The sequence below is a fragment of the Pinus tabuliformis genome, chromosome 7, assembly GCF_031772625.1.
Source record: "Pinus tabuliformis cultivar Carrire ecotype Pingquan chromosome 7, CPIR1, whole genome shotgun sequence".
Lineage (NCBI taxonomy): Eukaryota > Viridiplantae > Streptophyta > Pinopsida > Pinales > Pinaceae > Pinus > Pinus tabuliformis.
Genome location: NC_142293.1, coordinates 90944377 through 92097809, shown reverse-complemented (window position 1 = coordinate 92097809; position 1153433 = coordinate 90944377). Strand labels below are relative to the sequence as shown.

At 38.1% G+C, this 1153433-nt stretch overlaps 5 protein-coding genes and 2 pseudogenes across 6 annotated transcripts; 4 read left to right on the top strand and 3 right to left on the bottom strand.

Moving 5' to 3' along the window:
- Positions 1-90743: 90743 nt before the first annotated feature.
- On the top strand, positions 90744-91772 carry LOC149245423 (uncharacterized). The gene has a single exon (XM_089438325.1). It carries the CDS (start codon positions 90744-90746, stop codon positions 91770-91772), a length of 1029 nt encoding a protein of 342 aa, XP_089294451.1.
- Positions 91773-466175: 374403 nt separating this feature from the next.
- Positions 466176-472920, bottom strand: LOC149245422 (putative disease resistance protein At5g47280; annotated as a pseudogene). Its single transcript, XR_016266506.1, has 5 exons — positions 471200-472920; positions 469448-469849; positions 468706-469061; positions 468352-468560; positions 466176-467645 (listed from the first exon to the last, which is right to left on the bottom strand). The product of XR_016266506.1 is annotated as a putative disease resistance protein At5g47280 (transcript).
- Positions 472921-766032: 293112 nt separating this feature from the next.
- Positions 766033-767727, bottom strand: LOC149245421 (peroxidase 5-like). Its single transcript, XM_089455590.1, has 4 exons — positions 767334-767727; positions 767056-767247; positions 766800-766965; positions 766033-766692 (listed from the first exon to the last, which is right to left on the bottom strand). The coding sequence occupies exons 1-4, from the start codon at positions 767577-767579 to the stop codon at positions 766274-766276; spliced, it is 1023 nt and encodes a 340-aa protein (XP_089311716.1). The 5' UTR covers positions 767580-767727; the 3' UTR covers positions 766033-766273.
- A 46974-nt stretch (positions 767728-814701) lies between these two features.
- LOC149245420 (peroxidase 5-like) lies at positions 814702-816378 on the top strand (annotated as a pseudogene).
- A 51096-nt stretch (positions 816379-867474) lies between these two features.
- On the top strand, positions 867475-869158 carry LOC149245419 (peroxidase 5-like). Its single transcript, XM_089455589.1, has 4 exons — positions 867475-867869; positions 867960-868151; positions 868241-868406; positions 868523-869158. The coding sequence occupies exons 1-4, from the start codon at positions 867624-867626 to the stop codon at positions 868939-868941; spliced, it is 1023 nt and encodes a 340-aa protein (XP_089311715.1). The 5' UTR covers positions 867475-867623; the 3' UTR covers positions 868942-869158.
- Positions 869159-902572: 33414 nt separating this feature from the next.
- On the bottom strand, positions 902573-902980 carry LOC149245418 (UBA domain-containing protein Mud1-like). The gene has a single exon (XM_089438287.1). The coding sequence runs from the start codon at positions 902978-902980 to the stop codon at positions 902573-902575; it is 408 nt and encodes a 135-aa protein (XP_089294413.1).
- Positions 902981-1109469: 206489 nt separating this feature from the next.
- On the top strand, positions 1109470-1117488 carry LOC149245417 (peroxidase 5-like). The gene is made up of 4 exons (XM_089455588.1): positions 1109470-1109843; positions 1116213-1116404; positions 1116495-1116660; positions 1116770-1117488. The coding sequence occupies exons 1-4, from the start codon at positions 1109661-1109663 to the stop codon at positions 1117186-1117188; spliced, it is 960 nt and encodes a 319-aa protein (XP_089311714.1). The 5' UTR covers positions 1109470-1109660; the 3' UTR covers positions 1117189-1117488.
- Positions 1117489-1153433: the final 35945 nt, after the last annotated feature.

Genomic DNA, 1153433 nt, shown 5'->3' with positions numbered 1-1153433 from the left:
AGAAATTGCTTATCAATTTGAAGAAATGTTCATTTCTAAAGACATAACTTGTACATTTGGGCTTTGTCATATCCAAGGATGGTTTGAAGATGGATCTGAAGAAGGTAAGAGCTATTGTTGATTGGCCCTCTCCTAAATGTATTTTTGAAAAGTAAGAAAAGTTTCAATAAAAATTTCATCATCAAAGTTTTTTTGACATGTTTCGAACCATCCAATGTGGTTCATCGTCAGGACAAGATGAAGAACAAGATCTCGGGATCAAGTTAAATAGGTGAAGAGAAATTTTATTTTTATTTGTTTAGTCGTTATAATAGAATGGTTAGATTTGACAAACTAAATAATATTATTAATAAATAATACTTGCATATAAAGAAAATGGTTAGATTTGACCAAATAAATAATATTATAATATAAAGAAATAATCGTTAGAATATAATTGTTAATATTGAATTAAGGAAAATAATTAATCCAAAAGAAAATTTTAATGAAGTTAATATCTAAAAATAAAAATAAAAATAATATTTAGGTCAAACCTAAATAATCAAAACAACAAAAAAAAATAAAAAATCAATATAATAATAAATAAATAAACTATTTGAGTCAAACTTAAATAATCAAAAAAATTAATTCTAAAAACTTAAAAATAAATAAAAATAATAAATGGTCAAACCTAAATAATCAACACACTAAAATAAAAATAATATTTAGGTGAGACTTAAACAAGCGAAACATTTAATTCTAAAAACTTACAAATAATAAATGGTCAAACTTAAAAAAAAAGTAACTAATAATAATAATAATAATTAATTAATTAAATAAATAAATCAATAATGAAAAAATAATTAATCTTTTTTAGTAGTCAAGATAAAACTACAAATAAATAATAAAAATTATGAAATTAGAAATATATATATATATATATCTATATATATATATATATATATATATATATATATATATATATATATATATATATATCTATATATATATATATATAAACTTAAGAAGAAATGGCAGGGATCCAACAACTGTTAATTTTCCAACCATCATCTCTATTCAGATTTTTTGGCCTCCTTTCAATTGAAAAAACTCTGATGATGTGATTTTTACTGAAAGTTTTCTTACTTTTCATAATATGGATCACAGAAGCCTAAATTCAAGTATTTTTGAAGTTAGAAGTTTTCATGGTTTGGCTATTTTTTCTAGGAAGTTCATCAATCATTTCAACACGATAAGTGCTCCAATTGTGGATACCATAAAGAAGGACAAATAGCCATTCCAATGGATCGTTGAAGCAGAGAAAGGCTTCCAGCTATTGAAGAAGAAGATTACAGAACAATCTAAGTTGATCTTACCAAATTTTAGTAAGGCTTTCCAAGTGAAGTGTGATGCTAGTGGAGAAGCAATTGGTGTTGTGTTGAATCAAGAAGACAAACCCATAGTATATTTTAGTGAGAAGTTGAATAAGTCAAGGAGAAAGTATACTTCTTATGAAAGGGAATTTTATGTTGTGGTACAAGATCTAAAGATTCATTGGAGGCATTATTTAATGCCTAAAGAGTTTTTTTTGTATACAGATAATCATGCTTTACAGTACACTATGCAGTAGCATAAATTGAGTCAAACGCATGTCAATTGGATTGAATATCTCCAAAATTTCACTCTTGTTTGGAGCATATTAGTGGCCAAGCTAATAAAATTGTTGATGAATTGAGAAGGAGGAATTTTCTTATGTAGGAAAGTCAAGTCCAAATCATGGGGTTTGACTTCATGAAGGAGTTTCATGAGGAAGACATAGATTTTAAGGAGACTTACAAATCTTGCAAGAACTCAACAATCCAAGATATGAGTCCGTGGCTCGATTACATGCTTCAAGAAGGACTATTATTTAATAAAAATACGATTTTTGTTCCAAAATGTTTAATGAGGGAGAATTTAATCAATGAGAATCATAGCGGAGGTCTTGTAGGTCACTTTGGACATGACAAGACTTATTAACAACTGAAGCATTTTTACTATTGGCCGAGGATGAGGACCAATGTGAAAAAGTTTATAAGTAACTGTAGAATCTGCCAGTATACAAAAGGATAGATCTAGAATATATGATTGTATACACCATTACCAATACCAAACTGACCATAGGATTCAATAAGCATGGACTATGTATTAGGTTTGCCAAGGAATCAAAAGGGTGACGATGCAATCTTTATTGTAGTGGAAAGATTTTCAAAAATGGCCCATTTTATTCCTTGTTTTAAAATCAGTGATGTTACCGATATTACTAACTTATTCTTCAAATAAGTGTTGATATTGCATGGAGTAACCAAGAGCATTGTTTCAGATAGAGATACTAGATTCTCGAGGCATTTTTGGAGGAATTTATTGAAGAGGCTAGGAATTCATTTGAACTTTAGCCTAGCTTATCACCCTCATACTAATGGGAAAACTGAAGTAGTTAATAGAAGTTTTAGGAATATCTTGAGAAACTTGGTTAGAGACCATCCAAAGCAACAGGATCAGAGGCTTTCCTAGGCTGAATTTGCATGTAATGATTCTCCAAATAGAAGCATTATTAAAATTCCTTTTTAGATTATGAATGGGATGCATCCAAGAGGAGTGCAGGAACTCATAAACTTAGGAAGAATAGAGAAAGGAGTGCAACAAGAGAATACTTTTTTACAGCAATGCAGGAGATCCATGAATAATGGAAATAGAGATATAAGAGAGAAATATCAAATATAAGACCAAAGCAGATGTTAAGAAGAGAGAAAAAAGTTTTGAAGTGGGAGATTTAGTATTGGCACATTTGAGGAAAGAAATATTTCCTAAAGGAGAATACAATAAATTAAAATTCAAGAAAATTGGTCCTTGTAAGATCATTAGGAAATTTCTAGCCAATGCTTATGAGATAGAGTTGCCACCAGGGATTGGAATTTCTCCCATCTTCAATGTTGTATACTTATACAAGTATCAACTAGGATAATAGTTACAGATAGAAGATAACGGAGGACAAAAACCAATTCAATGGCAGAAGAAGCTACTAGAAGTAGAGTGTTTGTAGCCAGAGAGGTTTTAGATAAGAGACTGATAAAGAAGGCCAGGGGAAAAGAATACTATGAGTATTTAGTGAAGTGGAAAGACCATCCAATAGTTGATGCAACTTGGATGAATGCCACATTACTACAAAAATTTTGCAGAACTGTTGAAGACCTCATGGGCAGGAGCCCATGAATTCTTTGTTCCTTGGGAGTATGATGTAGGGGCATCCATAAAAACCTGATTGACCGAGATGTCAAATTTATTTACCAAAGGATGTGGTTCCCTAATGAGTGGACTTGTTAGGATAGGATTTGTTTTGTTTTCCATGTAATTCATTGAACTTATCAAATTGTTGCAATTTTTTTTTATTTTCCCAAAATTGGTCCATTTGATCCTATCTTTGTGGATCTAGACCAAATGCATGTTGTATTATTTATCATTTGTTTAATTAATAAAAATAAGTGAGTATGGAGTGAGCGAGAGTGATTTCTTAATCAAAACCTGTAACCAGTCATTCTGCAACCATTATTTTAATTCTTAAACCACTCCTTTTGTATTCATTGTGTATTGTTAAGCATATATTCATATGTGCGTGTGTGTGTGCGTGTGTAGAGAATCTTATTAACAGAGGAATTAAGCATTTCTTTGTAATTGTGTGAGTGGGAGGTTGCAGGAGAAACAAAGGAGTGTTGGCACATTAACAGAGCCAAAGCATTAGGAGATAGAAGTCAAGTTTTGTCAGAGGAAAAGTTGACACTTAACAACATCAGGCTTACATGTCCTGAAAGGTTCATCTTAGTGGCATAGAAGATTTATCCCAGAAGGATAAGAGGAGTGCACTTACTTGAAAAGAAGGTTGACTTTAAACGGGCTGACATGGGAGCCCAACAAATTGAAAAGAAGTGAAATCGTGTTGCATGCAAGTGGGTATGCACTGACTCATCTCGGAGGGAAAGACGAGTGAGTTTTATAAAAGAAGAAATATCGTTAGTTGACAGAGTCGAGGCCAACAATTGTCGCAAGAATCTTGGAGTCTATCTCTCGGGGATTTCCATTTGCATGTTTTGTGAAAACGGCAAGGTGACATGAGTAGGATGACATATCCTCTTTGAATTACGTACCAATACAAATGAAAATTAGCCTTGTTTATGAGTGGTGATCGCGTTATAAGTGCCAAGAGCTAAAGTAATAAAGGCGAGGGAAGTAGAGCCACTATAAAAACTTAAGTTGTGATTTTAATAAAGGTAAGACTTATTCCTTTAGGAGTTTGTTAAAGCTCGGTTGCAGTGGTTATGTTCTAACACCTGGATATTATATCTAAGATTGGTTGTGGTGGTTCTTTGGGATTTTTCATTAGTGCCTTACCTTGGTTTATTTATATAATTTTTCTTGGTTTTGGTGGTTCTAGTTTTAAACGGGAATTTTTTGTTAATCATCATTTAAACACATAGGGATAGAGTAAGGCATGCATCAGTAAAAAAGCACAATTGTTTGGGTTCTTATCGTTCTTGATATATAGCCTTTATGCCTAGGAGAGAAGGAAAATTGTTGGTATAATTTTATTTATAGTAGTGTTGTAGTGGCTACAACCATCCTCCAAAATTTTTCCATAACTTCATTTTGGAGCCTCCCTACTAACCATCATTAGCAACATGTCTTGCAGTTCCCAGGTATTTATGCTTTCAGTTGAGTTTCTTTGGCTTATCATCTTGTGTTTGCTAACTTGTTTTCCTTTCACCCGTAAGTTGAAATCCCGTGACTTGGTCTTCAACTAGCTCTTGTGCTCACTTGCAGAATTGCGCAAAACTAGAGAGAAACTAGCCTTGCTCTCCAAAATTGCGCAAAGAATCAAGGCAACCAACTGCTCTCTAGAAATGTGTAGAGCATACAGGCTGTATTCCCCTTGAAAATTGTGCAGAGTGGCCCATCAATGGGCTTGCTCTCAGAATTTGTGCAATTCTGGCTGGCAGCCTTGGCTTCAGTCCAGAAATTGCGCAGAGCTTGAGGGGAAGCTAGAGCCACTCAGCGCAAAAATTACGCAGAAGTCATCCTGAGGCTTGTTTTCTGTTGCATGTGCTCACAAATTGATCAGTTCCCTCCAAGACTGAGCAATCTTGCTTTGCATGCATGGGAAGCTTTTTCCCGGAAAAGAAAAAAGCAAAAATCAAGAAGCATCCCTAGATTTTAGGGATCCCTTTTTAGCAGTTGGGGTTACATGCAAAATCAGTTTTAGAAACCTCCCGCCAAGTGTCATGTTTCTTAGATTTGTGGCATGCACGTCATAAGCCTCGATCTTGTCAAAAAAAATTATTCAGCACTTTAGAGACCATTCCTCACTTCAATCTTGGAGTTATGGCATCCCCAACGCATCTAGGAACATTCGACACACTTATTGTAGCTTTTTCTGGGTAAGTTCGATTTTCATGTCTTTTGTTGCTTTTTATCACTTTTTGTATTTCAGCTTGTGTGAGTGTTGTTTTCTTGGTTTCATTGAACACTTTCCATCATTTTAATGCATGTTAGCTTGTAGAAGCATTATTTCAAGTTTTCCATTGGATCTCCTTATTTTTGCATGCATGACATTTTTTATGCACTAACGGTTGTCGTTGCGGTGATTCACTTCACACACTTTGATGTTTTCCATTCTCACTTAATCCTGCACTCATTGTTTTCATGCATTTTCATTCACTCATGTCTGCACCCAACTTCAAACATGTATTCAGTCCTTACTGTTTTCAGTCGCCCGTCAGCGGGTCTGAGTTGTCTTGGCCTAGACCCTTCCTTGCCCAGCTTGCACTACCCATTTCTGGGATGGAAGGCCTTGACTTTGCTCCCAAAAACTATGTAGATATTTCCTCACAATTGCCTCCCAATGTTTTATCTGTGCAATTCCTATAGGTAGTGCCTTAGTTGGCCCCTGGAATTGCGTAATGTGATTTTCCCGGGTTGCAGTCATGCTAATTGAAACTACACATTGCACAGTTTCAGTACTCAGCAGACCAATATGGAAAATTATCTACATGGTTTCAACATTCCTTCAACTCACTGACAATCCAGAATGTGTTATGCACAGTTTTGATAGTCAGTATCCCAGCCTCCCAGTGAAAATTGCACAAATCTTCTAGCCAGTCACCTAGGTGTGTTTCATGTCAGTCCTCAAGTTGCTTTTGGTTTTCAACTGACAATTTTCTTTCCATGAGTGTTGCCCTGTCTCTAGGTATCATAGGTTTTCATTAGTCTCTCAGCATTACATCTACAATGGCTTCCAAGAGAGCAGGGTCAAAGGAAACCATTGAGATCACAACTAGAGATATGGTCAAGCAAGTGTCTATGAGCTTGCCCATCTATGAAGACACTAAGTTGTTCATAGACAAGGATATCAAGATCAAATGGAAGGACATCAATGATATCTTCTCAGGTACCTTTGAGGAGAATCTGGAGGATAGAAGGGTCTATGTCAACATACACAAGTTTGGCTTGTACTAGGTTGCATGCAGGTTTCTTGTGTTTCCATGCACGGACATGATCCACTAGATTGTCTCACATATTGATCCTGAGACAATGGTGTTGAGCAGTGCCAGTGGAACAAAACTTGCTACCTTCAGGGCATAGAACTTTCAAGAGATGTATCACTTACCGCAGTCAGTGATCATAATGGATGCACCCTTTACTAGGCCCAGCAATCATGAAAACTCAAGAGACATCTTGAAGAGTTGGGTGAAAGAGCCTTCCAAGTTCAGGACAACACCCAACCAAGTATACAAGACAAAGATAGTGTGGAAGGCTTATCATTTATTGGTCATCTTCGTATGTCGCTTATATGGCCAAGAGAGCGTAGACACCTTCTCGCAGAGTTGGGTGATTGTGTTGGATTAGTTGGCAAACGAAGGAAGGCATTTTAATTAATATGACATATTGGCTCTCCAGCTAAAGGGGAAAGTAGCAAATGCCCGAATCTGCCCAAGTGTTAGCAAGGAAATATTTTGATGTCCGCTTACATACTTGATGCAATTTGTGCCCATCAATAGTTCCCTAGATTGGGTTGGGCATGGACACCTTCAGAAACCTCTGTGCACACCTATTGTAGGTTTTTCTCTGAATGCAACTTTTGTGGAGTTATAATACAACTATCAGACCAATTCATCACCCTGGTGTACAATATGATCTTTGAGCAGGATCTACCTTGGATGTCACAGGCAACGACGAAAGCATTCATAAACATAGCAAATTTTTATGCCTCATCCCTTGGAACCTTGATCCGAATGTACAACACAAAGAAGGCTCTACATGTGTTAATGAAGTTTTCCATCGACAAGTTCGTCATGGAAGAGGTTGCATACCACATCTCAACAAGGTTGTCAACAAGGCTGCATAAGTGATCTATTTTTGTATGATTAGTTTTGTTGTGCTAATAACAATTACAGATTTATAAATATGTGCATGCTTATTTCTCCTTGTGTTGAGGTTTCAATAGTTGTTTGTACATACAATTAGGTAAATTTCCTTGAATTTACAAAGACATTCATGATAAAAATAGCTTTAGAAACAAATACTAAACAAAAAACATGTATAATGTAGCAAACCATTAAAGAGACACATTAACACAATGTTTTGATGAAGGAGTTTGCCCCTCCTCGGCTATTCTCCTTGGTCTAGTGTCCATGGCTTGGGCCTCTGTATTAGCTCTATGTGGAAAAAATGTTTTTTACAAAGCTCTATGGCTCCTAATACTTGCACCAATGTGTTTAGAATGTCTAAATTATCGAAAAATGACTATTAGATCTCTGAAAACTGACTCTGGCTGATCTAAGCATGACCTCCTTCCCTAGTGGCCCTAGGCTTCCCTCAACTTCCCTGTGGAAAAATCACCTGTATAAGTCTTCTATTTCCTCTGAAACTTGTGCCAATGAGTTTATAATGTCCAAATTAGCCAAGAACACCTCTTTCTAAGCTCCATTTAGTCGAAAATTGCTCAATATATGCTTCATTCAATTTTTCCCTAAGGAATACATAGGTGAAATAGGTAGATCTCTTAGAGAATCCTGACCATTTAAACGATGAACTCAACCATCTTCACAAAGTGTTTGAGCTAAATGGCTATAATAGAAATACCATCAAGAAATCCATGCACCTATCCCTAAAGAAAAATAACAATAATATTAATGATCAAAATTTATCAACTCCTAAGGTCTCCCTTCCATACATAAAAGGTACCACAGATAAAATTGCTAAAGTTCTCAATAAACATAACATTAGTGTAGCATTCACCCCTGCTAACACCATCAGACAATTATTCAACTCTGTTAAAGATCCCATAAACCCTAACCTTCAGAAAGGTGTTTATGTGATTCCTTGCTCATGCGGCAAGGAATACATAGGTGAAACAGGTAGATCTCTTAAGGTTAGAATCAAAGAACACACTGCTGACTTAAGAAGAGAAAGAATTTCTAAATCAGCCTTAGCAGAGCATGTTCACTCTTCCTCTCATTACATCTGCATGGAAGAAGCCAAACTTGTTAGAAAAGAAGAACACTATCTCAAAAGGAAAATTAAAGAAGCCATTGAAATAGAAAAAAGGAAAAACAACTTTAACCGTGATGATGGATTAAAACTGAGTAACACTTGGAAACCTTTATTAGAAATCTTAAAAAAACAATAATCTGCTCTTACCCCTTATATTAACCTATTCCTTCCTCTCTTAAAAATCGGTATAAATCTCCCCTTAACCATCCTCCTTAAACATTAAATCATTGGTCTAATCAATCATAAAACAATAATAGATTACTTCTCATATAACTTGATAACATTAAAACTCATCTAATTTAATACATATAGTTAAAAATTTAAACAATAAAAATCAACTCTAGGAATTATAGATAATACTATAATAATATCTCACCAATCCTATAAGATTAATTAATTAATTGAAATTAATTACTTGAATATACAAATTAAATAAAAACCAACTAACCCAATATAGATACTTTAATTGGTTAAAAAGAAAAAATGAATAAATATTATTACTCATCAATTAATTAGTTAATTAATCAAGTTAATATATATATATATATATATATATATATATATATATATATATATATCTATATATATATATATATATATATCAAACTCTTTTATATATATATATATATATCTATATATATATATATATATATATCAAACTCTTTTATATATATATATATATATATATAGATATATCTATATATATATATATATATATATATATATATATATATATATATATATATATATATATATATCTATATATATATCAAACTCTTTTAATAAAATATATAATTAAATTAAAAATTAAAAATTAAATAATTAAAATAGAATAAATAAAAAATTAATAATAATTTAATAATAATAATACATAAATAAATAAATTAATAAATTAAACAAATAAATAATGATGATGATGATGATTAACGTCCGTTGAGACGAAATAGTGGTCTATCGGACCTAAAGAAACAAATTATCTATTTTGATTTAAGATTTTATTCCTATGCTCACAAAGCTTGGAGAGAAGCCTCTCGAGCTCACTATAATTTTGACATTGTAAAAGGCTAGGAAGGTCAGTATTGTAACAAAGATTGTGAAACTGAGATCTAATGTGGTTATACGCGGGGCACTCTAAGAGGAAGTAGTTTTCATCCTCGATGTTCCTATTCTCACATATATGGCAGATCCTTTCCGTCCATGGCGTTTTAGGAACTGCCCAACGACCTGTTTCAATAATTCAATAATTAATTTAAACACATTAATAAAGTAAGTAAATCATTATTCAAAATAATTAATTTTATATATAAATAAATTAGTAAACATAATAATTAAACCTATAAAATATAAAATTAATTAATTAACCTATTTATCCTTTCAACCCTTTTATTAAATTAATTAATAAATCCTCCTATCTAACATAATAATTTAGCTAATTAAACACAATAATAAATAAATCAATTAATTAAATAACAAATTTAAAATAATATATTAATAATAATAATAATAATAATATATGATATTATAAAAATAAAAATAATAATAATAATAATAATAATAATAATTGTTAGATAATCTTCGGCAAAATCACATAACCAATCTTTTGTCGACGCATTTCGAACCAACCAGTGTGGTTCATCGTCAGGGCAAGTTGAAGACCAATCTGGCTTAGCTTGATTAAATAGAGTGTGCAGAGATTTATGGTCTTCCAAAAATCCATAAGGACGGGGTCCCCCTGAGACCCATTGTCAATACCATCGGTGGCCCGACTTACCTCCTGGCCAAGTTCCTTGCTGCAAAGTTGAGACCCTTGGTTGGGCAGACTGAGTCCTTTGTCAAAGACTCAGCTTCGTTTATTGAGGATCTAAAGAGAATTAAACTTGAGCCCAAGGACATTTTGGTAAGTTTCAACGTGGTCTCTCTTTATACTTGCATTCCTATCAATGAGGCCATGAAGGTAATTAATAAGCTAACTGACCCGGATACGGTGAAGTTAGTTGAGCTTTGCCTTACCTCTACCTTTTTCAGCTTCGAGGGAGAATTCTATGAGCAGACTTGCGGAGTTGCCATGGGCTCCCCCTTGTCCCCTGTCGTCGCTAATCTCTTCATGGAGGAGTTTGAGTCTAAGGCTTTGGCCTCCTCTCGTCTCTTACCAAAGCTTTGGAAAATATTCGTGGATGACACTGGTGTTGTCTGGTCTCATGGTCCTGACGAGCTGGACCGTTTCTTCAGTCACCTCAATAACCAATCCGCCGCCATTAAATTCACAATGGAAAAAGAAGTTAATGGTTGTCTTCCGTTCTTGGATGTTCTCATCTCTAAGAAGGTGGATGGTTCCTTTTCTCATCAGGTGTTTAGAAAGAAGACGCATACTGAGCAATACTTGCATGCTTCTTCGCATCATTTCCCCGCTCAGAAGTTAGGGGTTCTTAGCACGCTTGCCACCCGTGCTATTAGAATTTCGGATGAGGAGAGCCTGGAAGCGGAGAAGGCTCACCTCCTAGAAGTCTTTGAGAAGAATGGTTACAATAGGCACCTCGGTCAAAAAGCCTTCCTCAGGGCCAAGAAGGAGCCTTCAATCCGAAGGGTTCCCAAAGATCATATCATGGGTGTGAACCTCCCTTACATCCAGGGGACTACGGACAGGATTGCGAGGATTCTGAGGAAGTATGATGTGCCCACTTCTTTTAGACCTCTCAATACTATCCGTGGCTCCCTCAGGTCTGTGAAAGACCCGATTGACCCTAAGGACATGAAGGGCGTCTATGTCATTCCCTGTTCCTGTGGGACCCCTTATATTGGTGAGACTGGTCGCTCTATCAATCAGCGGATTAGCGAGCATTCGGCTGACTTAAGACATGGTAGGACCAAGTCCTCGGCCCTGGCTGAGCATGCGGGGAAGACTATGCATCATGTATGTATAGAGGAGGCTCAAGTCATTGCCAAAATTGCGCAATTTCACCATCGTAAATTTAGAGAGGCCCTGGAGATAGAGAAAAGACCGAACAATCTAAATAGGGATGATGGCTGGAAGATTAGCAGTTGCTGGGTCCCAGCCTTGTCTTCCTAGCCTCCTCATTCCCTTTTTGTGTTAGGTCTTGTGGTTTCCGTCTTCCCCTCCCTTATTTTTTCTTTTGGCAGATTTGTCCTATTATTATGGAGTGTTTGAGTCTTTATTAAGTTTTGAATTAGTTTTGGGCTGTTTATTGTATTAACCTAAACCTAATTATGATAAAAAAACCCCTTTTTAATCTTATAAATAATAATATATTTCCTAATGATATAGTTAACTTTAATATTTTTTGGAATAAATAAATATTGAATAAATATTATTAATGAATATAAATTATTTGGCCATTAGGTTTAAAGAAAAATTATGATTTACCTATTTATGATAAAAAAACCCTTTTTGAACTTATGAATAATAATATATTTCCTAATGATATAGTTAACTTTAATATTTTTTGGAATAAATAAATATTGAATAAATATTAGTAGGGAATATAGATTAATTGGCCATTAGGTTTAAAGAAATATTATGATATTAGTTACACTATTATTAATATACTTATCAACCCTAACTTTTGGTATTTACCGTATAAGTAATAGTATATTTACCCAATGACTTAGTTAACTTTAATATTTTTATTGGATTAAATAAATATTGAATTATATGGATTATTTGACCTTAGGTTAAAGGAGTAATTATGATATACCAATAATATTAGCTATACTATTATGGACTTTAACAACCCTAAAATATGGTATTTACCTAATGTAGCTAAATTCTAGGAATAATAATGATTTAACAATTTGTGTGGAATTATAAATTTAGATTAATTATTAAACATATATTATTTTATACAACTTATTATATTTAAATAATAAATAAAAATTATCTATCTTACCAAAAGACCTTAAATAATTATTACAAGATTACCTATTGTAACTAAATTCTAAGATTAATAGAGATTTATTACCTTTTAAAACAATATTGAAGTAATAATAAATATAGATTATTTTAATAAATATGAATGACCAGTATAATTCAAATATTAGATAGGGGTATGAATTTTCTTAAGATTTGAGATAATATATTTTTAAATTTACAGTTGGATTTCTTTTTTACCTATTTTTAAATTAACAATTGGATTCCTTTTTTACCTATTTCTAGTGGTTTGACCAGGTTCATTAGGTCAAAATTAGCCGTTGGTAGTATAGCCGTTGGAATCTCTGCACACTCTATTTAATCAAGCTAAGCCAGATTGGTCTTCAACTTGTCCTGACGATGAACCACACTGGTTGGTTCGAAACGCGTCGACAAAATATTGGTTATGTGATTTTGCCGAAGATTATCTAACAATGTTATGGATCACAGAAGTCTAAATTCCTTAATAATAATAATAATAATAATAATAAAATAAATAAATAAATAAATAAAATAAAATAAAATAAAATGGCCGTCCTAATTTCTCCATCATTCCTTAATAACCTATATATATATATATATATATATATTATATATATATATATATATATATATATATATATATATATATATATATATATATATATATATATATATACCCTAAACATAGCTCTTGGATACATCATTAATGTTGAAGATTATCTATTGTCGCATCCCCTGATGATGGACTCACTTTGTAGTCCGAAACGTTGGGTTCATAAAATTCTACAACAGGTCATCCCTCCTCTATCTAAAAGCATTTTCTCCTTCATCCGGACTTGGTTTTCAGTGAAACGAATTGCATTGCGATCATCTTAACGTGATGAACACAGTTGTATAGTTTTAGAGCCAATTTGAGAACTTTGATTTTGAGCTAAATATTGAGCACCTGGTCATTCCTCCTCACTAGAAGCCTTTTGGACCCCAAAAGATACTATCATCTGACAAGTAGATGAGGGTACACCCCCCTCACCTTTCCAAGCTCGATCCAATTGGCTTTTGACAAATTTGTTTCCTCGAGCGCCTCTCTAAGGAAATCAATATTCACTTGCCTTGAGGACCTTGTTCTTCTGTCATGGATGACGTCTTGTTGAAACTGATTCAGAAATTCTATAGGAATGCATTCAGAATGTGAAATCTGAACATTCTCTCTTTGTTCAACAACTTGAAGCCTCTTTTTGCAAAACTGACACTAGCTTGCACCATTGACTTGAACCATGTGATTGCCATAATACTTGTACTTGTCTTTTCCCTTTTCAAGCTGATTTTGTATTGTTTGTTGCACCATTTTTAGTTGTTCATAGAAACTCGTAGTTTTGTCCATGTCGCCATCAAAAGAAACACCCTTCTTACCAAGATGATATAACAAAATATAATGCAAATGGATGATAAATTTCACTACTTGGTTTACATGACTCAAGCTCGATTGTACGTCTTGAAAGTATGGAATTTTCTGAACATAACTTTCATGTAAAACATAATGATGCCTGAATACAACAGTGACATAACCAATAGGCCTAAAAGGCATAACAATAAACTTGATTGTTATACCTCTTTTGTACCTTTGAACCAAGTGAAATTTTTTACAAGTATTCATCCAATGAAAGTGCATGGATCGCTGCAACTTAATCTTTACACCATTGAAATCTTCTGAATTGAATAAGATGGTGAAGTTGCTTGCATAAACCTGAAACTCAAATGAATCTTTCAAGCTTGAAAGAGCATAAAAAAGAATTGAGCTGGTCTTTTGGTTTGAAGCAACACATGCCTCTTGTTTTTTGCCTCCCCAATGGAAGACTTTGCACACACATGAAAATGCATGCCAAGGAGCTTCGAAAGAAGAAATGTCAACAAAAACTCTCCTCCAACATTGGGCTACTCCCAACAAACCTCTTATCAAAATGACGATCTTTGGCATTGACCAGTCAAAAATGGCATCCAACTTGGAGAGGCTTGCCTTCAACTTACCTCCTCCAATATCATTGCCCAAATGCATCAAAGAAGTGAAACCCAACTTGTACTTTGATATCTTCAAAATATAAAACAATTTTCCTTCATAGATGACATGTGCATAAGAAAACTTTCTAAACATGTTTATGTCACCCAAGTGGACAATTTCTTCAAGAAAGGACTCTTTTTTTCCATAATTCAAATACATGTATGTAGTAGAAGTTCTACAAAGAACATACAACATTAAAATCCATACAAACCATTCTTGTTTGGTGTTATGTATATTCTTGCACTCACCTCTTTTTACAACTTTGCTTTGGCAAAACCTACTCCTTTTGTCCTCTTTCTTGAAATGTTTACCATTCCTATTTGGCACCACAACCATTGGTGCAGAACATGGAGTAAGAGATGATTGAATGATTCCATTGTTCAAAAAACTTTTGCATTGCATGGGTGTCTCTACATTTTTCAATTTTGTCAACCCTTGCATGCTAACATCACAAAGAGAAACCTCCTACTACAAAGATATTTCATGTGAAGTTTCTTTCTCCTTGAAGGACGATTCTTTCACAACTTGAAATACTTCATCACTCTGATGAACTGAACCAACCAAATCAGAATTGAAACTTGCATTACATGCAACAAAATTTTCATAAACAATATTATCATTTGGCTTGAGAATGATAAGTACTAAACTTTTATTTGAATTCACTAGTATTTTTCCTTGCCCTGCATTAACAACTAATAATGTTTAGCTTTTTTCAATGGCATCTCACTATATACTCTGCACCATCCTTGAACAAGTGATACTTGTTTTCATGGCAATAAAAGAATGCTTTCCGGTCATAACAATATGGACTACCCAACACCACACCTGAAATATCAATCGGTACCACATCTAAGTCTACTTCGTCAAAAAAATTTGCAGTGATTGCAAACTTAACAAACATTTTCTTATAACCTGTAAACTGGTGTCTCTTGTTATCCATCCCAAAGGGTATGGTTTATGGTGAGGTACAGTTTCAAGATTCAATCTGTTGACTAAGTCTTCAAAGATTAGATTCGCTTGTACCTCACTATCGAAGAGTGTGTCAATCTTGGTGTGTTTAGAGATGACCCTAACATGAAATAACTCAATTCATCTCTTTTCATCTAAAGTAGTAGTAGTGTTATAGTTTTGTGAACTAGTGCTTGAAATATCTTGTTTTACTTTGATTTCCATGACAGGGATTTTTCTTTTTCATCACCTGATTGAAAACCTAAATATTCTTGAGTGATAGTAGTGGTTTTTTGTTTCCCTTTATTGTTGAACTTATTTGGTTTCATTTCTAGATGCAATCTCCACCAGTGGGGTTCATCATGCCCCTCTTTGAAATAGTGTTTGCATGTGACTTTCTCCCCTTCTTTCTTCACACTTGCATTCTTCTTTCCTTTCCATTTTCCTCCTTTCTCTTTCTCCTTACCCTTAGGTGGCTTTTTATTACTACTCTCTTCATAAGTGTTCTTTCCTCTAGATTCAAGATGTGTGGCTTGCACACATACTTCATCCAAATTAGTTGGATTGAACATAAGAATAGTGTGTTTAAGATAGGAATGTAAACCCCCAATATATTTCAGCAGTGTATCTTGGGAATTCAAATTCACTCCTAATAACAAAGCCCTTTTCCTAAACTCCTGTGTATAGTCTTGGACTCTTTGGCCTTTAAGTTGCCTAAAATTTTGCAACTCACAATGGCATTTTGCATATAGGCTAAAGGATAAAACTGTCTTTTAATTGCAAAAACAAATTCAACCCAAGAAATGAATATCTTACCATGGATTCACATTTCCTCTTGTGTCTTTTCTTCCCACAAAACTAGTGTAGTTCCTTCTAGCCTCAATGAAGCCAATTGGATCATTATGTTGTCTTCTTGAAGGTTCTGAATTATGCATTATACCTCCAATTTTTGAATCCAATTGTCCAATGTTTATGCATTCAGCTCTCCATTGTACATGGGAAGTTCGAATTTTATGTCCAATTTGAATAATGGAGTCTTTCCTTTTGGGGTTTTGGAATGAGTATGGGTAGTTTCAGTGGTGGTAGTGGAAGATGATGTTGTGTAAGATGGTGAATATGATGAGGAGGATGATGAGGATGGTGGAGATGGAGGTGGATTTCCACCAGTCACTTTGGAATCCTTCTTCTCATCTTTTTTGTCGTCTGAGCTTCCTTCTCCATGTGGAGGTTTAGAACTCTCTCAAAACATTCTAGTGTTCCTCTCTTCATAGAGGAATTTAACCATCTTAGTCAAAGTATAGAAAGCTTTCTTGAATTCTTCCTCTTTTGAAGAGGGACCTTCAGGCTCTTTTTCCCCAGACATAATGGCTATGGATTCAAGCTCAGAAATTTGTACTAATTGTACCTCTTCAATCTCAATTGAAGGAAAAACTTTAGGAGTTTCAAGTGTAGCTAGAATTGGAACTTTGGGTGGTGCAGATTGTGGCCTTGTGGCTCTCCTTCTTCTAGGCATTACCTCAGGAGTTGCAACCAATAACTTCCCTTCTCCTTTTTGCAACTTTAACAATAAGCATCACAATTTTGCAACCATTAAGACCCTAATTGCAAAAACTCAAGCAATCAAGAAATTCAACCTTTGCTCTGATACCAACTTGATCTGTTTTTGTATGATTAGTTTTGCTATGCTAATAAAAATTACAAATTTATAAATATGTGCATGCTTACTACTCTCTGTGTTAAGGTTTCATTAGTTGTTTGTACATACAATCAGGTAAATTTCCTTAACTTTAAAAAGACATTCATGAGAAAAATAGCTTCAGAAACAAATACTAAACAAAAAACATGTACAGTCCAGCAAACCATCGAAGAGACACATTAACACAATGTTTTGATGAAGGATTTCACCCCTCCTAGGCTACATCTCCTTGTTCCAGCTTCCATGGCTTGGGCCTCTGTATTATCTCTATGTGGAAAAAATGATGTTTACAAACCTCTATGGCTCCTGAGGGGGTTGGCCCCACTGGGCTGGCTCCCTCTGCTCCGTCGTCGCATGCACTGTAGGATTTAAGTATGGTGTCTTGGTAATGTATTGGAGTTGGGAGCAAGAGATCACGGGTTCAACCCACCCTCCGCGCATCCCTTACACATTTTTCCACTATAATATATATTACGCCTTTGTATATAGTTTGGAACTATACCATAAAACATTTGAAATGCACAATTGTTTAATATGTATGCAGATTTATATAATGTTTGATATTATATATATATATCTATATATATATATCTATATATATATATATATATATATATATATATATATCCACATAATATTCACCATGAACCAATAATTCCACCTTGGAGGACATTGGGCAATTTCACCTTCACACAACCAAACTGGTGAATCCTGAAGTGACACTTTTCAAAACTTGATTGGGTAAAAACTAAAAAAGATTCTCATCATGCTGACTATACTCCCATGTCATCATTCTATCATGTTCTGCAATTTTTTTAGCTGTTTAGGAAAACGAATAGCAGGTCTTTTCTCCTTCATTTGGACTCGGTTTTCAGTGAAACGAATTGCATTGCAATCGTCTTGATGAGACAGCCGTAGTTGTATAGGTTTTGAGCCAATATGAAAAATTTGATTTTTGAGCTAAATACCGAGCACCTGATCAATAAGAATAAGAAGGCACCTTGGCCTGCTCTTCCTTTGTGGATCGGGTTGTATAAGATCCATAATATCAATCATGCTGAGGCTGAGACGGAGGAATTCAAGAGGTTCACCTTCGACACCACAAGTATCAATCCATATGACCTGCATCGCTTAGTGGAAGACCACTATACAAGAGTGTATCATCCTTGGATCTAGGGGGCGTGTCATTGGCCTAAGGAAGACCCATGGAGATATTTATATAAGCCCTAAAGGCTCAATGAGCCAGTGAGAATGGTTGTAGAGTGGTTAGCAACATAGAAGGCAACATCATCCTAGAGAACAACAACATCAACAACAGTAGAGGGTAGCAGACCTGCACTTGACAAAGGCAAGAGGATGGTTGTCGACACCGCAAAGGCAGACTGAAGCTGTAATCTCAAAGCAGATCCACTTGTATTAAGAGCAGCTTTGGAGATTGAGGCAAAGAGGTGACAACACGACAAAAGTATTGTGCAAAGACAAAAGGAGAAGCAGAAGCTGGAGGAGGCAAAAAAAGTGTTGCAGGAGTTGAAGCAACAACTAAGGGAAGAACGAGAGTTGCGCAGAAGAGAGAAGGAAGCACAATAGGAACATAAACAGTAGGAGGTGCAACATGCACACATTGATGAAACTATTCCAATACAGGTTATTGATTCATCATAACAGCTGGCAAATAGCAAATAGGGTGAGCAGTTGCAGGAACAGGACTTCACTCAAGAGATTAAACAAATGTTGGAACAGATGGACACATATGTTGTTTAGCTAGAGTAGCATCAGGATAAATATCTCATGCCCAAGGGCCTAGAGGTCACTCCATCGACTTCACCAAATCCGGAAACAGAGAAAGTCCCAAGTGATCAAGGAGACACTGAAATCCTTGAGGACAATTTGGAAGCAGATGTGCACAACATATCCTTTGACAAGTCACAACACATAGTTGTGTAGTCACGCAGAGTCCCCACTCCGGATGTCCATGTATCTCCTACGCATTTTCAAGAATGAGTGATCATGTCTGATGTGTGCAAACATCCAATTGCATTGGCCGATGCTATAGAGGCATTTGCCGAAGCTACCAGCTCAAGTGTTAGATTTGTAATAGCTGAGAACGAGAGCATGGCTAAGGGGCTACAAGCGGCCAAGAAAGGAGAAGAGAAAGCTACAACATCCACTAGAGAAAAGTTGAAGAAAGTGATACTCGATGAAGTATTGTCTCTCGAGACAATCATGTGGAGGTTGTACTTCAAATTCGCCACCGTGCATAAGTCATTTTTCCATCTTAACGGTTGGCAACAATGTTGTGCTAGGAGACCACTCATCTTAACAGACATAAACACTATTTTTGATTACATGCAGATATGGAGAATGAGGTATAAGGGAGCCCCATTGTACTTGCCGAAGATGATGAAGCTAAAGGCAATGGCATTGAAGGCACGCATCTGGAGTCAGATTCGGAACTATGAGTAACTCCCACAACTCATCAATAGCTTATAGGCTTCACATGCACGAGTTTTCAGGAGCATGGATGTCATTGTGCGCACGCATGCGATCCCATCCATTAGCACACTCACCGAGGTGAAAACAAAGAACCAAGTCTGACTGGAGCTAGACATTTACTTCGAGTAGTTGATGTGCATAACCACCAGCGTAGACTTGCAGATGAGTGTAGACACTATGCACTAGTATGTCGTTGGTCTGGCTGCACTCAAGACCGTGATGTGCATGCTATCTGATGAGTTTGATAGAGGTTCCAAATTAGTGTACCAGATGCAATGGAGGCAAGTGTTCTCCTTCAGAAGGATGTCACCATGGAGTACGCAGACACCATAATAGACTACCAAGCTTGACATCAGTTCACTACCATCGATCACCAAGAGGATGTCGACGAGTTATTCTTCCCACAACTATCCAAGTCTTGGTGATGTCTTACATGGCTTACTCAAGCCCATTTTTTTCTCACATGGGTATATGTGCAGATTGTATTATAAACATGTTGTAAAGTGAAAGACCAAGTGTCAATAGTAGAATGTAAACAATCATGTGTAAGTTGAAGAGTCATGAGGGTAGGTGAAGAGTCACAAAGGGGAATGTCAAGGGTCCACCCACCCTTTGCTATATATAGAACCTCATAACTCATTATACAGGATTTTGGGATCCAAGCTTCAGATATGTATAACTTTGAGAAAGCTTGGAGTGTATTATAACGAGCCTTGGCTTCTCCACAATGCAGAGAAAGTACATCTCTTTGGAAGAGCAGGTGGCAGTGACTGTAACGTTCCACTATTGGGGCTAGTGATTGTCATGGTTGTATGTATCAGTAGATCTTTCACTCTTTTAATATAACAGAGCCAACATGTTTCATGCATATATTGTGATTGTAGTTCGACTATCCTGGTTACTCTAATGATGTATGTAGTTGTAATTTATGCATGTATATATGGACTATTCCGTATGTGTTTATATGAATCTTATCAAAGTGTTTTGTTGGTATAAATCATCACTTTGGATCGCCGTCTATCCTTCTTTCCATCTTGTGATGTCTCTCAGCTCATGTGTTCCATTTCAAGTTGCGTGCTATCACAGGCTTCTAAGGGTCACACTCTTCTCCCGTTTTGTGTGTTATAGCCTTTCATGCACCTTCCCTAACTTGCTACAAGGTCACACCCTTACTTCAAACAAGGACATTTTACTTACCTCTGCGTGCAACCACAGTCAAAGAGACACCGTACTACCCACTTCTGGGACTCCTACTCCAAATGGTCTGAGGTCTAGTTGGGACTTCTTACCAGGGAGATCCCTTGACATGTTGGCGGGTCCAATATCATCAACATTTTTGGTACTAGAAAGAGGGCCAGATGACAGTATGAATCCTCATATCATGTTTAGAATATTCACACATCTATCATGGATATTTTTATAGTTAACCCTCTGTAATGTTTGTCCAACGGACATCCTTTTGAAGTCGAGAGGGGGTTCTTTGATGACTTGTTTAAACCCATGTATGATGGTGAAGGCGATGTGGCTTGGACTGAACACTTAAATTACTTCCATGAATTCATGGAGAATGTGGAAGGTTTTAATGAAGTAAAGGTCAGTATGTTGCTTGCACACACACTTCACAAATACCCATTGCTATGGTGTCACATGCTGCCCCCTAATTGCGTGCACTCATTCAAATAATTCAGTGATCTAATCGAATCTATTTTTCACCATTTTGATCCTTAAACACTTGACAAGAAAATGTTAAAACAATGGAAGGCCCCACATGAATCGCTAATGTAATTTTTGGAACACTCCCATGTTCTCTCTTTTCAAGCTTTGAAAAGTTAGATGAAATTCCAATATCTTATGGACATATATGAGTATTTCTGTATCAAATTGCTCTCTCCAAAAGTGAAGAAAAAGCTCAAACCCTACTCAACATACTTCGGTGATGGAGTTGCGCAATCTCAAGTGGACATAGTTGCTATCACCAATGACTTTCTGCCTTCCCCTCATCAAATAGCTCCACCTCCACAGAGTGATGTGGGAGAGAATGCACACAAGTCTATTCAATTGTTACATTCTTCCACCCTCACTACTCTTAATTTCTACGCAGATTTGGTTGGAAAGCCCATGGGTTGTCATATGCACTTGTTACCTCAACCTTCGTCTCCACGTTCTGTTGATCCTCCATATTGTATTGTATTGTGTTCTTCCGTTTTGAACTCTACACCTATTGTGAACAAGGATAAAGCTATTGAAGGAGTTGATGTTTCACAACCAACCTACAATGTCATTTACAATGACTATGACTAGGGATCTGAGAATGAATCCACAGTGAAGGATGATCTCCTTTTTCCGTGCCTCCTCCATTTTTTCCTGACATCTTTGGTGATTCTACTATCTCTTATTTTCCTTGTGTAAATCCATCCATAGATGCATCTACTTTTGATTAGTCACAAAACACACCCGATGTCAGTCCATCATTTGACAACAAAGAGGACAAATCTTTCATTGAAAATCCACTTGAATTTCCATCTACCTTTTCTAGAAACGCAGAGGGTGAACATTCTTGCTTCTCATCTACCACTTTGTATGATTTATTAGATCATGAGGATGCCAACAAACTCATTGATTTTTTTTTATCGTAGCTGTCATGATCCCTTTACTCCTATATTCGATCACGATGTTGATTCAATCGTTGTTGATCTTTCAAAGCCACATGTTTGTGATGATCTATATGTCGATGAAGTCGAAACCCCGCAGGCCGTTGAGGCACTTTAGCATGAGTTGATGGTTATGTTAGGCCCTTGTCATCCTGAGGTTTGTTTCACTTCCAATCAGGAAATTTTTGAACCACCCAAGGCTCCTCATCACTCATTTGTATGCATTGAAGATAAACCCAATACATAGATTTCACTTCCTCCACCTGAATCACATGATCATATCTCTCATGCATTGGAGGAATCATACATAGAAAGCACACTTGCAAGATGTAAGTTGTCTCTCTTTCTCGTGTTTGCTTGTTTTTCATAGTCAAGAGAGTGCATATACTTATCATATGCACGTAGTGTGTCACAACACCATGTCAAGTCCACAAAATGATTGTCTTCTACTTTCACTCTTTTATTTTATGTGGATGCATTTAAACTCAGAGTGTGTTGGTCTTCATTGTTATGTCTTTCATGTTTGTTGGTTCACTTGACTTTCCTTTTCGCAAACCATGCCTTCACCAACATGGGTCAACCAATGCGCCAGTGGCTACATTGGAAATATCACTTCACGTGAGAAAATTCATGCACCGTTAGCTTAAAAGTAGGAGTAGTGTTTGTGTTATGAAACCAGCTCAAGAAAAGATAGAAAAGAAAGATCAACGCCTTAGAATTCAGCCTCTTCGAGGGGGCAACCTCCTTTACATTACATAAATGAACAATTCTTGGATGATACAAATGAAAATACCTCCTTTCTATATATAGGAGTCTAAGTGGTCCCAATACAATCAAAGCCTACATAACAATAATATTGTAGGGCACAACAGTAACAATGGTGGGCTTCTATGTGGCATAATAGTAACAATATGGGAACTACATGGGTACATCAATATAATAAGTGGGTTATACTAATAACAATAAGGGGTTACACTAGTAGTATAGGGGCCTAACATGCCCCTCTCCTTCAAAAAGCGTTGTCCTCAACGCTTGAGTAGTTCATGATGCTTCTATATAAAATTCTTGTCCTCCCATGTGGAATATTCAGCTGGTAAGTTCTTCCACTTGATGAGATACTCTGACATTGATCGATTTCGTAGCTGTCGGGTTCTTGTTTCTGTGACTGCTCCAGGTTCCAATATGATTTTTCCTTCCTCTTCAATTTCTGGCAATATTGCTTGAATTGGGATCTTTTGCAACTTTTGAATAAGTGGCCATACTTCTTCGTTCTTCTTCCATTCATCCGTTGCTTCGTTTATCCAATTTGGCTGGATAATATAAATAGCACAAAACAATGCTTCCACATCCTCATCCTTGAAGCATCTTCCCATTCGGTAAGGTCGCCATTTTTTAAGTGCATGTAGTATTGCCAACATTTCCTTCTCATAAATAGCTTGCTTGAGATGTAGCAGTAAAAATACCCAATCACTCACATCAAAACATTTTTCACTACGATGTTGATCTACCTGTTGTTTCATTTGATTTTGCACCGAAGTGGCGTTATCCTTTAAAAGTTGGAGAACTTGCTGTTGATGCTCGATATGATCTTTCTCTACTTGAACCTTTTTCTTCTTGATATGTCCTTCTATCTTTTGAGGAGCGGTAATTTCTTCCAGTCCTTTACAAGATATGGTCGGATTCATTTCTTGATGCTCGATGTGATCTTTCACTTCTTGAACATTTTTCTTCTTGATGTGTCCTTCTATCTTGATAGTTTGAGGAGTGGTAATTTCATCCATTGAATTACAAGATATGGTTGGATTCATTTCTTCTTTCTCGATGTGATCTTTCACTTCTTGCACCTTTTTCTTCTTGATTTGTCCTTCTATCTTGAGAGTTTGAGGAGTGGTAATTCTTGCCAATGCTTTACAACATATGGTCTGATTCATTTCTTCTTTCTCTGGGGTGGTGTCCTGACGTATATCCTCTTCTTTTGATGTTTCTTGATCCTTTTCTTCCTCCTCTTCATATTCTATGTAAAATAATTTCTTCTCAGCACACCTATGACCTTTAGTGCATTTGCTATCACAATTGTAACAAAGCCCTTTTTCTCTTTTTTCTTCCAATTGTTGTGGTGTAACCCTTGTAGGTTGTGGAAGGCTGGGAGAAACAACACTTCCATATTTATAGTTGTGAGGGGTATGCTTCCTGGTTTCCATAATTTTGCTTTCCATTATGTCAAAAAGCCCTTTTACTCTTTCCAATTGTTGTGGTGTTGCTCTAAAGAAGGTGTTGCTCTTTATCTCTTCATAATGTGCTATCATTTCCTCCGTGAAAATTGACCACGTAACAAGTTTTTTACGAGAACAAAGCCCTTTGTACCATAAAAATTGATCTGGTTCTAAATATGAAGACGCAATACATACCTTTTGTAACAGTTGTACACCATGTATATCAAAATATTGCTCCATCTGAAGTATCCAATTTACCGGATCCTTGCCATCAAACTTCCTCATCTTTCTTTTTCTTGATTTTAGGAGCTCTACCTTGAAACGACTGTAACTCTGTACTTCCGGATCTTTAAGTTCTGAACTTGTGCCCTGTAGTAGCCCTATGTGTCCTCTTTCCAATTCCACAAGTATGATCCAAATTGGATTCTCCAAGAAAACGTTATGCACAATCTCCCGCAGTGACCTGATTATAGACTAGTTCAGTAGAGCGAAATTGTATGAAGTGCCACGTGTCACTGTTTCAACCTTTGACTCTGAAAAATATATAAAACGAAACTACAGTCCGTCCTCTTTCTGTAACTTCTTACGAAATTTCAATCCGATGCTCAGAAAGAACGTTATGACGATTTTCCCCAGGTCACCTGTTTTCAGTGTAATTCAGGAGTCTGCAAAAAGACCAACTTCCACAAATAATATCTCCGAAAATATCGCGCGAAAAGATCTGAAATTCGGACCCAAGGTTCAGCGCCAATTCTTCGCAAATGGGTTTTTTTTTCGACTTCTGAAACGTCACAGAAAAAGAGTTATAGCGAAAATTCCACGATGACCTGTTTGGAGCAGCAAAACCCTAGAATCCAAAGCTCTGATACCAAATGTTATGAAACCAGCTCAAGAAAAGATAGAAAAGAAAGATCAACACCTTAGAATTCAGCCTCTTCGAGGGGGAAACCTCCTTTACATTACATAAATGAACAATTCTTGGATGATACAAATGAAAATACCTCCTTTCTATATATAGGAGTCTAAGTGGTCCCAATACAATCAAAGCCTACATAACAATAATATTGTAGGGCACAACAGTAACAATGGTGGGCTTCTATGTGGCATAATAGTAACAATATGGGCACTACATGGGTACATCAATATAATAAGTGGGTTATACTAATAACAATAAGGGGTTACACTAGTAGTATAGGGGCCTAACAGTTTGATTTTTCTGGGTTTGCTTAAATGCATGTTTTCTTTGTTTGTTTGTTTGTTTGTTTATTTGCCTACTTTTCTTACTTTCTTTACTTTTACATTTACTTCTACTCTTTGCTTTGCTGTTTTGTTTTCTTGTTTATGTCCTTGGGATAGTTTCTCATGAAACCGTGTATGACTCTTGAAACAAGCAGGGTAAAGTACAAGAGGACTTGTACAAATATCAACACTTGGTTATCTATCATCCTCTCTCTTTATGCAGAACTTATTGTCTTCGGTCATTGATACACAAATGGAAGATATGTTCTGTTCGAAGTGAATCTTGGTGAAAACATAACACTTGCGCTCTAACTAGTACCACCTACTCTAGTCGGTTGTTTTTGGGTTAACCCTTGTCAGCTCAGTCAAGTAGATTAAGGTGAGGGGGGAAACCTTAACAAGTATGTCATAGGTATACATAACATACTTATTTGAAGTAAAAACCTATTCTTCTCTCAATAAGTTGAGATCCCTCTTCTGCCTCTGAAATAAATAAGTGCCTATGCACAATTCTTTGAAAAAATGAAGAAAAAACGAAAATATAAAAATTTTGAAAAAATGAATAAAGCAAAAGAAGAGAAAGGCTTCCTACATAGAGAGGTGATGCAATTAACTCCACCATGGTACTGACCAGGCTCGCTGTCAGCGGAACGATGCTTGTGTTCCAACGTGACTCCGTTGGGGTACTGTCTAGGTCTGCTGGTAGCAGAGCAACACCAGAGATGAAATTTAAACTCTAACAGTCATATTACTTGTGCACCAATATACCCCTCATCCCCAATAAAAACAACTAAGTTGACTTGGCTTGGAATGTGTGCTGACCAATCAAGAGCATGGCAGGTGCTACATCTTTCACTCAAGCTAGTGTGGAAACCACAATGATCAAAGAATCGAACAATACTTCCAGAGGAGTTAGACTTTATTTTCACGAAACAAGGTCCATTCAGAGAGCTGGAGTTCTACCAATGTGTCACCAATGTTGTAGCAGCTACAACCATCCTCCAAAATTTTGCCTTAGCTTCATTTTGGAGCCTCCCTACCAACCATCCTTAGCAGCATGTCTTGCATTGCCCAGGTACTTATGCTTTTAGTTTAGTTTCTTTGGCTTATCATCTTCAACTGGCTCTTGTGCTCACTTGGAGAATTGTGTAGAACTGGATGGAAACTAGCCTTGCTCTCCAAAATTGCATAGAGCATCAAGGCAACCAACTACTATCCAAAAATATGTAGAGCATGCAGGCTTCCTTCCCCTTGAAAATTGCGCAGAGCAGCCCATCATTGGGTTTTCTCTCAAAATTTGCACAGTTCTAGCTAGTAGCCTTGGCTTCAGTCCATAAATTATGTAGAGCTTGAGGGGCAGCCAGAGCCACTCATCCCAAAAACTACATAGAAGTCATCCTGAGGATTGTTGTCCTTAGATCTGCTCACATGTTGACCAGGTCCCTCCAGGACTGAGCAATCTTGCTTTGCATGCATGGGCATCTTTTTCCCAGAAAAGAAAAAAAGAAAAAAGCATCCCTAGATTTTAGGGATCTATTTTTAGCAGCTAGGGGTTACATGCAAAAGTCGTTTTAGAAACCTCTCGCCAAGTGTCGCTTTTTCCTATATTTCAGGCATGCACATCATAAGCCTCGATCTTTTCAAAAATATTTATTCTACATTTCAGAGCTCATTACTCACTTCACGCATCTAGGAACATTCGGCACACTCATTGCATCTTTTTCCGCGTAAGTCCGATTTTCATGTCTTTTGCTACTTTTCTGTCGCTTTTCGTATTTTGGCTTGTGTGAGTTTTGTTTGCTTGGTTTCATTGAACGCTTGTTGTCATTTTAATGCATGTTATCTTGTAGAAGCATCATTTCAAGCTTTCCATTGCATCTCCTTGTTGTTGCATGGATGACAATGTTTTTGCACTAACGTTCGTCGTTGTGGCAACTTGCTTCACACACTTTGTTTTTTTCCCTTCTCACTGAATCCTGCACTCAATGATTGCATGCATGTTCATTCACTCATGTCTGCACCTAGCTTCACACATGCATTCAGTCCTTACTGTTTCTAATCGCTCGTCGGTGGGTCTGAGCTATCTTGGCTCAGACCCTGCCTTGCCCGGCTTGCACTACACATTTCTGGGATGGAAGGCCTTTCCTTTCTCCTAGAAATTGCATAGAGATTTCCTCACATTTGCCTCCCTGGGTATTCTTTGTGAAATTATGAGAGGCAGTGCCTCAATTGGCCCCTGGAATATCATAATGCAATCTTCCCGAGTTGCAGTCATGCTGACTGAAACTGCGCATTGCGCAGTTTCAATCCTCAGCAGGCTAAGATGGATGGTGATCTACGTAGTTTTAGTAGTCAATCATCTCATTGACAATTTTTCCTATGTTCTGTGTAGTTCTGGCAGTCAGTCTCCTAGCCTCCCAGTGAAAATTACGCAAATCTTATAGTCAGTCACCCAAGTGTGTTGCATGTCAGTCCTCAAGTTGCTTTTGGTTTTCAAATAATAGTTTTCTTTCCATGAGTGTTTCTCTATCTCCAGGTATCACAGGTGTTCATCAGTCTCTCAGCAGTACAAGTACAATGGCTTCCAAGAGAGTAGGATCAAAGGAAACCTTTGAGAGTGCAACTGGAGATATGGTCGAGACAGTTTCTACGATCTTGCCCATCTATGAAGACATTGAGTTGTTCATAGACAATGATATCAAGATCAAATGGTAGGACATCAATGACATATTCTCAGGCACCTTTGAGGAGAATCTAGAGGATCGTAGAGTCTATGTGAACATACACAAGTCTAGCTTGTATGGGTTGCATGTAGGTATCCCACGTTTCCATGCGCAGACATGATCCACTGGATTGTCTCGCATACTGATCCTGAGACAATGGTGTTGAGCAGTGCCAGTGGAATAGAAATTTCTACCTTCAGGGCAGAGAAAGTTCAAGAGATGTATCACTTACCATATCCAATGATCACAATGGATGCACCCTTCATTAGGCTCGGTGGCCGTGCGAACTCAAGAGACATCTTGAAGAGCTGGGTGAAAGAACCATCTAAGTTCAGGACAACACCCAATCAAGTATACAAGAAAAAGGTATTGTGGAAGGCTTATCAGTTCTTGGTCATCTTCGCATGCCACTTATATGGCCAATAGAGCACAGAGACCTTCTTGCAGATTTGGGTGATTGTGTTGGATCAGATGGCGAATGAAGGGAGACATTTTAATTGGTCTGACATGCTGGCTCTCTAGCTGAAGGGGTAAGTAACAAATGCTCGGCATCCACCCAAGGGTCAGTAAGAAAATATTTTCATGTCCACTTACATACTTCATGCAATATGTTCCTATCAGTAGTTCCCTGGCTTGGGTTGGGCATGGACACCTTCAGAAACCTCTGTGCACACCTATTGCAAGTTGTTCTTTGAATGCAGCTTCCGTGGAGTTATAATACAACTATTAGACCACTTCCTCACCCTAGTGTACAAGATGATCTTTGAATAGGATTCACCTTGCATGTCACAAGAAGTGATTGAGGCATTGGTAAATGTAGAAGATTGGTATGTCTCACCCCTTGGCACCTTCATCCAAATGTACAATGTAGAGAAGGCTCCGCATGTGTTACCAAAGTTTGCCATGGACAACTGGTCATGCAAGAGGTTGCATACCACATCTCGATAAGGTTGTCAGCAATACTGCATAGGAAGGAGAAGGCATATTTTCTCACTCTTCCTTTATGGATCGGGTTGTATGAGATCCAGAATCTCAAGCATGTTGAGGCCAAGACGTAGGAATTCAAGAGTTTCACCTTCGACACCAGAAGTTTCAATCCATATGACCTGTATTTATTAGTGGAAGACCACTGTATGAGAGTGTATCATCCTTGGATCCATGGGGCGTGTGATTGGCCTGAGGAAGACCCATGAAGATATTGCAATAAATCCGCAAGGCTCAATGAACCAGTCAGAATGCCTGTAGAGTGGTTAGTAGTGCAAAAGGCAGCAACATCCTAGAGAGGAGAAACATTAGCAACAACAAAGGGCAGTAGACCTGTGCTTGACAAAGGAAAGAGGAAGGTTTTCAACAGTGCAAAGGCATATCAAAGATGCAAGTTCAAAGCAGATCCACTTGTATTAAGAGCAGCTTGAGGCAAAAAGGCGACAACGTGACATAAGGATTTCGTAAAGACAGAGGGAGAAGCAAAAGCTGGAGGAGGAAGAAAAGGAGTTGTAGGAGTTGAAGAAATAGTTAAGGGAAGAACAGGAGCTATGTGAAAGAGATAAGGAAGCATAGGAGGAACAGGAACAATAGGAGGCGCAACATGCACACATTGATGAAACTATGCCAATACAAGTTATTAATTCATCAGAACAACTGGCAGATATAAAACAGGGTGAGCAGTCATAGGAGCAGGACTTCGCTCAAGATATTGAACAAATGTTAGAACATATGGAAATGGATGTGGTTCAGCCAGAGTAGGGTCATGATACAGATCTCATGCCCAAGGGCCAGAGGTCACTCCACCGGTTTCACTAGGTCTAGGAATAAAGCAAGTCCCAAGTGATCAAGGAGACATTGAAATCCTTGAGAATAATCCAGAAGTAGATGTGCACAACATATCCTTTAACGAGTCACAACACAGAGTTACGGAGTCACGCAGAGTGCCCACTCCGGATGTCCATGTATCTCTCGTTCATTTTAAAGAATGAGTGATCGTGTCTTATGTGCAGAAACATCTAGCTGCATTGGGCGATGCTACAAAGGAATATGCCGAATACATGAGCTCAAGTGTTATATTCTTGATAGTTGAGAACGAGTGCATGGCTAAGGAGCTATAAAAGGCCAAGCAGGGAGAAGAGCAAGCTACAACATCTACCAGAGCAGAGTTGAATAAAGTGATACTTGATGGAGTATCGTCTATCGATACAATCATGTGGAGGTTGTACTTCAGATCTGTCACCATGCATAAGTCAGTTGTCCATCTTAGCAGTCGGCAGAAGCACTGTGCCAGGAGAGCACACATCTTGACAAAGATATCGTCGATTACATGCAGATATGGACAATGAGGTACAAGGGAGCCGTGTTCTACTTGCCAAAGACGATGAAGCCAAAGGCATTGGGGTTGAAGGCATGCATTCAGAGTCAGATCTAGAACTATGAGGAACTCCCACAACTGATCACCAACTTACATGATTCACATGCACGAGTGTTGAGGAGCATATATGTCATTGTGTGCATGCATGTGATCCCATCCATTAGCACACTCACTGAGATGAAAGAAAAGAACCAAGTCCAACTAGAGCTGAACAAGTACTTTGAGAAGTTGATGCACATAGCCACTAGCATAGACTTGCAGATGAGCGCATACACTATGCACCAATATGTCACTAGTTTGGATGCACTCAAAACCATGATGCACATGCTATCTGACGAGTTGGACAAAGGTGCCAAATTAGTGTACCTAGATGCAACGGAGGCAAAAGTTTGCTTTTAGAAGGATGTCACCACGGAGTACGCGGACACCATAACAGATTACCAAGCTTGGCATCAGTTCGCTACCATCGATCGCCAAGAGGATGTCAATGAGTTAGTCTTCCGACAGCTATCCAAGTCCTAGTGATGTCTTGCATGGTGTACTCAAGTGCATTTTGTCTCACATGGGCACATGTGTAGATTGGATTGTAAACATGTTGTAAAGTGAAAGACCAAGTGTCAATAGTAGAATGTAAACAATCATGTGTAAGTTGAAGAGTCATGAGGGTAGGTGAAGAGTCACAAAGGTGAATGTCAAGGGTCACCCCACCCTTTGCTACATATAGAACCTCATAACTCATTATACAGGCTTTTTGGAGCCAAGCTTCTGATAGGTATAATTTAGAGAAAGCTTGGAGTGTATTTTAACAAGCCTTGGCTTCTCCACAATGTAGAGCAAGTACATCTCTTTGGAGGAAAAAGTGGCAATGACTGTAACATTCCGTTATCGCGGCTAGTGGTTGTCATGGTTGTATGTATGATTGGATCTTTCACTTTTTTAATATAACAGATCCAACATGTTTCATGCATATGTTTTTATTGTAGTCCGACTATCCTGGTTACTCTAACGATGTATGTAGTTGTAATTTACGCATGTATGTATGGACTATTCTATATATGTTTGTGTGAATCTTATTGAAGCATGTTGTTGGTATAACTCATCACTTTGGATCATCGGCTATCCTATTTTCCATCTCATGATGTCTCTCAGCTCATGTGTTCCCTTTCAAGCTGCGTGCTATCACAGGCTTCTAAGGGGTGCACTCTTTTACCCTTTCGTGTGTTAAAGCCTTTCATGCACCTTCCCTGACGTGTTGTAAGGTCACACCCTTACTTCCAACAAGGACATCTTACTTACCTCTGTGCGCAACTGCAGTCAAGGCGATACCATACTACCCACTGCTGGGACTCCTACTCCAAACGGTTTGAGGTCTAGTTGGGACTTCTAATGCGGATATCCCCTAACATGTTGGCGGGTACAACACCGTCAACAAGTAGATTCCACAAATCTCCACTTAATCCAAAGAACACTCCTTCAATAGGTGTTTCCTTTTACAATTTGGGCAAAAGATAGCTAAGGCTAGCTCAACCTCTTCCTTATTTTTCTTCATCTACATAGTATCCAACTTGGAGCTTACAAAACTTAATATTTCTATTTTAAAGTCTTCTACAGATTTCCTATTTCAGCTCTTGTGATTTAGTTCCTAGCAGTCTTACTAATCCTTGCTAATACATCCCATGGGCCTTTTCATGTTTTCATTGTTCCATATGAATTTATTCAACAAACTTCCACAATGACAACATATGAAGTTGTTGGGATACATTTCCTCTAGTCATGAGGTTGAATAGTTCCATGCATTTATCTCGAATTCCTCTCAGCAATAGAAAATGCAATGTTTCAGGAGCCAAATTGTAACACCCTACTCTCACATCTACCTAAGCAACAGACCATCCAAGGTAAACATGCGACGAGAGGCCACTATGATATGATTCAAACTGCTAAGTAACATTAAGGAAGTGGAATTGACGGGAACACACTATACAAACATTCAGCATCATTAGCTGAACCCTTAGAAGACAAGTCCTCCACTCAGATAGCCTGTCCCTAGGTCCCACTGTTGTTTTAGGTCTCTTGGGCCATAGTCTCTCTCATGCTATGGGAAAGGGAGTGACCAGTAACCTAAATTCACTCTCACAGGCCTGCCTGCCATCGATATAACATCCTCTTTAACTTCCATAGGAGTAAATGACCAAGAATTTTAACAATGTTGTTGTTGCTCTAGAATTCACAATTTTCAAATATGCAGTATAAATGCACAATGAAACACAAGGATTTTTATGTTATGTTTGCACAAGAAAGAGATCTTGATGTTAACATCTAACCTAACAAAAATAATAATTAAATTAAAAATTATATAATGAAAATATTAAAGAAAAATAGTGTACATTGAATGGGATTATTCCTGCATAAGGCGCTGAAAAAAAATAACATTTAGCCAACAATGTTGGCCTAAAAGAAAATTATAATAGATATAAAACTATGTTGGAATTATTAATCAACCATGTACCTATAAACGAAACTATAAAATTAAAAAAATATTTGTTTTAATTATTAACCATAGGCATACCTATATATAATTTATAATAGTCCAAATTAATCATATAATTTAGAAGGAATATTTTATAATTTAAAAGGGATATTTTAAATTATTGAAATGATCACAAACGTCTACAATGGTTCATGTTCCCATTCTTTGATTATTTAATATCCAATGCAAGAATAATCATTCATCAATTAAACAATGTTGAATATTAAAGAGTGAGAGATCAATGGTTCATGTTACCATTCCTTGATTATTTAATATCCAATGCAAAAATAATCATTCATCAATTACACAAAGTTGAATATTAAAGAGTGACAGATTGCACAAGTGGTGTACTTCTTCCTTGGTATCATAGCCAGTAATGTCTGGTTCTTGAGGTTGGTACTCTAAAACTAAAAGTACTCTTATTCAGAATGGAATCGTTCAGAAAATCTATTTCTTTCAGAGAACTTGAAGAGAGAGATTCTCAAGCTGAGGAAAATCCCCTTAGGGAAATGTTTGCGAGTTGTTCAAATAGAACTCTTAACTCTGCTGAACTTACTTATGAAGAAACTCAGCCCTCTGCCAGATGGGAATTACCCGCAATAACCCCATTAGAAGTTTATAGTGATTTAGCTCCTTTTCATTTGATTGTTGCTTCTAGAATAAGTATTAAAGAATTTGTCAGTCAAGTTCAAGAAAACTCCGAGAGTATCTAGACTATATCCCTCCTTAATCCTAAAGCCTTACAAGCAGAAGCAAAGAAGTTAAAGACAAATTATTTGCATTTAGGGTGCATTCGGGTTGGAATCAATCCTTTAATTCATAAAGGATTACATACTTTTGTGCTTGCTACTGTAAGAGACATGACGCACAACAAGTATACAGATTCCATTATTGGTGGAATTGTGGCCCCGTTGTCTGATGGTCCAGTCTATTTCGACTGCTTCCCAAATTTCTCTGTGTATGTTTATGATGAAACTATTGAGGACATTCTGCAGTTGCAGATTCAAACTATGGGGTTTGACATGAAGAAAAAGAGAAATAATATACCCATACAGACTAAAGCTTGTTTTCGACACACAAATACTCTGTGGCCAGCCATCCGTCATACACCCAGTAGAGACTCCAAGTCCAGTGTTGTTGTCAAAACAGATCCCAAAAACCAGAAGGTTGAACATCTGTTAATCAAATGGGAAGACTTGTAGTTTCCAGAACATTGGGTTGTAAACCATTCTAGGCCTCATATACCTAGAAATATCACCTCTGCAAATATCACTGAAAATGCTTCCAGTGCAGTCATTTCTTTCCCGAGAAGATCAACCATTGACTGCCAAAAAATTGATGCTACTTGTAAATCTTCAAAGTACTACAGAGATCCTTCCACTGTGGATACCGCCTGTTCATCTTCATCCTCCTGTAGACATAACCAGTTATATGAATTAGCTCAGCTTGTAAATTACTCTTCCTTAGAAGTAAAATGTCCAGACTGTGAAGATACCATAAATCTGCTTACATTAGCCGAACAAAATGTTCATCTGCATCATAATCCAAGAACTGGTATTGCTCCACCTTCTACTTCTATTAATTCGTGTCCGAATCCCAAATGCTCTGACATTCCCTTCCCTCATGAGCCAAAGTCAGATTTAGACCATGTCCTCATGATAACAGTTGAAGAAGAAGATCCTAGACTTAGTGAGATGATTTGCTTGATGAGACCAGCAAAGCCAAGATATGGACTAGGAAAACTTGAGCAATCACAGTTAATTCCAGAATGCAGATTTAAACAAATCCCTTCTGAGTGTAAGAAGCCGGTAGTTATGGAGATGCATAAGTTCTTTGCACTCATGGATGGATGCTTGAAGTCAGAAATCAATGCCAAATGGATGAAGGATATGCTGAATTGGGATTTATATACAAATCCTCAGGCATAAGAGTTTGACCAAGCATACACTCCAGAACAAAAGAAACAATTTGCAACTGACTGGAAACATTATATGGAAGCAAACAATACTTGGATATCTTTCTATTCATGGAAAGATAAGGTTGCTCCTATAAATGTTTTCACTGGAACAACTTCTAGCTCCACTACTGATAAGCATGGATGGACTGCACTTGATGGGTCAAAAGTAGAAACTCCTACTACATTTCCTCCTTATAAAGGAATTATTTTAGGAGAAAATACAAATGCAGCCAAAGCCATTCCTTTGGTCCAAAAGGATGACAATGCCTTAGGCATTGATGGAAGAATCCAAAAGGCCAGTGAAAAATTAAATTGGACCAATACTGCTATCAAAGGTCTAGAGATGAATGTGGCAAAAACAGAAGATGTAAAGAAGCAGATAGATGTTGTACAATCTTCATTGAATAGTGTAAATAATTGTTTGAATAATTTGCAGTTTGATTCCAGCATGACTCGCTCTTATACCAGAGAAACAATAAGTAAGATAGAAGAAGTAGGAGAACACTTAGTTGGACACATAGGTGTAACTAAGACTCTCCTTACTGGCTTAACAACAAAGATAGAAAGGATACAATTATCAAAAATTGAAAAGCCAGTTCCAAATTCTTTTCTGGTAAAGAGAAATATAAAAATTGAAAATCCTGTGAGAAATGTCCAGAAATTTCCTCTATTGTTTCCTAAAGAATTTGCCTCATCCTCAGGAGCTGATGAATCAGAACATATTAGTATTGATTCCTTATTCAAGGAAACAAAGGCAGAAGTAGAAACAAAAATAATAGAGCAGAAACAACCAGAGACACAGATTCTTCCAATCTATGAACCTCTGGAACATAGATTTTCTAGATATTCTGCTCCTGACATTGAAGGGAAAGGGAAAATGTCTGAAGCTCACACTTTCTTCCCTGATTTTCACCAAGAATGGAACATTGACAACATGAGCATTGGCCAAATTCACTAAATGATAGATTTGATGTACACTGAATATAAGCTCATGTGTCTCAGAGGCAAATCAGAAATAGAAGCTTGTAGAACCATCATTCAGTGTTTTACAGGCACTCTCCTCAGATGGTGGGAGACTGAATCTTCTCCTAAGCTCATTGAAACCATGGAAGCAGAAGTTCTCAAAGATGAGAAAGGAGATGTTATTCACAATCCAGATGGCACTGTCATCAGCAACATGATTGGCGCATTGACATCAATGATTCTGGAACATTGGTGTGGCAGTGAGACAGAGATAGCCAATAAACATGAGGTTATTCTGATGAACCTCAAGTTCCATAAAATGTCGCAATTTGATGATTTCCATAGAGACTGGATGTAGCGGATCTATGAAGTAAAAGACTCCAAGAACTTATTGTGGAAACAAGTATACCTTGCTGCTCTACCTTCTAGATTTGTTGATTATATTAGAATGCAAGAGGATTTTCAGTTACCTTTTGAATCTTACACATGGGGTGAGATATATTCTCATATCACAAAGACATTGGTGAGTCTTTGTACTAGTTCAAAGGTTAACAAATCTCTGGAAAAATTATCAAGATTGCCAGATAAAAAGTCCATCTGCAGCAAGTATGGACTCACAATAGATGATCCTTTGGTTAAGAAAAGAAAGTCCAGAAAGAAAGCCAAAAGAGAATTTAAAGAGACTTTCTACAGAAATAAGAGAAATTATCCAAAGAATAAAAGAAGATATCCTGCAAAGGATAGAAATCAGAGATATAAGAAGAAAGGTCATTACAGATATGTTCCAAAGACTCAATATTATGAACCCTCTGATATTCATTTGCATTCCACAAAACAAGATAAGTGGAATAAAATCACTTGCTGGTTGTGCGGCCAGAATGGGCATATAACTTCCAGATGTCCCTAAGGAGAAGAATCAAAGTTTAATAAAGGAAAGAAAACAGCTGTTTATGCTCAGAAGTCCAAACAAGTCAAGCAAGAACATTCAGGACCTATATTTTGTCTTAGATGTAAACCCATGACACATGTTATAGAAAGATGTCCAAATCTTTCCATTAGAGATACAACCCCACAACACCAACTAAAAGAATCTTCTCTTGATTCTTTTAGTACTACATCAACAGAAGATTTGCAGGTCCATATGGGCCAATATTCTGAATCAGACTCATTAGAATGCCCATGCTCAGATTCAGATGAATGTTCCTGTCATGCTATGTATGAAGATGATTTTGAGTATTACACTAGCTCTAGTGAAGAAGAAGAAAAGTTTAAGATGCAAAAACAAAAAGTTCTTATGGCATCTACTGAAGAAGAAGCAGAACTGAAAATTTTATCCCAAATAAGGGCAATCGAATAAGGAGATATGAAGAATCACCTGATTGAAGCATTCACTGACTAGCTCAAGAAAAAAGCTTCGAAAGAATCAGGTAAGAAGCCTTTATTTATTGATGCATCTTATGAAAGAAATACTAAATCATTTCAAATGCATCATCAAAATCCAGGAAAATTGAGATCACTTACTCTTGGGGAAGTAAGTGGTGAAATCCACCATCTCAAAACAGAGATCTTTGCAATTAAAGCTCAAATTGCAGAAATACAGAAAGGAAAACAATCTGCAGAAGAAAAAGGAGATGATTCCTCGAATCCTACTACATATCACCAAGAAGTACAGATTGCTGAAGGAATGCAAGACCCACATTTCGGATTTAAAGATATGAGGTTGTTCACGATCACCTATCAGCAACATCATGTTAAGGTAAAAATTTTCATCCAAGGGAAAATTTTTCAAATGATCGCATTATTAGATTCTAGTGCAGATATTAACATCCTTAATATCAAAAATATTCCAGCCAAGTACTGGGTTTCAGCTGAAAGGGAGGTGGTAGGCCTTGGGAACAAGAAACTCCAATATGAAATTCCCAAAGCTTCATTGTGTTTTGATACTCATTGTGTGCACATGAAGTTTGCTATTGCAGACATTCCTGTTGACTGTATATTAGGAAATGTCTTTCTAGCTACAGTAGAGCCTCATGGCTCAGCCAGGCTAAAAGGAGGGAGAGCCAGTTATTTCATTTATGTTCCTACATCAAAAGGCAGGAGAAAGAAAATTGAACTCCCTTATGTTTCAAGTCCAAGGATTTCAACAATGGTCCAAGCCATGCAAAAACTGGAAAAAGCAGAATCTCAATTAGCAGATCTCAAAGATCTAAAAGGCACACTAAGGATTGAAGAACAACTAAAATTACCCCAATTCAAAAGAAAAATCCAAGAGCTGAAAGAAAAATTTGAGGAAACATGCTGCTTAGAAGAGCCAAATGCCTTCTGGCACAGGAAGCATCATACTATCAAGTTGCCATATAAAGAGGGATATGCTGGAAAACCCTGCAAAAGTAGATCTATCCCGATGAGCAAAGAATATAGGGATCTTTGCCAAAAAGAAATCTAGCAATTGCTTGATAGAAGACTAATCAGAGAATCCAATAGCCCCTGGAATTGCTATGGATTCTATGTGAATAAGAGAGTTGAACAGATTAGAGGAATTCCCAGGCTTGTTATAAATTATAATCCTCTAAATTCAATTCTAGCCGATGACACTTATCCGATTCCACACAAGGCAGACTTGATCAGAAGGATTGCAAGCGCTAAGGTATTTTCAAAATTTGATCTCAAAGCAGGATTCTGGCAGGTTGCCATTGATGAAGCTGATAAATTCAAGACTGCTTTTAGTATTCCAGCAGGGCATTACGAATGGAATGTCATGCCATTCGGCGTCAAAAATTCTCCCTCAAAATTCCAGAAAGTCATGGATGATATTTTCAAGCCATATTTTGATTGGCTAATTGTTTATATTGATGATGTTTTAATTTTTTCTAAGAATATTGATGAACATTTCAAACATGTCAATATTTTTATGAAACTGGTACAGAAAAATGGACTAGTGTTGAGCAAGAAAAAGATAGAAGTATTCCGGACTTCTATAAAATTCTTGGGACATACAATCTGCAACGGACAAATTTCTCTACAACAACATGCCATTGAATTTGCAAATATGTTCCCAGATGTGCTCAAAGATCATGTTATGATCATTGTCACTGAATGGGACAATAATCAGAGACAAGAAGTTTTGAGGATAGTACCAGATGAATTAGAATGGGAGACTTACAAAATAAACTGGAAACCAATATGGCAGCTCCATAATACAAAAGTGTTGGATGCTAATCTCCAGCCTCATACAGATCTACAGTATTATGTACCAGAGAGAAAAGTCTACCCAAAGGGAAGACAATGGATACATGACATGGTCTATGATAAGGCAAGAAGAGATGCTGAAGTAGCAAGAACAAAATTAGAACAGAATTTTCATGACATTGCCACCATCTGGTATCATGGAGGGAAAAACACAGGAATATATGAAAGACATGTCTGTATTTATAGAACCAGAGATTTATGGAGAGAACGGGACATGGCAAAGTTCACCCTACTGCTCGATGGCCTAGAAATGATCCACATATCATGTTTCCTGATACCCTTTATGATTTTACAGACTACAGAATACTCTGGCGGAAATTTTTAAACATTGATGATCAAACAGAGACTCATTATACCAGAGTCAAGTTTAGCACAGTTGGGCATTATCAAGGTTACCAACAATGTGAATGGTTCAGAGATTGGTGGAAAGACTACGAGATAAACATGACAGCCATGAATCCTATAGAGCATGAAAAATATTGTAAAAATATGGGTAAAACCTGTATTATGCAATGTAACAAAGAAATCAATCACCCAGTGTATCATACTGTAAAGGAAATGGCCAACACTGAACGGACAACTTATCAATCCTCTCCGTACAATAATTCGCTTGAAGAATATATGAGAGAGCACATGGAATGGCTCATCCTTACCAAAGTACAACATCAAATCGTGGTGGGGAAACCTATCATTGTCCGATGAATCTACACCAAAGCATGGGACATTATGCCATATAAGCTGGACCATTTTCCGAATCTCAAAATATTTTGATGAGAACCAGTCACAAGGGCTAAATTGTGACCAGTTTTCTCGTGGGCTTCACTGTTCAAAAGCCTCCACAGTGTAATATTCTCTATCAAATCTTTTCTCGCGGGCTTTAGTACAAAAGCATCCACTATGTATAGAGTCATGATATTTGTTAGATGTACTTTAAGTACAAAGAATCTACTTTACAGATAATATCTTAGCGTTACCCGAAAGCAATTATTGGGTCCATCTTTTTGACCCGAATATTTGTGCGTACGTCGCTTTGATAAAGGCTGGAAAACAATGATTCCTTTAGCTTTAAGTCTTTTCTTTGGTCCGACCAACGATAATGTTTGTCCCCCCTCTCTTCCTATATAAGGAGGGTAAGGCTCATTTGTTTGGCATCGGAGTTTTGAGAGTCTAATAGTCTTGAGTCTTGTGAGTTTTGAGTAGAGTGTATTTCTTGCTCTGCATCTGCGGACCCAAGGGTCTGATCTGCTTGAACCACGAAATATTCACTCAAGTCCTTAGGTGGTTTGGAAGCCTGCACATCAGTGTGCTCGGCACTGGTGAGAACCTAAAGTGGCTAAACCATTAGTAAGAGTCTTTCAGTCTGTAGATGTTTGCCATAAATTTCTGAGGCAGAGTCTGTCTATTGCCAGGAAGCCTCCGGTATTACTTGTTCTTTATGAACGGTATACAATCCAGTAAAAGCGACGAAAATCAATCTCTGTAAAGAAATTCTCTCTTTGTAAAATTTCTGAGTTTTTGAAATAAAATGAGTACACCATATTTCCACATTTGAGTATCTCTGTGATTTATAAAGCCTTCTGTGATAGTAGTTCTGTTGAGCCTTTGTTCAAAGTTCACAGGAAGTTCGCCAAAGGATCAAAGGGAGACCAAGGCTATTGTAAGGCATGGAAGCTATTGTGTAAGCCATAAGAGTGCGAAAGATCTGAGTAGGTTCACCACTGGTTCACCAGGAGTTAGCCATCAACACTAACGAAGAGGCGCAACAAGTTGCAAGCTCATGACAGGAGTCCCTTCAAAAAAATTGGTATCAGAGCCAGTAACGTCTGGTTCTTGAGGTTGGTACTCTAAAACTAAAAGTACTCTTATTCAGAATGGAATCATTCAGAAAATCTGTTTCTTTCAGGGAACTTGAAGAGAGAGATTCTCAAGCTGAGGAAAATCCCCTTAGGGAAATGTTTGCCAGTAGTTCAAGTAGAACTCTTAACTCTGCTGAACTTACTTATGAAGAAACTCAGCCCTCTGCTAGATGGGAATTGCCCACAATAACCCCATCAGAAGTTTATAGTGATTTAGCTGCTTTTCATTTGATTGATGCTTCTAGAATAAGTATTAAAGAATCTGTCAGTCAAGTTCAAGAAAACTCCGAGAGTATCCAGACTATATCCCTGCTTAATCCTAAAGCCTTACAAGAAGAAGCAAAGAAGTAAAGACAAATTATTTGCATTTAGGGTGCATTCAGGTTGGAATCAATCCTTTAATTCATAAAGGATTACATAATTTTGTGCTTGCTACTGTAAGAGACATAACACACAACAAGTATACAGATTCCATTATTGGTGGAATTGTGGCCCCGCTATCTGATGGTCCAGTCTATTTCGACTGCTTCCAAAATTTCTCTGTGTATGTTTATGATGAAACTATTGATGACATTCTGCAGTTGCAGATTCAAACTATGGGGTTTGACATGAAGAAAAAGAGAAATAATATAGCCATACAGACTAAAGCTTGTTTTCGACACACAAATACTCTGTGGCCAGCCATCCTTCATACACCCAGTAGAGACTCCAAGTCCAGTGTTGTAGTCAAAACAGATCCCAAAAACCAGAAGGTTGAACATCTGTTAATCAAATGGGAAGACTTGCAGTTTCCAGAACATTGGGTTGTAAACCATTCTAGGCCTCATATACCTAGAAATATCACCTCTGCAAATATCACTGAAAATGCTTCCAGTGCAGTCATTTCTTTCCCCCGAAGATCAACCATTGACCGCCGAAAAATTGATGCTGCTTGTAAATCTTCAAAGTACTACAGAGATCCTTCCACTGTGGATACCGCCTGTTCATCTTCATCCTCCTGTAGACATAACCAGTTATATGAATTAGCTCAGCTTGTAAATTACTCTTCCTTAGAAGTAAAATGTCCAGACTGTGAAGATATCATAAATCTGCTTACATTAGCCGAACAAAATGTTCATCTGCATCATAATCCAAGAACTGGTATTGCTCCACCTTCTACTTCTATTAATTCATGTCCGAATCCCAAATGCTCTGACATTCCCTTCCCTCATGAGCCAGAGTCAGATTCAGACCATGTCCTCATGATAATAGTTGAAGAAGAAGATCCTAGACTTACTGAGATGATTTGCTTGATGAGACCAACAAAGCCAAGATATGGACTAGGAAAACTTGAGCAATCACAGTTAATTCCAGAATGCAGATTTAAACAAATCCCTTCTAACTGTAAGAAGCCGGCAGTTGTGGTGATGCATAAGTTCTTTGCACTCATGGATGGATGCTTGAAGTCAGAAATCAGTGCCAAATGGATGAAGGATATGCTGAATTGGGATTTATATACAAATCCTCAGGCATAAGAGTTTGACCAAGCATACACTCCAGAACAAAAGAAACAATTTGCAACTGACTCTAAACATTATATGGAAGCAAACAATACTTGGATATCTTTCTATTCATGGAAAGATAAGGTTGCTCCTATAAATGTTTTCACTAGAACAACTTCTAGCTCCACTACTGATAAGCATGGATGGACTGCACTTGATGTGTCAAAAGTAGAAACTCCTACTACATTTTCTCCTTATAAAGGAATCATTTTAGGAGAAAATACTAATGCAGCCAAAGCCATTCCTCTGGTCCAAAAGGATGACAATGCTTTAGGCATTGATGGAAGAATCCAAAGAGCCAGTGAACAATTAAATTGAACCAATACTGCTATCAAAGGTCTAGAGATGAATGTGGCAAAAACAGAAGATGTAAAGAAGCATATAGATGTTGTACAATCTTCACTGAATAGTGTAAATAATTGTTTGAATAATCTGCAGTTTGATTCCAGCATGACTCGCTCTTATACCATAGAAACAATAAGTAAGATAGAAGAAGTAGGAGAACACTTAGTTGGACACATAGGTGTAACTAAGACTCTCCTTACTCGCTAAATAGCAAAGCTAGAAAGGATACAATTATCAAAAATTGAAAATCCAGTTCCAAATTCTTTTCTGGTAAAGAGAAATATAAAAATTGAAAATCCTGTGAGAAATGTCCAGAAATTTCCTCTATTGTTTCCTAAAGAATTTGCCTCATCCTCAGGAGCTGATGAATCAGAACATATTAGTATTGCTTCCTTATTCAAGGAAACAGAGGCAGAAGCAGAAACAAAAAGAATAGAGCGAAAACAACCAGAGACACAGATTCTTCCAATCTATGAACCTCTGGAACATAGATTTTCTAGATATTCTGCTCCTGACATTGAAGGGAAAGGGAAAATGCCTGAAGCTCACACTTTCTTCCCTGATTCTCACCAAGAATGGAACATTGACAACATGAGCATTGGCCAAATTCGACAAATGATAGATTTGATGTACACTGAATATAAGCTCATGTGTCTCAGAGGCAAATTAGAAATAGATGCTTGTAGAACCATCATTCAGTGTTTTATAGGCACTCTCCTCAGTGGTTGAAGGGAAAGTACCCCTAGGGTCCTTTGGGCTAAGACTCTACCAGACTGAAAATTGCTTATTCAAAGAAACACACACACAGCCATCATTTTTACTTTTAAGCAAATTCTAATGTTTAGGGTACGTACCTAAGGTCCTACGTTCGAGAAGGCCTTTAGGGTCCAAACCCTTCTTGGAGTTCCCTTCTTCTTCCTTCGATCTGAAAGACAAACAAATCAAAGAACACAACAGTACATGTACAGATATTTATGTATAAACCATCTTTATGCTATAAAGTTAGTTATAAAAATCTTTAAGTAACCACTTGCATAAGAATTCAAGACAAGAATCTCATAAGCATAAAGAAAGATTGTTTCGGGAACAAAGACGTGTTTCTTTATATATAAAGGCAAATAAAGTACATATATCAGAAAGATATCACCTGAACACCTTCAGCAGGCTCCAAGCAAAGCTTCCTCCCGGATTCGTTCCAGCCTCAAGCCTCCAACAAGAGCTCCTTCCAAGTCTTACTCAATGATGATATCAAGGATGGATGATCACCAATACACATGGAAACAAGGGTTTCCTATGCAAAATGGGGAAGTGCAGAAAGCACCAAGGACTTCAGACCTGGTCTAAGGGAAAAATCTCAGCATAATAACCTTGCTCTCCTTTCTCTCTCTCCTTGGCCTTCCCTTTGATGTCTTTTTATACCCTCTCCAAAGTAGTTTTTTAGTTAGGAGTTAGTTGGGAACAGTTGGGCCACGGGCAATAACAGGTGATCCAGCAGGTAAAACCCGCGATCTCCGCCCGAAAAAGAGGAATTTATTATTTTTTAAGTGTTTTAATAGATACACGCGGGTTGGGTATAACAGACCCGCGTGTACACGCGTTTAACTCAGGGCAATGTCGTGTATAGGGAATAAAACACTGTTTTTTAAATTTTTGGACCAGGTCTGGAAGGAGGGGTTGCCCTAGGCCATGAGTGCAGCATCACAAACCATAAGAGTGAGATTTGGAGCTATAACAGATGCCCCCTAATGTATGAGGTCAGAAGGGGAACATGATGGCCGAAATATATTAAGTAAGTACAAGGAAAGGAACTCTGCCGAAAAACCGAGGAGGACTTCACCAGAATTCAGCCTGCCAAGCCACCGAAAGGAGATCAGAAAGAAACACTGTCTGAGGCGGGCATACCCATGCTCAGGAAAAGTAAAGCATGTCCGCATATCAAGTACAAGCGGATCCACTAAGTATACAAGTATAAACGACTGGAAAATACATAATGGATCATCTGATCATAATGAGTAAGTACATGTCTGAATACCACATATAAGACTGTCAATGATGCTGAAAGATGCAACGGATCACTGAAATCAAAGACTGATCCCATAAGGTACCAACTGAACCTGATGGAATAGGATGGTACTACACTGCAAACTCAGGTGCCAGCATATAGAATGTCGCCATGACTGACTGCAACATATAAGGTGGAGTGGTATCAACTAGCAGTAACAGGAGCAACTGTCAAGTGAACCAATGAATGCTGATACAACCTGAGGTCTTCACCGACCGCCGTGGTACATTTCTACACCATGGGAATAAATGATCTGAAGTCAACCATGTGAGAAATCGTTTGATTACCGGTCATTGATGTATACCGTTAACAAACGCGAGACTACTCACCGATAATGATAATGAGCGTCAAGGTACCCAGTAAAATCTAACAAGTGTGAATAGATGAGCTGAAGTCGAACACCTGTAAGAATCTATCAATCAGGAGACAATGATGGTTTCCCACTGTCGATAACGAGGAATCTGCCACTAATGACTGCAAACCCCAAGGTACTGCCAAATGGACTCTAGATCTTTGCCCCAGAGCAATGAGTCGGAGTCGATAGGGAAAGATCCGCTAGAAGGAAGGCATTAAGGCATCCTTCATCAATCTAGCGCGAGTGTAACCCGTAGGCCAATAATGTGGAAGGAATCGGACGAAAAAGATGTAGTAACCCAACCGAAGTACGTTTCCGGCGTACACAAGATGTGGCTAGCGCACGGCAGAAACCCTCTGAACCAACCAATAATGAAAGCTGACACAGAGGCGAGGTATCCACCAATAGGGTCAAATGGAAACCAAGGTACTGTACGAATCCCAATGTGTGATAATGTATGCTGATGTCGAACACAAGGGAAACCACTCAGTCAAAGACCCATGATACTGATCGATGCTGAGCACAAGGTGACCTATCAATAGTGAAAATAGGGCCAGGGTGCGGCTCTAGGCCTGTCCTCAGAGCAAGGTGTCGTCGTCGATAAGGACAAGACCCGCCAGCAAGAAGTCAATGAGGACCTTCTCAAACCGGCACGAGTAAAGGACCAATATAACTGATGTGATGATAGACATGACACTGACAACCAGGGATGGCTGACTGAAAAATGAGTCAAGAGACACCGCAGAAAGGCCGACTCAGGCTAACTTCCCTTGAACAAAAGCACGACTCAATGTGACTATGTGGCAGCATATGATGAATTTGTATAAGTTCGTCATGCAGGAGGCACGAACAAACCCTCCATATGATTGGAAGAGATAACCAATCGGGGGAGAACTGACTCGATAACAAGATTATGGCATACCTAAGTCAAACTAAATCCCACCCATGCGGAGGAGACTTTGTTTTGAGTGCTTTGTTCAAGGGCGACACGACTGACTCTAGCTGCCAACAATAAATGGAAATAATGTCCCTGTTCCCGCTCTTTTTTGAAATATTTAATTTTTTCTGATAAGCCGGAAAAAGAATAAAAGAATGCTATGGTACAGTGGAAAGAACGAGTGTCGGTGAAACATATGATCTAGTTCCTGGGAAAGGAACGTTCCTATGCTCAATGCAGGGAGGTGAAAAACTGGTCGGTGACACTCAGAGGTAAGTTCCTTCCACGGATCTGGGTATGTCAAGCTGCAGAAGTCAAGGGTATGCAAGGTTGATTTTGCAGACGTCATGGTCAAAAGTTGGCTTAAACACGAGTCCAAGTGAAGCCGGCTATAGGCCAAAAGGTGCAAATGGTCAACATGCAATGCAGAAGTACAACTCAACACACATAGGAGCCTCTAGGGTATAAGGCCAGAACGAAACGAAGAAGCAAAGAGGAATGAGTCTTCAACGCATAAGTCATGGCGGGACTACAGAGGACTCCCGAACCTAAGGACAAAAATCTTCATGAGTGCCAAACGACAATAAGGTACTAACTAGGGCACCCATGATAAAGTAGGCTCTACCACACAAGTCATGATACTTCTAAGCAATGAGAAGGTTCCGCACCATAACTTGGTGGGGTCGATCCTAAGGCAAAATGGGAAAGGAAACTAATAAATGCACAATGCAGGCGGAAAAACCTAACCTATATGCCAGTTTCGAGAACTAATACCTGTCCGAACGGACCAACCATAAACTTCCAAAGGAGAAATCTTCCAAGTTCTGTAAACATAAATAGGAACACTAGACATGAAGTTAATACATCCCACATATAAACTCCATATAAAATCTTTGTGTTATAGGATACAAAACTTGAAAATGCGTACCTCATATATACAATATGGTACAGGGAACCACGCAGCCTTGCGGCTTACGCATAATAGTTCTGCTGAACAAACCCCTTGCAGGGCTCAGGCCAAGGGCTCCTTTGGTAGTCATAACTCATGGCTTCAAAGAGTTCCTCCTGTGAAGGCAAAACAAGATCTGAGAAATCATGAGAACTACAAGGATCAAAAGAGGGAATTAAAGGGTCCCATGTCCCTATAGGAAGAATCTCTCGGTCAACTGCCGGGACCAAGTCCCAAGAAGGAGAATAATAGGTCAAAGGATCCTTCTTAGAAGCAATTGAACATTGAGGATTAAATGCCACATAATTGACCCGTGGCGGGGTAGAGTCTACTTGAACACTTGGAACAAACCAAGGGGCATTCTGCAATAAAGTCGAATTAGGGTGGTGATTATCAGATGCAAGCTGATCAATAGTGACAATATTCCCGTTATGAGGAAAGCACATTACTCGAAAGAGTGAAGACACCACAGCATTCATAGCATAGACATAATCACGCCCAAGTAGCATATTAAAGTCTAAAGGGCTATCAACCACCATCATATCGATTAAGACAGTCTTCCCACCTAAAGTGATAGGCACTTGAGGAAGAACACCCATAGATTCACCAGGTCTTCTATCATAGGCTAACAACTGACTCTGAGCTGTCAACAACTTTGGGGAACCCAAAGCTTTCCAAGTCAAAGAGGATATAATACTTGTAGAGGATCCTTCATCCACCATACATCGATAGACATTTGTGGAATTAACTCTTACCTTTATTTGGAAAGGTGCAGCGGAAGGAAGACGAGGCTCAACAAGACTATCCCAATCAAAGGAAACACTCTTAGAACTTGGAGGGGGAACATTCGAAGTAACCGGAATGCCCCCTATACTATAAGACTCTGTACTAGAGATCAAACAAACTCTTTTGTTAGGCACTTCACCTCCCAAAAGAGGAGTGTAATCGGCCAACGATTGCACTGGATTTACCACATTATCAACCAATGGTTGATGGGATTGATGAGAAACCATATCAGATCTAGGAGTAGAAGTACTTTCAGACTCGAACCATATCTTTTGAACCTCTGGAATACCAGGGCATAAATGAGTGAGATGGTCTCCCTTGCATATCTTACAAGGGAACTTAGGTTTAAAACTTCTACGTCCAGGTTTCTTATCAACCTCCATTCCGCCAACATGACTAGCAGTGGTTTGCGGAGAGTCCTGAACATGACTTGCAGAGGTCGGTGACTCTTTGCTAGTATGACTTGCAGTGACTAGACTCATGCCCCCAGCATGACTTGCAGCGGCTGAAGACTCATCTTCAACATGACTCGCAGAGGTTGATGATGAAGTGCTAGTGTGACTCGCAGTGACTAGACTTGTGCCCCCAGCATGACTTGCAGCGGCTGAAGGCTCATCTCCAACATGACTCGCAGAGGTTGAAGATGAAGTGCTAGTGTGACTCGCAGTGACTAGACTTGTGCCCCCAGCATGACTTGCAGCGGCTGAAGGCTCATCTCCAACATGACTCGCAGAGGTTGAAGATGAAAGGATAGAATTATTCTTCTTCTTTGACTTCCTTTTTCTCCTCTTTTTAGATTTCTTGTTACAAGAAGGAGGAGAAGAAGGAATCCCAGATTTCTCTTTGAAAGAAGATGAACAATTAGCACCCATGTGATGCCCCTGAAATAAAGCATTCAACTGAGAAGCTTCAAGAGCATTTGGAATATTCGGAGTGGACCACAACCAAATGGGTAGTCCAACATCCAACCCAGGAATATTCAAAGTGGCCATCAAGGGAGTACCAACGTTTCCAAAGAAAGGAAAAACAAAAGGATCCCCTTTTGGGAGGGCACCTTGGTTGGTTTCCACAGGAATATTGGCCATATCTAATTGATCCAAAGACCCTTTCCTTTGCGGAAATATAGAAATCACTTTTCAAGGAATATGGATAAGCAATCAAAACCTTTGCCCTTGAGGAGGCAACTCTACAACTTCTGAAAGAACAACCAAAAGCCTTTCAAGATCGGTAGAGTGGTAAGCCAGTCACTCAGAACACAAAGTCCAAACGTGACTAGACAAAAATACCTAAAGCCAACTATATACAAGGAACAAAGAGCACACACTATAAAGTCCCTAAAGATACAGCCAGTCAAACAACTTCCGAGTATTTCTGCTCCGGGTGGTGAGGACCGGACACCAAAATACAAGAAAGTGGAGTCAGGGGCCTTCCGAAGATAGTCTGGGATAATGACGGCCCAGTCCTATCAGCGAAGGTAACAGAGGAAGTTACGCTGACCTCCTAACAACAGCCTGCACCGGTGCAAGCCCCCAAGCTTCGCAAGGGTGCCCTCCAGTAGTACTGTTGAGAGTGATACAACGTCAACCTCAGGTGCCACGGGATTCCCCTCCACAGCCACCTATGCAGATCCCTAGGAGAGGCAACTATGGGTACCAACTCGTCGCAAAAGCCAAGCGGAACAGTCGTGAGGTAAGTTCGGACAAGTAGGAGAGGGGGTATCTCTCTTCCTTGTCTTCACAGACCCTCGTGCTTAACTCCTAGATATGGAGCTTTCCTGGTCTTCCTAACGCTATTGGATTTACTCTCGTTAATCAGACTCTTATGTTTGACGTTTTATGTGGCCTTGGAGAGTTAACTCTCCACTTGCCTAATCCAAGGCCCTAAAATCCTAAGCTTGTTGGTGTAACTGACTAAAACAAAAAGTTCTAGTGGATTTTAATTTAGCGCTTGATTTTATTAGGTTGTTCTTTAAGTCACAAGGTAATGGAGATGAAACTAGTGGTGTTTTTTTTTTGACGCAAAAGAAGTTAATAAAAACTTAACTATATGCACATGCACTTTTTCGTTCGACGAAAAGTAATCTCTAGAGGGTTCAGAGGAACTTCAAATTAAACAAAGTTTTTTGCTTTCTTTTCAGACTCCACACTCACAAAAGCTAACAAATCTATGTATGCATAAAAAGGGATGCAAATCTATCCTAATGCAACAATTATGTGTGGATGCAAGATTTAAAGACTACTCTAAAAACAAAGAAGGAAAGTTGCTCACTTATCAAATTTGTCTTGCCACTAAAATGCTTAGATAGAAGATGATGTGCTACCAATCATTTCGTCCAAACAATAAAAACAAGTTCTAAGATAAATATAAAGAACTTTCACTTCGCAAAAAAGGAAATCAAATGAAAAGCAAGTTTAAGAAAGCGAAACTCAAAACTTTCAAAAGATTTCTTTCAAACAACCCAAAAAGTCTTTTTCAAAGGAAAGCTCTCAAAAATACTGACACCAATGATTGATAAATGGGCAACCAAACACTTTTGTGAATCGACACCTTTCAAATGATGAAAACTCAACAAAAATAAATGTGTTTGAAATCGCTTTTGACAATCAAAAGCAGCAATGAAAGTCCCAAAAGATCAAAAGACAAGTTTCAAGAAAATGGTAACAAACAACTTTCCTGAAACGAAGGAGCAAATGGTCCCAAAAATGATTTCGTTAAGCAAACAAAAGTGTCATCAAAGCAAAAATGGACACAAAGATTGAACCCAATCTTCCTACTCTACCGAAACAGAGCAATCAAGATTCTTAAACAGAAATCTTGTGTGTCAAAAATCAATGACGCTTGCAATCAACGAAAATAAGACTAATACTCCTTATGACTAGAGAGAGTTCAGAACAAGATGCCCCCCATCAAACAGAGAACTATTACTGGAGAAATAACTGCTTGACACTGACCCCAAACCACCAGACAAACATTCAACAAAAAGAAAATTTATAAATCTTGAAATTTATGTAATATACGCGCCTGCAATTAAGTGCAGAATGCGTGTATATGCGACTGAAACTAAGGAAACCTGCGTATACGCGGGTTTACTTAGTGAAACTTGCGTATATACGCTTCTGTAATCCAGGAAAAGAGCGTATCTGAAGTCTTTCAAGAAAAATAAAAAAAACACAGACTGAAACTGGAAAAGCTTGGAGTTCAAGAAAAGATCAGACAGTCAGAGCCAACAAACAGAGGGGCTGAGCCTTGATTGGCTTGAAGACTACCCAAACTAGGAACAACAAGAGTGTTGTCCCCAGTGGAGTCGCCAATTCTGGTTGAAGGGAAAGTACCCCTAGGGTCCTTTGGGCTAAGACTCTACCAGACTGAAAATTGCTTATTCAAAGAAACACACACACAGCCATCATTTTTACTTTTAAGCAAATTCTAATGTTTAGGGTACGTACCTAAGGTCCTACGTTCGAGAAGGCCTTTAGGGTCCAAACCCTTCTTGGAGTTCCCTTCTTCTTCCTTCGATCTGAAAGACAAACAAATCAAAGAACACAACAGTACATGTACAGATATTTATGTATAAACCATCTTTATGCTATAAAGTTAGTTATAAAAATCTTTAAGTAACCACTTGCATAAGAATTCAAGACAAGAATCTCATAAGCATAAAGAAAGATTGTTTCGGGAACAAAGACGTGTTTCTTTATATATAAAGGAAAATAAAGTACATATATCGGAAAGATATCACCTGAACACCTTCAGCAGGCTCCAAGCAAAGCTTCCTCCCGGATTCGTTCCAGCCTCAAGCCTCCAACAAGAGCTCCTTCCAAGTCTTACTCAATGATGATATCAAGGATGAATGATCACCAATACACATGGAAACAAGGGTTTCCTATGCAAAATGGGGAAGTGCAGAAAGCACCAAGGACTTCAGACCTGGTCTAAGGGAAAAATCTCAGCATAATAACCTTGCTCTCCTTTCTCTCTCCCCTTGGCCTTCCCTTTGATGTCTTTTTATACCCTCTCCAAAGTAGTTTTTTAGTTAGGAGTTAGTTGGGAACAGTTGGGCCACGGGCAATAACAGGTGATCCAGCAGGTAAAACCCGCGATCTCCGCCCGAAAAAGAGGAATTTATTATTTTTTAAGTGTTTTAATAGATACATGCGGGTTGGGTATAACAGACCCGCGTGTACACGCGTTTAACTCAGGGCAATGTCGCGTATAGGGAATAAAACACTGTTTTTTAAATTTTTGGACCAGGTCTGGAAGGAGGGGTTGCCCTAGGCCATGAGTGCAGCATCACAAACCATAAGAGTGAGATTTGGAGCTATAACACTCAGATCGTGGGAGACTGAATCTTCTCCTAAGCTCATTGAAACCATGGAAGCAGAAGTTCTCAAAGATGAGAAAGGAGATGTTATTCACAATCCAGATGGCACTGTCATCAGCAACATGATTGGCACATTGACATCAATGATTCTGGAACATTGGTGTGGCAGTGAGACAGAGATAGCCAATAAGGATGAAGTTATTCTGATGAACCTCAAGTTCCATAAAATGTCGCAATTTGATGATTTCCATAGAGACTGGATGCAGTAGATCTATGAAGTAAAAGACTCTAAGAACTTGTTGTGGAAACAAGTATACCTTGCTGCTCTACCTTCTAGATTGGTTGATTATATCAGAATGCAAGAGATTTTTCAGTTACCTTTTGAATCTTACACATGAGGTGAGATGTATTCTCATATAACAAAGACATTGGTGAGTCTTTGTACTAGTTCAAAGGTTAACAAATCTCTGGAAAAATTATCAAGTTGCCAGATAAAAAGTCCATCTGTAGCAAGTATGGACTCACAATAGATGATCCTTTGGTTAAGAAAAGAAAGTCCAGAAAGAAAGACAAAAGAGAATTTAAAGAGACTTTCTACAGAAATAAGAGAAATTATCCAAAGGATAAAAGAAGATATCCTACAAAGGATAGAAATCAGAGATATAAGAAGAAAGGTCATTACAGATATGTTCCAAAGACTCATTATTATGACCCCTCTGATATTCATTTGCATTCCACAAAACAAGAAAAGTGGAATAAAATCACTTGCTGGTTGTGCGGCCAGAATGGGCATACAGCTTCCAGATGTCCCCAAGGAGAAGAATCAAATTTTAATAAAGGAAAGAAAACAACTGTTTATTCTCATAAGTCCAAAAAAGTCAAGCAAGAACATTCAGGACCTATATTTTGTCTTAGATGTAAATCCAAGACACATGTTACAGAAAGACGTCCAAATCTTTCCATTAGAGATACAACCCTGCAACACCAACTAGAAGAATCTTCTCTTGATTCTTTTAGTACTTCAACAGAAGATTTGTAGGTCCATATGGGCCAATATTCTGAATCATACTCATCAGAATGCCCATGCTCAGATTCAGATGAATGTGCCTGTCATGCTATGTATGAAGATGATTTTGAGTATTACACCAGCTCCAGTGAAGAAGAGGAAAAGTTTAAGCCACAAAAAGAAAACGTTCTTATGGCATCTACTGAAGAAGAAGCATAACTGAAAATTTTATCCCAAATAAGGGCAATGGAAGAAGGAGATATGAAGAATCGCCTGATTGAAGCATTCACTGACCAGCTCAAGAACAAAGCTTCCAAAGAATCAGGTAAGAAGCCTTTATTTATTGATGCATCTTATGAAAGAAATACTAAATCATTTCAAATGCATCATCAAAAGCCAGGAAAAGTGAGATCACTTACTCTTGGGGAAGTAAGTGGTGAAATCCACCATCTCAAAACAGAGATCTCTGCAATTAAAGCTCAAATTGCAGAAATACAGAAAGGAAAACAATCTGTAGAAGAAAAAGGAGACGATTCCTGGATTCCTACTGCATATCACCAAGAAGTACAGATTGCTGAAGGAATGCAAGACCCACATTTCGGATTTAAAGATATGAGGTTGTTCACGATCACCTATCGGCAACATCATGTTAAGGTAAAAAATTTCATCCAAGGGAAATTTTTTCAAATGATCGCATTATTAGATTCCGGTGCAGATATTAACATCCTTAATATCAAAAATATTCTAGTCAAGTACTGGGTTTCAGCTGAGAGGGAGGTGGTAGGCCTTGGGAACAAGAAACTCCAGTATGAAATTCCTAAAGCTTCATTGTGTTTTGATACTCATTGTGTGCACATGAAGTTTGCTATTGCAGACATTCTTGTTGACTGTATATTAGGAAATGTCTTTCTAGCTACAGTAGAGCCTCATGGCTCAGCCAGGCTAAAAGGAGGGAGAGTCGGTTATTTCATTTATGTTCCTACATCAAAAGGCAGGAGAAATAAAATTGAACTCCTTTATGTTTCAAGTTCAAGGATTTCAACAATGGTCCAAGCCATGCAAAAACTGGAAAAAGCAGAATCTCAATTAGCAGATCTCAAAGATCTGAAAGGCACACTAAGGGTTGAAGAACAGCTAAAATTACCCCAAGTCAAAAGAAAAATACAAGAACTGAAAGAAAAATTGGAGGAAACATGCTGCTCAGAAGAGCCAAATGCCTTTTGGCATAGGAAGCAACATACTAACAAGCTACCATATAAAGAGGGATACACTAGAAAACCCTGCAAAAGTAGATCTATCTCGATGAGCAAAGAATATAGGGATATTTGCCAAAAAGAAATCCAACAATTGCTTGATAGAAGACTAATAAGAGAATCCAATAGCCCCTGGAATTGCTATGGATTCTATGTGAATAAGAGAGCTGAACAGGTTAGAGTCCCAAGCTTGTTATAAATTATAAACCTCTAAATTTAGTTCTATCCGATGACACTTATCCGATTCCACACAAGGGAGACTTGATTAGAAGGATTGCAAGCGCCAAGGCATTTTCAAAATTTGATCTCAAAGCAAGATTCTGGCAGGTTGCCATTGATGAAGCTGATAAATTCAAGACTGCTTTTAGTATTCCAGCAGGGCATTACGAATGGAATGTCATGCCATTCGGCCTAAAAAATGCTCCCTCAAAATTCCAGAAAGTCATGGATGATATTTTCAAGCCATATTTTGATTGGCTAATTGTTTATATTGATGATGTTTTAATTTTTTCTAAGAATATTGATGAACATTTCAAACATGTCAATATTTTTATGAAACTAGTATAGAAAAATGGACTAGTGTTGAGCAAGAAAAAGATAGAAGTATTCCAGACTTCTATAAAATTCTTGGGACATACAATCTGCAATGGACAAATTTCTCTACAACAGCATGCCATTGAATTTGCAGATAAGTTCCCAGATGTGCTCAAAGACAAAACACAACTGCAAAGGTTTCTGGGGTGCCTGAACTATATCAACAATTTCTACCAGGATTGTGCCAGCGACAGGAAGGTACTCAACAAACGACTTGGTAAGAACCCCCCTGAATGGTCAGATCTCCACACCAGAGCAGTCCAAGAAATCAAAGCCAAGGTAAAATATTTACCTATATTATATGTAGCTGATGACCAAGCCTTTAAAATAGTTGAATCTGATGCAAGCAATGTTGGATGGGGAGGAATCTTGAAACAAAGAATTGGAAAAGAAGAACAAGTTGTCCAATTTGCTTCAGGGATCTGGAATTCAACAGAACAAAACTACTCTGTCATCGAAAGGGAGGTAAAAGCAGCATGGAATTGTATTAGCAAATTTGAAGTTTATCTGATAAATAAGCCTTTTCTTCTCAGGACAGATGCATCAGCCATGCAAAAAGTTTTATCTAAAGATATCAAGAAAGCTGGAGAAGCAAAGTTTGCCAGATGGCAGGCGCTCTTTGCAAATTTTGAATTCACAGTAGAACATATCAAAGGAAAAGATAACAGCCTTCCTGATTTCCTCAGCCGGGAGTATATTGAAGAGAAAAAGGATCATGTTATGATCATTGTCACTGAATGGGACAATAATCAGAGACAAGAAGTTTTGAGGACAGTACCAGATGAATTAGAATGGGAGACTTACAAAAGAAACTGGAAACCAACATGGCAGCTCCGTAATACAAAAGTGTTGGATGCTAATCTCCAGCCTCATACAGATCTACAGTATTATGTACCAGAGAGAAAAGTCTACCCAAAGGGAAGACAATGGATACATGACATGGTCTATGATAAGGCAAGAAGAGATGCTGAAGTAGCAAGAACATCATTAGAACATAATCTTCATGACATTGCCACCATTTGGTATCATGGAGGGAAAAACACAGGAATATATGAAAGACATGTCGGTATTTATAGAACCAGAGATTTATGGAGAGAACCGGGACATGGCAAAGTTCACCCCGCTGCTCGATGGCCTAGAAATGATCGACATATCATGTTTCCTGATACTGTTTATGATTTTACAGACTACAGAAAACTCTGGTGGAAATTTTTATACATTGATGATCAAACCGAGACTCATTATACCAAAATCAAGTTCAGCACAGTTGCGCATTATCAAGGTTACCAGCAATGTGAATGGTTTAGGGATTGGTGGAAAGACTACACGATAAACAGGACAACCATGAATCCTGTAGAGCATGAAAAATATTGTAAAAATATGGGTAAAACCTGTATTATGCAATGTAACAAAGAATGCAATCACCCAGTGTATCATACTGTAAAGGAAATGGCCAGCACTGAATGGACAACTTATCAATCCTCTTCGTACAATAATTCGCTTGAAGAATATATGAGAGAGCACATGGAATGGCTCATCCTTACCAAAGTACAACATCAAATCATGGTGGGGAAACCTATCATTGTCTGACGAATCTACACCAAAGCATGGGACATTATGCCATATAAGCTGGACCATTTTCCGAATCTCAAAATATTTTGATGTGAACCAGTCACAAGGGCTAAATTGTGACCAGTTTTCCCGTGGGCTTCACTGTTCAAAAGCCTCCACAGTGTGATATTCTCTATCAAATCTTTTCTCGTGGGCTTTAGTACAAAAGCATCCACTGTGTATAGAGTCATGATATCTGTCAGATTTACTTTAAGTACAAAGAATCTACTTTACAGATAATATCTTAGCGTTACCCGAAAGCAATTATTCGGTCCATCTTTTTGACCCGAATATTTGTGTGGACGTCGCTCTGATAAAGGCTGGAAAGCAATGATTCCTTTAGCTTTAAGTCTTTTCTTTGGTCCGACCAACAATAATGTTTGTCCCCCCTCTCTTCCTATATAAGGAGGGTAAGGCTCATTTGTTTGGCATCGGAGTTTTGAGAGTCTAAGAGTCTTGAGTCTTGTGAGTTTTGAGTCGAGTGTATTTCCTGCTCTGCATCTGCGGACCCAAGGGTCTGATCTGCTTGCACCACGAAAGATTCACTCAAGTCCTTAGGTGGTTTGGAAGCCTGCGCATCAGTGTGCTCGGCACTGGTGAGAACCTAAAGTGGCTGAACCATTAGTAAGAGTCTTTCAGTCTGTAGATGTTTGCCATAAATTTCTGAGGCAGAGTCTATCTATCACCAGGAAGCCTCCGGATAAGTTATTATTAATAAACCTAGTTAGTTATGCATTGAATTCACTATTTTTTTTAAGTATTTTAATTATTTTATGTTTAGATATTTTCATTGTTTTTTAAAGGGAGTTTAATGTTTTTTAATATTTAAATTTTATTTTCCTTTATATATTAAAGGGCTAAAAAATTATAGATTTAATTTCAAGCTTATCACATATTATATTTCATTATTATAATATGAAAATGACGACACATTAATAAACAATTGAACCAGGGAATGAATAGATTTCAAAAGCATGACATCTGTGAAAAAGGTTATAATTTTCCTTTCTGTTAATGTTTAGGTTGCAAGTTCCATTAGGGTTGTATGTGATTAGCGTTGTGTTTAATTATGGCGTCGGAGGTCCAATCCATAGTCTCCACATCAATTTGATTCTCAAAAGGGTATTTGAACATATATTCCTGTAGCCATTCCTATAAACACTAAAATTATTGTTATACAAATTTACAAAACCTAAATATACAAAGAATATAAAAATTGGTTATATGTGTTGTATTTGTACTTTATGTATATGGAGAGAGATTATATCAAAATTTTCATTAGATTAATAATATGTCAATGACACTAGACACTTTGGACTAGAATCGAATTCAAAAGTAGCAAGGGACTTCAATGTAGTTGGAAAACTACCATAGTGGTTGTTCAATTATCCAAACAAATTACAATTTGTTAGTATTGAAAAATATTTGATTTCTTTGGAAATTTTGAAAAAAAATTAGGTGTCCAAATTTTCCAAGTTTTTCAAGTCTAAGTTTATGCTTTCCAAGTTTGGCCAGTGCTTTCCTGATTTTGCTAATTTCCTGAGTTGATGACCCCTCCAATTTTTTTCCAATGACAAGTTTTGCAACATTGATTTGTATAGCTAGCAGTGTTTTCTTATCTGTTATCTCCAAGCATTCAGCGATATTTTTCTATGCAATATATCTTACATTTTTTTTCTCTTTGACACTCTTTCCTCTTTCAAGAAGAAATTTACATCTCTATAGTTATAAATAATTATTCTACATCTTTTTCCTAAAAACATGGCATAAATAAAATTATCTTGTAGTTTTTTAATGCAAATTCCTTCTCTCCTTTTCTTATCCATGCTTCCTTTCTCCATGATTCCTTCTCTTCATTACTGAAGTCTGATATTTTAGATGGATTAATAATTAAATATCCATAAGCATGGGCCCTTGAATTTATTTTAACATTTTTTTCTTGGAATATTCATGAACAACTAGTATGGTTTTATATGCAAAATATTTTATGTTTCAAAAGAAGCAATTTTGAATGGCTCAAGATTTCAACCATAAGTCACTTGGGACTTTGATTGATTTCTTTCATGAAGCTCTTAACATGCAGTTATTGAGCTAATTTTTTTCTTAGGGGCTACTTGAATTGAAATGAAAATCATCGAGGATGTGATTTGAATGGCATCATGGTGGATTCTTTAACACATGAATTTTCTTTCCATTCTAATCTTACCTGGACCATTGCATTCACATTTTGTCACAATCTCTCATTTTGTGAGATTTCACTCCTAACTTGTGATGCTTAGAGCTCCCCTTGCCCAAAGGCTACTAGAAGAGCCTATTTTTGGGATCTAGAATAACGCTCGGGATTTGAACATAGCTTATAAACCCTTATTATTAATGCCTCTTCTTAATGCTTAAAATAAAGCCCTTCTATATATTATAATGTATTTCTTAATATGCTATGGGAGTCCTTTAATTCAAGACATGGACTTCAATACTGACGTGTCTTACTTTTCATAAGGGAGTTGTCGTATTTATGTGTCTATTGGTTTTCCCCCTAGATCAAGCTTGGAAATGAATCTTGTATTTTGAAATACAAGAATGTTGGTGTTAAATGACACCCTTAAGTATTAAATATCCTTTATGTTTTTTTAACTCTTTTGTCTAAAGCTATATTTTCTTGCTTTAATCCTTGACACCATTGCTTTAGGGTTATCCGTAGAGCAATCCATTTTTGGTTTGTTCCTTTTACAAGTGTTTGGGTTGTTAAGTGAGAAATGGAAAACAAAGTAAAAATATTAACGTTCCCATACAACTGAAAGTAGTTACCAGGAATCATGATTACAATATGTATATGGGCATCCTGTTTGTTTTTGCATTGCTAGAGGAAACATTTTTTTTTTTTGCATTACAGAATGAAAATTTATAATGAATTTTTTTCAAGTGAGACCTCCTTTTCAGATGATGAGTTGGAACATGGGATGGCATGGTTGGATAACTAAATTCAAAAACTACTTTAAATGGTCTCTTTGAGCAATAAGATAACAAGATCAATGTCCCTTGAGATTTTCTATTCTGAAAAACATCGTTTTAAGTGGTTTTCCTTGATTTGTTTTAGTTACATGTGCTTCTTTTGAATTGATTGTGTTACCATGCATGTATACGGTAAGTGAGAGATGAAATGCTATAACTGAATGAGAGAGGCATAATGCTAAACAATGCAATTAGTTTTTTAAAAAAACTCTACTTGTTTGTATCATGTTTCCCTAATATATTAAAGTTTAATGTGTTTTGATCTCATGTCAAACAAGGGTGTGTTATTTCCTTTATTCATACTTTGATACTCATATTTTTTACTAGGAGGATTTAACATGGTATATGTAGATCATGTCTATAGGAGTTGGAAAAAAATTGATTGTTGATTACCAATGCAGGAGAAATGCATACAAATAATGAAGAGAAGTTCAAATCATTTTGCAGAGTCTCGAGGAAGACGCTTGACTACATATGCTCCCTAGTAAAGCTAGATTCGTCATCAAAGCCATTATCTGTTATTGTAACAGTAGAAGGCAGGGTGCTAACAGTTGAAAATCATGTTGTTATTTATCTAAGAAGGTTGGCTTCAGGTGAATCTCAACATAATGTAGGAGAATCATTCAATGTAGGGAAATTACATAATTCATTTGTTGTAGCTTGCAAATTTCTCATGGCATATATTATTGAAGTTTTGTAGGTTGGTAGATGACCCCTGCTTCTCAAAACATAGAAAAAGGAAGAGCAAAAAGGGCTTATTGCACTAGGAAGCTTAAAATCTTACAGTGTAGGGAATTTGTATTGAGTATTTTGTGCAAATTGTATACAGAAATGGAGCAAGGGGTTGCTCAGGCCATTCTTAGGGGTCAGATAGATTTCAAAAGAGATCCATGGCCAAAATTTTATGACCATGCCAAAAGTCTTGTCTAGCAAGTGCTTGAACTTGATCCTAAGATTCGGTTAACTACTCAACAAGTGTTTGGTATGTTGATTTTTGTCATAAATAAATTATAGCTTGAGGCCTACAAGGTGAAGTTTTAGCTTGTAGGATTGATTTCAGTTTATAAAAGTAATTAAATGGGAGAGAAATTTTCAAATTATTTATATCATATGTGAATTAAATTTAACTGCCACATTTAAAGATCCCCGACAGAAAAGAAGCATACATAATAATGGAAGAAAAGCATGAAACTATATTTTTCTAGTTAAAGGAGTCCAATTCACTTGGTAAAGTTACATTTAGTGGTGAAGTGGGCCCTTCATCACCTATATATTTGAATGAAGATTCATGTTTGTTAAGGGAACTTTCGTCTGCAGTGTTTAGGGAAGTATGATTTTGTTAGAGCTTGTAATGTTGCACAATTACAAAGTTTTTTAACATCTTTATTTGAAAGCCCATAACCACTCCAACATCTACATAGTACAATCTAAAGGAAATAACTCCAAAGAGTGCTCTTAGCGAAAAGTTCAATAATAGGTTCTTCATTCAGCAGGCATGAACTCCTTATGTATCATCCCCTTTTATAATGTCTTCAAGCACCACCACTCCCTCCAATATGATTGAACTTTCTTGCTCATAAGAAAATAAAACCACAATTAGATACAGATGCTAGGGATGATTGAATTGGTTGCATACAACTAAAGTGGAAATAACAACCATCTATGGATGGTGCAATCCCCAGCTTGATTAACAGGCATCATAAAAAGTTCAAGCTTAAATATCTGCAACCTAAAGGAAACATTCCCAAATAGTGCTCTTCATAAAGCAATCAATCATAAACTATTCACTCTATAGGCACGAACTCCTCTTGTATCATGCACAACCACTCCCTCCATGCACTTGAACTTTCTCCCAGGTGACCAAATAAACACACTATTAGACACATGTCTGTGAATAACATATCCTACAATAATAGAAGTCCAAGAGACAACATCCCGTTTACACATTTTACTTAACATTTTATGTGCATCACCATCTACAAAAGAGCTCCATAGCCTTATCAAGATACCCCTTACATGCATATCCAACAAGTATTGCAATCCATGAAACCATGTCCCATTCAGGCATTTGAAGAAAAAGTTTCATGGCGTCATCTACGTTCCCATCCTTTACATGCCCTAATAGCATAACATTTCAAGATAATACATTTCGTTCAAGAATTATGTCAAACACTTGTTGTGGATTCTCTATGCAACAAAATTTAGCATACATATTTACAAGAGCACTCCCCACAATGACATTAAACTATAATTCACTAGTAATTATGTCATGGTGGACTCCTTTGTCACTTTCCATATCTACCAAATTAACACATGCTGAGAGAACACTAGTGAATGTGAAATGGTTACGTTGGGTACCTGTTTTTTGTATATCACAGTAAAAGGCAAGTGCCTCCTTGTAAAATCCCCACCTCGCATAATCAGATACCATATTTAGTTTAGACATTTTACTTATGTAGGTAGTGTGCCCCTATCTCCCATCTCCCTATAGAGTACTTTGGTCACATCTTCATTCTTCTATGATATTGGTTGCTATGCTACCACCTTACGATGTTTCCTTTGCAACTTCTGGTGCAATTGCTAGTGTATGCACTATACATAGAATGGTTCAAAGTAGTTGAATTAGATGGCTTGTTCAAAAACCAAATATTTAAAAGAACTAGGTTTTAAGGTGGAAGGTCCTCCATTGCTCATTGCTCCTCCATGGAAGTGGTGAACCAAAGTAAAATTTGAATTTTTGTTAGTTATATAGTCAAACAACAAATACTTATCAATAAATAGTCTATCCTCAAAAATAAGTGAATGCTCATCCACTAGGATCTCCTATCCACTAGGATCTCCTACACAAGCTCTAATTTGTGTTTTGTAACAATCATATAAGCAAAGAAGTGAACCCTCACAATTAAGATTTAAGACTTTACCTATAAGGAAGTTGATCATGATTTGAAAACCAATTATAAGATCACATCTCTTTCTATTTAAGTCCACACAATCAAGGGATTTGTAAAGTTATTACATTAAAGAAATTATTGAGAAATATTTCTTCAAACACTATATCTTCTTGTAAGATGGCCCCAACAAGTTTATAATGTGTAGCCATTTTGTCAAGCATATGTCCTATAAGCATTCAACAAACTCATCTTTTGACCGACTACTTTTGACTTCTCAATAATTGTGCACAAACTAATGTTTTATTATTGTAACGTCTGCAAACTCTCTACATCCTCCTGCCGAATGTTTTCTCAATATTTAACACACAATTCTCACGCCATCTTCGCACCTTTACTGAATCCTCGGAGTCCCAGACATAGAGATTGTGCGCGGGGTTGCAGGTTGCCAGAAGTCTGAAACCAGTTGCAGTTAACAGCACTAACTTAACATGAAGAAGGTAATTCAGCTTCCTAAATTCTCTCATTCATAACTTTCTTTTAGTCTCTGGAAAAACGCATTTGATAACGGAATTGGTGCACATCATATCATTGTTCATTAGCAATAAAAAAGAGCACTTTATTATCAGGAAATAAAATCACATTCAGAAACATGTCCAGCATGTATTGGTGTATGTAGATCATAGATCTGTCCAAAGATCAGCAAAATGCTATAGGTTACAAGAATAGGTATCCAGGTCTACTGTGTAATCCATTAAAAAAGTAAGATCACATATAATGTATTGATACCAAAAAAACATGTAAGTGTTATTTTAGTCTAACATATATACAACCATTTTAAAAATTTATACTAAAATGTCTAATACTTTGGTGTATTTGGACCTTGTCAATGAAAGGTTTATGACAATATTAATAGAATTTGTAATTTTGAGATACCAAAATCATCCAAATCCCATTACCCAGCATTAGACCCTCCTTATAGAGAGAGTCTGCAAGGGTGTTGGCAACCCCATACGAATATGTTAAATGAATCTTTTAAACTAAAAATCTCATTGACTAGAGGAAAAATCCCTAATCTGTTACATTTAATTACTCTAATAACCCAATTGATAACCAACAATGAGTCTTCAAAAAATTGCAAAGAGCGAACTTTTTTTAAAAGAAAAAAATTAATAAAAGCTTCAAAGCCATTAATTTTGAAAATTTGTTTGAACCTTCACCCCATCCTTCTGATATAAAAAAATTGTAACTCTATCAAAACCAAAATGGCACCTCCCTCACAAGGGCTGGGCCCACCTTGGGCTACCATCAAAATAAGCTCACTTCCTGGACTTATCAATCTAGGGTTGAGTAACAATCCTACTTCTGTGAATTGCTTGAGGCTAGGGAAAAAAGTCTAATATAGAAAGTGATTAGTCTAATATAACAAGTGATTAAGGTAAAGTGATCTCCAGAAATGTTAAGCCATCATTAAAAATAACTTTATTCCCAACCAACCATATACCAACAAATTAACAAAGGCACCACCTTTGAATCAATAGGCTTCTTATTGTTATTTACATTTTGCAGAATTACTATTCGGCATGATTGATAGATTTAATTAATTTTTTACTAATTATTATAGAATAATGGCTCAACTGAGAATCTAATAAATTTTAAAGTATTACAGTAAATAAAGATGAATGACTCAATCAGAGATTCGTATTCCATTTTGGTGGATTTAGTTTATTTTTTTATAAATTGTATTGTTAGCAGGAGATTTGGGATTGGTTGCACCCGAAGCTATGCCGAAATGCTGGTAATCACAGCATAAAAAATCCTTTGAAGGCGGGTAAGTTCAAAACATAAAATCTATGTGCAAACTAGAATCTACACAGAATCTTTTATTTAAACTATTTTTTTCAAAGTAGCATTTACCCGTTTTGAATGACTGGTTTGATGGGAATGAGTCGGAATGTGTGGATTGGGACACAGGGCGTCATGTGCGTTCCAGTGCGGCTGGGTTGGAGAAAAGGCGTATAAGTAGTATCACTTTCCATATGACCACGAAAAATGCCTCCAACTTTTCGCTAGTCAGGTGTTGGTCCGACTCAAGAACGATGTTGGGTGTCGGTGTCGATGTCGATGAAACGGAGGGCGTGTCGGGTGGAATGGAGAGCTTTGTTATCGAGGTGTTGGGGCAGAGGGGAGGATTCGACCACATTATTGGTGTGGAAGAAGCCTTAGGTGATACACCCAGCTTATGTTGGAAAGATAGAGGAGACAAAACTCAATTCACACATAAAATATGAGCTGCTGCTCTTTTATTGATCACACAAAACATGATGATTACAATGAACCCAGTGAAGGGTATTTAAACCTTTTTAACTAGCTAACTACCTAAAATATTTTGACATGCAACTACATGTAATCACACACTCAAAGTTGTTTATCACTTAACTCAACTTGACTCAACACTCAAACACTCAATCATGCAATCACTCAGTTAACTGACTCTCTATTTTTAGCTAACTCCTCATGCAGGAGTAATTATCTTATTTTAACACTCCCCCTTAATTACGACTACTAAACTAAAACATGACTCATGACAACTCAAACATGCCTGCTGGTCTATGTCTCAGCTAGGCTTACAACACCCAAGTTTCTTCTATGAAACTCAAACACATCTTGTGCTAATGACTTAGTAAATATATCAGCCAATTGATCACTAGATTTACAAGGCTTCAAGTGAACTTCTCCATTGCTCACAAGTTCTCTAATAAAGTGATATCTAGTATCAATATGCTTGCTCTTCTGATGAAACACACTATTCTTGGATAGTGCAATCGCTGAGGTGTTGTCATAATATATTTTTGTTGATCCTTGTTGTTTCTGCTTGAGTCCATCAAGTACTCTTCTTAACCACACTGCTTGACATGCTGCTGATGTTGTTGCTACATATTCTGCTTCTGCTGATGAAAGTGTCACAATGGGCTACTTCTTAGATGCCCATGAAATCACACCTGAACCAAGGTGGAACGCAAAACTAGAAGTGCTCTTCCTATCATCCAAACTGCCTGCAAAATCGTTGTCTGTGTATCCAATCAAATCCTTCTTTTATGTGCTTGCATACATTATGCCACAATCTCTAGTTCTTGCTATGTATCTCAGAATTCATTTTCCTGCACTCCAATGTGTGTCTTTTGGAGTCTCCATAAATCTCGAAATCAAACTCACTCCTTGCATGATATCCGGTCTTGTAGCTGTGAGATACATGAGCTACCAACCAATCTTTTGAATAAAGTTGGATTGACATTTGATCCTTCATCATCCTTGCTTAACTTTGTACCTATTGCAACTGGTGTAGGGACAAGTTTGCAATTTTCCATCCTGAATCTTTTCAACAAATCTTTGGAATATTTATTTTGACAAATAAAATTTCCTTCTTTCAAATTGTTCAACTTCTATGCCAAGAAAATATTTCATGAGACTAAGATCTGTCATCTCAAATTCTTTCATCATGGCTGCTTTAATTTCATCTATGTCAAAATCACTTGTAAAAATCATGTCATCAACATATAAGAAAACAACCAAAATTGTCCATGCTCATTTACCTTTGTGTACAAGGTAGGCTCAACGTTGCTTATGCAAAATCCATTCTTAATTATGTAGCTGTCAATTCTACTATACCAAGCTCTAGGCGCTTGCTTCAGTCCATAGAGCATTTTCTTCAACCTGTAAACTTTGTCTTCATTACTTTCAACTTCATATCCTGGAGGCTGCTGCACATAAATTTCTTCTTCTAAAATTCCATTCAAGAAGGCTGATTTCACATCCATCTGATATACTTTCCACTTGTTCTAAGCTGTTGTGGCTAGAACTGCTCTTACAGTATCCAATCTGGCTACCAGAGCAAACGTTTCTCCAAAGTCTATTCCTGGTTGTTGTGAGAATCCTTTTGCTACAAGTATTGCTTTAAATCTGTCAATTTCACCTTTCTCATTCAACTTTGTCTTGTACACCCACTTCACACCAATGAAATTTTTGTCCTTTGGTAAATCAACCAAATCCCATGTGTCATTCTTTTCAATAGCTTCAATTTCTTCATCCATGACTTGCACCCAATTTTCATCTTTGATTGCTTCTTCAAACAAAAAAGTTGGAATGACAACAATGAAAAATTTGAACTAACATCCAAATCATCATAAATATCTTTCAAATTTCTCATCTTTCTCTTACCATTTCTTCTTTCATCACCTGATTGATTGATGGGAGAATCTTGATCTGTTGATCTACTTGAGGATCCATACTGCTCTAAAAATCTTGGAGTCCTTGTTGGTGTGTCTCTGTTTGGTGTCTTCACCTGTGATTCTTGCTGCTCCTTTTCTGCTACATCATCTTCTTCCAACAGTGGCACTTGTGCATCAACTGTTTTGTCTACAGTTCGATTCCATGACTCTTGTTCCTTGAACACAACATCTCTGCTAATTATGGTCTTCTTTGTGACAGGGTTATACAATTTGTAATCTTTTGATTGCTCACAATAACAAATGAATATGCATTTTTCACTTTTATCATCCAATTTGCCTCTTCGCTCCTTAGGCACCTATGCATAAGCTGCACATCCAAATACTCTGAGATGAGATATGCTGCAATACATACCTGACCATGCTTAATCTGGTACTCTGTTCATCACACTCTTTGAAGGAGATCTGTTGATCACATAAATAGCACATGTAATTGCTTCTGCGCAATACTCATTAGACAAGTTTCTGCCTTTCAACATGCTTCTTACCATGTTCATAATTGTCCTGTTCTTTCTCTCTGCTACACCATTATGCTTCGGTGTGTCGCTGGTTGTAAATTGTCTTATGATCCCATGTTGTTTGCAGTAACCATGGAATGCCTTTGAGTCATATTCTCCACCACGATTTGACCTCAATACCTTGATATGTCGATCACTTTGATTCTTTGCTAAGGCTTTGAATTATTTGAACTTTGCAAAAGTTTCAGACTTCTGCTTCAAAAAGTAAACCCAAGTCTTTCTGCTGTAGTCATCAATGAAAGTAAGGAAGTAGCAACTTCCACCAATCAACTGTGTCCTCATAGGTCCACACAAGTCTATATGCACTAGCTCAAGAGGTTGCTTTGCTCTGTATGCAACTCCCTTTGGAAAACTTTCACGGTGTTGCTTTCCCAAGATGCAACACCCACAAGTACTAGCAGACTCTTTGATGGGAGGTAATCCTTTGACCATCTGTTTCTACTACAACAATCTTAAAACAGAAAAGTGCAAGTGTCCAAATTGCAAGTGCCATAACCAAAAATCATCAGAACATGCCACTATAAAAGAACTCACCTAACCACTGTAATTCAAAATTAGAGGAAAGAGTTTGTTCCTCATCATCTGCACCTTTGTTATCAATTGCTTGCTTGGGGGCTTGTCATATATAACAACTTCTTGACCTTAAAAGATAACTTTGTATCCTTTCTGTGTCAATTGACCAACACTTAACAAATTATGTTTGAGACTAGGAACATAATATACCTCTGAGATTGTCTTTGGCTCCCCCTGCTTGGTTAGAATGTTGACCACTCCTTTGCCATCTACTTTCACAGTCTTGTCAGTGCCCAACTTTACTTTTGTTTTCACAGATTGATCGAAATTTGCAACCAAATCCTTGTTTCCTATCATGTGGTTACTACAACCACTGTCTAACAGCCACACACTAGCAAAAGGTTCATGCATGGTATGGCAAGCTAGGAACATGGAGTTAGTACTCTCTGTAGTGACATTAGCTCTCTGGTTCCCTTGATCAACTATTTTCTTCCTGCAATCACAAGCATAATGACCAAATTTATTGTAGTAATAACATTTCACCTTTGATTTGTCAACTCTTTGATTATTGTTGAAGATTTTGTAGTTGCTTCCACTTGCATGTTCATGCTCTTCTCGGTCATCTCTCTGACCACCATATCTTCCGCTTCATCCTCTGCCTCTTGTTCTACTTCTGTCTCAACCTCTGTCTCTTGAAATAGAAACTTGACTTTTAAAAGCGGTCTCTAAAGTGGAATCCTTATTTCTTTTTATCCTTGCCTCATGCGATAGAAGTGATCCCATCAACTTATCAATTGCCAATGATGCCAAATCCTTGGCTTCTTCTATGGCTGCTACCACAACATCAAATTTGGTAGACAAGGATCTGTTGAGGGGCCCGAAGTCAGGTCAACAACAAGGGGGATACCCACCCGGTCCGGAACCTGGTTGGCGGCTCCTTGCCCGTTTGGAGTAGCGGGTCCGACTGGGGGTAATGGGACCAGTTTCCCAATGTGATGGGTGTGTGTGTGTGCGTAGAGTCTGATGATATTAATCTAGAGGTTTTTCTAAATTAGTCTCGATTCTAACTGCTAAACTGACTCTATGCTAATGTAATCTAATGAAGAGAAATACATCTGATCTATGCTAACCCGGGGTGTTTTTCTTTTGTTTATGTGATCTAGAAAGATTTCTAACAGCAGCTGGTAATAAAGATCATTCAACTGATATCAGAATATAAACCAATAAAGATAAACCATTCTGCATAAGAAGTTAGGCAGAATAGTTGTGAACAGCATATCGCATAATCAGTCTTCTATATGTTAAGCATGATTAAATGATCCCACTGTACAGAAGTGCCAAATGGTAATGCAGACATTCATACAATAACATATAAAGAACTCAGCTACATATCACTTTAGGAATACTAGCAGAATCTAGTCAAGAGATAAAAGTACCATTTATGACTAACTTCACCAATAAACTTCAAGTAATAATGATTTATTTCTACTTGTTCTAACATCTGCTAAGAGTACAGAAGTGCAACATCAGTAACAGATATTAAAATGCAAACATAAATAAATCTTGATCCATCTATTCATCAAAAACCTCCTCTGAGGGTGCAGAAGTGCATGTTCTGAGGATAAGTTTTTTGACAGATTTCCGGACCCTTCTCTAAAAACCATGAGAAGGGTTAAATACTACTAACTAATCAATCTTAATTACATGAAATTAGGGAATCGGCTTCAAATGACCGCCCTTTTACTAAAAGCAACTTTATTTCTAAATTTAAAATCTAATTTCTGACCGTTTCTGTATATTCTCTTTAGTGCTGTCAACAGTGCAACGTTTTCCTGGGAAGAGTCGGCTGGCCGCTTTCTTCTTTCGCTCTGGAGATAAAAGTGGAAATAACAGGAGCTGGCACTTCCTTCCGGCAGACCAGAAGATATTTTCGAAAACCTTTCTCTAGCTGGGTGTATTCGCCACGTGTATACTTAGCATAACCCAGGTTCTTCTCGAACTGATTTTGCTGTTGCTGTTTTCGGTTTCCGGTCGTGCGAATGACTGAGTGGGTTAGGAGTCGTGCTGTATGGACATCCCCATGTTTTAAGAATTGTTTCCGTTCTTTGTTCCAGGTTTTCCTGAAGCGTCTTCCTTCTCATGCGCTTCTTTCTCTGCTTTACCAAGTCTGAGCTTCAGGATCTTTTCTGAACACACTGCTTTTGTGCGCCTTTGACTCTGAGTCTTGAATAGTCTAATTTCATCAGTGCCGGTTGGCTGATAGTCTGGAATCCGCGGTTCTGCTGCATGCGGCATCCGTTTGCGGAGGCATTCTCTCTTTACTATCTGATTGGCGCTTTCCTCTTTCCCTCAAATGTTTCCTGCATATAAACTTATATTAGTTGCGTGTCTTGCAGTCTACGCAAAGAAGAAGGGAAATGAAAAGATTTGACGTGAAAGTATTAATCTCTAATGAATGCATAACCCTGACATTCATCATGACTTTACTCTTCGATAAATGTAATGCAATCATTCCTAGATACTCAAGCATGTGGTCATTAAATTTCTTCAAGGCGCGCACTTAATCCTGGGTTTATCGTGTGATAAGTCTTTTCAGATCGCAGATCGCAAATCGCTGCCATCGCAGATCGCAAATCGCTGCCATCGCAGATCGCAAATCGCAGATATCGCAAATTTTGTTTAATGGTTTTGCCGTATAGCGCGATGCTTGCGATTTGCGATATCGCATATCGGCGATCGGCATTTCTCGAAGGTCTTCTTTTAAAGGGGCGCGTGTGATGTATGCGACGCGATGAACTTCGCATCGCTCCTTCGCAGTCTTGCTTTTCGCGCTCGAGCAATGCTTCGGCCTTTCTTTGCGATGCGATTTAAGCCTTAGGGAGAAAAATACAAAAACTTTAGAAAAATATTTTTTGGGATTTTTGTTCAGGGTCCCCTCTTTGCTTGACGTTATTGCAAATGTCAAGTGAAGAAGGGGGGTTGTTGGTGACCACAACAATGGCGATTCACTGTGAAGAACCAGTTATCTCTGCTTGTTCTATTGCATTTTCACTTCCAAAACAGAAAAGTTTTCTTATGCCTAAATTTTGTTATGGACAGATAGAGTATTACCTTTTATCCTGTCAATGATGCTTCGTCACAACTTCTTATTTCATTCTGATTGTTTGTTTCCTCTGGGTTATTTCTTGTATTCATACCTAGTCATTACTCAGTCTTTTCAAAGACAAAATAAGGTCTTCTCTGCGTACTGGCTTTGTAAAGTATGCTCCTTTGTCGTAGGTAGAGCCTCTGCTGCCCGCAAGCGTCCATAGCCTCGACAGGGTTACCATGTTATCCAGCAATGATCCTTTTTCCTGCTTGAGGTTATTTACAACATTTCCAGAGAAAAACCCTTTTGACACTTTTTCTTTCTTTTTTAATTTTTTTTTTTTATTCTCTAAAGAACAATGTCTTGGTTTGGTGGCCAAATTATGACACAGTCATCCACTTGATTTACACTTTTGCTGAACAAGCTGGCTCGTGATGAGACCCCTTGTCTTTTGATTGCAACAATCTTGAGTCGTTGCCCTGTTTTGATAGACAGTAGTGGCAAAGTCAGCAAGTTATAATATCTGTGATCATGATAAGCCGGCTCGCGATGAGACCTCTTATTCTTTGAGATATAGTGTTTTCTTGGATTGTTTCTCTGGATGCTGCGATTCTCCTTAGCAGGGAGGAAGTCATTGTTTTTCCTTAAGAAAGCTCTGGACGACAATAATAGAGTTTAAGAACAGCAGTTTTGCAGAGAATACTTATTTTGCTATCGATGATACTTTTCATTGCATTGGCATAAAACAATTTTTGCCAAAAGTTACTTTCATCCCAGATTTCTTTGTAAAGTTGAAACTAACATCATATTCAGGCTAAAGTTAACTCTACCTGTCAATAATAAAAGTCAGATTTTTCGAAAAGTTTTGCTATTTATACAAGTGAAATCAAAATCTGATAGAGAAATGGTATGTTTCTTCATGAATACTATTTATGATCGTTCACAACCAACCCTATTTATGAAGAAAAAAAATGGAAAACTAACGTAAAAAAAAAATAAATTAAAATTATCCTACAAAAACAGAAGGATGACCTTCTATGGGAAATACATTTTGAGGATTTGTCCGTTTACAGGCAGAGAATCTCTCCTGCCTGTCAAGTCCTGCAACACAAAAGTCGATGGGCCTATGACTTCTACGATTTGAAAAGGACCAAGCCATAGCTTTTGGAATTTCGTATGTTTGCCCTTTTCTTCGTGAGCCTTATCCCACTTCAAAACTAAATCACCCATCTGAAAGTTTTTTCTGGTCATTATGTTCGAATCAAAAGAGGATTTTATCAGCGCTTGGTGGTGAGCATGGGTTTTCTTGGCCTGCTCTCGTCGTTCTTCTAACTTGATTATTTCCATTTGCCTTAGTTGTAAGGGAGAAGTAGGTACTTCATCAATGTATTGTACTAAGGACAAGGAGGGAATGAGTAAGTGAGTAGGAAGAACTGCTTCCCTCCTGTAAACCAAATTAAAGGGAGAAGTCCCGATAGAGGCTTTCTTGGTAATTCTGTCTGCCCATAAGGCGTTTACCAACGCTTTGTGCCAATTCTTTTGGTTTTGGTCGACTGTCTTTTTGATGATCCTGATTAGGTTCTTGTTCGTTGATTCAACCAACCTATTACCTTGCGGATAGTAGTTGGCGGAATACTTTAGTTTGAACCCTATTTTGAGTGCGAACTCAGTCATGGTATTTCCAGAAAAATATGAAGCGTTATCAAATATTAAGGCCGTTGGCAATCCAAACCTAGTAATGATGAACTGATCTATGAATTCAACAATGTTTTCAGAATTAGCTATCTTGAGAGGAACTGCCTCTACCCATTTAGTAAAATAGTTAGTTGCAGTGAGGATATACCTATGCTGTTTAGAGGAGTGAGGAACGATCTCACCTATTATGTCCAGGCCCCATTGGCTGAACGACTGTTCGATGTTAACCGGCTGCAGTGGCATGGATGACTTCTTTTGTTTCCCTGCAGCCATTTGGCAGACTTGGCATTTTCTTACGTGATTGTACGAGTCTTTGAACAGCGTGGGCCAGTAGTATCCTGCACGTAAGATTTTGTGTGCGGTGGCTTCTCCAGCATAGTGTCCACCTGCTGGTCCATCATGGAGTTCCTGCAAAACCTTTTCGGCTTCAGTTTTCTCAAGACATCTAAGAAGCACAGAATCATAGTTTCTTTTAAACAAGACATCATCTACGAGCTGATATTGTTTAGCTTTCAACCTCAGGGCTCTCTTTTTGATGTGATCCAGGTGAAATGGAGCATATCCGTTTTTCAGGAAATAAATGATGTCAGCATAAAATGATTCTGCGTCGTTTAGGCTTACCTCATACGTGTGTACCTCTTCAGGCGATTCTTCGGGGATTTGCGATGCTCCGGCTAACATCTTGCAGAAGCCTTGGCCTCTTACGATGTGTGCCGGCTTGATTTCCAGGTCGTATTCTTGCAAGGCGGTGATCCAATTCGCTCTCTTTTCACCCACGTCTTTCTGAATCAGGAGGTTTCTTACCGCTGGGAATGGTACTATGACCTTGGTATGGGCCTTTAGCAAGAAGGGTCTGAAATATTTGACCGCTTTGAAAACGGCATACGCCTGTTTCTCTACGTCCGAATATTTCAGCTCAGCACCTTGTAAGTTTGAGCTAAAGAATGCGATTGGGGCTTCTGCCTTTTCTTGGTTTGCCTGGGTCAAGATCACAGCGTAAGAATTTTCTGAGGCAAACGTGTATAAGATGAATGGTTCTGAAAAATTTGGGGTTGCTAGGGATGGAGTGTTGATGATGGCTTGTTTGATTAAGTTAAACGCTTCGTGCTCGTCTAGACCCCATCTAAAGTTTGAATTCTTTTTTATCATTTTTGTAAAGGAGAAATAATACGTGAAAAATATGGGACAAATCTTTTCACAAAATTGATTTGTCCTAGGAAAGATTGCATGGTCTTTTTGTTATGGGGCATGGATATCTCAGAAATTTCTTTGATTCTATCAGGTTCAATGTAAATGCATGATTTGGACACTATGAATCCTAGCAATTTTCCTTCACTCAACGCGAAAAAGATTTCTTTGGGTTAAGCGAGATTCCATACCTTAAACATCTTTGAAAGATTTGCTTCAAATCTTTGAGATGGTCGCTTCGGTTCTTGGAGTACACAGTTATATCATCCAGATAAATCACTACTGATTTATTGACTAACCCTTTGAACGCAATGTCCATAGCTCTTTGAAAAGTAGCGCCGACGTTGATCAGACCGAACGACATCTTCCGATATGCGTAGGTACCCCATTTAGTTCGGAAGGTGGTTTTTAGCTGATCGTCTGGGTGTACCAGCACTTGATTATATCCTGAAAATCCATCTAGGAAAGACATCAATTCTGAGCCTGCTACAGCCTGTAATATTTGCTCCATAGGTGGGAGGGGAAAATTGTCTTTCTGACAGGCTTTGTTGAGATTCCGGAAGTCGATGCAGATTCTAATATCTCCGTTTTTCTTCCTAACAGGTACCATATTGGATACCCATTTGGAATGTCTGACCGGGAAAATTATTCTGGCTCTCAACAACTTATTCAGCTCAGTTTTTATCTGATTTTCCAGGTTGGGGTGGATTTTCCTGAGCTTCTGTTGGACGGGTTTCTCGTTGTCAATCATAGGGATAGTGTGCTGAATGATAGAAGTGTTATAAGTTTTCAGCTCATCGTAGTTCTAGGCAAAGACATTTTTGTACTGTCGTAGAAGACGGATGTATGCTGACTTTTCTTCAGGAGCCAGGCCTTGGCCTAGATTGACGTTTTGGGGTTTCTCTTCGGTTCCTAAGTTCACTGATTCGTAGTTCAGAGTTGAACTGTAAAGTTTGGCGTTAGCTGACCTTTTGAACCGACTTTTTAAGTCATACAAATCTTCTAATTTGACCACTGATTTGGGTATAGCGTTATCAGTGCCATTTTGTTGTATTTGGTGGTCATGACAGTCCTCGTCGATTATCTGGTTTGAGTAGGATCCTTCAGAGGTAAGGAAACTTACAATGTCTGGGTCGTCGTTGAATACTCTCCAGTTGGTGATGTTGTCAGGGATAGATGGTTTAAAAATTAATTCTATGGAAACCCTATCTGGACTAAAGTCTTCGGAGGGGATGAGTCTGGAGGCTACGTTTGCTAGCAGGTCTGCGCTTGCATTGTGAAGTCTTGGGATTGATGAAATATTGAATGCTGTAAAATGCGCAGTGAGATCTTGCACTAAAGATTGATAGTGCTTTAAATGACTAGACAGGCAGTGTATGGTGTTACGTACCTGTTTGACGACGATCTCGGAATCTCCAAAGACTTGAAGATATTTGACGTTGCAGCCGATTGCTTTGTATAGGCCCTGCACCAAGGCTTCGTATTCCACTGTGTTGTTCGTGCAATCGAACTCCAGCCTGCATGTGAGCATGGTCTTATTTCCGTCCGGGCTAATCAAGACGCATCCTGCTCCCGCTCCCTCATTGGACTTAGAGCCATCAAAATATAATTTCCAAAATAAAGAAGTATTTACAGGGTTATCTAAGAAACTAACACATTTTGAATCATCAGTCTGGGAAAAGTTTTCTACTTGGGACACGACTGAATTTTCTAAATATGGTGATATGTGAGCATTGAAATTTCCAAGGAAAGAGTCTACCGAGTAGTTGCCTATGATGCTGCTGTTGTATGTTATGGCTTCGTTCTCTCCCTCCAAATCCGTCACTATGTACTTTTGGTGCAGTTCTCGTTCAACCTTTATTTGATTTGGCTTCCCTTTGAAGGGTAACCACATGTGTGACCAGTCAGTCGAAAAGTATCCGTGGAGCTTCTCGGACCAATCCCTGCTAAGAATTAGACCATAAAATTCAGGGATGTCAGCAACTAGAATATCGATGACCTGGCATACCTTGGGGTTGGACGACAGTCTTATGTTCACTTGATTAAGTTTGCCTATCACTTCGACTTGTGATCGATCAAGTTGAACTATGCGCACTGCAGATTTTTGCGGTTGAACATTAAGTTTGGCACATATTGACTTGGGTAGAATATTGGTTGAAGCACCAGAATCAACCAAGCAGTTATGCACGTTTCTGTTAAAGATCTCATAAGTAAGGAGGAAAGGAGGAGTGTGAGATCTAGACCTCCCTCCAATCAAAGCGATGTCATTTGGATCGATTTTATTGATCGCGTTGATTGGGGGTCTTCCTATATTATGGGAAGCTATAGCTGTAGGTAGAGGTGCAGTAGGTACGGCGTGTAACTCTTTCATCATGATCTTCTGTTGGTGTTTCAATTTGCTCAACTCGTACAGGGTGATATTAGCCCTAGTCTTCTTCATGTCGTCGATGATGTTATACTCCATTTCATCTGACACTATTAGTGTCTTTGATGGAGGCGATTGCTCTGATTGGACTGGACTAAATGAGGTCGCTTTAGGGGTTGTCTTCTTTGTTGCGACCTTTTCTTTCGCTGGAGGGCTTGCGCCCTTCTGTTTTGGGGTAGTCTGGGGAGGATCAAGCTGATTTCTGCTTCGTGTGCTAACCAGAAGTGCTTCTTGATCTTCCTCTTGTGGGAGGATGAAATCCCACATTCCTTGCAGTTCCACCACTTCTTCGTCGTCGGTCTGCGTTTCGATGGTGCTCTCTTCTTCTTCTTCTTCAGATTCCACATTTGAGACCACGTTGGGTGGCTTCGTCTCCATAGGGGGATTTCTTTTGAAATTCCTAAAAGGCTTTCTTGGGGACGATTCTGCTACTTGCTTTCTTATGTCAATCATCTCATTAGACATGGCTTTCAAGACTTTTTGTAATCCTTCCATGTCGAAAGGATCCTTCGTTTGCTTCTTCTTGGTTTCTTCTTTGAAAGAGATTTTCTTAGATTTACGCTCTTCGATTGTAGATCTTTTTTCTAGGGCTACTACGCGTCTTTCGACTGCCAATGCCTCAGCCAAGTTTTCGACTAAGGTTGTCTTGCTTGCCCTATCTACGAAGATGGCCAAGTTTGAAGGTAAGGCCGTAATGTACCATTCGCATCTTACTTCCTCGCTGGGCTGGGAAGCAGCGGGGATTTTATTGAGGATCTTATTGAACCGTAAGTTAAAATCTTTAATGGGTTCCCTAGCCTCAGCTTTAAGATTGGACAGATCGTTGATCAGTGTCGCTGTCGATTTATCATCGCCAAATTTGGTGAGAAATTGATTTTGAAAAATATCCCAGCTGGTGATAGATCCGGAGGGTAGCGAAAAGTACCATGACCCGGCTGTCCCTTGCATCGTATAGGGGAAGAGTCGGACCACGGCATCTTCGTTGGTGACCCCATTGAGATTAACAAAAAGCATGAAATTATTGATATGTTCTTCAGCTAGCATTCCAGTTTCTGGATTGAACTTTGGTAACCACTTCTCAGGATGGGCAGGTATTGGACTCAGGGGTGGAGGCATTAAAACCGCCCCAGGGTTGTTCCATGGAGATTGTGCCATCGCTGAGTTGCTGGTTAATAAAAGTGCAGAAGATGATCTTCGAGGTTGAGAAGATAGAGATGTTACGATTTTTGACGATTGTGGAGGAAGGGTTGCGGAAGATGGATGAGTGATTTGAGGTGGAGATGTGGGTGGTTGACTTCGCGGAGAGGGAGTTGAAATGGACGAGGTGGATGAAAGAGTCTCTCTGTCAGACTCTTGAAGTGCTTTCCTTGCTCTTTTCCTAGTGGGGAGAGGGATTTCAGTTGGCTGAATGCCGAACTTCTCACTCTTCAATCGGGTCAGGGGATGAGCAGGGTTGTATTGCGAAGTCAAGCTGCCTTTAGATTTATCAGATTTCTGGTTAAAAATAGAGAATCCCTGGAGTTTACGGATCAAGGTTTGAACTTCAGGGGGATCGACAATAAGTTGTTCTAATGTATCGGGATGTATAGCAGCGGTGGATGTCCGAGCGACTTCTAGTTCCGAGTTTAGTCGTACCGGGGAAGTCGGGGAAGTTGGTGAGGGTGATTTGCTCTTAGAATGGTATTTGAATTTTGAATTATGTGCCATTCATAGCTCAGGCCCTCCTTCTAGCGCCAGAAATGTTGAGGGGCCCAAAGTCGGGTCAACAACAAGGGGGATACCCACCCGGTCCGGAACCTGGTTGGCGGCTCCTTGCCCGTTTGGAGTAGCGGGTCCGACTGGGGGTAATGGGACCAGTTTCCCAATGTGATGGGTGTGTGTGTGTGCGTAGAGTCTGATGATATTAATTTAGAGGTTTTTCTAAACTAGTCTCAATTCTAACTGCTAAACTAACTCTATGCTAATGTAATCTAATGAAGAGAAATACTTCTGATCTATGCTAACCCGGGGTGTTTTTCTTTTGTTTATGCGATCTAGAAAGATTTCTAACAGCAGCTGGTAATAAAGATCATTCAACTGATATCAGAATATAAACCAATAAAGATAAACCATTCTGCATAAGAAGTTAGGCAGAATAGTTGTGAACAACATATCGCATAATCAGTCTTCTATATGTTAAGCATGATTAAATGATCCCACCGTACAGAAGTGCCAAATGGTAATGTAGACATTCATACAATAACATATAAAGAACTCAGCTACATATCACTTTAGGAATACTAGCAGAATCTAGTCAAGAGATAAAAGTACCATTTATGACTAACTTCACCAATAAACTTCAAGTAATAATGATTTATTTCTACTTGTTCTAACATCTGCTAAGAGTACAGAAGTGCAACATCAGTAACAGATATTAAAATGCAAACATAAATAAATCTTGATCCATCTATTCATCAAAAACCTCCTCTGAGGGTGCAGAAGTGCATGTTCTGAGGATAAGTTTTTTGACAGATTTCCGGACCCTTCTCTAAAAACCATGAGAAGGGTTAAATACTACTAACTAATCAATCTTAATTACATGAAATTAGGGAATCGGCTTCAAATGACCGCCCTTTTACTAAAAGCAACTTTATTTCTAAATTTAAAATCTAATTTCTAACCGTTTCTGTATATTCTCTTTAGTGCTGTCAACAGTGCAACGTTTTCCTGGGAAGAGTCGGCTGGCCGCTTTCTTCTTTCGCTCTAGAGATAAAAGTGGAAATAACAGGAGCTGGCACTTCCTTCCGGCAGACCAGAAGATATTTTCGAAAACCTTTCTCTAGCTGGGTGTATTCGCCACGTGTATACTTAGCATAACCCAGGTTCTTCTCGAACTGATTTTGCTGTTGCTGTTTTCGGTTTCCGGTCGTGCGAATGACTGAGTGGGTTAGGAGTCGTGCTGTATGGACATCCCCCTGTTTTAAGAATTGTTTCCGTTCTTTGTTCCAGGTTTTCCTGAAGCGTCTTCCTTCTCATGCGCTTCTTTCTCTGCTTTACCAAGTCTGAGCTTCAGGATCTTTTCTGAACACACTGCTTTTGTGCGCCTTTGACTCTGAGTCTTGAATAGTCTAATTTCATCAGTGCCGGTTGGCTGATAGTCTGGAATCCACGGTTCTGCTGCATGCGGCATCCGTTTGCGGAGGCATTCTCTCTTTACTATCTGATTGGCGCTTTCCTCTTTCCCTCAAATGTTTCCTGCATATAAACTTATATTAGTTGCGTGTCTTGCAGTCTACGCAAAGAAGAAGGGAAATGAAAAGATTTGACGTGAAAGTATTAATCTCTAATGAATGCATAACCCTGACATTCATCATGACTTGACTCTTCGATAAATGTAATGCAATCATTCCTAGATACTCAAGCATGTGGTCATTAAATTTCTTCAAGGCGCGCACTTAATCCTGGGTTTATCGTGTGATAAGTCTTTTCAGATCGCAGATCGCAAATCGCTGCCATCGCAGATCGCAAATCGCTGCCATCATAGATCGCAAATCGCAGATATCGCAAATTTTGTTTAATGGTTATGCCGTATAGCGCGATGCTTGCGATTTGTGATATCGCATATCGGCGATCGGCATTTCTCGAAGGTCTTCTTTTAAAGGGGCGCGTGTGATGTATGCGACGCGATGAACTTTGCATCGCTCCTTCGCAGTCTTGCTTTTCGCGCTCGAGCAATGCTTCGGCCTTTCTTTGCGATGCGATTTAAGCCTTAGGGAGAAAAATACAAAAACTTTAGAAAAATATTTTTTGGGATTTTTGTTCAGGGTCCCCTCTTTGCTTGACGTTATTGCAAATGTCAAGTGAAGAAGGGGGGGTTGTTGGTGACCACAACAGGATCAGAGGACCTTTTCAACCACTCTTTGATCATTTATATCTTCACCATAAATCTTTAACTGATTTACAGCAATTACGACCCGATTCATGAAAGAATCGATGTCCTTTGTCTCTTTCATCTGCAGACTTTCAAAATCTCTCCTAGTATTCTACAACTTAACAATATTGACTTTGGCCATACCTTTATAGTTTGTCGCCAAAGTATCCCATGCTACTTTTGCTGAAGACGTGGTCATAATCTTCTGGAACACTGCTAGGTCCACTCCCTGCTGAATAAGCTGCAACGCATGTGCATTCTTCTTCTTGTCTTTCTTCCATTGTTCCCTCTCTGTATTACTGAGAGCTTGTTCTTCTTCTTCGTTCTTAGGTTCTGAAAACCCAAACTTGACATAATCCCAAACATCATATCCTTGCAACGTGGGTGCCATCTTAATGGCCACACATCATAATATTTCCCTATAAACAGTAAGAACTGGGGCTAGAAATTTGAGAAAGCCATCTTTCTCTAATAATTCCTCTTTTTTAAAAAACCTTAAATTTCTCTTTTGTAAAACTATTTTTAAAAAAATACCCTTTCAATAAAATCCCTAAATTTTTTATTTAAAAAAACTTAAAAACATCTTTTTAAAAACCCTTTTGAAAAAACTCTTGATATTATTTTATATATATATAAAAGTGATTTAAAAACAAATATATATATATATATAACAAAAAAAAAACAAAATACAAACACAAACTTTAATTTTAACGAGGGCTCCTTCCCACTCAATGTATTAAAACAAAAGCTTTTCAATAAAAACCTTCAAAATAAAAAACCTGCGCGACTCTTTGGATTAAGCAAGCGGATACGACCCTCGCGACTTTCAAAAAATGTATGGCTTCGTACTTGCTGAGATTTGTCACACACTTCTTAGCGGCGCCGCGACAGTGACTATCATCATATGGGGCCTCAGATTTTTTTGTATTTTCGGCTTTTATTTGTCAATCACTGCAGCGCGACGGCTTTTATTTTTGAAAGCTACTCTCCTCTTCCGGTGGTAAAAAAAATCAAGAAGCTACGGCTTATCGATTTTTTACTTGAGAACTTTGCAAGTTGCGGTTGCACAATTTCTAATTCTTTTTTTCTGGCTCTGATACTAATTTGTTGGAAAAATAGAGGAGATAAAACTCAATTCACACATAAAATATGTGAGCTGCTGCTTTTTTATTCATCATACAAAATATGATGATTACAGTGAACCAGTGAAGAGTATTTAAACTTTTTCGACGAGCTATCTATCTAAAATATCTTGACATACAACTACATATAATCACACACACTAAAAATAGTTTATCACTTAACTCACCTAATTCAACACTCAATCATGCAATCACTCAGTTAACTGATTCTCTATTTTTCTCTAACTCCTCAGCCCGGAATAATTATCTTATTTTAACCGCGTAGACATTATTCAAGAAAAGCCACATGATCTGTAGACATTATTCAAGAAAAGCCACATGATCTGTCCAATCACATTATCCGATCCCTGCAACCATTTGATTATGACCACGCGAAAGAAATATACTGTGGATTCAGCGTTCTATTCTCGCGCAAAACATATCGTCGGGGTGTTTTCAATGCTTTCGAAGGCATAGAAAAGAATGGCAAACCAGAATTAAAATTACTGAGTGGCGACAAAGCATCAGTTGGAAGACTGGGAAAATATTTGGGTGGAAAATTGATGGATCGACATTTTTGCATTGTCAGCGAAGGTAGAGTGACTGACTATTATGTCGAGCCGTTTATGGATATGATTTCTTTGTATTAATCTTTGATGTGTAATACCCAACCACATGATTGTGCAGATAAAGCGAGTCTTCTTGAAAAAAACTGGTGGCATAGCTAAGAAATTGGGTGACTGCTTAATCCAAAACACTTCAAAAGTAGAGGACGCTTTAGAAGCTGTTAACAAGAAAGCATGTATGTATATTCTTCGCTAACGAAGGCGGGGGGACATTGGTTCTTAATTTGGAGCTGCAGATTATCGGACAATGGTCGATTCAGACTGTAAGCTGATTTTTCTCTCAAACAATATAGATAATATTATTTATTTGAAATTGCATACATATTTAACTTTTGTAACGGTGATGCTTACATTCTGTACTCTTAAAAATTTATTGCAGATGTCTTTCTGGAGTGGTAGAGACACAGGTTTTGAGGTTGTATTTTGTATGTTCACTTCAACACGGTGTGGTGTTTGTGTTGTTGTTTCTGGAGTTTCAAAAACAACTGCGTTCCCCGCAGCCCTAGCTGGAATTGGCTAAAGGCACTTCATGTTTATAGTCGATCCGCACAATCCAGTTTTTCTGGGTATGAGTCAACCAGCAGACGGAGAAAAGCCCGCGGAAGCATGGTGAAACAGGGGCCAAAACCACAACCTAGGTAGAACCATGAGTGGAACTATGACTTCCACCAAAAAGATGTCGAACTGTATTCTTGAATACGTAAATATTGTACGCTATTTAGCAAATCGACATCCTATAAATTAAAACCATGTGCAAATAGTTGAATATCAAATGGAAGGCTTTTTTGAACCTGAACATTCCCCATGAACAGGTAAAGGGGCTCTTTTTGTTTTGTTTTCGGGAGCAATTTGAACGCTGTTATAACCATAAGTCCATACCAGAAATAAAAATATTTCTTCCCGGCAGTTGCACGTAATTTTTATAGTTCATCCTTAACTATGTGTCTTAATGATGGATTTATCTCAAGTTAAGGTTGGTGGATGGGTCTTGATGCTTCCTTGATATATAAGATGTACATAATTTAAGGTGGATTCCCTTGTATCAAAGTAATCTCAAGCAAAGGTATCATTATGACTTTGCAACACAGCTCAACTAGTTTTTCTTTTTTGTTGTTATATCGATTCTTTGTTGATGTTCAAAGTTTTGCTCAGGATAATTTTGATGTTCGTTGTGGTATATCCTTGATTTTCTTCCACGGAAGACTTGTGTTTTAAAGATGAAGCATGTGTTGAGGCAAGGAAAGTCTGAACCAATGTGTGTTGGAGAGCAAAATAGGAAGCAATGAAATCACTAATTTTGTGTGATCCTTAGCTTTTTCCCTGATAAAAAGATATTGACTAGTAGAGAAACATTGTTGGACTATTTCTTCTTCATCACTTTCTTTTCTGTTACCACAAAAAGTTGTTTCCAGATCTTGTTCTCCGCCAACACCTCCCTTGTGTGTTTTATCAAAATGATTAGCCCTCACTTTAAATTTTGGCAAATTCTCCCTTTTATTCGCACCTGAGTGGTTGGAAATTCCTCCTATTGTTGCATAAAGTGTCTAGACGCCACGACAATGCTCAGAGTAAGAGTTATCACTCTAATCCTTACTAACTTCGTTTAGACTCTCTCCTAGACAAGTAAATGGGGGTATTTCCTAAGGTGAATGAATGAGAATAGATAGCAAAACATAGGCTCTAGGAGACTTAAAGATGGACAACTTGACGAAGGAGAACAAATCTTGATCAATTGAGATGGATAGACACACAACCACAAGAAAAAAATAATTATAGACTAGTGCCTTTATATTCAATTAACCATAGACTGAACAGAAATAAGTTATCGAGAGCAATTTATAAATTTGACAATTAGTAACAATCATGAACGATTAAATGTAAACGCCCAAAACTCTATCATGCAAGAGATTCCAGATTTAAAATGATTTTCATTAATGACTCATATCTAGAATTAATTAACTTTTTTCGACCACCAATATACTTTTTAAAAGATTAATCACACTTGACAATAGAGAAATACTACCACAAAGTTTAAAATCTTACACTTAACACAAAAGGCACCAAAGAATTTTAGATTAGAATTTTAATTATCTGTTAGGTAAATTTCTAATGTGGTAAGTTTTTAATATGACAAAAGTAAATTAAAAGGGTTATTAAATCGAAATTTTAATGGGCCATGGGCCACATTAAAATTTTTAATGTATTAGCGGAAGTCCTCTTTTAATTTAATTCCTTAGTAACCATAATTTTTTTTTTTTAGATTTTTTAAATGTTCTGAAAATTTTAGATTTTTATTTTTTTAGATTTTTAGATTTTTAAATTTTTTGAATGAAAATCAAAATCATAAGTAAACTAAAAATTGAAAAATGTAAAACAAAATCAAATAAAAAAAATAAACATAAAAAAATCAAAAAGCAACGAACCCAATCGAAATTTTAAAATGATTCTAACCTAAAGATGGATTTTATATGAAGCCTAACCCTAAGCTAACATAAACAATAAAAATTAATCTAACAAAAAAAAACTAACCTAACTCATGTGCATATAAGTGAAAATAAAAAAAAATTGAAGTGTTTTGTATGTGTTGTGCAGGTTGGAAACTCGACGGCGGATGAAGATGTTTGCAGGTCGAACAGCGAGGAGCAGGGTTGGAGCAGCGAGGGGAGGTGGAACGACTGCGGCTTTGAGGAGATAAAAAACTAGGTTTGCGTGGAAGGGAGAGGTGATGGGAAATTGCAGGGTTTGCAGGTAGAGCAGAGGAGAAAGGAACGTAGATGAGCAGCGACAGAATGCAGATCATAGGGAATGGTTGCGGACAGAAGAGATGGGGATGAAGGAGCATAAACGACACAGGGGCAATGGGAAAGGAGAAACCATGGAGAGGAGAGGTGATGGGATCTGTTGGTGGAGAGGGTTGATCGTGAGCTATTCGAAATGGATGTGGGTAGTAGGTAGAGTTTGAGGAACGGAGCAGCGGGAAATATGCAGATGTGAGCAAGGGCTACAGACAGGTTAGGGTGAGGAAATCACATAGAAAGAGAGTCGCAGAGGAGGAAGAGGGAGTGAGGGCCGAGGGTTTGTTTGTTGGACGCGTGGAGCTGTAATGAAGGATGCAAAGCAACAACGGAATAGACGTGGGTAGCAAAGGTAGGGACAACAGGTTCCAGACAGCAGCAAAAGGCTGTGGGCCTTGTAAAAAAAAATCAAAATTTTCTGCAGCAGAGAAATTGAAAACCCCAGGTAGAAGATAGGTAGCTAAAGAACCGAAGAAAAATTTCCAGATTAAGATGTTATACTTTTGCTTAAGATTTACCAGTGAAACCCTTAAAAAATTAAATTATTTCAAAATTAAAAAATTTAAAAACCCTTGGACTGCAAAAATCTTGATAATACCCTTGTAAAAATGATTTTGAGGCTAGATCTTACCCCCGAGGACTTAGATCTGGCTTCAAATTAAACTTCACCTTCAGATTTGCAACGTGTACCTGGAAACAAAAACATCCAGAACCCAAATATACGAAAAATAAATAAAACCCCAGAAACCCAAGTCAGGAGACTCAAAAAGTTTTACAGATCTATGCACAAGAATTGCAGATCTATCAGATTTGAGGAGTGCGAGTCCAACTCCACTCCCAAATTTGATATTCTAAGGCTCTCAAGAGCGAGATTCATCAATTTCACACATAAAAAAATAAATCTTTAAATTTTAAAGGAGGTGCTTAGCTCAAAACCCTTCATGCATCACCAATAAAAATCTTATGATAAGCTTGAGATTAAATTAAGCTGAGCTCCTCAGAAAACACGGATCGGGAATTGGCTAGTCCAAATGAAAACTTCCCTGAATGCCCGATTAACTAAAAATCAATATTTATGTGCAAAACTCGATCCAGCCATTAAAAATATAGCGAAAAAATGATAATAAAATTAAGATAAATAGAGATACCTGCTATTACATTCAAAATTTAAATTATCACTTAAACCCTAGCGATTGAGAAAGATACATGTACTCAAATCACTATTCAAAAGCTATCATCAATGGCTAAAAAAAAATTATGCATGAAATGACACATCTGACAGTGTTTCCATGAAGAGTAACATTGACGAAATTAACCCCAAAGTCTTTCTTTATTATCCAAAAAAAATACATAAGAGTTTTTTGCTTAGCGCACGACTCAAAGGTTGGATGAATTGACTGACGAATGACTTCCTATTTAAAGATAAATCTTCCAACTGCTAGTTCGAGTGATCCTCGTCAAAGCAATCTCGACCGTTGATGAGGATTAAAATTTATTTTAATCTCATCAGTCGAAATTTTCTAATTCTTGTGGAAATTTGAATTTTTCAATTAAATGTGTTTTAATTAACTCAAAAATAAAAATTTTGAGTTAATTTCCTTAAAAATTTGACTTTGATTTAACCCCCAGGGATCAAAGGTTTAAAATTTATCAAAATAATTAATTTACCTTAGACCTTGGGCCTCTTAAAATTTAATTTTTAAGGACCGACGGATTTTTCCTTTGGAGAATTTAAGTTTAACTAGGACCTAGAATTAATTAATTTTTTGGCTTAGGATTTTAATTAATTTTTGGCTAGAAAATTTAATTGATTAACCTATGAGGGGATAAATTATTTTTCCAACCCTCAAAACACTTTACATCACAATTTTCATGTTTTTTACATCTCAAAAGGGAAAATCCATTTGTAATAGACCCTCACAGACTACCCATTTCTGTGACACAAATATAATCCAACAGACCAAACAATTTGTAATAAAATAACCTAACCAAATAGTTAGGATTATTCCCAAATCACTTTTACATAGACTCGATCTAAAACACTATGACTCGCCTAAGATCCCAGTGACAAAATACATTCCGGTTTTGAGGTAAGACTGAAGAAAAACTCTATCGACCATCCAAGAATGGATCGGTGAGACAAAAAGCCTCCCATAATGTAGATCATCACTATAAAAGTAGGTTTACCTAGGTAATTACATAGATGACACAGATTTGTTGAGATTATTTACATCATATACATGCAGAATGAGTTTACATTATAACATGATGATCAGGCTGATGATGATAGCTAGACGACATGGACACATTTATCAATCACTATCCCTTTTGTGAAAAAGGGGGTGTATTGTTATGGGTCGTTGACACGTAGTGGTCAACGCCTCCTATTCTCATTGTGTGGTTTTTGAGATTCTTGATTCTTTAAGGTTCGATCATGTCTTGAGACAATTTATTCATCACAACTTTCTTTCATCATTTGTAGATCACTACATCCTTAATGGAATGTGTTCATTATATATTATTGCTATATAAATGTCATTATTTTGATTATTCAACAATCAAGGCATACAAATTTCATAACCAATGACCTATATGTAGAGGGAACTTATCATCCTGCTCCAAACCCATGACTTGACACATTTTTCTTCGACCATTATGAATTATCACCTTGATTGAGTATCGCCTATTTTTGGTAAATTGATTTTTGGCAAATTCAAAGATTTTGAAAATGCATGACAATCAAACCATTCTTCTCGCCACCAAAAACACATCCCTGCGTGTTCTCCATGTCACATTTCTCAACATCTATCAAATACGTTGACACAAATATTTCCAACCCCGAGATGTGGCATGTGTTGGCACAAATATGGCCCATGTGATGGTTATGATTGTTTCAAAACGATACATAATGTTTATGTTGCAATCATCACAATAATTAAGAATGGAAAGGCATAGGATGAATGAAGGAACTTGTTCTGTTAACCCAAAATTGGAGTGCTTCTAACAAATTTTTACTGGGAATCAAGGGATACATCTGCCATATTATTCATAAATTTGCACCCACATAAATAAATAAGATTGTGTTATTTTTACACCGAGATTTTTGGGGTCACATTGCATTCCATTTTAGTTCAATTTAAAAAGTCAGATTCGCATGACAAAAGTCTTTGGAGCTATCACCATGAGCCAGTCTATTCTTATTATGTTTATGTAGAAGCCCTCTCTTATCATCAATGTCTATTTTTAATTTCAGTTTTGTTCGTTGTAAGAGGACATCGTATTCACTGAGAGGTAGCCTTGGTTTCTACAATGAAAATTATGTTAGACAAGCATGACATGAACTCAGATTCGATTCAAGTTGTTGAAGGACTAATTTGGTCGAAATCAAAATCGAGACATTAATTTCAGGTTCAGCTTTTGGCCAAATGAGGAAGAATCTTAGAGATATTGAACATGAGTTTTCTTTAGAACTGGCCCAATTAGCAGATGTGGAGGATTTTCACAAATAAATGCACGACTTGGAAGATAATGATTTTCACACCTCTCCAATTCTTTTTATATCATTGGCTGAGATCTCGAGGGCTGTGAGATCTTGTTGTTAAGTTGCTTCTCTTCGAAAAAAAATTATCTTTGGTTGAGATTGTCAAATCTTTGACTGATGTTGTCCATTGCTCTTGTAAGAGCTCTAACTGTTGAAATTAATGGAGAATTTGTATTATTGGAGAGAGTATGTTTGTGCGTGTGTCCTAGTTTACGAATTAGTTCCTACTTTCTAGGTGTTAGTTCTAACTCTTTTATTCTCATGTAAACTTATATATTCTTGATGAATAATGATCAATGTAGAGAGTTCTATGTGAGGCAGTCTCCAGGTGTAGCTTGCTCACCTGAGAGCTGCTATGTTTCATAATATATTTGGTTTCTTCCATTATTTAACATGGTATCAGAGCTGGAGAGCTTTGGTGGCTCTATGAGTGCCTAAGTGGTAGAATTTTGGCCTTTGGTCCTGGTGGCTGGTACGAAGGAGGCCTGGCGAGGAGGCAGAGTGCTGAGGAAAAACTCAAGATTTTTTTTTGAGGTGAAACTGGAGCAACACAGATCCAGTTTATTTTTCATGCATTGTTCAACTATAATTAGATTGAGGTACAACATGGGTCTTAGATTAGATTACGTGTTGTTCGAACTTCACTCTAACGAATTACTTTTAGCATGCCTAAGAAGCGCAGATCCGACCTTTGGATTATGCGCTGCTGCTGTGGTGAGTTGATGTCCGATGGATTGGAAGATCTGGTTTGTGAAGCAGCGTGGCAGTCTAAGGCCCATTGATCGGAGGAGGGGCCGTGTCGATATCAGGAGGCAAGGTGTTCACACACGAGGTCGACCTATGGTGGATCGCTACGTCAAAGATCAATTGTAGGAGATACGAGCCCAGGTAGTTGGTGCATCTGTTGGGAGAAGATCATTGGTGTGGTTGCTGGAGAAGATCGTTAATGTGGTTGTAGGTTGCCTAACATGGAGAATTATATCTCTAGAGGCAGATTGAGGTGCAGTGAGCGGAAGTTGGGTAGAGGGAGTTTTGCACAGGTGTGGTGCCTTCACACAGGAGGTCCAGGTTGAGTTATCGTGTCTGCAAAGGCAGCTGCCGTGGCTGCAGGTTGAGGTGCCTATTGTAGCTCAATCACCGTGTGGATGTTGTGAAGTGCAGATCGGTAGATATATCCGTGGCTGTGGAGGCATGATGTTGATTGAAGGAAGCACGATGAGCAGTAGAACTTGTGATCTATATCGTAAAGAAAGTATAATGCAGGTGCGATAAAATGGAAGCCATGGATGTTGTAATAAGCTTGTTGTATGACTTTGCCAAAGATAGTGTGCCTCGTCAAAAGATGTCACAAGCCTAATCGCAAAGAATCAGAGGAGGCACCGTGGCTGAAGTTTTGGTGTTTTTTCGAAATCAACGGTATGGTTGCATTTTAAGATTATTTTATATTGCTCTAATTATTGTAAGATCGCTTTAATTGTGCGGAAGCTGAGGCTCGATTGTTGGAAATCACCAAGCACAACAAAATAAATCTTGTTAGATCACCAGTGTTTTTTTTCTTATCAATAAAATACTTGTTATTTAGTCCATGCTTGTTGGCAATGTCCATACAATTTTTTGTCTCTCGTGATTGGGACAAAAACTACACATAGTCGGTACTTAAAATGTTGGCTTAAGTTCTGTTGAATTTGGAGCAATTTCTTGGTGTATGAAACCTTGGGTATTCTCCGTTGTGAGGACTTAAGAGGTGGTCCTTTAATGGTTAAATCAATGTGAGAGTGCTTTTTGAAAGTAATGGACAGTTTCTTTTTCCTCTGTGCTATTTATTTTAGAGGTGCAGTGTTAATGCTCTAAGGCCAAGATTGCTTAGAGCCAAGATCGCTTGGTCATTTGAAGCCCGAAGCGAGTAGCATACTTTGGTGGTTAACTTTTCTGTCTCCCTTAGATCCATAATTCGACCTGTGTCATGATGAATAATCATATGGCAGAGGTGTACTTGAATGAGAGCAACAAGCTCGATGGGTCCAATTATTCAAACTGGAAATTCAAATTGCAGACTTTGATTGAGGGGCAAAGTTCATGGGTGATTGAAAATGGGGACAAATTGAAGCCGACCGTAGCAGGAGGTGAAATAGCTGTAGAAATTCAAGATTGGGAGAAGAGGGAGAACAAAGTGAAAGTGCTATTGAAATTTTCAGTGAAAGACTACATTATCCTTCATATCAGAGAGTGTAAATCAGCAAATGAGACTTGGACAACTCCTAAGGATTTGTATGAGATAAAGAATGAAAATCACTTATTTTTCCTAAAGAGAAAGATTCTCTCCATTAAAATGGAGGAGAATGAATCAGTTGTTGCAGTCATCTCTTGGATCAAGGAGCTGAGAAATAAGTTGGCCGATATAGGGGAGACAACGTCGAACACTGATATTGTCACGGTTACCATGAATGGTATGACTAATGACTATCAGATGTTTATTGCAGGCCTGAATGCAAGGGAGAAAGCCACCAATTTTGAAGAATTGACAGGGATCCTGATGCAAGAGGAAGAGAGGCAGATGACTCTGAAACCCCAGAATTCAGATCTTGCATTAATGGCAAAGAAAAAGCCTTTCATAGGAAAAGCAAGCGCAGGAGAGAAATGCGGAGGTACACCACAGAGAAAGCCACCTCAAGGTATGTCTTCAACCAGAAATGATTCAGGAACCAAGTGTTTTTATTGTGGTAAAGTTGGTCACATTGCTAGGAATTGCCATAAGAAGAATCTTGATGAAACTCGACATAGACATAAGAAGCATGCATGGCACTTTGCTGGTGAAGATCAAAATCAGAACCTCAGACTATTTGTATTTGATTCAGGTTTCTCTACTAAGAATGATGAAGTAGAAACTTGGTTTGTGGACTCAAGAGCTTCCACTCACATGACGGGTAACTTGCACTGTTTGAAAGTCTTAAAGAAACCAACGGTTGCGATAATATCTACCTTGGTGATGACAAAGCATACTAGATGAAAGGACATGGAGACAATCCTGTGGTTTTTCCTGATGGCAAGATCAGGAAAATCCAGAATGTGATGTATGTACGAGGAATTAAAAAGTTTTTTTTTTCAATTAAGTTCAACAATTTAATTTTTGTTTCAATGATTGCATATCATAACTTGAAGGTAGATTTTTTAAAAACCTATTGTGTCATTAAGGATTTGTTGGATAAAAATAAATCGGTTGCATGTGGAATTCGAGTTGGAGGCCTGTACAAGTTGAATGTCACAAGTGTACCACACCAGGCTTTGACTTCAACAACAATGACAACAAAGAATCTTTGGCACCAAAGATTCAGACACATCAATCTTCTTGATTTAGTGCTGCTACAAAAACAAGGTATGGTCAATGGTCTCCCTGTTTTAAAAAATGTTCATGTTGATTGTGAAGGATGTGCCCTTTGGAAGATGCATAGGGATGATTTTCCCTCAAGTTTAGATATAAAGAAGAGAGATATACTAGAGCTTGTGCACATTGATATATGTGGGCCGATGTAGACAAGGTCATTAGGAGGTGCATATTATTTTTATTATTCGTTGATGATTGCACAAGATTTACCTAGGTATATTTTATCAGAAATAAGAGTCATGCTTTTGAATATTTTAAAGACTTCAGAAGCATGGTTGAAAAACAAACAAGGAAGTTCATCAAAATTCTCCACTCAGATCAAGGGGGAGAATAGAAGCAGAGTGGCTTCATCAAATATTGTAAGGACCATGGGATAGTTTAGCAGTTCACAGTACCCCACACTCCTCAATAGAACGGGGTTGCATAGAGGAATAACAGAATCCTTGTGGAGTGTGCGCACAACATGTTAAAAATGTAAGAACCTGTCTAATGGTTTTTGGGAAGAAGCAATAAATACTGCAGTGTATTTAAAGAATTGGAGTCCAACAAAAATCCTTGATCTTAAAACTCCATTCAAAGCTTTATTACGTTTTAAGCTTGCAGTTAATCATCTAAGATTTTTTGGCTCAAAATATTTTTCTTGTGTCCAAAAGAGGATAGGAAGAAACTCGATTCAAAGGCCATTAAATGCATTTTCATAGGGTATTGTACAGAGTTTAAAGCATATAAATTGTTTAATCCCTCTACTCACAAAGTATTTGTGAGTAGAGATGTAGTATTCCATGAGACGGTTGATGATGAAAAATGTGATAATGGCAATAAAGAGTGGCACATGCCTTTGCTGGTGGAAGATGGAAGTGATGAGACAAGGGACAGCCATGAGCAACAGCAATAGCAGCAATAACAAAAGTAAGAATCAAGTGATGCAGGTATAGTTAGCAAGCAAGTCCACTAAGGAATGAGAAAGATAGATTTGAGGCAAGTCTACCACTAAGGAGATTAGGCAGACAAACTCAATTTCCAGTAAGATATAGAGACCATGCTCTTATAACTTGTTCTTTAAATGTTTTTGAGCCCTCAAATTATAAAGAAGCAAGTCAATATAATGAATGGAGGTCATCCATGGAAGATGAATATGAGTCAATAATTAAAAACGAAACCTTGGATTTAGTTGAATTGTCGGAAGGATAAGAACCTATAGGGTGCAATTGGTTATATAAAGCTAAATTTAAATCAGATGGTAGTGTATACAAATACAAAGCTAGGCTAGTAGCTAAAGGTTACTCACAAAGATATGGAATTGAGTATGAGAAAACCTTTGCTCTAGTAGCTAAGCTAAACACTATTAGAATGATGATAGCTTTAGCTACAAAACATCATTGGAGTCTACACCAACTAGATTTGAAGTCTGCATTTTTAAATGGAGAATTGAAAGAAGAGGTTTATTTAAAACAACTTGAAGGTTTTATCAACAGGGGCATGAGCATTTAGTCTGCAAAATAAAAAAGGCATTATATGGTTTGAAAATGGTACCTAGGTCGTGGTATGAAAAAATTGAATCACTTTTCTTGCAGCATAGTTATAAGAGTAAAAATGACCCAAATTTGTATACTGTGTTTGATGAAAAGGGGAAAATTGTTTTGATTTCTTTATATGTAGATGATTTAATTATCACTGGAAATGTTGATGATTTGATTAAGGAAATCAAAGTGAAGATGTTGCAATTGTTTGAAATGAAAGATGGCCAGACCCTTTTGTCCCAAGGAAAGTATGTCAGGGGTCTATTGAAAAAATTTAGAATAGATCAATGCAAAGTTGCCTCAGTTCCTTTACAACAGAATATCAAACTTCAGAATAATGATGGTTCTAAGAAGGTGGATGCAACAATGTATAGACAACTGGTTGGGAGTCTAATTTACTTGACTAAAACTAGACCTAGCTTAGATTTTGTAGTCAGTGTATTGAGCCAATTCATGTCAAAGCCTCTTGAGAATCATTAGGTGGCAGTGAAAGGCAACTTAAGGTATCTTCAAGGAACCTTAGACTTTGGTATTAAATATATTGGTTCTTGTGATGTTAGATTGACATGTTTTTCAGGTTCAGACTCGGTCAAAAATCTGAATGAGATAAGATCCATTACAGGTTACACTTTCAACATTGGGTCTGGGGTCATCGCATGGAACAGTAAGAAGCAGAATATTGTATCATTGTCTTCAGTAGAAACAGAGTATCAAGCAATGCGTGCAGCAACGTGTGAGGCAGTTTGGTTGAGCAGACTTCTCCATGATGCCAGAGAAGAAAAAAAATATGCTACAGTTATCAAATGTTCCAACCAAAGCTCAATCAAACTTGCAAATAATCCTGTGTTTCACAAAAACACAAAGCATATTGATACGCAGTTTCACTTTGTTAGAGAGAAGGTTCAGTCAAAAGAAATTTATATTGAATATTGTAATACTTGTGATAATGCAACAGACATTTTTACCAAGCCCCTTGGAAGAATTAAATTTGAACTTTAGGGAGATGTTAGGAGTACAAGTGAACCCTTTCTCCATTAAGGGGGAGTGTTGAAATTAATGGAGAATTTGTATTATTGGAGAGAGTTTGTTCATTAGTTGTGTGTGTGTCCTAGTTTAGGAATTAGTTCCTACTTTCTAGGTGTTAGTTCTAACTCTCCTATTCTCATGTAAACTTATATATTCTTGATGAATAATGATCAATGTAGAGCATTATGCGTGAGGAAGTCTCCAAGTGCATCTTTCTCATGTGAGAGTTTCTATGTTCCAGGATATATTTTGTTTCTTCCATTCTTTAACACTAACTGTGCAAACCTTCATCGCACAAGGTTGTGGTTCATCGCTTCTAGATACATTAAATGTTGCGGATAAGTGATTTGAAGAAATTTTACAAAATCAGGGTTGATCAGTCTGGTGATTATTTGCCCCATAAAGTTGTGGATAGTTTGATCCATTCACTGAACCAGGGGCTGCATGAATTTTGTCGAAGCTATTTGTAAACCTCCACCTACGTTGTAAAAGGTGTGAGAAGTAGTTGGATATTGTATTCAACTCTTATTTTCTCCATGATGTGTTTGAAAGAAAGGAGTTTCAATTTTGTTGAAAGTATTAAAATTGGAGGTTGTGGTAAAGGATTTGTCTGCGAGTTTCCTAGTCTTTTAGGAAAAGCTACAAGTCTCTCTCAAATAGTAGTTGTTCTGAGTGCATAAGCCTCTTTAAGAGGAATATGGATGTGATCACTATTATTTACAATTGCAGCTTGTGAAAAGCATTAGCCGGGGGAATCAAAAAGCTTGTGTGTGAGACTATAGTGATAACCAAATATAGATCTGGAGAGTGAGGATTGGCCTTGGCGAGAAAAATTGTCAAGTGGCTGTCAACAGTAAAGACCTTGTGAAGGGTTGGGAACCGAAGACAAGGAACAACTCATGAGTTGGGATTGCCAACCGTTGTTGAGGTGGTCATCATCCAGTTGAGTCACTGTTTGGTTATCTGTGAGTCGACTGGTGTGAGAATTTTTGGATTTGTTAGAGAGTCATCAGTCCATGAATGGTTTTTGATCTACATGTAGAGATGAAGAACTGATCTGAATGTGGCATTAATTTGGAGAGGTGGTATGTGTAGCATTGTTCAACATGGTGTTGTTGAGCTTGCAGTGTTTGCAGCAAGCCTTCCCTTATTGTAGTTTGCGCAACTGGTAATTGAATTGTTTATGAAGGGGCTAGAGGAGTATCACTATAGTGATACGTCCCTGTTCGTGGATAAAGTCAAACTCGGGGTGAAAATTTCTTGCACAAAGCAATGTGTTAAAGTCGAGCCACAAAATAAATCAGCCTTGTGACGCTGTTTGTGGAAACTTTTAGTGTTGTCGAAAGTATTGTTTTAGGCATCTATGAGCTGATTGGCATTTTTGTACATCAGAGAAGAAGAGAATAGGAGTGGTGTAGTGGAGTTGTAATCATCTGAATTTAGAGTTGTGAGGGCTCTATTATGTCATGCACGAGATTTTCACAAGAATCGAAGAGCCTATGGCCCAATATTGGTGAAGAATGTAGAAGATTAACATGTGAGTGATGTCAAGTTCAATTTGATGATTGTTACCTATTCATGCTATGCATTATTGCATTTCTAAAAGGAGAAATAAATTATGGGTAGGAAAAGTAAAATAAAACAATTATGAAGAGAATTTAAACAATTTTGGAAAACAGTATCATAGGGAATAGGCCACATATGAAATGCTAAACATGGATTTGAATCAGCCAAAAATGGAATGCACTGAGAAAACTAATGAAGATGAAGGTGAATCTTTAGTAGAAAATATGCAGCTTGGTCCAGAGATTGCAGAGGAAAAATTTATGGATGACTCAATAGCAAGTGATGAATTGAAGAAAGAGGAATTTGCAATTAAATTTGATAATGGATATTTGTGTTATGAAAATGAATTGCAGGTGATTTGTGAAAAGAAATTAGTTGATAAATTGTTGTTTTCTTTTGATGATCAAGTGGAAGAACCTAAAGTGGAAATTATAGTAGCAGGTAGAGGAACAAACAAGTTTGAAAATGTCAAGCTTGATTATGATGTTGAGATAAAACTTATTGAAGAATGGTTTGAGAAGCCTTTTGAACAAATTGATGTAGGTCTCAAAGCAGCTGTTGGAATGGTAAAGCCACTTGAAAATGAGAAAAATGGTGAATCAATAAATAATTTAGATGACATAGAAATGGAGTAGTGGTGGTTACATTTGAAGAAGTTCATGGTATTTTAATATATTGGATCCCAGAGGAAATAAGATATTACTATGCACTAATGAGGCAACAGTCAAGTAAACAGGTGACGATTGATGATGAAAATGAACTTGTTGAAAAAGGAGTTGTAACGGACTGGCATCATCCCAGTTACAATAAGAATCAATATCCAGACTTCATGATCTGGAGTAGGAAGAAGACTGATCTGAAAATCACTTATGAATGATTTCAGTTAATTAATGTAGGTATTACAGACTCATGTTGATCCGGATTTAAATAGGAACGCAATAAAATATAGAGATAACCATAAAGACAGATATGCAGCGGAAATAATACTTCATTTCATTAATGGAAAATACTGAAATATGCTTACAAATGGAAATAGAAATAACCCAACTAGGGCGATGGTAGTTTATCTCTGAGAAGAGATGTGTCGGCTACATGCCTCTGAACTGTTCCGAACTGTGTTTACAATGAGGCTCGAAGGCCTATTTATTATTGAGAAACAATGGAAAATCCTTCACATTCCAAAACCTAACCCTAGAAGATGAAACGCCAAATTGTGGGCCCCGTTTTGGGGTGAGTTGGACAACCAACTTCTCGGGGTCGCGAATTGGTCGTATTATCTCCGTTTGATGCGCATGATAGCCCGTTGGAAAGATCTCTCCGAGGACTATGACAGAACAGACGATTTTTATCAAAAAATTCGCTGGCGGTAGATTTCCCAAAAAATGTCGTTTAGGGTCTCAAAACGGCTCCGGAAGTTCAGGACCCGAAAAACTGCTAAAAATAGTAAGTTGTGCTACAATTAAGGAAACTGAAAATGCTGAGAGAAACAATGGTGGGGGTCTAGGTGGACTTGGCAGGTGGCCACCAAGATCCACCTGGATCATTCCTCCCCCCTTAGAAAGCAATGGTCCCCATTGCGTTGAGTTCCTCCATGAGATGAGGAAACTTTTGCTGAACTTGGTCCCTGGTGAACCACTTGCCCTGGTGAAGGAGTTGGCTTGCTTTGACAACTCGATACAGTTGGATATTCTGTTGGCGAGTGTTCTTGACCTGTGTGTCCATGATCCGATCAGTTGCAACTTGTTCCATGCAATCTGCATTTAATTATGTGGGTGTAAGCTGTTCTGCAATGTCGGATGTGTCTAGTAATGGTGGAAAGTATGGCCGAAGGCGGTCCACATTGAACAATGGGTGTAGGCCAAGGAATGGGGGAATGCTGAGCTCAAATGCATTGTCTCCCACGGCCTTAATAATGGTGTAAGGACCATATCGGAGTGGTCTCAGTTTCCGATAGGCTCCAGTAAGGCGTTCCTTTTGCAAATGCAACCAGACTTTGTCGCCCACTTGAAACTTGTGTGGCACCCGATGTTGATCATGTCACTGCTTGTACTTGGCATTTGATTTTTCCAGAATGTCATGGACCTGCTGGCAAATATGTTGGATGTGCTCAATGAAGCTGGTTGCCTTATCTGTTTCGGACTGGACATGAGCTGAATCTGTGTGAGTAGCTACAAGTGGCATGGCCACATCAATGGGGCATAGTGGCTGGAATCTCAGGCCCACCTGAAAAGGGCTGTGGCCTGTCGAGCTATGAAGAGCTCTGTTGTAGCTGTGCTGAACATAGGGGAGGCTCTCGTCCCATGTGCGTGGATGCTTTGAGTTGTACATGCGCAGAATGTGTACAATCATCCGATTGACAACCTCTGTCTGGCCATCAGTTTGAGGATGGAAGGCTGTGGACTTAGTGAGTTTGGTGTCTAGCATTTACCAGAGACTGGACCAAAATGTACTGAGGAACCGACTATCCCGATCTGAGATGATAGACTGTGGGATCCAAAAGTGCACCCAAACTCGTTCAAAGAAGAGTTTAGCAGTGGCTTCTGCTGTGATATTCTTCTTGCAAGCCGCCATAATGGCCATCTTCGAGAACCTGTCGACGACCACAAAAACACAATCATTTCCATGCTTAGTGGAAGGAAGGCCTGACATGTAATCCATGGAGATGGATTCCCAAGGTCGACTAGGGGTAGGCAACGGGGTATAGAGGCCTTGCTTCTTGATGGTTGGTTTGGCAATGGCACAGGCAGTACATGATCTGACGTATTTCCCGACATCTTGTCGAAGATTTGGACAATAGAAATACTTTTGCAATACTGCCATCGTTTTCTCGACCCCGAAATGCCCAGCAGCCCAACTGTAGTGTGCTTCCCAAATCATCTTGGCATGCTCGCTTGAAGGAACACAAAGGTGACCCAGGTGGCATAACAGGGCATCTTGGAGATGAAAATCTGGAACCTGCCGACCCCCCAAGAGTGTCTGGTATGTGTGGCCAAATTCTGGGTCACTTTTGTAGAGAAGTGGCCAATCAGAAGTCTCGTGCCCACAAGAGTTAAGCACGGTGGTTAACGCCATGATTGGTGGTCGACTGAGGCAATCTGCAACATTATTGGTGCTGCCCTTCTTATACTTGATATTCAAATGGAACTATTGCAGATATGTAGACCACTTCTGATGGCGATCATTCTGCAATTTCCCTTGGGTCTGTATGAACTGCAGGGGTCGGTGGTCTTTGTGGATGATCGTTTCCTTCCCCAAAATGTAATGCTTCCATTATCGGCAGGCCTGCACAATAGAATACATCTCTTTATCATAAGTGGGATACTTCCGGACTATGTTTGAAAGTGTTTCACTGTGATATGCCACTGGATGCCCGTGTTGAGTAAGGACTGCCCCAATAGCATAGTCAGAGGCATCTGTCTCGACCTCAAATGGTTGTTGTAAATCAAGTAACGCGAGCATCGGTGCCGTACAAAGGCGATCTTTCAACTCTCTGAATGCCTTCTGTTGAGATGCAGACCAGAAGAATTTCGCTTTCGCTCCTCCCTTGGTGACTTGACTCAAGGGCCAAGTGATATGAGAAAACCCCAACACGAACCTGCGGTAGAAGTTGGCAAGACCTAGAAAGCTGCGGAGCTCCATCAGAGTGGTTGGAGATGGCCAATCTCAAATGACTTGGATCTTGGCCGGATCTACATGCACCCCCTGTTCATCAATAATGTATCCTAGATACTGAACCTGGGTCATGCCAAAAGTGCATTTCTCCAAATTGGCACATAGCTTGTGTTGCCGCAGTATTTGAAGAACCTGTCGGATGTGGTGGAGGTGCTCTTCCCAACTCTGGCTGAAGATCAGAATGTCATCCAAGTATACCACTACAAATGAGTTGGTGAATGGCCACAAGATGTCATCCATTAGCCTCATGAAGGTTGCAGGAGCATTCGTCAATCCGCAAGGCATAACCAACCATTCGAAGAGGCCCTCCTTGGCTTTGAAGGCAATCTTCCACACATCAGAGGATTCGATTGGTACCTGGTGATATCTTGACTTTAGATCGATCTTGCTGAAATATTTTGCCCCCTTTAGTTGGTCCAAGAGGTCATCAATCCACGGGATTGGGTACTTATTACGGACAGTGATCTTGTTCAGCACCCGATAGTCAATACAGAGTCTCCAAGTCCCATCCTTCTTCTGTACCAACATGATCGGGCTCCCACAAGGTGATGAACTCGGACGGATGTGACCTTTCTGCAATAGCTCCTGAATCTTCCTCTTGATTTCATAGTTCTCCAGAATGGAGTGCCGATAAATTGGTCCATTGGGTAGCGGCGCACCTGGGGTCAGATCGATGGAGTGCTTGACTTGACAGTGCAGAGGAACCCCTGCGGGGGAGGTGAAGATGTCCTCGTACTCCTTCATGACCTTATCCATCTGTAGTTTTCGTGCGGAGGGGTCTTGTCTGGAAGCCATGGCTACTGTCTTATTCTTTCCTTGCGGGCGTATCATCAAGAAAACAAATTTCCCAGTCTTGGAAATGAGCTTACTGCATTGTTTTGCAGTAATCAAAGAGATAGCGGTAGGTGGTGCTACCTCTGGTATCCTGTACAACTTATTTCCCAATGTAACAATAATAGCACGGGGCCTTGATTCATACACAGCATGTCGCTTCCACAAGTATGGTTGTCCTAATAACAAATCACAAACTTCAAGGGGAGCAATGTCACACAATACCTCATCCGTGAAGGGCTTGATGTTGTACAGAAGGCGACACTGTTGGCTCACGCGAAGATCCCATCCTTGGTGAAGCCACCCGATGGTGTATGGTTGTGGATGTGTTGTGGTCAGCAAGGCCAACCGCTTCACGACCTCTGCCGAAATGAGGTTCTTTTGGCTCCCGCTATCGACAATGAACTATAGCGGGGAGCCCTTTACCCACACTTGGGAGTGGAAGAGATGCTCCTCCTCTTCTAGATCTTCGGGTTCATTTTTCTGGATCTTTGCGGTAGCAACAGTGGCGTTGGGATCCACGTCATGATATGCTTCCCTTTGTCATTCCCCTTGTCGGGTTCTGACTCAGAGTCGGAACATGCATCTAATTCTGGAACCTTTAGTTCAGCCACCAGTGACTGCATGGCTGGACACTCACTGGTGCTGTCAGTGGAGCTCTTATGGAACTCACACCATTTTCCCGTGTCCTTTTTCGTCTTCGCAGCGCTGTTCTTTGCCTGCAGCTTTGGCGGGTTGTCTTGGGCTACTCTGCCTTGGCTTTGTCCTTTGTTTTGTGTTTTAAGGGCACCTTTCCCTTGCTTCAGATTCGTAGATCCAAAGTCTCGCTTCTTTTGTTTAAACTTCTGCTCGACCTTGATGGCATATCGATACGTTGTGCCGAGCGAGGAGATGTTTAGGAATTGTATTTCTTCCTGGATGTACTTGTGCAGGCAGCCGTGGTATTTGAGTATCAAATGCTGCTCCGTATCCTTGATACCCAGCTTTGTGCGAAGGGTATGGAAAATATTGGTGAACTCTGGCACATCTTGGTCCCTTCCCTGCTGCAACGTGGTCCATTTTATGTATTCATCCTCATAGCTTCCGACAGGGTAGTACTGCTCCTTGATGGCATCCCGGAATGAATTCCAGGTGGGTGCAGCTGAAAATAGTGAGCCAGTATTTTCATCCTTCTTCTCGCAGTAGGTTTCCCACCAGTCCTTGACGTGGGGGGATGCTTTGAGAAGAGCGAAAACAATCTTTTCCCAACTTGAAAATTCATGAACAGAAAAATAACCCTCCAGCAGATTTAACCATTTATCTACAGCATCTGCGTCTATTTGACCCTCAAATATGGGGATTTCAAAATTAACTTGTACCTTAAAGGGCGTAGCATTTCCAGAGTAGCTGCTAGAAGCCGATGCGTCGCTTCTGGGTAGCCGCTGAAGGATTTGGGAAAAACTGTCCATCATCGCGTTCCATTGTCGCTCAAGGGCTTCTTCGAGCAATACTTTGATAGGATCTCCTGCCCCCTCATCTTTCTTCTCATCCGCCATAAGAGGCCGTCGGGATCTGCGAGGCTGGTCTTGCAAAGGTTCAACCAGTTCAAGCCCTAACTCCTTATATCCCGACCTCGTTGGGGACATGCAAAGAAAAACAGAGAAAAAGCAGACCGCTCCGATACCACTGATCCAGATTTAAATAGGAACGCAATAAAATATAGAGATAACCATAAAGACAGATATGCAGCGGAAATAATACTTCATTTCATTAATGGAAAATACTGAAATATGCTTACAAATGGAAATAGAAATAACCCAGCTAGGGCGATGGTAGTTTATCTCTGAGAAGAGATGTGTCAGCTACATGCCTCTGAACTATTCCGAACTGTGTTTACAATGAGGCTCGAAGGTCTATTTATTATTGAGAAACAATGGAAAATCCTTCACATTCCAAAACCTAACCCTAGAAGATGAAACACCAAATTGTGGGCCCCGTTTTGGGGTGAGTTGGACAGCCAACTTCCCGGGGTCGCGAATTGGTCGTATTATCTCCGTTTGACGTGCATGATAGCCCGTTGGAAAGATCTCTCCGAGGACTACGACGAAAAAGATGATTTTTATTAGAAAAATCGATGGCAGTAGATTTCCCAAAAAAACGTCATTTAGGGCCTCAAAACGGCTCCGGAAGTTCAGGACCCGAAAAACTGCTAAAAATAGTAAGTTGTGCTACAATTAAGGAAACTGAAAATGCTGAGAGAAACAATGGTGGGGGTCCAGGTGGACTTGGCAGGTGGCCACCAAGATCCACCTGGATCACATGTGTTGGGATATGCCTATGTTATTTTAAGCAACAGATCGATAAGATTGCGAAATACACATGCAATTAGAAAACAGTAAGAGAAACACAAAAGAAAATGCAAAACACAACAATTTAATAAGGAGTTCACCCAATCCTCTCCGGCTACATCTCTTGGTACAACTTTCAGTGGTGGCCTTTTTTTTATTATGTCTTTAAGCAGAATTTTTACAATGAGGAGCTCAATTTGAGTCTCCTGTAATAGTTGATGCTTAGTAGGGTGGTACTTGGATTCCCCAAGCCACTAGAGTACACAGACTCCCCCTTACCAAGTCTTGACCTCAACTAGTCTTAATGGGATGAGTCCAATTTGGTACTCAGTTCCCATCATATATCCTCATAGGGATTGCTTGAACCTCTCAAGCCTTCTCGATTCTGTCTGCTCGAGGCTGCCTTAGCTCTGTAGGTCAGCTCGACTTCTCTGTTCTTGGCTTCTTGCTTCATTTTTTATTCTGTCTCCCCTCTGCTCTTTGTCTATTCGTGGCTTAAAGCTAATCTATCCCATGACTGTTCACTTCCTCTTCTAGTTCTTCGGATCACCTACCTCTGACCACCGGAATTCCCTGCTTCTGTGTCATCGCCACTGTGTAATGTTTCACAAAGAGGTAGCCACTTGTCCCCTTACGAACTAAGTGCCAGCTCTTCCTTGAACGACCATTATTTCGGTTATTCTATGAAATGATTCATCTGCCAGCTCAACAGTCATGTCAGACCCCAAATTTCATATGCCTCAGCCTATTCTTCCGCCGAATTTGGTCCTCCATCGGGTGGATTCTTTGCCGTTGATCTAGGGCCTCCAGATCCTATGGTCATCACTTTTATCGCATGGGTGAGCTGCTCGACTGTTACCCTGTGATGAGAGTGGTTTTCTCTCTCATCCGCCGGACATGCATCATTCAGTGTATGGCATCGCACGGTCCCCTGCCAAACCTGCTTATTGCTTAAAGTTCTTGCAATATCCTGTCGGTTTTGGGCGCGAGACCTGCCTTCTGATAGTTTGGGTATTTCCGCATGGTTTTCCCTGCTTTTCACATGACCAAGTGCTAGGGATTTTCCTTCTCTGAGGTTTTTATCCTCGATATTCGAAATGGCTTCTGTTTTATGATTTGAACTCCCCAATTGCTAATTTGTGCCACTGCATGATCTCCATGGGCCAACGGTCAGCGCGCTTTGACCGAGGGTCCTCATTGTTCCATGTAGGCTACAACTGCCACTGTCTAGAGGTCCTTCCTGATAGCTCATTGTTCACAAGATTTTGGAGTCTGACATAATTTGAAACAGGCATAGAACTCTGATAATTTTCAAGGATCCAATTCGGATCATGGCCTTCCCATTGAAAAAATCTTTTGGACCACCAAAAGTTGGTTTTCAAGCATCGACTAAGTGAGGATACAAATTTCTCACCTGTCCAATCTCTATCCATTTTGCACTGCTTGGCTTTGAACCCCTGAGCTCAATTCTGAGGTACTCAACATCTCCCCCTGCACGTCATTCTCACCTTCCCGTCTAGAACTATGTCTTCCCGAAATTCATTAAGATATTCAGGTAGCAGGTCATCAATAGAAGGCAATTGAATCTCTTCTTCAGGATCTTCAATTAACAAAGGTTCAAATAGTCTCAAGCTATCTGCATTGATGACTGAGTAGATGTGCATATAAGTTGGCAAATCAAGGCGAAAAGCATTCTCACCAATTTTCTCAAGGATCTTGAAAGGTCCATATCTTATTGGTTTCAACTTTTTACCTTCACCTTGCATCCCATCCTTGCTGATATATAGCCAAACTTGATCACCAACTTGGAAACTATGCTCCATCCGATGCTTGTCATGCCTTGCCTTGTATTTGGCCTGGCTCTTTTCCAGCTGTTCCTGGACTGCCTGATGGATCTCTTGGATTTGTTCAATGAACCTAGTTGCCTGGTCCACATCGCCGTGTCCCTCAACTATCGTGTCTTTACCAAAGACAAAATCCAAGGGAGACCTTGGTGTGAAACCAAAACATGTCTCAAAAGGAGATCTTTGTGTGGAAGAATGTTTGGCTCAGTTGTAAGCATGCTGCACATAACACAAATGTTCATCCCAAAGCTTAGGATGCTTGTTGCAATATCCCTTGAGTAACTGGATCACTGTCTTGTTGACTACTTCTGTCTGGCCATCGGTTTGTGGATGGGAAGCTAAGCTTTTCTTCAGTTTGGTGTCCATTAGTTCCCACAGACTTGACCAAAATTTTCCCACAAATCGGGTGTCTCGATAAGATATAATGGAGGTGGGTAATCCAAAATTAACCCATACATGTTGAAAGAACAGTTTTGTAGTTTGTTCAGCTGTAATTTGTTTATTACAAGGTATCAAATACAAATTTTGTTGAACCTATCCACAACAACATACAGACAATCATGACCTTTCCTAGATTTAGGCAGTCCTCCAACAAAGTCCATGGAAACACTTTCCCAAGGATGAGAAGGAATTGGTAATGGAGTGTACAAGCCTAGTTTTCTATTGTTGGGCTTGCTTTTAGCACACATAGTACACCCTCTTACATATCTAGAAACTATCTCGTTCATTTTTAGCCAATAACAAAATATTTGTGGCTGTGCAACTGTTTTACTTACCCCAAAGTGACCTGATATTAGAGAAGTGTGTGCTTCTCGAATCATCTTTACTCTTTTAGTTTGTGGAATGCATCGCTTCCCACAGTGATATAGGAGTTGGTTCTTAATATGATAATCCAATTCTTCTACTTGTTTGCCTTGACTTAAAGTTGCATATACATCTTTAAAGTCTATATCTTGAGCATATTGTTCAATGTAGCTCTCATGTAACAAAAAATTATGCTTAGTATAGTCGATGCATTTATAATGGGTCTAGATAAAATATCTACAACTTTATTGTGTATTCACTTTTTATATCGGATAACTAAATGAAAATGTTGTAGAAAACCCATCCATCTATAATGTTTTGATTGCTGCAACTTAGTTTGGGAGTGTATATATTGAAGTGGTTGATGATCAGTATGTATAACTGTTTCTTTGCCAATTAAGTAATGTTTCCACTTTTTCACACTCTGTACTAATGCATACAACTCTTTATCATATGTGGGATAGTTAACTACTGCAAAATTAAATGTATCAGAATGATAACATATGGGTTTACCGTGCTGTATCAACACTGCTCCCATGACATAGTCATTGGCATCCATTTGGATCTCAAATGGTCTTTGAAGATCTAGCAGTGCTAGTACTGGTGCTGTACTAATCTTTTGTTTCAAGGTGTCGAAGGCTTTCTGCTGTTTTCCTCCCCACTAAAACACCTTGTTCAATCCTGTTAAAGTGTTAGAAAATTATATATTACGGAACAATGGAACACATAAAATATTGCAGAAATATAAACACAGAAAACGCACAAAACAAGAAAGACACAGATATACGTGGTTCACCCAGTTTGGGCTACGTCCACCCCGAACAGCCAGTCCTTCCTTTCTATTATCCAGCAAAATGAAGAGATACAACCTACAACAAAACCGCTGTAATATCCTCTGTTTTCTCTCACAGTCTCACCTCTATGTTTCTCGCTCACCGAATACACATCTATCTCACAGCCTCAAATACAATGCCCTCATATAAAGAGAGGGGTTTCCTTCTAGGGAAAAAAACCCTAAACTAAACATAAGTTCTACCGTCAGATCATCTGCCTAATGAATGGCCCAGATTGACTAGAAATTACTATACTTTTACAAGGCAATTTTACAGCTGTTTTTAGCTTCGGGGGCGCTGCCCTCGAAACCCCCCGCCAGGGGGGGGCTCCCAAAAGTCGCTGCCGCCCCCCCTGGACCCCCCACGGTAGCGATTATTTTACGGGCGGCATTGCCGCCCCATTTTGAACTGGGGTCCAATATGCCGGTACTATAGAAGATAATCAGGCTCCACACCCAACATAAAGCATGTAAGGGAGTTGCAATTAAGGAAAAGCTAGAAATGAACTTTCCCCAATATTGTGCTGCTCCTAAGAAGCTCCTAACTTTTGTAGCAGATTTGGGTTTAGGCCAGTTTATAATGACTTCTACCTTAGAGGGATCTATCTTCAATTCACCACCCCCTACTATATGTCGCAAATAATTCAGAGATGTTTTTCCAAATTCACATTTTGAGAGTTTAACATAAAGTTTTTCTCTTTTCAAAGCATCTAGTGCCTGCTTAACATGCTTTAAATGTTCTTCCCATGTTTTGCTAAACATCAGAATGTCATCCAGATATACAATAAAAAAATCATCACGAAAAGGTCTAAGTACATCATTCATTATTCTCATGAAAGTAGCAAGAGCATTAGTTAAGCCAAAAGGCATTACTAGCCACTCATACAATTCCTGCTTTGTTTTGAAAGCAGTCTTCCATGCATCTGATTCTGCAACTCTGACCTGATGATATCCACTATGCAAGTCTAACTTGGAAAAATACATAGCTTCTTTCAATTGATCTAATAGATTATTTATGTGAGGAAGGGGATAACGATTTTTGATTGTTATCTTATTTAGTGCTCGGTAATCAATGCAAATTCTCCACGAGCTATCTTTCTTTCTCAACAAAATGATTGGAGATCCACATGGTGATGTGCTAGGTCTGATGAACCCCTTCTCGAACAACTCCTGCACCCGCTTCTTCATTTCTGCATTCTCTAAAGCAGACAACCTGTACATTCTAATGTTAGGCAACAGAGCGTCTTGTTTCAAATTAATATCATGCACTATTTCCTTTTTGGGTGGCAGACCTTTAGGTTCTTGAAACAAGATATCGTAGTCTGAAACAACTTTTTCTAAATCAGCTTGCTGTTTAGCATCACAACCCTCAAATACATTGGTTTTATCAGGTTTCTTTTCCTTTACAACCATTAGTAAAATTGTTTGCATGAATTTATAATTCGTTTCATCTGCCCTGAGTTTATGAGAGTGTAATTATTCTTGAGCTTATGAGCTCTTACAAAGTATTCGATTCCATCTTTAACGAGTAGATACCTGTTCTTAGCTCTATAGAAGATAGCTTTTCTGTCATACAAGTAAGGACTTCCTAAAACAATTCCACATATATCCAAAGGAATTATGTCTAACTCAACCTCATCTACAAATGTTGACCCAAAAGAAAACTTAAGTTTGCATTGTCTAGTCACTTGTCAGTGTGCTTTATCACTTAAGCATCCTAATGGGTATGGTTTCTTGTGAGGTGTAGTAAGTAATCCCAACTTCTTTACAATTGCTTCAGAAATTAAAATTTACTTGTGAGCCACTATCAAACAAAGTATCAATCTTTTGATGTTTGGAAATAACTCGAACATGGAAAAGCTCATGTATTTTTCTCTCATTTTCTTCATCAATAGTAGATTGTGCAGAATGTTGGCATTATGATACAGGTGTTGTCCTTGATGGAAACTCACTCAGAGGTGTGATACAGGTGTTGTCCTTGATAGCAACTCACTCAGAGGTATGATACAGGTGTTGTCCTTGATGGCAACTCACTCATATGATAGACCATAGTGCAATAGGGCAAGAGCAAAGAATTAATGATCAGAGAGAGGTATACGCAGGCTAACCTTGATGACAATGCATATACATGCGAGTTAGTAGGACAAAAGGTGCGTATATGTACAAATGTAGTTTCACAGAAGGAAAGGCGCGTACATGTTGGGAATCTAAGTTTTTGGTTTGTGGTATTTGGTCCATGGTATTTGGTTTGAAGTGTTGACCCCAGGTATTGGTTCCAAGGTATTGGTTCTACGTGGTTTGGACCATGGTATTGAGAGAGGCCTAAACCTATATAAGGAGAAGATCATTAGTCCAAGAGGGGAAAGAGTGCAAGGATTGAATGCCTGATGAAGTGTGAAATCTAGTATGCAGGTAATGGGTTTGTGATGCTTTGCTTGATCTGAATCAAGGATGCACCTATGCAGTTGATGATGGATGATGGATCAAGATCATAAGGCTTGGAAAGTATTATCATTATGTGGTTTGATCATGGATAGACTAGATCTGAATTATTGACGCATGTTTTATTGTATGAATGTTATGATCTGATGTCTGGAACAACTGCAAAGTTATGAGTAAATATCTGCAAATATGTACGGGGGTTGGATTTGGTAAAAGCACGTATATACATCGGTTTGGTTCATCATAGTAGCCTATGCATTATGAGATACGATATTTGAAGTTGCAGTTGGATCTAGTTATTGTTGCAAAGTTTTGTGTCTCGCTCTATGTTCTTGGTGACTATGTTTTGTTGACAGGGTTTCAGTGTTGGGTGATTCAGAAATGAATGATGCAAGTGTAGTTGATGGTTGTATTGCAGTGGTGATTGATTTTGTGCTTCAATGTTGTTTATGGGACCAGTATGAAAATTGGATGAAATGTGGCCTTCAGATTATGGTGTTGTGCTTCAGGAGTATCCAGTATGAAAATTTATGAAACGTGGTGCCTAGAGGAAGAGAGAAGATCATAGCCTTCTGTAGGCCGTGCCTACATACTGGTAGACATATTAGCCAGTACAAGAGCCAAGGGGTTGGAGCTCCCTTCCAGTAGTAGCTAGAAAATGAGTGAAGGTTGGAGCCTTCAGTAGGCCAGGGCCTAAGTAATAGTAAACGGATCAGCTAGTACAAGAGCTAAGGGGGTTGTAGCTCCCTTCTAGTAGAAATTGGAGAATGAGAGAAGGTTGTAGCCTTCTATGGGTGGGTGCTTGCGTACTAGTATGAGTCTGTGCCAGAAAAGATTGTAAACAATTTTTTTTTTTTTTTTATATATATTAAAGGAAACAACAGTAGGTGGTTTTTGTCTCGCATTTGGTTTCCACCTTATATCATGGTGTTCATGTGTGTTTCTTATGTGTGATGATCTGTTCTATTTTACTACACCTGTTTACTGTTCATATGGTTAATGAAGTTCTGATGCATTGATTAAAGATCAACATATAATGGATTAACTGAATCATAAGTTTACTGGATATACGCTAGTTGCATTAAACATAGTTGCATGTACATGCGGTTCCCTTAATTGAAGTAGTGTATATGTATCTAAGTATAAAAATGAAAAAGTTAGTGATTTGCTAATACTGATTCACCCCCCCCTCTCAGTATTATTTCCAACAATTGGTATCAGAGCAGGTCCTTTGGTAGAAGCTTGATCGCTTGAAGGAGATCCGTAGAACAATGGGAAGAAAGCATGTCAAAAGAAGAAGATAGCTCAAGGGAACAATGACAGCCTGCCGTTGAGTGGAAGCAAGTATTCAGATTCTGAATCACCTCAGATTGAAGATGAACAAGCAAATGAAGTATCAGATAAAATCATAGATAAAAAATATCTACTTAGAAAAAGGGCGGGTGCCCTCAAAGAAGAAATTATCAGCTTAAAAGCTCAGCTAGAATGTGCCTTTAGAGTTCATCAAATGTTGCAGGAGCTGAATGAAGAACAAGAAAAATAGATTCTCAAACTAAGGCAACAAGTTGAAGAAGGAAGAAAGTCTGAAGAAATTTTGAAGAAGCAATTTCTGGAAAAGGAAGAACAACATCAAGTTGAGGTAAATATCTTGAAAGGTAAATTAGAAGAAAAGGGTAAACTATTACGATTTCAAGACAATACTAAGATTTTGGATGATATTCTTAGTAGTCAAAGGTCGTCTGCTATCAAAACTGGTCTTGGTTTTTATGAATATGTTGAAGGTGAATCTAGCTCACAATGTGAGGCAAGGAACTCTAATGAGAAATCTGAAATGCTCAATAAGGAGATGAGAGGACAACCCCATCAACAGCCAAGGAAAGAAATTCCTCAAAGAAAATATTTTGCTCCTAACTGTGGAGGTGATAGATGATTATTTCCTCCGATGAATAATGTTGAATGTTGTGTATGTCATAATCTTGGACATGTTGCAGTCAGATGCAGAAGTACAATGGTTCAAGAACGTCACACAGAAAGATCATCATGTTCCAGGTGCTTCAAGGGATATTGTTTTGCTTGCAATATGTTTGGTCACAAAGCCATTGACTACTATAGGAGGAATATGAAACATGTAAGATGTTATGCATGTAACAAGCTTGGACATACAGAAAAGGAATGCAGGAGAAGATTTTGGGCACCATATGAAAAGGAGAAAACATCATCATAGTTGAAGATATGGAAGAAAAAAGAAGTACAACCAGAAAGATGTGGCATAACAAAATATACAAGCATCACAAACTCAGAGGAAGCTGAAAGTGTGGAACATCAATGTTCTAAATGTCATACGTAGGTTTCATGAAGAAAATTCACGTATATACGCGAGTTAGACACTACACAATCGCGTATATGATGTTCTGAAGAAAAGCAGCAGTACAAATGTCTGATATGGTTCAGTCACTGGTTGATGATGGCATGACACAGGTTTAGGGGGAGCATATACTTCAAATAATGCATTGTTGGCATTACGGTTATAAGTCTTTGGTGATGATGCTTATGTGGCTAAATGATACATCTTGATGGTTGGTCAAAAGAATGGTATTGCAGGTTACAGGGTTGGATGTTGATGCTTATGGTGCAAATCATATATGGTGTATGATAGTTGCTAATGACTATCATGGTCTTCATTAGATTGTTGGTCTTTGATTTGTAGCCTCACTATGTATGGGATGGATGATGTAATGTTTCCTATTTTTGAGTCAAGTATAAACTTTTGGTATATCCCCACTTGGTTGGGTGGATGAGTAAAAAATGGTGTATCCCCACTTGGTTGGGAGATTGATGTATGTATGAGTCTTTAGGAAGGTCATTGGCAATATATGTATAGAGTCATGTTATGCTTTTACAGACCTTGCATGTGCTCAGGGGGAGCATGGACGGATTGGTACATCTTTGCATGTACAAAGGGGGAGCTCAATCAGAGATTTCAGCAAGTATTTAGGGGGAGTATGGACAATAGAATGTATATCAAGGAAGAGAATATCTTGGTATGCCCTTTGCCCTTGATATCAAAGGGGGAGAGTGATTTGGTGTGGTTGTTGCCATCAAGTCCAAAGGGGGAGATTGTTGGCATTATGATACAGGTGTTGTCCTTGATGGCAACTCACTCAGAGGTATGATACAGGTGTTGCCCTTGATGGAAACTCACTCTGATGACAGATCATAGTGCAACAGGGCAAGAGCAAAGAATTAATGATCAAATAGAGGTATACGCAGGTTAACCTTGATGAAAATGTGTATACACACGGGTTAGTGGAACAAAAGGTGTGTATACGTACACACATAGTTTCACAGAAGGAAAGGCACGTACATGTTGGGAATCTAAGTTTTGGTCTGTGGTATTTGGTCCATGGTATCTGGTCCAAAGTGTTGACCCCAGGTATTGGGTCCAAGGTATTGGTTCTATGTGGTTTGGACCATGGTGTTGAGAGAGGCCTAAACCTATATAAGGAGAAGATCATTAGGCCAAGAGGGGCAAGTGTGCAAGGATTGAATATCTGATGAAGTGTGAGATCTAGTATGCAGGTAATGGGTTTGTGATGCTTTGCTTGATCTGAATCAAGGATGCACCTATGCGGTTGATGATGGATGATGGATAGGATCATAAGGCTTGGAATGTATTATCATATGTGGTTTGATCATGGATAGACTAGATCTGAATTATTGACGCATGTTTTATTGTATGAATGTAATGATCTGATGTCTGGAACAACTGCAAAGTTATGACTAAATATTTGCAGATCTGTACGTGGGTTGGATTTCGTAAAAGCGCGTATATACGCCGGTTTGGTTCATCATAGTAGCATATACATTATGAGATATGATATTTTAAGTTGCAGTTGGATTTGGTTATTGTTGCAAAGTTCTGTGTTCTGCTCTGTGTTCTTGGTGACTATGTTTTGTTGACAGGGTTTCAGTGATTCAGTGTTGGGTGATTCAAAAATGAATGATGCAAGTGTAGTTGATGGTTGTATTGCAATGGTGATTGATTTTGTGCTTCAATGTTGTTTATGGGTCCAGTATGAAAATTGGATGAAACGTGGCCTTTAGATTATGGTGTTGTGCTTCAGGAGTATCCAGTATGAAAATTTATGAAACGTGGTCCCTAGAGGAAGAGAGAAGATCATAGCCTTCTGTAGGCTAGTGTCAACATACTGGTAAACATATCAGCCAGTACAAGAGCTAGGGGGTTGGAGCTCCCTTCCAGTAGTAGCTGGAAAACGATTGAAGGTTGGAGCCTTCAGTAGGCTGGCGCCTACATACTAGTAAATAGATCGGATAGTACAAGAGATAACGGGGTTGTAGCTCCCTTCCAATAGAAACTGGAGAATGAGAGAAGGTTGTAGCCTTTTGCGGGTGGGTGATTGCGTACTGGTATGAGTCTGTGCTAGTACAAGATTGTAAATAGGTTTTTCTTATATTAAAGGAAAAAACAACAAGTGGTTTTTGTCCCGCATTGGGTTTCCACCTTATATCATGGTGTTCATGTGTGTTTCTTATGTGTGATGATCTGTTCTGTTTTACTGCACTTGTTTACTATTCATATGGTTAATGAAGTTCTGATGCACTGATTAAAGATCAACATATAATGGATTAATTGAATCATAAGTTTACTGGATATACGCTAGTTGCATTAAACACAGTTGTGTGTACATGTGGGTTCCCTTAACTGAAGTAGCGTATATGTATCTGAGTATGAAAATGAAAAAGTTAGTGATTTCCTAATACTAATTCACCCCCCCCCTCTCAGTATTATTTCCAACTTACCAGTAGATGCTTCTAAATTCTTACTTTTTATACCTGTGACTGCAATGGTTGTTTCATCTCATGAGTTCGACCCCAAATCTTTCTGAATAGCTGCAGCAGTCTTCTTCTTATTTCCCTCAAACTTCTTAGGTCTCAGCTCTGGATGGAAAATCCAACAGTGCTCATCATCATGCCTATCCTTCATATAGTGAGTGCATGAAGACTTGCTTTTCTATGCAGTGTTGGCCTTCCTTGCTTTCCATTTCTGTTTTCTTTTTGCCTTATTCTTGCTTGCAGTGGGTTGGGATGATCCCCCAACTTCTGGGTTTCCATTCTTTGCTCTAGCTTCTAAATGCGTAGCTTGAACAGATACCTCATCTATACTAGTGGGATTAAACATGAGGATAGTGTGCCTCATGTAGCTGTGTAGACCACCGATGTACTTCAACAGAGTCTCATGTGAGTCTAATGAGATTCCTAGAATCAAACCTCTCTTCCTAAATTCTTGGGTGTAACCTTGTACACTTTTCCCTTTCAATTGTCGAAGAGTTTGCCATCTCATCATGGCTTGCTGCATGTAGGCCAGTGGATAGAACTGCTTTTTGATTGCAGAAACAAATTCACTCTAGACAGAAAGAGTCTTATCATGTCTCTTCATGTTAGCTTGGGTCCTGCCTTCCCACCAAACCAAGGCAGTGCCTCCAAGGCATAAGTTGGCCAGTTGAATCTTGCTCTTGTCTGAATCGATACTCTGCACTCTGCAATAAACATCAATTTGCCTAATCCATTTGTCTAGCTTTTCTGCATTCAACTCTCCATCATACATTGGTAAATCAAATTTAACATCTAGTTTAATCAAATATGTCTTCTTTTTATGTTCAGGGCTATTAGGAGCAGTGAGAAAGTTTTCTTCTTTCCCTTTGCCTTTTGAGTGGTCACAAAGGAGAGACTCTTCTTCTCATTTATCATGTTTGGAGCCTGATGAATCTTCATCCTTATGTTTTCTAAAGTCCTTATACATTTACTCTACCATGGACCTTGTGGCCAGGAAACTATCTATAAATTGAGGGTCTCGTCCCATAGAACCTTCCTCTGACATTGTCTTTTGAGGATTGACTCTTCCAATTTTAGGATTAGTTTCGACCAACTCTCCTTTTCCTAATTTTAGCTTTGATCTAGTTAGCATTCAACAGCTAAATCCAGCACAAGCTTGTCTAACCTTAACAACCTATAGCTCTGATACCACTTGATCTGAAAATCACTTATGAATGATCTCAGTTAATTAATGTACTTGGGATATGCCTATGTTATTTTAAGCAACAGATCGATAAGATTGTGAAATACATAGGCAATTGGAAAATAGTAAGAGAAACACAACAAGAAAATGAAAAACACAACAATTTAATAAGGAGTTCACCCTATCCTCTTGGGCTACATCTCCTGGTCCAGCTTTCAGTGGTGGCCTTTTTTTATTGTGTCTTTAACTTGAGTTTTTACAATGAGGATCTCAATTTGAGTCTCCTGTAATAGATTATGCTTAGTAGGGTGGTACCTGGATTGCCCAAGCCACTAGAGTACACAGACTCCCCCTTACCAAGTCTTGACCTCAACTGGTCTTAATGGGATGAGTCCAATTTGGTACTCATTTCCCGACAGATATCCTGACAGGGATTGCTTGAACCTCTCAAGCCTTCTCGGTTCTATCTGCTCGAGGTTGCCTTAGCTTTGTAGGTCATCTCGACTTCTCTGTTCTCTGCTTCTTACTTCACTCTCTATTCTGTCTTACCTCTGCTCTTTGTCTGTTCATGGCTTAAAGCCAATCTATCTCGTGACTGTTTGCTTCCTCTTCCGGCTCTTCGGATCACCTTCCTCTGTCCGCTGGAATTCCCTGCTTCTGTGTCATCGCCACTGCATAAAATTTCACAGATAGGTAGCCACTTGTCCCCTCATGAACTGAGCACCAGCTCTTCCTCGAACAATCATTTTTTCGGTTATTCTATGAAATGATTCATCTGCCAGCTCAGTGGTCATGTCGGACCCCAAATTTCATATGCCTCAGCCTATTCTTCTGCTAAATCCGGTCCTCCATCGGGTGGATTCTTTGCCATTGATCTGGGGCCTCCAGATCCTACGGTCATCACTTTTATCGAACGGGTGAGCTGCTTGACCGTTACCCTGCGATGAGAGCGGTTTTCTCTCTCATCCGTCGGACACGCGTCATTCAGTGTATGGCATCGCACGGTCCCCTGCCAAACCCGCTTACCGCTTAAAGTGCTTGCGATATCCCACCAGTTTTGGGCGCGGGACCCGCCTTCTGATGGTTTGGGTATTTTTGCACGGTTTTCCCTTTTTTTCACATGACCAGGTGCCGAGGCTTTTCCTTCTCTGAGGTTTTTATCTTGCGACTGTTTTCTGATATGGACTCCCCAATTGCTAACTCGTGACACTGCACGGTCTCCATGGGCCAACGGTCAGCGCGCTTTGACCAAGGGTCCTCATTGTTCAGTGCTAGCTACAACTGCCACTGTCGAGAGGTCCTTCCTGATAGCTCAATGTTCACAAGATTTTGGAGTCTGACATAATTTGAAACAGTCATAGAACTTTGATAATTTTCAAGGATCCAATTCGGATCAAAGACTAAACAAGTTGAAAGCGTCAGAGTTTAGAGAAGCAAGTCCAAGAAGAAATTTCATCAATATGTTGAAGCAAAGAAAGTCAAAGTGAAATGTTTGAGTGATATTTGTAAGCCTAGCTGAGACTTAGACTAGTAGGCATTGTTATTTATGACATAGCAAATCCATTTATCCATTAGGGGGGGTGTTAGAATAATGTAGGCATGGAAGGTTCTAGAAATGTGATAGGTTTGCTGAGTTGTCATCTTAGTTGTGAGGAAATGATCTCGATCTATGTGAGTTATGAGATGTTGTTCTGGAAGTTATTGTTTTCTAATGTAACTGAGCTGTAGCTGAGTTAGAGTTTGTATCTTCCATGTTGTTATGTCCATCGAGTCTAGTGATCCCATATTTATATAATGGGACACATTGTGACGTATTTCTAGTGAGCAGGAGTGTGTAGGCTTAGGTCTAAATTAATAAAGTATTCTATTTGTTAAACTCTATGATTTCTAATACTTCTAGAGACAAATTTTGGGTTGCGGGTGCTTACACTCAACCCGTAGAGTGATTGACCTAATTACTTTTGATGCCAATAATATGATTTTGGGATCAATATTTTGTACATTAGATCACAATGATATATTACTATCAATTCTTAACTTTTACATTTGATATTTGAAGGGGATTGGATGTAAAACACCCTGGTAATTTTGATTATATCAAATCTTTGTTCAATGGAGAAAGGGGATAAATATGTAGGATAGGATAATGCACACACGTAGGAAGGAAAATAAGGGAAGAAATATTGCACAGGTAGTGACTGTGGAGACTTTTATAAGTTTTTGTTCTGATTTGATTCGATTAATATAGACTTATAACTTTTGATTCCATGGTTGTTTCGTTATTGTCTTCTTTAATATTTTCGTAATTTTATTTCTAAAAGTTTCTTAAAGGTTGCTTACTCTTGTTCTATGATTTGATTCCATGGATATATAGTAGGCATTATTGCATTTCCTTTTGATATTGTTAATTCATTTTTAGTTGTTTATATAGATCATGTTATCCTTAAATGATTTGAATCATAAGGATTATACTGATTTGGGCATTATTTAAATTCAAGTCCTTGTGATTTGATTATGGTATTTTGATTGTAAAAGATGCCATTTTCTTTAAATTGAATTGACACTTATACTGTAATTTTTTTTTATATTTTATCCTATTTCATGGTTTATTTATTGATTTGATTCATAAATAGATTATCAAATATATTTTGAACTTCAGAAATCATTGTAGTTTTCCTTCTTTTGGTCGAGAATCACACAGTAGTTATTACTATTTTATTTATCTTTTATTTTTTTCATTTAATGATATTTTTTGGTCATTAATCAATTAAAACAAGTTTGGTTTGATTTTTCTTTGTTTGAAAGGGTTGACAAATTACAATTCAAGAAAGACTAGATGCTTCCACTAAAGTTGCTCATGGATATGTTGACTTGTCCAACATGCAAGAGGTGAATCCTAATTTAATGTTTTATTGCTCATTACCTAAACATAATGGAGATGATGTAGTAAGTTGAGAGGGATCTCTTGAAATTATCCTTAATCATAACTATGATAGTTCAAGAGAACCATTTCATTCTCTCGTTTCAAATTATTTCTACATCTTGGAGTCCGGATATATTCGCATATGTTGGTGCGCATTATTCTTTTTCTAATTCATCTTACATGCTACCACCACAATTTGATCCTTTAGATATGTAAAGTATAGGTGATACACTCATTGAACATGATATTTATAAAATAGAAGATGATCCACTTTCTTTTCGACCATTCACAAGGAAGGGATGTATGTTATATGAAAATTCTATTTCATTAATTCCTGACCATGTACCCTCCCTTGTTGAATGTTAAGGTCCCACACTCCCTAATCTTCCATTGATTCAATCTAATCTTCATGCTTCATCATATAATTTTGAATCAATTGATTTGATCAATAGGAAATCTCAAACTAGTGATTTCACCTCCTCAATGAATCCTCAAAAGATATAGTTTTCATTTGTAAATTTAACACATCCAAGTTATGATTTGCATGACAAGATTGTGGAATGGATCGAGGATTCATATTTTGAAAATTTTCATGAGAATGGTATGATTGTACTTGCCTTGTTTCTTAATGAATATGTTCCAGGTAAGCATGATTTGTTTATTTTTAATTTCAATATGTTCCAATTCATTTTACTAACTGGAGATTTTTGTGTCATTGCAAAATTGGAGTTGATTCGATGGTTAGATTAGAAATATGACTTCACTTTATGTTATGACCATTGAATAGTTTAGGGTAGGATAGTTAGGTTAGTTTTTTTATTGCTTGTCCTTTTGTTAATTTGAATAATGCAGTTGAGAAATCTTGCTAATGGTGAAGCTAAAGATGAGACACCATCATGACATCATTAGGGTAGTTCATTTAACTTTGATTCTTTTACTTTTATTCTTGCTTATTATGAGTTGCTTAAAAATAATTGAATAAGAATGTTATAAGTGAATTAATTGTTCACTAAATTTTTCTCATGAAAATTTAATTGTGAGGGTTCTCCTTGCTTTGAAATAAACATCATAATTGCACATTTACCTTTTTTTTGTATAGCACTTGATTTCTTTAGTGTGTAATAAGAGGTTAAATCATCAAACATATTTCAAAATGTTTAACTTCTAAAGCCAAGTATATAATTATAAAGGGAATAAAATATGCAAGTGTTCAAAAGTTCATATTAGCCCTACTCCTTGATCCTTTTTTATCATTCTTGGCTTGTGATTTGATTAATAAATTGGTCAATTTTCATTTGTTTTGGACCTATTTTCATGCTTTTGCTTTTCTTTTCTTTGACATTTCTAGACTTCCTCGGTCTTTCTCTCCTTGTTTTAAATGGGTATAGATTTTAACGTTTTCGAGTTCTCCTTGGCATGATCATCAAGAAAACAGTTTATCCTTTGTTATATATAAATGAAAGCTTATCTTTTAGGAAATATTTTTTGCGAATATGTTTCTTTTGTGTTGACACTCAACCCTCCTAATAAGTTAAGTTTCTGACTTTGTAAACTCATTATTGGACTATACTTAATGTTTGTCTTCATCCTTCCACCATTTTTCAAAAGCCTTGTCTTAAACCCAAGAGAAATATCTTGACATGATAATTTTATTTAATATGTTCATGAATCTTTGGGGTAGCAAGACTGGCGAGTAAATATTAGTCATTGAAAACTTTTCATGTCATCCCTTTCTCTTATGGAGAATATTTTCCTCCCCATCTATTAAGTAACCCATTAAAGGTTAATCATAATTAGAGTTTAATTTAATATAAATTATTAACTGAGGGATATGAGGTCTCATTATGAGCCTACCTACCATTATCATGGGTCCTAATAAAAGTGACATTACCACTAATAGTCACCAATATAGGGTAATGGATTTTAGTTGCAAAGCTGAAATACAAGGGGTCTCATCACGAGCCATCTTGTTCATTGTTGTTAGCTCTTGTGAATGGCATTATCATTAGCTTGTTACGAAGCCAGGACAATGACCTTCAGTTGATTTCTAAGAAAATTCATAAATTTCAAGGCTCCATTAGCCTTTTTCCTCTTCTTCTTTCGAAAGGAAATATTACAACCTATTCTATGATTAATTACAACATATTACAAATTAACATAACATGTTAAAATATATTATACAAAATATACATGAATATAATACAAGGAGAATAAAATTTAGAAAACAATGTAACTAGCAATGAATGAATGTACAAGGGGTAAAATCAATTGAACACAACTCTATTCATAAGCAAACTAGTCTCTCTTGTGAACAAGCTTCTACTTGGAATATAGTGGAATAAGGTTTAATTGTTGATCAAGATGAATTTAATTCTCACTCTAATTTGTTCCTAGATAAACCTCACTCTAATATGCAAGACCTCTCCACCCTTATTTGCAGAGTCATTGAGGATAAAGAGGGGCCTTCCAAGGCTAAGAGGTCAAACACCCTTATTGAGAGGAATATTGTAAAGAAAGATTAGTCTAGTAAGAATTGAAACATTGAGATGCGTCTTGGATCATAACTTGTTATTTCTATTACCATGGTCATTTTTTTGTAACAAATCATGGTTGTTTGTGTTCATATGCTTCTTGATATATAGCCTTTAGGCTTAGACGAGAAGGATAATTTTTGGTAGCTTGGTATTCACTGCAAGTTCCAAAAATCTACACTTGATCCAAGTGACACTCCTTTAATAGGTGTTTCCTTCTACAATTTGGGAAGATGATAGTTAAGGCTAGCTCTACCTCTTTCTTATTTTTCTTCATCTATAGTATCCTGCTATGAGCTCAGGGAAATTAATATTTCTATTTTAAATTCTTCTAGTAGATTTCCTATTTCATCTCTTGTGATTTGTTACTAGAAATATTACTCATCATTGTTAACATATCCTATAGGCCTTTTCCTATTTTCATTGTTCCACATGAATATATTCAACAAAGTTCCACAATGAAATCATATGAAGTTGTTCGGATACATCTCCTCTAGCCATGAGGTTGAAGATTTCCTTGCATTCATATTCAATTCCTCTCAGCAATAGAAAATGCAATGTTTAAGGAGCCAAATTTTCATGCTTGGAAATATGCAGGTTATTTGAACCTTTTCACATAGTCCTCTAAGATTTCATCCTCATTTTGCATCATCTTGAAGACTTATTCCCTTCTTTCCTTATCTTTGCAATAGTCTTGATACTTCTCCAAAAATTCCTTCTTCATTTGATGCCACTATTTGATGTTTCCCTTAACTAGGCTCATGAACCAATATAGGGCTGCATTCTTAAGTGTGGTGGGGAATAATTTCATCTTCTAAGAATTGGTAACATATCCATAACTATGGTCGAGTAAATAAAACTTGAACAAGATGTTAGGATCTTCTTATGAAGGACCATGGAAATTAGGGAGAATAGAGTGAGAGATATCCTTCATTTTAGTCTTTGTGTCTATCTCTAGTATAGTGAATCTAAAATTAAAAGCTTCCTCTTTGACTTCTTCATGTGCAATTTCCTTGTATGCTTGCTTTAGAGGTCCCTTCAGAGATTCAAGGAAGAGAATTACTCTAGAGTTGTTTTGTTCTTTGATTAGATCTTTAGCAAACAAAATTTATGGTTGCTCAAGACCTTGCATAGTCTTTGATTCTAGGGCAGAAGATTTAGCTTTATATTTAGCAAGGGAGTTGGCTATAGTTTTCAAATAGTTTGATTGATTGTTCTCCTTTCCCTCTTGATATGTGCCTGCAATGTTAGTTTCAAAGGGATGTTTTGAAGTGTTAAAAAATATATTTAATTGGTCCCTACTTCTTGAAATTTAACAAATATTCCTAAAAAAGTCTAAGAATAACTTTATAACTAATATTAAAGTAAACCTTTAAAAGACCCGCTTTAAGAGGATTATTCTCCCATCGCAAAATAATTGCAGTGGACTTCCCTTATAAAAGTTACCCATTGAAAATGCGATTTGCGAAAATGTAAGATCATAAAATCCTATAACCTTATCGCATCGCAATTTCAAACACGAAGTGCCACTTCACAAAGCATAAGCAAAAATTGCGAAATGCGATAGCATCTCGCAAATCGCATATCACAGCAACTCATGTAGCAGTGGGTTTTAACGAAAACAAGTTTTGTGATATAGCGATCTGCAATATTGTGAAGCAAATCGCAAAATTGATTTTATCACAATTTGAAGGGCTCAGGGTTCTAGGAGAGTACTTCCTGACTTTCAATGTGAAGTTATGAACATTAAAGTTAAGCATAATGGTTCATTAGTGATCATTTATTAAAAGAACGATTAGGATCAGTGTAAAGGACCATTTGACGCAAGTTGATATCTTTTGATATGATTTAGAATTAAAGACCCTCTGTCACCTTATTTTCATCCTTCTATTGATTATTTCTGCATTCATTATCATTTTTATCATATTTTTCTCTCTGCTTGCAACTTTCAGGAAGAACACATAGAGCAGAACATACGAAGAAATGGTGAAGAAAGGAAAGGCACCCGTTGCTGAAAAGTCAGAAATGACCCCATTGTTCACAGACACTACCTATAATCAGGATGCAGGGACATTTACTTGGGAAAATATGTATCAGTTACTGGAGGAGGAACAACTGAGAATTATGGAAGTGATAGTTATAGCGGATGGACGCAGCTCTTCTAATGCGTCCCTAACTGAACTTGCATGCTCATTTCTACACCGCATTGCTGCAAGACCAAAGATACTCCCTTACACTAACATGGTTAAGTGGATTATAGATGATGCGGACATATCTAACAGAGAATTCAAGACAACGAGCCAAGAAGTCATGGGATCGTTTACTCTAGACAACCTAAGGCTCATGTACCATTTACCAGAACCCCAGGCTATCTACAACAAGCACTTTGTCGAGAAATTCACCAAGGAGAATGAAGACTTGGCAGAATGCACGAAGCACTGGTCAAACAATGAGGAGAGACTCAAAAAAGATAAAAATGGTATGTACGCCACTGGTTCTCTTTGTTCCCCTTACTGTTTTGCTGCTGCTATGTTATGTAGACTGTTTGGCAAACTAGACAACAACAAATTTTCATCAGAATGGTTACCACTAGTGGATGTGGCTATCAATGCCACAATAATGAATTGGGCCCAAATCCTGTCAGATAATTTAGCCACTGAAATTTTAGAATACAGAAGAAAAAGAAGCATTGCTTCAAGGGTTTACCCTCCATTTTTTATGAGCGCCTATGTTATGGACACTGTTTGTTTTGTTTCCAAATTTCCTGTTATGGGATGGAAGTGGACGGTTCAAAATCCACTTCCCATTCAAATTTATCACAAAGTCATGTGGGAATCAAATTTCATGCCACATTTCTTCAAAATTTGTCACGAAGTTATACTCCCGATTCATAAAAAGATCTACAACAGAGATGCCCCAAGATTTTCACAAGAAGTTGAGGTAGTTATTCTCCCCGTAGCGAGATGGTTTGGGGAAAAATTATTCATGTACATATGAGTGTTTGGTAGCATTGCTTCACCCCATGTGCTACCTTTTTACGTCCCAAAAAAACTGATGGCTAGGGAGATAGCCTATCAGACATGCGGCGAGGAGGGGATGAGCAAAGTACTAAAAGATTCCAAGAAGGCCATTTGGCCTCAATTTCCTGTAACACATAGAGAATTTTCATTGCATGACTTAGGTCATCCTTTCAAAGAATTTAATAATGTATTATCTTTACAGCTACCCAACGTCCCGAGAAGGCAATATGATCCCTTTGGTATTGTAAGTGATTTTAACACAATGGTTAAAATAAGAGTTTTACGCATGAAAAAGATCCCTTTGATGATGTTTTTTGCAGAAGAACACCTTCAAAAAAGTTCAACATATGGCACAAATTCTTTTTGACCAAGAAGGTCTCCAAACTTTTGAGAATTACAGAAAATATAGGTTGTATGAGGTCCCATTGGACCAATTACTCATCTAACTAATAAGGAATCCTACCCCCAACATAAGCGTTAGTGAAGATTCAAAAGAGAAGTCCAAAAAAAGTTCTTAAAAAGAATCAACAGAAAGTCTAGCGATCAATCTAAGGATGATAACAGTAAGAGTGAGGAGTCAATAAAAGACACAGCCTAGTCCACAGTAAAGTCTGATCAGCAGACTTTGGTTGAAAAACAAGTTGAAGCCTCCACGCCCCTTACAAAGCAAGTAGAGCCACTCATAATTGATCTAGAAGGAGAATGGGAAAATTTTAATAAGATACTTAACACAGAAGAACAAAGCGCAGAGCCACCAACAAATCCAAAAGAGATGACCACGAAGATGATAATAGAAAGGGTTGTTAACACTCAGGAAACATAGCATATTCCCATTGCTCCCTCATCTGAGATTGTACTAAGAATAGAGGAAATTCCTCTAGATGTATTCTACAGCCCTCAACATAAATTTGTCATTAGAAGGCAAAGAAAGAAAAGAAAGTTGGATTCTGTGCTCGCTCCCAAGGATGAACCTCTGGATGTTCTTTGGAAAGACCCATCTATAGACCCCTCGGAAAATCTCACTAGGCTCTCACAGGTCACAGGCACATACGCTTCAGCAACTATTGACAAGGCAACAGAGGTACAATCACTGCTTAAAGAAAAAGAAGATAGGATTTTGTTTTTGGAACAACAGTTACAGCAGGTCAGCATCAACCAACAAGCTAAAACACAGTTGGCAAAACTTCAACAAGACTTTCAACAAATGCAGTTGGCACATCAAAGTAGTTTGGCTAGTAAAGAAAAATAGTTACAGAATATAATAGAACTGCATAAAGATGATCCCAAAATTGAAGAGTTTATCACAGAGAAACTTGGTCTTAATTACAAGCTCTTACAATAGAAAGAACTATTATGCCAGAAGATTTCACAGTGGAATTCCCACTGCGAAATGAGTGATAATATAACAAATCAAGTCATGGAATTAAGACTTGAATATGATTCAATTTTTAAGAAAGTCTCAGACTTCTTAAACTGACAGAAATCCGAAGAAGGAAAAAGAGCAGACATGCCCAAAATTGATGAATCGCACAAGGAGATTTTATTTGCGAAATGGGATTCTCAGCTAAAGGAGGGAGAACAAGCAATGGAGGATGCAGCGACAACAGTGAATAGTGTCATCGAATGCATAAATGAAAATCTACACAAGGTTAATTTGGTAGCAGAAAATACCCTTGGTTTTCTTCCAAAAGCACTACAGCTTCAAGCAGTATGGAAACAAGCATCAGAAGAAAGGGTAGAGGCAATTAAACAGGTAAACAAATTGAATTGGGAAGCATACTGCTAGTACCTAGTGAAACCACACAGCCAATGGATGACCTTGAAGTGCCTAATGACTTTCGCCGAGAAGATAGTGCTAGCTCTCACCAATGACTTATTCGCAGGACAGCTAAAAGCTGAAGTTGGCCAACTGACACTCTTAAAACCAATGCTGGATATTTTCAATCTAAAGAATCAGATGTAGGATTAGTCATAGACAAATTTTATTTTTGTTATTATTTTTTCTTAAAATGAGGTAGGTCGTTTAAAACTCCTCATCTATTCTTGTAATATTTATTTTTAGATTTCATAGATTAGTATTTAAACCCCTCTCATGCATTTAGAGAGGGGTCCAGAGTTTTATCAAAAAAATTCTTCAGAACGCACATCTTGCCCCCCCTTCCCCCCCCACTGATGAGGTTTTGATAAAATCAATGGAATGAGATTTATTTTCTATTTGAGTTTAACATCTTCTACTTAAATTGCATTTTTGTACTCTTAGTTGATGTTAAGTGATTTGAAGATAGATTGATATTGCTGCAGCTCATGAGTAGGACATATTAAAAATGGCACTTTTATCTCCTAATGCTTTTTACTAGTGCGTCAAGCAATAAATCATTTTCAATTATTTATGTATGAAAGTTTAAATGTTTAGTTAACATTATTGCACTTTAGTATGGTGATGACTTACTCTTTATGCTGAATATGTGAATGATTGTTTATGCAATATATTTCTCATATTGTTTCGGCTAACTTTCTATATGAAACAATCATTCTTAAATTGATTCTCTTCTTATTGTGATTGAATAATCTTCATTATCAGTCGCTTTTAGAAATCATTTTAGATCACATATGTAAACATTACTTCCGGGATAGTTTTAAACTTAGATGTTTTCTTTGATTATGATAGATTGCATATGATAGTTAAAAGATAGAGTAATATTAGAATAAGTATTCATCCTTTAAAACACAAAAAAGAAAAACATCATCCCGTTAGCACACACATCATCCCCCTTGTTGGAGTCTCGTTTTTTTGAGCCTTCAACATATTTGGCGCTAGAAGGAGGGCCTGACTATGAATGGCATGTAAATCTACATCTTCACACCATTCTAAGAGTAAAACTCCCTCACCATGACCCTCAACTTCTCGTGCACATTCCAAATCTTCCATCTTTGAACCAAAAGTTGAAAAAGAAAAATACAGAGCACATTATTGAAATCCCAAACAAGCTGGATCATTCTTCTTCAGATCCCCCTAAGTTACAAACTTTAATTCATAAGTTATAGGGGAATTCTATATCTCAAGAAGAATCTGAGTTATCCCAAGGTAGTGTCACTTCCCATCTGACCCCATCTCAACGACTGACTAGAGCACAAAGCGAAAATCTAGGATCTCACCAGTTGAGTTTCCTCTACCGAGTCATAAGAAAGCTAGGAAATCACTAGCAGAATCTTAGAGTGAGGTTCTATCATCATTTTCGTCTACCATCCCATCCATACCATCACAAGGTCATTCATCAACCCCTCAACTCCAGATCGTGATTCATATAGGTTCAGGAGCAACATCCTCTTCTACCTATTCACCTTCAATTACTGCCACACCTCCTCTTACTCATACTCTGACGATGGCAGGAAATCCACCACCAAGGCCATGGGCCAATCTAGGGGCTGTAAGAATGCCTACACCTTTATCTCAATTACCATCTCACCCTGGGAAATGGTTGTCGAAATTCAATCCTGACAATGGCCAACTAGCCGAGGAACACATAAATAATTTCATGCTATCTATTAATTTGAATGGAGTAACAGAAGAGGATGCAGTTGTAAGATTATTCCCATATACTTTACAAGGAGCAGCAGGATCCTGGTATTTTTCTTTACCAGCAGGCTCCATTAATAACTGGGATACATTTCAAGATCAATTTTTAACAAAATTTGGGGATGATAGGTCAACAACAACCTTAATAAATGACCTCTCCAATTTAAAAGCCGAACCAAAGGAACCAATTAAGGATTTCAACTCTCGCTTCAATAAATTATTGAACAAAATACCAATAGTGTCTAAGCCTAGTGATGAAGTCCAAAATGAATGGTATATTTCTGCTTTGCCTTCAAATTCAGCTATCTTTGTAGATAGATCTGCCAAGCCGACGCTAGCAGAAAACATGAAATATGCAATAGTTGTAGAGAAACGTATGTTGGGGGGAAAAGTATCTAATGCAGAATGCCTCTATCCCACTCTGAAGGTGATAGTACTCCAGCAACAACTGAATGCAAAGCTATTCAAAGTTTCTTCTTTATGATATGAGAGAGGGAAGAAAAGGATGATCTACTAACCGTTATCTTGCGCTAATAGTCGATCCAGTCTTCACTCCTTGCCGCTTGCTCCTAGCTCCTCGCCCTTTCACCGGCCCAGCTACACACAGATCCTGTAAAAGCACAAGAAAAGGAAACTACAAGAAGCATACATCCATAATCGATTATAGGATTAGCATAAATCAAATATACAAGCATCCATTCATCATAAAGACACATGCATATAGAAGAACCTCAAATACTTTATTGATAATAGAAGTAAAGTTCTGAGAGAGTTACAACCACAATGGGCCCAATCCAGCAACACCTCCCAGCTGAAAGAAATCTCCTCTTCACCTCCTTCAAGCAAAACACCCAATAGCTCTATACACAAACCAACAACACTTCCTTACTTGTACAAAATTCCAACCTCCCTAGACCTCATGAGAGAGCTCTATATATAGGAGATTTGGAGAAAGGATGAGTCATCTTGAGACTGGCCTGAAGCTGACTTGTGTCCTCTCCCACTTTAGTTAATCTTCAGTTCTTGAGTCCACTTGGAGAATCTTGCTTCCACTTGGAGATCAAGACCCTCTTACTCATCATAGGGCGAATTCCTTGAACCAAGTGTCAGTTTGGAAGCTTCCTGGGCAGTTGACACCTTGCAGAATGACTGTGCCACTTGGCCAATCTCGCCCAGCGCAGGCAGCCTTCATTAGTTTTGACCTTCAGCGTAGGTACAAGGAGGAGCAGTTGACATTCAGCGCAGATGCTCAGTGGAGCAGCTGACATGATCCAGAAATAGCCTGTTTTTGAGTGTTTTTGGGTGGAGAACTGATTCTCAGTGCTGTGGTTTGCAGACCTTGTTCGTCTAAGGGTAAGAACAACATGTTTAGGGACTTTGGATCCCTCAGATTATTGACATTTCATGCTCCATGCTGTTAGGCACAAAAATGTCTATAACAGTTGCCCCCTAAAGTATGAGGTCGTTTATCGGGTGAAATGCTTTATTAGGAGGATCCGAAGTTCATTCAATCGCTGAGAGGTGCCCTGTAATAAAATACAATACAATACATTATTTTTCATTCTGCTTTCATGATCTAGCTGAGGCGGGCATTCCCATGCTCAGCTTTATAAATTCATTTTGGTACACATAACAGACGATCGTCTGATTATAGACTGATAATTCTCTGCTGAAATTATCATCCTTTGAGTAGGATGATCATCTGCTGCAATAGTGTACATATCCAATGTCTTTATATTTCCTGAATATATATCGCAGCCCGGATGGATGAAACTAGATCCGGGGTCTTCAATCTCGTTCGATCTTCACTCTAAGTACAAGTCGATCCATGTGAGAATTGCGCTGAAGTCGAACATGGAAAGACATCGCTTGATTACCGGTCAATAATGTAAACCGTTAACAAGCGCGAGAGGAATCACCAATAATGACAATGACCCTCAAGGTACTACAGTACAATTCACGTGGTGTGAATAAAGGACTTGGCGTCGAACACCACGCAAAATCTTCTGGTCGAACGTCATTGATGTATACCTGTCGCCGGAAGTGAGAAACTTGCCATTGAGGCATGCAAGCTTCAAACTACTGGGGGGGTGTTCCTAGATCAACTTCTTGGATAATGAGCTGAAGTCGACAAGAAGTGATCCATCAAAGGAGGGCCTTAATGAATCCCACATCAGTGACACGGAACGGAGCTAATGACTTTAGTGGAGGTGAAAACAATCTGTGAAATATGATTCAGGGTGGCGATCATGGGTGGATGAAGGATAATGTATGGCAGTGGATGGGACACGGTTGACTCTTTCTGAACACATCTCTTGAACATATAACGACACTGCTGTGATGGATCGGTAGCATTACCCCAAATACGGATGGTTTGGCGAGGACCATGGTGATGAGACCGGTGAATGAAACAACCCAACCCGATGTGATACGGAGGACAAAGTGTCATGTTCAAGAGCGACTTGCTACCATCAAAGCTTTGAGGTTCTCCCAATTTTTCCCCAGTCATTTTTGACCAGTACCTCTTTATTTTTGTCAAGCTTGAGGAGGATAACATATGCTTGTTCTATAACCTACCCTTCGGGCAAGCCCATCGCTATGTTTTAACGAGTCTAGCGATAGGGAAACTCGTTCTCGTCTAAAGACAAGTTTGTCGCTATTTAATCATTTTAACGAGTCTAGCGACAAAGACAACTCGGTCCTTTTCATTTTTAGAGAGTCTGAAAAGGTACAGAAAGTTAACTCCAAAATTCCTTTTTCGTCATCTAATCCCTTAAGTCCGAAAAAGTATAAAACAATACAAAAGGGATGAATTTTCGATAACTTTAACGAGCCGAATAAAACAAGCGCTCGACCTTTTTGTGCAATAATCCCTCAGGTCCAAAAAGATTAAAATCTAGAGGAGGGATAGCTCTTCTGGTCTTTTTAACGAGCTGGAAGGCCAAAACTCGGCAAAGTTTTCATATTTTACGAGTCAATTGAAAAGAGCTCAAAGAAGACTCGTCTTTTGAGGAACGAGTGATAAACAGGGATAGCAGCAGATTCCAGGTGCAGGTTGGAATTTTCCAATCACGGCAGTGTCCCAAGGATGGCTAAGTGGAATCACTCTTCGCAGCTGTTCCTCAAAATGGGTAAACAATCATATGGAGGTGAACGATAGGCCAAATGGAATGGAGGTGGCGGGTGCAAACACGACCAAGGCTTTTATGGCTAATAAATTTACGATCATAATGGTTATTTACCGGAATAGGTTCTTTTTTTAGATAAAAATGAGCTTAAACTCTGGAGGAAACATTTCTCACTGCTTTTATTTATTTTTTAACGAGCATGAAGACTGCGTTAAAACTGCTCGGATCTTGCGTTTATTTTTTAACGAGCATGAACTTTATGCTAAAACTGCTCGATATACCAGTCATAAGATAAGAATGTCTCCTGAAAGATCCCATTTTTTATAGAGCTTGTGCCTTACCAAAGCTATGCTCCCTCTCATCCTTTCTTTATGTAAGTTAGGAAACGATCAATGACCACTCTTTGCTTACACTCCAAAAGGTTTGCATGCCCCCGGGTGTAAGGTACAATTTCAAGGCTGCCCCTACTTATCCTTCAAAACTTTCGTTTTGATGGGTGAGGCTTGCCTCTTTCAGGTTATCCAAAAAATGGTTTTATTTGCTGCCGCAAATGAAACTCTTTCTTCGGCGATGTCTATCATTAGGTTACTCAAAGATGGTTACTACTTGTTGCAGCAAAGGAATCCCTTTCTTTGGAGGCTGCCCCTACTTATCCTCTAAAACATTAGTTTTAATGGGTGAGGCTTGCCTTTTACCCAAGGATGGTTACCATTTGCTGCCGCAATAGAATCTCTTTCCTTGGTAGCCTACTTGTTTAGGCAAAGGTGAATGACTATAAATCATCAAACACATAACTTTGACAAAAGAATCTTGTTCTAGAACAACCCCTTTTCCTTCCATGGACGGGGTACGAACTAGTCATATTCTTTCGCGGAAATTCTACTTTATACCCAAGGTTTCCTCTGCCCGAAGCAGACCAGGATGCATGCCCCCTGGGTTCCAGTTCTATCTTTCCGAATCACTCGCATTCATCGGGAAGGAGGACTGGGGGTGGAGACATTTCTTGGGTGAATAGACCATTGAGGATTGGTATTTGACTATTTGCGATGCGTGATCCCGGAAATGAAAGTTGGTCTACGAGCTTGACCACCTTTCCTTCATGTGGAAAACACATTACTCTAAAGAGTGAGGAGACTATAGCTCCCATGCAATATATATAGTCACGTCCAAGGAGTAGGTTATAATCCAAGGGTCCTTGAACGACCATCACGTTCAAATTAACGGTCTTCCCTTTCAATGTAACAGGCACATTGGGGAGGATCCCTAATGGTTGACTGGTTCCTTTATCAAAGCCCGAGAGATTTCTTATCTCAGGCAAAAGCGCCGGGGAACCCAGTGCTTTCCAAGCAACAGAGGAAAGGATACTCACAGATGCCCCTTCATCAATGATAGTTCCAGCCATCACCATTCTATAAATTTGGACTATGATTCTGAATGGTATACTGGCTGGTAACCGGGGTCTGCCTAGTTGGTTCCAATCAAAGGACACAACCAGGTTGCTTGGTGGTGGGACCGAATACACGGCCGGATACGATCCTGACGATGTTCCTTCCTGCGATAAAGGAATGGGCGCATTGCCCTGATGCTCATCAGAATCTGTGTTGATGAAAAGAATCTGGATGGTGTCATCCTTATTCTCTTCAGTGAGGGTGTCATTTGAAGATGAATCTTCAGTGACGGTGTCATTTGAGGATGAAACCTCTGAAGGAAGAACCGGGTCAACTGCCGTATCGACCTTTAGACTTTCGTCTGGTCTGGATTCAGCAGGTTCATTTTCAATGACTGACGCTTCAGCTGACCACTTGAGCGGGCCAGCTGTATTTTCAACCAACGAAGGACTTGGCACGAGTTTTTTGTATCCAGGAGGAAGTACTACCGGAGAAACCGGACGATCTTCCAAAACTCTCTTCGCTTCGTCTAAGAAGGGACAACGGTGGATGGCGTGACCGCCTTCACACATTCTGCAGGGGGATTTTGCTCCCCCTCTTTGTCTTGAACCTTCACTTTCGCTGGTTGACGGTAAACAATCAACATGGTTATCAAAGGTTGATGCTCCCGAATTGTGCAGACGAGGGGACCAGTCCCTTAGTATCCGGGGAATACAGGGACAATCTCTATGGAAGTGGTCTCCTCTACATATGACACATGGCGATTTAGGCCCGGTCTGTGCTGTGTGTGGGTTTTTGTCAGATGTCTTTTACTTGCCCCCAGTCGCCTTAGGCTCCTTCTTCTTCTTTTCTTTCTTCTTCTTTTCCTTCTTCTCCATGGGAGCTTGGCTTTTGCCAGCCCCACCTTTTGAAGATGAAGGATTGGAGGAAGGGTTAGAGGAAGTAGAAGGTTGGTGGGATGCTCTAGATTCATCTAACTATTGACTTGACTGCTCAGGAACCATGGTGTTCTGAACTACACTAGTTGAGAATAGCCAAATAGGCAGGCCAATTGTCAGTCCTGGAAGCGACAATGTGGCCATGTGGGGCGCACCAACTTCTCCCCAAGAGGAGAAAGGACTAGGATTTCCATCATGTGGAGTTCCTTGGTTGGGGCGTTCCATGTTCTCAACTTAAAGACCAACTCGGGAATAGGAGGTGATTATGTTCCGTTTAAAATAAATTTTATAACGACGCTTAGACACAACTTGCTTTTTCACTTTTTAAGAGTCGAGAAAAAGCTAAAGATGACTCTAGTCTCCTTCGATGTTTTAACGAGCCCGAAGTGACAAATGCTCGGATGGACCTTTTCAGTTATAGAGTTTGAAAAAGGCCAAAAGAAACTGCTCTGGAGTTCTAGGTAGAGGGTGTGCCAAACTTTTCGCAAAACCACAGAATACGTTTTACGGTACGAGTGGTCGATCTTCGTGAATGCTGTGTTCACTGCATTGCGATCAGTAGGGCGGCCGACACGGTCTCCTATGGATAAAGGCTTTGATCCTATAGGGGTCTCCCAATATATACGCGATGGTACGTGGGAGCACAAGTTCGTATTGATACTTATCGCTTCACCGTGGAGGAATCACCCAACCACTCAACGCTAAGATATCACGTTTAACGACGCCGGAACACGTCTCTAGCTTAGACCTCTAGATGTTTGCGTTATGTTTCAATGCGTTGTTATGTAAATTCAATTTATTTTAAGGTTGATCTTGTTTAGCAGTTTGCCTTTATGGATCACCACGAGATGTATAGAAACACTCCTGAATGCAATCTAAGATGATAAGCAAGCTTTTCAATCTTTCAACTTTGAAAACCTTAACTACTGAGGGAGAAGGAAGATAACACCTTTTCACACAGATCATAGAGCACACACTAATGCACTTTCCTAAATCAACATGCAAACTGTCATAATGCACATGCACAATGCAAGTATTTCTTTTCTCTTTCTTAATGTTGATGAAATGCAAAAAGAAAGCTGTTGTATAACTTTGAATTCAATTTCAAGCGAAAGCAAACAAGTTTGTCCAACATCGAAAGACACCTTACGATTTACTTGTTTCGACACTTAGAAATATATCAATTCAAACCATATAACGAAAGCGACAAACTCAATAAGCTATGAACAACAAATAAACTAACTCTTAAGATCAGAACGACACCTAATCACAGGTCTAGATCTAAGAGGTCAATGCAAGACTGGTTCACTTTCGTTATGGGAAACTGTAAATGACACAAGAAATACAAAAGAACAAATACAGTTTCTTTATACAACTGAGGCGGAATAATGGCAAAGGAAGATGGTTTCAGATAGGCCCACTGACTGGCAACAAACAACAAAAACAATAGTGAAAACAAGGCAAGACACAGCAGGAAACCTCAGTAACTCAAGCCAAGACTGGTCCAGCGCAGGTGTAACACTGCCTGTTTGACCTTCAGCGCAGGTAGCCCCTTCGGGAACTGCGCTGAAATGCAAACTGCCTTTGTACAGCCTGCAATGAAGAACGAGACTTTCGTCCGTCTTGGTTTTCGGGTCACAGATTGCTCAAAAATTCATAGTTTTTGCTCAAATCAGAAGCTATCAGTCAAGGACACACTAAGGGATGTAAAGGAGGATGAAAAGCTATCACTAAGAGCTTATTAGAGTCCTTGTGGATCAGCTCTTCAAATCATAAACTTGCCCAGAAACCGAGCTAGAGGAGCTGCCCTCTACTTTGTGTTTGATGGATTCAAACACAGTTCGATTCGGTACTCCCTTTGTTTATGAAATGAATAGCAAGAAACACAACAAACCAACAAGATACGATCCCCAGCGGAGTCGCCAATTTGTTGGGGGAAAAGTATCTAATGCAGAATGCCTCTATCCCACTTTGAAGGTGATAGTACTCCAGCAACAACTGAATGCAAAGCTATTCAAAGTTTCTTCTTTATGAGATGAGAGAGGGAAGAAAAGGATGATCTACTAACCGTTATCTTGCGCTAATAGTCGATCCAGTCTTCACTCCTTGCCGCTTGCTCCTAGCTCCTCGCCCTTTCACCGGCCCAACTACACACAGATCCTGTAAAAGCACAAGAAAAGGAAACTACAAGAAGCATACATCCATAATCGATTATAGGATTAGCATAAATCAAATATACAAGCATCCATTCATCATAAAGACACATGCATATAGAAGAACATCAAATACTTTATTGATAATAGAAGTAAAGTTCTGAGAGAGTTACAACCACAATGGGCCCAATCCAGCAACACCTCCCAGCTGAAAGAAATCTCCTCTTCACCTCCTTCAAGCAAAACACCCAATAGCTCTATACACAAACCAACAGCACTTCCTTACTTGTACAAAATTCCAACCTCCCTAGACCTCATGAGAGAGCTCTATATATAGGAGATTTGGAGAAAGGATGAGTCATCTTGAGACTGGCCTGAAGCTGACTTGTGTCCTCTCCCACTTTAGTTAATCTTCAGTTCTTGAGTCCACTTGGAGAATCTTGCTTCCACTTGGAGATCAAGACCCTCTTACTCATCATAGGGCGAATTCCTTGAACCAAGTGTCAGTTTGGAAGCTTCCTGGGCAGTTGACACCTTGCAGAATGACTGTGCCACTTGGCCAATCTCGCCCAGCGCAGGCAGCCTTCATTAGTTTTGACCTTCAGCGTAGGTACAAGGAGGAGCAGTTGACATTCAGCGCAGATGCTCAGTGGAGTAGCTGACATGATCCAGAAATAGCCTATTTTTGAGTGTTTTTGGGTGGAGAACTGATTCTCAGTGCTGTGGTTTGCAGACCTTGTTCGTCTAAGGGTAAGAACAACATGTTTAGGGACTTTGGATCCCTCAGATTATTGACATTTCATGCTCCATGCTGTTAGGCACAAAAATGTCTATAACAACGTATCCTAGTCGTAGAAAAGAAAAATGTTGTAGATGAAATAAAGTCTAAAAAAGTGTCTTTTAGAGATGATCCTAAGAAAAAAAACTGAAGGATCCATTCGACATGGAAGGGTTACAAAAAGTCTTGAATACCATGTCCAACGAAATGGTTGATATAAAGAAATAAGTAGTAGAAACCTCTTCCAAGAAACCTTTTAAACCCTTTAAAAGAAATCATTCAATTGATCCTAAACCTCCAAATGCTATAACAAATGCAGAATCAGAAGGGGAAGAGGAAGAAGTTTCAAATGAGGAACAAACCGATGACGATGAAATCGTAGAACTACAAGGAATGTGGGACTTCATTCTTCCAGAAGAGGAAGATCAAGATGTATTACCTATTGCCACTAGAAGTAGAAATCAACTTGATCCTCCACAATCCAGTGCTAAATAGAAAAACCCAATTCTGACTCCCAAGGATAAAATCATAGGTAAGAAATCCTCACCAAAGTCTACTCAGACAAACCCAGTCCAATATGATTCAACAACTTCATCCAAAACGCTTATCATCTCAGATGAAATGGAATATAACATTGTTGAATATATGAAGAAAACCAAAGAAAACATTACTCTTCATGAGCTCAGCAAGTTAAAGTATCAATAAAAATTACTATTGAAAGAGCTAAATGCAGTACCTACTATGCCTCTCCCTGCTGCTGTAATTTCACAAGCTACTCATGAAATGGGAAGACCTCTGATTGGCATTTCAAATAAAGTCAATCCAGTTGACATTGCTGTGATTGGGGGGAGATCAAAATCCCATACTCTGCCATTTCTCCTTACTTTTGAAGTTTTCAATAAAAATTTGCATAACTGTCTAGTGGATTCCGGTGCATCATCTAACATTTTACCTAAGACAATTTGCGCAAAGTTAAATGTCCAACCTCAGAAATCTGCAATACGAATAGTACAGCTAGATTGGTCTCAAGTCGAGGTCATCAGTGAACTTAATCAAGTGACCATAAGACTTTCATCAAACCCAAAGGTATGTCAAGTTATTGATATACTTGTCGCAGACATCCCTAAATTTTATGGACTGATCCTCAGTAGGGATTGGTCAGAAAAGCTTCATGGTTACTTTGCAACTGACTGGTCTCATATGTGGCTCCCCTACAATGGCAAACCTAATCAGATCAAGGTTGAACGAGAAAGACATCAAAAGTATATAGTGACAGAGTTAGAAGGAGAAAACGAGCTTGTAGCGTATAGCAACAACATAATCAGAAACTATTCTATTGATTCATTCTTAGGGAATTTCAAGGCTCATACTTCACCTTTTTTGGAAAATTCCATTTTATCTCAGATAGAAAATTTCTCTCAAACTGACACTTCTAGATGCATCAATTTTGTAGATAAACCTGTAAATAAAACCTTGTTTTGGAAATTATTTTTTGATGGTTCTAAATCCAACGATGGAGCAGGAGCAGGTTGTATATTAGTTAGTCCACAAGGAGAAAAAACCATGTTAGCATGTAGAATTGAATTCGATTGCACAAACAACATTGTTGAATATGAAGCATTAGTTCAAGGGTTATATAAAGCAATCAGGCTTAATATCAAATACCTGCAAGTATTTGGAGACTCTGAGATTGTTATTAAACAGGTAAGAAATAATATACATTGTCTGTCAGGACACTTGAAACACTATCAATCTTTAGTACAAGACTTGACCTCACACTTTACAACATTTAATATTTCATCTATTCCAAGACTCCAAAACGCTAGTGTTGATCTCCTTGCTAACGTAGGTTCCAAGCTTATTCCATCAGAGGACTATATCCCAGATAGATTCTCGATTGAATTAATCTTTAGACCCTCTATTCCTGATAACATTACCAATTGGAGAGTTTTCAACAATGACCTTGATATTGTGAGTTTTCTAACTTTAGAAGGCTCTTATAATAATCAAATAATTGATGAAGACCAACATGAAAAGCAACTGGAACAAGAAAACAATAATAACGCTATACCAAAATCCGTAGTCAAGTTAGAGGACCTATATGACTTAAAGGACATATTTAAACGGTCCACCAATTCAAAACTTCAGAGTTCAACTCTGAGATATGAATTAGTGAATCTGGGGATAGACATGAAACCACAGAACATCAACTTAGGTCTTGGCCTAACATCTGAGGAAAAATCAGCTTTTTATCGATTTTTGAAACAATACAAGAGTGTCTTTGCTTGGAATTATGATGATCTTAAAACCTATGACACTTCTATTATCCAACATACAATTCCTATGATTTCTGATGAAAAACCTATTCAACAGAAATTGAGGAAAATACATCCTAATTTGGAAAGCCAAATTAAATCTGAGTTGAACAAATTATTAAGAGCCAAGATAATTTTTCCTGTTAGACATTCCAGATGGGTCTCCAATCTGGTCCCAGTCAGAAAGAAAAATGGTGATATTCGGATTTGTATTGACTTTTGAAATCTCAATAAATCTTGCCAAAAGGATAATTTTCCACTGCCCCCTATGGAACAGATATTAAAATCAGTCGTAGGGTCTGAATTAATGTCCTTTTTAGATGGCTTTTCAGGGTATAATCAAATCTTGGTCCATCCCGATGATCAATTGAAAACAACATTTAGAACCAAATGGGGCACTTACATGTATCTAAAGATGCCATTTGGGCTAATCAATGTGGTGCCACATTTCAAAGAGCCATCGACATTGCGTTTAAAGGGTTAGTAAACAAGTCAGTGGTGATCTACTTAGACGACATAACGGTATATTCTAAAAAATGAAGTAATCATCTCAAGGACTTAAAACAGATCTTCCAACGTTGTCAAAAATATGGAATCTCGCTTAATCCAATTTTTTATTTTTATTTTTTTATTTTTTTTTTTTTTTTTTTTTTTGCGTTGAGTGAAGGAAAACTTCTTGGATTCATAGTATCCAAATCAAGAATCCATATTGACCCAGATAGGATCAAGGAAATTTCTAAGATATCCTCACCCCATAATAAAAAATCAATGTATTCTTTCCTTGTTCAAATCAATTTTGTTAAAATATTTGTCCTTGACTTCTCAAGGATCGTGTCACCTCTCCAAGCCATGATAAAGAAAAACTCTCTCTTCAAATGGGGCCATGCGGAATATGAAGTGTTTAGCTTGATAAAACAAGCAATTATAAATGACCATCTCTAGTGACTCCAAACTTTTATGATCCTTTCACTCTATATACATTTTCCTCTGATAAATCATATGTTGCCATACTCACACAAGTGAATCGAGATAAAGTTGAAGCCCCAATTGCCTTCTTCAATTCAAACTTGCAAGGAACTGAATTAAATTACTCCGATGTTGAGAAACAGGCCTATGCTATTTTCAAAGAAGTTAAACACTTCAGACCCTTCCTTCTCAACACTCACACCAAAATAATAGTACCATTTCTAGTGGTAAGAAATCTTTGGTACAAAAATATGTGGGTGAAAAGAGGGAAAATTGGGTCACAACCCTACAAGAATATAATGCTGAAATTAAACTAGCAAATATTATAAAAGGTCAAGGTTTTTGCAGGATGTTGGTAGGAGCATCGCACATATCAGAAACACAGTCTCCAGATAGTGAAGTACAAGTGTATGAGGTAAGCCTAAATGAATCTGAATGAAGGTATGCTGATATCATGTTCTATTTAAAAAATGGATATGCTCCTTCACATTTGATTTACACAAAGAAAAGGTATCAAATTGTCAATGATATACTCTTTAGAATGAATTATGATTTTGTTCTCCTTAGATGCCTTGAGAAATTTGAAGCAGAAAAAGTATTGCAGGAACTTCATGACGGGCCAGCAGGCGAACACTATGCAGGAGATGCAATAACACATAAAATCTTGCATGCTGGCTACTATTGGCCAACTTTATTTAAAGATGCACATAGCTATGTAAGGAGATGTCAGATTTGCCAGACTGCTGCCAGAAGACAAAAGAAACCATCGTTGCCATTACAGCCGGTCAACATCGATCAACCATTTGAACAATGGGGATTGGATATAATAGGTGAGATCGTTCCTCATTCGTCTAAACAACATAGGTACATCCTTACAGCTACTGACTACTTTACAAAATGGGTAGAAGCAGTTCCACTCAAGATAGCCAACTCTGAGACTATCATCGAATTTATAGATCAATTCATAATCACCAGGTTTGGCTTACCTTCTGCTTTAATGTTTGATAATGCATCATATTTCTCAGGCAGTGCTATTACAGAATTTGTGCTCAAAAGAGGTTTTAAACTTAAATATTATGCTAATTATGTTAAGTTATGGTATGTTCTATGCTTATAACAGTTTACTTCTTTTCCTTATTATATTCCAAAGATTAGCAATCACACGTACATAAAGTAAAGTGCAGATAGAACATTAAACGATCGACAGAAAACAAGCCAAGACAAGAGACACAAGATGTGGCGGCTAGCCAGGGACAAACCCCACAATGTGTGGGGAAACCCTTTGATAAAATCTTCTTTTATATTCAATAATTAAGCAGAGAGAAATAGTACAATAAATCTGATTCATATCAGCAGTATCAAACCCTAGATCAATAGCATCATCATTAGCGGCTTCATTATCAAACTAGGGCAGACGATATCTTGCAAATCGTTCGTCGGATTGACTTCATTCCACCACCAAAAGTTGCGGCTTTCAGAGGAGGTTTAGATGAACCTACAGTGTAGTTCCAAAGAGGAGATCTTCTAGGCTACGTAGGTCAATCTTTACTTCTGCAGTTGCAGCTTCAGTTTTAGCAGTTTCCGGCTTCAAACTAGGGCAGTCGATATCTTGCAAACTGTTCATCGGATTGACTTCATTCCACCACCAAAAGTTGCGGATTTCAGAGGAGGTTCAGATGAACCTACAGTGTAGTTCCAAAGAGGAGATCTTCTAGGCCACGCAAGTCAATCTTTACTTCTACAGTTGCAACTTCAAATTCAACAGCTTCCGGCTTCACATGTGTGAGAGAGAGACCCATTTCAACGCAGTAGAGAAGAGACTCATTTCTGCGTAGTAGAGAGAGAGAGAGATGTGATGAGATGAGTGAGTGCAAATGAGGAAAGTTCCTCTTATATTTATACACAACGTTGGTGGGTGAATAGATGCGACTGTTGGGCTTCTGAGCCTACATGAGTTGTAGGTCGGCTTGATAATAATTCCATAATCAAAATAAATTCATATCTCCATGAATACTTATTGGAATCGGATGATCTTTATATCAATCCTACACCTCTCGATGAGAGGAATCTAATAAAAATATTATCAGCCATGAATAAGATGACCCACATGAAGTTTTTCCCTGGTTTCCAATTTTAACACTCCCTCTCAACCATGGAGAACTTCATCTGCAATCTGTCTATTGGTCATTACTATTCATCCATCAAATGCACTGCCCTGTACAGCCTGACCCTTGCCCTGCTCTGCTCTATTCTGCCTGTTCTACTTTGTCTTGTTCTGCCCTGCACTGATCTGTACTGTTTTGCTCTGTTCTGCTCTGCTCTTGCATTGTTCTGTTCTGCTCTGCTTTTGTCCAAATTATGAAGAAGAAGAAATGATCGAGGATGTATCATACTAACTCAAAGTCAGTCTCAGAGTATGTACCACTGGTCCCAGACCAGTCTCAACCAACCCGAAGTCAGCGTCATAGTGAGTACAACTCCACTGGTCCTAGACCAGTATCATCCTCCACTGACTCAAAGTCAGTCTCAGAGTGCGTACCACTGGTGCCAGACCAGTCTCAGCCGACTCGAAGTCAGCTTCATAGTAAGTACCTCTCCTACCACTGGTCCCAGACCAGTATCGCAGTCTCAGGGAGTGTACCACTGGTCCCAGACCAGTCTCAACCGACCCGAAGTCAGCGTCATAGTATGTACCACTCTCACTGGTCCCAGACCAGTACTGCACTGACACGAAGTCAGTCTCGGAGTATGTACCACTGGTCCCAGACCAGTCTCAACCGACCCGAAGTCAGCGTCATATTATGGTACAACTCCTACCACTAGTCCCAGACCAGTATCGCAGTCTCAGAGAGTGTACCACTGGTCCCAGACCAGTCTCAACCAACCCGAAGTCAGCGTCATAGTATGTACCACTCTCACTGGTCCCATACCAGTACTGCACTGACACGGAGTCAGTCTCGGAGTATGTACCACTAGTCCCAGACCAGTCTCAACCGACCCAAAGTCAGCATCATAGTATGGTACAACTCCTACCACTAGTCCCAGACCAGTATCATTGATCCCAGATCAATGGATGTCATCCTAGTGCAGGGAGTACGGTAGATACAACGATTCATCCATAGGTACTACTATGGTCCCTAACTTCATTTCCCTGCTCATTGATCAGATGAGAGGTACTTCCCATGAGCCCCAGACTGCATGGGTAGGATGCCTCGACAGGAGAACTAATCAATCTTGTGCTCACAGGAGAACAAATCAATCCTGCTACAATCGCCGTGGAGAACACATCAATCCAGGCTGCCATGGAGAACACATCAATCCAGGCCTCACAGGAGAACTAATCATCCTGCTACAGAAGAGAGCGAATCATCCTATTCCACAAGAGAGCGAATCATCTTGTCCAACAAGAGAGTGAATCATCTTGTTCTAGTGTGCACCACCAGGGGAGGGTGAGTCACCCTGTGGTCATATGTTGCTCCAGTAGGAACTGCATGCCCTCAGAGCTCCCAGAGCTCAATGTATGCAACATGCAGGACCCTTGTACAAGGGTTTCTTGCCAACTCCAAGTCGTTTGGGAAAATCACATATTAGATCTTTCCTCCGGGCTTTGACAAGGTGTATCAACCTGTACATCATCTTAATGTGATGGAGCTTCCTTGCTCATCGACTTACCATATCCCAGATGATGTCTATCTGCTAGAGCAATTGATGAATACGGGATTCCTCAATAATTGAATCCCACCTCTGGTTGTTACAGAGAATCACAGTGGTATCCAATGTAAATCCAAACAGCTCACTGAAGAGCTTTTGCAGCCAGACTGCCTCACACGAGGTTATGCTGGCAACAATATATCCTGCTTCGGCGGTGCTCAAAGCCACTTACTTCTGCTACCTTCTTATCCAGGATATCGAAGCAGATCCCAAGGTGAAATAGTACCTGGAAGTGCTCTTACGGTCCACCACACTGCCTGCCCAATCAAAATCAGTATATCCAAGTAGTCTCACATCTCCGGCAGTGTATCTTAATCCATGAGAGATTGTGTCCTGAAGACATCTCAGAAGATTCCTGGCATCAATCCAGTGAGGCTCAACCAAATATGAGCTCACAATGCTAACTGCAAAACATATGTTCGGACGAAGGTTCACTAAGAACATCAATGCGAATGAGTTTTTGAAACTCAGAGGCATTTCCCAAGTTTGGTCCAACATCACTACCATATAACTTCTAAAAGTTAAGATCCTTGAGGTAGTCACAGGCTTGTAGTCCATCATACCGAATCTTTCCAATATATTTACCACATATTTTCCTTGAGATAGGAAAATTTCCCTTGGCTTCTGCCACACTTCAAGTCCTTGGTCCTTCATTTCAAATTCAGAAGTTAGCTCCCTCTTACATTTGTGAATGAGAGGGTCTGCACCTGTTAGAAAGGGTCATCCACATACAACACCAGTATGAGAGGCTTGTCATCTTCAACCTTAAAGTAAAGGTTAGGACCGGCTTCACTCCTAGTGAATCCTAGCTTCATCAAGTAGCTATCGATCCTCTCATACCATGCTTGGGGTGCTTGCTTCAGCCCATAGAGAGCCTTCTTCAACCTGCATACATGAGATTTTCAATCATAAATCTCAAATCCTTCAGGTTGCTCCACATATACCTCTTCTTTGATAGAACCATGCAAGAACGCGGTCTTGACATCCATCTGATGTAGGTTCCATCCTTGTGAAGCCACAAGGGCTATGATCAAGTGGATGGTCGTATATCTGGAAATAGGTGCAAATATCATAGTCTATACCTTCCTTCTGGGATAAACCACGAGCAACAAAATGAACCTTATACTTTTCCATACTTCCATTTGCTGCATGCTTTATCTTGTAAAGCCATTTTCAAGTAACAATTGTCTTGTCCAGGGTCTGGGAACTACTTCCCAGACATCATTCTCCATTATAGATTCATATTCTATTGTCATAGAACCCTTCCATAGTTAATTCTTGATGACATCTGAGAATGATGAAGGCTCATTTTGTATGATCGTGCTCACGATGGTCAGGTATCACTGATACCTGTTAAGTTTCTTACTTTGATGGAAGGTTCCTCAGGGTGCAGCATGTCCTTCAGCATCATCAAGTATCCCCCTAAGCCATGAAGGCCTCTTCCTAGAAGAGGAAGGCTCATGTGGATGAGGATCAATCAGATCCATGGGTTCTTCTACATCAGGCATTGATTCATCATCCTTTTCTTTTGGTTCCCTGGTGTTGACTTCTTGAGAGCTCCTCAAAGTCGGAAGATTGTTCACCTTGCGGTGAACTTTTCTTTAGGAGACTTGGAACCCAATGCTTGATGAGGGGATCGATTTTGTACATATACGGCGGTGATTGTAGTTTCAGCCCATAGAAACTTTGGAAGTCTTTGATCATGTAGCATGGCCTGGACAACTTCCATTATCGTGTGGTTCTTCCTTCCCACCACACCATTCTGCTCAGGAGTATGTGGTGTAGTAGTCTCCCTCTTAATTCCAACCTCAGGTATGCCTAAGTAAACCAATTGTAATATATCAGAGGTCTTGCTTTGGCTTGAGGGGAATGGTCCCCTTTTGAGCTTTCCTTTGGCACATCCTAGACATACACCTTCTTTCTCTACTTGGAATTCGGGCATCCCTATTACCATCTGTCTTACATCAGGTATAGCTTTGTAATGAAGGTGGGCGAACCTCTGATGCCAAAGCTCGGACTAAAGAGTTGTGTCACAAGACATGACACCTAGCAGACTTCCATCGACCTGATATAATGAATCAACACTAAACCCAAGAGTAAAGGCATATTTAACATTATTTTTCCATATACATACCTTGCCATTGCTGAAGGTTACCTTGTAGCCTCTGTCTTCCATTGCCGAGATGGACGCTAGGTTCTTTTTGAGGTTAGGTGCATTTAATACATCCTGGACTTTCTAGCCTTCTTGAATGGTTGTCCTCTTCCTCGATCCCCAGCTCTCCTCTTACCTTTGCTATTGAATTTGTCATTCCTTTGATTGCCATCAGAGGGATTTCGAGTTGCACCACTGCATACTGTACCATGCTTCTCTAATCATGATTATCATCATGCTGCCCATGTCCATGATTTTATGCATCATAATGCTGCTCAAACTAGTGTGCATCATCATCATGCTATCCTATATGTCCATGATCTCATGTTGCCCTTTATGTCCATGATCTTATTCATCATGATGCTCATGATCTCATACATAGTGACTTGCTTTATCGCAAATGTAGCATCGTCATTTTCTTCTAGCCTTAGGTCCAACCTTTCCTTTTGATTTAGTCCCAGAATTATTTCTTTTCTTTGCATGAGAAGAAAAGGCAGCAGGAGGAACTTTAGGCATGGGCATTTATTGCACTTCTTCCCTTGTTTCTTCTTGAATGCATCTAGCCATTAATTCCTCGAAACCAGGAATTACATTATAGTTCAAAAGAGTAGTCCTGAACACATACCATTCAAATGGAAATTCTCCAAGAGTTGTGAGTGCCATTTCTCTGTCAGTAATAGTTTCCCCAATAGATAGGAGATCGTTCTTGATCTCGGTGATTCTTAAGAAGTATGCTTGCATACTTTCATCTTTACCCTTCTTGATTTCCCTCAACTTATTTCTAAGAAACAAAACTTGATTTACATCATTGACTTTAAATAAACTAACCAGTATATCGTAGATTTCCTTGGAGGTGTCCAGTTCAGAGATGTAGGCCACCAAGTGCTTGTCGATAGAGTCCCAGATGATCTTCTATTGTTTTGAATTCTCCATTTTTTCATTTGTTCCAGGCAGCAGCGGATGCATTTGATGGAGGCTCAACAATATTGCCTCTCACATGATCCAACACTCCTTGATTCTCAAGGGTTAGATCGATAGACATCTTCCATCCGTGATAGTCAGCTTTTTCACGGAGCTTGTCTTCAGTAGGAAAGAGTGTTGAGGACCCCATAGTTCTTTTAGGATAGCCTTGCCAATATTCTCTTCGATGATTGCTCTTGCTCTTGCTCGGGCTTTGTCTTCACCTCAGCTCTGATACCATGTTAAGTTATGGTATGTTCTATGCTTATAACAGTTTACTTTTTTTCCTTATTATATTCCAAAGATTAGAAATCACACGTACATAAAATAAAGTGCAGATAGAACATTAAACGATCGACAGAAAACAAGCCAAGACAAGAGACATAAGATGTGGCGGCTAGCCAGGGACAAACCCCACAATGTGTGGGGAAACCCTTTGATCAAATATTCTTTTATCTTCAATAATTCAGCAGAGAGAAATAGTACAATAAATCTGATTCATATCGGCAGTAGCAAACCCTAGATCAATAGCATCCGCATTAGCGACTTCATTATCAAACTAGGGTAGACGATATCTTGCAAACCGTTCGTCGGATTGACTTCATTCCACCACCAAAAGTTGCGGCTTTCAGAGGAGGTTTAGATGAACCTACAACACAGTTCCAAAGAGGATATCTTCTAGGCCACGCAGGTCAATCTTTACTTCTGCAGTTGCAGCTTCAGTTTCAGCAGTTTTCGGCTTCAAACTAGGGCAGTCGATATCTTGCAAACCGTTCATCGGATTGACTTCATTCCACCACCAAAAGTTATGGCTTTCAGAGGAGGTTCAGATGAACCTACAGCGTGGTTCCAAAGAGGAGATCTTCTAGGCCACGCAAATCAATCTTTACTTCTGCAGTTGCAGCTTCAAATTCAACAGCTTTTGGCTTCACATGTGTGAGAGAGAGACCCATTTCAGCGCAGTAGAGAAGAGACTCATTTCTGCATAGTAGAGAGAGAGAGAGATGTGATGAGATGAGTGAGTGAAAATGAGGAAAAGTCCTCTTATATTTATACACAACGTTGGTGGGTGAATAGATGCGACTGTTGGGCTTCTGAGCCTACATGAGTTGTAGGTCGGCTTGATAATAATTCCATAATCAAAATAAATTCATATCTCCATGAATACTTATCGGAATCAGATGATCTTTATATCAATCCTACACCTCTCGACGAGAGGAATCTAATAAAAATATTATCAGCCATGAATAAGATGGCCCACATGAAGTTTTTCCCTGGTTTCCAATTTTAACAAATTATCATCCACAAGGAAATGGGTTGGCCTAATCAACAAACAAAATCCTTATTAGAATCATTAAACGGACTATTGATCAAAATCATAGAAACTGGCATAAGTCTTTAATGTATGCTCTCTGGGCAGATCGAATAACTTAGAAAACCTCCATTGGCACTTCTCCTTTTAATTTAGTTTATGGGAAAGAAGTGGTCTTACCAACAAATATAGCTATTCCTTCTCTAGCCTTAGTTCAATTCATTGAAGAAACCCCTTCCTCATCCTTGCAATTAAGACAATTGTAGATTCTTAAACTTGAAGAGGAACGAGAAAAGGCCAAGATTACCCATGCGCATCATCAACAATTAGTAAAAGCTTCTTTTGATTCAAACTCAGTGTCTAGAAAAGATTTTCAACTTGGAGACTTAGTATTAAAATGGGATAAAGCCCATGAAGAGAAAGGCAAGCATACTAAATTCCAACAGATGTGGCTTGGACCATTCCAGATTGTTGAACTCATTGGTCCATCAACGTTCTTGTTACAAGATTTAGCAGGGAAAAGGGAATCTTTACCTATTAATGGATAGATCCTAAAGAAATATTTTCCATAGAAGATGATCTCTTCTATTTTTGCTGTAGATTATAGTTTTAGTTAATTTTTCTTTTGATAATAAAACAGGTTGAGAATGTTCACTTTTGGTTTCACGAAAAGATAGTGTCTCATTTCAATTGTGTTATTTTCGCTTGTATAAGTGGGAGTGGTTATGAAAATTAATCTCCATTTATGAAACATAGGGGTAAGTGCTATTATTTCAAATTTTTTTGCTTGTTCTTCTGTTTCAACTATCCAAGTTTTGGTTAGAATCAACCTTAGGAAGAAGTTTTCCTTACATCAGTCACAAAAGGTATCAATAAAAAAACAAAGACTCTTTGCGGAAAAGCTATTTTTAAACTCTACAATTGTCATCCAGGAGAATTTTTAAGGAACCGATGACTTCCCCCACACTCAAGGAATTTGCAAGATTTAAGGAGTAATCCAATTATACACCTTAAACTTAAAGAATAAGACGTCTCATCAAGAGCCAGCTTATTATGATCATAAAGATTATAACTAACTGGCATTACCATACTGAATATCAAAACAAGGGAATGGCTCGAGATTGTTTCAGTTAAAAGACAAGGGGTCTCATCACGAGCCAACTTGTTCAGTTCAGTTATAAATCAAGTGAATGGCACTGTCAATTTTGGCCACCAAACCAAGACATTGTTTTTTAAGAATTAAAAGAGAAATAAGAAAAGAAAAAGCAATAAGTGTATATGAGGATTTATCTTTGAAAATTGCATGCTTCTCAAGTGGGACACTGGATCATTGTTGGGTAACAGGTAACCCTGTCGAGGCTATGAATGCTTACTGGCAGTAGAGGCTCTACCGACGACAAATGAGTACACCAAAACTAATCTAAAGAGATGTTTTTGTTTTTATCTTTACAACCAAGTAATGACTGATGTGAGTAAAATGACTAACTCTAGGAAGAAGACAATGAGAATAAAGATAGTTAGAACAAGATGTTGTTATTAATAAATAACACTATTTGCCTTATATTTCGTACAACGAGGTTTCATTTTCAAAACCATCTCCATTTTGGAAGTTTTAGAAAAAATTCAAAAAAAAAAAAAACCCTCAGAGATAACTGGTTCCTCCAAGTGAATCGCCAATTGTTGTGCTTATCAACAACCCCCCATTTATTAGTGTTATTAATAACATTAACAAATGGGGACCCTTCCAATAAAATGAAATCGTAGCACTTAATCATGCCTTTCTTGTTTTTATAATATTATAAGATGTCAAAGTGGAACTTGCTAAAACATGGAAATTTACCTTTTCATACTTTAAGCGCATAGAACTTCACAAACTATAAGTTTCTTATAAAAAGAACCACATGATCAAAAAGTATAAGAATAACTTTATAACGAAAAGTAATGAATATTAAAGTAAACCTTTAAAAGACCCGCTTTCAGAGGATTATTCTTGCATAACAGTGGGGTCTAGACTTCATTGGTGAAATTCACCCCCCTTCTTCTGCTCAACATAGGTGGATCTTGACTGCCATAGATTACTTTACAAAGTGGATAGAAGCCATTCCCTCTAGACAAGCCACTGATACTGTCATAATAGGTTTTCTGGAGGCCAATATTCTGTCCAGATTTGGTTGTCCCAACAAAATTATCACAAACAATGCTGCAGCCTTTAAATCAAAGAGGATGATTGATTTCTGCCATAAATACCATATAACCCTTGGTCACTCTACAACCTACTATCCCCAAGGAAATGGACTTGCAGAATCCTCCAACAAAAGCCTGATGAACATTATTAAAAAATTGTTGGAAGATAATAAGAAAACATGGAACAAGAAATTAATAAATGCTTTGTGGGCAGACAGGCTGACCACTAAGAAATCTATTGGAACCAGTCCCTATCAGCTAGTCTATGGGATGGAAGCAGTTTTCCCTTCATCATTGGGAATTCCAGTAATGAAACTACTCCAGGAATCCCAAGTTGAGCCAAATGATATTCATAGGAGAATAAATTAGACCGTTCATTCGCAGCGAACTAGGGAGGAAGTACATCAGAGCCCAAGTACTGCAGGGAAAACTCAAGAAAGTCTTTGATAAAAGAACCAAGGCTGATCTGAATTTGAAACTACTTGAAATTTGTTTGCAAGGTATTCAATTCAGAATTAAACATGTTTAAAAGATTTCCATGTCTTGCAGAAAGAAAACACATGAAATTTTCAGTTGTTCATGACCCATTTAAGCATAGCAGAGTTATTTCCTTTTAATGTTTAACACATTAAAATGAGTTTGATCTGCAAAATAAATCAACCACAAATGCAAAAGAAGTTGATAAAGCAGTTCACCCCCTCCAGGGCTACGTCTGTTGGGTCCAAAGCTCCCAACCGGGCATGTCCTTGTTTTTATTAAATGCTCAAATTGAAAATACAGCTAAATAGAAGCATCTACAGGAGAAATAGATGGTAAAAATGGATTTAGAACACTTGAATCCTTCAGGATTGACTATTGGATCACCTCCAATGGATACCTGCAACCCTATACAGTCTTCACAAAATTGGGCCCTAGTGGCTCCTAGAACTTTCACGGCTCCAAAACCTCTACAAATGACCTCAGATGGCTGTAAGACCTGCACCAATGGCTTCAGAAGGTCTAAAATACCCAAAATCAAAAAACAATTCGTCCAAAACCAACTTTCCTAGCCAAAGTTATGGCCATTTAAAGTTTCTCCAGTTTTTCCCTAGAAAAACTCCAGCTAACTTTAGTTAACTCCAGATAGCTCCGCCAATTATGGCGGGTCCGCCAAATTTGGCGCTCCTGCCAAAATTACGCCAACTTAACTGCAGTTACATTTAATATTTGGTGGTTGCCTCGGATTTCGTGCCAGACGGAATATTCCTTTTTTAATTTTTTTTTGAAAAATTAAAATTTCTAATGTTATGGACAAATTCTTCTTTTTGCCATAACTTCCTCATACGGCAACCGTTTTTCGAACCGTTTGCGGCGCCAGAATCAGGAAGATGAGAACTTTCCAGTAATTCAACTTTGAACTAGTTCTAAGCACTTTAAATTTTGAGAATTTTACAACACTTAGGACATGAGCACCTGATCACGCCTCCCCATTGGGAAGCTTTTGGACCCCAAAAGCCTTCAACTACCTGTTAAAGAGGTGAGGGTACAACTCCCTCACTCTGTCCACCTCCATCCACTTTTCCTTGTTCGGTTTGCTGCCTTTGAAACCAACCCGAACATAATCTACATTGCCCCTCCTTGAAGTGCGTGTCCTTCTGTCAAGGATTGTATCTTCTTTCAGCTCATCTAAGAATTCTGGCAAGAAATCTTCTATAGATGGCAGCTGAACAACATTTTCATGATCAACAATCAAAGGAGGTTCATACAAACATAAGTTCTCCACATTGACAACAGAATACATTTGCATGTAGGAAGGAAAATCTAATTGAAAAACATTATTTCCAACCTTCTTGAGGTTTTTGAATGGACCATAACGAATAGGCTTCAGTTTTTTACCTTCTCCTTGCATCCTTTCCTTACTAATGTACAGCCATACCTCATTTCCTTCTTGAAACTTGTGATCGACTCTATGCTTGTCGTGTCTTTCCTTGTACTTGCCTTGACTCTTCTCAAGCTGTTCTTGAATTTGCTGATGTATTTGCTGAATCCTTTCAATGAATGAACGAGCTTTGTCAATGTCACTATGTCCCTCAATGGCAACATCTTTCTCAAGAATGAAATCAAGAGGTGATTTTGGCAAATAACCAAAACAAGCTTCAAACGGTGAGGTGTTTGTGGAAGAGTGCTTGGCACGATTGTAAGCATGTTGTATGTAGTGCAAATGTTCATCCCAAAGCTTGGGATGCTTGCTACAATAACCTCTCAAGAGGTGCACAATGGTTCTGTTCACAACTTCAGTTTGTCCATCTGTTTGCGGATGGAAAGCAGTACTTTTCTTCAACTTTGTGTCCATCATCTCCCATAGGTTGGACCAAAAATTCCCCACAAATCTGGAATCCCTGTCACTAATAATGGAAGTAGGCAAACCAAAGTGAATCCATACATGATAAAAAAAATAATTCAGCAGTTTGTTCAGCAATTATAGTTTTCTTACAAGGCATAAGTATACACATTTTGCTGAAACGATCAACTACTACATATAAATAATCATGCTGCTTTCAAGATTTTGGCAAATCTCCTACAAAATCCATAGAGATGCTCTCCCATGGTCTAGAAGGTACCGGCAAAGGAGTATACAAACCAAGATTCCTGTTGCTAGGCTTACTTGTAGCACATAATGAACAACCTCTTATGAACCTTGAAACAGAATCTACCATGCGAGGCCAATAGCAATACCTCTGTAGATGTGCAACTGTTTTGATCACACCAAAATGGCTAGCAATAAGAGAAGAATGAGCTTCTCTTATGACATTTATCCTCTTCCCCTGTGGTATACACAACTTGCCCAAATGAAACAACAAATTGTTATGCATGTGATAGTCATTTTCCTCTACATGATTCCCTTTACTCAAGTTAGCATACACATCTTTAAAGTCTTCATCAGATGCATATTGTTCTATGTAACTATCATGTACAATGGAATCATTCTTAAGTAAAGTAACAACACCAATAATAGGCCTTGAAAGCATATCAGCAACCTTATTCAAAGTACCTTTCTTATACCTTATTACCAAATGAAACTGTTGCAAGAAGCCCATCCATCTGAAGTGTTGTGACTGTTGTAACTTGCTTTGTGATTGCAAGTACTGTAAGGGCTGATGGTCGGTATGTATAACAGTTTCTTTGCCCATCAAGTAGTGTTTCCACTTTTTGACGCTTTGTACCAACGCATACAACTCCTTATCATATGTAGAATAATTTACAACAGCACCATTAAAAGTTTCAGAATGAAAAGCAATAGGCTTACCATGCTGTAGAAGAACTGCACCCATAGCATAATCACTAGCATCAGTTTGTATCTCAAATGGCTGTCTCAAATCCGGTAATGCAAGGAATGGAGCTGAACTAATCTTCTCTTTCAAAGATTCGAAAGCTTTTTGCTGCTTGCCTCCCCATTGGAAAGCATGCTTCACACTTGTCATTGCATGCATAGGAGCTGCTATAGAAGAGAAGTTAGAGATAAACTTCCTCCAATATTGAGATGCACCCAAAAAACTTCTTACCTCTGTTATGGATTTGGGAGTAGGCCACTTCACAATAGCCTCAATCTTAGCAGAATCAATTCTCAAAGCACCTCCTCCTACTATGTGTCCCAAATAAACCAAAGAAGTCTTTCCAAATTCACACTTTGACATTTTAAGAAATAACTGATTCTTCTTCAAAACATCAAGTACTTTTCTAACATGCATGACATGATCTTCTCTAGACTTGCTGAAAATTAAGATGTCATCTAAGTATACAATAACGAAATCATCAAGAAAAGGACGCAAGACATCATCCATTACCTGCATGAAAGTTGCAGGTGCATTGCACAAACCAAACGACATCACAAGCCACTCAAAGAGTCCTTGTTTGGTTTTAAAGGCTGTCTTCCAAATGTCACTTTCTTCAATTCTTACTTGATGATATCCACTGCGCAAGTCTAGCTTAGTGAAATATCGAGCATCTTTCAGCTGGTCTAGAAAATCATCTATCCTTGGGAGTGGGTAACGATTCTTTATCGTTATCTTGTTCAAGGCCCTGAAATCAACACACATACGCCAAGTGCTATCTTTCTTTGGAATCAATACAATCAGTGACCCACATGGCGAAGTACTTGGCCTTATGAAACCCTTGTCCAACAAGTCCTTGATTTGCTTCTTTATTTCAGCATTCTCCATAATGGACATGCGGTACATGCCTATGTTTGGAAGAGGACAATCTGGATGCAAATCGATTTCATGCTGAATCTCCCTCTTAGGAGGCAAACCTGTAGGCTCCTGAAACATCTCATGATATGCATCAACTACATCATACAGATCTGATTTAAGTTTTGGATCATAATTGTCAAATGACTCATGATTTACATCAACCTTGGGCTTAATCATAAGAAGAACAAAATTCTTACTTAAATTGACCAGCCTTTTTACCTGTCCTGCATTCACCATCGCTATATTTGTCTTCTTGCGATGAGCTCTAACAATGAACTCCTTGCCATCTTTGAACAGATGATATTTGTTTTCATGGCGATGAAATATAGCTTTCCTGTCAAACAAGTAAGGACTTCCCAAAACAATTTCTGCTATACCAAAAGGTACCACATCAAGTTCAACTGTGTCAATAAAATGTGCAGTAATTGCAAAGCGCAATGTGCACTTTCTTGAAACTTGTAAATTTTCATCCTTGCGAATCCATCCAAGTGGATATGGCTTCGGATGTGGAACGGTCTCAAGTTTAAGCTGCTTGACCAAGTCCTCTGATATAAGGTTTGCTTGTGACCCACTATCAAAAAGTGTGTCAATTTTAGTATGTTTTGAAATCGCCCTCACATGAAACAGTTCAATTCTTTCTTCCTCATTAGGAGCTTGTACATGGCAGTTTGAGGTACTAGTGCTGGCTTGAGTTTCAATTTCTTTTCCCTTCATGTTTTTCAAACCCATGGCTGCAATTTTGGTTTCATCACCTGAATCTTCCCCTAAATCTTGTGGTGTAGATGTAGTAGCAACAGTTTTCTGTTTCCCTTTGGATTTGTTAAATTGAAGTCTTTTTTCAGGATATAATTTCCAACAGTTTTTCTCCTCATGGCCTGGTTTAGAACAGTGTTTACAGATCACTTTCTCACTCTCTTGTTTGACATATGCATTCTTTTTTCTCTTTCCCTTGGAGGTTTTCTCTTTTTTTTTCCCCTTGGGGGGCTTGTTTCTACCCTCTTCAAATGTGTTTTTTCCCCTTGCCTCTAAATGGGTAGCTTGGACACAAACCTCGTCGAGGCTAGTAGGGTTAAACATCAAGATGGTGTGTCTAAGGTAGCTATGCAAGCCACCAATGTATTTCAGCAAGGTTTCTTGGGTCTGTAAATCTACCCCTAACAAGAGAGCTCTTCTCCTGAATTCTTGGGTGTGGTCTTGGACACTCTGACCCTTAGGTTGTCTGAAATTTTGCCAATTCATAATGGCCTTCTGCATGTGAGCAAGAGGATAAAACTATTTTTTAATCGGTAACAGAAATTTAGGCCATGTTAAGGTAACCTTACCAAATTTCTTGATCTCCTCTTTAGTCTTGGCCTCCCCCAGACTAGTGCTGCTCCATCCATTATCAAAGAAGCCAACTGAATCTTTGTGGCATCATCATGCATATTTTGGATCCTCAAGTAAACTTCCAACTGCCTAATCCAGTTGTCAAGCTTTTCTGCATTCACTTCACCATTAAACATAGGTAATTCAAATTTTACATCAAGGTTCAAAAAAGGACTTTTTCCAGAGGATCTATGCTTACGAATAGAAGAAGACGAAGATGAAGAGGAAGAAGGTGAAGATGGGGGTGGTGGATCACCATTTCCTCCATGTCCTTTCTTGGAATGATCATCATCATTCTTACCTCCTGAAGAGCCCTCTCCTTCATGTGGATGTTTGGACCCTTCTCCAGCCAATTTCTCATTTCTTTCTTGGTACAATATCCTCACCATTTCAGTGAGGTCCAAGAAAGCCTTTCTGAAGACTCTTTCTTCTTCTCTTGGATCTGTCTCTATAGGAATTTCTCCTTCATGTTCAGACATCCTTGAAGCTTCTGCTGAGACTCTTGAGGGTGAAATTGAAGGTGGAGGTGATGGCTCTTTGGCCTTCCTTGACTGAGGATTCTCTCGTTCTCTAGTCAACTGTCCTTCCCCTCTTTTAAGTTTCAACCTGGTAAGCATCAATACTTTGCAAGATAGTTAGAAGATCTTTGCACAAAAACCCTGAGCTCTGATACCAACTTGATTTGAATTTGAAACTACTTGAAATTTGTTTGCAAGGTATTCAATTCAGAATTAAACATGTTTAAAAGATTTCCATGTCTTGCAGAAAGAAAACACATGAAATTTTCAGCTGTTCATGACCCATTTAAGCATAATAGAGTTATTTCCTTTTACTGTTTAACACATTAAAATGAATTTGATCTGCAAAATAAATCAACCACAAATGCAAAAGAAGTTGATAAAGCAGTTCACCCCCTCCAGGGCTACGTCTGCTGGGTCCAAAGCTCCCAACCGAGCTTGTCCTTGTTTTTATTAAATGCTAAAATTGAAAATACAGATAAATAGAAGTATCTACAGGAGAAATAGATGGTAAAAATGGATTCAGAACACTTGAATCCTTTAGGATTGACTATTGGATCACCTCCAATGGATACCTGCAACCCTATACAGTCCTCACAAAACTGGGCCCTAGTGGCTCCTAGAACTTTCACGGCTCCAAAACCTCTGCAAATGACCTCAGATGGCTGTAATAACTGCACCAATGGCTTCATAAGGTCAAAAATACCCAAAATCAAAAAACAATTCGCCCAAAACCGACTGTCCTAGCCAAAGTTATGGCCATTTAAAGTTTCTCCAATTTTTCCCTAGAAAAACTCCAGCTAACTTTAGTTAACTCCAGATAGCTCCGCCAATTATGGCGGGTCCGCCAAATTTGGCGCTCCTGCCAAAATTCTGCCAACTTAACTGCAGTTACATTTAATGTTCGGTGGTTGCCTCGGATTTCGTGCCAGGCGGAATATTCTTTTTTTAATTTTTTTTTGAAAAATTAAAATTTCTAATGTTATGGACAAATTCTTCTTTTTGCCATAACTTCCTCATACGATGACCGTTTTTCGAACCGTTTGTGGCATCGGAATCGGGAAGAAGAGCACTTCCTAGTCATTCGACTTTGAACTAGTTCTAATAACTTTAAATTTTGAGCATTTTACAACACTTAGGACATGAGCACCTGATCAAAGGCAGAAGACTTCTATCTTGGTGATAAAGTTTTGAAGTGTGACTCCAGGAGGGAAGACAAAGGGAAACATGGGAAGTTTGTTGTCCTGTGGAAAGGTCCATACATTATATATGCCTTCAGAGGTAATAATGCTTACTTTCTCAAAGAATTTGATGGTGTAGAGGTAGAAGGAGGACTACTAAATGGTCGAATGTTGAAACACTACATTGATCCAAGTTACCAATTTTACCAGTTTTAGTTGTACATACTATATCCTTCTTAAAATTCAGTGTTTATTGGATGGTAATGTTTTGGAGTTGAAGCCCGAAGAGAAGGCCCTAAGCTTCAAAAGTGTCACTGTCATAAATATCAATAAAGCAACAGAATAAAGGGAAAATTGTAGGATAAAATCACAAGTCTTTCAAAAGGCCATTAATATACAGTTCTTGACTTTCCACTAGGGAAAGCCATCCCCAAGTGGAGCCACTATTATGTTCCTATACCAATAGGTGTCATAATTTATGATTGACTTGCTTTATCTCTGTAATATGTACATACCTTTGCTTTCTGCAAATGTTTTCCATATTCAAAAATTCAAAAAAATTAAGGAAATGTGTAAAGAGGGTATGTCCTAAAAGAAAAATCAAAGTTCAAAAAGAATAAAGAAAAGGTAAAAAAAAAAAAGAACGAAAATGAACCCCAAGGAAAAAGAAAAAGACAAGGAAAGTGTGCAAGTCTAAATGCCACTACCATTTACTTTGATGAAAAATAAAAGATTGTGTGCAGCTTGTCACTTCTGCCACAATCCATGAATGGTCAAATAGTGTAAACATAGCTATTTCATGTTTTCAATTTCTATGTTCATAGATATAGAATAAAATCTGACCAAATTGTTTAATCTTGGTAGATAAGTAGATAGGTAGAGTGAATAAAAGGAGCTCAACAGTTTAATTTGAGCCCTTGGATGTAATAAGGATAGACTTAGATAGATTTTTTATTGTAAAAGAAAAGAAAAGTTTGATAAGGGTTTGCCAGTTTAAGTGCACCCTAATAAAGAGTAGAAAAAATGGTAGGATGTGTAGATGGGTAAGTAGATGAATGGTTGAAGGATTATGTATGATGAATGATTAGTCAAAACTTATATCATTTACTTTCATCATCATATTGTTTTAAAAGTATGGATAACAAGGAAACATTTACAAAGTCAAGTGTTTAATTTCCTCATTCATTTTACCCCTTATTTCACTAATTTCCCACAAATAACAATCAAAGTACCTAAAGCCTTAAGTAAAAGGGTCTTAGAGAATTTCTCTGACTTCTAGAGGGACCAGGCCCTTGGCCCAATGACTTACAGGTCCTAAGTACTAAAAATCCCCTCATAAATAGTCACCCCCTCCATCATTCATTTATTTTCCCTAAAAACCCCCTTTTCCTAAGGTAAAATCACTATTTTCCTAGGAAAAGTAATTACCCCCATATAAAAACCCACAAGTGCACTTAAGCCTAAGTTATGATGTTCAAATGCGGAAATGTCAATATATTTCAAAAGAATTTTACTTATCGCATTTCCATTTCCATTTTCATATTAACATATAATTTTATTTATGTATTTAAATCCCAAAAATACACCCCTTTCCCATATATATTATTAAAATTCCATATATTAATACCCCGCCCTGATGGTTTGAAATATAAACCATAATAAAATAATTAGATGGATTAATTAATTGATCTGCAATTAATTAAGAACCATAACCCTTTGTCATGTTAAAAGGGATTAATTAATCAATTTGTGATTAATTAATAACCGTCCTCCAATTAAATCATCCCCGACATCATTAAATTCCATAATCCGCAATTATTATCCCATTGGGCCCCTCCACTTACTCCCGATCACCATACGATCTGACCCCTTTAGATCCAAGGGTTGACGCTCATATCGGGCGGCCTCCGATGCCGACATTTACCCACCCGATGTGAGCGGTTTCACTGTTCACCTCGCCGCTACGTGTCGCCTGGTGAATGGCATCGGGTGAACCTCTCCCAATACTTCCAAGCCCTCAAAAGTGGTGCGATAAATTCAAATTACTACCTCCGCTTACCACCCTTGCTAAACGACAAAACGTTGTTGAGAAGTGTGCAACAAGAAATGCTTGTTGAGAATGCAAAAAGATGATGGAGCTTAGTGAAAAGAGTCGCCTTCACTAAGTGGGCCTGCAGGCAAATTATGGCGCAAGTTCTATTTTTTCTACCAGCAGGGATGATCACAGTATGGGTGATCACAGTATGGGTGATCATAGTATGGGTGATCACAGTATGGGTGACCACAGTATGAGTGATCAAAGTCTATTTTTAGACTGGCTGTCAAAAATAGAAAAGTCAAATATTATTGTTGCATAATAATATTTAGACTATAGACTTTGTCTTATTCTCTTGGAGCACTTTAGGATGAGCTACGGATGTGGTACATGCAGATCCCAGAATGAAATACGTGGTTACCTATGGGATGACTAATATTTGCATGCAGGACTTCAGTTAGAACTCAAGTGAGTTGAGTTTAGTGGACTGGAGGTGCAATTTGATGGAGTTGTGTTCAGCTTAACTTTGTTAAACTAGTTGTATTTAGTCTAACTGATCAATAGACTAGAGATGAGTTGGGTGAATTAGTTATTAATTAATTCACAAGTTATTAACTCATAATGCAACTATAGAATACATCAGTTAACTCAGTTGCATGTCAGTGCATGTTCAGTTTAGCAGGGACAGGTGTTAGAGGATCAGATTGCTATCAATTGTGACTATAGCTGTGCATGATGATTTGCACAATTAGAGGGATTGAGTATGCCAATGAATTGGCCAATACCAAGAATTGTAGCCTGTTCTCACGTCCAACACAGTGTGAGTGATTCTTTGCAGGTCAAATACGAGTTTGGTAAACCATTCTCATCAGTTCTTGATCAGGTATTGAGCTATGGAGGCAGGCAAGCAGTGGAATAGATTTGGAGATCAGATTTGAGCTGTATTGTGTGTAACAAGTGGAGCTGGTACTAGATTGCTTGTGATAAGCATTGTACTTTTTATTGTTACATGATTCAATCACTATAATATACAGATAGTTGGGGTTTTTAGCAAGATGCTTTCCCCGTGAAAATATTGTGTTGATATGTGTGATTGATGCTTCTATGTACGCCTGTGAATATTTCTGCTTCTGTAAATTGATGATCAACATAGAGGAGGTTATGTATTATGCATGTTCCACTTATAAGTGTATAATCAGGATAATCTCTGTGAATATGTGTCATATTATTCAAAATTTCTAGATGGTATTAGAGCTGCTTGATTTGTAGAAGAGATTTTTACAGGATATCAAGCGAGGATTGATCATCAGATCTATTATTCAGAAAGTGTTTACATTTTATTTCTTCAGGTAGAGTCTATGATCGGTCCAAGTAGCCTCTGGATTCATCCTTCTTTTGGAAGGTGAGATATTCGGTGAATGCCCATACAGTCGATCTTTGTACAATAAATACTTTGTTCTCACGAATTCTAGATCAGAAGTGGTTGAGATTTTGAGCTGGTGGAATTCGAATTTAATTCCAAAGCAAGAGATAAAACTCAGAAAAATTAAGTGTGAGAATGGAGATAGTATGCCCCAGTATCTCACGAAGTTCACCCAATGTCGGGATGAGCTGGGAAGTGTGGGGGTGACTGTCGGATGAGGATGGTGAGTCTAGCACTCCTTGACCTTCCTAAGAGTTGGCATAGCTACCAGGACTCGGTGAATGGAAGGGAGAAACTGCCAGTATGGGAGAGACTTTGGTCGGATCTTGTGTAGGAGAAGATTAGATGGAGCACCAGAGACGATTCTTCATCCATGCAGGATGAGGAGAACTGTGCCTTAGCGAGTAAGGCGAAGAAGGGGAAGGGGAAGGTTTCTCTTTCCGAATCCAGTTCTTCCAATGATGGGAAGAATGTTGACAAGTCGAAGGTGAGATGCTTTCGTTGTCATGAGTTGGGTCATTATGCTACTAATTGCCCAAAGAAGAAGTCCAAGAAGGGATCCGGGGAAGGATCTGAAGGTGAGGCACTTGCTTCATAGTTTGAGTTGGATTTCACACTCTTCGCATGCATGGTTTCATCCATGGTGGGAAGTGGTTGGTTTCTTGACAGTGGAGCTTCTTTCCACATGACCGGTGACAAAAGTTTGTTCAGTACTTTGGAGGAGAAAGATCTCTAGATACTCATAGGGATGGGTAATGATGAGAAGTATAATGTCTCAGGTGTAGGCACAATTATTTTTTAGAGGGAGCATGGAGCTCGCCTTACCTTGACCGATGTCAAGTATGTACCAGGACTGAAGAGAAACTTGGTGTCGATCGCAATGCTGGAAGATAGAGGCTATGATGTGGTCTTCAGTAAGGGAAAGGTTTTCCTTAGACACATCATCACTAGAAAGGTGAAGCAGATTGGTTCACGGGTCAAGAACCTGTATGCTTTTGAGGTTCAAGATGCATGCAAAGCCTTGAGCAGCGAGGCAACTGATGGAGACTTGGTGGTTGAGAGGGAGCGTATATTACCTCTCAACATGCAGAGACAGAAGAAGCCTCAGACGATTGTGGAGGAGCCACGATTGGTGCAGCAGCTTCAGGAGGTTGTGGAGGAGCCACAACAAGGGAAGCTGAGAGGAGATCAAGTAGAGACATCTACTCATGCAGAGACCTCCAGTAGGGGGAAACTTCGAGCCAGGTGGGCTGAGGGATCACATGCAGCCATACCTCTAGGTAGGAGGTGGGGCGATATAGAGTGATCGTCCCAAGGAGGAGGGGTAGGATCCTTGAGGTACCCAACCTCTTAGATGAAACCTTGCTACTGGAGCCCTAATGTGGAGTAGCAGGAATTGACTGATTGGGTAGAGACAGATGCAGATGGAGTGGCAGAGAGAGTGATAGTGCAGGGAATCCTAGGACAACGCATAGCTAGCAGGCTGCAACAATGCGAGAGGCACAAGTGTTTTGCACAGTGCTAGGTGGCACAGAGAGGTGTGCAATGGTGCGAGATGCATGGAGATGTTGCAGTAGCGCAGATGTCAGAGAGGGAGCACTTGTCAATAGTAGGTAGAGCTTCAGCATCAAAGGGTGTTTCTAGCCCAACAGTGAGGTCAGTTGGGAGGTGCAGTGCGGATGCAATGCTGGGAGATAGAACCAGCAGCAGCACGGATGCATTCAGATATCAAAGTGATAGAGGCTAGAGCATTCATATACTGAAGAGCACAAAGATGTAGAGTCTTCAGTCGACAGAGGCAATAGCAGTCAAAGACTTTGATGATAGAGCAAGTGGACCGGCCAGATGTGTTGCATGGAGAACATTCCAGAGTTACAGGATCGGGTTTGAGAGGAAGCCTTTCTTGTTGAGAGGGAGTGTTGAAAAGTGTGCAACAAGAAATTCTTGTTGAGAATGAAACAAGATGATGGAGCTTAGTGAAAAGAGTCGCCTTCACTAAGTGGGCCCGCAGGTAAATTATGGCGCAAGTTCTATTTTTGATCCCAGTAGGGATGATCACCATATGGGTGATCACAGTATGGGTGATCACAGTATGATTGATCATAGTATGGGTGACCACAGTATGGGTGATCATAGTATGAGTGATCATAGTATGAATGATCAAAGTCTATTTTTAGACTGGCTGTCAAAAATAGAAAAGTCAAATATTATTGTCTCATAATAATATTTAGACTATAAACTTTGTCTTATTCTCTTGGAGCACTTCAGGATGAGCTACGGATGTGGTACATGCAGATCCCAGAAGGAAATACGTGGTTACCTATGGGATCACTAATATTTTCATGCAAGACTTCAGTTAGAACTCAAGTGAGTTGAGTTTAGTGGATTGGAGGTGCAGTTGATGGAGTTGTGTTAAGTTTAACTTTGTTAAACTAGTTGTATTTAGTCTAACTGATCAATAGACTATAGATGAGTTGGGTGAATTAGTTATTAATTAATTCACAATTTATTAACTCATAATGCAACTATAGAATACATCAGTTAACTCAGTTGCATGTCAGTGCATGTTCAGTTCAGCAGGGACAGGTGTTAGAGGATCAGATTGCTATCAGTTGTGACTATAGCTGTGCATGATGATTTGCACAATTAGAGGGATTGAGTATGCCAATGAATTGGCCAATACCAAGAATTGTAGCCTGTGCTCACGTCCAACACAGTGTGAGTGATTCTTTGCAGGTCAAATACGAGTTTGGTAAACCATTCTCATCAGTTCTTGATTAGGTATTGAGCTGTGGAGGCAGGCAAGCAGTGGAATAGATTTGGAGATCAGATCTGAGCTGTATTGTGTGTAACAGGTGGATATGGTACTGGATTGCTTGTGAAAAGCATTGTACTTTTTATTGTTACGTGATTCAATCACTATAATATACAGATAGTTGGATTTTTTAGCCAGATGCTTTCCCGGGAAAATACTGTGTTGATATGTGTGATTGATGCTTCTATGTATGCTTGTGAATGTTTCTGCTTCTGTAAATTGATGATCAACGTAGAGGAGGTTATGTATTATGCATGTTCCGCTTATAAGTGTATAATCAGGATAATCTCTGTGAATATGTGTCATATTATTCAAAATTTCTACAAACGTTACCTCCGTTAGTTGGCGCCAACTGTCGCTTTCCCATTGTACCACCAAAATCATTGACTTTGCAAATAAAATAAAAAATACTCATTATTTTTGTTTTATGAAGAAAAGAAAATTTTGTTCCCCATGCACACGCAGAGTACATTCGAACTGTCAACCTTCTTCCAACCATCAACCTTCAAAAGTTGTTGAACTCTAGATTACCAGTGCGAAACTGTGCTCTCCCTACGAGCATCGTACCTGTGCCATTAATCCATTTTTACAACTAGCACCAGGTATTTACCCCATTTTCAACCGAGAAACCCTATTTTCATACTGAACCTGAGCTGAATTACTTTATAAATTAAGTAATTTAGTGAAATTAAGCTGTTGATAGTCTTGAAACTCTTTGAGACGACCCAGTTTTCCATAATTCCCTAAAACCCCCTGCTATCATCCTTGAATCCACAAGAACCAAGGATGGACGCCCTAGTTTCCTTGAATTTCATGCCATTTACCACTCCCCACAGAGATTTAGACCATCTTCCCTTGGCTGACAAAGATTTTCAGATAAAAGACCTCACCTTTGAAGAATCCCCTTTGAAATTGCATTGCAGACACCGAGACAACTATTTAAACCATGCAGATAAGATAGGCCTCTGGGAATCAAACCTACCCAAATATCAATTCCCCAGTGTTCATGTTTTCCCAGAGATTATTCACTATTGTCATGCAAACTATGACCCTATCATGAGAGTTGTAATGTCCCCAAACCAGAAAGTCCTATTTACTATCACTACTGAATCCATAAATGAAATGTTATAGTTACAACCTGGTCAAGACCTCACCCCCCTTACCATTACTGATTTTCTTGAAAGATTCTCTAAGCTATCTAGTTCCAGAAGTACCCAAATCCTCTAGACTTTCATTGTTGAAGAAAAGTACATGCCAAAAGACCCCCCTCCTTATGTGTCAGTCATCTTTTCTAATCTGGGCAAAGATATCACAACAATGATATCATGCATTTTAGGTTTTACCACTAATGAATATGTAGATGAGATTATTTTTTCCTACATGTCTATTTTTACCCCTGGTCAACCTCCTGTAGTCAAGTTTGATTATGCAAAATTCATTGCAGATAAAATGCATGATCAGTTTATGAGATTAGAAAATGAGAGAGTGTTCAAGTATTCATTAGTCCTGTATCATTTGTTTCTCTACTACCAAACTGATAAGTTTCCCTTCTCTGTCCAAAAACTTGATAATCCTTGATATTTCATCTTTTGGACCTCTCTATTCCACAAGTATAGTTCTTATTACTATCCATACATAGATTTTATTGACCTATTTGTACATCCAGTGACTACAATGTTATTAGGAAGTCCCCCTCCTAGAATCAGTGTAGACATTAAGAGGGTTCTCCAGCTGTCCAAACAATACAAAGTAGGGGATTGGTACTTGTACCAAAACCATAATGAAATCAGGATTTATGGGTGTGAGTTGCCTCCTTACAAATTACCTAGATATCTCCCCATGCGATTATTTTCTCTAGAGTACTACAGGCAAATGATCAATTCTAATGAGATTCACTTTGTCAAAACCAAGAAGAAGGCCCAGCTAAGAATAAAATATCATCTAGGCTCATTTATTTGCAATAATATAGAAGCAAGAAAGGAGGCAGATGAAATCCTACAAAGATTGAAATTAACACAAAGTTTTATCTGGGCCTATGACCCCCACAGCTTCATTTGTAACAGAAGGCAGAAAAATAAGCTATATCCCTATATCCACCATAGGATTCCAGAAATTGAACAATATGCCAACCAATATGAATGGGTGGAAGGCACTCTGTTAGATCAAGATAGTACACAAGTTGCCATTGATAATGTATTGATGGATTTAGAAAGAAGGCTTGATGAAGATTTTTTTGTACAGGTTCCTGGAGAAACTTCATCACAACAACAGTCACAAGAACATAGCACATAGCCATTGGAGCAACAAAAGTCATCAGAATAGGCAGAAGATTTAGAGCAACCAGAAATTTCGGAGGAGCTAGATCAAATAGAACCAAACATGAGCAATCCTCCCATTTTGCAGACTCCTCTGAATGAGGAGAAGAATCCAAAGAGAAGATGAGAGGAGGCTACTCCTTCTACTATGCCCATTGACAAAACCTATGCAAAAAGGCAAAGGTTGAATCCCTTGTTGAACAAGAATTTTTTGAAGAAACTGAAAGTGACACAGTAGCCGAAATGAGTGATAGCAGGCCAACCATTCCAACAAGAGGGACACCATCTACTTCATAGATACAAGCATTGGAAAGACAACAGAGCATAGAGGTGTCTTCATTCAGAGCTCCTTCAGGACAAATCCAGGACATAAAAGAAAAATATAAAGAAATTAAAGCAAGGAATGAGAAACTGAAATCTCAAACCTATGCTCACTATCTTAGAATGGCTCCAACCAACCAGACAAGGCCGGTGTCAACCTTTGATATAAAGGAAGGAAAGATGCAGATGAGCTTCCTCAATCCAACTGTGTAACAGCCAAGATCCATGGCTGATTATTTAAAGACTGATTTTGAAGTTTTGGCAAATGATATTTATCTTATTGACCAAATATAACTGCACAAAAAAATTGGTGAGATGGTGTATTCCACATTGACTAATAAATCCATCACAACACATCAATTGCAGAACTCATTGATCAATACCTATGCATATATTCAATTGGAAAAGGCCTCCTCTCGGGCTAAAGACATCAGGATAAAAACTTTAGAATACTTGGTGATAGAGTTGGGACATGATCCCAAAGATGTCAAAGTAACAAAGCAGTTGATTAAAAAGAAAAATGATGATATAGCAGCTCAAAATCTCTCCTCTCCACCATCCTCAAATTGCAGAACTTGTAGAGAAACAAAAGGAGGAAGAACTTATGGACTTAGTCCTTAAGTTAAATGATCAGTTAAAAGAAACTGAGAAAGAATTGGAGAAAGCAATACAGTCTAAACAAAGTGAGCTGGCCACCGCTCCTCAGACTGTCATACCTACAGTTTCTACAGCAGTACCCTCCACTTTGGAAACTTCCTTGGCACCAACACTTCAACCAGTAACAGCATTGCCAGTAGAAGAGACTATTTCAACCACAGGTACATCAACCAGTGCAGGGACATCAACAGAAAAAATAGATGAATTGATTAAAGCCATGGAACAAATGAGTATCCAGGCCATAGAATTGAAAAAGCTCAGAGAACAAATGACAAGTTTGGAAACAAACTACGAGCTTGCACAAATTTAGAATAAAGAAGAAGAAAGAAAAATCGGAAGGATGGAGGAAAGAATCAAAGTCCCGGAGAAGGATTTGACATTAGAAAAACAATTGGGAGACATGAAAAATATATTGTGGCCCAATATCATTGATTCCATCAATGATATTTGGCCTTCTATCCAGGTAATTTTTGAATAGACATAATTAATTAAAGTAGCTATGGAAGCTATACATAAGACTAAATAAGAACTTGAGGCAAATCAATTGATTTATTTTTTGAATAGTAGGAATAGGTACCAGCTAGATGAGTTAGAGATTGAGGATAGAACAACTACTATTATTGAAATAAATAAATTTCTTACTAAAAGGAACTTAATGATTAATTTAGAGAAAAGGTGTCAGAATATTCAGGCAGACATAGATAGCTTCATGTTGAAATATGGCATTCTGAGAGAAAAAGGCCTTTCTAGCCCACTGGTTATGCATGACAAGTTAATGACATAGGAAGACTATATTGAGAGATTAAATAAATAGGCCAAAAGCCAATCAAGTTCCTTAAGAGTAAAAGCATTATCTACAGGAAAGGTACTTTATGATGGCTTGGAGAATCTATTTTACATAGAACATGAATTAAAACATCTATTCACCAACAAACCCAATTTTGCTAAGTACATAGAAGTTGATGAAGTTTATAGGAAGATGATCCGGATGAAATTACCGAATAACGAATGGTGGACCAGTTTGACTGATTTACTATAAGGTTACTATAGTAAATCTGTGGAGTAAAAGATGTTTACCATGGTAAATTCTGGTAATACAGGATGAAAGGATGGAACAACACAGGTAAAGAGTATCAGTAGGTGAAGATAAGAGTGAAGTCTAGCACATAAATACCAAGGCAACTGCAAGAGCCAAATCTGAGTTCCAATATCCAACACATTCACAAATAAAGGGACAACAAACAATTTGTTTTCCATCTGTCTCTATCTTCGTGTGGAAGATAACTTTTGTTTCCTAGAATAAATCTCATATAGTTATGAGATATTTTGTATTAATTTTTGTATAAATACTTCACAAAATTAAGTAATTATGGTGGATTAAAAAGAATTTATGTAGACCTTTTGTTTTGAGCTAAAGGAGCTACTGTAATCAAGATTGTACTGGTTTACTGGATTAAATAAAGCTGAGGACATTTCACTCGATTGATGTGCACTGTGGGAAACAAATAAGTATCACTTCTATGATTTTGATTATTGTTTTCCTTTATGTTATGAAATATCATATGTGTTTCTTATAATTCTTAAAAGAAAACAAGCAGTAATATCATCAGGAATAGCTTAAGTGCTCTCTGTTTTAACTGTTTTCTTATTTGTCCACATGGGGTAGCTCAAGCGGCAAGGGCCATGGAAATGAAGTCTCACCGAACCGGAAGTCTTGGGTTCAAATCTTGGGCTACCCTTCCCCCGTAGAGGGGTACATAATGGACATGTAAATCGGAGAGTCCCACCCCAGCTTACAAAAAAAAAAAAAAACTGTTTTCTTATTTAATGTTTTCTACTAAATTGCTTAAGTCTGGGAATTCTTAGTTTCTCTCTTACTTTTGTAATTCATTCCTTCTATTGGCCATTAATACATGATTCTTAATTGCCCTTGCTATTTTCCAAGCCTCCCTTCTTCATCTTAATCCCTTTTAAGGATTCTTCATTGCCCTTGGCCCTGGTTAAGATTTTCTTCCATTAAAACCTTCAGATTTGTCCTTGATATGCCAACTTGCCTTGTGAACTCTTACCTCGGTAATTAATCAAGTCTTGATAAAAATTTCCTACTTGACTCCATAGCCGAATGGCCTAAATACCTGCTCTGCCCATCTGTTTCCTTAATTCCACCAAAGAAATCAAAACAAATTCCTTAAGAATTAATAACTAGCCTAATATCATATCAAAACAACACTAAATTATAAAGAGAGAGCCCTTTCTGAGTGTAGATCGGCTAGGATCTGTACTTTAAAGATTGGTTTGTAGTTACCTTGCATACTTTCCTTCTTTTAAATAACTTCTAAGGAAAATCTAAGTGATAACATATCCGAGAAAGGTAATCTCTAGTATCAACAACCTTACATAGCTCAAATACCACTCCAACAGGCTTATGTCCCATATGGATCACAAGCTTTGCAAAATCCATCTTACATTCCAAAAGCATGACCCTATGTGTAACCTAGTTAATCCACTATTCCTAGTGGATATGTTCAAATCCAATTCAGAAATTACCAATACCCACAGGGTATACCTCAAGGAACTGTACAATAATCATTATAACAATAGGGGCAACCTTTGCAGTAGTATCAATAGCATTTGTAATAACAAACACAGATTTTCAAAAACCCACTCAACCCTTGTATTTGCAAGGCCAACCTTTGCAGCAACAAGGCCAACCTTTGTAGCAACAAGGTCAACCTCTGCAGCCACAAGCTCAACTTGTATATCAACAAGGCAAAACCTTGCAAACACAAGGTCAACCCCTGCAGCAGCAAGGACAATCTCTTCAATTCCAGGGTAAACAGGTGTAACAATTTTACAATCCATATGTCACATATAATTCTTATCAACAGCCTATGGTAGGCCAATATCAATCCTGCCCTAGATAGAATCCACCTTATGGTCAAGGTACCCCTTAGTGGGGGAAAAATAAAGTCCCCTATGGTTCAAATCCTTTGTTGTGTGGGCAGAATCCTTACCTGCAAGGTTGGAATCTATAAGTTGGGCCTCCTCAGAGGCCTTACATGCCCTTAAATCCACAATTGTAATTTTTAGCTACGTTGGAACTTCCTGATGTCTTGAGGCTTACCAATGATACCATTTTTCATTCACCTTACTAGCCTCCAATTCCTACTAAAATTTCGAGCGATTACCCTAAGTTTGAAGGAAAATCTAAAGAGGACCCTCAATCCCATGTGATGATATATCACTTATGGTTTTCTTATAATTCTTACGTTGACGATTCTATTCGTCTCCACCTCTTTCAGAGAACCTTAATAGGTGTTTCTGCAAATTAGTATATCGAGTTGCCTCGAGCTACCTATGCCGACTTTAACTCTTTGGCTATGGATTTCTTCACCTACTTCAAATTTTCAGTTCGATATGAAACTGGCACTCATTTGCTCACATATTTGAAACAAAATACTACGACCCATATTTCTGATCATATACATGAATGGAGACATCGACTTCGCCTCATCAAATTTGAAATTCTTGATGAGTTTTTAACTGAATGGTTCACTAAATCATTAGTAAGCAAAATTGTCATAGATATAGCAATGGGTGGATGTGTTACCAAGGACCAAGCTATTTCCCGTGCTTAGTATCTAGACTTAGTCTATTCCCAATCCGGCACGTTATATGAGATGTTTCTTGATGATCCAAGACCATCTTCGGATTTGGCATCTTCAAAGTCTCCCAATATAACACTTATTGATGGTGTAATTGGATCAATGTCTTAGACTTCCACTAATACTTCTTCGAAGCAAAAATCTATTTCAGATACTGGTTCCAACCATCCTTTAAAAAAATTGTCAAATCCTAGTAAAACCTCCGAGGTCCATGTCGTCTAGTCTACCGCGCTAGATAAGGCCTCAAAAGGTAAGAAAAAGGATAAAGGTAAAACCAAATCTGATACCCTAAGATGGGATCCTCGAAAATAATTTGTTGATGATGCTTCCAAATGAAAGCCAAAATATCCTGGCCTCATCTGTGAGGAAGACCATTATACCAAGGATTGTCCCCGATGAGTTGAAGTTAGTAGTTTATTGAAAGGGACTCTGGTTGTTTTAAAAGAATCATTTCCATCTTATCAGGATTAGTTGGTATAACAACCAAAATCCTCCACCTCTTTTGGTTCTCAATTTTTCATGATGCAAGGTTCATTGCCTATTTCTGTCGCTACTCGATCGAAAGACTATCAAACAGTTCAAAAGCAGAAGGTTGAGAAAGAAGTCACTGATATACCTTCTACTACCACTCCACCTAGTTCTAGTCTACTCCATATTGAGTGACCTAACAATGAATCCATGATATGACCACCTCCCAAATATGTACTTTAGAAATAATCATATAATCTGAATGTTAGACCTGCACAGTGTTATAATATAGTCGAAGATCTAGCTTAGGCACCTTCGGTGATGTCTTTTTTGGAAGTTCTCCAAACATGTCCAACACAGCGGAATCATTGTTGTCTGCTATAGGAGTCATTAATCCTGTTGATTCGAGTGTAATTACTTTCGATCTTGAAAACCATGTTCCTCATCTTCCTCATCAGATTGCTTTTTTGATCCAAGTTATTATTAAAGGAAAGACAATTCATTGGACTATTATTGATGAAGGTGCTTCCACCTACATTATGTTTTTTTCATGTTGGAATACCATTGCCTCTCCTCCCCTTAACCAATTCCCAAACACTTTGGAGGCCTTTTATGGCAGAGGCTCTCATTCGTATGGTATTCTCACAAATTTTCCTATCATGTTGGAAGGAAAGACTGTTGAGCTAGAAGTGGAAGTTGTAGATGCAAGTCTGAATTATAACCTTCTTCTTAGGTGAAGTTGGACCCATGCTATGTTTTGTGCAGTTTCTTCTTTGTATCAGGTGCTTCATTTTCCTCATGAAGCAAAAATTTTCACCTTCGATCAACTATCTTTTTTCTCTTCCATTACCTCGAACGAAAATGTCCCATATGTGGGAAATACCGAAGTTCCATATGAGAGTGTGGGGGCAGGTATTTTTAAAGATTATGCTTTAATGGGTACTTTTTCTCTCCCACCTCTGAATATCACTTCGATCAATATGATCTTTGTTTCTACAGATCCTTGGATTATTCCTACTCCGGATCAGATTGATTCGTTTGGTGATTCTATGTTGTTAAGTCCATTGGAACAAGCTTATCAAAAAATTGTCTTGGCTTCAACGACTGCTTCAGAAGATCATGTTATTTTCAGTATGAACCTAGATACTTATGTGCAATCTCCTTGGCTTGGTTCTTTGGATTCTCCGAATCCTTTGAACAAGACATTCCCCACTGATGAGAGTATTGTTGAGGCTATGTCTCTTGACTAAACTCCTTGGAGCGATATTTATCATCGTTCTTCATTTCTTCCCACCCTGAGTGAAATTCCTAAGTGTCTGAAGCTTTCATTTCTCATAACCCAACACATCCACTTCAAATGCCTATTTTGGTGCATGAAGTCATGTCTAAAGGTAATATGGGGAATATCACTACCACCATGCCTCTCAACATTTCTATTAAACTTGGAATTATTAAGAATGTTCATATTGGGGTTTCTTGTGCTCCTAATGAGATCATGGTACACCGAAATTTTCAAATAATTCCACGATGTCTTTGCATGGTCATATGAGGAAATGCCTAGTATTGATCCATCTATTGTAGTGCATGAAATACCCACGTATCTTGGTGTGAAACCTGTTCATCAATGGCTTCACCCCATGCATCCTAGGAAGGTTGCTGCTATTAAGGTAGAGGTTGAAAATATTTTAAAAGTTGGTTTTATCTATCTAATCCCATTGATAGATTGGGTGTCTAACATTGTTCCTGTTACTAAAAAGCAGGGTATGATCCAAGTTTTTGTTGATTATTGCGACATCAATCGCACATGTGTGAAAGATAACTATCACACTCTGTTTATCGATCAAATCATCGACGAGTGTGCTGGGAGTGAGATTTTCTATTTTATGGATGGATTTTCTAGTTACAACTAGATCAACATCTCACCTGTTGATCAAAACAATATGTTCTTTATCTGTCCATGGGGAACTTTCGCCTATAAGAAGCTTCCTTTCAGTTTAAAAAACGTCGGCGCTAACTTTCAGAGAGAAATTTCCTATGGGTTTCATGATATTCGACACATTGTTCAACCTTATCTCGATGACTTACCATCCCATTTTGCTAAGTGTCATGACCATCTGGACCACTTAAGATCCATCTTTTTGTGATGTTAACACTATAACATGCGTCTTAATCTGCATACATGCGTTTTTTGTGTAGAATCTAGTCGACTCTTGGGTTTCATTGTGTCCCACGAAGGTATTCGAATAGGTATTCTAAAAGTTGAGGCTATTGTAAACTTACCCCCTCCTACCTCATTGCTTCAATTGCAAAGTTTGCAAGGAAAGGCTAACTTTCTTCGTCGTTTTGTTCCTAACTACGCCAAACTCACCAAGGGTTTTACTCACTTGCTTAAAAGGGGGATCCCATTCATTTGGGATGAAATTACACAAAAATCCTTTGATGCCTTAAAGAACACGCTCATTAGTGCTCCTTTACTGCATCCCCCTAATTATCGACGTGATTAATTCCTCTACTTGGACGCGATTGACAGTATCATTTCTATGGTGTTGGTTAAGATGATGACAACGGTAATGAACATGTGGTTTATTATTTAAGCCAAAATCTCGTTGACACTGAAACTCGATATGTTCATGTTGAGAAACTTGCCTTGGTAGCAGTCCATGTTGTTCAAATATTTCATCATTATATTCTTCTACCGAAGACCACGGTGATTTCTGAATGCATCCCCATGACCTATATTTTGACTCATCAATTACTTGGGGGAAAGTAATCTAAATGGATTGTTATCCTATAGGAGTTTGATTTGGAATTTACTGCCGCCAAATGAAAGAAATTACTTGTTTTTGTACAATTGATTTGCGCCCTTCCTTCCGCAAGAACTTTCACCTATTTTACTAAGAATATTCTTGATGAACTTTGTTTCTCAGCATCACTCTTGACCCGTGGTATGGAGATATTATTGTTCATATTCAGAACCAAACCTTCTGATCTGATTTGTCTAAATCTGATCGACGTCGCATCTGGCATTCGTCCCAACCCTATCATATTCTTGGTGATACATTATACCACGTCGGTGTTGACTCTGTTCTTCACAGATGTCTAATGCTTGAAGAGGTTGAATGAGTTGAATGGATGTCACTCTAGGGCATGTGGTGGTCACATGTTAGGCTATGTGACTAATCAGAAAATCCTTCACGCTAGTTATTTCTGGCCTTCCATTTTTAAGGATTGTATTTTGGCTATTCAGAAGTGCCATGAATGCCATATTTTTAACCAAAATAAGCGCACCCTGTCAACGCCCTTACACCCAGTTGTTACAATGGGCCCATTTTCTAAATGGGGCATAGATTTCATGACATGTAACCCTAACTCGGTTGGGGGGCATGGTTCTATTATTGTCGTCGTCGACTACTTCACTAAATGGGTCGAGGTGATGCCCACATATAATATTGACAGTATCACTACTGCTCATTTCCTCTTCAACCATGTCATAGCCCATTTTGGCATCCCTTAAGCCATTGTAACTAACCATGGATCACATTTTCATCAGTGTATGATGGCAGAGCTGACTTCTCAGTTGGGTCTTCATCATGATAGCTCAACTCCTTACTATCCACAAGACAATGCCCAAGTAGAAGAAACTAATAAAGTTCTGATTACTATGCTTCAACGAACCATTGGGGAGCACAAAAAGGATTCGCATCTGATGTTATTCTCATCTCTCTAGGCTTACTAGACTTTGGCTAAGATAGCCATTGGATTTACTCCATTCTAGATGGTTTATGGTTTAGAGGCAACACTCCCGATTGAATGTGAAATCCCTTTGTTGAAATTAGCTATCGAACTTCTTCCTAATACCCTAAAGAGGAGAAGTTACTCTACCTTGAGAGGCTTGATGAGATCCATCGCATTGCTATGATGGTGATCGAAGCCCAAAAGAAATGTGTCAAAGCTCATTTTGATCAAACCGTTTCTCCTCACAATTTTTCTAAAGGTGATCTGGTCCTCCTTTATGATCAAGCTAACGATAAGTTGGGAGCTGGAAATTTTGAACCTATGTGGCATGGTCTATATATCATAAAACGTGTCTTGCAAACAGGAAACTATGAGCTAGTTGATTTAACAGGTTGTATTTGAAAAAAAATTATGCGTGAAATACGTGTAATTATTTTTTGAACATTAGTGTGTGAATTCATTGGTGTGCACTTTTTTATTTTTAGTGTGTTTGTTTGCTTTGCAGACATGTGTTTTTCTGCTTACCTTGTGTTCCACTCAGTTTGCAGATGTCATCAAATCATTATATCGGTTTTGTTGATGGTGCTTATCATAGCACATGGAATTTGTCTTCTGCAGCCTGGGAACTCTTTGCCCTGTTGGCTTGTTGGGGCCTGACCCAGGTACGAAGGTGATTTAGCCAAACAAATCCCGATACTATTGGCCCATTCGTCAATAGTTCGCAGAGCGCGGACTGAGGTGTCACCCAAAGTAGTATGGGAGGGTGCTAGAACCAGGTTTCCACACCCTGGAGATGTTTGATGAGTTCAAGTGGTCCGCGGTTCGACCCTACATGCACGTCACTATGCGTACTTACTCGAACCTCGCAACCTGAGATGCTACCTTCACGCAGCCCTACTTGGGGGCCGAACAGTGTTATTACCCAAGTCCTTACTAGTAATCTAATATTAGTTGATTAACTTAGCTTATTTGTATGCTTTTAGTTATACTTAACAATATTCGTTATTCATACAAGTGCGTGCAGTAAAGAAACAGTATATTCGAAAATGATATCAAACATGTAATATCTCAGAACAGATACATAGAAGTGGTGACAAAAAAATTCTTTATTAATCTCTTCTCCGATTACAGACTCAACTCTATCCTACGTACTCAGTTGCAGGGGTCTGTGCACATAGCTGCAGACTCTACTAGGCCTCTGTGCACTCAGCTACATAGCCTTTTCCTACTCTATGACCCAAGACACACTTCACACTTTGACTTAATCTCTAAGACCCTTCATGCCTGTTCTCTATTAGATGTCTTTACAACTTAGATCCTCGCTCTATTTATACAATCCCATGGTCCGCGAACCATGGGTAGGCTGACATTACATTCAAAACTTAGAGTGGACAGCCCTATGACTCTAACATACATTTCATGCCCACAAGTCACGCATCTTTACAACCATATCAAGTCAAAACATGGGATTTGAGCCCCAAAACATGCCGTGGTGGGATTCCATGCCCAACAAGCTCCCAACACAAACATCGTGACTCGCCCTCAAGTCACTATGTCAACACGGCAATCTTGGCACAGAGTCCCTCCAACTATTCTCGAATGGTACTGATGTCTGTAGCGCACTGAGCTTCTACTCGCTAAACCTGCTGCATCCATTCTTTTGAGACTTCTATGGCCAGCATGCCTCCCTGCATCTGTGTGTGCATCCCATGTATGTGTGCATGCTTTCCTTCGATATTCACTGTGATCATGGGGGCCTCATCAATCCATGGTTGAACGCGTGCTTTAACAACTGCTTCCTTATGGCGTGCTGCATCCACCTACTCTTTCAATGCCTTGTCTTGCTACATCCTTGCAAGCCGCTGAGTGAGGATTAATGTCTGTGCAGTTTCTCTGACACTGTCATACTAACGCTAGATTTTGCGTGCCTCTGTCTCTAGGTGCCGGATGTTGGGGTCCTCTTGCAAATTCATGAGGACCTTAAGTGCCTGTTCCAACATGCTGATACAATCACCCACTGCACCTCCAATTTCTTCCAACCCTACTGCGATAGCGCTAGAGCATTGTTCTCTGATTTCCAGGGGAGTGGCAGGTTGCACCTTCAACCGCAACTCAGCGACCAGGAGATTCAGCTCCAGCTACACCTTTGTCGTCTCTTCCTTGGCCTCACAAATTCTAGTTGCCAAGCTATGGATTCATACTTCTACCAGTAGATCTACTGCAATGGCTAGCTCCGAGACACATCAGCAAGCATCATCTATAGTCTGCACCAAATTTTGATTTTGCGACACCAATTTTTCGCACTGCAAGTTGAGTTGTTCTATGTTTATCTTCTGCTCGCTAAGAACTTGGATTGCGTAGCTCTCCCTAGCCCACAACTCTGTCGTTATCCCATCCTGTAGTAGATACAATGTTTCCCGGGAAAGGGCATTCAAATTAAGGCCAAGGCCTTTCATCATGCTAATCGATAATCGATCCATCGCATTCGATGGCACTAAAGCTCCCTCTAGCAACACTATTGTGTTTTCCATCCTTGCGCGCAACATCTACTCTGCTGTTTAATTTCCTGCTGCATGTGGGTTGACAGGGTACCTTCCTGAGGGGGGCACACCTGTAACTCCTGCAGCTGCGCTCTAAGGGCCCCCAACACAATCTGATGCTCCTGCATAAACTCCTGAAGTGCTTCATTGGTGACATCGCGGACCTTTTCACCAATGTCATGGAGATCACCTTCGGTTAAGGAGATTGGGTCAGTGGCCAACTTCGAGGCCTTGACCTTTTTCCTTGGTCCTGCTATTTTTGCGATGTGTGGGCACTTTAACTGTGTGGATGCGGCCCCTGGGTCCCTTGGGTCCATGCTCCCTTCTGTTGTTTATGTTTCCTCTACCTCCTGTGCTTGCGAGGATGTTGCTTGGCCCTCGTCTTCCTATGTTGTTGTTGCCTCTATTGCCTGTGTTGTTGTTGCTACTTCTGCGGCCTTCTTCTGCTCCATGGCATTCTATGTCACTTCCTATGTTTCCCTTTCCTTAGATGTTGTGGCTTCCTTCCACCTTTTCTCTGCCAATTGAGTGATGTGCAGCTGGGCATCATCCTTTTTCTTGTATGCTGCCACCTTCTCCAGTTCTGCCAAATCTGGGGTATGCCATTCGGTAGGCCATGTCTCCAAGATAGTAAAAATCGTGTCGTCAATGGCTACAAAAGGTAACTTGGTCCACTACTTCGCCGAATCCTTTCGTGCCTTGATATAAATGTTGTGCATATCAATTTTGAAGTCTGCAAAACTCTGCAGACTATTATACACCATGGGTGACAGGCACGAATTCTAGTTGATCCACATCCGAATGTTTATATCCATGAGTACTAAGAAGATTTTGGTGTCGCGGATCCGTTTCGCATCCTTTGTGGCCTAGAGCGAAGCGTACTTCGCGGCCTCTAGTAATTCTCTGTCAATGTTTTGGAATTGACTATCCTCCGGTTTTTCTCCGCTATGAGCAATATGGATAATAACAACCACAAATAGTGGAGGATTTTACCCTACTCATGGGCTTCACGACAGTTCGTAAAAAACTCTTCATAGAGGAATTCAGACCAGTTGAACTGGACTCCCTTCGTGCATTGTTCAACTAGTGTGATCACCAACACTGGTACCTCATCAGCGCAACACTTCCTCATAACTTTGTTGGCCAGGATTTGAGTGGCTAAGTGGACGCCTTTATCCTTGATGTTGGAGATAACATAGTCCATCTTCTTTTTCTCCAGCTTATATTTTGTCTTCATGGCTTCTACAAAGGCTAAATCACCACCTTTTCCCTTCGTTATGGCTGCGGGGTCCTTTCCTTTACAGGGGAGCCAAGAGATGCAGTGAATTAGGTTAGTCGTGATGGGGACAGGCTCATCCAGACACAAATACCCATCATGCACCAGGTAGAGCAACTGCCTGATGATGAAAATGGTGATTGTTGCGCGGTGGAAATGTGGTACCCAAAGTAAGTTCAACAATCCGACCTTTTCCACACCGCACAGCCACTTCCGCGGCTCGAGCATTGTCACCACCCCCACAGTGTTCTGCTTCATTAGATTCCCGGTCTCTAAATGAGGGAACTTCTCGCGGTCAGCGAGGTCCCAGTCTTCGAACTTCATGGTTGGCACGTGGCCCAGGTGCATGCCTTCAAACACGATGCCATTTGGGAGGAGCGAGGTCTGGAGCGGACTCTTGGTTTCATCTAGATCCTTCGACACTTTAGTCTTCCCTTTCCATGGAGGGACATATGCAGGCAGTTTTGTTGCAGAGCGTAATAGTTGGATATCCTCCTCCATGTCTTCTTCTTCTTCTTCTGTGGTGATCAGGGCCTGCAAGTCTTCTTCTTCCTCATCCATTTCTATTGTGACTACTTTCCCCTTCTTTGCCATGGATAGTTTGCTGCGCAACGTGTTCTTCGGGGACATGCGTACTGGACCCATTGCCTATTTATCCTTCTTGGGCCTTGGCGTTCGTGCTGATTTGGGGATTTCTGTCACAACCCTGGTGCCTTCTGGAACATCCTCCACCATTTGGGTATGCATAGCCTCGTCGGCAGTTACCTCTTCAATTCCCAAACCGTCCTTAGTGGTCGTCATCTTATCTAGGATGTATTCTGTCACTTGCAAACTTAGGGGCTCAATAATCTCTTGGCTCTCAATGCTCAATTCTCTGCTAAGATGCTCAACTCTCAAACAACCAAGTGTTGTTCACTAGCCAGCCCTTTATGTTCTATAGCGTCTTTTGAATTCGAATTCGACCGTTCCCCCCAATTTCGGTCCATTAATGCTTTCGTCGCGGCAAATTTTCCAAAATCTTGCCAATACATTGCATCTTAAATGCCTGTCGCCTGCTCCATTTGGCCTCAAATCACACATCCCATCATGAATAGTGACCTCAATAGTCACTTCCCAGCCAATCCGCGCAACAGTGCAACCCTCCATGCACGATCACAAACCTTGTGACATTTTGATTCTGCATGCATCTCCAATATCGCGTAGCTCCCAAGAAAAATATTTTTTAGTCCCGCAATCCCTTTCAACTTCCTGAAGCACTAAGACTATTCTTCCTACAACTAGTCAGGTGGTCACACCACCTATGCAAGGCTCCATCCCGTCCTACACCATGGTTTGCGGGGAATCCACATCTTCCATTGTGGTGATCGGCACTACGCACTTTACTACTTGCAATGTGCTATCCTGGTCACTTCGTTTGGCGATATGTGGTCCTAGCTATGACAACAGACTAACTAGTTCACGACGATAGTCCTCAAACTTGTTAGTATGATCGTATGCACCTTGCCTTACCATTCGTGGTTTTTTGATGAGAAATTCTTCCTTTATTTTGTCTTACAGCTTCTTGACCTCCGTGTCCATCAAAGCGCTTTTCTCCCATAGTCATACTTGATCTTTTCAAAGTTCACAAAGTCTAATTTTTCCCCATTGGATTTCTTCCTCAAGTCCTATATGTTCTGTTTCTTGCAGTTGTGTGATTTCTTTGTTCCAAGCTTTGCAGATCGTCATATCTATGGGTGTTATTATGTGTGGACTCAACTTCGCATGCTCCACAGGGATTACAGCTCTCGCTTCATACTTTTTCTTCAGAAGTACTTGTGTAGTCAGAATTTTGCACATGGTCCTATAAGCCCATACAACCACTGGCACACGCAGGTCCCAGTCGGTGCATCTCACAGGGTGGACCCTGTTCGGCACTTCACACACGTTTTCAGAGGCTTCCCTGTGTATGATTTTTGGCATGCTGGGTCTTATCATACTTCGTCATTCACGCACTTGTCTTGCATGCTTCTGCTTGTTGTTCCTGTTTCCTATTTTGAGAACGGTGTGCGTTCGTGCGAGTTGTGTACCATACGCCTATACCCATCTAGAAAGGTGGGCATGCATGTTGTTTCATCCATCGTGCCTGGCTTCCATCCACATCTGAGGCTTCCAAAATTTTTAGACACATCATCAGTCTGCATTCATGTGGCTCAGATCTCATCATTTGTAGGTTCTGAGTTGGGGGAGGATGGAGTATTCCTTTATCGTGAAACCTTTCTATCAGTGTAGGGCAGTCCTCCTTCTCATGATAAAATTGGGTACAATATAAACATGATGCTCTCATCAGATTTTTAAAATCGCAGGAATAATGCCCTAGCCCTCTGCAATTGTAACAAATAAACTGTCTACGACCTCTTCCTAGTCCCATTCCAGCTTGACCTCATCCGTGTCCCTGAAATCCAATGCACGTCATATCTGAATTTTGATCGAGGGCTCGTGTTTCGATCTGTACCCTGTAGGTAGGGGTTTGATCCATCATCAGTTCATAACTTTTGCAGGTGTGCTCATCATGGTCTACCAACCTGTATAAAATACAGAACAATTGTTGGGACGTCTGCATATACTTTTGTAATAGATGACAATTATCTGTAGCATGTTTTCCTCCTATCTGATAAATCTCACACCATAATGCAGGCATCACGCTCGGTCTTGCTTGTGCCTCTGGTCTCAATGGCATCGACCCTCCTCTTTCCAAGTAATTCATGAATATTGGACAATGGTCCTTGTCATGTCCCTGCCCCTTGCACTTTATGAACCATACCTCCTCGTGTGCCTCTAGTCGAGTTGTCCTGTCTTGTTTCAGACTCTGCACTTCCAGACAAAAATTCTTCAATTGCGCATGGATTTGTTGGACTCCCATGCCAGAATCTTGTATTAGGGTCTCATGTAGTCTCATTGCAATCTCCAAAGCTTCATCTTGAGTGGATAACTTTTGCTGGGACATCGTCGTTCTTAAATGCGGTGTTAGTGACGCTACAAACCATGCGCAGTGTTGTCCATCTGTCAAGGTCATGTTGGCTTCATGAATCATTTCCTTCAGTCTCTGATCCATCTGCCAAGGGGGACTCACCTAGAAGCATCGCGATTTCCTTAAACCCAATAATCGACTGTGTCTCTAATTTTTCCCTGCTAAATTCCCTGTTCAGCGCCACTTGGATATCTGTGATCCCTACATTTGGATTGTCATTAGAGTGCTTAATGTACCACATCAATGCGCGATCCTACAACACGCTTACCAGTGTTTCCTTCTTTATGCTGTCATCTGTGACTCTTTGTGCTTCACATACAACCTTTACCACGAACCAAAATTGGTCCAGATCTTCGTTCCCTACTCCTTTGAATCCTAGCAATTTTATTGCGCTTGCTATATGGAATTATGGTTGTGGTGGAGGTGGTATGGGAGGATTGGAGGTGACGATGGTGAAACCAGTGATGGTGTAGGTGGAGGTGGTATGCATGGAATTCGCTACCTTATCATACTGATCATGATTCTTGGAGAAACTTTCACGAGCTCTTCCTCGCTTTCTTGCCGAGGCGAAATCAAGGGGATATTTTCTATCTCTCGCTACCTTCATTTCTATAGATCCTCCCACTTCACGTAGCCCAAAACTTCAATTTATTCACATAACACGCTTTTCACACAGTAGAATTTTAATCCAAGTGTTCACAGATTTAATATACTTACCTCGCGACCCTTTGAGGAAGCATCACTCCACTTCATTGTAGCTGACTAATGTATCTACCATGAACTCAGTGATAAACCCTCCTATGATTCAATCAAGCCAATGGTCCACAATGTGTGTGATCTTATCTTCCAATTCTTCTAGTTTGCACACCAACTCTAGATTCCACATGATTGGTTTGTTGAGCCTACACCTTCCCTGACTGTCCGGTAGCTTCACGATCCACTCGTACAACTCAGAGGGGAAGGATGCAAAGAAAATTTCGTGGATTTTTTTATATACGTAGTGTTCTAACCACTGTTCCTTTGATACTCACGGATTCCTATTTTCCTGCACCGCAAACTCGTGAATCTTTCTATCCATCCACTTTTCAATTTCTTTCTTTGTCAGATTCCAGTGACATGACATCAGACATCCCTTATGCAGATCCCAGTCTTGGCAACGGAACCATTCGTTGGCTTTTTAGGGCCTGACCCAGGTTCAGAGGTGATTTAGCCAAACAAATCCTGGTACTACTCGCCCTTTCAGCAACAGTTCGTGGAGTGCAGACTGAGGTCTCACTTAAAGTAGTATGGGAGGGTGCTAGAACCAGGTTTCCGCACCCTGGAGATGTTTGATGAATTCAAGTGGTTCGTAGTTTGACCCTACGCACACGTCCCTACGCGCACCTACCCGAACCTCACAACCTAAGATGCTACCTTCGTGCATCCCTACTCGGGGGCCAAATAGTGTTATTACCCAAGTCCTTACTAGTAATCTAATATTATTTTATTAACTTAGCTTATCTATATGCTTTTAGTTATACTTAACAATATTCACTATTCATACAAGTGCGCGCAGTAAAGAAACAGTATATTCGCAAATGACATCAAACATGTAATAGCTCAGAATAGATACAAACAAGTGGTGACAAAACCTTTCTTTATTAATCTCTTCTCTAGTTACAGACTCAACTCTACCATGCGCACTCAGCTGCAGGGTTCTGCGCACTCAGCTGCGGACTCTACTATGCCTCTACGCACTCAGCTACAGAGCCTTTTCCTACTTTATGACCCAAGACACACTTCTCGCTTTGACTTAATCTCTAAGACCCTTCATGCCTATTCTCTCTTAGATGTATTTACAACTTAAAGCCTCGCTCTATTTATACAATCCCATGGTCTGCGGACCATGGTTAGGCCAACATTACATTCAAAACTTAGGGCGGATAGCCCTATGACTCTAACATACATTTCGCCCTTGCAATTGTGTAGATTTACAACCATATCAAGTCAAAACTTGGGCTTTGAGCCCCAAAACATGCTGTGGGGGGATTCCATGCCCAACATCCCCTGATGGCGAGTTAGTTGATTTGCAAGGTATTTTCCTAGGACGAAGAACTAACAATATTATTGAATACAGTGCAGTTATTGAACTATTGTCAGGAGTAGTTGCTCTTAGCATTAGAGATTTAATTGTCAAGTTAGATTCACAACTCTTTGTTTTACAATTAAATAGTCATTACTCAGTAAGAAATCCACAAATTTTGCATATGTATCCACGTGTTCGATTACTCGAAAGAAATTTTGATTTTATCACATATCAACATATTCCACGCAATTTGAATTCATTAATAGATACATTAGAAAATTAAGTTCTTTATAGACATTTGTGTAATTTATAAACCCAATCATACCATCATGATACACGAACACATAAGTAGAAAATAAAACATGCGTGTATATATATATATATATATATATATATATATATATATATCTATATATATATATATATATATATATATATATATATATATATATATATATATATATATATATATATATATATCAAATTTGTCAGTGTTTAAACATCAAAATCTCAAAAATAAAGTGTTCCGAGACACTTGGCTTTCAAAGCCTACAACATGTGCAAAAACAACTAGAAAATCTATGTTCCTGCATGATGCTTGTGATAACATGAGACTGCCCTAATCACTCGGCATAACAACCGATGAAGTCTCGTAGATACCCCTACTGTGTGCCTCTGGTATCATAATGGAAATTCATTTATAGTGGTATATTCTGGAATCCCTTGAGTGATCACATCCAGATTACATTCCATCTCTCTTATGGGGTCCACTCCTTCCTCATCGGGGTAATTTGTTACCTACTGTGCTACTCGCCATGCTATTGGCAACATGCCAAGCAACCTTTCTGGTCCAACATCTACACATTTATCACAAGTTAAATCTCATTTACACTTTCACAAAAAATTCATAAAAACTTGAAAAATCCAAAAACAAGTTTTACCTGCATCAGTCAACTATTCTCCCATCTGAAATTTGTGCCTGCATAGGCCTAGTCATCCACAAATATTAATTGGCAACACATACAAATAAAAAACTACAGCGGGAAATGCATCTATTGATCCCATCCTCCTAGAGGCATGATTTCACTCCATCTGACCAGTTTTGGATCTTGCACATTAGGATCTGGTACCTTTGTCCACTGATTCCAAAACAGGGACACACGCTCCAGAAATAAAGTAACCAAAATTGAACCAAAGCCAAACTGCTTCAGGTTTCCTCACTTACCCTTGGTCATATGTATCTTCATATTGGCCAGTAACCTCGAACACTAGTAGAATATTGCTGGAGTGAGGGATTCTACTGCATACTATAATCAGGATTTCAAAGTCTCGTGTAAAGCTTGCATCCCAACTATGCGAGCTATGGTGAATAAGATCGTCCTCAGGGGAAGATTTCTGATTGTCACTATCTTCACCTTCCCACCCATTGTCATCTTGGCACCTAGGAAATGTCTCGCGACTAGAGTACTGGTGCTCTCACCTCTAGGACAAGACCCGAAGAATTGAACCCTTTCTCCTCATCTCAACAATCCAGTGATGAAATAAATATCTGTTTCCTCCAAATCCAACTCTTGGTCTCCAATAAGGAAGATTTCCCGATCAATATCCCATAGACTAATCAAGTAGTGTAGTAGTTCATTTTGGGCTCTAAGTCTTGTAGTCCCAAAAAACTTTAGCAACCCACAGTTCCTCAAAGCATTGATACATTATGGATCTTGGGAAACCTGGTGATCTTCTATCTCATGGCCTCTTTCCTTCTATTCTAGAACCTTGTTGGAAAAAATATCCCACAAAACATAATTACACAAACAGTTAAATGCTTTTCAATGGAGTAAAATTTAGGAATTTTTCTTTAAGAGGGGGTTTTTCCTTAAACAATTCCACCCCATAACCATTGTGTATGCTTTTATTAAACTTTTGATGCCACCGTGAGGGCCTTTTAGCTCTGGGGCAACCATCACGAGTCCAATGAGAAAACCCACGATGACTGCCTGCATGGTTAAAAATTAAAATCCCTCCTTTTGGAAAGGAAAAATCCAAAGAAAATGCATAAAAATGTAATAAAATGCAAGAGAAAATATAGATCTCTTACCAGCTACTGAAAATTTGAGAAATGATGCCTTGTATCTCTCGCACTGTTCACCTGAAAATCAAAGAAAATGGGGTAAAGTATACTCTCGAACTTACTCCAGTGAAATGATAAAAATATTTTGACTTGTAGTCTATTTAAAAGTTTTAAATTCATTTTTTCCATTATTTTGTTAATATTTTATTATTTTTTTGGATATCAGTGATCGGTGGTTATCTTCATGCAATTTAAGGTACTTTCTAGTGGATTAAGTGATTATTATTGACTGATTCAATGGGTTTTTGTTTTAACTCCTTTTTAGACTCATTAAAAAAACAAAAAAGTAACCCCCATGGAGTCATCTTTAATCTCTTTTCTGACTCTTGAAACATGAAAATATCATCGAGTACTTGTCTTTTTGAACTCGTTAAATTAAATGAATTGACGTCGTCTTAGTATACATTTAGCCCTTTTTCAGGTTAATATTGACTATTTACGAAAAAGGTACACCTTGGTCGACATGGTCAAGAGGTTCTCTCAAATATGTTTTCTACCTATTCGGGTTCAAGGGACAAATTACGAAAAGGGACATGATGGAGTTTTCTTTTTGTCTCCTTTTCAGACTCTCTAAATACAAAAGAGACACCGAGTTATTCTTATGTCATACTCGTTAAAATTTTTACAACAAAAGACTCGTCACCATGATGAGACCGAGTTTCTCCTTCCTAGGAATCGTAAAACTTACTAGGATGGATTCATTCGAAGAATGAACTTATATGAAAAGAATATGTTATCCCCTTCAATCTTGTGATAAAAATAATTGGGGTACTCACTAGCAATAGCAGGGAAAATGAAAATAAAACATCCTTTGTATAGGCAGCATGTCGCTCTTGAACATGACACTCTTTTGCTTCTCTTGTCAGGTTTGGGATATCCTCACTCAGTCACTTGTCGTCTCGGGTTTGGGTGATCCATTTTTGCCTCTCATTTTACTATTTCACTTCATCATCATGACCCTTAGTCCTATGTTGAGTCAAAATGCTGCCACACTCTGGAGTCGTGTCACCGATGTTCAAGAGTAGTCCTATCTGCAGTCTATTACCTATATGTTTTCTGACCCATTGTAATAATCTTGGAAGTTCTTCACTTCATTCCACTTCATTCCTTATTTCGTGTCTATGATGGGGGACTCATCATGGCCCTCCTTTGATGGGTCACTTCTTGTCAACTTCAGCTCATTATCCGGGAAGATGACTTAGAAACTCCCTTTCAGTGCCTTAGAGCTTTCATGCCTTAATGGAAAGTTCTTCATATCCAACAACATGTTTTCATCAATGGCCTTCGATCAAGTGATTCCATGAGTGTTCGACTTCAGCTTCATTATAACATTTATGGATTGTACTTTCGTACCTTGAGAGCCATTTTCATTATTGGTGGTTTCTCTCGTGCATGTTAACGATCCACATCATTGGTCAGTAATCAGGTAGCTTTCTAGCATGTTCGACTTCAACACATTCATTTTCATGTTAGAATTCGTACTTTGATCCGGTTGGGATTGAGCGCAAGACCCTGAGTCTTGTCTGATATGACTCAGGCTACATAGGAGTTATGTATTATTTATGATTGTACACATGTTTCTGCTATACGGATGGTTGTGACCATACCGAGGGATGTTATACTTATGATGATCCTTCTATATCGATTTTTTGCGTCCATACCTTGGATCATAGATTTACAAATGATCCTTGTCATTTGGATGGTTGTGCCCATACCATGGATCCTTTTTTATAGTCCTTATTATCCGGACGACTGCGTCCATACCGTGGGTTCATGTTTGATATCGGATATGTATACATATATGCATCCTTGATTTGCATGTCTCCTAATAGTGTTTGTTCTCTTCCTTGTAAAAGCTCGTAAAGCATCTCAACCATCACTCCCTATTCTAACTTCATGCTTTAGGGGGAATCTATTACATAGTATTTTGTCACACCTCCCACACTTCCCTGTGACATACCTCGAAGTGCCCGAAACATGACCATCATGCAGTGTACTCATTCAAATATGTAGCTCAGATCCTCCCTAAACACGGATTAGAAAATGCCTTGATATTCCCCTAAAGGAAAGGGCTCTAAAACCTTAAATTTAGAATCATCGCTCTTATGATACTAAAAAAATAAATGGTAGCTTGTTTCACTATACTAGACCCGCGGTGCCATCACTCTATTTTCTTGTATACTCGTGATGATCCCTAAAAGGTAATTTTCTAAAAGAGGATGAGAAGCTTCATGATCTAGAAGATTCCATAGTGACTAGATGGAGGTTGTTCGGCATAGATGAGGTCAAGTTCTCCCAACTTGGCCTCTTGGTGTTATCCCTATGATATACCTCCTTGAGATGAGGGCCTACTCCTATCTTTGGAGAGATCCTAACTCCCTTTCCTTACCTATATATTCATCTTTTCCCATTCCAAAATGGTTGGTCTTTGTCTATTTCCACCCTTATGCTAATATTGTGCTTATGTGCTACTCATTTGGCTTGGAGAAGGAGTGCTTGGAGAGCATAACTTTGACTTGGACATTCATTCAAGGAGAGAATATTGACATCAATGCTTGGTTGTATGCTTCCTCCTTTATTCTATTAATATACAACTGTTGGCTCATTTTCCATAAATGTGTATGTTTATATATCATTTATCTTAATGCTCCTTGATATGTTAAGTAAGTTACTTTTGAATATGTTATTTGTATTTGCATGCCTTGTGGTGTCCTAATCTCTTGTGTAGGTGTTTAAATGTTGTGAGTAGCAGGACTGAGCCCGTGACACAAGTGATTCAAAGTCTTCTAAAAAGGACGACGTGATAGCATGAGAATGAGGTAGGTCCTCTGTCGACAGAGAGGATTCCCTAGACAACAAGGACCTTACATATGGTATCAGAACCAAGTTAAAACACTAGGGCCTAATGCACCAACATTCTTGGTTGTAGGTTGATGCATGAATGTTGATATTTCATGCATGTTGAATTATTGTGTATGTTGATTTGGAAGCATATTGGTTGCATAAAGGATATTATTATTATTATATCATTTAGAAACTCATGAAAGAAAAAGAATGTCTTCTTATATTCCTTTATATTTTTGTTAATACAAATGGTTAGAAATGTGATAAAGGACTTAAAGACATGTTGGAAAGGATGTTCTTGAGAAGATGGGGCTAAACCAAAGCATGTGAATGGCTAGATTTTCAATGGGTGAGTGAGATATGTGGAGTGGATTCATGGTTTCATATATGTTTAATGCATCATTATCAATGTGATATGGGCCTACTAGCCATCCTTAATGAAATTGTATCTACCAAGAAATATATTGGCCTAATCTAAACTATAACATGATTACCTTGGTGTGTATGCTTTGGGAATGTGTAACAAGTGTAAGGCCAATTTTCAATTAACATGATCATTGAGTTCATCATGTTAATTTTGAATCTTTTTTTACCTACACTAATGGAAACTTAACAGAAGCTACCTTGAAGGATGTCAGTTTTACTTGTGAATGTAGATTCAAGAGTAATGTATGTGCATTAATTTGATGTGTTAAAATATGATTTGAGAATACATTATTAATGAGTAATAATGGAATTCCTATTATTTCTTTGACATGATTTTGTGTAGTTTGGGTTGACATTATGCACCAAATAACTTGAAATTACTCAAATACTAGGTTGAGGTATGACCTTCCTAATAAACAAGAGGCTTGAATGACTGGTTCATGAAGGATCGTGGAAGCCATTTTAAGGAACACTTGATCGTTATGTTTTGGTTAAGTTATGTACTGGTGTGGAATCCATACTATCATATATCTATGAGCTAAGTAATGAGGTAAGGTGTGGGTGTCGAATCCATACTAACATATATCTGTGAGCTAAGTACTTCTTCTGGCTAGAATGAACAAAAATATTTTGATGAAATATCATAGAAATGATTGAGGATTGATTATGTGTAATTAAAGTTAAATGGATAGAGATTCATAGCATGAATTTGCTTGAGATTTAAATCCATTATTTACTTTCTATTACAAAAGAAGATATTAATATTGGTATACTCAACACCATTAGGTGGTTTAGAATGTTTGGAATAATTGATTTTGATATATGGAGTCAATTTTGAACTAGCTATCTATCCTCTAGCATTGTAATTATTTTATATATGTTGGATTTAGGTAGAATTAAAATAATTTCAAATGCTTGAAATGTAGAAAAGGATCATTGTGATAAGTTGATGAAATATATTTTCTATTGGCTTAAGAAAAATTAGGTCTATGAAAGCCATAATAGTCTCTTTAATGATTTTGTCAGTTCAATATTGGTTGAATTCTATTTAACCAAATTAATTAGAGAAACTATGAGGATTGAACTCATGAACTGTTTTAAACTATTGTTAGTTAGGCGATCAAGTCAAAATTAATATTTTTTAGGAACTTGATGAACTACTTTCTCGGAATTTTATTAACTTGTAAATTGTTAAGAGAATAACATGTTTAGAAGATAAACATGTTATGTGGTGAGAACTTTCTTTTATTTGAACTTAAATTAAAATATATGTGATTAATGAAAATCTTAGTTGAGTTCTTGTTTTACAAGAATATGTGCTTGTGATATTTTTTGAGGGAGAAATTGAAGGAGAGTGAGATCACATTTTGATGAATTGGAATTATTGCATGATTTAGAAGCCTAAGATGATTGTATTATATGTGGAATGGAAGAGATTGATGGATTTAGGAATTTTGTGCTTGGATGTATAGTTGTATGAGTAGTTAGTAATCCTGCAAAAGGTTATAATCTTTTGAGAGGTAGTTAAAAATTATAAAATAAATAAATAAATATGTATATGTATATATATATATATATATATATATATATATATATATATATATATATATATATATATATATATATATATATATATATCTATATATATATATATATATATAGATATATCTTTAGGCTAGAAATTCCCTTATGATAGTCTAAATATTATTGAAAGTCAAGAAGAGTCCTCATAGCTTGAGAAATGTATGGTTTTCATAGCTTGTTTGTTTTTTGTATGTATTAATAGTAAGGAATAAGACATGAAACCAAATGAATTGATTAATTATTGAATAGAAATCATGAGTGATTTTATAGTGGGAAAACAAGTTGACTTACAGTTATCAAGATAGATTCAATAATATAGATATTGTATTTGTATAATTACGAAACTTGTTCTTGATTACAAGCCACTTTTGAAAAGATATATTTAATTGTTTTTGGAATGAATATCTTCTAACTTAGTCGTTCATAATTGATTCTAAAGTAAGAGAAGTGAATAATAATAAAGATTATTGGAATTAAAGGAATGGTCTATAATATAAAATTGGGTCCGTGAGGACACTATAGAACCTTAGCTTGTTAATTTAAAAAAAATAAAAAATAAAAAAAATCTCTTGTATCTCAAATTGTGATTTTTCCTAAAGAGTAAACATTATTAAAAAAATTAGTTAGATATTAAATATTTTGATTGCAAGGGTGCCTTATGGAATGAAAAATGGAAAACTTGAATTGAGAAGACATAAATCAAGTGGTATCTAAGAGTGGGTTATATATATGACATGTTTTGCTGCATAGTTGCAATGGACATTGTATCTGGATGATTTGATGCTTCTTGTATGCAAATTTGATTGTGAGATGGGATGGACCATAATTGTTTTTTATACAGCTAATGTGGGAGTTGTTTGTGACTTGGAAATCTCAATTTTTCTATAAAAACCTAAGAGATGACAAAAGAAATATTATCAAATTCTTAATGCATTAGATAATGAAAACATAATCATTTGTAATGTGAGATCATTGTCAAATAATAGTATCTAGATATAATATTCTTGATTAGATGATTGTTTTGATATAGTATGTATTGTGGTGTACGTTAAAGTCTATTTATTATGGCATAACTAGACATGGTACTTGATTAATAATGGTATTTTTGGTCTTCATGGACAATCCAATTGTATTTTAAAACTATATATCTATATATATATATATATATATCTATATATATATAGATATATATATATATATATATATATATATATATATATATATATCTATATATATATATATATATATATATATATATATATATATATATATATATATATATATCTATAGATATATATATATATATATATATATATATATATATATATATATATATATATATATATATATATATATATATTGAATGAATATAATAAAACTTTGGGCCAAGTTTAATCCAAGAGATGGTGTATGTCATGTCCCACTTTGGTAAGGTTAGTTTTGTGGCACTTAGAGAGGGTGATTTTGATGTAATTTTATAAGATTATGCATGATAGGCTTATGTACATTCTTATATGCTATAGACCTATTTTGTGTCACCTGTTTGCTATGTGTTCATCATAATATCTATGATTGTGTGTATAAGAATTTATTTTGGTTAAGAGCACATTATCAATGTTTTCTCTTTTGGTATCCTAGTTTGGACAAAGGTGTATGACATAGATGGTGATCCACGACTGAGACACATAAATCCATGGATGATCATGGTTATGTGGAACATATGGTTAGTTATGATTGATGGATGATATATGATTTGTATGATTATATATGCATAATCTTGTACCAAGCAAGATGTGGTGGTTATTTGCAAACAAGGATGCTCAAATTATAAATGACTATGGAAATCATGATACATGATTTGTATGATTACATATGCTTAATCTTGTATTGATAAAGATGTGGCAGGGGACATGGTTATTTGCAAACAAGGATGCTCAAATTATAAATGACTGTGGAAGTCAAAATACATGTTTTTTATAATTATATATGCTTAATCTTGTATTAAACAGGATGTGAGAGGGGACGTGATTATTTTCAAAAAATGATGTTGAAATTATAAATGGTTGCAGAAGTCATTTCTCCATAACCAAAATGATTGTGGAAGTCATGCACAATATTTGGTAAAATGTGAATAAGTTAATTATGAAATTCATTTATTTCCTTTGATCTATGAGATTGTGATGTGTTCAGGTCTTGGAACAAGGCCTTACAAATGAAACATTAGATGGGTATGAACTCACAATCATTACATTAAGGTGAAGCACAGAGTTTCAAACTAGAGCAGATGATAAGCAATGGAAATTAGGGCGCAGAGTCCTAAATCCATAAAAGATAAGGATGTGGAGTCTTGGATCTATAATAAAAGGATTAGGGCACAGAGTCTTAAATCCATGAAAGATAAATGCATGAAGTCTTGGATCTATAATAAAAGGATTAGGACACGGACTCCTAAATATTTAAAAGATCAAGGTGTGGAATCTTGGATCCTTGGAGTAGATCAGGGTGCAAAGTCCTCAATCTACTAAGGCATAGAGATGTATGGAATAGGGATGTGGAATCCCTATTCTCCTAAATAAAAATACTACTCATGGGAAGCTTAGGGATGAATTTCCTTAATAAAATCTCATTTCTGACAATTATGGAGTGACTTTATAAAGATAGAAAGTAGTGTCTAACATCTCAAGTATGAATTTCCAAAAATATTAAATCATATTCAATCAATGGGTAGCCAAGTACAGTTTAAGGAAAATCAGTTAATTTATCATTAATCAATCATAATACTTGAGTCTCGACTTAATCCTGAATATTATCAATATTATTATTATCTTTTACGAGACTATGATATTATTATTATATTTTATGAGACTATGATATTATTATTAAAAGGGAATTACAAGTCACCTTCATCTCCTTAATCACTTCACACCTCTCTCCTTGATGACTCTCATGTCTCTATGTAAATACATCTCTCTTTTAATAATACATTACACTCTCTTTTATGCACTCATCAAAGAATGACATATTCCTCTTACACTCATTAAAGACATGTCATAAAATATTCCTCTTACGCTCTCTTTAATGCATAAGTTACACTTTTCTTAACTAAAGCATGCATACATCTCCTTAATGGCATGAGTTACACTCCTATAAATGGAATACAAGGCATCCATATTACTCCTCATTTATGACAAGAATTTTTTGCTCCTCCTATATATGTGTCTCATGTATTCTCACTTAAAGAGGGGGAGAGGTCCATTGTAATACCAAAAGTTGGATAGACTTCAAGAGGATTATGAGAGGGATAGTCTTGGAGAGTATCCAAATGTTATTGAAATGAATCTCAAAATTCCTAAACTAAATTACTAAGTATTTCTACCTGGTGGATTTTTCCATGAGTGGTATTGAGAGGAAGTGAAACTTGTCTTCCTCCATTTTCCTTGTATATCTATCTACTAGTATATTTTGGTACTGATTGGGAGCTCTTACAACTTGGGGGTTCCAAAGGTGAGAAGTTCTCCTTGGATATGGTTGGATGGAAAACCTGATGGTTCACAATGAGTTGGTAAGGATATGCATACTCTCATTGGAGTTGGAGCATATTCCCATCTTTTTGGAGTTATATAAATACACAACCAGGTATGTTCATAAGCATTGTTGAAATTTCAGTTATTATTAGTTTAAAGTTTTGTAAAACTTTCAATTTATTGGAACTTGCTACTTGTGAATGTTTATGAGATATTTACAAAGTTAATTCTAAGCTAACCAATAATGAATGGTAGTTGTAGTTGAGAATGTACATGTAGGGAGAATGTGTTATTGAAGTTTTTAAGTTCAACTTATAATGATTTTTTGTCCATAGCAGGTTGTCATGTATTGATCAAAATAACATATTAGCATAAATTTGGGTTTTCTTTCTCCATGTACAACTGTAGTTGAATTTTTCACACTAAGTGTTTGACAAAAGTGATAAATGAGGTAGTAGGAATTTTATTGTTGTTGTTTTAAGAAATTGCATCTGTGAGCATTTATGTTGCAATTCGACTTAACATCAAGGGTTATTCATACCATGTGGACCTGTAACCCCAGATTTGATTCCAAAAGAAAACACTTTTTAGAACCCAAATTGTAAATTTGGGCGATTTTACAGATTGTTGTTGCTAATTGTGTGCACTTGTTGTCAATTTTTGGGTGAAATAATAAGATGATTTAGTACCTGTTTTAATATTTTATCATTTGAATAATTAATTTATAAATTTTATGACCTAAATAGGTTGAGGAATAATCTTAGATTGATGTCAAATTTTCTTAAGAGATTGTGGCTTCCAAGTGTTTGACAAAATTTCTCAATGGTTGTATATTGCATGCATACAAAGTGTTTGTCTAAAGGCATCAATGGTTGTAGGATGCATGCTTGCAATTTATGTAAAAGGCCTCAATAGTTGTAGCTTGTAGATTTCATGTCTGTAATGTCTTTTCCAAAAGGCCTCAATGGATGTAGCTTGTCTGCATATAAATTGTTAGAGTAAATGTCCTACTTACTGTAACTTTTATGTACTAGAAAATTTATGAATAAATGATTTAATGGATGTAGCTTCCTATGCCTACACGTTTTTGTATGAATGTGAAAACGAATTTAATAAGTTGTTGAAGTGTGAATAGAGAATAGGATAGTTGTTACTTTTATTATCTATATCTTTAATTTAAAAAAGAGTTGTCGTTGGAAACAATTTTACAGTGACTAATTCTATAGGATTTTGTGCAAGTGAGCATAATAAGTTTCATCTAAGCTGCATGTATTCATGGGTGAAATCTTATGTTTTAATGGTTGTAGCAAACAACTAGTGTGCCCAATTTTGACAAGTCCATTGTTTTATTTGACACTTTTTGAAGAATAATATGCTTCTGAATTTGTAACAGTGATTGCTCTTGCTGCAACATTCATTATATGTGTCTCGTGATTGAAGAAATGTTAATGGGAATTTTAATTGATGAATCAATAAACATATCATATTTATTAGATTTATTGATGAAGAGAGGCATATTCATCCTTTAGTTATCTTGTTACAAGTAGGTTAATACTCATACCAGTATATGTGTTTTTTGTCATAGAAGCATAATATTTTAGGTTCCTGTGGCATACTTTCATGGTTATGATGTCAAGAGTCAATAAGTAGAAATTATTTAGCATATTCTAGGAGATCAAATATTTAATCTAGCCTAATGCTCACACATGGAATTATGGTGGAATTTATTTTTAGTCTTACTTAGAGCTCACATATAAGTATGAAAAGAGAACATGCTTATTTTAAAATTGAGGAGAAATGTGTTTTTGAATTGGTTTTAAGGGAAAGTTATCCCTGACTTATTAAGTGATATTCTTATATTGAAATAGATGAAGAAACATGATTACATGATAGCTAAGTATTTAATGTTACAAAAAAAAAATTGAGCATTAGTGATTAATTTGACCTCTACTTCTCTATAATATATATGGTTGGAGCCCACGGGGCTTTGGATTGATGGTGAATGGGTGCCTTGTTAAGGCCCTCCTTGTGATAGGTCACTGGTTCAAATCCCCCGTGGGTACTTACCTACCAAAAAAAAATATTGATGGTTGGTAAGGTGGGGCATTACACTTTCCAATATGATGAGTTGTGCTCTATATACCTCCAAAACAACTTCTCCCCTAATGTAATATTCATGAGGGTGGGGTTCTCAATACCAAGTTTCCTATGAGGCTTTAGAGATTTGATAGTTTCCCACTTAACCAAATGGAATTTTTTATGTGTTTTACCTCCCCCCTTCCAACATGAAATTCCTTATTATTTTTTATTATCTCACAAAGGATTTTTGTTCGAGAAAGAAGGGTAATGAATTGATATAAAGGGAAAGCTAAGAGAACCACCTTGATTTGAATCTTCCTCCCTACCATATTTAACAAAAATCCCCTGCATTGAGTTAGTCTTGATTTTAATTTGGAGATGATCCATGTCCAAGTTTGGGAAGAGTGGGATTTCAAACAAATTGGGATTCCCAAATACTTGAAATATTTCCAGAATTCATTTGAAGGAAATCCTAGTATTAATCCCAACTGTTTTTGTAGAAGTAAGTGATTATTCCATGAATAATTTTGTGATTTCCTCTAATTAATCCCCCATTGAAGTATCCAAAAATATATTGAATTATTTAGAAATAATAATCGAAACACCACCTAAAATAATAGCATCATCAAAAAACTAATAATTACTTGTGACATTGACACTTTGCATGTATCTTATCCCATGAAGGTTTCCTCTTGTTGGAGTAGTGTTTTGAGGAAAGGTTTTGGGACCTGTGTAGAGAATCACTTCATAGAAGGATATCATACAAGAAATTTCTCTAAGGGTAAACATGCAAAATACAAAAAATAGGGAAAGACATTAAGCTTAGGTTGTGGGTTTTTTCCCATGGTGATAGTTACCACCCATAGTAAAAATTGGTTGCTTTCCAACTTCGCACCCAAATGTAAATATATAAATAGATAAATTTGTGACGTAGAACATATACATAGATACATGTTTGTGTGTGTGTGTTTTGATGATGTAATTTTGATGCTTTGTAAGAGTTTCATGCTTCAAAGGTTGATTTATTAGGTTGGTGAGTTATGACAATTTGAATGTAATAAGGAATTCATAGTAATAATCAATGATGTATTTTGGAGTATGTTTTGTGTCCACACATAATGTGATTAACTATCTATTTTTTGTTTTATAATTCTCTTAAATATAATGGATTTGGTGTGATGAATAGGGGTTGTACCTAATTTTTATATTATGAATGACTAGGGTGCTAATGATAAGGGTAGAATACACATCTCCTTCATCACTACAAAGTTGTATAGGTTCTTGTACTTCCTCATAAGATGCCTCAGGTGAGACTTCACCTACTCACAGATGATGTCGAAAGGGCTGGTGTCTGAGGGGTTTTTTAGCCAATTCACTCATTAGAAAAATTTTGAGGTCTAAAATGGGCCTCCTAAGAAATATTGTAAAATAATGGTGTAAATAATAAAATGATATTAGATTACCTCGTCAAGTTTTGGAGGAAAAAAAAATCCTTTTTCAACTCGTATTTTCAACTTATCTTCCTATGATTTTACTGAAATTTCGAGTGGGAGAACCTTTTGGATGCAGAATTTAATTTTTCATCCAAGGAATACCCATGGTGCATACTTGTGATGAACCCTACTATACGAAAAATGTGAAATACCAAAAAAAAAAAGGTGTGATTGCAATCATGTTTCTTCATTTATTTCAAATTTTTCGTGTAGTAGGGTCCATTGAAAGTATGCAACATGGGTACTCCTTGGATGGAAAATTAATGTTAATATAGGTTCTCATTGATGTCAATATGGTAGTGGCTGGGATGGAAAATGTTATTGAGATGCTACAATGTCATTGATGAAGATGCCAAGTTACTAATGAAGAAGTGCTAAGTGTACTTTGATGATCTAGGAACTCTTGATGACCTATGTGATGAATGTCCTTACCTTTTATGGTCTTGATGATCTGATGAAGCTATAATCTTAGATGTCCTTACCTCTAATTATCTTGATAATGGAATACTATATCATGATTATGAAAGACTACATGCTGCATATAATTGATGACACGTCACTATCTTGGGGACTTGATGATATTTATGAGCCTAGGAGCCTTGATGAAGAAACCAAACAAAATTAAGCTCATCCATGAGAAGCCCATCCATGAAAAAATTTCGATGTCCTATATTTCTGCACTAAATAATTACCAGTCACATTAAAAATTATTTTTCACGCCCTTAGAGGCAGAATCTCACCATGCGACCTTCACCATCTTGCAAAGCATAGTTTTTCCTTTCCAATGACCTAGCCCGAAATTCCAAGCGGTTTAAAAGTTATTAATTTTTGAAGTTAATTTATTAAATCTCAACATGGAGCCAACCTGAGAAGCCTACACAAGTCGACCTCCAAATAGGGATGTGACTGTTCTTTTAGGGATGACAAAAGTGTATATATAAGAGGTTTTTTTACCTCTCTTTTGTCTCAAAATTCTGGTGGTGATCAACATAAGATCAACATAGGAAGCAAGGAGATCAAGGAGGATTTTTGGAATGGTTTCTTGGGTTAAAACTATGAATTAAACAACTTACATCTTAGACTTGTGGCTGTCTCGGACCTGTGAGAAGAAAGTTTGCTTGGTTCACTTAAGGACAGAATCTCGGACCAAGCTACAGGACTTCAGACCTTGACCTTGAAGCTCGGATCCTCCTGTAGCTCATATAGCAGATCTTAGACTTGGACTATGGTAGGCTGTACTATTGAACAGTGATAATCTTTCTATAGCTCGAATAGATCATGAAGCGCTTAGATGTGATATGAATTAGCTCGGATCCATGTGGCTCTGTAAACACCTTTTACAGTTTCTGGATCTTGTGCATGAAAAGCTTGGACCTATGGCAGAATTGTTGATATTATTCTTTGAGATCAAAACTGAAGGAAGATACTTTCCCCATCCTTGGAAGACTGACTTGACACAAGATTTGAAATAGTTTTTCTTTTGTTCCTATTCTAGAAAATCTTCAAGAAGATTTGTCGACAAATTTGTGAACAACCTTCGAGCTTGTGCAAGTTGACCTGGAGCACTTGTTTAAAAATACTTATAGATAACCATGGATATAATATTGAAGTTGATCATGTTGAATTTATGATGCAACATGTTTTTGATTATTCATTGAAAATATTTTAGACATTGGTGAGACCAACTTGTAGAAGAAATATTGTGCAAACTTAAGTTGATCTTGGACTATGTATTGGAGTATCCTTTTGAAGCATATTGAATCAAATCTTGGAGGGTACCATGGAGAATATATTAAAGAGATGATGGATATTATTGAAGATACTCTTTGAAAGGTTAGCTTGAAGACATTTTTGAGACTTTGATTGAAGTCATTGTGGAGAGATCTTGAAGAATATTCTAGATTGGAGACACCATTGAACACCATGATGAGGTGACCTTGGAGGATTTTCTTGGGTATGATGAAGTGTAGTGGTGATACCTTCATGTGAACAACAAGGTTCTTATTGATGATGTAACGTGGAGAGTAAGTGAAGGTGTAGCTGAAGATTGACTCGGCTCATTGAAGAAGACATTGGGAGTCGTGAAGTATAACCAAACATATCTTGACGAAGTAAAGCTAAGGGTTGGAGCCCAAGAGGTTGGAGCCTCAACAAGACAAGGTTGGTGCCTTGGAAGATAGGGTTGGAAGCCTAGAGGATAAGAGTCCTCAAGGGACCAGGTTGGAGCCTGTACCAGAGATAGGGTCGGAGCCCTAGAGGTTGGTGCCTTAAAGTGACAAGGTTGGTTCCTTGGAAGATAGGTTTGGAGTCCTAGAGGTCGAAGCCTTATGAATTCCAAGTCGGTGCTTGACATAGTATAGGTTGGTGCCTAGAAGGATTTAAGATTGGTGTCTTCATCTAGGGTTAGAGCCATACCTATAATTGTACTTGATTTACTGTAAATAAGAAATTAATTAAAGCATTCATTATTATTGTTCATTTTGTGTTATAAATATAAGTGATCTAACTGGTAAAAGTAACAATTGAAAAGAAATATTCATTCACCCCCCCTCAGTATTTCCAACAATTAAATTCTGCATCCAACAAGTGCTCCCACTCAAAATTTGAGTAAAATTGTAGGGGGATAAGTTGAAAATACGAGTTGAAAAAGTAGTTTTTTATTTTTATTTTTTCTCTTTTAACCTTTTGACTCCAAACTGGTGAATCATCCCCCATGTTTGACATCATCATGTTGAATCCTATTGGTTCCTATAAAGTTTATTTTTGTTAAACCCACTTCTTCCCTCTATGTGCCAACAAATTGTTTTGATATTGGGAACAAGATATGTGATTAAAGGGATGTGGAGGCCGACTAAGGAGAAGATATAACAATGTGTATAAAAAAAGGAATGTGAATTCGTAGTGGAATAGAAAAGAAGGCAGTGAACATATTCTGAGGAATAGTTAGAAAGATACATTTTTCGTATTTTCATGAAATTTTCTTTTTTGAGTTCCCAATTATTTTGGTCGAGTGGTTGCGAGGACTATCAAAGGAAGTTGGAAATTTTCACCCTATTGTACCGCACAATTAGAATCTTGAACTGATCAAAAGAGTGAATTCAATAAGTAATAGTTTTTTGGCTAAATAGTATATTTGAGGGTTACATCATTGAATTTGCAATAGAAGAGAGTCTGTCATAAATGTAGTTGAAAGGGAATTTTTCAAGGGACTGCAAAGAAAAATCTTGAGATCATTATTTACATATATCAAAATGCTATTGTGCGAAAATGGAGTGATGTTGTTAGAATACAATACCATGAGTAGCTGAACCTTTTTTCACATGATGGGAAGATGAGGGGTTGATTGGTGGATGACCTAAGGGAATAAAGGTGATGGATATAGTAAAATGGGTAAAGGAAGAGATTGATTGGGGATGTTGAGACATCCGAGAGATAGAAGCACAAAAGATATAAGAAGGCTTAGAACACATACATCGACGTAGGAGGAAAGTGTGACAGAAGAAGTTAGTGGAGTGTTTCCTAATGGAGTGAGATTTCAATGTAATAGTGAGGCAAGAGAGAGATCTATGTCAGAACCTACAGTAGACAAAAAGAAAACAAGCAAGATCAATAGGGAGTGATAATACAACACAATAGTGAAGACTGGGAAGTTAGTGATTGGGAAGAAGAGATTAGTTTTTAGTCACTTTCTCAATGGAGTTTCATCCCTAAAGGATAAAGGGAGATTTTATAATGAAAAAGGAGAAAACAAGGGAGGAAACTCTTAGCTCATCTTAGAACAAAAAGAACTAGTGTATCCCATTGACCATGCTCAAGCCACATTAGAGAACCTTTGAGGTCTAAAATGGGCCTCCCAAGAAAAATGTACAACCAAAAAAAACTTTATAAGAGCCAATAGGATTCAAGATGATGATGTCAACCATGGGGGATGATTCAACATTTTTGGGGTAAAAAGGTAAAATGATTAAAAAATAATAAAATAATAAAAATACTTTCTCAACTTGTATTTTCAACCTATCTCCCTACGGTTTTACTCAAATTTTAAGCAGGAATACACCTTGGATGCAAAATTTAGTTCCTCATCCAAGGAGTACCCATTTTTCATACTTCTAATGGACCCTACTATACGAAAAATGAGAAATACATGAAAAAACGTGATTAAAATAACGTTTTTCATGTATTTCTCATTTTTCATGTAGAAAGGTCCATTTAAAGTATGAAACATGGGTACTTCTTGGATGAGGAATCAAATTTTGCATCCAACGAGTGTTCATGCTGAAAATTTGAGTAAACCCATGGGGAGACAAATTGAAAATGAGTTGAAAAAGTAGTTTTTTTTTTTTTTCCCTCTAAAATTTGATGATGTAATCTAATCTTATTTTATTATCTCCACTATTTTTTTATAATTTCCTTAGAGTCCCATTTTATACCTCAAAATTCCCCTAATGTACCCTATGTCAAACCGATGACCCCGCACATGTCACCAAGCTGAGAAGTAAGATCACCAAATAATTTGTTGTAGTTAGTTTCAACTAGTGAAGAGAGTAAGGATAGTAGTAAAGGTAGTCAAGGTACTTGAGTTAGTCATATAGGATCCAAGGTACCACTAAATTAGTCAAGGGTATCAAAAAGTAGAACCATGAAAAGAATCATAATAGACGTTGGTTCTGCTATGTGAATGTCGGCCTTTCATGGTGCTAGGACAGAGGATTCCAAGCAACATATTTTTTTTGTGAATCATTATGGACTCTCAAGCAAGTGTAGGACAAACAATTGAAGGTGATGCAATTAGAGACCACCTTCAAGAATTGTGTGTCAATAGGGTATATGAAATATAAGAATACTACACTAGGAGGACAAGGTATATCAATGGGAGAAATTAAGCAGACATTGTTAAAGAAGTTCTAGAAACCAAAGTCAAAATTATAATGTATCACAAAAACTAAGGAAATTAAGAAGCATGTTAGTGAATCAGAATGGGAATTTTATCATAGGTTTAAATTTTTGTTGGATCGGCTATCATTTCCATTTCTATATGTGCAAGATAGGGAATGGTTTATTGCAGATTTGTTATTGTATGTATGTATCTTGTTCACTGAGTAGAGATTCACTTCATAGTATAAAGGCTTAGAAATTTCCATGAATTAAGAAGCATCCCTTGTAGGTAGTGAAAACAACATAGGTATGACATGAGTCCAGTCACAGATAGCATCCTTAATTTTGTAGTTGTAGGACCTAGAGAAAGCTAAGGAAATGCATGAAGAATTTTAGTGTAAGATAATGTGAAGGTAATCGTAGAAATGAATACCCAACTATGACAACATATATGGTATAGGAGCTACAAATCCATTGGGGCAAAGTAGATGATTATGGTGTGAGGTTTGTAGAGTTTGGGGTCATATACCAATAGTAATTTTGATGATGTATAAGTATCAAATCTTGGTTAAAACTCTATTCTATGACTTTTACAAGTGAGTAGGACACAACATTCATACTTGTCATATGTTGCAATTAATGAGAGAGTGCACTACTGATATGTACATGGTACAAGAGGAAGTAGGATCTTAACATGTAATGTTGGTCTATAACATATAATAAAGGAAGAGGAAAGTTATTTCAGGGTAGAGGCAAAGAAGGATTTGGAAAAGTCAAGAGCCTGATCATTAGTTATAATTGTGGAAAACCACGACACATTGCATGGGATTTCCCAAACCCATACATGACATGTACCTACTGTAAACAATTGGATCATGCTATTGAAGGCTATGCTCATACTATTGCAAAGCAGTAACAGAAAAGGGCGAAAGCCACACAAATGATACTTACTGAAGTGTGTGTAGATCATCCACAAGTAGGAGAAATTATGCACGGAGGAACAAGGATAGGAGCATATGCAAGTGGACAAGGGAATCATCCATACTAATGGGTGAGAAAAGCAGAAGAGCTACCTCCTAGGTTTAATCTAGTAAGGAAGGAGAAACATATAAGGAAGCTAGAAAAGATTTGGTTGTGATAGAATGGGGTCCGTCAAGTTTGACCACATAGCAAGAACTACCTATTTATGACATGCCTCTGACATACAACAAGTTTCTTGGCATTATGATGTATGTGTTGTACTTGATGGCAACCCACTTATAGTAGAGCAACTCACTTGTATATGGTAACTAGATGAATCTACAGAAGAGATATCAGATGTGACAAAATGCATGATAGTAGTATTTACAGATGTAATGAAATGTAGGCTAGTTTCAAGGAATCAATTCAGAAGGAAACTCACTCAGATGAAAGATCACAGTACAACATGACAACAACAAAGAATTTCATATCAGACTACACATATTGAAGAAAGAGAGGTATATGCAGGCTCACCTTAACCAAGCTACGTATACACGCGGGTTAATAGAACAAAAGGAGCGTATAACATACACACACACTTTCACGGAAAGAAAAGTGTGTATACCTTGGAAAACTAAGTTTTTGGTCCAAAGTATTTGGTACATGGTATTTTGATCCATGGTATTGGTCCATGGTATTTGGTCCGAGGTATTGACCCTAGGTATTTGATCCAAGGTATTGGTCCTAAGTGGTTTTTGTCCATGGTATTGAGAAAGGCCTAAACTATATAAGGAAGAGAAGATCATTAGGCCAAAGCAGACATGCATTGAATAACTGATAAAGTGTGAGATCGAGTATGCAGGTTATGAGTTTATGATGCTCTGCTTGATCTGAGCCAAGGAAGAACCTTAGTAGTTGATGGAGTACAAGATCTAATGATGGATCTGGATCTTAAGGCTTGGAATGAATTATCCTTATATGGTCTGATCATGTTTATTCTAGCTTTGTATACAGATGCATGTGTTGTTCTATAAATATTATGATCTGGATATAACTGAAGTCTGGAATAGCTGCAAAAATTATGAATGAATATTTACAGATGTATACGCTAGTTGACTTTGGTAAAAGTGCGTATACACGCAGGTTCGACACATCGAAGCAACGTATACCTTATGAACTATGATTTTTGAAGTTACAGTTTTTTCTGGTTGTTGATGTAAAGTTCTGGGTTTTGCTTTATGTTCTAGTGACTGCATTCTGGTAACAGTGTTCAGATTGATTGATTGTGATTTTCTTCAGTGATGATGAGATCTAATAATGGATCAAGATCAAAATGACTTATCATTATGAGATCTAATGGGATTAGATCTGGTTGCTAACCCATGTATTATCCTTAATATGTGATGATCTAGGTATGTCCGAAGTCGGGAAGTGCAGCGAAGTTATATGTAAGTATTTGCAGATCTATAAGCTGGTTCACTTTGATGAAGTTGCGTATACACACTTGCTCAGCTCTTCCAAGTGGTGTATACACTCTGATGCATGGTTTAAATGTTACAATTGGTTCTGAATGATGATGCAGTGTTCTGGGTACATATCCGTGCACTGGTTACAACAATCTCTCTGTTCCAGTTGATTTGTTGAAGTTGATTAAAATATGAATGAATGGTTTATTCAGTTGCGTTAGAGGTTAAGAGGTTGTCAGTAATTGATTGAGTTTGGTTGATTCAGAAATTAATGATTGAGTTTCAGTGATTGGTTGATGCAGATGTATTTGATAGTTGTATTACAGTGGTGATTAATTTTGAGCTTCAATGTTGTTGATGGGTCCAGTATGAAAATTGGATGAAACGTGGCATTCAGATTATGGTGTTGTGTTCCAGGAGTATCCAGTATGAAAATTTATGAAACGTGATCCCTGGAGGAAGAGAGAAGGTTGTAGCCTTCTGTAGGTTAGTGCATACGTATAGTAAAAATATCAGCTAGTACAAGAGCTAGGAGGTTGTAGCTCCCTTCCAGTAGAAGCTGGAGAATGAGAGAAGGTAGTAACCTTCTACAGGTAGAAGCCTGTGTACTAGTATGAGTCTACACCAGTACAATGTTGTAAATAGATTTTCTTATTATTAAAAGAAGACAGAGATGAAAAAAGGAGGTGGTTTTCACCCACATTGGGTTTCCACCTTAAATCTTGGTGTTCATGTATGTTTCTTATGTGTGATGGTTCATTCTATTATTAACTACACATGGTTACTGTTTAATGTTTAATAAAGTATTGATGCACAAAATAAAGATCAACATATGATGAATTAACTGAATAATTAGGTTGCTGGATATATGCTTGTTTCCTTAAACAAATTTTCAAGTACACGCGGGTCACCTTCACTGAAGTAGCGTATATGAATTTGAGTATGAAAAGAAAAATATTATTGATTTGACTAATACTGATTCACCCTTGCTCTCAGTATTATTTCCAAAAATTGGTATCAAAGTAGGTCCTTTGGTAGAAGCTTGATCACTTGAAGGAGATCCATAGAACAATGGGAAATAAGCTAAAGAAGAAATCACCTCAGAAGAAGAAGACATCTCAAAGGAACTATGACAGTGGGAGAATCGATTGTGGATTATGTGGAAGAAACTCTTCAGATTCATAATCACCTCAAAATGAAGAGGAAAAAACAAAAGAACTATCAGGTATGAATTTGCTATCCTCTGGTGATACATTTCTCCATCCATTTGAAGATGATGAAAGTGATAGAGAAACAACTGAATTTGCTCTTATGGGTGAGGAAATAAGATATCAAATAGAGGTAGAATTTAAAAGGCTTACGGACAAAATTAGAGATCAACAAGATCTATTGGACAAAAGGGAATGTGCCTTCAAAGAAGAAGCTACCAAACTAAAAGCTCAACTAGAGGAAGGAAACAAAGTAAGGAAGAAATTCAAGGAAAAGGAATATCAATGTCAAAAGCTGTAAGATGAAGTAACATCATTAAGAAATGAAGTAAATAAAAGGAGCACAACAATCAAGAAACTCAAAAATAGATCATGTTACTATGAAAGTCTTGAAGCTAATATCCTCTCGGTAAAATATCTTAAAAAATCAAATAAGCATAATGAATAACTACTCCAAGCTCTTGAAAAAAAAGAAAGCGAAGTTCATGAATTAAGGAAACAAATGGAAGAAGGAAGAAAAGCTGAAGAAATCATGAAGAAGTAGTATCTTGAAAAGGAAGACGAATATCAGGTTGAGGTAAATATACTAAAAGGTAAATTAGAAGAAAAGGATAATGTTATGAAACCAGCTCAAGAAAAGATAGAAAAGATAGATCAACGCCTTAGAATTCAGCCTCTTCGAGGGGGCAACCTCCTTTACATTACATAAATGAACAATTCTTGGATGATACAAATGAAAATACATCCTTTCTATATATAGGAGTCTAAGGGGTTATAACATAATCAGAGCCGACATAACAATAATAATGTAAGGGCACAATAATAACAATAGTGGGCTTCTATGGGGCACAATAGCAACAATATGGGCACTACATGGGTACATCAATAGAATAAGTGGGTTATACTAATAACAATAAGGGGTTACACTAGTAGTATAGGGGCCTAACATGCCCCTCTCCTTCAAAAAGCGTTGTCCTCAACGCTTGAGTAGTTCTTGATGCTTCTATATAAAATCCTTGTCCTCCCATGTGGAATATTCAGCGGGTAAGTTCTTCCACTTGATGAGATACTCTGAAATTGATTGATTTCGTAGCTGTCAGGTTCTTGTTTCTATGACTGCTCCAGGTTCCAATATGATTTTTCCTTCCTCTTCAATTTCTGGCAATATTGCTTGAATTAGGATCTTTTGCAACTTTTGAATAAGTGGCCATAATTCTTCATCCTTCTTCCATTCATCCCTTGCTTCGTTTATCCAATTTGGTTGGATAATATAAATAGCACAAAACAATGCTTCCACATCCTCATCCTTGAAGAGTATTCCCATTCGGTAAGGTCGCCATTTTTTAAGTGCATGTAGTATGGCCAACATTTCCTTCTCATAAATAGCTTGCTTGAGATGTAGCAGTAAAAATACCCAATCACCTACATCAAAACATTTTTCACTACAATGTTGATCTACCTGTTGTTTCGTTTGATTTTGCACCAAAGTGGCGTTATCCTTTAAAAGTTGGAGAACTTGTTGTTGATGCTAGATGTGATATTTCTCTGCTTGAACCTTTTTCTTCTTGATATCTCCTTCTATCTTTTGAGGAGTGGTAATTTCTTCCAGTCCTTTACAAGATATGGTTGGATTCATTTCTTGATGCTCGATGTGATCTTTCACTTCTTGAACATTTTTCTTCTTGATGTGTCCTTCTATCTTGATAGTTTGAGGAGTGGTAATTTCGTCCATTGAATTACAAGATATGGTTGGATTCATTTCTTCTTTCTCGATGTGATCTTTCACTTCTTGCACCCTTTTCTTCTTGATATGTCCTTCTATCTTGAGAGTTTGAGGAGTGGTAATTCTTGCTAATGCTTTACAAGATATGGTCTGATTCATTTCTTCTTTCTCTGGGGTGGTGTCCTGGCATATATCCTCTTCTTTTGATGTTTCTTGATCCTTTTCTTCCTCCTCTTCATATTTTATGTAAAATAATTTCTTCTCAGCGCACCTATGACCTTTAGTGCATTTGCTATCACAATTGTAACAAAGCCCTTTTTCTCTTTTTTCTTCCAATTGTTGTGGTGTAACCCTTGTAGGTTGTGGAAGGCTGGGAGAAACAACACTTCCATCTTTATAGTTGTGAGGGGTATGCTTCCTGGTTTCCATAATTTTACTTTCCATTATGTCACAAAGCCCTTTTACTCTTTCCAATTGTTGTGATGTTGCTCTAAAGAAGGTGTTGCTCTTTGTATCCTCATAATGTGCTATCATTTCCTCCGTGAAAATTGACCACGTAACAAGTTTTTTACGAGAACAAAGCCCTTCATACCATAAAAATTGATCTGGTTCTAAATATGAAGATGCAATACATACCTTTTGTAACAGTTGTACACCATGTAGATCAAAATATTTCTCCATCTGAAGTATCCAATTTACCGGATCCTTACCATCAAACTTCCTCATCTTGCTTTTTCTTGATTTTACGATCTCGACCTTGAAACGATTGTAACTCTGTACTTTCAGATCTTTAAGTTCTGAAATGCTGAGCTAGAGTAGCCCTCTGTGTCCTCTTTCCAATGCCACCATTCTGATCCAAATTGGATTCTCTAAGAAAGAGTTATGCACAATCTCCCAAGATGACCTGATTATAGACCTTTCTAGAAGAGTGAAATTGTATGAAGTGCCGCGTGTCACGGTTTCAATCTTTGGATTTGAAAAATGCATACAAGAAACTACAGTCCGTCCTCTTTCTACACCTTCTTACGAAATTTCAATCCGATCCCCAGAGAGAACGTTATGACGATTTTCCCCAGGTCACCTGTTTTGAATGTAATTCAGGAGTCTGAAAAAAGACCAACTTCCTCAGATCATATCTCCGTAAATATCACGTGAAAAGCTCTGAAATTCGAACCCAAGGTTCAGCGTGATTTCTTCTCAAATGGGTTTTTTTTGTGACTTCTGCAACATCACAGAAAAAACGTTATAGCGAACATGCCACGATGACCTGTTTGGAGCAGCGAAACCCTAGAATCCAAAGCTCTGATACCAAATGTTATGAAACCAGCTCAAGAAAAGATAGAAAAGATAGATCAACGCCTTAGAATTCAGCCTCTTCAAGGGGAAACCTCCTTTAAACTACATAAATGAACAATTCTTGGATGATACAAATGAAAATACCTACTTTTTATATATAGGAGTCTAAGGGGTTATAACATAATCAGAGCCGACATAACAATAATAATGTAAGGGCAAAATAATAACAATAGTGGGCTTCTATGTGGCACAATAGTAACAATATGGGCACTACATGGGTACATCAATATAATAAGTGGGTTATACTAATAGCAATAAGGGGTTACACTAGTAGTATAGGGGCCTAACAGATAAGCTCTTATGATTTCAAGATAATACTAAGATCTTAGATGATATTCTTAGTACTAAAAGGTCTGCAACCATCAAAACTAGTCTTGATTTTCATGAATTTGTTGAAGGTGAATCTAGCTCACAAAGTGAGTCAAGGAACTCTAATGCAAAATCTGAAATTCTCAACAAGGAGATGAGAGGTCAATCCCATCAAAAACCAAGGAAAGAAATTATTCAAAGAAAATCTTTTACTCCTAACCATGGAAATGATAATCGATTATTTCCTCAAATGAATAATGTTGAATGTTTTAGATGTCATAATCTTGGACATATTGCAACAAGATGCGGAAGTAGAATGGTTCAAGACCATCACATAGAAAGATCATCAACTTCCAAGTACTTTAAGGGATATTTTTTTTCTTGCAATATGTTTGGTCACAAAGCCATTGACTGCTATAGAAGAAATATGAAAAATGTAAGATGTTATGCATGTAACAAGCTTGGACATATAGCAAAGGAATGTAGGAGAAAATATCGGGCACCATACCAAAAGGAGAAAACATCATCACACTCGAAGATATGGAAGAAGAAGGAAGTACAGTCAGAAAAATGTGGCATGGCACAGTGTACAGACATGACAAACTCAGGAGAAGCCGAAAGTATGAAACTTCAATGTTCTAAATCTCATACGCAAGTTTCATGAAGACAAGTCGTGTATATACGCGAGTTCAAAGCTGCACAGTCACGTATATGTAGTTTGAGAAAAATGTTGTGGGACAGTCTCAGAAAACACTGATGTGATATGATTCAGACAATTATCAGTTATCTTTTCTGTCGTAGATGACTACAGTCTGTGGATATTATTTAGAAGTGTTTTGATCCTAACAAGTTGTTGATAACTTGATGTATATCTGATTGATGATGATGCCTTTATACTTCTTATTGATATATGCAATGATCAGATCTGACAGTGAATAGGTGGAACAGGTTCAGGGGGAGAACATGCTATGCTTCTAATAAAGAATTGTTGGCATTATGTTTAGAAGTCTTTTTAATGATGCTTATGTGGCTAAAGTGTTTAAATTGATACATCTTGCTATGTGACGGTTATAAGTTTCCCATGATGAAATCTCAGATGATACTTATATTGATTGGGGTTACATAGTTGTTATTCAAATCAGATTTATGGATGATTGTGGATGAATTTTTGATGATGTATATATATGTTGCTTACATGGTGATATTCATAAAGACAAGGAGAAGTACAAAGCATGAGTACACAACTTCATTAATTGATGATGAGCCACTCATTTCTTCTATGCTGCAGTCGTCATGCCTTTAAAGATGCATAAATTTCATATGGTGTAGTTATGATATAGGATACCTATAGATATTGGCTCTCACATAGTTGAGGATTGTTGCTATTGACGATATTAAGAAATCTTGACAAATGACCATGAGCTCATGGTTTGCTAGATAAATATTGATATCTCTTTGATGGATACATGGATGATTACTTAAGTTGCATATTGTTGGTTGGCCAAGAGAATGGTGTTATTGCAGGTTGCATGAAGACATAGCTATTTGAAGACATGGATTTTCGAAGACATGGCCTACTTAACCAAGTAATGATGATGAGTTCTTATCTTATGATGATAGGTTGATACCAACATTTGTTGATTATCATGGTTGATGCTTATTAGATATGGGATGTTCCCTAGTGATGATACATGGCTGATATATTGAAGGTCCTTGTGGAAAGAGAATGCAGTTCTTGATAATGATGTGATGACTATGGTGTTTTCACATATGATATGGTGTGAATGATTTTGTGTTACTGCTTGGAGATATGACATATACTGAGTTGATACATGGAAGGTTATGATAAGGCTCTTTCTACTAAGGAAATAAAACAAGTTGATCTTGATGAGATCAAGAGGATGAGTTGATATCTATATGCAGACATACTTTGTCATAGGATGATGATATTTACAATGTCATAGCTTGGGAACTAATGATGAACATTTACAGGTTGTTGTTTTGGATGCTGACAGATGCTTATGGTGCAGATCATACATGATGTATGATAGTTGTTAATGACTATCATGGTCTTGTTTAGACATTTGGTCTTTGTTATAAATGTCATGTATATCATTCAATGTAAAGGGCATATAAAGACCCATGATGTAATAATTTTTTTTTGTCTGTCGTAGTCTTTTGATGAGTCCTTATTGGTCATATGATGTAATTTCTATCATGTATAAACAACTGGAATATACCCACTTGGTTGGGAGATTGATGTATGTATGAGTCATTGGTGATAGGAAGGTCAAACTCACATAGTCGAGTGATAGAGTCATGTTATTCTTTTGGAAAATATTTGCAAACTTTGCATGTGCTCAGGGGGAGCATGGATGATATAGTGCATCTCAGCATGTACAAAGGGGGAGTTTAATCAGAAAATTCAGCATGTGCTTAGGGAAAGCATGATAATTGTTTATATTCAGTTGTTCAAATATGAAAGTCTTCCTTCTGGTCATCCCTTTGCCCTTGATATCAAAAGGGGAGAATATCCTGGTCCACCCCTTACCCTTGATGTCAAAGGGGGAGAGTATTTTGGTGTTGCTTGTTATCTCTAACAGTTTCTACAGCTTGCAGTAATCAACACCAACATGGTTGCCATCAAGTCCAAAGGGGGAGATTGTTGGCATTATGATGTATGTGTTGTACTTGATTGCAACCCACTTATAGCAGAACAACTCACTTGTATATGGTAACTAGATGAATCTACAGAAGAGATATTAGATGTGACAGAATGCATGACAGTAGTGTTTACAGATGTAATGAAATGTAGGGCAGTTTCAAGGAATCAGTTCAGAAGGAAACTCACTCAGATGAAAGATCACAATACAACATGACAATAGAAAAGAATTGCAGATCAGACTACACATAATGAAGAAAGAGAGGTATACGCAGGTTCAGCTTGACCAAGTTGCGTATACACGCGGGTTAACGGAAAAAAAGGAGCATATAACACACACACTTTCACAGAAAGAAAAGCACGTATACCTTGGAAAACTAAGTTTTTGGTCCATGGTATTTTGATCCATGGTATTGGTCCATGGTATTTGGTCCGAGGTATTGACGCTAGGTATTTGATCCAAGGTATTGGTCCTAAGTGGTTTTGGTCCATGGTATTGAGAAAGGCCTAAACTATATAAGGAGGAGAATATCATTAGGCCAAAGCAAACATGCATTGAATATTTGATAAAGTGTGAGATCCAGTATGCAGGTTATCGGTTTATGATGCTCTGCTTGATCTGAGCCAAGGAAGAACCTTAATAGTTGATGGAGTAAAAGATCTAATGATGGATCTGGATCTTAAGGCTTGGAATGAATTATCTTTATATGGTTTGATCATGTTTATTCTAGATCTGTATACTGATACATGTGTTGTTCTATAAATATTATGATCTAGGTATAACTGAAGTCTGGAATAGCTGCAAAAATTATGAATGAATATTTACAGATGTATACGCTGGTTGACTTTGGTAAAAGTTTGTATAGACGCAAGTTCGACACATCGAAGCAGCGTATACCTTATGAACTATGGTGTTTGAAGTTATAATTTGTTCTAGTTGTTGATGCAGAGTTCTGGGTTTTGCTTTATGTTCTGGTGACTACATTCTGGTAACAATGTTCAGATTGATTGATTGTGATTTTCTTCAGTGATGATGAGATCTAATAATGGATCAGGATCATAATGACTTATCATTATGAAATCCGATGGGATAGATCTGGTTGCTAACACATGTATTATCCTTAATATGTGATGATCTGGGTATGTCCGAAGTCAAGAAGTGCAAAGAAGTTATAAGTAACTATTTGCAGATCTATACGCTGGTTTGCTTTGATGAGGTTGCGTATACACGCTGGTTCGGCTCTTCCAAGTGGCGTATACACTCTAATTCATGGTTTAAAGGTTACATTTGGTTCTGAATGATGATGTAGTGTTCTAGGTACATATCTGTATACTGCTTACAATGATCTCTCTGTTCCAGTTGATTTGTTGAAGTTGATTAAAGTATGAATGAACGGTTTATTCAGTTGTGTCAGAGGTTCAAAGGTTGTCAGTAATTGATTGAGTTTGGTTGATTCAGAAAGTAATGATTGAGTTTCAGTGATTGGTTGATGCAGATGTATTTGATAGTTGTATTATAGTGGTGATTGATTTTGAGCTTCAATGTTGTTGATGGGTCCAGTATGAAAATTGGATGAAACATGGCCTTCAAATTATGGTGTTGTGTTCTAGGAGTATCTAGTATGAAAATTTATGAAACGTGGTCCCTGGAGGAAGAGAGAAGACTGCAACCTTCTGTAGGTCGGTGCCTACATACTAGTAAGCATATCGGCTAGCATAAGAGCTAGGGGATTGTAGCTCCCTTCCAGTAGAAGCTGGAGAATGAGAGAAGGTAGTAACCTTCTGCAGGTAGAAACCTGCGTACTAGTATGAGTCTACACCAATACAATGTTGTAATCAGATTTTCTTATTATTAAAAGTAGACAGAGACGATAACAGCAAGTGGTTTTCACCCACATTTGGTTTCCGCCTTAAATCTTGGTGTTCACGTGTGTTGCTTATGTGTGATGGTTCATTCTGTTATTAACTGCACATGGTTATTGTTTAATGTTTAATAAAGTACTAATGCATAGAATAAATATCAACATATGATGAATTAACTGAATCATTAGGTTGTTGGATATAAGCTTGTTTCCTTAAACATAGTTGCGCGTACATACGGGTTACCTTCACTGAAGTAGCGTATATGAATTTGAGTATGAAAATAAAAAGATTATTGATTTGACTAATACTAATTCACCCCCCCCCCCCCCTCTTAGTATTATTTCCAACAAAGTTTACACCAAAAGAACTAAATGAAGAGGTAAACCCCTTCAAGAATATCCTGAACAATTGTTTAGAATTAATAAAAGATAAATTGGCCCTAGAAAAGTTACACAAGATGATTTACCAATGTGCGCAAGGATAATAATTTCATATCGTGCAGACTTAATAGTGCGTAGTTAATTAGATGATACACAAGAAAAGACCTAGTAGGGAGTTTAGACTTAATGGATAGATCAAAGCATATGATATGGACCATATTCTCTTGGACCTAGGATCATATGGTAACATTCTTTTGAAGTATATATTGGAAGATGATGGGAAACCCAAATTTAATTTTTTCATCTATCCATATAATAATGGCCAATCAATCTAGAATATTTCATATTGCCAGATTGGTGGGAGTAGAGGTCAATATTGATGGACTCAAGAGCATTGTTGATTTTGAGATAACTGAGATTATGGAAGATATTAATCCTTATCTTATGTTACTTAGGATTGATTAGGATTTTGAAAATCAATTTATAGTCAACCTCAAGAGAAGAAAAATGACTTTCAAATTCAGAGATTTGAAGGTGACAATTCCATTAGATCTAATGGAGGGATATCGTTATGTGGAAATAGTGAGGGATGGATTCAATGCCGAAAATATTGATAACATCTACCATACATGACTGTGTGTAGGGAAAACTATGTCAATATAAATATTGATGGGTTATTAATATGGTGAAGTGTTAATTCCTACACATCATAGTCAGATGAAGCACTCGAAAATTGGAAGCATATGCTACATGAAGTATCCACTAGAAGATGGGCTCATATTACTTGCAGAGTACGTTGGATCAGTACATAGGTATGTGATCTCCAAAAGTATGATATAGTGATAGATGTACGGGCCTTCATGAAATAATTTGAGTCGTAGGTACCAGAGTAGCTCATATTTCTAGCCTTGGTTGTAGCACTAAAATCAACTCCTACACAATGGTGGGTTGCGCTAAAACAAGGGATAGAGAGCTGACATACATGTAAAGGTTTTCCATATATGAGACTCTAAATAAATGAAAAGAATGATGTTTCTAAATATACTAGATTGAGTTTTCTAACCACTCATCTCAAAGGTTGTGTCACCACGTGGATAGAGAAGGAGATACTAGAAGAAGAATAGGTACATAGGTTTGTACATACACTAGACATTATCCATAGAAAATGGTACATGGGATTAGAAGTGTGTAGAGTGACAACAAATTTGGGGGATATGTCTCAAAAATTCAAGGTAACTTTTAGATTTGGATCATATGACTCATCCATAGATACAAAATTGTAAATTGTTAAAAACAGGATCTTTATATCAAAAGGTCAAATTGCATAGAATTCAGTACCTTTGTGTTTTGTGCATCAACACTCTCAGTGATTTAGATCTTTGGGGGGGGATATCTAGGAGACTTGAACACCGAGAGAGGAAAAAAGTCAACAATATTTAAAATACAGACTAAATACATAGAGAAGATATCCATTCAAGAAAATTATCTATCAAATGAGAGAAACTTTTGACCACTACATTGTGGTTGAAGAATATTCCTTTTAAAAATTGATGCTTGTTATTTATAGCCTTTTTGGGTAATAATGTACCATGGGTTGATACAATGGGAAAATATCATGGGTGGATGCCACTTTCCATTCAGATCAATCCTCCCCCCTTAGGAAGAAATGGTCCTCATTGTGTGAAGTTCTCTCCTAAGAATCCTTTATTGAATATGATAATATTAAGAGAAGGGTTTTGTGTAGTTGACCCATAACCATGGGTTTTTGGATGACCCTGTTGTGGCCAGCAACACCCCCCCTAGTTCATTTAAGTGTCAACCAAGATACTTGAATGAATGGGGACCCTTAGTTAATTTTTAGGAAAAGCAAGAGTTTCTTTTTGAGGTTACAATCATATGCTTAGGAAAAGCCTCTTGGATATTTTAAGCCTAAGTTTATGATGAGAAGAAAATCTTTAAAGTCACGTTGCAAAAGGATAGGAAATATCTTCATTTCTCTTTAAAAATCGATGTGTGCATGACCCTCATGTTAACAATAAAATCGCATCGCAACAAAGTAGTGCCCATAAAGAAAAACTTAAAGATTCACCGATCTGCGATAACGCCGATCGCTAGATCGCATATCGCAGAAATGAGCCAACAGATTTGACAAACATCAAAATTCTGCGATTTGCGATGATGCGATTAGCGATCGCTGCGATGCTACATCCTTGCGATTTGCAATGATGCGATTAGCGATCGCGCGACATGCGAGGTTATGTCAGCAAATCATAAATCACTCCAGTACGAATCCTTCGGGCACGCCATTCAAAGAAAAGCCACTTACCATAATCTGACCCGAAATCATGCGCTTTTAATGATAGTAAATGAATTAGTTGTCAGTTATTAAATGGGTTAAAGACGCGTGCCTTGCTAGAGATTTACTTCACGTAAGGTGGCATGTTTGATTGATCTGTTGCATTTAAAACTCTCCCATCACCTTTCTGGATCAGTCATTTCCATTTCACTCGTAATCTGCAGGAACAAAGAGCTAAGACGACTCAGACAGAAATGCAAAGAGAAATGGGAAAGAAAAATAAAGCTCAAGGCTCCGAAGCGAGGGAGAAGACTAAAGAGATGGCACCTCTATACACAGACACAGCCTGTAACAGAGACGCAGGGATATCAACATGGGAAGGCATGTACAGGCTGCTAGAAGAGGAAAAACCTAGAATAATCAAGGTTGCTGCTGTCACGGGTGCACCACGCTCTTCTGAGGCATCCTTAGAGGACCTAGCATGTTCATTCCTTCACAGAATAGCGGCAAGACCCAAAATTCTACCATATACAAACATGATCAAGTGGATACTGGATGATGCAGACTTGAACAATAGACAATTCAAAGTTCATGGACATGGGCTCATCGGATCGTTTGCTGCGCAAGATTTGAAGCTTATGTATCATCTTCCAGAACCGCAAGCGACCTATAACGCACAATTTGTTAAGAAGTTTGCGGCGGAGAATCCAGATCTATCAGACACCACTAAAGAATGGTCTAGAAGAGACGAGCCGCTAAAAAAGGATAAAAACGGTATGTACAGCACTGGTTCCCTCACCTCTCCATATTGTTTTGCTGCGGCCATGCTCTGTAGGTTATTTGGGATGCCGGATATCAACAAGTTTTCATCTGAATGGCTACCATTAATTGATGCTGCCACTAACGCCGACATCATAGATTGGGCCAAAATCCTTTCTGATACTCTATACATGGTTGTTGTCAATTACCGGTCTAAAAGATCCTTGTCTCAAAGGGTCTACCCTCCTTTTTATCTGTCTGCATATATTATGGATTATGTTTGTCTTGTATCTGAATTCCCTACTATGGGTTGGAAATGGACTACCCAAGACCCATTGCCTATCCATGTTTATCATAAGGTATTATCGGATTCCCAGTTTGCCCCTCACTTTTACCAGATTTGCCATGGGCTTATTTTGCCCCTATATAGAATAATGTATGATAAAGACCCACCAAGGTGCTCTCCCGAGGCCCAAATTGACATCATCCCCATCGCGAGATGGTTCGGGGAGGAATGGTTTACTTACATTAGAGTTTTTGGAAGCACTATACCTCCACATGTCCTACCCTTATATGTCCCTGATAAACTTTTGGCTCGGGAAATCGCTTATCAAACCTGTTCCGAAGGCGGCCTGACCAAAGACCTAAAGGACAAGAAGAAGGCCATATGGCCTCAATTTCCCGTAACTTGTGGGGCCTTCTCTTTGTTCGATGTAGGACACGCTTTTGGCGAAGTGGAGAATGTGACGTGTCTTCAATTATTTAAATTCCCAGCGAGGCCATTCGACCCAAATGATGTGGCCCAAGAATTCACAACGAATGTCAAGATAAGAGTGTTCTCTGGAAAGAAAGATTTGTTTGATGATCTGTTTCAGAATAAGAGTTCGCTCCAAGAAATTTTGCGGGAAGCTCAGTCAAGGTTGTCTCCAGGTGACCTCCAAAAATTCACGTTATACAGAGAAAGAAGGCTGGCCAGTATTCCGCTAGAGAAGCTGCGACTGCCTGCTAGAGAACCAACTCCAAGCATCAGCCTTAGTGAAAACTCTAGCACTTCTAGATCTAAGTCTAACGCCGTGCAAGAAGTATCTGAGCATCCTGAAGAGTCTGTTTATGACCAAGAAAAAAATGAAGAAACAACCAAAGATACAGCTCAGTCAAGTGCAATGTCTCAACAGCAAGTTATCGCCTCCCCACCAAGAAATCTCCCCCCTCATGTCATCGAAGCACCACTTGTCACAACAGAGCTAGATAAAGAGTGGGAAACCTTCAATGAATTGATCAATCTTGAAGGGCAGGCCCCGAAAACACTTGTGAATAATACACAGGTGGTGCAAGAAGTGGTTTCGACCATAGTCAGTAGTGCCGCAGAAGCAGAACACCTTCCTATCGCTCCACATTCAGAGCTTCTACTTAATGTAGAAGAAATTCCCCCACTGGATGTATTCTATAGTCCCCAACACAAAGCAGTTGTAAGGAGACAGAGAAAGAAAAGAAAACTAGAGAATACACTGTCGCAAGATGCTGAACATTGGCACGTCTTATGGAAAGACCCCAATAATAATCTGACTGAAAATCTCACGAAGCAGGAGCATATGCTTCTGCAACTATTGACAAGGCCTCGGAACTTCAGCAACTATTGAAGGAACAAGAAAATCATATACAACTACTACAACAACAGTTGCAACAAGCCAACGCTAACACTGAAGCTTCTAGACAACTCGAGAAACTACAGGAAGACTTTCAACAAATGCAGATAGGCTATCAAAGGAGTCTCGAAGAGAAAGAAAAACAATTGCAGACTTTACAAGAAATTCATAAAGATGAGCCCAAGCTGGCAGAATTCATTTCAGAATCTATTGGCTTGAACGAGCAAACACTACAACAACAGGAAGAGTTGGGACGTAAAATATCACAGTGGAGTCACTATTGTGAGCTGAGCGACAAAATCACCAGTCAAGTGGTGGACTTGCGGAATGATTATGATCAGAATGACAAGAGGGTGACAGAATATTTGACTTGGCAGGATGATGATGAAGGAAAAAGAGCAGGTGCACCCAGGATAAATGAAAATCATAAGGAGTTGCTCTTTAATAAATGGGAAGATCAAATAAGGCAGGCGGAGCAAGAAGCAGAGACAGTGGCAACTCAGGCAAGTATTCTTATCGACTGTGTAAATGAAAATTTACACAGGGCCAATTTAATTGCAGAGACCACCCCGGGGTACCTACCAAACAAGTCGCAACTGGAAACCGAATGGAGGCAGAAAGCGCAGGCAAAAGGGAAAGCAATCCAAGCATTGGCCAGGTTGAATTGGGAATGTTACTGGACGTACTTGGTTAACACACACAGCCAATGGATGACGGTGAAATGCATTACAAACGCAGCCGAAAAGGTAGCGCCAGCTCTCGTAGATGCCGTTTTCGCAGCCCAGCTCAGCGCAGAAATCAGCCATCCGACTCTTCTCAAGCCTATGCTGAACACTTGCAACTTTAAGGACCAAGTTCATAAGTGACTTCATTTAGAGTGTTGTTTTTTTCCTTCAACTAGATTAGAAAAAAGGACGGTCGTTTGAAAACCGCATCCTAAATTTTGTAATAATACTATTATTAGAATTAGGAAGTAGTATTTTAACCCTTCTCATGCATTTAGAGAAGGGTCCAGAAATTTGTCAAAAACTTGTCCTCGGAACATGCACTTCTGCACCCTCAAAGGAGGTTTTGATAAATGGATGGATCGAGATTTATTAATGTTTGCATTTTAATGTCTGCTACTGATGTTGCACTTCTGTACTTTTAGTAGATGTTAGAACAAGTAGAGATAAATCATTATTGCTTGAAGTTTGTGAGTGAAATCAGTCATAAATGGTACTTTTATCTCTTGACTAGTTTCTTCTTATATTCTTAGAGTGATATGCAGTTTTAGTTGTTTATACGTTAATATATGAATGTGTGGGTTACCATTTGGCACTTCTGTATGGTGGAGTCATTTATTTGTGCTTGACATATGAATAACTTATTATGCGATATGCTGTTCACAACTGTTTTCCCTAACTTTTTATGCAGAATGGTTTATCTTAATTGATTTATATTCTTATGATAGCTGAATGATCTTTATTACCAGTTATCGTTCGAAATCTTTTCAGATCGCATAATAGAAGAAATATACCCCGGGTTAGTGTAGATTAGATGTGTTGTTTTCATTAGATTACAATAGCATAGAGTCAGTTTAGGAGTTAGAATTGAATTAGCTCTAAAATTACTTCTAGATCGGCATCATCAAACTCTACACACACACACCCCTAAGATTGGGAAACTGGTCCCATTATCCCCAGTCGGACCCACTATACCAAATGGACAAGGAGCTGCCAACCAAGTTCCGGATCGGGTGGGTATCCCCCTTGTTGTTGACCCGATTTCCGGGCCCTCAACAGACCCAAAACCAAGTGTTGTTGAAGACAAGGGTTTTGTGTGATTGACCCATAATTGTGGGTTTTTGGATGACCAATAACCATGATGAACGAAGATCCAAGGATATAGATACCCTATAATGTTGGGGGGAAAACTATGATACTAACATTGTGTGACCTAGCAGAGAGAATTTTATGGAAATTATTTTGTGTGGTTGACCAATAACCATGGGTTTGTGGGTGAGCCATAACCATGATGAGTGAATTTTTAAGAATATAGATACCCTATAATTCTTGTGGGAACACTACGGTATTGATAATGCATGGCCTAGAAAATTGACCTCCATATAGTTTACATGTCGGCTTTCCTAGTAGAAATTTGGTGACATATCTTTGTTGATTCTCACTATCTAATGAGATGTGGTAAATGCTTCCTCTGGGTACTCAAGTTTCACATTTTTGGTTTCCATTTCTATGATTTGATAATACCACCATGAAATTACTTTAGCATCAAGAGGGGTATTTTGTCACAACCAAAAATATGATTCAAGATAGTCAGTAAAGATAGCCATATCACAACAAGCACCCCTAGCGGCTATAAAGGAAAAACACAGTTCTCCAACATGCCTCATCCAACTTACAAACAGATAATGTGTCAGTAAGTATGATTCCTAAGGAATCATTACTATATTTCCCATTGCAATTTTTGAAGCAACATGTGTCACAAGCCTGGAATTTGTGGTTCTTGAGGGAGACTTTGGAGATGCATCAAACAGAAAGACTTAGGTACACATTCCTAATCTTACAATAGGTTACATAAGCCCTTCTTGGAACCATTTTTGGAGTGATGTTGATCCGAATTTAAACAGGAACGCAAAAAATTACAGATATAACCATAAACACAGATATGCAGCATAAATAAAAATTCATTTCATTAATATCAAAGAATTGAAATATGCTTACATCTAGAATGGAAATAAATTAGCTCGAGCGATGGTAGCATATCTCTAAGAAGAAATGTGGCAGCTACATGCCTCTGAACGTTTTTACAATGAGGCTTGAAGGCCTATCTATTATTGAGAAACAATGGAAAACCCCATACATCCAAAAACCTAACCCTAGGAGATGAAACGCCAAACTATGGGCCCTGTTGGGGTAAACTGGTACATCAACTTCCTGGGGTCGTAACTTTGGCATACGATCTCCGTTTAACACACAATACCTCATTAGAAAGATATATCCAAGGAATACAATTGCTAATAGGAAATATTGTGCTTATAACTTAAATTTTATGCCCTTGATTTAAAAAAAACGTCATTTAGGGCCTCAAAACGGCTCTAGAAGTTCAAGACCTGAAAAATTGCCATAAATAGTAAATTGTACTACAATTAAGGAAACTAAAAAACTAAAAGAAATAATGGTGGGGGTCGAAGTGGAATAGGTGGGTGGCCACCAATATCCCCTGGTGAAGGAATTTGCCTTCTTTGACAACTCTATATATTTGGATCCTTTTCTGTCAGGTGTTATTGATCTCTGTGACCATGATCTAATCAGTTGTGGTTTTTTCCATCCAATCTGGGTTTAACTCTGCTGGTGTAAGTTGTTCTGCAATGTCAGATGTTTCCAACAATGGTGGAAAGTAGGGCTGAAGGTGGTCCACATTGAACACTATATGAAAATCAAGGAATGGTGGAATAATGAGATTGAAGCCATTGTCCCCTACTACCTTGGTTATGGTGTATGGCCCATATCAGAGTGGGCGAAGCTTGCGGTGGGGCCCAGTGAGGCACTCCTTCTGCAAATGTAGCCAAACTTTGTCACCCAACTAAAACTTGTGTGGCACCCAATGCTGATCATGTCACTGCTTGTACTTAGCATTAGCTCTATCCAATATGTCATGGACTTATTTGTGGATGTGCTAAATGTGCTCAATGAATTTGTTTTCCTTGTTGGCTTTGGACTAGACATGAGCCAAATCTGCATGAGTACCTATAAATGGTATGGCCACATCAATGGGACATTGTGGCTGGAATCCCAAGCCCACCTTAAAATGGTTATGGCCAATCAAGCTATGGAGAGACTGATTATAGTAGTGTTGGACATAAAAGAGGCTCTCATCCCATGTGTGTATATTCTTTGAGTTGTACATGTGCAGAATGTGTACGATCATCTTGTTGATGAACTCTATCTAGCCATCTGTTTGGGGATGGAATGTTGTGGACTTAGTGAGCTTGGTGTCCATAATTGACCAGAGACTGGACAAAAATGTACTAAGGAACCCGTTGTCCCGATCTGAGATGATACACTATGGGATCCTAAAGTGTACCCACACTCGTTCAAAGAAGATTTTAGTAGTGGCTTCTGCTATGATATTCTTCTTGTAGGCTGCCATAATTGCCATCTTCAAGAATGTGTCGACAACCAAAAAAACACAGTCGTTGCCATGCTTAGTAGAAGGAAGGCTCGACATGTAATCCATGAAAATGGATTCCCAAGGTTGACTAGGGGTAGGAAGAGGATTATAGAGGCCTTGCTTCTTGATGGTCAGTTTTCCAGGTGTAGGCAGTGTAGGATCTAATGTATTTCTTGACATCCTATCGAAGATTTGGCTAATAGAAATACTTTTGCGGTACTGCCATTGTTTTCTAGACCTTGAAATTCCCAATGCCCGACTGTAGTGCACTTCCCAAATCATCTTGGCATGCTCGCTTGAAGGTATGCAAAGGTGTCCCAGGTGGAATAATAGTGCATCCTGGAGGTGAAAATCTAGAACTTGCTGACCCGCCAAGAGTGTTCGATAAGTGTGGCCAAATTCTGGTTCACTTTTGTAGAGAAATGGTCAATCAAAAGTCTCGTGCCCACAAGTGTTGAGCACAGTGGTTAATGCCATGATTTGTGGTCGGTTGAGTCAGTCTACAGCATTATTGGTGTTTCTCTTATTGTACTTGATATTCAAAGGGAATTGTTGTAGGTATGTGGACCACTTCTTATGGAAATTATTCTGCAGCTTCCCTTGCATCTGTATGAACTGCGGGGGTTGGCAATTTTTGTAGATGACCATTTCCATCTTCAAAATGTAATGCTTATATTGTTGGCAGACCTTCACAATGGAATACATATCTTTGTCATAAGTTGGATACTTTTGGAGTGTGTTTGAAAGTGTCTCACTATGATATGCCACTTGATGTCCCTATTGAGTAAGGACTGCCCCAATAACATAGTCAGAGGCATTTGTCTCGATCTCAAATGGTTGTTGTAAGTCTGGTAATGTGAGCACTGGTGCAGAGAAAAGGTGATGTTTCTACTCTGTGAATGCCTTTTGTTGAGATTCTAACCAATTTAATTTTTCTTTCACTCCTCCCTTGGAGACTTGACTCAAGGGCCAAGTGATATGAGAGAAACCCAACACAAACCTGCGGTAGAAATTGGCAAGACCCAAAAAGCTGTAGAGCTCTGTCAGAGTAATTAGGGCTGGCCAATCCCAAATGACTTGGATCTTGGCTAGATCCAAATTCACCCCTCATTCACCAATAATGTATCGCAAATATTGAACATGGGTCATGCCAAAAGTGCATTTATGCAAATTGGCACACAGCTTGTGTTGCTGCAGTGTTTGGAGAACCTGTCAGATGTGGTGAAGGTGCTCTTCCCAAGTCTGGTTGAAGATCAGGATTTCATCCATATATACCACTACAAATGAGTTGGTGAATGGCTACAAGATGCCATCCATCAGCGTCATGAAGGTTTTAGGAGCATTTTTCAACCCGAAAGGCATAACTAACCATTCGAACAGGCCCTCGTTCGCTTTGAAGGTAGTCTTCTACACATCAAAGGGTTCGATTGGTACCTGGTGATATCTAGACTTCAAGTCAATATTGCTAAAATATTTGGCCCCCTTGATTTGGTTCAGAAGGTCATCAATCCGTGGGATCGAGTACCTATTTCAGACAGTGATCTTTTTCGGTGCCCAACTGTCAATACAAAGTCTCCAAGTCCCATCCTTCTTTTTTACCAACATGATCAGGCTCCCACAGGGCGATGAACTCAGCCAGATGTGACCTTTCAGTAGCAGCTCCTGAATCTGCCTCTTCATTTCGTCATTCTCCATAACAAAACCATGGCAACTTTTAGGGGCTAATATTCGCAGGTGGGATAATTTTCCATGATTTTTCCAAAAAAAAGATTCGTCAACTTCCATTTTTTATAAAACTTATTCTCTCAAATTTTACAATATAAAACTATTTTACCTTAAAAATCGCCAAAATTATATAAATACTATATATAAAATCATTATAAATTTGAATAATTTTACCAATATATCAATAAAATTTTTATAGTTTGCATATTAAGCACTAGTGAGATTCGCCAATATTTTTAAACTTGAGATAATTTTCCTTCCTTAAAATTTTCCTTGAACAAAACATCGATAGATTGGTCCATTGGGAAATGATGCACCTAGGGTTAAATCAATGGAGTGCTTGACCTGACAGTGTAGAGGCACCCCTACGGGAGAGGTGAAGATGTCCTCCTACTCCTCCTTGACCTTGTCCATCTGTTTTTGTTTTGCAGAAGGGGCTTGTATAGAGGTCTTGGCCACTGTATTCTTCTTTCCCTAAGGGCGTATCATGAGGAAAACAAATTTCCTAGTTTTGGAAATGAGCTTACTGCATTGTTTGCAGTAACTAAAGAGATGGCGGTAGGTGGTGCTACCTCTGGTATCCTTCACAACTTATTTCCCAAGGTAACAATAAGAGCGCGAGGCCTTGACTCATACACAGCATGTCGCTTCCACAACTATGGTTCGCCTAATAATACATTACAAACATCAAGAGGATAAATGTCACATAATACCTCATCCGTGAAGGGCTTGATGGTGTATGGAAGGAGGCACTATTAACTAACACGAAAATCCCGTCCTTGGTGAAGCCACCCGATGGTGTACGGTTGTGGGTGTGTTGTGGCCGGTAAGCCCAGCTGCTTCAGAACCTCTACTGAAATGAGGTTATTTTGGAACCCTTTGTCGACAATGAACTGTAGTGGAGAACCCTTTGCCCACATATGGGAGTGTAAGAGGCGTTCCTCATCCTCTAGACCTTCGGGTTCCTCCTTCTAGATCTTCATGGTGGCAATGACGAAATTGGTCTCTGCATTGATAATCTACTTCCCTTTTTCATTCCCCTTGTTGGGTTCTAACTTAGAGTCAAAACACTCTTTTGATTCAGAAGCCTTTAGCTTGGCCACCAGTGACTGCTTGGCCCTTCACTCACTTTTTTTGTGAGTGGATCTCTTATGGAACTCACACCACTTTCCAATGTCCTTCTTCAACTTCGTGGTGTTGTTCTTTTCTTACATCTTTGATGGGTTGTCCTGGGTCACCACACCATGGATTTGTCCTTTGTTGCGCAGTTTGGGGACACCTTTCCCTTGCTTCAGATTAGTAGATCCGAAGTCTCGCTTTTTCTATTTAAGATTCTATTTGATCTTGACAGTGTATTGGTACGATGTGTTGAGCGAGGAGATGTCCAAGAACTCCATCTCATCCTATATGTACATGTGTAGGCATTCGTGGTACTTGAGTACCAAATTTTTCTCAGAATCCGTGATAGCTTACTTCGTGTGAAGGGTTTGAAAAACATCGGTAAACTCTAGCACGTCTTGGTCCCTTCCCTGCCGTAGCATGGTCCACTTTATGTATTTATCCTCATAGCTCCCAATAGTGTAGTACCCCTCCTTGATGACATCCTGGAATGAATTCCAAGTGGGTGTGGTTGAAAACAATGACAACGTACTTTCAACCTTCTCCTCATAGTAGGTTTCCTACCATTCCTTGACGTGGGAGGCGGATTTGAGAAGAGAAAAAGTAATATTTTCTCGATTGGAAAAGTCATGAATAGAAAAATATCCTTCTAGCATATTTAGCCCTTTATCTATGGTGTTTGCATCTATTTGGCCCTCAAATATGGGAATGTCAAAGGTTACTTGTACCTTAAAAGGAGTGGTGCCTCCAAAGTGGCTACTATATGTGGATGCTCCACCGATGGGCAACCGTTGAAGGATCTAGGAAAATTTATCCATCATCATGTTCCTTTGGTTCTCAAGGGCCTCCTCGAGCAATATTTTGATAAGATCCCCTGCTCCCTCATCTTTCTTTTCTTCTCGCATGGGTAGTCATCAGCATTTTTGAGGTTGATCTTGCAAAGGTTCAACTAGATCAAGCCCTAACTCCTTATACCCCCAACCTCGTTGGGGACATGAAAAGAAGGATCGAGAAAGAGCAGATGACTCTCATACCACTAATCTGAATTTAAAAAGGAATGAAAAAAATTACAGATATAACCATAAACACAAAAGTGTTGCAGAAATAAAATTTCATTTCGTTAATATCAAAGAACTAACATATGCTTACATACAGAATGGAAATAAACTAACTCGGGCGATGGAAGCTTATCTCTAAGAAGAGATGTGGTGGCTACATGCCTTTGAACCATGTTACAATGAGGCTTGAAGGCCTATTTATTATTGAGAAATAATGGAAAATCCCAAACATCTAAAAACCTAACCCTAGGAGATGAAACGCCAAACTATGGGCCCCGTTGGGGTAAATTCATACATCAACTTCTGAGGGTCGTAACCTTGGCATACAATCTTTGTTTAATGCACACGATACCTTGTTAGAAAGATCTATCCAAGGAATACAACAATAAAATTTAATATTGAGTTGAAAATACATATTTTTTGTTTATGATTTTCCAAAGAAAAACATTGTTTAGGGACACAAAACGGCTCCAAAAGTTTAGGACCTGAAAAAACTGCCAAAAATAGTAAATTATATTACAATTAAGGAAACTAAAAAACTGAAAGAAACAATGGGGGGGTCCAAGTGGAATATGAAAGTGGCCACCAATATCTACCTATATCATATCTATCCACTATCATCGATTTCATATTGTTTATGTAGCTAGTCTTGAAGTTATAGGCCAATGCAGGCTATAATTCATAATGGGAAGGGCCTAGCAAATATCCTTCATGTTAAATGTCTTAAGTGAGTTGGGTTGCAAAAAAGCTCTAGATAAGGTTTCCATTCCTAGGATTTCTTTCACGAATTCCCGTTTGACCACAAATGGATGGTCAATCAATGCAATAAGCCCCTTGTTGTAGTTGTCTAATTCTATATATGGTGTTTCTTTTGCCACCCAGACACTGACATATGATTCCTTGACTCTACTCACATCCAAGCCCAAGATTAGGTTTATCATAAATTTTTTGAAATAGAAGATATCATAGCTCAGTAGATTAGCCTGATTGTCATTAACCTTTTGGGCATGGCTCATGCTTCCAAGGAGAACCCTGTATTCATCTATGAGCAAAATGTTGTTGCTTTTTATGTCCTTGTGAAAAATGGTAGGCTAGCAATCAAAATGAAAATAGGATAGTGCCTAGGTTGTCCCAATAGTTATCTTAAGCCTTATGATCCATAGAAAGGACTCAATGATTGGATTCTTTGTGCATCTACCATTAACATAGAGGGATAAAACCAAACAACATCTAGTCAGGGTTGTTACGAGATCTCCCTTGGAAATAAACTTGTAAACTATTAGGGTCCAACCCTAACCCTCTTATTTATGTAATAAGGTTGAGTCATAGTTATAGTTAGTTAAAGAGCCAATAAAGCCCATATTAATAACTGTAACTGGTTGACCCGCATTTAAAGAAGGGACCACAGTTAGTTGCAAATGGGCCATGGTATTAGATAGATGGTATTAATAAGAACCATGGTACTGACCCATGGTACTGCATGTATGAATCCTATATAAATGATAGAGACTCCCCTTGAGGAGCGTCGTGTCTTATTTTGTAATTGAACCCAGCTCTATTGGAGGTTGCCCCCTGAAGAGGCAAGTGAACATTGCTTCCTTTCTGAATAATAAAATACATGCTGTTATTTCTTATTTTTCTGTGTCTTGGGTATATTTCTTCACATATTTGGTATTCTAGTATCTTCTTGCAGGTCTATAGCATAACAAGTGGTATCAAAGCACTTTCCAGGGTCGGTGGGATCTTCATTTTTAGCAGAATTTTTTTTGGCTAGAGACATGTTCTGGCATCTTTAAACCACGGGATCTGTCGTTGAGCGCATAAACCTACAAATTTGGGGAGGCATGTGTTATGATCCTATACCAATAGGTGTCATATTTGATGATTGACTGGTAAAATTCCCCAATATGTTCACGCTTTCCCTGGTGCAAAAGTTCCATATTCTAAGAAAATTAAAAATTTAAAAAATGAAAAGAGGGTATGCCCTAAAAGAAAGATCAAAGGGCAAAAAGAATGAAATGGTCAAAAAGAAAAGAAATGAACCCCAATAAAGGAGACCAGGAAAGCGTGCTAGTCCAAAATTCCACTACTATTCTATTTTTGCAAAGAATCTCATTATGTGAAGTTATTTTCACTCTTGCCACAGTTGATGGATGGCCAAACAGCTTAATCTTGGCCAGTTCCTGTTTGAATTTCTTGTTTTAGAGATAGAGAATAAAATTTGTCCAAACAGTTCAAGCTTGGCAGATAAATAGTTAGATAGAGAAGCAAAGGTGCTTAACAGCTAAATCTAAGCCCTTGGAAGAAATAAGGGTAGACTTAGATAGGATTCCTATGAAAAGAAAAGAAAATCTATAAGGGTTTGCTAGTTCAAGTGCACCCATGAAAGAAGAAGAAAAAATGTTAGGTACTGTAGGCTGGGTAGGTAGTTTTGGTGTTGTAGAAGCAGGCATATGAGTAATTTTTTCTTTCAAAGATGTTCACCTTATTGATATCATAATTACAATGGCAACTGTTTCGTTACAAATCAAGTGATGCATGTCTAACTTCCCTTCACACTTCTCCCAAAATCACTTACTAACCTCCCCCAAGGATATTGAGATCTACTCAATAACTCCTAAAATCACCTCATTTCATGAAAAGGCCTGAGTAAAACTCTATTTGACTAAGGAAAAGAAGCCACATTTCTTGTGTAAATCCTCTATTTTCTCCTAAAAAGCCTAAGTTGTTGAATATTATGCTTAGCGCGCATTTACTCTCGTAAAAGCTTCATATTAACAAATTAACCGTTATTTTATTAAAATCCCTTGTAAATTATTCCCATCCCCGTATTATGTATGTAGATAAAAACCCCAAAATTTTATTAATCCCTGCCCCTGCTAACTATAGCAATATGTCATTATTTCAATGGGATTATAGGTTCATCTAGAAACATATAACAACCCTCCCTACGCGCAACTATTCAAAGGTCAATTAACATCTAGTTAATTAACTGTTTAAACACCCTGATAGCCAATCAAAGTGTCCCCGATATATTTAAGTTAACGTATATTACGTGGGTCCCCGCACCGTATCCCTTAGCCACCTCAGATCTCTGCCAACCGTTGGATCTGCGCCTGTTGATCGGACGACCCACAATCATATTGCGAGGCCTTTCCCCGCTGACGTTTACCGCCAGGGGAGCCAGCGGTATTACTGTCATACCTGGGACACGTGGCACCCTCTTGGCATGCTCACGGCCCCTCCTCCTGATACCACCTTAGCACATAAGCGGTGCGGGCCGATACCACTTACCGCCATCTCGTGGACCCCACTTGATGACGTCATCGCCACATCACTGCCAGGTCAGCACTCCGTACCCCCACATCGCGACAAACTATCCTGTCATACTGACGTCATCCGACCAAAAGTGCCAAAATCCTGCCAAAGCCAAAATTTTGTTAAAAAACCCGTGAAAGTGTCATTTTCACTCATTTTCATCTGTTGTATCTGCAAGACTGTTGCATGCAAAATACCGTCCAACAGCTTCTGAAGCTCCAATTCGTCACTCCGACTAGCAAAGTCCAGCATTCTTCTCCTCAACCCATCAGTCAATTTGCAAATTACACTCGTGCGCCTCCAAAACACAGGTATTTACCCCGTCTCACCTCCCGAACCTGTGTTTTTGGTTTTCCTCTGCAAATTATACTTTTAAGAGCCAAATTCAAGCTAAACAATCCATAATTGCCATACCAGCCCATTTAGAACTGCTCTTTTGTCCTTTTTTCCACAGAAATTCAACCTCCGGTTTAAAAACATAGACAATTGAATAATGGAAGCCCCTGTGGCCCTCAATGTCGCTCCCCTCAATGCACCTCACAAAGACCAGGACTGGTTGCCCTTGGCTGACAGAGATTTTCAAATTAAAGAGTTAACTGGTGATATGAACCATCTCCAGGCATTTTGCAGCATTAGAAATAGTCATCTAAGTAACTTTGATATCCTTGGAATATGGGAGTCTAATCTCCCCAGGTACTACCTTCCCTCAGTCAATGTATTCCCAGATCTTATCCACGAATGTTGTGCCAATTATGACCCTATCAGTAAAGCAGGCATGACTCAATCACAAGCTGTTCTTTTCTATATAACTTCTGAGTCTATCAATGAAATGCTACACTTCCATCCAGCTCAGCCTCTTGCTCCTCTTTCCATGGGGTTTTTGCTTGAGAAAGGCTCTAAATTGCCCAGTGCAGAAATAACCCGGATTGCTAAGTTACTTATGAAGCTAGATTTCCAACCTCAAGGCCCACCTCCCTATGGACATGTCTGGTGTACTGAAACTGGCAAGCTCATTCTTGACATGATATCCTTTATATTGGGATTCAAAACCAGTGAATTTGTTGATGAGACCATCTTTGTTATGTTGTCAATGTTTACTCCACGACAGCCCCCCACTGTCAAGTATGATTATGCCTCTTTCATTTCGAATAAGATCAATGAGCAATTCATAAGCCTGGAAAGAGAAGGAGTCTTCAAGTACACTTCATTCATATATCACCTTCTGCTATATTATCAAACAGACAGCTTTTCATTTCCCATCAGGAAATTGGATTCCAAAGGAGAGAGGAGGTCTGTGATCTTTTGGACCTCAGTCTTCCACAATGTTTCTGAATCCCCTTATACCTATTGTGAATTCATTGACTGGTTTATACATCCTGCTTCCACTCTATTGATAGGAACTCCTCCTCCTAGGCTCTCTGGTGACATAAAAAAGATTTTACAGCTCTCCAAAAGCTACAGAATAGGTGACTGGTACTTCTACCAGAATCACACTGAAATCAGGATATATGGTTGTGAGTTGTGCCCTTATAAGCTGCCCATGAGACTATTTGCACTAGAGTATTTCAAGAAACTTACCAATTCAGATTTAACTCACTTTTGCAATGTAAAGAAAAAGGCTCAGCTGAAAATAAGAAATCAGTTAGGCCCTTTTATCATTAATAAAAGGGAGGCATGGGAAGATGTTGATAGGATATTGTGGGAATAACTTAAATTGAAGAAAAGCTTCTGGTGGGTGCCATATGACCCAAATAGCTTTATAAGTGACAGAAGAGTAAGAAACCGATTGTCAACTTACATACATCATAGGATCCCTGAAGTAGAGAAATTTTCTAATCAGGATGAGTGGGTTGAGGGTACACTAATAGAAGAACTCACTAAGCAAGAAAAGATGGAACAAGCTATAAAAAAACCTTGAAAAGACCCTAGACCTGGACTCTTTTGGACAGGTAACTTTCAAGCTGCCACAGCAGGCTGGAGTGGGTACATCTTCTGCTGGAACTTCACAGCAACCTGTACAAGAGGCCAACACACCAGTTTCAGGTTCTTCAAAGGGCAAGCAAGTGGCAGGCACAGAGCAGCAAGAAATGACTGATCAACAGGGGAAAATTCCTCCAGTACAGACCAAAGCAGCAGAGATTCCTACACTACAGACTCCTCTTAATGAGGAAAAAGGCAAGAAAAGGGACAGAGAAGAGGCCACACCCATCAGTGGACCTGCGGAACAACCAAGTGCAAAAAGGCAAAGATTGGATCTTATATCTGAAGAGGAAATCCTTAAGGAAACCATAGAAAGCCTAAGATATGAGAGGGCAACCAGCCCAAAGACTTCCCTAGTGATAGATAATCAACCAGCTCTCACTAGTAGGAGCTGGAAAGGCATCATAGTGTGGAAGTTTCATCCACAAGACCATCAAGCAAGCAGACCTCTGATGTCAAAAGAACATTCACAAAGATTAAGGCTAGAAATGATTCATTGAGGCTACAAATTTATGACCAATGTCTTAAAATGGCCCCCACAAAACAACAAAGATTAATGTCAGCATATGACATTAAAGAAGGGAAAATTATCATGAGCTATTTCAAGCCCAAGGTGCAGCAACCACAATCAGCAGCTGATTATATTAGGACAAATTTGGAGGTCTTGGGCAAAGACATTCATCCCATAGATCAGATTGAGCTACACAAACAGACAGAAGAGATGGTGTATTCTACACTAGCTGACAAAGCAATGTTGGCTCACAAATTGCAAAACTCATTGGAGAACACCTCTGCTCAGCTAGATTTAGAGAAAGCCTCTTCTCTAGCTAAGGAAAATAGGATAAAATCTTTGGAAGATATTATCATTGAACTGGGACATGATCCCAAAGATGCCAAAGGCATAAGAGAACTAATGAAGAAAAAGGAAGACGACATTGCCGCCCTCAGAAAATAGCTCAAAATGCCTCCTATGCATCCACAGACATCAGATGTTGTACAACTGAAGTCTGAAGGGGACATGATGGACCTCCTCATGAGGTTGGATGAAAGATTGAGTGAGACAGAGAAGGCATTGGAAAAGGCACTACAAGAAAAGTAGGGAGAGTCGACCTCCCAGTCATCTCAAGTAGCTCCAACAGTGACAATCTCCCCTCCCACACTTATAACAGTAGTTCCTCACACTGTCCCAACATCAATAGTAGGAACAACATCAACAGCAACAGCACCAGGCATCAGTACAGCTATGACTACAGAGCAATTAATAAAAGCCATGGAGGAGTTGAAACTCCAAGTATCTAAATTGAAACAAGTCAAAGAAAAGCTGGCAAAGATTGAGCAAAGCTATGATAAATCTAAAATGAATGTGGTAGAGAAAACAAGAGAAGTCAAAGCATTGGAGAATAAGGTAAGAGCCTTAGAAAAATATCTCTCTCTGCATAATCCCCTGGCAGAAATCAGAGGAATTTTGTGGACCAAAATCATTCAATCACAGAGTGGTATATGGAGGTCTATTCATACCATTTATGAACAGATTGATTTGATAAAAGTAGGCCAAGTGGAGATTCAGAAAACAAGGGCCATATTGGGACAAATGCATGAGCAAGCTAATAGGCTAATACATTTTTTGAATACCAAAACCAATGAAGAACTGGAAGAACTGGACATTAGAGACAAAACAGGTACCATTTTGGACATTAAGAGAGTTCTAACCATGAGAACTCTAATGCAAAACCTGGACAGAAGATGCCAGGACATGCAGGTAGAAATAGATTCTTTCACAGACAAATTTACAGTCCTAAATCAAAATGGTTTGCCAAGTCCCATGGGAGATAATGATCATTTGATGAAGCACAAGGACTATGTCACAAAGTTAAATACATTTTCTGTCAATCAAGCTAGTGCATCTTCAAGTACTTCAACAGAAAAAGCACTTCCATCTGGCCAGTCCCTGTATGACAGCCTGGAAAATATTTTTTACATAGAGCATGAGGTGAAGCATTTGTTCACCATCCCACCTAATTTCTTCAGGTACACAGATGCTGACGAGACTTTAAGGAAGCTGCAGAGACATAAAATACCAGGACCAGAGTGGTGGCAAAGCATGCTAGAGATCTTGTAGACTTATCATTGGTCAAATCAAAATTGTGCACCATCTGTTATAAATGCGCAGAATAGAAATGAACCACGGTCCTGCAAATCAAAGTATATCACATCAGCATTAAAGACAGTCCAGCCAAAGAAAAAAGTCATCACAGAAGATTAGTGGAAGATGGCTGGGAACCGACTTGCAGCACCTACCTACAGTACCTCTCATAATGGCGGATCAACCAACGCAGCACAAATTTATTGCATCTATTTATTGTCTCACTGTTTTCAAGACTGTTTGTCTCTATCTATGTAAAAAAAGCATTAATTATCAGTAAATATTATTTCTATCAGATATTTTTTATAATATCTTGACAGTTTTGTATAAATACCCCCCTAGAAGAAGTATTTGGGGTTGGTTGGTTGATGGTGGATGCTCATAATTTTGACTATAATACTGAAGAATTTTTGGAATAAAAGTTGTTGGAACCAATTTTTTCTGGTTTACTAGAAAAGGAATTGATGCTAAGGACCATGTTACAGAATTCTTGAATCATCTCATGGATCAATAAGTCTTTCTAACTTATGTTTTATAGTTTTTGTGTTTTATATATCATCTATGTTTCATCGTCTAAATAACAGGGAAAAAGAATAACTCAGAACTTGCTTGATTGCACTCTGTGTTCAATCTTTGTTATTATTAATGTTTTCTTCAGAATTAGCATAAAAAGTGAATTCTTGATTGCTCATGTTTCCCCTGATTCTTACATCTTGAATATTTGTTAAGGAATTCTTAATTTCTCCTTAGCAGTACTCAGCCATTTTCCCTCTGTCAACATGATGAAGGATTCTTGATTGCCCTTCATCCATTGACTCCATTCCACCCTATTTCAGCCTATGAATTGTTCCATGTTTGATTACCTTGCTCTGTGATACCTCCTCTATTAAGAAACCTAATCCAGGAAGCCATCCTTATTTGACTCCATCATGCCCAATGGACTGAAACTCTTCAATTTTACCTCACAGTTCTGTTGAATTTCCATCCCTCCAACCAAACACAAAACAAAACCCTTGCACTTCATAACTAGCCTAACATAATCCAAAACAAAGTTAAAATATAAAGATAGAGCCCTCTCTGGATGCAGATTGGCTAGAATCTGTGTCTAAAATATTGGTCTGTGGTTACCTTGGCCGTATTCCCTTTCTTACAACTTTAGGGAACAACCTGAGTGATAACATCATTGGCGACTCCACTGGGGAACTGAATAATTGTTTGTTACTGCTGTTTAAATTTCCTAGAGCTACATATGGAGCTTGAAGTTAGCCAGGTAGCCTTTGAAACTGCTTTTGTTTTGCAATTGCATGAGTAAATAAAAGCTACTTCAGTCTATCTCTAGTCTAGTTTTTGGCTTGGAACAATTGTCTCAAATACTTGATCAATCCCTTGTTTCAACAATCCTTAGGAAAATTCAAAAGTCCCATATTTAAAACTTCCTAGGAAGACACTGTCAAAAGTTGTATCCTTCAAATATTTCAAGAAAAACCAAAAAATATACTAAGAATCTGGCTCCAAAGAAAAGGATCCGTTACACTAGATCAAATCCAGATCCAAATCCTCCACCTATCTTTGAAAATCCTAATTTGATCCCTAAGAACCTTAGAAGCCAAGTAAATCAAGAAGATCCTGCTAGTTCACACTTTGACACACCTCAGGAGAACCCTATCCAAACTGAGCTTACTACTGGAAAATCATAAATCCATTTTGTCATTACTGTAGCATCATCAAGCTCACCATCAACAGTTCAAGCCATCTTTTCTACACCCCCATCAATAGAATATATTTCCGTTGTTGTCCCTGCTCTTACAACTGTTACATTTATCTCTGCAAGTATGGCAAACCGATATGCTCCCCTGCAATTACCTGCAAATCCAGGGGCTATGCCGCAAGATTATCATAGCAAAATTACTTATTTTGATAGTATTGGCACTTATACAACACAACAACATACCAAGAAGATGACAGATTATATTGAAAACTATGAGAATGATGTTGATGATGTGAGAATGAAGATTTGTGTTCAAAGTTTAACCTGTGATGTTAGGACCTAGTTTAGGGCACTCCCTGCAAACACCATTGTTGATCTAGAAGCCCTTTATCAGACTTTCTTGAACATATGGGAAAAGAAGAAGGACCCTTTACACATCCTATCAGAATATGAAAACTTGAAAAGTGGCCCACAAGAAACTATTCAAGATTACCGTACCAGATTTAATAATGTATACAATGCTATCCCTCAGAATCTCAGGCCTCCACTAGACTTGGTCTTGATCAAATTCCCTGATGGATTTGAATCTGACATGGCATACCAGCTTAGGGAAAGAGCTCCTCAAAGCCTAGAAGACATGCAAAGTATAGTTGTTAGTGTAGACGCTAATCTGATTTCTAAACGAGCTCGAGCTAGAGATGAAAGGAGGATGCCTTTCAAAGAAGAACCTTCTACATTCGAACAAAAATTAGATGTAATTATTAAAGGAATGGATAGACTTGGTGACAGAGTAGAAAAAATTGAGATGAAATCCTCTTGGGATGGTCAACCAAGCAACACTGGGAGAAATCCAAATTTCAGGAAAAATCAGAATCCCAATACTGGAAAGGTTGGCCCTGACCAAAACATCAGGCCTCCATTCCAGGAAAACTATGCTGAAGCTTCAACTTTTAGTGAGCCAACAGAAGATACTCAAATTAACTTAATGGGTCTCAATAGTGAACAACAAAATTTTTTGACCCAGGATGACCAAGAAGCTCACACTTTTAATCAAATCCAAACCTAATCAGGTGAATCATTCGGTTTTAGGGAGGGATATGATACAACTATCTATGAGGTTCACAATCAATACAATCTAAGAAGTAGAAGGATAGATGTCCCTGAAACCAGTAAGCAGAAAGAAACCAAACAACCTACCAAAGCCAAGGTTAAGAACCCTCTTGTACAAACTTTTCCTAAAACAATCTATAATCTGAATCATCCAATAGTTGAAGATATATCAGACAATCAAAAACCTAGCAAACAACCTTCAACTTCCATTCCTCTTAAAGGAACTGTGGAAGAGCCTCCAGAAATGGACTTGGAAACAGATTCAGCTCATAACAACACTCCTGAAAAAGAAAAAAACACAGAAAATACAGCAGGAAAAGAAAATCTTGCTGCCCGAAATGCAAAAATTCAAACAGAAAAACCTTTCAACCTTGAAATCGAAATAGGCAAATTAAAGATAGTCATTCCATTGTCCAAATTGGCTAAACATGACGTCTATATAGAACAAATCAGCAGATCACTTCAAATTTCAGAAAACAGAGATGTAGTAAATGTCCTTGATGACAAACCAGAATTAATTTTTGGCCCTGAAGTAAATGGCAAATTAGTAGATGGAGGGGTTCCTCCTTTCTATGTAAGTCCGAATATTCATGACAAAATACTTCACAATGCAATGTTTGACTCTGGAGCTTCACATAATCTAATGCCAAAATCTGTGATGGAAAAGTTGGAACTAGATATCACCAGGCCATACAAAGACTTGTTCTCTTTTGATTCTAGCTAGGTCGGATGTCTAGGACTAATCAAAGATTTGTGTGTATCATTAGTTCAATACCTGCCAAGACATTTTAATGGATGTAGTGGTAGTTGATATTCCACCAAAATATGGCATATTGTTGTCCAGATCTTGGGGTGCCAAGCTCCAGGGATCTTTACAGTTGGACATGTTCTATCCTACCATTTCAGTATTTGGTCAGCCAAAGAGATTGTACCGAGAAACTCTAATGAAGTATGTGGTCAGTAGCCAAGAGAAACCCCAAAATTTTCCCATCTATTCCATGCGTTCTGATATGGACTCCTTCATCCTATACAATGCTAAAATTTATCCCCCAACTAATGTCAAGGTTTTATCATTTGAACAAGAAAAAAGCATAAATGAAACCTAGTGCCCAAACCCAAGAAATATCTAAAAATAATGATATAACACACACACAAGGGAAACCACACGAAACTGAAAATCCAAATCTGCCTAATAACCAAATTACTAAGATTCCTGATGTTGCCTATGCTAATGAAATCCTATGGTATTTGGAATTTGATGGATCAGTTAATAAATTAGGGGCAGGGGCAGGGATTTGGATACATAATAATGAAAATGATCGTGCTGAAGGACATGCATACAGGTTGAATTTTAGATGCACAAATAACATGGCTGAATATGAAGCCCTCTTGCTAGGTCTTAAATTGATCAAAGGCTTAGGGGCAGTCAGAATATCAGTTTTGGGAGACTCTGATTTAGTTATTCATCAAATGAAAGGAAACTTTCTCACAAATGATCTCAGATTAAAGTCTTATAGAGGGGCAGCAATTGAATACTCAATACCTTTCTGGAAATGCAGCTTGCCAAAATTCCAAGGAAACACAATTTGCATGCTCACAATTTGGAAACATTTGCCAGTACTTGTAAACTGCCATTTGAGCCTAATCATCATTTTACAGCTGAGATTAAACACAGGCCAACTGTACCTGACAACGTAAAAAACTGGCAAGTGTTTGACAATTACACTCAAATCAATAAGTTCCTGACCTTAAAAGAAGAATTTTCTAGCACTAATATAGACATAGCCACTATTTGTGAAAATGATCAAATAGACAAAGTTGAAACACATATTTCAGCTGAAAAACAACTAAAATGTTACATCCAACGAAATTTACCAACAAAGAGTTGCAAGAGCTCAAGGAAATAGACTTGGATGAAACTATTGGAGGAGAATCTGAAGTTATTGATTTAAAAGACAACTTTTTATCCACAAGATTAACTCCTTTGGAAGACATTTTTGATTCTAATGATATCCCAAGGAAACCCAAAATGCAGCCTCTAAATTCTGAGATTGAGGACTATAACATAGGAACTTAACAAAATCCTAAAATGATAAAATTGTCCAAAACCTTGCCTCTTGACCAAAAGCTTAAATATGTTGAATTGTTCAAAGAATTCTAGGACATTTTTGCATGGAGCTATGAAGATCTCAAATCCTATGACACTTTTGTGATTCAACACATAATACCCCTCAAAGAAAATAAAAAACCTTTCAAGCAAAAACTCAGAAGGGTCAACCCTGTACTCCTCCCTCTAATTGAAAAAGAAGTCAAAAGAATGTATGAAGCTGGGATAATTGCACCCATTAGATTTTCAGAATGGGTCTCTAATTTAGTGCCCACTAGGAAGAAAACAGGAGAAATCAGACTGTGTGTTGATTTAAGAAATCTAAATAAAGTCTCTTTAAAAGACCACTACCCCTTACCTAAGATGGACCACATTTTACAAAGAGTAGTAGGTGCCTCTAGAATTTCATTGCTAGATGGGTTTTTAGGCTTCAACCAGATTTTAGTTCACCCTGATGATCAAGAAAAAACTGCTTTTACAACTCCATGGGGAACTTTCAAATATGTGAAAATGCCATTTGGACTCAAGAATGCAGGGGCAACCTTCCAACGTGCAATGGACATAGCTTTTGCTAAAGAAATTCATGATTTCCTGGTCATATACTTAGATGATCTCACTGTGTTTTCCAAATCAGATCAGCAGCACCTAGATCATCTCAGACAAGTGTTTTTAACCTGCAGAAAATATGGTATATCACTGAATCCAAAGAAGTCATTATTTGGCCTAGAAGAAGGCAAACTGTTAGGTCACATAATCTCAAGAGATGGCATTAAAATTGACCCTGACCAAATAGAAGCCATTTTACAAGTACCACATCCTAGAAATATCAAAGAACTTCAAGCCTTCCTGGGGAAAATTAACTTTTTAAGAAGATTCATACCGAATGTGGCTGAATTAATTAGACTGCTGAATAATATGTTGAAAAAGGATTCCAAGGTCAAATGGACAGTAGAAGCTAAGCAAGCATTTAAAGAAATCAAGATAGCTTTGACCAAGACACCAGTCCTTACAAGTCAAAAATTTGACAGAGACTTTATAATATTTTCATTTGCATCAGAAAACACTATTGCTGTTGTTTTGCTACAAAAAGATGAACAAGGATGTGAAAAAGCCATAGCCTTCTTTAGCAAAGCACTGAGGGATGCACCTTTGAAATACCCAATCATGGAAAAACAAGCTTATGCACTTGTGAAAGCCATCATAGATTTCAGAGTCTACATACTATACTCTCATATAATAGCATATGTGCCAAGCGCTGTTGTCAAAGATATCCTAACCCAAGAGGGGATTGAAGGCAAAAGAGGTAAATGGATTGCTACTATATTAGAATATGATATTGAAATAAAACCTACAAAACTTATAAAAGGACAGGGATTGGCTAAACTCATGGCTGAAACCAATTTCCAAGCCCTAGATATTAATGAACTGGATAATGAACAGGAGATGGTGACTCCACAAATCATCCAGACCTTCCTAGAATCACCTTGGTATGCTGATATATGTTATGTATTATTAAACCTGCAAGCTCCTCCAGGGTTATCCAGAACAAATAAAAGATTTATAAAGATGAAAGCTTTACAGTTTTGTATTTTAGATGGTGCTCTCTTTTGGAAAAATCATGAAGGTGTTCTATTAAATTGTCTAATAAAAGATGAAACTGACAAAGTGCTCAAAGAATTTCATGCAGGGGACTGTGGTGGACATTTGTATTGGAAATCAACTGCTGATAAAATCCTAAGGGCTGGATTTTACTGGCCCACCTTGTTTGCTGATGTCAAAAAGTTTGTTACTGCTTGCCATAAATGTCAAATCTTTGAAGGCAAGAGGAAACTTCTGCCTCTACCCCTTAGACCAATTTCCACTGAAAGACCATTTCAACAATGGGGTTTAGATTTCATTGGGGAAATTCACCCTCCTTCTTCTAGCCATCACAAATGGATTTTGACTGCCATAGACTACTTCACCAAGTGGATAGAAGCCATCACTTGTAGACAAGCTAATGATGCAGTGATCATGCAATTCTTAGAAACCAATATCATGTCTAGGTTTGGCTATCCTGAAAAGATTATAACTAACAATGCTGCTACTTTTAAATCCAAGAGAATGATCAATTTATGTCACAAATACCACATTACATTAGGCCACTCCACAGCCTATTACCCTTAAGGTAATGGTGTAGATGAGTCATCCAATAAAAGCCTGATTAATATCATCAAGAAATTGTTGGAAGAAAACAAGAAAAACTGGCATAAAAAGCTTATAAATGCATTATGAGAAGACATATTAACTACCAAGAGATCCATTGGAACTAGTCCCTATGAGCTTGTCTATGGAATGGAGGCTATATTTCCTCCATCCTTGGGAATACCTGTAATGAAATTGTTGCAAGAAGTCCAAGTACAGCCCAATGATATTCAGAGAAGGATAAATCAAACTATACATTTGTAGCAGACTAGAGAAGAGGTATATCAAAGATCTCAAGTGCTACAAGAAAAACTCAAGAAGATATTTTATAAGAGGACTAAAGCAGAGGATTTTTTCATAGGAGACAAAGTTCTGAAATGGGATTCCAGAAGGGAAGATAAATAAAAACATGTGAAGTTTGACTGCCTGTGGAAGGGACCTTTTCTTATTCAGGCCTCACAAGGAAACAATACCTACTTTTTGAAAATCCTAGATGGTACAAAAGCACAAGATGGACCAGTTAATGGTCGAATGCTGAAACATTATTTTGATCTAGTTTGTTGATATGTCAGGACTTTAAATTGTACATAAGGATGCTTAGTTTCTGCAGTTTATTCAACAATAAAAATGGGAAGGAATATGTAGGAAATTTTGAGGAACAGTCAAGGAACTTTACGACCTTCTGTGTTACCGTTTTTTTCTTTAAACAAAAGATGAAGAAGAATACTTGGGAGCTGTAAATATGAGAACAAAAATTCAGACAAACTATCCAAAACAGAGCTGCAATTGTTTGAATGAGCTCATAAGAAATGTATATATGTTGTAGATGTACAGTTTTGTTTACTTACAACAAAGGGAAAATTTCAGAATGCAGCAAGAATTGTACATAAGGTCATCTGACTTGTTTTTCTTGACTTTTCACCAGGAAAAGCCATCCCAAAGTGGAGCCAATGTTATGCTCCTATACCAAAGGTGTCATATTTCATGATTGACTGGTAAAAGTCCCCAATATTTTCACCCTTTCCCTGCTGCAAAGATTCCATATTCTAAGAAAATTAAAAATTTAAAAAATGAAAAGAGGCTATGCCCTAAAAGAGAGATCAAAGGAAAAAAAGAATGAAATGGTCAAAAAGAAAAGAAATGAACCCCAATAAAGGAGACCAGGAAAGTGTGCTAGTCCAAAATGCCACTACTATTCTATTTTTGCAAAGAATCTCAATGTGTGCAGTTAGTTTCACTCTTGCGACAATTGATGGATGGCCAAATAGCTTAATCTTGGCCAGTTCCTGTTTGAATTTCTTGTTTTAGAGACAGAGAATAAAATCTATCCAAACAGTTCAAGCTTGGCAGATAAATAGTTAGATAGAGAAGCAAAGGTGCTCAACAACTAAATCTGAGCCCTTGGAAGAAATAAGGGTAGACTTAGATAAGATTCCTATGAAAAGAAAATAAAATCTATAAGGGTTTGCTAGTTCAAGTGCACCCATGGAAGAAGAAGAAAAAACGTTAGGTATTGTAGGTTGGGTAGGTAGTTTTGGTGTTGTAGAAGCAGGCTTATGAGTAATTTTTTCTTTCAAAGATGTTCACCTTATTAATATCTTAACTACAATGGCAACTATTTGGTTACAAATCAAGTGATGCATGTCTAGCTTCCCTTCACACTTCTCCCAAAATCACTTACTAAGCTCCCCCAAGGATATTGAGATCTGCTCAATAACTCCTAAATTCACCTCACTTCGTGAAAAGGCGTGAGTAAAACTCTATTTGACTAAGGAAAAGAAGCCACATTTCTTGTGTAAATCCTCTATTTTCTCCTAAAAAGCCTAAGTTGTTGAACATTATGCTTAGCGTGCATTTACTCTCATAAAAGCTTCATATTAAAAGATTAACTGTTATTTTATTAAAATCCCTTGTAAATTATTCCCATCCCCGTATTATTTATATAGATAGAAACCCCAAACTTTTATTAATTCCCGCCCCTGCTAACTATAGCAATATGTCATTATTTCAACGGAATTATAGGTTCATCTAGAACCATATAACAACCCTCCCCACGCGCAAATATTCAAAGGTCAATTAACATCTAGTTAATTAACCATTTAAACACCCCGATAGCCAATCTAAGTGTCCCTGATATATTTAAGTTAACGTATATTACGTGGGTCCCCGTGCCGTATCCCTTAGCCACCTCAGATCTCCGCCAACCATTGGATCCGGGCCCGTTGATCGAATGGCCCACGATCATATCGCGAGGCCTTTCACCGCTGAACTTTACTGCCTGGGGATTCGGCGGTATTACTACCATACCTGGGACTCGCGGCACCCTCCTGGCATGCTCGCGGCCCCTCCTCCCGATACCACCTCAACACATCAGCGGTGTGGGTCGATACCGCTTATTGCCATCTCGTCGACCCTGCCCGCTGACATCATCGCCAAATCACCGCCAGGTCAGCACTCCATACCCCCGCGTCACGACAAACTATCCCATCATATTGACGTCATCCGACCAAAAGCGCCAAAAGCCCGCCAAAGCCAAAATTTTGTTAAAAAACCCGTGAAAGTGTCATTTTCACTCATTTCTGTCCGTTGTTTCTGCAAGACTGTTGTGGAGTACTAAAAAGGTATGTTTTTAATGATCATTTTAGTGGCTTTTCAGTAGGACTTATGAATATTTTACATCATGAATGAGAAAAACAATAGTGAATTGTGGTAGAATACGTGGAATTAGTATGCAAAGACTTATCTGTTGATAATTGTCATTTTCCTGTGCAGGAAAGGGTAGAAACGAGGAGCTGCTGTTCTAAAGAAGAAGATAAGAATAAGGTAACTGTTGTCCCTTTGACGAAGGACCGAGTGCAGACGAGGCAAAGCAAGCTGAAGCAAACCGGTCTGGAAAAGGAGGAAAAGGCACCAGCTCGGCGGAAGAGAAAGAAGTGATTAGGGATTAACAGTTTTGTGGATCCCTCGGGATCTTCGATCCTGAGGGATTGCTGCTTTATTTATCTTATCATTTAGCCATCTCCGCTGTTATCCTTATATAAAGGGACGGCACTGTTAGTCTAGAGAGAGACTTTTTATGTAACTTTTTGTTAAGACTTAACTTTGATCATCGAGTCTCGTTGAACTTGGCTCATTGTATTTTCTGTTTTATGCATTAATATAAACTTGGTGATTATCTCATCTTTGCGTCTGGATTAGCTTAAAGCGGTGTACCCTTGAGGCTAAGGGCTCGGCCCCGGAGGACACTTGCTTCTGTATCACTACGATTTGATTTTTGCGTGGTTTGCTTATCGTCACTAGTTGGTAATCTGATATGCTTTATAAGTTAAATTACATGCTCTGCTAAGATTCGTTCATTAATGTTCTTCCCATTAACTCTGCATTATATTATCAATAATTTCAGAGTGGATGAAATCTTATTAGATTCAACAGTGTTATCCTTGTGTTATGAAGCTTTTATGCTGAGTATGTGTGTTAAGGTAATTATCTGAAAGGTGTGTTCTTTATGATTCAAAATTCATGTTGTTCCATTTGGAAACACAGTTATAATTCCTGTTGATGATTGGGATTAAATTCAGATTACTTTCTTAGAATATTATGTGTGTACGACTTTCACATGCTGTTCCATAATTGAGAATTATTGTTGTTCCTTTAGTGGATTACGTGATTTGCTTGGAGAATGAAAGATTGGAGTTTTGATTACGATAAGAGCTTTTGAGTTGATAGTATAAAGTTTGATTGTTACTCGCGAGGTTTAGTTATAGTAATTGTTGTTCCATTTCAGAATTGTTGTTCCATGTTAAGCATTGTTGTTCCTTTCTAGATTTACTGTTTAATTTCCTATTTGCTGTTCCATTTCTATCTACTGTTTCATTTACTCGCATTTGGTGTGAGAGACGATCTGTGGCTGTAGTGAGCCTCTGCATTTACTGCCTTGCTCCCAGACCCGTGATCCATGCTCTAGCTTCCTTTTCCATCAGTTTCCAAAGGGATGGACTACTGCTATCAGACCCTTGACTGATACTTTGAGAGTGTGTGTTTTAGTCATTTGAAGGAACTCAGTTACAGACAAGCATCAGTTTACTCTTGTGTTTTGTAGGACACTGTACTACTTGCATTACTCTGACAAATAGCCTCGGATTGAGTCACTCTTTGAAATAACCAAATGTTCCTGGATTGACATATTAATGTGAGGTAATTAGAGGTGAAAGAGACCCTTTTTATAGCTCTACATTTTGGCGCCGTTGCCGGGGAAAGAGTGTAGCCATTTGTTTCTTCAGAGTGGTGTACGAACCTGCTGGGAAAGAGTTGGATTTTAAAAACGAAAGGTAAGAACCTGCGTATGGAGCACGTAAAAGCCCTTCTCCATTGTTTGCTTTCCTAATAGATTTGCTTTTGCTTTGATTGAATAGAACTTAGCAGTTTATTTGAGTGCATGACTAAGCAGAAAAAACCAGAAAAGAATATCAAGCTTCCATCCAAACCTGAAAAAGGCAAGGGGCCGGTGACCCTTGGCCGAAAAACTTTCATAGACGAAATCTATAAGAAAACAGAATCTCATCCATCAATATGTTTCAGGAAAACCATTTCTAAGCAGCCTACTAGCTCCCTTCAGGCCAAAGGATCACCATATGTAGCCTTTGCTGAGGTGCATAGTCAAACTGAAGAGTAGGACTTTCAGGAAATTGAAACTTCTACTCCAGAACTATTGCAGGAAGGGAATTTCAGTAACTTTTGCGAAGGAGAAGGAGAAACAGGGGAAACAAAAGAACCAAAATCTCTCATTGGAACAGATCAGCCATTAAACAGCCCAGATAAGGGGAGTGCTGTGAAAATCATTGTTGAAGGAATTCAATCTCCTCAAACATCAGGTATTCCTCTTATCCCAGATAAAGGAAGTGCTGTTAAAACTATCCCTGCTAAAATCGTTCCCTCTCAACCTAGGAATACCCTCCTAGATATCCCAGAAGGTTATTGGCACATATTTGATCCTATGGCTCAGAATCAGCCAAATACTCAAACCTCTACATTAAAATATCCTATAGTGGATTCTGCAGCAAATGCACCCATGAAAGCTATCCCTCTTCAACATATCCCAACCTTTCACGGTCTTACATCAGAAGATCCGGATGCATTTTTATTCGAATTCGATGTGTTGTGTAGGGGATATGGTTACACCACCGATCCCCAGAAATTGAAATTATTCCCCTCAACATTAAAAGGGGCTACTCTAAGATGGTTTATGGGACTAGGTGGTGGGGTCATCAACAATTGGTATCAGATGAAAGAATCTTTCTTAAAAAAATATCAAGATTATTGTAGGTCTAGAGAATTGAAAGATGAAATATTTCAAATGACAGCCAAACCAAACGAGACATTAGAAGAATATGTGGAACGTTTTCAATATAATTTACAAAGATCTCCTTATGCATCACTACCTTTACCTGATAATGTGTTAAAAACTGCATTGATAAGGGGCATGAAAGAATAGTGGATCGAAACATTAAACATTATGGGAAAAGGGGATATTTATCAAGAGAATTTTGCTGACATTATTGATCTATGTATCAGGAGTTCGAGAGGCAGCACAAGAATAAAATCGGCAGAATATGATCGGTTTGCAAGAGATAATAAGATAGCAACAGAAGGAGTAACGCATGTGGAGATTGGAAATTTATTAGAAAATTTTAAAACTGATATTCTAGGGACACTAACTACACAACTTGATATTTTGCAGGCCAAGCAGAAGCAGATGGAGGCAGAACAGAATTTGGTAATCTTCTGCCCCCAATGCAGAAAAAAACATAGCCACAAGGAGTGTCCACTGGATACAGTCCAAACATGTGCCATCTGTACAAACGATCATCTTACAGAAAGCTGCCCCTCACTTCCTGGATTAAAGGCAGTATATAAGGAAGCAGAGGAAGAACCAGAATCAGCGTACTTGATCAACCAGCGCCGCAAGTGGCAGCAAAGACAATCTGGTATGTTTTCAAACCCAACCTCTTCTTTTCAGCCTCCACAATATAGCACTCAACAATATAATATGTGGCAAAATCAGCCCCCACCCCCATTCCAAAATTGGTCACCACCACCGTTTCCTTCTTCAAACCCATGGCTGAATCATCCAAATCAATCTAGTTGGCCAAATTTCCCTTATAATTCACCATATTGGCAAAATAGCCCATATCCTCCGTAATGGACTCCCCCTACTTCACAAGGCTCATCCTGGTAGACAAACTCGCAAAGACCGATGCAATAGCCAGTAGGAACTATTCCACTCCCTCAACCTACTCTGCCAGCTCTACAAGAAAATCCCTAGTCTAATTTGAGACTGCAACTCCCAGCCCAACCCAACCCCAATCCAAATAACAGATCGGTCCAATCTCTTCAAATCATTGAATCACCAGAAATAGGACCTGATCTGCGGGAGTGTAATGATCTTCAATTACGATCTGGATGGATCATTCAAAATGAGGGAGATAAAACAATTCATAATGAAGATCAGTTAGTAAAAGAACATCAATTGCAATGAGAGGATGTAAATAATCAGCAGTCTCATAATCAAGCAACCACATCCTCTCCCCCATTCCCAGAACGATTAGTCATGTCTCGACCTTTACAGTACCCCGACTTTGACATTCTGGGGGAATTACAAAATTTGTACATAAAAATCCCATTCCTCCAAGCCATTCAAGAAATTCCTATATATGCAAAAACTATTAGAGAATTGTGCATAAAGAAACCAAGGAGGAATGTAACAACTAATCCAAGAGTCCAAGTAGTAGGTACTTTATCTGATCTCTTATCCGGGAAAGAAACACCCATCAAATATGAAGACCCAGGAAATCCAATTGTAACTGTTCAAATTTACGGTCAGACCTTGTCTAATGCCTTAGTTGATCTAGGAGCTGCAATCAATATTTTAACAACCACCACCTGTCAAAAGCTCAGCATTACATCCATAGAACCTACCTCTACTTTGTTAGAATTAGCTTACCGATCTGTGATTAGACCGAAAGGTACTCTACACGATGTCATGGTCTCTGTAGACTCCTGGGAATATCTGATTGATTTCCTGATAATTGATCCAAAAACCCGACTTGATGGACACCCGCTAATCCTAGGAAGGCCTTGGCTTGCCACCGCCGATGCTTACATTGGTTGCCGACAAGGAAATATGACCATAACTAAAGGACCCGATATTAAGAATTTGGTTCTATACCCTCCAGCGCAGCCAAGTCTCACAATAATTAAAACTAACAAGTATCGTGTATCATACCTTACTAACAACATTAGATCTCCATTGACGTTGCAAGAGGCACTTGATTTTAAAGATCAAATAGAAGATGACGCCATTAATAATTTCATCAGTCAAACTGAAGCTGAATCCTGCACAAAATGTCACATGATAGAAGCAGCATTTGATAATGAATTAGAGGAAGATCCTCTGAAAGACACACATGATCAAACAATACCTGTTACTTCTGTCGCAAATAGTAAAATTGTGGAAATTGAACCGGGAAAAGCTTTAAATATCAATGCCAACCTCACACCTGAACAAGAAACTAAGCTCATCCATGTATTAAGAAAATATCAACAGGCATTTGCATGGGATTACCCTGATATGAAAGGAATCGACCCACATTTGTGTACACACCACATTTATATAGAAAAAGATGCTAGACCTGTCTGTCAACCACAGAGAAGACTCAATCCTCATTTAAAAGATGTGGTTAAAGTGGAGCTTCAGAAACTGTTAGATGTTAATTTTATTTATCCTATTTTTGACAGAAAATGGGTCTCTCCACTTGTGGTTGTACCAAAAAAAAAATGTGAAATGGAGAATTTGTGTGGATTACAGGGAACTCAATAAAGAAACACAAAAAGACCATTTTCCACTTCCATTTATAGACCAAGTGCTAGATACTTTGGCAGGGAGAAAATTCTTTTCCTTCTTGGATGGCTTCAGTGGATACAATCAGATTCAGATTACCCCTGAAGACCAGGACAAAACAACTTTCACTTGTCCTTGGGGGGACATTTGCCTACCGAGTCCTACCATTTGGCCTATGTAATGCTCTCGCCACATTCCAAAGGGCTATCCTTAGCATTTTTGCAGATTTAATAAATGATGGACTTGAAGTGTATATGGATGACTTTACACCCTATGGAGATGATTTTGATCCAGCACCGAATACCCTAGAAAAAGTCCTACAATGCTGTATAGCTACCAGGCTCTGCTTAAGTCACGAAAAATGTTACATGATGATGACTGAAGGACTTATTCTAGGACATTATATTTCAGTAGCCGGCATTCAGGTAGACCCGGCAAAAATCCAAATACTTTTGCTTATTCCCACTCCTACTACTCAAACAGAGGTACGCAGTTTTCTTGGATTTTCTGGATATTATAGATGATTTATAGAACATTATTCACATATTGCTACACCTTTATATGCACTAACTGGTAACATTGATTTTCTTTGGACAAACAAATGTGAATGTTCTTTCAAGGAGTTAAAGAAGCTTGTATCTACAGCCCCAGTCCTGCGAGGACCAAACTGGGACCTGCCATTCCAAATATCAGCTGATGCCTCAGATACAGCCATTGGTGCAGTCCTTGGGCAGGAAGAAGATAAAAAACCATATGCTATCTATTATATCAGCAAAAATTTATCCCCTGCTGAATTAAATTACACTGTTACTGAAAAGGAATTCCTAGCTGTAATACATGTTGTCAATAAATTTAGACATTATATTACAGGCTATCTTGTTATTTTATATACGGATCATTTCGCCATAAAATACTTAGCAAATAAGCCTGTCACAAATGCCAGAATAACTAGATGGTTGATTTTATTGCAGGAATTCGATATCACAATCAAGGACCGGCCTGGCAAAGAGAACCCTGTAGATGATTTTCTCTCAAGAATGCCAAAGCCAGTTGATGCAGCAGCAGTTGAAGATCAATTTCCGGACGAACATCTGTTTGTTGTTGTTGTTCGAACACCCTGGTATGCTGATGTTGCCAATTACCTTGCAGTAGGTAAACTACCAAAACATTTAACCCCTAATGAGCGAAAACAAATTGTTCAAAAGAGTACTCGATTTTCCTAGATTGGGGGCTATTTGTTTCATACAGGGGCAGACATGCATATTAGGAGATGTGTTCGAGAAGATGAAATATTTGACATCCTAAAAGCCTGTCATGACGGACCATGTGGGGGACACTTCACTGACCGTAGAACGGGACACAAAGTATTATAGACAGGATATTACTGGCCCACGATTTTCAGAGATGCAAAGAAATTTGTCCAAGCCTGTGACAGCTGCCAGCGAGCAGGACATCCTGGTCAAGCTGATGAGATGCCCCTTAAACCTCAGTTAGTCATCGAACCATTTGAGCGATGGGCTCTTGATTTCATTGGACCCATCAACCCCTCATCAAATCATAGAACATATATCTTGGTGGCAACAGAATATGTCACCAAGTGGGTTGAAGCATAAGCATTGCCAAGGGCCACAGAGGACTCTGTTATACAGTTCCTCTTCCGTCTATTTGTACGTTATGGCCTTCCAAGGGAAATAATCACAGATGGAGGACCACGATTTGCTAGCCATAAATTAGCAGCAACATTTAATAATTATCATGTCCAGCACAAAATTACTACTCCATATCACCCGCAGGCGAACGGACAAGTAGAAAGCAGCAATAAGATAATAGAATCGATTCTAACAAAAACCATTGCCTCACATAGGCGTGACTGGGCTGCCCGACTACCTGAAGCACTTTGGGCCTATAGAACAACATGGAGAAGCACCACTGGTTACTCACCTTATCAATTAGTGTTTGGAAAAAAACCCATCTTCCCTATAGAATTTGAAATCCAAACATTACGAACAGCACAGGAAGTCGGCTTAGATTTAACTGAGGCACAGATTAATCGACTACAACAGATTAATGAATTGGACGAAATCAGGCTCTCTGCACTACAAAATACAACATTGATTCAACAGCAGCGAGCTAAATGGCATGACGCCCTTATCAAAAACAAAGTCTTTCATGAAGGAGATTGGGCCTTATTATATGACTCTCGGTTTCAGGATTTCCCTGGGAAACTCCAGACTCGTTGGTTAGGACCATACGAAATCCAGAAGGTACATGACAATGGGACCATCACTTTAACTACCATTGACGGATCTAGATATATCTTCAAAGTGAATGGCCACTGGGTTCGTCTCTGTCGTAAACCACTCACTCGGGAATCCTTCTGCCAACAGCTACGCACAGACGCTGATATGGAGATCTTAGGAGAGGAAGAGAAATCTTCCTCACCCGTAATTCATTAACCAATTCATTTCTTTTCACAATTTGTACATAATCTTTTTTTCAAACTTGCTGTGCATACATAGATTTCAATTTTTCTGTCGTTCTTGAAACGAATGGCATTTGCATGTTTCTGCTGTTCCTTTTCAAAAGGAATAAAACTTGTTGACTTTCTGCTATTCCTTTTCAAAAGGAACAACACTTGTTGATTTTCTATTGTTCCTTTTCAAAGGGAACAATAGTTGTTGATTTTCTGTTGTTCCTTTCCAAAAGGAACAGCACTTGGTGAATTTTTTGCTGTTCCTTTTCAAAAGGAACAACACATTTTGGTTTTTTGTTGTTCCTTTTCAAAAGGAACAACACATTTTGGTTTTCTACTGTTCCTTTTCAAAAGGAACAACACATTTTGGTTTTCTGCTGTTCCTTTTCAAAAGGAACAGCATGTTTTGGTTTTCTGCTGTTCCTTTTCAAAAGGAACAACACCTTTTGGTTTTCTACTGTTCCTTTTCAAAAGGAACAACACGTTTTGGTTTTCTGCTATTCCTTTTCAAAAGGAACAACATGTTTTGGTTTTCTGTTGTTCCTTTTCAAAAGGAACATCACGTTTTGGTTTTTTGCTGTTCCTTTTCAAAAGGAACAACACGTTTTGGTTTTCTGCTATTCCTTTTCAAAAGGAACAACACGTTTTGATTTTCTGTTGTTCCTTGTTGATTTTTTTGCTGTTCCTTTTCAAAAGGAACAACACATTTTGATTTTCTGTTGTTCCTTTTCAAAAGGAACAACACATTTTGATTTTCTACTGTTCCTTTTCAAAAGGAACAACACATTTTGATTTTTGCTGTTCCTTTTTCAAAAGGAACGACATTGCTGTGTTTTGTTGTTTCTTTTCCAAAAGGAACGCCATTTGCATTTTTTTGAACTCATGCTCCTTTATTCATCTAGTATACTTATTCTCTCTTTGTGACACAGCTAACCTCTTGCTGGTCCAAGTAAGGATGCTTCTTGCCCCTATTCTTTCAAAGTCTTTTAGAAACAAGCAATGCACTTATGCAATGAATCCAAATCACAACACACTGAAATCAGGCAATTATAAATCGCTATCTTTATAAGGCTATGTATTGGTAAGAGGATAGAAGGTAGGATGTGTTAACACCCAGGTTGTTCCCTATGACTCCCAAGGGAATACGGTCGGGGTAACCACTAACCAATCTTTTAATCACTGTTTCTAGCCAAACAGTGATCAGAGAGGGCTCTCTCTTTATGATTTATATCTACAGTGATGGTGTTTTAGGCTAGGTATTGAGTACAGGTTATGTTTGTGTTTCGGTTGATGAAATTCCCTTAGACTTCAGTGATGTAGTCTTTAGATATATTGAATATCATTGGGCAATGGAGTCTGTGGCTTAATGTGTTTGAATCTGTGAGATGAAAGATGGAACTTACAGGGCCATTTGGGTGTCTAATAGAACAGATTTTTTGATTTAAAGACTGGAAACAGGTAGCACGAACAGTGAAAGCATTTAAGAATTTTCACTATTTATCTATATGTTCCCAACAGATAGCTTTAAGAAGAGAAAACAGAGGTCTTAGGGGCAAAAGTTGAATCCCTGAGAATGACTGTTACAATAAAAACACAGTTTTGAATTGCAGCAATTAAGAATTACAATTCTGTTACTGTATATGAGGAAAACATATATAATAGCTCAGTTTGAGTCCAGGGTAAACATGGTTAAATCCTGGTACTATCCTTTCACCTTGCTATCAAGTGTAAAACATTAGAACGACAAAGAGAACAAAAGACTCAAAACAGACACGACAAAGAGATTTGAGAATACTTATAGTTTTATGCAACACCCATGGAATCCTGTAACATGCATCCTTCACCACAAGACATCAAATACACCAAACTTCTGGAAGTTCCATTCCTCCTTTGTATTAATTCTCTGAAAATATTACAGCAGATGGAAGTTATCCAAGAGAAAATTCCAGCAACCCCTTATGCGTTACTAAGGGGGGTATATATACAGATTTACATTTGGAAAAATATCTGAAAGAAGAGTAAATGCCTCATAAATAGGCTGCCAACTGCTAGTGAGCAGTAGCCAAAGAAGTAAATGAAGAAGTAAATGCAGTAATAGCTCTTAGTCCTTTAGCTGTCAAAATCTGTCAGATGCTGTTGAATTTGTAGCAGTTGTAGTCGGCTGAAGGCGTGTGTTTCAAAATGTGGCTAGCTGTCACTGTTAGTGATGAATCACTTTTTAGATATTTTCCAGTCACCGACCACTTTATACTTGTCTTGCGGTGAGCTGAGCTGGCTTTTGACCTGGAGTTTTGAAACTACCGTGGCAGAATCTGGAGCATGGCTTGCCACCAGTCCTCCTTGGGCATTTGATGCCTTCGCATTTTAATCAATGTCTCATCAAGCTCTGTGTATTTGAAAAAACTGGGAGGAGTTTCAAATAGATGATTAACTTCATTTTCAATAAAAAATGACCCTTCAAGCTGAGTGTACAAACTCTGTCCTGTAGGAGGAACAGTTTCTTCAGAAGCACTGCTGGATGCAGTGATTTGATTTTCTATGTACGCGGCCATCCTATTTGTAAATTGATCTCTGTTGATCAATTTCCCTGTACCGCTCAATAGGCTAGGCATTCCTCTTGCCTGTAGCATCCCCATTCTGAGCTTGAAGTCTTCAACTTCAGTCTGTATCTCATAGCTCCTCCTTTCTGCTGTCTGCACATATCCTCTGAGTGTTAGCACCTTTTTGGTCATAAGGATGGCCTCCGTTCTGTTGGTGATTCCAACTGCTGCCAGCTCATCTTTGTCTTGCCTGTTCAGAAAGTCTATCAGTTGGCTAGCTTGTTCAGGTCTATTTCCTAGTGCTGTCTTAGCCCTCTGGATATCTATCTGAGCTTGCACAATTAAATCCATATGTTCATGGATTGTTTTGAGTGATTTCCACTGTTTAATCATGCTTTGGGTGATTTTATTCCATAAGATCCTCTTGATCTCAGCCATGGTGTTTTTGAGATCAAGCTCTTTCTCCAGGGCTTTGATTCTGTCCTTTTGGGTCTTGATCTGTCTGCCCTGTTCTGCCACTGTCATTTTAGACTGGTCATACTTGGCATCTATCTCTGCCAGTTTTTCTTTTGCCTTCCTTATCTCATCTGCTTGTAGCTCCATTTGCTTAACAACCTTAGTTAGTTCTTCTATGCTGGGCTGGTCAACTGTATTTGCTGTTGTAGGGGCCACTGCTGCCCCAGAGCCTGTTGCTGCTGTAGAATCTGTTTGGGGAGTTGGTAGTGTGGATTCTCCCTGTTTGTCCTGTAATGACTTCTCCAGCTCCTTCTCTAGCTCTTGGATCCTTTGATCCTGCTGCAATAGTAGATCAAGTTGTTGATCAACTTGTTTTTCTTTTTGCAGTTCAGCTGTCTGAGGATGTTCTGTAGGTGACAGCTTCAATCTCCTCTTCATGGCATTGAGATCATCCTCTTTTTTCTTCAGGAGGGCTTTTACCCCGGTTGGGTCACTAGGGTTATGCCCTAGATCAACAATAATCTCTTCAAGAGATTTTATCCTGTTATCCTTGGCCCTGGAAGACAATCTCTCAAAATCCAGTTGAGTATTTGTGTGCTTCAAGGATTCTTTCAGCTCATGAGCTAGTGTGGCCTTATCTACCAAGGTGGCATAGACCATTTCTCCAGTCTGCTTATGGAGCTCAATTTGGTCCATAGGATGTATGTCTTTGGCCAAGACCTCCACCCTTGTTTTGATGAAATCAGCAGTGGACATTGGGTTGGGCCCCTTAGGTTTGAAATGGCTGAATATCATCTTCTCCTCTTTGAAGTCGTAGACCGACATCAATCTTTCTTGTTGGGCTGGAGTGGCATCTATAAATTGCTTGTAAACCTCAGCCCTCAATAGTTCATTTGCTGCCTTGATTTCTTTGAAGGTGGCCTTAGCACCTTTGAGCTTCTGGCTTTGTTGAGAAGAAGATGATACCTCCAAGCCAAGTTGTAAATTCTGCTCCTGGTGAAAGGAGCTAGTCCCTGTGTGTTGGCTGCCCTCCCTATCCTTGGCTGTATCATTGAAGACACCTTCAGTAATGTCTTCTACTTCTGGGGAGTCTGCCCTCTGCCTTTTAGCTTCTGGTTGTTGGGAGGATCCACTGAGGGGAGTGGACTCTTCTCTTTGTCTTTTGGTCCCCCTTTCTTCATGTGCCGGGGTCTGTAAAATTGAAGTGGTTAGGGGCTCCACTTGAGGGGGTGGTGTCTGCAATAAGGTGGTTTCTGGCAGCCCAGTTTGTGGCAGACCGGTTTGTTCTTCTTGCTGCCCTGTTTCTTGCTCTGGTTGTTGCTTTCCCTGCTCTGACTGCTGCTTTTTTGCTTCATCTTCGGCGTCCATTTTTCCCTTTCCCTTATCCAAGCCTGGTGCTGTTGTTGGCGGCGCTGTCCTGGTAACTGAGGTTCCTCCTCCTGATGTTTGAGGCAGCCTGAAAGGTACCTGGATCACATAGTCCAGGTCAATAGTTTTTTCAAGTTCTTTCATATTTTTAGCTATTTTTTCCTCTTCAGACAAGCTCTCAACAAGGGTATCCAACTGCCACTCTTGTAAGTTTGCATACTGTTCTAGATGTGGATAGTGGCAGTGTTTGATGGCTAGGAGTCTGTACTTTGTTCTCCTGGCAGTGATGAAACCTTGAGGGTCATATGGGACCCACCGGAAACTGTAAGACAACTTATATTTGTCTTTTAGGATCGAATCTGCAGCCTCCCATCCTTCCTTCTTATTCATGATAAAAGGGCCCAGCTCATTTTTGTAGTTAAGGTGTGCTTTTTTCTTTGAGCTGTGGAAGTGAGTGAGGTCTGACTGGATTAATTGCCTGTAATATTCCAAGGCAAATAATCTCATGGGAACATACTTGGGTAGTTTGTATGGACAGAGCTCACACCCATACACTCTGAACACAGTGTGGTGTTCATATAGGTACCAATCACCTATTTTGTACTTCTTAGAAAGCTGTAAAGCTTTCTTGATCTCATTTGATATTCTAGGTGGAGGGGATTTCATAAGTATGCTGGAGACTGGGTATACAAACTGATCTACAAATTCACAATAGCTGTAGGGTGAATTTGTGATTTCATGATAGACTGAGGTCCAGAATATGACTGATCTCTTCTCCCCTTTGTTGTCCAGCCTTCTGATGTAGCATGGGAAAGCTTCAGAGTGATGATACATGAACAGGTGGTAGATGTATGCTGAATATCTAAAGACTCCTTGTCTGTCCAATTTGCACAATTGATCATGGATCCTATTGGCTATGAACTTGGCAAAGTTGTACTTTCGGGCAGGGGGTTGTCGTGGGCTGTAGGCAGATAGCATTACGAGCATGGCTAGATCCACATGCTTGCTGTTCTGGTAGCCTAGCACATAGGCTATCATGTCCAGGAGCAGCCTGCCTGAGTCATTGAAGTGCTCATGTGGATAAGGAGGTGGCCCTGTAGGCTGGTTCTCAGGCCACATGTAGTTCCTGGTGACCTTTTGCAGCTCTTCACTGGTCATCTTCTCACCTGCTTCCATTAAAGATCTCATGGAGAAAGGGACTAATAACTCTGTCTGTTCAAAGTGCAGCATTTTGTTGATGGTGTCAGCGTTTATATAGAACAAAATCCTCCCTAGTTGAGTGTTGACAGCTCTGTGCTCCTGATCATAATTTTGAGCACATAAGTGAATGATTTCAGGGAAAACATTCACAGCTGGGAGGCAGTAATAGGGCAGGTTTGACTCCCATATCCCATCTGTACCAAGTCCTGCCTTATAGTCTTCCCTTAATGTGGTGAAGGTCTTCAAAAAGTTTCTGTTTCCCTCAAAATCATTTATGAGACAGTCTTTGTCAACTAATGGCATAGCTTCCAGTTCCTTATTGGTTTGACTCAGTGGAGTGACACTGAGGGAGGAGGATGCAGATGCTGCCATGATACAGTCTGAAAGTGTGCAGTAGGATGCAGAGCTTTGATGAATCTCTTGAAGACTTTGAGCAGCAGGTAGGTGCAATTGGTGTGATGTCTTCTTCTGGTGTGAAGTTGTTCTGAAGCTAGCAAAGTACTGATGATTTTCAGGAATGTGGATTGTCTAAGGGAATGCTTACTGAGGTATTAGTATTTGTACAGGAAGAGTGTAGGTAACCAGTACTTGGCAAAAAGGAACAATGCGGGTACTTCAGGGCGATTTCTGCAATTTTAACCCACGAGCTGGTTTGTACAGAGCTAAATTGGGACTAATGGATGGCACAGGTTGCTTATGTCTGATTTGGGTGCTTAGGTAGAGCTAAATTTAGAGTTTTTAGCAGACTTTAATGGTGATTTTGTAGAAAATTGGAATTCACGGGCAGAATGGGAGAAGACGGCAAAATACCTGGCAAATCGACCTGGAAGCTTGCGGGCTGGGTTGCAAAGGCTTAATGCAGTCAAGCCTCGAACTTTGAACGGTTTACTTGTCGAATTTGATGGCTGAATGCAAGATTTCGCGGCAGCAGGCTTGACAACGGCTAGTTCAGCTTCGCATGCAAAATGAGCGAAAAATATGCGTTTAGCCGTTTAAATCGGTAAATTTGGCAAAAGTATGAAATTGGCGCTTTTCCGCCGATGACGTCAGCATGACGTCATGGCGGGGCCCAGGTGAGGGGTGACGTGGATGCTGAGGTGTTAGCCAGGTCGGCAGGACACGGTGGCGGGCGGGCGCAAAGGCGGGCCCGCGTGGAGGACCAAGGGACGATGGGGCGGGCACCGGCGGGGTGACGTCAGAGCGGCGTGGACATGACGTGTAGGCATGACGTGTGGGGTAGCGGTATACGGGGTGGCGGTAAGTGGGTTCCCCGCACCACCTTTGGGCAAAGGCGGTAAGTGGGAGGAGGGCTCCGAACAACCTTACCGCCCGCCACGCGTCCATTGTACGGGATAGGCAAAACCGCTTTCCCCGGACGCTAAATGTCGGCACATCGAGATCTGAAATTGACCGCCCACCCTTAGATCTGGGCGCTGGAGATCTGACGGCTGGCGGGCCTTCCGACTGGTCGAGCATGTTGGGGAGGGGTCCCGCCAGCGCAATAAAATATTCAGTTTAATTTTTGGGCGGAGGACTATAGGCAAGTGGGTTTTTTCGCAGTTTTGGGTTTTTTGGGCCTTTTCAGGGGTTTTCATAGGAAAAGGGGGTTTTCTGTGCGCTTTCAGCAGAGAGACGGTAAGGGCTTGAGGGACAGGATTTCTGCTCATAACCAGGGGTCAGAGCACATCCAAGACAAGGTTGACCACAGTCCCAGGTGGACTGAAGTCTCCTTGGACCATTTACTTGGCTATAATGCCAAAAGGAGAATATGTAGATAATGCTGGGATTTATACACCTTGGTGTTAGTAATATTAGGGAGAAAGGCGATATAAGGGATTTGTACAATAGGGTTAGTGTTAGTTGTGGAGGAGGAGGTAAGTGGATGTGGAAATCATTGAGTTTATATGAAACAAGCTTGGTTTCAAGAGTAGATCAAAATGAAAAGAACTTTAGATAAGAAATGTGGCTTTTAAAGATCAAGAACCACCATGAAAACTTAGTCTTTTCCATGAATCTCAGGCTAGTGAGGGAATGTTAAAAATGAAATTGGAGGGGAGTGAGGGAAATTAGTCATGCTTCCAGCTGTAATCTTTTGCCTTGCTGCCCACCATCATCAACCTTGCAATGATAGGGATACCTTTCTGCAACCCCTGCTACCTACCCAGCTACTTGCCTAGCATTTTATTTCTTCTTGGAGGGTGCATTTGGACTTGCAGACCCTTACTTGCCTTTTCTTTTCCTTGGCTTTTTCTTTTGCTTTTTCTATCTACTTCTACCCTTATCTCTTTCAAGGTCCCAGATTAAGCTGTTGGGATCCTTTTCTTCTCTACCTAAACTAGTTGTCTGCCAAGATTAAACAGTTTGGACAGACTTTTTTCTCTAGTCTACAACACAAAATTGAACACACGGCATGATCCAGATTAGACTGTTGGATCATCCATCAAAATTTGAAATAAGGTCATCAATATTTGAAACACTTTACACACCTTCTTGTTTTTTAGGAAATATGGGATCTTTGTGAACTCAAAGCAGAGCATATTTGGATTTTCTCTTGCCAATCATGAAATATGAAACCTATTGGTATAGGTATCCAACAGTGGCTCCACGTGGGGATGGTTTTTCTTTTGAAAGACCAAGAACAGCAGGTCAGATTGCCTTGTTCCTTAGCTGCCCATACCAATCTTTGAACTTTACTGCATTGATGTGTCAAAATTGTGTGCTTCTTTCTTGGAAGACCTCTGATTCTATTTGCCTCTTGCTGCTAGGTGCAGCACTTGAAAACATCTTTTTACAAACAAAAAACATATGTAGGCCTGCATATATACAATGAACCTTTGGATCCCTATCATAGTAAACCATCATAATAGTGCTTCAACATCCTGCCATTGACAGGACCTTCATCCAGTTCAGTTACAGTCAAACTTTTAAGGAAATAAGTGTTATTACCTTGTACTGCTTGGACAGCAAATGGTCCTTTCCACAAAGAATCAAATTTCCCATGTTTCCCTTTCTCTTCTCTTCTTGCATCCCACTTTAGAACTTTGTCTCCCATATTGAAATCTTCTGCTTTGGTTCTTCTGTCAAAGGCCTTTTTCAGTTTTTCTTGTAATATTTGCACTCTGCTGAAAACTTGTTCTCTGGTCTGCTGTAAACAGATTATCTGGTTGATCCTTCTTTGCATATCATTTGGCTCTGCTTGACTTTCTTGTAGAAGTTTCATAACTGGCACCCCTAGTGATGAAGGAAATCTGGCCTCTAATCCATAGACCAACTCATATGGGCTGGTACCAATTGATCTTTTGGTGGTTAATCTGTCTGCCCATAAAGCATTTACTAGTTTCTTGTGCCAGTTCTTTTTGTTCTCTTCCAGCACTTTCTTTATGATGTTTATCAAGCTTTTGTTTGATGATTCAGCAAGACCATTTCCCTGAGGATAGTAAGCTGTAGAATGGCCCAAAGTAATGTGAAATTTATGGCAGAAGTTTATCATTCTCTTGGATTTGAAGGCAGCAGCATTGTCTGTTATTATCTTATCTGGGCAGCCAAATCTAGCCAGTATATTATTCTCCAAAAATTGAATGATCACTGAATCATTTGCTTGTCTGCATGGGGCAGCTTCAATCCACTTGGTGAAGTAGTCTGTTGCAGTCAAAATCCATCTGTGTTGTCTTGAAGATGAGGGATGAATCTCCCCAATGAAATCCAAACCCCATTGTTGAAAAGGTCTTTCTGTTGAAATGGGCCTCAAAGGAAGTGGCAGCAACTGTCTTCTGCCTTCAAACAGTTGGCACTTGTGGCATGATGTTGTGAATTTCTTCACATCAGAGAACATAGTGGGCCAGTAATAACCAGCCCTTAATATTTTGTCTACAGTGGACTTCCAGTATAGATGTCCACCACAGTCTCCAGCATGGAATTCTTGCATGATGTTGTCAGTTTCACTCTCAATAAGACAGTGCAGCAAAATGCCTTCATGGTTTTTCCAGAGTAGATTCTCATCCATCACACAAAACTTAGATGTTTTCATTTTCAGAAACCTAGACTTAGTTCTGGACAGTCCTGGGGGAGCACACAGGTTTTGTAACACATAACAGACATCAGAGTACCAAGGAGATTGTTCAAAGGCTACATTGATCTTTGGAGTCGCCAGCTCTGTTTCACTGTCCAGTTGGTTGATATCTAAGGCTTGGAAATTTGCTTCTGTCATTAACTTGGCCAAACCTTGCCCTTTAATCAGCTTTGTAGGTTTTATTTCAATGTCAAATTCAAGTATGTTTGCAATCCATTTTCCTCTTCTACCCTCTAAGTTTTCTTGGGTGAGAATGTCTTTGACAATAGGACTTGGTACATAAGCCACAACATGAGAGTAAAGGATATAGATCCTAAAATCTTTGATAGCTTTGATTAATGCATAGGCTTGTTTTTCCATTATTTGGTACTTCAAAGGAGCATCTCTAAGAGCTCTGCTGAAGAAGGCAATGGGCTTTTCATTCCCTTGATCATCTTTCTGCAATAAAACAGCAGCAATAGTATGCTGGGAGGCAAAAGAAAAAATAATAAAGTCTCTGTCAAACTGAGGATTAGTTAATACCGGGGTTTGGGTTAAAGCCAGTTTTATGCTTTCAAAGGCTTGCTTTGCTTCCACAGTCCACTTAACCTTTGAATCTTTCTTTAGCATATTGTTTAGTAGTCTGATCAATTCTGCTAAATTTGGGATGAACCTTCTTAAAAATTGAGTTTTCCTAAGAATCCTTGCAACTCTTTGACATTCCTAGGGTGAGGCATTTGCAGGATCGCTTGTATCCTATCTGGATCAATTCTTATGCCATCTTTTGAAATGATGTGTCCTAAAAGTTTCCCTTCTTCCAAACCAAATAAAGACTTCTTGGGGTTTAAGGAGATGCCATATTTTCTGCATGTTATGAAAATCTGTCTTAAATGTTTCAAATGTTCTTGGTCAGATTTTGAGAAGGGTGTAAGATCATCTAAGTAAATGACCAAGAAATCATGAATTTCTTTTGCAAAAGCAATGTCCATTGCTCTTTGAAATGTTGCCCCTGCATTCTTCAATCCAAAGGGCATTTTCACATACTTGAAAGTTCCCCATGGGGTAGTAAATGCAGTTTTGTCTTGATCATCAGGGTGCACTAAAATTTGATTGAAGCCTGAGAATCCATCAAGCAGTGATATCCTTGAGGCTCCTACTACTCTTTGGAGGATGTGATCCATTTTTGGTAAAGGGTAGTTATCTTTGAGTGAAACTTGATTCAGATTCCTTAAGTCTACGCAAAGTCTGATTTCACCAGTTTTCTTTCTGGTAGGGACTAAATTTGAGATCCATTCAGAGAATCTGATTGGTGCTATAATACCAGCCTTGAACATTTTATGCAACTCTTGTTCAATGGAAGGAAGGAGCACAGGATTGATCCTTCTCAATTTCTGTTTGAATGGTTTTTGATTAGGCTTGAGAGGGATGGTATGCTGGATGACAGATGTGTCATAGGACTTGAGATCTTCATATCCCCAGGCAAAGACATCTTGAAACTCTTTAAAGAGATCAATGTACTTGGGCTTTTGATCAGGGGGCAAAGAGGCAGATAGCTTTATTATCTTAGGCTTTTCCATAGTGCCAATATTGCATTCTTCAATTCTTGCATCTAATGGCTGCATCTTTGGCTTCCTAGGGATGTCATTTGAGTCGAAAATATCCTCTAATGGGGTAAGGCCCACTGGGAGGAAGTTGTCTTTGAGTTGTATGATTTCAGTTTCAATGTTACTCATCTCTTCACAGTCCATTTGTTTAATTTGTTGAATGTTTTCATTGTTGAAAATGGTTGGGCTGAGTAGTTGTTTTGCTGTCCTAGGTGACATTGGGTGAGCAGATTGTTGAAACTGTATTTGTGATTGACATGCTTCATTAAATATTTGTGATTGACTTGCTGTCTCAAGCATTTTTGATTGACTTGCTGTCTCAAGCATTTGTGATTGACTTGCTGTCTCAAGCATTTGTGATTGACTTGCTGTCTCAAGCATTTGTGATTGACTTGCTGTCTCAAGCATTTGTGATTGACTTGCTGTCTCAAGATCAATATTTAATCCTGTGAACTCCTGTTGCAGGGTTAAAAAATTGTTTATTTGCATGTCATCCTCAAATACTTGCCATTCTCTGACATTGTTTGGAATAGAGGGTCTGTACCTGACCTCAGCTGTGAAACAGTTATTAGGTTCCAGTGGGAATTTGAAAGTGCTGGCAAATGTTGCCAAGCTATGTGCATGGAGGTTATGGCCCCTTGGAATTTTTGTGATAGCAAACTCATGAAAGGTCTCTAATATTTCGATTACAGCAGCCCTGTAGGATCTCAGCCTCTTGTCATTAGTGACAAAATTGCCTTTTACTTGTTGAATGACCAGATCAGAGTCTCCCCTGATAGAGAGGCTAGGTGCTTGTAATGATTTTGCAATCTTGAGGCCTAGTAATAGAGCTTCATATTCTGCCATGTTGTTGGTGCATCTAAAATTCAATCTGTAGGCCTTGCCTGTTGCATAGCCTTTCTCTTTGTTATGTATCCATACTCCCGCTCCTGCTCCTAACTTGTTAACCGAGCCATCAAATTCTAAGACCCACAAGATGCCTTGCTGGTCAGGAGGTTTGAGGTTCTGTTCATGGGGTGGTAGTGTGAGCATGAGTTGGGGTTTCTTCTCCCATTTGTTTTCTAGGATAGCTTCATCATTTGCTTGACCATCTTTGACCCCTAGGGGAGAGCTAAAGTGTTTTGTTGTATAGATTGATGTTTGACAGGTGCTACTTGTTAGAATGATGTTTTGTTCTGGTTTAAATGTCTCTGTGCTAATGTGACTGTCGGAGAAGCCAATGCTGTCATTAAAGAGGATGTAAGAGTCTATGTCCGAATGAACAGCATATATTGGGAAATTTTGGGGTTTTTCTTCACTGCTAACCATATACTTCATGAGTGTTTCCCTATAAAGTCTTTTTGGTTGTCCAAAGACAGAGATGGTTGCATATGACATGTCTAACTGCAGGGAGCCTTGAAGCTTTGCTCCCCATGATCTTGATAATAGCATCCCATACTTGGGTGGGATATCAGCAACAACAACATCCATCAAAATGGTCTTGTTGGGGAATTGGACCAGGGACACACACAAATCCTTAATTAGACCCAGGCACTTGACTTGACTAGAATCAAAAGAAAACAAGTCTTTGTATGGTCTTGTGATATCTAAGTTTAATCTTTCCATGACTGCTTTTGGCATCAGATTATGAGAGGCTCCTGAGTCAAACATTGCATTGTGCAGAATTTTGTCATGTACATGTAAGCTGACATAAAACGGTAAAACCCCTGTGACTACTGTTTTTCCATCTACCTCTGGACCAAATAGTAACTCTGGAGTGTCATCTAACACATTTACATCATCTTTGCTATTGGTGAGCTGAAGGGATTTTTTAATCTGTTGTTTGTACATGTCATGCTTTGCTAGCTCTGAGAGGGGAATTGCTACCTTTAACTTGCCAATCTCTACTCCTAAGTCAAAGGGTTTGTCAATTTGCATTTTGGGGTCACGGGTTGCAGTTCTTTCTTTGTTTGTTACATCTTCTGGTGGGATTTCATCTTGATTTTGGAACCTGCCCCTAATATTGATATCTTGAGGGGCAATATTTGGGTTAGGCTCAGAGGATAAGGATGCCATGGGTTGTTTTGATGGTGACAGTGGTTCAGTAACCTCTTCAACCACTACTTCCTTTGTAGGCAAGTTTGGCACATGATCAGGTTCAGTGACTGAGCTTTCTTTGGTTTGCTGTTTTTCTTTTATCTTTTCGGGTTGATTTACATTTACAGTCCTACTCCTTAGTTTGTATTGTTTGTGGACTTCATAGACAACAGTGTCATATCCTTGTTTGAAATCAAAGGATTCCCCTGACTTAGTTTGGAATGTATTGCTTTCATCCTCCTCATGGTCTTCTTGGGTTAAGAATACATGACTTTTGCCATCCAGACCTATTAGATTGATTTCGGGGTCTTCATTTAGCTGATTTGCAGAAGAAGTTTCTGCATAGTTTTCTTGAAAAGGGGGTCTGATATCTTGGTCAGCATTAGTCTTTCCTATATTGGGGTTCTGGACTCTCCTGAAATTTGGGTTTCTAGGAGGATTGTTTTGTGGTGCCTCCCATGATGATTTTCTTTCTACTGATTCCACTCTCTCCCCCAACCTCTTCATGCTATTTAGAATTGCATCTAGCTTTTGGTCAAAACCCGAGGGTTCTTCTTTGAAGCCAGTTTTCTTTTCCAGCTTTGCCCTGTTTCTTTTGGCAATTAGGTTGGCCTCTACAGTGACTGCAACCCTTTGAGCTTCTGCAAGGGTTGGAGGGTCTCTTTCTCTCAACTGATAGGCCATATCAGAATCAAAACCATCAGGGAAATTATAAAGGGCCAAATCAGGAGGGGGTCTTAAGTTCTGAGGGATAGCATTGTATATGTTGTTAAACCTGGCACAATACTCTAACACTGTCTCTTGGGGACCTCTTTTAATAGTGTTATATTCACCAAGTATGTGGTGGGGATCTCTCTTTTTCTCCCATCTGTTAGTAAATTCCTGGTATAAAACTTCAGGGGTTGCAATTGAATTTGCATTTAAGGACCTAAACCAAGTCCTGACATCCCCAGTTAAGCTTTGAACAAAGATTCTCATCCTGACACTATCATCATCAATTTCATAGGTCTCAAAGTGGTCTTGCATCTTTTTAGCATGCTGGATGGCCGTCAAAGGGCCATGGGAATCAAAAAATGAGAGTCTGGTTTGATAATCTTGGGGTAGGGCTGGAGCATTGGCTGGAATCTGCAATGGTGCATATCTGTTAGCCATGTTTATAGGGTTAATAGGGTTGATAGGAACAAATGGGACAACTGGGATTACGGGTGTACTGGGGTTAATAGGATGGGTAACAAGTGGAGAACTGGTTGAGCGAGTATGTGCAGATGGTGAAGATGGAAAGGTAGGACTTTGAGGGGTTGAAGATGAACTAGGGGAATTGGGTGTGGAACGAAAAAGGACTTTGCAAGGAGTGGGAATGAGGATGGGTTGGTCTGACCTTATATCTGAATCAGCAGGTTTATCCTGCTTGTGCTGTTTCCTTATGTTCTTTGGGATGATATTTGGGTTATCAACAATGATGGGTTGATCAGGGTCAGGGTGTGCCCTAGTATGCCTTGGGTTTCTTTTAGGAGCCAGCTTCTAAGTGTTCTTTCAGAACTTTATACAGAAGTTTTGTATTTACAAGGGCAAAATAAGAACTCTGGAATGACTATATATGTTTCAAGGCTAGGATAAGTTTCCCTAGTTAGCTCTTCCCTAAGACTGCCCCTGTATTAGAGAAACAGTCCTAAGATGTCTTGGCTAGTTTCAGGCTTGATGAAAGCTTTGGAAGATAGATAGTGATTGAATAGTCTTAGTTCCCCAGCGGAGTCGCCAATTATGTTAACACCCAGGTTGTTCCCTATGACTCCCAAGGGAATACGGCCGGGGTAACCACTAACCAATCTTTTAATCACTGTTTCTAGCCAAACAGTGATCAGAGAGGGCTCTCTCTTTATGATTTATATCTACAGTGATGGTGTTTTAGGCTAGGTATTGAGTACAGGTTATGTTTGTGTTTCGGTTGATGAAATTCCCTTAGACTTCAGTGATGTAGTCTTTAGATATATTGAATATCATTGGGCAATGGAGTCTGTGGCTTAATGTGTTTGAATCTGTGAGATGAAAGATGGAACTTACAGGGCCATTTGGGTGTCTAATAGAACAGATTTTTTGATTTAAAGACTGGAAACAGGTAGCACGAACAGTGAAAGCATTTAAGAATTTTCACTATTTATCTATATGTTCCCAACAGATAGCTTTAAGAAGAGAAAACAGAGGTCTTAGGGGCAAAAGTTGAATCCCTGAGAATGACTGTTACAATAAAAACACAGTTTTGAATTGCAGCAATTAAGAATTACAATTCTGTTACTGTATATGAGGAAAACATATATAATAGCTCAGTTTGAGTCCAGGGTAAACATGGTTAAATCCTGGTACTATCCTTTCACCTTGCTATCAAGTGTAAAACATTAGAACGACAAAGAGAACAAAAGACTCAAAACAGACACGACAAAGAGATTTGAGAATACTTATAGTTTTATGCAACACCCATGGAATCCTGTAACATGCATCCTTCACCACAAGACATCAAATACACCAAACTTCTGGAAGTTCCATTCCTCCTTTGTATTAATTCTCTGAAAATATTACAGCAGATGGAAGTTATCCAAGAGAAAATTCCAGCAACCCCTTATGCGTTACTAAGGGGGGTATATATACAGATTTACATTTGGAAAAATATCTGAAAGAAGAGTAAATGCCTCATAAATAGGCTGGCAACTGCTAGTGAGCAGTAGCCAAAGAAGTAAATGAAGAAGTAAATGCAGTAATAGCTCTTAGTCCTTTAGCTGTCAAAATCTGTCAGATGCTGTTGAATTTGTAGCAGTTGTAGTCGGCTGAAGGCGTGTGTTTCAAAATGTGGCTAACTGTCACTGTTAGTGATGAATCACTTTTTAGATATTTTCCAGTCACCGACCACTTTATACTTGTCTTGCGGTGAGCTGAGCTGGCTTTTGACCTGGAGTTTTGAAACTACCGTGGCAGAATCTGGAGCATGGCTTGCCACCAGTCCTCCTTGGGCATTTGATGCCTTCGCATTTTAATCAATGTCTCATCAAGCTCTGTGTATTTGAAAAAACTGGGAGGAGTTTCAAATAGATGATTAACTTCATTTTCAATAAAAAATGACCCTTCAAGCTGAGTGTACAAACTCTGTCCTGTAGGAGGAACAGTTTCTTCAGAAGCACTGCTGGATGCAGTGATTTGATTTTCTATGTACGCGGCCATCCTATTTGTAAATTGATCTCTGTTGATCAATTTCCCTGTACCGCTCAATAGGCTAGGCATTCCTCTTGCCTGTAGCATCCCCATTCTGAGCTTGAAGTCTTCAACTTCAGTCTGTATCTCATAGCTCCTCCTTTCTGCTGTCTGCACATATCCTCTGAGTGTTAGCACCTTTTTGGTCATAAGGATGGCCTCCGTTCTGTTGGTGATTCCAACTGCTGCCAGCTCATCTTTGTCTTGCCTGTTCAGAAAGTCTATCAGTTGGCTAGCTTGTTCAGGTCTATTTCCTAGTGCTGTCTTAGCCCTCTGGATATCTATCTGAGCTTGCACAATTAAATCCATATGTTCATGGATTGTTTTGAGTGATTTCCACTGTTTAATCATGCTTTGGGTGATTTTATTCCATAAGATCCTCTTGATCTCAGCCATGGTGTTTTTGAGATCAAGCTCTTTCTCTAGGGCTTTGATTCTGTCCTTTTGGGTCTTGATCTGTCTGCCCTGTTCTGCCACTGTCATTTTAGACTGGTCATACTTGGCATCTATCTCTGCCAGTTTTTCTTTTGCCTTCCTTATCTCATCTCCTTGTAGCTCCATTTGCTTAACAGCCTTAGTTAGTTCTTCTATGCTGGGCTGGTCAACTGTATTTGCTGTTGTAGGGGCCACTGCTGCCCCAGAGCCTGTTGCTGCTGTAGAATCTGTTTGGGGAGTTGGTAGTGTGGATTCTCCCTGTTTGTCCTGTAATGACTTCTCCAGCTCCTTCTCTAGCTCTTGGATCCTTTGATCCTGCTGCAATAGTAGATCAAGTTGTTGATCAACTTGTTTTTCTTTTTGCAGTTCAGCTGTCTGAGGATGTTCTGTAGGTGACAGCTTCAATCTCCTCTTCATGGCATTGAGATCATCCTCTTTTTTCTTCAGGAGGGCTTTTACCCCGGTTGGGTCACTAGGGTTATGCCCTAGATCAACAATAATCTCTTCAAGAGATTTTATCCTGTTATCCTTGGCCCTGGAAGACAATCTCTCAAAATCCAGTTGAGTATTTGTGTGCTTCAAGGATTCTTTCAGCTCATGAGCTAGTGTGGCCTTATCTACCAAGGTGGCATAGACCATTTCTCCAGTCTGCTTATGGAGCTCAATTTGGTCCATAGGATGTATGTCTTTGGCCAAGACCTCCACCCTTGTTTTGATGAAATCAGCAGTGGACATTGGGTTGGGCCCCTTAGGTTTGAAATGGCTGAATATCATCTTCTCCTCTTTGAAGTCGTAGACCGACATCAATCTTTCTTGTTGGGCTGGAGTGGCATCTATAAATTGCTTGTAAACCTCAGCCCTCAATAGTTCATTTGCTGCCTTGATTTCTTTGAAGGTGGCCTTAGCACCTTTGAGCTTCTGGCTTTGTTGAGAAGAAGATGATACCTCCAAGCCAAGTTGTAAATTCTGCTCCTGGTGAAAGGAGCTAGTCCCTGTGTGTTGGCTGCCCTCCCTATCCTTGGCTGTATCATTGAAGACACCTTCAGTAATGTCTTCTACTTCTGGGGAGTCTGCCCTCTGCCTTTTAGCTTCTGGTTGTTGGGAGGATCCACTGAGGGGAGTGGACTCTTCTCTTTGTCTTTTGGTCCCCCTTTCTTCATGTGCCGGGGTCTGTAAAATTGAAGTGGTTAGGGGCTCCACTTGAGGGGGTGGTGTCTGCAATAAGGTGGTTTCTGGCAGCCCAGTTTGTGGCAGACCGGTTTGTTCTTCTTGCTGCCCTGTTTCTTGCTCTGGTTGTTGCTTTCCCTGCTCTGACTGCTGCTTTTTTGCTTCATCTTCGGCGTCCATTTTTCCCTTTCCCTTATCCAAGCCTGGTGCTGTTGTTGGCGGCGCTGTCCTGGTAACTGAGGTTCCTCCTCCTGATGTTTGAGGCAGCCTGAAAGGTACCTGGATCACATAGTCCAGGTCAATAGTTTTTTCAAGTTCTTTCATATTTTTAGCTATTTTTTCCTCTTCAGACAAGCTCTCAACAAGGGTATCCAACTGCCACTCTTGTAAGTTTGCATACTGTTCTAGATGTGGATAGTGGCAGTGTTTGATGGCTAGGAGTCTGTACTTTGTTCTCCTGGCAGTGATGAAACCTTGAGGGTCATATGGGACCCACCGGAAACTGTAAGACAACTTATATTTGTCTTTTAGGATCGAATCTGCAGCCTCCCATCCTTCCTTCTTATTCATGATAAAAGGGCCCAGCTCATTTTTGTAGTTAAGGTGTGCTTTTTTCTTTGAGCTGTGGAAGTGAGTGAGGTCTGACTGGATTAATTGCCTGTAATATTCCAAGGCAAATAATCTCATGGGAACATACTTGGGTAGTCTGTATGGACAGAGCTCACACCCATACACTCTGAACACAGTGTGGTGTTCATATAGGTACCAATCACCTATTTTGTACTTCTTAGAAAGCTGTAAAGCTTTCTTGATCTCATTTGATATTCTAGGTGGAGGGGATTTCATAAGTATGCTGGAGACTGGGTATACAAACTGATCTACAAATTCACAATAGCTGTAGGGTGAATTTGTGATTTCATGATAGACTGAGGTCCAGAATATGACTGATCTCTTCTCCCCTTTGTTGTCCAGCCTTCTGATGTAGCATGGGAAAGCTTCAGAGTGATGATACATGAACAGGTGGTAGATGTATGCTGAATATCTAAAGACTCCTTGTCTGTCCAATTTGCACAATTGATCATGGATCCTATTGGCTATGAACTTGGCAAAGTTGTACTTTCGGGCAGGGGGTTGTCGTGGGCTATAGGCAGATAGCATTACGAGCATGGCTAGATCCACATGCTTGCTGTTCTGGTAGCCTAGCACATAGGCTATCATGTCCAGGAGCAGCCTGCCTGAGTCATTGAAGTGCTCATGTGGATAAGGAGGTGGCCCTGTAGGCTGGTTCTCAGGCCACATGTAGTTCCTGGTGACCTTCTGCAGCTCTTCACTGGTCATCTTCTCACCTGCTTCCATTAAAGATCTCATGGAGAAAGGGACTAATAACTCTGTCTGTTCAAAGTGCAGCATTTTGTTGATGGTGTCAGCGTTTATATAGAACAAAATCCTCCCTAGTTGAGTGTTGACAGCTCTGTGCTCCTGATCATAATTTTGAGCACATAAGTGAATGATTTCAGGGAAAACATTCACAGCTGGGAGGCAGTAATAGGGCAGGTTTGACTCCCATATCCCATCTGTACCAAGTCCTGCCTTATAGTCTTCCCTTAATGTGGTGAAGGTCTTCAAAAAGTTTCTGTTTCCCTCAAAATCATTTATGAGACAGTCTTTGTCAACTAATGGCATAGCTTCCAGTTCCTTATTGGTTTGACTCAGTGGAGTGACACTGAGGGAGGAGGATGCAGATGCTGCCATGATACAGTCTGAAAGTGTGCAGTAGGATGCAGAGCTTTGATGAATCTCTTGAAGACTTTGAGCAGCAGGTAGGTGCAATTGGTGTGATGTCTTCTTCTGGTGTGAAGTTGTTCTGAAGCTAGCAAAGTACTGATGATTTTCAGGAATGTGGATTGTCTAAGGGAATGCTTACTGAGGTATTAGTATTTGTACAGGAAGAGTGTAGGTAACCAGTACTTGGCAAAAAGGAACAATGCCGGGTACTTCAGGGCGATTTCTGCAATTTTAACCCGCGAGCTGGTTTGTACAGAGCTAAATTGGGACTAATGGATGGCACAGGTTGCTTATGTCTGATTTGGGTGCTTAGGTAGAGCTAAATTTAGAGTTTTTAGCAGACTTTAATGGTGATTTTGCAGAAAATTGGAATTCACGGGCAGAATGGGAGAAGACGGCAAAATACCTGGCAAATCGACCTGGAAGCTTGCGGGCTGGGTTGCAAAGGCTTAATGCAGTCAAGCCTCGAACTTTGAACGGTTTACTTGTCGAATTTGATGGCTGAATGCAAGATTTCGCGGCAGCAGGCTTGACAACGGCTAGTTCAGCTTCGCATGCAAAATGAGCGAAAAATATGCGTTTAGCCGTTTAAATCGGTAAATTTGGCAAAAGTATGAAATTGGCGCTTTTCCGCCGATGATGTCAGCATGACGTCATGGCGGGGCCCAGGTGAGGGGTGACGTGGATGCTGAGGTGTTAGCCAGGTCGGCAGGACACGGTGGCGGGCGGGCGCAAAGGCGGGCCCGCGTGGAGGACCAAGGGACGATGGGGCGGGCACCGGCGGGGTGACGTCAGAGCGGCGTGGACATGACGTGTAGGCATGACGTGTGGGGTAGCGGTATACGGGGTGGCGGTAAGTGGGTTCCCCGCACCACCTTTGGGCAAAGGCGGTAAGTGGGAGGAGGGCTCCGAACAACCTTACCGCCCGCCACGCGTCCATTGTACGGGATAGGCAAAACCGCTTTCCCCGGACGCTAAATGTCGGCACATCGAGATCTGAAATTGACCGCCCACCCTTAGATCTGGGCGCTGGAGATCTGACGGCTGGCGGGCCTTCCGACTGGTCGAGCATGTTGGGGAGGGGTCCCGCCAGCGCAATAAAATATTCAGTTTAATTTTTGGGCGGAGGACTATAGGCAAGTGGGTTTTTTCGCAGTTTTGGGTTTTTTGGGCCTTTTCAGGGGTTTTCATAGGAAAAGGGGGTTTTCTGTGCGCTTTCAGCAGAGAGACGGTAAGGGCTTGAGGGACAGGATTTCTGCTCATAACCAGGGGTCAGAGCACATCCAAGACAAGGTTGACCACAGTCCCAGGTGGACTGAAGTCTCCTTGGACCATTTACTTGGCTATAATGCCAAAAGGAGAATATGTAGATAATGCTGGGATTTATACACCTTGGTGTTAGTAATATTAGGGAGAAAGGCGATATAAGGGATTTGTACAATAGGGTTAGTGTTAGTTGTGGAGGAGGAGGTAAGTGGATGTGGAAATCATTGAGTTTATATGAAACAAGCTTGGTTTCAAGAGTAGATCAAAATGAAAAGAACTTTAGATAAGAAATGTGGCTTTTAAAGATCAAGAACCACCATGAAAACTTAGTCTTTTCCATGAATCTCAGGCTAGTGAGGGAATGTTAAAAATGAAATTGGAGGGGAGTGAGGGAAATTAGTCATGCTTCCAGCTGTAATCTTTTGCCTTGCTGCCCACCATCATCAACCTTGCAATGATAGGGATACCTTTCTGCAACCCCTGCTACCTACCCAGCTACTTGCCTAGCATTTTATTTCTTCTTGGAGGGTGCATTTGGACTTGCAGACCCTTACTTGCCTTTTCTTTTCCTTGGCTTTTTCTTTTGCTTTTTCTATCTACTTCTACCCTTATCTCTTTCAAGGTCCCAGATTAAGCTGTTGGGATCCTTTTCTTCTCTACCTAAACTAGTTGTCTGCCAAGATTAAACAGTTTGGACAGACTTTTTTCTCTAGTCTACAACACAAAATTGAACACACGGCATGATCCAGATTAGACTGTTGGATCATCCATCAAAATTTGAAATAAGGTCATCAATATTTGAAACACTTTACACACCTTCTTGTTTTTTAGGAAATATGGGATCTTTGTGAACTCAAAGCAGAGCATATTTGGATTTTCTCTTGCCAATCATGAAATATGAAACCTATTGGTATAGGTATCGAACAGGATGTACTTATCTTTTTGCTATCATTGTCTTACTAATCTTGCCCTGATTGGTTATATTTATCATGCCATTCTTTTCTTTGATTTTGTTCAGGAATAAGAGCAAAGGGTTTATATCCTCCTATTGAGATGATAAGACTTCTTCCACCATTCCTACTCTTAAGGAGTGTTGAACCACCCTTTGTGGATATATAAGGAATAGTGCTTTATCAAAAAAAAAAAAAAGACAAAGAAAAAGAAAATGAATTATAAAATGTCAAATGCAGGATAGGGGGTCTCATCAAGAGCCAGCCTACCATGATAATGAGGATGGAAGGGAAGTGGCATTCCCACTATGGCCACCACACCAGGGATATGGTCCAAAAGGTATAGTAAAAGAAAAAAATCTTGGAACAGGAGGTCTCATCACGAGCCGACCTGCCCACTTTTCGCCCCCTCCTCGTGAATGGCATTATGGCTACCTAGTTACCAAGCCAGCATAATGACCTACATTTTGACATCGCATTCCTTAATATGCACACAAAGGATCATGGTTCCGCGGGTGAAATAAACAACTCTACCAAGGTTATGGACACCTGTCGGCAGTAGAGCACTATTAATGGTATTGAGGTCACATTAATTACACCAATAGGTAGGATACTAATACTCTTTTGTTTCTTATATCCTAAGCACTAATCATACATTATCTCCCGACTTATATACCGCATGGACATTTATTACACCAATCATGGCAAAGGAGGTGACAATGACCACTTGAGATTTGGCAAGTACGATAGACGTCCTATCCCTGGCCTCGCATCATATCACAGTAGCCTCTTACGTAATATGTGATCTAACTCTATGCCTCGATTTCAGCAAACCGTTGTTTTTCTAAACATGGCATATTTTCATACGCTGTTCCTTTATGACTTGGTTATAGATCGGGGTGCCGCTCCTTTCTTTGACGGTTGGGGCAGCCTATCGCATTTCGGGGGGGAGGTTCACCTCATGATTCCCTGGGTTATGTGTCAGCTCATTATTCGGGAAAGATAGCATACCAGGAAATGGCACGGTTTAATAGCATGACATTTCTATTTTTTTCTATATAAGTTGCTATTCATAACTCATTTCTGTTGCATACTCTGTGTTTTTTCCAAATCCAACGATCGCTACTCTCTCTGTGTTTCAAACAGCACAAGCAGTTGTTGTTCCATTGAATCCACAGTGAAACCATGGGAGGCAGGGCAGTTCGAAGTGAACCACAAAAGTTGACAGTCTCCACTGCTGCTTGGGAGATCCTGGAAAGAGCAGGGTGGCTGACTTATCTCAGTCACCTGAAGGAGTCCAATGAAACAGTAGCAATGGAATTTCTACAGAATCTGCAGGAGGATCACTCCACGGTGCGGGGGAAGCAAATAGCAGTCACCAACGACATAATTGCCAAATTCTCGGGACTACCAGCCACCGGACCCGTATGGACATTGAAGAAGGAAAGAATCTAGAAGATTATGGAAATTTTCCAGGACGAAAGCCAGAGCTTAACAGTTAAAGGGAAGGGAGTCCTGCCAGCCATGCTAGGAGAACCCTGGGCAGAACTAGCGAGAACAGTGCAAAGCTACATCACCTGCGAGGGGAGAAAAGACGTGGTAAGGCCACAACACCTTAAACTCTTAGCTGTTTTAAAACAAAAATGCTCTGTAAACCTTCCTGCACTTTTGAATTCTCTACTCCATGACACCGCACGGAGCCTGAAAAAGGCACAGCATGTAGAATCAGTTGTCAGCCACCATGGATTAATCTGATTAATAGTTACTCATAGTCTCACCCAGCAACAAAGCAGCTAGAAAGAATTAATTGCAATAATTGAGGGGAGAGCGACATCACCTTCCCCAAAACGTAAACATACTTTAAGCACACCAGAACGTCCGGAAAAACGCAGAGAATTAAGAAAACAAAAACTTGTTGCAAGCACATCCGAACGACCAGAAACCCGCCAGGAGTCAGCAAAACGAAAGCATGACACTGAGACACCGGAACAGCCAGAGAAACGCAGAAAATCAGTCTGGTTAGCCCAAATAAGGGGAAGGTTGGAAAAACTCCAGGAAAGCACTAGCCAGCCAGTGGTAATTGAGGATGAACAACCACACAACCAGAGATAGAAGAAGAGAAAGTTGAAGGAGAAAAGGAAGGGGAGGCCGAGAAGGCTAAACAATTCGAAGAAGAAAACGATGAAGTAGTCGAACCCTCTAAGGCAGAAGTTGAACACCCTGAGACAGAAGCCGAGCCCCCTGAGATAGAAGTTGAACATCCTGAGATGGAAGCCGAGAACCCTGAAATAGAAATTGAGCATCCTGAGGTAGAAGATGGACAATCCAGGCAGGAGGAGGAAATAGGACAGCAGGTAGGTAGCCCACCACAGGACCCAGTAGGAGAAGAGGAATTGGCCGCAATCTTGGCCAATATGGGTGAGTATAGCCAACCTTCCACTCCACCATACCTCCACGACAAACCCCAGGAAGAAGATGCACCTGAAAAACCACATGCAGAAGAGGCAGAGGAAGGAAATCTGCCCGTTCATGATGAAAAAGAGATAGGAGACACTGAAAGGGAACAATTTGTTCCCATGGCACCAGAAGAAATTCCAGAAGAAGTGAGAATAGAAAGCGAAGCCACGGAATCAGCTAGGGTTCTTACCCCGGAACAACCAGCACAACATAGTGAAGAAGTACCCCAGGAGAAAGATCGAGGGACTAGTCACGGCCCAGAATGCAGCAAAAAGCCTGCTGTTCCTTCTAAAAAAACATTGGAAATTAGAGAATTATGCAAGGAACAATGGAGGTTATTGAGCATAATAGCTCAGCTCCACCAGCAGATCAAGATTCTGAAAGCAAGGCAGAGGACAAGGAAGACCGCCAGTAAGAAAAAGATGACCACTGCAGTAAGAAACCGCAGGATAAAACGGCGGAGGACTAAAAATCGCTCTGTTGATCAAAACCCTGCCCAAAATCCAACTGTTGTTCCAATTGAAGCTGAAGGCCCAGCTGCTGTTCCAAATGAAGCTGAAGGCCCAGCTGACATTCCAAATCAAGCTGAAGGCCCAGCTGCTGTTCCAAATCAAGCTGAAAGTTCAGCTGCTGTTCCAAATGAAGTTGAGGGACAGACTGCTGTTCCATTCGAAAAGGAACAACTGCCAGCCGGTATTCGTGTTAAAAAAGAAAAAGACAACAAGGAGATTCAAACAGAGGCACCACCCTCAGGGGTGATAAGGGTTCTGAACTCAAAGCAACGAAATAAGAAAGTTCAGGTAAAACTCCCGGCCTCCACTGATGCATGGAAAAGAGATCCAAAGACAAGGACCCTGCACAAAGGATTGAAAGAGGCTCAGCGGGAGATGAAGAGGCTTAGAGAGCAGATAGTCCCTCGTGAGAAGTATGAAGAACTCCAACAACAACTACGGAATTTCAATCAATCTGAAAGCCAGGCCTTTGAAGGGTGGCAAAAGGAACAGGAGAAAGTTGCAAAGGTAACCCGTAGGTTAGATACTATTATCAAACAAATGGATACCTTGCGTTCTTTATACAATGACGTTTTAGCATGTAGGGCCCCTGCCAAAAACTATGCTTTGTTTTTATTGGAACGATACTTGCAATTAAAGATAAAGGCTATTAAAGAAGGTGCCCCGATACAAATTAATACTGTCAATGACTTGATAGATTGTTGTTAACATTATGGAGTGAAGGTCCAGAGATTGCTATGTGAATTCTATTTGCATAACCTCGTGCTAGATCAGGAAACTGAGTTGAACCCTGGCCCTTTTGTTGGGGACATTCAATTGCAAGAATTCATCTCATTCGAGGTCAATCAGATTAAATGGCTCAAAGCCTATAACACTTTTCAGAGACAGGAAAATGGCCTATACCTGTGGGTAAGGGCTGAGCCTAGCGACCCAACACAGCTATGGAGAGCACATAGAAACCTTATGAGAACTCCGGGTGTCATCGAAACATTAGGACCCATGCATGAGGCACTCATTCGACAAAGTTTAGAATATTTTCTTTCTATCAAAGACCTCGCCATTGATGCATCCAAATTTTGGTACCAAACCTCTAATCCAAACATCCAGCTCAGGGAGCCATTTAAGTATGAGAATTTTCAGTTAGCCGCCAAGCGTTTGAACCTCTATGGCGAAAGCATCTTGAGGGCAAGCCCATCCTGGTTAGGATATAGATTCCGCAGTCCAATTATCTGGCACCCTGCACCCGGATATCAAGCCCTATATGAGATGCCTGAGGGTCAAACAGGCCATTTCTTTGACTACCTAGTCACTCACCATGGTTGTAGGCCTCCACATGAGATTCCTTCTCTAGCCTACTCTCTCACGAATTTTCATGTCAACTACAACGTTTTCATGAGGGCATGAAATAGGGTAAGCAGGGGGGTGTGTGGAGTACTAAAAAGGTATGTTTTTAATGATCATTTTAGTGGCTTTTTAGTAGGACTTATGAATCTTTTACCTCATGAATGAGAAAAACAATAGTGAATTGTGGTAGAATACGTGGAATTAGTATGCAAAGACTTATCTGCTGATAATTGTCATTTTCCTGTGCAAGAAATGGTAGAAATGAGGAGCTGATGTTCCAAAGAAGAAGATAAGAACATGGTAATTGTTGTCCCTTTGACGAAGGACCGAGTGCAGACGAGGCAAAGCAAGTTGAAGCAAACTGGTCCGGAAAAGGAGGAAAAGGCACTAGCTCGGCGGAAGAGAAAGAAGTGATTAGGGATTAACAGTTTTGCAGATCCCTCTCTTTATTTATCTTATCATTTAGATATCTTCGCCGTTATCTTTATATAAAGGGATGGCACTATTAGTCTAGAGAGAGACTTTTTATGTAACTTTTTGTTAAGACTTAACTTTGATCATCGAGTCTCGTTGAACTTGGCTCATTGTATTTTCTGTTTTATGCATTAATATAAACTTGGTGATTATCTCATCTTCGCGTCTGGATTAGCTTAAAGCGGTGTACCCTTGAGGCTAAGGGCCCGGCCCCGAAGGACACTTGCTTCTGTATCACTACGATTTGATTTCTGCGTGGTTTGCTTATCGTCACTAGTTGGTAATCTGATATGCTTTATAAGCTACATTACATGCTCTGCTAAGATTCGTTCATTAATGTTCTTCCCATTAACTCTGCATTATATTATCAATACTTTTAGAGTGGATGAAATCTTATTAGATTCAACAGTGTTATCCTTGTGTTATGAAGCTTCTATGCTGAGTATGTGTGTTAAGGTAATTATCTGAAAGGTGTGTTCTTTATGATTCAAAATTCATGCTGTTCCATTTGGAAACACAGTTATAATTCTTGTTGATGATTGGGATTAAATTCAGATTACTTTCTTAGAATATTATGTGTGTATGACTTTCACATGTTGTTCCATAATTGAGAGTTATTGTTGTTCCTTTAGTGGATTGTGTGATTTTCTTGGAGAATGAAAGATTGGAGTTTTGATTACGATAAAAGCTTTTGAGTTGATAGTATAAAGTTTGATTGTTGCTCGCGAGGTTTAGTTATAGTAATTGTTGTTCCATTTTAGAATTGTTGTTCCATTTTAAGCATTGTTGTTCCTTTCTAGATTTACTGTTTAATTTCCTATTTGTCGTTCCATTTCTATCTGCTGTTTCATTTACTCGCATTTGGTGTGAGAGACGATATGTGGTTGTAGTGAGCCTCTGCATTTACTGCCTTGCTCCCAGAACCATGATCCGTGCTCTAGCTTCCTTTTCCATCAGTTTCCAAATGGATGGACTATTGCTGTCAGACCCTTGACTGATACTTTGAGAGTGTGTGTTTTAGTCATTTGAAGGAACTCAGTTATAGAAAAGCATCAGTTTACTCTTGTGTTTTGTAGGACACTGTACTACTTGCATTACTTTGACAAATAGCCTCGGATTGAGTCACTCTTTGAAATAACCAAACGTTCCGGATTGACATATTAATGTGAGGTAATTAGAGGTGAAAGAGACCCTTTTTATAGCTCTACAACTGTTTCATGCAAAATTACGTCCAGTAGCTGCCGAAGCTCCAGTCTGTCACCCCGACCAGCAAAGTCCAGCATTCTGCTCCTCATCCCGTCAGTCAATTTGCAAATTACATTGGTGCGCCTCCAAAACACAGGTATTTACCCCGTCTCACATCCTGAACCTGTGTTTTTAGTTTTCCTTTGCAAATTATACTTTTAAGAGCCAAATTCAAGCCAAACAGTCCATAATTGCCATACCAGCCCATCTAGAACTGCTCTTTTGTCCTTTTTTCCACAGAAATTCAACCTCTGGTTTAAAAAAACAGACAATTGAATAATGGAAGCCCCTTGTGGACCTCAATGTCGCTCCCCTTGATGCACCTCGCAAAGACCAGGACTGGTTGCCCTTGGCTATTACAGATTTTCAAATTAAAGAGTTAACTGGTGATATGAACCATCTCCAGGCATTTTGTAGCATTAGAAATAGTCATCTGAGTAACTCTGATATCCTTGGAATATGGGAGTCTAATCTCCCCAGGTATTACCTTCCCTCAGTCAATGTATTCCCAGATCTTATCCACCAATGTTGTGCCAATTATGACCCTATCAGTAAAGCAGTCATGACTCAATCACAAACTGTTCTTTTCTATATAACTGTTGAGTCTATCAATGAAATGTTACACTTCCATCCAGCTCAGCCCCTTGCTCCTCTTTCCATGGGATTTTTGCTTGAGCAAGGCTCTAAATTGCCCAGTGCAGAAATAACCCAGATTGCTAAGTTACTTATGAAGCCAGATTGCCAGCCTCAAGGCCCACCTCCCTATGTACATGTCTGGTTTACTGAAACTGGCAAGCTCATTCTTGACATGATATCCTTTATATGGGGATTCAAAATCAGGGAATTTGTTGATGAGACCATCTTTGTTATGTTGTCAATGTTTACTCCAGGACAGCCCCCTGCTGTCAAGTATGATTATGCCTCTTTCATTGCCAATAAGATCAATGAGCAATTCATAAGCCTGGAAAGAGAAGGAGTCTTCAAGTACACTTCATTCATATATCACCTTCTGCTATATTATCAAACAGATAGCTTTTCATTTCCCATCAGGAAATTAGATTCCAAAGGAGAGAGGGGGTCTGTGATCTTTTGGACCTCAGTCTTCCACAATGTTTCTGAATCCCCTTATACCTATTGTGAATTCATTTACTGGTTTATACATCTTGCTTCCACTCTATTGTTAGAAACTGCTCCTCCTAGGCTCTCTGGTGACATAAAAAAGATTTTACAACTCTGCAAAAGCTACAGAATAGGTTACTGGTACTTCTACCAAAATCACACTGAAATCAGGGTATATGGCTATGAGTTGTGCCCTTATAAGCTGCCCAAGTATGTGCCCATGAGACTATTTGCACTGGAGTATTTCAAGAAACTTACCAATTCAGATTTAACTCACTTTTGCAATGTAAAGAAAAAAGCTCAGCTGAAAATAAGAAATCAGTTAGGTCCTTTTATCATTAATAAAAGGGAGGCATGGGAAAATGCTGATAGGATATTGGGGGAAGAACTTAAATTGAAGAAAAGCTTCTGGTGGGTGCCATATGACCCAAATAGCTTTATAAGTGACAGAAGAGTAAGAAACTGACTGTCAACTTACATACATCATAGGATCCCTAAAGTAGAGCAATTTGCTAATCAGGATGAGTGGGTTGAGGGTACACTAATAGAAGAACTCACTGAGCAAGAAAAGATGGAACAAGCTATGAAAAATCTTGAAAATACCCTTGACCTGGACTCTTTTGGACAAGTATCTTTCAAGCTACCTCAGCAAGCCGGAGTGGGTACATCTTCTACTGGGACTTCACAGCAACCTATACAAGAGGCCATCACGCCAATTTCATGTTCTTCAAAGGGCAAGCAAGTGGCAGACACAGAGCAGCAAGAAATCATTGATTAGCAGGGGAAAATTCCTCCAGTACAGACCAAAGCAGCAGAGATTCCTGCACTACAGACTCCTCCTAATGAGGAAAAAGGCAAGAAAAGGGATAGAGAAGAGGCCACACCCATCAGTGGACCTGTGGAACAGCCAGGTGCAAAAAGGCAAAGATTGGATCCTCTATCTGAAGAGGAAATCCTTGAGGAAACCATAGAAAGCCTAAGAGGTGAGAGGGAAACCAGCCCAGAGATTTCCCTAGTGATAGATACATCAACCAGCTCTCACAGGTAGGAGCTGGAAAGGCAGCATAGTGTGGAAGTTTCATCCACAGGACCATCAAGGAAGCAGACCTTTGATGTCAAAATAACATTCACAGAGATTAAGGCTAGAAATGATCCATTGGGGCTGCAAATTTATGACCAATATCTTAAAATGGCCCCCACAAAATAGCAAAGATTAATGTCAGCATATGACATTAAAGAAGGGAAAATGATCATGAGCTATTTCAAGCCCAAGGTGCAGCAACCTGTTGAGGGCCCCGAAGTCGGGTCAACAACAAGGGGGATACCCACCCGGTCCGGAACCTGGTTGGCGGCTCCTTGCCCGTTTGGAGTAGCGGGTCCGACTGGGGATAACGGGACCAGCTTCCCGATGCGTGGGATGTGTGTGTGTGTGTAGAGTTTGTTTATATTAGTTCTAAAGACATTCTACAACTAATGTAAATCTGACTTGCAAACTTGAACCTAAGCTACTATAATTTAATGGAAATAACACACAAGATCTACACTAACCCGGGATATATATATATTTCTTCCATTATGCAATCTAAAAAGATTTCATACAATAACTGGTAATAAAGATTATTCAGCCATTATAAGAATATAAACCGTTCAAGATGAACTGTTCTGCCTAAGAAGTTAAACAGAACAGTTGTGAATAGTATATCGCATAATCAAATCATTCACATATCAAGCATAAATCGATAAGTCCACCGTACAGAAGTGCCAAATGATAACCCATGTGTTCATACATTAACATGCAAACAATATCAACTGTATATCGCTCTGGGAATACAAGCAGAAATTAATCAAGAGATAAAAGTACCATTTATGACTAATTCTTACTCACAGACTTCAAGCAATAACGATCTATCTCTACTTGCTTCTAACATCTACCAAGAGTACAGAAGTGCAACATCAGTAGCAGACATTAAAAATACAAACATAAATAAATCACGATCCTTCCATTCATCAAAACCTCCTCTGAGGGTACAGAAGTGCATGTTCTGAGGATAAGTTTTTGACAAATTTCTGGACCCTTCTCCAATGCAATGAGAAGGGTTGAAATACTACTATCTAATCCTAATAATAGTATTATTACAAAATTTAGGACACGGTTCTCAAATGACCGCCCTTTTTCTAATTCAGTAAAACAAAAAGCAAGAAAAAACAACTTTCTAAACGAAATTACTTCTTAATTTGGTCTCTGAAATTGCAGTTTTCAAGCATGGGCTTGAGAAGAGTCGGTTGGCCGACTTCTGTGCTTAACTGGGCTGCGAAAACGACATCCATAAGAGCTGGCGCTACTTTCTCGGCTGCGTTCATGATGCATCTTATGGTCATGCATTAGCTGTGGGGCTTAACTAAGTAAGTCCAATAACTTTCCCAGTTTAGTCTAGCCAATGCCTGAACTGCCTTCCCGTTTTCCTGTGCCTTCTGCTTCCATTCTGCCTCTAACTGTAACGCGCTCGGTAAGTACCCCGGGGTGGACTCTGAAATCAAATTGGCCCTGTGTAAATTTTCATTCACACAGTCGATAAGTATGCTCGCCTGTGTCGCCGCTGACTCCGCTGCCTGTTCCGCCTGTGTGATTTGTTCGTCCCACTTATTGAAGAGCAGTTCCTTATGATTCTCATTAATCTTGGGTGCCCCTGCTCTTTTCCCTTGTCTCTGAGCTCTGAGCTTTTTTCTTCTTCCCCATCTCGCTTAGCGTTTCTGTTCGGTTTTGCCTTCGCACTTTGCTCCTGCAGGTTACGAACGAAAATGGAAAGTTTGATCAGAAAGGTGATGGGAGAGTTTTAAATGCAAGAGATAGATTAGATATGCCACCTTATGTGAAACAAATCCGCATTAAGGCACGCGTCTTTATGCCACTTAATAACTGACAACTGATTCATTACTAACATTAAAAGCACATAATTTCCAAGTCAGTTTATAGTAAGTGGATTTTCTTTGGGAGGCGTGCGCGAAGGAGTCGTACTAAGGCGCTTTTATGACTTGCCAACGCATCTTCGCATGTCGCGCGATTGCAAAGGTTAGTGATCGCAACATCGCAGATCGCCATATCGCAGATCGCAATGATTCAAATATTTGCCAACGTGCCCAGCCTTATTTCTGCGATATGCGATCACGCGATAGCAACATCGCAGATCGGCGGACTTTGAAGCTTTTCTTTATGGATGCTAGTGTATTGCGATGCGATGTTGTTCATTAATACCGAGGCGATGTGCATATTGGTTTTTAGAGGTGAAACGAAGGCATCTCTTTGATTCTTTTTTGTGAATCAATCTTAGGATTTGCTTTTATGAACACAGGTCTAGGCTTAAGTTGCCTCAGAAACCTTTCCTACGCTTATGCTTGCGATTTCGAAAGAAACCAATGTTTTTTTTTTTAAACATTAACTAAGGGTCCCCATTCAATCTAGCATCGTAGCTGATACTAGATTGAACGAGGGGGGTTGTTGCTGGCCACAACACAACCACAATCAGCAGCTGATTATATCAGGACAAATTTGGAGGTCTTAGCCAAAGACATTCATCCCATAGATCAGATTGAGCTACACAAACAGACACGAGAGATGGAGTATTGTACACTAGCTGACAAAGCAATGTTGGCTCACAAATTGAAAAACTCATTGGAGAACACCTCTGCTCAACTAGATTTAGAGAAAGCCTCTTCTCTAGCTAAGGACAACAAGATAAAATCTTTGGAAGATATTATCATTGAACTGGGACATGATCCCAAAGATGCCAAAGGCATAAGAGCACTAATGAAGAAAAAGGAAGACGACATTGCTGCCCTCAGAAAATAGGTCAAAATGCCTCCTTCTATGCATCCACAGACAGCAGATGTTGTACAGTAGAAGTCCGAAGAGGACATGATGGACCTCCTCATGAGGTTGAATGAAATATTGAGTGAGACAGAGCAGGCATTGGAAAAGGCACTACAAGAAAATCAGGGAGAGTCGACCTCCCAGCCATCTCAAGTAGCTCCAACAGTGCCAACTGCCCCTCCCACAGTTATAACAGCAGTGCCTCACACTGTCCCAACATCAACAACAGGAACAACATCAACAGCAACAGCACCAGGTAGCAGTACAACTATGACTACAGAGAAATTAATAAAATCCATGGAGGATTTGAAACTCCAAGTATCTGAATTGAAACAAGTCAAAGAAAAACTGGCAAAGATTGAGCAAAGTTATGATAAATCTAAAATGAATGTGGCAGAGAAAACAAGAGAAGTCAAAGCATTGGAGAATAAGGTAAGAGCCTTAGAAAAAGATCTCTCTCTGCATAAGCCCCTAGCAGAAATTAGAGGAATTTTGTGGACCAACATCATTCAATCAGTTAGTGGTGTATGGAGGTCTATTCAGACAATTTATGAACATATTGATTTGATAAAAGTAGCCCAAGTGGGGATTCAGAAAAAAAGAGCCATATTGGGATAGATGCCTGAGCAAGCTAACAGGCTAATACATTTTTTGAATACCAAAACCAGTGAAGAACTGGAAGCATTGGAAATTAGAGATAGAACAGGTACCATTTTGGACATTAAGAGAGTTCTAACCATGAGAACTCTAATGCAAAACCTGGAAAGAAGATGCCAGGACATGCAGGTAGAAATAGATTCTTTCACAGACAAATTTACAATCCTAAATCAAAAGGGTTTGCCAAGTCCCGTGGGAGATAATGATCGTTTGATGAAGCACAAGGACTGTCACAAAGTTAAATACATTTTTTTTCAATCAAGCTAGTGCATATTCAAGTACTTCAACAGAGAAAGCACTTCCATCTGGCCAGTCCCTGTATGACAGCCTAGAAAATCTTTTTTACATAGAGCATGAGGTGAAGCATCTGTTCACCATCCCACCTAATTTATTCAGGTACACAGATGCTGATGAGACTTTAAGGAAGCTGCAGAGACATAAAATACTAGGACCAAAGTGGTGGCAAAGCATGCTAGAGATCCTGTAGACTTATCATTGGTCAAATCAAAATCGTGCACCATCTGTTATAAATGCGCAGAACAAAAATGAACCACAGTCCTGCAAATCAAAGCATATCACATCAACATTAAAGACAGTCCAGCCAAAGCAGAAAGTCATCACAGAAGATTAGTGGAAGACGGCTGGGAACCGACTTGCAGCACCTACCTCCAGTACCTCTCATAAAGGCAGATCAACCAACGCAACACAAATTTATTGCATCTATTTATTGTCTCACTGTTTTCGAGACTGTTTGTCTCTATCTATGTAAAAGAAGCATTAATTATCAGCAGATATTATTTCTATCAGATATTTTGTATAATATCTTGACAGTTTTGTATAAATACCCCCCCAGACAAAGTATTTGGGGTTGGTTGGTTGATGGTGGATGCTCATAATTTTGACTGTAATACTGAAGAATTTTTGGAATAAAAGCTGTTGGAACCAATTTTGTCTGGTTTACTGGAAAAGGAATTGATGTTGAGGACCATGTTACAGAATTCTTGAATCATCTCATGGATCAATAAGTCTTTCTAACTTATGTTTTATAGTTTCTGTGTTTTATATATCATCCATGTTTCATCGTCTAAATAACAGGGAAAAAGAATAACTCAGAACTTTCTTGAGTGTACTCTATGTTCAATCTTTGTTATTATTAATGTTTTCTTCAGAATTGGCATAAATAGTGAATTCTTGATTCCTCCTGTTTCCCCTAATTCTTACATCTTGAATATTCGTTAAGGAATTCTTAATTTCTCCTTAGTAGTACTCAGCCATTTTCCCTCTGTCAACATGATGAAGGATTCTTGATTGCCCTTCATCCATTGACTCTGTTCCACCCTATTTCAGCCTATGAATTGTTCCATTTTTTATTATCTTTCTTTGTGGTACCTCCTCTTTTAAGAAACATAATCTAGGAAGCCATCCTTATTTGACTCCATCATGTCCAATGGACTGAAACCCTTCAGTTTTACCTCACAGTTTTGTTGAATTTCCATCCCTCCAACCAAACACAAAAAAAACCCTTGCACTTCATAACTAGCCTAACATAATCCAAAACAAAGTTAAAATATAAAGAGAGAGCCATCTCTGGATGTAGATTGGCTAGAATCTGTGTCTAAAAGATTGGTCTGTGGTTACCTCGGTCGTATTCCCTTTCTTACAACTTTAGGGAACAACCTGAGTGATAACAACATGCACGCAGGAAATACAAGAGGTGGTCATGCTTGTTGGACTCCCTTGTAACCCTTGTGCGTACCCCTTTGAGTAGTAGTGCATTCGACAGAACCTCGCATGGAATATCTTCCAAGTACCCTCTGGGTATATCAGAAGCCCCCTAGACTCTCTTGAAACATCGCCATAGATAAATTGTCAGCCATCTTACTGCTACAGTACACCGAGAACAAAACTCAAGGAGATTACTCGTGCGTACGATAGGGTAGTCGAGTTGTACGGCTAAGGGTATGGTTGATCCTCCTTGGTTAGTGCACTGAAAGATTGGGTCGAGTACTATTGTCATACCGTCATGTATATTGTGATTTGTAGCACCTAACACTCCTTGAGACCATAGTTCCCTTAACTCTCTCTAGATCACGCATCATCTTTGCCAGATCAAATCTAGATGATTGGGTTCTATCATAGCCATAGCAATCAGTTCCACCATTCAGATCTATCAGATCTTCCATTCAGATCAATTATATCCGCCAATAAGATCTATCAAATCCGCCATTAAAATCCAACAGTTTGGGTTCTGTAGTAGTCGCAACAATCAGATTTTCCATTCAGATCTAGCAGCAGGGGTCCGATCACTGTCACATTCCTACTCATACTCTGCAGTTGAGGTTTTCGTCGATAGATTTGACTATTTGTGTGGCTCCTATACCTGGGCGAGATTCTTGTAGGACATTGGGCAGAATTAACTTTTCTGGGAATTAGCTACTACAGTATTCCTAAGCGAGGATTAAAACTCCTTTCAGAGTTAAAAGAAAAAAAAAAGTTTGAGACCCTCCCAGAACACTTATAGGAAACTTAGTCCATAAGAATCAGGTCGACGTGCTGAGCAAGGTGGTACCATTCACTTGTCAGTGTCAAAATTTTAGGTGGTCCCAATTTTTTTTATAGTAACGACAAGTGCATCGGATCTGTGCATGGTGCAAACCAAAGCTCAGGCTATGGCCAATGAGAAGATAAACACCCCTGAACAAAAGTTGGAGGCATTAACGAAGTAGATCCAGACCTTAAATGACACAATCACAAAGGGCAAGTCGGGGGAACAATCAGAGGCATATGATTTTAATGAAAACTTTGAGGGTGAGTCTAGTCATTCTCTTCACTTCTATGGAAACCACCAACAGTCCCAGCCTCGACCACCCAAGCTGGACATGTATAAATTTGATGGCCCTCATCTGGCCATATGGCTAGCACAAATGGAGCAATATTTCACATTGAATCACATCAGAGATGATGCGACTAAGCTAAGTGTGGGAAACCTGTAGTTGAACCAAGAAAGATGGCAATGGTGGTAGTGGCATAAATGTTGCTATGAAATGCCAATGACTTGGAAGATATTCTCAAAAGCCCTTTCTGATCGCTTTGACCATGAATCTAACTTTTTGGGTTGTCTTACTAAGCTCCAATAGATAGGCACAGTGCAATAATATATTAAATCCTTTGAAGCATTAGCCTTCCACACAGGAGGTCTAGCAGATGAATTCTACTTGGAGGTCTTAAAGACACCATACAATCCCACATCTGACTGCAACACCCAGTCTCATGGTTGGAAACTTGCAAGATAGCTCGTGAAGTAGAGCATGAGTTAGTGGCCCAGTCGACTCGTCCAGATTTCATAGCCAAGGGATGCCCCACCCAGGCTCCGAGCACTACCCAAACACTTAAGGTTCAAAAGGTGTCACCAACGGAAATGGCAGAAAGAAGAAATCAAGGATTGTGTTACTATTGTGATGAGAAATATCCCTAGGGCATAAATGCAAGGAACCCAAATTCTTTCAAATTTATGCTACTAATCATAGTTCATCTAAGGAAGCCCCACCATTTGAGGGACCAGAGGAGGAAGATGAGGACAACTAGCTAGACAATGAGCTCCCAGCTACACCTGAAGAACTAGTTATCTCGTTTCATGCTTTAGCAGGAATTTCATCTCCCCAAACTCTCAAAATAAGAGGTTTTATTAAGCATCGCCCTGTAGTAGTCTTGATTGATAGTGGCAGTACACATAACTTTATCCATCAAAGAGTTGCTGAAGCAGTGCATTGTTTTGTCAGAGCAGTCTCTAATTTCCAGATCCAAATTTCTAATGGGTGGACAATGAAATGTGAAGGCCACTGTGAAAATGTCAAACTTCAAATGGGGGATTATCACCTAAAGACCCATCATGTTTACCATCAACATGGGTGGGTGTGACATTGTCTTGGGTGTTGAATGGCTTTACACACTCGGCCCAATCACAATGGATGTCTAGGAGTTATATATGAGCTTTAAGCAAAATAACTACACACATACCCTCCGCGGACTCTGTTTGGTCAATTTAGTGTTGTCTAAATTGCAACTTTTAAATGTCAACCCGGGGCTCGTAAGCTGATGAAGCGATGTGTACTGTATGTACTTAGGCAACTGTTTCTTAAGTTTTTGTCGTTTTTAACTTTTTAAGTTTGTTTTCAAACCTATTTCTCCTACAGTGATGTGATGGAAATGAAATAAAGTGAGTGAGGTGTGTGTGATTGTGATGCGTTCTAGATGATTTCTTCAAACTTAAAAGTATTCTAAAGAAAGCTTTGAACAACAACTGAAATGAAATTAACTCTTAAAGGAAAAATGAAGGCATCAAATAAAAGACCAATGGCATTGGCCCAGTACCTCTACTGCTGATAAAAATGAGATTGAAAATGACATCTACATTAACTCAATTAAAACAAGAACAACTACTTTAACTCTTCAATTAAGTCTTAAGCAATGTACAGTCTAAGTGACAAATCACACTACTTAATTTTCCCTTAACCTTTCTGCCTTCAGCTGGATTGATCATATAAGAAAGAGTTATGAACAAGTTAGCAATGTGAGTCTTAAACAAAATAACCAAGCTGCACTTAAGTGATGTTTTGGCTCCACGAAAAGTTAGTTGATTATGATAAAAAGAGCCATTAAAAGATAAACAACTTGATCAGCTATGAGCAGAAAATAAAGTGCAAACTAAAGCAGTGATACTAATGGAAATCAAAAATAAAGATCAGCAGTCTAGACAATACGATCACAAATGCCACTAGCTGCAAAAAGAGTAGAAAGAAAACTGTCCTGGGCACCTAAGAAATCTGCAAAAACACACTGATCAGTCATGGAAAAGTGCAGAACTATAAATGAGCAGAATTCAAAGTTATATACACCTATTGTACATGATCAAAACATAGCAATCAAAAGCATTCTGTACAACTATTATACATAAACTGATAAGAAGAAATGCAAGAAATGAAAAGCACTGTACAGGCCTTAAGTAAACAGGGGCCCTCTGCCTACTCCAGCCAGCTTGAAGATCAATTACACGCTCAAATGGAGAACAGTCTTCTCATATATTACGTAGCAAAATGGAAAGTACAGTGGGGTTCAAAATTACATATCAGCAACTAACTAATCAGCGTTCAGATACGCTTTATTTATAGCAGAGAAAATGAAACTAACTTAACATAAACTACGCTATTCTATCAGCTGTGTGAAAAACATGTAATCTAGCACAGTCCACGGATTTAGGCAACGGTCATGGTGGGCATTAAATCTCCTATTGGATTCATATTCCCCATCATCTTCGTGGCTGAGGAAGAGGCCAGCTGTGCTTCACGTGCTTTAAAACCGAACACGCAGAGCCGTGCCACCGCCAATGACCTTTGTTGACCGTAGTTGCCCCCTCGTTGACCATGGGTGTTTATGACTGGTTTGGCTGAGCTGGAAGGACACACACCATGTCGTCGGTTCCACGCACTTGCCCATGTGGCTCTTCTGACCGGAGGACACCTGGATCATGCCGCTTAATAAAACAGCTGCGGAAACTGGGATCAGCTGCGGAAACCGGGATCAGCTGCGGAAAGTGCAGGTCTTGAACCAAAATTCTAATCCAACAACACAGTCATTAGCATAATTAATAAACCATGTAAAAGTCCTAAAATACAATGATTTAAGCAATTTGATGGAGGAAATGAGTGATAAAGGAAGGAAATGAATGGAAAAGGAGGTTGAGAGGATGTGAAAAGAAGTGCAGGTCTGAGGCTCAACATACCCCCACTGTGAGGATGTTGCATGTCCTCATGCAACCAAAACTTTGTCAGTGTTTTTCAGTCCATGTGCTCAGATGCTTCTGCCAAAACATCCAGCCTTCTTCTCTTTCTCCTTGTTGCCAAAATTGTCCTTGGTTTTCTGACTAAACACTTGAATTTCAAATTGATTAAGGCCCTGCTCAGTTTCTTACATTTTCTCTTCAATTTTCTGTTCTTCTTCTACCAGAGTCCTAGGTGAAGCATGGTGTTGTCATGGACAATCTTGTCCACCTTGTTTGTTCTTTCAATGCTTCGTTTTCCTGTTTAATATGCCGGTTCAGAACTTCTAGCTCAAACACCTCTTGTTTTAGAGATTGGACTTGTTCCTCAAGAGGAAATATAGTGCTTGGACCTGCAACTGATTGCTCCAAGGTCTCCAAATAATTGTATGCCTCCTGCTGGTCAGGGTCAATGTCAGGTGTTTTTCTCGACCTAAACTCGAATTCTTGAGGACTGTTTTCTCTTTCTTGCTGGAAGGGACTTTCCTCTCGTGGAGGACTTGGCTCAATATCGAGCTGGATTGGAGTCTTTTCAGGTGTGCCCAAATCAATGAAATGTGACTTTTTTTCTTTAGTCACACTCTTCTTTTCTATAAGTCTACTGCTTCTTCTCACTTGTACACTAGTACTCTTTTGCTGACTGCTTTGTTTTTCTTTTTGTTTCTTCTTTGAGAGGGCAGTAGCTTGGAGTTGTACTAGTCTATCAGCCAAGGTTTGATAGTCTTCTTCTATTGAAGGTTCAGGTGATGAATATGATTCTTGAACAACTGTTTTCCCTTTATCCTTTTTCTGTTTCTTGGTTTTATCTTTCTCCTCTTCTTTTTCTTGAGTAGTCTCCTGAGTTTCTATAATGGGAGGATCTTGGGCTGCAACATCCCTTTTCATTCTCCTACTTCTTTTTGGGACTCTAGGAGAGCTGCTAGCGGAAGCTTCAGTTACCTCTTGAAAATGATTCCTGACTAAAAACTTTCCCATGTATCATTGTTGTTTTTCAATTGGTCCTCTATAAGAATTCTAATGAACCCATGATGATACAAGTGAGGTTCAATATTGCCTATATTCTTTTGGACTGTGGAACTTATTTTTGTTAGGCTTCTTAACAGAAAATAGGGTAAATTGATGGCATGGACCTCCATGAAGTTCATCATAATTCTAGCATGGTACATATACATAGTGCCAAAGCGGCCCTCACATGTGACAAATTTTTGAACAAGTAATAATAATGCAGTCCATTCTTCCTTAATCACATGTACAGGAATCCCTTTGGTGAATATTGAAGTGTCCATACCTGGATTCTTAAGCATATCTTTCCATCCTTGATCTTCCACCCATCTGTTCTTGAACCATCGTTCTCCTAGCTGAGGTAAACCGGTTGTTGTGGCTATGGTATTCTCGGTTACTGTGAACTTCAGGTCTCCCACTTCCACAGTGTTTCCATTGAATGATCGAGCAAATGTCTTCGTTACCTCCTTATCATATCCTTTGAATTTTTGAATGAACTTCAACCATTTTGCCTTCTTTAATGCTTCCTTTGTCTGCGGGTATCCTTCTAGATACTTTGAACCTTCAGGTTCAGCTCTAAGCAGTTTCCCCATCTCAACTTCGGCTGAAGCTTTGACTGTGTATGGATGCTCAAGGAGGATGCTCACGGGAAAGATGGATGGACTACGGCTGTAAGTGGAATAGCCGCAGTGTTATGCAAGGTAATACGGGTTTGAAACAGAACTGTGGAGCTTGAAACAGAGCTGCGGGGTTTGAAACAAAGCCGTGGAGTTTAAAACAGAACCGTGGAGTTTGCAGCGAGAATAAGAGTGGAAATGGTGTGAGTGCGGGAGTGGAAGACAAGCACGAGAATGAGTTCAAATGCGTGCGGAAATGGAGTGATAAGGGAATGAAATAACGGCCAAATCCCTTGGAGTCGGACGGCTTACATACATGTTTCGGCTTTGGCTGCGGAGATCATGGTGGAGAAGGGACGTAGTACGATAGGTCTCTTCTTCCTCGTACGGCTAATTAATGAAAGCGCAGTCTCAATTTGAGTTTTTAAACTAAGAGTGATTATGAGACCGTTATGAGGGTATGAGGTGGATGAAGGATTATAATGGCAGAGAAATGGGATGAGCTTTGCTTAATCATTGCATTTAGTGGCTCTGTCCACGATTAATAATTATGCACAAAATGGCATTTAAATGGTTGTTTGGAGAAAAAATTTGATCATACCTTTATGGGTTTACCATTTTTTGATTAAAGTTGCTGATCCATGATTGCCTTTTTGATCCTGCAGGTGCCTCCCATCCTTGTTGCCCTCTGACTGTGCTTTTTGAAAACAGAGTACTGCTGCTGTAAAGGCAGAGTGTGCTGGCTGTGGAATCTGGTGCGAGCTGCGGAAACTGGTGCGAGCTGCGGAAACAGTTCTCAGCTGCAGAAACTGAAACAACACCCTTCTGTCTATACAAAAAGTAGTTAGAGAAGACTTAACTAAATGAAAGAGTCCTGAGAGGGACTTTTATTGATGAAATGAAGTGAGATGAATGAAATGGAATGAAAATGAAGTGGAATGGAAAATGAAATGGAATGGAGATGGAGTGGAATGAAAGATGAAATGGCGAATGAGATGGAAAGAGAGAGAGATTTTTTTTTATTTGGAAAATATAAAGTGTCAGGTGCCCCTGATTTTCACCTTATATTTTCTGCATAAGACTGCCAATTCAAGATTGGTTTTCAGGCTTATACAAGAGACTTTTTTTTTTCTTTTTTTTTTTAATTGAAAGAAACAAAGACTAGGCTGATGGAGGAGAAGAATTCTTCTCCACCAGCCTCATTGCAGAATCTTCTTGGAACATTTTAACAAATTCCTCCTTTGAGAGTGGCTTGTGGTAGACTTTCAATCGGTGGCCATTCACAATGAGAGGAGTCTGAAGCTCATCAATGGTCTTTACTCGAACTGCTCCATTGTAAAAGACTTCATCAATCTCATATGGTCCAAGCCAATGAGTTTGAAATTTTCCTTTGAAGTCCTTGAACTTGGAATCAAACAATAGTGCCCAATCTCCCTTCTGAAACTTTCTCTCTTTAATGTGTCGATCATGCCACTTAGTTCTTTGGTGCTGAACTAGATCAGTCCTTAAAATTGCATCTTGTCTTATCTCATCTAGCTCATTCAGCTGCTCCATTCTGTTCTTTTGGGCTTCTGATAGATTCATCCCCAATTGAACTGCCATCTTGAAGTTCTTGACTTGAAACTCAATGGGGAGCTGGACTTCTTTCCCATAAACAAGTTCATAGGGAGAATGTCCTGTTGTGTTCCTCCATGTAGTTCTATAGGCCCATAAGGCTTCAGGAAGCCTTTCTACCCAATCTCTTATATGAAGATGAACAGTTTTGGTGATGATGCTCTCAAGAACTTTATTTGTGGATTCCACTTGACCATTTGCTTGCGGATGGTATGGAGTAGATTTTCTATGCTTGATTTTGTATTCTTCCATCAGCTTCTCCATCAAGTTAGATGTAAATTGGCTTCCCTGATCTGTCACAATTTCTCTTGGGACACCAAAACGAGTAAAAATATCCTCAAAAAGAAATTGAACAACTGAATTTTCAGTGGCAGAAGGCAATGCCTTTGCTTCTACCCATTTAGTAACATAATCAGTACAAACCAATATATACTTCTTTTGCTTAGACAGTGGGTTAATGGGTCCAATGAAATCTAAAGCCCATTTTTCAAAGGGTTCAATGCATACCTGTGGCTGTAATGGCATTTCATTTGAAGGAGTTGGTCTCCCAACTCTTTGGCAGCTGTCACACCTTTTGACATATTGTTTTGCATCTTTGAAGAGAGAAGGCCAATAATATCCTAAAGAAAGGATTTTATAGGTCGTCCTCTTGTCAGCAAAGTGTCCTCCGCACGGTTCATCATGACATGCCTTAAGGATGTCAGGCATTTCATCTTCCCAAACACATCTTCTGATCACACAATCTAGCCCTGTTTTGAACAATTCATTAGAAATCCAAGAATACTTTGAGCTCTCCTGAATGATTTTCCTTTTCTCATTAGGAAATAAGTGTGGAGGTAGCTTCCCTATAACCAAATAATTAGCAATGTCTGCATACCAAGGGGTTTTAGTAGTTACTGCAAACAGATATTCATCTGGAAACTTATCCTCTACGGGAGAATCCTCGTTAGTATTTTGAATTCTAGACAAGAAATCAGCTACTGTATTTTGTTTCCCCGGTCTCTCTAACACAGTAATATTGAATTCTTGTAAAAGTAAAAGCCATATTGTAACTCTGCCATTAGTAACAGGTTTATTCATGAGATATCTAATTGCAGAATGATCAGTATGGACAAAAGTTTCATAGCCGGTTATATAATGTCTAAACTTGTTGATTTCATGAACAACGGCTAAGAACTCTTTTTCAATCACAGTATAATTTAACTCGGTGGGAGTCAAATTTTTACTGGTGTAATAAATGGCATAAGGAACTAAATCCTTTTGACCCAACACAGCTCCTAGAGCTGTATCTGAAGCATCTGTAGAAATATGGAAAGGAAGTTTCCAATTTGGCCCTCTCAGAATGGGTGCTTCAGATATCCTTGTTTTTAAAGCTTCAAATGTAGATTGACAGTCAGGATCCCAATTGAATTCACAATCTTTTGTAAGTAATTTGAAGAGCGGAGATGCTATCTTGGTGAAGTTTTCAATAAATCTTCTATAATATCCAGTAAATCCAAGAAAACTTCTAACATCTTTCTCACAATTTGGAATAGGTAATTTGGAGATGACTTCAACTTTTGATTTATCGACTTTAATTCCATCTCCTGAAATATGATGTCCTAAAACAATCCCTTCAGTAAACATCATGAAGCATTTTTCATGACTTAATGAAAGATTTGTTTCTTTACATCTTATAAGGACTTTCTCCAAATTTTCTAATGCTTCTTCAAATGAGTTACCATAAACTGTAAAATCATACATATAGACCTCTACACAATCATGAATTAGATCGGAAAAGATTCCTAATACTGCCCTTTGAAATGTTGCGGGTGCATTACATAATCCAAAAGGAAGTACTCGGTAAGCAAAAGTCCCCCATGGACAGGTAAATGTGGTTTTGTCCTGATCTTCAGGTGCTACCTGAATTTGATTGTAACCACTAAAACCATCCAAAAATGAGAAATACTTTTTGCCTGCTAAAGTATCTAATACTTGATCAATAAAAGGCAAAGGAAAGTGATCATTCAAGGTTGCTTTGTTCAATTCTCTGTAATCAATGCAAACCCTCCATTTACCATTCTTTTTAGGTACTATAACCAAAGGAGAAACCCACCGGCTATCTGAAATGGGGTAAATGAAGTTTACATTAAGTAACTTTTAGAGCTCTTCTTTCACTATCTCCCTAAGATTTGGATTCATCCTTCTTTGAGGTTGTCTGATTGGTCTACTATTTTCCTCAATATAGATGTGATGAATGCAAGTCTTCGGGTCAATACCTTTCATATCTATATATTCCCATGCAAATGCAGTGGAATGCTTTTGCAAGACTTTGGTTAGCTCTTCCTGTTGTGATTTTTCCAAGTTTTTGTTGATATTCAGTGTTTTTCCTGGAAAAATCTCAATAGCAGAACTACCAAACTCTTCCATAGAGAAAAGAGACATCTGTCTAGATGATAGACACTCAATGTCAGAATCCAACTGAAATTGTGTGGAGTCATATTCTAAAGATGGTTCAAAATTTTCTAATGTGTTCAGAATTTGACTATCTTCACTAATCTCAGAAATGGTAAAGACAGGTTGTATAGTATCTTCATCATCAACCCACTCATTATCTCCTATTTCTGTGATTGCTTTTGCTGGAGGATACAGATTGAACTTCTTTGTCGAATTACCATCAGAAATGTACATATCCCCATACCTACAACTTATGAAAGCATCAGCTGTGGCTAGCCAAGGTCTTCCTAAAATAAGAGGATGTCCTCCTAGATTACTCTTGGGAGTTAAAATCATGAAATCCACTGGATATTCCCAAGAATCTAAGGAGACTAGAATGTCTTCTAATACACCATCTGGTTTAATAATTTATCGATCTGCAAGTTGCAATAAAGTAGGTGTAAAAAGAAGATTAGGAAGTTTTAGTTGTTCCATAGTCTGTCTACTCATAATGTTGATAGCAGCCCCTAGATCAATCAAAGTATTTGGTATTTCTACCCCATTGATATGTGTTTTGACAATTGGACTACCGGGATCTACATATTTCTCCATAGTAATCTTTCCCATCATGATGTCTGCAATTTTTCCTACCAGGTGGATCCTTCTGGTATCTCTTGGTTTCCTTCTTGGTCTTTTAAGGCTCAACTCCTTTATTGTTTTTGCTAGAATAGGAATCTCTTTAATGGCTTGTAACAAGGGAATCTTGATACAGACATTCTTCAATTCATCTAGAAAATTATAGTCAGGCAACCAAATTTGTTTTTCCACTCCTTTGTCAATTTGTAATCTTTCAGGTAAAGGAGGTGTGGACAAAGATGTAGGTTGCTCAACTATGGGAGTTGTGGGGGTTGATTCTTTTTCTTTTTCTTTTTGAGTGTTTGGGTTTTGAAGAGATGCTTCAGAACCCTTATTGGCTTCAAGAGACTCTTCCTCAGAAATGCTTGGCTGTTGAGCATTTATAGAAGGTTTATCTAGAACTCTACCTGATCTGAGTTGTACTTCATTGAGAGGAACAATCATATAGGTAGGAAATGGTTGACCTTCCATCATGTAAGAATTTTGAGGGTTTTTATTATTGGGGTTTGGCAATGGCTGAGAAGGAAGTTGATTTGACTTCTGTTGGAATGGAAGCAAGAGTTGAGAATTTTGATTCTGTTGAGAAGGTTGTTGTTGTTGTGGAAATGGCAATGATAGTTGTGGAATTTGATTTGGAAGTTGTGGAGCTTGTTGGTTTTGAAAAGATGGAGGATATTGATAGAATTGAGCAAATCTCCCATAAGGATTTTGCATACCTTGTATCCATGATTGAAAAGAATTTTGAGGTTGGGACCAAGGTTGTTGCCAAGGATTCCTTGCAACAAAACAAAGAGATTCGAGTGTATTTGGATCTTCTTGAAAGACAGCTTTGAACCCAGGAATTGAAGGACAATCCTTGGTCTCATGATTCTCTGAGCAAATTACACATGTTTCTACAACTTTTGCTTCCAAGGGACATTCCCTTAGAGCATGTTTCTTTCTACACTTTGGGCAAAAGATGGCCAAAGCCTCAGCTTCTGCTTTCTGTTTATTGTGAATCTTAAGAGTGTCTAGTTGTTCACTAAGACTCCCTAAGATGTCAGTTTTAAATTCATCAAGCATACTGCCAATCTCAGCCCTACTTACTGATCCAGTTGCAGATTTGTTTGCTCTGAGGAGAGAAGGATCTCTAGGCCCTTTTTGAGTTTTGGATTTCCCCCTTGAGAGATGGACACATAATTCTGCTATATCAGAAAGTGGAAGTTGAGATATATCTCCCTTCCCCATCATATTCAAAATATCTATCCATTCTTCTCTAATGGCTTTTAGTAAAAGGGATTTAAAGGTCTCCTCATCCAAGTTACTCATTTTTGCTCTTTTTAGATTATATTGAAATCTTTCAATCAATTCCTCCAAGTTTTCATCTTCCTTTTGTACCATTTTGAATACCTCATCCTTATGATTGGTGGGCATACAATAGTCCAGGTACCTATCCAAAAATGTTTATTTCATATCATTCCAAGACCTAATGGATTGAGTGAGTAATCCCATGAACCATTTCAAAGCTTGTCCTTTCAATGTTGAAGGAAACAATTTGAGTTTTTGAGAGTCATCTAGATAATCATAAGTTTGACATACGACTTCAAACTCAAATAGAAATGTTTCAGGGTCCTCATTCCTTAACCCATGGAAGTTTGGGAGGAAAGATGGTGATATGTTCTTCATGGTGGCTCGGGAGTCCTCATCAACTATAGGAAACCCGAATGAGTTATCCCCATCCCTATTTCCTCCAATGTTACCTCTACCTCCTCCATTGTTTCCTCCTCCTCCTCCTCTACCTCTACCTCTACCACCTCCTTCCTCTGTCATAGTAGTTTCCCTAGAGACTTCAGAGTCTTCTGGTTCTTCTACAAAGGGTGAATGAGGAGGAATTTCTCCCTCTTCTTCAGATGATTCTACTTCTTCAATTACAATTGGTTTTTCTGTAGAAGAAAGGAAAGGATCTCTTTCTGATTCAAATTCAATAGAAGGTGTGGGAGAGTCAATTCTTGCCTCTTGAATTCCAGGAATCCGAGGGCTAGGAGTGTCATTTGGAGATGAGGGAGGTGTCTCTTGTCTATTCCTTGAAGTAGATGGACTTGTAAAAATAGAACTCTTGGCTATAGTTAAAAACCTTCCCCTAGAATCTCTAGCTCTATGCATGTCATTTTTTATTTCCCTTCAAGTCAGGGTAATAATTCTCTTTCTGATCTTCCAGGTCACTCTAGGTGCAAGAAGAGAGCATACTCAAGGAACTATTAAACCAATAACTTTCTCTTTTCTGATCCTCCAGATCACTCTAGGTGCAAGAGGAGAGCATACTTTGAGAGGTTATTAATTTCCTTTCTTGAAATTTTTCTTGTTTTTTTTTTTAAGAATTGGCTACCTAATTTCACTTCCCCGGCAACGGCGCCAAAATGTTTGGTCAATTTAGTGTTGTCTAAATTGCAACTTTTAAATGTCAACCAGGGGCTCGTAAGCTGATGAAGTGATGTGTACTGTATGTACTTAGGCAACTGTTTCTTAAGTTTTTGTCATTTTTAACTTTTTAAGTTTGTTTTCAAACCTATTTCTCCTACAGTGATGTGATGGAAATGAAATAAAGTGAGTGAGGTGTGTGTGATTGTGATGAGTTCTAGATGATTTCTTCAAACTTAAAAGTATTCTAAAGAAAGCTTTGAACAACAACTGAAATGAAATTAACTCTTAAAGGAAAAATGAAGGCATCAAATAAAATACCAATGGCATTGGCCCAGTACCTCTACTGCTGATAAAAATGAGATTGAAAATGACATCTACATTAACTCAATTAAAACAAGAACAACTACTTTAACTCTTTAATTAAGTCTTAAGCAATGTATAGTCTAAGTGACAAATCACACTACTTAATTTTCCCTTAACCTTTCTGCCTTCAGCTGGATTGATCATATAAGAAAGAGTTATGAACAAGTTAGCAATGTGAGTCTTAAACAAAATAACCAAGATGCACTTAAGTGATGTTCTGGCTCCACGAAAAGTTAGTTGATTATGATAAAAAGAGCCATTAAAAGATAAACAACTTGATCAGCTATGAGCAGAAAATAAAGTGCAAACTAAAGCAGTGATACTAATGGAAATCAAAAATAAAGATCAGCAGTCTAGATAAGATGATCACAAATGCCACTAGCTGCAAAAAGAGTAGAAAGAAAACTGTCCCGGGCACCTAAGAAATCTGCAAAAACACACTGATCAGTCATGGAAAAGTGCAGAAATATAAATGAGCAGAATTCAAAGTTATATACAGCTATTGTACATGATCAAAACATAGCAATCAAAAGCATTCTGTACAACTATTATACATAAACTGATAAGAAGAAATGCAAGAAATGAAAAGCACTGTACAGGCCTTAAGTAAACAGGGGCCCTCTGCCTACTCCAGCCAGCTTAAAGATCAGTTACACGCTCAAATGGAGAACAATCTTCTCATATATTACGTAGCAAAATGGAAAGTACAGTGGGGTTCAAAATTACATATCAGCAGCTAACTAATCAGCGTTCAGATACGCTTTATTTATAGCAGAGAAAACGAAACTAACTTAACATAAACTACGCTATTCTATCAGCTGTGTGAAAAACACGTAATCTAGCACAGTCCACGGATTTAGGCAACGGTCGTGGTGGGCATTAAATCTCCTGTTGGATTCGTGTTCCCCATCATCTTCGTGGCTGAGGAAGAGGCCAGCTGTGCTTCACGTGCTTTAAAACCGAACACGCAGAGCCGTGCCACCGCCAATGACCTTTGTTGACCGTAGTTGCCCCCTCGTTGACCATGGGTGTTTATGACTGGTTTGGCTGAGCTGGAAGGACACACACCATGTCCTCGGTTCCACGCACTTGCCCATGTGGCTCTTCTGATCGGAGGACACCTGGATCATGCCGCTTAAAAAAACAGCTGCAGAAACTGGGATCAGCTGCGGAAAGTGCAGGCCTTGAACCAAAATTCTAATCCAACAACACAGTCATTAGCATAATTAATAAACCATGTAAAAGTCCTAAAATACAATGATTTAAGCAATTTGATGGAGGAAATGAGTGATAAAGGAAGGAAATGAATGGAAAAGGAGGCTGAGAGGATGTGAAAAGAAGTGCAGGTGTGAGGCTCAACAAACTCCAGGCAGGTGCTCCTTCTATCATCAGCTTGCATAGGATGGAAAAAATGCTTAAAAGGGCCACCATGGAGTTTTTTATCACTTAGAACTAAAAAAAAAAAAATTTGCATATAATCCTTTGTCCTAGTTCAATGTCAAAAGTCTGTGTCAAATTGTTTTCATTTTATGTTTCTTACTTAGGGTTGGAGCTTTAAAGGTGTTTGATTTAAATTATACTCGAATCCTATTGGTCCTCCTCCACCATCATGGTTTCATAAGTCATGTCTTGTCTTATCCTAGTCACCGATTCTTTTCGTGATTTCGCAGCGTAATCTCCTATTGGCCAGTTTCGCAGCGTAATCATTGTTCAGCCATTCCGCAGCGCGTTATCGTTAAGCCGTTTCGCAGCGCATTATTAGAATTCAAAACTAACCGCGTTGCGAAATCGTGGATTCGTGCATTTCGCAGCGAATCTTTCCCAAAGTGTCAAGTCTGTTGATGAGTCACCAATTCTGTCCTCTCATGTCAGTTTGTGTACCTCCCGTAGCATGTCTAAACGCTCATTAGTCACTACTCCACCAATAGATTTGTTGAAATGCACAGAAATATCATTCCAATGGATTTTACCGTGCATGGATCTTTATGATGATCGTAAGTGATGCATAAGTGACAAGCTTGTATGATGATGTATTTGAGTTTTCAAGCGAGGCTGTTTTCAAGCGAGCCTGATTACAAGCGAGGCCGAGTTAAAGAGAACTGAACCGCCATTTCAACTGAAGCTGTTGGTCATTGTGTGTGTGAAGATTTCAAAAGCAAAATGGAGAGGAAAGAACACAGATCTGGAAAATGCCAGAGGACCGAACCTGAAGGTTTGGACATAGCATTGAGAGATGAAGGCGTGAAGAAAGCATTCAAAGATGCCGGGTGCTGGAACTTTTGTAAAAAGCTGCAAGGAGGACATGTGCAGGTAACCAAAGAGTTTGCTTTAAACTTCACCGGTTTAAATTCAAAAATAGCTATGTTGGAAGTTCAAGTGTCTCCGGAGGCAATAGCTGCTGTAACAGAGATCCCAAGAGGGAGGCAAGAATGGTTTAAGAATTTTAAGTTTGATATGAATCCATGCAAAGAGTTTTTAAAAGAGGCATATGTGAATGAAGACCTAACAAAAGCAGTGTCCAGAAACTATGTCAAGGAGCATTATGCCCTTCTTCTCACCTGTATTCAGAAATACTTGACCTGTGAAGGAAGATACAATAAGGTCTACTCTTATCACTTCAAGCTGCTTTTACATTTCACTGGGAAAGCTTCCATAGACATTCCTTTTTACTTATTTCGCAGTTTGAGTAAAATGTGTGATAAGGTGCAGCTGAGGAAAGAGGATTGTGAAACCTCTTTGTTTCACCATGGTTTGGTTAAATTGTTAGTTTTAGATGGCCTCCAGAAGATAGGCAGAGACTGGAATTCGTTCATTTTCATGGCTGGTTTCCAAAGCAAAACTGGCCTTACTCCACAACCAGTTAAAGAACAACCAGTCAAAGAATTCACGATAGCTGAGCTTCAAAAAGAGGCAAGAGATAAAAAGCAAGCCAAGTCACAGCTAAGAAAACCAGTGAAGCCACTGATCATTAGAGAACAACCTCAGCAATCAACAAAAGAAGAAGCTCACCATAAGAGGACTGTACCTGAAACAAGTAGATCTGAAACAGTGTCAAGGGTAAGGACAAGAAGCCAAATAAGTAAAGAAAAAGGTAAAGCCATAGCTGTTGAAGAAAGCCAAGTATCTAAGGCGAGCCTGAATGATTTATTGGAGGCCATTGAGTTTGAGCAAACCAGTGCATATTGATTTGACACAGTCATCACCAGAAAGTACCAAGAAGTCTAAGGCCTCAAAAAGGCTGAAGTTTGATGAGCCAGGTGAAGAATTCATTTTCAAACCCAGAAGACCTATTACAAGGAAGCAAGTAAAGGAAGCCGAGAAATTGCCCAGAACAAAGGAAGCCGAGGAATTGCCCAGAATAGAGGAGGCAGAGAAAATTAAGCAAAAAGACACAAATAGAACAGTCATCATATCTCAAGGAGGTAATATTATAGCTATAAGGAACCAGTTAGAAGCAGCTAAACATAAGATTGCTAAGGTGAAGAATGCCACTAGGGAGTCTGCAGTCAGGTATGCAAATTATCGTAGAGCTGTATGGAAAGGAAGTGAAAACCTAGTAAACCAGTTGGATTCAGTAGCTGATGTTTACACATGGACAATTCCAGTAATCAAAGAGGCCAAATTCATCAGAAAGATAAATATGCATCTAAGAGCTGAAAATAAAGCTATGAGGAAGAAAGTTGAAGACTTGAAGGCACAGCTAGGCCAGTTAGCTGCTAAATGAAGTTGATGTTCAAAGAAAGGTTTTGTTCCAAATTTTATCAAATTTTGCTTAGTTTTATTGTTTTGAGGACATGTAGATCCCTGCTATATGTATCAAAGATCAAAAGGAGTTTTGGAAATCAAATGTCTAGGCGGTAAATACCTCAGGGCAAAGACAAGCTGTTTAAACAATTCAGCAGTTTCGTAGCGCGCTACGAAACTGCTGTAGGTGGTGTTTTCAACGCAGACAAACAGTTTGGTAATATGTGCGGAAATTTTCAAAAGGAAACACCTAAAGGATATGTAAGAGACCAAATGAAGCCATCACAACCATTCAGATCAAGACAGGTGTACCTTTAAAAGGTGGAATGCTTTAACTCAAGTTTAAAGTTTCTGTTATAAAGCCACTTTATTACCGGTCATAGGGTATTGAATGAGTTGCATACAAGGAATTTTGGCTTGCACACTTGGCCATCGATGAAGCCTCCAACACATCAGGAACATGGTGGTGTTCTATATTTTTGGGTTATTAAAAGGGCTAAAAGACATGCTGCTGTATATTCGAAGTTATGGAGGACTGGAACCGAAAAGCAAGGGATATCACCTAACATCACTAAGCAGTTAAAGCATTCAGCATCCAAGGCCAACATGGAGCATTAAATACTCAGCTCAGCAATCATCTCAGCCATCTCAGCCAAACTGAAAGGAGACCAGGTGTCAAAGTACAAGGAGGAATCATTCTACAAAGAAGATAGAGTTAGAGTCATAGTCAAATTAGAACTCTTTAGAACTCCAGTTAGCACTTATTGTATTTAATAGTTTGTTGCAAAGCAGATAGGTGTCATAAAAAGTAGTTATTGAATTCCCCTCATGCTGGAGGAGGAATCTCGAATTAGGTAGAATAAGAATTCTATATATAGCTAAGACAGTGATGTAATGAGGGTTGGATATTTTATAAAACAGAGGACTGTTTTGGCTTATGTAAAAACAGAGTTCAGTAATATAAATGACTGTTTTACTTCTCAGGATTCATAAGGGATTTTCTTGTTCAGAATGTGTGATGGTATATTTTCTTTACTGTTCTTTTACAGTTGTACAAATGCATAATCACTCAGAATTCATTGATCATGCTCTGACTTCCTGTATGTCTTTGTAAACTGTGGTTTTATATAAGTGGTATTCTGAACATCCAAATGCTAAATGCCCTGACTTCTATGTAAGGCATCATCATTGTTTGCTGTAGTATGTTTGACTCCATAGGCCCAATGGAAACTTATGTAATGTTTGTCCAGCCTTCATTATTTGTCAATGTTATTCACAAGAGTTAGCCATCTTATTAATAGTCAAAATCAATAATCCTTTGAGAGAGCCCTCTCAGGCTAAGGAGGCTAAGCCTTAGTCAAAAGATTGGTGTGAAATAGTTACTTGAAGTCTTCCTGGGTTGCAGCCTTCCAGGGCTTGATTTTGAGATAACAGAGTTATAGCCCAATTTAATTTCATCCAAGCCTTTGAACCAACTTTCCTTCATGTTCATCCTGAGATGCAACATGTCTTAAACAACCATCTGTAGGTCTTTAACAAGCCTCGTGAGCTTCCACCCTCAAGAGGGGAACATGATCATAGCATTACTTTGGTCCTAGGGGCACAACCACCAAATGTGTGCCCATATAGATATCCTTTCACCCAAAAGAATGAAATTGAAAACATCATCAAGGAACTCCTAGAATTCAGTGTCATTCGTCCTAGCATTAGTCCTTATTCATCGTCGGTGGTCATGGTGCTCAAAAAAGATGGGGAATGGTGTATGTGTCCAACCTTCAGGGCCCTCAACAAGCTGATGGTCAAAGATAAATTTCTTATCCCAGTTGTTGATGATTTGCTAGATGAACTAAATGGGGCTCAATTCTTTACTAAGCTCGACCTTCGCTTGGGCTATCACCAAATTCGCATGAAAGAAGTAGACACTCCAAAGACTACTTTCCAAACTCATGAAGACCATTATGAATTCCTGGTCATGCCATTTGGTCTCTGTAATGCCCCATCCACTTTTTAGAGCCTCATGAATTACCTTCTCAAACCATATCTCAGAAAATTTGTCCTTGTTTTCTTTGATGACATCCTCATCTACAGGCTCACCTGGGAAAAACATCTTTAGCATGTAGATCTGCTCTTGCAACTGCTCTGGAAGCATAAATTATTTGTCAAATTTTCCAAGTTCTCTTTTGGCATGGAATAAATTGAGTATTTGGGCCACATTGTGGGGCATGAAGGTGTCAGGGTGGATCCCAAAAAGATCCAGGCAATGCAAGATTGGCCTCAACCAAAGACCTTGAAGAGCTTGAGTGGATTTTTGGGTCTCACCGGCTACTGTCACAAATTTGTTCACAATTATGGTCGCATTGCTAGACCCCTCACTCAATTTCTCAAGAAAAATTCATTCCTCTAGAATGATGAAGCGCAACAAGCATTTATAGCTCTCAAACATGCCATGTGTTCCATTCCTGTATTGGCACTACTTGACTTCACCAAATCTTTTGTGATTGAATTTGATGCTTCAGGTATGGGTATTGGGCTTGTCTTAATGCAGGAAGGTCGACCCTTGGCCTTCACTAGCCAACAACTAAGTGGGACAAATCTAGGACAATCTACCTATGAGAAGGAGATGATGGCCATCTTACATGCAGTGGATACCTGGCGACCTTACTTATTGGGGCGGCGTTTCCAAATCCGCACAGACCATCAAAGCCTTAAATATTTTTTGGAGGAATTACTATCCTTTGCCACAACAAAATAAATGGCTAGCCAAAATGTTTGGATGTGATTATGAGATAATTTACAGGAAAGGGTACGAAAATGTCATAGTGGATGCTTTATCACGCCAATTTGAGGAGGAAAGCTTCCTGCTAGCAATCTCTCTTCCCATTCCGGAGTGGATTGAAGAGGCTCACAAGGAATTGTTTTCACATCCTTTGCTCTCCCAAATCATTAATAAATTAGAAATCCAAATCCTACAACGGGCTACTCTTGGCAATATGAGATTCTTCGCTATAAGGACAAAGGAGTGATATCACCAACATCCACCCTCAAAAGTCACATTTTGGTAGAGTTGCGCTCATCTCCCACTACAAACCATTCAGGCTTTTAGAAGACTTATGCTTGCACTCAACGTTCATTCTTTTGGATAGGCATGAAAAAGGACATTCTTACTTTTGTAGCTGAGTGTGATGTGTGTCAGTGCCACAAAGGAGAAACAATCAAATCCCTAGGCACATTACAACCATTTCCCATCCCTGCCTCAATCTCGACGGAGGTTTATATGGATTTCATTACGGGTCTTCCAATGTCAGGCAACAAGTCAGTCATCATGGTGGTTGTGGACAAACTTTCTAAGTATGCTCATTTTTGCGCCCTACCCCACCCTTTTACACCAGCTTTGGTGGCGCAATCTTTCATGGACCAGATCTTCAAATTGCATGGCATGCCCACTTCCCTTGTGTCTGATCATGACCCGATCTTCACCAGTAACTTTTGGAAGTAACTCTTTAGGCTACAAGGTACCCAACTACAACTCAGTACTTCCTATCATCCCCAAACTGATGGTCAAACTGAAGAAGTCAACCATGTTGTCCCACCTCAAAGAGAATCTCCATCAAGCTCAAAATCGCATGAAGCAACAGGCAAACCAACATTGTTCAGAGTGCAAATTTCAAGAAGGGGATCAGGTATTCTTGAGGCTGCAACCATATAAGTAAACATCACTCAAAGACAAGGGTTGTCAGAAATTATCTCCAAAATTCTACAGACTATATCAAATACTTCAGTGCATCAGAGAAGTAGCCTACAAGCTAGCCTTGCCACCCACTTCAAAAATCCATCTCGTCTTCCATGTCTCATGCCTCAAGAAAGTGGTTGGGAACCATTGTAGAATTTAAACCAGTCTACCGGAATTGGATGAAGAAGGTTCAATCTAGTTCCAACCTGAATAGCTTCTTGACACGTGAGAATGGCACCTACGCGGCTGCACGATCAAGCAAGTCCTTGTCAAGTGGAAAGACACCTCTCCAGAAGATGCGACCTGGGAACCAGCCACTGTTCTTCAGTAGTTTCCATAGCTTCGACCTTGAGGTCAAGTCTATTTTTATGGGGGAGGGCATGCTAGGGTCCAACCCTAACCCCTTTATTTATGTAATAAGGTCAAGTCATAGTTATAGTTAGTTAAAGAGTTAATAAATCCCATATTAATAATTGTAACTAGTTGACCCGCATTTAAAGAAGGGACCACAGTTAGTTGCAAATGGGCCATGGTATTAGATAGATGGTATTAATAAGAACCATGGTACTGACCCATGGTATTGCATGTATGAATCCTATATAAAGGATAGAGACTCCCCTTGAGGAGCATCATGTCTTATTTTGTAATTGAGCCCAGCTCTATTGGAGGTTGCCCCCTCGAAGAGGCAAGTAAACATTGCTTTCATTTCTGAATAATAAAATACATGTTTTTATTTCTTATTTTTCTATGTTCGGGGTATATTTCTTCGCATATTTGGTATTCTGGTATCTTCTCACAGGTCAAGAGCATAACATAAATAAACAATTTCTTCCTAGTCTCAAAGCACTAGCCCAACAAAGGCACCACATAGCAATAGCTTTGTTGGGTTGCATGGATCTCCATCTTTGTTTGCATCATCCTCTTAGACTTACTCTTGTTCATCCTCTTAAGAGAAATATTTTCGTTATCTTTGAGAATGCTAGAAAATGTTGGGCCTCATAATTGTTATAATATCCTTACCTTATTTCTTAGTCATTATACTATCTTCTCAAGTCTTTCTTGCATTAACTATATGATAATCTATATAATATGGATTCTAGAAGAATTTAATGTATTTATATTATTTTATTGCCTCTATGAACTGATTCAATAAAAAAAGAGTTATTTACTCACAATTGGATCCTTATTTTGAACAAGAATCTATCGATGAGCTAGCACCTGATGTTGTTCCTTGGATTGATCATAGAAGATCAGATAGCTTGATGTTGTTCTGACCAATCATGGCTAATTGAATGGATTTGATTCCTATTTGGAGAAAATTGGTTAAGGACAGGCTTCTGACTTGGTCATCTGGAAATATTAAAACTTTTTGTAACTTAAAATGAGCATCTTGAGAATCTTCAAATTCTTAGGATTTCTCTTTATTAAAAATAGATTTATTGTTCTTATCTTCTACAATCATAGTATAAATACTAGGAATTGAGCCTCAAGAGAGGTTATTCAGTTGTAATATTTTTGACATAAGTTGTGAACTTGAGAATACAATGGTTGTAATCAGTCTTCTGTAATTTAATGAAAGGTTTTGTTATCGAGAGTTAATTTGTTGTGCTAGTTCCTTTTATAAGGCAAGTCGATTCCAGTGATTTAGGCCCGATCTCAAAAGAAACATTGTATTTATCTATACTATTAAATTTATATTCCATTCTTTTGCTTCAGTTATTTATTTACTTAATCGTTCTCAATTTACAATTATCTGTTGTTAGTTAAATTAATTGTCAAATCGCATGTTCTATTTTAAATAGAAATTACAGTTTGTTGTTTCAGAGTTGGATTTATTTTCAATAGTTCATTTGGGATTGTTGTTACTTTATTGTTGTCTCTTATACATTATCATAGGAAAATCATTTCACATTGCTTACTGTAGAAAATTCCTTTCAATAATATAATTCTATAGTGTTGTTTTTTTCGTTTGTAGTTGTTGTTCCTTAGGTAACAACTCAATGCTCGATAGTTTTCCTTTGATGTTTCCTGCAGAAAGTATTTAGGATTTGTTTTTTGAATGGTTTGTTTTATTTAGAAGCAAAGTTCTCAATTGTGTTATAAGTTGTTTCCTTTATCACTGTAGTTTCGCTTTCCATTAGGGAAATAGTGATTAGTCATACCAGCACCTCTCTTGTATAAACGATACATATAACCTTGAAATAGATAGAAGATACCTCAGGTTAACAACCTAATGTGTAGCAATTAGTTTTTCCTTTAGGAACAATTAATTGGATCAACATTTTGGCACTATTCTTGGGGAGGTTGTCAAAGAGACTGCTAGTTTTATCCTTGAGGGTTGGGCATTAAATATGAAAGGTAACAACTTGTGCATGCACCTCAGTAAAAAAAAAGGCTTGTGGTGGTGTTTTCCCTCGGCTAATACGTTTAGATTGTGTAGTGTGTATGACTAGAAAGAAACCTAGAATTAGGAAACAAGTAGAGATAGATTATAAATCCACCTCAAAAATACCAAAATCCAAGGTCAAGTTGGCCTTGGAAGACCGACCTTCATAGAAGAAATCATTCAAAAGGCAGCATCTCAAGTGTCAATAGGTCCCTAAATAGTATCCAGGAAGGGCTCTACTACTATTGCCCCTTGAGTAGCAGAATCATCTGCTGCAACTAGTGCTAAGATTCATGATAAAACTTTAGGATCTGAGTAGAGCTTCTAAGGCACATTTAATAGGAATCCCAGTCCTTTTAACAAGTGTGAGGGGAATTATTACAACCTAAGGGAAGGAAGAGGCAAAACAAGTGGACCATATCATCAAAATTCTAAGCAATAATATCCTACGACACCGAGTTTGAGAAAAGAAACCAAAATTCTTGACTTGAGCAGTGTTGTAAGACCCACTCAAGGCCCAGAACCCTGTCAACATACAAACCTATTTTAGTTAGTACCCCCTAACTATGGGATTCCTGAAGGTTATCGGAATATCTTTGATCAAATTGAAAACCAAGTAATAGGGACGCAACCCTTGACCATAGAATATTCCATTGTTGATCCATAGGCTAATGCAACAATGAATGTTATCTCGCTTCAAAACATCCCAAATTTTCATGGGATGGCCTTTGAAGATCTTGATGCATTTTTGTTTGAATTTGATGTTTTATGTTGAGGATATGATTATACTACTGACCCCCAAAAATTAAAATTGTTTCCCTCTACTTTAAAGGGAGAAGCATTACGATGGTTTATGGGATTAGGGAGTGGTACTATCAATTCATGGGATCAAATGAAACAAGATTTCCTTACTAAATACCAAGATTATTGTTGATCCAAATATATAAGGGAGTAAATATTAAAGATGACATCAAAATAATATGAAACCTTAGAAGAATATATTGAAATATAATTTATAAATATCACTATATACCACTTTACCTAGGGATGCGTTGAAAACTTATTTAATTAGAGGTATGAAAGATGAATGGATAGAAATGCTCAATTTAATGGGGTAGGGTGATATTTCTATAGAATAATATGAAGATATTGTAAAACTGTGTATCAAGTGTTCACATGGGAGTACAAAGACTAAGCTTGGAACTCGTGATCCTCTTAGCAGAGCTAACAGAGTTGCAGGAGGAGGAGTTACACGAGCAGAGGAGTTACTACATAGTTGGATTTTTTACAGGTAAAATAGAAGTAGGCTAAAGCAGAGCATACATTAGCCATTTTATGTCATCAATGTAAGAAAAAGCACAGTCGTAAATAATTCCCACTGGATATAGTCGATATATGCACTATATGTACCAAAGATCACTCAACTGATCATTTATCCTCACTTCCTGAATTGAAAGAAGTATTAAAGTAAGCTAAGGAAGAAAAAAACCAACATATTTCATGGCAAAATGACAACAATGGCATAACTGCTCACCAAGTATGATGTAGTACCCTTCTTGTTTTTATTTGGACAATATGCTCAACAACAATGTCCTAGATTAACTTGGAAGGGTTAGCAACATTTTAGTACTGCCTAGTAGCCTCATCCATACCCTTCATCACCCTAGACAAACTAGTCATTTTCTAGTCCTTCTTGGAAAAATAAATAGTATCTTGCACCCTCATGGTAGAATTTACCAAATAACCCATACCCTCCGTAATGGGAAAATAAACCTACCTAGGGGCCAATATGGTATCATAATTGGCAGCACCCCACTATACCAATCATTCAATGAATGGGAACACTACCTCAGTCACAACCCCCACTACAACCCCCACTTCAACTACCCCTAAATTATCCACCCCCATTATGCCCTCAACTACCTACACAACCAAATCTGAACCTGAATAACAGGCTTGTGCAATTTTTAGAAATATTGGAAACTTTAAATTGCTTTCCTACCTCTTTGGAATGTAATGAACTACGTTTAATATTTAGGAGGACTATCTTTCTGGAAGATCATCCAAAGAATCGAGAGCAACAAAAAAAACGAAAATTCTACTAAGGAGTAGCCTTTGGTAGAACACCCTCCCCCTACCATAACTATTGTTGAAACAAAATCTCCCAATAAACTGACCAAACAACAAGAACCTATTAAAATTATGAAATTTTCTCCTCCATGCTCTAAGAGATTATACATAGTAAAATCACTTGTATATCCTAACTTTGATCTCATAGGGGAACTATAAAATTTATGTATCAAAATACCCCTCCTACAGGCTATCAAATAGATACATATCTATGCTAAAACCATTAAGGATGTATGTGTTAAGAAGCCTGGAAGGAAACCAAAATATTTTCCTACAGTCCATATTCTTAAGAAACTCTCTGATATTATCTTAGGAAAATAGATACCTAACAAATATGATGATCTTGGAAACCCTATAGTCACCATTCAGATTTAGGGGCATAACTTTCCAAACACCTTAGTGGACTTAGGAATTGCTATAAATATTATAACAATCGAAACTTATGGCCTCCTTGGAATAACCAGAATTAAACTGACTCTAGCCATGTTGGAACTAGCCGATAGATTTGTAGTGAAACTAGATGGAACTTTAGATGATATCATTATTTCTATAGACTCCTAGGAATACACGGAGGATTTTTTGGTGTTCAATATTGAAAATAAGTTGGAGGGGCACCCCTTGATATTAGGCAGGCCATGGCTAGCCACTACAAATGCATACATTGGGTGTTCAACTGGAAGCATGACCATCGCCAAGGGACCTGCTATAAACAATATCATTCTATACCTACCCACTAGACCCGGCATGTCAGCTGACAATTATAGATGGTTCCCTCCTGAATATGAGGAAGGCAATTTGTGTTCTCCCCTCACTATCAATAAATCTCTTATCTTTAAAAGATAGACAAAGGACAACATAATTAATGTCTTTATTAACCATCCTTCCACAGTAGAAAACCCAACATGTCAGATGCTAAAAGTTTTACTTGACAATGAAGCATAAGTAGATCCACTAGAGGATTTGAATAGTGATAATATACCTATCACTGCAATTCATAATAACACCCCCATTGAAATTGAACCGGGAAAGACCTTGAATATTAACACCAGTCTTAATGACCTTCAACGTGAAAAACTAATCCAAGTTCTTCAAAAATATAAACAAGAATTTGTTTGGGAGTGTTATGATATGAAGGGAATTGATCCATAGTTGTGCACACACCATATCTATGTTAAGAAAGATGTTTGATCCATCTACCAACCCCAAACATTATTAAATCCGCACCTTAGGGACATAGTGAAACAGGAACTTCAAAAACTTCTTGATGTTAATTTTATATACCCTATTTCTGACAATTAGTGGGTTTCACCACTGGTGGTAGTCCCTAAAAAGAATGGAAAATGGATAATTTGTGTATATTATAGAGAAATAAACAAAGCCATGCAGAAGGATCATTTTCCTCTTCAATTTATAGACCAAGTCCTTGATACACTTTTCGGAAAGATATATTTTTCTTTCCTGGATGGATTTAGTGGATATAATCAAATTTTGATTGCTCTTGAAGACCAAGATAAAACTACGTTCATCTATCCATGGGGGGCATTTGCATATAGAGTCTTACCATTTGGGCACCAAACAATTTTCAAAGCGAAATTTTGAGCATTTTTTCTAATTTAATTAATGAATGGATTGAGCTATATATGGATAATTTCACCCCTTACGATAATGATTTTCATCAAGATTTACATAATCTCGAAAAGGTTATTTCACGATGTATAGCTACTAGGTTGTTCCTTAGTAATGAAAAATGCCACATGATTATGATAGAAAGTGTAGTCATGGGGTTTTTATCTCTGCTGCGTGTATTCAGATAGACCCAACTAAGATCAAGGTAATTCTTAAACTCCCTACCCCTCATACACCAACAAAGGTACGTAGTTGCCTTGGATATGTTGGTTACTATTGTTATTTCATAGCACATTTTTCAAAAATTACAGAACCATTGTATGCATTAACTAGAAATGTAGAATTTGAGTGGATTGATAAATTTGATATTGATTTTGCAAATATGAAAATATGAAAATCTTGGTTTAAACAACTCCTATGTTGTGGGGACCAAATTGGAGTCTACCATTTCAAATGCATCAGATACGACGATGGGAGCAGTTCTCAGAAAAGAAAAGGATAAGAAGCCCTATGCAATTTATAATATTATCAAAAACCTCACACCTGTAGAGTTAAACTATACTATGATAGACAAAGATTTTTTGGTCGTTGTTTACGCTATAAATAAATTATGTCATTATATAACAGGATATCCATAATTTTTGTACATTGATCATTCTACTATTCGGTATTTAACTAATAAACTTGTTAGAAATTGTAGAGTAACTCATTGGTTAATTTTATTGTAGGAGTTTGACATAACTATAAAGGATCGGCTACGAAAATACAACCTTGTCGTAGATCTTGTTAAGAATCCCATCTGCGGCTGACCCTCTACCACTACAAGACCAATTCCAAGATGAACATCTGTTTGTTGTGATCGTCAAAATGTTTTGGTATGCTTATGTTGTAAATTATATGGTAGCTGGAAAACTTTCATCACATTTGTCATTTGGGAAAGGAAGCTTATTATCCAATGCAACACATGATTTTCATGGATAGATGGTTACCTCTTCCACACAGGGGTTGATCTTCAAATTCACAAATGTATTAGAGAAGATGAAATCTATGATATCCTCAGGGCTTGTCATGATGAACCCTGTGGAGGTCATTTTTTCGATTGAAGGACTAGACATAAAGTATTACAAATGGGCTATTTCTGGCCCACAATATTTAAAGACGCAAAAAAATATTTCTAAAGTTGTCACAGTTTTCAAAGGATGGGTCGTCCCATTTACGATGATGAAATTCCCCTTCAACCATAGATTGTATTGGAACCATTTGAAAGATGGGTAATGGAATTTGTAGGTCCCTTTAATCCACCTTCAAATCAGAAGACATATATTCTAGTCTGTAAAAACTACGTAACCAAATGGGTGGAAGCAGTAGCACTCTCAAGGGCCACAGATAAGAAATTACCAATTTTCTATTTAAACTATTCATTCGATATGGGTTACCTCAAGACTATTAAAACTACTAAGGAGGTCAGACTAGATCTCACGGAGGCACAAAAATAGCACCTACAACAACTCAATGAAATGGATGAAATGTGCCTTCATTCCTTATAATGCACAACCATAGTTTAGCAACATCGAGCTAAATGGAATGATCGACTGATTAAAACAAAAGCGTTTGAGAAAGGGGATTGGGCATTGTTATATGGCTCCAAATTCCAATACTTTCCAGGTAAACTCCAAATGAGATGGTTGGGTCCTTACAAAGTTACTAAAGTTTATGATAATGGAACAGTGTGCCTCACTACGATTGATAATTCTGACATTTCTTCTGTTTCCAATGGGCACTGACTTCGTTTGTATCACCAACCAATTACATGAGGATATTTTCTTCATGAAATTAATAATGATGTAATTGCAAGTTGTAGTTGATCAAGGAAATGTCCCCACAGTCACAACTAGGTAAACTTTTTTTTGAAATCCCTTTCATTCTGTACATAATGTAAATAGTTTTTATCCTTTTATGGTATGTATTTTTTTCACTATGGGAAGAAATCATGAATATTTTTATAAAAAAACCACTGTCATAATCTAATCACAGTTATTGTTTCTTTAGTTATAATTGTTGTTTCCTTAATCATAGTTGTTGTTTCCTTAATCATAGTTGTTGTTTCCTTAGTTACAGTTGTTATTTCCTTAATCACAATTTTTGTTTCCTTAGTAACATTTGTTGTTGCCTTAATCATAGTTGTTGTTTCCTTTGTCACAGTTGACACAGAACCAACCATGATACTTGTTGTTTCCATAACCACAGTTGTTTCCTCTGACACGCAATTACTATTTCCCTAGCTTGTTAATATTTTTAATTTTTTAAGGTAAGGAATATTGTAAGCCCTCTTTCGATATGATGGTTAGAAACCTAGTTTTCCTAATGATTATCATAGAAGAATGTTTTATAAGAAATTATTATCAGGATTTTGAACTTCCTAAATTTTTAGCTCCCCTCATCTTGTAAGAATCTATAAAAGTATTCATGATGCATTCCTTCTATCACCACTTAAGAGCTTTCTTTCGTCCCAATTTTTAATGATTCTATGATCTTTTTGAAAAATAAGTTTTGGAGACAAAATTAGTGAGCTAAGAATAATTATTATAATACTTTTGAAACCATCCCTAACTCTTAAGGATTTGATATGCCACCCTATTCACTAAGTAATCTTTTATGATTAACAAAAATCGTAACAAAGAAAATTGAAAATCAAACAAAGGATAGGAGGTCTAACACAAGTAAATCTACCATGATCATAAGATCTAGTGGAGTGACATTATGACTTCTGGTCACCACGTCAGGGTAATGGCCTTTGGTCTTCAGGTCAAAGGACAAGAGGTCTCATCACGAGCCAACTTGTTCACCTCATTAGCTTCGGTGAATGGCATTGTTATTAACTAGTTACCACGCCTAAACAACTGGGACACTCGCATCTCAATGGGTTAAAAAGGCCACCTTATCGAGGCTATCGATGCCTACTAGCAATAGAGTACATGCATGTGGTGTTAAAGTAAATTTAAATATTACAATTTAAGTTGGCTATTTTGTCTCCTCAAAATTAATAAAGGAAGATCGTTAGATTTATTATGGAATTTTATAAAACCCTCTTAGAAAGTGGTGATGTTGGTTGTCCATGAGAAAATAATTATAATTCTACATATTAGGGATATAAGCTTTTCAAAAATTCAGTATTATAATTAATTTATTTCATTTTTTTCTCTAACGATACTCCTTAGGCGAATATTGTTTCCACCCATCTATTGTTCCTAAAAATATTTGCATGCCTTTATTTCGCTCTCATACTAAGTGTATTATAATAATCTGCCTCATCATTATACCTCATGATTAATAAATTGCTTAATGATCATCTTGTGTGCCACATATATCCCTCATCCTCCATTTTTATTTTTGATGTTTATCCTACCACGCCTAATTAATACCACCTTATCTCTTAATTGTGCCAAATTTTCCAACCTATTAAAACACTAATTGACGGTCATGGTCGGCCTTCAACTCTATTGGGGGGGGCGAGAAGGTACTAATATATGATTTGTTACCTGAATTTCCAAAAATTTTATTGCATGTTATGGTTGTTGAAGTGAATTGTTACTATCATTGTATATTTTGATTTCTGTTGTTTCTAGTTGCAAATTGTTTCTTGTTGAAAAACCGACAATTAGTGGCAATTCAGTAGGTTTTGAACCTACTCAATTATAGGCTTAGGGATTAGGCACGCAAAATTTTGGACCAAGCAATATGGTTAGAACTTTAGGTTATTACAGGGCTTTGATAATGAAGTAGAAATGGAAATCAAAAATAATCTAGATAATGGTGTAGCAATGGTAAAAAACATATAGATACAAGTGAGCGAAGACACGATAGCATAAGCACAGGTCTTTTGATAGAGGGATAAAATGGTATGAAATACATAATTCACTCCAGAATGTAGCTCTCCTATTTTTGAACTCCGGTGAAGAGTTGGTCAGGAAAGGAAAGGGGTATAACCCCAATTCATTACCAGATCCATGGAAAGAAGTAGCAGGTATTATTTAGCGGTATATTATTTGTGATGGAAGGTAAGATGTGGTAAGCGGATGTCATATTAAACTAATTACATCTCTAAGGTGAAGGTAACTATAAACCTTCCTTATTTTCTCAATTCGTTGTTGCATGAAACAGTTGCTAGGCCAAGAAGATCCAAAGACAAAGTCTCGATCATTAGTCATCACGAGCTTATCAAGTTATTAGTTGTAAGAAGTTTGAGTCAAGCACAACAGAAGATGAAAATTATTCTCAACTAAGAGAAACTAAGAAGAAAATACAATATTTAAAGGATCGCCTTAATAAGAATACAAAGAAAACAAAGGAACTATTCTCCATTTATTCACATGCCTTGGCATGCATGTCCCTAGCCCAAAATTATGCCTTGTTTTTACTTGAGTTGTACCTATTGCTCAAAATCAAAGTTGTAGAATCTAGGCAACCATATGAGTTCAAAGATGTACTATATTTTATCACTACTTTCCATAAACAAGGTGAAAACATAAAGAACCTTTTGTGTGAACTATATATGAATGAGGATCCTGTTTTATTTATTAGAGACATTCAATTCCAGACCATCATATAATTTGCTTGAAACTAGGTGAAATGAGAAAAATCTTACCACACTTCTAGAGGATAAAGTATGCTCTTGATCTTTGTGTCAGAGGAGAGCCTTAGAACCCCTTTCGCACACTTATTCGTCATAGTATCTTTGTAGAAAAACTTGGTGTTTCTTCTACGCTTGCCCAATTTCATAATGATGTCTTACATTTAGGATTGGAATACTTGGGAGATATTAGATTCGATGCTCTTTGTGGAGCCAAAGTGAGATGGAAGGCATCATTTAATGAATAAAAATAGAGAACCCTTTAGCTTCCACAATTTTCAGTTTTCCATGACTAGAGTACATGACTATGGTCACCTGGTATTGTAAAATGGTATCAATTGGATATAGTGTAGGTATAGATATCCTATGATCTGGTGTGCTATGACTTATTATGAATATGATTATGATTTATTAGAGGCAAGTAATTAAGTGGCCTTTCCGGAACTCAAAAGTAGGAATGCATTCGCACATAGAGGAGAATAATCTTATGAAGCTTAGTCCCTAACTGCATTGCAAGTTAATCATTTGTTTTCTTGAATTCGTGCAAAAAATTCAGTTAGGTGGTGATATTGGCCTCATAATTTTTATAATTTACTTACCTTATTTCTTAGTTCTTATATTATTTTCTTAAGTCTTTATTGCATTTAGGATATGATAATATACGTAATATGGATTCTAGAAGAATTTAAAGGATCTCTATTATTATATTTCCTCTATGAATTGATTCGATCACAAAAGAATTATTTGATCCCTATTTTTAATAGGAATCTATCGATGAGCTGGCACCTGATGTTGTTCCTTGGATTAATCATAGAATATTGGATAGCTTGATGTTGTTATGAAAAATCATGGCTAATTGAATGGAGTTGATTCATATTTGAAGAAAATCAGTTAAGGACAAACTTCCAACTTGGTCATCCAAAAATATTAAGACTTTTTGTAACATAAAATGAGCATCTTGAGAATCTTCAGATTCTCAGGATTGTTCTTTATCAAAAATAGACTTATTGTTCTTATCTTCTGTTAGAGTCGGTCTTGTCAGTCCTCCATCAGAGATCAAAAATCTTTTTCTTTTCATTTATAGGTGTCCCATTCTGCTCGATCACCTGCAGTCAATTTAGGAGCATGCCATAATCTGACGAAAGGGTTGTGTCATTCATTCCCCTCATGTCTTGTACCTACTGGCTTAGGTCTTTTCATCAATGTTTATTAAATTCCATGACAGTCAATGTTTGATCTTTTAATGGGCAAAGAGTCATGTCAATCATAGGTCTAGGGTTTCACAAATTGAGTCATTAAAGTGTCCAAATGCCAGCAGGCCAGAGGGAGGTTCTACACATGTTTTTTATTTTGCGAATTTCATCGTCATATTGATGGATTATGATTGTTCTTCAAAACTCTGTTTTGAAGAAAAGTCAACATTTTGTCTTTTGTAACATTTTCTAAAGTTCTTCAGTTATTGAATTCTCCAGGCACAGCCCTGGTCTTCCTTGGTCAAAACATGCCACCGTCCCTGCAAAAATGCCAAAAAGATTCATCATTTAAAGCCAAAATAAAAAAGAAACTTGAAAAACAAAGTTGTATTAAAGTGTTAAAAAGTGCCAAAACTAAACATAAGAAAATGGGTTTTCGAGAAGAAAAAATCAAACCCATCACTATATAAGTGTTTTTCATTGTTTGAAACATCATGAATACGCCAAGAGATCATTGGAAAGTCGAGTCAAGCTATGGAAAAGTGAATTTCATATTTGAATGCCGAAACTATAAGCTGGAAGGAGTCGCGGCGCATAGAGCAGGTGGCGCGATGCACTAGGGAGGCGCGGCGCATTGGGCGTGATCATCCAGTGTAATTTTGAATGGGTGTGGTGCACTAGGATGGCGCGGCGTGTTGGGCAAGCTGCACGGCGCACTCAGCTGTTTGGCCCAAAAAATTCTAGAACGGCCTCCAAACGCCCAAAACGTGCAAATTTCTCTTGAATTCAAGTAGGTTGGGCTCCTCCTTCATTGTTCATTCATCCAAGTTTATGGTGTATATGATGGTTGATGTGTTGAGCTTCCAAACAAATGATCAAACCCTATTATTTTGAATTCCTCAAATATAAGTTGTTGCTTAGGGTTTCAAAAATTGTTGGCCACCAAGCTTTTTCTTTTTCCATCATTTCTTTTCTCCTTGATTCCCTTTGTTCCTTGACTTCATTGTTCCCTATCCCCTAAAATTACTAAACCCCTGTCCTAAATTCCCTTTCCCAAACTTTTAAATGTGAAACCCTAAACCCTATTCCCACACATAAATCCCTCAAACCCTCTCCCATATTTCCCTAACAAATATGTCCCGATAGTCCCTAATCCCTTAATATTATTTCCCTTTCCTAACAGTCCCTGTTTCATTTGTTTCCCCTTGGTGGCAGAGTTTGAACACATCACTAAAAGAGCAGTCCAAACAGTTTTCATACACCAGCATCTTTTTCTCCAAGGCAGTTTGAAAAACAGTAGTCATGGCATCTGAGCATTCATCGGATTATGAAATGGAAACCCAAAGTGACTCTCCCATGGAGGAACATGCACCCTGGAGGCCTCATAGAGGAGGTAGGCATATCAGAGAAGAACCAGTAACCCTCACTGAATTACAGGCCTACCCTCTTGCCATTTTTTGTTTCCAACATCAGTCATGCTATGAGTTTTGTCAAAAGGTGTCTAGTGTTCAATTTCATCATGAGTTGGCCCGTCTATTTGTGTTGCATTTACATGGAGATCAGGCTACCTTAGCCAGTGTCACCTTCACACTTACACCATAATCTGTCTCACTAGCAACCAGCATACCAAACATTGGGGAACCATGGACCAAGAGGAAGAAGATTGACCGGCAGCATTATGAGCCATACATTAAAACCGGTTTCTTGAGGCAGCTCAAGAGAGTGTTTCCATTCCAATATCTGAAAGATGAATATGCTCCACTAATGAAATTGATCATGAAGTATTTCAGCTGTGAGGGATGGTTCTCTCGTTTATATGCTTATCACATTAGGTTGCTCATGCATTTCACCAGGGTACGGATGATGAACATTCCGTATTTCATTTGCCGGAACATAGAGAGGATGACTACACCTGTGCAACACAAAACCCCTCAGCAGCAACTTAACAGTGTTTATTATTTTGCTCTTACTAAGATTTTGGTGGTTCATCAGCTTGGATTGTAGTGCATCACTTGGGATGATTTCATCTCTTATGACTTCTTCAGAGCTTCACAGGGATTATCAGAGGTTAAGCATGAGACAGGTGGACCTTCTCATCTGTATGAGTGCCATGAGACCGCTAGTGTGTCAGTATTCATCACATATCAGAGGGGCACTAGACATTTGTTTGCAACAACGAAGCGAGTGTTATCTCCACCCAGTGTGGAAGGGTCCTCACTTTCGACATTAGCACCACAGGTACAGGACAAAGGCAAGAGTCCAATACTGGATGAAGAGCCTTCAGGTGAACAAGAGACCGACTTCATTCTCATTCATGATGATGATATAGATACGGGCCCACAAAGTGCACATCTTAGAGAGATCATTCAGGAGCAGCAAACAGAGATCAAAGCCTTATCCCTTGACTTGGAGAGGGCTAAGTAGACTATGAAATACTTGGAGCATAGGAATAAACAACTTGAAGATCAGCAAGAAATCATGGAGTTACAAAACATCCGCGAGAATCACCAAGCTGCACAAAGGATAAGGGTTGAGCTCACTTCATTAGAGCAAGAGATTAATGATGATTGGGAGTCTAATCTCAAGAGAGTTAACATCCACTTAGAAAGACTATTGGACAAGGCTGATAAGGACCATGCATTGCTGAGACACATGGCTTTCCACTACGTGGCACGGAAGAACAAGGTCTGCAAGGCACGAATCAGGAATTTAAAGGCAAAATTAAAGAAGGCAATAAGGAAGCAAAAGAGGCAAAGGGAGTTTGATCATCTTCAGATATTGGTTGAAGCCTCTTTAGCCTAGCATGACACTTAATGAAGAAGTTCCAGCCCAAATTTCAAGAAATTTGGGGCATTTTTGTCATTTTGACAAATTTTGGCACAAAAAAAAGGGTTTTTCTCCCTACGTCGTGCCACGTGGCGCGTGATTTTGCTAGGGAGCTCCAAATTGCAAAAAGTTTACATTTTTAGATTTTTCATGAAAAATCATGGTTTCTGGTGCATGGCCAAGAAATTTGGGCAAGTTTTGAGTCCTCAAGAGGCGAAAAACACCCAAAAAATGACCTCACTGCCCCTATTTTGACACACAGGAAGAAATCTTGGAGAATGAAGTTTTTGAGGGTAAAATGACATCCAAATTCAAAAATTCCACTTGGGTTGGAATGTAGACAGGCAGACCTTTCCAACAAGTACACTTGGTCTCAGTTTGGACTTTAGGAAGTGCCTCAAAATCAGCTCCAAAGTGGCACGATGCATAGAGAATCAGGCGCGACGCATAGAGGATTTTTGCCCATTTTTCATTGTTCAGCTCAGTAATTCACCCAGTTCTGACCAGTTTTGCTTCTTGATGTTATTCTTGACTTTTCATGATGTAATTTGGCAACCATGATGTCATATTGGCACATTTTTACTTGTTATAGAAGATTCATTCACCAAAAGGTGAAATGTGAGTGAATGAATCAGTTTCCTAGCATATAGGGGTAAGTTGTTTGACTACCTAGTTTTCAGTTCTTTGTTTAGAATTAGTTCAAATAGCTCCTAGAATCATGAGCTCGACCCCTAGAGACAAGGGGATAGGTTTTTCTTGTCTATATTATGTAATTTCAAAGTCATTTTCAGGGTTGGACACTTGGGATTGCTTGACACTTCATTGTATATTTCATTTCTTCAATTTTGGCAAACGAAAGACCAGGGTTTTGCAGCACTTGTTGGGATCCTTGTGGCTCTATGTTTGGATGGTGTTTTTCTCCATGTATTTGTAAGTTAATTAATGTTTATGTATGCCATTTCCCTTCTCTTTGCTTCAGAAATTAAACAAATGAGTATTTAAGGTGGAATTCATAAACTGTTATGCTCTGCCTTTGACCTTTGTTTAGTTTTATATGTTTTCTTTAGTTTGTAGAGGATCCTTGATATAATCTTTCCCTCTTCAGATTCACAGCAATTCTTTCTATCCATTCCTTCAATTTAAGGCATCCTAACCATTGATTTCCTCGCCCAAACTTGAACTCTGCAAGAGCTGGCCTTCATCCCTGGACCCAAAATTTGCTTGTCCCTTTTTTCTAACAAAACCCCCAAAAACTCAAAAAAAATCCTTGTACTTAATACCTAGCCTAAGATCAGTTGTTAAATAGTCATCTCAAGCCCCATCGATTATCTTTCACTGAGATTGACCCGGAGAGAGCCCTCTCCTGTCCTCGTAGGGCTAGCTACGAGGCTGAGCGTGGTTTGATGTGGACCTAGAACCTTGCCTTTTCAGCCTGAGGCAAATCTAGGCTCTAACATCTTCTATAGTCATAGTACAAAGGCTAGGAATTGAGCCTTGGGAGAGGTTATTTAGCTGTAGTATTTTTTATATAAGTTGTGAACTTGACAATACATTGGTTGTAATTGATCTTTTGTAATTCAATGAAATCTTTTGTTATCCAAAGTTAATTTGTTGTATTGATTCCTTTTATAAGGCAGTTCGATTCCAATGATTTGGGCTCCATCCTGGAAGAAATGATGTCTTCACTTGTATTATTAAATTTGTTGTCCTTTCTTTTGCTTCAGTTATTTATTTACTTAATCATTCTCAATTTACAATTGCTTGTTAGCTAAATTAATTGTTAAATCACATTTTCTATTTTAAATAGAAATTACACTTGGTTGTTGTAGAGTTGGATTTACTTTCGATAGTTCATTTGGGATTGTTGTTACTTTATTGCTATATCTTGTAGATTATCATAGGAACATTATTTTTCGTTGCTTACTGTAGAAAAATCCTTTCAATAATATAATTTTGTAGTGTTGTTTCTTTTGTTTGTACTTGTTGTTCTTTAGGTAACAATTCAGTACTTGATCATTTTCCTTTGTTGTTTCTTGCATAAAGCATATAGGATTTGATATTTTGAATGGTTTGTTTTATTTAGAACAAAAGTTATTAATTTGTTTATGAGTTGATTCCTCTATCATTGCAGTTTCTCTTTCCATTAGAACAATTGTGATTGGTCGTACCAACACTTCTCTTGCATAATCTATGGATAACCTTGAAATAGATAGACGAGACCTCAAGTTGACAATCTAATATGCATTTGTTAGCTAGTTCTTTAGGAACAACTAATTGGTTCAACAACAAACAAGTCACCTGAGATCCCAAACTTCATGAGGTTGACAACATTGAATTGATAGATGGCCTACAAGAGCTTGGCTAGTGATAGATCCCACAGAATCATGGGAAAAATTGATGCACTTCTTTTTGTGGAGGTGGAGGAGAAATAGTTTGGATACAAAATTATTGTAGATCATCTTATCGAGAGTTGGTGTTTTCTCTACTATTGTCTTCTTCAGTTGTATTACTGTTGGCCTGTTGGGGCCTGACCCAAGTTCAGAAGTGATTTAGCCAAACAAATCTCGAAACTACTGGCCCTTTCAGCAACAGTCTGTGGTGCACAGACTGAGGTCTCACCCAAGGTAGTATGGGATGGTGTTGAAACCAGGTTTCCGCACCCTAGGTGTGTCTTGATGAAATCTAGGATGTTTGCGAGCCGAACCTATGTGCTTGCGTTGTGCAGTCGTTTGTCATTCACAGCATTTGCAACTGCTTCCGCGCAGCTCTGTAAAGAGCACATAGAGGTGTTTTCTATATCCTTTATCCTTACTGTGCTATTATTATAGATCTTAACTTAATTATGTGGGCCCAACATTCTCATTAATCATTCAACATTCATAACAAGTGCACGCAATCATAAAACTATAAAGAGATGCATAAATATAATAGAAGCATAGACACAGAATATTCTAGAATCAACTTATCTTTTATTAATTCTTTGTCCAAGTACAATCCCAACTCTGCCCTGCGCACTCAGCTGCAGGGGTCCGCGCACATAGCTGCGGACTCTACTAGGCCTCTGTGCACTCAGCTACAAAGCCTCTTCCTACTACTACAACCCAAGACTCAGACTTACAGACTCATAGCTAATTCATCATCCAAAAGAACATGTGTCTCTTACATCTTAGAGCCGCTCTCTATTTATACAATCCCATGGACCGCGAACCATGGGTAGGCCAACATACCATACATTAAATTACATTATTTTAGGTTAGAAAACCCTAGACTCTCGTGCTCCGCACCCACATTTCGAGGGGTCTTTACATTTTACTTGACCAAAATTCGGGCTTCAAGCCCCAAAAACATACTATGGGGGGATCTGCTACCCAACAGGCCCCCAACACAATCGTTGTGACTCATCCTGAGTCACTCTGCTGGTGCAACGATATTCGCACGAAATCCATTCAGTTGTGTCTGTGCTGCATGAAGATCCGTAGCGCATTGCTTTGTCATCTGCTGGATCCATTCTGCTCACTCGGCTGAATGCTCATTGTCAAGGTAAAATCCCTATCTCAGGTCACGAATCACTTTCATTTGCACAAGTTTTCCTTTGATGTCGGCCATGATGAGGAAGCCCTCATCAATCCAAGGTTGGACGCGTGCTTTAAGTACTGCCTCTTTTTGGTGCGCTGCGTCCACTTACTCCTTCAATGCCTTTGCCTGTTGTAACCTCGTGAGCTGCCAAGTTAGGACCACTGTTTGCGCCATCCCACGCATGCTATAATATTGCACTGGAAGCTACCGCACCTCTATTTCGAACCGTTGTATGGTGGGGTACTCCTGTAAGGTTGTGAGGACCCCGAAGGATTCTTCCAACAATGTGGTACAGCTCTGCATTGCCTATTCAATTTCTTCCAACAATTTTTGGATATCGTCGGCGCGTTGATCTCGAACTTCTGGGGGCATGGACGGTTGCACCTTTAATCATAGTTTAGAAATTTGTAGGTTGAGGACCAGTTGGATCCTCATAGCTACCTCCTTTGCCTCGCGAAATCCACTAGCTAATTTGTGGATCCACATTCCTACTCGCAAATCTGTCGCAATTTCTAGTTCTGGGAAACAGCAACATGCTTCCTCTACAATCTTCTCCAATTGCTGGTTCTGAGCCATCGCTTCATCACGTTGTAGGCTAAGTTGTTCGATGTTGATTCGTTGTTTACTTAGAATTTGCACTGCGCGTCCCTCCCTAGCGCAGAAATCTGTCGTCACTCCATCCTGTAGCTGGTATAAAATATCCCACGGAAGGGTAGCCACATTTAGGCCAAGTCCCTTGATCCGTCGTACCACGTCTCTATCCTCCATGTTGTCCACCGTCAGTGCTCCTTTCGACAGCATGATGGTGTTAGCCATTTTGGCCCGCAACAACTGATCTATTGTCGATGCTCCCGTGCCACCATAGGCGGCTACCGCTCCTTCTTGTGGAAGTCACACCTTAAGTCCCTGCAGTTGTGCCCTGAGTGCCCCCAACACATTCTAATGCTCTGTCATTACTTCTTGGAATGCCTCTGTGGTGACCTCATGAACTTTGTTGCCGATGTCGTATAGATCACCCTTTGTCAGTGTAATAGGCTCCCCATCCAATTTGGAAGCCTTGGTCTTCTTCTATGGCCCTGCTCATTCCATCCTGCGTGACCGTTTCGATTGTGTAGAGGTGGTTCTTGGGTCTGTGCCTTCTACTGTATCGTCTGTCCCATGTCTTGTGGTCAGGTCCAGTCCTCTTTCCTCCTATGTCATGCTGGCCCCAGCTGCTGTTGTTTTTTTGGCAACCTTTGCTGCTTCACAGGAAGCCCTTACCTCCGCGACTAACTGCTCGTTCTGCTTATGTTGTGCCAACTGCTTGGTGACATCATTATGTCTTTGTATCGCTGCCTCATCGCATGCTGCTAGATCCAGGGCACGCCATTCGGGTGGCCATGAGTCGAGCACCGCAAAAACAATGTCATCACTTGCGATGAACAGGAGTTTGGTCTAGTTCTGCTCCGAATCCTTCCACACCTTGATATACAAATTGTGCATATCCACTTTAAATTCTGCAAGGCTCCATAGACTGTTGTGTACGGTGGGGGATAGGCATGGCCATTTGTGGATTCACATCCATACACTCGCCTCCATGAGTATCCAGAAGATCTTGATCTTGAGGATATGTGTGGTGTGTCTTGTCGCCTAGAGCGACGCGTATTTCGCTACCTCTGGCAAGTCCTAGTCAAGGGGAGGAAACTGACTGTCCTCCAACAATTCCCCTGCAACCAAAAAGATGGATAAGAGCAACCACGTGTAGTGGAAGGTCTTACCCTGCTCCTGAGCCTCCTTGCAGTTCATCAGGAACTCCTCGCAGAGGAATTGTGCCCAGTTGAACTATACCCCCTTGGCACATTGTTCGGCCAGTGCGATGACCATTGTTGGTACCTCATTGTCGCGGCATTTTTTCATCACTTTTCCTACTAGCAGCTGAGTGGCTACGCACACCCCTTTGTCTTGAATGCTAGTAATCACATAGCACCTTTGCTTCTTCTCTAACCTGTATTTCTTCTTCATGGTTTCTGCAAGCGCCAAGTCTCTGCTTTGGCCAACTATTTCTGTGGGGTCCCTTCCTATATAGGGAAGGTTTGAAATCTTATGAATCAGCTCCGCCGTAATGGGAATTGGCTCCTCCAGCCACAAGTACCCCTCATGCATTAGGCAAAGTAGTTACCTAATGATGAATATCGTGATTGGTGCCTGGTGAAAATGCAGAATCCATAGTAGGTGGAGTAGCCCAGCCTCCTCCACCCCACACAACCATTTTCGTGGCTGCGGCACTGTAACTACACCCTCCTTGCTTTGTTTCATAAGTTGGCTAGTCTCCAAATGCAGGAAATTTTCGTTGCTTGTGAGGTCCCAATATTCAAATTTCATCGTGGGTACGCGGCCCAAGAATAAACCCTCAAATAGAATTCCATGAGGGAGGAGTGAGGTTTCGAGTGTGCTCTTAACAGTATCCACATCCTCGGGTACTTTTGCTTTCCCTTTCCGTGGGGGGACATATTTGGGCAGTTTTGCTGCAGTGTGCACTGGTTGAATGTCTTCCTCCACTTCTTCATCTGGTTCAATCTCTTCTACAAAGGCCTAATGATCCTCCTCATCATCATTTGTCTCAATATAAACCATCTTTCCCTTATCTTCCATAGTCAGTTTATAGAACCATGGATTTCACGGAGACATACGGACCAATCCTGCTACCTGTGGATCCTTTTTGGGCCTCAGCGTCCGGGGCGATTTAGGGATTTCCAGTGCATCCCCTACCGGTGGCGTAGAGCTCTACATGACTCAATTCATTGTTGACATCATTTTGATTAGGGAATCCTGTGTCTCCTTCGACAATGTTTCAAACCATGGACTTACTCTCACAGCCTCCAAATTCATTAGGTTCATACCCAATTGATAGTGCAACAACTGAATTCTCAAAACACCAAGGGTTGTTCGGTGGAGATCCACCTGTGATTTATAGGCCCTTTTGAATTTAAATTCGACTGTTCCCCCAATATTTGGCTCATTAATGCAAGATTGGCGGTAGATAGTCCCAAATATAGTTCTGACTTTATGTCTTAATTGCCCGCCGTCCACTCCTCGTTGCCTTAAATTGGACATCATGTCATGAACAGTGACACCAATGGTCACTTCCCAGCCTACCTACGTGGCAGCACAACCCCTTGTGTGCATACGTGACCCGTGCATCATACTGATCCTACGCACAACTTCCATGTCACGCAACTCCCATACAGGCTCTTTTATAGTCCCGCACTCTCTTTCAACTGCTTGGAGCATTGAGACTGTGCCTCCTACGGATAGTCAGGTGGTCACACCACCGGTGTGAAGCTTCAAGTCACCTTCCAGCCCGATCCGCAGGCCTTCCATAGTTACCCTTGTGTCAGTCAGTGCCTCGTGTCTTCCTTATGCAGTGTGCTTCCCTAGTTACTTTGTCTGATAAGGTGCGGTCGCAGCCATCGTAGTATAGCCAGAAATTCTCGGTGACAATATTCTAGTGCAGTGATAGGGCTGCCCATACGTTGTCTTGTCCTTCTGTCGATGCGTAATGTTTTCGTGATTTTTGTTTCTAGTTTTCTGATATCTGCATTCATTAACATTCTTTTCTACTTCAATCATACCCGATCTTCTTCGAGTTCGTGGAGCTCAAGGTTCCCTCACCGAATGGCTTCTTGATTTTGCATATATTCATCCTTGTACAGCTGAATAACCCCTTCCTTCTGGTCCTCACGTGTTGTCCCAACTGTGGGAGCTGTTGTATGGGGATTCTTCTCTGCTCTTATGGTTTTGTCTCTTCTCATCAGTGTTGAGTTCATTTCCGCGTTTCGGGTTTTGCTTATGTCCCTATAGGCCCATCGAACCACTGGTATGTGCAGGTCCCAATTAGTTCGTCTCACCTGGTAAACTCTGTTCATGATTCTGCACAGCTCTTTGAAGGCTCCGACGTGGAATATTTGTTGCTTTTCCTGCTGTCGTGTCTGGTTCTGATTTTCGATCCTTAGTCTAGGATGTCCTTGCACAGCACTCATCTGCACCCATCGGCACAGGTGGGCACACAAGCTACTTCGTCCTGGCTGCCCCCCTCTTGTTCGAAGTTGGGGACTTCCAAATCGTAAGCACATCCGTCTTCTACATTCGCGCTAGTTTCCAATAGTCTTCTGATGTGTACTCCACCATTGTGTGGGTGTTGCGTGCAGTGCCCATTCCATTGCACCATACCATTGTTTTTCCGGTACTGCGCTTTCAAATTTGTCCAGGAATTCATCCACCGCTGTCACCCCATCCTATGTTGGTAGTTCCCTTACCTCTGTCATCATGCAACGCAGTGATCTAATCATCATATTGCAATTCAGCATTGTAACTTCGTGCAACCTGTTCTGCCAGCATTCTACTTCTCCATCTGAATTCGAAGTACAGGAACTGTCTTGTTCCCATGAGATTCTCCCATCTGCATTTGGGTTCACCTGATCTAGGTATGGTGTTGTTATCTGGTAAACACAATCTAGCTCATCATCGCTTTCATCATCGCACATTGGTTCAGTGTAACGCGCTCCCTCGGCTGGGTCTAGCGGAACTACTACACTAAGGGACTTTTTCTCGAATATCATCTTCCGCTTCTTCAGGTTGATGACTCCATTCATATCAATGGTGTAGTCTATTCCTAGACACATGGGATAAAGATTGATGTCATCAACAATATCTATTACTTCAAAGTCCTTCTATGTGCTCGCGCCTTCAATATCAACTGATACCCCTTGCAACCTTCCCATGGGAAAAATCTTCTGTTGGTTCACCTTTCGTAATTGAATAGGGGACCACTGTAACGCAGGCCTACCCATGCGTTCCCATGTCTGTTTTGGTAACACATTTGCATCTGAACCCAGGTCTAGGATTACCTAATCCATTTCGTACTCACCAATCTACTCCGTTAATCTCATTTCCCTCTCGGTGCGCAATGTATGCTTTCCCAATTTCCAGACTATGCGCAGTTCCCCTGACCCCACGCACATGGTAATCAACTCCTATATTCCATTAATTGCCTTATTGTCACGTAGAATTGTCATGCATGTCTCCAAATTTAAAGTAGTAAGCATAGAAGGATCCATCCTTGACTCTGGTTGATCCTTACTACCTGAAGTAGAGGCTTCCACAAAGCTCTTCTTAGCTTCCATGAATGTCTCCTTTGCGTGTTCTAAGTCAAACTCAGGTTCCTTTGGAGGAGCCTTATGAACCCATGTATCTTCCTCAGGCTATTTCCCCTTATCCTCCCCTATGGTCACACTGCTTCTGAGCACTATGTTCACATTTGGGTCTTCCTCACACGGTTCAGATCTCGTCATTTGGATATTTTGAGTCGAAGGAGGCTGGAGTACCCCTTTCTCACACATTTGTGCGATCAACGTAGGAAAATCTACCATTTCATGATCAAACTAAGCATAGTATGAACAGGATACTCTTGTTGGGTTGGTACAATTGCGAGCGTAGTGCCCTCGTCCTCCACAATTGTAACAAATTAACTATCTGCGGCCCCTTCCTAGCCCCATTCCTCCTCGTCCTCGACCTCGCCCCTGAAATCCAGTGCGCCATCCTCGCCGCTGGGTCGAGGGTTCACATTTCTATCTACATCCAATAAGTTGGGGTCTGATCCATCATTAACTCGTAGCTATGACAAGTACGCTCGTCGTGGCCCACTGACCTACAGAAATTAGAAAACATTTGTTGGGGTGCCGGTGTATACTTTTGCAACAAATGACAATTATCTGTCGTGTGCTTTCCCCCTATTTGACAGATCGCACACCATAGTGTGGGTTCCGCACTTGGCCCTACTTGTGCCTCTGGTCTGAATGGCATTGGCCCCCCTCTTGCCAAATAGTTCACGAATACTAGACAGTGATCATTTTCATGGCCCTGGCCCTTGCATTTTATGCACCACACTTCCTCGTGCACCTCCAGGCACGATGTCTTATTCTCCTTCAAGCTCTGCATTTCCAGGCAGAGATTCTGTATTTGCATGTGGATTTGTTGAATTCCCAGCCTCAGATCTTATATTGGTGTCTCATGCAACCTCATCACCATTTCCGATGCTTCGGCCTGGGTTGAAAGCTTCTGCTGTGACAGTGTCGTCCTTAGGTGTGGTGTCAAAGATGCCACAAACTATTCGCAGTGCTGCACATTCGTTATCGTCATATTAGCCTCGCGGATCATACTCTTTAGCCGCTAATCTAGATCCCAGGGGATCTCGCCTGGAAGCATTGCGATCTCTTTATACTCGATGATTGATTGTGTCTCTGATTTTGGTAAGCTAAATTCTCTGTTCAATGCATTCTACATCTTTGCTATTCCTACATTTGGATGATCATTAGAGTGCTCGATATACCATGTCAACACGTGATCCTATAGCGCGCTCACCAATGTAGCCTTATTAATGTTATCGTCCATGACTGCTTGCGCATCCCACACTACTCTTACCATGAACCAGAACTAGTTCGGATCCTCATTCCCTACTCCTCTGAATATGGGTAGCTTGATCGTGCTCGCCATGCTGAACTGTAGGGTTGGTGGGGGTGGAGTGGGTGGAGATGGAGGTGAAGGAGGTGAAGTGGGTGGTGGCGTGGGTGGAGGTGGTAACTGCAGAATGCGCTGTCTTATCAAACTGACCACACTTCTCAGAGAGACTCGAGCGAGCTCCTCCTCGCTCTCTCGCGAAGGTGAAATTAAGGGATTGTTTCCTACTTCCCCACTACCTTTGTAGATCTTTCCACTCCGCGTCATTCCAAACATTAATGTATTCACATAACCTACTTTTCACATAACAACATCTTAATCCAGGTATTTGAAGATTTAATTTACTTACCTCACAATCCCTTAAGAAAACGTCATTCTTCTTCGAAGTAGCTCATGATCATGTCTATCGCAAATTCAATAAATCCCCCTATTATCCGATCGAGCCAATGGTCCACTGCTCACGCGATCTTATCTTCTGATGCCTCTAGTCTGCACAATAATTCCAGAGTCCACACTATTGGTTGGTCGAGCTTACACCTTCCCTTGCTGTCGGCTAACCTCATGATCCACTCAATAGTTCAGAATGAAAGGATGCAAAGAAGCTCTCATGGATTTCCGTATACACGTAGCGATCCAACCACCTTTTCTCGGATACCTGCAGAGTTCTGTTTTCTTGTGTCACGAACTTGTGAATCTTCTCATCCAACCACTCTTCAATTTCCTTCTTTTTTGGGTTCTAGTGGCACGACATCAGACATCCCTTAGGCAGATCCCAGTCCTGGCAACAGAACCATTTGTTGGCTTGTTGGGGCTTGACCAAGGTTCAGAAGTGATTTAGCCAAACAAATCCCGAAACTACCAACCCTTTCGGCAACAGTCCACGGTATTAAGGTCTCACCCAAGGTATTATGGGAGGGTGTTGGAACTAGGTTTCCACACCCTAGGGATGTCTTGATGAATTCTAGGACGTTCGCGAATCGAACCTGTGCGCTTGCACTGCGCAGCCATTTGTCCTTCACAGCTTGTGCAACTAATTCCGTGTTGCTCTATAAAGAGCGTGTAGAGGTGTTATCTAGATCCTTTATCCTTACTGTGCTATTATTATAGATCTTAACTTAATTATGTGGGCCCAACATTCTCATTAATCATTCAAAATTCATAACAAGTGCGTGCAATCATAAAACTATAAAGAGATGCATAAATATAACAAAAGCATAGACACAGAATATTCCAGAATCAACTTATCTTTTATTAATTCTCTATCCAAGTACAATCCCAACTCCACCCTGCGCACTCAGCTGCAGGGGTTTGCACACACAGCTGCAGACTCTACCAGGCCTTTGTGCACTTAGCTGCATAGCCTATTCCTACTACTACAACCCAAGACTCAGACTTATAGACTTAGAGCTAATTCATCATCCAAAGAATATGTGTCTCTTACATCTTAGAGCCGCGCTCTATTTATACAATCCCATGGTCTGCAGACCATGGGTAGGCCGACATACCATACATTAAATTACATTATTTTAGGGAGGACAAACCTAGACTCTCGCACTCCACGCCCGCATTTCGCGGTGTCTTTACATTGCACTTGACCAAAATTCGGGCTTCAAGCCCCAAAAACATAGTATGGGGGGATCCACTGCTCAACAATTACTCTTGGGTTGGGGATCTATTGTGCCTGTATGAGAACCCACTTGTCTAGGGGACATGGAAAAAATTGTCTAGAGGGTGACAATAAAGTGTAAGAAAGGTTGATCTGGTCATTCATGGAGGGTTGTAGGAATCAAACCTTAATCTAGATTTTCATTCTTACATATTCTTGTGAATATGGTGGATGTGGGTAGCATGTTGAGATCGATGCATATGGCATGTTGAGTAAAGATAAATGAGCAGGGTGAGGTGAAAGAAGGAAATGTGGAATGGGCTGAAAATAAGTCAAGTTATGAGATCCAATCCAGTGAGTGATCCAGTAGCCCTCTCTAAAAAATACAAGATGTGTGATGAAAAGGAGACATTGCACGGTGGTGGTAAGTGGGTGTAAGGCCATTGTCATGGGGAGATGAAGCCATGTTATGTTATCCTAAAGTCCTTGTACGAGTGATTTCATGAGCCAATTTCCTTAATCTTAGAGTAGTTTGACCCTTCTCCACAACTGGCACAATGAATGTATTCGCTATGATCGGGGGATCAACAGTGGACTCCTGCAAATTTTTCAACTAGGTGAAGTTATTCTCATTTGATCACATAAATACGCCTATATTTAATTGATTTTTCATTTGGGCTAGATTTTGAAACACTTGTAAAAAATTGTTGTGCAATGTAAAATTGAAAAGAACCTTGTTTTGTTGCAAAGGAAAAAACCTCTATTTGAGAGTAACTGTTCCTCCTACAAATTTCAACATTGGATAAAATAAGAAAATCCTAAAGCCTTTGATGCTAGAGAAATGTTATAATCTTTGATAGTAGAGTTATAAATGTTTCCTTCAATAAAATGAGGCCATATGATGAAACTAATGAGTTCTTTAGATCTGGAAGAAAAATGAATATGAACTCTATAAAATTTGGTAGACTTAATGGTTCCACTAATATCACTGTTACCATTGCATAGGGAATGGTGATTTCCTCCCATATAGAAAAATCGAAACATGGAATATTTTCATTGATAACCGATAGTTTTTTATGGAGTCTAACTATTTCTTATATTTCATCTTGTGGGAATTTTTATAATGCATGCCTTACCTTACCCTTGCCAAACATGGGAAGAGACAATAACATAAAAGCGATTAGTTTCACACTAGCATCCACAACAACCCATTTCAAGGTTTTTGTAGTACATAAATTTGAAGCACAAGCGCTACAATAGCTACAATATACATTATCCTCATCTTTGTCAATAGTGTGATTCAAACTCTCATTCATTTTCCCCAGGCCAAATGGTAACAAGTCAGCTAATAGAATATTGGTAGAACTCATGATTCCACATTGCGAGCCGACGAGAGAATGGGACATGTATTATGCTTGTATCCTTGAATCGCAGGTAGGTTTTATCCATGCGAATAGTCATATTTATGGGGCTCATCTACTGTGACCCATGTCATTTCATTCAGATCTATGAGTTTCCACTGATTTCCATGGAATCATAACCTAAATTTAATACCATTGATCTAGATATTGGGAATGGGGGGAGATCTAGGAGACTTGAACACCAAGAGAGGAAAGAAACCACACAATATTCAAAATATGAACTGAACATATAGGAAAGATAACAATTCAAGAAACTATTTGTTACATGAGAGAAACTTTTGACCAATACATTGTGGTGGAAAAATCTATCTTTTACAAAGTGAGGCTTGTTACCTATAGCCTTTTTGAGTAATAATACCATGGGTAAATACCATGGGTAGATACCGTGGGTGGATACCATGGGAAAATACCATGGGTAGATGACACTTTCCATTCGAATCATTCACTCTATCAAAAAAATCATGGAATTCTATAATGTCATGGAGGAATGTGAAGAAGAGGATGACCCAAGGAATTTACACATACCAAAAATAGAGTGGGAGCATGCGGTAGTGGGTCCAGAACTCAAATCTGTAAATTATGCCAATCCTATCAATACTTGAAAAGTAAACATCGAGACTAAAGAGAATATAAAGTTCACCATTATTGGATATTATTGGAAGAAGACACAATAGAAAATATCACCAATTTATTATGCAAATATCATGACATGTTCTCATCCACTTTCACAGAGATGAAAGGTATAGTGGGAGAACTTAGAGAAATGAAGATTTTGTCGAAGTTATATGTAAATCCAATTAAATAAATACCATATAGATTGAGTACATCCTATAAGTAAAAAATTAAGAAATAATTAGATAGAATGTTGGAAGAAGGGATTATTAAGCTACTAGAGGAATTTGAATGGGTAAGTCCAATAGTGGTGCAAGATAAAAAGATAGGAGGAATCAGGATCTATGTGAACTTAATAAAAATGAATGATGCATGGGTCCATGACCCATTCCCCACCTCAGTCACTAATGAAGTGTTGGAGAATGTAGGAGGACAAGAGGCCATTTACAGATGGGCTTTCAAGATACCATCCTATAAAAATTATGCCAAAAGACAAACACAATTCTACTTTTGCGATGGAATGGGGATTGTTCTAGTATACTTTTATGCCTTTCAGTCCAAAGAATGCACCTGTAGTATATCTAGAGTGGTGTTGGTAGCCTTCATGGATTTCATTCATAAGTTTCTAGAGGCATACTTGGATGATTGGACAATATTCAGTATTTTAAAGAAACATATTGAGGTTTTTGTGCTTAATGTTGGATAGATGTACACAATTTCAAAGTTCATTAAACTTGAAGAAGTGCATTTTATCTTCACCATTTGGTATTTGGTTGGGAAAGGTTTATCGGTCGACCCTGCAAACATTGTTATCATAGTAGATTTACCTCCACAAACCTCAGTGTGACAATTGCACACGAATTTGGGTCACGTAGGTTACTATAGAAATAAAACTCATATGAGGTTATGCGAAGATTAATCCCCCTTGGATAAGATGTTGAAGAAAAAAGTTAAGTTCTAGTGGGATGAAGAATGTTAGTATGCTTTGGATAGTTTGAAGGAAAAGCGAGTTAATTTTTTTATTTTAGTATTTTCAGATTGGGAAAGGAATTCCATGTTCATGTGGATGCCTCATCCATATCTTTGGGCACATTGTTAGCTCAACCAGGAGAAGGGGATAATGATCACCCTATTTAATTTTCTAGCTAGAAACTATCAACATCTGAGCAGAATTACACCACTATAGAACAAGAAGGGTTGGCGATGGTATATTACTTGCAGAAGTTTAGACATTACCTATTAAGATCACACTTATGAATGTACATAGACCATTCTATGCTAAGATACTTAGTCAATAAGCCAATTTCGAGGTGGGGAATTCGTATATGGTTTTTATTATTTCATGAGTATCCCTTTGATGTCATCATAAAACTAGGAAGACTCAATTAAGTTCTAGACCATTTTTCACACATTTTGATTGGGGAATATGTTGGAAACCCTGATGACAATTTTCCATATGCACACTTATTTACAATATAAGTGGTTGATAATTACTTCGTAGATATTGTTAAATTTATTGGTAGAGGTGTATCTGGTGGGCTCCAATATTGTAGCAATAATGCTACAACTCCTGGAGCTTCCTTATCTAATTTTATCAACCTGGTAGTTCGTAACAAACTTGGAAGCGACGGTGCTGTATGCACAAGTACTAGCTCTTGTCGCAGTTGTCACTTGGTCAGCTGGCACAAGTCCGCTAGGGCTCAAGCCAACTTCTATGAGTTCTCAGAAGAATCTTTTTAACCGATGAACGAAAGCTATCTCAAAGGAAATTAACCTACTGTAGGAAGGAACTGAAAGCCAACAAGAAATGAAAACCCTAGCAAACCCTAATTCTACCAGCTAGTCCTACTAATGCAAAGGTGGGAATGCAAACTACTGAAAGAGGTGCCATTACTTCTAGGAAGGTGAGATGCATGTGTCTAGACTACTTTGATCTAAAGAAAGCATATTTTTGTATTTTTGTTCAAGTTGTTGGAATTATTATGTGTGTGCTTCTAACTGGGTCTTGACTGTGCAGGGATAGATCAAGGAGGGAAATGCTTGGAAAAGGTCAGGAAGGCTCAGAGAGGGTCTAAGGAATCCCTAACATCCTTTCAGAGAAGTTCATAAAGTTTAGATGCCTGGCAACCGTGTTTACAAGCTTCTACAAGAAGTCTGCAGGGGTTCTACAGGATGTTCAGAATTTCTACAGGAAGTTCACTAATTCCTACAGGATGTTCTGCAATAGGATTTTTGGGTGATGGATGAGTGGAAGAGGCTATATGGATGGACAGGGAGGTAGGAGGGGAGCTTGTGATGGCTTATGGACAGAGAGATGAGATGAAGAGGGGGGTGTGCAAAGCTGGTTGGTCTAGAGGAGGTTAGAGGAAATGGAAGGCCGAAAAGGTAGAGTCACGTGGGTGATAGAAGAGTTAGGAGGCAAGTGGTCTAACTGAGAGATGAGTGGATGGCCTAGGAACGACTTAGAAGGATAAGGGAGTGAGGGAGTAGGACTGCACAGTGTAAATGAAACAAATCATCCATGTCTTGCACATAACCGAAATTTCATCAACCTATTCTAACTGTTTTTATGAAACCACAGAACAGCAACGTGATTTTGTAAGGAAACTCTTGCATGGTACTGAAGCAAAGATTCATTCCACAAGATCTGAACGCATGGATGCTGCTACAAATGAGAACATTGCATCAAAGCTTGCATGAACATGTAAAACAGTGTTTTTGGTGGGTGGCACGGTCTGCAATTCCAGTCTCTAAACAGAGGTGGAAGTGAGTGTGCAGTCAACCCTTTTTGGAACTCTGATTAACTCCAATCTCCTTACTCTAATCTAAACTACTGAAAGCAACTTTGTTCATAAAACTAACCTACTTAACCACACCAAGAAATTCAACTCAGCAAACTGTGTTTCCAAATGCATGTAAAGGAAAAGAAATACAATGTTGAAAGAAAGGTAACAATACAAAGGAAGGAGGCCTATTGCTCTCAGGTTGGGCCCAACCCCGAGAGCTATGGCTCCTCTAAGAACTCAGAACTGAACTCAAATCTGCCTGCTTTTCATTAAAAGATAATAGTCATAAGTCAAATAACATGCCAAAAATGGCTTACAAAGAGAAAAACAGAGTTATCAGCTCGTAGTTCAGAATATGCAACAAAGTTTTCAAAAGTCCCCATCGAAGGCTACAGCCTCATCATTTATACATTACGAGGGCCAAGCTGGCCTCCTAAATTAGTGGGGTTTGGCTGACCAAACTAAGAGTAATCTGCTGCTTCCTCAAAATCCGTTTGGCTGCCTTCTAGCTCGGTGGTGGTGGTTGTTGGAGGTCGGAGTTGGGGGTGGAGATCATGAGGAAGGCCATTCAATGCTGTGGACAACCTTCCTACAAAACCTCAATCCCGTCTTGGCTGTCTCCTAGCCCTCATCTGCGTGGTTTTTCTCCATTAAATGTCAAAAAAACCTGAAATAGACATGTGTTAGCCACCTAGGAATAGTGACTGCCCTCCTTCGTACAAATGACATGAATATACTAAAAAAATGATGCATAAGTTTTGAAAAATGAAGGGTTGAGCAAGGGTAGTTAGGCCAAATGAGCCCAAAATGTTACCAAATTTGGGGCTCATCATCACCCCCCAGCTAAAATGATTGCTCATCCTTGAGCAACTAATCCAGCTCCTCGTCCTTCATTGCCTTTACTGCCACCCTCACATCCCAAGCTTCTGCAGTAGTGTCCTCCTTACTGACATGGAACCCAGCCTTTCTTTCCACCTCTTGTTATAGAAATTTTTGTGCCTTACAGCTTTAAGCATGAAATGTCCATAATCCAAGGGATCCAAAGTCCCTAAAAGTGTTGTTCCTACCCCTAAAGGAATAAGGTCAACCAATGACAGCTTCTCCCAGAAGTTCTCCACCAAAAACTACTCAGAATCAGTCAAATCAGGATCATTTCAGCTGCTCCACTAGCTACCTGCGTTGCATAGCACCCCAGTACACTAGCTAGGTGCATTGCAACGCACCTAAATGCACTACCAGGGTGTGCTGAGTGGGAAATGACAAATGGCAGTGTCATTCTGCGAGGTGGACAGACAATGGAAGCTTCTAGAATCTTCCTCAATGACACTTGCCTCACTGAGTTCGACCAAGGATGAGTGAGAGGCTCTCAGTCTCCAAGTGGAAGCAAGAACTGACAGAGAGAAGCCACAAGTCAAAACATAAGCCGACTCATCCTCTTTGCATACATCTATATATGGATCCCTCATCCCAGAGATCCATAGGTTGGAATTTTGTACTTTGCAGAGAATTGTTGTTGGTTTTGAGATTGAGATTAGTGCATTGGGTGATTTATGCTTTGTTGGAGGTGAGGAAGGGATTCCTTTGCTGGGAGGTAGATGCTGGATCGGGACTCACTTGGTTGTATCTCCTCTTGGATCTTCTTATTATATCAATAAAACTATTTGAGTTTCTCCTACATGCTTGTGTATCAATGATGTTTTGTTATATTTGCATGTTTAGCTTAAATCTGATCCTAAGCTATTTATGAATGTAAATCTATGTCTTTGTGTAGTTTTCCTCTTCTATGATCTTGCAGGAACTTGGTGAAGCTGAGCAGGAAAGGGAGCAGGTAGCAGGAAGCGAACAAAGAGGAGAGCGATTGGATCAACAAAATAGCGAAAGACGCAGGTTAGTTACATCCTTCCTCTTCATTTACATTTCATAAAGAAGAATACGAAAGTAGTTTTCCTTGTTTGTTGCTAAGGCACTGTCACACCTTAGAGTGGGATAGGGGCGTTCTGAGTAGATACTTTTCCCAACAACAAAATGGCGACTCCGCTGGGGATCGTGTCTAGTTAGTTTGTTTGTGTTTCTCTTGTTGTTTGTCTCATAAACACAGAAGTAGCAATCGAACTGCATTTGCCATTATCAAATGCAAAGTAGCTGCTACTTCAATCCGCTCACTAGGATTTGTTTATGATTTGAACAGCTGATCCACAAATGCTCTAATTTCCCTTTGTGATAGCTCTTAGTCCTCCTTTAAATCATCCCTCTAATTGTACCTTACTGATAGCTTTTACTCGGCCAAAAACCATAGATTAAACTGCAAACCGTGACCCAGAACCCGGATAGAAGTCTCGTTTCTTCCCCAGCGCAGGCTTTGTAAAGAGGTTCTGCATTTCAACGCAGGTCCCGAGAGGGCTACCTGTGCTGCAATTCAGTTTCTCTGTGCAACAGGTGTGCTGATCAGCCTTTGCCCTGTGCAGCTGAGGTTCTTTGCTTCATTTTGTTCAGTTTTATCTCTGATTTTTGCAGCCTGTTATCAGTGTGTGTACCTATCTGAAAACCCCTTTTCTTTGCCTTAATTCTGCCTCAATTGTATAAAAGAAACTGTATTTGTTACGTCATTTACAATTTCCCATTGCTAAAGTAAACTAGTCATACTGTCGCCCTTAGATCTATATCTGTTGTAAGTGTCGTTTTGATCTTAGGAGAAAGTTTATTTGCTGTTGACAGTTGACTGCGCTTTTACTTTTGCCTTTGGTTTGAATTTGTGAATTTCTAGTGTCGAAACAAGTGTTTACTTCAAAATCATAAAGTGTCGTAATCGTCTCTACTTTGTTGATTTCGAAAAGAAGCTTGTTTGTGTTTTTCACTTGAAATCGAATTCAAATTTGTACAACAACTTTCTTTTTAGACATCAATATTAAGAAAGTGAAAAACAAATACATGCATATGTGCATTTTCATTTTGACAGTTTGTATGGCTTGATTTACGAAAAGTGCATTTACAATGTGCTCTTTGCTCTTTGAGAAAAGATTGTGTCTTTATTTTCCCCTTGTAGCTAGGATTTTCATTGTTGAAAGGAGATAAAAGCTTGCTTATCATCTTTAGACTGCATTTAGGAATTACATCTACATCTCGTGGTGATCCAAAAAGGAAAACTTCTAAGAAAGATCAACCTAAAATAAATTGAATGAACTTAACAACGCTTTGTAACTTAACGCACAACATAGAGGTCTAGGCTAGAGACGTGTTCCGACGTCGTAAAGCCTGGTAATCGTTGTCCTCACTGTTGGTTGGGTGATTCCTCCACTGTGAGACGATAAGTGCCAGTACGGATTGTGCTTCCACGTACCGTCGAGTATATATTGGGAGACCCCTATAGGCATAAAACCTTTATCCATAGGAAGCCGTGTCGGCCGCCCTACTGATCGCAACGCAATGAACACAGCATTCGGGAAGATTGACCGCCGTACCCTAAAAAGTATTCTGCGGTTTTGCGATTGGTTTGGCACACCCTCTACCTAGATCTCCAAAGCAGTCCCTTTCGTTCCTTTTCAGACTCCTTAACAAAAAAGGTCCATCTGAGCACTTGTCACTTCAGGCTCATTAAAAATCGAAGGAGACTAGAGTCATCTTTTGTTTTTTCTCGACTCTTTAAAACTGAAAAAACAAAGTTGTGTCAAAGCATGTTAAAATTTATTTTAAACGGAATATTCATACCCTTTTTCCTGCGTTGATCTTTAGGTTGAGAAAATGGAGCCTACCAACCAAGGAATTACCCTTGGTGGAAATCCTAGTCCCTTCTCCTCTTGGGGAGATGTTGGTGCGCCCCATATGGCCACATTGTCGCTTCCAGGACTGACAATTGGCTTGCCAGTATGGCTCTTCTCAACCAATGTCGTTCAGAACACCACTATTCCTGAACAGTCGAATCAGCAGTTAGACGAGTCCAAAGTTTCCCACCAACCTTCTACTTCCTCTAATTCTTCCTCTCTTCCTTCCTCTTCGCTTGACGAGACTGGTAAAACTAAAAACCAAGTTCCTAAGGAGAAGAAGGAAAAGAATAAGAAAGAGAAAAAGAAGAAGGAGCCAAAGGCGAATAAGGGAAAACGAGTGTCGTCTAATGAAAATCCACACACAGCACCGACCAGGCCTAAATCGCCATGTGTCATTTGTAGAGGAGACCACTTTCACAGAGATTGTCCTTGCATCCCTCGGATACTAAGGGACTGGTCTCCTCGTTTTCACAATCCGGTGTCGTCAACCTCTGATGGCCATGTTGAAAGCACACCGTCAACTAGCGAAAGTGAAGTCCCAGGACAAAAAGGGAAAGCTAGATTTCCCTGTAGACTGTGCGAAGGCGACCATGCCCTCCACTGTTGTCCCTTCTTAGACAAAGCTAAAAGAGTTCTGGATGATCGTCCGGTTTCACCGTTACGACTTCCTCCTGGATATAAAAAACTCTTGCCGAGTCCTTCGTTAGTTGAGAATCCAGCTGACCCACTCAAGTGGTCAGCTGAAGCGCCTGTCATTGAAGATGAACCAACTGAATCCATACCAGACGAAAGTCAAAAGGTCGAGGCGGCAGTTGACCCGGTCTTGCCTTCAGAGGTTTTATCTTCGAATGACACAGTCACTGAAGAGGATAAGGATGACACCATCCAAATTCTCTTCATCAGCACAGACTCCGACGAACATGGGGGCAATCCACCCATTCCTTTATCGTAGGAAGGAAGTTCATCAGAGCCATACCCGGCCGTCTACTCGGTCCCACCTCCAAGCAACCTAGTTGTATCCTTCGACTGGAACCAACTAGGCAGACCCCGTTTGCCAACAAGCATACCATTCCGAATTATCGTTCAAATATACAGAATGGTCATGGCTGGCACCATCATAGATGAGGGGGCATCTGTGAGTATCCTTTCCTCTATTGCTTGGAAAGCGCTTGGTTCGCCATCGCTTTTGCCTGAGATGAGAAATCTGACAGGCTTCGATAAAGGAACCAATCGACCTTTAGGGATCCTCCCCAATGTGCCGATAACATTGAAAGGGAAGACAGTTCAAATGAACGTAATGGTCATTCAAGGACCCTTGTATTATAACCTACTCCTTGGACGAGACTATATTTATTGCATGGGAGCCATCGTCTCCTCACTCTTTAGAGTAATGTGTTTTCCGCACGAAGGAAGAGTGGTCAAGCTCGTGGACCAGCTTTCATTTCCCGGATCACGCATCGCAAATAGTCATATACCATCCCTAAATGGTCTCTTCACGCAAGAAATGTCTCAACCCACGGTCCGTCCTCCCGATGAGCGCGAGTAATTCAGAGGGATATGACTGGAACCCAGGGGGCATGCGTCCTGGTCTGCTTCGGCAAGAAAAACTTTGGGTATAGGGTAGGTTTCCACGGGAGAATATGACTAGTCTGTACCCCGTCCGTCAGTGGAAGAGGGTTTATTCTAGAAAAATATTCCCTTGTCAAAGTTATGTGTTTGGCGCTCGTTGTCACTCACCTTTGTCTATCTCAGTAGACATCGCCGAGGAAGTGTTTTATTTGCACCGCGAATAGAGCAATCTTTGGTAACCTGTAAGAGGTAGGCCTTTCCTGATAGAACAAATGTTTTATCTGCAAATTGAGGGGTAACCTTGAAATCGTACTTTATACCTGGGGGCATGCAAACCTTTTGGAGTGCAAGCAAAGAGCGGTTATTTATCTGTTTTTTGGATTAGTCGTTTCCTAACTTGCATAAAGAAAGGATGCGGGGCAAAGCTTTGTAAGGTGCAAGCTCCATAAAAAATGGCATCTTCGATGAGACATTCTTATCATATGACTGGATTAATCGAGCAGTTTTAGCACATAGTTCATGCTCGTTAAAAAATAAACATAAGATCGAGCAATTTTAGCGCATAGTTCATGCTCGTTAAAAAATAAACATAAGACCGAGCAAGTGTTTCAATCCGTGTTTAAGCTCGTTAAAAAATGAACTATCCTCCGATAAATAACCACCGTGAATGTAACATTATCAGCCATTAAAGCCTTGGTCGTGTTTGCACCATCACCTCTACTTTTCCATTGGCCGATCATTCACCTCCATTTGATTGTTTGCCCATTTTGAGGAACAGCTGCGAAGAGTGATTTCACTAGCCATCCTTGTGACACTGCCGTGCTTGGAAAATTCCAACCCTTACCTGGAATCAGCTGCTACCCGTCTTATCACTCGTTCCTCAAAAGATGAGTCTTCTTTAATCTCTTTTCATCTGACTCGTAAAATATGAAAAGATTGCCGATTTTTGGCCTTCTAGCTCATTAAAGCGACCGGAAGTGCTATCCCTCCTCTAGATTTTAATCTTTTTGGACCTGAGGGATTATTGCACAAAAAGATCGAGCGCTTGTTTTGTTCGGCTCGTTAAAACTATCGAAAATTCATCCCTTCTGTATTGTTTTATACTTTTTCGGACTTAAGGGATTAGATGACGAAAAAGGACTTCCGGAGTTACCTTTACGTTCCTTTTCAGACTCTCTAAAAATGAAAAGGACCAAGTTATCTTTGTCGTTAAACTCGTTAAAAACATTAATAGCGACAAACTTGTCTTTAGACGAGAACGAGTTTCACTATCGCTAGGCTCGTTAAAACATAGTGATGGGTTTGCCCGAAGGGAAAATTATAGAACAAGCATATGTTATCCTCCTCAAGCTTGACAAAAATAAAGAGGTACTGGTCAGCAATGACAGGGGAAAAATTGGGAAGAAACTCAAAGAATCTTTATTGGTAGCAAGTCGCTCTTGAACATGACACTTCCACTCCGTGCCTAAGTCGGGTTGGGTTATTTCATTCACCGGTCACATCACCATGGTCTCACCATACCATCCACTTTTGGGGTAAATGCTACCAATCCATCATATAAGTGTCGCCGACATGTTCAAGAGAAGTCATCCAGAGAAGTCACCCGTGTCCCATCCACTACCATACATTATACTTCATTCTTTCATGACCGCCACCCTGAACCATATATCATCAGATCGTTTTCACCTCCATCAAAATCATTTGCTCCGTTCCGTGTCATTGATGTGAGATACATCAAGGCCCTCCTTTGACGGATCGCTTCTTGTCGACATCAGCTCATTATCCAAGAAGTTGATCTAGGGACACCCCTTCAGTACTTTGAAGCTTGCATGCCTCAATGGCAAGTTTCTCACTTCCGGCGACAGGTATACATCAATGACCTTTGACCGAAAGATTTTGCGTGGTGTTCGACGCCAAGTCCTTTATTCACACCACGTGAATTGTACTGCAGTACCCTGAGGGTCATTATCATTATCGGTGATTCCTGTCGCGCTTGTTAACAGTTTACATCATTGACTGGTAATCAAGCGATGTCTTTCCATGTTCGACTTCAAAACATTTCTCACATGGATCGACTTGTACTTAGAGTGAAGATCGGACGAGATTGAAGACCCCGGATCTAGTTTCATCCATCCGAGCTGCGATATATATTCAGGAAAAAATAAAGACATTGAAATGTACAGCATTGCAGCACAGATAATCATCCTACCAAAAGGATGATGACTTCATCAGAATCATCAGTCTACCATCAGACGATTGTCTGTCCTATGTACATAAAAATGAATTTATAAAGCTGAGCATGGGAATGCCCACCTCAGCTAGATCATGAAAATAGTATGAAGATGATGTATTGTATTGTATCTTATTACAGGTCTCCTCCCAACATTGAAAGAACTTCGGATCCTCCTAATAAAGCATTTCACCCGATAAACGGCCTCATACTTTAGGGGGCAACTGTTATAGACATTTTTGTGCCTTACAGCTTTAAGCATGAAATGTCCATAATCCAAGGGATCCAAAGTCCCTAAAAGTGTTGTTCCTGCCCCTAAAGGAACAAGGTCAACTAATGACAGCTTCTCCCAGAAGTTCTCCACCAAAAACTACTCAGAATCAGTCAAATCAGGATCATTTCAGCTGCTCCACTAGCTACCTGCGTTGTATAGCACCCCAGTACACTAGCTAGGTGCATTGCAACGCACCTAAATGCACTACCAGGGTGCGCTGAGCAGGAAATGACAAATGGTAGGGTCATTCCACGAGGTGGACAGACAATGGAAGCTTCTAGAATCTTCCTCAATGACACTTGCCTCACTGAGTTCGACCAAGGATGAGTGAGAGGCTCTCAATCTCCAAGTGGAAGTAAGAACTGACAGAGAGAAGCCACAAGTCAAAACATAAGCTGACTCATCCTCTTTGCATACTTCTATATATGGATCCTTCATCCCAGAGATCCAGAGGCTGGAATTTTGTACTTTGCAGAGAATTGTTGTTGGTTTTGAGATTGAGATTAGTGCATTGGGTGATTTATGCTTTGTTGGAGGTGAGGAAGGGATTCCTTTGCTGGGAGGTAGATGCTGGATCGGGACTCACTTGGTTGTATCTCCTCTTGGATCTTCTTATTATATCAATAAAACTATTTGAGTTTCTCCTACATGCTTGTGTATCATTGATGTTTTGTTATATTTGCATGTTTAGCTTAAATCTGATCCTAAGCTATTTATGAATGTAAATCTATGTCTTTGTGTAGTTTTCCTCTTCTGTGATCTTGTAGGAACTTGGTGAATCTGAGCAGGAAAGGGAGCAGGTAGCAGGAAGCGAAAAAAGAGGAGAGCAATTGGATCAACAAACTAGCGAAAGACACAGGTTAGTTACATCCTTCCTCTTCGTTTACATTTCATAAAGAAGAATACGAAAGTAGTTTTCCTTGTTTGTTGCTAAGGCACTGTCACACCTTAGAGTGGGATAGGGGCGTTATGAGTAGATACTTTTCCCAACAACACCTCTTCCCACTGTTCATGCTCATCTTTCTCTATGCTGCCTTCGATCAATCCTAACAGCAGAGGTGGGCTTAGCTTGAGGCCAATCTAGCTGGCCTAGAGGTTCTGCATAGATTTCTTATAGAGGGGCACCCGTACTAGATCTTCCCTCATTCGAGTTGGAGTATGATATTCTCTGATTTTTAGACTGTGGGCCAATGTATTCGATCGGCGGGTGCAAGCTTAAACATAGTTGTCCCCTAACAGTCTCTCCATATCCTCGAAATGCGCTATGGCCTGGGCCTGCTGATCCATATATTTCAATGAAGCTTGAGGGTCGGTGGATAAGTGTTGGTGTGTTGATATTAATGCAGTTGGATCCCCTGGTTCTGCTCTAATTAGTAATGGCTCATTCAGCTCTCGGTTCATGACCACTTTGGCTTCTGCTACTCTTTTGTCTTCATGGTTCAACCATGAGGCAAATGCCATTAACTGCATATCCCCTAAGACCGTGTTGGGATCCCATGAAGTCACATTAGGAAGGGTCAAATTATGGAGGTAGAACTCCGATAGTTTGGCCTTATCCTCTGATGAACTGGTATTGTATAATTTAGTGAATTGTTGCAGGTCTTGGAGCTGAGAGATACCCCTTTGCGCCAAGGTATTGATTTGAAATTGTAGCCATTGGTCTCTCAGGTATAGGCCATAGGATTTGGCCGGCTGTCTGCATTGTATAGCATCCATGGCCCAACTGTCCATGCAGGCCAATTGTGCCTCTTTCTGCTGCAGCTGTTGTTTGAGAGCTTGCACCTCAATTTGTGCTTGCAGCTCTGTTTCCTGTAGATGCGTGGTTGGCTCCCCAAGACCGATTTGCAGTTCCTTTCTGCCTTGTTGTTCTGCTGTGATGTCCCCTGAGGATGTGTCTGTTCCTCTCCTCAGCTCCTGTAGCTGCAGTCTAAGTTTTTCGTTTTCTTCCTGTAGGAACACCCGCTGGCAATTTGCCACGTGTTTAGCCATAGCTAATTCCCTTCTTGCCTCCTTGAGTTGCTCCTCCAAGGGGCCTATGTCCACCACACCTTTTGATTTGGCTATTTTCATCCACGTGTGTGTTCGTACTCTCTCTTCCTCCAATGCAAATAACAGTGGCACAATGAATTTCTGTGGTATAATTTTGCCAGCTTCTAAGAAGTTATAATATGAGCTCAGACTTGGCTGAGGGCTAGGCTTCGGAATATGCTCTTTCTCTTCCTCTCTTGGTGGCTCTACTTCGTCCTCCCTCGGTGGTGATGAGGGTGCTTCTCCTTCCATCCTCTCTGTTTCCTTAAGCCGGGCTAAGGTTTCCTGTAGAGCAGCCTCATCATCCTATAGCTGGGCTTTTGAAGCCAATTGGTCTAACCTTTCTTTCCAAGTAGTTTTTTTCGGGCTCCCCCTCTCATAAGTGACTGATATCTTTGAGGGGGACCTCTCCCTGGGTGAAGTAGGGGCATCCTCTATAGTGATTGGGCTGCTGGATGGAGGCTGTGGCTTGCCCATTTTTATTCTCACACTTCTCCGAGCTTTAAAATATAGAGGGGCCTCCCTCTGTCTCTTTTCCTTTGGCTTAGGAGGTGTACTGAGGGCGGCCAGCACGGCTGCTGCCTCCCTTGCAAGAATGTCCGCTTTCTTTTCCTTGGGTTTTCCTTTCTCAGGGCTTCTTGTAGAAGGCCCTTTTTCAGTTGATTTCTAGCTTCCTGTAGAAGCCGGTTTTGGTTTTCCTGTAGAAACAGGTGGCACCGCTTTAGTTTTCTTTGTTGAGGGTGTTTTTCTTTTTGACTTGGTCGAGCCTGCTGTCAAGGTGCCTTTGCTTACGTGGACCTGCTCAGTCTTGTCCACCCTGCTTTGTAATATTTTCTCTCTGGGCGTTAATATGGGTGTGTCCTCCTTCTCTTTGGCACCCTTTTTCTCTTGTTTCTCCTTTTGCTCTGTCTTCGGTGCTTTGGCCGTGGGTCTCTGGCCTTTTTCTTTCTTCCCTGCGGGTACTGACTCCTTCTCCTCGCTTCTGGAGGAACCAAGCTCTTCAGTCAACATTTTTATATCACCATCCTTGGTCAAATTTCGGAAGGTTTCCCATGAGAGAGGGACTTTGCATGTGTGGAGTGCATCCTCCACGAGGAGCTTAATGAGCCCGTGATGAGCTACCTGGTCTGGTGTGCCTTCTCTCAACTTGGTGGCACATTCAGTCATAGACTACAGTAGAAAGTAGGGAATACTTAATTTGTTCTTTGCAGGTAGGTCCATCTGATGCCTTAATTCTGTGAGTAGCCGAAAATGGTAACCATACACAATGCTAAACCGACCTTCGCAGGTGATGTATTTCATAATTTGGAGGCTGACTTTGCTCCAAAGTGGAAGTAAGCTAGTCCTGCGAACCCCGTTCTTATCTTCTGAGAACTGCTCCTCTGGTGGAAAGAATTCCTTCTTAGCCTTTTGACCTAATTTCCTCTCTTCTTTGTCCCATGGTACCCCCATTGGGAGCTCGGTAACTTGGCTGATGAACTGTTGGGTGAGTCTGAGACTCAAACCCCTGAAATTGACGGTGGCTAATGTCTTTGATTTTGGCTTCAGAGCTCGCAAGAACTCCTCTGCCACCTCATCATCATACCCTTGCAATTTGTCGCAGAATGACATCCATTGCGCGCGAGTGGACAGCTCTACCACCTCAGGGTTCTCTCTTAGTTTCTTGGAGTCGGTTGGTTCCTTTCTGATGAACCCACCCGGCATGGTGAAAAACTGCTACGCTGGCTGGAGGTGGCGGATGCAAAAAAAACTAGCCTTTTGGGACAGAGCGTAGAATTACACCTCTGCCACTCATACAATTCACGAAGACTATCTCCAGATGAGCCTTAACAGGGCTTAATTACAAATCATATCATGTAGGAAACCTTACATACACCTCGACGACAATTCATGCAAACGGCGGACAACACTTGCAATTCTTTTATGAGCAGACTGTAGAACGTCGACTCCGCCACCCTCGAAACCAATTGCATGGGAGGTAAGGTTCAGGCTTACCTTTTTAATTCGCCACCTTTGACGTGAAGAGCCCAATTTTCCTCGTGGCAATGAGCTTCCTGTAGAAGCAACGCACGGGTTCTGGAGAACACTGCAGTGGTTCTGCACCCTCTATGCTGCTATCAGACGTTCGAACGGCCAAAGACTTGGAGTGTCGAGCTTCAGAGGAATCCGGATGCTCACTCGACTTCTAAAAAGCTGATGATAAATGCGTGGGGTGGAAATCTAGCCGATAGATTTGAATCCGGCAGAATCCGTGGCGCGGGGGTGAGCTGTCCCTGCCGGACCGTTGGACGACGTCACTTAATCATTCTACTGCAAGTTCCCTGACTGCCGCATCATTCTCCGCACATCCGCCGCCGTCATTTCTGTTAAAACGCGCTTCTCCCCGACTGGATGGCTCTCACATGTCCACTACCCGTTCTTCTTGCCACGACCACCTGTTACACATCCGACTAGACCATCTGACTGGTCGACGTGGCCAGTCGAATGGCCATATGACCGCTCAACCCATTCATTTCATACTTGCAAACATTTCAAAGTAGTATTCATGTAATTCGACGGAAGAGAGGGCGAGGCACTTACCTGTGCGGCCGCGACATGATTTTCCAGGCTTCAGGACGACGATGACTAGATTTGCTTGCTGCTGCTTAATTGCACAGGCCCGGAGGTTCCTCTTCACAGGCTGCTGATGATGAAGCTTGTGACTCGGCTGCATGTGCCCGCGTTATTATTGCATGTTGCAGGCGATTGAATGGTGTACACTCTAGTTGGCTTAACTGCTACGGGATTCCTGCAGGATTTCCTGTAGCAGTTTTTCCTCCTCGGGTGCATGCTGAACGGTGAAGACAGTGGCATCATGATCACGCTCGCAGGGCCCTTGGATAGCTTTGATGGGTATTGCATGGCATCTCGGCATCTTTTTTCATTTAAGAATCGCTTCCTCTTGATAATTCAATGATCTGTTTTGATTGTGCAGGTACTTTTATTGCATGTCAACTGGGGTGGTAGAAGGAGGTGACAGCGGTGTGTGATGGAGAAAATAGTAGCTTGCATGCCTCCATGTCGAACCTTGGTCGTTAGATCTCCCCACACAATTAGTTCTGGGTCGTCCAAAACTTCTACAGGAAGTTTCCTGTAGAAATACAGAACTTCCTGTAGAAAGTCTGCAGCTTCCTGTAGAAGACTAAGCTGTGATGAAATCGTGCCCATACCTTGGAGAAGATGAGTGTTTTCGGAGGAGGTGCTGGTGAGGTCACCTGGTAGCATGATAAGGACCCTTGACTTTGAGTTGAGAGACCTCCTCTCCTTCATAGAATACCTGCAACCTGCATGCATTGCCACATTGTGAACTTGTTGTCCCTGTTTTTTTTTTTTTTTTTTTTTTAAAGACAGCAGGGGCGCCTCAATGAGGTTTTCACCCTTGCCATCTGCCTTAAGCGCCTCAGAGAGGTTTTCACTCAAGGATCTTTTTCAAATCTCTTTCCTCCTTTTTTTTTTGAAAGACAGCAGGGGCGCCTCAATGAGGTTTTCACCCCTACCATCTGCCTTGGGAGCCTCAGAAAGGTTTTCACCCAAGGATCTTTTTTTTTTTTAAGATCTTTCAGGGTATGCCCAAAACAGAGGCAGAACCCTTCTCTATGACCAACACTGATTTCTCCACAGTTTTGATGAACTCTTGTCTTGAGAGAGGTTTCCTATAGATCTTCAGTCGATGCCCATTGACAAGCATGGGGATGGCCTCCTCATCAATGGTCCGAATAAGAATAGATCCATTGTCATGACATTTTTCCACTGCATATGGTCCCAGCCATCTGGTTCTCAGCTTCCCCTTGAAATATTTATGCATGGAATCATACAACAGTGCCCAATCTCCTGGCTAAAATTGCTTGTCATTGAGGTGTTGGTCATGCCACACCTTTCTCTAAAGTTGAACCACTTCTGAGTGAAGGAGGGCCTGCATTTGGTGCTCGTCCAATCCATTCAGCTGCAATAACCTTTCTTGTTGGGCATGGCTGAGATATAGGTCTAGCTGAGCTGCCATCCTCAAAGTGTTGTATTCAAATTCAATTGACAGCAAAGCTCTCTTTCCATAGACCATCTCATAAGGTGTGAAGCCGGTTGTGGTCTTCCAAGTGGTGTTGTAAGCCCATGTGGCCTCAACCAGGCGATCTGCCCAATCTTTCCTACTGCTGCTCACCACCTTAGTCAAAATCCCTTCCAATGCTCTATTGGTGACTTCCACTTGCCCATTTGCCTGAGGATGATAGGGGGTGGAAGTCCTATGCTTGATTTTGTGATGAACTAGTAGGTCTTCAATTAAGTTGGATGTGAACTGGCTTCCTTGATCGGTGACTAGCTCTCTTGGGTAGCCAAATTTGTAGAAGATGTTTTCTCTTAAGAACTCAGCCACCTTTTCTTTTGTCGCTGCTTTGATTGCCTTAGTTTCTACCCACTTTGTCAGGTAGTCGGTGCACACAATGATGTAAGACCTTTGCCTCGAAAGAGGGTTGATTGGACCCACAAAATCCATACCCCACTTCTCAAATGGCTCAAGAGTCACTTGAGGTTGGAGAGGCATCTCATCCCTTTGAGTCGGTTTCCCCATTCTTTGGCATCAGTCACATTGGCTGATATACCTTCTGACATCCTGATGAAGTGTGGGCCAATAGTAGCCTGCCTGCAGGATTTTGAAGGCAGTCCTCTTTGCTGCAAAATATCCTCCACAAGGCCCATCATGACAGGTGAGGAGGATATCAAAGACTTCCTCCTCCCTTACACAACGCCTTAAGATCTGATCAGGGCCAAGCTTGAACAGGTTTCCCCCGATCCAAGTGAATGAGGCACTTTTTCTGATGATTCTGCTCTTCTCTCTTGAGGATAGGTGCGGAGGGAACTGTGCTGAAACAAGGTAGTTTGCTATATCAGCAAACCATGGAGAGAGTACTGAAATAGCAAACAGATGTTCATCGGGCATCTGGTCATCCACTGTTCCATCCTCATCTGCAGATAAATCCAATCTAGATAAAAAGTCAGCAACAACATTTTCTTTACCTGGTTTGTCAACGATAGTCAAATCAAATTGCTGCAACAAAAGTAACCATCTAATAATACGAGCATCCACATCTGGTTTATTCATTAAATATCTAATTGCAGCATGATCAGTATGTACAAATGTTTGATAGCCAGTGATATAATGTCGGAACTTGTTCAGTGCATGGACCACAGCCAAGAATTCTTTCTCAGTTACAGTGTAATTCAATTCTGCTTTGGATAAGTTTTTGCTAACAAAGTAAATGGCATACGGAAGTTTTTGTTCAACTTGTCCTAAGGCTGCCCCTATGGCTTTGTTCGAGGCATCAGTGTGGATGTGGAAAGGTAGGGCCCAGTTTGGACCTCTCAAGATTGGGGCAGACACCAACTTGTCCTTTAATTCATTCAGAGCCCTCTGACAATCGTCAGTCCATTTAAACTCCACATCTTTTGCCAACAGGCCAAACAACGGCGAGGCTAGCTTGCTGAAGTCTTTAATGAATCTCCTGTAATACCCTACTAATCCTAAGAAACTCCGAACATCCCTTACCTTTTGAGGAGGTGGAACCTTCTTGATGAGAGCAATTTTGTTAGGATCCACCTGTAACCCTTGGCAAGAAATGGTATGGCCTAGCACGGTCCCTTCAGTCATCAAGAATTCACATTTTTCAGGACTGAGGGACAGGTTCATCTCAATGCATTTGGTTAGGACTTTTCCCAAATTGGACAATGCTTCCTGGAAGTTGGACCCATAAGGAGTGAATTCATCCATATAGATTTCCACCGCATCATGGACCAGCTCAGAAAAGATGCTCAAGACGGCTCTCTGGAAGGTGGCAGGAGCATTGCATAGTCCAAAGGGAAGAACTCGGTAGGCAAAGGTACCCCAAGGACAAGTGAAGGTGGTCTTATCTTGGTCTTCCGGGCTGATTTGGATTTGGTTGTACCTGCTAAACCCATCTAGGAAAGAGAAAAACTTCTTTCCTGCCAGTCCATCCAACACTTGATCTATGAAAGGTAGAGGAAAATGGTCTTTCTTGGTAGCTTTGTTCAGTTCTCGGTAGTCCACACAGATTCTCCACTTCCCATTTTTCTTGGGAACCAACACCAGATGGGACACCCATTCGCTATCTGAGATGGGGTAAATGAATCCGGCATCCAACAGTTTTTGCAATTCTTCCTTGACGATGTCCTTAAGGGTTGGATTCATTCTCCTCTGGGGTTGCCCAACCGGTTTACAATCCTCTTTGATGTAGATGTGATGGGTACAGACTGAAGGATGGACTCCTTTCATCTCCCTATAGCTCCAAGCAAAAGCATCTAGATGACTGGCCAACAGACTACACAGCTCCTTTTCCTGGGAAGGAGATAGGGAGGAGCTGATCTTTAATGTTCTCTCAGGGCCGAACTCCACATTTTTGACTCTGGGAGTGATAGGGTTGGTCGCACAAAGGTCCATTAAGGTGCTGGCTTGGGCATCCTCCACCAATTCCTCTAAGGACAGTGCACTGGGAGGTGGATTCTGGATCAAGGTCTCAATCAAATCATCCTCGGTTGGGGATTCTCCCCTAATGGTGTCTAGGGTGCACAAAGGTGCTGAGTGCACCTCATCCTCTTCTCCTTCCTCCAACCAAAGTGGTAAGTCATGCTCTAATGAGGGTTGGGCAGGAGGGTATAGGACTAGCTGCTTGGACATAGGACCATTTTTGATGGTCATGTTTCCTGCACGGCAGCTTATGTAAGCATCTGCAGTGGCTAACCAAGGCCTTCCCAAAATAAGAGGATATCCAGTGAGCTTTGCCTTTGGTTGCAGCACCAAGAAATCTGCAGGGTATTCCCAAGAGTCAATAGAGACCAAGACATCCTCCACAATCCCTTCGGGAGTCACGGTGGAGCGATCTGCTAGTTGTAGGACTGTCGAGGTCTTCCTCAAGGAACCCTGAAGGTTGAGTTTGAGCATGGTATCTCTGGTCATCACATTAATGGCAGCCCCCAGATCAATCAAGGTGTGAGGTATAATGGTGCCATTGATGTGGACATCTACTACAGGACTCCCAGGATCTAGATACTTTGGGCAGAAGACTTGTCCCAACATAAGGTCAGACAGTTGTCCTATGACATTGATGGTTGAAGCATCCCTCTTTCACCTGCCTGGGTGTCTGAAACTCTTTTCCTTAACCAGTTTGTTGTATATTGGTACATCTTTGATGGCTTGGAGAAGTGGTATTTTCACACACAACTGTTTGGGATCTCCCAGAAGCTCATCCTCCTCTGGGTTGGGTTGTGTGGTGGCTGTTAGTCTCTCAGGAAAGGGTAGAATATCCTTTGGTTCACTTTCCTATTTATCTTCCTCGTCCTCTGGGGGAGGAGGTTGGCGATCCGGAAGAGTCTTTCCAGACCACAGATTGATCTCCTGGATCTCCACAGCATAGGTAAGGCATGATGTTTCCCCAGTATATACCTGCTGGGCCTATCTGTTGTTGGGGTTCGGGTTCGGTTGAGCAGGCATTTGAGGTTTCCTTAAAGGAGCAGGAGGTAATGGTTGTGGTTGAACTGGTGGTGGAGGCAAAATGGCGGGAGGAGTGTTGTACTAGGGCCTCCACCCCGATTGAGGTGCATTCCACTGAGGCTGTGGCTGGGCATGTGAGTGATACAAATGAGTAGTGGGTTGAGTATGGTACTGAGGTGGGTAAGACCATGGAGGAGGCATAGACCAGGAAGGATGAGAAGGGGGACCCCAGGAAGGCATAGGAGTAGATTGGTTGGGGCTGTAATAAGCTTGGGGTGCCCCTTGCATCCCCTGCTGGTAAGGTCTAGGTCCTTGTGGCCTCCTTTGGTTGAGGAAATAGAGAGGTTCGGTGGGGGCTTCTGTCCCTTGATACATGGCTTTAAGCCCAGGTAAGGTTGGACATTGGTTTGTGGGGTGGTCCTCCTCACAAACAAAACATACTTCAACCGAATGTAATGGGCATTCGTTCTTAGGGTGTTTCCTTGTACACCTAGTGCAGAAGATAGCCAAGGCCCTCTCAGCTTCTTCCTTCTTCTGTTGGATCCTGAATGTATCAAGTTCCATGGCAATGGTCTGTCTCACCTCACTCTTGAGATCCTCTAATTGATTTGCAAACTCATGTTTGGAGAAAGGAATACCAGTTGAGAGGAGGTTTCCTCTACCTCGTTTCCGGGCTGCCCTAGAGTGGTTTCTAAACACAGTCTTTATGTCCTCATAAGATAGTTGGTAAATATCTCCTCCAGCTAACATGTGAAGGGTATCTAAGAGGTCTTCAAGGACTCCTCGGAGCAGGACCAACTTGAGGGATTCAAGGTCAAGTGTGCACCTGGCCCTTTTATAGCTAAGTTGGAACCTTTCCTCGTAATCCTCCAAGGACTCATCATTTCCCATGGTCATCCGAAAGATTTCTCCCTTGGTTTCCTTGGACCTACAGTAGTCCCGGTACTTGGTATTGAAAGCTTGCTGCATCTGAGCCCAAGTGGTGATACTGTTCCCAGGTAAGCCCATGAACCAACGTAATGCTGCATCCTTAAGGGTTGAGGGGAAGAGTTTCAGCTTCTGCTCATCTTCAGTATAGTCATAGTTTCGACAAAGGACAGCAAACTCAAACAGGAAGGTATCAGGATCTTCAGTAGTCAGTCCATGGAAGTGAGGTAAAGAGGAGGGGTTAATGTTCTTCATTTTCATGTCTCCATTGGTCTCTCGGATGGGGAAGGCAGCTTCTATTCTCTCATCTTCTCCCCTATTGTTAGCCATAGCTTCAGATGGAATGGTCTCTAACTCTTCTTCTGCTATAGGATCTTCGTATATCTCAGGAGGTTCACCTATAGGTTCTTCTGGATCACTGTCACCAAAGAAGAGAGAAGGGTGACTCAGTGATGTAGTGGGGGTGTTGGGTAAGAATTTTCCTGTTTTATCTTGATTCCTACGAGGCATGAAATGGAAAGACTTTTGATTGCTTTTGTTTTTTTTTTCTCTGGTACCTGCAAAAACTGAAATAGATTGATCTACAACTAACTATCTTGCTGAAATGAAAATGCAGAATTGAAATGAAAGCAGGAAAGGACTAATCTATTTTGCTCAAATGAAATTGCAGGAATGGAAGCGCTAGTCTACGCTTGCAGAATTGGAGTGCTAATCTACGCTTGCAAAAATGAAATTGCGGAATTGAAATGTTAATCTATGAAAGCAGGAAATGTCTATGCTACTTTTGCAGAATGGAAATAAAATAAACTACTTGGTAGAAGGTGAGAGTAGGAAAATAGAGGAAAAGCAACAATTACTAATACTCTGATGCTTCCCCAGAAACGGCGCCAAAAAGATGGTGGGCTCCAGTATTGTAGCAATAATGCTACAACTCCTGGAGCTTCCTTCTCTAATTTTATCAACCCGGTAGTTCGTAACAAAATTGGAAGCGACGGTGTTGTATGCACAAGTACTAGCTCTTGTCGCAGCTGTCACTTGGTCAGCTGGCACAAGTCCGCTAGGGCTCAAGCCAACTTCTATGAGTTCTCAGAAGAAGCTTTTTAACCGATGAACGAAAGCTATCTCAAAGGAAATTAACCTACTGTAGGAAGGAACTGAAAGCCAACAAGAAATGAAAACCCTAGCAAACCCTAATTCTACCAGCTAGTCCTACTGATGCAAAGGTGGGAATGCAAACTACTGAAAGAGGTGCCATTACTTCTAGGAAGGTGAGATGCATGTGTCTAGACTACTTTGATCTAAAGAAAGCATATTTTTGTATTTTTGTTCAAGTTGTTGGAATTATTATGTGTGTGCTTCTAACTGGGTCTTGACTGTGCAGGGATAGATCAAGGAGGGAAATGCTTGGAAAAGGTCAGGAAGGCTCAGAGAGGGTCTAAGGAATCCCTAACATCCTTTCAGAGAAGTTCATAAAGTTTAGATGCCTAGAAACCGTGTTTACAAGCTTCTACAAGAAGTCTGCAGGGGTTCTACAGGATGTTCAGAATTTCTACAGGAAGTTCAGTAATTCCTACAGGATGTTCTGCAATAGGATTTTTGGGTGATGGATGAGTGGAAGAGGCTATATGGATGGACAGGGAGGTAGGAGGGGAGCTTGTGATGGCTTATGGACAGAGAGATGAGATGAAGAGGGGGGTGTGCAAAGTTGGTTGGTCTAGAGGAGGTTAGAGGAAATGGAAGGCCGAAAAGGTAGAGTCACGTGGGTGATAGAAGAGTTAGGAGGAAAGTGGTCTAACTGAGAGATGAGTGGATGGCCTAGGCACGGCTTAGAAGGATAAGGGAGTGAGGGAGTAGGACTGCACAGTGTAAATGAAACAAATCATCCATGTCTTACACATAACCGAAATTTCATCAACCTATTCTAACTGTTTTTATGAAACCACAGAACAGCAACGTGATTTTGTAAGGAAACTCTTGCATGGTACTGAAGCAAAGATTCATTCCACAAGATCTGAACGCATGGATGCTGCTACAAACGAGAACATTGCATCAAAGCTTGCATGAACATGTAAAACAGTGTTTTTGGTGGGTGGCACGGTCTGCAATTCCAGTCTCTAAACAGAGGTGGAAGTGAGTGTGCAGTCAACCCTTTTTGGAACTCTGATTAACTCCAATCTCCTTACTCTAATCTAAACTACTGAAAGCAACTTTGTTCATAAAACTAACCTACTTAACCACACCAAGAAATTCAACTCAGCAAACTGTGTTTCCAAATGCATGTAAAGGAAAAGAAATACAATGCTGAAAGAAAGGTAACAATACAAAGGAAGGAGGCCTATTTCTCTCAGGTTGGGCCCAACCCCGAGAGCTATGGCTCCTCTAAGAACTCAGAACTGAACTCAAATCTGCCTGCTTTTCATTAAAAGATAATAGTCATAAGTCAAATAACATGCCAAAAATGGCTTACAAAGAGCAAAACAGAGCTATCAGCTCGTAGTTCAGAATATGCAACAAAGTTTTCAAAAGTCCCCATTGAAGGCTATAGCCTCATCATTTATACATTACGAGGGCCAAGCTGGACTCCTAAATTAGTGGGGTTTGGTTGACCAAACTAAGAGTAATCTGCTGCTTCCTCAAAATCCGTTTGGCTGCCTTCTAGCTCGATGGTGGTGGCTGTTGGAGCTCGGAGTTGGGGGTGGAGATCACGAGGAAGGCCATTCAATGTTGTGGACAACCTTCCTACAAAACCTCAATCCCGTCTTGGCTGTCTCCTAGCCCTCATCTGCGTGGTTTTGCTCCATTAAATGTCAAAAAAACCTGAAATAAACATGTGTTAGCCACCTAGGAATATTGATTGCCCTCCTTCGTACAAATGACATGAATATACTAAAAAAATGATGCATAAGTTATGAAAAATGAAGGGGTGAGCAAGGGTAGTTAGGCCAAATGAGCCCAAAATGTTACCAAATTTGGGGCTCATCAATATCCCCAACAGATTATACCATTATGTAGAAGAAACAACTAGTGGTGAGGGTTGTCGATTACTAACTAATAGCAAGATGCCTATCCAAGGTGCAAATGGTATACTTCGGTGGCATGCATCGGAACATGAGAGGTCATTAATTCTGTTAGAAGGACAAAAAGGAGTTGTGGGAGGCCACTATGCAGGTGATATTGATTGGATCATTATATTTTTTTCATCCATCTTAATGATTTTAAAATGGAAAAAATAGAGGAATCATCTTACAAGAACATTTTTAGTAGCAAGACCAAGTTTGGAAAATCGGGGTTTGAAACCCTCTAGGAGAATTTTGAGTCATCAAACAATATTTTTTGTGGGTAAAACTTTGTTGCTTTAGTGTTGCACCTTTTTCTCATATTCTATAGAAAAATAGCTTTCCAGTGGTGTTAGAATGCTCCAGGTGGAATTGATGGTCACCCGCCAATTCCACTTAGACCACCATCATTGTTTCTTTCAGTTTTTCCATTTCCTTAATTGTAGCATAGTTTACTATTTTTAGCAGTTTTTCAGGTCCTAAACTTCTAGAGCCATTTTGAGGCCCTAAACGACGTTTTTTTGGCAATCTACCTCCAACGACTTTGAATAATTCACCTTTCGTTGTCTTAGTCCTTGGAGATATCTTTCCAATGAGGTATCATGCACATCAAATAGAGATAATATGACCAAGTCATGACCCCAGAAAGTTGGTTGCCCAGCTAACCCCAATGGGGCCCATAAACTCTTGGTGTTACATCTTCTCAGATTAGGGTTTTGGTTGTTTATGGGTTTCAGTGTAACATCACATTGAACATCAAGAACAAGTCCTCCAATGCTTAAAGGATAACCTCGTGTTGGCACAGAATAGAATGAAACAACAGGTAGATCAACATCGCAGCGAAAAAAGTTTTGATGTAGGTGATTGGGTATTCAAGCAAGCTAAGAAGGATAATAAATTATCACCAAATTATTATGGTCCATACAAGGTGTTGCAAAAGATTGGCACTATGGCATACAAATTAGAGCTTCTTGTAGCTTCCCGAGTGCACCTAGTTTTCCATGTTTCATGTTTAAATAAGGTTATAAGTGACAAGCTCCCAGTTCAAACAATATTTCCAGAACTTGATGAGGAAGGAAAAACTATATTGGAACTGGAAGCAGTCACAGAAACAAGAACTCGACAGCTATGAAATCGATCAATTTCGGAGTATCTCATCAAGTGGAAGAACTTATCCACTGAAGATTCCACATGGGAGGATGAGAATTTTATACAGAAGCATCCATAACTACTCAAGCGTTGAGGACAACACTTTTTTTGAAGGAGAGGGACATGATAGGTCCCTAGAATACTAGTGATTACCCCATTACTATTGTAGTTATACCCCTTATTAATATTGTTGTGCGCATGTTGTCCCCATATTTTTATTACTGTGCCCCATAGAATACCTCTATTGTTATTTTTGTGGCTTTATATTATTATTGTTAGGTCGGCTGGGTTATATTGTGACTTCTTAGACTCCTATATATAGAAAGGAGGTTTTGTCATTTGAATCATCAAAGAATTGTTCATTTATGTAATGTAAAGGAGGTTGACCCCTCAAAGAGGCTGAATTCTAAGGCATTGATCTATCTTTTCTATATTTTTCTTGAGCTAGTTTCATAACATGAAAACATTAAATAGCACCTACATAACAAATATCATAAATCATGTCCATTATGGTGATCAAGGAATCCATAAAATAAACCATGAATCAACAGCTTATTGAGAAAAACAAACTTATTTGTATTAACTTTGAAGTAGAAGAACCTTACAAGCCTTTCAGCCTTGAGGTTGAACAAGCTCTTCTTGGGGTCCGAAACAAGAATTTTCTTTACTTTGACAAGCCTTGCACTCTTCCAAATGAGATCATAGAGGTATGTAATCTCTCCTCATAAAAACTCAACTAAGAAGACTAAGTTCCAACAGCATTTCACCTCAAAAATATTCAGCTTCTAACCTCCCAAGTAACCATCCCAATGCTTCATTTTATAGTACAGAGGAGGAGGTTACAGGTCCATCTATGAAGGGATAGAATCCTCCTTCAAAGGGATAAGCTCCTCACATCAAGGGGTTAGCTCCTTAAGGTATGGGATGCATGAACCTTAAGAGAGCAAACTTGTCACCTCAAGATTCCTTCCAAGAAGCTTCTAGAAATGACTGAAAGTGAGTTTTTGAGAATATACTCGTGGCTTTTTAACTTTTACAGGGGTCCACACCCATAATACAGAGATAGAGCGGTCAGGTACGCAAGATACATGACCATTAGGTGTGGGACCGCAGGTAATGCAAAGAGAAAGTGTGAAACCGGAGTTTTAGAGACTTTTGAGGGCTTTCTCTCATTTTCAAGGCTTGATATGAAGAACTGAGGCTTAAGACTTGAAAAGGAGGAAAGTATGAGTGGTAATGGACTCACACAGATTGCAGAATGTCAAAGTGACAATTTTTAGTGCAACAAATTGCCCCCTAAAGTGCGAAGTCTGTAATAGATGAAGATAGAGTTTTTCATCTATGAAAAGTGAAGTACTTTATCATTTCAAGGATCATCCTATGGACACCCCAGTCGGAACCTGTAAAAACATTCAATGCAATATATATATGATTATGTGTGTGTGTGAGAGAACATATCGTCGCTGAGGTAGGCATTCCCATACTCAGATCAAAACTGACTAAATTGTTCTGATACAGGAATGGTTTTGTAATACATCAAGAGTATAGACATGTATAGACACAGTATGGGTGAAGCCATCTGTTTATGAATAGTCCACTGTATAATGAATAACAAAATTCCTTGCAGCCTGGATGGTAGAAACTAGATCTAGGGTCTTGATTCCTGCTTCTTGAACTAGTACGAATCTATCCATGTGAATGAATGTGTCGAAGTCGAACATGGTAGAAACCACTTAATTACCAGTCAATGATGTGAACTATTAACAGTGTTAGAGAACCCACCAGTAATGTCAATGGCTCTCAAAGTACTCAGTACAATCCATGAAATGTGAATAAATGAGCTGATGTCGAACATGTCATAGAATCCTTTGATCGAAGGTCAATGATGCAACCTGTCATTGAAGGTGAGAAACCTGCCATTAGGGTATGCAAATTTCAAGGTACTCACAATTTCTAGATCATCTTTCTAGATAATAAGTTGAAGTCAATAGAAAGCGATCTGTCGTAGGCAAGCCCACAACACAAAATCATAGATCAAGTTTTGAAGAAATATATTGGCAAGGACTGACTCATGGATGGTCAAAAATGGATGACAGATATTCTACAAATGAATGTTTTATTTGAACTAACCTCATGAACACATGACAACACTGTAGATGGTTTGGTGACAATTGACCCAAAGCTAATACCCAGAATGTTGGGTGTGGAGCCTGATTATCTTCTATATTCAAAGGTATCGCCACATTGGACCCTAGTTCGAAATGGGGGTGGCAACGCCACCCATAAAATATTCGTTGCAGGGGGGGTCCAGGGCGCCCCCGAAGCTAAAAACAGCTGTAAAATTGCCTTGTAAAAGTATAGTAATTTCTAGGCAATCTGGGTCGTTCATTAGGCGGATGATCTGATGGTAGAACTTATGTTTAGTTTAGGGTTTTTTGCCCTAGAAGGCAACCCCTCTCTTTGTATGAGGGCATTGTATTTGAGGCTGTGTGATAGATGTGTATTCTGTGAGCGGGAAATAGAGAGGTGAGACTGTGAGAGAAAACAGAGGATATTACAGCGGATCTATTGTAGGTTGTGTCTCTTCATTTTGCTAGATAATAGAAAGGAAGGACTGGCTGTTCGAGGTGGACGTAGCCCAAACTGGGTGAACCACATATATCTGTGTCTCTCTTGTTTTATGTGTTTTCTGTGTTTATATTTCTGCAATATTTTATGTGTTCCATTGCTCCATAATATATAATTTTCTAACACAGAAACCAGCTAAAGACTTTCAATATGGTTTGATTAACTGTTAGGCAAAGGATTTCCCAACCCAGGTGAACAAAAAATTTCGTGTTCAAGAGTGGTTAACGGCTTTTCTAAAACACAAAGTGTAACAAATAGGTTCATTTTTCTCTCTTTTCCCCCACCATTTCTGGCAAGTACCTCTTTATTTTTGACAAGCTTGAGGAGGATAACATTTGCTTGTTTATAAGCTCATCCTTCGGATGAGTCCAACTTAGTTTAAAATTCGAACCCTAAGAAGGAGTGGTTTGTTCCTGTTTTAAAACTGAACAGGTCCTTTACTGTTAAATTTTAATGAGTCCAGTATACAAAAAACTCGGTGTTTTTCAATTTTAGGGAGTCAGAAGAAAAACTTAAGAAAACTCCATGGGGGTCCCTTTTCATAAATTTGTGTCCCTCGAGCCCAAAAAAGTATAAAATAATACTTGAAAGAACTGCTTGACCATTAAGATCAAGGAGTAATTTTCATAATTAGTGACTCCAATCTGAAAAAGTAAAAAAGTGATTGAAGACACGTCATTTCATAACCAGTATTGAACTTGAAATGACAAAAGTCCGACGATATTTTCATGTTTATACAGTCAGAAAAGAGCTGTAAGTGGACCGTCCTTTTAATTTCGTTTAACGAGTTAAAAAGGGGAAAAACTTGGCAATCTTTTCATATTTTACGAGTCAGAAAAGAGCTTAAAGAGAACTCCAATGTTTCGCTTTTTTGTAAATTTTTTGAAAGAGTTCGAAAAAGTGATAAAAGTATACTCTTTGTTGAAAAATGATCAATTTTCTCGAAAAATCCAATATTCTGCACAAAAACTCAAAACATTACTCATACCTGTTTAAGATAAATAAAAATGTGTTTAAAAATTACCTTTTTAAAGTGAAAAATAAATAAATTAAAAAATCATTTATTCAAAAAAACTTATAAAAAGGACTTTTATAAGTTCATTTTTACCATTTGATTTCAGAGTGAGAAGTGAGAGCTTTTGGGTAAGAAAATTCCTGTGAAGATTCTGGAAAACCCGTCCGTTGGAATCGAAAACCGTTAGCTCCAGGTAATCCACATCCTCCTAATATTGCATTCCATCCGTTTACATTTCATTTTTAGGCTTAAATTTGATTTTGGAGGGAGAATTTAGTTTAGAAAATCGATCATGGGGGTCCGCAGGTGCAACACGCGGCCCCTGCAGACCCCGACTTTTTTTACAACGAAAAAAGTCATGGGTCTGCACCTGTTGCTTACAACACATGCGAACCTATGCACTGTCTGTAGGCAGTGGGTGCGGACCTTGCAAAATGGATTTGAAAAACATAAATTTCTCCAATCTCGCCCAAAAATTTTTGAACTAAATTGTTCTAATATGTCTTTTTGGCATTATAGGACACTCAAAATGCTTATTTTGCGAGAACACGGGCATGAGGATGTGGATCTTGTCACAATAAATCATCCGCCCACATTGCAGGCATTGAGTGCATGCATACTATTTAAGTTCTGGGTCATACTAGACATGAGGGCCCAAGTAGACTTCTTGCAATGGCTGGTAGATAGGTAGAACATATAGGACCAGTGTTTCATGATTGGTGGCCACCAGCTCGAAATCGAGCTAGAGGACATATATTTTTTGACTGGTTTGCCCAAGAGAGGTGAACAATTATCTCTTTTCGGGACTAGGCCAGGTGGCCAGTCTGTCGCTAGTCTCCGATTGGAGTTTTGCAATGATCAAACAAAGGACAAACGGATTGATATTAAAACTATCAACCATCCTAAACTTAAGTTTATTGCATTCATTGTTACCAGGCTATGCGGGAGCATAGCATTGCATGTGGCTACTAGATCCCAGATGCAGATGGCTGTAGACTGTTATCGAGGCACCATATTCAACTAGTGCGAGCTTGTGTTGGCAAATGTAAAAGGCCAACTAACCAAAGCAAAGAACGGACAACTGAAAAACATTGGATATGGTTTTATCATTGTCAGCGTTGCTCTAGAGAGGATCCCTATGCTAGCCCCGCAACATCTTCCTATTGATGCTGCTCTTCCTCAAGAGCCTAGGATAATGCGTTGGATTGCTTTGATGGCCCACCACCCTGAGGAGGGTTCAGAGGTTGTTCAATTTCCACCTGAGTATTTTCGTTGGTTGAACAACCAACTTTTTGTGATTCAAGATTTTCCATATGCCGGGATGGATTATCGCGTTGACCCAGACATGACTCTTCCACCAGGAGAGTAATGGGATGATTCAGGTAAAATCATTTTCAACACTTTCTAAGTTTAAATTTTTTTATTTTTTAAATCGTCCAAAACTAACAATTAAAAGTTTTAAATGCAGATGTGGGTCCACGATTACCAGCCACTCTCTAGCCTTACGAGAGGAGACACCAGCTGCATCAGTACCAGCCCCACAGGACCAATCAGCAGAGATCCTAACCGACTTGGAGAATCATCTAGAGCGCTTGACATTAGATATTCTAGAGACTAGCATAGATGATATTCAACTTAGGTTACAGAGGTATGTGATTGGGGTCCTAGGACCTTTTAGGAGGTTCCTATGTAGGGTGGCCCAAGCAGTGGTTTCTTATTGTGATCATCACCAAGGATAGGATGATCAATTTTGTAGACTCACATGACATTTTTGTCTTTTTGTACTGTCATTTTTGCCGATCATAAGGTGTTTTTCAACCTATGATCGAAGACAATGTATATTTTGACACACTTCTTCTATACTATGATATATCATTATTACCAGCTTATCTCGTGTAACATGTTATTGAATGTTTTTAAATTTATTGTTTTGATTATTGAAAATGTCTATTTATCATACGAGAAGCAACTGCATCTACTAATGTATTTAAATGTCTTGGAATATGCCGATATTCAATGTAATCAAATTCATGTTCCAAGAGACGAACTCTCAAAAATAATCTTAATAACACTGGATTTCTAATGGCATAAACCCTGTTAAGCTATAATACAATGAGTTTAGAATCTAACCTAACAATCAAACTTTGAATCCCAAATGAGATGGATTCAGATAATAACTCAATCACTGCACTATACTCTTCAATGTTATTCATTGTTTGACCGAAGCTTACCCCATGCATAGATACTAACTCATCAGAGGGTGAATGGATGAGCCAAGCTGCAGAAGAAATGTTCCATGTACTATGACAAGAACCATCACCAAAACCAATGTATGTTTGAAGAGACGTCGACATCTGCAATATCAAGAGTAAAATCAAGATAAGCAGGAATAGTGATAAAAGCACTCTCTAAACTAGGCACACTTTTCTAATCTAAAACACACCAGCTATAAAGAAACTAATCTAACAAAAAATCTCCACACCAAAATTTAAGCATAATATCTCTTCAGATAAAGCCCATTTCTGGGTTTACCCAAAGAGACACTGTCAAAATCTACCAATTCATAAGCCCCTTTTGCCAGCTTTCGCTTAACAATATAAGGACCATGCCACATAGGTACAAATTTTCCAGCCTCTAGCTTATCGTTTGCTTGATCATATAGTAAAACTAGGTCCCCTTTTGAAAAATTATGAGGAGTAACACTTCAGTTGTATTGAGCTTTTATTCGTTTCGCATGAGTCTCGTTTGCTATTGTAGCAGTGCGTTGATTCTCATCTAGCTGAGCTAAGTACAAAAAACATTTCTCCTCTTCAGAAGTGGCTCAGATTAATTCTATGGCTAATTGTAATGATGGAATTTCGCATTCAATAGGTAACACTGCTTCCAAACCGTAGACCAGTTGAAAAGGAGTGAAACTAGTTGATGTTTTCACTGAGGTCCAATATGCCCAAAGTGCTGAAAATAGCATGGTATGCCAATTCGACTTATGAATACCAATGATTCATTGGATCATAGTGACTAAATATTTATTGATAGCTTCAACCATACCATTAGCCTGCGTGTAATACGGAGTAGAACTATTGTGACGCAGGCCAAGTTGATCTGTCAGTTCAGTCATCATGATGTTTCGAAAATGACTTCCATGATCAGTAATAATAGCTTGAGGGACACTGAATCTAGCAATTATATGATTGAATGCAAAAGTTGCATCAGTCTTGCCATCTACAAAAAATGTAGGCATCGCCTCGACCCACTTAGTAAAATAATATATCGCTAGGATAATATACACATGCCCCCCGACCGAGTGAGGGTTACATGTAATAAATTCAATACCCCACTTTACAAAAGGACCGACAGCAATTATAGGGTGGAGAGGAGCAGGTAGAGCACGCATTTTACGATCAAATATTTTACAATTGTGGCATTTCTGGATTGCATAGATACAATCTTTGAATAAGGATGGCCAAAAATACCCAGCGCGCAATATCTTTTGGGCTTTGGCATACCCAGACATATGACTTCCACATGCTCCAGAGTGACATTCATTCAGAACCTTTTTAGCTTATTCATGAGTTAGACAACGTCGGAAAATAGAATCCGCACCACGACGATAGAGTGTATCACCAATAATATTGTATTGTTGGGATTGGAAACATATTTTCCGTCGCTGAGATCGTGAGAATTCAGGCCAAAAAGATTGGGTTTGGAGATAAACAATAATATCTCCATACCAAGGATCAAGAGTACTGATAAGACACAAGGATTCATCCGAAATGGGCTGCTCCGCCACTATTTCAGTATCAGGACACAGGAAATCACACCTCAGTTTGGCAAAAACCAAAGATTTCTTTACCCTAGATTTTTCAAATTCCAAGTCAAATTCCTGTAGAATAAATATCCATTTGGAATACTTGGCCCCTAGCAATTGTTTGGTCAAGATATAAATCATAGGGTTACAATGAGAAATTACCATGGTTTTGTGTAATAAGATGTAGTGATGAAATCTTTAGACAGCTTGGACGGCTGCCAAGGCCAATTTCTCCACATGTGAATATTTAAGCTCAGTCGGATGCAGAGTTCGACTAAGATATTAAATCACGTGTTCGTTGTTGAATTCATCTTCCTAAGCTAAAACCATGCCAATAGTGGAATGAGAAGCGGTGAGATCTTGGTTGTAATTGGGAGAATGCAGTAATAGTGCATGGGTTAACACGTGTTTAAGTGCATCAAAAGATTTGTCAGCGATCTCATCCCGAAAGAATGGAGTATTCTGTTTCAACAACCTGGTAAAACCTTTCGTTATCTCGATGTAGTTAGAAATGAAATGACGTAAAAAGTTTGCTTTCCCTTACAAACTTTGGAGTTGGCAAAGAGTCGAAGGAGGAGGTAGATTGACAATAGCTTCAACCTTTGATGGATCGACACGAATGCTAGCTTTTGAAACAAAAAATCCTAGTAAACGATCTGTTTCTACATAGAATACACATTTGTGTGGATTCATCCTAATTCAATAATGCCTACATCTCATAAAGATATCTCATAAATGAGTGAGATGATCAGCTTTACGCAATGAATGGGCAGGTAAATCATCGAAATAAGGCTGCACAATGTGTTTGATGTCATGAAATGTGTACGACATAGCCCTTTGAAAAGTTGCTCCAGCGTTCTTCAATCCAAAGGGTAATTTGCAATAAGAAAATGTTCCCCACAGACAAATGAAATTTGTTTTAGGTTGATCAGCAGGGAGTATGTTGATTTGATTGTAACCGGAAAAGCCATCCATAAAGGAGAACATTTCACTGCCAGCATAGTCATCAATAATTTGATCGATATAGGGGGTTGGATAATTGTATTTAGGACAAGCTCGATTAATATCCCTATAATCGATACATATTCTTATCGTTCCTTGCTTTTTTTTAATAGGAACAATATTCGATATCCAATCGGTTAAAGGAATTGGATAAATGAAACCTGCACGAAGTAATTTCTCAACTTCAGCTTTAATAGTAGCGGCTTTTCTTGGATGTATCTAATGCAAACGTTGTCGGACAAGTTTAGCATCCAGGTAAGTTTTAATTTCATGGACAACAATTGATGGATCGATTCCTGGAATTTCTTCATACGACCAGGCAAACACGTCGCGAAATTCTTGAAATAGGGCTTTATAAGTTTGGATTTCATCATCCATACAGGAAGCACCTATATGAATGTTTTCAATAATTTTGGGTTTAACTGAAATGTCAATAGGAATCGTTCGAGAGATATTTCCAAAATTTAACTCAAAATTAGGATGTTGCAATGGATTCTGTGGTTCTTTGACATAGTCAGTAGTAAAAATAGATGAAAAATCATTTTCAAAATGATCAAGCTCAGGTAAAAATGAAGATCAATGATGAAGATCTTCCCATGGTAGATCATCAAAAGATAAAAGTTCACGAATCTACTCATTAGTATGAACAGGATTAGAAAATGTTGTTGAAGATGAGGTTGATATCGAAAGTGATTCCCCATGGACCACATTAATTGGATCAATTTCGGTTGAACAAGAGTCAAAAAACGACTATATAGCCTGATATGCAATTTCAAAGAGACTCACAGGCATCAGGCCATCAAATGAATCTACCTCAGAATCGGAAGGTACAATCCAAGGATCATCAAAAGCAATAGTGCTTGATGAAATCATATGAACAGTTGCAATAGAAGGTGATACGTTAGGAGGGGGGAAGGAAAAAGTTCCTAGTAAACCAGATTCTTTAATCAAACCTACTCCAACATCCTTGTAAGGGATAGTTGTTTTATCGATGTGTTGAATACTATTTGAAGAGGCTGGGTCAGATGAGAAATAAGTCAATTGGTCTATCGTAATGATCTTTCCGTTATAGGGAAACTTGATAAGTCGAAATACTGATGAAACAATAGCAGTCATAGCGTAAGACCAACTACAACCCAAGAGAAGGTTGTAATCTAGAGGGGCATCAACCACTTCCACATCTAAATTTACGGTTTTACCTTCGACCCCTATGGGTAGATCCTGCAAAATACCAAAAGGATGGAACCCTCGGCCATCAAAAGCCTTTAGAATCGTCGGAGACTGATTGAGTGTGGGAGAACTAAGCGATCTCCAACACTGGATCGACATAATACACGTAGAAGCTCCTTCACCAATCACAATCCAAAAGCAAGGTCTATTTTTGACTAACACTTGAATCTGGAAAGCCATTTGATGAGGTAGGTGGGGTGTACTATTCTCTAAATCGAAGATTATTAGGTTTGAATCCTGAATATCAATAGATCCTATAGTAGACAATAGTAATTTATGCAGTGCTGGGCACGATTGCAACACTTCCAAAGCCGACATTGTTGAAGGGGAAATAGCTAAGTTTTCGACAATGTTATAATTCTGAGCAGCTCTCACATGTGGATTGAAAGATAATTTATGAAGTATACCTTTAGCAGGTGGTTTAATTACTAATTCAGAGTTGGATTTCTCGATCTATAGCAGATCAGAACTAGGAGGAGTTGTAGTTGATGTGTTTGAATTAGAAGATTCTGCTTCTTTAGCACCAACATGATTTTTACTACCATAATCTTGCGACTACGTCGCAATCCTAACATGAGACATCATCATAATGAGTTCTTTTGAGGCATTCGAGGAAGAACCATTCATATTACTATCTTGATTAGGAAAAGGATCCTTCAAGACAGTAGGCATTTGAGAACCTTTAACGATTTTTTAAACCTTTGCTCGATGTGGGCAGTCTTTGGTAAAATGATCCTCGTCACAAATGAAACAAGGATAGCGAGGTTTACCTTTTTCTTCAGTAGATACATTTTTATCCGTTTTCTCTTTTGAGTTTTGTTTATTTTTCTTCTTCCCATTCTTTTTACTACCGGTTTTTGATTTGTCCGTAGATGATTCTACAACATGGATATCGGCAGAAATTTCAGCAGAAGAATCTTCGGTCGGGGAATCAGGTAAAATTATAATAGGAGAAGAATTCTTTGAATATTTATTCTTACTTTAGTACTGACTGAACCAATCATACCATCAGCGGCATGAGACCCTGAAGGAGCTGTAGTTATTTGACCGTGTTTTGGAAGATCAACGATTTTTTCATGTAAAGTACCTGACTGCGTATAGACGAGGTTGAGGTACTCAGCCTGAGCAATGACTTGTTCTTTAGTTACAACTCCTACTTTAGCTACATATTTAGTGATTTTAGGTAATAATGATTTAATGAACCATTCCACTAAAATTTGATCCAAAATGAAAAATTTCACCAAATGCCTTCTACATCGCCATTCATGAATATGATCAGAAATATATGTGGGCGTGGATTGTTTTAGTGAAGTTAACAGTTCCGTGCCATTGTCGTATCTGACAGGAAACTGAAAATGAGTTAAGAAAGAAGTGGCTAACTGACAGAAATTATAAAAAGAGCCTCGTGGTAACTCAATGTACCATTTGGTGGCAAGCCCAATAAGAGTTTGTTGAAAAATATGTAATCGAATTGAATCATCAATGATTGAATTAGATGCACACCAGAGGTGATAAGTCATAACATGATTTAACGGATCCTCTCCTGACTTACCCTTGAACTTCGGGATATCACTGGGTAACTTATTAGGCATTGGCGGCCAATACGGAAGATAGTAAATCGGATCATTCGTAAGGTGCGACAAATCAAGTAAATCCAAAGTTGCAATAAATGGTAACTGACAGTTAGGGTCACGAAAACCTTGGGTAACAAGACCAGCCCCAGGAGGAGGATATCTAGGATAACCTAGAATTGGATTTTCATTAGGAATGTTATAACCACCAAGGAAACTAGGATTAACCAAACCAAACTAAGGTTGTTGAGGCTATTGATAAGTATAGCCAGGATACAGTTGATACTGATAAACTGGGTTTTGTACAGTAGGACCGAATTGATACTGTCCCTGGTATAGTTGATAAGTGAATTGCGGTTGACTTGTGACAACCGTACTTGGACCAGCTTGTCCTGCAGGTATCTGGACCGAAGTCTGAACAGTAGGTCCTGACTATGGTAAAGAGGCTTGAGGAGTTTGCACTAATGCAGGAACAATAGAAACCAGAGCTACAAATACTCCAGAAACAGGTGTGGTAGGTTGAACAGAAACTGCAATAGTTGCAGCATAAGTTTGAGGCGGAGTTCGAAGTGAGCTAGGCCCAGGCTGCTGAACTAAACCAGGTGTAGAGGTTTGAACAGTAGGTTGGACAGGTTGTTGGGTTGGACCAGAAACCAAAGGTTGTCCAGGTTGATTAAATAATTGCACATTAGGTTGCATATTCTGTTGAGTTTGAGATGGATCCCACACCATATTCATTTCTGGGTATGGACCCATATAAGGTTGTGTATATGGAGGACCATAATCTAGTTGAACGTAGGGCTGATAATTAAGAAGCACATTTCCAGTTCCTTGTAAAAATGGTTGACCAGAAGGTGGCTGGAAACCTTGAGTTGGGTACTGACCTTGAGGTTGATAACCTTGAGGCATGTACTGAAACGAGGGTTGACCTTGAGGTATGTATTGAAACTGGGGTTGACCTTGAGGTATGTACTGAGTCTGGGTTGACCTTGAGGTATGTACTGAGTCTGGGTTGACCTTGAGGTATGTACTATCCTTGAGGTTGCCCCCCAGGCGGTAACTGACTACCTTGAGGTTGTCCCCCAGGCGGTAACTGACTACCTTGAGGTTTCCCCCCAGGCGGTAACTGACTACCTTGGTGTTGTCCCCCAGACGGTAATTGACTACCTTGGGGTTGCCCCCTAGGCGATAACTGACTACCTTGGGGTTGCCCCCCAGGCAGTAACTGACTACCTTGAGGTTGAGGATTTGGAATACTACCAGACATCATAAGGATTTCTTCTACGCCCAACGCTTGAGCTCCATTATTACCAGTTGATAACTCATGTTCAATTGGTTGAGGAGATCTGTTAGGATATTCCGACACATAGGAAATAGTTAAGTACAACTTGGTCTAGAATAGAGTTAGGTATAGAGTTAGGTAAAGTGTGTTTCTTTACCGTAGTACATTTTGTAACTTACAATCCGACGGTCACGATATGTAGTGATCCGACGGTTCATTCTCTCCTCGGTATTACCGACACTTGATCCGTGGCTTGACACCCGATTGGTCCATGAATTCTATTTAAAGTGCATGGAGGGTCATTTGTAGGGTAATATGTGCATGAGAGAAGCTTATGTAAATTTTCATTCTTTGATTAATAAATTTCCTGAAGTGGCCCCGTTGGCTCAGGCCGTGGACTGTTTCCCTCTTTGAGGGTTTTAACCACGTCAAAAATACTGGTGTATTGATCTGTGATCTGGTTGTGAGCGGTGTCCTTTTGGTGTTCTTTCTGAGGAACTTACCCTGTAAATTCCTACATGGTATCAGAGCTATTTGAGGGCCGCGTCCGTTGGTGATCCAAATCTGAAGCCGGTAGAACTGCATCCAATTGCCGTTTCCTAGATCTGCTGTTTCTGACTGCTTTCGGGACGAGAGGACTGCTCTGTTGTGTTCAGAGCATCTGTTCCAGTGAGGAACCCCTTTAGTTTCACGCGAAAGGTTTCCGGTAGCCCTAGCTGCGTCATTTTTAAGATTTGGAGGTATGCAGTGTTTATTTGCAGTTTACTATTATTTTCTCTCTGTTTATTTCGGTTTCGGTTTATTTAGCCTTTTTATTACCGGATCTATACCTTTCATTTCTGCGTATGCTCTTTGCCCTGTGACTCTGTGCAATCTGGGCAAATCAGAAACAGAAAGGAAGGATTTTTCTCATGCGTATGCTCTTTTCCCTGCGCCTTAGGGTGATCTCGGAAAATCAGAAACATTGAGGAAAATATTTAGTTTCCGGCCAAAGCTAACTTTGAGCCGCAAGGTTCATTTTTGAAAATATTTAGTTTTTCGGCTAAAGCTAACTTCAAGCCATAAGGTTCGTTTTCTTTGCATGTCCATGTTGGGTTTTGTGTTTTTTGTTTTGTAGGGAAAAAGAGCTTTCTCAAAGCAAGCACGCAACCCAAAGCCCCCCCCCCTCTCTCTCTCTCTCTCTCTCAAATTTTTTGTATAGATCAATTGGTTCAAAGCTATTTTAAGAGAGTAGAGGTCTTGGGTTCAAGTCTCCATTTTGTGGGGGCGGACTTTTGCATTTCCGCACATTCCCGCACTTCGTTGGCAACTTCAACAACTTTTTTTCAAAAAGCCATAACTTCTTCATCCAGAAGCCTTTTTCAGAGCCGTTTTTTTTAAACCAGCCTAATTTTTTGAGATCTATCCATTGGAACACTTACTTTCAGCATCTTCAGCTTTAGTTTCTGTTGAAATGGAAAGTCAATACCAAGTTACCCTTGACAGCACCAACTACTTCCAATGGTTGTCCTACATTGAGGATTTACTTAGAAGTAAAGGTCTCTACAGAATAGCCACAGGCCAAGAGAAGAAACCGAAGGATGAAGATAAGGTTGCTAAATGGAAAAATAGACAAGATCAAGCACGTGGTTTGATAGGGATGTCTATTTCTCCTGATCTTAGATTCCATATTGCAGAACTTGATACTCCTAATGAAGCATTGGAACAAATCACTAAAGTTTTTGGGATTAAAAATGAAATTAGAGCCCATCAACTTGAAAATGAGTTGCTTACATTGGACCCTAATAATTTTTCTTGCATTGAAGATTTCTTGTCCAAGTTTAAGACCCTTAGATATCTCTTGGAAAGTGTTAAGGTTAAGAAAGAAGATAGTAACCTTATTTATTCCATCCTTACTAAGTTGGGACCAGCCTACTCTGTATTTGTTTCCACCTTCCATTCTACAAGAGAAGCCTTCATTTCTCAAGGAAAAGACTACAAGCCCCCTTCCTTTGACTCTTTTTGTGATTCTTTAATAAGAGAACAAGAAAAACTCTTACACCTTGGTCTTCTTAATCTTGGAAACTCTTCCAAGAAAGCGTTAGCTGCCCAGCAACAACCAAATTCAAAGAATCCTAAGAAGTCATATCCTAAAAAGAATGGTCCTAAACCAAACAAGGGTCCTAAGCAATTTTAGCCCCAAAATGAAAAATCATTTCAACAAAATGATAAGACAAATAAAAACAAAGGGAAGAAGACTGATAGACATTGCAATTTTTGTAATCGAGATGGCCACTTAGAATCAAAATGCTTTAAAAAGATGGAAGCCTTGGAAGCAGCAATGAAGAAGCATAACATTCATTTGGGGCAATCTTCAACTTCAACTTCATCTTCAGGAATGGCACTTTCTGCATGTGGTTGTCAAGCATCTCAGTCTGGCTATGCATTAAATGTATCTTCTTCTTCTCATTCTCATGAGTGGCTCATTGATTCTGGAGCTTCTTATCACATGGCCAAAAACAAAGCCATGTTTTCTTCTTTAAATGATTGTAACACCAAAAATATATATGTTGGTGATGATAGATCTCTTAATGTTGTAGGGATTGGAACTGTTCATCTACACAATGGTCAGTTTAATGATGTATTATGTGTTCCAACCTTATCCTGCAACCTTTTATCTGTATATCAGATAACTCATTCAGGTGAAGGTAAAATCGTTGAATTTTCACCTCATGATGTTGTAATCAAGGACTTAAAAGATCCTAAACAGATTTTGGCTACTGGCATTGCTGATGATTCTACAAGGTTGTATAAGTTTCACAACTTTGGGTCATCAAATCTTCCATCAGTATTTGTTGCTCATAACGATGAAGTGAGTAAACTTTGGCATGAGCGATTTGGTCACTTAAACTATCGCTCCCTTCAGCATCTATGTAAAGAAAATATGGTGACAGGTCTTCCTATGGTATCTTGCAGAGATGGTGTTTGTTCCGGATGTGTACTCGGAAAACATCATCGGGACAGTTTTGAAAAACGTGCCTCTTGGCACGCCTCAGCCCCTTTACAGCTTGTGCATAGTGATTTATGTGGTCCACTTCCAGTTGTGTCATTCTCTGGTTGCAAGTATTTCTTAACTTTCATTGATGATTTCTCCAGACGCACTTGGGTATACTTCTTAAAACTCAAGAGTGAAGTATTTAACACCTTTTTGGCCTTCAAGGCCTTTGTTGAAAAACAATCTGGACATCAAATTCTTAAGTTAAGATATGATAATGGCGGAGAATATGTTAAAAACACATTCATCAACTATTGCACTGAGAATGGAATTCAAATGCAACATACTATTCCATATACTCCACAACAAAATGGTGTAGCTGAAAGGAAGAATCGCACCTTAAAGGAAATGGCTAATTGTATGCTAGAATCTAAAGGACTTGGTCTTAGTTTTTGGGCAGAAGCAATTAACTGTGCAAATTACATAATAAATCGCACTCCTACTAAGGCTTTAAAGAATATCACTCCAGAAGAAGCATGGAGCTCAATCAAACCAGATGTAAGTCACTTTCGTGTTTTTGGAAGTGAAGCGTGGGCCCATATTCCAGATGAAAAGTATAAAGCTTTAGAACCTAAGAGTGAAAAATGTAATTTTTTTGGATATTCTGAAGATGTCAAAGGCTATAGACTTATTCGATTTAAGTCAAAAAATGTTATCATTAGAAGAGATGTAAAATTTGATGAAAATATATCGGCCTGCGAGCCTAGTCCGGCGGATGTGCCACCTCTCCCTATCTCTTCTACCTTTGAAAACATTTCTTCTTCAGATGATGAAAGTGAGGATGACAATCCTCCCCCACCATCTCAGGATCCTCCTTCAGCTCTTGAGCTTCCAAAATGGGTTCGTGCTACTCGAGATGCAGCAGGTGATCTTGTCGGTGATCCTACAGATCAGCGACGCACACGTTCTCAGTTCGAGAGAGCCTCTTCTTTACTGGCTCAAGCTCCAGTAAATTATGATCCTGACACCTTTGCAGAAGCTTCAGGCCATCCAGATTGGGAAGCAGCTATGAATGAAGAATATCATTCATTATTGGAAAATGATACATGGGATCTTGTTCCTTTACCAAAGGGACGAAAACTTGTTAGATGCAAATGGGTTTACAGAACCAAGTATGGACCAGATGGGAAAATTGATAAACATAAAGCTCGTCTTGTTGCTAAAGGTTTTTCACAGGTTGAAGGCATTGACTACACTGAAACCTTCTCCCCTGTTGCCAAAATGAATTCTATTCGCCTTGTTCTTTCCCTTGCTGCCTCTTTCAAATGGGAAGTCCATCAGATGGATGTTAAATCTGCCTTCTTGCATGGGGACTTGCATGAAGAAATCTATATGGAACAACCCATTGGCTTCATACAAACAGACTCCAGCCTTGTTTGTCGACTTAAGAAATCCCTTTATGGTCTCAAGCAAGCTCCTCAGGCTTGGTATGCCAAAATGGATAGCTTTCTTTTAGAATCTGGCTTTTCTAGGTGTCATTCTGACAATACTATCTACACTAAGAAAGTGGGCAACTCTCTTATCATCCTTGTTCTTTATGTTGATGATCTTATCCTTACTGGTAGTGATCCCAACCTTATAAACCATGTGAAGTCTAGCCTCAAAAGGAAATTTGAAATGACAGACTTAGGACACTTACACTATTTTCTCGGTCTTCAAGTCTTGCAATCCAAGGAGGGTATTTCCCTTTCCCAGTCCAAGTATGCTTGTGATATTCTCCGTCATTTTCACATGGAAGACTGTAAGCCAACCCCTTCTCCCTTTCAGTCTGGAGTCAAACTCTCAGTCACTTGTACTTCTCCTGAAGTTGATGCTACATTATACCGTCAACTTGTAGGAAAACTCTTGTATTTAACCCATACTCGTCCTGACCTTTCCTTTGTTGTTGGCCTTGTTGCTCGGTTCATGTAAAACCCCCGTGAAAGTCATTGGAAAGCAGCTAAAAGAATACTTCGTTATGTTCGAGGTACAGTTCATTTTGGGATTCATTACAGTGTCAAAGCATCTCCTCTATTGGTTGGTTTCACTGATTCCGATTGGGCTGGTGACCCTGATGATCGGAAGTCTACTGCCGGTTATGTGTTCACTCTTGGTTCAGGACCTATTACATGGGCTTGCAAGAAACAGGGTGCCATTTCTCTTTCATCAGCAGAAGCAGAGTATCGTGGTGCCGTAGAAGCTAGTAAGGAAGCCTTGTGGATTCGTCAGATCCTGTCAGAATTTGGCTTTCAGCAGCAGCATCCGACTACACTTTGGTGTGATAATCAAAGTGCCATTCAGCTATGCAAAGATCCAGTTCAACATCAGCGCAGCAAACACATTGAACTGCACATGCACTTCATCAGAAAGCTCATTCACAACCATGTTCTTGAAGTGCAATATTGTTCAACAGATGATCAAGTTGCAGACATCTTCACAAAGGCTCTCACAGAGGCGAAGTTCACTAAACTTCGATTTATGGTTGGAGTTCAGGAAGTTGTCACTAAGGGGGGATAGGCTCTAGTGCCTCTTTCCTTCTCCTATTGTGTCATATTTGTAAATCCTTCAATCCTATCCCAAGTTGTTCTTAAGGGGGGATGTTAGGATATTCCGACACATAGGAAATAGTTAAGTACAACTTGGTCTAGCATAGAGTTAGGTATAGAGTTAGGTAAAGTGTGTTTCTTTACCGTTGTACATTTTGTAACTTACAATCCGACGGTCACGATATGTAGTGATCCGACGGTTCATTCTCTCCTCGGTATTACCGACACTTGATCCGTGGCTTGACACCCGATTGGTCCATGAATTCTATTTAAAGCGCATGGAGGGTCATTTGTAGGGTAATCCGTGCATGAGAGAAGCTTATGTAAATTTTCATTCTTTGATTAATAAATTGCCTGAAGTGGCCGTGTTGGCTCAGGCCATGGACTGTTTCCCTCTTTGAGGGTTTTAACCACGTCAAAAATACTGGTTTATTGATCTGTGATCTGGTTGTGAGCGGTGTCCTTTTGGTGTTCTTTCTGAGGAACTTACCCTGTAAATTCCTACAAGATCCTCCTGAAAAAGTACCAATGAGTGACTGGTACCCCGAAGGAACAGAAGGACCGCCATATAAAAATGTTTCCGGTGTTTGGGAAAACATAGATGACTGTCTTGACATGTTCAATGGAGGATAATAACCTCTTGGTGTAGGATGAAAAGGAATTCGAGGTGGTGAAAAACTAAGACCCGGGTTTTCTAAAAAATTTGTCAATGATACGTAGCAAGTGTTACTCCTAAAAGGACTGTATAATATCGATTCACGCTCCCTAAGATTTAAAGTTGGTTGGTTTTCGGGAAGAATTACATCTTCGTCTGGACTAACAAGTTCTTCAATAGAAATGAGGCCAAAAGGAAGATTTTGGGTAATGATATTTCCTACCCTGGGTGAACCAAGACCACTAGAAGTTGGAGAAGCAAATCCTGAAGTTGGAGTAGCAGCAGGTTCAGTTTCAGGCTCAGAAATTTCAGGTTCTTCAACTAATTCACTGGTAGGAGAAATACTACCAGTAACTTCAGAAAATGAAATTGGCTCAGAAATATACTCTGTTGTTTGTATTTGATAATCAGGATGAACAATTAAAGATGACTCTCCAGCTTCTGGTGATCCAACTCTATTGTCACTAGGTGATACAAGAGCTCGTAGCCCTTCAAACTGACTTGGTGAGTACTCAGGAGGTTTCCCCTAAAGTCTACGATATTGTCTCGGTAATTCAGCCACAATTAAATATTTAATCAATCACACACAAACAAATAAAATTTCAATAAAACTACCTAAAGTCTCTAAAGAAACAAACAATTGAATCACACGCCTAAAAACTCTAAGAGTTCAAAACACACATAAACAATAACTTCCTGTACTAAAAACACTAGTTGGTGATGAAATCCAACGTCGTAGAATTTTAATACAGAAAGGGTGGTTGGAACAGTTACCCCGACAACCTGCTTAATGAAACAGATTGGAACAAGTTTCTTCACAAAACCATCTTGAGTGAAAAGAACCCCCCAAAGAGTCCAAGTGAGTCTAGTCGACTTCTACTCCAGGTACAGTGAGACCCTTCCTTCACCGTCACCTTAGGAAATAATCTTAAGTTTATGGACACTAAGGTTACCAACAACAACAAATACAACTGGGGGAACAGTCTACGATCTGATCTACGCACAAAGAAGAGTAACAAAGCTCAATCCCCTTGAAGTCTCCTCGACATGATCAATCCGAGGTTTACCAACAAGTGACCCCAGGCTCCTCGACAATGGTTAATCCAAGGTTTACCGTTTATAATACGCGTAAATCTTCTATCTTTCCCAATGAAACATACTTGATTATCTCAAAGTTTTGAATATGATCTCGTGATTGACTCCTTTAAGAGAATCTTCCCATAATGTATCAATTACTATTAGATTTATTTCATACCGCAAGATATAGCTACTTGTTTGTTTTAACTATCTTGGAGAGTTAATTACTCCCTACTCCAAGATACTAGCCTAAGCTATATTGGTGATAAGAGCCCTAGAAATAAAAAGATTACTAGATCAATTTTAATTAAGCGTTGCTTTTATGGGTTGTTCTTTAAGTCAATAGGTATGGAAATGAAACTATTATGGTGTGAAGACTCGACTCCAAAAACACTAAAAAGTTCACCTAAAATGATAAACAATTCGTTTTTCCTTCAATTAAATTCTAGCTAAAAGAAAGAGTTTGAGAATGCAATTTTTTAAGAAACAATTCCTTCTTTTAACATGGAAATGGAAAGAATTTTTTTTTGTCTTTTTCAATAAGAAATCAAAACAAGACTACTATTAATGCTCACAATAAATCCCTTTCCTTTTTCAAAACTCAAAACTACAAAAAACAATTTTCTTCAAAAGAGATCTACAAGTTCTAGAAAACACTCAAAACTACAAAACTAATCTTGAGATCTAAAAACTTTTAAAAAACCTAATTGAATAAAAGCTTCAATTATTTTTGAGGACATTTTACTTAGTTGTTTAGTAAACTAAGGATTCATTTGTATAGAATAACAAATCAATCAAAAAACACCCAGATATGTTTTCTTTTATAAAAATGAAATTCAAAACTGATGACAAAGCTTGTTCAAAGATTTGCAAGGAGAAAACTAAATCTATTTCTCACAAAGGATAGATTTCACAACCAAGTCAAACTCATCAAGAAGATGAAAAGATACCAGGGTAATCTAAGGTTTGTCAAGCTTCTAATCTTGGAGTCACTATAGAGACCAAGTGAAAACCACTCCAGGCATGCAAAACTTCTGGAAAATCATCTAAAACAAAAATACCATGGGAACTCACCCACAAGAGATTTTTGACAAGACACATGCAGATCTGGGTAGACACTAAAGATCCTAAATGAAACCTAAACTTAACTGAAAGAAATTATTTTAGGTTTTTCAATAAAATTTACAGGGTCCGCAAGCTTCCAGAAGAACTAGGTGTGGTACCGCTCTGTTTACTAAAGGAAAAGTGCAGAGATGCCCGCACTGTCTATAAATAGAAAGTGCAGTCCCCTGAAAACTTCAAAAAAAACAAAAAATAATCTAGATTCTAAAAACTACCCAAGCCAACATACATCAATCAAAAACCAGAAACGAAAACAAGTTTCTCAAGTCAAAGACAAAGGAAAACCAAAAACCAAATTCAGTTCCCCAGTGGAGTTGCCAATTTGTTGGCCGGATAAATCGATCTTGTGGACAAGATCGATCTCCCTAGTATCAGAAGATAGTCTAGCAACAAACAGATAAACAAATCTATCTTTCTCTAGACATATGCGATTTATAAATAAAAACTATAGAGGTGTTAAGACCTTACCTTAGATCCAACGCTTGTTCGTAGTAGCCATCTTCCAATCGTTCGAAAGAATTACCTTTGAGAACCTGAAATCACAGACAAGAAAACATTAAATAGCACCTGCATAGCAAATATCATAAATCATGTCCATTATGGTGATCAAGGAATCCATAAAATAAACCATGAATCAACAGCTTATTGAGAAAAACAAACTTATTTGTATTAACTTTGAAGTAGAAGAACCTTACAACCTTTTCAGCCTTGATGTTGAACAAGCTCTTCCTGGGGTCCGAAACAGGAATTATCTTTACTTTGACAAGCCTTACACTCTTCCAAATGAGATCATAGAGGTATGTAATCTCTCCTCATAAAAACTCAACTAAGAAGACTAAGTTCCAATAGCATTTCACCTCAAAAATATTCAGCTTCTAACCTCCCAAGTAACCAGTCCAATGCTTCATTTTATAGTGCAGAGGAGGAGGTTACACGTCCATCTATGAAGGGATAGAATCATCCTTCAAAGGGATAAGCTCCTCACATCAAGGGGTTAGCTCCTTAAGGTATGGGATGCATGAACTTTAAGAGAACGAACTTGCCACCTCAAGATTCCTTCCAGAAGCTTCTAGAAATGACTGAAAGTGAGTTTTTTAGAATATACTCATGCCTTTTTAACTTTTACAGGGGTCCGCACCCATAACACAGAGACAGAGCGGTCAGGTACATAGGAGACATGACCATTAGTTGTGGGACCATAGGTAATGCAAAGAGAAAGTGTGGAACCAGAGTTTTAGAGACTTTTGAGGGCTTTCTCTCATTTTCAAGGCTTGATATGAAGAACTAAGGCTTAAGACTTGCAAAAGAGGAAAGTATGAGTGGTAATGGACTGACACAGATTGCAGAATGTCAAGGTGAAAATTTTTAGTGCAACACCGATGGCCTCCCATGGAAAAATAAAATAAAGACGAGGGGGGAGATCCTATCAAAATTTTGCTTGAAGATGCCCTCGAGCGACAAAGGAATGCGATGATCAAAAACTTTTCCCAGATCCTTCAGCGACTACCTAGGGGTGACACATCTACTTCTAGCAACTACTCTGGAAGTGCCACACCCTTTAAGGTACAAGTTAATTTTGACATTCACATATTTGAGGGTTAGATAGGTGCAAAATTTGTAGATAAATGGTTAAATCTGCTAGAAGGATATTTTTCGGTTCATGATTTTTCCAGCCAGGAAAATATCACTTTTGCACTTCTCAAAGTAGCCCCCACGTCAAGGACTGGTGGAAAGCCTACTGCGAGTAGAAGGATGAAAGTACGGCCTCACTATTTTCAGTCTACCCACTTGGAATTCATTTCGGGACACCATCAAGGAGCAGTACTACCCTGTCAAAAGTTATGAGGATAAATACATAAAGTGGACCAAGCTATTGTAGGGAAGGGACCAAGACGTGCAATAATTTACCAATATTTTTCATACCCTTCGCACAAATTTTGGTATCAAGGATTCTAAGCACATTTTGTACTCAAATACTGCGGATTCCTACGCAAGTGTTACAGGGAAAAGTGTCTATACAGAACTGCTTATCCCACTAAGGTGTGGTAGCTACCTTAGAAACAAACAAAGTAAAGCTACTTTCATTTTTCATTTATGAAAGATAGATGAGAGAAGAATAAAGGAGACCAAACTCTGTCTTGCGCTTGGCTCCTAGTTCGATTCCTCTCTCTTCTGATAGTCCTTTGCTACTTGCTTCCTTGTATGCCCAGCTTCACAGGGTACCTTTAGAATCAGAGTAGCATAACACTATACAAGAACATGGATCTATAATCATAAACAATCTAGGATCAGATGTAAATTGACCATACAAGTGCATAAAACATAAATGACACAAGAGTATGGAGGAAAACTTGAATAGCTTTTATTGATAATCAAGAAAGAGCCAAGGGAGTTACAACCAGTTGTTTTGACCCAGCATCATCCTCTCAGCAAGTAAGCCCTTCTTCACCTCATACAAAGCCTAGATCACCCAACACTATGATGTTGTCTCAAGAAACCAACAGCAATTCCTTACAAGATGCAAAATTCCAGCCCCTGGATCTCTGGGATGAGGGATCCATATATAGATATCTATAAGGCAGATGAGTCAGCTTGTGATTTGATTAGTGTCTTCCCTCTGATAGTTCTTGCTTCCACTTGGAGATTGATGATATCTTACTCATTCTTGGTCGAATTCAGAATGACAAGTGTCACATGAGAAGTTTCTGGAAGATTCCATGCTTCTCCACCTCGCGGATTGGCACTTCCATTTGTCTCTTCTCGCCCATCGCACCCCATAGAAGGGATTTTTGAAATGCAACGCACCCACTGAGTGTACTTAGGTGAGATGCAACGCACTTTACTTATGGAGAAGGTGAAATGATCATGTTTTGACTAATTCTGAGTATTTTTTCATGGAGAACTTCTGGGAGAAGCTGTAATCAGTTGACCTTGTTCCTTTAGGGGTTGGAACAACACTTTTAGGGACTTAGGAGCCCTTGGTTTATGGAAATTTTATGCTTGGGGTTGCAGTGCCCAAAAATGTCTATAACAGTTGCCCCCTAAAGCATGAGGTCGTTAATCTTTTTTGATGTCGGGTGAAATGCTTTATCATGAGGGTCCAGAGTTCTTTCAAGCTGGGAGGAGACCTGTAATAAGATACAATACAATACATTATCTTCATAATATTTTCATGATCTAGCTGAGGCGGGCATTCCCATGCTCAGCTTTATAAATTTATTTTTATGTACATAGGACAGACAATCGTTTGAGTGTAGACTGATGATTCTGGTAGAACCATCATCCCTTTGATTGGATGATTACCTGTGCATCAATGATGTACATTTGATGTCTTTATTTCCCTGAATATATATTGCAGCCCAGATGGATGAAACTACATCTGGGGTCTTCAATCTCATTCGATCTTCACTCAAAGTACAAGTCGATCCATGTGAGAGATGTTCTAGAGTCGAACATGGAAAGACATCGCCTGATTACCAGCCAATGATGTAAGTTGTTAACAGGCGCGAGAGGAATCACCGATAATGATAATGACCCTCAAGGTACTGCAGTACAATTCACGTGGTGTGAATAAAGGACTTGGCGTCGAACACCACGCAAAATCTTTTAGTCGAAGGTCATTGATGTAAACCTGTCGCTAGAAGTGAGAAACTTGCCATTGAGGCATGCAATCTTCAAAGTACTGAAAGGGGTGTTCCTAGATCAACTTCTTGGATAATGAGATGATGTCAACAAGAAGCGATCCATCATAGGAGGGCCTTAATGAATCCCACATCAATGACACATAATGGAGAAAATGATTTTAATGGAGGTGAAAACGATCTGGTGATATAAGGTTCAGGGTGGCGGTCATGAAAGAATGGAGCGTAAATGTATTGCAGCGGGTGAGACACAGGTGAATTCTCTGAGTGACTTTTCTTGAACATATCAGCAACACTGACGTGATGGATTGGTAGCATTAACCCCAAATGTGGATGGTGTGATGGGACCATGGTGATGTAACCGGTGAATGAAACAACCAAACCCGACTTGGATGCGGAGTGAAAGTGTCATGTTCGAGAGCGACTCGCTACCAACAAAGTTTCTTCAAGTTTTCTTCCCAATTTTTCCCCAGTCATTGCTGACCAGTACCTCTTTATTTTTTTCAAGCTTGAGGAGGATAACATATGCTTGTTCTATAATTTTCCCTTCGGGCAAACTCATCGCTATGTTTTAACGAGCCTAGCGATAGTGAAACTCGTTCTTGTCTGTTATGGACAAGTTTGTCGCTCTTAGGTTTTAACGAGTTTAACGACAAAGATAACTCGGTCCTTTTCAATTTTAGAGAGTCTGAAAAGGGACGTAAAGGAAACTCCAAAAATCCATTTTCGTCACCTAATCCCTTAAGTCCGAAAAAGTATAAAACAATACAGAAGGGATGAATTTTCAATACTTTTAACGAGCCAAACAAACAAGCGCTCGATCTTTTTGTGTAATAATCCCTCAGGTCCAAAAAGATTAAAATCTAAAGGAGGGATAGCACTTCTGGTCCCTTTAATGAGCTGGAGAGGCCTCGGCAATCTTTTGATATTTTACGAGTCAGTTGAAAAGAGCTTAAAGGAGATTCATCTTTGAGGAACGAGTGATAAATTTGGGTAGCAGCTGATTCCAGGTAAGGTTTGGAATTTCCTAATCACGGCAGTGTTACAAGGATGGCTAATAGGATCACTCTTCGCAGCTGTTCCTCAAAAGGGGTAAACAATCAAATGGAGGTGAATGATCGGCCAATACAAAGTGGAGGTGATGATGAGAACACGACCAAGGCTTCAAAGGCTGAAGTACTACATTCACGATGGTTATTTACCGAAAATTGGTTCATTTTTTAATTGAGCTTAAACGCTGGGAGAAACATTTGCTCATTGCTTATGTTTATTTTTTAACGAGCATGAAGTCTGCGTTAAAACTGCTCGATGTGGATTTATTTTTTAACGAGCTTGAACCCTGCAGTAGCACTTCTCGTGGCGAGTTTATTTTTTAACGAGCTTGAACCCTACACTAACACTGCTCATGATAAGTTTGCATGCCCCCAGCATAATAATGCAAATCAAATTGAGCTTAAACGCTGGGAGAAACATTTGCTTATTGCTTATGTTTATTTTTTAACGAGCACGAAGTCCGCGTTAAAACTGCTCGATGCGGGTTTATTTTTTAACGAGCTTGAACCCTGTAGTAACACTGCTCATGGCGGGTTTATTTTTTAACGAGCTTGAACCCTGCAGTAACACTGCTCGTGATAAGTTTGCATGCCCCCAACATAATAATGCAAATCAAGGTGCATGCCCCCCAAGCTTCATTGCATTCAACTCGATGGTTGGAATGAAGGTTTACCTTTGAGATTTGGAAAGGGGATTTGTTTCATTTTTAAATGAGGTTGACACAGTAAAAGAACCATCCTCGAAATCTACCGTATTTACTGTATTTGATAGAAAATCAAAAACTGATGGATGATTAAGGTTGCTGGAATAATCTTCGTGGTAATCTGGAAGATGGGAGCGATGGTGGTAATCTTCCCATGGTGCCTCTCCTATTATCATTGATTGAATGATTCCATCGTTTGTAGAATGTACATGCGACCAAGGATCTGAAGAGGTGCCATATTCCTTAGACCTATCTATCCAAAAACTCGATGAGCGTTGATTTGGGTTTGCCCCCCAATCCAAGAAAATTGATTGCTACAATATTTCTAAAATGGCGATGATCCATGCTGACAAAATGTTTAGGAATCTTCCGAATCCATTAGATATAGAAGATTTCATATTGCAGGTTTCCACTGTGGCCACTTCTGCCAGATTACTCGGAGGCAGTAGGGAAAAAGTACCCATTAAGGCAGGGTCTTTTAGGAGGCCTACTCCAATATTTTGAAGTGAATGATTGCTTCCATGGATCATTGGAATGATTCCCGTAACTTTTGAACTGTTGGGGAGAAATGTTTGTTGGTCAACGATTGTAATTCCTCCTTGGAAGGGAAATGCAATATTCCTGAAGTAGGTCGACACAACTGCGGCCATGGCATATATCTAGGGCCTTCCCAGTAGGATGTTGTAATCGAGGTTTCCGTCGATTACTTCAACATCAATTTCTACTGTTTTCCCCCCAATTCAACATGAAAGTTACTTAAAATCCCATATGGAGTGTATGATCGTCCATCAAATGCTTTTAACATCATTGACGATCGCGAAAAGGGTGGTGAGCCTAAATTTTTCCAGCAACTCATCGACATAATACATGTAGATGCCCCCTCATCAATAATTGTTCGATGAACAGTTTTGTTGAGGGCTTTCACTTGAATAAGGAAAGCTAGTTGAGCTGGTAACTCAGGGTCATATCCTTTGTGATTAAAGGATACAAGATTGGAATCCGTTGGGTCAATCCCACCTATTACTGATAATAGAGCCTGCTTTTGGGAGGGGCAATTTTGCAGTACCTCAAGTGTCGACATAGCGGACGGCGATTGGGTCGGGTCCTCTACTATATTATAATTCTGTGCTACTTTGGCACGAGGATTAAATGTCGATTTGTGTACTACTCCCTTTGGTGGATTTATCATTGGCTCAGGAATGATGGGTGGCACAACTTCGGTCAAAGTTGTTGTCGAACTACTAGGTTGTTCATTAGCCTTTTTATTCGACAAATGTGGATTCCCGTAATCTTTATTCCTTGTCAAAGCATCATTTTGCTTCTCTGAGATAGACAACATAAGCACTTGGGATCGGGAAGCATTTTGATTAGCTACCAGTTTGGTTCCCGGGTTTGGAAACGGATCAGTCAATACTACTGAGGTTTTTGAACTCTTAAAGAGTTTCTTGACTTCAGCTTTATGTGGACAATCTCTCGTCCGATGATCCTCATCGCATATATGACACCCCGCAGGGGGTTTCCTTTGCCCAGAAGGGCTTGCAGAAGGTTTTTCAAGAGATGACTCATCCTGCTTCTTTTTTCTCCCTTTCTTTTTCTTCTTGCCCCTTGGTTGCTTCAGTTGTTTGCCCTTGTCGATCGACAAGGCATTTACTTCCAAGGCAAGAAGTTCATCATTTGCATTTTGACTAGAAATCTTACGGGCCTTTTTATATGTAGCCTTTGTTGATTTCATGTTTCTAGTACCAATCACGCCATCGCCGGCATGAGATTCATTGTTCGATTTATGAGGAGGAGGAATGGAAAATTCTGGTTTGGGAGCATCAGGGATTTTATCATAGATCATGCAAGACTGAGTATAAATCAAGTCTAAATATTGCGCATGAGCAATAACTTGCTCTTCAGTGACAACTCCTCCCTTTGCCACATCTTCTGTAATGGAAGGTAATAATGACTTAATAAACCATTCAGCTAAAAGTTGATCAAGAACGTAAGTTTTTACCATTCTATGACGACGTTGCCACTCATGAATATGATCAGATATGTGAGTAGCCGTTGTCTGTTTGAAATTGGTAAGAAGCTCTGTTCCTGTTTCGTACCTTATTGGTAACTGAAAATGGGTTAAAAAGGTTGTGGCTAGGGTGCTGAAGTTATCGAATGAAGCTCTAGGCAATTCGATATACCATTTTGCTGCTGGACCAGTTAACGTTCGCTAAAAAAGGTGAAGCCTAATTGAATCATCATTTAGAGTGTTAGATGAACACCACAGATGAAAGGTCATCACATGATTCGACGGGTCTTCACCCAGATTTCCATTAAATCTAGGAATATCTGACGGAAGTTTATGCGGAATCGCCGGCCACCAAGGGGAATAAGCAATTGGATCATTCGTCAGCTGGTTTAGATCTGGTAATTCTAGAGTTGCTACAAAGGGAAACTGTCGATTCAGGTTAGGCGAAGCATACCCAGGATAAGATGGAATCGCCTGAGCAGTGGATCTTTACATACCAGTATAATGTATTTGATGCTGGTAACTTTGATAAGGTTGATGGGCATAACCATTATAATATGGTTGTTGATAACCGCTTTGGAAATGCGGTTGCCCATTACTTACAAAGACTAGTTGCTCAGGTCCTTGATATGATTGCTGGAATTGTGGTTGTTGAGATTAAACCAGCCATGGTTGTTGGACCATTTGTTGTTGTCCAATACTGGATGATTAACCAATATGAGGAGTCATAGTGCTTGTTTGAGCCTGAGTCGCTCCAGATAAGGAGGCACTAACCTGAGGTTGTGATTGAGTCGTTGGGACAAGAGGATATTGTATTGCAACAACAGGTAGTGCTTGTACTTGTGATGCAGTTACCATAGCAGGTATAGTGGGAATATTCGACACAGGGTGGACTGGTTGCATTGAATATACAACCCTTGGTTGTTGAGGCAGTATTGGTACCCAACTGCTGGATGTAATTCCAATTTGACCTGAACTTTGTTGTAAACTCTCATATGGTTTTTCTCTGGGAGGGAACAATGAAAAGGCATACTGCCCTCCATATGGTGGCAATCCAATACTTAAAGGGTAGATTGGCCTTTGAAGACACATTGGATCAATTTGTTGAGTTTCAACATAAGAAATACCAGATGATAATCCGGATGAAGAAATAGGAACTGACCATGTCGTCGAAATAGTCTCTGATCGGACTTCGGCTTGTTTTTGATAACTTGCTGGGACAGATGGTATACCGGCGAACATCGTTGGAGTAGCAGCAGGAGGCTCTGCCACTGCTACGTCAGATGACACAGTCCTGGATGTCAATGGTTGTTCAGACATATCTAGTCTATCCAAAATATTTCCTAGCGATTCTACAAGAACTTGCGATGAAGGGAGACTAACTTCTAAGACCAACGAGGGAACAGTGATGTTATTCCGATTAAAATAAATTTTAGATGCTTTGACACAACTTGTTTTTTCAATTTTTAAGAGTCAAGAAAAAACAAAAGATGACTCTAGTCGCCTTCGATTTTTAATGAGCCTGAAGTGACAAGTGCTCAGATGGACCTTTTCCATTAAGGAGTCTGAAAAGGAACGAAAGGGACTACTCTGGAAATCTAGACAGAGGGATTACCAAACCAATCGGAAAACTGTAGAATACTTTTTACAGTACGGCAGTCCATCTTCCCGAATGTTGTGTTCGGTGCATTGCGATCGATAGGGCGGCAGACACGGCTTCCTATGGATAAAGGATTAAGCCTATTGTGGTCTCCAAAAATATACTTGACGGTACGTGGGAGCACAAGTCCGTACTGGCACTTATCGTCTCAAAGTGGAGGAATCACCCAACCAACAACGAGAACAACAATTACCAGGCTTTACGACGCCGGAATACGTCTCTAGCCTAGACTTCTAGATGTTGTGCATTAGGTTTCAAAGCGTTGTTAGATTCATTAAATTTATTTTATAGTTGATCTTGCTTAAGAAATTTTCCTTTCAGGTTCATCGTGTGATGTAGATGTACAATTCTTAAAATGCAATCTAAGATGATAAACAGTCTTTTATCTTCTTTGTGTAATGAAAATCCTAGCTACTAAGGTGAGAAAGACAGAATTCTTTCAACAAAGAGCAAAGAGCACACACTATATGCACTGTCCTAAATCAAACAGTCTAAATGCAAATTCACATGCATGTATTTGTTTTCAGCCTTCTTAATATGTGAATGATAAAAAGAAAGCTAATGCACAAATCTGAATTACTTTTTAAGCGACAATTACTAACAAGTTTCTTTTCAAAATAAAAAATGAAGACAATGACAACACTTTGTGATTTGGAAATGAAGACTTGCTTTCGACACTATAAAAACTACAAATTCAAATCAAATACAACAGTAACAGGGTAATCGACTATCAAGAGTAGTCAGACTCTCTTCTATGACTGAAAATGACACTTGCGACACTTTCAAATCTAGAAACGACAGTACAATTACGTTACCTTTTTGCAAAGGAGAACTGAAAATGACTCAACAAATACACAAAAACATTTACAGTTCTTTGCACAATGGAGGTGGAATATCAGCAAGGAAAGGGGTTTCATATAGAGGTGTACTGACCATAGGCAACAAAACTCATGAATAGAACTGAAAAGAATGAATACAAAAACCAAAATTCAGGAACAATGCCTAGTCTGATCAGCGCACCTGTAACACAGTGAATTTGAAATGCAGCGCACCTACTACACTCGGGAAGTGCGCTGAATTTCAGATTCACATAATAGAGAGTGTGTTGGGCCAGGGACAAGACTTTTCTTGGGTTCTAGGTCACAGTTTGCAGTTCAGTTCAGGGATTTTGGCCGAGCAAGTGGTAATCAGTAAATTAACAACAGGGGTAGATCTAAGGAGGTTACTAGAGCCACCACAAGGGAAATTAGAGAGTTTGTAAATCGGTTGTTTAATTCATAAACAAAACCCGAAGATTGACTGAAGCGGCATTTATCTACTTTTCATTTGCATAGCAAACGCAGTTCGAAAGCTACCTTGCTCAACTTCAGGCTCCGTCTGTAAGTTTATAAAGTACACAACAAGGTAGATAAACAAACAACCTAGTCGCTCCCCAGCGGAGTCGCCATTTTGTTACAGGGAAAAGTGTCTATACAGAACTGCTTATCCCACTAAGGTGTGGTAGCTACCTTAGAAAAAAACAAATTAAAGCTACTTTCATTTTTCCTTTATGAAAGATAGATGAGAGAAGAATAGAGGAGACCAACCTCTATCTTGCGTTTGGCTCCTAGTTTGATTCCTCTCTCTTCTGATAGTCCTTTGCTACTTGCTTCCTTGTACGCCCAGCTTCACAGGGTACCTGTAGAATCAGAGTAGCATAACACTATACAAGAACATGGATCTATAATCATAAACAATTTAGGATCAGATGTAAATTGACCATACAAGTGCATAAAACATAAATGACACAAGAGTATGGAGGAAAACTTGAATAGCTTTTATTGATGATCAAGAAAGAGCCAAGGGAGTTACAACCAGTTGTTCTGACCCAGCATCATCCTCTCAGCAAGTAAGCCCTTCTTCACCTCATACAAAGCTTAGATCACCCAACACTATGATGTTGTCTCAAGAAACCAATAGCAATTCCTTACAAGATGGCAAAATTCCAGCCCCTGGATCTCTGGGATGAGGGATCCATATATGGATATCTGTAAGGGAGATGAGTCAACTTGTGATTTGATTAGTGTCTTCCCTCTGATAGTTCTTGCTTCCACTTGGAGATTGATTATCTCTTACTCATTCTTGGTCGAATTCAGAATGGCAAGTGTCACAGGAGAAGTTTCTGGAAGATTCCATGCTTCTCCACCTCACGGATTGACACTGCCATTTGTCTCTTCTTGCCCATCGCACCACATAGAAGGGATTTTTGAAATGCAACGCACCCACTGAGTGTACTTAGGTGAGATGCAACGCACTTTGCCTATGGAGCAGGTGAAATGATCCTGTTTTGACCAGTTCTGAGTAGTTTTTCATGGAGAACTTCTGGGAGAAGCTGTAATCAGTTGACCTTGTTCCTTTAGGGGTTGGAACAACACTTTTAGGGACTTAGGAGCCCTTGGTTTATGGACATTTTATGCTTGGGGTTGCAGTGCCCAAAAATGTCTATAACAGCAAGTACATCCAGGACAAGATGGAGTTCTTGGACATCTCCTCGCTCGACACGGCATACCGATACGCTGTCAAGATCGAGCAAAAGTTGAAACAAAAAAATCGAGATTTTGGATCTACGAATCTGAAGAACAAAGGACAAAGCCAAGGCGGGGTGACCCAAGACAACCCGTCAAAGCCACAAGAAAATAAGAACACCACGAAGTCAATAAAGGACATAGGAAAGTGGTGTGAGTTCCACAAGAGCCCCACTCACAACACAAGTGAGTGTCAGACCAAGCAGTCGATGGTGGAGGAGCTGAAGGCTTTAGAATAAAATGCATGTTCTGACCCTGAGTCAGAACCTGACAAGAGGAATGAAAAAGGGAAGAAGATCATTTACATAAATCCCAGTGCCATTGTTGCCACCGCCAAGATCTAGAAAAATGAGTTTGAAGATCTAGAGGAGGGAGAGCGTATTTTCCACTCACAAATGTGGGTGAAGGGTTCGCCGATGCAATTCATTGTCGACAGTGGTAGCCAAAAGAACCTCATTTTAGCAGAGGTCGTGAAGTGGCTAGGCCTACCAACCATACCACACCTACAACTATACAGCATCGGGTGGCTTCACCAAGGATGAGATCTTTGAGTCTGCTAGCAGTGATCCCCTACAGCATCAAACCCTTCATAGATGAGGTATTGTGTGGTGTTGATCCTCTCAACGTTTGTGATGTATTATTAAGACAACCATACTTGTGGAAGCGACATGTTGTATATGAGTCTAGACCTCGCTTTGTGATTATTTCTTTGGGTAATACATTATACAGGATACAAGAGGTAGCCCCACCCACCACCACCTCTTTGATCTATGCTAAGAAATGAAGATCATCTCCCAGACTAGGAAATTTATTTTCTTTCTGGTTCGCTCTCAAAGTAAGGGGAAGATCGTCGCCACATCCATGACCCCCGAGAAGGGTTCCTACATGCAGTAATAGCAAATGGATACAGTCATGAAATAATATAGGAACATCTTCTCCTCACCCACAGGGGTACCATTACACTGTCAGGTCAAGCATTCATTCGATCCGACTTATGGGGCTCCTCTACCCAACGGGACAATGTATCATCACTCCATGATGGAAAATTCCAATTACAAGTAGCAACATGATCAACATCATGTGGCACACAAGTTTCAGGTGGGCGAAAAAGTTTGGTTGCATTTGCAGAAAGCATGCCTTACCAGAGCCAATCGGAAGCTCAAACCACTCCAATATGGTCCTTACACCATTAAAAAAGATGTGGGAAAAAATGCTTTGGAGCACAAAATTCCCCCATTCCTTAGCTTGCACCAAGTTTTCAATGTGGACCACTCTCAACCATGCTTCCCACAATTACTGGACACATCAGAGATTGTAGAACAACTCACCAGGGACCAAGTTCAGCAGAACTTTCCCCATCTCATGGAGACACCCAATGCAATGGGGACCATTGCTTCCTAAGGGGGAAGGAATGATCTAGGTGGATATTGGTGGCCACCCGCCAGTTCCACTTGGACCACTACCATTTTTTATTTCATTTTTTCTATTTCCTTAATTGTAGCACAGTTTACTATTTTTAGCAATTTTTCAAGTCCTAAACTTTCAAAGTCGTTTTGAGGCCCTAAATGACATTTATTTGGCAATGTACCTCCAACAACGTATGATAAGTCATTTTTTTTCATATTCCTCGGAGAGATCTTTCCAAGGGGGTATCGTGCACGTCAAATAGATATAATATGACCAAGTCATGACCCCGAGAAGTTGGTTTCCCAACTAACCCCAACGGGGTCCATAAACTCTTAGTGTTACATATCCTCAGGCTAGGGTTTTGGTTGTTTAGGGTTTTCTCTTATTGTTCAATAATAAAAATTCCCTTGAAACTTATTGTAACACAGTTCAGAGGCATATAGCCGCCACATCTCTTCTCAGAGATAAGCTACCAAGCTGCTTTATTTCCATTTCTATTTGTAAGCATATTTCTATATTTTACATTAATGAAGTGAAGTATTATTTCTACTGCATCTTTATAGTTATGTTTATCTCTATAGTTTTTTGCATTCCTATTTAAATCTGGATCAAAGAATCACCTCAATTAACGTCTGTATGCAAAAGTTATGCCACTTTGAAGTTGACCTTCATGTTTTGACCGCCATAATTTGAGAGGATGTCATGTCAACTCCCATTATTCATTGAAAAGGGGCTAGCCACATGATTGATGAAGAATACGCTAGAGGAATCCATATTGTAACTCTAGTTAATAGTTGAGGGAACCACAAGTAGGCTATCGAGATGTGTTATAATCGGGCCACTACTCTAAGGAAAATGGGGCTACTCCTTTTAAAATTCATTTGTTCCATAGGTGAGAAAAAATAACTAAGAAGGATAGGAGATGGAGAACACGTAGAGGATTTTTGAATTGTGGTAGCCCATAGGCCAGAAAACATACTTCTTTCTACTCACATCCATTTTCTATTAAGAGAAAGAGAGAAGGTAGATTCACATTCCAACTAGGTTTTCTCCTTAAAGGGTTTCCCAGGTTATATCTTGTGTCAATCATGGTTTGTGAGTTTTTATTTAATTATTCTCTATTTTTTGTACAATTTTTTTTTGCATGCATAAGAAATTAATCATAATCTAAATATTCATAATTCTAAAGAAAAAGGAAACCCTAGTAGCATAGATTTCATAATTTAAATATAGTTTTATCATATCTATTATGATGAACCACCCAGTGGAATATCCACTACAATTTATGGATCATATTTGTACTAGATTAGGTTTATTTGGGTATATTAAGGAGATTAGTAGGGTGATATGTTAGCGCTTTGTAATTTCCTTTTGGCTAAGAAAGAATTACAAAGGTAACTAAAGACCACTTTTACGCTAGAATATAGCCCTTCTAGCCTTGGAGAGGGCTCTCTCACTAAGTTTTACTCGGTCAATTAGATGATTGGATGATTTCTGATCTTAGGCTAGTTATGAGGATCAAAATAACAATTTATTTTAATGTTTTTGAAGACAAATGTGAGGATACGGGTCTATTGGGCATGGAGTCACTCTCAATTTATGGTTTTCAGTGAATAGGTGGGACAATGAAGGGGTCTTGTAGCTGGAGCAAGATCGGTAGTCCTTATGAATTTTTGATCAAGTTCGTTGTAGGAGGGTGAGCAGAAGAACAGTGGAAAAATGACATATAAAGCATCTAACTAAAGGATGAATTTCACATGTCATGTATGAGGAAAAACACAGATTGTTTAGGAAACTAAAAATAGAGCACTACAATAGTGATTTTTTAGATATTTCTTTGTTTATCTAAACAAGAAGAGATACATTCATGGCATAATGATTCAAACAGGAAAATTACATCACATATAAGCACATCATCATAGAGACTAACACGATAATTCTTGTAACAAGCCACTTCGGCCTTCTACTATTAACTAAAAGTTTGATAGAGAATACAAAATACTAGACTTCTCTTTCACACACTGACCAACCCTTTCTACATTCAGATTCATGAATTATATACAATATTATCTTCCTAAGTCAAAGGGGGTCAAAATCCACCTAATAGATAAAAATGATTACATCAAAATAGAAATGATAACAAACTACTTCCCTAAACAACAAAAAAATGTTTTGGCTCATTAATTACATGGGATTTTTTGAACAAAATGAATTAAATCACTCCCAAAAGATGATTCATGAATGTCTAAATTCGTAAGAACAGTTTTCATAGTCATAAAAACCATATGTGGAAGTTTTGGACTCGAATTCATTGGTCAAAAGGTTGATTGTCCAAAAACACAACATATCTACCAGTTTCATAGCAACTTGTGCAACAGACTCTATTTTGCGAATATATACCAAACGGTGGGTCCAATGGAGCTAAAATTTTGACAGATATTTATTATCATCATACTTCATCTCCACAAAAATTTTGAGCCAAATCTAACACATGGATCTCACAAAATATAAAAATGGATGTAGGTGATAGTAGCTTGTTTATCGAAAATCCTGAAGCATTTTGGGTTGAAATGCACTGAGTTTATTCATCTCACCCCCATGCATCTACAATAAAACTTTCAGGGCAAATGTGTAAAAGGTTCAAGAGATATGGTGAAAATATGTTTGCACAGCACACTTGCACAACGAATTGTCTTTGCATGGATTTAATCACATGCTTGAACTTTGGCTGAGCAAAAATGAATGATTAATGATGTTTCCACACTTGTAAACATATTTTAAGTTTCCTCACAAAAAATAATGTCAAAATTTTGATTTTTAGTTAAACCCCAATGCTTCTAACAGTTTTGCAGCAACTTGTGCGACACCTATAGCGTTCTCAAAATTTGACCATGTTTGATCTTCTTCCTGGACAATCCTCCCTTGACCTTCTTCTTCATTTCTACGGTATTCATCATTATATGTGCAAGATTTACAGTCTTATTCAAAACAATGTAAGGTTGATTTCAAAGGTAAACTTTGTAGCGTGGTGGAGACAAGGTAGATGCACAGCAGGTAGAGAAAATGCACAGCAATTGTGACTAGGGTTATTTGAGAAAGGAAACCAAACAAGGGGGTGATCAATGATACTCAACTAAAGCTCTGAATAGAGATATGTAGGGTTCAAAAAAACACTAAATGCAACATAGGAGTGAGTTTATGCACAACAATAGATAATAGGAGCTTACGCAATAGAAAACATGACAGTCATAGTCCTTGATGATCCGAATTGGATCCGAAAACACTCTCTAAGTTTTCATGAACCTTGTAAAATTCATGCCAAAGTTTCAAAGTCTTATAAAGGATGAGCTTATTAAAATATCCTTGAAACAGTTGTAATTTGTGAACAGTGCAGAGCAACGAGGACCCTCGGTCAAGCGCACAGACTGTTGGCCCATGGTAATGCGCACTATCACGAATTGGAAAAACAGGAGGTATTTTGGAGAAACAGGGGTGGTTTCTGATATGTGATTAGCAACAAGTCGCTAATCACATATCGCTGAGAAAACGCCTCAGAGAAGGAAAATCCCCAAGCAACCCGGACCCGAAAAGCTATAAAACAGAACGTATATCATGTTGATTCCGTCTGAGATGAGGTCCCACAAAACCGGCAGGATATCGGAAGGGCTTCAAGGCGGTAAGCGATTTCAACCAAGTCCCTCCCGATGCCACACAGTGAGTGACACGCGTCCAGTGGAAGAGAGAGAAAACCACTCACATCAGATGGGTAAAAATCATGTTACTTACCTGCCCGATATGAACGATGACCATAGGATCTAAAAGCTCCAGATCGATGGCGGAGATGCAATCAGATGGATGACCGGATTCAACAGGGTAAATAGGTAGAGTTGTATAAGATTTGAAGTCTGACGTGGCCAATGTGTTGGCAGAAGATCGTGTTCGCGGGCATTCTTGGAGTTAATGGTAAAAACGATCATTTCAAAGACATCCAAGAGAACTTACACTCAATTCGTTATGAAATAGGGGGCCACCTCCCTCTGAGGTGTACGCAATTTTGATTACGTAAAACAAACGGATTCAAATGGATAGAGGCGGGGGAATCAGAAAACTGAGAAGCAGAAATGAACAGTCGGAAAGTAGATTGGCTTAAAAGCCACGAACTGGCATAGAAAGAGCAGAGTTAGTTAGATGCAGAAAGCTAAGAGCAAAAAGAAGGATCCGAGCTGACCTACAAAAGAAAAAGGTAGCATCGAGCTAGACAGAGCCAGAGAGAGTCAAAGAGACTCTGTGTACTCCAGAGAAGGCTTGAGAGGTTCAAGCAAACTCCTCTGTATATTCTTGTCATGTATGAGTCTCAAATCTCATACTATTGTGACCAGTAGAGGTCAAGTTTCAGTAAGGAGAGTCTGTGTACTCCAGAGACTTGGGGGGATCCAAGTACAGTCCTACTAATTTATGTCTGTTGTGTGAGACTCAAAATGAGCTCACTATTGTAAAAACTCTGCTTTGAAAACATAATAGAGAGGCCACCACTGAAGGCTGGACTGGGAGACGTAGCCCAGGAGTATTAGGTGAACTCCTTATTAAACTTGTTGTGTTTACATGTTTTCCTATTATGTTTTCTCTAACTTCTTCAGTGCCTATGTATTTCGAAATATTATCGATCTGTTGCATAAAATAACATAGGCACATCCATGCACATGAGTCTGTAATACCTTAATTAATTTCCTTGGACCAAATCCAGATCAAATGGTATTAGAGCTCTAGGTTACTAAGGTTAGAAAAGCTTGTGCTGGATTTTGTTGTTGAATGCAAACTAGGACAAAGCTCAAATTAGGAGAAGGAGAGTTGGTTGAAGCTAACCCAAAAATTGGAAGAGTCTACCCTAAGAGGAAAATGTCAGAAGAAATTCCCTTGGAATCAGACTCCCAATTCATGGATAGTTTCATGACCATGAGAGCCATGGTGGAGGAAATGTATAGAGAATTTAAGAAAGGTAGAGAAGAAGATTCAACAAACTCCAAACAAGATAAAGGAGTAGAAGAATCTCTCCTCCATGACCATTCTAAAGGAAAATGGAAAGAAGAAAAGTTGCCCACACCTCCTAATAGCCCTGAAAATAAAAAGAAAACATCTTTGATTAAATTAGATGTTAAATTTGATTTGTCGATATATGATGGAGAGTTGAATGCAGAGAAGCTGGATAATTGGATTAGACAGATTGATGTGTAATGTAGGGTGCAGAGCATTGATTCAGAAAAAAGTAAGATTTAGCTGGAAAGCCTACGCCTTGGAAGCACTGCCTTGGTATGGTGGGAAGGCAGGACACAAGCTAACATGAAGAAGCATGGTAAAATTCTTTCTGTCTGGAGTGAATTTGTTTCTACAATTAAAAAGAAATTCTATCCACTAGCTTATATGCAGCAAGCCATGATGAGCTGGCAAACTCTTCGCCGATTAAAAGGGAAAAATGTACAAGGCTACACTCAAGAATTTAGAAAAAGAGCTTTGATTCTAGGAGTTTCTTTAGACTCACCTGAAACTCTGCTGAAGTATATAGGTGGTCTACACAGTTATTTAAAGCACACCATTCTCATGTTTAATCCCATTAGCATAGATGAGGCGTTTGTCCAGGCTACACATCTAGAGGCTAGAGGCAAGAATGTGAACCCAGAAGTTGGGGGCTCATCAAAACCCATTGCAAGCAAAAGCAAGGAAAAGAAAAAACAGAAATAGAAAGAGAGGGAAGACAAATGTTGTACAAAGGACCAATCCTTCATGCACTCACTGCAAGAAGGATGAACATGATGATGAACACTGTTGGATTCTACATTTGGAGTTAAGTCCCAAGAAGTTTGATGGCAAAAAGAAGAAGGTTGTTGCAACTATTCAAAATGATTTGGGTTCAGACTCAAGAGATGAAACAATAATCGCAACCACAGGTATAAAAGGTAAAAATTTTGAAGCATCTACTAGTAATACTGCACAATCTACTGATAATGAAGAAAATGAGAGGAAAAGGCATGAGCTTTTTCATATTCGAGTTATTTCCAAGCATCAAAAGATTTATACTTTGTTTCATAGTGGCTCACAAGTAAATTTAATCTCTGAAGCAATTGTAAAGAAGCTAGGATTACTAACCACACCTCACAAGAAGCCATATCCATTAGGTTGGTTATGTGATAAAGAAAAGTTATAAGTGACTAGACAATGTAAACTTAAGTTTTCTTTTGGGTCAGCATTTGTAGATGAGGTTGAGTTAGATATAGTTCCTTTGGATATATGTGGAATTGTTTTAGGAAGTCCTTACTTGTATGATAGGAAAGCTATTTTCTATAGAGTTGAAAACACGTATCAACTCGTTAAAGATGGAATCGAATATATTGTAAGAGCTCATAAACTTAGGGCAGATGAAAAGAATTGTAAATTCATGCAAACAATTTTTACTGATGGTTGTAAAGGAAAAGAAACCTAATAAAACCAGTGTATTTGAGGGTTGTAATGCTAAAAGGTAAGCTGATTTAGAAAAAGTTGTTTCAAAATATAATATACTATTTCAAGAACTTAAAATTCTACCACCCCAAAAGGAAATAGTACATGATATTAATTTGCAGCAAGATGCTCCATTGCCTAACATCGGAATGTATAGGTTGTCCGCTTTAAAGAATGCAGAAATCAAGAAGCAGGTACAGGAGCTGCTCGAGAAAGGGTTCATAAGACCTAGCACATCACCATGTGGGTCTCCTATTGTCTTGGTGAGAAAGAAAGATGGCTCATGGAGAATGTGCATTGATTACTGAGCACTGAATAAGATAAAGATCAAAAATCGTTATCCCCTTCCTCGCAGAGATGATCTATTAGATCAGTTAAAAGAAGTTGTTTACTTTTCCAAGTTGGACTTGCATAGTGGCTACCATCAGGTCAAAGTTGCAGAATAAGATGCATGGAAGACTGATTTCAAAACAAAGCAGGGATTTTATGAGTGGTTAGTTATGCCTTTTGGCTTAACTAATGCTCCTGCTACTTTCATGAGAGTAATGAATGATGTACTCAGGCCTTTTATTGATGATTTTGTCATTGTATATTTAGATGACATTCTTATATTTAGTAAAACATGGGAAGAACATTTAAAGCATGTCAAGCAGTCCCTATATGTTTTTAAAAGATAAAATCTCTATGTTAAGCTCTCAAAATGTGAATTTGGAAAAACATATTTGAATTATTTGGATCATATTGTAGGGGGTGGTGAATTGAAGATAGATCCCTCTAAGGTTGCAGTCATTGTAAACTGGCCTAAACCCAAATCTATTATAGAAGTTAGAAGCTTCTTAAGAGTAGCACAGTGTTAGAGAAAGTTTATTGCTAAATTTTCCTTGATTGCAGCTCCCTTACATGCTTTAACCGGATTGAACAAGGTGTTTTAGTGGGGAGGCAAACAGCAGAAAGCCTTCGACACCTTAAAAGAAAAGATTAGTACAACCCCAGTACTAGTACTGCCTAATCTTCAAAAACCATTGAGATTGAAACAGATGACAGTGACTATGCCATGGGAGCAGTGTTGATGCAACACGGTAAACCCATATGTTATCATTTTGAGACATTTAATTTTGCAGTAGTTAATTATCCCACATATGATAAGGAACTGTATGCATTAGTACAGAGTGTGAAGAAGTGGAAACATTATTTAATGGGTAAAGAGACAATTATACATACTGATTATCAACCACTTTAATATTTACACTCCCAAACTTAGTTGCAACAATCAAGACACTATAGGTGGATGGGTTTTCTACAACAGTTTCATCTTGTCATCAGATATAAAAAGGGCATACACAATAAAGTTGCAGATATGTTGTCCAGACCAATCATAAATGCATCTACTATACTTAAGCATAATTCAGTATTGCATGAAAGCTACATTGAACAGTATGCTCAAGATATAGATTTTAAAGATGTAAATGCAACTTTATGTCATAGCAAACAAGTAGAAGAATTGGATTATCATGTTAAAGACCAACTCTTGTATCATTTTAGAAACTTATGCATTCCCAAAACTGAAAGAGTAAAGATAATTCGAGAAGCACACACTTCTCTAATATCAGGTCACTTTGGTGTAGGTAAAACAATTGCACAGCTGCAAAGATTTTGTTATTGGCCAGAAATGAATGATATAGTTTCTAGATATGTAAGAAGGTGTACTATGTGTGCTAAAAGCAAGCCCAACAATAGAAAACTAGGATTGTACACTCCACTACCAGTTCTTTCTCATGCATGGGAAAGTGTTTCCATGGACTTTGTTGCGGGACTGCCTAAATCTAGAAAAGGTCATGACTATTTATATGTTATTGTGGATAGGTTTAGCAAAATGTGTATTTTAATACCTTGTAACAAACAGATTACAGTTGAACAAACTGCAAAGTTGTTTTTTCAGCATGTATGGGTTCATTTTGGATTACCCACTTCCATTATATCTAATCGAGATTCTCAATTTGTTGGGAAATTTTGGTCGAGTTTGTGGGAATTGATGGACACCAGACTAAAAAAGAGCACATTTTTTCATCCGCAAACCGAGGGCCAAACAAAGGTGGTCAATAGGACAGTGATCCAGTTGCTCAAAGGCTATTGCAGCAAGCATCCCAAGCTTTGGGATGAACATTTATGTTATGTGCAACATCCTTACAACCGTGCTAAACATTCTTCTACACAGAGATCTCCTTTTGAGACCTTTTTTGGTTTCACACCAAGGTATCCCTTGGATTTTGTCTTTGGTAAAGACATAACGGTTGATGGACACAATGATGTGGACAAGGCAACCAAGTTCATTGAACAAATCCAAGATATTCACCAGGTAGTACAGGAACAGTTGGGAAAGAGCCAAGCCAAGTACAAGGCAAGGCAAGGCATGATAAGCATCTAATTGAGCATAGTTTCCAAGTTGGTGATCAAGTCTGGCTATATATCAGCAAAGACAGAATGCAAGGTGAAGGTAAGAAGCTGAAGCCAATAAGGTATGGACCTTTCAAGATACTTGAGAAAATTGGTGAGAATGCTTTTCGCCTTGATTTACCAGCTTACATGCACATCTACTCAGTTGTCAATGCAGATAGCTTGAGACTATTTGAACCTTCATTGATTGAAGATCCCAAAGAGCAGAGTCAATTGCCTTCTATTGATGATCTGTTGCTTGAATATCTCAATGAGTTGCAGGAAGATACGGTTCTGGATAGGAAGGTGAGAACCATGCGCATAGGGGATGTTGAGTACCTTAGGATTAGGCTCAAAGGTTCAAAACCAAGCAGTGCAAAATGGATAGAAATTGGGAAAGCGAGGAATCTATACCCTCACTTGATTGATGCTTAAAAACCAACTTTTGGTGGTCCAAAATATTTTTCAGTGGGAAGGCCATGATCCGAATTGTATCCTAAAACACTCTCTAAGTTTTCATGAACTCGATAAAATTCATGCCAAAGTTTCAAAGTCTTACAAAGAACGAGCTTATCATAAATATCCTCGAAACAATTGTAATTTTTGAACAGCAAGGAGCAACGAGGACCCTCGGTCAAGCACCCAGACCGTTGGTCCATGGTAAAATGCGCTGTCACGAATTGGAAAAATGGGAGGTCTTTTGGAGAAATGGGGGTGGTTTCTGATATGCGATTAGCGACAAGTCACTAATCACATATCGCCGAGCAAACCCCTCAGAGAAGGAAAAGCCCCGAGCAACCCGGACCCGAAAAGTTATAAAACATAATGGATATCATGTCGATTCCATCAGAGGCAAGGTCCCACAAAACCGGCAGGATATCGGAAGGGCTTCAAGGCGGTAAGCGGTTTCAACCAAGTCCCACCCGATTCCACACAGGGAGTGACATACATCTGGCAAAAGAGAGAGAAAACTGCTCACATCGGATGGGTAAACGTCGTGTTACTTATCCACCCGATATGAATGATGACCATAGGATCTAGAGGCTCCAGATCGACGGCAGAGATGCAATCCGATGGATGACCAGATTCAACGAGGTAAATAGGCAGAGTTGTATAAGATTTGAAGTCTAACGTGGATGATGCGTTGGCAGAAGATCATGTTCAAGAGCATTCTTGGAGTTAACGGTAAAAATGATCGTTTCAAAGACGTCCAAGAGAACTGACACTTAGTTTGTTATGAAACAGGTGGCCACCTCCCTGTGACACGTTACGCAATGTTGATTACACAAAACAAAGGGATTCAAATGGACAGTGGCAGGGGAACCGGAAAGCGGGGAAGTGGAAATGAACAATCGGAAAGCAGATTAGCTTAAAAGCCATGAACTGAAAGAGAAATAGCAGAATTAGTTAGACGCGGAAAGCTAAGAGCAGAAAGAAGGAGCCGAGCTAACCTGCAGAAGTGAAAGGCAGCATCGAGCCAAACGGAGCCAGAGAGAGTCAGAGAGAGTCTGTGTACTCCAGAGAAGGCTTGAGAGGTTCAAGCGAACTCCTCTGTATATTCCTGCCATGTATGAGTCTCAGATTGGGTTCATACTACTGTGACCAGTGGAGGTCGAGTTTCAGTAAGGAGAGTTTGTGTACTCAAGAGACTTGGGGGGATCCAAGCACAGTGCTACCGATTTATGTCTTCTGTGTGAGACTCAAACTGAGCTCACTATTGTAAAAACTCTACTTTGAAAACATAATAGAGAGGCCATCACTGAAGGCTACACCAGGAGACGTAGCCCAGGAGTATTGGGTGAACTCCTTATTAAACTTATTGTGTTTACATGTTTTCCTGTTATGTTTTCTCTAACTACTTCAGTGCTTGTGTATTTTGCAATCTTATCGATTCGTTGCATAAAATAACATAGGCACATCCATGCACATGAGTCTGTAATATCTTAATTAATTGTCTTGGATCAAATCTAGATCACTTGATGGTTGGAGGGATTCTTGAGGCTTCTAGTCAAGTTTCTAGGGTATATTAGGTCCTCTAGAACATCAGTAAGCTTAGAGAAGCAGCAAGACCCTCAGTTGTGCAACAAACTCCAATTTCCGTGGAAAACTCCAATTGCAGACAACAGTGTTCCTTTGGTAGCCTCTAAGACATTTTGAGAGCAAACAATGGGTTTCAAATGAGTGAAAAGAAGAGCCAAATGAAGTTATTAAAATTTCATCCACCTCTAGAGCCTTCCTTTACGTTAATGATGATCCATTTCAAAATGAAGTGGCATTTGTTGAAATGATTAGAACATGACATGAATTACCATGATTGGTTATGTATAAATGACATGAATCGCCTTAACTAAATCATGATGACCAAATATTTCATGACATGACCAATGACCCCTTTAAACCATAATACTCACCGAATCAAGACTGACATTTACAAATTAACCTCAACTACATAGAAAGACTGAAATGACTAAGATCCCTATAATATAGGACCCTAACATTGGCTCCAATGGGGATAGCATCCTCCCTACAAGGTGCTAAGAACACCATAGACCAAGTGCTTGACCATCATCATTCCTGCAACTTGTTCCTTCTTTGAAACAACTGCAACTAAAACCAAACTGGCAACCTATTCCAATCCTCAAACTGAACCAAATCCATTGTTCAAACTGAATCCTAAACTATATAGTGAACATTGAAAACTATGTTGAAAACTGAAAATGAAAAGAACGCTCAAGGTGTTGAGTTTATTCATCACATCGACCCACTCTAACTTATTCATAAGCTACTTCATTTAGTGAATTCAATCAACCAGTGTAACCATGCAAACACTTTATACACTGCTTGAATTCTCTACATGTACTTGTTCAAAAGCAAAATAGAAAACCTACTAAATGAAAACTCCAAGAAAAACTTGCAAACAAATTCAACTTTGACATAATTTAAGAACTTAGGCCCACTTGCTAACTCCAAGAACATTACAAAAGGATCATTAAATGAATGAACACTGAAGTTTAGCTCATCCAATAGATTACAATTCTGCTCTAGGTGGTCTACATACCATGAATACAAACCTTTATATGCATCCTTTCTTTCATGCAATTTCATATTATAGTTGTCATGATAGGGATGCAAACCTTCATTTGAATTTTGTAATGGGAGTCCCGCTGGAAAAAACAATGATGTTGGATGTTGAACTAAGTCTTCACCACCCCTGTTTTCAGGCTCACGGCTAGCTAAAGGAGGAGAATTTTGACTGCATAAACCATCCAAATAATTAGCTATTGGATCATTGAAAACATGAGAAGACTGCTGCAATTTATTGTGTACTGTTTCCAATGAGACTATATGATCTTTCATAGGCTCACCATCCTTTGCTTCAGTGATAGTTTTAATTTTTTCTTGAGGAACTCAAAAGAAGCAAAACTAAATGGCACAGAACTACCTTGAGTTAATTCACAATTCTCTTCATGTTTCAACCCTCCAACTGCATATTCAATCTCATGGTTAGTCAATGGTCGCAATTTTGAACTGAAGAAGTCTTCCATATAACAAGTAACGGGATCTTTCAGCTTTCTTTCCTACTTCCTTAGTAATCTTATAATTTTCTTTCAACAGTTCAAAGGAATAAAAGCATAAGGGTAGAGAGTTTCCATCAGCAAACTCATTGTTTCTTTATGTTCCACGTCAAAACTATAACACTGCTCTCCTAATTCATTACTTTCATCATATTCTTCATTTTTTCCATGACTGAAATATGCAGGCTGACTACTTTCCTTAGATTGTTGAAATCGAACATCATCTTGCTAAGAACATGTCACTAGCTTCTCTTCGTGACTGTCTTCAAGTGACTATATAAAACAAATAGTTTCTAGCTCATGGTAACATGAATCAACAACCTCTCCTTCTTCTACAAAATTTTCTTAGAAAGGAGGTCTTCTTCATTGCTCTCTAACGTTAGGATTGTTTTGCAAAGTGAACTTTTCCATCAAACTTTCCATGGTTTTCATGAATGCATCTAGCTTATGCTTTGATGACGAAAAAGTCTCCTCCTTAACCACTCCCCTTCTTTCAGCTTTCATTTTGTCCCTTTTGATCATCAGATTCGCTTCCACACCAACAACATTTTTCTACATTTGCTCCAAGGTAGTTGGATTCCTCTCTCTCATTTGATAGGCCATTTCAGCATCAAAGCCATCTAGGTAATGTACAATAGCCAACCTTGGGAGAGGCTTTATGTTAGCAAGTAGGGAATTGTAAATTTTATTAAATCTAGCCAAGAAATCATGCATTGGCTCATTGGGTTGCCTCTTTAGATTCCCATACAACCATAATCGGAAAAGGGTTTTTTAACCTCCCATCAATCAAGGAAAGTGTTCTCAAACTATTGGAAATCAGCGATGCTTCCAGCTTTCAGACTTCTATACCACTTCCTAACCTCTCCTAAAAGGCTTTGAGCTAAAATCCTCAATTTGACATCTTCATGATCCACTTCCTCTAGATCTATGAAATAAATTATTTTTTCCAGATTTTTTTGAGCTGCAATTTCTCCTATTCCAATTGAGGCAACCTCTGACCATAGTTCTGTGGTAAATCATGTAAAGGAGCTTTCATATTTAATGGAGCATATCGGGAAGCAGCCATGACTCTCGTTTTTTGAGATGGACTTGTACTAGCTTGACTATGATTATCATTTGGATATTATTTAGGATCACTAATACAATAAGGATATGCATTTACAGTTTCAAAGGAATGATATACAATTTTAAAAGGGGAATCATGTGCAGATATGTAGTCTTCATTTGGATATAGTAGATAAAGGAAAATACTTTTGACATTTTTAGGAAAGGACATGAGGTAGTTGATGAAACATAATATTATATCCTGAAGAAAATTCAAGTTTAAATACCTTAATTTCACATATTGTCCTTCCGTCTTTCTGCTGACAAGGCTTGTCTTCCAATGGAGTTTCCAAATCTGATTCAAACTTTTGGAGTCAATGGGTGAATGGTTCATTCTTTTTGTGTCTCACTGTTGTCCACCATCATTAATCAAATCTGAAACTTTGATGATCTTTCCCAGAGAAGATGAAACATTTCTTCCCCAACAACGACGCCAAAATGTTAGCACTTGGTAATTTCCTTTAGGCTGAGAAAGGATTACAAAGGTAACCACATACCACTTTTAGGCTAGAATCTAGCCCTTGTAGCCTTGGAGAGGGCTCTCTCACTAAGGTTTTCTCAGTCAATTAGATGACTGAATGACTTCTAATCTTAGTCTAGTTATGAGGATCAAAGAACAAGTTTTTTTAATGGTTTTGAAGTCAAGTGTGAGGAGACAGATCCATTAGGCATGGAGTCACTCTCAATTTATCGTTTTTACTAAATAACTGGGATAATGAAGGGGTCTTGTAGTTGGAACAAGATAGGTAGTCCTTTTTATGTTTTGATAAAGTTCATTGTAGGAGGGTAAGTCGTAGAACAATGGACAAATGTCATATAAATCATATAATTAAAGGATGAATTTCACATGTCATTTAAGAGGAAAAACACAGATTGTTTAGCAAACTAAAAACAAAGCATTGCAATAGTGAATTCTGAGATATTTCTTTGTTTATCTAAACAAGAAGACATACATTCATGGCATAATGATTCAAACTGGAAACTTACATCACAGAGAAGCACATCATCATAAATACTAGCACGATAATTCTTGTTACAGGCCACTTCGGCCTTCTACTTTTCACTGAAAGTTTAATAGAGAGTACAAAATACCAGACTTCTCTTTCACACACTGACCAAACCTTTATACAATCAAATTCATAAATTATATACAATATTCTCTTCCTAATTCAAAGGGGGTTGAAATCCACCTATTCCTCCAATAGATAAAATTGATTACATCAAAATAGAAATGATAACAAACTACTTCCCTAAAGAACAGAGAATTGTTTTGACTCATTAATTACATAGTATTTTTGAAAAAAATGCATTAAATCACTCCCAAAAATGATTCATGAATATCTAAATTGGTAAGAAAAGTTTTCATAGTCATAAAAACCATTTGTAGAAGTTTTGGAGTCGAATTCATTAGTTAAAAGGTTGACCATCTAAAAACGCAGGATATTTGTCAGTTTCGTAGCAACTTGCCCAGCAGAATGTATTTTTCAAATATCTCCCAAATGGTGCATCCAATGGAGCATAAATTTTGACATCAAGTTACTATCATCATACTTCATCTCCACAAACATTTTAAGCCAAATCCGACTCACGGATATCGATAAAATCAAAAAATTGTTGTAGGTGACAATAGCTTTCTTCTCGAAAATCGTGAAGCATTTTGGGCTGAAATTAAATGAGTTTATTCATCTCACCTGCATTCATCTATTGTAAAACAATTAGGGAAAATGGACACAGTTTTTAAGGGATATGGTGAAAATATGTTTGTGTAGCACACTTGCACCACGAGTTGTCTTTGCATGGCTTAAATCATATGCTTGAACTTTGGCTAAGAAAAAAATGGATGATTGATGATGTTGCCACCATTTTAAACCTCATTTAAGTTTCCATACACACAAATAATGCCAAAAAATTGATTTTTAATTAAACCCCAATGCTTCTGATAGTTTCGCAACAACTTGTGCAACACCTATAGCATTCTCAAAATTTGACCATGTTTGATACTCTTCCTGCACAATCCTCCCTTAACCTTGTTCTTCATTTATGGGGTATCCGTAATTATATGTGAAAGATTTACAGTGTTCTTCAAAAAAATGTAAGGTGGCTTTCAAAGGTAAACTTTGCATCATGGTGGAGACAAGGCAGATGCACAGCAGGTAGAGAAAATGTGCAACAGTTGTCACTAAGGTTATTTAAGAAAGGAAACCAAACAAAGGGATGATCAATGATACTCAATAAAGTTTTGAATAGAGATATGTAGGGTTCAAAGCAACACTGAACACAGCAGAAGAACGATTTTCATGCACAACGGTAGGTAGCAAGAGCTTACTGAGCAGAAAACATGACAATCATAGTTCTTGATGGTTGGAGGGATTCTTGAGGCTTTTGATCATCTTGCTAGGGTATATTAGGTTCTCTAAAACATCAGTAAGCTTAGAGAAGTGAGAAAGGTTCTTAATCATAACTGGATTGATGACTTCTTGAAATGTGCAGCAAGGCCCTCAGTTGTTCAGCAAACTCCAATGGCAAACAACAGCATTCCTTTGGTAGCCTCCAAGACATTTTTAGAGTAGAGAATGGGTTTAGAATGAGTGAAAAAGAGAACCAAATGAAATTTTAAAATTTCATCCACCTCTAGAGCCTTCCTTTATGTTAATGATGATCCATTTCAAAATGAAGTGGAAATTTTTGAAATGATTGGAATATGACATGAATTACCATGACTGATTCCCTATAACTGACATGACTCACCTTAACTAACTCATGATGACTTAATCTTTCATGACATAACCAATGACCCCTTTAAACCATAATACTCATGAAATCAAGATTGGCATTTACAAATTGACCTCAAGTGCATAGAAATACTGAAATGACTAAGATCCCTATAATATAGGACCCTAACATTGGCTCCAATGGGGATAGCATCCTCCCTGCAAGGTTCGAAGAACACCATAGACCAAGTGCCTGACCATCATCATTCCTACAACCTGCTCACGCTCTGAAACAACTGCAACTAAAACCAAACTAGCAACCTATTCCAATCCTAAAATTTAAGCAAATCCATTCTTCAAACTGAAACCTAAATTGTATAGTGAAAATTGAAAACTTTGCTGCAAACAGGAAATGAAAACTAATTACATCAAAATAGAAATGATAACAAACTACTTCCCTAAAAAATAGAAAATTGTTTTGACTCATTAATTACATGGGATTTTTTGAACAAAATGCATTAAATCACTCCCAAAAGATGATTCATGAATGTCTAAATTGGTAAGAAAAGCTTTCATAGTCATAAAAACCATATGTAGAAGTTTTGGAGTCGAATTCATTAGTCAAAAGGTTGACTATCTCAAAACACATCATATCCGCCAATTTCCTAGCAACCTGCGCAATAGATTGTATTTTGTGAATATCTCCCAAATGGTGCATCCAATGGAGCGTAAATTTTGACATCAAGTTACTATCATCATACTTCATCTCCAAAAAAAAATTGAGCCAAATCTGACTCACAGATCTCAAGAAAATCCAAAAATGGTTGTAGGTGACAGTAGCTTTTTTCTTGAAAATCGTGAAGCATTTTGGATTGAAATTAACTAAGTTTATTCATCTCACCCGCATTCATATATTGTAAAAAATTTAGGGAAAATGGGTACAGGTTTTAGGAGATATTGTGAAAATACATTTGCATGGCACACTTACGCAACGAGCTATCTTTGCATGGATTTAATCACATGCTTGAACTTTGGTTGCGAAAAAATGGATGATTGATTATGTTTCCACCCTTGTAAACATATTTTAAGTGTCGACACACAAGAATAATGCCAAAATTTGATTTTTAATTAAACCCCAATGCTTTTGATAGTTTCACAACAACTTGTGCAGCACCTGTGGCATTCTCAAAATTTGATCATGTTTGATCTTCTTCCTGCACAATCCTCCCTTGACCTTCTTCTTCATCTCTAGGGTATCCATCATTATATGTGCAAGATTTATAGTCTTATTTATCTTCATCTCTAGGGTATACATCATTATATGTGTAAGATTTATAGTCTTCTTCAAAACAATGTAAGGTGGCTTTCAAAGGTAAACTTTGCAGCACAGTGGAGACATGGAAAATGCATTGTAGGTAGAGAAAATGTGCAGCAACTATGACTAGGGTTCTTTGAGAGAGGCAACCAAACAAGGGGATGATCAATGATACTCAACTGAAGTTTCGAATAGATATATGTAAGGTTCAAAGAAATGTTGAAGACATCAAAGGAATAGGTTTCATGCACAGCAGTAGGCAGCAGGAGCTTGCACATCATAAAACACTACAGACATAGTTCTTGATGGTTGGAGTGATTCTCGAGGCTTCTGATCAACTTCCTAGGGTATATTAGGTCCTCTAAAACATCAATAAGCTTACAGAAGTGAGAAAAGTTCTTACTCGTAACTAGATTGATGACTTCTTGAAATGCATAGCAAGACCCTCAGTTGTGCAGCAAACTCCAATGGCAAACAAAAGTGTTCCTTTGGTAGCCTTCAATGTGTTTTGAGAGCAGAGAATGGGTTTCAAATAAGTGAAAAGGAGAGCCAAATGAACTTTTTAAAATTTCATCCACCTCTAGTGCCTTCCTTTATTTTAATTGTTAGAAAATTATATATTACAGAGCAATGGAACACATAGAACATTGCAGAAATATAAACACAAAAAAACGCATAAAACCAGAGAGACACAAATATATGTGGTTCACCTGGTTTGGGCTACGTCCACCCCAAACAACAAGTCCTTCCTTTCTATTATCCAGCAAAACGAAGAGACACAACCTACAGCAGATCTGCTATAATATCCTCTATTTTCTCTCATTGTCTCACCTCTCTATTTCTCGCTCAGAGAATACACATCTATTACATGGCCTCAATACAATGCCCTCATACAAAGAGAGGGGTTGCCTTCTAGGGAAAAAAACTCTAAACTAAACATAAGTTCTACTGTCAAATCATTCGCCTAATGAACAACCCAGATTGACTAGAAATTACTATACTTTTGCAAGGAAATTTTACATCTGTTTTTAGCTTCGGGGGCACTGCCCCCGAAACCCCGCCAGGGGACCGCTGGCCCCCGGACCCCCCAGCTGGGGGCGATCGGCCCCCCCGAACCCCCGCAGGGGGGACAAGTCCCCCCCACACCCCCCCGCGTGGAGGGGTATACAAACTTCCTGGGGTATACATCCGACTGAAACAAAGACCTCTAAATAATCATGCTCCACACCCAACAATCTCCCACTTGGAGAATGATTGTATCAACTCCATCGCTGCTTCATTTGTTGAACAATGACTCCTCTTTGGACCTGGTTGTTTCTCATCTTCATCGTCATCCTTGAAGACCAATTGAAACTGAGCATATTCTCAGTTTCTCCCTAGTTACAACTTTTGTTAGCATATCTGCAGGATTCTGGCTAGTGTGTATCTTTTCCAGCTTCAACTCTCCATCTTCCAGCACTAATTGTATGAAATGGTACTTGAGATGTATGTTTTTAGTCCTGGAATGGAATGCTGAGTTCTTTGCAAGATGAATGGCACTTTGGCTATCACTGTATAACGTGCCCATATCATGCTTCTTACCCAATTCACCCATAAACCTTTATAACCAAATCATTTCTTTACTAGCTTTTGTAGCATCAACATACTCTACTTCTGTTGTTGAAAGTGCAACAACACTTTGGATTTTTGAAACCCAACTGACAGTTGTTCCACCTACAATAAATACATATCATGTAGTGCTCCTTCTTTTATCTCTGTCACCTGCCATATCTGCATCAACATATCCCTGTAGAGAAATGTTTGAACCACCAAAGCATAATGCTTGATTTGTGGTATATTTCAAATATTTGAGAATCCATTTCACTGCCATCCAATTTTCCTTTCCTGGATTGTTCATGTACCTGCTTACAACTCCCATTGCATGTGCAATATCAGGCCTTATGCAGACCATTGCATACATTAAGCTTCCAACTGTTGATGTATATGGAACTTTAGACATATAATCCATGTCTTCTTGGGTCTTTGGGCACATTTCCTTACTAAGTTTGAAATGGCTAGCAAAGGGTGTACTAACTGGTTTTGCATTGTGCATATAAAATCTTTTCAACACCTTTTGTATGTACTCATTCTGAGACAATGTTAATTTGTGATTTTTCCTGTCTCTAGTTATTCTCATACCAAGGATTTTTTTTGCAACTCCCAAATCCTTCATTGCAAATGAATTTGCCAATTTTCTTTTGAGCACATTTATTTCCTACATGTTAGACCCTGCAACAAGCATGTCATCCACATACAATAACAATATAATATAGCTGCCATCATTTTTCTTTTTTAGATAAACACAATGATCAGAGTGACATCTAGCATAACCTTGTTCAGACATAAACTTGTCAAATTTTAGATACCACTGCCTTGGAGCTTGTTTTAAGCCATACAAGCTCTTCTTCAACCTACACACTAGTTTATTCTTCCCTTTCACCTCATATCCTTGTGGTTGCTGCATATATCTCTTCTTCCAAATCCCCATGGAGAAAGGTTGTCTTTACATCTAACTACTCAAGATGCAAATCTTCAATTGCTACTAGACTTAAAATAATTCTGATTGAAGTCATTTTAACAACAAGAGAAAATATTTCATCAAAATCAATACCTTTCTTCTGTGCAAACCCCTTCACCACAAGTCTAGCTTTGTACCTCTATTTTCCTCCATCTTCTTCCTTTAGCCTGTAAACCCATTTATTCTGCAATGTAGTTTTACCTGCAGGAAACCTAACTAAGTCCCAAGTCTGGTTATGCATTAAGGAATCCATCTCTTCTTCCATGGCTAGCTCCCACTTCTTCCTGCTTTCAACCTGCATTTCTTCTTCATAACATTCGGGTTCACCAGAATCAGTCAACAATAAATAATATAATGAAGGAGAGTATCGTTCAGGGAGTATACTTATCCTGGTAGATCTTCTAACACCACTTTCAGGTGTTTGGGTTGCCTGTTGTTGTTGTGGTGGTTGTTTTTGTTGTGGTTGTTGATTATTATTATTTTTAGGCACCTTTACTTTTTCAGTGATCTCATCAAGAACTGTGTATTCCTTGTTTTCTTTTTCCTGTTTCTTTTCCTGCAACTGATTCTTATACAAGACCTTTTCATTGAATATTACATCTCTGCTCCTAATGATTTTGTGATTTTCATAATCATATAAGCGATAACCAAAATAATTAACACCATATCCAGTAAAGGTACATTTCTTTGATTTTGCCTCAAGCTTTGTTCTATTTTCTTTATTAATATGGACAAAGGCCTCACAACCAAAAGGCTTTAAAAAAGAGTAGTTTACCTTTTTACCTGCCCATACGTCCTCTGGAACACCACCATCCAAGGAACTTGAAGGTCCTCTGTTTATTAGATAAACAGCAATATCTACAGCATCTGCCCAAAATTGTAAAGGCAATCCTGCATGCAATCTCATGCACCTTGCATGCTCCATGATTGTTCTATTCATCCTTTCTGACACACCATTTTCTTGTGGTTTTCTTGGAACTGTCTTTTCTCTACTAATTCCATGCTCTGGACAGTACCTATCAAACTCTTTGTTGCAATATTCACCTCCATTGTCTGATCTGAGACAGTTCAATTTCTTTCTTGTCTCAATCTCAACCAAAGCTTTCCATTTCTTGAAAGTATCAAATACATCAGATTTATTCTTAATACAACAAATCCAAGTTTTTCTAGTTGCATCATCAATAAAAGTAACATAATAACGAGAGCCACCGAGAGATGATACCTGAGCAGGTCCCCATACATCTGTATGCACAAGCTCTAATTTTTTGCTCTTCTTTTATTTCCCAACTCTAAGAAATTTGACTCTCTTCTGTTTTCCATAAATACAATTCTCACAGAAGTCCAAATCAACATTCTTCAAACCCGGCAACAAATTTCTTGAGTGAAGAATCTTCATCCCCTTCTCACTCATGTGTCCAAGCCTATGATGCCATAGTGCTGCATTTACTCCTTTGGAAGTTAAAGCATTAACAGAGTTAGAAATACCATTGCATAAATACAATGTACCAACCTTTTCGCCTTTTTCTATTACCAGGGCTCCTTTGGTGACCTTCCAAGCTTTATCTATGAAATTTGTCACACAACCTTCACCACCTAACTACCTTGTTGAAATCGGATTTTTCTTTAGATATAGAACATGACTTACCTCCTTTAGTAACCATTGGTTTCCATTCTGCTGTTTTACAAGAACCTTACCCATTCCAACAATTTTACAGGGTTTATCATCACCCAAACGGACTTGTCCAAAATCTCCTTGAACATAGTCATGAAAATATTTCTTATCAGGTGTGGCATGGAATGAGGCCCCTGAATCTACCACCCAACAATCAGTAATATTTTCGAAAGAAATAATCAAAGCATCTTGTAACTCCTCACCTGTCACATTTGCTTCATGATTTTTTTCTTATTGTGCATCTTCTTCTTTTCCCTTCCGAGATCTACAGTATTTCTTTAGGTGTCCTTTCTTTCCGCATTTCTAGCACACTATCCCTGATCTGGACTTGGATCTTCCTTTCTTTGATTTACTGTGATATCCTAAGCTCTTTCCTCTTTCCATTTTTCTTCCCCTTGATCCAGGTGGATCTTGGTGTCCACCTGCCAAGCCCACCTGGACCCCCACCATTGTTCTTCTTAGCAATTTCAGTTTCCTTAATTGTAGCACAACTTACTATTTTTAGCAGTTTTTTTCGGGTCCTGAACTTTCGGAGCCGTTTTGAGGCCATAAACGACGTTTTTTGGGGAATCCGGGGGCAACATGGGTCCATGCAATGGACTGATGTTTCCCATTCCAACAATGGTAGTGCTCGGATAGATCTTTCTAACGAGCTATTGTATGCGTCAAACGGAGATCGTATGCCAAAGTTACGACCCCGGGAAGTTGATGTACCAATTTACCCCAAACGGGGCCCATAGTTTGGCGTTTCATCTTCTAGGGTTAGGTTTTGGAATGTTAAGGGTTTTTCCACTGTTTCTCAACAATAAATAGGCCTTCGAGCCTCATTGTAAGACAGTTCAGAGGCATGTAGCCACCACATCTCTTCTCAGAGATAAGCTACCATCGCCCTAGCTGGGTTATTTCCATTACTGTTTGTAAGCATATTTCAGTATTCTACATTAATGAAGTAAAGTATTATTCCCGCTGCATATCTATGTTTATGGTTATCTCTGTGTTTTACTGTGTTCCTGTTTAAATCCGGATCAGTGGTATCAGAGCGGTCTGCTTTTTCTCTGTTTTTCTTTGCATGTCCCCAACGAGGTCGGGATATAAGGAGTTAGGGCTTGAACTGGTCGAACCTTTACAAGACCAGCCTTGCAAATCCCGATGGCCTCCCATGGCAGACGAGAAGAAAGATGAGGGGGCAGGAGATCCTATCAAAATCTTGCTCGAAGAAGCCCTCGAGCGACAACGGAACACGATGATGGACAGTTTCGCCCAGATCCTTCAGCGGCTACCCAGAAGCAACGCTTCAGCTTCTAGCAGCTACTCTGGAAATGCCATGCCCTTTAAGGTACAAGTTAATTTTGAAATCCCCATCTTCGAGGGTAAAATAGACGCAGATGCGGTAGATAAATGGTTAAATCTGCTAGAAGGGTATTTTTCTGTTCGTGAATTTTCAAGTCGAGAAAAGAGTGTTTTCGCTCTTCTCAAAGCAGCCCCCCACGTCAAGGACTGGTGGGAAACCTTCTGCGAGCAGAAGGATGAAACTATAGGCTCGCTATTTTCAGTCGCACCCACTTGGAATTCATTCCGCGATGCCATCAAAGAGCAGTAGTACCCTGTCAGAAGCAAAGAGGATGAATACATAAAATGGACCACGCTGCGGCAGGGAAGGGACCAAGACGTACTGGAGTTCACCAATCTCTTCCATAACCTTCGCACAAAGTTGGGTATCAAGGATACGGAGCAGCATTTGATACTCAAATACCGCGGCTGCCTGCACAAGTACATTCAAGAAGAAATACAATTCCTGAACATCCCCTCGCTTGGCACAGCATACCGATATGCCGTCAAGGTCAAGCAGAAGTTTAAACAAAAGAAGCGAGACTTTGGATCTACGACTCCAAAGCAAGGGAAAAGTGCCCCTAAAACGCAGAACAAATGGCAAAGCCAAGGCGGGGCAGCCCAAGACAACCCACCAAAGCTGCAGACAAAGAACAGCACCGCGAGGACGAAAAAGGACACGGGAAAATGGTGTGAGTTCCATAAGAGCTCCACTCACAACACCAATGAGTGTCGGGCCAAGCAGTCACTGGTGGCCAAGCTAAAGGGTACAGAATCAGATACCTATTGCGACTTTGAGTCAAAACTCGACAAGGGGAATGAAAAAGGGAAGCAGATCATTGACGCGGATCCCAATGCCACTGTTGCTACCACCAAGATCCAGAAAAGTGAACCCGAAGATCCAGAGGAGGAGGAGCGTCTCTTCCACTCCCAAATGTGGGTAAAGGGCTCCCCGCTACAGTTCATTGTCGATAGCGGGAGCCAAAAGAACCTCATTTCGACAGAGGTCGTGAAGCGGTTGGGCTTACCGACCACAGCACACCCACAACCATACACCATCGGGTGGCTTCACCAAGGACGGGATCTTCATGTGAGCCAACAATGTTGCCTTCCATACAACATCAAGCCCTTCACGGATGAGGTATTGTGTGGCATCGCTCCCCTTGAAGTTTGTGATGTATTATTAGGACAACCATACTTGTGGAAGCGACATGCTGTGTATGAATCAAGGCCCCGGGTTGTTATTGTTACATTGTGGAATAAGTTGTACAGGATACCAGAGGTAGCACCGCCTACCACCATCTCCTTGATTATCGCAAAACAATGTAGTAAGCTCATTTCCAAGACTGGGAAGTTTGTTTTCCTGATGATACGCCCTCAAGGAAAGAAGAAGCTGGTGGCCACGACCTCCAGACAAGACCCCTCTACACGACAACTACAGATGGATAAGGTCATGAAGGAGTACGAGGACATCTTCACCTCCCCCGCAGGGGTTCCTCTGCACTGTCAGGTCAAGCACTCCATCGATCTAACCCCAGGTGCGCCGCTACCCAATGGACCAATTTATCGGCGTTCGGTTCTAGAGAACGATGAAATCAAGAGGCAGATTCAGGAGTTGCTGCAGAAAGGTCACATCCGTCTAAGTTCATCGCCTTGTGGGAGCCCGATCGTGTTGGTACAGAAGAAGGATGGGACTTGGAGACTCTGTATTGACTATCGGGCATTGAACAAGATCACTGTTCGTAATAGGTACCCGATCCCACGGATTGATGACCTCTTGGACCAACTAAAGGGGGCAAAGTACTTCAGCAAGATCGATGTGAAGTCAGGATATCGCCAGGTACCAATCGAACCTTCTAATGTGTAGAAGACTGCCTTCAAAGCCAAGGAGGGCCTCTTCGAATGGTTGGTCATGCCTTTCGGATTGACGAATGCTCCTGCAACCTTCATGAGGCTAATGGATGACATCTTACGGCCATTCACCAACTCATTTGTAGTGGTATACTTGGATGACATTATGATCTTCAGCCAGAGTTGGGAAGAGCACCTCCACCACATCCGACAGGTTCTTCAAACACTGCGACAACACAAGTTGTGTGCCAATCTGGAGAAATGCACTTTTGGCATGACCCAGGTTCAGTATCTGGGATACATTATTGATGAACAAGGGGTGCATGTGGATCCGTCCAAGATCCAAGTCATTCGGGATTGGCCAGCCCCGACCACTCTGACAGAGCTCCGCAGCTTTCTAGGCCTTGCCAACTTCTATCACAGGTTCGTGTTGGGGTTTTCTCATATCGCTTGGCCCTTGAGTCAAGTCACCAAGGGAGGAGCGAAAGCGAAATTCTTTTGGTCTGAATCTCAACAGAAGGCATTCATAGAATTGAAAGATCGCCTTTGCACGGCACTAGATTTACCATGTTACCAGATTTACAACAACCATTTGAGGTCGAGACAGATGCCTCTGACTATGCTATTGGGGCAGTCCTTACTCAACACGGGCATCCAGTGGCATATCACAGTGAAACACTTTCAGACACAGTCCGGAAGTATCCAACCTATGATAAGGAGATGTACTCCATTGTGCAGGCCTGCCGACAATGGAAGCATTACATTTTGGGGAAGGAAACAGTCATCCACACAGACCACCGACCCCTGCAGTTCATACAGACCCAAGGGAAATTGCAGAATGATCGCCATCAGAAGTGGTCTACATATCTGCAACAGTTCCATCTGAACATCAAGTATAAGAAGGGCAGCACAAATCATGTTGCAGATTGCCTCAGTCGACCACCAATCATGGCGTTAACCACTGTGCTCAACTCTTGTGGGCACGAGACTTCTGATTGGCCACTTCTCTACAAAAGTGACTGAGAATTTGGCCACACATACCAGACACTCTTGGGGGGTCAGCATGTTCCAGATTTTCACCTCCAAGGTGCACTGTTATGCCACCTGGGTCATCTTTGTGTTCCTTCAAGCGAGCATGCCAAGATGATTTGGGAAGCACACTACAGTCGGGCTGCTAGAAATTTCGGGGTTGAGAAAACAGTGGCAGTACTACAAAAGTATTTCTATTGGCCAAATCTTCGACAGGATGTCGGGAAGTACATCAGATCATGTACTACTTGTGCCATTGCCAAACCAACCATCAAGAAGCAAGGCCTCTATACCCCTAGTCGACCTTGGAATCCATCTCCATGGATTACATGTCAGGGCTTCCTTCCACCAAGCATGGAAATGATTGTGTTTTTGTGGTCGTCAATAGGTTCTCAAAGATGGCCATTATGGCAGCCTGTAAGAAGAATATCACGGCAGAAACCACTGCTAAACTCTTCTTTGAACGAGTGTGGGTGCACTTTGGGATCCCACAGTCTATCATCTCAGATCGGGACAGTCGGTTCCTCAGTACATTTTGGTCCAGTCTCTGGTCAATGCTGGACACCAAACTCACTAAGTCCACAGCCTTCCATCCTCAAACTGATGGCCAGACCGAGGTTGTCAATCGAATGATTGTACACATTCTGCGCATGTACAACTCAAAGCATCCACGCACATGGGATGAGAGCCTCCCCTATGTTCAGCACAGCTACAACCGAGCTCTTCACAGCTCGACTGGCCACAGCCCTTTTCAGGTGGGCTTGGGATTCCAACCACTATGCCCCATTGATGTGGCCCTGCCACTTGCAGCTACTCACACAGCTTCAGCTCATGTCCAGTCCGAAACAGATAAGGCAACCAACTTCATTGAGCACATCCAACATATTCGCCAGCAGGTCCATGACATTCTGGAGAAATCAAATGCCAAGTACAAGCAGCGACATGATCAACACCGGGTGCCACACAAGTTTCAGGTGGGCGATAAAGTCTGGTTGCATCTGCAAAAGGAACGCCTTACTGGAGCCTATCGGAAACTAAGACCACTTCGATATGGTCCTTACACCATTACTAAGGCTGTGGGGGACAATTCATTTGAGCTCAGCATTCCCCCATTCCTTGGCATACACCCAGTGTTCAATGTGGATCGCCTTCGACCATACTTTCCACCATTGCTAGACACATCCGACATTGCAAAGCAGCTCACACCCACAGAATTAAACCCAGATTGCATGGAACAGGCTGCAACTGATCGGATCATGGACACACAGATCAAGAACACTCGCCAACAGAACATCCAACTATATCGAGTTGTCAAAGCAGGCCAATTCCTTCACCAAGGCAAGTGGCTCACCAGGGACCAAGTTCAGCAAAAATTTCCTCATCTCATGGAGGAACTCAACGCAATGGGGACCATTTCTTCCTAAGGGGGGAGGAATGATCCAGGTGGATCTTGGTGGCCACCTTCCAAGCCCACCTGGACCCCCACCATTGTTCTTCTCAGCAATTTTAGTTTCCTTAATTGTAGCACAACTTACTATTTTTAGCAGTTTTTTTCGGGTCCTGAACTTCTGGAGCCGTTTTGAGGCCCTAAACAACGTTTTTTGGGGAATCCGGGGGCAACATGGGTCCATGGAATGGACTGATGTTGCCCGTTCCAAAAATGGTAGTGCTCGGATAGATCTTTCTAACGAGCTATTGTATGCGTCAAACGGAGATTGTATGCCAAAGTTACGACCCCGGGAAGTTGATGTACCAATTTACCCCAAACGGGGCCCATAGTTTGGCGTTTCATCTTCTAGGGTTAGGTTTTGGAATGTTAAGGGTTTTTCCACTGTTTCTCAACAATAAATAGGCCTTCGAGCCTCATTGTAAGACAGTTCAGAGGCATGTAGCCACCACATCTCTTCTCAGAGATAAGCTACCATCGCCCTAGCTGGGTTATTTCCATTACTGTTTGTAAGCATATTTCAGTATTCTAAATTAATGAAGTAAAGTATTATTCCCGCTGCATATCTATGTTTATGGTTATCTCTGTGTTTTACTGTGTTCCTGTTTAAATCTGGATCACCCCTAGACTTTGCACTCAAAGCATTACCCAATGTCTGACCAGAGCTTTTCCGTCACATTTCCTCGCTAAGGATAGCACCGACAACATCATCAAACTTTCAAGTACTAGATCCAAAAACAGAGTTACTAATGGCCATTACTAAACCATTCCAACTTTCTGGAAATGAGCATAAGAATCACAAAGCTCTAACTTCATCTTCAAAGTTTACCCCTACAGAACTTAACTGACTTGTAACTATATTAAAATCATTTAAATGGTCTACAACAGATCCACCTTTTGATATCTTCATATTAAATAACCATTTCATAAGAAATACCTTGTTTGAGGCCGAGGGTTTTTCATATAGTTTCTCCAACACCTGAATCAAACCCTCTGTTGTTGTTTCCTTCGAAATGTTGAAGGCGACCGATGCTACAAGGCACAACCGTATTGTTCCAAGTGCCTTTCTATCAAGAAGGTTCCATTCTTCATCTGTCATAGCCATCGGCTTCTTTGTTTTTCTGCTCAATGGTAGGTACATATCTTTCTGATACAGATAATCTTCCATCTGCATCTTCCATAGCAAAAAGTTTTGGCCATTAAATTTCTCGATCCTAAACTTACCATCTTCTGCCATTGCTCCCACTCGAACCAGGAACCCTTCTCTCCTGCGAGTTTGCCAGCCAAATAGACCTTCGGCTCTGATACCAGTTGTTAGAAAATTATATAATATAGAGCAATGGAACACATAGAATATTTCAGAAATATAAACACAAAAAAAAGCATAAAACTAGAGAGACACAGATATACGTGGTTCACTCGGTTTAGGCTACGTCCACCCCGAACAGCTAGTCCTTCCTTTCTATTATCCATCAAAATGAAGAGACACAACCTACAACAAATCCGTTGTAATATCCTCTATTTTCTCTCACAGTTTCACCTCTCTGTTTCTCGCTCAGAGAACACACATCTATTACACAGCCTCAATACAATACCCACATACAAAGAGAGGGGTTTCCTTCTAGGGCAAAAACCATAAACTAAACATAAGTTCTACTATCAGATCATTCGCCTAATGAACGGCCCAGATTGACTAGAAATTACTATACTTTTGCAAGGCAATTTTACATCTGTTTTTAGCTTCAAGGGCACTGCCCCTGAAACCCCCTCCAGGGGACCGCTGGCCTGCAAACCCCTAGCAGGGGGGGTTCAGCCCCCCCGAACCCCCACAGGGGGGACAAGTCCCCCCGGCACCCCCCCACGTGGAGGGGTGTACAAACTTCCTAGGGTATACATCTAGCTAAAACAAAGACCTCTAAATAATCATGCTCCACACCCAACATTAATGATGATCCATTTCAAAATGAAGTAGCATTTGTTGAAATGATTGGAACATGACATGACTTGCCATGACTAATTCCCTATAACTGACATGACTGACCTTAACTAACTCATGATGACCAAATATTTCATGACATGACCAATGACCCCTTTAAACAATAATACTCATGAAATCAAGAATCACATTTACAAATTGACCTCAAGTGCATAGAAGGACTGAAATGAATAAGATCCCTATAATATAGGATGCTAACAGGATCTATATTGGCTAGGCCAAAAAACGTAAAACCCTAGTCATGAATATGTTAATGACCATTGTGATCCTACAGAGTAGAGGTTTTCGCTAATAGAATCAAAAGTTTCATATATAATCCATAATATGAATATATTCATGTCGGCCCTAAGAGATAAGCTCAAGATATTTTGAGAAGATGGGGTTTTAATGCAAAAGACATACCATAGTGGTCATCAGGAGATCCAGAAGAAACAAAAAACCAACTAAAGAGAGGTCTTGAAAAATATCAACCTAGTACAAGTGCCATGAATCTTTTAAGGTCATTGTTCAAAATGGAAGTGAAGGTCAACATGAAGCCATACTAAGGAAGTATTGATGTTCTAAAGCCCAATCACTAGCTGCAACAACTAGGAGTGTATTTTAGTGTTCATCATATAGAGTAGGTGTTAGGGTCCTATATTTCATAGGATGACTTGATTGCAATTGTAATTTTGTATATTATATGATTGTAAATAATCTTCCATCCTGCAAATTTATCTCCAAAGAAAAAAAAATTGGATTTTGAGCATCTCTAAGATTGAATGACCTTTAATGGAAAAAACATTTTCACCATTCTGGGCCACTACTATTCTTTGACTAGAAATTTATCGAAACGGAAACTAGGTTACAAATTTTTGGAAATAATAGGTATGGGGGAAAAAATTGGGGTGGGAGGGAGTCCCATAGCCCCAAATCATTGCTTAGGTCAAGGAGATTCTGTTTAAGCCAACTGTGAAGTTCTAAAAGAGTGAACTCACAATTGGACACTGCAACTTGGTATAAATGGTCGACTAAGGGTTGATGGTCCAAATCAATAGATGGGGGTAACATTGGGTTCTCATGGGATGCTTTAGATTTTCCCTTAGGTGTCATACTGAAACAAAAAATTGAGACAAAATAGATAATGGTTACCCGGGAAAAAAAAACTGGTCACTATGTATTTTGTTGTCGCGACGGGTACTTGACTAGAGGAATGTTGTATGAATTCTGTAGCAGCTCACTAGATAGCTAGGAAGGAGGAGGTGGCAGCTGATTCACGCAGTAGATCTTTATCATGAATAGGAAAAGAAAGGGGGCCACCTGAGCTAATTTCTTATTTTTATAGATGTACTGTATTTTTCTGTTGCATTTAAGCCATTATGGAGTGGGTTTGTTGCATATAGGAACATTCCAATTAGGAATGGTTGGATTTCAACGGAAAGAAGCAACGAACAGGAGCGAGGAGGACAGGTGGCAGAATGGGAGTGCTTTTTGGTGAGATAGGATGATGGGAGGTAATGATGTGGTAGGGTAGGATTAACAGGATGTGATTGGGTGGCAGGGTATGGTGGAGTGGTGGGAAACGGTTGTGTCGATCAACGGTAGTGGAAGGCGGATTAGAGAGGAGCCCGGAGGGGGGTAGTGGCAGTAACTAGTTTTGGAGGGGGAAGTGGAGTAGATGAGGGGAAGCCAGGTAAAAAAAGTGGGTTAGAGGAGACCACTTACCTAGATTCCCCCCCCCCCCCCCCCTTCTAGGATAACCTTCGGAAGCATTGAGGGGGAGGGTGGAAACGATCCCCCGCCATTGGTCCAGGTGAGGTAGATCGTGGCCATTGAAAAATGCACCCAGCTTATTATAAACAACAAAATTGTCGCATCCAATCCAAAACTTTATTACAACTTATGATAATCGCGATTAAATAATGCGATTAATTAATCTAACTATGCTTTATTAATTTTAAGGGTGTGTTTTGACTTGCAAGCCCCTTTTTCATTTTTTCTAAGGTTTTTAATATTTTCTTTTCTCATTTGTTTATCAACTAACCAAGCTTAAACAATTTGGTTAATCCATTTATTCTACCTAATCAAATTCAACCATGATTAGACTGTGTGGTTGATTTATTTACTATTTTAAACTAATTTTTTTATTCAGTTTAATCATGTTTAAACAGTATGATCAAACTTAGTAATCTACTTCTAACTTTGATGTGGCATTTAAACAAGCTGCACACTTCATTGAAAATCTCTAAAGTATTATTGATGCATTTTTTATTTTTCTTGGAGTGGCATTTAGACTTGCTCACTTTCATACATATTTTTTGTGGGGTTTCTTCATTCTTTTTCTTTTATTTTTGATATTTTTATTTTTATTCTTTTCTCATATATATATATATACCCTCTTTTGTCTTTTCTTTTTTTCTTTTTCTTTGGAAATAAATTTGCAGGATGGAAGATTATTTACAATCATCTAATATACAAAATTACAGTTGCAATCAAGTCATCCTATGAAATATAGGACCCTAATAGTAGGAACATAATATTTCATTTGTGTGAGTGAAATTAGAGTGTCATGCCCTGATCTAGTTGGAAATCCACACAGAGACCTTCAAGTTGGAGGGAGATCCTCCAGTGACTAAGTGGGAAGGACTTCAAAACCATCATAAAGCCACAGTTTTACCTTTTTGGTTATGTAGAGTACCAATGGATCTTGTGGCACTACTTTAGGCAGAAGTGGGGGTAGAGTGTATTGGAGTACACCACATGGTTCAAAAAGATTTCCATAATGGTGGGTATCTTCCCAAAGAACCCAGATGTATGCCTCAAGTATCTAGAGGATATACACAACCATCTGTAAAAGAAAGTGATGTTATTCATGTTGGCATTGCAGTGTTATCATTGATGTCAACTAGTGTTTAGCCTTATAATCATGTTTTCTATGCCTTGTATTGGTCCAATGTAGATCTTCTACAAGTGCCATAGTGTCTTAAGGATATATGTTCATGTCTTGAAACTACCCTGAAATTTGGGTGGCAGTAGGATACAAACATCAAGAGTTTAGGAGTCCTCTCTAGGAAATAATTGTGAACATAGTGAAGATGTAGTTATCCTCATTAGCATTCCCATACTATCCTAGTGAGGATCCTCTCTAGGAGCATGTGTTGTCCCAACGATGATGGATGAAAATGGAATTCTTGAAATGTTTGTGCATCTAATAAATTCTAGAGGAAATTCCTTTGGTTTTTGCACATGTTATTTGGTCAAAAATTTCAAGGAAGGCATGTAGTAGATAGTTAAAGTTGAAAATATCCCTCATTCATTATAGATCAAGGAGGATCAAGTGATGGAGAAGAAATGTTCAAAATATTGAATCAATTATATTGTATGAATAGAGATGTTGAGTGCTCCATTACTAAAAATGCAATTATCATTTTAATCACTTTAGCAAATTATTTATGAGAGAATTCTTTGATGAGTCGAGGTTGGTTGTACTGTTGATTAAGCAAGTGTGTGAGAGAAGAAGTGTATGCAAATTGTGAGAGACATTATGCAGAAAATATAAAGTGGTTTGTAGAAGTTACAAAAGGTAGAAAAAGTGTGTTTTAGCAAGCATCTTAATCAAAGATCGAGGAGATAGAATAAGGAATGATTGAAGACAATTTAGTGTATGGTTGTTGGTAGTGCATTCATCAGAATATTGTTTGGTTTGTAGTGTTTTTTTTACAAATTTAATATATTGCAAAGAGGATTGACATTTTGTTGTTGAGATGTGAATTTATCCATGGAGTCCAGTTTTAAAATGATTGAAAGTGTGGTTCTGAGTGTTTGAGGAGGTTGGGGTTTCTACTTAGTAGTGGTTGAACAAGAAAGGGGTGGTTGCTCCTTGCTGGTGGTGGTCAGAGAAAAAAAAAAAAGGTATTTTGGAAGTGTTATCTCTATTCAATGGTGGTTGGATAATATAGTGTTGGTTGGGGGAGACTTATTGGGAGTGGTGGCTTCCAACATGTGGTGGACTACAAAATTGTGTGAGTAGAGACTTCCTAGCTGGTGATGGCCAACAATATTGGTAGATGGGTAGTGGCTCCTGGATCGTAGAGGCCAATGGGTAGTGGCTCCTAGATCGTAGAGGGTGAGAAGTAGCATGACAATAGTGAGGGGTTTTTGTCCCTTTGGGGTTTTGACTAGAAACCATTGGTGTCTCATTTGTTGATTATTTTTTTGGTTTCATGTTATGTTTTAATTCTTTGATCTATTCTTATGTATTTCATATTACAATTGGTTAAATAATTAATCAAATGGTGAAAATTTTATAACTTCCATCACTACTGATTCACCCCCCCCCCAGTACTGATCTACATTTCCAACAAGTAGTATCATAGTCAGTTCTCTCTAGTGAAGCTTAACCACTTGAGAGTATATCGTGGACCATGGCAAAGAACAATAATAATATGTATCAAAGGAAGAAGAATAGAAAACAATTAAGAAAGATTTATGATTAAGAAGAACCCCTCTTCTTACTAGTTAAGAATGGTCATCAAGAATTACCATATTTTCTTTGCACATGTAATGATTATGATACTCTTGAGATTGATGGGTTTGAAGATGATAACCGATTGATTTAGATTAATCTTTCAGATAGAAGTGGAGGTAATCCTTTTGGAGAAGAAGTTAGTAGCGATGATGGAGAAAAGGAGAGAACAATTGAAGATCAAACTCATCATTGGCTATAGTACAAAGGCTCTCACTTGAAAATAGAGTTTTGAAGAAAATGCTTCAAATTCTTGAAGAAAGAGAGAATATTTTCAAGGAAGAAATTTCTGATTTGAAAACCTAGAGGAGGCAAGGAGAACTGAAGAGGAAGTGAGCAATCAGATGAAGGAGATTAATAAAAAATGTGAGGCATTGAGAGATGAAGCAAACTTTGCAACAAAATAATTAGAAAGGATTAGATCTAGCACTCAATTAACTACAAGAAAATCAGAAAATATTGGAGCATCTAGTAGTAGCGTGAAAAAAGAGAGTCATCAACAAGACCAATATCAAAGAAAGAAAAAAAATAGTGAGCCAAGAGAGGTACATTCACCAAGAAAATCTATTATTCCCACAACGAGAAATGTCAATTGTTTCAGCTGTAAAAATATTGGACATTTAGCAGCAAATTGCAAAAGAAAAACATCAAGACCACTAAAAAAATTAAGTAGCATATCTAAATTTGAAAATGAGAACACTACGAAGGTGTGGAGGAAGAAAGAGTAGCAGCTCGTGAAGTAGAGATATCATCCCCCTCTGCAGTCTACTGATTTCCAATTTCATATTCATGATTGACTACATATTTCATGAGAGGTGCATAACCTCAAAGGGAGTGTATGGTATAAGTATGGCAACTTGATGAGTTGATGGAGATGATTAGCAACAACAACAATGCAATATGTTTGTGAGCCTCATTGCATATTCAGGTCTGTGTAATCAACTTACCTGTTGGAAGTATAATGAGCTTAGGGGGAGCTATGCATGGTATGAGGTTTGCATAGATTACTTTTCATTTCTCCGATTATTTTCACTTGTTCATTTGTAGCAGCTTCATATATTATTTCATGAGTGAAAGTACATTTTTCAACCATATATATGCTCTTGGTTCTAATCACAGTTGGTTGAAAATTTCAAGTACATCCATGCATAGAAGAAGATCATTAATTCAACCATGTGTAGAGGAAGATGATACTTTCAACTATATGTTTCAACATGTCCCTTTGATATTATGGTTGCAATGGATAATGTACATGAAATGTATTTGATACATTGTTTCAGTAGCACTTGATGTTGGCATGCATTAGGAGGAGATATTATTTTGGCTATGTAAAGCACCTTTGAGTGCATTGATGTAACAATTATGCATAGAGAGAGAGCATGTGTTGGTTGCATCGTAATGTGTCTATTTCTTCAGCCATGTATGAATTCATGTGTGTGAATATCAACCTTGTAATCACTATTTTTTTCATCATTGGTTGAGTGGTCCATGCATTGGAGAGAGGTTTAAGGCATGTAAAAACCATGTATTTGTATTTCCTTGTATATCATTGGTCATGGTTTGGTAATCATGGTGTTTTACTTGCATATTTCAGCCATGTATATTCATGCTCATTTGACTTGGCTAAGTAGCACTTGTGTTAGCCATGTATTTGCATGATATAGCCATGTAACTTATTAAGTAGTCTATAGTTGGGCCATGAGTGAGAGTCATGCTTTGGAAATGGAGTCATCTTGGTGTCTATCTTTCAATGAGGAGATTCTTGAGAGATGGTTCAGCCACATTTTGTCTAATTGGTGTCATTGTATCCATGTTTTATCTTGTTATTTTGGTCATTAGTTAATATTAGTGATGTTCATGCATGAGAGAGGAGTCATGTTTCATCCATATATTGGTTGTTTGGAGGCATTGTACAACCATGATAGATCATTCATATTTCCATGTATTGTGCCTATAATCTTTGTACCTCCATTGTATATCATTGGGTCTATGAGGAGAAAACCCTTGTATGTGACAGGAGGCATTGGCAACATCATGAAGAGATGGTTACAACCCCATTACATGTTCATCTTGGAGAAGGCATGGTGTTGAGCTTTTCATCACTATTACAATGATGTATCTCATTGTATATCTTTTTTTCATGATACTTAGAGAAGTATTTAATATGGTTGATGGTTGTACCCTCTTGGATGAGGCAAGGATGCATAAGAAGTAGTGAATGTTGATGAACAATATCTTGGATGAGAATATGAGGAAACCTCTCAAGGGGAGTATGTTCTAGTTGGCATTGTACCTTGTCATTCCTATGTATTATGTGTTAGACTTGATATGTACTTCCCCTTGCAATTGATTTCAAAGGGGGAGAGAGAGCTCAACTTCATAATTCAGGTTCAGAAGGGAAGATTAGGTTTAGGTTGACAACAATGCCAAAGGGGGAGCTTGTTGGCATTGTAGTATCTTCATTGATGTCAACCAGTTCTTAGCCTTGTAATCATGTTCTTGTAGAAATTTGGTGATAGAATTGAAACTACTCAAGGAATTTAATCTAAATCAAGAGACACAGTTCTACTCTACTACTTTGTGAAAATTAATTCATAATTTAGAACAACATTCACAAACATGCATCAATCACATACACAAGTACACAAATTTATCTGGGGGAAACCAATTGATAAAAACCACTTAAGATTTTTTACATTAATCAGATGAATAGAGAATGTATTACAATTTCCTTCCTGCTCTAAGCACAACCTGCAAGTGAATGACCTTTCTCTCTACTCAATGAGAAGCATGTTGGCATTATGACACAGGTGTTGTCCTTGATGGAAACTCACTCAAATGGAAGATCACGGTGTAGCATGTCAACAGCAAAGAATTACATATCAGACTACAAAGAATGAAGAAAGAGAGGTATACGCAGGTTCATCTTGACCAAGTTGTGTATACACGCAAGTTCACTGAACACAAGTAGTGTATATGTACACACACACTTTCACAGAAGGAAAAGCGCATATATGTTGGAAAACTAAGTTTTTGGTCCAAGGTATTTTGATCCATGGTATTGGTCCAAGGTATTTGGTCCGAGGTATTGACCCTAGGTATTTGGTCCAAGGTATTGGTCCTAAGTGGTTTTGATCCATCATATTGAGAAAGGCCTAAAACTATATAAGGAGTAGAAGATCAATAGGCGAGGTGTGCAAGTATCGAATATTTGATGAAGTGTGAGATCTAGTATGCAGGTTATCGGGTTATGGTGCTTTGCGTGATCTGAACCAAGGATGAACCTTAGCGGTTGATGTGGGACAAGATCTAATGATGGATCGTGATCTTAATGAATTATCATTATATGGTTTGATCATGTATAGTCTATATCTGAATACTAATGCATGTGTTATTCTGTAAATTTTATGATCTGGGTATAACTGAAGTCTGGGATAGCTGCAAAATTATGAATTAATATTTGCAGATGTATACACTGGTTGGATTTGGTAAAAGCACATATACACGCTGGTTTGGTTCATTAGAGTAGCGTATACATTATGAGATATGATATTTGAGGTTGCAGTTGGATCTGGCTGTTGTTGTAGAATTATGGGTTCTGCTCTGTGTTCTGGTGACTGTGTTTTTTATGACAGTATACTAAATGTTCAGATTGATTGGTTGATTGTGATTTTCTTCAGTGATGATGGGACTTCAGTGATTCAGTTGTGGGTGATTCAGAGATTGATGATTGAGTTTCAATGATTGGTTAATGTAGATGTATTTGATGGTTGTATTGCAGTGGTGATTCACTTTGAGCTTCAATATTGTTGATGGGTCCAGTATGAAAATTGGATGAAATGTGGCCTTCATATTATGGTGTTGTGTTCCAGGAGTATCCAGTCTGAAAATTTATGAAATGTGGTCCCTAGAGGAAGAGAGAAGGTTGTATCCTTTTTTAGGTCGACGCCTATGTATTAGTAAACATATCTGCTAGTACAAAAGCTAGGGGGTTGTAGCTCCCTTCCAGTAGAAGATGGAGAAAGAGAGAAGGTTGTAGCCTTCTGCAAGTGGGTGCCTACATATTAGTATGATTTTGCACCAGTAAAAGATTGTAAATAGGTTTTTCTTATGTTAAAAGAAGACAGCAGCGGGTGGTTTTTGTCCTGCATTGGGTTTCCACCTTAAATCTTGGTGTTCATGTTTGTTTCTTATGTGCGATGGTTTGTTCTGTTATTACTGGACATGGTTAGTATTTATATGGTTAATGAAGTACTGATGCACTGATTAAAGATCAACATATGATGAATTAACTGAATCATAATTTTGTTGGATATACGTTGGTTGCCTTAAACACAGTTGCATGTACACACGAGTTACCTTCACTGAAGTAGCGTATATGAATTTGAGTATGAAAAGAAAAAGATTATTGATTTGACTAATACTGATTCACCCCCCCTCTCAGTATTATTTTCATCAAAGCTCTGACCCAAACTTAGTCGATTTCTGCCTCCACCTGAGCTCCTATTTCCTTGTGAAAATTTTGAGGAATTAGGCCCCTATCTTTTAGAAATTTTCCTCCAATTGATTGCACAATTCCCAAGGATTAATCTTTAATTGCATGCAACACTTGAACTCAATGCTAGTCTACAACTGATGTTACACTGCCTTGGAAGCTCCACCACAACTAAGAAACTCAAATTCCTTGCATGCACTGGCTATTTTTGGTTGAATGATTAGTTAACTAGATGATCACTGAGTTAAACTATTGTCTCGTTGCACAGTTGACCTCCAACTAGTTCTATCACCAGTTAGAACTAGTTTAACTGAATACAACTGGAAATAATTGAACTGGATTGCTACAAATTAGAAATCATACATGCATAACTGAACTCCAACCCCTCTAAATCGAATTTATTGAGCTAAGTGAGTGACAAGAGCCATGTCACCTTATTTAACTGACTCCAAGTTGTTTGTTGATGTGGAAATTTCAAATTTTCTTAATTTGGCCAAGGCAAAGTCAAATTGAGACTTTCTTGCTACACTTCTCAACATTTTCTATGACTTTTCTTTGTCCAATGTATGATATTCTATGAGTGTTACAGTTTATGAAGAGTGTATGTTCATGTCTTGAAGTCGAGCTGCAAGTTTGGTGGTAGGAGGATACAAACATCAAGAGTTGAGGCATCCTCTCTGGGAAGCAATTGTGAATAGAGTGAAAATGTTGTTATCCTTGTTGGCATGCCCATACTATCCCAGTGGAGATCCTCTATGGTAGCATGTATTGTCTCAGTGATGATGGATAAAAGTGGAATTCCCAAAATGTATGCACATCCAATCAATTTCAAGGGCATTTCCTTTGGATTTTATACATGATATTTGGTCAAAACGTTCAAGGAATTCATCTAGAAGATAGTTAAAGTTGAAGATATCCCTCATTCAATGTAGATCAAGGAGGATAAAGTGATGGAGGAAAAATGTTCAAAATACCATATCAACTCTATTGTATGAACAAAGATATTGAGTACTCCATTATTCATAATGCAATTATTGTTTTAATCACTCCATCAAATTATTTATGAGAGAATTCTTTGAGGAGTTGAGGTTAGTTATTTTGTTGATTGAGCAAGTGTGTGAGAGGAGAAGTGAGTGCAAGTTGTGAGAGACATTATGCAAAAAATATGAAGTGGTTTCAGAAGTTACAGAAGGTAGTAGAAGCATGTTTCAACCAACATCTTATGCAAAGAATGAGGAGATGGAGTAAGGAATGATTGAAGATCATTTAGTGTATGGTTAATGCTAGTGCATTCATCAGAATATTTTTTGGTTTGTAGTTTTTGTTTTTGGATAGATTTTATATAATGAAAAGAGAACTAACATGTTGATTTATGAAGTTCCTTGGAGTCAAGCTTGAAAATGAATGAAAGTGTGGCTCCGAGTGTTTGAGGAGGTTGGGCTTCCATTTAGTAGTGGTTGAAAAAGAAAGGGGTTATTTCTCCTTGCTAGTGGTGGTCGAAAAAATAGTATTTTAGAAGTGGCATCTCCATCCAGTGGTGGTTGGGTGAGGCTCAATGGGAGTAGTGGCTTCCAGCAAATGGTGGCTTGCAAATTTATGTGAGTAGAGACTTCCTAGTTGGTGGTGGCCAAAAATACTACTAGAGGGGTAGTGGCTCCTAGCTGGTGGAGGTTAGTTGAACTATGTAAAAATATTTTATTCAAATAATAATAATAGAATGAGAAGCAACACAATAACAATGGGTGGTTTTTTTCTGTTTTGGGTTTCCACCAAAAATCATTGTTGTCTCAAGTGTTATTTTGTGGTTTTGTGTTATGTTTTGATGCTCTGATCTCTTATTATGTGTTTCAGATTGAAATTGGTTAAATAATTAATTAAGTGGTGAAAATTTTATAAGTACCATCACTATTGATTCACCACCCACCCCCCCTGCCCCTCTTAGTAGTGATCTACGTTTCCAATAGTTCAAGCCTAGATCAGTGGATGAGGCTTTTGTATAAGCACATTACCTAGAGAACAGAGGCCTGAAGAAAGGACAATCAAGTGGATCCAAGCAAAAGGAGAAACATGACGCTTCTATGGAGTGGAAGAAGAAGTGGAAATGGGGAAAGATAAAATGATAGCAACCACTAGAATATTGATGGCCATACAAAGGAGAATTGTTGGAAGTTGCATCCAGAACTTAACCCAGAGAACTAAAGAAAGGAAATAAGAAGAAGAATCTCATGGAAATTGATTCAAGCAACTAGGTTGAAAGTAGCTCAGATGTGGATGAGAAGATTGTATGTAGATCGGTGCAGAAGGAGATGAATCTAAGTAGCCTTCAACAACAAGAAGAGAAAGAAATGACCAAACTCTTCCACATAAAAATATAGGTCAAGCAAACAAAGATTGATGCTATATTTGACTTAGGATCATAGGTGAATCTCATTAAAATAGAGTTGGTCAAAAAATTGGGATTGGAAGTTCATGATCATCCAAGCCCATATCTATTGGGATGGGTAAACAAGGATGTAGAGTTGAAGGTAACAAAATAGTGAAAAATTAGATTTTCCATCAGTGTTGATTTTATTGATGAAGTAGAACTAGATGTAGTTCTCATTTATGTATGTGGAGTCGTCTTTGGAATTTCCTACATACACATTTGAGAAGCAATATTCATGCAGAGAGCCAAGTCGTACTAACTCATTAAGGATGGAAAATCGTTCACCATCGATGTGCACAAATGCAAGTCAAGAATTTTGCCAGTAAGTGCCAACCAAGCCAAGAAATGTATTAGTTCTAGGAATAAGTTTGTTTTACTATTTGTAAGAGAAAACAGTATGTATAAGAGTTTATAACAGGCCAAGCATCCCTAAAGGAATGTACTAAGAAACAAAAAAAAAACAATACGAAGAGTTTCTATAGGCACATAAGGATGTATTTTGGGAGCCTAAAGGGTTACCACCCAAGAGGGAATTGGAGCACGAGATCCATTTATTGCCAAACTCCCCATTGCCAAACATTGGGTTGTACAAGTAGTCAATTATAGAAGTAAGTGAGATAAAGAAACAGTTACACAACTACTAGAAAAGGGTGCCATTTGACTGAGTACATCACCATGTGGGTCACCCATTATCATTATGCCAAAGAAGGATGGGACTTGGCAGATGTGTATTGATTACAATGCATTGAAGAAAATCACACTCAAGAATTGCAAGTATCCCCTTCCCAAGATAGATGATTTGTTGAATCAGTTGTAGACAGAGAAATACTTCACCAAGCTCGACATAAATTCTTGATATCACTATGTTGGAGTTAAAGAAGAAGATACCTGGAAAGGCGCCTTCAAAACCAGGAAAGGCTTGTATGAGTGCTTATTAATTTCATTTTCCCTATGCAATGCATCAGCTAAATTTATGGGGTTAATGAGTGATATGTTGTGTTATTTTACATATTCATTTGTTATCGTTTATTTGGATGATACATTAGTATACAGTGCTACCTAGGAGGAGTACATCGCGGATGATGCACGTGATGCAGAAATTAAAGAAGCACCAACTAAAAATATCATGAAGTGTGAGTTTGTAAAACAATATTTAGTATATATTGGGTGTGTGATATGTGGAGGAGAATTTAATATAGATCCTTTCAAGATCAAGGCCATCATGAAATGGTTAGTGCCTATCAATGTTTCTGAGGTTAGGAGTTTTATTTGGGAAGCACAGTACCTAAGGAAAATCATAACCTAATTTTCTGTGGTAGTAGCACCACTCCACACCATAACAAGTGGTAAGAGTTTCCAATGGGGAAAGGGTTAGTAGAGATCTTTTGAGGAGCTAAAGAATAATATTAGTCAAGAACCAGTTCTAACATTACCAAACTTGCAATAGCCCTTTGAAGTGGGGATATATGCAAGTGGGTATGCTATGGGAGCAGTCTTGAGCAAGGAAGAAGGCTTATATGCCGCCATTTTGAAGAATTCATTGAGAAATTCTTAACTAACCTACCCAGGACAATGAGATCTATGCCTTGGTGCAAGTTGTGAAGAAGTGGAAGCACCATGTGATGGGAAAGGAGACATTAATCTACATAGATCACCAACCACTAGAGTACTTGCAGGCCTAGGGTAAGATACAACAAACCAAGCATTACAAGTAGAAGGTGTTTCTATAGTAGTTTCATTTAGTGATAAGGTTTAAGAAGGTAAACACAAACAAGTTGACCAACTTTCTTTCAAGGCCATCCACATCAAAGATCACAACTTTGGGAACTCTAATGCACATGAAGTCATTGACCCATGATGCATATAGAGAGGCATATTTGGAGGATGAGGACTCAAGGAGGTGTTTAAACATTGGTAGAACTAGATTCATGTGTATGATGGTGACAACACCATTGACTACCATATCCATGACAAGGTACTCTATAGGCTAGAAAAGTTATGTGTTCCTGAAGGTGAGCATTTGTAGCTAATCAGAGAGGCCCACACCTCCAAGGTTGTATGGAAATTTAGTGTAGAGAAAGTAGTCCCCAACATGCAAAGATATGTGTATGAACCAATATGCAAGAAGCGGTAACTAGGTTCATAAGAGGATGCATTCTTTGTTGTACCAACAAGCCTAGTAACAAGAAATGGGGCCTATATCATCCCTTACTTGTACCCACTCCTTGTGAAACCATTTCCATGGACTTTGTGGGAGGTTTACAAACAATCAGAAAGGGACATGACTACCTTCTCATGGTAGTTGATAGGTTCAACAAGATGTGTGTAATGATGCCCTATAAAAAGACCATAAAAAGGAAAAAAGGAAAAACTTGTTCTTTGGACAGGTCTGGGTGGACTTTTGGATATCAAGGAGCACCCTTTCAGATAGGGACACGAGATTTCTTGGTGAATTTTGGATTACATTATGGGAGAAGATGAACATGAAGTTGAAGAGGCCTACAACCCTCCATCCCTAGATAGATGGGAAAACAGAAGTAGTCAACAAGACTTTGGTGCATCTTTTGAGGGGTTATAATTAGAAGCATTTGAAGACTTGGGTTGAAAATATGGTATATATACAACACTCTTATATCAGATCAATCCACACTTCTACTAGTAAGTCCTGATTTGAAACTCGTTTTGGATATTTGTTGCCTTCACCTTTAGATATCGCATATGGGCAACAAGGATAAGTGAGGAAGCATCTTACAAGGGATTCCTTGAGGGCTCAAAAAATTGTTGAGAAGATCAGGAAAATCCATATACAGGTGCAATAGACACTGCAAAGGTCATAGGAAAAATATAAGGTAGGGAATGATCAACATAGAACAGAGAAGTCAATCAAGGTGGGAGACAGAGTATGGTTACAGTTGAATAAGGAGAGTCTATAGGGCTCTGGTAAGAAAATCAAGGATTTATGATATGGTCCCTTTGAGATACTGGAAAATGAGGGAGATAATTCCTATAGACTCAATATACCCCCATATACGTGTATTTACTTAGTTGTGAATGTGGAGAATCTGAAGTTATATGATCCCTCCATACTAGGTTAGGAAAAGGAATAGGCCCTGCCTTATGTGGAGGATTTGGCACCAGATGCTTAGGCAGAGTTGACAGAGTACACAAGTTGGAAAAAGAGGTCCAAAACTACAAGACACAGGCAACATAACCTTTGGCAGATTTGTTTGAAATGACAACTTCGAGGCAAAGCTAAATAGTACACTCAAGAGAAGGTGGAGGAAAATTTTCTTCACCTCAGTCAATAGAATATTTTTGGGACCAAAAGCATCCCAAAATTGGGAAGTGTGATCCATATTGATCATATATTGTTTTTCCTCCATCACAATGATTTTAGAGTGGAAAAAGTGGAGGAATCAACTCGCGAGACATTTTTACCGACAAGACCCAATTTGTCAAATTGGGATTTGAAACCTTCTGGGAGCATTTTAAGGCATCAAATGTTGTTTTTTGGTGGGTAAACTTTGGCACTTTAGTGTTTCACCTTTTTCTTATTTTATCGAAAGAGACCTTTCTAGCGGCACAAGAATCGCTTCAATCAGAGTCCTATGCAAAAGTTATACCACTCAAAAGTTAACCTTCCTATTTTTACCACCACAATTCGAGAGGATGCCACACCAGCCCCCATTATTCATGGAAAAGGGGCTAGCCACATAATTATGATGAAGAATAATTTAGAAGAGTTCATATTGTAACTCTAGTTAACAACTAAGGCAATCAAACCCACTAGTAGGTTATTGGGTTGTGTTATAACCAGGCCACTATGAGGAAAAGGGGGTTTATTCTTTTTAAGTGCATTTGTTACATAGATAAGATAAAATAGATCAGAGGGAAAGGAGATAGAGCACATAGAGATGGTTATCCCTCTTGCAGATTGTGTATCAATCAGTGGTTCCTAATGTTCGAGCTCCAAATCTACGCATTGTGCGAGGTCAACATGCCCAAAGTTTAAGGGCAGGGCTAGCGCAAAACGGTTTATCAAAACCGCCCATCCCGAAATCAATAGTTGGGATTGATTGTGAAACCCTGTTTAGTCAATTTAGTGTTGTCTAAATTGCTAGTATTAATTGTCAACCCGGGGCTCGTAAGCTGATGAAGTGAAGGTGTACTATATGTACTTAAGTAACCTCTTAGAGTTTTCTTATCGTTGGGGGGTGTTGTTGCGGTTAATTATATTCCTAAGATGGAATGATGATTTATAAACAAGTGAGTGATGGTGTGTGTGTAGTGTGAATCCTAAATGAGTGAGAGTGTGTGATTAGTGATTTCTAACTATTTGCTTGAAAAGAAATGCTTGAAAGAAATAAATGACTTGAAAGATCTTGAAATAACTTTGAAAGCAAATAACCACTTCCAATGGCACTAGACACCATTCATGCAGCTGCAAATAAAAGAAAAGAAAGTCACTTTTAAAATCAAAGATAAAGATTATCTCTCTCTAACTCGCTGCTTCAAACACATGTACTGTGTAAAGCACGGAAAGAAAGTAGCTTAAGTTGAATTAGAAAAGTGATTAAAAATGGGAAAAATCTGCTTTAAAGACTAGTGATAACGTTTTGCTCTTTCTAACTCTCTACTTCAGCCATATGTACTATGCAAAGTATGGTTAGAAAGTAGTGAAAGAATAGTCTAGAAAGCTCTTAAAACCAAAAATCTACTTTAAAGACTAGTGATAACGTTTTGCTCTTTCTAACTCTCTACTTCAGCCATATGTACTATGCAAAGTATGATTAGAAAGTAGTGAAAGAATAGTCTAAAAAGCACTCAAAGCCAGCTGCAAGTTAGTGATATTCTGATCTTAAAAGATAACAATTTATGATAGAAGATCATTCATGTGTTAGCAGCTCTTTGAGAAATAAGATTAAAAATCAGCTATAAAAACAAAGGCAGCAACTTGAATCTGTCAACTTCAAATACCATTAGTTTGTAAAGCAAACACACACATAAAAACAAATCCCGGGCTAAAAGAAACCTGCAAAGAAGTAATACTGATCAGCGTGAAAGAAAAGAAAGCAAATAAATGAAACTATACATGCTTAAAGGAATACTGAATGAGAAAATAAATAAATACTGAACATAAAATACTTTACAGAGGCTAAGATGAACAGGGGCCCTCTATTCATTCAGCCACAAGAAAACTCAGAGATCTGGAAGCTTCAAAACAGTACTATGTCTATTCCTCCATTTGCAAAAGTGTACAAAACAGAGTGCTAGAATAGCACTAAAAAAACAGAGTTCACAACGCTCTTAAAATTAACACAAGTTCAAAAATTACAACTGATAAAAAGTCTATTGAGCGTATGCAGACGCAGCTATTTATAGACATTTCTAAGATAGCCTAACACGTACATCTACTAACTGAAAAACAACTAACTGTAATGCGTAATTATGGTTCCTGGACACATCATACGGCTGCGTGGATGAGCTGGTGCTTCTGTCGTCATGGGAAATGAATCCCATGTTGGATCATGTCCCCTACCATCTACAAAACGTGGACAAGTCACCATTTAAGCTGACGTGACCTAGCAGCTCACAATCACCGTTAAACAGCCTTTAGTTGACCGTATCTTGACCAGCTTTGACCAGGGGTAAAGATGACGTGGATGGCTGGAAAAATGGGACAGGAACCTCGAGCACGTTGATACCTAAGTGCCCATGTGGCTCATCTGGCAAACTGACACGTGGAACATTGCGTTTAACAAAAAGGTTGTAGGATCATCAGATAGCTGCGGGATTCCTGCAAGTAAGTCAAAATCTAAACAAATAGTCATCCATTAGCAAAACTTGCTTGATCATGCTTAATGACACCTAATGTAATGATCTAGGTGGTTTTATAGTGAAAATGAGGCAAAAGTGAAGAAAAGATGAGGAAAAACTGAGGAAAATGGTAGACAAGTAGGTGTAGAGTAGAGGCTCTACATACCCCCACTCCGAGGGTATTGCATGTCCTCATGCAATGAAAACACAACTCAATCCACCTGCTGGGATGCCTCTGCTAAGACATCCAATCTCCTCTTCTTCCTTTGTGTGGAAACATTAACTTTTGCTCTCTTGAACATGCATCTGAATTTCAAATTGATTAAGGCTCTGTTTAGCCTTCTACATTTCTTCTTGAGTCTGCTGTTTTTCTTCTGCCACATGCCCATGTGAAGCAAGGTGTTATCTTGGATTGCTTTGGCAATATCAGCTTGCTGCTTCATTTCTTCATTTCTCTGCTTAATGTGGCGGTTTAGCACCTCAAGTTCATAGATCTCTTGTTTGAGTAAGTCTATTTGCTGCTCATGAGGTATGACATTACTTGGGCCAGCAGTGTTCTGCTCCAATGTTTCAAAATAGTTGTACACCTCTTGTTGAACTGGGTCAACAATTGGTGACTTCCTTGGACTGTATTCATGCTCAATTTCAGTTTCAAACTCTGGCTGAAATGGACTGTCCTCCCTTGGAGGAGTAGCTGCCTCACGTTGTGGACTATCCTCAAGGTCTGTTTTTATAGCACCCTTCTCAGGTGTGCTTAGATCAATGAAAAGTGTCCTTGTGGCTTTCCCTTTATTCTGCAATCTGCTACTCCTTCTTACAGTGGCAACACTCTGTGTTTCTTTTTGTGCCTTTTTCCTTGGTTTTTGTACTTTTACTTTCTTGGAGAGGGCAATTTTCTCATGGAGTTTAGCTAACCTTTGTGCTAAGGGCTGGCTATCTCTTTCTTCATCACTAGAATGCTCTGGAGTCTGATAAGTTTCTTGAATTATGGATTTTCCCTTGTCTTGCTTTTGTTTCTTTTTATCTTCTCTTCTCTTTTTGGCAGCTTCTTTGGCAAGTTCAGAGAGGGTTTCTGAGATAATCTCTTGAGCACTGTCAAGTTCAATCTCAGGTTCAGGATGATGTACTTCTATTTCCTCTACAGTTTGTCCTTGAACAGTTCCCTCTAAGATATCAGTCTCAGAGGTACTTTCTTTTCTTTTCCTTCTGCTTTTCCTAGGTATAGAAGTTTCTCCAGGTTCTTCAAAATGATTCCTTACAAGAAATTTCTCCCATGTGTCTTGTTTTGCTTTTAATTGTTCCTCCACTAACAACTTAACAAGACTATGATGACAGAGGTATGCTTCAATGTTTCGTGGATTCCGTTGGGCCATGGAACACATTTTCCTAAGGCTTTGGAATAGAAAGTAGGGAAGATTTATATCATGTTCTCCTTGAAATTGCAGCATAATTTTACCATGATAAACGTATAATACCCCAAATCTCCCTTCACACGTGAAAAATTTGTGCACTAACAACAGTAGAATTTTCCATTCTTCCTTAACATGAGAGATAGGAATTCCTTTTGTGAAAACACTTGTATCCATACCTGGGTTTTTAAAAATCCGCTTCCATTGTTGATCCTGGACTGCCCGGTTTTTGAACCAACGTTCCCCGGTTTGTGGAAGAGATGTAGCCTTTGCTATGCTTCCCTCACTGACTGCAAATGTTAAATCACCCACCTCTACTTGACTGTCTTTATCTTTGAATGACCTTGCAAAGGCTTTTGTTACTTCTTTGTGGTAGCCTTTAAACTTCTTGATGCACTGTAGCCAATTGGCTTTTTGCAATGCCTCCTCAACTTGAGGATATGCCTCCAAGAATTTCGAACCTTCTGGTTCAGCCCTTAAAAATTTTCCCATTGACTCCTCAGCTCTGTTTAAAACACGACTTTGATGGTGGCTTTACATAGTAAATCCTCGGTTCTTGTTCAGACTTTGTGGAACAGAGGATATATGGGTTTAGCAACAGCCTTAGACACAGAGAATTCACGGCTTGAACAGAGTTAAATGGTGGATAAACAGCGTTAGCACAGTGAAACGGTGGCTAGCGGTCGTAATACAACCGTAACATACGTTTACTGGCTATACGTGTTCACTGTTTCTCAGAATGAGCAGAGAGGAAAAAGAGAGTATGGTTTATGGAGGCAATCGTAGTGAGTGAAATGGAATGAGGGAGATGAGAGAATGGAACAGCATGAAATGGAGTGTTATGAGCGTAGAGGGTTTCGAAATAATGAGTGAAACGGCTAGATTCTCAGATTTTGGTTGTAAGTTAACACATGGCTGTAGGATGAGGACTGAGAGAGTCGTAATACGGTAGGTTACGTCATTAGGGTAAAAAAAACCTTAATGACAAAAACAGCCATATGTGATTTCAAAAATCATGGGTATCATGAACTGATAGACGTGGAGGATTCGTGGATATGTGGTCGCGTGGTAGAGAAAATGGGTAATCATTACAATTAGTGGCCAAAAAGACATAACCCAGAAAATTCTGCGTAATGAAATAACTATAGGTTTAAGATTTTAAAACATACCTCAGATCCGCATTTGATTTGCCTTCTAATAATTTGCCACTAACCCTTTGTCAACTTTATTCATGACTCTTTCCTCCTTGTTATTGGTGATTTCTGAACTGTGAAAAATTTCTCAAACAGACTGTATTTCTTTGTGCAGGTGCAGAGGGGCTGCAGAAAGGCTAAACGGCTGCAGAATTGCCAAATAGCTGCGGGAACTGCAATAGTGTCCTCCAGCTGCATAAAATAACCTTAGTTGTCTGAAAAACTTTTATTAATGAAATAAGATGGAATGAATGAATGGATGAATGGGTGGAAAATAGTGAGGTGAAGTGAGGATGGTGAGATGGAATGGCGAAGTGAGATGAAAGAGAGAGAGAGATTTTTTTTTTTTTTTTTTTTTTTTTTTTGGAAAACATGAGGTGTCAGGTGACCCTGATTTTCACCTCATGTTTTCTGCATGAGACTGCCAATCAGAGATTGGTTTTCAGGCTCATACATTTATTATTTTTTCTTTTTTTTTTTTCCTTTTTTTTTTTTTTTTTTTTTTTCTTTTTTTTTTTTTTTAATTTATTGAACTGAAATTGAAAGAAACAGAGATTAGGCTAATGGAGGAGAAGAATTCTTCTCCACCAGCCTCATTTCAGAATCGCCTTGGAACAACTTAACAAACTCCTCTTTTGAAAGTGGCTTGTGGTAAACTTTCAACCGGTGGCCATTCACAATAAAAGGAGTTTGAAGTTCGTCAATAGTCTTCACTCTAACTGCTCCATTATTGAAGATTTCATCAATCTCATATGGCCCAAGCCAATGAGTTTGAAATTTTCCTTTGAAGTCCTTAAATTTTGAATCAAACAAGAGTGCCCAATCACCCTTTTGAAACTTCTTTTCTTTGATATGTCGATCATGCCATTTGATTCTCTGGTGCTGAACTAGATCGGTCCTTAGAATTGCATCTTGTCTCATTTCATCTAGTTCATTTAACTGGTCCATTCTGTGCTTCTGGGCTTCTGATAAGCTCATCCCCAATTGGACTGCTGTCTTGAAGGTCTTGATTTGGAACTCAATGGGGAACAGGACTTCCTTCCCATAAACAAGTTCATAGGGAGAATGTCCTGTGGTGTTCCTCCACGTAGTTCTATAGGCCCATAAGGCTTCAGGAAGCCTTTCTGCCCAATCTCTTCTATGAAGATGAACAGTCTTTGTGATGATGCTTTCAAGAACTTTATTTGTAGATTCTACTTGACCATTCGCTTGCGGATGGTATGGAGTAGATGTTCTATGCTTGATCTTATACTCCTCCATCAGCTTCTCCATCATCCTTGATGTAAATTGGCTCCCCTGATCTGTTACAATTTCTCTTGGGACACCAAAACGAGTGAAAATATCCTTAAAAAGAAATTGAACAACTGAATTTTCAGTAGCAGAAGTCAATGCTATAGCTTCTACCCACTTAGTAACATAATCAGTACAAACCAATATATATTTGTTTTGCTTGGTTGGTGGATTAATTGGTCCAACAAAATCTAGAGCCCATTTCTCGAAGGGTTCGATGCATACCTGTGGCTGTAGTGGCATTTCATTTGAAAGAGTTGGTCTCCCAACTCTCTGACAACTATCACACCTTTTAACATATTGCTTCGCATCCTTAAAGAGAGAAGGCCAATAATATCCTAATGAAAGGATTTTATAAGCAGTCCTCTTATCAGCAAAGTGTCCGCCACAAGGTTCGTCATGACATGCCTTAAGGATGTCAGGCATTTCATCCTCCCGTACACATCTTCTGATCATCAAATCTGGCCCTGTTCTGAACAATTCATTAGAAATCCAAGAATAATGTGAACTATCCTGAATGATTTTCCTTTTCTCATTAGGAAATAAATGTAAAGGTAACTTTCCAGTAACTAAATAATTAGCAATATCAGCATACCAAGGGGTTTTGGTAGTTACTGCAAACAAATACTCATCTGGAAATTTATCCTCTACAGGAGAGTCCTCATTAGTGTTTTGGATTCTAGACAAGAAATCAGCTACTGTGTTCTGTTTACCTGGTCGATCTAACACAGTTATGTTGAATTCTTGTAAAAGCAAAAGCCATCTTGTAACTCTACCATTAGTGACTGGTTTGTTCATGAGGTATCTAATGGCAGAGTGATCAGTGTGGACAAAGGTTTCATAGCCGGTTATATAGTGTCTAAACTTGTTTATAGCATGAACAACGGCTAGAAATTCCTTTTCAGTAACAGTGTAATTTAACTCAGTAGGAGTCAAATTCTTACTTGTGTAATAAATGGCATAAGGGATCAAATCCTTTTGTCCCAAAACAGCTCCTAAAGCTGTATCTGAAGCATCAGTAGAAATGTGGAAAGGGAGTTTCCAATTTGGACCCCTTAGAATGGGTGCTTCAGATATTCTAGTCTTTAAAGCTTCAAAGGCAGATTGACATTCAGGATCCCACTTAAATTCACAATCTTTAGTAAGTAGTTTGAAAAGAGGGGATGCTATCTTAGTGAAGTTTTCAATAAATCTTCTATAATAACCAGTAAACCCAAGAAAACTTCTAACATCTCTTTGGCAATTTGGAACAGGTAACTTAGAGATGACTTCTACTTTAGATCTATCAACTTTCATTCCATCTCCTGAAATATGATGTCCTAAAACAATCCCTTCGGTAAACATCATAAAACACTTTTCATGACTTAAAGAAAGATTTGTTTCCTTACATCTTACCAGTACTTTTTCCAAATTTGCCAAAGCTTCTTCAAATGTATTACCATAAACTGTGAAATCGTCCATGTATACCTCTACACAATCATGAATCAGATCTGAGAAGATTCCTAGTACAGCCCTTTGAAATGTAGCGGGTGCATTGCACAATCCAAAAGGGAGTACTCGGTAGGCAAAAGTTCCCCAAGGACAAGTAAAGGTGGTTTTGTCTTGATCTTCAGGTGCTACCTGATTCTGATTGTAACCACTAAAACCATCCAAGAATGAGAAATACTTTTTACCTGCTAAAGTGTCTAGTACCTGATCAATAAAAGGTAGAGGAAAATGATCCTTTAAGGTTGCCTTGTTCAATTCTCGATAGTCAATGCAAACTCTCCATTTACCATTCTTTTTGGGCACTATAACCAAGGGAGAAACCCATTGGCTATCTGAAATGGGGTAAATGAAGTTTACCTTGAGCAATTTCTGAAGTTCTTCTTTCACAATTTCCCTAAGATTTGGATTCATCCGTCTTTGTGGCTGCCTAATAGGTCTGTTGTTTTCTTCAATATAAATGTGATGAATACAAGTCTTAGGGTCGATTCCTTTCATGTCAGTATATTCCCATGCAAAGGCAGTGGAATGTTTTTGCAACAGTTTAGTTAATTCTTCTTGTTGTAGTCTTTCCAAGTTCTTGTTAATGTTTAATGTTTTTCCTGGAAAGATTTCAACTGTAGAAATACCAAACTCTTCCATTGAGAAGAGAGACATCTGTCTAGAGGAGAGATATTCAATGTCTGCATCTAACTGAAACTGTGAAGAGTCATATTCTAAAGGTATCTCAAAATTTTCTAATGTATTTAGAATTTGACTGTCCTCACTAATCTCAGAGATGGTTAAAACAAGTTGAAGAGTATCCTCATCATCAATCCACTCATCTTCTCCTATTTCTGTTATTGCCTTTGCGGGAGGATACAAGTTGAATTTCTTGGTAGAATTACCATCTGATATATACATGTCTCCAGACCTACAACTTATGAAAGCATCAGCTGTGGCCAGCCAAGGTCTTCCTAAAATAAGAGGATGTCCTCCTAGATTGTTCTTGGGAGTTAAAATCATAAAATCAACTGGATATTCCCAAGAGTCTAGTGAGACTGGAATATCTTCCAATACACCATCAGGTTTAATGATTGATCTATCTGCAAGTTGCAACAAAGTAGGTGTAAAGAGAAGGTTAGGAAGTTTTAACTGATCCATGGTCTGTCTACTCATAATGTTGATAGCGGCTCCTAAGTCAATCAAGGTATTTGGGATTTCAACCCCATTAATATGAGTTTTAACAATAGGGCTATCGGGATCCACATATTTTTGCATGGTAATTTTACCCATCATAATGTCTGCAATTTTTCCAACTAGATGTATCCTTTTGGTATCTCTGGTTATTTTTATTGTTTTTTTCAAACTCAACTCCTTTATCGTCTTTGCTAAAATGGGAATCTCCTTAATGGTTGTTAACAAGGGAATCTTGATACAGACATTTTTCAATTCATCTAGAAAGCTATAGTCAGGCAACCAAATCTGCTTCTCCACTCCTTTGTCAATTTGTAATCTTTCAGGAAAAGGAGGAGTAGCTGAAGATGTGGGTTGCTTTACTAAGGGAGTTGATTCTTTTTCTTTTTCTTGAATGCTTGGGTTTTGAAGGGATGCTTCAGAACCCTTATTGACTTTGAGAGATTCTTCCTCGGAAATGCTTGGTTGTTGAGCACTTGTAGAAGGTTGGTCTAGGATTCTACCTGATCTGAGTTGTACCTCATTGAGAGGAACAACCATATAGGTAGGGAATGGTTGACCTTCCATGAGTGGTTGACCTTCCATCACATAAGCACTTTGAGGATTCCTATTATTGGGGTTTGGTTGAGGTTGAGAAGGAAGTTGATTTGGCCTCTGTTGAGATTGTAGCAAGAGTTGAGAATTTTGATTTTGTGGAGGAGGTTGTTGTTGTTGAGGGAATGGCAATGACAATTGTTGACCTTGATTTGGAAGTTGGGGAGCTTGCTGATTTTGAAAGGATTGAGGATATTGATAGAATTGGGCAAATCTCCCATAAGGATTTTGCATTTGCATGCTTTGCAACCATGCTTGGAAAGGATTTTGTGGTTGTGACCAAGGTTGTTGCCAAGGATTCCAATTTGGTGGGGGTTGGAAATTCATAGAGTTGTTAAACCCTTGATTTTGCTGCCCCTACCAAGGTCTTCTTGCAACAAAACAAAGAGATTCAAGCGTACTTGGATCTTCTTGAAAGACTGCTTTGAGGCCAGGGATTTAAGGACATTCCTTGGTCTCATGGGTTTCTGAGCAAATTACACAGGTTTCCACAACTTGTGCTTCCAAGGGACATTCCCTTAAAGCATGCTTCTTTCTACACTTCGGGCAAAAGATAGTCATAGCCTCGGCTTCTGCTTTTTGTTTATTTTGGATCTTAAGGGTATCAATTTGTTCACTAAGACTCCCTAAGATGTCAGTTTTAAATTCATCTAGCATATTACCGATTTCAGCCCTACTCACTGATCCTGTTGCAGATTTATTTTCCCTAAGGAGAGAAGGATCTCTAGGCCCTTTTTGAGTTTTTGATTTGCCCCTTGAGAGATGGATACAAAGTTCTGCTATATCATTGAGAGAAAGTTGAGAAATATCCCCCTTCCCCATCATGTTTAAGATATCTATCCATTCATCCCTAATGGCTTTTAATAAGAGGGCTTTTAAGGTCTCTTCATCCAAGGTACTCATTTTTTCTCTTTTTAAATTATATTGAAATCTCTCAAGTAAATCTTCTAAGCTCTCATCTTCTTTTTGCATCATTTTAAAAACCTCGTCCTTGTGATTAGTAGGCATACAATAGTCCAAATACCTATCCAAAAAGGTTTGTTTCATTTCATCCCAGGTCCTAATGGATTGAGTAAGTAACCCCATGAACCATTTCAAAGCTTGATCTTTTAATGTTGATGGGAACAGTTTGAGTTTCTGAGTATCATCCAGATAGTCATAGGTTCGACACACAACTTCAAATTCAAACAAGAATGTTTCAGGGTCCTCAGTTCTTAACCCATGAAAATTTGGGAGGACGGATGGTGATATGTTTTTCATGGTGGCTCGGGAGTCCTCATTAACAATGGGAAACCCAAATGAGTTATCCCCATCTCTATTTCCTCCAATGGGACCTCTACCTCCTCCATTGTTATTGTTATTTCCTCCTCCTCCTCTACCTCTACCTCTACCACCTCCTTCTTCCTCTGCCATGATGATTCTCCTAGGGATTTCAAAATCTTCTGGTTCTTCTACAAAGGGTGAATGAGAAGAGATTTCTCCTTCCTCTTCAGGTGAGTCTATTTCCTCAATTACAATTGGTTTTCTTGTAGGAGAAAGAGAAGAGTCTCTTCCTAGTTCAAACTCAATAGAAGGTGTAGGAGAGTCAACTCTTGGCTCTTGAATTTCAGGAATTCTGGGACTAGGAGTTTCGGTTGGAGATAAGGGAGGTGTCTCTTGTCTATCTCTTGAAGCAGATGGACTTGTAAAAATTGAACTTCGAGCTCTAGCTAAAAACCTTCCCCTAGAATCTCTAGCTCTATGCATGTCATTTTTTATTTTATCTTCAAGTCAAGTTAAATAGTTCTTTTTCTGATCTTCCAGTTCACTCTAGGTGCAAGAAGAGAGCATACTCAAGAAACTATTAAATCAATAACTTTCTCCTTTCTGATCCTCCAGATCACTTCAAAGTGCAAGAGGAGAGCATACTTAGATAGGCTATTAACTTCTTTTCTTGAAATTTTATGTTTTTTTTTTTCTTCTAAAAATATGGCTACTTAATTTCACTTCCCCGGCAACGGCGCCAAAATGTTTAGTCAATTTAGTGTTGTCTAAATTGCTAGTATTAATTGTCAACCCAGGGCTCGTAAGCTGATGAAGTGAAGGTGTACTATATGTACTTAAGTAACCTCTTAGAGTTTTCTTATCGTTGGGGGTGTTGTTGCGGTTAATTATATTCCTAAGATGGAATGATGATTTATAAACAAGTGAGTGATGGTGTGTGTGTAGTGTGAATCCTAAATGAGTGAGAGTGTGTGATTAGTGATTTCTAACTATTTGCTTGAAAAGAAATGCTTGAAAGAAATAAATGACTTGAAAGATCTTGAAATAACTTTGAAAGCAAATAACCACTTCCAATGGCACTAGACACCATTCATGCAGCTGCAAATAAAAGAAAAGAAAGTCACTTTTAAAACCAAAGATAAAGATTATCTCTCTCTAACTCGCTGCTTCAAACACATGTACTGTGTAAAGCACGGAAAGAAAGTAGCTTAAGTTGAATTAGAAAAGTGATTAAAAATGGGAAAAATCTGCTTTAAAGACTAGTGATAACGTTTTGCTCTTTCTAACTCTCTACTTCAGCCATATGTACTATGCAAAGTATGGTTAGAAAGTAGTGAAAGAATAGTCTAGAAAGCTCTTAAAACCAAAAATCTACTTTAAAGACTAGTGATAACGTTTTGCTCTTTCTAACTCTCTACTTCAGCCATATGTACTATGCAAAGTATGATTAGAAAGTAGTGAAAGAATAGTCTAAAAAGCACTCAAAGCCAGCTGCAAGTTAGTGATATTCTGATCTTAAAAGATAACAATTTATGATAGAAGATCATTCATGTGTTAGCAGCTCTTTGAGAAATAAGATTAAAAATCAGCTATAAAAACAAAGGCAGCAACTTGAATCTGTCAACTTCAAATACCATTAGTTTGTAAAGCAAACACACACATAAAAACAAATCCCGGGCTAAAAGAAACCTGCAAAGAAGTAATACTGATCAGCGTGAAAGAAAAGAAAGCAAATAAATGAAACTATACATGCTTAAAGGAATACTGAATGAGAAAATAAATAAATACTGAACATAAAATACTTTACAGAGGCTAAGATGAACAGGGGCCCTCTATTCATTCAGCCACAAGAAAACTCAGAGATCTGGAAGCTTCAAAACAGTACTATGTCTATTCCTCCATTTGCAAAAGTGTACAAAACAGAGTGCTAGAATAGCACTAAAAAAACAGAGTTCACAACGCTCTTAAAATTAACACAAGTTCAGAAACTACAACTGATAAAAAGTCTATTGAGCGTACGCAGACGCAGCTATTTATAGACATTTCTAAGATAGCCTAACACGTACATCTACTAACTGAAAAACAACTAACTGTAATGCGTAATTATGGTTCCTGGACACATCATACGGCTGCGTGGACGAGCTGGTGCTTCTGTCGTCATGGGCAATGAATCCCATGTTGGATCATGTCCCCTACCATCTGCAAAACGTGGACAAGTCACCGTTTAAGCTGACGTGACCTAGCAGCTCACAATCACCATTAAACAGCCTTTAGTTGACCGTATCTTGACCAGCTTTGACCAGGGGTAAAGACGACGTGGATGGCTGGAAAAATGGGACAGGAACCTCGAGCACGTTGATACCTAAGTGCCCATGTGGCTCATCTGGCAAACTGACACGTGGAACATTGCGTTTAACAAAAAGGCTGCAGGATCATCAGATAGCTGCAGGATCATCAGATAGCTGCGGGATTCCTACAAGTAAGTCAAAATCTAAACAAATAGTCATCCATTAGCAAAACTTGCTTGATCATGCTTAATGACACCTAATGTAATGATCTGGGTGGTTTTATAGTGAAAATGAGGCAAAAGTGAAGAAAAGATGAGGAAAAACTGAGGAAAATGGTAGACAAGTAGGTGTAGAGTAGAGGCTCTACAAACCCCTCCATTGTGTTTTTCGAAACCACTGCAGGGGGTGTCATGAGGTGGTTTCCAATTTTCCCAATCTCACTTACGGGTTTGCTCACTTGCACATAATGATAAGTCGGTCCCACACCGTTATCCATTCTCCAACTCATATCCAACATGGCATGTGACGACAACCCTGAGCCCACATATAACTTTTCCTCTACGTGTTCCTACCCAACACGTCATCCTGATCCCATCATCTTGAAACTCTCCTCAACTACTCTTCTTTTCACCTTCAAGATGGGACCTCTAGGCCACATCATCCTAGTTCCGTCATCCTAATGCTCTCCTCGACTATTCCTTTTTTTTTACCGATTGAGAAGGGACCTTTGGGACACGTCATCCCGGTCCCTACCATCCCAGTGACTCCTCCCGACTGCTCCCCTTTAACCTTTACGGAAGGAGCCTCCGGGACACGTCATCCTAGTCCCTAATCATCTAGTTACATGGTAGCTTTTTTTGAGGAAGAAAAACACCAACACAGTTCCGCCAGCGCACTTCAGCCCCAACTCTAACGAAGGTTTCATTACAATATTTTTCAATGGCCAATATAAAGATGGTCCTTCTATCTTCAGTTTAAGGGGACCAAAATAACATCGACATGACACAAGGCTCTTGCAACAGGGTGACATACACTTATGTGATCATGAAAGGGGGTAAAATGATTGCAGAAGGACTAGTTTGGTCATGAATTAACTCGAGAACGCCGCATTCCACATTGTACGTGTGTAAATTTATGCATGCATAGTTCTACCATTTATGTGCTTGTTCTCCCTCCTACACAACCAATAATATACACATTTTCTAGTATTTCGCATTCATTATAATGAGGTCCATCTGCCAAAACCTTAGTCATACTAATGAATTTAATTGGTGGTAGGAGGCTTATACAAGTTTCCTCCACTAACCCACTTTGTTCATAGGTTTCATTATTTCAGCTCAACCATTAAGTTAATTGTTTAATCAATTAACAAAAGTTATGATGCCTTAACCAGTGTTACTCACACTGACTGCATGGTTATATACAATCAAATCCTACAACACTATTATAAATGGATGTCTTCCTGCATACAAAGCATTAGAGAAAAATCATAGTCACAAGGATCAGTTACCAAAATCTCATTCCTTCCCATTTACAACTATAAACCATGCATTGTTCAAGCAATCAATGCCATTAAATTTAATATTCCAAACATATACAAATACCTTCAATGGCATAGGTTACATGTACAAAGAATTATCTTGGAATGAAAAATGGAGTCTAGGAAACTGAGTCTAGGACAAGGAATCTCCACCCAACCATAGATAGTTGCATCCAGTACCCACTTGCAGTTGTCACCCCAAGCCAGATTCCAGAAACTGAGGGGTTTTGCTTGGGAATCAAACACGACCAACAGATGAACCAAGAACCAGAGATTATGCCATCTCTTTCCACAATTGAGTTGTAGCACAACCAATGCAGTGAGGCACTATGGTTCCACCAAAATATAGGAACTATAGAACCAAAAACCAAGTAAATAAACAACAAAGAGTCTTTGGAAACTTTCAAGAATCATTCCAAGAGTATTCATCCACCCCAACCCTCAAGAATTTCTGAGAAATTCCATCTCGACCCTCTAGGTCATGGGGATCTAGAGGAAATTCCTCCTCACCTAAATGTTTCCTTCCAAACTCTACTAACCAGAAAATGTGTCACCTCCTTCTCTGCTCTTCTCTCTCCCAAGAGAATCAAACTCCTTTTGCTTTCTCCTTTTCCTCAAATTGACCTCTTATGTCCTTGTTGCCAGCATGATCAAATCTTCATAAATTTCATCCTCTCTGCCTTGTAAATTTTTCCCAAGGCAGCATGGCCTTCGTCCTTCTTTGCAATTTAATTTAATTCAAGAAACAAACCATTTAAGGCGCAATAACCAGCCCTTAATGATTGTAAAATACATTTTAGATTTCCTGCAATAAGGAAACCTTGAACACCCCAACCAAGTAAGCTCCTCAACTCTGGAATCTATGTCCCTTGACTCAGCCCATTTTAATTTTTAAAATTCAATTACATGATGTAATTATATGGCAAAAATCAAGCCCATTTCGAGTTGGGTTATTACATAGAGTATTCTCTTTTGTAATGTCTCACTTATTTAATGAAAAGTCGAACTTCACAAAAAAAAATCTTCATCACTATGACATTCAACTCAAAGAGAGGTCCATTAACTTGCAATCTCTTTCAAATGTTCTTTTGAGGAATTGTATCAAAAGTTTGTCTAAAGTCAATGAAGCAACATAGGAAATTGTCTTTATTGCTTTGACATTGTTCATCCATAATCCTAAAAGTAAATAAATGATTTAAAGTTAAGGGATAACTTCAAAACAAGTGTCCTTTAGTCTTCTTATCATTGCTTTCAAGTCAAAAACTCATCATGTTTTCTAAAATGATATGATACAACTTATCATAAGAGGACTAATGATGATGATCCTATTGGGTTACGATATGACCCCAAGGAGGTCATATGGGGTTATATATACATGTAATGTGTAAATATATATGGTATAAGTTGGCCTAATAGAAAAGGGGCCACCTGTAATGTGTGAATTGGTATATATGGAAATAATGTTGGAAATAATATTGAGATGGGAGGCGGGGGGGGTGAATCAGTATTTATAATTCAATAATATTTCATTTCCCAATCAGGGTTATATACGCTACTTCAGTGAAGTGAACTTGCGTGTGTACGCAACTATGATTAAAGAAACCGGCGTATACCAAGAGAACTTATGATTTAGTTAATTCATCATGTGTTGATCTTTAATCAGTGCATTAGCACTTTATTATACAGTAACTATATGCAGTAATAACATAATAAACCATCACACATAAGCAACACACATGAACACTAACATTTAAGTTGGAAACCCAATGAGGGAGAAAAACCACCTGCTATTGCCGTCTTTGTCTTCTTTTCAGTATAAAGAAAATTTGTTCACAATCTTGTACTAGTGCAGACTCATACAAGTACGCAAGCACCCACCTATAGAAAACTACAACCTTCTCTCATTCTCCAGCTTCTACTGGAAGGGAGCTACAACCCCCTAGCTCTTGTACTAATAGATATGTTTACTAGTACGTAGGTGTCGGCCTACAGAAGGCTACGACCTTCTCTCTTACTCCACAGACCACATTTCATAAATTTTCAGACTAGATGCTCCTGGTACACAACAACACAATATGAAGACCTTGTTTCATCAATTTTTCCACTGGACCCATCAAAAACATTGAAGCTCAAACTCTATAATGATAACTGCATCAACCAACAATTAGTCAATCTAAACAGTCAAATTACTGTCACCAAAACACTGTGCTGAACCCAGAAACTAGCATCATCATCCAAAACTAGCTGCAACCTCAAAAATCATACATTAGAATGCATACGTTACTTTAATGAACCCAACCTGCGTGTATATGCTACTTCCTTTAACCAAACCTACATATACCTCCAAAACTACTGAATCAAAAAAAACTTTTGAATCAAATATGTACATGTTAGCACTCCAGGAAACTCTCCTAGGTTGCAGCTCGGAGATGCCTGGTAACATATAGTCTTCAATATTGTTCTCAGAACTATTAGAATGGATGATGGTTTGGATCAAGTCAGATAATCATTTCAGCTTTATTCTCACTCAAGACATGCATGAACACTCTCAACAACACAAGGCTTTAAACCACTAATGTTCAATAGTTTATAGATTTAATGGATAGATGGAGAATACTAACTGTATCAGCAGATTGCATATATAAACATAAATGAATGACTAGCTACAGGCAGCAAAAGAGAATACTGACTATACTAGCAGAATCATATATGACCACATATGAATGGTTAGCTATAGGCAGAAAAGAAGCTTGTAAGTCTAAGTTATCAAAGCATAGATAAGATAACAGTTATCTAGCCTTAGACATAAAGGAAACATGAACAAATTGTTCAAGTGCAAGCATAGAATAGTAAAGAGAATGGGGATTGAACATGTAATAGAAAAAGGAGCTTGTATTGCTAGAATAAAGATGAGGAGCTTGAAGGAACAGAGGAGGAATAATCTCTAGAAGTTGAACCTGTATTAGATCTTACTAACAGCTATTTATAGTCTGTTTACAGTGATCCCGAGCCTTTTGGGGCCTCAGGGGTCTTAATCTATTCTTCTGTCTCTTCAACTGATTGATTCCCTCAATAGGCAGCATGGTTCAGAGGTTTTTTCTTCTGAGAGAAGACTAACCATATTCAGATATTTTGAGCAGCTCGCTATGATGCCTGGGAGCTCTCTTGTGCCAGAGATGCCCCATAATGTTTGTTAGGATGGCTATTGCGTTGTTTGTGCTGTTGGCGCTCTGTGATCTTGTCTGATTTGGATGTGTGGCGCGTTGTGGCTCCATGACTGCTTTGTCATGGATTTTTCCCTTGCTCTGTGGTGAAATGGCTCTTCGAGCCTAAGAAATCTCTTTAAAATGCGAATAGTGATTGCTTTCTATTATGAACAGAAAGCACAACAATTCTGAGAATTCCAGTTCCTTACTGTTCATTCCAAACTTCAAAAGTCCTAAAATATGATTTAATTATCCATTGGATCTGGTCTTGTCGCCATCGCACATTGCATTCGGCCTAGCCTGTGTATTTTGTAAATACATAAAAACTGTGAAAAACATTAAAAAATGGCTTTCCCCAGACCTGAAATATTCTAATATATCGTTTTAGAACCCATCGGGTCTGGGGTTTTATCGCTATCAACGGTGCCAGGCTCCCTTTGTAATTTTCGTTATATAATGAAAATATACCAAATACATTGAAAACTGCTTGGGTGCGGACTTGAGATTTTATAAGAAATCATTTGTAGTGTCATTGGGTTCGGGCATCGGGTCACCCATCTGTATGTGCATAGGTCGTGCCCCTTGGTGTAGTGCCGATGCAATACAGCGATGCGATGCGATCGCAATCGCCGATCGCTCATTCCCCGTGCCTTATATATATATATATATATATATATATATATAGATATATATATAGCTCCCCACCGATGTGACCCACCTTAAGCTTGTCACCTCTACCCAGCCGATATGCAATTTTCTGCCTAGATCTTGGCCATTGATCGGCCAGATCTAACGATGGCTGTGCAATGCCCAGTTTAAGCCTGCGATAATGCTTTTTTCATATTTTTAGAGTGTTTTGAGCCTCCCGATAGTGCATTTCTTCCCTTCTAAGGGCTTTCCTCTTGCGCCGATTTTGATTCTTAAATGATCTTTGAGCCAAAATTGAAAATGTAAAGTGCATTAATGAATCCAATTTTGGGCCTTTTGTCAGCGAAGCTAACATTGGCTCCTTTTGGGGATGAAATCCTCCATGTGAGGTTTCAAGGACCTCAGATCAATGCATTTCGTGTAAAACAAAATTAAATCTTCCTTCTAGTGTTCCATTGGGCATGGAGTCTATTAAGCATCAACTAAAAACTTTGAAAACAACATATTTAAAATACAAAGCTTGAAAGCCTTAACTGAAATAAAGTTCAAAGAATAGCCCATTGAATGGGCCATCAAAAACATATCCTTCCTTTGATGCATCCCTTTTGAGAAAACAGTCACCAAACTGAAAAATTGACCCTTTTTACCTTTCCATGAAAAGTTTCTTTCTCTTGGTCAATGTGTATATCAACCAATTCATCAAAGACTTGCAAAAGCCTATTGATTTGATCCTCTACTTCAAAAAGTTTGGAACACTTGACATTATCAAGAAGAGATGGTCTATATTTCACCTCTCTGTATGCTTTCAGCCTTGGATGTTTTGATTGGGAGGTTTTGTACACCTACTAAATGATAATTCACACTTTGTTGTGTCGTTTGTGACCTGAAAAGTTAATATGGAAGATGAATCAATGCATTCTTGTGTGGGGGACACAAGGACTTCACCTGTTCCTGCAGCTTCCTCAGAGCAAGCCCCATCAAAGAACATGTCCCAAATCTGTGGGCCTTCTTCCTCTGTGATCTAACAAACCGATTTTTTAAGCTGTGTAGAGGCCAACTAATAAGGCTTGGTAATATCAAGACCGAGCTTATCCATGACAACCTTGGGCATTGGATCATGGCTGGCTCTAGTGTCCAAAGGGAAATTGTGAAGGATTTCATCATAAATACACAGAGAAACAAAGAATGATGGGGAGTTGTCTTCATAATTTTCAATAATTGGGCTGAGAATAACAACTGGTTGGTCTTTTTGCAGATTTACATAGTCAATGGAGGCTTGGATGGCATTAGGCTCAAGAGCCTCAAGGATAGATTTCTTGAAGGACTCATTCTTCACTGGTTCAATCAGAGGCATGGGTATTCTTGGTTTCTGAATTTCCGATTGAAGATTGAAAGAAGAAGGGGACTTGTCAAGGCCTCTTACCTCTATGGCTGGAGCTTTGAGGACGATAGGATCAACTGTTGGTCGCTTTTGCTTATTAGCTTGTTTTACTGCAGGGACAACAGCTTTATGAACAGGATTTTCTTTGACATTATTCATCATAGACCTCAGATTATATTGGTGTTGATTTTCAGTTTGTAGAACAGCTTCACCATCCCACTCTTGGCTGATCTGGTCATTGAATAATGACTTCTCATAGGCAGCTTTGGTTAAAAAGGTGGCGTTTCCTTTGTCTTCCATAACATGGATCTCATCATCTTCCTCAAATAGCTCTTCTTCCATGACTGCATTCTGAAAAGGGACCTTCAACCTTTGGTCTTCATTGGCCTCTTTGCTTCTTTGCAAAATTTGCAACTGCTCATCAGGTCTTCTATATAGATTTGGATTTGGAGGAGCAAAGGTATTATTAACCCTTCCTTTCCTAGAATGCTTCTCAACCTTTAATTTGGAAACTTCAGAGGCTAATGACTCGATCATTTTGGTCATTTTATCTATCTTAGGATCAGAGGATGATGAAGACTCGTCCCTCTGTCTCCTTTTGTCAACATTACCTTTGAGTTTTTCTGCAGCCATGATGTTCGATTCTACTTCCAAGGCTGCATCTTGCATATCAGCCAAAGTAGCACATCGTCTCTCCCTCAATAGTAAATAGAATTTAGAATCAAAGGCACTAGCATAGATGAGTCTAGCAGAGGTAGTGGTGGGTTTTACTTCAGCAGGTATCTTGCTATACATGCGGTTAAATCTCTTATTAAAATCAGACAACAGCTCACCATTTTCCCTCTATAAGTTCCCAAACTCAGTGTGGTAGTAGAGGAGATCCTTCTTATCCCCCCAATGCTTCAGGAATGCATCATCTAAAGCCTCAATATCAGCTATGGATCTTTGACTCAGTTCTCTAAACCATTTTCTAGCCTCTCCATCTAGGCTTTGAACAAAGATTCTCATCCAGACATCATCTTCACTAATGTCCAGGTTATCAGCATAGCTATAGAATGATTCAAGATGTTCTTCAGTTGTAACACCTTCAGTCCCAGTGAACTTAGGCATATACTTTTGATATTCTTCAGTAGGCATGGCATTCAAAGGAGTGGGCAATATTAGAGGTCCATACCTAACAACTATGATTCTGTCCATTTTGGTAGGTGCTTGTGGACCTGCCATAGCTGTGGTGGCTATATGGGTACTGGAGGTCTAAATGACAAAGGGCTGAGGAGTGATTGATAGGACTAAAGGAGTATGATGGATAGGAGGTGAGGTTCTATCTGGGCTTATAACAAAAGGAGAGCCTTAAGAATAAGGAGCTTTATGAATCTCTAAGATATTTTCTTCGTTGCTAGTATTAGAAGCTATACTCTCAACATGTATTTGTTCTATCACAGGTTTTTCTTGAAGAGATATAGAAGATTGTTTAGTTTTACCTAAATTTGATGCTCCTTTTTGTAATGCCTTTCTTTCTTTGATGATTTTTTCAGGGTCAGGTACTGGTTCAGCGTGTGACTTCTGAGGATTTCTCCGAGTATGCCTCACAAATTGAGCTAGAACTATGAAGTGGAGTTGCCAAAAAGGTTCAACCTCCAGTAGAGTCGCCAAATAGATGATTACAACTAGAAAAAGTGTCTAGAATTTGTTTATCAAAGTCGGATCTGTGTCGTCTCCCAGGGAAGCTGAGCTCCAGTTTCCTCTCCTCGGCAACAACGCCAATTATGATAGCACTCCAGGAAACTCTCCTAGGTTTCAGCTCGGAGATGCCTGGTAACATATAGTCTTCGATATTGTTCTCGTAACTATTGGAATGGATGATGGTTTGGATCAAGTCAGATAATCATTTCAGCTCTATTCTCACTCAAGACATGCATGAACACTCTCAACGACACAAGGCTTTAAACCACTAATGCTCAATAGTTTATAGATTTAATGGATAGATGGAGAATACTAACTGTATCAGTAGATTGCATATATAAACATAAAAAAAATGACTAGCTATAGGCAGCAAAAGAGAACACTGACTATACTGGCAGAAGCATATATGACCACATATGAATGGTTAGCTACAGGCAGCAAAGAAGCTTGCAAGTCTAAGTTATCAAAGCATAGATAAGATAACAGTTATCTAGCCTTAGACACAAAGGAAACATGAACAAATTGTTCAAGTGCAAGCATAAAACAGTAAAGAGAATGGGGATTGAACATGTAATAGCAAAAGGAGCTTGTATTGCTAGAATAAAGATGAGGAGCTTGAAGGAACAGAGGAGGAATAATCTCCAGAAGTTGAACCTTTATTACATCTTACTAACAGCTATTTATAGCCTGTTTACAATGATCCTGAGCCTTTTGAGGCTTCAGGGGTCTTAATCTATCCTTCTGTCTCTTCAACTGATTGATTCCCTCAATAGGCAGCATGGTTCGGAGGTTTCTTCTTCTGACAGAAGACTAACCATATTCAGATATTTTGAGCAGCTTGTTGTGACGCCTGGGAGCTCTCTCGTGCCAGAGATGCCCCATAATGTTTGTTAGGATGGCTGTTGCGCTGTCTGTGTTGTTGGCGCTCCCTGATCTTGTTTGATTTGGTTGTGTGGCGCGTTGTGGCTCCATGACTGCTTTGTCATGGATTCTGCCCTTGCTCTGTGGTGAAATGGCTCTTCGGGCCTAAGAAATCTCTTTAAAATGCGGATAGTGACTGCTTTCTATTATGAACAGAAAGCACAACAATTATGAGAATTCCCACCCCTTACTGTTCATTCCGGACTTCAAAAGTCCTAAAATATGATTTAATTATCCATTGGATCCAGCCTTGTCGCCATCGCAAGTCGCATTCAGCCTGGCCTGTGTATTTTGTAAATACATAAAAACTGTGAAAAACATTGAAAAATGGCTTTCCCCGGACCTGAAATATTCTAATATATCGTTTTAGAACCCATCGGGTCCGGGGTTTTATCGCTATCGGCAGTGCCAGGCTCCCTTTGTAATTTTCATTATATAACGAAAATATACCAAATACATTGAAAATTGCTTGGGCGCGGACTTGAAATTTTATAAGAAATCATTTGTAGTGCCATTGGGTCCAGGTATCAGGTCCCCCATCTGTATGTGCATAGGCCCTGCCCCTTGGTATAGCGCCAATGCGATCCGATCGCGATCGCTCATTCCCTGGGCCTTATCGCTCATTCCCTGGGCCTTATATATATATATATATTATATATATATATATAGATATATATATATATATATATATATATATATCTCCCCACCGATGCGACCCGCCTTAAGCGTGTCACCTCTTCCCAACTAATATGTGATTTACCACCTAGATATTGGCTGTTGATCAGCCAGATCTAACGGTGGCTGTGCAATGCCCAGTTTAAGTTTGCGGTAATGCTTTTTTCATATTTTTAAAGTGTTTTGAGCCTCCCGATAGTTCATTTCTACCCTTCCAAGGGCTTTCCTCTTGCGCCGATTTTGATCCTTAGATGACCTTTGAGCCAAAATTGAAAATGTCAAGTGCATTAATGGATCCATCTTTGGGCCTTTTGTCAACAAAGCTAATAGTACCAACCAGTAATATTCTGAACATCTACTGTCAAATTACAGAGATCTAGACAGTCAATAGTAAAGACCACCCTTCTCACTTGATCAATCAATCAATCAGACTCAATCTCCTTATGCATTCAGTTCTACTTTCAGATCTAAGAAGGCATCATTGACAGACAACAGTAAACCAGCAACATTGATCAAATAAATCAATCATTTCTAAATAACAGGGTTTTCTTTTGCATACGCTACTTGGAAGCTTCAAACCAACATGTATACGCGCTTTCACCAAGACGAACCAACATATAGATCTGCAAATACTAACTTACAACTTCTTTGCTATTCTAGATTTTAGACATACCCAGATCATGACATTTAAAGAATAAAATATGTGTAAGCAATCAGATCTAACCCAACCAATATCATATCATTCAATGATAAGTCATTTCAGGTCTCATGATCCTGATCCAACGTTGAATTCAAGGTGCACACAATATTTTATATTAAATCATAATCATATCCTCTGCAACATAAAATATACTTCAGATAGAAGTATTCCTAAGAAACCCATTCACTTGCACACCTGGCCCTTTGATCTTCTCCTTATATAATTTTGGCCTTTCTCGATACCTCAGACCAAAACAACACTTAGACCCTGTGGTATTTTTGGATGGGATCAAATAACCATTACTTCGCTCAATATTGTGAGCTAATACCATGGTATTGACCCTTGGCATTTTTTAATCCTAAATTTCCTTGATTTTCAAACCCATATGTGCTTTTCCTCTTGTGAAAGTGTGTGCATACATATACGCTCTTTTTGTTCTGTTAACCCGCGTGTATACGCTGCTTTGACAAGGTGAACATGCATATACAACTTAAACTACCTTACAACATCCTTTTCCTTCAACTTCTTGATTTTGATCAGTGGACCTTTGTTCCAATTTCCTGTTTTTCTGTACCAATGCCATGTTACCTCTAAACTAACCAGTTACAATGTGAATTTCCCTTTATCAAATCTAAACTGACCTGTGAGTGAGTTGCCATCAAGGACAACACCAGTGTCATAATGCCAACAAATAATATAGTCATTATTGAGGCCATATCATATACATTTAACTTTATATATTCTCTGGTGATATTAGGTTATTTTTGTCATAACTTTTAAAAATAGAGATGAGAAGCATGTATATTGAAATCTTAGGAAAATTATGCTCAACAACGAGATTGATAAAGTTGTGGATGTAAAGAGATAATAATATAGTAACCACATTTTAGAATTTTTGCATGATAACCCTCAATGCCTTTAGCTTTTCCCTTCGTAAGACACTTAACCACAAACTCAATGTATTTCATAGTGAAAGCTTTATGTGTTGTTAAATTCATTCAAAAGTTATGTAAGACATTGTGGGATTCATAGAACCTTTGAGAGTATGATTTCCAATCCTCAATAGCAATTTTACCCTACTTATTAACCTCCAATGTAAAGACGAGTCTCCAAAAGTTTTAATGTTCATATTTAAATGAGATTTAAAAGTTTTTGGGGTTTCAATATGCATGTTAATGTTTTTAAGTGAAGTTAAGTACTCTTTTATTTTCATAGACTTTAGGATTAATTTATTGCCTCCCTTGTATCTCTTTTCTAAGCCTTGTATTCATCATACCAAGGGTAGGTTCAATTATTCTTCTTAAAATACATAACTAATGAGTACTTGAACATGCAAGTAGAGAGCTTCATTATGAAATCCTAGTACAAGTCCATAATATCATTAGCACTAAGAAGGAGATTGAATACATTATTTAAATATTTTAGACAAATTTTTCTTTGTGTTTTATAAAAAAAGTTTGGTTCTTTTCATTATTCATATTATGGTCATTTGATTTTTTATGTAAGTTAAACTAAGGGTTACGATTCAAACCAAGCAGTTATCTATAATCTCTACATTTTTTATTTGCTTGTTTAAGGGTTTTGATAATATGACATGGTCAACTAAGCTATTACAATGCCCATTGATACAAGCCATTCAGTTTCAAGAAGGTCCTTTCTTATACCATTATAGATAATTAAGTCTTGACAACTACATGGTTTAAGAAAATCTATACCAAATAAGTTTTCAAGTCTTCAAAGATTCTCTTGTAATTTCATTTTGGATGAAGGTCCTCAACTAACCATACGGGTTTGGAGATGTACATGTTGCTCAAAATTATGGTTGGTTTAATAATACTCCTTGCACTAAATTTCCCTAATAAAATAATATTACCTTTATTTTCTAAATATTAAATATCAAGCTTCAAGACATTATAAGGGAATTTTTTGTCTAAATTGTTAGTTTTATAAAATGTAAAGTTTATTGATGCAAAGTAATTGACTATTAAAAATATTTTGTTAATGTTACTATTAAACATTATAATCAAATCGTCCGCATGGGGTAGCTCAAGTGGCATTGGCCGTTGAAATAAAGTCTCACCGAACCGCAAGTCTTGGGTTCAAATCTTGGGCTACCCTTCCCCCGTAGTGGGGTGTAATGGACATGAAAATCGGAGAGTCCTACCAAGCTTACCAAAAAAAAACATTATAATCAAATGTATTGATTAAAAAGATCTCTCTTGTAAAGCTTGACACTCGGAGTAGCTATTGGCTTACACGAGCAAAATCTTAACTCGACATGAGCAAAATCTTAACATTGATGACGGAAAAACACCCTTACACATCATATTGAGCTATAGAATAAGCCTCTCGATTCAACTAGATCTTTTTGTTCCAAATAGACCATAAATAAAAACTACCATTCCAAAAACGCAAAATTAATCATATTCCTATAATTTTACCAAAAAGAAATTCAGTTTTACTAGAATTTTGTCTCGGCATAAATAATTAACAAATGTCTAGAAATAAAGTTAATTTTGTTTTCATTAACTTAGTTCTATTTTAATAAAAATATATTTATTAATTAATTTTAAGGATAAATTAAATATAATGATTAATCACATTTAATTTGCATTAACTAATTAATTAATTATAATTTGTATTATTTAATTAATTAATTATAGTCATATTTTAGTGATCCATACTTAAAAAATTAAAAATATCCATATAATTTTTATTTCTTCAGTTCATTCACACATAGACAAGGCCATAACAAAAATAACTATTTTAATTATTTATAAAAATAAATATATATTACCAAAATAGAGATGAAGAATTTACCAGAGCTGTTGATAATTAGGGCTGTTGTGCACACACGTACGGGAAATTTCATAGGACTTCTACGTCCTCCCGAGAATATCTGCGTGGAGGATGGTGACAACCGCAACAGTAGCTGATCACTTCATAGAACTTGCTCCGATTGGAATCTGTGACCTCCTTAATAACCGGACTCTAATCTTAAATAGACTATAACCAGAGACTTCACGGTGAATTCTGCCTCAAACCCATTGGGTTGACCGTGTAAGTATGTCTGGCTGTATGGCTTGGCGCTAATAACTAGCAAAATTACAACATTCTGACAGTACGAGAATCAAGGTTTCTGTTATTTACTTCCCCAGGCAATTGAATTTGTCACTATCAGTAGTTAATGAAGAGGGTTGCTATCGGTTATCTTATATTTAGCATACACAGTACATCAAAGGATAATTAGAATGAAACTACCTACAGTTTGAACACCATCTGAGAACCAAGTTTTCATAATAGGAAAATACAAGCTTGTCTTGATCTCTTATCAGTATAAGCTGAAACTCCTTGCATCTGCATTCTGTCTAGGTAGGATGTCAACCATCCAGCCAATCCAAGCTGAAGTGTGCTTCTACAACTTCAACTCTCAGCTCCATGAGAGCAGAGCTCTTGACCTGCATCCATTGCTGCCCAATCTGCTCGTCACAGAGAACATGCTTTAGAGATTTCAGTCCTCCAACTGACTCAGGCAGCTTCCTCAAGTGAGAACATTCTCTCATGTCAAGCTCCTTGAGTTTCTTTAGTTGCCCTATTTCCTCTGGAAGTTCTTCTAAGCACTCACATAGCGAAATGTCGAGATATTCCAGCTTCCCAAGTTTTCCAATAGATGCTGGAAGCTCTTTCAGACCTAGACAAGCCAATAACCTTAACATTCTTAAATATATGAGCTTTCCCAAGTCATCAGGTAACTTTTCAAGGAGGTGACAGTTAGTGATAGACAATTTTTGAAGTGAAGTCATGTCACAAATTCCAGCAGGAAACTCCTCCAAATCACAGCAATGGTCCAAGTTAAAATCTAGTATCAGGGGAAGCTCTAGGCTTGACTGGGCACTGTGGAACCTGGACATATTTCCAAGCCCTTCACATAAGCTCAAAGATAGCTTCTCTAAGTTCAGTAAGGCTTGACTGTGCTCTTGAAGTGGTGCAACAATTAACCTCTCTAAGTGGATAGTCTTAAGCTGAGTGAGAGAAGATAATGCTGGTAGACCATTCACTATGGCTCTCTTGGACCCATAATTTAATACTATGAGGACCTTCAGTTTTCTCATAGAACTCAAAAACAGTGGAAGAAAGTATTCGCTTGCAGAAAAGTGTAAAATTAAAGCCTCTGCCTCAGAGAAATTCATATTGCACCACTGAGTCTCTTCCATGGCACCTACATAGATAAACCACACATGCAAAGTTCAATTAGAACATATGGGTTATTGAACATACTATGAAATCACTTTCTAAGATTTTTGACATAATGGCCAACACCTAGAAATTTGTTTGTGATCACTAGATGTAGATCACACAGTGATCAGCTATTGATTATAAGGTAAGATTCCCAAGTGACATGGACATGTAATCTTGAGCACAAACTCAATATTGTATGTGAATGCAGGTCGTTTATATGCTGGTAGATCAACAGCAATAAATGTTTTACCCTGAATTTAATTGCTTGACACTGCTAGGTAGTGTTTTGCGTAAAAGGAAAGCAGATAATACAAGTATCCAAGGTACATTATTAATTGGTTCATATATATTTTTTGGAAAACATAAATAACTGGTATTAAACGTAAAAATATTAGCAGAAGCTTTTAGAGAATTTGGTGATTGGATAGTGCAGTTTGGTAGGAAATGCTTAGAAAATAAAAACTTCATTATAAACAGCCTCAAAATATTTTATTCACAAGGTTCTCTGGTTTCTAGGCCTGGCCCATGACAGCCTGCCTGCATCCTTTGTTGGTTCAACTTCTTGCTTAGCAGGAAACACAAGGGCTAGGGAAAAGAAACAGAAATTCCGAATGCAGTGCTTTTGGCTCCAAATGCTTCAAACAAATAAGTACATACACTTTAAGCAGGCTGCTAGAATCACCCACCTGTGGAAACGGAAACTATTTGAGCATCAAATGCTTGATCCTCAGGCAGCTTACATTTTCTTGGCAAACTGTGCCCCTGACTAGGCATAAGCAACCTCTTCCTATGAACTATACTGTCTCGGGAAGCCAAATATATGGCTAAATGTCGCATTACATTGTGCTGAGAAAAGTACAGCTCAGAGGCACTTCCATAATTGATGGCTGGTCTGCTATTACATCCAATTAAGAAGAAAACACAATGTATAAGATAAAGGAAGCCATGATCAAAGAGCCTAGCACAACAAATAGTCGAGAAGGAACTTACCCGAGATTGCTTATCAAATTCAACAGATTTCTACTTGCAAAGGCACTTACCTGAGATTGCTTGTCAAATTCAACAGATTTCTACTTGCAAGTTCTAACAAGATGACGAAAGCATCTTGCCAGTCCATTTTTCGCACATAAACCCAAATGTCCAATAATGATTCAGCACAAATTTTTCTATCCTCTGGAAATGATCCCAAGTCTAAGAAGCAAACCCTTGTTTCCTCATCGAGGACATCAATACTAGTTTCCAAGACTCTAAGAAGCCCTTGTTTGTGATAATCTGAGATTGGTTCCCCATTTAAGAGCTTGTTCTTGGCTCTCTCCCATGCCGGGAGAGGCTGACCATGCAAAGAGCTTCCGATTACCTTCAAAGCAAGTGGAAGGCCTTTACATTCTGCTTGCACCTGTGGTTCATACATTAACAACTATAAGTGGAAATTCTATAGATGGAAACTCCATCAAACACGTACTTTTGTTGTTGAAGACGTAATTTTCTCATCTAATAAGCTCAACGACCTAAAGTTAATAGTTTTTGTGATAAACATGATTCTATTAAGACCATTCAGTATATGTCTAGAATCTTTATTATTGGAACATTGATTAATAGCAGAAGTATCACTGTAGAAGGAAATCTGATTATAGGGATATGCCAATGTGGTAATAGCTTGTAATTACAAACATATAAAGTGATTGTGTATATTGCAATTAGTAAAATCAACCAAAGTCACAACAAACTTAACACTATAATATAAGGCATTTCAACAGCATTACAGTATTGTCAGAGTTATACCTGCTTGACTAGAGTTTCAGCTGCAGTGGAAGGGATTGACCTCTGTCCAAAAGCAGAAAAGGGACAGAGCATCTGTATCATCTAACAATGGCAATTGATAAAGTTGAGTAGAAGGTGTTTTGGGTATGGTAGAACAATCTCGGGTTGTCACAAGTGTTTTATATCCTTCCCCTTCAAATAACACTTTTTCCAAATCTACCCTTGACCAGACATCATCCAACACCACCAGAGTTGGCCTTGCTTGCCTCAGCAGCTGCTGCTGTAACTGTCTATGTGCATCCTCGACATTCTGAAATTCAGGTTTCTTCCTACGAACAATCTTCTCCCACATAGTCTCTAAAATTCCCTTTAAATTTGGGAACTGTGAAACAGTGATAAAAATGATATTGCTTTGGAAAATCCCTGACATGAATAAACAGAAAAGTGCTTAGATAGAAATTCCATCATCTGTACAGAATAGGTTAGTAGTTTCATTATCAGAAAACACGATCAAGAACATGACATTGAAAAGCGAAAAGCTACAATATAATTTCTGCATGTCTCAACCTTACCAAGTACGGCATTGTCTTACAGGACTCGACCAAGTTGCATATAAACTTGTCGAGTTATACCAATTTTGACCAATCTGACTGATTCTTTCAGTGGCTAGTTTGACTTGGCTCTTTTTTGGTCAAGAGAAGTCAAACTTAGGAGAGTTTGGAAGACTCAGTGGAGTTTTGTATCTATATGGACTCTTGGTAACAACAAATATAAATACCACAACAAACTGCAAGCCATTTGGGATACCCAGGTTTCCGTAGTCTCAACTGAAGAAAGGCTTCATAAAAGAGGCTTTACAGAAGTTGCATCTATTATGGGGATTCGGAAGATGTTGGCTATGTTTCTTGTACGTGCCAATTTGTTAAGAAGGTCTGGTCTTGGTTAGAAAGAGTTTTTACATGTATATTATACAATTTTACTGGTAGAGCGTTCTTCCGGAGATCCTGGATGTTACCACAACCCTGTCTGGAGTGCTTCACGGTAAGGATGTTCACTCTCTACTAGCTATGGCGTAAAATGTGTGTCAAAACGTTTGAAGATTCGTCAAAGATAGAATAACTAAAATTCGTAAATTCTTCATTTTGAACTCAAAAGTGATTCAATGTTCAACGCATCTGATTGCCATAAGAAATTACTGTGAAAAGCCACATTAAGGAGCAAGATCTCAAGGATTTGCTCTACTAGAATCAATAGCGAGATCTCATGGACTTGCTCTACTTGCATTGATGGGTAGGAGGAAGGCTTATTTGATGTGAAGATAACTAATTATGTACTCTTACAGGGATAGCAATCATATCCCTTTTAGTTGCAGGGACAAAAGAGAGGTGCATTCTACAGTTTGGGTAGGGGTAGGGGTGATCCATCAACTTTTGCATGTGTCTGTGTGATAGTATAATGAATTTAGACAGAGCATTGGTTGTATTGAACATGGACACTAACACAAACCTATCTAAACACAGGTCTGAGGTTGTGAAGGATGCATTTCTCAACGTAGAGACATGCAACTTCCGACTTCACAACCTCTAGGTGCATCTCAGACCTGGTTGGATCTGCTTCTGTTAGTAATATAAGTATCAGATTTTAGCAAAAACGAGAGTAAAAGAAAATATAAACAAGATATTGGCTTTTGCAGCAGCTACCCTGGAACCAAAGGAAAAACGAAGTACCTTTTAGGAGAGAAAAATGGTTTCAAAAGATGGAAACCCTAGTTACCTTTAATTTCTTGATCATTGAAGAGAGCTAACGCCAGAGTTGTTTTGCCAAGCCCTCCCATACCTTGCACCCCAACAACTGACACCTCTTGCTGGAGCAGTATTCTCTTCAAATTCGAAATGCTTTTCTCCAACCCCAGTACAAAATCAGAATTTATTGATAATTTATAACTACAGGGAGCCTCATCAACAGCTCCATCAAACAGGTCTTCTACTCCCATTTGTTGAAGCATCATGATATTCTCATGGGGATCATTGCTGACCCTGGCCACATATTTGCACATTCTTTCAGTCATCTCGCTCTCATCCACTGACCCCACCTCGTACAAATGGTGAAAACTCTTGAGCTCTGTTATGAGATTCTTCAAATCAAGCAATATATGGGGAGGCATTTGGCACTGAACGAAGCCACAAATCTCCTTCTCCAGCTGCTGAATTCGAGAAGTATATCTGAGGTTGTGAAAAGTAATAAAATGGCTGGTTTTCTCACTCTCTTTTACCAGCTCAACGCCCTTCATGAGGGTGCGCAGGAACTCTTCATAGCTGGGATTTTGCTCATTTTTGGGTGCTTCTAGATTCAACAAACATATCTGCTGAAGAGCTTGAATAAGGCCAGTGAGCAGCCCATCCAATCTACTGCATGCATTCTTGCAATTAAATCTATCCATCGTGTGATCTCGTTCGAGAAGATGTTTTCCTTCCTTCAATATCTACTGGAATTTATATCGCGAACACATATACCTTATTTTGGCGTGCAGATATTGAAAACATATATACCTTTATATAGCGTGCAGCCAAATGAACATATATATACCTTAGTTAGCGTTCAAGGTATGTTATCCCAAAATCGGATTTATACTTTCGGCAATCTAATGTGCTTTGACGGGAGCTTCAGAGTCACAGTACATGACTAGCAATCCATGGGATTATAATGGATTCTGTTTTGCAGGATTCCAGCGGAAGGTAACATTTTTCAAGTGCCATCTGGATAATCCTTTTAAATGATCCGATTTTATTATATCAGATTGAAATAAGTTTGTGTTTTTTTTTGCCCTAAAATTAAATGGAACCTGTTGTGGTTTCTTATGATATAGCCAATGTAAGAAACCCATTGGTAGGGCTTCAGCAGACTCAAACCCTTGGATTTTAGTGAACGGCGATCTGTACTCTGCGTCCCTCGAAGGCTTCTGTGCGGATTCTGTAACCAATTTTGATCATTGGCACGCTTTACAAACACCAGCGCAGTATAGAGGGAAGAATGTTATTATTCTCTTTACACGGGTACAATTCCACACAGATTCGATTTCCAGATAAACCTATTATCAAAACATATATCTTTATATAAAATATTTCTTTGGGAAAAACCTTAAAACTTTCATCCATTATCAAATTTTTGAATTGTATTACTAAATTCAACATAATGATCATGTTTTTGGAGAAATTGCACCAAAATGAATGTCACTGCAGGACATCGACCATCATTTTACTAGGATTTCATGTTATCATCCAGGAACTTCGAAGCCTGGTGGAAGTCTTTGGGTTTACAGAGCATATACTAGGAAAGAATCTAACTGCCACTGGAGAATTATTGGCATTTTGCTGAGAACGAGAACGGAAAGATGTATCTTAACTGTCTGACAAAATTCTAACTGCCACTGGAGAATTATTGCCATTTTTCCGAGAACGAGAACCGAAAGATGTATCTTTTAACTGTTTGACAAAATATACAGATGCAATAAGTAGATCCCAATAACCGTTTGTTGATATTTCAACACGTTAGCTTTGGTTATCAAGCTAGAAGGGGCACAGGGCCTTAGGGTTGTGATTTTTTTAGTTAAAAAAAAAAGTTCAATGCCGAGCAGGAGCGAGATTATGTACGCCTAAGAACTGGTTTATTCATGATTTTTTTATTAAAAAACAAAAAATAACACTCTACACATTAGTGTGGTAAAATGTTATGTAATGGATTATGCAATATAATATTATGTTTGAGTAATGTTATGTAATAGATTAGGCATTGTAATATTATGTTTAATTAGGTCAAATTAAAGTAAAATTAAAATTAAATGTTTAGGTTATAAACTAGTGTTTGACTTAGTCATTGTGAGAACTCAACTTGGAGTTTTTAAACTAATATTAAATTAATCGAAACTAATTCCACAATAAAAATAATAATATTTTTATAATATAACAATTATTTAATAGTTTATGAAAAGAATTTTTTGGCATAAATCACATGAAGATATATTTGTTGACGCCTATCAAATCAACGAGTGTGGTTCATAGTTAAGACAAGTTGAAGAATCAGATCATGGCTACATGTTAAATAGGGATAGCAAATCTTCCAATGGCTAGGTTTGACTGGATGTATTAGACTAGACTGGACAAACGGTTATAATGGACCCACAAAACGGCTAGTTTTGATCATTTAAATTATTTAATAATAATAATATAATTAGATAAATAGTTATCTTGGGGTGGATATCATTATATTTTATAATGTTCTGGATTTTAATAAAGTTTAGAATGCTGAAATATTATTTTAATATTTTATGGTTTGAATTGAGTGTTATTTTATGTAACATGTTAATCCAATATAGAGTTAATATTAATTTAGGGTGAATCATAATGATTAAAATGTTAACAAATAATAATAGATCTAGGGATCATAACCAATAGAAATTGTATGTATTTAACATTAACTAAAATAATAATATTATTTATTATTATATTATTATTATTATTATAGTAATATTAAAATAACTTAATTATTCTTATTACCAAAGGTTAGGGTGACTAATTAATATAAATCTATTAGAAAAAGTTATCTAATATGAGCATAAACTTATTACTTAAATTAATTAATTATCATATACTAGATAATGTTAACCCGTTAGATAGTCATGAAAAGGACTTTCTCCTAAACGAAAGGAAAAGAGAATGAGGGAGATCTCCAAAAAGGACCAAATAACACAAATTAGAAAGAAGATTCACAATGGGATAAAAAAGGAAGTAAAGAGCACGTCAATAGTAGAGGGAGGGGAAGGAAGGGGAAGAAACGACTAGGAAGAGAGGGTAGGGATCCAACAACTACTTATCTTCCAATCATCATCTCTATTGAGATTGCTTGGTCTCTTTTCAATCTCAATGGCTTCTCTAAATTTTCGGTGATGGAACTACACAATCTTAGCAATAACTTGGGCCTCCTCAATACAAACATGATGTTTAGTCTTCTCTGCATGTTCCGCTAATGCAGAAGACTTGGTTCTCCCATGCTTTAGGTTCGTTGCGTGCTCATTAATCCTTTGATTAATAGAACGACCAGTCTCCCCAATGTAGGGGGTTCCACAAGAACAAGGAATAATATAGACACCTTTCATGACCTTAGGGTTGACAGGATCCTTCACTCATCAGGGTTGACACCATTCGTAATTCCCTCTGATCAATGAAGGATCCTATCAACCCTAAGGACATGAAGGGTGTCTATATTATTCCTTGTTCTTATGGAACCCCCTACATTGGGGAGACTGGTCGTTCTATTAATCAAAGGATTAATGAGCACACGGCGGGCCTAAAGCATGGGAGAACCAAGTCTTCTACATTAGCAGAACATGCGGAGAAGACTAAACATCATGTTTGTATTGAGGAGGCCCAGGTTATTGCTAATATTGTGCAATTCCATCACCGAAAATTTAGAGAAGCCATTGAGATTGAAAAGAGACCAATCAATCTCAATAGAGATGACGGTTGGAAGATAAGTAGTTGCTGGATCCCTGCCCTCTCTTCCTAGTCGTTTCTTCCCCTTCCTTCCCCTCCCTCTACTATTGACGTGCTCTTTACTTCCTTTTTTATCCCATAGTGAATCTTCTTTCTAATTTTTGTTATGTGGTCCTTTTTGGAGATCTCCCTCATTCTCTTTTCCTTTCGTTTAGGAGATAGTCCTTTTCATGACTATCTAATGGGTTAACATTATCTAGTATATGATAATTAATTAATTTAAGTAATAAGTTTATGCTCATATTAGATAACTTTTCTAATAGATTTATATTAATTAGTCACCCTAACCATTGGTAATAAGAATAATTATGTCATTGTAATATTACTATAATAATAATAATATAATAATAATTAATATTACTATTTTAGTTAATATTAAATCCATACAATTTCTATTGGTTATAATCCCTAGATCTATTATTATTTGTTAACATTTTAATCATTATGATTCACCCTAGATTAATTTTAACTCTATATTGGATTAACATGTTACTTAAAATAACACTCAATTCAAACCAGAAAATATTAAAATAATATTTCAGCATTCTAAACTTTATTAAAATCTAGAACATTATAAAACATAATGATATCCACCCCAAGATAACTATTTATCTAATTATATTATTATTATTAAATAATTTAAATGGTCAAAACTAGCCGTTTTATGGGTCCATTATAACCGTTTGTCCAGTCTAGTCTAATACAGTCGTTTTCCAGTCAAGCCTAGCCATTGGAAGATCTGCTATCCCTATTTAACATTTAGCCATGATCTGATTCTTCAACTTGTCCTGACAATGAACCACACTCGTTGGTTCGAAATGCGTCGACAAATGTATCTTCATGTGATTTATGCCAAAAAATTCTTTCAATAAACTTGATATGGATCATAGAAGCCTCAATTCAACAATTATTTGATACTAGCATATAAATAAAATTTGTTCTACAACATATTAAACATTATTAAACGTGTAAGGAATTTGATTATATCAATTTACATAAATTAAACAATAAACAAAAAAATAGTTGCTTTGATGGCTCGGTTGGGGTGCTCCCAATGGATCTGCCACACTGAATTTGTCACCCAAACAACTAGGAATGACTTCCTAGCCCAAGGAACCTACACAAGTTCTCTAGCCTTCTGAGCCCATGTCCAACAACAGTGGTTGTAGTGTGTCAAAAATAGGTCAAATACTCTCCAATAGATGCAAATCCAAGTTCTCCCACCTCTCTCTTGATTCTCTCCTCTCTCCTTCTCCACATCCCACTCCAAAATAACCAAAGACCAAAAGCAGACCCTCTGAAAAAACAAAGATCATCCCTCTTCTTCCAGTCTCTCTTCTTCATTTTATGTCTTCCTTCTTCATCCTTCCAAACAACCTCTCATGAATGCCCCTTCATTCTTCGAGGTAATTTCCTTGAATGCCCCCCATCTTTCAACTTTAATGCCTTTGACTTTAGCCACTGGCACCTCCTTGAGCCACCCCCTCCTTATCACTCCACCTACTCCTTCTCCCTTAATTAACACTTGGGTGGTTCATTCCCCAACCACCCCTTATTAATTAAATAAAATATTACCATTCAATAAAATAATATTATACTTGAAATGTTAATCAAGCTTGAAGAATCTTATCAATTTAATAATTAAATGAATCATGCTTAAAATGTAATCATTAATTATTAATAATGTTTTAAGGTTAATTAATCATTAATCATGATTAGTCAGTAATTACACTTAACCATTTATCCAACACTTTAAGCTTTAGAACACTAGTGTATTCGTGAGAGGTGTGGGTATGTAGCTAGCATACACATACTTTGTACGTATACTAATAATAGTTATTGGAGTTAATCACAAAATTCAATCACTCAGCAGGTAGGCTAATAAGAAAATAGGATCCCAAAGTTAGAGTCAAAAGGTTACAAGTAGTTTTGAAGTAGTATGACAATACGGCATAACTAAACAACATAGAGGGAAATAGTAGTGAAATTAAGTCAAGCAATAATGCCACTTTTCCCATCTAGAGTCTCCAACTAACATATAGCCACCTATCCTCCCTAACCTACTTTTGTTCATATCCTAGCCATCCTCTACTGCAATATACTATGGCATCGACTATACTAATCTAACCACTAATAGAACCAAGATGGAAGAAGTGTCTACTATATCGACCTAAGCTCCCCAACAAGCAACTGACAATCATCATCACACATCTAGGGGAGTGTGTCCATCACCGCCCTCCACGATTCTAGGCTTTGAGGTTACATTGTGAGAAATGCCTCCACCCCTCCTTAAATACTAGGGTCAACATCGTAATATGGACCACACTACAGTGTTAGATGGATACTTGTCATCGAATTATCTAGTTAGACAGTCATGTCACCTACTGTATCTGCACTTTACACATGTCATAATAGTGCATATCAAGTAGATACAAAATGTAATAGAACAATGTACATCATATCATTCCTCATTAGATTTTTCGATATCCCCTAGTCACTAGCATATATCTTGGCTATCATATAGTTCTTTCCAATTTGCAGGTTAGTTATCTATATATAACAACAAACTATATATAGACAAGTGATCATAATCATAATAATCATGTTATTAATTTTGGTATCCACGTACCCATTTGTGTAATTAATATTAGTATATTAGAAGTAAATCTTACATTAGATAAATCATAACTTTGATAAGTCATTCACTAGATAAATCATATCCAAATAAGCCATAAATCAAAGAAATCATAACTCTCATAAGTCATACACTAAATAAATCACAAACAAGTAGGCGATGCATCAGGTAAATCATATATCAGATAAGTCATACATCAAATATTTTAATCAACAAAACCCAGTCCATCAAATGGTTTGTATAAGTAATTCCATATGTCCAATTGAAATCCATCAATATTACATAGCATTCATAAATAAAACAATATGAAAATACAAATAAAGCCTCAACATAAGTAGCTATCTAAGTGAAAATGGGCATCACAAATGGTCAAAAAGTGAGGAGTATTTGAAATGTATAATTTCAACATCTTCCTAGGTAGTAGATCTAGGGCTATACTTGTCCCATTGGACCTTAACCTAGTCCACCATGCGATGTCGGAGTTGTCGAAATCTATGGTCCAATACGCATAATGGTTCAACCATTATGGTTCCCATGTCTGAGACCTACAATTCCCTCCAATCAAGTTTGTGAGATTCATCAAAAACATAATGTAGAACAGATACATCAAAAATATCATGATTTTTATGCAAATGGGGTGGAAATACAAGACGATAGGAAATAGGTCCAATTTTCTCCTTGATTCTAAAAGGTCCTATAAATCAAGGGAACAACTTTGTCCCATTGTCATACCAAATGGTGCTTTTGTTGGGTCAGATATGAATAAAAACTTGGTTTTCCACTTCATAACTTCGATTAGTCCTATGTGAATTAACATAACTCTTCTACTTATCTTGTGCTTCCTTTAACCTTTGTCGAATTTGTCTTATTTGTTCCTCCATTTCTTGAACCGATTTTGGCCCAAATATTACTTTGTTCTCCAAATTTTCCCAACTCAACGATGTCCTAAATGGCCTCCCATATAGAGCTCAATAAGGAGGTATCCTGACTGAGTTGTAGCAACTGTTATGATAGGAAAACTCTACCAATGGAAAGTACCTTTCCCATTAGGTATGATTATCCATGACATACATTCTAAGCATGTCTTACATAGCCTGATTTACTCTTTTAGTCTGTCAGTCTATTTATGGATGGTATGTGGTGCTCAGGTTCAACTTATTCCCCAATGTTGACTACAAACTAGTCCAAAATCTAGATGTAAAGCGAGAGTCTCTATTAGAAATTATTTTTGTGGGTAATCCATGTAGATGGATAACTTCACTTTTAAAAACTCATGCTACATTAGTAACATTGTAAGTGTCTCTCACTGGGAGGAAATGGAAACTTTTTGTCAGTTTATCAATTATGACAGGCCAGAAGAACTCTGAATAAAATTGTTGTATTTGCATTAAGATAAAACATACATATATACAAGGAGAGGGAGACTATTGGGTTTCGTCTCCCAATGTCTCTTCGTCTTCTAGCTTCCTTTATTTCTCTATTTACAATATTTACATAGGAATTCCTAATCCCAAAGATTAGGTGTCAACATTCCCCCCTTTTAAACTGAATGGGTGTTGGTGAGTCCAAACATCATTCTAAATCTTTCCAACTTTTCCCTTCTAAGCGCTTTGGTGAAGATGTCTGAAATCTGCTCATTTGTGGAACAATGTCGTAGGTGGATTGTTTTGGCCTCAACATGATGTCAAATTAGATGGTATTTTGTATTGATGTGCTTCATTCAATCATGAAACTTTTTGTTCCTGGCCAACTTTACTACAGAAGTGTTGTCAATCAAAAGAAGAGTTGAATGTACTTTTTTTCTTGCAAATCTTCCATAATTTTCTTGAGCCAAACAATTTCCTTTGTTGCTTCAGTTGTTGCCACATACTTTGCCTCAGTTGTGGAATCTGTTGGAACTGATTGTTCGCATGACCTCCAATAAACAGCTCTTGATCCAAGACTCGTAACATAACCTGAAGTAGATACCCCAATTTCTTTATCTCCATCAAAATTTGAATCAGAGTATCTAATCAAGCTACTTCTGTATTCTTGAGTCCAAAGTCTTCAGTTCCCTTAAAGTACTTTAGAACTCTTTTTGCAACATACCAATGAGCCTCACAAAGCTTTTGCATAAACTTGGAGAGGATTCCAATAGAAAATGAAATGTTTGGCCTGGTAGTAGTCAGGTAGTTGAGACTTCCTACGAGTTGCCTATATTGTGTTGCATCATCAATTTTTTTTCCTACAGTGGATGTGAGCTTTAAATTTTGTTCCATTGGAGTATTCAAAGGATTGCACTCATCTACACAAAACTTGTTCAACAGATCTCCAATGTACTTCTTTTGAGAGATGAATATAAACTTTAAATGTTGGGTTACTTCAATACCAAGATAGTAGTGAACATAGCTCAAATCTTTCATTTCAAAACCTTTCCTCAATTCTTTCTTTATGTATGCAATGTAGTTCTCATTATTCCCTGTCATCAAGAGATCATCTACATATACCACAACATACACAATTGCTTTTCCAACTTTCTTGACAAACAAAGTTGCATCATGAAGATCATAATATTTGACATTGAGTTTTAGAAATTGCTTAGTCAATTTCTCGTACCAGGTTTGTGGTGCTTGCCTGAGGCCATACAATTATTTTACAATCTTGCATACTTTGTGTTTCTAACCCTTCACGACAAATCCTTATGGTTGGGACTTAAAAGCATTCTCTCTCAGATCTCCATTCAAGAAAACAATTTTTACATCCATTTGATGGAATTTCCAACCGTTCTGAGCTACCAAGGCAAAAAGTGTCTAAATGGTAGCCCATTTTGTTGTGGGGGCAAAGGTCTCCTCATAATTGACCCCTTCCTTTTGTGCAAAAACTTTTTCCACAAACCTGACTTTGTGCTTGTCAAGTGAGCCATCTGATTTATACTTGTTCTTGAAGACCCACGTGCAGATTATTGGTTTGGTTCCCAATGGAGGATCAACCAACTTCCATATGCCATTATTTACCAAAGCATCATATTCTTCTTGCATCGCTTCTTTCCATTCATCATGAGAAGTGACTTCTTTGAAGGAAATTGGTTCAAAATCTATAAACAAATTTAGTTCACAATCATAAGAAACATCCATATTAATAGGTAAATCAAGATTGTCTACATCACCTCCATTCTGTCTAGCTGAGTTTTTTGTTCATGAATTTCTAACCTCATCACGACGAACAGTTTCAAGTTTCTTTGACAACCATTTTGGAGGACCTTTCTGAGATTTCCTAGACTTCTCAGTTGACTGAGATGGGGTTGAATCAAGATTTAGACTCCCAATTATGTCAATCACATCACTCAAAGTGTCATCTTGATCAGTGATTGGAGCTTCATGTGGGGTAGAGAGTGCTTCAGAAGAAGATTACACAGATTGATTCAGTATATGGATCCCCCCTTCAAGATGTGGAATCTCATTATCAAACTCTCGAAATAATTTGCATGTTCGAATCTATCCAAGTGATCAAGTTGTTTCTCAACAACATTGTCAGTCTTGGAAGATTCAAGAAAATATCACATCTCTAGATATTAAAAACTTCTTATTAACTTCATCATAGGGATGATATGCTTTAGAGGCATTTAAGTACCCAAAGAGGATACATTTGTGACTCCTTGCATTGAGTTTGTTTCTTTGTTCCTTAGGTATCAAGGCATAACAAGTGGAACCAAAAACCTTGAGATGCCTCACCGAAGGAATGTGGTGCTTGTATCTTAGGAAAGCACAAAAACCAATATTTTCATGATTCTCATTCCAAAGCACATAGAAAACTTGAACTCATTCATTTTGATTTATGTGACCCAATGCTTGTTCCTTATACAAATAATAGTAAATATATGATGGCATTTATTAATGACTACACCAAAATATGTTGGGTTTATTAATTGAAGAAAAAATATGAAACTTTTGAAACATTCAAGAACTTTCATGCATGGATTGAAAATGATGCACAATCTCATATTGCCTATAATCATACTGATAATGGAAAAGAATATAGTTCAAATGAATCTGAAATCTATCTCGCCAACATGGGGTCAAACATCAAACAACCATGCCTTAATATCCCCAACAGAAAGGAGTAGCTAAAAGAATGAACAGGGCAATCTTAAATATGGTACATTCAATGATGCTTTCAAGAATGTTAAGTTGGTGTTTTGGGCTGATGCAGTTCTATGTGTTGTGTATATAAAGAATAGGTGTCCATCTCATTCTAAAAAATAAGACTCCCTATGAAATGTTCTCTAGAATGAGAATCATGATAATATTATTTGATTTGCTTTCCTAAGATACAAGCATCACATTACTTAAGTTTATTAGGAATTGTAGGCAAACCAATAAAACCATTTTTCTTCAACAAATGAAGGTTGTCATAGTTCAAGTTTCCAAATCTAGCATGTCATAAAAGGCTCGATGGAAGTGTACATTTATCATAGTGAGAACTATATGAAAAGTTATGTGCATGAGAATAGGTTCCTTGTAGCTTCAGAAGTATTTCTTCTCATATCCCAGTCATGACAAGTGAGTGATTTGATGATTTTCTGACCACAACTTTGCCATCAAATATGTGAATGGAGTGTCCTTGCTAGCGGATGTGGACCAAAGACCACAAGTTTCTCCTCAAATTTGGGAGGTATAGAACATCATGTAGAAGAAAGTCTAGAGGTCTAGGCAGTTTGAGCATGATGGTGCCAAGCCCTGGTTGCTTGAGTTTTGACTTGTCTAGAAGGTATACTGCTCCGTCAACATTGTCAGTGAATTGTTCAAATAAATATATTCTAAAAGTCATGTGGCAATTTGTTCCTGAATCAAGCAATCAAATATCTTTCCATGATGTAAGTGAAGCATTGAATAAGTCTTCAATTACTCCAAGGTTGCAATGTGGCACAACATAATGAGCAGACTCGGGTGATTTTCCCTTCCCTTTATCGAATGTTTTACCTTTTTCTTCATTTCTTTCCTGCTCGATTTTGTCCCAAGGCAGCTTACATGTGAAAGCATCATGTCCATTTCCATTACACGTATGCAATGAAGATCAAAAATTTCTCCTTGGAAATGCTTTTCCCCCTGCCTCTAAAATTCTTCCTTCCTCTTCCTCTCCGACCACCTCTTCCTCTAGAAGAATCTTGTGCATGATTCTTCTCTTTCTGTGCAAGGAACATGACTTCTTCAAAAGACCGAGGAGCTATCTTCTTCCCAAATGCCTTCTCTCTTTCAACAAACGTCTTCTCAAGGGAGTCAAAGGAAATATCCTTAAGTTTTCCACTTGCTTGCAATGACTCAAGATAATGTGAATACGTGGGATATAGTACTCAACATATGTTGTGAGAGGAACATCTATTTCAACACCAATGGATTTTATGTCATGCATAATGGATATTATTTTTGACCTAAGTCAAGAGGGTCACCATTTTTCAACTCAAGATTGAACAACTTGATCATCAACTTAACCACTTCAAGCTCAGAGTGTGAGTCATATAATTCCTTCAACTTATTTAATTCTTAAAAGGCATTTGAAAATGGAAAAATATGAAGACTCAACTCTTCATTTACGTACACTACAATCAAGGTATAGGTCTTGCTGTTTTTGTTTTCACAAATGGCAAGCTCCTTGTCTGAAGTGGGCTTTTCAAGTGCATTGTTTCCTTCTCCTTCACAAACCCCTTTCCACAACTCATTGAAAGATTCTCTTTGATAGTTCTTATAGGACCACTCATGATAGTTCTCTTTGCTAGAAAAAATTACTCCCACAATAGAGATTAGTGAATGCATCATCAAAAGAGACTATAATTGTAGTCTTACTTCTGCCTTTTACGAAAATTATTTTAATATACAAAAGGAAAAGATTTAAATATAGGCATATATTCTATGCATATAAAATATCACCATTCCTAATATGTCACCATTCATAATATATCGCTCATATATGGCCTTCTTTATAAAAAATATTTAACACTTGTATGAAGTGTGAATTACGACCATAACAATATATGAAAGAAATGTGGTTCTCAAACCTTATATATAAAAAAATAACGCATTATTCACCATACGCCATAATCCATAAAAGAAAAATCAACCATACCATTCAGCCTTTAAGAAACTATTTGATGCAGTTCACAAACTTTGCACAGTTCAATGACCACAATTCAACGCAGGACATACAATTTCATATCACATTTCAACGCGCAACCATGCACCAAATGCCATATGAAACATCCACGCATAAAATTAACTACGACCATAAAAAAAACTATTCAACAAATCGCATACCAGTTTTTTTGTAGATGAGGGATCTGGGTTGAGTTTTGACTTGTCACGGTGCATGTAACACCCTTCTCCCACATGTACCCAAGCTAACCAGTCCACTGCGATAAACATGTGATGAAGATTTACTATGATATGATTCAACTCCCCATGTACAATTAAGGAAGTGGAACTAACAAGCCAAGAGAAATCTAACCTTCATCAAGAGCTATAGAACCTTCAAGAGCCAACCAACCCCTTCAGGTGTCCAACCCCTGAGATAACTTGTTGTTTTTCTGAACTAGACCCTCAGTTTCTCCCATGATAGGGAAAGCATGCAACTAAGACCCTCCAGTCACTCCCATAACAAGGAATCCATGCAACTGTGGCCTTTCTCAGGCAGTTTTGTGCCAGTGACCTCGAATTCTGACCCACTTTTTCAAGGCTAGGACTTAGGCCTCTTCCAAGAACTTCATGAAACTTCCAGAAATGATAACTAATAATGAAGCTAGGTTATAATTAAAACACTCGAACAAGGAATTGACAGAACCCCTACCAACCATGATAGGAATTCCATCAAACAGATCATGAACATGTGATCTACAAGTCATAACAACATATCTGAACATAGGGATCTCATACTTATTTGAGAATCATCAAGGAGGATTGATATCTTCTCCCAATAGTTGAAATGTAATCTATTAGGTCATTCATTCATTAACATACTAACCAAAAAATTAGGAGAACCATACATCAAGACTGTTATAAAACAATATTATAACCAACAAGATATATTCATGATGAAAAAACCATTAAAGTCGTATAATGGAAAGCATATTTACTCATAAAATACCAAAGGAAAAGAGCTCTTATTAACATATGCAAAAGCCAACCAAGTCGGGGACTTCACTGTACCACCCGACCATAGATTGAGCTGAACCAAATCTTTCTTTCAGCCAATCACCCCCATGCCATATTCCAAACATGAATGTGGGATCTCATGGAATAAACCAAGAAAACCAAACTAGGGCTTATATAGGCCAACCACCTCAACCCTCAACCAATGATTCCACCTCACAGTTGGTGTTGAGTCAAATTATATTGCATAATTTGAGAAACATAAAATATCAACTCGGGAAGGTAAATTGATGAGGTGCAAGCAGAGTATATGTAGGTGAAATACTTAGGAGTGTCAAATCTCTAATTACTGAATCACATAAACCAATGCAAGTCTCTCTTGATTGACCAATTTGTAGCAAAGGTTATAGAGTGGATTCACTCCCTCTACAACTCATGATCTTGTTGTTGGTGATTTTGAAAGAATATAGGCAAACCATGCTTCAACAATCTCAGAAATGGAAACAATCAGAATTCAATCTAAGATGGCCACCATAAACATAAATTTAACCATTCATCTAGGTGTTGCTAATTTATAAATGACACATTGGTTATGTAATGATCTTATTGTTGTAATCAGAAGTAAAGCATGATAAAATAAACCTGAAACATAAATAAATCAGAAACTAATTATACATGGGTGTTGTGAGCAAAGGGGGGCCCTTCCCTTGCTCACAACCCCTCTACACACAAGAAAAGTTGCTCAGAAAAATGGGTAGAACATGCAATTTGTATTAATATCTGAAAATGTTAAGTTATAGCACAAGCTTCAAGCCACACAACAATATAAATCTGAACACAACCCTCGCTCCCATATTCTTACTGTTTTTATACAAAGGACCAAGCCCAAAAGTGGTTGGTAGTAATAAGAATATTCTAAATAAGGTCGCATCCAAACAGAAAGAACAACATCAACTGATCTAAGTTGGAACAGGTACAATCTATAACTGGAAGCATAGATTGGACAACATATCATTTCAGGAGCACATCCATGTAGAGCGGTTGCATCCAAGTAGATTGGAGCTTTAGACATGGTCAAATGGGCAAATAAAAAATGTTGATAGGATAGAAACCATGTGGATCGAAATCCCTTTTCAACCCATGTCTTGGTTTAGCCAGAATGTGCATGCATCATGCCAAATCTCGGATTTCGCTGTAGGAATTCTAGGCAGTTACATGCAGTCACAATTTTTGCAAGAAATCCGGTTGCTGTAGGAAATCTGGAACTTGGCATTTTGGCACAAAACTGATCTTGTTGTCGAGTGGAATGATCCTGCACATGGGCTTGGAGCTAGTTAGAGAGTAATTAAGTGAACTAACAGTTTAGCTAGAGAATAATTAAAGATTAAAGACAAAATGATGTTTTTAATAATAAATCCACATACCTTTAATCTAATGGCAAACTTTAGGCAAAACATAGGAAAATGAGTAGAAAATAGATAGGTAGGATAGAAAATAGGTTCAAAAGTGGAGGGAATGTGATTCAAAAACATGGCCAAAAACAGGTCAAGTCACAACCCAACATCTCCCCCACACCTGAGATTTTGCATGTCCACTATGCAACAAAACTGTCATTTCTCCTAAAAAAATTTAGTCCTTGCCCTTAGCTTCAAAAGTTGTAGCTAACTGATCCGCCACTTTAGCTAATTGGTCTAATTGATGCATGTTGGGCTCTGCAGGAAATTGATTTTCATATGCCCGGTTCTTCTATTTCAAATGATCAATCCTGCTCTGTTTCTTCTTTAATATCTAGTCCATTCTCTAAATCTAGTCTTCATGCTCGCTTTGCATCCTTAGGTTTTTTTCCTTCAATGCTTTGTTTTCTTTCTGCAGGGTTCTTTTGGAAAGGGTTAACTCAATGATTATCTCTTCCAGCTCCTAGAGTGACCACCTTTTTCTTTCATCCTTTATCTGTGGTTCTTCATCTACATGGGGAGACTCCAGGTCTTCTTCTTTCGAAAGCTTTGCCTCTTCATCATCACCCCCTTCATATTGGAGCTCCTCCTCCTCAATGAATGCATCAGACTCTGTTCGAACCTCATCCTTAGGATAAACACAACATTTCTTCTCCTCTTTCTCGAGTGTGTCAGGCAAGATTTCTTCTTCTAAGATTCTTCCCACTACTTGATCTGATGACTGCTTAATTAGGTTTCTCGTGAACTATCTGGTAGGAACACGAGCGATAGATTTCAGTTCAGTCTTCTTCCCCCCTATCGCCCCTATCACCACGATGTCTTGGTCATCTTCTATTTTCATAATCTTTATCCCAGTTTGCTTTCGTGGAGGTTTTCTCCCAACCTTTCGTCTCATGGGTTTCACTGCACTCGGACCACCCTCCTATTTTGATTTATCTGGTATTTCTGGCCCCTGCAACTACTGCGTCCTAAGTTCCTCTGTTTGTGTAGCTATGACAGGGCCTGCACCCTTCTCTTTGCTCTTTTCCTTCAACATCTGTTGACGTGAATGCAACACTGTTTCAAGCTCGGTCGCGGGTATTGTCCTCCTAGAATCAGAGGAGTCTGAGTCTTCCTCCCTATCTACAAAATAGTTCTCTATCAAGAACTCAGTCCATGTCCTTGTTTTCCCCTTCAGAACCTCGGTTATGATAATATTTACCAACCCATGGTGGTAGATATTCTCCTCTAGAGTAGTTGCCCTATCTTTTGCAGCTGCAGACATCTTAATCAAAGACATTCGTAGATAGTAGGGCAAATTCAAGGGTTTTTCATAGAAATGGGCCAAAAGGAGGACATGAAATAAGAAGGTGAGGCTGAAACGTCCCTCGCATGTGATGTATTTCTGCAGGAAATAGAGGAGGTCCCGATACTTACCTCGCAGGAACGTTTGTGGGATGCCTTTACTCCAATCCGGATTTGCGTGCTCCAGGAGAAGGAATGACGCGCATAAATTCTTATTAAAATGTTGGTTCTTGAACCAACGTTCTCCCATCTGTGGAATTCCACAAGCCCGTGCCACCAATTTTTCAGTCAGTCTGAACTCCACATCCCCCACTTGAATGTGATCCCCATCCAAGTTCAGAGAAAACGACTTGGTCACTTCGGAGTTATGGCCACTAAATTTCATGAAAAACGGAAGCCACCCTGCCTTTTCCAATCGATGTTTAGCATGTGGGTAAGCCTCAAGTAGCTTTGGCCCTTGCAGCTCAAAACACACAGGGGCTCTGAGTTTGGCCATAACTGGAAGTTGAGAAGAAGGAGACAAGAGTTACACAGTCTTTGGAAATATCACACAGTCTTGTGACAAACTTACACAATAATGAGGCGCAGATATAGGGAGTCAGTGACGAAATGATATAAAAAATATCGACACAAGATCTCTAAAAAAAATGGTCATGATCATGATTCCATCATGATCTGACCATTGAAAAGTACAACATAATCGTGACATTATGGTATAGGGATGGAGAACAGTAAGGGAAAGATGAATGATCATGCATTGGAATACAGCAGTGGCAGCCACAAGGTAAGCCATTAGTAAAAGACATGCAAATTATAAAAATGAAACATCATTTACCTTTTCACCTTCATCATCTCATCGCCATTTTGTATGCTACCTCTTTTTACCTCTAACGGGTTTGTACCTCGACTACCGTGCACTTGATTTGCAATGATGACCCACTATCTTTCAATGTTAGATTCCATGAATACATCACTTGTACTTCATTCACGCTCTTAGATGTTATCACCTTCTTTTTGTTTCTACCAGAAATTTGAATGCTGCTCTTCTACAGGAAATTGAAATGCTAGCCTTTCTGCAGGAAATCAGGTTGATAATTCTTCAAACCATCTTCACATTCTCCTCCATCTGTGCACAATTCAGTGCACATGAATATAGGTGCTGATGTCGAATGTGCAACAAACTCGTTGGATTACCAACCTGTAAGGTTAGTTGTTAACCAATGTGAGGCCCATCACCATTGATGAAAATGAGGGCCAAGGTACCATGATGCATCCTATCGGGTGTGAAAATGTGCTGATGTCAAACCCCCGTACAAGATCCAACAGTCAAGAAGCCATGGTGATTCTCCGTTTCTATTGGCGAGATGATCTGTCATTAATGCATATAGACCTCAAGGCATCATAAAGCTTTGATCTTGGACCTAGATAATTTGTTGATGTCGGTGGGCCAAGATTGTTGGAAGGAGGGCCTTAAGAAATCCCACACCAATCCAACACAAGCAAATGAGATTTAATCTGAAAACAAAATTTTATTTAAAGGAACATATTGGCCTGTAATTTTAACGAGCCCAGGGTAGTCCATGCTCTTCAGGTTTCATTTTTAGAGAGTCTAAAAAACTTGGAAAAGAAGACTCTAGGGGGTTCCTTTTCCGTAATTATTCCATTGGTCCTGGAAAAATGAATAAACCTATTCCCAATAGACATTCCTCTCACATTTTACCGAGCAGGAGGAGGAACAGAGTAAGCTCATTGTGTCAGTAGTAATAAAGAAGAGATAGTGGAAGGAATGACCCCCTCCTTCACCATCTCCAGTTCTTTTTTCTTCACAATTTCTTGCACAAATTCCTCCTTAGATTGGGGTTTTTGATATAACTTGAGTTTGTGCCCATTCACCAAGAAGGTAACACTCCTGTCATCAATGGTTTTAACTCTAACAGATCCATTATCAAAAACTTTCTTAATCTCATAGGGACCCAGCCAATGTGTATTAAATTTCCCTTTAAAGTTCTTGAATTTCGAATCATACAACAATGCCCAGTCTCCCTCTTTAAATTGCTTCTTCTTAATGTATTTGTCATGCCATTTAGTCCTTTGTTGTTGAATCAAGTCAGTATGCTAAAAAGTGTCGTGCCTGATCTCATCCAACTCATTTAGCTGCAGGATTCTTTGCTGCTGAGCTTCATCAATATTCATACCCAAATCTGCTGCCATTTTAAAAGTTCTGATCTGAAATTCAATGGGCAATAGAACTTGTTTTCCGTACACTAGTTCATAAGGAGAGAAACCAATGGTTTTTTTCCAAGTAATGCGGTAGGCCCACAATGCTTCAGGAAGTCGGTTGGCCCAAGCCTTCTTATGTAACTGCACTGTCTTGGTAAGGATTGTTTCCAACACTTTGTTTGTTTATTCCACCTGCCCATTGGCCTGTGGATGATAAGGACGAGACTTCCGATGGGTAATCTAATATTTCTGCATAATTCCTTGCATACGTTTTGACATAAATTGAGTACCTTGATCAGTAACTATCTCATGAGTTACCCCAAATCTTACAAAAATATCAGAAAAAGAAAGTCTACCACTATTTTCTCCATTGCTCTAAGTAGTGCTTTATCCTCCACCCATTTCGTAACATAATTAGTGCAAACTAAAATGTACTTCTTACCTTTGGACATGGGGTTGATGGGACCTACAAAATCAAGAGCCCACCTCTCAAAAGGTTCTATAAGAACTTGTGGCTACAAAGGCATCTCATTTGATTGTACAGGCCATCCCATTCTCTGGTAGCTGTCACACTTCCAAACATATTCCCTTGCATCTTTGAAAAGATTCGGCCAATAGTAACCTGAGAAAAGGATCTTGTAAGTTGTTTGATTTTTTGCAAAGTTCCCTCCGCATGGTTCATTGTGACAAGCTCTTAGAATATCATAGATCTCGTCCTCTCGGACACACCTACGAATAATCAAATCAGGTCCAGTGAAAAACAGATCTCCCCTAATCCAAGAATAATCAACACTCTTTCTAACAATTCTCTTTTTATGATTAGATGAAAAATAAGGAGGTAACTTTCTTGTAGCAAGGTAGTTGGCCATGTCTGCAAACCAAGGTGATTTAAGAGAAATGGAAAACAAATTTTCATCAGGAAAGCTATCATTAATAGGAACATCCTCACCTGTGTGGTTGATTCTAGATAAGAAATCAACTACCTGATTTTCCTTTCTAGGTTGATCTGACATTGTGATGTCGAATTCCTGCAGCAACAAAAGCCACCTAGTAACCCTGCCATTAGTGACTAGTTTATTCATGAGATATTGAATGGCAGAGTGATATATGTGTACAAAAACTTCATAACCCGTGATGTAATGTCTAAACTTATTAATATCATAAATCACAGCAAGGAATTCTTCCTCAGTTACCGCATGATTCAACTTTGCAGGAGTTAAATTTTTACTAATGTAATAAATGGCATGGGTTATAGGATCTTCTTTCTGTCCCAATACTGCTCCTATGGTTATATCAGAGGCATCCGTGGAAATGTGGAAAGGAAATTTCCAATCTGGACCTCTCAAAACTAGTGCCGAAGAAAGTTTTTCCTTCAGTGTATCAAATGCAGCTTGACACTCATCATTCCAATGAAATTCAGCTTCTTTAGTCAATAATTTAAATAATGGAGAGGCTACTTTCGTAAAATTTTCAACAAACCTTCTGTAGTAACCTACATGTCCAAGGAAGCTTCAAACTCCTTTCTGATTGGTTGGTGGAGGTGGCTTCATTATGACTTCAATCTTTGTCGGATCGACTTTAATTCCTGCAGTAGAAACATGATGTCCCAAAACAATACCTTCATTCATAATCATAAAACATTTTTCATTACTCAATGAAAGGTTAGTGTCCCTACATATCTGCAAAACTTTTTCAAGATTATGTAAAGCTTCCTCAAAAGTATCACCCATAACTGTAAAATCGTCCATATAAACCTCTACACAATCATGCAAAAGATCAGAAAAAAATACCAAGGACCACTCGCTGGAATGTGGCTGGTGCGTTGCATAAACCAAATGGTAGTACCCTATATGCATAGGTGCCCCAAGGACATGTGAAAGTGGTCTTCTCCTGGTCTTCAAGGGCTATCCTAATCTGATTGTACCACTGAACCCATATAAGAAGGAAAATACCTTTTTCCAGCCAAGGTATCCAGCACTTGGTCTATGACGGGCAAAGGAAAATGATCTTTTAAAGTAGCCTTATTTAACTCTCTATAATCAACACACACTCACCACTTACCATTCTTCTTAGGAACAATAACTAATGGAGATACATAGGATAGATGAACCCAACATTCAATTATTTTTGCAATTCATCTTTCACAGTTTCTCTTAAAGTAGGGTTCATCCTCCTTTGTGACTGTCTCATAGGCCTAGCTTTTTCTTCTATGTAAATATGATGAATGCATGTGTCTGGGTGAATGCCTCTCATATCTGTATATTCCCATGCAAATGTATCTGAATTTTTTTCAAAGATTGGATTAACTCTCTCTTGTTCAGGGGTTAAGGAAGAATTGATATTCAAAGTTTTTTCACGAAAAATTTCAACCACCTAACTCCCCCATTCAGATATAGAATATGCAGGAAATACAGATAATAAGGATGACTGTAACTCGATTGTTGTACTATTTTCATGAAAATCTTGCAAATTATTAATGAAATCTAAATTATGATTAGGCTGCCCATCTTCTCGCTACAAAAAATTAGGATTAGAAATACAACAATTTATCATATTCTCTTTTGAATTTTCTTTAAGGCTCATGGCTTGGGCAATGGTCAAAACTAGTCGGGCACATTTGGAATCATGTTCTTCTTCTTCTTCAACCCAATGTGTGTTTGCTGATCTAAGAAGAGGTTGAGTAGGGGGATACAAATTGATATGGTTTGTTTCAGTCCCATGGGTGATGGTCATATTCCCAGACCTACACCCTATGTAAGCATCTCCCGTGGCTAACCACGGTCTCCCCAAGATCAACGGATGAACTCCTAAGTTGGTTTTGGGATGAAGAACATAGAAATCTACAAGGTATGCCCAAGAATCTAATGAGATGATAGTGTCCTCTAAAACTCCCTCTGCTTTTACCTTAGACCTATCAGCCAATTCAAGCATGGTATGGGTGGGTAACAAATCAAAGGTTCCTATTTTGGCTAAGGTTTCCATGGTCATAACATTTATGGCAGCACCTAAATCAATTAAAGTGTTTCGTATAGGTTGTCCATTGATAAAGGTGGTAACCACAAGAATTCCCAGGGTCTGCATATTTTTCAGCAACACATCCAGTAGACATCAAGCTTTCTAGCTTTTCACCTACTTGGATTGTGGAGAGTTCTCTCTTTTGTCTTCCGGGTTTCTTAGTACATAGCTCCCTTACTAATTTGGCATACACTAGGATGTCTTTAATTGCTTGCAGCAATGTGATCTTGATGCACACATTTCTCAATTCAGACACAAGATCAAACTCACATTCAGGCTATTTTGGTCTTATTTCCAATCTCTCCGGAAAAGGAGGTTGGATATCTTTGGATGAGGAAGGTTCTTGTGGCCTTGAAGTGGGTTGTACCACTAGTTCATATGTGGTTTCAACTTTAGGCACCTATGGAGGATCTTCCTTTTTAATCTCTTTAATTCTTCTGGGCTGATTTACCACTTTTCTCGACCATAACTGGATTTCCTACAGCGACACAGGAAATTCCTGCAAAACAAGAACATAAATTTCCTGTAGCGACTGCGGTGCAATATAGTAGTTAGGAAAAGTGGGATAAGGGACCAATCCATTGTTGTGAGCAGATTGGATGGTTTTATTATTGGGGTTAGACACTAGCTGGGAAGAAAGCTGCGTGGGACAAGGTTGATTTGGTGAGGTAGGCAATTGAAGTTGTTGTTGTTGATGTTGGATTAATGGTTGTTGAGTGGGTTGTGGAGGATAGAAATTTTGGGGAGGAAAATTCTGAGTGGCAGGGTGAAAAAAATTTCCCTGCCAAGGCTGTTGTGGAGGCCAGGTTTGCGAAGGCATTGGAATATTCCAAATTTGATTTGGGTTATAATAATTTTGAAAATGTGACTGAATTTTACTAAAAGGAACTTGAAAATGTGACTGATTCATACCTACAACACATGGTTTCCATTGTCTTTGAGGTGCCATAGCATAGAGCACATTGATAGCCCCTTGATCTACCATATATGATGCTTTAATTTCAGGAAGTGAAGGACATTTCTTAGTGGAATGTTCTGCTTCACAGATTAAGCATAGTTCCTCCAGACACTCCCTTGAAGCATGTTTCTTCCAGAATTTTGGACAGAAAACGACCAAGGCTTTTTCCAGCTCCTCTTTCTCCTATTTCTTCTTAACCTACAAAATATCCAATTGAGAAGATAATGTGCTAAGAATATCAGTTTTAAAATTTTCAAATAAGTTACCCATTTCTGCCCTGGTTACTCCAGCTCCAGCAACTGGCTTGACAAGTCTGGAAGTAGTACTTCTAGTCCCACCTCCAACTTTAGAATTTCCTCTTGAATATCATCAAAAAATTTCACATACATCATCATATCCCAACTTAGAGATATCACCTCCCCCCATCAGATTCAAGATCTCAAGATATTCTGGACTGATGGCTCTCAACAAAATTGTTCTTTTGGTGTCCTTACTCAACTGATTCATTTTAGATCTCTACAAATTGTATTGAAATATTTCCACCAAATCCTCGAGACTCTCCCCCTCCTTCTGAGTCATGCCAAAGATTTCTTCCTTGAGATCCCTAGTCTTACAATAATCTTGATATTTCTTCAAGAAAACCCTCTTCATTTCGTCCCAAGTTGTAATGGAGTTTGAAGCCAACCCCATAAACCACCTGAGAGCTGCATCCTTCAGTGTTGCAGGAAACAAATTTAGCTTCTGAGCATTGGAAGAATAGTCATAGCTCCTGCACAACACATTGAACTCAAATAAAAAGGCATCAGGATCTTCACTAGGAACCCCTCTGAAATTAGGCAAGGCTGAAGGAGAAATGTTCTTCATTTGAGTAGCTCCGCCAGCCTCCTTGATAGGGAATTCAAATGTAACCAATTCTTCTTCCTTCTCATCATATCCCTCTGTGTGACCAGTCCCCTCTTCATGAGCCATTCTGGTCTGAAAGGGATTATGGGCTAGGCAGTTTGCAGATCCTGCTGAACCAGGAGATCCAAAATGGATAGTATTAGAAGGTTTCTGTCCAGGAGTAGGTTCTGGGCTCTTTTTAGGACCACATACCTCTAGACTAGACTCGTATTCTTTTACTACCTTTGATTTTGCAGACTTCTTTTTCATGGGCAGTGTATTAGTAAATGAAGTGGTGCTTACACCACTGTTAGAGTCAGTCTGTTCAACCCTCTGTCAGAGATCAAAACCTCTTTTGTTGCATTTCATTTTTAGGAGTCCCGCCCAGTCATCCACATTCCATTAGGAGCATCGATTTTCTGACGGAAGGGTCTTTTCACTCATGCCCCTCATGTCATGTACCTGCTGGTCCGTGTCTATTCATCAAAATCAATTTTAAAGTCATTTACAGTCTTGTTTGGTCTTTTGGTTAGCAAAGAGTCATTTCAGTCATTAGGTCTAGGGTTTCGAAAACTTTGCCTTCAAAGTGTCCATAATACCAGCAGGCATATGAGGGAGGTTTGAAATAAGTTTTCATGATATAAATTTCATCGTCAATATGCTTGATCATGATTCTTATTCAAAACTCTGTTTTGAAGAAAAATCGTCCATTTTATCTTTGTAGTAAATATGTAATTCTCAAAGCTCCTTCAGTTGTAAAGTCCTTCAGGCGTAGCCCTGGTCACCTTTGCCAAATCCAATGACATCCATCCCTGCAGAATAGACAAAGAGATTCATCATCAGTTCAACAAATCAAATGGAAACAAAATCAGAGTTTGATTAAAAGGTGAAAGTGCCAAAGTTCTGCAAACATTATGAAAGTGGGTTTCATGAGCTAAAATCTCAAAGGCTCTTTGTTTATAAGCAATTCCTTCATTTGAAAAGATCATTTGTAAAAGAGAAGCAAGGCAGGGAAATCAAGTGAGAAATTGGGCGAAAAACGCATTAAGTTGCTAGGCGCGGCGCACTGGGCAGGAGGCGTGGCGCATACAGCCGGCGCGGCACACTGGGCCTCAAAACTCAGTGCATTTTAACACGGGCGCAGCGCATACAGACAGAGGGTTCAAAAATTGCTAGAACTTGCCAAAATCGCTCAAATCGCCCAAAAATGCATGGATTTGTCAAGTAGAGCCTCCATTATCATTTTCTATCCAAGTTGGGTGCTTACTTCATGTTTCTTGTTTCATGGTGATTGCTTAAAGAAGTTGAACCCTATCATTTCAAGTTCCTCCAACAAAAATTGCTGCCTAGGGTTTTGATGACTATTTTGCCACCAAGTTTACTCCCTTATCACTTTTTCATTGATTCCCTTATTCCTTAAGTTCCACTACCCCTTAAATCACTAATCCCTTATCCTAAGTTCCCTTTCTCAAAATCCCAAATGCACCAAACCCTAGTCTCATACTTAAAATTCCCAAACCCTAATGGTTGTCCCAAGAGCTTCATGTCACCATTCAGCAGAGTGTACCATCATTCAGAGGGTTTTTGTCATCATTCCAAGTTCCACTGGGTCATTTTATGCCTTGTTCATGCTTCAATTGCGCCTAGGTAAGGTTCATTTCCCTCTCCTAGGGTTTTGAAGGCAATTTCTCTTGGATGGTCAAATCACCAGCAAAACTTGTATCCTGATGTTCATACACCTTCCCCTATCCTTAATGTACCTTATTAAACACTTCCCATCACTGAGATCCCCTGAATTCCTCATTTTTGCACAAACCCTAATTTCTTGCTACAACTTGACAATTTTCTAGGCTACGCCTGTGTTTTGCCCTTTTGGACCCCTTCCCCTCACTCAATTTCTGATATTCCATTTTCCCCTACTTCCTAACATCCCTCCCTACTTCCAAAAACTTTCTCAAGAATTTAGAAGCCCCTTATCCCCTTCATTTCACTTCATTTCGACAAATCCCCTGTTCCACACATCGGGATAGGTTTTACTCCAATGATGTTTCTGAGGAAGAAAAGATGAATTTGGGAAACCTGAGAGAGGTTTTTGTCCAAAATAGGCCAAGGAAGAGAAACCTCCTTCAATTTTTACACAGGTGTCACGGTTTTAGAGAAATGTCAAAAATACAGTTGCCACGGGAGAATTGATGCACCTCTGAAGTGACCTTGGGAAAATCAAGTTTTCTCCTAGCGTGGTTCGCTAAATGACTTTCTTGTTGAGTCAAATGATAATTAGACACAAATATATTTTCAATGATCTATAATTAGCTCAATTTTGAGTTGAGGAAGATCTTCAAAAGTTAACTGCAACAACACTCTGCCCTGAGGCAACCTCATTTGGCACATTTTGACCAGTCTTGGGAGATTTGACTTTTGACAGTGCAAATGAACTCCAAATTGAAAAATTCAAGTTGGGTTGGAAATTGGACTCAATACGATTTCCAACGAGCTATCCCACACCCAATTTAGACCACAGGAAGGTCCTCAAAAATGGTCTGCAAAAAGGGGCTATGCACAGAAATTTTTAACACAGGGTTTTTCTCCCTATGCGTTGCGCCATGTGGCGCGTGCTTTTTCTAGGGGGCTCCAAATTGAAAAACGTTTAAATTTTTAGATTTTTCATGAAAAATCATGGTTTCTAGTGCATTTCCAAGAAATTTGGGCAAGTTTTGAGTCCTTAAAAGGTCAAAAACACTCAAAAAATGACCTCACTGCCCCTATTTTGACACACAGGAAGCAGTCTTAGGAGATTGAAGTTTTGGAGGGGAAAATGACATCCAAATTCATAAATTACACTTGTTTTGGAAATTAGACAGGTAGGACTTTCCAGCAAGCATACTTGGGCTCAATTTGGACTTCAGGAAGTGCCTCAAAATTAGCTCCAAAGTGGCACGACGCATAGAGAATCAGGCGCAGCGCATAGAGGATTTTTGCCCATTTTTCACTATTCAGCTCAGAAATTCGCCCAGTTTTGACTGATTTTTCTTCTTGATGTTATTATTTACCTTTTATGATGTAATTTGGTAACCATGATGTAATATTGGCACATTTTTACTTGTTCTATAAGATTCATTCACCAAAAGGTGAAATGTGAGTGAATGAATCAGTTTCCTAGCATATAGGGGTAAGTTGTTTGACTACCTAGATTTCAGTTTGTTATGAAACCAGCTCAAGGAAAGATAGAAAAGATAGATCAACGCCTTAGAATTCAGCGTCTTCGAGGGGGCAACCTCCTTTACATTACATAAATGAACAATTCTTTGATCATTCAAATGACAAAACCTCCTTTCTATATATAGGAGTCTAAGGAGTCACAATATAATCCAGCCGACCTAACAATAATAATATAAAGCCACAAAAATAACAATAGAGGGATTCTATGGGGCACAGTAATAACAATATGGGGACAATAGGGGCACAAAAATATTAATAAGGGGTATAACTACAATAGTAATGGCGTAATCACTAGTATTATAGGGACCCAACATGCCCCTCTCCTTCAAAAAAGTGTTGTCCTCAATGCTTGAGTAGTTCTGGATACTTCTGCATAAAATTCTCATCCTCCCATGTGGAATCTTCAGTGGATAAGTTCTTCCACTTGATAAGATACTCTGAAATTGATCGATTTCGTAGCTGTCGAGTTCTTGTTTCTGTGACTGCTTCCGGTTCCAATGTAATTTTTCCTTCCTTGTCAAGTTCTGGCAATATTGTTTGAACTGGGAGCTTGTCGCCTATAACCTTCTTTAAACATGAAACATGGAAAACTGGGTGCAATTGAGAAGCTGCAGGAAGCTCCAATTTGTATGCTATAGTACCAATCTTTTGCAACACCTTGTACGGACCATAATACTTTGGTGATAATTTATTATCCTTCTTAGCTTGCTTGAGGGACTTTTGCTTATATGGTTGTAGCCATAGGAATACCTAATCACCTACATCAAAACTTCTTTCACTGCGATGTTGATCTGCCTGTTGTTTCATTCTATTCTGTGCCAACACGAGGTTATCCTTTAAGAGTTGGAGGACTTGTTGTTGATGTTTGATGTGATGTTCCACTACCTAAACCTTATAATTTTCTCTTAAATATGATGTGATGGATGGTGGTTGATACCCATAAAGTGCCATAAATGGGGTCATTTTTGTTGCTGTATGGAAGGAAGTGTTATACCACCATTCAGCCAGAGGCAACCATTTGACCCATTGTGTCTGTTTATCATATACAAAGCAACGAAGATATCCTTCCAAACATTTGTTTACTATCTCAGTTTTCCCATCAAATTGAGGATGATAAGATGAGCTATGAGCTAACTGAGTACCAAGACAAGAAAATAATTTTGTCCAAAAATTTCCAGTGAAAATGGGATCTCTGTCACTTACAATAATCTTTGGGTTTCCATGTAGCTTTTGAATTGTTTCCATAAATGCAGTAGAAACTGTACTAGCTTTAAATGGATGTGATAATGCACAAAAGTGTGCATACTTGGTAAGTCTATCAACTACCACCATGATGACACTCTTTCCCTCAGACTTGGGTAAACCTGTGATAAAATCCATTGAAACCTCCTCCCAATGTTGGCTTGGAATGGATAAAGTTTGTAATAGATCCGATGTCTTAATTGTTTCAACTTTATTTTGTTGGCAAACCAAACATTCCACCACAAACTTTTGAATATCTGATTTAAGGCCATCCCAAAAAAATTCCTTCTTAACCCTGTGGTAGTTTTTAAAAATCCTGAGTGCCCTCCTAAGGGAGAAGTGTGCAATTCCATAAGAATATTTTGTTTTAGCTGGGAATTCTTACAGAGGTATAAGCGATCTTTGTACCATAACGAATCATTTTTCCAGCTAAATGTATCAGACGTACTGGAATCTTGTTGTAACTTTCGAATAAGTGCCCACACTTCTTCGTCATTCTTCCATTCCTCCCTTGCTTCGTTTATCCAATCTGGTTGGATAATAGAAATGGCACACAACAATGCTTCCACATCCTCATCCTTTCTTGAGAGTGCATCTGCCACCACATTTTGCTTCCCTTTTTTGTAGATGATTTCAAAGTCATAACCCAACATCTTTGTGACCCACTTTTGTTGCTCTTCAGAGGATAATCTTTGTTCTAAAAAGTATTTAAGGCTATCATGATCCGTTTTTACCTTGAAGTGTCTTCCCATTAGGTAGGGTCGCCATTTCTTAAGTGCATGGAGTATTGCCAACATTTCCTTCTCATAAATAGCTTTGCTTAAAAACTTTCCCTTGATTGGACGACTTTCAAAAGCAATGGGTCTTTCATCTTGCATTAGAACAGCACCAATTCCATTTCCTGAAGCATCACATTCCACAATAAAGTTTTTTGTGAAGTCCGGTGTAGCTAAGACCGGTGCTTGGCACATTTCCTCTTTAAGATGTTCAAAGGCCTTTGTTGCTTCCAGAGTCCATGAAAATGCATCTTTCTTCAATAATGTTGTTAGAGGTGCTGCTATTCTCCCATAATTCTTAACAAACTTGCGATAATACCCTGTCAACCCGAGAAATCCTCGCAGATGCTTTATGGATGTGGGGATTTTCCATTCCTTAATGGCTTTAATTTTGCTAAGGTCTACCTTAACTCCTTCATGAGATACAATATGACCCAGATATTCCACCTCCTGGACTCCAAAGAAACATTTGGATCTTTTTGCATATAATTGTTTCTCCTCCAATAGTTGTAGCACCCTGTCAACATGTTCAACATGATCCTTCCAAGACTTGCTGTAGATTAGTATATCATCAAAAAATACTAACACAAATTTTCTAAGGAATGGTTTGAAAATTGAATTCATCAAACCTTGAAATGTTGAAGGTGCATTGGTAAGGCCAAAAGGCATGACCAAAAATTCATAATGACCCTCATGAGTTCTAAATGCTGTTTTCGGAATGTCTTCAGTCTTCATTCTGATTTGATGATATCCTGAACGAAGATCCAACTTGGTGAAGTAAATTGATCCATGCAATTCATCCAGTAATTCATCAATGATAAGAATGGGGAACTTATCTTTAATAGTGAGCTTGTTGAGCTCCCTATAATCCGGACACATGCACCATGATCCATCCTTCTTGTGCACCAATACTACTGGAGTAGAGAAAGAACTTTGACTCGGTTGAATTATACCAGCCTCTAGCATTTCTGCAACCATACGTTCAATTTCACTCTTTTGGACATAGGGATATCTGTACAGCCTGATGTTTGGAGGAACACTTTCTGGAATCAGATGAATAGCATGATCATGATCACGCATAGGTGGGAGACCTTTGGGAGTCTCAAATACCTTGGAATGATTTTCCAGGACTTTTTGGAGATCTGGAGAAATAGATGATTCCAATGTGGAAACATCTAGCGAACATAATAATGTGCAATTACACCTCTTTTCTCCTTTTTTAGAAGCTTTGTCATACCATTAGAGCTGATTATCTTTCCTGGTTTCCTTGCAATACCCCCTTAATTCAACTTCCTTTCCTTCCATAGAAAATTTGATGAAAGTTATTGAAAATTAAAAGCTATTGTACCCAAGGATTGTAGCCATTGGACTCCTAGTACAACATCAGCACCTCCCATTGGAATGGAAAGCATTGGGCTAGTCAATACATATTCTCCCATGGATAGCTTGATATTATGGCACTTTCTAGAGAAATTTATTGTTCCTCCATTTGCAATCATCACTTGACACTCTGGTGCTGGATATAGGAAGCAATTCAATTCTTTTGCTACCTTACAATGAATAAAATTGTGGGTGCTTCCTGAATCAATCAACACTATTACCTTTTTCTTCTTGATTTGTCCTTCTATCTTGATGGTTTGAGGAGTGGTAATTCCTGCCAATGCATTACAAGATATGGTCGGATTTATTTGTTCTTCATCTAGGCTTTTTTCCTGGAGTATATCCTCTTCTTTTGACCTTTCTTGCTCCTTTTCTTCTTCCTCTTCACAATCTATGCAGAATAATTTCATCTCAGCACACTTATGAACTTTAGTGTATTTGCTATCACAACTGTAACAAAGCCCTTTTGCGCTTTTTTCTTCCAATTGTTGTGGTGTCAACCTTATAGGTTTTGGAAGACTAGGGGCAACAACACTTCCATCTTTATAGTTGTGAGTGGTATGCTTCCTGGTTGCCATAATTTTGCTTTCCATTTTTCTTTCTAACCTGAATGCCTTCTCTAATGAATCAGGTTCCCAAAGGTGAACATCATGTTGGATATTATCCTTTAAAGAACCTATGAACATATCAATCCTATGCTCCTCTGGAATATCTTTTACCCTTATGTTCAATTTTTGGAACTCCTCAATGTGCTCCATTATTGAACCCTTTTGTTTGAGACTTATCAATTGGCTAAAAAAAGTGTTTCTTTTTGTATCCTCATAATGTGCTATCAATTCTTCCGTAAAAAATGCCCAAGTGATAAATTGTTTACAAGAGCAAAGCCATTGATACCATACAACCTGATTTGGTTCTAAATATAAAGTTTCCATACGTACCTTTTTTGTGTTTTGCACATTATTGAGATCGAAGAATTGCTCCATCTGCAATATCCATGTGGCGGGATCCTTGCCATCAAACTTCCTCATATCGATTTTTGGAACATGGTGAGTCTTCGATCCAACATTAGAGTCTATGGAATCATGATTAAAATTTCTTTTGTTCTCATCATGAGTTTCCTTTAGTACCCTTTCACCCTTAATGACCATTTCTTATAGCAACTTATTCATATTTATCTTCAATTCTTCCATCTTATCATCCATGCCATCAATTTTAGCGTCCATGCCATTCACCTTAGCTTCCATGCCATCCATCTTAGCTTCTACGCCTTTCTTTAAACCATCCATCTTAGCTTCTACATCTTTCCTTAAACCATCCATCTTAGATTCTGTTGCTTTTTGTGCAAGTGACACTTGTTGCACTTGTTCTTGTAATTTTGATATATCATATAGCATTTCTTCTTCTTCTTCTTCATGAGTCATGCTAGACCTTTCAGGTTCCTTACTAGGTGTTTTCATTTTCTTTCCTCAGGGCATCAGTTACCGATAATATGCTCTATTATGCCCTTTGAATTCCTTCAAAATAAATTTTCAAACCAAGCTTAAGAAAAAATTTAAGAAAATCTACACACCTTTTTTCACTTTGTAGGAGCTCGATATTGCCTCTGATGTATCTCTGTACTTTTCAATCATCTAGTTCTGAATTTGTGACCTACAGTAGCCCTCTTTGTCCTCTTTCCAATGCCACAAGTCTAACCCAAATTGGATTCTCCAAGGAAGAGTTATGCAAAATCTCCCACAGTGACTTGATTATAGACTAGTTCAGTAGAGCGAACTTGTACGACGTGCGATGAGTCACTGTTTCGACCTTTGGATCTAAACGCATATAAGAAACGAAATTCTGTCATATTTATGTACCTTCTTACGAAATTTAAATCCGATCCCCAGAGAGAAAGTTATGACGATTTTCCCCAGGTCACCTATTTGGAATGTAATTCGGGAGTCTGCAAAAAGACCAACTTCCTCAGATCATATCTCCGCAAATATAGCACGAAAATCTCTAAAATTCGGACCTGAGGTTCAACGTGTTTTCTTCTCAAATGGGTTTTTTTTGCAACTTCTGAAACATCAGAGAAAAAAAGTTCTAGCGAAACTGCCACGATGACTTGTTTGGAGCAGCGAAACCTTAGAATCCAAAGCTCTGATACCAAATGTTATGAAACTAGCTCAAGAAAAGATAGAAAAAATAGATCAATGCTTTAGAATTCAGCCTCTTCGAGGGGGCAACCTCCTTTACATTACATAAATGAACAATTCTTTGATCATTCAATTGACAAAACCTCCTTTCTATATATAGGAGTCTAAGGAGTCACAATATAATCCAGCTGACCTAACAATAATAATATAAAGCCACAAAAATAACAATAGAGGGATTCTATGGGGCACAATAATAAAAATATGGGGGCAATAGGGGCACAACAATATTAATAAGGGGTATAACTACAATAGTAATGGGGTAATCACTAGTATTATAGGGACCCAACATTCAAGTTGAACTCCAAATTAAAAAAATCAAGTTGGGTTGGAAAGTGGACTCAATAAGCTTTCCAACGAGCTATTCCACACCTAATTTAGACCACAGGAAGGTCCTCAAAAATGGTCTGCAAAAAGGCGCTACGCACAGAAATTTTTAACACAGGGTTTTTCTCCCTATGCATCGTGCCACGTGGCGCATGCTTTTGCTAGGGGGCTCCAAAGTGAAAACTGTTTAAATTTTAAAAATTTTCATGAAAACTCATGGTTTCTGGTGCATGTCCAAGAAATTTGGGCAAGTTTTGAGTCCTCAGGAGGTCAAAAACACTTAAAAAATGACCCCACTGCCCCTATTTTGACACACAGGAAGCAGTCTTGGGAGATTGAAGTTTTGGAGGGGAAAATGACATCCAAATTCATAAATTACACTTGGTTTGGAAAGTAGATAGGTAGGGCTTTCCAACAAGCATACTTGGGCTCAATTTGGACTTCAGGAAGTGCCTCAAAATCAGCTCCAAAGTGGCGGGACGCATAGAGAATCAGGCGCAGCGCATAGAGGATTTTTGCCCATTTTTCAATTAGCAACACCTAGATGTATGGTTAAATTTCTGTTTATGGTGGCCATCTTAGATTGAATTCTGATTGTTTCCATTTCTGAGATTGTTGAAGCGTGGCTTGCCTATATTCTTTCAAAATCACCAACAACAAGATCACGAGTTGTAGAGGGAGTGAATCCACTATATAACCTTTGCTACAAAGTGGTCGATCAAGAGAGACTTGCATTGGTTTATGTGATTCAGTAGTTAGAGATTTGACACTCCTAAGTATTTTTCCTGCATATACTTTGTTTGCACCTCATCAGTTTACCTTCTTGAGTTGATAATTTATGTTTCTCAAATTTTGCAATATAATTTGACTCAACATTTTGGCACCATTGTTGGGGAGGTGCTAAAGGGGTAATATTTAAGTGTTTTTGTGTTTTATGCATTGTTTGAAATTTTCAGGGTTGGGGGAGTCGAAGTGATAAGATGTAGGGAAAACCCCACGCACCAGAAGAGGTCAAATTATTCGCCAAAGTCATGCCCTGATTGTCTGTAAGTAGTTTCTTTTGTCTTGTGATTTTTTTTTTTAAGTAGATGCTTGGGTCCAACATCTACGAATGTCTTTTGTGGTGGTTGTTAGAGCCTAGATTTGCCTCAAGCTGGAAAGACAAGGTTCTAGGTCCACATCAAACCACACTCAGCCTCGTAGCTAGCCCTACGAGGACAGGAGAGGGCTCTCTCTGGGTCAATCTCAGCGAAAGATAATCAATGGGGCTTGAGATGATTGATTTAGCAACTGATCTTAGGCTAGGTATGAAGTGCAAAGTTATGATTTGAGTTTTTTAGGGGTTTTGTTGGAAAAAGGGATAGGCAAATTTTGGGTCTAGGGATGAGGGCCAATTCTTGCAGAGTTCAAGTTGGGGCGAGAAAAGCAATGGTTAGGATGCCATAAATTGAATGAATGGATAGAAAGGGTTGTTGAGAAGCTGAAAAGGGAAAGATAATATCAAGGATCCTCTACAAACTGAAGAAAACATATAAAACTAAACAAAAGTCAAAGGCAGAGCATAGCAATTTATGAATTCCACCTTAAGTACTCATCAGTTTAATTTCAGAAGCAAGAGAAGGGAAATGGCATACATAAACATTCATGAACTTACAAATACATGAAGAAAAACACCATCCAAACATAGAGCCACAAGGATCCCAACAAGTGCTGCAAAACCCTGGTCTTTCCTTTGCCAAAATTGCAGAAATGAAATGTACAATAGAGTGCCAAGCAATACCAAGTGTCCAACCCTGAAAATGACTTAGAAATTACATATAATAGACAAGCCAAAACTATTCCCTTGCCTCTAGGGGTTGATATCATCATTCTAGGAGCTGTTTCAACCAACTCTAAACAAGGAACTGAAATCTAGGTAGTCAAACAACTTACCCCTATATGCTAGGAAACTGATTCATTCACTCACATTTCACCTTTTGGTGAATGAATCTTCTAGAACAAGTAAAAATGTGCCAATATTACATCATGGTTATCAAATTACATCATAAAAAGTCAAGAATCACATCAAGAAGCAAAACTGGTCAAAACTGGGTGAATTTATGAGTTGAACAGTTTATAAGTGACACATTGGTTATGTAATGATCTTATTGTTGTAATTAGAAGTAAAGCATGACAAAATAAACTTGAAACACAAATAAATCAGAAACTAATTATACATGGGTGTTGTGAGTGAAGGGGGGCCCTTCCCTTGCTCACAACCCCTCTACACATAAGAGAAGTTGTTCAGAACAATGGGCATAATATGCAACTTGTATTAAATCTGAAAATGTTAAGTTACAACATGGGCTTGAAGCCACACAACAGTATAAATCTAAACACAACTGTCACTAACCCTCGCTCTCATATTCTTACTATTTTTATACAGAGGACCAAGCCCAAAAGTGGCTAGTAGTAACAAGAATATGCTAAATAAGGCCGCAGCCAAATAAAAAGAACAACATCAACTGGTCTAAGCTGGAACAGGTACAACCTATCACTGGAAGCATATATTGGACAACATATTGTTTCAGGAGCACGTCCATGTAGAGCGGTTGCATCCAAGTAGATCAGAGCTTTAGACATGGTCAAAAGGGCAAATCAAAAATGTTGATAGGATAGAAACCATGTGGATCAAAATCCCTTTTCAACCCATGTATTGGTTTAGCCGGAACATGCGTGCATCATGCTGAATCTCGGATTTCGCTGCAAGAATTCTGGGCAGTTACGTGCAGTCGCAGTTTCTGCAGGAAATACGGGCTTCTGCAGGAAATCCGAAACTTGGCATTTTGGCGCAAAACTGATCCTGTTGTCGAGTGGAATGATCCTGCACGTGGGCTTGGAGCTAGTTAGAGAGTAATTAAGTGAACTAACAGTTAGCTAGAGAATAATTAAAGATTTAAGACAAAATAATGTTCTTAATAATGAATCCACATACCTTTAATCTAATGGCAAACTTTAGGCAAAACATAGGAAAATGAGTAGAAAATAGATAGGTAGGATAGAAATTAGGTTCAAAAGTGGAGGGAATGTGATTCAAAAACATGGCCAAAAACGGGTCAAGTCACAACCCAATAGTTTGACATCACTAACCATCACTTGATCGGTCTCTATCCAAGCTATCCAGGGCTCCAGAGCATTTGTTCCAACCAAGGCTTCCAGGACTAGTAACTCAACCCACAGTTGTTGTCGGGCTCCAGAGTGTTTGTCCAACTAGGGCTTCTAGGACTAATAACTCAACCCACTAAGGGATCCAGAGTGCTTTTACAACCAAGGATTCCAAGAATAGTAACTAAACCCATGTTGTTACCTGGCTTCCAGAGCGTTTGTCCAACCAAGGATACAGGAACTAGTAACTCAACCCACAACTAAAGGAACATGAGCACCAACCAAAAGAAAAAATATAAAACCCACAACACCATGGCTATCCAGGAAATAGCAAGGCTAGGCAAAATCACTATCAATATAGGAAATCCTCCATACCAATGAAAAATCATAACCAAGAAACCACATGCATATGCCATGCATGCCAAAAATGGTAAGGAAATTATACATGCAACTCGATACCTATAAGAAAAACTCATTGTAGTTGTTGATCCTGATTTCCTGTTGCACTTTCTTGCTCTTCCTTTGCCTTCTTACTTCAAATCCCAAGCATGCCACACTCCTCCACGAGTGCTCTAAGAAAACGCTAAGTGTCCAAGAGTATGAGAGAGATAGAGTAGAATGAGAGACCTCCAAAACCGAACTGTCAAATAGTCTATGAACTGATCCTTAGAAGCCTTTTTATTAATGAGGCCTCTATTTTCTTCAATTTCCATTATTTTTATTTAATTTTCCTCCTCACATGCAACCGCTGACCTTTCACCTCCCTTTTCTCTCAATTCCCATTATTTTCATAAATAAAATGCCAATTAATACCACTTTTCCCTTTCAAAGCCTTTTCCATTGCCTTTGCCGATTTCCAAAGCCATTAATGAATCACAAGTGATCCCCATCACTATGTTTTTTCCCAACATTCAACTTGGAGTATATGTCCCATGGCCTTAGTTATTATTTTTCCTTTATTAACTTTGTTACATGGATTTTTAACCAGAGCTATTATAGTGCATACCATTGAAATGCACATACAATATTCAAACTAGTTGCAATGATACCAGGCAACATTCAATACACAACCTAGTTACCAGGAACTGGGGTTCGACCAATGTTCTCAACAATGTATAGAAGATGACCATTTCCAATAATGACCACAACACTTGTTTCATAGATTCAACGCTCATGGTTTATGGTCCACAAAACATATGTCTTGAATGAAGCAGTACAACTCCTCCAAATGCATTGATTTCCAGGGTTCTACGTAGTTTGTAGTTTGAGTGGAAACTAAAAAGGGAATCTAAAACTAAATTTGAGTGCACAATGGGAAGAGCATATTTTTAATGGTGAGAAATAAGAGTTACAAGGGTATTAAAACTATTTTTGGGAGCTGGCTTTGATACCATGATAGGCCAGGAGTAACTCCGAATGAAATTGTTGTATTTGCATTAAGATAGAACATAGATATATATAAGGAGAGGGAGAATATTATTTTTCATCTCCAAATGTCTCTTCGTCTTCCAACTTCCTTTATTTCTCTATTTAAATTATTTACATTATTTACATAGGATTTACTAATCCCAAAGATTAGGTGTCAACAAACTAAAACCAATATAGAATTGTGCTTCTATGAAGTGAGTGACAAACACACAATGAAATCCATATAAATGACCTCCCATTTAGACATAAGGATGTCATGTTGTTGTAGGAGTCCTATTGGGTGGCGATGATCAACCTTCATTTGTTGGCATTCAAGGCACTTGGAAATAAACTGGACTACGTCGTGCTTCATGCATGCCCAAAAGAAGAGTTTCTTCATGTCTGCATACATCTTATTCACACAAGGATGTGCATATTAGAGTGATTTATGTGACTCTTCAAGGATGGTTCTTCGTATACCCCCTTCCTTAGGGATGTACATTCTCCCTTGAAATCTCAATAGTTCATTTATTTCAAGTATATAGCCCTGAAATTTTGAATCTATCTACTTCCCACTCTATATTTTTGATGGGACCTTCAAATACCAACTATCTTCAAAGAGATTCTCCAACGCACACTCCCTCAAATTTACCCTAACAGGTATCGCGGAGAAGGACCGTGGCCTCCTACTTAGTGAATTGGCCACCACATTCTCCTTTCCCTTAATGTATGAAATCCCAAAATCATACTCGCTCATGGATTCACTCCACCACCTCTACCTAGAATTTAGATCTCTTTGAGTGAAGAAGTGCTTTAGACTCTCATGATCAGTCCTTAACTCAAATCTTCTCTTGATGAGGTAGTGTCTCCATAGTTTCAAACCTAACATCACTATTTCTAATTCTATGTCATGTGTAGCATTCAACTCTTCACGTTTCTTCAACTTTTTAGATGCATAATCTATTACTCCACCTTTTTTCATAAAAAATATTCCTAATCCTTGCTTGAAGCATTTGTACAAACCGTGAAGTATTTTTCCATGTCAAGCACTCAAAGGATTGGTGCACTAGTTAATAATATATTTAGTTTGATGAATGTAGTGTCACATTCATCTTTCCATTCATAACTAACCCATTTCACTATAATGTGGTGAAAGGTTTCACAATATTTGAAAACCCTTCCATGAATCTTCAATAATAACCTACTAGCCCCATGAAGCTACACACCTCATGAACATTTTTCAATATTGTCCAATCCATTATGACCTTTGCCTTTTCTGGATCAATTGAAAATTCTTTACTTGAAATGATGTGCCCAAGATAATGAATTTTGTTCTGAAAGAAATAACATTTCGACAACTTTCCATACAATTGATTTTCCATCAAGAATGTCAATACAACCCTTAGGTTCTCTTGATTCTCCTTTTTATTCTTGGAATACATGAGAATATAGTCCAAAATGACTTGCATAAATTGGTCAAAACACTTCCATAACACGCCATTCATGAGACTCATGAACACCGTTGGTGCATTGGTCAAACCAAATGGTACTACTATGAACTCTTAGTGCCATAACTATCCAAAAGGAAGTTTTTTCGATGTCACCTTCCTTAATCCTCAATTGGAAGTATCCATATCACTTATTGATTTTCGAGAAAACCATTTCTCCCTTCATTTGGTCAAAGAGGTCATCGATTATGTGAATTGGGTGCCTATTCTTTATTTTGGCTCAATTCAAGTCCTTATAATCTATGCACAATCTTAAGGAACCATCCTTCTTCTTGAATAAAATCACTAATGGACCCCATGGTAAAATAGTAGGTCTAATAAATCCAAAGTCAAATAGCTCTTTTAACTGCATCTATAACTCACAAATTTTTGGAGTCGTCATCCTATAAGGTGTCTTGGATATTGGTTTTACACCAGGTTTTAGGTTGATTTTGAAATCAATCTTCCTCATATTAGGTAGTAATCCTGGAAATTCCTTGAGGAAAATGTCTTCAAATTTTGACAAAACTGGGTTTTGATCTGGGAAGGGTCCTTTCTAATCACTGACAACCTTGACCACATATAGTTTACAACCTTTCTAGATACAACATTTTAACTTCATCATGGAGATGAATCATAGGGACATTTCTCTCTTGACACCACAAATCTCAATTGACCTACCTTCATCATCTAAACATATCACCTTATCTTTGAAATCGCCTACCAAAGCTCGATGAGCTTCTATCTCATCCATTCCAATGATTACATCGTACATCCCCAATTCCATGATGTATTCCTTCAACTTAGTTGTACACATGCTGAGGTTTACCTGACATTAGTCAACACTAGGTCTTGCTATTTGTTTTATCCAAGAAGCCATTTCAACTTGTTTAAATTCATCATGCTCATAGGCCATCAACACACATTTTTCTAATGCAACTGGTGAAATGAAATGATTTGTACCACCAGAAGTAAACAAAACTTTAACTTTTACATAGTTTATCACGGGGATATCGAAAAAGAGATCTACATGAAGCAACTTGAAGGCTTTTCAGTGAAGGGTAAGAAAGAACTAGTATGCAAATTAAAAAGTCTCTGTACGGGTTAAAACAATCACTAAGGATGTGGTATCAGAAATTTGATACATTTATACAGGGACTTGGCTTCACCAGAAGCAAACCAAATCGCTGTGTGTATTTTAAATTAATTGGTGACCGTGTTATTTATCTGGTCTTGTATGTGGATGATATGTTACTGGTCAGAAATGACAAAGAAATTATCCAGGATTTGAAGACCCAATTGTCCTCTAAATTTGACATGAAATATCTTGGTGCTGCAAATTATATTTTGGGCATGGAAATTAAACGAGATCGGGCAAAGAAGAATCTCTGGTTAAACTAGAGGAAGTATGTTGAGACAATACTACAGAGGTTTAATATGCAGGATAGTAAACCGGTGAAGGTTCCTATTCATGTAGGTGTAAATTTATATGCTGAACAGTGTCCCAAGACACAAGAAGTGGAAAAGGACAGGTCCCGTGTTCCATATAAAAGTGTAGTCGGTAGCCTGATGTATGCAATGGCATGTACTAGACCAAACATTGCACATGCAGTGGGAGTATTGAGAAGGTTTATTTCAAAACCAGGGAATGAGAATTGGAAAACAGTGAAGCAGGTTTTTAGGTAGTTGCGTGTCACTAGTGATTATGGTTTGTGCTATCAAGGAAGACCAGGATTGGACAAATTTTTGGACATCCATGGCTTTGTTGATGCAGATTAGGATGGAGATCTGGATTAGAGAAGATCTACAAGTGGGTATGTGTTTAACTTATTTGGAGGTGTAATCAGTTGGATGAGTAAGAGACAATCTATAGTGGCACTGTCAACTATAGAGGTAGAATACATGGCAGCCACTCATGCAAGCAAGGAAGTAGTATGGTTGCAGAGATTGTGTGCAAGTATGGGGTTAGTACATCGAGCTATAAGGATAGAATGTGACATCCAAAGTGCAATTTTCTTGGAAAATAACCCTGCTTATCATTCAATGACAAAGCACATTGATGTTCAGTATCACTTTGTGAGGGATATGGTAGAAGACAAAAAGGTGTTGTTGGTAAAGGTGGACACTTTGAAGAATACTGCAGATGCATTGAAAAAGTATGTGAGCACTGAGAAGTTCTCATAGTGTAGAACAAAAATGGGTGTTGCAGGGCTGGATCAATGACTAAGCTCTGCCATGGCCCCCTGTGGAAAGAAAACAACAAGTTGGAGAATTGATCCGAAATGGATATCAAATTAAGGAGAAAATGTATTACAGACTCATGTGTAGGAATGCCTATATTATTTAGTGCAACGGATCGAAAAGATTGTGAATAATATAGACAATGAATAGTTATAAAACATAATAAACACACATCAACACAGTCAAAATAATGAAGGAGTTCACCATACCCCCTGGCTATGTCTCCTGGTCCAAGTTTTCAGTGTCGACCTCTATATTATGTCTTTAAGAGTAGAATATTACAAGTGTGAGCTCAAATAGAGTCTCAAGACAACAGTGACAAAAAAAATAGGGATATACTCAAAATCCTCAATTCTACAAAAGTACACAACCACTTCCTCTTGCTCTATGTCTTCTACTTTCTCTTGCTCTCTCTCTGTCCCCCTCTATTCTGCCATTGAGTGGTTTTTAAGCCTCTCGAACCTGTTCATTCACCTTCCTTTTTGGGCTCTTTGCCTCTCGACCTTTGCCCCTTCATCTCCCTTTTCATCATTGGACACATTATGTTAAAACAAAATGCTTAAGGCACAAAGAACTCCTTTTAGAAATGGAAGGATCGACAGGCGTAGTGAAATCGACCGTTCGGTCTTCCTCCACACAAATCCCCGATATAATGCATATTTGGTCTATATACAATATTATCAGAACTCAAAATTTATGAAACTATGTATATAATCCTTTCGGGTTCGCTTTATCACATGTCGCATGTCGCATATTGCCGCTCCTTTGTATTACCGTGATGCATTGCTACAATGTGCTATTGTGACGGGAAATCGCGGTCGGCGATCTCATATTGCAAGTCCTCAAGCCCTCGGTAAGTCCTCCCTTCATCGATATTGCGATGCAATCTCTGCCATTGATTTGTGATCTCTAATCCAATGGATGATAGCCATTTTGGATGGCCCACTTGCGCGGAGATTACCCACCCAAAAAGAGTGGTTTTCTCTGTCCTGCACCATGCTACGTGTCGGCTAGTGTATGGAATCAGGTGAAGTCCTTCCAATACCACTTACTGCCTGTAGCCTGCCTGAATTACCATTTACCACGAAACTCAAATCCTTCGTTGTTTAATTCATAACTCCTTCGAGTCTGTTGAAAGAATTCCGCTTGTGTTAAGTCATTGCTTTAGTTTATTGTGATGCGATATTGATCATTTATCCCCACCGTTGATCTGCGCACTCGATCCACGGTCCATGTTATATCGCTAACCACAATTTCAATTCCCTTATGGCTAAGATATGAAAACAATGCTTGCTTTCTCCCAATGCGATATCATTTGATGGACTTACACTATTTTCACATTTTAAAACATATTGTTTGAATACTTTTAGATTTAGAGGTTTTTATTCAGATCCATTTTGGATCACGCCTTCCCACTGAAAAGCTTTTGGACCACCAAAAGTTGTTGTTTTTTTTTAGTTAGCATTTGAGCAAGTGAGGGTACTGATCCTTCACCTGTTTAACTTCTATCCATCGTGCTTTGCTTGGATTTTAACCTTTGAGTCCTACTCTCAAGTACTCAACATCCCCTTGACATGTAATTCTTACCTTCCTGTCCAGAACTGTATCCTCTTGTAACTCATTGAGATACTCAAGCAACAAATCCCATATAGAAGGCAAATGAATTTGCTCTTCAGGATCTTCTATCAATCAAGGTTCATACAATCTCAAGTTTTATACATTAACAACTGAATAGATCTGCATATAAGCTGTAAAATCAAGGCGAAAAGCATTTTCACCAATTTTATCAAGTATCTTCAAAGGTCCATACCTTATTGGTTTTATCTTCTTACCTTCACCCTGCATTTTGTCTTTTCTGATGTACAACCAGACTTGATCACCAACTTGAAAACTATGCTCAAATTGATGCTTGTCATGTCTTGCCTTGTACTTAGCTTGACTTCTTTCCAGCTGTTCCTGTACTGCCTGGTGAGTTTCTTGGATTTGTTCAATGAACTTGGTTGCTTTGTCCACATCATTGTGTCCATCAACTGGTATGTCTTTAACAAAGACAAAATCCAAGGGAGACTTTGGTATAAAACCAAAAAAGGTCTCAAAAGGAGATCTTTGAGTAGAAGAGTGCTTGGAACGGTTGTATGCATGCTGCACATAACACAAATGATCATCCCAAAACTTAGGATGCTTGCTACAATAACCGTTGCGCAACTGGATCACTGTCCTGTTGACCACTTCTGTCTGACCATTTGTTTGTGGATGAAATGTTGTGCTCTTCTTCAACCTGGTGTCCATCAACACCCATAAACTTGACAAAAACTTCCCAACAAATCGAGAATCTTGATCAGATACAATAGAAGTGGGTAACCAAAAATGAACCCATACATTCTGAAAGAACAACTTTTCTATTTGTTTAGCTGTAACCTGCTTGTTACATGGTATTAAAATACACATTTTACTAAACCTATCCATAACAACATACAAATAATTATGACCTTTCCTAGACTTTGGCAATCCCCCAACAAAATCCATGGAAACACTTTCCCAAGGACGAGAATCAATTGGAAGTGGAGTGTACAAGCCTAATTTCCTATTATTGGGCTTGTTTTTAGCACACATAGTACACCCTTTGATATATCTAGAAACTGTCTCATGCATTCTTAGCCAATAATAGAGCCTTTACAATTGTGCAACTATTTTACTTACACCAAAATGACCTGATATGAGATAAGTATGTGCTTCTCAAATTATGTTAACTCTTTCAGTTTTTGGAATGCATAATGTTAGCCTCCTATACCAATAGGGTTTCATATTTCATGATTGACAGTGGAAATGCTAAAAATGATCATCTTTGATGAAACAAAGGTTCCATTTTTGGTGAAAAAAGCAAAAAGTAAAAAAATGTAAAGAGGGTATGCCTTAAAAGAATAATCAAAGGGCAAGAAAATGAAATGGTCAAAAGAAAAAAGAATTGAAATGAACCCCAAAGAAAGACCAGGAAAGTGGCCAATCAAAATGCCACTTCTATCTTGATGGATGGCTCAACAGTTCAAGCTGGGCCATGCCATGTTTTAAATTGCTTGTTTTAGAGTAGGTAATGAGTACCTGTTCAAACAGTTCAAGCTTGACAGATGACTAGCTGGATAGAGAAATAAAGGAGCCCAATAGCTTAATCTGGGCCCTTGGAAGGCATAAGGGTAGATTTAGATAGGAGGGCAGCAAAAAGAAAAGAGCATATGAGGGTTTGCAAGTCTAAATGCACCCTCCCTGAAGAAACAAAAAATGCTAGGTTCTAATTTGGGTAGGTAGCCAGAAGTTGCAGAATCCTGATCCTATTCAGTTTTTGCCTTGATCAAGAAGGCATATGTTGGCAGTTGCAAAGGTATCTATGCAGCATTTTGAAGGCAAAATATAGAAGCATGTCTAACTCCCTTGTTTTCCCCCAAAGACTCTCTTTCTAACATCCCATGGAGGACTTAAGGACTTTCCTAAACAATCCTCCTTGTATTTCTTCTTGGAAATTTCATGACAAGTTTTAACTTTCTTCTCCGAAAAGAAGCCACATTTCTTGTGTAAAATCATTTCCCATCTACTTCTAAAAAATCTAAGTTTAATCACCAAACTTAGTTTTCTATTCCTCACTTCCAAATCTCTCATATCCCCAATTCACATTGACTTCTAACCCTATTATTTAACTCCCTATGTTCCCCTTTTCCCCTACTACTATATCACTATTGTGAAAAAAGCCCACAAAATATGTAAATACCCCCCCTTTGGCATTTTAGCCATATGTTCAATATTTTGAGAATAATGCAGAATCAAAAGTTTTGTTGTATTTGGTTCATTTGAAGTCAGGGATTAAACTAACATTTGGTTAGTTTAATAACATATTCCTACCCTTATCCCCTTTACAAACCCATCACAGTGCATTACCCGCGCCATTTGTATAAAACCTTGTTAAAAACCCACTTTTTCCGCTTTTCCAAAGTTTATGTTTCGGCCCGCTCACCGCAAAAAACAAAAAAAAGGTATTATTAAAATCCCCGCTGGGACCCGCCGTATCCATCCATCACCTCCGCAGCCCGTCGACCGTCGGATCTGGGCCCTCCCATCCGACGGCCCACAGCAATATCGGACCATCCCCGATGCCTGAACATTAGCGCCCGAAATCTGTCAGAGGGTGACGTCAGGGCTCGGACGCATGTCGCTCCTGGGTTGTGTCGGGTGGCCTCCTGCCAAAACCACACCCGTACCATGAGCGGTCTGATATTACCGCTTACCGCCCTCCTGTTTCCGTCATACGTCACTCCCACGTCACCCTCACGTCATTGCCGCCTCAGCATCGCATCACCGCCCCATCCGCCATTGCTCCGAGCTGTCTGCCATGTCACCCGTCCACGTAGAGTTGCTCACTGGCCACCATGTCATCATTTCGTACCCGACCCCACCTATGACGTCATGCTGACGTCATCCAACAAAAGGCGCCAAAGGCCAAATTTTCCCTATTTTGCCCAAAAAACTCGTTTTTTCGCATTATTTGCAAAAGTACTCATTGTACTCCTGCATGAGCGGTTACGTTGTTTGCCCACCAACTCTCAAGACTACTTCCTTGCTTCTGGCACCTTGAATTCACCTGTATATCAACACCATTTTCCGATTGCACCAGGTATTTATCAGTTTCCCCCTCCGCGCCTTGGTTTTTTCATAATTCACCGAACAAACAAGAAAAGAGAGAAAACACAATAATTACCAGGAATCCTCACTGACCAGTGTTTCTTTTCCACACTGTAATCCCAAGTTCACCCACAGAGGTCCCCCATTGTGCCAAATTGCCACAAATTCACAGCTTGTTTGCATATTCGCAAATCTAAACCTCTGCTAGATAAATCCACCGGGAAAGCAACTCTCAAATCCCAACATTTGCTCATTGAATCTCTCCCAGGAGCATTTCAACTCAGTTTCACCCCAATTTGCCTCGTCCCCTCTACAAATTGCCCTGCTCATTCAAAATCCACTGCTCTATATTGTTGTGCCCGAGAAACAATTTCAAATACAATTCCAAATATCAATTGACCATGGAGACCCCTATGGCATTAAACATTGCCCCATTAAATGCCCCACACAAGAACCTGGAGTGGTTAGCCCTTGCTGACAGAGATTATCAGATGAGAGAAACTGTAGAGAGGTGCAACACATACCATATAGAAACAGTTTGTGAGTTGAGAAAGAAGCACAGAGATGGTACAGACCTCCTGGGAATCTGGAAATCCAATTTGCCAATTTACTATCTCCCTCAGGTCAATGAATTCCCTGACTTGATTCACCAATGCTGCACAAACTATGACCCCAATCAAAGAGTTGTTCTGAGTCCTTCAGGCTCTGTCTTGTTCCATATTACTCCTGAAGCCATAAACCAAATGCTACAGTTCCAACCTACAAGGCCACTAGTCCCTCTTTCCATGCAACTTTTATTAGAGCAGGGTGCCAAGCTCTCCAACTCACAAATTACAAGAATTGGTCAATTATTTATGCGCCCAGAGTACCAGCCCCGATAGCCTCCCCCTTATCTGCATGACTGGTTCAATGACATAGGGAGACTGCTGGTGGACATTATATCTTCCATCCTAGGGTTCAAGACCAGTGAGTTTGTAGATGAGACAACACTGGTGGTGCTATCCATTTTTACCCCAGGACAGCCCCCTGCTGTCCAGTATGACTATGCCTCATTTATAGCCAACAAAATTCATGAACAGTTCATGAACTTGGAGAGAGAGAGGGTATTCAAGTACACCTCCTACATATATCATCTGCTATTGCACAATCAGCCTGACAGCTTCCCTGTCTCCCTCAAGAAATTAGATGCAAAGGGAAACAGAAGATCTGTAATATTTTGGACATCAGTCTGTCATCACATTCATTATTCACCGTACAACTACTGTGAGTTTATTGACCTATTCATTCATCCAGCCTTGTCACTGCTGCAGAGTTCCCCTCCTCCTAGACTCACTGATGATATGCAGAAAATCCTCCAGCTGTCCAAGAACTATAGCATTGGGGATTGGTACTTTTACCAAGACCACACAGTGATCAGGATATATGGCTGTGAGTTAGCACCATACAGGCTACCAAAGTATGTTCCCATGAGACTCTTTGCACTAGAATACTTCAGGCAGTTTGGAAATGTAGATATGATTCACTTCCATAGAAAAAACAAGAAGGCACAGCTGAAAATTAAGCATCAATTGGGTCCATTCATCTTTAATAAGAGAGAAGAAGCTTGGGATGAGGCAGACCAAATGCTAAAAGCCCTCCAGCTCAAGACAAGCTTCTATTGGGCACCCTATGACCCTAACCATTTCATAAGCCTCAGAAGAATCAAGCATAGGCTTGGTACATATGACCACATTAGCATTCCAGAAGTTGAAAAATATGCTAATCAAATAGAGTGGAAAAAAGGCACATTAGTGGAAGATTATACTGAAGAAGGAATAGCAGAGAAAGCCATTAAAACTTTAGAAAAGGCAGTTGACTTGGAATATTTTGGACAGGTTTGGTCTTTAGGCACTCAGCATCATGGAGAAGCTTCCTCTTCATCCACTGTTCCCCAGCAGCCTGCCAGAACAGCTGATCCAGTAGTAGACATGGCTAAAGGAAAAATAGTGCAGCAAGAAGAATCACCTCCAAATGTGGAGCAACAAGTAGAGCAGCAGGAAGGTACAGCCAAGGAACCTGCCTCCACAAGACAGCAAACACATGAGCAAATCCCTCCAAGGCAGGAGGTAACAGTTGAGTCCTATGTTTTACAAACACCTGCTAATGAGGACAGGACAAGGAAGAGGGATAGGCAAGAGGACACTCCTCTTACTACCTCTACGGACCAGCAAGGAGAAAAGAGACAGAGGTTAAACCCTTTTTCTGAGGAGGAATTACCAGAGAGGCCAATTGACAATATGCCCCCTCCTAGTATCGAAACATCGACCAGTTCTTTACAGCAAGGACAGGACATCCCACATGGGGCAGAGGTGAGCTCTTCAAGGCAGAAATCTAAGGCGGACTCTAGCATCAAGCAACAGTTCATAGATATCAAGAAAAGGAATGAGCCCCTCAAACACCAAATCTACAACCATCTCTTGAAAATGGCACCAACTAATTAGCAGAGATTAATGTCTGCTTATGACATTCAAGAACAAAAAATGACTCTTAGTCATTTCAGGCCTACCATGCAGCAACCTCAAACAACTGCCGATTATATCAGAACTAATCTGGAAATTTTTGCCAGAGACATCCACCCCTTGGATCAAATTGAGCTACACAGGAAAACCTGGGAAATGATATATTCCACATTAGCTGATAAGACCCTACTAGCACACCAATTACAAAATTCTCTACACAACACTGTTGCTCAACTGGAATTGGAGAAGGCATCATCTCAAGCCAAGGACAACAGAATCAAGTCCTTGGAAGAGATCATTATAGAATTGGGTCATGATCCAAAGGACCCCAAGGGTGTGCAGGCATTGTTAAAGAAAAGAGATGAAGACATAGCAGCTATGAGAAAGCATATCAAGCTGCCAGCTAGCCTTCACCCTCAAACTGGAGAGGTGGCAGAGCAGAAGAAGGATCAGGATGTAGTTGCTCTACTCCTGAGTTTATACAAGAGATTGATGGAAACAGAGAGTGCACTAGAGGTAGCACTGAAATCAAGACAAGGTGAGGCACCAATGCAGCCAGCACAGACATCTGCATCCACTGAAGGTGTGCCACTTTCTACTACTACAGCAGCTCCTCCCACAGGACAAACATCAGAGGTCGGTCCTTCAACATCAGCGCCAGCAACAGCACCAGATCAGGGACCCAGCCTAAGTATGCAGAACATGATGAAGGAGCTGGAAGCTTTAGAAGCACAAATGGCTGAGCTGCAAGAGACCAAGGATAAATTGGCTGCCATTGAGGAAAAGTATGATAAATCAAAGCAAAGTATAGCTGGAAAAACAAGAGAGGTAAGGGCTCTTGAGAAGAGAATAAAGGAATTGGAGAAGGAGCTCTCTCTTGATAAAGTTGTAGTTGAAGTTAAGAAGATCCTGTGGGCCAATATTGGTCAATCTATTACAGACCAGTGGCAATATATTGAAACTATCCATGAACATATGGATCTCATAGGTAGGGCCCAAAAAGAAAGTCAAAGAGCAAGGGCATCTCTAGGCAATATGCCTGAAATAGCCAATAGGATGATCAATGTCCTTAACAACCGCACTGGCCCTCAGCTGGCAGCAATGGGAATCACTAACAGAACTGATACCATTTTACTAGTGAAGAGGGTGCTCACTTTGAGAAATCATGTACAGACATTGGACAGAAGGTGTCAAGAAATGCAGACAGAGGTGAACAAATTCATTGAGAAAATTATAGCATTACATAATAGAGGTCTTCCCAGTTTAGTAACTAGTGCAGGAAGGTTACTATCTCATGAAAACTATGCCAAGAGGGTAAATACATATGCCACTAATCAAATCACTGCAGCAACAAGTGCCCCAGAGGAAACAGGGCCTCCACCTGGGCAGAGTCTCTATGACAAACTAGAGAATTTGTTTTTTATTGTGAATGAGATCAGACATCTTTTTGAAGTGCCTCCAAACTACTACAAATATACTGAGGAAGATGAAACCTTAGGCATAATCCTAAGACACCAATTGCCTACACAGGAATGGTGGACGGGCATGATACAAACACTGCTGTGAAGAAACAGGTTGTTCACCATATTTTTGTATTTTTATCACAAGTCAGCAATTTCAGAAAATTAATATATTTGCTTTGACTGGGAAAGCAATTAAAAGGGCCAACTCAGCAATCAAGTTTGACCACCAAAGCAGATGCCTACAGATGCAAATGACGGGGCTGAGATAGCCGCACCACAACAAAGCAGTAAAGGGTGTATTACTCAGAATCAATACGAAGCACCCAACCGACCCAGTTGCCTCCAAAAGTCAAAGAATTTCTGACAGAGCTGAAAAGTCATTCATTGTCCATTTAAAGTAGCAATAACTATTGTATCTGCTATTTTTTGAAAGTTGGTAAAGACAGTTATTGAGCAAATGACTCAGCGTTAAGATATTTTGTAAAACGATTGTATATATATCCACACGCATAAACTTATTGGTTGTTGATTTTTCTTCTGGAGAAGCTATGCTGTAATTTCAGACTTTTAATACAGGAAGCTAATGGAATTTCTGAAGTTCTGAGTTGTTTGAGGTGTTGTGGTGTGCTTGCTTGCTGCTACAGGATTCCTACGCTATTTCATGTCACAATAAGTTTTCTGAACCATCTTATTATGTATTTCGTTCTTTCATAATCCACTCATGCTGTATGTTTCACATGTTTAGCAGTACAGAAAAGAATAGTTCAGGATTTGTTCATTGAACACCCTAAACTCAATCTATGCTGTTATGAATGTTTTCTTCAGAATTAGTTATGAATGTGTAATTCTTAATTTCTCACCTTCATACTAAATCTTTCATAGTAAATACTGTTCAGGAATTCTAATCTGCTCCTGAGTGATATTTCCTTTCTCCACCATCACCAGCTTAATGAAAGATTCTTAGTTGCCTCTCACTGGCTGGAAATAGTTCATATTTCACAATTTGAAGTTTGTTTCATGAGTATCTATATGGCCCCACGGTTTCATCACTCTTACTCAATACCTCAAACAACACATAATCACAGACTCCATTTCCCAATGGACTGAACCTCCTGAAGATTACATCTCATATGCTAGAAGACATCATTCAACCAAAACTTTAAACAAGATTCAGTACATCATAACTATCCTAAACATTATCAAAACAAAGCTAGATCCTAAAGAGAGAGCCCTCTCTGATTGCAGGTAGGCTAGGACCTGTGATCCAAAGATTGGTCTGTGGTTACCTCGGCCGTATTCCCTTAGGAGTCAAAGGGAACAACCTGAGTGATAACACATAACTTTCCCAATTGATATAAGAGTTGGTCCTCTACATAATAATCCAATTCTTCTACTTTTTTGCCATGATTGTTATCGGGAAATCTAGTGTCTATGCAGACCTGCTAGTCCCACTAAGGCTAGTAGCTACCTTAGAAACAAACAAACAAAAACCACTTTCATTTTCATTTATGAGAAGTAGATAAGAGGGGAATAAAGGAGACCAACCTCTCTCTTGCGCTTGGTTCCTTGCTTGATTCCTCTCCCTTTCGATAGATCTTTGCCACTCTCTTCCTCTTCTACCCAGCTTCAAAGAGTACCTATGGAATCAAAGCAGCATAATACTATCCAAGAACAGAGATCTACTATCATAAACAATATAGGACTAGATATATATTGACCACACAAATGCATATATCATCAATCATACAAGAATGTTGAGGAAAAATTGAATAGCTTTATTAATAATCAAGAATAGCAAAGAGGATTACAACCAATTGTTCTGACCCAGCATCATCCTCTCAGCAAGAAAGCCCTTCTTCACCTCATGAAAGGCTTAGATCACCCAACACTATGATGTTACACCAAGAAACCAGCAGCACTTCCTTACAAGATACAAAATTCCAGCCTTTGGATCTCTGGGATGAGGGATCCATATATAGATGTTTGCAAGGGGGGTGAGTCAGCTTTTGAGATTTGATTAGTGTCCTCTCTCTGATAGTTCTTGATTCCACTTGGAGATTGATGATCTCTTACTCATCCTTGGGCGAATGCAGAGAGGCAAGTGTCACAGGAGAAATTTTTGGAAGATTCCATGATCCTCCACCTTGCAGATTGACCTTGCCATTTGTCCACTCTCACCCATCGCACCCCATAGAAGGGCTTTTCAGTATGCATCACACCTCCTATGTGCATTTAGGTGGGATGCAGCGCACTTTGACCATGGAGCAAGTGAGATGGTCCAATTTTGACGAGTTCTGAGTAGATTTTCATGAAGAACTTCTGGGAGATGATGTAATCAACTGACCTTGTTCTTTTAGGGGTTGGAACAAAACTTTTAGGGACTTAAGAGCCCTTGGTTTATGGACATTTATGATTGGGGTTGCAGTGCCCAAAAATGTCTATAATAGTTGCCCCCTAAAGCATGAGGTCGTTGATCTTTTTGATGTCGGGTGAAGTTCTTTATCATGAGGATCCAAAGTTTTTTTGAGCTGGAAGGCGGCCTGTAATAAGATACAATACAATACATTATCTTCATAATATTTTCATGATCTAGCTGAGGCGGGCATTCCCATGCTTAGCTTTATAAATTCATTTTCATGTACATAAGACAGACAATCGTCTGCGTGTAGAGTGATGATTCTGGTAGAGCCATCATCCCTTAGGTTGGATGATTATCTGTGCAGTAATGATGTACATTTGATGTCTTTATTTTCATGAATATATATCGCAGCTCGGATGGATGAAACTAGATCCGGGGTCTTCAATATCGTTCGATCTTCACTCAAAGTACAAGTCGATCCATGTGATAGATGTTCTGGAGTCGAACATGGAAAGACATCGCCTGATTACCAGCCAATGATGTAAGCTGTTAACAGGCGCGAGAGGAATCACCGATAATGATGATGACCCTCAAGGTACTACAGTACAATTCACGTGGTGTGAATATGGGACTTGGCGTCGAACACCACGCAAAATATTTCGGTCGAAGGCCATTGATGTAAACCTGTCGCTGGAAGTGAGAAACTTGCCATTGAGGCATGCAAGCTTCAAAGTACTGAAAGGGTTGTTCCTAGATCGACTTCCTGGATAATGAGCTGATGTCGACAAGAAGCGATCTTTCATAGGAGGGCCTTAGTGAATCCCACATTAATGACACGGAATGGAGCAAATGATTTTAATGGAGGTGAAAACAATATGATGATATAAGGTTCAGGGTGGTGGTCATGAAAGAACGGAGCGTAAATGTATTGCAGTGGATGAGACACAGGTGAATTCTCTGAGCGACTTCTATTGAACATATTGGCGACACTGACATGATGGATTGGTAGCGTTAACCCCAAATGTGGATGGTGTGACGGACCCATGGTGATATGACCAGTGAACGGAACAACCCAACCTGACTTGGATGCGGAGTGAAAGTGTCATGTTCAAGAGCGACTTGCTACCAATAAAGTTTCTTCAAGTTTTCTTCCGAATTTTTCCCCAGTCCTTGCTGACCAATACCTCTTTATTTTTTTCAAGCTTGAGGAGGATAACATATGCTTTTTCTATAATTTTCCCTTTGGGCAAACCCATTGCTATGTTTTAACGAGCCTAGCGATAGTGAAACTCATTCTTGTTTGTATGGACAAGTTTGTCGATATTTGGTTTTAACGAGTTTAACGACACAGATAACTCGGTCCTTTTCAATTTTAGAGATTCTGAAAAGGGACGTAAAGGAAACTCCAATAATCCTTTTTCTTCATATAATCCCTTGAGTCCGAAAAAGTATAAAATAATACAAAAGGGATGAATTTTCGATAATCTTTTTGTGTAATAATCCCTCAAGTCCAAAAAGATTAAAATCAAAAGGAGGGATAACACTTTCGGTCACTTTAGCGAGCTGGAGAGGCCAATTAGTCAACAATATTTTCATATTTTACGAGTCAGTTGAAAAGAGCTTAAAGGAGACTCGTTTTTTGAGGAACGAATGATAAATTTGGGTAGCAACTAATTCCAGGTAAGGTTTGGAATTTTCCAATCATGGCAGTGTCACAAGGATGGCTAACAGGATCACTCTTCGCAGCTGTTCCTCAAAAAGGGTAAATAATCAAATGGAGGTGAATGATCGGCCAAAATAGAGTGGAGGTGATGATGAGAACATGACTAGGGCTTCAAAGGTTGATGATAATACATTCACGACGGTTATTTACTAGGAATTGGTTCATTTTTTAATGAGCTTAAACTCTGGGGGAACATTTGCTCATTGCTTATGTTTATTTTTTAATGAGCTTGAATTTCACGTTAAAACTACTCGATCCAGTCATATAATAAGGATGTCTCATTTAAAATGGCATTTTTTTAAAGCTTTGCCCTGCATCCTTTCTTTATGCAAGTTAGGAAACAAGCAATCCTATGAGTTTAAAGGGTTAGAGGACCTACAAATTTAAAAAATAAATGGTTGCTCTTCGCTTGCATGCCAAAAGGTTTGCATGCCCCCAGGTATAGCGAAAAATTTCCAAGTTACCAAAGATTGTTCTATCCGTACTGCGGACAAAACACTTCCTCGGCGATGTCTACCGAAATAAACAAAGGTGAGTGGCACAACTGGCTCCACTCACATAACTTTGACGAAGGAATCTTATTCCAGTCTAATCTCATAAACTAGTCATATATCCTTTGCAGAAACCTACCCTATACCCAAGGTTTTCCTGTCGAAACAGACCAGGGTGCATGCCCCCTAGGTTTCAGTCATGTCCTCTGAATCACTCGCGCTCATCAGGTGGATGGACTGGGGATTGATGAGACATTCCTTGCGTGAAAAGACCATTCAGGGATGGTATTTGACTATTTGCTATGTGTGAACCAGGGAATGAAAGCTGGTCTACGAGCTTGACCACTCTTCCTTCATGCGGAAAACACATTACTCTAAAGAGTGAGGAGACAATGGCTCCCATGCAATAAATATAGTCGCGTCCAAGGAGTAGATTATAATCCAGGGGTCCTTGGACTACCATTACATTCATGTGAACAGTTTTCCTTCTCAATGTTATCGGCACATTGGGAAGGATCCCTAACAGTCGACTCGTTCCTTTGTCAAAGCCTGTTAGATTTCTCATTTCAGGCAAAAGCAATGGTGAACCAAGTGCTTTCCAAGCAGTTGAGGAAAGGATACTCACAGAAGCCCCTTCATCTATGATGGTACCAGCCATGACCATTCTATATATTTGAGCAATGATTCAAAATGGTACACTAGCCGATAAGCGGGGTCTGCCTAGTAGATTCCAATCGAAGGAAACAACTAGGTTGCTTGGAGGTGGGACCGAATAGACGACCGGATACGACTCTGACGAACTTCCTTCCTACGGTAAAGGAATGGGTAGACTGCCCCCATGTGCATCGGAGTCTATGCTTATGAAGAGAATTTGGATAGTGTCGTTCTTGTTCACTTCGGTGACTGTATCATCTGAAGATGGATCCTTTGAAGGCAAGACCAGGTCAACTGCTGCCTCGACCTTTTGACTTTCATCTGGTGTGGATTCAGATGGTTTATCTTCAATGGTAGATGCTTTGGCTGACCACAATGGTGTGTCAGCCGGATTTTCAACTAGTGACGGACTCGGCAAGAGCTTCTTATATCCAGGAGGAAGCCGTAACGGTGAAACCAGACGGTCGTCCAAAACTCTTTTAGACTCGTCTAAGAAGGGACAATAGTGGATGGCGTGATCGCCTTCACACAGTTTACAAGGAAATTTACATTTTCCTTTTTGTCCAGGGGCTTCACTTTCACTAGTTGACGGTGTATTTTCAACATGATCATCAGAGGTTGATGACACCGGATTGTGCAAACGAGGAGACTAGTTCCTTAAGATTTGAGGGATGCAAGGACAATCTCGATGATAGTGGTCTCCTTTGCAAATGACACATGGCGATTTAGGTCTGGACGGTGCAGTGTGTGGATTTTCGCTAGACGATGCCTAGTTGCCCCTTCTCGCCTTTGGCTCCTTCTTCTTCTTCTCTTTCTTCTTCTTCTCCTTCTTCTTCTCAATTACTTGATTTTTGGCTTTACCAGCTTTATCAAGCGAAGAGGAAGGAGGAGAGGGAGAATTGGACGAAGTAGAAGGTTGGGGGGTAACTTTAGTATCATTTAGTTGTTGACTTGATTGTTCAGGAATCACGGTGTTCTGAACGACAGAGGTCGAGAAGAGCCATACGGGCAAGCCAATTGTCAATCCTGGAAGCAACAATGTGGCCATATGGGGTGCACCAACATCTCCCCAAGAGGAGAAAGGACTAGGATTTCCTCCAAGGGGAAATCCTTGGTTGGTGGACTCCATTTTTCTCAACCTAAGACCAACGTAGGAAAGGTGATGTTTATTCCGATTAAAATAAATTTTAGACGCTTTGACACAACTTGTTTTTTCAATTTTTAAGAGTCAAGAAAAAACAAAAGATGACTCTAGTCACCTTCGATTTTTAATGAGCTTGAAGTGACAAGTGCTCAGATGGACCTTTTCCTTTAAGGAGTTTGAAAAGGAATGAAAGAGACTACTCTGGAAATCTAGACAGAGGGATTACCAAACCAATCTCAAAACTGTAGAATACTTTTTACGGTGTGGCAATCAATCTTCCCGAATGCTATGTTCAGTGCATTGCGATCGATAGGGCGGCAAACACGGCTTCCTATGGATAAAGGATAAAGCCTATTGTGGTCTCCCAATATATACTCGACGGTACGTGGGAGCACAAGTCCGTACTGGCACTTATCGTCTCAATGTGGAGGAATCACCCAACTAGCAATGAAAACAATAGTTACCAGGCTTTACGACGCCGGAATATGTCTCTAGCCTAGACTTCTAAATGTTGTGCATTAGGTTCCAAAGTGTTTTTAGATTCATTAAATTTATTTTACAGTTGATCTTGCTTAAGAAATTTTCCTTTCAGGTTCACTGCGTGATGTAGATATACAATTCCCAAAATGCAATCTAAGATGATAAACAATCATTTAATCTTCTTTTTGCAATGAAAATCCTAGCTACTAAGGAAAGAGAGGCGATAGTCTTTCAACATAGAGCAGAGAGCACACACTATATGCATTGTCCTAAATCAAACCAACAAATAATATAAATGGAAATGCACATGCATGTATTTGTTTTCAGCCTTCTTAATGTGTGAATGATAAAAAGAAAGCTAAGCGCAAATCTGAATTATTTTTCAAAGCGACATTACTAAGAAGTTTATTTTCGAGACAAAATGAAGACAATGACGACACTTTGTTATTTGGAATTGAAAAATTGCTTTCAACACTTGAAAAACTATTAATTCAAATCAAATACAAGAGTAACAGTGTAATAGACTATCAAGAGCAATAGGATTCTCTTCTATGACTAAAAATGACACTTGCGACACTTTCAAATCAAGAAACGACAGTTCAATTACGCTACTTCTTTGTAAAAGACAACTGAAAATGGCTCACAATACATAAAAACATTTACAGACCTTTGCACAATGGAGGCAGAATAATGGCAAAGAAGGGGGTTTCCAACAGAGGTATACTTATTACAGACAACAAAACTCCTGAATAGAGCTGAAAAGAGTAAAAAAACCAAAGTCTGAAAGCAAAATTAGCCCTTTCTGATCAACGCACCTATTACACAGGGATTCCAGTATGCATCCCACCTACAGCACATGGGAAGTGTGATGCATACTGAGATCCTTGAAGAGAGGGTGCGATGGTACAGTGCAAGACTTTTGATCCAGTTCTTGATCACAGTTTGCAGCACAGTTCAGGGATTTAGGCCGAGCAAGTGGTAATCAGTAAATAAATCACAGGGGTAGATCTAAGGAGGTTACTAGAGCCACCACAAGGGCAATTAGAGAGCTTGTAAATCGATTGTTCAGTTCATAAACAAAACCTGGAGATAGACTGAAGCAACATTGATCTACTTTGCACTTGCATAGAAAATGCAGTTTGAAGGCTAGCTGGCTTGACTTCAGGCTCCGTCTGTAAGTTTATAAAGCAAACAAATATAGACAAACAAACAATCTATTCGCTCCCCAGTGGAGTTACCATTTTGTTATCGGGAAATCTAGTGTCTATGCAGAGCTGCTAGTCCCACTAAGGCTGGTAGCTACCTTAGAAACAAACAAACTTTCATTTTACTTTATGAGAAGTAGATAAGAGGAGAATAAAGGAGACCAACCTCTGTCTTGTGCTTGGTTCCTTGCTTGATTCCTCTCCCTTCTAATAGATCTTTGCCACTCGCTTCCTCATCTACCCAGCTTCAAAGAGTACCTATGGAATCAAAGCAGCATAATACTATCCAAGAACAGAGATCTACTATCATAAACAATATAGGACCAGATATATATTGACCACACAAATGCATATATCATCAATCATACAAGAATGTGGAGGAAAACTTGAATAACTTTATTAATAATCAAGAATAGCAAAGAGGATTACAACCAATTGTTCTGACCCAACGTCATCCTCTCAGCAAGAAAGCCCTTCCTCACCTCATGAAAAGCTTAGATCACCCAACACTATGATGTTACACCAAGGAACCAACATCACTTCCTTACAAGATACAAAATTCCAGCCTATGGATCTCTGGGATGAGGGATCCATATATAGATGTTTGCAAGGGGGGTGAGTCAGCTTTTGAGTTTTGATTAGTGTCCTCTCTCTGATAGTTCTTGATTCCACTTGGAGATTGATGATCTCTTACTCATCCCTGGGCGAATGCAGAGAGGCAAGTGTCACAAGAGAAGTTTTTGGAAGATTCCATGATCCTCCACCTTGCAGATTGATCCTGCCATTTGTCCACTCTCGCCCATCTCACCCCATAGAAGGGCTTTTCAGTATGCATCGCACCTCCCGTGTGCATTTAGGTGGGATGCAACGCACTTTGACCATGGAGCAGGTGAGATGGTCCAATTTTGACCAATTCTGAGTAGTTTTTCATGGAGAACTTCTGGGAGATGATGTAATTAGCTGACTGTGGAGTACTAAAAAGGTATGTTTTTAATGATCATTTCAGTGGCTTTTCAGTAGGACTTATGAATCTTTTACATCATGAATGTGGAAAACAATAGAGAATTGTGGTAGAATACGTGGAATTAGTATGCAAAGACTTATCCGCTGATAGTTGTCATTCTCCTGTGCAGGAAAGGGTAAAAACGAGGAGCTGCTGTTCCAAAGAAGAAGATAAGAACAAGATAACTGTTGTCCCTTTGACGAAGGACCGAGTGCAGACGAGGCAAAGCAAGGTTGTCATTGATGTCAACCCAAGCAGCACTAGGGGCTACCCTGATCTTGCAAGGGAATTTTGACTTGACAACTTAGTCTATTTTGAGTCAAGGATCTTCTAGATATATTCTACTCGTTAAGGAGGAAAAGGAACCAACTCGGTAGAGGAGAAAGAAGTGATTAGGGATTAACAGTTTTGCGAATCCCTCATGATCTTCGATCCCGAGGGATCACTGCTTTATTTATCTTATCACTTAGACATCTCTGCCGTTACCCTTATATAAAGGGACGACAATGTTAGTCTAAGGGGAGATATACTTTTATGTAACTTTTTGTTAAAGACTTAACTTTGATCATCGAGTCTCGTTGAACTTGGCTCATTGTACTTTCTGTTTTATGCATTAATATAAACTTGGTGATTATCTCATCTTCGCGTCTAGATTAGATTAAAGTGGTGTACCCTTGAGGCTAAGGGCCCGGCCCCGGAGGACACTTGCTTCTGTATCACTACGATTTGATTTCTGTGTGGTTCGCTTATCGTCACTAGTTGGTAATCTGATATGCTTTATAAGTTACATCACATGCTCTGCTAAGATTCATTCATTAATGTTCTTTCCATTGACTCTGCATTATATTATCAATACTTTCAGAGTGGATGAAATCTTATTAGACTTAACTGAACAGTGTTATCATTATGTTATGGAGCTTCTATGCTAAGTATGTGTGTTAAGGTAATTATCTGAAAGGTGTGTTCTTTATGATTCAGAATTCATGCTGTTCCATTTTGAAACACAGTTATAATTCCTGTTGATAATTGGTATTAAATCAGATTACTTCCTTAGAATGTTACGTGTGTATGATTTTCACATGCTGTTCCATAATTGAGAGTTATTGTTGTTCCTTTAGTGGATTGCGTGATTTTCTTGGAGAATGAAAGATTGGAGTTTTGATTACAATGAGAGCATTTGAGTTGATAAGATAAAGTTTGATTGTTACTCGCGAGGTTTAGTTATAGTGATTGCTGTTCCATTTCAAAATTGCTATTCCATTTTAAGCATTGCTGTTCCTTTCTAGATTTGCTGTTTAATTTCCTATTTGTCGTTCCATTTTTATCTGTCGTTTCATTTACTCACATTTGGTGTGAGAGACGATCTGTGGCTGTAGTGAGCCTCTGTATTTACTGCCTTGCTCCCAGACCTGTGATCCATGCTCTAGTTTCCTTTCCATCAGTTTCCAAAGGCATGGACTACTGCTGTCGGACCCTTGACTGATAAAGTTGCTTAATTTTAAGAGTGTGTGCTCTAGTCATTTGAAGGAACTTAGTCATAGATGAGCATTAGTTTACTCTTGTGTTTTTGTAGGACGCTATACTACTAGCATTACTCTGACAAATAGCCTCGGATTGAGTCACTCTTTGAAATAACCAAACGTTCCTGGATTGACTATTAATGTGAGGTAATTAGAGGTGAAAGAGACCCTTTTTATAGCTATACATTTTGGTGCCGTTGCCGGGGAAAGAGTGTAGCCATTTGTTTTTTTCAGAGTAGTGTACGAACCTGCTAGGAAAGAGTTGGATTTTAAAAACGAAAGGTAAGAACCTGCGTACGGAGCATGTAAAAGCCCTGCACCACTATCCGCTTTCTTAACAGATTTGCTTTTGCTTTGATTGAATAGAATTTAGTAGTTTATTTGAGTGCATGACTAAGCAGAAAAAACCAGAAAAGAATATCAAGCTTCCATCCAAACCTGAAAAAGCTAAGGGGCCGGTGACCCTTGGCCGAACAACTTTCATAGAAGAAATCTATAAGAAAACAGAATCTCAGCCATCAGTAGGTTTCAGGAAAACCATTTCTACGCAGCCTACTAGTTCCCTTCAGACCACAGGATCACCATCTGTAGCCTTTGCTGAGGTGCATAGTCAAACTGAAGAGAAGGACTTTCAGGAAATTGAAAATTCTACTCCAGAACTATTGCAAGAAGGGGATTTCAGTAACTTGTGTGAAGGAGAAGGAGAAACAGGGGAAACAGAAGAACCAAAATCTCCCATTGGAATAGATCAACCATTAAACAGCCCAGATAAGGGGAGTGCTACGAAAATCATTGTTGAGGGAATTCAATCTCCTCAGACATTAGGTATTACTCTTATCCCAGATAAAGGAATTGCCATTAAAACTATCCCTGCTAAAATCGTTCCCTCTCAACCTAGGAATACCCTCCTAGATATCCCAGAAGGTTATTGGCACATATTCGATCCTATGGCTCAAAATCAGCCAAATACTCAAACCTCTACATTACAATATCCTATAGTGGATTCTACAACAAATGCACCCATGAAAGCTATCCCTCTTCAACATATCCCAACCTTTCACGGTCTTACGTCAGAAGATCCGGATGCATTTTTATTCGAATTTGATGTGTTGTGTAGGGGATATGATTACACCACCGATCCCTAGAAATTGAAATTATTCCCCTCAACATTAAAGGGGGCTGCTCTAAGATGGTTTATGGGACTAGGTGGTGGGGTCATCAACAATTGGGATCAGATGAAAGAATCCTTCTTAAAAAAATATCAGGATTATTGTAGGTCTAGAGAATTGAAAGATGAAATATTTCAAATGACAGCCAAACCAAATGAAACATTAGAGGAATATGTGGAACGTTTTCAATATAATTTACAAAGATCTCCTTATGCATCACTACCTTTACCCGATAATGTGTTAAAGACTACATTGATAAGGGGCATGAAGGAACAGTGGATCGAAACATTAAACATTATGGGAAAAGGGGATATTTATCAAGAGAATTTTGCTGACATTATTGATTTATGCATCAGGAGTTCGAGAGGCAACACAAGAATAAAACCGACAGAATATGATCGGTTTGCAAGAGACAATAAGATAGCAAAAGAAGGAGTAACGCGTGTGGAGATTGGAAATTTATTAGAAAATTTTAAAACTGATATTCTAGGGACACTAACTACACAACTTGATATTATGTAGGCCAAACAGAAGCAGATGGAGGCAGAACAGAATTTGGCAATCTGCTGTCCCTGATGCAGAAAAAAACACAGCCACAAGGAGTGTCCATTGGATACAGTCCAAACATGTGCCATCTATACAAACGATCATCTCACGGAAAGCTGCCCCTCACTTCCTGGATTAAAGGCAGTATACAAGGAAGCAGAGGAAGAACCAGAATCAGTGTACCTGATCAACCAGTGCCACCAGTGGTAGCAAAGACAATCTGGTATGTTTTCAGACCCAACCTCTTCTTTTCAACCTTCACAATATAATGCTCAAAAATATAATATGTGGCAAAATCAGCCCCCACCCCATTCTCAAATTGGTCACCACCACTGTTCCCTTCTTCAAACCCATGGATGAATCATCCAAATCAATCTAGTTGGCCGAATTTCCCTTATAATTCACCATATTGGAAAAATAGCCCATATCCTCCACAGTGGACTCCCCCTACTTCACAAGGTTCATCCTGGCAGACAAATTGGCAAAGACCGATGCAACAGCCAATAGGAACTATTCCACTCCCTCAACCTACTCTGCTAGCTCTACAACAAAATCCCCAATCTAATTTGAGACCGCAACTCCCAACCCAACCCAACCCCAATCCAAATAACAGACTGGTCCAATCTCTTCAAATCATAGAATCACAAGAAATAGGACCCGATCTGCGGGAGTGTAATGATATTCAATTATGATCTGGACGTATCATCGAAAATGAGGGAGATAAAACAGTTCATAATGAAGATCAGTTAGTAAGAGAACATCAGTTGCAATGAGAGGATGTAAATAATCAGCAACCTCATAATCAAGCAACCACATCCTCTCCCCCATTCCCAGAACGATTAGTCATACCTCAACCTTTACAATATCTTGACTTTGACATTCCAGGGGAATTACAAAATTTGTACATAAAAATCCCATTCCTCCAAGCCATTCAAGATATTCCTATATATACAAAAACTATTAAAGAATTGTGCATAAAGAAACCAAGGAGGAATATAACAACTAATCCAAGAGTCCAAGTAGTCGGTACTTTATCTGATCTCTTATCTGGGAAAGAAACACCCATCAAATATGAAGACCCAGGAAATCCAATTGTAACTGTTCAAATTTACGGTCAGACCTTGTCTAATGCCTTAGTTGATCTAGGAGTTGCAATCAATATTTTAACAACCACCACCTGTCAAAAACTCGGCATTACATATGTAGAACCTACCTCTACTTTATTAGAATTAGCTGACCGATCTATGATTAGACCAGAAGGTAATCTACACGATGTCATGGTCTCTGTAGATTCTTGGGAATATCCGACCGAATTCCTGATAATTAATCCAAAAACCCGACTTGATGGACACCCGCTCATCCTAGGTAGGCCTTGGCTTACCACCGCCGATGCTTACATTGGGTTCCGGCAAGGAAATATGACCATAACTAAAGGACCCGATATTAAGAATTTGGTTCTATACCCTCCAGCGTAGCCAAGTCTCACAATGATTAAAACTAACAAGTATCCTGTATCATACCTTACTGATAACATTAGATCCCCATTGACTTTGCAAGAGGCACTTGATTTTAAAGATCAAAGAGAGGATGATGCCATTAACAATTTCATTAGTCAAACTGAAGTTGAATCCTGCACACAATGTCACCTGATAGAAGCAACATTTGATAATGAATTAGAAGAAGATCCTCTGAAAGACACACATGATCAAACAATACCTGTTACTTCTGTTGCAAATAGTAAAATTGTGGAAATTGAACCGGGAAAAACTTTAAATATCAATGCCAACCTCACATCTGAACAAGAAACTAAGCTCATCCATGTATTAAGAAAATATCAACAGGCATTTTCATGGGATTACCCTGATATAAAAGGAATCGACCCACACTTGTGTACACACCACATTTATATAGAAAAAGATGCTAGACCTGTCCGTCAACCACAGAAAAGACTCAATCCTCATTTAAAAGATGTGGTTAAAGCATAACTTCAGAAACTGTTAGATGTTAATTTTATTTATCCTATTTTTAATAGTAAATGGGTCTCTCCACTTGTGGTCGTACCAAAAAAGAATGGGAAATGGAGAATTTGTGTGGATTACAGGGAACTCAATAAAGCAACACAAAAAGACCATTTTCCACTCCCATTCATAGACCAAGTGCTTGATACTTTGGCGGGGAAAAAATTATTTTCCTTCCTGGATGGCTTCAGTGGATACGATCAGATTCAGATATCAGCTGGGATCTGCCATTTCAAATATCAGCTGATGCCTCAGATACAACCGTTGGTGCAGTCCTTGGGCAGTGTTGTGCCCTACAACAACCCCCCATTTCATAATATTTTTATCACAAACAATTAACATATGAAATGGGTCCCTTTTAAAAAATTTTAATTGGCATTAATGAATTTGTTCGAAAAAGGTATGATAATCAAATGAATTTGTTAACAAAAGCCTTTTTGAACAAATAATAAGCAATTTTTGGTTAAGTCCGAAAAGGCAATCGCAAGACCGTTTGCTACCTTGGTTCTTTCCGATGCGATATCGCTATCGGCCATCGGCGATAGCCAATGCACACACAGAAAAAGCACACATCTTTTCCCCGATGCGATATCGCTATCGGTAGTCGGCACAATCCCATACATCTTCATAAGACGTTCAGATCTTTTTCCCGATGCGATGTGATATCGCTATCGGTAGTCGGTAAATCAATTGATATGCATTTAGGGATTATGTTCGCGCGCTAATATGATACAATGTCGCAATCGGCATTCGCCAAGATCTCTCCCAAATGATAATGTCACTCATACCCCCGATGCGATGCGATGACGCTTAATGATGACCAGAACTCCTAAAAAAATAAAAGGATGATTATTTCAAAGCATTAAAGTTATATTTAAATCCGATTTGACAAAAGCACAAATTTCAAAATGCCGTTAAGTAAAGGGATAAGGTAATGCATGCGTATTTAAAGCTTTGCCCCTTCGAATTAACGAGCAATTACGATTAGACCTTTGAAGAAATCTATTGCACGCTTTAAGGGGTCATTCGGTTTAATAACTTAAGTAATGGTCATTTATGGAACTGCAGGCCGTAAAATCACCATCATTGCATCTGCGGTGCCCTCTCAAATCATTAGATCCGTAGCCACTTTTAGAATTAATCTTACCACGCTTCAAGTTATATATCTATCCCGTTATGGATCGTCATTGTTATTTCTTTGTTACGATTTCTCTTGCATTTGTGTAGAATTCAACCGAGAGAAGTCTGAATATGATGGGAAAGAAGTTAAAAAAGATGGCAGGTTCTACTCCAACACCTGTCTCAGGCCAAGCCGCTATGGTTTCAAAGAAAGGCTTAATCTCAGATACTACATGCACTGGTCTTCCTGGTACTACATGGCAAGGTACATACAATTTGCTAGAAGAAGAACAACCAGAAAAGGCGGTAACGGAGGCTAGTGTGGACGAACTAAGAAAGTCTGAGGCAACTCTTAAAGATTTGGCTGACTCCTTTCTGCACAGAATAGCAGCCAGAGAACAAGTCTTGCCTTATACTGATGTGGTACGTTGGGCAATTGAAGAAATTACTCTCACTGATAGAACCTTCCATACTAAGGATGGAAGGATTTTCGGTTCCTTCAAGCCTGATGACTTGAGACGGATGTATCATTTGCCTCAACCCGAGCTAGTCTATAATAGAGCCTTTTTGGAGAAATTCGCGAAGGAGAATGAATCGCCATCCGAACCTCTCCGAGAGTGGAGACAGAATCCAACTAAACACAAGCATGATATGTCGGGTAAGTACTCCAATGCTTCTTTGGCTTCACCTTATTGCTACACCGGGATTATGATGTGTAGATTGTGGGGATTTCATGACTCTGCAAATATTCATATTGATATGGTTCCTTTAATGGAAGCGGTCGTCAATAGTATAATCATGGATTGGGCCACTATTTTGTCTGATAAATTGGTCATGGCTATTCGTGAGTTTAGGGCCAAAACCAGAGTCACTGAGAGAAAAAATCCCACCCTTCTATTACTCTGCTTACATTATGGATACCCTTTGTTTTAATTCTGAGTTTCCTGTCCTTGGTTGGAGATGGACAACCCATGATCCAACACCCATTCACTTGTACCATCGGAAATTGTGGAAACCCTCCCACAAAGACCATCTGTATCAAATTTGCAATGGTTTTATGGTTCCCGTTCACTATTCTATTTTTGACAGACCTATCCCTAGAATTTCCTATGAAGCTTCTTTTGATCTCCCAGCCGTAGCCCATTGGTTCGGCGAAGAGCATTTTACCTATATTAGAGTTTTTGGAAGCAAGGCTAGGCCACATGTCCTCCCCCTGTACGTCCCAGATAAACTGTTAGCCCGGGAAATCTCCTACTAGATTATGTCTGAGAGTGTCACACAAACTCTCAAGGAGGAGAAGAAGAGAGGATGGCCCTCTTTTCCTTTAAGAATTGGAGTTTATACGCTGCTGAATTATAAACATGCAGAAAAGGAAGCAGCAAAACTCCAATTAATATCCCTGGCTTCTATTCCAAACAGACTTTATGATCCAAAAAAGACTGCTTTCATTGCCTTGGAACAGGCCAAGCTGTCAAAGGTTGTTCATCAAGAAGACCAGTTTGACGACCTGTTCATGAGTGCCGATTCAATAAGCCAAGTCAGACAACTCGCTTCACTGAGATATGAAGATGTGGAGTTAACTGAATTTAATAAACTTAGAAAGCAAATGTTGCAAACTTTGCCTCTAGATTTATTATCCACAACCCCAACATCTTCCTCAAGCGAGTCTGGTCAGCAGCAAATACGCCTATCTCCTGTTACAACTAAAGAATATGATAGACAACAGGAGGAAAGGCAGCAAAAAGCACAAATTGAACAAGAGCAAAGAAAGCAAAAGGAGTTAGAAGAACAGAGGAAAAGAGAAGAAGAAGAGAAAGCAAAGAAGGAAATGGAAGATAGGTAGAAAAGGGAATTGGAGGAACAACAGCAAAGAGCACATGAGGAGCAACAGCGGAAGGCATTGGAGGAACAGCAGAGGATTGAACGGGAGAAAGAACAAAGTAAAGCTCAGACAGAACAAAGTGAGCAAATCTCTACTGATCCTGAATTAATTAAAGAATGGAACCAATTCGATTCCATCATAAGTGGTAAGGAAGCCTCCAAAGACTCAGACGCCTCTAAGACTCCCAATACTACTTCTTCTCCGGTTCTAGAGGGAACCAGCGGCTCACCCATGGTACAGAATGTAGAGGTAATCACTCAAGACCCATCCGATCAAATTGATCTTCAGGTGGAGGAAATTCCTCCTCTAGACATTTTCTACAGCCCAAAGCATAGAGCCGTTGTAAGGCGCTCGAGGAAAAGGCGAAGGCTTGATCAACCTTCTATTTTGCCTGAGCAAACAATCACGGGCAATGTGGTCTGGAAGGGAGAATTGGATCCCTCTGAAGATCTGACAAAGCTATCGCAATTTGCGGGAGCTTATTCAGCGGCAACTATTGACAAAGCATCCGAAGTCAGTCTTCTTTTGAAGACTAAAGAGCATGAGATATACGCATTACAAGCAGAAGTGATAGAGGCAAGGAATAAGGCAGCACAGGCAGAGGAACAATTGCTGGCCCAACAACAAGAGAATCATTTGTTAACCCAGCAAATTGAACAACTGAGGATAGACCAAAGTGACATTCAGAAAGCAAAAGAATTGTCAGAGGCATTATCCCAGTTGAAGGCATCGAATGAGCTGATGATACAAGCTAAAGACGAGCAAATAATTCAGCTATCAGCTCAGCTTGAAGGTATTAAGAGCGCCAAGAGTATCAATGATTTCAGAGCAGAGGCAACTCGAATAAACAGCGCACTGATATCTCAAATCAGGATCTTATGCCAACAACTTGTTGAAGCTGAATCACTGTGTGAAACATCTACAGCAGTGTGTCAACAAATCGAGAAAGCCAGAAGTAAGTTGGATCAGGCTGAAGACGATATAACAGAGTATATTGAATGGCAAGACTCTCCAGAAGGGCAAGCCGCAAATTTCTCCCGAATCTGTGTAACATACAAGGACATACTCTTCATGGAATGGAACACACAGACGATGAAAGCAGAAAGAGCAGCCTCCAGATGCAAAATGATTGCCAGTAACATGATCAATCTAGTCAATGATACATTGTATCTGGCAAACATGATTTCACAATGCACACCTGGAAACATAACAACGGCAAATATGTTGGAGCTCAGGAATTACCCTGATCTGGAGAAACAAGGGCGGTTAATTACTGGAGTAAATACCTTGACCGCCGATTCATACTGGCTTTTCCTGATTAAACCACATTCTCAAAGGTCGGCTCTTAATTGTCTAACAGATGCTCTCCGATACCTGATTTCCGATATTCGAGATGCCACATATGATGCACAGCTGACTTCACGCCTCAATACTCCACCAGAAGTAGAGCCAATGCTGGCGATATGTCAGCAAAGGAGTAAAGGCAAAGAGACGTCTGACTGAAACATCACCGCCGACTGCCGAATCACCAAAATACAAAATGATATTTGTTAATGCCGATTTAGTTGTTTTTCAGTTTTAGATATTTTTAGCATAGTATTTATAGACCCTTTCATTATTTTGGAGAGGGTCGTAAAATTTTGTAAAAGACTTAAAGGCTGAAGTTTGCACTATTGTGCTTCAGTCTATATTCTTTTTGAAACTCGACCACTGGTTCTTAATTTTACTTGGAAGGCTGTTTTAAGTAAATTGTGCACTATTGTCGTTTGCTTGGAATGTTTTCTGGTCTGAAGGAAGAACCGCGACATAGCGATTAATATATTGGATTGATCAAACAGCTTGCATGGTACTATTATCTGTATCTGTTCTCTTTTCTATTATATGAATTGCTGTGTTATTACTTTTGCTATTGTTGATTACATGTATGCAATATAACAGCAAGTCTGCATTTCATATCACTATTGAATGTTTTGTGATTTGTTATCTCTTTTAATCATGTGCGTAACAATGATATAAATGACTGAGTACAGTAATTCGCTATTATCGCTCTGCATAACTACTTATGCAGAGCAATCTTAAATGATTTAAACATTTATGCTTATTGTTAGTGTCATCTATATGCCTGCCAGTAAGCCTAAATTATCAAACGCTGTATTCAAATGAATCGATAAGTCCCGGGATTAGCTTATAGTTATTATATTTCTTTTGTAGTTTAGTTATTTATTTATTATCACCTTACATCGTAAATCATTCATCCATCCCGTTTACTTATAATCTTTGGGAAACTGGTCCCATTATCCCCAGTCGGAGCCACTATTCCAAACGGAAAAGGAGCTGCACTAAGTTCCGGACCGGGTGGTTTCCCCGATGTTGTTGCAACGAATTTCGGGACATCAACAGGCAGGAAGAAGATAAAAAACCATATGCTATCTATTACATCAGCAAAAATTTATCCCCTGCTGAATTAAATTACACTGTTACTGAAAAGGAATTCCTAGCTGTAATACATGCTGTCAATAAATTTAGACATTATATTGCAGGCTATCCTGTTATTTTGTATACGGATCATTCCGCCATAAAATACTTAGCAAATAAGCCTGTCACAAATGCTAGAATAACTAGATGGTTGGTTTTATTGCAGGAATTCGATATTACAATCAAGGACCGGCCTGGCAAAGAGAACCCTGTAGCCGATTTTCTCTCGAGAATGCCAAAGCCATTTGATACAGCAGCAATTGAAGATCAATTTCCGGACGAACATCTGTTTGTTGTTGCCGTTCAAACACCCTGGTATGCTGATGTTGCCAATTACCTTGCAGTAGGTAAACTACCAAAACACTTAACCCCTAATGAGCGAAAACAGATTGTTCAGAAGAGTACTCGATTCTCCTGGATTGGGGGCTATTTGTTTCATACAGGGGCAGGCATGCATATCAGGAGATGTGTTTGAGAAGATGAAATATTTGACATCCTAAAAGCCTGTCACGACGGACCATGTGGGGGACACTTCGCTGAACGTAGAACGGGACATAAAGTATTACAAACAGGATATTACTGGCCCACGATTTTCGGAGATGCAAAGAAATTTTTCCAAGCCTGTGACAGCTGCCAGCGAGTAGGATGTCCTGGTCAAGCTGATGAGATGCCCCTTAAATCTCAGTTAGTCATCGAACCATTTGAGCGATGGGCTCTTGATTTCGTTGGACCCATCAACCCCTCATCAAATCAGAGAACATATATCCTGGTGGCAACAGAATATGTCACCAAGTGGGTTGAAGCAGAAGCATTGCCAAGAGCCATAGAGGACTCTGTTATACAGTTCCTCTTCCATCTATTTATACGTTATGGCCTTCCAAGGGAAATAATCACAGACGGAGGACCACAATTTGCTGGCAATAGATTAGCAGCAACACTTAATAATTATCATGTCTAGCACAAAATTACTACTCCATATCACCCACAGGCGAACGGACAAGTAGAAAGTAGCAATAAGATAATAGAATCGATTCTAACAAAATCTATTGCCTCACATAGGCGTGATTGGGCTACCCAACTACCTGAAGCACTTTGGGCCTATAGAACAACATGGAGAAGCACCACTGGTTACTCACCTTATCAATTAGTGTTTGGAAAACAACCCATTTTCCCTATAGAGTTTGAAATCCAAACATTACGAACAACACAGGAAATTGGCTTAGATTTAACTGAGGCACAGATTAATCGACTACAACATATCAATGAATTAGACGAAATCAGGCTCTCCGCACTACAAAATACAACATTGATTCAACAGCAGCGAGCTAAATTACATGATGCCCTCATAAAAAACAAAGTCTTCCATGAGGGAGACTGGGCCCTATTATATGACTCTCGGTTTCAGGATTTCCCTGGGAAACTCCAGACTCATTGGTTAGGACCATACGAAATCCAGAAGGTACATGACAATGGGACCATCACTTTAACCACCATTGACGGTTCTGGATATACCTTCAAAGTGAATGGCCACCGAGTTCGTCTCTATCGTAAACCACTCACTCAGGAATCCTTCTGCCAACAGCTACGCAGAGACGCTAATATGGAGATCTTAGGAGAGGAAGAGAAATCTTCCTCACATGTAATTCATTAAGGAATTCATTTTTTTTCACAATTTGTACATAATATCTTTTCTTCAAACTTGTTGTGCATACATAGATTTCAATTTTTCTGCCTTTCTTGAAACGAATGGCATTTGCATGTTTTTGCTGTTCCTTTTCAAAAGGAACAACACTTTTTGATTTTCTGCTGTTCCTTTTCAAAAGGAACAACACTTGTTGATTTTCTGCTGTTCCTTTTCAAAAGGAACAACACTTTTTGATTTTCTGTTGTTCCTTTTCAAAAGGAACAACACTTTTTGATTTTCTGCTATTCCTTTTCAAAAGGAACAACACTTTTTGATTTTCTGCTGTTCCTTTTCAAAAGGAACACCACTTTTTGATTTTTTGCTGTTCCTTTTCAAAAGGAACAACACTTTTTGATTTTCTGCTATTCCTTTTCAAAAGGAACAACACTTTTTGATTTTCTGCTGTTCCTTTTCAAAAGGAACATCACTTTTTGATTTTCTGCTATTCCTTTTCAAAAGGAACAACACTTTTTGATTTTCTGCTGTTCCTTTTCAAAAGGAACACCACTTTTGATTTTCTGCTGTTCCTTTTCAAAAGGAACAACATTTTGATTTTTGCTGTTCCTTTTTCAAAGGAATGGCGTTCGCTTGTCTTGCTGTTCCTTTTTCTAAAAGCAACAACATTTTGATTTTTGCTATTCCTTTTTCAAAGGAATGGCGTTCACTTGTCTTGCTGTTCCTTTTTCTAAAAGGAACAACATTTTGATTTTTGCTGTTCCTTTTTCAAAAGGAACGGCATTGCTGTGTTCTGCTATTTCTTTTTCAAAAGGAATAGCATTTGCACTTTTCAAACTTATGCTCCTTTATTGATCTAGTATACTTCTTCTCTCTTTGTGACACAACTAACCTCTTGCTGGGCCAAGTAAGGGTGCTTCCTGCCCCTATTCTTTCAAAGTCTTTTAGAGACAAGCGATGCACTTATGCAATGAATCCAAAATCACAACACATTGAAATCAGGCAATTATAAATCGCTATCTCTATAAGGCTATCTAGTGGTAGAGGACAGAAGGAAGGATGTACTTATCTTTTGTTGTCATTGTCTTACTAATCTTGCCCTGATTGGTTATCTTTTATCATGCCATTCTTTTCTTTGATTTTTGTTCAGGAATAAGAGCAAAGGGTTTATATCCTCCTATTGAGATGATAAGACTTCTTCCACCATTCCTACTCTTAAGGAGTGTTGAACCACCCTTTGTGGATATATAAGGAAAAGTGCTTTATAAAAAAAAAAGAGAAAGAAAAAGCAAATGAATTATAAATTGTCAAATGCAGGATAGGGGGTCTCATCAAGAGCCAGCCTACCATGATCATGAGGATGGAAGCGAAGTGGCATTCCCACTATGGCCACCACACCAGGGATATGGTCCAAAAGGTATAGCAAAAGAAGAAACCTTGGAACAGGAGGTCTCATCACGAGCCGGCCTGCCCACTTTTCGCCCCCTCCTCGTGAATGGCATTATGGCTACCTGGTTACCAAGCCAGCATAATGGCCTACACTTTGACACCACATTCCTTAATATGCACATAAAGGATCATGGTTCCGGGGGTGAAATAAACAACTCTGCCAAGGTTATGGACACCTGTCGGCAGCAGAGCACTGTTAATGGTATTGAAGTCACATTAATTACACCAATAGGTAGGATACTAATACTCTTTTGTTTCTTATATCCTAGGCACTAATCATACATTATCTCCCGAATTATATACCACATGGACATTTATTACACCAATCATGGCAAAGGAGCTGATAATGACCACTTGAGATTTGGCAAGTACGACAGACGTCCTATCCCCCGGCCTCGCATCATATCACAGCAGCCTCTTACGTAATATGCGATCTAACTTTACGCCTCGATTTCGGCAAACCGTTGTTTTTCTAAACATGGCATATTTTCATACGCTGTTCCTTTATGACTTGGTTATAGATCGGGGTGCCGCTCCTTTCTTTGACGGTGTTGTGGCCACCAACAACCCCCCTCTTTGTTTGGTATTAGCAATAACACCAAGCAAGTGGGGACCCTTAATAAAAAATCCAAAAAAAACATTTTATGAAAATTTTTGTATTCAACTCCTTAAAACTGTATCGCATCGCGAGAAGAGAATAAAACATTTTCTTATGAGCATAATAAACTGCGAAGAAGCGACGTGAAATTCATCGCATCGCATACATTATGAAGCACTCTTAAATGAAAAATCTTAAGAAATCTCCGAAGGCCGATATGCGACGTCGCATATCGCAACATCGCGTAAGCAGCACACAATGATTGAATGACTAAGCGCGATCTGTGATGCTGCGATCTGCAATGAATGCGATTTGCGATAAATGCGATCATGAATTTCTGCGATGACACATCTTGATGACGCGATTCGCGATGCTGCGATGCGAGTCGCAGAAATTACCCATCGCAAATTTTCCTCGGTGCAGTATTCAAGGAAAGCTGTCCGTAAACCAAAATTGGGCGTGCGCTGTTATCACTTAGAACTAAAATTGATACATGCAACTTTCCATCCTAGCCCGATGATGAAGGTCAATGTTAGTTTAATTTGGTTTTAATTTTTTCCCTTAGAATCTGGAGTTTTGATGAGTTTTTTGAGTCAAGTTATTCTCAGCTCCCATTGGTTCCCTTCCATCTACCATTGTTCTATAGCCATCGGTTATCTTATGTCAGTCACCGTGTCTTGTTGTAATTTCGCAGCGCAATCATAGTTAGGCAGTTTCGCAGCGTATCATGATTAGGCAGTTTCGCAGCGCATCATTAAAATTTTAAACTGACAGCGCTGCGAAATCATGGATTCGTACTTCCGCAGCGAATATTTCCCGAAATGTCAAGTCTGTTAGGTGAGTCATAGGCCATGTCTTCTCATGTCAGCTCATGTACCCCTCTTATCACGTTGCACCACTCATTGCCACTATCACCACCACTAGATCTGTTGATACGCACGAATTATCATTCCCAAGAAAGACAACCGTGCATAAACTTTAATGATGGCTGTAAGTCTTGCATGAGTGAAAAATCTGCAAGGTTACATCTTGAAAGGTTTTAAACGGAAAAATTCAAAATTCAAGTGAGGCTGATAATCAAGCGAGGCTGAATTCAAATAGAAGCCGAATCACAATTCCAACCGGAGCTGGTAGTCATTGTTTGTGAAGATCTGAAAGAATCAATGGAGAAAAAAGAGCACAGATCCGGTAAACCTCTAAGGACTGAACCTGAAGGCCTGGATATAACGCTGAGAAATGAAGAGGTGAAGAAAGCATTTAAAAATGCCGGGTGCTGGAAGTTTTGCAAAAAGTTACAAGGAGGACATGCACAGGTAACTAAGGAATTTGCACTTAACTTCACAGGTTTGAATTCAAAGGTAGCCATGTTAGAATTGCAGGTTTCGCCAGAAGTGATATCTACTGTAACAGAGATCCCACGAGGAAAAGAGGAATGGTTTAAAAATTTCAAATTTGATATGAATCCTTGCAAGGAGTTTTTGAAGGATGATTATGTAAATGAGGATTTAAGTAAGGCAGTGCCCAGTAATTATGTCAAAGAACATTATGCTCACTTACTCACCTGCATACAGAAATATCTGACTTGTGAAGGAAGGTATAACAAGGTTTATTCTTACCATTTCAAACTCCTTTTGCACTTCACCGGGAAGGTCTCCATAGACTTACCTTTTTATCTGTTCCGTAGTTTGAGCAAGATGTGTGATAAGGTACAACTGAGGAAAGAGGATTGTGAAACCTCTTTGTTTCATCATGGTTTAATTAAACTACTGGTTTTAGATGGGCTCCAAAAGGTAGACAGAGATTGGAATTCATTTATTTTTATGGCTGGCTTCAAAAGCCAGACTGGCCTCACTCCTCAACCTGTTAGAGATGCTACAATAGCTGAGCTCCAAACAGAAGTAAGAGCTAAAAGAGTTCCAAAGTCACAAGCATGAAAACAAGTGAAGTCACTCGTCATCCAAGATCAAACTCAGCAATCAACTAAGGAAAAAGCTCAAGGTAAAAAGACTGTACCTGAAACAAGCACATCTGAAGTAGTCTCAAGGGTAAGAACAAGAAGTCAGATAAATAAGGAAAAAGGTAAAGCTATAGCAGTTGAAGAAAGTCCAGTGTCCAAGGCAAGTTTAAATGATTTATTACAGGCTATTGAATTCGAGCAGTCTCTACCAGTTCAAATCGAATTGATGCAGTCAGAACAAGAAAGCACCAAGAAATCCAAGGCCTAAAAAAGGCTTAAATTTGATGTGCCAGCTGAAGAATTCGTTTTTAAACCTAGAAGACCTATGACAAGGAGATTCCAGCAAGTACAGGAAGCACTGCCAAGAACAGAGGAAACAGGGGAAGAGACACAGAAAAACGCAAGCAAAACAGTCATCACATCTCAAGGAGATAATATAGCAGCCATAAAGAGCCAATTAGAATCAGCTAAATATGAGATTGCCAAATTGAAGAAAGCCGCTAGAAAACATGCAGTCATACATGCAAAGTATTATAAAGCTCTATGGAAAGGGAATGAAACCCTAGAAGCCCAATTGAATTCAGTGGTTGATGGCCATTCACAATTTCACACATGGACAGTACCAGCAATCAAAGAAGCCAAGTACATCAGAAGGATCAATATGCAACTGAGAGCTGGGAATAAGGCTATGAAGAAACAAATTGAAGATCTGAAGGCACAGCTAAGTCAGCTACCTGCTAACTGAGTTTTCATGTCAAGTAAGATTTTGTTTTAAAATTTTGACAAATTCGCTTGATTTTATCTTCCTGAGGAAATATAAATCCCTATTCGACATGTGGAAAGTCTAAAGAAGTTTTTGGCAATCAAGTACTCGGCTAATAAAGGTCTCGGGTTAAAAGCAAGCTGTTTTAAATAACTCATCAGTTTCGTAGCGCGCTATGAAACTGCTGTAGGTGATGATTTTAACGCAAATCAAGCCGTTTTGAATTATAAGCGGGAATTTTGAAAGGGAAACATCTAAAAGGCATACAAGGCATCATCTGAAGCTATCCAACAGTTAACCAGGTCAAGACACGTGGAGATAGTATGCATTCGAATCCAACTTTAGATTTTTGTCATAAAGGAAGCATATTTCATATTTATCACACTTCAGGATATGTGAAACAGTTACAGTTTGCAAAAATTTTGGCTTTCACGTATGCAAACGGTGGACAGCACATCAAAGACGTGGCAGTTTGCTCCATTTTGGGGTAATTAAAAGATAAAGGATATACTTCGTTGGATCCAGACATGTTAAGGCAGACTAAAGACCGATACACAGGGACAGTTTCATATGTTTCAGGGTATTGGAAAGGATGCGTCATTAAAGATCAAACATGGAGCTTTGAACATCCATTACAGCCAAACTAAAGGGGAGCAGATGTCAAAGAACGAGGATCATTGTAATTAAAGCCATCATGCATGTAATATGGAGTTAGAGTCATAGTTGATTCAGATCTCTAAAAAAACTCCAGTCAGCACCTTGTTGTATTTATTAGTTAGTTAAAGGGTTAATAGGTGACATTAGAAGTAGTTTTCGAATTCCCCTCATTCTGGAGGAGTAATCTCGATCAGTTAGAATAAGAGTTCTATATATAGCTGAAACAACAACGTAATGAGGGTTGGAAAATTTTATGATACAACTTGTATTTGGCTTATGTAAAGACTCATTTTCAGTAATAGAATTTTGACTTTACTTCTCAGGATTCATGAAGGATTTCTTATGTTCAGAATATGTGATCTTGTCCTTTCCATAATTTTTATAGTGGTATAGATGTATAATCACTCAGAATTCACTGAATGTGCTCTGATTTCCTGTATGCATTTATAAACTGTGGTCCCATATGAGTTATGTTCTGAATGTCTAAATGCTGAGTGCCCTGACTTCTATGTAAGGTTGAGTTCACTGTTATATTGAGGTGTTGTTGACTCCATAAGCCCAATGGATAGTTGTTTAATGTATTTCCAGCATTCATATTTTTCACAGTTGTTCTATAAGAGTTAACCTTCTTATCTTTAATAAAAATCATTAATCCTTTAAGAGAGAGTCCTCTCAGGTTGAGGAGGCTAAGCCTCAGCCTAAAGTAGGTCTGTAATAGTTACTTAGAGTCAACCTGACCAGCAGCCTATCAGGATCTGATTTTGAGATAACACGCGCCTTAAAAGAAATTAATGAATGTACGCCAAAGTATTCAAGAAGGACAATTTTGTGTTTTTCGAAGAGTCAGTTCGCTATGGGTGTCATGATTTTATACATTCATAAGAGCTTAAAGCTTTCATGTCAATCTTTATTATCATTACTCTTTTCCTTTGCGTAAACTTTAAGACAGGAAATAACATTAAGCAATGTGCAGGAAACATCTAAGGAAAAGGGGAAAGCGTTAATGCTTGGAGAACAGAGAAGAGATGCCTTCATAAACGGATGCCGCATGCAACAGGACCATAGATTCCAGAGTATCACTCAACAGATGCTGATGTCAATAGGCCACCCAACGCTCAGAGTCAAAAGCGCACAAAAGCAACATGTTTACAAAAAATCCTGAATCTTATGCTCGGTAAAGGAATAAAGGCGCTAAAGAAGGAAAACACACCAGAAAAGCCCGAAACAAAGAAAAAAGGCAGTTTTTGATGCAAAAAATTGTTCAAAGAGCAAATTCCATAACTTATTCAGTCATTCGCAAGGCCAGAAACCGAAATAGCAAAAGCAGAATCAGTTTGAGAGAAATTTGGGTTATTACCAAGTATACGCGCAGTGAATACACCCAGCCAAAGGAAGGTTCTCGAAAATATCTTCTAGTTTACCAGAAAGTGGTGCCAGTGCTTGTTATTTCTATTTTCATAGCTCAAACGAAAGCAGAAGGCGACCATCCGACTCTTCCCAGGTGAATGTTGCATGCTTGCAGCACTAAGGAGCAAATACAGAAATGGTTAGGAATTAGATTCAATTTTTAGAAATAGTTTTGCTTTAGCAGAAGGGCGGTCATTTAAAACCGTATCCTAAATTTATGTAATTAAGTTAATTAGTTAGCAGTATTTAAACCCTTCTCAGGCATTAGGAGAAGGGTCCAGAAATTTGTCAAAAAACTTGTCCTCAGAACATGCACTTTTGCACCCTCGGAGGGGGTTTTGATGAATGGATGGATCAAGGTTTATTAATGTTTGCATTTGATATCTGCTACTGATGTTGCACTTCTGTACTCTTAGTAGATGTTAGAGCAAGGAGAGATAAATCATTGTTGCTTGAAGCTTATGAGTGGAACCAGTCATAAATGGTACCTTTATCTCTTGACCGTATCTGTTTATATTCTTAAAGTGATATACAATTCTTAGTTGTTTATATGTTACTGCATGAGTCTGTGAGTTACCATTTGGCACTTTTGCATGGTGGAGTCATTTATTTATGTTTGATATATGAATAAATTATTATGCGATATGCTTTTCACAACTGTTTTGCCTAACTTTTTATGCAAAGTGGTTTATCTTAATTAATTTCTATTCTTATGATAGCTGAATGATCTTTATTACCAGTTATTGTTTGAAATCTCTTTAGATCGCATAATAGAAGAAATACACCCCGGGTTAGCGTAGATTAGATGTTTTGTTTCTCATTAGATTACAATAGCATAGAGTTAGTTTAAAAGTTTGAATTAAATTAGATTTAAGTACTCTTAGATCAGCATCATCCAACTCTGCACACACACACACCCTTAAATTGGGAAACTGGTCCCATTATCCCCAGTCGAACCCGCTATACCAAACGGATAAGGAGCTGCCAACCAAGGTCCGGACCGGGTGGGTATCCCCCTTGTTGTCGACCCGATTTTCGGGGCTTCAACATATTTGGCGCAAGAAGGAGGGCCCGAACTATGAATGGCACCTAAATCAAAATCTAAATACCATTCTGAGAGTAAATCGCCCTCATCAACTCCCCCGACTTCCCCAGTACGTTTAAATCCAGAGTCAGAAGTCGCTCAAGTATTTACCGTTGCTATATACCCTAATATTTCAGACCAATCTACCATTGAACCCCCTAAAGTTCAAAATCTGATTCGCAAACTCCAGGGATTTTCTATTTCTACACAGAGGTCTGATAAATCTCAAAGCAGCATGACTTCGCAGTACAATCCTGCTCATCCCCTGACCAGATTAAAGAGTGAAAAATTTGGCATCCAGCCAACTGAATTTCCTCTCCCCACCAGGAAAAGAGCAAGGAAAACACCACAAGAGTCTAACAGTGAGACTCTTTCATCTACATCGTCCATTTCAACTCCCTCACCGCGAAGTCAGCCACCCACATCTTCATTCCAAACCACCCATCCATATTCCACAACCCCTCTTCTTCAATCATCTAAGATCATAATATCTTCATCTTCCCAGCCTCAGGGATCATCCTCTGTACTTTCATTTACTAGCAGCTCAACGATGGCCCAGTCTCCATGGAACAATCCTGGGGCAGTTTTAATGCCTCCACCCCTAAGCCAAATACCGGCCCATCCTGAGAAATGGCTACCCAAATTCAATCCAGAAGCAAGCATGCTAGTTGAAGAGCACATTAACAATTTCATGCTTTCTGTCAATCTCAACGGAGTTACCAACGAGGATGCTGTTGTTCGGCTTTTTCCCTATAAAATGCAAGTAACAGCCGGGTCATGGTACTTTTCATTACCCTCCGGGTCTATCACAAGTTGGAACATTTTTCAAAGTCAATTCCTTACCAAGTTTGGTGATGACAGATCAATGGCAACGTTAATCAATGACCTATCCAATCTTAAAGCCGAGGCTAGAGAACCCATCAAAGATTTCAATTTACGGTTCAATAAGATCCTCAACAAAATTCCCACTGCTTCCCAGCCCAACGAAGAAGTACGATGTGAATGGTATATTACGGCCTTACCATCAAACTTAGCAATCTTTGTGGATAGGGAAAATAAAACAACCTTAGTTGAAAACCTGACAGAGGCGATAGCAGTAGATAAACGCGTAGTAGCCCTGGAAAAGAGATCTTCGATAGAGGAACGCAAATCTAAAAAAGTCACCTTCAAGGAAGACTCCAAGAAGAAACAAACGAAAGATCCTTTCGATTTGGAAGGATTGCAAAAAGTATTAAAGACCATGTCCAATGAGATGATTGACATAAAAAAACAAGTAGCAGAAACTTCTTCAAAAAAGCCCTACAAAGCTTTTAAAAGAGGCCCTTCAATGGATGTGAAACCACCCAACGCTATCTCAAATGTCGAATCCGAAGAAGAGGAAGAAGAAGAGAGTACCACTGAAGGGCAGACCGATGAGGAAGAAGTTGTGGAACTATAAGGAATGTGGGATTTCATCCTCCCACAAGAAGAAGATCAAGAAGCATTTCCGGTTAGCACACGAAGCAAAAATCGACTTGATCCTCCCCAAACTACCCCTAAGCAGAAGGGCGCAAGCCCTGCAACAAAAGATAAAGTCGCAACAAAGAAAATGACCGCTAAAGCGACTCAATCTAGCACTGTCCAACCAGATCAAACACATCCATCAAGAACACTGATAGTGTCGGATCAAATGGAATACAATATTATTGATGACATGAAAAAGACTAGGGCTAATATCACTCTTTATGAATTGAGCAAATTGAAACATCAACAAAAGATAATGATGAAAGAATTACATGCCGTGCCTACTACATCTTTGCCTGCAGCTGTAGCTTCCCACAACATGGGAAGACCTCCAACCAACACGATCAATAAGATTGATCCAAATGACATCGCCTTGATTGGAGGAAGATCAAGGTCTCACACTCCCCCTTTTCTTCTCACTTATGAAATTTTCAATAAAAATGTGCACAATTGTTTGGTAGATTCTGGTGCTTCAACGAATATTTTACCCAGATCAATATGTGCCAAGTTGAATGTTCAACCACAAAAATCCGCAGTGCACATAGTTCAGCTTGATCGATCTCAAGTCAAAGTGATTGGTGAACTTAATCAAGTAACCATAAGATTGTCGTCCAACCCGAAGGTATGTCAGGTTATTGGCATTCTAGTAGCTAATATCCCAGAATTCTATGGCTTGATTCTTAGTAGGGATTGGTCCGAAAAACTCCATGGATACTTCTCAACCGACTGGTCACACATGTGGTTACCCTACAATGGTAAACCGAATCAAATAAAGGTTGAACGAGAGTTACACCAGAAGTACATTGTAACAGAATTGGAGGGAGAAAATGAAGCAATAGCATATAACAGCAGTATCATAGGCAATTACTCAGTAGATTCTTTCCTCGGCAATTTCAATGCTCATACATCACCTTTCTTAGAAAATTCAGTTTTGTCCCAAGTCGAAAATTTTTCCCAAACTGATAATTCAAAGTGTGTTAATTTTGTAGATAAACCTGTAAATACATCTTTGTTTTGGAAATTATATTTTGATGGCTCTAAATCTAACGAAGGAGAAGGAGCAGGATGCGTTCTGATTAGTCCAGAAGGAAATAAGACCATGCTTACGTGCAGACTTGAATTCGATTGCACAAACAATACAGTGGAATATGAGGCCTTGGTGCAAGGCCTATACAAAGCAATCGGGTTGAACGTCAAGTATCTTCAAGTCTTCGGAGACTCTGAGATTGTCGTCAAACAGGTACGTAACACCATACATTTCCTATCAGGTCATTTGAAACACTATCAATCTTTAGTACAAGATCTGACTGAGCATTTCATAGCATTCAATATTTCGTCAATCCCAAGACTCCAAAACGCGAGCGCAGACCTTTTAGCTAACGTAGCCTCTAGACTTATTCCCTCCGAAGATTTTAGTCCAGATAGATTCTCAATAGAATTAATCTTTAGACCGTCCATCCCTGACAACATTACAAATTGGAGAGTATTCAATGACGATCCTGATATTGTAAATTTCCTCACTTCTGAAGGATCCTACTCCAATCAAATAATTGACGAAGACCATCATGATCGACAAATACAACAAGATAGCACTGATAATGCTATACCTAAATCGGTGGTTAAGTTGGAAGACTTATACGATTTGAAAAGTCGGTTTAAAAGGTCTACCAATTCTAAGCTCTACAGTTCAACTCTGAACTACGAATTAGTAAACCTAAGAACTGATGATAAACCAAAAAACGTTAATCTAGGCCACGGCCTAGCCCCTGAAGGAAAACTAGCGTATATTCGTCTTTTGAGACAATACAAAAATGTTTTTTCCTGGAATTACGATGAACTGAAGACATACAACACTTCTATCATTCAACACACTATCCCTATGATTGACAACGAAAAACATGTCCAACAGAAACTCAGAAAAATCCACCCCAATTTAGAAAATCAGATAAAAAATGAGCTAAATAAGTTATTAAAAGCCAGAATAATTTTCCCCGTCAGACATTCCAAATGGGTCTCCAACATGGTACCCGTTAGAAAGAAAAACGGAGATATTAGAATCTGCATCGATTTTTGGAATCTCAACAAAGCCTGTCAAAAAGACAATTTTCCCCTCCCACCTATGGAGCAGATATTACAGGCAGTAGCAGGCTCAGAACTAATGTCTTTTTTGGATGGATTTTCAGGATACAATCAAGTGCTGGTACATCCCGATGATCAGTTAAAAACCACATTCCGAACTAAATGGGGCACATACGCATATCAGAAGATGCCATTTGGTTTGATCAATGCTGATGCTACATTTCAGAGAGCCATGGACATCGCATTCAAGGGTTTAGTCAATAAATCTGTAGTAATTTATTTGGATGATATAACAGTGTACTCCAAGAAGCGAAGCGACCATCTCAAAGACTTGAAACAAATATTTCAACGATGTTTAAGGTATGGAATTTCACTTAACCCAAAGAAATCTTTTTTCGCATTAAGTGAAGGAAAACTTCTAGGATTCATAGTGTCAAAATCTGGTATTCACATTGAGCCTGACAGAATCAAAGAAATTTCTGAAATATCCCTACCTCATAATAAAAAAGACATGCAATATTTCCTTGGTCAAATCAATTTTTTGAAGAGATTTGCCCTAGATTTTTCACGAATTGTTTCTCCTTTGCAAACCATGATTAAAAAGAATTCAAATTTTAAATGGGGTCAAGATGAGCATGAAGCATTCAACCTGATCAAACAAGCTATCATTAACGCTCCATCTTTAGCAACCCCGAGTTTTTCGGAATCTTTTATCTTATACACATTTGCCTCAGAGAAATCATATGTTGCGATTTTAACTCAAGCAAATGAAGAGAAAGCGGAAGCTCCAATCGCATTTTTTAGCTCGAATTTACAAGGTGCTGAACTCAACTATTCAGATGTGGAGAAACAGGCATACGCTGTTTTCAAAGCGGTCAAATATTTCAGACCTTTCTTACTTAAAACCCATACTAAGGTCATAGTACCGTATCCAACGGTAAGAAATCTTCTAGTACAGAAGGATGTGGGTGAAAAAAGAGCAAATTGGATCATTGCTTTACAAGAATACGACCTTGAGATCAAACTAGCAAGCATTGTAAGAGGTCAAGGCTTCTGCAAAATGTTGGCTGGAGCATCGCAAATTCCTGAAAATTCATCTGAAGAGGTACAAATGTATGAGTTAAGCCTAAACGATGTAGAATCATTATATGCTGACACCATTTATTATCTTAAGAACGGGTATGCTCCGTCACACCTGGATCACACCAAGAAAAGAGCTCTGAGATTGAAAGCTAAACAATATCAGCTCATAAATGATGTTCTGTTTAAAAGGAATTACGATTCTGTTCTTCTTAGGTGTCTTGAGAAAACTGAAGCCGAAAAGGTTTTGCAGGAACTCCACGATGGACCAACAGGCGGACACTATGCTGGAGATGCTACTGCACATAAAATCTTACGTGTAGGATATTATTGGCCCACGCTGTTCAAAGACTCACACAGTTACGTGAGGAAATGCCAAGTCTACCAAACTACTGCAGGGAGACAAAAGAAACCATCCATGCCACTACAGTCGGTAAACATCGAGCAACCATTCAGTCAGTGTGGCTTGGACATAATAGGTGAGATCGTTCCTCACTCTTCTAAGCAACATAGATACATCCTCACGGCAACAGATTATTTTACTAAATGGGTAGAAGCAGTTCCTCTCAAGACAACTAATTCTGAAAACATCATTGAATTCATAGATCAATTTATAATCACTAGGTTTGGATTGCCAACGGATTTAATGTTTGATAATGCCTCATACTTTTCTGGGAATGCAATGACTGAGTTTGCACTTAAAAGAGGGTTCAAACTGAAATATTCGGCCAACTACTATCCGCAAGGTAATGGATTAGCTGAGTGAACAAATAAAAACCTAATCAGGATTATTAAAAGAACAGTTGACCAGAACCAAAAGAATTGGCACAAAACTTTGGTAAATGCTTTATGGGTAGATAGAATAACGAAGAAAGCTTCAATCGATACTTCTCCCTTTAATTTAGTTTATGGGAAGGAAGTGGTTCTCCCAACTCACTTAGTGATCCCCTCCTTGTCTTTAGTACTATACATCGATGAAGTATCTACTTCCTCCTTACAATTAAGACAAATGGAAATAACTAAATTAGAAGAATGACGAGAACAAGCTAAGAAAACCCATGCTCATCACCAAGCGCTAATAAAATCCTCTTTTGATTCAAGCATAATGACCAGAATTTTTTTTCAGATGGGAGATCTAGTTTTGAAATGGGATAAGGCTCATGAAGAAAAGGGCAAACATACAAAATTTCAGAAGATGTGGCTTGGTCCTTTTTAGATTGTACAAGTCATAGGCCCATCAACGTTTGTGTTGTAGGATTTAGCAGGTAGAAGGGATTCTTTGCCTGTTAATGGACAGATCCTTAAAATATATTTTCCATAGAAGATTATTCTTCTATTTTGTAGGATAGTTTTAGTTTTTTTTCTTTTCTTTCTTATAAATAAAACCAGTTGTAGATGGTTACTACAGGGGTTCACGAAAAAGACACCAATTCTCTATCAGATTTTGATTTTTTTTCGCTTGTACAAATAGTAAAATTTTTCGAAAAATCTGATCTTTATTATTGACAGATAGAGTTGAAAAAAAAAAAAAAAAATAGCCTAGATATGATACTAGTTTCAACTTCAAAAAATTTGATGAAAGCAACCTTTGGCAAAAATTGTTTTATATCAGCACAATGAAAGGTATCAATAATAAAATAAAGATTCTCTGTAAAACTGTTGTTTTCAAACTCTATTATTGTCGTCCAGAGCTTTCTTAAGGAAAAACAATGATTTCCTCCCTACTAAAGGAAATCGCGGCATTCAGAGGAACAATCCGAGAAAACACTATATCTCAAAGAATAAGAGGTCTCATCACGAGACGGCTTATCATGATCACATATATTATAACTTGCTGACTTTTCCAATACTGTCCACCAAAACAGGGCAATGACTCAAGATTGTTGCAATCAAAAGACAAGGGGTCTCATCACGAGCTAGCTTGTTCAGCAAAAGTGTAAATCAAGTGAATGACTGTGTCATAATTTTGGCCACCAAACCAGTTGTTCTTTAGAGAATAAAAAAGGAAAAAAGTGTCAAAATGGGTTTTTCTCCAAAAAGTTGTAAATAGCCTTAAGCAGGATAAAGGATCATTGCTGGGTAACAGGTAACCCTGTCGAGGCTATGGACGCCTGCTTGCAGCAGAGGCTCTACCTACGAAAAATGAGCATATTTTAAAAGCCAGCACACAGAGAAGACCTTATTTTATCTTTAAAAGACCAAGTAATGGCTGATGTAAATACAAGGAGAAACCCTGAGGAAGCAAACAATTGGAATAGAAAAAGGTTGAAACAAAATATCATTGATAGGATAAGGCATAATGTACTCTATATGTCCATAACAAAATTTAGACTTATGAAAATTTTTCTGCTTTGGAAGTTAAAATTCAATAGAAAAGCAGAGATAACTGGTTCTTTCCAGTGAATCACCATTGTTGTGGCCACCAACAACCCCCCTCTTTGTTTGGTATTAGCAATAACACCAAGCAAGTGGGGACCCTTAATAAAAAATCCAAAAAAAACTTTTTATGAAAATTTTTGTATTCAACTCCTTAAAACTATATCGCATCGCGAGAAGAGAATAAAACATTTTCTTATGAGCATAATAAACTACGAAGAAGTGACGCGAAATTCATTGCATTGCATACATTATGAAGCGCTCTTAAATGAAAAATCTTAAGAAATCTTCGACGGGCGATATGCGACGTCGCATATCGCAACATCGCGTAAGCAACACACAATGATTGAATGACTAAGTGCGATCTGCGATGAATGCGATTTACGATAAATGCGATCATGAATTTCTGCGATGACACATCTTGACAACGCGATCCGCGATGCTGCGATGCAAGTCACAGAAATCACCCATCGCAAATTTTCCTCGGCGTAGTATTCAAGGAAAGCAGTCCGTAAACCAAAATTGGGCGCGCGCCTTAAAAGAAATTAATGAATGTACGCTAAAGTATTCAAGAAGGACAATTTTGTGTTTTTCGAAGAGTCAGTTCGCTATGGGTGTCATGATTTTATACATTCATAAGAGCTTAAAGCTTTCATGTCAATCTTTATTATCATTACTCTTTTCCTTTGCGTAAACTTTAAGACAGGAAATAACATGAAGCAATGTGCAGGAAACATCTAAGGAAAAGGGGAAAGCATCAATGCTCGGAGAATAGAGAAGAGATGCCTTCATAAACGGATGCCGCATGCAACAGGACCACATATTCCAGAGTATCACTCAACAGATGCTGATGTCAATAGGCCACCCAACGCTCAGAGTCAAAAGCGCACAAAAGCAACATGTTTACAAAAGATCCTGAAGCTTATGCCCGGTAAAGGAAAAAAGGCGCTAAAGAAGGAAAACGCACCAGAAAAGCCCGGAACAAAGAACAGAGGCAATTTTCAATGCAGAAAATTGTTCAGAGAGCAAAGTCCCTAACTTATTCAGTCATTTGCAAGGCCAGAAACCGAAATAGCAAAAGCAGGATCAGTTTGAGAGAAATTTGGGTTATTACCAAGTATAAACGTAGTGAATACACCCAGCCAGAGGAAGATTCTCGAAAATATCTTCTAGTTTACCAGAAAGTGGTGCCAGCGCTTGTTATTTCTATTTTCATAGCTCAAACGAAAGTAGAAGGCGACTAGTCGACTCTTCCCAGGCGAATGTTGCATGCTTGCAGCACTAAGGAGCAAATACAAAAATGGTTAGGAATTAGATTCAATTTTTAGAAATAGTTTTGCTTTAGTAGAAGGGCGGTCATATAAAACCGTATCCTAAATTTATGTAATTAAGTTAATTAGTTAGCAGTATTTAAACCCTTCTCAGGCATTAGGAGAAGGGTCCAAAAATTTGTCAAAAAACTTGTCCTCAGAACATGCACTTTTGCACCCTCGGAGGGGGTTTTGATGAATGGATGGATCAAGGTTTATTAATGTTTGCATTTGATATCTGCTACTGATGTTGCACTTCTGTACTCTTAGTAGATGTTAGAGCAAGGAGAGATAAATCATTGTTGCTTGAAGCTTATGAGTGGAACCAGTCATAAATGGTACTTTTATCTCTTGACTGTTTCTGTTTATATTCTTAAAGTGATATACAGTTTTTAGTTGTTTATATGTTACTGCATGAATGTGTGAGTTACCATTTGGCACTTTTGTACGGTGGAGTCATTTATTTATGTTTGATATATGAATAACTTATTATGCGATATGCTGTTCACAACTGTTGCCTAACTTTTTATGCAAAGTGGTTTATCTTAATTGATTTCTATTCTTATGATAGCTGAATGATCTTTATTACCAGTTATTGTTTGAAATCTCTTTAGATCGCATAATAGAAGAAATACACCCAGGGTTAGCGTAGATTAGATGTGTTGTTTCTCATTAGATTACAATAGAATAGAGTTAGTTTAAAAGTTTGAATTAAATTAGCTTTAAGTACTCTTAGATCAGCATCATCCAACTCTGCACACACACACACACACCCTTAAATTGGGAAACTAGTCCCATTATCCCCAGTCGGACCTGCTATACCAAACGGATAAGGAGCTGCCAACCAAGGTTCGGACTGGGTGGGTATCCCCCTTGTTGTCGACCCGATTTTCGGGGCTTCAACAGACAGTTGGGGTAGCCTATCGCATTGCAGGGGGGAGGTTCACCTCATGATTCCCCGGGTTATGTGTCAGCCTATTATTCGGGAAAGATAGCATACCAGGAAATGGCACGGTTTAACGGCATGACATTTCTATTTTTTCTATACAAGTTGCTGTTCATAACTCATTTCTGTTGCATACTCTGTGTTTTTTTCCAAATCCGATGATTACTACCCTCTCTGTGTTTCAAACAGCACAAACAACTACTGTTCCATTGAGAATCCACAGTGAAACCATGGGAGGCAGGGCAGTTTGAAGTGAACCACAGGAGTTGACAGTCTCCGCTGCTGCTCGGGAGATCCTGGAAAGAGCGGGCTGGCTGAATTATCTCAGTCGCCTGAAGGAGTCCAATGAAACAGTGGCGATGGAATTTCTGCAGAACCTACAGGAGGACCACTCCATGGTGCGGGGGAAGTGGATAGCAGTCACCGACGATATAATTTCCGAAGTCTCGGGACTACCAGCCACTGGACCTGTATGGACATTGAAGAAGGAAAGACTCCAGAAGATCATGGAAATTTTCTAGGACGAAGGCCATAGCTTAACAATCAAAGGGAAGGGAGTCCTGCCAGCAACGCTAGGAGAACCCTGGGCAGAATTAGCAAGAACAGTGCAAAGCTACATCACCTGCAAGGGGAGAAAAGATGTGGTAAGGCCACAACACCTTAAACTCTTAGTTGTTTTAAAGAAAAAATGCTCTGTAAACCTTCCTGCACTTTTGAATTCTTTACTCCATGACGCTACACGAAGCCTGAAAAAGGCACATCATGTAGAGTCAGTTGTCAGCCACCATGGATTAATCCGACTAATAGTTAGTCATAGCCTCACCCAGTAGCAAAGCAGCTGGAAAGAATTAATTGCAATAATTGAGGGGAGAGCGACAGCACCTTCCCCAAAACGTAAACATACTCTAAGCACACCAGAACGTCCGTAAAAATGCAGAGAATTAAGAAAACAAAAACCTGTTGCAAGCACATCCGAATGACCAGAAACCCGCCAGGAATCAACAAAGCGTAAGCATGACACTGATACACCGGAACAGCCAAAGAAACACAGAAAATCAGTCCGGTTAGCCTGGATAAGAGGAAGGCTGGAAAAACTCCAGGAAAGCACTAGCTAGCCAGTGGTAATTGAGGATGAACAACCCTCACGACCAGAAATAGAAGAAGAACAAGTTGAAGGAGAAAAGGAAGGAGAGGCCGAGGAGGCTAAGCGATCCGAAGAGGAAAACAATGAAGGAGCTGAGCATTCAGAAACAGAAGTCAAGCCTCCTGAGACAGAAGCCGAACCCCCTGAGACAGAAGTTGAACATCCTGAGATAGAAGCCGAGAACCCTGAAATGGAAATTGAGCATCCTGAGGCAGAAGACGGACAATCCAGGCAGGAGGAGGAAATAGGACAGCAGGTAGGTAGCCCACCACAGGACCCAGTGGGAGAAGAGAAATTGGCCGCAATCTTGGCCAATATGGGTGAATATGGCCAACCTTCCACTCCACCATACCTCCGCGATAAACCTCAGGAAGAAGATGCACCTGAAAAACCACATGCAGAAGAGGCAGAGGAAGGAAATCTGCCTGTTCATGATGAAAAAGAGATAGGAGATACTGAGAGGGAACAATCTGTTCCCACGGCACCAGAAGAAATTCCAGAGGAAGTAAGAATAGAAAGTGAAGCCACGGAATCAGTTAGGGTTATTACCCTAGAACAACCAGCACAAAATAATGAAGAAGTACCCCAGGAGAAAGATCATGGGACTAGTCACGGCCCAGAACGCAACAAAAAGCCTGTTGTTCCTTCTAATAAAACATTGGAAATTAGAGAATTACAAAAGGAACAACGGAGGTTATTGAGCATAATAGCCCAGCTCCACCAGCAGATCAGGATTCTAAAAGCGAGGCAGAGGACAAGGAAGACTACCAGCAAGAAAAAGATGACCATTGCAGTAAGGAACCGCAGGATAAAACAGCGGAGGACTAAAAATCGCTCTGTTGATCGAAACCCTGCCCAAAATTCAAATGTTGTTCCAATTGAAGCTGAAGGCATAGCTGTTGTTCCAAATGAAGTTGAAGGCCCAGCTGACATTCCAAATGAAGCTGAAGGCCCAGTTGACGTTCCAAATGAAGCTGAAGGTCCAGCTGCTGTTCCAAATGAAGCTGAGGGACAGACTGCTGTTCCATTTGAAAAGGAACAACTGCTGGCTGGTATTCGTGTTAAAAAAGAAAAAGACAACAAGGAGATTCAAACAGAGGAAGGAGATTCAAATAGAGGCACCACCCTCAGGGGTGATAAGGGTTCTGAACTCAAAGCAGCGCAATAAGAAAGTTCAGGTAAAACTGCCGGCCTCCACTGATGCATGGAAAAGAGATCCAAAGATAAGGACCTTTCACAAAGGATTGAAAGAGGCTCAACAAGAAATGGAGAGGCTTAGAGAGCAGACAGTCCCTCGTGAGAAGTATGAAGAACTCCAACAACAACTACGGAATGTCAATCAATCTGAAAGCCAGGCCTTTGAAGGGTGGCAAAAGGAACAGGAGAAAGTTGCAAAGGTAACCCGTAGGTTAGATACTGTTATCAAATAGATGGATACCTTGTGTTCTTTATACAATGACGTTTTAGCATGTAGGGCCCCTCCCAAAAACTATGCTTTGTTTTTATTGGAACGATACATACAATAAAACTCAAGGCTGTTAAAGCAGGTGCCCTGATACAAATTAATACTGTCAAAGACTTTATAGATTGTTGTAAACATTATGGGGTGAAGGTCCAGAGATTGCTATGTGAATTCTATTTGCATAACCTCATGCTAGATCAGGAGACTGAGTTGAACCCTGGCCCTTTTGTTGGGGACATTCAATTGCAAGCATTCATCTCATTCGGGGTTAATTAGATTAAATGGCTCAAAGCCTATAACACTTTCCAGAGACAGGAAAATGGCCTAGACTTGTGGGTAAGGGCTGAGCCTAGGGACCCAGTACAGCTATGGAAAGCACATAGAAACCTTATGAGAACTCCAGGTGTCATTGAAACGTTAGGACCCATGCACGAGGCACTCATTCGACAAAGTTTAGAATATTTTCTTTCTATCAAAGACCTCACCATTGATGCAACCAAATTCCGGTACCGAACCTCTAATCATAATGTCCAGCTCAGGGAGCCATTTAAGTATGAGAATTTTCAATTAGCTGCCAATCATTTGAACCTATATGGTGAAAGCATTTTGAGGGCAGGACCATCCTGGTTAGGATATAGATTCCACAGTCCAATTATCTGGCATCCTGCACCCGGATATCAAGCCCTATATGAGATGCCTGAGGGTCAAATAGGCCAGTTCTTTGACTACCTAGTCACTCACCATGGCTGTAGGCCTCAGCATGAGATTCCTTCTCCAGCCCACTCTCTCACTGCTTTGCATGTCAACTACAATGTTTTCATGAGGGCATGAAATAGGGTAAGCAGGGGGGTGTGCGGAGTACTAAAAAGGTATGTTTTGAATGATCATTTCAGTGGCTTTTCAGTAGGACTTATGAATCTTTTACATCATGAATGTGGAAAACAATAGAGAATTGTGGTAGAATACGTGGAATTAGTATGCAAAGACTTATCTGCTGATAGTTGTCATTCTCCTGTGCAGGAAAGGGTAAAAACAAGGAGCTGATGTTCCAAAGAAGAAGATAAGAACAGGGTAACTGCTGTCCCTTTGACGAAGGACCGAGTGCAGACGAGGCAAAGCAAGCTGAAGTAAACCGGTCTGGAAAAGGAGGAAAAGGCACCAGCTCGGCAGAGGAGAAAGAAGTGATTAGGGATTAACAGTTTTACGAATCCCTCAGGATCTTCGATCCTGAGGGATCGCTGCTTTATTTATCTTATCACTTATACATCTCCACCATTACCCTTATATAAACAGACGACACTGTTAGTCTGAGGGGAGAGATACTTTTATGTAACTTTTTGTTAAAGACTTAACTTTGATCATCGAGTCTCGTTGAACTTGGCTCATTGTACTTTCTGTTTTATGCATTAATATAAACTTGGTGATTATCTCATCTTCGCATCTGGATTAGCTTAAAGCGGTGTACCCTTGAGGCTAAGGGCCCAGCCCCGGAGGACACTTGCTTCTGTATCACTACGATTTGATTTCTACGTGGTTTGCTTATCGTCACTAGTTGGTAACCTGATATGCTTTATAAGTTAATCACATGCTCTGCTAAGATTCATTCATTAATGTTCTTTCCATTGACTCTGCATTATATTATCAATACTTTTAGATTGGATGAAATCTTATTAGACTTAACTGAACAGTGTTATCATTATGTTATGGAGCTTCTATGCTAAGTATGTGTGTTAAGGTAATTATCTGAAAGGTGTGTTCTTTATGATTCAGAATTCATGCTGTTCCATTTTGAAACACAGTTATAATTCCTGTTGATAATTGGTATTAAATAAAATTACTTCCTTAGAATGTTACGTGTGTATGATTTTCACATGTTGTTCCTGTTAGCGCTTGATATTTCACCCTAGGCTGAGGAAGGTAAACCTTCAAGGCAACATCAAACCATTTCATTTCGTAGCTAGCCCTACGGGGTATGAGAAGGCTCTCTCCGGTCTATCTCGGCAAATTTTTAATGGGGTGAGATGACCAACAAGTTAACACTGATATTAGGCTAGTAAACTGATTAGGAAGGTTGATTTAAAGTTTTTTTTTGGGTTTTTGGTGGCAATTGGAGGGAGTGCATTTCAGGGTGCGGGGATTGAGCTCAGTTTTTGCAGGTGGGTCTTTGGGGCAAGGTAGGAGTTTGTGCTGATGCCTTTAGCTGAGATGGATGATGAAGGCAGAAAAATGAGAAGCTAAAGAGGGCAAATAATGACTTTGAATCCTCTCTAGACAGTGGAAAACATAAACATTAAACAAATTTGAAAGCTGAGCATGGCAAGCATGAATTCAAACTTTATCACTTCATTTGTTTAATAAGCTGCAGTAAAGAAAGAGATGGAACACATAAACACACTTACAATTACAATAAGAGAACACACCATCAACACAAGAGTCCACAAGAATCCCAATGATGTCTGCAAAACCCTGGTCTTCCTTTTCCTCAAATTGCAGAGATACAAGTAAAATATACAATAGGAGCTTCTCCCTCAAGAGTCCAACCATGAAAATGAGCAAGAGAAGGAATAATATAGATGATCTAACTCCTTTCCCCACCTCTAGGGGTCGAGCTCAGCTTCCTAGGAGCTGTTTCAACTAATTCTAAACTGAGCACTAGATAATAGGCAGTGAAAACAACTTGCCTCTAAAACTTAGGGAACCTATCCATGCATTAAATATTTACCATTTACATCAAAGAATCTTCTAGAAGTGATGAAGGAGAGTAAAAGCATCTAAATGCCATGAAAATTACACAAAAATCCATCATTTACATGCCTCAAAAGTCAACCAAGATGAAAACAGTGTTTTGCTGGCCGAACTGGTCAAAACAGGCAAATTTCCCTGACAGGTCGCGCACATCACTCTGACTGGTCGCGCACATTCACAGCTCTGTTTGAGGGCCTTCCCGGTGTTCAAATCAGGTGCAAGATAGCTCGTTGGAAAGGTCTGCGAGTCTACTTTCCAACCCCACCAGAATTTGTGAATTTGGAGTTGATTTGACCCCTCAAAAGTCATTTCTCCCAAGACAGCTTTCTGCAACTCAAAATAAGGGCAGAAAGTCAAAATTTGCATGTGTTTTGAGCTTTTGGAAACCCAAATCTCCATAAAATCTGAAACCCATCCATAGGCAAGTGTATTTTTGCATGAAAATTCCAAAAATGCAAAGTTTTCCCCGTTCTGAGTTGCCCCCATGTATGGTCGCGCGCAGGGTGAGACCAGTCAAATGGCCAAAACCTGTAAAATTCCCAAAACTGCCAAAACTGCCTCAAAACTCTCAAAATTTCTTGGGTTTGCTACTAGGAGGATGCTAATGAGTATCATGGTGAGTGAGAGAGGCCTCAGCCAAGATACGGAGTGGGTTGGTCTTCTTCTTCCTCTTGCGGGCCTCGGATAACCTCCTTTGGAAAATCTTCATTTTTTCCTTGCAAACATGCATCCTCGCCCAATAATGATTCTTCATGTTCCGTAGCAGCCTCTTGTCCTGGTTGGCCTTCTCCAACAACCTCTCCAAGCGAGCATTCTCCTGAATGAGCAAAGACTCCCGGTCAGCAGGCAATGGGTCACCGGGCCTCCTACGGTTCAAAGTTCGATCACTGCGGATCCTCCATAGCTCATCAAGTTCTTTTTCCTCTTCTAATTGTTTGGTGCACTGTTCCAGATAAGTGATGGTCCATTGAGCCATTTGGAGCTTTTGCTGCAACAAGCGGTTTTCCGCCTCTCTCTGTCGGATGATCTCATGCAAATCTGAAGTGGGGGAGCAAGCATCAAGATCAATGATGTCAACCTGTGTGTCACCGGCTCTCTCCTCCTCTGTCATGGGCTGTTTTCCCTCCGGTACTGCTGATGGAGAACGCGAGGCCCCTTCCACCTGGTGTGGAGATAACACTCGCTGACCTGTAGATGATGATGGCGAGACCCCTTCCACCTGCTGTGGAGAAAGTACTCGTCGAGCTGCTGCAAACAAGGTCCTGTGACCTCTCTGGTAGGTGACCTGAGGTGAGGAAGCAACCTGTCTCGGAACAATGATCTCGGGCTGGTGAGATGGACCTCCCTCCTCATAAATGACCTCTGGCTCTGGGTGTGGCTGTGGTGGCACTGTAAAGAACTCATGAGAAATGAAGTCTGCCCATGGAATGCCCTGCTGACTCAACTGATGGGAAACAATGAGCTGAATGAGACCATGATGGGACAAACTCCTATACTGCTGAGCTGGGGACCGCCTTTGAAACACGGACACCATCCTCTGAATGTCCTGGAAGAAGAAAACCGGGATGTTCATCATCCTCACTCGGGTAAAGTGCATCAACAGGCGAATGTGATAAGAGAAGACCTATGAAAATCTCCCCTCACATGTGAAGTAATGCATGATAAGCCGCATGATCGGAGCATACTCCCCCCGGAGGAATCTGAAAGGAAAGAACCCCGACAAGTGGCTCATGAATGCTGGCCTGACATATGGCTCAAAATAAACATAATCCAACATTTTGCGCTTGGGCCACACCTCACCCACATTTGGTATCCCGGTAGCCTCTGAAATCACCTCCGGAGATAGCACAAAATTCACCCCTGCAAGAGTGACCTGCCCATCATGAAGGTGCAAAACAAATAAGCGGGCCAACTCCCCGTGGTGCTGAATCTGGGCAAGCCTCTCATAGAACTGAAAACATGACATATAACGGAAATAATTCACTGCCAAAGGGCAGGCCTGTAATTCTGCTAAAGATGTGGGCTCTTCTCTCTTATGATGACCACCTTTGCCACCCCTACGAGGCCTCTACTGTACCTCAACCTCTGTGGAAGAAGACCGGTCATCACCTTGCTCATAGGTTTCAGTGGTTGACATGGTGCTTTTGAGCAAAGTGGAGAAAATAGACAAAGTAAACTGCTGCCCTTGCCTGCAAAAATACTGAGTTGTATGTTGTTTTCAAGGGGAACAAAATCATGAAGGAAATGTTAGGGGAGGGGATTTTTCATAAGGAAAGAGAAACATATAAAAATAGGGAATTTCTAAGGGACAATTCACAAACTGTCAAACATACAATCTCATCTTAATCACCGGGAAATCATTTGCAAAGAAATGTTTTTATTAGGGAAACATGGATGATAATAACCAAGAGAAAGGATATACATGCTCAACAGGGGGTAAGGGACAACATGTATAACAGGGGTATGGGGCAGCATAGATCACTAGCATCAACAACTTGCTCTTTGATTTTGTCTTTTGACTGTACATTATAAGGCATACTCTGTTTTTCAAGGGATTCATGTACATTTGATGCTAAGGGAAACAAGGGATTCTTTTACATTTGTCATAGGGGAAAAGGGATTTCATTGACAACTTCAACAGGAAAAAAAAAAGTTGTATTGAAACAAGGATATTAGGGGATAGAAGGGAAAAGGAAAAACAGGGTTTGGTTTTGGGAGACACAGCAACATTATTTTTGTAATGAATACTCAAAGCAATATGTCTTTTTGATAAATATACACAGCTGCATTGTCTTTGTTTTTGCTTTGAATATACACAGCAAATATGTTCTCTGTTTTGTAATGACTATGCACAGTCATATTGCCTTTCTTTTAGTTTTTGTCATTTTGCCATCATATTGCCTTTTTCTTTTTGCACATCATTTTATTCTTGCTGTGTTTATTTGTTATCCTTGCTGTGTGAAGGACGTTAGGGTTTTGGGTAGATTAGATGGAGGGCATTAGGTTTTAGGGAATGTATGCGAGGGAGGGATAGGGTTTAGGTATTGGGGATGGGAAATTTAACATTCTTTGCAAATGACATAAGATAGAGACATATCATAACAATTGTGAATTTAATGGGAAACAATGGAGCGAATAAATGGGAGTTTAAAACCTTGAAAAAGAACACCAACCCTAGCATAATGCCTACATGAACAAGCAATAACTAAAATCCATTCCTCTTTACATTCTTGGTAGTAAATATATATAAGCACAAGCCCAACATCCTTGATTTCAAACATCCAGCATGTTAGAAGACCCTACCTCGATCAATTTAGCAAGCAAGAGGGCGATTGAGCAAATTTGAAGTGGTTTTGTGGAAGACAGTTTGACTAGTCGCGCACGGGCTTTGACTGGTCGCGCACAGCCTGACTGGTCGCGCCCGTTAGGAATTAACACTGCGGAGGAGCTGCTGACTGGTCGCGCACAGCTCCTGAGTGGTCGTGCACCTGAAAATGACCCAAATTCTCTGCAATTCGCCTCCTTTCACCTTCTTCGCCCTCTCACTCTTCTTTGCAAGCTCTTAGATGCACAATGAGGGTGTTTTAGAGGGAATTTGACTCTTTATAAGCCCAATTTGAAAAAATTTACTTACCAAACCCACTTTCTAATGTTTTGTTTTGACATTTTCTTTTAACACTGTTTTGAGTTTACTTTTGTCCTGAATTTGACTTTTTGAGTGCTTTAACTCCGTTCTTTTTGCAGGTAGACCATCTGATGGACTCTAGTGAGGAGACCAGGGTTATTGTCGGCATTGTGAAGAATTTTTGAAATTTCCTTATTTTTTGCAAAATTGACATGACCTTGGCTTTAAAAACATGGTTTTTAAATCCAAGGTATAAATGAGCTGTACCTGATGAAAATATCAATGAAACATATTTACATACCTCCTTCTGGCTTGCTGGGGACTCATGGATTTTTGACTCATGACATTGCAAAGACTTTTGACCGAAACCCTAGACCTAAGACTTTGGACTTCAAGACAAAGCAAAGCAAATGTGACACAAGCTCATTAACTGATATGACCTGATCCAGCAAAGCCAAGAAGGGAACAAGGACCAGCTCCTCCATCAGTTTTATGGCATGCCTAACGAAATGCAAAACTGACATTGATGAGACACCTACCTATGCATAATGCAAAGAGCTTTTGATCACCGATGGAGGGCATCATGACCGACACTAACAGTTCCATAATTGAGAGATATTGCTGTTCCTTTAGTGGATTGCGTGATTTTCTTGGAGAATGAAAGATTGGAGTTTTGATTATAATGAGAGAATTTGAGTTGATAAGATAAAGTTTGATTGTTACTCGTGAGGTTTAGTTATAGTGATTGCTGTTCCATTTTAAGCATTGTTGTTCCTTTCTAGATTTTCTGTTTAATTTCCTATTTGCCGTTCCATTTTTATCTGTCGTTTCATTTACTCACATTTGGTGTGAGAGACAATCTGTGGCTGTAGTGAGCCTCTGCATTTACTGTCTTGCTCCCAGACCCGTGATCCATGCTCTAGTTTCCTTTCCATCAGTTTCCAAAGGGATGGACTACTGCTGTCGGACCCTTGACTGATAAAGTTGCTTAATTTTAAGAGTGTGTGCTCTAGTCATTTGAAGGAACTTAGTCATAGACAAGCATTAGTTTACTCTTGTGTTTTTGTAGGACGTTGTACTACTAGCATTACTCTGACAAATAGCCTCGGATTGAGTCACTCTTTGAAATAACCAAACGTTCCCGGATTGACATATTAATGTGAGGTAATTAGAGGTGAAAGAGACCCTTTTTATAGCTCTACACTGACCTTGTTCTTTTAGGGGTTGGAACAACACTTTTAGGGACTTAAGAGCCCTTGGTTTATGGACATTTTATGATTGGGGTTGCAGTGCCCAAAAATGTCTATAACAATGACTTAAAGTTGCATATACATCTTTAAAATCTACATCTTGAGCATATTGCTCAATGTAACTTTCATGCATTATATCTGATGACAAGATGAAATTGTTGTAGTAAATCCATCCATCTATAATGTCTTGATTGCTACAATTTAGTTTGTGAGTGCAAATATTGAAGTGGTTGATGATCTGTATGTATGATTGTTTCTTTACCCATTAGGTAATGTTTCCACTTTTTCACACTTTGTACTAATGCATACAATTCTTTATCATATGTGGGATAATTAACTACTACAGAAGTAAATGTCTTAGAATGATAGCATATGGGTTTTCCGTGTTGCATCAACACTGCTCCCATGGCATAGTCACTGGCATCTGTCTCAATCTCAAATGGATGTTGAAGATCTGGCAGTGCTAGTACTGATTTTCTCTTTTAAGGTGTTGAAGGCTTTCTTCTGTTTTCCTCCCCACTTAAACACCTGTTTCAATCCTGTTAAAGCATATAATGGAGCTGCAATCAAAGTAAAGTTAGCAATAAATTTTCTCCACTATTGTGCTACCCCTAAGAAACTCCTAACCTCTCTAGCAGATTTGGGTTTAGGCTAGTTCATAATGACTTCAACCTTAGAGGGATCTATCTTCAATTCATCACCCCCTATAATATGACCCAAATAATTTAAAGATGTTCTGCCAAATTCATGTTTGTATAGTTTTACATAGAGATTTTCTCTTTTTAAAACATCTAAATTCTACTTCACATTCTTTACTTGGTCTTCCTATGTCTTACTAAAAACAAGAATGTCATCTAAATAAACAATTACAAAGTCATCAATAAATGGTCTAAGTACATCATTCATAACTCTCATAAATGTAGCAGGAGCATTAGTTAAGCCAAAAGGCATAACCAACCATTCAGACAATCCTTGCTTTGTCTTGAAAGCAGTCTTCCATGCATCTTGTTCTGCAACTCTGACCTGATGATAACCACTTTGTAAGTATAACTTAAAAAAGTAAACTACTTCTTTCAATTGATCTAATAAATCATCAATACGAGGAAGAGGATAACGATTCTTGATCGTTATTTTATTTAGTGCTTTATAGTCAATGCACATTCTCCATGAACCATCTTTCTTTCTCACCAACACAATTGGAGATCCACATGGTGATGTGTTTGGTCATATAAACCCTTTATCGAGCAACTCTTGTACCTGCTTCTTTATCTTTTCATTTTCAAAAGCTGACAACCTGTACATTCCAATATTAGGTAATGGAGCATCTTGTTGCAAATAAATATCATGTACTATTTCTTGCTTGGGTAGCAGACCTTTAGGTTCTTGAAATAGAACACCATATTCTGAAACAACTTTAACAAAATCAACTTTTTGTTTAGAATCTCAACCTTCAAATGCATTGGATTTTTTAGGATCCTTTGCCTTTACAACCATTAGTAAAAATTGCTTACTTGAATTCACAATTCTTTTCATCTGTCCTGAATTGATGAGAGAATAGTTACCTTTGAGTTTATGAGCTCTTACAATATATTCTATTCCATCTTTAATGAGTTGATACTTATTCTCAGCTCTATAAAAAATAGCTTTCCTATCATACAAGTATGGACTTCCCAAAACAATACCAAATATATCCAACGGAACTATATCTAACTCAACCTCATCTACAAATGTTGATCTAATGGTAAACCTAAGTTTACATTGTCTTGTTACTTGTAGATTTGTTTTATCACACACCCAACCTAATGGATATGGCTTATCATGAGGTTTTGTTTGTAATCCCAACTTCTTTAAAAGTGTTTCAAAAATCAAATTTACTTGTGATCCACTATCAAATAAAGTATCAATCTTATTATGCTTGGAAATTACTCTAATATGAAAAAGCTCATTTCTTTCCCTCTCATTATTTTCATTATCAACAGATTGTGCAGAATTACTTGTGGATGCTTTAGAATCTTTACCTTTAATAACTGTGGCTATAACTATTGTTTCATCGCCTGAATATGATCCCAAGTCCTGCTGAATAGCAATAGCATTCTTTCTGTCCTTACAACCGAACTTCTTAGGTTTCCATTCTGGATGCAAAAACCAGCAGTGTGCCTCATCATGTCCTTCTTTCTTACAATGAGTGTGTTATGTTTCTATACCAATAGGTGTCATAATTTTTGAATAGCTGAGGTCAAATCTGTAATATGTACATACCTTTTCTTTCTGCAAATGTTTTCCATATTCAAGAAAATCGAAAATATTAAAAAATTTAAAGAGGGTGCGTCCTAAAAGAAAAATCAAATGACAAAAAGAGTAAAAAAGGTAGGAAAAGATGAAAAAATGAACCCCAAGAAAGAAAAATACCATGAAACTGTGCAAGCCCAAATGCCACCACTATTTACTTTTTTTCATAATAATGATTGTGTGCAACTTGTTATTCATGCCACAATCCATGGGAACCAAACAGTGTAATCATGGGTATTCCATGTTTTGAATTTCATGTTTAGAGATAGAGAATAAGATCTGACCAAACTATTTAAACTTGGTAGATAATTAGATTAGGTAGAGTGAAAGAAAATAAAAATGTTTGATAAGGGTTTTCCAGCTTAAGTGCAACCTAATAAAGAGTAGAAAAAATGGTAGGATGAGTAGATGGGTAAGTAGTTGATTGGTTGCAGAATTTTGATGAATGATTAGTTAAGATCATATCATTTACCTTCATCATCAAGTTTCTAAAGTATGGATGATAATTGGGCAATTACATAAAGTCAAGTGATTAATTTCCCCATTCATTTTACCCTTAAGTTTACAAATTTCCCATAAGTAAAGACAAAAGTACCTAAAACCTTAAGTTAGAGGGGCTCAGAGCATTTCTCTAACTTCTGGAGGGACCAGACCCTCAACCCAATAACTTATAGGGTCTAAGTACTAAAGCCCCCTCACCAACATTCACCCCCTCCATAAATCATCCATTTCATCTAATAGATCCCTTTTCCTAAGGTAAAATCACCATTTGCCTAGGGAAAGTAATTACCCCCATGCAAAACCCTTTTTTCACAAAAACCCACAAATACGCATTTAGCCTAAGTTATAATGTTTAAATGCGAAAATGTAAATAAATTTCAAATGCATTATACTTAGCACAAAATCCATTTTCCATTTTCATGCAAAATTAACTCCTAATTTTAATTATATTTATTAAATCCCAAAGATAAACCATTTCCCATATATTTTATTAAAACCCATATGATAATATCCCGCCCCCAAGGTTTGAAACATAAACCTTATTAGTGAATAAATTAAAGGGATTAATTAAGTCGATTAGTGACTAATTAATAACCTTGACCCACCACCGCATTAAAGAGATTAATTAATCAATCAGTGATTAATTAATAATCTGTCCCCGCCAATCAAATCACCCCCGACATCATTAAGCCTCCCTAATCCATAGTTAATTAATCCTTCCACTCATTAAAACCCTATCGGGCCCCTCCATTAAATCTCCGATCAAATCATTGCCCCGATCACCGTGCGATCTGACCCCTTCAGATCCAATGGTTGACACTCATATCGGGCGGCCTTCGAAGGCTGACCTTTACCCGCCCGATGTGAGTGGTTTCACTATTCACCCCGCCGCTACGTGGCGCCCGATGAATGGCATCGGGTGGCCTCCCCCCAAAACCACTTATCCCAAAAAGTAGTGCGATGGATTCCGCTTACCGCCTCTACTACACGCCAAAACGTCACATCCCCTGTTGGCGCCAACTGTCATTTTCCCAATGTACCCACCAAAGTCATTGAATTTATGCATAAAACCAAAAAACTTATAGTTTTTTCATTTTATCGTGAAAAGAGAACATTCTGACTTCCATGAAAAGCACAGAGTACGTTCAAACCGTCAACCTGCTACCAACCGTCAACTAACTAAACCTGTTGAAATTCTCAACCACCTTTCAAGTGCGTGCACTTCCTGCAAATAGTGCACAGTTTCCATTACTCCGTTCAACAGCTGAAACCAGGTATTTACCCCAATTTCACTAAGAAACCCTGTTTTCTTACCAAACCTGAACTAAATTGCTTCAAATACTAAGTAATTTAGTAAAATAAGTTGCCTAGTGACTTCAAAAAGCCTGAATTAGACCAGTTTTTCCCAAAATTCTCTGAATGGATGCCCCAATTTCGTTGAATATCATGCCCATTACGACTCCTCATAGGTATTTAGATCATCTCAAACTTGCAGACAAAGATTTCCAGATTAAAGATAATTTTGTCTCAAAATCCCCTTTGTAACTATTCTGCAAGTACAAAAACCAATACCTAAATCATGCAGACCCCATTGGACTTTGGGAATTAGGTTTACCCAAGTACCAGTTCCTTAGAGTTCATATCTTGCCAGAGATTGTACATTACTACCATATGAACTATGATCCCATCCAAAGGGTAGTGAGAATCCCTAACCAGTATGTTTTATTTACCATCACTGTTGAATCTATTAATGAAATGCTACAATTACAGCCAAGCCAAAGCCTAGCTCCTCTTTCCATTGGAGATATGTTGAACAGATACCGTACACTCACCTCAATTTAGGGAAAATTTTAAGAACCCCCCTAAATTTATAAATATAATAAATGGGCGAATCTCCATGGTATATAGGAAAAATGGAAGGCGATTTTATCAATAATATAATATGTATATATAATTTTTTGGCGAATCTCTTACCAGGCATGGCGAATATTTTACTCAATTATAAAATCTTGTAAGATCTTGGCGAGTCTTTCACTAAATAATAAAACTTTGTAAAGTCCTAGTGAATCTTAGCATAGGCTACATGCTGGTTTAATTCCCCCATTTAAATAGGCTACATTCCAGGTGAATACCATGGGTCAATACCATGTGCCATTTTGGTGAATACCATGGGTCAATACCATGTGCCATTTTTATTTTTATTAATTCTAATATTAGGGTTAATAATGGTTTTTTGCATGGTATTAATAACAATCTAGTCCATGGTATTTGTCCCATAGTATTTTGGCCATAGGTTTCACCTAAACAGAACCCATTTTTTGAGTGTTCGTAAATATAAGGTGACTTATGGAGTAAATATAAAAAAATGTTTTATTTGTTTACCATACCTCTCGTTTATTTATATTTTTATTAATTTACCATACCTCTTTTACAAATATGATATTTGGCCCATAAGATTCACTTAAATAAAACCTCTTTCTTGAGCCTTCATAAATAGAACGAGGGTTATGGACTAAATATAAAAAGAGGTTTTATTTATTTATGATACGTCTAGTTTATTTATATTTTTATTTATTTACCATACATTTTGAGTAAGTATAAAAAGACGTTTTATTTATTTACCATACCTCCACTTTACTTATATTTTTATTTGTTTACACCCTTACATGTATATAAGGTGACTTATGGAGTAAATATAAAAAATGTTTTATTTATTTACCATACCTCTCATTTATTTATATTTTATTAATTTACCATACCTCTTTTATAAATATGGTATTTGGCCCATAGGATTCACTTAAATAAAACCTATTCTTGAAAATGGGCGAATGGATTCACTTAAATAAAAACTATTCTTGAAAATGGGTGAATGGAAGGTTGTAAGTCCTAATTTCAAGGGCTAAATTTACCTTTTTTACCCTCTCTCTTAAAATAAGGTGGGCTATTTGAGGTGATTTGTAAAAATGTACTATGATACAAAATATTCGCCCACTAAAAATTTAAAACCCCTTAATTTCGCCAAAGGGCGAACATTCGGCCCTAAAATTATCCTTGCCTCAATTAGACTTGCTCAGTTATACCAAACCTTCATCAGAGAAGAACAATACACTCCAAAGGACTCTCCCCCTTACCTGTGGACTATATTATCCAACCTTGGCCGAGACGTCATATACATGATATCCAGTTTGCTAGGCTACACCACAAGTGAATTTGTTGATGAAATCATAATATCCTTTATGTCCATCTACTCTCCTGGCCAACCACCAGCCATCATGTTTGACTATGCTAAGTTTATTGCTGACAAAATGCATGATCAATTCATGAGGGTGGATAATGAAAGAGTGTTTAAATATTCTTTAGTTCTATATCATTTTTTCTTGTATTATCAAGCTGATAGGTTTCCAATCACCCTCCAAAAGCTTGATACCAGAGGCAACCCCAGATCAACGATTTTTTTTACTTCATTAATCCATCAATTTGACTCTGAAAATTCTTATACTGATTTCATAGATCTCTTTGTGTACCTTGTGACAACTATGCTACTAGGAAGCCCTTCCCCCAGAATCAGTGCAAAAATCAGGAGGGTCCTACAATTGTCTAAGCAATATAAAGTGGGGGATTGGTACTTTTACCAAAACTACACTAAAATCAGAATTTATGGATGTGAGCTGGCTCCCTTCAAATTGCCGAGATACTTCCCCATGAGATTGTTTGCCCTGGAGTACTACAAACAAATGATCAATTTAGATGAGGTGCATTGGTGAAAGCCAAGAAGAAGGCTCAACTTAGGATAAAGGATCAGCTTGGCCCATTCATATGTAATAATAGAGAAGTAGGAAAGGAAGCAGAGGAAATCCTACAAAGGTGAGATCAACCAAAGTTTTATTTGGAACTATGACCCTTTAGACTTCATTTGCAATAGGATACAGACGAATAAACTATCTCCTTACATCCACCATAGAATCCCTAAAATTGAATAGTATGCAAATCAACTTGAATCAGTGGAAAAAACTTTGGTAGACCGGGATAGCACAAAAACTGCTGTCAACAATTATTTGATTGATTTAGATAGAAGACTTGATGAGGATTCACTTGTACAGGTGCCAGGAGAGTCTAATATTAGAGACAATAATAGAGACACATTAGGTAGACAGCAAAAGCAGGGCCATCGAGGAGCCAGGACTTTCAGAACAGCCAGAAGAATCAGAACAGCCTGAGATTTCAGAGGAGCTTTCTCAACCCGAAAAAATCATGAACAATCCTCCTATTTTGCAAACTCCTCTGAATGAGGAGAGGAACCTCAAAAGAGACACAGAAGAGGCCACTCCTTCCAGCAGACTTGCTGCCAAAACATATACTAAAAGGCAGAGGTTGAATCCATTTTCAGAGCAGGAATATACTAAGGAGACAACATGAACTACAGGTGCAGAAAGAACAGAAAGCATGCATACTACTCCTTCAGGAGGTACACAAGAACCTTCCACCTCATAGGCTCAAATGTTAGAAAGACAACAGAGTGTGGAAGTATCCTCCTTCAGGACTCCTACTGGACAGAGCCTAGATATCAAAGAGAAATATAAGGAAATAAAAGCAAGGAATGAAAGGCTAAAGGTGAAAAGTTATGCACATTACCTGAAAATGGCTCCAACAAACCAAACAAGGCTAATGTCAGCCTTTGACATAAAAGAAGGGAAAATGTAGATGAGTTTTTTGAAGCCAACCATACAACAACCCAAATCAATGGCAGATTATCTTAAAACATATTTTGAGGTATTGGAAAAGGATATCCATCCTATTGACCAAATTGAGTTACATAAGCAAACTGGTGAAATGGTCTACTCCACTTTGACCAATAAAGCAATTGTAGCCCACCAACTTCAGAATTTGCTGAATAATATATCAACACAATTCCAATTGGAGAAGGCCTCTTCTCAAGCCAAAGACACCAAAATAAAGTCCTTAGAGGACTTGGTCATAGAACTGGGACATGATCCCAAGGATGTGAAAGCTGCAAAGAAGCTTATAAAGAAGAAAAATGATGACATAGCTACACTGAAGAAGCAGCTTAAAATTCCTCCTCTACATCATCCTCAAATAGCTGAAGTGTTGGAAACACAGAAGGAGGAAGAGCTTATGGACCTATTCCTTAAGTTGAATGAACAATTGAAGGAAACTGAAAAAAATTTAGACAATTTAATACATTCCAAACAGAGTGAGCTGGCCACCACTCACACTGTAATACCTACAGTTTCCACAACTGTGCCCTCCACCTTGACTGATGCCTTAGCACCTACACTTCCACCAACTACAACATTGTCAGTAACAGGTACTTCAGCAGGCACAGGCATGTCAACAAGCACAGAGACACCAACAGAAAAGACTGCAGAATTGATCAAGACCATGGAGGAAACGATCATCTAGGCCATTGAGCTTATGAAACTTAGGGAACAAGTGTCAAGTTTAGAAACCAATTGTAAACGTGTACAAATAAAATAGAAAGAAGAAGCTAAGAAGAACCAAAGGATGGTAGAAAGAATCAGAGTCCTCGAAAAGGACTTGACATTGCAGCAACCACTTGGAGACATGAAAGAAATTATTTGGGCCAACATCATTGATTCCATCAATGATGTTGGCCTTCTATTCAGATTATTTTTGAACAGACTGAATTATTCAAAGTGGCCATAGAAGCAATACACAAGATAGTGGAAGAATTAGGAGACAAACCTGAAGAAGCTAATCAATTGATCACATTTTTTAATAGAAGAAACAGGTACCAGCTGGATGAATTGGAAATTGACGATAGAACAAAAACCATCATTGAAATAAATAAGGTTCTTACTAAGAGGAACCTGATGCTCAATCTGGAGAAAAGATGTCAGAGCATCCAAGAAGACATTGATAGTTTCATGACAAAGTATGGCATCTTAAGAGAAAAAGGACTTCCCGGTCCTATGGTAATACATGAAAAATTGATGACCCAGGAAGATTATATTGAAAGATTGAACAAGTTAGCAAGCAACCAAGATAGTACTGTTATAGCTCCAAATCTCACTCTTATGATTTGTGATGTTGTACTTATGGCCTAGGGCAACCCCTCCTTCCAGACCTGGTCCTAAAATTTAAAAAACAATGTTTTATTCCTTATACACGACATTGCCCTGAGTTAAACGCGTGTATACGCGGGTCTGTGTATATCAAACCCGCGTGTATGTATTAAAACACTTAAAAAAATATAAAATTCCTCCTTTTCGGGCGGAGATCGCGGGTTTTACCTGCTGATCACCTGTTAGTGCCCGTGGCCCAACTGTTCCCAACCAACTCCTAACTAAAAAACTACTTTGGAGATGGTATAAAAAGACCTCAAAGGGAAGGCTTAAGGGAGGAGAGAATAGAGAGAAAGGTTATTATGCTGAGATTTTTACCTTGACCAGGTCTGAAGTCCCTTGTGCCTTCTGCACTTCCCCCATTTTGTACAGGAAACCTTTGCTTCCTTGTGTGTTGATGTTCATCCACCATTTATGACATCATGGAGAGAGTCATGGAAGGAGTTTTGTTAGAGGCTTGAGGCTGGAACGGATCCGGAAGGAAGCTTTGCTTGGAGCCTGCTGAAGGTGACTCAGGTGAACATATTCCTTTTTATGTACTTTATTTGTCTATAATAAAAGAAGCACATGTCTTGGTTCCCGAATTGAATCCTCTTTATGTTAATGATATTCATGTTTTGAATTCATGTGTGAATGGTCGTTTGGATTTCATAACTAACTACCTTTCTTTGTAACAGGAAGATGGTTTCTTTATAAGTTTTTGTCCATGTACTACTGCGTTCTTTGAATTGTTTGGTTTGTAGGACAAAAGAGAAGAAGGGAACTCCAAGAAGGGTTTGGACCCTAAAGGCCTTCTCAAACGTAGGACTAAAGGTACGTACCCTTATCATAGAATTTGCTTATAATAGCATAATGGCTGTATGAATGCATGTTTCTTTGAATAGACAACTTTCAGTCTGCTAGGGTTTCACCCAAAAAGCCCTAGGGGAGTTTTTCCCTCTACCAGAATTGGCGACTCCACTGGGGACAACACTCTTGTTGTTCCTAGTTTGGGTGTTTTTCAAGCCAATCAGGGCTCAGCTGCCTTGTCTGCTTGCTGTTACTGTCTGGTATGTTCTTGAACTTTAAGCTTTGCCAGTTTCTTCAGTTTGTCTTTTTTTATTTTTTTTTTCTTGAAGCTTTTCATATACGTTGTTTTTCTTAGATACAAAAGCGTATATACGCTTGTTTCTTTGAGTGAACCCGCGTATATGCAGGTTTCCTCAAACACAATCGCGTATACACGCAATCTGTACTACAGTACAGTCGCGTATATATTCTAATTTTCAAGATTTGTAAATCTTTTTGACCTCTAAAGGTTTGTTTGGTGGTTTGAGTCAGTCTGAAACAGTCATTTTCCAGTATCAGTTATTTGTTTCACAGCGAGCATCTCGTTCTGAATTCTCTCTGATTATAAGGAGTGTTGGTTTGGCTTTTTGTTGATTGCAAGCGTCATCGTTTTGCTAAGGCACGCAAGATTTCTGCCTAGGAATCTTGGCTGCTCTGTTTCATCAGGGTAGGAAGATTGAATTAAATCTTTGTGTTAATCTTGCTTTTGATGACTTTTTTGTTTGCTTGACAAAATCGCTTTTTGTGACCATCTGCTTCTTTGTTTCATGAAAGTTGTTGTTTGACACTTTCTTGGAATTTGTCTTTTTGATCTTTGTTGGTTTTCATTGCCAAGGCTTTCATTGCTGCTTTTGATTGTTAAGAGCGATTTCAAACACATTTATTTTTGTTGGGTTTTCATCCATTAAGTGGTGATTGATTCGCAAAAGTGTTTAATTGCCTATTCTTCAATCACAAGTTTCAGTGTTGTTGAGAGCATTTTTTGAAAAGACTTTTTGTTTGTTGCTTTGAAGAAAATCTTTTGAAAATCTTAGTTTTGCTTTCTTGAACTTGTTTTTCATTTGGTTTCCTTTTAGAGAAGTGAAAGTGCTTTATGTTTGTCTTAGAACTTATTTTTAGTGTTTAGTCGAAATGAATGGAAACATTTCATATTCCATCTAGGCATCTTAAGTGGCAAGATAAAGTTTGATAAACAAGCAACTTTCATTTTTGCTTTTAGAGTAGTTTTGAATCTTGCATCGACATATAGTTGTTGCATTAGAGTAAATTTGCATCCCCTTTTAGGCATATATAGCTTTGTTAACTTTTGTGAGTGTGAAGTGTGCATTAACGAAAAGAAAAGGAAAATTTGTTTTATTAGAAGTACCTCTGAACCCTATAGAAATTGCTCTTCATCGAAAAACGAAAAAGTGCATGCGCATGTAGATTAAGTTTTTATTAATTTCTTTTGCGTCAAAAAACACCACTAGTTTCACTTCCGTTACCTTGTGACTTAAAGAACAACCTAATAAAATCAAGCGCTAACTAAAATTCACTAGAACTTTTTGTTTTAGTCAGTTACACCAACAAGATTAGGATTTTAGGGCCTTGGATTAAGCGAGTGGAGAGTTAACTCTCCAAGGCCATATAAACGTCAAACGTAGGAGTCTGAATAACGAGAGAAAATCCAATAGCGTTAGGAAGACCAGGAAAGCTCCGGATCTGGGAGTTAAGCACGAGGGTCTGTGAAGACAGGGAAGAGAGATACCCCCTCTCCTACTTGTCCGAACTTACCTCATGACTGTTCTGCCTGGCTTCTGCGACGAGTTGGTATCCATAGTTGCTTCTCCTAGGGAACCACACAAGTGGCTGCGGAGGGGAATCCCGTGGCACCTGAGGTCGACGTTGCATCACTCTCGACAGTACTACTGGAGGGCACCCTTGCGAAGCTTGGGGGCTTGCACTGGCGCAGGCTATTGTTAGGAGGTCAGCGTAACTTCCTCTGATACCTTCGCTGATAGGACTGGGCCCTCATCATCCCAGAATATCTTCGGAAGGCCCCTTATTTCACTTTCTCGTATTTTGTTGTCCAGTCTTAATCACCCGGAGCGGAAATACTTGGAAGTTGTTTGACTGGCTGTATCTTTAGGGACTTCATAGTGTGTGCTCTGTGCTCCTAGTTGGCCTAGCTTTCAATTTTTTGAGTCTTTAGTTAGATCATAACAAAAAATTCAAAGTGGCTAACCGATCTTCAAGACGGTCTCGAAGACTTCGTGGTCTCTCGCCACCAAGTTTAGAGCCTTCTCCTAGAAGGCGCAGAGGCAATACTACCGGTGGGTTCCGTCCCACGGCGGTTGACGCATCGGGGATTGATCCTCCTCTCGGGGGCATTAGCGGCCAAGCAAGGCCTGGCACTTCTGACCAAGAGAGGGACACTCCAGTCCTTTCTCGAATTCGCTTTCAAGCGGAGAATAACATAGAGGTAGAAGAACTTTCAGAGTCATTAGTGGCTCCAAATTCTCCACTACCATCTAGTCATCCAGACGTATTACAATACGTTGGGACTTCGATGCATAGACCGTCAAGTCCAGGTTACGCTAAGCGCTTACCATCGATGAGCACTACTGGAAGCATGGCTTCTACGAGTGCTATGACTATGCAAACCCCAACATCGGTGCAAGGGGGAGGAACCATTTCCATCCCCTCCGCTTCCTTGTTCGGATCTTTTGCTAGCACATCTTTAGTTGGGTCTACCTCCATTCCATCCACGAGTGGAAATGCCCAAACCAATGCTTTTGGTACTGGACTCTTCCCTTTTGGCACCCAATCATAGGGTATTCCATCGGTTCCGTTTAGTGCCGCTACGTCCATGATGGGCGGATCGGCTTCATTCTAGGGTTTTCCTTTCGGAAGTCGTCATATACCACATTCCAACCCGACGGTAGGATCCATGCCTTTTTCTTCTGTAGGACAAAGCAGCAATCCTTTCCAAGGTTGGAATAACCCTAGGGTTAGTAGCGCGGGAACTGGGAATTCGTTTAACGGCCAACAAGGGAATAGGCCGTACTCCACGGTTAGCATGTTTCAAAGTATTCCTCCCCTTGCTTCAGCGTGGAATCCGTATCAGGGGTTATCAACTCCCTACAATCCTTTAGGAGGAAACTTTGCTGGTTATGGAGGTTATACGGCCGGAGTTGGTCAAACTCCGAATTTTGCTGGACCACAAGGCTTGCCTTTTGGTTCAGCCGGTTCTACTGGTCACTTCGGGCAGCCTGGTGCCTCCCAAATACTAGGACAATCTTTTCAGAGCTTTGGGAGTTCTGCCCAGTCTGGGTGGAATCCCCAAGGTCCTCCTAGGCTTCCGTTTCTGGCAACGTTAAACTTGCTAGATATCACTAAGTTAACAAATGACCCAATTAGGTACAATCCGGCTTGGCCTCCGGTCCCAACCAAACTCCCTTTGGACATTCCAAAATTCGAAGGGAAGAGTGGTGAAGACCCAGGCGACCATGTAACCACATTCCATTTGTGGTGCTCATCTAACTCCCTTATCGATGACTCGATTAGGTTGAGACTCTTTCAGTGCACCTTGACTGGTAATGCGGCCAAATGGTATATAGAGTTTCCAGGGGGAAGCTTTACATCGTTTGCTGACTTAGCCAATATTTTCTTAAATCACTTCCAGTTGCCTGTCCGCTATGATGCCGAAACTGAACTTCTGGCCACCTTTCGTCAGGATAAGGCAACCCACATTTCTGATCATATTCAGGAATGGAGACGGAGAAAGAGGCTCATTAAAGCCAAAATCCCTCCAGAGTACCGTCTCGAGTGGTTTTTGAAGTCTTTACAACCCAAGATCTCCAAGGATGTCTCCATGTCTGGGGTCTATTCTGAGGAGCAAGCCATTTTTAGGGCCCAACAATTAGAATTGATCTACTCTCAGTCTGGGATCCTACAAAAGTACTTGCCAGATGCTCTTGGATCTAAGGTTGATGTAGCTAAGTCGAAGCCAGGTCCGCACACGGATGGTATCGTCGGGTCAGTAGACACAACTACCGTGAACTTGTTGAATCAATTGCAGCAGTTGTCCTTGCAAACTTCTTCTAACAACCAAGTCACATTGTCTAATCCCCCCGCTTCCCAAACTTCTTCAATAAATGCCATCCAATCTGATAATCCCAAAGGAAATCAAAATTCCAATGGGAAAAAGAAAGGACAAGGTAAGAAAAAGAACCAGGATGGGAAGCCTGATGCAAATAAATCCGGCAACAATGCTAGTGGTGGTAGAAATGAGTCGAGAAAGAAAGTCAAGTTTCCATGCAAGTTGTGCAGTGGAGACCATCTAACTCATCTCTGCTCTAAGATTGAAGACGCTCAGCGCTTGTTAGGACAGCAAGGGACTTCTAGTTCTCAAGCCGTGTTAACCAACCCTTTTCCCCAAGGGCAGCAACTTCTTGCTGGCGCGAGTTCGAACCCTAGAACCTCCGCCGGGGGCAACCAGGAAGGGAAAAAATTGTCAAATGTTTTCATGATGGGTTCTAACATCCATGTGGCTACTCGATCACGTGATTATGGTGAAGCCAAAACTTCCAAGGACAAGACTGTTCCTGGAAGTACTGACCTTCATATCGAGCGACCCTCTGTCGAGACTATACCACGGATACCGAAAGGTTCCGCTAAACGCGCGATGATTAATCCTAATGCTAGGGCTGCCCAGAATTACTCCATTATGGAGGATCTGGGTCAGAGTCCGTGCGCCATGTCTGCTTTAGAGGTTCTCCAGTCGTGTCTAGCTCAGAGAAGCGCTTTACTCTCCGCAATTGGAGCTATCAATCTAGCTAACCATTTAGTGCTCACTTTTGACATGTTAAATGTCAAAAAGCGACTCCCTCATCATATGGATTTTCAAATAAAGTCAACATACCGGAAAATCAATATTTTTTGCACCGTAGTAGATGAAGGAGCTTCCACATGCGTTATGTCGATGTCATGTTGGAAGGCTATTGGATCACATTCGGCTGTTCCTTCACCCACCATCTTGACTGCATTTGACGGTCATTCTCACAAGCCGCATGGGATTATCCCGGCCTTTCCTATATGTGTTGGGGGAAAGGTCGTCAATATTTAAGTAGAGGTCATAGACGCTAACCTAGACCATAATATCCTATTAGGAAGGAACTGGGTATACGAGATGGATGCCGTTGTTTCGACTCTATTTCATGTAATTTGCTTTCCTCATGAGGGGAAAATCGTTAAGGTTGATCAATTGGACTATTGTCCAGTTGATCCTCAAGCAAGCTCTAACTCTACTGTCCCTTTAGTGGATAACCCTCGCCTGTCGACTGAGAATTTAGGAGTAGGGATGTATTCCTCATTGATGGGTACATTTGATATTCCCTCTCCTTTCGCTAAAATTAATGCTATTTCATCATCTAAGGAGTCTCCTCCAGAAGAGTTCTTCCGAACTCATTATTTTTCAGATCCTTGGACCTTGCCTTCACCTACGACCACATTAGTTGAAGGACAAGTAAATGGAATGGCATTCCCTATATCTGCAGCTGAGCTTAGATATCAGTCTATCGTAGACTCTACAGACAACCATTATACTCCTTTTTCCGAAGAGGAGTTAGATGGTCATGTGGCCCTGGCTTGGAGCCTTGATTCTACCTCTGCCTTGGACTGCTTAGATTCGGTTCTGCCTTCTGAAGAAGCAATCCTCGAAGTAATGATGGGTATAGATTGACCTTGGGAAGACTTACACCATCGTTCATACTTTCTTCCTCCATTGCAGGAAGTAGAATCTAGATTCTCCGAGCTCCTCGCTAGTGATGTTTGTACGGTGTCGAACCCTTTGGATCCAGCACGTGTTCATGCCGAAGGTAATATGTCGGTAATTTCAAAAACGATACCTATAAACATCTCTAGGGACCCTAACGTCATCGAGAATATCTTCATCGGAATTGAGTGTTCCCCTGAAGAAATTCAAATTTACACCGACCTATTCAAGGAATATCGTGATGTATTTGCTTGGTCTTATGAGGAAATGCCTGGCATTGATCCTTCTATAGTTCAACATGAGATCAAGACGTACGAAAACGCAAAACCAGTTCATCAAAGGCTTCGGCCGGTCAACCCTAGGAAAGCAACGGCTATCAAAGCTGAGGTTGAGAGGCTGCTAAGGGCGGGTTTTATATACCCTGTTCCTCTTACTGATTGGGTTTCTAATCCAATCCCTGTGGACAAAAAGCAAGGGACAATCCGAGTATGCATCGATTTTAGGGACCTAAACAAGGTTTGTCTGAAAGACAATTACCCCACGCCATTCATTGATCAGATTATCGACGAGTGTGCGGGTAATGAAATTTTCTCCTTCATGGATGGTTTTTCGGGTTATAATCAAATCTCTATCCGTCCTGAAGATCAACATAAGACAGCTTTTATATGTCCCTGGGGTACCTTTGCATATAGAAAGATGCCCTTTGGTCTTAAAAATGCTGGAGCCACTTTTCAGCGGGCCATGTCATACGCTTTCCACGACATCAAACATGTCATCGAGGCATACTTGGATGATCTCGCTGCTCATTCTCGAAAGAGAACTGATCATCCTAGTCATCTTCGATTGGTTTTTGAACGTTGTCATTTTTATAAAATCCGGTTGAATCCCAACAAGTGCGTTTTCGCGGTTACATCCGGTCGGTTGTTAGGGTTCATAGTGTCCAATGAAGGGATTCGAGTTGATCCTTTCAAGGTTGAGGCAATAGTTCAGTTGCCTCCCCCGTCCTCAATTCGTCAACTTCAAAGTCTTCAAGGGAAGGCTAATTTCTTAAGACGGTTTATAGCAAACTATGCCGAGATCACTAAAGGGTTCATGTGTTTGCTACGAAAAGGAGTTCCATTTGTATGGGACGACTTTGCGCAGCGATCGTTTGATGCTTTGAAAAAGGCATTAGTCTCTGCCCCGATTTTGAGTCCACCGAATTATGGTAGAGACTTCCTTTTATATCTCGCTGCAGTAGAATCAACCATTGGTATGGTTCTAATTCAGGAAGATGATGTTCTTGCCGAGCACGTGATTTATTATTTGAGCCGAGGCTTAATAGGTCCTGAACTCCACTATTCTCCGGTTGAGAAGTTGGCCTTGGCAGCTGTCCACGCTGTCCAGAGGCTCCGTCATTATATCTTGCTTCGCAAAACTTTTGTCTTAGCAGCGGTCAATCCATTTCAATTTGTCCTCAGTAGGCGAGTGATTGGGGGCAAATATAATAGATGGATAGTCATTTTGCAAGAATTCGATCTCGAGTTCTTGTCATCCAAGTCCAAGAAATCTATGGTTTTTGCGGAGCTAATCTCTGAGCTTTCTTGTGGAGAGGATACTGTTTATGAGGAAAGTTTTCCCGACGAACATTTATTCCTTATCTCTTCACTCGACCCTTGGTATGGAGATATCATTGTTTATCTCCAGACTTCGAAGTTTCCCTCTACTTTCTCCAAGGATGAACGTCGCAAATTACGTCACCTGGCTAAAAACTATGTTATCATTGGTGACACATTGTACCGTCGAGGGTTGATTCAATCCTTCAGCGCTGTTTAACCTTAGAAGAAGTAGAGTCTGTGCTCAATGATTGCCATAGTGGAGCTTGTGGTGGTCATCTATCAGGGCTTGCTACAGCCCAACACATCTTACGTGCCGGCTATTTTTGGCCTTCACTTTTTAAGGACTGTGTGGAAGCGGTAAAACGCTGTCACCCGTGTCAAATTTTTACTCGCAAGATGCACGCCCATCCAGCTCCCCTTTTTCCCGTTGTCACCGTCGGTCCCTTTACTAAGTGGGGTATTGATTTTACAACTTGTAATCCGCCTTCAGCGGCGAATCACAAGTACATTATCGTGGCTGTAGACTACTTTACGAAGTGGGCTGAGGCCATGCCTACTTATAAGAATGACAGAGACATGGCAGCTTTGTTTCTTTTCAATCAGATTATCTCAAGATTCGGTATCCCAAGAGAGATTGTCACTGACCATGGCAGTCATTTTCAGAATCAATTAATGTCCGAATTGGCTCTTAAACTAGGTTTCCATCAGGAGCATTCGTCCCCTTATTATCCTCAGGCCAATGGACAGGTCGAGGCAGTCAATAAAACTCTTAAGATGATACTCCAACAGACAATCAATAAAAATCGGTCCAATTGGCACATTATGTTGTATTCGGCTCTTTGGGCATATCGAACCTCCGTCAAAACGGCTACTGGTTTTACTCCTTTTCAGTTGGTTTGTGGGATGGAATCTATCTTTTCGGTCGAATGTGAAATTCCATCTCTTAAGTTGGCTATTGAGCTTCTTCCTGAGACTTCGAGTCTCGAGGAGCGCCTGGTTCACTTGGAACATCTCGATGAGCAGCGTCAAGATGCCGCCACGATGAATGAGGCCCATAAGAAAAGGGTTAAAACGCAGTATGATAAGTTTGTCCGTCCTTGAGTCTTTTCTAAAGGTGACCTTGTCCTGGTCTATGACCAAGATAAGGACGCCTTGGGGGCAGGAAAATTTAAGCCTATGTGGTACGGTCCTTTCATCATTAAACGAGTTTTAGAAAAAGGATCATATGAGTTAGTTGATTTCGAAGGAAACAAGCTGGCGGAGCCCCGAAATGGGCTCTACCTAAAGAAGTACTTTGCTTAGTTTTACCAGGCAATGGTTTCTTTGTATTTTATGCATATTTGTACATATATCATCGAGAGTTTTCTGATATCAGCACTTTTTGGTCTGCTTTGGCAGGTGTCGATGGATGATTTGGTTTATTTTGGGTTCGCCGATGGTGCTAGTCGGCACACTCGGAATCTCGCTTCCGCAACTTGGGTACTCTATTATCCAACTGGTCAGTTGATGGTATCAAGAGGCGTGTGCATCGGTCCTGCTTCAAATAATATGGCCGAGTATACTGCTGTTATTCATTTATTATCCGAGGCAATCTCTCATGGGATCGACTCGTTGGTAGTTTATCTTGATTCTCAATTGATAGTGTCTCAATTAAATAACATTTATCGGGTACGGGATCCATCTTTATATCGCCAGTATTTAAGGGTGAGGTTGTTGCAAAGATCATTTACTTATATTAATTATTTGCATATTCCAAGATCTCATAATTGGTTAGTTGATTCTATCGCTAATCAAGCATTAGACTGGCATATTAATCATTCATCACAATAAAATCACGCATCAAAAAGTTAAACTGTATATATATATATATATATATATATATATATATATATATATATATATATATATATATATATATATATATATATATATATCGTAAAGCGTCTCGAGTGTACATATGTGTGTCCAAAAATATACAAAATTGGGACTCAAATGCCCATAATCATATCCGGCATATCTAATGCCTCGGCTCAGTATGAGCGTCTAAGTATGTCACTATAGCAGTGGCCACACGCCGAAAGATGCGAACCCAGTCACGTGGCATGCCAACCACATGACACTGCATATCCGGAGGAAGGTCCTCTATGACGGCCATCGGTACTCGTCAGCTCAGTCTCGCCAAGTGTCGCTGGACGTTGTTTAGAGTACGTTCTGTATCAGCAGCCGCCTCTTCGGCTCCTCGGCCACGCCGTCCATGTCGTGGGAATCCATCTGGTCGTACAGGCCCAATGTCTGGAACATGATCATCATATCAGTCATTTGAATCTCATCAAAAAATATTTTTCAAAATTTATCATTATATTTGAAAAATCCAAAAAATCATAAAATCAAAAAAATCTTACCGATCTCGCCCCATGCTGCATTTGGTGGCAACGCTAAATCAGGATCTCCTCGGAAATCCAGTCCAGCATAGGGGTAGTCGTCCACGGCGATGATCTGCTGATCCCACCAGGTGAAGAAGTCATCGTCAAATGCAGTCCTTGGGACCTCCCCACCCCCCAGACGTTTCATCAGATCAGCCCACTGGCCCATGCGTGGATCGCGTGGGGTGCTGATGGAAACTGCTACCCTGGGGCGGAGTGCAGGAACCTTCTCGAAAAAGAAAGTGCACAAGATGCTTCCATAGCCAAAGTTTTTAGTCTGACCCCTTCTGATAGAAGTGAGCTGGCTCTTCATGTTGGCCAGAAGAGGAGTACACCAGTCAAACACAGTAGTAAGACAGTCAACTGCCACGCTCATGTTTTGCCGTGACGCCTGATGCAGAGAGGATGATCCGTTCACCCGAGCCATCGTAAACAAGATTATCCTAAGTGACAAACTTGCCACATGTGTAATGGAAATCTGGCTCCCAACCTTCTTGGGATGTCCAGGGCAGTATATCTGTACATAGTCCTCTATCGAGAGGGCACTCCGTGACCTGCCCCGGGACTGTACTACCTCTCCCCTTCAGGAAAGACTCGTGATAAAATAGATGTCCTCCACTTCTACCCTGAGTGGCATCTGATCGATCATAAAAGCTTCCTCATCGACATCCCAATAATCAATGAGCATCTCGAGCAATCGCGTGTTCGCTTTCATATTTGGCAATTTGAAAAATTTAAGCAAACCGCATCCCCGGAGCGTATCCAATGCTTCTGGACTGTTCATAACTTCATTGTCTACAGCTGCATGTTCTCTTTCATGCCACGTGATAGGCATCCTGAGAAAAAAATTGAGTTTAAATCGTTAGTTTTTGTTTAAAATGATTCGTGGCGCATACGCGGGTCCCTTTGCACACAGTCGCGTGTAGGGCTTGCGTATACGTGGGTTCAATACTACCAACCCGCGTATATGCTGCGAGCGAATTTTTGACAAAAGTTCAATGGTGAAACCTTAATCATAAATCTTAAAAACTATCACAATCAATTGCAAGCTAAGTATAAGGGTTACCTGGAGGTATTCGACGAATTTGAACGGTTGAATCTGGCTGTGGGAAGATTGCTCCTTTTGCTCCAAATCTTTTGCTCTTAAACTCAAATGGTAAAAATGGTGAGTCCAAAATGCTTTTTATAAGTTTTGAAAATGCAAATTTTTTTCAAAATTTTATTTTGTTTGGCCTCATGTGACTTTTAACTTGGGAGCTTGGAATGTCGAGATTGGTTTGTTTTTCACGACATTTTGGACGTTTTTCGACAGTTCGAGACGGTTCCATGACTGCTGACCCGTCATGGCAGGTATCGTGTTTTCACTGGCATATAGGTTAGGGACACCATTTCTCCATTGCATTATGCATACTAGCCTCCATTTGACCGATACATCTGCCATAGGGTCGATCCCATCGTGTTATGGTTCGCAAGCCATCTTCACTCGCCGATTCTTTAAATCATGACACGATGGTAGAGCCATACTTTACATGGGCATCCTAGTTAGCATCTCACTGACATTTGTTGCCCATGCGGCTCCGATTTGAGTAGGCTTGGGAGTCCTCTGTAGTCCTGCCATGACTTATGCGTTGAAAACTCATTCCTCTAGCTTCTCCACTTTGTTCTGGCCTTATACCCTAGAGGCTCCTTTGTGTTGAGTTGTACTACTGCATTGCATGTTGACCACTTGCACCTTTTGGCCTAAAGCTGGCTTCACTTGGACTCGTGTTTAAGCCAACTTTTGACCATGACGTCTACAAAATCAACCTTGCATACCTTTGACTTTTGCAGCTTGACACACCTTGACCCGTGGAAGGAGCATACCTTTGAGTGTCACTGACCAGTGTTCACCTCCCTGCATTGAGCATAGGAACGTTCCTGTCCCGGGAACTAGATCATCTATTTCACCGACACTCGCTCTTTCCACTGTACCATAGCATTCTTTTATTCTTTTTCCGGCTTAATAGAAAAAGACAAAAAAATAAAATATTCCAAAAAGAGCGGGAACGGGACATTATTTCCATTTATTGTTGGCAGCTAGAGTCAGTCGTGTCGCCCTTGAACAAAGCATTTGAAACAAAGTCTCCTCCACATGGGTGGGATTTAGTTTGACTTAGGTACGCCATAACCTTGTTATTGAGTCAGTTCTCCCCCGATTGGTTATCTCTTCCAATCATATGGAGGTTTCGTTCGTGCCTCCTGCATGGCGAACTTATACAGAGTCATCATATGCTGCCACATAGTCACATTGAGTCGTGCTTTTGTTCAAGGGAAGTTAGCTTGAGTCGGCCTCTCTGCGGTGTCTCTTGACTCATTTTTCAGTCGGCCATCCCTGGTTGTCAGTGTCATGTCTATCATCACGTCAGTTATATTGGTCCTTTACTCGTGCTGGTTTGAGAAGGTCCCCATTGACTTCTTGCTGGCGGGTCTTGTCCTTATCGATGACGACACCTTGCTCTGAGGACAGGCCTAGAGCCGCACCCTGGCCCTATTTTCATTATTGATAGGTCACCTTGTGCTCAGCATCGATCAGTATCATGGGTCTTTGACTGAGTGGTTTCCCTTGTGTTCGACATCAGCTTACATTATCACACATTGGGATTCGTGCAGTACCTTGGTTTCCATTTGACCCTATTGGTGGATACCTCGCCTCTGTGTCGGATTTCATTATTGGTTGGTTTAGAGGGTTTCTGCCGTGCGCTAGCCACATCTTGTGTACGCCGGAAACGTACTTCGATTGGGTTACTGCATCTTTTTCGTCCGATTCCTTCCACATTATTGGCCTACGGGTTACACTCGCACTAGATTGATGGAGGATGCCTTAATGCCTTCCTTCTAGCGGATCTTTCCCTATCGACTTCGACTCATTGCTCTGGGGCAAAGATCTAGAGTCCATTTGGCAGTACCTTGGGGTTTGCAGTCATTAGTGGCAGATCCTTCGCTATCGACAGTGGGAAACCATCATTGTCTCCTGATCGATAGATTCTTACAGGTGTTCGACTCCAACCCATCTATTCACACTTGTTAGATTGTACTGGGTACCTTGCCGCTCATTATCATTATCGGTGAGTAGTCTCGCATTTGTTAACGGTATACATCAATGACCGGTAATCAAACGATTTCTCACATGGTCGACTCCAGATCATTTATTCCCATGGTGTAGAAATGTACCACGGCGGTCGGTGAAGACCTCAGGTTGTATCAGCATTCATTGGTTCACTTGACAGTTGCTCCTGTTGCTGCTAGTTGATACCACTCCACTTTATATGTTGCAGTCAGTCATGGCGACATTCTATATGCTGGCACCTAAGTTTGCAGTGTAGTACCATCCTATTCCATCATCTTCAGTTGGTACCTTTTGGGATCAGTCCTTGATATCAGTGATCCGTTGCATCTTTCAGCATCATTGACAGTCTTATATGTGATATTCAGATATGTACTTGTTCATTATGATCAGATGATCCATTATGTATTTTTCAGTCATTTATACTTGTATACTTAGTGGATCCGCTTGTACTTGATATGCGGACATGCTTTACTTTTTCTGAGCATGGGTATGCCCGCCTCAGACAGTGTTTCTTTCTGATCTCCTTTGGTGGCTTGGCAGGCTGAATTCTGGTGAAGTCCTCCTTGGTTTTTGACAGACTTCCTTTCCATGTACTCGCATAATATATTTCGGCCATCATGTACCCCTTCTGACCTCATATATTAGGGGGCATCTGTTATAGCTCCAAATCTCACTCTTATGATTTGTGATGTTGTACTTATGGCCTAGGGCAACCCCTCCTTCCAGACCTGGTCCTAAAATTTAAAAAACAGTGTTTTATTCCTTATACGCGACATTGCCCTGAGTTAAACGCGTGTATACGCGGGTCTGTGTATATCCAACCCGCGTGTATGTATTAAAACACTTAAAAAAATATAAAATTCCTTCTTTTCGGGCGGAGATCACGGGTTTTACCTGCTGATCACCTGTTAGTGCCCGTAGCCCAACTGTTCCCAACCAACTCCTAACTAAAAAACTACTTTGGAGATGGTATAAAAAGACCTCAAAGGGAAGGCCTAAGGGAGGAGAGAATAGAGAGAAAGGTTATTATGCTGAGATTTTTCCCTTGACCAGGTCTGAAGTCCCTTGTGCCTTCTGCACTTCCCCCATTTTGTACAGGAAACCTTTGTTTCCTTGTGTGTTGATGTTCATCCACCATTTATGACATCATGGAGAGAGTCATGGAAGGAGTTTTGTTAGAGGCTTGAGGCTGGAACGGATCTGGAAGGAAGCTTTTCTTGGAGCCTACTGAAGGTGACTCAGGTGAACATATTCCTTTTTATGTACTTTATTTGTCTATAATAAAAGAAGCACATGTCTTGGTTCCCGAATTGAATCCTCTTTATGTTAATGATATTCATGTTTTGAATTCATGTGTGAATGGTTGTTTGGATTTCATAACTAACTACCTTTCTTTGTAACAGGAAGATGGTTTCTTTATAAGTTTTTGTCCATGTACTGCTGCGTTCTTTGAATTGTTTGTTTTGTAGGACAAAAGAGAAGAAGGGAACTCCAAGAAGGGTTTGGACCCTAAAGGCCTTCTCAAACGTAGGACTAAAGGTACGTACCCTTATCATAGAATTTGCTTATAATAGCATAATGGCTGTATGAATGCATGTTTCTTTGAATAGACAACTTTCAGTCTGCTAGGGTTTCACCCAAAAAGCCCTAGGGGAGTTTTTCCCTCTACCAAGTACTTCAGGGGTGAAATCTTTGCCCACTAGAAAGGTGTTGTATGATGGTCTTGAGAATCTATTTTACATAGAACATGAAGTCAAGCACTTGTTTACAAGCAAGAAAATTTTTGCTAAATATACAGAAGTTGACGAGCTATACAGGAAAATGATAAGGATTAAATCACCTGACAGTGAATGCTGGGCAAAAATTACAAATTTACAATAAGTTTTTGAAGTAAATATACTTGTAAAAACATGGCTGCCAGGTAAAACAGGTAATACAGAGTCAAAGCAAAATAGGTAAAGAGTATCAGTAGGTAAAATATAGAAAGTTATTCCAGCACATAACTACTAAGCAACTGAAAGAGCCAAATCTGAATTAAAACAGCCAGGACAGTCACAATAACAGGGATAGCAAGAAGATAGTTCTCCATCTATCTCTATCTTCGTGTGGAAGATATTTTCTATTTCCTAGAATAGTTCTCATATTGTTATGAGATATTTTGTGTCATTTTTTGTATAAATACTTCACAAATTGAAGTAATTAGGGTGGATTAAAATACATATCTGTAGACATTTTATTTTGAGCAAAGGAGCTATTGTACTCAAGACTGGATTGGTTTTGCTGGATATGAAATAAAGCTGAGGACATTTCACTAGATTCTTGTGCACAGTTGGAACAAATAAATATTATATCTTCATGTTTAAATATTGTTGTCTCTTCATGTTATAAATATTCATATGTGTTTCCTACAAAATATTAAAAGCAAACAAGGAATGATATCATCAGAATTAGCTTAAGTGCTCTCTATTTTAACTGTTTGCTTTCTTTATGTTTTCTACTAAACTGCGTTGGTCTGGGAATTCTTAATTGCTCCCTTACTTCTATAGTCTACCCCCCCCCCCCCCCCTCCTTTGGTCCACGGTAAAGTATTCTTCATTGCTCTTTGCTGCTGATCATCCTTCCTTTCTTCGTCTTAATCCCAGTTAAGGATTCTTCACTACCATTTGCCCTGGTTAGGACTACCTCATCCATTTGAAATTGCATATTTGCTTTTGCAATGCTATCCTACCCTGTGAACTCTTACCTTAGTGATTGATCAGATCCAGTTCAGCCACTCTTGATTGACTTCATATCCCAATGGCCTGAATACTTTCTCTACCCATTTGTTTGTTTAATTCCACCACCTAATCAAAACAAAACAATCATGAGCATCAAGAACTACCTTGAATTCTTATTTAAAACAAAGTTAAATTATAAAGAGAGAGCCCTCACTGGACTTAGGTTGGCTAGAACTTGAGTCTAAAAGATTAGGTTTGTGGTTACCTCAGACTATTCCTTCTTTGATAACTTCTAAGGAAAAAATCTAAGTGATAAGATAGCGGCGACCATACTAGGGAACTCAAAACCCTCAGTCTTAATAAACCTTTGAGAAATTTGAATTTTTATTTTTAAGCCTCTTAAAGAGTTATTATAAGTTATTTCAAAAAGTTCATAAAAAGCAAAATAATCATAAAAATATTGAAATCTAGCTTCAGGGGAACTCACTATACTAGGGCCAACCTTGATCCAAATCCTCCCCCTGTATTTGACAATCCCAACCTTATTCCAAGAACAATCAGAATACAAGAAACTTCAGTAAGCCCTAGACCTGTTTTTAGATCCAATTCATGCCCTGCTGAGTGGTTATTCATTGAAGACATCCCTTTTGACGAGTATTTTGACCTTTCTCTGTTTAGAACCAAGTCTGAGAGTGAACTTGTGGACACAGTCCTAGATCCAAAATTCACAAGAGAACTTGAGGTTCAATGGGCCAACTTGTCAATTGATCAGTACCTTCTAAACTCCCCTCAGTCATCCCTTACCATTGATAGACTCCCCGAATTTTCTAAAACAGCTTCAACATCTTTTAGCTTACCATCGTTTCCCCACACCTATGAAGATCATCCATCATCTCCATTCATACCTTCACTCCCCCATCAGCCTATCACTACCCTTCAAACACCCATTACCCCCGTTACCCCAACTCCCCTTGTTGTCCCAAATCCTCCAGTTATCCCAACTCCTGTTCTCAACCCTTTCCAACTTAGAGCTATGGAACTTAGATATGCTCCCCTTGTGATGCTTGCACCTCAAGGTGCCTTACCAGCATATTATCACAGTAAAATTACTTTATTTGATGGCATTGGAACTTACACAGCACAACAACACACTAAGAAAATGACAAATTATTTTGAACTACATGAGATTGACATAGGAGATGTCCAAATAAGAATCTTTGTCCAAACTCTTGCTGGAGAAGTGAGAACATGGTTTAAATATTTTCCTCCTTAGAGTATAGATAGTTTATAAGCTCTTTACCAACAATTTTTAAATAGGTGGGAGAATAAAATGAACCCCCTTCAAATTCTTTCTAAATATGAAACTATTCAGGACTATTGACTATTGATATATAATGTAATCACACTTGACATTAGGCCTCCACCTAGCATAGCCTTGATTAAGTTTCCAGATGGACTTGACACAAATATGGATTTTCAACTTAGAGAAAGGAATCCCCCAACCCTAGAAGATATGCAAAGTGTAGCAGTAAGTATAGAATCTAATCTGCTATCCAAAAGGGCTAGGGTTAGAAATGAGAGAAGAACACCTCTAAAAGATGAAAATTCACCCTTTTATTAAAAAATGGATGCTTTAGCTAAAAGAATGGAAAGGTTTATGGATATAATAGAAATCATTTAAAGGAAACCTCACTGGGATGGCCAATAGGCACCTCCAGTAAGGAATCCTAACTTTAGGAAAACCCAGAACAAAAACACTAGTAAAAATGGGCCTGATCATAATATTAGACCACCTTTCCAAGAGAATTATGCTGAAACCTCCCATCAAGAAGACCTGGAGATAGAAACCTTAATCAACTTAATGGGGTTAGATGATGAAGAAACTGTTTTTCTGACTCAGGATGATAAAGAATTATACATGCTTCAATAGTAACAGACTCAAACTGGAGAATCCTCCGACTATAAGCAAGGGAATGACTCTGCTATTTTCTAAGTGCATCAACAATACAATTGAAGAAGAAAAAAGAACACTGATGTTCCAGATCAGAATAAAAAACAGTACCTAATCAACCTAAGAAAGTAAAAGCTACAAATCAAAATCCTCAAGTTACAAAATCTTTACAAATCCTCTCTAGACCAATTCAAAACCCTCCCAATCCCACCATTGAAGATGTAAGGGAACAATGGAACAACCTCTAGAAACTACACTAGAAAGTGCAATTAAGAACACTCCAAACAATGAAAAAGAAGAACAGACTACTCAGAACCTTGGGGCTAAAATTTCAAATGTTCAAACAAACAAATCCCCTCTGCCTTTCAATTTGGGAGCAAAGGTGGCCAAACTCAAAATCTCAGTGCCTCTAATAGAATTGGTTAAACATGAAACTTACAGATCTCAAATAAGTAAATCTTTAAACTTCGTTGAAAATGAAGACTCTATGAACCTATTTGATGATCAACCTGAGTTAATTTTCGGACCTGATGTTAATGGAAAACCAGTGGAAGGAGGGATACCACCCTTCTACATTAGCCTTAACATCCACGATAAAATCCTACATAATGCCATGCTAGACTTTGGAGCTTCACACAATCTTATGCCTAAATCTGTTATGGAGAAGCTAAACTTGGATATCACTAGACCTTACAAGGATCTGTTTTCCTTTGATTCAAGCCAAGTTAAGTGCCTAGGACTTATAAAATATCTGTGTGTTTCCCTAGTGTAGTACCCTGCTAAGACCATACTTATGGACATAGTTGTTTCTGATATACCACCCAAGTATGGCATGCTGTTGTCTAGATCTTGGGGTGCTAAATTCCAGGGATCTCTGCAACTTGACATGTCATATGCTACCATATCAGTCTTTTGACATCCTAAGAAACTCTATAGAGAGGCTCTGATGAAGTATGTAGTGAGTACCTAGGAGAGGCCTCAAAACTTTCCTATATATTCAGTACATTCTGATATTGATTCTTTCATACTTTACAATGTTGAATCTAATCAAGCAGACACTTCAAACAACATAATAACCGAACCAAAAGAAATTGCAGTATTAAAAGAAAATCAAAATGTCCAAATCATGAGATCTCAGATAACAAAGATGAATTAGATACCTTAGTCAAGGAAGATTTTGTACCCCCAGACAATAAGAATTATGAACATGAAATTCTTTGGCATCTTGAATTTAATGGGTCAGTCAAAAAACTAGGTGCAAGAGCAGGTGTATGGATTTGCAACTTAGAAAATGATCATGCAGAGGATCATGCCTACAGATTGAACTTTAAATGTACAAACAACATGGCCGAATATGAAGCACTCCTATTAGTTATGAAACTAGTCAAAAGGTTAGGAGCCATAAGAGTCTCCGTTATGGGAGATTCTGAGTTGGTAATCAAACAAATTAATGCTATTTATATGACTAGGGATCCTAGGTTAGGATTTTATAGAGGAATAGTTGTAGAAATACTTAATACTTTTTTAGAAACCAAGCTTGTTGTTATTCCAAGAAAACACAATATGCAAGCTCACAGTTTAGCCATGTTTTCTAGTACTTGCAAGTTGCCATTTCAGCCCAACCATCAGTACACTGCTGAGGTTAGGCATAGACCTGCCATTCCTGACAACTTAAAGAACTAGCAAGTATTTGAGAATGATCAACAAATTAACAATTTTTTGACTTTAGATGAGGAATTTGTAAATAGCAACATAGACACAGACATAGCATTAGATTTTGATTACACTGATGAAGTAGAAATTAACAAAGTAGAAGATGATCACATAGATAGATTTCATCCCACAGAGTTTACAAAATCAGGTATTCGAAACCTAGAACAAATGTAAATTGATGAAGCAATCGATGAAGAAACTGAAGTCATCAACCTTAAAGACAATTTTTTTCCCAAAGGATTAACTCCTTTGGAGGACTTATTCGATTCAAACAATATTCCTAAAAATCCTAAAATGGAACCCTTGAAATCAGACATTGAGGAATGTAATATAGGTTCTGAAGAAGATCCCAAACTGATAAAACTGTCAAAACCATTACCTTCCAATGAAAAAGTGAAATACATAGAACTCCTAAAAGAATTCCATGTTTTTGCCTGGAATTATGAGGACCTTAAGTCCTATGATACCAGCATAATACAACACACCATTCCCTTAAAATAAAACCAAAAGCCTTTTAGACAGAAGCTTAGAAGGATTAACCCCATTCTATTACCTTCTATCGAAAAAGATATCAAAAGAATGTATGAAGCTAAGATTATTGCACCAATTAGATTCTTAGATTGGGTTTCTAATTTGGTACCTACAAGAAAGAAAACTGGTGAAATTAGACTGTGTGTTGACCTTAGGAATTTGAATAAAGTTTCACTTAAGGATAACTATCCTCTTCCTAAAATGGATCACATATTACAGAGGGTGGTAGGTTCCACCAAAATCTCAATTCTAGATGGGTTCTCTAGTTATAACCAAATCGTAGTCCACCCAGATGATCAGGCAAAGACTACATTCACTACACCATGGGGCACTTTCATGTATGTGAAAATGCCTTTTGGGTTAAAAAATGCAAGGGCCACCTTTCAAAGAGCAATGGACATATCCTTTGCTAAGGAAATCCATGACTTCCTGGTAATATACCTTGATGATATCACAGTATTCTCTAAATCAAATCAACAACACCTAGATCATCTTAGGTGGGTCTTTATTAAATGCAGGAAATATGGAATTTCTCTTAATCCTAAAAAATATTTATTTTGGTTGGAAGAGGGGAAATTACTAGGCCACATTATCTCCAAAGATGGTATTTAGATTGACCCAACAAGAATTGAAGCCATTTTGCAGATACCACACCCTAAAAACATCAAAGAACTTCACGCATTTTTAGGTAAAATAAACTTTTTGAGAAGATTAATCTCTAATTTAGATGAACTAATTAGATTACTAAACAACATGTTAAAGAAAAATTCGACTATTAAATGGACTCAGGAGGCTAAAAAGTCATTTCAAGATATAAAGCTAGCCTTAACACAAGCTCCATTCCTCATCAATCCAATGTTTGATAGGGATTTCATCATTTTTTCTTTTTCCTCAGAACACACAATTGTTGCAGTCCTGCTGCAAAAGAATGATCAGGGTTTCGAACAACTAATAGCCTTCTTCAGTAAAGCCCTAAGAGATGCACCTTTAAAGTATAATATAATGGAAAAGAAAGCTTTTTCTCTAGTTAAACCTATTAAAGATTCCAGAGTTTATATATTGTACTCTCATATAGTAGCTTATGTTCCCAATGCTGTAGTCAAAGACATTCTAACACAGGATGGACCTGATGGAAAGAGAGGGAAGTGGATAGCTACAATATTAGAGTATGATTTAGAAATTAAACCTACAAAATTGATCAAAGGCCAAGGTTTAGCCAAGCTCATGGCTAAATCAAACTACCAGGCCCTAGACATAAACTTCATTGCAGAACTGGATAATGAAGAGGAGATGGCGACTCCACAGATCAGCCAAGCCTTTACAGATTCACCATGGTATGCTGACATAATATACATTCTACAAAATCTTCAAGCTCCTCCAGAGTTTTCCAGAACTAAAAGTAGATTCTTAAAAATGAAATCTTTAAAGTTTTGCATAATAGACAATGCTTTATTTTGGAAAAATCATGAAGGCATTCTCCTAAATTTCTTGTTACAGGAAGAATCTGACAAAATCTTGCAAGAGTTTCATGTAGGTGACTGTGGGGGACATATTTATTGGAATAAAATGGCTGATAAGATCTTAGGAGCATGTTTTTACTGGCCCACCCTGTTTTCTGATGTGAAAATGTTTGTAACCTCATGCCACAAATGTCAAATTTTCGAAGGAAAAAGAAAATTACTGTCATTACCTTTGAAACCTATATCTACTGAAACACCATTTCAACAGTGGGGTCTTGACTTCATTGGTGAAATTCATCCCCCTTCCTTTGCCCAACATAGATGGATCTTAACTACCACAAACTATTTTACAAAGTGGATAGAAGCCATACCCTCAAGATAAGCCACTGATACTATCATTATAGGTTTCCTTGAGGCCAACATTCTGTCCAGATTTGGTTGCCCTACCAAGATCATCACAGACAATGTAGCAGCCTTTAAATAAAAAAGGATGATTGATTTCTGCAACAAATATCACATAACCCTTGGTCACTCCACAGCCTACTATCCCCAAGGAAATGGACTTGCAGAGTCTTCCAATAAGATCTTAATGAATATCATCAAAAAACTATTGGAAGATAACAAGAAAACCTGGAATAAGAAATTAGTAAATGCCTTGTGGGAAGATAGGCTGACCACAAAGAAATATATTGGTACCAGTTCCTATCATCTAGTCTATGGAATGGATGCTATCTTCCCATCTTCTTTGGGAACACCAGTAATGAAACTGCTCTATGAGGCACAGGTTGAACAAAATGACATTCAAAGGAGGATCAACCAGAAAATTCACTTACAGCAGCCTAGGGAACATGTGTATATTAGATCCCAAATTGTGTAGGAAAGAATAAAAAAGGCTTTTGACAAAAGAATCAAGGCAGAGGATTTCTATCTAGGAGATAAAGTTCTGAAATGGGACTCAAGAAGGGAGGATAAACATAAACATGGGAAGTTTGACTTCCTATGGAAAGGCCCTTACATTATTTATGCTTTCAGAGGTAATAATGCTTATTTTATCAAAGAATTGGATGGTGCAGAAGTAGAAGGAGGACGAGTTAATGGTCAGATGCTAAAGCACTATATAGATCCTAGTCACTGATTCCACTAATAATTTGTACATATTATATCCTTCACAAAGTCTAGTGTGGATTGGATGGTAAATTTTGGAGTTGAAGCTCAAAGAGAAGGCCCTAAGCTTCAAAATGTTTACTATCATAAGTATCAACAAAGCAACAACGTAAAAGGGAAAAGTTGTAGAGTAAAAACATAGTAATTTAGAAGGCCATGATCTACCAGTTCTTGAGATTTCACCAGGAAATGCCATCCCCAAGTGGTGCCACTATTATGTTCCTATACCAATAAGTGTCATAATTTTTGAATAGCTGAGGTAAAATCTATAATATGTACATAGCTTTGCTTTCTGCAAATGTTTTCCATATTCAAGAAAATCAAAAAATAAAAAAATGTAAAGAGGGTATGTCCTATAAGAAAAACCAAAGGACAAAAAAGAGTAAAACAAGGTCAAAAAGATGAAAAAATGAACCCGAAGAAAGAAAAGGCCCATGAAAGTGTGCAAGTCCAAATGCCACTACTATTTACTTTTTTTGCATAATAATGATTGTGTGAAACTTGTTATTCATTTCACAATCCATGGTAACCAAACAGTTTAATCTTGGGTATTCCATGTTTTGAATTTCATGTTTAGAGATAGAGAATAAGATCTAACCAAACTATTTAAACTTGGCAGATAATTAGATTAGGTAGAGTGAATAAAAGGAGCTCAACAATTTAATCTGAGCCCTTGGATGTAATAAGAATAGACTTAGATAGATTTTTATTGTAAAAGAAAAGAAAAATGTTTGATAAGGGTTTGCCAGCTTAAGTGTACCCTAATAAAGAGTAGAAAAAATGGTAGGATGAGTAGATGGGTAAGTAGTTGATTGGTTGTAGAATATTGATGAATGATTAGTTAAGATCATATCATTTACCTTCATCATCAAGTTGCTAAAGTATGGATGATAATTGGGAAATTACATAAAGTCAAGTGATTAATTTCCCCATTCATTTTACCCTTAAGTTGACTAATTTCCCATAAGTAAAGACAAAAGTACCTAAAACCTTAAGTTAGAGGGGCTCAGAGAATTTCTCTGACTTCTAGAGGGACTGGACCCTCGGCCCAATAACTCATAGGTTCTAAGTACTAAAGCCCCCTCACCAACATTCACCCCCTCCATAAATCATCCATTTCGTCTAATAGATCCCTTTTCCTAAGGTAAAATCACCATTTGCGTAGGGAAAGTAATTACCTCGATGCAAAACCCTTTTTTCACAAAAACCCACAAATATGCATTTAGCCTAAGTTATAATGTTTAAATGCGAAAATGTAAATAAATTTCAAACGCATTATACTTAGCGCAAAATCCATTTTCCGTTTTCATGTCATATTAACTCCTAATTTTAATTATATTTATTAAATCCCAAATATAAACCCTTTCACTTATATTTTAATAAAACCGATATGATAATATCCTGCCACCAAGGTTTGAAACATAAACCTTATTAGTGAATAATTTAAAGGGATTAATTAAGTCAATCAACGACTAATTAATAACCTTGACCCACCACCGCATTAATGAGATTAATTAATAAATTAGTGATTAATTAATAATTTGTCCGCGCCAATCAAATCACCCTCGACATCATTTAGCCTCCCTAATCCACAGTTAATTAATCCTTCCACTCATTAAAACCCCGTCAGGCCCCTCCATTAAATATCTGACCAAATCATCACCCCGATCACCGTGCAATCTGACCCCTTCAAATCCAACAGTTGACACTCATATTGGGTGCCTTCAAAGGCCAACCTTTACCTACCCGATGTGAGCGGTTTCACTATTCACCCCACCGCTACGTGGCACCCAATGAATGGCATTGGGCGGCCTCCCCAAAAACCACTTATCCCAAAAAGCGGTGTGATGGCTTTCGCTTACCGCCTCCGCTACATGCCAAAACGTCACATCCCCCGTTGGCTCCAACTGTCATTTTCCCAATGTACTTGCCAAAGTCATTGACTTTACACATAAAACCAAAAAACTTATAATTTTTTTGTTTTATCGTGAAAAGAGAACATTCTAACTTCCATGCAAAGCACAAAGTACGTTCAAACCGTCAACCTGCTACCAACCGTCAACTGACTGAACCTGTTGAAATTCTCGACCACCTTTCAACTGCGTGCACTTCCTTCAAATAGTGCACAGTCACCATTACTACATTCAATAGATGAAACTAGGTATTTACCCCAATTTCACTGAGAAACCATGTTTTCTTACCATACCTGAACTAAATTTCTTCAGATACTAAGTAATTTAGTAAAATAAGTTGCCTAGTGACTTCAAAATACCTGAACTAGACCAGTTTTTCCCAAAATTCTCTGAAACCCTTTGCCCCTGTCCTTGAATCCACAAGAACCAAGGATGGATGCCCCAATTGCATTGAATATCATGCCCATTACGACTCCTCATAGGGATTTAGATCATCTCCCACTTGCAGACAAAGATTTACAGATTAAAGATACTTCTGTCTCAAAATCCCCTTTGAAACTATTCTGCAAGTACAGAGACCAATACCTAAATCATGCAGACCTCATTGGACTTTGGGAATCAGGTTTACCCAAGTACTAGTTCCCCAGAGTTCATATCTTCCCAGAGATTGTACATTATTGCCATATGAACTATGATCCCATCCAAAGGGAAGTGATAACCCCTAACCAGTCTATTCTATTTACCATCAGTGCTGAATCTATTAACGAAATACTACAATTACAACCAAGCCAAAGCCTGACTCCTCTTTCCATTCGAGATATGTTTAATAAATACCCTACACTCACCTCAATTAGACTTACTCAGTTATACCAGGCCTTCATTAGAGAATAATAATACACTCTAAAGGACTCTCCCCCTTACCTATGGACTATATTCTCCAACCGTGGCCGAGACATCATAGACATGATATCCAGTGTGCTAGGCTACACCACAAGTGAATTTTTTGATGAAATCATAATATCCTTTATGTCCATGTACTCTCCTAGCCAACCACCAGCCATCATGTTTGACTATGCTAAGTTTATTGCTGACAAAATGCATGATCAATTCATGAGGTTGGATAATGAAAGAGTGTTTAAATATTCTTCAGTTCTATATCATTTATTCTTGTATTATCAAGTTGATGGGTTTCCAATCACCCTCGAAAATCTTGATACCAGCGGCAACCCCAAACTAGTGATTTTTTGGACTTCATTAATCCATCAATTTGACTCTGAATATTCTTATACTAATTTCATAGATCTCTTTGTGTACCCTGTGACAACTATGCTACTAGGAAGCCCTCCCCCTAGAATCAGTGCAGACGTCAGGAGGGTCCTTCAATTGACTAAGCAATATAAAGTGGGGGATTGGTACTTGTACCAAAACCACACTGAAATCAGAATTTATGGATGCGATCTGACTCCCTACAAATTTCCCAGATACCTCCCCATGAGATTGTTTACCATGGAGTACTACAGACACGTGATCATTCAGATGAGGTGCATTTTGTGAAATCCAAGAAGAAGGCTCAACTTAGGATAAAGGATTAGTTTGGACCTTCATATGTAATAGGAGAGAAGTAGGAAAGGAAGCAGAGGAAATCCTACAAAGGTTGAGACTCAAACAAAGTTTTATCTGGAACTATGACCCTTTAGACTTCATTTGCAATAGGAGACAGAAGAATAAACTATCTCCTTACATCCACCATAGAATTCCTGAAATTGAACAATATGCAAATCAACTTGAATGAGTGGAAAACACTTTGGTAGACCAGGATAGCACAGAAACTGTTGTCAATAATGTTTTGATTGATTTAGATAGAAGACTTGATGAGGATTCATTTGTACAGGTGCCAGGAGTGTAGAAATTTTGAATAATATGACACTTATTCACAGAGATTATCTCGATTATACACTATTGCGGAATACATGCATAATACATAACCTCCTCTACGTTGATCATCAATTTAGCAGCATTAAAAACAATGAAACATCAATCACATGCACACATTAACACAATATGTAACCCGGGGAAAGCTTACAGCAAAAAACCCCACACTATCTGTATATTATAATGATTGAGAACATGTAACAATACATAGCACAATACTCCTCACAAGTACTCACTACTATCTCCACCTGTTGCACACAAAACTAGATCAGATCCAAACAAGTCACAGGTTCAAATCCCCTCCGTTGCTTTGCCTACCTCCACTGCGCAATCTTGCAAGAGGATAAATGAATCCAAACTCGTTCCAAGTTCTATTTACCTTGGGAAAATCACTCACACTGTAAATCACGTGAGCACATGCTATATCACTGGGCATATGCAATTCTCATGGGCATACTCAATCCTTTGATTGTGCAAAATCTCATGCACAACTGTAGTCACAACTGATAGCAATCTCAACCTCTAACACCTGTCTCTACTGAACTGTACATGCACTGAGTTAACTGATGTATTCTTCAGTTGCATTATGAGTTAATAATTAGTGAATTAATTAATAACTAATTCACACAACTCATCACTTAGTCTATTGGCCATTTAGACTAAATACAACTAGTTCAACTAAGTCAAACTGAACACAACTCCATTAACTACTCATCCAACTCCACAGAACTCAACCACATGAGTTCTAACTGATGTCCTGCATGCAATAGCTCAACTGACCCACAAAGAAAGCATATTTCCTTCTGAAAACTTTATGTGCCACATCTGTAGCTCAAACTGAAGTGCTCCAAGAGGATAAGATAAAGTTTATAGTCTAAATATTATTATGAAACAATAATATTTGACTTTTCTATTTTTGACTAGCAGTCTAAAAATAGACTCTGATCACTCCTGCTGTGATCCAAAAATAGAAGTCCATCTATTTTTCCCAACATGACCAATCATCCATAAACAAAATCCTGCAACTCATAGACCATGATCCATATGTCAAAAATAGACATAGTCTAAAAATAGACTTTGCGCCATAATTTGCCTGTGAGCCCACTTAGTGAAGGCGACTCCTTTCCACTAAGTTCCATCATCTTGTTGCATTCTCAAAAAACATTTCTTGTTAAACAATTTTCAATACTCCCTCTCAACAAGAAAGGCTTCCTCTCAAACCCGATCCTGTAACTCTGGAATGTTTTGCATGCAACACATCTGCCTGGTCCACTTTACTCCAACAACACTTGGAACAAAAGAAAACTCCCAACTGACCACTCTATTGGGCTAGGAACATACTCTGATGTTGAAGCTCTACCTGCTGCTGACAAGTGCTCCCTTTTTGACATCTGCGCTACTGCAACATCCCCATGCATCTCGCACCATTGCACACCTCTCTGTGCCACCTAACACTATGCAAAACACTTTGTGCCTCTCGCATTGCTGCAGCCTACATGCTATGTGCTGTCCTAGATTCCCTACACTATCTCTCTCTCCGCTGCTCCATCCGCATCTGTCTCTACCTAATCAGTCAGCTCCTGCTACTACACATTAGGGCTCCTGTAGCAAGGTCTCATCCAAGAGGTTGGGTACCTCAAGGATCTTGCCCCTCCTCCTTGGGACTATCAATCCACATCACCCCACCTCCTACCTGGAGGTATGGCTACATGCGATCCCTCTGCCCACCTGGCTCGAAGTTTCCCCCTACTAGAGGTCTCTGCATGAGTAGGTGTCTCTACTTGATCTCCACTCAGCTTCACATGTTGTGGCTGCTCCACAACCTCCTGAAGCTGCTACACCAATCGTGGCTCCTCCACAATTGTCTGAGACTTCTTCTGGCTCTACATGCTGAGAGGTAATATACACTCCCTCTCAACCACCAAGTCTATATCAGTTGCCTCGTTGCTCAAGGCTTTGCATGCATCTACATGCAACTGATAAAGGTTCCTGACTCGAACCCCTATATTCTGGGTTTCTCTAGTTTTCTTGCTGCGCAGGAAAGCCTTTCCCTCACTGAAGACGACACCATATCCCTTGTCTTTTAACATCACCACAGAGATAAGATTCTTTTTCAATCCTGAAACATGCATCACTTCCTTCAATTTGAAGGGTTTACCAGACTCCCTCTCAAAGGAAATGGTACCGATACCAGTCGCACTGTATCTACCATCATCGCTCATCTCAATGTGCACTCCAAGATCTTTCTCATCGAGATCAGAAAACAAATCTCGATCTCCTGAGAAGACACACCACTGTCCAAGAACCATATCGATCCCATCACACTTGATACCAAGCATGCGATCAACGAAAAATCCAGCTCAACCTGCGAGGCTAAGGCCTCTCCCCCTGCAGATCCAACAACTTGCTTATTTTTCTTCTTCTGCGGACAATTTGTGGCATCTCCAATCTCAGCTTTGATGTTTCTGAGTTTATCCTTGAGCGCCATTCCACCGGCTCAAAAATCAAGTGCTTCTGATCTAAAATTTGTGAGAACAAAGCATTTCTTGTACGGAGATCGACTGTATGGGCATTCACCAGATATCTCACCTTCCAAAAGAAGGATGAATCCAGAAGCTACCTGGCCCGATTACAGACTCTTCCTGAAGAAATAAAATGTAAACACTTTCTGAATAATAGATCTGATGATCAATACAACACTGATATCATGTAGAACTTCTTCTACAAATCAGATCACTCTGATACCATGTAGAAATATTGAATAATATGACACTTATTCACAGAGATTATCCCGATTATACACTATTGTAGAATACATGCATAATACATAACCTCCTCTACGTTGATCATCAATTTAGCAGCATTAAAAACAATGAAACATCAATCACATGCACACATTAACACAGTATGTAACCCAGGGAAAGCATACAGTAGAAAACCCCACACTATCTGTATATTATAATGATTGATAACATGTAACAATACATAGTACAATACTCCTCACAAGTACTCAGTACTATCTCCACCTGTTACACACAAAACTAGCTCAGATCCGAACAAGTCACAGGTTCAAATCTCCTCCGCTGCTTTGCCTGCCTCCACTGCTCAATCCTGCAAGAGAATCAATGAATCCAAACTCGTTCCAAGTTCTATTTACCTTGGGAAAATCACTCACACTGTAAATCACGTGAGCACATGCTATATCACTGGGCATATGCAATTCTCATGGGCATACTCAATCCTTTGATTGTGCAAAATCTCATGCACAACTGTAGTCACAACTGATAGCAATCTAAACCTCTAACACCTGTCTCCACTGAACTGTACATGCATTGAGTTAACTGATGTATTCTTCAGTTGCATTATGAGTTAATAATTAGTGAATTAATTAATAACTAATTCACACAACTCATCACTTAGTCTATTGGCCAGTTAGACTAAATACAACTAGTTCAACTAAGTCAAATTGAACACAACTCCATTAACTGCTCATCCAACTCCACAGAACTCAACCACATGAGTTCTCACTGATGTCCTGCATACAATAGCTCAACTGACCCACAAAGAAAGAGTATCTCCTTCTGACAGCTGCATGTGCCACATCTGTAGCTCAAACTGTAGTGCTCCAAGAGGATAAGATAAATTTTATAGTCTAAATATTATTATGAGACAATAATATTTGACTTTTCTATTTTTGACTAGCAGTCTAAAAATAAAATCTGATCACTCCTGCTGTGATCCAAAAATAGAATTCCATCTATTTTTCCCAACATGACCAATCAACTATAAACAACATCCTGCAACTAATAGACCATGATCCATATGTCTAAAAACAGACATAGTCTAAAAATAGACTTTGCACCATAATTTTCCTGCGGGCCCACTTAGTGAAGGCGATTCCTTTCCACTAAGCTCCATCATCTTGTTGCATTCTCAAAAAACATTTCTTGTTGCACACTTTTCAACAAGGTGAGTCTCAATCTCAGAGACAATCACAGGGACATAGTGGGCAGATAGCAGAAGCAGGGCCATCAGAACAACCAGGGCTATCATAGGAACCAAGACTTTCAGAATAGCCAGAAGAATCAGAACAACCTGAGATTTCAGAGGAACTTGCTCAACCAGAACAAATCATGAGAAATCCTCCTATTTTGCAGACTCCTCTAAATGAGGAGAGGAACCTAAAAAGAGACAGAGAGGAGGCCACTCCTTCTAGTAGACCTACTGCCCAAACCTATGCTAAAAGGCAAAGGTTGAATCCATTTTCAGAGCAGGAATATACTGAGGAGACAACAGGAACTACAGGTGTAGAAAGAACAGAAAGCATGCATACTACTCCTTCAGGAGGTACACAAGAACCTTCCACCTCACAGGCTCAAATGTTGGAAAGACAACAGAGTGTGGAAGTATCCTCCTTTAGGGCTCCTACTGGCCAGAGCCTAGATATCAAAGAGAAATACAAGGAAATCAAAGCAAGGAATGAAAGGCTAAAGGTGCAAAGTTATGCACATTACCTGAAAATGGCTCCAACAAACCAAACAAGGCTAATGTCAACCTTTGACATAAAAGAAGGGAAAATGCAGATGAGTTTTTTGAAGCCAACCACACAACAACCCAAATCAATGGCAGATTATCTTAAAACAAATTTTGAGGTATTGGCAAAGGATATCCATCCTATTGACCAAATTGAGTTACATAAGCAAACTGGTGAAATGGTCTACTCCACTTTGACCAATAAAGCAATTGCAGCCCACCAACTCCAGAATTCGTTGAATAATATATCAACACAATTCCAGTTGGAGAAGGCCTCTTCTCAGGCCAAAGACACCAGAATAAAGTCCTTAGAGGACTTGGTCATAGAACTGGGACATGATCCCAAGGATGTGAAAGCTGCAGAGAAGCTTATAAAGAAGAAAATGACGACATAGTTGCACTAAAGAAGCAACTTAAAATTCCTCCTCTACATCATCCTCAAACAGCTGAAGTGTTGGAAACACAGAAGGAGGAAGAGCTTATGGACCTAGTCCTTAAGTTGAATGAACAATTGAAGGAAACTGAAAAAGAATTAGACAATTTAATACAGTCCAAACAGAGTGAGTTGGCCACCACTCCTCAGACTGTAATACCTACAGTTTCCACAGCAGTGCCCTCCACCTTGGCTGCTGCCTTGGCACCTACACTTCCACCAGCTACAACATTGCCAGTAACAGGTGCTTCAGTAGGCACAGGTACTTCAGCAGGCACAAGTACATCAACAAGCACAAAGACACCAACATAAAGGACTGTATAATTGATCAAGGCCATGGAGGAAATGAGAATCCAAGCCACTGAGTTTAAGAAACTTAGGGAACAAGTGTCAAGTTTAGAAACTATTTGTAAACTTGCACAAATACAGCAAAAAGAAGAAGCTCAGAAGAACCAAAGGATGGTAGAAAGAATCAGAGTCCTTAAAAAGGACTTGACATTGCAGCAACCACTTGGAGACATGAAAGAAATTCTTTGGGCCAATATCATTGATTCCATCAATGATGTTTGGCCTTCTATTCAAATTATTTTTAAATAGATTGAATTAGTCAAAGTGGCCACAGAAGAAATACACAAGACAGTGGAAGAATTAGGAGACAAACCTGAAGAAGCCAATCAATTGATCACATTTTTGAACAGAAGAAACAGGTACCAGATGGATGAATTGGAAATTGATGATAGAACAACAACCATCATTGAAATAAAGAAGGTTCTTACTAAGAGGAACCTGATGCTCAATTTGGAGAAAAGATGTCAAAGCATCCAAGCAGACATTGACAGTTTCATGACAAAGTATGGCATCTTAAGAGAAAAAGGACTTCTGAGTCCTATGGTAATACATGGCAAATTGATGACCCAGGAAGATTACATTGATAGATTGAACAAGTTAGCCAACAACCAAACTAGTACTTCAGGGGTGAAATCTTTTCCCACTGGAAAGGTCTTGTATGATGGTCTTGAGAATCTATTTTACATAGAACATGAAGTCAAGCACTTGCTTACAAGAAAGCCAAATTTTGCTAAATATACCAAATCTAATGAGATATACAGGAAAATGATAAGGATGAAATTACCTAACAGTGAATGGTGGATGAAACTTACAGGTTTACTATAAGTTACTATGGTAAATCTACATGGTAAAACATGGATGCCAGGTAAAACAGGTAATACAGAGCCAAAGAAGAACAGGTAAAGAGTATAAGTAGGTAAAAGATGGAAAGTGATTCCAGCACATAACTACTAAGCAACTGAAAGAGCCAAATCCGAATTACAACAGCCAACACAGTCACAATAAAAGGGACAACAAGAAGACAGTTCTCCATCTGTCTCTATCTTCATGTGGAAGATATTTTCTATTTCCTAGAATAGTTCTCATATTGTTATGAGATATTTTGTATAAATACTTCACAAATTGAAGTAATTATGGTGGATTAAAATACATTTCTGTAGACATTTTATTTTGAGCTAAGGAGCTATTCTACTCAAGACTGGACTGTTTTTGCTGGATATGAAATAAAGCTGAGGACATTTCATTGGATTCTTGTGCACAGTTGGAACAAATAAGTATTATCTCTTCATGTTTAAATATTGTTTTCTCTTCATGTTATAAATATTCATATGTGTTTCCTACGAAATCTTAAAAGCAAACAAGGAATGATATCATCAAAATTAGCTTAAGTGCTCTCTGTTTTAACTGTTTGCTTTCTTTATGTTTTCTACTAAATAGCCTCGTTTTAGGAATTCTTAATTGCTCCCTTACTTATGTAGTTTACCTACCCCTTTGGTCCATAGTAAAGGATTCTTCATTGCCCTTTGCTACTGATCATCCTTCCTTTCTTCATCTTAATCTCGGTTAAGGACCCTGGTTAGAACTACCTCATCCATTTGAAACTTCATATTTTATTTTGTTGTGCTATCGTACCTTGTGAACTCTTACCTTAGTGATTGATCAAATCCAGTTTAGCCACTCTCGATTGACTCCATATCCCAATGGCCTGAATACTTTCTCTATCCATCTGTTTGTTTAATTCCACCACCCAATCAAAACAAAACAATAATGAGCATTAAGAACTAGCCTGAAATCTTATTTAAAACAAAGTTAAATTATGAAGAGAGATCCCTCTCTAGACTTAGGTTGGCTAGAACCCAAGTCTAAAATATTAGGTTTGTGGTTACCTCAGACTATTCCTTCTTTGATAACTTCTAAGGAAAAAATTTGAGTGATAACATAGTGGCGACCATACTGGGGAACTCAAAACCCTCAGCCTTAATAAACCTTTGAGAAATTCGAATTTTTATTTTTAAGCCTCTTAAAGGGTTATTAGAAGTTAATTTAGAAATTTCATAAAAGCAAAATAATCATAAAAATCTCGAAATCTAGCTTCAGGGAGAACTCACTATACCAGGGCCAACCCTGATCCAAATCCTACCCATGTATTTGACAATCCCAACCTTATTCCGAGAATAATCAGAAGACAAGAAAGTTTAGTAAGCCCTAGACCTGTTTTTAGATCCAATTCATGCCCTACTAAGTGGTTATTCATTGAAGACATCTCTTTTGACGAGTATTTTGACCATTCTCTGTTTAGAACCAAGTTTGGGAGTGAACTTGTGGACACAGTCCTAGATCCAGAATTCACAAGAGAACTTGAGGTCCAACAAGCCAACTTGTCAATTGATCAGTACCTTCTAAACTCCCCTCAGTCATCCCTTACCACTGATAGACTCCTTGAACTTTCTGAAACAAATTCAACATATTTTAGCTTACCATCATTTCCCCACACCTCTAAAGATCATCCATCATCTCCATTCATACCTTTGCTCCCCCATGATCCTAGCACTAACCTTCAAACACCCATTGCCCCCATTACCCCAACTCCCCTTGTTGTCCCAAATCCTCCAGTTACCCCAACTCCTGTTCTCAACCCTGTCCAACTTACAGCTATGGCACTCAGATATGCTCCCCTTGTGATGCTTGCACCTCAAGGTGCCTTACTAGCATATTATTAGAGTAAAATTACTTTATTTGATGGCACTGGAACTTACATAGCACAACAACACACTAAGAAAATGACAGATTATTTTGAATTGCATGAGATTGACATAGGAGATGTCCAAATGACAATCTTTTTCCAAACTCTTGCTGGAGAAGTGAGAACATGGTTTAGATCTTTTCCTCCTTAGAGTATAGATAGTTTAGAAGTTCTTTACCAACAATTTTTAAATAAGTGGGAGAATAAAATGAACCCCCTTCAAATTCTTTCTAAATATGAAAACCTTAAAAGGGGACCAAATGAAACTATTAAGGACTATTGTACCAGGTTTAACAATGTATATAATGCAATCACACTTGACATTAGGCCTCCACCTAGCATAGCCCTGATTAAGTTTCCAGACAGATTTGACACAGATATGGCTTTCCAACTTAGAGAAAGGAATCCCCCAACCCTAGAAGATATGCAAAGTGTAGCAGTAAGTATATAATCTAATCTGCTATACAAAAGGGCTAGGGTTAGAAATGAGAGAAGAACACTTCTGAAAGATGAAACTTCACCCTTTAATAAAAAAATGGATGCTTTAGCTAAAGGAATGGAAAGGTTGATGGATAGAATAGAAGACAATGAAAGGAAACCTCATTGGGATGGCCAATAGGAACCTCCAGTAAGGAATCCAAACTTTAGGAAAAACCAAAACCAAAACACTGGTAAAAATGGGCCTAATCAGAACATTAGACCACCTTTCCAAGAGAATTATGCTGAAACCTCCCATCAAGAAGACCCAGAGATAGACACCCAAATCAACTTAATGGGGTTAGATGATGAAGAAACTATTTTTCTAACTCAGGATGATCAAGAATTATACATGCTTCAATAGTTACAGACTCAAACTAGAGAATCCTTCGACTATAAGCAAGGGCATGACTCTGCTATTTTCGAAGTGCATAAACAATACAATTTAAGAAGAAAAAAGAACACTTATGTTATAGATCAGAATAAAGAATCAGTACCTAATCAGCCTAAGAATGTAAAAGCTGCAAATCAGAATCCTCAAGTTACAAAAACTTTACAAATCCTCTCTAGACCAAGTCAAAACCCTCCCAGTCCCACCAATGAAGATGTAACCAATGACCAACCTTCTAATGACTAGCCTTCCACTTCAGTCCCCCTTAAGGGAACAGTGGAACAACCTCCAGAAATTATACTATAAAGTATAATTAAGAACATTCCAAACAACGAAAAAGAAGAAATGACTACTCGAAACCTTGGGGCTAAAATTTCAAATGTTCAAATAGACAAATCTCCTCTACCTTTCAATTTGGGAGCAGAGGTGGCCAAACTCAAAATCTCAGTGCCTCTAACAGAATTGGTTAAACATGAAACTTACAGATCTCAAATAAGTAAATCTTTAAACTTTGTTGAAAATGAAGACTCTGTGAACCTATTTGATGATCAACCTGAGTTAATTTTTGGACCTGATGTTAATGGAAAACCAGTGGAAGGAGGGATACAACCCTTCTGCATTAGCCTTAACATCCACGATAAAATCCTACATAATGCCATGCTAGACTCTGTATCTTCACACAATCTGATGCCTAAATCTGTTATGGAGAAGCTAAACTTGGATATCACTAGACCTTACAAGGATCTGTTTTCCTTTGATTCAAGCCAAGTTAAGTGCCTAGGACTTATAAAAGATCTGTGTGCTTCACTATTGCAGTACCCTGCTAAGACCATACATATGGACATAGTTGTTTCTAATATGCCACCTAAGTATGGCATGATGTTGTCTAGATCTTGGGGTGCCAAACTCCAGGGATCTCTGCAACTTGACATGTCGTATGCTACCATATCAGTCTTTGGACATCCTAAGAAACTGTATAGAGAGACTCTGATGAAGTATGTAGTGAGTACCCAGGAGAGGCCTCAAAACTTTCCTATATATTCACTACATTTTGATATTGATTCTTTCATACTTTACAATGTTGAATCTAATCAAGAAGACACTTCAAACATCATAATAGCCGAACCAAAAGAAATTGCAGTATTAAAAGAAAATCAAAATTTCCAAATTCATGAGATCTCAGATAACAAAGATGACTTCGATACCTTAGTCAAGGAAGATTTTGTACCCCTAGATAGTAAGAATTATGAATCCCAAAATATAATGCACTGCGTAAATCCCCCACTTAAATTCAAAAAGAGTCAAGGGATCTCTACTTGAATGGTTCATGAGGCACAATACTTGCTAAGGTTTTGCAAATGGGGTAGCAAGCTAAGTGGGCTTGATTGTGGGGAAAAACTCCACAGTTAAGCGCGCTTGAGCCAGAGGAGTTCTGAGATGGGTGACCTCCTAGGAAGTCTTGGTTACCGGGTGCAAGCCCCGGAAGTGATGATTGATGCTATGTGATTCGTTCTCCACATTTCTCTAGTTTCAATCCCACTTCTTCACCCCTGTGAGCATCACCCGATGCAATGAGTGCTAAGTGAACTATTCAAAAATCATGAGAAATTAGTCAGTTACGACTACCTCTCATGGAAATGGTCATACGTTTGAATGACTTACTTAACGCAGTTGAATCCCAAAAATGATATCTAATATAATGCACTGCGTAAATCCCCCATACTTAAAAAGAATTATGAAACTGAAATTCTTTGGCATCTTGAATTTGATGGGTCAGTCAACAAACTAGGTGCAGGGGCAGGTGTATGGATTTACAACTTAGAAAATGATCATGCAGAGGGTCATGCCTACAGATTGAACTTTAAGTGTACAAACAACATGGTTGAATATGAAGCACTCATGTTAGGTCTGAAACTAGTCAAAAGTTTAGGAGCCATAAGAGTCTCTATTATGGGAGATTTTGAGTTGGTAATCAAACAAACTAATGCTGTTTATATGAATAGGGTTCCTAGGTTAGGATTTTATAGAGGAATAGTTGTAGAAATACTTAATATTTTTTTAGAAACCAAGCTTGCTATTATTCCAAGAAAACACAATTTGCAAGCTCACAGTTTAGCCATGTTTGCTAGTACTTGCAAGTTGCCATTTCAACCCAACCATCAGTACATTGCCGAGGTTAGGCATATACTTGCCATTCCTGACAAATTAAAGAACTAGAAAGTATTTGAGAATGATCAACAAATTAACAATTTTTTTGACTTTAGATGAGGAATTTGTAAATAGCAACATAATCACAGACAAAGCATTAGATTTTTATTACACTGATGAAGTAGAAATTAACAAAGTAGAAGATGATCACATAGATAGATTTCATCCCACAAAGTTTACAAAATCAGATATTTGAAACCTAAAACAAATGGAAATTGATGAAGAAATCGATGAAGAAACTGAAATCATCAACCTTAAAGAAAAATTTTTGCCCAAAGGATTAACTCCTTTGTAGGACTTATTCGATTCAAACGATATTCCTAAAAAGCCTAAAATAGATCCCTTGAAATCAAACATTGAGGAATGTAATATAGGTTCTGAAGAAGATCCCAAATTGATAAAACTGTCAAAATCATTACCTCCCAATGAAAAAGTGAAATACATAGAACTGCTAAAAGAATTCCAAGATGTTTTTGCCTGGAATTATGATGACCTTAAGTCCTATGATACCAACATAATAAAACACACCATTCCCTTAAAACAAAACCAAAAGCCTTTTATTGCACCAATTAGATTCTCATATTGGGTTTCTAATTTGGTACCTACAAGAAAGGAAACTGGCGAAATTAGACTGTGTGTTGACCTTAGGAATTTGAATAAAGTTTCACTTAAGGATACCTATCCTCTTCCTAAAATGGATCACATATTACAGAGGGTGGTAGGTTCCACCAGAATCTCACTGCTAGACGGGCTCTCTGGTTATAACCAAATCTTAGTCCACCTAGATGTTCAAGCAAAGATTGCATTCATTACACCATAGGGCACATTCATGTATGTGAAAATGCCTTTTGGGTTAAAAAATCCAGGGGCCACCTTTCAAAGAGAATTGGAAATAGCCTTTACTAAGGAAATACATGACTTCCTGGTAATATACCTTGATGATATCATAGTATTCTCTAAATCAAATTAGTAACACCTGGATGATCTTAGGCAGGTCTTTATTAAATGCAGGAAATATGGAATTTCTCTGAATCATAAAAAACCTTAATTTGGGTTGGAAGAGTGGAAATTACTAGGCGACATTATCTCAAAAGATGGTATTTGGATTGACCCAACAAGAATTGAAGCCATTTTGCAGATAACACACCCCAGAAACATCAAAGAACTTCAAGCATTTTTAGGTAAAATAAAATTTTTGGGAAGATTTATCTCTAATTTAGCTGAACTAATTAGATTACTAAACAACATGTTACAGAAATATTCAACTATTAAATGGACTCTATAGGCTAAAAAGTCATTTGAATATATAAAGCTAGCCTTAACACAAACTCCAGTCCTCATCAGTCCAATGTTTGATAGGGATTTCATCATTTTTTCTTTCGCCTCAAAACACACAATTTCTGTAGTCCTGCTGTAGAAGAATGATCAGGGTTTCGAACAACGAATAGCCTTCTTCAGTAAAGCCCTAAGAGATGCACCTTTAAAGTATAATATAATGGAAAAGCAAGTTTTTTCTCTAGTTAAAGCTATTGAAGATTTCAAAGTTTATATATTGTACTCTGATATAGTAGCTTATGTTCCCAATGTTGTAGTCAAAGACATTCTAACACAGGATGGACCTGATGGAAAGAGAGGGAAGTGGATATATACACTATTAGAGTATGATTTAGAAATTAAACCTACAAAATTGATCAAAGGTTAAGGTTGAGCTAAACTCATGGCTGAATCAAACTACTAGGCCCTAGACATAAACTTCATTGCAGAAATGGATAACGAAGAGGAGATGGCGACTCGACAGATCAGCCAAGCCTTTACATATTCACCATGGTATGCTGACATAATTTACATTCTACAAAATCTTCAAGCTCATCCAGATTTGTCCAGAACTAAAAGTAGGTTCTTAAAAATGAAATCTTTAAAGTTTTTCATAATAGACAATGCTTTAGTTTGGAAAAATCATGAAGGCATTCTCCTAAATTGCTTGTTAAAGGAAGAATTTGACAAAATCTTGCAAGAGTTTCATGTAGGTGACTGTGGGGGACATCTTTATTGGAGGACAATGACTGATAAGATCTTAAGAGCTGGTTTTTACTAGCCCACCTTGTTTTCTGATGTTAAAAAGTTTGTAACCTCATGCCACAAATGTAAGATTTTCTAAGGAAAAAGAAAATTACTGCCATTACCTTTGAAACCTATATCTACTGAAACACTATTTCAACCATGGGGTATTGACTTCATTGGTGAAATTCATCCCCCTTCCTCTGCCCAACATATATGGATCTTAACAGCCACAAACTATTTTACAAAGTGGATAGAAGCCATACCCTCAAGACAAGCCACTAATACTGTCATTATAGGTTTCCTTGAGGCCAACATTCTATCAAGATTTGGTTGCCCTACCAAGATAATCATAGACAATGCAACAACCTTTAAATCAAAGAGGATGATTGCTTTCTACAAAAAATATCACATAACCCTTGGTCACTCCACAACCTACTATCCTCAAGGAAATGGACTTGCAGAGTCTTCCAATAAGAGCTTAATGAATATCATCAAAAAATTGTTGGAAGATAACAAGAAAACCTAGAATAAGAAATTAGTAAATGCCTTGTGGGCAGATAGGCTGACCACTAAGAAATCTATTGGTACCAGTCCCTATCAGTTAGTCTATGGAATGGAGGCTGTCTTCCCATCTTCTTTGGGAATGTTAATTTTATGAGATAGATTGTATGAACACTAGGGTTTTGACTTTATGAGTGAAAGAATCACCAATACTTGATGCAAAAACCCTTTTCAACAAGAAACATTGGTGTACTTACTTGAAAAGAGGTAAACTTGGCTAATTTAAGGCAAATTGGTAGATTTGGAGCGATTTAGAGCTTGGCTGCTAGGTGTGAAGCGCCTCACCCAGGTGTGCCGCACCTCCCAGGTGCACAGCGCCTGTGTATTTTTACACTGAGAATGACTTCCAAGTGTGCAACAACTTCTAGGTGTGCAGCGCTGGTCTCTGATGCGCAACGTCGGTCTGAATTTCTCCAAAAAAGCAGCACTTGCACTTCTTTTCTCAATAACTCTTAAAAATCACTTTCTTGGCTCTCATTTAGCACTTTTGACTTTCAACTCTAACAATGGAATGATCAATAGAGGAATAGGCTTTATATGACTTTTACTTTTTTATTTTTTAATGGTGAAAACCCACTTTTGTAATGTCTATGTGATTTTTCAAATACTCTGTTTTTTGATGCTTAACCTTTTTGCTTTGATAGGTGGACTGATGCTCAAATTCTTTGACTTTTGCAGTGGCAAGTAATTGGCAACATCACCAGGTGACCAGGAGCAACATGGAACCATTTATTACATATGAGAACAATGAAATTACATGAAATTTAAAAATAATATACAAATGCTCTGTTTTCACCTCAAAACTAGTTTTGAGGTGAGAACTTTATTAAGCTTACAAATTAAGAGATTAGAACTATTCTAATCATTATTATCATCCTCATGTGTCTACTGACCATTATTAACAATAGTCACTACAATTTGACCCTGGTAAAACCCTAAGACCTAATGAGACTGAAACCCTAAATAATTGATGAAATGAACTGAAAATAAGCATGAATCATTGACTGAAATGTATGAAAGGAGGTCAGCAGATATATATCATGAGGGAAGAAACTGAAATGAACCCCACCATCAGTAGATCCATGACCTAATGGAGTGCAACTCATCAGAATGGGACTCCTAGTATGAAATGAAAAAGAGTAAATTTTGATCACTGATGGCAGTGTGAAGACACTGACACTAACATTGGCTCCAATGGGGATGGTAGCTCCTTGGAGGTGCCAAGAACCATAGATCTCTGGGAACAAGTAGACTAGTGCCTCATCCATTGGGCAATACAGTCAAGATACTTCAAAAACTGAAACTGACACTATGAAAACTGACTCAAGACTCAAACTGACTCAAGACTCAAAGACTGAATTAAACACACAAACTGATACAAATCACTCAACTTTATAGCCTTCACCTCGGGCCCCAAGCTGAAATGACTATGTACCTTTGAAAACTTGCAATGAAAGGAAAGTGGTATATACAATGATCACTTCATGATTTCATAAATCACCTTAGTAGAAGTAGTGCCTCAGGAGCCTACCATTGAATGGCCCTCCTGAAAAATCTTGTCCATCCATCTCTTTGAGCAAAAATGCATTTTTTCCTCTGTATGCCACAATCTTGTAGGGTCCCTTCCTTAAGTTTTCAAACTTACCGTGCTTGCCTTTATCTTCATTCCTAGCATCCCACTGCAACACCACATCCTCAAGCTGGAATTTATCTGCTTTTGTTTTCCGGTCATAGATCTTTTTGATCTTCTCCTATAATCTAAAAGTGTTTTGGAAAACTTCCTCCCTTGTCTACTGTAAATGAATCATCTGATTGGTTCTTCATTGAAAATCATCTTCCTCACTACCGGCCTACTGTAAAAGTTTCACAATTGGGACAGTAAGAGATGTCGGAAAGACTGTGTCAATGTCGTAAACTAGTTCAAATGGAGACATACCTATGGAATTATTTTGGCTCACCCTGTTAGCCCACAAGGCATTAACTAACTTTTTATGCCAACCTTTCTTATTTGTTTCCAACAGCTTCTTGATGATGTTCACCAATGCCTTATTGGATGATTCTGCCAGACCATTACCTTACGGATAATATGTTGTAAGATGACCCAAGGTAATCTTATACTTGCTGCAAAAATCAATCATCTTCTTGGATTTGAATGTTATTGCATTATCTATGATGATTTTACTAGGACAACCAAAACGAGATAAAATATTTGATTCCAAAAATTGAATGTTTACCATATCTATTGCCTGTCTGGTTGGGATTGCTTCAATCCACTTGGTAAAATAGTCAGTTTCTATTAGGATCCACTTGTGTTGAGCCAACGATGTTGGATGGATTTCCCCGATAAAATCGAGTCCCCACTGCTGAAAGGGTGCTTTGACTTCAACCAATTTTATAGGTAGAGGCAACAATTTTATTTTACCTTGAAAGACTTGACATTCATGACAGCTCATGACTGTTTTGTAGACATCTGAAAATAAGGTTGGTCTGTAATAACCTGCTCTTAATATTTTGTTTGCTGTTGTCTTCCAGAACAAGTGACCACCACAATCACCCTTGTGAAAGTCACTCATCACCTGCTGGGCTTCATATTCAATTAAACAGTTCAGCAAAACACCTCCTGGATCCTTCCAATAAAGGGCATTATTCAAAATGTAGAATTTAGCAGCTTTAAGTTTGAGGGATCTACCTTTATTCTTTGTCATCCCCATTGGTGGTAAGAGGTGCTGAAGTACATACATGATATCTGAATACCATGGTGATTGAAGGAACATTTCAGACACTTGAATCAGGGAGCTTTCTTCTTCATCTTCGGACATGGCTGCAATAAGATTTATATCTAAAGCATGCAAATTTGATTCCGCCATTAGCCTCACTAGGCCTTGTCCTTTGATTAACTTTGTATGCTTGATCTCCAAATCATATTCTAAAATAGCTACAATCTATTTTCCCCGCCTTCCTTCCGGATTGGTTTGTACCAGCACGTCCTTAAACACTACGTTAGGAATGTATACTATGATGTGAGAGTGCAGAATATACACTCTGAAGGCCTTCAAAGCTTTGACAAGAGCAAGAGCTTGTTTCTCACTTATGTTGTACCGTAAAGCAACATCTCTAATGGTCCTGCTGAAAAATGCAATGGGCTTTTCTAGTTGATCTCTCTTTTTCATTAACACTGCTGCCATGGTATGCTCAGATGCAAATGAGAATAAAATGAAATATTGTGTATAATTAGGACTAATCAAAATCAGGGCTATAGATAAATCATACTTTACCAGATTAAATGATTTCATAGAATCCTCCATCCATTTTACCACGTTGTCCTTCTTTAACATATTAATAATTTCTCTCAAATGCTCAGCTAGATTGGGTACAAATCTTTGTAGGAAATTCATCTTACCGTTAAAAGCTTGTATCTCTTTCTTGTTCCTAGGAAAATCTATCTGTTGAATTGCTTCTACCCTTGAAGGATCAATGCGAATTACTTCCTTTGAGATAATATGGCCAAGTAGCTTCCCTTCATCCATGGTGAAGAGACTTTACTTCGGATTGAGTGATATCCCAAATTTCTTACATTGCTGAAACAAAAACCTCAAATGGTGAAGATGCTCATCATCTGAACCTGAAACATTGTCAAATCATCTAAATATACAACCATAAATACATCCTTTTCATTGGCAAAAGTGATGTCCATTGCACGCTGAAATGTGGCCCCAACATTTTTCAAACCAAATGGCATTTTAGCATAATGAAAAGTTCCCCAAGGGGTAGTAATTGAAGTCTTATTTCGGTCATCTTCATGCACTAGAATTTGATTATACCCTGAATATCCATCGAGTAGTGACATGCATGATGCTCCAACCACTCTCTGGAGGATATGATCCATCTTCGGCAGTGGGTAGTTGTACCTCAATGACACTTTATTTAGATTCTAGAAATCGATACACAATCTGATCTCCCCGGTCTTCTTTCTCACAGGAACAAGATTTGAAATCCAATCAGAAAATATGATTGGGACAATTATACCAGCCTTGTATAATCTGTTTACCTCTTTTTCAATGGACGGCAGCAACTTGGGATTAATTCTTCTCAGCTTCTGTCGAAATGGCTTCTGATTTGGCTTGATGGGAATAGTGTGCTGAATTATATCTTTGTTATAGACCTTTAGATCTGAATAATCCCAAGCAAACACATCAGAAAATTCAGATAACAATCTGACATATTTAGACTTTACCTCGGGAGAAAATGTCTTCGACAATTTCACAAACTTGGGCTTATCTGTTGTTCCAAGATTCACATCCTCAACACCTTTGTCTGTAGCCACCAAGCTTGGCTTTCTAGCCACATCATCTTGATCAAAAAGTTCTTCTAAATGTATGAGACCTTTAGGGATAATGTTGTCCTTCAGTTGCAATATTTCCATCTGATTGTTGGAAATAATATTGGGAGGGGGGTGAATCAGTATTATCAAATCAATTATTTTTCATTTCACAATCAGATTTGTATACGCTACTTCAGTTATGGGAAACTGCGTATATACACTACTGTGTCTAAAGAAAACAACGTATATCAGTAAACTTATGATTCATTAAATGTTGATCTTTAAAACAGTGCATTAGAACTTCATTAACAATAAGAATAGTAAACAGAACAGATCATCACACACATGGACACAATATATAAGGTGGAAATCCAATGTGGGTGAAAACCACCTGCTGCAATTTGTCTCTATCTTCTTTTAATAAGAAACTTCTTTCTACAATATTTTTGTACTAGTTCAGTCTTATACTAGTACGTAGGCTTCTACCTATAGAAGGCTACAACCTTCTCTCATTCTCCAGCTTCTCCTGGAAGGGAGCTACAACCCCCTTAGCTCTTGTTCTAGCTGATGTACTAGTACATAGGTGCTGACCTATAGAAGGCTACAACCTTCTCTTTACTTCCAGGGACCACGTTTCATAAATTTTCAAACTGGATACATCAATAACAATAATAAAACATTAAATACATCTGCATTAACCAATCTCCTTTGCACCAATCAAAACTAAATCAAACAATCACTTATCTGAATGCTGTAACCAGAATACAGTAACAATAACCAGACATCAATCATGAACCAAGAACACTGAAGCAATAAATAGAAGTAGCTAAATCATATTTCATGAGATGTACGCTACTTCAATATGTAGAACTTGCGTGCCTGTGCTCCTATATTAAGGCCAACCAGCGTATACACTGTTTTGACTTACTGAACCAGCATGTATATGCGCGTTTGTTGTGACGAACCTATGTACAGATCTATAAAAGATAATTTACCCTATTCACTTATTCAGACATCAGTTATACCCAGATTATCAGATTTATAGATCAAGTCATGCACCAAATATAATAGATCAAAATCACATATAGATATTACTATTCAAGCCTTAAGATCTTGACCCATCAATAGAACTTATCCTTCTTCTAGTGTTCAGGTTCCTCCTTAGTTCAGATCCAGCTATGCACCAAACCCAATTCTAGACCTTGCTCTTCATAATATATTCAATACTTAAGTGAATGCCTTTGCCTAATGATCTCTTCCCCGTTTTATAGTCTTATGCCTCACTCCATACCATGGTCCAAAACCATAGAGAATCAATACCATGGACCCAATACTTGGGTTCAACACTTCGGACAAGATACCATGGTCCAAAACCATAGGTCCAAATACCATGGACCAAAAATAAATTTTCCCACATGTACGCGCTTTTCCTTGCATGAAAGTGCATGCATACGTATACGTGCCTTTTTATTGTCGAACTCGCGTGTATACGTGACTTGGTTAAGAGGAACCTGCGTATATCTCTTTTTCTTTCATTCTGAGAGCCTGAACAATGATCTATCATTTGAGTGAGTTGCCATCAAGGACAACACTTGTGTCATAGCACCAAACCTGTGTCATAATGCCAACAATCTCTCCCTTTGGACTTGATGGCAACCCCAAGTCACTCAAAGTCATTCTCCCCCTTTGTCATCAAGTGTAAAGTGTTATGCTCCCCCTAAGTTCATGTTGAAATCTCTGCTCTGCTCTGTTGTCCATGCTCCCCCTGACTGTAGGCAAGGTCTGCAAGAATATACATGACTTTATACATCATAAATGACCTTCCTATCACCAAAGACTCATACATACATCCATCTCCCAACCAAGTGGGAATATACCAATATTGACTCATCCACCCAACCAAGTGGGTATACACCAAAAGTTTACACATGATAAAACAAGAACATTACATCATCCATCCTAGGCATAGTGGGGAAACCAAAGTAGGCCATTACATGACCTTGATAAGAAAAGAAATACATGGCATAGAGATGAAATATCTACAACAAGAATATGATAATTATCAACAACTATCATCAGTAGCATCTATCAATCATCATTCAGACCAGCAACCATGTTCTCCCTCTGCACCTGTTCCACCTGAAACCAAAAAAAACTGTGAAATTGAACCAAGATCTTCTAAGATAATGCCAACAATGCATTATTAGAAGAATATATGCTCCCCCTGAACCTGTGCCAGATGGTCTCTGTCAGACCCATATCAGACTCTTTTCATTCTGAGCCTAGCCCATTGTTTATCTTCAAACCAACATATACGCGACTGTATCCACATAAACCGGCGTATGTACACGGATCCTCCTCATGTAACTCGCATACAACCACTTTTCTCTGAAACAGACAAGTTTCAACAACAAGATGATGCATCAACTACTCCCAGCTTCTGTCTGAGGTATTCAAATGTCTCCCTAGGTAGTGGTTTGGTGAGTATATCAGCAACTTGTTCCTTGGAGGGAACATACTCCAATTTGACCTTTTGTTCAAGCACTTGTTCTTGAAGAAAATGATATTTTATAGGTATGTGCTTGGTCTTTGAATGCATGACAGGATTCTTTGAAATACTGATTGTACTTGTATTATCACATAAAATGGAGATAGGTGGAGTACAAGTGATTTGAAAATCTTGCAAAGTTTGCATCATCCAAAGGAGTTGTGTGCAGCAAGATGCAGCAGCCACATATTCCGCTTCAGCTGTAGATAAAGCAATTGAAATTTGTTTCTTGCTGAACCAAGATACTAATTTGGAACCCATAAGGAATGCACCACCACTAGTGTTTTTTCTGTCATCCATGATTCCTGGCCAGTCTGCATCTGTATATGCATGAAGTGTGATATCTGTATCTCTAGGATACCATAAGCCATAGTTTTGTGTTCCTTGAAGATATTTGAAAATCCTTTTAACCGCCTGAAGATGTGCTTCTTTTGGATTTTCCTCGAATCTTCCAACTATTCCTACTGCATGCATGATGTCTGGTTGGGTACGTGTCAGATAGAGCAGACTACTAGTCATGGATCTATAGGTTGGTTGATGTATTGTTGTTGAATCGTCATTTGCGCTGAGGCTGCATCCTGTTACCATAGGGGTACATACTGGTTTTGAATCTTCCATGCCATATTTTTTCAAGATCTGCTTGAGGTACTTGGTTTGTGATAGAAAGATACTGTCTTTATTTTGTTGGACTTGTAAACCAAGAAAATATGTCAGCTCACCAAGCAGGGACATTTCAAATTCTTTCTGCATCACCAAAGCAAAGTTTTCACTCATAGCTTCTTCATTGCTACCAAAGATGATATCATCAACATACACAACAAGTATTAGGAATTTATCATTATCAATTTTTATATATAGATTGCTATCTATTGATCCTTTTGAAAAGCCTTGTTGATGGAGATATTTTTCCAACCAAAAATACCAAGCCCTTGGAGCCTGTTTAAGACCATAGAGTGCCTTCTTAAGTCTGCATACAAGTTTTGGATCATTTCCAAGGATGAATCCATATGGTTGCTCAATATACAATTCTTCTTCTAAGTCTCCATTTAAAAAGGCAGATTTCACATCCATTTGAAATACTTTGAACTTATGAAAGCTAGAAAGAGCAAGGAACATTCTTATGGCTTCAAGTCTTGCAACCGATGCAAAAGTTTCTTGAAAGTCTATACCTTCTTATTGAGCATACCCTTTACAAACAAGTCTAGCCTTGTTTCTAATAACATCTCCATTTTCATTCAGCTTGTTTTTGAATATCCATTTTGTCCCTATGACATTCTTATCATTTGGTCTAGGAACCAACTCCTAAGTATTATTCTTTTCAATCTACTCAATTTCTTCATTCATGGCCTTGAACCAGCATTCATCTTTTCATGCTTCACTTACATTTCGTGGTTCAGTGGAGGAAAGCAATGCTAGATAGCTTGAAGCTTCTGAGATAGTTCTTATTGTTTGTACACCTGCCTCTTTCTGCCCCAAAATTTGAGTTTCTGGATGATTCTTCTGAACGTACCTGGATGGAGTCTTTTCTTCTACCCTTATCTATTCTTCTGGTGCCTCATAGGCTTCTTCTTCATCATAAGTCTGATTTGATGTTGAAGGATAGTCCTCATCATCTTCGAAAGCTTTGGATTTTACCTGCCTAGGAATGTTTCCTTCTTCATCGACCATTACATCAATACTTTCAACAATTTTTCCAAGTATTTTTTTGTAACACTTATCCTTTGCTGTGGGGAGAGTAACCAAGGAGAATGCCTTCATCTGCTCTAGGTTCGAACTTGCCAAGGTTTTCATCAGTCCTTTTGATGTAACATTTGCTTCCAAAAATTTTGAAGTATTTTACCGTAGGAGTCTTACCATACCAAAGTTCATGAGGACTCTGAGTGCTATTCACCCAAACATTTTTCTTGTTGAGAATAGTAACGAAAGAAAACGCAGCTTCACCCCAGGAGGTTGCAGGAGTTCCAGATTCATCAAGCATAGCACGAGCCATTTGTTGAACTGTTCTGTTCATACTTTCCACTACTCCATTTTGCTGAGGAATCCTTGCAGTAGAGAATTCCCTTCTTATTCCATGTTCTTCACAAAAATCGAAAAATTCATTTGAGGTAAATTTCCCTCCTCAGCAGACCTGAGGCATTTGATTCTGCGATCTAATTCGTTTTCAACCAAGGCTTTGAATGCTTTGAACTTTTTGAAAGCTTTGTCTTTATGCTTCAAAAGTCCTATCCAACACATCCTAGAAAAGTCTTCAATGAACAATATGAAGTATTCTTCTCCTCAAGGTGACCTTTTCTTGGATGGACCACATACATCAGTATGGACAAGTTCAAGTGGCATACTAGCTGATCCTTCCTTCTTAGGGAATTTGGTTCTGGTTTGCTTGCCAAACTGACATGATTTGCATATTGTATTGTCTGGAATTCTGATGTCAAGGAGATCACGAACCGCCTGATATTTGCATGCTTTACTTATTTTAGAGAAGCTTAGATGCCCCAGTCTTCTGTGCCATAGCCATTGTTCATCATTCTTGCTTAGATAACATTGTTGTTGTCCTCCCTTAAGTATATATAAATTATTTGCAGTTCTTATGCCTTTGATCACTGTTTCTCCTCTATCAAGCTCACGAACAATGCATCCATTTGATCGAAATATTACCTCATTTCCTTGATCACACATTTGACTGACACTCAATAGATTATGCTTTAAGACATCAACATACATAACGTTTCCAGCTTTGACTTTTTCTTTCAAAAGAATAGAAACTTTATCTTTTATGAGTGCAGGGGTGTTATTTCCAAATGAGACATTCCTTTCCTTTTCTAAGGCACTATATGACTGAAGTTTTTTTTTATCACCTGTCATATGTTTCAAGCATCCACTGTCAATGTACCACTGATTTTCCTGTCCTTCTGCATATAAGGCTATACCACATCTTTCTGGTTGCGCTTTTTTCTTTCTCCATGTTTTAGGACTCAATGAATCTTGCTCCTTCTGAGTTGTTTGCCGAAACCTACTCCTGCATTCAGAATCTTCATTACCAAAGTTGTTACAAATAGAACATTCTATTTCATTTTCAAGAGCAGAAAATTTTTTGTAGGTCCTTTTCATGATCCCAGTCACACTCTTTTGATTTCGTGCTTCTCTAGTCATGATGGTCTTGTAGGCAACACATTGAGCAGATTTGTGTCCAAAGTTATGACAAGAGAAACATTGGCCATTGAAGAAATTCCTGTGATTATCAAACCTAGTGTCCAAGTGATTTTAGTTTCCATAGGCAAATTGAGAATGATTTACCTGCAGTTGATTGCAACTTCTGTTCATCCTTGAAGTAGATTGGCCCCGATTTACTTGGTGATCTCTGTTCATCCTTGAAGTAGATTGACTCTGATTTACCTGGTGATTTGCTTTATGCCTTTGCTGTCGATTTTCAACCTGTTCAGTTCTCCTTGCTGCATCTAGATAACTTTTGGAGGTGGATGGCTTTTGTGCTTGAGATGCTTATTCAAAATATCCAAGACCTGTCTTGATTAGAGGAGAACGCTGCACTTTGATAATCTCATCTAAAGTTTCAGATCCTTTAGCAAATCTAAGATTAGGAGCTTTTGTTTTCTCAATATCTTTTCTAAGTCCCACAATTTCACATTCTAACTTTTCATTGTGTTTTTCCCTTTCAACAAGATGGAATGTCAGAGTATCTATGATCATACTCTTTTCCTCTAAACATATTTTAAGTTTAGAAATTTCTTCATAGAGATCATCTTCATCTATAGCATCCAAGAAATCATCATCTTCAAAAGCCATCAAAAGTCTATAATCATTACATTGTTCATCTTCATCACTAATTGAAAATCCATCACTATCTTCATGTGTATAATAGCTCTTCTTACTTACATTCTGTTTTCTATTCCATCTAACTGGTTCCTTACCTTTGTCAAACTTATCTTTATGAGGACACTTGGCTGCATAGTGACCGACTCTTCCACAAACAAAACATTTGAAAGGTAGCATACCTCTGAATCTTCCAGAACCCCATTGAAGGTTCTTGAAAAATTTTGATTCTTCCTCTCCTTCTGACATATGTCTTGACTCATTGTAATCTCCTTTTCCTGAAGCTTTGAATGCGGCTTCTCTCCTATCCGATGGTCCCCCTTTTCTCATTTCGAAATCAGCTAGGATTCTGTGGAGCTGTGACATGGTAATGCTCTGTAGATTCTGCTTTTCTTCTATGGCAGAAACTTTTGATTCAAACTTAGAAGACAAAGATCTTAGAACTTTTTCAACCAAAGTAACTTCTTTTATCTCTTCACCCAAAATTTTCATATGATTAACAATCTCATCTATATGCAAGAAATAATTAGCCACACTTTCATCATTTTGCATTCTGAGATTTTCATATTGAATTCTAAGAGATTGTAGTTTTGCACATTTTATCGGATCGTCTCCTTCATAGCATAGAACGACCTTGTCCCATATTTCTTTTGCGGTTTTGAGCTACATAACCTTGACGAATTCTAATTGATATAAACTCCATAATAGAGTATTGACAACCTTTGCATTTGTTTCATACTGCTTTTTGCTAGCTGTATTTGTAGGAGTTGTTGATGGAAATGTGTATCCTGCTTCCACGACATCCCAAACTTTTGTACCAAGAGATGAAGATAGGTTGTGATTCTTACCTTCCAAAAGAGGAAGTTGCTCCCATCAAAGATTAGTGGCCTGATAGATGTCTCCTTTTCGTAGTTTCTCATGATGATAGATCTTCCTTCAAGTGATCAAGCTTCTTCTGAAGGACCTGCTCCGATTCCAATTGTTGGAAATAATACTGAGAGGGGGGGTGAATCAATATTATCAAATCAATTATTTTTCATTTCACAATCAGATTTGTATACGCTACTTCAGTTATGGGAAACTGCGTATATACGCTACTATGTCTAAAGCAACCAGCGTATATCAGTAAACTTATGATTCATTAAATGTTGATCTTTAATCAGTGCATCAGAACTTCATTAACCATAAGAACAATAAATAGAACAGATCATCACACACATGGACACAATATATAAGGTGGAAACCCAATGTGAGTGAAAACCACCTGCTGAAATTCATCTCTATCTTCTTCTAATATGAAACTTCTTTCTACAATATTTCTATACTGGTGCAGTCTTATACTAGTATGCAGGCTTCTACCTGCAGAAGGCTACAACGTTCTCTCGTTCTCCATCTTCTCCTGGAAGGGAGCTACAACCCCCTTAGCTCTTGTAGTAGCTGATGTACTAGTACGTAGGTGCTGACCTACAAAAGGCTACAACCTTCTCTTTACTTCCAGGGACCACGTTTTATAAATTTTTAGACTGGATACATCAATAACAATAATCAAACATCAAATACATCTACATTAACCAATCTCCTTTGCACCAATCAAAACTGAATCAAACAATCACTTATTTGAATGTTGTAACCAGAATACAGTAACAGTAACCAGACACCAATCCTGAACCAAGAACACCGCAGCAATAAATAGAAGTAGCTAAAACATATTTCATGAGACGTACGCTACTTCAATATGTAGAACTTGCGTGCATACGCTCCTGTATTAAGGCCAACCAGCATATACGTTGTTTTGACTTATTGAACCAGCATGTATACGCGCCTTTGTTGTGCCGAACCTGCGTACAGATCTATAAAAGATAATTTAGCCTATTCACTTATTCAGACATCAGTTATACCCAGATTATCAGATTTATAGATCAAGTCATGCACAAAATATAACAGATCAAAATCACATATAGATATTACTATTCAAGCCTTAAGATCTTGACCCATCAATAGAACTTATCCTTCTTCTAGCGCTCAGGTTCCTCCTTAGCTTAGATCCAGCTATGCACCATAACCCAATTCTAGACCTTGTTCTTCATAAGGTATTTAATACTTAAGTGAATGAATTTTCCTAATGATCTCTTCCCCCTTTTATAGTCTCAGGCCTTACTCCATACCATGGTCCAAAACCATAGAGAATCAATACCATGGACCCAATACCTGGGTTCAACACTTCGGACAAGATACCATGGTCCAAAACCATAGGTCCAAATACTAAGGACTAAATACCATGGACTAAAAATAATTTTTCACACATGTACACAATTTTCCTTGCATGAAAGTGTGTGTATACGTATACGTGCCTTTTGATCATCGAACTCGCATGTATACACGACTTGGTTAAGAGGAACCTGTGTATATCTCTTTTTCTTTCATTCTGAGAGCCGAAACAATGATCTGTCACTTGAGTGAGTTGCCATCAAGGACAACACCTGTGTCATAGTGCCAAACCTGTACCATAATGCCAACACTGATTCACCTCAATTTCTGGTTCATCGGTATCATAGTCAACATCTATCGAAGCATCCTTGTAGTTCCCTTCATTCTGCAAATAGGTATTGATCTCCTTATCATCCCAAAACACCTGCCAATACCTTAAATTGTCTAGAATAGCAGGGCAATATTTGACATGGATCTCAAACTTGTTGTTGGAATTCATCGAAATCTTCAAATTACTTGCAGCAGTGTCAAGAGAATCCACAATAACATTTTGAGCACGAGGTACTACTGTCAAGGTATAATCTGGAAACATCCTTAAGATATATAAAACTGCATTTCAGTAGGCCCTCATCCACGGGTGTTTGGCTTGATATTCACCCTTGACTTGCTTGATTATCAGCTTCGAATCTCCATAGACTGATATCCTTTTTGTGTTCAGCTTTTTGAGAATTTTCAAACGTGCAATTAGTGCTTCATATTCGGCATCATTGTTAGAACAGTCAAAGGCCAATTTATATGAACAAATTCTAACATTGCTAGGGACTTTATTTGGCTGGAAAGCAGGGCTACAAATCCAAATCCCTATGTTGGCACCATCCTTACCCACAGCTCCATCAAAATCCATGATCCATAGACCTGCTTCTTCTTCTAAATGATAAAATTATGTTTCCTTCTATTTCTTACTTTGACTAACCTCTCCATTTTGATGTTGTTCATTACCTTTTTGCTGCTGTCGGTATGTGGAATTCTCAGAGGTACTTGCAATTTTGTGTCTTTCTTGATCGAGGACTACTCTAAATTTTCCTAAAATCTCTAGAACATCTTCTACTTCAACTAATTGACTATCAACATCATTCAAACCTGTAGGAATTTACAGGGTAAGTTCCTGAGACAGAACACCAAAGGACACTGCTCACAAACAGATCGCAGATCAATACACCAGTACTTTTGACGTGGTTAAAACCCTCAAAGAGGGAAACAGTCCACGACCTGAGCCAACCCGGCCACTTCAGACAATTTATTAATCAAAGAATGAAAATTTACATAAGCTTCTCTCATGAACGGTTAACCTACAAATGACCCTCCATGCTCTTTGAATAGAGATCATGGACCAATCGGGTGTTAAGCCATAGATCAAGTGTCGGTAATACCGAGGAGAGAATGAACCGTCAGATCACTACATATCGTGACCGTCGGATTGTAAGTTACAGAATGTACATAGTAAAGAAACACACTTTACCTAACTCTATACTAGACCAAGTTGTACTTAACTATTTCCTATGTGTCGGAATATCCTAACATCCCCCCTTAAGAACAACTTGGGATAGGATTGAAGGATTTACAAATATGACACAATAGGAGAAGGAAGGAGGCACTAGAGCCTATCCCCCCTTAGTGACGACTTCCTAAACTCCAACCATAAATCGAAGTTTAGTGAACTTCGCCTCTATGAGAGCCTTTGTAAAGATGTCTGCAAATTGATCATCTGTTGAACAATATTTCACTTCAAGAACATGGTCGTGAATGCGATTTCCGATGAAGTGCATGTGCAGTTCAATGTGTTTGCTGCGCTGATGTTGGACTGGATCTTTGCATAGCTGAATGGCACTTTGATTATCACACCAAAGTGTAGTTGAATGCTGCTGCTGAAAGCCAAACTCTGACAGGATCTAACGAAGCCACAAGGCTTCCTTACTAGCTTCTACGGCACCACGATACTCCGCTTCTACTGAAGAAAGAGAAATGACACCTTGTTTCTTGCAAGCCCATGTAATAGGTCCTGAACAAAGAGTGAACACATAACTTGCAGTAGACTTCCGATCATCAGGGCACCAACCCAATCAGAATCAGTGAAACCAACCAATAGAGGAGTTGCTTCGGCACTATAATGAATCCCAAACTAAACTGTACCTCAAACATAACGAAGTATTCTTTTAGCTGCTTTCCAATGAATTTCATCTGGGTTTTTCATAAACTGAGAAACAAGGCCAACGACAAAGGAAAGGTCAGGACGAGTATGGGTTAGATACAAAAGTTTTCCTACAAGTTGACGGTATAAGGTAGCATCAACTTCAGGAGAAGTACAAGTGACTGAAAGTTTGACTCCAGACTAAAAGGGAGAAGGGGCTGGCTTACAGTCTTCCATGTGAAAATGGCGTAGAATATCACAGGCATACTTGGACTGAGAAAGGGAAATACCTTCCTTGGATTGCAAGACTTGAAGACCAAGAAAATAATGTAAGTGTCCTAAGTCTGTCATTTCAAACTTCCTTTTAAGGCTAGACTTCACATGGTTTATAAGGTTGGGATCACTACCAGTCAGGATAAGATCATCAACATAAAGAACAAGAATGATAAGACTTGCCCACTTTTTTGGTGTAGACAGTATTGTCAGAATGACACCTAGAGAAGCCAGATTCTAAAAGAAAGTTATCCATTTTGGCATACCAAGCTCGAGGAGCTTGCTTGAGACCATAAAGGGATTTCTTAAGCCGACATACAAGGCTGGAGTTTGTTTTTATAAAGCCAATAGGTTTTTCCATATAGATTTCTTCATGCAAGTCCCCATGCAAGAAGGCGGATTTAACATCCATCTGATGGACTTCCCATTTGAAAGAAGCAGCAAGGGAAAGAACAAGGTGGATAGAGTTCATTTTGGCAACAGGGGAGAAGGTTTCAGTGTAGTCAATGCCTTCAACTTGTGAAAAACCCTTAGCAACAAGACGAGCTTTATGTTTATCAACTTTCCCATCTGGTCCATACTTGGTTCTGTAAACCCATTTGCATCTAACAAGTTTTCGTCCCTTTGGTAGAGGAACAAGATCCCATGTATCATTTGCCAATAATGAATGATATTCTTCATTCATGGCTGCTTCCCAATTTGGATGGCCTGAAGCTTCTGCAAAGGTGTTAGGATCATAATTCACTGAAGCTTGAGCCAGTAAAGAAGAGGCTCTATCGAACTGAGAACGTGTACATCGCTGATCTGTAGGATCACTGGCAAGATCACCTGCTACATCCCGAGTAGCACAGACCCATTTTGGAAGCTGAGGAGCTGAAGGAGGATCCTGAGAAGGTGGGGGAGGAGTTTCATCCTCGCTTTCATCATCTGAAGAAGAAATATTTTCAAAAGTAGAAGAGATAGGGAGAGTTGGCACATCCGCCGAACTAGGCTCGCAAGCCGATATATTTTCAGCAAACTTTACATCTCTTCTAATGATAACATTTTTGGACTTAAGTGGAATAAGTCTATATCCTTTGACATCTTCAGAATATCCAACAAAAATACATTTTTCACTCTTAGGTTCTAAAGCTTTATGTTTCTCATCTGGAATATGGGCCCATGCTTCACTTCCAAAAACACGAAAGTGACTTACATCTGGTTTGATTGAGCTCCATGCTTCTTCTGGAGTGATATTCTTTAAAACCTTAGTAGGAGTGCGATTTATTACGTAATTTGCACAGTTAACTGCTTCTACCCAATAATTAAGACCAAGTCCTTTAGATTGAAGCATACAATTAGCCATTTCCTTTAAGGTGCGATTCTTCCTTTCAGCTACACCATTTTGTTGTGGAGTATATGGAACAGTATGTTGCATTTGAATTCCATTCTCAGTGCAAAAGTTGATGAATGTGTCTTTAACATATTCTCCGCCATTATCAGATCTTAGCTTAAGAATTTGATGTCCAGATTGTTTTTCAACAAAGGCCTTAAAGGCCAAGAACATGTTAAATACTTCACTCTTGAATTTTAATAAGAATACCCAAGTGCATCTGGAGAAATCATCAATGAAAGTTAAGAAATACTTGTAGCCAGAGAATGAAGCAACTGGAAGTGGACCACATAAATCACTATGCATGATCTGTAAAGGGGCTGAGGCGTGCCAAGAGGCACGTTTTTCAAAACTGTCCCGATGATGTTTTCCAAGTACACATCCGGAACAAACACCATCTCTGCAAGATACCATTGGAGGACCTGTCACCATATTTTCTTTACATAGATTCTGAAGAGAGCAATAGTTTAAGTGACCAAATCGCTCATGCCAAAGTTTGCTCACTTCATTATTTTGAGAAACAAATACTGAGGGAAGATTTGTTGACCCAAAGTTGTGAAACTTATACAACCTTGTAGAATCATCAGCAATGCCAGTAGCTAAAATCTGTCTAGGATCTCTTAGGTCCTTAATTACAACATCGTGAGGTGAAAATTCAACGATTTTACCTTCACCTGAATGGGTTATCTGATATACAGATAGAAGGTTGCAGGATAAGGTTGGAACACATAATACATCATTAAACTGACCATTGTCTAGATGAACAGTTTCAGTCCCTACAACACTAAGAGATCTATCATCACCAACATATATATTTTTGGTGTTACAATCATTTAAAGAAGAAAACATGGCTTTGTTTTTGGCCATGTGATAAGAAGCTCCAGAATCAATGAGCCACTCATGAGAATGAGAAGAAGAAGATACATTTAGTGCATAGCCAGACGGAGATGCTTGACAACCACATGCAGAAAGTGTCATTCCTGAAGATGAAGTTGAAGTTGAAGATTGCTCCAAATGGATGTTATGCTTCTTCATTGCTGCTTCCAAGGCTTCCATCTTCTTAAAGCATTTGGATTCTAAGTGGCCATCTCGATTACAAAATTTGCAATGTCTATCAGTCTTCTTCCATTTGTTTTTATTTGTCTTATCATTTTGTTGAAATGATTTTTCATTTTGAGGCTGAAATTGCGTAGGACCCTTGTTTGGTTTAGGACCATTCTTTTTAGGATACAACTTCTTAGGATTCTTTGGATTTGGTTGCTGCTGGGAGGCTAACGCTTTCTTAGAAGAGTTTCCAAGATGAAGAAGACCAAGGTGTAAGAGTTTTTCTTGTTCTCTTATTAAAGAATCACAAAAGGAATCAAAGGAAGGGGACTTGTAGGTTTGTCCTTGAGAAACGAAGGCTTCTCTTGTAGAATGGAAGGTGGAAACAAACACAGAATAGGCTGGTCCCAACTTAGTAAGAATGGAGTAGATAAGGCTACTATCTTCTTTCTTAACCTAACACCTTCCAAGAGAAGTCTAAGGGTCTTAAACTTGGACAAAAAATCTTCAATGCAAGAAAAATTATTGGGGTCCAATGTAAGCAATTCATTTTCAATTCATTTTTAATTCCAAAGACTTTAGTAATCTATTTCATTGCTTCATTAGGAGTATCAAGTTCTGCAATATGGAATCTAAGATCTGGAGAAATAGACATCCCTATCAACCCACGTGCTTGGTCTTGCCTATTTTCCCATTTAGCTGCCTTGTCTTCATCTTTCGGTTTGGTCTCTTGGCCTATGGCTATTCTGTAAAGACCTTTACTTCTAAGTAAATCCACAATGTAGGACCACCATTGGAAGTAGTTGGTGCTATCAAGAATAAATTGGCATGGACTTTCCATTTAAAAAAAAACTGAAGCTATAGATGCTGAAACTAAGTGTTTCAATGGAAAGATCTCGAAAAATTAGGCTGTTTAAAAAAAAATGGTTCTGAAAACGGCTTCTAGATGAAGAAGTTATGGCTTTTTGAAGAAAATTTGATGAAGTCGCCGACGAAGTGAGGGAATGTGTGGAAATGAAAAATCCGCCCCCAAAAAATGGAGACTTGAACCCAAGACCTCTACTCTCATAAATTAGCTTTGCACCAAGTGAGCTATACAAAAAGTTTGAGTGAGAGAGAGAGGGGGGGGTTGATGCTTTGGGTTGCGTGCTTGCTTTGAGAAAGCTCTTTTTCCCTACAAAACAAGAAACAAAAAACCCAACACGGAAATACAAAAAAAATGAACCTTATGGCTCGAAGTTAGCTTTAGCCGGAAACTAAATATTTTTCTCATTGTTTCTGATTTTCCGAGATCACACTAAGGCGCAGCGGAAAAGAGCATACGCATGAGAAAAATCCTTCCTTTCTGTTTCTGATTTACCCAGACCGCATAGAGTCATGGGGTAAAGAGCATACACAGAAATGAAAGGTTCAGATCTGGTAATAAAAAAGGCTAAATAGACCGAAACCGAAATAAAAATAGAGAAAATGACTGTAAACTGCAAATAAACACTGTATACCTCCAGATCTTAAAAATGAAGCAGCTAGTGCTACCGGAAACCTTTTCGCGTGAAACGAAAGGGGTTCCTCATTGGAACAGATGCTCCCAACACAACAGAGTAGTCCTCTGGCCCCAAAGCAGTCAGAAATAGTAGATCTAGGAAACGGTTGTCGGATGCAGTTCTACCGGCTTCAGATTTGGATCACCAACGGACGCGACCTTCAAATAGCTTTGATACCATGTAGGAATTTACAGGGTAAGTTCCTCAGACAGAACACCAAAGGACACTGCTCACAAACAGATCGCAGATCAATACACCAGTACTTTTGACGTGGTTAAAACCCTCAAAGAGGGAAACAGTCCACGACCTGAGCCAACCCGGCCACTTCAGGCAATTTATTAATAAAAGAATGAAAATTTACATAAGCTTCTCTCATGAATGGTTAACCTACAAATGACCCTCCATGCTCTTTAAATAGAGATCATGGACCAATCGGGTGTTAAGCCATGGATCAAGTGTCGGTAATACCGAGGAGAGAATGAACCGTCAGATCACTACATATCGTGACCGTCGGATTGTAAGTTACAAAATGTACATAGTAAAGAAACACACTTTACCTAACTCTATACCTAACTCTATACTAGACCAAGTTGTACTTAACTATTTCCTATGTGTCAGAATATCCTAACAAAACCACTATCTGAATATAATACAAATGACTCTAAATCTGTATGTACAACATTAGTTGGATGATTAAGCGATTTATCCTTGCTTGTAATCATGTACTTCATTTTATTCTCCCTGTATAGTTTTCTCAATTGACCAAACACGGTAATGGTAGCATAGGAGAAATCTAGTTGGAAAGTCCCTTTAAGCTTTGCACCCCATGATCTAGACAAAAGCATACCAAACCGTGGTGGAATGTCAGCAACAACCACATCCATGAGAACATTCTTTGCCAGGATTTGGTCTAAAGATACCACCAAGTCTTTGATAATACCAATACAATGGACTCTACTAGAATCAAAAGAATACAGGTCATGATATTTTCGAGTAATGTCAAGGCCCAATTTCTCCATAATGGCTTTTGGAATTAGATTATGGGAAGCTCCGAAATCAAACATCGCATTATGGAGGACATACTCGTGTAGTCTAAGGCTTATATAGAATGGAGGAACTTCACTGTCCTTAGACTGACCTTCTAAAGCAGGACCAAAGATGAGCTTAGGGTGATCATCTTCTACATTGACCGTATCAGATAAAGGATCTATGTGCAAAATTTTGGACACTTGGTGTTTATAACTGCTGTTCTTCATCAATTCAGTCAAAGGAATTGAAAATTTTAATTTAGCAATCTCATTTTCTAAACTAAAAGCTAAAATTTTATCTACCTCTTTGATTGGAAGGTCTTTCTTTTCAACTTTTTCTTTTGCTACACTTTGTTGATTATTCTTCTTGTTTTCAATGCTATTTGTAGATGATCCTTTGCTGGAAGTTGGGTTAGCAGGATCCTTCCCTTTCTTCTGAAAGCTGACAAGGGGGGGGCTTTTGTCATTCTTAACAAGGAAGACTACCGCAATAAAATGTTAGATCATCTTCATAATAGCGGTAGTTATAAGAAGCTTCCCAAAAACCCGTTAAAGAGGATCTCCAAGATTGTGGCCCTTGCTATTAAATCCTGTGACTCAGTGAGTCCCCTACACCAAAAACTCATTGAGAGAAATCCTATCACGCCTAGAATCTATGGGATTCTTGAAATCCATAAGGAAGGAGCTCCCCTTAGGCCTATCGTCAACACCATTGGAGGTCCCACCTATCTTCTTGCTAAGTTTCTTGCCTTGAAGCTTAAGCCCTTAGTTGGTCGTACAACATCCTTCGTGAAAGACTCAGCCTCCTTTATTGAAGAGCTCAAGGACATCAAGCTGGACCCTGGAGACATTCTGGTCAGTTTTGATTTTGTTTCCCTCTACAATTGTATCCCTATAAATGAGGAAATGGATGTGATCAACTGTCTTACTGATCCTGATACAGCTCGGTTAATTGAGATCTGCCTCACCTCAACCTTTTTTAGTTTTGAAGGAGAATTCTTTGAGCAAACTTGTGGGGTTGCCATGGGCTCACCCCTATCCCCTGTGGTTGCTAATCTGTTTATGGAGGATTTTGAATCTAAGGCTCTGAACTCAGCCCGTCTCCTACCCAAACTTTGGAAAAGGTATGTAGATGACACTAATGTCATCTGGTCTCACGGCCAAGAGGAGTTAGATCTCTTCTTCGATCATCTCAATAATCAATCCTCGGCTATTAAGTTCACTATGGAACAAGAGGTTAATGGTTGCCTCCCGTTCCTTGATATTCTTATCTCTAAGAATGAGGATGGTTCCCTCTCCCACCGAGTGTTTCGCAAGAAAACTCATACGGAGCAGTATCTTCATGCTAGTTCCCACCATTTCCCGGCCCAGAAGTTGGGGGTTCTCAACACCCTTGCAACTCGTGCCTTAAGGATCTCTGATGATAAGAGCTTCGAGGAGGAGAAATCCCACCTCCTTAATGTCTTTGTTGAAAACAGTTATAGTAGACACTTGGGACAAAAGGCTTTCCTCAAAGCAGCTAAGAATTCGTTAACCAAAAGAGGGCCTAAAGAGCGGATTCCTAGTGTCCATCTTCCGTATGTTCAGGGGACCACGGATAAGATTGCGAGGGTTCTTAAGAAGCATAATGTCCCCGCAACTTTTAGACCTCTCAACACCATTCGTAAATCCCTCAGATCTGTAAAGGATCCCATCGACCCTAAGGACATGAAAGGGGTTTATATTATTCCTTGTTCTTGTGGGACCCCCTATATTGGTGAGACTGGTCGCTCCATTAATCAAAGGATTAGTGAGCACGCAACTGACCTCAAGCATATGAGAACTAAGTCTTCCACTTTAGCAGAGCATGTGGAGAAAACCAATCATCATGTCTGCATCGAGGAGGCTAGTGTGATTGCTAGAGTGTCACAATTCCATCACCGGAAATTTAGGGAAGCCCTGGAGATTGAAAAAAGACCGAACAATCTCAATAGAGAGGATGGCTGGAAGATCAGTAGTTGCTGGATCCCAGCCCTCTCCTCCTAGTCGTTTTCTTTCTTTTCCACCCTTATTTCATCGATATATTAATTGTTTATATGGTAATTTATTTATTTATTTATTATTATTATTTATTTTATTTATTTATTTATATTTATTTATTTTTATTTTTAATTTATATGTAAAAACTTTTTGACTATTAATTTAAACTTAATTTATCTACAAAAACTAATTTAAATCTATTTTAATTAATTAATTTAAACTATTAATTAATTTTATATTATTATTATTATTATTTCTTTTATTTTTTTTTATCAATTTTAAACTTAATTTACATAAAGTGAATTTTAAAATTAATCTATTTTAATATACTATTTTTTTTTTTTTTAATTATTATTATTTTTTTTTTTTTTTTTTTTTTCTTTTTTACCATTGAATAAAACTTGAATTAATTTTTATATTTCCAACCCTTGAGTTCTTTAATTTTTTTTACGAATATTTATATTACTAACTAATATTTTTATCTAACAATTTAAAATTAATTTTTATTAATTAATATATTTGAAATTATTTATGTATTTATTTATTTATTATTATTATTATTAATTTTACTTTATTAATACATTAATATATTTGAAATTAATTTATTTTATGTTTTACTTATTATCTTATATTAATTTATTCTATATTAATAACCGAATATATATATATATATATATATATATATATATATATATATATATATATATATATATATATATATATATATATATATATATATATATACCCCTTATCATGGTCAAACTATCCATTATCAGGTCAAATCTAGCTGTTGTCTTTTTAGCTGTTACCTTATCGAGAAATCTGAGTCAGTGGATATTCGGCCCTATCTATTTAAAGAGCATAGCTAGATCTGCTCATTCAACTTGTCCTGGCGATGAACCACACTGGTTGGTTCGAAACACGTCGACAAAAATTGCTCCATGTGATTTTCGCCGAAGAATTCTTCAAAAAATGTTTGAGGAGTCATTTTTGGGTTGCACTTCCTTTCTCTTTTGAACTGGACTGACTGGTACATCTCTGCTTCTCAATGAATATTGTTTCTATTGTGTTGTAAATGCATTCATATATCCTCGTTGATAATCATCCGACTCATCCTCCAAAACTGCCTCATTTGCTAGTATGTAAGCTTCATCCTTTTGAGCATCAGGAACCTCCGAATATTCTTCATCTTCTGTGAAATAGATGGGCAAACCATCAGCAATAAATAAATAATTCGCCTCAACCACCAGATCATCATCATCTTCATCCTCTATCCCATGTACATAGTTTTAATGCAAAGGAGTTTTGACCTGCTGTTGCGGTGACTGATCTTGTGTCTTCTGCTCCCTTTGTTTACTCCTGAATTGGGGCTACTGTTGTCCTCTAAAGTTGGGATTTCTGATCGTTGTTTCAGGCTTTGTCTGCAATTGTCAAATGATCAAACATCTTTTCAATTTTTCGGAGAATTTTCTATGGAGAATTGGCAAAGTATTGATTGATCCCACTGGTAATGCTTTGAACCACTTTCGAACCTTGCCTCCAAGACTCTGTACAAATAATCTCATGGACACATTTTCAGTATCTACCTCATGAAGGTCAAAGAATTCATTCATCCTATGAACATGTTGATGCGTTGTGACACTTTGAGCAACATCGAACAGAGGTATCTTACTTTGGTAATCAGTGGGCATATCATCCAAATTCTGAGGCAGAACGAGAGGTGCATATCTAGTAGCCATGACTTGCGGTGGATTTGAAACTAGTCTTGGGGAAAGAGGGGGATTTATGACAACAAGTGCAGTTAATGTAACAGAAGCGATGGGTGTTTGAGGGGTAATGATAGGCTGGTGAGGGAGTGAAGGTATAAATGGAGATGACAGATGATTCTCTGAAATATGGGGAAATGATGGTGAAGCAAAAGATCTTGAAGCTGAATCAGAGAGTTCAGGAATTCGATCAGTGGTGAGGGATGACTGAGGAGAGTTTTAGATATTTCGGTTACTTAGCAATTTGGCCCTTTGTATTTCAAGTTCTTTGGTGAATTCTGGGTCTGTGACTATGTCCAACAATTCACTATCAGATGTGGTTCTAAATAGGGAGAGACCAAAATATTCGTTAAAAGGGAGATCTTCAAGGAACAACTACTCCACAGGGCATGAATGAGACTTGAAAATTGGTCTTGGACTTAGTGAAATTTCTTGTCTGAGTATCCTCAGAATGAGATTAGGATTTTTAAATACGGGAGGAGGATCAAGATTAGGATTAGACCTGGTGTATCTTCTTGAATCCAGTGTTTTCAAAGTTCTCAAGATTTTTATATTGTTTTACAACTTTTCACTTTTCAGCCTAATGGATTCTAAACTTATCATCCAAAAGTTTAGAACTTCTCAATAGTATTGGGGTGATTTGTCTTTCTTCCCCAATATGGTCGCCACTATGTCAGAGCCTAGATTGACCTCAGGCTGACACATGAGGATGATAATAATGATCAGAATAGTTCTAATCTCTTAATTTGTAAGCTTAATAAAGTTCTCACCTCAAAACTAAAAGCAGATAAATTCTAGCTTGAGGATGTAGTGTTGCGGTGGGATGCTAGGAATGAAGATAAAGGCAAGCATGGTAAGTTTGAAAACTTATCGAAGGGACCCTACAAGATTGCTGCATATAGAGGACAAAATGCATTTCTACTCAAAGAGATGGATGGACAAGATTGTTCAGGAGGACTAGTCAATGGTAGGCTCCTGAAGCGCTACTTCTACTAAGGTGATTTCTAAAATCATGAAGTGATCATTGTATATACCATTTTCCTTTCATTTCAAGTGTTCAAAGGTACACATTCATTTCAGCTTGGGGCCCGAGGTGAAGGCTATAAAGTTGAGTGATTTGTATCAGTTTGTGTGTTTAATTCAGTCTTTGAGTCTTGAGTCGTTTTGAGTCTTGAGTCAATTTCAGTTTTTGAAGTATCTTGACTATATTGCCCAATGGATGACGCACTAGTCTACTTGTTCCCAGAGATCTATGGTTCTTGGCACCTCCAAGGAGCTACCATCCCCATTGGAGCCAATGTTAAGTGTCAGTGTCTTCACACTACCATCAATGATCAAAATTTACTCTTTTGCATTTCATACTAGGAGTCCCATTCTGATGAGTTGCATTCCATTAGGTCATGGATCTACTGATGGTAGGGTTCATTTCAGTTATTTTCCCTCATGATATATATCTGCTGACCTCCTTTCATACTTTTTAGTCAATGATTCATGCTTATTTTCAGTTCATTTCATCAATTATTTAGGGTTTTAGTCTCATTAGGTCTTAGGGTTTTACCTGGGTCAAATTTCAGTGACTATTGTTAATAATGGTTAGCAGACACATGAGGATGATAATAATGATCAGAATAGTTCTAATCTCTTAATTTGTAAGCTTAATAAAGTTCTCACCTCAAAACTAGTTTTGAGGTGAAAACAGAGCATTTGTATATTATTTTTAAATTTCATGTAATTTCATTGTTCTCATATGTAATAAATGGTTCCATGCTGCTCCTGGTCACCTGGTGATATTGCCAAGTACTTGCCATTGCAAAAGTCAAAGAATTTGAGCATCAATCCACCTATCAAAGCAAAAAGTTCAATCATCAAAAAACAAAGTATTTGAAAAAGCACATAGACATTACAAAAGTGGGTTTCACCATCAAAAAATCAAAAAGTAAAGGCCATATAAAGCCTATTCCTCTATTGATCATTCCATTGTTAGAGTTGAAAGTCAAAAGTGCTAAAGGAGAGTGAAGAAAGTGATTTTTAAGAGTTATTGAGCAAAGAAGTGCAAGTGCTACATTTTTGGAGAAATTCATACTGGCTTTGTGCATCAAAGGCCGGCGCTGTGCACTTGGCAGTCACTCTCAGTGTAAAAATACATTGGCACTACGTACCTGGGAGATGCTGCGCACCTAGTAGCCAAGCTCCAAATCACTCCAAATCGCCCAATTTGCCTCAAATCAGCCAAGTTTACCTCTTTGAAAGTAAGTACACCAATGTTTCTTGTTGAAAATGGTTTTTACATCAAGTCTTGGTGATTCTTTCACTCATAAAGTCAGAACCATAGTGTTCACACAAACTGTCTCATAAAATTAACCAGCTCACTCTCTTATTGTTTTCCTATCTCATCCATTTCCTATTGTTCCCTAAACCCCATTCCCTCATATATTTTCCCAAAATCCCATTCCCACATACAAATTCCCCAAAACCCTACACACTTTATCCTACTCACTCCCTAAACCCTATACACTATCCCCAAACCCTAATCACTCCCTAAATCCCATTCACACTCCCATTCACTCTCACCCACTCATCCATAAAATCTCTTCATACTCATCTTTCATTCATCCACCCTATCTCTCATTCACCACAAGTAATCACAGCTATAAAAACAATGGAAAGAGACAATAAATATGAGCTTGAAGAAGACACCTTTAGTGACAATTCCAGGAGAGAAACATACAACACAGGAAGCCTCATAAAGGAGGAAGGATGATCAGAGAGGAGCCCACTAGTTTGAGGGAGTTGCAAGCCTGTCCACTTGCTATTTCTTGCTTTAAACACCAGTCATGTTTTGGTTTTTGTGAAATGGTAGAAAGAGTTAAATTTCATCATGAGTTGGCAAGGTTGTTTGTGACACATTTGCACAATAATGAAGTAAACCTTACTGGAATGACATTCACCTTATCACCAGTTGCCATCTTAGAAGCTACAGGTATTCCAGATGTGGGTGAAAGATGGAACAAAGGTCAGGATATTGATAGGGAGTACTATGAGCTTTACATCAAGGCTAGATACAAAGACAAACTGAAGAGAGTATTCCCCTTCAAGTTTTTGGAAGACAGGTTTGCTCCATTGATGAAATTCGTTATCAAGTACTTCACTTGTGAAGGTAGGTTCTCCTAGTTGTATGCCTACCACATTAGACTACTGATGCATTTCACTAGAGTAAGAATGATGAATATCCCATACTTCATGTTCAGAAATATTGAGAAGATTGCACTTATTGTAAAGAAGAAACCATACCCACAACAGTTGAATAGAATTTTCCACTACTCTTTAATTAAAATCATTGTTCTACATCAACTGAACCTTTTTAACATGCCATGGGGGACTTTCATTTCTCATGAGATGTTCAAAGGCCCACAAATCTTTTCATCAGTGCATCATGAAGAAGGTGGATGTTCAGGACATGAAAAGGTCAAAGAAACTGAAACTGTTCGAGTGCCAGTGTTTGTGATATATGAGAGGGGCACTAGGAAACTTTTTGCAGCAGCTAGGCAAGTATTATCTCCACAAGGTGTGGAAGGGATCTCGCCTTCATCATCAGGCTATAGGAAAATTCTATCTCCACAAGGAGTGGAAGGGGCTTTGCCTTCTTCTTCAACTAAACAGGTACAGGTTGAGTAGAAAAGCAATGGCAAAGGTAAGGGCAAGAAAAATATGCAAAGGAAGGATCTTAGTGATGAGCAAGAAAGAAATTTTGACCTTGTTGATCATGAGGAGACACAAAAACACTTCACTCATCAAGGGGTTGATGTCATTGACTTGGAAACTCAAGATCTAAAGACTACCAAAGACATGATCATAAAAGAACAAGAGGCTGAGATACAATTCTTATTAGATAACTTAGAGAGGGCTAAGTGGGTCATCAAATATTTAGAGCAAGAAAACAAACAATTAAGCAATAAGCAAGTCCTCATGGAGCTACAAATGATCAAACAAAACAGGCAAAAGGCCAAGAAGGCTAAGGTCAAGTTGACTTCAATTGAACAAGAGATTGAGAATGACGGGGAAAATTGACTTGAGAGGGTTAATATACACCTTTAGGGGCTGATTGAGAAGGCCAATAGAGACAATAATATGCTTCGCCACATGGCCTACCACTACATGACTCACAACAAGATCTGCAACATAAGAATGAGGAAGCTTAAGGTTAGGTTGAGGAAAGCCTTAAGGAGAAAAAAGGAGCAAGATAAGTTAAAAATCTTTGCTTAAGCCTCACTAGCTCATCAAAGTAACTAATGGTGGTGCCTTGTGCCAAATCTGGACAAGTTTTGATAAATTCTTGTCTTTTTCAAATTTTGGAATTTTGAAAACAGAAATTTGGCCTAGGTGCAGTGGTGTTGTGCTTTTCTCTAGAGGAAGTTTTGGAGGAATGGCTTATATATCTAGATTCAGCATGATGAGAGCATCAAACCCAAAAAATATCAACAATTTTGGAGCAAAACTAGGTCACCAAAAGGTAAAAAAATACCAAAAAATGACCTCTTTGCCTCTTTTTGGACACACAGAAGCAGCCTTGGGAGATTCAACTTTTGAGAGGGTAAATGAAATCCAAATGCACAAATTAAAGATGTTCCAAAAGCTCGACAAGAATAACTTTCCAATGAGCTATCTTGGGCTCAATTTGGCTAAGGGGAAGGCCTCCAAAAGTGGCTATGAAGCAGCGTTGTGCACATGGCTAGTGGCACTGCATAGAGCCAGTTTGCCCAAAAAATCCAGTTTTCGCCAAGTTTCACTGCAAGTTGAATTTTTCTCTCTTCATGGAAGAATTTATGATAGTAATTAATGCCATGGTGTGTGAATGTAATTGTGAAATTATCTTAGAGGGTAGATTCAGCAGTTTGAGGTGGTTTAAGGGTTAATGAACCAATTTCCATGCTTATAGAGGCAAGTTGTTCCACTACCTATATTCCTGTTACTTGTTTGGAAATGGTTGTAATAATTCCTTATCTCTTGCATTCAACCCTTGATGGCTACCACTGGAGGTTTTATGTCTATATTATGTATTTTTTCAGTCATTAGCAAGGGTTGGACTCTCTTGGATGCTCTTAGCTATATTGTACACCTTTATCAGCAGTTTGGCAAGGAAATAAACCAGGATTTGCAGCTATTTTTATGGGATACTTGTGGTAAAGTGTTTTTGTATAGTTTCTCCTTCTGTTATTAGTTTTTCTCATGTGTTATGTGTGCCACAATCTAATTTATTTCTTCTAGCTGGATGATATCAAGATAGATATGTAGAATACATGGTTTACAGTGCTCTGCCTTGGGAAACCATTCAGTTTTTTATGTTTTCTATTGTTTGAGTAGGATACATGATATTTGCATGCCCTCCTCAGCTCCTCACCAGTCTTAGACCTTTCATATCACTCAAATTCAAGTGCCAAAACACCTACCTATCTCATCCCATAGAACACCCCGCATCCTGACTTGATTTCCCGGACCCAAAGCTGCCTGCTCCATTTGATCCATCAACAAAACCAAAAAAAAAATCAATAAAAAACCCTATAGCTATCATACCTAGCCTAAAATCCATATCTGATACAGTCATCTTGACTAAGATTCACAAGGAGAGAGACCTCTCTCGACCTAGTAGGGCTAGCTACCAGGTTGAGTTTGGTTTGTGGTTATCCTAGGATTGCCTCCCTTCAGCCTGAGGTCAATCTAGGCTCTAACAGAGGCAACAAACAATGTGGCAGAATATGAGTCCTTGATTATTATTTTACAAACAGCTAAATAGATGGGAGTTAAGTCAATTTCTGCTTTTGGAGATTCGGAGCTGATTATTAAGAAAATAAAAGATCACTGCCAAACAAAGCACCCTAGTCTTAGGGAATACAAAAATAAGGTATGGGATTTGATTGAGAACTTTTTTGAAGCTTTCAACATTCAATTTATTCCAAGAGATGAGAATAGATTAGCAGATTCATTGGCTGTGGCTTCTCGTACTTTCAAGCCTCCTATTAATCCAAGACTAAGGTACGAGATAGAGATGAGACATAGACCCTCTATTCCTAATAATGTTAAGAATTGGCAATTTTTTGAGGATGATCAGCAGATTAAGGAGTTTTTGACTATGGTTGAAGAGTTTTAGGGCACAAAAATTGATCAAGATGAAGAAGAAATAGTAGAAGTTGTAGAAGTCAGTGGTTTAAAAGATTCAATAGCTAATCAGAAAATCTTTCAATTGAAAGATAATATTATGCCAAAGGGACTTGTTCCCCTTGAAATACTTTTTAATCCCAATGATGTGGTTGTTGACTTAGGGAAAATTTCACAGGAGGAACACATTCAGGATCACAACCTTGGAACTCAGGAGAATCCCAGGTTAGTGAAATTATTCAGTGGAGTTCCACCTAATTTTCAAGAAAGATATATTAAACTTTTTAAGAATTATGTTGATGTCTTTGCATGGTCTTATGAAGATCTCAAAACCTATGATGTAAATATTATTCAGCACAAGATTCCCTTGAAGGAGAGAATTAAACCCTACAAACAGAATCTTACACAGATAAATCCTCTGCTTCTACCATCAATTGAAAAGGAGGTCAAGAAGTTTCTTGATGCCAAAATAATAGTTCCACTTAGGTATTTTGATTGGGTGGCTAATTTAGTGCCTGTGAGAAATAAAAATGGAGAATTAAGTTTATGTGTGGTTTTCAGAAATCTCAATAGGGCTTCTTTGAAAGATAACTACCCATTGCCTAAAATGGATCATGTGTTGCAAAAGGTAACGGGATATTTTAGAATGTCAATGCTAGATGGATTTTCTGGTTATAACCAGGTGGATGTGGATAAGGAGGATCAAAAGAAAACGACATTCACAACTCCCTGGGGAACCTTTATGTATGCCAAAATGCCTTTCAGATTGATGAACGCAGGTGCTACATTTCAAAGGGCTATGGATATTGCTTTTGTTGGATATAAGTTTGTAGTAATATATTTGGATGATATTACCGTTTTCTCAAAGTCCGATGAAGAACATTTAGACCATTTGAAAAATACTTTTGATAAATGTAGAAGATTTGGACTTTTCTTAAATCCCAAGAAATCCATTTTTGCTCTGGAAAAAGGAAAGCTATTGGGGCACATTGTTTCTAGAGATGGAGTGAAGATAGATCCAGCCAGAGTACAAGCTGTGCAACAACTACCATTGCCTAGGAGTAAAAAGGATATTAAAAAGTTTCTGAGAAATATAAACTTCCTACGAAGATTTGTATCCAACTATGTAGAAATTGTAAAAGAAATTACTAATATGCTAAAGAAGGAGAATTAAGTGAATTGGACCAAAGAAGCTAGAGAATCATTTTCCAGGATTAAAGAGGCATTATAGGCAGCTCTAGTCTTAATCAACTCTGATTACCAAAAGCCTTTCCAAGTTTTTTCATTCGCATCATCAAGTTCAATAGCTGTTGTCTTATTGCAGAAGAATGATGAAGTGAAAGAGCAGCCGGTTGCATTCTTCAGTAAGATTCTTAGGGATTCTGAACTGAAATATAATATTCATGAGAAATAGGTGTATGCTTTGGTAAAGCCCTGAAAGCTTTTAGAACTTATGTGCTGCAGTCACAAATCATTGCTTATGTGCCAAACGCTGCAGTGAAAGATGTATTACTATAGGGAGATGTAGAAGGCAGAAGAGGAAAATGGATAGCCAAGATCCAAGAATATGATTTGGACATAAAACCCACAAGTTGGTGAAAGGACAAGGATTGGCAAAGATGTTGAAAGAATCAAACTTTTAGGCATTGGGAATCAACTTGCTGGCACCTGTGGATGAAAAGAAGCTGAAGAAAGTGAAGGAAATCAAGATCCAGGTATGAAGATCATGGATAAATTTTTGTGTTCAGAATGGTATAAGAATATAATTCATTATTTGTGCTTTCTTTCTTATACCCAATCCTTAGATAGAACAAATTATAGGGCACTAAATATCAAGGCACAACCATATGTGATTGTGGAAGGCAGATTGTACTGGAAGGATCCTACTGGAATTTTATTGCTATGTTTAACAGAGGATGAATTTACAGAAACAATCAAAGATTATCATGAGGGTTTATGTGGAGGAAATTACAGTTGGAAAGTAACTACACATTAGATCTTTCAGGTAGGATTTTATTGGCCTAATTTATTTGGTGATACATATAAGTTTGTTAGAAGTTGTCAGAAGTGTCAGCTTTTTGCCGAGAAAAAGAAATTAGCCCCTTTACCTTTGATTCCAGTTTTCGTAGAGGAGCAATTTAGACAATGGGGATTGGACTTTGTTGGAGAAATCAATCCACCTTCAAGTAGACAACACAAATGGGTTCTCATAGCAACTGATTATTTCACCAAATGGGTAGAGGTTATACCTACTACGAAAGAAAATGATCAGATAGTAATGAAGTTCTTAGAGGAGAATATTTTCAGCAGGTTTGGATGCCCCATCAAAATTATAACAGATAATTCTCAAGTCTTCAATTCAAGTAAGTTTATTACTTTTTGTCACAATTATAATGTTTCTTTGTCCCATTCAATGGCTTACCATCAATAGGAAAATGGATTAATTGAATCTACTAACAAAACTTTGATGAAGATCCTTAAGAAAACCATTGCAGAAAATCAAAGAGACTGGGATTCTAAGTTAAAGTTTTCTCTGTGGGCTGCTAGAGTAACTACAATAAGATCTACAGGGAAATCACCTTTTGAATTAGTATATGGAACTCAGGCTTTGTTTCCAAGTCAACTTGTGAAGCTGGTGATTGCAATGATTCAGGAGGCGAAAGAAGAACCAAATGCTTTGATAAGAAGAATGAATAAAGTGATGGAGCTAAGCGAGAAGAGGGACAAGGTAAGAGACAACTTGATTATGTATCAATCCAAGATGAAAAATATTTTTGACAAAAAAGCCAAGGAAATTGATTTTAAGTTGCAGATTTAGTATTGAGATGGGATACCAGAAGAGAAGATAAGGGTAAACACGGGAAGTTTGATCCTCTCTGGTATGGCCCTTTTAGAATTGTTGAAGTAAGATCCAATAATACCTTCATTCTTGAGAATCTTGATGGTGAAACTCTACAGCTGCCTATCAATGGGAAATACTTGAATAATTACTTCCAATTCTGAAAAATAAGTGTCATTTCATTGTAAATATTGGGGTGAAATCAATGTACAAATTCCATAGAATTTAAATTTATGTGAAGCAATATATGACTCCATGCCCGAAGTGAAGGCACTAATCTGCAGTTCTTAGTGCTTCTGTGGCAAAAGCACTATCCCCAGGTGGAGCGAAATGTTGTAACATGCATTTTTGTTTCTTGTAGTATTCATTTTTCATTCAAGAACTTGAAAATATTTCAAAAAAGCTAAAAGAAAGAGGAAGAAGTGATAATGACATAGCGGAATTGCTAAAGGAACAAGTATAAAAGAATTGGTCCCAGTATACCCATGCGATCAAGTTAAATCATAATATAAATGGTTATACGGAGCCATAATCAATATATATATATATATATATATATATATATATATATATATATATATATATATATATATATATATATATATATATATATATATATATATATATATATATATATATATATATATATATATATATATATATAGATATACATGTTGTAAAGTCCAAGAGTAACAACGAAGTGAGAATTCGCAGAAGTCAAGCTCAGAGAGAGTTGAATGGGAAAATGAAAGGCCAAAACCCTGAAGAAAACCCCAGAACCACAAAATACTGAACAAATGGCGCAAAGTCAAAGTGAGTGGATAGATGAAGAATGAATGCACAGGAACCATTGGATCTTGAAGATCAACGGATGAGGTCAAAGGAAATGAACAATCTAGAATAAATCATGTAGATTGGAATCAAGGAATGAATGGCAGAGATTAACCAAAAGCGCTGGTGGAAGAGAAATCTGAAGGAGCATCACCGTCATCGATGGTCGAAGATCTACGGTCATCGGGCGCGAACAAGTTTGGGCGTTAACCAAGATGAAGGGCAGATTTAAATCTATAAGTGGGATTTCGGGCGGATACAAAATGGTAAATGGTATTTAGAGGAAAGCGCTTGATTCCATTCAATGGTTGACACGTAGCAACTAGAGGAGAGAGAAAAAATGCTTATTTCGGGCGGGTAACTCTCATGCAAGTATTCCACCCGAAATTGATATCAGCCGTGGGATCCTGGGGTTGAAATCTATAGTGGAGAATGGACTTGATATATATATATGTGTTAGCGATGTGATTAAATCACAATCACAAAATGCAGCAACACTTATATGAAATCACCCCTGGCCGAACCCAAAAATATATGCATATTGTTTTAAACTCTCGGCACGTCCGTTATATCGCATATTGTTAAGTTTCGTATTGATATATCATTTGAAAGGGCCAATTGTGATTTGTGATACAAAGTCAATGGAACATTGAACGGGTGGATCCGATGGATTTATGTAGCCAATTTAATTCTTTTTGAGTTCCATGGTAAACCAAAGATTAGCATTAATTTCGTTGTATAAAGGGAAAATCAGTGTTAAAACCAAATCCAAAGAGGAGGAAGTTGGGCATGTTTTCTTTGTATTTTGGCCAATCAAAATGCCCGATATATACAGAAGCCCAGTTTTCGCACAAGTAAAAGTCTAACGCAATTAATTATAGTTAAAGCAGATTAAGAATTATTAAAGCATCCATAGAGGAACTCAAGAACCAATTAACAGAGTTGAAAAGCCAACAGTTATCCTCATCTTCTAGTTCAGTTATTTCTTGTTATTGTATGTTCTTTTAGGTATCTTTTACCCTTTGTAAAATTCTGTAATAATTTTTACTTTAGATAGTTAGAGAAGCAGTTGAGTAGTTTGATAGTTTCAAAGATCAGTAACTATTCCCAATGTATAAAAGAGGAAAAACTACAAAGAAAAAGGTTGTTGTTGGAATTTTGGAGAACCCAGAGACTAGGCCACTATATTCCTGATATAACTGTTGATTTATGAAAGAATCAGAAAAATCCATGAATTGTTGGGTATAATTTTGTAACTTCTCTGTCATGTGTCATCTTATGTTTTCTTCTTTCAAGTATAGTAGTGAAGTTGCAGGTCTTTATTTTCTTATGTAGATAAAGTTAAAATTCCTTAAAAGAGCGCTCTTACACTTGAAGTTTTCACCTTCATTTCTAAGTTATAGATAATAGTTTCTATGTACGACAACATATTATCTTTAACTTCTCCAAAGGTCAGAGATAGTAGTTTATGTGCTAAGCAACATATTGTCTACGATTGAGTTCTCATTTTAATAATTCTTCTAAGTTACAGATAGTAGTTTCTATGAAAGACCAACATATTATCTTTAACTTTTCCAAGTGTCATAGATAATAGATTATGTGTAAAGCAACATATTGTCTCTGACTTCTTCCTTCTTCATTTATCATTTATATTCAACAAGTAAATGGCATTCTAAGATTTCTAGGTCACATATGCATTAATAGTTAAAAACTAAGTTTTCCAGGTGCTTCATTTGAGAACACAACATATAATCAAGTGACAGTCATGACAATCATTAATGTCTTAAGCACAATTTCTACACAACCAGGAAATTGGTTTCTTAAGGTACAACAGAGGTGATAGAGATTGTTGATGACAACAATCCCTACCTTGCACTCTTAGGAATTGATTTGGCCACTGACATGAACGGGGTGATTAATCTGAAGAAACGCAAGATGATTTTGGAGAAGAAGTATCTTCGCGTAGTTATACCCTTAGAACCTGCTTAGGGATCGCGCTACACCACAAATGGGCAAATATGATGGGAGCACGAAAAATCTTACACTTCAGATTCGGATGAGGAGATAGAATGATGGCAGAATAGATTACACGAGGTAACCACGCTTAATTGTAACATGATGACAATGTCACTATGCTGTGTATCAATAGAATTCAGAGATCTCCCTACTTATAATGGATTAGGTAACGTAGATGCTTTCTTTGATTCGAAAGGGAGGTTCTAGAAAAGCAACATTTCTAGGTCTTGAATTGGGTACTACGTGCTATGCTTGCAAGGTGGTGGGGTATACACAGAGGAAGCTTTGAATACTGGTGCACATGTAGAAAATTGTTGCGCTCATGGTTTGGGAAACCTATAGTGCGATTGGCGGATAAATACAATGGACAAGGTGGTCTGTGTGTGCATTTTTCTAGGTGGGTATAGGCATATGGTAAAAAACCTACGCTGATACACATAAACTGTGCGTTGGGAAATATGGTCAATAAGCATGTGTTGGGGGGGAAAATGTGCGAATGGTTCCTCAAGTTGGAATAAAAAAATGTGGAGAGAATAATCGCGCAGAAGGTTATCCACGCAGAAGCATTTAATGAGGTGTGCAAAGCATTGACCAAGGTATGTAGTGCACAACAAAGTGATTGGGACCTGCATGTACCAGCAGTCTTATGGGCTTATAGGAAAACGTCCAAGAAACTCATGGAACAAACGCCTTCTAGGCTGACCTATGGAGCGAACGATGTAATGTCGATGTTGTATATAATTCCTAGTCCATGCGTAGCAGTGCCCTCGGATATGACGGTTCGCGGAGCCTTGGAAGAAGGGATCGCGCAATTGGTAGAGAAAAGAAGAAAAGAGGCAGCAACAACAAAGGCACAGGAAGCGTGGGACACCACGAAGGCAATAACATAACAACAGAAAGCAGCAGCTGAGTAGCAACAGGCAGCAGAGAAGAAGTGTGAAGGCCATAATTCACCCTCGCCTATGGAAGAGCCCAAGATAGAGGAAGGTGGCATAAACACAGAAACAACATCTACATAGTTGAAGTGCCAGTGCTTGAGAGAGCAGGTGGGGCAGTGAAAGAAGTTGAAAGCTTCTAAGACTTCTTTTGACCCTATCACCCTCATAGATGTAGATCTCCATGATGTAGGGGAGACGCTACGTGATGTCACTATAGAGGCCCTCTAGTAGTTCACGGAGGAGAATGAGATTGTGTTGGGGGCCCTATGGGCATGGCGTGCACTCCTCAAACTGGTACTCTCTCGACTAGCCTTGCAGTAGGAATGATCACAACTGAGGAAATGTTGCGTGCCCACATGACCAACACCATAGTGATGCCAAAGGGGGCACTGGTTACACAGAATGATGCTAATAGGAATATGGTCAATGCATTGAAGGGAGTAAGGATCGACATGGCTGCATTCCCTTAGGAGACACTCTGTGTCCTATAGGATGGAGTGACTGTAGAACTGCGGGCTAGGGAGAGTCGCGCACTACAGGTGTTGAGCGAGCAGAAAAATAATATGGAACAACTGAGCATGCAATGTGACGAGGTAGTAGCGCAGAATTAGTAGATGGTGCAGGTGGTTGAGGAGGCCTCCCAGATGGTCCCTGAGTTGGCCATTCTAATAGGCACACCAATAGAGGCGCACATCCAGAGGTTAGTTGCAGGGGTGCACGAAGCACGAGAAGAGATGGCTAAGGTTCAATTAAAGTTGAACCTTTAGATAGCAGAGCTGTGGTTGAAGGCATAGCCTTCGACTCCTCCAGAGGTGAGGGAATAATGCGCCAGCGCCATTACATTAGGGATGGAGGCGATCAGCAGTGCAGTGAAGGATTGCACCAAAATGTTGGAAGAGTCATTCGAGGTCCTCACCACTCTGCAGGAGGACCCAAACATACAACACTTAGAAATAGAGGCATGTGAGTTGCAGCAACAGTATGATGAAATAAAAGGGACCATGCAGACGGTGGCCCTTACACAGAGGCTTGCGTGGATGCAATAGGAAAAAGAGTTGAAGGAGCCGGTAGATGTGGCACGACACAAAGAAGCAGTTTTTACGGTGCATGTCCAACCTTCGATCGATGAGGTATTTGTCATTACAGCCTCGATTGAAGCCAAGCTTGCGCAGATTCAGGGAACGCAGGAGTAGATGCAAGCAAGAAATTCATATGTTGCGGTCTCTAAACAACGCATGCAGGAGGTGTTGTACCTCTGAGATAGTAGTAGGTTAGCTACCAATGCCAGAGCATCTAAAATAATTGTTTTGGGGTTTTTGGTTTAAGTTTTGGAAGACCAATGAATGAAGACATATGTAGAATTAAAGTAATTAATCCTTTGGGTTATATTAATACTTCAGCAAAGGGCTACTATAGAGCATTACACAGTGATATAGATAAAACATAGTGGTGAGTAGAAGATAGAAAAAAATATGATTATCATAGTTTCCAGACTATAAAACAGAACAATCATAAGTTGGAAAACCTTCTAAACTACGTTCGAAAGGTTCAAGGAAGTATACTTAATGCTTACACAAGATGCTGATGATTTATTGATTAGAGGGGATTAGCTAAATAGACAATTCATTAATCCATTCTCTTAATAGATGATCACTTCAGGAGCTTACAGGAAGTAATTTAGACACAATTATTCCTACCTAGATATCTCTATAAGTCATAAGCATATGAAGAAAAAAAAATGATTGATAACTGTAAAAAATTACAGGATAACACAAAACTGTGTAAAACCAGATTCAGAATCCTCTTCTTTGTATTAAGGTTCCAGAAAAACTAACTACATCAAGTGTCTGCAAAAGCTTCCTTCAAAGGTGACTTCCAATTTCAAAGTGGTATTAATAGTCAAGAATTTACAAGTAATGAACTATGAATCTTGAACTTCGAACTTATAACATCTCAAGAATAGAGTTATCTATATAATAATAAAACTAAAAATATCCTAAAACTGAATGAGATTTATTCTAGGAGAGGAAATATCTTCATGCAAGAAGATAGGGGAAGCTATTGAACTATGTCTTGTTGTCCCTTTAATTTAGATTGTGTTGGCTTTGTTATTTGATATTTCGCCCTTTAAGCTACTAAATCATTTGTATCCTTTGTGCTAGTTGATTCCTTCAGTTTGATCTTTCATCTGATACCCTTTAAACTTTGTAAATATCCTTTTTGTTGGAAATAATACTGAGAGGGGGGGTGAATCAGTATTATCAAATTCTTTTCAATATATCTTCCTTATTTATACTTTGAATAATTCTTCAAATATTGATCATTACTTTGTATGTCAGTATCATAAAGAACAAGAAAAGCAAATAGTCACACAAAAGAACACCAGATATAAGGTGGAAACCCAATGTGGGTGAAAACCACCTGCTGCAATATGTCTCTATCTTCTTTTAATAAGAAACTCCTTTTACAATGATTTTGTACTGGTGCAGTCCTTTACCAGTACGCAGGCTACAACCTGCAGAGAGCTACAACTCTCTCTCTCATTTTCCAGTCTCTCCTGGAAGGGAGCTACAACCCCCTGATTCTTTTCTTTCAAGGACCACTTTTCATTAATTTTTAGACTGGATCCAAGAACATCAAAAACCCATTAACTACACTTGCATCATCAAGCTCTGATTTATCCAATACTGAATCAATGATTTCACCAAAACCAACCCGCATACAGATCTGCAAATATTTCCTTATAACTTTGCAGTTGTTCCATACATCAGACATACCCAGATCATAACATGTGTACAATAAAACATGCATCAATAATCCAGATCTATAAATTCATTCTTTCAAATATTTAGATATTAGTTAACCCAGATTATTAGATTTATAGATCAAGCGTGTGCCACATATCACAGATCAAAATCATATAGAGATACCACTATTCCAGCCTTAAGATTTTGACCCATCAATAGAACTTATCCTTCTCCTTACGCTCAGGTTCCTTCTTCATTCAGATCCAGATCTGCACCATAACCCAATCACCATATTCCAGATCTAGCACTTTTTCAATAATTCAGAAGATGCTTTACCAAATGATCTCCTTCCTCTTTTATAGCCTTAGTCCTTTCTCAATACCATGGTCCAAAACCATAAGATCAAAAAAATTACATTGGACTAATACCATGAACCAACCATGAAAGTGCGTGAGATCAACACTTTTGGATGCAATACCACGCACCAAAACCATAGGATCAAAAACTGTCGGACTAATACCATGAACCAACCATGAAAGTTTGTGAGATCAACACTTTTGGATGCAATACCACGGACCAAAACCATAGGATCAAAAACTGTCGGACTAATACCATGAACCAACCATGAAAGTGTGTGAACTTTTCTCTTGCATGAAGGGAACTTTTGTCTGCATGAAAGTGCGTAAACTTTTCTCTACATGAAATAAACTTTTCTCTGCATAAAAGTGTGTGAACATTTCTCTACATGAAATAAATTCTTCTCTACATAAAAGTGCGTGAATTTTTCTCTACATGAAATAAACTTTTCTCTGCATAAAAGTGCGTGAACGTTTCTCTACATGAAATAAATTTTTCTCTACATAAAAGTGCGTGAACTTTTCTCTACATGGAATAAACTTTTCTTTGCATAAAAGTGCGTGAACTTTTCTCTACATGGAATAAATTTTTCTCTGCATAAAAGTGCGTGAACTTTTCTCTACATGAAGGAAACTTTGTTGCACTATAATTTATCAAATAAATTTGCTGCATTATAATTTATCATTTGTGTGATTTGCCATCAAGGACAACACTTGTCTCATAATGCCAACAATCTCCCCCTTTGGACTTGTCATACTGAGAATTGTCATCTGATATCTCTTCCGTAGATTCATCTAGATATATATATATATATATATATAAGTGAGTTGATCTTCTATGAGTTGTTTGCCATCAAGTACAACACATGCATCATAATGCCAACAATCTCCCCCTTTGGACTTGATGGCAACAATACCAAATCACTCTCCCCCTTTGACATCAAGGGCAAAGGGCAAACCAAGATATTCTCTTTCCTAGAAAGGCATTCCGCTGTTCATACTCCCCCTGAGTACCTGTTGAAATCTCTGAATGAGCTCCCCCTTTGTATATGCCAAGGTGTACCAATCTGTTCATGCTACATGCTGAAAGCTCCGCTCTTTCTGAATTGTGCTGTTCATGCTCCCCCTGACTGTAGGAAAGATCTGCAAAAGATGTTCTTCAAGAAGAACCAAGACTTATACATCATGAAAGAGATAGAGACGTATTGCAACAATATTAAGACCAGCATCCATGATCTCCTTCTGTACTTCCTCCATAATGCCAATGATGCATGATATGCTCCCCCTGAACCTGTACCATTCGATCTTCGACAAATGTACGCATATACTTCAGATGAACCTTGCGTACAACCAACAATCAGAAGATATTCAACAACAAGATGATACATCAACAACCCCAGCTTTTGCCTGAGGTATTCAAAGGTCTCCCTAGGCAATGGTTTGGTGAGTATATCAGCGACCTGTTCCTTAGAAGGAACATACTCCTACTTGACCTTTTGTTCAAGCACTTGTTCCCGGAGAAAGTGATACTTGATTGGTATGTGCTTGGTTTTTGAGTGCATGACTGGGTTCTTTGAAATGCTGATTGCACTTGTATTATCACATAAGATGGAGATAGGTGGTGTACAAGTGATTTGAAAATCCTGCAGGGTCTGCATCATCCAAAGGATTTGAGTGCAGCAAGATGCAGCAGCAACATATTCTGCTTCAGCTGTAGACAAGGAAATCAAACTCTGTTTCTTGCTGAACCAAGATACTAATCTGGAACCCATAAAGAATGCACCACCACTTGTGCTCTTCCTGTCATCCACGCTTCTGGCCCAATCTGCATCAGTATAAGCATGAAGTGTGAGATCTGTATCTCTAGGATACCATAAGCCATAATTTTGAGTCCCTTGAAGATATTTGAAGATTCTCTTTACTGCCTGAAGATGAGTTTCCTTTGGATTTGCCTGAAATCTTCCAACTATTCCCACTGCATGCATGATGTCTGGTCGGGTACTTGTCAAATAAAGTAGACTTCCAATCATAGATCTGTAGGTTGGTTGATACTGCTGCTGATTCATCATTTGCACTGAGGCTACATCCTGTGACCATGGGTGTACATACTGGTTTTGCATCTTCCATGCCATATTTCTTCAAAATCTACTTGAGATACTTGGTTTGAGACAAGAAGATCCCTCCTTCCTTTTGTTGGATTTGCAGGCCAAGAAAATATGTCAATTCTCCAAGCAAAGACATTTCAAATTCTTTCTGCATCACCAAGGCAAAGCTTTGACTCATAGATTCTTCATTGCTGCCAAAGATAATGTCATCTACATACACAACAAGTATTAGCAATTTGTCATTTTCAATTTTTATATAAAGATTGCTATCTGCTGATCCTTTTGAAAAACCTTATTGATGAAGATATTTTTCCAAACGATAGTACCAAGCCCTTGTAGCTTGTTTAAGACCACAGAGAGCCTTTTTCAGTCTGCATACAAGATTTGGATCATTTCCAAGAATGAACCCATCTGGCTGCTCAATGTATACTTCTTCTTCTAAGTCTCCATTCAGAAAGGCTGATTTCACGTCCATTTGAAATACTTTGAACTTTTGAAAGCTTGAGAGAGCAAAGAACATTCTGATGGCCTCAAGTCTTGCAACAGGAGCAAATGTTTCCTCAAAATCTATTCCTTCTTGCTGCGCATACCCTTTACAAACAAGTCTTGCCTTGTTTCTAATTACTTCCCCATTTTCATTCAACTTATTTTTGAAGACCCATTTTGTCCCTATAACATTCTTATCCTTTGGTCTAGGAACCAACTCCCAAGTGTTCTTCTTTTCGATCTGCTCAAGTTCATCATCCATTGCTTTGACCCAACATTCATCTTTGCATGCCTCTTTTACATTTTGTGGTTCAGTGGAGGAGAGTAATGCCAAATAGCTTGAAGCTTCTGCAATTGTTCTTCTTGTTTGTACACCTGCTTCTTTCTGCCCCAAAATATGAGATTCTAGATGATTCTTCTGAACGTACCGGGATGGAGTCTTCTCTTCTATTCTTATCTGTTCCTCTGGTGCTCCTTGAGGTTCTTCTTCTTCATCATTCTGTCTTTGAGGGTAGTCTTCATCTTCTTCGATATTTTCATGATTTACTTGCCTAGGAATGTATCCCTTTTCATCAACCACTACATCAATCCTATCAACAATTCTTCCAAGTCTTTTATTGTAGCACTTATATGCTTTGCTGTGTGGAGAATAACCAAGAAGAATGCCTTCATCTGCTCTAGGTTCAAGTTTGCCAAGTTTCTCATCAGCATTCTTAATATAGCCTCCCAAAGATTTTGAAGTGCTTTACCGTAGGAGTCTCACCATACCAGAGCTCATGAGGAGTTTGAGTGCTGTTCACTCGGACATTTGTTTTGTTGAGAATAACAACCACAGCATATGCGGCTTCACCCCAGAAAGTTGCGGGAGTTCCAGACTCATCCAGCATAGCATGAGCCATTTGTTGCACTGTTCTGTTCATCCTTTCCACCACTCTATTTTGCTGAGGAGTTCTAGCTGTAGAGAATTCTCTTCTTATCCCATCTTCTTCACAGAAATCGAAAAATTCATTTGAGGTAAACTCCCCACCTCTATCAAACCTGAGGCACTTAATTTTGTAACCTGATTCATTTTCAACCAAGGCTTTGAAGGATTTGAATTTCTCGAATGCTTCGTCTTTGTGCTTCATAAGTCCTAACCAAACAAACCTGGAGAAATCGTCAATGAATAATATCAAGTATTCTTCTCCTCGAGGTGTCCTTTTCCTAAATGGACCACATACATCTGTATGGACTAGCTCAAGAGGCATGCTAGCTGATCCTTCCTTCTCTGGAAAGTTAGTTCTGGTTTGCTTTCCAAACTGACATGATTTGCATATGGTGTTTTCTAGAATTTTGATATCTAGAAGACCACGAACTGCCTGATATTTGCATGCTTTCCTTATTTGTGAAAAGCTTATATGCCCCAACCTCCGGTTCCATAACCAGTGTTCATCATCCTTGCTCAAATAGCATTGTTGTTGTCCTTCTTCAAATATGTAAAGATTATTTGGAGTTCTTCTACCTTTGATCACTGTTTCACCTGTATCAAGATCACGAACACGACATCCGTTTGATCTAATTATCACCTCGGTTCCTTGATCACACATCTGGCTGACACTTAGAAGATTATTCAATCCATCAACATACAAAACATTTCCAACTTTGACCTTTTCTTTTAACTGAGCAGTGCCTTTTCCTTTTATAGCTGCAGGAGTATCATTTCCAAAAGAAACTTTCTTTCCCTTTTCTAAAGCAGAATATGATTCAAGTTTTTCTTTATCACCTGTCATATGTTTCAAACATCCACTGTCAATGTATCATAGATTTTCTTGTCCTTCTACATAAAATGCTATCCCACATCTTTTTGTTTGTGCTTCCTTTATTCTCCATGTTCTGGTGCTTGAGGCTTGTTCCTTTGTCTGCTGAAACCTGCTCCTGCATTCAGAATCTTCATGACCAAAGTTATTGCAAATAGAACATTCAACTTCATTTTCAAGAGCCGAAAAGTTGTTATAGGTCCTTTTTATAATCCCGATCATACTTCTTTGTTTTTGAGCTTCTCTAGTCATGATTGTTTTATATGCAACACATTGAGCTGCTTTGTGACCGAAGTTATGGCAAGAGAAACATTGCCCATTGAAGAAACTTATGCGATTATCAAATCTACCGGCCAAATGATTGTAATTTCTATTGTCATCCATTCTTGAAGCAAATTGAGAAGATTTTACCTGTGGCTGGTTGTAGCTTTTGTTCATCCTTAAGACAGATTGCCCCTGGTTTACCTGATAGTCTTTGTTCATTCTTGATGTAATTCGTCCCTGCTTTACCTGGTGATCTCCATTGTGCTTTTGCTCATTCCTTCTTGCTGCATCAAGGTAACTCTTTGAGGTGGATGCTTGAGATGTTTCTCCATTATACCCCAGACCTGTCTTGTTTAGCGGAGAACATTGTACATTGATGATCTCATCCAGAGTTTCAGATCCTTTGACAAACTTAAGATTAATAGCCTTTGTTTTCTCAATTTCTTTTCTAAGGTCAACAATTTCACCTTCTAACTTTTCAAGATATTTTTCTTTTTCATCAATTTGAAATTGTAGAGTATCAATGATCATATTCTTTTCTTCTATACATGTCTTAAGTCTAGAAATCTCTTCATAAAAACTATCCACATCTATAGCATCCATGTAATCATCATCTTCAAATGCCATTGAAAGTTTATAGTCATTACCTCGTTCATCTTCATCACTATTTGATAGACCATCACTTTCTTCATGAGTGTAGTAGCTTTTCTTATTTTCATTCTGTTTCTTGTTCCTTCTAGCAGGTTCCTTTCCTTTGTCAATCTTATCCTTATGAGGACATTTGGCAGCATAATGACCTACTCTTCCACAAGCAAAACATTTAAAAGGTAGCTTACCTCTGAACCTTCCAGTACCCCATTGAATATTTCTGAAAAAATTTGATTCTTCTTCTTCTTCTGGCACGTGACTTGATTCATAGTAGTCTCCTTTGCCTGAAGCCTTAAAAGCAGCTTCTCTCCTGTCTGATGGACCTCCTTTTCTCATTTTATAAGCAGTTAGAATTTTGTGTAGCTGAGACATAGTAAGAGTTCGTAGATTTTCCTTTTCTTCTATTGCATATACTTTAGATTCAAACTTGGGGGACAATGATCTTAGGACTTTTTCAACCACAACAGCCTCTTTTATTTCTTCACCCAAGTTTTTCATACAATTAACAATCTCATCTATCCGAAGGAAATAGTTAGCCACACTTTCATCATTATACATTCTGAGATTCTCATACTGAATCCTAAGGGTTTGAAGTTTTGTACGTTTTACCTGTTCATCTCCTTCATAGCTCAAAACAATCTTGTCCCATATTTCTTTTGCGGATTTATATTGCATAACCTTCACGAATTCAGATTGAGATAGACATCCTAGAAGAGTATTAACCGCCTTTGCATTTGTTTCATATTTCTTCTTCTCAGCTGAATCTGTAGGAGTAGCTGATGGAAAAGTATACCCTGTTTCTATAATGTCCCATACTTCTGTACCCAAAGATTGAAGATAGGCAGTAACTCTTACCTTCCAATATACGAAGTTTGTCCCATCAAAAATCGGTGGCCTAATTGATGCTTCCCTCTCGTAGTTGCTCATGATGTTAGATCTTCCTTCGAGTGATCAAGCTTCTTCAGAAGGACCTGCTTTAATACCAATTGTTGGAAATAATACTGAGAGGGGGGTGAATCAGTATTATCAAATTCTTTTCAATATATCTTCCTTATTTATACTTTGAATAATTCTTCAAATATTGATCATTACTTTGTATGTCAGTATCATAAAATAATGAGCAGGAACAAGAAAAGCAAATAGTCACACAAAAGAACACCAGATATAAGGTGGAAACCCAATGTGGGTGAAAACCACCTGCTGCAATATGTCTCTATCTTCTTTTAATAAGAAACTCCTTTTACAATGATTTTGTACTGGTGCAGTCCTTTACCAGTACGCAGGCTACAACCTGCAGAGAGCTACAACTCTCTCTCTCATTTTCCAGTCTCTCCTGGAAGGGAGCTACAACCCCCTGATTCTTTTCTTTCAAGGACCACTTTTCATTAATTTTCAGACTGGATCCAAGAACATCAAAAACCATTAACTACACTTGCATCATCAAGCTCTGATTTATCCAATACTGAATCAATGATTTCACCAAAACCAACCCGCATACAGATCTGCAAATATTTCCTTATAACTTTGCAGTTGTTCCATACATCAGACATACCCAGATCATAACATGTGTACAATAAAACATGCATCAATAATCCAGATCTATAAATTCATTCTTTCAAATATTTAGATATTAGTTAACCCAGATTATTAGATTTATAGATCAAGCGTGTGCCACATATCACAGATCAAAATCATATAGAGATACCACTATTCCAGCCTTAAGATTTTGACCCATCAATAGAACTTATCCTTCTCCTTATGCTCAGGTTCCTTCTTCATTCAGATCCAGATCTACACCATAACCCAATCACCATATTCCAGATCTAGCACTTTTTCAATAATTCAGAAGATGCTTTGCCAAATGATCTCCTTCCTCTTTTATAGCCTTAGTCTTTTCTCAATACCATGGTCCAAAACCATAGGATCAAAAAAAATGTTGGACTAATACCATGAACCAACCATGAAAGTGCGTGAGATCAACACTTTTGGATGCAATACCACGCACGAAAACCATAGGATCAAAAACTGTCGGACTAATACCATGAACCAACCATGAAAGTTCGTGAGATCAACACTTTTGGATGCAATACCACAGACCAAAACCATAGGATCAAAAACTGTCAGACTAATACCATGAACCAACCATGAAAGTGTGTGAACTTTTCTCTTGCATGAAGGGAACTTTTCTCTGCATGAAAGTGCGTAAACTTTTCTCTACGTGAAATAAAATTTTCTCTGCATAAAAGTGCGTGAACATTTCTCTACATAAAATAAACTCTTCTCTGCATAAAAGTGCGTGAATTTTTCTCTACATGAAATAAACTTTTCTCTGCATAAAAGTGCGTGAACTTTTCTCTACATGGAATAAACTTTTCTCTGCATAAAAGTGCGCGAACTTTTCTCAACATGGAATAAACTTTTCTCTGCATAAAAGTGCGTGAACTTTTCTCTACATGGAATAAATTTTTCTCTGCATAAAAGTGCGTGAACTTTTCTCTACATGAAGGAAACTTTGTTGCACTATAATTTATCAAATAAATTTGCTGCATTATAATTTATCATTTGTGTGATTTGCCATCAAGGACAACACTTGTCTCATAATGCCAACAATCTCCCCCTTTGGACTTGTCATACTGAGAATTGTCATCTGATATCTCTTCTGTAGATTCATCTAGATATATATAAGTGAGTTGATCTTCTAGGAGTTGTTTGCCATCAAGTACAACACATGCATCATAATGCCAACACTTTTAACCCTGCTGAGTAACCTTTACTGTTTCTTTTTACCTTTACAGTGCATTTGAGGTTTTTACTACGTTTTTCAACAATAAATCACTTTAAATTTTATGTCACAGGGTAAAGTAAATTGATATGGTCTTTATTTTTGTCTTCAAACTGTGTGTAGGATTTTTATTTATAAGCCTGGAACACTGAGTCTTTACTTGCAAAACATAAAAATTATTAAGAAAAGCAGAGGTGACAGAGGAGGACATCAATGGCTTTTTGAGCTTGAAAGGCTATGGAAGGAGTCCATAATATATTGGAAGGTAAAATGATGGTTTATATGGTCGCAGAGGCTTACGGAGGTTTCGTTGTGTAAAACAGGTGAAGCAAAGGAAAATGGTCATTTTGGCATTTAAACGTGAAAAATGGTTTTCCTTTTGAAATACGGCGCGAAGTGAACAGTGACCACTTTGTCGTTTTGCGGAAGGCGGTTTTCATTGCACCAATTTATGGAGCGCAGGTGATTTTGGGAGGGGTCACCCGAAATAACCAGAGCTTGACATGTAGCAAGGGGAGGTCTTATAAAATATCGCTTTTCGGGTAGGTAATGCTCGTACAGAGAGCATACCCGAAATCACCGAGGGTCGTTGGATTTGAACGCATTAGGTTGGATGGTGGTGGAGTGAAGGAGCAGTATGAAGGGTAAGAATGATTAAATATGGCGGAAATGGCTTTATTATGTGTTAAAACCTAGATTAGTAGTGAAATGAAGGTTTAGTGGTTAAACAAAGGTTTAAGTCAATTCTTCGTTTAAATCATAAAAACGATTTAACAAAGAAATTATTTGCAAAACACATATGGCAGATTTGAAATTTTATGAACTCAGGGGGATAATGATATCGGATCCGGGTTTATATCGCATATCACAATTGAAGTTTAGCGAAGCACGACCCATCACAATGGAATGTGATAGGCGCCAAATGCGACGTGGGAATAAACAATATATGATATGTGATTGGGTCCGGGTCCCAATCACAATCATAGATTGCAACTGGTGGAGGTTTATGCTATTAGCGAGACTTGCGATGAGGGGCAGATGCGATATGGGTAGAGATTATAATATATATTTGGTCAGGTCCAGGCCCATCATTGATCGTATATCGCAATCGAGGAAGAGTGTATTCATATGAAAGGCTTGCGATGCGATATTAAAATACATAGTTTTATTATAAAACTAAGGTTTTAGGATATTTAATAAAGAAGTCAATAATATATGGGAAAGTGGAATTTTAGGGGTTTAATATTATAGTTAGTGTTAATATGGAAAATGAGCGAAAAAAGGGTAAATATCTACGAAAAGGGGATTTATAGGTGAAAAAGGGAATTATATGAAATATGAGCGGAAAAGGGGAAATATACTAAGTAAAGTGATTTTTAATGATTTATTTGTTTTTCATATATGCATCAATACTTAGGGAAAACATAATTTTGTGGATTTTTTATGTAAAAAGGGATTTCACATGGAATTTTCACTTTTCCTAGGCAAAAAGGGTTTTGACCTTAGGAAAAGGGGTTTTTGTGGAAAATGAGTGAATATGAATGTATGAAGGTGGGAAGGGGTAATTAGTGAATATAGGGATGAATGGGAAGTTAATTAATCTATGTTGTAGACCTTCTTTTGCTTTGTGTAATTGAATCATGGACATAGAAACATATGGTGAAACATGATAATGTACCTTTAGTCCAATGAATAATCAAACTTCTGCAGCCTTTCTATACTTACCCTTTGCTAATCCTATCATTTTTTCTTCACTTAATGGGTTCATTTAAGATAGAAAACGCTTTTCCTTTCTTTTTATTTCACAAAAACAAACTATCTGAATCTACCCTTATAACTTGCAAGGGCTCAGATTAAGCTGATGAGCACCCTATTATTCTCTACCTAACTACTGATCTGCCAAGATTAAACAGTTTGGCTAGATCCTTATTCTCTAACTATAACATCAAGTTTAACGCATGAAACAGTCAAGATTAAACTATTTGACTGTCATGGGTTGTGGAATTTAACACAAGCTTCACACAACCATTATTTTGTAGAAACAGAGTAGTGGCATTTAGACTTGCTCACTTTCAAAGTTTATTTGTTTTCTTTTCTTTCTAACCTAGCATTTTCTTTTTGTCTTCATTTTTTAGGACATCTAACCTAACATTTTCTTTGATATGGACATCATCATCAAGATATCTTCTTTAACTAACATTTTATTCACTATTGTTATGTCCATATCCTAACTTAACATTTTTTCAAATTTTTTTTTTATTTTTTGACTATTTTATTCTATCTTATCAAAAACAAAAATGCTACAACATTGCCTCCATCTAGGGACTGCTTTCTCCTATAGAATGCAAAGAACCTGCAGATCCATGTTCCTTCTCCTTGGGCTATGGATTCCTTGCTTTTAAAAGATCACACTGACATCTTGAAAAGTAAAAGAAAACCAGAGTATTTACAATGAAACTATTTCAACTTCTTAGTACTGAATGTAATGTTTGAGAAACCTTCCATTTACAGGATAAGTGGAATATTGCCCCTCAAGATTCTACAGCACAAAAGTGTTGTTACCCTTGACTTCAGCAATTGCTAAAGGTCCAAACCATAGATTGTCAAATTTTCCATGCTTTCCTTTCTCTTCTCTCCTGGCATCCCATCTTAGAACTAGATCACCTTCCTTAAAGTCCCTTACCCTGGCTCTTCTGTCAAATAGGGTCTTCATCTTATTCTGATATTTCATCAATTTGTATTGAAATTCATCTCTATTTTCATTAAGTTCAATAATCTGATTTATTCTTCTTGAAAAATCATCAGGTTCATCTTTTGAATCTTGCAAGAGTTTTAAAACAGGGAAGGCCAAATTGGTAGGGAAAATTGCATCTTTCCATAGACTAATTGAAATGGAGATTTACTAGTTGCTCTCTTTGGAGTAATTCTGTTTGCCCATACTGCATAAATCAGATGTGAATCCCAGCTCTTTTTATGATCAGCTAGAGTCTTTTTTATTACCTTTACCAGAATTTTGTTTGATGACTCTGCAAGGCCATTACATTGAGGGTAGTATGGAGTTGAATGATGTAACATAATCTGATATTTCTGGCAAAATTCAATCATTTTAACACTAGCAAAAGTTGTTAAGTTATCAGTGACAATTTGAGTTGGGCAACCAAATCTAGATAATATATTCTCCTCAATAAACTTAATTACTACTAAATCAGTAGCATTTATGACTGGAATTGCTTCCACCCATTTAGTAAAGTAGTCTGTTGCAGTGAGGATCCATTTAAGTTGATTAATTAAAGTGGGGTGAATCTCTCCAACAAAATCTAACCCCCATTGAGAAAAAGGTGCTGAAACTATTGATGGAACAAGTGGAAGAGCTGCTAATATTTGTTTACCAGCAAACATTTGACAAGGAGTACAACTTTTTACCTTTGCCCCTACTTGTAAGAACAGTCTGGGCCAATAAAATCCTCCCCTCAGAATCTTGTATGTTGTTTCTCTCCAAGCATAATGTCCCCCACAAAATCCTACATGAAACTGATCAATGATTCCTTCAGTTTCTGATTCTGTTAAACATAATAAAAAAATATTCAGTGGATCTTTCCAGTATAAATTTGCATTTATAATGCAGTACTTGACTGATTTTAACTTGAGGTTTTACACTAGCTTTTGGAGAACAATGTTGGACACTTAAAATGAATCAAGAAATTTACAATATCTTGATACCAGTTTGACAACAAGAATTTTTCATCAATGTGTATAGGATAGATCTGCTCTGAAGATAGAGGTTCTTGTGGATTCTCCCCTTCTGGATGAAAGGAAGGTTCTTGTGGATTCTTCCCTTTAGGATGAAGGGAAGGTTCTTGTGGATTCTCCCCTTCTGCAAGGACAGAAGGTTCTTGTGTATTCTTCCCTTGTATTTCTAGAACAGAATTGATTCCAAGTACTTTGCAGTTGGATTCAGCTAGAAGCTTGGCTAGTCCTTGACCTTTTACTAGCTTGGTAGTCTTGATAGTTAGATCAAACTCCAGAATTTGAGTGATCCATCTACCTCTTTTCCCATTAGTGTCTAGTTGGGTTAGGATAATTTTCACAGCACTATTAGGGACATAAGTAGTAATAGGTGAATGTAATACATACATCCTGAATGATTTCAGGGCTTGAATGAGGGCATAGGCTTGCTTCTCAATGATTTCATACTTAAGCTCAACATCTCTCATAATCTTACTGAAAAGGGCTATGGTTTGGTCATGGGAATCTTCATTTTTCTACAATAGAATGGCATCAAGGGTTGTTTCAGAGGAAAAAGAGAAAATACTAAATGGCTTAGTATAATCAGGGCTGGCTAAGGTGGGAGGTTCAAAGATAGCCTTTTTTATTTGTTCAAATGCATTCCTAGAAGTGGGAGTCCATTTGAATTCATGATCCTTTCGAAGCATGTCAGTTATGTCTTTTACAATCTCTTCATAATTTGGAATAAACCTCCTTAAAAAATATTTATCTTACCTAGAAAAGCTTGAATCTCCTTCTTGTTTCTAGGCAAGGTCAATGATTCAATGGTAGATACTCGTTTGGGATCAATTACTACTCCCTCCTTTGAAATAATATGACCCAACAGTTTTCCTTCTTTGACAACAAACAATGACTTCTTAGGGTTCAATGATATTCCAAATTTTCTACACTTGTCATAAACCTTCATCAAGTGCTTTAGATGTTTCTGATCAGATTTAAAAAAATAGTTATGTCATCAAGATAAATAACCACAAATTTATTTACGTGACCCACAAAATCTATGTCCATAGCTCTCTGAAATTTTGCTCCAACATTGGTCAAGCCAAATGGCATCCTAGCGTACATGAACATACCCCAGGGTGTAGTAAAGGTTGTCTTCTCTCTGTCTGTTGTATCAACATTTACCTGGTTGTAACTTGAAAAACCATCAAGCATAGAAATTCTTTGTGCTCCTAAAACCATTTGAAGTAACTAATCCATTTTGTGCAAAGGATAATTATCTTTTAATGATGCCTTGTTCAGATTTCTAAAATCCACACGAAGTCTTATTTCTCCATTTTCCTTTCTAATAGGAACTAGATTTGAAACCCAATTAGAATATCTAAGAGGGAGGATGATCTGAGCATCTAGCATTTTCTTAATCTCCCTTTCTACAGTTGGTAGAAGGGATGGATTTATCCTTCTAATTTTTTCTTGATAAGGTTTTGCTTCTGGCTTCAAAGGAATCTTATGTTGTATTAATGAAGTATCATAGGTCTTTAGATCAACATAAGTCCAAGCGAAAAATCCTTATAATTTTGCAGTAACTTAAGATATTGAGCTTTGATCTCAGGGTCTAGAGATGCACATATTTTGTTTTTTTTTATATCTTCATTAGTCCGAATGTTAGCCTCTTCTATGTCATATTCTAAAGAAATGGACTGAGGGTTTCAGAGGAAATCATTTTGATTAAACAATTTTTCTAAAGGAATTAGTCCTTTTGGAATAAAATTATTAGATAATTGAATAATGTCATGATTAGCAATCTGGGTTTTAAAATATGAAGTATCATTTCCATCTGCATTTTCATTTATTTCAGTTCTATCTTCATCAAATTGTAGAAATGAAAAATCATCTATTACCTGCAGAAATGATTTCAATTGTTCATCATCTTCGAATATTTGCCAATGTTTCAAATTATCTGGGATAGATGGCCTATATTTGACTTGTATCTGATAGAGTACATCAGCATGATCAAGAATTTTAAAAGAACTAGCAGAGACAGCTAAGGCATCTGCATGAATATTCTGATCTCTGGGAATATGAGTCAAATTGAAAAGCATCAAAGAAGTTTTCAACTGAATCCCATACTTCATTTCGGTAGGACCTAAGTATTGGGTGCTTGGTTTGGAAAGCATTTATTACTTGCTTAACAATAAGTTCTGAATTAGTAAAAACACTTAAGTTTTGAACTTTTAGGCTTTTGGGTAATTGCAATCCTAATAGGAAAGCTTCATATTCAACAACATTATTGGTAACTTCGAAGTCTAATTTACATGATTGGGTTATATTTTCTTTTTCAGGTTAAATTAAAACTACTCTAGCTCCTACCCCATATTTTGTGCAAGAGCCATCAAAGAATAGTTTCCAAATATCAGTTTGGTTTGGTTCAGGACTTTCTACTACCTCTTCAATTTTGGCTTGAGTTTTATGTTGGTTTAAAGTGAGTTGAAAACAACCAAAGTCTTGATCTATTGCATAAATTGGATGGTTCCTTGGTTGGTCAGTCTTACAAACAGTATGTACAAATCTTACTTCTCTATATAATCTTAATTTCTCACCTCCATAAACAAGAATAGTATCATATGACATATCCATCTGTAGAGTTCCCCCTAATTTGGCACAACAAGACCTAGAAAGGAGCATTCCAAACTTGGGAGGGATATCTGTGACAACAATGTCAAGTACTACACTTTTCACTGGAATTTGGGCAAGGGTAACCACTAGATCCTTGATCAATCCTAAACAGGGCACTCTTTTAGAATCAAAGGTGTACAGGTCATGGTAGGATTTAGTTATGTCGAGCTTCAAATGGTCCATGATGGATTTTGGCATAAGGTCGCGTGATGCTCCTGAATCAAGCATACAATTATACAACATGGAATCATTTGTTTTAAGAGTTACATAGAAAGGAGGCACTATCTCATCTATCATGTCTGAACTAGGGCCAAAAACTACTGCTGGTTCTTCATTTTGCAGACTTATGAAATCACCTTCAGCATCAACCAAGGTATTTTGTATCCATTTTGTGACTTGGCTTTTGTAACCAGGGTTTTTAGAAAGTTCTGACAGTGGAATTGGGATCTTTACCCTCTCTAATTATTTTTCAACACTAAATGTAGTCAAATTTTTTTTACCAGTTTGGGTAGTATCATTTGACTGATCTAAGGGCTGAATAAGAGTTGTTTGAGCTTCAGTAGTTTTGGTACATGGTTCAATGATCGAAGTTTCCTTTGGAGGTCTCCCAGGACCAAGCCTAGGCCTAAGATCACCTCTTGTTTAATTTTGCAATTAAAAATTCAGAGAAAGCATGATATTTAGAGACTTGTGAGGCTTCCTACTCTTCTTGAACCTGATTCTGTTGTGAGAGAGGAATGATGGTTGTTTGATTGGAAGAAGAATCCATACTATTAATATCTTCAGTAATTGTCATAGTATTATCATCAGGTTCTTGGTCATCTATCAATAGAGGAGTAGGAACCTATTGATCATTGTTGGGTCTCTAAAGAATCTGTAATGGTGGATTTCTTTTATACTGACCTTGATTTTGGTTTGAGGTCTAGTAATTGTTTGTTGTATTTTTCTAGGTTGAGTCTCAATATTTGAAATCCTATTTGATAGGTTTCTAAGAAGAGATGTTATTTCATATATTTTTAGTCTTCTGATTTAGTCTTAGAGAAACTAGAGGCTTCTTGAACAGATTTGAGTTTTCTTTGGGCCTTTTCTTCCTTAAGTTTTAAAGAAGTCGAGGCTGCCCTATTTGCTTCTACTTCTATAGCGTTTGTTTGCATATATTAAACAATTCTTGAAGTTCTCTGTCGTAGCATAAAAAAAAGTCATCATCAAAAGATTTAGAAAATCTAGACTTAGCTGCTGCTACAGGGGGCTTACAGTCAATAGGCATTTGTGATAGAGTTTATTGAATCTTTTGATAAAATCTGATACTAGTTCACCGAAGTTCCTTTTAAGCTCTTCAAATTCTGTGAGGAAGTAAAGAGGATCCTTTTTCACACCCCAGTGATTTTTAAATATGGTTGTAAGCTCTTCCCAATTTCTAATGGTAGCTGCTGGTAACTGCCTAAACCAAATCCTCACATTTCCTTCAAGTGACTGTACAAAAAATCTCATATAAACATTTTCTTGCTCAGCATTCATGTTGTCTACAAAGTCCAGGAAAGATTGAAGATGGTCTTCAGTTGGGGGACCAGTTTCTTCATTGTACTTTGGAAGGTATTTTAAGTATCCAGCTGGGAATGCATCAAGGTTATTAGGTAAGACTAAGGCAACATATCTAGCTTGTACAATAGGTCAGAAAGCCATGATAGCAGGTGGTGTATGAGGTGCTTGACGTATATGAGGTTTTTGAGGTGTATGAGGTTGTCCAGGTGGAGTATGAGGTGTTTGCATGGATGTAAAGGAAGAAGAAGAAGTAGAGGAAGAAGATGGTGATTCAGGGATTGATGGACTAGTTGGAGGTGAAGGAGGAGATGAAGGAGGAGATCTCCTTAAAGACTTCAAAGGAGTCCTAAGAACTAACTTTGGGACCCATAAAGGAATACCCTCTTTTGATTCAAAGAGAGGATTGTAATATATAGAAAATCTCTCCTCAGATTGTTTAGAAGAAGAAGCTTCAGGTCAGTCAAAAATGGAAGGAAAATGATAGGTGGTAGGGGATGTGAAATCTGTTGGTTTATATTCTGGTAGATTGACACCCAAATCAGATTTAGTTTTAGGTGATCCTGATGGTAGTGTGGGTATTGGATGAGATTATAATGAATGAATAGGGTAGGATGACTTAAAATCAACTCCTTTATCTATAAGTTTAGCAAACCTAGGTGATAAATGGGAGTAATAAAGATCAGTTGGGATATTACTATAGGGGCCAAATGATTCTAATTCTTCAGACGCAAGACTGAAGAGGAAGAAGATGATGGTTGGTGTCCCCTTTTAGAACTGGCTTTTCTCAGAAACCTTTCAGGATCTGACAAAGGTTTAACTATGTCAGCTTCTGAACGAGATCTGGTATGTTTATAAGGTGCCAGCTTGGGAGTGTGGAGTCGCCTAGGTGAATGATTTTAACCTTTCTAAAACTTTAATCACCTTTAAAGGAAAAGAATGAATGAATATCGTTGTCCCAAGGGAAACTTGAATGAAATTAGAATCCCTAGCAACGGCGCCAGTCTGATGTTGTACCTCTAAGATAGTAGTAGGCCAGCTACCAATTCCAGAGCATCTAAAATAATTGTTTTGGGGTTTTTGGTTTAAGTTTTGGAAGACCAATTAATGAAGACAGTTGTAGAATTAAAGTAATTTATCCTTTGGGTTATATTAATACTTCAGCAAAGGGCTGCTATAAAGCATTACACAGTGATATAGATCAAAAATAGTGGTGAGTAGAAGACAACAAAAAATATGATTATCACAGTTTCCAGACTGTAAAACAGAATAATCATAAGTTGGAAAACCTTCTAAACTACATTCCAAAGGTTCAAGGCAATATACTTAATGCTTACATAAGATGTTGATGATTTATTGATTAGAGGGGATTAGCTGAACAAACAGTTCATTAATCCATTCTCTTAATAGATGATCACTTCAGGAGCTTATAGGAAGTAATTGAGACACAATTATTCCTACCTAGATATCTCTATAAGTCATAAGCATATGAAGAAAAACACAATGATTGATAACTGGAAAAACTTACAGGATAACACAAAATTGTCTAAAACTAGATTCAGAATCCTCTGCTTTGTATTAAGGTTCCAGAAAAACTGAGTACATCAAGTGTCTGCAAAAGCTTCCTTCAAAGGTGACTTCCAGGTTCAAGGTAGTATTAACAATCAAGACTTTAGAAACAATGAAATATGAATCTTGAAATACGACCCTATAACATCTCGAGAAAAGAGTTATTTATACAGTAATAAAACTAAAAATATCCTAAAACTGAAGGAGATTTATTCTAGGAAAGGAAAAGATCTTCATGCAAGAAGATAGGGGCAGCTATTGAACTGCTTCTTGTTGTCCGTTTTATTAAGGTTGTGCTGGATTTCATGTTTGATATTTCACCCTTTAAGATGATAAATCATTTGTATCCTTTGCGCTGGTTGATTCCTTCAGTTTGATCTTTCATCTGATACCCTTTAAACTCTGTAAATCTCCTTTTAACCCTGCTGAGTAACCTTTACTGTTTCTTTTTACCTTTACAGTGCATTTGAGGTTTTTACTGTGTTTTTCAACAGTAAATCACTTTAGATTTTATGTCACAGGGTAAAGTAAACTGATATGGTCTTCATATTTGTCTTCAAGCTATGTGCAGGATTTTTCTTTATAAGCCTGGAACACTGAGTCTTTACCTGCAAAACACAAAAATTATTAAGAAAAACAAAGGTGACAGAGGAGGACATCAATGGCTTCTTAAGTGTGAAAGGCTATTGGAAGGAGTCCATAACATGTTGGAAGGTAAAATGATGGTTTATATGGTCGCAGAGGCTTATGGAGGTTTCGCTGTGTAAAACAGATGAAACAAAGGAAAATGGTCATTTTTGCGTTTAAATGGGAAAAACAATTTTCCTTTTAAAATACGGCGCGAAGTAAACAATGACCGGTTTGTCGTTTTGCAGAAGGCAGTTTCCATCGCACCACTTTATGGGGCCTGGGCAGTTTTGGGAGGGGTCACCCAAAATAACCAAAGCCTGACACATAGCAAGGGGAGGTCTTATAGAATAATGCTTTTCAGGTGGGTAATGCTCATACAGAGAGCATGCCCAAAATCACTGAGGGTCGTTGGATCTGAACGCATAAGATCAGACGGCGGTGGAGTGAAGGAGCAGTATGGAGGGTATGAATGATTAAATATGGCAGAAATGGCTTTATTATGTGTTAAAACCTAGATTAGCGGTGAAATGAAGGTTTAGTGGTTAAACAAAGGTTTAAGTCAATTCTTCATTTAAATCATAAAATATGATTTAACAAAGGAATTCCTTGCAAAACACATATGGCGGATTTGAAATTTTATGAACTCAAGTAGATAATGATATCGAGTCTGGGTTTATATGGCATATCACAATCGTAGTATAGCAGAGGACGACCCATTGCAAAGGAATACGATATGTGTTGGATGCGACGTGGGAATAAACAATATATGATATGTGATCAGATCCGGGTCCCAATTGCAATCGGAGATCGCAACTGGCGGAGGTTTACGCTACTAGCGAGACTTGCGATGAGGGGCGGATGCGATATGGGTATAGATTATAATATATATTTTATCGGGAACACGGAGATCGCAACTGGTGGAGGTTTATGCTATTAGCGAGACTTGCGATGAGGGGCGGATGCGATATGGGTATAGATTATAATATATATTTTGTCGGGGAACACTGTATTCATATGAAAGGCTTGCGATGCGACAGTATTGTGATGCGCTATTAAAATACATAGTTTTATTATAAAACTAAGGTTTGGGATATTTAATAAAGAAGTTAATAATATACGGGAAAGTGGAATTTTAGGGGTTTAATACTATAGTTAGTGTTAATATGGAAAATGAGTAGAAAAAGGGTAAATATATGTGAAAAGGGGATTTAAAGGTGAAAAAGGGAATTATATGAAATATGAGCAGAAAAAGGGGAAATACACTAAGTAAAGTGCTTTTTAATGATTAATTTACTTTTCATATATGCATCAATACTTAGGGAAAACATATTTTTGTGGGTTTTTTTATGTAAAAAGGGATTTTACATGGAATTTTCACTTTTCCTAAGAAAAAGGGTTTTGACCTTAGGAAAAGGGGTTTTTGTGAAAAATGAGTGAATATGAATGTATGAAGATGGGAAGGGGTAATTAGTGAATATAGGGATGAACATGGATGAATGGGATGTTAATTAATCTATGTTATACACCTTCTTTTGATTTATTTAATTGAATCATGGACATAGAAACATATGGTGAAACATGATAATGTACTTTTAGTCCAATGAATAATCAAACTTCTACAACCTTTCTCTACTTACCCTTTGCTAATCCTATCATTTTTTCTTCACTTAATGGGTGCATTTAAGCTAGTAAACCATTTTCCTTTCTTTTTATTTTACAAAAACAAACAATCTTAATCTACCCTTATAACCTCCAAGGGCTCAGATTAAACTGATGAGCACCCTATTATTCTCTACCTAACTATTGATCTACCAAGATTAAACAATTTGGCTAGATCCTTATTCTCTAACTATAACATAAAATTTAAAGCATGAAACAGCCAAGATTAAACTATTTGACTGTCATGTGTTGTGGCATTTAACACAAGTTCACACAACCATTATTTTGTAGAAACAGAGTAGTGGCATTTAGACTTGCTCACTTTCAGAGTTAATTTGTTTTCTTTTCTTTCTAACCTAACATTTTCCTTTTGTCTTCATTTTTTAGGACATCTAACCTAACATTTTCTTTGATATGGACATCATCATCAAGATATTTTCTTTAACTAACATTTTATTCACTATTGTTATGTCCATATCCTAACTTAACATTTTTTCAAATTTTTTTTTTTTATTTTTTGACTATTTTATTCTATCTTATCAAAACCAAAAATGCTACAACAGGAGTACAACAGGTAGTTTCTCAGTACGTTTCCAACCTTGCAACGGTCCAAGGAGAGTTGGGAGGTCTCCGCGCGAAGATTTCTGCATGACATAATGACTGTAGGGCGAGTCATGATGTTTGTGTTGGGGGCCTATTGGGCATGGGAAGGAGAGTAGGAGAAGGCTCTGCAGCTAAGTGTGCAGAAGCCTAGTAGTCCACAGCTGAGTGTGTGGACCCCTGCAGCTGAGTACGCAGGGCAATTCGAGCCTGTAACCTTTGGAGAAGTAACAAAGAGACATTTTACATCATTTTTGTGTATCTCTTTCATGTTTTGTACATTGAATGTATCAAATATAAATTGCATTTATATTGTTTATATGATGCACGAACTTATATGAATGTTTTGATAAAGTGAATATAAGATAAAGTATCTGTTTACGCGACGTTAAATAATAGTTATAAGAAGAAAGTTAGATCCGCAATGTAACTTGGGGAATTAGCGCAAATCGCTACCTTAGCAGCGCGAGAGCATCCTAGCCCCCGTTAAGGCTGCGTGAAGGCAATTATAACAGATCGCAAAGGCCTTGTAGGTTGGGGCAGTGCGTGAAGTAACCTGCGCGAAGCTATTCGCAACTGGACTAAATCAACCCCTCAGACATCTCAAGGATGCAGAAACTTGGTTCCAGCATCTCCCCATACTGATTTTGGTGAGACCTCAATGTGCACTTCATGGGATGTTGCCAAAAGGCCCAGTAGTATAGGAATTTGTTTAGCTAATTAACTCTGAACTTGGGTCAGGCCCCCTCAAGAAAACAAAAACTACCTGCCCAATCACTGTCAATGTAACCAACCAGCTTGAAATCAATTATTGCTATGTACAAAACACAATACTATTTTGTGCCATTAACATACCTTAGAATCCTTTCATTTCTTACCAATGTGTCTCCTTGGGTGTCTCCATGAACCTTGACACCAAACTTACTGCATATATTATATCTGGCCTAGTGGTGGTCAAATACATCAAGCTACCTATCATGCTTTTGTATAATGTCAGATTGACATTGCTGCTACAATATTATTTGCTCAACTTGAACCCTATGATAGTTGGAGTTGGTGCGGACTTGTTGTTCTGCATTTTAAACCTCTCCAAAATGTCTACCACATACTTCGCTTGAGAGATAGAAATGCCATTTTTTGTTTGCTTCACTTCTATGCCCAAAAATTATCTTAGCAATCCCAAGTCATTCATTTCAAATTTACTCTTCATGACTTGTTTGAAATCAACAATGAGGAAATCATGATTGCTTGTAAAAATCAAATCATCTACATATAAGCTGACAATGAGAAACTTAACTCCGCTCTTTTTGATGTAAAGAGTAGGCTTACCGTCACATTTGTCGAAACCATTTTCCAACAAGTAAGCATATATCCTGTTGTACCATGCACGTGGTGCTTTCTTCAACCCATAAAGAGCTTTCCTCAACTGATACAATTTGTTTTCTTGGCCTTCAACCTCATAACCAGGCGGTTGTGCAACATACACTTCCTCTTCCAGCGATCCATTCAAGAATTTTAATTTTACATCCATTTGATATAGTCTCCATTTGTGCTGTGTGGCAATTGGCACAACTGCATGCCTTGTTTCCATCTGTGCAATTGGCGCGAACGTCTTCGTGTAATCTCTTCTATGATGTTGCTTGTATCCTTTGACAACTAGCCTTGCTTTGTGCCTTTCAATCTTTCCCTCAATGTTTCTTTTGGTCTTATAGACCCACTTTACTCCAATGACATGTTTTCCTTTCGGAAGGTTCACTAACACCCATGTGTCATTCCTTTCTATTGCTTCTAATTCTTCCTCCATTGCTGCAACCCACTTTTCTTCTTTGATTGCGTCCTCCAAATGGATTGGGTAGTCTACATCACAAAATAAGGAAAATAAGGAATTTAGACCAGCGCTACCATCAACTTCATCTTGCTCATAAATTTCATTAAATTTCTAAATTTTGGTCTTCTTGTGCTTGTTGAACATAGGCTTGACATGTCACTTGGTGTTGCGCTTTGTGGTGTGCTTGGAGAAGCACTTGTTTTGCTGTACGAAACTGTCCTATTATTTGTTGATGGTGTTTCTTGCTTCCTACTTTGTTGCGCTTGAATAGGAGTAAAGGGAGTCACTATTGAGGAATTACTTGCTATTGTCAATTCTTCTTGGTCCTCATGTGGCATGCATGCTTTGAAATTCACTGTATTCTCTAAACTTCCATCCCATGCTTCCTCTTCTATGAACTACACATCTCTGTTGATTATGACTTTCTTGGTTGACGGATTGTAGAGTTTGTATGCTTTGGATACATCACTGTATCCAACAAATATACATTTCTCCCCCTTGTTGTCCAACTTCTTCCTCAACTCATCCGGGACATGTGCATATCCACACATCCAAAAACTCTCATGTGAGTGACACTATGCTTTCTTCCACTCTATGCCTCTTCAGGAACTATGTTTTGGATGCTTTTGGTGGGACATCTATTCAAGATATATGCTGCACAAGCAACAACTTCAGCCCAATAATAATTTGGAAAATTATTTTCCTTCAACATACTCCTTGCCATCTCCATAATGGTCCTATTCATCCTTTATGCCACACCATTTTGCTGAGGTTTATACCTTGTTGTAAATTGCTTGTGAATTCCATGCTCCCTACAAAATCGAAGGAAATCATTTGAGATATATTCGCCACCTCTGTCAGTCCTGAGCACTTTGATGTAGTGTCCACTTTGCTTCTCAACAAAAGCCTTTTATTGGCGAAAGCACTCAAACACTTCACTTTTTTGTTTTAGGAGAAAGACTCATGTCTTCCTTATGTAGTCATATATGAAGGTCAATACATAGTGGTTGCCACCAATTGATGGTGTCTGCATTGGTCAACATAAATCTGAGTGGACAATCTCCAAGGTGCCTTTGCCCTTATTGAATTTCCTGCTGGAAATGTCTCTCTATGTTGCTTTCCTGAGATACATCCTTCACATAGGTTGTCTGTTGAGCCCTGAAACTACATCCTTCACATAGGCTATCTGTTGAGCCCTGAAACTACATCTCTCCTACACATTTTCCTAGACTTTTTCCCCTCACCAGTACCTCATAAGCTATCACAGATCATTGCATATTGATTTTAAAAGAGCATTTAAGTGGTTTTCTAGCTATGTTTTTGTGTTTGCTATTTGAATTAGATTTTTCTCATTAACTGCGAAATATAGCCACTTTCCGCAGCTGATTTGACTTTTCACAGCTATTTTTGTTGATCTCTAGGTTACAGGTGTCATCACGCAAAACGAAGCACGTGAGCAGTTCAGGAATGATCTGGACATGGATCAGGTCCTATTGGTTCAACCAAATTTGCAAAGAAATCCCTTGGTCAAACGGTGGTCAAACGAAGAGTTCTAAGGCAAACAGGTCTCTGTTTTCAAACACGTGAAGGGTCCGAGATCGTTTTTAGATCCATGGGTTCATTTTGACAGCTGTAGACTGCCTCCATGATGCAAATACAACAACCATCTTTTGATAGATTGAATGATCTTGGCAACCATCATGCTAAACTTATGGATGCTGTCTTTTTACGTGTCCTCTGTTGAAGGTGTTTCATAAGAAAACAGTTATGTAATTTCCCTTATAAATAACGTGTTTGCAAACACATGTAGAGTTAGTTTTTGATGTCGTTTTGTTGTTAGTCATTATACTGTGCTGTGAACTGGTCCTGCTGCTGTAACGAGAGGAGTCTTCCTCTGTTTTGAAATATAACAAGACTCAATTTTACATGACTGTATGAGTGTAATTCCAAACTAATAGCATGTTGACCAAGGTCGTGCAGAGGGCCCCTGCTGGCTGAGGTTTTGTTTTCTTTATTTTTGTAAAGTTTTTACGTGTTGTTTCCTTATTTCCATTGCACATATTTCATAATTTTTTCACCTATGTATATTTCATAAGTTAGTTATGATGTTAATGTTACATTCCTGTACATGATTTTTCAAGCATTGTATATTGTTGCTAACACTGATCAGTGTGTGTTTCAGGATATGCTAGGCCCGACCATTTTCATACAATTTTTACAATAAATAGTGACATGAGATTAGCCTCTCTGCTGGCTTTTCTTTTCTTAGCTTTTCAATTTCAGTTATGCTTTGATTTCAGTTTTATTCATTTTCTTTGTTAGTTAGTTTAGATATCAAATTCCTCATATCATTGACATTATCTCTAGAGCCATAGCTTAACCCCGAAAAGACTACTTGGCGAGCTATCGGACTATGAATGATGTGATTTGATTTTAGCTTTATTTTTCTGCAATTAGATATCAATTCCTCATGTCATTGACGTTATCTCAAGAGCCATAGCTTAACCCCGAAAAGACTACTTGGTGAGCTATCGGACTATAAATGAAGTGAATTGATTCTACTTTTATTAGTTTGCAGTTTTTCATTTGTGTGAGTGCAATAGCTTAACTTTTATTTCTGTATTTAGATGAGTAACAAAGATAGAGATTTCATGATCAGTAGTTCATCATTTGTTTGATTCAAGTAGCTGCACATTTACATTCTTGTTTAAAGTATCAATTTCATTACTAGACTGTTTTGTGATCTTTTGAAGTGTTAAAATCTGAAAGTCATCATAAAGGACATAATTGCCTTACAATCTGTATCCATACTCACCTTCTAGAGTATTCTTAAAACTCAGGGATAGGATTTCCATTCACATTAGGAGATAAACGAAGATAAAACCCCCAGAAAAAAATAAAAATTGAAAACAATAAAAAGTAAGAAAGAGGTTGTCTTGCACATGTAGTACGCCACACTTCATCAGTTTACGACTCCCGGATTGATAATTAATGTAGAAATTTAGGACATACTAAATTGACAAAACATTTTGGCGCCATTGCCGGGGAAGTGTAACTAGATAGTCAATCTCTTACAAAAAAAAAAGAAGGGAAAAATTGATAACTTCTTAAAGTATGCTCTCCTCTTTCACCTAGTGTGATATGGAGGATCAAAAAAGAGAGTTATTAGTTCAATAATTTCTTGATTATGCTCTCTTCTTGCACCTAGTGTGACCTAGAAGATCAGAAAGAGAATTATTAGGCTGACTTAAAAATAATAAAAAATGACATGCATAGAGCAAGAGATTCTAGGGGAAGGTTTATAGCTAGGGCCAAAAGTTCGATTTTTTCACAACTCCAGCTACTTCAAGGCATAGACAAGATACACCTCCATCATCTTTGACTCATACTCCCAGCCTTAGGATTCCTGGAATTAAAGGGGCAATAACCGAATTAGGAGATTCTCCCACACTATTTACTAAATCTGATCTAGGAGAAGAACCTTTCTTCACTTCTACAGGGGAGCATATTGTAATCAAAGAAGTAGAATCACCTGAAGAAGAGAAGGGAGAAACTCTTCCTCGTTTGCCATTAATAGAAGAACCATAGGACTCTAAGGACTCTAAGGAAACTATCATGACAGAGGAAGTAGTAAATGGACTTGGACGAGGGAGTAGAGGTAGAGGAAGAGGAAATAATGGAGGAGGTAGAGGTAACAATGGGGGAAATAGGGATGGAGATAACTCATTTGGATTCCCTATAGCCAATGAGGAAACTCATACAACAATGAAAAAAATTTCACCATCTGTCCTCCCAAACTTTTATGGGTTACGAAGTGAGGATCCTGAAACATTTCTATTTGGGTTTGAAGTCTTGTGCCGAACCTATGACTATATGGAAGACTCTCAAAAACTCAAACAGTTTCCTTCAACATTGAAAGGAGTTGCTTTGAAATGGTTCATGGGATTAGTCACTCAATCTATTAGGACTTGGAATGATATGAAACAAACATTTTTGGATATATATCTAGATTATTGTATGCCCACCTATCATAAGGATGAGGTATTCAAGATGATGCAAAGAGAAGATGAAAACTTGGAGGATTTACTTGAAAGATTTCAATACAACTTAAAAAGAGCAAAAATGAGTAATTTAGATGAGGAAACCTTGAAAGCCCTTTTATTGAAAGCCATTAGAGATGAATGGATAGATATTTTAAACATGATGGGGGAGGGAGATATTTCTCAACTTCCACTTCATGACATAGCAGAACTATGTGTCCATCTTTCAAGGGGAAAATCTAAAACTGGAAAAGGGCTGAGAGATCCTTCTCTTATTAGAACAAAAAAATATGCAACTAGATCAGTAAGTAGGGCAGAGATTGGCAATATGCTTGATGAGTTCAAAACTAATATTCTAGGGAGCCTTAGTGAACAACTAGATACCCTTAAAATACAAAACAAGCAGAAAGCAGAAGCTGATGCCTTAGCTATCTTTTGTCCAAAATGTAGAAAGAAACATTCTCTAAGGAAATGCCCCTTGGATGCAAAATTTGTAGAAATATGTATGATTTGCTCAGAAAGCCATGAGACCAAGGATTGTCCTTCAATTCCTGGGCTCAAAGCTGTCTTTCAGGAAGATCCAAATTCAGTAGAGTCCCTTTGTTTTGTTTTAAGAAGACCATGGCAAGGGCAACAAAATCAGGGATTTAACAATCCTATGAACTTTCAGCTCTCGCCAAATTGGAATTCTTGGCAACAACCTTGGCCCCAAATCCATACCAATCATGGGCACAAGGGATGCAAAATCCTTATGGGAGATTTTCTCAATTTTATCAATATCCTCCATCTTTTCCAAATCAACAAAATCCACCATTTCCAAATCAAAACCCACAACTTTCATTACCATTCCCACAACAACAACCTTCTCAACAAAATCCAATTTCTCAACTCTTGCTTCCATTTCAGAAAAAGACAAATCAACTACCAGCCCAGCCATTGCAAAATCCAAACAACAAAAATCCTCAGAATGCATACATGGTAGAAGGACAACAATTTCCTACCTATATGATTGTTCCTCTTAATGATGTCCAACTCAGATCTGGTAGAGTTTTAGAAAAACCTTCTATAGATGTTCAAGAGCAAGGTACCTCTAAGGAGGATTCTCTTAAAGTAAATAAAGGTTTTGAGGAAGCATCTCTTCAAAACCCAACCATTCAAAATGAAAAAGAAAAAGAGTCAACCCCCACAACTCCTATAGTTGAACAACCTACATCTTCATCCATGCCTCCTTTCCCTGAAAGATTACAAATTGACAAAGGGGTGGAAAAACAAATTTTGTTGCCTGACTATGATTTTCTAGATGAATTGAAGAATTTTTGTATCAAGATTCCCTTGCTACAAGCCATTCAAGAGATTCTTACTCTAACGAAAATAATTAAGGAGTTGAGTCTTAAAATACCAGGAAGGAAGCCAAGGGATACAAGAAGAATCCACCTGGTAGGAAAAACTGCAGATATCATGATGGGAAAAATTACCATGCAGAAGTATGTAGATCCGGGTAGTCCAATTGTCAAGACGGTAGGAAAAATTGCAGATATCATGATGGGAAAAATTACCATGAAGAAGTATGTAGATCCAGGTAGTCCAATTATCAAGACACATATAAATGGGACATAAATTCCTAACACTTTGATTGACTTAGGGGCTACTATCAACATTATGAGTAGACAGACTATGGAACAACTTAAACTTCCTAATCTTCTTTTTACACCCACCTTACTGCAACTTGCAGATAGATCAATAATCAAACCAGATGGTGTACTAGAAGATATTTCAGTCTCCTTAGATTCTTTGGAATATCCGGTAGATTTCATTATTTTGACTCCCAAGAGTAATTTAGGAGGACATCCACTCATCTTAGGAAGACCTTCGCTAGCCACAGCTAATGTTTTCATTAGTTGTAGATTTGGAGATATGTACATTCCTGATGGTAGTTCAACAAAGAAATTCAATTTGTATCCTCCAGCAAAGGAAATTACAGAAGTAGGAGACAATAAATGGGTCGATGATGAAGATTCTATACAACCTGTCTTTACTATCTTTGAAATTAGTGAAGATAGTCAAATTTTGAAACATCTTCAGAATATGACCACACACAATTTTAGTTAGATTCTGATATTGAGTATCTATCATCAAGACAAATGTCTCTTTACTCTATGGAAGAGTTTGGTAGCTCTACCATTGAGATTTTTCCAGGAAAAACACTGAATATCAACAAAAATTCGGAAAAGTCACAACAGGAAGAGCTAACCAAAATCTTGCAAAAACATTCTATTGCATTTGCATGGGAGTATATTGATATGAAAGCTATTGACCCTAAGACTTGCATCCATCATATCTATATCGAGGAAAATAGTAGACCAATCAAACAACCTCAGAGAAGGATGAATCCAATCTTAGGGAGATAGTGAAAGAAGAGCTCCAAAAACTACTCAATGTAAATTTCATTTACCCAATTTCAGATAGCCGATGGGTTTCTCCTTTGGTTATAGTACCCAAAAAGAATAGTAAATGGAGGGTATGCATTGATTATAGGGAATTGAATAAAGAAACTTTAAATGATCAATTTCCTTTGCCCTTTATCGATCAAGTATTAGATACATTAGCAGGCAAAAAGTATTTTTCATTTCTGGATATTTTAATGGTTATAATCAAATTCAGGTAGCACCTGAAGATCAGGATAAGACCACATTTACCTGTCCATGGGGAACTTTTGCTTATCGAGTGCTTCCTTTTGGATTATGTAATGAACCAGCAACATTCCAAAGAGCAGTACTAGGAATTTTTTTTGATCTAATTCATGATTGTGTAGAGGTTTATATGGATGATTTTACAGTTTATGGTGATTCATTTGAAGAGGCATTAGAAAATTTGGAAAAAGTCCTTATAAGATGTAAAGAAACAAACCTTTCACTAAGACATGAAAAATTCTTTATGATGTTTACTGAAGGTATTGTTTTAGGACATCATATTTCAGGGGATGGGATTAAAGTTGATAGATCAAAAGTTGAAGTCATCTCCAAGTTACCTATTCCAAATTGTCAAAAAGATGTTAGAAGTTTTCTGGGATTTACTGGATATTATAGAAGATTTAAAGAAAACTTCACCAAAATAACATTTCCCGTCTTCAAACTGCTTACAAAAGACTGTGAATTCAAATGGGATCCTGATTGCCAATCAGCATTTGAAACTTTGAAAACAAGAATATTTGAAGCACCTATCTTGAGAGGACCAAATTGGAAACTCCCTTTCCATATTTCTACAGATGCTTCAGATACAACTCTAGGGGTTGTATTGGGACAAAATGATTTAGTTCCTTATGCCATTTACTATACTAGTAAAAATTTAACTCCTACTGGGTTGAACTATACTGTGACTGAAAAAGAGTTCTTAGTTGTTGTTCATACAATCAATAAGTTTAGACATTATATAACAGGCTATGAAACTTTTATTCATACTGATCATTCTGCAATTAGATATCTAATGAAAAACCCATTACTAATGGTAGAGTTACAAGGTGGCTCTTACTTTTACAGGAATTCAACATTACTGTGTTAGATAGACCAGGGAAACAAAACACAGTAGCTAATTTCTTGTCTAGGATTTAGAATACTAAAGAAGATTCTCCTGTAGAGGACAAGTTTCCTGATGAATATTTATTTGCAGTAACTACTAAGACTCCTTGGTATGCAGAGATAGCTAACTATTTGGTTACAGGGAAACTACCTCCACATTTATTTCCTGGTGAAAGAAGAAAGATTATTCAGAAGAGTTCAAAATATTCATGGATTTCTAACAAATTGTTTCAAACAAGGCCAGAATTCGTGATCAGAAGATGTATTAGGAAAGATGAAATGCCTGATATTCTCAAAAAATGCCATGATGAACCATGCGGCGGACACTTTGCTAACAAAAGGACAGTCTATAAAATCCTCTCTTTAGGATATTATTTGCCATCCCTCTTCAAAGATGCAAAACAATATGTCAAAAGGTGTGACAGATGCCAACGAGTAGGGAAACCTACCCTTTCAAATGAAATGCCATTGCAACCACAGGTACTCATCGAACCCTTTGAAAAATGGGCTTTAGATTTCATTGGACCTATTAACCCACCATCTAAACAAAGAAAGTATATATTGGTATGTACTAATTATGTCACTAAATGGGTAGAAGCCAAAGCATTATTTTTTTCTACTGAGCATTCAATTGTTAGTTTTCTTTATGAGAATATTTTTATTCGCTTTGGTGTTCCAAGAGAAATTGTGACAGATCAAGGAGGACAATTCACATCCAAACTAGTGGAGAAGCTGATGGAAGAGTACAAGGTCAAGAACAAAAAATCTACTCCTTACCATCCGCAAGCAAATGGTCAAGTGGAGTCTACAAACAAAGTTCTTGAAGGCATCATTACCAAGACTGTTCATCTACACAGAAGAGATTGGGCAGAACGGCTTCCTGAAGCCTTATGGGCCTATAGAACTACATGGAGGAATACAACAGGACAGTCTCCCCATGAACTTGTTTATGGGAAAGAAGTTCTGCTCCCCATTGAGTTCCAAGTTAGAACCTTCAAGATGGCAGATCAATTGGGAATGTATCTATCAGAAGCCCAAAAGCATAGAATGGAGCAGTTGAATGAGCTAGATGAGATCAGACAAGAAGAAATCCTAAGAACTAATCTAGTTCAATACGAAAGAGCTAAGTGGCATGACAAATACATCAAGGAGAAAAAGTTTCAAGAAGGAGATTGGGCATTGCTATTTGATTCCAAGTTTAAAGATTTCAAAGGTAAATCTCAGACTCACTGGCTTGGGCCATATGAGATTAACAACATCTTTAGCAATGGAGCGGTAAGAATCAAAACCATTGATGAACATCAAACTCCTCTTATTGTGAATGACCACAGATTAAAGATCTATCATAAGCCACTCTCAAAGGAGGACTTTTTCAAAATCTTTCAAGATAATTCTGCAATAAGGCTGGTGAAGAAGAATCCTTCTTCTCCACCAGCCTAGTCTTTTTTCTTTTCTGTTTTAAAGAGAAAAAAAATGTATAAGCCTGAAAACCAATCACTGATTGGCAGTCTTATACAGAAAATACAGGGTGAAAATCAGAAACTTCTGACACCCTATATTTTCGAAAAAAAAAATCTTTCCTCATTTTATTCATAGTTTCATGTCATTTCATTTCATCATCTCATTCTGTCAATAAAATTCCTTTCATGACCGGTTTCCATATATCATTCACTTAGTCATCATTCATTTCCATCCATATCCATTCAGTCATATGTCCACTGTGTCAGTTTCTGTAGCTGAATTCAGTTTCCGCAGCTAGAAACTAATTCCACAGCTAGTTGATTGATTCCACAACTAACACTCTGTTATTCAACACTGACAGTCAGATGTTAGCCAAATAATGATGAGCACCAAGTGCAGGTATGACAAAGGAAAATATTTTGAAGATATAAAGCACCTAAAGCACCAACAGGAAGCAGCTAATCAAAGGTTAATGGATGGAAGTGGCAAAAATTCTAAGGTATGAGCAAGATTCATTTCAAATAACATTTTAAAAAAGCACATTTTATATAATTATGAAACCACGACTCCATTATATGTAATGATTAGCATTGATAGCTTCCATAACTGCTCCATGACCTTTATATGATTCCTCCACGAACCTTGCATTAATTTTTAATGACCTCATGATCCGCCTCCGAATTTAACTCGTGTTTATTTGTACGTTGGCATTCCACCTGCTAAACCGGGTAATTATGAGGACATAATCTATTTGATCACGGCTCTGTCCCGCCACACAAATCCACAACCATTTTGAGAACGTGCTCACGCCTATTCCACAACTATCTATCTCAAAAGCCGAGTTCACTCTATTTCCATACTATCCCATTGAAGTTGCGTTTGTCATTTCTAGTTGTTTACACTCCCATGAACTCATTCTCATTACCTGTTCTTTCTCAGTACCTGTTCTCTACTCTTTCGTTTACGACTACTTGTTTTCTCCATAAACCTTCTCCATTTCCCGCTAACAGCGATTTCACCTTCGTCAATCCATTACTCACCCAAACGTATTTTAAGGCATGAGGAAGGAATGGGTCTTTTGCTAAGAGCAGAACCGGAAGGGCCCAAATTCATGGAGGGGTATCCAAAATTGAAAAGCATACTAAGGAAGGCACGGTGGCTATAGTTCATCCAGAAATTCAGAGGCTACAATAAAGAAGTTACAAAGACATTTGCACGGTCTTTTAATGGCGTGGAAGTTGAGATTGGAGATCTTAAATTTTCAGTTACAGAGGCATCTATCACTGCAGCAATGGAACTCCCACAGGAGGGGGAACGGTGGTTCAAAAAAAAAAGCTTTGATGAGAGGGCCTGGAAGGTTATCCTACACAATCCAAGTATGGATATAACCATTTTCAAACGTGGAATCCCTTTCTCTGCTTTAGAAGAAAAGTGGGCTAGTCTATTATTGATAATCCAGAAGTTTATTACATCTGAGGGATGGTTCGGGTCCATGTATATGTACCACACCCGGTTGCTAATGAATTTTCTAGAAAATCAAACTATCAATTTGCCTTACTTTTTATTGAATAGTCTGAAAAAGATGTCCATAATTGTACAAAAGAATTTGGAGGACATAGAACCCCACCTGTACCATCACGACCTTGTAAAAATTTTCATTGAAAAATAGTTGAAGGAAAAGAAGGACACCTGGGAACAATTTTTGGTTAGAAACTTCTTTCAAGATCCACCTGAAACACTAGAGAGCAGCTCAACAAGGAAAAGTAGGAGAAGGAAAAAAAAGTGTGAGAATTCAGGACACTCCTACTAACATAGCTAAAGAAACTAATGAGGAAGAGAAGCTGTCAGAAAGTAGGAAGGAAAGAACTAGGGTTAGGAAGTAAAGCAAATTAAAGGGGAAAAGAAAAATTGAATCTGTCTATCAAACCCCAGAACCTTCCTCAGAAGAGGACCACCAAATACTTTCTGAAAGACTAGTTTACCTTTAGGAACAATTAGTTGCGGTAAAGAGGAAAGGGAAAGAAAAACAGAGTGTGGAGAAAGAAGACACTAGCTCACAAAATCTAAGGAGGAGCTCCAGACTTAAAGGATAACTGAGGAAAGTACAAACTAATGGGCCCCACTTCATTGATTTAGGAGGGGAAACACCGGAACAACCTCCAGCAATCCCTCCTGGCCGTGGCCCACACCATACTCTTATTCCTCAGCTAGATTTTGATATCAGTCCTTCTCAACCAAATTTTGAGATCAGTCCTTCTCAACCAGATTTTGGGGACAACCCAAGGAAGACTACACCTGAGATAGATCCAACCCAGCAAGAAATGTATGATTATATTGAGACGTTGGAGAAAACTTCCATAGATCAAGGCACTTCATCTGCCCAACCTAATACAACCCAGGAAGCTCTAATCCAATCACTAAAACAAGAAGTTTTTGAGCTGGAGGTCCTATATAGACACATCAAAAGAGAAAATGAAACATTAAAATAACAAAGCAGGTTGGATAAGATTATTTACGACAACACCATGTTTCATCTTGGGTTGTGGCAGAAGAAAAATAGAAAATTGAAGAAAAAGAATAGTGGGTTGAGCAGGGCTCTCATCAACCTCAAATTCAAGTGCCTAATGAGGAAGCCTAGGATGACAGTGGTACCAAGAAAGAAGAAAAGAAGGTTGGATGTGTTGGCAGAGGTCTCAGAACACATGAACTGAAGGGAGGATGATCACAGTTTTGGTTGCATGGGGACATGAAACACCTTCACAGTGGGGGTATGTTGAGCCCTGAAACTACATCTCTCCTACACATTTTCCTAGACTTTTTCCCCTCACCAGTACCTCATAAGCTATCAAATATCATTGCATATTGATTCTAAAGAGCATTTAAGTGGTTTTCTAACTATGTTTTTGTGTTTTCTATTTGAATTAGATTCTTCTCATTAGCTGCAGAATACAGCCACTTTCCGCAGCTAATTTGACTTTCTGCAGTTGTTTTTTTTGATCTCTAGGTTACAGGTGTCATCAAGCAAAATGAGGCATGTGGGCAATTCAAGAATGATCTGGACATGGATCAGGTCCTATTGGTTTAGCCAAATTCGCAAAGGAAGCCCTTGGTCAAACGGTGGTCAAATGAAGAGTTCTATGGTAAATAGGTCTCTATTTTCAAACACGTGAAGCGTCCGAGATCGTTTCTAGATCCATGGGTTCATTTTGATAGCTGTAGACTGCCTCCACGACATAAATCCAACAACCATCTTTTGATAGATTGAATGATCTTGGCAACCATCGTGCTAAACTTATGGATGATGTCTTTTTACGTGTCCTCTATTGAAGGTGTTTCATAAGAAAACAGTTATGTAATTTCCCTTATAAATAACGCGTTTGCAAATGCATGTAGGGTTAGTTTTTGATGTCGTTTTGTTGCTAGTCATTGTATTGTGCCGTGAACTGGTCCTGCTATTGTAACGAGAGGAGTCTTCCTTTGTTTTGCAATACAATAAGACTCTTTTTTACATGACTGTGTGAGCGTAATTCCAGACTGATAACGTGTTGACCAAGGCCGTGTAGAGGGCCCCTGCTGGCTGAGGTTTTGTTTTCTTTATTTCTGTAAAGTTTTTATGTGTTGTTTCCTTATTTCCATTGCACATATTCCATAATTTGTTCACCTATGTATATTTCATAAGTTAGTTATGATGTTAATGTTACATTCATGTACATGATTTTTCAAGCATTGTATATTGTTGCTAACACTGATTAGTGTGTGTTTTAGGATAGGCTAGGCCCGAGTATTTTCATACAATTTTTACAATAACTAGTGACATGAGATTAGCCTCTCTACTGACTTTTCTTTTCTTAGCTTTTCAATTTCAGCTATGCTTTGATTTCAGTGTTATTCATTTGCTTTGTTAGTTAGTTTAGATATCGAATTCCTCATATCATTGACGTTATCTCCAGAGCCATAGCTTAACCTTGAAAAGACTACTTGGCGAGCTATAGAATTATGAATGATGTGATTTGATTGTAGCTTTATTTTTCTGCAATTAGATATCAATTCCTCATGTCATTGATGTTATCTCCAGAGCCATAGTTTAACCCCGAAAAGACTACTTGGCGAGCTATCAGACTATAAATGAGGTGAATTGATCCTACTTTTATTAGTTTGTAGTTTTTAATTTGTTTGAGTGCAATAGCTTAACTTTTATTTCTGTATTTAGATGAGCAACAGAGATAGAGATTTCATGATCAGTAGTTCATCAATTGTTTGATTCAAGTAGCTGCACATTTACATTCTTGTTTAGCTGCAAATTTACATTCTTGTTCAAAGTATCAATTTCATTACTAGACTGTTTTGAGATCTTCTGAAGTGTTAAGTTCTGGAAGTCATCATAAAGGACAGAATTGCCTTAAAATCTATATCCATACTTGCCTTCTAGAGTATTCTTAAAACTTAGGGATAGGATTTCCATTCACATTAGGAGATAAACGAAGATAAAACCCCCAAAACAAAATAAAAATTGAAAACAATAAAAAGTAAGAAAGAGGTTGTCTTTCACATATAGTGCACCACACTTCATCAGTTTACGACTCCCGGATTGATAATTAATGTAGCAATTTAGGACATACTAAATTGACTAAACATTGTCTAGTTTTTCTATGAGTGCTAAACCCTTCAGCATGCCTTTCCTATGCAGCAAATTCAAACCTCCAAAGTTGAGATGTCCAAATCTCAAATGCCATAACTAGTTTTTATCTTTTACCTTTGCTTGAAAGTTTACTTGTATGACAACTGCCTCTTTTCGTGCAACTTCTTGTGAGTTCATAGATAGTTGTGCTTATGCACCTTCTTTCTACAAATCTGATTTTAATTTTAAGGGAAACATTCTATTGTTTTTCATCTGAACCTTTGCAATCAACTATCTTCTTGGAGGCCTATCCAAAATTGTGCATACATCATTCTTGAAAAAGACATTGTAGCCCTTTTGCATGAGTTGTCCAATGCTTATGATGTTATGCTTCAGACCGGGGACAAAGTAAACATCTGAGATGTACTTCTTCTCCCCCTTCTTTGTTAGGATATTAACTCTTCCTTTTCCCATGACAGATACTTTGCTATCAATCCCTAATGTCACTTCAGATTTCACACTTTCATCTAGATTTGAAAACATTTCTATGTTTCCTGACATGTTGTTTCTACACCCTAAATCTAGATACCATATATCACTTTGTTTTTCTTGTGCTACATTACAAGCTAAAAACATGCTATCATGGTTCTAATTTTCTTTTGTGAAATTTACACTTGCCTTTTTACTAATGTGATATTGCTTCTTTCTACATTCATTTGCATAATAACCATACTTCATACAATAATGACATTGAACTTGAGATTTATCATACCTCTTACCTTGTGCTTGATTTTGACTTGGGCCTTGACTTGGATTTTGAATCTTGCCTCTTCCATTTGAGCTTGAAGGGCTGCTTCTTCCACCTCTGTGTGGGCTTCTTCCTCTTCCTCTAGTATATGATCTTCCTCTGCCTCGACCTTGACCAAATTATACTTGTGTCTTGAAGGCATGCTCCAAAGAGGAGCTTGTGCTCTATTCAGTGTATGTTCATGAGAAATTAGTGATGCATTAAGCTCATCCACTGAGAACTGTGAGAGATCCTTTGTCTCTTCTATGGCCACAACAATGGCATGGAACCTTACTGGAAAACTTCTCAAAAATTTCTCAACTATTCTTCTTTCCTCAAATGTCTCACTATGAGACCTAATTTGAGTAACCTGCCTACTTACATCTGTAAAAAATGACTCTACATTCTGAGACTCTTTCACACAAAGTGTTTCAAAATCTCTCCTCGACATTTGCAGTTTTGTTGTCTTGACTTTTTCCATGCTTTGGTAGGCTACCTGGAGGGTGTCCCATGAGTTCTTGGACTTCGTTGCTCCTGCAACCATTGGGAAAATACTTTTATGAAATGTCTGGAATATACAAAATAGGGCTTTTGAATCCTTCTTCCTATTGTCCCTTAACAAATCACTTTCTTGTTGAGATAAGCCATTGTATGCTACTCCATCTATTGGTTCTTGAAAACCATTCTCCACCAAATCCAAAATGTCTTGAGAAGAAAATAGGGCCTTCATTGTAGTAGCCCAATAATCATAATTTTTTCCATTAAATTGAGGTAGCTGAGGATTAGTCAAGCTTGTGCTTGATGTTTCCATTTTTTAGTGAACAAAAACTTTCTACTTGCTAGTAAATATGCTATGATCTGAAATGAGGGTTTGAACATCTTGTTATGCTTACAAGAACCTCTCGCTCCAAAGCTTAAACAAACATGATCTAGCTTATGTTGACAATTACGGAATTATGTACTTGAAACAGGCATATGTGTTTGTTTGTTTTCATCTGTTTAAGTGCTTTAACTTGATTTGTTTCAGTTGATATTAATCATATATATCATAAATATAATGTAGCAAATAAAAATCACACATAATACAAATTTAATAAGGAATTCACCCCGATCTCGTGGGCTACGTCTCCATGAGCTCTTGTCAATTTGACTTGGCTCTTTGGGATTTTGGCTTGAATTCTTTTACAAGTTCCACACACAACTCTAGAGGTTACTGAACTGAACCAATGGGCTTAGAAAACCATCTATGTCCCTGTCATGGTTGTCCATTGTTCAAGCAGATCTAGGCTCCCTTGGACTTGATTCCTTCAGCAGGTGCATTGAGCTTCCCTGAGCTTCTTAATGGCACAAACTCCTTCAGAATGCTTCAAATGTCTCTAAAACCTCTACTACTATCTCCAGCACATATCTGAAATCAACAAATGACTGTTCATTTGCTCAAAATGAGCACTGCATCCCCGATCTAGGCCTTCCTCCACAGTTGGCTCTAGGCTGCCTGAAACTTCCCTTCAGCATCTTGGCCTTTAGAAGTCTCCAAATGCTTTTGAAAACACCTTCATTGGATTCATAAGGTTCATTACAGTTAGGAACAACTATTTGTTTGCTGAGAATGGATACTGGTAGCTCCTGCAACAACCTCCAACCCCTGGTGGCCCTGAGCTCCAAAATCTCCTTGGATGAAAATCTCCTTGAAGATGGCTTCTTCAGCTTCTCTGGATTGTTCCAATGGCTTCAGAAGGCCCAAACTAGTCTAGGTCGACTCTTCTTTTACTCTATTAGATCGAAAATTTCCTCTTGAGTTCATTTACTCAGTCTCTCCTAGAATTACTCCCCCAAATCTGGCAAACTGTAGTTAACTGTCACTAATTTTGGCAAATTACGCCTTTTTTGGTGCTCTGCCAAGCTTGACCGTTGGGCTGACTGTTACCGGAACCTTTGGCGCATGCACATAGGGTGGTTAATGTGGAGGTTAGGGATAAGGCCGACGGTTAACGCGAAAATCACATGTCAAACTATTTTCGCAACCGGCGCTTAAGGCACGGACATGTGAACATTCATTTGGGACCACTGGCGGGTAAGACCATTGGTGGTCCTTACCCCCACACTGCAAACATCTATAACATAACTATAAACAAAAACCCATAACTATTAAGAAACACATGTAGCGGAGTTGGTAGCGCGCGTTCTAGTCCTGTCGGAGGTCACGGGTTCGATCCCGCTTGACCCCAACAATATTTTATAATACCAATACAGGGCCACGTGGCAGCCTTCGGGCTTGCCACGTGTCAACTCCTAATTTTTCAACCCAGAAGGAATATTCTAATGAATATTCCAGAGAATGTTCCAAGGAATATTCCTCAGAATATTCTTTTTTTAATGTCTCCAAAAATAAAATTATTCTTGAAAATTGCAGTTTACTGAACTTTTGCAGAATGTGATAACTCCTCCATAAGGTGTCGGTTTTCTGAACCATTCATGGCACCAGAATTAGCAAGATGATATCTATCTAGTCATTCAAGTTCGACACACTTTTGAACACTTTAAAATTTCAGCTATCATTGAAGTCCTAGATCAATATCTAATCATACTAAAAACAATCTTCCCTCAAAACAATTCTTACTTCTAGTAAAAACACCTGTTTTTACACTAACGATATTTAACGCACTCTGATACCATGTTAAAAATATTGAAGAAAAATTTACGTGGAGATGTAGAGTAAAATATTTCGCAAAGATACTTTCGCACCGTGGAGGTAATTTCGCGGAGGCCTATGACATTCACAAAGCTGATTTCACGGACCTGGATTTTGCGGAGCTATTATATAGACTTAAAAATAATCACTCATGGAAAAAATAGAGATTAACATAATATAATGTTGGAGCAACACTAAAACTTAGGATTAACTTCTAAATCTTGAAAATACATTCACATGAGGTTGCAGCTTATTCACCAAGTAAAACAAAGGTTTACAGTGATTTACATTCGTGGAATAACACAGTAAAACACAGTAACTTTTTTTTTCACCTGCCCACCAAAATTTTCTCCACCATTTTCTCCTCGGAGACTTGCGCTCTTTCTTTCTTTAACTCTCTTACCCTCTCTTCTACAAAATGACTATTACATTCATATTCAACTCAACATACGATTTTACATTTAATTCACGACACAACAAAATAATTAAGATGATGTTGTTGTTGAGTGTGATCAGAATCCCGCAAGTGTTTGTGGAGTGTGGGCAATAGTCACTGAATGAATGCTTCCCGATATCTATTTAGTAAAATACATTAAATGCTTTAAATTCATCCTTGTGTTTCAGAATGGTTCGCACGTGGCTTCATTCCTTCCATATTCTAATAGAGATGCAACCTACAAAAATATTTCTGACAAGTATGGCTACTGTCAGAATGTTTATTGCAATGGTTGGGATTATTATTTCCAACACTCCCCCTTAATCACAATTTCCACCATTGAAAATCCCAAATAGTTTCTAAGATGAACAAAACTTTCACCTGCCAATGGCTTTGTGAAAATATCAACAAATTGTTCCTCTGACCTACAGTGTTGCAACACAACTTTAGCATTGTTAATCAACTCTCTAATAAAATTATATTTAGCTTCAATATATTTGGTCCTCTTGTGGAAGACATAATTATTTGAAAATGCAATTGCTGAGATGTAGTCGCAGAAAATAGCTATCGCTCCCTGTTGGTCATGATGAAGATCCCTCAACATCCTTCTCATCCAAACTACGTGACACGTTGCTACTATTGCTATGACATATTCAGCTTCTACTATTGACAGTGATACTATTAGCTGCTTCTTGGAGGCCCATGAAATGGCTCCAGAACCCAAATGAAAAACATATCCTGATGTGCTCTTTTTGTCATTGACATTGCCTGCCCAATCACTGTGAGTGTAACCAACCAACGTGAAATCAGTTGTTGTTGTCTATAAACTGCCATACTATTTTGTCCCATTGACATACCTTATAATCCTTTACGTTGCTTGCCAATGTGTCTCCTTGGGTGCATGAACCTTGACACCAAACTTACTGCATACATTATATCCATCCTAGTGGCCTTTCAAGCTGCCTCTCATGCTTCTGTATAATGCCAGATTGGCATTGTTGTTGAAATCTTCTTTGCTCAACTTCAACCCTATGATAGTTGGAGTTGGTGTGGACTTGTTGTTCTGCATTTTAAACCTCTGCAAAATGTCTACCACATGCTTCGCCTAAGAGGTAAAAATGCCATTTTCTGTTTACTTCACTTCTATGCCCAAAAAATATCTTAGCCATCCCAAGTTAATCATTTCAAATTCACTCTTCATGACTTGTTTGAAATCAACAATGAGGAAATCATCACTGCCTATAAAAATCAAATCATCTACATATAAGACGATAATGAGAATCTTACCTTCTCTCTCTTTGATGTAAAGAGTAGGCTCACCATCACATTTTTCGAAACCATTGTCCAACAAGTAAGCATCTATCCTATTGTACCATGCACGCGGTGCTTTCTTCAACCCATAAAGAGCTTTCCTCAACCAATACACTTTGTCTTATTGGGCTTCAACCTCATAACCAAGTGGTTGTGCAATATACACTTCCTCTTTCCGTAATCCATTCAAGAACATTGATTTTACGTCAATCTCATACACTCTCCATTTTTGCTTCGCAGCAATCGACACAACTGCATGCACTATTTCCATCCACACGACTGGCGTGAACATCTCCGTGTAATCTCTTCCATGCTACTGCTTGTATCCTTTGACAACTAGCCTTGCTTTATGCCTTTCAATCTTTCCCTCAATGTCGCTTTTGGTCTTATAGGCCCACTTTACTCCAATGACATGTTTTCCTTTCGGAAGGTTCACTAACTCCCATGTGTCATTCCTTTCTATTGTTTCTATTTCTTCTTCCATTACCGCAACCCACTTTTCTTCTTTGACTGCATCCTCAAAATGGATTGGATCATCTACATGACAAAACAAGGCAAATAAGAAATTCAGACCAATGCTACTATCAACTTCATCTTGCTCATAAATTTCATTTAAATTTCTAATTTCTATTCTTCTTGAGCTTGTTGAAGATGGACTTGACATGTCGCTTGGTGTTGTGCCTGGAGAAACACTTGTTTGGCTGCGCGAAACTGTCCTATTATTTGTTGATGGTGTTTCTTGCTACCTGCTTTGTTGCGCTTGAATAGGAGTAAAGGGAGTCACTGTTGAGGAATTACTTGCTACTATTAATTCCTCTTGGTCCTCATGCGGCATGCATGCTTTAACATTGATTGTCTTCTCTAAACTTCCATCCCATGCTTCCTCTTCTGTGAACTGCACATCTCTGTTGATTATGACTTTCTTGGTTGATGGATTGTAGAGTTTGTATGCCTTGGATACATCATTGTATCAAACAAATATACATTTCTCCCCCTTGTTGTCCAACTTCTTGCTCAACTCATCTGGGATACGTGCATACACAACACATCCAAAAACTCTAATGTGAGTGACACTATGCTTTCTTCCACTCCTTGCCTCTTCAGGAACTATGTTCTGGACACTTTTGGTTCGACATCTTTTCAAGATATATGTTACACAAGTCAAAGCTTCAGCCTAATAATCATTTGGAAAATTCTTTTCCTTCAACATACTCCTTTCCATCTTTATAATGGTCCTATTCTTCCTTTCTGCCACACCATTTTGCTGAGTTTTATACCTTGTTGTAAATTGCTTATGAATTCCATGCTCCCTGCAAAATCAAAGGAAATCATTTGAGATATATTCACCACCTTTGTCAATCCTGAGGACTTTGATGTAGTGTCCACTTTGCTTCTCAACAAGAACCTTGTATTGGCAAAAGAACTCAAACACTTCACTTTTCTGTTTTAGGAGAAAGACCCATGTCTTCCTTGTTTAGTCATCTATGAAGGTCAATACATAATGGTTTCCACTAATTTATTGTGTCTACATTGGTCCACATAAATCTGAGTGGACAATCTCCAAAGGTGCCTTCGCCCTTACTGACTTTCCTGCTTGAAATGTCTCACTATGTTGCTTGCCCAAGATACATCCTTCACATAGGGTGTCTGGTTTTTCTATGAGTGGTAAACCCTTCACCATGCCTTTCCTATGGAGCAAATTCAAACCTCCAAAGTTGAGATGTCCAAATCTCAAATGCCATAACTAGTTTTCATCTTTTACCTCTGCTTGAAAGTTTACATGTATGACAACTGCCTCTTTTCGTGCATCTTCTTGTGAATTCATAGATAATTGTGCTTGTGCACCTTCTTTGTGCAAATCTGATTTTACTTTTAAGGGAAACATTCTATTTCTTTTTATCTGAATAAGTTGTCTGCTTGGAGGCCTATCAAAAATTGTGCATACATAATTCTTGAAAAAGACATTGTATCCCTTTTACATGAGTTGTCCAATGCTTATGAGCTTATGTTTCAGACCGAGGACAAAGTAAACATCTAAGATGTACTTTTTCTCCCTCTTCTCTGTTAGGATATTAACTCTTCCTTTTCCCATGATAGTGACCTTGCTATCGGTCCCTAATGTCACTTCAGAATTCACACTTTCATCTAGATTTGAAAACATTTCTATGTTTCTTGACATGTAGTTGCTACACCCTGAATCTAGATACCATATATCACTTTGTTTTTCTTGTGCTACATTACAAGCTAAAAACATGCTATCATGGTTCTAATTTTCTTTTGTGAAATTTACACTTGGTTTGTTACTAATGTCATATTGCTTCTTTCTACATTCATTCAATAATGACCATACCTTTTACAATAATGACATTGAACTTGAGATTTATCATACCTCTAAACTTGTGCTTGATTTTGGCTTGGGCCTTGACTTGGATTTTGAATCTTGCCTCTTCCATTTGAGCTTGAAGGGTTTATTCTTCCACCTCTATGTGGGCTTCTTCCTCTTCCTCTATTATATGATCTTCCTCTGCCTCGACCTTGACCAAATGATACTATTGTCTTGAAGGCATGCTCTAATAAGGAGCTCGTTTCTCTATTCAGTCTATGTTCATTAGAAATCAGTGATGCATTAAGCTCATCCACTAAGAACTGTGAGAGATCCTTTGTCTCTTCTATGGCCACAACAATGGCATCAAACCTTGCTTGCAAACTTCTCAGAACTTTCTCAACTATTCTTCTTTCCTCAAGTATCTCACCATGAGACATGATTTGCGTAACCAACCCACTTACAAGTGTAAAAACCGAGTCTACATTCTCAGACTCTTTCATACAAAGTGTTTCAAAATCTCTCATCAACATTTGCAGTTTTGTTGTCTTGACTTTTTCCATGCCTTGGTAGGCTGTCTGCGGGGTGTCCCATGCTTGCTTGGACTTCGTTGCTACTGCAAACCTTGGGAAAATACTTTCATGAACTACATGGAAAATATAAAATAGAGCTTTTGAATCCTTCTTCTTGTTGTCCCTTACAAATCTCTTTCTTTTTGAGATAAGGCATTGTATGGTGCTGCATCTGTTGGTTCTTGAAATCCATTCTCCACCAAATCACAAATATCTTGAGAAGAAAACAAGGTCTTCATTGTAATAGACCAATAATCATAATTTTTTCCATTAAACTGAGGTAGCTGAGGGTTATTCAAGATTGTGCTTGATGTTGCATTTTTCGGTGAAAAAAAACTTTCTACCTGCTGGTAAATATGCTAAAAACAAGCTGCCCTCAAAACAATTCTTACTGCTAGTAAAAGCACTTGTTTCTACACTAAAAATATTTAACCCACTATGATACCATGTGAGAAATATTGAAGAAAAAATTACGTGTTGAGGCAGAGTAAAATATTTCACAAAGCTACTTTCACACTGTGGAGGTCTATGACATTCGCAAAGCTGATTTCATGGACCTGGATTTTGTGGAGCTATTACATAGACTTAAAAATAATCACTCATGAAAAAAACAGACAGTAAAACAATGTAATGTTTGAGCAACACTAAAGCTTAGCATTAACCTCTAAATCTTGAAAATACATTCACATGAGGCTGTGACTCATTCACCAAGTAAAACAAAGGTTTAAAATGATTTACATCCGTGGAATAAAACATAGTAAAACACAGTAAAACATAGTAACTATTGTTTTTCACATTTCCGCCAAAATTTTCACCACGATTTTCTCCTCAATGACTTGCACTTTTTTTCTCTTTAGCTCTCTTACCATATCTTCTAGAAAACGACTTTTGCATTCATATTTATTTCAACGTATGATTTTACATTTAATTCATGACAGAGCCAAATAATTAATATGACGTTGTTGTCCAGTGTGATCAAAATCGCGCAAGCATTTGTGGAGTGTGGGCAATAGTCACTGAATGAATGCTTGCCCATATCTATTTAGAAAAATACATTTAATTCTTTAAATTCCTTGTTGCATTTCGGAATGGTTCACACCTGGCTTCAGTCCTTCCATCTTCAAACAGAGACGCAACCTACAAAAATATTTTTGACAAGTATGGCTGTTGTGAGAATGTTATTGTGGTGGTTGGGATTATTATTTCCAACACTCCCCCTTAATCACAATTTCTGCCATTGACAATCCCCAAACAATTTTTGAGATAAACAAAACTTTCCCTTGCCAATGGCTTTGTGAAAATATAAGCAACTTGTTCCTATGACCTGCAGTGCTGCAACACAATTTCACCATTGTTAATCAACTCTCCAATAAAATGATATTTAGCATCAATATGCTCGGTCCTCTTGTGGAAGGAAAAATTCTTTGATAATGTAATTGTTGAGGTGTTGTCGTAAAAAATAGTTGCCACTCCCTCTTGGCCATGGCAAAGATCCCTCAACATCCTTCTCATCCAAAATGCCTGACACGTTGCTGTTGTTGCTGTGACATATTCAGGTTCAGTTGTTGATAGTGACACTATTAGTTGCTTCTTGGAGGCAGATGAAATGGCTACAGAAACCAAATGAAAAACATATCCTCACGTGATCTTTCTGTCATTGACACTACCTGCCCAATCATTGTCATTGTAACCAACCAGCGTGAAATCACTTGTTGTTGTGTACAAAACACCATATTGTTTTGTCCCTTTGACATACCTTAGAATCCTTTTCGTTGCTTGTGAATGTGTCTCCTTGGGTGTCTCCATGAACCTTGACACCAAATTTAGTGCATACATTATATCTGGCCTAGTGGCAGTCAAATGCATCAAGCTGCCTATCATGCTTCTATATAATCTCAGATTGACATTGTTTTTGCAATCTTCTTTGCTCAAATTCAACCCTATGGCAGTTGGCGTTGGTGTAGACTTGCCGTTCTACATTTTAAACCTCTCCAAAATGTCTACCACATACTTCGCTTGAGAGATAAAAATGCCATTTTCTATTTTCTTCACTTCTATGCCCAAAAAATATCTTAGCAATCCCAAGTCAGTCATTTCAAATTCACTCTTCATGACTTGTTTGAAATCAACAATAAGGAAATTATCACTTCCTGTAAAAATCAAATCATCTACATATAAGACGAAAATGAGAATCTTACCTTCTCTCTCTTCGATGTAGAGAGTAGGATCACCATCACATATGTTGAAACCATTGTCCAACAAGTAAGCATCTATCCTGTTGTACCATGCATGCGGTGCTTGCTTCAACCCATAAAGAGCTTTCCTCAACCGTTACACGTTGGCTTCTTGGCCTTCAACCTCATAACTAGGCGGTTGCGTAACATACACTTCCTCTCTTTGCACTCCATTCAAGAACGATGATTTTGCGTCCATATGATACACTCTCCATTCGTGCTGTGTGCAATCACCACAACTACACAAACTGTTTCCATCTGCGTGACTGGAACGAACGTCTCCATGTAATATCTTCCATGTTGCTACTTGTATCCTTTGACAACTAGCCTTGCTTTGTGACTTTCAATCTTTCCCTCAATGTTTCTTTTAGTCTTATAGACCCACTTTACTCCAATGACATGTTTTCCTTTCAGAAGGTTCAGTAACTCCCATGTGTCATTCCTTTCTCTTGCTTCTATTTCTTCCTCCATTTCCACAACACACTTTTCTCCTTTGACTTCGTCCTCAAAATGGATTGGGTCATCTACATGACAAAACAAGGAAAATAAGGAATTCAGACCAGCGCTACTATCAACTTCATCTTCTCATAAATTTCTTTTAAATTTCTAAATTTTGGTATTCTTGCGCTTGCTGAAGATGGGCTTGACATGTCACTTGGTGTTGCGCTTTGTGGTGTTCTTAGAGAAGCACTTGTTTGCCTGCACGAAACTGTCCTATTATTTTTTAATGGTGTTGATTGCTACCTACTTTGTTGCACTTGAATAGGAGTAAAGGGAGTCACTGTTGAGGAATTACTTACCACTGTTAATTCCTCTTGGTCCTCATGTGGCATGCATGCTTTAACATTGACTGTCTTCTCTAAACTTCGATCCCATGCTTCCTCTTCTATGAAATACACATCTCTAATGATTATGACTTTCTTGGTTGATGGATTATAGAGTTTGTATGCTTTGGATACATCACTGTATCCAAAAAATATACATTTCTCCCCCTTGATGTCCAACTGCTTCCTTAGTTCATCCAGGACATGTGCATACACCACACATCCAAAAAATCTCATGTGAGTGACACTATGCTTTATTTCACGCCATGCCTCTTCGAGAACTATGTTCTAGACGCTTTTGGTTGGACATCTATTCAAGATATATGCTGCACAAGTGACAACTTTAGCCCAATAATGATTTTGCAAATGATTTTCCTTCAACATACTCCTTGTCATTTCCATAATGGTCCTATTATTTCTTTCTGCCACACCATTTTGTTGAGGTACACCTTGTTGTAAACTGGTTGTGAATTCCATGCTCCCTGCATAATCGAAGGAAATAATTTGAGATATATTCACCACCTCTATTAGTCCTAATGACCTTGAAGTAGTATCCACCTTTCTTCTCAACAAGACCCTTGTATTGGCGAAAGCGGTCAAACACTTCACTTTTCTATTTTAGGAGAAAGACCCATGTCTTCCTTGTGTATTCATCTATGAAGGTCAATACATAGTGGTTGCCACCAATTGATGGTGTCTGCATTGGTCCACATAAATCTGAGTGGACAATCTCCAAAGGTGCCTTTTCCCTTACTGACTTTCCTGTTGGAAATGTCTCTCTATGTTGCTTTCCCAAGATACATCCTTCACATAGGGTGTTTGGTTTTTCTATGAGTGGTAAACCCTTCATCATGCCTTTCCTATGCAACAAATTCAAACCTCCAAATTTGAGATGTCAAAATCTGAAATGCCATAACTAGTTTTAATCTTTTACCTCTGCTTGAAAGTTTACTTGTATGACAACTGCCTCTTTTCACACAACTTCTTGTGAGTTCATAGATGGTTGTGCTTGTGCACACCTTCTTTCTACAAATTTGATTTTAATTTTAAGGGTAATATTTTATTGTTTGTCATCTGAACCTTTGCAATCAACTTTCTACTTGGAGGCCTATCCAAAATTGTGCATACATCATTCTTGAAAATTACAGTGTAGCCCTTTTCCATGAGTTGTCAAATGCTTATAAGGTTATGTTTCAGAGCTGGGACAAGTAAACATATTATATGTACTTATTCTCCCCCGTCTTTGTTAGGATATTAACTCTTCCTTTTCCCATGACAGAGACTTTGCTATCAGTCCCTAATGTCACTTCAGATTTCACACTTTCATCTAGATTTGAAAATATTTCTATGTTTCCTGACATGTGGTTGCTACACCCTGAATCTAGATACGATATATCACTTTGTTTTTCTTGTGATACATTAGAAGCTAAAAACATGCTATCATGGTTCTGATTTTCTTTTGTGAAATTTGCACTTGGTTTGTTACTAATGTCATATTTCTTCTTTCTACATCCATTTACATAATGACCATACTTCTTACAGTAATGACATTGAACTTGAGATTTATCATACCTTTGACCTTGTGCTTGATTTTGGCTTGGGCCTTGACTTGGATTTTGAATGTTGCCTCTTCCATTTGAGCTTTAAGGGATACTTCTTCCACCTCTATGTGGGATTCTTCCTCTTCCTCTAGTATATGATCTTCCTCTGCCTCGACCTTGACCAAATGATACTTGTGTCTTGAAGGCATGCTCCAATGAGGAGCTTGTTTCTCTATTCAGTCTATGTTCATGAGAAATTAGTGATGCATTAAATTCATCCACTAAGAACTGTGAGAGATCCTTTGTCTCTTCTATGGCTACAACAATGGCATCAAACCTTGCTAGCAAGCTTCTCAAAACTTTCTCAACTATTCTTCTTTCCTCAAGTGTCTCACCATGAGACCTGATTTGAGTAACCAGCCCACTTACAAGTGTAAAAAAAGAGTCTACATTCTGAGGCTCTTTCATACAAAGTGTTTCAAAATCTCCCCTCAACATTTGGAGTTTTGTTGTCTTGACTTTTTCCATGCCTTGGTAGGATGTCTGGATGGTGTTCCATGCTTGCTTGGACTTCGTTGCTATTGCAACCCTTGGGACAATACTTTCATGAACTACCTAAAAAATATAAAATAGGGCTTTTGAATCCTTCTTCCTGTTGTCCCTTAACACATCTCTTTTTTGTTGAGATAAGGCATTGTATATTGCTGCATCTGCTGGTTCTTGAAAACCATTCTCCACCAAATCCCAAATGTCTTGAGAAGAAAACATGGCCTTCATTGTAATAACCCAATAATCATAACTTTTTCCATTAAATTCTGGTAGTTGAGGATTAGTCAAGCTTGTGCTTGACGTTGCCATTTTTTAGTGAAAAAAGACTTTCTACCTACTAGTAAATATGCTAAAAACAATCTACCCTCAAAACAATTCTTACTGCTAGTAAAAACACTTGTTTTTACACTAACAATATTTAACTTGCTCTGATACTATGTTAGAAATATTGCAGAAAAATTTACACGGAGAGGCAGAGTAAAATATTTTTCAAAGCTACTTCCGCACCAGAGAGGTAATTTCACGGAGGTCTATGACATTCGCGAAGCTAATTTCACAGACCTAGATTTTGCGGAGCTATTGGATAGACTTAAAAATAATCACTCATGGTAAAAGAGAGTAAAAAAATGTAATGTTGGAGCAACACTAAAATTTAGGATTAACTTATAAATCTTGAAAATACATTCACATGAGGTTGCGGCTCATTCACCAAGTAAAACAAATATTACAGTGATTTACATTCATGCGAAATAACACACAGTAAAACATAGTAGCTATTTTTTTTCACGTGCCCACCAAAATTTTCTCCACCATTTTCTCCTCAGAGACTTGCACTCTTTTTTTCTTTAACTCTCTTACCCTCTCTTCTACAAAATGACTTTTACATTCATATTTAACTTAACATGGGATTTTACATTTAATTCATGACAGAGAAAAATAATTAATATGATGTTGTTGTTAAGTGTAATCAGAAGCGCAGGTGTTTATGGAGTGTGGGAAATAGTCGCTGAATGAATGCTTTCCCATATCTATTTATCAAAATACATTAAATGCTTTAAATTCCTTGTTGCATTTCAGAATGGTTCACGCTTGTCTTCAGTCCTTCCATCTTCAAATAGAGACGCAACCTACAAAAATATTTCTAACAAGTATTGATGCTATTATAATGTTTATTTGCGGTGGATGGTATTATTATTTCCAACACTTCCCCTTAATCCAATTGCTACCATTGACAATTCCAAAATAGTTTCTGAGATAAAAAAAAACTTTAACCTACCAATGGCTTTGTGAAAATATCAGCAAATTGTTCCTCTGACCTATAGTGCTGCAACACAATTTCATCATTGTTAATCAACTATTTAATAAAATGATATTTAGCATCAATATGCTTGGTCCTCTTGTGGAAGACAAAATTCTTTGATAATGCAATTGCTAAGGTGTTGTCACAAAAAATAGTTGTCGCTCCCTCTTGGTCATGACGAAGATCCCTCAACATCCTTCTCATCCAAATAGCCTAACACAATGCTACTGTTTTTGTGACATATTCAACTTATGTTGTTGCTAGTGACACTATTGGCTACTTCTTGGAGGCCCATGAAATGGCTCCGGAACCCAAATGAAAAACATATCTTCCCATGCTCTTTCTAGCATTGACACTGCCTACCCAATCACTGTCAGTGTAACCAACCAGCGTGAAATCACTTGTTGCTTTGTACAAAACACCATACTTTTTTGTCCCATTGACATACCTTAGAATCATTTTTGTTGCTTGCAAATGTGTCTCCTTTAGTGTCTCCATGAACCATGACACCAACTTACTCCATAAATTATATCCAACCTAGTGGTGGTCAAATACATCAAGTTTCCTATCATGCTTTTGTATAATGTCAAATTGACATTGTTGCTGCAATCGTCTTTGCTCAAATTCAACCCTATGACAGTTGGCATTGGTGCAGACTTGCTGTTCTACATTTTAAACCTCTCCAAAATGTCTACCACATACTTTTCTTGAGAGATAAAAATGCCATTTTCTGTTTTCTTCACTTCTATGCCCAAAAAATATCTTAGCAATCCCAAGTCAGTCATTTCAAATTCACTCTTCATGACTTGTTTGAAATCAACAATGAGGAAATCATCACTTCCTGTAAAAATCAAATCATCTACATATAAGACGAAAATGAGAATCTTACCTTGTCTCTCTTCGATGTAGATAGTAGGCTCACCATCACATTTGTCGAAACCATTGTCCAACAAGTAAGCATCTATCTTGTTGTACCATGCACGCGGTGCTTGCTTCAACCCATAAAGAGCTTTCCTCAACTGTTACATGTTGTCTTCTTGGCCTTCAACCACATAACTAGGAGGTTGCATAACATACACTTCCTCTCTTAGCACTCCATTCAAAAATGATGATTTTACATCCATATGATACGCTCTCCCTTTTTTCTGCGTGGCAATCGCCACAACTGCACACACTTTTTCCATCTGCGCGACTGGCACGAACATCTCCACGTAATATCTTCCATGTTGCTGCTTGTATCCTTTGACAACTAGCCTTGCTTTGTGCCTTTAAATCTTTCCCTCAATGTTTCTTTTGGTCTTATAGACCCACTTTACTCCAATGACATGTTTTCCTTTCGGAAGGTTCACCTCCCATGTGTCATTCCTTTCTATTGCTTCTATTTATTCCTCCATTTTCGCAACACACTTTTCTTCTTTGACTGCTTCCTAAAAATGGATTGGGTCATCTACATGACAAAACAAGGCAAATAAGGAATTCAGACCAGCGCTACTATCAACTTCATCTTGCTCATAAATTTTCATTTAAATTTCTAAATTTTGGTCTTCTTGTGCTTGCTAAAGATGGGCTTGACATGTCACCTAGTGTTGTGCTTTGTGGTGTGCTTGGAGAAGCACTCGTTTGGCTACGCGAAACTGTCCTATTATTTTTTGATGGTGTTTCTTGCTGCCTACTTTGTTGTGCTTGAATAGGAGTAAAGGGAGTCATTGTTGAGGAATTACTTGCTGCTATTGTATCCTCTTGGTCCTCATGTGGCATGCATGCTTTGACATTAAATGTCTTCTCTAAACTTCCATCCCATGCTTCCTCTTCTATGAACTGCACATCTCTACTGATTATGACTTTCTTGGTTGATGGATTGTAGAGTTTGTATGCTTTGGATACATCACTGTATCCAAAAAATATACATTTCTCCCTCTTGTTGTCCAACTTCTTCCTCAACTCATTTGGGACATGTGCATACGCCACACATCCAAAAACTCTCATGTGAGTGACACTATGCTTTCTTCCACTCCATGCCTCTTCAGAAACTATGTTTGGGATGCTTTTGGTTAGACATCTATTCAAGATATATGTTGCACAAGCAACAGCTTCATCCTAATAATGATTTGGCAAATGCTTTTCCTTCAACATACCCCTTGCCATCTCCACCCCTATTCTTCCTTTCTGCCACACCATTTTGCTAAGGTGTATATCTTGTTGTAAATTGCTTGTGAATTCCATGCTCCTTGCAAAATCGAAGGAAATCATTTTAGATATATTTGCCACCTTTGTCAGTCCTGAGGACTTTGATGTAGTGTCCACTTTGCTTCCCAACAAGAGCCTTGTATTGGGGAAAGCGCTCAAACAATTCACTTCTCCGTTTTAGTTGAAAGACCCATGTCATCCTTGTTTAGTCATCTATGAAGGTTAATACATAGTTGTTGGCACCAATTGATGGTTTCTACATTGGTCCACATAAATCTGAGTGGACAATCTCCAAAGGTGCCTTTGCCCTTAATGACTCTCCTACTAGAAATGTCTCTCTATGTTGCTTGCCCAAAATACATCCTTAACATAGGGTGTCTAGTTTTTCTACGAGTGATAAACCATTCACCATGTCTTTCCTATGCAACGAATTCAAACCTCCAAAGTTGAGATGTCCAAATCTGAAATGCCATAACCACTTTTCATCTTTTACCTCTGCTTGAAAGTTTACCTGTATGATAGATGCCTATTTTCGCATAGCTTCTTGTGAGTTCATAGATAGTTTTGCTTCTGTACCTTATTTTTGCAAATCTGATTTTAATTTAAGGGAAACATTCTAATGTTTTTCAACTGAACCTTTGCAATCAGTTTCCTGCTTGGAGGCCTATCCAAAATTGTGCATAAAATTCTTGAAAAAGACATTGTAACCCTTTTGCATGAGTTGTCCAATGCTTATGAGGTTATGTTTTAGACCGGGTACAAAGTAAACATTTGAGATGTACTTGTTCTCCCCCTTCTTTGTTAGTATATTAACTCTTTTGTATCCCATGACAGAGACTTTGCTATCAGTCCCTAATGTCACTTTAGATTTCATACTTTCATCTAGATTTGAGATCATTTCTATGTTTCCTGACATGTGATTGCTACACCCTGAATCTAGATATCATATATCACTTTGTTTTTTGTGTGCTACATTACAAGCTAAAAACATGCTATCATGGTTCTGATTTTCTTTTGTGAAATTTACACTTGGTTTGTTACTAATGTCATATTTCTTCTTTCTATATTCATTTGCATATTTACCATACTTCTTATAGTAATGACATTGAACTTGAGATTTATCATACCTCTGACCTTGTGCTTGATTTTGGTTTGGGCCTCGACTTGGATTTTGAATGTTGCCTCTTCCATTTGAGCTTGAAGGGTTGCTTCTTCCACCTCTGTGTGGGCTTCTTCCTCTTCCTCTAGTATATGATCTTCCTCTGCCTCAACCTTAACCAAATGACACTTGTGTCTTGAAGGCATGCTCCAATGAGGATATTTTTTCTCTATTCAGTCTATGTTCATGAGAAATTAGTGATGCATTAAGCTCATCTACTGAGAATTGTGACAGATACTCTGTCTCTTCTATGGCCACAACAATGGCAACAAACCTTGCTGGCAAACTTCTCAAAACTTTCTCAACTATTCTTCTTTCCTCAAGTGTCTCACCATGAGACCTGATTTGAGTAACCAACCCACTTACATGTGTAAAAAATGAGTCTACATTCTAAGACTCTTTCATACAAAGTGTTTCAAAATCTCTCCTCAGCATTTGCAGTTTTGTTGTATTGAATTTTTCCATGCCTTGGTAGGCTGTCTGGAGGGTGTCCCATGCTTGCTTGGAATTTTTTGCTACTGCAACACTTGGGAAAATGCTTTCATGAACTCTCTGGAAAATATAAAACAGGGCTTTTGAATCCTTCTTCACATTGTCCCTTAACAAATCTCTTTCCTATTGAAATAAGGGATTGTATGCTGCTACATCCACTGGGTCTTGAAAACCATTCTCCACCAAATCCCAAATGTCTTGAGAAGAAAACAATGCCTTCATTGTAATAACCCAATAATCATAATTTTTGTCATTAAACTGAGGTAGCTAAGGATTAGTCAAGCGTGTGATTGATGTTTCCATTTCTGAGTGAAAAAAAGCCTTTCTACCTACTGGTAAATATGTTAAAAACAATCTGCCCTCAAAACAATTCTTACTGCTAGTAAAAACAATTGGTTTTACACTAACAATATTTAATCCACTTCGATATCATGTTAGAAATATTGAAGAAAAATTTACGCAGAGAGGTAGAGTAAAATATTTCACAAAGCTACTTTCCCACCGTAGAGGTAATTTCGCGGAGGTCTATGACATTCACAAAGTTGATTTCATGGACCTATATTTTGCGGAGCTATTACATAGACTTAAAAATGATCAGTCATGGAAAAAACAGAGAGTAAAACAATGTAATTTTGGAGCAACACTAAATCTTAGTATTAACTTCTAAATCTTGAAAATACATTCACATGAGTTTTCGCTCATTCACCAAGTAAAAGAAAGGTTTACAGTGATTTACATTCACACAGAATAACACACCGTAAAACACAAATAACTGTTGGTTTTCACGTGCCCACCAAAATTTGCTCTACCATTTTCTCCTTAGAGACTTGCGCTCTTTCTACTTAACTCTCTTACCCTCTCTTCTAGAAAATGATTTTTGCATTCATATTTAACTCAACATATGATTTTAAATTTAATCCATGACAGAGAAAAATAATTAATATGATGTTGTTGTTGAGTGTGATCAAAATCGCGCACGTGTGTAACATCTCCCTGTAAAAAAAATATAAAAAAAATTAAAACATTAAATTAATTTTACTGTCAGCATGCGGATTACCTACGCATTAGTTTACATTTGATTTAAGCCCATACTTTCTATGTATTATGCAGACTCCAATGTATGATGGGCTGTATTGCATTTATGTGGTTTACATGTTAACGAGTACTGTGACAGTAACCCTCCACTTACTATTAACGGCAGCTTCTCCCAAAGCTTGACACCTAAGCCTTCACCCACCGCCATTAAACTCTGTTGTGCTGTCAAATTAATTGGAGCTACAGGGGAAACCACTCTTCTCGGGATTCCTGAGCGGATCAACGGAGGAGATCCCATCCATTCTATCGAATGGTTGGCTGCTCTCCAATTGATTACTCAACCTTTCGCTACCGAAGTCGGGGCTCATTTGATTTCATTTTGGTCTTTTGGGCTTGGCTCCGCCTGGGGTCACGCTGTTCGCCAAGGTTGCAGGCTGGAGATCTTACAGGGTGATCCTGATGCCTCCTCATGTGGGAAAGACTGCTCGTTTTTATCCGCAGGTCAGGGTGAACTACCCCTAATTCGATGACTGGTTCTATAGTACTCTGCTCTTTTCTTCTTATGAGTTTTACAGGCAAGTTCTAATCCGTTTTCATTGTGGCAGGTTGGGGTGGTGCCAGGCATCTGTTGCACCACCAGCTAGGAGGATGAGGTAATTTCTCCTCCAGGCAAGGCGCACCACTTCTTCCGGGTAAGTTCACACATCTGAAACCCTTGAGTATGGCCTGTGGTGAAATTAAAAGAAATTGCCGAATTCTTGCAGCTTTATATACAATACATATACATATATATATATATATATATATATATATATATATATATATATATATATATATATAAATATATATATATATATATATATATATATATACATATATATATATATATATATATATACATATATATATATATATATATATATATATACATAATATTATATATATATAGTATATATATATCTATGTCTTGTCAGGTTGGGCTGCCTTTTTTTTTTATTCTGGAAGGAGTTTCATTCTTGCTCTCTTTTTATCAGAGTCCCTCCCATAGCTCTGCCGCCCCGTGAAAGGTTTTCCGCTACCTGAACTCTGTCGAAGTGTATTTAACCTAGTTCAGTTATGTTCTCTAGGTTTTTGATGCTTAATTGTCTAGCAGAGACTCTTATAATGATTCTGGTGCCGGCTTTGCCTCGGCCTGATGTTATGTATTTGATTGTTTTAGTTACCTCGCCTGTAGATGCGGGTTGATAAATTATATAACTCTGTTAAGATATGTTGTGGACCGCTACTCCATTTTCTGGACTGATATGAATTCACGTGTGGCTCTTTACTCTGGGGTTTGGACATTCAGCTCTTGAATTTGGGTTATGGCGGCGGTCTATATATGTATATATATATTTTTTTTGGTTCTAATACATGCATGTATAGATGTTTCTTTTGATGAAATGTAAATATAATCATTTACTCATCTCGTCTATTTCACTATGCAATTGGTTCTACTTGATGGTGAATATTGGGGTCTAATTATCGCTATACACTATATGCATTTTAGTTTCATAAACATATTGTTTAATACCCATGTTGAAGTGATAATTCTCCTTGTCGATACTAGTTTCTTGTTACTGTTCATAATCTTTACAAATGTAGTTTCTAAAGTAGTTGTTGTATTTCTATACTAGGTTATATATATCTATATATATATATATATCTATATATATATAGATATATATATATATATATATATATATATATATAAATATATATATATATATATATATATATATAAATATATATTATATATATATATATATATTATATATATATATATCCTCAGGATTTTGATTTTCGGGACAGAAAAAGATGTTCCTCGCATAAATCTATTTGCTATCAATGACCCCAATTCTGTGGCCAACCACTAGGTGTGCGCAAGGGTCCTGTAGTAGAATTTTTAATTTCACTAGTAATTTGCTTTCCGAGATGAGCTTGTGTGAAATTTATTGTAACAGTTCTGTTGATTACTGGTTCACGTCTAGTAAATCTTACAGTCAGTTCTCCATCCCGCTCTGTCATTTCTCTTTTCTTATTGCAAAGAGATCATTCCAGTTTCTCTTTGTGTTTACCTCCATATGTTTAACGGAGAAAGCTTCAAATGCTTTACTAGGGTAGAACGCATGTCAAGGCTGCCATTTAGATGGCCGTTCTAAGACTTGAGGCTCATTATAAAACTAGACTATCTCCTACAGACTATCTGAAATAAAAAATCTGCTGGCCAACTCAAAGCTATGAGTTTGCCTCATACTCAAGCCATCTTTCCTGTTCACTGCTTAACCTTATCAAAGTCTTCCTAATTCGTAATCCTTCTAACAAAACTAACCAAATAACTTAAAATAGAGCTTTTCAACAGTACAATACTTACAGCACAGGATATATATCTATCTATATATCTATATATATATATATATATATATATATATATCCTCAGGATTTTGATTTTCGAGACAGAAAAGTCGTTCCTCGCATAAATCTATTTGCTATCAATGACCCCAGTCTTGGCCAACCCACTAGGGTGCGCAGGGGTCCTGTAGTAGCATTTTTAATTTCACTGGTAATTTTCTTTCCGAGATGACCTTGTGTGAAATTTATTGTAACAGTTTTGTTGATTACTTGTTCGTGTCTAGTAAATCTTACAGTCAGTTCCCGATCCCGCTCTGTCATTTCTCTTTTCTTATTGCAAAGAGATCATTCAGGTTTCTCTTTTTGTTTACCTCCATATGTTTAAGGGAGAAAGCTTCAAATGCTTTACTAGGGTAGAACGCATGTCAAGGTTGCCATTTAGATGGCCGTTCTAAGACTTGAGGCTCATAATAAAACTAGACTATCTCCTACAGACTATCTGAAATAAAAAATCTGTTGGCCAACTCAGAGCTATGAGTTTGCCTCATACTCAAGCGATCTTTCTTGTTCACTGCTTAACCTTATCAAAGTCTTCCTAATTCGTAATCCTTCTAACAAAACTAACCAAATAACTTAAAATAGAGCTTTTCAACAGTACAATACTTATAGCACAAGATTGTCATAGCAGTACTTACCTATATTCGATATGAACAACACTTATTTTCCTGCTTTTAGAACCTTGTAACCACTGCTTCTCTGCTTGTCTTCCTCCCATCCATGAGATTTGTCTGTGCGACCAAATCTCCCCCCCAAGCTTGTCTGCGAGGTAACAAACTTCAACAAACTTTTCCTGCACTTTCGTGCCAATGCTATCTGGTCCTTACCAGACTTAGCATAATTTTGCCATCACTCTCTTCTGTCCTCACAGCACAGTCCATTTTTCCTTTTTTTTCCTTTTTCCTTTCCCCACCCTCTTTCCTTTGGTGGTTACGGTTGGGAAAGGCAATTAGGTTTTCTGGCAACTGTTATTTTTTTTTAACAAAAACAACTTCCAAATGGGAAGTTACAAGTTCTGGTTTTACATGATTAAATTCTCAAGTGCAGAGTTAACAATTACCATTAGTTCAAAACAGAAAATAACAACATTGTCCAATGTCTTTTTACCTACAGCAGTAATAAAATATTTACAACCATTTTTTTGGTCCGGGGATATTACATCTTCCCCCCCTGAGATTGGACATCGTCCCGATGTCTTCCAGCCATGAACAGCCCTGGGTAAGTTCTTCTCATAAATTCTTCATCTTCCCAAGTGGCCTCATCAAGCCCAAAGTGCTGCCACTGCACTTTAACTTGGGTAATATCCCGCTTCCGCAGTGTTACCTCTCTCCGATCGAGGATGGTCAATGGTTCGACTTGGATTTCTCCTTCCGGTTCTACTTGCACATGTCAACATCCTAAGTCAGTTTTCCTACCAAAAGGGAAACATCTATATGGATTTATCGGTGATAATTCTCACCTGAACATCTTGCCAATTAATCACATGTTTAGGGTCATAAACATATTTTCTTAGTACGGAAACATGAAAGACATTGTGAATCCGTATGTGACTTGGCAGAGCGAGCTGGTAGGCCACCAGCCCCACTCTTGCTAGGATCTGAAATGGGCCACAGTATCGAGGTGCTAATTTGGCACACCCACTCCACTGTAATGAGCTTTTTCTTGCGCGAATCCTCACAAATACATGGTCCCGACTTAATATTCCTTAAATCTTCTTTTCCTGTTAGTGAAGTTCTTTTGTCTATCCTGGACTGCCTTCAAATTAGATCATACCTTTTTTACCAGTTCTTCCATTTCCTTAAGCATCTCAGGACCCAACATCAATCTGTCCTCCGGTCCACTCAAGCTCGAGGGGGTGCGACACTTTCGCCCATACAATACTTCGAAGGGACTCATCAGCAATGAGGTGTGGTAGCCATTATTGTAAGCAAATTCGACCAAGTGCAAATAATCCTCCCACTTGGTTGGTTGCTGCATCATGTATTCCCTTAACATATATTATACCACCTGGTTCACCCGTTCCATTTTCCCGTCCGTTTGAGGGTGATAAGCCATCCTAAAATTCAACTGAGTTCCCAACTCTTCAAACAGAGTCTTCCAAAAAACTGATGTAAATTTTACATCTCGGTCTGAAATTATTGTCTTTGGTAATCCATGCAATTTAAATATATTCTGCATGAACACATGGGCGATCTGCGCAGCCCTATAGGTAGATTGTACCGGTATAAAATGCGCTAACTTGCTCAGTTTGTCTACCACTACCATGATGGAGTCGTTATTTTTCTTTGTCTTAGGCAAACCTTGTTATAAAGTCCATGGAAATGGTTTCCCATTTCCATTCCGGTATGGGTAACGGTTGTAATAATCCTGCAGGATGCTGGTGCTCTGCTTTGATTTGCTGACACTCTAAGCATCGTGCCAAATAACCCACCACATCCTTCTTCAATCCTGGCCAAAAATATTCTTTTCACAATGCAATAATCATCTTTTGATACCTGGGGTGCCCAGCATAATGACTCTTATGAAACTCGTCCAATATCAGATTTTTAACATGGTTCTCATCAGGCACATACAACCTCTCTTTATAGTACAGCATTCCGGTTGCATCTATGGCATAATCCGGCTATTTTTCCTTGCTGGCCGGTTGCTATATTTGCTGTTTTATTTGCTAGTAAAGAGCATCCTATTCAACAGCTCTTGTAATGAGTTCCCTGAAGGGACTTTTCCCTTCACTGTAGGAGATTTCATATAGGCACTGCACTTTTCTGCTTAAAGTGTCTGCCACCCTATTCTCCTTCCCTTTTAAATGCTTGATTTCAAAATCGAAATCACTCAGGAAATCTGCCCACCGTGCTTGCCTTGCATTCAGAGTGGGTTGACTAAAATAATTAGTCAAGCTGTGGTGATCAGTTAATAACAGAAATTTTCTTCCCATCAAATAATGTTGCCACATTTTCAGGGCGTGAATCACAGCCGCCAATTCTAAATCGTAAGCAGAATATTTCTGCTCATGTTCTTTCAATTTCCGTGATTCATATGCTATTACCTTCCCTTCCTGCATCAACACACCCCCTACACCTTCTTTTCTTGCATCCGTACACACCGCATAGTTTTTGTTGGGGTCCGCAAACACTTAAAACAGTTGTTGTGGTGAGTAGATGTTTGAGTTGCTCGAAGCTCCTTTGACATTCCGGGATCCACCTGAAAGCCCTTCCCTTTTTCTGCAGGGAAGTAATGGGATATGCTACCCTCGAAAATCCTTTCACAAATCGCCTATAATAGCCTGCTAATCCCATAAAGGAGTGGATGTCCGCTACATCTTTAGGTACCGACCATTCCATTATTGTTCTTATCTTTTCAGGGTCAACTGCAATTCCCTCCTTAGTGATTATATGCCCCAGATACTGTATTTGTTCTTTGTAAAATTCACATTTGCTGAATTTAGTGTACAATTGATGTTCTCGGAGGGTTTGCAATACCAACCTGAGGTGCTCTTTGTGTTCCTCCATCGTCCAAGAATAAATCAAGATATCATCAATAAAAATCAGTATGAACTTGTCCAAGTATTGGTGGAATACGCTGTTCATGAGACACATAAAAGTGGCAGGGGCGTTGGTCAACCCGTAGGGTAACACCACAAATTCATAGTGACCATATCGTGTTCTGAAAGCAGTTTTAGCTATATCCTCTTCTTTAATCCTGACTTGGTGATACGTCGACCGCAGGTCAATTTTCGAGAAAGCTATTGCTCCCTTTACCTGTTCGAACAGTTCATTGATAAGGGGCAACGGGTATTTATTCTTGATGGTCAATTTGTTTAGCTGCCGATAATCTATGCACATGCGTAGAGTTCTGTCTTTCTTCTTAAAGAACAACCCGGGGCTCCCTAGGGTGACGCGCTGGGGCGGATATAATTCTTGTCTAACAGCTCCTGCAATTGCATTTTTAATTCTGTCAATTCTGGTATACTCATTCTATAGGGTGCCCGGGATATCGAAGCTGCTTCTGGCACTAATTCAATGGTAAAATCTATGTCCATTTAGGAGGTAACCCGGGAATTTCCTTTGGAAATACATCAGCAAACTCCTGTATCACAGGGATATTCTCTATTACGGCTATTTTGTCTTTTGAGTAGGCATAACCCACTTGGACAGTGTAAATCCGACATCCCTTCCTAATGCATTTTTCTAACTGGGAGGCAGTTATGGGCTGAAGTTGCACTAGCCATTTGATCCCCTGCATTTCTTGCTTAATCCCCAGCTCATCCTTATAACTAATAGTCTTGGTTTTATAATTAATTATGGACCAGTGTTTCTCCAACCAGTCCATACCAATTAATACGTCATATGAGCCAAGGGGAAGCACATTTAAGTCTGCTGTAACTAGTTGGCCTACTATTTTTAAAGGGCAGTTATTGACTTTGGCATTTACCCTTCTCTTGCCCCTGTTGCCAACTGAACTAGGCAAGGGTCCTTAAATTTAATAGGCTGTAACTTGCACTGCTCCACAATCCTAGGGCTAATATAACTTAACGTTGCAGCAGGATCAATTAAAATAGTGATAGCAAGGTCTAAGAGTGTAACTTCAAATTCCACCATAGTCAGTTGGTTCTCTGCCTGGCAATCCTCTAGAGCAGCATTAATCCTCGGTAGACTTCGTCCTACATCTCCCACCGTAGAGGCTTCATAGACCTGGGAAACCTGCTCAGTCCCTTTTCGTTGGAGACAGTTCTTCACATAATGGGGGCCACCACAGCCCCAACATTGCACTGGAGGCCTTGCTGTCCCCTCATTGTCATTTTTCCCAAATTGATCATTAGTTCTAGACTCATTTGGGGGCTTTAGTCGCAGCGAATTCTTCTATGAATTTTTGCTGGTTTTCCCTTTGGAAAAGCCTCTGTTACCACCACCATAGTTACCTTTGGTACTTCCGGCCAGTCTGCTGCCTTTTTTATCGACCCATCTCTTACCGAAGCCATCTCCCTTTTGCTTGCTTTGCTGGTAACAAATTTGGTCTTTACGTATGGCCTCGTCCATCATTTTTGGATTGTCGAATTCGATTCTTTCCCTCACATCCAAGGGTAAACTGCTGACAAACCTCTGTACTTTAGATTTTTCCTGTAGGGCACATAGCGGAGCAGGGAAGTAAAACGAGTGATGAACTCGTCCATAGTCTGTTGTCCCAAACGCAGATCATGGAATTCTCTAGCCTTTTCATCATAGAAGCGTTCTGTCAGGTATCTTTCTTTAAAGTACCTTTGAAATTTTTCCCAGGTAATAGTCTGTTCACTCACTCCTTTGACCATCTTCACCTCCTCCCACCACAAGGTGGCCTTCCCCTGCAGTTGAAAAATGGCCAATCTTGCCTTAAGGTTGTGGTCATATTCATACAGCTGGAAATATTTGTTCATGTTGATCAACCATGCTTCAGCTGCCTCCTCTTGTTCTCCGTCAAAATGTGGCAGTTTAATCTTGCGGAATTCTCCTTGCAATTCTATCTGCTGCCTTTTTGACATTTGTTGTTCGGAGGCATTATCAGACCATTCCTCCTCCCTACCTCCCGATTCTTCAGGTTCTATATTTTGGTTCTATTCCCCTGATATTCCCTGTTGCTCAACACTGGGGTGCGGTGGTATCTGATTTTGTTTATCCGAGAGGCTCTTTATAATCCTCTCCTGTTCCATTGTGATCCTGGCGTTATCGTCTCGTAAACGGGTCATTTCATTCTTTAGTTCCTATACAATTTCCATAATTGCACGGTTTGTACTACGAGTCTCTTCGCCGAGCTGTACCCACAACTCAGGATTGTTCCCTACAGGTCCCTGACATGCTACAAATCCCTGGGATGCGCTATCTGCTCTTCTCATCCTGTCGAACTTGCTCCTATACTTAAACATAAGTTATCAGGGGAATAATCAAACAAATTTATTTATTATTATAAATATATATATATTTTTAATATGTATATCCACACCATTTTACCAGAGGTCACAGTTTCTGGAACTTGGCTCTGATACCATATGTAACATCTCCCCGTAAAAAAAAAATAATAATAATTAAAACATTAAATTAATTTTACTGTTGGCATGCAGATTACCTACGCATTAGTTAACATTTGATTTAACCCCATACTTTCTATGTATTACGCAAACTCTAATGTATGACGGGTTGTATTGCATTTATGTGGTTTACATGTTAACGAGTACTGTGATAGTACCTCTCCACTTACTATTAACGGCAGCGTCTCCCAAAGCTTGACACCTAAGCCTTCACCACCGCCATTAAACTCCGCTGTGCTGTCAAATTAATTGGAGCTACAAGGGAAACCACTCTTCTCAGGATTCCTGAGTGGATCAACAGAGGAGATCCCATCCATTCTATCGAATGGTTGGATGCTCTCCAATTGATTACTCAACCTTTCGCTACCGAAGTCAGCGCTCATTTAATTTCATTTTGGTCTTTTGGGCTTGGCTCTGCCTCGGGTCACATTGTTCGCTAAGGTTGCAGGCTGGAGATCTTACAGGGTGATCCTGATGCCTCTTCATGTGGGAAAGACTGCTCGTTTTTATCGCAGGTCAGGGCGAACTACCCCTAATTCGATGACTGGTTCTATAGTACTCTGCTCTTTTCTTCTTATGAGTTTTACAAGCAAGTTCTAATCCGTTTTCATTGTGGTAGGTTAGGGTGGCGCCAGGCATCTGTTGCACCACCAGCTAGGAGGATGAGGTAATTTCTCCTCTAGGCAACGCGCACCACTTCTTCTAGGTAAGTTCACACATCCGAAACCTTGAGTATGGCCTGCGGTGAAATTAAAAGAAATTTCCGAATTCTTGCGGCTATATAATATATATATATATATATATATATATATATATATATATATATATATCTATATATTATATATATTTTATATATATATATATATATATATATATATATTGTCTTGTCAAGTTGGGCTGCCTTTTTTTTTATTCTAGAAGGAGTTTCGTTCTTGCTCTCTTTTTATCAAAGTACCTCCCACAACTCTGCCGCCCGGTGAAAGGGTGTCCGCTACCTGAACTCTGTCGAAGTGTATTTAACCTAGTTTAGTTATGTTCTCTAGGTTTTTTTATGCTTAATTGTCTGGCAGAGACTCTTATAATGATTCTGGTGCCAGCTTTGCCTCGGCCTGGTGTTGCATTTGATTGTTTTAGTTACCTCGCCCGTAGATGCGGGTTGATAAATTATATAACTCTATTAAGATATGTTGTGGACCGCTGAAGTAAAAAAACTTCTGATACGCAGAAAATATGTATAAATATTTTATTAAAAGATGAAATTGCAGATGATGAATGTTTACAATGGGTTGCCTGGCTTATATACTGCCATGGGCACCCTTTGGGAAAGGGCATGATCTTATGATCGTGCCCTTTCATCTAATTAAACCTAGAAATAAATAATAACCTAAAATTAACTAATTTTTTTACATAACATTGCCTTCCTCTCGAAAGAATGCTTTGTCCTCAAAGCATACGTAACAACGGATGTTGTTGACAAAATGCTTCATTCTCCCATGAAGCGTTTTCTTCGGCAAGTCTTTCCACTTGATTATATATTCCAAAATGATCAGAGTCACACACTGTAAAAGGTCTTGGATTAATCTCTCAATTTCCGTTTTTGGGAGATGTGGATATCGGTATGGCTTGATGTTGACAAGGTCTGACTCTGTTTTAACTTCTGTTCTACGCTCAATTTCCGTATTAGGCGGCATCTTTCTTCTCTGGTCATATTTGCAGATAACATCTCTAACTGGTGACATTGTACTACATAAGCGGGTGCTCCTTTTCGAGTTAGTTTCATCATCTGAGATGATGATACAACTTGATTTTCTGGTGCTTGGAATCCGTGTAGCTTGTACTTCTGACCTCCCCATTTGAATTTTATAAATTGTACTTGATGGTTGGCAGCATAAGTACCTAAAGTTCGTAACCATTGGATACCTAAGACTACATCTACTCCTCCTAATGGTACTGTGAAAAACGGAGACTCTAAACTGAAGTCTTGAATCTGCAATTTAACCTTATGGCATCTTCCCACCTTTTCAATCTTTTTACCGTTAGCTATCATCACTTTCATGTTTGGTAAGGGAAATGAAAATATATTGAGTCTCTTTGCCACAGTTGTATCTAAAAAATTGTGTGTGCTTCCAGAGTCGACGAGAACCACTACGTTGTTCTTCTTTATGTGTCCTTTTAACTTTAAAGTCTGAGGTTGTGATATACCTGTCATAGCTGATAATGATAGTTGCGGAATACTTCCGTCATCTAATTCTGGTGAGAATTCTGCAGCGTCTTCTGTGTCTTCTATGTCATAATCTTCACTGTTCGAATCATTGGTTGCTTCACAATTATATAGATTCTTTGGTTCTTTTCCTTTAACACATCTATGTTTGGGGTCCCACTTCTCACCACAGCGTTTACATTTACCCTCTTTTATCCTTTGCATTTTCACATTAGATTTTTCATCTTCACGACGATGTGGTGGAACATATCTTGTATTATTTGAGTCCACATACTCGGGTATCCTTCGTCTTGCATAAGCTTTTTCCGCTGTTGACCAAAATATTGGTTCGGATTTCTTTTCGGCTGTTTTTGCTTTTCGTCTTGCTTCTTCTATAGATGTAATATCATGCATCTCAAGTTCTACTTGTAAATGGGTTTTGAGTCCCGAGATGTATGACTGAATTAGACGAGATTCTGATAACCCAGGTACTCGTGTTACTAAGGTCTCCCATTCTTGAGTGTATTCATCGACACTTCCTTTTTGTCGTAGTTTGATGAGTTTTGAAAAGAACTCTTCTTCCTTTACACCTTGGAATCTTTTGAAGAATGCATCTTTAAATCTCCTCCAGCTAATGACGTGTGTTGTCTTTTTCCACCACATATACCAGTTATATGCTTCTCCTTCCATTTTCATGGATGCATGCCTGAGCTTTTTGTCATCGTCATTGATGTCATATATCTCAAAGTATTCTTCTGCTTTATTTATCCATGCAACATTGTTTTTTTCGTTTCCATCGAATTTAGGCATCTCGACTTTTGCCCGTCGCTGGTATGTTGCTACTGGTTGAGCGAAAAAAGGGTGTTGATTGGTAAAGTTATCCCAGAGTTGCTTGTTTGTAAAGGTTGTGTTACTCGCTTCTTCGTGGGGTGTCACTGATTTTTTTGGGGATTCAACCTTGTCATGAGAGTCTGTGGACTTAGTTGAATTTGACGAAAGGTGTTCTTGATTCTCTTCACCTTCTTTTAGCAGTTGTTCGGGCGTACAATTCGACCTTTTACACAGAACTTTTAGCATTGTTAAGACCTCTTTGAAGTTTACTCCTGTTTGGACATGTTGACTTTCCATTTTTATCTCTATTCGATTTGTCGTATCTTCAAGATTTTTGATTTTGTCCGCTTGCTCCCCAAGCTTGCTCTCGACTTCATTTAATCTTTTACTGACCTCGTCGTGGTTGTTATTTATCTTTTGCTCTGCATCCAACAACCTTTTTTGGAAATCCGCCATTGTCATTGTCGACATTGAGCGGGTTTGCGGAGGCGTGTATTTATTTGCCAGCTAAAATATTTTTCCTTCTTTTTTTTTTTTTTAAATAATTAAATTAAATTAATTTAATAATTTAATTTAATTAATAATAATTTTTTTAATTAATTATAAATTATAATAATTATAAATTATAATAATTATAATTTATAATTATTAACCTTATATCTATTATATATATATATATATATATAAATTAAAGTTATAATATAACTTATAATTAAATTTATATATATATATATTATATAAATTAAATATGATATATATATAATCAAATCACGTTATAATTATAATATATATATATATATATATATATATATATATATATATATATATATATATATCTATAATATATTATATATATATATATATATATATATATATATATATTATATATAGTGTATAATATATAACTATATAATATAGTTTATTATAACTATATATATAACGAAAAGGTAATATTGAATTTACGTTTACCTCTATTTAATGTAATGAAACGCTGGAGGTCAACGGCCACGTTGATTGGCGGCAGCCGTGGCAGATTTACACTTCGACTCCCGCAAATGTTTATTCCACGCAGCCGGTAAGTGTGGGCAGCAAAATGTCTGAGCAGCAACAAGTTGTCGTATAGCGAACGGTGGCAGCTACACGATGGACTCGGTGCAGTGGTCGATGCGTGGATGGAACGGTGCGTGGATCTGCGGAAGTTAACGCAAGGAATGGACGCAGCCAGCAAAACAGCGGACGGAAGATGATGGCGGTGTAGGGGGACGCAAGCAGCAGGCAAGAGCAGTGAAGGGCACGGGGTCAGCAGAGCAGTGGAACGGCACAGTCGCCAACACAGCAGGGGGCAACTTCAGGGTTTTTAAGGCCACCGGCCCGCAGGGTAACGCAGTGTCTGTCAGGCAAAGATTGCTTGCTCCGATACCAAATGAAGTAAAAAAACTTCTGATACGCAGAAAATATGTATAAATATTTTATTAAAAGATGAAATTGCAGATGATGAATGTTTACAATGGGTTGCCTAGCTTATATACCGCCATGGGCACCCTTTGGGAAAGGGCATGATCTTATGATCGTGCCCTTTCATCTAATTAAACCTAGAAATAAATAATAACCTAAAATTAACTAATTTTTTTACATAACAACCGCTACTCCATTTTCTGGACTGATATGAATTCACGTGTGGCTCTTTACTCTGGGGTTTGGAAATTCAGCTCCTGAATTTGGGTTATGGCGACAGCTCTATATATGTATATATTTTTTGCTGGTTCTAATACATGCATGTATAGCTGTTTCTTTTGATGAAATGTAAATATAATCATTTACTCATCTCGTCTATTTCACTATGCAATTGGTTCTACTTGATGGTGAATATTGGGGTCTGATTCTCGCTATACACTATATGCATTTCAGTTTCGTAAACATACTGGTTAATACCCATGTTGAAGTGATAATTCTCCTTGTCGATACTAGTTTCTTGTTACTGTTCATAATCTTTACAAATGTAGTTTCTAAAGCAGTTGTTGTATTTCTATACGAGGTTATATATATATATATATATTATATATATATATATATATATCTATATATATAATATATATATATATATATATATATATATAATATATATATATATATATCCTCAGGATTTTGATTTTCGGGACGGAAAAGCCATTCCTCGCATAAATCTATTTGCTATCAATGACCCCGGTCTGCGGCCAACCCACTAGGGTGTGCAGGGGTCCTGTAGTAGCGTTTTTAATTTCACTGGTAATTTGTTTTCCGAAATGACCTTGTGTGAAATTTACTGTAACAGTTCTGTTGATTACTGGTTCGCGTCTAGTAAATTTTACAGTCAGTTCCCCATCCCACTCTGTCATTTCTCTTTTCTTATTGCAAAGAGATCATTCTGGTTTCTCTTTTTTGTTTACCTCCATCTATTTAAGGGAGAAAGATTCAAATGCTTTACTAGGGTAGAACGCATGTCAAGGCTGCCGTTTAGATGGTTGTTCTAAGACTTGCTGCTCATTATAAAACTAGACTATCTCCTACAGACTATCTGAAATAAGAAATCTGCTGGCCAACTCAGAGCTATGAGTTTGCCTCATACTCAAGCCGTCTTTCCTGTTCATTGCTTAACCTTATCAAAGTCTTCCTAATTCGTAATCCTTCTAACAAAACTAACCCAATAACTTAAAATAGAGCTTTTCAACAATACAGTACTTACAACACAAGATTGTCATAGCGGTACTTACCTGTATCCGGTATGAACAGTACTTGTTTTCCTTCTTTCAGAACCTTGTAACCACTGGTTCTCTGCTTGTCTTCCTCCCGTCCACGAGATTTGTCTGCGCGACCAAATCTCCCCCCAAGCTTGTCTGCCAGGTCACAACCTTCAACAAACTTTTCCTGCACTTTCATGCCAATGCTATCTGGTCCTTACTAGACTTAGCATAATTTTGCCATCACTCTCCCATCTGTCCTCAAAGCATGGTCCCCTTTTTTTTTTCCTTTTTCCTTTCCCCACCCTCTTTCCTTGGGTGGTTACGGTTGGGAAAGGCAGTTAGGTTTTCTGGCAACTATTTTTTTTTATAACAAAAACAAGTTCCAAATGGGAAGTTACAAGTTCTGGTTTTACATGATTAAATTCTCAAGTGCAGAGTTAACAATTACCATTAGTTCAAAATAGAAAATAACAACATTGTCCAATGTCTTTTTACCTACAACAGTAATAAAATATTTACAACCATTTTTTTGTTCGGGGATATTAGAACGTGTTTGTGGATTTTGGGCAATAGTTGCTGAATGAATTCTTGCCCATATCTATTTAACAAAATATAGTAAATGCTTTAAATTCCTTGTTGTAATTCTGAATGGTTCATCTCTGGCTCAGTGCTTCCATCTTCAAACAGAGATGCAACCTCCAAAAATATTTCTGACAAGTATCACTGTTGTGAGCAAGGCAGACCTACGTCAAAAAAACCTTTTGAATAACTTTGGGATTTCTTCCGAAGGGTAAGAATTTGAGATTATTATTTCCAACAAGTTGCACCTACAATTACCTCCGTCTCAGGGCACCTATCGTGGTAATAACCCACCTTTTACCAATTCACATTCGTTACCATTACAAGAGGAGATGATACATCTACCATTAACATTGCAATATTAACTAAAATAAGCAGTGATGATCATTTGATTGATAGTCCATTTGGAATAATTAGGAGTCAATTAAGGATGAAGCAAGTGTTCGAGTTGGGGGAGCAAAAAAGAAAACAATCTTTGGAATAATCTGACAAACACTTGTTGTTGGGGGAGAATTGAATAATGGATAAATGAATGAATATAGCAGTGCCATAGTGTTTAAAGGCGTGCCAACTTTGAGAGTAAGTGGGTGAGGGTGTATGGCGATGGCAAATTTGACTAGGATATAGGGACACATGTACATTGAAGAAGAAGCATGGCATATAGAGACACATGTACATTGAAGAAGCATGGTTCCGGGTGTAATCATTCAAATGAACATATTTCTCGCTTGCCCAGTTTCATCCAGCCATATAATAGGGTGTTTAACACAACCGACAATTAATTTTCTCACCAATTAATGAGGAAACATTAATGATAACATATAACTGAAGTACATTGAAAGGAATCCGAAGCCAAAAACATCACGTTTTAAATTTCCATATATTTCAAGTTTTAGGATTTTGGGTTCTTCATAGGTTTTTGATGATGTTAAATCTATTTTTACTATCAAAAAGAGATTCAACACTCCAACAATTAGATTTTTTTTGAAACTTTTCTCACCAAAAAAAAATGTGGCCTCAGTAAACTCCTTTTAAAACTAACTCATGGAAAAAAGAATGTTCATCTAAATCAAAATGGTTATGTTTATTTAGTGGTATGTGAATATATATATATATATATATATATATATATATATAGATATAGATATTATATATATATATATATATATATATGATTTTGTTAAGTTGTATATATGTTTTATTACAATAATGTGCCAATATCCCGGTTTATCAATATCGCATAATTGAAAAATCATAACTGATTTCATATAATACTTATTCGTGTCATTTATTTATTTAAAAGAGTATAAATGCATAAGAATATTCGAAAATATACTATGGAGCTGATAATTAGTTATAATTATCATAAAGTTTTTGAACTCTATTCCAAAATAGACATGCTTGTCCATGTAATAATAAATGTAATAATAAATAGAAAAATTTTATGGGCTAATATTTGTATTTAATGGTTTAATCTTCCATGTTTAGAAAAACATCAATTTCTAATATTTTAAACTATTAGCCCAAATTTTATAGGATAAAATTATTTTATCTTGAAAATTCACCAAAACTTTATATAGACTATAAAATTATTAGAAAATTTTAAACATTTTACAAAAATATCGTGGAACATTATTACAATGTCCATTGTAAGGCCAGTGAATAACTTATTTACCAATGTGATTGATTTACTTTGATAGACATATATGAAGCACATCTACAACCACATTAGTAAATATGGTCAATAACTTATATCAAACACATTAATAATTGAATTGAGGGTTTTGTGATCCATATCAAGTTATGAGGAAATATTTCGGCGTAAATCACATGATAGTACATTTGTCGACGTGTTTCGAACCAGCAAGTGTGGTTCATTGTCAGGACAAGTTGAAGAATCAAATCATGGATATATCTTAAATAGGGAGGTTAGACTTTCCAACGGCTAGGATTGACTGAGAAATGGTTATAAGATTGCGAAGATTCTTAGAAAGCATAATATTCCCTCAACCTTTAGACCCCTTAACACCATTCGTAAATCCCTTCGCTCAGTGAAGGATCCTATCGACCCTATGGACACGAAGGGTGTCTATATTATTCCTTGTTCCCGTGGAACCCTCTACATTGGTGAGACTGGTCGCTCTATTAATCAAAGGATTAATGAGCACATAGCGGACCTAGGACACAGGAGAACCAAATCTTCCGCATTAGCAGAACATGTGGAGAAAACCAAGCATCATGTCTGTATTGAGGAGGCCAATGTTATTGCTAGAGTTGCACAGTTCCACCATCAGAAATTTAGGGAAGCCATTGAGATTAAAAGAAGACCTAGCAATCTCAATAGAGACGACGATTGGAAGATCAGTAGTTGATGGATTCCTGCCCTCTCTTCCTAATCGTTTATTCCCTTCCCCTCCCCGCTCCCTCTATTCATAGTGTGCTCTAAAAAAAAATTCCCTTGTTACCCGTAGCCTGCTTTCTTAAGCCTTGTTCCTTTGATCCTCTTATAAATATCCCCCTTATTTTCTATTTTTATTTAATCCTTTTCACAACTATCTAAATAGATTAAATTATCCAACATATGATATGTATAAAACTCTACCTATAATGTTCATATTAATAAGTTACCCTTGTAATAATAATACTATTATAATATTAATACATAAAATCCTTACTATCACTAATTTTCCCTCAAACTATTGTTACCGTAACCATTAATAATTAGAGTAATACTATATCTAGTGTACAAAAATCATTGGTATCATTATTTTTTGTTAGCATTGCTAATAATATACATTAAACTAATCCAAATGATCTAGTATATATAATATAACAATAATTAATATTATATTAGTTATTATGAAATCCTTACTATCTTCTAACATTCCTAGATCTAGTAATACTTATTCCCATTAATTAACCTCATTACTAAATTTATTATAATAGTTACACATTCCATTACTAATAAGATTAATAATATAACATTATTATTAGAATAATATAACATTAATTAGTATTAATTTGGTTAATCATCTAATCTTTTCGATTAAAGTTCTTCTTACATTTACAATTAGCCCCAGATCTATTAATATAGGAATACTAATAATATATTAATAATTATTATTCTAGTTAATATTTAATCCTTACACACTATTCTATTAGTGTTTTACTAATTAATCTATATTAAAGATGAGAGTATTTCTATTATGTTAATATAATATTAGATCATTATTAAAAATAAATAAAGAATAAAATAAAATTTTATATTTTTCACTTATATTAAAAATTAATTGACATACTTTTTAACATTAAAAAAAAATTATAAAAATTAATTAAAATATTTTTTAACATAATAATATTATTTTAATTAAATAGTTCAATATAGACGTTTCTGGGTCAATTATAGTCGTTTGCCCAATCCAGTCCAATATCGTCGTTTTTAAGTGATTTAGATTCAAACAAAATAACACACACTAAAACATAGTAACTGTTGCTTTTCACGTTCCCACCAAAATTTGCTCCACCATTTTCTCCTCAGAGACTTGTGCTCTTTTTCTCCTTAACTCTCTTACCCTCTCTTCTACACAATGATTTTTACATTCATATTTAACTCAACATACGATTTTACATTTAATTCATGACAGAGCAAAATAATTAATATGATGTTTTTGTTGAGTGTGATCAGAATCGCGCAGGTGTTTGTGGAGTGTGGACAATAGTCGCTGAATGAATGCATGCCCATATCTATTTAACAAAATACAATAAATGTTTTAAATTCCTTTTTTTTTTTGCAATAGTTCACTCAACCCTTCCATCTTCAAACGGAGAATGTTTATTGCGGTGATTGAGATTATTATTTCCAACAAGTTGCACCTACAATTACCTCCGCCTCACGGCACCTATCATAGTAATAACCCAACTTTAACCAATTTGCATTCGTTACCATTATTTAAAAGAGTATAAATGCATAAGAATATTCGAAAATAAACTATGAAGCCGATAATTAGTTATAATTATAATAAAGTTTTTGAACTCTATTCCAAAATAGACATGCTTGTCCATGTAATAATAAATAGAAAAATTTTATGGGCTAATATTTATATTTAATGGTTTAATCTTCCATGTTTAAAAAAACATCAATTTCTAATATTTTAAACTATTAGCCCAAATTTTATAGGATAATATTATTTTAACTTGAAAATTTACCAAAACTTTATATAGATTATAAAATTATTAGAAAATTTTAAACATTTGTACAAAAATATCATGGAACATTTTACAATGTCCATTGTAAGACCGATGAATAAATTATTTTAGTAAATGTGGTTAATAACTTATATCAAACACATTAATAATCGAATTGAGGGTTCTGTGATCCATATCAAGTTATGAGAAAATATTTCGGCGTAAGTCACTTGATAGTACATTTGTAGACACGTTTCGAATTAGAAAGTGTGGTTTATTGTTAAGACAAGTTGAAGAATCAAATCATGGCTATATCTTAAATATGGAGGTTAGACTTTCCAACAGCTAGGATTGACTGAGAAACGGCTATAAGATTGCGAAGATTCTTAGAAAGCATAATATTCCCTCAACCTTTAGACCTCTTAACACCATTCGTAAATCCCTCCGCTTAGTGAAGGATCCTATCGAACCTATGGACACAAAGGGTGTCTATATTATTCCTTGTTCCTGTGGAACCCCCTACATTGGTGAGACTGGTCGCTCTATTAATCAAAGGATTAATGAGCACATAGCGGACCTAAGACACAGGAGAACCAAATCTTCTGCATTAGCAGAACATGTGGAGAAAACCAAGCATCATGTCTGTATTGAGGAGGCCAATGTTATTGCTAGAGTTGCACAATTCCACCATCGGAAATTTAGGGAAGCCATTGAGATTGAAAGAAGACCTAGAAATCTCAATAGAGATGACAGTTGGAAGATCAGTAGTTGATGGATTCTTGCCCTCTCTTCCTAATCGTTTATTCCCTTCCCCTCCCTGCTCCCTCTATTCATAGTGTGTTCTGAAAAAAAATTTCCCTTGTTACCCGTAGCCTGCTTTCTTGAGCCTTGTTCCTTTGATCCTCTTATAAATATCCCCCTTATTTTTCTATTTTTATTTAATCCTTTTCACAACTATCTAAATAGATTAAATTATCCAACATATGATATGTATACAACTCTACCTATAATATTCATATTAATAAGTTACCCTTCTTGTAATAATAATACTATTATAATATTAATACATAAAATCCTTACTATCACTATTTTTTCCTGAAACTATTTCTACCCTAACCATTAATAATTAGAATAATACTATAGCTAGTGTACAAAAATAACTCGTATCATTATTTTTGGTTAGCATTGCTAATAATATACATTAGACTAATCCAAATGATCTAGTATATATAATATAACAATAATTAATATTATATTAGTTATTATGAAATCCTTACTATGTTCTAACATCCCTAGATCTAGTAATACTTATTCCCATTAATTAACCTCATTACTAAATTTATTCTAATAGTTACACATACCATTATTAATAAGATTAATATAATATAACATTATTATTAGAATAATATAACATTAATTAGTATTAGTTTGGTTAATCATCTAATCTTTTCGGTTAAAGTTATTCTTAAATTTACAGATATCCCTTTATCTATTAATATTGGAATACTAATAATATATTAATAATTATTATTCTAGTTAATATTTAATCCTTACACACTATTCTATTAGTGTTTTACTAATTAATCTATATTAAAGATGAGAGTATTTCTATTATGTTAATATAATATTAGATCATTATTAAAAAAAATAAAAAATAAAAATAAAAATTTATATTTTTCACTTATATTAAAAATTAATTGAGATACTTAAAAAAAAAAATTATAAAAATTAATTAAGATATTTTTTAACATAATAATAATATTTTAATTAAATAGTTCAATATAGCCATTTCTAGGTCAATTATAGTCCTTTGCCCTGTCCACTCCAATATAGTCGATAGTTGTTTGCCGTGTCCACTCCAATATAGTCGTTTCTAAGTCAATCCTAGTTGTTGTAAAGTCTAATCCCCCTATTTAAGATATAGCCATGATATTCTTCAACTTGTCCTGACGATGAACCACACTTGTTGGTGAGAAACACATCCACAAATGTACTATCATGTGATTTACGTCGAAATATTTTCTCATAACATTAATAATTATTAAATGTACTTGTTAAAAGTTAACTATTTTTTATTATTAATAACTATATAAATAATTATAATTATATATTTATATTTATTATATTAATATTATATTTTATGTTATTAAAATATTATATTTTTATATAATATTAAATTAATATATTTATATTTATATTTCAAATAATAATAATAGATTACTAATAATACTTATTTATCTTTCAACATTATTGATCTCTAACCATTATATATGTGTGATTATTAACAACTATATAAATAATTATTGTATATTTATATATTTAAGATTATTATATTAGTATTATATTTTATAATATTACAATTTTATGTTGTTATATAATATTATATTAATAGTTATATTTCAAACTATAATATCATAAACATATAACATAACAATAATATACAGTTATATATATATATATATATATATATATATATATATATATATATATATATATATATATATATAACCAAAGAGATTAATAAATCCAAGGGATAATAAAACACAAGATTAGAAACCCTAATATATTATTATACATATTAAGGATTAATATTATAAGCTCAATGGAAAGAACTATATGATTAATATTATAAACTATATGATTATAAACATTAATATTATAAACCCTAAACCTAATGTTATAAACCGGAACATTAAATCCAAGAGATTAATAAGATCAATAGATTATTACTATGATAAACCTAAGGGATTGATAAACCCAAGAGATTTTTAATATTATAAAGCCTAAGTGATTAATAAATCCAAAGGATAAATATTATAAATCCAAGGGATTAATATTATAAATCCAAGAGATTAATAAACCCAAAGATTTTTATTTTTTTGTAAGCTTGGTAGGAATCTCTGATTTTCAAGTTTACATGTTCATTATTCACCCAGCTACGGGAGGAGCGGGGGTGTAATGCCCTGTGGCCTGAACAGCAGGTGGGCGCGCCCACCGAGCGTGCGAGTTGATGAAATGGGCAGACATCTGACTTCACAAGCGAGGCACGCAAACAAACGAAGTGTGGGCGAGGTGAAATGAAGCGTCCGCGGACTTATAGCGGGCTAGCCAAATCTCAAACCCGCTGGCTGACTTGAGCCAATATGGAAAGGCATGTGCGAAGGGGCAGCCACCCACGAGTTGGGGTGGGCCGACCATGTGAAAACACAACCAGAAGTCATATGTGATGAGTCCGCCAAACGAAATGATGCGTGTGGGTCGGCCGGGTGGCATGACCCACCGCCCATATATATAAACGCAAACAAAATGATGGATGAGTAATCGAAAGCGATTCATTGAGGGTTCTTCGGTGAAGTGCGAAGGGGAGTGTGACGTAGCTGCAGTAGCCACAGGTCGTATGTAGCCCGTACGATGGGCAAGTCAAAGGAATGGTGAAACGTGAAGGCGTTCAGGCAGGATGACCCACGATTGGGCATGCTCGCCAAACGACCTATCGTTCGGGTGAACCAACACTTGGTGGAGGTGACCCGTGGTTGGGTGCGCCGTGCCGACGGTGGAATGAAGTGTGGATTGTTGGATGTAGGGGTGCGACCGATGTGCAGAAGGCGCTCGGGTGAGGTGCGACGGTTGGCACGAGGTTGGTGCACCCGAGTTGGGCAAACGACACTGTCGTTCGGACAAATATAAACACCGGTCGAGTTTGTCTCCTGGTGATATTGTAAACTTGAAAATTATAATAAAAGATTATTATTACATATGATTGTTGTCTCTCTTCTGTTATGTTGAATGTTATATTAATGGTTTTCGCCCATTAATATTAATGGTTAAAGATGATGAATGTTAGGTGTAATTCAGAAAATAAGTTAACAAATTAACATGTTAAGTACTTAGTCGATTCCGCACGTAGGCCAATTAACGAAAAAAGAATTGGGGGCATGACAGGGGGGTGGGATAGCACAAGATTTGAACCCAAGATCTCTGGTTCGGCAAGACTTCATTCCACGACCATTGACACTAGAGCTACTCGAGGCAAATAATAAACCCAAGGAATTATTAATATTATAAACCCAAGGGATTAAAATTATAAACCAAGGGGATTAATAAACCCAATGGATTATAAACACAAGGGATCAATATTAAAAAATGGATTAATATCATAAACCATAGGATTAATATTAAACTCTAGGATTTATATTATAAACCAAAGTGATTATAAACCGTAAGATTAATATTATAAATCTAATGGATTAAAAACCCTAGTATTAATATTATAAACCCTACGATTATAAACTTTAACATTTTAAACGCTAAATCTAATATTATAAATTGGAATGTTAAACCCTAACTTATTCAATGTCAAAATGTGACATTAAATAAACCACAATGTGATGTATCCTTGTCATAATGATTTTCAAAATACTTGTTGCATAACAATGATGATTAACACACTGCGATGTTGGATAATTTTTCACACCTTTTCAATGTCACAATATTAAACCCTAATATTAAACAAATATTATAAAACCTTACATTAGATAGCCCAATATTATTATACACCCTTGAGATTAATATTATAAACCCAAGGGATTAATATTCTAAACCCCATGGATTAATAAACTCAAGGAATTATTGATATTATAAACCCAACAGATCAATAAACCCAAGGGATTAATGTTATAAACCCTTGGTATTAATATAATAAACTCAATGGATTAATAAACCTAGGGGATTATTAGTATTATAAACCCAATGGATTAATAAACCTAGGGGAATACTAGTATTATAAACCCAAGCAGTTAAACCCAAAGGATTTGTTGACACCTAATCCGAAACGGATGGGTGAACTGGACAGTCATCTAGAAGATGAACTGATCCATCATATGTATGTATATAAATAATGTGTTAGCTAATGAATAAAATAAATCAGTTTTGTCTCTCGTTAAATGTGGAGTTACCCTGGCCTGACATGGTATCAGAGCACAGGTCCCAAAATAGTGTAACTCCTGCTGAGCACTGCATCATCCTGATCAATTCCCTGAGCGATTCTCTGAGCATACAACGCTGCCACTGTTGTAGACTGCGCCCTCTGTCCTGAGCGCCTCTGGAGACTGCGCCCTCAGATCATAAGTAATTGATTGCGTTTCTGGTGCCTCCGCCCAGGAATACCTACTACGTTTCTACAGTCCCTCTCTGCGCATGAATGTTTGAATTATCAATGCGTTGAAACTCATTTTCGCTGGAAACACTGCTTATCTTTGAACCTGGTGCATTTGTTTTGCTGCTTATGTTTTATTAGTTTGATGATATGGTGACTGCGTTTATTATAGTTTCACACTTGCAGTGCGTTTTGGTGACTGCGTTTATTATGGTGACTGCAAAGTATGGTGACTGTGTTTTATGAAAAGTATGCTGACTAAGTTTTACTGTAAGAATGGTGACTGCGTTTATTGTGAGAATGGTGTAAGAATGCGTTTTATTGTAAGAAAGAACTGCTCCAAGAAAGAGTTGCGGTGCTTTCACCAGTTTGAAATTACCGTTTGGGAATTCGGCCGCTGCTACTGGGGTTTGGCCGCGTTAAAATTCAATCTCTTCTCCGTCATATTGTGCTTCACCAGAGCCAAAGGTGTAAGCTTGCATTCGTTTGCTTCTTTCAGTACACTACTTACAGTTGATTATATCTGACATGGTGCGCATCCGGGGAAAATACTGCATTTATTTACATTGGAACTATGTGTAATGCACATTTCTGCTCCAGGATTGGAGAACTTTATCCTCATCTTCTCACGTTGCGATCTTCCATGCTAATTTAAAGCAAAATTTAAAATGCTGTTATTCCTGACTGCTCAGAAGTTCAACAGCAAGAGCTAAATCTCCATTTGCTGCGGCTAGTGCAATTTCTGCCTTAGCTTTTTCAAATCCCATTGCAACAAGATTCTGAATGGCTTCATCATTAATTTGTGTATGTCCCTGACTCATATGTGTAGGGCCTGATTGTTGAGCCTTGCATTTGATGTTACAGTCTCACGAGTGATTATTGGCATCATTGGAGAAGGTGCTTGTGGTTAGCTTCTCCTATCAAGAAGTCTAGTTTGTAGTTTTGTCTCAGAACCAATCCTTGATGTTGATTGAATTTGGGAAGACACAAGCGTCCGACCTCTCCCTGGAAATCTAGGATCTTGCAAAGACTGATTAGGCAAACTTTCGCTCTGTGGCATCCATGAACGGACATTTCTCCAAAAAATTACTTAAACCTGCACCACTAGATGCTGGACATGGGAAAGAAGAAAGGAGGTGATGAGCTATTTTTATAGGTGTAAATTTCCAGTTTTGACTCGAAACGATGAAGTGATGTGTTTATGTAGCAGCATATATTCATTTATGCAGAATGCTGGGCGGTGCTGAAAATGTATATGTGCACTAACGTTGTAGTTACATTGACCAGGGTTTGAGTTATGGACGCCATTTAAATAAGTTTTGAATGGTTTTTTTTGAACACTGTTTGAATATTTTGTGGAGGATATTTTATAAAATTTTGGAGACATTTGAAGAAAACTTAGTGCATAAAAAATATGTTGCCCTTTTGAGTATACTTTCACTGTACATCAGTAGAAGTTCTTTTTATCAGCAAAATTATTTTTCCATCAGCAAAAATAATTTTTGTTACAGTATGCATTCAAAAGAAAGAGAAAGATATTTCAGAGGCAGGGGGGGCAGACATTCTCAAGCAGAAAAGGCAGACTTACATTGCATTCGCTGCAAACGAAATGGATCTCATGATGCTTCTACATGCAAGCTACCATGGGAAAAGATTGAGCAGAGAAGAAATCAGCAGAAAGGTAAAACTGATGACACAGACAAAGGTAAAGCACCTGAATCCGCTCACTATATTGAGGCACAATGTAACATTGGAGTAAATGAAGATCTGTTTAATGCTTCACTTACTTCTTCAAAAAATGACTGGTTTCTTGATTCAGGAGCAACCTGTCATATGACTCATAGGAAAGATTTTTTTGAAGATTTCACTGATAATGTTGATGGAGCAGTATACTTTGCAGATCAGTCAAAAATCAAGCCATCAGGGCTTGGCACAGTCAGGCTTAAATTGCCTGGTCTTCCAGACTTTCTTCTGGATCATGTTCTATATCTCCCACAGCTCAAGAGAAACTTGTTGTCCCTGGTCCACATCTACCAGCAAGGTCACTCCATTCATATGTTTGATGGAAAGCTTGAGGTAAGAAAGGCATCTGACCATTCACTTGTCATGAGGGGTATAGAAGAAGAAAGACTTCTTAAACTGCAAGGAACCTCTGCTCATGCACATCATTTTTCATATATTTCTCATCATGATGAAGGTACACTTCCATCAAGTTTATTATGGCATGCTAGATTTGGACATTTAAACTATGATACTCTCCGCTTGTTGAAGAAAAATGGTGTTGCTGGTTTGCCTACAATTCCTAGAAAACATAAACAATGTGATGCTTGCATTCTAGGAAAGCATAGCAAACAGTCTTTTCATGATTCACATTCAAGAGCACATAGGAAGCTTGAACTTATTCATTCAGATTTATGTGGTCCAATGCCTGTTCCTTCTGCAAATGGAAATAAGTATATCATGACATTTATTGATGATTACACCAGAATGTGTTGGGTTTACTTATTGAAGAACAAATCTGATGCTTTTCAAACATTCAAGAATTTTCATAAATGGATTGAAAATGATGCACAATCTCATATTGGGTCTATTCGCACTGATAATGGAAAAGAATATACATCAAATGAATTTGAACACTATCTTCGCCAACATGGGATTAAACATCAAACAACTGTGCCTTATAATCCTCAACAGAATGGTGTAGCTGAAAGAATGAACAGAACAATTTTGAATACGGTACGATCCATGCTTTTCTTCAAAAATGTAAAGACAATGTTTTGGGCTGATGCTGTTCTATGTGCTGCATATATAAAGAATAGATGTCCATCTAGTGCTATAAGAAACAAGACTCCTTATGAATTATGGTATGGACATGTTCCTTCGGTAAAACATCTCAGGATATTTGGTTCCACCTGTTATGCTTTAATACCAAAGGTACATAGAAACAAACTTGGTGCTAGAAGTCGTAAGTGTATCTTCCTGGGGTATTCAAACACATCTAAAGCATACCCGCCTTTATGATGAAGTAAATAAAAAGTTTGTTTTATCTAGAGATGTCGTTTTTCTTGAATCATCCAAATCTGACAGTGTTGTTGAGCGGCAACTTGATCGCTTGGATAGATTCACAAAACCGAAATCATTTCAAGAGTTTGATAATTAGATTCCACATCTTGAAGGGGGGATTCCTATACTAGATCAACATGTGGAATCTTCTTCTGAAGAACAATCTCCCCTGCATGACACTCCAACAACGGATGATGCTTTAAGTGATGTAATTGATAGAATTGGGAGACTCAATCCTGATTCAGACCCAACTCAATCAACAGAACAGCCCGGACCATCTCAGAAAGGTCCCCCAAAGTGGCTGACAAAGACACTTGAAAGTGTTCATCCTGATGAAATTGGAAAAACAGGAACCAGAAATACAAACCAACAAGATGGAGGTGATGTAGATAACTCTAATTCACCTGTTGATATGGATGTTACTTATGATTGTGAATTGAACTTGTCTATAGATTTTGAACCAACTTCCTTCAAAGAAGCTGCTTCTCATGATGAATGGAAAGAAGCGATGCAGAAGGAGTATGATGCCCTCATAAAGAATGGCACTTGGAAGCTGGTTGATCCTCCATTTGGAACCAAACCAATTGGCTGCAAGTGGGTCTACAAGAACAAGTACAAAGATGATGGCTCACTTGACAAGCACAAAGCTAGGCTTGTGGCAAAAGGTTTTGCACAGAAGGAAGGGGTCGATTATGAGGAAACTTTTGCTCCCATAGCGAAATGGGCCACCATCTGGACACTCTTTGCACTAGTTGCTCAGAACGGTTGGAAAGTCCATCAAATGGATGTAAAAACTGCATTCTTGAATGGAGATCTAAAAGAGAATGTTTTTATGTCCGAGCCTGAAGGATTTGCTGTGAAAGGACATGAACACAAAGTATGCAAACTTGTGAAGTCCTTGTATGGCCTCAAACAAGCACCACGAGCCTGGTATGAAAAACTAACTGAGCATCTTCTGAAACTCAACTTCAAACATTTTGATCTTGATGATGCAACTTTATTTGTCAAGAAAGTTGGCAAAATAGTTGTATATCTTGTGGTATATGTAGATGATCTTTTAATGACAGGGAACAATGAAAGCTATATTGCATCCATAAAGAAAGAATTAGGAAATTTTTTTGAAATGACTGATTTGGGCTATGTTCATTACTATCTTGGCATTGAAGTAACCCAACATCCAAAGTCCATATTTCTTTCTCAAAAGAAATACATTGGAGATTTGTTAAACAAATTTGGCATGACAGAGTGCAATCCCCTTTCTACTCCAATGGCACAAAACTTAAAGCTCACATCTATTGAAGGAAAGGAATTTGAGGATGCAACAAAGTATAGACAGCTTGTAGGAAGTCTCATCTACCTCACTACTACCAGACCAGACATTTCATTTGCTGTTGGAATCCTCTCCAGGTTTATACAAAATCCTTGTGAGGGACATTGGTCTGCTGCAAAAAGAGTTCTAAGGTACTTGAAGGGAACTCAAGACCTTGGAATCAAGTATACCCAGGTGGACGACTTCAACTTGATTGGATACTCTGATTCAGACTTCGATGGAGACAAAGAAATTGGGGTATCTACTTCAGGATATGCTATGAGTCTTGGATCAGGAGTTGTCTCCTAGAGATCACGCAAACAATCAGTACCAAGAGATTCCACAACAGAAGCAGAATATGTGGCAGCAGCTGAAGCAACGAAAGAAATTGTGTGGCTCAGGAAAATTCTTGAAGATTTGCAGGTAAAAAAAATACAATCAACTCCACTCATGATTGATAACACATCTGCAATAAACTTGGCCAAGAACCCAAAGTTCCATGATCGTACTAAGCACATCAATACTAAAAATCATCTGATCCGACATCATGTTGAGGCCAAAACAATCCATCTTCGTCATTGTTCCACAAACGAGAAAATTGCAGACATCTTCACCAAAGCGCTTGGAAGAGAAAAGCTTGAAAGATTCAGAATGATGCTTGGACTCACCAACATCCCTTCAGATTAAGGGGAGGAATGTTGACACCTAATCCGAAACGGATGGGTGAACTGGACAGTCATCTAGAAGATGAACTGATCCATCATATGTATGTATATAAATAATGTGTTAGCTAATGAATAAAATAAATCAGTTTTGTCTCTTGTTCAATGTGGAGTTACCCTGGCCTGACAGGATTATAAACCCCATGGGATTAATATTAAATAATAAGATTAATATTATAAACTCTAATATTAATATTATAAACCCTAAGACTAATATTATAAACCCTAAGATTATAAAGTCCAATATTAAACCGTAATATTAAACCCAATATTATAAACTCCAATGTTAAAAACCTAACATCATAAACCATAATACTAATGCAAAATTATAAACACAATGTTAAAAAACTAAATATTATAAGTCTAGTATTAAACCCTATTATTATAAGCACAATATTATAAAACATAATATTATAAGACTTAATATTAATCCCCAATTTCGTAATGCCACATTGCGACATTGAATAAATTGCAATGTAATGTAACATTGTGACAATCCAAGGGATCCATAAACCAAAGGGATTAATATTATGAACCTAAGGTATTGATATTAAAAACTGAAGGGATAAACAAAACAAATAGATTATTAATATTATAAACCCAAGGGATTCATACACCCAAGCATTTATTAATATTATAAACCTGGGATTAATTTTAAACCCTATCATTATAGGATTAATATTAAATCCTAATATCTCAAACCTAAAATTAATATTATAAACTTAACGGATTATTGATACTATAAACCCAAGGGACTAATACTATAAACTCAATTGATTAATAAACCCAATGGACTAATATTATAAATCCAAGGGAATAATATTAAACCCTAGGATTTATATTATAAACCCAAGGGATTATAAACCGTAGGATTAATATTATATATAATGGGTTTAAAACCCTAGGATTAATATTATAAAGCCTATGATTATAAACATTAATATTATAAATCCTAAACCCAATATTATAAAATAAAATATTAAACCCTAATTTATTCAATGTTGCAATGCGACATTGAATAAATTGGAATGTGATGTATCATTGTGATAAAGATTGTCACACTGCTTGTTGCATTGCAATGATGCTTAACACATTGCCACATTGAGTAATTTTTTGTACCATTTCAACATGACAATATTAAACCCTAATATTAAGCCAAATATTATAAACCCTGACATTATAGAGCCCATATTATTATAAACCCTTGAGATTAATATTACAAACCCAATGGATTATTAATATTATAACATAATGGATTAATTTAAAACCAAAAAGATAAATATGATAAAGACATGGGATTAATATTATAAACTTGGGGATTAATAAAACAAAGGAATTATTAAGATTATAAACTTGAGGAATTAACAATATAAACCCACAGGATTAATAATATAAACCCTTAGGATTAATGTAATAAATCTAAGGGATTAATAAACCCAAAGGATTATAAACCCAAGGGATTAATATTAAACAATAGTATCGAGATTATAAACCCTAGATTAGAAATCCTAAGATTATTATTATAAATCGTAAGGTTGGTATCCCAAACCTAAGATTAATATAATAAACCCAAGGGATTAGTGATATTATAAACCCATTGAATTAACAAACCCAAGGGAGTAATAATATCATAAAATCAAGGGATAAATAAAACCAAGCGACTAATATTATAAACTCAAGAGATCATTGAACCCAAGTGTTATGAATAATTTACTATTGCGAACAAAGGTGAATTCCCTAGGCCTAGTGGAATGATCTAGAACAACAGAAGAAAAAAAGCACAGAGTTTCCCTTTGAGAAATTATAGAATGGGAAATAAGCCTACCTCGAATTTGTAGCAAGCTTTCCTTTCCTCCTTGCTTGTAAGCTCTAATTGTAGCTCCAAGTTATATAATTAGAACCCGCATACATGGCTAAAACAAGCAAAGGATCCACAACATCCAAGTAGCATAATCTAACATATCTATTCAATGAATCAACATGGCATTGAAATACACGAGTGCAAACATAAAACAATAGATATAGGAAAATAAGATATTCATTGTATTAAAATAAATATACGAGAGTTTTACCATTAATAGTAATTGATTTTGTACATTTTTCCCCAAGTTGTCTTGTCCTTCCTTGTCACAAAGCACACCTCAATATCAACCCTAATGTATGAATTTGACGACTCCTTTAGGTTCAAGGTAGTAACATAAGGGAACTATCAATATCCAAAAGCCAACCCCCATGCTATGGATGGAAATAAATTTATAGGAGAGGTGTGGTAGTTTAGGATTTACCATTATGGGCTTGAGATCCACATATGATGGGACGATGAGATCAAGGGATAAGAGGTGAAATATCCAATATAGGATCAGATAGGATTCAAGCCTCTTATCAATGGTAAATAGTTAAAACAAACTTGGAAGCTTCTAGAAGAGGAAACTTCAGAATATTTTTTAATTTTACCGAATTTCTAAAATCAATGCACCCATAGCAGTGAGCAAAATGTGCTAATCAGTGCAGGTAGATAAGAATGAAACTAGCACTGAATGTATGTGTCTAAAGAGGCAAGGTACGTTGGGGATAAAAACAATGATTTTGAGCAATTTTTCCTAGAAACTCAGACATTTTGGAGAGGTCATTCTTAGGGCTTTGTGAAGGGATGATGACAACATGTTCATGGATATTGATTAATCTAGTTTGTGGACCTACTGACCAGACGTGAAAAAATGGCCTATAACTGATTGTCCCCTGAAGTATAAAGTCTAAAATGATAGCTAATGACTGAAGTGCTTCAACTTATGACAAACTCAAATCAAGAACAACTGGTCAATAGCATCATCCGTTACAATAAATTTCATCATGATAACTTTGTTGAGGGAGGCATATGCATACTCAACACATAAGTTAACATTAACTCTAAAATGATCAAGAAGTCTTGTCCATTGATGATAGAGAGTGGACCCATTCTTGCATGATTGTCTGTATGATCATAGCCATCATACTTTGTAATCTTGTATTAAGGCTGAAATTGAAGCGTGGATGGATGAAACTAGATCTAGGGTCCTTTATATCGTTCACTCAATGACTTAATGTATGAGTCTGACCATGTGAATAAATGAGTTGGAGTTGAACATGGTAGACACCATCTGAGTACTAGCCAATGGCGTAGGTCATTAACAGACACAAGAAAAACCACTAATGATGTTAGTGGATCTCATGGTATTGTAATATAATTCATATGGGTTGATTAGATGAGATGAAGTTGAACACCTCACAGAATCTTTCAGTCAAAGGCCAAAGATGAAAACCTATCTTCGAGAGAAAGAAAAATTGCAATTGATGTATACAAACTCCAAGGTACCAAAGGGAGTTTCTAAATAAACTTCCTAGATAATGAGCTGAGGTTGACAAAAAGCAACCAATTTCATGCGGCCCTTGATGTATCCCACATCAACGACATGAAACAGGTATCAAGATTTTAGACATAATCATGCTGATGTGGAACTGGCTCAGGAACACCAAACATGAATGAAGGCTTAGGAGTATTTTAGTAGATAGAAAATGGAGGACTTCTCTTAAACATTCCAGTGACACTTTATGGAGTTTGCAACATTGACCAAAACCAAAGATGGAGTCTTCTGATATGGTGTGATAAGCCAAAGAGACAAGCAGATTTCCCAACCTAATAGTCATGGAGATGAAGTGAAAGAGTGTCATGTTTAAGAGAGACTCACTGCCATTAATAGTTCAAGTATTATGTTTCCCCAATTTTCCCCAACCATTTATGGTTTGTACCTCTTTATTTTTGACAAGCTTGACGAAGATAACATATGCTTGATCTGTAAGTTCATCATTCAGATGAATGTCTCTAAGTATTTTTAACGAACCTTAAGAAGAGTGGTTTTATCCTGTCATGTTTGACAAGACAAACGTTTTTTTATGTTTTTAGGAGTCTAGCGAAGATGTAACTCCACTTATTTTTCATATTTGGAGAGTTTAAAAAGAAGGTGAAAAAGAAAACTCCAAAAGTTCATTTTTGTAAAATTATATCTTGACTCTGAAAAGGTAGAAAACGATACTTAGGAGAACCTATTAGCCATGTTTGGCTAAGGTATTCCTTTTTCATAAATATTCAATCCCAGTCTAGAAAAGGGTTAAACTTATACTAGGCATACATCTTTTCATTTACTTTAATGAGCTCGAGAAGGCAAGTGCTCGACAATCTTTTCATGTTTAGGGAGTCTGAAAAGAGTTGAAAGTGGACTCCACCTCGAGGAATGAGTGGTATAAAGGGTAGCAACTGATTTCAATCATGATGGAAATTCTCAAAACACATAGAGGTCATGAGGCAAGCTAATAAGACCAGTCATCATAATTTTTCCTCTAGAAAGGGTAAAACAACCAAGTGAAAGTGTATGATCAGCCAAGTAGATGGTGAAAATGGAATGAAAAAAAAAATTCTCATATGGAAAAAACAGGCTAAAAAAAATGGAAATCACAAGAATAGGATGAGAATGGTTTCATTTTTACACAAGATTGAAACATGGGAAACTATGCTTGAAAGTGGTTTCATTTTTACAAAATATTGAAACAAAGGAAAACTATGCTTGAAATAAGTTTGCATGCCCCCACTATAATGACTCAATTCTAGGCACATGCACCCCAAGATTCATTTCATTGACCTAAGTATATTTTTGGTTACTAACAAGTGGATGGAATGAAGGTTCATTTGCGATATCAAGTGAAATACTCGACTGGGAATTTACTAGATCTAATCAAAGACTCGAATTAGAAGGGGATTTGTTTCATTTTTTAATGAGCTTGATACATGAAAATAATTATGCTTAGAGGAGCTTGTTTCATTTTTTAATGAGCTTGACACAAGAAAAGAACCTTTTCTCTAAGACCTTGTTTCATTTTTTAACAAGCTTGACACAATAAAAGGAACTCTTCTCTGGGACCTTGTTTCATTTTTTAACTAGATTGACACAAGAAAAGGAACTCTGCTCTGAAGACGTTGTTTCATTTTTTAAAGATATTGACACAAGTAAAGGAAATCTTCTCCAAGGGCCTTCACCATGACCTCCCGGAAGCCATGGCTTCCAAGAGGTTCTCACCAAATGGAAGAACAATGCCTTGGAAGGTATCAATATCAAGGGATCCAAAAGAAAGATCGGGCTCTAATGCCCCCTTATAAACTAGAAAAATACATGTTTCCTATGGAAATTTATAAAATAGCTCAATGCAACATTTACATCATATCCATCTTCTGGAAACATAACCAACATAACATGAACACCATACTGCTTACTAGAGTTTTATAACATAGCTCGATGTGGTATTTACATACATATACATAAACAGACATAACCAAAACACAACATCAAAACTTATATCAAAATGCATCCGCTCAACAAATGAATAGAGAAGGATACATAACCGACATCTAATAAGCCATCTCCCATCTAGCGTCATCGGGCCCAAAATTCTTCTACTACACTTTAAATTTCTCGATTGCTCAATTCCGGAGAATGAGCATCCTTTGCTACAAAATGCACTGATGTTTCAGCTAGAATTTTCCTTCTGGATCCACTTGTAATATAGGTCAGTTAATCACATGATCAACATATTTCACATACTTCTAAAGCAATGGCACATGGAAAACATCATGGAATTTCATTGTTTAAGGTAGTGCAAGTCGGTAGGCCACCAGTATAATCCTCTCAAGGATCTCAAAAGACAACAATATCGAGGTTCCAACTTGGCACATGATCCAATCCTCAGGGAGATCCTCTTGGCCTTGATGCACAAGTACACATGTTCCCTAACCTAAAACTCCTTAAATACCCTATGTTTATTTGAATAACTTTTCTTTCTATCTTGTTCTACCTTTATATTCTTCTTGATAACTTACATTTTTTATTCCATCTCTGCCAACATGTCTAGTCCAATCAATACCCTTTTCACTGGATCACTCCAACTAATAGGAGTATTACAACTCTGCCCATAAATTTCCTCAAACAAACTCGTCCTTATTGACTCTTGATACCCATTGTTGTAATAAAACTCAACGAGTGGAAGATACTCCTCCCACCTCGTCTGTTGGTGAATTACATACATTCTCAACATGTCCTCCAAAATACTGTTAACCCTCTCTATATATCCCTCTATTTGTGGATGATAAGTTTTATTGAAGGCCAACTCTCTTCCAAAACCTGCAAAAAATTCTTTCTAAAACATGGAAGTGAAATTGGAATCTTGTTCTGACACAATATTCTTAGGAATACCATGTGACCTCACTATCTCCCAGATGAGGGCCTCAGCTACCTCACTATATGGATTCTTAGACTTCACTAGAATGAAGTGAGCTATCTTACAACCATAATAGAATCATGTTGTTTAGATGTCCTCAAAAAACCTGTAATGAAGTTCATGGAAATGACCTTCCATTTCCACTATGGAATGAGAGTTGACTGCAATAAACCAACCAGATGCTTACACTCTTCTTTTACCTATTGAAAATCCAAACATCTTGCAACAAGATTAGCCACTTCTTTCTTCAATTTCGTCTAATGGTAGAACTTCTTAACCATTCTCAATGTCCTCAGATATCCTAGGTGACCTCAATATGACTTAGCATGAAATTCCCTCAAGATAAGCTTCTTGATCTCAATATTGTCTGGCACATAGATATTGTCCCTAAATCCGATCAAGCCATCTATTGTGAGATGATAATCTACATCTTGTTCACCTATACCCTACTGTTGTAACATGTGCTTAAGTTCTTGGCACCTGTAATCATGTTGACCTACCTACAAGATTCGATCTTGTAAAATATTCCCATATGAACTCATTGCTGCTATGTAATTTACCTACACTCTTACGCTAAGATCATCTACAACCTTGTTCTCTTTAACCTTAATATACCCGACCTCGAAGTCAAACTCACTGAGCGTGGATAACCACCTATCTTGCCTGGCATACAAATTTCTTTGGTCAAATAAATATCTCAACCCACTATTATCACTCACCAACACAAAACTCTTGCCAAGAAAATAATTTCTGAACATCTAAAATGCATGAATGATCACTTCCAACTCAAGATCATGAGTCACATAGTTATGATCATGTTCATTTAGTTTCCTTGACTCGTAGAATAAAACATGTCCTTCCTACATCAGGACTCCACCAAGTTCTCTCTCACAAGCATCTGTACATACCACAAATATTTATCTAGATCTGTAATCTTTAGAACTGGAGCATTTGTAAGCAGTTGCTTTAACTGCTCAAAACTAGTTTCATATTCCTTTGTCCATTCAAAGTTATTTCCTTTTTGCTGCAAGGATACATATGATAGGAAATATGTGACAAGTTCCTGATGAACCACCTATAATAACCTGATAACCCCATGAATGATCTGACCTCATCCATATTCTTAGGAGTTTCCAACTCCATCATAGCTCTGATATTTTCTAGGTTCACTGCTATACCTTCCTTGCAAGCCACATGCCCCGAGTAATGAACTTTTGTCTAAAAGAAACTACATTTACTAGGTTTGGCATACAACTCATGCTCTCTCAAAAATCTTAACGCTTCTACCCGATGTTCTGCTTGTTCTGCCTCATTCTTTGAAAATATCAATATGTCATCAATGAATACTATCACAAACTTGTCCAAATAATGACGCAACAAACTATTCATCAAACACATAAAAGTAGTTGTAGCATTATTCAAACCAAAAGGAACCACAAAAAACTCATAATGGCCATACCTGGTCTAGAAAGTAGTCATGTGGATTTCCTCTTCTTTGATGCATAGTTGATGATATCCTCATCTCAAGAAAATCTTTGAGAACACTACTTCTCCCTTTAGTTGATCAAACAAGTCATCAATCTACGACAAAAAGTACCTATTCTCAATAGTCACCTTGTTCAACTGCCTATAATCAATACATGACCTAAGAGTACCATATTTCTTCTTCAAAAACAATACTGGTGCACCCCAAGTTGACAAACTTGGGCTAATCTATCCCTTATCAAGCATTTTCCTCAACTCCAACTTTAGTTCCACCAAATCTCGAATGCTCATCTTGTAAGAGACCTTTGATGTTGGTGTTTCTCCCGGCATGAACTCAATAGAAAATTCCACTTCTATGTGAGGAGGCAACTCTAAAATATCTGTTGCAAACACATCCTGAAACTATTGCAAAATAGGGTACCTCTTCAATACCTTAACATCCTCAACATCTTTCCCTCTATCACTAGAAATATGAAGTACAAATAGTACACATCCTTTCCTACTATTGCGGTTCGCCTGCATGGATGTAACCATTCTCACTGATGTAGGCTTCTTCTCACCCTGTAAGATTGTCTTCTCTCCATCATCATCTAAGCATTCAATAACCTTATCATAGCAATCCACCTTTGTCTTGTAAAGGTACAACCAATTCATACCCAACAACATACTATATGATCCCCATAAAAGCACATTTAGATGTGCTGATGTAGGCATACCATTCAGCTCAAATGCATAAGATATTACCTAATGAAGAACTATTTTCTTACTACCTATCGCCAACTGCACCAACCAAGACTCTACATGCACTTATTTATTCAAGAAACACTTATCCACTAGGTGAGGACTAATATAACTATAGTTACATCCAGGGTCAATCAAAATAGAAACAACTTGATCAACATGCTTACCTTCCATCTCAATAATAGATGTTTCATGATCATTCTACCTATTATCCAATGCTGCATAAATACGAGGAATACTTTGTCCACCATCCCCAACTATCAGTTCCTCCTGAGAATTTTAAATATGTGGTCTACAAACCTGATGTTGTGAACACTCTCTCCTAAGATTATCCTTACCACAATTCCAACAATGTAAAGTCTTCCTGTCATCACCCTTGTTCTGCTCCTAAGACTGAAATCCCTATCCTCTGTTAACTGCATTGAATTTCTTGTATGGTGTTTTATTCTCCTTTTCATCTGTAGCTTGATGTTTTCCTCTATTCTTCCCCACTTTCCTTTATTCTTATCAATACCTTTCCAATCCTTCTTAGACTCATTTTTATGCTTCAATTGCTCATAACAGTGCTTCAACTTTCTGATGGCTTCCTCCAAAAAACTAGGCTCATCAAACTCAATATTGTCTTTGAATGATACCAGAAACCCATTAATGAATCTCTGAATCTTTGCTTTCTCCTCCTTGAGATAAGGCACATATATAAACAACTCCAAGAATATGCTAGTATACTCCTCACTGGTCATAGATACCATCTTGAGCTCGTAAAATGCTTTTGTCATGTCATCATAATATCTTTCAAATAGATACTTCTTCATGAAAAGTCTATCGAACTCACTCTAAGTCAACTCCTCTTCCTAAATTCCTCTAACATTCTTCACACCTTCCCACAAAATGTTTGTTTTTCCTTTGAGATTGAAAGTAGTTACCCTAGATTTCATATTCTCTAAGTAGTCATACAATATGAAGAACTTATTCATCCCAAGAAGCCAAGCTTCTCCATCCTATGCCTTCTTCATTTCCCCATCAAATGTAGGATGTTTTTATTTATTGAATTCCTTTGGCAAGTATTTCTTCTCACTCCTCCTATACGAATGGTGATGGTGATAATGGTGATATATCTCTGAACTAGAACTAGAATAGAACCCAAGGTCATTACCCTTCCTGTCATGTGTATCAAAGAACCTACCATCTCTAACTATATCATCCCTCTCAAACATGTCTCTTGATTGAGATCTATTGTCATATGCCCCATTGGTCCTATCCTCTTACCCACGATTTATCCTAAGTGGTCCTTGCCTCTGCAAATATAATAAACTCTGAAGGATGACTTCATTAACCTTTGCTTTCTTTTCCTATGCTATGGTAAGTCTTTACTGTGACTGAATTATTTTGTCATTATTCGCCTTAAAACTTTTGATCTCTTCTTTCAAACTCCTCAATGTGTGTGTTATGCTAGGGCAGTACTCATCACCATGATGTTCATATGATCTGTGGGGGGAATAACGTGAACTATAGTTCACCATTTTGATTTTCATCTTTGATCTTTCACTTCCTACAAACATATCATGTTAGATAAACCAAACATAAACATAATAAACATACCTCAATGAAGTTCAAGGGATGCTATTTTTTCCACAAATACAATCTGGATTACCAAAACATATGTATCTATAATAGAACTAATATATCAATCATCTCAACATCAACATCATCAACCTCTACATGGTGATACGACTACAACAATGACTATCACAATACATGCATAACGAACACATATACAACTAACATGCATGCATGAAAAACTTATTCTTCCCATTGAGTCCAAGTGTTGAAATTGGGAGCTATGATACCAATTTTTGGTATTAGATATCACCAAAAGAGAACATAACCTACTATTATACCAATATGTAACCACCCCTCCCACATTTACCCCATTTCATCGGTTTTTTGGGGTAAACATGAGAGGAAGATCTACTATTACCTTACCCAATCTCATAGATCCAAATAAGGAAGTGGGGCAACTACCGACAACAAACTGACAACTCATAGCATCCCATATAGGCTACAGGTCCCTCAGATTTTGAACAACCACACCAGGTGGCCAAACCCTGAGCTGGACCTTTATTTCTTTTCCCTCTCCCCACAACTACACCCACAATAGGGCCTCCATGTGGTTGGAAGCCTTCAATCGCATGCACAACACTACATCCATGCAGTTGTAGTCCAATTTCTCTAGTTCAGAGGGTGCAGTGTCATATTTTGAGCCACCATTTCAGGCTAGCCTCCAAACTACTGCCCAAAACTCAGTGAGACTTTTCACACTGATAAATAACATCAACACAAAGTCATTCAACTAAAACCTGATCAAAGACTTGACCTAACCAAGTCTAACCATGATAGTCATTTCGTCAAACATATGGTGAACATGTAATCTATAAGTTATGAATGCATATCCCAACATAAGGTTCAAAAACTTATCTAAGAATCACCAAGAAGGTCTAATTCCCTCTCATAATAGTTGCTATAACATTTGTTAGCTCATGCATTCATTAACCATTCATCAACTAAACCAAAAATATCAAGAGCCACAACTAGAACCTATTATGGAACGATGCTTATAACCAGTATTAACCAAAATAATAACCATGATAGAACAACCATCAAATCCACTTAATAAGAAGTAAAAGTACTCATAGAATATAATAGTAAAAGATCTCTTACTATCATATGAAAAAAACAACCAAGTCAATGACTTCCATGTACCATCCGACCATATATTGCTATGAACCAAATCTCTCTTTCTACCAATCACCCCTGCACCACATTCCAAGCATGAATGTGAGATCTCATGGAATAAACCAAAGAAAACCAAACCATGGATTCCAGAGGCAAAACCACATCAACCCTCAACCATTGATTCCACCTCATGGTCAGACATCACTAACACTAACGAGATTAGTCTCTACCCAAGTTGTCTAGGGCTTCAGGAACTACTCACTGAACCCACAACCTTCTAGGGATCTAGAGAATTTGTCCAACCCGACTCCAGGACTATTAAATCAACCCATCGAGGGCTCCATAGTGTTTTTCCAACCTAGGCTCTAGGACTAGTAACTCAACCCGAGTTGTTCCATGAATTCTAGAATGTTTGTTCCAACCCACAACCATAAGGAATTATGAGCACCAACTAGAAAAAAATCAAATGGAAAACCCACAACACCATGTATATCCAAGAAGTGGCAAGGAAATATGATGAACCTCATCATTGAGTAATTATATGGGCCTTAATTTACCTTAATTCACCTCCTAGTTTAGTCAAACCAACTATTCTCACAACTTATTGCATACTTTTTATTATATTTTGCTTATGAGATGAGTTAGAGTTGGATATTTTGCCTTGCGGTCTAATGGAGGGATAAAGGATAAAAGAAAGGGAAATTCAAGGATAAAAGGTAAAAGCAAGGAACTATGGTAAAAGACTTTGGTAAAAACTCGGATGGGACAAGGGAGAGGAATTACATGAGGTAAATCCTCCTCATTTACTGCCCCTCCATTTGAATATACCTCCATCAGCTGAAAGTACACATAACCAAATCAAGAGTACTACAAGGCAGCCAAGCAAGTGAATATGCAAACAGCCAAATCAAGTGTACTAGAAGATAGCCAAGCAAGTGAAAGTATGAGTTTATCTTGAGTTGGGAGCCAAACCTCCCTACTGGAAGGCAGTCGAGCTAGTGAAAGTGAAAGCACAAGTTTATCATTAATTTGGGAGTGATACCTCCATAATTTTGTGCGAAGTCGTTGGAGACTTCATATGTATAAATAGAGAGGCTTAGGACCTCAGTTTTTCTAGTCACCAGTATTCAATTACCAATAGTTAGCAAGAATTCAAACTTTTGGCTATAAACCTAGACCTGTAATAGTTCTTATGTAATACAATGTTTTTATAATGAAGATGAGTTTTGTTCTAAGACAGCATTGAGTTAACTCAGAGGGCTGAAGCTCTTGGGTTAGGGCCCGACCCTAGCAGCCAAAGCTCCTCTTTATTGTATTGTTAAGTAGCATAACTTTCTGTTCATTTGTTGAAGTAGTTAATTTCCATTACAACAGCAACATAAATGCATAGTTTGATTGTTCATTTTCTTTAGTAAGTTCATTCCCATTACAGCATGATAGCATAGATTTCTAGTTCTGTTCATTTACTTAAGTAGTTTCCTGATTTTCTATTTATTTGTTTAAGTAGTTGCATTTCCATTACAACAGGGTGGAACATATTAGTTGTGTTTCAGTTTGCTTCATTTATGCTTTCATTCAATTATCATGGTAGCAAAGGAAAGATCCATAAGGTTGCCCACAGGTGTCTTGGCCTCACCTCCTCCCTCTAGGACCATGACATGAGGAAGAAATCTTGTAGCAACCCCAAAAACATAGGGTTTTGGTTTTCACGGGGATTTTGTTGTGTAACACAGTCACTAAGCTCATTTCATATCACTTTGTTCCTTTAATGGTCATCTTCTGCTTCACTCTCTTCCCATCATTTGATCTCCCTCACACCCCTTTCATTCTCCTTCGGAATGAAAAGCTAAGTGGAAGTTATTAATCCACCTCCAAACAGTTTTTAACCGTAGATCGCCTCACACAGAAAAACTGACCAATCACTGCTCAAATTCACTTTTAGCATTTGAATTTTTTCACTTTAAATCCCAACCGTCGATCTGCCTTGTCAGATCTGATGGCTATCGCTCACCAACCAACTCGTTCAAACCTTCACCATTGATCTACCTCACCAGATCCGATGGCCATCGCACAATCCTTGGTAGACAACACATGCATGCCACAAGAGATATTGAAATAAACTATTGTTTTGAAGAGGGTGCATGCATACTAAGTGAACACATGTCACACCTTCAGTTAATTCCAGTTTAGATGTTGTTTCAAATTTAGCAATTTTAGTTTTGGATAGAGTTTTTCTATTAATAGAGATTTTATTTTGTTATTTTTAGCATGCATGATATATTCTTACTAAGAGGGTGCATGTTCTTAATCAATTAGAATAATTATGCATGAGAAATTCCCATCTTAGATAGAGGACAAAAATCTCAAGGAAGGGATACATGCTTGAATGCTCTAATTCATCTTTTGATGGAGGCACACTTACTTGGCACTCTTACCCTGCAACTATGGTGCACTAGGTGATCAGATTAGGACTAGGATTTGACAAATTCTAACCAAATAGGATTTTACATGTGTCCATATTTATTCTACATTCTCTCCTCTTCCTATTCTATAAGCGAGATGAAAGGTGTGCCATTGTGTTGGTTATCAAGGTTTTGTGTTCAAATGTTGTAGTGTATCTTTTTCAGTATTCAATAGAAGATAAATGCGATTGAGACTTAAACTATATGTGTTTTCCATTCAAATTTTCTACAATATGTATTTGAAAATCATCCAACTTATATCTGCCTATTTTTTCTTGAAACTTTCAAGTTTTCAACTACCTAGTATTTAGGTTACTCTTTCTAGGTGTAGAATCTTCTTACCATTTTTAATGAAATTAAAGGGATATAGATATAAATGGGTATAAAAAGGTGTTAACTAAAAAATGGATACCTAGTAGAGGTTTTTTAAATTGGGAAGGTGTAATGGGTTCATATTGGTAGGGGTTAAACAAAGTGATTTTTAGAAGTATTTTCCAATATATAGTCAAATTAAGAATATTGTTTAATATTCCATAAAGACACTTACTATGTTAGAAATTCATTAAATAAAACGACCGTACATCTACCATGCATAAATAAAAACATACATTCAAAAATACTAAATTAAAAAAAATCACAATATCACACAAATAAAACAACAAATCCTAATCAAAATAATAAAAACATTCACTAATTAAACTACACATCTATTAAAACACATTTATACTTGTAATAGATATATACGTTGTAAAGTTTCATTAGTTTTCAAACTCAAAAATTTTAACACCAAATCCTAATCAAAATCGTAAAAACATCGATCAACATTCAGTTAAAAATCCACAAGTGTCACATTCATATTGAAAGTCACGCTGGAAGAAAAGAGGATCCATAGCAATCTTGTTGAGGCCGAAATCATTCCACCATTGTTGAAGCCATTCACGTTGTCGTTGTCTTTGGGTGGTCCCTGTGGCCCCAAATTTTACTCTTTTGTAGTGAGTTTCGTATTTTCCATCTACATTCATGATGTCCCACCACAACGTTTTGTAGTCTGAAAAGTTGTAAATGGTATCCGGGAAGATAATGCTTGGATTACCTTGTGGCCACATTTCTAGCATGTCGTACCATCGTAGCCATCTGGTCCGATTTATGGCAAGATATTTGTTGAAGATTCTCCTCTGGTTTCTTCCTTCTATCTAGATCATAGTGATATCTCTAAAATTTTGGCTTAAGGATTCTTCAGCCAAATGTGCGGCCATCATACTCCTTTGATACACCATATCATGTATCCATTTTATACCTTTGGGGTAGAATTTTCTTTCAGGTACTAAGTGCTGAATATCTAAATGAGGTTGCAAATTTGCGTTGATCACTTTTGTGTTTCTTAGCTGCCATGTTGGTTTCCATTTGGAACAATATTCTTCCCAGTTCTATGTTTCAAAAATACTTCTCAGAGTCTTTGTATGTTGGGAAGGGTCACATTCTGTTACTATCACCATTGTAGTATCTTTCTAATTTAAATATTCTCTGCTTAGGAAGTGAAGTAGACAATTATTTTCGCCTTTGATGTGTTCAACTTTAAAGTCAAAATTTGCAAATAGAGCCTGCCACCTTGCAAACTTAGCTTCTCCCGCTTTCTTTATATCTTTACTAAGGATTTTCTTTAGTGTAGAGGCATCTGTTCTTAAGAGAAAATTTTTGTGTATCAGGGGGATATCAAATTTATCAATGCAGTTCCATGCTGCTTTGACCTCTTTTCTATAGTAGAATAGTTTTTCTCAGGCGGGCTCCAAGTCCCTGAGACAAACTGAACTATTTGTTCTTCTCCTTCTTTCTTTTGCTTCAAAATTCCTCCCCACCCTTCATTACTGGCATTTGTTTCAACAATTTTGAAAGAATATTCATCAACGATATGAAGAATAGGAAGAGTTTTTACCTTCATTTTAATTCTTCTGACAGCTTCTGTGTGGGCCTGAGACCAAGGTTCTGGATGTTTTTGCAGTCTTCTTTTGAGTAATGGTCTATATTTGGTGCAATGTTTGTAAAAGTTGCTTACATGGTTTAAATATCCCAAGAATCTCTGTAATTGAGTTTTGTGAGTGATAATATTTGGAAATTTATCAGCAAATTCCAGAGCATGTTTTTATAGAGTGATCTGCTCATCTTTAATTGTATGGTCAAGAAACTTGATACTTGTTAGAAATGATTCAATCTTTTTCTTGCTAAGAACCAATCCATTGGTTTTGACAAGTTTTACAAATTTCTCGATATGTTTAAATTCATGATGGAAATTTTTAGAAAATATAAGTATATCATCAATGTATACTAGTAACCAATCAAAATATGGCTTGAAAATATTATCCATAACCTTCTGGAATTTGGAGGGGGCATGCTTTAGTCCAAAAGGCATAACGTTCCATTCATAGTGTCCTATTGGGACACTGAAAGCAGTCTTAAACTTATCATCTTCATTAATTGCCACGTGCCAAAATCCTGATTTCATATCAAATTAGAAAATACTTTAGCCCCTACTATTCTTGCTAAAAGATTTCATTTGTGAGGAATGGGGTAAGTATCATCTAAGAGGACAATATTCAGAGGTTTATAGTTTATGAACAGTCTTGGATACCTCTTAACTGTTATGAATATTTATTAACATAAAAACCATAGAAATTCCAAGGACTGTTGGATTCTCTAATAAATCTTCTGTCAAGGAGGCTTTCTATCTCTTTTTGACATAGATCTCTATATTCTTTGTTCATAGGGATTTCTTTGCTCTTGCAAGGTTTCGCTTCATACTTATCTTTGTACAAAGTTTTTTTTTCTATGCCAAAACACATTTGGTTCTTCAGTACATCATTCTTTTTCTATCTATGATCTCAGAGTTGAGATCCTTTGTTTAATTATAGGAGTCTGAATATAGTCTCCTATCTTTATGGTGTTCTTTAGCTCCTTGAGCTCTTCAATTTTATTTTTTTATTTTTCGATCTGCTACATTGCTTGTACCATAGTAGACACTATGGGAGTAGAGACAAAGGGTAACTTGATTGTTTGTAATTTTCCATCTGAGCTTGGTACAAATATAAAATAAAAGTCATATCAGGAATTGAGCAGTCTTTTGGAATTAAATCGAGGAGTAGAAGTAGTAGGAGGATTAGGGACATATAGCTCAACGGTTAGAGCTTTTATCGGGTCGCAGAGTTCGAGTCCCGCTATGTCCGTCAGTCATCATCCTGGAAATTTCCACAAGCCGGTCCCTAATCTCATGTGTAGCAAAGAGTCTACGTTGCATGTTGTTCGAGGAGCTGATGGGAGGTGAGGAGTGGCAGTGCGCTGTCTCTCCACCAGTCTTGCCATTTTTGTATCTGGCTAATCCATGTGGCTCTACAGGTGCTAGAAATATATTCCCCAAAATACATTCAATAGGAATGTCTGCAGCAACAAATTTTAATTTGATGCAATGCTCTTTAAAGCAAATAGAGGCCTGAGGAACCTCATATAGTAGATCTTTGTTTCCTAACCAAATCACTTGTCTAAAGGATTTTACCCAGTACTTTGCAGGTACTATTTTTGAGTTCAGAATATTGACATCTGCCCCGGAGTCAATAAGTGTTCTTAGGGAAAACATTTTACCATTTATACAGATATCTAGAATAACATGATGTTGTTGATATTGGATAGCCATTATTGTCATGTCGGTGAATCCTATAATATCATCCTTTTTTCCTTCAAATATTTCAATATTTGGGTTAGTGTAGTATTCCTCATATGCATCCGCGGTTTTCTTCCCTTTTTCTAACTCAGAGGCCTGTGCTCTTAGAGATATAGTCTCCTTTTTGAGATGATGAATCTCTTGGTTGACTTCTCCTATTATGAGGGCTCTGGTCTTAGATTTCTTTTGGCTTCTTCAAAAAGATCTTGTATTTCTTTCAAACGAGGCATCGATGAATAATGCCTTTGGTTCAGTTTTAAAGGCAATCTTGCTACTGCTCCCTTGATTTTTGTGCATTGTTCTTAGAAAAGTTTTTAGTAACTTTTCCTTCATCTCTCATTCTCCCATTGTTCTAATCTGGGAAAGTAGCTCTGTTTCTGCATCATCCATGGTTTGTGCCATGAGAACTCTCTCCTTTGGCTGAGAAACATGGTCTTCATCAGATGAGATTTCTAATTCAGTGCTTCTTAGAACCAATCCATTGGTTTTCAAATTTGTGATTCTTAGAACCACATTTATAACACAGGGTTGGCACCATGCCTTTTGTTTTTACTGTCCTTTTCCTCTTTGCAGCTTCAAAGGATTTCTTTCCTCTGTTTCTCTTAGATTCTTCTGATAAAGGACAGCGATTGGAGGTATGTCCAGGTTGGCCACAGAGCCAACAAATCAATTTATTCCACTAATCTTTCTTTTGTGTCTGCAGATGAATATCCTTGGGTTCATAGTAATGTGTTTTTGGCACATATCTATAGTATCCTTTCTTGGTCCCTTTTCTTTTCCTCTCTGGATATTTTCTGTATTCTTGTCTTTTTTTCTTTCTTGGCATTTTTTAAGCTTTTCTTCTTTTTACTATGGGGTCATCTATAGCAAGACCATACTTGTTACAAATGGATTTTTTATCTGGTAATCTTGACATCTTTTGCAGAGATTTATTAAATTTCATACTAGTGCATAAATTTACTAGAGCTTTTGTTATAATGTTGTATATTTCTCCCCAAGTAAAGGATTCAAAAGGAAATTGAAAAGAATCTTTTTGTCTTATATAATCTACAAATTTTGAAGGCAATGCTGCTAAGTAGATTTGTTTCCACAAGAGATTTTTGCTATCTTTAACCTCATATTCTTTGAATCTAGTCTCTATGAAAATATTCATAATGAGACATTTTATTACATTTAATATTCAAGAGAATTATCTCATGCTTATTGGCAAGTTCAAGCTCTCCTCCACACCAATGTTCTTAAATGAATGAAGTTAGTGCCCCAATCATATTGCTTTATGGATCTCCATCAAAATTATGAATGATGTCTCCCGCTTCATCTTTCAAGATCTCATTTTACATTTTTGCCACTATTGCTGGTGATGACTCTGTTTCCCACCATCTCAACAAAGTTCTAGTAAAGCACTGAACAATAGATTTACAAGCTTCTATTTCGTTTTTTCCCCTTAGGCACATGAGCTTGTATTTTGTAAACATAAGATCTATCATTTGTTGAATCTAAGCAACACTCAGATTGTCAATATTCCATTCTTTATGTGATTCAGGATGGAAGTTATTTGTTTCTGGAAGTTTTCCTTTTCCATTAAGATCAGGTGTTGGATACCTGGTATATTGACTTTGGAAAGGCTCATAGATAGGGAACATATGTAGTTTTGAGCTTTCAAGTTGCTCTACTTCTTTAAACAGTGAGGAGATAGTCATTGGCTTAGATTTTTCTTCGGCGATTTCTTGAGGGAAGAGAGAAGGAAATCTATCAACATGCTTAACAGGATGCTGAATATTTACATATCTCTTGAATAGAGAAGGAACAAGAATCATTGTCTTTGGGGGCTATATGAAGTTTATCAATTTTTTCAGATAGTTATTCAATAGATTCCTCAATAGATTGTTTTTCCATATCTAATTTCCTTTCAACATCTTCTATCCTTGTTAAGGATTCTTTAACAAAACCTTTTAATATAGTAGTGGAATAGTTCACATCATTCAGAGTTCTGTTAATACTATTTACAGAGACTTGTATACTATCAAAATCTTTTTTAACTTCAATAGACTTTGCACAATTCATTTCTACCCCTTTAACTTCTGTATTTGTCCAGTTTATCTGTTCACTGGATTTTTGTATCTTACTATCAATGCCAAGGGCACTGTCATCTTTTATGACTAACGAAATGGATTTAGCATTTCTCTATGCTTATCCTAATACAATGTTTTTGTAAGGCGGGAAGGTGGTAGGATTTTCAATTTTACTGCCATCGATGGCAATCCAAGAATGTTTTGTTGAGGATGATTCGACATCTGCAATTTTTACATCTGTACTTCCTTTCTTCCTCTTACATTCATAAAAAGACAACCAAACGTTGTTCTTTTGCATGTATGTTTTCCATTCATGGGATAATCTAATTTTTCTGGGTATGGAGTGGTAAGGTCAACTTTCAGCCTTAGGATGAGTGTAAAAATCCCAATTAAGCATATTTTTCAACCATTGATGATCAATTGTATCCTTCCTACATCCTTCCATAACCGAAAAGAACTTGTGCATTTCTCGTTTTGATGGCTTCTTAGAATCAGAAGGCACAAAGTTTTCAAATCTGGATTGAGGGATTATCTCATCAAGTTGTTCCAGATATCCTAGACCATAACGAGGCATACTAGCAGGAGTTTGCTAAACATGTCGTTGAGGCGGGGGTCTTCATTTTCCAAAGATGGAAGCTCATGAATCATTAATACATGATCAGTATCATGAGGGAAAGGTATTTCAGAACACTTAGGATTTGGACACGAAATGATAGACGTTGTAGGAGGAGATATTCCTACCCTTGGATGGTGGTTCTGATGTATGACAAAATCAGCAAGGCTACTAAGATATATCTTTTGATTGCAACTTGGGAAAATGACTTGCAAGGATGAAAAATTTACAATCTGAGCATATTCAAATCTATATGAGGTCAATTTACAGATGGTGTAAAAGAACTAGAAGTATCTACTACTTTTGGATTAATATACATGGATGATGCTTTGCAAGCTAAATCAATTCTTCTGCGATTTATTGTAGATCTTCTAGGAAAGGATACTACAGCGGATGATGGTCCTTGTATATCAGCAAAAGTAATCTTTTGCATTGTTGGAGGTTTTGGGTTATCAACAACCCAATGTTCTTGGAAACTTAGGTCCTCCCATTTAATAATCTAATTTTCTAACTTTTGATTCTAGGTATCTTTTAGAACAACCACACTAGATTTGGATTCTTTTCTAGGAGCATGGAGAACTGCAAAATAGAGGGTATTTGTGTGTCTAAAACAACCACAAGTTTGAAAGGAAATATTATTTCACTTTTTCTTCATATCAAGCCCTGATGTTTAAATCTGTAGTTGTAAAATATCCTTGATGTTCTCATCAAATGTATATATAGAAAAGTTGTGATAGCAATCAAAGTATACTAGTCCATTTGATAATGGAGCAACCATTCCTCCTATAAATGAATATGAATACTTGTCATGTGTCATATCTCTAACTGTGGCAAGAACAAAAGTATTCAATCCTCTATGGACTAATGGATTGATCCCTACCCTTATGCACCCAAGATGTAAATATTTGGTTCCTAGTCTTTTGGCAGGCAGGGGTTTCTTAGGGTCAAGAAGAGAAAGTGTTTCTACAGAGTTCTCTTGTATTTGACTAATACTTTCTTTCATAGATATTCTAGTTATAGCTTTAACATGGAACATAGATAAGTCAACATATACTTCTGACGAGGATGCCACTTAGGTGCAGGCTGACTTTCAAAATATGCAAACATATCTCTTAATGGGTTTTCTTCAGCTTGTTCTTCAGCTGCAAGAGACTAATCTTCTAGAATTATCCATTTTAAAGACTTATAGATTTTGAGTACTAACTCTAATGAACCAGAAGTTAATGTACCAATTTGTTGCAGGGACCTGAGACGCAAAGCTTGCTCTCATTGAGTCTCTTCTCTGTGATCAATACACGAACCTTTACACAACCCGTGATATAACCTAGGAACTTTCACACCTATAATCTGGGATGGGCTTTAATTAATAGCACCATTTTGATGTTGGTTGGAAACATAAAAAACTACAAGGATGTAATCATCAAAGAAATGAAACCGAAAAATCAAAGAAAATTAGAAACACAAATATTTAGGAATTTAGACTTCTGTGATCCATAATATTGTTTAGATAATCTTCGGAAAAATCACATAATCAAACATTTGTCGACGCTTTTCGAACCAACAGTGTGGTTCATCGTCAGGACAAGTTGAAGAACCAATCTGGTTTAACTTGATTAAATAGAGCGTGCAGAGACTCCAACAGCTAACAGCTAACGGCATTAGGTCAAATTAGCCGTTAGCTGTTAGCTGTTGGAGTCTCTGCACGCTCTATTTAATCAAGTTAAACCAGATTGGTTCTTCAACTTGTCCTGACGATGAACCACACTGGTTGGTTCGAAACGCGTCGACAAATGTTTGATTATGTGATTTTGCCGAAGATTATCTAAACAACACAAATATTGTTAATCAATTCGGGCATAAAATGTTTATTTCATAATCTGTAAGTCATTTTTATAACCACATTTCATTGTTTTTACAGGAGTTTTTGTATATTGTGAGTTTCATGAGAACCTTAGAGAGTCTGTTACAAGTTCAAACAATAATATTCCAATGTTTTATTTCATTTCAATATGATATCCCACATTTCACCTCAACCATAATTTGTCGGCGGTGCCTGTCTTATCCTAATACAGATCCCAAATCATATGGAATACTCAACCAATGAAAAAATATTTTATAAAACAAACAATACTAGCAATGCACTCGGGTGAAATTGCACCCTACTGGGAATAAAAATGTAAGATAATTTTGGCTCTGGCATGTCCAGTTTCACAGTTGCTTCGCTTCGTTTGAGTTTGATTAGTTGACAATCCGGCAATTCTTCCTGATCTCCCCCTGCGACCCTGTCAACACATCTATTTCACCCATCTTCACCATTGCCCTTCCAAATTTCTTCCTCCAAATGGACGGGTATTTGGAGTTGATCTTCACCATTCTGGCTGTCGATGGACTCGACATCAACGTCTGATCAGAGGTCAACACTCCACGTTTTACTTGAAGATCCAAGTAATATTTCTCATCTAATCGTCTGGGTGTCAATGAATCCAAATACACGGTTGGATCAGAGTTTGAATTAGAAGTAGGGATTGAGCATTTGGCTTTCAGTGACAAAGCCAATCGAGGATCCATACTGGGATCCTGATGACCTGTTCCACTGAAATTGTAAAGCCTGTTTGCGCTGAATGAAGAGCAATGAGAAACCCCGATAGAGTGCGCCCCTGAAAATATATCAAATTATGTTAAAATACGATTGACGATGGGATATCATACGTTCAGTTCAATCAAATATATATTTGGATTATTGTTAATCAGTAGCAGTAGCTACCTGAGAGAGTGACCATGTCTTCCACTGACAAATATTTTGCAGCGAAATTTTGTGTGAGTTGGTTCACAGTGAATTGTGGGGCAGGCAGATTCCCTGGGATGTCTGATGCTCGAGAAATCCTTCCGTCTCTTCGTCCCGCGGGCACTTCCCAAATTAATCCGCCAGCCTGCGCCAGCCAATATACGGAAATATGAATATAAAGATATAGTTACAATATCACAGAGCAAGAAATCGAGGGTATGGGTAGGTTAATTACTTGGTGGGCGCTATCTCTTGCAGCAAAGGCAAGGATGTCAGAGCATGAGACCACGTTCGGGCATTTGTCCTCCAAAATGGACTTTGCTTCATCAATTATTTCGAACCCATGGAGGCTCGGATTGTTTGCGGGTGAGTCCTTCTCTGCTTGATTTCCTGCTGTAGAATCGATCAGTATTGATCCATCGCAACCCTGCAACCATCAATGAGCAGATTATCGCATTAAATTGATATATACCACTACATATATGATATGTAATTATAAGAATGTATACTTACTCTCACAAAGCAGTCGTGGAATTGCATCCTGATGAGAGCAGGTGCAACGCCAGGATTTGCTGTCACGGCTTTGGCCACAGCTGCACCTACAATCGCCTCCGCCTCTGGGCACCTATCGCGGTAGTAACCCACCTTTAACCCATTCGCATTCGTTACTATCACAAGAGCAGATGACACTGCTACCATTAACATTGCAATATTAACTAAATTAAGCAGACAGCGATTATCAATTGATCGATAGTCCATTTGGAATGATGCAGGAGTCACTTAAAATGAAGTAACAGATGATTCGGTGATCGAGTGACTCGCAAATTGCGTGTTTCCACTCCGTGTAAACACAGAAACAAAGAAGCCAACAATCTTTTGCGTAATCTGACAAACACTTGCCGTTGGGGAGAATTGGATAAGGGATAGATGAATGAATATAGTGGCGGCATAGTATTTAAAGGCATGTCAGCTTGGAGCTTAAGTGGGTGAGGGTGTATGGCGATGGCAAATTTGACTGCGATATAGGGACACATGTAAATTGAACAAGAAGCACGGTGGCGGGTGGAACAATTCAATTCAGCATTTCTCGCTTGCCCGGGTTCAGCAAAAAATATAAGGAGGTGGCAGGCGACTGCGATGATGATGCAATTTCTCACCGAATCCATGGAAGCCGCCGGCGGAGAAGGTGTTCAAGTGAGACGGCAACCTTCTGATCATTAATGTTTGACGAAAGGAATCGGGAGCATTAATGATCATGTAATATACCACGTTTTAAATCTGCCAAGTACGTTTACCGACTTAATATTTTATTTAAAAGCAAAACCTTTTATTTTCATTCGTGGAAATGTCGAAGTCTTTTTACGTCGTGATCATGAAAGTACAATTTTCTATTAAACTAAAAATTTTAATCAAAATTTATTTCATTTTTGAAATATAAAAGGCAAACCATCCATATACCATAACGATACGATTCTCCATCACCCACGCTTTTAATACATTTATTTTATAATGAATAATAATAATACTTCCTAACGCCCACAAATTTATGACAAATGTAAGATTAGGGCAGATACTATCATTCTCGTGCTCATGATATAAATAAAAAGCGCTTTAGCACTTATCTTATAATACATTATTAAAATTAAAAATTTCATAAACTAAATAAATTATAAATTTATATAAAAAATATTATTATTAATTATAAAAATAAATTAATATATAAATTTTACATATATCTTTTAAAAATATAAAAAATTATGAAATAAGATTTTTATCTCGATTTTTATTCATAGAGATTTATTTTTTACTATGGAGATTTTTAATTTGCAAATAAAATTTCTTACAAAACCATGGTTGATGAATACCACATGCCCAAAAAATCATAATTCATTTTATATGAAACTTATTCATGTGAAATTTTTTTAATTAATCATTTTAATTAAAAGAATATAACTATTTTGGAGATGAATCTCAACCTTTGATTTTTGTATATTAGTAAAAATATATTAGAATATACCATGGAGGTTAAATCTTTACCTCCCAACTAACAATTATTGATAATTATATTATAAAACTCAAACCCTATTCCAACATAGAAATGCCTATGGCATAACTATTTAATAAATATGATTAGCATAGTCTTATAAATTAAATGAATATTAGTAAATAGTGATATATATCAATTCATAATAAATATTAAAACACTCTTTTCATAATACATCTTAAATTGTTAAAATTTAAAAAGTCATAAAACTAACTATATTATAATTTTATTTTCAATTATTACTAGCTCAACCACATAAATTTAATGAATGATACATCCATAGGATGAATTCATAATAAACGTTAAAAAATTTACTAACACTTACTACATCATAAATCTCATGTTGTTAAAATTAAAAAGTCATAAAAACTCATTGAAGTATAATTTTGTTTTAAATTATTATTATTATTAAATAATAAAAATAGTTAATATATGAACTAAACATATATAAGTTTGAAAAACATGGAGCATGGTTCTTACCATGAAGAATCACGCCCATTTTATGATGTTATTCTTAATTAAATAGGCTTTGTTACAATACCATGGGTTTTCAATACCACGTTCCCAAAAAGTTATAACTCACTTCATGTGACACTTGTTTTAATATTTTTTCAATTAATCAGTTTAATTTAAAAGAGAGAATGACATAGCTACTTCAAAGATAAATCTCAACCTTTGATTTGTGTATACTGTTGGGAATATTATAAAATATTCCATTGTTGTTAAATATATACCATTTGGGAATCCGTAATCCAAAATATACATGTCTATCAACATACTTATTAATTATAATATGCATTTAAAAAACAATAGAACAAGATTCCTATTCATAAAGATTTACCTTTGATTTACTTTGGAGATTCTTAATTTGTAAATAGGTTTTATTACAATACCATAGCTTATCAATACCACATACCCAAAAAAGGTAACTCTATGTGTTTCTTATTTAAATGTTGTGTATTTAATTTAATGTGTTAAATACGGTAAAGAATTTTAGAATATTGGTTCACCCCCTTCTCCATATGGGAAGTTCTAGTGGATGGTTATAAAACATAAAAGACTCATCTAGTTGACGAAGTTGGTAAGAAAAAAATTCCTAATAATGTAAAAGTTATGAATGTTATCCTATGTGGCCTTGTAGAATCAAAGTTTATTAAATTTGTGAATTGTGACTCAACGAAAGAGATGTGAGATAAGCCTCTAAGAAACTATGAAGGAGATGACAAGGTAAAGCTTGTAAAACTTCAAAAACACAAAATGCAATTTGAAAGTATAAGAATGAATGAGGATGAGAATATAGCTAGTTTCTTCCTCAAAGTAGATGATATTGTGAATAACTTTAAAGAGTTTGGCGAAACGTTTGATGAAGTTGTAGTGGCACAAAATTTGTTGAGATCTCTTCCCTCTAGACTTGATGTTAATGATTTTACCATAGAATAATTATAGGAACTAGATAAATTAACTATGGATGGGCTTCATGGGATTCTCATTGCTTATGAAATGAGAACAAAGAAAGAAAAACCACAACTAATAAAAGCAACCTTTAAATCCTTAAATAGACAAAAATGACATTGATATTATGATTGCTATAGCCATGATTCAGATGAAGATGAAGTTAAACTTTTGAGAAACCTAAAAAGAGCCTCTCGAAAATATAAGGTAAGTTACCATTTAAATGCTTCATCTGTCATGACCCCAATTGAAAAGTTTTTTAAGGGAAATTCTCAAATTTGCATGGAAAATAATAAATACTTTTGGCAAGTAAAGTTAGGAAAATGGGTTATGAGGGTTGAATATAATTTTTCGGGAGAAAAGAAGGTCAAACATAGGAGAAAAGAAAACCTAAAGTGAATTTGTGGAGGTTACCAAAATGGAAATCAAACCATGGTATCAAAGCATAGTGTAAGAGAAATTGACCCATTGTATGAGGAAAGGAAAGAAGCAATAAAAGGAAGGCCCGAGCCTCATTTTGACTATTTTATTTGGCATTTCATTTCAGAATTGGAGAGTTTTCTTGAGCTACTTAGCTAAGTCAACTAGTGTTGTTTAGCAAAAGGAATTTCGAAGTGGAAATTCAGCCCTCATTTTAGAGAATTTTGAGTGTCTCCCTAGTGAGGTAATCTAGGGACTCTAATTCAAGATTTCCACAAATATTTATTGCATGTATTCACTCGGTTTGCCACTCCTTGTGCGCAGAGGCAAATCAAGTTGCTCATTTTGGAATCAACTATTGTGGGTTGAATTTCCAACTATTTTGCACATGGTTTTCCCTATTGATGTTGGTGATTTTGTAGAGGATTTGTAGGACATAGATCAACATTATTTGTGGGTCATAATTTTTCTTTTTGGAGTTTCACTAGGGTTTCATGGTTATTCTCTATGTAGGGATTGAGAAATAGTTTCTTTCCAAGTATTGGAGTTGATTTGGCCAATAGTTTAAGGAATGAAATTTGCTGGGAGTTGGAAGAGTTTCCCTTTGTGGAAATTGTGAATTTTTGTGGCAGTTCGATTTTTGTAGCTCATTAGCAAATTGTGAAGGGCCACATGTTGATTTTGGGGCTTCAGTGACTAGTGGATTTAGTTTGATATTCTTGGGGGTTTTTCTAAGGTTTATGAGATGAGTTTTTGATTAAACTTTTAGAATTTCGTAGGAAATATTTCAGGCTGAAATCCTCATTCTTATAGCAAGGTGAATTGTTGGTTTAACTTGGATTTTTGCACTATTTTAGGGCCTTCCAGGTCAGTTGGAACTGGCTCCCAATATTTCGAGGGCTTTACTGGTTGGGGTGTGAGGAGCCTGTTTCTAATTTTCAAACATTTTGGAGCTATTTTGAGGGTTCATTTCATAGTTTTCCTCCAACGGCAACAATAGCATTAGCAACAATTTGTGGGTAGTGTGTTTGGATATATTGATCCATTTTAGTCTGAGATATCACTTAGTTTCACACATGGGTATTACATGCTTGAAATAGCAAGCCTAAGTTCTATCTATTCACTCCACTATATTCATTTCCAATTTTAAAATCAATAAAATGGCTTAGTTTTATGGATGTTATTATATGGCTCTCTAACCTATTTCTATTTGTGTAAATTTGTGCCTGCATGTGTGAAAAAAAATTGCTACAATTTAGTGCATGTTTTGATATTAATTGTATTTCATAGTTTGGAACATTACATCATTTGTGGTGGAATAGGTAATTTTGCATCTAAATTCCCATATAAAGATAACAATGATGAAGAAAAAAGAGAAAAATAAAAGAAGAAGTATAGGAGGAATAATAAAGGAAAATAATTAGAAATAAAATCTTTTATTCCAAATAAGATAGTAGCTCATCAGAGGAAGATGAAGATTATGAATCTAAAGTAAGTCAAGATGAAATGTTTCTCATGGCTCTTGAGAATCAAAATTTTGATCGAGAAAATATTGATCTAGAATATGAAAGAGTGAAGGGAGCTCTAATTGAATAGTTCGTATGGTGTAATACTTGTAAAAATTTGATATAATTGCAACCACTCAAGAAATTTAATCTAAAATCAAGAGACACAATTCTACTCTACTAATTTGCAGAATAAAATTCACAATTTAGAACAACATTCATATACATTCAATAAGAAAACCACAAATACATGGTGATTTTTAGGGGAACGCAACTGGGAAAAACTCGTCAAGCCTCTTTGCATTAATGAGATGAATAGAGAATCTATTACAATTACCAGCTCTATCTCTGAGCTCAACCTACAAAAGAATACTTATTCTCTATATTCAATTAGAAACTCTAGCCAACACTTAGCCAAATATTTTCTCACCTAGCCTCTTATTTCCTTGCGTAAATTCTAAGGAAATTAGCCCCTATTATTTAGGAATTTCTTCCTAATTTATTGCACAATTCCCAAGAATTTATGTCCCAACTCTATGCAACACCTGTACACTCATACTAGTATACAACTAAGGTTACATTTCCTTGTCGTCTCCACTTCAGCTGAGAAAATCGAATTCCATGCATGCACTAGCTATTTTGGGTTGACTGATCAGTTAAATAACAGATATCTGAGTTAGAATATTGTCCCACTGCACAACTAACCTTCAACTGACTCTATCAATAGTTAGAGGTCAGTTAACTGAATACAACTGAAAATAATTGAACTAGATTACTAAAATTTAACAATCACACATGCATAACTGAACTCCAAGCCCTCTAACTCAAATTTACTGAGCTAACTGAGTGACAAGATCCATGTCACACTAGTTAACTACCTCCAAGTTGTCCTGCTAATGTGGAAATTCGATTTACTCAATTTGACTAAGGCTAAAGTCAAATTGAGCCTTTCTTGCTACATTTTTTCAGCACTCCCTCTTATTAAGAAAGGTTTTTTTCACCACCCCTATCCTGCACCTATGGAATTCAAAATTGCCTCTTGACAATGCCTTTTTTCAATATTGCTATGTGGAATCTGTGACTACTGACAGAAGTATCTTCCCTAGGAATAGTGGACTAACCTAGAACAAAAGAAAGAAAAATGCACTAATGTTTTCCTTAAAGTAAATAGATAATGGGATGAAGCCTACTTGGGATTTGTCATATGATTCTCTCCTTCCTTTGCTTGAATTCTCCAATCCTAGCTCTAATAGCTATTATTAGAACCCACACAGTCAAATAACACAAGCCAACGAACCATGGAATCTATGTAGCATCATCTAGTCACTTTATTCAATAGATCAACATGATATTGAAATATATGAAACCATAGCATCATATATTGGAAAACAAATAACTCTTTGCATTAGTATAAATGGAGTGATTTACAACCAAAAATAGGTGTTGATCATGTAAAATAGGTCCTTGAAGTTGAATTGTTCTTTCCTTGTCACAGAGTGCACCTCTAATCACCATAATTCATGGGAAGATATCTCTCACATCAACATCATAAGGGTATATCACTCTCCAAAAGCCAAGCCCTTACCTATGGATGGTAGTAAATATATATGTGAATGAGGTAGTTCATATATTCTTATCCTTTTACCAATTGGGGCTTGAGATCACTCTTGATAGGAGGATGACATAAAGGGATAAGGGAAGAAAAATCCAAGGTAGGATAGGACAGGATTTGAAATTTTATCTAAGGTAAATAGCTACAATAGATATTGGAATCTTATGGAAGAAGAGGCTTCAGGATTCTCTCTCTTTTTCCTGAATTTCTAGAACCAACGAAGCTACATAGTGGAGCAACCTATAGGTGATCAATGCAGTCTAAAGCGGAGCAACTTGGTTGTCAACATTGTCCAGTAGGATACTAGGGAGCGTTAGTCCTTAAAATGACTGAAACAAGGTGTTTTCAAGTAGAAACTCAAGGATAAGAAAGAGTCATGCTTTGAGATTTGTCCAATGATGATGAGAAGTAGGTCATAGGATGTTGATTGATCCAGTCGAAGGCCTATTGACCAGATGTGACAAAATGACCTATAAAAAATATGTCAACATCTTGCTCCTCAGTTGGAATGTATTGTAGCAACATAATTCTCCTCTACACACAATCCTGCAAATGATGATATGAGATATCAATGTGCTTGGACCTATCATGAAATACCATATTCTCAAAGAGATTAATGCAACTTTGATTATCACACTATATCACCATCTAATATATCTCTTGATTGAAAAGACCCACAAGTATTTTCCTCATGGATATGGCCTCACATGCTACTTGACTTGCAGCCATGTATTCAATCACTGCTAAGTTGAGCAGAACAAACCTTTGCTCCCTGATGTACCAAGAAATACCTATAGACCCAACATCAATGATAGCACCAAAAGTACTTTTCTTATCTGATGGGCTCCCTGCCCAATCTACATTGGTGAAGCCTTGGATCTTCACTCCCTCTATCCTCCTGTACCATAATCCATACTCGATAGTGCATTTGAGGTAACATAACACAATATTTGTTTCCTTCAAATACAGCTTGGTAGGCCTCACCACATCTTGACTCAGTTGGTTTACTGCATAGCACATGTTGGGCCTTTTGTTCCCAAGATACATCAAAGACCCCACAAGCTTCTCGTAAATGGTAGCATCAACCTCTTCACCTGAAGTGGAATTCTCCTTCCTCTATTTTGTAGCTAGAGGTGTGTCCATGGGCTTACAATTCTCCATGTGAAATCTCTGAAGTATCTCAGTAGAATAATTTCATTGAGATACAAACAAATCACCATCACCCTACCATACTTATAATCTAGGAAGTAATGCATGAGATCCATTTATTTCATCTCAGATTCCCTTGCAAGATCCTATTTGCAAGAGCAAATAAGTTTCTTATCACCTATCAATATTAAATCATCAACATAAAAAAGGCAACTTAACATATACCATAATGTGATAGAGGTTTGCATCTGCTTCACTTTTGGTGAAGCCCAATCCAATGACATAACTATCGATCTGAGTGTACCATGCTTAGGGTGCCTCTTTGAGGCCATAGAATGCTCTCTTGAGTCTGCACACATGAGAATATCGATCATATTTATCAAATCCTTTTGGCTTCTCTATGTAAATTTCCTCCTCAACAACATCATTGAGAAAGGTTGTCTTCACATCCATCTGGTGGATTTTCCACCCCATTTTCATAGCCAATCCTGGAATGGATCTGATTGAGGAATATCTTGCAACTAGAGCAAGCGTTTTATCATAGTCCACTCCCTCTGTATGAGAAAATACTTTCGCCACAAATCTAGCCTTGTAATTCTAAATGATCCCATCAACTGCATGCTTCACTTTGTAGATCCATCTCAAGCCAACCATTGATTTCCTTTCTAGTCTTGACACCACCTCCCATACACTGTTCTTCATGATGGATTCATATCCTTCCACTATGGAATCAACCCAAACAGGTTGCGCAACTTATTCCTCAAATTAAGAAGGTTGCGTCTCAATGAACTCCATCATGAGATCCATGTAACTTATGTACCTATCAGGTGACCTTCTCTACCTACATTGTGATGTGGGGGCTCCCACCTTCTCTCATGCATCCTACGGAAATTTATTAGCTTCTATGGCTCCCTTTCTCCCCTCCCTGGAATATTTTTGTTGAGTGGATGCCTCCACTCTACCTTTTGTCTTCTCCTCTGCATGTGGCTTCTCCACAACCTCTTGAAGCTCATCCCGAGGTTCCTCCTTCGGAGCTAGAAGTTCCTACTCTAGTGGGATACTCATCTCTCATTTCAGAGAGCATCTCATAGCCTTTTCCTCATTGAACTTGACATCTCACCTTACAACCATCATCCTTGATGAAGGATAATACACCCAGTAATTGTGTGGAGTTATGGTGTATCCTACAAAATGTCCCAACTCTGTTGTAGGCTCAAGTTTCTTCCTTGAATCCTTCAAGACATGGAAATAAACTGCAGCTCATAAAATTCTGAGAGGAGACACATCAGGCTTTCTCCCAGAGAAATATTCCTCTAGTGTGATCATACCAAGTATCCTATGAGGACTTTGATTATGCAAGTAGATTATTGTGTTGCATGCTTATGCCTATGGATGTAATGGCATCCAGTGATCATGAAACATGGCCCTTGTTGTTCCCACTATTCTCTTTTTTTTCCTCTCAGCTACCCCATTATGTTGTGGGTTATGGGGTGCTATCAATTTTGTTAGTTCCCTTCAAATACCTTCTTTTGCACATAAATCTTGGATGGAATGTTGATGGTTCCCATCAATAGGTATATTTTGAGGCCCATTGTGCTATCCTTCAACCCTTAAACTCTCGTTTTCTCACATTAATTTACATTTCTTAAACCATAAAATGCTTAGTAGGAAGACTAAAGCATGCATTTCATATTTCATGGCATAATGTGATTAATATGTAGCAAAGAGAAGCATTTTTTGAGACATTTACTATGTAGGGGTTTGTTGGAGGAACCTAGAGAGAATATAGGAGGTTTCTCCACTACATTAACTCTCCAACTCGACTTGAGTCCAAAGATTTCTCACCAACAGTTTGAAGTTCACTAGCACCCGAGGAACTAAAGTGCATGTGGAGATCTAAGGGAACTAGATCCACCATTTCAAGATTTTGGAGGGAAGTAGCCCTCTTTTCAAGGAAGCTTCCCCTCAGCCACCCTTTACCTTGTTCTCCAAAAATGGTTCTCTTGCATGCACATGCATACTCACCAAGAATGGGAATCTATCAAAAAAATTTGTGTTTTATCCTCCCGCTCAACCTCTATTGAGCATGACTTGCACTTGTGTTTACAGGATGAGGAAGAGGAAGATTTTTATCATGAATCCCTCTACCCAATCTACACATTAGACACTGTATAATGGGGAGGCAATTGGATGAAGATGACCTTATTGACCATACTTATAGAATCAGTCCCCCACTGCCATGCTAATTGATGAACTGATGAAAGAATATGAGTGTCAACCTTAGACTGATTTGTGATATGTTGACCCTAACCTAGAACATACCAAGGTTGTAGAGGTTAGCCCATTCAGAACTCTAAATATCAACCCCTCTCTCTCAGCTGAGCAGGAAGAACAATTATGGAGTGTGTTGAGGCAACACTTGGATGTTTTTTATTGGGGCTATGAAGAGGTGAAAGGTGTGCATCCTTTAGTTTGTACACACAACATCTACATCAAAGAGGGATCCAAGCTTGTGTGCCAACCTTAGAGAAGGATGAATACATCTCTTAAGGACATTGTGAAAGAGGAATTCCAAAATCTATTGGAAGCAAGGTTCATATACCCCATTTCAAATAGTGAGTGGGTGTCCCCACTTACTATAGTCCCTAAGAAAAATGTGAAGTAGAGGACCTGAGTTGATTATTGAGAACTCAATAAGGCTAAAAATAAGGACCACTTCCCTTTGCTTTTCATTGACCAAGTCTTGGATGGCCTTGCAAGAAAAATATTATATTCCTTCCTAGATGAGTTTAGTGTGTTAAACCAAATACAAATCAACCTTAAGGACCAATAAAATACCACATTCACATGTCCTTTGGGTGCCATTGTCTTTAGGGTCCTTCCATTCAGTCTATGAAACGCCCCTGTTACCTTCTAGAGGTAATTTTTTAGTATCATTATTGATCTTACTCATGACATTTTTGAGATACACATGGAAGAGTTCACTGCTTATGCTTGTGATTGGGCATTTCCTTTCCATATACACTCATATGCATCAAATAAAGTTGTAGGGTAAACCTTACGAAAAGTGGAAGACAAATTACCCCATGTTATCTATTTCATCACTAAGAACCTATATAAAGTTGAGCTAAATTATATAGTCACTCAAAAGGAACTCCTTGTTGTGGTACACTCTTTGAACAAGTTTAGGCACTACATCACTAGGTATCAAACTTTTGTCACCATCGATCATGCATGATCCAGGGAGGTATTGGGGGACACCTGCCTATTCCACATAGACCCCACAGTCAGTTTCATCTGTTTCATTAATTGTAGAACAATTTATTGTTTTTTGGAGTTTTTTGGGTCCTGAACTTCCGGATCAGGCCCTAAACATGTTCGATGTGGAGCCCGATTATCTTATGTATTCAAAGGTATCGCCGCATTTGACCCTAGTTTGAATTGGGGTGGAAACGCCGCCCGTAAAATATTCGCTGCAGGGGGGTCCAGGGGGGGCAGTTGTGACCTTTAGGGAGACCCCCCTGAGGGGGGGTTTTGAGGGGCAACACCCCTGAAGCTAAGAATAGATGTAAAATTGCCTTCTAAAAGTATAGTAATTTCTAGTAAATCTGGGTCATTCATTAGATGGAGATCTGATGGTAGAAGTTATGTTTAATTTAGGGTTTTTTGCCCTAGAAGGAAACCCCTCACTATATATGAGGAAATTGTATTGCGTCTATGTAGATTTGTATTCTGAGTGAGAAAGAGAGAGGAGATTGGGAGTGAAGAGGGTGTTACACTGGATCTGCTATAGGTTGTAACTCTTTAGTTTGCTGGATAATATAAAAGGAAGGACTGGTTGTTTCTCCATGGACGTAGCCCAAACTGGGTGAACCATGTATATCTGTGTCTATCTTGTTTTATGTGTTTTCTGTGTTTATATTTCCGCAATACTTTATGTGTTCCATTTCTCCGTAATATATAATTTTCTAACAATTGGTATCAGAGCCGAAGGTCTATTTGACTGATAAACTCGCAGGAGAGAAGGGTTCCTCGTTCGAGTGGGAGAAATGGTGGAATATGGTATGTTTAGGGTCGAAAAATTCAACGGCCAAAACTACTAGCTGTGGAAGATGCAGATGGAAGATTATCTGTATCAGATAGATCTGTACCTACCATTGAGCGGAAAGACAAAGAAGCCAATGATTATGACAAATACAAAATGGGCTATTCTTGACAGAAAGGCACTTGGAACAATACGGCTGTGCCTAGCTGCATCGGTAGCATTTAATATTTCAAAGGAAACGACAATAGAGGGTTTAATGTCGGCATTAGCCAAACTATATGAAAAACCCTCGGCCTCAAATAAGGTATTTATTATGAAGCGTTTATTTAATATGAAGATGTCAGAAGGTGGATCTGTTGCTGATCATTTAAATGATTTTAATACTGTTACAAGTTAGTTAAGTTCTGTAGGGGTAAACTTTGATGATGAAGTTAGAGCTTTGTTATTCTTGTGCTCATTTCCAGAACGTTGGAATGGTTTAGTAATGGCCATTAGTAACTCTGTTTCTGGATCTAGTACTTTAAAGTTTGATGATGTTGTCGGTGCTATCCTTAGCGAGGAAATGCGATGCCAAAGCTCCGGTGAGACATTGGTAATGCTTCGAGTGTAGAGTCTAGGGGAAGAAAAATGGAAAGAGGAAAGAGCTTAGGATATCGTAGTAAATCAAGGAAAGGCAGATCCAAGTCTAGATCGAGGATAGTTTGCTGGAAAAGTGGAAAGGAAGGACACCTAAAGAAAGACTGTAGATCTCGAAAGGGAAAAGAAGGAGATGCACAACAAGAAAACAATCATGAAGAAAGTGTGACAGGTGAGGTGTTACAAGATGCTTTCATTATTTCTTTCGAAAATATTATTGATTCCTGGGTGGTAGATTCAGGGGCCTCATTCCATGCCACACCTGATAAGAAATACTTTCATGACTATGTTCAAGGAGATTTTGGAAAAGTCCGTTTGGGTGATGATAAACCCTGTAAAATTGTTGGAATGGGTAAGGTTCTTGTAAAACAGCAGAATGGAAACCAATGGCTACTAAAGGAGGTAAGGCATGTTCCAGATCTGAAGAAAAATTTGATTTCAACAGGGCAGTTAGGCGGTGAAGGTTGTGTGACAACTTTCACAAATAAAGCTTGGAAGGTCACCAAAGGAGCCTTGGTAATAGCAAAAGGTGAAAAGGTTGGTACATTGTATTTATGCAATGGTATTTCTAACTATGTTAATGCTTTAACTTCCAAAGGAGCAGATGCAGCATTGTGGAATCATAGGCTTGGACACATGAGTGAGAAGGGGATGAAGATGCTTCACTCAAGGAATTTGTTTCCAGGTTTGAAGAATGTTGATTTGGACTTCTGTGAGAATTGCATTTATGGAAAACATAAGAGAGTCAAAAGAAGAGCGGAAAATTAGAGCTTGTGCATATAGCTGTATGGGGACCTGCTCAGGTATCATCTCTCGGTGGCTCTTGTTATTATGTTACTTTTATTGATGATGCAACTAGAAAAAATTGGATTTATTGTATTAAGAATAAATCTGATGTATTTGATACTTTCAAGAAATGGAAATCTTTGGTTGAGATTTAGAGAGGAAAGAAATTGAAATGTCTTAGATCAGACAATGGAGGTGAATATTGCAGCAAAGAGTTTGATAGGTACTATTCAGAGCATGGAATTCGTAGAGAGAAGATAGTTCCAAGAACACCATAAGGAAATGGTGTGTCGGAAAGGATGAACAGAACAATCATGGAGCATGCAAGGTGCATGAGATTGCATGCAGGATTGCCTTTACAATTTTGGGTAGATGTTGTAGATACTATTGTTTATCTAATAAATAGAGGGCCTTCAAGTTCCTTGGATGGTGGTGTTCTAGAGGAAGCATGGACAGGTAAAAAGGTAAGCTACTCTTTTTTAAAGCCTTTTGGTTGTGAGGCCTTTGTCCATATTATAAAAAAAATAAAACAAAGCTTGAGGCAAAATTAAATAAATGTACCTTTATTGGATATGGTGTTAATGATTTTGGTTATCGCTTATATGATTATGAAAATAAAAAAATCATTAGGAGCAGAGATGTAATATTCAATGAAAAGGTATTGTATAAGAATCAGTTGCAGGAAAAGAAACAGGAAAAAGAAAATAAGGAATACACAGTTCTTGATGAGATCACTGAAGTAAAGGTGCCTGAAAATAATAATAATAATAAACAACCACAACAACAACAACCACCACAACAGCAACAAGCACCCTAAACACCTGGAAGTGGTGTTAGAAGATCTAGCAGGATAAGTAGACCCCCTGAACGATACTCTCCTTCATTATATTATGTATTGTTGACTGATTCTGGTGAACTAGAATGTTATGAAGAAGTAGTGCAGGTAGAAATCAGGAAGAAGTGGGAGCAAGGCATGAAAGAAGAGATGGAGTCCTTAGCACATAACAAGACTTGGGACTTAGTTAGGTTGCCTATAGGTAAAACAGCATTGCAGAATAAATGGGTTTACAGGCTGAAGGAAGAAGATGGAGGAAAACAGAGGTACAAAGCTAGACATGTGGTGAAGGGGTTTGCACAGAAAAAAGGTATTGATTTTGATGAAATATTTTCTCCTGTTGTTAAAATGACTTCAATCAGAACTATTCTAAGTCTAGTAGCAACTGAAGATCTGCATCTTGGGCAGTTAGATGTAAAGATAGCCTTTCTCCATGGGGATTTGGAGGAAGAGATATATATGCAGCAACCACAAGGATATGAGGTAAAAGGGAAGGAGAAACTAGTGTGAAGGTTGAAGAAGAGCTTGTATGGCTCAAAACAGGCTCCAAGGCAGTGGTATCTAAAATTTGACAGGTTTATGTGTGAACAAGGTTATACTAGGTGTCACTTTGATCATTTTCTTTATCTCAAAAGGCAAAATGATGGCAGCTATATTATATTGTTATTGTATGTAGATGACATGCTTGTTGCAAGTTCTAACATGCAGGAAATAAATGTGCTCAAAAGGAAATTGGCAAACTCATTTGCAATGAAGAATTTGGGTGCTGCAAAACAAATCCTTGGTATGAGAATAACTAGAGACTGGAAGAATAGAAAATTAACATTGTCTCAAAGTGAGTACATAGAAAAGGTGTTCAAAAGGTTTAATATGCAGAATGCAAAACCAGTTAGTATACCTTTGGATAGCCATTTCAAATTAAGTAAGGAGGCGTGTCCCAAGATTCAGGAAGAAATGGCTCATACGTCTAAAGTTCCATATGCATCAGCAGTTGGAAGCTTAATGTATGCAATGGTATGCACAAGGCCTGGTATTGCACATGTAGTGGGAGTTGTAATCAGGTACATGAACAATCTATGAAAAGAACATTGGATGGCGATGAAGTGGATTTTCAGGTATTTGAGAGTTACCACAAATCAAGCATTATGTTTTGGTGGTTAAAACATTGCTCTACAGGGATATGTTGATGCAAATATGGCAGGTGACAGAGATAACAGGAGGAGCACTACAGGATATGTATTTACTATAGGTGGAACATATGTCAGTTGGGTTTCAAAAATCCAAAGTGTTGTTGCACTTTCAACAATAGAAGAAAAGTATGTTGCTGCTACAGAAACTAGTAAAGAAATGATTTGGTTACAAAGGTTTCTAGATTAATTGGGTAAGAAGCAGGAGTTGGGCAGGTTATACAGTGACAGCCAGAGTGCCATACATCTTGCAAAGAACTCTACATTTCATTCCAAGACTAAACATATACAGCTCAAGTACCATTTCATACAGTTAGCATTGAAAGATGGACAGTTGAAGTTGGAAAAGATACACACTAGCCAAAATCTTGCAAATATGCTAACAAAAGTTCTAACCAGGGAGAAACTGAGAATTTGCTCAGTTTCAATTGGTCTTCAAGTATGATGAAGAAGATGAGAAACAACCAGGTCCAAAGAGGAGTCATTGTCCAGTAAATGAAGCAACAATGGAGTTGCTATAATCAGTCTCCAAGTGGGAGATTGTTGGGTGTGGAGCCTGATTATCTTCTGTATTCAAAGGTATCGCCGCATTGGACCCGAGTTCGAAATGGTCACCCGTAAAATATTCACTGTAGGGAGGGTCCAAGTGGGGGGGGGGGGGGGAGGGCGGTTGCGACCTTTGGGGAGCCCCCCCCTGGAGGGGGCTTTCAGGGGTAGCGCCCCCGAAGATAAGAATAGATGTAAAATTACCTTGTAAAAATATAGTAATTTCTAGTCAATTTGGGCCGTTCATTAGGCGGAGATCTGATGGTAGAAGTTATGTTTAATTTAGGTTTTTTCTCCCTAGAAGGCAACCCCTCACTATATATGAGGAAATTGTATTGTGTCTATGTAGATCTGTATTCTGAGTGAGAAAGAGAGAGGAGATTGAGAGCAAAGAGGGTGTTATAGCAGATCTGCTGTAGGTTGTATCTATTTAGTTTGTTGGATAATATAAAAGGAAGGACTGGTTGTTTCTCCGTGGATGTAGCCCAAAATGGGTGAACCACATATATCTGTGTCTCTATTGTTTTATGCATTTTCTGTGTTTATATTTCTGCAATATTTTATGTGTTCCATTGCTCTGTAATATATAATTTTCTAACAAAACGATGTTTTTTTGGAAAAATTTCTCTATTGTTTCTATGGAAATCACATCAGAAGCCACACTCCTCGGAGAGATCTCTCCAATGAGGTATCATATGTGTCAAACGGAGATAATATTACCAAGTTATGACACCAGAAAGTTGGTTGCCCAACTAACCCCAACGGGGCCCATAAACTCTTGGTGTTACATCTCCTCGGGTTAGAGTTTTGGTTGTTTAGGGTTTTCTTGTATTGTTCAATAATAAAAAGGCCCTTGAACCTCATTGTAACTCTGTTCAAAGGCATTTAGCCACCATATCTCTTCTCAGAGATAAGCTACCATCGCCCGAGATAGTCCTATTTCCATTCAGTTTGTAAGCATATTCCAATATTTGATATTCATGAAATGAAGTGTTATTTCTGCTGCATCTCTATATTTATGGTTATATCTATAATTTTTTGCGTTCCTATTTAAATCTGGATCAATGTAGTCATCAAGTATTTAGTGAACAAACCCAATGTCAATGTTAGGATAATTAGATGGTTGTTATTATTGCAACAATTTGATTTAACCATTGTTGGAAAACGAGGGAAAGAGAATGTGGTTGCATATTTCTTGTCAAGGCTGAATTTTCCTACAAAGAATGAGGAGATGGTAGATGATCAGCTTTCATATGAACACTTCCTTTCCATCTCGGCATTGTATCCTTTCATTGTTGATATAGCAAACTACTTGGTTGTTGGGAGGTTCCATGCTAATCTATCCTCCTAGGAAAAGAGCAAGATTATTAGGAGAAGATTTGTATTCACTTATATTGGGGGGAATCTTTTCAAGATGGTGCCAGAGTAGATTTTGATAAGATATGTGAGGGAAGAGGAGGTCTTTGAGTTCCTCTCAAAATTCCATGATGGACCTCGTGGAGGCCACTTTGTTGCTAAGAGAATAGACTTCAAGGTTCTACACGCTGGTTACTACTGGCCCAATCTACATCAAGATGAAATAAGGTACACCACCAAGTGTGATCAATGCAAAATTATGGGTAAACCTACACCTAAGGATGAAATTCCCTTACAACCCAAAGTGACTCTAGAGCCACTTGAGAATTGGGGTATGGACTTTATTGGCCCCATTGATCCCCCATCGGGATAGAAGAAGTATATCATTATGTGCATTGATTACCTAACTAAAGGGGATGAAACAAAGGTAGTAAAGGAAACAAGTAAGCATAAGGTGGCTAAGTTTCTTAGGGAGAATATATTCTCCAAATTTGTTTTTCCAAGAGAGTTTGTCACTAATCAAGGGACACAATTCACCTTAAATTTGATCAAAGACGTCATGAAGCAGCACTACATTAAGCACAAGACATCCACTACCTATCACCCTAAGGAAAATGGGAAAGTGGAGGTCACAAACAAAGTCGTGGAGACCATTCGGACCAAGGTTGTTAGCAGCAACAGAAATGATTGGGTAGACAAAATTATATAAACCACTTGGACCTACAATACTACTTGGAAGACCACCACTGGATTTACCCCATTCAAATTAGCCTATGGGAAGAAGGCCTCGATTTACATTGAATTTGAATACAATACTCTAAGGATGGCATCTCAACTAGAGTTAGACCTCATTGTAGCAGATTAAGAGAGGTTGCTCCAACTCAATTATTTACGTGAACTCAGGCTGCAAGCTCTCTTGCACATTGAGGTAGTCCAATTGCAGAGAAAGATTTGGCATGAAAAACACATTAGGGAGACATTTTTTCAAGAAGGTGACTCGACCCTATCTAGTGGAAAAATGTCATGAGAATGGGTCTTTCTGAAACATAACAATTGATGAGGAGGATATTTCCTTGCTTATTTATGGGTACGGGTTGAATTTGTATAAGAGACATTTGTATGAAGAAGAGTTTATTATTTCAATTAGAAAGGCGTTGAATGTGATTGGGAGGCTCATAGCCCTAAGTCTACCAAGCTTCTGAAAAAATAAAAAGAAACAAATGGCCTAGATAAAACCCTCCATGAGACTATTCTGAGATCTAGGAAAGGATATTGTAGGATGAGCAGTTGATACTGTTACCTTCATTATGATATTATGTATTAGAAATCTATATACTATTAATGAAAGGTCTCTTGTTGGTTTGCATATGAGTTAACTTAGGAGGTTGAAACCCTTGGTTTAGGGCCCAGCCCAGAGGCTTTAGCTCCTCTCATGTATTCTTTCCTTGTTCTTGTTCAAGTCATTTTATCTCTTTATTTATTTTAAGTAGGAATTATATTGCAAAATTTCTAGTTCCAGGTTTGATCACCACCTCTCTTGTAGGAAGCATGGTTGAGGAATTTATAGCAACAAGCCAAAAATATGTGTTTATGATTTCTTGGAAATTGTTAGGTTCTGCATTGAAATCCTTTTGCATGCTTGTTTTCTACACTTTAGAAGTTAACAACATGATTTGGTAAATATATTAGATGCATGATAGAATAGACCTTGAAGGAAAAAAATTCAACTCATCCTTTCCACTTTTGATTAGTTTCACTGCAATATTGATGTATGATTTTGATTGTTAATCTACAGGGGCTTCCAGTGACTTCCAAGGGTTAGCACACTCATCCATATACACCTAGAAATTCTCATCTTCCTCTTGGACACATCATACTATTTTCAATATTTGCCCCCGAAATCATCTTTTCAGGTTTAGTGAAGAACGCCGTGGGCATGAAATTTTGTGCAAGACAGGCCTCCAAGGGGTGCTAAGCTTGGAAAAAGGCCTCACACATCCTTCATCCACCTTCATCGACCTTAAAAACACCATCCGTGCCCTTAGAAAACTCTCAAACCCACTCCTGTAGCAAAATAAAGTTTCTTGTAGCACCTTGTAATAGTCCTGTAACACTATCCAAATTTAGCCATATTTTCCTTAAGACGTTGGATTTTGAAATTTTAAGTTGAATCATGATCCTGAGGCTTTGGTTCCATTATTAGGGAGACTCTAGAACCACTCCCAACCTATCCTTCCTCCTTGCAAACACAAAACAACAAGTATATTAGATTTATTTTTTTGAATTCCCTAGTTATGTTTTGTAGATTGATTTTCTTCTTCTGAAACAATTTACAATTGGTTAATGATTCATGCAAGTAGAACATTGATTTAATTAGTTTTCACATAGGCTATCATGGTTTATTTCTGCAACTAGTGTAGCCATTTCCTTTCCTGTAGTTACAAGTAATCTCTACATTTAATGAATGGTGTTTTTGTTTCTGCAATTAGGCTCATACTCTTTTCCTTGCAAATTACGGCATGCTTTTCTTGTCTTTCCACATAAATTATCTCTATAGCTTAGCTAAATAATATGACTATTGGAGAATATCTTACCTATGATTACCACCTTTAGAAGCTTATGATATTATCCCTAAAATCACTATGATTTTCCCAAGTCCCTAAATGCAGTATGAGGATTTGAGAAGGGATTAAGTGACTGCTACAGGCAGGAGACCAGTCTTCTAGAAGCCTGTACAAATTCAACAAAGACCATAGACCAAGGATTGTTGTAGTTCCATAATGAATATCTGGCCACACTGAAGCATCAAGAGGCCATCCCTGAGGCTCAAAGAAGTCACACCATCCCTAAGGAGTAGTTTCACAGTCACCAATCCACTCCATCACAGTATCAAACACTGGAAAGAGACCTGGATTGAAGAGATAGGGCTCGATTTCACTTGCATTGATGCTCATTCCTAAGAAATAGTTGGAGAGACCATCAATGTACCAAAGGACAAATTAGAGACTACTAGAGGCTTCCTAGGGTGCTACAGAACTATTATAGGCCAAGTATGGAGGTGCTACATGAATGGATACCACTACTACAAGAGTAACTGAATTACTATAGGAACATAGAAAGAGGTGCTATAGAGCTTAATTTAGAGGAGAGAAGGAGCCCAGACCATCAAAAATCTTCCTCAAACACTCATAAACATAAAGTAGTCATTCTTAGAAGAGTAACTGGCTTCCTCCCTCCTCGCTTTCCATACATTTTCATAGAGAATTTTGTTGCTATAAGCATCCTATAACAAAGACTTGTGCAAGTAAATTTATTTGAAAATTTATTTTATCATAAGAAATGCAAGGCAAGGGTAGAGGAAACCTTTTTCCACTAGAGTAAAGGGTTTTATCCTTCTCCTTCTTTGAGAAAAAAACTTCATCCACCCTATCTTTGCCTATGCACTCTAGACTACTCAAAGAAAAACCTTGGAAATACCCTTCAAATAATTTAAGGGAGGAGAAATAGAAGCCATGGGACAAGGTGTCAATCAAAGAGAGCCCATAAACACCAAAATAATCCATCAACATCCTCCTTTCAGAGACATTTTTCTAAGACGTCAATGGATGGGGTTCTTTGAAAAATTGAGGGGGTACGATGATGAGATAACCCACAATTTTTCCATGCCCCTCAATTCTCAAGGGGAAGACAATGCTACCATTATTGTAAGGGGAATTGTAATCCATCTGAATTCATAACTCATCAGTAGAGTAACCACCATACCCTTAGGAGTTTTATGGGGAAAATAGGATAGGAAAGTAAATATCACTTCCAAGAAAAACTTCTTCCTCCCTAATGAGGAGTCTATTGAGGAAAGAAATGGAGTGAGAAGAGAAAGCCTCTGTTACCCTTAGGATGAAGTAGCCCATGAGATCCTCAAGTACATATCTTGTGAGGGGAGGTTGATTATTTTGTATAACAATCAATTTAGGTTGCTCCATGAGCTAAGGTTCCAGACAGATTTTCCAATTCCAAGAAGGCTCAGTGTTCCACATTTCCTCTTCCAGTCCATCATTGAAACGAGCCAGAGAGTGAGGGAAGGGAGGCATCATCACACTTACCACCATGCCCTCACAAATTTCATTGCCATGAATGCCTTAAGACACATCCAAAACCCGGTGTTGGGTACTAAATTTGTGGACATAGATATAAAGGCATTCATTGAAACACATGTACTCACCACAACACAACTAGAATAGACACCAAAATCCATTATTGGAGGTAGGGAAGAAGAGGAATTGGAGGAGGAAAAGGAAGGAGAAATGATAGAGGAATAACATGAAGGATAACAAGAAGTAGAAGAAGAGACCCTTAAAGAGCCCTCAAGATCTCAAAAGAGAGGAAAACAGGGGAAACAAATAAGCCTCTCATTGGGGAACAAAGAAAAAGAGGTGGCTACTACATTAGCCACACTTAGCATACCTCTCAAACCCAAGAGAAGGCATCCCAAGAAAGGCCCCTTGTATTTTAAGAAGAGAAATAGCACTAGGATAAAGCAAGGGAAGCCTCATCCTCCTTCAAGAGTCCCCATTACCATTGATGAATTAGCCAACCAAAAAGAAGAATTGGGACTTGGTGAAGGAAATATTAATGAGGTAACCTCCCCTAAATCGAAGGGAAAACAAACTTTTCCAACCATAGGGAGGCCCACCGCTAGAGAAGTCACATATAAGAGGCTCAAAGCACAATCTATCTTGCTTCAAGAGAAGGCAAAGGAGCTATAAGAGAAAACAGAGGAGCTACAAGAGAAAATAGAGGAGCTACAGACAAAATAGGGTTGCTACAAGAAGAAACAAAACCGCTATAAGAGCAACAGGGGATGCTACAGGAAGGGGAAACCACATCAAAAAGGAAGAAGAAGGCATCCAAGAACTTCAGGAGCCTGATCCATAACCTGACCTTGGATCCTACTACAAATTCATTGAGGATGGAAGAATTATACCCACCAAATTTGAGGTAACACTCTTATTTGCGTTGGAAAGGGAAAGATGCATAACTCATAGATGGATGCAAACTGAAAAACCAAGAAGGTAGAAGATGTGGGCCTCATGGAGGAAAAATTGCATCAAATGAGCAAGGAATTGAATGACTTAAGGCTAAGGGAGTTAGTCATGAGGGAGAAAGGATAGTCAGTAAACAAGAGGCTAAGGGAAAAACTGCAACAAAAAGAAGTAAAACTTGCCACAATGGCAAGTTTATCCATGGAAGCCATACAATACAAGAAACCATCAAAGTCCTATGCCATATTTCTCATGGAGCAGTGGCTGCAATTCCAAATAAAAGCATTTGCACAATATCGCTCTCCACCATTCTGAGAAGGTAAGAATTGAGGATGAAGCCAAAATAGCTGAGTCCAATATGCATAATATGATCCTCACAGACACGAATGTTTGGGACCCCAACTCCAGATTAGGGGACATGTAATTAATTGCACTTGCCTCTTGGTTGAACCATGAAGAAACAAGGGCCGAGGAAGTGAATAGGGTGATGATCAAAGAAGAAAATAAACCCTTGTACATTAGAGCAGAGTTAGTGAGCCCCGAGGCCGTCATCAGTAACCACAACATCATATCTTTTGATCCCAGATTGGCTCCTTAGTACGTGGAAAAACAATAACAAGCTATCCTCCACTTCGAGGACACATTTAGGTTGTTGGGGACTAAAATCTTGTAGGCTTAACAAAGGAGATGGCATGCTCTACCTCACAGTTTGCAAATCAGGGAATATCACTCTCCTAAAAGACTAAGAAATTCCATAGAAAGAGACCCACTCTACAAAAGGATCATGAAAGGTTAAAGATCAATTGCATAGTGCTCAAACTCAGTCTTCCCTTGTTGTTCAGCCTATAGGAGAGAATAGACCAGGCAGAAGGACAAAGGGAGTGGATAGACATAGAAGCAAATGTAGGGTTCTATCCACAGGAAAGAACACCATCTAAGATGCCTCGAGATGTCAGAGAGGCCACCAGGGACATGAATGAACTTCACATCAATGACTGAGTTGCTCATAGGGTGAGCAACACCTTCAACACGGGGATGATGATGGGTGTTGTTGGCTAGATTTGCATACGTTTACTCGCCCTTTTACCTTTGATATTTTTACCCATTTCACACCACTAATGGTTAATCGATATCTTAAAACACACAGGTATACCTCTTGTCATGTCTTTATGGATTATTGATCAATGAAGCATAGTTGTAGGGGGTTATTACCTAAGCGTCTTGCTAATTTAGTTATTTCTGCATATTTGAAAGAAGAATGACCAAGACCATGATTCATTGAAGGATACCGTCAAAGCTAGTAGTGCTATCCTTGGACATTGGCTGCAACGATGAATCAATCTCTCAATTTAAACACTGCTAAATTTTACATTCTGCTTCATTTTGAAAACCAACATGTAATTAAAGGCAAACAATGCCATAATTCTAGGAACTGTACTATTGACAAAATGTATAAAGTAGAGTTGCGGGATGTAAAAGCTATCACTATTAAGAGTTGTTAAGATTACAGGATAAATACTCTAACTCTGAGTTCGTAACAACATACTTGTGATATTTATTTAATTAATGACAGTTTGACCTTCTAAGCATATTGTGATTCATTGATCTCGCCACAATCCTGATCAGGGAGTTGGGTCCACTCTCCTTACTAGGTGTTGTTGGATTAGATGTGTGTTTAAGTTTGTTTCCATGAGTTTATTGTTGTTGTGAATGTTTATCAGTGTGTTGTTGTGAGTCATAATTTTTGTTACTCTTATTTTTGTTACAATTATTACTTTTTGTTACACTTATTTGTTGTTACAGTTGTTGCTTGTTGTTACACATGCATTTATAATTAATATTCAATGTTGGGTAGGGAAAATATGGCTTGCACATATAGTGGACGATAGACTTGAAATAACTGGTAGACCCCCGAGTTGAAAATTAAATGTGGATTGGGTGAATTACATGATTCATACTTGAACACCAACAACCGGTCCCATAAATAGGTATATTTTGAGGCCCATTGTGCTATCCTCCAACCCTTGAACTTTCTTTTTCTCACATTAATTTACATTTTTTAACCATAAAATGCTTAGTAGGGAGACTAAAGGGTGTGTATCATATTTCATGGCCTAATGTGATTAATATGCAGGCAAGAGAAGCATTTTTTGAGAGATTTACTATGCATGGGCTTGTTGGAGGCACCTAGAGAGAATATAGCAGGTTTGTCCACTAAATTAACTCTCCAACTTGACTTGAATCCAAATATTTCTCACCAACAGCTCAAAGTTCAATCGCATCCGAGGAACTCAAGTGTATGTGGAGATTTAAGGGAACAAGATCCACCATTTTCGATATTTTGGAGGGCATCAGTCCTCCTTTTAAGGGAGTTTTCCCTTAACCACTTTTTGTATAAATAAACAAGTCTAAGCTATCATTAGGATTTGAATTCTGAGATCTGGGAAATGCTATTGTAGGCTCAACACTTGAGAATAATTATTATCTTCATTATGGCATTATGTATTGGAACTCTATTTTATGTTCATAAAAGGTCTCTTGTTGGTTTGCATTTGAGTTAGCTTAAGAGGGATAAAACCCTTGGGTTAAGGCCCAGTGTAGAGGATTTAGCTCCTCTCATGTTTTCTTTCCTTGTTCTTGTTCAAGTCATTTTATCTCTTTCTTTGTTTAAGTAGGAATTATATTGAAAAAATTGTAGTTTCAAGTTTGATCACCACCTCTCTTGTGGGAAGTGTGGTTGAGGAATTTACAACAACACGCCAAAAATGTGCTTATGATTTCTTAGAAATTGTTAGGTTCTAGATAGAAATCCTTTTGCATGCTTGGTGATTGAAAGGAAGAACAATATAATAGTGGGAGTAGAAAGAGCCATGTTGCATGATGAGGGGTTTCCATTACACTTATGGGCATAAGCATGCAAAAACGTAGTTTACTTGTAGAACCAAAGTCCTCATGGAATACTTTACATGATCACAGTCGAAGCTTTCTATGGGAGGAAGCGAGTTGTATCTGATTTCATATTTTTTGGAGCTACTTTGTATTTTCATGTCTCCAAGGATGGCAAGAAGAAACTTGAGCCCGTAGCTTAGATGGGAGTCTTTGTGGAATACATAGAGACACCACATAACTATATGGTGTATTTTTCGTCACCCAGTGTGACATTAATGAGGAGAAATATCAAATTGATGAGGATAAGGCTATGAAATGCTCTCTAGATTGAGAGTTGAGTATCCCACCATAGGAGGAGCTTATAGTTCCTAAGGAGGAGCCTCATGCAGATCTCTAGGAGTTTTTGGAGCATCCACATGCAAAGGAGTAAAGAAGAGGCCGAGTGGAGGCATCCACTCAAACAAAATATTTTGTAGAGTTGAGAAAGAGAACCAGAGAAGATATCATATTGGTATAGGATGCATAGGAGGATGTGGGAGGTACTTCATCTTAACACAGGAAGAGGAGGTCACCATAAAATTTCATGTGGTATATGGCTCTCATTACAAAGCTCATTGAGTCAAAGTCTTCTTCATTTGAGGAAGCAGTTTCCTAACCAGTGTGGGTTGATGTCATGGTGGAGGAGTATGACTCCATCATGAAGAACAATGTATGGGAGGAGGTGTCGAGGCTGGAGAACAAGTCAGTAGTTGGTTCCAGATGGATCTACAAAGTGAAGCATTCAGCTGATGGGAGCATCGAGAAGTACAAGGCTAGATTTGTGGCCAACGACTTCTTTCAAGCAGAGGGAATGGCCTATGAGGAAACATTTGCACTAGTGGAAAAATTTTCTTCGATCATAATAGCTCTAACATTAGCTACATAGATGGGGTGGAAGATCCACCAGATGGATGTGAAGACCACCTTTTTCGATGGTGTTGTTCAGGAAGCAATTTACATAGAGAAGCTAGAGGGATTTGAGAAATATGACTATGATATGTGTGTAGACTCAAAAGAGACTTGTATGGTCTCAAAAAATAACCCTGAGCATGGTACACTTGGACTTATACATATCGTAGTGGATTGGGATTCACCAAAAGTGAAGAGATGCCAACCTCTATCACCTTGTGGTATATGGAAAGTTGTTTATCTTGGTATTGTATGTTGATGACTTGATACTTAGAGGAGATGAGCAGTTGATCTGGTCTTGCAAGGAGGACATTGCAAGAGAATTTGAGATGAAGGACATGGGATTGATAAATTACTTCCTTGGGCTGGAAGTATGGCAGGGTGATAGTGAGAAGTTTGTGACTTAGGGGAAGTATGCCTTTGAATAATTCAAATATTTTACATGGAAAACTATAAACCTATGGATACACCTATAGCTACACAATGGAGGAAGGAGAGTGCTTCTTTAGGATAGGAAGTATATGCTACCATCTATCAACAACTTGTGAGCATGGAGTTGTGCATGTAGTGTTGCTAAAATTTAGCAATCTAATTCAGTTATTGTCAGTTTGACTCAGTTAACTTAGCTCAAGCAAGTAGTCGAGTTAGTTGAAGGATAGTTGAGTAGTAGATTTTTTGTTAACTCAGTAATCTCTCAGTTAAACTAGTCAATCAGTTAAAAATAACCCAAACATGCATGGAATTTGAATTTCCAGATTGAAGTGGAGGAAAAGGCACATCGTAATTATTAATTGTATACTGGTTGAGTGTACATGTTGGGCATTGAGGTAGGTGATGAAATATTTGGGATTTTTGCAATGAAATAGTGAGTTCCCCTATTATTTAGGAGTTAATTTCCTCAATAATTGTGCAAGGAAATAGGAGAAATATTGGGCCTTGAAATGACTAAGTGTTGGTTGGAGCAGGACAATTAGTAACAGAACAAGTTTACAGTGCAAGGTGTGCTTTGGGATTGAAGCAAGTAATTGTAATAGTTTTTCATTCTCATATGATTAATGAAAAGCGATGGAAGGGTTTTTCCCTATTGGGTTTCTTATAAATAATTGTGTTTTTTTGTTGTTTTGATTTGCATGTCATTTCATGTGCTTCTAAATTGTAATTTCTATTTTGTAGAATAGTAAAGGAAATTTGTAATCTCTTGTTTCCAATTCAAATACGCCAGTAGTAGAAAATTTATATTAATTTATACACTCTTAGAGTGTTGTAAGGTACAAATATCTTAGCAATGGGCAGTTGAAAATGTTCCCAACACTCCAAGTTCTTCTTAGACCACACTCCTGGCCTTTAGGCTTCTCACCCAAAATAAAACAACATTTCGCCAAGTGTATAGATCCTCCCCTTACCTCAGATTTGATAACGAGGGTCGATGTATTATAGTTAATATCTATACACACAACATGGTTCCACTAGGGTTTTCACCAGCGCTCACTAGGTGCTGGACTTGCTAGCATGTCAACAAAGTCATGTTCTCCCACTTCCTCTTGACCTAAAACACATGGTGTATATGAACTAAAAATAAACCTAGGCTAGGATCATAAAGCAGAACTACAATTTTTGTGTGCCCACCCTCCTCTAGTTTCAAGGAGAATCATGGCCCAATTCCTGATACCTCAATTCTCATTTTTTATAGAATAACTAGCGTAGGGATTGGTTAAACTAAGTATACCCATAAATTCGGAAAGCAACTAACTGAAAATGATTACATAATTGTCCATTCAACACACACATAATATTGAATAACATATTCTATGCACACTTTAAAATTCGTGTGCATACATGACACCACTCTAATCATGAAGATACAGTGAGCATCGAAAATCATACACTCATTTACATTTACAAACATGCAATATCTTGCACCATTCACAATGTAACAAGATTCATCACACTCCATAAGGAAATACACATAAGCAATGTACACTTATCTGTGTGTTTAATGATGACTGAAAAATGAAGGAAGGACTTCAACTCTCCACTCAATTATAAGCTAGCCACATTGCAATCTTTCTTGTAGGTGATTACCGTGAGCTAGATCCAAAGTCTAATGGGATGCATATTAAGGTAAATTCAAATTCCGGGCTTAATCACATAACCAGGAGAAGTGTTAAACGCACATGGGCAACCAGAAAATACGAAAGATAAAACATGCAAGTACATTTTTTATTAACATGAGATATACATTTATAGTACATTTTTTATTAACTTGAATTGCTTTATAGTAGGCCAAGAAAGTCTTGAAGTATACCAGAAAGCAACATAAGTATTCATTCAACACTATAATTCTTTCTTTCTCAAAATTTGCAAGGAGTCAACAAACTAGATAATGCAGATTCGTTCTTATTGAAAACTTTTATATACGTTCTCTCCCTAAGATGAGATATTGACCCTCTGATCAATACAGATCATGTCTTGCACCTTGTTATCCCTCCCCGACAACAACACCAAAATGTTGGTGTCCAAGTATGAACAAATTCGTCAACCCTTTTCCTACATTAATTCATCAATCTGGGTGCGTACTCTTTTCAAGGTAACACACAAGGTATATGCAGGGGCAAGATTACACTCTACATCAACCAAGGGTTCATGGTTAAGAAATCAAAACATCGTTGTAACAGTAACATAAATAATTGCAGAACTTAAAAAGGCATTCATAACAATCTATGTAATATGCAACAGTAATAAAGAAATAAATGCAGCAAGTAAAACAACACACAAAAAGGAAACACGCAGCACCTGATCAGAAGAGCGGGCCCAACTCTCTGATCAGGGTTGTGTTTACTCACAACCGAAGATCGAACAACAAAGCGTTATATTTTATTAATCTGAAGAAAACTGTTACAATGCATCCCCTGGTATGGCTAACCCCCCACACAGGAATGATCCATCTTTTATACAATACAGGGGTTATAACATCTTCCCCTGAAACCTGACAACTACATGCCCAAAAATATACATCAGTTCAAAACAACACTAGTGTCGAGAGAGCGAGAACAGAAATGATCCAAAATGGATTGGGAACAACTGCAAGTTGGTTATGCTATTTTAGCACTACTGAACGACTGTTGTGAATCGTAGAACTGCCGCTATATGTTGGAAGATCAACACTTGTTCTCCGAAATCTGCAGACATAACACATTTTATTGGCTCACATAGGTAAAACCCTCGTGACTTTACTTCATTAATTAAATAATCCAATAGATAGAGAAATGAGGGTCACCTCATACATTTAGCAGAATAGATACATGTTAATGGGTGTAAAAAGGATGAAAAGATGAGTGTTTAACACCCAACAGATAGTTTGATCAAAGAGGTAGAAACTTTTTCAATTCTATTTAAATAACAACAAACATCTTACTCATAAGTAGGGAATACAACATGAGTTACAATTGATGTCCAAATCTCCTCTTCCTAATGTCAGAATGAATCAATTCAGTCCAAGTTTGGAATTTATCAGTTACAGGGATGCAGGTCAATATTGGGGAAAGTTAGTGTTAAAATTCTCTTGTATTGTGTCACCATTTCATGTTTCAAACAGTTTTGAAGCCTATTTTCAAGTGGAGAGGAAGCCCATTTTTTTTTCATATTAAAGCCTTTTATAAAGCAATGTCAAAGTATCCAATACATCTAAAGGAAACTTATGCATAAGGGGAAAGTGCTAATCAATTGAAACATCATTTAATGAATGAAGAAAAAGTCATTCAAATAAATTATTTGACATTTCAATACTTTCAAAAACAAACTAAGTTATAGCAGTTTTCACCTTACAGTTTGATGAGTTTATTGCAACAAGTTCACTTAGTAATAAGGAATCAGGAAATTATATCAAGTCGAGTAGCTGATATGATGTCAAGAATATCTTTGAATGTTTCTATTATTTTTCAAAATAGATTATTAGTACATGTCAATAGTATTGAACAATATTCTGCAGAGATTGTTCTCAAAGATGTTTATGATTCACTAATTCATGGTACTTCGTGGAAAGAAGTCAATTGTCATGTTCATAATTGGTTGTTTAACCATCTTCGCAAGTTGTGCATACTGCAGATGGATGGAATAGTTCACAGATTCAAAGGATGCCATGATCAACATCATCAGGGTCATCACTATTAGGTGGTTGATCAAATGTATTGGTACATCATCAAGGCAAGGTGGAGAGTGAGGTAGTTATACCATCACCTGCTATTTGTCTAGTCAAACATTTGTGGTCCAAAAGCTTTCAAGTGGAGAGGATTGATCCACGAGGATCTTGTCAATCCAGCATGAGCGGAGTCTTCAATGGTTCAACATCGAAGTGGTCTTCAAATGATCATGGTCAATGAGGTCTTGATCTTTATCAACATCACCAATGTTCGTCATTAGCATTTAGTGCGATATCTTCAGCTTCACCAATAATGTTATGGTTGTCCAGTGTTGGTTTCCATGATGATATGATTTTCTACTTGGTCGTTGACATGGGTTTGTCATCCATTGTGCAGGGTTTGGTTGTCAAAATGGGTTTATCTTCATGCGATGTTTGTCGCAAATGTCTCTTTGTGATAGAAAAGGTGTCCATGGTTTTTTAAATCAAAATCCAAAGAGATGGTTTAACCTAAGTATTATTTCTTCATCTAAACTCATTAACCTATCCAAATCCATGTATCAAAATCTCATAACCCTAACCTATACCTAAGACCCTAACCATAACCTAATGCAAACATTAACCCTATGCTATAGACCCTCTCAGGTAATTACAATACATGACAATGTAAATAACCATAAAACATTACAAAAACCATATTAAAACATTGTAATTCATAAACTGCAATCCCTAACTGTAGGAGTTAACTGCAGCGAGACTACAACAAAGAACCATGTGCGCGGAAAGGTATAACCATCAGGGTATTTGGAAACCATAGAGTTAACACAGTTAACCATAGCCGCGCCCATGTGATGGGTAGAAAATAGTAACAAGCTTCGGGGCCATGAAGTGGGGAGGCGGTCAGGCTAACTGCAGAGCAATTGTCACATGCAGGGTTGGACAATCGCGTCAATAGTCGAACCACCAGCGCTAAAGGTCACCATGGCCTTTTGTGGCTAGACCACAACCTATTCACATGGGCGGTCAACCAACTCCACATAGTCAATCTGACCGCCAGCGGTTAAATGTAATTGTAAAGTCATTTTTGGGTTTTTAGTTGAGTTTTGAACTATTTTTAATGAAACCACCATGAAACAACACCTAAGGTGGTTCTACGTCATAAGACCAAACCCTAATTTTAGTATTCATGCCAATCTTGGCTGGGGAGACTTCAGATGTACCTAAAACCCTATAAATTCACCATTTTGTTCATGAAGAAGGCATTAGTGGTTTTGAAGTTTTGTGTGCAGATTCTGGAGGTTATAGGCAATTTTTGATTTCAGTGTAACAAGATAATTTGGATTCAGAATTGGGAACCATGATAGGCATTCGAAAGCTATTTTAGAGAGATTTCTTGTGACAGTGACCAGAAGTGCCTGCATGTACAATCAGCTTGGTTAATTTTCTATGTAATCAACCTCCTCAGATTCAATCCTAATAAAGCAGACGCCCATCTTGATAGTGGACCCAGAGACGTAGTCCATCAAGGACGAACTCCATAATCAATATTGCTCTCTGGTATCACTGTGTTTTTGCTATTTTTCACTTCTGTTTACCTCTTGCTTATGTTTCTCATCTGTTGTAAATTCATCCCTTTTCAATCGATTCTCACTGTTAAAGCACTTTAAGTTAACATTCAGTTCACCATTGGCATTAATAAATTCTACTTCAGTTTAACATATGATCATTTCAAATCATTATAAAAGCTTTGGAAGTTCATAGTAATCATTGAGCTGCTTGGATTAGTCTTCTTATTCCCAAATCTAGATTTCTAGAACTCCTTTGTGGCAAAGAACAGTAAATTTTTGCTACTTTTTAGAGCATGCTAACGAGCTTCAATCGCGTTGATTCCACTTGCATTAGAACAAATAAACATTCTATTTCATAACAAAAATTACCCCACTACATTTTCACTTGATTAGGATAGCCATTTTTTAGATTTACTAGCTCAATAGTTCTCGAATCTCTAGATTTTCAACTAGTAATGTTTTTCTATTTTTTAGCATGGGTTAACATAGGTCATTTTGAGTGATTCCACTTGGAATGGGGACCTAAGACATCCTAGTTAATAAAAGAATTTGTCCCATTCAATTTGGATTTGACTTGCTTGGTCATTCGATGAATTATATTAAATTTGTACATCCTATAGGAAATCACTGTAGCATCCTGTAGGAAATCCTATTTTGAGCCCAAATTGAGAAAAACCATAATTGAAGTCGGGATTAGGCCTCTACTTGACCTCCATGCCATCAAGACCATTTTATCCCTCTTGCTCCACACTTAGGTCGACATTTTTCTAGTTTTCAAGAGTATGATTTGATTTCCATTTCTTCTATCTTCAGTCTTACATTAGATCTCATCAATGTTTTATATCATTCTACAAAGTTTTCCTCATGCATGAAGTAGACTACTAGCTCATGAAATTCTGTTTCCTTTAGATAATTGAAATTCTTCTTGTTTGCATGATTTATGGATAAATTTCAATGGTTGATGCAGTGCAGGATTTTCAACAATACATAGAGATTTCATGATTAACAACCTCATCCCAACTTCATCCACCCATGGTCCTCACTTTCTTTCAATAAACCCTCACCAATTTCACCATTTCACAAGGAAACTTCTCCAAACTTTTTGAGAAAATCCATCGACCTCCCAAATTAGGTTTTGAGTTTTGAAGTGGTCCTAAGTACTCCCTGACCTCATTCCATCCATCAACTACCTTCCCTAAGCATTCAATCACCTTCAACATCCATCCTTTTTCTCTCGGCTGTATCCTGTAGGTTTTCAAGGGATCCTGTAGGTTTTTAGGGGATCCTGTAGGTTTTGTTGTAGTGGCTTGTTTTGAGGCCGAATTGAGGAAAAACCCTCTAGGAAGCTAGCAAATGGTCCATACTTATCTCCCAAGCTTTCTAACCATTCACCATCATCTCCAAGCCACCTACCACATCACCAAAAGAGATTAGCTTTCACACTCTCACATGAAAAAAGGACAAAATGAAAAACAAATTTATTTTATTCATTTACATGCACAATAATAGAAGGTTTGATGGTTTGAATATGCATGCTTAGGACAATAGGATTGCATACATGTTAGCTTCGCATTCTTTTGAATAAAATACTCTTAGCAGTTAGTTAGAAAATGGTGTGTTTTAGCATTTGATTTCAGTTTCTTTCCTTGTACTTTGTTTCTTGCAAGAGGTTAAGGTTCCATTTCGAACATTTCATTTTCTGCAATTAGTTTAGGGTTTGGCTTTAGTACATGCACTCCATTACATCATGAGAACAAAGGAAGGAAACAATGTATGCCACACATATAGTGCCAATACCTCTTAAGTTTGTATGAACTGTAGGTTGATAATTAAAGTTAGTAGCCTTGGGAGTTGCAACATTCTTATTGCAATACCAAGGCTCATCATGAACATCCCCTAGTATCCTCCTACTGACCAACTTGCCATGTTGAGGAAGTCTCCCATGCTATCAGCGAGTTGTTAAATCCACAGGGAAGATCTGGTATCCCCTATAGTATTCATCTCATTCCTAAATCTCATTGAGTTTTCAAGTACTATGATGCTAGGGTCCCATACTCATTACAGAAATAAACTCTCATGCTAACCCTATAACACTCTGGTTATGAATGACTACCTACTACGCTCATACCATAACCTTTTCTCCTATACTCTTAGCCACAACATATGTGATGATCTAGGCTAAGCTCAACAAGACAAGGTGACTCAGCACCACTTGCACCTATCACTCCATGGTTGGCCCCAATCCTAAACAATTACCTGCCTCACCATATGATGAATACCTCAATGATCCCCCATGAGTCAAGTTGATAATGAACCAAATCACTTACTATCCTAATTGTAATCACCAAGTAATGGAGTGTCCCACCAATCAACTAGATATCTGGATCTCGTAACCATACTGGAAGTCCACAACTCCTTATCCTCATTTCCTTCTTTGTGACATGCTGCTAGCTCCCAAGGTCCCTCTGTGCCTCGTCTTTGATACTACTGTAATGTAGCCAATGGATGGGCACCCAACATCAAGAATTTGTCCCACATATGACAAACTGTTATGCTACTGTTAAACCACATAGATAAATCTATTATCCTAGCTCCTAATGATGTACCCGGATATTGCCTAATGTTGAAAATGGAAATAATAAAATCTTGATTTAATTTTCCCTTGAATTAAATTAGGATAAAATTATAATTCCACATCGCAAGACAACAAGAATGTGTTAGCTAAGTTAGTTTCACTTAGTTAGCTCAGTTAATTCGAGTTGAGGGCCTAACTTGAGTCATGTAGAGTGGTTCCTAAATTTTAGGAGCTTAGGTTGAGTTTAATTTGAGTTGTAATATTTTAATTCAGTTAAAATGAGTTAATGTAAGTTAAACTAGTTCCACTTGTTGGAGGAACTAGTAGGAGGTGTAGTAGTGGGGTGCAACGTTATTGTTCAACCAGTTAACTGATAAATCAACCATAATTAACTCATGCATGCATGAAATTCGAGTTACAAAAGTTGAGATTGGTGTTGAAGGGAAATGTACTATCAATTGTATATTTTTTTGAGTTATGAAAGTGGTGCATGCAGCTAGAGAAGGGCCTATATGGATTGTGTTGTTCTGGATAAGGAATTTCCTATTTAATAGGGGGATATTTCCTTGAGAAAAAACACAAGGAAATAGGAGCTTGGCAAGTAGCATAATTGGCTAAGTATTGAGCAGAGTGAGCTTGTGAGGCAGAGAGGTAGATTATACTTGTGTAGAGATTGTTCAAGCTTGAACAAGCATTCTACTTCTTCTCTATTTTTTGATCTAATGCAATACATATAGGAAGGGGGTTTGAGCAGTTTCTTTCCCCTTAGATAAATCTCTGAGCATATGTGATTGAATCTTGTCTGATGTTTATGTTGTGATTTCTCTATCAATTAATTGTTTTCCCTGATGAGTAGAGTAGATTCAAGTCTTTTTTTTTAGCATATTACATAAGCAGTTTGAATCTGCAGGGAATTTCTACATGGTATCAGATATGGTTTCACATTACAAACCCATAATTGAAGTCCTCATGTATAGTGAATTGGAGAATTAATGAGATATTAGGAGGTAGAGTTATGGAGCCCTAGTTCAGGGCAGGTCTAGAAGACCCTATGTGTCAACTTCTTAATGGAGCTAGAAGGATGTTAGTGGGTAGATCAGTTAGCCAATTTTTAGTGACACAAAAGGGAGTTGTGATCATTGATATTGGTAGATTGAGGAGCATTTAGATTTCCCACAAGGAGATCGAAACGCAGAGGGAGTCTAGTTTCAAAGAGAGAAGCCCTATGGAAGCTAGTACTTCAGGATCTAGGGAGATCAAACTCATTATTGTAGTAGTTGTAGTAGTAGTGCGGAAGTAGAAAAAGAGTAGTAGTAGCAACAATATAAGTAGATCAGAGTTCACTTTTCATGTAGCTATACCTCTCGGAGTGATATGGGGGGATGTGAAGCAATAGTCCCAAGAGTTGCAAAAAATTGGGTAGGGCCCATTGAAGTGTTTTTGTCTCATGGATCATTAACTTGCTACAAGGTCCCATAATATTCAATAGTAGGAGGATCAATGTCAGTTAGATACTAAGGAGTCCAAAATAGAGTTGACAACAAAGCAAGAGGCTCAGTAGCAGAGTCAACAACAACCCAATTTTCCTAGTAGACAGTTGCAGATTGATTAAGTGATTATTTTTTATTTATTTTTTTATTCTCAGTTGCAAATGTTGTAGTAGTAGCAACAATAGTGAGAAGTGTTGCACGTAGTACATTCGAAAGGTGCTATGTTGAGCTAGATGTGAATCCCTTTCTTGTTGAGAAGGAGTGTTGAAAATGGAAACAAGAAAATCTTGACTTAATTTTCCCCTGAATTAAATTAGGAGAAAATTGTAATTCCACAATGGAAGAAAACAAGAATGCGTTAACTAAGTTAGTTCCACTTAGTTGTCTTAGTTAATTTGAGTTGAGGGCCTAACTTGAGTCATGTAGAGTGGTTCCTAAATTTTAGGAGCCTAGGTTGAGTTTAATTTGACTTGTAATAGTTTAATTTAGTTAAACTAAGTTAATGTCAGTTAAAACAGTTCCAATTGTTGGAGGAACTAGTTGGAGGTCTAGCAGTGGGGTGCAGCTTCAGTGTTCAGCTAATTAATTGATAGTTCAACCTTAATTAACTCATGCATGCATGAAATTCATGTTACCTAGTTAAGATTGGAGTTCAAGGGTATTGTACTATTAGTTGTATAATTTTTCGAGTTGTACGGGGGGTGCATGCAATTAGAGATGGGCCTATAGGGATTGCGCAGTTCTGGATGAGGAATTTCCTATTCAATTGGGGGATAATTCCTTGAGAAATAACACAAGGAAATAGGATCTTGGCAGGAAGCATAATTGGCTAAGTATTGGTCAGAGTCATCTTGTGAGGCAGAGATATATATTATACTTGTGCAAAGATTGTTCAAGCTTGAAAAGGAATTGTATTTATTCTCCATTTTATGATATAATGAAATACATATAGGAAGGGGTTTTGAGAAGTTTATTTCCGCTTAGATAAATCACTGATAATATGTGATTGAAACTTATCTGATGTTTATGTTGTGATTTCTTGATCGATTAATTGTTTTCGTTGATCAGCAGAGTAGATTCAAGTCTTTTGTTTTAGCATATTACATAAGAAGTTTGGATCTACAAGAAATTTATAGACCAAGATCCTAAGCATCCTCTTGGTAATGAGGGCTATCATCCCCCATACCTCATATTTACATAACACCTTAGGTTTTCATGTCGAAAGTGCACCCTGGAACTCACTCACAGTCACCTCCCTAAGTGTGAACTCAAGGGTGGAGCACACATTAGCTATGTAGAAAACCATGTACTCCCCAAGCCTCTACCTATCGTCTCGTGCCCTGATCAAATGACACTATTGAGAAGTCTCTCTCTGGAGACTCTGTGTCCCTACTAACTATCTCGAGTGAGCCTCTCACGTCCTGCTGCTCGCAATGAAGGCATCAAGGGACAACACCCAAATCCATTGTGCCTGCAATCAATGTGGCAGTGAGACATGTGTGCAAGTCCCCTTGGATATCATCTAATGATGCTCATTAGTTTCCCCATCGATCCTGAGTGAGCTACACCCAAGGGTAGGTTTTCCGTCCCTATCAGGCAATCTCCCTAGAGGGAATGCTCCAAAATCCCATGGTCTAGTGTTACACACCACTGGATATGAAAAACTATCATTGTGCTCCTCTCCATACAAACATGCATCTTTTCTTCCCTTGGCACACAACTGCACCCAATTGCACGCCTCTCTGCACTATTGCACACCATTACTAGCTACCATATCATCCTGAATCAACTAGTATCCCTCTTGTGATGTGGTATTTTTCACTCCATGTGAAACCTCAAGGTGCTGTGAACCACTCCTACTCCATAGTACAAGTCCACACAACATGATACTCCTCCACAAATCTTTGTGCTCCTCTGTAGAACATTGAAGTCCTTGGCACGACTTTGTGCACCGCCGAACACCTACACCAATTGCTGCACCACCCTGCATCATCAACCATCCCCCATGCATTAATGCATCCATTACTATGTTAGTTAATGTACCATGATGTGGGCCACACCTCTTCCTATGCGCCAGTATACTTGAGTGACCTAGATCCTCACATGTTAACAGGAACAAAACTAATATGCCTAGCCTCAGTAGCTCCTACGTCTAATACATTAGTGGGAGAACATCATCCACATATACTTCCCTGCCTAGTGGCATACAACTTGCATTCAATCTAAATAACTCATGTCAGTGCATGTTGTCCACATTGTAACCCCATGCATGAAAAATGTGTCAAGACATCTCCTAAAGTCTGCATACTCCTCCATCAAACCAACTCACCATTAGCGTTGAGCAGAAATCAGATGGAAGTGTGAAGGAACGTGAGTTATTGGTCAATAGGTCAATCACCCTGTCAACACCATAGTCATCCTTCAAACTTGGTAACTTATTGAAAACCACACCTAGATCCCAATGCGAACCAGGGTCTCTAGTATCCACTCCACTCATTTCGACCGAGCCTGGATCCTAGATGGAATTATCCTCATTTGAAATATATTTTTATCCACATCCCGTGAGTAGGTAATCAGAAACCTCTAAAACATACCTCTCTATAATTGCTAGTTCGTTTAGGTGCTTCTCGTGGTACACTATCATAGAAGGCTCCTCTATCAAATCACGAGTGTCCCTAACATCCTCTTTTATGATGGTTTCCATAGAATAATGTACATGATTCAAATCCATACAAAGTCCTTCAACCCACAACTATGATTCTTGAAGGGCCATTTGGGTGCTCTTCAAGGACTCCTGGGAAATCTCAAGCTCATAAGTAAGCTTGTCAACTTCCTTATCTTTCCCTACTAGCGTATCATGATATATCTCAACAAGCATGTGTAAGTAATCTCTGTTTGAAAGGAGGTGTAGATTGTTAGATTTCATCTCTACCAATCCCTTTCTAAGGGTTAAAAAATCTGCAAGTGAAGGCTCTCCTCCTAGACTGTCATGTTCCACAACACTTCTCAAACAATAATCTTTCACCAATACCAGTGTATCATCATAATATCTTGTGTCTACCTTAATCATGTCTGCGTTCATCTTCAATTGGTCTTCCACGTTATAGGCATGAGTAGGCTTGTGAGTAACATAGCACCTCATCAACTAATGAGACTGGGTTAACACTGCCAGCTACCTATGTGTTATCATATTTGCACACCTCTTGGGAATCATGATCAACTATCATGGCATCATCATTTTCTTTTTACTCATCATCTAACTGAACAGTATTGCCAAGTGATGACAAGCATTCTGTAGCAATTTCTGACTCTCCTTCATCCCAAACTCTTGTTCCAACCCATTGGGGTGACTCTGTGATAGCTTCATTTCAACAAGTGTGACTTTTTCCAATTCATCTGGGAAGTTTTTTTACTTAACTCCATTTTCATCTTTGGATTTCCTATTCATTTTTTTATTTGCTTCCATTGATGACACCCATAACTCCATGTTCTTCCATGTGCTCGATCATCTTTGCAAAAGTTTTGCCATAATTTTCAAATTATTGGGCAAGGATTTCTTCTTGATTTTGAAACATTTTTCCCTTGTTATAATTTATCCTTCAAACCCAACAACTATCCAAGAACATGCTCTGATACCACTCTAGTTTTCCAAACTAGAAAATATAATGAAAATCAAAACATGCACTAAATTGTAGCTAAGAATTTTCACACATGTAGGCACAAATTTACACAAATAGAAATAGGTCAGAAAGCCATATAATAGCAGCGATAATACTAAGACATTTTATTGATTTTAAACTTGGAATTAAATAAAATGGAGTGAATAGAGAGAAGCCGAGTTTGCAAATGCAAGCATGAAATAGCTAGAGGAGAAACTAAGTGAAATCTCCAACTGAAATGCTTCAATCTATCCAAATGCACTACCTAGAAATTGTTGTCGTTGTTGCTATTATTGGAGACAAACTATGAAATGAACAATTAACACGGCTCCAAAAATTCTGAAAAATTAGAGAGAGGCTCCTCACACCCCAAGCAATAAAAACCATAAATATTTTGAGCTAATTCTAGCTAACCCAGAATGCCTAAAATAGTGTGAAAATCCTAGGAAAACCAACAATTTGCCCATGAAACCCAAAAAAATCTCAAGCTGAGTCCACCAGTCACTGAAACCCCAAAATCAACATGTAGCCCTTCATAGTCTATTAGTGAGCTTGATCTAGGTGGATGTTGGTGGCCACCCACCTATCCCATTTGGACCCCCACAACTGTCTCTTTCAGTTTTTCTGTTTCCTTAATTATAGCACAGTTTACTATTTTTAGCAGTTTTTCAAGTCCTAAACTTCCGGAGCCGTTTTGAGGCCCTAAACGACGTTTTTTGGGAAATCCACCGCCAACGATTTTTCTGTTCAAAAATCGTCTTTTATGTCGTAGTCCTCGGAGAGATCTTTCCAAAGGGCTATCATGCGCATCAAACGGAGATAGTACGACCAATTCGCGACCCCGGGAAGTTGATGTACCAACTTACCCAAAAACGGGGCCCACAATTTGGCGTTTCATCTTCTAGGGTGAGGTTTTGGAATGTGAAGGGTTTTCCATTGTTTCTCAACAATAAATAGGCCCTCGAGCCTCATTGTAACACAGTTTTTGGAGAATAGTTCAGAGGCATGTAGCCGACACATCTCTTCTCAGAGATAAGCTATCATCGCCCTAGCTGGGTTATTTCCATTTCTATTTGTAAGCATATTTCAGTATTTTACAGTAATGAAATGAAGTATTATTTCCGCTGCATATTTGTCTTTATGGTTATCTCTGTATTTTATTGCGTTCCTGTTTAAATCCGGATCAGAGCTATAAAAATAGAACTGCTACAAGAATGCATAATTTCCCCAAAGGGAAACTCCTCCAACTCCCAGCAAAATTCCTTCCTCAAACTATTGGCCATAATCAGCTCCAATACCCAACAAAACATTATTGCTCAACCCTCACACAAAGAATAATCTGTAAACCCAATGCAGCTCCAAAAAGAGATATTACAGTCCACAAATAATGTTGATCTCTGCCTTGCAAATCCTTTACAAAATCATCGACATCAATAGGGAAATTCACCTAGAAAATAGTCAGAACTCCAACCCACAATAATTGATTCCCCAATGAGTAACTCGAACTACCTCTGCGCCCAAGGAGTGGCAAACTAAGTGAATACCCGCAATAAATATTTGTGTAAATCCTGAATTGGACTCCCCAAATTACCTCACTAGGGAGACACTCAAAGTTTTTTGAAACGAGGGTGTAATTTCCGCTTGGAAATTCCTTTTTGCTAAACATCACTGGTTGACTTAGCTAATTAGCACAAGAAAACTCTCCAATTCTAAAATGGAATGCCAAATAGAATAATCAAAATGAGGCTCTAGCCTTCCTTTTATTTTTTCTTTCCTTTCCTCATACCATGGATCTATTTCTCTCACACTGCTTTGATACCATGGTTTGATTTCCATTTTGGAAACCTGCACAACTTCACTTTAATTTTTCTTTTCTCCCAAGTTTTGACCTTATTTTCTCTCCAAAAATTATATTGAGCCCTCATAACCCATTGTCCTAAGTTTATTTGCCAAAAGTATTTATTATTCGCCAAAATTGCAAAATTAAGAATTTCCCTTAACAAAATTATTAATTAGGGACATGACAGATGGAGCATTTAAATGGTAACTTACCTTTATATTTTCCAGATCCTCTTTTTAGGTTCCTCAAAAATTTAGCTTCATGTTCATGTGAATCATGGGTGGTGTTGTAACATATTTCAGTACACCGAAAATTAATTTTTAGTTGCAATTTGATAGTTGTTCCTGGACCAATTCTTTTGAAACAATTATAAAGTTGTTAAGTAAATTATGTTATTTTAATAAAATTTAATAATACTAAAATCTATAAAAATATTATATATATATAGATACACTATATATTTTATTATTTATTATTAAAAACTTTTTTATAAATTATTAAACCAAGCATCTAATCTGCACACTATATGCCAAAGTTTATCATTCATTAAAGTTATATTATTCATTCGGCAACACATTAAATAAAATGCCTAGTCATGGGATAAATATCCAGAAATTTTCAATGGTCAAATATTAGCGCATATAGATCAATGGTTTTCATTTCATTTCGGACCCCAAGGTCATGAGATTTAACAACGGGAGGGTCCAAAATCTTGTTTTGATAAAACAATTTTAATCTTAAATGGCATATTCCAGTGCACTTCGGACCCCCTAGGTTCAAAACCATTTACCAGTAGAGACCCCCTCCGAAATCCGCTGGTGGTTTCAATGACAACAAGGTTGTTAAGTGGCATGTCTCAGATATCTGGTTATGTGAACGCAGGATCTGTTCATGTGGATGACATCTGATTCGATATGCTAGCTTGAGATCTGAGGGGCATGTCATGCATTGTTGAAGTACCAACACCCGGTAATGTGATAGAGATGGTCTCAAGTCTCAGTGATTGCAACCTTACATTAAGAGATCATGTAAAGTATGGTGCCACCATCGGAACCAAATGGAATCGATTTCCAAATCGAACGCAGGTTTTATTTATATGATCAACAGTGAATCGAAAAATTCGTGGACATTTACAGACATGACTTTCGGAATCCATTTCCAGGAAATTAAAGTCAAATCTCAAAAATCCGAAACGTGGGTTTTGTGTAGAACCATGTTAATTAAGTGCCACGTGGGAATTGTTTTGTGCAGAATCATGTTAATTAAGTGCGATGCTGGAATTGTTTTGTTGAGAATCATGTTAATTAAATGCCACGCGGGATTTTTTTCCAGATTCTGAACAGTTAGGGATATTTTGAAGGTTCTTTGAAGGGTACACACCCATATCGCGTGAATGTCCAGCATTTAACCAAATAACCAATATTTTTATTTGGGGACTGGTTGCTAATTGGGCATTTAGTTTCTTTTTCTTTTTCTTTTCTAGCCAAATGTGTCTTCCAACCACAGTTCCCCTTTAAGTTGACAACATTTCAGTCTGGGCCAAGGATTTTCCCAGACAAAGACTCTGCCTACATGCAAATGGAAATAACGACAACATTACTTAGTTTCTTCAAGTTTGAATTGATGGAAGGTTATCGGATTGAGTACATGGTTTCATTAATTTTGTTCATGTCCCCCTCACAAGGTTTGCCAATGGCCGTCCATTATCGCTTCTGAATCACCCATCTGACTGACAGGTTAACTGCTTGAAAGAACAAGAGTGATAAAAATTGTTGTTATTTAAAGGAGCGTGAGCACAAAATCAAGGTTTTTGGCACTCCTGGAAGCATTGAAGATGATCCTGCTATTGATATTAGTGAAAATATTCTATGTTTCAAGCTATCATCTTCAATGAATGCGTTTAAAGGAAACCTAAAGAGACAACAAGGTTAGCAACACAACTTTTAAAGTTGTAGCACATGTTTAGTGAAGAAACAGATACATGTTGCATGGTTGTTTAAAGAGGCAACATTTCTTGTAGTAAAGCTCGACGGGAATTCTCTTTCTCTTCAGGAGACATTGCAGGTGCAACATCAAAGTATAGCGAGACATTAGCCTTATGTCTTGTGAAAATACAAAAAGAAAAAGAGCTAAGTTTTTCCTAAGTTCCACAAGTTTCGTGAGAGAAATAAAGTAGCAACAGAGATATCAAAGTAGAAAAAGTGTTGTGTGACAACTGGTATTTAGGTGGCAGGATTGACCTTGAGAAAAGGGAAATATATTCTAAAATTTTGAGATAAGAAATCATGTTACAACTAGCTCAGATGTAAATCCAATAATGATAAATGCCACTGGAATTAAAGTCAAAGCGAATACATCTAATCACTCTAGTTTTGAAGGGATTAATATGAGATTTCATTTGCTATTTTGGGCAAAGGAAAAATCAGCAGTTAAGATTCAAAGGAGGAGTCTTAAGGGTTATTAAACTAATTTCCAGATATCAAGGAACAATATTTTCAAATAGTTCCAAATTTCTGGCAGAGTATCCATAGATTGTTTTATTTTTAGTATATTGTTAGGATTTAATCTTAAAAGCTTGTAACAATAAATGAATGTTCAACTTAATGTTTTCCTATATATTCTTTTATTGGTAATAAAGAAGGGTGGGTTTTTTATGATAAGGCTCTTCACTTTGTAATAGCTTCTATTATAGGATTTCTAATGAAAACCTTCCAGCTCCAATTTGACATAATTTTGTGTTTTCTAGTATCTTTTTCTAGTGTTTCCACAACTTGTTTTCTGCACATGTTCAAAGTATTATAGAAGATATGGGTAAGAATAGATTGAGTTTCAATATCTCTGAAATCCCTGCAAATTAATAATCATTTAAAGGGTTTAGTATATTGGACTGTCTGTCTGAGTTTGAACTAATTTTATTGTTTGTGCTTCTATCTTCTCCTAAATATGTTTTGTTGGGCTGTAGAAATATTCTACACGCATCCAAATTTCTCTAGTTGTTGAGTAGTGAATCTGATTTCTCAATTATTAGGAATCTCCTTACATTCTTCTATCATAATCCTTGAAAGGCTAAGTCATTCTTTCAGGTTGGAAATTGATACTTTGAGAAGGGACCTTGTGAGAAAGGCCTTTAATCATGAATAGGGATTTTCATTGATCACCAACAACCCCCAATTAAAACCATAAATCTGGCCACTGTGCTTCAAAGGCTGTTGTTGAGAGACGAGTGAACATTGTTAAACAAATCCTTGTAACAACTGAAGGAGGCCCCTCTGGTTCAAAGGTCAGCTTGAACCTAAAGGCTGGTTGAGTTGGTTTCCTGACGTAGTTTTTGCAGCCAAGGACTGCCTACAAGAAACACGTACAATAGGTGGAGCAGTCATAATATCAAAGTCCTTTTTATTTAGTTAAGAATTTGAAGGTTGCTTTCATTAGTAGTGGTTGCTCTTTCTTTGTTCTCATTTCATAAGCAATGAGAATACCATAAACCCCGTTGATAATTAATTTATCTAGTTCATATAATTATTCTATGGTAAAAACTTTAACATCAAGTCTACAAAAAAGAGATCTCAACAACTTTTGTACCACTACAACTTCATCAAACTTTTCACCAACCTCTTTAATGGTATTCACAATATCATCGACTTTGAGGAAGAAACTTGCTATGTTCTCATCCTCATTCATTCTTAAACTTTCAAATTGCATTTTGTGTATTTGAAGTTTTGTACGCTTTACCTTGTCATCTCCTTAATAACTTCTTAGAGGCTTACCCCGCATCTCTTTCTTTGAGTCACAACTCACAAATTTAACAAACTTTGATTCTACAAGGCCACATAGGATAACATTCATAACTTTTACATTATTATGAATTTTTTTCTTACCAACTTTATCAACTGGAGGATTCTTTTAAGTTTTATAACCATCCACTACAACTTCCCATACATAGAGGGGGGTGAATCAATATTCTATTTTTTTTTTCTACCTTATTTAACACATTAAATTAGATACACAACATTTAAATATGAATCACATAGAGTTATATTTTTTTTGCATGTGGTATTGATAAGCTATGGTATTGGCCCATGGTATAGATTTAACATCAATGGAATATTTTAGAATATTCATAGTAGTATACACAAATCAAAGGTTGAGATTTATCTCCGAAGTAATTATGCCATTCTCCCCTTTTAATTAAACTAATTAATTGAAAAAATGTGATATGAACAAGTGTCATATGAAGTGAGTTATAGCTTTTTGGGAATGTGGTATTGATAACCCATGGTATTGTAACAAAACCTATTTAATTAAGAATGACATTATAAAATGGGGATGATTCTTCATGGTAGGAATCATGTTCCATGTTTTTCAAACTTATATATTTTAAACTCATATATTAATTATTTTTATTATTTAATATTGATAATAATAATTTAAAATAAAATTATACTTTAGTGTGTTTTTATGATTTTTTAATTTTAACAACATGAGATTTATCATGTAGTAAGTGTTAGTAACTATTTTGATGTTTATTATGGATTCATCCTATGGGTGTATCACTCATTTAATTTATATGGTTGAGCTAGTAATACTTTAAAATAAATTTATAATATAGTTGGGTTTATGACTTTTTAAATTTTAACAATTTAAGATTTATTATGAAATAGTGTTTTGATGTTTATTATGAATTGATATCTAGTACTATTTACTGATATTCATTTAATTTATAAGGCTATGTTAAACACATTTATTAGAATATGTAAGTTTTATAGAATGATATCTTTAATTCGCATTTTCGATTTAAATGAGCCTTATGATATGCTACTTATGCCAAATACATTTCTATTTTGGAATAAGGCTTCTAGTTTTATAATATAATTATCAATAATTATTAGTTGGATCCTAACGATTTAACCTCCATGGTATGTTCTAGTATATTTTTAGTAATATACAAAAATCCCAGATTGAGATTTATCTTCAAAATAATTATGTTCTTTTAATTAAAATTGATATTAAAAAATATCATATTAATAAGTGTCAAATAAAATGAATTATTATGATTTTTTGGGCATGTCGTATTGATAAGACATGCTTTTGTAAGAAATTCTATTTACAAATTAAAAATCTACATAGTAAAGTGGGGATAAATCTCCATAAATAAAAATCTTATATAATAATTTTTAGTATTTAAACACTTATAACCACTTAATTAACATCTTATTAATAAAAATTATTAAATTATCATAATTATTGATTTGAGACTTGTTTTATTCATATAATTATTCGGAATATATTTCGGATTAATCACAGGATGAAATTTAACTTAAATCTGTCATAATCTCACATCTGGGAATTAGGAAGTACTGTTATTTACTATAAAATAAATGTATTAAAAGCGTGGTTGATAGAGAATCGTATCGTTATGTTATATGGATGGTTTGCCTTTTATATTTCAAAATGAAATAAATTTCGACTAAAATTTGCAGTGTAATACAAAATTGCGCTTTCGAGATAACGATGTAAAAAGACCTGTACATTTTCTACGGGTGAAAATGAAAGGTTTTGCATTTAAGTAAAATACTATGGCAGATTTAAAACGTGATGAAATTCATTTATTACATCATTAGAACATCGAGTTAGTTAGAGTAACTTCTTGGTAAATGAACAAATGGATTTATTGATCTATTTTAGTCAAACATTAATTATCAGAATGTTTGCCGTCTTACTTGAACAACTTCTCAGCCGTGTCTTCCATGTATTGGGTGAGACATGTAAGCGTCATAATCCGAGTCGCGGGCCAGCTTCTTATATTTTTGGATGAACCCAGGCAAGCGAGAAACGCTTAATTGAATTGTTCCACCAACCACCATGCTTCTCGTTCAATGTACATGTGTCCCTATTATCCCAGTCAATTGTGCCATCGCCATACACCTGATCCACTTAGGCTCCAGACTGGCATGCCTTTAAATACTACGGCGCCACTATATTCATTCATTTACAATTATCCCCAAATAAGTGTTTATCAGCGTACGCAAAAGATTGTTTGCTTCTTTGCTTCCATATTCAGCCTCCCACATTACACGGAGTGGAAACACGCAATTTGCCAGTCACTCGATCCCCCAATAATCTGTTACGTCATCTTTAATTGACTCAACTGCATCATTCCAAATGGACTATCGATCAATTGATAATCGCTGTCTGCTTAATTTAGTTAATATTGCAATGTTAATGGTAGCAGTGTCTTCTGCTCTTGTAATGGTAACGAATGCGAATGGGTTAAAGGAGGGTTACTACCGCGATAGGTGCCAGAGGCGGAGGCAATTGTGGGTGCAGCTGTGGCCATAGCCGTGACAACAAATCCTGGCGCTGCACCTGCTCTCATCAGGATGCATTTTCACGATTGCTTTGTTAGAGTAAGTATACATTCTTATAAATACATATCTTTTATATCATATATCTAGTGGTATGTGTAAATTTTGATGCGATAATCTGGTCATTGATGGTTGCAGGGTTGCGATGGATCAATACTGATCGATTCTACAGCAGGAAATCAAGCAGAGAAAGAGAGTCACCCGCAAACAGTCCGAGCCTCCATGGGTTCGAAATAATTGATGAAGCAAAGTCTATTCTGGAGGAAAAATGCCCGAACGTCGTCTCATGCGCTGACATCCTTGCCTTTGCGGCAAGAGATAGCGCCCACCAAGTAATTAACCTACCCATACCCTCGATTTCTCGCTCTGTGATATTGTAACTATATCTTTATATTCATATTACCGTATATTGGTATTCCCGCAGGCTGGCGGATTAATTTGGGAAGTGCCCGCGGGACGAAGAGACGGAAGGATTTCTCGAGCATCAGACATCCCAGGGAATCTGCCTCCTCCGCAATTCACTGTGAACCAACTCACACAAAATTTCGCTGCAAAATATTTGTCAGTGGAAGACATGGTCACTCTCTCAGGTAGCTACTGCTACTGATTAACAATAAGCATAAACATCCAAATAGATAGTTGATTGAACTGAACGTATGATATCCCATCGTCAATCGTATTTTAACATAATTTGATATATTTTCAGGGGCGCACTCTATCGGGGTTTCTCATTGCTCTTCATTCAGCGCAAACAGGCTTTACAATTTCAGTGGAACAGGTCATCAGGACCCCAGTATGGATCCTCGATTCGCTTTGTCACTGAAAGCCAAATGCCCAATCCCTACTTCTAATTCACACTCTGATCCAACCGTGTATTTGAATTCATTGACACCCAGACGATTAGATGAGAAATATTACTTGGATCTTCAAGTAAAACGTGGAGTGTTGACCTCTGATCAGACGTTGATGTCGAGGCCATCGACAGCCAGAATGGTGAAGATCAACTCCAAATACCCGTCCATATCGAGGAAGAAATTTGGAAGGGCAATGGTGAAGATGGGTGAAATAGATGTGTTGACAGGGTCGCAGGGGGAGATCAGGAAAAATTGCCGGATTGTCAACTAATCAAACTCGAACGGAAGCGAAGAATCTGTGAAACTGGAGATGCAAGACCCGAAATTATGTTACATTTTTATTCCTAGTAGGGTGCAATTTCACCGGAGTGCATTGCTAGTATTGTTTGTTTTATAAAATATTTTTTCATTGGTTGAGTATTCCATTTAATTTGGGACCTGTATTAGGATAAGACAGGCACCGCCCACAAATTATGGTTGACGTGAATGTGGGATATCATATTGATATGAAATGGTTGAAGTGAATGTGTTCAAATTTCTGGAGCTCTCATTCATATTTTTGTAGTGTAAGAGCATATAAACCATATGAAAGCAAGTTTATTATTACGTTTAAATGTGTAATGAATACACTGGTTAATTTTTTTATATAATTTTTATCAATGAATATATTGATTAATTTTTTATATAATTTTTGTCATGATTGAAGCATATTCTAATAGATTTGTTCCAGCAATGTGTGATGAAATCTAATTTGCACATTGTTTTTAACAATCTTTGTTGATTTTCTATGTAAATGAAAATAATAACTAAGATCATGGGACGCATTATAAGTTGAATGTTGGGAAAACATACTGATAGAGATCACTTGTGATTACTTAATGATTATGGAAATTGGCATTGTGATTACTTAATGACTATGGAAATTGGCAAAGGCATTGGCAAAGATAAGGAGACATTATTTGTTATTTTATTTATGAAAATAGGAGAAAAATGAGGCCAAGGGTCACAGACTTGCAAGTGAGAAAAATTGAAGGAAAAATAAAGGAAAATGAAGAAAATAGAAGCCTCAATGATAAAAAGGTTCATGAGGATCAATTAACAACATTTTGTTGGTTTTGGGTTGGAGCTCTCTTGTATTCTCTCATTCTCTCATACTCTTTCACACTTAGAGTTTTCTTGGAAAAATTTTGGAGCACTTTGGCATACCTTGGATTTTGAGCAAGAAGGCAAAGGAAAGAAAGAAGGTGCAAGCGAATAGGTGGATTAGCAACCACAATTGGAATGCTTTGTAGGTAACATGTTGCATGTATGATTTCTTTGATGCATGTTAGATGCATGTGGTTTTTCGGTTATGTTAAGTCACTGGCATGAAGGATTGTCTGGATTGATAGTGGTTTTTGCCTTGCCTTGCATTTCTTGGATAGCCATGGTGTTGTGGGTCACTACTACACCAAGGGCACTTTTAAGACATTTTTTTTAAAACAAAAGAAAACTTTTGTCTTAAAAATTCACTTTTTTATTTTACTTAGTTTATGTTAAAATTTAATATCAATTGAATCATCTTAAATATAAAATTTAAAACAAAAACAATTTGGGACAAAAATATTTTAAGACAAAACTTCATATTTAAGACAAAAATATTTTAAAGCAAAACTTTAAATTTAAGACAAAAATAGTTTGAAGCAAAAATATTTTAAGACAAAAATATTTTAACGAGAACTTTATATTTAAGACAAAAACAATTTGAGACAAAAATATTTTAAGAGAAAACTTTATATTTAAGACAATGGCCACTTAAGACAAAACCATTTAAGACAATTGAAAATTAAGACAAAAACATATCAATTTAAGACAATATTATCTAACAAATGCAAAATTGACTCTGATAGTGCACCGTAAGTCCACTAGCTTGCACACTACTATTGTCCCATGCCTACATTGAGGATGTTATTTTACTTACTATTCATGTAATCTTATATAAGGACAACAATTTGTTGGGCTCTTTGTTTGTGGGGGTAGCCGACTCTGAAAAACGCGACAACTTTTCCTAGCAAGATTTCTTGGACATTAATTCCACTTCTATCCCTTCGATCTCTACTGATATGATTAGAGAAAACTTGTCTGTCATTGCATTTAGTTGATGAGTCACTTTGGTGCTTACTATTGCAGAGCCGCTGATAAACTAACTAAACAATGGACTACTTCTCCTGGTTATGTGATTAAGTCTGGAATTTGAATTTCCCTTAATATGCATCCCATTAGACTATGGATCTAGCTCACGGTAATCACCTACAAGAAAGATTGCAATGTGGCTAGGTTATAATTGAGTGGAGAGTTGAAGTCCTTCCTTCATTTTTCAGTCATCATTAAACACACAGATAAGTGTACATTGCTTATGTGTATTTCCTTATGGAGTGTGATGAATCTTGTTACATTGTGAATGGTGCAAGATATTGCATGTTTGTAAATGTAAATGAGTGTATGATTTTCGATGCTCATTGTATCTTCATGATTTGAATGGTGTCATGTATGCACACGAATTTTAAAGTGTGCATAGAATATGTTATTCAATATTATGTGTGTGTTGAATGGACAATTATGTATTCATATTCAGTTAGTTGCTTTCCGAATTTATGGGTATACTTAGTTTAACCAATCCCTACGCTAGTTATTCTATAAAAAATGAGAATTGAGGTATCAGGAATTGGGCCATGATTCTCCTTGAAACTAGAGGAGGGTGGGCACACAAAAATTGTAGTTCTACTTTATGATCCTAGCCTAGGTTTATTTTTAGTTCATATACACCATGTGTTTGAGGTCGAGAGGAAGTGGGAGAAAATGACTTCGTTGACATGATAGCAAGTCTAGCACCTAGTGAGCACTGGTGAAAACACACCCTAGTGGAACCATGTTGTGTGTATAGATATTAACTATAATACATCGACCCTCGTTATCAAATCTGAGGTAAGGGGAGGGTCTATACACTTGGCTAAATGTTGTTTTATTTTGGGTGAGAAGCCTAAAGGCCAAGAGTGTGGTCCAGGAAGAACTGGGAGTGTTAGGAACATTTTCAACTGTCCATTGCTAAGATATTTGTACCTTACAACACTCTAAGAGTGTATAAATTAATATAAATTTTCTACTACTGGCGTATTTGAACTGAAAACAAGAGATTACAAATTTCCTTTACTATTCTACAAAATAGAAATTACAATTTAGAAGCACATGAAATGACATGCAAATCAAAACAACACAAGAACACAATTATTTATAAGAAACCCAATAGGGAAAAACCCGTCCATTTCTTTTCATTAATCATATGAGAATGAAAAACTATTACAATTACTTGCTTCAATCCCAAAGCACACCTTGCATTGTAAACTTGTTCTGTTACTAATTGTCATGCTCCAGCCAACACATAGTCATTTCAAGGCCCGATATTTCTCCTATTTCCTTGCACAGTTATTGAGGAAATTAACTCCTAAATAATAGGGGAACTCACTATTTCATTGCAAAAATCCCAAATAGTTCATCACCTACCTCAATGCCCAACATGTACACTCAACCAGTATACAATTAATAATTACGATGTGCCTTTTCCTCCACTTCAATCTGGAAATTAAAATTCCATGCATGTTTGGGTTATTTTTAACTGATTGACTAGTTTAACTGAGAGATCACTGAGTTAACAAAAAATCTACTACTCAACTATCCTTCAACTAACTCGACTAGTTGCTTGAGCTAAGTTAACTGAGTCAAACTGACAATAACTGAATTAGATTGCTAAATTTTAGCAACACTACATGCCCACAAGCTGTTGATAGATGGTAGCATATACTTCCTCTCCCAAAGAAGCACTCTCCTTCCTCCATTGTGTAGCTATAGGTGTATCCATAGGTTTATAGTTTTCCATGTAAAATATTTGAAGTATTCAAAGGCATACTTCCGCTAACTCACAAACATCTCACTATCACGCTGCCATACTTCCAGCCCAAGGAAGTAATTTATCAATCCCATGTCCTTCATCTCAAATTCTCTTGCAAGGTCCTCCTTGCAAGAGCAGATCAACTGCTCATCTCCTCTAAGTATCAAGTCATCAACATACAATACCAAGATAAGCAACTTTCCATATACCACAATGTGATAGAGGTTGGCATCTCTTCACTTTTGGTGAATCCCAATCCACTGAGATATGTATAAGTCCAAGTGTACCATGCTCAGGGTTCTTTTTTGAGACCATACAAGTCTCTTTTGATTCTACACACATATCACAGTCATATTTCTCAAATCCCTCTAGCTTCTCTATGTAAATCGCTTCCTCAACAACACCATTGAGAAAGGTGGTCTGCACATCCATCTGGTGTTTCTTCCACCCCATCTATGTAGCTAATGTTAGAGCTGTTATGATCGAGGAAAATATTTCCACTAGTGGAAATGTTTCCTCATAGGCCATTCCCTCTACTTGAAAGAAGCCGTTGGCCACAAATCTAGCCTTGTACTTCTCGATGCTCCCATCAGCTGCATGCTTCACTTTGTAGATCCATTTGGAACCAACTACTGACTTGTTCTCCAGCCTCGACACCTCCTCCCATACACTGTTCTTCATGATGGAGTCATACTCCTCCACCATGACATCAACCCACACTGGTTAAGAAACTGCTTCCTCAAATGAAGAAGGCTTTGACTCAATGAGCTTTGTAATGAGAACCATATACCACATGAAATTTTATGGTGACCTCCTCTTCCTGTTCTAAGATGAAGTACCTCCCACATCCTCCTATGCATCCTGTACCAATATGTTATCTTCTCTGGTTCTCTTTCTTAAATCTACAAAATATTTTGGTTGAGTGGATGCCTCCACTCGGCTTCTTCTTTACTACTTTGCATGTGGCTGCTCCAAAACGTCCTAAAGATCTACATGAGGCTCCTCCTTAGGAACTATAAGCTCCTCTTATGGTGGGATACTCAACTCTCAATCTAGAGAGCATCTCATAGCCTTATCCTTATCAATTTGATATTTCTCCTCATTAATGTCACACTCGGTGACGAAAAATACACCATATAGTTATGTGGTGTCTCTATGTATCCTACAAAGACTCCCATCTAAGCTACGGGCTCAAGTTTCTTCTTGCCATCCTTGGAGACATGAAAATACAAAGTAGCTCCAAAAAATATGAAATCATATACAACTCGCTTCCTCCCATAGAAAGCTTCGACTGTGATCATGTAAAGTATTCCATGAGGACTTTGGTTCTGCAAGTAAACTACATTTTTTCATGCTTATGCCCATAAGTGTAATGGAAACCCCTCATCATGCAACATGGCTATTTCTACTCCCACTATTATATTGTTCTTCCTTTCAATCACCAAGCATGCAAAAGGATTTCTATCTAGAACCTAACAATTTCTAAGAAATAACAAGCACATATTTTTGGCGTGTTGTTGTAAATTCCTCAACCACACTTCCCACAAGAGAGGTGGTGATCAAACTTGAAACTACAATATTTTCAATATAATTCCTACTTAAACAAAGAAAGAGATAAAATGACTTGAACAAGAACAAGGAAAGAAAACATGAGAGGAGCTAAGTCCTCTACACTGGGCCTTAACCCAAGGGTTTCATCCCTCTTAAGCTAACTCAAATGCAAACCAACAAGAGACCTTTTATTAATAGAAAATAGAGTTCCAATACATAATGTCATAATGAAGATAAGAATTATTCTCAAGTGTTGAGCCTACAATAGCATTTCCCATATCTGAGAATTCAAATCCTAATGATAGCTTAGGCCTGTTTATTTATACAAAAAGTGGTTGAGGGAAAACTCCCTTGAAAGGAGGACTGATGCCCTCCAAAATATCAAAAATGGTGGATCTCGTTCCCTTAAATCTCCACATACACTTGAGTTCCTCGGATGCGAGTGAACTTTGAGCTTTTGGTGAGAAATATTTGGATTCAAGTCAAGTTGGAGAGTTAATTTAGTGGACAAACCTGCTATATTCTCTCTAGGTGTCTCCAACAAGCCCCTGCATAGTAAATCTCTCAAAAAATCCTTCTCTTGCCTGCATATTAATCACATTAGGCCATGAAATATGATACAAACCCTTTAGTCTCCCTACTAAGCATTTTATGATTAAAAAATGTAAATTAATGTGAGAAAAAGAAAGTTCAAGGGTTGGAGGATAGAACAATGGGCCTCAAAATATACCTATTTATGGGACCGGTTGTTGGTGTTCAAGTATGAATAATGTAATTCACCCAATCCACATTTAATTGTCAACTCAGGGGTCTACCATTTATTTCAAGTCTATCGTGCACTATATGTGCAAGCCACATTTTCCCTACCCAACATTGAATATTAATTATAAATGCATGTGTAACAACAAGAAACAACTGTAACAACAAATAAGTGTAACAACAAGTAATAATTGTAACAAAAATAAGAGTAACAAAAATTATGACTGACAACAACGCACCGATAAACATTCACAACAACAATAAACTCATGGAAACAAACTTAAACACACATCTGATCCAACAAAACCTAGTAAGGAGAGTGGGCCCAACTCCCTTATCAGGATTGTGGCGAGATCAATGAATCACAATATGCTTAGAAGGTAAAACTGTCATTAATTAAATAAATATTACAAGTATGTTCTTATGAACTCAGAGTTAGAGTATTTATCTTGTAATCTTAACAACTCTTAATAGTGATAGCTTTTACATCCCGCAACTTTACTTTATACATTTTGTCAATAGTACAGTTCCTAGAATTATGGCATTGTTTTCCTTTAATTACATGTTGGTTTTCAAAATGAAGCAGAATGTAAAATATAGCAGTGTTTCAATTGAGAGATTGATTCATCGTTGCAACCAATGTCCAAGGATAGCACTACTAGCTTTGACGGTATCCTTCAATGAATCATGGTCTTGGTCATTCTTCTTTCAAATATGCAGAAATAACTAAATTAGCAAGACGCTTAGGTAATAACCCCCTACAACTATGCTTCATTGACCAATAATCCATAAAGACATGACAAGAGGTATACCTGTGTGCTTTAAGATATCGATTAACCATTAGTGGTGTGAAATGGGTAAAAATAACAAGGTAAAAGGGCGAGTAAAAGTATGCAAATCTAGCCAAAAACACCCATCATCATCCCCTTGTTGAAGGTGTTGCTTACCCTATGAGCAACTTAGTCACTGATGTGAAGTTCATTCATGTCCCTGGTGGCCTCTCTGACATCTCGAGGCATCTTAGATGGTGTTCTTTCCTGTGGATAGAACCCTACATTTTCTTCTATGTCTGTCCACTCCCTTTGTTCTTCTGCCTGGTCTATTCTCTCCTATAGGCTGAACAACAAGGGTGGATTGATTTTGATCCCTATCCAATTGATCTTTAACCTTTCATGATCCTTTTGTAGAGTGGGTCTCTTTCTATGGCATTTCTTAGTCTTTTAGGAGAGTGATATTCCCTGATTTGCAAATTGTGAGGTAGAGCATGCCATCTCCTTTGTTAAGCCTACAAGATTTTAGTCCCCAACAACCTAAATGTGTCCTAGAAGTGGAGGATAGCTTGTTATTGTTTTTGCACATACTAAGGAGCCAATCTGGGATCAACAGATATGATGTTGTGGTTACTGATGACAGCCTCAGGGCTCACTAACTCTGCTCTAATGTACAAGGGTTCATTTTCTTCTTTGATCATCACCCTATTCACTTCCTTGGCCCTTGTTTCTTCATGGTTCAACCAATAGGCAAGTGCAATTAATTACATGTCCCCTAATCTTGAGTTGGGGTCCCAAACATTCGTGTCTGTAAGGATCATATTATGCATATTTGACTCAGCTATTTTGGCTTCGTCCTCAATTCTTACCTTCTCAGAATGGTAGAGAGCAATGTTGTGCAAATGCTTTTATCTGGAATTGCAGCCACTGCTCCATGAGAAATATGGTATAGGACTTTGATGGTTTCCTGTATTGTATGGCTTCCATGGATAAACTTGCCATTGTGGCAAGTTTTACTTCTTTTTCTTGCAGTTTTTCCCTTATCCTCTTGTTTACTGACTATCCTTTCTCCCTCATGAATAACTCCCTTAACCTTAAGTCATTCAATTCCTTGCTCATTTGATGCACTTTTTCCTCCATGAGGCCCACATCTTCTACCTTCTTGGATTTTTCAGTTTGCATCCATCTATTAGTTATGCATCTTTCCCTTTCCAACTCAAATAAGAGTGTTACTTCAAATTTGGTGAGTATAGTTCTTCCATCCTCAATGAATTTGTAATAGGATCCAAGGTCAGGTTATGGATCAGGCTCTTGAAGTTCTTGAATGCCTTCTTCTTCCTTTTTGAGGTGGTTTCCCCTTCGTGTAGCATCCCCTGTTTCTCTTATAGCGGTTTTGTTTCTTCCTGTAGCAACCCTGTTTTTGTCTGTAGCTCCTCTATTTTCTCCTGTAGTTCCTCTGTTTTCTCTTCTAGCTCCTCTGCCTTCTCTTGAAGCAAGATATATTGTGCTTTGAGCCTCTTAGATGTGACTTCTCTAGTGGTGGGCCTCCCTATGGTTGGAAAAGTTTGTTTTCCCTTCAATTTAGGGGAGGTTACCTCATTAATATTTCCTTCAACAAGTCCCAATTCTTCTTTTTGGCTGGCTAATTCATCAATGGTAATGGGGACTCTTGAAGGAGGTTGAGGCTTCCCTTGCTTTATCCTAGTGCTATTTATCTTCTTAAAATACAAGGGGCCTTTCTTGGGGTGCCTTCTCTTGGGTTTGAGAGGCATGCTAGGTGTGGCTAATGTAGTAGCCACCTCTTTTTCTTTGTTCCCCAGTGAGACGCTTATTTGTTTCCCCTGTTTTCCTCTCTTTTGAGATCTTGAGCGCTCTTTAAGGGTCTCTTCTTCTACTTCTTGTTATCCTTCATGTTATTCCTCTATCATTTCTCCTTCCTTTTCCTCCTCTAATTCCTCTTCTTCCCTACCTCCAATAATGGATTTTGGTGTCTATTCTAGTTGTGTTGTGGTGAGTGCATGTGTTTCAATGAATGCCTTTATATCTATGTCCACAAATTTAGTACCCAACACCGGGTTTTCGATGTGTCTTAAGGCATTCATGGCAATGAACTTTATGAGGGAATGGTGGTGAATGTGATGGTGCCTCCCTTCCCTCACTCTCTGGCTCGTTTCAATGATGGACTGGAAGAGGAAATGTGGAACATTGAGCCTTCTTGGAATTGGAAAATCTGTATGGAACCTTAGCCGATGGAGCAACCTAAATTGATTGTTATACAAAATAATCAACCTCCCCTCACAAGATATGTACTTGAGGATCTCATGGGCTATTTCATCCTAAGGGTAACAAAGGCTTTCTCTTCTCACTCCATTTCTTTCCTCAATAGACTCCTCATTAGGGAGGAAGAAGTTTTTCTTGGAAGTGATATTTACTTTCCTATCCTATTTTCCCCATAAAACTCCTAAGGGTATGGTGGTTACTCTACTGATGAGTTATGAATTTAGATGGATTACAATTCCCCTTACAATAATAGTAGCATTGTCTTCCCCTTGAGAATTGAGGGGCATGGCAAAATTGTTAGTTATCGCATCATCATACCCCCTCAATTGTTCAAAGAACCCCATCCAATGATGTCATAGAAAAATGTCTCTGAAAGGAGGATGTTGATGGATTATTTTGGTTTCTATGGGCTCTCTTCGAATGACACCTTTTCCCATGGCTTCTATTTCTCCTCCCTTAAATTATTTGAAGGGAATTTCCAAGGTTTTTCTTTGAGTAGTCTAGAGTGCATAGGCAAAGATAGGGTGGATGATGTTTTTTTTCTCAAAGAAGGAGAAGGATAAAACCCTTTACTCTAGTAGAAAAAGGTTTCCTCTACCCTTGCCTTGCGTTTCTTATGATAAAATAAATTTTCAAATAAATTTACTTGCATAAGTCTTTGTTACAGGATGCTTATAGCAACAAAATTCTCTATGCAATTGTATGGAAAGCGAGGAGGGAGGAAGCCAATTACTCTTCTTAGAATGACTACTTTATGTTTATGAGTGTTTGAGGAAGATTCTTGATGGTTTGGGCTCCTTCTCTCCTCTAAATTAAGCTCTATAGCACCTCTTTCTATGTTCCTATAGTAATTCAGTTACTCTTGTAGCAGTTGTATCCATTCATGTAGCACCTACATACTTGGTCTATAGTAGTTCTGTAGCACCCTAGGAAACCTCTAGTAGTCTCTAATTTGTCCTTTGGTACATTGGTGGGCCTCTCCAACTATTTCTTAGGAATGAGCATCAATGCAAGTGAAATCAAGCCCTATCTCTTCAATCCAGGTCTCTTTCCAGTGTTTGATACTGTGTTGGAGTGGATTGGTGATTGTGAAACTACTCCTTAGGGATGGTGTGACTTCTTTGAGCCTTAGGGATGGCCTCTTGATGCTTCAGTGTGGCCAGATATTCATTATGGAACTACAAAAATCCTTAGTCTATGGTCTTTGTTGAATTTGTACAAGCTTCTAGAAGACTGGTCTCCTTCCTGTAGTAGTCACTTAATCCCTTCTCAAATCCTCATACTGCATTTAGGGACTTGGGAAAATCATAGTGATTTTAGGGATAATACCATAAGCTTCCAAAGGTGGTAATCATAGGTAAGATATTCTCCAATATTCATATTATTTAGCTAATCTATAGAGATAATTTATGTGGAAAGACAAGAAAAGCATGCCGTAATTTGCAAGGAAAAGAGTATCAGCCTAATTGCAGAAACAAAAACACCATTCATTAAATGTAGAGACTACTTGTAACTACAGGAAAGGAAATGGCTACACTAGTTGCAGAAATAAACCATGATAGCCTATGTGAAAACTAATTAAATCAATTTTCTACTTGCATGAATCATTAACCGATTGTAAATTGTTTGAGAAGAAGAAAATCAATCTACAAAACATAACTAGGGAATTCAAAAAAATAAACCTAATATACTTGTTGTTTTGTGTTTGCAAGGAGGAAGGATAGGCTGGGAGTGGTTCTGGAGTCTCCCTAATCGTGGAACCAAAGCCTCAAGATCATGATTCAACTTAAAAATTCAAAATACAACGTCTTAAGGAAAACATGGCTAAATTTGGATAGTGTTACAGGACTATTACAAGGTGCTACAAGAAACTCTATTTTGCTACAGGAGTGGGTTTGAGAGTTTTCTAAGGGCAAGGATGGTGTTTTTAAGGTCAATGAAGGTGGATGAAGGGTGTGTGAGGCCTTTTTCCAAGCTTAGCACCCCTTGGAGGCCTGTCTTGCACAAAATTTCATGCCCACGGTGTTCTTCACTAACCTTGAAAAGATGATTTCGGGGGCAAATATTGAAAATAGTATGATGTGTCCAAGAGGAAGATGAGAATTTCTAGGTGTATATGGATGAGTTTGCTAACCCTTGCAAGTCACTGGAAGCCCCTGCAGATTAACAATCAAAATCATGCATCAATATTGCAGTGAAATTAATCAAAAGTGGAAAGGATGAGTTGAATTTTTTTCCTTCTAAAGTGTAGAAACCAAGCATGCAAAAGGATTTCAATGTAGAACCTAAAAATTTCCAAGAAATCATAAACACATATTTTTTGCTTGGTTGCTATAAATTCCTCAAACACGCTTCCTACAAGAGAGGTGGTGATCAAACCTGGAACTAGAAATTTTGCAATATAATTCCTACTTAAAATAAATAAAGAGATAAATTGACTTGAACAAGAACAAGGAAAGAATACATGAGAGGAGCTAAAGCCTCTGGGCTAGGCCCTAAACCAAGGGTTTCAACCCTCCTAAACTAACTCATATGCAAACCAACAAGAGACCTTTCATTAATAGTATATAGATTTCTAATACATAATATCATAATGAAGGTAACAGTATCAACTGCTCATCCTACAATATCCTTTCCTAGATCTCAGAATAATCTCATGGAGGGTTTTATCTATGCCATTTGTTTCTTTTTATTTTTCAGAAGCTTGGTCACTTAGGGCTATGAGCATCCCAATCAAATTCAACGCCTTTCTAATTGAAATAATAAACTCTTCTTCGTACAAATGTCTCTTATACAAATTCAACCCGTACCCATAAATAAGAAAGGAAATATCCTCCTCATGAATTGTTATGTTTCAGACAGACCCATTCTCATGACATTTTTCCACTAGATAGGGTCGAGTCACCTTCTTGAAAAAATGTCTCCCTAATGTGTTTGTCATGCCAAATCTTTCTCTGCAATTGGACTACCTCAGTGTGTAAGAGAGCTTGCAGCCTCAGTTCATGTAAATAATTGAGTTGGAGCAACCTCTCTTAATTTGCTACAATGAGGTCTAACTCTAGTTGAGATGCCATCCTTAGAGTATTTTATTCAAATTCAATGGACATCGAGGCCTTCTTCCCATAGGCTAATTTGAATGGGGTAAATCCAGTGGTGGTCTTCCAAGTAGTATTGTAGGTCCAAGTTTGTCTACCCAATCATTTCTGCTGCTGCTAACAACCTTGGTCCAAATGGTCTCCACGACTCTGTTTGTGACATCCACTTTCCAATTTTCCTTAGGGTGACAGGTAGTGGATGTCTTGTTCTTAATGTGGAGCTGCTTCATGACGTCTTTGATCAAATTTAAGTTGAATTGTGTCCCTTGATTAGTGACAAACTCTCTTGGAAAAACAAGTTGTAGAATATATTCTCCCTAACAAACTTAGCCACGTTATGCTTACTTATTTCCTTTACTACCTTTGTTTCATCCCCTTTAGTCAGGTAATCAATGCACATAATGATATACTTCTTCTATCTCGATGGGGGATCAATGGGGCCAATAAAGTCCATACCCCAATTCTCAAATGGCTCTAGAGTCACTTGGGGTTGTAAGGTAATTTCATCCTTAGGTGTAGGCTTACCCATAATTTTGCATTGATCACACTTGGCGGTGTACCTTATTTCATCTTGATGTAGATTGGGCCAGTAGTAACCAGCGTGTAGAACCTTGAAGTCTATTCTCTTAGCAACAAAGTGGCCTCCACAAGGTCCATCATGGAATGTTGGGAGGAACTCAAAGACCTCCTCTTCCCTCACATATCTTCTCAAAATCTACTCTGGCACCATCTTGAAAAGATTCCCCCCAATCTAAGTGAATACAAATCTTTTCCTAATAATCTTGCTCTTTTCCTAGGATGATAGATTAGCATGGAACCTCCCAAAAACCAAGTAGTTTTCTATATCAACAATGAAAGGATACAATGCCGAGATGGAAAGGAAGTGTTCATATGCAAGCTGATCATCTACGATATCCTCATTCTTTGTAGGAAAATTCAGCCTTAACAAGAAATATGCAACCACATTCTCTTTCCCTCGTTTGCCAACAATGGTTAAATCAAATTGTTGCAATAATAACAACCATCTAATTATCCTAACATTGACATTAGGTTTATTCACTAAATACTTGATGACTACATTGATCCGGATTTAAATAGGAACACAAAAAATTACAGATATAACCATAAATATAGAGATGCAGTAGAAATAACACTTCATTTCATGAATAATATTGGAATATGCTTACAAACGGAATGGAAATAAGACTATCTCGAGCGATGGTAGCTTATCTCTTAGAAGAGATGTGGTGGCTAAATGCCTTTGAACAGAGTTACAATGATCTTCAAAGGCCTTTTTATTATTGAACAATACGAGAAAACCCTAAACAACCAAAACCCTAACCCGAGGAGATGTAACACCAAGACTTTATGGGCCCCGTTGGGGTTAGTTGGGCAACCAACTTTCTGGTGTCATAAATTGGAAATATTATCTCCGTTTGACGCATACGATACCTCATTGGAGAGATCTCTTAGAGGAGTGTGGCTTCTGATGTGATTTCCATAAAAACAATAGAAAAATTTTTCCAAAAAAAAACATCGTTTTGTTAGAAAATTATATATTACAGAGCAATGGAACACATAAAATATTGCAAAAATATAAACACATAAAATGCATAAAACAATAGAGACATAAATATATGTGGTTCACCCAGTTTGGGCTACGTCCACGAAGAAACAACCAGTCCTTCCTTTTATATTACCCAGCAAACTAAAGAGATACAACCTACAACAGATATGTTGTAACACCCTCTTCGCTCTCAATCTCCTCTCTCTTTCTCACTCAGAATACAGATCTACATAGACACAATACAGTTTCCTCATATATAGTGAGGGGTTGCCTTCTAAGGCAAAAAAAACTAAATTAAACATAACTTGTACCATCAGATCTCCACCTAATGAACGGCCCAAATTGACTAGAAATTACTATATTTTTACAAGGTAATTTTACATCTATTCTTATCTTCAGGGGAGCTACCCCTGAAACCCCCCGCCAAGGGGGGGATCCCCAAAGGTCGCAGCCCCCCCCCCCCCACTTGGACCGTCCCTACAACGAATATTTTACGGGCGGTGTTGCCGCCCCATTTCGATCTGGGGTCCAATGCAGCGATACCTTTGAATATAGAAGATAATCAGGATCCACGCCCAACAATCTCCCACTTGGAGACTGATTATAGCAACTCCATTGTTGCTTCATTTACTGGACAATGACTCCTCTTTGGACCTGGTTGTTTCTCATCTTCTTCATCATACTTGAAGACCAATTGAAACTGAGAAAATTCTCAGTTTCTTCCTGGTTACAACTTTTGTTAGCATATTTGCAAGATTTTGGCTAGTGTGTATCTTTTCCAACTTCAACTATCCATCTTCCAATGCTGACTATATGAAATGGTACTTGAGCTGTATATGTTTAGTCTTGGAATGAAATGTAGAGTTCTTTGCAAGATGTATGGCACTCTAGCTGTCACTGTATAACCTGCCCAACTCCTGCTTCTTACCCAATTCATCTAGAAACCATTGTAACCAAATCATTTCTTTACTAGCCTATGTAGCAGCAACATACTCTTCTTCTATTGTTGAAAGTGCAACAACACTTTGGATTTTTGAAACCCAACTAACATCTGTTCCACCTACAGTAAATACATATCTTGTAGTGCTCCTCTTGTTATCTCTATCACTTGCCATATTTGCATCAACACTGTAGAGCAATGTTTGAACCACCAAAACATAATGCTTGATTTGTGGTAACTCTCAAATACTTGAAAATCCACTTCATCGCCATCCAATGTTCTTTTCCTAGATTGTTCATGTACCTGCTTACAACTCCCACTGCATGTGCAATATCAGGCCTTGTGCAGACCATTGCATACATTAAGCTTCCAACTGCTGATGCATATGGAAATTTAGACATATGAGCCATTTCTTCCTGAGTCTTGGGACACGCCTCCTTACTTAATTTGAAATGGCTAGCCAAAGGTATACTAACTGGTTTTGCATTCTGCATATTAAACCTTTTGAACACCTTTTCTATGTACTCACTTTGAGACAATGTTAATTTGCAATTCTTCCCGTCTCTAGTTATTCTCATACCAAGGATTTGTTTTGTAGCACCCAAATCCTTCATTGCAAATGAGTTTGCCAATTTCCTTTTGAGCACATTTATTTCCTGCATTTTAGAACCTGCAACAAGCATGTCATCTACATACAATAACAATATAATATAGCTGCCATCATTTTGCCTTTTGAGATAAACACAATGATCAGAGTGACACCTAGTATAACCTTGTTCAGACATAAACCTGTCAAATTTTAGATACCACTGCCTTGGAGCCTGTTTCGAGCCATACAAGCTCTTCTTCAACCTGCACACTAGTTTCTCCTTCCCTTTTACCTCATATCCTTGTGGTTGTTGCATATATATCTCTTCCTCCAAATCCCCATGGATAAAGGCTATATTTACATCTAACTACCCAAGATGCAGATCTTCAGTTGCTACTAGACTTAGAATAGTTCTGATTGAAGTCATTTTAACAACAGGAGAAAATATTTCATCAAAATCAATACCTTTCTTCTATGCAAACCCCTTCACCACAAGTCAAGCTTTGTACCTTTGTTTTCCTCCATCTTCTTCCTTCTGCCTGTAAACCCATTTATTCTGCAATGCTATTTTACCTACAGGCAACCTAACTAAGTCCCAAGTCTGGTTATGTGTTAAGGAGTCCATCTCTTCTTTCATGGCTTGCTCCCACTTCTTCCTAGTTTCTACCTGCATTGCTTCTTCATAACATTCTAGTTCACCAGAATCAATCAACAATACATAATATAATGAAGGAGGGTATCGTTCAGAGGGTCTACTTATCCTGCTAGAGCTTCTAACACCACTTCCAGGTGTTTAGGGTGCTTGTTCTTGTTGTGGTGGTTGCTGTTGTTGATTATTATTATTTGAAATGGCTTAGTCAACAAGCATGTCATCTACATACAATAACAATATAATATAGCTGCCATCATTTTGCCTTTTGAGATAAACACAATGATCAGAGTGACACCTAGTATAACCTTGTTCAGACATAAACCTGTCAAATTTTAGATACCACTGCCTTGGAGCCTGTTTCGAGCCATACAAGCTCTTCTTCAACCTGCACACTAGTTTCTCCTTCCCTTTTACCTCATATCCTTGTGGCTGTTGCATATATATCTCTTCCTCCAAATCCCCATGGATAAAGGCTATATTTACATCTAACTACCCAAGATGCAGATCTTCAGTTGCTACTAGACTTAGAATAGTTCTGATTGAAGTCATTTTAACAACAGGAGAAAATATTTCATCAAAATCAATACCTTTCTTCTATGCAAACCCCTTCACCACAAGTCAAGCTTTGTACCTTTGTTTTCCTCCATCTTCTTCCTTCTGCCTGTAAACCCATTTATTCTGCAATGCTATTTTACCTACAGGCAACCTAACTAAGTCCCAAGTCTGGTTATGTGTTAAGGAGTCCATCTCTTCTTTCATGGCTTGCTCCCACTTCTTCCTAGTTTCTACCTGCATTGCTTCTTCATAACATTCTAGTTCACCAGAATCAGTCAACAATACATAATATAATGAAGGAGGGTATCGTTCAGAGGGTCTACTTATCCTGCTAGAGCTTCTAACACCACTTCCAGGTGTTTAGGGTGCTTGTTCTTGTTGTGGTGGTTGCTGTTGTTGACTACCTCTCATGGAAATGGTCATACGTTTGAATGACTTACTTAACGCAGTTGAATCCCAAAAAATGACATCTAATATGATTATTATTATTATTTTCAGGCACCTTTACTTCAGTGATCTCATCAAGAACTATGTATTCCTTATTTTCTTTTTCCTGTTTCTTTTCCTGCAACTGATTATTATACAATACCTTTTCATTGAATATTACATCTCTGCTCCTAATGATTTTTTGATTTTCATAATCATATAAGCGATAACCAGAATCATTAACACCATATCCAATAAAGGTACATTTATTTGATTTTGCCTCAAGCTTTATTTTATTTTCTTTATAATATGGAAAAAGGCCTCACAACCAAAAGGCTTTAAAAAAGAGTAGCTTACCTTTTTACCTCTCCATGCTTCCTCTAGAACACCACCATCCAAGGAACTTGAAGGCCCTCTATTTATTAGATAAACAACAGTATCTACAGCATCTGCCCAAAATTGTAAAGGCAATCCTACATGCAATCTCATGCACCTTGCAAGTTCCATGATTGTTCTGTTCATCCTTTCTGACACACCATTTTCTTGTGGTGTTCTTGGAACTGTCTTCTCTCTACGAATTCCATGCTCTGAATAGTACCTATCAAACTCTTTGCTGCAATATTCACCTACATTGTCTGATCTAAGACACTTCAATTTCTTTCCTCTCTAAATCTCAACCAAAGATTTCCATTTCTTGAAAGTATCAAATACATCATATTTATTCTTAATACAATAAATCCAAGTTTTTCTAGTTGCATCATCAATAAAAGTAACATAATAACGAGAGCCACTGAGAGATGATACCTGAGCAGGTCCCCATATAGTTGTATGCACAAGCTCTAATTTTTCGCTCTTCTTTTCTTTCCCAACTCTGAGAAATTTGACTCTCTTATGTTTTCCATAAATGCAATTCTCACAAAAGTCCAAATCAACATTCTTCAAACCCGGAAACAAATTCCTTGAGTGAAGTATCTTCATCCCCTTCTCACTCATGTGTCCGCGCCTATGATGCCATAATGATGCATCTACTCCTTTGAAAGTTAAAGCATTAACAGAGTTAGAAATACCATTGCATAAATACAATGTACCAACCTTTTTGCCTTTTGCTATTACCAAGGCTCCTTTGGTGACCTTCCAAGCTTTATCTGTGAAAGTTGTCACACAACCTTCACCTCCTAACTGCCTTGTTGAAATCAGATTTTTCTTCAGATCTGGAACATGCCTTACCTCCTTTAGTAGCCATTGGTTTCCATTCTGCTGTTTTACAAGAACCTTACCCATTTCAATAATTTTACAGGGTTTATCATCACCCAAACGGACTTGTCCAAAATCTCCTTGAACATAGTCATGAAAGTATTTCTTATAAGGTGTGGCATGGAATGAGGCTCCCGAATCTACCACCCAGGAATTAGTAATATTTTCAAAAGAAATAATGAAAGCATCTTTTAACACCTCACCTGTCACATTTGCTTCATGATTGTTTTCTTGTTGTGCATCTCCTTATTTTCCTTTTCGAGATCTACAGTCTTTCTTTAGGTGTCCTTTGTTTCCACTTTTCCAGCAGACTATCCTCGATCTAGACTTGGATCTACCTTTCCTTGATTTACTGCGATATCCTGAGCTCTTTCCTCTTTCCATTTTTCTTCCCCTAGACTCTACACTCAAAGCATTACCAATGTCTCACCGGAGCTTTTCTATCACATTTCCTCGCTAAGGATAGCACCGACAACATCATCAAACTTTAAAGTACTGGATCCAGAAACAGAGTTACTAATGGCCATTACTAAAACATTCCAACGTTCTGGAAATGAGCACAAGAATAACAGAGCTCTAACTTCATCATCAAAGTTTACCCCTACAGAACTTAACTAACTTGTAATAGTATTAAAATCATTTAAATGATCAGCAACAGATCCACCTTCTCACATCTTCATATTAAATAAATGCTTCATAAGAAATACCTTATTTGAGGCCAAGGGTTTTTCATATAGTTTGCCTAATGCCGAAATTAAACCCTCTGTTGTCATTTCCTTTGAAATATTAAATGCTACCGATGCAGCTAGGCACAACCATATTGTTACAAGTGCCTTTCTGTCAATAATAGCCCATTCTGTATCTATCATAATCGTTGGCTTCTTTGTCTTTCTGCTCAATGGTAGGTATAGATCTATCTGATACAGATAATCTTCCATCTGCATCTTCCACAACTGGTAGTTTTGGCCGTTGAATTTTTCGACCCTAAACGTACCATATTCCACCATTGCTCCCATTAGAACCAGGAACCCTTCTCTCCTACGAGTTTATCAGCCAAATAGACCTTCGGCTCTGATACCATTTGTCAGAAAATTATATATTACGGAGCAATGGAACACATAAAGTATTGAAGAAATATAAACAGAGAAAACGCATAAAACAAGAGAGACACAGATATACGTGGTTCACCCAGTTTGGGCTACGTCCATGGAGAAACAACCAGTCCTTCCTTTTATATTATCCAGCAAGCTAAAGAGATACAACCTATAGCAGATACAGTGTAACACTCTCTTCGCTCCCAATCTCCTCTCTCTTTCTTACTCAAAATACAGATCTACATAGACGTAATACAATTTCCTCATATATAGTGAGGGGTTGCCTTCTAGGGCAAAAAACCCTAAATTAAACATAACTTCTACCATCAGATCTCCGCCTAATGAACGACCTAGATTGACTAGAAATTACTATACTTTTAGAAGGAAATTTTACATCTATTCTTAGCTTCGGGGGTGCTGCCCTTGGAACCCCCTGCCAGGGGGGTCTCCCTAAAGGTCACAGCTACCCGCCTTGGACCCCCCTGTAGTGAATATTTTACGGGCGGCGTTTCCACCCCAATTCAAAATGGGGTCCAATGCGGTGATACCTTTGAATACAGAAGATAATCGAGCTCCACATTGAACATGTTTAGGGCCTGATCCAGAAGTTAAGGACCCAAAAAACTCCCAAAAACAATAAATTGTGCTACAATTAATGAAACAGATGAGACTGACTGTGTGGTCTAGGTGGAATAGGCAGGTGTTCCCCAATACCCCCCTAGATCATGCATGATCGATGGTGACAAAAGTTTGATACCTAGTGATGTAGTGCCTAAACTTGTTCAAAGAGTGTACCACAATGAGGAGTTCCTTTTGAGTGACTATATAATTTAGCTCAACTTTATATAGGTTCTTAGTGATGAAATAGATAACATGGGGTAATTTGTCTTCCACTTTTCCTAAGGTTTCCCCTACAACTTTATTTGATGCATATGTGTGTATATGGAAAGGAAATGCCCAATCACAAGCATAAGCGGTGAACTCATCCATGTGTATCTCAAAAATGTCATGAGTAAGATCAACTATGATACTAAACAATTACCTCTAGAAGGTAACAGGGGCGTTTCATAGACTGAATGGAAGGACCCTATAGATAATGGCACCTAAAGGACATGTGAATGTGGTGTTTTATCGGTCCTTAAGGTTGATTTGTATTTGGTTTAACACACTAAACTCATCTAGAAAGGAATATAATATTTTCTTGCAAGGCCATCCAAGACTTGGTCAATGGAAAGCAAAGGGAAGTGGTCCTTATTTTTATCCTTATTGAGTTCTCGATAATCAACTCAGATCCTCTACTTCCCATTTTTCTTAGGGACTATAATAAGCGGGGACACCCACTCACTATTTGAAATGGGGTATATGAACCTTGCTTCTAATAGATTTTGGAATTCCTCTTTCACAATGTCCTTAAGAGATGTATTCATCCTTCTCTAAGGTTGGCACACAAGCTTGGATCCCTCTTTGATGTAGATGTGGTGTGTACTAACTAAACGATGCACACCTTTCACCTCTTTATAGTCCCAAGAAAAACATCCAGGTGTTGCCTCAACACACTCCATAATTGTTCTTCCTGCTCAGCTGAGAGAGAGGGGTTGATATTTAGAGTTCTGAATGGGCTAACCTCTACAACCTTGGTATGTTCTAGGTTAGGGTCAACATATCACAAATCAGTCTAAGGGTGACACTCATATTCTTTCATCAGTTCATCAATTGGCATGGCAGTGTGGGACTGATTCTATAAGTATGGTCAATAAGGTCATCTTCATCCAATTGCCTCCCACTTATACAATGTCTAATGTGTATATTGGGTAGAGGGATTCATGATAAAAATCTTCCTCTTCCTCATCCTGTAAACACGAGTGCAAGTCATGCTCAATAGAAGGTTGAGCGGGAGGATAAAACGCAAATTTTTTTGATAGATTCCCATTCTTGGTGAGTATGCATGTGCATGCAAGAGAACCATTTTTGGAGAACAAGGTAAAAATTGGCTGAGGGGAAGCTTCCTTGAAAAGATAGCTACTTCCCTCCAAAATCTTGAAATGGTGGATCTAGTTCCCTTAGATCTCCACATGCACTTTAGTTCCTCGAGTGCTAGTGAACTTCAAACTGTTGGTGAGAAATCTTTGGACTCAAGTCGAGTTGGAGAGTTAATGTAGTGGAGAAATCTTCTATATTCTCTCTAGGTTCCTCCAACAAACCCCTACATAGTAAATGTCTCAAAAAATGCTTCTCTCTGCTACATATTAATCACATTATGCCATGAAATATGAAATGCATGCTTTAGTCTTCCTACTAAGCATTTTATGGTTTAAGAAATGTAAATTAATGTGAGAAAAAAAGAGTTTAAGGGTTGGAGGATAGCATAATGGGCCTCAAAATATACCTATTGATGGGACCCATCAACATTCCATCCAAGATTTATGTGCAAAAGAAGGTATTTGAAGGGAACTGACAAAATTGATAGCACCCCATAACCCACAACATAATGGGGTGGCTGAGAGGAAACACAAGAGAATAGTGGGAACAACAAGGGCCATGTTTCATGATCAGGGGATGCCATTACATCTATAGGGATAAGCATGCAACACAATAATATACTTGCATAATCAGAGTCCTCATAGGATACTTGGTATGATCACACTGGAGGAATATTTCTCTAGGAGAAAGCCTGATGTGTCTCCTTTCAGAATTTTATGAGCTTCAGTTTATTGCCATGTCTTGAAGGATTCAAGGAAGAAACTTGAACCTACAACATAGTTGGGACATTTTGTAGGATACACCGCAACTCCACACAATTACTAGGTGTATTATCCTTCATCAAGAATGATGGTTGTAAGGTGAGATGTCAAGTTCAATGAGGAAAACACTATGAGATGCTCTCTGAAATGAGAGATGAGTATCCCACTAGAGTAGGAACTTCTAGCTCCAAAGGAGGAACCTCGGGATGAGCTTCAAGAGGTTGTGGAGAAGCCACATGTAGAGGAGAAGACAAAAGGTAGAGTGGAGGCATGCACTCAACAAAAATATTCCAGGGAGGGGAGAAAGGGAGCCATAGAAGCTAATAGATTTCCGTAGGATGCACGAGAGAATGTGGGAGCCCCCACATCACAACGTAGGTAGAGAAAGTCACCTGACAGGTACATAAGTTACATGGATCCCATGATGGAGTTCATTGAGACGCAACCTTATTAATTTGAGCAATAAGTTGCGCAACCTGTTTGGGTTGATTCCATAGTGGAAGGATATGAATCCATCATGAAGAACAGCGTATGGGAGGTGGTGTCAAGACTAGAAAGGAAATCAATGGCTAGTTTGAGATGGATCTACAAAGTGAAGCATGCAGTTGATGGGTTCATCTAGAATTACAAGGCTAGATTTGTGGCCAAAGTATTTTCTCATATAGAGGGAGTGGACTATGATAAAACGTTTGCTCTAGTTGCAAGATATTCCTCAATCAGATCCATTCTAGGATTGGCTATGAAAATGGGGTGGAAAATCCACTAGATGGATGTGAAGACGACCTTTCTCAATGGTGTTGTTGAGGAGGAAATTTACATAGAGAAGCCAAAAGGATTTTATAAATATGATTGATATTCTCATGTGTGCAGACTCAAGAGAGCATTCTATGGCCTCAAAGAGGCACCCTAAGCATGGTACACTCAGATCGATAGTTATCTCATTGGATTGGGCTTCACCAAAAGTGAAGCAGATGTAAACCTCTATCACATTCTGGTATATGTTAAGTTGCTTTTTTTTTATGTTGATGATTTAATATTGATATGTAGGAATTTACAGGGTAAGTTCCTCAGACAGAACACCAAAGGACACCGCTCACAACCAGATCGCAGATCAATACTCCAGTATTTTTGACGTGGTTAAAACCCTCAAAGAGGGAAACAGTCCACGGCCTAAGCCAACGCAGCCACTTCAGGAAATTTATTAATAAAAGAATGAAAATTTACATATGTTTCTCTCATGCATGAATTACCCTACAAATGACCCTCCATGCGCTTTAAATAGAAATCATGGACCAATCGGGTGTCAAGCCACGGATCAAGTGTCGGTAATACCGAGGAGAGAATGAACCATCGGATCACTACATATCGTGACCGTCGGATTGTAAGTTACAAAATGTACAAGGTAAAGAAACACACTTTACGTAACTCTATACCTAACTCTATACTAGACCAAGTTGTACTTAACTATTTCCTATGTGTCGGAATATCCTAACATCCCCCCTTAAGAACAACTTGGGATAGGATTGAAGGATTTACAAATATGACACAATAGGAGAAGGAAGGAGGCACTAGAGCCTATCCCCCCTTAGTGACAACTTCCTGAACTCCAACCATAAATCGAAGTTTAGTGAACTTCGCCTCTGTAAGAGCCTTTGTAAAGATGTCTGCAACTTGATCATCTGTTGAACAATATTGCACTTCAAGAACATGGTCATGAATGAGCTTTCTGATGAAGTGCACGTGCAGCTCAATGTGTTTGCTGCGCTGATGTTGGACTGGGTCTTTGCATAGCTGAATGGCACTTTGATTATCACACCAAAGTGTAGTCGGATGCTGCTTCTGAAAGCCAAACTCTGAGAGGATTTGACGAAGCCACAAGGCTTCCTTACTAGCTTCTACGACACCACGATACTCTGTTTCTGCTGATGAAAGAGAAATGGCACCTTGTTTCTTGCAAGCCCATGTAATAGGTCCTGATCCAAGAGTGAACACATAACCGGCAGTAGACTTCCGATCATCAGGGTCACCAGCCCAATCAGAATCAGTGAAACCAACCAATAGAGGAGCTGCTTTGGCATTGTAATGAATCCCAAACTGAATTGTACCTCAAACATAATGAAGTATTCTTTTAGCTACTTTCCAATGACTTTCACGTGGGTTTTGCATAAACCGAGCAACAAGGCCAACAGCAAAGGAAAGGTCAGGACGAGTATGGGTTAGATACAGAAGTTTTCCTACAAGTTTACAGTAAAAGGTAGGATCAACTTCAGGAGAAGTACAAGTGACTGAAATTTTGACTCCAGACTGGAAGGGAGAAGGGGCTGGCTTACGGTCTTCCATGTGAAAATGGCGTAGAATATCACAGGCATACTTGGACTAGGAAAGGGAAATACCCTCCTTGGATTGCAAGACTTGAAGACCGAGAAAATAACGTAAGTGTCCTAAGCCTGTCATTTCAAATTTCTTTTTAAGGCTGGACTTCACATGGTTTATAAGGTTGGGATCGCTACCGGTAAGGATAAGATCATCAACATAAAGAACAAGAATGATAAGAGACTTGCCCACTTTCTTGGTGTAGACAGTATTGTCAGAATGACACCTAGAAAAGCCAGATTCTAAAAGAAAGTTATCCGTTTTGGCATACCAAGCTCGAGGAGCTTGTGTGAGACCATAAAGGGATTTCTTAAGCCGACATACAAGGCTGGAGTCCGTTTGTATAAAGCCAATAGGTTGTTCCATGTAGATTTCTTCATGCAAGTCCCCATGCAAGAAGGCAAATTTAACATCCATCTGATGGACTTCCCATTTGAACGAGGCAGCAAGGGAAAGAACAAGGCGGATAGAGTTCATTTTGGCAACAAGGGAGAAGGTTCCAGTGTAGTCAATGCCTTCAACCTGTGAAAATCCTTTAGCAACAAGACAAGCTTTATGTTTATCAACTTTCCCATCTGGTCCATACTTGGTTCTGTAAACCCATTTGCATCTAACAAGTTTTCGTCCCTTTGGTAGAGGAACAAGATCCCATGTATCATTTGCCAATAATGAATCATATTCTTCATTCATAGCTGCTTCCCAATCTGGATGGCCTGAAGCTTCTGCAAAGGTGTCAGGATCATAATTTACTGGAGCTTGAGCCAGTAAAGAAGAGGCTCTCTCAAACTGAGAATGTGTACGTCGTTGATCTGTAGGATCACCGGCAAGATCACCTGCTGCATCTCGAGTAGCACGAACACATTTTGGAAGCTGAGGAGCTGAAGGAGGATCCTGAGATGGTGGGGGAGGATTGTCATCCTCACTTTCATCATCTGAAGAAGAAATGTTTTCAAAAGTAGAAGAGATAGGGAGAGGTGGCACATCCGCCGGACTAGGCTCGCAGGCCGATATATTTTCATCAAATTTTACATCTCTTCTAATGATAATATTTTTGGACTTAAATGGAATAAGTCTATAGCCTTTGACATCTTCAGAATATCCAACAAAAGTACATTTTTCACTCTTAGGTTCTAAAGCTTTATGCTTTTCATATGGAATATGGGCCCACGCTTCACTTCCAAAAACACGAAAGTGACTTACATCTGGTTTGATTGAGCTCCATGCTTCTTCTGGAGTGATATTATTTAAAGCCTTAGTAGGAGTGTGATTTATTATGTAATTTGCACAGTTAATTGCTTCTACCCAAAAACTAAGACCAAGTCCTTTAGATTGTAGCATACAATTAGCCATTTCCTTTAAGGTGTGATTCTTCCTTTCAACCACACCATTTTGTTGTGGAGTATATGGAACAGTATGTTGCATTTGAATTCCATTCTCAGTGCAAAAGTTGATGAATGTGTTTTTAACATATTCTCCGCCATTATCAGATCTTAGCTTAAGAATTTGATGTCCAGATTGTTTTTCAACAAAGGCTTTGAAGGCCAAAAATGTGTTAAATACTTCACTCTTGAGTTTTAAGAAGTATACCCAAGTGCATCTGGAGAAATCATCAATGAAAGTTAAGAAATACTTGCAGCCAAAGAATGAAACAACAGGAAGTGGACCACATAAATCACTATGCACAAGCTGTAAAGTGGCTGAGGCATGCCAAGAGGCACGTTTTTCAAAATTGTCCCGATGATGTTTTCCGAGTACACATCCAGAACAAACACCATCTCTGCAAGATAGCATAGGAAGACCTGTCGCCATATTTTCTTTACATAGATGCTGAAGGGAGCGATAGTTTAAGTGACCAAATCGCTCATGCCAAAGTTTGCTCACTTCATCGTTATGAGCAACAAATACTGAGGGAAGATTTGATGACCCAAAGTTGTGAAACTTATATAACCTTGTAGAATCATCAGCAATTCTAGTAGCCAAAATCTGTTTAGGATCTCTTAAGTCCTTGATTACAACATCACGAGGTGAAAATTCAACGATTTTACCTTCACCTGAATGAGTTATCTGATATACAGATAGAAGGTTGCAGGATAAGGTTGGAACACATAATACATCATTAAACTGACCATTGTCTAGATGAACAGTTCCAGTCCCTACAACACTAAGAGATCTATCATCACCAACATATATATTTTTTGTGTTACAATCATTTAAATAAGAAAACATGGCTTTGTTTTTGGCCATGTGATAAGAAGCTCCAGAATCAATGAGCCACTCATGAGAATGAGAAGAAGAAGATACATTTAATGCATAGCCAGACCGAGATGCTTGAAAACCACATGCAGAAAGTGCCATTCCTGAAGATGAAGTTGAAGTTGAAGATTTCCCCAAATGGATGTTATGCTTCTTCATTGCTGCTTCCAAGGCTTCCATCTTCTTAAAGCATTTTGATTCTAAGTGTCCATCTCGATTACAAAAATTGCAATGTCTATCAGTCTTCTTCCCTTTGTTTTTATTTGTCTTATCATTTTGTTGAAATGATTTTTCATTTTGGGGCTGAAATTGCTTAGGACCCTTGTTTCGTTTAGGACCATTCTTTTTAGGATATGACTTCTTAGGATTCTTTGAATTTGGTTGCTGTTGGGCGGCTAACGCTTTCTTGGAAGAGTTTCCAAGATTAAGAAGACCAAGGTGTAAGAGTTTTTCTTGTTCTCTTATTAAAGAATCACAAAAAGAGTCAAAGGAAGGGGACTTGTAGTCTGTTCCTTGAGAAATGAAGGCTTCTCTTGTAGAATGGAAGGTGGAAACAAACACAGAGTAGGCTGGTCCCAACTTAGTAAGAATGGAATAGATAAGGTTACTATCTTCTTTCTTAACCTTAACACCTTCCAAGAGATATCTAAGGGTCTTGAACTTGGACAAGAAATCTTCAATACAAGAGAAATTATTAGGGTCCAATGTAAGCAACTCATTTTCAAGTTGATGGGCTCTAAGTTCATTTTTAATCCCAAAAACTTTATTGATTTGTTTCATTGCTTCATCAGGGGTATCAAGTTCTGTAATATGGAATCTAAGATCTGGAGAAATAGACATCCCTATCAATCCACGTGCTTGATCTTGCCTATTTTCTCATTTAGTAGCCTTATCTTCATCCTTCGGTTTCTTTTCTTGGCCTGAGGCTATTCTGTAGAGACCTTTACTTCTAAGTAAATCCTCAATGTAGGCCAACCATTGGAAGTAGTTGGTGTTATCAAGGGTAACTTGGTATTGGCTTTCCATTTCAACGAAAACTGAAGCTAAAGATGCTGAAACTAAGTGTTCCAATGGATAGATCTCGAAAAATTAGGCTGGTTTAAAAAAAAGGGCTCTGAAAACGGCTTTCGGATGAAGAAGTTATGGCTTTTTGAACAAACGTTGATGAAGTTGCCGACGAAGTGCGGGAATGTGCAGAAATGAAAAAGTCCGCCCCCACAAAATGGAGACTTGAACCCAAGACCTCTACTCTCTTAAAATAGCTTTGAACCAATTGAGCTATACAAAAAATTTGAGAGAGAGAGAGGGGGGGGGGGGGGGGGGGGGGGTGCTTTGGGTTGCGTGCTTGCTTTAAGAAAGCTCTTTTTCCCTCCAGATCTTAAAAATGACACAGCTAGGGCTACCGGAAACCTTTTCGCGTGAAACGAAAGGGGTTCCTCACTGGAACAGATGCCCCCAATACAACAGAGCAGTCCTCTCAGCCTGAAAGTAGTCAGAAATAGTAGATTTAGGAAACGGCAGTCGGATGCAGTTCTACCGGCTTCAGATTTGGATCACCAACGGACGCGGCCCTCAAATAGCTCTGATACCATGTAGGAATTTACAGGGTAAGTTCCTCAGACAGAACACCAAAGGACACTGCTCACAACCAGATCGCAGATCAATACACCAGTATTTTTGACGTGGTTAAAACCCTCAAAGAGGGAAACAGTCCACGGCCTGAGCCAACGCAGCCACTTCAGGCAATTTATTAATAAAAGAATGAAAATTTACATATGTTTCTCTCATGCACGGATTACCCTACAAATGACCCTCCATGCGCTTTAAATAGAAATCATGGACCAATCGGGTGTCAAGCCACGGATCAAGTGTCGGTAATACCGAGGAGAGAATGAACCATCGGATCACTACATATCGTGACCGTCGGATTGTAAGTTACAAAATGTACAAGGTAAAGAAACACACTTTACCTAACTCTATACTAGACCAAGTTGTACTTAACTATTTCCTATGTGTCGGAATATCCTAACATTTTTTTTTTGTGTAAATAATCCTTGATATTAACAAGAGTAACATATAGTACAAAAATTCTGCCGAAGCAGTTGACTGGCCGCTTTAAGGCACGCCTTACCAGCTAAAAACAATTTGAAACATAGGACTGGGAGAGTAGCAAACATGAGAGACAGAGTGCTGCCAAAAAGTGCACCACGCAGGGCGACTTAGGCCAAAAAACTGGCTAGCACATAACTGAGAAAATGAAAACAAAACATACATGACAAAGTCCGACAGAGGGACAGGGAAGACTGATCAGAATTTTTTTGGGGGGTCTGGCACTGTGTGCATCTCTTTGCAGTTGAGTGCATTTTCCTGGTTGACCTTCGACGGACCACCCCGTTGCAGCTCTGGAGGCTTGCTGTCTTGCTCAATGCTTTTCCTGAGCAGCTTGATCAGGACAGTGAGCTTTTTGCTTATAGTATCAACCTCCTCATGCAGAGCGGTGAGTTTAAATTCACTGCTTTGAACCACAGCCATGTGCTCCTTAGTCATTGTGGCAGCAAACTGCTGGAGAGTTCGCAATTGCTCAGCCTGTTCAGCTTGGACATCCATGGCCTTAGCCAGGATGGTCTTCATGCGCCACGCTTCTGCTTGAGTGCGAACGAACTGTGTCGCCCGAGTGCTGGGCATCCCCGGATCTTGCAGCCAGTCTACTTCCTGGCTTAACTGATGGTCGGATAACTTGCTCTCTTCCTCCTGTGCCGAGGCCTCCAGGTCAATGATTTTTCGTTTGTTCCATTGGGAAGTTCTCCGCTCGAACATATCTCTAGCCAGCTGCAGGTCTCTGTTTGCAGATTGATTTCGACAACCTTCCCCCGCCATGGGAGCCCTCTCCTGATTGTTGCTTGCCTGAATGATAATGCAAATCGATGATCTCTGATTGTTGAGCACCGGAGCAGTGATGCTCCAATGGAGAGCAAGGAAGGATATATAGATAATAGCGGGAAGATTTCGGGCGGTGGAACGGATTGCGACATGCAATTTGCATGTCCGATCAACATAAATGCTTCAATTCAGAGTTGTGGAGGGCAATTGCGATGATTGGGAATGTTTTCGATCACCTCCTCCTGCACGGTTCTGAATGTGCCAAGTGTCCCTCTGTCCTGCGGTTCTGCGGCGGCTTATGTCACTCCGGATCATGATACTGTACAATTGTCTGTGGCCTACGGTGCACATTATTTCCCTCAACCAGGTTGTCCTTCGATGCTTGCTGTGAATTGATGGCTCTCGTCCCGTCGGTTATCCATACTCTTGTGGTAGTGAATTAGGCGGCCTGCCATTCTACCTTGTCAGCTGCCACCAAATCTATTCGTGCGAGGTGAGAGAACCTTTCCTTTAATTGATTACTCTCGACCTGATGCCAATAGCTGTCCACCATTCCGTTTGGGTTCTCGATCCCATGGTTTGCCAAGTGATCGGCAACCGAATTAGCCTGCCTTCTTACCGCCTGGAAGACGAGGCCTTTCATTTTTCCGAGCAATTTCCCTATGCTATCTGTGACCATAGCCAGGCGCCAGTGCTTGGTTACCTTGCTGGCCGGCGTTCCCCCATAGATTTTCCTTGCCACCAGAGTGGAAATCTCAGAGTCACCCTCAATTACTGTGTTTTCTGCCTGGTTTCTTTGAAGAATTGTTAAACCTTTTTCCATTGCTGCGAATTCCATTTCATTATTAGTACCATCGCCCAAAGCTTGACTGTAAATATGGATTATTTCACCTCTCTGGTTTCGAATGAGGCCTCCTATGCCAGCTGGTCCTGGGTTACCTCTCGAGGCCCCATCAAAGTTCAGTTTCAGGAAGCCTTCAGGGGGCCGAGTCCATCCCTTTGGCGTGCTGTTGATGTTCTGCTGTTTAGCTTGGGGCTTTTGGCTTTGATCGTAGCGAATGTTGAAAGCATTCAGGATTCTCTGGTCTTCCGTGGAGATTTGGTTGGATGGGTCTACTTTACTTTTTACCAGAATCAATTGGCGAATGTTCTCAATTAAGGTAATTCTCAGGTGCTCTATATTCATGTGCTCATTTTGAAAAATTCTTCCGTTCCTTTCTTTCCATATTGTCCATGTGATAAAACCTGGCAGAATTTTCCATATGATATTGATTTGAGGGTTTTCAGAGTAATTGCTTGGCCAATTGGTGATGGTGTTTTGGATGGAGTCCATATCTCTTCTGTTTTGCTGCATGATAGTTTCTATCCCTTGCTAAATGTGGTTAGCCCATTCGCATGTATTGAATAAGTGATTCATAGTTTCTTCTGCTTGATTACACATAGGGCAAAAGGAGGGGCCTTCGAAGCCTTTTTTTCGCAGGTTCTCCCAGGTGAGCGTCTTACGCCTCATAAGGAGCCATAGAAAGGTTTGAATTTTTGGCCAGAATAAGGGATCCCAAACCTTGGTGAACCATGGGGCTCTCTCCCCCTGCTCTGTGAGTTCCAACTGCTCTCTGGCTTCTTTAAGAGTGAAGTTGCCATTACCCTTCATACCCCACCTCAGCTTGTCCGCCTCCGAGGTTATCCTAATTTTTCGTTTGTGTAGGACTTGAAGCAGGTCTTGGATGTTATTATTTTCCTCATTAGGGTTTTCGGTATCTGGAAGGGTCCATTCTCTCCAATCCTAGTCAATTCCATTGGGGATCCAGTAATGATGAACGGTGTATTTTCCCCTGTTATGACAGTTTATTTTGTAATCTTCAAGGTTTGGGTTTTCAAGCTTTGGATGCTGTTGCCAGGCATCTTCCCAGAAGAAGGCTGATTCCCCATTTCGGATCTCCCAGAAGTTGTGGTCCTGAATAAGGTTTCTGTTTCTTTTTTCTAGATTCCAGATTGGAGAAACTTCCGACAATTCCTGAAGTCTTATGAGGTCCTGGTCTCTGCAGTTAGGAGTGTATTTCTCCTTCCAGTGTCTGGCCCAGGGGAGGTTGGTCTCTTTCAGCCAGCGCCACCACAGTTTGGCTCCACCAGTTTTGTTGCTAATATCGGGGTCTATTAGGTTTAAACCTCCAGCAAGTTTCGATTTACAGATCTTATCCCAGGCCACGAGAGCCCATTTCCTCTTCTCTGCGCTGCCACTCCATAAAAAGGATCTTTGGATGGATCGGATTTTTTGCAGGATGGCCTTGGGCGCCGGGAGGATAGAAAGCATGTACTGAGGGATGGCCTACAGGATGGCTTTAGTTAAAACTAGGCGTCCCACAAAGTTAAGAGCCCTGTGTGTCCAATGTTTGCATCTTTTTTCCATGTTTGCTATGAGCCTTTCCCAATGAACCTTTTGCCAAGGCTTGGTGGTGAGCGGGGCTACAAGATACTTCGAGGGTAGAGAACCTTTTTGAAAGCCTAGGATGCTGGTGAGATGGTTCTGAATTGAAACATGAGTGTTAAAGAAAAAAATAGTCGATTTGGAATGGTTTATGTCCATACCTGATGCCATGTTGAAAAGAGATAAGATAGATTTGAAAGCCTTGGCCTCTTTGACAGTTGGAGAGCCATGCAGCATAGTATCATCAGCAAACTGCTGGTGAGTAGTTGCAGGGGTGGAGGGGAAAGGGCACAATCCATTAATTTTCCCTTCCGCTTTGTCTCTGTGAATATATCTGCTAAGACCTTCCATGAGGATCACAAAAAGGAAGGGGGACAGTGGGTCTCCTTGCCTTATGCCTCGGGAAGGAGAGAAGGTGGCCGAGGGGGATCCATTAACCAAAATAGAGAAATTTGTTGACTTGATAAGAGTGAGAATCCATTTGGTCCACCGATTGTCAAAACCAAAAACCCTTAATGTGGCCTCCAGGTAATTCCAATTCACTTTGTCGAAAGCTTTTGAAAGGTCAAGCTGAATCATCATACCAGGGATTTTTCTGGACTGCAAAGTATGTATCATCTCCTGCGCCAAGAGGATGTTGTCCAGAATTTGTCTGCCTTCCACGAAGCCTGACTGCTCCTCCGAGATGATGTCAGGGAGGATAGGTTTAAGTCTGTTAGCGATGATCTTAGAGATGATTTTATAAATCACGTTGCACAGAGCTATGGGGCGGAACTTTTCTGGAGTTCGGGCTTCCTCTTCTTTGGGGATTAGGGCTAGGAAAGTAGAGTTTAGGCCTTTAAGAATTGAGCCAAATCGTCTTGAATCTTCAACTACTTCCCAGACCTCTATTTTGACTGTTTGCCAACAAGCTTTGTAGAATTTTATAGTAAAACCATATGGACTCGGAGCTTTATCATTTGGCATGTCTTTAATAGCCTCCTCCACCTCCTCCATTGAGATCTTTCTTAACAAAGAGGCATTTTGTGCTGGAGTAATGATTTGGGGTATGGCCTGAATTATTTCCTCTCTGGCTTCCGATCGATCTTCTTGAGATTCCTGGGCAATTTGCTTAAAGTGACTAGTAAGCAAAGTTGAGATCTCATTGTGGTTTTGAATAACTTCTCCAGATGCATTGGTAAGCTTAAGGATTTTGTTAGCCCCCCTGTAATCCATCGTCGATCTATGGAAGAACTTTGTATTTTTCTCTCCCTCCTTCAACCATTGGATGCGAGATTTTTGCTTCCAAAGGATTTCTTCCTGTTGGCAGCGGAGCTGCCATTTCTGCATTAGTATCTTTTCTTGTTCATTTGATTCCTCCCTGTTAATCCCTGAAGCCCAGTCCTTATGAATTTGACTTAGTCGGTCTTCTATATTCTGCTTTTCCTGGAAAATATTACCAAACTCGGTTGCATTCCATTCCTTGATTTTGTGTTTGATGTGCTTTAGTTTGGACTGGATTTTAAACATTTTGGTCCCCCTTATATTCATGGGCTCTTCCCACCATTTTTTCACCAGTTCAGGAAAATTTGGGTGTGTTAGCCAGAATTTCTCAAATCTGAAAGGCCTGTTTTTGGGGGTCTCAAGAAAGGCAGCTTCCAGGGCAATGGACCAGTGGTCTGATCCCCCACTGGGGAGGATATCAGAGTCAACTGTTGTTCCTTCCAGTAAGATGTTTTCTGAGATCAAAAAACGGTCAAGGCGAGAGGCTATCCTGTTTTCTCCTCCTCTTCGGTTGTTCCAAGTGTAGAGCCCATTTTTTGGGGGGATGTCGACCAGTTGGGCGAATTCCATGAAGTCAACAAAGAGTTCTGAGTCTCTATTTAGTCGCCTAAGGCCTCCTTTTTTTTCCAGGAGGGAGGTAATCATGTTGAAATCCCCTCCCATTATGATCTTTGAATGTTGGTATCTTAGCTTTAACTTCATTAACAAGTTCAGGAAAGAAATTTTATCTTCTAAACGCTGAGGCCCATAGACATTTATACAGAGGAAGGTTTCAGAATTACCTGTTAGTTGAAATTCTGTGGCAATGTATGATCTGGTAGCTTCCATAGAGGTGATTTCGATGACTCTGGAGTCCCAGAGGGTTGCAATGCCTCCTTCCCATCCTTGACTGGCTATGTCTATATATTTGATAGTTTTTCCTAGCTTTTTGGTGATGTTCTCCAGCTGATCAGTGGCACATTTTGTTTCCTGAATGAGCATAATATCTGGCTTTTCCTGTTGTAACTTCCTCTTGAGAAGTCGTTGTTTGACAAGGCTGTTGAGCCCTCTTGTATTCCAAGAGATGATTTTCATTAATAATGATGAGGTTATTGGTAGGACAGGAAGGCGTGTAAATCCTTCATTTTGCCTGAATTGATCATTAGGATACCCAAATCATGAAGAACCTCTCCATTCGTCCTTCGGCCTCTTCTCTTGTTTTGCTTCCGTCCTAATGAATGAAGAAAAAGACTTTTGGATTGGTTACCTGTGCCTTTCATGATTCCTAATCTTTTCTTTTGCTTGTCTAGCGCTGCTTGTTGTCTTGCTATGAAGAGGTCGCTGATCTTCTTTATTTCTTCCTCCGGGATATTTTCCAGCCCTTGTGTTCTCCAGTGCTTTTCCATATCTGGCAGGTTTACCCCTTATTTTTCTAGAACTTCATTGAGTTCCAAGTCTTCGCTTCCCCCATCGCTTGTTAGCATGTCTGTGTCTTCATCTCGTTCATCTGCTACTTCATGCGTTTGTATTTCTGTGTTTTCAGTGGTTTCCTCTGCATCCGTTGATCTGTGGTCTGTCTTATTTTTTTGAGGAGCTTCTGGTTGCTTTGTCTCTTTGTTGTTACCTTCCGAGTCTGCTTATGAGTCCAGAATTCTGAAGGGATTAAGAGTTTTGCTGGGATCTATCACTGCTTTGTTTATTCTTTTCCTGTAGGCCCTTTGTTGTGATTTTGGCTTTTTGAAAACCTCCTGGTTCTTGGCTGGCTACTCAAGCTTGGCATCTTCCACTGGTTTGTTTAATGGGCATTCCCTGACAAGGTGACCGTGTTCATGGCATTTCCTGCACCAGAAGGGGATCTGTTCATAGTCGATGGCTTGAAAGTAATCTTCATCTCTAAACTCTAGCCACAGTCCTTCATGTAAGGCACCTGAGACATCCATTTCAACGCAGATCCTGGCACAGGAAGTGTACTTCCTTTGCATCGTTGCCTTCGAGGCTTTAATGAAGGTGCCAAGTCGGTCTCCTATGCGCTTTAGGGTTGCTAGGCCCCAGTAATCGATAGGTAATGAGAAGAGGCGAATCCACACAGGGACTTGGGTGAAGGTTTCCTTTTCAGGCGCGAAGTTCACCTTCCATGGCCTCATGTAGAGGCCTACTGATGAAAGGAAGTATGGCCCTCCATCGAAGACCCTATCTTTATCTTCTAGGTTAGAAAAGACAACAGTAAAAAAACCTTTAGCTCCAAGATGTAGTTTGACATCACCTTTTGGTCGCCAGTGCTACTTGATCCATTGGCAGAGAGCTCTTTCTGTTGGCCACAGTCCCATAAACTTACATATGATTGCATGTTCCATCATGTGGTCTTTGTAGGCCTGAATGTCTGGATCTGAGAAGACCACACGGAGGGCTTCCTTCTTTTTGGGTTTGCAGACTCCTTGCAGGGTATTTTTGGGGCTGAGGTTGGAAGCTTCCGTTTTATCCTCATTTTCTGTAGGACGTTTTCCTTCCCTGTGTTCCTTTTCTTCATCTGACGGAGCGATTATTGGATCCGAGCTGTTTTGGCCTGCTTCCGGTTTGTTCCCGTGCTTCTCCTGTCTGTCACTGACTTTTCCTGGCATCTCTGATCCGTGATTTGGATCTTTCTGCCCCTGGGTTGCTCTTCCGCTGCTTGTCCCAAAACTGTCTTTTCGGGCTTCATACCCAGAGATATTAAAACCTTCATGTGCTTTGTGTTTCTGCATGACTATTTGCCTGTAAGTTGGGGTCCCAGTGGACCCCCCGTCTGCCATTTGTCGGGCCAGAACACGGCCTCTGAGGAGAAGATCAACTAATCGGTCTTTGTGCGCTGCCAGAACTGTTGGTGAACCTGTTCAGAACAGTGCTAAACCCTAGGTGCAGGGTTTTCCACACAGAGAGCTGCAGCGCCATGATAAGTGATAAGAAACTTATTTTCTCTTGCAAATAGGATCTTGCAAGGGAATATGAGATGAAATAAATGGATCTCATGCATTACTTCCTAGATTATAAGTATGGTAGGGTGATGGTGATTTGTTTGTATCTCAATGAAATTATTCTACTTAGATACTTCAAAGATTTCACATGGAGAATTGTAAGCCCATGGACACACCTCTAGCTACAAAATAGAGGAAGGAGAATTCCACTTCAGGTGAAGAGGTTGATGCTACCATTTACGAGAAGCTTGTGGGGTCTTTGATGTATCTTGGGAACAAAAGGCCCAACATGTGCTATGAAGTAAACCAACTGAGTCAAGATATGGTGAGGCATACCAAATTGTATTTGAAGGAAACAAATCTTGTGTTATGTTACCTCAAATTCACTACCAAGTATGGATTATGGTACAGGAGGATAGAGGGAGTGAAGATCCAAGGCTTCACCAATGTAGATTGGGCAGGGAGTCCATCAAATAAGAAAATTACTTTTGGTGCTATCATTGGTGTTGTGTCTACAGGTATTTCTCGGTACATCAGGCAGCAAAGGTTTGTTCTGATCAACTTAGCAGCGATTGAATACATGGCTGCAAGTCAAGTAGCATGTGAGACCATATCGATGAGGAAAATACTTGTGGGTCTTTTCAATCAAGAGATATATTAGATAGTGATATAGGGTGATAATCAAAGTTGCATTAATCTCTTTGAGAATATGGTATTTCATGATAGGTCAAAGCACATTGATATCTCATATCATCATTTGCAGGATTGTGTGTAGAGGAGAATTATGTTGCTACAATACATTCCAACTAAGGAGCAAGGTGTTGACATCTTTTTTATAGGCCATTTTGTCACATCTGGTCAATACGCCTTTGACTGGATCAATCAACATCCTATGACCTACTTCTCATCATCATTGGACAAATCTCAAAGCATGACTCTTTCTTATCCTTGAGTTTCTACTTGAAAACACCTTGTTTCAGTCATTTTAAGGACTAACGCTCCCTAGTATCCTACTTGTTACAGGGAAAAGTGTCTATTTAGAACTGCTCTATCCCACTAAGGTGTGACAGCTGCCTTAGAAACAAACAGAGAAAAGCTACTTATGTTTTTCCTTTATGAATTATAGATAGAGAGGAATAGAAAGACCAACCTCTGTCTTGCGCTAATCCTTTGATTCGATCCCTCTCTTCTTTGATAGTCCCCAGATACCTGCTCCCTTGCACGCCCAGCTTCACAAAGTACCTGTAAGATCACAGAAGCATAGCATTATACAAAGACATGGATCTATATTCATAAACGATTTAGGATCAGATTTAAATTGACCATACAAATGCAACAAGCATCAATGATACAAAAGCATGGAGGAAAACTCAAATAGCTTTTATTGATAAACAAGAAAAGATCCAGGAGGAGTTACAACCAGTTGTTCTGACCCAACATCACCTCCCAGCAAAGAAGCCCCTCTTCACCTCAAACAAAGCTTAGATCACCCAACAATATAATGTTTTATCTCTAGAAACCAACAACAATTCCTTACAATATGCAAAATTCCAACCTCTGGATCTCTGGGATGAGGGATCCATATATAGATATATGTAAGGGGGATAAGTCAGCTTGTGATTTGATTAGTGTCTTCTCTCTCTCAGTTCTTGCTTCCACTTGGAGACTGAGGGCCTCTTACTCATCCTTGGTCGAATTCAGTGAGGCAAGTGTCACAGGAGAAGATTCTAGAAGCTTCCATTGCCTCTCCACCTCGCGGAATGACACTGCCATTTGTCATTTCTCGCCCATCGCACCCCACAAAATGGAGTTTTGAAATGCAACGCACCCTCACAGTGCATTTGGGTGAGATGCAACGCACCTAGCCAGTGGAGCAGCTGCAATGATCTTGTTTTGACCAATTTTGAGTAGTTTTTTCATGGAGAACTTCTGGGAGAAGCTGTAATCTATTGACCTTGTTCCTTTAGGGGTTAGAACAACACTTTTAGGGACTTAGGAGCCCTTGGTTTATGGACATTTCATGCTTGGAGTTGTAGGGCACAAAATTGTCTATAACAGTTGCCCCCTAAAGTATGAGGCCGTTAACCTTTTGGTGTCGGGTGAAATGCTTTATTATGATGATCTGAAGTTCTTTCAATGCTGGGAGGAGACCTGTAATAAGAAACAATACAATACATTATCTTCGTAATATTTTCATGATCTAGCTGAGGCGGGCATTCCCATGCTCAGCTTTATAAATTCATTTTCATGTACATAGGACAGACAACTGTCTGAGTGTAGACTGATGATTCTGATAGAGCCATCATCCTTTTGGTAGGATGATTATCTGTGCTGCAATGCTGTACATTTAATGTTTTTATTTCCTTGAATATATATCGCAACCCGGATGGATGAAACTAGATCCGGGGTCTTCAATCTTGTCCAATCTTCACTCGAAGTACAAGTCGATCCATGTGAGAAATGTTCTGAAGTCGAACATGGAAAGACATCGCTTGATTACCAGTCAATGATGTAAACTGTTAACAAGCGCGAGAGGAATCACCGATAATGATAATGACCCTCAAGGTACTGCAGTACAATTCACGTGGTGTGAATAAAGGACTTGGCGTCGAACACCACGCAAAATCTTTCGGTCGAAGGTCATTGATGTATACCTGTCGCCGGAAGTGAGAAACTTGCCATTGAGGCATGCAAGCTTCGAAGTACTGAATGGGGTGTTCCTAGATCAACTTCTTGGATAATGAGCTGATGTCGACAAGAAGTGATCCGTCACAGGAGGGCCTTAATGAATCCCACATCAATGACATGGAACGGAGCAAATGATTTTGATGGAGGTGAAAACGATCTGGTGATATAAGGTTCAGGGTGGCGGTCATGAAAGAATGGAGTATAATGTATGGTAGTGGGTGAGACACAGGTGACTTCTCTGGATGGCCTCTCTTGAACATATCGGCGACACTGATGTGATGGATTGGTAGCATTAACCCCAAATGTGGATGGTATGGTGTGACCATGGTGATGTGACCGGTGAATGAAACAACCCAACCCGACTCGGACACGGAGTGGAAGTGTCATGTTCAAGAGCGACTTGCTACCAACAAAGTTTCTTTGAGTTTTCTTCCCAATTTTTCCCCAGTCATTGCTGACTAGTACCTCTTTATTTTGTCAAGCTTGAGGAGGATAACATATGCTTGTTCTATAATTTTCCCTTCGGGCAAACCCATCGCTATGTTTTAACGAGCCTAGCGATAGTGAAACTCGTTCTCGTCTAAAGACAAGTTTGTCGCTATTAATCTTTTTAAGGAGTTTAACGACAAAGATAACTCGGTCCTTTTCAATTTTAGAGAGTCTGAAAAGGAACGTAAAGGTAACTCCAAAATTCCTTTTTCGTCATCTAATCCCTTAAGTCCGAAAAAGTACAAAACAATACAAAAGGGATAAATTTTCGATACTTTTAACGAGCCAAACAAAACAAGTGCTCGATCTTTTTGTGTAATAATCCCTCAGGTCCAAAAAGATTAAAATCTAGAGGAGGGATAGCACTTCCTGTCCCTTTAACGAGCTGGAGAGGCCAATGGCTCGGCAATCTTTTCATATTTTATGAGTCAGTTGAAAATAGCTTAAAGGAGACTCGTCTTTTGAGGAACGAGTGATAAAACGGGTAGCAGCTGAGTCCAGGTAAGGTTTGGAATTTTCCAATCACGGCAGTGTCACAAGGATGGCTAGTTAAATCACTCTTCGCAGTTGTTCCTCAAAATGGGTAAACAATCAAATGGAGGTGAATGATCGACCAATGAAAAAGTGGAGGTGACGGTGCAAAAACGACCAAGGCTTTAATGGCTGAAGTACTACATTCACGATGGTTATTTACCGGGGAATAGTTCATTTTTTAACGAGCTTAAATGCAGGTGGAAACATTTGCTCATGTCTTATGTTTATTTTTTAACGAGCTTGAACTATGTGCTAAAACTGCTCGATTAATCCCAGTCGTGTGATAAGAATGTCTCATATAAAAATGACAACTTTTAGAGATTTTCCCCACATCCTTTCTTTATGAAAGTTAGGAAATGACCAATCCTATGAGTTTAAAGGGTTAGAGGTCCTACAAATTTAAAAAATAAACAGCCGCTCTTCGCTTGCACTCCAAAAGGTTTGCATGCCCCCAGGTATAAAACAGAGTTTCAAGGTTACCCCTTCTTTAGTCCGTTAAAACATTTGTTTTACTGAGAGAGGCCTACCTCTTACAGGTTACCCAAAGATTGCTCTATTCACAGCGCAAACAAAACACTTCTTCGGCGATGTCTATCGATACAAACAAAGGTGAGCGGCGATGCCTGCCAACTCACATAACTTTGACAAGAGAATCTTGTTCCAGAATAACCCCCTCTTCCAATCATGGACGGGGGTACAGACTAGTCATATTCTCTCACGAAAACCTACCTTATACCTGAATTTTTCCTGCCGAAGCAGACCAGGGTGCATGCCCCCTGGGTTTCATTCATGTCCCCCCGAATCACTTGCGCTCATCGGGTGGACGGACTGGAGATTGAGACATTTCTTGCATGAAAATACCATTTAGGGATGGTATATGACTATTTGCTATGCGCAGTCCGGGAAATGAAAGCTAGTCTACGAGCTTGACCACTCTTCCTTCGTGCGGAAAACACATCACTCTAAAGAGTGATGAGACAATGGCTCTCATGCAATAAATATAGTCTCGTCCAAGGAGTAGATTGTAATATAAGGGTCCTTGAACTACCATCACATTCATGTGAATGGTTTTCCCTCTCAATGTTATGGGCACATTGGGAAGGATCCCTAACGGTCGACTGGTTCCTTTATCAAAGCCTGTCAGATTTCTCATCTCAGGCAAAAGCGATGGCGAACCAAGCGCTTTCCAAGCAGTTGAGGAAAGGATACTCACAGAAGCCCCCTCATCTATGATGGTACCAACCATAACCATTCTATATATTTGAACAATAATTCAGAATGGTACACTAGCTGGTAAACGGGGTCTGCCTAGTTGATTCCAGTCGAAGGAGACAACTAGGTTGCTTGGAGGTGGGACCGAATAGATGGCTGGGTACGAATCTGACGAACTCCCTTCCTGCAGTAAAGGAACGAGTAAATTACCCCCATGTTCGTGGGAGTCTGTGCTTATGAAAAGAATTTGGACGGTGTCATCCTTTTTTCTTCAGTGATTATCATCTGAAGATGGAACCTCTGAAGGCAAAACTGGGTCAACTGCTGCCTCGACCTTTTGACTTTCGTCTGGTATGGATTCAGATGATTTATCTTCAATGATAGATGTTTCATCCGACCACCTGGGCGGGCCAGCCGGATTTTCAAATGGTGATGGACTCGGCAAGAGTTTTTTATATCCAGGAGGAAATCGTAACAGTGAAACCGGACGATCGTCCAAAACTCTTTTAGCCTCATCTAAGAAGGGACAACGGTGGATGGCGTGATCGCCTTCACACAGTTTACAAGGAAATCTATATTTTCCTTTTTGTCCTGGGGCTTCACTTTCACTAGTTGACGGTGTGTTTTCAACATGATCATCAGAGGTTGATGACACCGGGTTGTGCAAACGAGGAGACCAGTCCCTTAAGATCTGAGGGATGCAAGCACAATCTCTGTGATAGTGGTCTCCCTTGCAAATGACACATGGCGATTTAGGCCTGGTCGGTGCAGTGTGTGGATTTTCGTTAGACGACACTCGTTTGCCCCCATTCGCTTTTGGCTCCTTCTTCTTCTTCTCTTTCTTCTTCTTTTCCTTCTTCTCCTTAGGAACTTGACTTTTGGATTTACCAGCCCCATCAAGCAAAGAGGAAGGACGAAAGGAAGAATTAGAGGAAGTAGAAGGTTGGTGGGTAACTCTTGGACTCGTCTAATTGCTGATTCGATTGTTCAGGAATAGTGGTGTTCTAAACGACAGAGGTTGAGAAGAGCCATACAGGCAAACCAATTGTCAGTCCTGGAAGCGACAATGTGGCCATATGGGGTGCACCAAAATCTCCCCAAGAGGAGAAGGGACTAGGATTTCCTCCAAGGGGAATTCCTTGGTTGGTGGACTCCATTTTCTCAACTCAAGATCAACGCAGAAAAGGGTAATGAATATTCCGTTTAAAATAAATTTTAGACGCTTTGACACATCTTGTTTTTTTAGTTTTCAAGAGTCGAGAAAAAACAAAAGATGACTCTAGTCGCCTTCGATTTTTAATGAGCCTGAAGTGACAAGTGCTCAGATGGACCTTTTCCGTTAAGGAGTCTGAAAAGGAACGAAAGGGACTACTCTGGAAGTCTAGGTAGAGGGAGTACCAAACCAATCGCAAAACTGCAGAATACTTTTTACGGTACGGCAGTCAATCTTCCCGAATGCTGTGTTCAGTGCATTGCGATCAATAGGGCAGGAGACACGGCTTCCTATGGATAAAGGATTTAAGCCTATAGGGGTCTCCCAAAATATACTCGACGGTACGTGGGAGCACAAGTCCATACTGGCACTTATTGTCTCAAAGTGGAGGAATCACCCAACCATCAGTGAGAACAACAGTTACCAGGCTTTACAACGCCAGAATACGTCTCTAGCCTAGACCTCTAAATGTTGTGCGTTAAGTTCCAAAGCATTGTTAGATTCATTGAATTTATTTTAAGTTGATCTTGTTTATGAAGTTTTCCTTTCGGGTTCACCATGAGATGTAGATGTAATTCCTAAAATGCAATCTAAAGATGATAAACAAACTTTTTATCTCTTTTGTGCAATGAAAATCCTAGCTACTAGGGAAAAGAAAGACAAAATCTTTTCACAAAGAGCAAAGAGCACACCGTAAATGCACTTTCCTAAATCAAGCCAAACAGACTGTCTATATGCAAATGCACATGCATGTATTTGTTTTCGACTTTCTTAGTATATGGATGCTAAAAAGAAAGTTGATGTACAAATCTGAATTTCTTTTCAAGCGACAAATATAAACAAGCTGTTTTTCGAAATAAAAAATAGAGATGATTACGACACCTTACGATTTTGAAATGAAAACTTGTTCTTGACACTAGAAAATTACAAATTTAGACCAAAAGCAATAGTAACGGGATAATCGACCATCAACAGCAATCAAACTTTTTCCTACGATCGAAATCGACACTTGCGACAGATTCAAATCAAAGGACGATAGTACGATTATGCTACTTTTGCAAAGGAGAACTGTAAATGACTCAACAAACACACAAAAAAATCTAAAATTCTTTTGTACAAATGAGGCGGAATAACAACAAGGAAAAGGGGTTTCAAACAGACATATACTAATCACAGGCAGCAAAATTCAGGGATAGAACTGGAAAGAATGAAGCATAAAAACCATGGCTGCACAGAGCTAGTCTGATCAGCACACCTGTAACACAGAGAATCTGAAATGCAGCGCAGGTTGTCCACTCGGGAAGTGCGCTGAAATTCAGAATCTCTGAATGGTACCTGTGCTAGGTCAGAAACGAGACTCTGTTCGGGTTCCGGGTCACAGTTTGCAGTTCAGTTCTTGGTTTTTGGCCGAGTAAAAAGCAATCAGTAATACAAAAATCAGGGGTAGATCTAAGGAGGATCTAAGAGCTATCAAAAGGGAAATCAGATAGTTTGTGAATCAGCTGTTTAAATCATAAACAGATCCAATGAATGGATTGAAGCAACAGTTATCTACTTTGCACTTGTTATGGCAAATGCAGTTCGAATGCTACTTGTAAGTTTATGAAACAAACAACAAAGAATGATAAACAAACAAATTAATTAGGTCCTCAGCGGAGTCGCCATTTTGTTACAGGGAAAAGTGTCTATTTAGAACTGCTCTATCCCACTAACGTGTGACAACTACCTTAGAAACAAACAGAGAAAAGCTACTTATGTTTTTCCTTTATGAATTATAGATAGAGAGGAATAGAAAGACCAACCTCTGTCTTGCGCTAATCCTTTGATTCGATCCCTCTCTTCTTTGATAGTCCCCAGCTACCTGCTCCCTTGCACGCCCAGCTTCACAAAGTACCTGTAAGATCACAGAAGCATAGCACTATACAAAGACATGGATCTATATTCATAAACGATTTAGGATCAGATTTAAATTGACCATACAAATGCAACAAGCATCAATGATACAAAAGCATGGAGGAAAACTCAAATAGCTTTTATTGATAAACAAGAAAAGATCTAGGAGGAGTTACAACCAGTTGTTCCGACCCAACATCAACCTCCCAGCAAAGAAGCCCCTCTTCACCTCAAACAAAGCTTAGATCACTCAACAATCTGATGTTTTATCTCTAGAAACCAACAACAATTCCTTACAATATGCAAAATTCCAGCCTCTGGATCTCTGGGATGAGGGATCCATATATAGATATATGTAAGGGGGATGAGTCAGCTTGTGATTTGATTAGTGTCTTCTCTCTGTCAGTTCTTGCTTCCACTTGGAGACTGAGGGCCTCTTACTCATCCTTGGTCGAATTCAGTGAGGCAAGTGTCACAGGAGAAGATTCTGGAAGCCTCCATTGCCTCTCCACCTCGCGGAATGACATTGCCATTTGTCATTTCTCGCCCATCACACCCCATAGAAGGGAGTTTTGAAATGCAACGCACCCTCACAGTGCATTTGGGTGAGATGCAACGCACCTAGCCAATGGAGCAGCTGCAATGATCCTGTTTTGACCAATTTTGAGTAGTTTTTTCATGGAGAACTTCTGGGAGAAGTTGTAATCTGTTGACCTTGTTCCTTTAGGGGTTAGAACAACACTTTTAGGGACTTAGGAGCCCTTGGTTTATGGACATTTCATGCTTGGAGTTGTAGGGCACAAAAATGTCTATAACACTACTGGACAATGCTGACAACCAAGTTGCTCCGCTTTGGACTGCATTGATCACCTATAGGTTGCTCCATTATGTAGCTTCGTTGGTTTTAGAAATTCAGGAAAAAGAGAGAGAATCCTGAAGCCTCTTCTTCCATAAGATTCCAAGATCTATTGTAGCTATTTACCTCAGATAAAATTTCAAATCCTATCCTATCCTACCTTGGATTTTTCTTCCCTTATCCCTTTATGTCATCCTCCTATCAAGAGTGGATCTCAAGCCCCAATTGGTAAAAGGATAAGAATATATGAACTACCTCATTCACCTATATATTTACTGCCATCCATAGGTAAGGGCTTGGCTTTTGGAGAGTGATTATACCCTTATGATGTTGATGTGAGAGATATCTTCCCATGAATTATGGTGATTAGAGGTGCACTCTGTGACAAGGAAAGGACAATTCAACTTCAAGGACCTATTTTACATGATCAACACCTATTTTTGGTTGTAACTCACTCCATTTATACTAATGCAAAGAGTTATTTGTTTTCCTATATATGATGTTATGGTTCCATATATTTCAATACCATGTTGATCTATTGAATAAAGTGACTAGATGATGCTACATAGATTCCATGGTTCGTTGGCTTGTGTTATTTGACTGTGTGGATTCTAATAATAGCTATTAGAGCTAGGATTGGAGAATTCAAGAAAAGGAAGGAGAGAAGCATATGACAAATCCCAAGTAGGCTTCATCCCATTATCTATTTACTTTAAGGAAAACATTAGTGCCTTTTTCTATCTTTTGTTCTAGGTTAGTCCACTATTCCTAGGGAAGATACTTCTGTTAGTAGTCATAGATTCCACATAGCAATATTGAAAAAATGCATTGTCAAGAGGCAATCTTGAATTCCATAGGTGCAGGATAGGGGTGGTGAAAAAAAACTTTCTTAATAAGAGGGAGTGTCGAAAAAATGTAGCAAGAAAGGCTCAATTTGACTTTAGCCTTAGTCAAATTGAGTAAATTGAATTTCCACATTAGCAGGACAACTTGGAGGTAGTTAACTAGCATGACATGGATCTTGTCACTCAGTTAGCTCAGTAAATTTGAGTTACAGGGCTTGGATTTCAGTTATGCATGTGTGATTGTTAAATTTTAGTAATCTAGTTCAATTATTTTCAGTTGTATTCAGTTAACTGACCTCTAACTATTGATAGAGTCAGTTGAAGGTTAGTTATGCAGCGGGACAATATTCTAACTCAGATATCTGTTAGTTAATTGATCAGTCAACCCAAATAGCTAGTGCATGCATGGAATTCGATTTTCTCAGCTGAAGTGGAGACGACAAGGAAATGTAACCTTAGTTGTATACAATTATGAGTGTACAGGTGTTTCATAGAGTTGGGACATTAATTCTTGGGAATTGTGCAATAAATTAGGAGGAAATTCCTAAATAATAGGGGCTAATTTCCTTAGGATTTATGCAAGGAAATAAGAGGCTAGGTGAGAAAATATTTGGCTAAGTGTTGGCTAGAGTTTCTAATTGAATATAGAGAATAAGTATTCTTTTGTAGGTTGAGCTTGGAGATAGAGCTGTTAATTGTAATAGATTCTCTATTCATCTCATTAATGCAAAGAGGCCTGACCAGTTTTTCCGAGTTGCGTTCCCCTAAAAATCACCATGTATTTGTGGTTTTCTTATTGAATGTATATGAATGTTGTTCTAAATTGTGAATTTTATTCTGCAGATTAGTGGAGTAGAATTGTGTCTCTTGATTTTAGATTAAATTTCTTGAGTGGTTGCAATTATATCAAATTCTACAAGTATTACACCATATGAACTATTCAATTAGAGCTCCCTTCACTCTTTCATCTTCTAGATCAATATTTTCTTGATCAAAATTTTGATTCTCAAAAGCCATGAGAAACATTTCAACTTGACTTACTTTAGATTCATAGTCTTCATCTTCCTCTGATGAGCTACTATCTTATTTGGAATAAAAGATTTTATTTTTAATTATTTTCCTTTATTATTCCTCCTATACTTCTTCTTTTATTTTTCTCTTTTTTCTTCATCATTGTTATCTTTATATGGGAATTTAGATGCAAAATTACCTATTCTACCACAGATGATGTAATGTTCCAAACTAGAAAATACAATTAATATCAAAACATGCACTAAATTGTAGCAATTTTTTTTCACACATGCAGGCACAAATTTACACAAATAGAAATAGGTTAGGGAGCCATATAATAACATCCATAAAACTAAGCCATTTTATTAATTTTAAAATTGGAAACGAATATAGTGGAGTGAATAGATAGAACTCAGGCTTGCTATTGCAAGCATGAAATACCCAGGTGTGAAACTAAGTGACATCTCAGACTAAAATGGATCAATATATCCAAACACACTACCCAAAAATTGTTGCTAATGCTATTGTTGCCGTTGGAGGAAAACTATGAAATGAACCCTCAAAATAGCTCCAAAATGTTTGGAAAATTAGAGACAGGCTCCTCACACCCCAACCAGTAAAATCCTCGAAATATTTGGAGCCAGTTCCAACTGACCTGGAAGGCCCTAAAATAGTGAAAAAATCCGAGTTAAACCAACAATTCACCTTGCTATAAGAATGAGGATTTCAGCCTGAAATATTTCCTATGAAATTCTAAAAGTTTAATCACAAACTCATCTCATAAACCCTAGAAAAACCCCCAAAATATCAAACTAAATCCACTAGTCACTAAAGCCCCAAAATCAGCATGTGGCCCTTCACAATATGCTAATGAGCTACAAAAATCGAACTGCCACAAGAATTCACAATTTCCACAAAGGGAAACTCTTCCAACTCCCAGCAAATTTCATTCCTTAAACTATTGGCCAAATCAACTCCAATACCTGGAGAGACACTATTTCTCAATCCCTACATAGAGAATAACCAAGAAACCCTAGTGAAACTCCAAAAAGAGAAATTATGACCCACAAATAATGTTGATCTATGTCCTGCAAATCCTCTACAAAATCACCAACATCAATAGGGAAAACCATGTGCAAAATAGTTGGAAATTCAACCCACAATAGTTGATTCTAAAATGAGCAACTTGATCTACCTTTGCGCGCAAGGAGTGGCAAACTGAGTGAATACATGCAATAAATATTTGTGGAAATATTGAATTAGAGTCCCCAGATTACCTCACTAGGGAGACACTCAAAGTTCTCTAAAATGAGGGTTGAATTTCCACTTGGAAATTCCTTTTGCTAAACAACACTAGTTGACTTAGCTAAGTAGCTCAAGCAAACTCTCCAATTCTAAAATGAAATGTCAAATAAAATAATCAAAATGAGGCTCAGGCCTTCCTTTTATTGCTTCTTTCCTTTCCTCATACGATGGGTCAATTTCTCTTACACTATGCTTTGATACCATGGTTTGATTTCCATTTTGGTAACCTCCACAAATTCACTTTAAGTTTCTTTTCTCCTATGTTTGACCTTCTTTTCTCTTGAAAAATTATATTCAACTCTCATAACCCATTTTCCTAACTTTACTTGCCAAAAGTATTTATTATTTTCCAAAATTGCAAAATTGAGAATTTCCCTTAAAAAACTTATCAATTAGGGTCATGACAGATGAAGCATTTAAATGGTAACTTACCTTTATATTTTCTAGAGCCTCTTTTTAGGTTTCTAAAAAGTTTAGCTTCATCTTCATCTGAATCATGGCTAGAGCAATCATAATATCAATGTCATTTTTGTCTATTTAAGGATTTGAAGGTTGATTTTATTAGTTTTGGTTGTTCTTTCTTTGTTCTCATTTCATAAGCAATGAGAATCCCATGAAGCCCATCCATAGTTAATTTATCTAGTTCCTATAATTATTCTATGGTAAAATCCTTAACATCAAGTCTAGAGGGAAGAGATCTCAACAACTTTAGTGCCACTACAACTTCATCAAACGTTTCGCCAAACTCTTTAAAGTTATTCACAATATCATCTACTTTGAGGAAGAAACTAGCTATATTCTCATCCTCATTCATTCTTATACTTTCAAATTGCATTTTGTGTTTTTGAAGTTTTACAAGCTTTACCTGGTCATCTCCTTCATAATTTCTTAGAGGCTTATCTCACATCTCTTTCGTTGAGTCACAATTCATAAATTTAATAAACTTTGATTCTAAAAGGCCACATAGGATAACATTCATAATGTTTACATTATTAGGAATTTTTTTCTAACCAACTTCGTCAACTAGATGAGTCTTTCATGTTTTATAACTATCCACTAGAACTTCCCATATGGAGAAGGGGGTGAACCAATATTCTAAAATTCTTTACCTTATTTAACACATTAAACTAAATACACAAGATTTAAATAAGAAACACATAGAGTTACATTTTTTTGGGTATGTGGTATTGATAAGCTATGGTATTGTAATAAAACTTATTTACAAATTAAGAATCTCCAAAGTAAATCAAAGGTAAATCTTTATGAATAGGAATCTTGTTCTATTGTTTTTTAAATGCGTATTATAATTAATAATTATGTTGATAGACATGTATATTTTGGATTACGGATTCCCAAATGGTAGAGATTTACAATGGAATATTTTATAATATTCCCAACAGTATACACAAATCAAAGGTTGAGATTTATCTTTGAAGTAGCTATGTCATTCTCCCCTTTTAATTAAACTGATTAATTGAAAAAATATTATATGAACAAGTGTCATATGAAGTGAGTTATAACCTTTTGGGAATGTGGTATTGATAACCCATGGTATTGTAACAAAGCCTATTTAATTAAGAATAACATCATAAAGTGGGGGTGATTCTTCATGGTAAGAACTATGCTCCATGTTTTTCAAACTTATATATGTTTAGTTCATATATTAACTATTTTTATTATTTAATAATAGTAATAATTTAAAACAAAATTATACTTCAGTGAGTTTTTATGACATTTTAATTTTAACAGCATGAGATTTATCATGTAGTAAGTGTTAGTAACTATTTTAACGTTTATTATAAATTCATCCGATGGGTGTATCATTCATTTAATTTATGTGGTTGAGCTAGTAATAGTTTAAAATAAAATTATAATATAGTTAGTTTTATGACTTTTTAAATTTTAACAATTTAAGATGTATTGTGAAAAGAGTGTTTTAAAATTTATTATCAATTGATATCTATCACTATTTACTAATATTCATTTAATTTATAAGACTATGCTAATCATGTTTATTAAATAGTTATGCCATAGGCATTTCTATGTTGGAATAAGGCTTTGAGTTTTATAATATAATTATCCATAATTGTTAGTTGGGAGGTAAAGATGTAACCGCCATGGTATATTCTAATATATTTTTAGTAATATATAAAAATCAAAGGTTGAGATTCATCTTCAAAATAGTTATATTCTTTTAATTAAAATGATTAATTAAAAAAATAACACATGAATAGGTTTCTTATGAAATGAATTATGATTTTTTTGGGCATGTGGTATTCATCAACCATGGTTTTGTAAGAAATTTTATTTGCAAATTAAAAATCTCCATAATAAAAAATAAATCTCTATAAATAAAAATCGAGATAAAAATCTTATTTCATAATTTTTTATATTTTTAAAACATATATGTAAAATTTATATATTAATTTATTTTTATAATTAATAATAATAACAATTTTTCTATATAAATTTATAATTTATTTAGTTTTATAAAATTTTTAATTTTAATAATTTATTATAAGTTAAAAGGAGTTGTCGAGACTTTTTGGATTTTATGATGACAGTGACGGAATCCAATAAAAAAAATTGAAGTGAAATTTTTAATTATATATATAGATTCTAAAGCGCTTTTATTTATATCTGATCACGAGAATGATAGTATCTGCCCTCATCTTACATTTGTCATAAATTTGTGGGCGTTAGGAAGTATTATTATTATTCATTATAAAATAAATGTATTAAAAGCGTGGGTGATGGAGAACGGTAACGTTATGGTATATGGATGGTTTGCCTTTTGTATTTCAAAAATGAAATAAATTTTGATTAAAATTTCTAGTTTAATAGAAAATTGCACTTTCATGATCACGATGTAAAAAGACGTGGACATTTCCACGGATGGAAATGAAAGGTTTTGCTTTTAAATAAAATATTATGTCGGTAAACGTACTTGGCAGATTTAAAACGTGGTATGTTTGCCGATGAAATTCATTCATTACATGATCATTAATGACTCCCGATTACTTTCGTCACACATTAATATCAAAGGTTGCCGTCTTACTTGAACACATTCTCCGCCGGCGCCTTCCATGTATTCGGTGAGAAATTGCTCATCATCGCAGTCGCGACTCGCCTGCCACCTTATATTTTTTGCTGAACCCGGGCAAGCGAGAAATGCTGAATTGAATTGTTCCACCCGCCACCGTGCTTCTTGTTCAATTTACATGTGTCCCTATATCGCAGTCAAAATTGCCATCGCCATACACCCTCACCCACTTACGCTCCAAGCTGGCATGCCTTTAAATACTATGCCGCCATTATATTCATTCATCTATCCGTTATCCAATTCTCCCCAACAGCAAGTGTTTGTCAGATTACGCAAAAGATTGTTTGCTTCTTTGTTTCTGTGTTTACTCGGAGTGGAAACACGCAATTTGCGAGTCACTCGATCACCCAATCATCTGTTACTTCATCTTTAAGTGACTCCTGCATCATTCCAAATGGACTATCGATCAATTGATAATCGCTGTCTGCTTAATTTAGTTAATATTGCAATGTTAATGGTAGCAGTGTCATCTGCTCTTGTGATAGTAACGAATGCGAATGGGTTAAAGGTGGGTTACTACCGCGATAGGTGCCCAGAGGCGGAGGCGATTGTAGGTGCAGCTGTGGCCAAAGCCGTGACAGCAAATCCTGGCGTTGCACCTGCTCTCATCAGGATGCATTTTCATGACTGCTTCGTCAGAGTAAGTATACATCCTTATAATTACATCCTTATCATATATGTAGTGGTATATATCAATTTAATGCGATAATCTGGTCATTGATGGTTGCAGGGTTGCGATGGATCAATACTGATCGATTCTACAGCAGGAAATCAAGCAGAGAAGGACTCACCCGCAAACAATCCGAGCCTCCATGGGTTCGAAATAATTGATGAAGCAAAGTCCATTTTGGAGGACGAATGCCCGAACGTGGTCTCATGCGCTGACATCCTTGCCTTTGCTGCAAGAGATAGCGCCCACCAAGTAATTAGCCTACCCATACCCTCGATTTCTCGCTCTGTGATATTGTAATATATCTTTATATTCATATTTCCGTATATTGGCTGGCGCAGGCTGGCGGATTAATTTGGGAAGTTTCCGCGGGACGACGAGACGGAAGGATTTCTCGAGCATCAGACATCCCAGGGAATCTGCCTGCCCCACAATTCACTGTGAACCAACTCACACAAAATTTCGCTGCAAAATATTTGTCACTGGAAGACATGGTCATTCTCTCAGGTAGCTACTCCTACTGATTAACAATAATCATAAGCTTCCAAATATATAGTTGGTTGAACTGAACGGATGACATTCCATCGTTAATCGTCCTTTAACATAACCTAATATCTTTTCAGGGGCGCACTCTATCGGGGTTTCTCATTGCTCTTCATTCAGCGCAAACAGGCTTTACAATTTCAGTGGAACAGGTCATCAGGATCCCAGTATGGATCCTCGATTCGCTTTGTCACTGAAAGCCAAATGCCCAATCCCTACTTCTAATTCAAACTCTGATCCAACCGTGTATTTGGATTCATTGACACCCAGACGATTAGATGAGAAATATTACTTGGATCTTCAAGTAAAACGTGGAGTGTTGACCTCTGATCAGACGTTGATGTCGAGTCCATCGACAGCCAGAATGGTGAAGATCAACTCCAAATACCCGTCCATTTGGAGGAAGAAATTTGGAAGGGCAATGGTGAAGATGGGTGAAATAGATGTTTTGACAGGGTCGCAGGGGGAGATCAGGAAGAATTGCCGGATTGTCAACTAATCAAACTCAAACGGAAGCGAAGCAACTGTGAAACTCGACATGCCAGAGCCAAAATTATCTTACATTTTTATTCCTAGTAGGGTGCAATTTCACCCCAGTGCATCGCTAGTATTGTTTGTTTTATAAAATATTTTTTCATTGGTTTGAGTATTCCATTTGATTTGGGATCTGTATTAGGATACGACAGGCACCGCCGACAAATTATGGTTGAGGTCAAATGTGGGATATCATATTGAAATGAAATAAAAGATTGGAATATTCTTGTTTGAACTTGTAACAGACTCTTTAAGGTTCTCATGAAGCTCACAATATACAAAAACTCCTGTAAAAACAATGAAATGTGCTTATAAAAATGCCTTACTCTACATCGTACGGATTATGAAATAAACATTTTATGCCCGAATTGATTAACAATATTTGTGTTTCTATTTTTTCTTTGATTTTTCCGTTTCATTTCTTTGATGATTACATCCTTGTAGTTTTTTATGTTTCCAACCAACATCAAGAATGGTGCAATTAATTAAAGCCCATCCCTGATTATAGGTGTGAAAGTCCCTAGGTTATATCACGGGTTCGTGTAAAGGTTGTATTGATCACAAAGAAGAGACTCATTGAGAACAAGCTTTGCGTCTCAGGTCCATGCAGCAAATTGGTACATTAACATCTGGTTCATTACAGTTAGTACTTAGAATCTATAAGTCTTTAAAATGGATGATTCTAGAAGATTAGTCTCTTTCAGAGAGCTTGAAGCTCAAGAACTCAAGAAAACCCATTAAAAGATATGTTTGCTTCAGGGTTATAAATTCTACAGAACTTGAATATTTTGAAAGGGAGCCTGCACCTAAGTGGCGTCCCCGTCAAAAGTATATGCTGACTTTTCTATGTTCTATGTTAAAATTGTAACTAGAATATCTATCAAAGAAAGTATTAGTCAAATACAAGAGAACTCTGTACAAACACTTTCTCTTCTTGACACTTAAAAACCATTGGCTGCCAAAAGACTCGGAACCAAATATTTACATCTTGGGTGCATAAGGATAGGGATCAATCCATTAGTCCATAGAGGACTGAATACTTTTGTTCTTGCCACAGTTAGAGATATGACACATAACAAGTATTCATATTCATTGATAGGAGGAATGGTTGCTCCATTATCAAATGGACCAGTATACTTTGATTTCTATCCCAACTTTTCTATATATACATTTGATGAGAACATCAAGGATATTTTACAACTACAGATTCAAACATGGGCTTGATATGAAGAAAAAGCGAAATAATATTTCCATTCAAACTTGTGGTTGTTTTAGACACACATACCCTCTATCCTGCAGTTCTCCACGCTCCTAGAAAAGAATCCAAATCTAGTGTGGTTGTTCTAAAAGATACCCAGAACCAAAAGTTAAAACATCATACTATTAAATGGGAGGACCTAAGTTTCCGAGAACATTGGGTTGTTGATAACCGAAAACCTCCAACAATGCAAAAGATTACTTTTGCTGATATACAAGGACCATCATCTGCTGTAGTATCCTTTCCTAGAAGATCTACAATAAATCGCAGAAGAATTGATTTAGCTTGCAAAGCATCATCCATGTATATTGAACCAAAAGTAGTAGATACTTCCAGTTCTTTTACACAATCTGTGAATTGCCCTCATATAGATCTATTTGAATATGCTCAGATTGTAAATTTTTCATCCCTGCAAGTCATTTGCCCAAGTTGCAATCAAAATATAAATCTCAGTAGCCTTGCTGATTCTGTCATACATCAAAACCACCATCCAAGGACAGGAATATCTCCTCCTACAACGTCTATCACTTCGTATCCAAATCCTAAGTGTTCTGAAATACCTTTCCCTCATGATACTGATCATGTATTAATGATTCATGAGCTTCCATCTTTGGAAAATGAAGACCCTTGCCTCAAAGACATGTTTAGCAAACTCCTGCTAGTATGCCTCGCTATGTTATAGGATATCTCGAACAACTTGATGAGATAATCCCTCAATCCAGATTTGATAACTTTATGCCTTCTGATTGTAAGAAGCCATCAAAACGAGAAATATACAAGTTATTTTCCGTTATGGAAGGATGTAGGATGCATACAATTGATCATCAATGGTTGAAAAATATGCTTAATTGGGATTTATATACTCATCCTAAGGCTGAAAGTTGACCTTACCACTCCATACCCAGAAAAAATTAGATTATCCCATGAATGGAAAACATACATGCAAAAGAACAATGTCTAGTTGTCGTTTTATGAATGTAAGAGGAAGCAAGAAAATACAGATGTACAAATGGCAGATGTTGAATCATCCTCAACAAAACATTCTTAGACTGCCATCGATGGCAGTAAAATTGAAACTCCTACCACCTTCCCTCGTTACAAAAACATTGTATTAGGATAAGCACAGAGCAATGCTAAAAAAAAGGCCAAGAAAGAAAAAAGACAAGAATACAGAAAATATCCACATAGGAAAAGAAAAGGGACCAAGAAAGGATACTATAGATATGTTCCAAAAACACATTAGTATGAACCCAAGGATATTCATTTGCAGACATAGAAGAAAGATCCGTGGAATAAATTGATTTGTTGGCTCTGTGGCCAACCTGGACATACCTCCAATCACTGTCCTCTATCAGAAGAATCTAAGAGAAACAGAGGAAAGAAATCCTTTGAAGCCGCAAAGAAGAAAAGGACAGTAAAAACAAAAGGCATGGTGCCAACCCTGTGTTATAAATGTTGTTCTAAGAATCACAAATCTGAAAATTGTCTAAACATCTCATTTAGAGAACATATACAACAACGAAAAATCTGTTCAACATCTGAATCCTCTGAAAGTTCTTCTTCAGAATGCTCTGATGAAGAATTAAAAATGCACATGAATGAATGTGACTCCAGTGATTCAGACAACTGCCAATGTGAATCAAGCACTGAATCAGAAATCGCATCTGATGAAGACCATGTTTCTCAGCCAAAGGAGAGAGTTATCATGGCACAAACCATGGATGATGCAGAAACAAAGCTACTTTCCCAGATTAGAACAATGGGAGAATGAGAGATAAAGGAAAAGTTACTAAAAAAATTTCTAAGAACAATGCACAAAAATCAATGGAGTAGTAGCAAGACTGCCTTTAAAACTGAACTAAAGGCATTATTCATCAATGCCTCATTTGAAAGAAATACAGGACCTTTCCAAAGAAGCCAAAAGAAATCTAAGACCAGAGCCCTCACATTAGGAGAAGTCAGCCAAGAGATTCATCATCTCAAAAAGGAGACTATATCTCTAAAAGCACAGGCCTCTGAGTTAGAAAAAGGGAAGAAAACCGCGGATGCATATGATGAATACTACACTAACCCAAATATTGAAATATTTGAAGGAAAAAAGGATGATATTATAGGATTCACCAGCATGAGAGTAATGGCTATCCAATATCAACAAAATCACGTTATTCTAGATATCTGTATAAATGGTGAAATGTTTTCCCCAAGAACACTTATTGACTCCGGGGCAGATGTCAATATTCTGAACTCAAAAATAGTACCTGCAAAGTATTGGGTAAAATCCTTTAGAAAGTGATTGGTTTAGGAAACAAAGATCTACTATATGAAGTTCCTCAGGCCTCTATTTGCTTTAAAGAGCATTGCATCAAATTAAAATTTGTTGTTGCAAACATTCCTGTTGATTGTATTTTGGGGAATGTATTTTTAGCAACTGTAGAGCCACATGGATAACCCAGATTGAAAAATGGCAAGACTGGTTATTTTATATCTATACCAAGCACAGATGGAAAATTACAAACAATCAAGTTACCCTTTGTCTCTACTCCCAGAGTGTCTACTATGGTACAAGAAATGTAGCAGATCGAAAAATAAAAAAAATAAAATTGAAGAGTTCAAGGAGCTAAAGACCACCATAAATATAGGAGACTATATTCAGACTCCTATATTAAACAAAGGATCTCAACTCTGAGATCATAGATAGAAAAAGAATGATGTACTGAAGAACCAAATGTGTTTTGGCATAGAAAACAAAACTGTGTACAAAGACAAGTATGAAGCAAAACCCTGCAAGAGCAAAGAAATCCCTATGAACAAAGAATATAGAGATCTATGTCAAAAAGAGATAGAAAGCCTCCTTGACAGAAGATTTATTAGAGAATCCAGCAGTCCTTGGAACTGCTATGGTTTTTATGTTAATAAACATTCATAACAATTAAGAGGTATCCCAAGACTGTTCATAAACTATAAACCTCTAATATTGTCCATTTAGATGATACTTACCCCATTCCTCAGAAATGAAATCTTTTAGCAAGAATAGTAGGGGCTAAAGTATTTTCTAAATTTGATATGAAATCAAGATTTTGGCAGGTGGCAATTAATGAAGATGATAAGTTTAAGACCACTTTCAGTGTCCCAACAGGACACTATGAATGGAACATTATGCCTTTCGGACTAAAGCATGCCCCCTCCAAATTCTAGAAGGTTATGGATAATATTTTCAAGCCATATTTTGATTGGTTACTAGTATACATTGATGATATACTTATATTTTCTAAAAACGTCCATCATCACTTTAAACATATCGAGAAATTTGTACAACTTGTCAAAACCAATGGATTGGTTCTTAGAAAGAAAAAGATTGAATTATTTCTGACAAGTATCAACTTTCTTGGCCATACAATTAAAGATGAGCAGATCACTCTACAAAAACATGCTCTGGAATTTGCTAATAAATTTCTAGATATTATCACTCACAAAACTCAATTATAGAGATTGTTTGGATGTTTAAAATATGAAAGAAACATTTACAAAGATTGCACCAATAATAGACCATTACTTAATAGAAGACTGCAAAAACATCCAGAACCTTGGTCTCAGGCCCACACAAAAGTTGTCAGAAGAATTAAAATGAAGGTAAAAACTCTTCCTATTCTTCATATCACTGATGAATATTCTTTCAAAATTGTTGAAATAGATGCCAGTAATGAAGGGTGGGGATGAATTTTGAAGCAAAAGAAAGAAGGAGAAGAACAAATAGTTCAGTTTGTCTCAGGGACTTGGAGCCCACCTGAGAAAAAATATTCTACTATAGAAAAAGAGGTCAAAGCAGCATGGAACTGCATTGATAAATTTGATATCCACCTGATACACAAAAATTTTCTCTTAAGAACAGATGCCTCTGCACTAAAGAAAGTCCTTAGTAAAGATATAAAGAAAGCGGGAGAAGCTAAGTTTGCAAGGTGGCAGGCTCTATTTGCAAATTTTGACTTTAAAGTCGAACACATCAAAGGCGAAAAGAATTGTTTGCTTCACATCCTAAGCAGAGAATATTTAAATCAGAAAGATATTTCCACGGTGATAGTAACAGAATGTTACACTTCCCAACATACAAAGACTCTGAGAAGTATTTCTGAAACGTAGAACTGGGAAGAATATTGTTCCAAATGGAAACCAACATGGCAGCTAAGAAACAGAAAAGTGATCGACGCAAATTTGCAACCTCATTAAGATATTCAACACTTAGTACTTGAAAGGAAATTCTACCCCAAAGGTAGAAAATGGATACATGACATGGTGTATCAAAGGAGTATGATGGCTGCACATTTGGCTGAAGAATCCTTAAGCCAAAATTTTAGAGATATCACTATGATCTAGATAGAAGGAAGAAACCAGAGGAGAATCTTCAACAAATATCTTGCCATAAATCAAATCAGATGGCCAGGATGGTACAACATGCCAGAAATGTGGTCACAAGGTAATCCAAGCATTATCTTCCCGGATACCATTTACAAATTTTCAGACTACAAAAAGTTGTGGTGGGACATCATGAATGTAGATGGAAAAAACGAAACTCACTACAAAAGAGTAAAATTTGGGGCCACAGGGACCACACAAAGGCAACGACAATGTGAATGGCTTCAACAATGGTGGAATTATTTCGGCCTCAACAAGACTGCTATGGATCCTCTTTTCTTCCAGCGTGACTTTCAATATGAATGTGACACTTGTGGATTTTTAACTAAATGCTGGTCGATGTTTTTACGATTTTGATTAGGATCTGGTGTTAAATGTTGGAAATAATACTGAGAGGGGGGGTGAATCAGTATTATCAGATTAATCAAACTTTTCAAATGCCCAGAAACATATACGCTACTTCAGTTAAGTGAACCAGCGTGTACACGCTACTGTGACGAAGTAAAACAGCGTATAAGCAGAAAACTCACAATTTAGTTAGCTTATTCTTCAATTAAGTGCATCAGGACATTATTCATCATATTAACAGTAAACATGTGCAGTATAACAGAACAGATAAAAAGCCACACACATGAACACCAAGATATAAGGTGGAAACCCAATGTGGGTGAAAACCACCTGCTGCAAGTTGTCTCTATCTTTCTTAATATGAAACTTCAGTTTACAATCTTTTGTACTGGTGCAGCCTTATACCAGTACGCAGGCTACAACCTGCAGAAGGCTTCAACCTTCTCTCGTTCTCCAAACTTCCTTGGAAGGGAGCTCCAACCCCCTTTGCTCTTGTACTAGCCAAGATACTAGTACGTAGGTGCTGACCTACAATCTTCCTTCTTCCAGGTATCACTTTTCATACATTTTCAGACTTGGATATTCCTGAAGCACAACATTACAATCTGAAGACCACAATTCATTCAATTTCCACAACAGATCATTGAAGCATAAAACAACCAAACTTTGAATCACTGAACCACTGAACCCTGTCAATCACCAGTTACCAGAACACAGAGCAGACTACATAACTCTGCAATAACAGTCAGACCCCACTGTAAACCCAAATCAAGCTTCAAAAGATATACGCTACTTTAATGAGCAGAACCCGCGTATACACGCTCTTTTACCGAAGCCAACCTGCGTACAGATCTAAAAATAAACTTTCTCAATTTGCAGCTGTACCAGACATTAGTTAGACTCAGAACGTAACATTGCGACAATATGCAGATCTAGAAATACGCATAATCAACCATATCATGATAGTGCATTTCAAACCATTAGATCCCGATCTATCCTTAGATCTAGTCTTCCATAACCGATGTGATCTCTCCTTGGCTTAGATCATGCAACTCAGAACCTGCATATCAGATCTCTTTCTCTCTTAGATATTCATGCCTTGTCGAAAGATGATTTTGCCTAATGATCTTCTTCTCCTTATATAGCCTTAGGCCTTTCTCAATACCAAGAGCCAAAACCATAGTAACACAATACCATCAACTTTAAAACTAGGGATCGACACGCCCGTCGAGACATAATGGTCCGAAATCATAGGCACAACTTCCAAGGACTAACCACCATGAACCAAAGGAACCTTTCCACATACACGCGCTTTTTCTGAATCTAACTAGCGTGTACACGCGACTTGGGCTTAACGAAACGGCGTGTATGAGCTTCCTTGGCATGCTGTACTGAGATCTGTCTTCTGATTAAGTTGCCATCACCTGTACCAACCTCTGAGCACCTGTACCATCTACTGAGTGAGTTGCCATCAAGGACAACACTTGAATCATAATGCCAACAATCTCCCCCTTTGGACTTGATGGCAACCACCACACCAAGTCACTCTCCCCCTTTGACATCAAGGGCAAAGGGCTATGCTCCCCCTGAGGACATGCTGATACCTCTGCTTGGCTGTGCTGACTCGTGCTCCCCCTGACAGTAGGCTAGATCTGCAAAAGATGTTCTTCAACAAGAACCAAGACTTATACACCATAAGGGACCTTTCTATCACCAAAGGACTCAATACATACAACCATAACATATCAGAAACAACCAATTATATTACAGCATTCATCCCAGGCATAGTGGGGAAACCAACAAAGGCCGTTACATGACCTTGACACCATAAAAGAGACAAGAGAGATACATGACATAGAGACAACAGATCTAGACCAAGACTTAGGAAAGACATCAGCAGCATCTGATAAACATCTTGTTAGATCAGCAACTAGAATTTCTTTCTGAGCTCCTTCTCCTGAAACCAACAACCAAAAACATCTGAATGCCAACAATGCTTTATGAGACTTTTGAGCTGCTCCCCCTGAACCTGTGCCTGTTGCACTCCCTGAAACTGTGCCTGAATAATTCTGACATTCCTATTGCTGTTCAGAACTTCAGAGTTTTCCCTTGCTGTTCAGAACTTCATATACGCGTTTTATCCTGTATAAAACAGCGTATGTACGCGGATATTCTTTCTGCAACAAGCGTCCAGCATACACGCGACTTACCCACCATGAATCCGCGTGTATACGCTCATATCCCTTCCGTAACCTGCGTATACCAACTTTTCTGTAGAACAAACAAATTTCAACAACAGGATGAAGCATTAACTACTCCCAGCTTTTGTCTGAGATATTCAAAAGTTTCCCTGGGCAGTGGTTTTGTGAGAATATCAGCAACTTGCTCCTTAGAAGGAACATACTCCAACTTGACCTTCTGCTCAAGCACTTGTTCCCGAAGAAAATGGTACTTGATTGGTATGTGCTTGGTCTTTGAGTGCATGACTGGATTCTTTGAAATGCTGATTGCACTTGTATTATCACATAAGATAGAGACAGGTGGAGTGCAAGTGATTTGAAAGTCCTGCAAGGTCTGCATCATCCAAAGAAGTTGTGTGCAACAAGATGCTGCAGCCACATATTCTGCTTCAGCTGTAGATAAGGCAATCGAACTTTGTTTCTTGCTGAACCAAGATACTAATCTGGAACCCATGAAGAAAGCACCTCCACTTGTGCTTTTCCTATCATCCACACTTCCAGCCCAATCTGCATCTGTGTAAGCATGAAGAGTGAGATCTGTATTTCTAGGATACCATAAGCCATAGTTTTGGGTCCCTTGAAGATATTTGAAGATTCTTTTGACTGCCTGAAGATGAGTTTCCTTTGGGTTGGCTTGAAATCTTCCAACCATTCCTACTGCATGTGTAATATCTGGTCGAGTACCTGTCAAATAAAGCAAACTCCCAATCATGGATCTATAAGTGGGTTGGTGGACTGCTGCTGATTCATCATTTGCACTGAGGCTGCATCCTGTAACCATGGGTGTACATACTGGTTTTGACTCTTCCATGCCATACTTCTTCAAGATCTGCTTGAGGTATTTGGTTTGAGACAAGAAGATACCTCCTTCATTTTGTTGGATTTGCAATCCAAGAAAATATGTCAATTCTCCAAGAAGTGACATTTCGAATTCTTTCTGCATAACCAAGGCAAAGTTTTGACTCATAGTCTCTTCATTGCTGCCAAAAATAATATCATCTACATAAACAACAAGAATTAGCAATTTGTTATTTTCAACTTTTATATAGAGATTGCTATCTGCTGATCCTTTTGAAAAGCCTTGTTGGTGAAGATATTTGTCCAACCGATAGTACCAAGCCCTTGGAGCTTGTTTGAGCCCATAGAGAGCCTTTTTCAATCTGCATACAAGGTTTGGATCATTCCCAAGAATGAACCCATCTGGCTGCTCAATATATACTTCTTCTTCTAAGTCTCCATTCAGGAAGGCTGATTTCACGTCCATTTGAAATACCTTGAAGTTTTGAAAGCTTGAGAGAGCAAGGAACATTCGGATGGCCTCTAGTCTTGCCACAGGAGCAAAGGTCTCTTCAAAATCTATTCCTTCTTGCTGTGCATACCCTTTACAAACAAGTCTGGCCTTGTTTCTAATTACTTCTCCATTTTCATTTAACTTATTCTTGAAGACCCATTTTGTTCCTATTACATTCTTATCTTTTGGTCTAGGAACTAATTCCCAAGTGTTGTTCCTTTCGATTTGCTCAAGTTCTTCATCCATTGCTTTGACCCAACATTCATCTTTGCATGCTTCTTTCACATTTTGTGGTTCAATGGAGGAGAGTAGAGCCAAGTAGCTTGAAGCTTCTGCAAGTGTCCTTCTTGTTTGTACTCCTGCTTCTTTCTGCCCCACAATCTGAGTTTCTGGATGATTCTTTTGGACATATCTGGATGGAGTCTTCTCTTCTATTCTTGTCTGCTCCTCTGGTTCTTCTTGAGATTCTTCTTCTTCTTGAGGTTCTTCTTCTTCATCATTTCGCCTTTGAGAGTAACCTTCATCTTCTTCATGATGAACTTGCCTAGGAATATATCCCTTCTCATCAACCACTATATCAATACTGTCAACAATTCTGCCAAGTCTTTTATTGTAGCACTTGTATGCTTTGCTATGTGGAGAATAACCAAGAAGAATGCCCTCATCTGCTCTAGGTTCAAGTTTGCCAAGTTGCTCATCAGTATTCTTAATATAACATTTGCTCCCAAAGATTTTGAAATGCTTCACGGAAGGAGTTTTACCACTCCAAAGCTCATGAGGTGTTTGAGTGCTGTTTACTCGGACATTTGTTTTGTTAAGAATGATAACAGCAGCATGTGCGGCTTCTCCCCAGAAGGTTGCAGGAGTACCTGATTCATCGAGCATAGCACGAGCCATTTGTTGGATAGTTCTGTTCATTCTTTCCACAACCCCATTTTGCTGAGGAGTTCTAGCTGTAGAGAATTCTCTTCTTATCCCATGTTCATCGCAGAAATCAAAAAATTCATTTGATGTGAACTCCCCACCTCTGTCAGATCTGAGGCACTTGATTTTGTGTCCTGATTCATTTTCAGCCAATGCTTTGAAGGATTTGAATTTTTCGAATGCTTCATCTTTGTGCTTCATAAGCCCTAACCAAACAAACCTTGAGAAATCATCAATGAATAATATCAGATATTCTTCTCCTCGAGGTGTCCTTTTCCTAAATGGACCACATACATCTGTATGGACTAGCTCAAGAGGCAAGCTAGCTGATCCTTCCTTCTCTGGAAAGTTAGTTCTGGTCTGCTTTCCAAACTGACAAGATTTGCATATGGTGTTGTCTGGAATTTTGATATCTGGAAGATCGCGAACTGCCTGATATTTGCATGCTTTCCTTATTTGTGAGAAGCTTAGATGTCCCAACCTTCGATGCCATAACCAGTGCTCTTCATCCTTGCTAAGATAGCATTGTTGTTGTCCTTCTTCAAATATGTACAGATTATTTGGAGTTCTTTTGCCTTTGAGAACTGTTTTACCTGTATCAAGATCACGAACAAGACATCCATTCGATCTGAAAATAACCTCTGTTTTTTGATCACACATCTGGCTGACACTTAGAAGATTATGCTTCAATCCATCAACATACAAAACATTTCCAGCCTTGACCTTTTCTTTCAAAGGAGCAATACCTTTTCCTTTTATAGTTGCAGGAGTATCATTTCCAAAAGAAACTTTCTTTCCCTTTTCTAAAGTAGAATAAGATTCAAGTTTTTCTTTATCACCTGTCATATGTTTCGAACATCCACTGTCAATGTACCATAGATTTTCCTGTCCTTCTGCATAAAATGCTATCCCACATCTTTCTGTTTGAGGTTCCTTTATTCTCCATGTTTTGGTGCTTGTGGCTTGTTCCTTTTTCTCCTGAAACCTGCTCCTGCATTCAGAGTCTTTATGACCAAAATTATTGCAAATAGAACATTCAACTTCATTTTCAAGCACCGAAAAGTTGTTATAGGTCCTTTTTGTAATCCCTGTCATACTTCTTTGTTTTTGAGCTTCCCTAGTCATGATTGTTTTATATGCAACACATTGAGCTGCTCTGTGACCAAAGTTGTGGCAAGAAAAGCATTGTCCATTGAAGAAGCTTCTGCGGTTATTGAATCTACCAGCCAACTGATTGTAATTTCTATTTTCATCTATTCTTGAGCCAAACTGAGAAGATTTTACCTGTGGTTGGTTGTAGCTTTTGTTCATCCTTAAGGAGGATTGTCCCTGATAGTTTCTGTTTGTAACTCGTCCCTGCTTTACCTGATTATCTTCATTGTTCTTCCGCTCATTTCCTCTTGCTGCATCAAGATAACTTTTTGAGGTGGATGCTTGAGAGGTTTCTCCATTATAGCCCAAACCTGTCTTGTTTAGAGGAGACCGCTGCACACTGATAATCTCATCCAAAGTTTCAGATCCTTTGACAAATTTAAGATTAATAGCTTTTGTTTTCTCAATTTCTTTTCTGAGACCAACAATTTCACCTTCTAGTTTTTCAAGATGTTTTTCCTTTTCATCAATCTGAAATTGCAAAGTATCAATGATCACATTCTTTTCTTCTATGCCTCTCTTGAGTCTAGTGATTTCATTATAGAGATTATCCACATCTATAGCATCCTCATAATCATCATCTTCAAATGCCATTAACAGCTTATATTTATTACCTTGTTCATCTTCATCACTGTTTGATAAGCCATCACTATCTTCATGGGTGTAGTAGCTTTTCCTATTTGCACTTTGTTTCTTGTTCCATCTAGCAGGTTCTTTTCCTTTATCCTTATAAGGACATTTTGCAGCATAATGACCTACTTTCCCACAAGCAAAGCATTTGAAAGGTAGCTTACCTCTGAACCTTCCAGAACCCCTTTGAAGATTTCTGACAAAATTTGATTCTTCTTCCTCTTCTTCTGGAACATGGCTTGCTTCATAGTAATCTTCTTTTCCTGATGCCTTAAAAGCAGCTTCCCTTCTGTCAGATGGACCTCCCTTTCTCATTTCATAAGCGGTTAGAATTCCATGTAGCTGAGACATAGTGAGAACACGGAGATTTTCTTTTTCTTCTATTGCAGATACTTTAGATTCAAACTTGGGGGATAAAGATCTTAGAATCTTTTGAACTACTATAGTTTCTCTTATTTCTTCACCCAAATTTTTCATACAATTAACAATCTCATCTACCCGAAGAAAATAATTAGCCACACTTTCATCATTATACATCTTGAGAGTCTCATATTGAATCCTGAGTGTTTGAAGTTTAGCTTGCTTTACCTGTTCATCTCCTTCATAGCTAGTGATCATTTTGTCCCATATTTCTTTTGCTGATTTGAAGTGCATGACCTTCATGAATTCTGTTTGAGATATACTTCCTAATAGAGTACTGACTGCTTTTGCATTTGTTTCATATGCCTTTTTCTCAGCTGGATCTGTAGGAGTAGCTGAAGGAAAAGCATAGCCTGTTTCTACAATGTCCCAAACTTCTGTACCAAGAGATTGAAGATATGCAGTAACTCTTACCTTCCAATAATTGAAATTTGTTCCATCAAAAACCGGTGGCCTGATTGATGCTTCTTTCTCGTAGTTGCTCATGATGAATGATCTTCCTTCAAGCGATCAAGCTTCTCTGAAGGACCTGGCTCTGATACCAATTGTTGGAAATAATACTGAGAGGGGGGTGAATCAGTATTATCAGATTAATCAAACTTTTCAAATGCCAGAAACATATACGCTACTTCAGTTAAGTGAACCAGCGTGTACACGCTACTGTGACGAAGTAAAACAGCGTATAAGCAGAAAACTCACAATTTAGTTAGCTTATTCTTCAATTAAGTGCATCAGGACATTATTCATCATATTAACAGTAAACATGTGCAGTATAACAGAACAGATAAAAAGCCACACACATGAACACCAAGATATAAGGTGGAAACCCAATGTGGGTGAAAACCACCTGCTGCAAGTTGTCTCTATCTTTCTTAATATGAAACTTCAGTTTACAATCTTTTGTACTGGTGCAGCCTTATACCAGTACGCAGGCTACAACCTGCAGAAGGCTTCAACCTTCTCTCGTTCTCCAAACTTCCTTGGAAGGGAGCTCCAACCCCCTTTGCTCTTGTACTAGCCAAGATACTAGTACGTAGGTGCTGACCTACAATCTTCCTTCTTCCAGGTATCACTTTTCATACATTTTCAGACTTGGATATTCCTGAAGCACAACATTACAATCTGAAGACCACAATTCATTCAATTTCCACAACAGATCATTGAAGCATAAAACAACCAAACTTTGAATCACTGAACCACTGAACCCTGTCAATCACCAGTTACCAGAACACAGAGCAGACTACAGAACTCTGCAATAACAGTCAGACCCCACTGTAAACCCAAATCAAGCTTCAAAAGATATACGCTACTTTAATGAGCAGAACCCGCGTATACACGCTCTTTTACCGAAGCCAACCTGCGTACAGATCTAAAAATAAACTTTCTCAATTTGCAGCTGTACCAGACATTAGTTAGACTCAGAACGTAACATTGCGACAATATGCAGATCTAGAAATACGCATAATCAACCATATCATGATAGTGCATTTCAAACCATTAGATCCCGATCTATCCTTAGATCTAGTCTTCCATTAACCGATGTGATCTCTCCTTGGCTTAGATCATGCAACTCAGAACCTGCATATCAGATCTCTTTCTCTCTTAGATATTCATGCCTTGTCGAAAGATGATTTTGCCTAATGATCTTCTTCTCCTTATATAGCCTTAGGCCTTTCTCAATACCAAGAGCCAAAACCATAGTAACATAATACCATGAACTTTAAAACTAGGGATCGACACGCCCGTCGAGACATAATGGTCCGAAATCATAGGCACAACTTCCAAGGACTAACCACCATGAACCAAAGGAACCTTTCCACATACACGCGCTTTTCCTGAATCTAACTAGCGTGTACACGCGACTTGGCTTAACGAAACGGCATGTATGAGCTTCCTTGGCATGCTGTACTGAGATCTGTCTTCTGATTAAGTTGCCATCACCTGTACCAACCTCTGAGCACCTGTACCATCTACTGAGTGAGTTGCCATCAAGGACAACACTTGAATCATAATGCCAACATTAAATTTGTTGAGTTTAAAAACTAATGAAATTTTACAATGTATATATCTATTACAAGTATAAATGTGTTTTAATAAATGTGTAGTTTAATTAGTGAATGTTTTTATTATTTTGATTAGGATTTGTTGTTTTATTTGTGTGATATTATGATTTTTTTAATTTAGTATTTTCAAATGTATGTTTTTATTTATGCATGGTAGATGTATGGTGGTTTTATTTAGTGAATTTCTAACATAGTAAGTGTATTTGTGGAATATTAAACAATATTCTTAATTTGACTATATATTGGAAAATACTTCTAAAAATCACTTTATCTAACCCCTACCAATATGAACCCAATATACCTTCCCAATTTAAAAAGCCTCTACTAGGTATCCATTTTTTAATTAACACTTTTTTATACCCATTTATATCTATATCCCTTTAATTTCATTAAAAATGGTAAGCAGATTCTACACCTAGAAAGAATAACCTAAATACTAGGTAGTTGAAAACTTGAAAGTTTGAATAAAAAATAGGCAGATATAAGTTGAATGATTTTCAAATACATACTGTAGAAAATTTGAATGGAAAACACATACAGTTTAACTCCATTTATCTTCTATTGAATAATGAAAAAGATACACTACAACATTTCAAAACAAAAGCTTGATAACCAACACAATGGCACACCTTTCATCTCGCTTATAGAATAGGAAGAGGAGAGAATGTACAATGAATATGGACACATGTAAAATCCTATCTGGTTGGAATTTGTCAAATCATAGTCCTAATCTAATCACCTAGTGCACCATAGTTGCATGGTAAGAGTGCCAAGTAAGTGTGCCTCCATCAAAATATGAATTATAGCATTCAAGCATGTATCCCTTCCTTGAGATTTTTGTCCTCTATCTAAGATGGGAATTTCTCATGCATAATTATTCTAATTGACTAAGGATTTGCACCCTCTTAGTAAGAATATATCATGCATGCTAAAAATAACAAAATAAAAGCTCTATTAATAGAAAAACTCTATCCAAAACTAAAATTGCTAAATTTGAAACAACATCTAAACTGGAATTAATTGAAGGTGTGACATGTGTTCCCTTAGCATGCATGCACCCTCTTCAAAACAATAGTTTATTTCACTATCTTTTGTGGCATGCATGTGTCGTCTACCAAGGATTGCGCGATGGCCGTCGGATCTGGCGAGGTAGATCAACGGTGAAGGTTTGGCCGAGTTGGTTGGTGAGCAGGTGTGCGATAGCCATCGGATCTAAAAAGGCAAATCGACGGTTTGGATTTAAAGTGCACAAAGTCAAATGCTAAAAGTGAATTTGGGCAGTGATTGGTTAGTTTTTCTGTGTGAGGAGATCTACGGTTAAAAACCGTTTGGACGTGGATTAATAACTTCTGCTTAGCTTTTCATGCTGAAAAAGGATGAAAGGGGTGTGAGGGAGATCAAATGACGGGAAGAGAATGAAGGAGCAGATGACCATTAAAGGAAAGAAGTGATATGAAATGAGCTTAGTGACTGTGTTACACAACAAAATCCTCGTGAAAACCAAAACCCTGTGTTTTTGGGGTTTTTGCAAGGTTTCTTCCTCATGTCATGGTCCTAAAGGGAGGAGGTGAGGCCAAGACACCTGTGGGCAACCTTATGGATCTTTCCTTTGCTACCATGATAATTGAATGAAAGCATAAATGATGCAAACTAAAACACAACTAATCTGTTCTACCCTACTGTAATGGAAATGCAACTACTTAAACAAATAAACAGAAAAGCAGGAAACTACTTAAGTAAATGAATAGAACTAGAAATATATGCTATCATGCTGTAATGGGAATGAACTTACTGAAGCAAATGAACAATCGAACTATGCATCTATGTTGCTGCTATAATGGAAATTAACTACTTCAACAAATGAACAGAAGGTTATGCTACTTAACAATACAATAAAGAGGATATTTGGCTACTAGGGTCAGGCCCTAACCCAAGAGCTTCAGCCCTCTAAGTTAACTTAGTGCTGGCTAACAAAAGTCATCTTCATTATAAAAACACTGTATTACATCAAGAACTGTTACAGGTCTAGGTTTATAGCCAAAAGTTCGAATTCTTGCTAACTCTTGGTAATTGACTACTGGTGACTAAAAAAACTAAGGTCCTAAGCCAATCTATTTATACATAGGAAGTCTCCAATTACTTCCCACAAAATTAGGGAGGTACAACTCCCAAATTAATGATAAACTTGTGCTTTCACTTTCACTAGCTCGATTGCCTTCTAGTAGGGAGGCTTGGCTCCCAACTCAAGATAAACTCGTACTTTCACTTGCTTGGCTGTCTTCTAGTACCCCTGATTTGGCTGTTTGCATCTTCACTTGCTTGGCTGCCTTCTAGTACTCTTGATTTGGCTATGTTTACTTTCAGTTGATGGAGGGATATTCGAATGGAGGGGCAATAAATGAGGAGGATTTACCTTCTGTAATTCCTCTCCCTTGTGCCATCTAAGTTTTTACCAAAGTCTTTTACCATAGTTCCTTGATTTTACCTTTCATCCTTGCATTTCCCTTTCTTTTATCCTTTATTCCTGCATTAGATGCACATTAGACCGCAAGGCAAAATATCCAACTCTAACTCATCTCATAAGCAAAATATAATCAAAAGTATGTAATAAGTTGTGAGAATAGTTGGTTTGATTAATCTAGGAGGTGAATTAAGGTAAATTAAGGCCCATATAATTACTCAATGATGAGGTTCATCATATTGCCTTGCCACTTCTTGGATATACATGGTGTTGTGGGTTTTCCATTTGATTTTTTTTTGGTTGGTGCGCATAATTCCTTATGGTTGTGGGTTGGAACAAACATTCTAGAATTCATGGAACAACTCGGGTTGAGTTACTAGTCCTAAACGCCAAGGTTGGAAAAACACTATGGAGCCCTCGGTGGGTTGATTTAATAGTCTTGGAGTCAGGTTAGACAAATTCTCTGGAGCCCTAGAAGGTTGTGGGTTCAGTTAGTAGCCCTAGGGTGGAATCATTGGTTGAGGATTGATGTGGTTTTGCCTCTGGAATCCCTCGTTTGGTTTTCTTTGGTTTATTCCATGAGATCTCACATTCATGCTTGGAATGTGGTGCAAGGGTGATTGGCAAAAAGAGAGATTTGGTTCATCCTAATATATGGTCAGGTGGTACGTGGAAGTCCCTGACTTGGTTGGTTTTTTCATATGATAATAACAACTCTTTTACTATTATTTTCTATGAGTACTTTTACTTCTTATTAAGTGGCTTTGATGGTTGTTTTATCATGGTTATTATTTTGGTTAATATTGGTTATAAGCATCGTTCCATAATAGGTTCTAGCTATGGCTCTTGATATTTTTTGTTTAGTTGATGAATGGTTAATGAATGCATGAGCTAACAAATGTTATTGCAACTATTATGAGAGGGAATTAGACCTTCTTGGTGATTCTCAGATAAGTTTTTGAACCTTATGTTGAGATATGCATTCACACCTTATAGATTACATGTTCACCATATGTTTGACGAAATGACTGTCATGGTTAGGCTTGGTTAGGTCAAGTCTTTGATCAAGTTTTAGTTGAATGACTTTGTGTTGATGTTATTTATCAGTCCGAAAAGTCTCACTGAGTCTTGGGAAGTATTTTGGAGGCTAGCCTGAAATGGTGGCTCAAAATATGAGACTGCACCCTGTGAACTAGAGAAATTGGACAACAACCGCATGGATGTAGTGTTTTACATGCAATTGAAGGCTTCCAACCACATGGAGGCCCTGTTGTGGGTGTAGTTTTGGGGAGAGGGAAAAGAAATAAAGGTCTAGTTCAAGGTTTGGCCACCTGGGGTGCTTGTTCATCATTTGAGGGACCTGTTGCCTATATGGGATGCTGTGAGCTGTCAGTTTGTTGTCAGTAGTCAACCCCACTTCCTTATTTGGATCTACGAGATTGGGTAAGGTCATAGTAGATCTTCCTCTCATGTTTACCCCAACAAACCAATCAAATGGGGTAAATGTGGGAGGGGTGGTTACATATTGGTATAATAGTATGTTATGTTCTCTTTTGGTGATATCCAATACCAAAAATTGGTATCATAGCTCCCAGTTTCAACACTTGGACTTGTTGGGAAGAATATGTTTTTCATGCATGCATGTTAGTTGTATATGTGTTCGTTATGCATGTATTGTGATAGTCATTGTTGTAGTCGTATCACCATGTACAGGTTGATGATGTTGATGTTGAGATGATTGATATATTGGTTCTATTATATATACATATGTTTTGCTAATCCAGATTGTATTTGTGGAAAAAACAACATCCCTTGAACTTCATTGAGGTATGTTGATTATGTTTATGTTTGGTTTATCTAACATGATATGTTTGTATGAAGTGAAAGATCAAAGATGAAAATCAAAATGGTGAACTATAGTTCACGTTATTCCCCCCATAGATCATATGAACATCATGGTGATGAGTACTGCCCTGGCATAACACACACATTGGGGAGTTTGAAAGAAGAGATCAAAAGTTTTAAGGCAGATAATGACAAAATAATTAAGTCATAGGAAAGACTTACCATAGCATAGGAAAAAAAAGCAAAGGTTAATGAAGTCATCCTTTAGAGTTTATTATATTTGCAAAGGCAGGGACCACTTAGGATAAATCGTGGGTAAGAGGAAAGGACCAATGGGGCATATGACAACAGATCTCAATCAAGAGACATGTTTGAGAGGGATGATATAGTTAGAGATGGTAGGTTCTTGGATACACATGATAGGAGGGGTAATGACCTTGGGTTCTATTCTAGTTCTAGTTAGGAGATATATCACCATTATCACCATCACCATTCATATAGGAGGAGTGAGAATAAATACTTGCCAAAGGAATTCAATAAATAAAAACATCCTACATTTGATGGGGAAACGAAGAAGGCATAGGATGGAGAAGCTTGGTTTGCTGGGATGAATAAGTTCTTCATATTGTATGACTACTTAGAAAATATGAATTCTAGGGTAACTACTTTCAATCTCAAAGGAAAAACAAATATTTTGTGGGAAGGTGTGAAGAATGTTAGAGGAATTTAGGAAGAGGAGCTGACTTAGAGTGAGTTCGATAGACTTTCATGAAGAAGTATCTATTTGAAAGATATTATGATGACATGAAAAAGGAATTTTACGAGCTCAAGATGGTATCTATGACCAGTGAGGAGTATACTAGCATATTCTTGGAGTTGTTTATATATGTGCCTTATCTCAAGGAGGAGAAAGCAAAGATTCAGAGATTCATTAGTGGGTTTCTGGTATCATTCAAAGACAATATTGAGTTTGATGAACCTAGATTGTTGGAGGAAATCATCAGAAAGTTGAAGCACTGTTATGAGCAATTGAAGTGTAAAAATGAGTCCAAGAAGGATTGGAAAGGTATTGATAAGAATAAAGGAAAGTGGGGAAGAATAGAGGAAAACATCAAGCTATAGATGACAAGTAGAATACAACACAATACAAGAAATTCAATGCAGTTAATAGAGGATAGGGATTTCAGTCTTAGGAGCAGAACAAGGGTGATGACAGGAAGACTTTACATTGTTGGAATTGTGGTAAGGATAATCTTAGGAGAGAGTGTTCACAATATCAGGTTTGTATACCGCATATTTACAATGCTCAGGAGGAACTGACAGTTGGGGATGGTGGACAAAGTATTCCTCATATTTATGCAACATTGGATAATAGGTAGAATGATCATGAAACATATATTATTGAGATGGAAGGTAAGCTTGTTGATCAAGTTGTTTCTATTTTGATTGATCTTGAATGTAACTATAGTTATATTAGTCCTCACTTGGTGGATAAGTGTTTCTTGAATAAATAAGTGCATGTAGAGTCTTGGTTGGTGCAGTTGGCGATAGGTACTAAGAAAATAGTTCTTCATTAGGTAATATCTTATGCATTTGAGCTGAATGGTATGCCTACATCAACGCATCTAAATGTGCTTTTATGGGGATCATATAGTATGTTGTTGGGTATGAATTGGTTGTACATTTACAGGACAAAGGTGGATTGCTATGATAAGGTTATTGAGTTCTTAGATGATGATGGAGAGAAGACAATCTTACAGGGTGAGAAGAAGCCTACATTATTGAGAATGGTTACATCCATGTAGGTGAACCGCAATAGCAGGAAAGAATGTGTACTGCTTGTACTTCATATTTCTAGTGATAGAGGGAAAGATTTTGAGGATGTTGAGGTATTGAAGAGGTACCCTATTTTGCAACAGTTTCAGGATGTGTTTCCAATAGAGATTTCAGAGTTGCCTCCTCACACAGAAGTGGAATTTTCTATTGAGTTCATGCTGGGAGAAACACCAACATCAAAGGTATCTTACAAGATGAGCATTCGCGATTTGGTGGAACTAAAGTTGGAGTTGAAGGAAATGCTTGATAAGGGATAGATTAGCCCAAGTTTGTCAACTTGGGGTGCACCAGTATTGTCTTTGAAGAAGAAATATGGTACTCTTAGGTCGTGTACTGATTACAAGCAGTTGAACAAGGTGACTATTAAGAATAGGTAATTTTTGTCGCATATTGATGAGTTGTTTGATCAACTAAAGGGAGAAGTAGTGTTCTCAAATATTTTCTTGAGATGAGGATATCATTAACTATGCATCAAGAAGAGGAAATCCACATGACTACTTTCTAGACCAGGTATGGCCATTATGAGTTTTTTGTGGTTCCTTTTGGTTTGAATAATGCTACAACTACTTTTATGTGTTTGATGAATAGTTTGTTGTGTCCTTATTTGGACAAGTTTGTGATAGTATTCATTGATGACATATTGATATATTCTAAGAATGAGGAAGAACAAGCAGGACATCTGGCAGAAGTGTTAAGATTTTTGAGAGTGCATGAGTTGTATGCCAAACCTAGTAAATGTAGTTTCTTTCAGACAAAAGTTCATTACTCGGGGCATGTGGTTTGCAAGGAAGGTATAGCAGTGAACCTAGAAAATATCAGAGCTATGATGGAGTTGGAAACTCCTAAGAATATGGATGATGTCAGATCATTCATGGGGTTATCAAGTTATTATAGGTGGTTCGTCAGGAACTTGTCACAAATTGCCTATCCTATGGATCCTTGCAGCAAAAAGGAAATAACTTTGAATGGACAAAGGAATATACAACTAGTTTTGAGTAGTTAAAGCAACTGCTTACAAATGCTCCAGTTCTAAAGATTGCAAATCTAGATAAATATTTTGTGGTATGCACAGATGCTTGCGAGAGAGGACTTGGTGGAGTCCTGATGCAGGAAGGACATGTTTTATTCTATGAGTCAAGGAAACTGAATGAACATGATCATAACTATGTGACCCATGATCTTGAGTTGGAAGTGATCATTCATGCATTTTAGATGTGGAGAAATTATTTTCTTGGCATTAGTTTTGTGTTGGTGAGTGATAATAGTGGGTTGAGATATTTATTTGACCAAAGAAATTTGTATGCTAGGCAAGATAGGTGGTTATCCATGCTTAGTGAGTTTGACATCGAGATTGGATATATTAAGGTTAAAGAGAACAGGGTTGTAGATGATCTTAGCATAATATTGCAGGTAAATTACATAGCAGCAATGAGTTCATATGGGAAGATTTTACAAGATCAGATCTTGTAGGTAGGTCAACATGATCACAGGTGTCAAGAACTTAAGCACATGTTACTACAACAGGGTACAAGTGAACAAGATGTAGATTATCATCTCACAACAGATGGCATGATCAGATTTAGGGACAAGATCTATGTGCCAGACAATATTGAGCTCAAGAAGCTTATCCTGAGGGAATTTCATGCTAAGTCATATTGAGGTCACCTAGGATATCTGAGGACATTGAGAATGGTTAAGAAGTTCTACCATTAGACAAAATTGAAGAAAGAAGTGGCTAAACTTGTTGCAAGATGTTTGGATGGTCAATAGGTAAAAGAAGAGTGTAAGCATCTAGCTGGTTTATTGCAACCGACTCTCATTCCATAGTGGAAATGGAAGGTAATTTCCATGAACTTCATTACAGGTTCTCTGAGGACATCTAAACAACATGATTCTATTATGGTTGTAAGATAGCTCACTTCATTCTAGTGAGGTCTAAGAATTCATCTAGTGAGGTAGTTAAGGCCCTCATCTAGGAGATAGTGAGGTCACATGGTATTCCTAAGAATATTGTGTCAGAACAAGATTCCAAGTTCGCTTCCGAGTTTTGGAGAGAGTTTTTTGCAGGTTTTGGAAGAGAGTTGGCCTTCAGTAAAACTTATCATCCGCAAATAGAGGGATATATAGAGAGCGTTAAAAATATTCTAGAGGACATGTTGAGAATGCATGTAATGCACCAATAGAAGAGGTGGGAGGAGTATCTTCCACTCGTTGAGTTTTCTTACAACAATGGGTATCAAGAGTCACTAAGGACGAGTTTGTTTGAGGCAATTTATGGAAAGAGTTGTAATACTCCTATTAGTTGGAGTGATCCAGTGAAAAGGGTATTCATTGGACTAGACATGTTGGCAGAGATGGAATAAAAAATGTAAGTTATCAAGAAGAATATAAAGGTAGAACAAGATAGAAAGAAGAGCTATTCAAATAAACATAGGGTATTTAAGGAGTTTCAGGGTACAGAACATGTGTACTTGCGCATCAAGGCCAAGAGGATCTCCTTGAGGATTGGATCATGTGCCAAGTTGGAACCTTGATATTGCTGGTCTTTTGAGATCCTTGAGAGGATTAGACTGGTGGCCTACTGACTTGCACTACCTCTAACAATGAAAGTACATGATTTTTTCCATGTGTCATTTCTTTAGAAGTATGTGAAATATGTTGATCATGTGATTAATTGACCTATATTACAAGTGGATCTAGAAGGAAAATTGCAGCCGAAACATCAGTGCATTTTGCAGCGAAAGATGCTCATTCTTTGAAATTGAGCAATCGAGAAATTTAAAGTGCAGTGGAAGAATTTTGGGCCCAATGATGCTAGATGGGAGATGGCTTATTAGATGTTGGTTATGTATCCTTCTCTATTCGTTGGTTGAGCGGATGCATTTTGATATAAGTTTTGATGTTGTGTTTTGGTTATGTCTGTTTATGTATATGTATGTAAATACCACATCGAGCTATGTTATAAAACTCTAGTAAGTGGTATGGTGTTAATGTTATGTTGGTTATGTTTCCAGAAGATGGATGTGATGTAAATGTTGCATTGAGCTATTTTACAAAGTTCCATAGGCAACATCTATTTTGCTAGTTTATAAGGGGGCATTGGAGCCCGATATTTCTTTTGGATCCCTTGATATTGATATCTTCCAAGGAATTGTTCTTCCATTTGGTGAGAACCTCTTAGAAGCCATGTCCTCCTGGAGGTCATGATCAAGGCCCTTGGAGAAGATTTCCTTTACTTGTGTCAATCTCCTTAAAAAATGTAACAAGGTCTTCAAAGCAGAGTTCCTTTTCTTGTGTCAATCTCGTTAAAAAATGAAACAAGGTCTCAGAGAAGAGTTCCTTTTATTGTGTCAAGCTTGTTAAAAAATGAAACAAGGTCTCAGAGAAAAGTTTCTTTTCTTGCGTCAAGCTCGTTAAAAAACGAAACAAGCTCCTCTAAGCATAATTATTTTCACGTATCAAGCTCATTAAAAAATGAAACAAATCCCCTTCTAATTCGAGTCTTTGATTAGATCTAGTAAATTCCCAATTGAGTATTTCACTTGACATCGCAAATGAGCCTTCATTACATCCACTTGTTAGTAACCAAAAATATACTTAGGTCAATGAAATGAATCTTGGGGTGCATGTGCCTAGAATTGAGTCACTATAGTGGGGGCATGCAAACTTATTTCAAGCATAGTTTTCCTTTGCTTCAATATTTTGTAAAAATGAAACCACTTTCAAGCATAGTTTCCCATGTTTCAATCTTGTGTAAAAATGAAACCATTCTCATCCTATTCTTGCGATTTCCATTTTTTTTAGCCTATTTTTTCCATATGAGAATTGTTTTTTTCATTCCATTGTCACCATCTACTTGGCCAATCATACACTTTCACTTGGTTGTTTTACCCTTTCCGGAGGAAAAATTATGATGTCTGGTCTTATTAGCTTTCCTCATGACCTCTATGTGTTTTGAGAATTTCCATCATGATCGAAATTAGTTGCTACCCTTTATACCACTCATTCCTAGAGGTGGAGTCCACTTTCAACTCTTTTCAGATTCCCTAAACATGAAAAGATTGTTGAGCACTTGCCTTCTCGAGCTCATTAAAGTAAATGAAAAGACCTATGCCTAGTATAAGTTTAACCCTTTTCTAGACCGGTATAGAATATTTATGAAAAAGGAACACCTTAGCCAAACATGGCTAATAGGTTCTCCTAAGTATCGTTTTCTACCTTTTTGGAGTCAAGATACAATTTTACAAAAATGAAATTTTGGAGTTTTCTTTTTCACCTTGTTTTTAAACTCTCTAAATATAAAAAATAAGTGGAGTTACATCTTCCCTAGACTCCTAAAAACATAAAAAAAACGTTGGTCTTGTCAAACATGACGGGATAAAACCACTCCTTCTTAGGGCTCGTTAAAAATACTTAGAGAGATTCATCTGAATGATGAACTTACAGATCAAGCATATGTTATCCTCCTCAAGCTTGTCAAAAATAAAGAGTTACTGACCATAAATGGTTGGCGAAAATTGGGGAAACATAATACTTGAACTATTAATGGCAGTGAGTCTCTCTTAAACATGACACTCTTTCACTTTATCTCCATGACTATTAGGTTGGGAAATCTACTTGTCTCTTTGGCTCATCACACCATATCAGAAGATTCCATCTTTGGTTTTGGTCAATGTTGCAAACTCCATAAAGTGTCACTGGTATGTTCAAGAGAAGTCCTTCAGTTTCTATCTACTAAAATACTCCTAAGCCTTCATTCATGTTTGTTGTTCCTGAGCGAGTTCCACATCAGCATGATTATGTCTAAAATCTTGATACCTGTTTCATGTCGTTGATGGGGGATACATCAAGGGCCACCTGCGATGGGTTTCTTCTTGTCAACCTCAGCTCATTATCTAGGAAGTTTATTTAGAAACTCCCTTTGGTACCTTGGAGTTTGTATACATCAATTGCAAGTTTCCTTTCTCTTGAAGATAGGTTTTCATCATTGGCCTTCCACTGAAAGATTCTGTGAGGTGTTCAACTTCATCTCATCTAATCAACCCATATGAATTATACTACAATACCATGAGATCCACTAACATCATTAGTGGTTTCTCTTGTGTCTGTTAATGACCTACGTCATTGGCTAGTAATAAGATGGTGTCTACCATGTTCAACTCCAACTCATTTATTCACATGGTTAGACTCATACATTAAGTCATCGAGTGAATGATATAAAAGACCCTAGATCTAGTTTCATCCATCCACGCTTTGATTTCAGCCTTAATACAAGATTACAAATTATGATGGCTATGATCCTACAGAAAATCATGCAAGAATGGGTCCACTGTCTATCATCAGTGGACGAGACTTATTGATCATTTTACATTTAATGTTAACTTATGTGTTGAGTATGCATATGCCTCCCTCAACAAAGATATCATGATGAAATTTATTGTAACAAATAATGATATTGACCAGTTGTTCTTGATTTGAGTTTGTCATAAGCTGAAGCACTTCAGTCATTAGCTGTCATTTCAGACTTTAAACTTCAGGGGAAAATCAGTTATAGGCCATTTTTTCACATCTGGTCAATAGGCCTGCAAACTAGATTAATCAATATCCATGAACATGTTGTCATCATCCCTTCACAAAGCCCTAAGAATAACCTCTCCAAAATGTCTAAGTTTATAGGAAAAATTGCTCAAAATCATTGTTTTTATCCCCAACGTACCTTGCCTCTTTAGACACAGACATTAAATGCTAGTTTCATTCTTATCCACCTGCACTGATTAGCACATTTTGATCACTTCTATAGGTGCACTGATTTTAGAAATTCGGTAAAATTAAAAAATGTTCTGAAGTTTCCTCTTCTAGAATCTTCCAAGTTTGTTTTAACTATTTACCATTGATAAGAGGCTTGAATCCTATCTGATCCTATATTGGATATTTCACATCTTATCCCTTGATATCATCCTCCCATCATATGTGAATCTCAAGCCCATAACGGTAAATCCTAAACTACCACACCTGTCCTATAAATTTATTTCCATCCATAGCATGGGGGTTGGATTTTGGATATTGATAGTTCCCTTATGTTACTACCTTGAACCTAAAGGAGTCGTCAAATTCATACATTAGGGTTGATATTGAGGTGTGCTTTGTGACAAGGAAGGAAAAGCCAACTTGGGGAAAAATGTACAAAATCAATTACTATTAATGGTTAAAACTCTCTCATATTTATGTTAATACAAAGAATATCTTTTTTTCCTATATCTATTGTGTTATGTTTGCACTCATGTATTTCAATGCCATGTTGATTCATTGAATAGATATGTTAGATTATGCTACTTGGATGTTGTGGATCCTTTTCTTGTTTTAGTCATGTGCGCGGGTTCTACTTATAGAACTTGGAGCTACAATTAGAGCTTAAAAGCAAGGAGGAAAGGAAATCTTGCTACAAATTCGAGGTAGGCTTATTTCCCATTCTATAATTTCTCGAAGGGAAACTCTATGCTTTTTTTCTTCTGTTGTTCTAGACCATTCCACTAGGCCTAGGGAATTCACCTTTGTTCGCAATCGTAAATTATTCATAACACTTGGGTTCAATGATCTCTCGAGTTTATAATATTAGTCACTTGGTTTTATTTATCCCTTGATTTTGTGATATTATTAGTCCCTTGGGTTTGTTAATTCAATGGGTTTATAATATCACTAATCCCTTGGGTTTATTATATTAATCTTAGGTTTGGGATAGCAACCTTAAGATTTATAATAATAATCTTAGGATTTCTAATCTAGGGTTTATAATCTCAATACTATTGTTTAATATTAATCCCTTGGGTTTATAATCCTTTGGGTTTATTAATCCCTTAGATTTATTACATTAATCCTAAGGGTTTATATTATTAATCCCCTAGGTTTATATTGTTAATTCCTTAGGTTTATAATATTAAAAATTCCTTGGGTTTATTAGTCCCCAGGTTTATAATATTAATCCCATGTCTTTATCATATTTATCTTTTTGGCTTTAAATTAATCCATTATGTTATAATATTAATAAACCATTGGGTTTGTAATATTAATCTCAAGGGTTTATAATAATATGGGTTCTATAATGTTAGGGTTTATAATATTTGGTTGAATATTAGGGTTTAATATTGTCATGTTGAAATGGTACAAAAAATCACTCAATGTCGCAGTGTGTTAAGCATCATTGCAACGCAGCGAGCAGTGTGACAATCTTTATCACAAAGATACATCACATTCCAATTTATTCAATGTCGCATTGCAACATTGAATAAATTAGGGTTTAATATTTTAGTTTATAATATTGGGTTTAGAATTTATAATATTAATGTCTATAATTGTAGGCTTTATAATATTAATCCTAGGGTTTAATATTATTCCCTTGGATTTATAATATTAGTCCATTGGGTTTATTAATCAATTGAGTTTATAATATTAGTCCCTTGGGTTTATAGTATCAATAATCCATTAAATTTATTATATTAATTTTAGGTTTGAGATATTAGGATTTAATATTAATCCTATAATGATAGGGTTTAAAATTAATCCCATGTTTATAATATTAATAATCTATTTGTTTTGTTAATCCCTTGGATTGTCACAATGTTACATTACATTGCAAGTTATTCAATGTCGCAATGTGGCATTACGAAATTAAGGATTAATATTAAGTCTTATAATATTATGGTTTATAATATTGTGCTTATAATATTAGGGCTTAATACTAGACTTATAATATTGAGTTTTTTAACATTGTGTTTATAATTTTGCATTAGTATTATGGTTTATGATGTTAGGTTTTTAACATTGGGGTTTATAATATTGGGTTTAATATTACGGTTTATTATTGGACTTTATAATCTTAGGGTTTATAATTTTAGTCTTAGGGTTTATAATATTAATATTAGAGTTTATAATATTAATCTTATTATTTAATATTAATACCTTGGGTTTTATAATCCTTTGGGTTTAACTGCTTGGGTTTATAATACTAGTATTCCCCTAGGTTTATTAATACATTGGGTTTATAATACTAATGATCCCCTAGGTTTATTAATCCATTGAGTTTATTATATTAATAACAAGGGTTTATAACATTAATCCCTTGGGTTCATCGATCCCTTGGGTTTATAATATCAATAATTCCTTGAGTTTATTAATCCTTGGAGTTTAGAATATTAATCCCTTGGCTTTATAATATTAATCTCAAGGGTGTATAATAATGTTGGGTTATATAATGTCAAGGTTTATAATATTTTGTTTTTACTATTAGGGTTTAATATTGTGAGAATGAAATGGTATGAAAATTTATCCAACATTGCAATGTGACAAGCATCATTGCAATGCGACAAGTAGTTTGACAATCATTATGACAATGATACATCACATTGCAGTTTATTGAATGTTGCATTGCAACATTGAATAAGTGAGGATTTAACATTCTAGTTTATAATATTGGATTTAGGGTTTAAAATGTTAAAGTTTATAATCGTAGGGTTTATAATATTAATCCTATGTTTTATAATATTAATCCTTTTCTTAATATTTATCCCCTTGTGTTTATAATCCTTTGGGTTTATAATATTAATAATTCCTTGGGTTTATTGTTTGCCTCAGGTAGCTCAAGTGTCGATGGTCGTGGAAAGAAGTCTCGCCGAACCAGAGATCTTGGGTTCGAATCTTGTGCTATCCCACCCCCCTATCACGCCCCCAATTCTTTTTTCGTTAATTGGCCTATGTGAGGCATTAGCTAAGTACTTAAAATGTTCATTTGTTAACTTACTTTTTGAACTATGCCTAACATTCATCATATTTAACCATTAATATTAATGTGCGAAAACCATTAATATAACATTCAACATAATAGCAGAGAGACAACAATCATATGTAACAATAATCTTTTATTATAGTTTTCAAGTTTACAACATCACCGGGAGATAAACTCGACCAATGTTTATATTTGTCCGAACGACAGTGTCGTTTGCCCAACTGGGGCACACCAACCTCGTGCCAATCGTCACACCTCACTCGGGCGCCTTTCGCACATCAGTCGCACCCCTACATCCAACAATCCACACTTCGTTCCACCATCAGCATGGTGCACCCAACCGTGGGTCGCCTCCACCAAGTGTCGGTTCACCCAAACGATAGGCCATTCAGCGGGCATGCCCAACCACGGGTCGTCTTACCTGAACACCTTCATGTTTCTTTGTTCCTTCGACTCACCCATCATGCAGGCTACATACGACCTTTGGCTATCATAGCTACATCACACTCCCCTTCGCACTTCACCGAAGAACTCTTGCTAAACCACTTTCGATTACTCATCCATCTTTTCGTTTGCGTTTATATATATGGGCGGTGGGTCGTGCCACTTGGTTGACCCACACGCATCATTTCCTTCAACTGACTCACCACATATGACTTCCGCTTGTTTTTTCACATGGTCGGCTCGCCCCAACTCATGGGTGGCCACCCCTTCACACATGCCTTTCCATATTGGCTCAAGTCGGCTAGCGGGTTTGAGCTTTGGCTCGCCCACTATAAGTCTGCGGCCACTTCACTTCACCTCGCCCACACTTTGTTTGCTCACGTGTCTCACCCGTGAAGTCGCTCATCCACTTGTTTCATCAACTCACACACTCGGTGGGTGCACCTGCCCGCCGTTCATGCCGCAGGGCGTTACATTATCCCCCACCGAAAGCATTGCCATCCCCAGCAATCCAGCTATCCTCCGTAGCTTCCTATCATACTTCACAATCTTCCACTTCCATCTCCAAAGTGAGTCCTCCATTTCCCAGCTATCCTCCTCCGGTGCATTCTTCCATCTGACAAGAAATTCTCATCGTATATGACTTCCAATTCCTGTGGATCAACTCAGAATCTTATCCATCTCAAGGTTTGGCCTGTCAACAATCATGGCTAGTCCCCTTGGTGGTTCCACTCTCTCTAGATGATCAACATCAAGTTTGCATCTCTTCAACTGACTGATATGAAAAACTGGATGTTTCATATGCATATGGTGTGGAAGCTCCAGCTCATAAGCAACTTCCCCCACTCTCTTCTTCACTTGAAATGGTCCCTCATATTTCCTCGTCAACGATCTCGTAGTCCCCTTAGGTGGTTGAAACTGATCTCTGGTAATCTTGAGGAACACCATGTATCCCACACTGAAGTGTGCATCCCGTCTCTCCTTATCTGCCATTTCTTTATTTTCCTTGCAGCTTCATGCAAGCGCAACTGTGCCAACTCCAAGGTCTCATCCCAAGCCTTCATGAACTTCTTCGCACGAGGACTCCTAAAAAAACCTATTGTCACTATGGTATGCGATGTGACTGGCATTTTCCCATTCACCAACTCAAATGGACTGTACCCTGTCGCAGAACTCTTTTGTATGTTGTAGCTAAACTGACACACATCCAAGAGTTCAGGCCAATTCTTCTGATCAGCCGTCACATAATGTCTCAAGTAATCCTCCAGCAATGCATTGATCCTCTTGGTCTACCTATCTATCTACGGATGGTAACTCGAACTCATCAACAAATCTCTCTCGACTAACTTGAACAACGTGGTCCAAAATCTACCTGTAATTCACGGATCTCAGTCTGACACGATGCTCAATGACATCTGCCAGTACTTCACTATGTTCTTGAAGAACAACTCCGCAGTCCGCTCAGCTCCACACAACATCTTTGTTGGAACAAGGAAAACATACTTGGAAAAATGATCAACCACGAACATTATCCCATTATACCCTTGCACTTCTGGCAACTGAGTGATGAAGTCCATCGAGACACTCATCCATGGTCTCTCAAGAATCGATAAAGGATGCAATAGACACCCTTGCCTCTAAGTATCCGATTTGTCCTGCTGACAAATGATGCACATATGTACATACTCCTCTACATCCTCTTGCATCTTCTCCCAAAAGAATCCTCTCTCCAATAATGCCAAAGAACGACACTGCCCTGGGTGGCCAGCCCACGGAGAATCGTGGCACTCCTTCAAAAGGTTCCTCCTGAGCCCAGATGACTTTGGAACATAGAGTCGGTTTCCAAAGAACAAGAATCCATCTCGTAGAAATAACCTTCATGTCTTCCCCTCCTTTATCTGCTTCACTATATTATGCGCCTAAGTATTGGTCTCAACACATTGCTTGAGCTTATTTTGCATCTCTTTTGACATCTAAACTTGACTCCTACTATGTGTTGCCCATTCTTCCCCCTCCAATGCTGCAAGTTGTCACTTACTACTAAGGGCATCTGCTACCAGATTGAGTCTCCCCAGTCTATACTCAATAGTCATGTCGAATTCTGCCAAGAAGTCCTGCCAACGAGCCTGCTTCACAGAAATCTTTGGTGCAAAATAACTTGCTACAACAGTGTCCATCATAACAACAAAAGGCTTCCTAATCAAGTAATGGCTCCACACATGAAGATAGTGAATGATTGCAGTCATCTCCTTCTCATGGACCAGATACCTCCATTCTCTATCCTGCAACTTCTGACTCTCATACGCCACTGGATGGCCATCCTGCATAAGAACCCCTCCTATGGAAAAATCTAAAGCATCTGTTTGTACCTCAAACAGTCGCTCAAAGTCCAACAACTTTAGTATCGGTGTTGTAACCATCCTCTTCATCAAATCATCAAATGCCATCTGACATTTTTCCGTCCAACTCCATCTCTTGTCTTTCTTTAAATAGGTCTGTCAGTGATGATGTTACCTTGGAGTACCCCTCTACAAACTTTTGTTGGTAGTTGGTCATGCCCAAAAACACCCTCATATCATGGACATTCTTTGGTTCAACCCAGTCCTCGATCGCCTTCACCCTGCTCGGCTCCATCCGTATGTACCCTTGACCCATTATATGTCCAAGTAACGGAATCTCAGTCTAAGCAAACATACACTTAGACTTCTTCAAGTATAGCTGATTTTCCTTGAGCGCCTCAAACACCATCGCCAAGTGCTTCTTATGATCCTCCATGTTATTAATGTACACCACTATATCGTCCATGTACACTACTACGAATGAATCCAAGTATGGACGTAGAACATCATTCATCAAAGTGCAAAATGTAGTAGGAGCATTGCACAACCCGAATGACATAACAAGGAATTCAAAGCTACCATACCTTGTTACTATCGCGGTCTTCTTCTCGTGTCCTTCAGCTATCCGCACCTAATAATACCCATGCCTCAAGTCCATCTTAGAAAACACTCAAGCCTTCGCAAGATTATCGAAGCAATGTGCAGCTAATGGCAAAGGATACCTGTTCTTTATCATCTGCTTGTTAAGAGCACAATAATCACAACACATTTGTAGCTCATTCGTATCCTTCTTTCACTAGAACAATATTGGAGCTCCATAGGGGGGCCTTGAAGATCTGATGAAACCTGCATCAGCTAACTCCTTTAACTGTCTTTTCAACTCCTCCAACTCAGGTCCTAACAACTGATAAGGTGCTTTAGTCGGAGGTTGCTTCCCTGGCTCAAGCTCAATGTTATGGTCCACTGCATGCCTTGGTGGAAGTGTCTTTGGTAGCTCATCGGGCATCAAATATGCATATTTAGCAAACACCTTGGAAATCTCAGCTATAACATGCATCCCCACTCCATTATCGCCTTCGACTCCTTTGAATATAGCTGCATATGTCTCCACATCTGACTCTCGCATAGCCTTCTCCAAACTTAGTGCAGATACATGCTACACCTTGACTTCCCTCCTTTGCCTTTGAGTGGGAAAAGTCCAAGTCTGTGACTGTCCAACTAGCACCACCTCATCACAGAAGGGAACAACAATTGCCTTGTTGCCCCTCAATAAATCCAGCCCCAATATCACATCAAAGTCATTCATCTCCATCACTGTGAAGTCCAACTGACCTTTCCAATCTTTTATCTGCATAGGCACTTTGTGTCCCAAACCCACCACTTTAGCTCTAGAGTTCACCACCTTGACTTCCACATTTGATGGGAAGATTATCAATCCAACCTCTCTTGCTAACCATGTTTTCATGAAGTTATGAGTGGTCCTCATGTCCACCAGAGCTTGGATGGTCTTGCCATGAACCACCAAGTCCATGAAAACTAGACTGTTAATCCACAATTTCTCCATGACTTTCCCCTACATACATGTCTGTTCTCTACAATTCGCTCTGATACCATCTGTCACGCCCCAAATTCTTTTTTCGTTAATTGGCCTACGTGCGGCATTAGCTAAGTACTTAACATGTTTATTTGTTAACTTACTTTCCGAACTATGCCTAACATTCATCATCTTTAACCATTAATATTAATGTGCAGAAACCATTAATATAACATTCAACATAACAACAGAGAGACAACAATCATATGTAATAATAATCTTTTATTATAATTTTCAAGTTTACGACATCATCGGGGGACAAACTTGACGGACGTTTATATTTGTTTGAACGACAGTATCGTTTGCCCAACTCAGGCGCACCAACCTCGTGCCAACTGTCACACCTCACCCGGGCACCTTCTGCACATCGGTCGCACCCTTACATCCAACAATCCACAGTTTGTTCCACCGTCGGCACGGTGCACCCAACCGTGGGTCGCCTCCACCAAGTGTTGGTTCACTCGAATGATAGGCCATTTGGCGGGCATGCCCAATCGTGGGTCGTCCTACCCGAACGACTTCACATTTCATTGTTCCTTCGACTCGCTTGTCGTGCAGGCTGCATACGACCTGCAGCTACTGTAGCTATGTCGCATTCCTCTTCGCACTTCACCAAAGAACTCTCGATGAACCACTTTTGATTACTCATCCATCATTTTGTTTGCGTTTATATATATGGGCAGTGGGTTGTGCCACTTGGCTGACCCACATGCATCATTTCGTTCGGCCGACTCATCACATATGACTTCTGCTTGTGTTTTCACATGGTTGGCCCACCCCAACTCATGGGTGGCTGCCCCTTCGTACATGCCTTTCCATATTGGCTCAAGTCGGCCAGTAGGTTTGAGCTTTGGCTTGCCCGCTATAAGTCCGCGGTCGATTCACTTCACCTTGCGCAAACTTTGTTTGTTCGTGTGTCTCACCTGTGAAGTCGCCCGTTTCATCAACTCGCATGCTCGGTGGGTGTGCCCACTTGCCGTTCAGGCCACAGGGCGTTACACCCCCCTCCTCCCATAGCAGGGTGAATAATGGACATGTAAACTCGAAAATCAGATATTCCTACCAAGCTTACAAAAAAATTAAAATCTTTGGGTTTATTAATCTTTTGGGTTTATAATATTAATCCCTTGGATTTATAATATTAATCCCTTGGATTTATAATATTTATCCTTTGGATTTATTAATCACTTAGGCTTTATAATATTAAAAATCTCTTGGGTTTATCAATCCCTTAGGTTTATCATAGTATTAATCTATTGAGCTTATTAATCTCTTAGATTTAATGTTCTCGTTTACAACATTAGGTTTAGGGTTTATAATATTAACGTTTATAATCATATAGTTCTTTCCATTGGGCTTATAATATTAATCCTTAATATGTATAATAATATATTAGGGTTTCTAATCTTGTGTTTTATTATCCCTTGGATTTATTAATCTCTTTGGTTATATATATATAATTATGTTATATGTTTATGATATTATAATTTGAAATATAACTATTAATATAATATTATATAACAACATAAAATTGTAATATTATAAAATATAATATTAATATAATAATAGTAAATATATAAATATACAATAATTATTTATATAGTTATTAATAATCACACATATATGTTGGTTAGAGATAAATAATGGTGAAAGATAAATAAGTATTATTAATAATAATGGATTATTATTATTATTATTATTATTATTATTATTATTATTATTATTAGAAATATAAATATTAATATATTAATTTAATATTATATAAAAATATAATATTTTAATAACATAAAATATAATATTAATATAATAAATATAAATATATAATTATAATTATTTATATAGTTATTAATAATAAAAAATAGTTAACTTTTAACAAGTACATTTAATAATTATTAATGTTAAATCAAGTGTGGTTCATCGTGAGGACAAGTTGAAGAATCAGATCATGGCTATATTTTAAATAGGGAGATTAGACTTTCTGACAGCTAGGATTGACTGAGAAACGACTATATTGGACTCAACAGGGCAAATGGACTATATTGGACTCAACAGGGCAAACGGCTATAATCGACCCAGAAACGACTATATTGAATTATTTAATTAAAATAATATTATTATGTTAAAAAATATCTTAATTAATTTTTATAATTTTTATTTATATTTTTATTTTTTATGTTATGTTAAAAAGTATCTCAATTTCCCACGGGCTTTGGATTGATGGTGAATGGGTGCCTTGTTAAGGCACTCCTTGGGATAGGTCACCGGTTGAAATCCTAGTGGGTACTTAGGTTAGTCTTAACAAGCAAAATATATATATATATATATATATATATATATATATATATATATATATATATCAATTAATTTTTAATATAAGTGAAAAATATAATTTTTTTTTTTAATAATGATCTAATATTATATTAACATAATAGAAATACTCTCATCTTTAATATAGATTAATTAGTAAAACACTAATAGAATAGCGTGTAAGGATTAAATATTAACTAGAATAATAATTATTAATATATTATTAGTATTCCAATATTAATAGATCAAGGGATAATTGTAAATGTAAGAATAACTTTAATAAAAAAGATTAGATGATTAACCAAACTAAAACTAATTAATGTTATATTTTTCTAATAATAATGTTATATTATATTAATCTTATTAATAATGGTATGTGTAATTATTAGAATAAATTTAGTAATGAGGTTAATTAATAAGAATAAGTATTACTAGATCTAGGGATGTTAGAAGATAGTAAGGATTTCATCATAACTAATATAATATTAATTATTGTTATATTATATATACTAGATCATTTGGATTAGTTTAATGTATATTATTAGCAATGCTAACCAAAAATAATGATATCAATTATTTTTGTATTATTTTTGTACACTAGCTATAGTATTATTCTAATTATTAATGGTTAGGGTAACAATAGTTTCAGGAAAAATGAGTGATAGTAAGGATTTTATGTATTAATATTATAATAGTATTATTATTACAAGAAGGGTAACTTATTAATATGAATATTATAGGTAGAGTTGTATACGTATCATATGTTGGATAATTTAATCTATTTAGATAGTTGTGAAAATGATTAAATAAAAATAGAAAAATAAGGGGGATATTTATAAGAGGATCAAAGGAACAAGGTTCATGAAAGTAGGCTACGGGTAATAAGGGAATTTTTTTTTAGAACACACTATGAATAGAGGGAGTGGGGAGGGGAAGGGAATAAATGATTAGGAAGAGAGGGCAAGAATCCATCAACTACTGATCTTCCAACCGTCATCTCTATTGAGATTGCTAGGTCTTCTTCCAATCTCAATGGTTTTCCTAAATTTCTGATGGTGGAACTGCGCAACTCTAGCAATAACTTTGGCCTCCTTAATACAGACATGATACTTGATTTTCTCCACATGTTTTGCTAATGCGGAAGATTTGGTTCTCTTGTGTCTTAGGTCCGCTATGTGCTCATTAATTCTTTGATTAATAGAGCGACTAGTCTCACCAATGTAGGGGGTTCCACAGGAACAAGGAATAATATAGACACCCTTCGTGGTCATAGGGTTGATAGGATCTTTCACTGAGTGGAGGGATTTATGAATGGTGTTAAGAGGTTTAAAGGTTTAGGGAATATTATGCTTTCTAAGAATCTTCGCAATCTTATAGCCGTTTCTTAGTCAATCCTAACCATTGGAAAGTCTAACCTCCCTATTTAAGATATAGCCATGATATGATTCTTCAACTTTTCCCGATGATGAACCACACTTGCTGGTTCGAAACACGTTGACAAATGTACTATCATGTGATTTACGCCGAAATATTTTCTCATAACTTGATATGGATCACAGAAGCCTCAATTCAATTATTAATGTGTTTGATATAAGTTATTGACCACATTTACTAAAATAAGTTATTCACTGGTCTTACTATGGACATTGTAAAATGTTCCATGATATTTTTGTACAAATGTTTAAAATTTTCTAATAATTTTATAGTCTATATAAAGTTTTGGTGAATTTTCAAGGTAAAATAATATTATCCTATAAAATTTGGGCTAATAATTTAAAATATTAGAAATTGATGTTTCTTTAAACATGGAAGGTTAAACTATTAAATACAAATATTAGCCCATAAAATTTTTCTATTTATTATTACATGGACAAGCATGTCTATTTTGGAATAGAGTTCAAAAACTTTATTATAATTATAACTAATTATCGGCTCCATAGTATATTTTTGAATATTCTTATGCATTTATACTCTTTTAAATAAATAAATAAATGACATGAATAAGTATTATATGAAATCACTTATGATTTTTTAATTATGAAATATTGATAAACTGTGATATTGACACATTATTGTAATAAAACATATGTACAACTTAACAAAATCATATATATATACCACTAAATAAATATAACCATTTTGATTTAGATGAACATTTTTTTTTTCCAAGAGTTAGTTTTAAAAGGAGTTCACTGAGGTCACATTTTTTTTTGTGAGAAAAGTTTCAAAAAAAATCTAATTGTTGGAGTGTTGAATCTCTTTTTGATAATAAAAATAAATTCAATATCATCAAAAACCTATGAAGAACCCAAAATCCTAAAACTTGAAAGATATGGAAATTTAAAATGTGATGTTTTTGGCTTTGGATTCCTTTCAATGAAATTCAGTTATACGTTATCATTAATGTTGCCTCATTAATTCGTGAGAACATTAAGTATCAGAAATCGTTGTTGTCTTACTTGAATAACTTCTCCTCCAGCGGCTCCTTTAATTTATTTTGGCGAGACATAGGAAACAAGCATCATCTTCCGAGTCGCCTGCGAGTGCCAGTTGTGTTAAACACTCTATTATATGGCTGGATGAAACCGGGCAAGTGAGAAATATGTTCATTTGAATGATTACACCTGGAACCATGCTTCTTCAATGTACATGTGTCTCTATATGCCATGCTTCTTCTTCAATGTACATGTGCCTCTATATGCCATGCTTCTTCTTCAATGTACATGTGTCCCTATATCCTAGTCGAATTTGCCATCGCCATACACCCTCACCCACTTACTCTCAAAGTTGGCATGCCTTTAAATACTATGGCGCTACCATATTCATTCATCCATCCATTATTCAATTCTCCCCCAACAACAAGTGTTTGTCAGATTATGCAAAAGATTGTTTGCTTTTTTGCTCCCCCAACTCGAACACTTGCTTCATCCTTAATTGACTCCTACATCATTCCAAATGGACTATCGTTCAAATGATCATCACTGCTTAATTGAGTTAATATTGCAATGTTAATGGTAGATGTCTCATCTCCTCTTGTAATGGTAACGAATGTGAATTGGTTAAAGGTGGGTTATTACCGCGCTATAGGTGCCCTAAGGCGGAGGTAATTTTAGGTGCAACTTGTTGGAAATAATAATCAATCACGGCAATAAACATTCTCACAACAGTGATACTTTTCATATTGCAGGTTGTGTTTCTGTTTGAAGATGGAAGGACTGAATCAGGCATGAACCATTCAGAAACACAACAAGGAATTTAAAGCATTTACTGTATTTTGCTAAATATATATGGGCAAGCATTCATTCAGCAACTATTGCCCACACTCCACAAACACCTGCGCGATTCTGATCACACTCAACAACAACATCATGTTAATTATTTTTGTTTGTCATGAATTAAATGTAAAATCGTATGTTGAGTTAAATATGAATGCAATAATCATTTTGTAGAAGAGAGGGTAAGAGAGTTAAGGATAAAAAGAGCGCAAGTCTCTGAGGAGAAAATGGTGGAGCAAATTTTGGTGGGCACATTAAAAACAACAGTTAATGTTTTACTGTGTGTTATTCTGTGTGAATGTAAATCACTGTAAACCTTTGTTTTACTTGGTGAATGAGCTGCAGTGTCATGTGAATGTGTTTTCAAGATTTAGAAGTTAATACTAAGATTTAGCGTTGTTGTTTTTTCCATGAGTGATCATTTTTAAGTCTATGTAATGGCTCCGCAAAATCTAGGTCAGTGAAATCAGCGTCGTGAATGTCATAGACCTCCGCACCTCCGCTAAATTACTGCTATGGTGTGAAAGTTGCTTGCAAAATATTTCATTGTGCCTCTCCGCGTAAATTTTTCTTCAATATTTCTAACATGGTATCAGAGTGGATTAAATATTGTTAGTGTAAAACCAATTGTTTTTACTAGCAGTAAGAATTGATTTGAGGGTAGCTTTTTTTTAACATATTTACCAGTAGGTAGAAAGGTTTTTTTCACTCAGAAATGGCAACATCAAGCACACCCTTGACTAATCCTTAATGGCAAAAATTATGATTATTGGGCTATTACAATGAAGGCCTTGTTTTCTTCTCAAGACATTTGGGATTTGTTGGAGAATGGTTTTCAAGAACCAGTAGATGTAGGAGCATACAATGCCTTATCTCAACAAGAAAGAGATTTGTTAAGGGACAACATGAACAAGGATTCAAAAGCCCTGTTTTATATTTTCTAGGCATTTCATGAAAGTATTTTACCAAGGATTGCAGTAGCAAAAAAGTCCCAGAAAGCATGGGACATCCTCCAGACAGCCTACCAAGGCATGGAAAAATTCAAGACAACAAAACTGCAAATGTTGAGGAGAGATTTTGAAACACTTTGTATGAAAGAGTCTTAGAATGTAGACTCATTTTTTACACATGTAAGTGGGTTGGTTACTCGAATCAAGTCTCATGGTGAGACACTTGAGGAAAGAAGAATAGTTGAGAAAGTTTTGAGAAGTTTGCCAACAAGGTTTGATGCCATTGTTGTGGCCATAGAAGAGACAAAGTATCTCTCACAGTTCTCAGTAGATGAGCTTAATGCATCATTGATTTCTCATGAGCATAGACTGAATAGAGCAAAACTCTCCTCATTGGAGAATGCCTTCAAGACACAAGTGTCATTTGGTTAAGGTCGAGGCAAAGGAAGATCATATACTACAGGAAGAGGAAGAAGCCCACACAGAGGTGGAAGAAGCAACTCTTCAAGTTCAAATGGAAGAGGCAACATTCAAAATCCAAGTCGAGGCCCAAACCAAAATCAAGCACAAGGTCAGAGGTATGATAAATCTCAAGTTCAATGTCATTACTGTAAGGAGTATGGTAATTGTGAAAATGAATGTAGAAATAAGCAATATGACATTAGTAACAAACCAAGTGGAAATTTCACAAAAGAAAATTAGAACCATGATAACATGTTTTTAGCTTGTAATGTAGCACAATAAAAACAAAGTGATATATGATATCTAGATTCAGGGTGTAGCAACCACATGTCAGGAAACATAGAAATGTTTTCAAATCTAGATGAAAGTACGAAATCTGAAGTGACATTAGGGACTGATAGCAAAGTCTCTATCATGGGAAAAGGAAGAGTTGATATCCTAACAAAGAAGGGGGAGAAAAAGTACATGTCAGATGTCTACTTTGTCCCCGGTCTTAAACATAACCTCATAAGCAATGTACAGCTCATGCAAAAGGGCTACAATGTCTTTTTCAAGAATTGTTTGCACAATTTTGGATAGGCCTCCAAGCAGGAAACTGATTGAAAAGGTTTAGATGAAAAACAATAGAATGTTTCCCTTAAAATTAAAATCAGATTTGCAAAAAGAAGGTACACAAGCACAACTATCTATGAACTCACAAGAAGCTACATGAAAAGAGGCATCTATCATACAGGTAAACTTTCAAGCAGAGGTAAAAGATGAAAACTAGTTATGGCATTTGAGATTTGGACATCTCAACTTTGGAGGTTTGAATTTGTTGCATAGGAAAGACATGGTGAATGGTTTACCACTCGTAGAAAAACTAGAAACCCTATGTCAAGGATGTATTTTGCACAAGCAACATAGAGAGACATTTCTAGTAGGAAAGTCATTAAGGGCAAAGGCACCTTTGGAAATTTTCCACTTAGATTTATGTGGACCAATGCAGAAACCATCAATTGGTGCCAACCACTATGTATTGACCTTCATAGATGACTAAACAAGGAAGAAATGGGTCTTTCTCCTAAAACAGAGAAGTGAATTGTTTGAGCGCTTTCCCCAATACAAGGCTCTTGTTGGGAAGCAAAGTGGACACTACATCAAAGTCCTTAGGAGTGACAGAGGTGGCAAATATATCTAAAATGATTTCCTTCGATTTTGCGGGGAGCATGGAATTCACAAGCAATTTACAACAAGGTATACACCTTAGCAAAATGGTGTGGCAAAAAGGAAGAATAAGACCATTATGGAGATGGCAAGGAGTATGTTGAAGGAAAAGCATTTGCCAAATCATTATTGGGATGAAGATGTTGCTTGTCCAACATATATCTTGAATAGATGTCTAACCAAAAGCATCCCAAACATAGTTTTTGAAGAGGTGTGGAGTGGAAGAAAGCATAGTGTCACTCACATGAGAGTTTTTGGATGTGTGGCATATGCACATGTCCCGGATGAGTTGAGAAAGAAGTTGGACAACAAGAGGGAGAAATGAATATTTTTTGGATACAGTGATGTATCTAAAGCATACAAACTCTACAATCCATCAAGCAAGAAATTCATAATCAGCAGAGATGTGTAGTTCATAGAAGAGGAAGCATGGGATGGAAGCCTAGAGAAGACAGTTAATGTCAAAGCATGCATGCCACATGAGGACCAAGAGGATATAATAGTAGCAAGTAATTTCTCAGCAGTGACTCCCTTTACTCCTATTCAAGCACAACAAAGCAGGCAGCAAGAAACACCATCAAAAAATAATAGGACAGTTTCACGTAGCCAAACAAGTGCTTCTCCAAGCACACCGCAAAGCACAACACCAGGTGACATGTCAAGCCCATCTTCAGCAAGCACAAGAAGACCAAAATTTAGAAATTTAAATGAAAATTTATGAGAAAGATGAAGTTGATAGTAATGTTGACCTGAATTCCTTATTTGCCTTGTTTTGTCATGTAGATGACCCAATCCATTTTGAGGAAGCAGTCAAAGAAGAAAAGTGTGTTACGGAAATGGAGGAATAAATAAAAGCAATAGAAAGGAATGACACATGGGAGTTAGTGAGCCTTCCGAAAGGAAAACATGTCATTGGAGTAAAGTGGGTCTATAAGACCAAAAGCAACATTGAGGGAAAGATTGAAAGGAACAAAGCAAGGCTAGTTGACAAAGGGTACTAGCAGCATCATGTAAGAGATTACACGAAGACATTCGCGCCAGTCGTGCGGATGGAAACAGTGCGCGCTGTTGTGGTGATTGCCACACATCACAAATGGAGAGTGTATTAGATGGACTTAAATTCAACGTTCTTGAATGGAGTGCTGAAAGAGGAAGTGTATGTTGCGTAATTGCTTCGTTATGAAGTTGAAGGCCAAGAAGACAAAGTATATCGGTTGAGGAAAGCTCTTTATGGGTTGAAGCAAGCACCACGTGCATGGTACAGTAGGATAGATGCTTACTTGTTGGAAAATGGTTTCGACAAATGTGACGGTGAGCATACTCTCTACATCAAAGAGAGCAAAGGTAAGATTCTCATTGTCGTCTAATATGTAGATGATTTGATTTTTATAGGAAGTGATAATTTCCTCATTGTTGATTTCAAATAATTCATGAAGAGTGAATCTGAAATGACTGACTTGGGATTGCTAAGATATTTTTGGGCATAGAAGTGAAGCAAACAGAAAATGGCATTTTTATCTCTCAAGTGAAGTATGTGATAGACATTTCCGCACCAACTCCAACTATCATAGGGTTGAATTTGAGCGAAGACGATTACAGCAGCAATGTCATTCCTAGATTATACAAAAGCATGATAGGCAGCTTGATGTATTTGATCACCACTAGGCTAGATATAATTTATGGAGTAGTTTGGTGTCATGGTTCATGGAGACACTGAAGGAGACACATTTTCAAGCAACAAAAAGGATTCTAAGGTATGTCAATGGGAGAAACAAGTATGGGGTTTTGTACAAAGCAACAAGTGATTTCATGTTGGTTGGTTACACTAACAGTGATTGGGCATGCAGTGTCGATCCCAGAAAGAGCACGTCAGGATATTTTTTTCATTTGGGTTCCGAAGCCATTTTATGGGCCTCTAAGAAGTAGCCAATAATGTCACTATCAACAGCAGAAGCTGAGTATGTCGCAGCAATAGTAGCAGTGTGTCAGGAAGTCTGGATGAGAAGGATGTTGAGGAATCTTCGTCATGACCAAGAGGAAGCGACAACTATTTTTTGTGACAACACCTCAGCAATTGCATTATCGAAGAATTATTTCTTCCACAAGAGGACCAAGCATATTGATGCTAAATATCATTTTATTAGAGAGTTGATTAACAATGATGAAATTGTGTTGCAACACTATAGGTCAGAGGAACAATTTGCTGATATTTTCACAAAGCCATTGGCAGGTTAAAGTTTTTTTTTTATCTCAGAAATTGTTTGGGAATTGTCAATGGCAGCAATTGGATTAAGGGGAAGTGTTGGAAATTATAATCCCAACCACCGTAATAAACATTATGACAACATCAATACTTGTTAGAAATATTATTGTAGGTTGCGTCTCTGTTTGAAGATGGAAGGACTGAAGCCAAGCGCAAACCATTCTGAAAAGCAACAAGGAATTTAAAACATTTAATGTATTTTAATAAATAGATATGGGAAAGCATTCATTCAGCTACTATTTCCCACACTCCATAAACACCTGCACGATTCTAATCACACTCAACAACAACATCATATTAATTATTTTGCTCTGTCATGAATTAAATGTAAAATCCCATGTTAAGGTAAATATGAATGTAAAAGTCATTTTGTAGAAGAGAGGGTAAGAGAGTTAAAGAAAAAAAAGAGTGCAAATCTCTAAGGAGAAAATGGTGGAGCAAATTTTGCTGGGCACGTGAAAAACAATAGCTATTGTGTTTTTTTACTTGGTGAATGAGCCGCAACCTCATGTGAATGTATTTTCAAGATTTATAAGTTAATCCTAAGTTTTAGTGTTGCTCCAACATTACATTTTTTTACTCTCTTTTACCATGAGTGATTATTTTTATGTCTATCTAATAGCTCCGCAAAATCTAGGTCCGTGAAATCAGCTTCGCAAATGTCATAGACCTCCTTGTAGAAGTAGATTTGCAAAATATTTTACTCTTTCTCTCCATGTAAATTTTTATTCAATATTTCTAACATGGTATCAGAGCAAGTTAAATATTTTTAGTGTAAAAACAAGTGTTTTTACTAGCAGTAAGAATTGTTTTGAGGGTAGATCGTTGGTAGCATATTTACTAGCAGGTAGAAAGTCTTTTTTCACTTAGAAATGGCAACGTCAAGCACAAGCTTGATTAATCCTTAGCTACCTCAATTTAATGGAAAAAATTATGATTATTGGGTTATTACAATGAAGGCCATGTTTTCTTCCTAAGACATTTGGGATTTGGTGGAGAATGGTTTTCAAGAACCAGCAGATGCAGCAACATACAATGCCTTCTCTCAACAAAAAAGAGATTTGTTAAGGGACAAAAGGAAGAAGGATTCAAAAGCCCTGTTTTATATTTTCTAGGTAGTTCATGAAAGTATTTTCCCAAGGGTTGTAGTAGCAACGAAGTCCAAGCAAGCATGGGACACCATCCAGACATCCTACCAAGGCATGGAAAAATTCAAGACAACAAAACTGCAAATGTTGAGGGGATATTTTGAAACACTTTGTATGAAAGAGCCTCAGAATTTAGACTCATTTTTTACACTTATAAGTGGGCTGGTTACTCAAATCAGGTCTCATGGTGAGACACTTGACGAAAGAAGAATAGTTGAGAAAGTTTTGAGAAGTTTTCGAGCAAGGTTTGATGCCATTGTTGTGGCCATAGAAGAAACAAAGGATCTCTCACAGTTCTCAATGGATGAGTTTAATGCATCACTAATATGTCATGAACATAGACTGAATAGAGAAACAAGCTCCTCATGGGAGCATGGTTTCAAGACATAAGTATCATTTGGTCAAGGTCGAGGTAGAGAAAGATCATATACTAGAGGAAGAGAAAGAATCCCACAAAGAGGTGAAAGAAGTAGCCCTTAAAGCTCAAATGGAAGAGGCAACATTCAAAATCCAAGTCAAGGTCCAATCCAAAATCAAGCACAAGGTCAAAGTTATGATAAATCTCAAGTTCAATGTCATTACTATAAGAAGTATGGTCATTATGCAAATGAATGTAGAAAGAAGAAATATGACATTAGTAACAAACCAAGTGCAAATTTCACAAAAGAAAATCAGAACCATGATAACATATTTTTAGCTTGTAATGTATCACAAGAAAAACAAAGTGATATATGGTATCTAGATTCAGGGTGTAGCAACCACATGTCAGGAAACAAAGAAATATTTTCAAATCTAGATGAAAGTGTGAAATCTGAAGTGACATTAGGGACTGATAGCAAAGTATCTGTCATGGGAAAATGAAGAGTTAATATCCTAAAAAATAAGGGGGAGAACATGTACATATGAGATGTTTACTTTGTCCCCGATCTAAAACATAACCTTATAAGCATTGGACAACTCATGGAAAAGGGCTACAATGTAATTTTCAAGAATGATGTATGCACAATTTTGGATAGGCCTCCAAGTAGACAGTTGATTGCAAAGGTTTAGATGACAAACAATAAAATGTTACCCTTAAAATTAGAATCAAATTTGTATAAAGAAGGTGCACAAGCTCAACTATCTATGAACTCACAAGAAGCTGCGTGAAAAGAGGCAGATGTCATACAAGTAAACTTTCAAGCAGAGGTAAAAGATTAAAACTGGTTATGGAATTTGAGATTTGTACATCTCAACTTTGGAGGTTTGAATTTGTTGCATAGGAAAGTCATGATGAAGGGTTTACCACTCATAGAAAAACCAAACACCCTATGTGAAGGATGTATCTTGGGAAAGCAAAATAGAGAGACATTTCTAGTAGGAAAGTCAGTAAGGGAAAATGCACCTTTGGAGATTTTCCACTCAGATTTATGTGGACCAATGCAGACACCATCAATTGGTGCCAACCACTATGTATTGACCTTCATAGATGACTACACAAGGAAGACATGGGTCTTTCTCCTAAAATAGAAAAGTGAAGTGTTTGACCGCTTTCGCCAATACAAGGGTCTTGTTGAAAAGCAAGGTGGATACTACATCAAGGTTGTTAGGACTGAGATAGGTGGTGAATATATCTCAAATTATTTTCTTCGATTTTGTAGGGAGCATGGAATTGACAACCAGTTTACAACAAGGTATACACCTCAGCAAAATGGTGTGGCAGAAAGAAAGAATAGGACCATTATGGAGATGACAAGGAGTATGTTGAAGGAAAAGTATTTGCAAAATCATTATTGGGATAAAGTTGTCACTTGTGCAACATATATCTTGAATAGGTCCAACCAAAAGCATCCAGAACATAGTTCCTGAAGAGGAGTGGAGTGAAAGAAAGCATAGTGTCACTCACATGAGTGTTTTTGGATGTGTGGCGTATGCACATGTCTTGAATGAGTTGAGGAAGAAGTTGGACAGCAAGGGGGAGAAATGTATATTTGTTGGATACAGTGATGTATCCAAAGCATACAAACTCTACAATCCATCAACCGAGAAAGTCATAATCATCAGAGATGTGCATTTCATAGAAGAGGAAGCATGGGATGGAAGTTTAGAGAAGACAGTCAATGTCAAAGCATGCACGCCACATGAGGACCAAGAGGAATTAACAACAATAAGTAATTCCTCAACAATGACTCCGTTTACTCCTATTCAAGTGCAAAAAAGTAGGCAACAAGCAACACCATTAAAAAATAATAGGACAGTTTTGTGCAGCCAAACAAGTGCTTCTCTAAGAACACCGCAAAGCGCAACACCAAGTGACATGTCAAGCCCATCTTCAGCAAGCATAAGAAGACCAAAATTTAGAAATTTAATTGAAATTTATGAGCAAGATGAAGTTGATAGTAGTGGCTGGTCTCAATTCCTTATTTTCCTTGTTTTGTCATGTAGATGACCCAATCCATTTTGAGGACAAAGTCAAAGGAGAAAAGTGTGTTGCGGAAACGGAGGAAGAAATGGAAACAATAGAAAGGAATGACACATGGGAGTTAGTGAACCTTCCAAAAGGAAAACATGTCATTGGAGTAAAGTGGTCTATAAGACCAAAAGAAACATTGAGGGAAAGTTTGAAATGCACAAAGAAAGGCTAGTTGTCAAAGGATACAAGCAGCAACATGGAAGATATTACACGGAGACATTCATGCCAGTCACGCAGATGGAAACAGTGCGTGCAGTTGTGGTGATTGCCACATAGCACAAATGGAGAGTGTATCATATGGACATAAAATCATCGTTTTTGAATGGAGTGCTAAGCGAGGAAGTGTATGTTGCGCAACCGCCTAGTTACGAGGTTGAAGGCCAAGAACACAACGTGTAACGGTTGAGGAAAGCTCTTTATGGGTTGAAGAAAGCACCACGTGCATGGTACAACAAGATAGATGCTTACTTGTTGGACAATGGTTTCAACAAATGTGATGGTGAGCCTACTCTCTACATTGAAGAGAGAGAAGGTAAGATTCTCATTGTCATCTTATAGGTAGATGATTTGATTTTTACAAGAAGTGATGATTTCCTCATTGCTGATTTCAAACAAGTAATGAAGAGTGAATTTGAAATGACTGACTTGGGATTGCTAAGATATTTTTTTGGCATATAAGTGAAGAAAACAAAAATGGCATTTTTATCTCTCAAGCGAAGTATGTGGTAGACATTTTTGAGAGGTTTAAAATGTAGAACAACAAGTCCGTACCAACGCCAACTATCGTAGGGTTGAAGTTGAGCAATGAAGATTGCAACAACAATGTCAATCTAACATTATACAAAAGCATGATAGGCAGCTTGATGCATTTGACTGCCACTAGTCCAGATATAATGTATGCACTAAGTTTGGTGTCAAGGTTCATGGAGACACACAAAGAGACACATTGGCAAGCAACGAAAAAGATTCTAAGGTATGTCAATGGGACAAAACAATATGGCGTTTTGTACACAGAAACAAGTGATTTCACGCTGGTTGGCTACAATGACAATGATTGAGCAGGTAGTGTCAATGACAGAAAGAACACATCAGGATATCTTTTTCATTTGGTTTCTGTAGCCATTTCATGTGCCTCCAAGAAGCAACCAATAGTGTCACTGTCAACAACTGAACCTGAATATGTCGTAGCAACAACAACAACGTGTTAGGCATTTTGGATGAGAAGGATGTTGAGGGATCTTTGCCATGACCAAGAGGGAGCTACAACTATTTTTTGCGAAAACACCTCAGCAATTGCATTATCAAGGAATTTTTCCTTCCACAAGAGGACCAAGCATATCGATGCTAAATATCATTTTATTGGCGAGTTGATTAAAAATGGTGAAATTATGTTGCAGCACTATAGGTCACAAGAACAAGTTGCTGATATTTTCACAAAGCCATTGGCAGGGGAAAGTTTTGTTTATCTCAGAAACTGTTTGGGAAATGTCAATGGCAGAAATTTTGATTAAGGGGGAGTGTTGGAAATAATAATCCCAACCACTGCAATAACATTCTCACAACAGTCATACTTGTCAGAAATATTTTTGTAGGTTGTGTCTCTGTTTGAAGATGGAAGGCCTGAAGCGAGGTGTGAACCATTCCGAAACGCAACAAGGAATTTAAAGAATTAAATGTATTTTTCTAAATAGATATGGGCAAGCATTCATTCAGCAACTATTGCCCACACTCCACAAACACCTGCGCGATTCTGATCACACTCAACAACAATGTAATATTAATTATTTTGTTTTGTCATAAATTAAATGTAAAATCGTATGTTGAGATAAATATGAATGCAAAAGTCTTTTTTTAGAAGATATGGTAAGAGAGCTAAAGAAAAACAAGTGCAAGTATGTTGAGATAAATATGAATGCAAAAGTCTTTTTTTAGAAGATATGGTAAGAGAGCTAAAGAAAAAAAAGTGCAAGTCGCTGAGGAGAAAATCGTGGAGAAAATTTTGGTGGGCACCTCAAAAACAATAGTTACTATGTTTTACCGTGTGTTATTCTACGAATGCAAATCATTGTAAACCTTTTTTTTACTTGGTGAATGACTTGCAGCCTCATGTGAATGTATTTTCAAGATTTAGAGGTTAATGCTAAGTTTTAGTGTTTCTCAAACATTACATTGTTTTACTCTGTTTTTTCCATGAGTGATTATTTTTAAGTCTATGTAATAGTTCCGTAAAATCCAGGTCCATGAAATCAACTTTGTGAATTCCATAGACCTCCGCGAAATTACCTTCCTAGTGTGAAAGTAGCTTTGCGAAATATTTTACTCTACCTCAGCACGTAATTTTTTCTTCAATATTTCTCACATGGTATCACAATGGGTTAAATATTGTTAGTGTAGAAACAAGTGCTTTTACTAGCAGTAAGAATTGTTTTTAAGGCAGATTGTTTTTAGCATATTTACCAGTAGATAGAAAGTTTTTTTTTTCACTCGGAAATTGAAACATCAAGCACAAGCTTGACTAATCCTCAGCTACCTCAGTTTAATGGAAAAAATTATGATTATTGGTCTATTACAATTAAGGCCCTGTTTTCTTCTCAATACATTTGGGATTTAGTGGAAAATGGTTTTCAAGAACTAGCAGATACAACACCATACAATGCCTTATCTCAATAAGAAAGAGATTTGTAACGGACAACAAGAAGAGGGATACAAAAGCCCTATTTTATATTTTCCATGCAGTTCATGAAAGTATTTTCCCAAGGGTTGCAGCAACAACGAAGTCCAAGCAAGCATGGGACACCCTACAGATAGCCTACCAAGGCATGGAAAAAGTCAAGACAACAAAACTGCAAATGTTGATGAGAGATTTTGAAACACTTTGTATGAAGGAGTCTGAGAATGTAGACTCGTTTTTTACACATGTAAGTGGGTTGGTTACTCAAATCATGTCTCATGGTGAGATACTTGAGGAAAGAAGAATAGTTGAGAAAGTTTTGAGAAGTTTGCAAGCAAGGTTTGATGCCATTTTTGTGGCCATAGAAGAGACAAAGGGTCTCTCACAGTTCTCAATGGATGAGCTTAATGCATCACTGATTTCTAATGAACATATACTGAATAGAGCAACAAGCTCCTCATTGGAGCATGCCTTCAAGACAATAGTATCATTTGGTCAAGGTCGAGGTAGAGGAAGATCATATAATAGAGGAAGAGGAAGAATCCCACATAGAGGTGGAAGAAGCAACCCTTCAAGCTCAAATGGAAGAGGGAAGATTCAAAATCCAAGTCAAGGCCCAAGCCAAAATCAAGCACAAGGTTAGAGGTATGATAAATCTCAAGTTCAATGACATTACTGTAAAAAGTATGGTCATTATCAAATGAATGTAGAAAGAAGCAATATGACATTAGTAACAAAACAAGTGTAAATTTCACAAAACAAAATCAGAACCATGATAGCATGTTTTTAGCTTGTAATGTAGCACAAGAAAAACAAAGTGATATATGGTATCTAGATTCAGGGTGTAGCAACCACATGTCAGGCAACATAGAAATGTTTTCAAATCTAGATGAAAGTGTGAATTTTGAAGTGACATTAGGGACCGATAGCAAAGTCGCTGTCATGGGAAAAGGAATAGTTAATATCCTAACAGAGAAGAGGGAGAAGAAGTACATCTTAGATGTTTACTCTGTCCCCAGTCTGAAACATAAACTCATAAGCATTGGACATCTCATGTAAAAGGGATACAATGTCTTTTTCAAGAATGATGTATGCACAATTTTTGATAGGCCTCCAAGCAGACAACTGATTACAAAGGTTCATATGAAAAAAATAGAATGTTTCCATTAAAATTAAAATTAGATTGGCACAAAGAAGGTGCACAAGCACAACTATCTATGAACTCACAACAAGCTACGCGAAAAGAGGCAGCTGTCATACAAGTAAACTTTCAAGCAGAGGTAAAAGATGAAAACTGGTTATGGCATTTGAGATTTGGACATATCAACTTTGGAGGTTTGAATATTCTCCATAGGAAAGGCATGGTGAAGGGTTTACCACTCATAGAAAAACCAGACACCCTATGTGAAGGATGTATCTTGGGCAAGCAACATAGAGAGATATTTCAAGTAGGAAATTCAGTAAGGGCGAGGGCACCTTTGGAGATTTCCCACTCAGATTTATGTGGACCAATGCAGACACCATCAATTGGTGCCAACCACTATGTATTGACCTTCATAGATGACTAAAGAAGGAAGACATGGTTCCTTCTCCTAAAACAGAAAAGTGAAGTGTTTGAACGCTTTTTCCAATACAAGGCTCTTGTTGAGAAGCAAAGTGGACACTACATCAAAGTCCTCAGGACTGACAAAGGTGGTGAATATATCTCAAATGATTTCCTTTGATTTTGCAGAGAGCATGGAATTCACAAGCAATTTACAACAAGGTATACACCTCAGCAAAATGGTGTGGCAGAAAGGAAGAATAGGACCATTATAGAGATGGAAAGGAGTATGTTGAAGGAAAATAATTTTCCAAATGATTATTAGGCTGAAGATTTCACTTGTGCAACATATATCTTGAAAAGATGTCCAACCAAAAGTGTCCAGAACATAGTTCCTGAAGAGGCAAGGAGTGGAAGAAAGCATAGTGTCATTCACATTAGAGTTTGTGGATGTGTGGCGTATGCACATGTCCCAGATGAGTTGAGGAAGAAGTTGGACAACAAGGAGGAGAAATTTATAGTTGTTTGATACAATGATGTATCCAAGGCATACAAACTCTACAATCCATCAACCAATAAAGTCATAATCAATAGAGATGTGCAGTTCATAGAAGAGGAAGCATGGGATGGAAGTTTAGAGAAGACAATCAATGTCAAAGCATGCATGCCACATGAGGACCAAGAGGAATTAATAATAGAAAATAATTCCTCAACAGTGACTCCCTTTACTCCTATTCAAGCGCAACAAAGCAGGTAGCAAGAAACACCATCAACAAATAATAGGACAGTTTCGCGCAACCAAATAAGTGTTTCTCTAAGCACAACACCAAGTGAAATGCCAAGTCCATCTTCAACAAGCTCAAGAAGAACAGAAATTAGAAATTTAAATGAAATTTATGAGCAAGATGAAGTTGATAGTAGCATTGGTCTGAATTCCTTATTTGCCTTGTTTTGTCATGTAGATGATCCAATCCATTTTGAGGATGCAGTCAAAGAAGAAAAGTGGGTTGCGACAATGGATGAAGAAATAGAAGCAATAGAAAGGAATGACACATGGGAGTTAGTGAACATTCTGAAAGGAAAACATGTCATTGGAGTAAAGTGGGTCTATAAGACCAAAAGCGACATTAAGGGAAAGATTGAAAGGCATAAATCAAGGCTAGTTGTCAAAGGATACAAGCAGTAGCATGGAAGAGATTACGCGGAGATGTTCGTGCCACTCGCGTGGACGGAAACAGTGCATGCAGTTGTGCCGATTGCTGCAAAGCACAAATGGGGAGTGTATGAGATTGACATAAAATCAACGTTCTTGAATGGATTGCGGAAAGAGGAAGTGTATGTTGCACAACCACCTGGTTATGGGGTTGAAGCCCAATAAGACTGTTGACACCTAATACTTGTGATTAGGTCCAGAATTCAATCTTGAGCGAGGCTTATGACAGGACTTGCAAATACCCAAATTTAGTCATGCAAAAAGCTTATGTATAAATAGAAATGGGTAGTCAGTCCTGTCTTGTCTACTTGTCTCATTAATTTTCAATTTATGTATAAATAAGACGTCAAAGCTAGACTAATAAAGGACTAATGAAAGAGTCTGAATACAGTAGCTACTCTTAACTATACCATGCTTGCTCCCGCGCTCATACAAAGTGAACCACGCTTTCTCCCGCGCTCATACTTCCTTGTTGTTTGTAATGTAATGTTCTAACAAGGAAGAAGCGATCGATGAATGCTCTGCAAGGATCCAAAAACATATGGTATATGAAAATATGGTTGTTTTGGATAGTTGTTTCATTATCAATGTCGATGATTGAGTACGAGCAAAGAAAGTTGTTTTGTTTCGCTTCGGCACCTCGTTACTCTGACTTTGGTATCACGGATTAGAATTCTCTTTTGTTCACATGAAGACTTCGTACTTTTTAACTCTGTTCACTCTGGTTCTGTATTAAGTAATGCGCCTGGGTTTTAAAGTTGGCAATTCTAAATTCTTCTTGAGGAAACGTGGACATACAAATATTTAAATGTCCGTCCTTACAATCATTGTGGGGTTTATATACTTATTGGTATCCCCATCCAAACCTAGTAATTCTAAATCAAGCAAGAAAAGGCGGTAGGCCATTTGTTCATATATGTTAACTTGTGATATTGAGAGTCCAAATACGTCTGGACTACGTTCTTCGGCCTTTTAGTGGACACAGTGCTTTATGCTGTTGAGGGTATTTTTTGGACTTAGTATACTGCCATATTCTATACTTTAAAATTGTGCAGATGAATGCGAATTGATATTTGAATTTGTTGTCCCATCATATCATATGTATATTTTTTCCTATTAGGAGTAAAATTTTGCAGTATAAGTGTTTGTTACAGAATGCATTCAATCATATCCATGGTGGGAATAGTTCTCACTGTCAAGGAGAACTATCTTGAATGGTCTCGGATGATAAAACACACCCTCATTTTCAATGAGTTGTGGAAAGGAGTGTGTGTTGGAGACGGAGACAATGAACCAGTACAGCCTACCTCAGAAAAAGACCTCGTCATTTGGGAAAACAAGAACAACAAATATTATGCATTAATCGCAACATCTGTAAATGAAGAGGTGAGTTGCCATATTTCGTCATATTCAACTGCCTTTGAAGCCTTACAAAATCTGAAAGAACTTTATGACTCACATTCTACACTTGAAGTTGTTCAATTCATGATTAAACTCTTCACTCTTGAACTGCAAAATAATGATCCTCTTGCTCTTGCATATGAAGTAAAGTCTATAATGCATGATATCAAATCCACTAAGGTTGAATTGGATATTCCTCTTATCACTTTTCTCAAGGCACTTTATCCTACTTACTCCAATTATCTTGAGTCATTGCAATCAGATGGAAATCTCAAAGATATAACCTTTGACTCTCTTGTGAAAAAGTTTGCTGAAAGAGAGAAATCTTTTGGAAAGAAGACAACCCCTGAATCTTCTGAAGAGGCTGTGTGCCTTGCTCATAAATAAAAGCATCTTGCTCAAGATTCTACAAGAGGAAGAGGTGGTTGAAGAAGAAGAGGAAGATATTTTAGAGGCAGGGGGAGCAAACATTCTCAAGGAGAAAAGGCAGATTTGCACTGCATACGTTGCAAAAGAAATGGATCACATGATGCCTCTACATGCAAGCTACCATGGGACAAAATTGAATAGAAAAGAAATCAACAGAAAGGAAAAACTAATGATATAGACAAAGGTAAGCACCTGAATCCACTCACTATGTTGTGGCACAATGTAACATTGGAGTAAATGAAGATTTATTTAATGCTTCACTTGCTTCTTGGAAAAATGATTGGTTGCTTGATCCAGGAGCAACCTGCCACATGACTCATAGAAAAGATTTTTTTTGAAGATTTCACTGACAATGTTAATGGAGCAGTATACTTTGCAGACCAATCAAAAATCAAGCCATCAGGGCTTGGCACAATTAGGCTTAAATTGCTTGGTCTTCCAGACTTTCTTCTGCATCATGTGCTATATGTCCCACAGCTCATGAGAAACTTTTTTTCCTTGGTCCACATCTGCCAGCAAGGTCACTCCATTCATATGTTTGATGGAAAGCTTGAGGTAAGAAAAGCATCTGATCAATCACTTGTCATGAGGGGAATAGAAGAAGAAAGGCTTCTCAAGCTGCAAGGAACCTCTACTCATGCACAACATTTCTCTTACAATTCTCATCATGAATAAGGTACACTTCCATCAAGTGTTTTATGGCATGCTAGATTTGGACATTTGAACTATGACAGTTTCCACTTATTGAAGAAAAATGGTGTTGTTGGTTTGCCTACAGTTCCTAGGAAACTTAAGCAATGTGATGCTTGCATTCTAGGAAAGCATAGCAAATAGTCTTTTCATGATTCACATTCAAGAGCACATAGAAAACTTGAACTCATTCATTCAGATTTATGTAGTCCAATGCCGGTTCCTTCTACAAATGGAAATAAATAGATCATGACATTTGTTGATTAACACTAGAATGCGTTGGGTTTATTTATTGAAGAACAAATCTGATGCTTTTCAAACATTCAATAATTTTCATAAGTGGATTGAAAATGATGCGTAATCTCATATTGGGTCTATTCAAACTGATAATGGAAAAGAATACACATCAAATGAATTTGAAAACTACCTTCGCCAACATGGGATCAAACATCAAACAACTGTGCCTTATAATCCCCAATAGAATGGTGTAGCTCAAAGAATGAATAGGACAATCTTAAATATGGTACGATCCATGCTCTTCTTCAAAAATGTAAAGATAATGTTTTGGGCTGATGCTGTTCTATGTGTTGCATATATAAAGAATAGATGTCCATCTAATGCTATAAGAAACAAGACTCCATATGAAATGCGGTACAAACATGTTCCTTCGGTAAAGCATCTCAGGGTCTTTGGTTCCACCTGTTATGCCTTGATACCAAAGGTACATAGAAACAAACTTGGTGCTAGAAGTCGTAGGTGTATCTTTCTAGGATATTCAAACACCTCCAAAGTATACCACCTCTATGATGAAGTAAATAAAAAGTTTGTTCTATCTAGAGATGTAATTTTTCTTGAATCATCCAAAACTGACAATGTTGTTGAGCGGCAACTTGATCGCTTGGATAGATTCGCAAAACAAAAATCATTTCAAGAATTTGATAATCAAATTCCACATCTTGAAGGGGGGATTCCTATACTAGACCAACATGTGGAATCTTCTTCTGAAGAACACTCTCCTCCGCATGAAACTCCAACAACGAATGATGCTTTAAGTCATGTAATTGATAGAATTGGGAGACTCAATCTTGATTCAGTCCCAACTCAATCAATGAAGTAGCCTGGACCATCTGAGAAAGGTCCCCCAAAGTGGCTGACAAAGACACTTGAAAGTGTTCATCCTAATGAAGTTGGAAAGACAGGAACCAGAAATTCAAACCAGCAAAATGGAGGTGATGTCGATGACTCTAATTCACCTGTTGATATGGATGTTTCTTATGATTGTGAATTGTACTTGTTTACAGATTTTGAACCAACTTCCTTCAAAGAAGTTGCTTCTCATGATGAATGGAAATAAGCGATGCAAAAGGAGTATGATGCCCTCATAAAGAACGTCACTTGGAAGCTGGTTAATCCCCCATTAGGAACCAAACCAATTGGCTGCAAGTGGGTCTACAATAACAAGTATAAAGTTGATGGCTCACTTGACAAGAACAAAGCTAGGCTTGTGGCAAAAGGTTTTGCACAGAAGGAAGGGGTCGATTATGAGGAGACTTTTGCCCCCATAGCAAAATGGGCTACCATCTAGACACTCTTTGGACTAGCAGTTCAAAACGGTTGGAAAGTCCATCAAATGGATGTAAAAACTACTTTCTTGAATGGAGATCTAAAAGAGAATGTTTTTATGTCCCATCCTGAAGGATTTGCTATGGAAGGACATGAACATAAAGTATGTAAACTTGTGAAGTCCTTGTATGGCCCCAAACAAGCACCGCGAGCCTGGTATGAAAAACTAACTAAGCATCTTCTAAAACTCAATTTCAAACATTTTGATCTTGATGATGCAACTTTATTTGTCAAGAAAGTTGGCAAAAAAGTTGTATATCTTGTGGTGTATGTAGATGATCTTTTGATGACAGGGAACAATGAAAGCTACATTGCATTCATAAAGAAGGAATTGGGGAAAAGTTTTGAAATGACTGATTTGGGCTATGTTCATTAATATCTTGGCATTAAAGTAACCCAACATCCAAAGTCAATATTTCTTTCTCAAAAGAAATACATTGGAGATCTGTTGAACAAGTTTGGCATGACAGAGTGAAATCCTCTTACTACTCCAATGGAACAGAACTTAAAGCTCACATCTATTGAAGGAAAATAATTTGAGGATGCAACAAAGTATAGACAGCTTGTAGGAAGTCTCAACTACCTAACTACTACCAGACCAAACATTTCATTTGCTGTTGGAATCCTCTCTAGGTTTATGCAAAAGCCTTGTGAGGGACATTGGTCTGCTGCAAAAAGAGTTCTAAGGTACTTGAAGGGAATGCAAGACTTTGGAATCAAGTATACACAGGTGGACGACTTTAGCCTGATTGGATACTCTGATTCAGACTTCGATGGAGACAAAGAAACTGGGGCATCAGCTTCATGATATGCTATGATTCTTGGATTAGGAGCTGTCTCATGGAGATCACGCAAACAATCAGTTCTAGCAGATTCCACAACAGAAGCAAAATACATGGCAGCAAGTGAAGCAACAAAAGAAATTGTGTGGCTCAGGAGAATTCTTAAAGATTTGCAGGTAAAACAAGTACAATCAACTCCACTCATGATTGACAATACCTCTGCAATAAAGCTGGCCAAGAACCCAAAGTTCCATGATCGAACGAAGCACATCAATACTAAATATCATTTGATTCGACATCATGTTGAGGCCAAAACAATCCATCTTCGTCATTGTTCCACAAATGAGAAAATTGCAGACATCTTCACCAAAGTGCTTGGAAGAGAAAAGCTTGAACGATTCAGAATGATGCTTGGACTCACCAACATCCCTTCAGATTAAGGGGGGGAATGTTGACACCTAATCCTTGTGATTGGGTGAATTTATGTAAATAGATAAATAGGAAATATGAACAGTCATCGGGAGACGACTTGAAAAATCTCTCCCTCATGTATATAATGAAGACCTACCTGATGGAATAGAATACATGAATCATTTTTACCTTATGGAGTTACTACCTGGCCTGACAAAGACAAAGTGTATCGGTTGAGGAAAGCTCTTTATGGGTTGAAGCAAGCACTACGTGCATGGTACAATAGGATAGATGCTTACTTGTTGGACAATGGTTTTGAAAAATGTGACGGTGGGCCTACTCTCTACATCAAAGAGAGCGAAGGTAAGATTCTCATTATCGTCTTATATGTAGATGATTTCCTCATTGTTGATTTCAAACAAGTCATGAAGAGTGAATTTGAAATGACTAACTTGGGATTGCTAAGATATTTTTTGGGCATAGAAGTGAAGTAAACAGAAAATGGCATTTTTATCTCTCAGGCGAAGTATGTGGTAGACATTTTGGAGAGGCTTAAAGTTCAGAACAATAAGTCCACACCAACTCCAACTATCATAGGGTTGAAGTTGAGCAAAGAAGATTTCAACAACAATGCCAATCTGACATTATACAAAAGCATGAGAGGCAGTTTGAAAGGCCACTAGGTTGGAGATAATGTATGCAATAAGTTTGGTGTCAAGGTTCATGGAGACACCCAAGGAGACACATTGGCAAGCAACGTAAAGGATTCTAAGGTATGTCAATGGGACAAAATAGTATGGCATTTTGTACACAACAACAACTGATTTCATGTTGGTTGGTTACAATGACAGTGATTGCGCAGGCAATGTCGATGACAAAAAGAGCACGTCAGGATATGTTTTTCATTTGGGTTCCGGAGCCATTTCATGGGCCTCCAAGAAGTAGCCAATAGTGTCAGTATCAATAACAGAAGCTGAATATGTCACAACAATAGCAGCAATGTGTCACGCAGTTTGGATGAGAAGGATGTTGAGGGATCTTCGTCATGACCAAGAGGGAGCGACAACTATTTTCTACAACAACATCTCAGCAATTGCATTTTCAAAGAATTATGTCTTCCACAAGAGGACCAAACATATTGATGCTAAATATAATTTTATTAGAGAGTTGATTAACAATGCTGAAATTGTGTTGCAGCACTATAGGTCAGAGGGACAATTTGTTGATATTTTCACAAAGCCATTGGTAGGTGAAACTTTTGTTAATCTTAGAAACTATTTGGGAATTTTCAATGGTGGAAATTGTGATTAAGGGGGAGTGTTGGAAATAATAATCCCAACCACTACAATAAACATTCTGACAGTAGCCATACTTGTCAAAAATATTTTTGCAGGTTGCGTCTCTGTTAGAAGATGGAAGGACTGAGGCCAGGTGCGAACCATTCTAAAACACAACAAGGAATTTAAAGCATTTAATGTATTTTGATAAATAGATATCGGGAATCATTCATTCAGTGACTATTGTCCACACTCCACAAACACCTGTGGGATTCTGATCATACTCAACAACAAAACCATATTAATTATTTTATTGTGTCATGAATTAAATGTAAAATCGTATGTTGAGTTGAATATGAACGTAATAGTCATTTTGTAGAAGAGAGGGTAAGAGAGTTAAAGAAAGAAAGAGCATAAGTCTTTGAGGAGAAAATAGTGGAGAAACTTTTGGTGGGCAGGTGAAAAAAAATAGTTATTGTGTTTTACAATGTTATTCCACGAATGTAAATCACTGTGAACCTTTGTTTTACTTGGTGAATGAGCCGCAACCTCGTGAATGTATTTTCAAGATTTAGAAGTTAATCCTAAGTTTTAGTGTTGCTCCAACATTATATTGTTTTACTCTCTGTTTTTTCCATGAGTGATTATTTTTAAGTCTATGTAATAGCTCCACAAAATCCAGGTTCGTGAAATCAGATTCGTGAATGTCATAGGCCTTCGCGAAATTACCTCCAGAGTGAGAAAGTATCTTTGCGAAATATTTTACTCTGCATCTCCACGTAAATTTTTCTTCAATATTTTTAACATGGTATCAGAGTGGTTAAGTATTGTTAGTGTAAAAACAAGTGTTTTTACTAGAAGTAAGAATTGTTTTGAGGGAAGATTGTTTTTAGCATGATCAGATATTGATCTAGGACTTCAATGATAGCTCAAATTTCAAAGTGTTCAAAAGTGTGTCGAACTTGAATGACCTGATAGATATCATCTTCCTGATTCTGGCACCATGAACGGTTCAGAAAAACGACACTGTATGGAGGAGTTATCACATTCTGAAAAAGTTCAGTAAACTGTAATTTTCAAGAATAATTTGATTTTTGGAAATATTAAAAAAATAATATTTCGAGGAATATTCCTTGGAACATTCACTGGAATATTCTCTAGAATATTCCTTATGGGTTAACCAATCAGGAGTTGACACGTGGCAAGCCCAAAGGCCGCCACGTGGCCTTGTATTGGTATTATAAAATATTGTTGGGGTCAAGCGGGTTCGAACCCGTGACCTCTGACAGGACTAGAATGCGTGCTACCAACTCCGCTACATGTGTTTCTTAATAGTTATGGGTTGTTGTTTGTAGTTATGTTATAGATGTTTGCGGTGTGGGGATAAGGACCGCCAGCTGTCTTACCCACAAGTGGTCCCAAACGAATGTTCACATGTCCGCGCCTTAAGCGTCGACTGCGAAAATAGTTTGACATGTGGTTTGCGCATTAACTGTCGGCCTTATCCCTAACCTCCAAATTGACCGCCCTATGTGCACACGCTGATGGTTCCGGTAATGGTCAGCCCATTGGTCAAGCTTGGTGGAGCACCAAAAAAGGCAGAATTTTCGAAAATTAGTGACAGTTAACTGTAGTTTGCCAGATTTGGGGGAGTAATTCTAGGAGAGACTAAGTAAATGAACTCAAGAGGCAATTTTTGACCTAAGAGAGTACAAGAGGAGCCTACCTAGACTAATTTGGGCCTTCTGAAGCCATTGGAACAGTCCAAAGAAGCTGAAGAAGCCATCTTCAAGGAGATTTTTTTCCAAGGAGATTTTGGAGCTCAGGGCCACCAAGAGTTGGAGGTTGTTGCGGGACCTACCCGTATCCATTCTCAGGAAAAATACAGTTGTTCCTAACTGTAATGAACCTTATGAATCCAATGAAGGTGTTTTTAAAATAATTTGGAGATTTCTAAAGGCCAAGATGCTGAAGGGAAGTTTCAGGCAGCCCAAAGCCAACCATGGAGGAAGGCCTAGATTGGGGATGCAATGCTTATTTTGAGCAAATGAATAGTCATTTGTTGATGTCAGATATGTGCTAGAGATAGTAGCAGAGGTTTTAGAGACATTTGAAGCATTGTGAAGGAGTTTGTGCCATTAAGAAGCTCAGGGAATCTCAGTGCACCTGCTGAAGGAATCAAGTCCAAGGGAGCCTAGATCTGCTTGCACAATTAGGACAACCATGACAGGGATATGGATGGTTTTCTAAACCCATTGGTTTAGTTTAGTAACCTCTAGAGTTGAGTGTGGAACTTGTAAAATAATTTAAGCCATAATCTCAAAGAGCCAAGTCAAATTGACAAGAGCTCATGGAGACGTAGCCCACGAGATCGGGGTGAACTCCTTATTAAATTTGTTGTTATGTGTGATTTTTATTTTCTGCATTATATTTTTGATATATATGATTAATATCAGCTGAAACAAATCAAGTTAAAGCACTTAAACAGATGAAACCAAACAAGCACATACACCTATTTCAAGTACATAATTCCGCAATTGTCAACATAAGCTAGATCATGTTTGTTTAAGCTTTGGAGTGGGAGGTTCTTGTAAGCATGACAAGATGTTCAAACCCTCATTTCAGATCATAGCATATTTACCAGCAAGTAGAATTTTTTTTTTCACTAAAAAATGGAAACATCAAGTACAAGCTTGACTAATCCTCAGCTACCTCAATTTAATAGCAAAAATTATGATTATTGGGCTATTACAATGAAGGCCCTGTTTTCTTCTCAAGACATTTTGGATTTGGTGGAGAATGGTTTTCAAGAACCAGTAGATGGAGTAGCATACAATGGCTTATCTCAACAGGAAAGAGATTTGTTAAGGGACAATAGGAAGAAGGATTCAAAATCCTTGTTTTATATATTCCTCACATTTCACAAAAGTATTTTCCCAAGGGTTGCAGGAGAAACGAAGTCCAAGCAAGCATGGGACACCCTCCAAATAGCCTACCAAGGCATGGAAAAAGTCAAGACAAAAAAACTATAAATGTTGAGGAGAGATTTTGAAACACTTTGTGTGAAAGAGTCTCAGAATGTAAACTTATTTTTTACACATGTAAGTAGGCTGGTTACTCAAATCAGGTCTCATGGTGAGACACTTGAGGAAAGAAGAATAGTTGAGAAAGTTTTGAGAAGTTTGCCAGCAAGGTTTGATGCCATTGTTGTGGCCATAGAAGAGACAAAGGATCTCTCACAATTCTCAGTGGATGAGCATAATGCATCACTAATTTCTCATGAACATACATTAAATAAAGCACAAGCTCCTCATTGGAGCATGCCTTCAAGACACAAGTATAATTTGGTCAAGGTCGAGGCAGAGGAAGATCATATACTAGAGGAAGAGGAAGAAGCCCACATAGAGGTGGAAGAAGCAGTCCTTCAAGCTCAAATAGAAGAGGAAAGATTCAAAATCCAAGTCAAGGCCCAAGCCAAAGTCAAGCACAAGGTCAGAGGTATGATAAATCTCAAGTTCAATGTCATTACTGTAAGAAGTATGGTCATTATGCAAATGAATGTAGAAAGAAGCAATATGACATTAGTAAAAAACTAAGTGTAAATTTCACAAAAGAAAATCAGAACCATGATAGCATGTTTTTGGCTTGTAATGTAGCACAAGAAAAACAAATTGATATATGGTATCTAGATTTAGGGTGTAGAAACCACATGTCAGGAAACATAGAAATGTTTTCAAATCTAGATGAAAGTGTGAAATCTGAAGTGACATTAAGGATTGATAACAAAGTCTCTATCATGGGAAAAGGAAGAGTTAATATCCTAACAAAGAAGGGGGAGAAGAAGTACATCTCATTGTTTACTTTGTCCTTGTTCTGAAGCATAACATCATAAGCATTGGACAGCTCATGCAAAAGGTCTACAATGTCCTTTTCAAGAATGATGTATGCACAATTTTGGATAGGCCTCCAAGCAGATAATTGATTGCAAAGGTTTAGATGAAAAACACTAGAATTTTTCCCTTAAAATTAAAATCAGATTTGCAGAAAGAAGGTGCATAAGCACAACTATCTATGAACTCACAAGAAGCTACGCGAAAAGAGGCAGCTGTGATACAAGTAAACTTTCAAATAGAGGTAAAAGATAAAAACTAGTTATGGCATTTTAGATTTGGACATCTCAACTTTGGAGGTTTGAATTTACTGCATAGGAAAGGCATGCTGAAGGGTTTACCACTCATAAAAAAACTAGACAGCCTATGTGAAGGATGTATCTTGGGCAAGCAACATAGAGAGACATTTCCAGTAGGAAAGTCAGTAAGGGCAAAGGCACCTTTGGAGATTGTCCACTCAAATTTATGTGTACCAATGCAGACACCATCAATTGGTGGCAACCACTATGTATTGACCTCCATAGATGACTACACAAGGAAGACATGAGTCATTCTCCTAAAACAAAAAAGTGAAGTGTTTGAGTGATTTTGCCAATAAAAGGCTTTTTTTGAGAAGCAAAGTGGACACTACATCAAAGTCCTTAGGACTGATAGAGGTGGCAAATATATCTCAAATGATTTCCTTCGATTTTGCAGGGAGCATGGAATTCATAAGCAATTTACAACAAGGTATAAGCCTCAGCAAAATGGTGTGGCATAAAGGAAGAATAGGACCATTATGGAGATGGCAAGGAGTATGTTGAAGGAAAAGAATTTGCCAAATTATTATTGGGCTGAAGCTGTCACTTGTGCAACATATATCTTGAATACATGTCCCACCAAAAGCATCCAGAACATAGTTCCTGAAGAAGCATAGAGCGGAAGAAAGCATAGTGTCACTCACATGAGGGTTTTTGGATGTGTGGCGTATGCACATGTCCCAGATGAGTTGAGGAAGAAGTTGGACAACAAGGGGGATAAATATATATTTGTTGGATACAGTGATGTATCCAAAGGATACAAACTCTACAAGCCATCAACCAAGAAAGTCATAATCAGCAGAGATGTGCAGTTCATAGAAGAGGAAGTATGGGATGGAAGTTTAGAGAAGACAGACAATGTAAAAGCATGCATGCCACATGAGGACCAAGAAGAATTAACAATAGCAAGTAATTCCTCAACAGTGACTCCCTTTACTCCTATTCAAGTGCAACAAAGTAGGAAGCAAGCAACACCATCAACAAATAATAGGACAATTTTGAGCAGCAAATCAAGTGCTTCTCCAAGCACACCGCAAAGTGCAACACCAAGTGACATGTAAAGCCTATGTTCAGCAAGCACAAGAAGACCAAAATTTAGAAATTTAAATGAAATTTATGAGCAAGATGAAGTTGATGGTAGTGCTAGTCTAAATTCCTTATTTTCCTTGTTTTGTCATGTAGATGACCCAATCCATTTTGAGGACACAGTCAAAGAAGAAAAGTGGGTTGCAGCAATGGAGTAAGAATTAGAAGCAATAGAAAGGAATGACACATGGGTGTTAGTGAACCTTCCGAAAGGAAAACATGTCATTGGAGCAAAGTGGGTCTATAAGACCAAAAGAAACATTGAGGGAAAGATTGGAAGGCACAAAGCAAGACTAGTTTTCAAAGGATACAAGCAGCAGCATGGAAGAGATTACACGAATACGTTCATGTCAATCACATAGATGGAAATAGGGCGCACAGTTATGCTGATTGCCACGCAACAAAAATGGAGACTATATCAGATGGACGTAAAACTAACATTCTTGAATGGATCGCTGGAAGGGAAAGTGTATGTTGCACAACTGCCTGGTTATGAGGTTGAAGGCCAAGAAGACAAATTGTATCGGTTGAGGAAAGCTCTTTATGGGTTGAAGAAAGCACCACGTGCATGGTACAACAGAATATATGCTTACTTGTTGGAAAATGGTTTCGACAAATATGACGGGAAGCCTACTCTTTACATCAAAGAGAGCGAAGGTAAGATTCTCATTGTCGGCTTATATGTAGATGATTTGATTTTTACAAGCAGTGATGATTTCCTCATTGTTGATTTCAAACAAGTCATGAAGAGTAAATTTGAAATGACTGACTTGGGATTGTTAAGATATTTTTTGGGCATAGAAGTGAAGCAAACAAAAATTGGCATTTCTATCTCTCAAACGAAGTATGTGGTAGACATTTTGGAGAGGTTTAAAATGCAGAACAATAAGTCCACACCAACTCCAACTATCATAGGGTTGAAGTTGAGCAAATAATATTGTAGCGACAATGTCAATCTGACATTAACAAAAGCATGATAGGTAGATTGATGTATTTGATCACCACTAGGCCGGATATAATGTATGCAGTAAGTTTGGTGTCAAGGTTCATGGAGACACCCAAGGAGACACATTGGTAAGCAATGAAAAGGATTCTAAGGTATGTCAACGGGACAAAACAGTATGGCATTTCTACACAACAATAATTAATTTCACGCTGGTTGGTTACATTGACAGTGATTGGGTAGGCAGTTTCTGTTTGCTTGAGGGGGCCTGATCCAAGTTCAGAGTTAATTAGCTAAACAAATCCCTATGCTACTAGGCCTTTTGGCAACAGCCCATGGAGTGTGCACTGAGGTCTCACCCAAATCAGTATTGGGAGATGCTGGAACCAAGTTTCCGTAGCCTTGAGATGTCTGAGGGGTCGATTTAGTCCAGTTGCGAATAGCTTCACGTGGGTTACTTCGTGCACTGCCCTGACCTATGAGGCCTTCGCGATCTGTTATAGTTTCCTTCGCGCAGCCCTAATCAGGGGTTGGGATGCTCTCGCACTGCTAAGGCAACGATCTATGCTAATTCCCCAAGTTACACTACGAATCTTACTTATATTCTTATAACTATTAGTTAACTTCGCGTAAATAGATACTTTATCTTATATTCACTTTATCAACACATCCATATAAGTTCGCGCATCATATAAACAATATAAATGCAATTTATATCTGATACATTCAATGCACAAAACATGAAAGAGATACACAAAAATGATGTAAAACGTCTCTTTGTTACTTCTCCAAAGGTTACAGGCTCGAATCGCCCTACGTACTCAGTTGCAGGGATCCGCACACTCAGCTGTGGACTACTAGGCTTCTGTGCACTTAGTTGCAGAGCCTTCTCCTACTCTCCTTCCCACGCCCAATAGGCCCCCAACACAAACATCATGACTCGCCCTAGAGTCATTCTTTCAGTGCAGAGATCTTCGCGCGGAGACCTCCCAACTCTTCTTGGACTGCTGCAAGGTTGGAAACGCATTGAGCAACTACCTGTTGTACCTCCTATTGTAGCATTTTTGGTTTTGATAATATAGAATAAAATAGTCAAAAAATAAAAAAACATTTTGAAAAAATGTTAAGTTAGGATATGGACATAACAATAGTGAATAAAATGTTAGTTAAAGAAAATACCTTGATCATGATGTCCATATCAAAGAAAATGTTAGTTTAGATTTCCTAAAAAATGAAGACAAAAGGAAAATGTTAGGTTCGAAATAAAACAAAACAAATAAACTCTAAAAGTGAGGAAGTCTAAATGCCACTACTCTGTTTCTACAAAATAATGGTTGTGTGCAGCTTGTGTTAAATGCCACAACCCATGACAGTCAAATAGTTTAATCTTGACTGTTTGATGCTTTAAATTTGATGTTGTAGTTAGAGAATAAGGATTTGGCCAAACTGTTTAATCTTGGTAGATCAGTAGTTAGGTAGAGAATAATAGGGTGCTCATCAGTTTAATCTAAGCCCTTGGAGGTTATAAGGGTAGATTCAAATTGTTTGTTTTTTTTAATAAAAAGAAAGGAAAATGCTTTGCTAGCTTAAATGCACCCATTAAGTGAAGAAAAAATGATAGGATTAGCAAAGGGTAAGTAGAGAAAGGTTGTAGAAGTTTGATTATTCATTGGACTAAAGGTACATTATCATGTTTCACCATATGTTTCTATGTCCATGATTCAATTAAACAAAGCAAAAGAAGGTCTACAACATAGATAAATTAACTTCCCATTCATCCCTGTTCATCCCTATACTCACTAATTACCCCTTCCCATCTTAATACATTCAAATTCACTCATTTTCCACAAAAACCCCTTTTCCTAAGGTCAAAACCCTTTTTGCCTAGGAAAAGTGAAAATTCCATGTAAAATCCGCTTTTACATAAAAAAACCACAAAAATATGTTTTCCCTAAGTATTGATGCATATATGAAGAGCAAATAAATCATTAAAAATCACTTTACTTAGTGTATGTCCCCTTTTGCTGCTCATATTTCATATAATTCCATTTTTCACCTTTAAATCCCCTTTTCGCATATATTTATCCTTTTTCCGCTCATTTTCCATATTAACACTAACTATAGTATTAAACCCCTAAAATTCCACTTTCCTGTATATTATCAACTTCTTTATTAAATATCTTGAAACCTTAGTTTTATAATAAACTATGTATTTTAATATCACATCGCAATATTGTCGCATCGCAAGCCTTTCATATCAATACACTATTCCCCGACAAAATATATATTATAATCTATACCCATATCACATCTACCTCTCATCGCAAGTCCCGCTAATAGCATAAACCTCTGCCAGTTGCGATCTCCGATTGCGATTGGGACCCGGACCCAATCACATATCATATATTGTTTATTCCCACGTCGCGTCCGGCACCTATCGCATTCCTTTGCGATGGGCCGTCCTCTGCTAAACTATGATTGTGATATGCCATATAAACCTAAACTCGATATCATTATCTGCCCGAGTTCATAAAATCTCAAATCCGCTATATGTGTTTTGCAAAGAATTCCTTTGTTAAATCATTTTTTATGATTTAAATGAAGAATTGACTTAAAACTTTGTTTAACCACTAAACCTTCATTTCACCCCTAATCTGGGTTTTAACACATAATGAAGCCATTTCTGCCATATTTAATCATTCGTACCCTCTATACTGCTCCTTCACTCCACAACCATCCGATCTAATGCGTTTAGATCCAATGACCCTCGATGATTTTGGGCACGTTCTCTGTACGAGCATTACCCGCTTGAAAAGCGGTATTCTATAAGACCTCCCCTTGCTATGTGTCAGGCTTTGGTTATTTTAGGTGACCCCTCCCAAAACCGCCCAGGCTCCATAAAGTGGTGAGATGAAAACTGCCTTCTGCAAAATGACAAAATGATCATTGTTTATTTCGTGTCGTATTTTAAAAGGAAAAAAAATTTTCCCGTTTAAACGCCAAAATGACCATTTTCCTTTGTTTCGCCTATTTTACATAGTGAAACCTCCATAAGCCTCTGCGACCATATAAACCATCATTTTACCTTCCAATATGATATGGACTCCTTCTAATAGCCTTTCAAGCTCAAAAAGCCATTGATGTCCTCTGTCACCTTTGTTTTTCTTAATAATTTTTGCGTTTTGCAGGAAAAGACTCAGTGTTCCAGGCTTATAAAGAAAAATCCTACACACAGTTTGAAGCCAAATATGAAGACCATATCAGTTTACTTTACCCTGACATAAAATCTAAAGTGATTTACTGCTGAAAAACATAGTAAAAACCTCAAATGCACTGTAAAGGTAAAAAGAAACAGTGAAGGTTACTCAGTAGGGTTAAAAGGAGATTTACAGAGTTTAAAGGGTATCAGATGAAAGATCAATTTGAAGGAATCAACCAACACAAAGGATACAAATTATTTATCAGCTTAAAGGGTGAAATATCAAACAATAAAGCCAGCATAACCTGAATAAAACAGACAACAAGAAGCAGTTCAATAGTTGCCCCTATCTTCTTGCATGAAGATCTTTTCCTTTCCTAGAATAAATCTCATTCAGTTTTAGGATATTTTTAGTTTTATTATTGTATAAATAACTCTCTTCTCAAGATGTTATAGGTTCGGATTTCAAGATTCATATTTCATTGCTTGTAAAGTCTTGACTGTTAATACTACTTTGATCCTGGAAGTCACATTTGAAGGAAGCTTTTGTAGACACTTGATGTACTCAGTTTTTCTGGAACCTTTATACAAAGCAAGGATTATGAATCTAGTTTTACACAGTTTTGCGTTATCCTGTAAGTTTTCCTAGTTAACAATCATTGTGTTTTTCTTCATATGCTTATGACTTATAGAGATATCTACGTAGGAATAATTGTGTCTCAATTACTTCCTATAAGCTCCTGAAGTGATCATCTATTAAGAGAATAGATTAATGAACTGTCTATTCAGCTAATCCCCTGTAATCAATAAATCATTAGCATCTTGTGTAAGCATTAAGTATACTGCCTTGAACCTTTGGAACGTATTTTATAAGGTTTTCCAACTTATGATTGTTTTGTTTTACAGTCTGGAAACTGTGATAATCATATTTTTTGTTGCCTTCTACTCACCACTATTTTTGATCTATATCATTGTGTACTGCGTTATGGCATCCCTTTGTTGAAGTATTAATATAACCCAAAGGATAAATTACTTTCATTCTACAACTGTCTTCATTCATTGGTCTTCCAAAACTTAAACCAAAAACCCCAAAACAATTATTTTAGATGCTCTGGAATTGGTAGCTGACCTACTACTATCTTAGAGGTACAAATTCAGACTGGCGTTGTTACTAAGGATTCTAATTTCATTCAAGTTTCCCTTGGGAAAATGATATTCATTCATTCTTTTCCTTTAAAGGTGATTAAAGGTTTATAAAGGTTAAAATCATTCACCTAGGTGACTCCACACTCCCAAGCTGGCACCTTATAAACATACGAGATCTCGTTCAGAAGCTGACATAGTTAAACCTCTGTCAAATCCTGAAAGGCTTCTGAGAAAAGCCAGTTATAAAAGGGGACACCAACCATCATCTTCTTCCTCTTCAGTCTTGTAGTCTAAAGAATTAGAATCATTTGGCCCCTATAGTAATATCCCAGCTGATCTTGATTACTCCCATTTATCACCTAGGGTTGCTAAACTTCTAGATAAAGGAGTTGATTTTAAGTCATCCTACCTTATTCATTCATTATAATCTCATCCAATGCCCACACTACCATCAGGATCACCTAAAAATGAAACTGATTTTGGTGTCAATCTACCAGAATATAATCCACAGATTTCATATCCCCTACCACCTATCATTTTCCTTCCATTTTTGACCGACCTAAAGCTTCTTCTTCTAAACAATCTGAGGAGACTTTTTCTATATATTACAATCCTCTCTTTGAAACAAAATAAGGTATTCCTTTACAGGTCCCAAAGTTAGTTCTTAGGACTCCTTTGAAGTCTTTCAGGAGATCTCCTCCTTCACCTCCAACTAGTCCATCAACCCCTGAATCACCATCTTCTTCCTCTACTTCTTCTTCATCCTCTACATCCATGCAAACACCTCATACTCCATCTGGAGAATCTCATTCACCTCAACAACCTCATATGCCTCAAGCACCTCATACACCACCTGCTATCATGGCTTTCTGACCTATTGTATAGGCTAGATATGCTACCTTAGTCTTACCTAATAACCTTGATGCATTCCCAGCTGGATACTTAAAATATCTTCCAAAGTACAATGGAGAAATTGGCCCCTCAGCTAAAGACCATCCTCAATCTTTCCTGGACTTTGGAGACAACATGAATATTGAGCAAGAAAATGTTTATATGAGATTGTTTGTACAGTCACTTGAAGGAAATGTGAGGATTTGGTTTAGGCAGTTACCAGTAGCTACCATTAGAAATTGGGAAGAGCTTACAACCATATTTAAAAATCAATGGGGTGTGAAAAAGGATCCTCTTTACTTCCTCATAGAATTTGAAGAGCTTAAAAGGAACTTTGATAACCAGTATTAGATTTTATCAAAAGATTCAATAAACTCTATCACAAATGCCTGCTGATTGTAAGCCCCCTATAGCAGTAGCTAAGTCTAGATTTTCTAAAGCTTTCGATGATGACTTTGCTATTATGATACGACAGAGAACTTCAAGAACTCTTGAATATATGCAAACAAGCGCTATAGAAGTAGAAGCAAATAGTGCAGCCTCGACTTCTTTAAAACTTATGAAAGAAAAGGCCCAAAGAAAACTCAAATCTATTCAAGAAGCCTCTAGTTCCTCTAAGACTAAATCAGAGGACTAAAAAATAGATGAAATAACATCTCTTCTTAGAAACCTATCAAATAGGATTTCAAATATTGAGACTCAACCTAGAACAATACAACAAATAGCTACTAGACCTCAAAACCAAAATCAAGGTCTGTATAAAATAATCCACCATTATAGATTCTTTAGAGACCCAGCAATGATCAACAGGTTCCTACTCCTCTATTGATAGATGACCAAGAACTTGATGATAATACTATGACAATTATTGAAGATATTAATAGTATGGATTCTTCTTCCAATCAAACAACCATCATTCATTTGTCACAACAGAATCAGGTTCAAGAAGAGCAGGAAGCCTCACAAGTCTCTAAATATCATGCTTTCTCTGAAGTTTTAATTGCAAAATTAAACAAGAGGTGATCTTAGGCCTAGGCCTGGTCTTGGGAGACCTCCAAAGGAAACTCTGATCATTGAACCATGTACCAAAACTGCTGAAGCTCAAACAACTCTTATTCAGCCCTTAGAATAGTTAATTGATACTACCCAAACTGGTAAAAACATTTTGACTACATTTAGTGTTGAAAAATAATTAGAGAGGGTTAAGATCCCAATTCCACTGTCAGAACTTTCTAAAAACCCTGGTTACAAAATCCAAGTCACAAAATGGATACAAAATACCCCGGTTGATGATGAAGGTGATGTTATAAGTCTGCAAGATGAAGAACTAGTAGTACTTTTTGGCCCTAGTTCAGACATGATAGATGAGATAGTGCCTCCTTTCTATGTAACTCTTAAAACAAATGATTCCATGTTGTATAATTGTATGCTTGATTTAGGAGCATCACATGACCTTATGCCAAAATCCATCATGCACCATTTGAAGCTCGACATAACTAAATCCTACCATGACCTGTACACCTTTGATTCTAAAAGGGTGCCCTATTTAGGATTGATCAAGGATCTAGTGGTTACCCTTGCCCAAATTCCAGTGAAAAGTGTAGTACTTGACATTGTTGTCACAAATATTCCTCCCAAGTTTGGAATGCTCCTTTCTAGGTATTGTTGTGACAAATTAGGGGGAACTCTACAGATGGATATGTCATATGCTACTATTCTTGTTTATGGAGGAGAGAAATTAATATTATATAGAGAAGCAAGATTTGTACATACTGTTTGTAAGACTGACCAACCAAGGAACCATCCAATTTATTCAATAGATCAAGACTTTGGTTGTTTTCAACTCACTTCCAACCAACATAAAATTCAAGCCAAAATTGAAGAGGTAGTTGAAAGTCCTGAACCAAACCAAACTGATATTTGGAAACTATTCTTTGATGGCTCTTGCACAAAAGATGGGGTAGGAGCTGGACTAGTTTTAATTTCACTTGAAAAAGAAAATATAAGCCAATCATGTAAATTATACTTCGAAGTTACCAATAATCTTGTTAAATATGAAGATTTCCGATTAGGATTGCAATTAGCCAAAAGCCTAAAAGTTCAAAACTTAAGTGTTTTTACTAATTCAGAACTTATTGTTAAGCAAGTAATAAATGCTTTCCGGACCAAGCACCCAATACTTAGGTCCTACCAAAATGAAGTATGGGATTCAACTAAAAACTTCTTTGATGCTTTTGATTTGACTCATATTCCTAGAGATCAGGATATTCACGCAAATGCCTTAGTTGTCTCTACTAGTTCTTTTAAAATTCTTGATCATATTGATGTACTCTATCAGATACAAGTCAAATATAGGCCATCTATCCCAGATAATCTGAAACATTGGCAAATATTCGAAGATGATGAACAATTGAAATCATTTATGTAGGTAATAAATGATTTTTCATTTCTACAAATTGATGAAGATAGAACTGAAATAAATGAAAATGCAGATGGAAATGATACTTCAAATTTTAAAACCTATATTGCTAATCATGACATTATTAAATTATCTAATAATTTTATTCGAAGAGGACTAATTCCTTTAGAAATTTTGTTTAATCAAAATGATGTCCTCTGAAACCCTCAATCCGTTTCTTTAGAATATGACATAAAAGAGGCTAACATTGGGACTAATGAAGATATCAAAAACATCAAAATATGAGCATCTCTAGACCCTGAGATCAAAGCTCAATATCTTAATTTACTGCAAAATTATAAGGATGTTTTTTCTTGGACTTATGCTGATCTAAAGCCCTATGATACTTCATTAATACAACATAAGATTCCTTTGAAGCCAGAAGCAAAACCTTATCAACAAAAACTTAGAAGGATAAATCCAGCCCTTCTACCAACTGTAAAAAGGGAGATTAAGAAAATGATAGATGCTTAGATCATCCTCCCTCTTGGATATTCTAATTGGGTTGCAAATCTAGTTCTCATTAGAAAGAAAAATGGAGAAATAAGACTCTGTGTGGACTTTAGAAATCTGAACAAGGCATCATTAAATATAATTATCCTTTGCATGAAATGGATCAATTACTTCAAATGGTTTTAGGAGCACAAAGAATTTCTATGCCTGATGGTTTTTCAGGTTACAACCAGGTAAATGTTGATACAACAGACAGATAGAAGACAACCTTTACTACACCCTGGGGTACATTCATGTACGCTAGGATTCCATTTGGCTTGACCAATGCTGGAGAAACATTTCAGAGAGCTATGGGCATAACTTTCATGGGTCACATAAATAGATTTGTGGTTTTTATCTTGATGACATAACTGTTTTTTCTAAATATGATCAGAAACATCTAAAGCACTTGATGAAGGTTTATGACAAGTGTAGAAAATTTGGAATACCATTGAACCCTAAGAAGTCCTTGTTTGTTGTCAAAGAAGGAAAACTGTTGGGCCATATTATTTCAAAGGAGGGAGTAGTAATTGATCCCAAACGAGCATCTGCCATTGAATCATTGACCTTGCCTAGAAACAAGAAGGAGATTCAAGCTTTTCTAGGCAAGATAAATATTTTTTAAGGAGGTTTATTACAAATTATGAAGAGATTGTAAAAGACATAACTGACATGCTTCGAAAGGATCATGAAGTCAAATGGACTCCCACTTCTAGTCATGCATTTGAATAAATAAAAAAGGCTATCTCTGAAGCTCCCACCTTAGCCAGCCCTGATTATACTAAGCCATTTAGTATTTTCTCTTTTGCCTCTGAGAAAACCCTTGATGCCATTCTATTGCAAAAAAATGAAGATTCCCATGACCAACCCATAGCCTTTTTCAGTAAGATTATGAGATATGTTGAGCTTAAGTATGACATCAGTGAGAAGCAAGCCTATGCCCTCATTCAATCCCTAAAATCATTCAGGATGTATGTCTTACATTCACGTATTACTGCTTATGTCCCCAATAGTGCTGTGAAAATTGTCCTAACCCAACCAAACATTGATGGGAAAAGAGGTAGATGGATCACTCAAATTCTGGAGTTTGATCTAACTATCAAGACTACCAAGCTACTAAAAGGTTAAGGATTATCCAAGCTTCTAGCTAAATCCAACTGCAAAGTACTTGGATTCAATTCTGTTCTAGAAATACAAGGGAAGAACACATAAGAACCTTCTGTCCTTGCAGATGGGGAGAATCCAAAAGAACCTTCCCTTCATCCTAAAGGAAAGAATCCACAAGAACCTTCCTTTCATCTAGAAGGGGAGAATCCACAAGAACCTCTATCTTTAGAGCAGATCAGTCTTATACACATTGATGAAAAATTCTTGTTGTCAAACTGGTATCAAGATATTGTAAATTTCTTGATTCATTTTGAGTGTCCAACATCGTTCTCCAAAAGCCAGTGTAAAACCCTTAAGTTAAAATCAGTCAAGTAAGACATTATAAATGCAAATTTATACTAGAAAGATCCACTAGATATTTTGTTATTATGTTTAACAAAATCAGAAACTGAAGGAATCATTGATCAATTTCTTGCAGGATTTTGTGGGGGACATTATGCTTGGAGCGCAACAGCATACAAGATTCTGAGGGGAGGATTTTATTGGCCCACACTGTTCTTACAAGTAGGGGCAAAGGTCAAAGGTTGTATTCCTTGTCAAATGTTTGCTGGTAAACAAAGCTTAGCAGCTCTTCCACTTGTTCCATCAATAGTTTCAACACATTTTTCTCAATGGGGGTTAGATTTTGTTGGAGAGATTCACCCCACTTCAAGTAATCAGCATAAATGGATCCTCACTGCAACATAATACTTTACTAAATGGGTGGAAGCAATTCCAATCAGAAATGCTACTGATTCAGTGGTAATTAATTTTATTGAGGAGAATATCTTATTTAGATTTGGTTTCCCAACTCAAATTGTCACTGATAACGTAACAGCTTTTACTAGTGTTAAAATTATTGACTTTTGCCAGAAATATCAGATTCTGTTACATCATTCAGCTCCATACTACCCTCAATGTAATGGCCTTGCAGAGTCATCAAACAAAATTCTGGTAAAGGTAATCAAAAAGACTCTAGCTGATCATAAAAAGTGTTGGGATTCACATCTGATTTATGCAGTATGAGCAAACAGAATTACTCGAAAGAGAGCAACTAGTAAATCTCCATTTCAGTTAGTCTATGGGAAATATGTAATTTTCCCTACCAATTTTTAGCCTTCCCTATTTTAAAACTCCTGCAAGATTCAAAAGATGAACCTGATGATTTTTCAAGAAGAATAAATCATATTATTGAACTTAATGAAAATAGAGATGAAGTTCAATAAAAATCCATGAAATATCAAAATAAGATGAAGACCATGTTTCATACAAGAGCTAGGGAAAGGGACTTTAAGGAAGGTGATCTAGTTCTAAGATGGGATGCCAGGAGAGAAGAGAAAGGAAAGCATGGAAAATTTGACAATCTATGTTTTGGACCTTTAGCAATTGTTGAAGTCAAGGGTAACAACACTTTTGTGCTGCAGAATATTGAGGGGCGATATTCCACTTATCCTGTAAATGGAAGGTTTCTCAAACATTACATTCAGTACTAAGAAGTTGAAATAGTTTCATTGTAAATACTCTAGTTTTCTTTTACTTTTCAAGATGTTAGTGTGATATCTTTACAGCAAGGACTCCATAGCCCGAGGAGAAGGAACATGGATCTACAGGTTCTCTGCATTCTACAGGAGAAAGAAGTCCCTAGATGGAGGCAATATTGTAGCATTTTTGGTTTTGATAAGATAGAATAAAATAGTCAAAAAATAATAAAAAAAAAAACATTGAAAAAATGTTAAGTTAGGATATGGATATAAAAATAGTGAATAAAATGTTAGTTAAAGAAGATAACTTGATGATGATGTCCATATCAAAGAAAATGTTAGGTTAGATGTCCTAAAAAATAAAGACAAAAAGAAAATGCTAGGTTAGAAAGAAAAGAAAACAAATAAACTCTGAAAGTGAGCAATTCTAAATGCCACTACTCTGTTTCTGCAAAATAATGGTTGTCTATAGCTTGTGTTAAATGCCACAACCCATGACAGTCAAAAAGTTTAATCTTGACTGTCTCATGCTTTAAATTTGATGATGTTATAGTTAGAGAATAAGGATCTAGCCAAACTCTTTAATCTTGGCAGATCAGTAGTTAGGTAGAGAATAATAGGGTGCTCATTAGCTTAATCTGAGCCCTTTAAGGTTATAAGGGTAGATTCAAATAGTTTGTTTTTGTGAAAGAAAAAGAAAGGAAAAGGGTTTGCTATCTTAAATTAACCCATTAAGTGAAGAAAAAATGATAGGATTAGCAAAGGGTAAGTAGAGAAAGGTTGCAGAAGTTTGATTATTCATTGGACTAAAGGTACATTATCATGTTTCACCATATGTTTCTATGTCCATGATTCAATTACACAAAGCAAAAGAAGGTCTACAACATAGATTAATTAACTTCCCATTCATCCCCATTCATCCCTATATTCACTAATTACCCCTTCCCACCTTCATACATTCATATTCACTCATTTTCCACAAAAAACCCCTTTTCCTAAGGTCAAAACCCTTTTTGCCTAGGAAAAGTGAAAATCCCATGTAAAATCCCTTTTTACATAAAAAATCCACAAAAATATGTTTTCCCTAAGTATTGATGCATATATGAAAAACAAATAAATCATTAAAAGGCACTTTACTTAGTATATTTCCCCTTTCCGCTCATATTTCATATAATTCCCTTTTTCGCCTATAAATCCCCTTTTCGCATATATTTACCCTTTTTCCGCTCATTTTCCATATTAACACTAACTATAGTATTAAACCCCTAAAATTCCACTTTCCCATATATTATTAAATTCTTTATTAAATATCCTAAAACCTTAGTTTTATAATAAAACTATGTATTTTAATATCACATCGCAATATTGTCGCATCGCAAGCCTTTCATATGAATACACTCTTCCCCGATTGCGATATGCGATCAACGATGGGCCCAGACCTGACCAAATATATATTATAATCTATACCCATATCGCATCTTCCCCTCATCGCAAGTCCCACTAATAGCATAAACCTCTGCCAGTTGCGATCTCCGATTGTGATTGGGACCCGGACCCAATCACATATCATATATTGTTTATTCCCACGTCGCCTTTGGCACCTATCATATTCCATTACAATGGGCCATCCTTCGCTAAACTGTGATTGTGATATGCGATATAAACCCGGACCTGATATCATTATCCACCTGAGTTCATAAAATTTCAAATCCACCATATGTGTTTTGCAAAGAATTTCTTTGTTAAATCTTTTTTATGATTTAAACGAAGAATTGACTTAAACCTTTGTTTAACCATTAAACCTTCATTTCACCGCTAATCTAGGTTTTAACACATAATAAAGCCATTTCCGCCATATTTAATCATTCGTACCCTCCATACTGCTCCTTCACTCTACCACGATCCAATCTAATGCGTCGACCCTTGGCGATTTTGGGTATGCTCTCTGTATGAGCATTACCCGCCCGAAAAGCGATATTCAATAAGATGTCCCCTTGCTACATGTCAGGCTCTAGTTATTTCGGGTGACCCCTCCCAAAATTGCATGCGCTCCATAAAGCATTGCGATGAAAACCGCTTTCCACAAAACGACAAAATGGTCACTGTTCACTTCGCACCATATTTTAAAAGGAAAACTGTTTTTCCCATTTAAATGCCAAAATGACCATTTTCCTTTGTTTCGCCTGTTTTACACAGTGAAGCCTCCATAAGCCTCTGCGACCATATAAACCATCATTTTACCTTCCAATATGCTATGGACTCCTTCCAATAGCCTTTCAAGCTCAAAAAGCCATTGATGTCCTCCTCTGTCACCTCTGTTTTTCTTAATAATTTTTGTGTTTTACAAGTAAATACTCAGTGTTCCAGACTTATAAAGAAAAAGCTTGCACACAGTTTGAAGACAAATATGAAGACCATTTCATTTTACTTTACCCTGTGACATAAAATTTAAAGTGATTTATTGTTGAAAAACATAGTAAAAACCTCAAATGCACTGTAAAGGTAAAATAAATAGTAAAGGTTACTCAACAGGATTAAAAGGAGATTTATAAAGTTTAAAAGGTATCAGATGAAAGATCAAATTGAAGGAATCAACCAGCGCAAAGGATACAAATGATTTAGCAGCTTAAAGGGCGAAATATCAAACAACAAAGCCAGCACAACCTGAATTAAAGGGACAGGAAGAAGCAGTTCAATAGTTTCCCCTATCTTCTTGCATGAAGATCTTTTCCTCTCCTAGAATAAATCTCATTCAGTTTTAGGATATTTTTAGTTTTATTATTGTATAAATAACTCTCTTCTTGAGATGTTATAGGTTCAGAGTTCAAGATTCATAGTTCATTGCTTGTAAAGTCTTGACTGTTAATACTACTTTGAACCTGGAATTCACCTTTGAAGGAAGCTTTTGCAGGCACTTGATGTACTTAGTTTTTATGGAACCTTAATACAAAGCAGAGGATTCTGAATCTAGTTTTACACAGTTTTGTGTTATCCTATAAGTTTTTCCAGTTATCAATCATTGTGTTTTTCTTCATATGCTTATGACTTATAGAGATATCTAGGTAGGATTAATTGTGTCTCAATTACTTCCAATAAGCTCTTGAAGTGATCACTATTAAGAGAGTGGATTAATGAACTATCTATTTAGCTAATCCCCTCTAATCAATAAATCAACAACATCTTGTGTAAGCATTAAGTATACTTCCTTGAACCTTTGGAATGTAGTTTAGAAGGTTTTCCAACTTATGATTGTTTTGTTTTATAGTCTGGAAACTATGATAATCTTATTTTTGCTATCTTCTACTCACCACTATTTTTGATCTATATCACTGTGTAATGCTTTATAGTAGCCCTTTGCTGAAGTATTAATATAACCCAAAGGATTAATTACTTTAATTCTACATCTGTCTTCATTCATTGGTCTTCCAAAACTTAAACCAAAAACCCCAAAACAATTATTTTAGATTCTCTAGCATTGGTAGCTGACCTACTACTATCTCAGAGGTACAACACCTCCTGCATGCGAGGTCCAGAGACTATGATATATGAATTGCTTCCTTGAATCTACTCCTGCGTTCCCTAAATTTGCACAAGCTTGGCTTCAATCGAGGCTGTAATGACAAATGCATCATCGATCAAAGGTTGGGCGCGCACCTTCAAAACCGCTTCTTTGTGTCACGCTGCATCTACTTGCTCCTTAAGTGATTTTTCTTGTTGCATCCACGCAATCCTCTATGTAAGGGCCACCGTCTGTGCGATCCCTTTTATGTCATCATACTATTGCTGCAACTCGCGTGCCACTGTTTCTAAGCATTGTATGTTCGAGTCCTCCTATAGAGTGGTGAGGACCTCGAATGACTCTTCCAACATTTTGGTGCAGTCCTTCACTGCACTGCTGATCTCCTCCATCCCCAATGTAATGGCGTCGGTGCATTATTCCCTCACCTCTAGAGGAGTTGAAGGCTACGCCTTCAACCGCAGCTCTACTATCTGAAGGTTCAATTCTAGTTGAACCTTATCCATCTCTTCTCATGCTTCATGCACCCCTACTACTAACCTCTGGATGTGCGCCTCTGTTGGTGCATCTATTAGAATGGACAACTTAGGGACCATCTGGGAGGCCTCCTCAACCACCTACACCATCTACCAATTCTGCACCACTACCTCATCGCATTGCATGCTCATTTGTTCCATATTATTTTTCTGCTCGCTCAACACCTGCAGTGCGCAACCCTCCCTAGCCCACAGTTCTACAGTCACTCCATCCTGTAGGACATAGAGTGTCTCCTAAGGGAATGCAGCCATGTTGATCCTTACTGCCTTCAACACATTGACCATAGTCCTGTCGGCCTCATTCTGTGTAACCAGTGCCCCCTCTGGCAGCACTATGGTGTTGGTCATGTGGGCACACAACATTTGCTCAGTCGTGACCGTTCCTACTGCAAGGTTGGTCGAGAGAGTACCATCTTGAGGAGTGCACTCCTGCAACTCTTGTATCTATGCCCGGAGGGCCCCCAACACAATCTGATTCTCCTCCGTGAACTGCTGGAGGACCTCCGCAATGACGTCACGCAAGGTCTCCCCTATATCATGGAGATCTCCTTCTGTGAGGGTGATAGGGTTGAAATAAGTCTTAGAAGCTTTCGACTTCTTTCATGGCCCCACCTGCTCTCTCAAGGCACTTCAACTGTGTAGATGTTGTTTCTGGGTCTGTGCCACCTTCCTCTATCTCGGGCTCTTCCATAGGAGAGGGTGAATTATGGCCTTCAAACTCCTTCTCTGCTACCTGTTGTTGCTCAACTACTGCTTTCTGTTGTTTTGATGTTTCCTTCGCGGTGTCCCACACCTCCTATGCCTTTGTTGCTGCTGCCTCTTTTCTTATTTTCTCTACCAACTGTGCAATCCCTTCTTCCAAGGCTCCACGAACAGTCATATCCGGGGGCACTGCTATGCGCAGACTAGGAATGGTATACAACATCGACATTACATCGTTCGCTCCATAGGTCAGCCTAGAAGGTGTCTGTTCCATTAGTTTCTTACACGTTGTCCTATAAGTCCATAAGACTGCTGGTACGTACAGGTCCCAATCACTTCGCTGCACACTACATACCTTTTCCAGTGATTCGCACACCTCGTTAAATGCTTATGATGGATAACCTTCTACGCGATCATTCTCTCCACATTTTGTCGTTCCAACTTGAGGAACCATTCACACATTTGTCCCCCAACACATGATTATTGACCATATTTCCCAACACGAATTTTATGTGTATCCACGCAGGTTTTTTACCATATGCGTATACCCACCTGGTCAAATGCACGCCCAGACCATCCCATCCATTGTATTTAACCGCCAATCGCACTATAGGTTTCCCAAACCGTGGGTGCAACATTTTTCTACATGTGCGCTAGCATTCAAAGCTTCCTCTGTGTATACCCCACCACCTTGCAAGCACAGTACGCAGTACCCAATTCAAGGCCTAGAAATGTTGCTTTTCTAGCACCTCCCTTTCAAATCTATCAAAGAAAGCATATACATCACCTAATCCGTCATAAGTAGGGAGATCTCTGAATTCTATTGATGCATAGCATAGTGATGTTGTCATCATGTTAAATTAAGCGTGGTTACCTCGTGTAACCTATTCTACCATCATTCTATCTCCTCATTCGAATCTGCAGTGCAAGAGCTTTCGTGCTCCCATCATATTTGTCCATCTGCGGTGTAGCACGATCACTAAGTAGGTTCTAAGGGTATAACTACGCGAAGATACTTCTTCTCAAAAATCATCTTGCGCTTCTTCAAATTAATCACCCCGTTCATGTCAGTGGCCCAATCAATTCCTAAGAGCGCGGGGTAGGGATTGCTGTCATCAACAATCTCTATCACCTCTGTTGTACCTTAAGAAACCAATTTCCTGGCTATGTAGAAATTGTGCTTAAGACATTAATTATTGTCATTATTGTCACTTGATTATATGTTGTGTTCTCAAATGAAGCACCTGGAAAACTTAGTTTTTAACTACTAATGCATATGTGACCTAGAAATCTTAGAATGCCATTTACTTGCTGAATATAAATGATAAATGAAGAAGGAAGAAGTCAGAGACAATATGTTGCTTTACACAAAATCTATTATCTGTGACACTTGGAAAAGTTAAAGATAATATGTTGATCTTTTACAAAAACAACTATCTGCAACTTAGAAGAATTATGAAAATGAGAACTCAATCATAGACAATATGCTACTTAGCACATAAACTACTATCTCTGACCTTTGGAGAAGTTAAATATAATATGTTGCCATACACAAAAACTATTATCTATAACTTAGAAAGGAAGGTGAAAACTTCAAGTATAAGAGCGCTCTTTTAAGGAATTTTAACTTTATCTACATAAGAAAATAAAGACCTACAGCTTCATTACTATACTTGAAAGAAGAAAACATAAGATGACACATGACAGAGAAGTTACAAAATTATACCCAACAATTCGTGGAAGCTTATCATTCTTTCATAAATCAATAGTTATATCAGGAATACAGTGGCCTAGTCTCTAGGTTCTCCAAAATTCCAACAACAACCTTTTTCTTTGTAGTTTTTCCTCTTTTATACATTGGGAATAGTTACTGATCTCTGAAACTATCAAACTACTTAACTGCTTCTCTAACTATCTGAAGTAAAAATTATTACAGAATTTTACAGAGGGTAAAAGATACCTCAAATAACATACAATAACAAGAAATAACTGAACTAGAAGATGAGGATAACTGCTGGCTTTTCGGCTCTATTAATCAGCTCTTGAGTTCCTCTATGGATGCTTTAATAATTCTTAATCCACTTTAACCGTAATTAACTACATTAGACTTTTACTTGTGTGAAAACTAGGCTTCTATATATATCAGGCGTTTTGATTGGCCAAAATACAAAGAAAACATGGCCAACTGCCTTCTCTTTGGATTTGGTTTTAACACTAATTTCCCTTTATACAATGAAATTAATGCTAATCTTTGGTTTACCGTGGAACTCAAAAAGAATTAAATCGGTTGCATAAATCCATTGGATTCGCCCGTTCAATATTCCATTGACTTCGTATCACAAATCACAATCGGCCCTTTCAAATGATATATCAATACAAAACTTAACAATATGCGATATAACGGATGCACCGAGAGTTTAAAACATAATGCATATATTTTCAGGTTTGGCCAGAGGTGATTTCATATAAGTTCCACTGCATTTTGTGATTGTGATTTAATCGCATCGCTAACACACACACACACACACACACACACACACACACACACACATATATATATATATATATATCGGGCCCATTCTCCACCGTAGATTTCAACCCTAGGGTCCAACGGCTGATATCAATTTCAGATGGAATACTTGCATGAGAGTTACCCGCCTGAAATGAGCAGTTTTTCTCTCTCCTCTAGTTGCTACGTGTCAACCATTGAATGGAATCAGGCACTTTCCTCTAAATACCATTTACCATTTTGCATCCGCCCGAAATCCCACTTATAGCTTTAAATCCGCCCTTCATCTTGGTTAATGCCCAGACTTGTTTGTGCCCGATGACCATAGATCTTCAACCATCGACGACGGCAATGTTCCTACATATTTCTCTTCCACCAGCGCTTTTGGTTAATCTCTGCCATTCATTCCTTGATTCCAATCTACATGATTTAGTTTGGATCATTCATTTCCTTTGACCTCATCCGTTGATCTCCAAGATCCAACGGTTCCTGTGCATTCATTCTTCATTTGTCCACTCACTTTGAATTTGCGCCATTTGTTCAGTATTTTTGGGTTTTGAGGTTTTCTCAGGGTTTTGACCTTTCATTTTCCCATTGCTGAACTCTCTCTGAGCTTGACTTCTACGACTTCTCACTTCGCTGTTACTCTTGGACTTTACAACATAGTAGATATATATCTCGATTATGGCTCCATATAACCATTTATGTTATGATTTAACTTGATCGCATGGGTATACTGGGACCAATGCTTTTATACTTGTTCCTTTAGCAATTCCGCTATGTCATTATCACTTCTTCGTCTTTCTTTTATCTTTTTTGAAATATTTTCAAGTTCTTGAATGAAAAATGAATACTACAAGAAACAAAATGTATGTTACAACATTTGGCTCCACCTGGGGATAGTGCTTTTGCCACAGAAGCACTAAGAATCACAGATTAGTGCCTTCACTTCGGGCATGGAGTCATATATTGCTTCGCATAAATTTAAATTCTATGGAATTTGTACACTGATTTCACCCCATTATTTACAATGAAATGACGCTTATTCTTCAGAATTGGAAGTAATTCTTTAAGTGTTTCACATTGACAGGCAGCTGTAGAGTTTCACCATCAAGATTCTCAAGAATGAGGTACTATTGGATCTTACTTCAACAATTCTAAAAGAGCAATACCAGAGAGGATCAAACTTCCCATGTTTACCCTTATCTTCTCTTCTGGTATCCCATCTCAATACTAAATCTGCAACTTTAAAATCAATTTCCTTGGCTTTTTTGTTAAAAATATTTTTCATCTTGGATTGATACATAATCAAGTTGTCTCTTACCTTGTCCCTCTTCTCGCTTAGCTCCATCAATTTATTCATTCTTCTTATCAAAGCATTTTGTTCTTATTTCGCCTCCTGAATCATTGCAATCACTAGCTTCACAAGTTGACTTGGAAACAAAGCCTAAGTTCCATATGCTAATTCAAAAGGTGATTTCCCTGTAGATCTTCTTGTAGTTACTCTAGCAGCCCACAGAGCAAACTTTAACTTAGAATCCCAGTCTCTTTGATTTTCTGCAATGGTTTTCTTAAGGATCTTCATCAAAGTTTTGTTAGTAGATTCAGCTAATGCATTCTCCTATGGATGGTAAGCCGTTGAATGGGACAAAGAAACATTATAATTGTGAAAAAAAGCAATAAAGTTACTTGAATTAAAGACTTGAGCATTGTCTGTTATAATTTTGATGGGGCATCTAAACCTGCTGAAAATATTCTCCTCCAAGAACTTCATTAGTATCTGATCATTTGCTTTCTTAGTAGGTATAACCTCTACCCATTTGGTGAAATAATCAGTTGCTATGAGAACCCACTTGTGTTGTCTACTTGAAGGTGGATTGATTTCTCCAACAAAGTCTAATCCCCATTGTCTAAATTGCTCCTCTATGAAAACTGGAATCAAAGGCAAAGGGGCTAATTTTTTTTTCTCAGCAAAAAGCTGATACTTCTGACAACTTCTAACAAACTTATATGTATCACCAAATAAAGTAGGCCAATAAAATCCTACCTGAAAGATCTTATGTGTAGTTACTTTCCAACTATAATTTCCTCCACATAAACCCTCATGATAATCTTTGATTGTTTTTGTAAATTCATCCCCTGTTAAACATAACAATAAAATTCTAGTAGGATCCTTCCAGTACAATCTGCCTTCCACAATCACATATGGTTGTGCCTTGATCTTTATTGCCCTCTACTTTGTTCTATATAAGGATTGGGGACAGGAAAGAAAGCACAAATAATGAATTATATGCTTATACCATTCTGAACGCAAAAATTTATACCTGATCTTCATACCTGCATCTTGATTTCCTTCACTTTCTTCAACTTCTTTTCATCCACAGGTGCCAGCAAGTTGTTTCCCAATGCCTGAAAGTTTGATTCTGTCAACATTTTTTCCAATCCTTGTCCTTTCACCAACTTTGTGGGTTTTATGTCCAAATCATATTCTTGGATCTTGGCTATCCATTTTCCTCTTCTGCCTTCTACATCACCCTATAGTAATACATCTTTCACTGCAGCATTTGGCACATAAGCAATGATTTGTGACTGCATCACATAAGTTCTAAAATCTTTCAGGGCTTTACCAAAGCATACACCTATTTCTCAAGAATATTATATTTCAGCTCAGAATCCCTAAGAATCTTACTGAAGAATGTAATCGGCTGCTCTTTCACTTCATCATTCTTCTTCAGTAAGACAATAGTTATTGAACTTGATGATGAAAATGAAAAAACTTGGAAAGGATTTGGTAATCAGGGTTGATTAAGACTGGAGCTGCCTGTAATGCCTCTTTAATCCTGGAAAATGATTCTCTAGCTACTTTGGTCCAATTCACTTCATTCTCCTTCTTTAGCATATTAGTAATTTCTTTTACAATTTCTGCATAGTTGGATACAAATCTTCTTAGGAAGTTTATCTTTCCCATAAACCTTTTAATATCCTTTTTACTCCTAGGAAATCGTAGTTTTTGCATAGCTTGTACTCTAGCTAGATTTATCTTCACTCCTTCTCTAGAAACAATGTGCCCCAATAGTTTTCCTTCTTCCAAAGCAAAAATGGATTTCTTGGGATTTAAGGAATGTCCAAATCTTCTACATTTATCAAAAGTCTTTTTCAAATGGTCCAAATTTTCTTCATCAAACTTTGAGAAAATAGTAATATCATCCAAATATATTACTACAAACTTATCTCCAACAAAAGAAATATCCATAGCCCTTTGAAATGTAGCACCTGCGTTCATCAATCTGAAAGGCATTTTGGCATACATAAAGGTTCCCCAGGGAGTTGTGAACGTCACTTTATTTTGATCCTCCTTATCCATAACCACTTGGTTATAACTAGAAAATCCATCTAGCATTTACATTCTAAAAGATCATGTTACCTTTTGCAGCACATGATCCATTTTAGGCAATGGATAGTTATCTTTCAAAGAAGCCCTGTTGAGATTTCTGAAATCCACACATAACCTTATTTCTCCATTTTTCTTTCTCACAGGCACTAAATTAGCCACCCAATCAGAATACCTAAGTGGAACTATTATTTTGGCATCAAGAAACTTCTTGACCTCCTTTTCAATTGATGGTAGAAGAAAAGGATTTATCTGTGTAAGATTCCGTTTTTAGGGTTTAATTCCATCCTTCAAGGGAATCTTGTGCTGAATAATATTTACATCATAGGTTTTGAGATATTCATAAGACCATGCAAAGACATCAACATAATTCTTTAAAAGTTTAATATATCTCTCTTGAAAATTAGGTGGAACTCCACTAAATAATTTTGTTAACCTGGGATTCTCCTGAGTTCCAAGGTTGTGATCCTGAATGTGTTCCTCCTATGAAATTTTCCCTGAGTCAACAGCCACATCATTGGGATTAAAAATTATTTCAAGGGGAACAAGTCCCTTTGGCATAATATTATCTTTCAATTGAAATATTTTCTGATTAGCTATTGAATCTTTTAAACCACTGACTTCTACAACTTCTGCTATTTCTTCTTCATCCTGATCAATTTTTGTGCCCTGAAACTCTTCAACCATAGTCAAAAACTCCTTAATCTGCTGATCATCCTCAAAAACTTGCCAATTCTTAACATTATCAGGAATAGAGGGTCTGTGTCTCATCTCTATCTCGTATCTTAGTCTTGGATTAATAGGAGGCTTGAAAGTACGAGCAGCCACAACCAATGAATATGCTAATCTATTCTAATCTCTTGGAATAAATTGAATGTTAAAAGCTTAAAAAAAGTTCTCAATCGAATCCCATACCTTATTTTTGTATTCCCTAAGCCTAGGGTGCTTTTCTTGGCAGTGATCTTTTATTTTCTTAATAATCAGCTCCGAATCTCCAAAAGCAAAAATTGACTTAACTCCCATCTATTTAGCCATTTGTAAAATAATAATTAAGTACTCATATTCTGCCACATTGTTTTTTGCCTATGTTAGAGCCTAGAGTGACCTCAGGATGAAGGGAGGCAATCCTAGGATAACCACAAACCAAGCTCAACTTGGTAGCTAGCCCTACTAGGTTGAGAGAGGGCTCTCTCCTTGTGAATCTTAGTCAAGATGACTGGACTAGATATGAATTTTAGGCTAGGTATAGTAGCTATAAGGTTTTTGATTGATTTTTTTTTGGTTTTGTTGCTGGATCAAATGGAGTAGGCAAATATTTTATTTTAATTCTATTTTATTACATTTTTTTACAGAGAAACACTCTCTATTGTAATGTCGTGTTATATTATGTTATGGAAAATGATATATTGCAAAAGGGGAGTAGTAGCCATGCATAGGAGAATAGAGTTGTAGATCAAAGAAGACTTAGTTGTATGACCATTTTCCATTCATGTCAAAGGGGGGAATTAGTAGATATACAAAGAAGAAAATCTAGCTAGTAGATAGGGGTGTTCTTAGCCAAATTACATCAATGATTTTTTCCATTGATGTCAAAGGGGGAGAAATTAGTAGACATACAAAGAAAAAAAATCTAGCTAGTAGTGTTGTGGGGAAAAATGCCTATGCAGGACGATCCTATCCACCTAAGGTGTGACAGTGCCTTAGCAACAAACAGAAAAAGCTATTCTAGTATTCTTCCTTTATGAATTAAGAATGAAGAGAGATGGATGGACTAACCGGTGTCTTCCGTTTGTCCTTCGATTTGGTTTCTCTTCTCTTTGAGAGTTCCCAGCTACTTGCCTTCTCGCTCGCCCAGCTTCAACAGGTCCCTGCAAGATCACAAGAAAAGAGCACTACACAAAGACATAGATTAATATTCATAACTAGTTCAGGATTAGAAATAAACTAAACATACTAATGCAATCATACATCAAAGATACACCAGTATATAGGAGAAACCAAGATAGCTTTATTGATGAATAACAAGGTTTAGGAAGAGATACAACCAAGAAGGCTCTAATCCAGCATCTCCTTCCCAGCAAATGGAATTCCTACCTTCACCTCCCTTCAAAGCATTAAGCACCCAATGATTCCAATCTCAAACCAACAGCAATTCTTTGCAATAACAAAATTCCAGCCTCTGGATCTCATGGAGGAGAGATCCATATATAGATGTTTGGAGAGAGGATGAGTCAGCTTGAGATCTGACTAGTGTCCTCTCCCTCTGTCAGTTCTTGCTTCCACTTGGAGGTTCTTGCTTCCACTTGGAGATTGAGAACCTCTTACTCATCACTAGTCGAATTCACTGAGGCAAGTGTCATTGAGGAAGATTCTGGAAGCTTCCAGGGTCTTGACACCTCGTTGAATGAACTTTCCATTTGTCAATTCCCGCTCAGCGCACCCTGGTAGTGCTTCTACCTGCATTGCAGTGCAGGTAGCCAGTGCAGACTTTGCATTTCAGCGCAGACAGCTAGTGGAGCCTCTGAATTGATCCTGAATTGACTTGTTTTTGAGCAGTTTCTGGTGGAGAACTTCTGTGAATTGCTGTGGTTTGTTAGCCTTGTTCCTCTAGGGGTAGGAACAACATGTTTAGGGACTTTGGATCCCTTAGATTATGGACATTTCATGCTTATAGCTGCAAGGCACAAAAATGTCTATAACAATTGCCCCCTAAAGTATGAGGCCGTTTATCGGGTGAAATGCTTTATCAGGAGGATCCGAAGTTCATCCAATGCTGGGAGGAGACCTGTAATAAGATACAATACAATACATTATTTTTCATACTGCTTTCATGATCTAGCTGAGGCGGGCACTCCCATGCTCAGCTTTATAAATTCATTTTTCTGTACATAGAACAGACAATCGTCTGATGGTAGACTGATAATTTTGATGAAATTATCATCCTTTGGGTAGGATGATTATCTGCTGCAATGATGTACATGTCAATGTCTTTATCTTTCCTGAATATATATCACAACCCGGATGGATGAAACTAGATCCGGGGTCTTCAATCTCGTCCGATCTTCACTCTAAGTACAAGTCGATCCATGTGAGAAATGTTCTGAAGTCGAACATGGAAAGACATCGCTTGATTACCAGTCAATGATGCAAACTGTTAACAAGTGCGAGAGGAATCACCGATAATGATAATGACCCTCAAGGTACTGCAGTACAATTCACGTGGTGTGAATAAAGGATTTGGCGTCGAACACCACGCAAAATCTTTCGGTCGAAGGTCATTGATGTATACCTATCGCCGGAAGTGAGAAACTTGCCATTGAGGCATGCAAGCTTCAAAGTACTGAAGGGGGTGTTCCTAGATCAACTTCTTGGATAATGAGCTGATGTCGACAAGAAGCGATCCGTCAAAGGAGGGCCTTAATGTATCCCACATCAGTGACACGAAACGGAGCAAATGATTTTGATGGAGGTGAAAACGATCTAATGACATATGATTCAGGGTGGCGGTCATGAAAGGATGAAGGATAATGTACGGCAGTGGATGGGACACGGTTGACTTCTCTGAACGACTTCTCTTGAACATATGGCGACACTTATGCGATGGATCGGTAGCATTACCCCAAATATGGATGGTATGGTGAGACCATGGTGATGTGACCGGTGAATGAAACAACCCAACCCGATTGTGGTACGGAGGAAAAGTGTCATGTTCAAGAGCGACTTGCTACCATCAAAGTTTTCTTGAGTTTCTCCCAATTTTCCCCAGTCATTGCTGACCAATACCTCTTTATTTTTGTCAAGCTTGAGGAGGATAACATATGCTTGTTCTATAACTTTCCCTTCGGGCAAGCCCATCGCTATGTTTTAACGAGCCTAGTGATAGTGAAACTCGTTCTCGTCTAAAGAAAAAGTTTGTCGCTATTTAATGATTTTAACGAGTCTAACGACAAATATAACTCGGTCCTTTTCATTTTTAGAGAGTCTGAAAAGGTACGTAAAGTCAACTCCGAAAGTCCTTTTTCGTCATCTAATCCCTTAAGTCCGAAAAAGTATAAAACAATACAGAAGGGATGAGTTTTCGATAGTTTTAACGAGCCGAACAAAACAAGCGCTCGATCTTTTTGTGCAATAATCCCTCAGGTCCAAAAAGATTAAAATCTAGAGGAGGGATAGCACTTTCGGTCGCTTTAACGAGCTGGAAGGCCAAAACTCGGCAATCTTTTCATATTTTACGAGTCAGATGAAAAGAGCTTAAAGAAGACTCGTCTTTTGAGGAACGAGTGATAAAACGGGTTAGCAGCTGATTCCAGGTAAGGGTTGGAATTTTCCAAGCACGGCAGTGTTACAAGGATGGCTAGTGAAATCACTCTTCGCATCTGTTCCTCAAAATGGGTAAACAATCATATGGAGGTGAACGATCGGCCAATGGAAAAGTGGAGGTGACGGTGCAAACATGACCAAGGCTTTAATGGCTGATAATGTTACATTCACAGTGGTTATTTACCGGAATATAGTTTATTTTTTAACGAGCTTAAACGCGGAAAAACACTGCTCAGTCTTATGTTTATTTTTTAACGAGCATGAGCTATGTGCTAAAACTGCTCGGATCTTGCATTTATTTTTTAACGAGCATGAACTGTGTGCTAAAACTACTCGATTTTATGTTTATTTTTTAACGAGCATGAACTATACGATAAACCTGCTCGAGGTGGGTTTATTTTTTAACGAGCTTGAACCCTACAGTAACACTGGTCATGATAAGTTTGCATGCTCCCAGCATAATAACGCAAATCAAGGTGCATGCCTCCCAAGCTTCATTGCAGTCAACTCGGTAGTTGGAATGAAGGTTTACCTTTGAGATTTGAAAAGGGGATTTGTTTCATTTTTTAATGAGGTTGACACAGTAAAAGAACTATCCTCATGACTCCTTGTTTCATTTTTTAATGAGGTTGACACGAGATAAGAACCGTCCTCGAAGTCCAAATCCATTAGATGTAGAAGGTTTCATATTCCACTGTGGCCACTTCCGCCAGATTACTTGGAGGTGGTAGGGAAAAAGTACCCATTAAAGCAGGGTATTTTAGGATACCTACTCCGATATTTTGGAGCGAATGATTGCTTCCATGGATCATTGGAATGCTTCCCGTAACTTGTGAACTGTTGGGGAGAAACGTTTGTTGGTCGACGATTGTAATTCCTCCTTGGAAGGGAAATGCAATCTTCCTGAAGTAGGTCGACACAACTGCAGCCATGGCATAGATCCACGGTCTTCCTAGTAGGATGTTGTAATCAAGATTCCCATCGATGACTTCAACATCTATTTCTACTGTTTTCCCTCCTAGTTCAACTTTCAAGTTACTTAGGATACCATATGGGGTATATGTGCTTCCGTCGAATGCTTTTAATGTTGTCGCAGATCGCGACAACGTTGGAGATCCTAAAGCTTTCCAGCAACTCATCGACATAATACATGTAGATGCCCCCTCATCAATAATCGTTCGGTGAACAGTTTTGTTGAGGGCTTTCACTTGAACAAGGAAAGCTAATTGAGCTGGTAACTGAGGATCGTACCCTTTGTGGTCAAAGGATACAAGATTGGAATCCATTGGGTCAACCCACCTATTGCTGATAATAAAGCTTGCTCTTGGGAGAGGCAATTTTGTGGTACCTCAAGTGTCGACATAGCGGACGGCGATTGGGCCAGGTCCTCTATTATATTATAATTCTGTGTTATTTTTGCACAAGGATTAACTATCGATTTGTGCACTACTCCCTTTGGCGACTTTATCATTTGTTCAGGAATGATGGGTGGCACAACTTTGGTCAAAGCTGTTGTCGAACTACTAGGTTGTTCATTAGTCTTGTTATTTGACACCTGTGGATTTCCGTAATCTTTATTCCTTGCCAAAGCATCATTTTGCTGCTTTGAGATAGACAACATAAGCACTTGGGATCAGGAAGTATTTTGATTAGCAACCAGTTTGGTTCCCGGGCTTGGAAACGGATCAGTCAACACAGCTGAGGTTTTCGAACTCTTAAAGAATCTTTTAAGCTCAGCTTTGTATGGACAATCTGCTGTCCAATGATCCTCATCGCATATATGACACCCCGCAGGGGGTTTCCTTTTTCTCCCTTTCTTTTTCTTCTTGCCCCCTGGTTGCTTCAGTTGTTTGCCCTTGTCGTCCGACACGACACTTACTTCCGAGGCAAGAAGTTCCTTATTTTCATTTTGACCGGAAATCTTACGGGCCTTTTTAGATATAGCCTTTGTCGATTTCATGTCTGTTGTGCTAATCACGCCATCGCCAGCATGAGAGTCATTGTTTGATTTAGGAGGAGGAGGAATTGAGAATTACGGTCTAGGGGCATCAGGTATTTTGTCGTAGAGCGTGCCAGACTGAGTGTAAACCAAGTCCAGATATTGCGCATGAGCGATGAATTGCTCTTCCGTTACCCCCCCCCTTTGCCACATCTTCCGTGATGGCAGGAAGTAATGACTTGATAAACCATTCAGCTAATAGCTGATCGGGAACGTACGTTTTTACCATCCTACGACGACATCGCCACTCATGTATATGATCATATATGTGAGTGGCCATTGTTTGTTTGAAGTTGGTTAGGAGTTTCGTTCCCGTTTCATACCTTATGGGTAATTGAAAATGGGTTAAGAAAGTTGTGGCTAGGGTACTGAAGTTGTCGAATGAAGCTCTAGGCAATTCGATATACCATTTTGCTGCCAGACCAGTTAACGTCCTCTGAAAAAGGCGAAGCCTAATCGAATCATCATTTAGGGTGTTTGATGAACACCACAGATGAAAGGTCATCACATGATTCGACGGATCTTCACCCGGATTTCCATTAAATTTAGGAATATCTGACGGAAGTTTATGCGGAATCGCTGGCCACCAAGGAGCATAAGTAATTGGATCATTCGTCAGCCGGTTTAGATCTGGTAATTCTAGAGTTGCTACAAAGGGCAACTGTTGATTCAGGTTAGGCGAAGCATACCCAGGATAAGATGGAATCGCCTGAGCAGTGGGTCTTTGCATACCAACATAATGTATTTGATGCTGGCAACTTTGACAAGGTTGATGGGCATAACCATTATAATATGGTTGTTGGTAACCGCTTTGTAAATGCGATTGCCCATTACTTACAAAGACTTGTTTCTCAGGTCCTCGATATGATTGCTGGAATGGTGGTTGATGAGTTTGAACCAGCTCTGGTTGTTGGACCATTTGCTGTTGTCCAATACTGGATGATTGACCAAGATGAGGAGTCATAGTACTTGTTTGAGCCTGAGTCACTCCAGATAAGGAGGCACTAACCAGAGGTTGTGATTGAGTTGTCGAGACAAGAGGTTGTTGTATGGCAACCTGAGAAACTTGGGGTTGACATACAACAGGTAGCGCTTGTACTTGCGACGCAATCACCATACCAGGTATAGTGGCAACATTCGACACAGGGTGGACTGGTTGCATTGAATATGCAACCCTTGGTTGCTGAGGTAGTATCGGTACCCATCTGCTGGATGTAATTCCAGTTTGACCTGAACTTTGTTGTAAACTCCCATATGGTTGTTCTCCAGGGGGAAACAATGAAAAGGCATACTGCCCTCCATATGGTGGCAATCCAGTACTTAAAGGGTAGATTGGCCTTTGAAGACACATTGGATCAATTTGTTGAGTTTCAACATAAGAAATACCAGATGATAATCCGGATGAAGAAATAGGAACTAACCATGTCGTCGAAACAGTCTCTGATTGGACTCCAGCTTGTTGTTGACAATTTGCCGGGACAGATGGTATACCAGCGAACATCGTTGGAGTAGCAGCAAGAGGCTCTGCCGCTGCTGTGTCGGATGACACAGTCCTGGATGTCGACGGTTGTTCAGACATATTTAGTCTATCCAAAAGATTTCCTAGCGATTCTACAAGAACTTTGTGATGAAGGTAGACTAACTTCGAAGATCAACGAGGGAAAGGTGATGATTATTCCATTTAAAATAAATTTTAACGACACTTGGACACAACTTGCTTTTTCAATTTTAAAGAGTCGAGAAAAAGCTAAAGATGACTCTAGTCTCCTTCGATGTTTTAACGAGCCCGAAGTGACAAATGCTAGGATGGAATTTTTCCATTATAGAGTCTGAAAAAGGCCAAAAGGAACTGCTCTGGAGTTCTAGGTAGAGGGTGTGCCAAACTTTTCGCAAAACCGCAGAATACTTTTTAAGGTACGGGCGGTCAATCTTCCTGAATGCTATGTTCAGTGCATTGCGATCAGTAGAGCGGCCGACACGACTTCCTAAGGATAAAGGTTTTATGCCTATAGGGGTCTCCCAATATATACTCGACGGTACATGGGAGCACAATCCGTACTGGTGCTATCGTCCCTCAGGAGGAATCACCCACCATCAGCGAGATCGACAATCACCAGGCTTTACGACGCCGGAACACGTCTCTAGCCTAGACCTCTATGTTGTGCGTTAAGTTACAAAGCGTTGTTAAGTTCATTCAATTTATTTTAGGTTGATCTTTTTAGAAGTTTGCCTTTTTGGATCACCACGAGATGTATAATACAATTCCTAAATGCAGTCTAAAGATGATAAGCAAGCTTTATATCTTTTCAACAATGAAAATCCTAGCTACAAAGGGAAAAGAAAGACACCATCTTTTCTCAAGGAGAAATCAGCACACTCTAATGCACTTTTCCTAAATCAAGCATGCAAACTATCAAGATGCAAATGCACAATGCAGGTGTTTGTTTTCCGCTTTCTTAATATTGATGCCTAAAACGAAAGCTTTTTGTACAACTTTGAATTTTCTTTTAAATGACAAATACAAACAAGTTTACTTTTTCGAAATCAGAAAGGGTAGAAGAGAATACAACACTTTACGACTTTCGAAATGAACACTTGTTTCGACACTTAAAAGAGACAAACTCAAACCAAAAGCAAAAGTAAATGTATAATCAACTGTAAACAGCCAATGAACTCTCTCCTAAGATCACAATCAACATATCTGAATCAAGGGCTACAGGATGATTACTTCACTCTTGCAAAGGAAAACTGTAAATGACGCCACAAACACATAAAAACACTCACAGTCTTTTTGTACAAAAGGAGGCAAAATTTAAGCAGAGAAAAGGAGTTATCAAACAGGTACCTATGCTGGTTACAGGCTGCAAAAATCAGAGATCAAAACAAGGCAAAACAGAGCAGAGAACCCCAACTGCACAAGGCCTAACTGGATCAACGCACCCTCAACACAGAGGTTTTGACATTCAGCGCAGGTAGCCTTCACAGGACCTGCGTTGAAATGCAGAACCTCTTCACAGAGTCTGCACTGAAGGAGAAACGAGAGTTCCTCACTGGGTTCTGGGTCACAGTTTGCTGATTAATCTACGGTTTCAAGCCAAATAAAAGCAACAAGCAAGGTACAATCAAAGGGATGCTTTGACGGAGGACTAAGATCTATCACAAAGGATCATCAAATCATTTGTGAGTCCATTGCTCAGATCATAGACAAATCCAGTGATTGGATCAAAGCAGCAGCTGTCTACTTTGCATCTGAGAATAGCAGATGCAGTTCGATTGTTGCTGTTGATTCTATGAAACAAACAATGATAGAGACACAAATAAAATGACTAAACAGATCTCCCCAGCGGAGTCGCCAATTTGTTGTGGGGAAAAATGCCTATGTAGGACGATCCTATCCACCTAAGGTGTGTGTTGGGTCCCTATAATACTAGTGATTACCCCATTACTATTGTAGTTATACCCCTTATTTATATTGTTGTGCCCCTATTACCCACATATTGTTATTTCTGTGCCCCATAGAATCCCTCTATTATTATTTTTGTGGCTTTATATTATTATTGTTAGGTCGGCTGGATGATATTGTGACTCCTTAGACTCCTATATATAGAAAGGAGGTTTTGTCATTTGAATCATCCAAGAATTGTTCATTTATGTAATGTAAAGGAGGTTGCCCCCTCGAAGAGGCTGAATTCTAAGGCGTTGATCTTTCTTTTCTATCTTTTCTTGAGCTGGTTTCATAACATTTGGTATCAGAGCTTTGGATTCTAGGGTTTCGCTGCTCCAAACAGATTTTTTCGCGCGATATTTTCAGAGATATGATCTGAGGAAGTTGGTCTTTTTGTAGACTCCTGAATTACACTCAAAACAGAGTCAAAGGTTGATACAGTGACACGTGGCACATCGTACAAGTTCGCTCTACTGAACTAGTCTATAATCAAGTCACTGTGGGAGATTTCGCATAACTCTTCCTTGGAGAATCCAATTTGGGTCAGACTTGTGGCATTGGAAAGAGTACACAGAGGGCTACTACAGGTCACAAATTTAGAGCTAGATAATCAGAAAGTACAGAGATACATCGGAGGCAATATCGAGCTCCTACAAAGTGAAAAAAGGTGTGTAGATTTTCTTTAATTTTTGCTTAAGCTTGGTTTGAAAATTTATTTTCAAGGAATTCAAAGGGCATATTAGAGAATTATTATCGGTAACTGATGCCCCGAGGAAAGAAAATGCAAACACCTAGTAAGGAGCCTGAAAGCTCTAGCATGACTCATGAAGAAGAAGAAGAAATGCTATATGATATATCAAAATTACAAGAACAAGTGCAACAAGTGTCACTTGCACAAAAAGCAACAGAATCTAAAATGGATGGTTTAAGGAAGGATGTAGAAGCTAAGATGGACGGTTTAAAGAAAGGTGTAGAAGCTAAGATGGATGGCATGGAAGCTAAGGTGAATGGCATGGACGCTAAAATTGATGGCATGGATGATAAGATGGATAAGTTGCTACAAGAAATGGTCACTAAGGGTGAAAGAGTACTAAAGGAAAGTCATGATGAGAACAAAAGAAATGTTAATCATGATTCCATAGACTCTAATGTTGGATCGAAGACTCACCATGTTCCAAAAATCGATATGAGGAAGTTTGATGGCAAGGATCCCGCCACATGGATATTACAGATGGAGCAATTCTTCGATCTCAATAATGTGCAAAACACACAAAAGGTACGTATGGAAACTTTATATTTGGAACCAAATCAGTTTGTATGGTATCAATGGCTTTGTTCTCGTAAACAGTTTATCACTTGGGCAATTTTTACGGAAGAATTGATAGCACATTATGAGGATACAAAAAGCAACACTTTTTTTAGCCAATTGATAAGTCTCAAACAAAAGGGTTCAATAATGGAGCACATTGAGGAGTTCCAAAAATTGAACATAAGGGTAAAAGATATTCCAGAGGAGCATAGGATTGATGTGTTCATAGGGTCTTTAAAGGATAATATCCAACATGATGTGCGCCTTTGGGAACCTGATTCATTAGAGAAGGCATTCAGGTTAGCAAGAAAAATGGAAAGCAAAATTATGGCAACTAGGAAGCATACCATTCACAACTATAAAAACGGAAGTGTTGTTGCCCATAGTCTTCCACAACCTACAAGGTTGACACCACAACAATTGGAAGAAAAAAGAGCAAAAGGGCTTTGTTACAATTGTGATAGCAAATACACAAAAGGTCATAAGTGTGCTGAGAAGAAATTATTCTACATAGATTGTGAAGAGGAAGAAGAAAAGGAGCAAGAAAGGTCAAAAGAAGAGGATATATTCCAGGAACAAAGCCTAGATGAAGAAAAAATAAATCCGACCATATCTTGTAATGCATTGGCGGGAATTACCACTCCTCAAACCATCAAGATAGAAGGACAAATCAAGAAGAAAAAGGTAATAGTGTTGATTGATTCAGGAAGCACCCACAATTTTATTCATTGTAGGGTAGCAAAAGAATTGAATTGCTTCCTATATCCAGCACCAGAGTGTCAAGTGATGATTGCAAATGGAGGAACAATAAATTGTTCTGGAAAGTGCCATAATATCAAGCTATCCATGGGAGAATATGTATTGACTAGCCCAATGCTTTCCATTCCAATGGGAGGTGCTGATGTTGTACTAGGAGTCCAATGGCTACAATCCTTGGGTACAATAGCTTTTAATTTTCAAGAACTTTTCATGAAATTTTCTGTGGAAGGAAAGGAAGTTGAATTAAGGGGTATTGCAGGGAAACCAGGAAAGATAATCAGCTCTAATGGCATGACAAAGCTTCTAAAAAAGGAGCAAAGAGGTGTAATTGCACAATTATGTTCGCTAGATGTTTCCACATTGGAATCATCTATTTCTCCAGATCTCCAAAAAGTCCTGGACAATCATTCCAAGGTATTTGAGACTCCCAAAGGTCTCCCACCTATGCGTGATCATGATCATGCTATTCATCTGATTCCAGGAAGTGTTCCTCCAAACATCAGGCCGTACAGATATCCATATGTCCAAAAAAGTGAAATTGAACGTATGGTTGCAGAAATGCTAGAGGCTGGTATAATTCAACCGAGTCAAAGTTCTTTCTCAGCTCCAGTAGTATTGGTGCACAAGAAGGATGGATCATGGCGCATGTGTCCAGATTATAGGGAGCTCAACAAGCTCACTATTAAAGATAAGTTCCCCATTCCTGTCATTGATGAATTACTGGATGAATTGCATGGATCAATTTACTTCACCAAGTTGGATCTTCGTTCGGGATATCATCAAATCAGAATGAAGATTGAAGACATTCCGAAAACAGCATTTAGAACTCATGAGGGTCATTATGAATTTTTGGTCATGCCTTTTGGCCTTACCAATGCACCTTCAACATTTCAAGGTTTGATGAATTCAATTTTCAAACCATTCCTTAGAAAATTTGTGTTAGTATTTTTTGATGATATACTAATCTACAGCAAGTCTTGGAAGGATCATGTTGAACATGTTGACAAGGTGCTACAACTATTGGAGGAGAAACAATTATATGCAAAAAGATCCAAATGTTTCTTTGGAGTCCAGGAGGTGGAATATTTGGGTCATATTGTATCTCATGAAGGAGTTAAGGTAGACCCTAGCAAAATTAAAGCCATTAAGGAATGGAAAATCCCCACATCCATAAAGCATCTGCGAGGATTTCTTGGGTTGACAGGGTATTATCGCAAGTTTGTTAAGAATTATGGGAGAATAGCAGCACCTCTAACAACATTATTGAAGAAAGATTCATTTTCATGGACTCCGGAAGCAACAAAGGCCTTTAAACATCTTAAAGAGGCAATGTGCCAAGCACCAGTCTTAGCTACACCGGACTTCACAAAAACCTTTATTGTGGAATGTGATGCTTCAGGAAATGGAATTGGTGCTGTTCTAATGCAAGATGAAAGACCCATTGCTTTTGAAAGTCGTCCAATCAAGGGAAAGTTTTTAAGCAAAGCTATTTATGAGAAGGAAATGTTGGCAATACTCCATGCACTTAAGAAATGGCGACCCTACCTAATGGGAAGACACTTCAAGGTAAAAACGGATCATGATAGCCTTAAATACTTTTTAGAACAAAGATTATCCTCTGAAGAGCAACAAAAGTGGGTCACAAAGATGTTGGGTTATGACTTTGAAATCATCTACAAAAAAGGGAAGCAAAATGTGGTGGCAGATGCACTCTCAAGAAAGGATGAGGATGTGGAAGCATTGTTGTGTGCCATTTCTATTATCCAACCAGATTGGATAAATGAAGCAAAGGAGGAATGGAAGAATGACGAAGAAGTGTGGGCACTTATTCGAAAGCTACAACAAGATTCCAGTACTTCTGATACATTTAGCTGGAAAAATGATTCGTTATGGTACAAAGATCGCTTATACCTCTGTAAGAATTCCCAGCTAAAACAAAAGATTCTTATGGAATTGCACACTTCTCCCTTAGGAGGGCACTCAGGATTTTTAAAAACTTACCACAGGGTTAAGAAGGAATTTTTTTGGGATGGCCTTAAATCAGATATTCAAAAGTTTGTGGCGGAATGTTTGGTTTGCCAACAAAATAAAGTTGAAACAATTAAGACACCGGGTCTATTACAACCTTTATCCATTCCAAGCCAACGTTGGGAGGAGGTTTCAATGGATTTTATCACAGGTTTACCCAAGTCTGAGGGAAAGAGTGTCATCATGGTGGTAGTTGACAGACTTACCAAGTATGCACACTTTTGTGCATTATCACATCCATTTAAAGCCAGTACAGTTTCTACTGCATTTATGGAAACAGTTCAAAAGCTACATGGAAACCCAAAGATTATTGTAAGTGACAGAGATCCCATTTTCACTGGAAATTTTTGGACAGAATTATTTTCTTGTCTTGGTACTCAGTTAGCTCATAGCTCATCTTATCATCCTCAATCTGATGGGCAAACTGAGATAGTAAACAAATGTTTGGAAGGATATCTTCGTTGCTTTGTATCTGATAAACAGACACAATGGGTCAAATGGTTGCCTCTGGCTGAATGGTGGTATAACACTTCCTTCCATACAGCAACAAAAATGACCCCATTTATGGCACTTTATGGGTATCAACCACCATCAATCACATCATATTTAAGAGAAAATTCTAAGGTTCAGGCAGTGGAACATCACATCGAACATCAACAACAAGTCCTCCAACTCTTAAAGGATAACCTCGTGTTGGCACAAAATAGAATGAAACAACAGGCAGATCAACATCGCAGTGAAAGAAGTTTTGATGTAGGTGATTGGGTATTCCTACGGCTACAACCATATAAGCAAATGTCCCTAAAGCAAGCTAAGAAGGATAATAAATTATCACCAAAGTATTATGGTCCGTACAAGGTGTTGGAAAAGATTGGTACTATGGCATACAAATTGGAGCTTCCTGCAGCTTCTCGATTGCACCCAGTTTTCCATGTTTCATGTTTAAAGAAGGTTATAGGCGACAAGCTCCCAGTTCAAACAATATTGCCAGAACTTGACGAGGAAGGAAAAATTATATTGGAACCAGAAGCAGTCACAGAAACAAGAACTCGACAGCTACGAAATCGATCAATTTCAGAGTATCTTATCAAGTGGAAGAACTTATCCGCTGAAGATTCCACATGGGAGGATGAGAATTTTATGCAGAAGTATCCAGAACTGCTCAAGCGTTGAGGACAACACTTTTTTGAAGGAGAGGGGCATGTTGGGTCCCTATAATACTAGTGATTACCCCATTACTATTGTAGTTATACCCCTTATTTATATTGTTGTGCCCCTATTACCCACATATTGTTATTTCTGTGCCCCATAGAATCCCTCTATTGTTATTTTTGTGGCTTTATATTATTATTGTTAGGTCGGCTGGATTATATTGTGACTCCTTAGACTCCTATATATAGAAAGGAGGTTTTTTCATTTGAATCATCCAAGAATTGTTCATTTATGTAATGTAAAGGAGGTTGCCCCCTAGAAGAGGCTGAATTCTAAGGCGTTGATCTTTCTTTTCTATCTTTTCTTGAGTTGGTTTCATAACAGTGTGACAGTGCCTTAGCAACAAACAAAAACAGCTATTCTAGTATTCTTCCTTTATGAATTAAGAATGAAGAGAGATGGATGGACTAACCGGTGTCTTCCGTTTGTCCTTCGATCCGGTTTCTCTTCTCTTTGAGAGTTCCCAGCTACTTGCCTTCTCGCTCGCCCAGCTTCAACAGGTCCCTGCAAGATCACAAGAAGAGAGAACTACACAAAGACATAGATTCATATTCATAACTAGTTCAGGATCAGAAATAAACTAAACATACTAATGCAATCATACATCAAAGATACACCAGTATATAGGAGAAACCAAGATAGCTTTATTGATGAATAACATGGTTCAGGAAGAGATACAACCAAGAAGGCTCCAATCCAGCATCTCCTTCCCAGAAAATGGAATTCCTATATTCACCTCCCTTCAAAGCATTAAGCACCCAATGATTCCAATCTCAAACCAACAACAATTCTTTGCAATAAAAAAATTCCAGCCTCTGGATCTCATGGAGGAGAGATCCATATATAGATGTTTGGAGAGAGGATGAGTCAGCTTGAGATCTGACTAGTGTCCTCTCCCTCTGTCAGTTCTTGCTTCCACTTGGAGATTGAGAACCTCTTACTCATCACTAGTCGAATTCACTGAGGCAAGTGTCATTGAGGAAGATTCTGGAAGCTTCCAGGGTCTTGACACCTCATTGAATGAACTTTCCATTTGTCAATTCCCGCTCAGCGCACCCTGGTAGTGCTTCTACCTGTGTTGCAGTGCAGGTAGCCAGTGCAGACTTTGCATTTCAGCACAGACAACTAGTGGAGCCTCTGAATTGATCCTGAATTGACTTGTTTTTGAACAGTTTCTGGTGGAGAACTTCTGTGAATTGCTGTGGTTTGTTAGCCTTGTTCCTCTAGGGGTAGGAACACCATGTTTAGGGACTTTGGATCCCTTAGAATATGGACATTTCATGCTTATAGCTGCAAGGCAGAAAAATGTCTATAACAAGTAGATAAGGGTGTTCTTAGAAAAAGTACATCAATGCTTGGATTATGTCAGGTGGTATTGCCATCAATGCCAAATGGGGTGATTGTTAAATATATTTTATCATTAATGGTTCAACAAGTTGTTGTATGCTATTAGATTCATTTACGAGCTTTGTTGGACCATGGTGCATGGGGAATTTCCTTTTATTAAGTGCATGATTTCACTTCTCTATGGAATTTCTGAAAATAAACTCAAGGGGGGTGTTACTTCTATTCTTGTAGGTACAATTGCTCACATGGGTCAAGAAATAACTTCACCTAAGAATGATGGTTTTCTTGAACTAATGCCTCATGGACTATATAGACTTACAACATAACTAGTGAAGGAAGACTTTATTGGCCTTGATAACATATATGGATATTTACTTCCCAGAGATGGAGATGTATAAAGAGCTAAGAACCAGATACCAAATATTACTGAAATATGAATTAAGCCCCTATTCAAAGTTGGTTTTCCTAATCAGGTTGTAATGATAAAATCATGATTGAGACAAATATATCTAACACCAAAGGCATCTCCATGTTTTGATGTAGTCAAGGATCCATGATCCTTGATGATTCCATACCATCATGGTTGTTATGATAATTGGATATGCAAAATGATGAACCGTGCAATCAAATAGCACCGGGGATAGTGCAAACTTTGAATGCCATCTTTCCTTCACATGTTATTTTTTGTTCATGCAAAGAGAAATGATGTTTAGATCATATTATTGAGAGGTTAAATCTTTGTAGATCAGATTATAAAGAGTTGAAATCAAATTGTTGTAGAGTGTAGAGATCATATTGAAGAGTTGATTGAATTCATAAACAAACAAAAAAACAAAAACAAAAAATTGAGTTCAAATCTTGAAAGGGGATTGGAGTTTTATATAGGTGGGTTCCTGGAAAATTCCAAAAATTGGATTGGTGTCTCCTCCAAGTGGGCACTTGTAAACAATTTAATAGTAGGTTGGTTCCAACATTCATCTCTAAAGAAGAAGTTGTTCCATGTTTTTCTCCTATATGAGTTTCCATGTAAAAATATTTGTGTTATATTTTGTGTGATGCTGATTTAAATGTTATGTATCTTATTTAATGTGTTAAATAGGATAAATAATTTTAGAACACTAATTCACCCCCGCCTCTTAGTATTCAACAAATTTAAGGTGATTTTTCAGGAATATGATTAATGATAACTAACTATTTATAATGATGGAGATGTAAGACCACTAAAACATATTATTTTGAATGTTTTTCTCATAAATATGTCATTATCATTAGGAATGTTTCATTCTTCTAGATAATATATCTAATATTATATTAAAACTTTAATTTAAAAAGGCTTAGTAGATATAGGAAGAGGAACCTGAAGCAATGAGGACCCTTTTTTTCTAAAGGGGTAATTGAGCTAGGTGGATAACTCAAAATGGGTTTACATCTAGGAAGTTATACTATGATTTTATAGGTTCTAAACTTTTGCCATGTTTTATGCCTGCATGCATTTTTGGGAATAAACATAACCTTTCCAAACATATAAAGTATAGAATACATTTTGTAAAGGTCCAAGAAATGCTGCAGATAGAGTTTGTATGTAAAAATTGAAGTCTTGGAAGTTATTCTATTAACTAGATTTTTTTCCACCTTCCTTCACATTTTTGGAAATAAACATAACCTTGCCAAACATATATAGCTTGAGTGGGTTTAATGGTTACGAGCATGCCTTTCCTTCTAAGAGGTCACATGTTCAAAACTAAAGGGGATAGAGTATGTATGCTTTCATAGAATTAACATATTTTTACGTAGAGGGATCCAAGTTAGTTTTGTTTTTCTTCTTTCCCACCTTATCTAAAGTTAGATCATTAAAACTATATGTTTTTTTTGCGACTGCATATTTTTACGTAGAAATTAGTTACCACCATTTTAACCAATATATGTTGCTTTGCATATTGTGGTGCTTTTATTTTCATTCATTTCACGTTAATCTAAATTAAAAATAGCTAGAAATTTAAAAATAAATCATATGATTAAAAATTATCACAAACAAAACAAAATAAAAAATAAAATGTATATAAATTCCATGAGAACTTAAGAAAATATATAATGATGATGATGATGATGATGATGGTTAACATCCACTGAGACCAAACTTTGGTCTATCGGACCTAAAGAAACAAATTATTTAGTTTTATTTAAGATTTTATTCCGATGCTCAAAAAGCTTGGAGAGAAGCCTCCCGAGCTCACTACAATTTTGACATCGTAAAAGGCTAGGAAGGTCAATATTGCGACAAAGATTATGAAACTGAGATCTAATGTGGTTGTACGCGGGGAACTCTAAAAGGAAGTGGTTTTCATCCTTGATGTTCCTATTCTCACAGAGATTGCAGATCCTTTCCATCCATGGTGTTTTAGGAATTGCCCAATGACCTATTTCACTATGGAGCTCATGAGAGTTCGTTCTAATCTTCGCTATATTAATTTTCTTCTTTGAGCTAGTTAAAACAGAGAGATACTTTTTATCTTCTAGGGTGGGGTTGATGAACTTCTTATAATAACTTAATTTTCTTTTAGCTGCTAAATCTTTCTCACACCACATTTTTTCTTTGAACTTAGAAGTAACAATATTTTTAATGTTATTAATGTTTTGCAAAGCATCATTCTCGTTGATCTCCTAAAGGTTTAACCAAGCCTTTGTGTCTTTATACCACCCCCTCTTGAGCCTTAGGTGGTTTTGGCTGGAATTTAAAGCTAGCTTAGGAAGTCTATGATCTCCTATGTTATTGAGTTTGTTCTTCTACAACAAAAGCCTAGTCATAGCTAGGCTCTGGATAGGGGAAAGACCTACTTATATAAGGAGAATATGATAGGGTGTATTACTTTTAATTTTCAGGTTATACGTTATAAAATGCTTATGGATTTGCTCAATCTTTCTCTAGGATTCTCTAGAGATGCTGCAACCCCAGACCTCACATCCATATAAGATAACAAGAGCGATGAAAGTTTCAAAGAGGAACTTCATTTTATCCCACATTACAAGGTTTGTCCTTTTACAATTATTTTCAAGACCAAAATAAGCTTTCCACCCCCCATTAATCTTTTCTCAATGCTATAGTTCTAGTTGAGCTTGTGATGAATATCAATTCCTAGGTACTTGTAAGAATACACTTCCTCCAAGTTATTATTGTCATACATAAAATTAGCGTAAGTGTCCTTCTTGGATTTGATAATCATAACTTTTTTTTTGTCAGTGTTAACAGTCATACCCATGGTAGAACAGAAATCCTTAAGAATCCTAAGTTGCTTATCAAGATTAGATGGGCACCCTGCGAAAAGAACAATATCGTCAGCATAGAGAGGAAGGTGATGATTATCCCAGCTAAGATAGTGCCAGCACAACCTGCTTCCTCTAAATAACCTTCAAGCTTGTCGATGTAAATGCCAAATAGGGTAGGGGAGAGGGGGCAACCTTGTTTAAATCCAATATTACATTTAATATCTTTTGACCACCCCTCATTGCTTTTTAGCTTGGCAATTACATTCTCGTATAATCTTATAGCAGTATCTCTCAACTCGAAAGGAACCTTTAGCTCTTCAAATCTATTCCAAAGTTTGTTTCTAGGAACCGTATCGAAAGCCTTTCTAAAGTCCACAAAGAAACAAAAGGGATTGGATTTATCATTGCAACATTCCTCCACAATGATCCTAAGCGTAACAAGGTGGTCTGTTGTCGAGTGATTCCTTCTAAAACCTGCTTGGCCTTTAGCCTACTTACCTTCACTTTCAAGCCATATGCTCAACTTATTTTCCAAAATAATACCATATAGCTTGGCTAAAAGAGGGTTGATCATAATGGTCTGATAATTAGAGGGGTTATTTGTATCCCCACTTTTAAAAATAGGGATAATGAGGCTCTCAATCCATGGTTTAGGGAACCCTTACTTGACTGCTTGATTGAAAATCTTGTGGATGTGGGGGATGAGGACAGGACCTCCAATTTTTAAGATTTCTGCCTAGTAACCTTCGATGTCCTTAGCTTTCCCATTTTCCAGGCATTTAACCCCAAAATCAATGTCTTCTAATGAGAAAATTTCTTTTGTTGTGAGCAGGGTTTCAAAGTTATCCATGACATTTGGAGATTCATAAAGCTTTTTAAGATAGGAATTCCAATCGTGTAAAGCAATTTTATTATTATCTTTAGTTTTCCTAGTCAGAATCTGCCTCCAAAATTTCTTAGGATCTACCTTAGAGAGGTGTAAGAGATTCTCTTGTCTTTTACGAATGTACTACCTCTTTTTCCTTTTAGTTAGGGCTTTGTATATTTTTATCTTGCCCATTTTAAGAGATTCATCAACAACTTCCTTAATTTCTCTCCTCGCACTTTTACAATCTTTGTCATACCATGGGTTGGTTTTGCTATTTCTTTTATTATTTGAAACTTCAATTGAGAACTTTTTAATATAATATGAGAGGGTTGTAGTAAAATTATGATAGAGGTCTTCTATGTTGTCTATACTAGATAAAGGAAGCAAATCAGTTTTCAATTCATTTAGAAAGAGATAATTTTTATTTCTATCAGATATTAGGTTCTTTTGGCTATAAGCATTATTTTCTATGGGAACTCTGCTCATGACAAAATTGAGAGTTATAAGTAAAGGCCTATGATCAGAGTCAGGCTCGTGGTCGTTTAAGATGTCAAAATGTATTATTTCATTGTATAAAGGGAGATCGGAAATAACATAGTCTACCACACTGCTACCAAGCGCATGGATGAAGGTCATCTGGCTAGAATTGGGCCACTTCTCTATACCATTGCAAATTAAAGGAAGCAAATCAGTTTTCAATTCATTTAGAAAGAGATAATTTTTATTTCTATCAGATATTAGGTTCTTTTGGCTATAAGAATTATTTTCTATGGGAACTCTGCTCATGACAAAATTGAGAGTTATAAGTAAAGGCCTATGATCAGAGTCAGGCTCGTGGTCGTTTAAGATGTCAAAATTTATTATTTCATTGTATAAAGGGAGATTGGAAATAACATAGTCTACCACACTGCTACCAAGCACATGGATGAAGGTCATCTGGCTAGAATTGGGCCACTTCTCTATACCATTGCAAATTATGAGATCCTGAGCACTACAGAGCTTGACTAGCTCTGACCTAAACAAATTCTCCCCGAGGTCTTCAGAGCTCCTTTTGTACCTACTAGCCAGAGTAGGGTCTTCGTCTAACCAAAGAGGATTAGGGTTGGAATGATTGCTTAGAATAATAGCTTGGTTGCTTGAAGTTCAAGCATTAAAGTCACCTATTAAAAGGATATTACCTTCATTCCTTAGGCTAGAAATATCATTCTCTAAACCATTGTAGGGACTATTTTTATCTAGATTCTTCTTCTTATAGAAGTTAGAATTGATGGGGGGAAAATAACATATTGCTATGTAGGTCTTTTTATTATTAATGTCAGTGATCTCTATCCAACTATATTGGTTGTAAGGGTCGTTTTTATAAATCCTAGCATGGGGGGAGATGTTCTTCTTAATGTAACAAGCTATTCCCCCAATGCCTCTACAGGAGGATCGCTTGTTCTAGGTAGACCATAACGTAAAGCCATCTATGTTAGGGACCTTAGATTCTTCGTGCTCCCAAGTTTCAACAAGCAAAATAATATCAACATCATTTGAGATCCAACTTAGCTTGGGGCCTTTGTTCCATGGAAAACCCTGGCAATTCCAAGAAAGAATCCGGAGCATGTTGAATTACTATTTATTACTATCTTTTTGGTTTCTATCTCGAATAAAGGCTTTTCTATTTCTAATTATTGCCCATTTTCCTTCCTTCCTAGCTTCTTTTATCTTTTGAACCTCCTTCCTTAATTTTGCTTGATCTTCTGGAATGAGATCTTCATTTATAAATATTCTTGTTCCTTTTAGACTTGAGGTTTTACTAAGTATGTCATACTTATGATCAGTAGAGCTCACCTTTATTCGGATTAGTCTTCCTTTATTCTCAGTTAATTTCCCCAACCTTGTTGCTTCTGTGAGACACGTTGTTTCAATTTTTAATCTATTATGTAATTCTGTCTGGGCTATGGCTAAAGTATCCTCATCTACCTCCTCTTTTAAACCGAAGATTATAAGGTTCAAAGCCCTTTTGTTACGCTCATGGTCTAATTCTATTAATTTTTTCATTTCATCTTTAATTGGTTTGATATCTAATTTATCTACCACATTATTTAGGGTGAGGCGGCTATTAACTTTTTCTTCTAGTTCTTTAATCATGTCCTTCATTTTAAAACTCTCTAAAGTATCAACATCTCCTTGCTGGGATGTTTGGTTAGTATCTTGGTTTTGTTTTTCTATAACTTGCAACCTAGTCTCCATTCCCACCATTTTATTCTCCAATAGTTCTAGTTTATTTTCTATTTGTTTTTGGATCGTGTTTTCAAGAGATGAAAATTTATTTTCCAGCATGGCTTCTAAATCTTTTTGTAGCTTGACTTCTATTTCTTCTCTACGTTTCTCTAAATACTCTATATACTCATAAAGGCCTTGTAGAGTAACTATGCTAGGTCTACCTTTGGTAATTTTTGGTAGCTGTGGTGAAATATTCGTACTTGAAAATATATGAGCATATATGTATTAGAAAAAGATAAGGAATGTGTGCGCCTAATATCAGAAAACCTAAAACCTAATTGCAGATCGCACTTGCCTCGGATTGGATTTACCGCAGATCCAAAGGTAAAAAAACACACAAGTTTCTAGTCACAACAAATGGCTCGTTATAAAAGATATTAAATTATTACCGCAGAGATCATAAATATACACATATTTTTAATGAAGTAAAAAAATTTCGTAATATTTTGTTCAAATAATAATTTTTATTTTTATTCTAAATTTTTTCACCAATAAATTTATTATTCTTTTTTTAATCAATTTGAATATATATAAATATAATGTTATAAACTTTTATTATTTTTGAAATAATGTATTATCAAATTATTTTCATATTAACCTAATTTTTTATATGTAATTTTTTTGTTTTTTTAAATATAGATAGATTTTTCTCTCTAAAATTTATGAAACTATTTCTTGTAACTAATGATATGGACATACTATTTCCTATAACTAATAATATAAACTATTTCCTGTAACTAATGATATGGACATCCTATTTCCTATAACTAATGATATGGGTATAGTATTGATGTAGATAGATATCAATGACCGCCCATCTATTCCATTATGTTAAAGCATAATTCTCTAGTTTGTGAGTTTTTTAACAATTTTTCAGGTCTTAAACTATTACTGACATTTTGAAGTTCTAAACTACTTGTTTTTAACAGTTTTTCAGGTCTTCAACTATTAGGGGCATTTTTGAAACTCTAAACTATTGTTTTTTAGCCCAACAAGACTGCACCAAACGAAAGACTGCACCAAACGAAAAGCATATGCAAGGTAAAAAATGCAAATAACTATCACACTTTTATTTATAAATAAGTTACCCCATTAAAACTACTTCATTTAATTCCATGTTTGTTATTTATTAATAAAAAAAATTATTTTATTAAATCTAATATTTTTGTCTATAAATCTGTATTCTATTTTTCCTCTAATTTTTTTGGGTTATAAATCTGTATTCTATTTGTTTTGCTTGATATGAGTTAAAAGATGTTTTTTTGGGGTTAAAAAGGAAAAAAGGTATCGCTAAGATTTCCTAACATGATCGAAAAAATAATAATTTTGGATGCCACATATAAATGCATAAGGAAAAATAAAATAGCTACATCATCTATAATGTAAAATAGTAGGATTTTAGTAAGAGGATGTGCTGTCCACTGTCCACGTAGTTTCGCTGGTTCTTGTCCATTAACTGCCGTTCGGCTGTTGTCACTTCCACCTATTGATTTCTCCGTTTGTTTGATTGCGACTCCGCACGAGGAGTCCCGGACTGCGACTCAACTATGGTCAAAGATTATAGTCATACATTCTGAAAAGGAATGTGTTTACCTACATACCATTCTGAAAAGGCGTTCAGATTATAGTTAAAACCATTACTGTTGACTGAATATTTTACAAATTCCAGCCCTGCGCGGCATAACTGTGGGAATAACTTTCGGGTATTTTGCGCGTGGGTCCGCTAATGACTCCTGCGCAACTGCGTGGGCCTTTTCGTCAATGACATGCATCTATCAGTTTCCGAGGTTTAGACTCACTTCTGCCAACTCTTATTTCTTACCCCATAGCAAAGTTAATGCTTGCTAATGTTATGGAGGTACCCCTCTGACAGCCTCACAGAGCATCATCGACCATACATCATCGGACCATGCATTCACTGTCATTCCGTGAGCATAGACTGTAGTACAAGCAGGCTGACACACCTGAATATTTCTGGACAAACGCTTTCCGGTAAAACCTTACCATGGATAACCGCCATGTACAATACATAAAACTATACCATGCTATGCTATGCATCTGGACGCGCATCTGAGATGTGACGAGCTGAGCATGCATGTTATGCATGTTACTCCATGTTAACCGAACAATTCAAATTCAAATTCGAAATTTGAACTGGTGAACCCGCCCCGCCTAAGTTCGAAATTTGAACTGGTGAACCCGCCCCGCCCAAATTCAAAATTTGAACATCGATAATTGCTATACCTCGCATTTCAGCGTGTCTGGCATCATAGTTCAGGGTGGGCACGAGACATACATCCGGAATTCCTTCCTAGGGCAGCGCATTACCGCCGGCGGAAGCCCCGACGAGAAGAAATTCAGCGGTGTGGGCATAAGTCTCATGGGCAGCGACAACGCTGTAACAGACGTTGTCATCTTTTCGGCTACTGTGGGGATTGCAGTGACAGGTCAAGCCAATATCCTCACAGGAATTCACTGTTATAACAAGGCCATGGGCTTCGGAGGAGTTGGAATCAAACTAAAGCTCTGTGGATTGACTCAGACGAGGAGCATCGGTTGTTATTTGGATTATACCGCCATTGTTGCAGAGGATCCTGTGCAGCTTGATATTACCAATAGTTTATTTATTGAGGATGCCAACGTGGTGCTGAAATCAACCCTTGCCAAGCACGCCAATATTCTTAGCCTCCGCATATTCCATAACCAAATATTCAAGAAATGAAAAGGCTTCCTGTTGTCCCACTATAAAAGGTTCGTCGATAAAGCTTCATCTCTGAACAGTCGGTTAGAGCAGGACCACCATGGGAACTGCTTGCAGGGTTGTGCTTCTAATGTTTCCTTAATTTGCTGAAGTTCCTGTTGGAGGTTCTGAGTTTGTTCCTCTAATAGCTCTGGAAGTTGGGCAAACTCAACCAAAGGAGACAATTTGAGATGCTCTTTGATGTGTAAAATCAAATCATAGATCTTCCTGCTGGTTTGATAAAGTTACACATGATTGGTATTGTGCAACGTCATCAAATCATAGATCTTCATGCTGGTTTTATAACATTACACATGATTGGTATTGTGCTACGTCCTGCCACCTATGATGCTTCTTGGAGAAGGGCATCCAAATATTTAAGCCATATACTCACAGAGGAACCCTTATCATTCTTGTTCTTCTTTATTGTTTGGCGGTCTCTCTAGATCTGCTTAACAATAGGCTTTATTTTCATTACGACATCTTTTAGAGGCACCAATTATTTCCTGCAGCGAACTGCAATGTCTATGCGATCCATGATCTGTTGGATTACTTTGTCGATACCCACACCAATTTGAAGTTAGCATCTAGCAGTGGGCACATCTAGTTTTGTTTTTTCTTCTTTTTAAAATGGTTTTGATCCTGAGCGTGAGAGATATTGATTTTGAAAAGTTATTCAATTTATAAATTAGGAGTAATATTTACAATGAGATTTATATATAAATTAAATTTGAGTAGGAATTAGTTGTAGATAAAGACGTCCTCGTTGCCTAGAGCAAGCGATCGCAAACACTGTTTAGAGCCAATTCCCATTGCCTTTGTGGAGGCTTTGGAAAATAACGTCTAACACACAAATCACAAAGCAGATCAAGTCAGTAATTATTTATATTATTTTGGTCTTCCAAGGGATAACAGTGCAATTTTTTTATATTATTTTGGTCTTCCAAGGGATAACAGTGCAATTTTTTTATGTATTTTCTGATTCTTTGGTTTCACGTTTGAAATAAGAGCCAACAAATTTAATTTCCAAAAAGCTTTCATTTTTAATTTTTAATTCACCTTCAATTTCATTTCATTTTAAAATTTAAAGCTTTCAGATGGTTTCACGTTTGGAATGAATAATGGATGGAGAATTGAATTTCTGAAAGCTTTCAATCTTAATTGACGAGGGAGAATGTTTAGAAGATTTGTAATTTGAAGTGAGCATCTTCTAACCTCACGGAAAAGAGTGGACACATCTCGTTTCATTCTTCTACGTCATTTTAATCCGTAGCGTGAGGAAGATCGTTCCGTATAGAAATTAGGGTCGAGTTAATGTATACAATGATTATTATATATATTCTAAATTAGAAAAAGAAAAGGGTAGACATATTTCCAAGTGATTTCCAATTTGTGATTTCGGATTTGAAGTCTACCATGATTATTAATATATATTCTGATTTAGAAAAAACAAAGTGTCAACACATTTTAAGTCATTTACAATTTGTGATTTTTGAAAAATTATTCTCTGTGCCCATCCTTTTGCCCTTCTCATTTAAAAAGAATTATAATATACAAAGGGATTTAATGCAACAGATTTGGAAAAGTTATTCCATTTTCTTGTTAAATGAAATTTCTGGCTATGTTATTCTTTTTTTTTTTCAAATAAAAGCATGGTCTAAAATTAAGTTATTCTATTTTCTTCTTAAATGAAATTTCTGGTCATGTTTTTCCTTTTTTTTTTTCAAATAATAACATATTGAGGTTAAGAGTTATTTAGTTATTTTTATTTTTAATTACATTTAATATGAAGAATTAAAATTAATGTAAAAATTTATTTAAAGTTTTTTATATATTTTTAAATAAGGAGCATAGTTTAAAATTGTATTTAGATTAATGAGATATTTCGTTATTTTTAATTATGTTTAAAATAAGGAATAAGGAATGATAATTAATGGATATATTTCATGAATACCTATAATAATTATGTTATATCTTTTAATATTTTATTAGAAATAAATATTCAATTGGGATTATCTTACATGCTTCACTAGAACTATTTTGAAAAAGCACCCTTGAGCTAATATAGTTGTGGATTATTTCTTGGAAGCTCATAGACAACCAATTTCTACTCTCTTTTTTTAATATCTTATTATAAATAATCAATAAATAATTTACTTAGTATTTAAGGCAACTGATTAAAGTAAGTAAAGGTGTAGATTTAATTATATTAGATATGGACACCTCTTTCTCACACACGCGCACACACACACACATATATATCATTTTCATTCTTTTTTCCTTTTTAATTGAGAAATGCATTTATTTTGACAAATGGAATGGTTATGTTTATTATATTTCTTTATAAAAATTATTATTATATAAATTATGAATTAAAATAAATGTAATGATAATGTTTTTAGAAAATTTATAATATTATATTTTGTAAAATCGGATGGATTTTATATTTTACATCTAAATTAATTTCATATTTTTTATATTTTAAAATATCTATAAAACAAATCTATATTAGATATGGATGTAGAAAATTGTACACATATATATTAGTTTTTCCATAATTATATGGATTTTGAATTATTTTTAAATGATATTTTTTAAGAAGAAAGTATAAGATAATTGTTTGTATTGCTGCAATATTTCCCTTTAAATGAGGAATAAATACTTAAAAATTGTGGACAAGGAATACAATTGTGAGGCTAATTTCACAAAGAAAATTGATTGTTTTTTATTTTTAAAATAATAAAATTAGAAAAAACCAAACCTGATATGTAAAGAATTGGTGCAACATTTAAAACTATTAACATAATGAATATTTATATTTTTTACCATGTAAAGCTCACTATGAAGTAAGTCAAAATATAATCTCTCAAGGTAACTATCTAGTAGCTCAAAACATAATTTTTCGTTAAATTTATAAGAGAAACATTCATCATTGGATTTTTACATTAATAATTTTATGGCAAGAAAAATAAAATATAAATTAATATCTCTTTTACAAATTACAAATTTGTTATTTATATAAACACATATATGTATGCTTGCTATTTCACCAATTATGAATATTTGTAACATGTTGTATTAGTTCAATTATGAATATTTGTAACATGTTGTATTAGTTTGTCTAGACAAAACATATTGAAGAAAAACATGTTATTATGTTTTATACATTCATAACATTAAAGGGGCCGACCTCCAAGCCCGCCTAGACCCCGACCTCTAACATGAAGGTGGGACTAGTGCCAAGGAGAATAGAGGGATTAGAATACCATTAAGAAATTTGTTATTGTTGATTGGGAGAGCCGGCTAGGCATCGTTGTTGAAGGACCAGAGTTCTAAGGCACCTCCTGGTGGTTCAAGATTCCTCATAAGCACCTGAGTGATTCTTCCCAAATGAAATAGGTTCATCAACCAGAAGCTTCCAGTGGTTTCTTCAGCCTCATAGGCAGATCTTGCTCTCAAAAACTAATCACTAGCAAGCCTCCCGGGAGGCATTTCACTATGCAAAGAACTTCATCTCACTTTCAAGAGAAGAGAGCCCATTAGCAACAAGGTTCAACACTATTGTCAAAATGTCTATGGGTATACGTAAGATATGTTCATATACAGAACTTGTGCATGTACGAAAGATGTGTAACTATCTATCCAGGAGCATTTCAAAAATGTCTGAAAAAATACAATTGAAGGACAAAGAGAACTCCCCAAGCTTGTTTCATCACAATCTAATCAAAACCATTGTCCTTTACCAGCTGGCACAGAAAGGTATGCCTTGGGAAGCCTTTTTGGAAATAGCCCTGAAATGGCATGAAGAAAATGCAGCATCTCAGTCTCCTAGTGTGCCAAAACAACAAACAGAGGTGGGGTCCTCTAGCAAAATAATGGAGAAGACTCACCTGCGAAACCTGAGGTGACTAAAGTGTATATGAAAGGACAGAGGCTTGTGTTTTCTTCTCATGGAGATAAAGGGGCCAAGCCTTCTTCATCGACAAAGTAGGAACCAACAGCAAAAGAGAAAGACACAGTTGAGCATGAGTTTGAATTAGTTGATTTAGAGGTTGAGGATCAAACTTCAAACATGCGACAAACAATAAAGGATAAGGAATATCAAATCGAGGCACTAACAATCAATTTGGAAAGAGCAAAATATGTCATGTCATTCCTTGAACAGGAAAATAGTTAGCTCAAAGCAAAGGAGCTGATCCTAGAAGGAAAAATCCAAGTTATTCCAGCAAGTTGGAAAAGGCAAGGAGATCATAAAATCAAGTGATCCTGAAGCATCAAAGGGGAAAGGAAAGAGGAAAAGACCAAGAACAAGAGGCCTCAATAAAGCTTTGCAAGAAGAGCAAGAACACATTTTGTTGAATGAAAACCTTGACCTAGAGGACAGGATTACCCTTAAGGTCCATCAAGACAAGGAATATTGGCTCAATAGGGTAAATGAACACTTGGAGAAGCTCCTTGAGAAGGGAAACATGGATAATTAGTTTCTCAGACACATGGCGCGTAGATCCCTATCATGATCATAACTACGCCAAACACGTTATGTTCAATGGATCAACGCTATTTGTGCAACTATTAATCTCCATATCCATTTAAATTTTAGGAATGGTGCAACTATTAATCTCCATCTCCATTTCAATTTTAGGAATGATTGAAAAAACGTTAAAAAAATATCCTTTATGTTCTATAAATTCAACATATTAATATAAATTCAATAATATGTCATTTCAACATAGTGAGTAGGTAGTTAAAAATGTTAATATTTTTTTTATGTTAGGCCTAACACCTACATATCTCCTCATAATGAAATGTAGAGAGTTACTCCACACAACGATTTATATTTTCAAATCATAATATAGATAATGAATAAAATTATTCATTTATAAATTACATTTTTTTTAGTTACAATTTATAATTCTTTTTAAAATTATTTATTGTTCATAATAAATTTAAGGTTTTTGGTTAACGTTGTTTGATGCCTGAAAATTCTCTCGAAAGGTTTCAAATGTCGATTTGCCAAACTGGTTCCTACTGATAGAAATGGTCTTGTGAGCTGATTTCTCCACTTTTTCCACTCTAAAAGAATCGACATGAATGAAAAACAATATAATGATCCAATCCAGGTCAACAATGTGGATGTTGAGGATTGAGTTACAATTTCCATGGCAAATGACATGGAAGTTCATATTTTTAACATACTGATAAGAATACATTAACATCCAAAAACATAAAAATCTAGAAGAATTAGATATGACTGTGGGAAGGATAAAATATAAACCAAGATTTGGATATGACCTAGCAAGCCAAGGTGTCTGGCTTGCAAATGTGGTGCAATATCATGATGAGACATGGGTGTGAAACTACTATGTGTCAATTGTATGAATGTTGATGTGGCATAAAATGGTACATCTTATGAGTTCCACAACATTGTTCCTAGAGCTTATAACGAGATGAGAAAGCTCTCGATGAGCAGAAGATGATAATGACCTCCGATTGGGTGCGTTACGTTGTGTATGCTTTGAAACCTTGAAATCTTTGGCATTATGAAATAACAACCCATATTTGTTGGGATTTGGCCACAAACCACTTGGTGAAAATATATTATATTGTTGAGATATGAATAGACAATATGTGACTCATATTAAATTAAGGTCATCAAAAATCAACGGGGTTACCCTCTACAACGATTGTCCTACTGACGGGAGTTATCTTCCTTCTCTTATTCTGGCATAGGTTCAATCATTCCATAATGTATGTAGAACAATCTATTTGTGCACACAATAATAACTATATATGAATGATTTGCTTCAACTAAATAATTCATAATATAATTTGAGTTTGTGATTCTGAGCACAAACACAAATTATCCACTCACAATAATGCTTCTTAAAGTGTAGCTTCATAAACTCATTCTTATAATAACCAAATTGGCTTGTTACAACTGGATAAATTAATTTGTATTATAATTCATTCATTTGAGTAAATTTACGTCTTCTCAATTTATTAAAAACCAAACTTCTAATCTTAGTTTTAAATTTACTTTATAACGAAAACTCAAGCCATGAAAGTTAATATAAGTTGATGTTTGTGAGACCATTGTAATGTAAGTTGTATTGTAATTTAATTCATTTGAGTAAATTAAAAAACCATCTTCTCCCCTCGATCAGGGTGTGAGCTGTCGAATAGATCCATTAAGGTTGTGATAATGAAAAGCACAAGAAGGGATGGTTCCACTACCTCCCAAATGTTTGACACGTAGGGTGTGGTGGCCATCGACACGCTTAAGGCAAGTAAGAGGAGGGAAGGTGGCCTTTGCATGCAATTGAGTTTACTGACCGTAAAGGGAGAGAATAATTTGGAGGGTGTAATCACAGAGGTGACGACGATGAAAGAGGAGCGGCAACTTCGGGAAAGAGATGAGATGCGATGTCTTCAAACATAGATAATCGGGTATGTTAACTGGCTCATCCTACATTCTGTTATGCTTCCCTACATTTGTTCTAGTAACTGGGGCTTTCATGGGGGCACGAGGTTTGTGTGGGTGAGTAACTGGGGCGGAGGAATTAACCTAGAGGAGGTGGTCTGTGGGAAAAATCCCAATTCCAGGGGGTCTACTTGATTGTCTCTTAAGTTTGGCATTCTGTTATATCGCATGGGGATTATAGGGATAGGATGGGAGGGAGTGTGCCTGAGTGAATTGTTGTTTATTGTATGCCTGGCAAACCTGGGAGTTAAAGGTAAGGAAGTGGCAATTATCGTTGCGGTCAGACCACTCCAATTCCTAAAATGCTCTAACGCCAAGCCCCTAAGGAGCGTTAGGTGAGGGAAGACTGTCGCAAGTTAGGGTCTTCTTTAATGGGAGATTGGCATGCAGAGAATGCTGGTCGGGCTAGCTTAAGCTAGTCGTTGGGAAGTCGGGTGGTGAATAAGCTAGGGGCATGATGCCTTGTGGGTGTTTGGGTTCAGATGTCAGGTCGCGGGGAGGATCTGAGTCATGCTAAGCAAAGGCTAAGTCAAGGGGAATGGGGGCAGAGGCAGTCAACAAGGGGCAATGGAGATGAGGGGCACGATTCCTTCAGGCTTGACCTTTAGGTTACAAGTTTGGTGGGTGTCCATGCACCTTGCCTCAAAGACCATGGTCACAGTGCAAGCAAGGCAGGGGTTATGCAGGGGCATCTCGAGAGTCTCAGGTGGAGGTCCCTTACGCTCGATGGTTATGCGCACAAATCCTAGGTGACAGATTTGTTGCATTGTCAGAACCGTGGGATGAAGGCAATTCAGAAATTAACATTTTAGAAATTATGGTTTCTTTCTCCCACAACAGGTCAGCTGGGAGGTAACTTTCCTTATCCAAGAAAATAACAGAGGTTTATTTCATACCAATGTTTGAAGGTGCCCAGAAGGTACAGGGGTATTGTGGTTATGGTTCGAGCAGTGATTACCAAGGGTCGCAGGAAGAGAATGCGAGGGAGCGAGGCCAAGGTTGAGCCGAGCACTGTGGGCAAACATCGGGGCAGGAAGCTTGTGGCCAACATGATCCAGGAAGCAGTGGTTGTGTATGCAGGGGGCACCAGAGGGGAAATCAAATAGCTCATAGCCGAATGGGAGGAAATTATAAAATGTCAAGCGAGTGTGGAGCCAATAGACACAGAGGATTGGAAGATCCTGATTCCGGACCCGGGACACACCAAAGGTCAAGAGGCATAATACAAATAGTCCATTTATCTATATATTTACCGTGATAGATCCGGCCCAGGTGGCTTCGGCTTCCACTGAATAGGAGGAAAAGAATGTTGACTCTTAGTCCTTTTTTTTTATTTGTTTTCATGTGGATGGCTTTTAATTTACAGTTTACAGTCATATATATGTAAAGACAACTAGAATATGGTTGTGGACATGACTATAAAGTTTATATAGCTTGGATAGATAGAATAAGTATTTTTTGCTAGTAGAAAACTTAAACTACAATTAGGTGGTCAACAGACGTGGTTTCTAGCTAGGCAAGTTGAGACCACCTAACCAGGATATGTGAAAGTAACTTGCTTACTTATTTTATAATGAACAAGAAGGATCTGCTAAGCTTAACAAAAAAAAAAAACTATCTTCTCAATTTATTAAACACCAAATTTCTAAGTTTAGTTTTGAATTTCATTTATAGACAAAACTCAAGCCATGAAAATTAATATAAGTTGATGTTTGTGAGACCTTTGCAATGTAACTAGAGTACTTGTATTTCAACAAGGTTCAAGTAACTCCACTAGGTGTTTCTATGGTCTTCTTACCAATTTGAGTAAAGGTACACATTTTTGAAAAGGTTTTTCCATCCTCTATGGTTCGAATCAGATCCATAAATGACTGTCAAAGAACCATGACTAAATCAGGTTGAACAAATCTCTAATGAAATCCAAAAGAACAATAAAAAACACCCTGCCTTGCTTGCACTGTGACCATGGTCTTTGAGGCAAGGTGCATGGACACCCACCACACTTGTAACCTAAAGGTCAAGCTTGAAGGAACCGTGCCCCTCATCTCCAATTCCCCTTGTTGACTGCCTCTGCCCCCATTCCCCTTGACTTAGCCTTTGCTTAGCATGACTCAGATCCTCCCCGCGACCTGACATCTGAACCCAAACACCCACAAGGCATCATGCCCCTAGCTTATTCACCACCCGACTTCCCAACGACTAGCTTAAGCTAGCCCGACCAGCATTCTCTGCATGCCAATTCCCCCATTAAAGAAGACCCCGACTTGCGACAGTCTTCCCTCACCTAACGCTCCTTAGGGGCTTGGCGTTAGAGCATTTTAGGAATTGGAGTGGTCCGACCGCAACGATAATTGCCACTTCCTTACCTTTAACTCCTGGGTTTGCCAGGCATACAATAGAAAACAATTCACTCAGGCATACTCCCTCCCATCCTATCCCTATAATCCCCATGCGATATAACAGAATGCCAAACTTAAGAGACAACCGAGCAGACCCCCTGGAATTGGGATTTTTCCCACAGACCACCTCCTTTAGGTTAATTCCTCTGCCCGAGTTACTCACCCACACAAACCTCGTGCCCCCATGAAAGCCCCAGTTACTAGAACAAATGTAGGGAAGCATAACAGAATGTAGGATGAGCCAGTTAACATACCCGATTATCTATGTTTGAAGACGTCGCATCTCATCTCTTTCTCGAAGTTGCCACTCCTCTTTCATTGTCGTCACCTCTGTGATTACACCCTCCAAATTATTCTTTCCCTTTACAGTCAGTAAACTCAATTGCATGCAAAGGCCACCTTCCCTCCTCTTACTTGCCTTAAGCGCGTCGATGGCCACCACGCCCTACGTGTCAAACATTTGGGAGGTAGTGGAACCATCCCTTCTTGTGCTTTTCATTATGACAACCTTAATGGATCTATTCGCCAGCTCATACCCTGATCGAGGGGAGAAGATGGTTTTTTAATTTACTCAAATGAATTAAATTACAATACAACTTACATTACAAAGGTCTCACAAACATCAACTTATATTAACTTTCATGGCTTGAGTTTTCGTTATAAAGTAAATTCAAAACTAAGATTAGAAGTTTGGTTTTTAATAAATTGAGAAGACGTAAATTTACTCAAATGAATGAATTACAATACAAATTAATTTATCCAGTTGTAACAAGCCAATTTGGTTATTATAAGAATGAGTTTATGCTTTCATAGAAAAAATGTTATTTGGTAACATAGTATAGTTGAAAGGAAGCCTACACTTTAAGAAGCATTATTGTGAGTGGACAATTTGTGTTTGTGCTCAGAATCACAAACTCAAATTATATTATGAATTATTTAGTTGAAGCAAATCATTCATATATAGTTATTATTGTGTGCACAAATAGATTGTTCTACATACATTATGGAATGATTGAACCTATGACAGAATAAGAGAAGGAAGATAACTCCCATCGGTAGGACAATCGTTGTAGAGGGTAACCCCGTTGATTTGTGATGACCTTAATTTAATATGAGTCACATATTGTCTATTCATATCTCAACAATATAATATATTTTCACCAAGTGGTTCATGGCCAAATCCCAACAAATATGGGTTGTTATTTCATAATGCCAAAGATTTCAAGGTTTCAAAGCATACACAACGTAACACACCCAATCGGAGGTCATTATCATCTTCTGCTCATCGAGAGCTTTCTCATCTCATTATAAGCTCTAGGAACAATGTTGTGGAACTCATAAGATGTACCATTTTATGCCACATCAACATTCATACAATTGACACATAGTAGTTTCACACCCATGTCTCATCATGATATTGCACCACATTTGCAAGCCAGACACCTTGGCTTGCTAGGTCATATCCAAATCTTGGTTTATATTTTATCCTTCCTGCAGTCATATCTAATTCTTCTAGATTTTTAGGTTTTTGGATGTTAATTAATTCTTATCAGTATGTTAAAAATATGAACTTCCATGTCATCTACCATGGAAATTGTAACTCAGTCCTCAACATCCACATCGTTGACCTGGATTGGATCATTATATTGTTTTTCATTCATGTCGATTCTTTTAGAGTGGAAAAAGTGGAGAAATGAGCTCACAAGACCATTTCTATCAGTAGGAACCAGTTTGGAAAATCGACGTTTGAAACCTTTCAAGAGAATTTTCAGGCATCAAACAACATTAACCAAAAACCTTAAATTTATTATGAAAAATAAATAATTTTAAAAAGAATTATAAATTGTAACTAAAAAAAATGTAATTTATAAATGAATAATTTTATTCATTATCTATATTATGATTTGAAAATATAAATCGTCGTGTGGAGAAACTCTCTACATTTCATTATGAGGAGATATGTAGGTGTTAGCCCTAACATAAATAAATAAATATATCTATATATATCTATATCTATATATATATATATATATATATATATATATATATATATATATATATATATATATATATTAACATTTTTAACTACCTACTCACTATGTTGAAATGATATATTATTGAATTTATATTAATATGTTGAATTTATAGAACATAAAGGATATTTTTTAACCCTTTTTCAATCATTCCTAAAATTGAAATGGAGATGGAGATTAATAGTTGCACCATTCCTAAAATTTAAATGGATATGGAGATTAATAGTTGCACAAATAGCGTTGATCCACTGAACACAACGTGTTTGGCGTAGTTATGATCATGATAGGGATCTGCGCGCCATGTGTCTGAAAAACTAATTATCCATGTTTTCCTTCTCAAGGAGCTTCTCCAAGTGTTCATTTACCCTATTGAGCCAATATTCCTTGTCTTGATGGACCTCAAGGGTAATCCTATCCTCTAGGTCAAGGTTTTCATTCAACAGAATGTGTTCTTGCTCTTCTTGCAAAGCTTTATTGAGGCCTCTTGTTCTTGGTCTTTTCCTCCTTCCTTTCCCCTTTGATGCTTCAGGCTCGCTTGATTCTATGATCTCCTTGCCTTTTCCAACTTGCTGGAATAACTTGGATTTTTCCTTTTCTAGGATCAGCTCCTTTGCTTTGAGCTAACTATTTTCCTGTTCAAGGAATGACATGACATATTTTGCTCTTTCCAAATTGATTGTTAGTGCCTCGATTTGATATTCCTTATCCTTTATTGTTTGTCGCATGTTTGAAGTTTGATCCTCAACCTCTAAATCAACTAATTCAAACTCATGCTCAACTGTGTCTTTCTCTTTTGTTGTTGGTTCCTACTTTGTCGATGAAGAAGGCTTGGCCCCTTTAACTCCATGAGAAGAAAACACAAGCCTTTGTCCTTTCTTATACACTTTAGTCACCTCAGGTTTCGCAGGTGAGTCTTCTCCATTATTTTGCTAGAGGACCCCACCTCTGTTTGCTGTTTTGGCACACTAGGAGACTGAGATGCTGCATTTTCTTCATGCCATTTCAGGGCTATTTCCAAAAAGGCTTCCCAAGCCATACCTTTCTGTGCCAGCTGGTAAAGGACAATGGTTTTGATTAGATTGTGATGAAACAAGCTTGGGGAGTTCTCTTTGTCCTTCAATTGTATTTTTTCAGACATTTTTGAAATGCTCCTAGATAGATAGTTACACATCTTTCGCACATGCACAAGTTCTATATATGAACATATCTTACGTATACCCATAGACATTTTGACAATAGTGTTGAACCTTGTTGCTAATGGGCTCTCTTCTCTTGAAAGTGAGATGAAGTTCTTTGCATAGTGAAATGCCTCCCGGGAGGCTTGCTAGTGATTAGTTTTTGAGAGCAAGATCTACCTATGAGGCTAAAGAAACCACTGGAAGCTTCTGGTTGATGAACCTATTTCATTTGGGAAGAATCACTCAGGTGCTTATGAGGAATCTTGAACCACCAGGAGGTGCCTTAGAACTCTGGTCCTTCAACAACGATGCCTAGGCGGCTCTCCCAATCAACAATAAAAAATTTCTTAATGGTATTCTAATCCCTCTATTCTCCTTGGCACTAGTCCCACCTTCATGTTAGAGGTCGGGGTATAGGCGGGCTTGGAGGTCGGCCCCTTTAATGTTATGAATGTATAAAACATAATAACATGTTTTTCTTCAATATGTTTTGTCCAGACAAACTAATATAACATGTTACAAATATTCATAATTGAACTAATACAACATGTTACAAATATTCATAATTGGTGAAATTGCAAGCATACATATATGTGTTTATATAAATAACAAATTTGTAATTTGTAAAAGAGATATTAATTTATATTTTATTTTTCTTGCCATAAAATTATTAATGTAAAAATTCAATGATGAATGTCTCTCTTATAAATTTAACGAAAAATTATGTTTTGAGCTACTAGATAGTTACCTTGAGAGATTATATTTTGACTTACTTCATAGTGAGCTTTACATGGTAAAAAATATAAATATTCATTATGTTAATAGTTTTAAATGTTGCACCAATTCTTTACCTATAAGGTTTGGTTTTTTCTAATTTTATTATTTTAAAAATAAAAAACAATCAATTTTCTTTGTGAAATTAGCCTCACAATTGTATTCCTTGTCCACAATTTTTACGTATTTATTCCTCATTTAAATGGAAATATTGCAGCAATACAAACAATTATCTTATACTTTCTTCTTAAAAAATATCATTTAAAAATAATTCAAAATCCATATAATTATGGAAAAATTAATATATGTGTACAATTTTCTACATCCATATTTAATATAGATTTGTTTTATAGATATTTTAAAATATAAAAAATATGAAATTAATTTAGATGTAAAATATAAAATCCATCCGATTTTACAAAATATAATATTATAAATTTTGCTAAAAACATTATCATTACATTTATTTAAATTCATAATTTATATAATAATAATTTTTATAAAGAAATATAATAAACATAACCATTCCATTTGTCAAAATAAATGCATTTCTCAATTAAAAAAGAAAAAAGAAAAAAGAATGAAAATGATACGTGTGTGAGAAAGAGGTGTCCATATCTAATATAATTAAATCTACACCTTTACTTACTTTAATCAGTTGCCTTAAATACTAAGTAAATTATTTATTGATCATTTATAATAAGAAATTAAAAAAAAGAGTAGAAATTGGTTGTCTATGAGCTTTCAAGAAATAATCCACAACTATATTAGCACAAGGGTGCTTTTTCAAAATAGTTCTAGTGAAGCGTGTAAGATAATCCCAATTGAATATTTATTTCTAATAAAATATTAGAAGATATAACATAATTATTATAGGTATTCATGAAATATATCCATTAATTATCATTCCTTATTTTAAACATAATTAAAAATAACGAAATATCTCATTAATCTAAATACAATTTTAAACTATACTCCTTATTTAAAAATAAATAAAAAATTTTAAATAAATTTTTACATTAATTTTAATTCTTCATATTAAATGTAATTAAAAACAAAAATAACTAAATAACTCTTAACCTCAATATAATTTTATACCATGTTATTATTTGAAAAAACAAAAAAGGAAAAACATGACCAGAAATTTCATTTAACAAGAAAATAGAATAACTTAATTTGATATCATGCTTTTATTTGAAAAAAAAATAAAAAATTACATAGCCAGAAATTTCATTTAACAAGAAAATGGAATAACTTTTCCAAATCTGTTGCATTAAATCCCTTTGTATATGATAATTCCTTTTTAAATGAGAAGGGCAAAAGGATGGGCACAGAGAATAATTTTTCAAAAATCACAAATCGAAAATGACTTAAAATGGGTTGACACTTCGTTTTTTCTAAATCAGAATATATATTAATAATCATGGTAGAATTCAAATAAAAAATCAAAAATTGGAAATGACTTGGAAACGTGTCTACCCTTTTCTTTTTCTAATTTAGAATATATATAATAATCATGGTATACATTAACTCGACCGGGCTGTCCCTAATTTCTATACGGAACGATCTTCCTCACGCTACGGATTAAAATGACATAGAAGAACGAAACGAGATGTGTCCACTCTTTTCCGTGAGGTTAGAAGATGCTCACTTCAAATTACAAATCTTCTAAACATTCTCCCTCGTCAATTAAGATTGAAAGCTTTCAGAAATTCAATTCTCCATCCATTATTCATTCCAAACGTGAAACCATCTGAAAGCTTTAAATTTTAAAATGAAATGAAATTGAAGGTGAATTCAAAATTAAAAATGAAAGCTTTTTGGAAATTAAATTTGTTGGCTCTTATTTCAAACGTGAAACCAAAGAATCAGAAAATACATAAAAAAATTGCACTGTTATCCCTTGGAAGACCAAAATAATATAAAAAAATTGCACTGTTATCCCTTGGAAGACCAAAATAATATAAATAATTACTGACTTGATCTGCTTTGTGATTTGTGTGTTAGACGTTATTTTCCAAAGCCTCCACAAAGGCAATGGGAATTGGCTCTAAACAGTGTTTGCGACCGCTTTCTCTAGGCAACGACGACTTCTTTATCTACAACTAATTCCTACTCAAATTTAATTTATATATAAATCTCATTGTAAATATTACTCCTAATTTATAAATTGAATAACTTTTCAAAATCAATATCTCTCACGCTCAGGATCAAAACCATTTTAAAAAGAAGAAAAAACAAAACTAGATGTGCCCACTGCTAGATGCTAACTTCAAATTGGTGTGGGTATCGACAAAGTAATCCAACAGATCATGGATCCCATAGACATTGCAGTTCGCTGCAGGAAATAATTGGTGCCTCTAAAAGATGTCGTAATGAAAATAAAGCCTATTGTTAAGAAGATCTAGAGAGACCGCCAAGCAATAAAGAAGAACAAGAATGATAAGGGTTCCTCTGTGAGTATATGTCTTAAATATTTGGATGCCCTTCTCCAAGAAGCATCATAGGTGGCAGGACATAGCACAATACCAATCATGTGTAATGTTATAAAACCAGCATGAAGATCTATGATTTGATGACGTTGCACAATACCAATCATGTGTAACTTTATCAAACCAGCAGGAAGATCTATGATTTGATTTTACACATCAAACAGCATCTCAAATTGTCTCCTTTGGTTGAGTTTGCCCAACTTCCAGAGCTATTAGAGGAACAAACTCAGAACCTCCAACAGGGACTTCAGCAAATTAAGGAAACATTAGAAGCACAACCTTCGTTCTGCAAGCAGTTCCCATGGCGGTCCTGCTCTAACCGACTGTTCAGAGATGAAGCTTATTGACGAACCTTTTATAGTGGGACAACAGGAAGCCTTTTCATTTCTTGAATATTTGGTTATGGAATATGCGGAGGGTAAGAATATTGGCGTGCTTGGCAAGTGTTGATTTCAGCACCAGGTTGGCATCCTCAATAAATAAACTATTGGTAATATCAAGCTGCACAGGATCCTCTGCAACAATGGCGGTATAATCCAAATAACAACCGATGTTCCTCGTCTGAGTCAATCCACAGAGCTTTAGTTTGATTCCAACTCCTCCGAAGCGCATGACCTTGTTATAACAGTGAACTCCTCTGAGGATATTGGCTTGACCTGTCACTGCAATCCCCACAGTAGCCGAAAAGATGACAACGTCTGTTACGCTGCCCATGAGACTTATGCCCACACCGCTGAATTTCTTCTCGTCGGGGCTTCCGCCGGCGGTAATGCGCTGCCCCAGGAAGGAATTCCGGATGTATGTCTCGTGCCCACCCTGAACTATGATGCCAGACGACTTGAAATAATTATCGATGTTCAAATTTTGAATTTGGGCTTGAATTTGAATTTGGGCAGGGCGGGTTCACCAGTTCAAATTTCGAACTTGGGCGGGGCGGGTTCACCAGTTCGAATTTGAATTTGAATTGTTCGGTTAACATGGAGCAACATGCATAACATACATGCTCAGCTCATCACATCTCAGATGTGCGTCCAGATGCATAGCATAGCATGGTATAGTTTTATGTATTGTACATGGCGGTTATCCATGGTAAGGTTTTACCGGAAAGCGTTTGTTCAGAAATATTCAGGTGTGTCAGCGTGCTTGTACTACAGTCTATGTCCACGGAATGACAGTGAATGCATGGTCCGATGATGTATGGTAGATGATGCTCTGTGAGGCTGTCAGAAGGGTACCTCCATAACATTAACTTTGCTATAGGGTAAGAAATAGAAGTTGCCTTCACCCTCATCCACTCATGAGCCAATTGTCCTTATTACATCAAGTGTTTATTACCTTACGCAAGTGTTTATTACCTTACATCAAGTGTTTATTACCTTCAGCCTCCGCCCACATTAAACGGAGTGGAAACACGCAATTTGTGAGTCACTCGATCACCGAAACATCTGTTACTTCATCTTTAATTGACTCAACTGCATCATTCCAAATGGACTATCGATCAATTGACAATCGCTGTCTACTTAATTTAGTTAATATTGCAATGTTAATAATAATGAAAAAGAGATATAATAAAATTTGATTTTTATTAATAAATTGGAATGTTTCAAAATTGAAAATAAAATTGTGGAATTAAATTTAATGGTGGCTATTTATTTTTAAAAATAGAAGTGACAATTAGGTGTATTTTTTGCAATTTTTACAATCCATTACAATGTGACGATAAAACTTTTTTGTAACATAAAACAACAAAGATGATATCCTAAATATTCAAAAATCTTACTCTAAGAAACGATATCCTAAATATTCAAAAACCTTACTCTAAGAGATAATAAACCAAAAGATTTGTGGCTCATATCATATTAGTTGGTACATCAATTTATATATAATCTTTGTCTATTGTAGTGGGTAGCCTATAAGAAAGGTCTAATCTTAGTTTATAGCTTCAAAATGTCTCTGGAAGAAAAAGGTGCTAAACATTGGCAAACTATAAAGACGATGGAATAGGTTGGTATTCACTAATATCCACACCACATCATTGGGTATTTTTTAAAAATAATGAAAATTTATAACATTATACTTATATATAGTCAAATTGATTAGAGAAAAACTAATAAATTTATGAATCAAAAAATTTAGAATAAGAAAATTATTAGAAACATTATTATGCAATTTTTTTTTATTTCATTAAATTTTATCTATAATAGATATGTGCTTAATCTTTCCATCAATATATTATATACATTTTGTTTTTTATTTTGTTTTGCTTGTGATCATTTTAAATGTTATGGGTTATCCTTAAAATTCTAGCAATTCTCATTGAGATGATCTGAAATGAATAAAAATAAAAACACCACAATATGAAAAGCAACATATATTGTATAAAATGGTGGTAATTTATTTCTAAGTAAAGATGTGCACTCCCAAAAAATCCATAGAGGTTAAATAACCGCACTCTAAGTAAGATGGAAAAAAATAGAAATAAGATGGAAAAGAACTAGAGCCTAGTTGCTATACTAGCTTCAAAGACTGCAATTTTTACATATAAATTCTATTTGTGTCATTTCTTGGAACTTCACCAAATTTATTCTATACTTTATATGTTTGGAAAGAATATGTTTATTGCTAAAAATGCATGCATGATACACATAAAACATGCCAAAAGTTTAGAACCTACAAAATCATAGTATAATTTCCTAGATGTAAAACCATTTTGAGTTATCCACCTAGCTCAATCACCCTTTTAGAAAAGAAGGGTCCTTGTTGCCTCAAGTTCCTCTTCTTCTATCTAATAAATCTCTTTTAAACTAACACTTCAATAAAATATTTGATCAATTATCTAGAAGAATGAACCATTCCTAATGATAATGACATATTGATGAGAAAAACATTAAAAAAAATGTATAGTTGTCTTACATCTCCATCATTGTAAACACAAAAATATCGTTAATCATATCCCTAAACAATTATCCTAAATTTGTTGAATACAAAGAGGCAGGGGGTGGGATGGGTGAATCTGTATTCTAAAATTATTTACCCTATATAACACATTAAATCAAATACACATAATTTCAATAGGCATTATACAAAACATAACACAAATAGTTTTATGTGGAAACTCATACAGGAAAAACCACACAACAACTTCTTTAGGGATGAATATAGGAACCAACCTTTTGTTACATTATTTGCAGGTGCTCACTTGCATGAAACACCAATCCCACTTTTAGGATTTTCCAGGCACACACCTTCACGGAACTCCAATCCCCTTTCAAGCTTTTCTAGGTAGTAGGCAACCACCTATAGGGAACTCTAATCCCCTTTTTGATCTTTGATTCATATTTTGTATACAAATTGAATTAGTTGTCTCATCTAATTTATTCAATCTATAAAAACCTAATTTCAACACTTTATAGCAATCTACTCTACAACCATTCAAATTTTCAACAATCAATCTAAACATCACTTACTCTTTGCACTTTGAATTCATTAAATTTTCTCACTGTAATTTGATCTTCTCTCTATTTCCTAATTTCTCTCTAATCTTCCCCTCAACATTCACACCAATTGTCCTCTAATATTTATACCTGTTGTACCTTACCATTCATATTCATTATCACTCAACATTCATATTAGTTGTTCCTCCTCTCACACATGATGTCCGACAGTCTTCATACTTTCTAGCATAGTCACACACTCTCACTCATAATTCATACTTGCCATCACATCATCCTATTGTCTCTCAGCATTCATACTCTTTTCCTATGTCATACTCATTTTAGATTCCTCATTTTGTTTTATCGTGTATATGTTGTTATTTTTGTTTTCTCTTAGTGTCCATGGTTCTAAGTCAAACCGTGGTAGAGACCCATGATATTGAGTCTTGACTATGCCAAACAAATATGAAATTTTATCTACTTTTTCTACATCTAGATTCTAACCATCTATTTCCTATAAGATCATTATAAACTTGCAGTAACATTTAGCCTAGATACAAGCTTGGTAGATATACAACGCAAGGAAAAATACATGAAATTTATAACCTTGTGATTTTTTATTCCAAAGATATACAATGCAAGGAATGATGAATATTAAGAAAGGGATGCAATAATATGTCTTCATGTATTCAATAATATCTCTCACATTTTCTTGTGTAACATGAATTCCAGTTCTTAATGTCGTGAAAATCTCCCTCGTTTTCTTCTAACATCAACTCTTTAGTATGAATTCCATATCTCTCTAATGCCAATTTCAATGGACCAAAATATATTTTTCTTTTGATTTTTTTTTAAGCATCTCAACTTATTCAAACCCAATTGAAAAACCAGGCAATAAGAAAAATGCAGGAACATTATGACAAAATATGTCCAAGACTACTAAGAATTTACATGTATCAATGATAGAGCATTGTAAAATTTCAGTCATGTGGTAATGAAGGCTCCATTAATCACTTTACCATCAGCAATTTGGAATATATATGGTTCCTATAATATCTTTAAAACCCTTTTATGCAACTATTTATGGGTGGAAATTAAACATCACAAGATCCATGAAGAAGATAAAGTGTCTAATTCCATCTATAACATTGAATAGAATGTAGCAAAACCATTCACTCTCAATAGTTCCTAGCTCAAAGAAATTAATGGCCATCCTAAGAATGATGAAGAGGATTCAATTTGCAAGAGATCAAGTATATAGGTCATTGTGTCTCAAGGGTGCATCATCGACTAAAGGGCTCAAACTTGATTCAACTTAGGTAAACTAGTAGATTAAACATGTTGAGGACCTACATGTTGTGGCCATATTCTCAAAAATCTACATCCATATTAAATTAGGTTCTCTAATTAGGTTTATTATCGCATGTGGCATAAATGTTAGTGCAACACTGTCACAAGTTGCTTGTTTACAAGATGTGACATTTCCTTTACAAAGGAAAACATAAAACGAGCAAGACGTTTCTACAAGATAAGCCTCATGGATTACATCTATCTTGATTAATTTAGATCTAACTCACATCCCTTATATGACTAAATATTGACCCCCTCTTTTGAGCCTCCTTTAAGCCTACAAATACAATTATAATTAATTGAGAGAGGGATCTTCGTTGATTTCATAAATACTTTGGCACTTAATTCTCATTGAAACTCTACTAAAGTATCCAACTTATGATCCTAAAGCTTTTGAAGAAAGGTGTTGAGATGAGGAATAGATGGAAGGGGAATCTATAGTGAGAAGGCATCAATTTGTAACCATTTTCTTGTGATAATACAATTATATGTTCATTTCCCATAATCATTGTCTATGTTTGATGATTTTCGGTATACATTTCCTTGATCATATAAATAAAATTCTTCCCAAATCATATTTGGATTAGATTTTCTTTTATTATTGTTTTTTATGTTTTCTACAAGTGTTTTCTTTGTGAGCACTGAAGACAAGGCTCAAAGATACATCATTTTGAGTAACTAGCAAGGACAAACTATGATAAAAAAGTACGACTCACTTATTTCACTCCTTTCATTGGTGTTTTTATCTAGGATTTGATTGCAATGGACTTAAGGAAAGCTTTATATTTTTATTTCTAATTTTTTTTTGTAAATATAGGTATCAAATCTAGGGAGATCGATGTTGTCTGCAAGAACAATTTATCCAGTAATAGTGAGTGAGTCACTACTGTGCTTTTTGTTGGAGAGTAGTTGTCAAATAACCTAGACATTGGAATCCTTTTCCTATTTATGCGTCTAAGCCTTGGGTGTTAACTTCCCTAATTACACATCCCCTTGGGGCTTTAGGCCTTGGGCCATATTATGCATTAAGACTTTGTATAGTTAGGTAAGGTGTGGTAGTCACCTTCTTACTTTATAAACCCAACTCGTATCTTATATGCGCCCACATTATTAGGACTGATAAGCAATAGGAGAGATTAGCTTCTTTCCTATGCTGGCAGGACTAATATCGAGCAAACATTGGTGGAGCAAATCCCCAACGGAATCATGTCATGAAGGTTGGCCATTAGCCATCATTCGTAACTTGCAACTTAGGAAATATTTAAATAATGACCAAGTACCAATCAAAGTAGATTTAAGACTAGACAGAATGGGTTATAGGTGGAACTTGGAGTGCTAGAGGGTTTTACGCCACCCACCACCCATCGCCTGCCATTGCAACCATCACATATTATAACACATCTAGCAAGTTGGTGGAAGAACAACCTACCCAACCGTGTTTCCATCATCAAACTTGTCCATTGCCCCTCACTCACCACCGACTACCCCCTCATCTTTGTTTAATTTAGAATTTTTTAAGTGGTGATTCCATCAAGCATCATGATGTGGACCATTATGGCGGATCCCATTAATATGACATATCAGAGTTACATGACCATGTGGCCAATTTATTAATGTGCCCTTTTTTAGACCGAGTTACAAATTACCATAACTTTTGATACATGACTTGGATCGAGGTAAAATTGGTATTGTTTGAAAGATATCAATGAGCTAAATATAATGGTGTTATCAGAATTTAACTATGAAAACTTGTGGAAATGACATATTTTGGTAACCCCACCTTCATAACAGACATTGGGGATCAAGTTAAACAAGAAGTAACACCTTCCTCAACCTGAGAAAGTATAAGGGGGTGAGATGGAGGTAGTTACAACTTTGCATGTATAACTACTTACACATTTAACAACACATACATTACCACCTTTTCCATGACAAACCTCCCATCATGCATTCATGGTCACTTAGTCTAGTAATTAATAAGCTACTAAGCACACTATAAAATGTTTCTTGATATTTTTGTAAAATTTTCAAACATTTCTAAAGATTCTATAGTTTATATAAAACTTTGGTGATTTTCAAGGTAAAAAAATATTATCCTATAAAATTTGGGTTAATCGTTTAAAAAATTTAGAAATTGATGATTTTTTTACATGGAAGATTAACCCATTTACAAATGTTAGCCCCTAAAATTTCCCTTTTTATTATTAACCCAAGATGGATGTCTATTTTGGAATAAAACTTCTAGAATTTTAATTTGATTACAAATCATTATTATGTGGATGGTATTGATTTAACCTTTATGATATATTCTATAATATTCTTACAGATCAAAGGTTGAGATCTATCTCAAAAGTAGTTATGTCCTTTCTACCATTTTTTTTGTAAATCAAGGTCTTCTATAAATTCGTAGAATTATAACAATTACAATTACTTGAAATATTGTTGGCCTCACTCTTACCATAATTATTACCCCAGAACAAGCCCTAGATTGATTAATAGCGCAGATAAACCAAAAGATAAAAAGGATCATGATGCACCCAACATACACTTATTTGCTAGAGGAATGGCTTGGATTGCAAATATCAAGACCCATCCTCGATATTTGATGGCATTGAGGAAAGTGTACATGTTTCTTAACATGGGAGATTCTCTCCTCAAGGCAGTCCAACTAGTCTTGGATCTTGTCTTGCTTTTTTGATTACTTACCAACTTTCCTTGCATATGCCATTGACTATGTTGAATTCCATTCAAGAAACAAAAAACAATGTTGTAGTCATCATGTTGGTCCTCGGTGAGTCATATTGACGGTATTATAGGTAAAATCATGTTCTTCATGCTTCTAAGGTTTGTTAGCTCTTATGATTTATTGTAAGGAGTCAAATAATTCAACATCATTTTAATAAGACCCTTCGAGGAAAAATGTAATTTGAAAAATAATTAATTTTGAGTCTAGAAAGTCTTGGAAACTATAAAAGTACAAGTCAGCCCTGACAGCTTCAAGTCGGACTAAAGGAGGGAATTCAACCCCTTGGAAATGCTATATAAAGGAGAAGCTTGAACTCATTTGAAATCCACTCACTCACAAGTTTGATCTCAAGAAGGAATTATGTTCTGTAGCTAGGAAGCTGAAGAAGAAGAGAGCAAAGATTTAGAAGAAGAGAGGAAGGAAAAAAATTATTGTCTTGGGTTCTCTCTCTCTCACACATGCAAATGACAAGCTCTTTTGTATCTTCCCAAAAGGTCTGAAATTGTAGATTGGAGTTATATTAGGACGAATTGTAGTCTCTTGTTGCTAGAAGGAAGAATATTCTGTCTTGATCTAGTTCACCTTGGAAGGATTAATATTTTTCAAGGAAGGTCTCAAGAGGAAGCTGGATTATGGTTTTTACAGTTTCTACAGGGCCGATGTTGCAAGTCAAAGAAGTAGTATTGAAGCTTCCATGTCAAATTTATAGGCTTGAAGCTGGCAATTCCAACTTACAATATTAGAGCTAGTTAGAGAAAGATCAAGATAAGGACTTGCATGGAAGGGATGAATTGGTACTTGGAGGAGGACTCGATCCAAGACTTGGGTCTTTATGTCTCATTTGAAGCAGATTCTATAAGAAAAGAAGAGTGTTCTTGGTTTTCTCCTTGGAAGGGTTTTTTCCTAGATAAGAGCCTAATTTGTGTGTCCTCTATTGTCATTTTTTTGTTCTTGATACTTGTTTAATTAAAATATCTAACTAAATAACACAAATAAGATTATCTAAGTTCACAAGCAATGATAAGGTTAAGGAATATTGGAATTAATAATATTCCACTTTGGGTTTTTCAACATCGTATCAGAGCTAAGGTGAATAAGAAGGCAACTGGAAACATTCTCTTATGGACACAAAGAAGGTTTTGCTTGTCAAGGGGAAGTATTTGTGAAAGAAGGGAATTAGAAGACTTGTTATCACCCCAAGAAACCCTCCTAGGTTGTATCTCAGAGATGCTCGAGAACATTACAAACTCAACAAAAATGTTGGAAATGGATGGATGAATGGAAGGACTGATGCATATTCAAGCCAGATAACCACTTCTACTATGCTTAACCCCAAACATGGGTGAACACCCCCAGACTACAAGGCTTTAGACCACAAATCACTCACAGTTTGAGGATTAGGCGAAAATGGAGAATACTAAGCACACTAGCAGATGCACAAGACCATGTGATGGCCAGCTACAACCAGTAAAGAGGTCTGAAAAACTATTTCCCAATGCACAGATAGGATGACACCTCTCTGGCACTAAGTAAATAGAAACCCGCATAACACATTCAATCACACATACTAGACTTCAACACAGAGGTGGGATGACAGCCCCTCTAATGTTAAATATCAAGAGCACATGAATAAATTCATAACAGGCACAGCCTAGAACAGAGTAGAAATGGAAAGTGAGAAATTAACAACAAAAGAAGCTTGTATTAGCTGAAAATGAAGATCAGGTGCTGCAAGTATCACAGTAGTTACAGTCTCCAGAAGTTGAACCTCACATCAAAACTACAACCATCAACCTTCAATACATCTTTTTTCTGGGTATATATAGAGGTTGATTACAAAAATGCTCTGCTATCCTATACGAGGAGGGGTCATAATGGACCACCAACCACATTAACTATCTAAAATGGGCCTCTACTACGATTTGCTACTTTAATGAATGAATTTGACATTCTCTGGTACTCGGTTGTCCTTCTTGAACAAGTGGAGTGTTGTATAGAAGAATTTCCATAACTAATAAATGCTTTAACTGCTCAAGGCTAGTCTTTTTTCGCTTGGCCATTCCACTTCTTGAATGCAGTGATTGAGGATCTGCAACAAATGGTATCGGGAACTAATTAAGCTCGTCCTTTGGGTGAACAGAGAAGTTAAGGAACATGGACTTCATGACGGGTGGACAGAGTGAACAAAGGAACTAGGCATACCGTCAGATTGCATAGATCAAAGGCGGAGAAAACGCGACAGCGGCTATCGAGAAGGTGAGGCAAAGGACTATCACAGGCTGTTGGATCTCGGGCAGATAGATCCAACGGTGATCGGGGGCAGAAGTTGTGTGGGGATTTAATGACCCGGATAACGGTTTCAGGTGGCGGGCGGTATTGATCACACTGCTTTTGCTGAGTAGGCGATAAACGTACACAGGGTAGTGATTCCATTAGGATTGTGATGCGTGGTAGATGGCACAGGGTCAATACCACTTTCCCCACGAGCTAACATGCGGGCAGCTTGTGGCATCGAGAGGAGCTAACGTAGTTAGATTGTGGTGAACGTGATCACTGGTGGGAAAAGTAAACTAGGTTTAATGACCGAGGAAAGCAGCGGAGACTGTCAAATCGTGATGAAATGATCGAACAATGCAGGTTTAATCGCACGGGTTGCCGTAGGAAAAGGCGCACGGTCATGCTACCATGGTTACATGGGTTTAATCGCTAGCACCTAGGGGGGAGACAGAACATAGGCTTTCACAGCAATTTAGAGGTGGAATGGAGGAAAACACATGCAACGGGGGCTATGGGAGTACACAAAAATGGAGCAGGAGAAGAACAACTGATGCACTTCCTGTTTTTGAGAGAAAATGACCCGATCAAGCCAGTATATCATTTTCACTTATATCTAAGTTATCAGCATAACTATATAAAGCCTCAAGGTGTTCTTCAGTTGTTACTCCCTCTGTGCCAGTGAACTTGGGCATATATTTCTGATATTCTCCTGCAGGCATAGTGTTCAAAGGAACGGGCAATACCAGAGGTCCATACCTGGCAACTACAATTATTTCTATCTTTGTAGGTGCTTGCTGCCCTGCCATGACTGGGGTATGTTGAAAGACACTAGCAGATTGAGGAGTATGAAACAATGAAATTGATGACAAAGACAAAGGGATGATATGGACTGTATGGGAAGCTTTCTTTGGACTGAGATTCAAAGGGGAACTAACTGAACAAGGAGCTGTATGAATCTCTAAAGGAAGTTTCTCACTATAAACACTAGGCTCAATATCTTCAAATTGTATACTCTCAACTACAGCCTTATCTTTCAGAGATGCATAAGTTTTCTTAGGCTTACCTAATCCTGATGCCCCTTTTTGTGATGTTTTCTTCAGTTTAACAATCTTCTCAGGGTCAGGCACTGGAACAACTGGTGATTTCTGAGGATTTCTTCGAGTGTGTCTCACAAACTAAGCTAGGACTATAATGTGGAGTCGCCAAAGGTTGGTCTTCCTCCAGTTGAGTCGCCAGATAGATGATTACAACTAGAAATGCGTCCATACCTTATCCATCATCAAAATATGGAACTGTGTCGTCTCCCAGGGAAGCTAAGCTTCAATATCCTCTCCCCAGAAACGATGCAAATTAATGTTATCACCCCAAGAAACTCTCCTAGGTTGTATCTCAGAGATGCTCGGGAACATTACAAACTCAACAAAAATGTTGGAAATGGTTGGATGAATGGAAGGACTGATGCATATTCAAGCTAGATAACCATTTCTACTATGCTTAACCCTAGACATGGGTGAACACCCCCAGACTACAAGGCTTTAGACCACCAATCACTCACAGTTTGAGGATTAGGTGAAAATGGAGAATATTGACCACACCAGTAGATGCACAAGACCATGTGATGGCCAGCTACAACCAGTAAAGAGGTTTGCAAATCTATTTCCTAATGCACAGATAGGATGAAAGCTCTTTGGCACTAAGTAAACAAAAACCTGCATAACACAGTCAATCACACATACTAGACTTCAACACAGAGGTGGGATGACAGCCCCTCTAATGCTAAATATCAAGAGCACTTGAATAAATGCATAATAGGCACAACCTAGAACAGAGTAGAAATGGAAAGTGAGCAATTAACAGTAAAAGAAGCTTGTATTAGCTGAAAATGAAGACCAGATGCTGCAAATATCACAGTAGTTACAGTCTCCAAAAGTTGAACCTCACATCAAAACTACAACCATCAACCTTCAATATATCTTGTTTCTGGGTATATATAGAGGTTGATTACAAAAATGATCTACTATCCTATACGAGGAGGGGTCATAATGGACCACCAACCACATTAACTATCTAAAATGGGCCTCTGCTATGATCTACTGCTTTAATGAATGAATTTGACATTCTCTGGTACTCGGTTGTCCTACCTGAACAGGTGGAGTGTTGTATAGAAGAAGTTCCATAACTAATAAATGCTTTAACTGCTCGAAGCCTGTCTTTTTTTGCTTGCCCATTCTGCTTCTTGAAGGCAGTGGTTGAGGATCTGCCACAAACGGTACCGGGAACTGATTAAGCTCGTCCTTTGGGTGCACAAAGCAATTAAGGAGCGTGGACTTCATGGCGGGTGGACAGAGTGAACGAAGGAACTAGGCGGACCGTTGGATTACATAGATCAACTATGGAGACAGTGCGATAGGGGCTATCGGGAAGGTGAGGCGAAGGAAAATCGCATGCCATTGGATCTTTGGCAGCCTGATCCAACGGTGATCGGGGGCGGAAGCTGCACGGGGATTTAACTGCCGAGAGAACGGTTTCAAGTGGTAGGCAGTATTGATCACACCACTTTTGGTGAGAAGGGGGAAAACGTACACGAGGTAGCGATTCCATTAGGATTGTGACGTGTGGCGGATGGGATAGGGTCAATACCACTTTCCTTGTGAGCTAACGTGCGGGCAGCTTGTGGCATCAGGAGGAGCGAACGTCATTAGATTGTGGTGAATGCAATCGCTGGTGGGAAAAGTAAACTGGGTTTAATGAGCGAGGAAAGCAGCGGAGACAATCGGATCGTGATGAAATGATTGAATGGTGTGGGTTTAATCACACGGGTTGTTGTAGGAAAAGGCGCGTGGTCATGCTACCATGGTTACATGGGTTTAATCGCTAGCACCTAGGGGTCCGAAAGAACATAGGCTTTTATAGAAATTTATAGGTGGAATGGAGGAAAACACATGCAGCAGGGGCTATGGGAGTACAAAAAAATAGAGGAGCAGGAGAAGAACAACTGATGCACATCCTTTTTTGAGAGCAAATGACCCGATTAGGCCTGTATCTGATCCTCGAAACATTTAATTGAATAGTAGAGCTAACAAGACCTATTAATATGGAAGGAGGATTTATACATTGAAGAATATCAATAGTACATCAAGCTCTCATCAAAATAAGTCTTGAGAGGAAGACTACAAGAAAGATTGTCTCTCACGAAAAGGATATCTATCTAAAGGGTCTTTGAAATAAGGAAGAATCAAAAGGATCTTGGTGTCATTCATCACTCTTTAAAGATGTTGTTGAAGGAATCTTAGGAAACATATTTCAAGGACATAGTTGAAGTTTCTTCAAAGGTCTCGATGGCATCAAGAAAGGTTGAAGAAATCATTAATGAAGAGGAGATTATTGGTTATGAATTAAGCATCATATTATTACTCTATGTATGAATCCACAAGTCATATGGGTTGTTTTTGCAAGGAGAGCAATAAGTTCATTGAAGCATCAAATTACCTAGCCGAGAAGAAAAGAATTGACATGACACTTACTGAACATGAGGTAATGGAGTATGTAACTGGTGGAATCATTGAACCTAGCAAATACAAAGCTCAGGATCTAGAAAAATACAAGAAATGGGAAGTATGGGCACAAAGGATCATTATTGAATCTGTTAAGGATCCTCTTGTTCCATTGGTTGAAAATTTGAAAACTTCCAAGGCTATATATGACAAGTTAGTGAACTTGTACTCTGTGAGTACATGAGGACAAAAGATGTATTTGTGGAATAAAATATACAAGATGAAGAAATAAAAGGATGATGACATGACATCCTTATTTATGAAGATCTCTCAATTAAGAAATCACTTGCTAGGACTTGGAGAGATAATTTCGGATTCAGAAATCACCGTTTGTGTTAAATGCATTACCACCAGAATGGAGTGGATTTGCCACAAGAATATACTCTAAGAAAGATTCAAATCACTTTGATGATTTATGGGAACAATGCATCTTGGAAGAATCAAGGATAAAGGTAAAATATGAAATTGGACCAGATGAACAGTCTCAAGCCTTTCTAACTCGAGTCAAGATGCTTAAGAAGGGAAAGATCATGAAGTCCAAGAAGAATGACATGTCCAAGGTTCAATTCTTTAAATCCAATGAGTATGGACATTATAAGAGGGAAATTTATCCTAGTTTACATAACAACAAGAGAAAGGAAACAAGTGAGGCTCACATAGCTGAATAATCTGGAGAACAAAAGAAAAAGCCGAAGAAAGAAGAAGTAAAGGATCTTTACTATTGAAGAAGGCACCCTCTCAGTCAGGTTCTCTATAAATATTGATCTTTCCTTTATAACAGTATGCATTGTTTTTTACTTAATTTTGTAAATAGAAGAATTTGGTAGTAACATATGTGGAGTCTAATTGGTTAAATTTCCTTGTAGAAATCATCTAATATTTAAAAATAGATAGATAGACCATTTTTCATATTGCTAATCCCTGCATTATCTAACATTATATTAGAGGTAGTCATCTTTCTTAGGTGTATCATCATGATCCTAGAAGAACCATCATTATGAAAAGTTCTTGGGAGAAGCGCTATGACAATGTTAGTATACATTCCATGTAATGTGGAAACAATACTAGTAAAGGGATGAAGAAATGCAATGGGTTAGGATGTAGGCTCATTATAAGACAAATAGCTAGATGATGGAACAAGAGGCATAAGCGTGCACATTGGAAGTGACTCTTGGTTAAGATTAATGTGTGTAGACTCTGGTAACATGCTTAATATGATTGTATGATGTTTAAAAGGAGGAATTTTACTTACTTACAGATGTATAAAAGATTAATACTTTCTCTAGAATATGTAAATAATGATTAACATCCAATAATATAATCTCTGGAAGAAAACAATGTAACTTGGAAATCCACTTCGACCCTTGGGAAGTCTAATACATGAAGAAATATTCATATGTAGGTTGACCATGAGGATATTGATGGAACAAGAAGATCATCATGACGAGGTAAGTCTAATTTTAATTATTATCACTAATAAAAAGATTATTTTTTCTTGTGAGGGAGCTTTAGATTTTTCCCATGGTATCCCTTCTCACCATTTAGAGGGAGGATATTTTCTTGTGGGTGGACTAATCTCTTTAGTTTAGTTTCTATAATGCTCGTTTGCTAATCTCATTGCTAAGATCATCCATGCATGATCAATCTCTTAACATAACACTCATATCTATTTTCATTTTTGCATAAATTGAGATTGGTTTATTTTTGCAATTTCCATTTATTGAATACATGTATATGAAAATATACTACAACACATGCAATATTTCTTTTGTGCAAGCAAGTACTTTACAATTATTTGGCAAGCTTAGATTAGTTTATCCATCCACCTACTAGGTTTCACAAGTCTCTTGAATACATTTATTTATCATTGTCAATTCATATTTACATGTATTGAATTTCATGAAATCAAAGCCTAAACTAACTACAAAAATGGAAATATTACTTTGAAAAGAAATTAATCCTAGGAAAGAACAACAATTTGTAATTGAAATTATAAGAGCATGAATTCGAATAAATATGCTTAATGTAATTTGTAAAAGGGCATGTCCTAGTTGGTGTTAATTATTCCTCAATAATGGATTTATATCATAGGGGTCATGATTCAATCCTAAGAGAAAAAAACCAATATTTTGGAGAAAATATGGTTAAGTTTACACCTGCTAAATGAGTGCTACAGGCGAAACATAATTGCTACAGGTGAAACAAAATTGCTACATGAGGAGATACTTCCTTGAATGAACAAGTAAATAGAATGCAAATGGGACAGGAATTTTTTTTTTTTTTTATTATGGAGGATGTCTTAGGAATCCATTCCAAGTGGAATCACTCCAAAATACTGTTTCTAACACGTGCTAAAAAGAAGCAAAAAATTACTACTCTAAAAAGTAGAAATTCAAGAACTAGTGAGCTAGTTAACCTATCAAATGCATAACCTAACCAAGTGAAATTGCATTAGGGTAGTTTTTTTATTAAATTAAATGTTTTTATGACTTAATAAAAGTGGAATCAACTCAAATTAAGTTCATTAATACATTATAAAAAATAGTAGAATGCTACTACTATTTTGCTACAAGGGACTTCCATAAATTCTAGATTTGTGAACTAGTAAACCAATCCAAGTAGCTCAATGATGAATATGAATTTTCAAAGTTGTTATAAGGATGCATCATGCTTTTGAATTTGTAAATAACTTGATAATAACTTGCTTCAATCATTTAACCCAACCCTACAACAAAAGAAGCATCAATACTTAATGCAAAAATAGGAAAAATAAGAATAAGAGATGCATGTGAATAAGAAGTGAAAAGAATAAAATAAAATTATAAAAAAGGGATCTAAGGCTCTTGGGATGTCCAAGCCCAAGGATACTCAGCTTCCTATGAAGGATACCAAGATTTAGAAGCTAAAAATAGCACAAAACTTCATTATTTGAATCAATCCAAGTACATCCCTGCTAAAAATGAAAGTGGAGTTACCAAAGAACAAGTTTTCTCCAAAAGAAGACTAAAAAATACATGTCTCTAGAGGAAAATTTGAATCAGTACTTATAAAAAATGATGAGAAAGCATTATATTTGAAAGAAGGAAGATTTCCCCTCCAAAATCCATCAAATAGTGGATCTGGTTCCCAACACTAGGAATATGTATTAAATGACATGGAACACATTCCTAGATTTTCTCAATCACTCGAGCTCCATAATGTATGCAATAATTTAATGATATCTTGTTGATTTATTATCCAATCTTGATCCTCCTGTAGTAGGGATCAAGTCCTTATATTATCTCCTCCTCCAAATCATCATAATCTACCTAATATTCTCACGATATTATACAAAAATAAATAATATTAGGCACAAATATTCGATTCTCTAAACCTTCCTAATTAACATATTAAAGCTAAAAATATGTCATCTAATGCAAAAATGAGAGGTTTAATGTTCTGAAGGATGGTCATATGGGCCATAGTTTATGTCTAATTTGAAGGCCCGTCACTTACCTCCAAGCATAAGGTTGATTGTATAGATAACATAGGACCAAGTTTTCCCTGAAATTTGTTCCATTTGGTATGGAGTAAAGTAAAGTGCATGACCCTGTAGTTATGAGGGTGGCTTTTTCCCCTTGAAGTAATGAAGAAACACATGATTTGTAAGGAAGAGGGGAAGGGTATCAAAAATGATGGAATCAATGCCTCTTCAATCCCTCTTCCTTGCAAGTCACCCCAATCCTTACCACTTGGTTAGAGCTTGAAGGGTGAAATTTTCACTTTAGGATAGGCATATATATTAAAAATAACTATGGTAATTGCATACCACATAGATATGCTGCACATAATTTCAATTTAGTCATGTCTTGAGCATTTTAAGTTTTACTTGCAATTTTTTTTTATCTCATGTACTTGTTATATTGATTATTATTTAGCTCATAGTTATTTGGATGCCATTATTTATTTCTACTTGGTAATTCCATTATAAGTACAATTTCCTCTTATATTTGCAAGTGTTATTATTTTCCATTCTTGATCTAACACTAGTTTTTTAGGATTCCATATCATTGTATTTTAATTTCCATTTGAGCAAACACTTGTCATTTACTTTTAGAAATTATTTGATTAAGCATTGGTCAATACTTCTTGTCTTTCGAATATATCAACTGATATTTCTCATGTATATATATATATCTATCTATCTATATATATATATATATATATATATATATATATATATATCTATCTATCTATCTATCTATATATATATATATATATATATATATATATATATATATATATGCTCATTTACATTTTCAAATCAAATTATCTTTGGTAAGTATCTCCATTCACCTTAGTCTCCTAGAACCCCACATTTCACTTCATTAACCTTGTTTAGGGACCACCCCCCTTAGCTTAACTAGGAGAGAGATTTAACAAGAAGTTGGGATTAGGTGACAACCCCTTCTCTTGGTTGGCGACCAAGATTACCTTGTGGGGTTGAGGATTTTTTCCACGCTAACCTAGGTGTGTAAGTGAGGCATCAACAAGCCCATCTGTCCTTTAGCTCTAACAACAAGCAAGAAGAGGATACAATATTAAAGGTAGGATGGATTGGTTGTATTAGATAGTTAACTTGCATGGATCTGGGAAAAGGATAGAAAGTTAGTTGGTTGGGGTAATTGGATGCATAGGTAGTGAAGAGGATACTCTACCATGGTTCTCTCTCACACATAGAAAATGAAAGGGAGAATGCATTCTAATTATCGTCTTGTGAATATGCACAGACAATAAAAGAGAGAGGACACAATGAGAATTTTATAAGAAAATTTCACCAAGGTTGGAGGTAAGAAAATAGAGAGAGTAGTGATTAGATCTCATAGAATTGAAGCTTTGGAGAGATAGAAATGACCTAAATAACCATCACAGAGACTTGTTGGGTGAAAGAATTATAGAGGGAAGAAACTTTCTTGTAAGGATAAAGAACCCACTGGAAGCTTGTGGACTAATCGACCTATTGGTTTGGGAAGAGTCACTCAAGTGCTTGTAAGGGTTGTTGAACCACCAAGAGTAGCCTTGGGGTTGAGTACCATGTTGTGTGTGTGTGTGTGTGTGCCTAAAATTATCTTTATTTATTGTTTTCAGACAATACTATGTTAATTATAAGTGTGTGGTTTCCTGTATGAACAATAATGATAATATTTTATCTACAAGATTTATGGAGTGCTTCATTTTCTTATGGAGTTTCTATATAGAAATGGTTTCAAATTTCTTGCTCCAGTAAAGGTTATTCATGTGATCTTCCTAAGTTTACGTGTTGGTCTATGTGACTATGTGTGAAGGAGTGGATGACCTTTGCTAATTAATTAATTGACTACAAGAAATTTTTTGAGTCCAATGGTTCTTAGTTTCTAAGTCATAGTCTCAGGTGAATGGAATTCATGTTTATATATAGATATGTGTGTGTGTGTTGTATGTATGTATGTATGTGTTTTTGTAGGATGAGTTAGTTTGAGATTATTTTACTGGGAGGGAGTCATCCATGACATGTCTTTGCAGTTTTTGGGTTAGGCGGGGTGTTAGGAAGCTAGTGGACAGTCCAAGAAAAATGTGTAACTTTTAAGGAGAAGCAGCAGGCCGGTTGGCAGGGGGATTAACTGACAGAACTATACAATTTTCAGAGATAGTGCAATGACAGGAAACTGGTGTGTGCCCCTCTTGTTTGCACAATTTCTTCAATCAGCAGAGGCAGGCATGCTGACAGCGTTTGCCCAATTTTATGGAGTGAAGCCCGGGGTTACTACTTAGTCAAATTCTCTGGTTGACCAGCAGAAGGCATGATGGATAGGCTTGAGGGACACGTAAATTGAGATAGCTTGTTGGAAAAATTTTGCACTGTTATGGGTGAAAATCATCTAGGTTGATTCTAGGATCACGCAGTGTACTACCTAGAGGCAGCCTCAAGCTTTGTGAATTTTTGGGAAACATTTATTGGTCACTGAGGGCTGAGACTACATGGTGCAGCTCACTGAAGGTCTGGATGATGGAGGGTTGTCCGTTCGAGAGATCTTCGGAAAACTGGTTAAGTGTGTGAGCGAGTGAGCTCATGTATACATGACCTTTCAAACACACACTCAACATGACTCAATGAAAAGACACCTCAAACCAATAAGACAACCTGTATTAGTGTGAATAACTGTGGGACTGCCTAATGGTGAATGCGACAAGTGTGACACTTCAGATAGACCTTCAGATGACTATGACCACACTTGCGTGACATTGCTTACAACATTGTGTGTGAGTGTGATAGATATTTACATAACAAACCTACCTATGGTTTTGTGCATGGTTTTTGCACATGGTTTTGGGCGTGATTGTTTTCAATCCATGGTATTGGATGCTTTGGCATGTATATATATGTATTGTAACACTGAAAGTATCATAATGAAAAATAAATCTAGTAGTCCTGATTTTGGGATCCAGGGGAAAATCTCTATGTATATGTGTTTTATGTGTTATGCTCTTGCATTGTTTATTTTTTGTGTTTTAGAATTCGTATGCAAGTAATTTCATTATGGGTTTAAAACCTACATTTGGTATCGGAGTTGTTTTGGCTTCAAGGGACACCTTTGTTTCTGAGGGGTTTTGCTCAGGCATATGGTAGACCCTCTTCAGTGGAATATCTGTGGGATCGACTCTGGTGGTGAAAGAAGATGGTGATTAATGGAAAGATAGAGATCTAGAAATTTAATGCTCAGATTTTTGAGCTGTGGAAACTCAAGATGGAGGATTTGTTGGTGGATAAAGATCAATGGATCATGGTAGATCCAGGTACTAAACCAACAAGAGAATTCGATGAAGAATGGAAGAAGTTGGATAGGAAGGCAAAGAGCACAATACAATTGTGTGTCTCAGATTCAGTATTGCTGAATGTATCAGGGGAAGCTACAATGAAGGCTTTGTGCAATAAGTTAGGGACTTTGTACCAATCTAAGTCTCTGGTGAATAAACTATTCCTATGAAAAAAGATGTATATCCTGAGGATGAAATATGGAGACTCGGTGACAGAGCATCTGAATACATTTAATACTATGGTAAGCTAGTTATTGTCTGTTGATATTAAAAATTTAGATGAAGATAAGTGCATTAGTTTGTTGTGTTCTCTACCAGATTTGTGGGATAGTCTGGTTATTGCAATAGGTAGCAATGCAACTGCCTTGCAGTTTGATGAAATAGTCTCATCCTTGCTGATGGAGGAGATGAGACAGAAAAATATGGAGAGCCAGAATGGTGATGCCTTGTCTACACGAGGAAGGTCCCAAAACGGAAACAAAAATAAGTCATCGAGTTGGAGATCTGAATCTAGAGGGAGATCTAAATCTCCAGGAAAATCTGTAAAGGTGTGCTAGAAATGCAGAAAGGAAGGGAACTACAAAAGGGACTGCAAATCTAAAGCTCCTAACAAAGAAAATGGATCTGATGATGCCCTTCTGCAGAGGTGAAAACCACCTTAGATGAAAGTGGGGAAGTGTACTTGGCTTCTTCAAGTACACATGTAGATCATGAGGCATGGTTGATTGACTCAGGTGCATCCTTTCACCTCACTCACCATAGAAAGTAGTTCTGCGAGTATCAGAAATATGATGGTGGTGATATCCTCTTGGGGGATGACAGGAAATCCAAAATCATTGGTCGCAAAAACGTTAAGTTGAATTTGCAAGGTGGAAGGATTAGAACACTTCCGGGTGCTCTGCATATTCCTGCATTAGCCAAAAATTTGATTTATGTAAGCAAGATGGATGATGCAAGTGTAAAAATAGTGTTCAAGAAGGATACATGCAAGATGGTTCGGGAGCACTGGTATTGATGCAGGGAGTTCGGATTGGAACTCTGTACAATCTACAAGGTAGCACTGTTGTTGATGGGTGCAACAATTATGTGGTTCCTGAAAGTGGAGCAGAAAATGTAGTGGTCTCTGGAGAAAAGACCACGCTATGGTATCAAAGGCTTGGACATATTGGAGAGAAGGGCCTTCAAATACTTCATGGTAAAGGTATGGTAGAAGGTATGACTAATAGCTATCTGAATTTTGATTTATGTGAAAATTGTGTATATGGGAAGCAGAATTGGGTGAGTTTCCCTTTGGTGGTAAGAGGGCGAAACAAATATTAGAACTTATGCACAATGATGTGTTTGGACCTCCAAAGGTTCCATCACTGGGTAAGTCTATGTACTATGTATCATTTATAGATGACTTCTTAAAGAATACATAGATATATTTCCTTAAGAAGAAATTTGAAATCTTTGACAGGTTTAAAGAATTTAAGGATCTGGTGGAAACCCAGACAGAGAAGAAGATAAAGGTGCTAAGAATAGATAATAGTGGAAAGTTTTGCAAGAAGGAATTTGAAGAATTCTCTAAGAAGTGTGGTATAGCATGGCAGAAAACTAATCCATACACACCTAAGAAAAATGGAGTTGCAGAAAGAATGAACAAGACGTTGATGGAAAGGGAAAGAAGCATGTTGAGTGGTGCTGGGTTAGGAGAAGAATTCTGGGCAGAGGCGGTGGAGACAACATGTTACCTGGTCAGCTGATCACCTTCATCAACATTGGAGGATAAGACTCCACAAGAGGTATGGGCTGGTAAGAAACCCTCTCTTTCACATCTGAGGGTATTTGGATGTGACACATATGTACATGTTCCAAAGGAGAAAAGAACAAAGTTGGATAGTAAATCTAAAAAGTGCATCTTTATTGGGTATAAGAATGGCTTAAAGGGTTATAAACATTGGAACCTAGTAACAAGGAAGGTTGTGTATAGTCGAGATGTGGTGTTTAGAGAGGTGAAATATGTTATTAAACATGAATTTCAACCAAAGGAACCTGAGAAGATAGAGTTTTAGCTAAAGGAGGAGGAATCAGACTCTATAACAGAAGAGGAATCAGAAGATGAAGATCTACAAAATCCGGTTGTGAGAAGATCAGTTTGAGAAAGAAGGCAGCCAAAAAGGTATAGTCCATCTGCTTTATGTTCAAATTTTGCTTTATCTATTACTGATGATGATCCCAAAAATGTGAAGGAAGTAGTAGATTTAGAGGATGGCAAACTTTGGGAAGAGGCCATGGTTGATGAAATGACATCTTTGCACAAAAAGGAGGCTTGGGATCTAGTGGAGTTGTCGGCTAGAAGGAAACCCATTGGCAGCAAATGGGTGTTCAAGAAGAAGACAAATGCAGAAGGAAAGGTGGAGAAATACAAAGCTAGGTTGGTAGCAAAAGGTTATTCCCAGGTTCCGGGAATTGATGTTGGTGATATTTTTTCTCCTATTGCCAAGATAGCTTCTATTAGATTACTTTTATGTGTTTTTGTTGCTTTTGATTTTGAGGTAGAATAGATGGATGTGAAGCCAACATTTCTTCACGGGGATCTGGAAGAAGAGATCTACATGAAGCAACTTGAAGGCTTTGTGGTGAAGGGTAAGAAAGAACTAGTATGCAAGTTAAAAAGTATCTGTATGGGTTAAGATAGTCACCAAGGATGTTGTATCAGAAATTTGATACATTTATACGGGGACTTGGCTTCACCAAAAGAAAAGTAGATCATTGTGTGCATTTTAAATTAATTGGTAACCGTGTTATTTATCTAGTCTTGTATGTGGATGATATGTTGCTGGTTGGAAATGACAAATAAATTATCCAGGATTTGAAGAACCAATTGTCCTCAAAATTTGACATGAAAGATCTTTGTGCTGCAAATTATATTTTGAGAATGGAAATTAAAAGAGATCGGGCAAAGAGTAAGCTCTGTTTAAACCAGGGGAAGTATGTTGAGACAATACTGCAGACATTTAATATGCAATATGGTAAACCAGTGAAGGTTCCTATTCCTGTAGGTGTGAAGTTATCTACTGAACAATGTCCTAAGACACAAGAAGAGGAAGAGGACATGTCCTATGTTCCATATTCAAGTGTAATTAGTAGCCTGATATATGCAATGTTCTGTACTAGACCAGACATTGCACATGTAGTGAGAGTGTTCAGTAGGTTTATGTCAAAACCAGGGAAGGAGAACTGGACAACAGTGAAGCGGGTTTTCAGGTATTTGCATGGCACTAGTGATTATGGTTTGCGCTACCAAGGAAGACCAAGATTGGATAGAGTGTTGGATATTCATGGCTTTGTTGATGTAAACTGGGCTGGAGATCTGGATCAAAGAAGATCTACAAGTGGGTATGTGTTTAACCTATTTGGAGGTACATTCAGTTGGATGAGTAAGAAAAAATCTATAGTGGCACTATCAACTACAAAGGCAAAATACATGGCAGCCACTCATGCAAGCAAGGAATCAATTTGGTTGTAGCTCGATTGTGTTCAAGTATGGGGTTAGTATAGGGAGCTATAAGGATAGATTGTTACAGCCAAAGTGCAATTTTCTTGGCAAAGAACCATGCTTATCATTCAAAGACGAAGCACATTGATGCTCAAAATCCCTTTATGAGGGTTATGATAGAAGACAAAAAGGTGTTGCTGGTAAAGTTGGACACTTTGAAGAATACTGCAGATGCATTGACAAAATATGTGAGCTCTGAGAAGTTCTATTGGTGTAGAGAAACAATGGGCATTGCAGGGTTGGATAAATGGCTAAGCTCTCCTATGGCCCCTTGTTGAAAGAAAACAACAAGTGGGAGAATGTTGGGTTGTATTATATTGTTTCCACGACTAGTTATCCCAGTTAACCGGGGGATTGTGGGGCGGCGGGGGGGAGCCCCCCTTTGTTGCACTGAGTGCGCATCGGGGGGGGGTCATAGGGGTTTGAGAAGGGCGGTTAGCTCCCCTCTATGGGGTCTAAAGCAGCGCCTCGAGGAATTTTTTTTGGACCCTATATTAGGTGGGTGGACCTACCTATGGTTTTTTGCATCGTTTTCGCACATGGTTTTGGGCGTGATGGTTTTCGGTCCATGGTATTAGATGCTTCAGCATGTATGTATATGTATTGTAATGTAGAAAGGAACATAATGAAAAATCAAGCTGGTATTCCTAGTTTTGAGATCCAGGGGAAAATCGCTATGTATATGTGTTTTATGTGTTATGCTCTCGCATTGTTTATTTTCTGCATTTTAGAATTTGTATGCAGGTAAATTCTATACAGGGTTAAAACCTACATTGCTAAATTCAGTGGGAACATAGAGAGAAGACCTGACCGACACCTTAAAGATTTTCATGAATGCATGGAGCAACAAGGTATTTCTCTTAAAGATGTACAAATGAATATGTTTATGTATTCATTAGAGGAAGGTGCTAGAGTCTAGTGCAAAACATTGCCTCGTGGTAGCATATCTTCCCTAATAAGTTTTCATAAAGCTTTCAATCACTATTGTAGAGAATTATACCCACTGAATGCTTTATTTGAAGATTGTTGTACACCGCTTAATGATGAAGACATTCTCGAGGTTAATGATCCTGCTGATGATATATGTGAGAGCCCATTCCAAGAAGATATCCACTCACATCAAGATGCATCACCCCATGAGGAAGAAAGAGAAGAAGAAAACACCACTAAGCTGCAAATAAACTCTCAAAGGGTTTATTCAATTGATTTTGATGTTTCCCCTTCTTCTGATGAATATGACTATGATGGAGAGTCAAGTGAGGTAGAGCTACCACACTCTTAATTATGGGAAGCTGTAAAAGAAGAAGAGGCCCATCATGAGGTCAGTAAAGAGGCTCTTGTCCATAATGCATATCTTTCACATGGAGAGTGGGATCAAGGATCTCCTCTAGTTTTTGATTCATATTATTTAGAGGAGAAGGAAATGGCCATGGAGGTACAGAAGGAGCTATTTACCAGCAAGTGGGGATCAAGCTCCCAACAACAAGTTTTTCAAGAAGAGTTCAAAGCCAAATTTGAGGAGTTGAATATTTTTGTGGCTGCCATGAGGAAAAAGACATCAGTCAAGAGACTGTATGTGAAGAAGAGGTTGCTGCAAATATCCCTTGTTTATTCCATGACCATGTGGCTGAGTACATGAGCCTATTCTTAAGTTAGCACCAGAGGCCATTTCAAGAGCATGTATTAGATCCCTTGTTCGATTTTTTTTATGGTGCATGCTCATTTTAATTTTTGTTTTTCCACAGTGTAAAGGCATATGGTGCAGTACTCTAATGCTGGCCTGGCTCCATTGAAGGGTTGAACACACTTAGCTAAATTAAGTTCTGTGCATAAGTAGGAATGTACATAAATAAACTCACTAGCTCAACATTTACTTTCCAGTTGTTAGAAATTTTATTTTTTCATTTTAGATTGAGGAAAAAAGTCCAATGGATATTTTGTTGGTTACAAAGATTCAAATATTATTGACTCTGTGCCCAATGGTGAAGGATACTGGTTTGCAGGTTCTCAACACCTTGCCAGCAAGGCATTGTCCCCAGTAGGAGCCAATGTTGTCACTCACTGCTTTATCAGTTTCTTCATATGCCAAATAGAAGTGAAGTTTTATGCTAAATTTTGAGCCACAAAAGCTCTCAGGATAAATGAGGCCCTCCCAATTGTATAGTGTTCGGAACGAGCTTTCCAATGGTATAAATAAGTCCAAAAGACCACTCGCGGATCAGAAGTTAGAACCTGTTGAAGATTTCTTTTGGAAAGCCCAGAAAACCAAGAAAAAACACTAAAAGATAAAGGAAAATCACATTGGAGGTGTTGTGGGGAAAAGTATCTAACACGGAATGACCCTATCCCACTCTAAGGGTGATAGTTCCTTAGCAACAACTGAAGCAAAGCTATCTAAAGTTACTTCTTTATGACATGCAAGAGATGAAAGGAAGAGATCCACTTACTGATGTCTTGCGCAAATGGTCGATCCAATCTCCTCTATTTGCCGCTCGCTCCCAGCTCCAAGTCTTCTCACGGGCCCAGCTACACGAGATCCTGTGAATAAGACAAGAAAAGGAAACTATGAGAAGCATGCATTCATAATTGATTCAAGGATTAGCATAAATCAAATACGCAAGTAAGACAAAACACCATTGAAACACATGCGAATAGAAGAACCTCAAATGCTTTATTAATATAAGGAAGTAAGGTTCAGGTGGTGATACAACCGTGAGAGGTCCAATCCAGCATCACCTTCCCGACGGAAAGAAATCTCCTCTTCACCTCCCTCAAGAAATCACCCAATACTCACAACTGTAAACCAACAGCAATTCTTTGCACAAAATTCTGGCCTCCAGATCCCATGGGATGAGATCCTTATATAGAGTTTTGGAGTGAAGATAAGTCAGCTTGATGTGTGACTTGTTGTCCTCTTCAACTCTAGTTGTTCTTCAGTCCTTGAGTCCACTCGGAGTTTCTACCTTCCACTTGGAGTTTTAGAACCTCTTTACTCATCATTAGGCGAATCTTCTGATCCAAGTGTCATTTTGGAAGCTTCCTGGGCACTGGCACATTGAGAAAAGATTCCTCCACATGTCAAAGTACGCCCAGCGCAGGTAGCCTTTGTTGCACTTGCTATGCAGCGCAGGTACACCATAGAGCTTTTGACATTCAGCACAGATGCTTAGTGGAGCAGCTGCTTTGATCCAAAATTGACCTGTTTTTGAGTGTTTTTCAGTGGAGAACTGATCTGTAGTGCTGTGGTTTGCTGACCTTGTTCCTCTAGGGGTAGGAACAACATGTTTAGGGACTTTGGATCCCTCAGATTATTGACATTTCATGCTCCATGCTGTAAGGCACAAAAATTTCTATAACAGTTGCCCCCTAAAGTATGAGGTCGTTTATTGGGTGAAATGCTTTATTAGGAGGATCTGAAGTTCATTCAATCGTCGGGAGGTGACCTGTAACAAAATACAATACAATACATTATCTTTTCATACTTTCTTTTCATGATCTAGCTGATGCGGGCATTTCCCATGCTCAGCTTTATAAATACATTTGTTGTACATAAACAGACGATCGTCTGATAATAGACTGATAATTCTCTGCTTTTAATTATCATCCTTTTAGTAGGATGATCATCTGCTGCACATGTCTATGTTTTTATCTCCTGAATATATATCGCAACCCGGATGGATGAAACTAGATCTGGGGTCTTCAAACTTGTCTGATCTTCACTCTAGTACAAGTCGATCCATGTGAGAATTTCTTGAAGTCGAACATGGAAAGACATCGCTTGATTACCAGTCAATAATGTAAACTGTTAACAAGCGCGAGAGGAATCACCGATAATGATGATGACCCTCAAGGTACTGCAGCACAATTCACGTGGCGTGAATATAGGATCTGACGTCGAACACCACGCAAAGTCTCCTAGTCGAAGGTCATTAATGTATACCTATCGCCGGAAGTGAGAAACTTGCCATTGAGGCATGCAAGCTTCAAAGTACTGAGGGGGTGTTCCTAGATCAACTTCTTGGATAATGAGCTGATGTCGACAAGAAGTGATCCGTCAAAGGAGGGCCTTAATGAATCCCACATCAGTGACACGGAATGGAGCTAGTGATGATGGTGAAAACGATCTGTGAAATATGATTTAGGGTGGCGGTCATGGAAGGACGAAAGATGATGTATGGTAGTGGATGGGACCCGGTTGACACTTTCTGAATGACATCTCTTGAACATATAACGACACTGATGTGATGGATCGGTAGCATTACCCCATGTATGGATGGTATGGCGAGACCATGGTGAAGGGACCGGTGAATGATAATAACCCAACCCGATATTTATGGAGGCAAAAGTGTCATGTTCAAGAGCGACTTGCTACCATTAAGCTTTGAGGTTCTTCCCAATTTTTCCCCAGTCATTTCTGACCAGTACCTCTTTATTTTTGTCAAGCTTGAGGAGGATAACATATGCTTGTTCTATAACCTGCCCTTCGGGCAAGCCCATCGCTATGTTTTAACGAGCTTAACGATAGGGAAACTCATTCTTGTCTAAAGACAAGTTTGTCGCTATCTAGTATTTTTAACGAGCCCAGCGACAAAGACAACTCGGTCATTTTCATCTTTAGAGAGTCTGAAAAGGGTACATAAAGTGGACTCCAGGGGTCCTTTTTCGTCATCTAATCCCTTAAGTCCGAAAAAGTATAAAACAATACAGAAGGGATGAATGTTCGATATCTTTATCGAACCGAACTAGACAAGAGCTCGATCTTTTTGTGCAATAATCCCTCAGGTCCAAAAAGATTAAAATCTAGAGGAGGGATAGCTCTTCCGGTCCTTTTAACGAGCTGGAAGGCCAAAACTCGGCGAACTTTTCATATTTTACGAGTCAGTGAAAAGAGCTCAAAGAAGACTCGTATTTTGAGGAACGAGTGATAAACAGGGATAGCAGCAGATTCTAGGTACAGGTTGGAATTTTCCAATCACGGCAGTGTCACAAGGATGGCTAGGTGAAATCACTCTTCGCAGCTGTTCCTCAAAATAGGTAAACAATCAAGTGGGTGTGAATGATCGGCCAAATGAAAAGTGGAGGTGACGGTGCACAAACTCGACCAAGGCTTTTATGGCTGATGAATTTACGGTCTCAAATGGTTATTTACCGGTTCATTTTTTCTTGATGAGCTTGAACTCTGGGGGAAGCTTGCTCACATGTGCATTTATTTTTTAATGAGCATGAAATCTTGCTAAAACTGCTCGGTTTTGCGTTTATTTTTTAACGAGCATGAACTTTGCCAAAACTGCTCGTTTTTACCAGTCATAAAGTAGGAAGGTCTCCTGGTAGATTGCTCGCTATTTTTTAAGGAGCTTCATCTCGCTATGCTTTGCTCCATATACTCTCTTTATGCAAGCTGGGTATCGGCTAATCATATGAGTTTAACGGGTTAGAGGGGTTAGTCCTACCTAAAACTAAAAAGCCGCCCGTGCTTGCATTCCAAGAGGTTTGCATGCCCCCAGGTGTAAGTCTCATTTCAAGGTCGCCCCTACTCGTCCGTCAAAAACCCTTGTTTTCAACGGGTGAGGCTTACCTCTTTCTGGTTACCCAAAGAATGGTTTTGTTTGCTGCCACAAATGAAACTCTTTCTTCGGCGATGTCTATCATTAGGTTACACAAAGATGGTTACAATTTGTTGCAGCAATAGAATCTCTTTCTTTGGAGGCTGACCCTACTTATCCTTTAAATCATTTGTTTTAATGGGTGAGGCTTGCCTTTTATCCAAAGATGGTTACTACTTGCTGCCGCAAACGGATCCCCTTCTTTGGCAGAGCCTACTTTTTTAGACAAAGGTGAATGACCTTTGTCAAACAAGTAACCTTGACAAAAGAATCCTTTTCCAGAACAACCACATTCCTAACTGCCCCTTCTTCTGCATGAGAGCTCTTGCCGGCTCTTCTGTTTTACGAAGATGAAGGAGGGGACGGGGTACAGACTAGTCATATTCTCCCGCGGAAATTCTACTGTACACCGAAGGTTTTTTCTGACCCCAGCAGACCAGGATGCATGCCCCCTGGGTTCTGGCCCTACTTTCCCGAATCACTCTCACTCATCAGGAAGAAGAACCGGAGGTAGAGACCTTTCTTGATCGAAAAGACCATTGAGGATAGGTATGTGACTATTTGCGATGCGTGATCCTGGAAATGAAAGTTGGTCTACGAGCTTGACCATTCTTCCTTCGTATGGAAAACACATTATTCGAAAGAGTGAGGAGACTATTGCTTCCATGCAATATATGTAGTCTCGTCCAAGGAGTAGGTTATAATCCAAGGGTCCTTGGACGACCATCAAATTCATCTTGACAGCCTTCCCTTTCAATGTAATAGGCACATTAGGTAGAATCCCTAATGGTCGACTGGTTCCTTTGTCAAAACCCGAGAGATTCCTTATCTCAGGCAAAAAGCGCTGGGCAACCCAGTGCTTTCCAAGCAATAGAGGACAGGATACTCACAGATGCCCCTTCATCAATGATAGTCCCAGCCATCACCATTTTGTATATTTGGACTATAATTCTAAATCGTATACTGGCTGGTAACCGGGGTCTGCCTAGTTGGTTCCAATCAAAGGACACAACCAGGTTGCTTGGTGGTGGGACCGAATACACGGCCGGGTATGATCCTGACGATGCTCCTTCCTGCGATAAAGGAGTGGGCACATTGCCCTGATGTTCATCAGAATCGGTGTTGATGAAAAGAATCTGGACTGTGTCATCCTTACTCTCTTCGGTAGGGGTGTCAGCTGAAGATGAATCCTCAGTGACTGTGGTATTTGAAGATGAAACTTCTGAAGGGAGAACCGGGTCAACTGCCATTTCGACCTTTGGACTTTCGTCCGGTCCGGATTCAGTAGGTTCATTTTCAGTGACTGACACTTCAGCTGGCCCTATGAGCGGGGCAGCCATATTTTCGACCAACGAAGGACTTAGCGCGAGTTTTTGGTATCCAGGAGGAAGTAGCAATGGTGCAACCGGTTGATCTTCCAAAACTCTCTTTGCTTCGTCTAAAAAGGGACAACGGCGGAGGGTGTGATTGCCTTCACACAGTTCGCAGGGGAATCTCATTCCCCTTCGTTGTCTAGAACCTTCACTTTCGTTGGTCGACGGTAAGCATTCCACCTGGTTGTCAGAGGTTGACGCTTCCGAGCTGTGCAAACGAGGGGACCAGTCCCTTAGTATTCGGGGAATACTAGGACAATCACGGTGGAAGTGGTCTCCTTCACATATGACACATGGCGACCTAGGCCCGGTCTGTGCTGTGTGTGGATTTTGGTTAGATGTCTTTTGCTTGCCCCCAGTCGCTTTTGGCTCCTTCTGCTTCTTTTCCTTCTTCTTCTTCTCCTTCTTCTTCTCCACGGGAGCTCTGCTTTCGACGACTCTACCTTTCGAAGAGGGAAGATCAGTCTCCTTCTTCTCCGTGGGAGCTCTGCTTTTGGCGGCTCTACCTTTCGAAGAGGGAAGATCGGTCTCCTTATTTTCCGTGGGAGCTCTGCTCTCGGCAGCTCTACCTTTCGAAGGGGAAGGATCGGAGGAAGACTTAAAAGAAGTGGAAGGTTGGAGGGCAGCTCTAGACTGGTCTAACTGTTGATTCGACTGTTCAGGAACCGTGGTGTTCTGAACTACAGTGGTTGAGAATAGCCAAACTGGCAGGCCAATTGTCATCCCTGGAAGCGACAACGTGGCCATGTAGGGCGCACCAACTTCTCCCCAAGAGGAGAAAGGGCTAGGGTTCCCATCATGTGGAATCCCTTGGTTGGTGTGTTCCATGTTCTCAACCTCAAGATCAACGCAGGAATAAAGGGTAATTATGTTCCGTTTAAAATGAATTTTATATGATGACGCTTTAGACACAACTTGCTTTTTCACTTTTTAAGAGTCGAGAAAAAGCTAAAGATGACTCTAGTCTCCTTCGATGTATTAACGAGCCCAAAGTGACAAATGCTCGGATGGACTTTTTCAGTTATAGAGTTTGAAAAAAGCTAAAAGAAACTACTCTGGAGTTCTAGGCAGAGGGTGTGCCAAACCTTTCGCGAAACCACAGAATACGTTTTACGGTACGAGTGGTCGATCTTCGTGAATGCTGTGTTCACTGCATCGCGATCAGTAGGGCGGCCGACACGGCTTCCTATGGATAAAGGCTTTGTTCCTATAGGGGTCCCCCAATATACGCGACGATACGCGGGGGCACAAGTCCGTATTAGTGCTATCGTCCCTCAGGAGGAATCACCCACCTTCGTAGAGATCGACGGTCACTATGTTTAACGACGCCGTAACACGTCTCTACCTAGACCTCTACTGTGTTTCGTTATGTTTCAAAGCATTGTTAGATAAATTCAGTTCTTTTTAGGTTGATCTTGCTTAGCAGTTTGCCTTTATGGATCACCACGTGATGTATGATACAACTCCTAAATGCAGTCTAAGAATGATAAGCAAGCTTTTTCAATTCTTTCAACTTATGAAAATCTTAACTACTGAGGGAAAAGAAAGACATCATCTTTTCAAACAGATCATAGAGCACACACTGATGCACTTTTCCTAAATCGACATGCAAACTGTCAAAATGCACATGCACAATGCAAGTATTTCTTTTCTTCTTCCTTAATGTTGATGTATTACAAAAAGAAAGCTTTTGTACAATTTCGAATTCAATTTCAAGTGAAAGAAAACAAGTTTTTGTCCAATAATCAAAAGAACACCTTAAGATTCACTCGTTTCAACACAAGAAATACTGAAATTCGAACCATATAACGAAAGCAAATGTTCAAGCAGCTATGAACAGTAATAAACTAGCTCTTAGAATCACAACGACACTTTCTTACAGGCCTAGATCCAAGAGGTCACAGCAAGACTAGTTCACTTTCGCTACGGGAAACTGTGAATGAAAGCAATAAATACAATAAGAACAATCACGGTTTCTTCATACAACTAAGGCGGAATGAAGGCAAAGAAAGGTAGTTTCAGCTGGGTATACAGGTTGACAACAGGCTGCAAAAACAATATTGAAAACTGGGCAACAGACAGTAGGGAACCCCAGTTGCACAAGGCAAAACTGGATCAGCGCAGGTACTGCACTGTCAATCTGACATGCAGCGCAGGTAGCCCCTTTGGGACCTGCGTTGCAGCGTAGGTAGCCTTTGTTGCAGCTGCACTGAAGAGACAACTCTCGTCTCTCTCAGATTCCGGGTCACAGTTTGCTCAAAAATCAATGGTTTTTGGCCAAATCAGAGGCTATCAGCCAAGTATACACTAGAGGATGATTAAGGAAGATGAACACTATCACAAAGAGCTAAAAAGAGTCCTTGTGGATCAGCTCTTCAAATCATAAACATGCCCAGCACTGAGCTAGAGTAGCTGCCCTCTACTTTGCATTCGAAGGATTCGAATGCAGTTCGATTCGGTACTCCCTTTGTTTAGGAAATGAATAGCAAGAAACACAAGCTACCAACAAGACACGTTCCCCAGCGGAGTCGCCAATCTGTTGTGGGGAAAAGTATCCAACACGGAATGACCCTATCCCACTCTAAGGGTGATAGTTCCTTAGCAACAGCTGAAGCAAAGCTATCTAAAGTTACTTCTTTATGACATGCAAGAGATGAAAGGAAGAGATCCACTTACCGATGTCTTGCGCAAATGGTCGATCCAATCTCCTCTATTTGCCGCTCGCTCCCAGCTCCAAGTCTTCTCACGGGCCTAGCTACACGAGATCCTGCGAATAAGACAAGAAAAGGAAACTACGAGAAGCATGCATTCATAATTGATTCAAGGATTAGCATAAATCAAATACGCAAGTAAGACAAAACACCATTGAAACACATGCGAATAGAAGAACCTCAAATGCTTTATTAATATAAGGAAGTAAGGCTCAGGCGGTGATACAACCGTGAGAGGTCCAATCTAGCATCACCTTCCCGACGGAAAGAAATCTCCTCTTCACCTCCCTCAAGCAATCACCCAATACTCACAACTGTAAACCAACAGCAATTCTTTGCACAAAATTCCGGCCTCCAAATCCCATGGGATGAGATCCTTATATAGAGTTTTGGAGTGAAGATAAGTCAGCTTGATGTGTGACTTGTTGTCCTCTTCAACTCCAGTTGTTCTTCAGTGCTTGAGTCCACTCGGAGTTTCTACCTTCCACTTGGAGTTTTAGAACCTCTTTACTCATGATTAGGCGAATCTTCTGATCCAAGTGTCATTTTGGAAGCTTCCTGGGCACTGGCACATTGAGAAAAGATTCCTCCACATGTCAAAGTACGCCCAGCACAGGTAGCCTTTGTTGCACTTGCTATGCAGCGTAGGTACACCATAGAGATTTTGACATTCAGCGCAGATGCTTAGTGGAGCAGCTGCTTTGATCCAAAATTGACCTGTTTTTGAGTGTTTTTCAGTGGAGAACTGATCTATAGTGTTGTGGTTTGCTGACCTTGTTCCTCTAGGGGTAGGAACAACATGTTTAGGGACTTTGGATCCCTCAGATTATTGACATTTCATGCTCCATGCTGTAAGGCACAAAAATGTCTATAACAGGAGGGCCCCGTAGTCCCACATCCCGCAATCTCGTATCTTGCATGTCCCGCATCTCACAAATCACATATCAACGACCCTGCGATCCCGCATCCTGTAGGTCTCACGCCCCGCAGTCCCATAGTCATAAAAATCCCACACACTCCAAAACCTTGAGGGGGATCGATCTTGTGATATATTAGTAAATCGTCAGGGAGACCAAAAATTGTTAACAAAGAAAAAACTTGACAAAACAAAGGTCATGCCACCCCTTTCTCTCTTTTCCATGTGGCCGTATGGCAGTACGACATATCGGCAATGGGAAATCCTGCATCCTGCAATCCTGCAATATCGGTGATTGACAAGGGTTCTCATTCTAAAACCGTACGGGGGGTGATTCTGCGATACATTATAAAAGTTTTGGGAAGGGCTGAAAACCGAATACAAAGGAAACCCATGCAAAAACAAGGTCAGGCAGGCCATTTTCTCTCTCTTCCTGGGGATCACGTGATGCAATATGATTTATCCTTAGAGCTGACATGGCAGCTGGCATCATCAATGATGTGGAAGTATGATGGACACGTGGCAGTACGAATGTTGACGTTGCAGATGACACATGTCACTCAATTTCATCGTTCTTAGGGGTGAAATGGGGCCATTTCTGGGTGACACATGTCACCACTCACAAGGTGACACGTGGTAGTGATGATGTCACCCCACAGATCAACGATCCCAACTGTTAAGGGGAAAATCTAAAGGTAAAAGGCTATCAAGCATCAGGATGTGAGATTCCAAGTAACAAAGGAAAAAGCCCCCTGGATGCGATAAGTTATTACGACATGATCTAAAAATATTTCACGTCCGGTATATCAACCGATGCGGTGAAAGGGGCAATCAAAGGGATTTTTATGTTATAAAGGAAAAAGGCTCCCAAACACTGGTCTGAAGGATTTAGCCCTGAAGTTTAAGCCATTGGTCTTAGCCCTTGGTTACATGAAATAAAAACATAAGTGGGGCTATACGAAAGGGGGCTTAAGGGGATGGCAAAATTCCCCTATTTCACATTATTCTTAAAGGATAAGGTCCCATGGCCATGGTGCTTTGGCAGTGTTTTGCAGAGATTTAAATGGGTGGATGGGTAGGCAGTTATGGTCCTAAGAAGAACATGAAGTGAATTCAAAGCACAGGATGGGCTGATCCAAAAGAAGCCCACTGTGACACAATTCTGGGAGTCAGTGCCAAATGAAATAAACGCTAAAATGACAGAGTCGATTCCAACAATAGCTTTTGACAGTAAATAATGGGGGGTGACGCATTTAAACCAGATGTGGGTGCATTCATGAGAAAACTATTCTGCTACACACCTCTAGAGTTAGCGTCGAAGGAATTTAAGGGAGAATAGACAATAAACAAGCCAAGCAGCATGTGAAGTACACTTTGACAGAGATTGGGCCTGATTTGTAGCTTTCATAGGGACAACAAAGGACCTCTTCCTCCACTCTTCTTCCTATTTCTTTTGACTTTCTGTAGTATTCTATTTCCAAGAAGGGATTTGATCCCAATTGTAATTTTTATGTAGCAGAGCCTTACACTAGCCGAGACAGCTAGTCTAGCAGACAGCTGGTGCTCTGGCTCAAAGATTTTTGTGATTGTAACTCTAGCTCTCCCCTTTTCTTATAAATAGGGGGGAGCAATATTATAGAGAGGTTCCAGAATTTCTCACTCAAGTAGTTTGAATTTTGAGAAGCCATTTTGGTCCTATTTTCTTATTCATGGGGGACTTCACTAATATCGTGTTGAATGTATGGACTGGTTATTTGGACCCTTTGAGATAAATGGCAATTCCCTTTTGATTCAACGCATGATTAACGTGCAAGATGTTCCTCTCAGTGTTCTCATTTCATCTGTGTTTTTTTCCTTTGAAATAGTAAAATGAACACAATTGATTCCTCTTCAATCTATGGATATATCTTAGCTGCTCATAGGAGACAATAGTTGTGCTTATCACAGACCTATATGTGTTATTCACTAGCATTGTAGTACTTGTAAAATTACAAATTTACTTGTGCATTTGATTAACCTACAGGACCTGTATTAGTCAAGATCTACGTTAGGTTTTGGCAGAGAATGATACCCATGTCATGTTTGATCTGAAACCTTGTTTTTCACTCCTCTATTTCTATCATTTCACTAGAAAACCATGGTTTAAGATTCTGTGTTGTTTACAACCCTATCCATCGAATTCCACTTTTTGCTGGAACATTAATTCTTAGGACTCTGTTGTTACATCCCTATGCATCAAATTTCCTCCTTCCTTTCCCCCTCTCCACCATTCCTACAACTTCAATTTTAAGCTGTTTCATTTCCATGTGTTGGCCACCAGAGGAAGAAACCATTTCTCTTTGAGATTTCCCCAATATACCCCCAACATTTGGATCCATAAGTTGGCTTGAATCTACCTCATTGAAGGCTTATTGAACCAAGCCCCTCCTATAACCTTTTTATGTGACAATTGGAGTGCTGCAAACCCCTCACATATAACCTTTCATGCACTCATCTATTTAAGATGTCCTAGATACTGGTCTACAATAGACCTAGAGGTTATCCCTAGGGAGCTTTCTGTGTCTCCTCCTGCACTTGTGCGGTATGTGCAAGATTTAGCTACAACAAAGTGGATAAATTAATAGCTTCCACAGGCACAAGGAATTGCATAAATTTTGGTAGGTAGTAGCAACTAGTAAACATACACATTTATAGTTTTACTCCTATATAAGGGTTCAAGTAAACATATATAATGGTGGGAAGTAACTCGTTGTAAGTATATTTATTTACATCTTATTCCTAACCATTTTTTAATGCAAATACTTGCTTAAATTGTGGTGGGAAGTCACACATGATAAATATGTTATATACTTTAGCATGGGCTATTTTCAAGAATTTTATTTTTAGATGTTTTTCTTGCAAAGATTAAGAATAAAAAAACACCACACAACTATCTAAAAATCAAACATGAATATTGCAACTATATCCATAAATTTAGGATAAAATATGTCAAGAAACTATCTATATGGCATTATATTGTGCAACCACTGCAATAAGACCTTCAAGTTATGTTCCAATCAAATGTTTTAAAAAAATAATGTTTTTTTAGTAATCCTGAAAATTAATTAATTATTTTTCAAAATTAAACATTATAATTTGATTTGGTTAATGCTAAATTAATAGTGATTCTTACTTGATAACTAAAATCTTACTTTTTCAGAAAAACTAATATCTAATAATAATCTTTAGTATGTATATATATATATCATAAAATGATGTGCTTCCTACAAAATATAATGATCTCGATCTACGTGAACCTCCCCTTTCACATGCATTGGGATATGTTAGTTTTAAAATATTTATCTAACTAGCTCAAGGATTTTTGTAAATCCAAGCCATAGTTGATAAATTTCAAAATTTTAGGTGTGTTAGACGTTTTTGATGGTGTTGAATCCATTTCCACCATCAAAAGCACGATTCAAACACTGCCTCTACAAGATTTTTTGAAATTATTTTTCCTAGATTCTAGCCACTTTTTACCGTCCTCCCAAATCAAAAAAATATTTACGCTGTAAAGCGTTTCCCTCTGAAATCAACCCTCCTCTAATCTTACCTGTCTTATTATGACCCGTCTGATATGATGTTAGATTATTAAAACATTTTCCACTGTCAATCACAAATATAGTTATAATTGAAATAATAACACTCTAGACTTCATCTTTTTCTTGCAGCAATGAACCTTCATCTTTTTCTTCCGAAGCCTGGAGGGAGATGACCATGACTTGTCCAGAGTGAAGGTAAAAGACCATAGGTTGCAACTGGCTTGTGTTGTAGAATGAAGTTAGACGGCCATGGCTTGCAATGGGCTTGCGTTGCAGAATGAAGGTAGACAAAAGTTAGACAGCCATGGCAGAAACCCTCCTCTCATTTGCATTTCTATCTAGCAAGTTTCCTAATTGTTTATCGCTTCTAGATTCCTGATTTCTTTTCATTTCCATAGAGGGTTTCAGGTTAAGGAAATGTCTCATTCAACACCTCCACCATGTTATTCCATTCGTTTAGCTGGCATTTTCCTGTGCTCATCTCATCTCAGTTCCCCATTTTATAATAGAAAATAAGACACCCAATTCCATATTTGGTTCAGTTGTAACGAGTTTCTATTTTGTGGCAAGATCCTTGGAGCTCTGGCCTAGTTGTCCAGCCTGTGATAGGTGTGAAAAAGAAGTTTGGTGCTCAGTTAGAGCGTTGCTTCACTTGAATCAAAATTTTCTTTGTGGGAATGACTTTTATCCTATATGGTTTTTAATCTAGGTAATTGATGTTACTGAGATCCTCACACACGAAACTAATTATAAACAGTGAATGTGACCTCTGGACATCAAATGCACTGAAGGAAAACACATTAAAACTCATCGCCTTACTTCAAAACTTGACCGAGAGATTTCCAGTTATAGGAACAAGCCGAGCAAACTTAGAGAAGATATTTCCAATTATAGGAACGAGTCGAGCAAACTTAGAGGAGGTTGTAGATCATGTTTGTAAACTTGGAATTTTTATTTCCCTTTATCTTGCCCTTCCATTTGCCAACAGTACCATTATTGCATTGAGATCTGGGTGCTAAATCAAACCCCAACGTGTTATTATGTTACTAAACGTGGAAAAATGTCAATGAGGTAGGCTTTGAAAGCTCACTTGTATCACCCTTTGCACATGAACCCTGCTAACTGTAATAGTTTGGAAAGTAGCTTAAGTGCATAGTTATGATCTACGTTCAATCAGACCTTGCTTCCTGAAATTACTGCAGAACATCTGAGATATAGTGTCCATAATCACTGATGGTTTTTATGATTCAACCAAGGAAATGGATCCACTAGTCATCGCTCTACCAAAAGACCCGTTGCAAATTTATGAGACCGAAACCCTGTTTCTTGTCTGTGGTGTTTAACCCTCAAGGGTCTCGTTTCTTGGCCCATTCAGACTTATTGCAGCAAAAAAATGTCGCTAGTTTGACCCAACAGAAGTCATGTTATTTTGCTGGTGGGAAAGATTCCTGATGCACTCAACAAATGTGTCAATATTAGTTTGTGAGGAACCACCGGGCATCACTGCCTTGATTGCAGCTTCCCTAAGTTTGGCAACATTCTTCCTTAATTCCCTCCCTTCATATCCTTGCATGAGCCTTCTCACCACTTTCTCTATGTCAACAGACTTTACCAAACCATTTTCATCAGCTTTACCCTCTAAATCCATGCCTACTTTTGATATATCCCTTGAAAACCTAGAGTTGAGAAATTGTTCTGATTAGTAGGTCCACCCAATCATGGGAATGCCCATGTTGATGCTTTCAATGGTGGAGTTCTAACCATTGTGGGTTAAGAATCCCCCCACAGACAGATGAGATAGCACTTTCTGCTAAGGTGCCCAAGTCTTAGTCTAGCGTGTGATTGCTAGCAAGACAAGTTTAACTGAAGAGATTTCAAATTTTTAAAAGGGTTCTCCAAGACAGATCTGAAGGCCATTATTTGTGGTTCCTTTCTGCATCATATAGAATAGATTTGGTGTAACCTTAACTAATAATCCAAAAATAAACTCAGGACACTTATCCGATGTAAGATTTGTGACAATTAACTCTCTCTCTCCTTGCATTATCATATGCTTAGATCTGATCTTGAAGCAAGCCCGATGACCTTGTGTTTTAAACAAAATTTAGAGAAGCATCTTTGGCCTCAATCATTTAGCTTGGGCTCACCCTAATTATAGTTCAATTTTTTCTCTTCAAGTTTATTACATTATAACTTAAACCCTGCAAAATGATTTAACCTTTCTTTTGAGTTTGTGGTAGTTGTTGGTCTTGTTTGCTGAGGTTTAACGACTGTAGACACAGGTCTAGAAGTTTACTGTGTGCACACCATTGACTTGTGTTACGTAATTTGAGCTTTGAAGATAATCAAAATTGTAGTCTCATCTAAGAAGTAGCTTCGGCTGATAAGATATATAAGACCAAAACCAAAATCCAAGATACTTCTAGATAGTCCAAAATAATTTCTCTTGATACAAATCTGATCAAAGCACTATTTTACTCCTTGTAAAGCGCATTGATCTATGGTCATTGATTGTTGGAACTGTTGAATGTATGATTAGATGAAGAATATTCAAATGTACAATTGATATTTTGTATTGAAATTTAAATACTATCACATCTTATCAATTCTAGTCCAAAATTTGAAGTCTGTAGCAGAAATGAATTAACAAGATTCCACCGTTTGAGACTAAAAACTTAATTCACTGTTTGGAAGTCAGTTTGAACCTAGAAGCATCTTCAAGAACACATGAGTCTTTGAAGCGGCACATCTTTGATGAATATGCATTGTGCTTATATACTATTCATATATCATACATCTTCAGTAGACTAGAAAAGGCATCTTCAGATCTGTCTACAATATGTTGAAAGCAAAAGGTACTTGATTTGTTTACAGTTTTAAGGCTTGAGGTACAAATTTGTTCAATTTCATAGTCACTTATTTTAAATAAGCCTACCTATAGAAGTCCTTGGGATAACGTATGTCCCCCAACATGAACCATAATGGTTAGTCTGAAGAAAGAAGAATGAAATCAGTCATTATGAATTTAGAGTTGGGAATTCTGGGTTATGTTTGCTTTCTAGTCTATCACAGGAATTCAACTTACTTTTTCCTATTAAGTACCCATGTTCTTACTGTAGCGTGTGATTGCTAGCAAGGAAAGTTTAACTAAACAGGTTGCATTTACACAAATGCTACTCTGTTATAGTCTTCAGCAAATCATTAAAGAAACTTCAACTGATTACTTTATTTTTTATCTTCTTCCATCTTTTCTTCGCATTGAGCAAAACAATTAGTGTTAACAACCTTAAAATCATAGAAATTTTCATTTAAATGGAAAATAAATATTTTCAATCTTAGCAGAGAAGTCCTAGACAAATGATTTATCTATACATATTACAGGTTCAGTACACAATGTAAACAAATTTTTCCAATGGTTACAATAAATTTATTGCAGCAAAAAATCGTGGCTAGTTTGACCCAGTAGAAGTCATGCTATTTTGCTAGTGGGAAGATTCCTAACTCTGGATTTCGCTTTCATAAACTTGTGTATGAAATATGAGATCAAAAGAGTATTCCTCTCGATAAAAAGAACGAAGATCTTTTGGCAGGAGTGGCCAGATCCCTGGTAGACAAGTGATGAACTTGGTGGGATTTTTTACATCCTCTGCTGTAAAAAGAAATAGGAGGTAATTAGTGATGCTGAGATTGGAATTGGGGAAGATTTGGAGAGTTTCTAAGGCTTGATCAATGCACTAGGGTTAACGTGGAATAATTTCAGTAGATGATTTAATATAATATCAAATGTCTAGTTTGTTTTCCAACATTTAAATTAAGCAGTGTGGATATGGCAAAGACAATCAAAATTGTAGTCTCATCTGAGAAGTAGCTTTGGTTGATAAGATATATAAGACCAAAACCAAAATCCAAGATACTTCTAGATAGTCCAAAATAGTTTCTCTTGATACAAATCTAATCAAAGCACTATTTTACTCCTTGTAAAGCACATTGATCTATGGTCATTGATTGTTAGAACTATTGAATGTATGATTTGATGAAGAATATTCAAATGTACAATTGATATTTTGCATTGAAATTTAAATATGATCACATCTTATCAATTCTAGTCCAAAATTTGAAGTCTGCAGAAAAAAAAAAAAGATTCAATTGTTTGAGACCAAAAAACTTAATTCATTGTTTGGAAGTTAGTTTGAACCTAGAAGCATATTCAGGAACACATGAGTCTCTGAAGCAGCATGTCTTCGATGAATATTCATTGTGCTTATAGACGATTCATATATCATACATCTTCAACAGACTAGGAAAGACATCTTCAGATCTGTCTACAATAAGTTTAAAGCAAAAGGTAAACATTGGTAGAGCCTGTTTCACTTACAGCACCTAAAAAAAAAAATATGATCTTTACAAAGCATATTGAGGAATTCACTCTCAACCAAATCATCATCATCTCTATTAGAAGCGTCACCATTCTTCTCCAAACAGGAATCAACAGAAACTGATTGCTGAACCTGTGAGACACTTGTGCCATTCTCCATCCTACTGTCCTCTTCTCTAGATGTCAAAATATTCACTTCACAACTCTTATTTACATCCAGTAATTTTGACAGATTGCCACCGCTCATCTCCACCCCCTTCTCAACAACTGTGAACTCAATATCATCCTCTAGAATAACAACTTTATTATCATTCTTCGAAGTAGCCTCTCTAAAAATACAAATAGATCGATCCTAATGACTGACTGGAGGGAATGAGCTGCTTTTTGCTTGAATAGAAAACAAGGATGCCAAACTGGACCCCTTCACATCTTCTGTCGGTTGAACTTGCACGCTAGTTGTAGAAGGGCTCTCATTAACAGGGTCTTCTAGGCTCAAATCAGTTATATGTTCATGATTTGTCTTGGGTGCAGATATGGAGTCAGATACATGAACTCATAATGCACATATTGATGGAATTATAGATTGCTTTGATAATCTGTGACGAAAATGTACATCACCAACACTTTTTGACAATTGCCACAACTCCTTGTTCAGGATCATATAACGGAATGTCACAATTAAAGTTCCTCCTTTAACCTTACCCACAAGATTAAAAATTGTAGTCGAGCTTCTGGGCTTTGCATTCTCTCTATCATCGGCTATAAATTCTGGAAGCCATTTGCTGAGATCAAGTCGAAGCTTTCCAAGATCTAAGCCCTGGACATCCAAGGCAGTCACAAAAAGAGTGAAATTTTTTGAATTATAATGCATACCTTAATCGGGTTTTTTGTTTCCAAATATGGTGGAAGTATGGTGGAGAGTTTCTTCAAATACTACAGTTCCTTGAGAAATAGTAGCAAGGTTTGTCTGTACCTCTCTATTTCTTCTCCTCCAACAGATAGAAACACGAGAGCCATTCATGCTTTGTAAAAGTCCCTCTCTATTCGGTGTAATTAAAATTTTTTGGACCTTGGTAATTCTTACTTGCCTCATCTCTTTCTCAAATTATAATCTCTTTCCCCTTCTTTTGATGAAATTGGAAGAAAAGTGCCCAAATTTTTGACACTGGAAGCACTTGATGTGGCTCAAGTCCTTCTTTCCCTAGTTACAAGAACATGGCTTCTCTTCCTTCTCTTTTCAACCCTTCGTAGTTCCTCTTTTCTTGTTTCCCTTATTCATCTTACTAACGAGGACAACATTCTGCTCCTCAATACCTGCAATAGTATCCAATATTGTCTCCTTCTAGTTGAAGTCATTCCATAGCCTGCTAAAAATGAGAATTTTTTTTTGGCCAGATGTCATAGCCAAAATGTTTCCAAAAAGAACAAGACCTATTTAATGCAATGAGCATTGGGTACGAGCTCTTTACCCTTCACCTACTAATTTTCATCTTCAATGATTCTTTATAGGTCATAATGCTTCTTGAATTTATGCCTTACGGCATTTCCTTTGCAACAACTGGTGCAAATGCTAGTTTATAAAACAAACAATACTATACTAGTAATGCACTCTAGTGAAATTGCATCCCACTTGGAAAATAAATATAAGATAATTGCAATAAATCATAGTTGGCTCTGGCATGTCCGGTTTCACAGTTCCTTCGCTTCTGTTTGAGTTTGGTTAGTTGACAATCTGACAATTTTTCCAGATCTCCCCCTGCAACCCTGTAAACACATCTACTTCACCCATCTTCACCATTTCCCTTCCAAATTTCTTCCTCCAAATAGATGGGTATTTGGAGTTGATCTTCACCATTATGGCTGTCGATTGTTGGGAATTTCTAATAATTCCAAACAAAAATAACTGAATAGAGAATAATGCTCTGTTTTGACACAGAGAAACAAAAATTTTTTAAGGCACCAAAAAAAACTTTGCATTCATTAACAGGACTGATGTTACAAAAAAAAATTCTTCCTCCAACAGAGGAATTACACAAGAACGCTTCAGTTCCAGAAAGAAATTTCACTCTGTCTCTCCTTGCAAATTTTACACCACTGTGTGTAAAAAAAAAAAATCAACTTACTTTCATGCTTCTGCGTGCTGTGTATTACATTGGATAGTCAACGAACAACAAAAATGACGTTATGTTTTTTACTTGTGCCATACTCCCATGAATTAAAAAAATAATAAAATTAAAATTCTTCACCTACATTCTACGACCGTAGTAAATTTCATTAATTATTTTACTGGTAAAACTGGCCATTAATGAGAATGGAAATTCACGTCATGTAATGAACAGCTCCATGGTGCAAGCCTATACATCGAACCTTGATATGAATCGGACAGCTGTCAGCAAAATCGCACGGCCCTTCTTAACACACTTTACGTGTTGGGGAAAGTAGTTTTGGCAAAACTGCTCACGCCACGTGTCAGCCTATGGGTGTGATCGCTACCCTTGGAGAAATACCACCGTTCGGTAAAAGGCGGTGCGGGGAAACCCATGGCAGTTTTCCGAAAAAAAAAAACGCTGCAGTTGAAATTATCATTTCAACACTCCCCTTTAATTTCAATTGTTGGGTTATCAGTCATACCCAGACATTTCCTCAAAAACTCAAAACTTTTCTGCCCCAATGGTTTGGTCATAATATCTGCAACCTGCTCCTGAGTTCTGCAGTGTTCTAAAACAATTTCTCCATTGTTTACCAATTCCCTGATGTAATAAAACTTTGTGTCAATGTGTTTCATTCTCTTATGAAACACAAAATTTTTGGGTAATGCAATAGCTGAACTATTGTCACAAAAAAATCACAATTCCTTTTTCTTGCTCTTGGCATAAACTCCTTAACATCCTTCTCATCCAAATTTCTTAACACGTTGCTGCTGTAGCTGCCACATATTCTGGTTCTGCTGTAGACAATGCTACAATAGGCTGTTTTTTAGAAGCCCATGAAATGGCTCCTGAACCCATGTGAAAAACATAACCAGATGTGCTTTTCCAATCTTCTACACTTCCAACCTAATCACTATCAGTGTATGTAATTAAATCTAAACATTCTGAAGCAGTATATAAAATGCCAAACCTTTTAGTACCTTTAACATACCTCAGAATCCTTTTTGTTGCCTGCCAATGTGCTTCTTTTGGCCTCTCCATGAATCTGGAAATCAAACTGACAGCATGCATTATATCCGACCTAGTTGCAGTCAAATACACAAGGCTGCCAACTATGCTCTTGTACAAACTAGGATCAAAATCCTTGTTGTTGTCCTCTTTGCCGAGTTTTAATCCCATCATTGTGGGAGTGATCGCTGCTTTTCTCTCCTGCATATTAAATCTTTCCAACACTTCATTAAGATATTTCACTTGTGAGATAAAAATCCCATTTCCATTTTGTTCTACTTCTATTCTTTAGAAGTATCTCAGCAAACCCATGTCAGTCATTTCAAATTCTTGTTTCATGACTATTTTGAAATTTTCAATAAGGTAATCATCATTACCTGTGAAAATAACATCATCAACATATAACACAACAATTAGTATTTTACCATATTTTTCTTTGATGTAGAGGGTGGGTTCTCCCTCACACTTTTCAAATCCATTTTCCAGTAGATAGGAATCTATCCTACTATACCACTCTCTTGGTGTTTGCTTCAGCCCATAAATAGCTTTCTTCAATCTGCACACTTTGTGCTCTTGGCCTTTCTTTCCATAGTCTAGAGGTTGTTCAATGTAAACCTCTTCCATTAACACTCCATTTAGGAACGCTGATTTCACGTTCATTTGGTAAACTTTCCACTTGTTTTGTGCTGCTATGGACATCATTGCTCTCACACTTTCTATTCTAGCAACCGGTGCGAAGGTTTCCTCATAGTCTCTCCCATACTGCTGCTTATATCCTTTGACAACAAGTCTTGCCTTGTGTCTTTCTATTTTGCCTTCAGCATTACTCTTGGTCTTGTAGACCTATTTAACTCCAATGACTTCTTTTCCTTTTGGTAGTTCAACTAAATCCCATGTCTTGTTTCTTTCTATGGCTTTGATCTCCTCATCCATAGCTTCTATCCATTTCCTATCCTTAATTGCTTCTTCGAAATGAACAGGGTCGTCAACATGATAGTATAAAGCAAACAAAGAGTTCATACCTTCATTTGCTGCCTCTTGTTCATAAATGTCACTTAAATTTCTGAACTTCTTACATCTTTCATTTGGTGTAGAAGTGCTTGAAGAAGCACTTGAATTTCCTCCTTATGGTGTGCTTGGAGAAGCACTTTCATTTCTCCTCAAGGGTGCCTCTTGTTGCCCTTGTGTTGGTGCTGCTGTTTGGGGATGTATTTCAACCATCTCCTCATCATCTTCATCATGAGACAAAGAGTTTTTAACATTCACTGTTTTCTCTATGCTTCCATACCAAGCTTCCTCCTCAATGAATTGAACATCTCTACTCACAATAAGCTTCTTGGTGGATGGGTTATACAACCTGTGAGCTTTGGATTCCTCACTGTATCCAATGAAAATACATTTCTCCCCTTTGCTGTCCAAATTCTTCCTTAGTTGATCTGGAATGTGTGCATAAGCCACACATCCAAAAACTTTCATGTGGGTGACACCTTGCTTTTTCTCACTCTATGCTTCTTCCGGCACTCTGTTCATGACTGCTTTTATAGGGCATCTATTCAAAATGTACGATGCACAGTGTACAATTTCAGCCCAATAATCATTTGGAAAATGCTTTGCCTTTAAAATACTCCTCGCCATATCAATGATTGTCCTATTCTTCCTTTCAGCAATTCCATTTTGCTACGGAGTGTACCTAGTGGTAAACTGCTTATGAATTCCATTTTCTCTACAGAAACGTAGAAATTCTTTGGAGATATACTCACCTCCTCTATCAGTTCTTAGAACTTTGATATGCAGCCCGCTTTGGTTTTCTATAAGTGCTTTGAAATTGCAAAATCTTTCAAACACTTCACTTTTGTTCTTCAGGAAATAAACCCAAGTTTTTCTAGTAAAATCATCAATAAATGTTAGTATATAGTGGCTGCTTGCAAGTGATGGAGTTTGCATCAGTCCACATAAATCTGAATGGACAATCTATAAGGGTGCTTTTGCCCTTATGCTTTTCCCAAATGGAAAACTTTCTCTGTGTTGTTTCCCCAAGATACAACCTTCACGAAGGCTGTCTGGTTTCTCTATCAATGGTGATCCTCTTACCATTCCTTTTCTATTCAACAAGTTAAGACCTCCAAAGTTGAGATGTCCAAATCTTGAGTGCCACAACCAATTTTCATCTTTTGGTTCTCTTTGGAAAGCCTCTTGTGTCACTGTTGCTATTTCTTCTCCATTTTTTAAATCTGCTTTCATCCTGAGAGGGAACATCCTGTTCCTTGTCATCTTCACTTCAACAATACATTGTTTGCTGGGTGTTTTATCTATGATGGTGCATACATCATCCACAAAGAAAACATTGTACCCATTTTGAATAAGTTGTCCAACACTTATGAGGTTACATTTCATTCCAGGGAACATAATAAACATCTGATATAGTTTTCTTTTCACCTTTCTTTGTTAAGACATTTACTTCTCCTTTTCCCATAATAGAAACTTTATTATCAGTCCCTAGTGTGACTTGTGACTTCACACTCTGATCTAACATAGAAAACAGGGCTATGTTTCCTGTCATATGGTTACTGCAACCAGAGTCTAGGAACCATACATCTTCACTCTTTTCTTCAATCATATTATAGGCTAAAAACAAATTATCTTGGCTGATATTTTCTCTAGTGAAATTTGCACTAGTTCTATTACTCATATCATGCTGCTTCTTCCTACATTCATTTGCATAATGCACATATTTTTTATAATAGTGACATTGGACATTGGATTTATCATATCTTTGTCCTTGAGCATGATGTTGTCCACTTGGTTGGCTGCTACCTTGGCCTTGGTTCTGATTTGGATTGATGCCTCTTCCTTGAGCATTTGCTGGACTATTTCTTCCACCTCTGTTTTAGCTTCTGCCTTTTCCTCTCTTGTTTCCTCTACCTTAACCTCTTCCTCTTCCAAAGAACATCTGGGTCTTAAAGGCATGCTTTAGAGATGAGTTTTCATTTCTACTCAATCTCTGCTCATGTGTTATCAGTGATGCATGTAGTTCATCAACTGAGAAGTTTGTGAGATCCTTTGTCTCTTCTATGGTGGTGACAATCACATCAAACCTTGAGGGTAGGATCCTCAATAGTTTCTCCACAATCCTCCTTTCTTCAAGAATCTCTCCATGAGACCTTATCTGTTGACCAGACCAATCACATGTGTGAAGAATGAGTCAATATTATCTGACTCCTTCATGCAGAGAGTCTCAAAATCTCTCCTCAACAACTGTAGTTTTGCTGTCTTCACTTTCTCCATGCCTTGATAGGCTATCTTGAGAGTTTGCCATGCTTCTTTGGATCTCTTAGCTGCTGCTATCCTTGGAAACACACTCTCATGCACTACTTGATACAAAAAGTAGAGGGCTTTAGAATCCTTCTTCTTATTGCTCTTCAACAGATCTTTCTCTGCCTGAGTTAAATTATTAAACTCATTTTCATCTGCTGGTTCTTCAAAACCATCCTCAACAAATTCCCATAAGTCTTGGGAAGCAAGCAAAGCTTTCATAGTTATTGCCCAATAGTCATAGTTTTTCCCATTAAATTGTGGGAGCTGAGTATTACAGATACCCATGCTAGTGCTGGCTCCAGCCATTCTTGCACTCTTAACTATGCTTCAAAATACTTGACTGTGTATTTAAAATAACTGACTGTCCTCAATAGTAACACAAAAACTAACTTGAGAAATACCTTGGATTCTTTCTTGACTGAGTCTTCACTCTGCTGGAGAAGCTGCTGCAGCAAGAAACCCTTCCTTCAGCTTCTTTGACACCTTCAAAGAGCCTGGACAAGCTCTGATACCATGTTGGGAATTTCTGATAATTCCAAACAAAAATGACTAAATAGAGAATAATACTTTGTTTTGACACAGAGAAACAGAGTTTTTTTAAGGCACCAAAAAAAAAATTTGCATTCATTAACAGGACTGATGTTACAAAAAAAAAAAAAATCTTCCTCCAACAGAGGGATTACACAAGAACGCTTCAGTTCCAGAAAGAAATTTCACTTTGTCTCTCCTTGCAAATTTTACACTGCTATGTGTAAAAAAAATAATTCAACTTACTTTCACGCTTCTGCGTGTTCTGTATTACATTGCATAGTCAACGAACAACAAAAATGACGTCACATTTTTTTACTTGTGCCATACTCCCATGAATTAAAAAAATAATAAAATTAAAAGTCTTCACCTACAATCTATGATCGTAGTAAATTTCATTAATTATTTTACTGATAAAACTAGCCATTAATGAGAATGGCAATTCACGTCACATAATGAACAACTCCATGGTGCAGGCCTATACATCGAACCTTGATATCAATTGGATGGCTGTCAGCAAAATCACACGGCCCTTCTTACCGCACTTTACGCGCCGGGGAAAGTAGTTTTGGCAAAACTGCTCACGCCACGTGTCAGCCTATGGGTGTGATCGCTGCCCTTGGAGAAATACCACCGTTCGGTAAAAGGCGGTGCAGGGAAACCCATGGCAGTTTTCTGGAAAAAAAAAAAAAACCGCTGCAGTTGAAATTATCATTTCAACATGGATGGACTCCACATCAATGTCTGATCAGAGGTCAGCACTCCACGTTTTACTTGAAGATCCAAGTAATATTTCTCATCTAATTGTCTGGGTGTCAATGAATCCAAATGCACAGTTGGATCAGAGTTTGAATTAGAAGTAGGGATTGGGAATTTGGCTTTCAGTGACAAAGCGAATCGAGAATCCATACTGGGGTCGCGATGACCTATTCCACTAAAATTATAAAGCCTGTTTGCGCTGAATGAAGAGCAATGAAAAACCCTGATAGAATGCGCCCCTAAAAATATATTAAATTATGTTAAAATATGATTGATGCTCATCATTATTGTTAATTAGTAGCAGTCGGATGGTAGCGACCTGAGAGAGTGACCATGTCTTCCTGTGACAAATATTTTGCTGCGAAAATTTGTGTGAGTTGGTTTACATAGAATTCTGGATCAGGGAGATTCCTTGGGATGTCTGATGCTCGAGAGATCCTTCCGTATCTTCGTCCTGCTAGCACTTCCTAAATTAATTTCCAGTGTTCGGGAATACCAATATACAGTAATATGAATCTAAAGATATAGTTACGATACCAAGATACGGTTACTCTCATAATGTCCCATTAATTCTCAACAACCAGAGCTTAAAAGAATATAGCACGCTAGCGATGGCTCTACTATAGGGCAAGAGCCAACCAGCCTGCTATCAGGCCTTTAATGACCCCGATAGCGGCCTCACCATATATACATGCCCATGCCATCCATTGTTTCTCTAGGAGCTCGACAGCAACTTTTTCTGAAAATGGGGGACCCACCACCTCCGAGCTAGTACCCGTGGCACTAGCGCATTTTCAAACCAATGGCCAAGCATTTTCAAACAATTCCTCACGCCAAACATTCATTTGCTCCATTCGTGCTCCCCGAACAGGTCCTCTGTAACCCTCTCAGGCAGACATTTCTCCTGCTCACGGTGCTGGCTCACCTCGCAGGTCCGCTCACGGTGATGAATCCCGGCAGGCTGTGCCCCAGGCGTAAGGTAAATTATTGTTCACATCCACCATTTTGGCCGGCGCCTGGAAGGCCCATGCATACGAATCCGACCCCATGCTGCTATAAATTGTCTGCATTAGCAGCTCCCCAGCGCCTGGCAGAACAGATACATTCAAGGTCTCCATTTGGGCGCATGTTTGAGCAACGCTGAAGGTGAGAGAGTAGTAGGACCCTTTCTTTACCTCGATTGTTTGGGTCAGTTGTGCCTCGTTTCCAAGCCTCGCAGCGTGAACTCCATTTGGAACTATAAGCAGCATATCGCCTTGCTTTTGCCCGGAGGATATGTACTCCATGAAGCCCTTGATCTGCTAGAAGGGAATAGAATTCTTGTCGATGACCACTGTGTCGTTCATGGGGGAGGGCTTTGGGGCGTACTTGAAGTCCCCATTCGGCAGCAAACCTACGGATATATGCATTATGGAAACAGTTCATCCATCAATTCAATCTAGTATTAGTAATCTCAGAAACAGGAAAACATGCATTAAATTCTTACCATTTCTAGTGGGCGCTGGTAAATTCTGTTCCACGACCCATAAGAGCCCCAAAATATGAAAAATGCAACGTAGAAAACTAGTAGAGATTCCTCCTCTAGACATCTTGACACAAAATCCCATCCAAGCTTGTTGTAATTTCAGAACTGACAGACTAACATTGGTGTTTACAGAAGCTTGACGTGGGCTTTTATAGAGTGTGGATCCATGAAAAGAAGAAGGGACTAGGGAGTTGGAAGAAGGGAACGACGTGGATGGTTGGCCTAATGAGGATTGATAGCACTTCCTCCATCGATTTTCCCCGACATTGAGATGACAAGCATTCAGAGAGGACCCAACCCTCACTTTTCGTCCATCTTTATCAAGCAAGAATTGTGAGAGACTCCATGCTGATACTGTTCCGATGTGGGCATTAAGTACTTCAGAGCCCACCGTTAAAACCATTCCTTGCACAAACCTAATCAGAGAATGGTCGACACTATGAAATTAACCAATCTAAGAACATAATTTCCATAATTTTAAACTGGATGTCACATAGAGTTCCTTATCATACATAAGGTAGTTCAAGACAAGCCCCCCAACCCCTATGATACATATTAGAATGATAGCATACCGACTTACCCCCTGCCATCAAGACCACTCCAATAGCATATCCACTTGCATCTTTTTCCAAATGAGGGCATGCCACTAAAATGGGTTTAGAAGCCAATTCCTCCAATTTTTCCACCCAGAAACTACCAAGATAGATAACAAATTATATAATAATCCAATCCAAATGACCTTGCTTCATTGACAATTAAGATCATATTGATTTCATTTCATTGCCCCTTCTCATCAGTCACAACAGATGGCTATCAACACGTTACATTCAAAAAATATTTTCCAAGTTATCCTTACTGTGAACCTTTTCAACAAATTCTTCAAGGACAGGAACAGACTCAAGGCATGATAATTAGGGCAAATGTCGTTCAAGAGTAGGTAGGAAAAGAATATTATTATAACTCCTTGCGTAAGTTCTATTTATGTTAGTTTGGTGGGTGGGTTCTAACATCTTCTTGGACACTAAAGCAGTTTATTTATTTTCCAGGTAAATCAACCTCTTTCCCTTTTGGAGAACATTATAACACATGCAATTTCCCATTTCTGAAATTTCGAAAGTGGCACTTCAAAACCCGCCCCATTTCAAACATCCCAATTCCATGCTTATTTCCCCATTGTAGGTATAATAGGAATAATTCCAAAACAGATCAAAACAAGCAAAGTATTAAATGCATAATTAATCTCTACCTAACCAATGTGATAGAAGTGACTAGTAGGTATTTAACCATAATTAGAAATAATGAAGGGCTTTGTTTGCAGAAATGTCTCCTCCATCCAGGAGCTTAAATACAAATTGAAGACATTACTAAATTCAAACATTGGTAATGTCTCCTCCATACAAGAGCTTCCATTCATAGAAGAAAAGTGCAATGCCAGCTTCGAATTTGTCAATTGGAAAGAGTTGCAGCCAAGAGGTGAACTAGATCAATGCTCAGAGGCTGTGGTCCCTGCAGCACAATCTCAACATCAACAATCTTGCAGCACTTCTGCCAAGACTCTACATCATTACTTGTTTTCGATGGCTGTGGCATCCGATTTGATTGATAAAGCTTGGGACTTGTATGGAAATTCATCTCAGAGCATTGTTGGCGGTGATCCTGTCATTCAAAATGAACTAGTACTTGGAGAAACCTTTTATATTTTTGATGATAAGTGTAGCTCTAACAATCCTACAGTAGCAGCTCACTGCTCCCGTTGTATGCGCACGACACAACTTTTTCATAGGAGTATGATAAATCTGCAATTGTACATTAGCCATAGAGCAGATACATAGTCTTATAATTTTGATTCAAAATTAATTCCCAATTGAATTCATTCAGTTATATATATGCTTTCTTGATTATTTAAACTTTATTACTGTTTGATTGGCAATTTAACTTTACTGCTGTTAGAGGATTTTTCATTGTTATATATATAAACTAGGACTATCACCTAGTTTCATATCTTGATACTACTTTCTAAGTTACTATTATAGCACAACTAAAATGACTTTTTTACTGTTTTGTCTACCCAGAAAAAGATATTATTCACAAATTGATGCTTAATACATCTGCTTGAGATTTTAAACTCTTCAACAATGTGCCCTTATCTTTCATATACAACCACCTGAATTCAGTTACCATTGTATCTTTCTTCTGTTTTGAAAACAAGAAGCGATTTTGATTTTGCACAATGATTTCTCACTTCTCTGTTTACGTTTGTTTGTCTAATTTCTTTCAGTCTAATTCCTTTTCCTGCCTCTGAAAATTAAGCCAATCCCCTGTCTAATTCTTGCAAAGCAAAAATGAAGCTGGTATAACATTATAAATATAAATAGTTATGTTGGCGTGTCTTGCAAGTGAGTTGACATGGACAGAGTTTGATGGTTTGACATACAGATAATGACAGAAAGTTTTCCATATTTTTATATTTCAAATAGAAGAACAAACCTTAATGTTTTGAAAGTGAACATCTTTTGCAAACTAGCGTACAACTTGTAGGCTTGAAAACAAATGCCTGTGAAATGTTTCCTGCTCCAATGTCTTATCAATTAAGTTTTGGTCCTTCCATGCTTGTTCTACATTCTTATATCTCTTTTGCCAATCCTCTCTTGCACTACGGTATGCTTCTTAGACAGTAGTTGAGTTCAAAGTCAGCAACTCATAACTTTGCAAAAACTGCAATTTTAATGCCCACTAATTTTCTCACTTTTGACTTGTTCTTGTAAGATTCGTATAAGTGGACATACCCTCAGAATCTCCACAAATTTCCATGGACGAGTTCTGGGCACATTCTCTTAAATCATTTCCAATGAGAATAGTAGTACCCGCTTATGCAGAGGCAGCAACAAAAGTCAATGTTGCAGTAACCTGCAATAGTGAATTTTCAGATGAGTTTTTTATGAGAGAATTAGTAAATCCTGCAGGCATAATGGATCCACTGCCTGGTTCAGTAAATTTCTCCTTACCCCATTAGCTACAACAAAAAGACTGACAACAAGAGAATTTCATAGACTGGGCTTTACAAGCAATGCATATCCCTCAATTATTGCCAGTGATAAGCTCCACAAGAAGGGCCATTGGCTTGTAGGTTATATGGTTAATTTTTGTGTTGTTTACAGACATCTTGGGGGGCACACATTTTGGAGAGTGCTTGTTGTTGCAGCAACATTAAGAACTTAAACCTTAAACTATGTATAGACAAAAATATGATTGGGTATTTCCAATTGGAAGTATGGTGCATCTAAATCAATGATATGGATGTTTTTGTTGTTCTTGAAGGGGCTACCCTTAATATTGCATATGAACATATGTTCAAGATCCCTAAAACAACATGCTAATATAGAAATGGACTCTAGAAAATCTAGGTAACCTTTAGCTTAGCTCTAATATTTCTTCCATATCAAAACTTCCAATGGACATTATTACACCGAAAAGGTAATTGGCTTGATGCAGAAATCTTTATTCTCATGGAAAAATCAATCTGCATACACTTCTGGTGTTAAGTGTGAATGAACTTCTTCAACAAGGCACACCAAATATTACCTCTTTGCCAACATCCAAAATGTAAAAAAAAAATTATGGTGAAACCATGAACCAACTCAAGAATTTGATAGCTGTAGCAGTTTCATATTTTGCACAGTGGTTCTGGGCACATTCTATTAAATCATTTCAAATGAGAATAGTAGTACTCGCTTATGCACAGGCAGCAACAATTATATTTCTGGGCTGAATTATCTCTTTATATGATGGTTGCATTAACTATCCTCAGTGGCTGAAGCTTAAGATTAAAAGGAGGCCGAGATACATCTAGTTGTTGTGCGTCTATATCAGTCACCAAGTAAACTCCTGTAGCGTATTCAGGACTGTGGCAGAGGCTAAAGATTGAGGAATGAAGAGCTCGAATTTCTATAGTCATCCCTGCCGATATTCCTCAAGGGGCTAAATATTGAAATGAAGGTTCATTGTTGTGTATGATATTAGGTTCCTCTGTTATACTTAATGCCATGTATTTTCTTTATTAAGTTTGTATAATGGCCCTACAATATCCAGCTTGTTAATGATGCTCATATTTATCAGTGAATGGTGTTATTTCAGAGTATTGCATGGTATATTAGTTGCTGGTTGAAGACTGGTTGGCATATCAGCTCATAAATTAGAAATGCAATATTATTTAGTTCTGGGTTATTTGCATTGGTGAAAGGTGCTTCTTGTCATTGTATGGTATATATCAGAATTGTATCTTTGGCTGAAGTCTAATATCAAGGTTGTTTTCAGAGATTAGGCTTTCAGAGACTAGGCTTTCACCTGTGTGAGGGGCATTTAGGAACATGAAAAGAACTAAAAGAATTTTTCTCTGCTGTTTTAATTTTCAGTAGCAGATATGCCATCTCTTCATGGATTTTGTGGTTGATGGTATCAGGTTATAGATAGTTTGTGCACTACGGTGGGTATATGTTTTCACAGTGGCATTCTCCTCTGTAGATTATTGGATGAATTTGCTATTGCATATGTTACGGATTGAATCTTTTTGTTTGGGCTTTTGGACGAGTTTTTAATATATATTTCATGTGTAATGAGTTTTGAACCCTAACACCGAACTTAATATAATACAGTAACCTATTTTAGCATGGCCCCCAACTCAGCATTAACACAATACAATAATTCATTTTAACATGGATCCCCAACTTTGTATTAATAGGGGTAACGTTGGGGTTCCATGTTTGCATCAACATGATATAGTAACCCACTATAAAATGGGAAGGGTTGGAACTTTGATCACTTGCCTTGATCTATATATGGCTTAAGCTGAATTATATATTGTTTGTTGTATATTAAGCACAGAACATGTTCTCACCCCAGTTTGGGCACAAGAAAAGATAGTTTTAAACACTCTAGATATGAGCAGGCCCTAAAGTTTGGCAGGCTCAAGATCTTACATATATCGGGGTCCCAATTAGATAGATATGGGAGATTATGTAATTTGTTCCCTTAGAAAATACTTTTTAGAAAATGTAAACATGATACCTTTCATTTTTAGTTGTAAAATTTGTAGATTCCTGATATTTAGTTATGTGAGACATGATTATACACAGCTTATAGTAGATATTGATGTCAGACGAAAAGTAGTGTGTTTTCTCCCCATGCAAATTTAGTTGTGTTTTCTCACATGCAAATTTATAATTTTTTTCATGTTCTGTATTAATATTTTTTCAATTTTGGTTCAAAATTGGGCTGGATGAATGAAAATTAAAAGGGAAAATGTGTTCCAGCATGAAATTTTACTTATTTTCTTGAAGTATTTGATGTATAACCTTGAGTGGCTTTTTCCCACTTATATTTGCTTGGACATATTTTTTCGATTCATTGCCATATTTCTGACTGTTTAATTAAACCATTTAATATTGCAATTTCTGATATCTTTGTTTCATAGAAATGTTTAATCTTGTGGCTCGGGAGTAGCTATAGTTTTCATTGATTTAGATTCATTGCCATATTTCTGACTGTTTGATTAAACCATTTACTATTGCAATTTCTGATATCTTTGTTTCATAGAAATGTTTAATCTTGTGGGTCGGGAGTCACTATAGTTTTCATTGATTTAAACATTGAAAGCATGCTTTTATCATATTCCATTTGGTAAGGGTTAGTTTAATTAAGTCAAATCTTTTATATTTTGGTGTTTTTTTGTTATATTTTTTTGTTTAATTTGTTGAAATTTAATAAGAAAAAGTTATAATCACAAGTTTAAGTTGTAAAATCTACATAATCTAAATCTACATAATCCAGATGTGTGAGTAGAAAGAATTTTCATAGAACTAATCTATTTATCTATTCAAAAAACAATTTAAATAATACAAAATCATAATCTTACCGAAAATTATAACCGTAAAAAAAGAAACCAAAACACAAAATAATTAAATTGCACTTAATTAAAATGATCTTCAAACCTATGTACAATGTTAACAGTGTTAGGGATTGTTCCTTAATCTTATTTTTGAAGGAAAAAGGTCTTTAAACCTTTGTGCAATGTTAACACAATTCGGTTTTGTAGATCCTGATTCCTTAGGCCTCTATGTCAAAGTAAATTTGTTTGAGAAGGCTCATAATGATAATCTAAACACACAATTATAAAGAAAATAAATGAATTATATAATGTTAAAATTGTCAAAAATATTTATAAACAACTATTGCCAAACGCTAGAAATGTATTTAAGAAAATGTAACTAAATCGTAATTGTAGTTGTTACTCATGCTAAAATGTTAGGAACTAATGCCTCCCATTGCAGCATCAGCAGACCAAATTTTGTGTTTCAGATGTGAACTACAGATGATGTTGCGATGATGAATTTCAAAACAGACTGCACGACTGACCCAAAGAATTGAGGTAAAGAAAGGGTCCTACTATTCTCTCACCTTCAGCGTCGCTCGAACCTGCGCCCAAATCGAGACCTTGAATGTATCTGTTTCGCGAGACGCTAGGGAGCTGTTAATGCAGACGATTTATAGTAGCACGGGTGGAATTCGTATGCATGGGCCTTTGGGGCGCCAGCCAAAATGGTGGATGTCATTGTTCGCAGAGTATAATTTACCTTACGCCTGGGGCATAGCCTGCTGGGATTCAACACCATGAGCGGAGGGATTCAAGACCATGAGCGGACCTGCGAGGTGAGCCAGCACTGTGGATGTCATTGTTCGCAGAGTATAATTTACCTTACGCCTGGGGCATAGCCTGCTGGGATTCAACACCATGAGCGGAGGGATTCAAGACCATGAGTGGACCTGCGAGGTGAGCCAGAACTGTGAGCAGGAGAAACGAATGCTCGAGAGGGTTGCAGAGGACCTGTTCCGAGAGTGCGAATGGAGCAAATGAATGTTTGTCGCTGAGGGATCGTTTGAAAATGCACCGGCGTTGGTTTGAAAATGCGCCAACACAGCAGGTGTCAGCTCAGAGGTGGTGGGTCACCCGTTTTCGGAAAAAGTTGTCATCGAGGTCCAGGAGAAACGGATGGATGGCATGGGCAGGTATGTATGGTGAAGCCGGGTGCATTAAAGGCCCGATAGCAGGCTGGTTAGCTCTTGCGCTACCATAGCCCTGTAGTGCTCATAATGTCCCATTAATTCTCAACAACCAAATCTTGAAAGAATATAGCACGCTAGCCATAACCCTGCGACCTTGCTATAACCCTGTAGTCGGCCTATAAGTACAAAGCAATCTTACTGCATCACCCATGTGAATCACCTATGTGTAGTATGTACATTATGATTAGATTTTTGTCAACTCAACATTAATTATAATAAATAATTTTAGGGCCCTGCAACCATCAATGACCAAATTATCGCATGAGATTGATATATACCACTACATATATGTGATATGTAATTATAAGAATGTATACTTACTCTCACAAAGCAGTCGTGGAAATGCATTCTGATGAGAGCAGGTGCAACGCCAGGATTTGCTGTCACGGCTTTGGCGACGGCACTTACAATTGCCTCCGCCTCAGGGCACCTATCCCGGTAGTAACGCTTTCGTATTCGCTACAATTACAGAAGATGTCACTGCTACCATTAACATTGCAATATTAATTAAATTAAGCAGACAGCGATTATCAATTGATCGATAGTCCATTTGGAATGATGCAGTTGAGTCAATTAAAGATGAAGTAACACACGATTCTGTGTTCGAGTGGGGGAGCAAAGAAGCAAACAATATTTTGCTTAATCTGACAAACACTTGCCGTTGGGAGAATTGGATAATGGATAGATGAATGAATATAGTGGCGCCATAGTATTTAAAGGCGTGCGAGCTTGGAGAGTAACTGGGTTGTATGGCGATGGCAAATTTGACCGGCACATAGAGACACATGTACATTGAAGAAGAAGCATGGTGCCGGGTGGAATCATTGAAATGAACATTTTTCAGTTTCATCGGTTTCATCCGAAGCCTAGGATGTTAAAGGTGGTTGGAATTTAGGTGAAAATTTTAAAAAATTTATAATTGTAGTGTTTGAATCTTGTTTTTATGGTGGAAATATCATTAAAAAGGTCTAAAATTTTTAAAATTTTAAACTTTAACTACTATAATTTAAATTTACAAAAATCCTTGCCAAATTTAACCAAAATTTTAGTAACTTTCTTAGCCACCTCAACCTCATTACAATAGAGCTATAATAAAGTGTTTAACACAACTGGCACTGGCAGGCAACTCGGAAGATGATGCAGTTTCTGGTTTCCTTTGTCTCAACAAATGCATTGAAAGCGCCGCCGGCGGAGAAGTTGTTCAAATAAGACGGCAACCATTTCGTACAAATGAATGAGCAACTCCTCAAACCTCATTAGAATAAGGCTATAATAAGGTGTTTAACACAACTGGCACTGGCAGGCAACTGAACTTCATTGAAAAGAATTGGAAGCCAAAAACATCACGTTTTAAATCTCCGTACAACATTATGATTTATTTGAATACCGAACTTTTCTTTTTATACGTGGAAATGTATACTGCCTTCTCTTTTGCGTTGTCACCTTGAAACTGCAATTTTGTATTAAACTCGAAATTCAACCAAATTTTATTATATAAAAAAGTCATTATGATTTATTTGAATACCGAACTTTTCTTTTTATACGTGGAAATGTATACTGCCTTCTCTTTTGCGTTGTCACCTTGAAACTGCAATTTTGTATTAAACTCGAAATTCAACCAAATTTTATTATATAAAAAAGTTATAAAATATAAACCATCCATATAAGTTACCATAACGATACGATTACCTTTCTCGAGCGATGGAATTTGATTGGCATGTCACTCAGTGATTTTTCTTGAGCTTGCGAAGACCGTCGCAATCATCTCTGATCTCGACCTCCTCGACACCGATCGAAACAGCCCACCCTGCTATCAACAGTCCAAGGATTGACCCAAAGGTGCCGTAAGGCCTAAACACCATAAGGGAGAGGTGAGGTACGTTAAGTGACTCGACTAACAGGAGACGTACGTTTTCAGGAAGGGGAGGGGAGAGTGGCAGAGTGGTTTAAAGCGACAGACTGTAAATCTGCTGGAGGTTTTCTACTTAAGACTGTCAAATTTGACTGAGCAGTCTGTTTTGAAATTCCAACCCTCTCTATCCCCCACAGTTTGTATTATTTTTTATAATAAAATAATAACGCTTCCGAGTGCCCACAAATTTATGGCCGAACTTATAATTTTGATGATAAGGATAGAAATTATAATCGCATTATGATATCCATAGTCCCGTACTGACCCTCACAACATTGCAAGTTGACCCTCACAACATTGCAAGTTGCGTGTGCATTCGAATACATGATTTTTTATAATAAAATAATAACACTTCCTAGCAGCCCAGAAATTTACGACTGAAGTTATAATTTGCATAATAAGGATTGATCGCATGATGATATCCATAGTCGCGTACTGACCATCACAACATTGCAAGTTCCGCTTACGTTTTGCGTGTATTTTTCTTAAATATTTAAAAAAAAATTATGTAACAGACCAATGATGTTGTCTATAAAATAATGGAAATTTTGTTAAGATTTTAATAAATTTTTGCAATTTTTAGTAATTTTGATTATATTTCTTGAATTTTAGGATTTTGGGTTCCTCATAAATTTTTGTTGGTATTGAATTTAGTTCTACCATAAGAAAAGGATTCAACACTCCAACAATTAGATTTTTTTGAGCAATTTCTCACAAAAGAAATTTGTGACCTCATTAGACAACTCCTTTTAAAACTAACCCATGTGAAAGAGAAGGTTCATCTAGATTAAAATGGTTATATACATATAAAGGATTTTGTTAAGTTGTATATATGTTTTATTACAATAATGTGTCAACACCATGGTTTATCAATATCACGTAATTAAAAAATCATAACTCATTTCATATACTACAACGCAAAGGGGGGTTTTAAGGCAATATTTAAGACAATTTTTGGGTAAATTATCTTAACTTGAGACAAAAGAAAACTTATGTATTGTCTTAAATATTGTCTTTAAGGGGGCGTCTCAAATTAAATTGTCTTAAAATATTGTCTCTATGAAGACAATATATAACATAAGCATTTTTGTCTATCTAGAGACAATTTCAGTTTTGACTCTCTAGAGACAATTCCTTTTTGTCTCTCTAGAGACAATAGTTGGGATTAACGACATATTGTCTTTTTAGAGACAATATAAAATAATGAATCTAAAAAAATATCTCACCATCGAAATAAACCAATATTAAAAGTATTTAATTAAAAAGAAAACTACAATATCATTGATTAATTCATATTAGAACACAGTGGAATCAAACCACCAACCTCTTGCTTATAAAGCAGGTGCTCTACCTTTGAGCTAGCACCCTTTAAAGAATTATGTGAGAGTTATGGTAGTCCTTTAAATTGCATATATAGGCAATGATTTTAAAACTAACTATTGGACCAATAGGTACAACTGAATGCCGATAGAAATGGGAATGTGGAAGCCAATAAGCAAGTGAAATATATCGAAAGTGAAGTACAATCAAAATTTGAGTTTCTATATATATTCTAAAACATGTAGCAAAGAGGTTAAATTTAAGAAGAAACTTACACTAACATAAATGTCCAAGAACATTAGAAATCTTTATAGGCAGAGAGTATATCAACGTCTGACAGAATCCCAAAAAAAGGAAATTTGGTAGAGATGTTACACAAATCCAAAGGAACAATGGAAACCATGTGTCTATTAATGTTGGGGATGTCCAATCCCACTTGATCACTCGATAAAGTGAAATTACAAAAAACTCAAAGACACCATATCAATCCCTTTTACCCCACCTTGCTTGCCTAATAAAATTTTGGACTACCTGTTCCAACATTTTATAGGCTACTTGAGAAGAAAAAAAGACAGAGAAACCAATGCGACTCACTACTAGAAATTTATCAACAATTGCAATCTTCTTACAAGGCAGTAAGTCAATATTACTCCAAGCTTGAATTTTTAATTTTTAAAACTTGGATATTATCCATATCCAATAATCAACAACTGAAAAACTATTCACTGAAGTACTTGCCCAAATAAGAAATAGTCTCCCCAAGATTCATAAGCTTTCATTTATGATTCAACCAAGTAGGGGATTCATCTTGGCCAAAACAAAACCCTATTTTTTACTCTCTAACAACTACTCTTTCTCCTTTTGCAAAAGTGTCAGAGAAAAAACTAGTACCCTCCATAAACTGTTGAATCAACGAATGTGTTAAATCCAAAGCATATGCAAAGTGGAAATTTGGGTGTATTATAATACATATCCTGAAATTTGACATCATATGAATAACTTACATAAGAGAGATAATCAAAATATTTTACGAGTGAAATTTCTGTGGTTGAGTGTCGATTCTCCAACACCTTTATTAGAGGTAAGAATACTTCCATAATTTTTTCCAAAGAATATCTAATACTCAAATAATGAGGTGAATATTGCAAATTACCTTGAAACTGACATTCACCACTCATTCCAGCCACTGAAATGGTCTATATATTAGTGTATGTTTTGTACATCATAATAGTGGTAAGATTTTAGGAGCTCTTTCTGGTGGAAAAATGCTTGTGCTAGCTCGGTGATCTTATAAGGGTGTGAAAGGCTTCACCTAACACTTAATCCATTTCCTGCATCCCATCAACATCTAGCACCATTTTGTGATCTTTCTTAGAGCAGGTATCTAATCTTGCAAAAGTTAAATACCTTCGCTAAGATTGTATCTAGATACAACAAATATTGTTGCTCTTTTCTTTTGTGTTTCAACAAACAGAAGCAAAGAAACAAATTTTGGGAAAAATTGTCTTCTGCAATAGTAATTATGTCCTCTAGTTCTAGGTAACAAGATACTAGAAATAAAAGAGAACAATGGGGCATGAATCTAGATCACAATAGTGCTTACCAACAACAAGGTTGGCTCTACCAAGCAAATACAATTTTACGTTACTTGTTTCTTCTCAGAAAGACTAGTTGGGCTTTGATCCTAAATTTAGCAAGGTCAAGGATCAAATTTTTGTTAATTTAGTGTTGATCATCTTCCACTGCTTGGAGTATAGATTGTTGATGCAAGAGGCTAGAGATTGGGAATCAATTAGTTTTCCTTGTAAGAGGGAATCACATACATATAATTGTCTCTTGTTTTAGTATCGCCAAAAATACCCACAAGAACATATTCCATCCTTGAAATGATGATACTAACTGGCATCCCTCACAATAAGTTCTGGCCCTGCAATTTTAGAAATGAGATTAGAAGGGTATGACAATCACCACAAATGAAAAGATTCTTGATGATTCGAATAGGAATTCTCCCAATAATACTAATAAGCCCAAACACAATTGCTAGTTTCTCACTATGATAGGACAAAAAATATTTTTTCTACTCATCCTCTATATCGTGCAAAACAAAGTTTGTATTAGCACATACCTTTCCTCCTTCATCAGCTTGGTTATTTCCTCCATATTCTCACAGATCACTTTTATTTGTGGATGTCTTTTGTCCTTGACATTGATACTATGCACCCTACCTTTGACCTCAATCCAGCTGACTCTTGGTTACTTTTTAAAATCTTTTCTCTTTTATCTTTTTCGTCACATTTGTGAGACAATCCCACCTTCCAACTACAACATATATATTGGACAAAAGAAAATATGCTGGAGCATCTTATGGTTCCACTCGTCCTCAATGTTTCACATGAGATAACAACTATATCCCCAAGTAAAAAAAAAGTTTCTGATTATGTTGAATTTCTCAACTCCCTTATCTTGTTTGCATGGAATTCCTTGGCTCACCCATGTAGTTCTTACCATTCCTTGAGTTTATTTTCATACCCATTGGTAGTTTTATTTGCCATGACCTTGCTCACATTTTAACCCTAGACCTTAGAGAAACTAGCTCAAGGCTGTTGGAAGCGGGGAGTGGAAGTGAGAAGTGCAATATTCAAAAAGCTTCTGAGAGAAGGGAGGGAAGCAAGAAGTGCAAGTGTCAAAAAGATTGTCTGGCTCAAGAAAATACCTATAAAATTTTCAGGAGAACAGGTACATTGTACTATTTTGGTTAACAATACTTATGTTGTAAAATTGGCCAAGAATCCTATATTCCATGATTGAACCAATCACATCAACACTAAGTACCATCTGATTCAATATCATGTAGAAGACAAAACTATTCATTTGAGACATTGATCCTCAAATGAGAAAATTGCAAACATCTTCACCAAAGCACTTGGAACAGAAAAAATTGAAATGTTGATAATGATGCTTGGACTCACAAAAAACCCCTTCAAATTACGGGGGAAATGTTAGATGCCTAATCCTTAGGGATTCAGGTACATTGTAACTAAATTTGAAAGTATTAATCTAAGAGAAATATGAAGGGTCATAAGTGAATAAATAAATCATTTGGAGCTCTTAGAAGATGAAACCAAAGGTCAATTCCTCTTGTATATATGCATGCTATGAGTTGAAGAAATTCATTCAAGCATGGAGTTATTAATACTGGCTGGTAATGGTATCAGAGATGACTATTTTAACTCGTTGATTCTCTTACCTATGCAAAAACACCCCTCATTCAATGTCAAATCTGAGGCATCTCCTACCCACTATTCGTTCCAATTTTCGAAAGACATATCCAGCATTGCTTCTTCCTCCCATGAACTTTCTCATTAATTTTTCCAACTCCTATGCATAATTTCTTCCTAAGAGAAGAGAAGGTCCTCACTCAATTCTGAGTATTACCATACCGTATTCTTAGAAGGAGAGTCAGAACAATTCGGGCATGTATACAAACAGTTGTTTGGTGGGAAAAAATTAGTGGGTTTGTCTCAAAGTGATTCACATGACATGGATTTCATACAAATTGCCCTCAAAACACTCCACAATTTCTGTGTTGACTGCAAATAGGAAGGAACTGAAAGGGTCATTGTCTCAATGATTTTCTTTTTACAGAATCCAATGTATTTTTGAGTTTGTTGATGGTGTTGGAACCACCAACAAAGGGGATCTCCCCGATATGAAGTCTCAACTAGACCTCACACTATTAGGTGTAGGAGTCTCATCTGGTACGATTACCCAGTTTCCATTATCTTAGAGATTTTACTTAGCTCTTGTTATTCAACACATGAGAGTATTATGCTTGTAACTTCAAGAAAGTGAGGTGAGTATGCCTGGTGAGTTCTTAATGTAACTTTGTGTCCGGGTTCTCTTATTGTTGAAAGGGGGAGGTAAAAGTGAGCCTCTTGATGAGAGGGAATAGTCCCAACCCAAGAAGAGACACACATGAACAACAAGAAGGGGTTGTCCAACATCCAACGGAATAGTCCACAGTGGATGCAGTAGTCATGAAAACCAAAGCTCAAGGGAAAATACATACACCATCGCGTGGAATAGTCCACACAGGGGTGATGGCCGTTAACACCAAGAAATAAACAAATATGGTCTATCTAATGTCCAACAGAGTAGTCCACATGGACGGGACAACAATGACAATAAATACGACACATCTTCAACAATATGAGTATTAAAATAATTGAAGTAGTTCAACTATCTTAGTACAGGTTAAGAAAACATGCATTACAAACGTTTAAAGAGTAGTCTTACAAATGTATACAAAACATGCATGAAAACTTGTTGGCCTGAGACAAGTGTCTAAATTAAGCAAAAGACCGAAGACACATCTGTACACCATACATCACTAGCGCCACTAGTGGGACATTGGAGCCACTCTTCACTCCTCAAAGAACATAATATAGACTCTCAAGGCTATGTGGGAGGAGCCAAGGTGAAAATTCCTTTGCTCATAAAATGGAGGGGTATATAGCCAAGGGGGTATAACTAACCCTTGTGACTCTTCGACTTAAATCATGACTATTTGATGTCTCATGGTTTTTTGAATTTACGTGACTCTGTGACTTCAAATGTGGGTCTCTTGGACTTCCACTTTACATTACATTGATTACAACAAGTATAGCCTATAGTAGTGATGTGGTCGAGACATCTCATGACACAACTCGACATGACACTGTTGACATGTACTGGCTGACTCTGGTGCTCGTGTTGAGATTTTGTGCTATTGAGTGATGATATGCTCTCGATGTAACATGTCATCACCTCTGCATGGAAAATTGTGTGGGATCTTCAATGGTCTTGGTCTTTTCTTGATGGTGCATGTGAATGTCTCCCTTTCTCTTGTTTGCTCGATGTGCTTCATATGTTCATTCAACTGTGAGCAAGTCTTCTATTATGTGCCTATTTTCCATCCCATTCATTTTTGCACCATGTTTCATTGATGTACATGTTCTTGAAATCACTCATGATAAGCCGACATCAAATCCAAAAAATCTCCTAATCTATCATGATGCATTGTTTTCCATTTGGGTGCAGGTGACTAGGAGAGGGACAAGGCACTAATACTACAGGAAAACAACACAGGTTTAGATGCAAGGCTCTAGAGCACTGTCAGGAAAAATTGCGTAAATTTCACTAGGAGACAAACTTTCACAATCCGAGACAACAATGACATCTACGGGGCAAAACCCAACTGGGAGGAAAGACTGTGAAATTTGTGGGAGGAAGGCAAAGCGACGTGTCGGGGAGCTGTTGGGCCAATCTGTGCAATTTTCCAAGGGAGAACTCGGCAGGTCATCCAACTGGGATCTATGCAATTTCTCCAGGAAGATAGTGCAGGAAGCAGGAGGCACTGGCAGTTAAATATGTGTAGTTTTCCAGAGGAGCACAAGGTCGGGTTATGGGAGTTGTCGGTAAAAAATTCACAATCCTAAGAGGCAGTCCTAGCTTGGAAAATTCTATGTAATTTATGATTTGGTTGTAGAGCGGGGAAGAAGGGTTGGGCAGGACAACTCTATGCAAATCCTGGGCTGGTTGTAAATAGGGAAAGAAGGGTTGGTAGGATAGATATGCACAATTTCTGAGCTGATTGCAGAGCGGGGAAGAAGGATGGAATGGAAGGACAGCTCTGCACAATTCTTGTGCTGGTTGTAGAATGGGGAAGAAGGTAAGTAGGACAACGCTATACAATTTTGGAGCTCAGTACAACCCAAGGTCATAGCACAAGTTCTTTCTCCAGATGACCAACTTGAGGCTTAATGAGAGGTCTTGCGGGAACTGCATACTAGATTGGTTTCTCAGGCAAATTCTGCGTAGTTCTAGGAGTCATTCAGCTAGCTCATTTACAGAATTGCATAGAGAAAAATATTCAAAGGACAACCTCAAGCTCTGCGCAGTTTTGGGCAGTAGTGCAAGGTTATGGAGATTGGGTTTGGTTAATGGAGGGTTGTCTGCTCAACATATTTTCAGGGAGATTGACTAGGTGTGAAAGCAAGTGTACTCGTGTAGACACAAAAATGTGATCAAAAATTGAGCATGAGTCAATGACAAGACACCTCAAGCCAACAAGATAACATGTGCTCATTGAGACTGACTCGAAGGTTGAGAGCGACAAGTGCGACAATTGAAATATGTCTTCAAATGATTATGATGACACTAGCGCGACATTGTTTACATAATGATATGACAATAGCAAGCAGTCCTTCAAGCTTCACTAAGATATGTACTTGAAAATATATTCTTTACTTACCATACTTACCCTCGAGATGATCATACATCTGACAGAGTTTACATGAGGTCCCAATCATGAACTAGTTTCTTGTTCCTTCTCCTCAACTCCTTGAGAGTGATGCAACATGTCACCTTTTCCTGTAGTCACTGGGAGATAGATAAGTGCATTTTCAACGAACAGTGATTGCTGCTGAGATTATCTGCGCAATTTTCAAGAGAAAGGTTTGGCTGCCTACTCTACGCAATTTCTTAACGCAGTGTAGCCTGAGCAGTTGAGGGACAATAATGCACATTTTATGATGACAGGACCTTACTGCGGGATGGGGTCCTAGGAGGACACCTCTGGGCAGTTTCTTAATGTAGGCAACTAGACTGCTCTGTGCATTTATGGAGAGTAGTGTTGGCTGCTAGACTTCTCTGTGCATTTCTGGAGAACAGTGTTGGTTGCCTGACTTCTCTGCACATTTCTGGAGAGTAGTGTTATTTTAGGTCCTTATACTACTAGGGTAACCCCTTATTGTTATTAGTACAACCCCCTTATTATATTTTTGTGTCCATGTAGTCCCCATATTGTTATTATTGTGCCCCATAGAAGCCCACTATTGTTATTATTATGCCCTTACATTATTATTGTTATGTCGGCTCTTATTATATTATGACCCATTAGACTCCTATATATATAAAGGAGGTCTTGTCATTTGTAGCATACAGAATTTTTCATTTGTGTAATGTAAATGAGGTTGCCCCCTCGAAGAGGCTGAATTCTAAGGTGTTGATCTATCTTTTCTATCTTTTTGTGAGTTGGTTTCATAACATTTGGTATTAGAGCTTTGGATTCTAGGGTTTCACTGCTCCAAACAGGTCATAATGGAATTTGCGTTGTAACTTTTTTTTGCAATGTTTCAGATGCAAAAAAAAACCCATTTGAGCAGAAGGTGTTCTGAACCTCGGGTCCAAAATTCAAAGCTTTTCGCGCGATATTTGCGGAGATATGATATGAGGAAGTTGACCTTTTTGCAAACTCCTGAATTACATTCCAAACAGGTGACCTGGGGAAAATCGTCATAACTTTTGTTTTGAGCATCAGATTGAAATTTCATAAGAAGTTACAGAAAGAGGATGGACTATAGTTTCATGTTTATATAATTTAGACCCGAAGGTCAAAACAGTGACACGTGGCACTTCATACAAGTTCGCTCTTCTGAAAAGGTATATAATTAGGTCATCTTGGGATATTGTGCATAACTCTTTCTTTGAGAATCTAAATTTGATCAAAGTAGTGGCATTGGAAAAGGGATGCAGAGGACTACTACCAGTTGCAATTTCAAAACTGGATGTTTTGAAATTACAAAGATACATCAGATTCAATATCGAGCTCCTACAAAGTGAAAAAAAGGTGTGTAATTTTTTTAATTTTGCATAAGAATGGTTTGAAAAATTAGTTTGAAGGAATTCAGAGGGAATAGTAAAGAAGTATTAGCATTAATTAATGCCTTGAAGAATGAAAATGGAAACACCTAGTAAGCAACCTGAAAGCTCTAGCATGACCGTGAAGAAGAGGAAGAAATGCAACCTGATATATCAAAATTACAAGAACAAGTAGAACAAATTTCACTCTCACTAAAGGTAAATGAAGACAAGATCAATGGCATGGAAGCTAAGATGAATGGCAAGGATGATAAGATGGAAGAATTGAAGATAAATTTTAATAAGTTTCTACAAGAAATGGTCAGTGGTGAAAGGGTAGGAAAGGAAACACATGATGAGAACAAAAGAAATGTTAATAATGATTTCATAGACTCTAATGTTGGATTGAAGACCCACCATATTCCAATAATCGAGATGAGGAAGTTTGATGGCAAGGATCTTGCAACATGGATACTACAGATGGAGCAATTTTTCGATCTACATAATGTGAAAAACACACAAAAGGTACATATTGCAACTTTATATTTGGTACCAAATCAGTTTGTATGGTATCGATGGCTCTGCTCTCGTAAACAAATTGTCACTTGGGCAATTTTTACGGAAGAAATGATAGCACATTATGAGGATACAAAAAGCAACACTTTTTTAGCCAATTGATAAGTATCAAACAAAAGGGTTCAATGATGGAGCACATTGAGGACTCAAAAAATTGAACATAAGGGTAAAAGATATTCCAAAGGAGCATAGGATTGATGTGTTCATAGGGACTTTAAAGGATAATATCCAACATGAGGTTTGCCTTTGGGAACTTGATTCATTGGAGAAGGCATTCATGTTAGCAAGAAAAATGGAAAGCAAAATTATGGCAACTAGGAAGCCTACCACTTACAACTATAAATATGGAAGTGTTGTTTCCCTTAGCCTTCCACAACCTAGAAGGTTTACATTACAACAATTGGAAGAAAAAGGAGAAAAAGGGCTTTGTTACAATTGTGATAGCAAATGCACTAAAGGTCACAAGTGTGCTGAGAAGAAATTATTTTACATAGATTATGAAGAGGAGGAAGAAAAGGATCAAGAAACATCAAAAGAAGAGGATATACACTAGGAACCAACCTGAGAGAAAGAAGAAATGAATCTGACCATATCTTGTAAAGAATTGGAAAGAATTACCACTCCTCAAACTCTCAAGATAGAAGGACATATCAGGAAGAGAAAGGTTCAAGAAGTGAAATATCACATTGATAAAGAAGAAATGAATCCTAGCATATCTTGTAATGCATTGGCTGGAATTACCACTCCTCAAACTATCAAGATAGGAGGACGTATCAAGAAGAAAAATGTTCAAGAAGTGAAATATCACATCAAGCATCAAGAAATGAATCCAACCATATCTTGTAATGCATTGGAAGAAATTATGCCTCCCAAAACTCTCAAGATAAATGACATATCAAGAAGAAAACGATTCAAGTAGTGAAAGATCACATCGAGCATCAAAAACAGGTTCTCCAACTTTTAGAGAATAACGCCACATTGGTGCGGAATCAAATGAAACAATAGGAAGATCAACATCGTAGTGAAAGAAGTTTTGATGTAGGGGATTTGGTATTTTTACGGCTACATCTCAAGCAAGCTATTTATGAGAAAGAAAAGTTGGTAATACTACATGCACTTAAGAAATGGTGACCTTACCTAATGGGAAGACACTTCAAGGTAAAAATGGATCATGATAGTCTTAAATATTTTTTAAAACAAAGATTATCTTTATAAGAATATAAAAATGGGTCACAAACACGTTGGGTTATGAGTTTGAAATCATCTACAAAAAAGGGAAGAAAAATGTTGTTGGATACACACTATCAAGAGAGGATGAGGATGTGAAAGAATTGTTTTGTGCTATTTCTATTATCAAACCAGATTGGATAAACGAAGGAAGGGATGAATGGAAGAAGGACAAAGAAGTGTGGCAACTCATTCAAAACTTGCAGAAGATACCAATTCAAACAATATTGCCGAAACTTGACGAGGAAGGAAAAATCATATTGGAGCCTGGAGCAGTCACGGAAACAAGAACCCAACAACTATGAAATCAATCAATTTCTGAGTATCTCATCAAGTGGAAGAACCTACCCGCTGAAGATTCCATGGGAGGACAAGAGTTTTATGCAGAATCATCAAGAACTACTCAAGCGTTGAGGACAACACTTTTTAAAGGAGAGGGGCATTTTAGGTCCCTATACTACTAGGGTAACCCCTTATTAGTATTAGTACAACCCCCTTATTATATTATTGTGTCCATGTAGTCCCCATATTGTTATTATTGTGCCCCATAGAAGCTCACTATTGTTATTATTGTGCTCTTACATTATTATTGTTATGTCGGCTCTGATTATATTATGACCCCTTAGACTCCTATATATATAAAGGAGGTCCTGTCATTTTTAGCATCCAGGAATTGTTCATTTTTGTAATGTAAAGTAGGTTGCCCCCTCAAAGAGGTTGAATTCTAATGCGTTGATCTATGTTTTCTATATTTTTGTGAGTTGGTTTCATAACAGGCTATCTGCCTCACTGCTCTACGCATTTCTCGAGAGCAGTCCTGGTTGGGTAGCTGAGGGACAACACAATGCAGTTTCTAAAGGCAATGGGTTCCGACTGGGGAAGGAAACTAGAGGAAACCACTGCGCATTTTTGGATCCTTAAGGAGGCTAGGCTCTCTGCGCATTTCGCAGTTCCAACAAGAAAGGAAAAAAGCTTGAGGGTTGCAGAAGAAAATTGTGTAGTTCTAGAAAGTTGGATGAGGCTAGGTTGCTCGAGAAACTTGTTAAGTATGAGATCAGTAAAACATATGTAAAGAGTGATAGGAATCGATTATGATCACACATGAACACTTAGTGATATAATGTAGACCATCCATAATGTATAAAACATACTCTACTTGATGTAAAAACCTTCATGACAAGAGTGTGTGAAGTGAGTGTGAAACATGTCCATGTAATAAAAACAACTCACACGCATAAGATTTCCCTTGAAGAAAAACAAAATTCCCTTTGTGTGATAAGCAACAATCTCTATGCCCAAAGATGACACATACTACATAAAGATTAGAACATGAACAACTCTTAAGATCAAGGAGGAGGCTTGAGATCATCACCTTGCTAATAAGTGACCAAGGAACGATTGATCATAGGATCCAAGGTAGGCCCCAAAATTTGGAGCTCTTAGAATATGAAACCAAAGGTCAATTCCTCTTGTATATATGCATGCTATGATTTGAAGAAATTCATTCAAGCGTGGAGTTATTCATCCTAGCTGGTAATGGTATTAGAGCTAACTATTTTAACTTGATGATTCTCTTACCCATGCAAAAACACCCCTCGTTCAATGTTAAATTTGAGGCATCTCCTACCCACTATTCGTTCCAATTTTCAAAAGACATATCCAACATTCCTTTTTCCTCCCATGACCTTTCTCATTACTTTTTCCAACTCTTATGCACAATTTCTCTCTAAGAGAAGAGAAGGCTGTGAACTCAATTCTGAGTATTACCATACTGTATTCTTAAAAGGAAAGTCAGAACAATTTGGGCATGTATACAAACAATTATTCAGTGGGACAAAGTTAGCGGGTTTGTCTCAAAGTGATTCACATGACATGGATTTCATACACAGTGCCCTTAAAACATTCCACAATTTCTATGTTCACTACAAATAGGAAGGAACTGAAAGGGTCATTGTCTCAATGATTTTTTTTACAGAATCCAATGTATTTTTGAGTTTTTTGATGGTGCTGGAACCACCAACAAAGGGGATCTCCCTGGTATGAAGTCTCAACTAGACCTCACACTGTTATGTGTAGGAGTCTCATCTGGTACGATTGCCAGGTTTCCATTATCTTAGAGATTTTACTTAGCTCTTGATGTTCAACACATGAGAGTGTTATGCTTGTAACTTTAAGAAGGTGAGGTGAGTATGACTGGTGCGTTCTTAATGTAACTCTGTGTTCGGGTTCTCTTATTTTTAAAAGGGGGAGGTAAAAGTGAGCCTCTTGATGAGACGAATAGTCCCAACCTAGGAAGAGACACACACAAACAACAAGAAGGGTTTGTCCAACATGTAGTGGAATGGTCCACATCGGATGCAGTAGTCGTGAAAACCAAAGCTCAAGGGAAAACACGTAAAATAGTCCACACGGAGGTGATGGTTGTTAACACCAAGAAATACACAAAGATGGTCTATCTAATGTCTAATAGAGTAGTCCACATGGGCGGGACAACAATGATAAGAAATACAACACATATTCAACAATATGAGTACTAAAATAACTGAAGTTGTTCAACTATCTTAGTACAGGTGAAGAAAACATGCATTACCAATGTTTAAAGAGTGGTCTTACAAATAGATGCAAAACATGCGTGAAAATGTGTTAGCCTGAGACAAGTGTCTGAATTAAGCAAAATACCCAAGACACATATGTACACCATACATCACTAACGCCAGTAGTGGGACATTGGAGCCACTACTCGCTCCTCAAAGAACATACTACAGACTCTCAAGGCTATGTGGGAGGAGCCAAGGTGAAAATTCCTTTACTCATAAAAAGAAGGGGTATATATAGCCAACGGGGTATAACTGACCCTTGTGACTCTTCAACTTCCCTCATGACTGTTTGACTTCCTATGACTTTTTGAATTTACGTGAATCTTCGACTTCAAATGTGGGTCTCTCGGACTTCCACTTTACATTACGTTGATTACAACAAGTATGGCCCATAGTAGTGATGTGGTCAAGACGACTCATGACACAACTCGACATGACATTTCTGACATGTACTAGCTGACTCTGGTGCTTGTGTCGATATTTTGTGCTACTGAGTGATTATAATCTCTCGATGTAACATGTCTTCACCTCTACATGGAAAATTGTGTGGGGCATTCGATGGTCTTGGTCTTTTCTTGATGGTGCATGTGAATGTGTCCCTATCACTTGCTTGCTCGATGTGCTTCATATGTTCATTTGACTGTGAGCAAGTCTTCTAACACGTGCCTCTTTTCCATTCCATTCATTTTTGAACCATGTTTCATCGATCTACCTGTTCTTGCAATCACTCATGATGAGCCAACATCAAATCCAAAAAATATCCTAGTCTATCATGATGCATTATTTTCCATTTCGGTGCAGGTGACCAGAAGAGGGACAAGGCACTAATATTGCAGGAGAACAACACAGGTTTTGATGCAAGGCTTGAGAGCACTATCGGGAAAAATCGCGCAAATGTCACTAGGAGACAAATTTTCGCAATCCGAGACAACAGTGACAGATGCGGGGCAAAACCCAGCTAGGGGAAAAACTGTGAAATTTGTAGGAGGAAGGCAAAGCGAAGTGTCGGGGAGTTACTGGGCCAATCTGCGCAATCTTCCAAGGGAGCACTCGGCAGGTCATCCAACTGGGATCTACGTAATTTCGCCGGGAAGATAGTTCAGTAAGCAGGAGGCCCACTGGAAGTTAAATTTGTGCAGTTTTCCAGACGAGCACAAGGTCAGGTTGTGGGAGTTGCTGGTCAAAACTTCACAATCCTAAGAGACGGTCCGAGCTTGGATAGTTCTGTGCAATTTATGATTTGGTTATAGAGAGGGCAAGAAGGGTGGGGCAGGACAACTCTATGCAATTCCTAGGTTGGTTGTAAAGAGGGAAATAAGGGTTGGTAGGACAGATATGCACAATTTCTGAGCTAATTACAAAGCGGGGAAGAAGGGATGGCATGGCAGGACAGCTCTGTGCAATTCCTGGGCTAGTTGTAGAAAGGGGAAGAAGGGCTAGTAGGAAAACTCTATACAATTTTGGAGCTCAATACAGCCCAAGGTCATAATGCAAGTTCTTTCTCCGATTGACCACTTGGAGGCTTAATGAGAGGTCTTGTGAGAACTGCATACTAGATCGGTTTCTCGGGAAAATTTTGCAAAGTTCTGGGGGTCATTCAACTGGCTCATTTCCAGAATTTCATAGATAAAGCTATTCAGAGGACAACCTCAAGCTCTATGTAGTTTTGGGTTGTAGTAAAAGGTCACGGATATCGGGTTTGGTTAACGGAGGGTTGTTTGGTTGACAGATTTTCAGGAAAATTGACTAAGTGTGAAAGCAAGTGTACTCATGCATACACAACAATGTGATCACACATTTAGCATGAGTCAATGACAAGACACTTCAAACCAACAAGATAACATGTGCTCAGTGAGACTAACTCGAAGGTTGAGAGTGACAAGTGCGATAATTGAAATATGTCTTTGAATGATCGTGATGACACTAGCGTGACATTGTTTAAAACTTTGTGTGTGAGTGTGACCGATGTTCACAGAGTGAAAAAAAATCATACACGCAAAGACAAACCTTCTAAATAGCCAAAGCAAGCTCGCAAGCATGACATAATGATCAACATGCCAAAGAAGATAGTTGGTCAAACAAGCGAAAAGGAAGCAAGACACGCAGAGGAAACACATGAAATGATTTTGTGCTTGCAAACATGCTTATTATTGAAGACATAGTGATATGACAATGACAAGCAGTCCTTCAAGCTTCATTAAGATATGTACTTGAAAATATATTCTTTACTTACCATACTTACCCTCGAGATGATCATGCATCTGACAAAGTTTACATGAGGTCCCGATCATAACCTAGTTTCTTGTTCCTTCTCCTCAAGTCCTTGAGAGTGATGCATCATGTCACCTTTTCCTATAGTCACTGGGAGATAGATCAATGCATTTTCAGCGGATAATGATTGTTACCGAGATTATCTACGCAGTTTTCAAGAGAAAGGTTGGGTTGCCTGCTCTGTGCAATTTCTGGAGTGCAATGCAGCCTGAGCAGTTGAGGGACAATACTGCACATTTTATGATGACAGGATCCTACTGAGGGATGGGGTCCTAGGAGGACACCTCCAAGAAGTTTCTTAATGCAAGGAACTAGACTACTTTGTGCATTTCGCGAGAGTAGTGTTGGCTTCCAGACTGCTCTACGCATTTTTGGAGAGTAGTGTTGGTTTCCTGACTTCTCTGCACATTTCTGGAGAGTAGTGCTAGTTGCCTGACTTCTCTACGCATCTTTTGAGAGCAGTGCTGGTTGGGAAACTAAGGGACAACACAACGCAGTTTCTGAAGATAGTGGGTTCTGGTTGGGGAAGGACACTGGAGGAAACCACTGCGCAGTTTTGGATCCCAAGGGAGGCTAGGCTCTCTGCGTATTTCGCAGTTCCAACAAGAAAGGAAAAAAGCTTGAGGGTTGTAGAAGCAAAGTTTGTAGTTCTAGAAAGTTGGATGAGGCTAGGTCTCGCGAGAAACTTGGTAAGTATGAGATCAGTGAAACATATGTAAAGAGTGATAGGAATCAATTGTGATCACACACGAACACTTAGTGATATAATGTAGACCATCCATAATGTATAAAACATACTCTATTTGATGCAACAACCTTCATGACAAGAGTGTGTGAAGTGAGTGTGAAACATGTCCATGTAATAAAAACAACTCATATGCATAAGATTCCCTTGAAGAAAACCAACATTACCTTTGTGTGATAAACAACAATCCCTATGCCCAAAGATGACACATACTGCATAAATATTATAACATGAACAACTCTTAAGATCAAGGAGGAGACTTGAGATCATCACCTTCCCAATAAGTGACCAAGGAACAATTGATCATAGGATCCAAGGTAGGCTCCGAAATTTGCACGCGAGCCAAAATTTTGGAGGGTGGTTGTAGCCACTACAACAGAGTTATAGTTGAGTAGAAAATAAGAAAGAAAATGTTCAACAAAATTTATGTCATTATTCATTGGATCTAAAAGGTTTACTACGTCAGTTCTTGTGCATCCCATGGGAAGATATTCAGATGGGAAATATTCTAGTACCGTTGTCACTACTATAGCTGCAAAGCATAGTGTGTCTAAACTCTAGAACATATATTGTGCTTAAACTCCAGAATATATATTGTGTAATATAGGTTTTGCAGAAAACACTACAGAAGAAGTGTAAAACACAATTATAATACAACGTCTTGTCATTTCTAATATGTCTACAGATTTTATAGTGTTTGCACAAAATGTAAGATAAATTCTTTGGGAGAAGCACATCATTTGGAAGTACTCCAGGGAAAATTTTAGGGGCTAATATTCGCCCATGGGTTAATTTTCTATACTTTTTCCAAAAAAAGGATTTCCTAATTTCCATTTTTTTGTAAAAATGATTCACCCAAATTTTATAGAATGAAATTATTTTACCCTAAAAATCGCCAAAAAATTATATATAGACTATATAAAAATATTATAAATTTGAATATTTTACAAAAATATCTCCAAACATTTTATAGATTTCATATTATGGACTAGTGGGATTCGCCAAGGTTTCTAAACTTTAAAATAAAGTTCCATCCTTAAAATTTTCACTAAAGCATTCCATATTCCTTCGATCAGAGTTTGGATTTTGGAACTCAGTCAACAACTCCATCATTTGACAGCTCGAGGCTTAGACAAATTACCTTTCATGGAGAGTGTGGAGGTAGTCAGAGAAGACATGAAAGAATTTTAAAGGTAGAGAGGATATGCACAATCATGTTCTTTGTTGTGTTTGCTATGGAAAAATGGACATAGGCAAAGACATCCAGAATCCCATGGGAGAAGATCAAAAGAAAACAGGATCAGTAAAAAGACAAAAATAAAGCATCAAATTTGGCAAAAGGTTAAGCCATATGATCTGTAGATAGGTTTCTTTGAAAAATTCAATGACAATGTGGAGAAATATCATGTGGGTTTCCTCATGAATTTTTCATAAAAAAAAAAAAAAAAAAAATATATATATATATATATATATATCTACGCCCACATATTTATGACAGATGTTATAATTTTGATGATAGGGATTGATCCCATCATTATATCCATATCCGAGTGTTGATCCTCGCAACTAGTGCTGATCCGAGTGCTACATTGTTACTGTCATATTGTGAGAAAATAGAATATATATAATCCCATCATTATATCCATATCCGAGTGCTGATCCTCGCAACTAGTGCTGATCCGAGTGCTACATTGTTACTGTCATATTGTGAGAAAAATATAATCCCATCATTATATCCATATCCGAGTGCTGATCCTCGCAACTAGTGCTGATCCGAGTGCTACATTGTTACTGTCATATTGTGAGAAAATAGAATATATATATATATATCCGAGTGCTGATCCTCGCAACTAGTGCTGATCCGAGTGCTACATTGTTACTGTCATATTGTGAGAAAATAGAATATATATATATATATATATATATATATATATATTCTATTTTCTCACAATATGACAGTAACAATGTAGCACTCGGATCAGCACTAGTTGCGAGGATCAGCACTCGGATATGGATATAATGATGGGATCAATCCCTATCATCAAAATTATACCATCTGTCATAAATATGTGGGCGTCCGCAAGTATTATTATTTTATTATAAAAAATAATGTATTAAAAGTGTGGGTCATAGGTAATTGTATCGTATTGTTATTAATATGGATGTTTTACCTTTTATACATTATCTATAAAGTAAAATTTGTTAAATTTCCCATGTAATACAAAACTGCAATTTCAATATAATGATGTGAAAATGAAAATGAAAATTGAAATTTATGCATTCAAACAAAATAAATAAATATATATATATATATATATATATATATATATATATATATATATATATATATAAACGTGCCTCAGAGATTTAAATCATGATGTCTTTTGCTGTGAAGAGCGCTTTATGATGAAATTTATTTATTACACTATCATTAATGTCGCTCATTAATTTAGTCCCACCTTCATTATCATCCTCCCTGGCCGTTGTGTTAATTTTTAAATACCTTCTTGCATCTTTCGATGAAGCCTGGCAAGCGAGAAAGGTTGAATTGAATTGTTCCACTAGGCATCATGTTTCTTGGTCAATGTACATGTGTCCCTATATCCCGATCAATTATTCCATCGCCATCCACCCTCATCCACTTACGCTCCAAGGTGACATGCCTTTAAATACTATGGTGCCACTATATTCGTTCCTCTATTCATGAGCCAATTGTCCCCTAACATCAAGTGTTTATCACCTTACACAAAATATTGTTTGCTTCTTTACTTCCATATTCAGCCTTTGCCCACATTAAACGGAGTGGAAACATGCAATTTGCGAGTCACTCAATCACCGAATCATCTCTTACTTGACTCGGGTCATGGGTCACCGCACCCTTTGCTATAAATATTCCCTCATAACTCATTGTATAGGATTTTGGTCAGCCAAGCTTCTGATAAGACTATCTTGGAGAAAGCTTGGACACTATTATAACATGCCTTGGCTTCTCCATTCCACGGAGCTAGTTCATCTCTTTGGAGGAGCAAGAGGATGTGGTTGTAACGTTCCATTGTTGGGGCTAGTAGATTTACATGGATGTATTGTATGATTGGGATTTACACTTCTTTATATAATAAGAGCCAACACAATTTCATGCATATGTTGTTATTGTAGTTGGACTGTTCCAGTTTCTTAGCAATGTACATTGTTTAACTTACATAGTTGTGTATGAATTGCTTCCTATGCGATTATATGAATCTTGTTGCAGATGTGTTGTTGGTTTAACCATCACCTTGGATTGCCGACTAATCTTCTTTCCAGCTTGTGATGCATCTTCGCTCGTGTGTTCCTTCCCAGCTGAGTATTGCTACATGTTTCCAAGGGATGCATTCATCTCACCCCCCATGTGTTAGAACCTCTCATTCATCTTCCTTGACTCACTGCAACAATCACACACTTGCTACTGATAGTGTTATCTTACTTGCCTCTACATGAAATTGCGATCAAGGCATTACCTTACGAGCCACTACTGGGACTCCTACACCAAACAACTTGAGGTCTAATTGGGACTTCTTACCAGGGAGATCCCCTTGACATGTTGGGAGATCCAGCACGGTCAACATTTCTGGCACTAGAAGGAGGGCCCGAGGAAATGATGTTTCCTCTCATCTAGTTTTGAACCTTTGCATACCCTTCATGCATTCTTGCACTCTTCTCCCTCCGCGATGTTTTTTGAATCGTGAAGATGTCTCCATCAAGGAGGAGTTTTTCGATCTCTTTTCCACTTTCACGTGTGATGGTGAAGGCGAAGTGGCCTAGCCTGAGTAATTACATGACTTTATTTCCATTCTTCATGAGGAAAATGGGTGTTTTGATGAACAGGCTAGTGTGCTACTTGCACACACACTTCGTGAATCTCCATGTAGATGGCTACTCAGCCTACTGACTGACATAATGCACTCACTTGAGCACTTCTGCGATCTTTTTGAAGACACTTTCTATCATTTTGATCCAGACCATCTTGACCAAACATGGTTACAGCGACAGAAGGCTCTACACGAATCAATTGTTGATTTTTGGCACCCCTTCTGTGACTTGCAGTTTCAAGCTCCGAGGAGGCAGATGAAATTTTCTTATGTTTGGATCGGTTCGAGTATTATCTTAAGAAATCTTTTCGTCAGAAGAAGAAGCTTGAGATCAAGCCTCACTCAACATTCTTCATTGATGGAGCTACGTAATCTCATTTGGATGTGGTCATTGTCTCGACTGATTGTCCACCTTCCTCTCATTCAACAACTCCACCATTGCCAAGTGATGTCGAAGATCATGCTCACACACCTGTTCATCTTTCACATTCTCCCAACATCAGTTCACTCAATTTTTGCAGAGATTTGGTTGTGAGTCCTTCGAGTTCTCATATGCATTTTGTTCTATGACATCCGTCTTCGCAATCGAGTGTTCTTCCAAATGATGTTGTCTTGTGTTCGTCCATTCTAGACTCATCACTTGTTGTGAACGAGGAACAACCCATTGACAGAGTTGGTGTTGCACAACCAGCATGTGATGTCATTCATGAAAAGTATGAGTGGGAGCTTGAGCATCGATAATCAGTGAAGGATGACTCCCTTCTGTCCAAGCCCCCTCCGTTCTTTCCTAACATCTTTGGTGAACCTGCCATCCATGATTTCGCATGTGTGTCTTCATCTGTGGATGCACCCATTATTGATCACTTCCAGGACTCACCGGATGTTGGTCCATCATTAAACAATGGAGAGGATAAGTTATTCGTTGAAAATCCACTTGATCTTTCATCTCTCTTTTCTGGAAACACAGAGCATGAATTTGTTCACTTTTCATCTACCCCTGTGTTTGATTCATCTGATCATGAGGATGCCGATGAAATCATTGATTTTTCTGATTGTGGCAGTCATGATCCATTTGTTTCCATATTAGATCATGATCATAACTCTATCACTGTTGATCTTTCGAAGCCACCGGTTTACGATGATCTACTTGATTAAGAAGTTGAAACACCTAAGACTGTTGAGGCACTTCAGTTGAGCTAATGGTTATGTTAGGCCCTCGCTCTCTTGTGGTTAGTCTCACTTCCAGTTAGGAAACCATTCAATCACCCAAGGCTCCTCACCACTCATCTGTATACAAGGAAGATCCATCTCCCACATAGATCACATATCCTTCACTCGAGCTACATGATCCCATCACTCATGCATTGGAGGAATCTTACATTGCAGGCACTCGTTCGTGATGCAATTTATCTTTGTTTCTTTCATTTCCTTGCATGTCACAATCAAGAATGTGCTTATGCTTCAAAGCTGCACACAGTGTCACACAACACCATGATAATTCCATGGACTGGTCATCATGCACTTGCACTCACTTATGTCTTGTGGGCACTGTCAAACACAAAGTTTGGTTGTCTTCATTGTTATATATTTCTTGCTTGTTGGTTCACACAACTGAGTTGCTCGCGAATCGAGTCTTCACAAATATGGGTCAACCAATGCACGATGGCTGAATTGAAAATATCACTTCACGTGATCCGGCCCATGCACCATTGGTGTAGGAGTAGGAGTATTGTTATCTTTCAGTCAGTTTGCTTTCATGCTTGTTTGCTTGTTTCTCTGCTTGCTTGTTTTCTTACTTGCTTTGCTTTCACTTTTGCTTCTTCTTTTGATTTGCTTTGATGTTTGTTAGTTCGTTTGTTTCGTTCGTAGGTTAGTTTTGCATGAAACCATGTATGACTCTTGAAATGAGCTGGTGAAGTACAAGAGGGTTTGTATAGCTATCACTACCTGGTTATCTGTCATCTTGACTCTGTATGAAGAAATTTTTACTTTCAGTCCATGATACATCAAAGGAAAATACGTACTGTTCGAAGTGAACCTTGGTGAAAACACAATACTTGTGCACTAACTAGTGACACCTTCTCTAGTCGGTTTTTTTTTGGGTTAACCCTTGTCAGCTCAGTCAAGTAGAGTAAGGTGAGGGGGAAAACCTTAACAATCACGTCAGAGATTCAATAAACTACTTCTCTACTAGAACAACATATTCTTCTCTCAATAAGTCAGGATCCCTCGTCCGCCTCTGAAATGAATAAGTGCTATGCATAGTGAAAAATGAAAAAATGAAAAGTCAAAAAATTCAAAATGAAAAATGAATAAGGTGAAAGAAGAGAAAGGCTTCCTGTGTAGGGAGGTCATGCAAGTAACTCTGTTTGGGTACTGACCAGACTCGCTGGTAGCGGAGCCATGCTTGTGTTCCTATGTGACTCCACCAGGGTACTGTCCAGGGCTGCTGGCAGTGGAGCAACACCAGAGATGAAACTAAGACTCTGACGACTATACTACTTGTGCACCTAAATATCCCTCAACTCCAATCGAAACAACTATGTTGCCTTGGCTTGGAATGTGTGTCAATCGACCAAGGGCTTGGCAGATGATACATATTACAATTAAGGTAGTGTGAAGCCAAGATGAGATGAGAATTAAACAATACTTTCAGAGGTGTTAGACTTGCTTTACACTAACAAGGTCCATTCAGAGAGCTGGAGTTCTACCAGTGTGTCTCCAAGTGTTGTAGCAGCTACAAGCACCCCCCAAAATTTTTCCTTAGCCCTTTTTGGAGCCTCCCTACCAACCTTGCACAACATCTTGTCTTGCTTCGTCAAGTACACAAGCTTCAATGTTTTTCTTGCACAAAGGCACCCTGTCGATCACAGCTCGATGCATTCCCCTCATAGGCTGATCACTCGGACTTGGTCGAGTTGCAAGCTAAGTAGCTTCCCCAAGAAATTGCACAATTCTAGAGGGAAACCAGCCTTCCCTCCAAAAATTGTGTAATCCTAACTAGCAGCTTGCTAGGCTCTAGAATTGTGCAATTCTTCCAATCAACACTCCCAGCGAGAATTGTGCAATTTTCCCCAGCAAGGCTTCTCAACCTAGAATATGCGCATATCTAGATAGTAATTAGCTGTTGTGCCCAGAAATTAAGCAAATCTTCTGGGTAGTCAACCCAGCTCCCAGCTAGAAATGTGCATTTCCTTCAAGCAGTCAAACAACCACTTGCATGCGCAGTTGAGTTGACCGGTTCCCTATGGGACCAAGCAAAATAGACTTGCATGCATGGGTTGCTTCTTCTAAAGGAGCATGCAAAGGCATCCCTTGTTTCAAGGATCTATGTTTATCAAGTGCAGGTTACATGCAAGGCTCATTTCAAAACCCTCCCACCAAATGTCGCTTTCCCTAGATTTGTGGCATGTGCGTCACAACCTCGAGGTTATATAAAATCATCAACCAGACACTACAGAGCTCATTCCTCACCTCAACCTTGCAGCTCTGACATCCCACATCACATCTAGGACAAATTAGCATATTCAGCTCAGGTGTTTTTGGGTAAGCCCGCTTCCCATGCCTTGCGTTGCATTTCTATCGCTTTTTGTGTTTTCACAGTACTATTTTCTTGATTGCTTTGAACTCTTGCTTTAGTTTACATGTATATTAGCTTGTCCTAGCATTGTTTCAGTTTTCATCAACATCTCACTACTGTCACATGCATGAAGGTGTTTTTCGCGAATGGTCTCCGATTCGGCAACTCGCTTCACCCACATGCATATTGTTCCATTTTTTGAATCTGTCATTCACCATTTTCACGTATGATCATTCACTTATTCTTACACTCAGTATCAACATGCATTGACGTTCACATTTGCGTTCAGTTGCCAGTTGGCGAGTCTGACCAACCTTGGCCCAGACTCTGCCTCACTAAACAACATTGCGCAATCCTGAGAGGGAAGGCTCTACCTTCCTCTTCAGAAATGCACATTTCTTCCCAACAGCTATTCCTTAGGCCTGATTTGCGTAATCTTGAGGGACAGTGACTGCTGGCCAAGAAAATTGCGCAATGCAGTCATTGAGCCTGCAGCCATTACCAGCGGAGATTGTGCATTGCACAATTCCAGCAGTCAGTAGCCAGACTGGACTGTGCATTGCACAACTCTAGTAGTCAGTCAGTCTCCCAGTAGCCCAGAATGTGCCTCGTGTAGTCTTCGTAGTCAGTCTCCCGACCTCTCGGCCGAAATTGCACAACCTTCATGATTAGTCACACAGGTATGTTGCAAGTCAATTCTCAAGTTCAGATTGATTTTCGACTGACAGGTTGCTTTCCATGAGTGTTTCCATGTCTTTAGGTATTGCAGGTGTTCATCTTCCTCTCAGCAATGAAATTACAATGGTTTCCAAGAGGGCAAAGTCGAAGACACCATTTAGAGCATGCTTGGAGATTTCGTCGATCAAATTTCTATGATCTTGCCTACTCACGAAGATATCAAGTTGTTTGTAGACAAGAACATCAAGATATCATGGCAAGCAGCATCATGAAAAACAACTGAATGCAACATACCGAACGTTTTGAATACAACGAATGCACATAATGCAGCGAATACAGAGAATGAAATGAATGCAGCGAATGCAACGAATGCAATGAAGGCAACGAATGGAGAGAACGCAACGAATGCAACGAACACAGCGAACGCAATGAACGCAATGAATGTAGAGAATGCAATGAATGCAGGAGGAAGGTTGTTGACAACACAGAGGTGGAACAAAGTTGCAAGATCAAGCAGATCTACTGATAATGAAAGAAACTTTGGAGACTTAGGTAATGAGGTGACCGCAGCACATGAAGATGGCACAAAGATAGAGAATGGAACAAAGAAAGAGTTGCATGCGCTGAAACAACAACTTAGGAAGAACATGAAGCTGCACAGATAGAGGAATGAGTTGCAGTAGATACAAGAACAACAATGGGCTCAACATGCACTAACGGATGAAACTGTACCTTTACAAGTTAAATATCCATCCCAGCAGCTGACACAGAGCAGACATGGTGAGCAGTTTTTTTTATTGCATGCAAAAGATTCAGTAGCATGCATGTCATTGTGTGCACGAATACAATCCAACCCATTCAACACACTCACCAAGGAAAAGAAAAGAAGCAAGCCCAACTAGATTTGAACATGTACTTTGACAAGTTGATGAGGCATGGCCAACAACACACACTTGAAGATCAGCATGGACACTATGCATCACTGTGTTTCCTGTTATAGACATTTTTGGGACCTACAACCCCAAGAATGAAATGTCCATAAATCAAGGGCTCCTAAGTCCCTAAAAGTGTTGTTCTAACCCCTAAAGGAACAAGGTCAATAGATTACAGCTTCTCCCAGAAGTTCTCCATGAAAAACTACTCAGAACTGGTCAAAACTGGATCATTTCACTTGCTCCATGGCCAGGGTACGATGCATTGCACCTTGTACACACAGGAAGTGCGTTACATTTCAAAAAGCCCTTCTATGGGTTGCGATGGATGAGAAAAGACAAGTGGCGGAGACAGTTTGCGAGGTGGATGATCATGGAATCTTCCAGAAACTTCTCCTGGGACACTTACCTCTCAGAATCGCTCAAGGATGAGTAAGAGATCAATGATCTCCAAGTGGCATCAAGAACTATCAGAGAGAAGACACTAATAAAAAACCCAGAGCTGACTCACACCTCTGCAAATATCTATATATAGATCTCTCATCCCAGAGATCCGGAGGTTACGGGCTGGAATTTTGCATATTGTAAGGAATTGTTGTTGGTTTCCTGAGACAAACATCAGATTTTTGGGTGATCTAAGCTTTGTTTGAGGTGAAGAGGGGCTTCTTTGCTGGGAGGTTGATGCTGGGTCAGAACAACCGGTTGTAATTCCTCTTGGCTCTTTTCTTGTTTATCAATAAAAGTTATTTGAGTTTTCCTCCATGCTTTTGTGTCATTGATGCTTGTTACATTTGTATGGTCAATTTACATCTGACCCTAGATTGTTTATGATTATAAATCCATGTCTTTGTATAGTGCTATGCTTCCGTGATCTTACGGGTACTTTGTGAAGCTGGGCGTGCAAGGGAGCAGGTAGTTGAGGGCTATCAAAGGAGAGAGGGATCGAATCAAGAGATTAGCGCAAGACAGAGGTTGGTCTTTCTGTTCCTCTCTATCTATAATTCATAAAGGAGAAACAAAAGTAGCTTTTCTCTGTTTGTTTCTAAGGCAGCTGTCACACCTTAGTGGGATAGAGCAGTTCTATATAGACACTTTTCCCTGTAACAAAATGGCGACTCCACTAGGGAACTAATTAGTTTGTTTGTTTATCATTCTTTGTTGTTTGTTTCATAAACTTACAAGTAGTATTCGAACTGCATTTTCCATAACAAATGCAAAGTAGAAAACTGCTACTTCGATCTATCTACTGGATCTATTTATGATTTAAACAACTGATTCACAAACTATCTGATTGCCCTTGTGATAGCTCTTAGATCCTCCTTAGATCTACCCCTGATTGTTGCATTACTGATTGCTTTTTGCTCGGCAAAACCCAAGAACTGAACTGCAAACTATGACCCGGAACCCAAACGGAGTCTCGTTTCTGGCCCAGCGCAGGTACTGTTCAGAGATCCTGAATTTCAGCGCACTTCCCGAGTGGACAACCCGCGCTGCATTTCAGATTCTCTATGTTACAGGTGCGCTGATCAGACTAGCTCTGTGCAGTTGTGGCTTCTATGGTTCGTTCTTTCCAGTTCTATTCTTGAATTTTGCTGCCTGTGATTAGTATATGTCTGTTTGAAACCCCTTTTCCTTACTGTTATTCTGCCTCCTTTGTACAAAAGAACTGTAGATGTTTTTGTGTGTTTGTTGAGTCATTTACAGTTCTCCTTTGCAAAAGTAGCATAATCTTACTGTCTTCCTTTGATTTGAATCTGTCACAAGTGTCGATTTCAATCGTAGGAAAAAGTTTAATTGTTGTTGATGGTCGATTGTCCTGTTACTATTGCTTTTGGTCTGAATTTGTAATTTTCTAGTGTCAAGAACAAGTATTCATTTCAAAATCGTAAGGTGTTGTAATCATCTCCATTTTTTGGATTTCGAAAGAAGCTTGTTGATATTTGTCGCTTGAAAAGAAATTCAGATTTGCGCATCAACTTTCTTTTTAGCATTCATATACTAAGAAAGTCGAAAACAAATACATGCATGTGCATTTGCATATAGATAGTCTGATTGGCTTGATTTAGGAAAGTTCATTTAGAGTGTGCTCTTTGCTCTTTGTGAAAAGATTCTGTCTTTCTTTTCCCTAGTAGCTAGGATTTTCATTGCATAAAGGAGATAAAAAGTTTGTTTATCATCTTAGATTGCATTTTAGGAATTACATCTACATTTCGTGGTGAACCCGAAAGGCAAACTTCATAAACAAGATCAACTTAAAATAAATTCAATGAATCTAACAATGCTTTGGAACTTAACGCACAACATTTAGAAGTCTAGGCTAGAGACGTATTCCGGCGTCGTAAAGCCTGGTAACTGTGGTTCTCACTGATGGTTGGGTGATTCCTCCACTTTGAGACGATAAGTGCCAGTACGGACTTGTGCTCCCATGTACCGTCGAGTATATTTTGGGAGACCGCAATAGGATTAATCCTTTATCCATAGGAAACCGTGTTTGCCGCCCTATCGATCACAATGCACTGAACACAGCATTCAGGAAGATTGACTGTCGTACTGTAAAAAGTATTCTGCAGTTTTGCGATTGGTTTGGTAATCCCTCTACCTAGATTTCCAGAGCAGTCCCTTTCGTTCCTTTTCAGACTCCTTAACGGAAAAGGTCCATCTGAGCACTTGTCACTTCAGGCTCATTAAAAATCGAAGGAGACTAGAGTCATCTTTTGTTTTTTCTCGACTCTTAAAAATTGAAAAAGCAAGTTGTGTCAAAGCGTCTAAAATTCATTTAATTTGGAAACATACTTCCCCTTTACTTTATTTGATCAAGTAATCCACAAACGTGGAAGAAAGTCAATTGAAACCCCATCGTTCGCGGAGGCTTACGAGTCAACCGTCTTTGTCTCTGGAATCGAAACCAGTACGGACAAAGCGAACTCGTTTAACCGGTTCCAAATCTCCTGTTAAAGTTAGAACAAGTGTTCCAACAACATCAGAGACTCCGGTTACTCCAAACATTTCTGGAATCCCTGCCTCTACAGAAGAAGTTCAGCGGCCACAGAAGGACAGTGATACTGATCCTTGTCTGAGAGTAAACACTTGTGTTACTGAACCAGTTCCATCTACAACCGGTTCAGAGAGTCTTGCTCTTCAAACATCTGTCACTGCCAATTTCACACCTTCTTCGGCACCAGAAATATTCTACGGACCTGACGGTCTTCCCCTTCCACCTGGTCTGATTTCCATAGAAGAAATTGTAGAAGATCCTCCGACAAGTACTCCAACACAATTTGGAGTCGGGGTCACTCTATATCCTTCCTCATCAGAAGTTAGTCTACCACTAACGGAAGCTCTTGTAGAATCGCTAGGTAATCTTTTAGATAGACTACAAATGTCTGAACAACCATCAACATCTAGGACTGTGTCGTCTGACACAGCGACGGCGGAACTCCCTGCTCTCACTCCGACAATGTTCACCGGTATACCATCTGTCCCGACTAGCTCTCAACCGCTAGAAGGAGTCCACTTAGGGGTTATTTCGACAGTATGGTCTGTTCTTGTTTGTTCATCCAGAATAATATCCGGAAACTCTTATGTTGAGTCTCAACAAATTGATCCATTTGGAGGTCAATTTGGGTAGTCCGGCCCCCAAGGGCAAACAATTCCCTTGAGTTCTGGATTACCACCATATGGAGGGCAGTATACCCTTTCATTATCCCCTCTGGGAGGATATCCATACGGGAGTTCACAACCACATTCAGGTTATACTGGAATTACCTCAAGCGGTTGGGTACCTATACTACCTCAACAACTAAGAGTTGTATACTCGATGCAACAATGCTTGCCTATGTCAAATATCCCAACTACGCCAGCTATTGTGACGGTGTCGCAAGTTCAAACGCTTCCTGTTGTATGCCAACCTCAGGTTTCTTAGGTTGTAATGCAATAGCCCCTTGACCCTGCGACTCAACCACAATCGCCGACTGGTGGAACGACACAGGTTCAGACGGGTACAATTACCCCTCATCTTGGTCAAACTGTTAGTATCGGACAACAGCACATGGCTTCACAACCATGGCTGGTGCAATACCAACAACTGCAATTCCAACAAGTATACCAAGGTTCTGAGCAACAAATCTTTGCTAATAGTGGACAACCGTACATTCAAAACGGTCAAAATCAACCATTTTACAATGGTCATGCCCACCAACCTTACCAAACATACCAACATCAAATGCATTATGCCGGTATGCAAAGACCAACTGCTCAGGCAATCCCATCTTATCCTGGGTATGCTTCACCTAACCTGAATCAACAGTTACCCTTTGTGGCAACTTTGGAGTTACCTGATTTAAACCGGTTAACAAATGATCCAATCGCTTATGCCCCTTGGTGGCCAGCGATTCCACATAAACTTCCATCAGATATTCCTAAATTTAATGGAAATCCGGGCGAAGATCCATCGAATCACGCGATGACCTTTCATCTATGGTGTTCATCAAACACCCTAAATGATGATTCGATAAGACTTCGCCTCTTTCAGAGGACGTTAACGGGTCCCATGGCAAAATGGTACATTGAATTGCCTAGAGCTTCGTTCGACAACTTCAGTACCTTAGCCACAACCTTTTTAACCCATTTTCAGTTACCAATAAGGTACGAAATGGGAACAGAACTTCTTACCAACTTCAAACAGAAAACGGCCACTCACATATCTGATCATATACATGAGTGGCGACGTCGTCGTAGAATGGTAAAAACGTATGTCCCCGATCAGCTCTTAGTTGAATGGTTTATCAAGTCATTACTGCCTTCCATCACGGAAGATGTGGAAAAGGGGGGAGTCGTAACAGAAGAGAAATTTATCGCTCGTGCACAATATCTCGACTTGATTTACACTCAGTCCAGCACGCTCTACGATAAAATACCTGACACCCCTAGACCGGAATTCTCAATTCCTCCCCCTCCTAAATCAAACAATGACTCTCATGCCGGCGATGGCGTGATAGGCGCAACGGACACGAAATAGACAAAGGATACATCTAAAAAGGCCCGTAAGATTTCTAGTCAAAATGCAAAGGAGGAACTTCTTGCCTCGGAAGTAAATGTTGTGTCGACCGACAAGGGCAAACAACTGAAGCAACCAGGGGGCAAGAAGAAAAAGAAAGGGAGAAAAAAGAAGCAAGATGAGTCATCTCCTGAAAAACCTTCTACAAACCCTTCTGGGCAAAGGAAACCCCCTCTGGGGTGTCATATATGCGATGAGGATCATTGGACGAGAGATTGTCCACATAAAGCTGAAGTTAAGAAACTCTTTAAGAGTTCAAAAACCTCAGCAGTATTGATTGATCTGTTTCCAAACCCGGGAACCAAACTGGTTGCTAATATAAATGCTTCCCGATCCCAAGTGCTTATGTTGTCTATCTCAGAGCAACAAAATGATGCTTTGACAAGGAATAAAGATTATGGGAATCCATAGTTGTTAACAAGGCTAATGAACAACCTAGTAGTTCGACAACAACTTTGCCGAAGTTGTGCCACCCATCATTCCTGAACCAATGATAAAGTCGCCAAAGGGAGTAGTACACAAATCGACATTTAATCCTCATGCAAAAGTAGCACAGAATTATAATATAGTAGAGGACCTGGCCCAATCGCCGTCCGCTATGTCGACACTTAAGGTACCGCAAAATTGCCCCTCCCAAAAGCAAGCTTTATTATCAGCAATAGGTGGGATTGACCCAATGGATTCCAATCTTGTGGCCTTTGATCATAAAGGATATGACCCTCAATTACCGGCTCAACTAGCTTTCCTTATTCAAGTGAAAGCTCTCAACAAAATTGTTCATCGAACAATTATTGATGAGGGGGCATCTACATGTATTATGTCGATGAGTTGCTGGAAAAATTTAGGCTCACCACCCTTGTCGAGATCGTCAACGACATTAAAAGCATTTGATGGACAGTCATACACCCCATACAGGATTTTAAGTAACTTGCAAGTTGAACTGGGGGGCAAAACAGTAGAAATTGATGTTGAAGTAATCGACAGAAATCTCGATTACAACATCCTACTGGGAAGGCCCTGGATATATGCCATGGCCGCAGTTGTGTCGACCTACTTCAGGAAGATTTCATTTCCCTTCCAAGGAGGAATTATAATCGTCGACCAACAAACATTTCTCCCCAACAATTCACAAGTTACGGGAAGCATTCCAATGATCCATGGAAGCAATCATTTGCTTCAAAATATTGCAGTAGGCCTCCTAAAAGACCCTGCCTTAATGGGTACTTTTGCCCTATCGCCTCCGAGTAATCTGGCGGAAGTGGCCACAGTGGAAACCTGCAATATGAAATCTTCTATATCTAATGGATTCAGAAGATTTCTAAACATTTTGTCAGCATGGATCATCACCATTTTAGAAATATTGTAGCAATCAATATTCTTGGCCTGGGGTTCAAACCCAAATCAACGCTCATCGAGTGTTTGGATAGATAGGTCTAAGGAATATGGTACCTCTTTAGATCCTTGGTCACATGTACATTCTACAGACAAAGGAATCATTCGGTCAATGATGTTAGGAGAGGCACCATGGGAAGATTACCACCATCACTCCCATCTTCCGGATTACCACGAAGATTATTCCAGCAACCTTAATCATCCATTAGTTTTTTATTTTCTATCAAATACTGTAAATACGGTGGATTCCAAGGACAGTTCTTATCTTGTGTCGACCTCGTTAAAAAATGAAACAAGGAGTCATGAGGATAGTTCTTTTGCTGTGTCAACCTCATTAAAAAATGAAACAAATCCCCTTTCCAAATCTCAAAGGTAAACCTTCATTCCAAACAACGAGTTGAATGCAATGAAGCTTGGGAGCATGCACCTCGATTTGCCTTATTATGTTGGGGTCATGCAAACTTATCATGAGCAGTGTTACTACAGGGTTCAAGCTCATTAAAAAATAAACCCGCCACGAGCAGTGTTACTGCAGGGTTCAAGCTCGTTAAAAAATAAACACGCATCGAGCAGTTTTAGCGTGGACTTCATGCTCGTTTAAAAATAAACATAAGCAATGAGCACATGTTCCTCTAGATTTTAAGCTCATTAAAAAATGAACCAATTTCCAGTAAATAACCATCGTGAATGTAATACTTCAGCCTTTAAAGCCTTGGTCGTGTTTGCACCGTCACCTCCACTTTTGCATTGGCCGATCATTCACCTCCATTTGATTGTTTACCCATTTTGAGGAACAGCTGCGAAGAGTGATCATGTTAGCCATCCTTGTAACACTGCCATGATTGGAAAATTCCAAACCTTACTTGGAATCAGCTACTACCCATTTTATCACTCGTTCCTCAAAAGACGAGTCTCCTTTAAGTTCTTTTCAATTGATTCGTAAAATATGAAAATTTGCCTGAGCCATTGGCCTCTCCAGCTCGTTAAAGGGACCGGAAGTGCTATCCCTCCTCTAAATTTTAATCTTTTTGGACCTGAGGGATTATTACACAAAAAGATTGAGCGCTTGCTTTGTTCAGCTCGTTAAAAGTATCGAAAATTCATCCCTTCTGTATTGTTTTATACTTTTTCGGACTTAAGGGATTAGATGACGAAAAAGGAATTTTGGAGTTTCCTTTACGTTCCTTTTCAGACTCTCTAAAATGGAAAAGGACCGAGTTATCTTTGTCGTTAAACTCGTTAAAATTTTAATAGCGACAAACTTGTCTATAGACGAGAACGAGTTTCACTATCGCTAGGCTTGTTAAAACATAGAGATGGGTTTGCCCGAAGGGAAAATTATAGAACAAGCATATGTTATCCTCCTCAAGCTTGATAAAAATAAAGAGGTACTGGTCAGCAATGACTGGGGAAAATTTGGGAAGAAAACTTGAAGAAACTTTGTTGGTAGCAAGTCGCTCTTGAACATGACACTTTCACTCCGCATCCAAGTCAGGTTGGGTTGTTTCATTCACTGGTCACATCACCATGGTCACGCCATACCATCCACATTTGGGGTTAATGCTACCAATCCATCACATCAGTGTCACCGATATGTTCAAGGGAAGTCATTCAGAGAATTCACCTGCGTCTCACCCACTACCATACATTATACTCCATTCTTTCATGACTGCCACCCTGAACCTTATATCACCAGATCCTTTTCACCTCCATTAAAATCATTTGCTCTGTTCCATGTCATTGATGTGGGATTCATTAAGGCCCTCTTGTGACAGATCACTTCTTGTCGACATCAGCTCATTATCCAAGAAGTTGATCTAGGAACACCCCATTCAGTACTTTGAAGCTTGCATGCCTCAATGGCAAGTTTCTCACTTCCGGCGACAGGTTTACATCAATGGCCTTCGACCAAAAGATTTTGCGTGGTGTTCGACGCCAAGTCCTTTATTCACACCACATGAATTGTACTGCAGTACCTTGAGGGTCATTATCATTATCGGTGATTCCTCTCGTGCCTGTTAACAGCTTACATCATTGGATGGTAATCAGGCGATGTCTTTCCATGTTCAACTCCAGAATAGCTTTCACATGGATCGACTTGTACTTCAAGTGAAGATCGAACGACATTGAAGACCCCGGATCTAGTTTCATCCATCTGGGCTGCGATATATATTCAGGGAAATAAAGACATCAAATGTACATCATTGCCGCACAGATAATCATCCAATCAAAATGATGATGGCTCTATCAGAATCATCAGTCTACACTCAGACGATTGTCTGTCCTATGTACATGAAAATGAATTTATAAAGCTAAGCATGGGAATGCCCGCCTTAGCTAGATCATGAAAATATTATGAAGATAATGTATTGTATTATATCTTATTATAGGTCTCCTCCCAGCATTGAAAGAACTTCGGATCCTCATAATAAAGAATTTCACCTGACATCAAAAGATTAATGACCTCATGCTTTAGGGGGCAACTGTTATAGACATTTTTGGGCCCTACAACCCCAAGCATGAAATTTCCATAAATCAAGGGCTCCTAAGTCCCTAAAAGTGTTGTTCTAACCCCTAAAGGAACAAGGTCAACAGATTACAGCTTCTCCTAGAAGTTCTCCATGAAAAACTACTCAGAAGTGGTCAAAACTAGATCATTTCACTTGCTCCATGGCTAGGGTGCGATGCATTGCACCTTGTACACACGGGAAGTGCGTTGCATTTCAAAAAGCCCTTCTATGGGGTGCGATGGACGAGAAAAGACAAGTGGCGGAGACAGTTTGCAAGGTGGATGATCATGGAATCTTCCAGAAACTTCTCCTGGGACACTTGCCTCTCAGAATCGCCCAAGGATGATTAAGAGATCAATGAGATCTCCAAGTGGCATCAAGAACTATCAGAGAGAAGACACTAATCAAAAACCCAAAGCTGACTCACACCTCTGCAAATATCTATATATAGATCTCTCATCCCAGAGATCCGGAGGTTAGGGGCTGGAATTTTTCATATTGTAAGGAATTGTTGTTGGTTTCCTGAGACAAACATCAGATTTTTGGGTGATCTAAGCTTTGTTTGAGGTGAAGAGGGGCTTCTTTGCTGGGAGGTTGATGCTGGGTCAGAACAACCGGTTGTAATTCCTCTTGGCTCTTTTCTTGTTTATCAATAAAAGCTATTTGAGTTTTCCTCCATGCTTTTGTGTCATTGATGCTTATTACATTTGTATGGTCAATTTACATCTGACCCTAGATTGTTTATGATTATAGATCCATGTCTTTGTATAGTGCTATGCTTCTGTGATCTTACAGGTACTTTGTGAAGCTGGGCGTGCAAGGGAGCAGGTAGCTGAGGGCTATCAAAGGAAAGAGGGATCGAAGCAAGAGATTAGCGCAAGACAGAGGTTGGTCTTTCTGTTCCTCTCTATCTATAATTCATAAAGGAAAAAAAAAAGTATCTTTTCTCTGTTTGTTTCTAAGGCAGCTGTCACAGCTTAGTGGGATAGAGCAGTTCTATATAGACACTTTTCCCTGTAACATTGCCAGTTCAGCCACACCCAAGAAGACCATGCACATGTTAGCAGACGTGTTGAAAGAAAGAGCCGAATGAATTCACTGAATGCAACGGAGGAAATATTTCGCTTCACGAAGATGTCACCGTGAGGTTTATGCACACCATCACGGATGACCAAGCTTGGCATCAGCTCACCACCTTCACCATCACAACCATGTCAAATTGTTGGTCTCATCACAATGGACCGAGTGTTAGTGATGTCTTGCATGGCTTGCTCAAGCCATGTTGTCTCACATGAGTACATGTGCATTATAATGTTGAGTCATGTCAAGTGTAAGTCAAGTGTCAATAGTTGGATGTAACGGTCATAGAGTAGGTGAAGAGTCATGAGGGTAGTTTAACTGTCACAAAGGGGAATGTCAAGAGTCACCCCACCCTTTACTATAAATAGTCCCTCATAACTCATTGTATAGGCTTTTGGTTAGCCAAGCTTCTGATAAGACTATCTTGGAGAAAGCTTGGATAGTATTGTAACGCGCCTTGGCTTCTCCACTGCACGAAGCTAGTTTATCTCATTGGAGGAGTAGGCGGATGTGGCTGTTTCGTTCCATTGTTGGGGCTAGTAGGTTTACATGGATGTATTGTATGATTGGTACTTACACTTCTTTATATAATAAGAGGCAACACATTTTCATGCATATGTTGTTATTGTAGTTGGATTGTTCGGTTGCTTAGCAATGTATGTTGTTTAACTTACGTAGTTGTGTATGAAATGATTCGTATGCCATTATATGAATCTTGTTGCAGATGTGCTATTGGTTTAAACATCACTTTGGAATGCCGACTGATCTTCTTTCAATATTGTGATGCATCTTCGCTTGTATGTTTCCGTCCCAGCTGAGTATTGCTACAAGTTGCCAAGGGGAACACTCATCTCACCCGCCATGTGTTAGAGCCTCTCATTCACCTTCCTTGACTCACTGCAGTGGTCACACCCTCTCTACTGACAAAGTTATCTTACTTTCCTCTGTGCGACATCGCGGTCAAGGAATTACCTTACGACCCACTATTGGGACTCCTACACCAAACGGTCTGAGGTCTAATTGGGACTTCTTACATGGGAGATTTCCTCGACATGTTGGTGGGTCCAACACCGTTAATACTTTAATTAATTACAATATTTTTATAATGAGAAAAATATTAACTAGGAGATGTCACTATCCCCTCCCCCTTGAGGGGAACACCGTTCTTGGTGTTCAATAACCATATACAAAAAAATTCTTTAGACCAAGCATTGATGATTATGGAGATTTATATACACATCTATCATTTACATTGTATTTCATTTGCTTGTACTTGGCTAATAAGAAAGGATATTTTTCCCAAATTTGGTTAGCCATTTCTTATGAGGCTTCCTCGAGCCCAAATTTCCTTTAATACACTTCGAATTTCTCTATTGATCGATTATGGAGCATGAGTTTCCTCGAATCCAGGATCCATAGATCTTTTGGTTGAAAATCTCCCTCTAGTTTTACCTATAACACAGACCAATCAATCACATGATTAGAATCTTGAACATATCATTTAAGTAATGGAACATGGAAAATATCATGCACTCTAATTTATGCAGGTAAATCCAACCTATAGGTTGTTAGACCTATCCTTTAGAGAACTTCAAAATGTGTCTAAAACCATGGTTCCAACTTGGTACATGACCCAAATTTCAAGTTCTTCTTGGATCTAATTCGCAAGAAAACATGTTGCCCAACTTGAAACTCATTGTGAACTCTTTATTTGTCTCCATAGCTCTTATGTTTGTATTGTGCCACTTTTAGAGTTCTTCGAATGGTTTGCATTTCCTACTTTGTGTCTTTTAACATATCAAGCCCAATAAATACCCTCTTCACTTGATCGCTCCAATTGATAGGAGTCTTACAACTCCTCCCATAAAGTCCTTCAAATGGGCTCATTATTAGTGACTCTTGATACCCATTGTTCTACCAAAATTCCACATGTGGAAGGTACTCTTCCCACTTCTTGGATTGGTGCATTACATATGTTCTTTACATCCCTTCAATAATTCTATTTGTTCTCTCTATTTTCTCATCTATTTGAGGATGATATGTAGTGCTAAAAATGACTCTATTCCCAAGCCTGGAAACAATTATTTCCAAAACCTTGAATTAAATTTGGAATCTCTACGTGAGATGATTTTCTTGGGAACTCCATGTAGTATCACAATCTCCTTCATGAAAACTTGAGCCACCTCACTAGTTAAATTTGTATGTTTAACAGCCACGAAGTGAGCCACCTTACTCAACTTGTCGACCATGACCATGATGGCATCATGTTGTTTTGGTGTCCTTGGCATCCCTATAATAAAATCCATGGAAATTACTTCTCACATCACTTATGGGATGAGAATAGGCTACAATAAGCTAGATGGGTGTTTTCACTCGAACTTTACTTATTGGCACTATGTGCACTTGGAGATGAAATCTACCACCTCCTTTTCCAAATCTGATTAGAAATAGAATTTCTTAATGCTTGTCAGCATCCCTTGGTAATGTGGATGGATAGAATATGAGTTGGCATGAAATTCCTTTAATATGAGTTTCTTCAAGTCATTTTTATTTGGCACATATATTACGATTCTAAATTCAATTAAATCGTTTTCATCAAGGCTATACACCCTACTATCCATGCTCTTGAAATCATGTCGCAATTTCTCTTTTAGTTGTTGATAACTTTGATCTTGATGCCCAACATTTTTAATACTTTCTTCAAGATTAGTTCAGTATGAACTTGTGGCTATTGAATGGTTTAATTGCACCCTCTTACTAAATGCATCAACTACTCTATTCTCTCTACCATTTATATATTTTATTTCAAAGCCAAATTCGTTGGAAATGGACAACCTTATAGCTTTCCTTGTTTTTAGCTTGGGTTGTTGAAACAAATATTTTATCCCTCCACGATTAGTCATTAGCATAAATTTCCTACCAATAAGGTAGTGTCTCCACATCTTCAATGCATGGATGATGACAACAAATTCCAAATCATTGGTCACATTATTCTGTTGATGTTCATTTAATTTTTGAGACTCATATCAAAGCACTTAACTTTCCTACATCATGAATCTTGGATGTCCCTCCTTGTGACAACTATGATAAAATTCTTTTCAATATTTGTTATTATTAGTACTGGTGCATTGGTTAATAGTTTCTTTAGCTAATCAAAACTTGTAGCAACATTAGGTTTCCATTTGAACCTATTTCCTTTATTCTACAAAGAAGTAATTGGGTCGTCAATCTTAGATAATTTTTTAATGAGCCTCCTATAATAACTTGTCAGTCCCATGAATGACTTAACTTTAGCCATAGTCTTATGTGTTGGCCATTACATGATGGCCTTAATCTTCTCTGGATCAATTGCTACTCCCTCCATGGATCAAAACATATCTTAGCATAATAGAAGAATGAGAGAAAAACCCTAATTTAAATAAACTTGTCTTATACGGTCAATCATTTCATAAAAGACTGATAACTTTCAAAGCTTGAGGTTACAAGTGCAAAAATAAGATGGCTAAAAACCATACAAATAATTATAGAGGAAACAAAAAATTTCATCAGACAATTTATGTACATTACCTGAAGGATGGTATGTCAGTCAAGAAAACATTAAGAGTATGAAAACCTGGATTTCTTGTATCCTCTGTGATGAATATACAACTCAGCAAAATTGTAAACAATTCCAAACAACTAGAATTTAAATACCCATAATATGTGTTTTTAAATTTATAAATAACAAATCACCGATTGGGGTGCGAGCGGGAAAATTTTGGTCATTTCAATACATGATAGACACTCTCTGAATCCCAAGGCGATCCCTCACCATCCTCCACATGCTCGTATCACATGTAGTGGCGGCATAATGTATGTATTCAATCAATGCAATTAATGAAGGTGACAAGAAAAATTTAACGTGACATGCTCCCCACCTTTTAGTTGTTCAAGCTGGTAAGTTCTCTATCTATGACTGGGTTTGGCATAATCTTGGATTCGAGAAAACCGGAAGTCTGTGGCAGAATTCTGTGGACGTATCTTATGGGCCTCTAGTTCATTCACAATAGGTTCAGGTCATTTGTCTCGGGTGTGTTCTCAGTCTTATCACATATTTCTCTAGCATGGATTGTTCTTCTTGTCTACAAGTTTCATGGGAGAAGGGATATGAATTTCATAAACTAATCTGGGAGGCATATTTTCTCGAAATGGCTATTGTTTTCTCCAAATTGCTTGAAGGTTGTCTAGTTTTCTATATTCCCGGTCTGTGCTCTATGGAATTCTATTGGCTCATATGGGTATTCCATTGATCAAGCCTATGGGTCACTCATGGTCTCTCTCGATCTATCATTGGTGCCCTAACTCTAGTTTTCCTTTGGAATTTTGTGGCTGTGGCCTTGAAGTACTAAGGTCTCCACATGGAAATGGATTGGCTTTTAGTTCTACCCTGAGTTGTTCTAATTACTATTGGAATGATGTTTATGAGCATTAGGAATCCCCGTTTCTAAGGTTCTGGGACCCTAAATGGACCCACCACTGGGTTTTCCATGGGTCATGGTTCTCACAATTGATTACCTTGATAGGTCCTCTTAGGTGTGACCCCTGGAAGCACTTTCACTCAGGGCAGGTTGAGGCCACCTAACCATTCAGCACATGGATGTAACCTACCTATTGTTGGAATGATAATGAAAGGTCCTACTAACCTTACAAAAAAAAATTATAAGAAAAAGGGTTACAAAAGGGTTTTATCTTAGACGATTACTTGAGATATATTTCTTGTAAGAAATGGGAAACCTAGTGCTCGGAATGAGAAATTTCTCATTATTTCATGAACAAACTCTTGAATGACTTTCATGGCTAGCCTTCAAGGATCCGTATAAACCCTTTTGCGGAGAAACACCTTGAATATAGAGGTGAAGACATGATAAATATAAGGCCAAGAGAGCTAGATCGCGAGAAATATAACCCATGAATCATAGCACTGAGAAAAACGTAAAAAGGAATCAATGACATAGCAGAAGGATTACCTCTAGTATAACACTTGGAAATTCAAATAGTTAACATTCTTCCTCAAACAATTAATGATATAGTATATGAGGAGATAAAAACCTATTCCCTTGTATGTTGTTTCGTAGTAAAAATACCTTCAAAGAATTAGTTGCAAAGTAGAAAAGTCGTAGAGTGCAAACAAAGGAATGAATGAACAGATACAAGACTATTAGGGTAGTCATTAAACCAAAGAAAAAACCTATCCTCTAAACACCATTCATTCAAAAATATTAAATCACAACCATCATTTGGATAGGTTGAAAATATGCTTATGTAAGCATAGAAAGGTGACACGTATATCCATGAAATGATCTAGAGAACTCATATACACATTGTAACCATATCATGTTCAAAGCATAGGAACTATGATATATCTATATCTATATATATATATATATATATAGATAACACATTGAAATGAAGTTTAATGAATGTAAATATGAAGAGGTTGGTGAAAGCAATGCATTCCAAAGCTCACACATATGACAAGATTTGATATAGTTGATATATGATAATGCGTTCAAATATGAAAAAAAAAACAAAAGTTATGGTTGAATTTAATAACATGTCTAAGGTCATGTTATAACATTAATAAGAGGTCAAGAGAATAATATTATATATAAATCTGAGCATGTTATGAATTGTTAAAGATACTTTTAGTTAAATGATATGATAACATATAAAGTAAAACCCACTAATACAATGTATATTAGGGAATGGTTAAATAGGCCTAGGATTTATAGATTGGATTCCAACCAAGAACTCCAAAGTATTAATTGTAGCTTAGCTCAAAATTTAATACACCAGTTATTTGAAGAAGGAAAAAATCTTTATTATAGAACACAAAATATACTAAAATGAGATTATCAATGAAGAAGAGTTTAGGGAATACAAATAAAAATCATAATAGGAAAATGAGAAACAAAAATACAATATTAGAGGAAAAGATAGAATGAATGGGTGACAAGTTATTGTTACAAAATCATTTTCCACCTATTATAGAAAAATGACACTTATATAGTTTATCAAAGTAGGGATTATTAGGAGAAAGTAAAATAATAGTGATTAATGTTCTAAATAGCTAGTCATTTTCTTTATAAAAAAAAATGTGTTAGAGGAGCGTCACTACAGAAAGAGAGCATGGGGGCTAAGGAGAGAGAAATAGGGGAGGCTTAGCGAAAGGGAGAGAGAACTGGATGTAGGAGTGAGACATAAGGACATAGAGAGAAATGGATAACTAGGGAGAAAAGGGTGAAGAAGGAGGAAGAATGAGAAGAGGGAAGGAGGGAGAGATAGATAGATAGAATTGTTGGCATTATGATATAGGTGTTGTCTTTGATGGAAACTCATTCAGATGACAGATCATAGTGCAGAAGTTCAATAGCAAAGAATTAATGATCAGAGAGAGGTATACGTAGGTTCACCTTGACAAAGAAGTGTATACACGCAGTTTAATAGACGAATATGTGCTTATAACGTACACACGCAATTTCACAGAAAGAAAGGAGCAGTTTTGGTCCAAGGTATTTGGCCCATGGTATTTTGATCCATGGTATTGGTCCAAGGTATCTGGTCTAAGGTATTGACCCTAGGTATTTGGTCCAAGGTATTGGTCCTAAAGTGGTTGTGGACCATGGTATTGAGAAAGGCCTAAAACTATAAAACAAGGAGAAGATCATTAGGTCAAGTGTGCAAGAATTGAATATTTGATGAAGTGTGAGATCCACTATGCAGGTTATGTGTTTGTGATGCTTTGCTTGATCTGAACCAAGGATGCACCTAGTTAGATGATGATGAATGATGGATCGAGATCTTAAGGCTTGGAATGTATTATCATTATATGGTTTGATCATTAATAGACTAGATCTGAATTACTAACTTTTTTTTATTCTATAAATGTTATGATCTGGGTATGATTGATGTCTGGAATAGCTGCAATGTTATGAATTAATATTTGCAGATATATATGCGGGTTAGCTTTGGTAAAAGTGCGTATACACGCTAGTTCGGTTCATCAGAGTAGTGTATACATTATGATATTTGATATTTGAGGTTGTTAATGGTTCTAGTGGTTGTTGTAGAGTTATCGGTTCTTCTCTGTGTTTTGGTGATTATGTTTTGATGACAGGTTTCAATGATTCAATTGTTGGGTGATTCAGAGATTGATGATGCAGGTGTAGCTGATCGTTGTATTGCAGTGGTGATTGATTTTGAGCTTCAATGTTGTTGATGGGTCCAGTATGAAAATTGGATGAAACGTGGCCTTCAGATTATGGTGTTGCATTCCAGGAGTATCAAGTCTGAAAATTTATGAAACGTGGTCCCTGGAGGAAGAGAGAAGGTCATAGCCTTCTATAGGCCGACACCTACATATTGGTAAACATATTGGCCAGTACAAGAGCCAGGGGGTTGGAGCTCCCTTCCAGTAGCAGCTGGAAAATGAGTGAAGTTTGGAGCCTTCAGTAGGCCGACTCCTATGTACTAGTAAACATATCAACTAGTACAAGAGCTAGGGGGTTGTAGCTCCCTTCTAGTAGAAGCTGGAGAACGAGAGAAGGTTGTAGCCTTTTGGATGTGGGTGCCTACGTACTGGTATGAGTCTGCACCAATACAAGATTGTAAATAGGTTTTTCTTATATTAAAAGAAGACAACAGCAAATCGTTTTTGTCTCGCATTGGGTTTCCACCTTAAACCTTGGTGTTCATGTGTGTTTCTTATGTGTGATGCTCTGTTCTGTTTTTACTGCACCTGGTTACTGTTTATATGGTTAATGAAGTATTGATGCATTGATTAAATATCAACATATGATGAATTAACTAAATCATAAGTTTGTTGGATATACGCTAGTTGCATTAAATACAGTTGTGTGTACACGCGAGTTCCCTTAACTGAAGTAGCGTATATGAATCCAAGTATGGAAATGAAAAATTTATTGATTTTCTAATATTAATTCACCCCCTCCCTCTCAGTATTATTTCTAGCAATTGGTATCATAGCAGGTCCTTCAAAAGAAGCTTGATCGCTTGAAGGGAGATCCATCAAAATGAATAATCAAGAGAGCATGGGAACCAAAGTTGTCACTATTTTATTGGGAAGTTTGTCAAAATCAAAGTTTGTCAAGGTCAATCAGCTCAAATCAACGAAATAAATATGGGATAAAATCGTTCTAAGATACGAAGGAGACTCTTAGGTAAAACGTGTTAAGATTCAAACTCTCAGAACTCAGTATGAAACTATTAAGATGCATAGTGATGAAAGCATAACTAGTTACTTCCTACGTATAGATGAGGTTGTCAATTGTATGAAGAATCTGGATGAAGAAATTAAGGAAGTTGTCTTAGTTGAGAAAGCTTTGAGATCCTTGTCTACTAAATTTGAACCCAAAGTGTCTGCCATAGAAGAAAAACAGGATCTACAGAATATCACTATGACACAACTTCACAGAATCTTAACTACCTTTGAGATGATAAAAGGAGGACCATCAGATAAGATAGAAGCAACATTTAAAGCATTAGTAAAAGGAAAATAAAAATTATATGAATCATGACACATCTCAGAAGAAAAAGATGAGGTACATTTTGTCAAGCAGCTGCAAAAGGGGTTCTGGAAGGTTCAAAGGTAAGCTACCTTTCAAATGTTTTTCTTATGGAAGAGTTGGTCATTACACTGCTAGATGGCCTCATAACAAGGGGAAGATGCCTAAAGAAGGTAATAGAAGTTATTATACTCATGATGATAGTGATGGATTGTCCAATAGTGATGAAGATGATCAAGAAATTAGACTATTCATGGCATATGAAAATAATGACTCAGAAAAAGGAAGATTCCATTAAAGAAATATGTCAACTTAAAATCAGTTTGGCAGAAAAGGATAAAATCATAAACACAGTGACACATAAACTCATTGAAAAGGACAAACACAATGAAGTGCTAGAATGTGAAGTGGTAAGTCTAAGAAAATAACTTGAACAAACAAAGACTCTGAATCTTAGATTTGCTAAAGGATCAAAAACATTAGATGAAATCCTCAAAGTTCAGTGTTCGCCCATTATAAATACTGGTCTTGGTTTTCATGAAGGTGAATCTAGTTCACAAGGTAAGGTAAGAAACTCCAATGAAAATTATGAGTTGCTCAACAAGGAAATATAAATTCAACCACATCAACAACCAAGGAAAGAGATTCTTCAAATAAAATCTATTACTCCTAACTGTGGAAGTAATAGTTAGTTATTTCCTTCAAAGAATGACGTTGAATGTTTTATATGGCATAAATTTGGACATGTTTCAGCCACATACAGAAGAAGAATGGTTCAAGATCATCACATAGAAAAATCATCAAGTTCCAGGTACTTTAAGGGATATTGTTTTCCCTGCAATATGTTTGGTCACAAAGCTATTGATTGCAATAAAAGGAATATGAATCATGTAAGATGTTATGCATGTAACAAGTTTGGACATAAGTAAAGGAGTGTAGGAGCAAAATTCGGACACCAAACCAAAAGGAGCATACATCATCTCAATCCCAGGTATTGAAGAAGACTGAATTATTGTCAGAAAGATGTGGCATAGCTCAGTTTGCAGACATAACAGACCCAGGGGAAACTGAAAGTGTAAAACTTCAATATTCCAATTTGCATACGCAACTATTACGAAGAAAAGTTGAGTATATATGTGAGTTAGATGATGCACAGTCACATATATGGTGTTCTGAGGAAAAAGAAGTAGTACAGACTACGGAAAAGGAGTCTAATATGGTTTAGTCGCTTATCTGCTCTGTTTGATGATGGTATGGCACAGGTTCAAGGGGAGCATATGCTTCAAATAATGCATTCTTGGCATTATGGTTAGAATTCTTTGGTTATGATGCTTATGTGGCTAAATGATACATCTTGCTACTTATTGTTGGTTGGTCAAGAGAATGGTATTGCAGGTTACACATCTGGATGCTGATGACATATGCTTAAGGTGAAGATCATATATGGTGTATGATAGTTGTTGATGGTCTTTTTTAGATTTTTGGTCCTTGTTATAAAAGTCATGTATATCATTTGATGTAAAGGTCATGAAAATACCTAATTTGTAACCCCACTTTGCATGGGATGGATGATGTAATATTTCTTGTTTTTGTCATGTATAAAAAATTGGTATATCCCCACTTGGTTGGGTGGATGAGTGAATTTCGTATATCCCCACTTGGTTGGGAGATTGTTGTATGTATGAGTCATTGGTGATAGAAAGGTTATACTCACATAGTTGAGTCACAGAGTCATGTTGTTTTGTTGAATATATTTTTGCAGACTCTACATGTGCTTAGGGGGAGCAAGGATAGTTTAGTACATCTTAGCATGTACAAAGGGGGAGTTCAATCAGAGAATTCAACATGTGCTCAGGGGGAGAATGGATGGTTTAATGCATCTCAGCATGTACATAGGGGGAGCTAAATCAGAGATTTTAGCATGTACTTAGAGGGAGCATGGACAACATAATGTATATCAAGGGAGAGAATATCTTGGTTTGTCCTTTGCCCTTGATGAAAGGGTGGAGAGTGACTTGGTGTTGTTGTTGCCATGAAGTCCAAAGGGGGAGATTCTTGGCATTATGATACAGGTGTTGTCCTTGATGTCAACTCACTCAGATGATAGATCATAGTGCATAATGTCAATAGCAAAGAATTAATGATTAGAGAGAGGTATATGCAGGTTCACCTTGACAAAGAAGTGTATACACACGGGTTAACATACAAAAATGTGCATATAATGTACACACACACTTTCAAAAAAGAAAAGGTGCAGTTTTGGTCCAAGGTATTTGGTCCATGGTATTTTGATCCATGGTATTGTTCCAAGGTATCTAGTCCGAGGTATTGACCCCAGGTATTTGGTTCAAGGTATTGGTCCTAAAGTGGTTGTGGACCATGGTAATGAGAAAGGCATAAAACTATAAAAGGAGGAGGAGATCATTAGGCCAAGTGTGCGCGTATTGAATATCTTATGAAGTGTGAGATCCAGTATGCAGGTTATGGGTTTGTGATGCTTTGCTTGATCTGAACCAAGGGTGCACCTAGTTGGATGATGATGAATGATGGATCGGGATCTTAAGGCTTGGAATTTATTATCATTATGTGGTTTGATCATTGATAGACTAGATCTAAATTACTGACGCTTGTTTATTCTATAAATGTTATGATCTGGGTATGATTGATGTCTAGAATAGCTGCAAAGTTATGAATTAATATTTGCAGATCTATACGCGGGCTAGCTTTGGTAAAAGTATGTATACACGCTGGTTCGGTTCATCAGAGTGGCGTATGCATTATGCAATTTGATATTTAAGGTTATTGTTGGTTCTAGTGGCTGTTGCAGAGTTCTGGGTTCTGCTCTGTGTTCTGGTGACTATGTTTTGATGATAGGTTTCAGTGATTCAGCTGTTTGGTGATTCAGAGATTGATGATGCAGGTGTAGCTGATGGTTGTATTGCAGTGGGGATTTATTTTGAGCTTTAATGTTGTTGATGGGTTCAGTATGAAAATTGGATGAAACGTTGCCTTCAGATTATCGTGTTGTGTTCCAGGAGTATCCAGTCTGAAAATTTATGAAACGTGGTCCCTGGAGGAAGAGAGAAGGTCGTAGCCTTCTATAGGCCGACTCCTACGTACTAGGAAACATATCGACCAATACAACAGCCAAGGGGTTGGAGCTCCCTTCTAGTAGCAGTTGGAAAACAAGTGAAGGTTGGAGCCTTCAGTAGGCCGACGCCTATGTACTAGTAAACATATCGGCTAGTACAAGAGCTAGGGGGTTGTAGCTCCCTTTCAATAGAAGATGGAGAATGAGAGAAGGTTGTAGCATTCCGTAGGTGGGTTCTTGCATACTGGTATGAGTTTGCACCAGTACAAGATTGTAAATAGTTTTTTCTTATTATTAAAAGAAGACAACAGCAGGTGGTTTATGTCCCGCATTGAGTTTCCACCTTAAACCTTGGTGTTCATGTGTGTTTCTTATGTGTGATGGTCTGTTTTGTTTTTACTGCACCTGGTTACTGTTTATATGTTTAATGAAGTACTGATGCATTGATTAAAGATCAACATATGATGAATTAACTGAATCATAAGTTTGCTGGATATATGCTAGTTTCATTAAATACAGTTGCATGTACATGCGAGTTCCCTTAACTGAAGTAGTGTATATGAATCTGAGTATGGAAATGAAATATTTATTGATTTTCTAATATTGATTCACCCCCCCCCCCCTTCCCCCCTGCGTGCGCCTCTCACTGTTATTCCCAACAAGAATAACATAGAGTAAGATGGGAAAGGAGTGTGTGAGGACTATGTAATGCATGTGCATTATACAATGTGTGTGTGTGTGTGTGTGTGTGTGTATAAAGTTAAGGCCCTCATAATGAGGCCTAATAGTCAACCTCATCATTTTAAGCTTCACTTTGTTTTATAACTTAAAAAATATCTAAAATCAACATTAAAAATTATGGAAAATCATGACACACATGATCTATCTGTTATCTACAATTTTTCAAAATTGTTTCAATTTTTTTTCATTTACATACCAAACCTATGGCTTAACGCAAAGATATGCATTATGTTTCATAGAAATAATATCTTATCAATTTTAGAAAAAAACACCATTTTTCTTATGTTACATAATTTTTCCATAAATAAAAGTTATATATTCAAGAAGACAAATTAATTTTCCACATTTAATCCTTTTACACTGTGTTCTAAAGTGGTTCTAAAAGGTTGTGTAAGTACCTCTAATAATTCTTTTTCTGATCATATTTCTTCTTTTCCATATTTCCATTGCAATTAACATGTTATCAATAGCTAATATTATCTTGCACCAACCCATAATCATTCTCTACCTCATACTCCTTAGATAGATGTTAATGCCTTCAATATTTCAAACAAACAATACAAGAAACATGGGCATTCTTTTACAAATGTTGGTTCTGTTGGACGATTGGCATTGTCTAGATGGCTAGTGGCTGTGATAGTGTTGGCATTGATGTCAACCAGATTATCATGGTGATTGGGAGCTTAGGAGGAATCCTATGGTAGCTGTAGGCTTCTGGTAGAGAATCATCATAGTAGCAAGCCTATTGAAAAACCATAAAATGATGACTATGGGAATCGGTAGTCTAGGATCAAGAGGAATCCTATGGTATTTGCAAGCTTCTGGTAGAGAATTATCATAGTAGAAGGTTTATTGAAAAGCCATAAAATAATTACTATGGCGATTTGGAGTCGAGGAAGAATCCCATGGTTCCTATTGTGCTTGTAGAGAATCATCATAGTAGCAAACTTACTAGAGAGGTCATAAAATGATGACTATGGTGGTTGGGAGTTCAGGATTCCAGGCACATGAAGAATACTCAAGGAGCAAAGAACGACTGAGATTTTGAAGCCATTTTATAGGTAGCATATGGGCTCAAAGCCCACATTGGACCCTCTCCATTGGAAATTGCTCTGAAAGATCTTTCCAACGGTGTGTGGAAGTCTAAAAATTGTCTCTTGGTTCAAAAGTTATGGTTTGCCGATGTGAGGGTCTCGAGATCCTAAGGAGGCCAAACTATCGAAGGTCGAAGAAGATTAGAGCAGGCTATATCAGAGGTCATAAAATATTAGAACCGTGGAGCAGGTAATATTGGATATTGGAATATCGGAACCCTAGAGCAGGTAATATCAGGATATAGGAAGCTAGAGGCCATCAGAACATCGGAGGAAGCGGATATCGAAATATTAGAAGGTTGAAGCTATCAGAACCTCGAAACTTCTTAACATTTGAATTTTGAGAAGGTATGATATATGGAGCTACCTATATTTTTAAAAGCACTGAGGGATGTGTAGTAGGAGTAAGAAATGTTTTCGTAGCAAAACCAAGGCTTGACAGGACACCTTCTATCTCCTCTAGTAAGACATATGGAGACATGTGATTTTCTCTGAGAATATGGAGTGGCAACTGACGTCAACATGACGTGGAAGCAAGTGCACACGTGGCAGCTTGTCTTGGCATTTTCATTGGCCTCATGGGGCAAATCAGAGTGACACGTGTCACCATTCAAGAGGCGCCACGTGGAGAAATTAAAAGGTCATGACATCATCCCAGAGGTCAGCATATCGAAGGTTGAGAACCTCATAACTCCTATGAAAGTGGAATTTGAAAAGGTTACGATAAAGGGGGATCCGATATTATATGGCACATGGTCGTGTGGAGATCAAAGGAACTAAGGGCTAAGCAAAGGGAACTAAAACACAATTGGGACTTTGCAAAAGTTATGATATGGAGGGGCTTCGATCTAATGCTACAGTGGTATCCTAAGTCAACGGTCACATGCTGAGTCTTGTGAGAAAGAAGACGCTTAAGGAACTAAGTGGCAAGGGACTAAATGTATCAAGATTATGTGATATCGTAACGTTTTTTTTGTATGAGTTACGATATGTTGGGGCTCTGATAGAACAATAGAGTGATTTAAAATGATGAATGGGTTGGCAGCTAGAGATTAAATGCAATTCAACGAAGTTGGTTTATAGAGTAGTGGGATCTGTCGAAAGCATTGAGACAAGGCAACGAAGAAAATGGTCCACAAAGAAGAGTTGAAGAAATGAAGAAAACAATTGTTTACTTCGAGTGTGTGTCTTGTAGATTTAAATGAGAAACAGAGTGGCCATTTCTGAGTACTATCAAGCTCTATGGAGCAATGAATAAACATGGGAAGTCATGGTAGAGTGTGCACGTGGATTTTGATTAAATTGTCAATGAAAGAAGTCAGAAGCCCATCCTTGTGTTTAATGCCATGAAGAAATTCAACCTTCAGACGCAACAGGAGGAGGAGGATACATGAACATCCCCTTTCGCATGCATTAGGATAATGTTAGCTTTAAAATATTTGTGAAGAGGTAAGCAAAGTTGTGAGGGTCAGCACGCGGATATGGATATAATGCTGGGATCAATCTCTATCATCAAAATTATAACAATCTCTCATAAATTCATGGGCGCCGCAAGTATTATTATTTTATTATAAAAAATTATATGTTAAAAGTGTTGGTCATTGGTATTGTTATAATGGATGTTTTACCTTTTATGTGAAAATGAAAATGAAAATGAAAATGAAAATTGAATTTATGCATTCAGTTCAGTTCAATTAAATTAAATTAAAATATATATACATATAAAACAAGTAAAACGAAATAAAATTATAGGCTGGGACGAGCTTTATGATGAAATTATTTTTTTATTACACTATCATTAATTTGGCGCCTACATTCATTATCAAACTAATTCTCCGCCGGCGCCTGGATGTATTTGGTGATAGCGATGCCGTCTTCTTCAAACTCATTCTCTGCCGGCGCCTTCGATGTATTTGGTGAGACACGGGAAACAAGAAATTGTGTTAATTTTTAAATCCCTCCTTGCATCTTTCGATGAACCCCGGCAAGCGAGAAAGGTTGAATTGAATTGTTCCACTGGCCATCATGTTTCTTGGTCAATGTACATGTGTCAATTTTGCCATCGCGATGCACCCTCATCCACTTACGCTCCAAGGTGACATGCCTTTAAATACTATGGCGCCACTATATTCGTTCATCTATTCATGAGCCAATTGTCCCCTAACATCAAGTGTTTATTACCTTACGCAAAAGGTTGTTGTATTCTTTGCTTCCATCTTCAGCCTCCGCCCACCGAGTCACTCGATCACCGAAACATCTGTTACTTCATCTTTAATTGACTCAACTGCATCATTCCAAATGGACTATTGATCAATTGATAATCGCTGTCTGCTTAATTTAGTTAATATTGCAATGTTAATGTCATCTGCTCTTGTGATAGTAACGAATGCGAATGGGTTAAAGGTGGGTTACTACCGCGATAGGTGCCCAGAGGCGGAGGAGATTGTAGGTGCAGCTATGGCCAAAGCCGTGACAGCAAATCCTGGCGTTGCACCTGCTCTCATCAGGATGCATTTTCATGACTGCTTCGTCAGAGTAAGTATACATTCTTATAATTACATATCATATATGTAGTGGTGTATATCAATTTCATGCGATAATCTGCCCATTGATGGTTGCAGTGTTGGGTATTTTTAGATGGGGAAATACCAAAACCAGATAAAATAAAATTCACCACAGAGACAATGCTCTGTTTACTTTGTCCAGGATCTTTTGACAAGAACCTCTTAAAATCAAAATGACTCAGAAGACACCATTACACAGTCACAAAGCATTTCTATTAATTAAAAACAAACTGAAACTCTGTTACATATTTCTTCCTCTGTTCAAAGAGGGAATTACAAAAACAACTCTGCTGCTCTCACAGATTTTCCACTGCTGTGGAAATTACATACACAGCTCTCTGTTCTTCAAAAACTAAATCAAAACATTACATTGCCATTTCTTTATCGCACTGCTGTGCATTTACAAAATAAGAATCGCACTCACTCGTGCCTAACCACCCCACTCACAACATAAAAAAAACTACACACTACAGCACGTAGCCATGTTTTTAACATATGACAACGTATACAAAAAAAAACATATAAAAAAAATCGTATGTCATATGGGACAATGCCCATAACCAAAATTAAAAAGCATGTCCATAATAATATTAAAGACATATGAGAAATATGGGACGTATGCCCATCCTCTCAATAAAGCCTCCACCTAAAAACTACGACCAACCAAAAAAAACATTAATTCTTCCTACGGCGGTCAACCTTTTACTCCACGCAGAAACTTGATTTGACGCGAGCGGAGGGCAACTTCGGAGAGTCAACGGCTGAGATCACGTGCCCAGTTCACTTGGCTGATCCAACGTGGTTCGCACACCCTCCTCCGGCAAAACAAACGACTTTTACCGTCCGGGGAAAGTGGTTTTGGGGCGTTCGTACATGGGACGCGTGGCGGAGAGTGAAGGTGTTCGGAGCCTCCTCCTGCTCGTACAGTCTTGGAGAATGGCGGTGCGGGGAGACCGGCCTGGTTTTCAAAAACCACCGCCGCGCTGTTCAAATTAACAATTTAACACTCCCCTTTAATTTTAACAGCCGCGCCTTCGGTCATTCCCAAACACTTTCTCAAAAATTCGAAACTCTTCTGAACCAATGGCTTTGTCAAGATGTCTGCAACCTGTTCCTGGGTCCTGCAATGTTCGAGGACAATTTCTTCATTGTTCACTAACTCTCTGATGTAGTGAAACCTTGTGTCGATGTGTTTCGTTCTCTTATGAAACACTGAATTCTTTGACAAGGCAATAGCTGAGCTATTGTCACAAAAGACCACTGTCGCTTTTGCCTGCTCCTGGCCTAAGCTTCTCAACATTCTTCTCATCCATACTGCCTGACATGCTGCTGCTGTCGCTGCCACATATTCTGCCTCTGTTGTAGATAATGCTACAATGGACTGCTTCTTAGAAGCCCATGAAATGGCTCCTGAACCCATGTTAAAAACATAACCGGAAGTGCTCTTCCGATCATCTACACTTCCAGCCCAATCGCTATCTGTGTACCCAACCAAATCTGAATGTTCTGAGGCATGATATAGAATTCCAAACATTTTGGTACCTTTGACATACCTCAAAATTCTCTTTGCTGCCTGCCAATGTGCCTCCTTCGGCCTCTCCATGAACCTGGAAATCAAACTAACAACATACATTAAATCAGGCCTAGTTGCTGTTAAATACATAAGGCTGCCCACAATGCTTTTATACAAGCTAGGATCAAAATCCTTGCTGCTGTCCTCTCTGCTGAGTTTTAATCCCATCACTGTGGGAGTGATGGCTGCCTTGCATTCTTGCATCTTAAATCTGCCCAAAACTTGATTTACATATCTTGCTTGAGATATAAAAATTCCTTTTTCATTTTGATCTACTTCTATGCCTAAGAAGTATCTCAAGAAACCCATGTCAGTCATTTCAAATTCATTCTTCATGACTGATTTAAAATTCTCAATAAGATAAATATCATTTCCAGTGAAAATAACATCATCTACATACAAGACAACAATTAAAATTTTACCATCCTTTTCCTTGATGTAGACTGTGGGTTCTCCTTCACATTTGTCAAATTCATTCTCCAATAGATATGAATCTATCCTGCTGTACCATGCTCTTGGCGCTTGCTTCAGCCCATAAAGAGCTTTCTTCAATTTGCACACTTTGTGCTCTTCTCCTTTCTTCTCATATCCGAGAGGCTGTTCCACATAGACCTCTTCCATTAACACTCCATTTAGGAATGCTGACTTCACGTCCATTTGGTAGACTTTCCATTTGTTTTGTGCTGCTATGGACAGCACTGCTCTCACGGTTTCCATTATTGCAACCAGGGCGAAAGTCTCCTCATAATCTCTCCCATACTGCTGCTTGTAGCCTTTGACAACCAGCCTTGCTTTATGCCTTTCAATCTTGCCTTCAGCATTGCTCTTGGTCTTGTAGACCCATTTCACACCAATGACTTCTTTGCCTTTTGGTAATTCAACCAAATCCCATGTTTTGTTTCTTTCTATGGCATTCATCTCTTCATCCATAGCTTCTATCCATTTCCTATCTTTAATAGCTTCTTCAAAATGGATAGGATCATCAACATGACAAAACAAGGCAAATAAGGAATTCATTCCTTCTTCATAAATTTCACTTAGATTTCTAAACTTTTTACCTCTTTCACTTGGTGTGCAAGTGCTTGAAGATGCACTTGAGTTTCCTCCTTGTGGTGTGCTTGGAGAAGCACTCTCATTGATCCTCAATGGTGTACCTTGCTGTCCTTGTGTTGGTGCTGCTGTTTGGGGATTCATTTCAGCCACCTCCTCTTCATCTTCATCATGAGGCAAACAGCTTTTAATGTTCACTGTTTTCTCTATGCTTCCATCCCAAGCTTCCTCTTCAATGAATTGAACATCCCTGCTTACAAAGAACTTCTTGGTAGATGGAATGTACAGCCTGTAGGCTTTGGATTCATCACTGTATCCAATGAAGATGCATTTCTCCCCTTTGCTGTCCAACTTCCTCCTTAGTTTATCTGGAATGTGTGCATAGGCCACACACCCAAAAACTCTCATGTGGGTGACTCCTTGCTTTCTCCCACTCCATGCCTCTTCTGGCACTTTGTTCATGACTGCCTTTGTAGGACACCTGTTCAAAATATAAACTGCACAATGTACAGCTTCAACCCAATACTCATTTGGCAAATGCTTTGCCTTCAACATGCTCCTTGCCATCTCCATGATGGTTCTGTTCTTCCTTTCAACAACTCCATTTTGTTGTGGGGTGTACCGAGTTGTGAACTGTTTATGTATTCCATTTTCTCTACAAAACTTTAGGAATTCATTTGAGATGTACTCACCTCCTCTATCAGTTCTCAATACTTTTATGTGCAGCCCGCTTTGGTTCTCCACAAGTGCTTTGAAGCTTTGGAATTTCTCAAAGACTTCACTTTTGTTCTTGAGGAAATATATCCAAGTCTTTCTTGTAAAATCATCAATGAATGTCAAGAAATATAGGCTGCCAGCTAATGATGGAGCTTGCATTGGTCCACACAAATCTGAGTGGATAATCTCTAAGGGTGCCTTTGCCCTTATACTTTTCCCTGATGGAAAACTTTCTCTGTGTTGTTTTCCCAAAATGCAGCCTTCACATAGGCTGTCCGGTTTCTCTATTAATGGTAATCCTCTTACCATTCCTTTTCTGCTCAACAAATTTAGACCTCCAAAATTTAGATGCCTGAATCTCAAGTGCCATAACCAGTTCTCATCCTTTGGCACGCTTTGGAAGGCCTCTTGGGTGACTGCTGCCATTTCCTTCTTGTTCTTCAAGTCTGCCCGGATCCGGAGAGGGAACATCCTGTTCCTTGTCATCTTCACTTCAGCAATGCATCTTTTGCTGGGTGGTATGTCCATGATGGTGCACACATCATTTACAAAGTAAACATTGTAACCCTTTTGGATAAGCTGTCCAACACTCAATAGGTTACATCTCATTCCGGGGACATAGTATACATCTGCTATGGTTTTCCTTTCTCCTTGCTTTGTAAATATTTTTACCTCCCCTTTTCCCATAACAGAGACTTTACTATCCGTTCCTAGTGTGACCTCTGATTTCAAATTCTGATTTAAGACTGAAAAGAGGGCTATATTCCCTGTCATATGGTTGCTGCAACCTGAGTCTAAAAACCAAATGTCTTCACTATGTGTTTCAGCCATGTTACAAGCTAACAGGACATTTTCTTGACAGCTGTTTTCTCTTGTAACATTTGCATTTTGTCTGCTGTTCATATCATGCTGTTTCTTTCTACAATCACTAGCATAATATCCATACTTTTTGCAATAATAGCATTGAACATTAGATTTATCATACCTTTGTCCTTGAGCATGATACTGATCTCTTTGTTGGCTGCTGCCTTGACCTTGGTTCTGATTTGGATTGCTGCCTCTTCCTTGTGCATTTGATGGGCTGTTCCTTCCACTTCTGTTCTGGCTTCTGCCTCTTCCTCTTCGGTTTCCTCTTCCTTGACCTCTTCCTCTTCCAAAGGACATCTGGGTCTTGAAGGCTTGCTCAAGGGATGAGTTTTCATTCCTACTCAACCTCTGCTCATGAGTTATCAGTGATGCATGCAACTCATCAACTGAATATTTTGAGAGATCCTTTGTCTCTTCAATGGTGGTGACTATGGCATCAAACCTTGAGGGTAAGACCCTCAATATTTTCTCCACTATTCTTCTATCTTCAATTGTTTCTCCATGAGTTCTCATTTGTGTGATTACACCAATCACATGAGTGAAGAATGAGTCAATGTTATCTGACTCCTTCATGTTCAAGTTTTCAAAATCCTTTCTCAGCATTTGCAATTTTGCTGTCTTCACTCTCTCCATGCCTTGATAGGCTGTCTTGAGAGTTTGCCATGCTTCATGTGATGTTGTAGCTGCTGCTATCCTTGGGAATATACTCTGGTCCACTGCTTGATACAACAAGACAATGGCCTTTGCATCCTTCTTCCTATTGAGTTTCAGCTGATCCTTCTCTCCCTGAGTTAATGCATTGAACTCAGTTTCATCTGCTGGTTCCTCATACCCATATTCTACTAGTTCCCATATATCTTGAGTGATGAACAAAGCTCTCATGGTTATAGACCAGTAGTCATAGTTCTTCCTATTAAAGTGTGGGAGCTGGGTGTTGAACATACCCATGCTTGTGCTTGCCATTCCTTGCATCTTGAACTATGGTTTTAAATCCTTGACTCTGATTTTTTTTTAAAAACTGACTGTCTTCAGCAATAACAAAAGAAATGCTTTTGGGGAATACCTGAATCCTTCGCTGTCTGAGTCTTATGTCTGCCTGAGAGGTTTTGCTGCAGCAACAACCTTCTCCCTTCAGCTTCTTTAACTTCTTTAAAGAGCCTGAGCCTGCTCTGATACCACTGTTGGGTATTTTTAGATGGGGAAATACCAAAACCAGATAAAATAAAATTCACCACAGAGACAATGCTCTGTTTACTTTGTCCAGGATCTTTTGACAAGAACCTCTTAAAATCAAAATGACTCAGAAGACACCATTACACAGTCACAAAGCATTTCTATTAATTAAAAACAAACTGAAACTCTGTTACATATTTCTTCCTCTGTTCAAAGAGGGAATTACAAAAACAACTCTGCTGCTCTCACAGATTTTCCACTGCTATGGAAATTACATACACAGCTCTCTGTTCTTCAAAAACTAAATCAAAACATTACATTGCCATTTCTTTATCGCACTGCTGTGCATTTACAAAATAAGAATCGCACTCACTCGTGCCTAACCACCCCACTCACAACATAAAAAAAACTACACACTACAGCACGTAGCCATGTTTTTAACCTATGACAACGTATACAAAAAAAAACATATAAAAAAAATCGTATGTCATATGGGACAATGCCCATAACCAAAATTAAAAAGCATGTCCATAATAATATTAAAGACATATGAGAAATATGGGACGTATGCCCATCCTCTCAATAAAGCCTCCACCTAAAAACTACGACCAACCAAAAAAAACATTAATTCTTCCTACGGCGGTCAACCTTTTACTCCACGCAGAAACTTGATTTGACGCGAGCGGAGGGCAACTTCGGAGAGTCAACGGCTGAGATCACGTGCCCAGTTCACTTGGCTGATCCAACGTGGTTCGCACACCCTCCTCCGGCAAAACAAACGACTTTTACCGTCCGGGGAAAGTGGTTTTGGGGCGTTCGTACATGGGACGCGTGGCGGAGAGTGAAGGTGTTCGGAGCCTCCTCCTGCTCGTACAGTCTTGGAGAATGGCGGTGCGGGGAGACCGGCCTGGTTTTCAAAAACCACCGCCGCGCTGTTCAAATTAACAATTTAACATGCAGGGTTGCGATGGATCAATACTGATCGATTCTACAGCAGGAAATCAAGCAGAGAAGGAATCACCCGCGAACAATCCGAGCCTCCATGGGTTCGAAATAATTGATGAAGCAAAGTCTATTTTGGAAGACAAATGCCCGAACGTGGTCTCATGCGCTGACATCCTTGCCTTTGCTGCAAGAGATAGCGCCCACCTAGTAATTAACCTACTCATACCCTCTATTTCTCGCTCTGTGATATTGTAACTATATCTTTATATTCATATTTCCGTATATTGGCTAGCACAGGCTGGCGGATTAATTTGGGAAGTGCCAGCGGGACGAAGAGACGGAAGGATTTCTCGAGCATCAGACATCCCAGGGAACATTCCTGCTCCACAATTCAATGTGAACCAACTCACACAAAATTTCGCTGCAAAATTTTTGTCAGTGGAAGACATGGTCACTCTCTCGGGTAGCTACTGCTACTGATTAACAATAATCCAAATATATATTTGATTGAACTGAACGTATGATATCCCATCGTCAATCGTATTTTAACATAATTTAATATATATTTTCAGGGGCGCACTCTATCGGGGTTTCTCATTGCTCTTCATTCAGCGCAAACAGGCTTTACAATTTCAGTGGAACAGGTCATCAGGATCCCAGTATGGCCCCTCGATTCGCTTTGTCACTGAAAGCCAAATGCCCAATCCCTACTTCTAATTCAAATTCTGATCCAACCGTGCATTTGGATTCATTGACACCCAGACGTTTAGATGAGAAATATTACATTGATCTTCAAGTGAAACGTGGAGTGTTGACCTCTGATCAGACGTTGATGTCGACTCCATCGACAGTCAGAATGGTGAAGATCAACTCCAAATACCCGTCCATATGGAGGAAGAAATTTGGAAGGGCAATGGTGAAGATGGGTGAGATAGGTGTGTTGACAGGGTCGCAGGGGGAGATCAGGAAAAATTGCCGGATTGTCAACTAATTAAACTCAAAACTGTGAAGGCAAACCCAACTATGATATATTCCAATTATCTTATATTTTTATTCCAAGTAGGGTGCAATTTCACCCGAGTTCATAAGTATTTTTTGTTTTATAAAATGTTTAATATTCCATTTGATTTGGGATCTCGCTTAGAATAACACAAGCAACGCCGAGAAATCTTCTTCAAATGAAACATTGGAGTATTCTGGTTTGAAGTCTATAAGGGTTTCCAAGAAGCTCACAAATATACGAGCAGTACCGTAAAAACCAATGCAATGTTACAAAAATTGACTTACTCTACTTCGCACTTTGGGTTTATGAAATTAACATTTTATGGCCGAATTACTTTACATAGAAGATTCTTGTTTTAATTTATCCACCGTTTTTCGGTTTTTCTTTTCTTGCAATTTTTTCATGTATCCAAAATCGATATCAAGATTGGCGCTACTAGTTAAGGCTGATACCGATTATGGTCGTGTCGTTTATATCTCAATATAAAAAAATAATTTTAATTTCGGATAAATGATTTTTTAAATTTTTGGGCGGTACTTTATGAAAAGAAGCCATTCATATAGTGGCTGATGATTTGCGGTCAAGATTAGTTTGTTTTTATAATAGAAAATTAATTTGTTTTTATAATAGAAATAAATTCAGTAACAGCAAAAACTGTGAAATATTTTAAATTTTATAATTATTAAATTTCAATCTAATTATATGAAGATTTTATCAAATTATTGTGGTTTCATTAGACTATTCTAATAAAAAAATAATAGTTTTAACTAGGTATCTAAACGCCTTTTCAGAATGTATGACTACAATCTTTGACCATATTTGGGGCGAAGCCCGGCACTCGGCGTTCGCATTCGCAATCAAACTACAGTAGAAATCAATAGGCGGATCCGCAATCAAACAAGAAGAGAATTCAATTGGTGGAATTGAGAAAGAATATGTTTATTGCTAAAAATGCATGCATGATACACATAAAACATGCCAAAAGTTTAGAACCTACAAAATCATAGTATAATTTCCTAGATGTAAAACCATTTTGAGTTATCCATCTAGCTCAATCACCCCTTTAGAAAAGAAGGGTCCTTGCTGCCTCAAGTTCCTCTTCTTCTATCTAAGAAATCTCTTTTAAACTAACACTTTAATAAAATATTTGATCAGTTATCCAGAAGAATGAACCATTCCTAATGATAATGACATATTGATGGGAAAAACATTAAAAAAATGTTTAGTTGTGTTACATCTCCATCATTATAAACCAAAAAATATCTTAATCATATCCCTAAAGAATTAGCCTAAATTTGTTGAATACTAAGAGGCAAGGGGTGGGATGGGTGAATCTGTATTCTAAAATTATTTACCCTGTATAACACATTAAATCAAATACACATAATTTCAATAGGCATTATACAAAACATAACACAAATATTTTTATGTGGAAACTCATACAGGAAAAAACCACACAACAACTTCTTTAGAGATGAATATAGGAACCAACCTTTTCTTACATTATTTGCAGGTGCTCACTTGCATGAAACACCAATCCCACTTTTAGGATTTTCCAGGCACACACCTTCACGGAACTCCAATCCCCTTTCAACATTTTCTAGGTAGTAGGCACCCACCTATAGGGAACTCTAATCCCCTTTTTGATCTTTCATTCATATTTTGTATGCAAATTCAATTAGTTGTCTCATCTAATTTATACAATCTATAAAAACCTAATTTCAACACTTTATAACAATCTAGTCTACAACCATTCAAATTTTCAACAATCAATCTAAACATCACTACTCTTTGCACTTGGAATTCATTACATTTTCTCACTGTAATTTGATCTTCTCTCTCTTTTCTAATTTCTCTCTAATCTTCCCCTCAACATTCACACCAATTGTCCTCTAATATTTATACTTGTTGTACCTTACCATTCATATTCATTGTCACTCAACATTCACATTAGTTGTTCCTCCTCTCACACATGATGTCCGACAGTCTTCATACTTTCTAGCATAGTCACACACTCTCACTCATCATTCATACTTGCCATCACATAATCCTATTGTCTCTCAGCATTCATACTCATTTCCTATGTCATACTCATTTTAGATTCCTCATTTTGTTTTACCGTGTATATGTTGTTTTTTTTGTTTTCTCTTAGTGTCCATGGTTCTAAGTCAAACCATGGTAGAGACCCATGATATTGAGTCTTGACTATGCCAAACAAATATGAAATTTTATCTACTTTTTCTACATCTAGATTCTAACCATCTATTTCCTATAAGATAATTATAAACTTGTAGTAACATTTAGCCTAGATACAAGCTTGGCAGATATACAACGCAAGAAAAAATACATGAAATTGAGAACCTTGTGATTTTTTATTCCAAAGATATATAATGCAAGGAATGATGAATATTAAGAAAGGGATGCAATAATATGTCTTCATGTATTCAATAGTATCTCTCACATTTTCTTGTGTAACATGAATTCCAGTTCTTAACATTGTGAAAATCTCCCTCCTTTTCTTCTAACATCAACTCTTTAGTATGACTTCCATATCTCTCTAATGCCAATTTCAATGGACCAAAATATATTTTTCTTTTGATTTTTTTAAGCATCTCAACTTATTCAAACCCGATTGAAAAACCAGGTAGTAAGAAAAATGCACGAACATTATGAAAAAAATATGTCCAAGACTATTAAGAATTTACATGTATCAATGATAGAGCATTGTAAAATTTCAGTCATGTGGTAATCAAGGCTCCATTAATCACTTTACCATCAGCAATTTGGACTATATATGGTTCCTATAATATCTTTAAAACCCTTTTATGCAACTATGTATGGGTGGAAATTAAACATCATAGGATCCATGAAGAAGATAAAGTGTCTAATTCCATCTATAACATTGAATAGAATGTAGCAAAACCATTCACTCTCAATAGTTCCTAGCTCAAAGAAATTAATGGCCATCCTAAGAATGATGAAGAGGATTCAATTTGCAAGAGATCAATTATATAGGTCATTGTGTCTCAAGGGTGCATCATCGACTAAAGGGCTCAAACTTGATTCAACTTAGGTAAACTAGTAGATTAAACTTGTTGAGGACCTGCATGTTGTGGCCATATTCTCAAAAATCTACATCCATATTAAATTAGGTTCTCTAATTAGGTTTATCATTGTATGTTGCATAAATGTTAGTGCAACACTGTCACAAGTTGCCTGTTTACAAGATGTGACATTTCCTTTACAAAGGAAAACATAAAAGGAGCAAGAAGTTTCTACAAGATAAGCCTCATGGATTACATCTATCTTGATTAATTTAGATCTAACTCACATCCCTTATATGACTAAATCTTGACCTCCTCTTTTGAGCCTCCTTTAAGCCTACAAATACAATTATAATTAATTGAGAGAGGGATCTTCGTTGATTTCATAAATACTTTGGCTCTTAAATTCTCATTGAAACTCTACTAAAGTATCCAACTTATGATCCTAAATCTTTTGAAAGAAATGTGTTGAGATGAGGAATAGATGGAAGGGGAATCTATAGTGAGAAGGCATCAATTTGTAACCATTTTCTTGTGATAATACAATTATATGTTCATTTCCCACCATCATTGACTATGTTTGATGATTTTTGGTATACATTTCCTTGATCATATAAATATAATTCCTACCAAATCAGATTTGGATTAGATTTTATTTTATTATTGTTTGTTTATGTTTTCTACAAGTGTTTTCTTTGTGAGCACTGAAGTCAAGGCTCAAAGATACATCATTTTGAGTAACTAGCAAGGACAAACTATGATAAAAAGGTACGACTCACTTATCTCACTCCTTTCATTGGTGTTTTTATCTAAGATTTGATTGCAATGGACTTAAGGAAAGCTTTATATTTTTATTTCTAATTTTTTTTTGTAAATATAGGTATCAAATCTAGGGAGATCGATGTTGTCTGCAAGAATAATTTATCCAATAACAGTGAGTGAGTCACTACTGTGCTTTTTGTTGGAGAGTAGTAGTCAAATAACCTGGACATTGGAATTCTTTTCCTATTTATGCGTCTAAGCCTTGGGTGTTAACTTCCCTAATTACACATCCCCTTGGGGCTTTAGGCCTTGGGCCATATTATGCATTAAGACTTTGTATAGTTAGGCAAGGAGTGATAGTCACCTTCTTACTTTATAAATCCAACTCGTATCTTATATGCACCCACATTATCAGGACTCATAAGAAATAGGAGAGATTAGCTTCTTTCCTTTGCTGGCAGGACTAATATCGAGCAAACACTGGTGGAACTAATCCCCAATGGAATCATGTCATGAAGGCTGACCATTAGCCGTCGATCGTAACTTGCAACTTAGGAAATATTTAAATAATGACCAAGTACCAATCAAAGTAGATTTAAGACTAGAGAGAGTGGGTTATAGGTGGAACTTGGAGTGATAGAGGGTTTATGCCACCCACCACCCATCGCCTGCCATTGCAACCATCACATATTATAACACATCTAGCAAGTTGGTGGAAGAAAAACCTACCCAACCCGTGTTTCCATCATCAAACTTGTCCATTGCCCATCACTCACCACCGATTACCCCCTCATCTTTGTTTAATTTAGAATTTTTTAAGTGGTGATTCCATCAAGCATCATGATGTGGACCATTATGGCGGATCCCATTAAGATGACATATCAGAGTTACATGACCATGTGGCAAATTTATTAATGTGCCCTTTTTTAGACCGAGTTACAAATTACCATAACTTTTGATACATGACTTGGATCGAGGTAAAATTGGTATTGTTTGAAAGATATCAATGAGATAATATAATGGTGTTATCAAAATTTAACTATAAAAACTTGTGAAATGACATATTTTGGTAACCCCACCTTCATAACAGACATTGGGGATCAAGTTAAACAAGAAGTAACACCTTCCTCAACGTGAGAAAGTATAAGGGGGTGAGAGGGAGGTAGTTACAAATTTGCATGTATAACTACTTACACATTTAACAACACATACATTACCACCTTTTCCATGACAAACCTCCCATCATGCATTCATGGTCACTTAGTCTAGTAATTAATAAGCTACTATGCACACTATAAAATGTTTCTTGATATTTTTGTAAAATTTTTAAACATTTCTAAAGATTATATAGTTTGTATAAAACTTTGGTGATTTTCAAGGTAAAATAATATTATCCTATAAAATTTGGGCTAATCGTTTAAAAAAATTAGAAATTGATGAATTTTTTACATGGAAGATTAACCCATTTACAAATGTTAGCCCCTTAAATTTCCCTTTTTATTATTAACCCAAGATGGATGTCTATTTTGGAATAAAACTTCTAGAATTTTAATTTGATTACAAATCATTATTATGTGGATGGTATTGATTTAACCTTTATGATATATTCTATAATATTCTTACAGATCAAAGTTTGAGATCTATCTCAAAAGTAGTTATGTCCTTTCTACCATCTTTTTTGTAAATCAAGGTCTTCTATAAATTCGTAGAATTATAACAATTACAATTAATTAAAATATTGTTGGCCTCACTCTTACCATAATTATTACCCCAGAACAAGGCCTAGATTGATTAATAGCGCAGATAAACCAAAAGATAAAAAGGATCATGATGCACCCAACATACACTAATTGCTAGAGGAATGGCTTGGATTGTGAATATCAAGACCCATCCTCGATATTTGAGGGCATTGAGGAAAGTTTTGTACATGTTTCTTAACATGGGAGATTCTCTCCTCAAGGCAGTCCAACTGGTCTTGGATCTTGTCTTGCTTTTTTGAATACTTACCAACTTTCCTTGCATATGCCATTGACTATGTTCAATTCCATTCAAGAAACAAATAACAATGTTGTAGTCATCATGTGGGTCCTCGGTGACTCATATTGATGGTATTATAGGTCAAATCATGTTCTTCATGCTTCTAAGGTTTGTTAACTCTTATGATTTATTGTAATGAGTCAAATAATTCAACATCATGTTAATAAGACCCTTCGAGGAAAAATGTAATTTGAAAAATAATTACTTTTGAGTCTAGAAAGTCTTGGAAACTATAAAAGTACAAGTCGGCCTTGACAGCTTCAATTCGGCCTAAAGGAGGTAATTCAACCCCTTGGAAATGCTATATAAAGGAGAAGTTTGAACTCATTTGAAATCCACTCACTCACAAGTTTGATCTCAAGAAGGTGTAATATCCCTCCCCTTAATAATAAATAATAAATAATAAGAATAATAAATAATAATATAATAATAAAAATAATTAATAATCAATAATTAATAATAGAAATAATAAATAAATCCGTTAATAATAAATAATAAAAATAATAAATCATAAATGTTAAATAATAAATGATATTAAAAATATATACAAAGAAAATAAATAAAAATAATAAAAACAAAAATAGTAATAACCATACTAAAACTCTAAATTATAATAAATAGAAATAAACAAGAAAACTATCAAAAAGAATGAAATAAAACAAGAAAATCTTAAAATCAAAAGAAAAGTAAAGAAATAAAACAAGAAAGCTAAAAATCAAAAGAAAGTTGCGTGTAGACACATGGAGTGTGTGCATGTGGTTCCCCTTCCAATGTTGTTCTATTTAATAGATGGTGAGGAAGATGAGAGGCATTCCTGCATTCCATCATTCTAAGATTCTATCTTTCATTCTCTTGGGAGAATGGGGTTCTAAGACATAGGAGTCACTGGCAGTAGTGCGTTGATTGAGGGCTTGGGGGTGGCCAGTTGTAGCAAATCTTTGTGCAATTGAGCCTACGGTTGGGTGGAGAGTCGTCCCCAAAACCTTGTTGTCATCTGGCAGACTTCAATCACAGGTAATATAGGTATGTGCTTATTTTTTTGATTATGATTTTTATTTAAGAAATTAACTTTATATTTACTTTCGACTACTTCAGAAGGAATTATGTTCTGTAGCTGGGAAGCTGAAGAAGAAGAGAGGAAGGACAAAAATTATTGTCTTGGGTTCTATCACTCTCTCACATGCAAATGAGAAGCGCTTTTGTATCTTCCCAAAAGGTCTAAAATTGTAGATTGGAGTTATATTAGGACGAATTGTAGTCTCTTGTTGCTAGAAGGAAGAATATTATGTCTTGATCTAGTTCACCTTGAAAGGATTAATATTTTTCAAGGAAGGTCTCAAGAGGAAGCTAGATTATGGTTTTTGCAGCTGTTACAGGGCCGATGTTGCAGGTCAAAGAAGTAGTATTGAAGCTTCCATGTCAAAGTTGTAGGCTTGAAGCTGGCAATTCCAACTTACAATATTAGAGCTAGCTAGAGAAAGATCAAGATAAGGACTTGCATGGAAGGGATGAATTGGTACTTGGAGGAGGACTTGATCCAAGACTTGGGTCTTTGTGTCTCATTTGAAGCAGATTCTATAAGAAGAGAAGAGTGTTCTTGGTTTTCTCCTTGGAAGGGTTTTTCCTTAGATAAGAGCCTAATTTGTGTGTCCTCTATTGTCATTTTTTTGTTCTTGATACTTGTTTAATTAAAATATCTAACTAAATAACACAAACAAGATTATCTAAGTTCACAAGCAATGATAAGGTTAAGGAATATTGGAATTAATAATATTCCACTTTGAATTTTTCAACATCGTATCAGAGCTAAGGTGAACAAGAAGGCAATTGGAAACATTCTCTTATGGACACAAAGAAGGTTTTTCTTGTCAAGGGGAAGTATTTGTGAAAGAAGGGAATTAGAAGACCTATTGATATGGAAGGAGGATTTATATATTGAAGAATATCAATAGTACATCAAGCTCTCATCAAAATAAGTCTTGAGAGGAAGACTACAAGAAAGATTGTCTCTCACGAAAAGGATATCTATCTAAAGGGTCTTTGAAATAAGGAAGAATCAAAAGGATCTTGGTGTCATTCATCACTCTTTAAAGATATTTTTGAAGGAATCTTAGGAAACATATTTCAAGGATATAATTGAAGTTTCTTCAAAGGTCTCGATGGCATCAAGAAAGGTTGAAGACATCATTAAGGAAGAGGAGATTATTGGTTATGAATTAAGTATCATATTATTACTCTATGTTTGAATCCATAAGTCATATGGGTTGTTTTTGCAAGTAGATCAATAAGTTCATTGAAGCATCAAATTACCTAGCCGAGAAGAAAAGAATTGACATGACACTTACTGAACATGAGGTGATGGAGTATGTAACTGGTGAAATCATTGAACCTAGCAAAGACAAAGCTCAGGATCTAGAAAAATACAAGAAAGGGGAAGTATGGGCACAAAGGATCATTGTTGAATCTGTTAAGGATCCTCTTGTTCCATTTGTTGCAAATTTGAAAACTTCCAAGACTATATATGACAAGTTAGTGAACTTGTACTCTGTGAGTACATCAGGAAAAAAGATGTATTTGTGGAATAAAATATACAAGATGAAGAAATAAAAGGATGATGACATGAAATCCTTATTTATGAAGATCTCTCAATTAAGAAATCACTTGCTAGGACTTGGAGAGATAATTTCTTATTCAAAAATGACCGTTTGTGTATTAAATGCATTACCACCAGAATGGAGTGGATTTGCCACAAGAATATACTCTAAGAAAGATTCAAATCACTTTGATGATTTGTGGGAACAATGCATCCTGGAAGAATCAAGGATAAAGGTAAAATATGAAATTGGATCAGACGAACAGTCTCAAGCCTTTCTAACTCGAGTCAAGATGCTTAAGAAGGGAAAGATAATGAAGTCCAAGAAGAATGATATGTCCAAGGTTCAATTCTTTAAATCCAATGAGTATGGAAATTATAAGAGGGAAATTTATCCTAGTTTACATAACAACAAGAGAAAGGAAACAAGTGACACTCACATAGTTGAAGAATCTGGAGAACCAATGAAAAAGCCGAAGAAAGAAGAAGTAAAGGATCTTTACTATTGAAGAAGGCTCCCTCTCGGTCAGGTTCTCTATAAGTATTGATCTTTCCTTTATAATAGTATGCATTGTTGTTTACTTAATTTTTTAAATAGAAGAATTTGGTAGTAACATATGTAGAGTCTAATTGGTTAATTTTCCTTGTAGAAATCATCTAGTATTTAAAAATAGATAGATAGACCATTTTTCATATTGCTAATCCCTTCATTATCTAACATTATATTAGAGGTAGTCATCTTTCTTAGGTGTATCATCATGATCCTAGAAGAACAATCATTATGAAAAGTTCTTAGGAGAAGCGCTATGACAAGGTTAGTATGCATTCCAAGTAATGTGGAAACAATACTAGTAAAGGGATGAATAAATGAAATGGGTCAGGATGTAGGCTCATTATAAGACAAATAGCTAGATGATGGAACAAGAGGCATAAGGGTGCACATTGGAAGTGACTCTTGGTTAAGATTAATGTGTGTAGAATCTGGTAACATGCTTAATATGATTGTGTGATGTTTAAAATGAAGAATTTTACTTGCTTATAGATGTATAAAAGATTAATACTTTCTCTACAATATTTAAATAATGATTAACATCAGTTAATAATAATCTCTGGAAGAAAAAAATGTAACTTGGAAATCCAATTCGATCCTTGGGAACTCTAATACATGAAGAAATATTCATATGCAGGCTGACCATGAGGATATTGATGGAACAAGAAGATAATCATGACGAGGTAAGTCTAATTTTAATTATTATCAATAATAAAAGACTATTTTTTCTTGTGAGGGAGCTTCATATTTTTCCCATGGTATCCCTTCTCACCATTTAGAGGGAGGATATTTTCTTGTGGGTGGACTAATCTCTTTAGTTTAGTTTCTATAATGCTCGTTTGCTAATCTCATTGCTAAGATCATCCATGCATGATCAATCTCTTAACATAACACTCATATCTATTTTCATTTTTGCATAAATTGAGATTGGTTTATTTTTGCAATTTCCATTTATTGAATACATGTATATGGAAATATACTACAACACATGAAATATTTCTTTTGTGCAAGCAAGTATTTTACAATTATTTGGCAAGCTTAGATTAGTTTATCCATTCATCTACTAGGTTTCACAAGTCTCTTGAATACATTTATTTATCATTGTCAATTCATATTTACGTGTCATTTTGGTTATTCATGAACATTATTGTGTCACTTTATTGAATCGTTTTCCCATATATTTCATTTTCTTGCAAGCAATCTATTTGGAACTTTTGGAGCTACATTAAGTTAATTTTTCACTTTCACTTTCCATTGGAAGATATTGATATTGTTTACTTGAACATTGTCTCTTATTTTTAAGCATTAATATCATTACTTTTCTTGGAAGCAATAAAACTCACTCAAACATCTCATTTAGGAATTTTATTATTAATTTGTGTCTCTAAAACTTAATGATGAGCCCCAGTATTGCAAAAATAATGTCGAAACTCCCAAGGTTACTGACTTAAATTATCAACCTGGGATTCGTACAAACGTAAGAGGTGTCAACACTATATTGGAAGCATACAACATGTCCTTACTTCGTTGATCTCATGTAATGGATTGAATTTCGTGAAATCAAAGCCTAAACTAACTACAAAAATGGAAATATTACTTTGAAAAGAAATTAATCCTAGGAAAGAACAACAATTTGTAATTGAAATCATAAGAGCATGAATTCGAATAAATAGGCTTAATATAATTTGTAAAAGGGCATGTCCTAGTTGGTGTTTATTATTCCTCAATAATGGATTTATATCATAGGGGTCATGATTCAATCCTAAGAGAAAAAAACCAAGATTTGGAGAAAATATGATTAAGTTTACACTTGCTAAATGAGTGCTACAGGTGAAACAAGATTTCTACATGAGGAGATAGTTCCTTGAATGACCAAGTAAATAAAATGAAAATGGGACAAGTCAATTTTTTTTTATTACAGAGGATGTCTTAGGAATCCATTCCAAGTGGAATCACTCCAAAATACTGTTGTTAACACGTGCTAAAAAAATAGCAGAAAATTACTACTCTAAAAAGTAGAAATTCAAGAACTAGTGAGCTAGTTAACCTATCAAATGCCTAACCTAACCAAGTGAAATTGCATTAGGGTAGTTTTTTCATTAAATTAAATATTTTTATGACCTAATACAAGTGGAATCAAATCAAATGAAGTTCATTAATACATTATTAAAAATAGTAGAATATTACTACTATTTTGCTACAAGGGGCTTCCTTAAATTCTAGATTTGTGAACTAGTAAACCAATTCAAGTAGCTCAATGATGAATATGACATTTCAAAGTTGTTATAAGGATGCATCATGCTTGTGAATTTGTAAAAAACTTGAAAATAACTTGCTTCAATCATTTAACCCAACCCTACAACAAAAGAAGCATCAATACGTAATGCCGGAATAGGAAAAATAAGAATAAGAGATGCATGTGAATAAGAAATGAAAAGAATAAAATAAAATTATAAAAAAGGGATATGAGGCTCTTGGGATGTCCAAGCCCAAGGATACTCAGATTCCTATGAAGGATACCAAGCTTTAGAAGCTAAAAATAGCACAAAACATCATTATTTAAATCAATCTAAGTACATCCTTGCTAAAAATGAAAGTGGAGTTACCAAAGAACAAGTTTTCTCCAAAGGAAGACTAAAAAATACATACCTCTACAGGAAAATTTGAATCAGTACTTATAAAAAATGATGAGCAAGCATTATATTTGAAATAAGGAAGATTTCCCCTCCAAAATCCCTCAAATAGTGGATCTGGTTCCCAACACTAGGAATATGCATTAAATGACATGAAACACATTCCTAGATTTTCTCAATCACTCGAGCTCCATAATGTATGCAATAATTTAATAATATCTTGTTGATTTATTATCCAATCTTGATCCTCCTATAGTAGGGAGCAAGTCCTTAGATTATCTCCTCCTCCAAATCGTCATAATCTACCTAATATTCTCACAATATTATACAAAAATAAATAATATTAGGCACAAATATTCAATTCTCTAAACCTTCCTAATGAACATATTAAAGCTAAAAATATGTCATCTAATGCAAAAATGAGAGGTTTAATGTTCTGAAGGATGGTCATATGGGCCGTAATTTATGTCTAATTTGAAGGCCCGTCACTTACCTCCAAGCATAAGGTTGACTGTATAGATAACATAGGACCAAGTTTTCCCTAAAATTTGTTCCATTTGGTATGGAGTAATGTAAAGTGCATGACCCTGTAGTTATGAGGGTGGATTTTTCACCTTGAAGGAATGACGAAACATATTATTTGTAAGGAAGAGGGGAAGGGTATCATTAATGATGGAATCAATGCCTCCTCAATCCCTCTTCCTTGCAAGTCACCCCAATTCTTACCATTTGGTTAGAGCTTGAAGGGTGAAATTTTCACTTTAGGATAAGCATATAGATTAAAACTAACTATGGTAATTGCATACCACATAGATATGCTGCACATCATTTCAATTTAGTCATCTCTTGAGCATTTTAAGTTTTAATTGCAATTTTTTTTATCTCATGTACTTGTTATATTGATTATTATTTAGCTCATAGTTATTTGGATGCCATTATCTATTTCTACTTGGTATCATAGTTAATAAAAGTTTTAACTAGGTATCTAAACGCCTTTTCAGAATGTATGACTACAATCTTTGACCATATTTGAGGCGAAGCCCGGCACTCGGCGTCCGCACTCGCAATCAAACTACAACAAAAATCAATAGGCGGATCCGCAATCAAACAAGAAGAGAATTCAATTGGTGGAATTGAGAACATACAAGAGGCAGATAATGGGGAAAAACCAGTGAAACTATGTCGACGGTGGTGTAAAAATACTCTTACAGCTAGTATCCTACTATTTTACATTATAGGAGATGTGCTATTTTATTTTCCCTTATACATTTAATATGTGGCATCCACCATTATTATTATTATTTTGATTTTGATGGTGTGCTATTTTATTTTCCCTTATACATTTGTATTTGGCATCCAATATTACTATTTTTTCAATGTTGTTAGGAAATAACAATGATGGTTTATTTTTACCCTTTTTAAGTAATATGAAGAAACCAAATAGAATACAGAGCTATAATAATAATTAAAAAGATATATAATAAAGTTTGATTTTTATTTATTTTTACCATTTTTAAGTAACATGAAGAAACCAAATAGAATACAGTGTTATAATAATAATAAAAAAGAGATATAATAAAATTTGATTTTTATTAATAAATTGGAATGTTTCAAAATTGAAAATAAAATTGTGGAATTAATTTTAATGGTGGCTATTTATTTTTAAAAAGAGAAGTGACAATTAGGTGTATTTTTTTGCAATTTTTACAATCCATTACAATGTGACGAAAAACTTTTTTGTAACATAAAACAATAAAAATGATATCCTAAATATTCAAAAACCTTACTCTAAAAGAGATGATATCCTAAATATTCCAAAATCTTACTCTAAGAGATAATAAACCAAAATATTTGTGGCTCATATCGTATTAGTTGGTACATCAGTTTATATATAATCTTTGTCTATTGTCGTGGGTAGCCTATAAGAAAGGTCTAATCTTAGTTTATAGCTTCAAAATGTCTCTGGAAGAAAAAAGTGTAAAACATTGGCAAACTATAAAGACGATGGAATAAGTTGGTATTCACTAATATCCACACCACATCATTGGGTATTTTTTAAAAATAATGAAAATTTATAACATTATACTTATATATAGTCAAATTGATTAGAGAAAAACTAATAAATTTATGAATCAAAAAATTTAGAATAAGAAAATTACTATTAAATTATTATTAGAAACATCATTATGTAATTTTTTTTTATTTCATTAAATTTGATCTATAATAGATATTTGGTTAATCTTTCCATCAATATATTATATACATTTTGTTTTTTATTTTGTTTTGCTTGTGATCATTTTAAATGTTATGATTTATCCTTAATATTCTAGCAATTCTCATTGAGATTATCTGGAATGAATGAAAATAAAAACACCACCATATGCAAAGCAACATATATTGTATAAAATGGTGGTAATTTATTTCTAAGTAAAGATGTGCACTCCCAAAAAATCCATACAGGTTAAATAACCGCACTCTAAGTAAGATGGAAAAAAAATAGAAATAAGATGGAAAAAAACTAGAGCCTAGTTGCTATACTAGCTTCAAAGACTGCAAGTTTTACATATAAATTCTATTTGTGTCATTTCTTGGAACTTCACAAAATTTATTCTATACTTTATATGTTTGGAAATAATATGTTTATTGCTAAAAATGCATGCATGATACACATAAAACATGCCAAAAGTTTACAACCTACAAAATCATTGTATAATTTCCTAGATGTAAAACCATTTTGAGTTATCCACCTAGCCCAATCACCCCTTTAGAAAAGAAGGGTCCTTTCTGCCTCAAGTTCCTCTTCTTCTATCTAATAAATCTCTTTTAAACTAACACTTCAATAAAATATTTGATCAGTTATCTAGTAGAATGAACCATTCCTAATGATAATGACATATTGATGAGAAAAACATTAAAAAAAATGTTTAGTTGTCTTACATCTCCATCATTATAAACACAAAAATATCATTAATCATATCCCTAAAGAATTATCCTAAATTTTTTGAATAATAAGAGGCAAGGTGTGGGATGGGTGAATTTGTATTCTAAAATTATTTACCCTATATAACACATTAAATCAAATACACATAATTTGAATAGGCATTATAGAAAACATAACACAAATAGTTTTATGTGGAAACTCATACAGGAAAAACCACACAACAACTTCTTTAGGGATGAATATCGGAACCAAACTTTTGTTACATTATTTGCAGGTGCTCACTTGCATGAAACACCAATCCCACTTTTAGGATTTTCTAGGCACACACCTTCACAGAACTCCAATCCCCTTTCAAGATTTTCTAGGTAGTAGGCACCCACCTATAGGGAACTTTAATCCCCTTTTTGATCTTCGATTCATATTTTGTATACAAATTCAATTAGTTGTCTCATTTAATTTATTCAATCTATAAAAACCTAATTTCAACACTTTATAACAATCTACTCTACAACCATTCAAATTTTCAACAATCAATCTAAACATCACTACTCTTTGCACTTTGAATTCATTAAATTTTCTCACTGTAATTTGATCTTCTCTCTATTTTCTAATTTCTCTCTAATCTTCCCCTCAACATTCACACCAATTGTCCTCTAATATTTATACTTGTTGTACCTTACCATTCATATTCATTGTCACTCAACATTCACATTAGTTGTTCCTCCTCTCACACATGATGTCCGACAGTCTTCATACTTTCTAGCATAGTCACACACTCTCACTCATCATTCATACTTGCCATCACATAATCCTATTGTCTCTCAGCATTCATACTCTTTTCCTATGTCATACTCATTTTAGATTCCTCATTTTGTTTTACCGTGTATATGTTGTTATTTTTGTTTTCTCTTAGTGTCCATGGTTCTAAGTCAAACCGTGGTAGAGACCCATGATATTGAGTCTTGACTATGCCAAACAAATATGAAAATTTATCTACTTTTTCTACATCCAGATTCTAACCATCTATTTCCTATAAGATCATTATAAACTTGCAGTAACATTTAGCCTAGATACAAGCTTGGCAGATATACAACGCAAGAAAAAATACATGAAATTGAGAACCTTGTGATTTTTTATTCCAAAGATATACAATGCAAGGAATGATGAATATTAAGAAAGGGATGCAATAATATGTCTTCATGTATTCAATAGTATCTCTCACATTTTCTTGTGTAACATGAATTCCAGTTCTTAACATCGTGAAAATCTCCCTCGTTTTCTTCTAACGTCAACTCTTTAGTATGAATTCCATATCTCTCTAATGCCAATTTCAATGGACCAAAATATATTTTTCTTTTGATTTTTTTTAAGCATCTCAACTTATTCAAACCCGATTGAAAAACCAAGCAATAAGAAAAATGCAGGAACATTATGACAAAAATATGTCCAAGACTACTAAGAATTTACATGTATCAATGATAGAGCACTGTAAAATTTCAGTCATGTGGTAATGAAGGCTCCATTAATCACTTTACCATCAGCAATTTGGACTATATATGGTTCCTATAATATCTTTAAAACCCTTTTATGCAACTATGTATGGGTGGAAATTAAACATCATAGGATCCATGAAGAAGATAAAGTGTCTAATTCCATCTATAACATTGAATAGAATGTAGCAAAACCATTCACTCTCAATAGTTCCTAGCTCAAAGAAATTAATGGCCATCCTAAGAATGATGAAGAGGATTCAATTTGCAAGAGATAAAGTATATAGGTCATTTTGTCTCAAGGGTGCATCATCGACTAAAGGGCTCAAACTTGATTCAACTTAGGTAAACTAGTAGATTAAACATGTTGAGGTCCTACGTGTTGTGGCTATATTCTAAAAAATATACATCCATATTAAATTAGGTTCTCTAATTAGGTTTATTATGACATGTTGCATAAATGTTAGTGCAACACTGTCACAAATTGCTTGTTTACAAGATGTGACATTTCCTTTACAAAGGAAAACATAAAAGGAGCAAGACGTTTCTACAAGATAAGCCTCATGGATTACATCTATCTTGATTAATTTAGATCTAACTCACATCCCTTATATGACTAAATCTTGACCTCCTCTTTTGAGCCTCCTTTAAGCCTACAAATACATTATAATTAATTGAGAGAGGGATCTTCGTTGATTTCATAAATACTTTGGCTCTTAATTCTCATTGAAACTCTACTAAAGTATCCAACTTACGATCCTAAAGCTTTTGAAGAAAGGTGTTGAGATGAGGAATAGATGGAAGGGGAATCTATAGTGAGAAGGCATCAATTTGTAACCATTTTCTTGTGATAATACAATTATATGTTCATTTCCCATAATCATTGTCTATGTTTGATGATTTTCGGTATACATTTCCTTGATCATATAAATATAATTCTTGCCAAATCATATTTGGATTAGATTTTCTTTTATTATTGTTTTTTTTAATGTTTTCTACAAGTGTTTTCTTTGTGAGCACTGAAGACAAGGCTCAAAGATACATCATTTTGAGTAACTAGCAAGGACAATCTATGATAAAATAGTACGACTCACTTATTTTACTCCTTTCATTGGTGTTTTTATCTAAGATTTGATTGCAATGGACTTAAGGAAAGCTTTATATGTTGGAAATAATACTGAGAGGGGGGGTGAATCAGTATTATCAAATCAGATAAAACTTTTCAATTTCATACTCAGAAACATATACGCGACTTCAGTTAAGTGAACCCGCGTGTACACGCGATTGTGTCTAAAGCAACTAGCGTATATTCAGAGATCTTATGATTCAGTTAGCTTATCTTCAGTAAATGCATCAGAACATTATTAACCATGTTAACAGTAAACAGGTGCAGTATAACAGAACAGATCATCACACATAAGGCACACACATGAACACCATGATATAAGGTGGAAACCCACTGTGGGTGAAAACCACCTGCTGCAATTTGTTTCTATCTTCCTTTAATAAGAAACTTCTTTTACAATGTACTGGTGCAGTCCTTTACCAGCACGCAGGCTACAACCTGCAGAGGGCTACAACCCTCATAGCTCTTGTACTAGCCGATCCATTTACTAGTACGTAGGTGCCTACCTACAGAATGCTCCAACCTTTACTCGTTTTCCAGCTACTCCTGGAAGGGAGCTACAACCCCCTAGCTCTTGTACTGGCTGATATGTTTACTAGTACGTAGGTGCCGGCCTACGATCTTCCTGGGACCACGTTTCATACATTTTCATACTGGATCCATGAAACTATCACCATTGTAGTACAACTTGCATCATCAATATCTGAATCACCCAATACTGTATCACTGAAACCCTATCAAGAACATAGCAACAACCAGATCCAACTCCATCTTCATACTTCACATTGTATACGCTACTTCGACGAAACCAACCTGCGTGTATACGCTCTTTTACCAAAGCCAACCCGCGTACAGATCTGCAAATTCAGACTTAAAACTCCGCAGCTATATCAGACATCAAAACTTACCCAGATCATAACAATAAACCTGCGCCAATAGATCTAGTCTATCCACAGTCAAACCATAAGATGATAATTATTCCAAGCCTTGAGATCTCGTTCCATCATTCATAATCCATCGCATGAGTGAAACCTTGGTTCAGATCACCAACCCATAACTAGCATTTGGATCTCACACTTCCTCAGATCTGCATCACTCACATACACACACCTTTTTGGCCTAATGATCTTTCTCCTTATATAGCTTTAGGCCCTTCACAATACCACGGACCAAAACCATAGTAACACAATACCATCAACCTCTAAACGAGGGATCGACACGCCCGTCGAGACACCATGGTCCGAAACCATAGGCACAACTTCCAAGGACTAACCGCCACGGACCAAAGGTACTTTTTCACATACACGCTCTTTTACTGAAGCCAACCTGCGTGTACACGCTACTTGGGCTTAACGAACCTGCGTGTATGAACTTTCTTGGCATGCTGTACTAAGATCTGTCCTCTGATTAAGTTGCCATCACCTGTACCAACCTCTGAGCACCTGTACCAACCTCTGAGTGAGTTGCCATGAAGGACAACACTTGAATCATAATGCCAACAATCTCCCCCTTTAGACTTGATGGCAACCTCCACACCAAGTCACTCTCCCCCTTTGAAATCAAGGGCAAAGGGTGGACCAAGATATTCTCTTCTTTGGTATACCTTCTGTTGTCCATACTCCCCCTGAGTACCTGCTGAAATCTCCAAATGTGCTCCCCCTTTGTGTATGCCAAAGTGTACCAATCTATCCCTCCTGCTCTTGCTGAATTGTGCTGTTCATGCTCCCCTTGACTGTAGGCAAGATCTGCAAAAGATGTTCTTCAAGAAGAACAAAGACTTATACATCATAGAAGACCTTCCTATCACCAAAAGACTCAATACATACATTCATCACCCAACCTAGTGGGGATATACCAATATTGACTCGTCCACCTAACCATGTCGAGATACATTAAGAGTTTACTCATGATAAGACATGAACATTACATCATTCATCCCAGGCATAGTGGGGAAACCAACATAGGCCGTTACATGACCTTGACATCATAAAGGAGATATCACAAAAGAGATACATGACATAGTGATGAAATATCTAGACCAAGACTTATGAAAGCAACAATTTCTAGCCATAATGCCAACAATGCATTATTTGAAGTACATGCTCCCCCTGAGCCTGTGCCATAAGTATCAAGACATTTCCAGACATCCTCAGCAGACTGTAACTATTAGAGCATATACTGGATTGAATCATATCAGACCCCTTTTCTGAGTCTGTCCCCACTGCTTTTTCACAAACTGACATATACGCGACTTTGCAGTGTGAAACTCGCGTATATACGCGGCTTTCCTTCATGAAACTTGCGTATGAGAATTAGAACACTGAAGTTTTACACCTTCAGCTCCCCCTAAGTCTGTTATGTCTGTGCTGTGCTGAGTACCCTGTCCTGTGCCATATTTTTCTGACTGAACTTCCTTCTTCTTCCATATCTTCAAGCATGTTGATGATTTCTTCTTATCATGAGCTTTGTTCCTGCAATCTCTTGCTTTATGTCCAAACTTGTTACATGCATAGCATCTTACATGTTTCATATTCCTCTTATAGCAATCAGCAGCTTTGTGGCCAACCATATTGCAAGAAAAGCAATATCCATTAAAGTACCTTGAATGTGATGATCTTTCTGCATGATGGTCTTGAAACCTTCTTCTTCTACATATGGCTGCAACATGTCCAAGATTATGACATACATGGCATTCAACATTATTCATGGGAGGAGTAAAAGATTTTCTTTGAGGAGTCTCTTTCCTTGGTTGTTGATAGGGTTGTCCTTTCATCTCCTTGTAGAGCCTTTCAGATTTTGCATTAGAGTTTCTTGTCTTACTTTGTGAACCAGATTCACCTCCAATAGACTCATGAAAACCAAGACCAGTTTTGATAGCAGGGGACCTTTGACTACTAAGTATATCATCCAAGATCTTAGTACTATCTTGAAATCGTAATAGTTTATCTTTTTCTTCTAATTTACTTTTCAAGATATTTACCTCAACTTGATGTTGTTCTTCTTTTTCCAGACATTGCTTCTTCAAGGTCTCTTCAGCTTTCCTTCCTTCATCCAGCTGATGCCTTAGTTTGAGGATCTCGTTTTCTTGCTCTTTATTTAGTGCTAGCAGCATTTGTCGAATTCTGGAGGCACATTCCAACAGATCTTCTAATCTGATGATTTCTTCTTTGAGGGCATTCTCCTTTTTGCTAGGTAGATCTTGCTGATCTATGGTTTGATCTGATGCTTCATTTGTTTGTCCATCTTCATTCTGAGGTGATTTAGGATCTGAATTCTTGCTTCCACTCAACGGCAGGTTGTCATTGTTCCTTTGAGCTGTCTTCTTCTTCTGACGTGCTTTCTTCCCCATTGTTCTACGAATCTCCTTCAAGCGATCAAGCTTCTCTGAAGGACCTGCTCTGATACCAATTGTTGGAAATAATACTGAGAGGGGGGTGAATCAGTATTATCATATCAGATAAAACTTTTCAATTTCATACTCAGAAACATATACGCAACTTCAGTTAAGTGAACCCACGTGTACACGCGACTGTGTCTAAAGCAACTAGCGTATATTCAGAGATCTTATGATTCAGTTAGCTTATCTTCATTAAATGCATCAGAACATTATTAACCATGTTAACAGTAAACAGGTGCAGTATAACAGAACAGATCATCACACATAAGGCACACACATGAACACCATGATATAAGGTGGAAACCCAATGTGGGTGAAAACCACCTGTTGCAATTTGTTTCTATCTTCCTTTAATAAGAAACTTCTTTTACAATGTACTGGTGCAGTCCTTTACCAGCACGCAGGCTACAACCTGCAGAGGGTTACAACCCTCATAGCTCTTGTACTAGCCGATCCATTTACTAGTACGTAGGTGCCTACCTACAGAATGCTCCAACCTTTACTCGTTTTCCAGCTACTCCTGGAAGGGAGCTACAACCCCCTGGCTCTTGTACTGGCTGATATGTTTACCAGTACGTAGGTGCCGGCCTACGATCTTCCCGGGACCACGTTTCATACATTTTCATACTGGATCCATGAAACTATCACCATTGTAGAACAACCTGCATCATCAATCTCTGAATCACCCAATACTGAATCACTGAAACCCTATCAAGAACATAACAACAACCAGATCCAACTCCATCTTCATACTTCACATTGTATACGCTACTTCGACGAAACCAACCTGCGTGTATACGCTCTTTTACCAAAGCCAACCCGCGTACAGATCTGCAAATTCAGACTTAAAACTCCGCAGCTATATCAGACATCAAAACTTACCCAGATCATAACAATAAACCTGCGCCAATAGATCTAGTCTATCCACAGTCAAACCATAAGAAGATAATCATTCCAAGCCTTGAGATCTCGTTCCATCATTCATCATCCTTCGCATGAGTGAAACCTTGGTTCAGATCACCAACCCATAACCAGCATTTGGATCTCACACTTCCTCAGATCTGCATCACTCACATACACACACCTTTTTGGCCTAATGATCTTTCTCCTTATATAGCTTTAGGCCCTTCACAATACCACAGACCAAAACCATAGTAACACAATACCATCAACCTCTAAACGAGGGATCGACGCGCCCGTCGAGACACCATGGTCCGAAACCATAGGCACAACTTCCAAGGACTAACCGCCACGGACCAAAGGTACTTTTTCACATACACGCTCTTTTACTGAAGCAAACCTGCGTGTACACGCGACTTGGGCTTAACGAACCTGTGTGTATGAACTTTCTTGGCATGTTGTACAAAGATTTGTCCTCTGATTAAGTTGCCATCACCTGTACCAACCTCTGAGCACCTGTACCAACCTCTGAGTGAGTTGCCATCAAGGACAACACTCGAATCATAATGCCAACATTATATTTTTATTTCTAATATTTTTTTGTAAATATAGGTATCAAATCTAGGGAGATCGATGTTGTCTGCAAGAACAATTTATCCAGTAACAGTGAGTGAATCACTACTGTGCTTTTCGTTGGAGAGTAGTTGTCAAATAACCTGGAAATTGGAATCCTTTTCCTATTTATGCGTCTAAGCCTTGTGTTATAGACATTTTTGTGCCTTACAACATTGAGCATGAAATGTCCATAATCCAAGGGATCCAAAGTCCCTAAAAGAGTTGTTCCTACCCCTAAAGGAACAAGGTCAACAAATGACAGCTTCTCCCAGAAGTTCTCCACCAGAAACTGCCCAAAACTATTCAAATCAGGATCAATTCAGAGGCTCCACTAGCTGCCTGCGTTGAAATGCAGAGGCTACACTGGCTAGGTGCGTTGCAACGCAGGTGGAAGCACTGCCAGGGTGCGCTGAGCGGGAAATGACAAATGGCAAGCTCATTCAACGAGGTGGAAAGACCATGGAAGCTTCCAGAATCTTCTCCAATGATACTTGCCTCAATGAATTCGACTAGTGATGAGTAAGAGGCTCTCAACCTCCAAGTGGAAGCAAGAACTGATAGAGAGAAGCCACAAGTCAAAACATAAGCTGACTCATCCTCTCTGCTTACATCTATATATGGATCTCTCACCCAGAGGTTCAGGAGGCTGGAATTTTGTACTTTACAGAGAATTACTGTTGGTTTGAGATTGAGATTAGTACATTGGGTGATTTATGCTTTGTTGGTGGAGAGGAAGGGATTCCTTTGCTGGGAGGTAGATGCTGGATCGGAACTCACTTGGTTGTATCTCCTCTTGGACTTTCTTATTCTACCAATAAACTATTTGAGTTTCTCCTACATGTTGTGTACCAATGATGTTTTGTTATGCTTACATGTTTAGCTTAATCTGATCTTGAGCTTTTTATGAATGTATATCTATATCTTCGTGTAGTTTCTCTCTCTTGTGATCTTGCAGGAATTCGGTGAAGCTGGGCCGGTGAAGGAGCAAGGAGCTGAGAGCCATTGAAGAGAGGAGTGATTGGATCAACAAACTAGCGGAAGACACAGGTTAGTTACATCCTTTCTCCTCATTTACATTTCATAAAGAAGAAATACTCAATTAGTTTACCTTGTTTGTTGCTAAGGCACTATCACACCTTAGAGTGGGATAGGGGCATTCCGAATGGATACTTTTCCCAACAACAAATTGGCGACTCCGCTGGGGAACGTATCTTGTTAGTTTATTTGTGTTTCTATTGTTGTTCACCTCATAAACTCAAGAGTGCCGAGTCGAACTGCATTTGCCATTTACAAATGCAAAGTAGAGATCTGCTACTCTAGTCCATTCGCTGGGCCTGTTTATGATCTGAAAAGCTGATCCACAAGTGCTCTAACAGACCTTTGTGATAGATCTTAGTCCTCCTTTAAATCATCCCTCTAATTGTACCTAATTGATAGCTTTTATCCGGCCAAAAACTGTAGATTAAACTGCAAACCGTGACCCAGAACCCAGAAACAATTCTCGTTTCTGCTTCAGCGCAGCCTCTGTGAAGAGGTTCTGCATTTCAACATTGGTCCCGTGAAGGATACCTGCGCTGAAGTTCAGTTTCTCTGTGCTGAGGGTACGCTGATCAGCCTTTGCCTTGTGCAGCTGTGGTTCCCTACTTCCTTTTGCTCAGTTTTATCTCTGTTTTTTGCATCCTGTTATCAGTCAATGTACCTATCTGAAACGCCTTTTCTTTGCCTCAATTCCGCCTCAGCTGTATAAAGAAATTGTATTTGTTCTTTGTGTATTTGTTACATCATTTGCAGTTTCCCATTACAAAAGTAAACTAGTCATACTGTCTCCCTTAGATCTAGACCTGTCGTAAGTGTCGTTTTGATCTTAGGAGTGAGTTTGTTTGCTGTTCACAGTGGATTACGCTTTTACTTTTGTCTTTTGGTTTGAATTTATGCATTTCTAGTGTCGAAACAAGTAAATCATAAAGTGTAGTAATCGTCTTTTTTTATTTCGAAAGAAGCTTGTTTGTGTTTTTCACTTGAAATCGAATTCAAATTTGTACAACAGCTTTCTTTTTAGGCATCAATATTAAGAAAGTGAAAACAAATACATGCATTTGTACATTTGCATATTGATAGTTTGTATGGTTTGATTTAGGAAAAGTGCATTTACAGTGTGCTCTATGCTCTTTGAGAAAAGATAGTGTCTTTCTTTTCCCTTGTAGCTAGGATTTTCATTGTTGAAAAGGGATAAAAGCTTGCTTATCATCTTTAGACTGCATTTAGGAATTATATCTACATCTCGTGGTGATCCAAAAAGGCAAACTTCTAAGAAAGATCAACCTAAAATAAATTGAATGAACTTAACAACGCTTTGTAACTTAACGCACAACATAGAGGTCTAGGCTAGAGACGTGTTCCGGCGTCGTAAAACCTGGTGACTGTCGATCTCGCTGATGGTTGGGTGATTCCTCCTGAGAGACGATAAGCACCAGTACGGATTGTGCTCCCACGTACCGTCGAGTATATATTGGGAGACCCCTCTAGGCATAAAACCTTTATCCATAGGAAGCCGTGTCGGTCGCCCTACTGATCGCAATGCATTGAACACAGCATTCGGGAAGATTGACCGCCTGCACCTTAAAAAGTATTCTGCGGTTTTGCGAAATGTTTGGCACACCCTCTACCTAGAACTCCAGAGCAGTCCCTTTCGTTCCTTTTCAGACTCCTTAACAGAAAAGGTCCATCTGAGCACTTGTCACTTCAGGCTCATTAAAAATTGAAGGAGACTAGAGTCATCGTTTGCTTTTTCTCGACTCTTAAAAACTGAAAAAGCAAGTTGTGTCTAAAGCGTCTAAAATTCATTTAATTCGGAAACATATTTCCCCTTTTGTATTTTATTTGATCGAGTAATCCGCAATCATGGAAGAAAGTCAATTGAAACCCCATCGTTCGCGGAGGCTTACGAGTCAACCGTCTTTGTCTCCGGAATCGAAAACAGTACGGACAAAACGAACTCGTTTAACCGGTTCAAAATCTCCTATTAAAGTTAGAACAAGTTTTCCAACAACATCTGAGATTTCGGTTACTCCAAACATTTCTGGAAACCCTGCCTCTATAGAAGAAGTTCGACAACCACAGAGGGACAGTGATATTGATCCTAGTCTGAGAGCAGACACTTGTGTTACTGAACCAGTTCCATCCGCAACCGGTTCGGAAAGTCTTGCTCCTCAAACATCTGTCGCTATCGATTCAACCCCTTCTTCGGCACCAGAAATATTTTACGGACCTGACGGTCTTCCCCTTCCACCTGGTTTGATTGCGATAGAGGAAATTGTAGAAGATCCGCAAGCAAGTACTCCAACACACTTTGGAGTCGGGGTCACTCTATTTCCTTCTTCGTCAGAAGTTGGTCTACCACCAGCGGAAGTTCCTGTGGAATCACTAGGCAATCTTTTGGATAGACTCCAAATGTCTGAACAACCGTCGACATCCAGGACTGTGTCGTCCGACACAGCAGTGGCACAGCCTCCTACTGCTACTCCAACGATGTTCAATGGTATACCATCTGTCCCGGCAAGTTATCAACAACAAGCCGGAGTCCCATCAGGGACTGCTTCGACGACATGGTTAGTTCCTATTTCTTCATCCGGATTATCATCTGGTATTTCTTATGTTGAAACTCAACAAATTGATCCAATGTGTCTTCAAAGGCTAATCTACCCTTTAAGTACTGGATTGCCACCATATGGAGGGCAGTATGCCTTTTCATTGTTCCCTCCCGGAGAACAACCATATGGGAGTTTACAACAAAGTTCAGGTCAAACTGGAATTACATCCAGCGGTTGGGTACCAATACTGCCTCAGCAACCAAGGGTTGCATATTCAATGCAACCAGTCCACCCTGTGTCGAATATTCCCACTATACCTGGTATGGTGATTGCGTCGCAAGTACAAGCGCTACCTGTTGTATGTCAACCCCAAGTTTCTCAGGTTGCAATACAACAACCTCTTGTCTCGACAACTCAATCACAACCTCAGGTTAGTGCCTCCTTATCTGGAGCGACTCAGGCTCAAACAAGTACTATGACTCCTCATCTTGGTCAATCATCCAGTATTGGACAACAGCAAATGGTCCAACAACCAGGGTTGGTTCAATCTCAACAACCGCAATTCCAGCAATCATATCAAGGACCTGAGCAACAAGTCTTTGTAAGTAATGGGCAACTGCATTTCCAAAGCGATTATCAACAACCATACTATAATGGTTATGCCCATCAACCTTGTCAAAGTTTCCAGCATCAAATACATTATGCTGGTATGCAAAGACCCACTGCTCAGGCGATTCCATCTTATCCTGGTTATGCTTCGCCTAACCTGAATCAACAGTTGCCCTTTGTAGCAACTCTAGAATTACCAGATCTAAACCGGCTGACGAATGATCCAGTTTCTTATGCCCCTTGGTGGCCAGCGATTCCGCATAAACTTCCGTCAGATATTCATAAATTTAATGGAAATCCGGGTGAATATCCGTCGAATCATGTGATGACATTTCATCTGTGGTGTTCATCAAACACCCTGAATGATGATTCGATAAGACTTCGCCTTTTTCAGAGGACGTTAACTGGTCCGGCGGCAAAATGGTACATCGAATTGCCTAGAGCTTCATTCGACAACTTCAGTACCTTAGCCACGACTTTCTTAACCCATTTTCAATTACCGATAAGGTATGAAACAGGAACGGAACTCCTAACCAACTTCAAACAGACAATGGCCACTCACATATCTGATCATATACATGAGTGGCGACGTCGTCGTAGGATGGTAAAAACGTACGTTCCCGATCAGCTATTAGCTGAATGGTTTATCAAGTCCTTACTTCCTACAATCACGGAAGATGTGGTAAAGGGGGGAGTCGTAACGGAAGAGCAAGTCATCGCTCGTGCGCAATATCTGGACCTGGTCTATACTCAGTCTGGCACGCTCTACGACAAAATACCTAACGCCCCTAGACCGGAATTCTCAATTCCTCCTCCTCCTAAATCAAACAATGACTCTCACGCCGGCGATGGCGTGATTGGCACGACAAACGTGAAATCGACAAAGGCTACGTCCAAGAAAGCCCGTAAGATTTCAGATCAAAATGCAAAAGACGAACTTCTCGCCTCGGAAGTAAATGTCGACAAGGGCAAACAACTGAAACAACCACGGGGCAAGAAGAGAAAGAAAGGGAGAAAAAAGAAGCACGATAAAGCTTCTACAAACCCTTCTAGGAAAAGGAAACCCCCTACGGGGTGTCATATATGCGATGAGGATCATCGGACGAGAGATTGTCCACATAACGCTGAAGTTAAGAAACTCTTTAAGAGTTCAAAAACCTCAGCAGTATTAACTGATCCGTTTCCAAACCCGGGAACCAAACTGGTTGCTAATCAAAATGCTTCTCGATCCCAAGTTCTTATGTTGTCTATCTCAGAGCAGCAAAATGATGCTTTGACAAGGAATAAAGATTACGGGAATCCACAGCTGTCGAATAACAAGGCTAATGAACAACCTGGTAGTTCGACAACAACTTTGACTGAAGTTGTGCCACCCATCATTCCTGAACCAATGATAAAGTCGCCAAAGGGAGTAGTACACAAATCGACATTTAATCCTAGTGCAAAAGTAGCACAGAATTATAATATAGTAGAGGACTTGGCCCAATCGCCATCCGCTATGTCGACACTTGAGGTACCGCAAAATTGCCCCTCCCAAAAGCAAGCTTTATTATCAGCAATAGGTGGGATTGGCCCAATGGATTCCAATCTTGTGGCCTTTGATCATAAAGGATATGACCCTCAATTACCAGCTCAACTAGCTTTCCTTATTCAAGTGAAAGCCATCAACAAAACTGTTCATCGAACAATTATTGATGAGGGGGCATCCACATGTATTATGTTGATGAGTTGCTGGAAAAATTTAGGCTCACCACCCTTGTCGCGATCTTCAACAATGATAAAAGCATTTGATGGACGATCATACACTCCATACGAGATTTTAAGTAACTTGAAAGTTGAACTAGGGGGCAAAACAGTAGAAGTTGATGTTGAAGTAATCGACGGAAACCTCGATTACAACATCCTACTGGGAAGGCCCTGGATATATGCCATGGCCGCAGTTGTGTCGACCTACTTTAGGAAGATTGCATTTCCCTGTCAAGGAAGAATTACACTCATCTACCAACAAACATTTCTCCCCAACAGTTCACAAGTTACGATAAGCATTCCAATGATCCATGGAAGTGATCATCCGCTTCCAAATATTGGAATAGGCCTCCTAAAAGACCCTGCCTTAATGGGTACTTTTTCCCTACCGCCTCCAAGTAATCTGGCGAAAGTGGCCACAGTGGAAACCTACAATATGAAATCTTCTATATCTAATGGATTCGGAAGATTCCTAAACATTTTGTCAGCATGGATCATCGCCCTAATAGAAATATTGTAGCAATCAATTTTCTTGGCCTGGGGGGCAAACCAAAATCAACACTCATCGAGTGTTTGGATAGATAGGTCTAAGGAAAATGGCACCTCTTCAAATCCTTCGTCACTTGTACATTCTACAAACGGAGGAATCATTCAATCAATGGTAATTGACGGGGTGCCATGGAATGATTCCCACCATCGTTCCCTTCTCCCGGATTGTGGAGAAGATACTAAAGATGACCTTTATCATCCTTCAGTTTTTGATTTTCTATCAAATACTGTAAATACAGTGGGCTCCGAGGATGGTTCTTATCTCATGTCAACCTCGTTAAAAAATGAAACAAGGAGTCTTGAGGATGGTTCTTTTACTGTGTCAACCTCATTAAAAAATGAAACAAATCCCCTTTCCAAATCTCAAAGGTAAACCTTCATTCCAATCACCGAGTTGAATGCAATGAAGCTTGGGGAGCATGCACCTTGAATAGCGTTATTATGCTGGGGACATGCAAACTTATCATCGAGAAGTTTTAGCGTATAGTTCATGCTCGTTAAAAAATAAACATAAAATCGAGCAGTTTTAGCTTATAGTTCATGCTCGTTAAAAAATAAACATAAAATCGAGCAGTTTTAGCGTATAGTTCATGCTCGTTAAAAAATAAACATAAAATCGAGCAGTTTTAGCACATAGTTCATGCTCATTAAAAAATAAACATAATATCGAGCAAGTGTTTCAACCCGCGTTTAAGCTCGTTAAAAATTAAACTATCCTCCGGTAAATAACCACCGTGAATGTAACATTATCAGCCATTAAAGCCTTGGTCGTGTTTGCACCGTCACCTCCACTTTTCCATTGGCCGATCATTCACCTCCATTTGATTGTTTACCCATTTTGAGGAACCGCTGCGAAGAGTGATTTCACTAGCCATCCTTGTGACACTGCCGTGATTGGAAAATTCCAACCCTTACCTCGAATCAGCTGCTAACCCGTTTTATCACTCGTTCCTCAAAAGACGAGTCTTCTTTAAGCTCTTTTCATCTGACTCGTAAAATATGAAAAGATTGCCGAGTTTTGGCCTTCCAGCTCGTTAAAGCGATCGGAAGAGCTATCCCTCCTCTAGATTTTAATCTTTTTGGACTTGAGGGATTATTGCACAAAAAGATTGAGCGCTTGTTTTGTTCGGCTCGTTAAAACTATCGAAAACTCATCCCTTCTGTATTGTTTTATACTTTTTCAGACTTAAGGGATTAGATGACGAAAAAGGAACTTTGGAGTTACCTTTACGTACCTTTTTAGACTCTCTAAAAATGAAAAGGACCGAGTTATCTTTGTCGTTAAACTCGTTAAAAAACATTAATAGCGACAAACTTGTCTTTAGACGAGAACGAGTTTCACTATCGCTAGGCTCGTTAAAACATAGCGATGGGTTTGCCCGAAGGGCAAATTATAGAACAAGCATATGTTATCCTCCTCAAGCTTGACAAAAATAAAGAGGTACTGGTCAGCAATGACTGGGGAAAAATTGGGAAGAAACTCAAAGAACTTTATTGGTAGCAAGTCGCTCTTGAACATGACACTTCCGCTCCGTGCCTGAGTCGGGTTGGGTTGTTTCATTCACCGGTCACATCACCATGGTCTCGCCATACCATCCACCTTGGGGTAAATGCTACCAATCCATCACACAAGTGTCGCCGATATGTTCAAGAGAAGTCATCCAGAGAAGTCAACCGTGTCCCATCCACTACCATACATTATCCTTCATTCTTTCATGACCGCCACCCTGAACCATATATCATCAGATCGTTTTCACCTCCATCAAAATCATTTGCTCCGTTCTGTGTCACTGATGTGGGATGCGTTAAGGCCCTCCTTTGACGGATCGCTTCTTGTCGACATCAGCTCATTATCCAAGAAGTTGATCTAGGAACACCCCCTTCAGTACTTTGAAACTTGCATGCCTCAGTGGCAAGTTTCTCACTTCCGGCGACAGGTATACATCAATGACCTTCGACCGAAAGATTTTGCGTGGTGTTCGACGCCAAGTCCTTTATTCACACCACGTGAATTTTACTGCAGTACCTTGAGGGTCATTATCATTATCGGTGATTCCTCTCGCGCTTGTTAACGGTTTACATCATTGACTGGTAATCAAGCGATGTCTTTCCATGTTCGACTTCAAAACATTTCTCACATGGATCGACTTGTACTTAGAGTGAAGATCGAACGAGATTGAAGACCCCGGATCTAGTTTCATCCATCCGGGCTGCGATATATATTCAGGAAAAATAAAGACATTGACATGTATAGCACTGCAGAACAGATAATCATCCTACCAAAAGGATGATGATTTCATCACAATCATCAGTCTACCATCAGACGGTTGTCTGTCCTATGTACATAAAAAATGAATTTATAAAGCTGAGCATGGGAATGCCCACCTCAGCTAGATCATGAAAATAGTATGAAAAATAATGTATTGTATTGTATCTTATTACAGGTCTCCTCCCAGCATTGAATGAACTTCGGATCCTCCTAATAAAGCATTTCACCCGATAAACGACCTCACACTTTAGGGGGCAACTGTTATAGACATTTTTGTGCCTTACAGCATTGAGCATGAAATGTCCATAATCCAAGGGATCCAAAGTCCCTAAAAGAGTTGTTCCTACCCCTAAAGGAACAAGGTCAACAAATGACAGCTTCTCCCAGAAGTTCTCCACCAGAAACTGCCCAAAACTAGTCAAATCAGGATCAATTCAGAGGCTCCACTAGCTGCCTGCATTGAAATGCAGAGGCTACACTGGCTAGGTGTGTTGCAACGCAGGTGGAAGCACTACCAGGGTGCGCTGAGCAGGAAATGACAAATGGAAAGCTCATTCAACGAGGTGGAAAGACCATGGAAGCTTCCAGAATCTTCTCCAATGACACTTGCCTCAATGAATTCGACTAGTGATGAGTAAGAGGCTCTCAACCTCCAAGTGGAAGCAAGAACTGACAGAGAGAAGCCACAAGTCAAAACATAAGCTGACTCATCCTCTCTGCTTACATCTATATATGGATCTCTCACCCAGAGGTTCAGGAGGCTGGAATTTTGTACTTTACAGAGAATTGCTGTTGGTTTGAGATTGAGATTAGTACATTGGGTGATTTATGCTTTGTTGGAGGAGAGGAAGGGATTCCTTTGCTGGGAGGTAGATGCTGGATCGGAACTCACTTGGTTGTATCTCCTCTTGGACTTTCTTATTCTACCAATAAACTATTTGAGTTTCTCCTACATGCTGTGTACCAATGATGTTTTGTTATGCTTACATGTTTAGCTTAATCTGATCTTGAGCTTTTTATGAATGTATATCTATATCTTCATGTAGTTTCTCTCTCTTGTGATCTTGCAGGAATTCGGTGAAGCTGGGCCGGTGAAGGAGCAAGGAGCTGAGAGCCACTGCAGAGAGGAGTGATTGGATCAACAAACTAGCGGAAGACACAGGTTAGTTACATCCTTTCTCCTCATTTACATTTCATAAAGAAGAAATACTCAATTAGTTTACCTTGTTTGTTGCTAAGGCACTATCACACCTTAGAGTGGGATAGGGGCATTCCGAATGGATACTTTTCCCAACAACACCTTGGGTGTTAACTTCCCTAATTACACATCCCCTTGGGGCTTTAGGCCTTGGGCCATATTATGCATTAAGACTTTGTATAGTTAGGCAAGGTGTGGTAGTCACCTTCTTACTTTATAAACGCAACTCGTATCTTATATGCGCCCACATTATCAGGACTGATAAGCAATAGGACAGATTAGCCTCTTTCCTATGCTGGCAGGACTAATATCGAGCAAACACTGGTGGAACTAATCCCCAACGGAATCATGTCATGAAGGTTGGCCATTAGCCATCGATCGTAACTTGCAACTTAGGAAATATTTAAATAATGACCAAGTACCAATCAAAGTAGATTTAAGACTAGCAAGAATGGGTTATAGGTGGAACTTGGAGTGCTAGAGGGTTTTACGCCACCCACCACCCATCGCCTGCCATTGCAACCATCATATATTATAACACATCTGGAAAGTTGGTGGAAGAACAACCTACCCAACCGTGTTTCCATCATCAAACTTGTCCATTGCCCATCACTCACCACCGACTACCCCCTCATCTTTGTTTAATTTAGAATTTTTTAAGTGGTGATTCCATCAAGCATCGTGATGTGGACCATTATGGTGGATCCCATTAAGATGACATATCAGAGTTACATGACCATGTGGTCAATTTATTAATGTGCCCTTTTTTAGACCGAGTTACAAATTACCATAACTTTTGATACATGACTTGGATTGAGGTAAAATTGGTATTGTTTGAAAGATATTAATGAGCTAAATATAACAGTGTTATCAGAATTTAACTATGAAAACTTGTGAAAATGACATATTTTGGTAACCCCACCTTCGTAACAGACATTGGGGATCAAGTTAAACAAGAAGTAACACCTTCCTCAACGTGAGAAAGTATAAGGGGGTGAGAGGGAGGTAGTTACAACTTTGCATGTATAACTACTTACACATTTAACAACACATACGTTACCACCTTTTCCATGACAAACCTCCCATCATGCATTCATGGTCACTTAGTCTAGTAATTAATAAGCTACTAGGCACACTATAAAATGTTTCTTGATATTTTTGTAAAATTTTCAAACATTTCTAAAGATTCTATAGTTTATAGAAAACTTTGGTGATTTTCAAGGTAAAATAATATTATCCTATAAAATTTGGGCTAATCGTTTAAAAAAATTAGAAATTGATGATTTTTTTACATGGAAGATTAACCCATTTACAAATGTTAGCCCCTTAAATTTCCCTTTTTATTATTAACCCAAGATGGATGTCTATTTTGGAATAAAACTTCTAGAATTTTAATTTGATTACAAATCATTATTATGTGGATGGTATTGATTTAACCTTTATGATATATTCTATAATATTCTTATAGATCAAAGGTTGAGATCTATCTCAAAAGTAGTTATGTCCTTTCTACCATTTTTTTTGTAAATCAAGGTCTTCTATAAATTCGTAGAATTATAACAATTACAATTACTTGAAATATTTTTGGCCTCACTCTTACCATCATTATTACCCCAGAACAAGGCCTAGATTGATTAACAGCGTAGACAAACCAAAAGATAAAAAGGATCATGATGCACCCAATATACACTAATTGCTAGAGGAATGGCTTGGATTGGGAATATCAAAACCCATCCTCGATATTTGAGGACATTGAGGAAAGTTTTGTACGTGTTTCTTGATTAACATGGGAGATTCTCTCCTCAAGGCAGTCCAACTGGTCTTGGATCTTGTCTTGCTTTTTCCGAATACTTACCAACTTTCCTTGCATATGCCATTGACTATGTTGAATTCCATTTAAGAAACAAATAACAATGTTGTAGTCATCATGTTGGTCCTCGGTGCGTCATATTGATGGTATTATAGGTAAAATCATGTTCTTCATGCTTCTAAGGTTTTTCAGCTCTTATGATTTATTGTAAAGAGTCAAATAATTCAATATCATGTTAATAAGACCCTTCGAGGAGAAATCTAATTTCAAAAATAATTACTTTTGAGTCGATAAAGTCTAGGAAACTATAAAAGTACAAGTTGGCCCTGACAGCTTCAAGTCAGGCTAAAGGAGGGAATTCATCCCCTTGGAAATCCTATATAAAGGAGAAGTTTGAACTCATTTGCAATCCACTCACTCACAAGTTTGATCTCAAGAAGGAATTATGTTCTGTAGCTGGGAAGCCGAAGAAGAAGAGAGCAAAGGTTCAGAAGAAGAGAGGAAGGACAAAAATTATTGTCTTGGGTCCTATCTCTCTCACACGTGCAAATGAGAAGCGCTTTTGTATCTTCCCAGAAGGTCTGAAATTGTAGATTGGAGTTATATTAGGATGAATTGCAGTCTCTTATTGCTAGAAGGAAGAATAGTCTGTCTTGATCTAGTTCACCTTGGAAGGATTAATATTTTTCAAGAAAGGTCTCAAGAGGAAGCTGGATTATGGTTTTTGCAACTGCTACAAAGCCAAAGTTGCAGGTCAAAGAAGTAGTATTGAAGCTTCCATGTCAAAGTTGTAGGCTTGAAGCTGGCAATTCCAACTTACAATATTAGAGCTAGTTAGAGAAAGATCAAGATAAGGACTTGCATGGAAGGGATGAATTGGTACTTGGAGGAGGACTTGATCCAAGAATTGGGTCTTTGTGTCTCATTTGAAGCAGATTCTATAAGAAGAGAAGAGTGTTCTTGGTTTTCTCCTTGCAAGGGTTTTTCCCTAGATAAGAGCCTAATTTGTGTGTCCTCTATTGTCATTGTTTTGTTCTTGATACTTGTTTAATTAAAATATCTAAATAAATAACAAAAACAAGATTATCTAAGTTCACAAGCAATGATAAGGTTAAGGAATATTGGAATTAATAATATTCCACTTTGGATTTTTCAACATCGTACCAGAGCTAAGGTGAACAAGAAGGAAACTGGAAACATTCTCTTATGGACACAAAGAAGGTTTTGCTTGTCAAGGGGAAGTATTTGTAAAAGAACGGAATTAGAAGACCTATTGATATGGAAGGAGGATTCATACATTGAATAATATCAATAATACATCAGGCTCTCATCAAAATAAGTCTTGAGAGGAAGACTACAAGAAAGATTGTCTCTAACGAAAAGGTTGTCTATCTAATGGGTCTTTGAAATAAGGAAGCATCAAAAGGATCGTGGTGTCATTCATCACTCTTTAAAGATGTTGTTGAAGGAATCTTAAGAAACATATTTCAAGGAGATAATTGAAGTTTCTTCAAAGGTCTCGATGGCATCAAGAAAGGTTGAAGACATCATTAAGGAAGAGGAGATTATTGGTTATGAATTAAGTATCATATTATTACTCTATGTTTGAATCCACAAGTCATATGGGTTGTTTTTTCAAGGAGAGAAATAAGTTCATTGAAGCATCAAATTACCTAGCTGAGAAGAAAAGAATTGACATGACACTTACTGAACATGAGGTAATGGAGTACGTAACTGGTGAAATCATTCAACCTAGCAAAGACAAAGCTAAAGATCTAGAAAAATACAAGAAAGGGGAAGTATGGGCACAAAGGATCATTGTTGAATCTGTTAAGGATCCTCTTGTTCCATTTGTTGCAAATTTGAAAACTTCCAAGACGATATATGACAAGTTAGTGAACTTGTACTCTGTGAGTACATGAGGACAAAAGAAGTATTTGTGGAATAAAATATACAAGATGAAGAAATAAAAGGATGATGACATGAAATCCTTATTTATGAAGATCTCTCAATTAAGAAATCCTTGCTAGGACTTGGAGAGATAATTTCTGATTCAGAAATGACTGTTTGTGTGTTAAATGCATTACCACTAGAATGGAGTGGATTTGACACAAGAATATACTCTAAGAAAGATTCAAATCACTTTGATGATTTTTGGGAACATTGCATCTTGGAAGAATCAAGGATAAAGGTAAAATATGAAATTGGATTAGACGAACAGAGTCAAGCCTTTCTAACTCGAGTCAAGATGCTTAAGAAGGGAAAGATCGTGAAGTCCAAGAAGAATGATATGTCCAAGTTTCAATTCTTTAAATCCAATGAGTATTGACATTATAAGAGGGAAATTTATCCTAGTTTACATAACAACAAGAGA

Excerpts from the sequence above, each read along its gene's own strand:
- LOC149245423 (XM_089438325.1), top strand. The coding sequence starts at position 90,744 with ATGGCAGAGGTGTACTTGAATGAGAGCAACAAGCTCGATGGGTCCAAT.
- LOC149245421 (XM_089455590.1), bottom strand. The coding sequence starts at position 767,579 with ATGGACTATCGATCAATTGATAATCGCTGTCTGCTTAATTTAGTTAAT. Across the intron at positions 766,966-767,055 it reads CAAGAGATAGCGCCCACCAA|GCTGGCGGATTAATTTGGGA; the intron begins GTAATTAACCTA and ends TGGCTGGCGCAG. Across the intron at positions 766,693-766,799 it reads AGACATGGTCACTCTCTCAG|GGGCGCACTCTATCGGGGTT; the intron begins GTAGCTACTGCT and ends ATATATTTTCAG.
- LOC149245419 (XM_089455589.1), top strand. The coding sequence starts at position 867,624 with ATGGACTATCGATCAATTGATAATCGCTGTCTGCTTAATTTAGTTAAT. Across the intron at positions 867,870-867,959 it reads TTCATGACTGCTTCGTCAGA|GGTTGCGATGGATCAATACT; the intron begins GTAAGTATACAT and ends TGATGGTTGCAG. Across the intron at positions 868,407-868,522 it reads AGACATGGTCATTCTCTCAG|GGGCGCACTCTATCGGGGTT; the intron begins GTAGCTACTCCT and ends ATATCTTTTCAG.
- LOC149245418 (XM_089438287.1), bottom strand. The coding sequence starts at position 902,980 with ATGGAGAAATTGTGGATTAACAGTCTAGTTTTCATGGACTTGGTGGTT.
- LOC149245417 (XM_089455588.1), top strand. The coding sequence starts at position 1,109,661 with ATGTTAATGTCATCTGCTCTTGTGATAGTAACGAATGCGAATGGGTTA. Across the intron at positions 1,109,844-1,116,212 it reads TTCATGACTGCTTCGTCAGA|GGTTGCGATGGATCAATACT; the intron begins GTAAGTATACAT and ends TTTAACATGCAG. Across the intron at positions 1,116,405-1,116,494 it reads CAAGAGATAGCGCCCACCTA|GCTGGCGGATTAATTTGGGA; the intron begins GTAATTAACCTA and ends TGGCTAGCACAG.